Below are 1,153,433 nucleotides of genomic sequence, written 5' to 3' on the forward strand. Positions count from 1 at the left end.
TGTGGTCTCCTCATTCTTAGGCTGGTATCCTGTCCCTGTGAGGCTTTTCACTCAGGCACTTATCACCCACCTTCTCTCTTGAGATTTCACCTCTGCGAATCATCCTCTGCACTCCAACCCCATGTTGACTACATGACCAAGGAACCCCACTCCATGTCCACAATTTTGGAGTCCTACCCACCCCACTCCCCACCTACATACTTCCCCTAGGGCCACTGATATCACCCTAGAAAAGAAGGGAAATCCGGCATTTTTCACATAGACATGGACAACTGAGTCCTCCCTTTTATGCTGAGTAAATGGGTGCTTCCTAAGGAGAAAAGAAATGGAAGAAAGGAAACTAGTATTTATTGAGCACTTAATGGGCACTAGGCACTGAGTTAACTGTTTCACTTGAGTTGGCTCATTCATTTCCATCAGCCACACGAGGGGACCTGTTAAGAAATCCAAGCTCAGAGACAGTAATTTGACAGTATCACCATTAGAAATAGGCAAAACCAAGATTCAAACCTCATCCATGTAGCTTCAAAACTCACTCTTGCTCACACTGCTTTTCCTTCTTAAATCAAAATCCTTACTGGTCAAATACCAGCAGAGTGATAGTGTTTTGAGTGAAATATCGCTTTACTGATTTCTGGTCAAGACCACGAAAGGCTTTAATCTGGAAACTGATAAAAGTTTCCTACCCTCTCTGTTTAATCTCTCCCAAATCCCCACTCCCAATAACAATCTAACAACTGACATTTATACATGCTCAGTTTACATAGTTTCACACATATTGCCCCACCAAGCCTGGAAGGAAGGTAGTATTATTAATTTCAAAGATGAGGGAATTGAGGCATAGCAAGACTAACACACCTGAAGTCACCCAGCCTATGCAAAGTACATCTATGTTCCACACTGAGGTTCACTGCACCCAAACCTTGTGTTCTTTCCACTCAGCAGCTATGTCCTGCACAGGCACCCGCCCACTGTTTCTTTTGTTCTTCTGGGGACAAGATGGCAATCCAGAGCCTAGGTCTCCATTCATTCCTGTTCCAAGATCCTACACTAGCAGAACTATCACTGTTCCCAGCCCTGTCCATGGACTCCCAGTCCCTTCCATGTCTTTATCTCTTCCATTTTGCTTCCCCCACCCCAAGTCACCTCTTCTGTGATTCTTTTAACATTGTATCCTGAGGGTTAGAAAAGCCCTCCTTCTAGCAGTTTCTACTTTTGCACTAACAAGACCTGTTTGTAGACAGTCTTCATGATAAACCCGTTTCCCAAATGCCTACCCAGATCCAAGGGTTTAAAAACATTGTCACAAACCCTCAAAACAATGTTGTAAACTACATGCAACCACCTATCCCTCACCGGGGAAGAGGCTGAGACCCTGAGATGTTAATTTAACCCGAAGAGACAGAATTAGGGAGTGGCAAGTGGGGATTCAAAGCCAGGAGTCATCACCAAACTTAGTTCTTGATAGTGAATCACGAATCCTTGTAAGAACAATGGCCATGCCAACAATAAAGTGGCTGGGATTTTGCTCAAATAATATGGACAAAACTGAAAATTGAAAAATTTGAAAAGGCAACACTCCCAAGCCTCTGGTCCTCAGCTTCTAGACTAGCATGGAAACCCATGCAAACCTCATCTCCTGCATCCCACACTGCATGCTGCACACATCCCAGGTCTCCTTCCCGCCCTCTACCTGCCACTGCCAGCTCACACAAACCTTCAGTGCCTCTTTAGGTAACTATCCTCTCATACACTCTAATGTCTTTTGTTTTCATTGAGAGTGTCTCAGGTATTTTTAATGTTGTAGAAAAGGAGTTTTATGAGATAATTCCCCAGAGTTGGCAGTGGTGGCAGGGTCCTTGCAAGTCAGCAGTCAACAAGGGGTGGGGACTGGTACCATGAGCAGGTAGAAGTTGACTCTCAGGAGTTGATCAGTCTCATGGTGTGAGGAGGCAACAGCTTCTCCAGGTGGAATGGAGTCACTCAATGGCCTGCAGCCTGACACTCAGAAGAGCTCAGATCCACTGCTCCACACCCAGGGCCCAGGCTGCTGTGGACAGTGAGTCTGGTTGAGCAGGCTGAAAGGCAACTGACACTTCTTTAGGATGGTTTAGGTACAAAGACTCTAGTCTGTCTCCAACTCAATGCATGCCTCTCAAGCACATTTTCTCCTTATTCTTCATATGCTTATTTCAAGAGGGAAGGAATCACTGGAAATCTGTTTTAGACATCACCCAAACCAAGTCTCACCGTAAGTCACATAATAAATTTAACAACCACCACCACCACCACAGCTGTTTATTAAGTGCTTGCCAGGCACTGTGCTAAAGCTTTACAGACATTGTTTCGGTTAATCCAACAACCCTGAGGTAGATATTTTCAACACCCCCAGCCCCCACCCCCACATATCATTAGAGTTGAGGAAACTGAGGCTCAGAGAGGTTAAGTATGTCAACTGAGGTCAAATTCAGCTGGTAAGTAGCAAAGCTAGTAATCTGAACATATCTGACTCCAAAAACCATGCTTCTGAACACTATGCTAGATTTTTTTTTCCCCATTGAAAGGTAAAGGACACATGCTCCTTCTCAAAATATTAGAGCAGATTCTTGGTGGGGAGTTGGGAGTTTAGCTCCCCAAATCAGCTCTTGTACTCATATTCCTGGAGGAATGGAGAATAATCTGGGGATAAGCTGACCTTTCTCCTGTTCCCCACCCTCTAGGGGTATTCTCATCCAAGACCTCCGCATCTCGACACCAGACTACTCAATATGCTATTTTCCTTCTAGCAACCACTAGAATACCAAGGTCAGCCAAACTTGGTGACACTGGGCCAAAGACCTGAGAGAATTTAGGAAACATTCACAAAAATGCCCCTTATCCCTGAACTGCTGGACCCTAAGGCACACAGATGCATTTAGATGGCAACACAAATATCCTTTCTTCCACCTTCCAGTGCCATTCTTGGGAGTCTCCTGACTAATCCCCACTGATTCTCTACCACTCTTTAGGTCCATCCCCTAACCCATCTTGGAGGCCTCAATGATCATAAACCGGTAGGCTTATGGCTGCCAATTTATGAGAGAAATGTCCCCAAAGGGATCCTATGACTTAAAAGAATTAGGCAGAAGTGACCGAGGGACAAGCAGAAAAAGCTACAAGTGTGAGACAAGGTAAACAAGGATGTACAGAATCAACAAAAGGAGTAGCAAGAGGACAGAGCACAGAACAAAGGAACTAAACTGGGGTAACTCAACAGCTACCTGAGGTCAGAAACAGAAGACAGACCAGACGAATAGGGATGATCCCAGGGAGAGGGATCCTAGGGCCAATCTATCCAAGCATCCAGCTATGGAGTTTCTGAGAGGACAATTGCTTAAGAAAAAGAGCTTCGGTGAAGGGGCCACTGGAGAACCTAGGCAGGAGGAAGCTGAGTAGAAACTGAGGGAAGCTCTAGAAAAGGAAACAGGAACATTCCTTTAGAGCATACAACTTGAGAGGACACAAAACATTTAAGTGGGCAGGGACAGAGGACAAGCAGCTGGAGGTCCCAAAGGGGAGGGCATGCACTGAAAGGCAAGGACCGCTGAAACCTCCCTCAGCTACTTCCAAGCACACCCCACTATCCACCACACTTAGGTATTGGTAACTGAGGGCCATTGATGGCAGCCCTTGTTAATTTCTGCACCAGATTTTGAAAGGTGGAAGAACCACAGGCATGGAACTTATGGGGAAGATACAGCCTCATTGTTGGCAACTTCAATTTGAGACAGACCCACTGCTTTTACTTGAGGGAGCCTCTGATCTAAGGAACTTTCTGTATATTGTCACAAAACTGAGGAATATCACTTGGTGCAAATTAAGAATGTCCTTAAGTTTGAAGGTATGAGGGGTGAAGTAACAGACATGGAAAGATCTTGGTGGGATTCTCCATACCCTAAAACTTGAGCAGTTAACCTCATCACTAGGTCAGATTTGAGTCAGGGGCTTCAGTGCCTCCACATAGCCACAGCTGTGTGGCAGGGGGTTGTGGGGGTCAATGTTGAAGGGAGGCCTGGGATGAGGAGTCCCTACCTGTAGAGTCTAGCTCTAAGGAACCTAGAAAGCTGTTATCTCTACCCATCTTTCTCCTCTCTCCACATAGGGTGTACAACACATATGGATGGGGACCTCTGCTTCTCTCATGGTTTCCTCTCCAACTAAGCAGAAACTCCTGGGGTTTCACAGAGTGGGTTTCATTCACACCCTGCAGCACTGGAAGGTGAAAAATCTTATCACAGGTGGGGGATAAAGGTTGTTGACTATTACAGAAACACTTCCCACAAACAAAAAACTCTCCTATTATTCTTTGCCCGAAGGCTAGTATGTGACACTCATCTATCTCTATCTTTGTTGGCTCAAGTCCAAAGATGTCTGTTCCTGTATCCCTCTCAGGCTGAGACCTGGGCCCCTAGTCTGTTAAGAAATACAATCTCTGCCCACTTGTGGGAACACTGAAAGGACATTTGGCTCAGAAGTCTCTGGGGGACAGAGGGAGTGTCTCCCCACACTGGGCTGGCCCACTGGTAAGGATCCTTCCCCTCTCTGTCTCCTAACAGATTCAGATTAATGATCGCTCATTCCTAATTGTCAAATTTCTTTTCCTTCATCCTGTGTCTAATCACCAGTGACAGAAACCATTACGCAAATGAGAGCAGACGACTTCCCCCAACTGTTCGCGTTGGTAAAAACCTTGTAATTTAGAGCTCTGATTTGTAGGGGAAGCTGGTCTCCCCCAGGCATCCTGGGCATCTGCTCAACTGATGCCCAGAACAGCCCCTCCTCCACCCCCAAACTCCAACCCCCCAACAAATATTTGACTTCACAAAACACTAGGTTCTCTGTACCTGCTGGTATAAAAATGGGAACTTGCAACATGGCTGACCTCTTGAGAAGCCAGAGTCCCCACTTGCCTTGGTATGTTGCTTCCCTTGCTACTGGCTAGGATGGGGGCAACACTGTAGCAGTAATGTTTCATCTGCTACAACAAAACCTGAGCGTAAACAGTTGTACTCTAGGTGAATGAAGGGAAGAGTCCCCATCTTTCCTGGGGGTTAGGGCAATAGCAGAACATGAATCATGACTAATGGATCACCTAGAATTACAGCTTCAATTCTATGATACAGAAGCACACTGGGAAGAGCTATAGAATCTATTCAAGGACACATGGTAACACAATGGGATAGAGAGCTCAGTCCCCTATAGCTGCTCCAAGTACTCTTAACCTGTAATATGGTTTCCCAAGCAGTTTTCCCATGTCTTTAGCTGTAGCCTAGAGGGGTCTTTCACCCTAAGCTGGATCTTCACCCCATTGGACTGTACCTGCATGCAGCCACTATCCAGTAGGTAAGGCCTAAGGGCGGGGCGGTGGTACAAGGGAATGAGGGAAGGTGGAAGAATCAACAGTTTCGTGGAAAGGAAGGAACAGGGTTATGCAGCCAAATGGACTGTTTGAATCTTGATTGCCACTAATAACTTAATCTCTTTGAGCCCATTTCTTCATCTGTAAAGTGAGAATACCTACCTTGCAGGATAGTGAGGAACAAAGATCAAAGCACTAGGCACAAATCAGGTATCTAAAAAATCAGGGTGGCTACTCTATTTCTCAAGGATCAGGAACAATCCTACAAAGGTCCTCTCTCCCCATTAGCCACCTTTGGTCAGACCTGTGTTAGAACAGCACCCTGTGAGGACCAACCAGGTGGCACCTGATGCCCTGTTGCATATCATCCACCTCCTTAAGGGCTGAGCCAGGAATGCAGCAGACCTGCTAAGGAGAATGAAAATAACCTGCTCTTTCCAAGTGTGATTATGACCAAGTTTATCCTGTCTGCCTTGCTCTTGCTGCACTCCTCTTTCCCAAGAGAGATGGAGGCATGGAGTTCACTGCAATCATATTTCCCAGCACTGGCTGTATTTGAAAGGGCTATACTTGAGAAGGTACCATGTCTGCACAACCACACTGCATCAGAAAACCCCAGAATGGAGTACTAAAATAAACACCCTCCCCAAAATACACAGGTGCGCACACGCACACACATCTTCTCAGTCCATCAGGGCACTGTAAACTGAGCTTCTGGAGAAAGAGTCATAGCTCAGAAACTGGAAGTAAACCTTTGCCCCCGCCACTCCGCCCCAAAAAGGTGGGAGGGAATAAAATCAGACTTCCAATTTTCTCTTTTGTTTCAGAGAGAAAAGGATGACAAAGATGGAACTGGAAGTCAGTAGACACATGGCTACCACTCTGCCCAATTCCAGGGGCCTCACTTCTACTGAAGAGATGGAAATGATGGCCCTTTGAATTGTGTAATACTCTGCTGCCCTGCTGTAAATGCAGCCCTGAGAGGGATTCCCATGAGTAGCTACTAATAAAAAATGAAATTCTACTTCCATGCTCTACCGATTGCCCTACTGAGTGTGTCAAGGAACATTACAGTGGGGTCTGGCAGAGGCGCTGGCTTAAAGAGGCAAGGCTACATATTTTGCCCTTGCCCTGAGGTGAATGACAGGTAGTGAGTTAGCTGCCTAAGCTTGAACCCATTTCATCTACTCAGCCAGGAAAATCAGCAGTGGGGAATATGGCCTGGAGAGGGAGGGACACAGGACCCAGAGGCTCTAGCCAGTCAGCCTCAGGTAGGTTGTAGTGAAACTGGACTAACATATGATGGCTAAAATCCAAGTTAAAAAGCTGCAGGTTGTCAGGTAGTACTTCTGGGGCCTCACACTGGAAAAGGTAAGCTATGAAGAACCTTGGTGAACAGGGAGGCTGGCCAGTGTGGACACATGCATACCAGTGTGTAAAGAAGTATATGCATGTGCACACATGGGTGTGTATGCACACACACACACACACACACACACACACACACACACACACAGAGGATTGTACCCCTAGAGCCTAGAGAAGCCACAGCAAGAACTCCCCTGATATCTAGCAGAGGGACAAAAGCTGGTGCTGAAAGAAAAGTTGTGTGTAATTTGCAATCCTAGGTTCTTATGTTCCAAGGTTCCCTTCTATGTATGGCTTGAATTTGGAGGTCCCAAAGAACCCTACCTAATCCTCTTCTAGGCTCTGAAAGGCAAGCCTCCCTCTTAATCCCCCCATGAGAGTCCCAGTAGCCCAGTAGCCATGAGAGTCTACCTAGCCTGGAGCCTGACTGCAAAAACTGGCAGGAGGCAGACTGACCTAAGAGTTGGACTCACTTTGTTCCTGCAGCCCAAATGCAACAGAGGTCCAAGAGAATCTTCTCTCTCTCAGGCTGAGGCACTGAGGTTACAGGAGATAGGGATGAAAGCCAGACCAGAAGGAAACGAGGAACAGAAACATTGTGTGTGTGCTTGCACACACACACACACACACACACACACACACACACACCCTGAAGTTGACAGACTAACAGACACAGACGTGATGACAATCAGAAGCTGGGACTCCACACACCAAATGCAGAACTTTAGGGGGTCAGAGAGGGAGGGTGCTGGGGCACAAGAGGCAAGGGTGAGAAGTTCCTCCAAATGGGAGTGGAGTGCCAACCACCCTGCCTTGCCCCAAACACCTGCCTCCAGGGCCATGGCAAGAGTCCAGTCCATTAAGTGCAGCGTGCAATACTAGTGCTTGGAGTCTCCTGTCCTCATCAACGAAGCAGTGTGGACGGGATAGCAGTCACTGGCAGGAGGCCTGGACTCCTGGCAGGCTAATTGTATCGGCCCTTGATCATTGTGTTCAACAAAGGTCCCACCTGTAAAGAGATAGGAGGAGCCAATCAGAACTGTCTGTCCTCTGATCCTGGAATTGACCCAGGAGTATCTACAGACATTAAGTGTTTAGTCAAGGAAAGGGACAAAGTTTTCAATCAATCCTATGAATCCTTTAATCAGCCTTCCTAAAGATCAACCCAATATTGTAGACAGGGCCCACCTTGGAGATCCATCTTGTATTACCTTCCCTATCAAAACATCCCTTATCTGTAAGCAGCACTGACAGACAAGGGAAGGTCAAAAGAATTAATAACCCCCAAGAGTGATTCTGCATATTTTTCCAATGTGCCTAAAGAATGCTGAATGTAGCCAGGCCTGGTGTACATAGCTGTAATCCTAGTGACTTGGGAGGCTGAGGCAGGAGGATTACAAGTTCAAGGCAGCCTCAGCAACTTGGTGAAACCTGTCTCAAAATGAAAAATAAAAAGAACTGGGGATATAGTTCAGTAATAAAGTGACCCTGGATTCAATCCCTAATGCAAAGAAAAAAGTTAAATGCTTCTGTATCTTAAATGAAAGGCCATTCAACTGGGCCTGGTGCCATCTCCGTACTCCACAGGCATCTGTAGATGCCAGGATTACCCACAGGAAGGAGGTGAGAGCATTACAAATACAAACCTCTCCCATTTACCCAATGTGCCAGTGGTGTACCTGTGTGGGAAGCAGGTTTCAACACTACCTACAGCAGCCTTGGCCAGCTGGAAGAGCAAACGGAGATGCTTTACTGCACACTTTCCATTCCAGAAGAATCCCCTCAGGGGTCCCCAGCTGGCACACAAGCCCCATGGGGAACATTACTACTAGCATGGAACAGATTATAATTGATCCACTAGTCAAGCCCAGCCTTTACCAGAAAATAAGGATTTTCTAAACACCCCTATAACCTCTATGGAGACAGAGGACATCAGATACTGAGACAGAGGAGTTATGGAGAATGTCACATCAACTCTGACTTACCTCTTGTGGGTTCCCCAAGGCCTCTCCAAGCATCTTTTCAATATTTCTCATTATGGCCACTTTCTGATGAGCTTTGAGAGGATATTCAATTCTCTTAGGGGTAGGTGCCCCCTACAAAGGAAGCAGCAGCTCAGGAAATGCCTTTAGCAGTAGGCTTCAGTGTCACCTCACTGCTCCTAGTACGGTTCTCCCTTCCAAGAAACTAACACAATCCTTTTTCTCTTCACCTCCCCCAAAGATGTGGGGAATCACTTCCAGGAATAGTCAACAAACCCACCTCAGCCCCCAAACCATTTATTAGACCTACCTCACCCCAGCCTGTTTCATCTAGGGGCCAAAAAAAAAAAAAAAAAAAAAAGGAAGAAGCCAACCATATACCAGAATATACCTTATACCAGAAGTTCACAGTGATGGTAATCCCCCCATTTAGTAATGACTCTATGTGATGCCACCTGCAAGAAAACAAACAAGCTCCTGTTTGCTTTTTGGAGAAAGGATAGAAAATTAGGTAAGAGTCAGTTAAGGTAAACAGCAAAGATAGTATCTTTATGATCATCCTATAAAACACACATGGGCTAGAGGCAGTGGTGTTCAGACTCTAAACACCAAAGAAGCAAGAATAGTTTCTTCAGCCACAAGCCCTTGGGATCTCTTTGTATGTGAGTAATGGTCATCCTTTCCTAGAAATAGGATTGTCATTTCCCCCATGGTCAGTATGCTCACTTTGGATGTGCCAACCTTCCTCTAGACCACATAAGAGCAATCCTGCCACAACTTAATAGACATAGATAAAGCTTTCTAGGGAATGAGAAAGTTCCCAAGAGGCTCCCATCCCTAGCCACCTCCTCACCAGTACATTGGGATGTAAAGAACATCACCAGGGCCAACCACTGTTTCATAACCAACCACATTTTGGAAATTGGGGAACCTCTCGTAGTCAGGATTGTCAAAGTCCACCTAAGAGGTTCAAGAAAAAGAAAAAAGAGCAGTCAATCAACAATTTTTTACAAGTAACCACTATGTACTAGTTATTTTGGTACTTAAAAAAATAAAAGACACCTTTAAAAATGCTTTTAGAATTTGTATCTAGCAGAAGATACACAATGCACATTAAACAGTCCATCCTTGAATGTTAGATGATAAAGAATTCCAAGCTTCAGTGCTCTTGAGGTCCAAAGACCTGTACTGTAAGGAATTAGAACTCATCAATCAACAACCCTTCAGAAATTTCCCCCAAAGAACAAATTCTAATCAGCAAAGACTTCATGAAGTAGCTAGGCAACTTTCTCCTCAAAAAGGACAGGGATATCTGTGGCTGGCCACAAAGGCAAACATATGCCTCACTTAGATCCAGGAAACACAGTAAGTGACATATCTCAATTCTATTCACCTCTCTCCATATCAAAAACATATGTGACAAGAACAATGATTAAATCCAATGGAGGCATGTGCATTTTGTTCCATGAACTTGTAAGCCAGTCAGAGTAACCTGAGCCCACCAGCATCACTGATGGGGTCTGCTCTGAGATCTAGCTTCATGGGCTGTTTACACTCATAAACATCTGAGGACCAGCACAGAAGCCTGGAATATGTGAGCTGTACTATGAAATTATCCTCAGGTTTATCTGTAAAAAATGATCAGCCTGTAAACCAAACCTGGCATACTACCAGAGGGAGGGAGAAAGACATTCCAGCCTTTAATTTCAAAGGCATTCCTACAGTCTAGAGTTCTACACCCTTCTCAGACCATATGACCTCACCTGGCTTTGTCTGTCACATGGGTGATGAACAGGATATGGATAGAGGCACTCAAACTGATCCGGAGGGAATAAGATGCATCGCTTATGGCCTTTTATTTGGGCAAAGAAGTTCTGTTGCTCATCATAGTGAGCAGGTGTCACATTTCCTGTAGGAAGAAAGACATTTTCTTACCTACAGTACTGGCTCTAGTGTACAGGCTAAACAGAATGCCCAGTGCTAGACAGAAATTCAGTCTACCCTCCCAGTTAAGAGTCCCAATCAAATTTTAGGCAGAATCAAGGAAATTAGGTGTTACATTTGTATGGACAGTAAGTCTAGAAAACACCACAGGTAAGGTCCATCATCAGCTAGCAAAGTAGGTATTTCTAAATAATATTGCTGTCCTTACTGGAATCAAGGACACATCAAAATGATACGAGTCTGGCAGGGTAAGATAATATGTACACTTGTACTCTTCTTGACAATGTCAAAAATTCAAGGAAAATAAAACTGTCAGAATGACTGGTACCCACAATGCAAGCATTATCTACTCTGAGGAGTTAACCTGTCATTTTACATGAATAGGGTTTTTGCTTTGTATAGCTCTTTTGGGGCCTACAGATTCTCAACCTTTGCTCTCACTTCACCATACAGGTGGGATGCAACACTTAGTGCAACACTAGGGCTTACCAGGGCTGCTGACTCTCATTGGAAGGAAGCTTATTAAATTAGCGAAGAGAGTGCAGTATAATTTAAATAAGATATATTACTTAAAATGCCACCATAAATTAGTTCTCCCCTAGTGTTGTATGTTCCACCTACTCATGTATAACCAGGCCATTTTTGTATCCTTTGCAAAGTCCTTGAGTAGAACATACACATCTGCAGAGCACAGAGTTCAGAAAACACTTCCAGCCCAAGCCGGGGTATGCCAAAACAGCTGCTTTCTTAACTAATGAAAGTCCACATGCACCCTCAAAGGAAAGTTGTTCTCTCATCTCTATCTGAGGAATCCATTTCCCTGCACCCTACTGTAGGAAAGGAAAGCAACAGAAAAGGTCAGAGTCAAGGAAACCAGAAATGGCTTATTCCTGGCAGGCCAATCAAGAGCTGATTTCAAAGGGGCAGGTAACTGCCAATTCATAAGCTGCACTGCTGGAAACTTTTAATGCGCACGGTAGGAAAGGATTCAAATCTGAATAAATGACAATGAAAAGAGAAGAGACCTCAGAGCTTGGTAGTGAAAGATGAATAATTATTCTGCTTCCTTGTTTAACAAAATTTATTTACCACTTGTTAAGTGTGGGCATGACACCTAGCTTGTGTGGAAATAAAAATGAGACAATGATCCTGCCCTATAAATAGTGTTCCTTCTCCTGAGTGGAGTCTAAATGCTTCTCCTTTTTATTTGAAATGAAACAAAACAAACACGCTCCAGAAGAATATGCTCATGTATTTGTTTGTGTGTATTTAATTCTCTGGCAAGAAACACAAGTGACTAATAACATGCAGTGCCTCCAAGGAAGGAAACTGGGGCAGCTTAGAGACTCCTGGCTACGTACCTACTTGTACCTTCTTAAATAGATATCCATAAATATCTATTTAAAAGACTGAATTTATATTGGAAATATAACTTTTCCCAACTCTCGATGGGGGTAAAAATCTTCTGAATATAGACAGGTTCATAAGAGAACAGCAGCCTTTCAGAGAAGTCCTCAGTGTCTCAATGTATGTACTCAACAGCAGATGAGGAAGGGAAAAGGGAATTTTTTCAGAATGCATAAAACCAGCTTAAAAATTTAATCTCATTTCATTTTTGTATCTCTTTATAAGATAGTATCATGTTCCTTTTGCAGGATGAGGAATCTGAGTCTTAAAAAAGTTCAGTGATTTATTCAATGTCATGAAACTAATAAAGAGTAGAGATAGTATTAGCAAACAGATTTGTATGACTCTAAGCCACACTGCTTTCTGAAAGATTTCTTACCTTCCATGCCAATGAGCAGCAGGTTAGAGGTCAGCTGTCCCCAGCCACGTTTTCCCTGTTGCTTATTAATCCAGTTCCAATTAAAACCCAAGAAGTCCATGACAATCTTCCTGCCCACAGTGTCATTGAGTGTTTGCTGCAGATACAACCTACATTCCCCAAGAAGAAAATTACATTAGTGCATATACACACACACACACACACACCTCACATGACCTCCCCACATCTGCAAATACAAACCCAAATCCACATTACACCAGCATCTCCCACAGAAAACAGCTGTAGTCATGTAATTTTAACCATGAGTTGGGTGCAATGGTGCATGCATATAATCTCAGCTACCTGGGAGGCCAAGGCAGGAGGATCACAAGTTCAAAGTCAGTCTGGGCAATTTAGGGAGACTTTGTTTCAAAATAAAAAAATAAAAGGGTTGGGGATGTAGCTAGTGGTAGAGTACCCTTCAGTTCAATCCCCTGTACCAGAAAACAAACAAACAATTCTGAACTGAATTCTTTTTGAATGCAAGTTCTCCTACGTGGTCCAGAATAGTCTTGAACTCGCGGGCTTAAGTGATCCTCTTGCCTCAGCCTCCCAAGTATCTGGGACTAGACATATACGCTACCATACCCAACTTAGAAGTGAATTCTAATCTAACTTCTATGAGCTTTGCTTAACACTAATTTTTAAAAAAAATTCTTAATCTTCTGTGTCACAACATAAATCCTTTAAAAATCCTAGGTTCTCCATAAAGACGTACTTAACACACAGAACTTTCACACAATTTCAATTTCCTGAAAGCATTTCCACAAAGCCTAGAATGATGAATCTGTCTTGCTCTAGAGACTCACTCTCAAGGCCTGAAACATCTCCTTTGGCTCTTGATGGCTACTGTGGTAGACTATCACTGTTTATCAAAAGCTGGTCCCACCCTGTGGACCAGCTCAAAGCCAGATGAAGTTGGTTGGTGTTAAGGTCAACTGATAAGGCAAAACCTTATAGTCATTTACTATGAAGTCTCAATGACTAATTCCCCAGAGGCAACCTTACAGAATGGGGCTGAAGGTCATCTGGGACCTACAGATGCTGTCCTTTTAAGTAGGAATAAAAGTAGAAGAGAAGAATCATTCTCCTCAATGCTTCCTGTGTTTGCTATCTGTCACTGATATATTGTGGAACATCAAGTCTCCCCTCTAATCCAATTTTCTCTAAGTTACAAGTTTTGTGATACCCATTTAAACCAGAATCAAAACAAACTATACAACTTTTCAGCTTGAACTATTCTCAGTCAGTACAATACTTTAGGGCAAAGGCTGCAAACTAGCTATCTCAGAGCTAAATCCAATGACAGACATTTTTGTTTGGCCCTTACATTTTTTTTTTTTAAAGTGGAACTACTGCCCACATTTAAAAGTCAAAAGATTATAAGCAAATAAAGAAATCCTTATTTTGAGCCTCTTTGGAAAAATCAGAATATCTAGTAATCTCCAACTGCACTCCCAAATGGAAACAAATAATGACTTCTCACTTGAACAGTGTGTGTGTGTAAGAATGACTTCAACTTTATTAGTTTCCAGTCAGACAACTTCACTGATTTCATTCAGTTGCCTGACTCTTCTAGGCAATTGTGGCTCTCATTATATGAGGAAGAGGAGAAACTAGAGGATTCTCAGCTTAAATCTAAGCATTTTTTCAACCCTCAAGCTAGAAAACCATCTGGTTGAAGCCCCAAGAACGACTCAACCCCCTACAGGACAGAAGAGACAAATATTCATCTGTCAGAAATACAGATAAGGAAGATGCCAATCTCCACTCACCCATCTCTACCACATCTTCAAATAAGCACAGGAAGGAAAAACAGATGCCCCAAATCCAATGAAAAACCAAGATCCAGGAACTTACCTCTCATCCCCTCCTTGCTGCTGTATATCCTGCAGTTTCTCAACGAATTCATGAAATTTCATTTCCTCCCTGTTGGACCTCGGTTTAAAGTTCTGGAAATTAGCCATCTTCTTCTCATCATAGTACAAGAACTTGTGGGTGCTGGCACTGTACACAGAAAAGTCTCCGTTGCCAATATTCTCTTGTAGGTATTCAAGGTCCCATTTCAAAGCAGGATACACAAGATTTGTGTCGGTCAGTACTACAGGTTCCTAAGCGAAAACATCAGGTGAAAATAAGTAAATTAATCCCAAGGCGCTACAAGAGTTCTCCTCCCATGATTCCAACTACTTCTCAACTTCAGAACAATCTCTCCTGTTAAGGAGTACGAACTTCTTAAGTTCCATTTTCTTCGCCTCCCTCTCCCTTTAAATCCTAGTCCACAGACTGACCAGTCCCCCACCTCTCTCACCATTCGCCCCTGACCTCTCCTCCCCACTAGGTCTCTTCCTCCTCCCTCTTTAGACGCGCCCCGCCCCCCACCTCATTTTCGATGAGCTCCTCCGCCCGGGGGTCGCTCTGACTCAGACGCGGGATGGGCCGGGTTGGGAAGCTGTAAGTGCGCAGTTGCGATTCATCCCAGGCGGGGCCCAGGGCTTCAGCCTCTTCCCGGGGCGCTCCAGAGCCCGAAGCAGCAGCCTCAGCTGCTGTTGCCGCCATCTCTACGGCTAGGGCCTGCCCCACCGGAAGCGGAAGCTCCGCCTATTCCGGACAAAAACCACAACGGAAACCATAGAGACGAGCTGCAAGAGAGAACCGTCCAGATACATTCAGGACGCAGCGCGGAGGCCTAGAAGAACTCCTCCTAATGGTGACCTATAGCTCTACATCCTAGGCTCCACTCCTGGGAAACTGGGGGCTAGACCTCAGCCCCACCGAATAGGGGTAAATGATCCACAAAACATTGCTACCTCTGTGTGCCCAGACCTACATAAGAGACAAAGAAGGAGAAAAATTTAAGCTTTAAACTTTACGCTCATGGATGGGGAAGAAGCAAACTTGACCCACCTAAAGATGTCAGAAGGAAGAGCAATTGCCACATTGACAGATGTTGGGCAAAAGCTGCTTGAAGGTTAGGCAAAGGATATTTGGCAAGTTGAATTCCTTTAAAATCAAGGGAAGAGCTGGATGTGGTGGTGTGCTCCTGTAGTCCAGCAACTCCAAAGGTTGATACAGAATTGCAAGAGCCCAGAGCAAGCCTGGGCAACATAGTGAGATCCCATCTCTTTTTAAAAAATAAATAAAATAAAACCAAGGCATCATTCAATTTTCCTGTCTCTGCCACCATCTCTCCTGCTTGAATATATTCTTGCCATGAGACCAATGTTAATATTAGTGGCCAATCATGAGCATCCCACATTTCCAAACAATCTATATTGATTATAAAAGGTCTTATCAATTATTCTCATTTACTTAGTTCTTATGACTGATTGTGGGAGGCCAAATTCTAAGACGGATCCCAAGATCTGCACCCATGTTGCACATACCCTGTACAAGGAAAGCAGGACTTGTAAATACAATAGGGGGATACTCTAACAATTAGATAACGTTTTATAGCAAAGATGTAATTAAAATTGCTAATCAGTTAACTTCTGAGCTAATCAAATGGGAGATTTAGCCTGGGTAGGCCTGAATTTATCATTCTAGCCCTTTAAATCTGTAGCTCAGTGGTAGAGCACTTGCCTAGTATGTGGGAAGCTTTGGGTTCAATCCCCAGCAAAACACACACACACACACACACAAATCTGGGTCTAGAGGTCAGAGACAGAAGGTCAGAGAGATTTGACACCATGTATATCCTCTCCTGTTTGCTTTATAGGAGCAAACTGTTATGTGGCAGAGAATTATAGGTGGTCTCTAGGAGCCAATAAAGACTATTTCTTGGTTGACAGTCAGCAAGTAAGTGGGGGAACTTAGTCCTACAAATGCAAGTAAATAAGTTATGCCAATAAGTATTGAGCCTGAAGAAGGACACAGAGCCACAGATGACCCAGTCAATATCTTGATTTTAACCTGGTGGGACCCTGAGTTGAGGACCCAGTTAACTAGTACCTGGACTCAAAAAAAAAAAAAAAAAAAAAAAAAGAGAAAAGAAAAGAAATAATAAATTGTTTCAGCTGCTAATTTTATGGTTCCTTTTAAGCATCTTAAAATAAATTTAAATTTTTTATAAAGCAATGGAAACTAACACATTGACTAACTATGTAATCATGCTATTAACTATAATATACCCAACTGATAACAGAGTTATCTCTGCAGAAAATAAAGCTTTAGTTTTATCTGCAATGTTTGCATTTTCATAAGAATATGTTAACTTATAACCTTGGGAATTAAAAATAAGTTAAACCACTGCTATGGAAATCGGTATAGAGTCTCCTCAAAAGACAAGGCATGGACCCACCATATGACCCAGCTATACCACTTCTTGGTATTTACCCTGAAGAACTAAAGGCATCTTACTACAGTGGTACATGCAACCCATGTTTATAACAGCACAATTCACAACAGCCAAACTATGGAACCAGCCAAGATGTCCATCAACGTATGACTGGATTAAGAAAATGTGGCATATATACACAATAGAATTTTATTTGGGCATAAAGAAAAATGAAATAATGGTATTTGCAGGAAAATGGATGAAACTAGAGACCATCATGTTAAACAAAATAAGTCAAACTCAGAAGGCTATGTTTTCTCTCATCTATGGAAGCTAGAGAAGAAAACAAAGATGGGGTAGATCTTCTAAAAATGGAAGGGAGAGGGCTGGGAAGATAGCTCAGTTGGTAGAGTGCTTGCCTTGCAAGCACAAGGCCCTGGGTTCAATCCCCAGCACTGCAAAAAAAAAAAAAAAAAAAAAAAATGGAAGGGAGATCAGTAAAGGAAAGGAACCAAGAGTTGGAAGCCAGGGAGGGAGGGGGAAAATGCTGGAAGTGATATTGGCCAAATTATAATTGTTATATTGTGGATTGTGTGCATATACAAATATATAACAACAAAACCCATCAATATGTACAACTATAATGCACCAACAAAAAAATGAGGAAATAAATAAATAAATAAAACCTAAAAGATTCAAATTACTAAAATCAGGAATGAAAGAAGTGATATTATCAACTTTACATAAATAAAAAAGGCATATAGAAGGGAATACTATGAACAATTGAGTATCTAAAAAATTAAGAACCTAGATGAAATGTAAAAATTCCTAGAAAGGCACCAACTACCACAACTGATCTAGAAAAAATAAAAAAATCTGAATAGACCTAAAATGAGAATGAATTAGAAATCAAAAACATCGCACAAAGAAAAGCCCAGGATCTGAGGGATAACTGATTAATTGAATCAAATATTTTAAAAAGAATTAAGATCAATCCTTCACAAAGTATTCCAAAAAACAGAAGAGGAGGGAACATGGACCAATTCATTCTCTGAGGCCAGCATTACCTGGATATAAAAATGAGACAAAAACATTACAAGAAAACTATATATCTTATAAGTATATTCCTTATAAACAGATGCAAAAGTCTTCAACAATATACTAACAAAACAAACCCAGCACTATATAAAAAGTGCTACATACCATGACCAAGTAGGATTTATTCCAGGAACACAAGGTTGATTCAACATCTGAAAGTCAATCAATGTAATATATTAATAGGTGTAAAATACCACATGATCATCTCAATATACACAAAAGTAGCTTTTGACAAATTTTAATACCCTTTTCATGATACAAATAGGGTTCCAAAGGATACTATCAAGAGAGTAAAAAGAAGCCAGGCGTGGTGGCACATACCTGTAATCCTTGTGACTCAGGAGACTGGGGCAGGAGGATTGTACGTTCGAGGCCTACCTCAGAAACTTAGTGAGACCTAAGCAACTTAGTGAGACCCTGTCTCAAAATAAAAAATAAAAAGGGCTAGGGATGTGGATCAGTGGTAAAGTGCTCCTAGGTCCAATCCCCAGTACCAAAAAAGAAAAAGAAAGAAAAGTTTAAAAAGATAATTCATAGAATGGGAGAAAATATAAATCACATACATGATAAGGGCTGGGATGTGGCTCAGTGGTAAATCCCCTCTGGGTTCAATTCCCAGTTACCTACCCATCCCCCACCCCCCCCCCCCAAAAAAAAAAAAAAAAAAAAGAGAGCTGGGGAAACAATCAGGGAGTTTTTCAAAATAAAAAATATAGTCACCTTATGATCTAGCAATTTTTCTAGGTATATATTTAGAAATGAAAGCATATATCCACATGCACGCACTGCACAAAAAAACTGTACAAGAATGACCCTAACAGCATTATTTGTAACAGCCAAAAATTGGGAACAACCGAAATGATGTGTTAACTGATAAATGTATAAATAAAATGTTGTATCCATATAATAATATATCAGTCAGCCATAAAAAGGAGTGGAAGTACTGACATGTACTACAACATTAACAAACTTGGAAAATATTTTGTTAAGTGAAAGAAGACAGATACAAACAGCTACATATCTCATGATTACATTTATATAAAATATCCAGTTAGACAAATCCATAGAGATAGAAAGTAGATTGGTGATTGCAAGTGAGTGGAATGCGCCAATAATGGGTGGGAGGTTTCTTTTGGGGGTGATGAAAATATTTTATTTAGAATTAGTAGTGACAGTTGTAGAACTTTGTAAGTATACTAAAAATAACTATTGTACACTTAGGGAATTGTATGATATGTAAATAACATCTTAATAAAAATAAATAGATCAACTCTGTTTCTCGACCCAAATGAGATCGGAGCTTCCTATTGGTTGAAAACAGATGTTATCCAACTCTGATGTTGTCCAAATAGTGCTGCTTATTTACAGGAGGGCAAGTTGCTGTACTGTAGTCCTTCCCAATATGTACATACTGAAAAGTACATGTCTGTTATTATTGCTTTGGTATATATTTGAGAGTAAGTATAATAATGGATTCTGTTCCAAAACAGTGATCACCTTAAAAGTTGCTGGAAATAAAGGCGTATTTTTAATATGCAAATTTCCACATCCCTCGTGTGTAAATAAGATGAAAGCATTCATATGCAAACATGTCTCCCAATCTTCTATTAAGAGCCTGTAAAGGTGAAATCTATTTATCCAAGTCCTAGTAAATTGGAGGCTTTGCCCCGTCTCCAGAGAGTTGACTCTGGTGATGGGTTTAGTTTTATATTTGCTGGACTGGAAGGTGACTGGGACATTCAGGTGTAAACACGGACTGAAACTGAGGAAGCATTAAAACGCTGATTTGCTAACTGAACAAAGCATCTAAAGGAAGCCGATGGACCAATTAGGAGAAAAAAACAAGATCAAACAAAACTAAGGGCTGAATTTGAAGGATGACCACGTTTGGAAAGAAAGTACCAGTGAAGGAGAGGGAAAAGGCAAGCAGCCAGAGAAGAAAAAGCGTTCATTTTACGAAGTTACCTGCCTTTTTCTCCCTCAAGTTACCCCTTCTATCCAACCACTCACCTTCCTACTGGATCCCAGTTCCAAGCTTAAGCTCCGCCCCGTCGAGCCCAGAAGATTTGCCTTCACGCTTCGCTTCCCGAGTCGCGTGTGGCCGGCTCGCCGCCGCGACTGGCCTCTGCGCATGCGCGGGGAGCGCGAGGAAGGTGAAGATGGCGGCGGCCGGAGCAGGGGCCCTGGGAGTGCGGTGGCTGCAAAGGGCTGTCCGGAACGTGGTGCCGCTAGGGGCACGGACAGGTTCGCGAGAACTGGCTAGGCTTCAGTGTGGGAAGGGGATGCCTGAAGTTTGGTGTGAAGGAAGGGAGGTAGCGGCTATCGCGGCGTCTGTGCCCAGGCAAGGGGTGGAGGTGATAGAGGGTCGCGCTGATCCGGTGAAGTCCCAGGCTTCGGCCTCTGCAGCTTTGAGCCTTCCGGGCTGCTGGCGAATGGGGTTGGTCTGACCCGTGTTCTTCTGTGCCTCAGCCTCCCACATTACCAAGGATATGCTGCCGGGGCCCTATCCTAAGACCCCAGAAGAACGGGCAGCCGCCGCCAAGAAGTATAACATGCGTGTGGAAGACTACGAACCTTACCCGGATGATGGCATGGGGTGAGGTAGAGAGAGTCAGCCCGTACCTGGGTAGTAATGGGAGACCTGTTGGGTGGTTCTACCCTGACCCTTTCTCCCGAACCCTCCTGTGACCCCCACAGAGTCATTGGTGTGGGTGCTTTTCTTGGAGGTGGGAGTGGATGGGTGCGCAGCTGCAGCCGAGAGGACTTCAGTTTTCTCCTTTCTCCTTGGACTATTTCCTCAAATGAGATTTTAATGACTCCCTAGGGGACTCCCGAATAGCAGGAACCTTCCTTGGCTCCTTCAAGAGGGATGGGTTTCATTTAGATTGAGCATCTGCTGGGCTCAGGTGCCGTCATCCAGGCACGTGACCAGGTTGGAGCTGGACTCATGAGAACCTTATTTGTAGATGGAGTACTCTATATTTGTGTGTACATCTCTCTTTAGGGCTGTGGAAATGGCCAACCTCCTTTCTCCAGTTAATGTTACCTCTCCATACCATTTCCACATACCATCCTTGTGGTTAATTTTGTATAGTAATTACCCGCATCTTCACTTTCTTCCTAGCATCATTCTTTCATTCTTGCTTTCAGCATCTCCTATTCTTGTTTTTCAGTTATTTTCTGTGACACACGTCTAGTTTTCATCTTCTCCTATGTTTTTATTGTATTGCAGACAGGAACAGCCATGGTAGCAGTCTTTATAAGTTGAACCTGGGTTTGTTGGGGAAAACAAGTAAGCAAGAAGTCCCATGAGGTGTTTGAGGCATGGAGAGGTATACTGACTTGTGGTTGAGAAACAGGGCCTATGAAGAGAACGCTTTTCTAATCGTTTTAAATGTTTTCCAGTTTGCTGGGTGACTCCAGATTCAGACCCTAAATTTTAGTTTCATTTTTTAATCTGGTGAGGGAATCAGATAATCAATAAAATTGATAGTTCTCTTTTAGCTTTAACATTATAGAATTGTGTGACCTTTTTCTTTTTGAAAGAATGTAAGGAAATCTTATGTATTATGTTTTAGAGTTTGATGTGCTCATTTAATTACATTTTGGTCTTATTTGGTTAGTTCTGTGCTTAGTGACTAGAACTCGAAATCTTGATCTGGGAGTCAGTTCCTCTTTCCTTAGGTGAAGAAGTTATATCTGTCACTTGGTTTTTCATCTCAGAGATGGAGACTGCATTGTCTGTGACTGCTCATAGCTCCTTCCAGAACTTTCTGCTATCTCTTAGGTATGGCGACTACCCGAAGCTCCCTGATCGCTCACAGCATGAGAGAGATCCATGGTATGACTGGGACCACACAGACCTAAGGTTGAACTGGGGTGAACCGGTGAGAAAATCAGCCCATTTAACCTTTTTCTCCTCCTATGTCCTCTTAGGGAGTCTCCCTTTAGCTTAATTGGCACTTCTCTGTCCAGTTAATAATAAGCTTTTTGGCTCAAAGAAGTAAGATCCAGTGATCTGAGACCTGTGGTTCCACATATAGCAGGCACGTGGTGTAGGACTTGTGGGAACAAAACTCTACTATGAAAGTTGTGCACTTCATGATTGAGCTATCTCTGGTGAGCAGAACCTAGACTGAGGCCAACATCTAGTCCTGTGGGCCTGTGTGTCTCAGAATATTGCCCCATGACAGTAGAATGCTTCTGTCAAGCTTTGTATCAGTCTCTGTTCATTCTAGGCTGCCTGCCTTTTGCAGGAAGAGTAGTTTATGACAGTTATCTGCCTTTCTGCCTCAGATACACTGGGACCTAGACATGTACATCAGGAACCGTGTGGATACATCCCCCACACCTGTTTCTTGGAATACCATGTGTAAGCACCTTTTTGGCTTTGTGGCCTTCATGATTTTCATGTTCTGGGTCGGGGAGAAGTACCCCACCTACCAGCCTGTGGTGAGTATTTTTTATTTCCTGTGGTACTTTAGAAGTGCTTTCCTAGGCATACCTGCATAGCCCCTTGAGTGAGTGAAGTCTGGAGTAGGGAACCAGCCATTATCAAGCTTAGCTTCCTGGAGTCTTAAGAGACAGGAAGATAGGTCCTTACCTATTGGCCTGGCACCAGAGCATTGCTGTACTCAAACTTCTTAGACCAGCCCTAGATGCATGTTAGGAGTAGGGAGGAATGAAGTCAGCTAGTTTTCAGAGTTGCTGTTTGAGGAATGTACTTAAACCAATTATATTTTGGTGAGGGGTCTTTTAAAGCAGAGTCAAGGAATCTAGAACTGAAACCTTATGCTGTTAGACATGTGAAAAGCACATCCTTTAGGGTATTGGAAGCAAATAAGTGTCCACTGAAAGCATACATGGTTATATTTTCACCAGTGTAAAGGACATAGAAAACACATTTTCTAGTTTTAAGGAAGTTTAAGAAAATTTAGATAAATGACTTGAGCAACTTTGAAGAGATGTGGAAGTTTGGTATTGTATGTGTATTTATGTGTATACTGTGTGAGTGCAGAGTGGAATGAGCTGCTGTGAGAATGTATGGTTAACTTTAAATGCCAAAAAATAAAAAGCAGGGGGATTTGGGAGGTGGAAGAAGTTGGAGAAGAATTTGGGGCAAGAGAAAACAAGGAAGGAGAAAGAGAGTAAGAGAGCCAAAGCAGAATAGGTATAAGCATGTAAAATAGTTCCTAAATAATTAGCTGCATTGGTTTCCTAGAGAGCTGCTAAAAATTCAGATACCTGGGTCCCACTTTTAGAGATCCTAATTCAGTAGCTCCACCACAGGGTTCTAGAATCAGTATTTCCAACAATTTCCCAGGTAATTCTGATGTAAATCAGGCTTGGAAATCACTGTAATCATGAGGTAAGATTATTGGTTAGATTGGCAGTTTTTATTGTGTGGCTAAAGGACCTGGACTTAATGATGTAATGATGTATTAATTCAGTAAATATTTGTGCAGCTCCTACTATGTACAACCATGCTAGGGGTTGGAGTTATAGTAAAGACTTGGTCTACCTTGAATAGCAGGGAGCCATTTTTGTTTTTTGAATAGAAAAGTGTATGATGAAGGCTGAGTTCTGGAAGATTAATCTGGGAATAGTTTCTAGGATGGATTGGAAGGAGAGGAACTGAAGGCAGTGAGGCTGTTTTGTTTGCAGTTGGCTGCCCAGTGCTACCTCTGCAGAAATAATCAATGTCCTGAAGGTAGCTGGCATATCTGTGCGCACTGACACGAGCCTTTCTGCCAAGCCCCAGGGGCTCCTCGCTGGAGAGTGCACATAGGGCTGGGGTGAGCACTAACTTCACTTCAGGAGAGCAAGAAACACAATGTGGTTCTTCCATTTTTCAGTTCTGTAAGCACATCACCCTTTTCTCCTCCCCTTGAGCTGTGTTCTTTGACAGCTGTTTGTTGGTAAAGCCAGCAGCCCCTAAAGCACTTCCCAGCCGTGTCTCCTCTGTGCTTTCCCCCACTGCTGCTCTGCACGCCTCATTTGCTGGACCACTTTAGTGGTGGAACCATTAGAGGCTGAGTGACTTAAAGGAGATTGAGTCTGTCTCGACCCCGAGAGAGAGTGGGATGGATGGATGCATTGTCTCATTTAGAAAGCTTTGACTCTCTTTTTCTCTGTCCCTCCCTTCCCCCTCCTTCTCCCTCTCTTCCCCTCTCTCTAGTGTAGGCACTAGATCTCTTAAAATTTAGTAGGTTTTCTCTCTGCCTTGGGCTGAGCAGGGAAGAGGAGCACTGCTCCTACCATTCTCAGTTAAGCTGAATCTGACCAGGGGCTATTGTGTATCCATTTACTATGCCTGGTGGTTAACTCAGAGCCAGGCATTGGTATATGTATATTGTTGCTAACCTGTGTTTTTTTTTTCCTTAGGGGCCGAAGCAGTATCCTTATAATAATCTATACCTGGAACGAGGAGGTGATCCCACCAAAGAACCTGAGCCAGTGGTTCACTATGAGATCTGAACAGGCACCATGGGCTTTTGTGTCCTCTAACCAGGACTCCCTCATTTCTAGAGATTTAACCTTAATGAAATCCCTAATAAAACTCAGCACTGTGGTATCTGTGCCTCATTTCCCCTGGAATAGTCTTTGCTGTGAAGAACTTGATCCCCGTCCCGTGTAACCCCCCCGCCTTCCACACACACACACACACACACACACACTCTCTGCCTTCCTTCTCATTGTCCTGCTCTGAATTGGAAGGATAGGAGGATAGGATGGGGGTTGGCTAAGCACAAGAAGATGTTAATTTGTTAATTTCATTGGAACTGTGCAGGTGGGCAAAAATTCCAGTTGCTCCTTTTCCTATTTATAGGGTCAAAGAAGAAGGAAGATGTGTTCCTAACTTTGCAAGTTGGAACAAGATTTATCTTCCATGAAAAACCTTAATAATAGTGGTTAGTTAAAAAAAAAAGTTGTACTCTATCATGTTTCAAGTACATTATAGGCTAGATACACATTTGTGATTGTCTCTGATCTTAATTTATGTTAAAAGAATATGCATTCTTTGTTTCAAAAACTTACGAAACAGCTGCTTAATAAGTTGACCTTAATTAAGAGGAATTAAGAGGACAGTTCAGTAAATTACTATCAAAACTTTTCATAGCTTTCATAACCTTAATGATTAATCCAAATTTCTGTAATAATCTTAGAGGAGAAGTGTGTTTTTAAGATTCTTAACCCATCTGTTTTAAGTGAACTAACCCATCTTCTGTGTTTCCCTTTGGGCTCGTTTTAAAAATTTACAGTCATACTGCCTGAAACCTGATTCATAAAAAAGCATACATTCAACTGGGCGTGCTCAAGAGGCTGAAGCAGGTAAATTACAAGTTCAAAGACAGCCTCAGCAATTTAGTGAGACTCTAAATACTTGGTAAGATCCTGTTTCAAAAAATAGAAAGGACTGGGGATGTGGCTTACTGGTTAAGCACCCCTGGGTACCAACAACAACAACAAAAGTTCAATGCAACCCATAGAAGTAAACCTGTTCAAGTTAATATAGGGTTCTTTAGTGGTTGTCCAGGCAGTGAAAAAGATCTTTGTAAGATTCGAGTAGGTGCTTCTACTGAAATGCCACTCTTTGAAGGGCCACACTGCCCTTTTATGTTTTCATTCTTTGTCCTCCATACCATTTAATAATTGTTTAGCCGAAATCTGTGTGTCAAATACATCTCAGACACTGATAGGCCTTGGAGACAAAATGAAACAAGACAACTGCCTTCCAGTAGTTACCTAGATGAGGAGATGTGACAGTTATAATATAAAGTGAAAAGAATTAAGAGAGATGTGATTTGAGAAAGGTGTACATTTTTTGTTTAATCATGTCCTAACTTGAAACCGACATGTCTGGTTCAAATTTCTTTTGGAGTACTCCCATCAGTGACACACTTCCCCCTCATTCCCTAATTCTGGGTATTGCCTGAGGTTTGGTTTTAAGCCTGGTTTACTTTTTCTTTAGGTCTCATCCACGTCGTGCTAAAAATTTCAAGAAATACTTTCCAAGTGATTACATAGAAAGAATGGTCCAAGTACAGATAATGCTATAAATTGTCTTGGGTCTGACCCCCAAACGCCCAAGTCCACATGAAAAGGAATTCCAGGGTTGTGTTGCAGAGTTGGATCTTCATTGGATAACTAGTACCCTAACTTGGGAGATAATTAGGCAGGAATACAATAGGCTTCATGCATTAAATATTACTTTTGAATCAACTTAGGTCCAAGATGTTCAGCTACTTGCAGAACATCTTTTTTTTTTTTTTTTTTTTTTTTAATTTGGAAATGCCACAATTCCCTCAACAACAAAAATACAAAATAAAGACAATCTCTTCACATACCCTCCTGGAGTTCTCTGGCTGTTAATAGCACCACTATTTCTAGTCTCCCCTGCTCTAGAGCCATAATATCTTGAACTCCTTACCTTAGATGGTCACAAGAGCCTTGCAGCTCTTCACAATCACTGCTCTATTCGGGTTTTCATCATCTGGTACCTAGATTGTTCTATTAGTCTCTTAATTTGAGACCCTTCTTCAGCTCTGCTCTAAGGGATTCCACATTTCTAGATGCTGCATCCAAATCCAGAATTTTCACTAACTCCTTGTTATGGGATTAATTTATGTCACAATCTGTTTCCGAGCCTTCCTCTACCCCAGTCTCTGTTTCATTCACATTAGAAATGCCAGGGCGCCTATTAGCTGGTTTGACTTCTTGTTGAAGTATCATTTAATGTTTTTGCAGCTCCGAGAGGTAACAGCCGCGGCCCACTGTAGTCTTGCCCTCCACACACCAACAGTTTGATTCAACCAAAAGTTTGTGGGCACCAGTTATTACTAGACTGCACTGTGTCATTCACCATCATTAACTTGGAGCCTCCATAACTTAACCTTTTCAATTAAATGGATCCACTGGGAGCCCCTGGGACTAGGGCCGGATCTCCGGCTTTGATGACTAGATAATAAATTAGTATTTTCTCCTTTCGGAGACTGTCCTGGGAGCCTGCTTCTACTCGGCAGAAGTACAATGGAACTTATTGGTCTGCGATTTGACCCAATGCACCACAACTGCGATCACAGGCAGGTGAAAGGGGCCAGATTCAAGCTACAATCCTATTTGGTACGTTTTCTGGGTCTGTCGAGTTAACCTCACACACTCAGCGGAGCATCTGGGCAGCGTTTCCCTACCGGACCAGATACTTTTGACCCTCCGCAGCCGCCGTCCACAGAGCCAGCTGAGCCCAAAAGCCCTTAGCGAGCACCAGCTCGGACTGCTGCGCCTGACCCCTGACCTGGGCTCTCCGCGCAGGTGGGTTTTCCCCGCGGAAGCCCACGTAGACCTTGCCGGGAACCGGGAACGCTACTCGTCCCCTGGAGAGCGCTGCCGGGAGCTCGCTAGCTGCCGAGACCTCGGCAAGCACCAGCCCCGCCGGCGGGTCGAGTTCGCCCTCGGGACTCCGCCCAGGAGCCTCGCAGGGACCCTATTACGCAGTCCTCAGTTTGTACCTGGGTCCATTCTTCCACCTGCGCCGGGGTTCCCCGGCAGACAAGGGTCTCTGAAGCGCTTCCATGATGCCTTTCCATCCACCCTGGGCCCGGACCGGGGGTGGTCACGAACCTGCACCTGCTCGCTGTGTCCTGGCGGAAAGGCCTGTCACGACTGACCCTATTAAGCCGCGTTTGGCCCATGGCGGGAGAGTAGCTGTGCTTATTCTCCTCTATAGGGACTGGACTGCCAAGGATAGCTGGCGCTCTCCTTCGCTGCAAGTCTGTTCGTCTATAGGTTGACTGGTCATAGCTCCCCGCTACCATATCACTCCTCCGCGGCCATGCCATTCTGACCCCAGCGGAGGCCTTCTTTTGTGAACAGGTGCCTCTGAACAAAGTGGATTAAAAGCCCGTTTTCCCAATTCCTAGACTGCCAGCGATTTAAATCCTTTATGGAGTTTAAATTATTAAAGGGCTAAAAGTACGAGCTCTTGAGGCTGACGAGTTCACATCTCGGCCTAGCCACTTGCCTCTGTAAAAATGGAGATAACAGTAGTACTTATTTAATAGAACCACTGGGAGAAATAAATGAGACATGCATGTCAAATGCACAGTTGCCAATTGCAGCTCCTTTTGGTATTAGGGAATCATTTCCCCCAAACGTGAAAATGACTGTGACCAGCAGGTGGCACCGTAGTTGAATAGTATAATCAGAGGATGCCTGATAGAGCCACAAGTGTTTAGAGGTCTCTTGGAAATCTCAGCTTGATCGGCAGCCTTAAACTTTCTGCAAGCTGAAAAGTAATTAAAGATTAAGTAATAGTACCTTCTGTTTTTGTAGGTCAGACTGATCTGACTGGTTTGCTCAAGCAGGTCACAGTTCTAGGTTTCCTTCCTCAAGTTCAGTGTCTTTGTTTTTTAAAAGACTTTCTGCCCCCTTGCTATGGTGTTGGAATGGGATTTTGAACATACATTAGAATTAGATGAAAACATACAGTGAAAATGGATATCTGTACTCACTGAACAAATATTTATCAAGCATTACTATGTGCCAGTCATTAATCCGGGTACTAGTTATAACATGGTGAAACAAAGCAGAAACAGTGCTACCATTTATAAAGCTTACATATTAGTTGAAGAGAACAGTAATGTAAAAAATAATTACAAATTGCTACAAAGAAAAAAAATTGAGACTTTTTAAAAAATATTTTTTAGTTGGCAGTGGACCTTTATTTTATTTATTTATATGTGGTGCTGAGAATTGAACCCAGTGCCTCACACATGCTAGGCAAGTGCACTGCTGCTGAGCCACAGCCCAGCCTGAGGCTGTTTTTAGTTAGGTGGGTCACCTCTCTGAAGAGGTTAGACTCTGAGCCCAGAAAGATATGATAAAGAGTTAGTCATGCAGACAGTAAAGGGAAGAGTATTAGAGTATAGGGAACAGCATTTGCAAAGACTCTGGTGTAGGAAAAACTCAGGAAATGAAAAAAGGAATATAGTTGCTGGAATATAGTGCATAAGGAAAAAAGAGATGAAGTGGTAGACTAGAGCTTGAATTTTATTCTAAGTGTGATAGAGCATTGAAAGATTTTGAACATGGACCTCCAAAATTCCACTTTTTATTTTAGAAATTCACTCCTGCTGTGATGTAGAGAATGAATTAGATGATGGCATGAGTAGCAAGGAGATAACTAGTTGGAGACTATTGCAGTAATCCAGTTGAGAAATGATGGTAGAGGAAGAGGTAGAATAGAGAATTCCATTTTACACAGACTAGCTTAAGTATCTGCTATATCCAAGTAGAAATATTTGATTAATAATTGCATATAAGAACTTGGCACTAGAGGAGAGATTTGTATTGATGATATTAATGGATGCATATGCATATGCATGTTATCTGAAGCCAAGGAAATGAACAGAATCTCTGAGAAATTATCTGGTTTGATGGTTATCACCATTGGGCCTTGGGAAACCAGTGTGGTTAAATATCTGTTGGGGTTTAAAGAATTAGATTTCAGTAAATGAGTTGTCCTTCGATATGCAGATGGTCTTGTATTTGTCACCCTGTGTTGCCCTGAAACAAAATCAAATGTCTATAGGTGCTCCCTGGATCTGACCCTAAAAATTGCTGGTTTCTATTTTCAGTGGGCCAAGAGGCATGTGAGCTTTCTGACATCTACAGAACAGACAATGAAACTGAAGGAACTTGAACGGCCAGCTGTCCAAGTGTGGAGCCCAGCCAGTCAGTACCCTGTGTATCTGGCCACAGGTATGGTGATATTATGGAGCCACCAGAAGTATATAGATTAAGGAGAAATTTAGCATCTAGAATTCATTATTGAGTATCAGAGAACACTTTAGGATCATAGAAAGGTGGGGATAACTCACAGCAAGGGAATAGTGGATGTTTTGGGTACCTGGAACCAGTCTTAGACTAAGGTTCAAGGCTTGGCACCTTATGCTTCCTTTGAAAGAAAGGGTATATCCAGTCCTCTCCTGTTCTTCCTCTCCACTCCCTAACCCATTTATACTTTAAATCTATGTATGTATTGTTGCTTATATGCTGCTTCTTTTTTACTTTTCTTGTGCCTAGGAACATCTGCCCAACAGCTAGATGCCTCCTTTAGCACAAATGGCACATTGGAAATCTTTGAGGTTGATTTCAGGGATCCTTCTCTGGACTTGAAACAAAAAGGAGTCCTTTCTGTCTCGAGCAGGTACTCTGTTGGGACTGTTGATGGATATACAGGGTAAATCCTCATGAAGATACTCATGAAGAACTCCTAGTTGATGTAGTATGTACATCTCAGGGATCATGAGGAGTCAAGTGAGGGAAGAAAGAGTTTTGCCAAGTACAAGAGAAGTTAATTCTGGGCTTATTTTGCAAGAAGATTTTAAAAAAACAACCAGCCTCACCTTTCTGGTCAGCAGCAGCACGACAGCAACAATAGACAGCACTTGTGATAGAGACACCTCATACAAGTCTGGACCATGTGGACCTCATCTTTCTTTGAATCTATAGATATTGGCTCCTTCCTCCCTTAGCTGTTGTGAAGATAACAATGTTATTCAATATCACCCTTTTCTGCCAACAGGGAAGAGAATAAATGATCCTTTCCTCATTACTGTTAGGCACTGATTAGGTACTCCTGGATTTCATGGCTCTGGAAGACTGGGTACTTATGGATTTCATAGATGATATTGTGTAACAGCAGTTAGGAGAGGATCATTCATTCATTGGCAGGCCAGGCTAGAGGAGGCCTTGTAGGCCTTGATAAGTTAGGTACTATTGTTCTTTAAGCACATACCTGTATGCCAGACGGTGCTAGGGGCTTTATATTTTATTCATTCCTCAAAATAAACCTAAGTGATAATTACTAGTATTTCTATTTTACATAGGCAAGAACTGAAACTCTGAGAATCTAGGATTTAAATTTGGCATATGAGTCCAAAGCCTACATTCTTTCCATTATTCCACTACCTTTTTAAAGGTTTTATAAAGGTGGGACTTAACAGTCTGTATCAATGATCTGTAAGTTTTTATACTATCAGAAAAAATGTGAATATTCACTATACTCAGGATATATATTCAATATAAATAATGTATGTTTTACTATTCTATTAATAAAGTGTATTTTCTATCATTTTTTAGATTGAATGTATAAATCTTCTTACGACCTAGTGAGTGATTTTGCCTACCCCACTTTAGAGATTACTTGTTTAAGCAGGGTGTGGTGGCACATGCCTGTAATCTTAGAAATTTGGGAGAGAGAGGCAGGAAGATTGCAATTTACGCCCAATCTCAGCAACTTAGCAAGGCCGTAAGCAACTTAGTGAGACCCTCTCAAAATAAAAAAAAATAAAAAAGGCTGGGAATTGGCTCATGGTAAAAATGCCTTTGGGTTCAATTTCCAGTACCAAAATAAATAAAGTAAAAGGGTTGGGGATATAGCTTAGTGATTGAGTGATACTGGGTTCAATCCCCAGTACAAAAAAAAAAAAAAGTTACTTATCTACAAGGCCATCTTACCTCTGATGATTGATGAACCCCTTGTAGATTTCTTGATCTTTTTCGGAGATTAAAGATTTAGGCAGAAATACCCTCTTCTTTCTTTCCACAGTTTTACCTAAAAATGGAAGGTCTGAGAATCTGCTAAGATCTGAATTCAGGTCTCACATTCAATCTCTTTTCCCTTTCTTTTTCTATAGTAAACTCCTCTTTTTTAAAAAGCTTCTTCCTGTGTCTCTTCATTATTAACTAGACATATACTTTTCAAAATATTCCCCTTTCCTCTGCTTGCCCTTTTCATCAAACCTATGCCTCAGCCAAATTTGGGTCATGAAGATCCCCTTATTCTCAATCCACGAAGCAACTGAGAAATATTATCTATCAAAAAAAATCTAACTGAATGAAATGTTCTGAAACACTCGTGTGGCTATTGATAAGGGCCAGCCTGAAGCATGAATAGACTGAAGAGAATGAATGGATAAGTGCCTCTGGATGCAAGCAGATTAGCGTGTGCACTGAAGCAAGTGATGTTTGGCTTGTTAGATGAATTTCACTGAAGAAGAAATGTTTCTGGGCAAATCATATTTTTATGTCATTGGCTGCAGATAAAGTGGCTTTGGCTGACTGAGGACAGAGGCCAGTGTGTGTTCTTCTGCTCTACTCTATCTCCACTGAGGTTCTAGGTCTCTGAGTAGCCTTTGTAGGATCTATCCTCTAATAACCTGGAGAGAGTAGGTAATCTGTTTTCTACTGTTTTACCTTTATCTTAATTCTAGCTACTTGGGTAGCTGGAGGGCTGCAACATCTCTTTGGGTGCTTATGTAAGAGAGTACTCAGAAGAAAAATAATCATTTTGTGGACTTCTCAGTTTTTCTATTCTCAAGACTTGCAGTTTTGCTAGAGGCATCAAGTTCACAAAGTAAAGAGAACATGGGCCTTTTTTCTTGGATAGACCTAGGTTCGAATCCCAGCTCTGCCATTTACTGTCCTTTTGGACACAGTATTCAACTTTTCTGGCCCTGCGTTCTTCACCGAAAGTTCAGAATACAAAGAAGATACTTGGTAGCCTCATCATAGTAGGTATTCAGGAAAGTAGTTTGCCTCTCTAATAGCCATTGCTCCGTTCCATTGCCTTCATTCTCAGCTTGGAGCACTGCCTGTACCATTCTGATTTTTAGGGAGACTTGGATTTCCCCAACTCTTTGGCCTGGATGTGAACAAACTCTTTTTTACTTTAGTTTGATAACATGAGATTGGCATTTTTCAAAAGGAAACTTACTAAGCAAATGGAAGAAAAATCCAAACCGAAAAGGTGCATAAATCACGGAAGCAAGGATTTACACTGCAGATATTTCTTTCTTTTAAATTTTTTTTATTTGTTCTTTTTAGTTATATATGACAGTAGAATTATTTTGACATATTTTACATACATGAAGTATAATTTCTCATTCTTTCAGTTGTACATCATGTGGAGTTTCTCTGTTTGTGTATTCAGTGTATGAACATGGGAAAGTAATGATTGATTCATTCTACTTTCTATTCCCATTCCCCCTCCCTTCCCTTCATTCCCCTTTGTATAATCCAAAGTACTTATATTCTTCCCTTCCTTCCCCGCTTATTGTATGTTAGTATTCACATATCACAGAGAACATTCGGCCTTTGGTTTTTTGGGATTAGCTTATTTCACTTAATGTGATAGTCTCCAGTTCTATCCATTTACCAGCAAATGCCATAATTTCATTCTTCTTTATAATAGAAGTAATAGACCATTGTGTATATATACCACATTTTATTTATCCATTCATCTGTTAAAAGGCACCTAGATTGGTTCCATAGCTTAGCTATTGTGAATTGAGCTGCTATAAATGTTGATGTGCGCGTGTCACTATAGTTTGTTGATTTTAAGTCCTTTGGGTATATGCTGAGGAGTGGGATAACTGGGTCAAATGGTGGTTCCATTCCAGGTTTTCTGAGGAATCTCCATACTGCTTTTCAGAGTGGTTGTACCAACTTGCAGTCCACCAGCAATGTATGAGTATACCTTTTTCCCCACATCCTCACCAACATTTATTGTTACTTATATTCTTGATAATGGCCATTCTGACTGAAGTGAGATGAAATCCCAGTGTAGTTTTAATTTGCATTTCTGTAATTGCTAGAGATGTTGAACATTTTAAAAATAACTTATTTAGCAAACATCTGTGTGTCATATATATATCAGACACTACACTTAATAGGTCTTGGGGCCATAAAATGGAACATTTTTTTCATATATTTGTTGATCATTCATATTTTTTCTTCTGTGAAGTGCCTGTTCATTTCCTTCACTGCAGATATTTCTAATCATAAGGTGCTAAATTGTAGTTGAAGATGAGCTTAGTGGATATAGCACCCTGATCTCATAGGTCTCGGTTTTTTCTTTTTATCCTTGTCTCTCATCTTGCCAGAAGCATAACCTTGAGTTGGTTGTCAGGGTTGCTTCTATTTTAATGAAATTCAATGTCTTCCCCTTGTGTTCTAAGCTGGTATATACTATGTATCTATACATACATAGTGGTTCTCAGCCCTGGATGCTTGTTAGAATCACTTGTGTGTATTCTTGTTGAAAATATTGATTCTGATGGCTTGTCTCTAGATATTGTATTCATGAGGTCAAGTAGGAATCAATGCCTATATATTTTTTAGGAACCATCCATCATTCTGTGATACCATATAGTCTCCATCATTGTCATGATTTATTCTCATTTTCTTGGGAATCCCTTTTGCAGAGAATCTCCCCAGTACTTTCACGTTTAAAGATTCCCACTGTCTTGTAGAAACTCTTTTCCTGTACCTTCTTCTTAAACCTCTCAGCTGCTTTTTCAGGATAAAGGTTATCTTTTTTTTGTTTTGTTTTGTTTTTTAACTTTACTTTTAAAATATTCAAACTTATAGGAAAATTGTAGAAAAGTACAATGAACAATCATATGCCTTTCACCCAGATACACCAGTTATTAACATTTTGTCATATTTGGCCCCCTCTCTCCTTCCCTACTGCCCACTCCACTGCATGGTTATCTCTTGTTCTTGTTCATTTGCAGGACAGATTATTGACACTACTTGAGCCCACTGAGTGATCAAGTCTCCTTCCTTGCTTAACTTGTCACACCCTGTGTACTACAACTCAGTCCCTCTGAAGTAATTCCTCTGATGGCTTTCCCTTTGCTCCTGAGGAGCTCCAATCTCTGGATGACTCGGAAGCCTCTTGAACCAGTATGCACACATTCTTCTGTCACATAAAGATCAGTGCAGCCTTAGAAAACTGCCTTTGTGGTGGTAGCCTCAGAGCTACCATTGTGTTAGCTCCACTATTCTGCCTCAGATACCAGCTGGTTTGAACTGGTGCTCAGTTCTGCACTCCTGATAGGTTGGCTCTGCTTGAATGCCTAGCAAATAAGTTCCTGCACTATTGCACCACTAAGTTTCTTTGCTGACTATTCCCAGGATGTGAGAATATTTCATTGCAGCTATGGATCTCATGACATTTTGGGTGAAATCTGGTTTCTCTAAAGGGCTGTGGAAATGTTATTGGTTAGTAGCTATGAGGTGGGAAACAGACCCTCTATAAGGCTTTAGGGACTTCACATGCCTTCTCTATAGGTTTTGCATGGGACCAATTGTCTGCAGGGGATCCAGGGTCTATTTCTTTTGTGCAAGACATGGCACTGTCTTGCATCTTCAGAAGCATTCTCAGAAAGCAAGAAAAAGTGTTTCCCAACTGGGACATTTAATGTTTTATGCACCCATGTCTCTAGTGCTGGCCCATTGCAGCCATGTAGCAGCTCCAGTGGGCTAGCCCTGTGGGAAAGGCATGGTGCGAAGAGGTCCTTGTGTCTTGTTCTCACTTCCAATATGAGAGAAGAGGGAATGGCAGTTGTTGGTCTAGGAAGCCTGCTTCTAAGTAGTTATAGGAGAGTTTGGGTCTTCCTTTCAATGGGAGGCAATGCTTTGTGATGTTAAGATCTCAGACTCTGGAATATCAGGTCCAAGGTTCAAGGCTGACTTTGAACCTTGACTCTGCCACTTCCAGCTATAAAATGAGAATGAAATTACTAGTGTTATGTACAGAGGACTTATAAATTCTTTGAAATTCAGTTTCCTTAGTTGAAAATGGAGATAATAGTATAATATCTTATGGAATTGGTAAATACTAAGTCATCTAATACATGTAAAGCATTTAAAACAGTGCCTGGTATATGATAAGTATTCAGTAAATATTAGTTGTTGTTTTTATTACCTATTTGAGTTATGAGGATTAAGTAAAGTCATCTATTTGAGTTATCATAGGGTCTGTATAACTGCAATATTAACTTTAAAAAATACTCCCAGGCAACACAGAGGCAGTGACTTCCTGACTTCTAGTGTAACAGAGGTGGGATATTTTTCAGAGAAAGGGCAGGACCAATTAGAGGAGAGTTCCATTCTCTGTCTGGGAAATGAAGGAGATGGGCAGGTCTCAGCTTGGGGTGTCAATGCCTTGATAAAGGCAAAGACTGACAAAGATGCCTGTTCTCAGCTTACTGTGATGGACCTAAGTTGGTCTGATGCCAGTCTTCATTGTAGGTTTCACAAGCTGATCTGGGGAAGCTTTGACAATGGGCTTCTGGAAAGCTCCGGGGTTATTGCAGGCGGTGGAGACAATGGCATGCTTATTCTATACAATGTGACCCACATCCTGTCTTCTGGAAAGGAGCCTGTGATTGCCCAGAGACAGAAGCACACAGGAGCTGTCAGAGCCCTCGACTTTAATCCTTTCCAGGTACTATAATTCAGTGATCAAACATGGCCAAACCATGGAGCAATAGGTTCGAATGGAAACATTTACATGTAGCCTCTGGTCTAGCTCTAAACCCTTTCTGGTTGCAATGGGGAGGCTTTGGATATCCCAACTGTGGGCCTTTTCCCTCTTTCCTGCTCTCATCTATTTCTCAGATAGTTTATTTTATTTCCACATGCATTTTATTCACACAGGGCAACCTGCTGGCCTCAGGGGCCAGTAATTCTGAAATCTTCATTTGGGATTTGAATAACCTGAGCATTCCAATGACCCCAGGATCCAAGTCACAGGTGAGGGGGCTGCTCTCTTTGCCTTGGGGGTGTGCAGCTGATTTTTCCAGGTAAAGTCTGGAATTCTGGAGTCAACCAGCGCATAAGAGATTTTAGACTTTACCACTGGAGGGCAATAAACTCCACAGACTAACATGTTATTGAACCAGATAAGATTGGGATGTAAGGTGGTGCAGGGGCTGTATATGGAATGGTTCGTTTGTGGTTATTAGCTGTTTTAAAAGTTTTTTAAAATTAAGATGAGGAACAGGAGTAGCAAAGGACACTGAAAAAGGAATGGGAGTGCTACTTGTTATAGTATAGGTTGGGCAGGGTTGGGTAGGGCCCTGGGCTCAGCAGAAAGGAAGCAAAAGTGGGTCCCTTTTGCTGGAGATACCATTGTCCTTTTTTTGTGGTGAGGGTCAGCATTGTCTTTGTATGCAGCTTTTCCATGCAATCAGGATATAGTATGTCTTCTGTCTGTGCCTGTCTGTCAATCTGTAACTTTGAGCCCATCTTTTTGCTCCCTGGCTTTTTGGTCTTATGCTTACAGTATCATGAGGTAAGTTCAGTATGCATTTGATAGCACCTTGTACCCTGAAAGTAGCATTGGATTTTCTTTCTGCCTCACTGTCTTGGGGGGGGGGGTCTTTAGGTATCTATGTGTCCCACCCACTTCACCTTCCTCCTTCTCTTCCTTCCATTGTCCTAGATGAGAAGACTGTTTTTAAATCTTGCCTGTACTATCTCAGGAGAAATTTGGGATCAGAGTAAAAATCAGTGTGCCTGCCACCCCCACTTCTATACAAGTACCCCAGTGGATCTTCCTGGGAAATCCAACTCCCTGTTCTCTGAGACTATCTTAGTTTGGGGAGCCCCATGTCTATTCTTGGGCTTCTGGGTGATTGGGAGAAGTGGAATAGCAGATGACACTTGGTAACAATTCTCCCCTGACTTCCCTGCACCCTACCTCAGCAGCCCCTAGAAGACATCAAGGCACTCTCCTGGAACTGGCAAGTCCAGCACATTCTGTCTTCTGCTCACCCCAGTGGCAAGGCAGTTGTGTGGGATCTCAGGAAGAATGAACCTATCATCAAAGTCAGTGATCACAGCAGCAGGGTGAGTAGTGGAGGCCAGAACACAGGCCTGGCTCTGGCTTCTCCCTTGCACCAAGCAGTTGGAACTCTTCTGCCCTAGGTCAGGGTTTTGCTTGCAACTGTTGGACATGTGGATTCAGCCCCTTTGCCAGTTTCCTCTTAGGAGTGAACACTTGGGGAAGGTAAACAGAACTGATTTGGAAGCTTCTGCCATTCCTTACTCATTCATGATCATCAATTATCTCCTGATGACTGTGGTGTTCCCAGTCATATCAGAGACATAAGACCTACCCTGAGAATGGTCTCATCTTTCTTGGGCAGAAAAGAGTTCATAACAAGAAGAGTCAGGTTATATCACCTATTGGGATCTGCTTTGTTCACAGATGCACTGCTCGGGCCTTGCCTGGCATCCAGACATAGCCACCCAGTTAGTGCTATGCTCAGAAGATGACCGTCTCCCAGTGATTCAATTGTGGGACTTACGCTTTGCCTCCTCACCCCTGAAGGTGCTAGAGAGCCACAGCAGGTAGCATCCCAAAACCCATCCACATCTTTGTGGGATTGGAGGGGGCGTAACTGACCTGGGTAGGAAACAATGAATTGCCTCATGTTAGCTACCAAACATCCTTTCTGGCTTCAAAGCCATTGCAGTGAACACATAGCTAGTGCTGGCTCCAGCTATAACCAAGAGAAGTTCCTTTAGATCCTGATGCTATGGAGAAGAGCCTATGATTCCATCTAATTTATAGGGATGGGAGTAGGGATGACATCATGAGAAATATTTGAGTCAATGTTTAGTCCCTGTGTTTTCTATCATTATAACAAATACCTGATATTATCAACTTTCAAAGAGGAAAGTTTATTTTGACTCATAGTTTTGAGATTTCAGTTCATGATCAATTAGCCCCATTGTTTTTGGATCTATGGTGAGGCAGCAAATCAATGGCAGGAGTGCACGGTGTAATAAAACTAGTCATCTAATGGCTAGGGAACAAAAAAGAATGAGAAAGAGACCAGAGTCCCATAATCCCATTGAGGGCACACCCTCATGACCCAAAGACCTCTCAGCAGCCCCACCTCTTAAAGGTTTCACTATGTTGCAATAGCACCTCTCTGGACACTGAGACTTGAGCCCACGGACCTTTGGAGGATACTTAAAGCATACCAAATTATAGTAGCCCCCCTGGAAAAGTCCCTAGGCTCTGATCTAAAGGTGACATTCATTTTTCTACATGATGAGGTAGCCTATTCCAAGACTTCTTTTTAATAAAAACTACCTGACTCCTGTATATCTTGTGAAAGGTCTGTCCCTGAAGTTGTAGTCCTTGGGTACATAGTAGAGGAAGCAATTCCACAATCTATTCTTTCTAGCTAAAGAGTTCTATTGCCTTTATACCTCTTTGGGGACTTCTGAGGATTAGTCTTCAGTATCCTCCTTGGCTGAAAGCACCATAGGGATGAGTGTATATATGATTCATACTGATTTTTGGTCCTACTTTGGAGAAAAGTTGGCCATTCAGTAGTGATCTAGGGGAAGAAGGATGGTGTACCACCTAGGCTAGACTCTGGAGTTTGACTTGATTCTGGCTGTACATCTATCTGAAGGTTACTTTTTCAAAATCTTGTTTTCCTTATTGGTAAAATCAAATTAGACCATCCATCTTATAAGGCTGAGATTTATCTAAGATACATAAGGCACCTTGCTCATTGTAGAAATTTAACAATCATCCTTCTTTTCCTTTTTAGGGGAATTTTTTCAATGTCATGGAGCCACGCTGATGCTGAGCTGCTGCTCAGTAGTGCCAAGGACAACCAGACCTTGTGCTGGAACCTGGGGAGCAGTGAGGTAGGTTGGTCCTCCTGCGGGTATGCTGGGATGGAGACGAGATGATTAGAGGAATCCCAACTACATGCTTATGTGCTTTGGGCTTCCTGGACTACATGGTCCCTAATGGTTGTGCTCCCTCTTGTTAGGTGGTGTATAAGCTCCCCACACAGAGCAGCTGGTGCTTTGATGTTCAGTGGTGCCCTCGGAACCCTCCAGTGTTCTCTGCTGCCTCTTTTGATGGCTGGATCAGTTTGTACTCTGTCATGGGTAGGAGCTGGGAAGTTCAGCACATGGGACAGGCTGACAAGGTTTGAAGGACTTGGTGAAGAATGATGAAGGGAAGGGGCCATCTGTATATCTTTTTGGGGAGAAAGAAGGACACATAACCTGGAAAGAAGTGAAGGCTGTTGGAGATGGGGAGACCAGAGTCCTGGATTTGGGAGGGCTGCATCTTGCTTCAGTGCCCATCTTCCTGGGAGGGTGTGTTTCTGCCACAATATAAAGGAGACTTTCACCTTGACTCTTGTTATTGGATGTCCCCTTGACTATTTCAGGGATATTGAACCTCAGTGCTGGGACCGTTGTCTCAGGAGTGTGGACTGTCTTACTTTCCTCTCCTATAGATCCATTTTGTCACACTTCGTTATAGCCTTTAAATATAGTAGACTTTCTAAGAGCCTATTGTGTGGGAGTCCCACCCTCACTCCCAGTCCCATCCCCATCCTCATTCCTGGGAACATGGGAACCTGGATTTTCTAGGTCAATTTGGGGGGTCTCAAAGTTCCTCCCAAAACGGAGTTTGTAGGTGGAGTTCCTGGCTAAATCACCACTTCAAGCAGGTGATGCAGATGTCTTTCCCCCTAGATCTCCTCTTCCTTCAGCAAAGGCCAGCCTCTTCCACCATTGCAGGTACCAGAGCATGTGGCTCAAGCATCATTGATACCTCCCTTGAAAAAGCCCCCCAAATGGATTAGAAGGCCAGCAGGTGTTTCATTTGCTGTAAGTGTCATGGGTATATGGTGTGATCATACATATGGAGCCTTGCATGTGCCCATCAAGGAGCTAAGTTCAGTAGGAGGTTTATTCCCACTGCCTCTGTCTCATATCAGGTCCCATTCTACCTGTCAGTTACTCTAGTTTCTCCCTCTACTCCATTCTGTACCCTGCTTTCTGTGTCTAAAAAGAATTGACTGCTTTACACTTCTTGGTTATAGAGAACAGCCTGTGATTCCACCTGAGATTTCTCTACCCTTACATATCTGAACTGATGAAAGGAGTACAAAGAAGGAAAAAACATAGGTTCCAGTTTCATGTGACTCCTTTCTGTTCTATGAATAACTCCTCAGCTCCCTTGCCTCTGCTGGTACCTTACCCTCCTGGGCCCATTGAATCCTGCTGTGGTCTTTCCAGGTCTCCCACTTACATACCATCTCCTCCATGATGCCTGACTTGAACCCTAGTCAAACTTGACCTCTCTTCTGTATTCCCCAGACTTGTACTCTTACAATGATATGTTCTAACTGTACTAAAGTTATTCATATAATTTTCTGGAGACTCTTCTAAGTAATAGAGCCCATTAGGATAGGGACCATGTCTTGTTCATTTTTTATATCCTAAAAGCAGAGCTTCTCAAACTTTAATGTATATACAAATCCTATGAGAATCTTATTAAAATTCAAATTGTGGTCCATTTGGTCTAGGGTAGAGCCCAAGATTCTGATTTTCCAACAAATTCTCAGGTTATATCCTTGCTACTGGTCTAAGAACAAACACTTTGAGTAGCAAGGCCCTGAAGCATCCAGAACAATGTTTTAAATATTAGGTTTGAATTGAAAACATATGTATAAAAATGAGGTTCATGTTTTTGGAGCTAACAATTAGGAAGAGAAGACGAAGACACTCAAGTAGCAGTGAGGTTTAATGGAAAAAAAGGAGTTGGGTAGTGAAATGAAGAATTCTGAGGTCAGGAAGCCCAAATTTTTACCACAGCTCCATTATTTATTAGCTGGGTAACCTTGAATAAGTCACTTAACCTTTCAGGACTATAGTGTTTTGTTTTGTTTTGGTACTAGGATTGAACCTGGTGGCTCTCTAGCACTGAGCTGTATCCTCAGCCCTTTTAATTTTATTTTGAGAGAGGATCTCACTAAGTTTCCTGAACTGGTCTCAAACTTGAGATCCTCCTGCTTCAGCCTCCCACATAGCTGGGATTATTAGTGCGTACTTCTGTACCCAGCAGACTTCAGTGTTCATTATCTATAAAACAGGGATAGTAATACCTGCCAAGCTTAAGTTAGTGACTTGACATGAACCTCAGATGAGAACAGATGTAAGCATCGTATGAAATTGTCAAGTACTGTGAAAATCAAAGTGGTTTGATGAAATGATTTTGTTGAGTCCTAAGCTGTGGTGTAGACTTGTACTATAGGATTCCAGAGAGAAAATAATTCTGACTGAAAATCCACTGAGAGTATGGGTCTTTGGAAAGGAAATAGTGAATAGGGAGTAAAGCTGTAATTGTCAACCTTGGCTACACATTGAAATAACCCAAAGCTTTAAAAAATACTGATGCTCCCCTCCCTCACACACCAAGTTTCTGATATTGTCTAGGGGTACAGCCTGGTGACACTGGATAGCTCTCCAAGGTGGTTTTAATGTTCAACCAAGGTTGAAAACTCCTGGAGCAGGGAAGTTGTCTAAGCTCCTGTTTTGTGCCAGGTGTATTATGTCAAATTTGGCAAGACAGATGCTGCCATAGAGGTGGTGTGTCAAGGCACAGAAGCACCATGTGGAGTGATCACGTAAATGAGCAGAGAGAAAATGCTGGGAAAGGCAAGTTTGGTCCTGACTTTTTAAGATTTTGATCACACCAGAAAGAGCAGGGTAAGCTGGGTGCAGTGGAACATGCCTGTAATCCCAGCGGCTGGAAGGGCTGAGGCAGGAGGATCTCGAGTTCAAAGCCAGCCTCATCAAAAGGGAGACACTAAAACCCTGTCTCTAAATAAAATCCAAAATAGGGCTGGGGATATTGCTCAATGATCAAGCGCTCCTGAATTCAATCCCCAGTACCCAAAAAAGAAAAAAACAAAAGCAGAAAGAGCAGTGTAAGTGCTCTCTTGAGGCCTGTGAAACCATTACAATCTCCTAAGTAGCAACAGGTAGAACATGAAGGGAAGGGAGAGAGGATGGGATTAGTAGACTGAATTGGACAGAACTTTCCTATGTTCACATATGAATATTTGACCAGTGAAATTGCACATGATGTATAACCACAAGAATGGGGTCCTAATTAGAATACATTATACTCCATGTGTGTTTAATGTCAAAACACACGCTACTGTCATGTATATCTAAAAAGAACAAATATTAATAAAAATGAAAGAGGAATGAAGAAAAATATAAAATCAATAGTTAAAAAGCAAAAAACAAACAAAACAGGTGGCATAAGCAATAGGGCAGGATCTAAGATTTGGGTTAGAGGAGGGAAAAAACAAAACCAAAGGCTAGCAAACTTGCCCAGTAATCTAGGTGTGTTGGTACTGGGAGTAGGTGGGGGGTGGAGCTTGACTGTAGTGGATATGAAGACTGACATGCTAAGGTATTTGGGCCAGGTTCCTGGGGGAGTGGGGGTGCCAGGATCGGGGAGGATGAGTACCATATAGTGATGTTTTAAACTGGAGGTGCTAAGAATGCAGAGTGGTTTTGGTATGGTTCATATTCAGTACCAATACCTGATCCTGTTCCACCCCCAGGAGCTCTCTTTTTATTGATTTCCTGTCCTGGTGTAAATCAGTAGCCTTCCCTGTGATCCTGACGTGGTGTTAGTTTTTGGCATGAAAGTATAACCTTTGCTTTTCTTACTTTTTCTCACCAGTTTGGGGGGAAGCTGGTTACCTTTGGCCTTTCCAGTACCCCTGCCCAGCAGTTGGCACAGCCTTGCCCCCGCCTTGTCTTTATCAGTCAAGTCACCACAGAATCTGAATTCCTGAGGAGGTCACTTGAGCTGCAGGAGGCCTTAGGATCAGGAAATCTACTGAAATACTGTCAGAACAAGAGCCAGCAGGTTTTGCTGCCTTGTGAAAAGATGCTCTGGCAGTTCCTGAAGGTAGGAAACTTGAAGGCTGTCTGCTCATCAGAGCCTCCCTGAAGCCTGGAACTCTAGCCTCTATCAACTCCAGGAGAGCACAACCACCTGTGGCCCAGATTACAGAGGCCTAACTCCCATGGAGTTTTTCCTATGTCCTCTGAACACAGAATCTTCAACCTATATGAGAGACTCAGAGGCCACTTGTGAAGATGGGAAGTATAAGAGATGTCTTCCTTGATTGCTGCTATTGCTTGATACTTTATCAGAGACAAGGGAAGTTTTCACAGTGTCATGCCAAATGCAGAGGAGGTGATAGAAAGGAGAAAAAGAAGGAAGGGCAGAAATTTAGTTGGAAGTGCATCATCATAAGTAGGCTTTGAGTTTGTTTCAGGTAACCCAGGGGAAGTCCTTGTGGTGGGCCTCAAGGGTGCAGGTGCCATTGTACTCTGAAGGCATGGATTCAGCTCCAGTTCTTACTTAATGTCAAGTTGCTTATGGCACCAGGGGGCATGCTACACCTGTCAAAGGAAATGAGCAATTGAGAAGTCTGAAGGAAGAAAGGACTGACTTAGAATCTTTGGAATTCTAAGAGAATTAAAAAAAAGAAAAAAGAAAAAAGGACAGGGCTATCTAGAGGGTCTGAGAGAGAGACTCAGAGTCTATGTATCGGACACACTAGCGCTTTATGAAAGTACACATCAGGAACTGGGAGAGAGAAAAGAATTTAAGAAAGGTGTAGGAAGAAAAAGTAAGAAACTATGCAGGTTACAAACTCCAGGAATGGTAGCATGGGAAAGAGAATAGAAGTGATCCGAAAGTCAACCTTTGCACTGCTAATTAAGAAGGAGCAAAAAAGAAAGGTGGCTTTTCTGAGGGCACCTTGATAGAACTATATTTGAACTGATAGAACTGCATCAGCTGTTCAGCTTGGGGCAGGAGCAGGGTCATTCACATTCATTTGGTGGAGACTTTTCTGTTCTTCTCTGCTCCTTAGGTGACTTTAGAGCAAGACTCAAGAATGAAATTCCTAAAGCTATTAGGATACAATAAAGAAGAGCTTCTGGAGAAGGTAAGCTACTCTTCACATCTGAAACGTGGACTTATTGCAGAGAACAAGAGAATCCTGCTAGAGGAAGCCATCTCAGAATACTACTTTCTGGGCTTATATAAAGCATAAATGAGCATTTTACTTCTTGCATTTAGGCTTTTCTCAGGAAGGTAGTTGAAGGATCTTAGAAAGTTCTGTTTTAACCAGAAAGAGTGGTACTAAATTAGGTCTCTCTCTGCAGGTGACCACATGGTTAAAGAGGGACTTGGGCACAGCAGAGAGCCCTCAGCCCAAGAGAGATGACCCCAGCAGTAACAGACAAGTCTTCTGCAGCCAGGTATGATAAAATCCCAGCTAACCTTACCCAGTATAGTATAGTGAACCAGCCTTTAGGGTATCTTCCCTGGTGACCCTTTGCTTTGCTCTCCATAAGGTGTTCAACTTCTATAAAAATCTTTAGATTCCTTAGTCTCTTGGAACCAGAGTAAGACCCAGAGTCCATAAGCTTTTGGGTTGGAAATGGAGCTGTGTCTGAACCATGAACTAGGTTTCTTTCCATATCTTACCAGTTCTTTTTTTAGTTTTATCTGTTGAGAATCAAGCAGTAGCCATACATAGTGGTATACACCTGTAATCCTAGCTACTCAGGAGATTGAGGCAGGAGAATTGCAAGTTCAAAGCCAACTTGGGCAACTTAGTAAGACCCTATCTCAAAATAGAACACTAAAAGGGCTGGAGATAAAGCTCAGTGATAAAAACCTCTAGGTTCATTTTCTGCACAGTCACATCTGTCCTTCCTTATACAGGCCTCCAAATATACCACAGAGGAAGCCTCTGCATCCTCAGCCTTCTTTGATGAGCTGGTTCCTCAGAACATGACCCCATGGGAGATCCCTATCACAGAAGGTACCCTTGCCCTAAAGAGAAATTCTCTGTTTGGGAGCAGGTGGGCTCAGAGTTCTTGGACTTGAAACAGTCTTTTTTTGTCTCCTGCCTCCTTCCCCCATTTTAAATACTGGCAGGTCTCTTACCAGTTAGAGCTCTCTCTGGTTGTATTTTTATGGATGACTTCCTATGGAAAATTGTATACCAAAATATTTTTTGCTATTCATGTATCTTCTTTCAGAAAGGACTTTGAATTTGCCATGCTGAGCAAGCACACATGATAACCCATGATCCTGCCACAAGTCCCCTGCCTTGTCTTGAATCCTGTCTTTAGAGAATTACTACTAGACCTGTCACCCCTGAACACCTCACTACATTTTATTGCAAAACCTGAGGGTTTTATTGGGAGCAAGGAAAGCTGAATGATATAGCGATAAGAGAGGGTGTGATACAGGCCCTGCATCAGACAGGAAGTGAGGGCAGGCTAATGTGGAAGGGATGCCTCTATCTGCAGACACTGATGGACTCCTGGGCCAGGCCCTGCTACTCGGGGAACTGGGCTGTGCTGTGGAGCTGTGTCTGAAGGAAGAGCGCTTCGCTGATGCTATCATCTTGGCTCAGGCTGGGGGCACTGATCTTCTGAAACGGACACAGGAGCGCTATTTGGCCAAGAGGCAAACCAAAATCTCCTCGGTAATTTTCTATCATGCAGAAGAAGGGAAGAGATTACTGAACCTTGTCAGGTGGCGGCTCATACGTTGGGACTGGTGTTAAGAGTATTTGCCAGTCTCTTTACTCTAACCACTCCTACCCACTGCTAACCCTACTCAGTTATCTAACAAGAGGCCTGACATGAGTGTGTCTCTTAGTACATCCCTGTGTGTGAGTCCTGCTGCCAGTGTGGATAAATGACTGAGGGCCTCCTTCCTTCTCATCCCGTTATAGCTTCTATCCTGTGTGGTGCAGAAGAACTGGAAAGACCTGGTGTGTGCCTGTAGCCTGAAGAACTGGAGAGAGGCACTGGCCTTACTATTGACATACTCAGGGCCAGAGAAGTTCCCTGAGCTCTGTGGTAGGTGTGGTCCTAGGCTTTGGGTTGGAGTGTTGTGGCTCCAGCATGGAGTTAATGAACACAGCAAGGAGAAGGCAAAGAAACAGTCTGAACTCTGGGGGACCAAGCTGTGCTATTAGAGCCAGGTTCTGGCTCAGTGAGGAGGCCTGGACAGCAGTGCATGTCTCTATTTTCAGTCGGGATCATTTATTGTTCTGTTTTACTTTTTTGTGTCATATCATAATGCAAGGGCTTTGCCTTTCATCAGAGGGCAAGGTTAGCCTTACTGCAATCTTAAAACTGTTGTAGCTACCTGATTCCATAGCTCATGGAATCCTCCATTTATTTCCAAACAGGCAAGGGAGGAGCAGCACAGGGAAGCTGTGTCATTAATGAAATTTATCTCTCTCTGCAGACATGCTGGGAACTCGCATGGAACAGGAGGGTGGCAGGGCATTAACTGCTGAAGCTACGCTCTGTTATGTGTGCTCAGGGAGTGTGGAGCGGCTGGTAGAGTGCTGGGCAAAAGACCACCAGGCCTCATCCCCCATGGCTCTGCAGGTACCTGTTCTCTTCAGGGTTTGGGCCATTCCATATCAGGCCCTTTGGAGAGGCTGGTGGTGGGGAGTTGCAAAGGTATCAGAGGCAAGTTTTCTGGGTACAGACTAGAGCCAAGGTGTTGGGGAGGAGAAAAAGTCCCTAAGTGTCTGGGATCTTCTCCTAAGGTGAAATGTCACCTCCTTCCCTCAAAGGAGAATAAGCAACAGCTGCATGGGCATTAACCTTCATAATCTTTTCCCATAATCATTTCCCATTTCTTTTCCAATTGATCATACAAGTATTTTCAATATTTGAGTAGTTGTGAGCCTGGATTTTCTAGTAGCTTCTGTGAAAATTTCTGTGGATCTAAATTGTACCATATGATCATTGAGTGACCAGAGAAGATGGGGGTCACAGATTTATAGAGTGACAAAAGTGACACATGAAACAATTAGAATAACAGAGTCTGTGGTTGATGATGTACTAGCAGAAAGGGTACATAAAGCAAAAAGAGGAGGCAGAGATGAGTAAGAATCCAGGATTCAGATAGGTCCAGTTGAACCCAATTCCAAACAGTTTGGGAAATTAGACCAAGTGGCCCTTTCCTGTCATGTCTCTAATATATCATCAGCTGCTGCCTTTAACTGGGTATGGCCAGGTATCTACCCATAGTTAGATATTCCTGGGTGAACTGCCTGGACTTAGACAGAATGTGCTTTAAAGAGGTCTGACCACCCTCATCCTTGTCCCTGTAGGACCTGATAGAGAAGGTGATGGTCCTTAACAGGAGCTTGGAGCCTCGGCAGGCTCCTGATAGGGTGAGCCCAGGTCCTACCACAATCTACAGGATCACCCAGTATGCCAGCCTCCTGGCAGCTCAGGGCAGCCTTGCCAATGCCATGAGCTTCTTACCCAATGACTGTGCGCAGGTGAGTGGGGCCATGTGCAAACCCTTTCATTCCATCATCTAACACTAACTGAATATTTCCAATTTTCAAGCACTATGCTAATGCTGAACCTCCTAGGATAAATAAAAATCTCATCCCTCAAGCAATTCATAATTTGCTGGGGAGATTAGATGTTAGTAACTTCTAGTGCCATAACAGAGGCTTATACTAAGCACTGTGGGACTTCAGGAAAGGGGCTGATTTTGTCTGGGGAAGTCAAGGAAGCCTTCCCAGTGTTAAAACAGTTGAGTTGGACCTTCAAAGGGAAGTAGCTTATCAGCAGATATAGAGTTTTCTAGGCAGAAAGAAGAGCCAAGGGGGAGTATGCAAGTGTTTGGCAGGGATTAGGGAACTTTGAGTCATTTTGGTGTCTAGAGTATAGAGGGTCTAGAGGGTCATTGGAAGTTTGACTGATAAAAGGTCCAGGCTTCTAAGAGAGGATGTTTGCTTGTTTTCATTTTCTTAACATGGCTCTTCCTTATTACAACTCTTGTAGCCACCAGTTCAGCAGCTAAGAGATCGTCTTTTTCACGCCCAAGGTTCCACTGTCCTGGGTCAACAGTCCCCCCCTTTTCCCTTTCCCCGGGTTGTTGTGGTGGGAGCTACCACACACTCTAAAGAGAAATCATCTTACAGATTTGGATCCCAGCCTTCTCACCAGGTAAGACTTTATTTGTTAATTCATTTGTTCACTCATTCAAAAATACTTAGACCAGATGTGGTTCTAGGCACTTGGAATGTATTCATGAAAATTCCCGACTTCCTAGAATGTAGAATCAGTTGTTTTTCTAATAATTATTTATTGAACAACTACTAGCCTCTAGAACACAAAGGAGCACAAACTGTTATCCTTGTCCTCAAGTAGCTCATAGTCTAGTGAACAGATAGATATGTGAAAAATAACTATGGTAAAATTCAGAAATGCCTTGATTGAGCTATGGCAAGATGCTATGGGATCACACATAAGAAAGCAGTTTATTCTGTGTGTGTGTGTTGGGTGGGTTTTCATTTCAGGGAATGCTTCAGAATGAGTACGTTGCTTGATCTGAGTCTTGAAGGTTAAAAGTTATTTATAAGAGGAAATGAGTAGGTGAAGGCGGATTCAGGCACAGGGAATGTTAGAAGAGGCCTTTTGAGGAATGATTGATTATTTTAATGGAGCTTCAAAATATATATAAGTGGTCATGGAGTGTGAGGTTAAGAGAAAGTGGAGCAATAGGCAGGAGATCACTAAGGATCTGGCATTCTGTGCTGAAGAATTTAGACTTGTCCCTTAGGGCAGGGAGGAGATACTGAATACTTTTGTCTAGGGGAATGACATGATTAGCTATGTGTTTAGGAAAGACAAAGCTGGGAGCAGTTAGGAGACTATAGCAAGAGATGATGAGGGACTGGAGTTATAGCTCAGTGGTAGGGCCCTTGTGTAGCATGAGTGAGTACTGGCTTTGATCTCAGCACCACATAAAAATTAAAATAAATAAATAAATAAAGGTATTGTGTCCATCTACAACTAAAAATATTTTTTTAGAAAAGAGATGATGAGGATATGAGGAACTGATAGCTGGACAGGGAGGTTATATTTAAGATATTTAGTAGATAGAATTCACAGAAATTGGTGATAGTTTAGGTATGTGTGTGGTAGGAGAACTGAGAGAAAGGAAGGAGTTGGAAATCATTTCCAGGTTCTTCAAAGTGCCCAGGTAGATTGGGTACTGTTAAAATGTGAGACCAGGAGCTTACTAGAGGGATTTGGGAATAAAACCCAGAGATATTTGATAGCTCAGTTGGTAGAGTGCTTGCCTCACAAGCACAAGGCCCTGGGTTCAAGCCCTAGCACCACAAAACAAACAAACAAAAAAACCTTTAATTTCCATCTTAATTTCATTTCTTTTTCTCTCCTTTTTTCCTCCCTTCCTTTCTTTCTTCCTCTTTCTTTTCTACTAAAATTATAGATTCACAGGGGGTTAAGAGGAATATTTGGGAATATTTTCCCCACCACATTCTGTACTAACATCGCACGGAACCACAATGAAATATCAAAATGAAAAATAGACATTAATACAATCCATAGATTCAGATTTCATCAATTTTTCATATATTAATTTGTGTGCATTCGTGTGTATGTAACTATGCAGTTTTGTCACATGCGTAGCCTTATGTAACCAGTATCACAATCAAGATAACTCAGTTGTACCATTATAAGATTACAAGATTATAAAATTCTCCAATTACCTTTTCATAGCCAAACCTACTCCCATTCTTCCCTTGGCATCACTAATATGTTCTTCGGTTTTATAATTATGTTATTTCACTATTGTCACTTAAATTGAAATATGAATACATTCCCTTTTGAGATTGATTTTCTCACTTAGTATTATTTTCTTCAGGTTCATCCATGTTGTATCATTCATTTTTCTTGTTGAGTAGTATTCCATGTTATGAACATACCACAGGGTTTTTTTTTTTTTTTTTTTTTTTTTAGTCATTTTCTCTTTTAAGGGCATTTGGCTAGTTCTCAATTTTGGGTTATTACGAATAAAGCTGCTGAAGAAAAATAAGTCTTAATTTCACTGGAATAAGTGCCTCAGAATATAAGAATACAATAGCTGAGTTCTATTGTAAGTCCAATTTTGAAAGAGATAGCCAAGCTATTTACCAGAATGGTCATACCATTGTACATTCCCACCAGCAATGTAGGAATGATCCAGTTTCTCTGTATCTCCACCAGCCTTTGGTATCATCACTGTTTTTCAACATAGTCATTTTAATACATGTGTGGTGATAGTTCATTTTGGTTTTATTTGAATTTCTCTAATGGCTAATGTTGTTGATATCTTTTCAGATGTTTGCCACCTGTATATCCTCTTCAGTGAAATGTCTGTATATGTCTCTTGCCCAATTTCTATTTGGATTGTTCAGTTTTATAATGTTGTATTTTAAGAGTTCTCCATATCTTCTAGATATGAGACTTTGGCTGGATATGTGACTTACAAATATTTTATCTCAATTTATAATTTGTCTCTTCATCTTTTTAACAGAACTTTTCACAGAGCAAGTTTTTAATTTTATGAGGTCCAGCCTATAGATTTTTCTACCTATGGATCATGCTTTTGGTGTCAAGTTTAAGAATTCTTTGCCTAGTCTTAGGCCCCCCAAATTTTCTCATATTTTTTCTAGAAGTTTTGTTATTTTGCTTTCCATTTAGATTCATGTGTAATTTTTTAGTTGCTTTTTTTGTAGAATATATGAAATTTAGATCAAGGATCCTTTTTGGTTCTTTTCTGCCAATGGATATTCAGTTGCACTCGCAATATTTACTGTAAAGGCTGTCCCTTCTCCACTGAATTGATTTTGCTTTTTTATCAAAAACTAAGTAGGCATATTGGTTTTATATATAGGGGGGTGGTTCCAGGGATTGAACTCAGAAGCACTCGACCCCTGAGCCACATCTCCAGCCCTATTTTGGATTATATTTATAGACAGGGTCTCACTGAGTTGCTTAGCACCTCATTTTTGCTGAGGTTGGCTTTGAACTTGAGATCCTCCTGCCTCAGTCTCCCGAGCCACTGGGATTATAGGCATGTGCCACTGTGCCTGCTAAGTAGGCATATTTGTGTAGATTTATTAGTCAGTTATGTTCTCTTGATCTATGTATCTGTTCCTCTGCCAGTATCATTCTATCTTGATTACTACTACTATATATATAGTAAGTCTTGGTGTGGGAAAAAGTAGTTCCTCCCACTTTTTTTTTTTTTTTTCCAAATTGTTTTGGGTATTCTAGCATCTTTCCCTTTCCCCATAAATGCTGGAATATGTTTGTCTCTTATCTACAAAGAACTGTGCTAAGATTGTCATAGGAATTGCTTTAAAACTATGGATTAATTAAGGGAGAATTACTATGACTCTTCCAGTTCATGAACATGCTGTCTTCATCAGCATTTTACAACTTTCATCATACTTATTCTTTATATGATTTGTCTAATTCATGTTTAACTATTTAATATTCTTGAGCATTTTGAAATCAAATTTTCATTTTTTATTTTGATTTCCACTTTTACATAGAGGGACAAATAGGGACAGTTTTCTTTCTTTCCAATCTGATTGCCTTTATTTCTGTTACCTTATTGTAGTGACTGTGACTTCCAGTACTATGCTAAATAAGAGTGATGAGAGTGAATATCCTTGCCTTGTTTCCACTCTTAGAGGGAAAACATTCAATATTTCACCATTAAATGTGATATTAGATGTAAGGTTTTTTGTAATTTTCTTTATGAGGCCAGGGAATTTTGCCCCAATTCCTTGTGGGTTAGTTTATTTTATGCTACTGTAGCAGAATACCACAGGTTGGGTAATATATAAAGAACAGAAATTTATTTCTCACTGTTCTGGAGGCTGGGATTCAAGGCACCAGCAGGTTTGGTCTCAGGTTCCAAGATGGCAATTTGTTGCATCCTCCAGAGTGGAGGAAAGCTGTGTGACAGAAGGCGGAATAGGAATTGAGAGTGCACCTACTCCTGAAATCCATTTTTGTAGTGGCATAAACACTTCAAAAATGCCCCACTTCCCAACAATGTTGCATTACAAATGAGGTTTCCAACACATGGATTTGGGGGATACATTTAGACCATAGTACCTTATGTACTAGATCATGAATGATTGTTAAATTTTGTCAGACTTTTTTTCCTGCATCATTTTATATGACATATGATTTATCTTGTTCAGTCCGATGCTATGGTAGATTATATGAGTTGATTTTTAAATACATTCAACCAACTTTGCATGAACTGAAATAAATCTGTCTTGGTTGTGGAATATTCTTTTTATACACGTTGTTGGATTTGATTTGCTAAAATTTTGTTAAGGGTTTTTGTATCTAAGTTCAATATTGGTCTGTAGTTTTATTTTGTGCTGTCTTTGGTTTTGGTATAGAATAATACTGGTTTTATAAAATGATTAGGGACTGTTCTTTCTATTTTCTGGAAGTATTTATATAAACTGTGTTAATATGAACATTTGGTCAAATTCTTCAATGAAACCATTTGGACTTGGGATGCTTTGTGGGGAATTGAACTTTTAAATTATAAATTCGATTTCTTTAATTAATGACTATTCATTTTTATCTTTTGTTTTGACTATTTTGATTGTCTGTGGTTCTTGAGGAATTGGTACATTTCTTCTAAGTTATAGAATTTATTAAAGTTATTTGAATATTTCTTTATTATTTTTTTAAGAGCTTCAGGGTCTGTTATAATTTTCCCTATTTAATCTCTGGTTCCGATGACTCATGTCTTCTCTCTCTTTATCTTATCAGTCTTTATAGAGATGTATACATTTTTTGATATTTTTTATTTTTTTAAATTTTTTTATTAAAATTTTTTTTATTTTTACAGACTGTATTTTGATTCATTGTACACAAATGGGGTGCAACTTTTCATTTCTATGGTTGTACACAATGCAGATTCACACCATTCATGTAATCATAAATATACATAGGGTAATACTGTATGTTTTATTCTACTATCTTTCTGTCCCACACTCCCTACCATTTTCCTCTAAACCATCCAAAGTTCCTTCATTCTTCTCTTCCACCTCACCAGCCCCCCTCATTATATATTGTCATCCACTTATCAGAGAAAACATTTGGCCTTTGGTTTTTTGGGCTTGGCCTATTTCACTTAGCATGATATTTTCCAGCTTTATCCATTTACCAGCAAATGCCATACTTTTATTCTTCTTTATGACCAAGTAATATTCCATTGTGTATGTATTATGTATACCACAGTTTCTTTATCCATTCATCAGTCGAAGGACATCTTGGTTGGTTCCACAATCTAGCTATTGTGAATTGAGCAGCTATAAACACTTATGTGGCTGTATCACTGTAGCATGCTGATTTTAAGTCCTTTGGGTATAAACCGAGGAGTGGGATAGCTGGGTCAAATGGTGGGTCCATTCCAAGTTTTCTGAGGAATCTCCATACTGCTTTCCAGAGTGGCTGCACCAATTTGCAACTCCACCAGCAATGTACGATTGTGCCTCTTTTCCCCAAATCCACACCAACCCTTATTATTGCTTGCTTTCTTGATAATGGCCATTCTAATTGGAGTTAGATGAAATCTTAGGGTCGTTTTAGTTTGCATTTCTCTAATTACTAGAGATGATGAATACTTTTTCATATATTTGTTGATCATCTGTATGTCTTCTTCTGTGAAGTGTCTGCCCATTTTCTTAGCCCATTTATTGATTGGGTTCTTCGTATTTTGGGTGTAAAGTTTTTTAAGTTCTTTATAAACTTTGGAGATTAGTGCTCTGTCTGAGAGTGTATGGAAAGATTCTCTCCCACTCTATAACCTCTCTTTTCACATTATTGATGGTTTCCTTTGCTGAGAAAAAGTTTTTTAGTTTGACTCTATCCCATTTATTGATTCTTGCATTTATTTCTTGCACTATGGGGATCTTGTTAAGGAAGTCTGGTTCTAAGCCAACGTGATGGAGATTCGGGCCTACTCTTTCTTCTATTTGTTGAAAGGTCTCAGGCCTAATTCCTAGATCCTTGTTCCATTTTGAGTTGAATTTTGTGCAGGGTGAGAGATGGGTTTTAATTTCATTTTACTGCATATGGATTTCCCCTTTTGCCAGCACCATTTGTTGAAAAGGCTATCTTTTCCCCATTGTAAGTTTTGATACCTTTGTCTAGTATGAGATAACTATATTTATGTGGGTATGTCTCTGTGTCTTCTATTCTGTATCATTGGTCTACCTGTCTATTTTGGTGCCAATACCATGCCATTTTTGTTACTATTGCTCTATAGTACAGTTTAAGGTCCAATATTGTGATACCTCCTTTATCACTCTTCCTACCCAGGATTGCTTTGGCTATTCTGGATCTTTTGTTCTTCCAGATGAATTTCATGATTGCTTTTTCTATTTCTATAAGAAACGTCATTGGGATTTTAATTGGAATTGTATTAAATCTGTATAGTGCCTTTGGAAGTATGGCCGTTTTGATAATATTAATTCTGCCTATCCAAGAACATGGGAGATCTTTCCATCTTCTAAGGTCTTCTTCATGATATTTTTTAAATAATTAGTTTTCCTTTAATTAATTTTCTGATTGTTAATCTGATTTCAATTACTCATCTCTCTTTTTTTCCCAAGAGCTGACCCTTTTTTCTCTTCACAGGTGCCAACTCCATCTCTAAGGCCTATGAGCACCTCTCAGCCATCCCTAGTGATGCCTTTGACACCCTCCCATCCTAGCCCTTGTCAGAGCTCCAGGATGCAGACTATAAGTGACTACAGGGCACCCGAACCCCAGGCAGTCCAGCCTTTGTCTTTGGGCCCTGGGGTCAGGCCTGGTGAGTGAGTGGAGGTCTGTTTGGGCACAGCACAGAGGTCTCAGGAAAGACAGACATACTCCCTCCTAAATCCATGTTGGTCCTGGATTTTTGTTGTTGTTGTTGTTTGTTTGTTTGTTTTAGTTTAAAACATTTTTTTGAGAGAAGAGCTTTGAAGTTGCAGTCAAAATTTCTATCCCTTACTGAATTTTTAATAATCTCTGTTAGGTTAAAGGCTTTGTACATTTTGGTAATATACCAAAGAAGTTATATTGGTGCTTTCAATCCTATAGGATTATTTTGAGGGTCAATACAGTTAAAGTTCTTTGTAAATTTTAGATCTCTTTACACATGTATTAATCATTTATTATTGTTGTTGGTTGTGATGTTTTGGTTTTTGTTCTGTTTTGATTTGCAGGGATGGGGGCTACCAGGGATTGAATTCAGGGGCACTAGACCACTGAGCCACATCCCCAGCCCTATTTTATTTTATTTAGAGGCAGGGTCTCACTGAGTTGCTTAGTGCCTTGCTTTTGCTGAGGCTGGCTTTGAACTCGTGGTCCTCCTGCCTCAACCTCTGGAGTCACTGGGATTATAGGCATGCACCATAGTGCCTGGCCCTATTTTGATACTTTTCAGACAAGGTTTTGCTATGTTGCCTATGCTGGCCTCTAACTCCTGTGCTCAAGTGATTCTCATGCCTCAGCCTTCTGAGTAGCTGGAACCATAAACGTGTGTCACCATACCTGGCTTGTTTTGTTTTGTTGCTGACCTATTCCTCTCTTATGTGCTGAATCTCTCCCAAATTGAAGTTTGGTGACAAATGACCTATTTCTATTCTACTTCAGCTTTATCTCAGCAGCAGCTCTTAGGAGGACAAAGGGCTCCACCCTTAAACCCTGTGAGATTCCCTGGAACGTGGCCTGTTTCTGGTCTCCCTCCACCCATGGCAGCCCCAGACATCATGCAGCCTGGTTCAACTTCTCTGTCTGAGACTCCTAGACTACTCCCTCTGCCTCCTGTGAGACCACCAGGTCCCAGCCTTCTGAGCTCCCAGCTCCTAGCCCCTTCTGCCAACTTTCCTATGACTTACCCTCTTGGAGGGCCTGGTGCTCCATGCTCTAGCTCTCTCCCAAGTGCTAACATCTTGACCCCTCATCCAGGTCAGTCTTCCTTCCTTGGCTTCCCCCTTGTGGGCTATTGCCCTCCCACCACTGTCCTGGAGTCCTTTCCCTCAAGTCAATGAACTGGGGCCCTTTGGTTTGGAGTTTGTTAACTGGGAGTGTGGCTGGTCTGCAAAGGGAGGTATGGCAGATTCCAATTAAAGTAATTTTTCTAGTCTTCACACAAAAACTTTCCAATGTTCCTGACCATGCCCCTAAAAAACCCCTATCTTTTTATTCTCCAGAACCTCAAGATTCCTGGAAAAATGTTCCAGCCCCCCAGGCAAACCTCCAGAGGAAAAAGGTCAATGCATTGTTCCTCATCCACCCCCTCATACATTCAGCGGTGACCCGCTTTCTAGTTCCTTGTAGGATTCAACCCCTTTCTTCCCATTCTTGGGCTGTCTCTGCCCTTTTCCCAGTTAGTCTTCCCCCTCAGCACTGCCCCTTTCCCTCCTATGTACATTCACCAGTCTCCCATTTCCCACTTTCCCACTCACTATTCTGTTTTCTCATTCAATATAATGTCTACTATTCCCCAAAACCAGGGCCTATGGGGTCTCTCAGCTTAGAGTCATGTGCTTTTCTTTCTCTCTTTAGATGCTGGAGACATTTATGCCTCTGGCACCAATTACTGCTCCAGTTATGAGCCTTATCCCTGAGCCACAACGGGTCCTTCCACCACAGACCCCTATTTCCAGTGTGAATCATGCTCCCCCTGGAGCTCCAGGAGAACTCAGCCTGCAGGTGACAGGGACAACTGTTCCCCTGCTCTGGGAAACCTTCCAGTCCTCCTTGGTGTAAAAGTGGGGAACATGGTAGCTGGGCATCATTCTTCAAGGTAGAGGCAAACCCATTCTCTGTTTTCACTGTGGAGAATGGAGGGCTCTCTCCCCAGCTCTGCTGTGCTCTAATGGAAGCAGTGTGACTGGCCCTGGGTCACTGAGGATGAAACTTAGGGAAGCCATGAGAAGGATAATTGGCTTGTCTGTCCTTTCTCCTCATTCCTTCATTAGCAACGTCAGCAACTGCCTCCTAAGATGGTGGAAAGGAAGGAACTGCCCCCAGAGCATCAGTCCTTGAAGACCAGCTTTGAGGCACTTCTCCAGCGCTGCTCCCTGTCTGCAACTGACTTGGTAAGTTTGAACCTTCTCAGCTGGTTCCAGGATGCCTCAGGATACCAGTTCCCTCATTATTCCTGTATACACTGACTATATTTGGGACTTTTTAGATGTCCATGCAGAGTAGGGGAGGGAGTTTGAGTCTGTCCAAAGTCCAGCTCCTTGGTAGCAGGACCCGACAGCACAGAGACTTACAGGTAATAGGGTATACAGAAGAAGGGGGAAACCAGGAGGAAGAACATCTGCCATTCATTTCCTAGCTATATCAGCTTGAGCAAGTCATTACTATATTTGGGTTTCCATTTCCTCCTCTGTGAAATAAAAGAGGTAGTACTAAGCCATTCTAGCTTTTATATACTGTGATTCTTTACAGCCCTGTGTTAGACTTAAGGGTCAAAATCCATTTGCCTCCCTACAGAAGACAAAAAGAAAGCTGGATGAGGCCACCCAACGTCTAGAAGGTCTATATGAGAAACTCTGTGAGGGGACAGTGAGTACCTACCTGTGTTCCCTCTGCCTTTTGCCCTCCTACTACCACCCATGATCAAAGGAGTCTTTTCTTCCCATAGGAAAGACTGCTCCCCCACCCCAAATACCCACATCTTTCCTGGATGGGAAGGGGTGGGAATCTGGATGGTGCTCCCTGGATATGGCTCTGGAACTTGAGGCTGTCTTATCCCTGCTGGGCTGCCAGGGTAGGGGCCAGTTGAATTTACTAACCTAAGGATCAATCCCTCCACAGCTCTCACCTCATGTCCTGGCGGGGCTACACGAAGTTGCCCGATGTGTGGATGCAGGAAGCTTTGAGCAGGGCCTCGCGGTGCACGCCCAGGTGGTGGGCTGCAGCAGCTTCAGCGAGGTGTCCAGCTTCATGCCTGTCCTGAAGGCTGTCCTCACCATTGCACACAAGCTGCAGGGCTAAGCCAGGCAGCCTGTCTTGCCAAGAGGACACTTCTGTGTTACTTAACTACCCCCTGCAGAGAAGGAGAGTCGTGCAACAGATTCAGTTTGTTTTTTCTCACCTTCTTCCCTTGCTGCCAGCTTTATGAAGCTTTGGGCTTGTCTCCAAACCAGCTGAGTTCCTGCCTTTTTACCCCTTCACGCCTGACCACCTCTTGTCTATCTAAAACACTCAGCTCTGAAGGCAGGGCATAGAGCCAGGTCTTACTTTCCCTAATACAGTTTTCTGACAGGACCTGGCATGATGTCTTTTCCACCAGGGATATTCTGTTCAAGTGGCTTCTGATAGAGTGAACAGGGTCAGTACTTCCAAGTCTACCTCTACTCTGACCTATCTTGGGACTCTTTAGTTTTTCCCTTCTGCAGTTTGAGCCTGACCTCACCTTCTCCCTGCCTCTGACTTTACATTTCCAGGCTCATATTCCCCTGTAGCCCCTGGGGCTGGGGAGAAGTTGGCTGCTGTTCACCATTCAAACAAGTCGTAGACATGAGGGTTGGGAGGTGAGCGGAACCAAGAGAGGAGACTTTAGCCCTTTTGAAATGGAACCTTTCATGGGCCAGCATTTTTAAGGGTAGGCTAAGTTAAGGGGCAGGTAGGAGGGGTGAACTGCTTTTTGCTGGGAGCTGTCTTAGGCTATGAGATAGGAGCAAAGGGACAACAGCCTAGAAAGGAATGGCCTTTGACTCCATGTTTGAGCCTGGCCCAAGATTTAGGCTATTCATTCTGTGATTATAAGCCCTATTCTGGAATAGGAGCCACATCAAGGAAAGATATCTTCCAGCCCTGCTCCTCAAGGGTTGGGGGCCCTTCTCCCCCTCAGACACCATATATCTCAGGGCTGCCTTCTCTGGCTGCATTTTCATGGTTGGAATTCTGCATCTGATGCACTGATATATTTAATAATGCAATAAAGCTGCTTTGATTTGGTTTCCTCAGTGATCTCCCAGTCGTCTCCTCTAGGACCTGTTTTGCCATTACCTCTCTTTTGAGTCCTCTCTCTTCTTACTCCCTATACCCTAATAAGCAAGGGAATGTCTTGGAGAGAGACAAGAGTTGAAGAAGGAAGCTTGATTTCAAGTCTAGTCCCATGGACTTGCTGGCCAAACTGTCATGTGTGTGTGTGTCCATCCGTGCCTGACATTCAGCTCCAGGGTTTTCCCCACACCACTTGAGGGCTGAGCTCAGCTGCACAAAAGGTCTGGGTGTGAAGCCAGGGACTACTAGCTCTAATTCTGTTGTCGATCCCATCATGTCTGCAGGCTAGATGTGTATGTTTGGGAGGGAGGGATTGTTAGGCAGTATTTGTTTGTAAAGCCACTTGCTCTTCAGATAATACTTGCACTAACTTCTATTGATGAAGCAGTGTGAGCCCCAGCAAAGTCCTTTCCCAAAGTGTCTTTGAAGCCAAGAGCCCATTGAAGGGAAGAAAGGCCGGGAGAGGGGATTAGTTTGTTCAGCAGCTGTGAATTTCAGTGGGAGGTTGATGAACTCTGAAGTCTTTGTTTAAATTAAAGGGGGGGAGAAAAAAGCCGCTGTTGGAGCGAGAGCCCCACTTGGGGCCCTGAACTAACACAAGGAGAAGTCTGAGCTGCAGGGAGCTGTGTACTGACTGCGAAGACTTTTCCCAAACACTTTCGGAAAAGGTGTTGTGAGAAGAGAAGGGGGCGGAGTAGCGGATTAACATGTGAAATGAAGTTTTCATTGACTCCAGTGGGGGTAGAAGGCTATTTTAATGGCATTTTGTTCCCCTATTTTCTCTTCTTGAGCTCTTTAGAGATATTGTTTTGCTACGACAGGCTTTCTTTCCCCTTCTTTCCAGTCTGAGGATTGCCTCTATGGGAGCCAACATAAATATTTCTCCTCCAGGAATGCGGGTTAATTAAAAGGAAATGAATGAGTGGAAGCATCCAATCCAGACCCACAATAGGCAAGTGCCCCGGCCTGCCCTCCCTCCCACCACCACCAGCACCACCAGCACACCAAGTACGACCCGTCTGGCTTTGCCCTGACCTGCTGCTAAGGCCAGTTGAGGCTGGGATTCTTTTCAAGAAAAGAAAGCTCAGCCTGTATGTAGGCTCACAGGCCAGGGACAGGAAAGAGACAGTGTTTTGCCCACCCCACCCAGTGTTCTTGTCACTTCTCAGGGCCTCTCTCTGCTTCTGTCCTCAAGCTGAGACAGATGGGCTCCTAAAGAGCACACAGGAGGAAGGAAGGGGCCTGGGTTCCAGGACTGGCCCTAGAGTGACTTACAAGCCAGTCATCCTTCTCAGCATCGGTCTAACTCTGTAAAACAACAGGTTTAGCTGACTTCAAAGGTGTCTTCCTAAACAGCAGTTCTGGAATTGCCCATGTTTGTAAAGGGGAACACAGCCCTGGCAATTAGGTGTAAGACAGTAACCCATGAGTGCAGGTGACAGTGTGTTGTTCACCGTCAACACACCAGTTTCGATTGAGTGAATGAATGAATGGATGAATAATGAGAAGAAGGGAGCAAAAAAGCAATGCAGATCTAAGGTAGCTCAACAATGTTTTCTTTATAAAACTCAAATCAATCTGGTATCAATCATATCCATTTGGGGATACAAAACAATAACCTATGAAAGAACTTCCTGGCAGCATACTAGGTTTGGAGTACTGACCTGGAGTTATGAAATTTGAAGCACGATTGTTCTCTTATGTTGAGAGACCTCTGGGAGAATGCAGCTTTACTTTACAACATTGTACTTTTATATTTTCTAGTCACCTTGCCAGATTTTCTTCATATCAAGTAACTCTGCCAAGTGGGTGTCACAGCTAGGTTAGTATATGCCACTGCTTGATTAGGAAGAAGGAGTGGCTGTGAGACTCAGGAGGCCCAAGAGCTGAGGAAACAAGCAAAGGGCTTTTTGCTGAGAAAACTGGAAATTAAGAGACCCTGAAGAGAAGTGTGTCCCCTGGTAAGGAGGAAAGGGAACCTCTCTTCAAGTGTTAGTCAGACCAGAAGATGTTGCAGCGGTGAGACTAGAGCCTGGGGCCTGACATGGCCACTGTCTAAGTTTGGAATATAAGAGCCCTTCTATTTTTCCAGGTTGGCCCCCAGAGTCTTGGCTTTTGTGACCTGTGCACTTTTTCCTGCTTTGGAAGAAGAGGGATAAGGTTGTCTAGCATCTGGCCAGTTCTACTCCCGAAGAGCTTCCTGGTGTCTAGACCCAGGACTGGCCCAGGGCAAGGAAGCAGACCTGGAATATCTCGGGGCTGCAGAGGGTCTGTCAGGGATTGGCTCTTCATTCCCCAGAGCCCTGTTTCATAACCAAGTCCATGCCGAATGCTTCTCTCTGAAAATGAAACCAAAAAAATCAAGTACCACAGCAGCAAGTTTTTGGCCATGGAATAACTGCATTAGTGGAAGATTTATGTGGATGATTTACTAATCCTCAAAAGATTAACCTCAGTCAAGTCAGGCTAACTACTTAGGCTATCAGGGAGGCAAGTCTCTAGGGAGAATGGGATCCTGCCAAGGCGGGAGGGAATATAGAATCTCAAAGTAATATCTGCTACCCCACCCTACCCCAATATCCCGGAGAAGAAGCTCAGTACCTGGAAAACGAGGCACATATCACAATGATTGCAATAAATTAAAGTTCAAGGTGCTGAACTTCCTATTAGCAACAGTTTCATTGCAGGAAGTGATAGAAGGAAATTATCCAATGCCCTGAATTCTGCCAGTTGGAGAACCAGGTGAGAGAAAGGAAGGGGCTCTGCTTCTTCCTGTGGCTTGCCTTTAGAGGTGCAGACAGGGTCTGAGTGGGAAATTGCCTTTATTTACCTCACTCTTGACTCAGAGGAACAAAGCTTTGGAAAGGAGAAAAGGTGAAGTTGGTTTCTGGAAGGAAAAAGGTTAGGAGCAGGGAGAAGATAGCTTTAAAGGAAGGAAATGACTAGTAATCTGCCTTTACATAGTTTCAAAATCTCTTGGGTATGATTCTGGAGTACCTTGGATTATCTAGGAAGATCATTACCCCCACTGTAAAGTTCATTGGTGACATGGTGTCACAAGGCACCACCCTGGTGGTCAGCAGTCAAGGTTCCCTCTTACACCATATTCTACTTCTGTCTTTAGGGATCAATCCCTAAGGTGCATTTATTTCCAGGTCAGTTTTGTTTTTTTTTTTTTTTTTTTTTTTTTTTTTTTTTTCTTTTGAGAAGAATAGGAAAAGGGGAAGGAAAGAGAAAGTGTTAGAGATTCCTGGGATTATCTGGGTCAACAGCAGGAAATCACAAGATTAGGAGGGGCTCTGCAGGAAGGAGATGCCCCTGTTGTGGGGACTTGGTAGCAGACAATGAGCAATAGAAAAGGCCCTGGCTTTACCTGAGCCCTCCATGTCTGAGAAGGGTCCTAGTTCCTAGGCTTAGGCCAGCTGGGAAATGGGGTCGGGGAGAAGCACTTATCTTCACCCTAGTCCAAGGAAGATCAATAACGCAGAACAGGTCTCAGACCAAAGTGTGGGCTGAAGAGATGCAGAACCAACTCTAGGAGAGCACAGAGAAACTGAGGAAAAGTCAGAGAAGTGGCAAGCTCCAGAAAGACTGTATTCTCTCCCCCTCAAGATCTCTGGGCTTGGGAGTGCAGAGTCCCCAATTCCCAGTTTCCTTTATTACTGAGGTCTCTATAGGAAGCCAGGGACCAATGCGGAAAGGAGGCAGGAGAAGAGACCCTTAGGGGTTTCTCCCGGGTTTGTGCGCAGCGCCTCCACGCGGCCGCTCTGCACGGCTACAGAAGTACTTGGTGACCCGCCGGCGGCACTGCTCACAGCGGACAGCACAGCACCAGTGGAACTTGCAGTTACAGCTGGACACGGTCTCCGCGCGGCGCTCCTCCACCGCCAGCCCACAATCCCCGCATAGACGGCGGCAGCTGCGGCGCTCCCAGCGGCCCAGAGCGCGCCCGCGCCGCAGGCACTCTCGGCCTTCAGTGCCCAGCAGCCCTAGCGTCTTGTTCTCCAAGCAGTAGTCCGGGGAATCCTCCAGGTGCACCAGCTCCCGGGTGGAGATGGAGCGGAAGGTGTCGGCAATGGCGCCGCGGCCGGCAGCGCTGTTGCCAGCACCTTGCAGTAGGTCCACCTTGAGAGCAGCGTGATACTTCTCCTTCAGGTGTGCGCCCACCTCGCGGAACTCGGGCAGCTGCAGCCAGCAGGTCTGTGTGGTACAGCTGCCAGACACGCCGTGGCACTTACACGTGCGTTTCATTGTGCCCTTCACCGCCTAGGAGAGAGTAGGCGTAAGAGCCCTGCCCTGGAGGGGTTGCGAGGCTCCTACCTAGTCTGCTCAATCAGCCCGCTTAGTACAAACTATTCGAATGAAGAATTGTCCGTACCTAGGGCTAGTAGTGGTCGGTACTAGCTGCTTAGTCCCAGGGTCTGTGGGACTCACCTTACGGCCGGCCTCGTTGTTGTGAAGATTCATGGCTGCCCGGGCATCCTGTCCTGTTTCCAGGGCATCAACAAACTGCTTGGAGATGGCCTCTCCGAAACCCACATTGTCGCTGCAGCCTCCCCACAGCCAGCCTTGACCCCCTGGAAAAGTGCAAGGGGAGGAAAGGTCATTAAGCAGGCCCACACAGAGTTTCCAGGACTGCCGTTTCTAATTGGACTCGGGTCTGCGGGGGAGGTGATGTCTGGGATAGGAAAGGATTAAGGTTCAGTTAGTGCCCTGAGTCGGGATTAGTTTCAGTCTAGAAGGTTTGTTTTTGCCACCTTTGGGGTCCCACTTCCAGCCTCTTCCAGTGCCCTGCTCAGGTCTCCATGACGGTTGTGGCTGCCTAGTGGATTGATTCTCTGCCTGTGAGCTCCTCTGCCTCTACTCAGTAGGCAGAGCAAGCATAGTGCCTGCCAGTCATTAAGGTCCCCAAGGGGTAAAATGGTGTGAAAAGGTGAGGAAAGCTCAAGGGTTGAGGGAGGAAGAGAGGTGCAATTGAAATAATATGGAAAAACAGAAGTTGCAAATTGAGTGGGAGGATTGGAGACTGCAGTGGAGGTAGAGAGAAAGTAGAGCAGGATAGGCAAAATGGTTGTCCTGCATTCAAGAAGAGGAAAGGATCATTGAGTCTACGGGGCAAGTTGTTCCATCATCAAAATCACCACCACCACCACCACCACCACCATCATCATCATCATCATCATCATCTGTTTAAATTAAGGAAGTCAATCAGTGGGAGGAGGGCCCAAAGCAACATTTAACTGGGTTCGTCACTGTAGGGTTTGGGCTCAAACTGGTTCACCCATTGTCCTTGTATTGGAAGATGCCATTGTATTTCACCAAGCTCTTCATTCTTTAAATGAACTTCCCTGGCCTGTGCTACTTACCCCATCACTACTCACCCAGTTGCCCATTGCGGGAGTCATCACATCCACAGTTGTCAAAATCTCCAAGGCTGCAATTTCTAGTCAGAGTGTACATGACTCCAGCAGAACTAATGGCATGTACAAATGCTGTCTCCCGATTAGCTGGCAGGAGTAAAAACATCCAGAGAATTAGAGGCAGAGGTTGCAGTTCAAAGAAACACCAGTTATGCTACTTTCCTTTAATACTATCATCATACTTGCCTTTCCCAGCTTGATCCTATATTCCCTTCATGATGTACCTTACTCACTTCAGGGTCTGCTCCATCCCTAGCCTCAGCCCTACTCTTCTCCCCTTCCATCTTTTTAGGTCACATATTTTATGAGAAGTTGGCTAGAGTGTTGTAAATATACATGATTATAAAGGATTTAGCTGGGGAAGAAATGGGGAAGGAGATGGATTTGAAGCTTAGGTTGTAAAGAACACTTCCCCACCACCTCCTAGAACATTGGAGTCTAAGAGCAGAATCTCTGATTGGCAGTTCTTTCCTTGTTTAAAAAATATTTTAATATTTATTAAAATATTAGTGTTCATTAACAACTTGCTCAAAAACTTCAAAAGGAAGTGTCAATAACAATACTGAAAATGTACAGGACAATCTGCTTTAACAGGTCATGAGACCACATATTTCCTAAAAAAACTGCAAATGCCATAATTTCATTCTTCTTTAAGGCTGAGTAATATTCCATTGTGTATATATACCACATTTTCTTTATCCATTCATCTGTTGAAGGGCATCTAGGTTGGTTCCATAGTTTGGCTATTGTGAATTGAGCTGGCATCTCTTTCATTTACTGACATGACCACTATTTATCTTTTGTCTGGGAAGCTAGTCTCCAAGTTTCACTTGCTAAATCTACTGCAGGAAGGGGCTAAGGGATATGAGGAATTATGATTCTGACCTACCTTCTGATGCTGATGATACTTATATTGTGAAGAAACATTTAGCCAACAGGGCAATCAAGGATGTATAGGATTGGAGGTGAGGCAAGGTCCATTTATGTTGGGGAAGAAAGGAGAAAGCTCCATAGATAGGAAAGAGAGTAGAGAAGGAAAATAGAACATCTCACAAGGGGGAAATGTCCCAAGAGACCAGGTGAAGAATATGGTGTAGGGCTGGGGATATAGCTCAGTGAGTAGAGTGCTTGCCTTGCTAGCACGAGGCCTGGGTTTGATCCCCAGCACCGCAAAAAAAAAAAAAAAAAAAAAAAAAATGTGGTATGGAGGAGAAAGGGAGCCATCCCTGAGGCTTTAACCTAGAACCAGGGGCCGGGGAGCCATGCTCATGGCTTTCCTTACCACTTCGAAGTCCACCATGGCTGGACAGTTGCAAGGCTCTCTCAGGGCAGTTCCAGCGGTCCCAGGCAAACTGGTATTTGCATTCTTCAATACCACTCTGAGCACCTGCTGCCACACTGCTGGAGTAGATCAGATAAGCCTACAAAAACATGGGGTCGACATTCAGTCTGAATCAGGAGTCATTGGCCCCAAACTTGTCAAACGCCTCTCTTCCTGCCCACTCCCCAATCTCTCTGAAGTAATGGCAAAGTAAGTACTTTAAATATACCATCTCATTTAACATTACCAGTAGTCTTGTGAAATAGTTATCATTTTATAACTTAGACACTATGGTTCAAAGAGGGGAAGTAATTTTCCCAATCCCACAAATAGCAAATGGAAGAAACAGGAATGAAATGCAGTTTTATCAGATTCTAATTCCTTTAGTCTTTATTCATTATACTAAATTGCCTCTCTAAAATGAGTCCCAATCACATCATTCATGAAATTTCAGCTGTTCTCATCCCATTATTATCTTAGAAAATAACATTTTGGATCTGTAAATGTTCTTCCATGTGGAGATCACATAGTACAATTTCAGTTTTTTTGTTTGACTCTATGGGATGCTTTAGAAGGTTTCTTCTCTAATTTTGTGTTACTGAGGATTGAATCCAGGGCTTTGTGCTTGTTTGGCAAATACTCTACCACTGAACTACACCCTCAGCCCTTATATTTATTTATTTTTATTTTTAGACAGAATCTCACTAAGTTACCCAGGTCCATCTCAAACTTGAGATCTTCCTGCTTCAACCTCTGAGTAGCCGGGATAACAGGTGTGTATCACTACACCCAGCAGTACTCCTGTCTGGGCTTTGACATTAGTTTGCTGGGTGATTTTAGGTGTGTCCCAGCCCTCTCTGAGTCTCAAATTTTCTATCTTTACTGTATACTATTGCATAATAAAAGATGTGCTTATAATGAAAAGAAAACAACATGTATCATCTTAAGTCAACCAGTTAAGATTAGTGATATCCATATTAATCAAAGGAGTTTTTTCTTACTTTTGGACCAGTCATCAGGAAATTGTTCACAGACCTAGAAGAAAGAAAAAACAGAATATAGTGGAGAGTCACCAACTCACTTCTGCTTCCAAGAGTTATAAGGATTACTCCAGTAAGTTTAGTTGATAGGAAGAAAGAGAAACAAGTTTACCAAGGAAATATGCATAACAAAACTACTAAAGATAACTTATTTAGTAAAAAAGAATATGAATAAAAGTAGTGTGCTTTCTTTGGATTTTAAGGTCACTTATAATTACCAATACCATAAACACTGGAAGTAATGTTTGATTATTTTGCTATGAATAGGCAGAGAGCTAGCCTGCCTAGTTGTGAGTACATACTCACAACTATGTACCATCCTTCACTCTGAGAGATTTTACAGTTGATCTTGTTCAGTCCTTACTGTTGCAGAGCATTATTGTCTGTATTTTTACCCATAGGGAATCTGAGACTCAAAAAAAAAAAAAAAAAAAGTTAAATCTATGTTCAAGCTCTCACAGATAATATGTGAGTGAGGCAGGACTTGAATCTAGGTTCATTTGACTCCCAGGATACTTCTCTAATCAGGAAGAGGTAAACTGTGAAATATCTCTCTAGGGCTTGAGTCATAATTAAATTCTAAAAATAAAAAATTGACACTAGAATATGGTTTGGTCTTCCTTTTTGTTTTGCAGTACTGAGTAGAGAACCCAAGATCTCACACAGGTTAGGTGAGCACTCTACCACTGAAATTTCAGCTGTTCTCATCCCATTATTATCTTAGAAAATAACATTTTGGATGTGGAAATGTTCTTCCATGTAGAGATCATGTAGTACATGGAAGAACGTGTGCTACACCCCCAGACCTGGTCATTCCTTTTAAAACTAAAAATGGATTTTCTGTATGACTCAGCAGTTGCCCTCTTAGGTACATATCCCAGAGAAATGAAGAATTATTTTTACTCATGAATTTGTATTCTCATGTTCATAACCACTTTATTTATAATAGTCCCAAACTGGAAACTACCTCAATATCTGTCAAAGGGTGAACAATGTATAAAAAACTATGACATATCCATACCATGGAATACTATTCATCATTAAAAAGGAATGAACTGTTAATAAACACAACAACATGGATGAATCTCCAGGAAATTAGACTGAGCCATTAAAGTCAATCTCAAAAGGATACTTGCTGCATGATTTTATTTACATAACAATAGTGAAATAAGGTAATTACAGAGCTGAGGACAGATTGGTGGTTACTAGGGGTTTAGAATGAGGGAGTGGATGCTAGGGGTTTGAGATGGGGGATGGATGCGGTTATCAAGAATAACATGAGAGAATCTTGGGTTGATGGTACAGTTAAGTGTCTTGTCTGAAGTAGGGATTACTCACGACTACAAATGTGACAAAATTGCATCAAGATGCACACACCCATGCACACAAATACCGGCACCTACAAAGGAAGAAGCTCTATGGGAATTGTACAATATTTGTAAGATGCTAAAACTGGGGGAAGTTGTGGAAAGGCTGTGCAGATGGAACTTCCTTGTACATTTCTTAGCAACTTTTGTAAATCCCATAAATATATAAAAATAAAAAATATACACTTAGATATATAGAGATATACATGATCTGCAGTACTGGAGATTTGGAGAATGACTTCAGAATTGGCATTTGAAAATTAATCAAAATGTATTATCTATTATCTTTCTTTTTCCATTGTAATATAAGGAAATAACCTGAGAATCTTGTATTGTTCCATGGAAGTTGGTGTACCCTTGCAATTCTAAAGGCTGATAAGATACAGAACATTATCATAAAGGGGATGGGATATGATAGATTAAGAAAGTTCAGTCTCTTATTGGAGGCCAACAGGGTTTGGCTGACTCTCTTCATATAAAACACACACAATACCTAAAATGCAAAACAACATTAACAAATTGGGAGGTTGCCAGTTGAGAAAATAAAAAAAAGATTTTGAAAGAGAAAACACATAGAAAATCATAGAAGACTATAGAACCCCCTGAAATCAAGGCCCAGTTTTTAAAATTTTTTAATTTGTTCTTTTTAGTTATACATGATGGTAGAATGTATTTTGACATATCATACATACATGGAGCATAATTTCCCATTTTTATAGTTGGAAACGATGTGGAGTTACACTGGTCATGTATTCATATATGAACAAAGGAAAGTAATGTTCAATTCATTCTACTGTCTTTCCTATCCCATCTCCCCTCCCTTCCCCCCCATTCCTCCCATCCAATCTGGTGAACCTCCACCCTGCCAAACCTCCACCCCACCACCACCTACTGTGAGTCAGCATCTGCATATCAGAGAGAACATTTTACCTTTGTTTTTTGGGGGAGATTGGCTTATTTCATTTAATATGCTAGTCTCCAGTTTCATCCATTTACCAGCAAATGCCATAATTTCATTCTTCTTTGTGGCTGTGTATGTACCACATTTCTTTATCCATTCATCTGTTGAAGGGCATCTAGGTTGGTTCCATAGTTTAGCCATTGTGAATTGAGGTGCTATAAATGTTGATGTACCTGTGTCACTATAGTATGTTGATTTTAAGTCCTTTGGGTATATGCCAAGAAGTGGGATAACTGGGTCAAATAGTGGTTCCATTCCAAGTTTTCTGAGGAATCTCCATACTGCTTTCCAGAGTGGTTGTACCAGAGTCCCATCAGCAATGTATGAATGTACCTTTTTCCCCACATCCTCACCAACGTTTGTTGTTACTTATATTCTTGATAATTGCCATTCTGAATGGAGTGAGATGAAATCTCAGTGTAGTTTTAATTTGCATTTCTCTAATTGCTAGAAATGTTGAATATATTTTTTTCATATGTTTGTTTACCAATTATATTTCTTCTTCTGTGAAGTATCTGTTCAGTTCCCATGGCCCACGTTTTAAGGTTTGGCAGGCAGAACCAAGTAAATTTGAAAGAAACAAAGAGCAGAACAAAAAAAGCACTACTCTATTGGGGATGGTGGTACCAGTGTAGCACAAAAAGATATTTAAGTGAACTTTAAATTTTTAAAGCTGCTATGGGTTTAGAGATAAATTTCTGATCCTTTAACATTGGTGCAAGACGAATCAATTAGGCCCTTTGCCTTAGGGCAAGAAGCCTGAGCTTGCCCTGACTCAGGAGGGCAATCTTTATGCTAGGAATAACTTTCAAAGATTTTTGGATATTATCAGGCCAGACAGAACAGTTCCCATTTCACAAGACAGACATTAAGAAAGAAAATAGAACAGCAAGACAAAAATTCAGTGCTAGAGGACAGATCTTTGCCGTAAACCTGGGTAAAGATTTCTCCTGTGAAAGTATTTTAAATTGGAATGACAGGGAATGAAGGACAGAAAGTCTAGAGGATTCTTCTTTCCTAGGCAATCCTACAATGTGTAAAGATTCAGTTAATTAATGAATCAGATTGAATTGAGCACCTGTTGTAGGACAGGACTGCAGGCCCTATTTGGACAATATTCCTGTAAAATGACTTGTGTTGTTAACCCTCAAGTTGTTTCCAGACTTACTTGAATCTTATGTCTGACTTCCTCATACCCGGACGATCCAACATTAAGAAAAGACTATGTGTCCTTGTAATAAGCAACAAAGTAGGAGGATCCTGTTCTGGATTAATGAGACAGTGGTATAACATCCTTTGTGGTGGTGTAGGGCACAAATTGCAGAAAGAACAGAGAATGCATGTTGTGAGAAGTTTTGAAGAGACCCCCAAAAGAAGAATGTACGTTTTGTTTGGGTGCCACTTAGGGACAAGCATATGATTGAAGGAAAGATATTAACAAACAACAAGGAAGATATACAATCTGTGACTAGATGGTGGTTACTGTACAGACAGAAAAGGTTACATCCAAGTATACACCAAGATGGAGACCACGAGCTTCCCATTCTCTATGAGGATGTACATCATGCTACCCAGATTGGGTGCCATTCAAAAGGTTTATGCCATCCTTTATTCTTGACATCTCCCCTCATTATTTAATAAGCATTTCAAACATAACATATACAAAACTGAACTCCTGCCTTTTGCCACCATTCCCACATGCTTCTTCTGTAGTTTTCTCCATCTAAGTAAAGGACTATGTTCCTCCTAGTTACTCAGACAAAAATCTTGGAGAGTCATCTTTGACTCCTTACTTTCTCTCACATTCTGTATTCAATGTCCTCAAATATGGCCAGCTCCAACTCAAAATATATCCAGAATATAACCAGTTCTTAATATCTTCACTGTTATCATCCTAGTTCAAGTCATCATCATCTTTTGTCTGATTATTATAAAAGCTTACTAATTTCCTTCTTTCATCCTTATTCTTCCCCATTCTATTCTGAAAATGATTGCTCCCTTTAAAGATTAATGCCTTTATTTATTTTTAAGTATTTTTTAGTTGTAAATGGACACAATGCCTTTAGTTTATTTATTTATTTTTATATGGTGCTGAGGATCAAACCCAGTGCCTCACACATGCGAGGCAAGTGCTTTGCCACTGAGCTACAGCCCCAGTCCAGGATTAATGCCTTTAAAATACAAATAAAAATTTTGCAGCTTTCTGTTCCAACTCCTCTCTAATGGACTCCCATCTTGTGCAGAGTAGAAGTGAAATTGTTATCATGGTTCATAACATCCTATACCCATGCCTCTGACAAATCTCCTCCTACTTTCCCCTCCTACCCAGCTGTGGGCAACCTGGTCTCCTTGTTTCTCAGACACGCCAGGCACCTTCCAGCCTCCAGGTCACTGCACCTGCTGCTGTCTCTTTCCAGAATGCTTTTTACTCAGATATCTGTACAGCTTGTCTCTTCTCCTACTCAGTCTTTTATACGCAAATGTGTCATCCTCCTTAGGGCTTTCCTCAACCTATTGAGAATTGCAACTCCTTCCCTAGCCCTTCTCCACTTTTTTTTTTAATATGGCACTTTTTTTTTTTATCATTGGAATACATTATATTATACATGTGTATTTGTTTACTGTTTGCTTCCTCCCATTAGACCTTAAGTTTTAATAAAGCAGATTTTGGAGGAAGAGGTTCTATATTGTTCACCAAATATTACCAGTGCCTTGAACATCACCTGGGAATAATAAGCTTTTAATAAATATTTTTTGAATGAAAGAGTAAAGGAACTCACATTTAGGGGTGTCAGTAGGAATAAATATTGTTTGAGGAAACTAGGTAAAGAGTTTGTGTCTACAATTTTAACTACCATGTTTACCCAATGTCCCCAAAATTTCATCTTAAGCCCTGTCTTCTATCTTGAAATCCAGAGTTGCATTTCCAAATGAATCCTCCATTTCTCTACTAGAGATGTTTCAAATTGTAAAGACAGTATATCTAAACACTGCCCTTGACATTACTGATTTTTGGTAATGGAACCAACATTTAAAATAAAAATCTGCTCCCATCATCCAATCAGTTTCCAAGACCTGTATGTATTGTACTTCCATTTTCTTTTTTATATATCTGTTCTCTCTTTTCTACTCCTACCATCACAGCCTGAAGCCATGGTAGGAGCTCCAGTGACATCTCTACTTCTAGTCTTTAACCCATTCCCATCAAATATATAGTCTGTAGCTAGGTCAGTCCTCTGAAAACCTGATTCTGATGTTATCCTTCTTCTCAAGAATCTTCCATAGTTCCAACTTTTGCAACTCAAGATTTTTTTTAATGATCTAACCCTACATGCCTTTCCAGCTTCATTCATCATGAAATATTCCAACTTGTCCAATTCTGTAGTCAAGATGAACCAGTCACTATTACCGGAATCATGCATTTATGCCTCTGTGTCTTAGCTCTTTTGTTCTATTAAATCTTACCTATTAGTATTTTTAACCAATGATGCAGGGACAACCCTATATCCACATGCAAAGAAATGAAGTTGGATTCTTACCTCACTAATCACATAAAAGTTAACTCAAAATGAAGCACAGACCAAAGTGTAAGGGCTAAAACTATAAAACTCCTGGAATGAAGTGTAGGTGTACAGTTTTGTGACCTAGACAATGATTTTACAGATAAGATATCAAAAATACAGTAACAAAAGAAGGCATATTATATTGAGCTTCAACAAAATAAAAAATTTTTGTGTCTCAAAGGACACAAGAAAGTGAAAAGACAACATACAAAATAGGGGAAATATTTTCATATATTTGATAAGAGAATTAATATCTGGTATATAGAGAGAACTCCTTAAACCCAACAGCAATAACAAAACAAGCAACTCAATTTAAAAAAAACGGGCAAAGGACTTGAACAGACATTTCTTCACAGAGGATATACAAATGGCCAATAAACACAAGAAAAGATGTTCAGCATTATTGGTCATCAGTGAAACAAAAATAAAAACCACAACAAGAATTTATCCCTACTTATTGTGCATCTGTGAATATACAACAAAATTCCACTATTATGTATTATTATAATGCATCAATTAAACATTTCTAAAAATAATTCATATGCATTAAGATAGACAATGACAAGCATTAAAAGAATTTACAATAACTAAACTATGGAGCACACCTAGATGCCCTTCAACAGATAAATGGATAAAGAAAATGTGGTATAAATATACAATGGAATATTACTCAACTTTAAACGAAGAATGAAAATTTGGCATTTGCTGGTAACTAGATTGAGTTAGAGAATATCATGTTAAGTGAAATAAGCCAAACCCCAAAAGTCAAAGGCTGAATGTTTTCTTTGATATGCGGAAGCTAATTCACAATAAAGGGTGGGGATAAGGAAGAATAGAGTTACCCTATATTAGGTAGAGTGGAGTGAAGGGAGGGGAAGCTACATGGGGGAAGGAATGATAGAGTGAAATATTACCTCATGTACATGTATGACTGCATGACCAAAGTGATCCTGCAATATGTATAATCAGAAAAATGAGAGATTGTACTCCATTTATGTATGACCTATCAAAATGTATAAATGCATTCTACTGTCATGTACAACTAATTAGAACAAATAAAATTTTAAAAATTTAAAACAAAGAACGTGGAGAAATCAGAATCCTCATATATTGGTGAGATTACTGGTGAGGGTACGCTTTTGAAATGAGTCCACCAATTTCTCAAAAGGTTAAATATAGAGTCCCCATATGACCTGACAGTTCCACTCATAGGTATACATATACTCAAGAGAATTGAAATCATATTTCCAACAAAAACTTGTACATTCGTGTTTTCATAGAAGAATTATTTATAATAGCCCCAAAGCAAAATAACCCAAAAGTCTCAGTTGATGAAGGAGTAAATAAAATGTATATAATCATAATGGACCAATATTTGACCATGAAAATCAATGAAGTACTGATACATGCTACAACATGAATGGACCTTGAAAACGTTACTCTAACTGAAAATAGGCAGATACATAAAGCCAACCATAAATTGTATGATTCTATTTACATGAAATGTGCAGAATAGGCAATTCCATAGAAACAGAAAGTAGACTAGCAGTTGTCAGGGGCTGCAGGGAGGGGAGAGGGGGAATGACTGATCATGAATAAAGGATTTCTTTTGAGGGTGTTGAAAATGGTCCAAAATTGATTGTGGTGAGGGTTTCACAAGTCTGTGAATTTACTACAAACTATTGATTTATATGCTTTGAAGAGATAAATTTCATGGTATCAATCAAGCCACTTAAAAGATCCTACTTATTCTTGAATAAATACCTACTTCAAAAGTCACAATTGGAACTCCTTTTTCTTCCTGCTACCCTACTACCTTGAACATAGGAAATTCTCTATACAAATGGATTGAATTAAAGTGTTTTGAAAAAAGAAAGGAATGGGAAGATCATCACATGCAACAGAAAATTAGAAAAGAAAAAGAATTGCAAAAAGATTTGGGGAGATATGAGAAGGAAGTCTGGGGCAAGCAGGGCTGCTGCTAATTTGTCAGTAGAGTGAGCAGATGACTGTGCTGCATTAGCAGATGATCATACTGCAAGAGTGACAGATAATGAGCACTGAGCATATGCACACAAAATTTAGCATCATAATAGAACCTTTAGCAAAGTCAATCTGACCCACTTAATGCTATGTATAATAGTCATTGTGCTTCGTAGTAATTAGGCATGCATGGTAAGCAGTTTTGCTTTTCCATTGCCAAGTAAATATTTTATCATTGTTTCTTCTCCTTACGTTACTTTATATATATAGTATTAAATATTATATATAGTAAATATACATGCAATTATATATACGTTATATATTTACCTTTATATATATGCATATTATATATATAAAAGACTGATACCACATAAATGTAATTCATGTCACATAATAACAGACAACATTATCAAGTATATTAGGGACTCTTGTAGTGCTTTACCTGTACCATGTCTTAAAGTTTTCCTAATGACCTGATGTGGTAGGTACCATGCTTTTTACTGTTTATTCTGTGAACGCCAAATAAATTTTGTGTTTCATGTGTTTAAAGTTCAAGTGATTATCATAACAACTACATAAAGTAGAAATGATTCCATCTTCCATTTCAGGGATACAGAAACTGCAGCATGGAGAAGTTAGCCAGCAACACCCACCTAGCTAAGTGGTGAATCCAGGATTGGGACCTAGGCAGACAGATTCTGAAACGTGTGCTTCTTAACAACTCTGCTCCTTGGCAACCCATATTTCCCTTGCTCCTATTACCCCTGATGACCCAGGATTCATGATCCTTGAAAAAGTCGTGATGAGTGATGAGTACTTCTGGGAGTTTTAGTGAGGTTCTTCAATGCTCCTGAGGAAGTCCAGGTAATGATCCCATTGCTTCCATTATGTTTTAATTCATTCACTGCTCCCTTCTGCTTCCATGTCCACAGTACATGCCAGGCCTGGGCTCTGTTGTATCTGGGAACCACCACATAACCTGGAAATGTTTTCTGGGGGCTGGTGCTGCTCACCCTGTCTTCTACATATACAAAGTAGAGATGAATAATTGGGGACAGTATGTCCAGGTGTTGGGAAGGGGATATGTGGAAACTTTCTGTACTTCCTGCTTAACTTTTCTTTTTCTTGGTACCAGGGATTGAACCCAGGGGCACTTACCACTTAGCCACATTCCCAGTTCTTTTTATTTTGAGATAGGATCTCGCTAAGTTGCTTAGGGCCTTGCTAAGTTGCTGAGGCTGGCTTTGAACGTGCAATCCTCCTGTCTCAGCCTCCTGAGTCCAGAGGATTATAGGCACAAGCCATTGAGCCACCACACCCACCTCTGCTCAACCTTTTTATAAACCTAAAATTGTTCTAAAAATATATCTTTTTTTTTTTTTTAAAGAAAGAACACATAAAACCCCTAGAGTTTTATTTTTCATGTGGGTATCAAAACTCCTTTGTGCACAAAGATCTTACAGAGTTTAATTCACATAGTGAAACTTAGAGTTACAGCAACCCCTTCTAGTAACCCTCCAGTCCCTTCATTGAACAGGGCTGCTAACAACCCCTGCTTCTCACTAGAGCTTCCTAATTCTCTTTCTTTAGAGCAAATGCATTCCTGGGAAGATTTCATGGTCACTCATCTTGATGAACTTCTGATGCCTACAACACTACCAATTCTCTTGATATGCCTAGATGTGCTAAATCCAAGTGGTGGTCCAGCTTGGAGCCCTTGCAAAGAGTGACCTTTCGAAGACTGCCTTCCTTGCAGAGAAAGGGGAGATTAGAAAACAGTATTAAATAGAGTTTCTGGTGTCCTGCTGCTGCCTTTCCTGGGCTCAACCTTCAGGGACCCCATGTTAAAAGAGCCCTGATCATCCAGGGGCAGTGTGTGCATTGGCTTTGGCACACAACCATTACTGACTTGCTCACCCTGGGCCTCTTCCAGCCCTGGAATCGCTGAGATGAGTGCATTACGATAACCTCAGACTCCACTTGAGAAACAGAGCCAGGGGAGGACAGGAAGGGACCCCGCAAGCAGCTAATACATAAGGAATCATTTGAGGGCTTGGGAGACTCAAATTATTTCTTCAGTCTTCTGGAAAATGCTGCTCCAGCTGCAACAGCAGCACCATAGTGGACATTCTCTTCCTTTGTATCTGGAAGAAATGCCTGATCGGTTGCTCTCCAAGATCTCACGGGCCATTGTACTGGAGGGTCTCTGACTGCACTGAGAAGCCAAATCTGAATCTCTCTCTTTCTCTGCAATTGTCCTTAGTACAAAAGAGTGTTTTCCTAGCAATCACAGGTGACTTGTTCATGCCCTTCTTCCCCACTCAGAATAAAATATATTTTGACAGGTGGAGTATGTCTGCAAGGATTCAGAGTTTGTCCCAGGGCTATCTGACCTTTAGCCCCTCCACTCACAGAAGTCTTTAATGCAGCAGGTATTTATTTACATCCCTAGAACATCTCTGCACTCTTGCATCAATCTGAAGTGAGTCTTAAGCACACTCTTTAGGTTCCTTCCTTCCTTCCTTCCTTCCTTCCTTCCTTCCTTCCTTCCTTCCTTCCTTCCTTCCTTCCTTCCTTCCTTCCTTCCTTCCTTCTCTATAAGTTAATTTACAAATAACTTGTAAATTACATAAATTAACAAGTTAATTTACAATCAGAAAGAACTGGGGTGAGAAATCAGCTCTCCCTCTCACCATCTTGATTTGTGCTGATCTCTAACAAGAACATTCCACTGTTGCTGTGCTGTCACTTGTTCCCATTCAGGCTGCTAATTGGCTAATCTCCATCCTCTTGTCCTTGTCCTCGCCACCTTCAGGTCATAGCATCTCTACTTTGGCACTTGCAAAAAAGCTCTTTTCCTTCTTGCTAAAGTGCATCTCAATCCTTGCTATGTTTGCCATTACTAAATATCTTTCCAATTGTTAGAGGACCATCGTAGGATGCAGCTGCATTTCTAGTCTGAGGTTGTAGCTGGTTTCCACAGCAGAGTTCTGTGGACATACTTTTCAGTGCTTCTCTGCTCCAGGGAAATTTTTGCCTGACAACAGTCAAGTGGCCATAACCTACCCAGAGTCTGGCCTTGATGATTTGTGGGGCTTTTATCTGGGACACCTTAGCTCCTCAAACACCCATGTCTTCAGTGCCATGCGGCTTCTCTCCTGGGCTGTATGGCTTCCAAGATTCCCTATTCTACAGTCAGCCTGATCACAGGAAAAGGTATTCTCAAGCTCCAGCTGGGACAGGCAAGGAGAGATTTTATATCAACCCAAGTACAAATGTGACTGCTTCTCTTTCAGCTCTTGCAATGTCTCTAATTGCCTTTCGTTTGTTTGTGTGTTTTGATAGCTTTACTTTTTCCCTCATATACATCACCCAGAGACATACACTTGCTAATAATCCAGGCCCCTCTTCACTTGATATTACTGAAGAAGTTCACATTATTTTACCACATTAGTAAGTTCACAGAGAACTGCAAGTTTCCATTCTCTGTTCCATATATCTAAATGTGGACAGGGGTTTAAGTCACCATCCAATTATTTTCAATCATTTCTCCCTATTTTGGGCTGGTTCTCCAAACCAGCAGTGCCCAGGAAAAGGTTGGTACCACATTGCTTTGTGGTCAGCAGATTGACAGCTGTGCAAGAACTTGAGCCTGATTCTCCATAGCCTGTGACTCAGATGGGCACTGGACCAGGAGTAGCAAGCACCATGCTCTGTTTACACTTTTTCATTTTTATAACAAGGACATTGTTACTGAGCCACGTTTGAGTGCTGGGCTCCTCTCCCTTAGCTATGCTCACTCCTTCCCAGGAGGCTGCTTGGTCTCATGTAGTACGCTCCCTGGGGACCAGTCTCCTGTGTTGACCACGTATGACCAGATATGTTTGAATCCAGTGCTTGGGTGCAGCTTAGCTTTGACTTAGGAACCCCTTTTCCCAGTCGTACTCATGTTTTTACAAGGCGAAAGTTCTGAGTATGAATCTCCAGAATTCAATGTTTCCTTCTCAACATCCAGGACTTCGTCCTACTGTACTCTGCTCCACTTTAGTTCATCCTTTCTGCACTTTCCCCACAAGTCTTCGAGTGACATTCCTGCCTTCTCTTTAATCTTTAAACACATCTCACAACACCCACAAAACGTCTGGGGCTCCCATTGGCCTCCCTCAGGAGCCACCGTGGGAATGTTATAATTGGGAAGCAGTCCAGGGAAGAGAAAAGTGTTGAGGAGTGGTTATGGGTTACAGGTCTTACCTGGAGACCAGCATAGAGGGATGTCAGGGAAGAAAGGACAGAAAAGTGCAGGACCCGGAAGCTGCCTGGGGCTCCAGTTAGAAGGCTCCCCCAGGAATCTTTCTCAGAATGAATCTCTGGCAGCAGTTTTTCACTCCACAGAATCCACACTGTGCCAGGGGCTGCTGAGATCCCAAGTCAGCTCCTCTGAGCAAAGATCATTCTGACTCTCATTCATAACACCCATGAACACGCATGCTGAGTCACACAAATATGTGCACATGCACACAATGACACAGGCTGCAGGTCTCACTAATAACTGTGAAATTGGATTCCAAGGTCCAAACATTTCTTCACTACCCTTCTCTGTAATGCAAAAGGGTATTTAAACTAGGAACAATCCACTGTATAATGAGGGGGACTTAAGTTTAAAAGGTAAACTTTTTTTTCCAAGAGTGAGCAGGGTTCTTAGCCACTGTAAAGTATAGATTGAAATTGACCCTGTTAAAGATGTAGGCAGGGAGTAGGAAGTAGAAGGCACAGACCCCTGATGTCTTGCAGGGAAGAAAAGTACTAAGCATTTCAAAGACGGATTTCCTCCTACTTAGGAATGTGTCAGGACAGACAAAGCCAGCATCTGCAGAGACCTCATTCAGGAGGCCAGGAGGGAAGCCAGATTTCAGAGTGGAGAGTCCTGGAGTGAAAGCAGCTAGTGTGCCCTGGAGGGCTGGGTCCTTGGAAGGGAAGAGAGGAAGGAAAAAGGGTTGCAGCAGAGACTGGGGTGAGGGAAGGGTTTCCCAGATGAGCACAAAGGGAAAACTCAGGAAGGGGCAGCTGTGGGTCATGTTCCCGTATCTCTTTCACTGCTTTAAATTCTCCCTCTTTCTTTCTGTAAATAATTCTACAGATATATTTATAAAAGTGAATTTGATATGATAATGAAGCACACCAATATATGAACAAAAATGTCTTGTAAACCAGCTGACTTTAAAAAAGTTAAATATGTATTTTCATTTTACTAATAGTCCTTATATTAAATGTGTATTAAGATCCCACATTATCTCAAGTACAGCTCTTGGCAAATAATTATTGGCAAAGGCCAAGGAATAGATTCTGGGATAAATCTGCACCATGAATCTCTGCAAAGTAATCTCAGGTAGATTCCTTCCCGAGCAAATCACAAGTTTTCATGGGATAGTGTTTTCCCCTGAATAGGACTTGTCCTCTATATTCTAGGATATTTTATAGAGCCGCAGACTGTCTTTCCTTGTCCTAATTTCCTTCCTTTATGTATTGTAGCAAGCTCTGCTGAGAAAGGCTGAGCTACAGAAAAGCACTTCAGCACTTAGCATTTAAATGAGGACTCTAACAGGGAGTAGGCGGGCTCACCCCCTCTCCTTGGTCTCTAAGTGAAAGCTGCTAAGGAAATGACCCAGCCACTGTTCCCAGAAGCCTGGCATGGCAGGAGCTTCTCCCATAGGTCACTATGGAGGCAGAGAATTTTGTTTTGTTTCTTGATCTAGTTACCTTGGTCCCCATAGCCCAGACTTTTGAAAATATTTATGTTCTCCATTGCATTGATGGATGCAATACCAGTTCATTTTCATATCAAGAGAGGTGGGTATATGTGGTAACCCTAAGAATTATCCTTTAAAACATCCAGGCGAATAGTTCAAGGTAGCCAAACTAACAATTTTGGCACTTGATTATCATTTTTACTACCTAAGGGAACTAAATTCAAGAGCATAGTAAAAATCTATCTGCCCCTAATCCAACTCTTTTTCTTTTCTTTTTCTTTTTCTTTTTTTTTTTTGCTAACTAGCCACTGCTCTAACAGAAATAAACTCAAACCTATATTTGAATGACTTATCTCCTTTTTCTAATTTGCATTTTTAATTTTCCTCCAAGGATGATCATATCTGTGAAATATTTCTCAAGATTCATTCTAATTACTGACTCTAGCTCTCTCAGACATAGGACAGGGAATTTCTTTTCTTTTCCCTCTTCTTCCTATTTTGAACCATGATAGTGTCTGGAAGACTCAGACTAAGAGAAATACATGTAGTTGGAAATGCTGCATAAAGTACAGTGGAGCATGATTGATCAGGGACGATAATGGGTGAAGCTCAGTTAAAGAGGTTCATTATATATCTGTTTACTTCTGTAAAGAAATTAAAATTTTCATAATATAATATTTAAAATAAAACAGAACACCCCTGAAGCAATAACCTATGGAATCTGGGCTCCTCAGATGCAATGGATGAAAGTGAAGAAATGCCAGACAGGATCATGTGGACGATCTGTTGGTTCACTATTTATCATCTTGGAGGTTGATATGGAATAGAGCCTTCAGAGTCCGATAGGGTGAACCTGAGGAGCCTGAGTACAGGAAAAGGTGTGAGCCATGGCACCAAAAGGTCATCATGGTTCTGAATGAAGGAAAAAATTACTCTTCATGCAGCATGATTTATATTCGGCGTGGCGATGATAAAAATTTTATCTACAAGGAGTTGGATAGGAAGATTGAACTCTCAGCCCTCATATGGGTACTTATGACTGGAAAATCACCTTATAATGTGCTAGTACCAGAGGATGCTGAAGCTGGGATCACAACCTCTTAAAAAAGTGCATTTGAACTGGTCAGATAACAGGGAATTATTATTATTATTATTATTATTATGGTCATTTAAATTCACTTTAACAGATTTTCTCTTGGCCCAGAGAAAACTCTAACCTAAGAAGCATACAGAGAAATTATGTGATCAATAACAGGGACTTATAATAAAAATGAAAAAAAAAAAAAACATGGATGTTTGGTTGGTAGCAGGACTGCAGAGTCCGTTCACAGAGAATGGTCATTTCTTTCCAGAGGCCCTTGGAATCTACGCATATTTCAAATGAGAGGCAATGGGGAATATTATTGATGTGAACCAAGCTCAGAGTTTCCCTCAACTGTTAACCCTGTCTGATCTTTCCTTTAGTAAGAAAAATCTGCTTTCAGAAAAATAAAGATTTATCCTAAGAAAAATTGTCTTGACCTCACTCTCTAAGCCATATGAATTCTCCTTCTTCCTTTCTGATGGAAATAGAAGAGAGTCCTTGGAGCCCAGGAAAAAGGAATTTTATTAATAATCCCAAGAGAGAATGGCATTACCCAACATAAAGCAGTATTAAATTAATTGTCCATCTGGGGAAAGGAAAAAAGCAATCTCTTTCCATGGAAGAGAGGGGGTTTGGATTAAAACTCCTTTCCTTCCAGACGTTTAGAATGCCCTTTTTATCTCTACATAACATCCCCAAACAGAAATCTTTCTTTATGTCATATTCACACACACACACACACACACACACACACACACACACACACACACATACACACACAATGAAGATGGACCTCAGAGCATCCTCCTTATCATTATACAATCTGATTTCACATGCACTTTATTGATGGGCCAAGAATGATACTAGGTGAGTACATCTTTTACATTAGCATATTATTTTCCAGATATTCCAAAGCAGTTTCTCATACCTTTCTTTTTATTTCTTTAACATAAACATCTCTAATCTCATTTGAGGGGAATCCATTTCTAATGAGGCTCTCACTTGATTGAACTAGTTCTTTTTGTGTCTCTAAGTGGGATAATCTCAACAGACAAAACTCAATATAACAAAAAAAGCTATCATGAATTCAACAATTTTTAAATGAGTTTATATTTTAGTGTTCATTATATACATTTGAGAATTGTAGCAGATGTATATGAAGGATAATAGTTTTAGCTATATGCAATGCTTGGTGAGAATATGAATATAAAGATAACTGATTCCTGGGCTAGAGATGTAGTTCAGTGAGAGAGTGCTTGCCTAGCATGCATAGAAGGCATGATTTTTTCACTAATCAGGGCTATGGCATGTTATTATTAGATGAAATTTCAGTATCTATAGAAAGGTTACTCTAAAAACTTGAATGTTGAGAACGAAGAGATGACGTTTTTCAAAAGTAAAATAAAAAAAATTGAGATCAATTCTTACCCTATGGCAGAAGAAAAGTCTAACCTGTTTAAATCCCTCCTGTGGACCTTTGGAAAGAAGTTGAGGAATAAGAACAAAGCACAGATTACCTCTGCATCCCAGTGCATCTCTGATTTGGTGACCGTGTTGGTGGGGGCAGGGAGAGGTAGAGAGAGAAAGAAAAAATGGACAGAGCTGGGCAAGACCCAGTAGCACCATGGGACATCATTTGGAATAAAATGTGGACAACAGCTAAGGAAAAACATTTTTTAGGCTGTTCATTCCAGATGAGTAAGTGTATTGGGAGTGAAAAATCACACTGGTCCATCTCTGGCCACCATTATAACCATTGCCATTTGCTTGGCAGTTTCATGCATTCCCATTCTTTTTTTGGACCTATAAGGATTAGGAAAAAAATTTTTTGCAAGTTACTAATTGATAATTCTCCTCAGAAGTGTTCACTTCTAAGAAACTGTGGTGAAGTATTTTTAAAAAACTTCTCATATTGATTTACCCAGTTAAACTGCATGTTGTAGGTGAATGTCATCATTGTTCACTCCTTTTCAAGTCTAGGAATTTCTGTTGATGGACTCTTTTAGACAGTAATTTCAGGCTACAATTGAACAGCCAAGCAGAAATTGTGGTTTTCTGTTTGTTAAATGCTTTTGAGGTCCTTACATAAAAGGTCGATAATGAAGTATTAAGAGAAACATCTCAAAGGCTGTGGTTGGTCAAATTTCTCTGCATGGCACAAAGGGGATGATGACCTTATGCAAAACCCTGATCATTTCATTATAAGAATAATCAAGACTTAATGTTAAATTTAAAAATCACTTTTCAAATGCTACCAAACCCCAGAATTTTGACAAAGTATAAAGGTTGAATTCAAATTGAGACTTATGGGAAAAAGCAATTAAAATCTAATTGCATTACACAGGAGATTTGTACATTTTCTCCTACAAGTCAGGCAAGGCAAGAAGGGGTTCTTAAATCCTGTTTTTAAATTAGAACTTTCTTTCACATCTCTTTTTTTCTCTTTTCTTTTTGAATCCAGACACTTGAATTTGGACAGACAAGCAACCCAGCCACCTTTCAGTGTGGCTGTGTCAGTATTGGAATGAAATGAACATGACCCCCTCCAGCAGGGAAGGGAACACACAGTAAAGGTATTTTTTATAGAACAATTCTTCACACTGCCCTGGTGACTAGGGAAAGGAATCTCGTGTTTCTCTTTTGCTGATACTGAATCAGCTGAAGAATACCATGAACATCAGTAGAAAGACTCTGAAATAGTCTTCTCTCCCTTTTGTTTTGTTTTTTTTTTTTGTTGTTGTTGTTGTGATGAGGAGAAGAGAAGAGAGTTTTTTTTTTTCTCTTTTGAATGTTGGAATATGCAATTAAAATGCCAATTAAAAATTGGCCCATTCTATGGTGGTTCAGTTTATAATCAGACATGTCACAGATTATTATATTTACTGGCAAATAGTTGCACTATGTTGGCATACTTTGACATCAACACTCCAATAAAGATGGCTCAGCTTGTTTATGATAAGAATACACTCTCAATTAGCATAGGAAGCTTACTTCAGCAAAGAAATTTCTGTTCTAGCTGCCTGGATGGTTTGTGGAGCAATTGGATTTATATCTCTTGACCAAATAGAGGGTAAAAATGAAAACTGATGAAGAGAAAGAGAGAGACTGAGCTTATATCTGAATTGGGGGAAAACGCCAAACAAGCATTCCAGCAACAAGCATTTCTTAGGTTGTGCTACTGTGTGTTATTGTGTATTTGCTTATTGACAAGTGCATGTATAGGTACTTTATATGGTTTCCAAGAGCTAAATCAGAATGAGGATAATACCACACCATTTGTGTAGTGGGTTTTAATTTACAAAGCACTTTCACATATATTATCTTATTTTCTGAGAAATTTAGTTATTTTTGCAAACTGAACAAATTAGAGAAGTCTAGATTTCTGAAATATTTTATTTCAAACATGTTTGTTAACTCAATATCAACTCAGTAGTTCAAATAAATTACTAACGTATAGGAAATGACCACATGAGCAGTTACTTAGAATATTCTGAAGAAACTGAAGGTAAGCTATTAAGTGCAAATATAGATCCTGCCAAATTTTTGTCTCCAGTGTCGACCTGAAGATCAGATTGAACACACAGCAGAACCTGCTTTGAAACACTTCTTGTGCATAGTGCTGACATCAGAATTTGGTACACAGGGTTACTATCTATTTCTCCCAACATCACTTGGCATATTTGTGGCATAATAATTTATAAAATTAGGACTTCCATTTTTTAATCCATTTCTTTATTGGTAGGAGTCCAAGATTTACTGAAATCAGTCATACATATAGAAGGAGCCCTACTCCATAGAATGTTTTTTCTCAGAAGAGATCTCAAGGCCTTCTACATTTCTGGAAATGAAAATGACCTTTTCCATTATATTATATACACTGACCTAGTCCCAGTTCTAGGTAGGAGTCCAGGTTACTTACCAGGTGTGGCTGAGTTGGAAGACACAGGTGAAAAGGAAGATGCACACAGAAGGCTTCATGAGAAACATAATCCTCTGAGTAACAGAGAAATAAAATTCAGAAAAATTGGGAGACAGGGAAGTAAGTTGAGGAAGTATTCTCCTTAGTGGTAGTGGAATGGAATCCTCAAAGCCCAACTTCCTTGGTGTGTAAGCGATCCCAAACAGAGTTAAGGGGAGGTGAAATGGAGCTGCCAAAGTCCAAAGAAGAGATTATCTACTTAATTAAAGTTTTTTCCCCCTAAGTCCTTCAGCCAATCAGAACTCAAGTGCCAGAGAAAGATTGAGTCGATCAAAAGAACACTCCAGGATCCTCCCAGACAAATGCAGAAGGGGACGAGGAGAAAGAGGACAAAGAAGTGGGGGGTGGTGGGGGGGAAGAGACATAGCAAATCCCCTCCACATAATCACTACATGGAGTCTCTCTTTCCTCCCTCTTGCTTTTCTCCGCCCACCATACAACTGTCCCCCTGCCCATGCACACATACACACAGACACATCTACAAAGAGAGCCAGGTTCTCAAAAGGGAATTAGAAGGGACTGTTCTTTCCGGATTGTTTTTTGTAGCACTTCGAGACTGAATTTGCATTCAGGATTGCTTTACTCAGAAAAAAATATACCATGTCCTGGTGTACCTCAGGACCTCTGATTTGAGAATGTGGAATATGTTACCTCTGTAAGTTGGAAAGGTTAGGAGACTTTAGGAAGTCTGATGGCTTCTGCCTTTCAACTTTCCCATCCAAAAAAAAAAAAAATTTACTTATCAAGTGCCTGTTGTGTTCTCAACCCCACATTAGGCATTATGGAAATTTTTAAAGATCAGAACATGATTTCTGCCCAAAGGACATTTGCAGTTCAGCAAGGTGATTATAAAAGGATGTAATTTAATAAAGCATTATACTGCTACAAATCACTTATAAATCATACTGACTTATTCTGAAAAATGTAAAATTAGGATTTCAAAGAAGGGGCGAGATTTCAAGAAGCAGACAAAAGTGATCTCAAAATCCTTGCCCTCTTAAATGGCAGATGGAGCCAGGAGGGCACCCAAATCTCTTCTCACATTTCTCTGAGTGGCCGTCCCTCTTTCCCTAGGGATAGAGTCTTGCCTCAGTCATTGTGCAAATGCTCCTCCAAGGACACCAAACTTACCAAGGACACCAAAGATATTAACATATATCTTCTATTTTAGCATTCACAAGATAATGGTCTGTCTTTGTTTTCTTTATCCTTCCTCTTGCTTCAGGATCCTCTCTGATCAAATCTACCTTGGCAAGCTAAATGGAAAAATAAAGACTTAATAAACAAATTCATTATCTAGATAACCCAGTCCAGATGATTTAGAGGTTTTTGCCTTCAATATTTTGATTGAAAAAATTTATTGTCCACTTGGAATCTTCCAGATTATGTCTTTATTTGGTTTATTTCTAAACCTCTTTGCTAGGTGAGCTTAGTCTTGACCCCCACACTAACAATTTTGGATACTTCTCTTTCTCTTCATTCACAAAGGTAGTAGCAGATCTATTTCAGACCAAGAGTCAAGTCTTAGGAAGGTACCAAGCCACGGTTCCTGCATTTTAAGTCCTGACTTCTCCCCTGACCTCCACAGGGGGAGGTTCTTGCCATTTATTTGATCAGAGAATTCCTATGGGATGGAAAAACTTGTAGGAGGTACAGCAGAATGGGGTGTTTTTTGTGTGAAAAGAGAGCTAATTTAAAACAGGTTCCTTGGGGCTCAGTCACATCCCCTTAGAATTTCTTCCACAAAAGAAAAAATTAATACTTATTGTTTAGTACAAAATTAACCATAAATTGTCAAATGTGCAAGTAATTTTATTTTACTGAATATATGGATTGTTTTCAGTTTAATAAAGAGATTGGAAATCTTTAAATTTATTTCAATTTTTACTTAGATATTGCTATTTCAATCACTTTGATAATGGAGGATAAGAAATACAGAGTATTATGAAAATGTCTATAGCAATGGCTTAGGTACAATGGGTTATAGATGAAATCATGAGTTCCACTATACTTTGTTTTCAATTTTATAACACTTTTAATCTCTTCTCATTATTTCCAAGTGCTAGGTTTGGAATTTCTTCTTGGTGCCCTCAAATTTGTGGTCCTATGTAATAATGAACAACATTTGTATTATTCCTTTCAAACTGAGCTATATGACATTGTTCAATAACTTTAACTATTATAGATGTTTGAGAATGAGATATTCTTAGCTATCCTGGGATTTCATATCAGCAACTGATATATGGAAACATTTTGCAACCAAATTTCTTAATTTCTTCAATTCTAGTTTGTCTTCTGAAGGTGTTTGCTTGATCCTATTATTTTGGACTTAAAAGTGTGGAAATTAAGGCAGAGGAAAGAAAAGCAATATACTGAATACTTCTTGTGATAGTACTCTTTTAAATTATTATAAATACCCTGACACTGCTATATTGTTTAACCTCTATTTATAACTTTAGTAGTGGCACACATGTTTTGTTATACTTTTTCCTGAGAAAACATGCAAATGTTAATTTGTCTATATATTTAGTTGGGGAACATTTAATGGTCTGTGATGTATCAGACCCTGTAGAAGATGCTGAATTATAGTGACAGAGAAGGCTGTCAGCACATTTATAATTTATAATAATTTAACACTCAAAAGTGCCAAGGGAGAGAGATATGTGGAGGACTGTGGAAATGTCAAGGCAGCATACCAAAAGAAACAGGGCCAGAGGAAGAAAGTGCAAAGATTTGGTTGAATCTAAAAGTAAACTGAATATGAGCTCATTAATAACGACAGAGAGGAAGGGGAGGAATAGCAAAACTTATTATGAATCTGTGAAGCAAGAGTACACTTTTGGAGAACTACAATTTGTCCACCATGGCTGGAGTTTGTGTGGCATAGAGACAAAAGAAGGTCAGGGAAATTAGGCAGGATGCTGACGTGAAAGGCCTTGTGCTAAGCAGTTTGGATATTACCATCATAAAGACAACCAGAAACTGGGGTTTAAAGATGTGAAACATAAAATATGTTATTCACGGCTTATATTTTGGCAGTGACAAAATTTTCAGAGGAAATTTTTTCCAGTTGCAGATATCAGGGTGAGAAAAGACAAATGCTGAACTATGGTAGTGCTGGGTTCAATCCTCTTATTAAGATGGAATATTCAAGGTCATTTGCTGAATTATTCTAAACAATAGTTTAATAGAGCACTTTAGAGTTTCTACCCAGTTCATAAAGACCCACCCTCAGTATTGTCTTTCAGCTATTGGGGGTGGTGTTCACTCCAACAGCAATTCTGTACCATCTGACAGCCTTCCCTGACCCAGTCACAGAGGGTTATGACCAAATGGGTACTCGCTACAGTTGAGCCATTCAGGTTTCTTTCCTTCCCTGGGAATGTGGATGAGAGAATGGCAGACAGGATAATAGTAGCTCTGCCAAGGTGAGCTTTTTCAGTGTCTCCTGAATACTCCATGTATTTTTTTTTTTTTTTTTTCCAAAGGAGAAGGCAACTGAAGGTACATCTTAATAATCCCTTCTCTTATGTCTTATGTCTTAAAAACTTCTTCTAGGTCCTGTAGGACTGACAAGTGCCCTTTGCTGTGTGACCCTCTACACATACTTTAGGTGGTAGCTTTCTCTTCCTGGTTTCATTAATTACGTTTTCCTTATCCATATTCTAACTTCAAAGTCAGTTGAAATCTTCATTTGTGGATGAACCCCCTCATTATTTTCACTACTCTTAGTTTTATTTATTGGTATGTTGTTTGTCACTCTTAACAATGTTGGCTCCCTATAGCAGAAGTGGAAACTGCATGGTGTTCAGTAGGCCATCTAAAACTTGTGAACACTCACACAAACACACACACACACACACACACGCATACACACACACATACACACATTTTAGTAATGGGTGTAGAACCCAGGGTCTTGCACATGCCAGGCAAGTGCTCTACTACTGAGCTACATCCCGACCCCCTCTTTTCTTTCATTTTGAGGCAGGGTCTCACTAACTTCCTCTCTGCTTCCAAAGAGGCTGGAATTATAGGCATGCATCACTGCATCTGGCCCAAATTGTCTTTTATTTTCAATACTTATATTTCTTTATTACTTTTTCTTCTTTTGTTGCATTGTCTAAACTTGAATATAATGCTAATAATTGTGTTGTCTCCTAGTCTTATTTTATTTTAAGTGGAAATGTTTCTAGTATTTCAGCATCAACAGAGATGTTTTATGTGAACCAATATCTTTTGTAAGACATAAAGTTTTAAAATATTTATGTTGAGTTTTTAAAATTTCTATGTTTTTAATCATATTAAATATTTTGGGGTTTCTATTAAGATGATAATAGATCTTTGTCCTTTAAGAATTTAATGTAGTGAATTACATTATTATAGTTTCTAATTTAAAACCATTCATGGATTTCTAGGATGAATCTTTTGTGCTCACTATTGTTATTATTTTAATACATTTATGGATTAATTTTTTTTGGTTACTTTCTTTTTTTAATTGTAAACAAATGGGATACATGTTGTTTCTCTATTTGTACATGGAGTCAAGGCATACCATTTGTGTAATCATAAATTTACATAGGATAATGTTGTTTGATTCATTCTGTTATTTTTTCCCTTCCCCCACTCCTCCCACCCCCCTTTTCCCTCTATACAGTCCTTCCTTCCTCCATTCTTACCACCCTCCTTATCCCTAACCCTAAACGAAACCCTAACCCTAATGCTAACCCCTCCCACCCCCCATTATATGTCCTCATCTGCTCATCAGCGAGATCATTCGTCCTTTAGTTTTTTGAGATTGGCTTATCTCACTTAGCATGATATCCTCCAATTTCATCCATTTGCCTGCAAATGCCATAATTTTATCATTCTTCATGGCAGAGTAATATTCAATTGTATATATATGCCACAGTTTCTGTATCCATTCATCAACTGAAGGGCATCTAGGTTGGTTCCACAATCTGGCTATGGTGAACTGAGCAGCAATGAACATTCATGTGGCTGTATCTCTGTAGTATGCTGATTTTAAGTCCTTTGGGTATAGGCCAAGGAGTGGGATAGCTGGGTCAAATGGTGGTTCCACTCCAAGCTTTCTGAGGAATCTCCATACTGCTTTCCAGAGTGGCTGCACTAATTTGCAACCCCACCAGCAATGTATGAGTGTACCTTTTTCCCCACATCCTCGCCAACACCTATTGTTGCTTGTGTTCTTGATAATCGCCATTCTAATTGGGGGGAGGTGAAATCTTAGGGTAGTTTTGATTTGCATTTCTCTTATTACTAGAGATGTTGAACATTTTTTCATATATCTGTTGATTGCTTGTACATCTTCTTCTGTGAAGTGTCTGTTCAATTCCTTTGCCCATTGTTGATTGGATTATTTGTATTCTTGGTGTAGAGTTTTTTGAGTTCTTTATATATTCTGGAAATTAGTGCTCTATCTGAAGTATGAGTGGCAAAGATATTCTCCCACTCTGTAGGCTCTCTCTTCACATTGCTGATAGTTTCCTTTGCTGAGAGAAAGCTTTTTAGTTTGAATCTATCCCAGTTGTTGATTCTTGCTTTTATTTCTTGTGCTATGGGAATCCTGTTAAGGAAGTCTGGTCCTAAGCCGACGTGTTGAAGATCTGGACCTACTTTTTCTTCTATAGATGCAGGGTCTCTGGTCTGATTCCGAGGTCCTTGATCCATTTTGAGTTGAGTTTTGTGCAGGGTGAGAGATAGGGGTTTAGTTTCATTGTGTTGCATATGGTTTTCCAGTTTTCCCAGCACCATTTGTTGAAGAGGCTATCCTTTCTCCATTGCATATTTTTGGCCCCTTTGTCTAGTATGAGAAAATTGTATTTATTTGGGTTTGTGTCCATGTCCTCTATTCTGTACCATTGATCTACCTGTCTATTTTGGTACCAATACCATGCTGTTTTTGTTACTATTGCTTTGTAATAGAGTTGAAGATCTGGTATTGTGATGCCCCCTGATTCACTCTTTCTACTGAGGATAGCTTTAGCTATTCTGGGTTTCTTATTCTTCCAGATGAATTTCATAATTGCTTGCTCTATTTCTGTAAGGTACATCATTGGGATTTTAATTGGAATTGCATTGAATCTGCATAGCACTTTAGGTAGTATGGCCATTTTGACAATATTAATTCTGCCTATCCAAGAACATGGGAGGTCTTTCCATCTTCTAAGGTTTTGTTTAATTTCTTTCTTTAGTGTTCTGTAGTTCTCATAGTAAAGGTCTTTCACCTCCTTTGTGAGATTGATTCCCAAGTATTTTATTTTTTGATGCTATTGTGAATGGGGTAGTTTTCCCAATTTCTCTTTCTGAAGATTCATCACTTATGTATAAAAATGCATTGGATTTATGAACATTGATCTTGCAACCTGCTACTTTACTGAATTCATTTATGAGTTCTAAAAGTTTTCTGGTGGAACTTCCAGGTTCCTCTAAATATATAATCATGTCATCAGCGAACAGGGATAGTTTGAGTTCTTCTTTTCCAATTCGTATCCCTTTAATTTCTTTGGTTTGTCTAATTGCTCTGGCTAGAGTCTCAAGGACGATGTTGAATAGAAGTGGTGAAAGAGGGCATCCCTGCCTTGTTCCAGTTTTTAGGGGGAATGCTTTCAGTTTTTCACCATTTAGAATGATATTGGCCATGGGCTTAGTGTAGATGGCCTTTACAATGTTAACGAATGTTCCCACTACCCCAGTTTTTTCTAGTGTTCTGAGCATGAAGGGATACTGTATTTTATCAAATGCTTTTTCTGCATCTATTGAAATAATCATGTGATGTTTAACTTTAAGTCTGTTGATATGGTGAATGACATTTATTGATTTCCAGATGTTGAACCAACCTTGAATCCCTGGATAAAACCCACTTGATCGTGGTGCACTATCTTTTTAATATGTTTTTGTATGCGATTTGCTAAAATTTTATTGAGAATTTTGGTGTTGATGTTCATTAAGGATCTTGGTCTGAAATTTTCTTTCCTTGATGTGTCTCTGTCTGGTTTAGGTATCAGGGTGATATTGGCTTCATAGAATGAGTTTGGGAGGGTTCCCTCCTCTTCTGTTTTATGGAATACTTTGAGGAGTGTTGGAATGAGCTCTTCTTTAAAGGTTTTGTAGAACTCGGCTGAGAACTCATCTGGTCCCGGACTTTTCTTTGTTGGTAGGCTTTTGATGACCTCTTCTATTTCATTGCTTGAAATTGATTTATTTAAGTTGTGTATGTCCTCCTCGTTCAGTTTAGGTAATTCATATGTCTCTAGAAACTTGTTGATGTCTTTGAGGTTTTCTGTTTTGTTGGAGTATAGATTTTCAAAATAGCTTTTAAGTATGTTTTGCATTTCAGTCATGTCTGTTGTGATATTTCCTTGTTCATTCCAAATTTTAATAATTTGAGTTTTCTCCCTCTTTCTCTTTGTTAGTGTGGCTAAGGGTTTATCAATTTTGTTTATTTTTTCAAAGAACCAACTATTTATTTTGTTAATTTTTCCAATTGTTTCTTTTGTTTCAAGTTCATTGATTTTGGCTCTGATTTTAACTATTTCCTGTCTTCTACTACTTTTGGTGTTGGTCTGCTCTTCTTTTTCTAGGGCTTTGAGCTGTAGTGTTAAGTCGTTTATTTGTTGATTTCTACTTCTTTTGTTGAATGCGCCCCATGAAATAAATCTTCCTGTAAGTACTACTTTCAGAGTGTCCCAGAGATTTTGATATGATGTGTCTTTGTTCTTGTTTACTTCTAATAATTTTTTTATTTCCCTCCTGATATCTTCTGTTATCCATTCATCATATAATAGCGTATTATTTAATCTCCAGGTATTGGAGAAGTTTCTGTTTTTTATTCTGTCATTTATTTCTAATTTCAATCCATTATGATCTGATAGAGTACAAGGTAGTATCTCTATCTTCTTGTATTTGCTAAAAGTAGCTTTGTGCATAAAATATGGTCTATTTTAGAGAAGGATCCATGTGCTGCTGAGAAGAAAGTGTATTCATTCTTTGTTGGATGGTATATTCTATATAAGTCGGTTAAGTCTAAATTGTTGATTGTGTTATTGAGATCTATGGTTTCTTTATTCAATTTTTGTTTGGAGGATCTATCCAGCGGTGAGAGAGGTGTATTAAAATCACCTAGTATTATTGTGTGTTGTCTATTTGATTTCTGGAATTAAGAAGGATTTGTTTGACGTACATGGATGAGCCAATGTTTGGGGCATAGATATTTATGATTGTTATGTCTTGCTGATTTATGCTTCCCTTAAGCAGTATGTAATGTCCTTCTTTATCCCTTCTGACTAGTTTTGGCTTGAAGTCCACATTATCTGAAATGAGGATAGATACTCCAGCTTTTTTGCTGTGTCCATGTGCATGGTATGTTTTTTCCCATCCTTCACCTTTAGTCTATGGGTGTCTCTTTCTATGAGATGAGTCTCTTGCAGGCAGCATATTGTTGGATTTTTCTTTTTAATACAATCTGCCAGTCTATGTCTTTTGATTGATGAGTTCAGGCCATTAACATTCAGGGTTATTATTGTGATATGATTTGTATTCCCAGTCATTTGACTCATTTTTGTTTTTTGACATGATTTGGTTTCTCCTTTATTTGGCTATTGCTTTAGGCTAGTTCCTCCTGTTGCTGATTTGCATTGTTGTTTTTCATCTCTTCCTCATGGAATATTTTGCTGAGAATGTTCTGTAATTCTGGCTTTCTTTTTGTAAATTCCTTTAGCTTTTGTTTATCATGGAAGGATCTTATTTTGTCATCTAATCTGAAAGTAAGTTTTGTTGGGTATAAGATTCTTGGTTGGCATCCGTTTTCTTTCAGGGCTTGGTAAATGTTGTTCCAGGCCCTTCTAGTTTTTAGGGTCTGGATTGAAAAATCTGCTGATATTCTTATTGGTTTCCCCCTGATGTAATTTGATCCTTTTCTCTCACAGCCTTTAAAATTCTGTCTTTATTTTGTATGTTAGGTATTTTCATAATAATGTGCCTTGGTGTGGGTCTGTTGTAATTTTGTGTATTTGGAGTCCTATAAGCCTCTTGAACTTGGTTTTCCATTTTATTCTTCAGATTTGGGAAATTTTCTGATATTATTTCATTGAATAGATTGTTCATTCCTTTGGTTTGTTTCTCTAAGCCTTCCTCAATCCCAATAATTCTTAAATTTGGCCTTTTCATGATATCCCATAATTCTTGTAGATTTTGTTCATGATTTCTTACCATCTTCTCTGTTTGGTCAACTTTGTTTTCAAGATTAAATATTTTGTCTCAATGTCTGAGGTTCTGTCTTCCAGGTGTTCTATCCTATTGGTTATGCTTTCTATGGAGTTTTTAACTTGGTTTATTGTTTCCTTCATTTCAAGGATTTCTGTTTGGTTTTTTTTCAGTACCTCTAACTCTTTATTGAAATGATCTCTTGCTTCCCGTATTTGCTTTTTAACTGTTGATTGGTGCGATCATTTAATGCCTGCATTTGCTCTTTCATCTCCTCCTTCAATGCCTGTATTTGCTCTTTCATCCCCTCATTTGCTTCCCTGATTGTTTTAATTATGTACATTCTGAACTCCCTCTCTGACATTTCTTCTGCTGTGCTGTCATTGGGTTTTATTGATATAGTATCTAGGTTTGTTTGGGACATTTTCTTCCCTTGTTTTCTCATATTGGTCAGATGTCAGTGGGACTCTGAGATATTGCAGATTTCCTCTATTGGCTTATAGTGTCCCTGTAGATTTCCAGTATATCACCTCCCAGCTTTCAGTAGCCTGAAGTCTTGAAGTAACTTGATAATGCAGTGCTTCTGAAGAAAGCTGCCCCTAGGCGTTACTGGTTCCAGTAACGAGCTGGCTCTGTGCGGAAACACTCTCACTGGGCAATCTGCTCCGAGAAGCTGGCCGTGAAAGGAGCCTGCCACCGGAGGGAGCAGGGCAGCTTAGGGAAGTCCCTGGCTGCCCTGTCCTGGTCCCTGAAGCTGTCTGCAGGCCAGAGCTTGCTGCTGGCTCCGGGACTCGGAGCTGGTTCTATGCAGAAAGGCTCTCACTGGGGGGGCCTGCTCCGAGAAGCTGGCCATGTGGGGGGAGCCCACTGCCGGAGGGAGCAGGGGTACCTGGAGAAGACTCTAGCTGCCCTGTCCTGCTCTGAGAAGCTGCCCCTATCCGGGCCTGCCGCCCGGCCTAGCTTCACCTGGTGGAGGAGACTCTCCCCGTGGCTCTATTTTAGTCCGAGTCTCTCAATGCCTCCCCTTCTTGAATCCTGGGTTCTGGAGCGACAGGAGATGCAGTCACCCTCTAGTCTGCCATCTTGGATCGCACCTTGGAAAGAGCCTGCCTGGATTAATTTTTAACATGTCATCTCAGATATTTCATTGATGAGCACAAATAAAGTTGGCTTACACTTTTTTTTAAAAAAGATGTTAACCTTGTTTTGCATTGGTAGCAGTATTCTGCTAGGTTTTAAGAAGCAGGTAGAGGACCTCCATTTTTTTCTAAACCCTGAAACACATTATATAACTTGAAAATTGTCATCTCCTTCAAGACTTGTAAGTACTCACATTAAAAAATCAGATTCAGTTTTCATTGTTTTGAGGAGTAGAATTTTGACTACTTTTCCATTATTTCTATAGATATCAGTTTTTCTAGGTTTTCTACATATTCTTAAGTAATTTAAGAGCATTGTAAAATATAAAGTATTTATATCATTCAGAACTAAGACATAACAAGTAACTGTATCCATTAATAAAACATTTCAGATATACTTAAAATTCTTGACATTCTTCATTCCAATTCTATTTCTGTCCTTCTCTCCCTAGATATATCACTATTCTGAATTTGGAGTTTATAATTTCCATGCACATTTTTACACTATATATGTATTACCATTCTAGAGCATTATCTTGAATGTTTTCAAAAATTTATGCAATATGTAATCATATGGCATGTATAGTTTTGCATCTTCCTTTTTTTTTTTTACTTTTTGAATTTATTCATGCAGAGACATGAAACCCATTTTCTTTAACTACTGTTCAGCACTCCTTTTGTGAGTGAAATATATATATATTTATTTAGGTTTTCTTTAATCCAGATAGGCTTGTCTCCTGGAACTCATATATCAGTGTTTCTATAGAATACATAACTAGCAATGTAATTGTTTTTCCAAAAATATTCTTTTTCACTTTACCAGATGTAGCCAAAAATTTTCTCCCGATTATTCATACCATTATATTCCTACATGCTGTATGAAAGTTCTTACTTCTGCATATACTTATTCACACTTAATTTTTTCACCCTAATGAATGTGAAATTGCCCATATAAGTGAGAAGTAGAGGAAGGCTTGACTGCAGAATCAGAAGGGAAAAGGAGATGAGACAATGGAAGCTAAGAGAAATTTGAAGATGATATCCTGCTAGTTTTGAAGATGGAGTATAGAGCCATGAACCAGGGAATGCAGCTCCAGATGCTAGAAACAGTCTTCCCTAGAGCATCCAGAGGGAACTATCCCTGCTGAAACTTTAATTTTGGTCCTTTGAAACCAGTGTCAGACTTCTAGCCAACAGAATTGTAAGAGAATGAATATGTGTTGTTTTAGGAGATCATGTTTGTGATAATTTGTTATAGCAGCCATAGGGAACTAACATATCATCTATAGTAATTGATGGACTTTACAATCCCCATCAGTCATGTAATAAGTCATGATGTAGTTGTTATTACCTACACCTAAAGATGTTACTCCCTATTTTATTACTGAGCAACTGCAACCCCTTGACATTTCAAATGACAAACTAGTTAAAGAGTCTAAAGGACTATAAAGTCTTGGATATGTCAGAAAATATTCTGTTGACACTGTCCTCCAAGAAGAAGGAAATGTTAACACCTACTACCTTGATGAATCAATCTTTTTTTATCTCTAATAATGTTTTTTAAGTTAAAAACCCTAACTCCAATAATCTGTCTCCTAATTTTGTCGTTTTACTTTTTCAGGCACTTTTGTTCTATCTTGTTTTATTTAAACTACACAATACTATCATTATTGTTCCAGCTAGTAATTGCTTCTTTAGGTACACCTCCATATTAACTACTTTCTTTGCTAATAATTTTATCTTTTGTCTCAAAAATAGATCCCTTTCCTTCTGCCTGAAGTACATGCTTTAGAATTTGTGTAGTGAATTTCAGTTGGTGACAAACATTCTCAGTTTTTGTGTGAAATGTTTTCATTTCATTCTGGCTTTTGAAAGATAGTTTCACTGAATTTATAATTCTAGGCTTATAGTTACTTTCTTTGAGCACATTAAAAACATTCCACTATTTTCTGACTTTCATCATTCCAGTTAAAATGTCAGCTGTAAGTCTAACACTCTTTCCTTTGAAAGTCACTAATGATTTTCTCAGACTGCTTTTAAGATGTTCTGGTGTGTTCTACAGTTCCACTATGCTATTTTTAAAGATGGGTTTATTGCTGGGTGCAGTAGCACACGCCTGTAATCCCAGCAGCTCAGGAAGCTAAGGCAGGAGGAATGTGAATTCAAAGCCAGTCTCAGCAATTTAACAAGGTTTTAAAGCAACTCGGCAAGACCCTGTCTCTAAATAAAATATAAAGAATGGACTGGGGCCCATTGATTAAGCACTCATGGGTTCAATCCCTGGTACAAAAAAGAAAAAAGAATGGGTTTATTTTTACTTACATTTCTGGTGATTTGTTAGATACCCTGAATATGTGACTTGGTGTTTTTCATTAGTTTTTAGAAAACTCTCAGTCATTTTTAAAAATAAATACTGCATTTACTTTATTTTCTCTCTCCTTTTCTACTGGTATTGCAATTGAAACTATGTTAACATTTTTTCACTTTATCCTCCCTCTTTTCTTTCTCATCTTTTGTGTAACTTGTCTTTCTGTGTTGCATTTTGGGTAATTTTTTCACATTTGTCTTCCAATTTCTTCATATAGGTCTTCCACACTTGTCTTCTTCTTGGCTTCTAATGTGCTGTTAAACATATCCATCAAGTTTTAAATTTCAATTATTATATATTTTGTTTCAACATATTTTATTCTTTTATTTAAAAATCTTTGTTGTTTTTGTAGGTTTTTGAGCTTTACTTACATTTGCAATTTCTTCTTTTTTTATATTAAAATATTTATTTTCAATTCTGTGCCAGATAATTCAAGTATCTAAACTCTTTGTAAACCTATTTCTCTCTCTTTTTTTCTTTCTAACTCTCACTCATGCTGACTTCTTATGTGTTTTGTGAGTTTTTAACGTGAGTTTATATTTCTCAGAAGTCTATTTTTGGGAATTCTTTGGGTTTTAGTTAAAAGTAAGTCCTCCATAAAATGATTTATTTTGTTTTTGTTGGGTACTTGGGAGCAATTTCAATTTAGAGGCACTTTAAAATAAATAAAAAATTTGACTTCGGGTTCATTGGACTACCTGAATAGTACAAATTCAGACTATAAATTCATGGAATTCTCAGGAAAATGCTTCCATTTTTTATGACTTGGGACAGGAATTTTTCTTTAAGTGTGAAAAACATGATAAATTTTTATTTCTTGTTTGTTTTTATACTGGGGGTTTAATCCTTTGTTGGTCCCAGCTTTCTGAAGGAAGGAGAAATAGCTTAGATTTTTATATCCCAGATAGGTCCTTTCTTTTGTACCCTTTCTCACTAAATAACCTGTAGAACAGAATCCTGTAGAACAAAATTTAGCTATGTCCAAATTTTTTAGCAAATGGCTTTGGGGTGAAATTTGGCTTTACACTTAACTTATCTTTTTCAGATTACTGCCTTCATTTATTATTTGTTTGGACTCAAATTGTTCCTTATGACCTTGCTAGCTCATTGAATTCATTAAAATATGTTGGTAAATATTTTTTTCAACATTTTTGTTATTTTCAATGAGAAAGTTGTTCAGGGTATTAATCTGTCATGCTACTAGAAACAGAAGTTCTGGATTAAGCTTCTTAATTATATTATTAAATAGTATTATTAAATATTAAGTTATTCTCTGTATTTGTGTATGTTTATCAGTCTTTCATTTTTAAAAATAGATTTTATTTTTTAAAATAGTTTGAGACTTACAGAAAAAAGTAAACTAGTAGAGATTTCTCATATACCTCACATTCATTGTGCCCTATTATTAATTTTGTTTTCTAGTATGATACATTTGTTGCAATTAGTTATTCAATAATAATACATCATTATTAACTATCATCCACAGAATATTAATATTTACTTAGTTTTTAATACAATTATCCCTTTTCCATTTTAGGACCCCATCCAGGATACCATATTACATTGAGTTACAATGCCTCTTTAGCATCCTCTTGTCTCTAATAGTTTCTCAAACTTTCCTTGTTTTTAATGACCTTGACAGTTTTGAGAAGTGCTAGTCAGGTATTTTGTAAAATGACCTTCAATTGGTATTTCTTGTGATCAGACTGGTGTTACAGGTTTGGGGGAGGATGATCACAGAGGTAAAGTTCCATTCTTATCATATTATTTCAAGAGGACACACTATCAATATGGCTTATTACTATTGATGTAGACATTGATCACCTGGCTGAAGTACTGTGGTCAGCAGAATTTGTGTTCAACTGTAAGGGTACTCTCTCCCCATGCCCCTTCTGATGTCTTTTAAAAGAAATCACTAAGCATGGATCATGCTTAAGGAGAAGGTACTTATCTTCCACCTCCTTAAGGGTAGAATATTTACATAAATTATTTGAAATTCTGCTTCAAGAGTGAGATTTGTCTATTCTCCTCCATTTATTTATTTTATTTACATTAGTAAGAACCCATGGCTATTTGTTTTGTACATTAGATTATAATTCATTATTTATTTATTTATTTATTGCTTAAATTGTTCCTGATTTAACCATTAGGAAGTCTTTCCACTGACTCCTGTCTCTTTAACATATCTCCATTTTATGGGCCTTCTTTCTATCCCTCTTCTTTGCTCCTTTTTTTCCCTCCAGCACTTCCTTACTTTCTGACATTATAAGATGATCCAGGTTTATCTTATACACTTCCTATTCTGGTCCTATAATTGGCCATTTCTTTAAGTAGCCCTGGTTTCTTTCATTGGAGAATGGTATTAGAAACCAAGACCTGGGTACTATGTATGCTCACTGCTGTGGGGGTGTCATTGTTTCTAGGCTCTTTCAGCATCCAGAGTAAGGAAATCAATGGATGTATACAAACTCATGCATATCCGCATATTTATAAATATTTAGAAATGTAACCATCTGTGTCTACATTAACCTAACACAAATTCGCTCTGCTTTTTTTGTGCTTTAACATGCTAACTTTATGAACGCATCAGAGAAATATGTTAAAATCACTAATAATGATCATGTACTTTAAAGTTTATCCTTGTATTTCTAGTTTTTTTTCTCTGACAAATCCTGAAACTATGAGTCAAGTTCATATAATTTTATAATGTTCATATCTTCTTAATAATTTTAACTTTTATTAATATGAAATGGTCCTGTCTATACGATTTGAAGTTTTTAGCCTTGAAATCTGTGTTCGTACATTTGATCTTTTTCCCATAATGATCATATCCTTGTTTTTTCATATTTTGGCATAAGAAGAAACATATTCTGGTCAAGCACAGTGGCACATGCCTGTAATTCCAGTGGCTTGGGAGACTGATGTAGGAGAATCACGGGTTCAAAGCCAGCCTCAGCAAAAGTGAGGTGCTAAGCAACTCAGTGAGACCCTGTCTCTAAATAAAATCCAAAATAGGACTGGGGATGTGGCTTAGTGGTCAAGTGCCCCTGAGTTCAATCCTGGGTACCCATGCCTCTCACCCCCCTGCAAAAGAAACATCTTCTGTCTTTGACTTCTGTAATCCCAGCTACTTGGAAGGCTGATGCAGAAGGATCACAAGTACCAGGCCAGCCTCATCAGTTTAGTGAGGCCCTAAGCAACTTTGCAAGATACTGTTTCAAAATAAGAAATAAAAAGGGTTAGGGATGCAGCTCTGCGGTAAAACTCCCTGAGTTCAATCCTAGTACCAAACCAAACAAAAAGTATTGTGTAAGAATTAAAAGAAACAGAATGGAGCACAGCGCTGGGACTCAGAGCAACCACTGGGTCTCCAGAGGCTGCCCAGGGGAGGAGCGCGAGGAGAGCTGTGTGGACTCAGAACACCGGGGCCTGCCCTGAGGAGGAGGAGGAGGAGCGTGGCTGCTTGGATTCGGAGTGACTGCACCAGAGCTACAGGCGGTTGCCAGAAGAGGAGCGGCGCGGCGAGCTGTTTGGACTCAGACCACTTGTGAACACCGGGGCCTGCCCTGAGGAGTAGGAGGAGGAGGAGGAGGAGCGCGGCGGGTCGTTTGGACTCGCAGTGACTGCATTAGAGCTCCAGGCGGCTGCTCAGGAAGGAGGGGATTGGTGAGTTGTTTGGACTTAAAGCGACCGCTCCTGAACACAGGAGGGCTGCCTGAAGGAGAAGCGCGGTGGGTCGCTTGGTCTCGAGTGGCTGCACCAGAGCTCCGGGCGGTTGCCCAGAGGACATGTGCAGCGAGTCACGTGGGTTCAGAGCCACTCAGAGCGACCGCTCCTGAACACCCGGGGGGTTACCTGGAAGACGAGGAGGAACGGGGAGGGTCATTTCGACTCGGAGTGATTGATTGCCCCGGGCTACGGGTGGTTGGTGGGAGGAGGAGGCACACAGTGAGTTGCTTGGACTCCTAGTGACCGCACCAGAATACTGGGCGGCTGTCTGGAGGAAGAGGCGTGTGGCGGGTCTCTGGGACTCAGAGCGATTGTACGGGGCCCCAGGTGGCTGCTCAGAGGAGGGGCCGCATAGCCAGGTGATTAGGTGTAGAGCAGGTCCCAGGATCTAGGAGGCTTCTTGGTGGAAGAGCCGCACAGAGACATGCTTAGGGGCGGAGCAAAGGTTCCAGGACTGCGGGCAGATTCTCTGAGGAGGGGCAGCCTATGGAGATTCATCTGCAAAGGGTGAGGCTCCCAGGCCCAGGAGGTAGGGCCGGGCCCCTGGGAACTTTGCAGAGGAAGGCAGCCCAGCCCAGGCGGTAGCTGTAAATTGAGGGGAACCTCTAGGAGGGAACTGACCAGCGAGACCTCCCCACCGGGTGAGTCTTCCCTGCCGGGTGAGGTTTCCCCACAAGAACGGTAAAACCAGAGACACAGGTTCAAACAGGCCTTGCCTCAGCCTGCAGCCTAGTTCCCCTTTGGATGACCATTGGTCAACAAGTGGAGGCACCTCTGCCCACTAGCAGGGAATATACCCCACCTGAAGGCCACCACTCCTAGAGAGGCAGCTTCCTTGTGGAGCACCGCATTATCAACTTCCTCCAAGACTTCAGCCTACTGAAGGCTAAGAGGGGATATATATAGAAATCTTCAGGGACATTGTAAGTCAATAGAGGAAATCTGCTATATCTCAGCGGTCCACTGATACCGGAACAATATGAGAAAACAAGGAAAGAAAATGCTGCAAACAAATCTAGATGTTACATCAATAAAACCCAATGACAGCATGGCAGAAGAAATGACAGAAAAGGAGTTCAGAATGTACATAATTAAAATGATCAGGGAAGCAAACGATGAGATGAAAGAGCAAATGCACGCACTGAATGATGAGATGAAAGAGCAATGCAGGCATTGAATGATCGCACCAATCAACAGTTAAAAGAGCAAATACAGGAAGCAAAAGATCATTTCAATAAAGAGTTAGAGATATTGAAAAAAAAAAACAAGCAGAAATCCTTGACATGAAGGAAACAATAAACCAAATTAAAAACTCCATAGAAAGCATATCCGGTAGGATAGAACACCTGGAAGACAGAACCTCAGACATTGAAGACAAAATATTTAACCTTGAAAACAAAGTTGAACAAACAGAGAAGATGGTAAGAAATCATGAACAGAATCTACAAGAACTATGGGATATCATGAAAAGGCCAAATTTAAGAATTATTGGGATTGAGGAAGGCTTAGAGAAACAAACCAAAGGAATGAACAATCTATTCAATGAAATAATATCAGAAAATTTCCCAAATCTGAAGAATGAAATGGAAAATCAAGTTCAAGAGGCTTATAGGACTCCAAATACACAAAATTACAACAGACCCACACCAAGGCACATTATAATGAAAATGCCCAACATACAAAATAAAGACAGAATTTTAAAGGCTGTGAGAGAAAAGAACCAAATTACATTCAGGGGGAAACCAATACGCATATCAGCAGATTTTTCAATCCAGACCCTAAAAGCTAGAAGGGCCTGGAACAACATTTTTCAAGCCCTGAAAGAAAATGGATGCCAACCAAGAATCTTATACCCAGCAAAACTTACCTTCAAATTTGACAATGAAATAAAATCCTTCCATGATAAACAAAAGCTAAAAGAATTTACAAAAAGAAAGCCAGCATTACAGAACATTCTCAGCAAAATATTCCATGAGGAAGAGATGAAAAACAAAGAAGCAAATCAGCAAAGGGAGGAATTAGCCTAAAGGAATTGTCAAATAAAGGAGGAACCAAGTTGTGTCAAACAAATAAATAAATAAAATTTAAAAAATGAACCAAATGACCGGGAAACCAAATCATATCTCAATAATAACCCTGAATGTTAATGGCCTGAATTCATCAATCAAAAGACATAGACTGGCAGACTGGATTAAAAAGAAAGATCCAACAATATGTTGCCTACAAGAGACTCATCTCATAGAAAAAGATACCCATAGACTAAAGGTGAAAGGATGGAGAAAAACATACCATGCACATGGACTCAGCAAAAAAGCTGGAGTATCCATCCTCATTTCAGATAATGTGGACTTCAAGCCAAAGTTAGTCAGAAGGGATAAAGAAGGTCATTTCATACTGCTTAAGGGAAGCATAAATCAGCAAGATATAACAATCATAAACATCTATGCCCCAAACAGTGGCTCATCCATGTATGTCAAACAAATCCTTCTCAATTTCAGAAACCAAATAGACCATAACACAATAATACTAGGTGATTTTAACACGCCTCTCTCACCACTGGACAGATCTTCCAGACAAAAATTGAACAAAGAAACCATAGATCTCAATAACACAATCAATAATTTAGACTTAACGGATATTTATAGAATATACCATCCAACCAAGAGTGAATACACTTTCTTCTCAGCAGCACATGGATCTTTCTCTAAAATAGACCATATATTATGCCACAAAGCTAATGTTAGCAAATACAAGAAGATAGAGACATTAGCATGTATTCTATCAGATCATAATGGATTGAAGTTAGAAATAAATGAAAGAGTAAAACACAGAAACTATTCCAACATCTGGAGATTAAACAATATGCTATTATATGATGAATGGATAACAGAAGATATTAGGAAGGAAATTAAAAAATTCGTAGAGGTAAATGAGAACAAAGAAACATCATATCAAAATCTCTGGGACACTATGAAAGCAGTACTTAGAGGGAAATTTATTTCATGGAGCGCATTTAATAAAAGAAGTAAAACTCAACAAATAAACAACCTAACACTACAGCTCAAAGCCCTAGAAAAAGAAGAACAGAACAGCACCAAAAGTAGTAGAAGACAGGAAATAGTTAAACTCAGAGCTGAAATCAATGAAATTGAAACAAAAGAAACAATACAAAAAGTTGACAAAATAAATAGTTGGTTCTTCGAAAAAATAAACAAAATTGATAAACCTTTAGCCACACTAACAAAGAGAAGACGAGAGAAAACCCAAATCACTAAAATTCGGAATGAACAAGGAAATATCACAACAAACAGGATTGAAATACAAAACATAATTAGAAGCTATTTTGAAAATCTATACTCCAACAAAATAGAAAATTTCGAAGACATCAACAGGTTTCTAGAGACATAAGAATTGCCTAAACTGAACGAGGAGGACATAAACAATTTAAATAGACCAATTTCAAGTAGTGAAATAGAAGAAGTCATCAAAAGCCTACCAACAAAGAAAAGTCCGGGACCAGATGGGTTCTCAGCCGAGTTCTACAAAACCTTTAAAGAAGAGCTCATTCCAATACTTCTCAAAGTATTCCATAAAATAGAAGAGGAGGGAACCCTCCCAAACTCATTCTATGAAGCCAATATCACTCTGATACCTAAACCAGACAGAGACTCATCAAGGAAAGAAAATTTCAGACCAATATCCTTAATGAACATCGACGCAAAAATTCTCAACAAAATTTTAGCAGATCGCATACAAAAACATATTAAAAAGATAGTGCACCATGATCAAGTGGGTTTCATCCCAGGGATGCAAGGTTGGTTCAACATCAGGAAATCAATAAACGTAATTCACCATATTAATAGACTTAAAGTCAAGAATCACATGATTATTTTGATAGATGCAGAAAAAGCATTTGATAAAATACAGCACCCCTTCATGCTCTAAACTATGTATTTAACTTAAATTTCTTTACTGAGATCTAAGGTTAAAAAACATCTGTATCCTTTCCCTGAACAAGTTAAGAACTTTGGAGTGCTTTTATTTCCTTCCCCACCTCAACCATTTCCAGGTGTGTTTTACCACTGAGTTATATCTCCAGCCCTTTTTATTTATTTTTTTTGAGACAGGGTCTGGATAAGTTGCCTAGGGCCTCACTAAGTTACTGAGGCTGGCCTCAAACTTGCAATCCTCCTGCCTCAGCCTACTGAGTCTCTGAGATTACTGGTGTGTACTACCATGCTGGGTCTTGACTGCTTATCATCTTTGCCAACTCCCTTAACTCCTCTTGTGATCTTGTTTTCTCATACTGATATGGGCTTATTCTCCCTTCCAACCTCCCATCACTTATTTTGCAAGTATCAGCTTTAATTCTTGCAGAGTAAGTTGAGACTCAGCATACAACTTTAGGTAAGCACTGTCATCTCTCAGTAATGGAGTTGTGTCTTATCTTCTGTCTTGTTCTTACCCTCCGGGATAGGATGTCCACTTTCTGCCTTCCTCTTATTTCCGAGGACGACCGTTGTTTACCTTTAGACTCTGAGAAAATTGACCAACACGTGCCAGGAGAGGATGGATTATTTTCGCTCATCATGATTGGTGCTCACCTCAGATCATGCTGATATTTATATACACACATGTCTATTTCCACACGGGGATTTATGAGCACCTTTGTGCTGACACTTCTGGTTGCCTCTTTTGCATCCCTAAGTTTCCATAGTCCCAAGGGTCTATGTAAGCATGGTGGTTGCTGCCATTGTCTCATCTGGTGCCTCAGTGTGCTCTGAGGCCCCTAGCTATCTCCCTTCAACTATGAAAAGGTCTTTTCTTCATTTAATTCAGATAAGACAAGGTCCTTCAACAGTAAAACAAAACAAAACAAACAACTTTTACCCCCCAAAAGCTACTTTAATTTCTAACAAGTTGGAGGAGTTCAAGTATAAAACCTGGAAATGCAGAAATGAATGAATTTGAGCACATAGAATCCAAAACAGTCACTAAAATGCATTAAGCAATTCCTATAAATGGTTACATAAAGGAAATTTGAATTTTTACAAGTGTTTCAGGGATACAGTGTCATGTATGTGTGAAGCAACTGAAGTTTAGAAAGACAAGGTAAGTGGCAATATTTACACAGAGGGTAAGTGGTGGAGCCAGGATGTGAACCTAGGTGGGCCACACTCCACAGCTTGTTATTCTAAACACTGTCTGACACAACTGGCTACTGCAGTTTGTAGGATCCTCCAATCTATTTAATTTTTCCTTCTCAACTTTGAGGAGATTTATCTCCAAATCTCATGTTTATTCTGAACAATTTGTCATGAAAGTGTACTTCATTATTTGTTCAACCTTCCTGTAGGACATTGGAATTTCAGACTTTGTCCCTGTAACCTGCTTTGGGTAGAGTGGCTGAAACAGGGAGGGGAGAAGTGTCAAGAACTTTTCTAGAATCCACATCCTTTAACTATTTCAGACCTTCCTGTTTTAGTCAGCTTTCTCACTGCTGTGACTAAAAGACCCCATCACAACAATTGTAGAGGAGGAAAAATTGTTTTGAGGGCTTATGGTTTCAGAGGTCTCAGTTCATTGACAGCTCCATTCTGAACATCATGGCAGAATAGTATGGTGGAGGGAAGCAGCTCACTTGATGATCAGAAAGAAGAGAGAGACTCCACTTGCTAGATACAGAATCATATACCCCAAAGCCACACCTCCAATGCCCACCTCCTCCAGCCATGCCCCACCCCACCACACCCTTTAGTTACCACTTGGTTAATCCCTATCAGGGGATTAATTTGCTGATTGGGTTAAGACTCTCACAACCCAATCATTTCTCCTCTAAACCTTTTTGCATTGTCTAACATGTGAGTTTTGGGGGGAACACCTCACACCCAAACCAAAACACTTCCCATTTGAATCCACTGATTCTTGACAAAGTTCAAACCTTTTCACCAAAGGTAAAACATGTAGAATCCATAGAAAAAGGGATTAGGAAAGAAGTGGAGTGAGATAAAAGTTACTCCTTTTAAGGAAGACACTTCAAAGTGGATTCGTCTCACATGGCCATTATTTCAAGCGGTGCTATTTATGGGAATATTGAGCTTCACAAGTGAAACTTGATACACTTTGACAAGGAACAGAGGAGAACAACAAATATTACATTTCCTGAGAGGCAGAACTAGTGTCCAGAAGACCTAATAACAAAAAAAAAAAAAAAAAAAAAATTTATGGTATTAAGGACAGAACTCAGCAGTGCTTAACCACTTTAGCTACATCCCCAGCCCCCACCCCTTTCTTTTTATTTTGAAACAGAATCTTGCTAAGTTGGTTAGGCTCACTAAGTTACTAAGGCTGGCCTTGAACTTGTGATCTTCCTGCCTAAGCCTCCTGAATTGCTGGGATTAAAGGTGTGAGCCACTGCACCTGGCCCTAATAACAAATTTATCAACTCTTATAAAAAGGAAATTGAATGATTCCACTGAGGACCAGACCAACAAGAGGAGATAGCAATTGCTTCAGGAAGGACTGAAGTGGGATATCAGAAGGAACTTTTTGAAAAGTGAAAGTTTGGACTTAATTGTCAGAAAAATGGTGGAATCTTTCTCTGGAGATATTTCAGGAGAGAACAGGCCGCTCTCCTTCCAGATTGCTTGAACCTAGTTCACTCATTCATTCAACATATATTTCATGAATGGCTATGAAGTGCTAGCTACTATTTATTATGTATTAGGGATAGAGTTGTGGAAAGCAAACTTGTTTTCTTGGAGCTTGTGTTGGTGGGAGAGAGATAATGAACAAGTGGCAGGTAATTTCAGATAAACATGCTATGATGCAGGGACCCACTGAAGGATTACTGTGGATGTGGTCAAAGTAGTTTCAGAGGAGGTGATACATGAGGAAACCTGAAAGACAGGAAGGAGCCACCTGGTGTTGATTTAGGGAAGAGCATTCCAAGTGAGAGGGAGGGCACATGCATAGTTCCAAGGGTAGGAAGGTTCCTAGGAAGGTAGGAGGAGTTAGGCAGGTTCACAGACCTGAAGGATCTGTATGGCTGAAGCATAGTAAGCAAAGCAGACAGCAGTCAGAGAGACAAGAATAAAGTTGATCAGGAAGAGCCTTCAAGATGTTTGGGTTTTACTCTAGCAGTTTAAGAGTCATAGGAGGGCTTTAAGCAGGGGTTGTAGTGATGTGGTTATGTTTCAGAAACATGTCTTCTGGTTGCAGAGTGAAGAGGGGTTAGAAGGCGATGGAATAGAAGTAGGAGGGCCCACGCTGGAAACTCCAGATGCAGCTGTCAAGGTGAGGGATGATGGTGGTATGGCCAAGGGTGGAAGCCGTGCACATACAGAAGAGTGGACAGATGGGATTTTTTTTTTCAATGCTTTGGATCCATCATTTCCAAAAGGAATTATATTTCTATTATTTTTAAAAAGAAAAATAATGTGGCATAGGAGCGTAGACATTTCATTTTCAGTGCCATGATTTTTCAATAACATGTATACTTTTATTGATTTGTGTGGAGAAGAGGCATTCTTCGAAATGGGAGCACTAATTGAAGTAGTGTAATACTAGTGTTTGGCACAGTCTTTATGGAAATGCTAAGAAGCTTTATAAACGGCTCTTTTCTTCTGCCATGCTTATTGGATTTCAGGTGAGAAAGAGAAGTTGGGTAGATCATGGATAACCTTGTATGTTAGACTGAGTTATTGTGCTTTATTTCATATGGGGAGTCATTAAACAAAGGAATAACATGATCAAAAACATTTACTAAAAAAAGTTAATTAGGATGTGTGAGGCCCTGGAATTCATTCCCAGCACAGCCACCCCCCCAACACACACACTCAAAAGTTAATTAGGTGAAGAATAGATCAAAAGGGAGAGATTCTGAGATAGGAAAATCACTTATGAAACTCTTGCAATTGTCCAGGTAAGAAATAATGAGGATTTAAACTAGGATGGCAATAAAGGGATTAGAAAGGGACTGTTGAGATGAAAGACATTTTGGAGGCTGTGATTCAATACACAGAACTTATGGTGAAACTGATGGAAATAAGTAAATGGGATAGAAATAATCTAGGACTGATTCTGAAATTTTGAATCTGGATGACTAGGATGCTATTAAGAGAAAGTGGGATACTGAAAAACTTGATTTGGGGCTAAAATAAATAGATTTGTTTCTCACATGTGGGTACACTGAACACTATTGAACAACAGTCAAAAATGGTTAAGGCTATACATTTTCTTTATTGGTATATTGTGATTTTACATAGTAGTGGAATCCTTCATGCCATATTTGTACATGCAGAAAGCAAATTGATCAATCACATTCCCTCTCCCTTCCTTCCTCCCTCCCCCAATCTGCTTATTCTACTCCATTGATTTCTATTGCCATTATTAACATTTTAATTGGTGCATTATAATTATACATAAAGCTGGAGTTCATTGTGGCATAATCATATATGGACATGGGATAATTTGGTAGCTTTCATTCCCTAGTTCCTTATGCCCCTGCTCTCTCCCTCTCAATCCCTTCCTCTACTCTCCTAGCTTCCCCACAATTCTCATGAAAGGTTGTAAATTTTATGTGATGTGTTTTTTTTTTTACCACAATAAAAAAGAAGAAATAGGATCAATAAAAGACTAATTAAAGCAAGCTATTGTGTATCAGCAACAGCAATCTGCTAAAGGACAGGCTGGACAGAAGAATTCCTTAGTTGTAAATTGTTGGACAAGTAAAGGAGACAAATGGCCACCATCCAGCTTTGTCCTGCAAAAGTGAAACATGATTTCTGGTGACCACATGAGTCTGTCCAAAAGTTAGCTCCTGTAGAAGTCCTCTGGGGTTTTGTTTTCCTATAGACTCCCCAAAGGCATATGGAATACATAGCTAGAAGTACATGTGTATATATTTTAAATGAACACCACATGATACACAAAGTCGTCCCCACCCCTCTAATACTTGTCCCTCTGCTGCTATGCTTTAGGAGGAATTGTGACATTACACTTCATCTGCGGCCATCCGTGGCATCTTGCCTCGCCATTGTCTTTATTGTTGAGCAGCCCTGATTCTCCTGAGCACCAGCCTGGATGGCTCCCCAGGAGGGTGTTTCATTGGTGTGCTTCCCACCACTCAGTTATTCCTTCCTCATCAGTCACTCCCTGGTCTCTCATATGAGAGAAAATTGCAAACCAGGAATAGAGAGCTAGAAATTAGGAAACTTCTATTTCCATCAATTTTTTGCCATGCAAAACACCTATATATTGTGATTATATTGTGCACAAGCTACAAAGTAAATTTTCATTGTTTCATATGTAGCCGTTTTATAAAGGTTATGATGTTGATCCCTTTCTAATACATAGTAATCTAAAACTATTAGACTACATGGATGCCCATTAAGCAACGTTTGACCATATTTATGCTAAGTTTCATAGGACCTCACCACTTACTTTTTAAAAATATTTTTATTAGTTGTTGATGAATATTTATTTATTTATTTATTTATTTATTTATTGTATGCGGTGCTGAGAATTGAACTCAGTGCCTCACACATGCTTGGCAAGTGCTCTACCACTAAGCCACAATCCCAACCCCTACACTTTAATTTTAAAAAATTTAATAGCTTTATATAGGCATAGTGAATATATGGTAAACTGTAAATTTTTAAGGGGTAATGTTTAGCAAGTTTTGACATTATGTACCTGTGAATGCATCACCACAATTAAGACAATGAATATACCCTCAACTCCCAGTTTCCTCTGCCTATTTGTCTTTCTTCCTGTCCTTTCACCCATTCCCAACCTCCAATACTATCTTCCAAGAAACTATTGAACTATTTTTGTCACTATATATTAGTTTACATTTTGTATAATTTTTCATAAATGGAATCATGCACCATATAATCTTTTTGTCTAGGTGTTTTCACTCAGTATAACATTTTTAGTTTCTTCCATGTGGTTGCATTTATCAATACTTCACTTATTATTGGTGAATAATATTCCATTGTAAAAATATACTACCACTTTTTCTTTACTCATGCACTTTTTGATGGTCACTTGGAGGGTTTTTAGTTTTGTACCTATTATAAATAAAACTGTGATGAAATTTAGTACAAATGGACATTGTGTTAATCAGTATTCTGTTACTATAACAAATACCTGAGATAATCAACTTATAATGAGAAAAAGCTTATTTTGGCTCATGATTCCAGAAATTTCAGTCCATGATCAGTTGGCCCTGTTGCCTTTAAGTCTGAGGCAAGGCAGCACATTATGGCAGGAGTTGTGGATGGAGCAAAATTGCTCACCTTATGGCTAGGATGAGAGGAGAAAGTTGAGGATTCCATAATTTCCTTCAGTGGCACTCTCCTCAATCCTCCCACTAGACCCTAAAATCCTAACTAGACACCTAAAATCCTCCCACTAGGCCCTACCTCTTAAAAGTTCCGTCACCTCCCAGTGAGACCACGCTGGGGTCCAAACTTTTAACATACAGGCCTTTGGGGACATTCAAGAGCCATACCATAGCAGTAGACTTATGCTTTTATAGACATACTTTTAACCATTTTGGATAAATAGAAATATAATGGCCGAGTCATTTGGTAGACACATGCTTAACACTTTAAGAAACTGTCAAAATTTCCCAAAGTGGTTGTAACATTTTACATTTCTACATTTCCAGCAGCATATGAAAGTTGGAGGTATCAGAAGATTCCATTAGATTCTAGAAATATTTATCAATCATATAGTAATGGTAAATCAGACCAGCAAACAGGCAGTTTTGCCTTTGCCTGGGGAGCACCAAGGTAGTGAGGGTTGCAGGTAAGGGGTGAAACCGGAAATTGAGCAGTGAGGAAGATGAAGAAATCTGGAGATGAAACTGGGAAGATTGCCATGGTAGGCATTTTCATGACTGAAAACCATGATTTCCCCCTTAGTTCTCTTCCTTAATAGCTCCTGACATTATTGTGAGACAATATTTATGCCTGCCACAGTTCTTCCAGCTTTATACAGTATCCACTTTGATATAGTATCATATCCCTGAGATTTTTGACAACTGTGACCAAGACTTAAGTGCACAATTATGCATCTGTTATGGGAGGAGGGCCCACTGAAACTCTGTGAGGAATTAAAAAGCCAGAGGACAGCCCATCCTGGTGTGAGATGTAGACATGGGCAGAGGCGGATTTGCCGTAAGGTTCTTTTAAGGCCCCTTGAACTACCATTTGCTTTTGTAAAGTTTATAAGAACAAGATATTTTTGTATTCTTTTTCAAAAAAGGCTCCCAACCTTGTATAAGCTTCAGACCCATGAAATCTGGATCAACCCAAGATAGAGGGAATGCTGATTTATTACTGTTCTTTTCCTCTTCTTGTGTGATTATTTTTTTGTTATTGTTTTGGTTTTTATAACTAGTTAGGAGATGGCTTTCTAAGGAAGAAAGTTTATGTTCTAAACATTGGAACGACTGAAAGCCCACTGAATGAATTTTTAATTTTTTTGTTTTAAAGTTAAAGTAAAAAAAGTAAGATGATTAAATGCTTATTCTCATAAGTTGAGATCTCTTCCAACAAGAGCAAACATCTCACTATCCATGTGTTGCATATTTTTATTTTATCTAAATATTTGTCACTTTCTCTTTAGCCTTTTTCATTCATTTTTGGTTTTAAATTTTCTCTCTTTTTTTAAACCTGTTTCTCCTGAGGTGTTATCTGTTGTGTTGATTTACTTTGGTATTCCTGGTAGTTTAGTCTTTATTTCTGAATATCTTTATTTTCTTTCCAATTCTTTCATTAGTTCTTTAACTTGTGAGTTTTTCTGATTTGTTATTTTTTCAAGTCTTAAATAATTTAAAAATATTTTCCCATTTGGTTTGAAGAAAAGTATAACAGTTTTAAGTTTCTGATAGGCTTTCATTGTCTGTAGAAATGTTATGCTGCTTCTTAATTTCCTTTTCCTTATAATAACTTTTTGGCTGGATTTGTCCTTGATACTTTTCTGTGGCTTTTTCCTATGCGGTATCAGCTTCCCTGGAAATTTGGGGAGATATGAGTATTGTGTTTTAAAATAGGATAACTTAGGTTAGATGGTGCACACCTGCAATCTCAGCTACTTGGGAAGCTGAGACAGGAGGATGACAAATTGAGGCCACTCTTGGTAACTTAGCAAGACCCTGTCTCAATAAATAAATAGAGTTGGTAATATAACTCAACTAAGTGGTAAAGCACCCCTGGGTTGTTTGACCCTCCCCCCCCAGTACCACCCAAGGGGAAAAAAAAAGAGTGGACCTTCTCTTTCCTTGGCTCTATGATCCTAATTCTGCTTAATTTTGATTCTACTCCAAGAAGTTATTCCTCTGTGTGTGACCATGTTCTGAAATGCAGCTCAAAAGTTTTTAGGGGACAGATTGCTCTAGGCAGATTTTACAGTGGGCTGTGCACACCCCCCCCCCCCCAATAGGATTAGGCCAAAGTCCTCCAGTTTAACCACTTGTTATTGAATTAATTCACTTCATCTTCCTGATGGTAGACTGGGTTCTGCAGTTTGGAGTTCGTCAGATGTCTCGTGGTCTCCTCTGCTTTCTCCCATCTAGAGAATGGGAGAAATTGCATGACACGGGGCTGCAGTGGTGCAGAACTTGTGACTGTTGATTTGCTCTCACCTGCTGGTATACGGGGCTCACAGGGTTCTGCAAAATGTGATCCATGGATCTGGAGTTTGCTATGCAGTTGCTCTTCCAGTGTTTTGTGGGGTTCTGGGGAGATTAACTGTGACATCATCATTGCCATCTATCAAATAGCTTTATCTGACTTTTGTAAAAAAATGTGCAAAAACGATACATTCTAGTTCTTAAAAAAAAAAAAAAAAAGTCCAGAGGTCTGTATAATAAAACTGAACTCTTCTCTCCACAGTCCCATTCCTCAGAGGTATTTACTATTAGAGTCAGGTCCCTATCTTTCCAAGCATTGTCTATCCTTTTACTACATGTGCATTTTCCTATCACTTTACTATCTACATTTTTACTGCAATTTCATTCCTCCACTTAAAAACATATTGGGGATATGTCTAAGGAATAATGTAATCTGATAGCTCTTATTATTGATCACAGTTACTGATTGATATTTTTCTCAGGAAGGATACAAAGTGCTTCTAGTTGCTTTAAAATAAATATTTACCTAGTGTGCAGGTTCTTCACAAGCACTTGAAGATGTGGCTTCAGTCTGAGAGACCCTGGCCCTTAGGCCATGGTGCAAAAACCTTGGTAGGAAACTCCAGGCTGCTTTGCTTTAAGAAAATCCTGATCAGGGAATAGTCAAGGTAAAGAAACCCTCTGACCTGGGATGTTTCAATGATGCTTTTCCTTTTCCCTAGCTGGGGTTTAGTCTTGAGCCAATGAAGGAGGCTATTGGGCTGCCTCAAGAGGCTGGAACAGGGCAGGACAACCAGGGAGTCTCAGCAGGAGGCTCTGGGCTCTGCTCCAACACAGTGAATCACACTGGGCAAGACCCTTTCCCTCTCTGGTCTCAGAGACAAATTTTACTTGCCTAAAAAATCGTACCAAAATGAATTTAAATTTGATTTCAAACAGGTAAAGAAGATACACAGGGCAAGCACTTGCCAGCTTCATTTGGAAAGCCCAGCTCACTCCTGTCCCTATACCCTGTCCCTTCACATCCGTGCCTTGCCCACTTGGGCCCTGGAAGCCTTGACTTGCATACCCTGGGATGAGGCAATTTTACAGGCTGTTTCTGCTGCTATGACTTAGGGAGTTGTTAAATTAGGGATGCCTGGGCTCCACACCAGGTGAATTTAGTCAGACTCTCACAAAGTCACCCAGGAAGCAGCACTTTCATCTGTTCCCACTTTAACATGTGTTCTGTTGCCCACCAATGTGTGACAGCTCCTGCTCAGGTCAGAGTGGGAAGAAGAAGGAAGAATGGACAAAGATGTTTATGTTCTGCACCTCCCTTGATTCTGGGGAGGAAGGACCCTTTCTTTTGCTTTCCTTTCTCTACAGGTTATTGGAGGCAAGGCCAAGCAGTTGTCCAGAGAGAAGGGCATTAGGACCTGGAAAGAACATGTGCACAGAAGGTCAGATCACCAAGACCAGGACAGGAGGGAAGTTGTAGAGACCAAGGCAGCAGAGTGATAAGGCTATCCCCACTACTATTATGAACTAGCACTTGTTGACCACTATGTGCCAACCAGGGCGCTCGGGAGACCACCAGATCTCATTTGGTATTATAGCAGCCTTCAGAGGTAGGTGTGCTTGTTTGGATTAGAAAACTTTTATTGTCCCAGGTGAATGAGACGTTGAGTTAGGAATCAAACACAGGTGTGAATGATGCTTAAGACAGCCTGATCCCCTGTTCCCTCACTGGAATGCATGGCCTATGGAAGGGAGCTTGTGGGTCCTGATCTAGGGAACATTAATCTGCTGGGTCACAGTCTGCCTGAAACTGGCTGCAAAAACACTGAACAGAGTCCATTCAGCAGGCAGTTTCCTAAAGGGGATGGATCAGCTTACTAAATAAACTGTGCACCCATTTCCTAGAGAACTCACTGTCACCTAACCAATTCTCAGTAAGCTATTGTTATTTAATTGAGGAGTACAAGCTATGTTCACAGAGTCTCACAAGGACCATTACCCTTAAAATAGCTTCTTTCCTTCCATATCTTGTATAAATGATGCACCAATAGTTTTCCTGATATTTTTAAAAGAGAGATATTTGGGGCCTCCCACCAAATTTATGAATCAGAGATTCTTAAGATAAACCTGGGATATGTATTTTTTTTTTAACAAATGGGACACATGTTGTTTCTGTTTGTACATGAGGTAGAAGCATACCATTTGTGTAATCATACATTTACATAGGGTAATGGTGTTTGATTCATTCTGTTATTTTTTCCTTCCCCCCACCCCTCCCACCCCTCTTTTTCCTCTATACAGTTCCTTTTTCCTCCATTCTTGCCCCCCTCCCACCCCCCATTATGTGTCATCATCTGCTTATCAGATGGCTTATCTCACTTAGCATGATATTCTCCAATTTCATCCATTCGCCTGCAAAGGCCATAATTTTATTATTCTTTATAGCTGAGTAATATTCCATTGTATATATATATACCACAGTTTCTTTATCCATTCATCAATTGAAGGGCATCTAGTTTGGTTCCACAATCTGGCTATGGTGAATTGAGCAGCTATGAACATTGATGTGGCTGTATCTCTGTAGTATGCTGATTTTAAGTCCTTTGGGTATAGGCCGAGGAGTGGGATAGCTGGGTCAAATGGTGGGTCCATTCCAAGTGTTCTAAGGAATCTCCACACTGCTTTTCAGAGTGGTTGCACTGATTTGCAACCCTACCAGCAATGTATGAGTGTACCCTTTTCCCCACATCCTCTCCAACACCTATTGTTGCTTGTATTCTTGATAATCACTATTCTAATTGGGGTGAGATGGAATCTTAGTGTAGTTTTGATTTGCATTTCTCTTATTACTGAAGATGAACATTTTTTCATGTTTGTTGATTGCTTGTAGATCTTCTTCTGTAAAGTGTCTGTTCATATCCTTAGCCATTTGTTGATTGGATTATTTGTATTCTTGGTGTAGAGTTTTTTGAGTTCTTTATATATTCTGGAAATTAGCACTCTATCTGAAGTATGAGTGGCAAAGATTTTCTCCCACTCTGTAGGCTCTCTCTTTGCATTGCTGATAGTTTCCTTTGCTGAGAGAAAGCTTTTTAGTTTGAATCTATCCCAGTTATTGATTCTTGCTTTTATTTCTTGTGCTATGGGAGTCCTGTTAAGGAAGTCTGATCTGAAGCCAACAAGGTGAAGATTTGGACCTACTTTTTCTTCTATAAGATGCAGGGTCTCTGGTCTGATTTCAAGGTCCTTGATCCACTGTGAGTTGAGTTTTGTGCAGGGTGAGAGATAGGGGTTTAGTTTCATTGTGTTGCATATGGATTTCCAGTTTTCCCAGCACCATTTGTTGAAGAGGCTATCCTTTCTCCATTGCATATTTTTGGCCCCTTTGTCTAGTATGAGAAAATTGTATTTATTTGGGTTTGTGTCCGTGTCCTCTATTCTGTACCATTGATCTTCCTGTCTATTTTGGTGCCAATACCACGCTGTTTTTGTTACTATTGCTTTGTAGTATAGTTCTGGTGTGGCGATACCCCCTGTTTCATTCTTCCTGCTAAGGATTGCTTTAACTATTCTGGGTTTCTTATTCTTCCAGATGAATTTCATGATTGCTTGCTCTATTTCTGTAAGGTACATCATTGGGATTTGAATTGGAATCGCATTCAATCTGTATAGCATGTTTGGTAGTATGGCCATTTTGACAATATTAATTCTGCCTATCCAAGAACATGGGAGATCTTTCCACCTTCTAAGGTCTTCCTCAATTTCTTTCTTCAATGTTTTGTAGTTTTCATTGTAGAGATCTTTTACCTCTTTGGTTAGATTGATTCCCAAGAATTTACTTTTTTTGAGGCTATTGCAAATGGAGTTGTTTTCCTCACTTCCCTTTCAGCTGTTTCATCGCTTGTGTATAAAAATGCTTTAGATTTATGTGTGTTGATTTTATAGCCTGCTATTTTGCTGAATTCATTGATGAGGTCTAGAAGTTTTCTGGAGAAGTTTTTTGGATCCTCTAAATAGAGAATCATGTCATCAGCAAATAGTGACAGCTTAAGTTCCTCTTTTCCTTTTCGTATCCCTTTAATTTCTTTTAGTCTGCCTAATTGCTCTGGCTAGAGTTTCGAGGACAATGTTGAATGGAAGTGGTGAAAGAGGACATCCCTGTCTTGTTCCACTTTTTAAAGGGAATGGTTTCAGTTTTTCTCCATTAAGAATGATGTTGGCCATGGACTTAGCATAAATAGCCTTTACAATGTTCAGGTAGTTCCTACTACCCCTATTTTTTCTAGTGTTTTGAGCATGAAGGGGTGTTGTATTTTGTCGAATGCTTTTTCTGTGTCAATTGAAATAACCATATGATTCTTATCCTTAAGTCTATTGACATGATGGATTACGTTTATTGATTTACGAATGTTGAACTATCCTTGCATTCCAGGGATGATCTCCACTTGATCATGGTGCACGATTTTCTTAATATGTTTTTGGATACGGTTTGCCAATATTTTTTTAAGGATCTTTGCATCTATATTCATCAAGGATATTGGTCTAAAATTTTCTTTCCTTGATGTGTCTTTTCCTGGTTTGGGTATGAGGGTGATATTAGCTTCATAGAATGAGTTTGGTAGGGTACCCTCCTTTTCTATTTCCTGGAATACTTTGAGAAGTATTGGGATGAGTTCTTCTTTGAAGAACTTGTAGAACTCAGCTGAGAATCCATCTGGTCCTGGGCTTTTCTTGGATGGTAGGTTTTTAATGGCTTCTTCTATTTCATTGCTTGATATTGATCTGTTTAAATTGTGGATGTCCTCCTTATTTAGTTTGGGAGGAGCATATGTCTCTAGAAATTTGTCAATGTCTTCGATAGTTTCTATTTTGTTGGAATACAGATTTTCGAAGTAGCTTCTCATTTTGTTATGTATCTCAGTGGTGTCTGTAGTGATATTTCCTTTTTCATCATGAAGTTTAGTAATTTGAGTTTTCTCTCTCCTTCTCTTTGTTAGTGTGGCTAAGGGTTTGTCCTATTTTGTTTTACTTTCTCAAAGAACCAACTTTTTGTTTTGTCAATTTTTGGAATTGTTTCTTTTGTTTCAATTTCATTGATTTCAGCTCTGATTTTAATGATTTCCTGTCTTCTACTACTTTTGCTGTTATTCTGTTCTTCTTTTTCTAGGGCTTTGAGCTGTAATGTTAGGTCATTTAGTTGTTGACTTTTCATTCTTTTCTGGAATGCGCTCCATGCAATGAATTTTCCTCTTAGTACCACTTTCATAATGTCCCAGAGATTTTGATATGATGTATCATCGTTCTCATTGGTCTCTAAGAATTTTTTTTACTCCTCCCTGATGTTTTCTGTTATCCATGTTTCATTCAATAGCATATTATTTAGTCTCCAGGTGTTGGAGTAATTTCTGTTTTTTATTTTGTCATTGATTTCTACTCTCAGTTCATTATGATCTGATAGAACACAAGGCAGTATCTCTATTTTTTTGCATTTCCTAAGGGCTGCTTTGTGACATAACATATGGTCTATTTTCGAGAAGGTTCCATGTGCTGCTGAGAAGAAAGTGAATTTGCTCGTTGATGGATGGAATATTCTATATATGTCTATTAAGTCTAGGTTATTGATTGTGTTATTGAGTTCTATGGTTTTCTTTGGTTGGTTTTGTTTAGAAGATCTATCTAGTGGTGACAGCAGTGCATTAAAGTCACCCAGAATTATTGTGTTGTGGTCTATGTGATTCCTGAAATGGAGAAGGATTTGTTTGATGTACAGGGGTGCACCATTGTTTGTATTTACTATTGTTATGTCTTCCTGATTTATGGTTCCCTTAAGCAATATGGAATGTCCTTCTGACTAACTTTGGCTTGAAGTCTACTTTATCTGATATAAGGATGGAAACACCCACTTTTTTACTGAGTCCACGTGCATGGTAGGTTTTTTTCCCATCCTTTCACCTTTAGTCTGTGGATGTCTTTTTCTATGTGATGAGTCTCCTGAAGGTAGCATATTGTTGGGTCTTTCTTTTTAATCCATTCTGCCAGTCTATGTCTTTTGATTGATTAGTTTAGGCCATTAGTGTTCAGGGTTATTATTGAGATATGATTTGTATTCCCAGTCATTTGGCTTATTTTTGGTTTTTAAGTTGGCTTGGTTTCTCCTTTGAGTGGTTTTTCTCTAAGGTAGTTCCTCCCTTTGCTGACGTACATTGTTGTTTTTCATTTCCTCCTCATGGAATATTTTGTTGAGAACATTCTGTAGTGCAGGCTTTCTATTTGTAAATTCTTTTAACTGTTGTTTATCATGGAAGGATTTTATTTCATCTTCAAATCTGAAGGTTAGTTTTGCTGGGTATAGGATTCTTGGTTGGCAACCATGTTCTTTCAGAGCTTGAAATATGTTGTTCCAGGCCCTTCTAGCTTTTAGAGTCTGGGTTGAGAAGTCTGCTGCTATCTGTATTGGTCTCCCCGTATATGTAATCTGATGCTTTTCTCTCGTGGCCTTCAAAATCCTATCTTTATTTTGAATGTTAGGCATTTTCATTATAATGTGCCTTGGTGCAGACCTGTTGTGATTTTGTGCATTTGGTGTTCTGTAAGCCTCTTGTATTTGATTTTCCATTTCATTCTTCAGGTTTGGGAAATTTTCTGATATTATTTCATTGAATAGGTTGTTCATTCCTTTGGTTTGCATCTCTGTGCCTTCCTCAATCCCAATAATTCTTAAATTTGTTCTTTTCATGATTCTGTTCTTGGAGATTCTGTTCATGATTTCTTATCATCTTCTGTGGGCAACTTTATTTTCAAGATTAAATATTTTGTCTTCATCGTCTGAGGTTCTGTCTTCCAAGTGGTCTAGTCTTTTGGTGATGCTTTCCATTGAGTTTTTTATTTGGTTTATTGTTTCCTTCATTTCAAGGATTTCCGTTTGGTTTTTTTGAGAATCTCTATCTCTTTGTTGAAATGATCTTTTGCTTCCTGCAGTTGCTCTTTCAGCTTATTGATATTATCTTTCATTGCCTTTATTTGCTCTCTTATCTCATCCTTTGCTTCACAAATCATCTCAATCATGTATAATCTGAAGTCCTTTTCTGACATTTCTCCTACCATACTGTCACTGGATTCTATTACTATAGAATCTAGATTTGTTTGGAACATTTTCTTCCCTTGTTTTTTCATGTTGTTCATGTATCTTCCCCTCTAGCAGTGCAGATCTGGGGTATTGCAGATTTCCCCCTACAGGCTTATAGTGGCCCTATAGGTTTCCAAAACCCTTTCTTTAAGGGGAGATCAATATTAGTAGTGCCCAATTCAGACACTATGCAATCCTAGACCAAATAGCCCCTATGAGGACAATAACAATGTTGTCATAATAAACAGAATGAGTTCAAATATTATCTTCAGTATAACAAACAGATTTGCAATAAGGTCTGCAGTTTCTAATGGAGGACAAAGAGGATGCAGAGGGATGTAGGATGTAGCTGTCAGTGGGATAAGAAAATAATATACAGAATTTCTAGATAATAGAAAGGGTGAGAGTGTAATCAAAAGAAATTGGATGTTAGCATGCAAAAAAGGGAGAAAGACTCTGAGGGAACAGGTAAACAAAAGGAAAAGAGAGCAAGAAAAGTAAAGAAATAAAAACTAAAAATTGTTCAATAAGGAGAAAAAAGAAAATCTACAGTATAACCATCATATAGTATTCAAACCTTCTAGTCTTCAGTAGCCTGATGCATGAGAGGTACCTGACAATGAGCTTCAACCTCCAGCAGGCATCTCAGGATGGGATTTGCCCCACCTAAAGATTGGAGCTACAGCTTCCAGGATTATCCAAGATGGCTGCTCTGGCTTTGAACTGTGTTGGCAAATGGGGAGTTGCAGCTCAGGGTGTGGATGTGGTCAACTGGAGGAGCTGGAGGTCCTGGAGGCGGAGTGCGGTTGGACAGTCAGGGGTCCTGGAGGTCGGGTGTGTTTGGTGTGGTTTTGGGATCCTGGAGACTTAGTGCAATCAGTCGGTCTGGGGTCCCAGTTATAGGGCATAGGGCACAGTCAGTTGGTCTAGGGGTCTTGGTGGCAGGGAGCAGTCAGTCGATGTGATGGCCCTGGAGGCAGGGAGTGATTGGTCGGGCTGAGTGATCCTGGAGACGGGGCTCAGTCAGTCCGGCCAGGGGTCCTCTGGGGCCTGGCTATTGTCTCAAAATGGCAGCAGCCACATGTAATCAAACCTGCAGGTACTGTAACAGTGAACTTCCAGGCAAAAGCTGGCAGCTGGTGCTCCACTGGCAGTCGGCGATCAGTTTGCTGACTGTTGTCGAATGATCGGGAGGTGAACCTTGTGCGGTGGGTAATGGAGAGGTGTAAGGCAGGCGATGGACAGGCAAGAGGCAGGCAAATGGCGGATAATAGGCACCTGACAGTGAGCAATCTGCACTCAAAAAAGGCGTCGATATGCAGGCAGACTGCAGGTGATCACAGTGGACAAATAGGGTAAACATCAGGGGATCAATAAGCAGCCAAAACTGCCTTACCAAGAAACAGATATCCTCTGCTTGAAACCGGCGTTATGGAGCGACAAGGAACACAGCCTCCCTCTAGTCTGCCATCTTGGATCCCCTTTGGGATATGTATCTTTAAAAAGTTTTCCTGGTCTGTGGCTCAGGATGCTGAGGCAGGAGGATTCCAAGTTCAAAGTCAACCTCAGCAACTTAGCAAGGCCCTAAGCAACTTAGCAAAATTCTGTCTCAAAATTTAAAAATTAAAAAGGGACAGGGGAGGCTGGCAATGTAGCTCAGTGGTTAAGAGACCCTGGGTCCAATCCTTGGTACGGTGGGATGGGGGGAAGTTTTCCTGGTGATTCTGTGGTCAGCCAGGGTTAGGAACTATTGGATCAAACCACAATGAATTACTGGGAGTAGGACATAACTTTCCTAATAGAATGGATCAGATGGGGGTTACCTGGGAATCCCCAGGTGGCAGATAGACTGTTTTCTTCTTTAACCTCTCCTTATTCCTACTTTTCTGGCACCTTCCCCATCCCTTCTCATTCTTTTTGTTTCAAAATTTGTCCTACTCTGGACTGGCTAGCCAACAGCACTTGAAACAGTAGCGCCACGTGGTGGAGAGAAACTCTACAGTAGTGTGGAAAAGCACAGTCTGTAAGCCTGAGAGATGGCTGGGGCTGAAGGAACCAGCTTAAACTTTAACGGTGTAATTAATCATTTAAGGTCCTTTGTGTACACAGGTGTATTTGGATTCAGAGTCTTGATTTCAATAATAGAGGATAAGAAGATGGCATTTATTTACAAAGGATACCCATGTGTAATCACCTTAATATTCCAGAAAATGCTTCAGGTCTCCAGAATCCTTTGAATTTTTTTCTTTAGTTATCACTAACACCAGAAGTTCGTTGAAGTCAAGGATCATGCCTAATTCATATTCCCATCCAATGTACTTGATGCAATGTTACAAAAAAAGGAACATAATAAATATTTATTGAATAAATGAATAAATGAACTTCAGGATCAGACTTAAAGGGCTCTCCACTACATTGTATTGATAGATGGAAATGTTCTAGAAGGTGTTTGTGGTGTCCAGAAAAACTTTCCTGGGTAGAATACATGGGTAAAGATGAAGAGAAACGAAGAATTATCTTTTTGGAACTCCAATCTTGGGTATATTTGGCTTATCTCTAAGTCCCTTAATCCTCATCACAAATATCCACTGGGAGCAGAGCTTTGTGAGAAACACAGACACACAAAAACGTGTTTGCAGTTATGAAAGCACATGGAAAGGACAGCTTTCCTGTTGTTTCTTTTCTCCTTGATTTGGCCTAATTTCTAAACTAACATACCTATCACTAAGAGCCTACGTGCCATGGACGCACTGCTTTCTGGGTAGAGATTTGGCTCTCTGCCCTCTTGAGCTCAGATTTCCACACCAATCAGCTTTACCCTCTTCTGAGCCAGCGGTTCGATGGTAGGGGTGATTACAAGGCAGTGAAAAGGGTGGGACACAGAGCATGCAGGGACTTAGACTAGACAGATACGGCCTTCAGGAAGCACGGAGCTCAGAACTGGCTGCCAGGAGAAGCAGTGGAGCATGCAGGCTCCAGACTTCAGGGCTATCAGGATCCACTAGGAGGCCAGTTTGAGAGCTCAGAGGTCAGGCTGGTTTGAGGGTCTGGTGGTCTGTCCTAAGGAATTGGAAAGGCACTTTTTGTGACAACTTTTTCTGATCGTGTAATTCTAGAAGTTTGAGAGAAGGAAGAGAATCTGTACTTTATCATTTCATTTTCCACAGCATCTCCTCAGCAATGGGCTGAATGTATAACCCTACAGTGGTAAATGGCCCTGTGTGTTAGTGTTTAACATGTCAACCCTTAGGAAAGGAAGTGTCACCCTATATTTTTATCATTGAGGTTAAGGTTTTAAGCACCTCCACAAATGGTCTGATTAGTTCTCCCACCATCCCTATAACTAGATAAGAGTCCAGAATGAGGACACACACCAATCACATCCCTGAGCCAAAAAGAGCTGAGCTATTCATTTCTATTTCTCAACTGACAGAGCTCTTGTTGTTTTTAATATGCTTTGCTCTCCCTGCTGGATAGCTTCTTTGTAAAGGAGAGCTTGCCAAGCTTAGAGAAATGTGCTTAAATTTCTCAAGAGGGCTTTATCTTCTTGCTGTTTGCGTAAGGACCTTACCAGGATCTGTCTGTGAGAGGTGGAATTTCTTGGTTGATTAGGTCCTGAGAATAAGTCCTTTGACCTTCTTTGAAGGTGAAGATTAGGCCAACCTAAGGCAATATGAGGTAATAGACAGTTACCATCCATCCCTTCCTTGTTTGGGGCCCTTCCTGGCCCTGAGCCCTCCAGTGTTTTCTGCTCATCAAGGGCTAGACTAAGGTCAAGAGCTCAACATTATCTCTTTTCAAGAAACTCAAATTGTTCATTTTATCCTTTCTGAATAAAGCCTTTAAAGATGACATTGAGGGCTGGTGGTCAGGGTAGGAGTTGTACGTTTAGTGGTAGAGCTCTTGCATAGAATGGGTGAGACCCTGGATTCTCCAGAATTGCAGAGGAAAAACAAAAAAAGATAAATTTTGGCTAATCTTATCAAATAATGAGTGAGCTTCTCATGTTTGCTAAATCCATTTATCTCCTTCCACATTCACCTTAATTCACTCTGGCTTTTCTCCACACTGTATTGAAACTGGCTATCCATACCCTCCACTGTTTGAGGGTTTAGAAATATTGGAAACTATTGACTCCTCTTTCCTTCTCATTCATTCTTCCTTTGTCTTAGGACTGCATTTTCTCCTGATTTTGTCTCTAACCCAGAATATTCTAGCCACCCATTCTCAGTCTCCTGCGTTGGCTGCTTTTCCTCTGCACAGCCCTTAATCATTGCTTCCTAGTGACTCTCCAAGGACCTCTTCTCTTCACACTCTAGCCCACCTTCTCAATATGCTCCACTGCTTGGATTGCCTTCTCTGTGCTCAGGACTCCCACATCTGTCTGCCCATGCTGTTTCCCTGAGGTTTAAATTTGCATTTCCAGTAGTTTCCAGGACATTTCCACATTGATGTCTCACAGGTGCTGCCACTCACCAGGCAAAACTAAAATCACCCTCTAAAGTCTTCCTCCTTCATGTCCCTGACTCAAGGATAATACCACCATAATTCCAGTTGCTTATCACCAAAACTATAACTTAGCCATAAGTCGTTTTGAAACATTGTCATGTGCCACACTCTGCAAGAGCATATATGTAAGGGTAAGGTGTTTCAGATGATGTTCCCTGTCCTTGGGTTGCTTATATCTTGTGGGAGGCTGGTATTAAATAAATAATTGCTCAATTAGTAGTCAGTCATATTGTTATAATAATAATAAACACTACCAAGGAAAATACTACCATCATTCTAGACTCTTCCTCCCTCCTGCTTTAAATCATGATTGTCCTATCAATTCTCACTCCTAAATTTTTCTGCCATTTATTCTCTTCTCTGCATCCCACTGCCATCAGAATCTGTCACTTAGATCATTGAAACCACTTCTTCACTGGTTGACCCTTGACCCTGTGATCCACTGACCTTACTAAATCCACAGAGATCTTTGAAAAATGCAACTCTGCATGTCACCTCTCTTCTGAAAACACTTCATTAGTTTCTACTGTCCTTGGGATGGAGTGTTCTTACCATGACCTTGAAGACCCTCTGGGACCCAGCCCCTCCCTGCTTAATTAAGTCCTTACCCCCCTCTCTGGTCACCCTCCCTGCTTTTTCTGACTTTGAAGACCCTCTGGGACCCAGCCCCTCCCTGCTTAATTAAGTCCTTACCCCCCTCTCTGGTCACCCTCCCTGCTTTTTCTGTCAGTTCCCAGATCCTCCACTGTTAGCGCCTGAGAATATTCCTTTCCCTGCCTAGAGCACTTCCGGTCCCCTCTCCAACTAAAATTCACTTAGCTAATGCCCGTTTTTTTCAAGAGTCCAGAAGGTTACCAGGCTAGCCCCCTACATCAGGCTCTCTCCCACCCTGTGCTTTCATCATATTCATGCTAGGATGCTCCCTGAGGACAAGACTGTATCTGTCTGTTTCACTGCCATCTCCCTAGCAGAACCTGACCCAGGGGGGTTTTCAACAGGGATTTGTTCATTGAACTGGATGCATAAATCTTCAATAGGAGATGTGTAAAAGACTGCTGTCTTTCAGGCAACTGATGTGCATTATAATAAGGATTTTTCTGGGAGTTGTATTCTAGGGGTGTTTTGTCTGTTTACTTCACAGAATGGATGACAAAGCATAGGAATTTCAGAGTATGCAGAAGGGAAGAGTGTAGATGTGTCAGATCAATGAGAAATGTTTTTCCCCAGCAGGTATTTGGGACTTCGCAACAACCCTGAAATCACACTGTGTAGGCGCTGCCTCTACCTATCGTTTCTAAACCAGAGGCAGGAGCTCACCAGAAAAAGGTAGTAGAGACAAGATGACCACAGACTTGACCCTGAAAGTGTTTCATCCTAGGTCAGCAAACCCTTTACCACAGGACACAGAGAAACACCTGTCTCGGTTTTTCAATATTTAAATATCACAATGTGAACTTCTCTTACCAATGGGAAAGGGAAGAATAATTAAGTTAATGTGATTTTCAGGTAAATGGATGGAATTGGAGAATATCATGCTAAGTGAAATAAGCCAATCCCAAAAAACCAAAGGCCAAATGTTTTCCCTGATAAGTGGATGAAGATACATAATGTGAGTGGGGATGGGGTTAGAGAAGAATGGAGGAAATTTGGATTACATTGAGGGAAATGAAATGGGGGTATGAAAGATGGTGGAATAGATAGACATCATTATCCTATCACATGTATGATTACACGAATGGTGTGAATCTACATCGTGTACAACCATAGAAACAAAGTTGTACCCCATTTGTGTACAATGAATCAAAATGTAGTATGTAAAAATAAAAAATATAAAAAATAAAAAATATATACATATACCTAAAAGAAAAAAAAAACTTAAAATGAACAGCTTTTCTGACTGGAGCAATTTAGTAATACCTGCTGATTTGGAGGCCTGCTGTTCTTCCCAATGCAAATAAAAATGCTCAAAAAGATAAAAAAAAAAAAAAAAAAAAAGTTAATGTGAGCAGTTAGCCCCTATAATTTTCAGATTCAAAAAAAGTATTTTCTAATGTGGGAATCACCATGAATTCAGACTGTTCCCATATTCTCCATAATGAAAGTGAACATTTAAATATTCCTCTATTTTTTTCATTTCCCTTTGCTCCTCTCTTTCTTCCCTCCCCACTCCTCCTCTCTCCACCTTTTTCCTTCCTTTTCCTCATGAACAATTTCAATCCATATGATATTAGATAATCAGAGTAGGTGGTTTCATGGAGGTTGGGTTGTGGGGCAGAAACACCTAGAATGCGAAGCTGTAATCTAAGTGGGTGAGGAGCCTCATGCCAGGGCTACCTGGCACTGGGTGCTGGAGCCTGAGTGGAGTAAGGAGCACACCCATGTGGAGAGGCAGCTCCGTGGGTTGTGTCGGACCCCAAGCGCAATGGGGAAGGCATCCATTTGGTGAAGAATGGGATATTTCCATGGTCTCAAAGAATCCTCCTTCTAGAAAGGGCTAGAGGAAGAGGTCAGGGACCAGCTCTGCCCAGAGTTCTGCTTTGTGCTGTGTAATTCTGAGCAGTTTGAAAATTCTAAGTTCAAACCCTGCCTTCAAGGCTAGGAAGGCATATAAGGCAAAGTAAAAGGAAGGCTGTAACTTTATCTTATTGTATTTGTTTATTGCTTTCTTTATAAATCCACATCTGTGGGCTCTTTGTTTTCTTATTGGCACCCTTCAAATGATAGGGTGGCCTGCTGAGAATCCTCCTGGTAACTTTGTTTTCATTTTATTTTTCTAAAAACAGAAATTAGGAAAGTGGCATTTGAAAAGTCCTCTTGGCCTGTCTGTGCCTTTTGTCACAATATGATAAAATTACTGATAAACATTTCATAACCCAAGTTGGCACAGGAATAATTCAGTTACGGGAATAACCAGCACATGACAAGCAGTCACATTAGAGTCAAATGTCAGCAATTGGAGATAGTCTGACCTGGTTAGAGCAGCCCCAAGTCCCTTCCACATCTCAGGATGGGCATGTCACAGTCCTAGCTCTATCCAGGCTGACCCTCACTGTTTTCGATGTACCTGATCTTCCACGAGATTCACCTTGCTCTACAAAAACCAAGATTCATGCTCAGTTTACTCAAAGTTCAAATTTTCAAATTGGCCAGAGCTTGTATTTTTGTGAAAAGTGAATTTGAAAACGTTCTGAATCTCTCTCTCTCTCTCTCTCTCTCCCTTTCTTCTTCTTTCCTTTCTTCCCTCCTTTCTTTTGACAGGAACATAGTCACTTGTTCCCAGAAAAAGAAAGTTAATGGGAATGTCTGTCCTATAAATAAATAAGCTTGTTAAAGAAGGACACAGAATATTTTGTGCACCCAGAGTCTAGGACTTGTGCTCACCGTCCCATAGCTAAGAGGGTCCCATTCCACACTTCAGCAAGTTCAGGAGCTTCTTCATGGCTCTTTCTCATTATCTCTAACCATATACAGTGGACAGTTCTCTGATCACACAAAGGAAGTGATTACCAGTATAAACTGAATAAAAGAAAAGTACAAGATGTCATGTGACTATGTTTTATTCATGAGAAGCAGCATGAGAGCAGTGCAGGGTGAGGAAAGAGCTGTTGGTCACAGGGGGTAATTTTTCCAGCCACACCCATGAACTCACAACGATCTCAAGCTATTGGGTTACAAAAAGGCAAACCAAAACATTTTGGCAGGAGCTGAGACGTAGCTTCATTTAAAAGGGATAATTTTAAAGGTGGCAGGACTGAGGGATAGTTACATGGACAAAGGTCCCTTCCAGTTCAAAGATTCTAGGATTTTAATATTTTGAGACTTTGGGAAGAGGGACACTCAGTTGAACAAAGGAAGCATTTTACTGTCACCTGTCAGTGAAATCTTGACACAGCCCAGTCTGGCTGAGGTTGAATTAGATATTTTATTTGAATTTGGGCTTAAGCTAATTGTGGTCACACAGATTATAAATATAGGATCTTTAAAAATAGTATAGATGGGGTTGGGGAAATAGCTCAGTTGGTAGAGTGTTTGCCTCACAAGCACAAGGCCCTGGGTTTAATCCCCTGCATCGGGAAAAAAAAAAAATAGTATAGATGAATATAAAAGATTAGAAAGTATGACTTTCACTAATATTGGAAAAGTATCAGAGGACCAACATCTTTTTCTTTTATTGACTCATTCATTTAATTACCAGGGCAGAGGAGAGAGAAACAGCAAAGATTCTGAAGCCAAAATAAATGAATGTGAGCCGTGCAGGTTATAGCAAGCTCAGGACTGTGAGGGGTCTGGGGTCCACTTCGTCCCAGAGGGAGCATGGGGTGGGCAAGTATGCAGAGACTGACAGGGAAGCCCAAGTCTCACCAAATGGGAAGGAGGAGCTTCTGACAGCAGCAGAGGCAGCTCCCATCCATTCCTGCTCCAAGCTGTGCTTCTGTCCTCTGAGCAGCACCAGTGAACCCCACTGAGTCTCAGGGCCTGCCACTGTCTGGGACGCTCCCCATCCTCATCCCAGGAATGTCAGGAGGCCCTTCACCCTCCCTCTGAGGCCTGTGGCTCAGAAGTGTTATCCTCATGTGGAGTACAGGGCCTTGTCCTGAGAGCCAAGCAAGTCAGCTCCTGCGTGTTTCCTTCCAATCTCCTGCAACTAAACCTTTAATAGTGTTTTGTGGAATCTTGAAGAAAATATTTAAAAATTGCAGCTGTTATGCTATTGTCTCCACAAAGAGAATCTTTTCTTCTTTTTTTCACAACTTGGTCCTAAGACTACACATCCATGGTCTTACTAGGATATGCAGATCCTGGCCTCTTTTCCTTCTTAATAAAGATTGCTCTTTGAAGTGGCTCCCCAGTTGAACCGGTGAGTGAACTGTGATCCCAAACCCAGTTTCCACAATATGTCCAGGTAACTAGAGTGACAGGGGACAACAGACTCTGAGGGATATCTGCAATGTCTGTTCTACCTTTTGCCAATCTTAAACCTGGGGAGATGTAGGCTAGTTTCTAACACAGGGGATGTATAAACCAACATGGGCAGACTTTCTCCCAAGTTTCTATAATTTTCTGATTTCATCTTTGTAGATAATATCATTAAGATAAATGCAGAAGACTGAATTGATATGGGGAAGACCAAAGCACATCAAAACCAAACCCTATCTTGTAGAGGCTAGTATATTCTTCCCACAAAATTCTAGAGAAGAATCCAACTGTTTCTGTATGGGGTGGGAGCTTAGTCTGGAAAATTGTCTGACATGAGGGGGCGCCCACTAACTGTCCCCTGAACAGTCAACGAATAGCCACTGCCCTGCTCAACTCAGTGTCTGCTCTCAAGAGGATTCCCAAAGGCCAAGGATAAGCTGCAACACTTCTCCCATAAATTTGATTGTTATTTGAGTTTACTTACCAAGACCTTAACAAGCTTATTATTTATGTTAAAAGGCTGAAAGCATTTGATTACCCCCCACTATTAGAAAGAGGAAGACCCCTTCTGTAAAGAGTCCGTAAGGCACCAGCTTCCAAGGCTTGAGTTGCTTCCTACCTCCTTCCACTGCTGCAGCAGGCAGCTGTGCTGAGGGTTTTACTCTGCTGATGGGTATAGTGGTTCTGCATTCATGTTGGCTAGGACTTTGACAATGAGAATGTAGTTTTTATTAAAGAAGCAAGAAACAGCACACCAACCCCATGGATTGACTGGCATTAAAGTATTATAAAACATATTTACTGCCAACAAGGGACTAAAGGAGATGACTTTAGGAAGAGTGGTTGTTGTTTTAAAGTCTTCTATTATTTGGGCAATAGAAAATAGCAGTTTAATTTAGCAGCTACCAAAGTCTGAAGAGCCAAGCATCTGGGAGAATGGGAAACAATGATGTAGCCCCTTTTATTAGGTTTTAATCTTTCATTCAACAAGCACTGTGTGTCAGCCATGTTCTAGGCTGTGTGGGAGATACGAAAATGCATAAGAGGGCAGCACCTTCCATTAATGAGTTTAAAATCTAGTAGAGGAGGTTAATTGCACACAGGCAAATTTCTACAGTGTGACACAAGGTAACAGGAGACAGGTCATAAGAAAAGTGCAAAGTACATTCATTCTTTGAGTGACAGGGACATTATGTGGAGAGCTGGCCTTTGAACTGAGCAGGAACAGGACAAGACGAGAGGGAAGGATCTTCTGGCAGAGGAAACCGCAGGGGTGAGATCAGAGTCCAACTTCCTCCTCTGTGATGTTTTCTCTGATCCTCTTCCCTCTTGCCCTTCCTACTGTTTCCAAAAGAGGTGACTCTCCTGCTGCTTCTGCCTTCAGGCATTCTGTGATTTGAACATACCATCATTGTGACTACCCTTTGCAAATCTGTCTCTTCAGGAAACTATAAACTCCTTTAAGTAGGGGGGCGGTCCATGTGCTACCAAAGCAGAAAATATTATAAATATAATATTAAGTGCAGAGACACTCAATTGTCTTTTATATGAAGATTATTTAATATAAAACTATTATATTTTATATGAAGATTAAAATACTTTAAAATCCAATTATATATTTTGTATTAGTTAGTTTGTGAGTCTGTTGCCGTGGAAGAGCCTTGTGTTCCTCCTGTGACTCGAACATCCACCTGCTACATAAAAAACCATGTGAGCAAAGAGAGTCTGAGCCAGTCCAAAAGCTCATCTCCGGCACGATGGCAACACTTTGATTGCCTGGGCCTTACACTTCCGTATGCATCACAGATCTACACTATATATACATATATGCATATATTATTGTGCGGGAAGCCATCCGTGGCCAGTAATTAAAATCAGGCTTGGTGAGCCATCAGACACAGAAATCTGGCTTTCAGGGACTGTCAATCATTGAGAGATTGTTCCAGATCGCCTGGTGTATGTATGGTATCTGTGCAGAGTGACTCACCACATGAAATTTGCTGGTCCTCCTGGGATAACTTCTAGAGCAAATGGCTTCCTTAACTCCATCCCATCCTGTTTCTCACAGAAGAGCTCCTTCTCGTCCTCCTTTACCTGTACAACTATAAGTGAAGGGAAGGTGGGCTCCTCCATCTTTATGAGAGCCAGATCTGGCATGGCTCAATCCATCATGCCCACTCGGACTCAAAAGAGATAATTGTCTCCTGTGGTTTTTCTGTTAAATAAGTTTGCTAGCAATTAATTTACAGCCAATTCATCCCTCCGACAGAAACCCTTTCCCTCACCCACGCTGGACCACTTCTGTATGCATCCCATATCTACACTATATATACATATATGCATATATTATTGTAATTTATATATGTATAATCACATATAATATATATTTCACATCTATGATTTTGTTGATACTAAAAAACTGAGAAGGGAAGGAAAATATTGTCAACATTTTGCAGATGAAACTGAGACTCAGAGATTTCTAAGACATAAGTAGCTATATAGTGACAGTACTAAAACTCAGATGTAAATCTCCTCATTTTCCACTATTTTTTCAATGACGAGGACAAGTCCCACTTTTGACCCAAACCAGAGCAGTCTCCATAAGTGAGATACCACGAATGTAAATCCAGAAAGGATCCTTACTGCTCTTGTGGCTGTTTGACCCCAAGATTCCTTGTTCTACTCCCCAAATTTCTAACCTGGACTCCTATTTCCTCCCCATTCTGTCCTGTTCTGTCCATCTCCTTCTCTTGCTTCCCTCATCTCATCCACCCATCAGTCCCAAGGGCTGGGGTCTCCAAACATGACTTGTGTGGCAGTGTCAGCTTCACCCCTTTGTCACACCCCAAGGGACTTCTGAGCAGAGATGCTTTCCCTGTGGGGACTGCCTTCAGAGAAGGGTGATTGTGACCTATATGTGAGAAGAGGTACAGAGGCTACGACCTGTCTCCTCTATTCCTGAGTGACACACACCAAGGTCCCCGCAGAGTTGTACTTAGGACTCAGGGAGATGCCCATCAAGTCCCCTGAAATGCCCACCCCTACAGCTCTTGAGGGCTCAGCAGAAGTGGTTCCCACTCCTGGAGATGGTGTCAGGCTCAGAGGGGCAGCCCTGTGGCCTTAGTGGGGGCTTACTCACGCTGTGCCATCGAGGAGCCCAAAGGGGAGTTGCTCTTCTTTGTCTGGAGAGTAGACATCGTAGCAGCTCAAAATGTCCTCACGGAAGTCCTCGTGCACCACACAGGAATCATTGTGGACCCTCGGCTGCTGCAGCCTTGGCACCCCAGCAGCAGGTTCTCATAGTAGATGAAGGAGTGCGAGCCGTGGCCCAGGCTCTGGTTGTTGTACCACTTGGTCCAATACAGGCTGTCCAGGAGTGGGCCCTGGGCAAACTGGAATACAGGCAAACTGGAATACATTGGGATGACCCAGCCTCTTCTTGCCCACTGATCTTCATCCTCACTCCCTGGTCACCAGTTTGTCCCCAGTCTCTTTTGTTGGAGCCCTCAACTGTCCAACTGACCTAGGGACCTTGGCCAGATCCTGAATTGACTCTATATAAAATGTATTTTGAGGTTCAGCCCACCCTGTCACTCCCAATTCTGCTCTAACTTCTCTTTTGGGTCCCAGATCAGTATCTGACCTTTTGCCAACTTTTACCTGATCTGCTGCTGAACCCATGCAGTCAGTTTGACCCTTGGTCTTGGCATGATTCCAGACTGACCTTGTTTCTAGGCATTTGTCCTGATTTGTTGTCTGAAGTCCCTGTGCTCTGACCTATGGTATTAGGCCATTGAGAAGGAAAAGGGACAGGGAGGAGATCTCAGTCACATTTCAAAAGTCTGCCATGCTGCCAACGGCCTGGAGGAGACTCCAGTATCAGATGCAGTATGCGGGAAGAGCTCAGACATCACTTTGGTGTAGTAACAGCTCGTCATTCCATAGGTTACTAGCAAACAATCCCCAAAATGTGTCCTTCTCACAGTCTCGTCCCTATTTCCCAGAGGAGATAGGTGTGCCCGCTGCCCAGGGAACAGAGGTGCTTCCTAAAGAAGAGCCTATCAGACTGGCCCCAAAGTTGGATCAAGAGGTGGATGGGGGGTCTGGGAAAAATAGGAAATGCATTAGTAAGGGGGTGATTACAAGGGATCCTCCTCTCCTCTCAACTCATCTCAGAGAGGCTGCACTCTACCCAGCAACTGTCCTTGACACTGTCATACTGGAAATTCACTTTTCTCAGCTGACTCAGTATAAGTTAACTCTTTTCCTCAGAGCCAGGGTATTTCCGCTTTGAGTGGTACTTCTTTTTATTTGTCCTCTTTGCCTTTTGGAAATTACCTCCAAACTCTAGGGCACTCAAAGCTCTGGCCAAACATCTAACAGAGATGTGGCCTCCTGGCAGGTAGAGTCAGTGACTCTGCAGCCATGGGAGCAGCAGGTAGGCACAGCACCTCTGGCATCCTGATGGGCACACGTGTCTCCTGGGAGAGAGACTCAGAGCAGAAAAAAAGACCTAATCTTTTCCCTTTAGAACCGGATCTCCCTAGACAGCTTATATGTACATTCCTAGTGCTGTGTGCCTAGGAAAGCTCTAAATTTTCTGGTTTAAAGTCAGAATTTGAAATGTATATGCCATTTATTTTATTGATTGTCACTTACTTTAGTTTTTTTCTGATATTTCCTCATGATTAAATTTAGACCATGTGTTTCTGTTTGTTCGTTTCTATTTCGTTTTGTTTGTTTTAGGGATTGAACGCAGGGCTTTACGCATGCTAGGCAGGTACTCTACCACTGAGATACATCTCCGGCCCCAGGCTGTGTGTTTTGAGGAGTGCCACACAGGTGATGTGTCCTTCTCAGTGCATGATAGCAGCAGGTACATTTCACGTGTTCCTCTCATTACTGATGAGGTTAACTTTGATCCCTTGTTAAAATGGTATCTACCAGGTTTCTTCAAAGTAAAACTTTGATTTTTTTTTTTTCTTTACAATATTCCTCATTGATCCTTTACCTACTGGACAATTTGAAAACAATGCTACTGACTGTTCCCTTCTCACTTTCCCTTCTCCATTCTCAGAGGAGACAGGAAATCCCGTTGCCTGTCGCCAGAGATTCTACCTAGAAGGGAGCCCATGAGACTCCCTAGAATCCATTGATTACTTTTGTCAGATTATAACTAATATGGTAATCAAATGGTGAATTTTTTACTCTATCATTTGTATTGCATTTATTAATTGACTGTTTTTTTTTTTTTTTCAACAAGAGCTATCCCTGTCTTCCCTGTTCCCCCTCCTCCTCTGCTTCCTTTTTTGGTGGTGCCTTGTGCACTCTAGACAATCCCTCTACCACTGAGGCCTATCCCAGCCCTTCTCCCTTCATTCATTCATTGATGCACATCATCTTGAACTCATGCATTGTTGGGGCTTTTCCCCCTTATGGGTTAGAATTTGTTATTATAATTTATTTTGTTACTCAGTTTTTTTTGTTTTTTTGTTTTTCCCCACCAGGTCACAAAAGATAAAGAATGACTAAAGAATTACTTCAGATGAAAAGAGACTAAAAATAAAATATAATATGTGATCCTAGAACAAATCCTTGACAATACTTTGTCTCTTTTTCTACCATGTCAACTAATGGAATAACAGATTTCAGTGGCAATCAAGTCTACTCATTAGATGATAGTTCTGTTGAGGAAGAAATGTCTGGAAATTATCGCAAGGAATGAAAAATTAAATGTACGAAAATGCTGTGTTATTTAAAATATCAATGTAGCAAGCAACCTGAATCATCTGCAGAGGGGCAATGGTTAAATCAATTATATCACTGAGCCACTTAAAAGAGTATGATACCAACATTTGAAATGGTAACAAAAACAATGCAAAGTTAGAAGACATATACTGGCAGAATGGATTTTAAAAGAAGATCCAAATACATATTGTTTGCAAGAGACTCATTTTATAGGCAAAGACAATCCAAGGCTAAAAGTAAAAAGATGGAAAACAGTATTCTATGCAAATGGAGCCCCCAAAACAAACAAGAGTAGCTATTCATATATCTGACAAAACAGACTTCAAGACAAAATTAATCAGAAGAGACAAACAAGGTCATGTGATACTGGTAAAGGGAACAATCCAATAAGAAGATGTAAAGATAGTAAATATTTATGCCCCAAATATCAGTGCACCTAATTACATAAAACAGACACTACTGAACCTAAAGACTCGGATGGACACCAACAAAATAATACTGGGTGATTTCAACACATCTTTTGCACCAATAGGTAGGCCATCCAGACATAAACTCAAACCTAAAAAAAAAAAAAAATACTATAAGTCAAAATGGACTCAACATCATTAGATTATTTCATCCAACAATAGCACTATTTCACTTTCTTCTCAGCTGCTCATGGAATCTTCTCCAAAATAGATAATATGTTTAGGACACCAAAGCAAGTCTTAGCAATACAAAAAATCAATATAATTCCTTGTATCTTATCGTATTATAATAAATCAATTCATAATGAATGAAATTTGAAATCAAAAGCCAGAAAAAGCACAGAAACTACATGAACAAAAATACAAAATACATAAATAAAAATGCAAAATACATGAATGTTGAACAATATAATTTGAATAATGAATGGGGAAAAATTTTAAATTCTTTGAATCATTTGAGAATGTATTATGACATCAGAATCTCTAGAACACTATTGAGGCAGTACTAAGAGTAAAGTTGTCTTTTTTTTTTTTTTTTTTTTTTTTTTTTTTTTTGGTGTTTTTTTTTGTGGGGGAGTTTGCGGTGCTATGGGATTGAACCCAGGGCCTTGTGCTTGCAAGGCAAGCACTCTACCAACTAAGCTATATTCCCAGCCCAAGAGTAAAGTTTTATCTATGAGGTCCTACATAAGAAAATCAAAAGATCCCAATAAACAATCTAATGATGCATCTCAGAGACCTATAAAAAGAATAACAAACCAATTCCAAAACCAGTAGAAAGAAATGCATAATTAGCTGGAGCAGTGGCACATGCCTGTAATCCCAGCAACTCAGGAGGCTGAGATAGGAGGATCACAAGTTCAAAGACAAACCTCAACAACCTAGAGAGGCCCTAAGCAACTCAGTGAGACCTGTCTCTAAATAAAACACAAAAAGGGATAGGAAGGACTGGTGATGTTGCTTAGTGGTTAAGCATCCCTGTGTTCAATCCAACAGTACCAAAAACGATAATAAATAAATAAGATCAGTGCCAAAATCAATGAAAAAGAGAATTAAAAAAATCCAAAGGCTTACAGAAATGAAGAGTTGTTTCTTTGGAAAGATAACAAGATTGATAGATCCTTAGCTGAAACTAACCAAAAGAAAAAGAGAGAATACCCAATTTAATAAAATTGGGAAGGAAAAAATAGATATTGCCACAGATATCACTGATATCTGATAGATATTGCCAGAGGATCATTAGGGGCTTTTTTGAAAATTTATATTTCAATAAATTAAAATTTAGAAGAAATGCATACGTTTCTAAGCATGTATAACAAACCAAAATTGAACCAAAAAGATACAGAAAGCCAAAACAGATAAAAACAAAAAACAAGCAAAGAGATTGAAACAGTAATAAAAAGTCTTGCAACAAAGAAAAGCCTGGGACCAGATGAATTCTTGGTTGAATTCTATTAGACCTTTAAAGAAGAACTGATGCAAATACTACTCAAATTACTCCATGAAATAAAGGGGTAGAATGCTTCCAATGCATTCTATGAAGCCAGTATCACATTCATACCAAAACCAGATAAGGACATATCAAAGAAAGAAAACCACAGATCAATATCCCTGATGAACTTAAATGCAAAAATCCTTAATAAAATATTAGTGCATCATATTCGACAACACATTAAGAAGATTGTACACCGTGACCAAATTGATTTCATTCCAGAGTTGCAAGGATCTTTCAATATATACAAATCAATAAATGTAATTTACTACATAAATAGAATTAAAAACAAAAGTCACATAGTTATTTCAACAGATGCAGAGATGGCCTTTGACAAAATTCAGCACCCATTCATTATAAAAACACTGAAGAAAGTAGGGAGAGAAGGAATTTACCTCAACATCATAAAGACTATATATATTGAACATAAAACCAATATCATAGTAAATGTGGAAAAACGGAAAGCATTTCCTCTAAAATCAGGGAAAAGGATACCCACTTTCACCACTCTTATTAAATATAGTCCTTGAAATTTTAGCCAGAGCAATTAGGCAAGACAAGGAAATAAAAGAATATGAATAGGAAGGGAACAAGTCAAATAATCACTGCTGGCAGATGATAGGATGCTATACTGAGAAGATCACAAAAACCACCAAAGACTGCTAGCACTAATAAATAAATTCAGAAAAGTAGTAGGTTGCAAAATCAACATACAAAATTCAGTAGTTTTCCTAATACCAATAACGAATTTCCTGAAAAAAAAATCAGAAAAACAATCCCATTCATAAAAGTCTCAAAAACAAACAACACCACCACCAAACCCCTAGGAATAAATCTAACCAAGGGGGTAAAACTCTTACGTCTACAATGAAAATTATATAGCACTGATGAAAGAAAATGAAGAAGACACTAAAATGTGGAAAGAACTCACATGATCAAAAATAGGCAGATTTAATATTGTTAAAATAGCCATATCAGCAAAAGCGATCTACAGATTCAATGCAATCCCCACCAAAATACCAATGACATTCCTCACAGAACTAGGAAAAACAATCCTAAAATTTATCTGGAAGAATAGGCAAAGAAATTCTAAGGAAAACAAAAAAAGCTGGATGCATCATAATACCAAACTTCAAATTATACTACAGAGCTCTAGTAACACAGAAAAAGTTGGGATAAAAATGGACACATAAACTAATGGGACAGAATAGAAAACACAGAGCTGAACCCACAGATGCAGTCATCTGATCTTTAACAAGGGTGCCAAAAACATACATTGGAGAATAGTTTTTTTTTTTTTAAACAAGTGATAATGAGAAAACTGGTTATCTATATGTAGGAGGATGAGCGTATATCCCTCTCACCTGCACAAAAGTCAATTCAAAATATATCAAAGATCTAGGAATCATAATAGAAATTTTGTAACTGCTAAGAGAAAATGTAGGGTCAACACTGCAACATTTAGGTACAAAGACTTCCTCAATAGGATTCCTAAGGCTCAGGAAATAATATCAAGAATTAATAAATGAGATGGAATCAAATTAAAAAGCTGCACAGTAAAGGAAACAAAAGCATGATGAGAGAACCCACAAAATGGGGGAAAAAGTCTTTGCTAGCCATTCTTTTGACAGAGTTTTAATATCCAGAAGATATAAAGTACCCAAAATAAACAAATAAATAACCCAGTCAGAAAGTGGGCAAATTAACTAAACAGACATTTCCCAAAAGAAGAAATACAAATGGCCAATAAAAACATGAAAAATAATGTTCAATATCTTTAGCAACTGAGAAAACACAAATCAAAACTACACTGAAATTTGATCTCACTGCAATTGAATGGCAGCCATCACAAATACAAGCAATAATAAATTCTGGATAGGATGTGGGGAAAAAGGAACACTTTAACATTGTTTTTGGAATTGTAAATTAGTATAACCACTATGAAAATGGAGTTTCCTCAAAAGACTAGGAATGGGACTACCACATGACTCAGCTAAGTCACTTTTCAGTATTTATCCCAAAGAATTCAAGTCAGTATACTATAGTGATACAGGCATATGCATATTTATTGCATTACAACTCATAATAGTTAACTATGGAACCAATCTACGTGTCTCTCAATGAATGAATTGATAAAAGACAATGTAGTACATATTGGAGTATTATACAGCCATAAAGAAGAAAAATTATGTCATTTGCAGGAAAATGGATGGTTTAAGAGCATTATGTTAAGCAAATAAATAAAAAACAAAAAGTCAAAAGTCATATGTTTTCTCTCATATATATAAACTAGCTATAGAAAAAAAGCAGAAAAAAAGGTGAAGGGGCATCTCATGAAAATAAAATAGAGACCAGTAGAATTGAGGAAGGAGACCAGAAAAGGGAGAAGAGAAGGGAAAAGGGAGGCACTGGGGAGTGAAAATGATCACATTATATTGCTATATTGAGTTAATGTTTGAGTATGTAATATGTATAATTATAATCCACCAATACAAAATTTAAAAAGAATGGTAATGTCATCATTTCTGTCTAAATGACTTTGAAATCAATCAATACTTTAATCACTGAGATACGGATCCATTCAAGAACCTCCTGGTGTGTACTGATTGAGCAAGTCCTATAGTAGTAGAGGTGATACATTCTCTGAGGAGACTAAAGCTGTCTTTGTAGGATTTTCTTGGACTGCCTTTATTTGGCAATACTTCATGAACCTATCAATGAGGAGGCTACATGAACAAACCCAGTAACTCCAGAAAGTATCAGTTCTTGGCACTGGGTGAACATATGTGTTGGTCAGGTGTTGATTATCCTATAATGGTCACAGAACTGTATTGACCCATGCAGCTTGAACTAAAGGACATGTAAAGCCCAGAGCTTCTATATAGTAAAATCACTCATCACCAATTCTATTAACTTAGTCAATTCTCTTTTATTATTTGTTAGTACTTCCATGAAATGGGGGCACCAAGTAAATAAGTAAATAGTGGCACCCAAATAAGGTAATCCCTATAAATGTCACTAATTTTTCCTGCCTCATTACCCATCTTTTCTGGGGACCAGCCTTGTCTGCCTTTAATGTCAAGGATTCTTCTTCTAATGCTTCCTCTGTTTCTAAACATGCTTTTGGTATATGTAGCTAGAGATAGGCAGAAAAATGTCTCCAGTTCTCAGTTCCATGTGACTCTCTGTGACTTTGGTTTTTCCAAGATGGTCAGTCTCCGGGAGATCCTGTGCAAAATAATTCAAGGAACATGGTAAGAACAAGCATAACACTCCACCTGTAACCTTCCACAGGAACATGAGGACAAACACAGCTGACCAAGCGGCCAGGGGATCCCTACACTCAGGCAGGTCTCTCATGTTACACTCAGGTCAATGTCTTTGGCTCTCTAGGATCAGTACACCCTCCTTCCCAGAGACAATAGCTGCGTCCACTTTAGACATCTCTCATGACATTGACTGAACTCCTTCTATGTCTTGGGGTTTGTGGACAACACAAATTGATGCTATTTGAGGGACAGTATTGAGATAGGGGCCACCATGATGAGACAAAGTCTGGGACAATAAAATAAACCCCCTGAGTGCAATAAACAGTTAACCTTTTGTAGCATGGCATGTTGCTTCTCTACCTTGGACTCTTCAACAGAACTGCCATGCGATCCTGATAAAAATCACAGAGGCAGAATGTTCACACAAGATGAAATTATTACCAGGGAAAAACCTAAAGAAACCCTCCAGCTTCACTTTGTCTTGATCAACATAAAAATCAGTAATTTTGGAGTTACACAGGTGGGAAATGCATTATTAATTTCCCACTAGTTTTGTTGTAGTTAGTACCTCTGATGGATGGATTATGATGCTAATGGTTGCCTAGGTTACTTTTTCTAGGATTTGAAGCGGGTAGTTGCCGAAAACACTGATTCTTCACTTGGGCCTGCAGATAGCTAATGGGTTTCCAGAATGGAATCTCTGCCTTCGTATTATGTCTGTCTCCTTTTCTGCCTAAACTTCGGGGTCAGATTTTCCTTGACTCTGCCAATAGACATGTTGATTGCCTTTTGGAGTTGTTATGTGCTTTCTTCTACCCACTTTAATGCCTTTTTCAGAAGCTTTAGCGGTCACTTCAACCCTATCATAAATCTCAGATGAAACCACAACCATGGTGCCCACAAGAAGAGTCCAAGATGACCATGAAGGCCCAATGGTTTGAATCTCTTAAGAATAAGCATCTTTTGAAATTGTCCCCCTGGCCAATAGAAATTACCAGATCCTTGTGGCTTTGCATACTGCAAGCTGCCTCCAAAAGGCATGGTATTGAATAAAACACATCCATTATTGTGTTAATTATCAAGTTTGCAAAAAGAAGAACATGGAGATGGACTAAAAGGTCTTAGTATAAATGGAAAAGACTCCCATTTTTAAGACATTTTCTTGGAAGTCACAGCCAACAATATATGCTACATGTTATTGTCCAGAATCTTATCTAAAAACAACCACAAAGACTCAGAAATTGAAGAATCAAGAATTTCTAGGAGAGTCATTGCTGAAACTAAGGAAATCATGGTTCTGCTAGTAAACATCTCACAATTCTGCAAAATGTAAAGCAGTTATATTTGTATATCAAGTATATGTGCAAATTAAATTAGCTTTATTTTTGATTTGTATATTAAAAAAAAGAAAAGAAAAAGAAATGACCAGATCCTAGCTCATACAAGCAAGTCAATAAAATTTAAATATCCTTTTGTTTGAGGAGCAACCTGGTCCCCTGGATCAGTGCTGTACCCTTCAGCTGAAGCCATAATTACCCCTTTGGCTGAAATCCCAATTAAAGCCTTACCTGTATATATGTGCTCACTTGACTTGATTTTCTTTCTACTATCACTAAGTCAAAAGTTTCTATCTCTAGTATCAGTATTTTTCTATCTCTAGTATCAGCTCTAAAGAAGAGCACCTATCTTCCTCAGGACATTTTGCCTACTGATTTGACTGCTGTCTTAATAAATTCTTCAAGTTGTTCTGAAACCAAGTGAGAATTGAGCAACCTATTTGGAGGAGCTAGGGCTACAGTTTTGCTGTAGATAGTACCTCTGATGGATGGATTATGAGCTAAGGCTACTCCAAATCTTTAAGAGTCTACTGCTGTGCTCTCCCTGGGATCTGCATTCAGAATTGAACAGAATAGGAAAGTTGCTGCATCTAATCAAAAGTGTATTATTGTGCCATGTCATCTAGGGTTATTGCCAGACTTCTGGGTATCTGAAGTCAATATTCCGTTCCTTGAGCTAATCTGTTACATTGACTCGAAATGCTTAAGTATGTATAAGTACTATCCTTGCTATTCTAGGATCTCAGGGCTACTAGAAACATTAGAGAGATCGCTAACCAGTTCTTGCATTCATTTTACATCTTCCAGAATGATAAGCTTCAGCCTGACTGAATTCCCCTCAGCAGAAACTCAGAAAATTCTTTGACCCTGATTCTAGTTTCCTAAGAAGAAAACAGCCATGTGTGGTCAGAGATTCTCTTGAACTTGAACCTTCAAATCTCAGCCTTAAATTTTAGATAATTCTCATAGACTTTATTGCTAGGTTGGGTGAAAGTGACCTCACTCTCTCCACTGTAGTCTCTATGGACACACTGTTGTGAAATGCACCTGTTTCCCACAAGCCTCCAGCATATACTCTGAGAAAATGTCCCTTCCTTTATCTCCAGGTTCAACATTTCTCTGTCTACTACCCATCCAAAGCCACAGGAGGCATCGGAACCCAACTCAGAATAATGCAAATGAATGTGTAGGTGGATAGCAGCTAAGAAGAAATCAGAAGGAGGAATTACCCAGGAAGAATTAGAGGATGAACAGTAACAACAAAATATTTTTTTACTAGGGGATTTTCTACCAAGAAATGGAGCAGGATTCTGTATACCTAGTAAAAGGTTTTAACCATGAGATTCTGTGACTAGACTTGACTACTCTAAAGATAGAAATTTTATATTCTCAGTTTCTTGACTTCAGGTTCTCTCTCTCTCTCTTCCTATTTTCTTTGAAAGTCTCCTTTTGCAAAGTCCCCATCTGACATGGATATATTCATGTGAAATCTTCAGTTGGGATATTGACCTAGCTGTAATAATAACAGGATCTAAATATCAGTGACTTAAAAAAAATAAAGTTTTATTTTCCTCTTGTATGGCAGTCTGGGGCACGAGAAGCCTTGAACTAATATGGTGCTCCACACTCATGGGGGTCAGGCTCCGTCCCCATACTGCTTAGCCATCTTCAAATGCTGCTGCTATCTCATGCTCCAGCTGCGGTTCTTATGTTCATACTCTAGCTAGCAGGAAGTAGGTAAATTGAAAGGAAGACGTGTCCCTTCCTTTTAAGGACAGCAGTCAGAAGTTGTCAGTAGAAGTCTGTCATTTCATTCCCATCCGAGTGACCAGAACTTAATTAAATGGTTACCGTACCTAGCTGCAAGGGAGGCTAGGTAATGTGGTCTTTAGTTGGACAGAAATGTGTCCTCAGATAAAATTATATTATCATGACCAGGCATGGTGACACATACCTACAATTCCAAGATTGGAGGTTGAGGCAGGAGGATCACAAGTTCAGACTGTCCTTAGCAGCTTAGGGAGGCCCTGTCTCAAAATAAAAAGAGCTAACGATGTTGCTTAGTAGTACACCTATGGGTTCAATATCCAGTACCCCCAAAATTTATAGTAGTATGTGACAGATCAGGTGAGAACAAATCTTGTTCATAGTTTAGCACTGGGGACAGCAACAGTTAACAAAAGCTGGAGAAATCAAGACATTACCTCAAATAATGTTGGGATAAAATCATTGGAAGATTTATGGAAGCTTATTTTTTTCTACCAGGAAAGGACATTACAGTGTTTAGCTAAGCTTAATTAAGCTATTGTGGAACTAGGAAAGTATGTGTTTTATCCTCCTTGGAGGCCTCTGTCACTGGCTGCATGGCTGCCCTAGTCCCTCGGCCTTGATGGCAGAACTTGCTGGCATTTCATGTGGGAAGAGGAAAGAATCCAGGAGGAGGAGCTGCAGAGATTAATAAGATAAAATGGTTGGAGGAAATATCAAATATATTTCAGAACTCTGGAGCAAAGTGCCACCCTTCCCAATCAAAATCCCAAACAGAAGGAATGAAAATTAGAAGGATGGGGCTGGGGCTGTAGCTCAGTGTCTTTGTTCATTTACTGTATTCACCAAATCACTTCCTCCTTCTTAGCTGTAGCCCATTTGCCAAGAGCACTGGAGACAGCTCTTTTAGACAAGCTTCTTGTAGTGTTCTTATATCAAAACAGTAGTGTTTTGATAGGTCAGTGGAAAGGCTCAAACATCACATTTAAATTTGTTTGGTTCCCACATTATTTTCCCCAATTGAGCTTTGACTTCTCATTCTCAGAAGGCTAAATGCAGAGGAACAGGGACCCACTGCCTCGGGGTTCTCAGAAGTGCAAGCTAGCTGTGTAGACAAACAGATGTAATCTTGCCCCAAATATTGATGCAATAGGGGTATGGTGGTTTATGTGAACCTCTTATTTCTCTAAAATGTTTTTCTTCCTCTCTCCAGAGCTGAAACGAAAGCACACCACACTGTTTGGATAAGGTCATAACCAGATCAGCTTGGTCTTGCTGCTTCTGCTAATGGTCCTGTTGGAGAAGACAGATCAAATTTTAAATCCTCCCCCTCTCTTTTTACATTTATTTATTTGATTGTTTAGTTTTAGTTATACATGATAGGGAATTCCATTTTGACATAATTATACAAGCATGGCATATATTTTATTCTAATTAGGACCCCAGTCTGTGGATGTACACCATGGTGAGATTCACTGTGGTGTATATGTACATAGTAAAGTTACATCAGATTCATTCCACTGTCTTTCCTTTCCCTATTTCCCCTCCCTTTCCTTCATTCTCCTCTGTCTAATCCACTGAACTTCTATCCTTCCCATCCTCCCCCCTTATTGTGGTTTAGCTTCCATACATCAGAAAAAAATATTCAACCTTTGTTTTGGGGGGGATTGGCTTATTTTAATTAGCAAGACAGTCTCTAGATCCATCCATTTACTGGCAAATGTCATAAAGTCATGCTTCTTTATCGCTGAGTAATACTCCATTGGGTATACATACCACAATTTCTTTATCCATTCCTCCATTGAAGGGCACCTAAGCAGGCTCTATAACTTTCTAGAGTTCAAACAGATCAATTTCTTTCCTTTTTTTCCTATTTGCTGCCCTATTGTGATGTTGAGAAAGGACTTTAAACCTAAAAATGGGTAACTTAATCCCCTCCTTGAACTTCTTGTTGCCTGTTTAGTTTTGTGCCAAGGAAATAAATACCCCATTGTTCATGTCTTCTGAGTTGCTGGCAGAGCAAAGAGATGCACTGGGTAGTACCAGTCTCTTTGAATTGAGCATTTCTTCCTTCTCCCCAGAACCCTCTTATTTCTCTAAAATGTTTTTCTTCTTCTTCTCCTCTAAGAGAAGCCAGGGAAGAATCTCTCGGTTATGTCTGAACTTGGCACCTGTGAGTGTGAATGAATGTGTGTGCAGGAAAGTGTGTACGTGTGTGTGCATGCAGGTGCTAAGCAGTTATTGTTGCCCATGTTCTGACTTGTGGCAATCTGACCCTATGTTTACTTATGCCATTGTAAGGATTTCATTACTAACTATGATATTTTTATCAAATATGTGGCTAAAGATTTGGGGTGAAATTATTATCAGAGATTGTTGGGAGGCATAAGTTGGGGTAGTTTCATGACATCACATCTTATTTCACAAGAAAGTAGACCCACCCTATAGGGATAACCACAGATGTTCCCCATCCCAAATTATTTTCATAGCCAATGCCATGCTAGATCCAATGTTCCAAGAAACAGAGATGTTTCAGAGAACTTCTCAATAAGCTAAAGAGAAGAGGGGCTGAAAAAGAGGCCCTCAGAGGAGATGCAGGATCAGTTTATAGAACTGAGCAAAACCCAAGGAACAGCTAACTCTTCAACTTTTGGTGGATTATGGGCGAGTGAGGCTGTATTTGAACAACGACTGGCAGCACTAGGATTGGGGGTGAAAGAGTCCTCTGATTGTGAGGGAAGCATCTTCAATGCTTCTCTTCAGAGCTGTCTAGTTTAGGAAGGAGCAATTGGCTTTGGAGTGTCAAAAACTGAGTTCATACCATTTCCAACATAGGAGTAGCTCAGGTGCATGAAGTAACTAGACACTTTCTGGCAGAAGCACCGCAGCCCTCAGGGGTTCTTTGGTGGGTGGTTGAGAGAAAGGATCCAGTTCATGGCCTAGGAGAGGGCTGCTGGAAAAGGACAGCTGTAAATAGTAACTGGGGGCAGGGAAGGTGGGCAGGACCACATGATGGCCTCCAAGACAGTCACCTGGGAAAGGAGAAGCTCAGGGCACTGCGCTGACCGCTTCTTATTGCTCTGAGCTGGAAGTTCTGCCAGAAGTTCAAAAGAGAAGACAAGCGTATTCAACCTCTACCATAGCACAGGAATGGATAAAATCAGGTTCGTACCTAAGCTCATGATGATGGCATTTAATAATAATTATACCTGTTAGACGTTTTAAATAACAAGATATTTATGCTTCACCTGTGTTAAAAGGGATCTGAGCCAGCATGAATAAAAAGCCCAGCTATAGTACAGTGTAGCATACTATAACTAGAATAAAAAGACTTAGCAAAGAGAATAGGAAAAGACTGGGAAGGAAGATACCTTGTACCTGAAAACTTAAACAAGTACTGCAAATGAGAACAAAGCCTGAGGTCCCTGTCAGTCAAAGCAAAAATTAAAAACACAAATAGGTTGCCTGCTACTCATTGTCGATAAGAAAATCACACTAATTAAGATGACGGGAGGTTTCAAGGATGGCGGCCTAGAGGGTGGCTGCATTTCGTGTTGCTCCAGGACTCAGGATTCAAGAGAGGAGATATTGGGATGCTTGGGACCAACTCAAAGCAGCCGGGTGACTCTTACCCCCTGGGGGGGGGCATCCCGGATGGGACGGGGGTCCCGGAACACAGGAACCTTTGTGAAGTAGAACTGCCGGCGAGACGCCCCTCCCCCCGGCTGGTAGTCAGTAACTCGGAGAGCTGGGAGCGCCGTAAAGGGAGGCCCGTCGGCACAGCGCTGGGACTACGGAGCAGCCACTGGGGCTCCGGCGGCTGCCCAGGGGGAAGAGTGGGCAAGGAGAACTGTGTGGACTCAGGACACCGGGGCCTGCCCTGAGGAGGAGGAGAGGAGCGTGGCCACTTGGATTCGGAGAGACTGCACCAGAGCTGCAGGCAAGTTGCCAGAGGAGAAGCCGCGCGGCGAGCTGTTTGGAATCAGAACGACGCTTCTGAACACCGGGGCCTGCCCTGAGGACGAGGAGGAAGAGGAGCGGCTGCTTGGATTCAGGTGACTACACCGGAGCTACAGGCGGTGCCAGAGAAGGGGCTGCGTGGCGAGCTGTTTGGACTCTGACCACTTCTGACCCCGGGGCCTGCCCGGAGGAGTAGGGAGAAGGAGGAGAAGGAGCGCGGCGGGTCCTTTGGACTTGCCAGTGACTGCATTAGCGCTCCAGGCGGCTGCTCAGAGGAGAAGGCGAGTGGTGAGTTGTTTGGTCTTAAAGTGACAGCTCCTGAACACAGGGGGCTGCCTGGAGGAGAAGCGTGGTGGGACGCTTGGTCTTGAGTGGCCGCACCAAAGCTCCGGGCAGGTGCCCCAGAGGACCCGTGCAGCGGGGTCACGTGATTCAGAGCACTCAGAGGGACTGCTCCTGAACAACCCGGGGGTTATCTGGAGAAGGAGGACGAACGGGGAGGGTCACTTCGACTCGGAGTGATTGATTGCCCCGGGGCTACGGGTGGTCGGTGGGAGGAGGGAGGCACGAAGTGAGTTTCTTGGACTCCTAGTGACCGCACCGGCATACTGGGCGGCTGTCCTGGAGGAAGAGGCTGTGGCGGGTCTCTGGACTCAGAGCGATTGTTCGGGGCCACAGTGGGCTGCTCAGAGGAGGGGCCACGCAGCCAGGCGATTAGGTGCAGAACAGGGTCCCAGGATCTTAGGAGGCTTCTGGGTGGAAGAGCCGCACAGAGACAGGCTTAGGGGCGGAGCGAAGGTTCCAGGCCTATGGGCAAATTCTCTGAGGAGGGGCAGCCTAAGGAGATTCATCTGCGAAGGGTGAGGCTCCCAGGCCCAGGAGGTAGGGCCGGGCCCCTGGGAACTTTGCAGAGGAAGGCAGCCCAGCCCAGGCGGTAGCTGTAAATTGATGGGAACCTCTAGGAGTGAACTGACCAGCGAGACCTCCCCACCGGGTGAGTCTTCCCTGCCGGGTGAGGTTTCCCCCACAAAGACGGTAAAACCAGAGACACAGGTTCAAACAGGCCTTGCCTCAGCCCACAGCCTAGTTCCCCCTTTGGATGACCATTGGTCAACACAGTGGAGGCACCTCTGCCCACTAGCAGGGAATATACCCCACCTGAAGGCCACCACTCCTAGAGAGGCAGCTTCCTTGTGGAGCACCGCATTATCAACTTCCTCCAAGACTTCAGCCTACTGAAGGCTAAGAGGGGATATATAGAAATCTTCAGAGGACATTGTAAATCAACAGAGGAAATCTGCAATATCTCAGGCGGTCCACTGATATCTGAACAATATGAGAAACAAGGAAAGAAAATGCTGCAAACAAAATCTAGATGCTACATCATAAAACCCAATGACAACATGGCAGAAGAAATGACAGAAAAGGAGTTCAGAATGTACATAATTAAAATGATCAGAGAAGCAAACGATGAGATGAAAGAGCAAATGCAAGCATTGAATGATCGCACCAATCGACAGTTAAAAGAGCAAATACAGGAAGCAAAAGATCATTTCAATAAAGAGTTAGAGATATTGAAAAAAAACCAAACAGAAATCCTTGACATGAAGGAAACAATAAACCAAATTAAGAACTCCATAGAAAGCATATCCAATAGGATAGAACACCTGGAAGACAGAACCTCTGACATTGAAGACAAAATATTTAACCTTGAAAACAAAGTTGAACAAACAGAGAAGATGGTAAGAAATCATGAACAGAATCTACAAGAACTATGGGATATCATGAAAAGGCCAAATTTAAGAATTATTGGGATTGAGGAAGGTCTAGAGAAACAAGCCAAAGGAATGAACAACCTATTCAATGAAATAATATCAGAAAATTTCCCAAATCTGAAGAATGAAATGGAAAATCAAGTTCAAGAGGCATACAGGACTCCAAATACACAAAATTACAACAGACCCACACCAAGGCACATTATAATGAAAATACCTAACATACAAAATAAAGACAGAATTTTAAAGGCTGTGAGAGAAAAGAACCAAATTACATTCAGGGGGAAACCAATACGGATATCAGCAGATTTTTCAATCCAGACCCTAAAAGCTAGAAGGTCCTGGAACAACATTTTTCAAGCCCTCAAAGAAAATGGATGCCAACCAAAAATCTTATACCCAGCAAAAACTTACCTTCAAATTTGACGATGAATAAAATCCTTCCATGATAAACAAAAAGCTAAAAGAATTTACAAAAAGAAAGCCAGCATTACAGAACATTCTCAACAAAATATTCCATGAGGAAGAGATGAAAAACAAAGAAAGCAAATCAGCAAAGGGAGGAATTATCCTAAAGGGAATTGTCAAATAAAGGAGGAAACAAGTTGTGTCAAACAAATAAATAAACAAAATTTTAAAAATGAACCAAATGACCGGGAAACCAAATCATTTCTCTATAATAACCCTGAATGTTAATGGCCTGAATTCATCAATCAAAAGACATAGACTGGCAGACTGGATTAAAAAGAAAGATCCAACAATATGTTGCCTGCAAGAGACTCACCTCATAGAAAAAGATACCCATAGATTAAAGGTGAAAGGATGGGGAAAAACATACCATGCACATGGACTCAGCAAAAAAGCTGGAGTATCCATCCTCATTTCAGATAATGTGGACTTCAAGCCAAAGTTAGTCAGAAGGGATAAAGAAGGTCATTTCATACTGCTTAAGGGAAGCATAAATCAGCAAGATATAACAATCATAAACATCTATGCCCCAAACAGTGGCTCATCTATGTATGTCAAACAAATCCTTCTCAATTTCAGAAACCAAATAGACCACAACACAATAATACTAGGTGATTTTAACACGCCGCTCTCACCACTGGACAGATCTTCCAGACAAAAATTGAACAAAGAAACCATAGATCTCAACAACACAATCAATAATTTAGACTTAACGGACATTTATAGAATATACCATCCAACCAAGAGTGAATACACTTTCTTCTCAGCAGCACATGGATCCTTCTCTAAAATAGACCATATATTATGCCACAAAGCTAATGTTAGCAAATACAAGAAGATAGAGACACTAGCAAGTATTCTATCAGATCATAATGAATTGAAGTTAGAAATAAATGAAAGAGTAAAACAGAAACTATTCCAACATCTGGAGATTAAACAATATGCTATTATATGATGAATGGAGAACAGAAGATATTAGGAAGGAAATTAAAAAATTCTTAGAGGTAAATGAGAACAAAGAAACATCATATCAAATCTCTGGGACACTATGAAAGCAGTACTTAGAGGGGAAATTTATTTCATGGAGCGCATTTAATAAAAGAAGTAAAACTCAACAAATAAACAACCTAACACTACAGCTCAAAGCCTTAGAAAAAGAAGAACAGAACAGCACCAAAAGTAGTAGAAGACAGGAAATAGTTAAACTCAGAGCTGAAATCAATGAAATTGAAACAAAAGAAACAATACAAAAAATTGACAAAATAAATAGTTGGTTCTTCGAAAAAATAAACAAAATTGATAAACCTTTAGCCACACTAACAAAGAGAAGACGAGAGAAAACCCAAATCACTAAAATTCGGAATGAACAAGGAAATATCACAACAGACAGGATGGAAATACAAAACATAATTAGAAGCTATTTTGAAATCTATACTCCAACAAAATAGAAAATTTCGAAGACATCAACAGGTTTCTAGAGACATATGAATTGCCTAAACTGAATGAGGAGGACATAAACAATTTAAATAGACCAATTTCAAGTACTGAAATAGAAGAAGTCATCAAAAGCCTACCAACAAAGAAAAGTCCGGGACCAGATGGGTTCTCAGCCGAGTTCTACAAAAACCTTTAAGGAAGAGCTCATTCCAATACTTCTCAAAGTATTCCATAAAATAGAAGAGGAGGGAACCCTCCCAAACTCATTCTATGAAGCCAATATCACACTGATACCTAAACCAGACAGAGACTCATCAAGGAAAGAAAATTTCAGACCAATATCCTTAATGAACATCGACGCAAAAATTCTCAACAAAATTTTAGCAAATCGCATACAAAAACATATTAAAAAGATAGTACACCATGATCAAGTGGGTTTCATCCCAGGGATGCAAGGTTGGTTCAACATCAGGAAATCAATAAACGTAATTCACCATATTAATAGACTTAAAGTCAAGAATCACATGATTATTTTGATAGATGCAGAAAAAGCATTTGATAAAATACAGCACCCCTTCATGCTCAAAACACTAGAAAAAATAGGGATAGTGGGAACATTCCTTAACATTGTAAAGGCCATTTATGCTAAGCCCATGGCTAATATCATTCTAAATGGTGAAAAACTGAAAGCATTCCCCCTAAAAACTGGGAACAAGGCAGGGATGCCCTCTTTCACCACTTCTATTCAACATCGTTCTTGAGACTCTGGCCAGAGCAATTAGACAAACCAAAGAAATTAAAGGGATACGAATTGGAAAAGAAGAACTCAAACTATCCCTGTTCGCTGATGACATGATTATATATTTAGAGGAACCAGGAAATTCCACCAGAAAACTCTTAGAACTCATAAGTGATTTCAGTAAAGTAGCAGGTTACAAGATCAATGCCCATAAATCCAACGCATTTTTATACATAAGTGATGAATCTTCAGAAAGAGAAATTAGGAAAACTACCCCCATTCACAATAGCCTCGAAAAAAATAAATACTTGGGAATCAATCTCACAAAAGAGGTGAAAAGACCTCTACAATGAGAACTATACAACACTAAAGAAAGAAATTAAAGAACACCTTAGAAGATGGAAAGATCTACCATGTTCTTGGATAGGAAGAATTAATATTATCAAAATGGCCATACTACCTAAAGTGCTATACAAATTCAATGCAATTCCAATTAAAATCCCAATTGTGTACCTTACAGAAATAGAGCAAGCAATTATGAAATTCATCTGGAAGAATAAGAAACCCAGAATAGCTAAAGCAATCCTTAGCAGGAAGAGTGAAACAGGGGGTATTGCAATACCAGATCTTCAACTCTACTACAAAGCAATAGTAACAAAAACGGCATGGTATTGGTACCAAAATAGAAAGGTAGATCAATGGTACAGAATAGAGGACACGGACACAAACCCAAATAAATACAATTTTCTCATACTAGACAAAGGGGCCAAAAATATGCAATGGAGAAAAGATAGCCTCTTCAACAAATGGTGCTGGGAGAATTGGAAATCCATATGCAACAGAATGAAACTAAACCCATATCTCTCACCATGCACGAAACTAAACTCAAAATGGATTAAGGACCTCGGAATCAGACCAGAGACCCTGCAGATTATAGAAGAAAAAGTAGGTCCAAATCTTCACCTTGTTGGTCTAGGACCAGACTTCCTTAACAGGACTCCCATAGCACAAGAAATAAAAGCTAGAATCAACCACTGGGATAGATTCAAACTAAAAAGCTTTCTCTCAGCAAAGGAAACTATCAGCAATGCGAAGAAAGAGCCTACAGAGTGGGAGAATATCTTTGCCAATCATACTTCAGATAGAGCACTAATCTCCAGAATCTATAAAGAACTCAAAAAACTCTACTCCAAGAATTCAAACAGTCCAGTCAACAAATGGGCTAAGGAAATGAATAGACACTTCACAGAAGAAGATCTACAAGCAATCAACAAACATATGGAAAAATGTTCAACATCTCTAGTAATAAGAGAAATGCAAATCAAAACCACCCTACGATTCCATCTCACCCCAATTAGAATGGCGATTATCAAGAATACGAGCAACAACAGTTGTTGGCGAGGATGTGGGGAGAAAGGTACACTCATACACTGCTGGTGGGGCTGCAAATTAGTGCAGCCACTATGGAAAGCAGTGTGGAGATTCCTTAGAAAACTTGGAATGGAACCACCATTTGACCCAGCTATCCCACTCCTTGGCCTATACCCAAAGGACTTAAAATCGGCATACTACAGAAATACAGCCACATCAATGTTCATAGCTGCTCAATTCACAATAGCCAGACTGTGGAACCAACCTAGATGCCCTTCAATTGATGAGTGGATAAAGAAACTGTGGTATATATATACTATGGAATATTACTCAGCCATAAAGAATGATAAAATTATGACATTTGCAGGCAAATGGATGAAATTGGAGAATATCATGCTAAGTGAGATAAGCCGATCTCAAAAAGCCAAAGTACGAATGATATCGCTAATAAGTGGAGGTTGACACATAATGGGGGGGAGGGAAGGGTTAGAGTTAGGGTTAGGGAGGGGGGCAAGTATGGAGGAAGGAACTACTGTATAGAGGGTAAAGAGGGGTGGGAGTGGGTGGGGGGAAGGGAAAAATAACAGAATGAATCAAACAACACTGCTCTATGTAAATTTATGATTACACAAATGGTATGCCTTTACGCCATGTACAAACAGAGAAACAACATGTATCCCATTTGTTTACAATAAAAAAAAAAAAAAAAAAAAGAAAGATGACGATGCTAACTCTGGGAACAATTGACTTTGTTGTTTTTTGTCTAAAGGACATAAAGTATCAAGAAGGTAAAAGCAATGTAAAAAAATAAATTGGGTCTACTTCTCATTGATTTTTTTTTTTTTTTTTGCTACTAGTAGAACCCAGGACCTTGTGCATGCTAAGCATCTGCTCTACTGGTGAATTTCCTCTCTACCCAAGGCCCTCATTTGACCATTTCTTATAACTGCTTCCTTCCAAATCCATAATAAATATTCATTTTATGAAGGAAAGTTTAGGAGTGGGAAATATGTATATATGTATAAACATTCTTATATGTATGCAAATGTGCATGATATCAAGATGTAGCCCATAAATCTGGCTTCACCCAGAAATAAAGCTTGGAGGCCTTGAGGAATTAGTGGCAGGAATGTTCCTAGAACATCATCACGAGCTGACTTGGTCAGCAAGTTCTCTTTAACAGAAAGTAAGAATTTATTTTGACAAGTATAGATTCTGGCACAGATTTATGTGAAAGTTATCCACTACCTCTTTTTCTAGTTCTGTTTTCCTTAGAAATAATGCAATCTTTTTAAAAGTGTCAAGGTTTCTATATAGGTAAGGATTATGTCACAATAAGGTAAAACCTGGAGAGAACTTGCTTAAGTCATTATGGGATTTACTGTCTAGGTAACAAAACATACAAAGGAAAATATAATTTTAAATTATTTTAGCATTTTATGTTATATTATTATAGCATGAATGGAGCTCCATGGGAATGAGGAAAAATAAAATCTACCTATTATATGTTGGTTATCAAACCCATGGACTCATGTATGTTAGGCAAGCATTCTACTATTGGGCTATACCCTCAGTCCCCAGAAGTAGTATTTTTTTAAAAAAGTTTTCATTGTAATGATAGTATTGATACAATTTGGCATTAAAAATCTTACTAGTGCATTGTAATTATACATAATAGTGGGATTCCTTATTGCATATTTGTATATGCACAAAATATAACAATATAATTTGGTAAATTTCATTCCCCAGTACTTCCCCTTCCCTTCCTTCTTCCCTCTCCCTTCCCCTATTCTACCAGTGTCCTGCTTTCCCTGTTGTCTCACAAGAGTGGAGGCCTTGTCGATCAGGCAATTGTGTTGTATACAGCAGCATATATGGGGTATCTTCTGGGATTGCTCTTCTAGGCTTGGCAACTCTGTGTGTTTAAAAAGGTATGGGAATAATTGAGACTGAGACCCCCCTCATCGGTGTGGTATCCACAGTCTTTGTGTTATTTGTCTCTGTTCTTGCTGTAGGAGCAGATACCTATCATTGGGACTGGAAGGTCCCTGCTATCTATTCCTACTTGTGACCACTCATCAGTTTGGGTGTTTTCTCTCTCCTATTCTTTTTGTTAAAGTATTGTTGAAGTTCGAGCAGGGTTAAGTTGTGAGTGGGACGAGATTCTTTGTCTCTTGGCTAGGTTGTGGGTGTAGCTCAGCAGCAGAGTCTCTACTTTGTGTCCCAATAGATTCCCAACACCTCAAACGGGAAAAAAACAATAGCAACAATAGCATTGAACAATGTACAGCACTAAAATGCCTACTGTGATATCCACAACATTAATTACCACAAAATCATGAATGGCAGGGACAACAACAGCAACAACAAGGAGTAGCTGTGAACTAGAACCAGCATTAAAGTAAACAGCAGGTGTCATCTACACCATGCACAGAACTATCTACTACAACAACAGGAATGGTGTGGGCAGAAATTATATAAGCTAGATAGTTATGATAGATAGTAAAAATACAGTTCACTAAAAGAAAAGGAAATTGGGGTAAGAAGGTAAAAGAAAATTTAAAATATTCAAAATGTGAACAGAGAGAAAACACAAGAGAGGTAGCAGTGAAGGCTCTAAAGAAGGAGGAGAAAAAATAAAGAAACAAAATAAAGAGAGAACAAGAGAATTTGGCTTTTAGAAAGGGAAGAGAGAACAAGTAACAAGAGAAACAAATAAAAAAAAAAAAAAAACTAGAAAAATCCCTAACCCAAAAACAAAGTAAAATAACAAATACTAAAAAAGGAAAACATGATGAAAATGAAAAAAGAGAAATGAGTGTAGATACATATCCATATCCACAAACCAATTAGCTAATGCAGGAAGAATACCAACAACAAAAAAATTCTTAACAAAACAATTTTCTCAGCCAAGGTGGTCAAAATTGTCAACAAGGATGGATATTCACTGCCTATGCCAGACTGCCCTTCTGTCCATTTCTTCCTGAGTTGTGTACATCTTAAAGAGGGCAGGGGCTGAGGGATTTATACCTTTCCTTTTTTTGTGTCCCTCACCAAGCTGCCAGCTGAATTTGCCTGAAATGGAAACTGGCTGAAATAGTTTCCCTTCACACTATTTTAAGGTAGGATGGAATGTGTCCAGACCGACTAGACTGATGCACTTCCAAGGCAGGGCTGATGCAGAGTTCTAAGTGGGAAGTTCCAGTGGCTATGGTTTAGTTCTGATCTGAACTTTGGAACTTTGGTGCTCTAAGGGGCCAGCAGATGCCATTTCTGCTGAGTGTCTAGATCTCAGGGACCTGCCAAGAATTCCACTCATCTCACATACTCTCCTGCCCAAGAATATGGCCTTCCCAGGCTCAGTCCCTGAGGGTAACCATGCCCACCTATTGAGCTTCCTGTAGCTAGTCACATGAGCCACCAGATCAAAGGGAAATTGAGTTGCACTTACCTCAGTATCCCTGACCCAAGTCACTGGAGGTCTGAGGATTTCCCAAAGAGGGGGACCTGAACTCAGGATAAGTGGGGTCCTTGGCATATGTAACGGAAAAGAATTTTAGCATTCACCAAAGACAAAGTTTTATTTAGGAAAACATACATTCAAGGAAAAATGTGGGCTCTTTCGGGGAAGAAAAATTTTGTGGGGAAAAGAAGTACATATTCAGCAGAGGGTGCTGGCCATCTTGAGAATGAGAAGTTTGGGGGTAAAATGAGGAATACACATTCAAAGGAAAAAGTATGCCCTCTCCTGAGGGAGAAACAGCAGCCCCTTCATGTGGGGTGTTAAATATTTAGAGGGACAGTTGCTAAGTCCTGGACTAGAGGTGGCGCAGGGTAGTTACATGATTTGGCATCAGTTTTTCCAGAGGTTGTGCATTGCCTTCATGTTACTTTTTGCAGGCAAGGACAGGGGTCAAGGGTATGGGCCAGGGGCACAGGCTAAGGGCATGAGCCGGGTTGCTCAGGGATCTGTTTCATGGGTGTTTCCTGCATTCCAATGGCTCATGAGGACTTCTCTTTTGAAACTCAGTCTGTCTATCCATTTCTGTGTCCCCTAAGTCCTATCTCATTCTCTGTACCTGCTTAAATTGAATTTTGCTGGGAACACCCTAAGCTCCATGTTATGATCTTCCAAGTTCCCAGCAGGAAGATCCAGTATGAGCTTCTCAGGATGATTCCATGCCTTATCTCTTTGCTTATAAGTAAAGAAACACAAAAGACTTTTCAAACTCCAGTTTTCTGTGCAGCTTCTGATTTAGCTAAGTTCAGACTACTTCTCTTTAGGTTTTTCTGTGTCAAATTTGTTCATTGTGTTTCTGTTCCCTCTCTTCTGCAGTGAACTGGCACACTGCCGCTACCAGCTTAACTCCGTTACTTTCTTTCTTTTTTCTTTTCTTTTTTTTTTTTTTTTTTTTTGGTACCAGGGATTGACCCCGGGGTGCTTAACCACTGAGTCACATCCCCAGCTCTTTTTATTTTTAATTTCGAGAAAGGGTTTCGCTAAATTATTTAAGGCCTTGCTAAATTGCTGAGGCTGGTTTTGAGCTTGAAATCCTCCTGCATCCACCTCCCAAGTCCCTGGGATTATAGGCATGTGCTACCACACCTGGCTTCCAATGTACTTTCTTGTCCCTTTTTCAAAGTCCATGAATTTCTGGGTCATTATGGATCTCTGACCATCTAATATTGAATTTCAGTGAATTCCTTCTGTTACCCACTTTGCTAAGCAGTACTGTTACCGCTGGTTAACGGCGACCATTTATTTCCCTAGATGTGAAGATTGAACACCTGGGAAACACAGAAGCAAGTGTAGAAAACAGGTTTTATTTAAAGAATAGTAACACAGGCTTCTCTGTAGAGAAGGAGGTCCAGAGCTGGGTGTCCGTGGGAGGAGTGAATCTTGTCCTTTTTATAATTTCCAGGTTTCTTACTTCTCCTGTCCTCTCCCTTTATCCCACCCATGCAGTGAAAAGGCAGGAGAGGGGTGAGTCAGGGGGATCCACCCAGGGAATACTCACTAATAATTCCCTGCTGGGAGGGACAATCTCCCTGGAGGAGGTGACTTTTTGGTTATGGGTAAGAGGAGGGGGAAGTGTCCTGAAGGTGCTAACATTCCATTTCCCTTTGGACCAACTTCCATCCTCCCGACCCGACCTGGTTCATCTATCTATAATACCTGCCTAACCTTTGTTCTCGCTTCAGTACTCCTGCTGCTTGACTTTGGAGCCATGGAGCAACTGAGAAGTGCACCCTTCCTCGAATATCTGTCATTACCACATTTCCTAAGCACCTTATCGAACTTTGGTGTTCAAGATCCAAAAGTGGAAAATGTTCCCAGCAGGGAGATATTTGAAAAATCCCAAGAAGCCTTAGGCCCATGTCAAAAACAGAAGGACAGGGAAAAGGCCGTGAGTCAGGGCACCAGGGAGTAGAGAAGAGGACACCAAAGCTTCACGCAGAGGTGGGTCAGGAGGAAGCAAAATGGGCCAGTGCCTGGGAGAGAAAAGAGGGAAGGAAGGGGGACTGGGAGAGCCAGCCCAGGACCCAGAAGTGTCCAGCAGAAGCAGAGTCCCGATCCTGGCTTCTCTACAAGCCGGCAGTTCCCTGCGGTTATTCAAAGTGTGATTCATTTTCCACGATGTGCACCAACAGATCCTCTTTCACTGATTCTGTTGCCATCAGCCCCGGGAGCCCTAGGAGAGCCTCCACACCACCAGCAGACACTCCAGCTCACAGAGGGCGTTGCACTGACCTCACACATCCTTCTGGTGCAAGCAAGCAAAGCTTCTCGTCCAAAGTTCATGTAGACTTGGGTGTCTCTCAAAGTGGCTGAGTTGATACAGCAGACTTACCATAGTGACCTCAGGGAGGGCATTTGACACTCTGAATAATTTGACTTTTTAAAACAGGGACTATATGTTAGGTAAACATTTAATAACATTCCAGTCTTATTTTTATTATTTTGTAATAGTAAAATGATAGAGAAATATTAGACAGTTGCCTCTCACTTGCCCTTTGATACTGACTATGGCAAAGCTCTCGACTATTCATCGCCCAAGGCCTTGGTTGGCTAATGCTTCCTCCTCCAGCTCCTGGCTCTTCCAGGCTGAGTGCCAGTGCTGTAAAAACACCAAGGAAACAAGCAAGTGGCAATAACCCTGGGCCTCCCCAGCAATGACTCTGGGCCTCCTCGGACTTCATGGGCACCTGCTGGTGGCACTGTAAGAGTTCCTGGGTCTCCCTGGCCACTTTGTCCCTCCTTTCTCCCCAGGGTCCTGGAGTCCCCCTCCACTGTGGTGCACATCACTCTGTCCCTGTTGTTTAAATGTTGGCCTCCCTGGATCCATGAAGGCAGAGGTTGTGTCTCATGCATTTCAAAGCCCTTAGCACTTGACCTAGTGAAGCCAGCATTGAGGACAGGCGATTAATGTAGAATAAGAAATCAGGTCCAGTTGAGGAATGGAGGCCATTGGAGTCTGGGAAGTTGGAGACCGCTCCTGGGAGATTGGAATGTCAGTGTCTCCAGTGCCCTTTTGATCACCAAGATTACCTGCCTAACTACCCATCCCACAATGCAGCAGGAAGGGAATTACTATTTAATGTCCCCTGGGTCCCTACCTGAATTTCCATTTGGCCCTTCTCCTGCCATCTGCGTCTCACCTTTTTTGCCATGTCAATGGCAACTCCTGGGACTGGTCACATAGGCAGGAAGGAAAAAGATAAGGTGGGGGATAGAACAGAACAAAGAAGACCCTAATCTATAAAATATGCAGGGTACGCTCACTTCTTGGGATTCTAGAACATCAGTCATGGCCCCCTTCTCCCTCCCAGGAGAAGTCTGTTACTACTTTTAAATAAAACCTGCTTAATATCTGCTTGCCTTGGTCTGCTTCTCTGGTTGTTATACTTCAACACCTGAGGAAGCAGAACTTGTCACCGGTAAACGGCAGTATCACTAGGGCCTGGCACTTAGTGAGACTTCATGAATGTTTGAATGAATTTATGTGTGAATATCTGGGATTTTATCCTGGCCTCACCTCCTCTTTTCCTCAATACTATGGAATCTTCTCATTTGACCAGCTCAGACTCAGTATCTACACAATTGGTTCTCAAATGTTTTTTCAGGACTCCTTTTAGCCCTTAAAAGTTTTGAAAATTCCAAAAACATTTTGATACTTGGGTTATATCTTATCCATTATGATTTCATTAGAAATTAAAACTAGAGATATTTTAAACTTGTATTAATTTGTTCATTTAACAATGATTATTACAAACTCAGTACATGTAAACACAACATTTTTAATTAAAAAAAAAAACAACTATTCTAAAACAAAGCAAAAAAAATTTACTGAGAAATGAGGCAATGTGTCACATGTTTGCAAGTCTCCTTAATGTCTGGCTTCATAGATGAGAGTTGGATCCCCTGCCTGCTTCTGCATTCAATCTGTTGCAATAGTTGCTTTGGTTGGCATAAGTGAAGAAAATATGGCCTTGAACAGATATGTTATTGGGTGAGAGAGGACCTCACAGCTCCCTGAAAGAGTCACAGGAAACCCCAAGGCTCTTCAGAGCACACCTTTGAGAACCATTGCCCAATGCCTCATTTCTGGTTCTAGCACCTCTGCCTGTCCTGAGGATCTACCTCAACTTAAAACCCCAGGCTTCCTGCTGCTAACAACAATAAAATGAAGATTACTCGCATGTCCTTATAATTCCTTGCTTATGCACCTTCACAGCTTTCAAAGAACTTTCCATAGAATGCCTCCTAACAGCCTGTCAGACACTTCTGAAGATTCCACCTTACCCACTATAAGAAAGTTCCCTAGGAATCATGACAATTAGAGCACAGGACCACCTCTCCCAGTCAACTTTCCTAGAGACACCTCTTTGCCCCAACGCCCAGCCTTTATTCTCCCCCCCAGAATTAGGAGAAATCATATATATCATGTCATTCCTATGCTTTGAGCCTTCAGTGGCCACTTCAGAGACCCTCAGACAATGTTCGGTTCCGTGTCATGCCCAAAGAGGCCCTTGCTGACCTTCCCTGCTTACACAGCATTCTTGTCCTCCTGACCACTCTGCTCCTCTCCATCTCTGCTTCAGCCACACTGCTTCATCTTCAGTAAACGCTGCCCTGTCTCCACTGGGCCTTGGCACATGCCACCCCTCCCTTCCTAGAAGTATACCCTCTCTTCCTTTCCCTTTCAAGAGGCTAAATCCTCCTCATTTCTCAGTTCTCAACTTGGATATCACTTTTGTGCATACCCTCATGGATCCTCCAAGTCTAGATCCACCAGAAGTAACAGCACCCCAGGTCTTTGTCAGATTGCCCATGGAGTATTTTTTCCAATCATGGGCATCAAATTGATCAGGTCTGGAAACAGGCAACCAGCATGGTGAGCACTCTGAAATGGATTTTAAGATATGCCAGGCACTGAGCCAGAGTCTTCATGAATAGTAGCCCACATAATGCTCACACAGTCCTATTGGATCAAGTAGGTACAGATGAGGAAACTGACATCAAAGAAGTTGGGAAACTCGGTCCCACTATCAAGTTCCCTCAAATGGTAAATGGTAGTGTGGGGGTTGAAGCCAAATCTGTGCAAATTCAGAGCTCACATCTTCAATTTCTGCATAACATCACCTCTGAAAACCATGTTATGATGACTGCCATTGTAATAAAACAGAACGTTTTTAACCTGGAGAACAGATTATCATGGAGAAACATGGTCACTACATTCTTTCCATCTCTTGCAAGGTTGTTACTTCAGACAGTAGATGGGAAGTGAATGGATCCATAAAAGAAAGTCCTAACAAGAAGAAGGTGAGCTCCTGAGGGAAACGGCCCAAGTCATCTCTGTCTGCCAGTCCAATGTCAGGCACAGCAGATAGGGCTCCATAATTAGAAGAAAGTAGCTGCCCACAGCAGAATGTGTTCCCTCATGAGACTAAAATTCTCATTGACACTCGTCAGGGTAGAGCTGCTCGGACACCTGACAGAGCCCCACAGGAAGCAAGGGGATTCTGCCTATTCTGCACTCTTGAACTGTATGACCCCCAAAGCTCCTGGCCACCCAGGATTCTGTAATTACTGAATAGAGTCTGTGACTCAACTTTGACAGGTCACAGACCATCTGGCACTTATGAGTGCATTGAGTTTCAGGAAGTGGAGACCACAGGAAAGTGGGAATTCTGAGCCGCAGGACCAAAGCTTTCCTACTTCCAGCCACAGAGGAGTCAGAAATTGTTTGTGATAACCCTGGGGAGCTAGGAAACTCCCAAATTCCTCCAAAACTGTAGTGGAACTACAGAAGTCTCAGTCGTCTGTAGAGAGAGGCTCTGCCTGTGGGTCATGGGATGTGAAGGAGAGGAACAAATGAGTCTCTGAATCCAATGGCCCCACAATGTTAACTGTGGCCTGACCACTGTCCCCACACAGTCTCCTCCACACTGTGCTGTGTGTAGGAGGGAAGCACCCAGAGCTGCCCCCTCTGGCCAGCACAGTGAGTCCCCACAGCACACAGCCAGAAGCAAGTGCATCTGTCCAGCTCCCAGGGCCCCACACAGGGTGGATGATTCACAGAGGTGATGACATTTTCCATCAACACCTCTGTTATGAGACCTTCACATCTCACTTTGCAAGGATTCGTGCACCCTCAAATCACAGAGGCTGCTGAGGATGAGTCATCTAGTAAGGAGGCACCACAGCTGGGTTGCATCCTCAGTCACCACACACGCATGCACACGTGCATGCACACATACACACACACACACAACACAACACACAGGCAGCTCCAGTAAGTGGGGCAAACCTAATTGCCATGCAACTTTTAAAGGAAGGAGTGAACTGAATAAAACTTGTACCCTGATCTATACAGCCTAGTAGCCTCTGTGTGGTCCAACTTCATTGTCACCCACAGTCTTTGACTCTGTCTGCCATAGGCTTCCCTGCCATCTTTCCACTTGCTTCTCTGAGCTTAGAGATCAAACCTCCCCAGCTTGGGTGCACAGCTAGAGCCCTGCAGAAGCTTCCCAGGCTGCCTCTCCCCTGAAACCCCACCACACCCTTCATTCTCACCCTCTTCTCAGGGATCTGATCTTGAAGTTTCCTGCCCCTAAAGAGTCAGGGATCAGGGGTTCCTGCAGAGAGTCAGATTCCAGGTCCCTGCCAGATCACTCTCTCTAATCCCTACCCACGCTGAGGAGCTCACCCTGGTCACGCTCTATACCAATGATGACTTCTAGTGCTCCATTTGGGGTCATGCTCACACCTGTGAGGGCCACATCCTGTCATCACATCATCTTCATCTAGATGAGGAAACCCAATCCCAATGTTAAACTGCTGCTGAGGAATCTTGTGAGGTGAACTCTGCAAGTCCATATACATCTCTGCTTCTTCGTACCTGCAAGTGCCACTTTTACTGCATGACATCACCTTGTCACCAACTTTAGGTGCATATTAATTAAGCCTTGGGGAAAAAATGAAAGACACATAGTTCAGATAAAGTATGATAGTTTATTTTTTCTTTTATTTATTTATTTATTTATTTTGGTCCTGAGGACTTAACCCAGGGGCACTTTACCACTGAACCACATTCCCAGCCCTTTTTATTTTTTGAGACAGGGCCTCACTAAGTTGCTGAGGCTGGTCTTAAATTTGCAATCCTTCTATTTCAGCCTCTCAAGGTTGGGATTACAGGAGTGTGTCACCCCTGTGCTGCTTAAAGTATGATAACTAACTATGAAAAACCCAACAAATGATTTTCCCACGCAGAAAGGAATGATCTTCCACTCTTTCCAGAAGGGTAAAAACTTCCACCTTCCAGCAGAAAAACAGTGGCTGCTGAGTCAGTGTCAGGAACTTGAACTTAAAACGTGGGTTCCCCTTGTTTTCTGTGCAAAACCACTTTCATGAGCAGTCTTTCTAACAACATTTTTCCACTGAACTCAGTGACAAGTTCTTTTAAAAAAAAAATCCTTAGGCAGAAAAGGTAGAAAACTGGAGTTGAGTGTTGATATACATACAGAATTCCCAGGATGCAGTCTGCTCACACAGGTGGATGCTGCCCTGCAGCCATCGTGAAAGGAAGGCACCTATTCCAGGGTCTCATCACAGCTGTGTCCTCCTTCAACCTCACTTCATGGAACCTTCTGGGATCTCAAGGGTGACTGTGCCAGGTGCCCCCTCTGGTGGATGACTGACCTCTGTCTTAGGGCCATGTTCTAACACAGGCAAGTCACAAACGGACACTGAGATTTTTACCTGGAGAAATAGGGAAAAAAGGCACAGCCTGGCCTACGCAGAAGAGGGTTAAGAAAAGGCAGAGTTGAAGAGCAGTAGCCTCTGCTTTCTTCCTAGGTGGGGAATCTGTGGCAGCCTGGGGGAGGAACAGGGGAGGTCAGAGCATGGGGATGACCATCAGTCCTGTCTGGGAAGCTTTCTCTTTCTGCTCGTCTTGTGGGGCACGTAGAAAGGGGCCGTGAGGGAACAGGGAAACAGGTTAGAAGAGGGGCATGAGGGGAAGGGGAGGGTGATGTGCAGGTAGAGCAGAAGCAGGGCTGGGTTAAGAGGTGGATCTCAGGGAGCAGGTGGTGGCCGGGGAGGGTGTCCTGACTCTAAGTGGAAGAGAGGATGAGAGGGCAGTGGGAGGAGCTGAGGCTGCTGGAATCCATTGTGGTTTTGAGCTAATTTCCACCAAAAGCACCTCAAAGGGCCGACATGGATTAGGGTGGGAAGCAAGGTTGGTGTTATGGTTGGGATCTGAGGTGTCCCCAAAGCTCCTGTGTTGAGGTAGGAATGTTCAGAGGTGGAAAGACTGAAGTATGAGAGATGTGACCTAATCAGTCCGTCCTCCTTTGGATGGGTTGGGGGGTAACTGTAGGCAAGTGGGGCATGCCTGGAGGAGGTGGCTCACTGGGGTGTGCCCTGCCAAGGTTCACCTTCTCTGAGGCCCCTTCCATTCCCCTCCTTTCTGCTTCTTGGCTGCCAGGAACAGAGAAGACCTCCTCCCCCATACCCTTCCACCTTGACTTCCTGCCTCCCCTTGAGCCCAGGACAATGCAGTGGGTCCACCAGGGACTTAATCTCTGAAACTCTAAGCCAAAATAAACTTTTCTCCCCTGGGTCGTTCTGGTCAGGATTTTGTTGACAGTGACAAAAAGCTAACACAGCCAGGAACCGAGACTGAGAGGTGCTGCCTCCCTACCAGGCTCAGCCAGTGGGCTCCTTCAAGGTGTCCCCTTGAACTGTCTGCTCATTAGTGGAGGAGGGCACCTCCCCTCCTCACCCCGATAGCCAGGGTAAGGATAATAACAAGAGGAGCCCCTGCCTCAGATCTTAAGGGACAGGGTCTCCATCCACATCAAAGTCTCCAGTATTGAGTGTTCCTTTGTTGCTGAAAGGTCAGTCCTTGTCCCTGATGCTAATCCAATAATGAGGACATGGTTTTGAGAAAAAGGAAAAGAAGGTTTATTGCTTTGCTAGCAAAGGAGAAACATAGGGGACTCCTATCCCAAAGACTGCGATTCTGCCCATCAGTTGGAACCAGATCTTTTATAAAGGTGATTCAGAGGGAATAAGATTGGAGAGGAGAGATTGGGAATGAGAAGATCAGGGAAAAGAAGATCAGGGAAAAGGTTGGGAAAAAAAAAACCATGCAAGTTTCAAAGCAACAGGGATATAATCAAGTACTGTTATACCTATAAATGTTAAGCAAATTCAGATTCTTGGATTCAGAGTTGTAGAAACCAACACTGGACTCAGAAAGATTTAAGGGCAGGCAAAGGTTTATAAGGGACCTCTGCTCAAGCCAGAAGGGTGTCACAGCAATGACAGGGAGCTGGTGAGACTGGCTCCAAGAAAGAATAAAAGGGGAATAGCTTTCATGTCATCCCTGGGTGGGTAGAACTGGGCCTCCTGATGTCATGACATGTAGAGGTGGGACTTCCATCATGCTTGTGTGCTCTTCTCCATCATGCTTCTTCATGTGACACGTGTCTCATTCCTGTCTTACACCTGCACACAGGGGTGAGCATCTTTCTATGCTAATAAGGTAAATGTAACTGTTGTTACTGTGGTGACTATTATATGTAGGCATTTGCCCCTCACGGTCTGGAGTTGCCCCTTATCATCTGGCAAAGTCTCTGACATTATTACCTTCAGAATAATGCAGACCCTGCTTTGTGTAGCTTTAGCAGGGATTTCTGCAGACCACAGTCTCAGAAACTGAGCCGAGTTCCCAGCCTCCCATCTCCAGGCATGTTATCTCTCTCCCATAGCCTCGAAGCCTAGTTCACATTTTAACTCCTAATTTTATGGTATGGCTATAAACCTCATAAGACGAAGCGCTGACTCGGCTCTTCTATTTCCCTTGAGAGGTGGTTACGCCTTAGTCCTAAGGGGTCCTGTCTTTCATCGGACTGGGTGGGGGGCATTCCCTGAGTCTGCCATAAGGAGATCTTGATCCTAGACAAGGGATTAAGGGCTGTGCTGAGCCTCTTGAAAATTCAGTGTGCTCTTCTAGGTGTGCAACTTCTACAACAGGATTCAAAAAGTGGTTGTTGGATGCATGAAACTTCTACCTCAGTCCCAAGCACTAGAAAGGAGGTAAACTTCCAGCTTGGACTGGAGCTGGTAGTGAACCTTCCTAGATAGGTTGGTGCCCATGCTCCATTGTACCAGCCAGTAAGACGCACTCCAAAGTGCCTGTTTTTCATGGGGGAAGAGGATGAGAAACTGCACCAGTGCCAATCATTTCATGTTAGATCAGTTCTGTGGGAAGGAAAGGGGACCTGCTGCCCACCCCACAATAACACCAGGACATCTCTGATTTGCAGTACTGGACCTCGGGACGGAGGGAAGAAACAGGAAGCCAACAATGTGATTATGAGCAGCAGGGAAAGAAATAGGAGGTTCCTTTTGGGTAATTGGAAGTTCTGGAGAAGGCCTGTAATCAGCAGTGCTTTGAATGAACTCAGGGAGGTTCATCATGTGACAAATCACCCTGTTGAGAATTCAAGGCCAGGCCAGACTGCTTTATTCATGGTTATTTAGCTGGGCCACATCCTGTTGCTTTTCTCCACTCAGTGTTGCACACATCCTTAGTGTGTGGATCAGCCCACATGGCCCCAGGACACAGGTTATGCAACATGGCTTGAGAAATCTCAGCAGGTCCTCTGCATTCTGATGATGTCTAACTTACTCAAGAAGTTGTACAGTGGTAATCAAGTGGAATCTCCTGATGATTTTGTGTCCGGTACTTCTCCACATCCTCTGGACTCTGCAGGCACTTGACGTTTCCTGTTAAAATGGGCAACAGAGGGAACCAGAGGCTCAGGCAACCTCCTGACCACATTGACAGGACCTAAGAGCCTTGAATTTGAACTTGAACTGAATACCTGTCTTTGAATTAGACTGTTGGCTCAGTAACTAACCAGTGATATGGTTCTGGACAAGTTGTTTTTGAGACTAGTTGACCTATCTGCAAAGTGTCATAATGATAACTTCCCTAAAGAGCTGAAGGATTGTTAAGACTAAAATAGCAAACTGCAGAAAGCATTATAAACTACGTTCTCTAAAACACAAAATGATTTTTATTTTTCCCCGTAGGATCCATTCTTGGGCAGTCCACACAGAGCAGTTCATGGTAAGGCAGAACCTTCGCCAGGACTCTGTTGAAATTGTGTCGGGGGCACACAGGTCCAGAACTGTCCACATCTATAGTTCCTTTTCCAGAAGCTGGGACCAGCAGAACAGAATGGTGACCACAGACCTGGAGAGAGAGAGTGAAAGGAATCTTTGAATGAGAGCACCTCCTGGAGGATTTTGTAATGACCTCACAGAACTTGTGGCCCATCAGAACCAAAGGCACCCCTTCAACAGGATGCCTATTAGCCCACTTGGTGAATTGGTCCCATCCCTTTGCTGTGATAAGTTGGTGACATGCTATCCTCATGTAGACACTCGGAGGAGGACAACTATTTCTGCAGCTCGTGTGCACTTCCTTTTCATATCATGGCCATCCCAACCAGCTTCTTCGGGGTTACCCGCTGCACTAGATTCTGACAATTGCTCAGAGAGAGCAGAGTCCCAAGGAGGGAAACTTATGGTTCATCTTCCTAGAAGTTCTCTAGAACCATGTGGGATAAGTTCCCTTCCATATTCTAGGAAAAGGAAACCTGGGGAGATGCACAGTCCAATTTCTGCAGGAAATAGCAAACTTCAAACCACCTCCTGTATTCTACATATTCATTCTTAACCCTTCACCCCAATTAGCACAGACAACAGGACACACTCCAGTGTAACCATGTCTCACTATGGCAGAGTGTTAATGGAAGACATGGGAGATATATTGTCCATAAGAAAGAACCCTGGGCATAAGACTGAGTTTCATCAACATACCACTAGTCATCTCTGCAGAAAGAAGACTAAAATCAGGATACCAAAGTTCATAGCTCCAAACATAACAGACCAAGCAGACAGATCCAAGTGGTGTACATCCAAGGCCATCTTTACCACCTGTTTCTATGCAATAGACACCAGGCTGTTTATCTCTGCAATACTTCTACAAACCCCTGCTCGATACCTCAAAATGAACCAGCCATGCCCACTGGGAAGTGGTGGTTCATGAAGTCCTGTGGCAGCTCTCCCTACCCAGGAAACCAAGAAAAAAAAGAAAATAGGCTAGAAGAGCCCCACAGCCCAAAATGACATGCTTTGTCCTTCTCCTTCTCTTCTATCACCTCCCCTAATTCACAAATCCTATTGAATACATTTTGCATTTTTCATGTCCTTAAAGGGATCCTTTTTGAATGAGATCTGCAGCTTCCTTTCCAATTCTAGAGGATTCTCCCAGATATCCACACCTATCTGTCCATGTCTTCTGTGGAAGATTACACAGAGAAAGGAACCAATCAAACCAAGGTGGGAGACAGATGATGCCAGCAACAGAAATAAGGAAGTAGGTCTTCAGTTCCTTAAGTCCATGGAAACTTGTTCTGTGGCCATGATCCTGCCTCCCTGCTGAGTGTGGTGAGATACCATGTGCTCATGAACACCCAAGCAGTCCATCAGCACTATCACGTCTAAACAGAGTTCCTACCTGACACAGCTAGAATGGCCAGCTCTCCCTACAGCTTCTGCAGAGAAGCAGAATGATGATTTGATGTTAGACTGAGTGGAGTGGGGATGCAAAGAGGTCCATGTACATTTGAAATGCAGGCTAGAAAGAAAGGCAGACTCACGACATGGGGACCAGAGGTTTAAGAAAGGCTTGAGAGAGAAAGGGAATGTCCCCAGGGCCTGGGGAGAGCACCCTAGAGAAGGCGATTCTTCTTTCTTGCAGAGCCACTCACCAACACCCCCCGCCACCTCCTGGTGCAACACCCCCTGTGTGTCCAAAGCCTGTGAAGAGGACAGATTGAAGCTGCAGGACATCTTCCTGGGACGCACTCTGCCAGCACCATTTCAGGGTCTCAGGATTGTCACCCAAGACGCCTCATTGTCCCAGCCTCTGATGGCCCTGTGACTGGATGTGACATCTATCCTTCCAGGTGGTATTCTCACTACAGTCTGAATTCACAGCCCAACTATGCACTGATGCTTAGCTCCAGAGACAAAGCCACAAGCAAGACCACCTGCCCCTGCCTTACAGGTGGAACTTACATTGTGGTGGGGCAGTCAGGTAACAGACACTCACACAAGTAATTCATGGCCTGGGGTCACCCAAAGCACTGTGAAAGAGAGCCACTGGGAGCTCTGAGGATACACAACAGGAGAGCCACTTTCTGCTGCTACTGGAGTAGAATGATGATTTCTACTTCTTTTCCCACTTCTTATCCCTGCAGCAAACAAGGTTTTCTGAGAGTCAAAAATACTTTACTGCTAATAAGCACAGAGAAACAGACCAAGTCACAAGATGAAACAAAGATCAATGCCTACAACGCCGCAAGAAAGCCTGAACGCAGCACCTGGAGCCACGAGGTCACTGGAATGTGACCCCCGCCGCCCATCCATTCTTGCAAACACAGAGCCAAGCACTTTCCATTCCTGAGCTGGGTTTTCTCCTCAGAACCTGGGAAAGAGATGGACATTCGTAAACAGCTAGAGCAGCTGGTGAAACTACCTAGAAGTAACAATTTCCTGGATGTGAATTGAGAAGCAAGAGCTTTTTGATTTCATTCCCTTGAGCCCATAATACCAAATCCAAGACTCTATTCTGATAGTTCTGTGAGCATCTTTGATGACAATTTCTTTTAAAGCTGGAAAAGGGAAACCTAAATATCCAATGATAAAAAAAGATTAAATAAATTATGATACACTCATATGATGAGCAAATATGCAGAAATGGCAACGTTAATGGATGATATTTAATGTCATGAAAAAATGGTCCTCACAAATTGTGTAGAAAATACTGGAATTCACACCTACAATGTAACAAAGTAATTTTATGTGTATATTATACTTACATGAATCCAGAGAGTAAAGCTAATTAGAAATTAGGAGTGGTTGACTCTGGATGATGTAATTACAGGTGCTTTTTTGATCCCAGACTCAGTGCAATTCCCGGCTGCTGGTCTTCACTGCACCAGCTCTCCACTTCCATCCTTGACCTGGAAGCCACAGTGTGGCAGGTTTGCTTATCACCTCATTGCACCAAGACACTGTACTGATGGCCACTTCCATGGAGATCCCAGCTGGGAGGAGTATGGGTGAAATGAGTGACTAGTGTGGGAACAGCAGCTTGAGGGACAGCAGCTAACAGTGGTTCAGAGGAAGGAGAGAGATTGGGCCAGGAAGTGGGAGAGTCAGGAAGGGAATTTGGAAGGAAATGGTCATTGAGGTGGACTTTGAAGTGTGGGTAATGTTTGAAGAAACAAAAATAAAGTAATTTCCATCTATTAACTATCCAAAGGCCAGATGGTTTACAGTGCATGGGATAGGTAATTCTCACAGGATCTTCTGGGGTGGATTTTTATTATCTCTGCTATCCAGGCAAAGAAACTGAGGATCAGAGAGACAATTTCTGGTTGAATCAGTCTTCAGAATCAAGATTGTCATGGACAAGATACTGGCTTCCTCTCTGTATCCAGGAAAAGCAACACAAGCAAGGGCAGGCAGTGAGGAAGACTACAGAGCTTTCCAGAAGGTCAGTTCCACCTTGGCTGAAGAATAGGAAGTGAGTCTCCTACAAGGGTTGGGAGCAAAGACGGAAGGCCTGAAATGCCAGTCATTGGACTCATTGTGAAATAGAAGAACAAAGATAATTTCTAAACAGTAATGGAATCAAAGTTATAATTTATGAAAAATTGTCTGAAAACAGATGGGCTGTTTGGGGGTAATACATACGTAAAACTATGGTGCTGATTTTAAGGAGAAAAGTTTGAGCATCAAGTTTGGAAGTCGGGATTCCTCCAGGGAAAGGACCCCAAACATCATCAAACTCTCCACTCCTTCCCTCTCCAGCAGAACCACAGTACAGCAGAGACCATGGAAGTGCTTTATCAGTCAGGACCACCAAGTGGAAGCAGAAGAATCACCCCCTCTCCCTCGGTGCAAAGGGACTGCTCTTTTCTGAAGGAAAAACACAAAATTGTTTGAAGGGCTGTGCACTCAGAATGTCCCAATCCTGGAACCATGTTTCTCCCCAGCTCTTTCCTGCTACTTACCCTCTTCCTCTGAGCAACACTGCAGGCTCATGTCTGCTCCTGTCAACAGGTTCTAATCCATAGGAATTATCATTCCAGAGGCCTGGTAGAGTTCGGTGTGAAGCTGGGTCCTCTGAGAAGCAGACCTGAGAATGGGCAAGTGGCATGGCTTTCAGTGAGGGAAACACTGAGAGAACAGAGGGAGGGGGCTGAGTTAGACCAGGGCTCTCAGCCATGATGTGCAGCTGACCCTCAGAGAGCTAGATGGGGGAAGGGAGGGGAGATTGGGTGAATGACTGCAGTAAAGCCCAGGAAAGGGTTGGTGAGACCTTCAAGGAAACAAAATAGGCCACCAGGGGAGTCCTGTGTATCACAGGAATTGGCTTGCCAATCTCCATTATTGGCCTGGCTGATTCTGGGCTGGGAGAGGCCATGGGATGTGTGGGCCCACATGAATGCTCCTGGTCAATCATTTTCTCAATACAGAACAGTCTACGAGGCCCATCCTCAGGGCCTCTATGCCCTCCTTTGGAGAAGGGGCAGCCTCCATCCTCAAGACTCTTTACTAAGTGCCATGTCTGTTCCAACCTCTGGGGGAGACGATTCACCCCTCACATCTCCCCTACTGTGCTGATCTCACACTGTTCTCCCAATCCTTCCCAGTGACTTATTCACAGGCTCCTCCCACCCCTGAATGAGACTCTGTTCCTGCTCTTCTGAATGAATCCAGATACTCTATCTCCAAGCAAGCCCTGGTTCTTTCATTCCTTTGCCTTTGACACCTTTGTGTGTATAGTCCTAAACCATGAAGGGGTAATGGGGTTACCTGTCTGTTGGCTCAGTCCCTATCCACAGGCCTGGGTACCAGCCTGTCCTGGCAGGAAGATAATTGACTGGCATCAGCCCCATCTTTTCTCTCAGCTTCCTCTTTCTCAGGTGACCCTCCCCTGACACCAAGGCCAACTTACATCATTGGATAGTTGAAGCTTAGCCAAGTGGCCCACAGGTCCATGTAATTCTGGGGTATCAAGAAGACATTGGCACTTGACTAGAGAAAGTTGAAGTGTAGTGAAAAAAATATTAGAGGACAGGGAATGCTGGATGCCTGGCATGTCCTGGGAACTGACAGGTCCCTATTCTCCCTTGGGCCTCTGTGAGGCTCTTGAGGTGACAAGATTTTAGGTGGGACTGAGGGGCCTGCTGTGTGTGGGGTTCTGGACGTGGCTCCTCCCCATCTTGCTGGTTCTTAGCTGAAGGGAGATGAATGCTAGGTGGCTCTCTGGGTTGCTGCATGAAAGGAGTACATGAGAAAATCAAGGATTCTCCAAAAGCATGTCTGGACCAGATAACATTGCACATTCAGAGTTCCCTTGGGAAGTGAAAGGAAATAACTTTGGGTTTTGAAAGGGAATTCAGCTAAATCCTGGTGGGGAATCAGTAGAAAGAAACTTGGAAATCCACCAGGATTGCAGTCACTAATACTTTGGATGCCAAGGGCAATGCTGAAGACTTGCCTGGGATTCCCCTTTTCCCTCTGGAATGGGGGAGAGGGAGAAAGGTGCAGTGGGGCCATGGAGTAGAAGTACGATGCCTCTAGGTGGCCAGTGAGCCTTCCAAACTGTACCTGCCCAGGTTTCCAGGGAGTCTGCAGCCCGGAGTGGGGCCCTGGTGAGGGGAGGGTGGTGACAGACACAGGAGAAAGCAGGGCACAGCGAGTCTCCTTCTGACTCTGCATGGCATGTTTGTTCTGCGGTTGGAAAGAGCTACTTGCCAGACAAAATATGCAAAGTCCCGCACACACCTGGCAGATATTAGGTTTCTGGCACATTCTTGCCATAGCATTTCCTGCCCAGCAACCTTTGCTGAGCCTTGCAAAGTGGGGGTAATTCGTGGGCAGATGTTACTAGATTGTCAGAGCACCCAGCACAGTGCATGTAAAGAGAAGCTCAAAGTACTGCCGCATCGCGCGCCCTCAAGGCCATCCTCTTGCCTACCCAGTCCTCTTTGAGAAGGGCCCCTCTTTCCCTTCCCTGAACTCCCACCCATTTAATATGGTGTGTCTACACTCTGTGCCCGTTAGATACTGGCCTGTGTGGTTTGCTATTGTGCTTGTCCCATTTCTCTTAGAAATCCTGTGAGCTCCCCAGGGTGGCAGCAGAGCTTTGGCTCCATCTTCCACACAGAGCGTAGCATGGACTTCCAGCGGGCACAGGGAGGAGCAATCAACTCCAGTCCCCGGGTGGATACCTTGGCACAGAGGGGCGAGATGGGGGAGACTCGGACTCCTGGTTGGAAAGCTTGGGTTTAGGACAATGCCAGCTGTCCTCTGGCCCTTGCAGCCCTTCTGTGGCCAGCTGAGTGCTGTCAGTGGAAAGCATGGGTGGACATCAGTGCGGGTGAGGTTACTGTAGAACAAAGGCCAAGAGAGTGCATTGACCTCTTCTTGATCCAGGCTGCCCAGCTGGGGACCTGTGGCACCATCCTCACGCCTGGGGCCTGGGAGGAGCCATGTTTGAGGGTCCTGATCTGTGAAGTGTCAGGTTAGAGTCTCTTTCCCTCTTGTGGGCCCCTGCCCTGACATCTGCTCTTCACACCTAATGCCAATGGCCCCTTCCAATTTCTCACCAGCATCTCTTCCCTGCTTCTCCCAGGCTGGTCTGGCCTGTGTCTTTCCTCTGGAGTCTACAAAGCCCTGTGGTGAGGTCCCATCAGCATGTCATGCACTATGAGAACTGCCCAAGGGGAGCTCCTGGGACCTTGGTTCTTTCCCTTGTGGGTGGTTCATAAACACTCTGTGAATGAGTGAACTGTGTGCTCCTAGCAGTGGGTCCCCATCTCCAGAGCCAGTGTTGCTCAGATAGGCTGCAGAAAGGCAGGTCATCCTGGGCCCTATTTCCTGGGTAGGAGGAGAGGGAATCTACTCGTACCATCTCCTGTTTGTCTGGTGCCTGAGATTCAGCTAGGACCATTGGACAGGGAAGAGCCCACATCCCAGGAGGGCCCTGCCCCTTTCTCTGTGCCCAGAGAACAGGCTGGGGTTAACACTGGGTCAAGAGGACTGGCTTGCTATGTTCCCTCCCCACATTGTCCTTTGCCATGGGAAAGCCCAATAGGCCCAGGGTTATGAAGGCAGGTTTCTGTAGTTCTGACCTCCTGTCCCCTATTCTTCAATGCCACGTGCAATGTGGATGGACAGATAGTGGGCCCTGGTTGCATAACTACGTATCTCAGAGTGCTTGTTTACTTGAGCAAGCTGACGATCTCAGGATGACAGTGGCTGATTTGACAGTAGCTCACAAGGTATTTTGAGATAATTTCTTTAGTATACAATTTATCCATTTAAATCACACTTTTAATGACTTTTAGTGTATTTGCAAGATTGATCCACAATTTTACAACTTCTTTGTTACCCCCCAAAGAATGGTACATTCTTTACCTGTCATCTCCACCACCACCACTAATTCCATCCAGGCCCTGGACAACCACTAGTCTGCTTTATGTCCCCATAAATTTGCTTATTCCTAGACATTTCATATAAAAAGAAGCATGCACTATATGGTCCTTTGCAACTGGCTTCTGTCATTTAGCATTCTATTTTCCAGGTTCATGTATGTTGTAGCATGTGCCAGTACTTCATTCTTTTTTAGTGCTAAATAATATTCCATTGTGTGGATACACCTCTTCCAATTTACCCATTAGTGCATAGATATTTCCACTGTTCCACTTTGGGCTGTGTGAAAAAAGCTTCCTTATGTATTAATATACAAGTTGTGTGTGTTGTGTGTATATGTGTGTGTACATTTGTTTTCCCTTCTCTTGGGTATATAGTTAAGAGTGGAATTGTTGATCATTGAGTAACACTTTGATAGGAAGAAAGGAGTGGAAGAAATTTTATAATAGAAGGAAAGTTTAGAAGTATGTTTAGACAACAATTACTTCTTGAACTTGTGACTAAGATCAAGTATAGGAATCTGTGTAAGTGCAGTTTGATGAAGGTAACAAGTTATACAAAGAGGAAAGTGAGAATTAAGGCTGGAGAAGGACATTAAGAGCACAAACACAAGCCATTTGCAAACAAAATGAAATGTAGGTATAAATGAATAATATTTGCAACTTACTATGTGTCCAATACAGGACTAACAAACTTAAACCTCATTAATATTGGTAACAATTTCCGAAACAAATATTAGTGTTTTTGTTTACAGGTGACAATATTGAAACTCACCGAACAAAGAAAAATTACCTGACATCGCAGTAAATTTCAGAACCAGTACCTCAGTCTGGCATTTTATTTTCTTCTATTGTAATATCTTACATTATTGAGATCACAGCAAAAATAAATATTTTTACATAAATATATGTGAACATTTTACCATGAGCATATTCTAATGTCATTAGAAATATTTCTTAAACAACATTCTTTTTGTAGTGCTGGGCATCAAAACCAGGGCATGCTAAGCAAGAACTCTACCACTGATCTATACCCTCAGCCCATTGAACAATATTTTTATTGATGTAGTATGTTTTATATATATATATATATGATATGTAGATATACACATGTCCAATATATTATAATATAAGTATAGCTAAATCCTAATCTATCATTTTTGTTTATCATTTATAATATTGTGATTTATTACATTATTATTTAATATTATAAATAATGTTGTGGCACATATGTTTGTGAATCAATTTGTCCTGCTACCAGCATTTTAAAGAATGTTTGTCTCATCCTCCACAATATTGAACATTGTCAAGTCTTTATTTGGGATCAATCACTTATCACTGAAATTTTTAAAAAATAATTAGTCAAGTTCAACATTTGCTAAGTGGTTGTATACCACCCATATCTCTTCTCTTTACAAAGTGCCTATTCAGTTCCTTTGCCTTTTTCATCATTTTGAGCTTTAGTTATGTTTGTCAATCTATAAGAGTTCTTTATATAGAGAAGCTGTTAATCGTAATTTGGGGGACAATTTGTTCCTTTTGCTGATCTAGGACCCCTGATTAGGAAACAAATTTAGAATCCAAGTCAGAGTGCTGGTTTGATCATTGTCACTTGAGAGGTATAGCACACCCGAGCCTCAAAAGTGGAGGAGATCTCTGCTGGAAAGGGAAACAAATCCATGGTTAGAAAAATCAAATGAAAATATTCAGGGGCTGGAAATGTAGCTCAGTGGTGGAGTGCTTGCCTAGCCACAAGTGTGGCTGAGGTTACCATTAAAATCCTGTACAAAACAGCAATAAACTATTCCTCTGCGTCAGTAGTGTCACTGGATCATGTGCTATGTCGAGTAAAGGTACCTCAGTACTTCCGTGCTGAAGTGTCACAACACCAGAGATATGGTGGTGTGAGAATGTTTTCCAAGCATAGAGTTGCACTCCCAATCCTGAAATGCTTATGAACAATTCATGTCAGACTTGAGAAGGCCTGAAGGAGATTGATTTCTATTCATTCTTGCCACTGACAACTTACTTAAGATAGCTGTTTTTGTTGTTGTTCTCTTGAGTTGAAGAATCAAAATGAAAATTTATAACTGTCACAGTATCTTGTACCCTTTTCAAACAGGAATACTTATAGCACCAATCTCCATCTCCCAAGCATATTCTGTACTTTTCACTTCTACACTAAAACACTTATCAACTGAGTCATAAATTCTATTGTAAACAATTCGTGATCATAAGTTCTAATTTGACACTAACATAATATTTCCTTATGCCAAGCCTCACGCTTCCCCCATAACATTACTACTACCACGTAACCTTATTTTGTGGGCAGGGGTGAACTTCTGAGGATCCAAAGTAGTGGGTGACACAGTGACAGACACATGATACACACAGGACAAACCAGTAACCATTCTGGCTTGGTCATCAATGTCAAAATGGGCTCTGACTTCTTCCTAAAACTCACTCTCCCTAACTCAGACCTTTTCTAGATGTCCAGAGCTTTCTCCACAGGATGGCAGCCTGTCTTTGGAGAGAAATACAGGACTCCTGTTCTACATTGTCTTGGCAGGTCTCCTCTTTTTTCCTCTATCACAAAATGAATGACATAGCCGTTGGTCTAAGAAACTTCACCAATCCTAAACAGTGAAACCAGCAGTTCTGTGAACCAGAGGCTAAGTGAATCCAGGTTCCAGGGGATCCTGGTTTTTCTCATTGTTGCCTGATAAAGTTCAGTGTCTGGAGGAAATGAGGGTCAAACATATTTTGACTGTCAAATATACAGAAAATTGGTCTCAAAGGGAGAGCCATCTTCTGGTACAGCCAAGGACACCCTAAAATCTTGAATCTTCCCCTTGTAAGAGTGCCATACACTAACTGCTATTGCCCTCCACCCCCAATCCGTACACTGAAACCTAATCCCACATGTGAGAGTATTTTGAGTGGAGGCTTGGTAGGTGATTAGGTCATGAGGGTGGAGCCCCCATAAATGACATAAGTGTCGTTACAAAAAGAGACCCCAAAGACTAATCTTACACCTTCCCCATGTGAAGAAGGCTCTCTGTTACCAGGAGGCAAATCCTCATCAGACATCAATCTGCTGGGGCTTTGATCTAGACTTCCACTTTCCAGAACTGTGAGAATTACTTTTCTGTTGTCATCCAGTCTATGTTAGTTTGTTTTATCGGCCCTCATGGATTAGACAAAGTGCAAACCTGCAGCTGGCAAAGGAATTTAGCAGAGCTGACACTGCTGAGAGAACCTGAAGAGGAACAGCACAGGTGGACTTGGATTCCACACGACACTTCTGAGCCACCACCACATGAGCTCCCATCTCTGAGATCACCTGGGCTCATTCAGCACCTTCCCACTGGCCAGGGAGCCAGGAATGGAATGGAGGTGCCTGGTCACTGGTCAGAGAGTTGGCCTGCCTCTGAGACCAGAGGGCAGAGCTCTATCCTGCTCCCAGGCAATCCCAGGTGCCTCTTTTCCTGAGAATCCAGTCATTGCACAGAACTCCTTAGCTCCTCTTCTTCTCAGAAGAGGATGGGACAGCAATGGGGAGACCTAGGCTTGGAAGCAGCCTGGGTGAGTGCAGAGTCCACCTGGCTCCAAGCTCTCCTGGTAGGGCTTGACAGACCCTGAAATTATGTCCTGATGGAAGGGTCTGTGAGGTTAGAGCACTGTAAAGTCCCAGGGCAACAGAATCCTAGGACTCTAGCATCACATTTTGGTGCTCAGTATCCTAGCTCCACCACCTAGCTACACAAGGAGACTGCTGCAATGGCAGGCACATCATTTGATCTCTCCATCTCATGTTCCTCCTCTTTAAAATGAATGCAGTATCCACCTCACAGGTTCACAGTGAGGTCGTTAATCAAAATGACTCTTGTGAATTGGCTTACAGGGTTCTTTCGATACCTGCTCTCTACTTTTATTCCACATATTGAGGTAGAAGAAATAAAAAGTAGGAAGAAAGGACACATAAAAGAAGAACAAAGAAATGTACTTTAAATTTGAAGTTGCACATGCCTTTCCAGTCCTGGGAAATTTTTAAATCTTAGAATTACCATAAATTCACCCACTTATAAAAATTACCTTGTGCACTGTTAGTTAGCCCATGCAAAAGATAAAGCAAAAAGAGATTTAATCTGGGCATGGTGGCCCACACCTGGAATCCAGCAACTTGGGAGGCTGAAGCAGGAGGATCACAGGTTCAAAGCCAACCTCAGCAACTTAGTGAGTCCCTAAACAACTTAATGAGATCCTGTCTCAAAATAAAAACAGCTGGGGATACAGCTCAGTGGGAAAGCACCTCAGGTTCAACTCCCAGTACACACACAGAGAGGGAGAGGGGGCCAAAAGGAGAGAGAGAGGGAGAGAGGAAGAGAGAGAGAGAGAGAGAGAGAGAGAGAGAGAGAGAGAGAGAGAGAGAGAGAGAGAGAGAGAGAGAGAGAGAGAGAGAGACTTGATATTTTAACAAACCTAGGACTGGGGTTGTAGCTCAGTGGTAGATGACTTGTCTGGCCCATGTGAGGCACTGAGTTCAATCCTCAGCATCACATTAAAACAAATAAGTAAAATAAAGGTATCATGTCTATCTACAACTAAAAAAATTTTTTTTAAAGAAACCTGTAATATGCTTTCCAATGACTATCTACTAATAAGATAATGAAGACTACATCAGCCTAAAGACCTCAAGAAAGACCATAAACATCCTTGTGATCACCAGATTGATGTCATCTTCATGGATCTTCCCATGCCCACCCCTCACAAATATCCTTTAAAAGAAGAACCTGAGAACCCTAAAAGCATCTGTCGCTCTAAGGATGTCCCACATTCTCCCTTGAGTGTGTATTCCTTCCTTTACTTGAAAGGGCATCTCTCTCTTGAGATAGCCTACTGTCTCTCTTGAATGTGTATCTAGTTTCCTAAATAAATCTGTCTGTCTCTAACTGGAGCGGACTGGAATTCTTTCCAACAGGTAAGTCAAGGACCCCATTTGTCCTGCGTTTCCCCCTCTCCAGGAACTCCTTGAACCCTCTAGTCCATTGCCTTACTGCTGGGCGCAAACACCTGTCTGTGCTTCCTGCCTTTTTCCATGTAGAAGACTCAAAAATTCCAACCTGACAATCAGAAGAATCTCCAAACCGCACGCATTCAGGAGGCGTAGGGAGAGGGACGGGATTGTCCACTGATGTCTGGCGGTGGACGTTCCCTGCAGAATGTGCCCGCTGACTGAGCGGGGTGCGGTCATGCAGGCACACAGATCCGTGCGAGTCTGCACGTGTGACCAGAGTTCTGGGAGGTCTCGGGTTATAGTATCCTGGAGCTGGGGGACCTGGCAGAGCCATTGTTCGCCCAAGCGTCAGGCCCGACCTTCCAGGGTAGGAGGCGTACTGCACCGCGGACAGCACCGCGGACCTCTCTGGGGTACTCCCGGATGAAAGCCAAGTCTCCTCTCCCACGCGTCTGGGAGGAGAAGACAGGATGGAGTTGAGTGTTGGGGGCCACCGTGGCTTCCCACACTGTTCCCAGTGCAATTTTAGCAGTGCCAACCATTCGTTGTGAGCAGAGGACCGGTAACCCATCCCAGTGCCGAACCAAGTCCTCTCCTTCCAGAGAGAAACGTCCCGGGTGCACCCGAAGTCGCGGGTGTGGACCGAGGCCAAGGAACTTGGAGAAGTGGAGAAGGAGAAAAGGAGGGGAGGGGAGCGAGGAGTTGGCAGCAAAGGGAACAGCAGATTGCGTCCAGCCAATGGGAATGGCAGGACGAGGTGGCACCAAATTCCCTTTGGCCAATGACAGGCCAGAAGTTACGGGAGCCCTCATTAGCATTTCCCAGAGGCTGGGGCAGGGACGACGTGGTGTTGGAGTTTGCAGCATCCCTACGCTGTATCTGCTGGTGGAGCTACTCGACTTTCTGTCCCCTCCCCTCTCCCGCCCTTTTTTCCACGCGGGGCTGTGTCGGCCAGGCAGCTCTGCTCACTTTGCTCCTTGTTGGCAGCAGATTAAAGAGTTTTGAGGAAATACGGGACACGGTCGCCCTAGGCCAGCTCTACCCTTTAAATTCCGAGCCCGGGGAGCTCCGCGCACAGCGGGTCGGGTCTGCACAGCCATCCACGTGCAACAGCAGAGAGGTGTTCCAAGCGCAGCTCCACCGATCGCCCCGCACAAGCCGGCCCCCAGAGCCGAAGTTCACCCTCAGTTTTGGCGGAGCCAAATTCGCTCCGCAGCCTCAGCCCTGGGAGAGTGATCCCAGCACCCTAGAGCCAGGATGCCTGCCCACATGCTGCAGGAGGTGAGCGTCCCAGAAGTGGCCTCAGTCCCGCGCCTTGGCCAGCGCAGAATGGGACTTCTAGGCGACTAGTTAACTTCTATGAGGAAACAGCCGTCTTTCCAGAGTTCTGCTGCCCTCGGTTGAGGGCGGGGTGTGTGTTGCATTCCGGAGGATTGATTCCATAACTCTTGGTTCTTGAGCTTTAAAAACTCGGTCCTGCTGGTGCCTGTATACGTGGGATTTCCTTTGCATGTTGCTAGGGGTGTGAGTTGTTTATCCTCCTCTCTCCTTCTGCTCCTTCACCTTGAGATTTCACCTCCAATTAATCTGTAATTTCTGGAAACTTCCCCCTATTCAATCTCAGGGTACATACCACCATCACATAGCCTGGGCACTGGGGCAGGATCTGTGCCTCCACTGCACACTGCGTTAGAGAGCAAGTGCCCTCTACTGCCCCAGCCTCTGCGTTCTCCTGATTCTCCATTTCTTTTTTCAGATCTCCAGCTCCTATGTGACTACCACCACCATCACAGCACCTCCAAATGAGGGCCTAAAGGATGGGGGACAGAAGTTGGAGAAGATGGCCCTTTACTCAGCAGAAGACATCCGCCCTGAAATGAAAGATGACATATTTGACTCCAGCTATCAGGATGCAGAGGGCCCCAGGCCCAAGCTTGAATATGTCTGGAGAAACATCATCCTCATGGGTCTGCTGCACTTGGCAGCCCTTTATGGGGTCATACTGACTCCCACCAGCAAGTTCTACACTTTGCTCTGGGGTAAGCAGCTTCCCTTGTTCTGAAACGGTACTCCAGGTTTCTCACTGATATTTTAATAAGGCGGGATCTTCCACAGAGCAGAGGCCCCTCTCGGTCCAGGTTTTGCCAGTAAAGTGTCTTTGGTTGCCTGAGAGACTGACTGGATTGGGAATAGAGCCTAGTGAGATTGGGAGCTGAAATGTAATTCTAGAGTGTCCCTTAACATGGGTGCTGGGGAGCAAGCCTTGAGACCATGGGAAGGGGACTTTGAAGTATAGAGAGATGTGTGGCACAGAAGCAGCTGCCCCTGAAAGAACTTTTCTGTTTGAGTCAGCTGGCTCCCTGTCCCTGCCCTTCCTGCTTGGGTGACTGGGAACCTGGGGCTAGACCAGAGCTCCTGGACTGCATGCCAAGCACAGCCAGGATTGTAGGAAAGGAAAGCTGCTGAGGAGATATCATGAAAAAAGGAAGAGCATAAAGGGATTATCAACAAAAAGATTTTGACCTGACCCCTTGGCCAGACAAGGATGATGTGTCATAGTGGAGGAATAACAAGGCCATGACCTAAGCTGCACAGATGTGTTGCTCTGTTACTCCAGGTAGGTCTGGGTACAACTCATGCCAGTCAGCAGTATGTATTAGAATGAAATAATGTTCAGAAATGCTTTGTGTTCCATTCTCCACCCTGACAGTTCCTGCCCTTTTCACCTGAGGCCACAAAGTGTCAAGGACCCAACATCTTTTAACACCAGCTGCTATTCCTGCTCCTCCCTATTCTGTAGGCTGCTATAATGAGGGAGACGGTTGCCAATTCTTCCCTGACCTACCCTTAGCTCAGCTTTTTTGGAGATTCATGCCTGGGTTTGATAGCCCCTGGATCCATGCATGTGCTTTGCAGGTAGATTCACCTCTGCCCCTGAAGCCTGAGTTGGGAAGGAGGAGCAGGGAGCTCTAGAGACCTAGGGGCCCAATTGCTGCTCTCTGAGAAGTAGAGAAACAGGATGCCATCTCCAGAAGACAGCCAGAGGTTTTTAGAACAAAGAAGTATGGGGAACTTTCTGACAGGGTAGTGATGTAGAAGGGCTGGTTGGCCAGGTGTTAGGCTGTCCCCACCAGGCCTCTTAGAGGTGGCTAGATCTGGTCTTGGTTATTAAACTTTCTTATGCTCTAAGTGCCACATAGAAATGGAACTGAGAAGATTCCCTTTCTAGGATCACCTGCTACTAAGTGGCAACAACACTGTGTTTATAGGATTGGAAAGGTCATATTGTATTAGGTCATTGTGTGTCATTCCATCATTTCTCCTGAGTCAGCTATTTCAAGAGCCTGCTGTGTCTGTAGACTGGAAGAGCACTCAGGGCAGGATTGAGGAGATGTCCTTGGAATCACTGAGGCCAAAGGGCAAAGCTGCAAGATGTTGCTTAACCATCCATGTGGACACTAACAGTCCCCTAGGGAAGAGGGAATGAATCTAACTTACTAAGCCTTCTTGAGAGACTGACAGGTATGGATAGAACAGGCACCAGAGTGCCTGGATTCTGGTTGCAATTCTGATTATGATGGGAGGCATGTGCTTTTGGAGCCAATGAGCCAGGGTCATCTGCACCATGAAATAACCCCAGTTGCCTCTCAGTTGAGTGCTTCTGCTTTGCTAAAGCCCTTTCTTTCCTTTTGGTGATTACAGGGCCCTGACTCACTGTAGTTTTTCTAGGTATGGGTGATACATATCAGATCTCAATCACCACATGGCCAGAGGCCAAATATCAGCTGGAGCCTCCAGTCCCGCTCAGAGAGAATGTTGACAGTACTTTCCTTGAACAGTCACTATCCCTAGGACTCTTCCTGAGAACCCTGTGGGAGGAACAGGATAGGACACAGGGGAGATGGGAGGGGAGGGAAGAGAAGGGGGCTTTATAAGAAACTATCTCTGGCTATAAAAGGACACAGGATACTTTGTTACCATACGTACCATTTTCAACTCCTGCTAAGTTAGGATCCATTGTTTCCAGCTCCTAGGAATGAAACATGGTTAACAGTTTCTCCTGAGGCCTGATCCCCTGTGGCCTAGAGCTGCTAAACCTAGAAAGTGATAGGTACACCTGCCTACTTCCCCATTAGTGATCATACCTGGCTCCTGGTGAGCCTGTAGAATTAGAGGAAGTAGAGGCAATACATTGTTAGTGATGCTCAATAAACAGGCACCCTCTAAAGCATCTATTCTCTTGCCTGCAACGTGGTGTGTTACTAACACCTACCCCTCTGAAGGTGTGCTGTGAATATGAGAATATTAACACTCGTGGTAAAGTCTGAGTCACTGCATACATGACTGTGTGCAGCACTGACTTTCCCTGACAGGGCCACACTGCCTGGTACAATATTTCAAAGGTTTTTCACCAGCTGGTACACAACCACAGCTCTGCATCCCCCCAGGTGTCCACTATGACTTTAGGCTCTACCAGGTGAGCAGTGCCCAGATTGCTGTGGTTATCTTCAGAAAACCCTTGTACATGGGTTCTAAGCTCTATAGGAGTAATTGTGCATCACTGAATATCTTAGAGAAGGTGAGCTGGACATCAAACAAGATAGGACCTTGGATATTGCCCCTACATTTGATAATGACAGTGGCATAGTAGTGAGAGTTTTATTCCTCTCTTGCCATCCTGCCTCCTTAGTTCCTGGGAATCCTTGACTTGTCTCCATTCCTAGCTGGACAGGGTATGAGGTAATGGTCGCTTTTCAAGTAGTAAAAGCCATAAGACCTTGGCTGCCAAGGCAACCGTATGGTTCAGGTGAGGTGGATACTCACCCAAAGCCTAAAGAGCACATGACTGGTATAAGGAGAATTACTTTGATATGCCTTCCCAAATATGCCTGTTGGTGACTCCTCTATTACCTTGTCCTGGCAGCCTATGTGTGCTATTTAATCAGTGGCCTGGGCATCACAGCAGGAGCTCATCGCCTGTGGAGCCACCGAACTTACAAAGCGCGGCTGCCCCTGCGGCTCTTCCTGATCATCGCCAACACCATGGCGTTCCAGGTGAGAAGCTGGTGCTGCTCAGCTTTTGTATCTCCACTCTGTTGATGACCTAGGGTGAAATGGAGGATGTCAATGCCCTGAGAGAAGCCTCAGCAGGACAGTCACTGACCTTTCAAGTTTCCAGGGGTCACCTCAAGTGTAGGATAAATATGGAATACTTCAGAATATCTCACTAGGAAGGGAAGTAGGGGGTAAATAGGAAAGGCTCCCTAGGTATAGGATAGTTTTTGATACCATTGTGTTCTCACACACTGGCTGTTGTGGACATTTATTGTTTATCATATGGGGTCACATCACTTAAGCTACACACTAAGTCTGGTTTTCTGGGCAGACAGTGGACAAAAAAAAAACCCTTAGTTTAGGGAGACTAATCTTCAGACCCCAGGACAATTTCTTTGAGAACAATGTCTGAGATATTCAGAAACTCTGTTGTCTTGGGTAATAAGAACACATTTTTTATGGCATTGACTATGCTGGGCACTGTGCTGTCCACTTAACATAGATTAACTCATTAAGTCCTAATGCATCTTAGGAGATGGGTGCTATTATTTAGTTCCTTTTTACAGATGAGGAAACTGAGTCACTGAGAGGCTGGATGGACCAACCTTGTCACCCAAGGGCAGTGTGTAACTCATGACCATGACCCCATTTCTACAGTAGCTAAGTCAGCTATTGAGGTTGGTTGTGGCCCAAGTTTATAACAGAGACAGAATGAATGGAATTGGGGTAGATGACTCCTATATGGTTGCATTATAGCAATGGGCACAGGATAGCTTGTGATGTGGTCTTGAGAGGAAGAGAAAAAACAAATTAGTCCTGTTTTTCTTGGCAATATTGAAGGTATGAAACCATATTTGGAAAATCATCTCTGTCCTAGAAACTTACACCTTCAAGGTTCCCAATCTTTTTCTTTGTGGGCCAAAAGAAAGGAAGAAACACATTGGACCTTTATTTAATTAATTTATTTATTTATATGTAGTGCTGAGGATCAAACCCAATGCCTCATGCATGCTAGGCAAGTGCTCTACCACTGAGCCACAACCCCAGCCCCACACTGGAACATTTTTGAAGTAATTGGAAGAGTCCCAGATGAACCCAGAGTTCCTTTGGAAATGCAGTCATGGTCATGAGTTACATGCTGCCCTTGAAGCTGCCACTTGAAAACACATCAAGATAGAACTCCCTGCAGTTTTCCCCACAGGTCAGCACCCCGGGGTCTGAAGCCACCTGCCTCATTCTTTCTATAGAAGCCCATAGAGTAGGCAGCATGAGGACCATTTGCCTCATTCCTTGCTACAAGAATTGCACTGTTCTCTCCTAGTGAAATTATTTGAGCATGGTGGTTTACCTGAATTCTCCCCACCATATAACCTGCAGGAAGCAGCAGTTCTGTTCCTGGGTCTGTACTGTAAATTACTTTTCCACCTGACCTTCAGAGCAAATGCACAGAAGAGGGCAGGCCCTTCCATGCCTCTTGTGGAGCCAGACAGTGTGAGGTCATGGCAAAAACCACAGACTCTTTACAGACATTTAAGAATGGGACTTCTCCCAGGAGGGCATCTCTCCTTAGGCCTGTGTTCCTCTTCTGTCCCTCCAGAATGATGTTTATGAGTGGGCCCGAGATCACCGCGCCCACCACAAGTTCTCAGAAACAGATGCTGACCCTCACAATTCCCGCCGAGGCTTCTTCTTCTCTCACGTGGGTTGGCTGCTTGTGCGCAAACACCCAGCTGTCAAAGAGAAGGGAGCAACGCTGGACCTGTCTGACCTGAGAGCCGAGAAGCTGGTGATGTTCCAGAGGAGGTGAGTGAAGGGAGGATGGGGCTAGGGACGTGGCCCTGGACACCTGAAGTTAGAGACTCCACCTTTTCCCTTAGGTCTTAGAAAATAAAAGCTGAGGATTGACTGGGTTTGTAAGTTCAAACTCATTTAAAAATTCAGTATTTAACATGCCACAGGTCCTCAGTCAAAGTTTACTGCTCTGTTCCTTTTTCTTTGAGCTATCTTAATGAAACCTGTTAAATGTAGCAAATGGTAACTGACCTGGGATAGTCATGGACACAAAAAAATTAATGTGGCTAAGTCCTTTCTTTTAAGGAGTTTATATCCTCTTGGGGTTGAAAGGATAAGTCAACTACCTGGATAACCATTATACAAGGCAGAATATTGTCTATACTATGGAGAGGTGCAAAGGGAGGGAGATTGCTCAGTGGGGACAGAAGAAAGTGGTTATGAGAGATCTTCACAAGTATTAGTGAGCAGTGACAATGTAAACAGAAAGGACAGAATGAGGCAAAGAAGCCTCAAGCATATTCATGAAGGATGTCAGGCAAAAGGACTGCAGAGACTCATGTGGTTCCTTTACAGTCCTAGTTGTAGATTTAGGACTTTATTCAGTGGGCAACAGGGAACCTCTAATCATCTCCTTTGCAGTCATGTGGCACAGTCAAGTGTGTGCTTCAGAGAAACTGCTGTCAGGACAGGTGAAAGTTACCACTGACCAGAAAGACAAGAGGCAGGGACACAGGTTAGACAGTAGCAAGGACCCGTGCTAGAGAAGCAGTGGTAGCGATGGAAAGGAGTTGGAGGCAGGGAATGTCAGTGACATACAAGTCAAAAATGTGACTGCTGAAGGGAGGTAGGTAATCCACTCCCTTGAAATATTAATGGCCTGGCTTTCATAGCCGTGAAGAGTATGGGACTGGGCTTCTGAAAGGACGGAGACCTGCAGGTGATCAAGGATGCTCAGTGTGCCTTCTGAGGGATAAGTAGAGCAAAGAATTTTTGGGGGGGGGGCAGGGGGTAGCTAGAAAGCATGACACTAGCCCACTGTGGCAAAAGGAAGGATCCCAAAGGTGGATGGACAACAGCCCAAGCAGCAGAACTGGGCTGATAAGTTTGAGATTTGATGCTCACCTGTTTGACCAATGTGGCCTTATGGTCTCATGAAAATGCACAATGAATTTCAAGTCAGGAGACAGGTGTTTCCATATTTGTTCACTGGTTCCCAGCAAGGCAGTCTTAGGAAAGTCATAAACACATCACATTGCCTCATCTAAAGACTGGGATAACACTATGTGTTGAAAAGTTTTTCCACCCTATTCCCTCATGCTCTTTTCTGATACTCTGTATTCCTAGCATAGGAGGAAGGACAGCCCAGTCCAGTGAGAGTGGACAATCCAAGTAGGCATGACAGCCCTCCACTGACTCATTGTGGGATCTCTCAATGTAGGTACTACAAGCCTGCTATCCTGCTCACGTGCTTCGTCCTGCCCACACTGGTGCCCTGGTATTGTTGGGGTGAAACTTTTACACACAGCTTGTACATTGCCTCTTTTCTGCGATATGCCATAGTGCTCAATGCCACTTGGCTAGTGAACAGTGCTGCCCACCTCTATGGATACCGCCCCTATGACAAGAACATTGACTCTCGGGAGAACATCCTGGTTTCCCTGGGAGCTGTGGGTAAGTCATAAGACAGTAGTGTGACTACATCTAGTGGTTTTCTGATCAGAATATTTGGCTAGGAGCTGGAGGAACCCAAATGACCTATTTTTATGACCACTTTGTAGCTCAGTTTTTTCAGTATAGTACTAAGGGCAAGACACTGGGAAATTCCTTTCGGAGTGCAACAACAATTCTTAGGTAAAATGGAAAGGGTGAAAAATAATGCTGCTTTTGATTTTAAGTTGTAAACAATCTCTAAATCCTACCTACATTGAGCCCCATTGAATTTTTACTCTAGTCATCTTTTATAGGTCTGTAGTCTTATTTGAGGCAGAGAATGCATAAAGAGAAAATTAGAGACATCTGCATGACTTAGAAGCCCAGTGTCTTATATTTAAATGTCCATTTAAAATGTGGAATAATTATAATTTAATTCAAAAAACTCTATGCCACAGAGTATTTTTTATCTTTCCACTGTACTTGGATATGCCCTACCTTTCAAGTGTGGGCCATATCTTATTATTTGGTGATGCCAACATGGGGCGAATCAATGCATGTATTGGTGGCCTGTGTCCCTACCTGCCACCCTCTCTCCTTATGTCCTTTATTTTTCTGTCTTCTGTTCTTCTGTATGTTAGGAACTCCCTTTTCCCATATGCAGTGGGAATCCTCCAGGAAAGCAAAGTTTGATTACAATTTTTTGCTTCCTGATCTGATGTTCACTGTTCCTGAATTTTATGCTGTCTATAATTCCAGTCCCAATTAGCAGAATGAAAGGAAACAGAGTTCTACCATCTGACTCTACTTTTTCCTGTCCTTCATTCTAAGTGCATATAGACTTTGACCAAGGCCTCAAGTTAGTTTTCCCAGTGCAAACCTCATAGCCATTTTTTTTTAAATCAGTGATCAGACCTATTTTTCATCCAGTAACAGACACTTTTATAGACACCGTACTCACAGGTCTCTGTAATTTCCAGGACTATAATTATAAAAAGTATTTCTTTGGGTGTTTTTTTTTTTTTTTTGCATCTATACATCTCTGTCCTCCTTCCAGGCACCTTCTACCATTGTGCATGTTCTTACTTTGACCCACATTTGAAATAAATGACCTATGATATACAAATCATAGAAATGTAATAACCTAAACTGAGATGTGTCCCATAATTGTAAATAGAACTCTAAACCTGCTCTTTTGGCCTCCCCACTTTACCCTTTGCTCTCTTCTAACTCTCCTGCCATTCTAATCCCTTTGCTTCTGGAATTATCTCCCCACATGGTCACATGTTCATCTTTTCTCTAATGAAGGTGACTTTCCCCTAGAGCCTTCCTTGGGCTATCTCTTATTTGTCCCAGTTGTGTCCCATTGACCCTCTTCTCCCATTTCCTCTTTCTTCTCTATCTGTATGTCTGATCCCTTTTAAAATCTAACACCTTTAGGCCTATTGAGGGCTTGCTCTGAAACCACATGTGGAAGTTAGCAATCTTCTATCAGAACTCTGAGTCTTGGCATACCATGCCCCACCCCACACTCTGCTTCCCAGTTCACAGGGTGGTCAACCCTGTGTACAGAGGTAGTGCATACTTTGAGCTTTGAGATGCCCTGGATGGAGTAATTGGCCTGGCAGAATTCCTTCACTTGCTAGTTCATAACATTGCCATTCTATTTTTATACTAGCTAATAAATAAACCTCTCTTTTTAGCTTTTTTTTTTTTTTTTTTCCCCAAATCTGATAAGGGTCCGTGTCATTAGTACCAGAATTGATTTGGAAAAAAAGAGTTCTTCCAGAATTGGTTTTTTACCCAATAGAGAAATTGTCCTGAATCCAGAATTTCTTTGATTTTTTTCCTCTAGCAAAGTAAAGCATTCCCAGGATTTCTAGAATCTCAGTGGTTACAGGAAATCTCTTAAGTATTTTCAGAGTGATTCTATTTTTTCACTTCAGGGTCAAAATACAGGTAATTAGAACCCAGATCAGCCTACTGTGAACCAGCCATAGTTATGGGAGCTCTGGCCTTTGGCTGGGCCTCCTTTTCTCCTGCTTTTGGCTGTTGCCACCCATTCTACTGGAATTTCCCACCCTTACATAGACACCAGTGAGGTGAGGCAAGGTGGCTTACTCACCTTGTTAGCAGCGTAGCTACAGGTTCTTCCTCTGTACTGTCCCCTCTTCACCTCAACACATGCACATAGGCAAAGTGTCTGTGGGGTTTTAGGCCAGTACTTATGGGTACTCTGGTATTTTCCCAATGTAAAATCCTTCCTTAGCAGTACTATCTTCTTTCTTATCCTCCAATAGAAACTCCCTATCACAAAGGCTCCCGGACAGCCATGGGTGACCACAGCCTCTTGACTCACTGCTTAAGATGACCCTGAAGGCATCTATTTAAGTAGAAGTCACAGGGCTCATCCATTCAGTCAGCAACAGCAGCTTTCTCAGGGTTTTGTGGCACCCTGCTTTGTAAGAGGTTGCAAAGATGAGAACAGCAATCCACTGAGATCCTTAACTTCTCTCCTTGGTTTTGTTCCAGGCGAGGGCTTCCACAACTACCACCACACCTTCCCCTATGACTACTCTGCCAGTGAGTACCGCTGGCACATCAACTTCACCACGTTCTTCATCGACTGCATGGCTGCCCTCGGCCTGGCTTATGACCGGAAGAAAGTGTCCAAGGCCGCCATCTTGGCCAGGATTAAAAGAACTGGAGATGGAAGCCATAAGAGTGGCTGAGTTTGGGGTTATCCAGGGTCCTGTTCCAAAATCCAGTAGAGGTTTAATGTTCTGTTAGTTAACTACTGAATAAGCTACCTGGATGCTAAAGATAGATGACCTTAACCCATTCCGGTACAGTAAATGACAAGTACTGAAGGACAACAACTCCCCTCTCTGATGCTAAGACAATATTCATTTCTTCTCTGTCTTTATTCCCATTGTCCTTTTCTTTGCTTGGTTCATATCACCTTCCTTTCTCTTCTCCCTATCACCTTCCTTTCTTTTCTCCCTTACTGCCTCCCCGGCAAGTACCTGGTCAGCCGCAGGTCGGTGTCCAATGTAAAAGCCTAGCAATCTTCCAAAAGTCTAAAAGTAAAGGGTTTACTTCAGATACGCTCTATCCTTGATCTCTCCTGAACTTCAAGGCAGATGGCTCCAGTTAGATACAACAAAATCTTAAAAGTGCCCATTAACTGTCATCAGATACTTTGCTAGATGGAAGATAAAAATAACTATTTGGCACAGAACTTGCGATGTAGGTAATTCATCAGAGGAAAGGGAACATGCAGGATATGACTTGTAAGTAAGGATGTGGTTGAGGTGGGAAATCTCTTTTTGTAATTAGATCCAGCTGCCAACCTAGCACAGACCTAGAGCCTCTCTACCCAGTATACTTCCTTTCTCTCCTGACTGATTGGGGATGGCCATGAAGGTTGGTAATTAAATTACAGCAGCACATCTTAATGTCTCAATATAGTTTGAACTGAGGATAAATGGAAAAGTGGTCTCCATTAGGGAAGGAGATTTCTTATTTCATAGACAAGCAAGTTGTCGGGTTGACTGTGTCCAGAAGCGATGGATACAGCAACAGCTCATAGAGGTTGAAGATTCTGTGAGCTGCTTGTCCAACTCCTTTCATCTTTCTGCTGTGCTATCTTCAGGATTTTGTTCACTGCCCTTGTAGTGATAGGATGGCTGTGGCATTTCTAAACATCCAACAATGGAAAGATTTTAGCAGGTGAACTTGGGTCAAAGTTAAACATGTATGGACATAATCTGTATTGCAGCATGAAAATATTCACTTGGAGTATTTCCCTCTGAAAAAGAAATGCTAAAGAAGCTTGAAGGAGAAGAGGCATCCACTGGTGTACCCATTCCTCCCACTGCTGGGCAGGAGATGGACAGTTTGAGGGGCAGGGTCTGTAGGCAGCTCCTAAGATCACTTTCCAAAGGAAGGGCTCTAACAACACATTGCTGGAGGGTTCAGAAGTTGCTGAGTAATTTGTTGGGTTTCTAGTGAACCGAGTTAGATAGATAGTACAATTTCTCCTTCAATAGATTAAAACCCAGGCTTCTTCCCCCAGTATTGTAACTTTTCATGCATTCTTTGCTTTGTGACCATCCAGATTACACATAGGACTGCCTGGGGTGGGACAGGAATTTCTTAACCATCTGTTTCTTGTTTTCTGGCTCTGTCCCATCTGCCATCCTTCCTCTACTTGTTCTGTTCTTCAATGTTTTCTTCTTTGAAGAGTCAGCCTCCTGCGTCTGTTCAGGGAAGTGAGGACTTGCTGTCTAGGCAGCTCCCTGTCCTGTGGACACAGTGCTTATGGGCACTGAACTGCTCTTTCTCTTTAGGGAAGGAGAGCTGGCTGCATCTTTGTAGGCCTCCACATCCTCTCTACCTTCACCCCTTTGCGCCTCTGCCACACTGATAACTTCAGAAAAGTTTAGCAAATGCTCTAGGAATATCCCTGGCTCAAACAGTTTCACTCTCCTGTGATGCCAAATGCCCACATTGTCCCACTGAGCCAGTCACGGAGCAAAGCAGGGTTAGAAGTTAGTCTTCTCTCTCTGGGTTGGAGCAGAGAGCATGCTCAGTGCCCTCAGCAAAACTGCTTGCTCCCAGGGGACACTGCGATCCTTGCAGAAGAAGAAGGACATATAATTTTCACTGGGAAGCACAAGAAATAAGGGCAAGTCCCCAAGTGCCTCACTTTGAAAGGGGACCCCATCCTGAAGCCAGATTCTGCTGTAAACCTTTGGGTGAAAGGGATATGAGATGCCAAGAACTTTGCTGAAATTAGTGTCTGTTCAGCAAACTAATCAACATCCTCTACCAAACAACTTAGGGCATAAAATAGGATAGAAATCTAGAAAAACACAGAACACCATTGTTTGAAGACCATAGATCTATCCTGTCCTGTACCTCAGTCATCAAAGCAGAAACCTGACAGTGCTGTATGAAGATCATACAGCGTAATACCAAATGCTGTGTCCACTGTTGAGACCCAGCCATGGGAGGAATCAGGGCCTTCCAGCCTGCACTAGGGCAACTTGTCCTTGAGCTGTTCATTGTAGTAGAAAATCACCTCGTGAAGTTCAGATCTGCCAACTCTGTGCCTACCACTTGATATGTCTCTTGAATGATTTTAATTCCACAGGTCATCAAATGTCTGCTTGATAATATATAACCAATAAACTCACCTTTCTCATTTCTTCTCATTCTGTTCCATGGTCCTGATCTATGCCATGTCCCTACACACATGGGATGGAGACCTCAGGGTGAGGTGCCCAGTATCTATATAGATGTATAGGTAGGGGAATGTACTTCAGTAAGAACAGTTTTCAGGATTCTAAAGCTCAAGTGAAACATTGATGAGAAACTCTCATCAATAGTTAATTACTAACAATCTTTGCCTTGTGGATGTGCTGACAACAGATTTGGGTGCCTTACCTCTCTTCTAATCCTTGTGGTTATGTTCTTCCTGGCTCCCTCTGAGCAGTCCTTTACCCCTGAAAGCCTCCAGCAGTGCCCTATATCAATCAAAGCCTTACTGGAATGTTATCAGTGAAGAGACTTGAAGGATTTCCTTCTAGGTTTCATTTTAAAAACCTTTCTTATGAATGTTTTTATTAAGTGCCCAAATTTAAAGGGGGGTAGAAGTAATTTGAATGTATTTGATATTTTAAACATGGAATGATGGTATTAGTACTTAAAGTGGAAAGTTATCCTTGGTTTGCTAATATCATTTGGACAGTATATGCAGCTCAAAGAGGTGAGTCTGAAAGGTAAACAAAGCAAGGTGACCCTGTTATACTAATAGGCAAAGTCTGGGCCTTCCAACATGGTGCCACCAACTTGCTATGTCTACCTCACTTTTATAACAAACCTACTACCCAGATAATGTTATTAATCCATTCAGAGCCCTCTTGAGTTAAATACTTCTTTAAAGTCCCACCTCTCAATTTGTTGCTTTAGGAGTTAAAAGTCCTAACACATGAACTTTCGGGGACACATTAAAATTGTAGCACTGGACAAATCACTTAATTATAATGTGCCTCACTTTATTTTCTATTAAAATGGTATAATAATAATACTGACCTACCTCAAAGGACAGTTTTGAAGTGTGACTAAAGCTTGTTATTAAGCATTTTGGGATCTTCAGAGGAATTCTCAAGTCCCACAGATTTTTCTGGTAGTAGTATCTACCATGAACTTGACATGCTCCTATGTCTGGATGCCATCATTAACCTACATGGTTCTCAAGAGATTGAATGCATCCATTAGAGATGGATGCAATTCTTACACAGGGTACCTTTTCCTTGCCTGGGGGGTGGGGGGTTCCATTTTAATGTGGGATAGTAGTTATTGGTGACCTGAGGATAATTTTGGAATATCAAGTCCAAAGCTAGTTGTACTGATCTGAGATTATATTTGTTAATAATAAAAGTGATTCTGATTGCACTGTGTCTTGGAGTGTTTTGGCTGTGATATAATCTCCTGGGACCTGTCTCTGAGGCCCTCCATCCCATGTGTGTTCTGCTTCTTTAAGAGTAAAATAAATAAATAAAAATAAATACAGTAACAATGGTTAAGTCATACCCCAGTAACCTGCCCTATCTTCCTAAGGGTAACTGTGGGTTAAACTCTGGGCAGCAGGAAAGGAGGTGTCTGCTCCTATTAAATCAAACACATGTCAGAAGTTGGCACCTTGGCCTGGAGGCATGCCAGGACCACGTGTCACATGGTCACACGGACCCAAGACAGAGATGCTGGAAGAGGCTGAGAGCAGCAGCAGAAGCTCTGCCTGGGAAAGCAATGGGTTACATGGCAACCAGGCTGGGCAGCCCAGCTCCTGGAAAGTCCTGGCCTCCAGGCAATAAATGGCTACCTGACCACTGATGCACAACAGCAGGAAGAAGGAAACAATCCAGAGGAAGGTGTGTAAATTCCTGGAGTAGAGAGGGCTTCACGATCACAAGGTGGAAAAGGTGTTTGGGTTGGTTTAACCTCAGCTCTTACCACTTTGGTAATTCTCTTATGGAAAAGAGAGGGCAGAACTTGTACCATCTGCCCAAGCTCCATATTCCTGCAGGAACCTCTTTGACCAACAAAGCTCTGTGAGCTCTGAGAACTAGTTCTGTCAGTTACCTCACTCTGATCTAAGGTAGCCCTTGCCTTGAACAAGAAGCATGACTCTCTCAGAGTCATTAGAAGGCAGGACTCAAATTCTGAGTGTCCAAAGTCAAAGGTAATAGACATCAAGGCTTTGCCAGACCTGAATAACTTAAACTGGTGGTGACATATTCTTCATCAATGAGTATTTGGTTTTGTAGCTTGAGTTCCACTTCCTTTCTACTTTGTTTAAAATGCTGAGGCCAGAATAATTTTTCAGTCATCCTATAACTGTACCTGCCCTGCCATGTCTCTGTTGTTGCCACAGACAGGCATCCCAGGGAAATGCGTCCTCACCGTGTTCTTGCTGCTTTCTCATTTCCACACCTGGCTGTCCTCCCTCTGATTAAACACACCTCTGTGCCTCCTCCAGAAAATTCGAATTTCCTATATCCATTTCATCCTTGGACTGTGTTCTTGCTTGTCTGCAAAGTTACCAAAAGAAAAAGGAAAGCAGAGAGATTTTAGAACTGGAAAGCTGTTAAGGGAATGAGTGACGGCTTCCCTCTGAGGGTGAGATGGAGAGCAAGAGCTCCCAGGGGGCAAAGCAGTGAACTCTGCTCTCCATGTTTTATATGAGAAGGGCTAAGAGACTAAGGACCAGTCTAGGCCTCAAGATTTAATTATTGGATAAAATGATTGGAGATAATGGAGGACTCTAAAAAATAAAATTTTGTCATACACAATGACCACCATCTTTTCCCTCCTCCCCAAAATATCTTTCAGAGCAGGGGAAGAAGAAACACATATTCTGGACAGAAAGAAGTAAAACTATATTTCCTGATGATATAACTAGGATATGGAAATTTCTCCCAAAAAATGATTTCAGCAAGGTTTTAAGATACAATAGCAATATACAAAAATCAACTGTATTTCTCTAAATTAATAATGAATAGACTAAGAAGAAATTGAGGAAATTCTTCTATTTATAATAGCATTAGTTACAATAAATAAACAAAAATAAACTAAAAAAAGATACACCCAGTATGGTACACTTCAAACTATAAAATGCTGTCGAAAGATATTAAGGGAAGCCTAAACAAATTCAAAGACAGTACATGTTCATAGAATAGATGACTAAAATTGCTAGGATGGTAATATCTTGAAACTGATCTATAGTTTCAAAGCAATTTTTATCAAATCTCAACTCTTTTCTCTTTTATTTATTTATCTATTTTTTTGTACTGGGAATTGAGATGTGGTGCACTTGTTTGTTTGGTATTTGCACAACCACACAGGGCTGGGGACTCAAACCTGGGTCTCCAGCATGAGAGTCAGGCACTCTATGAGAGGAGCTATACGGCCAGCACTTGTACTGGGAATTGAAACTGGGGCACTTAACCACTGAGTCACATTCCTAGTCCTTTTTATTTTTGATCTTGAGACAGTGTCTTGCTAGGTTGTTTCAGGCCTTGCTAAATTGCTGAGGCTGACCTCCAATTTGTGATCCTACTTCCTCAGCCTCTTAAGTTGCTGGATTACAAGAACATGCCACCATGCCTAGCTCTGATTCCTTTTTGAAGAGAATTTGACAAGATGATCCTAAAGTTTATAAGGAAATTTACGAGACCCAGAGTAGCCAAAACAAACCTGCAATACAAGCTCAAAGTTGGAGGACTCATACTTCTTGATTTCAAAAAGTACTTCTGAGAACACGTAAATTAATGGAATGGAATTAAGAGTGTAGATGTATATCCCTACATCTAGGGTCAATTAAATTTTTGATAAGAGTGCCTAGACAATTCAACAAGGAAAAAATAACGTTATTCAACAAATGTTGCTGAGACAATTGGGTACCCACATGCAAAGGAATGCTAGCCCAATAACTCATTTCATCTAAAATATGAACTCCAAATGAATCACCCAATGCTATAAAAGTCTGAGGAGAAACATAAATGTAAATCTACAACACCTTGGATTAAATAGTGGTTTCTTAGATATGCCACCAAAGGAAAAGAAACAAAGAAAAAAACAGATAATTTGAATTTTATCAAAACAGAGCTGTCCTTTGTAAAGATGCTGTCAAGAAATTGAGGGCTGGGGATATAGCTTTGTTGGCAAGCACAAGGCCCTGGGTTCAGTCCCCAGAACCACGAAAAAAAAAAAAAAAAAAAAAAAAAAAAAAAAAAAAAAAAAAAGGGGGGGCTTGAGTTGTAGCCCAGTAGTAGAGCACTTGCCTAGTCCATGTGAGGCACTGGGTTCAATCCTAAGCACCACATGAAAATAAATAAATAAAACAGAGACATTGTGTCCATCTACAACTAAATAATCAAAAAAAAAAAAAAAGAAAGAAAGAAAGAAATTGAAAAGGTAACCCACAGAGTGGGAGAAAATATTTGCAAATCACATATTTGATAGAGGATTGATACTCAAAACATAAAGTGAATGCTCATAACTCAGCAACCACACTAAAAAGACAATCCAATTTGAAAATAAAATATCTTTGTTAATTTTTATAATGGTACATAATAATTGTACATAATATTGGGTTTCAAGGTATTGAAGCCAGAATTAAGAACAGGTAGTTAGTGTAGAAATAGGGAATCGGGTCAATTCAAGGAAATGAAGCCATGAAGCCATCTGCCTCTGGAAGTTGGAGACTGCTCCTGGAAGAATGGAATGTCAAGGATCTCCGGAGCCCATTGATTACCGAATTTACCTGCCTTCATCAAGGACTGCAAGCAAGGAGCTGCTAATTAATGCCCCCTGGGCCCTTACCTGCCTGAATCACCTTGGCCCTCACCCTGCCCATGGCTTCTCACTTAATGCAAAACCAGGTCTAGTCACATAAGCAGGAAGGAGAGATAATGGGGAGGGAACTGGAGAACAAAAGAGACCCTAACCTATAAGAGATGTAGGGTGCGCTCACTTCTTGGGACTTTAGAACATCAGCCATGGCCCTCTTCTTCCTGCCGAGAGAAGTCTGTATTATTACCTTTAAATAAAACCTGGTTAATATGCTTGCCTTGGCTTGCTTCTCTAGTGTTCAATCTTCAACATTAGAAGAAGCAGAACTCGTCACAGCGGTAAACAGTGGTATCAGATTTGGAGGTCCCACCGAGATTTACGCCAAGGTAAGTAAGCTTCTCTCTCCACACACCCCACATCTGTTTGAGGTGCATCTTTCTGTCTCTTTATTTTTGGAGGGCAAAATGGGCACCCGTCGGCTACTTAAATGCAGTTAGTACCGCCGCCATTCCTAAGACTCGGGTGAGAGGTTCCCCGGCCCAGGCAAGTTTCCAATCACCTGCTCTGTAGGCATGTTGGACTGTGCTGAAGCCGTTTCCTACTTTTCTGTCCAGGCCCGGAGCGCAATTGCTGCCAGTACACAGTGTCCCTAGTCCTGATCTGCCCAGGATGCGTGGAGGCGGAGGAAGGGTTAGAACAACTGCGGGGTTCTCGGCCCAGGCTACTCTCAGGTGGACTCCAAAGGTTCCTTCTCCGGACTCCCCCTCCCAACAGCCCTGCCGGGTATCCAGAGTGATCGGTAGACTAGTGGCACTGAGGGAAAGCGCCAATTACCTTTGCCTCCGTATGGGCCGCACAGTGCACAACACTCCTGCACATCCACTCCCTCCTGGATGCTCCCCTTCCCTTGCCCGTCAGACCTTAGGAATTCAAGCTGTAGGATTAAGGCCTGGGATGATTAGTTTGAAAATGCCCAGGTTCCCTTTGTTCGCATAATTAGCCTTCACTAGTCTAGACACTAGAGTCTCCCCATTACTGTTCCCGTGCTTAAATGCCCTCATAGTGTTCTCTTTAAGCTGCAAGAGGGAGGCATTTAAAAACCCCTCCTGTGAGACCCTCCAAGCAAAGGGTGTTATACACCTAACAACCAATAGATGTCCCCCCACCCTCTGGAGATTCCTTTAGTCTACAGGGCAAAAAGATAGGCAAAAGGCACATGTTTTACTTTTGTCATCATTTTCATAATTAGGAGTTTATAGTGGCAGGAGGAAAGCAGTAATGCCCTTAAGTCTGAATCCTCCCAGGGTCTCTATCACAGGGCAAACTAGGACCCTAGCACTTTGCCAAAGAAGGCCAGAAATAACTTTGGCAAAGCCAGGTAGTGAGAGACGGGTTTTTCTGGATCATAAGGAAGCTCAAAGTTAGGGAGACGTCCCTAATACTTCTAACTCAGAAGGGAGCTTCTCTCTCAACAGTATTGCCAGGTTCACCATTAGCCTGCATACTGCTAAATTACAAATGATCAAGAAAAGTGCCTTTCATATGTTACCATGCTTGACAGCAATACTCTCTAGCATGAGAGGAGAAAGCCTTAAGGAATCGCCCACTAAGGGAGGAAAATCGAGGGAACCCTCCCAACTTAAGACAGACAAAAATAAATTTAAGGAGGCTCTTGGAGGATCCTAATAAATATTGAGATGTTTCAAAACTTACGCCAGGTATTTAACTTCACCTGGAAAATTATGCTATTAACCATCTAGAGAACAGGCAGTTCAGAGAAACCATCCTAACTGGGATTCGAATAATGAGTAGGATTCCTAAAAAAGCTATTATGCAGCCTTCAGGAAAGTCTTGCTATTTTCATGGAGAGACTTAGGAAAGCAATAAGAAAACACACCACTCCGAATTCTGAATCCATAAAGGGCCACCTACTTTTAACGTATAAATTTCAGCCCCAAATATTTAGAGGAAATTACAAAAATTGGCACGTGGCCCTGATCAATCTTCAGATGATCTTCACCAGCTTGCATCTTCCATTTTTTAATAGACATCAAAAAGAAAGAAAAGGAAACATATAGGCAAGAAAAAGGACTTAAGATCATTCAAACTGATAGGAAACTCTTAATGCCTTGCAATAGTCCATGCAATTCACCCATTTTTAGGAATTAAAAAGCAAACTGCCTAGTCCAAAACCTTAGAATATGAAGCAGTAATTTCCCCCACCCTGTAGTTCTTAATCCATACACTTTTATCTTGGATTCCAACTGCTGCTTGGTTTACTAAGTTAGATTTAAAAGATGACTTTTCCTGTCTATGCTAGACTCTGAATGACACTTTCTGTTTGCCTTTGAGGAACCAGATACTGTATCTCAACTAACCTAGACAGTGTTGCCTCAGGATTTAGATGGCCCTCACCTGTTCCAGACAAACCTTAGCTAAGGACTTAACAAAATTCACAGATAAAACATCTGTGATTGTTCTCCAGTAAGTAAATGACATCCTTTATGTGCCTCCACCCAGGAGGAATATCAAAAGGCCATTGCAGGGCTGGGGAGATAGCTCAGCTGGTAGAGTGCTTGCCTTGCAAGCACAAGGCCTTGAGTTCGATCCCCAGTACCGCACAAAAAAAAAAAAAAAAAAAAAAAAAAAAAAGGCCATTGCAGAACTCCTAAACTTCTTAGCTAATAGGAATTAAAAGATCTCAAAAAATAAAGCTTAATTATGTCATCAACAGGTTCAATACTACAGAAAATAGGACAATACTCTGCACCAGGAATATCAAAAAGGGGCCTTACTTCAAGCTCCTGTCCTCAGCTTACCTATGAAGCAAGATTTAACCTGTTTGTCACAAAGGGGAAAATAAATCCTGGATAAGCAGCCATAGGCAGCTCAATAACCAGTGGCATATCTCAGTGAGGAACTTAGCAAAGTAGCTTCATTCTCAAAAGTAATGGAAAATAAGGTCTCATAATTTTCTTTAATATCCAATCTGTCCTGATGAGATGGCTAAAATGCCTTAGGCACAAAGTTTCTGTTAAAACCTGTTAGATTCTTCCAGATCTAAGTCAAGGCTTACATTGAAATGTAAATAAAAGAAGCCTAAAGGCTCAGTAGGAGACCAGTCTAAAACCCAAGGGGAAAAAAGGGAAAAAAGAGCCTTACCTAAACTCCAGCAAAAGTAAATTTTATGGTGCCTTACTAAAGTAATTAACGGCCGTATCATTTTTCCAGGACTCTTGTTTTTTTTTAATTCTATATTTTTTTGAGCTTATGATTTTTTTTGATCAGTCCTATTTTTTATTCAACTAGAGTTTTCGAACATCTGTTACATTGCAATGGAGATTCACCTATAAAGTTACAAGGCCTTTGATTTTGTGTTATTTGTATGTCATGCTGTCTGATGTCATGTTTTGTCTGTATCAAAACTGAGCGCTCCTAAAATTAAAATTTAAAAATGGATCCAGATACTCTTAATTCACATGATTTAAAGATTCAATTCAAATTGGGTAAACTAATAAAAGTAAGATGTCTTTGAAAATAACTCGCAAGTCTCTAAGTGGTCAAGCTAATAAAATATTGATGTTAATAAAATGTCTAATATCAATTGTTTCTAGGACTTTCTTCAACAGGAAAGAGACAGCAAATACTGTTCAGGACATATGTCTGATATTTTGGTTTTTACAGAATAAGTGAATTAGAGTTAACATGTATGGGATTACTCAAATGTGTTTGTAGAGACAGCTGATTAATTTACAAAGTTAAAATGCTAATTGTTAAATAACATCAAGAACTTTTAACTCCTTAAATTCCATGGGGTATCATACCTAAACATTATTGGTGTTTTCATAGGTTAGTAAATAAAAGGGTTTAAACTTGCTTTGTGTCATCACTAAACTAAAAACAAGGTTACTAAGAGTTATGTCTTAACAAGTGCAATTCTATATACAAAGGGTCCCAAAAGTTTCAACTGTGTTTCAATTAGAGTACTATAAACAACAAAATATTTAATCTTTTTAAAATAGAGCAATTTATCTAAATCCAGAAATTTCATAAGAGTTGTTTCAGAATGTGAACAAAAAGGGGTCAACAAATAGGAAAGAGAAAATAAAAGATTCTGGGTATGGAAATATATTTAGTAAAAGGGAAAAGGAAATGTTTCTGGGTAAGAAAGTGCTTGTGTGATGAAATACATGAGGGTCTAAGTAAGTGCTAAGAAAGTCTGTGTGTAAGTAAAGGACAAGTTTCAACAGGTTTGTGTGTAACTAAGTTGGTTGTATGTATGTGAGACAGCTAAAGCTATTTAAGGTTTTTCCTAAGGTGAAATACTAATGTTCTGATATAAACCAAAGTTTAATCTATATTGTAAAATGACAAGGATTTCTTAGAAACACTAATTTACTCTTAACTTTATGTCTATTAAGTTTTATTCTTTAGAACAATTAGTCTTAAAAATTAGGGGTTTATACAATTATGGTTAAACAACTCTTAGAGTATTTTACTATGTTACAGAGTCTACATTTTTCTTTAAAAACTAAATTTGGTAAGATAAAAGTGTCAAGGTAATTGTGAAATGGTCACTAGTTGTATATTAAATGTGTTCATATTTTCCAGGTACACAAGTTTTTAAAGCAGGGAATTTATCAAGCTCTGCTATTCTCCGGATTAAACTTGTCTGTAATGGTAATCTTAAACTTACAAAGAGTAAATTTTATTGGGGATTTATTTCTATCATTAAATGTTCTATTATAGGACCTGTTATCAATAGGGTATATGTAAAATTTGTTACTTTTTACACTGAGATAAAGAATTTCAAATATAAATGTATTTATAAAAGGTAGAGCCTGACTTGTTTAAAGGTTAATTTTGTGAAACATGAAAACATTTTGCCACTTTATCACACAAAAGGAAAGTTAAAAGCTCTCTCAGCCTTTCTTTGATTCATGTTTTAGATACAATGTTAAATTGTGTTAATTATAAAGTTTATATAGACTCAGGAAACTATATATAAATTACTTAATGATATTTAAGGAAGAAGCAAAGATCAACATCAGAATTAGAACACTTAAGGTCTGTAAAGAGCCATGCCTTACCTGAGATAAGGCTCTGCCTCCCACCTTACTGCATGTTAGAGTGACTCCAAAATAAGTCAGACTTCAGCTTATTTAAAGTTATATTCAAAAGATTGGTTTTTCTTGTAAAATTACTATGCTCTCAAATAGGGCATATAATGTGGTTCTCAGTCAAAATTCAAGATAGCTATTATACAAGCTGAATATATTTTTACTCTTGCTAATTTCATTTTGTAAAACTGTTACCTGTTAATGTTTTGCAGAAGTAGCTGCTTCAAGAACACACAACCTAGATAACTTGTGATAATAAGCCATCACCTATGGAACAGATAGTGGTAACTTCCAGTACTAATACAGACTCCAGTTAGATAAAAGGGTAAATAACTGTAAAGTTATAGACATTGAAGTTAAAGCCCAGTACTCTTACTTTATGACTGGTGAGACTGGCTTGCTGGATGATTAAGATCAAACTTAGAGATTGGAATTAAATACAGAGGGCAAGATAGACCAGTATTTGGATCTTTTGCCCTCAGTCAGCCTGAACCCACGAACAAGAGAACTTCTCTAAGGTCACACAACCTCCTGATCAAGGAGATTGTTGAGACTAGAGGATGAAAAATCACTCAGTGCATCTGCTGCAGAGGAGGGTCATGGAAAAAGGGAGACATCCCTTGATGCTTCCAAAGAAGCCACCTCATCAAGGAGACTGTGCCTTACCATTGGCACTGGTGGAGCTAAGAAGCTACTCTTAAGTTCTCTATGAGTGGCCCCTGTGGGAACTCAGCTGACTCTTTAACAAGACAGGAACCAAGTCAATTTGACCAGCTTGATCTTAGACACCCAGCAAAACAGTTAAAACCAAAATATAGCCATTCTTAGGCATTTAAAAGAAATAATAGTTAAATGTAACTTAAGATGTACACTTGTGTTAGTCCATTAGAATAAAGACTAGAAGCTACAAATGAAAGAGTCTTTGGCGAATGTGACTGATAACCATCAAGAGAATTTGCCAGTCAGAAGTTTTTAGTCAGTTTAAGGCCTGCAGACCTTCCTAAGCTACACAGGTAGACTTAATCTATGTTTGCTCGTATTATTATCTAACCCTAAGTAACAGAAGTATAGAGATCTCTACTAAACACAGGTTATACCAATAAAGGGATATTTTATAAAAATCAGATGACATTAAGTAGCTTAACTATATTTTCTGGGGACATCTATGACATTAAGAGTTAAATGTTGTATTTACATTCCTGATAACCTGGACAATGTTAAAGTCCCCAAATAAAGACCTTGTCCTCTCCAGACTTTGTTAGGCCGTGTTATGGGAACAATTTCTCAGTTCTTCCACCTCCTGGTGAGAGATTGACTTCTGTCATTTTCATGATACTCAGTGGCATGTTTCAGATGCTGCAACATTTACTTTGTACTAATCTCATTTCAGTACTCATGTCTTTTTGTTCTTCTCTCATAGAAGCACCCACCCCCAGATGACTTTACAACCTGCTCTTCCCCAACCAGACTTCTACTTTGGAACCCTCGATTGACCTGATTTTTAAAAAAGGAACTCCAAACTGCTTGCCCCTCGCTGCCCCCTTTCAGCTTCGAAGCAGCCAGAATGATTGGTGCCCCCTTTCTTTTCCTTACAGCAGTTAGGAGTTCCTAAAACAAAAGGGGGGGATGAAGCCAGAATTAAGAACAGGTAGTTAGTGTAGAAATAGGGGATCAGGTCAAATCGAGGAAATGGAGGCCATAAAGCCATCTGCCCCTGGAAGAATGGAATGTCAAGGATCTCCGGAGGCCATTGATTACCAAATTTACCTGCCTTTAACAAGGACTGCAAACAAGGGGCTGCTAATTGGTGCCCCCTGGGCCCTTATCTGCCTGAATCACCCTGGCCCTCCCCCTGCCCATGGCTTCTCACTTAATGAAAAAACCAGGGCAGCTGTAGGCAGGAAGGAGAGATAAGGGGGGAGAGAACTGGAGAACAAAAGAGACTTTAACCTATAAAAGATGTAGGGTGCGCTCACTTCTTGGGACTTTAGAACATCAGCCATGGCCCCCTTCTTCCTGCCGGGAGAAGTCTGTATTATTACCTTTAAATAAAACTTGCTTAATATGCTTGCCTTGGCGTGCTGCTCTAGTATTCAATCTTCAACATTAGAAGGAGCAGAACTCGTCACCGGTAAACAGTGGTATCAGTATCATAATCATTCAAACATACAACAATTGAAGCAATAAAACCCAAATATACTTAAAAAAAAATCACTGACTGAACTACTTCATTAAAGGAAGCACTCCATCTTCCTTTAATTATACAGTTGTATGGTTCTCGGCTTCAAATGTCAAGGAAGCAAATCCTAGCCACACAACAAAAGCAGATTCTATAAATTGGAATCCTAGATGATAATTTTGCTATACCAAATTCTACTAGTTGGAAGAATCCAGGTACTATGTGCTACATATTGAAAGGGGTTTAGGTTAATGCACAAAACAATTCCAACTTTCCTCAGAGGTCAAAAGCCAAGATCTTAGTCCACCAGACTAGAGGACAGCCACTACTAATAAGAGGAATATTCACATTTCTACAGATAGGCACTGCACTATAGGCCAGACAGCACATTTTCTCACTGTATCAGAAGCAGGTGCTGTTATTGCCTGAATTCAACTAAAGAGGTAGCTGAATCAGATCTGGAGAGAAACTCTGAGAGAGCGGGTAGTCTGGCTCTGATATCGCCATTTAATGGTGACGAGTTCTGCTCCTTCTAATGTTGAAGATTGAACACTAGAGAAGCACGCCAAGGCAACCATATTAAGCAGGTTTTATTTAAAGGTAATAATATAGACTTCTCCCGGCAGGAAGAAGGGGGCCATGGCTGATGTTCTAAAGTTCCAAGAAGTGAGTACACCCTACATCTTTTATAGGTTAAAGTCTCTTTTGTTCTCCAGTTCTCTCCCCCTTATCTCTCCTTCCTGCCTATGTGACTAGGCCTGGTTTTGCATTAAGTGAGAAGCCATGGGCAGGGTGAGGGCCAAGGTGATTCAGGCAGGTATGGGCCCAGGGGGCATTAATTAGCAGCTCCATGCTTGCAGTCCTTGATAAAGGCAGGTGAATTTGGTAATCAATGAGCTCTGGAGATCCTTGACATTCCATTCTTCCAGGAGCAGTCTCCAACTTCCAGAGGCAGATGGCTTCATGGCTTCATTTCCTCAAATTGACCCGATTTCCTATTTCTACACTAACTACTGAAAGAATGGACATTTTTTTAAGCTGTCTGTTTTATCTCAACTCCCAGTGACGGGAACAAAGCCCTTAAAGCTGTTCCAGGAATCAACCCCAAACAGGGAGTAAAAGGGTAAATTGAACCAGATAGCCAGATAGTGCTCAAACAGTAGGATTACCAGAAACTATTGATCAGAATCTACGCCCTGTTGTAAAACATTGTGAAACATGTTGTATGTTATCAGCAAACCCAGACCCCCTTTGAAATTTCCCGGCAGCTTTGTTCCCCTTTTCCCTTTCATGTGCGATCCCTCCCGATATGTGGTCTCTGCCTTTATAAACCTGCAAGATTTTCTGCTAGGGACTAGACTCCTGGACTCCTGAGTGAGTCCTGAGTCGGGTCCCAGCGCGCTGGAATAAACACCTCTTGCGGTTTGCATCAAGTGACGCCTCCTGCGGTTGATTGGGGTTGCCGTCGATCCATGGGACAGAGTTGGGGTTTCCTTTTTGGGGGCCTTACACTACCTATCCTTAATTCTGGCTTCAGCTCCAGAACTGAGGCCTCACCTTCTGGCTTCAGCTCCAGAACTGAGGTCTCACCTGCTGGCCACCTTGGGTGTGGAGTAGAGGACAAAGGAGACAGACCCAAATCTCTCTTATACTCAAGTACTGCCAGTGATACTCAGAGGCAAAGCCTTGTGGTAGGGCTCTTCTCCCTGACTGCTAATGGCAATGTGCTTGAACTCAAGCACAAACTGCACAAGCTTCCTGTGTTCTGCAAGAACCCAGCTCTCTCCATCTCCTGACCCACCAGAACACTGAACCACACCTGAGTTTTAAGCCCTCCTCTCTACCATAGCAACAGACCTGACATTTCCTCTCTTCCATTCATACTCCAACCCCTTGTAAAGTTCTGCACTCCTTCAAAGGCATCTTACTTTATTGGAAATGTCTCCCTTCATTTAAAACAGTCAGTACTCAATGCAATGATGGAAAGATTTCATGTCTCCTTTTAAGTTCAGTCTCTACTACATACTGGGGAAAATGTTAGAGGGAATAGAATCCTATTCTGTGATCTATAATTACAGGCAATGGGCTGATTCATAAACACTGACTTTGAGGCAAATGCCACAGACACCAAGAAACTTGAGATTTTATTCTGGGGTTGCTAGTGGCAGAACCCTCCTGAAGCCAGAATTAAGGACAGGTAGTTAGTATAGAAATAGGAAATCGGGTCAATTCGAGGAAATGAAGCCATGAAGCCATCTGCCTGTGGAAGTTAGAAACTGCCCCTGGAAGAATGGAATGTCAAGGATCTCCGGAGCCCATTGATTACCAAATTCACCTGCCTTTATCAAGGACTGCAAGCATGGAGCTGCTAATTAATGCCCCCTGGGCCCTTACCTGCCTGAATCACCTTGGCCCTCCCCCTGCCCATGGCTTCTCACTTAATGAAAAACCAGGCCTAGTCACATAGGCAGGAAGGAGAGATAAGGGGGAGAGAACTGGAGAACAAAAGAGACTTTATCTATAAAAGATGTAGGGTGCACTCACTTCTTGGGACTTTAGAACATCAGCCATGGCCCCCTTCTTCCTGCTGGGAGAAGTCTGTATTATTACCTTTAAATAAAACTTGCTTAATATGGTTGCCTTGGCGTGCTTCTCTAGTGTTCAATCTTCATCATTAGAAGGAGCAGAACTCATCACCTTAAACAGCGGTATCACTCCCAGGTTGGCAACCCAGGTCTGCTTCTCAATGACTGTTTTGCCCAGCCTGCTACATCCTGGTCAGAAAAGGCTCACAAAAGGACAGTGTGTGCTGTGCTGACTTATGGTGGTCCAGGGCCCAGGCATGGATCTTCTCAGAGAGACCAAAAGGATCCTTTAGGTATAGGCCCAGGCCCAGAGGGAACAGTGAAAAGCCAAGACCAGGCCAGGCTTTGAAAACCCTATGAACAACTAGATGAAAAAAAGAAAAAAACTGAACATGAAAGGGAGCCAAAGATTCAGAATTACTTACAGATAACTTTCACTCCTCTCTTTAGAGAATTTTGGTCAGCAGAAAGACTCCCCTTTTACTTTTTGTGTTCATTTCAGATATATATTGTATAGAGAGATATCTATAGATATACATATTATATATATGTAATTTGAAATGGTTACATAAAGTAACCATCTTAAAAAATCATGTGGTGTTTAATGATCTACAGTATTGTATAACCACCACATCTGGTCCTTAAAATATTTTTTATCACCCCAAAGAAAATCCCAAACCCTGTCAACAGTAACTTTCATCTTCCCCCCACCCCCACTCCACCCTCCATCCTTGGTAACAACCAGTGTGCTTTCTCTCTATGGATTTACTTATTCTGGATGTTTCACAGAAATGGGATATGTGAGCTTGTGTCTGGTTTCTCTGTCAGGATAATGCTTTGCATGTTCATCTGCCCTGTAGCATAAATCGGTGCTTCATTCCTTTTTATTAATATTCCAGCTGGTATCTTGCTTCATCTACTGTTTTTAGCTTTTGGGTAGCGTGACTAGTGCTGTTTATGAACACTTATGAACAAATATTTGAGAACTCCTTTGCATTCTTCTGGGTACAGACCTAGCAGTGGAGAGTCTGAGTCACATGCAGTTTTTTGTGGGGGTCACCACAGTGTTTTCCACGTAGCCGCACCATTTACTGTCCCACCACCAACGTATGATCGTCACCCTTTATCCTTCATTTGTCCCTTTCCTCCTCCCTTCTTCAGGGAAGTCAGTCCCCACAGGACCCCTTGCCCCGGAGTAGAGGGTGGGAGAAGCCGCACCCCTGATGGCAAGACCAGCGTCAGGGCAAAGCCTCCAGTTTTGCCTTTTCCACCAACAGAGCAGTGCGCGCAGGGGCGGGCGGGCAGACTGCCACCTCACTGACCCACCGCGGCCACCCGTGTGATTCCACAGAACCACCTTCCCAGACACTCCAACGCCCCGTCCTCACCCCTACCCCCTACTCAACTCCTCAACAGCCCAACCGAGGTGGGAAGGAGGCCGCCAGCCCGGCTCTGTCTGCAGCGGAGGGCACTGAGCCCTCAGTCGCAGCTCCTGCAGTCCAACCCGCTGCCTCCTGCCCTGGGCCGGGTCCTGGAGGAGCCGGGCTGCGCAGACTCCCGGGGAGCGAAGCCGCGCCCTCCGCACCTCTCGCGGGGTTACTGCGGGTCACAGACCGGCCTTCGGGGTTACTCGCGTTCACACCGCGCTCAGAGCCTGAGCCGGTGCAGCCAATCAGCGACGGTCGGGCTTGTCAGTCGGCATCGGCGCCAATCAGGATGCGCTACCGCTCCTGCCGCCGCCGCGCGCCTCCCGGCCCCCTGCAGCCTTTTTACTTTCTCAGCCCGAGGTTGGGGCTCTGCACCTGGGCTTCTCGTGTCACGCCCTGGAACCGGGAAAGTGCGGACCGCCTTGCAGGACGGGATGTTTATCTATGCGCTGGGATCTCTAGAGCTCCCGGAATGGTGGAGGCCGCATCTCCCCAGCACAGGCCCTCCTTCCCTGCCCGAAAGAAATGCAAAGAGCGTTAGCCTCCCGCTCTGCCAGCCCCTCGTCCCGGGGACTATGACCTGTGTGGGTGCACGTTCCCCCGCTGAGGTGGGGGAGACCCGGCTAAACAGGGCAGGTCAGTGGGCAAGGAGCATTTTGATCCTTGTCTGCAGTAGTGCAAAGTACTTGTCACATATGAGTCGGCAAAACAGACTATGGGGAAGAGCGTGAGGTAAAACAGAATAGAGAAGCTCGTTAGTGAACGTTCCAGGCTGATGTCACCTGGCATGAAAGGATGTGGAATGGGAGGGAAAGGTGGAGAGGAGGCCGTGGATGCCTACACAGAGGGTGCAGATTGCTTCTTATCTGATAAGGAGTCATCAGATATGTTCAAGCAGGACAGGAGAGTGTGTTTTAGAAAGTTACTCTGATGCAACAGTAGAGCAGAGGGGACCAGACTAGAACTGGTAGGTCAGATAAGACTTCGGTACAACTCAGGTGAGGAGCAGGGGACCTCGGAATCTGGGTAGTGATTGTGGAAATGGAAAGGAAGTCCACATCTGGGACATTTGGAGCTGACTCAATAATAGCACTCAATGAATCAAATCTGTGAGATTATGGAGAGGAACTGAAGATGACTGAGGTTTTCCGTCTGAGTGAAAGCAAAAGAAGTACTTTCAACAATTGAAATAGAGCCCTTGCTTAGAATGTACAAGCCCCTGAGTTGAAGGAAGAAAAGAAGAAAAAAGATTTGGAAAGGGGGCAGAAGTTCAATTTTTGATGTAGTTTGAGTTGCAAAAAGCACATGTATGTAGAAATACTACCAATAGGCTCTTGGGACTTGGGATCCGGTGTTGGGAAGAGAAGTAGAGATGAAATCTAAATGAGTGTATATGAAGTTAGGGAGAAAGTTGATAACCTAAGAAGAAATTATAGACTAGGAAGATGGAAGGGCAAGATGATGGGAAGTAGAAACAGAACAGATAGGAACAGGACACAGTGTAACAAAACCGAAGGACAGATTTTAAAAAAATTAGAATAATGTAATATAATTGAAAAATACTTTTACCAAAAGGGAGCAGGAAAAAACACATATCAAAAGTATTTGGTTAAATAGTTTTTTGTCCTTCTTGTTTCTATTATTTTCCCCTTTTGTTAAAAATGGTTTTGAAACTAGTCATTTGAAGGAATTCTATGCAGCCATTAAAATTAAGTTGTTGGACTGGGGTTTAGCTCAGTTGTGGAGAATGTGCTTAGTGTGCACAAGGCCCTGGTTTCCATTTCCAACACATACACACACACAAAAAAAAAGTTGTAAAAAAGTATTATTGATTTCCATAGAAAATGTCCAATGCCTCTTAAAACATTCAGATTAAAGAGTGGTATGTATACAATTATCCCACATTTAAAAATGTATGTGTGACAGCAAAAGGGCATGAGGGAATTTTTAGCATGAGAGATTTGTTCTGTGTCTCTGTTCAGGTGGTGGTTACACAGCTATATACAATAATCCCCAATCCTCTTAACTATAATACCTTCTTTATCCCATTATGTCCCAGTTTTCCATTTTGTGAATATGTCAATGAAATTGACAGGTACATTAAAATTAGCTGAAAATCATAGCTAGAGGTTATATATTATTGATATTAATTAATTTTTATATTATAATTATTTAATTATAGTGTATGTTACATACTATTTTAAGTTTTTATAGGTGCTCCACATCTGGGACAATGGGAAAAAATAGGTTAGAGAGGAACACATGTTGATGGTCCCTACTTCAGTGTGGTGCTGCATTTTATGTGGTAAAAGAAAGCTCAGTGCCTAGAACACAAGAACTCAGTGACTGGAGAAGGAAAATGGTGATCCAGAACAACTGCATGGAGGAGACAGAATGGGGAACATGGCCTGGAAGAATAAGTCAAGACCACATCTGGCCCACCACAATAAAACCATTGAAAAAAATGACCTAGAAGTAAGTTTAGACCAAAACCATAGTGGATGAAACTCACTTCAGACTGAATAAGGAAAGGTTCACTTATCTTTGTCCATATTTTTATTGAAGCATTGTAATTATACATAATGGTAGAATTCATTGTTACATATTTATACACTCACATGATTTAACAATATAATTTGGCCAATATTATTCAGGAAGTTTTACTTGGAAGGTGACTTAAACCATGCCACAGAAGAGGTAGGCCTTTTCCTTACTGCTTCAGGGGTTTGAATGAAGCAATTAAACTGGGTGGTAAAGAGAGTGTGGCTGTGAAGACCAAGAAGAGCCAAATTCAAGTGGAAATAATTTAAACTGTTCTAGGATGTTTGAGGAGGGGAAAATTGCTCCTCACTAGATTTATTGAACTTGTCCAAGATGCTGTGAGGAAATTTCTGCATGGGGCAAGATAAGAGATGTGATTTCCTCTTGGTTTCCACCTAGTTTGAGACTTTTATTTGAAGTACATGAAGGCCATATAACCACACAAAAAACAATAGAAGTCAAGTATGTTATTTTTGAGTCTATAGAATGAACACTTTCTCTATCCTCTAAGTACAGTTGTAATTTTGGTTGTCAGTAAACACTGTTTATACTACTACGACCACCTAACTGTCATTAACCCTGGAGACATGTGATACACCCATGATTTCTCTCTTGCACAACTTTTGTCTCTTGATGTCTAGCTATTTCCCACTTCTTCATAGATTTAAGTAAACCTGCTTAAGAGCTTAAAATGATCAGACTAGCTAATAGCCACAACAAAACCATTGGGAAAAAATGACCTAGAAGTGAGTCTAGACCCAAAACCATAATGGATGAAACTCACTGCAGACTGAATGAGGGAAGGTTCACTTATCTTTGTGTTTGTATTTATCTTTGTATAATTGTATTTATAACTAGCTATCTGGTAGAACTTTAATTATTTGGTTTTAATATGAGTTCTCATTATACTTCATACCTGTGTCACTCGTTTTTCATACTGTGGCACAATGCAGAAACCATTATACTAGAGGACAATATAACCTAGTTTCAAGTATTGGATCCAGTACTTACCAGATGCATGATTTGGGGAGAAGCATTTCACATAGATGTGTTCAATGCATAAGCCATGGACCCCTGAGGGTCCTCTAAGCAGTTCTTTTGTTTATGTCATGACCAGTCTTACAATCAGAGCCAGTAGAAGAGCTAGTGAAGATGGGGAAATATTCCAGAATTAATAAGTAAAGGGTAATATTCTATATAAAAAATACACCCACTGATAATATTATCTGTGCCTTTTATCCATAGTGAAGGCCACGCAGTAAGGTGAAAGGGTAAAGACTGTTTGTTACTCTTAAGCATTAAAGACTTGGCAAGTGTGAGTCCCACCAAAGGTGATATACCTCAGGAACACACCGATCTCTAGAGGAAAAGATATAGAGAAAGGAAGACAAGATGTTCATGTAAAATCAATGGTTTGGACCTTTCAGTGGAAACTAAGGAAGAGGAAATATGCAAGGATTGAGTCAGCCTAGTTTTGAAACTTCAATAAAAAAATTTAAAGTTGCCCAGAAGAAGTTATCTGGTGAAAAATGGACTAAAAACAGAACCAGGAATTCTCACATGATCCTTGCAAAGCAGATCCCAGTGTCACCCAGTGTCTCCTTCCCTCTCCTCAGTGCCCTTGGGGTAATATAGGTGAGTGGTTGGTGGAAGGCAGGTGAGAACTGAAACAAGACAGTGTTGTCACAAGAGATGGGGGAGAGGGGTGTCCCAATGAACTGAGTTCATTTGAAAAGTCTTCTGTGATTATCTTATATTTTTTTCATATTTTATGCCTGTTAATTTGTACATAACTTAAAGAGTGAAAATTTTTCAAAAGACTTGTTATGAGAATAGCAGGACCCCTTCCTCCTCTCCTCACCATTTTCTCCTTCTCAGAGGCAACCTTTGAACTCCTTTTAGCTCACTCTTTGGCAGTCCCCTCTGTTATCTCCAGGTGACATGTGACATATAAGCATATGACCACTTGGTGATTTAAACCCTTTTACATTACTTGTTGACTTCTTGCCAGGTCAGAAGAGCATTTCATCTTTTTCCTGTCACCACTACCACAGTCTGCACTCACTCATTCATGTGGACACCTGCATGGATTCTCAGTCCTCTAAATACAGTTGTGTTGTAATTTTGGTTATAGCTATAGTCCATGTTTATATTACTTAACTGTTGTTCACACAGGAGACTTGTGATATGCCCTCTTGCATAACTTTTTGTTTCCTCTGAATCTAATAACTAGTTTCTCTTCTTTTAGATTTCTGTGCACTTATTATTAGTTCTACCCAATCTCCCCACCAACTTCTACATCTCATCTCAATACACTAGGTCACATCAGGTATTCTCTCAATTTCAATGTCCTGAAGCAATCTGTCCTGGAGCCTGTCACCTGCTCCCCCCTAGACTGGGTTCTGTGAACCTCTTGCCTGGCTCTTCCCTTGGGACTTCTCAGAAGCATGATTCTAGTGATTCCCTTTGCTTCCCGTTAGTGTTGTCTCCTCAGTTCATGGATTCTTTGTGTTCTTGTTTCTTGGTTTACTATCTTTGGGGGAGGTGTTCATTCTCTGTTAGTCTCACGAGAAGCAAAATGTTTTCAGTTTTCTCTGTGTCTCCAGTTTTCTGAAATTTCATGTTGATGTGCCTTGGTATGGATCACTCTCCATGCATTGTCAAGGATATTGTGTGGACCCTTAAAATCTGAGAATGTGTTTTGGTGACTTATTGACAATTTTTTCTTCCTCCTTCAATTTTTTTGTTACCTAACTTGAATCTCCAGAATAGCAGAATTGATCCTTAATTTTAAAAAAATCCATCTATCTATACATATATAGGTATGTGTATATATATATATATAAGTGTGTGTGTGTGTATATATATGTGTGTGTATATATATTTTTTTATTTTCAATTTCTTTTTCTTTACTTGATTTCTAGGAAATTTTTTTACATTCATCTTTTTTTTTTAGGGCAAAATGTCTATCAAGGAAATCGATTTGTTTTTTTTTTTCTTTTTTTAATTAAATATCATAAATTTACATAGGGCAACAATGTTTGATTCATTCTGTTATTTTTTTCCCTTCCCCCCCACCCCTCCCACCCTTCTTTTCCCTCTATACAGTCCTTCCTTCCTCCATTCTTACCACCCTCCTTATCCCTAACCCTAAACCTAACCCTAACCCTAACGTTAACACTTACTACCCCCCCATTATATGTCCTCATCCGCTTATCAGCGAGATCATTCGTAGTTTAGTTTTTGGAGATTGGCGTATCTCACTTAGCATGATATTCTCCAATTTCATCCATTTGCCTGCAAATGCCATAATTTTATCATTCTTCATGGCAGAGTAATATTCAATTGTATATATATGCCACAGTTTCTTTATCCATTCATCAACTGAAGGGCATCTAGGTTGGTTCCACAATCTGGCTATGGTGAATTGAGCAGCAATGAACATTCATGTGGCTGTATCTCTGTAGTATGCTGATTTTAAGTCCTTTGGGTATAGGCCAAGGAGTGGGATAGCTGGGTCAAATGGTGGTTCCACTCCAAGCTTTCTGAGGAATCTCCATACTGCTTTCCAGAGTGGCTGCACTAATTTGCAACCCCACCAGCAATGTATGAGTGTACCTTTTTCCCCATATCCTCGCCAACACCTATTGTTGCTTGTGTTCTTGATAATCACCATTCTAATTGGGGTGAGATGAAATCTTAGGGTAGTTTTGATTTGCATTTCTCTTATTACTAGAGATGTTGAACATTTTTCATATATCTGTTGATTGCTTGTACATCTTCTCCTGTGAAGTGTCTGTTCATTTCCTTAGCCCATCTGTTCATTGGATTATTTGTATTCTTGGTGTAGAGTTTTTTGAGTTCTTTATAGATTCTGGAAATTAGCGCTCTATCTGAAGTATGAGTGGCAAAGATATTCTCCCACTCTGTAGGCTCTCTCTTCACATTATTGATAGTTTCCTTTGCTGAGAGAAAGCTTTTTAGTTTGAATCTATCCCAGTTATTGATTCTTGCTTTTATTTCTTGTGCTATGGGAGTCCTGTTAAGGAAGTCTGATCCTAAGCCAACAAGTTGAAGGTTTGGACCTACTTTTTCTTCTATAAGATGCAGGGCCTCTGGTCTGATTTCAAGGTCCTTGATCCATTGTGAGTTGAGTTTTGTGCAGGGTGAGAGATAGGGGTTTAGTTTCATTCTGTTGCATATGGATTCCCAGTTTTCCCAGTACCATTTGTTGAAGAGGCTATCTTTTCTCCATTGCATATTTTTGGCACCTTTGTGTAGTATGAGAAAATTGTGTTTATTTGGGTTTGTGTCCATGTCCTCTATTCTGTACCATTGATCTACCTGGTATTTTGGTACCAATACCATGCCATTTTAGTTACTATTGCTTTGTAATAGAGTTGAAGATCTGGTATTGCGATACCCCTTGCTTCGCTCTTTCTACTGAGGATTGCTTTAGCTATTCTGGGTGTCTTATTCTTCCAGATGAATTTCATGATTGCTTGCTCTATTTCTGTAAGGTACATCATTGGGATTTGAATTGGAATTGCATTCAATCTGTATAGCACTTTTGGTAGTATGGCCATTTTGACAATATTAATTCTGCCTGTCCAAGAACATGGAAGATCTTTCCATCTTCTAAGGTTTTCTTTAATTTCTTTCTTTAGTGTTCTGTAGTTCTCATTGTAGAGGTCTTTCACCTCTTTTGTGAGATTGATTCCCAAGTATTTTATTTTTTTCAATGCTATTGTGAATGGGGTAGTTTTCCTAATTTCTCTTTCTGAAGATTCATCACTTATGTATAAAAATGCATTGGATTTATGAGCATTGATCTTGTAACCTGCTACTTTACTGAATTCACTTATGAGTTCTAAAAGTTTTCTGGTGGAATTTCCAGGTTACTCTAAATATATAATCATGTCATCAGCAAACAGGGATAGTTTGAGTTCTTCTTTTCCAATTCGTATCCCTTTAATTTCTTTGGTTTGTCTAATTGCTCTGGCTAGAGTCTCAAGAACGATGTTGAATAGAAGTGGTGAAAGAGGGCATCCCTGCCTTGTTCCAGTTTTTAGGGCGAATGCTTTCAGTTTTTCACCATTTAGAATGATATTAGCCATGGGCTTAGGGTAGATGGCCTTTACAATGTTAAGGAATGTTCCCACTACCCCAATTTTTTCTAGTGTTTTGAGCATGAAGGGATGCTGTATTTTATCGAATGCTTTTTCTGCATCTATTGAAATAATCATGTGATTCTTAACTTTAAGTCTGTTGATATGGTGAATGACATTTATTGATTTCCAGATGTTGAACCAACCTTGCATCCCTGGGATAAAACCCACTTGATCGTGGTGCACTATCTTTTAAATATATTTTTGTATGCGATTTGCTAAAATTTTGTTGAGAATTTTTGTGTCGATGTTCATTAAGGATATTGGTCTGAAATTTTCTTTCCTCGATGTGTCTCTGTCTGGTTTAGGTATCAGTGTGATATTGGCTTCATAGAATGAGTTTGGGAGGGTTCCCTCCTCTTCTATTTTATGGAATACTTTGAGAAGTATTGGAATGAGCTCTTCTTTAAAGGTTTTGTAGAACTCGGCTGAGAACCCATCTGGTCCCGGACTTTTCTTTGTTGGTAGGCTTTTGATGACCTCTTCTATTTCATTGCTTAAAATTGATTTATTTAAGTTGTGTATGTCCTCCTCATTCAGTTTAGGTAATTCATATGTCTCTAGAAACTTGTTGATGTCTTCGAGGTTTTCTGTTTTGTTGGAGTATAGATTTTCAAAATAGCTTCTAATTATGTTTTGTATTTCACTCGTGTCTGTTGTGATATTTCCTTGTTCATTCCGAATTTTAGTAATTTGAGTTTTCTCCCTCTTTCTCTTTGTTAGTGTGGCTAAAGGTTTATCAATTTTGTTTATTTTTTCAAAGAACCAACTATTTATTTTGTTAATTTTTCCGATTGTTTCTTTTGTTTCAATTTCGTTGATTTCGGCTCTGATTTTAACTATTTCCTGTCTTCTACTACTTTTGGAGTTGGTTTGCTCTTCTTTTTCTAGGGCTTTGAGCTGTAGTGTTAAGTCGTTTATTTGTTGATTTCTACTTCTTTTGTTGAATGCGCCCCATGAAATAAATCTTCCTCTAAGTACTGCTTTCATAGTGTCCCAGAGATTTTGATATGATGTGTCTTTGTTCTCATTTACTTCTAAGAATTTTTTAATTTCCCTCCTGATGTCTTCTGTTATCCTTTCATCGTATAATAGTGTATTATTTAATCTCCAAGTATTGGAGAAGTTTCTGTTTTTTATTCTGTCATTTATTTCTAATTTCAGTCCATTATGATCTGATAGAGTACAAGGTAGTATCTCTATCTTCTTGTATTTGCTAACAGTAGCTTTGTGGCATAAAACATGGTCTATTTTAGAGAAGGATCCATGTGCTGCTGAGAAGAAAGTGTATTCGTTCTTTGTTGGATGGTATATTCTATATAAGTCGGTTAAGTCTAAATTGCTGATTGTGTTATTGAGATCTATGGTTTCTTTATTCAATTTTTGTTTGGACGATCTATCCAGCAGTGAGAGAGGTGTATTAAAATCACCTAGTATTGTTGTGTTGTGGTCTATTTGATTTCTGGAATTGAGAAGGATTTGTTTGATGTGCATGGATGAGCCAATGTTCGGGGCATAGATATTTATGATTGTTATGTCTTGCTGATTTATGCTTCCCTTAAGCAGTATGTAATATCCTTCTTTATCCCTTCTGACTAGTTTTGGCTTGAAGTCCACATTATCTGAAATGAGGATGGATACTCCAGCTTTTTTGCTGTGTCCATGTGCATGGCATGTTTTTTCCCATCCTTTCACCTTTCGTCTATGGATATCTCTTTCTATGAGATGAGTTTCTTGCAGGCAGCATATTGTTGGATTTTTCTTTTTAATACAATCTGCCAGTCTATGTCTTTTGATTGATGAGTTCAGGCCATTAACATTCAGGGTTATTATTGTGATATGATTTGTATTCCCAGTCATTTGACTCATTTTTGTTTTTTGACATGATTTGGTTTCTCCTTTATTTGGCTATTCCTTTAGGTTACTTCCTCCCGTTGCTGATTTCCATCGTTGTTTTTCATCTCTTCCTCATGGAATATTTTGCTGAGAATGTTCTGTAATTCTGGCTTTCTTTTTGTAAATTCCTTTAGCTTTTGTTTATCATGGAAGGATCTTATTTCATCGTCAAATCTGAAAGTAAGTTTTGTTGGGTATAAGATTCTTGGTTGGCATCCGTTTTCTTTCAGGGCTTGGTAAATGTTGTTCCAGGCCCTTCTAGCTTTTAGGGTCTGGATTGAAAAATCTGCTGATATTCTTATTGGTTTCCCCCTGATGTAATTTGATTATTTTCTCTCGTGGCCTTTAAAATTCTGTCTTTATTATGTGTGTTAGGTATTTTCATAATAATGTGCCTTGGTGTAGGTCTGTTGTAATTTTGTATATTTGGAGTCCTATAAGCCTCTTGTACTTGGTTTTCCATTTCATTCTTCAGATTTGGGAAATTTTGTGATATTATTTCATTGAATAGATTGTTCATTCCTTTGGTTTGTTTCCCTAAGCCTTCCTCAATCCCAATAATTCTTAAATTTGGCCTTTTCATGATATCCCATAATTCTTGTAGATTCCGTTCATGATTTCTTACCATCTTTTCTGTTTGGTCAACTTTGTTTTCAAGATTAAATATTTTGTCTTCAATATCTGAGGTTCTGTCTTCCAGGTGTTCTATCCTATTGGTTATGCTTTCTATGGAGTTTTTAATTTGGTTTATTGTTTCTTTCATTTCAAGGATTTCTGTTTGGTTTTTTTTCAGTATCTCTAACTCTTTACTGAAATGATCTCTTGCTTCCCGTATTTGCTCTTTTAACTGTTGATTGGTGCGATCATTTAATGCCTGTCTTTGCTCTTTTATCTCCTCCTTCAATGCCTGCTTTTGCTCTTTCATCTCCTCCTTTGCTTCCCTGATTGTTTTAATTATGTACATTCTGAACTCCCTTTCTGACATATCTTCTGCTGTGCTGTCATTGAATTTTATTGATATAGTATCTAGGTTTGTTTGGGACATTTTCTTCCCTTGTTTTCTCATATTGGTCAGATGTCAGTGGGACTCTGTGATATTGCAGATTTCCTCCATTATAATGTCCCTGTGCATTTCCAGTGTATCACCTCCCAGCCTTCAGTAGCCTGAAGTCTTGGAGTAAGTTGATAATGCAGTACTTCTGAAGAAAGCTGTCCCTAGCCCGCTACTGGTTCCAGGGCTTGGAGCTGGCTCTGTGTGGAAAGGCTCTCACTGGGGGGCCTGCTCCGAGAAGCTGGCCGTGTGGGAGGAGCCCACCACTGTAGTGCCCAGGGCTGCCTGGAGAATACTCTAGCTGCCCTGCCCTACTCTAATAAGCAGCTCGAATCCGGACCTGCCTCCCGGGCCGAGCTTCACCAGGTGGGGGAGACTCACCCTGTGGTTCTATTTTAGTCCGAGTCTCTCAATGCCTCCCCTTCTTGAATCTTGGTTCTGGAGCGACTGGAGATGCAGTCACCCTCTAGTCCGCCATCTTGGATCCTTTACCTTCATCTTACAAACCATATTTTTTTTGCATTTTATATGTTATCATATCTTAATTGCCAATATTTTTTTGTATATATATTCCATTTTATATTATCTTCTTTGTTCCTTGAATTCAATGTTTACTCTTAATCCTTTAAAAATTTAAATGATAGTTTAGAGAATATTTTTCCTTCTCTCTACTTAATCTCTTATCTCTTTTCCTCTTTCAAATTTCTTTTTGTTGTTGTTGTTGTTGTTTTCACTGTCTTCTGTTTTGGCAGATCTGTCTGAGATGCCTGATGATCCACACCTGTCTGTTTATGTATAACAGTAGTGTACAAAAGCCCTTGGAGGCACTGAGCGCTTGATAGCACACATTCAGTGGGAGCAGATCTCTGCCTGTGACAGAACTGTTTGAGTGACTCCAGATGTCAGTATCATAATTTTTTCCTTCCAGGCTTTTAGTGTCTGCAGAGAAGTTTCTTTCAGTTCCTGCTTGAAAAGTCAAGGCCTGGCTGCTGCATTTTAGATGCTGAAAAAGAGAAGGGCCTAAAGAGTCTGACATCCAATGTGTAAGTCCTTCTCTTTACCCTCCCCTCCTTTCCTGTCATTTTTGCAGTTTCTGTCTCCTGATTGGACCACACTGTTGCAGTCACTCTGCCTTTGGCTGAACCCCCCAACCCATTTCCTAGTCAGAGATCCTGGAGTTTACTTAGCCAGTGAATAGTCTCCAGTGTTTTGCCTGAAGTCTGGGGCATTTCATGTCAACTTCTTCAACAGAACAGTGATCCTGTCTTTAGGCATTCTGTGCCCTCTCCACTGCCCTCCAAGGCAGCTAGTGCCCCTCCACCTAGAGCCTTTGTGGGCTTCTTAGGTGGAAAGCATGTTGCTTTTGTGCTGTCTCTAGTGCCTGCTTCTGCTTCTGCTTCAGCTTCAGGTTCTAAGAGAGTTTTTAGTCATTCACCCATGTTCCAACTTCTAGAATTTTCCTGTAGTCTCTTCTCCCATTTTTTTCATCCTTGGATTATGCCTGTTAAATAATCCTTTTACTTTGGTTTTGCTAGAGTTTGGGGAGGGAGCGTGGGCATCTGTTCAATCTGTCATCCTTCCCTGGTATTCTCTTGTGTTTTCTAGAACCTACTCACCCTGCACATATTCATTGGATGCCTCCTAAATGTTGGGTACTATTTACATACTTGGGATGCATCAGTGAACAAAACAGAATATACTTTTCAATTATGGAGCTCTCATTCTAATATATGTGTGAGGTTATAAAGATAATATTAACCTATATTTAGATTACAATTAGCATTGGATAGGCAATTTTAAAAGTACTGTGAAAAAAAGTGCAGAGGAAATAGGGATTCTGGAGGAATAGGTAGAGATAGGCTACAGTATTTAATAGAATGGTCAAAGTAAACATCAATGAGTAAGTAAAATTAGAGCAAAGTCTTGAAAGGTTTGCAATTGTGTGTATTGCATGTATGTGTGTGTGTATACATATGTATATACATATGTATACACACTCATATTCCCAATAGGATGTGTTTGTATGTATTTTCTATAACTTTTTTCCTTCTCTTTCTCCTGTAGTTTGAAGTTAAGCAGTGACTTCTCTTTATTTTGAGCCCTCATTTCACCTACTATATTATTCTCCAAGGGATCTGGTAGCCCCAACTGCCTGTGCCTAAAAGGATTTTGAACTTGGATGCTGACTTTCTATATTACTTTTGGAAAGAGGCCACTCCTGAATCCCAGTTTCTCCTTTCTATGATAGGAAGAATGGTAAGCTGGTGGACCTCATTCCTTTCCTAGAAGATAGGACCCAAAGGCATCAAAGATTAAAAAATTACAATGTGTTCAAATGTATTTTTTAAGAACAACTATATTATTTTGGCAGAGATAAGATATTCAACTTATCTTAGACTTTAGTTTTCTTTGGAGTATATTGAGGTAAACTGACTTGATCTTACAATTTCCATTCACACATTCACATTCACATTCCTTCACACATTCATTCAGCCTGCTATTCTGTTCAGGGTCATAAGCAAAGGCACTAAGGTTTGAGTGTTTACATTCCCAGTCCTATGCTGGTACTTCAACTATTGATAGTCACAACATCCTGATGAGACATGAGTTACTAGCCTTATTTTAAAATAATCAAACTGAATTTCAAGAAAGCAAATTACTGACCTAAGTCACACTGCTAATAAATGACACAGGCAGAATTCAAACTACACCAGCTGGAACCCTGAGCATAAGTTCTTATTGCACACCACATCACCTTCCTAGGAGAGTTACCCAGAGTGACATTCCAGAGAGTTTTGTGATTCATCAAATGCATAGATACTTTCTTAGAAGAATTTCTGCAATATAAGCAATTTTACTTAAAGATAATAAAATGAAATCCTCTTTTATGTAATAGGTGTAGTGGTCTAGGTTGCACAGAGGAAAATTAATAAGATATATTTATATCTATATTGAGAAAGACAGAAGGAGACTGGGAGGGTTGAGTGTGGTGACACACATCTGTAATCCCAGTGACTTGGGAGGCTAAAGCAGGAGGATCATAAATTCAAAGTCAGCATAGGCAACTTAGTGAGACCCTATCTCAAAATTAAAAATAAAGCAGGACTGGGAATGTAACTCAGTGGTAAAGTGCTCAACCCCTAGCACCAAAACAAAAAATTTCACTTATATAATTATATGGAGACAAAGAAATCAAGATCTTCATTTGGCAAGCTGGAACCTAGGGGAGCCAATGATGTCAATACTGTTCCAAGTCCAAAACCTGAGGACCAGGAGGATCAATGGCATAAGTTACAATCTGAGTCTGAGTGTAAAGGCAGAAGACTGATGTTTCAGCTCAAAGGTAGGCAGAGAGAAATAATTCTTTCTTACTTATATTTCATTGTCTCCAGACTTTGAATAGATTGAATGAGGTCCACCACATTAGGGAGGATAATCTCTTTTTTTTTTTTTTTTTTCAGTCTGCTGATTTAAATGTCAATCTTATGCAGACACACCATCACAGATATACAGAAATAGATTTAACCAAATATCTGGACACTACATGCCTCAGTCTAGTTGACATAAAGTAAGATAAATCCTCTTAATTAGTTTAGGAAATTCATTTCTTTAAAATAAACAATTAGAAAAAAGCATAAGTATACACATTTTGAATGTGTGCACTTTATTGAATTTGTGTATCTGTTGGACATTGTGTTATCTTTATAAATTTTTTAAAACCAGTTGGAGACATTCATTTAACAGAATTATAAAGTAGGAGCACCTGGGATGACGCTGAAGGGTTAGAAGACAATTCTGATCCTTTCCTGTCACTTTAACAACTGCCAAAAAGAATTTTCAACTCCAAGTATTTTATTTTTACTTCCTGATATGTTAAATTACATGATTGTGGGGTTTATTCTGTTTTTTATTTTTGGAATGCTAGGGATTGAACCTGGAACTTCACACATGCTAAGCACATGTTTTCCTGTGCTACATCCCCAAAGATATTTTAAAACAAATAATATGGTAGAATTCTAACTTAAAATCTCCAAGTCCCAGTACCTTCCATTTATCTTTTATTCATAGATTTCAAATAAATTTTATTGAATTTGTTCTTCCTACTAGTCAACATGGGAGTGCTATATGAATTATTAATATACTGAATCTACTTTATACTGAATCTACCTTCTGTCAATTTGATACTTTGAGAGAGTCACACCAAAGGGGCTTTTGCCCTCTTTTTGCCTCATTGTTATCACACCAACATGAGGGCATGGGTCAGGCAAAAGTATAGCCCTGCACTTTCCATGTTAATTTTTTCTGTATATTTTATGTATAAATCAAAAAGGAGTCCTTTAAATAGAAACATTCCTGGGACATTTATGCATATGCATATATATGCACACATACATGAATGAGAGGTGGATGAGTGAACAGAAACATAAAGACAAATCTAATAAAGTTAGTAGTTCTTTCAAAAAATTTTACCTAGATTCTCAAATATCACAATGCAAGACATCAGAAAAATATGATTCAGTTGGCATATGATATTTTCCAAAATGCATCCATTGCTAAAAAAGGAAATATACTTTCTGTATTTGTAAATATTACTCAATCATGATAATGATAGAGTTCAAGTGTCTACATCTAAATAGAACTGCTGAAGAACAGAATTGCAACTATTATTTTATAGTTATTGAATTGCATTGAATTGATTTATTTAATCCACACCTATGAAATGTCTCCAGTGGGCCTGCCATTGTGCCAGACATTGGAAATATAAAGATATGTAAGACATGGGCCTTGTCCCCAAACAGAAAATCCAGTAGGCTAGTTAGAGAAATTGGCCCTTTTGAATGACCAGTCCTCTAAACCCAGATCCCATGGAAGAGCCCACATTTTGCTCTCCCATTTGGAATGTTCTTTCTGACCACAGATTGCTAGCTTAATGAGATGAATTCAGTGTATGGGTTCTGGACCCAAACTGCCTGGTTTTGACTCCAAGTTCTAGTACTTCCTTTTGTGGAGTATCCTGAGCAAATTATTTAACTTCTCTTTGCTTCAGGTCCTTATCTGTAAAATTGAGATAATAATGTCACATATATTATAGTTTTTTAATGATAATTAAATGGAATAATACATGTGTAAAGTGTTTAGAACAACACCTGGCACATAACTAAATAAGCACTCAATAAATATCACCTATTATTTAGCTATTATTGTAGAACACATACATATTCTTTGTTTTAGACTGCTTTGCAAACATACTTACTTTGGATATTTTTATATGCAGTTTTTTTTTTTATTGTAAACAAATGGGATACATGTTGTTTCTCTGTTTGTACATGGCGTAAAGGCATACCATTTGTGTAATCATAAATTTACATAGAGTAATGTTGTTTGATTCATTCTGTTATTTTTTCACTTCTCCCCACCCCTCCCACCCCTCTTTACCCTCTATACAGTAGTTCCTTCCTCCATACTTGCCACCCTCCCTAACCCTAACTCTAACCCTAACACTAACCCTTCCCTCCCCCCCATTATGTGTCATCCTCCACTTATTAGTGATATCATTCGTCCCTTGGCTTTTTGAGATTGGCTTATCTCACTTAGCATGATATTCTCCAATTTCATCCATTTGCCTGGAAATGCAATAATTTTATCATTCTTTATGGCTGAGTAATATTCCATTGTATATATATACCACAGTTTCTTTATCCACTCATCAATTGAAGGGCATCTAGGTTGGTTCCACAGTCTGGCTATTGTGAATTGAGCAGCTATGAACATTGATGTGGCTGTATCTCTGTAGTATGCAGATTTTAAGTCCTTTGGGTATAGGCCAAGGAGTGGGATAGCTGGGTCAAATGGTGGGTCCATTCCAAGTTTTCTAAGGAATCTCCATACTGCTTTCCAGAGTGGCTGCACTAATTTGCAGCCCCACCAGCAGTGTATGAGTGTACCTTTCTCCCCACATCCTCGCCAACACCTGTTGTTGCTCGTATTCTTGATAATCGCCATTCTAATTGGGGTGAGATGGAATCGTAGGGTGGTTTTGATTTGCATTTCTCTTATTACTAGAGATGTTGAACATTTTTCCATATGTTTGTTGATTGCTTGTAGATCTTCTTCTGTGAAGTGTCTATTCATTTCCTTAGCCCATTTGTTGACTGGACTGTTTGAATTCTTGGAGTAGAGTTTTTTGAGTTCTTTATAGATTCTGGAGATTAGTGCTCTATCTGAAGTATGATTGGCAAAGATATTCTCCCACTCTGTAGGCTCTTTCTTCGCATTGCTGATAGTTTCCTTTGCTGAGAGAAAGCTTTTTAGTTTGAATCTATCCCAGTGGTTGATTCTAGCTTTTATTTCTTGTGCTATGGGAGTCCTGTTAAGGAAGTCTGGTCCTAGACCAACAAGGTGAAGATTTGGACCTACTTTTTCTTCTATAATCTGCAGGGTCTCTGGTCTGATTCCGAGGTCCTTAATCCATTTTGAGTTTAGTTTCGTGCATGGTGAGAGATATGGGTTTAGTTTCATTCTGTTGCATATGGATTTCCAATTCTCCCAGCACCATTTGTTGAAGAGGCTATCTTTTCTCCATTGCATATTTTTGGCACCTTTGTCTAGTATGAGAAAATTGTATTTCTTTGGGTTTGTGTCCGTGTCCTCTATTCTGTACCATTGATCTACCTTTCTATTTTGGTACCAATACCATGCCGTTTTTGTTACTATTGCTTTGTAGTAGAGTTGAAGATCTGGTATTGCAATACCCCCTGTTTCACTCTTCCTGCTAAGGATTGCTTTAGCTATTCTGGGTTTCTTATTCTTCCAGATGAATTTCATAATTGCTTGCTCTATTTCTGTAAGGTACACAATTGGGATTTTAATTGGAATTGCATTGAATTTGTATAGCACTTTAGGTAGTATGGCCATTTTGACAATATTAATTCTTCCTATCCAAGAACATGGAAGATCTTTCCATCTTCTAAGGTGTTCTTTAATTTCTTTCTTTAGTGTTGTATAGTTCTCATTGTAGAGGTCTTTCACCTCTTTTGTGAGATTGATTCCCAAGTATTTTATTTTTTTCGAGGCTATTGTGAATGGGGTAGTTTTCCTAATTTCTCTTTCTGAAGATTCATCACTTATGTATAAAAATGCGTTGGATTTATGGGCATTGATCTTGTAACCTGCTACTTTACTGAAATCACTTATGAGTTCTAAGAGTTTTCGGGTGGAATTTCCAGGTTACTCTAAATATATAATCATGTCATCAGCAAACAGGGATAGTTTGAGTTCTTCTTTTCCAATTCGTATCCCTTTAATTTCTTTGGTTTGTCTAATTGCTCTGGCTAGAGTCTCAAGAACGATGTTGAATAGAAGTGGTGAAAGAGGGCATCCCTGCCTTGTTCCAGTTTTTAGGGGGAATGCTTTCAATTTTTCACCATTTAGAATGATATTAGCCATGGGCTTAGCATAAATGGCCTTTACAATGTTAAGGAATGTTCCCACTATCCCTATTTTTTCTAGTGTTTTGAGCATGAAGGGGTGCTGTATTTTATCAAATGCTTTTTCTGCATCTATTGAAATAATCATGTGATTCTTGACTTTAAGTCTATTAATACGGTGAATTATGTTTATTGATTTCCTGATGTTGAACCAACCTTGCATCCCTGGGATGAAACCCACTTGATCATGGTGCACTATCTTTTTAATACGTTTTTGTATGCGATTTGCTAAAATTTTGTTGAGAATTTTTGCGTCGATGTTCATTAAGGATATTGGTCTGAAATTTTCTTTCCTTGATGAGTCTCTGTCTGGTTTAGGTATCAGTGTGATATTGGCTTCATAGAATGAGTTTGGGAGGGTTCCCTCCTCTTCTATTTTATGGAATACTTTGAGAAGTATTGGAATGAGCTCTTCTTTAAAGGTTTTGTAGAACTCGGCTGAGAACCCATCTGGTCCCGGACTTTTCTTTGTTGGTAGGCTTTTGATGACTTCTTCTATTTCAGTACTTGAAATTGGTCTATTTAAATTGTTTATGTCCTCCTCGTTCAGTTTAGGCAATTCATATGTCTCTAGAAACCTGTTGATGTCTTCGAAATTTTCTATTTTGTTGGAGTATAGATTTTCAAAATAGCTTCTAATTATGTTTTGCATTTCAATCCTGTCTGTTGTGATATTTCCTTGTTCATTCCGAATTTTAGTGATTTGGGTTTTCTCTCGTCTTCTCTTTGTTAGTGTGGCTAAAGGTTTATCAATTTTGTTTATTTTTTCGAAGAACCAACTATTTATTTTGTCAATTTTTTGTATTGTTTCTTTTGTTTCAATTTCATTGATTTCATCTCTGAGTTTAACTATTTCCTGTCTTCTACTACTTTTGGTGCTGGTCTGTTCTTCTTTTTCTAGGGCTTTGAGCTGTAGTGTTAGGTCGTTTATTTGTTGAGTTTTACTTCTTTTATTAAATGCGCTCCATGAAATAAATTTCCCTCTAAGTACTGCTTTCATAGTGTCCCAGAGATTTTGATATGATGTTTCTTTGTTCTCATTTACCTCTAAGAATTTTTAAATTTCCTTCCTAATATCTTCTGTTATCCATTCATCATATAATAGCATATTGTTTAATCTCCAGATGTTGGAATAGTTTCTGTGTTTTACTCTTTCATTTATTTCTAACTTCAATCCATTATGATCTGATAGAATACATGCTAGTGTCTCTATCTTCTTGTATTTGCTAACATTAGCTTTGTGGCATAATGTATGGTCTATTTTAGAGAAGGATCCATGTGCTGCTGAGAAGAAAGTGTATTCGCTCTTGGTTGGATGGTATATTCTATAAATGTCCGTTAAGTCTAAATTATTGATTGTGTTATTGAGATCTATGGTTTCTTTGTTCAATTTTTGTTTGGAAGATCTGTCCAGTGGTGAGAGAGGCGTGTTAAAATCACCTAGTATTATTGTGTTGTGGTCTATTTGGTTTCTGAAATTGAGAAGGATTTGTTTGACATACATGGATGAGCCACTGTTTGGGGCATAGATGTTTATGATTGTTATATCTTGCTGATTTATGCTTCCCTTAAGCAGTATGAAATGACCTTCTTTATCCCTTCTGACTAACTTTGGCTTGAAGTCCACATTATCGGAAATGAGGATGGATACTCCAGCTTTTTTGCTGAGTCCATGTGCATGGTATGTTTTTCCCCATCCTTTCACCTTTAGTCTATGGGTATCTTTTTCTATGAGGTGAGTCTCTTGCAGGCAACATATTGTTGGATCTTTCTTTTTAATCCAGTCTGCCAGTCTATGTCTTTTGATTGATGAATTCAGGCCATTAACATTCAGGGTTATTATAGAGAAATGATTTGGTTTCCCAGTCATTTGGTTCATTTTTTAAATTTTGTTTATTTATTTGTTTGACACAACTTGTTTCCTCCTTTATTTGACAATTCCTTTAGGATAATTCCTCCCTTTGCTGATTTGCTTCTTTGTTTTTCATCTCTTCCTCATGGAATACTTTGTTGAGAATGTTCTGTAATGCTGGCTTTCTTTCTGTAAATTCTTTTAGCTTTTGTTTATCATGGAAGGATTTTATTTCATTGTCAAATTTGAAGGTAAGTTTTGCTGGGTATAAGATTCTTGGTTGCCATCCATTTTCTTTCAGGGCTTGAAAAATGTTCCAGGCCCTTCTAGATTTTAGGGTCTGGATTGAAAAATCTGCTGATATCCGTATTGGTTTCCCCCTGAATGTAATTTGGTTCTTTTCTCTCACACCCTTTAAAATTCTGTCTTTATTTTGTATGTTAGGTATTTTCATTATAATGTGCCTTGGTGTGGGTCTGTTGTAATTTTGTGTATTTGGAGTCCTATAAGCCTCTTGAACTTGATTTTCCATTTCATTCTTCAGATTTGGGAAATTTTCTGATATTATTTCATTGAATAGGTTGTTCATTCCTTTGACTTCTTACTCTAGGCCTTCCTCAATCACAATAATTCTTAAATTTGGCCTTTTCATGATATCCCATAGTTCTTGTAGATTCTGTTCATGATTTCTTACCATCTTCTCTGTTTGTTCAACTTTGTTTTCAAGGTTAAATATTTTGTCTTCAATGTCTGAGGTTCTGTCTTCCAGGTGTTCTATTCTATTGGATATGCTTTCTATGGAGTTCTTAATTTGGTTTATTGTTTCCTTCATGTCAAGGATTTCTGTTTGGTTTTTTTTCAATATCTCTAACTCTTTATTGAAATGATCTTTTGCTTCCTGTATTTGCTCTTTTAACTGTCGATTGGTGCGATCATTCAATGCTTGCATTTGCTCTTTCATCTCATCGTTTGCTTCTCTGATCATTTTAATTATGTACATTCTGAACTCCTTTTCTGTCATTTCTTCTGCCATGCTGTCATTGGGTTTTATTGATGTAACATCTAGATTTGTTCGCAGCATTTTCTTTCCTTGTTTTCTCATATTGTTCAGGTATCAGTGGACCGCTGAGATATTGCAGATTTCCTCTATTGACTTACAATGTCCCTGAAGATTTCTATATCTATCCCCCCTTAGCCTTCAGTAGGCTGAAGTCATGGAGGAAGTTGATAATGCGGTGCTCCACAAGGAAGCTGCCTCTCTAGGAGTGGTGGCCTTCAGGTGGGGTATAATCCCTGCTAGTGGGCAGAGATGCCTCCACTTGTTAACCAATGGTCATCCAAAGGGGACCTAGGCTGCGGGCTGAGGCAAGGCCTGTTTGGGCCTGAGTCTCTGGTTTTACCGTCCTTGTGGAGAAACCTCACCCAGCAGGGAATACTCACCCGGTGGGGAGGTCTCGCTGGTCAGTTCCCTCCTAGAGGTTCCCCTCAATTTACAGCTACCGCCTGGGCTGGGCTGCCTTCCTCTGCAAAGTTCCCAGGGGCCCGGCCCTACCTCCTGGGCCTGGGAGTCTCACCCTTCGCAGATGAATCTCCTTAGGCTGCCCCTCCTCAGAGAATTTGCCCACAGGCCTGGAACCTTCGCTCCGCCCTAAGCCTGTCTCTGTGCGGCTCTTCCACCCAGAAGCCTCCTAGATCCTGGGACCCTGCTCTGCACCTAATCACCTGGCTGTGTGGCCCCTCCTCTGAGCAGCCACCTGTGGCCCTGAACAATCGCTCTGAGTCCCAGAGACCCGCCACAGGCCTCTTCCTCCAGACAGCCGCCCAGTATTCCGGTGCGGTCACTAGGAGTCCAAGAAACTCACTTCGTGCCTCCTCCTCCCACCAACCACCCGTAGCCCGGGGCAATCAATCACTCCGAGTCGAAGTGACCCTCCCTGTTCCTCCTCCTTCTCCAGATAACCCCCCGGGTGTTCAGGAGCAGTCCCTCTGAGTGGCTCTGAATCCACGTGACCCGCTGCACGGGTCCTCTGGGCAACCGCCCGGAGCTCTGGTGCGGCCACTCAAGACCAAGCGTCCCACCACACTTCTCCTCCAGGCAGCCCCCCTGTGTTCAGGAGCTGTCACTTTAAGACCAAACAACTCACCACTCGCCTTCTCCTCTGAGCAGCCGCCTGGAGCGCTAATGCAGTCACTGCGAGTCCAAAGGACCCGCAGCGCTCCTCCTCCTCCTCCTCCTACTCCTCCGGGCAGGCCCCGGGGTTCAGAAGTGGTCTGAGTCCAAACAGCTCGCCACGCAGCCCCTCCTCTGGCAACCGCCTGTAGCTCTGGTGTAGTCACCCCGAATCCAAGCGGCCGCGCTCCTCTTCCTCCTCCTCGTCCTCAGGGCAGGCCCCCATGTTCAGAAGCGTCGTTCTGAGTCCAAACAGCTCGCTGCGCAGCTTCTCCTCTGGCAACCGCCTGTAGCTCTGGTGCAGTCACTCTGAATCCAAGTGGCCACGCTCCTCCTCCTCCTCCTCAGGGCAGGCCCCAGTGTCCTGAGTCCACACAGCTCTCCTCGCCACTCTTCCCCTGGGCAGCCGCCGGAGCCCCAGTGGTTGCTCCGAGTCCCAGCGCTGTGCCTAGCGGCCTCCTTTACGGCGCTCCCAGCTGTCCGAGTTCACTGCTCCAGAGGGGGGAGGGGCGTCTCGCCGGCAGTTCTACTTCACAAAGTTTCCTGCGTTCCGGGACCACCGTCCCTTCCGGGATGCCTCCCCAGGGGGTGAGAGACACCCGGCTGCTTTGAGTTGGTCCCAAGCGTCTCAATATCTCCTCTTTTGAATCCTGAGTCCTGGAGCAACATGAAATGCAGCCACCCTCTAGGCCGCCATCTTGAAAACCCCTATATGCAGTTTTGACTTAATCAAAGAAAGCTTTGTAGAAGATGTAAATTTAGGACCAATGTAAAGGCTCAAAACTAGATATCCCCAGATAAGGAGTAACATAATAACTGGTCAGGAGGCAAGTCTAGGAAAACCAGACAAAGTGTGATGATTTGAAGACAGATGAAATTAAAAAGAAATACTGAGATAATATAATTAAGAATTATTTCAGTTTTAGAAATGAATATTAGCTTCCTGCAAGAAAATCTAATAGGTTATAAAGAATTTAAAGGAAGAGGAGGTTTTTCAAGATGGCAGAATAGAGGAGGTTACTTCCTGGCTGCTCTGTGGAGTGAAACCAAGAGAGCAAATAGACAGCTTCTCAGCAAGGTGGGTGAGCAAAACAAAACAAAAAACAAACAAAAAAAAGGACTTCATTGGAATATAAAACTGGACATTCGAAGCATATTGGGGACTCAGGAGCTTGGATATAATAAAATAAGGAAGAAATCCCCAGCAACACAGCCACTGCCCTGTGCCCTGAGCACAGTGGAGGGACAAGGGCATGAAAGGAACCCACATTTTTGGGAGGCCTGAGGCATGTCTCGGTATGGAGCATTTAGAGATCAAGGACATTGCCCAGCAAACCTGAAAGACTTGATGGACAATAACCATGTGTGGGGAAAGAAGCCACCATCTCTCTAGGCAACATGCAGAAAACAAAGTTTGCAACTGCTGTGTGGGGGCCGGCAGCTGAGGGGGCCAGTTCCTGGCAAACCCAAGTTTGGCCTGAAATACATGCCCAGGAAACACACACTGCATGACATAGAGTGTGCTGAAGTGATCTGGTCTACCCCTTCCCTTCCAATCCAAATGCTTGCAGTACTGACTGAGAGAGATGCATGTGGCCAGAAACTCAGAACTGCAGGGGTGGGAGAGATTATTGGTAGACTGAGACCTGAGACCAGGAAACATGGGGACTTAGCATTGAGTCCCCTACCACACAAGTGGAACCCAGGGAAGATCCCTGGGGTACAGTCTTCCAGTGTGAACCAGCAAGCATTGGGTGCTGGGGATGTGCTGATTTAAAATCCCCATAGCAATTGGCATTCAGCAAAGAGCCTGGAACCCACCTAAGCCTAAATCCTGCCTCCAGAAATTCTGTTTACGGGATTACCTTTCTCACTCCAGCAATTCAGAGGGTGGACACTCCAGACAACTCCACCTAAAACTGCTGAGAAGAGAAACTGAGACTCTTTTGAACTCCAATGGAAAGAATTCTTTAACTTTTCATCAAGATTTTTAAAAAATTCTTTTTTTCTGTTTAATTGTGATGTTAATGGTACATGGACATTTATATATATTTGTATGTTTTTTCCCTCAATTCTAGTATCTTGAAGCCAGTTATTTTTCATGGATTGTTTTTTTTGCGAACTTGGATGTTTGACTAGTATAATTTGGTTTTGTTTTATATTCTTTTATTTTTATTTTTAATTGAAAAAAATTACTTTCTATATATGTTCTTTATCCTGCCTATTTCCCTTGATTCTCTCTTTTCTTCTGCTAATAGCCAATCTCTATTGTTCTCTTTTTCACTTTACTTTTAAATTTCAATTTAATTTAATTTAAAATTCCTTTAAATTTTTACTTTTTCTTCACTCCTCCTCCCTCATAATCATCACATCTTATATCACTTCTGTTCTCTCTCTGTCCATGATTTGAAATTACAAAATATTTTGCAAGCTTGCTGTTTTTATTGTAGGTAATAACTGATCATATTTCTGTTTATTGTGATAATTAATATTGTAGAACTCATAGTAGGAAATATTTGGTTTAATACTCTATATTGTTTGCATTGGTTGGTGTTATTATTTATCTCCCCCTAAACAGTGAAGTACTCAAAATCTTCAGGGACACTATAAGTCCACAGGGTAGAAACTGTACTGCCTCAGATCCATACTTAGATGGGTAGACACACAATGACATGAAAATGCAAGGGAACAAACTGACCCAAACAAACCAAGATATCATAATAACAGAGTCCATTAACACCACAGAGGAAGAAATGTCAGAGAAGGCATTTAGAATGTACATAGTTAAACTGATCTGCAAAGTAAAGGACTGTATAAGAAATGAAATCAGAGAAAATACAGGAAGTGAAAGATCACATCAATAAAGAGGCAGAGATTCTGAAAAAAAAAAAACAAGCAGAAATCCTTGAAATGAAGAAAACAATAAACTAAATTAGAAATTCAATAGAAAGCATCACCAACAGACTGGACCACTTGGAAGACAGAACCTCAGGCAATGAAGACTAAATATATAATCTTAAAAATAGAATTGACCATGGAGAGATGCTAAGAAACCATGAACAGATCATCCAAGAATTATGGAATAATATGAAAAGACCAAATTTAAGATTTATCAGGATAGATGAAGGTACAGAGATACAAACCAAAGGAATGCACAATCTTTTTCAATGAAATATCAGAAAATTTCCCATATATAAAGAATGAAATGGAAAATCATATACAAAAGGCTTACAGGACCCCAAATGTACAAATTACAACAGATCCACATCAAGGCACAATTTAATGAAAATACCTAGAATACAGAATAAGGATAGAATTTTAAAGGCTGCAAGAGAAAAATATCAGATTACATATAGGGGAAAACCAATGTAGATCTCAGTTGATTTCTCAACCCAGACCCTCACAGCTAGGAGGTCCTGAATAACATGTAACAAAGTCTGAAAGAAAATGGATGTCAACCAAGAATCCTATATCCAGTAAAATTAAGCTTCAGATTTGAAAGATGAAATAAAAACCTTCCATGATAAACAAAAGTTAAAAGAATTTACAACTAGAAAACCTGTACTACAGAACATTCTCAACAAAATATTCCATGAAGATTAAATGAAAAAAGGAAGAGTGTGTGGTCAAAGCAGAGGGAAATAAAGGAATTCACCTGACATGTAGTGATATAGAGTTTACACCTATGTGGTTTTGCCTAATATCTTACGTAGGACTATTCTAGCTAACTGAAGCACACCTATGGTCATATATCTTACCTGCTCAAGAGCCTACAAGAATTCTCTATGAACTAAATAGACAATATCTAAATTCCTTGGACTAGTATTTTGCAGCCCTACCATAATGTGAGCACAATTAACTTTCAAGAACTTTTCATGAAAAACTAATTACATATAATTATATACCTAAATAATACAAGGTACTGTTTTATAGCATTTCAAACTTTACATAAAAGAATGGGAATTCTCCTATTACTTTGGGTTTTTTACCTACTGAATATTATATTTATAAAATTCTTCCACATTGATACATTCATAATTACCCATTCCATCCTTTGGTTGATGGACATTTAGGTTATTTTAACTTTTGCTATGATTATTCTATATTCTTTATTTGTGTGCAAGAACTTCTCTAAAATTCAAATTTCTGGAGCACAGGATATGAGCATATGTGACTTTATTAGATGTTGTGTTGATATATTGTTTTCCAAAACAGTTGCACCAACATGCGGTCTCACTAGCAGTGCACAGGAGCATTCACTTCTCTACTTTCTCACCAACACCTGATACTGTCATACACACCACACCCACTCGCCAGCCTACTTTTGTAGCTTTAATTCCCTCTATTCTCCTTTTTGAATTGTTCATTCAGATAAATTGTAATACTCATGGACCTCTAAAATGTTCTGTAAATGACTTCCCCGTTCCCAGAATATTTATTGAGTAATCGCCCCTATCAGAAACCCTGCTAAATATTAGGGAAACAAAAATGAGAGGGCCTGGTCCCTGCCCTAAAGGAATTTACAGTTTCCTGGAAAGACAGATTAACAAAGATAGTCAGAAAGATAGTATGTTCAAACCACAGAATGCCTGAAGGCAGAAGCGGCAGGAGAGCCACCTCATTTGGGAATAGTAGAAAGGACAAGAGGGGAGAGTCAGAGAAGACTGAGGAAGTTGGACTCTGCTGTCACCCCTGCAGTTTTCTCTGCCTGGAAGATCCTTCCCTCTCATCTTGTCCTGTTCCTGCTCAGTTCAAAGGCCAGCTCCCCACACAATGTCCCAGTCACTCCAGGAACATACTTTGCACTTTTCTTATGGCCTGTCTCCTATTACATTGTCTCACATTGTAGATATTTGCCTGTGTGCAATTAACCTCCTCTACTAGATTTTAATCTCATCAATGGAACGTGCTGCCCTCTTACTTGTCTTCGTATCTCCCACACAGCCTTGTATATGGCTGACACACAGTGCTTGTCAAATGAAAGATTAACACAGGGCAGAGGGGACAGCGTCATTGCTTCCCATTCTCCCAGATGCTTGACTCTCCAAACACATTAAGTACTTGCTAAATTGAATTACTATTTGCTATTGTCCAAGTAACAGAAGATTTTAAAACAACAATAACAACAACACTCTTCTTAAAGTTATCTCTCCTGGTCCCTTGGTGCAATAAATATATTCTGATTTTTAAAGTCATCTACTCTAGTACAATAAACATATTATGTAACATTTTATAAAGGCCAATTTATAGGAGTGGCTCTAATTTTCTGTTTCCTGCTTCTTTAATAAATGCTACATTCTCATTTTCAGAGATCTAGACAGCGTCGATCCAGAACCACTGAACCCATCAGCAGAATGAAAAACACTACACACCTGCCTGCTGCAGCAGTGGAAGGAGACAGGAAGCAGCCAGGGCCTTGGAAGTTGGTGCCTTATATGCTCTTTATAGAAGGGGTCCTCCCTTTCTTTCTTAGTGTGGGGGGTAATCAAAGACTTTGAGTGTTTTAACAGATATAATGAGTTTGTAAAGAGTTTGTTAAGGGCCAGGCACCATGGTGGCTAACTGTAATTCCAGTGGCTCAGGACACTGAAGCAGGAGAATTTCAAATTCAAACGCCAGCCTCAGCAACTTAGCGAGAACCAGTCTCAAAATAAAAAATAAAACGGGCTGGAATGTGACTGTGTGGTAAAGCACCTCTGGGTTCAATCCCCATAAATAAATAAATAAGCTGGGCACAGTGGCGCATGGCTCCCAGCAGCTCTGGAGGCTGAGGCAGAAGGATTCCAAGTTCAAAGCCAGCCTCAGCACCTAAGCAACTTAGTGAGGCCCTGTCTCTAAATCAAAAATAGAAAGAGCTGGACTTATGGCTCAGTGGTTAAGCACCTCTGGTTTCAATCCCCTGTACCAGAAATATTAATAATAATAATAATAGTAATAAATAATAATAGAAAGGGCTGGGGATGTGGCTCACTGGATAAGCTCCTCTAAGCTTAATCCCTAGAACCAAAAAAAAAAAAAAAAAAAAAAAAAAAAAAAGTTTATTAAGGTCCTGGTAAGTAAACTCAAGTTACAAATACTCAAACTTACAGAGGTGTTATAGCTTATTCTTGGACTTAATCCTACTGAGAGCACAGCCACCAATAGAGGGACTTAGCAATTGAACAGGGCAGTAGCTATTGATTGACTACATGGGGGATAGTTACATGGCACCCACTGCATGTCAGACAATTGTCCAAAGTAAACTCCTAACCCCCTATGGAAACAGGGGGTTTGATTTTTCTCCAGAATTCTGTGAGAAGTATATACTAGCCCTCAACTCCAGGGCTAAGTGGTTGGATTATACATCCCCTGTGTTAGAAAACTAGCCTGTGTCCTTCCCAGATTTAAGGTTGGCAGAAGGTAGAGGAGACACTGAAGACATCCAAGGGCCTGAAGATGTTGTCCCCTATCACTCTAGTCACCTGGACATATCTGTGACAGCTGGTTTTGGGATCAAAGTTCACTAACAGGTCCACCTGGGGAGCCTCTTCAAAAAGTGTTCTTTATCAAGAAGGAAAAGAGGCCAGGATTTGCATATTTTAGTAAAAATGCTAAGATTTCCTTCATGAGGGAATTTCATTTAGGATCACACTAAGTTTAGTTGCAGGAGATTGGAAGGAAATACGCAGGAGCTGACTTGCTTGGCTCTCAGGACAAGGCCCTGTACTCCACATGAGGATAACACTTCTGAGCCACAGGACTGGGAGGGAGGGTGAAGGGCCTCCTGACATTTCTGGAATGAGGACGGGGAGTGTCCCAGACAGTGGCAGGCCCTGAGACTCAGTGGGGTTCACTGGTGCTGCTCAGAGGACAGAAGCACAGCTTGGAGCAGGAATGGATGGGCGCTCCCTCTGCTGCTGTCAGAAGCTCCTCCTTCCCATTTGGTGAGACTTGGGCTTCCCTGTCAGTCTCTGCATACTTGCCCACCCCATGCTCCCTCTGGGATGAAGTGGACCCCAGACCCCTCACAGTCCTGAGCTTGCTATAACCTGCACGGCTCACATTCATTTATTTTGGCTTCAGAATCTTTGCTGTTTCTCTCTCCTCTGCCCTGGTAATTAAATGAATGAGTCAATAAAAGAAAAAGATACTGGTCCTCTGATACTCTTTCAGTATCAATGAAAGTCATACTTTCTAATTTTTTATATTCATCTAGACAAAGCTAATACTAACTTTAAAAATCCTTTATTTGTAATTCATGTGACCACAATTAAGTCCAAATTGAGGTAAAGTAACCAATTCAACTTCAGTCAGACTGGGCTATATAAAGATTTCAAAACTGACAGGTGACAGTGGAATGCTTCCTTTGTTCAGCTGAATGTCCCTCTTCCCAAAGTCTCAAAATTTTAAAATCTTGGGCTCTTTGAACTGGAAGGGACCTGTGTCTGTGTGACTGTCCCTCAGTTTTGTCACCTTTAAAATTATCCCTTTTAATATGAAGTTAAGTCCTGGGTACAGCCAAAATGTTTTGGGTTACCTCTTTGTATCCCAACAACCTGAGATTGTTTGAGTTCATGGGTGTGATTGGGAAAAGTACCCGCTGTGACCAACAGCTCTTTCCTCACCCTGCACTGCTCTCATGCTGTTTCTCATGAATAAAACATAGTCACATGACATCTTGTACTTTTCCTTTATTCAGCTTCTGCTGAGAGTCCCTCCTTTGAGCAATCAAAGAAATGTCCACCATAAGTGGTTAGCAATGATGAAAGAGGGATGACAAAGCTCCTGAACTTGCTGAAGCATGGGATGGGACCCCTTTACCTTTGGGATGGCCAGCAAAACTCTTGGACTCTAGGTGTATAAAGTAGTCTGCTTCCTTCTTTAACAAGCTTGTTACTTTCCAGGACAAATTTCCATTAATTTCTTTTTCTAGGAACGAGTGACTATGTTTCCTGTCAGGATGTAAGGAGGGAAAAAAGGAAAGAAAAGAAGGATGAAAAAGAAAACGCTATTCCCAATGTTATTAAATTCACTTTTCAGAAATATACAAACTGGCCCATTTGAACATTTGATCTTTGAGTATACTGAACATGAATCTTGGTTTTTGTATGACAAGTTGTATCACTCTGAAGATTGAGAGTAATGAGGGCCAGTCTGGTCAGCTCTCTGAGATAGTGACATGCCCATCCTGAGATGTGGAGGGGACTTGGGGTTGCTCTAACCATGTCAGGCCATCTCCAGTTACAGACATTTGGCTCTAAACTGACTGCTTGGCACATGCTGGTTGTTCCCATAGCTTAATTATTCCAGTGCCAACTTGAATTATGAAATATTTACCAGAAATTTATCATATTGTGACAAAAGACCTGGAGAGGCCCAGAAGGCTTTTTAAATGCTACTTTCCTAATCCCACTTTTTAGAATAATCAGGTAGAAAACAAAGTTACTAGGGAAATTTTCAATGGATCTGCCCCAATTTGAGGACCCCAATAGGAGAATAAAAGAAAGTCCACAGACATGGGTTTATAAAGCCAGTAACAAACTGTTAAATAAAAGAAAGATAAATCCTTTTTATTTGCCTTGCCTCATATGTCTTCCTAACCTTGAAGATTAGGCTCAGAATTCTGCAGCGGAAAGTGATAGGATAAGTAGAGCTGGCCCTCATGCCTGGCCTCTATTCCCTTCATCTCCCCACCCCAGTGCTGCCCACTGGCAAGGTTCTCATGTGAATATTGTAGCTCTTATTTAAGTTCCAGTCACCCCCCTTTCAAATTATCACCTCCTCTTGTCTGGTGAGGTGTGCATTGGGGTGCATTATCCTCTTGATAGAACAGACATTGAGAAGGTCACACAGGCTCTGAGAGTTATTTGGGGGGACATTTTGGTAAGACATTCTGGAGTTCCAGACTCCTAGCCTAGAAGGGAGTGAACTCAGATTCAGAATGGACACATCTCCTGGTCCCACTGATGGTGCCACCTGTCAGAAGATAGACAAAGGGGGTCTAAAACTGGAGGTTTGAAGTCAAGGCTCCTCTGGTCTGGGCCTATATGCATACTTACATTCAATTTTTTTCATTGCTTTTATTAAAGTAATGCATATACATAGAGCAGACCTAATAGTGAAGATGAGTTTCTAATGGGAAGAAGCACTCCTTGACCTAACAACAATTTCTCAGAGGAATTTCTTTCAACTACCAGCTTCTCTGGTTTTTATCTCAAAAACCCTACAGCATGTTTTTTCCTCAGTTTATTGAGCTTGGATATTACCGTCTTTTAGATAAATAATTCCAAACTCTAGAAAGTTCCAAGCATGATAAAAATAACTTCTCTTTTTCTGAACCATTTGAAATTAAGTGGCCAACCTGGGATCCACACTCCTGCCCCCATCTGTGTTTTTTGGGTTTATTTCCAATAAGCAAGGGCACCACAGCACAGCAGCTATGTCCTCAGAACCCAGGCCATTGTCCCAGGAATGGAATCCAATTGGGAATCATGCTTTGCATATCCGTATCATGTCACTTCACGTCCCTTCAGTCTAGAACCATCTCTTCTTATCTTGATCATGGTACCTTTGGAGATGAAAGGCCACTTATTTTTCAAGTGTTTCTCAATTGGTGTTTGTCTAATATTTCCTCACAGTGAGATTTGGCTTATGTACCTTTGGCAGGAACATAGCAAAAGTGCTGATATGGTATCGCCATTGCATCCTACCAGGTGACACATAATTTTGATTTGCCTCATATCTGGGAATATTAATTTTGCTCACTTGATAAAGGTGGTGAGGGAAGGATATTTAACAGTCATTCTGTAAGAAGAAACCTTGATACTATTGAAATCTCCTGATCCATACTAAATGGACACCTTCCTCATTGCATGTGGGATATAACACCACGTACCATGCTTCACGTGGGTGCTGTCTGGGCCCACTCAGGCTCCAGTACCCCGTAACTAGCAGCCCCCTGCATGAGGACCCCTTATCTGCTTAAATAACAGCACCCCATTCTAGACATTTCTGATCCATACCCCAACTCCATGAAAACATCTACTTTGCTTACCTAATGTCATTTGGATTGAAATTGTTTGTGAGGGGAAGGGAAGAATAAGGTAGCAGGGGAGGGAATAGAGATAATAGCAAAGGGAAGTAAAGAAGATGAAGATGAAGGGAAGAGAAAGAGCAATATTTATTTGCTTTTATTAAGGGGAATATAGAAAAATATAGAAAAAGTATGAATTTATGATAATTCCACAAAAAGAAAGAAAATACTTCTCTTGAATCTGAAAATTATAGAGAATAATGATTTAAACTAACTTTTAATTATTGTTCTTTTTCCTTGTTGGTAAGATAAGCTCACACTGTGATATTCTTTAAATATGAAAAACCGAGACAGGTGTTTCTCTGTGTCCTGTGGTAAAGGGTTTGCTGACCTAGGATGAAACACTTTCAGGGTCAAGTCTGTGGTCATCTTGTCTCTACTACCTTTTTCTGGTGAGCTCCTGCCTCTGGTTTAGAAACGATAGGTAGAGGCAGCGCCTACACAGTGTGATTTCAGGGTTGTTGCGAAGTCCCAAATACCTGCTGGGGAAAAACATCTCTCATTGATCTGACACATCTATACTCTCCCCTTCTGCATACTCTGAAATTCCTATGCTTTGTCATCCATTCTGTGAAGTAAACAGACAAAACACACCCCTAGAATACAACTCCCAGAAAAATTCTTATTATAATGCACATTGGTTGCCTAAAAGACAGCAGTCCTTTACACATCTCCTATTGAAGATTTATGCATCCAATTCAATGAACAAATCCCTGTTGAAAACCCCCCTGGGTCAGGTTCTGCTAGGGAGATGGCAGTGAAACAGACAGACACAGCCTTGTCCTCAGGGAGCATCCTAGCATGAATATGATGAAAGCACAGGGTGGGAGAGAGCCTGATGTAGGGGGCTAGCCTGGTAACCTTCTGGACTCTTGTAAAAATGGGAATTAACTAAGTGAATGGTTAGTGGGAGAAGGGATGGGAAGTGCTCTAAGCAGAGAGAAAGGAATATTCTCAGGCTCTAACAGTAGAGGATGGTGGGAATAGAGAGACCAAGGAGGGGGGGATGAACAGAGAGGAGGTAAGGTTTTAAGTAGGGAGGGGCTGGGTCCCAGAGGGCCTTCAAAGTCGTGATAAGAACACTCCATCCCAAGGGCAGTAGAAATCAATGAAGTGTTTCAACAGGGAGGTGGCATGCAGGATTGCAATTTCAAAGACGAATATGGATGTATTCTGGTCAATGGACCACAGGGACAAGTGTCAACCAGCAGGGAGGTGGTTTCAGTGGACTAAGTGATAGATTTCTGATGGTAGTGGAGTGGAGTGAAGAAGACAAATGGAAGAGAAATTTAGGAGTTAGAATTGATAGGATTTGATGATTCAATACAGGAGCAAGAAAGAGTACAGGAGGGCTTTATCTTTTCTTTGGTAGTACTTACACAAATATGACTGAATATTTATTTGGGCAATTATTTGCCTAATGTCTGCCTTCCCCACAACATTATAGGACAGAAACTCATCTGAAAATCCTTACTCCTCAGGTACATGCTCTAGCAGTGTGTGGTGCATCGCAGTATTTAAAACTATTTTTTTGTTAAATTGTATTTTGGGGTATGAACAACTGTGTTTATGTCAGTATCATTCATTGATTTGGAATAGAAAGAAGTTATGGAGAGGGTGGATTTTGTGTTGACCCTGCCCAATGGTAGCACCCATTTCAATGTGGAAGTGTCCTGGAAACTACTGGAAATGCATGTCTAAACTCAGGCAGATGTGGACACCCTGAGCAGAAAGAAGGCAACCCAAGCCACAGAGCATGTTGAGAAGACAAGCTAGAGTGCCAGTAGGAAGAGACCCTTGGAGAGCACGGTAGGAAGTAACAATTAAAGGCGGTGCAGAGGAGAAGCAGCCAATCCAGGAGACTAGGAAATGGTGGCCAACATTCTGGGTTGGAGGAAAACGAGGAGAAAATCAAGTCCCAATATTTAAGGCAAGAAGGTTTAAGAAGCATCAAAGCACAAAATCATTCCAATTAATTTCCAAGATGTTAACTGACTTAAATTTTAGATTAGGGCATCATTTCATTCCATATAAGAATAAGTATTTCAATGAGCTGAACAGGAAGGATTGTTCTAATAGACAAAATCTGAAGAAAACTGAAAGAAAAGAAGAAAGATCGATCATTTCAAAGTTACTTTCCTTGTAAAGAGGGGACAAAAAATAGAAATATAATTGCTTGATCACTTCGGGTTACCTTTTTTGTGTAAGGAATAAGGCAGAAGGACCCTCATTATCATGCCAATTGGAGCTGCCTTATTTCGAAAATTTGGCTGCTGGCTCTTTAGTTCTGATAAACAGCTTAGTTTCATTTTGATGATGCAACTTTAGCATGAATGACTTCATTTGGACTTTTAGTCTGGTCTGTTTGCAGCCTAGTGCAGGAGCTTAGTCCAAAATAATGACCTCCTGTAATAGTTATTTAACAGAAAGATGAGAAGTCAACAGAGCCCAATGTTTCTGAGAACTCAAACAAGGGAAGGAATGGATAACCAGTTTCTCTATAGCAGTTGTGGAGGACTGAAAATTAAAGTGAAAGTAGAGAGGAGAGAAATGGATTTAGCAAATATGAGTTCATTCATTAATTGATCAAATTAGTAGCTGACCTCTTCAGAAATTTTATTTAGACAACATGAGATAAATAGGCTGTTAGTTAATTTAATTTATTTATTTTGGGGGTGTTGGGGGATTGAACCCAGGTACTTGTGCAAGCTGAACATGTGCTCTACCACTGAGCTACACCCACAACCCTGAAGTTGAAGAGGACAGAGTATGACCTTAGTCAAGTCCCTGATGAGCAGACTCAGGACAGGGATAGGGTTCTAAAGTAGAAGAGAAATCTGAAGGTAAAAACTGTTTACTACGTCATTTTGCCTTAACTCAGCCTAATCCTTACCTTAAAGGAGGTCAAAGGACTTACTCTCAGAACCTAAACCAAGAAATGCCACCTCTCACAGACAGATCCTGGTAAGGTCCTTATGTAAACAGCAAGAAGATAAAGCCCTCTTTAGAAATTTTAGTACATTTCTCTAACCTTGGCAATCTCTCCTTACAAAGAAACTACCCAGCAGGGAGAACAAAGCATATTAAAAACAATAGCAAAAACTCTATCAGCTGAGAAATAGAAATGAATAGTTTAGTTCATTTTTTACTCAGGGATGAGATTGGTCTTTTTTGCCGCTTATCTAGTTACAGGGAGAAACCAACAAAACCATTTGTGTGAGATGCTTAAAACCTTAAGGTCATTGATAAAAATATAGGGTGACACTTCCTTTCCTAAGGATCGACATGTTAAACAGTAACACACAGGGCCATGTACCACTGCAAGGTTACACGTTCAGCCCATTGCTGAGGAAATGCTCTAATGGAGAATGGAACGATAAAGAACAGATTCTCTTACTGCTCTCAAACTTCTAGAATTACATGATCAGAAAAAGTTGTCACAAAAAGTGCCTATCCAATCCCTTACAACAGAAAACCAGACCCTCAAACCACCCTGACCTCTGAGCTCTCAAACTGGCCTCCTAGTGGCCCTGGATCCTGACAGCCCTGAAGTCTGGAGCCTGCATGCTCCGCTGCTTCTTCTAGCAGCCAGTTCTGAGCTCCGTGCTTCCTGAAGGCCGCATCTCTCTAGTCTGAGGGGTGGGAAGAGGCCCCTCTTCCCTGCATGCTCTGTGTCCCACCCTTTTCACTGCCTTGCAATCACCCTGCCATCGGACTGCTGGCTCAGAAGAGGGTAAAGCTGATTTGAATGGAAATCTGAGCTCAAGAGGGCAGAGAGCCAAATCTCTACCCAGAAAACAGCATCTCCATGGCACTAGACACTTAGTGATAGGTGTGTTGGTTCAGAAATTAGGCAAAAATCAAGGAATTAACAAAAGATAAGAAACCTCTCTCTGCTTCCTGGCTGTCATGAACTGAGCAGCTTTCTTTCACCACACCTCTGTGCCATGCTATTCTGCCTTACCTTAGGCCCAGAGCTGTGGAGTCAGCCAACCTCAGACTGAACCTCTGAAATCAGACATTTTAATGTTCATAATATTACATGTTATATCACACTTTGCAAACTCTAATTGTTCCAAGTAATGTAGAATTCACAGGAGTTGGAAAACAGTGTAACTATAGAACTCTTAAAAAGATACTGCTGAACTTGATCTGAATTTGTATCCTTCAGAGCTTTCCCTTAGGATCTACTAATAAGTCAAGTAAAGATCTACTTTCAAAAGCATTGCAAGCATATGTAGAGATTTTAAAGAAAAAATACTCTCTGAAAGAACATTTTAACTTACTTGACTATTTATTTAACATTTTGTTTGTTTCCCATTAAATGTATGACACTAAAAACTTATTGAAGAAAAATATTTTTAGTATGTAAGTATGATAGAAATTCACATATTTTAAACTGTTTCTTGGCATCTATAGTTAACTTTTAAGCAGTTTTTGGAAATGAAATCAGTATTGAGTTTTACATACTCAAAGAGTCCCAGTGATAACTGTTTATAGACAGCATCCAAACAACCAAGTTGTCATTTATAATTTAGAGGAGTTAAATATTACTTTAGTGATGGCTTATTTGTATTTTCCAATTTTTATAACTATGTATGGATCTAAAGATTTAGGCAGACCTCATTTGGTATACTGATGCTGTAGCCCACTGTCAATGTTCTAAAGTATTGCAATAATTACAGTGTCATCAAACTTATATAATTTTATTTTTATAATTTTAATTTTAAACACTGATTTATAGTTCTTTTCTCACAGGAAAATATTTGCCTAAGGCTTTTCATCTTTTCTGATTATTTATTCATCTTAGATTAACTTTTTGGAAACAGTCTTAAAGTTAGAAATTTTCTAAGTTCTTGAACAAAGAACTTTTCTTGGAACAAACCTATACTCCCAGTGACTCAACAGGCTGAAATGAGAAGACAGCAAGGTCAAAGTCAGCCTCATCAACTTAGTAAGCCCTTAAGCAACTTAGCAAGACCCTGTCTCAAATAAAAAGGGCTAAGGATGTGGCTCAGTAGTTAAGCATCCCTGGGTTCAATCCCCAGTACCAAAACAAAAACAACAACAACAACAAAAAAAGACTTTCTCCCATTGAAACATTTGAGAGTAAATGGCTAATATATAGCATCACCCCTGATTCCTTGTAGTGTATAATTCTTACAAGTCAGAACATTCTATATATCTATAAGATAACCTTCACTATCAAAAAGTTAACATTAATATATTCTATCATTTAATCCTTTTCATTAAGCCTTAAATTCCTTTCATTTTTACTAATCTCTTCTACCCAGGTAAGTTTTTCTGGATGCCACAGACTCCTTCTATGAACATTTCCATTGGTCATTACAATCTAACAGAGGACCCCTTAAGTCTAATTCTGAAATTAATTCATTCAATAAAGGCCCTTAAGTCTGTTACTGAAATTCATTCATTCAACAAATACTTAGTAGGTCTCTTTTATTTTCTAACATTGCACCAAACACTGAAGATGTAAATGTGAATTAAACATGCTCTTGACTTCAAAGAACTCCTGGGTTAGTGATAACTAAAGAAAAATGAAATCCAAGATATTTTGGAGACCTAAAGCTTTTCTGGAATATTAAGGTGATTATACATGGGTATCCTTTGTATATAAGTTTCATCTTCTGATTCTCTATTATTGAAATCAAGATTCTCAGTCCAAATACATCTGTGCACACATAAGATCTTAGTTGCTCACACTGTTAATTTTTAAACTAGTCCTTAAGGAAAGGGCTTTTGTAACTCATTCCTTCTTGTTTGCTTCTGAGGTATTTCTTAGTAGTGAAGAATTTATACAATAAGCATATTCTCCATTTTTGAGAGTCAAAGGGCACAAAAATAAACACAGTACAGTGTCTAAGAATTTTCTGTTCTCAATTTTTGAGACAACAGCCAGGCCCCTTAGGACCCCTGGCCAGACTGACTTAGCCCCATCTCCAGGATCCCTCAACCTGACCAATCACTCCCTGCCTCTGGGGCCCTCACATTGACTGACTGCTCCCTCCTGCCAGGAGCCCCAGACCAATTGACTGCGCCCTATCACCAGAACCCCAGACTGATTGCACCCTGCCTCCAGGATCCCACAACCACGCCAAGCATACCCGATCTCCAGACCCCTGCCTGACCAACTGCATCCTGCCTCCAGGACCTCCTGCTGACCACGGCCACACCCTGAGCTGCAGCTCCCCATTTTCCACACACTTCGAACCCAGAGCAGCCAACTTGGATAATCCTGGAAGCCGTAGCTCCAATCTTTAGGTGGGGCAAATCCCATCCTGAGACACCTACTGGAGGCTTGAAGCTCATTGTCAGGTACCTCTCATGCATCAGGCTACTGAAGACTAGAAGGTTTGAATACTATATGATGGTTATACTGTAGATTTTCTTTTTTCTCCTTATTGAACAATTTTAAGTTTTTATTTCTTTACTTTTCTTGCTCTCTTTTCCTTTTGTTTACCTGTTCCCTCACAGTCTCTTTCTCCCTTTTTTGCATGCTAACATCCAATTTCTTTTGATTACACCCTCACCCTTTCTATTATCTAGAACATCTGTATATTCTTTTATTAATCCATTATAGTCACATTCTCCATCCCACTGCATCCTCTTTGTCCTCCATTAGAAACTGCAGACCTTATCGCAAATCTGTTTGTTATACTGAAGATAATATTTGAACTCATTCTGTTCATTATGACAATTTTGTTATTGTCCCCATAGGGGCTATTTGGTCTAGGATTGTATAGTGTCTCAATTGGGCACTGCTAATATTGATCTCCCCTTTAAGAAAGGGTTTTCGGATCTATAGGGCCACTATAAGACTGTAGGGGTAAATCTGCAATACCCCAGATCTGCACTGCTAGAGGGGAAGATACATGAACAACATGAAAAGACAAGGGAAGAAAATGATGCAAACACATCTAGATTCTATATTAATAGAATCCAATGACAGTATGTTAGAAGAAATGTCAGAAAAGGAATTCAGATTATACATGATTAAGATGATTTGCAAAGCAAAGGATGAGATAAGAGAGCAAATGAAGGCAATGAATGATAATACCAATAAGCTGAAAGAGCAACTGCAGGAAGCAAAAGATCATTTCAACAAAGAGATAGAGATTCTCAAAAAAACCAGACGAAATCCTTGAAATGAAGGAAATAATAAACCAAATAAAAAACTCAATGGAAAGCATCACCAAAAGACTAGACCACTTGGAAGACAGAACCTCAGACAATGAAGACAAAATATTTAATCTTGAAAATAAAACTGCCCAAACAGAGAAGATGGTAAGAAATCATGAACAGAATCTCCAAGAACAGAATCATGAAAACACCAAATTTAAGAATCATTGGAATGAGGAAGGCACAGAGATACAAACCAAAGGAATGAACAACCTATTCAATGAAATAATATCAGAAAATTTCCCAAACCTAAAGAATAAAATGAAAATCAAATACAAGAGGCTTACGAACACCAAATGCACAAAATCACAACAGGTCCGCACCAAGGCACATTATAATGAAAATGCCTAACATTCAAAATAAAGATAGGATTTTGAAGGCCGCGAGAGTAAAGCATCAGATAACATATAGGGGGAGACCGATACGGATAGCAGCAGACTTCTCAACCCAGACTCTAAAAGCTAGAAGGGCCTGGAACAACATATTTCAAGCTCTGAAAGAACATGGTTGCCAATCAAGAATCCTATACCCAGCAAAACTAACCTTCAGATTTGAAGATGAAATAAAATCCTTCCATGATAAACAAAAGTTAAAAGAATTTACAAATAGAAAGCCTGCACTACAGAATGTTCTCAACAAAATATTCCATGAGGAGGAAATGAAAAACAACAATGTACGTCAGCAAAGGGAGGAACTACCTTAGAGAAAAACCACTCAAAGGAGAAAACAAGCCAACATAAAAAACAAAAATAAGCCAAATGACTGGGAATACAAATCATATCTCAATAATAACCCTGAACATTAATGGCCTAAACTCATCAATCAAAAGACATAGTCTGGGAGAATGGATAAAAAAGAAAGACCCAACAATATGCTGCCTGCAAGAGACTCATCTCATAGAGAAAGACATCCACAGACTAAAGGTGAAAAGATGGGGAAAAACCTACCACGCACATGGACTCAGTAAAAAAGCGGGGGTTTCCATCCTTATATCAGATAAAGTGAACTTCAAGCTAAAGTTAGTCAGAAGGGATAAAGAAGGACATTTCATACTGCTTAAGGGAACCATAAATCAGGAAGACATAACGATACTAAATATTTATGTCCCAAACAATGGTGCATCCTTGTACATCAAACAAATCCTTCTCCATTTCAGGAATCACATAGACCACAACACAATAATTCTGGGTGACTTTAATGCACTGCTGTCACCACTAGATAGATCTTCCAAACAAAAACCAACCAAAGAAACCATAGAACTCAATAACACAATCAATAACCTAGACTTAATAGACATATATAGAATATTCCATCCATCAACGAGCAAATTCACTTTCTTCTCAGCAGCACATGGAACCTTCTCGAAAATAGACCATATACTCAGCCATAAAGAATGATAAAATTATGACATTTGCAGGCAAATGGATGAAATTGGAGAATATCATGCTAAGTGAGATAGGCCGATCTCAAAAAGCCAAAGGACGAATGATATCGCTGATAAGTGGAGGATGACACATAATGGGGGGGAGGGAAGGGTTAGAGTTAGGGTTAGGGAGGGGGGCAAGTATGGAGGAAGGAACTACTGTATAGAGGGTAAAGAGGGGTGGGAGGGGTGGGGGGAAGGGAAAAAATAACAGAATGAATCAAACAACATTGCTCTATGTAAATTTATGATTACACAAATGGTATACCTTTACGCCATGTACAAACAGAGAAACAACATGTATCCCATTTGTTTACAATAAAAAAAAAAAAAAAAGAAAATAGACCATATGTTATGCCACAAAGCAGCCCTTAGGAAATGCAAAAAAAATAGAGATACTGCCTTGTGTTCTATCAGATCATAATGGACTAAGAGTAGAAATCAATGACAAAATAAAAAACAGAAATTACTCCAACACCTGGAGATTAAATAATATGCTATTGAATGAAACATGGATAACAAAAAACATCAGGGAGAAGATTAAAAAATTCTTAGAGGTCAATGATAACGACGATACAACATATCAACATCTCTGGGACACTATGAAAGCAGTACTAAGAGGAAAATTCATTGCATGGAGCGCATTCCAGAAAAGAATGAAAAGTCAACAACTAAATGACCTAACATTACAGCTCAAAGCCCTAGAAAAAGAAGAACAGAATAACAGCAAAGTAGTAGAAGACAGGAAATCATTAAAATCAGAGCTGAAATCAATGAAATTGAAACAAAAGAAACAATTCAAAAAATTGACAAAACAAAAAGTTGGTTCTTTGAGAAAGTAAACAAAATAGACAAACTCTTAGCCACACTAACAAAGAGAAGGAGAGAGAAAACTCAAATTACTAAAATTCGTGATGAAAAAGGAAATATCATGACAGGCACCACTGAGATACATAACATAATGAGAAGCTACTTCGAAAATCTGTATTCCAACAAAATAGAAAGTACCGAAGACATTGACAAATTTCTAGAGACATATGCTCCTCCCAAACTGAACCAGGAGGACATACACAATTTAAACAGATCAATATCAAGCAATGAAATAGAAGAAGACATTAAAAACCTACCATCCAAGAAAAGCCCAGGACCAGACGGATTCTCAGTCAAGTTCTACAAGACCTTCAAAGCAGAACTCATTCCAATACTTCTCAAAGTATTCCAGGAAATAGAAAAGGAGGGTACCCTACCAAACTCATTCTATGAAGCTAATATCACCCTCATACCCAAACCAGGAAAAGACACATCAAGGAAAGAAAATTTTAGGCCAATATCCTTGATGAATATAGATGCAAAGATCCTTAACAAAATATTGGCAAACAGTGTCCAAAAACATATTAAGAAAATCGTGCACCACGATCAAGTGGGGTTCATCCCTGGAATGCAAGGATGGTTTAACATCCGTAAATCAATAAACGTAATCCACCATGTCAATAGACTTAACTATAAGAATCATATTGTTATTTCAATTGATGCAGAAAAAGCGTTCAACAAAATACAACACCCCTTCATGCTCGAAACACTAGAAAAAATAGGGATAGTAGGAACATACCTGAACATTGTAAAGGCTATTTATGCTAAGTCCATGGCCAACATCATTCTTAATGGAGAAAAACTGAAACCATTCCCTTCAAAAACGGGAACAAGACAGGAATGTCCTCTTTCACCACTGCTATTCAACATTGTCCTCGAAACTCTAGCCACAGCAATTAGGCAGACTAAAGAAATTAAAGGGATACGAATAGCAAAAGAGGAACTTAAGCTGTCACTATTTGCAGATGACATGATTCTCTATTTAGAGGATCCAAAAAACTCCTCCAGAGAACTTCTAGACCTCTCAATGAATTCAGCAAAATAGCAGGCTATAAAATCAACACGCACAAATCTAAAGCATTTTTATACACAAGTGACGAAACAGCTGAAAGGAAAATGAGGAAAACAACTCCATTTGCAATAGCCTCAAAATAAATAAATAAATAAATAAAATACTTGGGAATCAATCTAACCAAAGAGGTAAAAGATCTCTGCAATGAAAACTACAAAACATTGAAGAAAGAAATTGAGGAAGACCTTAGAAGATGGAAAGATCTCCCATGTTCTTGTATAGGCAGAATTAATATTTTCAAAATGGCCATACTACCAAAAGTGCTATACAGATTGAATGCAATTCCAATTCAAATCCCAATGATGTACCTTACAGAAATAGAGCAAGCAATCATGAAATTCATCTGGAAGAATAAGAAACCCAGAATAGCTAAAGCAACCCTTAGCAGGAAGAATGAAACAGGGGGTATCGCAATACCAGAACTTCAACTATACTACAAAGCAATAGTAACAAAAACAGCATGGTATTGGCACCAGAATAGACAGGAAGATCAATGGTACAGAATAGAGGACACGGACACAAACCCAAATAAATACAATTTTCTCATACTAGACAAAGGTGCCAAAAATATGCAATGGAGAAAGGATAGCCTCTTCAACAAATGGTGCTGGGAAAACTGGGAATCCATATGCAACAGAATGAAACTAAACCCCTATCTCTCACCCTGCACAAAAATCAACTCACAACGGATCAAGGACCTTGAAATCAGACCAGAGACCCTGCATCTTATAGAAGAAAAAGTAGGTCCAAACCTTCACCTTGTTGGCTTAGGATCAGACTTCCTTAACAGGACTCCCATAGCACAAGAAATAAAAGCAAGAATCAATAACTGGGATAGATTCAAACTAAAAGCTTTCTCTCAGCAAAGGAAACTATCAGTAATGTGAAGAGAGAGCCTACAGAGTGGTAGAATATCTTTGCCACTCATACTTCAGATAGAACACTAATTTCCAGAATCTATAAAGAACTCAAAAAACTCTACACCAAGAATACAAATAACCCAATCAACAAATGGGCTAAGGATATGAACAGACACTTCACAGAAGATCTACAAGCAATCAACAATATATGAAAAAATGTTCACCATCTTTAGTAATAAGAGAAATGCAAATCAAAACTACACTAAGATTCCATCTCACCCCAATTAGAATGGTGATTATCAAGAATACTAGCAACAATAGGTGTTGGAGAGGATGTGGGGAAAAGGGTACACTCATACATTGCTGGTGGGGCTGCAAATTGGTGCAGCCACTCTGGAAAGCAGTGTGGAGATTCCTTAGAAAACTTGGAATGGACCCACCATTTGACCCAGCTATCCCACTCCTCGGCCTATACCCAAAGGACTTAAAATCAGTATACTTATAGAGATACAGCCACATCAATGTTCATAGCTGCTCAATTCACAATAGCCAGATTGTGGAACCAACCTAGATGTCCTTCAATTGATGAATGGATAAAGAAACTGTGGTATATATATACAATGGAATATTCCTCAGCTATAAAGAATGATAAAAAATTATGGCATTTGCAGGCAAATGGATGAAATTGGAGAATATCATGCTAAGTGAGATAAGCCAATCTCAAAAAACCAAAGGACGAATGATCTCGCTGATAAGCAGATAATGACACATAATGGGGGGTGGGAAGGGGGCAAGAATGGAGGAAGGAGGGACAGTATAGAGGGAAAAGAGGGGTGGGAGGGTTGGGGGGGAAGGAAAAAATAACAGAATGAATCAAACATCATTACCCTATGTAAATGTATGATTATGCAAATGGTATGCTGTTACTCCATGTACAAACAGAAACAACATATATCCTATTTGTTTACAATAAAAATAAATTAAAAAAAAAGAATTTTCTGTTCTTCATTTTGATGACTTTGCAAACTTTGTTTTAACAACATGAGTTTATTTATTCTGTAGAATTCATATTGAAAAACAAGGTTATAAACTCCGCTTTGACGTTTTCTATTTCGTTGATTAATTTTGCCATCCAAAGATTGTTTTATAGTTTAACATCTGGACTTCTAACTGAAACTATTTGGTGCTTGAAACTGAGATATAGTCAAAGTGAGACACACGTGATAAAACATCTTGAACTTGTATCTAGTAAATATAATATTTATTCCATTCATTCATTTTCTAATTCTGTTCTCATAGTTTTGATTATGATTCTAACCTCTCATCTTCATATTATCAGTCTTAGTAAATGCCCAGTAGATAAAAGCAGCCCATGAGTTCAAAATCAAGTTCTCTTGGCTATAATAAATATTCGGTCATCATTTCATTCTTTCACCCAACCAACATTTATTGGGATATTCTCATTCTAAGAGGCAGGCATTCTTCTAGGTGTTGAGAATACATCAATGAAGAAAATGGACAAAGTCCCTGCTCCTGTGGAGTTGACATTTTAGTGAAGTTTACATTCATTTAATCAAAAGTCTCAAATAACCAATTTTGAAAATGAACTCCATTTTTATAGATAAGAGAGATAAATGACAAGCATCTACATTATTGTTAATTTGCAGCATGGTATGGTTAAAGAGACACTGGATTTGCAGTCCGGAGATAGATTTGTAGTCCTAATTGTCCAAATATTCCTTGCTATTATTTTTTATTCTAACTTAACTCATCTGTTATGAAGTGGCATTAAATTTCAAAATTTCAAAAGTTGCTCATGGATTGAAAGATGAGTCTATTTTTCTATTACATGGAACATTTACTTAATTAAGGTACATGTCCACTCAATGAGAGGCACAGATCACAGGGACTTTTTTTTTAAATCAAAAGATATGTAGGGGGGGTTTTAAAGATGGCGGCCTAGAGGGTGGCTGCATTTCATGTTGCTCCAGGACTCAGGATTCAAAAGAGGAGATATTGAGACGCTTGGGACCAACTCAAAGCAGTCGGGTGACTCTCACCCCCTGGGGGGGCATCCCGGATGGGACAGGGGTCCCGGAACGCAGGAAACTTTGTGAAGTAAAACTGCCGGCGAGATGCCCCTCCCCCCGCTGGAGCAGTGAACTCGGAGAGCTGGGAGCGCCGTAAAGGAGGCTGCTCGGCACAGCGCTGGGACTCGGAGCAGCCACTGGGGCTCCGGCGGCTGCCCAGGGGAAGAGTGGCGAGGAGAACTGTGTGGACTCAGGACACCGGGGCCTGCCCGGAGGAGGAGGAGAGGAGCGTGGCCACTTGGATTCAGAGAGACTGCACCAGAGCTACAGGTGGTTGCCAGAGGAGAAGCCGCGCGGCGAGCTGTTTGGAATCAGAACGACGCTTCTGAACCCCGGGGCCTGCCCTGAGGACTAGGAGGAGGAAGAGGAACGCGGCCGCTTGGATTCGGGTGACTACACCAGAGCTACAGGCGGTTGCCAGAGAAGGGGCTGCGTGGCGAGCTGTTTGGACTCTGACCACTTCTGAACCCCGAGGCCTGCCCGGAGGAGTAGGAGAAGGAGGAGGAGGAGCGCGGCGGGTCCTTTGGACTCGCAGTGACTGCATTAGCGCTCCAGGCGGCTGCTCAGAGGAGAAGGCGAGTGGTGAGTTGTTTGGTCTTAAAGTGACAGCTCCTGAACACAGGGGGGCTGCCTGGAGGAGAAGCGTGGTGGGACGCTTGGTCTTGAGTGGCCGCACCTGAGCTCCGGGCGGTGCCCAGAGGACCCGTGCAGTGGGTCACGTGGATTCAGAGCCACTCAGAGGGACTGCTCCTGAACACCCGGGGGATTATCTGGAGAAGGAGGACGAACGGGGAGGGTCACTTCGACTCGGAGTGATTGATTGCCCCGGGCTACGGGTGGTTGGTGGGAGGAGGAGGCACGAAGTGAGTTTCTTGGACTCCTAGTGACCGCACCGGCATACTGGGCGGCTGTCTGGAGGAAGAGGCCTGTGGCGGGTCTCTGGGACTCAGAGCGATTGTTCGGGGCCACAGGTGGCTGCTCAGAGGAGGGGCCACGCAGCCAGGCGATTAGGTGCAGAGCAGGGTCCCAGGATCTACGAGGCTTCTGGGTGGAAGAGCCGCACAGAGACAGGCTTAGGGTGGAGCGAAGGTTCCAGGCCTGTGGGCAAATTCTCTGAGGAGGGGCAGCCTAAGGAGATTCATCTGCGAAGGGTGAGACTCCCAGGCCCAGGAGGTAGGGCCGGGCCCCTGGAAACTTTGCAGAGGAAGGCAGCCCAGCCCAGGCAGTAGCTGTAAATTGAGGGGAACCTCTAGGAGGAAACTGACCAGCGAGACCTCCCCACTGGGTGAGTCTTCCCTGCCTGGTGAGGTTTCCCCACAAGGACGGTAAAACCAGAGACACAGGCCCAAACAGGCCTTGCCTCAGCCCACAGCCTAGATCCCCTTTGGATGACCATTGGTCAACAAGTGGAGGCACCTCTGCCCACTAGCAGGGAATATACCCCACCTGAAGGCCACCACTCCTAGAGAGGCAGCTTCCTTGTGGAGCACCGCATTATCAACTTCCTCCAAGACTTCAGCCTACTGAAGGCTAAGAGGGGATATATATAGAAATCTTCAGGGACATTGTAAATCAACAGAGGAAATCTGCAATATCTCAGCGGTCCACTGATACCTGAACAATATGAGAAAAGAAGGAAAGAAAATGATGCAAACAAATCTAGATGTTACATCAATAAAATCCAATGACAGCATGGCAGAAGAAATGACAGAAAAGGAGTTCAGAATGTACATAATTAAAATGATCAGAGAAGCAAACAATGAGATGAAAGAGCAAATGCAAGCATTGAATGCTCGCACCAATCGACAGTTAAAAGAGCAAATACAGGAAGCAAAAGATCATTTCAATAAAGAGTTAGAGATATTGAAAAAAAACCAAACAGAAATCCTTGACATGAAGGAAACAATAAACCAAATTAAGAACTCCATAGAAAGCATATCCAATAGGATAGAACACCTGGAAGACAGAACCTCAGACATTGAAGACAAAATATTTAACCTTGAAAACAAAGTTGAACAAACAGAGAAGATGGTAAGAAATCATGAACAGAATCTACAAGAACTATGGGATATCATGAAAAGGCCAAATTTAAGAATTATTGGGATTGAGGAAGGTCTAGAGAAACAAGCCAAAGGAATGAACAACCTATTCAATGAAATAATATCAGAAAATTTCCCAAGTCTGAAGAATGAAATGGAAAATCAAGTTCAAGAGGCTTATAGGACTCCAAATACACAAAATTACAACAGACCCACACCAAGGCACATTATAATGAAAATACCTAACATACAAAATAAAGACAGAATTTTAAAGGCTGTGAGAGAAAAGAACCAAATTACATTCAGGGGGAAACCAATACGCATATCAGCAGATTTTTCAATCCAGACCCTAAAAGCTAGAAGGGCCTGGAACAACATTTTTCAAGCCCTGAAAGAAAATGGATGCCAACCAAGAATCTTATACCCAGCAAAACTTACCTTCAAATTTGACGATGAAATAAAATCCTTCCATGATAAACAAAAGCTAAAAGAATTTACAAAAAGAAAGCCAGCATTACAGAACATTCTCAACAAAATATTCCATGAGGAAGAGATGAAAAACAAAGAAGCAAATCAGCAAAGGGAGGAATTATCCTAAAGGAATTGTCAAATAAAGGAGGAAACAAGTTGTGTCAAACAAATAAATAAACAAAATTTTAAAAATGAACCAAATGACCGGGAAACCAAATCATTTCTCTATAATAACCCTGAATGTTAATGGCCTGAATTCATCAATCAAAAGACATAGACTGGCAGACTGGATTAAAAAGAAAGATCCAACAATATGTTGCCTGCAAGAGACTCACCTCATAGAAAAAGATACCCATAGATTAAAGGTGAAAGGATGGGGAAAAACATACCATGCACATGGACTCAGCAAAAAAGCTGGAGTATCCATCCTCATTTCAGATAATGTGGACTTCAAGCCAAAGTTAGTCAGAAGGGATAAAGAAGGTCATTTCATACTGCTTAAGGGAAGCATAAATCAGCAAGATATAACATCATAAACATCTATGCTCCAAACAGTGGCTCATCTATGTATGTCAAACAAATCCTTCTCAATTTCAGAAACCAAATAGACCACAACACAATAATACTAGGTGATTTTAACACGCCTCTCTCACCACTGGACAGATCTTCCAGACAAAAATTGAACAAAGAAACCATAGATCTCAATAACACAATCAATAATTTAGACTTAACGGACATTTATAGAATATACCATCCAACCAAGAGTGAATACACTTTCTTCTCAGCAGCACATGGATCCTTCTCTAAAATAGACCATATATTATGCTACAAAGCTAATGTTAGCAAATACAAGAAGATAGAGACAATAGCATGTATTCTATCAGATCATAATGGATTGAAGCTAGAAATAAATGAAAGAGTAAAACACAGAAACTATTCCAACATCTGGAGATTAAACAATATGCTATTATATGATGAATGGATAACAGAAGATATTAGGAAGGAAATTAAAAAATTCTTAGAGGTAAATGAGAACAAAGAAACATCATATCAAAATCTCTGGGACACTATGAAAGCAGTACTTAGAGGGAAATTTATTTCATGGAGCGCATTTAATAAAAGAAGTAAAACTCAACAAATAAACGACCTAACACTACAGTTCAAAGCCCTAGAAAAAGAAGAACAGAACAGCACCAAAAGTAGTAGAAGACAGGAAATAGTTAAACTCAGAGCTGAAATCAATGAAATTGAAACAAAAGAAACAATACAAAAAATTGACAAAATAAATAGTTGGTTCTTCGAGAAAATAAACAAAATTGATAAACCTTTAGCCACACTAACAAAGAGAAGACGAGAGAAAACCCAAATCACTAAAATTCGGAATGAACAAGGAAATATCACAACAGACAGGATGGAAATACAAAACATAATTAGAAGCTATTTTGAAAATCTATACTCCAACAAAATAGAAAATTTCGAAGACATCAACAGGTTTCTAGAGACATATGAATTGCCTAAACTGAATGAGGAGGACATAAACAATTTAAATAGACCAATTTCAAGTACTGAAATAGAAGAAGTCATCAAAAGCCTACCAACAAAGAAAAGTCCGGGACCAGATGGGTTCTCAGCCGAGTTCTACAAAACCTTTAAGGAAGAGCTCATTCCAATACTTCTCAAAGTATTCCATAAAATAGAAGAGGAGGGAACCCTCCCAAACTCATTCTATGAAGCCAATATCACACTGATACCTAAACCAGACAGAGACTCATCAAGGAAAGAAAATTTCAGACCAATATCCTTAATGAACATCGACGCAAAAATTCTCAACAAAATTTTAGCAAATCGCATACAAAAACATATTAAAAAGATAGTACACCATGATCAAGTGGGTTTCATCCCAGGGATGCAAGGTTGGTTCAACATCAGGAAATCAATAAACGTAATTCACCATATTAATAGACTTAAAGTCAAGAATCACATGATTATTTCAATAGATGCAGAAAAAGCATTTGATAAAATACAGCACCCCTTCATGCTCAAAACACTAGAAAAAATAGGGATAGTGGGAACATTCCTTAACATTGTAAAGGCCATTTATGCTAAGCCCATGGCTAATATCATTCTAAATGGTGAAAAACTGAAAGCATTCCCCCTAAAAACTGGAACAAGGCAGGGATGCCCTCTTTCACCACTTCTATTCAACATCGTTCTTGAGACTCTGGCCAGAGCAATTAGACAAACCAAAGAAATTAAAGGGATACGAATTGGAAAAGAAGAACTCAAACTATCCCTGTTCGCTGATGACATGATTATATATTTAGAGGAACCTGGAAATTCCACCCGAAAACTCTTAGAACTCATAAGTGATTTCAGTAAAGTAGCAGGTTACAAGATCAATGCCCATAAATCCAACGCATTTTTATACATAAGTGATGAATCTTCAGAAAGAGAAATTAGGAAAACTACCCCATTCACAATAGCCTCGAAAAAAATAAAATACTTGGGAATCAATCTCACAAAAGAGGTGAAAGACCTCTACAATGAGAACTATACAACACTAAAGAAAGAAATTAAAGAACACCTTAGAAGATGGAAAGATCTTCCATGTTCTTGGATAGGAAGAATTAATATTGTCAAAATGGCCATACTACCAGAAGTGCTATACAAATTCAATGCAATTCCAATTAAAATCCCAATTGTGTACCTTACAGAAATAGAGCAAGCAATTATGAAATTCATCTGGAAGAATAAGAAACCCAGAATAGCTAAAGCAATCCTTAGCAGGAAGAGTGAAACAGGGGGTATTGCAATACCAGATCTTCAACTCTACTACAAAGCAATAGTAACAAAAACGGCATGGTATTGGTACCAAAATAGAAAGGTAGATCAATGGTACAGAATAGAGGACACAGACACAAACCCAAAGAAATACAATTTTCTCATACTAGACAAAGGGGCCAAAAATATGCAATGGAGAAAAGATAGCCTCTTCAACAAATGGTGCTGGGAGAATTGGAAATCCATATGCAACAGAATGAAACTAAACCCATATCTCTCACCATGCACAAAACTAAACTCAAAATGGATTAAGGACCTCGGAATCAGACCAGAGACCCTGCAGATTATAGAAGAAAAAGTAGGTCCAAATCTTCACCTTGTTGGTCTAGGACCAGACTTCCTTAACAGGACTCCCATAGCACAAGAAATAAAAGCTAGAATCAACCACTGGGATAGATTCAAACTAAAAAGCTTTCTCTCAGCAAAGGAAACTATCAGCAATGCGAAGAAAGAGCCTACAGAGTGGGAGAATATCTTTGCCAATCATACTTCAGATAGAGCACTAATCTCCAGAATCTATAAAGAACTCAAAAACTCTACTCCAAGAATTCAAATAATCCAGTCAACAAATGGGCTAAGGAAATGAATAGACACTTCACAGAAGAAGATCTACAAGCAATCAACAAACATATGGAAAAATGTTCAACATCTCTAGTAATAAGAGAAATGCAAATCAAAACCACCCTACGATTCCATCTCACCCCAATTAGAATGGCGATTATCAAGAATACGAGCAACAACAGGTGTTGGCGAGGATGTGGGGAGAAAGGTACACTCATACACTGCTGGTGGGGCTGCAAATTAGTGCAGCCACTCTGGAAAGCAGTGTGGAGATTCCTTAGAAAACTTGGAATGGAACCACCATTTGACCCAGCTATCCCACTCCTTGGCCTATACCCAAAGGACTTAAAATCTGCATACTACAGAGATACAGCCACATCAATGTTCATAGCTGCTCAATTCACAATAGCCAGACTGTGGAACCAACCTAGATGCCCTTCAATTGATGAGTGGATAAAGAAACTGTGGTATATATATACAATGGAATATTACTCAGCCATAAGGAATGATAAAATTATGGCATTTGCAGGCAAATGGATGAAATTGGAGAATATCATGCTAAGTGAGATAGGCCGATCTCAAAAAGCCAAAGGACGAATGATATCGCTGATAAGTGGAGGATGACACATAATGGGGGGGAGGGAAGGGTTAGAGTTAGGGTTAGGGAGGGTGGCAAGTATGGAGGAAGGAACTACTGTATAGAGGGTAAAGAGGGGTGGGAGGGGTGGGGGGAAGGGAAAAAATAACAGAATGAATCAAACAACATTGCTCTATGTAAATTTATGATTACACAAATGGTATACCTTTACGCCATGTACAAACAGAGAAACAACATGTATCCCATTTGTTTACAATAAAAAAAAAAAAAAGATATGTAGGAATCATGCTAAATTTCTATGCCCTCAGAATGGTAATATGTGAGAATGGGCTGCAGTTCTCACCTAGAGACCCCACTGTGAACTTCAGAGAAGAAAGGCAGAAAGATCCGTGAAGGGTCCAGAAATAGGAAGCTGCCCGGGACTCTAGCTAGAAGGGTGCCCCAGGGCAACTTTGTCTCAGAGTGAACCTCCAACATCAGCTTTGCAATCCAGAGAATCCATGTCATGCCTAGGGCTGGGGGCGGCCAAGTCAGTCTGTTAGCATGAGTTGCACAAATGTGTGTACATGCACACAAGGGCACAGGCTGCAGGTCTCACTAATAACTGTGAAATTGGATTCCAAGGTCCAAACATTTCTTCACTACCCTTCTCTGTAATGCAAAAGGGTATTTAAACTAGGAACAATCCATATAATGAGGGGGACTTAAGTTTAAAAGGTAAACTTTTTTTTCAAGGGTGAGCAGGGTTCTTAGCCACTGTAAAGTACAGATTGAAATTGACCCTGTTAAAGATGTAGACAGGGAGTAGGAAGTAGAAGGCACAGACTCCTGATGTCTTGCAGGAAAGAAAAGTACTAAGCATTTCAAAGACGGATTTCCTCCTACTTAGGAATGTGTCAGGACAGACAAAGCCAACATCTGTAGAGACCTCATTCAGGAGGCCAGGAGGGAAGCCAGATTTCAGAGTGGAGAGTCCTGGAGTGAAAGCAGCTAGTGTGCCCTAGAGGGCTGGGTCCTTGGAAGGGAAGAGAGGAAGGAGAAAGGGTTGCAGCAGAGACTGGGGTGAGGGAAGGGTTTCCCAGATGAGCACAAAGGGAAAACTCAGGAAGGGGCAGCTGTGGGTCATGTTCCCGTATCTGTTTCACTGATTGAAATCCCATCTCTTTCTTTGAAGGTAATTCAGTCCTATAAATAATTCTGAAGATATACTAGTAAATGTGAACTTTCTATTATAATAATGCAGACTGCTAAAATATGAAAAAAATCCTATAAACCAGTTGACTGAAGTAAAATAGTTAAATATGTACATCTATTTTACTAAAAATCCTTATATTAAATGTTTATTAAAATTCCACATTATCTCAAATCCATCTCCTGCCAAATAATTATTGACAAAGGCCAAGGAATAGCCCCCAGGACAGTTGTGTACCATGAATGCAAGGCAGTCTCAGGCAGATTCCTTCCCAAGCAAATCACAAGTTTTCACGGGATAGTGTTTTCCCCTGAATGGGACTTGTCCTCTATATTCTAGGATATTTTACAGAGTCACAGACTGTCTTCCCTTGTCCTCATTTCCTTCCTTTATGTATTGTAGCAAGCTCTGCTGAGAAAGGCTGGTCTACAGAAGCATTTCAGCACTTAGCATTGAATGAGGACTCTAACAGGGAGTAGGCGGGCTCACCCCCCTCTCCTTGGTCTCTAAGTAAAAACTGTTAAGGAAATGGTCCAAACACTGTTCCTAGGAACCTGGCATTGCAGCAGCATCTCTAGGTCATTAGAGAGGGGTAGAATTTTGTTTTGTTTCCTGATATAGTTATCCTTTTTTTTTTTTTTTTTTTTTTTGTACCAGGGACTGAGCCCACAGGTGCTTAATCACTGAGCCACATCCCCAACACTTTTTAATATTTTATTTAGAGACAGGGTCTCACTAAGTTCCTTAGGGCCTCACTAAGTTGCTGAAGTTGGCTTTGAACTCGAGATTCTCCTGCCTCAGCCTCCAGAGCAGGTGTGTGCCACCACACCCAGCTTGATCTAGTTGTCTTGGTCCCTATAATCTAGACTTTTGAAAAATATTCATGTTTTCCATTGCAATGTATGACACAATATTAGTTTATTTCCTTCTTAAGATGTGGGTGTACACAGTAACCCTAGGAATTAGCCTTTAAGACAACCAGATGAACAGTTCAAGGTAGCAAAATTGCTTGCTACACTAAAGAACCTTTTTTTTCTTACCCACAGAACTAAATCCAAGTGGATGGTAAAAATTTCTCTACTCAATTTCCTTCAATCATCAATTTTTGTTGCCTTCACCAACCAGCCAGTGCTCAAGCAGACTGTATTTTTTTCTTCTTATTGACACATTATATTTATATGTAATAATGCATTTCATTGTTAAATATTTGTAAATGCACACAATATAGTAGTATAATTTGGTCAAGTTTATTCCTTGATGCCTTCTCTTTCCCTCTCCTACTTCCTTCACCTGTTCCCCTTCCTATTATTTACTGGTTTCCCTTCTATTTTCATGAGCACCCTCCCCCATCTTTTTCCATTTTTTTCTCTGTAGCTTCCACATATGAAAGCAAATGTACGACCCTTGACTCTTTGAGTTTGGCTTATTTCACTTAGCATGCTGTTTTTCAGCTCTTCTGTTCACCAGCAAATGATGTAATTTCATTATTCTTCATGGCTGAAAACAACTTCATAGTGTATATATATACCACATTCTTTTTATCCATTCATCTGTTGATGGACACTTAAGCTGGTTTCATAAGTAGGTTATTGTGCTACTGTGAACATGAGTATGCATATATCTCTATAGTATGAAAACTTTAATTCTTTGGGACAAATACCCAGGAGTGGTACAGCTCAACTATATGGAAATTCTATTCCTAGTCTTTTGAGGAAACTCCATATCAATTTCCATAGTGCCAAATTTAAATTACTTATGTCCTTTTACTAATCTGTATTCTTGATTATTCTCCCCAAAGGAAAGGGACCAGGGGCAGGGAGGATAAAGGAAAAGGAGAAATACTGGGGAATGATATTGACCAAAATTTATCACTATATTGTGTGCATATATGATATGTAACAACAAATCCCCCCATTATGTACTATAATACAATAAAAAAGTGGGGAATTTTTCATTCTAATTACTGGCTCTAGATCTCTCAGGCATAGGATAGGAAATTCTTTTTCCTTTCCCTCTTCTTCCTATTTTGAACTGTGGTAGTGTTTGGAAGACTTAGACTAAGAGAAACACATATAGCTGGAAATGATACAGAAAGTATAGGTAGAACAGCAGTAACTAGTGAAATTGAGTTAAGGGAGCTCATTATATATCTGGTCACTTGAACTTTGAACAAATAAAATTTTCCATAATATAAAATTTAAGATCAAACAGAATGCCCCTGCAGCAGTAACCTATGGAATCTGGGCCCCACGGGCATCTTGGATGAGGTGAAAAAATGCCAGGCTGGATCATGTGGACAACTATTGGTTCACTATTTATCATCCTGGAGGATGGTATGAAATGGAAACTTCGGAGTCTCACTCTCTTACTGTTTCAAAATTTCAATGTTAAGTTTTTGTACATCTGCTCCCCTACCCCCGTTTGTAAGGAACTAAAACATTACATCTGGTGAACAGAGAAGATTTCACTACACCTCAAATGCAGAACACCTATGAAGCAGAGGAATGTTGGCTTTTTAAAGAGAAGCAGATCGAGGGGAAAAAAAAAAAAAAAGATGCAGGACTCCTTCGGGCTGCTTCACACTGTTCAGCAGCAAATACTGTACATTCTGTATCTGGTCCTGTGTTCCTGTCATGGTGATGATCTGATCTTTGAATCCTTCTAAAGGATCATCATCAATTTTGATGGAAGCTCCCAACTCATGACACATTTGCTTAATTCCCTGACCACTTTTGCCAATAATAGATCCAGCCAAGTCTTTGGGAATAGTTACTTGTGTTGTAATAATAGGTCTACCAAGGTCATCATATGAGCCATGACTCCCTACATAGGAATAATCATATCCAGAGCAAACTTGTGGTTCATAAGCCATCTGCCATTGTGATGGGCTCCATGTATCTACTGCAGAGTCACAAGTTTCATTAGCATTGAAATCAGCCACGCCACCATAGAGGTCTCCAGGTCTTCCTCTTCTGTTTTAAGTCATTAGATTGTCTCCTCTAAGGCTGGGGGTGTAGCTCAGTGGTATGGGACTCGCCTACCATGTGTGTAGGCCCTAGGTTCAATCCCCAGTACTACCAAAAAAAAATCCTTACCTTAGATCTTCTCCTCTAGGTGGTCGTGCTGGTGGTGGTGGAGAAAGAGGCAAATTTTGAGTTCCGCTAGACCCTGGAAAAGGAGAAATCCTGACTCATGAATCAACAGTTTCAACTTGCAAAAGTCACTTTCTTTATAGTGTTGGTAATTTAAGCATTCCACCACATCAGACTCGAGCAGGAGCTGGCTGGTTGCAGTGGGTGATGGCAACATTGGGCCCTCTTCCCAGGTAAAGATGATTTTCTTCAGAATTTCTCCAATTGTTTCAATATCAACACTGATACTCAATATGTGCTTGGGGCCACTGCTGTCTGGGACCAAAACACTGGCATTTTAGTCTGTCTGGAGAGCATTAATATTCTCGCCTCCTTTCCCAATTACTACCCCAGCATTCTTACTCTGAAGTAGAATTCGTAATTCAACCATCTCATCAGTATTTCTAGATCTTTTAAATGCTTGCTTCTCTTCTATATCTGCTGTGGGGCACTTACCAAATTCACCATTGTTTTTGGTGTTGGGGAAGGTTTCCTCTGGCTGTTCAGTTTCCATTTCCTTGTATCAAGTGGACACACCAATCAGTTATTATATATCCTGTGGAGCAGAACTGTAGTGTTCTGGGCAGGGCTAATAACTGACACACTACTTCAGTAGTAGCCTCATGATCCCTCAAAGTCTCTAGTAGCACAATGTGATCACAGATATACACTCCGGGGAAAAAATTGGTCCTGTAAGATTATAATTGTGAAGTTGTAAGGTTCCTATTGCCCAGTGATGTCATAACTGTTATAAAGTCCTAGACCAACACATCACTCACATATTTGTTGGGGTGCTGGTATGAACAAGACTACTGTGCTGCCAGTCAAATGAAAGTACAACACAGAATTAAATACAGCACATTACACTTGATAATGATAACACATGACTGTTACTTGTTAGGTATTTAATATTCTATACTTTTAATCTTTATTTTTATAGTGCATGTCTACTGCTAAAAAAGTTTACTGTAAAACAACCTCAGGCAGAACTTTCAGGAGCTGTTCCCAAAGAAAGTATTGTTATTAAAGGAGATGACAGCTCCATATATATTATTGCCCCCTTAAAGCCTTCCAGCAGGACAAGACATAGAAGTGAAAGACAGTAATACTGATCATTCTGTGTAGGCCTAGACTATTTTGCGTCTTTGTCTTAGTTTTTAATCAAAAAGTTTAAAAAGGAAAAACAGAAAACACTTTTGTAATCAGGTTATAAAGAAAATATTGTATATAGTTGTATCATGTGCTTGTCTTTTAATCTAAGTGATTGTAAAAGAACCGAACATTTTTTAAAAGAGTCAATAAAGTAAAAATGTTATAATAAGTTCAGGTTAATTTATTCCTGAAGAAAAATATTTTTTAAATAAATTCATTGTAGCCATAATGTACAGGGTTTATGAATTCTACAGTAGTCCTAGATCTTCGTGTTTACTTGCCACTCACTCACTGACTCACCCAGAGCAATTTCTAGTCCTGCAAGCTCCATTCATGGTCTGTGCCCTTTATAGGTATATCATTTTATCATTTTTTATCTTTTATATCATTTTTACTGTACCTTCCTTCCTTTCTTTCTTCCTTCTTTCCTTCCTTCCTTTCTTTCTTTATTTATTTTTGGTACCAGAGATTGAACCCAGGGGTTCTTAACCACTGAGCCACATCCCCAGTCCTTTTAATGTTTTATTTGAGACTGTCTCACTAAGTTGCTGAGAGCCTCCCTAAATTGCTGAGGCTGGCTTTGAACTTGCCATCCTCCTGTCTCAGCCTCCTGAAATTCTGGGATACAGGCTGAGCTACCATTCCTGGCTCCTTCTCTACATTTAGAAATACTCACCATTGTGTTACAGTTGCCCACAATATAAGTGTGCAGCTTGAGAGCAGCAAGCTATTATATATTTATTCACCATATAGTCTAGGTATGTAGTAAGCTTTCCCATCTAGGTTTGTGAAGTACACTCTATGGTGTTTGCACAGTGGAATATTACTTGGTTCAGAAGAGCCCTTTTGGATCACATGAGTCTATGCTAGAGGTGACTTAGGGTGGGCCCCTCGATAACTTCAGGATATGGCTGGTAACCAGATAGATCAAGAAGTAGAGGGTCGGAACTTTCGCCCCACTCACTGACCTCTGGGAAGGAATTGGGGGGTGTTTAGATGAAACTCTATAAAAACTTGAACGACAAGATTTGATGATGTTTTGAGTTCCTGAGCATGTGGAGGTGCTGGGAGGGTGGTGAGCCAGAGGGGTCGAGAAGCTCTGCCCCCATCTCTTCCTGGAACCTTGTCCTATGTGTCTCTTTTATCTGGTGGCTCAAAATAAATCAGTAGAAGTTTGTAAATTGTTTTTCTGAGTTATGTGACCCCTAAAGCAAATTACTGAACCCAAGAAAGGGATTGTGGAGCCTCCTGATTCATAATTGGTGAATCAGAAGCATGAGAGGCACAGATTGGTGATTGGCATCTGAAATGGGAAAAGATTTGTGGGATCTGATGCTAACTCTGGGTAGATGGTGTAAGAATTGAATTAAATTATAGGACACCCAGATGTATAGAGTTAGAAAATATTTTGGTGTGGGAAATCCCATATATTTGATGTCAGAAATGTTATGTAAGAGTGTGGAGAAACAGTGCTTTTCCCAGAATTTGTTTTACTAACTTTTTCCCCCTCCCCTTTCATTTTGCTTTAGGCATTTATCTACATGGCTATGGATTCAAGTTTCTATTTTCAATCCTGAGAATCTGTATTTAATATGGGAATTTAGTTCACTCATTTTTTGTGATTACTGATGCTTTGATGTCTCCTCCTGTCTTAGTCTATAGTATCCCTTTACCATGCATCCTTGTGATTTCTTCATCTTCAGCATCATCTCTTCTCTCAAATGTTGGCTCCATGTTTCATCTCTAGTTGTTTGGGAGTTATATATCTTAATCCTTTTCTTTAGTGGTTTATTTTAGATTCTAAACTGTATATTTAGTTTTTATTTCTTTACTGACATCTAAGGTTAATCAGCATTTGTATACTTCTCCTGAAGAAGATATGAACCTTGGAGTGCTTTTATTTCCTTCCCCACCTCAACCATCTCCAGGTGATTATTCTGACTGCTCTTTATCTTTGCCAACTCCCTTAACTTCTCTTGTGATCTTGGTTTCTCATACTGATATGGGTTTATTCTCTCTTCCAACCTCCCATCACTTATTTTGCAAGTATCAGTTTTAATTCTTGCAGAGTAAGTTGAGACTCAGCATACAGCTTTAGGTAAGCACTGTCATCTCTCAATAATGGAGTTGTGTCTTATCTTCTGTCTTGCTCTTACCCACTGGGCTCAGACGTTCATCTTCTGTCTTCCTCTTATTTCCCAGGAAGATTGTCATTTAGACTCTGAAGAAATTGACCAACACATGCCAGGAGAGGATGGCTTATTTTTGTTCATCATGACTGGTACTCACCTTAGACCATGTTCCACAGCTAATATTTACATACACACTTGTCTATTTCCACCCAGGTCTTATGAGTACCTGTTGTGTTGACACTTCTGGTTGCCTCTTTCCCATCCCTAAGTTTCCATGGTCCCAGGAGATATGTAGGCTGCTGCCATCGGCTCGGTGCCTCAAAATACTCTGAAGGCCCTGCATATCCTGATTTAAGTGTGAAAGGTCTTTTCTTCCTCTAGATCAGCCAAGACAAGGTCCTTCAAAAAAAAAAAAAAAATCTTTCTTTTTATAAAAAAGTTTAAGAGTTAAAGAATAAAACTTTAATAAACTCAGAAAATAGAGACTTCACAGTAGAAATTAAAATGTATTAAACAATTTCTATTGCCCTAAAAAGGGGTTACGTATAAATTAAATATTTTAATTATTGTAACTCTTGTGAGGGATGTAATATTACTTTTTCCCTCACTTGTGGGTGAAACAATAAACAAAGAGACAATGTAGCATGCCCAGGTCTACAAAGGGTAAGTGGCAGAACCAGGATTTTGAACCTAGGTGTGCCCAACTCCGCTTGTTATTCTAGCCACTGTCTGACACAATTAAATTCTAGTCATTGGCTAGTGCAGTTTGTAATGTTGTCAGTTTTATTATTTTTTTTCCCCTTTCATCTGTGAGATTTACCCCTATGGCTCACATTCATTCTGAACAATTTCTTAGTAAAGTGTGCTTTGTCTATTAATTGTTCAACCTTCCCCTGGGCCATTAGAATTTCAGAGCTTGTCCCTGTGACCTGATTTGAGTTGAATGACCTAAATATAGGAAGGTGAAAAGTGTCAAGGACTTTTCTAGAATCCGTACCTTTAGCTATTTCAAACCTTCCTGTTTGAACTTACAGGCTCTTGACAAAGTCCAAACCTTTTCACAAAAGGCAAGTACATGTGAAATCCGTAGAAAAGGAGATTAGGAAAGAGGTGGGGTGATGTAAAAAATTGCTCATTTTAAGGAAGATATTTATAAATGGAGTTTGTGTGGCATGGCCATTATTTCAAGTGGAGCTATTTGTGTAAATATTAAGTGAAACTTGATACTGAGAACTTTGACAAGGAAAGGAAGAGAACAACAATGTTACATATCCTGAGAGGCAGAATAGGTGTGGAGGAGGGCCTAATAGCAATTTTATCACTGCCTATTAAAAGGAAATTGAATGATTCTACTGAGGACCAGACCAACAAGAAGAGACAGCAATTACTTCAGGAAGGACTGAAGTGGGATATCAGGAGGATCTTTCTGAAAAGTCAAAGTTATTTGATGCTGGACCTCACTGTCAGAAAAATGGTGGAATCTTGCTCTGGAGATATTTCAGGAGAGAACAGGCTGTTCTCCTTCCAGACTACTTAAACCTAGTTCACTCATTCATTCAACATATATTTCATGAGTGCCTATGAAGTGCTAGCCACTATTTATGTACTAGGGATAGAGCTGTGGAGAACAAACTTGTTTTCTCGGAGCTTGTGGTGGTGGGAGAGAGATAATGAACAAGTGGCAGGTAATTTCAGATAAACATGATATGATGCAAGATGGTTAACAGGGACCCACTGAAGGATTACTGTGGGTCCCTGTGGTCAAAGTAGTTTCAGAGGAGGTGATACATGAGGAAACCTGAAAGACAGGAAGGAGCCACCTGGTGTTGATTTAGGGAAGAGCATTCCAAGTGAGAGGGACGGCACATGCATAGTTCCAAGGGTAGGAAGGTTCCTAGGAAGGTAGGAGGAGTTAGGCAGGTTCACAGACCTGAAGGATCTGTATGGCTGAAGCATAGTAAGCAAAGCAGACAGCAGTCAGAGAGACAAGAATAAAGTTGATCAGGAAGAGCCTTCAGGATGTTTGGGTTTTACTCTAGCAGTTTAAGAGTCATAGGAGGGCTTTAAGCAGGGGTTGTAGTGATGTGGTTATGTTTCAGAAACATGTCTTCTGGTTGCAGAGTGAAGAGGGGTTAGAAGGCGATGGAATAGAAGTAGGAGGGCCCACGCTGGAAACTCCAGATGCAGCTGTCAAGGTGAGGGATGATGGTGGTATGGCCAAGGGTGGAAGCAGTGGACAAATCAGAACATTTCTTCAGTACTTTGAATCCATCATTTCCAAAAAGAATTTTATATTTTATAATAATAATAATAATAATAGTAATAATAATTATTATTATTTGTACCAGGGATTGCACCCAGGGGCACTCAACCACTGAGCCACATCCCTAGCCCCTTTATATTTTTTATTTAGAAACAGGGTCTCACTAAGTTGCTAAGGCTAACTTTGAAGTTGAGATCCTCCTGCCTCAGACCCCCAGGTCACTGGGATTATAGACATGTGCCACCAAGTCTGGCTTATTTCTATTATTTTCAAAAGAAAAATAATTTAGACATATAAAAAGTATTAATATTTCATATTCAGTGTCATGATTTCACAACAGCATGAACACTTCCATTGATTTGAGTGGAGAAGAGACATTCTTGGAAATGAGAACACCAATTGAAGCAGTGTAATACTAGTGTTACAGCATACCCTTGATGGAAACACCTTTTCTGCTTTGTATATCAACAATGGCTCTTTTCTTCCTGTCAGTTTCCCAAGTCCCACCATGCTTATTGGACCTCAGGTGAGAAAGAGAAGGTGGGTCAAATCAGGCAGAATCTTTACACTAAGCTAAAATCATCATATTTTGTTTTGTAGAGAGAGTTATTGAAGGTTTTACTGAACAGAGAAATAACATGATCAGAAAATCTTACCAAGGAAATTAGTTAGTTTGGTAAAGAAAGGATCAAAGGGGAGACATCCTGGAGAGAAGAAGATTACTTGTGAAGCTCTTGCAATTATCCAGGCAGGAGGGACTAAGAATTTAGACTAGAATGGAGATAAAGGAACTGGAAGGGATAGATGAGATGTAAAGAATTTTGGAGGTTGAATCAACTCACAGAACTAACAGTGGAACTTGAAGGATTATAGAAAATAATATTCCTAAAAGACAGCTCTCCAAAGAAAAAGTGGAGAGGGGTGCAGCTCAGGAGGAGGGAGGGGAAACTAGCCAAAGAACAATGGGCCCTGGGGGAAAGGGGTAGATACTGAATGCTGGGCCCTAAACCATGACCTTCCACCATGGCTAATTAGTCCTAAACAGAAGCATAGCAAATACCAAGGGGCAAGATTTGAGCACTCATTGCTGGGATCTGGACTCTCATCTCCCCAGACAACAATGAGTTTCAACCTTTTTACAACTACCTTCCTAAATTAAAGTTTTAACCTGTTCAAGTAGCCCCTGACAGTCAAAACTGCATGTACACAGCTCCCAATGATTACATCATTGTACCGTATAAAACCAAAATCCCCTCTGTAACTGATGGCATTTTCCCCATCTGGAAAATGGAGCCCTTCGGTGCCCAAGTCCACAAAGGAATAAAGGCTTCTCTGAATCTGCCTCCCATCCTTTTGCGCTTACAGAACTAATGGGAGTTAGTGAGTTAGAAGTAGTCAAGGGCCAATGCTGAGATGTTGAATCTGGATGACTGGGGTATTGATCAGACAAACTGGGGTACCAAAAGGAGATGGTTCTGGGCAAGCGGAAATAGGATAGATCTGTTTCACAACAGTGTAGACATACTTAACCCTATTGAGCACCACTCAAAAATGACTTTGTGTTTTATGTTATGTGTTGTTTACCACAATAGAAGAAGAGGAGGAGGAGGAGGAGGAGAAAGAGATGGGATTTAAAATAAAAAAGACTAACAAAGGCAAACTATTCTTGTCAGCAACAGCAATCTGTTAAAGGTCAGGCTGGAGAGAAGAATGCCTTAGATGTGAATTATCAGACAAGCCAAGGAGACAAATGGCCTCCATTTGGCTTAGTCCTGCAAAAGTGAAACACTGGTTTCTAGTGATCACATGAGCTTGTCCAAATAAAGCTCTTACAGAAGCCCTCTGGGATTTTATGTTATTCTGGATACCTAAAGAAATATATTCCATACATATTTTTAAAAGAAACATCATGTAGTACACAAAGCTGACCCCATCCACTACTAATCACAATTCTGCTGCTGTGTTCGAGGAGTTGTGACGCTGCACCTCATCTATGGCCATCCATGGCATCTTGCTTGACCACTGTTTTTACTACAACCCAGGTTCTCCAGAGCACCAGCCTGGATGGCTCCCCGGAGGGTGTTTCATTGGTATGTCTCCCACCACTCAGTTATTCCTTCCTCATCAGTTACTCCCTGGTCTCTCAACTGAACAGAAAATTATGATCCACAGATAGAGAGCTAAGAACTGTGTGACATGTTCTATTCCCACTTAACAATCTCATGCAAAAACCTATGTTTATTGAAATTCTGCTTCACAGCAGGTAAATGATCATCATTTCATATGTATTCGTTCTTAAAAACAATTTTGTTGGTTCATTTCTAGTAGTAATAATCTAACACCATTAGATTACATGATTGGCCATTAAACAACAGATCACCCATTGTTATGCAGCTAGAATGTTTACATTTTATTTTCAAAAATGTAAAGGCTTTATGTAGGTAATATTATTATACAATAAACTATGTCATTAAGGTACGCAGTTCAGTACATTTTGACATTTGTATGCAACTGTGATGCCATCACCACAATGAAGATAACAAAGCTATCCAGAAACCCTCAAAGTTTCCTCATTCCTCCTCGCAATCCCTCCCTCATCTCTGCCCCTTCCACTACTCATTTCATCTTCAAGGCAACCACCAATCTGCTCTGTCTCTTTATATTACTTGGCAATTTTTACAATCATATATAAATAGAATGAGGCAGGATATGGTCTTTTTGTCTATTTTTTTCACTCTGAATAATGATTCATCAATGTCGTTGGATTTATCAATCATTTATTCCACTTTTTCTTTTGCTGGGTAGTATTCCATTGTATGAATGTATCACATTTTATGTCCATCCAATCTCACCTATTGGATGTTCATTGAATTATTTCCAGTGTCCTTTTAAGCTACTAAAAATAAAGCTGCTATAAACATTTGGTACAAATATTTTATGGATGTATGCTTTCATTTATTTGGGCTACATATTTAGAAATGGAATGGCTAGATCATCTGCTAGGTGTAGGCTCACATTTTAAAAACTGCCAGACTTTTCCAAAGTGCTTGTATCATATTACATTTTCACCAGCAGTGTGCAAAAGTTCTAGTTGCTCCCCGTCCTTGTCAACATTTGATGTGGTCAATCTTTTGAAATATTGCTCTTCCAGTAAGTGTACTGATATTTCACTATAGTTTTAATTTGCATTTCCTTAGTGGCTAATGATGCAGAGTGTGTCTTGTGTACTTAACTGTTATCCACATATCTTATCTGGTGAGTAGTCTGTTTGAATCTTTCCCCTGTATTTTCAATTGGGTCATTTTGTTTCTTATCACTGAATTCTGAGAGTTCTATATAGAGTTTGTATGTAAGTCCTTTATTAGATATACAAGTTGCAGATGTATTTTCTGTCTATTGCTTGCCTTTTTCCTTTCCTCAATATCTTTCAAATAGAAGAAAATTTTAATTTTGAGGAAGTTCAAGATATTATTTTTTCTTATATAAAACATGCATTGGCATTGTATCTAACAAATGTTTTGTCCAACCCAAGGTCATAAGAATATTCTATATTTTCTTCAAAAAGTTTTATAGTTTTTGATTTCATATTCAGACCGATGATATACTTTGAGTTAATTATTATATGAAATGTACATTAAAGCTCTTTTTCGCTTTTGGATATCCAATTGTTCCAAAATGATTGAAGAAACTTTCCTTTACCCATTGAATGCAATTGGGATTTTTAAAACAAAATACACGACTTTCCATTTGACTCTATGAAAGTTTAATTTCCTTCCTAGTCCACTCAATCTCCCAGCTTGTCAAGAATGAATACTAGGGCTGGGGTTGCAGCTCAGTGGTACAGTGCTTGCTTAGGCACTGGGTTAGATCCTCAGCACCACAAAATGTGTGAGGCACTGGGTTAGATCCTCAGCACCACAAAATGTGTGAGGCACTGGGTTAGATCCTCAGCACCACAAAAAAATAAATAAATAAAATAAAGGTACTGTGTCCATCTACAACTAAAAATAATTTTAAAAAAGAACGAATACTAGCCCTGCACAATGACACATGCCTGTAGCCCCAGTAACTTTGGAGGTGGAGACAGGAGGATCACAATTTTGAGGTCGGCCTCAGCAACTTAGTGAGACCCTTCTCAAAAAACAAAACAAAACAAATGGCTAGGGATAAAGCTCAATGGTAGAATACTCCTGGGTTCCATCCCCAGTATCAGGGAAAAAAGTTTAAACTCCAGTATAATTAGAATCTCTCCCAACAACAAAGATCTCTTGTGATCTAGAAGTTGGATGTTTTTATCTTCAACATTTGTCACTTTCTCTTTAATCTTTTTTATTCTTTTGTGGTTTCAACATTTCCCTCTTTTTCACCTTCTACTTCTCCTGTTGTGCTAATTCATTCTGGTGCTCCTGAAAGTTTAGTCTTTATTTCTGAAATGTTCTTTTCTTGCTAACTCTCCCATGATTTCAGTCACTTCATTTCTGACGTGTTCTGATTTCTGCTATTCTTTTTTTTGGAGGGAGTGGGGTACTGGGGAATTGAATTCAGGGACACTGAGCAACATCCTGGTCCTTTCTTCTTTTTGAAACAGAATCTCACTAAATTGCCAAGGCTGTACTTGAACTTGTGATCCTCCTACTTCAGCCTTCTGAGTTGGTTAGGGTTACAGTGTGCCACTGCACCTGGCTTCTGTTATTTTTTAATGTCTTGTATCATTTAAAAAATATTTTTCAGCTTGTTTCAAGCAAAGTGTAACAGTTTTAACATGTTTCTGGTAGACTTATCATTGTCTATAGAAATGTTATCTGCTTCTTATGCTTCTTTTCCACATAAAAACTTTTATAGAATTTGATCTTGATATTTTTCTGGTATTTAGTTCTATCTGATGTCAGCTTTCCTGGAATTTTGAGACACATGAGTATCATGTTTAAAAACAGCATGGCTTACTTTCTGCAACTTCCAAGCATGGCTTCCCTCACTTTATGTGGACCTTCTCTTTCATTGGTTCTATGATCCAATCTCACTTAATTTTCATTCTACTCCTATAATTTTCTCCTGTGAGCGTACTCATGTTCTGAAATGCAGCCCTGGTTGGTCAGTTTCATGAACTTTTAGAAGCCAGATTGCTCTCAGCAGATTTTATTGTGGGCCCTATGCACTGTGACACCCTAGAAGGAATAGGTCAAACTCCCCCAGTTTTCCTCTCCTGGATTGGCCCATCTTACATTCCTGTGGGTATATAAGGGTGTTAATTTGGGGGTCTTTCAACTATCTTGTGACCTCCTTTGTTTTTTCCCATTTACGTGCTGAAATTTTTCAGAACTTACAACTGTTAATTTGCTTTCATCTCCTGGTAAATGGAGATCCTTGGGATATATTGTAACCTGGTCTTACAAAATATGGTCCATGGATTTCGGTTTTGCTATGCAGTTGCTCCCCCAGGTTTATGGAAGATTTGGAAGGATTAACCCATTAATCCCAAGATTTCAGTTCTGCTGATATTTCAATAAAATTGACCCAGATGCATTAAAATAGGTTGGAAATGATAATTAGAGATTATGTACTATATTAGCTAACATTAATTAATACTATCAAATGTATTATATATTATATACTATAGTTAAGTTTTTATATTTGTTCCATATCTAGGACAATGGGAAAAATGGGTCAAATAACTGTGCCAATTTCATTGCCATTCATCTAACACCTGTATTTGACATTTGGGGAAAAAATGTAAAAATGATGCATTCTAGTTGTTTAACAAAATCCAGATATGTAAAATAAAAATGGTATCCTCTCCTATCCCTAGTTCCAATTACTAGAGGAATGTACTGTCAGAGTTGGGTCTATACATTTTCCTTTTCAACAACTGGCTATGATCAAAGAATGAGGCTGTTTGGCTCCATCAGGAGGCTGGAACAGGGCAGGACAACCAGGGAGGCTCAGTCGGAGGTTCGGGCTCTGGTCCACCACAACAAGTCACACTGAGCAAGCCCCTTTCCCTCTCTGAGCTCCAAGACAAATATTATTAGCCTAGAAAATCATTTCAAAATGCATTTATATTTGATTTCAAGCAGGTAAAGAAGATACACAGGGCATGCACTTGCCAGCTCTACTTGGAAAGCCCAGCTCACTTTTGTCCCTACACCCTGTCCCTTCACATCTGTGCATTATCTACTTGGGCCCTGGAAGCCTTGGGGTGCATACCCTGGGACTAGGTAATTTTACAGGCAATATTTTTCCTAGTGTGACTTAGGGAGTTGTAAAATTGGGGATGACTGGGCTCCACACCAGGTGAATTTAGTCAGACTCTCACAAGGTCACCCAGGAAGCAGCACTTTTTCATCTGCTCCCACTTTAACTTGTGTTCTGTTGCCCACCAATGTGTGATAGTTCCTGCTGAGGTCAGGTCCAGGATATCATTCTGACAGAGAGAGGGGCGGGGAGGAGAGGAAGGAAGGATAAAGATGTTTATGTTATCTACCTGCCTTGATTCTGGGGAGGAAGGACATTTTTTTTTGGCTTTGTTTTTTGTACAGGTTATTGAAGGCAAGGCCAAGCAGTCGTTATGAGAGAAGGGCATTAGGACCCAGAAAGAACATGTGCACAGAGGGTCAGATCACCAAGACCAGGAGGGAAGTTGTAGAGACCAAGGCAACAGAAAGAGTGATAAGGCTATCCCCCACAACTATTATAAACTAGCACGTATTGACCACTCTGTGCCAAGTGCTCAGGAAGTCACAGGATCTCATTTGAGTCTTATATCAGCCTCCAGGTGTGCTTCTCTCCTAGTGGATTCAGGAAGAGTAGGAAATGTTTTGTTGTCCCAGGTGAATGAGTGGTTGAATTAGGATTCAACTTAGGTGTGAGTGATGCTGAAGACAGATAGATCCCAGGTTCCTTTGCTGGGATGCTTGGCACAGAGAAGAGAGTCAGTGGGTCCTGATATAGGGAATATGGATCTGTGGGGTCACAGTCTTTGCACAAAATGGACCATAGGAAACACTGAAGAGTCCATTTAGCAGGCAGTTTCCTAAAGAAGACAAATGAGCATACTTGATAAACTGTGCACCTATTTCCTAGAGAATCACTGGTGCATAGTTGATTCTTAGAATGCTTATTGTTATTTAATTGAGAAATGGAAGCTGTATTTAGCGTTTTGCAACAACTGAGTCCCCTTTAAAGAACTCTTTTCCTTGCATTTCTTTTAAAAAAGAAATGCCAATGATCATCCTGATATTTTTAAAAAGATGACTGAGTCACTTCTTAAATTTATAAACCAGAGGTTCTTGGGATAAAATTCGAGAATCTATATCTTTGAAAAATTCCCTTTGTGATACTCTTGGTCAGCTAGATTTTGGACTGTTGGGGCAAATCATTCCACTATGAATTACTGGGAGTGGAGGAGAAATTTCCTAATTGAAACAGATCAGATGGTGGGGATAGCCCCGTATGGCAGAAAGCTTTCTTCCTTAACCTCTCCCTACTACTTTCCTGTTACCCGCCTCCCCCCCACCCCAACCCCCACCCCCACCCCCACCCCCACCCCCACCCCATCCCTACTCCATCCCTTCTAATTCTAACCAAGTTTTTTCCTACCCTAAACTAGCTGGCACTAGGAACAACAGCGCCGCCTGGTGGAGAGAAACTCTCCAACACCTCAGAAAACCTGTCTTCAGTCCTGATAGATCTCTGGGGCTGCAGGAACTAGCGCTCTGCAGGGGGCAGCACCTCCTTGGTTTTCCCTCTGGCACGGGGAAGATCTCAGTAGACAGCATCTGGAGAAGGGATGGGGTGGGGTATCAGTGTCAGATGAGAAATCAAATACCTCAATGTTGTGAAATTAGAGCAAACTGGAAGAGACCAAGTGGAGAAGCAGAGCAAGCCTTGTGCTGAAGTTAAAGCCAATGTCTACGATGGTCTTGGTCAAGATGAAACTATCAGGGAGTCCAAGGCATGGTGTGACTTTAAGAACAAGTCTTTCTGGGATGGCACCCATCGTCAGACAAGTCTTGGAAAGAGTTCTTTTTTATATGGTACACATGAGTCAGAGAGTAAATAACAGACCAGGATTCTTGTCTGGTGATATTTCTACCCTATGACACACAGGTTTGTCTTGGCATAGCAGGGATGGGTAACTCCATTGTTATTCTAATTGTGGACCTTTTCATTGATTCCCACCTGGCAAAGTCTCTCCCCCTCTGTCCCTCCCACTTCTTCGCATAATGCACATATACATGCTATTTGTACCAAGACACACCCCTTTCAGTGGCATGTTTGGCAATCCGGCTAAAAAGAAGATGTACTAAAGTGTATATAAATCCACCAATCTATCTCATTGCTTTCTTTTTTTTTTTTTTCTTTTTAATTTGTTTTTGATTGACACATAAAAATTGTATAGTTATGGGGCACAATGTGATGTTTCAATTAATATATGCATTCAATTAATATATATAGTTATGGGGCACAATGTGATGTTTCAATTAATAATTAATAATGATCACATCTGGATCATTAGCACAACCATCACATTAAATTTTTATCATTTTTTTTATGTTGAATACATTGACAATCCTCTTATCTAGCAATTTTGAGATAAACAATATGTTCTCTGGAACTATATTGACCCTACTGAGCCACAGAGCACCAGAATTCATTCCTCCTAAGTGTAACCTTATACTCCTTAACCAATCTCTCCATTATAGCAATTATATGCCCACTTATAGCAATGCCATGTGACTCCTGAGAGGCCATCAGGAGCCTCATGACTCCCAGACTTTCTGTGGATGATGAGAGATGTGATCAAAGGTTAGGGAGAAGCCAAGTATGTCACTCAAAGACTGTGGGGAAAGTGCAGAGAAGCAGAATCACAGGGGAGCAGAGGATAGGAGAAAGAAAGTCCTCGGTGTTGAGAGGCAAACATCAAATTTTGGAGATTTGTACTCAGAATTTTCACTTTGTAAAATCATGAGTGGGGGAGGGAAAAGGGTAATCCTAACTCAAAAGTCTAAGCTGCATCAACCACTGGATTCAAACACATCTGGCCACTTCTGACCAATATGGGAGACTGATCTTCAGGGAGCTTGCTGCATGATACCAAGTTGCCTCCTGGGAAGGAATGAGCATAGCAAGGGAAGAGGGAGCCCAGTACCCAAACTTGGCTCAATAACAATGTCCTTGTTGTGAAAAGGGACAAGTGTGAAAAGAGCATGGTGCTTGGCGCTCCTGGTCCAGTGCCCATCTGAGCCACAGACTATGGAGAATCAGGCACGAGTTCTCACCACAGCTGCCAACCTGCTGACCACAAAGCAATGTGGTACCAACCATCTCCTGGGATTTGCTAGTTTGGAGAACCAGCCCAAAATAAGGAGAAATGACTGAAACAAACTGAATAGCAGCTTCAATCTCCATTTATAATTAGACACAGGGAATAAAATGGGAACTTGAAAGTTTTCTGTGCACTCACCAAGGTGGTAAAATAATGTGAATTTCTTCAGTGGTATCAGTGTGGAGCCTGGACTATTAGCATGTGTGTGTGTCTTGGTAATGAATATGAGTGGGGGGACAATCCAAATACATACACAAAAAGATAACTGGAGATACTCTGCTGAAAGATACTTGTGCTTGGATTGATCCAAAGATCACATCTGCCTAAGGAACCTGAGAAAAACTAGACCACCATAAAACATCTTGTGGTCACTAGACAAATGTCATCCCTACATACCTTCCCAAGCCAATCCCTCATTAGGCTTGTTTTCTTTAAAAGATGAGCCAGGCATGGTGATGCATGCCTGTAATCTCAGTAACTTGGGAGGCTGAGGCAGGAAGATCACAAGTTCAAGATCAGCCTGGGCAACTTATTAAGATCCTGTTTCAAATAAAAAATGACTGGGGATGTAGCTCAGTGGTAGAATATCCCTGGGTTCAATCCCCAGTACCACAAAAAAAGGAAAAAAAAAAAAAAAGAGCCTGAGCTGGGCACAGTGGCACATGCCTATAATCCCAGCAACTAGGTAGGCTGAGGTAGAAGCTTTGCAAGTTCAAGGCCAGCTTCAGTAATTTAGCAACCCTGTCTCAAAATAAAAAATGAAAAGGGCTAGGGAGGTACCTCAATGATACAGCAGCCTCTGGGTTCAATCGACAGTACCATGTGGGGGTGGGGGGTGGGGGGATAAGAGCCTAAGAACCCCAAAAGCATCCTTTGCTCTAGAGATGGTACTTATTCTCCCTTGAATACGTATTCCTTACTTACCCCAAGAGCACCTTTGTTTCTTCAGACAGTCTAGGTTCTCCCCTGACTATATACCTGCTTTACTAAATAAATCCCTGTCTTTGTTGCATACTGAAATATTTTTCTGTCAAGGACATCATCTTACCTGATCGTCCTGAGTTGAGGTCCTTTAGTCCCCCAGAACTCCCTGAACCCCTTCCAGTGACAAACCTACTTTAAAAAAATTAATAGACTTACTGTAAAGAGCTGTTTTAGGTTTAAAAAACATTGAGCAGAAAGTACAAAGTCCTACATATCTCATCCCTCACCCCTGCACACAGTATTCCCTTTGTCCCTATATTTTATACATAGAACTCAGGGTGGGCAGCATCACTCTGCAAAAAATATGCCTATTCCAAACAATGTTGTGATTCCCAGATAAAGCAGAGCTTTTTTGGAGGAAGATACATTGTCCTGTGGATATGGAAACAGAATGGAAGACTCCAGCAGAAGAATAATAAAAACACAGTAGAGACCATGTGATCAGTACCTGGTCTTCCTTATGGTTATTGTGCAGAGCAGCACTAAGATCTCCCAGAAGTACTCACATCTTTTTCAGGAATTAGTCCCAGATAAGAACTGGGAATAGGAGCAAGGGAAATACAGGCTGCAGAAAAGCTTAACTATTAAGAAGCACATTTTAGAATCTGACTACCTTCGTTCCAGTTCCAACTTTACCACTTAAAAGGCTAAGTGATAATGGCTAAACTCTCAATAGTGTATTTTCTGTGTACAAGAAATGGAAGATAGAGTCATTTCCACTTCACATAATTGTTATGATAATTACATGAGCCTCAAACATGTGAAACACTTAAAATAATATTTGGTATACACAAAATAAGTACTTAGCATAAAGCATAGTACCTACCATATCAAATTGCTATGAAAACTTTTTAAACAGATATGGGTAACACACTGACATACTCAATAATGTTGGTTATTATTATACATACACACACTAGAAATACTGGAAGACTAACAAAACTATCATAAAAATTTAAAATGACTATTGCTATGGTTTGAATGTGGGTATTATCTCCTAAAGGTTCATATGTTAAAGACTTGGTCAGTTGGGTGGCATTTAGGGAGGTATGTAGACCTCTGGGAGGTGAGGGTCCAGTGAGAGGTTTAAGTCACTGGGGCCAGACTCCTATAGTGATTGTGGGATCTCACCTTCCTGTCTCTGTTTCTGGGCTCATAATGTGAATAGTTTGCTCTACCACTCACTACTAATAACATCACAACCCTCACCAGACCCAAGTGGTAGGACCCCTGAACTTCCACTGAAAACTCCAGAACCAAGTGCTAAATAAACCTTTTCTCTGTATAAGTTAGTTGCCTCAGGGATCTCATTATAGTGAAGGCAAGCTGACTAATACAGCAGTGGAAAAGCAAAAGCAACCATGGTCATTTATGTAAATTATGGACCACCTGTGTCTCAATACTATGAAGCCTAGTGACAATTACACATAGCATTAAGTGGGTCAGGTTGACTTTACTAAAGTTTTGACTATGACACTAACCTCTGTACACATGTGTTCAAGGCTCATTGTTAACTCTTATAGCTGGATCATCTGCTACTGCAGCAGTCATTTGCTCACATTGTCAAATTAGCAGCAGCCCAAACTGCCCCAGATTTCCGTCTCATGTGTTTCAAAACCATATTTTTGCAGTTCTTTGTCTTTTTAAATTTTGTTTCATCAGATGATCTTTCCATCTTTTTAAAAAATCCTTTAATTCAACCCACTTATATAATACATTTCTTACATTAATCTAGTATATTACGAATAGGAGGGTAAACAAAGGATAACTCAGTTAACCCATATAAATATTCAGAATTATGTAAGGGAGTATAGGGAAAGCTTAATATGAAGGAAGAAAAGTTGATGTGGGTCTTCATGAATTGATGGTTGTCTCTTTTGAACTAGATACTTTTAATTGAACTTTTAAACTATTACCTATTTAACATTCACATTATGTTCTAAATATGGAGGCTTAATTTGTAGTATCTTTTTCCTCTCTCACACAACATATTAGGAATATAAATTCTATATTTATTTAGAATGAGGCAGCTAGGCCTCAAACCATCAGGAAAGAACTGAAGGAACCATCTCCTCAGACTCTGAGAGCCTAGAATGAAAAAGCTATGATACTGATACTGGGAATCACAGAACCAGTTCTGTTAGGAGGTAGAGAACTCACACTAAATATGTGCTATTGGGCACTCAGAACCTCCAAAGGCTCTGTACCCAATTGTTAAACAAAAACAGACAGGCGTGGATCTGCCAAAACAGAAGACAGGGAAAAAACAACAAAAAAAAAACAAGAAAACCTGGAACACATGAGGCCAGAGATAATGTAGGGAGAAAAAAATTATTCTCCAAACTATCATTAATCCTCTTAAAGGAGTAAGAGAAAATACTACATCCATAAAACAAACAAGAAAACATAAAAAGGCTGGGGTTGTGGCTCAGTGGCAGATCGCTTGCCTAGCAATGCACTGGGTTGGATTCTCAGCACCACGTATATAAATAAAATAAAGGTCCACTGATAATTAAATAATATTTTTAAAAAGATTAAAGTCAGGCACAAAAATTTAAAATGAAAATATAAAAAGGAATATCCCCCCCAAAAAATCTTTGGAAGCCCAATGTAGTAGCACACGCTTGTAACTTCAGCAACCGAGAAATCTAAGGCAAGAGGATTGCAAGTTCAAGGCCAGCCTCAGCAACTTAGTGAGGCACTGTTTCCAAAAAAAAAAAGGCGGGGGTGGGGATGCAGCTCAGTGGTTACCACACCTCTGGATTCAATTGAGAGTACCAAAAACCCCCTAAAACAAAAAACAAAAAAACCCCTGGAAATTAAAGTGTAATATCACAAATATTATAGCATTTATAAGATGTTTATAACGTGTTATAAGAATGGTAAAAGATGTAAAAAAAAATCTCAAGAAAAAAATTGAAAATGAGAAGGTAATTTTTAAAAACTTAATCAATTCTGAGGATTTTTTTTATATTTTGGTTTCCAATTTATTTATTTTTTAATTAAATAAATTTACATAGGGCAATGTTGTTTGATTCATTGTTATTTTTTCCCTTCCCCCCACCCCAATTCTGAAGATTTAAGAGAACAAAAAAAAAATTGGAGGAGGAGGAAGTCATCAATTAAGAAATCACCAAAACACATTCTCAGACCTGAAAAACAAGCAATTCTAAATATGGAAGGTCCACAAAATATCTTGACAATGCATGGAAATAGATCTATACCAAGGCACATCATAATGAAATTTAGGAAAACTGGAAACACAGAAATTCTTGAAAACATTCTGCTTCTCATGAGACTAAGAGAATGGACATCTCCCCGCAAGACGGTAAACCAAAAAAGAACAGAAAGACACCACAAGCAAAAGAAAGAACACCAATGAGAAGTAAAGGGAATCACTAGAATCATGCTTGTGAGAAGAACCAAGTAAGAGGTTCAGAGAGTACCCAGTCCAGTGTGGAGCTGGTGACAGCATCCAGGAGAGATGGTTTCAGGACAGTGAGATTGAGAGAATATCTGATGTGACCAAATGTTTTGACATAAGATGTAGACAACTAGTGGGAGATTGGGTGGAACTAACAATAAATGCACAGAAATCTAAAAGAAAAAAAAAAGTTATTAAGTCCAGAGGAAACAAATAGTTGTTCAAGAGAAAAATCATGGGTGTACTACATAGCTCCTGTGTGAACAATATTTATACATAGTAATATAAACATGAACTACTGATATAACCAAAATTACAACACAACTGTTCTTAGAGGACAGCGAAAGTGAACCATGCAGGTGCACACGTGAATGAGTGAGCAGTGGCTGTGGTGGTGTGACGGGAAAATGACCTAGTGAGAAGTCAATAAGTAATGTATAAAGGGTTTAAATCACTAAGTGGCCACATAAGCATGTCACATAGAGATACAGAGAGGACTGCCAAAGACGGAGCTAAAAGGAGTTCAAAGGTTGCCTCTGAGAAGCAGAAAATGGCAAGGAGAGGAAGAAGGGGTCCTGCTGTTTTCATAAAGAGTCGTGAAAAATGCACACTCCTTATGCACAAATTAACTTAAGCATAAAAAAAAATACAAGGTTATTACAGGAGATTTTTCAAATGAACACAGTTCATTGGGACACCCCTCTCCCCAATCTCTTGTAACAACTGTCTTGTTTCAGATCTCACCTGCCTTCCCCCAACCACTCACCCATATTCCAACAAGGGCACTGAGAAGAGGGAAGGGAGACACTGGGTGACTTGAGGATCTGCTCTCCTAGGATCGTGATAGAATCTGGGGATCCACTTTTAGACCACTGTCACATGACTTCTTCCTGGAAAACGTTAAAGATTTCTATGGAAGTCACAAGCACCAAAACCAGGCTGATGCAATCATCATGTGTTTCCTTTTCCTTTCTTTCCACTGAATATCCTGGTTCCAAATCACTGAGTGTAAATTTACCAGGTTTCTCTGTGTTCTCCTCCTCTATGTCCCCGGGTCAATTACCTTTAGTGGGACTCGCATTCGCACACAGGGTAGGTATTTGCACTACTGCAGACAATTTTGTGCCCTGCCTGCTTAGCCAGGTCTGCCCCACCTCAAGGGCAACTGGGGACCGGCCGCCCACACAGGCCAAGTCCCCGGGGCGAGGGGCTGGCAGCATGCGAGGCTAAAGCGCTAAGCGTTTCTTCCAGGCCGGGAAGGAGGGCCTGTGCTGGGGAGGAGCGGCCTCCACCGCTCAGAGAGCTCTCGTGGTCGCAGCGCACAGGACTCGGGTTCTGCAAGGCCGTCCGCACTTCCCGGTTCCAGGGCAAGGCGGGAGAAGCCCAGGAGAACAGAGCCTGCGTCCTGGGCCTGGAAACTAAAAAGGCTGCCGGAGGCCGGGAGACGCGCGGAGACGCGCGGCGAGAGCTGGTGCGGTCGAGCCTCCTGATTGGCGCCGACGCCGTCTGACAACCTGGACGGCCGCTGATTGGCTGCACGGGCTCAGGCGCTGAGCTCGGCGTGAACGCCAGTAACCCCGAAGGCCCGGTCTGTGACCGGCAGTAACCCCGGCGGGAGGTGCGGAGGGCGCGGCTTTGCTCCCCGGGCGTCGGCTCAGCCCCGCCCCTCCAGGACCCGGTCCAGGGCAGGAGGCAGCGAGTTGGGCTGCGGGAGCTGTGGCTGAGAGCTCAGCCCGGCGCTGCAGACGGAGCTTGGCTGGTGGCCTCCACGCGGAGCGGCCTCCTTCCAACCTCGACTGGGCTATTGAGGAGTTTAGTGAGGGATGGAGGTGAAGACCGGGGCGTTGGAGTCGCTAGGGCCGTGGTTCTGTGGAATCACATTGAGGCAGGATAAGGGCCTTGGAGAAGAAAAGGAGAGGGGTATCTCATGCCAACCTGAAGGGAGACAGCAGGTCTCAAGGACAGTGGTGACTCTCTACTCCCTGCAGGCTTGACCACAATGCCGCCTTCTGAGTTGGAATACCGGTTTCTGTTCCTCACAGTTTCAACCACAGCACCCCGTCCTTAGCTATTGTTGCCCGAACCCCTAGCAACAGTCGACCACAATCAGACCCCTACTCAAAATGCTTCCTTTTTCCAATATAGAGGTGTCGGAAAAGACCAGGTGAGACCTGCCCTCTTAATGATGTAAATAAGGGAATGAAATTATGCACTTAGGTTTGGCTTATTAAGATCAGAGCTCGAAGAGCTTCATTGGTCCATGCCACCAACAACCACCTGTGCTGGGCCATCAGACATGCCTTTAAAACCCCCTAGACAACAGATCCCCGTTGGCACCCCTCTATTGGGGCCCCTCCCCTTCCAGTGTTTTTTCCATTACTCTAATAAATCCTGTTTCTCTGCTCTCACCCCTGTGTCCATGGATTTCATTCCTTGAATTCAAATTGGAGACATTAACCTGTGTTACAAGATGAATGGCCATGGTGGGTTAGCAAGGCAGCCTGGTCCTCCCTGCCCCTGTGGCACACTGCCCTGTTGGTGGAAAAGGGCAAGACTGGAAGCTTTGGCCTGATGTGCCTTCTCCCACCCTCTACTCTGGTTGGAGGGTGTCCTGTGGGGACTTACTTTCCTGAAGGAAAAGGACAAGAAGGAAAGGGACAGATGTGTACACATAAAGGATAAAGGGTAATGCTCACAAGTTGGTGGTGGGAATGTAAATGGTGCAGCTACTGTGGAAAACACTGTTGAAACCCCACAAAAAGTTACACACAGAATTGCATGTGACTCAGACACTCCACTGCTAGATATGCACCCAAATGAATACAAAGGAGTTCTCAAATATTTGTCCATAATGTTCGTGGTAGCATTATTCCCAGTAGTCAAAAGGATGAAACAAATGTTTATCATTAGATGAACCAGTAGATCAGCTTTCGTATACACATACAATGGAATTAACAATAGAAAGGAATGAAGTAGCAGTTTCTTCTATAGTGTGGATGAATGCAAAAGCATTATGCTTGGATGGAAGCCAGACACAGAACGTCACTTGTAGAATTCCATTTCTCTGAAACATCTAGAATACATAAACCCATAGAGGCAGATAAAACATGGGTTGTTGCCAAGGGTGGAAGCTGGAGTCTGGGTAAATGGACACTGTTGAATGAGTTTGGGATTTTCTTTGCAGTGACGAAGATGTTTTGGGACTAGAGGTGGTAGTTGCACAATTTTATGAATGTGCTAAATGCCACGAAATTATTTACTCGAAATGGTGACTTTACGTTGTGTGAACACCACTTCCAAAAAAATGTAAACACCTCTGAAATGAACAAACTGAAAGGGGAGTCTCACAGATCAGCATTCTCTAAGACAAGAGTAAAAATAGCTCCATGAGTAATCCTGAGTCCTATGCTTATTTTCACATTTGCTTTTTTCTTTTTCTTCATTTCTTCTAGTTGTTCACAAGATTTTTCAAAGCGTGACCTAAGCAAGGCTACTCACTGTTCCCTCTGGGAAATGGGTTAGATGGAGAGGACCCTTTTGGTGCCTCCAAGGTTTCTTGCCTGGGCCCAAGACTATCAGAAGCCAGCACAGCACACACTGCCCCTTTGTGAGGCCTCTATGGCCTGGATATAACAGGCTGGGCAAAATAATGGAGGAGGGGCGGGACTGGGTTGCCAAAAGGGGAGGGTTCTTTCCTCCAGCAACCCAGGATAGAATCCCAGCTCCTTGAAGTCTATGATTAGGGGATTAGGGTTTGTTACATTTTCCCCAAAGTCAGTGTTCAGGAACCAGCTCTTTGCCTGTGACATAGAAAGTTAACTGTAGGCCACAGAATAGGATTCCCATTCCTTGTGACTTTTCACCCTATTCGTAGCAGAGACCGAACTTTAAAAGAAGACATGAGGACCAGGTATAGTGCTGAACACCTATAATCCCAATGACTCCAAAGGCTGAGCAGGAGGATCACAAGTTCAAGGCCAGTTCAACTTAGCAAGACCCTGTCTCAAAATAAAATAAAAAGGGCTGTGGATGTAGCTCAGTGGTAGAGTGCTCATTTGGTGTGTTTGAGGCCCTGGGTTCAATTCCCAGTACTGGAGGGGAAAAAAAAAAAAAGACATAGATTTTCACATTATTTCATCAAGTTCTGCTAGTTTAACTACAGGGAGACATTTCCAATAAAGTAAGATGCCCGTGAAGGAACTCAGAACTTTATAGAAGGGTGGAGTATGAATGGAAAAGAGAAGAAATGTCAGGTCTGTTTCTTTGGTAAGGAGGAAGTTTAAATCTCAAGTGTGGCTCAGTGTTCAGGTGGCTCAGGAGGTGGAGAGAGCTGGGTTCTTGCAGAACACAGAAAGCATGCTTCAATTCAGCTCCCTGCCTTTGGCAGCCAGGGAGAAGGGCCCCACCACCAGATTTTGCCTCTGAGTATGACTGGGTATCACTGGCAGTACTTGGGTAAAAGAGGGATTTGAGTCTGTCTCCATTGTCTTCTACTCCACACCCAAGATGGCCAGCAGGTGAGGCCTCAGTTCTGGAGCCAGACTAAAGTGGCCCTTTCACTAATGTAGGGCACTACCCACTCTCTCAGAGCTCTCCAGATCTAATCCAGATACCTCTTTGGTTGAATTCAGGCAATAACAGCACCTGCTTCTGATACAGTGAGGTCATGTGCTGCTCTGTACAGTATAGTGCCTGTCTGTAGAAATGTTGTTATTTCTGTTACTGTGGAGAACCCTGTGTGCTCCATTCTGATGGACTGAGATCTTGAATTTCCCACTTTAAAGCAAGTTGCATTTGTGCTGGTACAGTGGCCCTTTCACTAATGTAGGGCATAGTGTATGGATTCTTCCAACAACTATAATTTGGTATAGCGAAACTATCATCTTAGATTCCAGTTCATACCAGCTGCCTTTTGTCAATGTGGCTAGTGTTTGTTTCCTGGAATTGTAAGACCAGGAACCATGTAACTGAATAATTAAGGAAAAATGGAGTGCTTCTTTTAATGAAGTAGTTCAGTCAGTCCTTTTTGAGTACATTTGGATTTGAATCTCAGCAAAAACTAATGGCAAAAACATTAAAATACAAGATTTTTTCTCATATAATTGTTTCATTGGTATAGAATTCATATACCACAAATTCAACCTTTATATGGTATAATTCAGTTGTTTTTAGTATACTTTAGCATCACGCAAGCAACATCACGGTCTAAGCTTTGAACATTTCATGCCACAAAACTCTTGCCCATCAGCAGTCACTTTTACAGCCTTTGTCAACTACCAGTCTACTTTTCCCTACTGTGGACACCTCATATAAATGGAGGCATACAATACATGTTCCCCTGTGTCTAATTCCCTGGCCTCAGAATAATGTTTTCAAAGGATATCGTGGGATATCCATGGTATACCATGTATCAGAACGTTATTCTTTTATGACTGAATAATACTCCACTGTATGACTACACCACATCATGTTTATCTATTCATCTGTTGATGAACACTTGGATTGTTTCTACTTTCTGGTAACATAATGCAACTATGAACATTCATATACAAGTTTTTGTGTGGTATGAGTTTTCATTTCTCTTGAGTATAGTCCTAGAAGTAGTGTTACTGGGTCACATGGCACCTCTATATTTTTAACCTTTTTAAAGAGCTTAAATTCCATTCTCATTAGCATGTATGAAAGTTCCAACATTGTCATTAACAGTTGGTAACATTTTTAAAAATTATATCTGTCCTAATGCATATGAATCAATATATCATTATGATTTTTATTGGTATTCCCATGATAATGGAAATACTGATAATGTTAAGCAACTATTATGTGCTTTCAATCATTTGTATATCTTCTTTACAGAAATGTGCATTCAAACACTTTGTCTATTTTAAAATTGGGTTATTTGTCTTTTTGTTGTAGAGTTGTGTTTCTTTTTTATTTTGAATACTAGTCCTTTATCAAATATATGATTTGTGAATATCTTCCCTCTTTCTGTGAGTTGTCTTTTCTTTTCTAGGTAGCATCTTTTGAAAGCACAGTTCTTAATTTGATGAACTTAAAATTATCTGTTTTTTCCTTGTTGCTTGTCTTTTGGTGTTATATTTAAAAACCCACTGTCTCATCCAAGGTTATGGAGATTTACACTTGTTTTCTCCTAAGAGTTTTATAGCATTCACTGATTCATTTTGGATTAATATTTGCATATGGTATGAGGAAGTAGGTCAGCATTCCTTTGCCTGTGGATATGTAGTTGTCCCAGCAACTTCTGTTGAAAACACATTTTTTTTCTTGCTGAGTGGTCTAGGTGAACTTATCAAAAATCAATTGACTTCTGGATATATGGGTTTAAATCTACATTCTATATTCCTTTCCAACAATTTTTCTGTGTTCTCATGCCAGTAGTGCACCACAGTATCTTGATGATTAAACCTCATGAGTAATTTCGAAACCAGGAACTGAGAGTTCTCCAACTTTGAGCTTGTGTAACAAGTTCATTCTGACTATTATGGGTCCCCAAAATTTTCCTGTGAATTTTAGGATCAGCTTGTCAAACTGTCTTCAGAAGGAGTCAGGATTTGATAACAATTGCCTTTAATGTGTAGATCAGTTTTAGGAATATTACTACCTTCACAATTTTAGGTCTTCCCTTTGCATTTATTTAGGCCTCATTCATTTAAGGAATTTCACTTTTTTTTTTTTTTTTTTTTTAAGCTTCTCCATTATTATATTACACCATTCTTTGTTCTTTTATTGCATGGCTAAATCTTTTTTTTTTTTTTTTTTTTTTTTGGTACCAGGGATTAAACCCAGGGGTGCTTGCCCTTTTTAATTTTCATTTTGAGACAGGGTCTCACTAAGTTGCTTAGGGTCTTGCTAAATTGCTGAAGTTGGTTTTGAACTCACAATCCTCCTGCCTCAGCCTCCTGAGCCACTGGGATTACAGGCATGCTCCACCACTCCAGCATATGGTTATATCTGGAGGCCTAGACTGGTCCTTAGTCTCTTAGCCCTTCTCATATAAAACATGGAGAGCAGAGTTCACTGCTTTGCCCCCTGGGAGCTCTTGCTCTCCATCTCACCCTCAGAGGGAAGCCGTCACTCATTCCCTTAACAGCTTTCCAGTTCTAAAATCTCTCTGCTTTCCTTTTTCTTTTGGTAACTTTGCAGACAAGCAAGAACACAGTCCAAGGATGAAATGGATATAGGAAATTCGAATTTTCTGGAGGAGGCACAGAGGTGTATTTAATCAGAGGGAGGACAGCCAGGTGTGGAAATGAGAAAGCAGCAAGAACACGGTGAGGACGCATTTCCCTGGGATGCCTGTCTGTGGCAACAACAGAGACATGGCAGGGCAGGTACAGTTATAGGATGACTGAAAAATTATTCTGGCCTCAGCATTTTAAACAAAGTAGAAAGGAAGTGGAACTCAAGCTACAAAACCAAATACTCATTGATGAAGAATATGTCACCACCAGTTTAAGTTATTCAGGTCTGGCAAAGCCTTGATGTCTATTACCTTTGACTTTGGACACTCAGAATTTGAGTCCTGCCTTCTAATGACTCTGAGAGAGTCATGCTTCTTGTTCAAGGCAAGGGCTACCTTAGATCATAGTGAGGTAACTGACAGAACTAGTTCTCAGAGCTCACAGAGCTTTGTTGGTCAAAGAGGTTCCTGCAGGAATATGGAGCTTGGGCAGATGGTACAAGTTCTGCCCTCTCTTTTCCATAAGAGAATTACCAAAGTGGTAAGAGCTGAGGTTAAACCAACCCAAACACCTTTTCCACCTTGTGATCGTGAAGCCCTCTCTACTCCAGGAATTTACACACCTTCCTCTGGATTGTTTCCTTCTTCCTGCTGTTGTGCATCAGTGGTCAGGTAGCCATTTATTGCCTGGAGGCCAGGACTTTCCAGGAGCTGGGCTGCCCAGCCTGGTTGCCATGTAACCCATTGCTTTCCCAGGCAGAGCTTCTGCTGCTGCTCTCAGCCTCTTCCAGCATCTCTGTCTTGGGTCCATGTGACCATGTGACATGTGGTCCTGGCATGCCTCCAGGCCAAGGTGCCAACTTCTGACATGTGTTTGATTTAATAGGAGCAGACACCTCCTTTCCTGCTGCCCAGAGTTTAACCTAAAGTTACCTTGGGAAGGGTAGGGCAGGTTACTGGGGTATGACTCAAACCTTGTAGCTATTTCTTTTTTTCACTCTTAAAGGAGCAGGACACATTTGGGATAGTGGGCCATCGAGAAGATCCCAGGAGACTATATCACATTCATAAAGTTCCCAGACACAGTACAATCAGATTCATTTCACTTTTATTATTTTTAACCATGATCTCAAATGAGTACAACTAGTTTCAGATTTTATGTTAATAGAAATTTTTCCAAAATTATCCTTAGGTTACACATAAGTACTATTTCACATAAAAACGAAAAGAAAAAAAAAAAAACTCACCCAGGCAAGGAAAATATACCTGTCATATGTTTTCATGGCAATGAGCATATATTCTCAAATTTTGTATATACCATTTTCCCAATGAATACTTTGAACCTCTTGAGGGGACCATGTAGACTAATGATGACATGTAGGACATTTGGGCTTCTCAAGTTCATGGTGGACATTGCTACTATAAAAGTCTGCAGGACTTGAGAATTCCTCTGCTGAGAATCTGAAAATACTTAATAAAAAAACTCTAGTTGCTACAGAGTGGGAGAAAATCTTTGCCACTCATACTTCAGATAGAGCACTAATTTCCAGAATATATAAAGAACTCAAAAAACTCTACACGCAGAATACAAATAACCCAATCAACAAATGGGTTAAGGAAATGAACAGACACTTCACAGAAGATGTACAAGCAATCAACAGATATATGAAAAAATGTTCAACATCTCTAGTAATAAGAGAAATGCAAATCAAAACTACACTAAGATTTCATCTCACCCCAATTAGAATGGCGATTATCAAGAATACAAGCAACAATAGGTGTTGGAGAGGATGTGGGGAAAAAGGTCCACTCATACATTGCTGGTGGGACTGCAAATTAGTGCAGCCACTCTGGAAAGCAGTGTGGAGATTCCTTAGAAAACTTGAAATGAACCTACCATTTGACCCAGCTATCCCACTCCTCAGCCTATACTCAAAGGACTTAAAATCAGCATACTACAGAGATACAGCCACATCAATGTTCATAGCTGCTCAATTCACAATAGCCAGACTATGGAACCAACCTAGATGCCCTTCAATTGGTGAATGGATAAAGAAACTATGGTATATATATACAATGGAATATTCCTCAGCTATAAAGAATAATAAAATTATGGCATTTGCAGGCAAATGGATGAAATTGGAGAATATCATGTTAAGTGAGATAAGCCAATCTCAAAAATCCAAAAGAGGAATGATCTCACTGATAAGCGAATGATGACACTTAATGGGGGGTGGGAGGGGGACAAGAATGGAGGAAGGAGGGACTGTATAGAGGGAAAAGAGAAGTGGGAGGGGTGGGGGGGAAGGAAAAAAATAACGGAATGAATCGAACATCATTACTCTATGTAAATATATGAATATGCAAATGGTATGCTGTTACTCCATGTAAAACTGAAACAACATGTATCCCATTTGTTTACAATAAAAATAAATTAAAAAAAAAGAAAAAAAAAAAAAAAAACTCTAGTTGAACCTCAAATTGCCCTCTGAAGTAGGTCTGTATTATTACCCCATTTAGCAGAAGATAAAGCGAGTACATTATTATTAAGTAACTTGACCAGTGCAGTAATTTCAGTGTGTCCCCCAAAGTTCATGTGTTGGGACATATGAAAGCAACCAATTGAGAGGTGAGACTTTTAAGAGCTGATTAGCTCGAGAGGGCTCTGAATGGAGTTTATCTGGGAAATGAGTTTGTTATAAAAGTTAGGGTCAGGCTGGGAAGATAGCTCAGTTGGTAGAGTGCTTGCTGTGCAAGCACAAGGCCCTGGGTTTGAACCCCAGCACCGCAAAAAAAAAAAAAAAAAAAAAAAAAGTTAGGGTCACATAGCAAGTTGGTGGTACAGTGTTAGGAGAGGCCAAGACTTTACCCACTAGTGTAACAGGATTGCCTTGCTTTGTTTACCTTTTAGATTCACCCTTTTGAGCTACATATACACAGACTACCCTTAGAATACTAGCAAACCAAGGAGAAAACTTTCCATTTTAAGTGCTACCACTATTATTTCATATTAAAATTAATAATGATAACTAAACATATTCAAATTACTTCCACCCTCCAAAAAATGTGCACTTAATAAATACAGGCCTAAGAGAAGTCTCCAAAACAAAATCCAGAAGGGAATCTTGCAAATCCCTGTGCTGATAACCCTCCAACTAGACTTCTAAGGATACAGGGCACTGCTTCAGGCTCTCAGGGATAAAAGACTGCTGAGAAGGAGCCCGGAGGATCATGTGTACAAGGATTAAAGAAAAGGTAAGGCACCCAAATCAGTTGTCAGCACATCCACAAAGCAAGAATTGTTAGCAAAAATTCAATTTTTTTAATTGTAAGTGAACACAATACCTTTATTTTACTTTATATGTGATGCTGAGAATTGAACCCAGTGCCTCACATGCGCTCTACTGCTGAGCCACAACCCCAGCCCCAGTAATTAACTCTTGATAAGATGAGAGTTTCTCATTAATGTGTCACTTGAACTGAGCTTTAGAATCTTGAAAATACTGAGCCCAAATGCCCCTACCTACCTACCCATATATGCACTGGGGACCTCACCCTGAGGTCTCTGTCCCTACTCACGTAGGGAGATGGTGTAGATCAGATCTATGGAACAATACTAGAAGAGAAAGTTGAGTTCATTGTTCATATATTATAAAGTAGGAATCTGAAGACCTATGGAATTAAAACTACCTGAGACATTTCCAGGGATAGACACACAGGTCAGTAGATTTAATTTCTCATGATATTCCATGAGTTTGTTTTCAACCATAATGAACAGTTCAAAGACAAGGCTGCCTTAGTTAAGTTTGATCACTATAGCCTCTATACAATTAACACAGGAAGACAGACCTGCTCCCTCCTACCACTGGGCCTCAATAGTGGACAGCATTTGGTATTGTACATTCCCACTCCCAATAGAGCAGAGCCAGGCTTCTGCATCAATGACTAAGGAAGAGGGACAGGAGAGTTTCTGGGTCCTGAAAACACACACAGATATTCAGTAAAGTTTATGGCATCTCAGATCCCACATCTTAGCTCAAGCTTTCCAGCAGACACTGGCTTCAGGTTGAGGCCTCCTTTCAATGTGAGGCACTTGAGAACATTCCCCTGCTTCTTGTACTTCCCAGAAGGCTGGGTTTCTTCTTCTTCCCCCTAAAGAAGAAGGGGGCAATGTCAGTTGCAAACACTGATCAGCCTAAGTTGCTTTGCTGAACCCGCAGGGGAGCACTGAGCATGCTCTCTGTTCTGACCCAGAGAGAGGAGACTGACAAGTCATGTTTTACTTCATGGTCAGTTCACTGGAACACATGGGCACCTGCCTTGGCCATGCCTCATGAGAGATCCTCTTGAGTCCAGGATGTTTTTAGAAGTGTTTGTCCACCTTGTCTGGAGCCATCAGTGTGGAAGATGCTTTCAGGGGCAGAGGTGGACAGGATTTGGAGATCACAGGAAAGTGGCAGTCAGCTCTACTTACTAAAGACACAGAGCTGGTGCCTATAAGCTCTGTGTCTGCAGGAAAGGGAGCTGTCTGGACAGTGAGTCTTTATGGCCCTGAATATACACAGGATATACACAGGAGGCTGCCTGTTCAGAGAAAAGAAAATGTCAGGGAACAAAGAACATTGGTAAAACAAAGGGGACAGTTGGAGCGGAGCCAGGAATCCAGAATAAGGATGGGTAAAAGATTCATTGCTACCAACCCCCACCAGACAGTCCTACACTGTAAATCAGTAAATCACTGTAAATCACTGTAAATCCTCACAGAAGGAATGAGGGAAGGGGAGAAAAGCCATTTTTACTCAATCCAAGGAGCGATCAGGGTTAATGAATGGAGCTGCCACTGAAGTTGTTTCATTGTTTACTTGGTTTCTCTCTCTCTCTCTCTCTCTCTCTCTCTCTCTCTCTCTCTCTCTCTCTCGGATTGAATTCAAGGATACTTTACCATTGAGCCACATCCCCACTCCTTTTTATTTTTTAAGATAGGGTCTCTCTAAGTTGCTGAGGCTGGCCTTGAACTTGCCATCCTCCTGCCTCAGGCTGCTGAGTCACTGGGATTACAGGTGTGCACCACCATGCCTGACACTTACTCAGCAGCTTTGGAACCCACTGGGTGTGTTATCAGAACCCTTCCTTTGGAAAATGATCTCTTAAGAACTGCCTACAGTGGCTGCCTCTCTACCTTTCTATCTCTGGTCAGCAGGGGGATAAGTAGGCAGCTTGTAGAATTCATCTCCTCCAAATTTTTCTTTTGTTAACTTTTAAGCAAAGCATTTTAATGACTATCCCAGTTGGGAAAAAATTAGTTGCATTTATGCTTTAAGACGTTCTTTTGTTTGGTTGTTTTTGTTTTTGTTTTTAATTGGGGATTGAACACAGAGTGCTTTATCACTTAGCTATATCCCCTGTCATTTTAATTTTTTTTTTTTTATTTCAAGACAGATTTCACAAAGTCACTGAGGCTGAGGCTAGCCTTGAACTTGTGATCCTTAGCCTTCCGAGTTGCTGGGATTACAGCTGTGCACCACTGTGTTCAGCCTTGCTCTAAGGTATTCCCTCTTCTTGCCATTGACTTCTGACCAGGAACAAACGTCTCTATAGCATTTGACATCAGCATCACCAGTCATTTTCTGCAGGGTGATGAAAAGCAGTGTCTAAGAACCAGCAGCTAGAACTTGGGACCTGACTTCATCGAAGAAACTCTCAGGTGACTACTGACGCTGAATATCTGGGTATTAACTTGTTCTTGGCAGCTTTGGGCATCTGCATTGGAAAAGTTTCTTTGAGTAATTGTTTTTACATGGTAACATCTCCAACAGCTGCAGCCTGAAAGTTAGTATAAATCCCAGAGTCCAGAATCTGAGTTACTGCTATTAAAAGAAGAAACATTAAATAGCTGATTTCCTTTGGCAATAGCCTGGCATAGAAAACTGGTAGCATTGATATGCCTCTTGATATGTGGTCCAGCATTTGCTTCAGCACTTCATATGGCAATACTTTCTGCTACAACAGCAGTAGAAACAAGACTCCATTCCATTCATGAATTTCACCTCCACAGTATTTAGACTTTACACCAGATACACTGTTACAGTTCACATGTGAGGTGTCCCTCAAAAACTCATGTGTGAGGCAATGCAAGAGGGTTTATTTATTTATTTTTGCAGTGCTGGGGATTGAACCCAGGGCTTTGTGCTTGCAAGACAAGCACTCTACCAACTGAGCTATATCCCCAGCCCTGCAAGAAAGAGGGTTTAGAGGTGAAATGATTAGTTTATGAGAGTCTTAATTAACCTGATCAGCGTATGAAGCTAATAGGGGTTAACTGGGTGGAGATGGGTCACTGGGGGCGTGACTTTAGGGTACATATTTTGTCTATGGTGAAGAGAGTCTCTCTCTGCTTCCTGGTGTCATGTTCCGAGTTCTTCTCCTCTGCCACATACTTCCGCCATGATGTTCTTCCTCATCTCAGGTCCTCAGGAATGGAATCGGCCATCTATGGACTAAGACCTCTGAATGTGAGCCCTTAAATAAACTTTTTCCCCCCTAATTGCTCATGTTAGGTCTTTTCGGTCATGGTAGCACAATAAGCTGACTAAAACATACACCAATGCCACCCTCACATTGAGAGTTCAGCAGCTTGCTTTAGGACAGGGTGACTTGCACCAAACCCAGTTAAAGTCATTCTTATCCTTACAAAATGATTCTGAACATAATACTGTACACTTCTGATGCCACTTTCCCCATCATTATTAGGACAATATTAGAAATTAACCAAGACATTCTTGTGAACAGCAGCATGCAAATTTTCAATGACATGAAGCTGTGGATTCTGAATAGTCACAGCTTTGTCAACCCTTAGCCAAGACTGAAGGGTAGCTACTGCTAAAGGAAGAAATGCTGGTGCTGTCGTGACAGTGAGCAGGAACTCCATTAGAATATGGATGTCATACATCAAGCATTCCAGTGTATGCCATATCTCCCCTGGTTATAATCCTACTTGACCACCAACTGCTTCAGTTCCATGGGTTATCTTAAACGATGAATTTCCTTTTGCAGTCAAACTGGATGCAAGATGCAGTAAATGAGAAGTCCTTAAATTGTTGACTCCTCATATCTGTTGCCTGCTTTAATGAACGAATCAGGAAGTCTGATGCAGGAGCATACTTTCAGAGATGCAATCAACCAAACCATTTGGTAACTTGGTTAACTCAAGGTCCTAACGAAAGACGTGGAGAGACCCTTGTGGGGATGGCAGTGGTTTTAACTTCAGGGGTAAATTTGAAGGAATAAAGTCTTGAGAAGGACCTGGTTCTTGGTAATAGCTTCATGGCTCAAGAATGTTCTGACCCAGTGTCACTGCCAGCATAATGGAAATCAAGATGGTGGCAAAACTCCTCCAATTTCTTAAGCATTTCTTTTTCAAAGGGAAATGCTCTAAGCTAAATGTTTTTCTGTTCCAACGATTTTATTACATATGTTTGTTTGACTCAACTCCACTTGATGAAGTCCTTCCATTTTTGGATGTTTGGAAATGCCATAGAAATCCTATCACTGAAGAGAGCAACGAACATCCTGAGGATGGCACACCAGAAAGACCAAAATAGTGGACGAGCAGCTTACAGAATCTAAAAATCTGTGAGCTGCTGCATTCACCAATTTTTGACACAGTCATACTGAAAACTTCTATGATATAAGAAATCTCTTTGCTATTGACAAAAAATAATTCTTCCCCAGGAAAGGCCACTTTAACTACTAAGTAAATGCTTCCTTACCTCAGCCATTGATTTGCTGTTTGGTTCTAACATCAACAAGCTCTGTGACTCAGAATCAGGAAGGAAAGATGGAAGAGTGCTGTGTGGAGGGGCTCAGTGTCTTTGCTAGGTAGGGTCTGATCCCTGCAAGAGCTTCCTTTTCCCTCTTTTCCCATCTCCACGCCATCCTTACTTATTAATCACGCCTTGCATGCCAACTCGTCCTCCTGATGATCTACCTGCTTTACAAGCCATATGCCAAATAAAAATAGTTTTCTACTCCATCTAGAAAAGTCAGGACTAAATTAGCAGGGGATGTCCCAGAGGTTTCTTATATCTTTTAGCTTGAGCCACCTACTCAAAGCTCAAGAGAGAACTAGGGAAGAGTTATCTGGGACAAAGATCATTACATTTAGATGCCAGAATGTCTAGACTTTGAAAGGTGGACACAGACCAATGGCTGACCAGTTGTTTGCCTGTGAGGTTATGAGGAAGATTAGAAAGGAAGATAATAGAAACAAAGCAAAGTACAACAGAAACAGAAGAGAGACGATAAGAGAAAATAAGTGTATGGCCTTAATAGTTATTTTCTCACTTTCAATACTCTTTTTTAGAATATTCAAATTTATTAATTATTTTAAAAAATTGACACATAAAATTGTATGTATTCATCATGTACAATATGTTTGGAGGCATGAATATTGTGGAATGGTTAAAACTAGCTAATTAAAATATGTATTACCTCAAACAATTATCAAAGCTTTTGCATTTTAAAAGAATACTGTACTGGAATGGGTTAAGGTCATCGTCTTTAGCATCTGGGTAGCATTACTCAGTAGTTAATTAACAGAACATTAAACCTCTGCCCAGGTGGCTTTACAAAAGGAACCTGGACAACCCGAAACTCAGGCACTCTTATGGCTTCCATCTCCAGTTCTTTTAATCCTGGCCAAGACGGCGGCCTTGGACACTTTCTTCCGGTCATAAGCCAGGCCGAGGGCAGCCATGCAGTCGATGAAGAACGTGGTGAAGTTGATGTGCCAGCGGTACTCACTGGCAGAGTAGTCATAGGGGAAGGTGTGGTGGTAGTTGTGGAAGCCCTCGCCTGGAACAAAACCAAGGAGAGAAGTTAAGGATCTCAGTGGATTGCTGTTCTCCTCATCTTTGCAACCTCTTACCCAGCAGGGTGAGGTAAGCTGCTGTTGCTGACTGAATGGATGAACCCTGTGACTTCTACTTAAATAGATGCCCTCAGAGGCATCTGAACAATGAATCAAGGAGTGCTGGTCACCCATGGCTGTCTGGGAGCCTTTGTGAGAGAAAGTTTTTCTTGGAGGTAAGAGGATGAGAGAGAAACTCATTCTGTTGAGAAAGGATTTTACATTTTAAAATGCCAGAGCTTCAGTAAATACTGGCCTGAGACCACACAGGCTCTTTGCCTTTGTGCATGTGTTGGGGAGGATCCAGAGGAAGAATTCTGGCTGTGCTTCTTAAGAAGGTGAGGATGTAGTTAGGTGCTGTGGCGTGTGCCTATAATCTCAGCAATCTGAGAGTCCGAGACAGGAGGATCATAGGTTCGAGGCTAACCTCAGTAATTTATTGAGACCCTGTCTCAAAATAAAATATTAAAAGGGGTGGTGACATAGCTCCGTAGTAGAGTACCCTTAGGTTCAATTCCCAGTAAAAAAGAAAGAAAGAAAGAAAGAAAGAAAGAAAGAAAGAAAGAAAGAGAGAGAAAGAGACAAAGAAAAAAAGAAAAGAAAATGAAAAAAAGTCAAGTAAGCAGCACACTTTTCTCCACCTTACTTGTGCTCCCCATAAAAGCGGGAGGTTGTGATAAAATGGGTGGCACCAGTCAAAAGTGAGAAGAAAGAAGGCCCAGCCAGTGACCAGAGGTCCCCCAGCAGTAGCTAGGACACAACAGGTTGCTCTGGCTTCTCTGAGTTTTGACCCTGGGAGAGAAGTATTGATGAAACAGAACCACTCTGAAAACACCTGAGAGATCCCCTCAACTTTTGAGATCCTGAGAACTCCTGGGATGAGCACTTCACTGTGCTGGAGTGAAAAATAAAGAAATTTGGGATAGAGGACAATTTCTGTAATTGGTACAATGTTTGCCAACTCTTGGCAGGATTTTTCTTTCTCAACAGCGTCCAACACTAACAATACTGGTCCTTATCAGGTCTGGGTAAAGAACAGCCATGATAAGAGAGGTTGTTGAATGCTTTGTAGGTTAAAACATTCCCAGATAGAGCAGTAATGATAAGAATAGCAAGCAAGCGAAGGAAGTTCTGCCAAGCAATTGACTCCTACCAGGGCATCTCAAGGTACCTATCCCTCTGTATACTGGGCTGTCCATGGTGTGCACTGGTCAAGGGGGTGGGCATAATGCCAGGGCTAAGGGTGACCCAGGATTGCCACTTCCACCAGTGGCTCCACAGCAAGACTCTGAGTGAGCACTCACCCACCACGCCTGTAGTTATCAGATTTAAAATGCAATCAGACACACACAGACAAGGGATGGAAAAAGGGGAGGGGTCAAGGGGAGCAACTGGGGCAAAGAGACAGCTGAAGAAAGGCTCTAGGGGAAGGTCGGCTTTGTCTGAGAGGATGACATGTGACTGTCGGGGAGGTAAGTCAAGACCAACAAGATTGGAATGGCAGGAAAGAGGTGGAGGAGAGTAAAGGATGGGATGGGACAGGGACAAAAGAGTAGGTTTGCAGAAGCAAATGACAAATGGGAGAAAGTAGGATGTTGGAAACTAGTTTGAACTGAGGGTCACAAAGAGGCTGGAGATGTGGAAGTTCACTAGAGTTCCATTTACAATGCAGGACACACCTCAGTCTAGACTATTCCATTTCTATGAAAATCTCAGATTTGTACAGTGCATTGGTGATTTATTTTAAAGATGGGTCAAAGTAAGAATATATACAATGCTAGAAGTGTTCTGGAAGAAGTGTGGAGATGTATGGAAATAAAAAAGAGATGGGGGGAACCTCTCACAATAAAGATAGTAAATATGACCTGGGTTGAGAGTATGGAGGAAGGTATTGAGAAAATACAAGTGTTACGTAGCGATGAGCTTAGACTTGTGAGCAGGATGGCTGCCAAGGTGCTACTAGATGAAGAACAGCTCTGATCCTGGAGAGCAAAAAAAAAAAAACCAACCTGAGGCCTCAGTCAAAGGCTACATTCACTTAGGACAGTAAGCAGTGAAGATAAATGGCAGAACTCTTTTTTTCCTACCTGGCAATTGGGAATGGAACTATAGAGACAAATAAATTCAAGAATATTCAATATCAGGTCATGAAGCAGGAACTTCTTATGAAACTATCTGCCTAGAAAAGGAAAACTCAGAGGGGCTCAATACAAGTGGCATTTAGAGATTATTTTTCAACTTAAAAATCAGAAGTAGTTTATTTTTCACCTTTTCCATTTATACAAGAGTTGTTGCCTGGTGCTCATAAAGGTTTCCTAAAACACTGCCCCCTTGTTTTAATAGTGTAAGAACCGAGTTATAATGATCATAAAAACAACTCCTTTGGATTCCTCCAGTCCTAGTCAAATACCCTAATCAGCAGACCACTGGATATCCTGTGACTTACCTACAGCTCCCAGGGAAACGAGGATGTTCTCCCGAGAGTCAATGTTCTTGTCATAGGGGCGGTATCCGTAGAGGTGGGCAGCACTGTTCACCAGCCAGGTGACATTGAGCACTATGGCATATCGCAGGAAAGTGGCAACACACAAACTGTGTAGAAAAGTTTCACCCCAACAAAACCAGGGCACCAGTGTGGGCAGGATGAAGCACATCAACAGGACAGCAGGCTTGTAGTACCTACATTGAGAGATCCCACATTTACTCAGTGGAGAGAGAACTCTCACACCTACCTGGACTGTCCACTCTCACGGGGCTGAGCTGCATCCTTCTTCCCACACTATGGGTATAGGGTGGCAGAAACCAGCATAAGGGAATAGGGTGGGAAAATTTTTGCCCACATATATTCTTAGTCTTTATATGAGGCAATGTGGATGTAAATTACTTGGATCACCCACTAGGGACTAGTGAAGCAGCAATTGTTTCTGACTAAATGTAATGATATTTTTCACAAGATCATAAGGCCATGTTGGTCAAACAGGTGAGGGTCAAATCTCAAACTTATCAGCTAAGTTCAGCTGCCCCGGCTATTGTTCATCTGCTTTAGGGCTCTTTTAATTTGCCCATCAGGGTTTTTAACACAGTCTATGCTAAGGTGCTTGCCTTCATTACCTGCCACCACCCCTAACTCTTTGCTCTGCATTTTGCTCAGGAACTGTACTGAGTGTCCTTGATTACTTGAAGGTCTCTGTGCCTATGGAGGCCCTGTCCCACTCTTCACTCTCATGCAGACCAGGCTACTGACATTCCAAGAAAACTCATCACCTATCTCCCTTCAGCAGTCACATCTTTGTCTTGTATGTCATTTACATCCCTGTGTCTTTTCCATGGCTACCACTGCACCCCCAGCATGTTCCTTGCTATGGTGAAACCTGTGTCCCTTCCTCTTGTCTCTCTGGATCAATGGTTACTTTCACCCACCTTGGGAGCAGCCTCTGAAGCCACATTGCTGCAGAAGAGATGATTAGAGGTTTTCTGTTGCCCACTGAATAAAATCTGCATCTTGTGTCCCTGACTATCCTTTATGAGTGAACATTTGTTGCATTTAATTGGCTTCATTAAGATAGCTCAGAGAGGGTCTGAAGGTGTAACTCAGAGGTAGAATGCTTGCCTTGTCCAAGTAACACATTAAGTCCCAAATTTTCAATTCTGTGAATATTTCAATGAAATTGACCCAGTGTATTAAAATACATTGCAAATCATCATCTATAACTTATACATATGTGTGCATATATCATTCTATTAAAAGATATTAATATAATCTTATAAAACCACATTACATATTACATGATCATATTATATAAGTTTTTATATGTGTTCCACATCTGGATGGTGGAACAAAATTGGCTATGGCCCTGAGTTCTAGTCCCAATGCTGCAGCTCCCTCCCAGCAAAAGATCAGAGAGAAAGTAACAGCAATGAACTATGGCTGTGGGCTTGTAGCATGTTAAATATGAGAGTTTAAAATGATTTTGAACTTAATTGCCCAGTAATCCTCAGCTTTTGTCTTATAAGTGAAAGCTGGGGGCCCAGGGCCACATCCCCAGCTCCATCCTCCCTTCACTCACCTCCTCTGGAACATCACCAGCTTCTCGGCTCTTAGGTCAGACAGGTCCAGCGTTCCGCCCTTCTCTTTGACAGCTGGGTGTTTGCGCACAAGCAGCCAACCCACGTGAGAGAAGAAGAAGCCTCGGCGGGAATTGTGAGGGTCAGCATCTGTTTCTGAGAACTTGTGGTGGGTGCGGTGATCTCGAGCCCACTCATAAACATCGTTCTGGAGGGACAGAGAAGAGGAACGCAGGCCTGAGGAGGGACGCCCTCCTGGGAGAAGTCCCATGCCTGGATGTCTGTAAGGGCCCATGGCTGTCAGTCCAAGCTCACAAAGTCCCCAAGAGTCTGGCTCCAATGAAGGCAGGGAGAGTATGAGGCAGCGGTCTTGGATCTAGGGTCCTGGTATGTGGATAAAGATATGGGGAACTCTGTCCTAAGGCCTTCACAAGTGAGAGCTCATGACCCTGACCACGACTACATTTCAAAGACCTCTGGAATTTTCTGGGACTCCTTCTATCCCTTCAAAAATGTGCCTACATGTCTCTTCCTCCCCGTGCCCCTCACAGACAACACCAGGAGCCTCAAACTATAGGGGACTAGGGCAGAGATGGTTAGCAATTGTGATAAGCACCTCACATATTGCCAAACAGAGGGGACTAACATGGTTTTATTTTCCTCCTGATATAAGTTAAACCCCACACAAGCTATCCTGTGCCATTGCTATAACATCACAGTGAGGAGACTCCCCCTTCCTCAATTCCCTTCCCTCTTCTATAAACATGTGGCTCAATCATTCTCAGTAGTTGATCTAGCCAGCATAGCAGCCCCAGAAAAGACTATAAGGTTGGCCAATCCAACCTCAGTGACTCAGTTTCCTCACCTGTAAAAGGGAGATAATAATAGGACCTACCTTCTAAGATATTTGTGAGGACTTAAGGAGTTAGTTTATGTCAAGTGCACATAGTACAGTGCCCAGTACAAAGCAATGCTACAGAAGTGTTTGTTTCTCCTGCCTGAAACAACAGAGTTCCTGAGTCTCTTAGACATCAATCTCAAAGACAATGTGGTAGGGTTCAAAGATAATCTCCTTAAAGTGTGAGTTTATTGTCCACTGTCTGCCCAGGGAACCAGGCTCAGTGCATGACTTATGTGACATGGCCCTTTATGATGAAGGACCACAACACCCAAAATTTATGAGAACACATGTACCTTGGTAATAATCCTATACCTTCAGAGCCTTTCCTATTTAATCCCTATTTTCCTTCCTCGTGACTCCAAAGTATTCCATGTCTGCTGCAGCCAAGCATGGAGCCTATACTTGAGATGACCACATGACAGGAAAGGGCAATGGCTATCCTGCTGGGGCTCTGCTCTGGGCACTGATCCCCTCCATGACACCCTGGGCCATTGACAAGGTGGTGACATAAGAACTGAGCAGTATCGGCTTCTCACCTGGAACGCCATCGTGTCGGCAATGATCAGGAAGAGCCGGAGGGGCAGCCGCGCTTTGTAAGTTCGGTGGCTCCACAGGCGATGAGCTCCTGCTGTGATGCCCAGGACACTGACTAAATAGCACAAATATGCTGCCAGGACAAGACAGTGGGGGAGTCACCAACAGGCAAGTTCCATAGGGAAAGCATATCAAAGTAACTCTCCTTATGCCAGAGACATGTGTTCTTTAGGCTTTGGGTTGTATTTGTCTTGCCTGAACCATAAGGCTGCCTTGTCACCATTATCTCCTGAAAAGCTACCATCACCCTCCTGTCTCTCTACTAGGAATGGAGACAAGTGAAGGACTCCTGGGAACTAAGAAGGCAGGATGGCAAGGGAGGAATAAAACTCTCACCACTGTGTCACTGTCATTGTCTGTACAAGGACCCATCTGGTTTGACCTTGAACTGACCTTCTCTAAGGTGTTCAGTGCCTCAAAATATTTCCATAGAGCTTAGGAACCATGAGCAAATGATTTTCCAAAATAGCGGTCAGGGGCTGGAGACATAGCTCAATTGGTAGAGTGCTTGCCTTGCAAGCACAAGGCCCTGGGTTCAATCCCCAGCACTGGAAAAAAAAAAAAAAAAATCAAATAGACAAAACAGCGGTCAGAGCAGATCTGGGCACTGATCAACTACAGGAGCTCTATGGTGCAGGGGACATTCAGGACATGCAGCACTATGGCTATTTAACAATTGATACAAAAACATTTCAATATTGTATCAAGCAATGTGGCCCAATAGGGAAAATCAACCCTGCACATATTTGCAGTGTGACTCAGTCTGTACCAAGGATGTTAATATTATCAATATTCTTATATTCACCTTAAAAGGGGCTAGTACTCTTAACACTGAGTGTTGTAGGTGGGGAAATAGATGCCTTAGAGATTCCTGCTTAACAAGGGTCACACAGCCAGGTAAATGGGAGCCTTGGTTTGAATTTAGGTTTTGTGCGACAAGTTCTTATTCCACCTTTACTATCCACCCTGCAAGATCTGTTCCCGTCTCTCCTTTGCCAAGCCCCTGAACCCCGTCAATACTAATTCTAGACATCACTGAGAGATAGTCAAAGCTGCCTCAGCTTCTTCTAGGCCTGCAGAATCAGGGGCACCAGATCTCTACTGGGGAAGGGGGCAATGGGTATACCTATCTCTTCTTGTGTTCAGCAGCTCTAGGAGGCAGGGCCTCAGGCCTTGGGAGAAACTGTTAACAATTTTTCATTCCTAGGAGCCAGCTGGAAACAATGGATCCTAGGGGGCCAAGAACATAGCTGTGGTTGAACACAGGACACATTGTAACGAACTGTCCTATGTTCTGGAGCTGAAGATAACAGTTTGCTTAAACAGCACCCCCCCGCCCCCCCTCCCGCCAACCTGTCCCCTTCCAGATCCCTATATAGACAGTGACTGTCCAAGAAAAGTGCTGTCCACATTCTCTCTACCCTGGACTTAAGGCCCCAGCTGATGTGTGGCTTCTGGCCATGTGGTGATTGAGATTTGATCTCTACCCATACCTGGAAAAACCACAGTGGAGCCAGAGCCCTGCATCAGCAGGAGAAAAGAAAGGGCTTCAGGCAAAGCAGAAGCACTCAGCTGAGAGGCAAGGAAATATCTGGGACGCAGATGGCCCTGGGACATTGGCATCGAAAGCGCATGTCATAACCGGGGAATGAGGACAAGACCCCCAGGTATTGTGGTGCCCATTCTATCCACACTTACCGTCTATCAAATAGAAGGCTCAATCGGTTAGATCTATTTTCTCCCAAGGACTGTCGGTGTCCTCGTTGATGGTTAGCAACATCCCACAGGTCCTGAGAAATAGCTTTGCCCTTCAACCCTCAGTGTTGTTAGAGCTATCTTTTTAGCTCTGCCCTGAGGGTTCTTTTACAGTCTACAGACAGATGTCTCTCAAAATAGCTGGTTCAGGAGAAACACCAGGGTAACACAGTGCCCTAAGGAATAGAACCTTCCCTATTCTAAAAAGTATTGTCGCCATTTGGTACCAGGAAAAACTGCAATCCCGAGAAAGGGGATGTGCTCAGTTGCATTTCCCTGTGGCACCTTGCAAATTCTCTAAGAAAAAGCTCAAGGGGCCAGATGTTACCACCTATTAGACCTAAAAGATTCAGAGGGCCAACCAGCCCTTCCACCACTACCCTGCAAGAGAGCTGCCAGACAGCTCTCCTAAGTTTATTCCAGAAAACCTCTAATTGGCTTCTGGAGAGGACATGCTGACTCTCCACCCTTGAGAGAGCAGCAGTTGGGCCCCTGGGTCTCTAGAGCTCCCTGCTCCTCCTTCCCAACTCAGGCTTCAGGGTCAGAGGTGAATCTGCCTGCAAAGCACACTTGTGGGTCCAGGGGGCAGGCCAGGTATCAGCCCCCAGTCATGGATCCCTGAAAGAGCTGAGCTAAAAGCAAGTGAGGGAGAAACTGGTGACCCTCTCCCTCATTATAGCAGCCTGGCATGAGAAGAGGCCAGGGGGGTGCTGGTATTAGAAGGTGTTGGGTCTGTGGCCCTTCAAGGCCTCAGGGGAGAAGGGCAGGATCTGGTGAGGTGAAGAATGGAACATGAAGCATTTCTTCAGTGTTCTTTCTTTCTAAGCACATAATGTTGACTGGCCTTTACAGTAGCCAGGAGAACTACCTGGAGTATCAGAGCAACAAATCTGTGCATCTTGGGTCATGTTATGTTTCCTCTATGACAAACCAGCCCAGTCTGGCCAAGGGATCAAGATGAAAATCATTTTGTGGATGAGATTTGTGTTTACCCCTTTTCCGTGATCTCTCCTCCTGAGCAGTTTGCCCATGCTTTGACACCTGACTTTGTTCAACATGTTGATCATGAAGCTTCTGGTCTAGCATCAGGTTCCCATGTTGCCCAGATAGTATCCTTGATTTTCTTGAAGCATTCATGGTGGGGACAGGCAGACAAGTAAATCAATCACTCAACTTTCTTTTAGGGACAGCCACCTCTGTGCTACAAGCCTCACTTCAAATCCTGTAGTGCCTGGTTGCAGGGTTCACTCCCAGCACCCAAGTTAAGGATGGACACTCCTGCATCCTAATCCTATGAGACTCTACTCCCAGCCCAGTTAGTCTTTCAGGCAACCAAACACACATAGCTGGCTAATCCTGGAAGGAATAGGGGCCACTGCTCTGTGTTAACACTCTACCATATTAAAGTGCAATGAAAATTTAGGTGCTCATTCTGGACAAGGGAATCTCCTTACCACAGAGCAAAGTGTAGAACTTGCAGGTGGGAACCAGTGTGACCCCATACAGGGCTCCCAAGTGCAGTAGACCCATGAGGATGATGTTTCTCCAGACATACTCAAGCTTGGGCCTGGGGCCCTCTGCATCCTGATAGCTGGGGTCATATATGTCGTCTTTTATTTCAGGGCGGATGTCTTCTGCCAAGTAGAGAGGGGTCTTCTCCAACTTCTCTCCTCCGTTCTGCAGGCTCCCATTGGGAGGCGCTGTGATGGTGGTGGTGGTAGTGGTGGTGTAGGAGCTGGAGATCTAGAAGGCCAGGAAGTGGAGAGTCAGGAGAGAGGAGGGACTGGGGCCTCGAGAGACTTTCTTTTCTAATTGAGTTGGGGTAAATGTGCAGGAACGGCACAGACACTTCCCCAGGGCCCAGGTTACAAGAACGTGGTCAGTAAGCCGAGATGCAACGGGGGAAGCTTCCGGAAAATGTGCAGATAGATTGGGAGTGAAACCTCAAGGTAAAGCGGCAGAAGGAGGGAGGGGGAAACATACCAACACACAAAGGAAGCCCGTGTACAAGGGCATCCGCAGGACCGCATTTTTCTTTAAAGCTCAAGAAGCAAAAGTTGATGAATCGACCCTCCAGATTAAAACCCACACCTCAGCTGAGAGCAGCGAAACTCGGGAAAGATGGCCCTTTCCTCACAGAAGCTCTTAACTCTCTCCCCGACTAACCAGCCGCCTACAAGCCCCATCCGCACCAACGGAGCCGCGGGGCTGGGGCCACTCTGGGACGCTCACCTCCTGCAGCATGTGGGCGGGCATCTGGTTCTCGGGTGCTGGGATCACGCTTCCAGGGCTGAGGCTGCGGAGCGAATATGGCACCGCGGAGACTGAGGGTGGACTTCGGTTCTCGGGCCGGCTTGTGCGGGGCGATCGGTGGAGCTGCGCTCGGAACACCTCTCTGCTGTTGCACGCTGGACGGCTGTGCAGGCCCGACCCGCTGTGCGCGGAGCTCCCGGGGCTCGGAATTTAAAGGGTAGAGCTGGCAGTGGGTGACCGTGCCTGGTATTTCCTCAGACACCTTTTATCCGCTGCCAACAAGGGGCAAAGTGCGCAGAGCTGCCTGACTGAGGCAGCCCCGCGTGGAGGTGAGGGCGGGAGAGGGGAGGGGACAAAGAACCGAGAGGAGCAGCCACCCCAGCCAAGGCTCTGGGATGCTGCAGACAGCAACACCACGCCGCCCCTGCCTCTGCCTCTGCTAAATGCTAATGAGGCTCTTGTAAACTCTGGCCTGTCATTGGCCAAAGGGAATTTGGTGCCACCTCGTCCTGCGGTTACCATTGGCTGGGCGCAATCTGCTGTTGCCTCTGCCGCCAGCTCCTAGTCCCCCTCCCCTCTTTTTCTCCTTCTCTGTGTCTCTTCCACCCGCTCCTGGGCCTCTGCCCCGGCACCCCGCGGCTTTGGGCGCGTCAGGGAGGTTTCTCTCTGGAAGAGGGAGGGGTTTGGTTCGGCACTGGGGGTGCATTACGAGCCCAGTATTGGTCACAGCGAATGGTTGGGCACTGCTGAAATTGCACGGGAAACAGTGGGGCCACCGTGGCGCCCAACACACAACTCCATCCTGTCTTCCCTTTTCCTCAGACGCGTGGGAGGGGAGACTTGGCTCCCACCTGGGAGACTGACGCAGAGATGTCTGGTGCAGCCCGCCTCCAATCCTAACCCGTGGTGGGCAGACAATCCCTCTGCCTGGCTCCCCCAACTCTTATATGCTAACCTGGGACAATCCAGAACTTTGGCCCTGGAGCAGACACATGTGCCTGCATACCAGAACCTGGCTCCATCACTGAGCACACCACTGGGAACCCCAACCGCCAGGAACCAATGGGTAATCTGGTTCCCATGCGCATGCCTCCAAAAGGTGTACAGAATGGTTTGGAGATCCTTCTGATTGTCAGGTTGGAATCGTGGCGTATTCTACATGGAAAAAGGAAGGAAGCACACATATGTGTTTTCACCCAGCAACAGACGTAAGGACTAGCATATGAAATAAGGGTAGGGAGCACGTATTGAATGAATCCCGCAAGCCAACTTGCAAGAGTCACTTTATTGAAACCTCACTATGAAACCTGTGAGGTGGGTACTGCATAAATAAGAGTAGTCCCATTTTTTAAAAATGGAATCATGGGGAAGAAAAGGAGATATGGAAAGATCAAATAACTTGCTAACTGTGGTAGCAGCCAGAAAGTGGTGGAGTTAAATGAGCACAGAAATATGATTCTGGAGTCCAAGTTCAGGACCCTATTTGCCTGGTACCCTGCATGCTCTGATTTCAGAGAGATGTCCCTCATGGTCCCATCTTCCCTGGGCCTGTGGGAGTTCTACCAGGAAAGCTTGGAGCCTTGTACTTGAGTCTGGAAGAACTGAGGTTCCTTACCTCATGTCAGCCACTGTAGATCCTGAGGTTGTCAGCTTGCTCAAGTAAACAAGCACACTGAGTTGCCTTGTTATGCAACTAGGCACACTATCTAATCCATCCATACTACACATGGCACTGTGGCATTGGGACAGGAGGTGAGAACTGCAGAAATAGTCTAGACCTCTCAGGCTTTCCCATGACAGAAGGCAAAGTGAGGAGGTCGGGAGAAAAGCCAGTACCTGCTCCTGTCTCAGTATTGCCCCTAACCAGTACTCTGGGCACAGAGAAAGGGGCAATACCCTTCTGGGATGTGGACTTTTCCCTGTCCAGCGATCCAAGCTGAGTCTCAGGCACCAGACAACCAGGAGATGATGCGAGTGGATTCGCTCTCTTCCCATCCAAGGACAGGGCCCAGGATGGCCTGCCCTTCTGAATGTTATTTGGACAACACTGGCTCTGGAGAAGACGAGGTAAAATGGGCAGTGGAGACCCACTGCTAGGAGCACACAGTTCACTCATTCACAGAGTGTTTATGAACCACCCACAAGGGAAAGAACCGAGGTCCCAGGAGCTCCCCTTGGGCAGTTCTCATAGTGCATGACATGCTGATGGGACCTCACCACAGGGCTTTGTAGACTCCAGAGGAAAGACACAGGCCAGACCAGCCTGGGAGAAGCAGGGAAGAGATGCTGGTGAGAAATTGGAAGGGGCCATTGGCATTAGGTGTGAAGAGCAGATGTCAGGGCAGGGGCCCACAAGAGGGAAAGAGACTCTAACCTGACACTTCACAGATCAGGACCCTCAAACATGGCTCCTCCCAGGCCCCAGGCGTGAGGATGGTGCCACAGGTCCTTAGGTGGGTGGGAGGAGAAAAGGTTAGTGCACTCATCCAGCCCAGCTTATGGGATTACCAGACATGTGTCTAGCCGCACTGTGAAAGAGTTGCCCCTGACCTCCCTCTTACTCCAGACCTGTCCCTGTGCTTCTCCCCTGTCCAACAAAGAACGTGTGTGTGTGTGTGTGTGTGTGTGTGTGTGTGTGTGTGTACGTGCACACACAGAGGCATGTTTGCAGCCACAGGTTATTGGACAAGGAGAGAGACTTCTGCCAGGATAGTACTACCTATCTCTGGGGGCCCTGCAGCTGCTCTGCAAATCAGAGCCTGAGTGTGATTGAACAGCTAATGTCTTAGGGCAGTGTGGTGATGGGGGATGATAACCAGGGCAGGTGAGACCTGGGAACAAAGGTCTTAGGACAGGGCCAGGGCTAGAGACTTCTGTGCTTTTCCTGAGTCCATCTAACCTGAGTGCAAAGAGAGCACTGGAAACCCTGTTCACTCTCCTGGCCTTCCCTTTGCTCCAGAGAAACCTCACCTGCACTGATGTCACCCATGCTTTCCACTGACAGCACTCAGCTTGCCACAGAAGGGCTGCAAGGGCCAGAGGACAGCTGGCATTGTCCTCAGCCAAGCTTCCCTAGAGCATTTCCCAACCAGGAGTCCGAGTCTCCCCCATCTCGCCCCTCTGTGCCAAGGTATCCACCCAGGGATTGGGCGTTGATTGCGCCTCCCTGTGCCTGCTGGAAAGTCCATGCTCCGCTCTGTGTGGAAGATGGAGCCAAAGCTCTGCTGCCACCCTGGGGAGCTCACAGATTTCTAAGAGAAATGGGACAAAGCACAATAGCAAACCACACAGGCCAGCATCTAACGGGCACAGAGTGTAAACACACCATATTAAATGGGTGGGAGTTCAGGGAAGGGAAAGAGGGGCCCTTCTCAAGAGAGGACTGGGTAGGCGAGAGAATGGCCTTGAGGGCGCGCGATGCGGCAGTACTTTGAGCTCCTCTTTACATGCACTGTGCTGGGTGCTCTGACAATCTAGTAACATCTGCCCACGAATTACCCCCACTTTGCAAGGCTCAGCAAAGGTTGCTGGGCAGGAAATGCTATGGCAAGAATGTGCCAGAACCTAATATCTGCCAGGTGTGTGCAGGGACTTTGCATATTTTGTCTGGCAAGTAGCTCTTTCCAACTGCAGAACAAACATGCCATGCAGAGTCAGAAGGACACTCGCTGTGCCCTGCTTCTCTTGTGTCTGTCACCACCCTCCCCTCACCAGGGCCCCACTCCAGGTTGCAGACTCTCAGGAAACTGGTCCTGAGCCCTAGGCAAGGTACAGACTGGAAGGCCCACTGGTCAACTAGAGACGTCTTCCTTCTACTCCATGGCTCCCCTGCACCTTCCTGCCTCTCCCCCATCAAGGGGAAGTTCCAGGCAAGCCCTCAGTATTGCCCTTGCATCCAAGGTATAAGTGACTGTAATCCTGGTGGATTTCCAAGTTTCTCTCTGCTGCTTCCCTATGAGGGGTTGACTGAATTTCTTTTCAAAACCCAAAGTTATTTCCTTCTACCTGCTCTGAATTTTCAATATTATCTGTTCCAGATATGCTCTCCAGGAATCCTTGATTTTCTCCTATCTTCCTTCTACGCAGCAACCCAGAGAACCCACCTGCATTCCTTTCCCTTCAGTTGAGGAGCAGCAAGACCAGGAGGAGCCAAGTCCAGAACACCACACACAGCAGGCCCCTCGGTCCAACCTAAAATCTTGCAGCCCAAAGGAGATTAGTGACTGGTCAGTCCCCAGGATATTACTGTCCTCTAATATTCTTTTCACAAAACTTCTGCTTTTCACAGACAAGTGCCAATGTCTTTTTCTTGATGCCTCAGAGGTACCTGGGCCTCTGGGCTGCTTCGTCAAATTTTGACTGACAATGACAGCTCGGCCTTTGTTGAGGCCACCTCCACACTGCGGACTCTGGTGTCAGGGGAGGACCACCTGAGAAACTGGAACCCCTGGAAAATGATGGGACCTGATTGCCAGGCTTCTTGCCAGGGCAAGCTGGTACCTGGACCTGTGAATAGGGACTGAAGCCAACAACCAGGTAATCCCATTATCCCTTTGTGGTTTAGGACTATAAGCATGAAGAAGTCAAAGGCAGAGGCAAGGCAGAGTCTGGACTTGTTTGGGGTGTATCTGAATTCATCCAAAAGAGCAGGAACAGAGTCTCATTCAGGGGTGGGAGGAGCCTGTGAATAGGTCACTGGGAAGGATTGGGAGAACAGTGTGAGATCAGCACAGGAGGTGAGAGGAGAGGGGTGAATTGTCTCCCCGAGGTTGGAGGAGACATGGCACTTAGTAGAGTCCTGAGGATAGAGGCTGCACCTTCTCCAAAGGAGGGCATAAAGGCCTTGAAGATGGGCCTCACAGACTGCCAGCTACAGAGAAAGTCATTGACCAAGACCATCCATGTGGGCCCACACTTCCCATGGCTTCTCCTCTCCCAGTTCACAATCAGCTTGAAAAATGGAGTTGGACTCCCTGGTGGCCTATTTTGCTTCCCTAAAGGTCTCACCAACCCTTTCCTGGGCTTTACTGCAGTCATTACCCCATCTCTCCTCCCTTCCCCCATCTAGCTCTCTGAGGGTCAGCTGCATATCATGTGAGAGCCCTGGTCTAACTCAGCCCCCTCCCTCTGTTCTCTCACAGTGTTTCCCTCACTGAAAGCCATGCCATTTGCCCATTCTCAGGTCTGCTTCTCAAAGGACCCAGGTTCACACCGAACTCTACCAGGCCTCTGGAATCATCAATTCCTGTGGATTAGAACCTGTTGACAGGAGCAGACATGAGCCTGCAGTGGTACTCAGAGGAAGAAGGTAAGGAGCAGGAAAGAGCTGGGGAGACAAATGGTCCCAGGATAGGGACCCTCTGTGTGCACAGCCCTCCAAATTCGTTTGTCTGCCTTTTCTTCAGAAAAGAACAGTTCCTCCATTTGGAGGGACAGGGTGTATGTGGGGGTGGGGGTCGGTAGGGGGCTGGTCGTGTGATGCTTCTGCTGCCACCTAGTGGTCAGGCAGGTAAAGCATTTTCATGGCTTCTGTTGTACTGTGGTTCAACTGGAGAGGGAAGGAGTGGAGAATTTGATGATGTTTGGGGTCCTTTCCCTGGAGGAATCCCGACTTCCAAACTTAATGCTCAAACTTTTCTCCTTAAAATCAGCACCACAGTTTCATGCATGTAAGTTCTATTACCCCCAAACCTTCCATCTGTTTTCAGACAATTTTTCACAAATTATAACTTTGATTCCATTACTGTTTAGAAATTATCGTTGTCCTTCTATTGCACAATGAGTCCAATGACTGGCATTTCAGGCCTTCCGTCTTTGCTCCCAACCCTTGTAGGAGACTCACTTCCTATTCTTCAGCCAAGGTGAAACTGACCTTCTGGAAAGCTCTGTAGTCTTCCTCACTGCCTGCCCTTGCTTGTGTTGCTTTTCCTGGATACAGAGAGGAAGCCAGTATCTTGTCCATGACAATCTTGATTCTGAAGACTGATTCAACCAGAAATTGTCTCTCTGATCCTTAGTTTCTTTGCCTGGATAGCAGAGATAATAAAAATCCACCCCAGAAGATCCTGTGAGAATTACCTATCTCATGCACTGTAAACCGTCTGGCCTTTGGATAGTTAATAGATGGAAACTATACTTTATTTTTGTTTCTTCAAACATTACCCCCACTTCAAAGTCTACCTCAATGACCATTTCCTTCCAAATTCCCTTCCTGACTCTCCCACTTCCTGGCCCAATCTCTCTCCTTCCTCTGAACCACTGTTAGCTGCTGTCCCTCAAGCTGCTGTTCCCACACTAGTCACTCATTTCACCCACACTCCTCCCAGCTGGGATCTCCATGGAAGTGGCCATCAGTACAGTGTCTTGGTGCAATGAGGTGATAAGCAAACCTGCCACACTGTGGCTTCCAGGTCAAGGATGGAAGTGGAGAGCTGGTGCAGTGAAGACCAGCAGCCAGGAATTGCTCTGAGTCTGGGATCAAAATGAGCCCCAAGTCTCAGAACTACTGAGGACTGGCTTTTCAAAATAATTGTTTTTCTGAATACAACAGTATACAGGATCATTGTAGGAAAAATGAACAAAAAGCACCTGTAATTACAACATCCAGAGATGACCACTGCTAATTTCTAATTCATTTTTTGGTGGACCCATGTAAATGAATACAATCTTGTTGAGGAGGTGGGACACCTCCAGTCTATATGGGGTCACGGATGAAATCGAACAAAGTGTTATTTTCTTGGCTTCCTGAGGTAGGTAGAGCTACCACGGGACTTTAAACACCATAACCTTCCAGTGGGTACTGCTGGTTCATTCTGATGTATTGGGCAGCAGTGGCTTGTAGAGGCTCTGGAGGAGTGAGGGCCCTGGTATCTGTTGAATGGAAACAGGTGGGAAAGTTGGTCTTGGATATAGACAACTCTCATCTTCCTCTTTGGTCTGCCATGTTTGGAACTGCAAACTTGGATATTCTGATTTAAGTCTTCTTTCTGCACAGGTAACTAGGGGTATGTTGACAAAACTCAGGTCTTATGCCCAGGGTGCTTTCTTATACACAAGAGATTTCCCATGTCTTCCATTAACCTTCTGTCATATTGAGTCATGGTAACAGTGGTGTGTCCTGTCCTCTGTGCTTATTGGGGTGAAAAGGATTAAGAAGGAATATGTAGAATACAGAAGGTGGTTTGAAGTTTTCCGTTTCCTGTAGAAGCTGGACTGTGAATCACCCCAGGGTTCCTTTTGCTGGAATATGAAAGGGAACTTGTCCCAGGGGTTCTAGAGAACTTTTAGACAGTTAGGTCATAAGTCCTCTCCTAGAGACTTCTCTCTGGGTTCTTGTTAAATTCTAGTAGAGCTGGTAGGCCTGAAGGAGCCGGTTGGGATGGCCATGGTGTGAAAAGGGTGCACAAAGGCAACAAAAATGGGGTGGTCCTCCTTCCAGGGTCTGCACTAGGATAACATATAGCTAAAATTTACCCTGGTGAAGAAATGGGGTCAATTCACCAAGTGGGTTAACGGGCATCCTGTTGAAGGGGTGCTTTTGATTTTGATGAGCCACAATGCTGTGCTTTCATTCAAAGATTCATTTCAAATTCTTTCCAGTCCCAATGGCTTCATTCAATTCTTCTGGTTCCCAATGCTGGGAATATAGTGGGGTGGATGCAGGCAGTTGTGGACATGCATCCCTCAATGAAATGTCAATATAGTCCTGGCTGAAGGTGTCTGCTTTACCATGAACTACTATGTGAGTGGACAGTACAAGAATGGATGCTCTGGGAAGACAGTTAAATTTATCTTGTGCTTTAGAGAACAGTTGATAAAGTCTTATACATTTAATTTCAACCCTTTTAGTCCTTCAGGTCATCAAGGTAGGCATTGTTATCAACACTTTGCAGATAGGAAAACTAACCTCAAAGCCACCTTATTCAGAACCACATCACTAGTAAATTGCTGAACCAACAATTAAACCCAAGAGTTCAATTCAAATTCAAGGCTCTGAGATTTTGCTGATGGGTCAAGAGGCAGCCTAAGTTTCCAGCCCCTCCTGACACCTTTTACCTTTTTAATAGGAAAAGTTAAGTGCCATAGAATCAAGAGGATGTGGGGAAGTACCAGACACAAAATCATCAGGAGATTCCACTTGATTACCACATGTGCAACTTCTTGAGTAAGTTAGACATCATTAGAATGAAGAGAGCCTACTGAGATTTCTCAAGCTTGTTGCATAACTTGTGTCCTGGGGCCATGTGGGCTGATCCACACTCTAGGGATATGTGCAACACTGAGCAGGGAAAAGCAACACAATGTGTCTAAGTTAAGTGACATGAATAAAGCAGTCCAACCCAGCTTTGAACTCTGAACACTTGACTAGGAGGACTTGTCACATGATTAACCTCTTCACATCCATTCATACTTCCTCTGGTGATAGACCTCCTCCAGAATTCATATGTACTCAAAGGGAACCAGAGATCATCTCCTGTTTCTCCTCCTCCTTCTTAGGGTCATAATGTTGGCTTCCTATTCCTCCCCTCCGTCCCGAGGTCCAGTTTGCAAGTCAGAAGTCCTGGTGCAATTGTTCCAAAGGCTGGAGGGTGAGAGGCAGCAGATCCCCTTTTCTTTTCATCAAACATATCTTTGGTGCTGGCACAGTTTCTTATCCTTTTTCCTCAAACAAAATAGGCACTTTGGAGTGTGTCTCACTAGTTCAATGGAGCATGCACTCCACGCCATCTAGGAAGGTTCACTGACAATCCCTCAACTGCAACCCAACCAGGAAATTTAGCCCCTTCCAGTGTGTGGGCCTCAGGTCGGGTGTTCATGAGTCCAGATCAAGGGCACAACAACTACCTTTCCAATCCTGTTGTAGAAGTTGCACACCTGGTAGGGACACACTGAATTTTCCAGGTGCTCAGCACAGACCTTAATCCCTTGTCTAGGATCAAGATCTCCTTATGGCAGACTCAGGGAATGCCCCCCACCTAGTCCGATGAAAGACAGGACCCCTTAGGACTAAGGCATAACCTCCTCTCAAGGGAAATAAAACAGACAAGTCAGCGCTTCATCTTATGGGGTTTATAGCCATACCAGAAAATTAGGAGTTAAAAGGTGAAAAACCAGTCTTCAAGGCTATGGGAGCGAGATAACATACCAGGAGATGGGAGGTTGAGAACTCAGCTCAGCTTCTGAGACTGTGTGGTCTGAAGAAATCCCAGCTAAAGCCACAAAAAGCAGGGTCTTCACCATTCTGAAAATAATGTCAGAGACTTTGCCATTTGATTAGGGGCAACACAAGGTGGTGAGGGGCAAATGCATGCATAGTCACCATGGTAACCACAGTTACTTTTAACTTATTAGTATAGAAAGAGTTCACCCCTCTGTGGAGACTTAAGATGATAATGAGACATGTGTCACATGAAGAAGCATAATGGAGAAGAGTGCAGGCATCACAGAAGTCCCACCTCTACATGTGGGACATGACATTAAGAGGCCCAGGTTCTATCCACCCAGAGGTGCCATAAAAGCTATTCCCCACAGGTGTGTGGCACACCCCTGTAATTCCAATGGCTTGGGAGGCTGAGGCAGGAGAATTGTGAGTTCAAATTCAGTGTCAGTAAAGAGAGGCACTAAGCAACTCAGGGAGACCCTGTCTCTAAATAAAATACAAAATAGGCCTGGGGATGTGGCTCAGTGGTCGAGTGCCCCTGAGTTCAATCCCTAGTACCCCCCTCCACACACAGAAAAAAACTATTCCCCTTATGTTCTTTCTTGGAGCCAGCCTCACCCCCTCCCTGTCATTGTGACTCCCTTCTGGCTTAAGCAGAGGTCCCTTATAAGCCTTGCCTGTGCTTAATTTAAATTCTTTCTCGGTTCAGTGTTCTTTTCTATAACTCTGAATTCAAGAATCTGAGTTTGCTTAATACTATAGGGATGCTCAATACTGGAGACTTTGATGTGGATGGAGACCCTGTCCCTTAAGATCTGAGGCAGGGGCTCCTCCTGTCATTATCCTTACCCTGGCTATCGGGGTGAGTGAGGAGGGAGGTGCCCTTTTCTACCAATTAGGGGGCAGCTCAAGGGGACACCTTGAAGGAGTCACTTGGCTGAACCTGGCAGGGAGGCAGCACCTCTCAGTCTCAGTCCCTGGCTGTGTTAGTCAGCTTTTTGTCACTGTCAACAAAATCCTGACCAGAACGACCCAGGGGAGAAAAGTTTATTTTGGCTTAGAGTTTCAGAGATTAAGTCCCTGGTGGACCCACTGCATTGTCCTGGGCTCAAGGGGAGGCAGGAAGTCAAGGTGGAAAGGTATGGGGGAGGAGGTCTTCTCTGTTCCTGGCAGCCAAGAAGCAGAAAGGAGGGGAATGGAAGGGGCCTCAGAGAAGGTGAACCTTGGCAGGGCACACCCCAGTGAGCCACCTCCTCCAGGCATGCCCCACTTGCCTACAGTTACCCCCCAACCCATCCAAAGGAGGACGGACTGATTAGGTCACATCTCTCATACTTCAGTCTTTCCACCTCTGAACATTCCTGCCTCAACACAGGAGCTTTGGGGACACCTCAGATCCCAACCATAACACCAACCTTGCTTCCCACCCTAATCCATGTCAGCCCTTTGAGGTGCTTTTGGTGGAAATTAGCTCAAAACCACAATGGATTCCAGCAGCCTCAGCTCCTCCCACTGCCCTCTCATCCTCTCTTCCACTTAGAGTCAGGACACCCTCCCCGGCCACCACCTGCTCCCTGAGATCCACCTCTTAACCCAGCCCTGCTTCTGCTCTACCTGCACATCACCCTCCCCTTCCCCTCACGCCCCTCTTCTAACCCCTGATCCCTGTTATCTCACGGTCGCTTTCTTCTTGTTCCCTAAGATTCGCAGAGAAAGAGAGAGAGACCAGATGATGGTCATACCCACGCTCTGACCACCCCTCTGTTTTCTTCCCCAAGCAGCTACAGATTCCCTACCAAGGCAGAAGTCAGAGGCTGGTAAGAGTAGCTGCTCTCAGATTCCCTTTCCTTGTCCCTCTGCTGGTTAGCCCAGGATGTGCCTTTGTGCCCTGCTTGTCCAGGTGAGGGGGGAACTAGGGGTGCTAGGACCCCATTTCTTTCCCATGAATATGTTGAAAATGCCCAGTAGATAGAGTTAAAAAAAAAATTAGGAAGCAAAGCATGGGACGACTCCACTACAGTTCCCCTTCTCTGCATGGGACAATGAGGACATGCACCATTTCCAGTGTGGCACAGCTCCAACCCAAGAACCTAAGATGGACTCCAAGAGAGGACACATAGGATCCTGGTATCTACCTGCTGCCTCCATATCTGTCACAGACATACCCTGGGGTTCTGGAATCAGAAAAGTGGCCAACACAAGCTTTAAGGGGAGAAAGGTGACCTGAAGAAGAGGTAAAAAATCTCAGCATACCTTTGTGACATGCCTGTGTTAAAGCCTGATCTCAGGACACAAAGGTCAGTTTTATGATATGCCAGGGTAGCACCTGCCACAGTCATCCTTTGAGGACCCAGTGGGGTATGTGGGAGTCAGGTTGAGGGAGGACACAGCTCTGATGAGGCCCTAGATCTCCCCACCTGGAACAGGTGCCTCCCTTTCATGACTTCACTCTCTGTGGCTCAGCGCCCTCACCCATCTGCTTCAGGGGGATTGGAATAGGGCTGACCTGGTGTGGGTAGAGCAGCCAGATTCTGTCCGGGGACAAGGGATGGGTAAGGAGTTGGGTTGAAGTCCAGGAATAGATACTTGGAGGAACAAGCTATTGGGGACCATGGCATCCCTCCAATGCCCTTAGGACTCTGAGGAATACCTATCTGAGAACACAGGTGAGAACCAGGAACTTTAGTCAGAAACACCTTATGGGAGCTTCTGGTGTACACCATGTTCCTGCTGGACATCTGTATAACATCTGGGGCCATCTGTCTGTGAGCAGCGTGTGCAACATCTGCATGCACATGTCCACGGGTGACACCTGGAGGGCAGTGTCCACCTGCATGAGCAGACTGTGCCCTGGGAACTTTGTATATCAACAAACTTTGTATTCCGTTCCTGTTTACTGTCTTTTCAGCCTAGGGTATCTCTTCGAAAAAGAACTTGTCATGAGTTCAGTGGAACAAGGCAGTTTGTTGGACAGGTTATTCATGAAAATGGTTTTGCCCAGAATAGCAAGGGGAAAGCTTGCTATTTTTTTTTATTTGATTTTATTTTTTGTTTGTTGTTTTATTTATGTATATTTAGTTGTAGATGGACAAAATGGCTTTATTTTATTAATTATTTTTTTATGTGGTGCTGAGGATGGAACTCATTACCTCACACATGCTAGGCAAGTGTTCTACCACTGAGCTACAGCCCCAGACAGGAACCCAGGTTTTAAATTCAAGTTCCTGACATTGACTCAGCAGCCACTGAATTCTGCTGGAAGGTGGAAGTTTTTAGCCTTCTGGAAAGAGTGGAAGATCACTCCTTTATGCTTGTGGTTTTCATGTGTTTAGTTACTGTGCTAAATTTGGGGCAGGAAGAAGATGATTATGGAGGTTTCAAGATCAGATCCCTGAGAAGAGGGTAAGAATGAAGGGTGTGGTGGGGTTCCAGGGGAGAGGCAGCCTGGGAAGCTTCTGCGGGGCTCTAGCTGTGCACCCAAGCTGGGGAGGTTTGATCTCTAAGCTCAGAGAAGCAAGTGGAAAGACGGCAGGGAAGCCTATGGCAGACAGAGTCAAAGACTGTGGGTGACAATGAAGTTGGACCACACAGAGGCTACTAGGCTGTATAGATCAGGGTACAAGTTTTATTCAGTTCACTCCTTCCTTTAAAAGTTGCATGGCAATTAGCTCTTACCGGAGCTGCCTGTGTGTTGTGTTGTGTGTGTGTGTGTATGTGTGCACGCACGTGTGCATGCGTGTGTGGTGACTGAGGATGCAACCCAGCTGTGGTGCCTCCTTACTAGATGACTCATCCTCAGCAGCCTCTGTGATTTGAGGGTGCACGAATCCTTGCAAAGTGAGATGTGAAGGTCTCATAACAGAGGTGTTGATGGGAAATGTCATCACCTCTGTGAATCATCCACCCTGTGTGGGGCCCTGGGAGCTGGACAGATGCACTTGCTTCTGGCTGTGTGCTGTGGGGACTCACTGTGCTGGCCAGAGGGGGCAGCTCTGGGTGCTTCCCTCCTACACACAGCACAATGTGGAGGAGACTGTGTGGGGACAGTGGTCAGGCCAGAGTTCACATTGTGGGGCCATTGGATTCCTTTCAGCACGTGACTGTCAGAGACTCATTTGTTCCTCTCCTTCACATCCCATGACCCACAGGCAGAGCCTCTCTCTACAGACGACTGAGACTTCTGTAGTTCTACATCAGCTTTGGAGGAGGTTGGGAGTTTCCTAGCTCCCCAGAGTTACTGTGAACCATTTCTGACTCCTCTGGGGATGGAAGTGGGGAAGCTGTGGTTCTGAAACCAACCTAGAAGTCCCATCTTCCTGTGGTCTCCACTTCCTGAAAGCTCAATGCACTCATGAGTACCAGATGATCTGTGACTGGACAAAGTTGAGTCACAGACTCAATTCAGTGATTACAGAATCCTGGGTGGCCAGGGGCTTTGGAGTTCATATGGTTTAAGAGTGCAGAATAGGCAGAATCCCCTTCCCTATTATCCTTCTGTCAGGTCTCCAAGTGGCCCCACCCTGGAGAGTGTCAATGGGGATTTCACAGACTCATGGGGAACCCCTTCTGTTGTGGGCAACTCTAGTTCCTTCCTTTTATGGAGTCCCCTCTGTTGCCAATACCAGACAGTGGACTGAAGGAAACAAAGATGACTGGCACTTGAGCCTTTTCTCTTTTTTCTTTTTTCAACTTTCTTTTTTTGGAGCCATACCATCTACTCTCTGAAGTGACAATCTTGCATGTGTTAGAATGCCCATAGTGACCTGATTTCCTTAGTCATCCCTTCTCCAGGTTAAAAAATTTCTGTTTTCTCACAAAAGCAGTTATCATAACATGGTATCCAGAGGTGGTATTATGCAGAAATTGAAGACATAAGCTCTGAATTTGCATAAATTTGGCTTCAAACACCATGCCCCAACACCTAACCACCTGAGGTCCCTTGAGCAAGTTTCCTAACTTCTTTGAGTCTGATTCCTCATCTGTACCTACTTGATTCAATAGCATTATGTGAGAATTATTATGACCTAGTATCCTTGATGTTAGTTATATGCTACCTGACATATCAAATTCCATTTCAGAGTGCTCACCATGCTGGTTGCCTGTCTCCAGACCTGATCAATTTGATGCCCATTACTGGAAAAAATACCCCATGGGCAATCTGACAGCAGAGACCTAGGATGACATTACTTCTGGTGGACCAAGATTTGGGGGATCCATGAGGGCACACAGAGAAAGTGATATCCAAGCTGAGAATGAGCTATGAGGGGATTTTTCTTGAAAAAGAGGTGAAGAAAGAGGAAGTTTCTAGGAAGAGGGGATGGCATGTGCCAAGGTCTCGCAGGGACAGAGGGCACAGTTTACTGAAGATGAAACAGTGTGGCTGAAGCAGAGATGGAGAGGAGCAGAGAGGTGAGGAGGACAAGGCTGCTGTGTGAGCAGGGGAGGTCAGCAAGGCCTCTTTGGGCATGACACGGAACTGGACTCTGTCTTGAGTGTGACCAAAGAGCCACTGAAGGTTCAAAGCATAGGAGTGAGGTGATACATTTGAATTCTCCAAGGAGGATAAAGGCTGGGCTTTGGGGCAGAGAGAGGTCTCGGAAAGTTGAGTGGGACAGGTATTTTACTTAACCCTCACAGCATTCTTATCAGGGCCACTAAGTCAGCTTAGCTGATTTAGTGTAGCAGGCTACTTAAGTACTAGAGTTCTGAAGTCAGACTGTCTGGGTTCAAGACCTGGCTCTTCCAACTGTCAACTGTGATCTGAGCAAGGTTAAATGAATAGTCCACCAATTTTGTGCTAAGCATTCAGCACAATGTCTAACTGGCACATGGTAAATGAGGCCTATTATACAGAGCTTAAATCTATACTGCAGCATCAGGGACCTAAGCAGTGATGGAGGATGATGGAGACACGACTAATCTGATGCTTTTAAGTCTATGAAAACTTCTAACTTCTGTGAAGTCAGCCATAGCCTGCAAACATGCAAATGTGTGTGTTCCATGTTACTTTATTTATTTTTTTATTACTATTATTATTTTTTATTTTGCAGTGCTGGGGATTGAACCCAGGGCCTCATGCTTCTGAGGCAAGCGCTCTACCAACTGAGCTATAATCCCAGCCCCTCATGTTACTTTATTAATACCCATCTACATCCTAGTATTACCAGAGATGGGATCTTCCAGCTTGAAAACAGTAGAAATGAGACTGAGAAAGTATTGTGAGCACACAGAGGCAAGATGTTAATGGGGTTGCTGCTGAAGGGAAACAGCAGTTACAGATGAACCAGGCTGCTCCCTAGACAAAGGGAGATGTTAGATTTTCTTGATTTTCTCAGGTAGACTAAAGTCTGACAATTTCCACTGGCCAGGGGCACAGTTCCAACAGATGTTTCTTCTTGCCCAGGACTCAAACTACCAGGCTATCATGGTCAACTTGTCCCTGAAAATGCTGATTATTGTTGCAGCTAGCATGATCTTCCTGAGCAAGCATCTTGACTCAATCCGTGCCTTAGGATAGGAGTGAAACACTTTAGATGTTTGGGCTGGTGTGGCTGCTGAAAAAGTACAAGTTTGGGGTAGGAGAAAATAACAGCTCCAATTAGCAATCAACATGCCTACAGGCAGAGGCAACAAAAGGGACAGACAGGATGAAAACAAAGATACTGAGACTCTTCCTCCTGTTCTAGTCACCCATCAGACATCTGCAGACCCAAGTGAAAAGTCAGTGTTTTCATCAAAATTCCCTTCAAGTTCTAGAAAAGTAACCTAGACAACCATTATCATCCATAAGTTATGTCGGAGGTGTTATCTGTAGCAAAGCTAGCAAGAAGATAATAATGTACTGCCCAACTGTGTGACCTCCAAAATTCATAATTTTTAAGTTATCTAAAAACAAGGAAAGCTGGAGGGTTTATTTAGTTTTCCCTGGTAACCATTTCATCTGCTTCTGTGGTTTTATCAGGGTCTCATGATGGTCTGTTGAAAAGAGCAACAAGGGATAGAAGCAGCACACCAGGCTACAAAGCCGACAAGCATTCCAGATCACAATGGTTTGCTTTACCCACAGGTTTATTTCATTTTCCCACCATTCTGCCCCACAGTGGTGGTCCCTGACTGTCTTGCTAGCTAGGATACTCCCTACCCAACACTAACTGAGGCAGAATCTTGAGAGAATTCTATTAGCAGACTACGTTTCTGTGTTTTATTGTGGTATTTAAAAGATGATATGAAAACACTAAAGAACATATGGATATATAATTCACTGTAACATTAACGATATGTTCACATTACCAGTCTTCACCCATATGACTATGTATTTTACATAGTTGTATTATATTGTATACTTTCATGTTTAATTATATCATAAACATTCTGTAATTTTTCTAAGTTTATATATTTTCATTTAAATGGTGGCAATCATAACACAATTAACTAAAACACTTATTTTTTCAATATGTGCCTATTATGGGGAAATATGTGTGTACCTGTTGCTATTTTTCACTTTTGCTGAATGGTTTCCTTGAGAATTTCCAAACAGAAACATTACAAGGCCAAAGATAAGGACTATTTCACTGGTACTTGCTTTGTGCTGTTATTTTGCTTCTGTAAGAGATTATACATATTTATTATGTATAGATCTGTAAGATCACACCAATTTTTTCCTAATCTCATCAAAAATTGGATTTTATCCTAATTTTTAGTATTAAATAGGTATAAAATGGTATAATTCATCTTAATTTTCTTCTCTTTGATTACTATTGAAGAAAGATAGTTTTCTTGTGTCTTACTATATAAAGCATACTTATTTTATGTAAATTCCATAAGATATGCTTGAAGAGGGACAAGGGAGAGAAGGGGGATCATAAAGAAGCTGGACCACTAGACCTTCGGTGGGCAACCAAGCACCAGAGCTCTCATTTCCAGCAGCTGGTTCCTGGGAGTGGAAAGAAAAGCAGTTGTGCATCTCCTGAGCAGCAGTCTGTCCTGGGATGGGCCCTGGTAACCTAGCTCAGCCATGCTGGCCACATTTCCTCTCACTAAGCTTTATCCCAGGAGCTTGGTGGCCTAGAAACCAGGCTATTTGGATCTGATCTTGCTGCACAGATCAGGCCAAGTGGGGGGACCATCCATCTTCTCATATCAGCTGTGCAGCCCTTGAAGCCTCACAAAGAGCTTCCACACTAGGATCTCATCCCACCGGACAGCAATCCTGTAAGGGATAGATGTTATGATTTCCATTCCGAAGATTAGGAAAATGTCCTTGTTGTCATTACAAATAGTTCTGGAAAGATCAATCATTCAGAAGAGTTCCTGATGGGTGGACTTGATCCTATCCCAGCTATTGCTCAGCAGAGAAAGTGCTGGGATGAAGGATCTTCCTGCCTCTCTCTCCTGCCTGCCCCCACACCACCACCATGATATTGACTAAAGGGCTCCTAGCTCTTTGTCTTCTAGCAGGGAGGGATGGCTGTGGTCTTTGTGAGGGAGGAAACACTGAAGGTCTTTGTGTAAAAACAATGGTGACTTGTTCTTGGAGACATATTGTTGTCTCAAAGGTGCACCTGCGACTGGCCCTGTGTGGGAGAGGCTCTGCGCCAGGTCAAGGCTGAATCTGGTCATCATGGAGTAGGGAGGAGGGCAGAAACACTCTTCCTTTGGTGACTTGTGTCTGCCCATCAATTAATGTCAACTGGACACTCTTTACCCATTGCTGGCTCTAAGAAATTTCCCCGTCCAATCTTTCAATGGGTTTCAAGATTCTGTTCAGAATTTGGTAGAATCTTGCATTATCAGAAGATGAACTGAGCTTGGAGATCAGGAAGAAATTGTCTTTCTTCCCTGAGTAAGTAAGGTGCACAAGCAAGGGGTTATAAGACTATGAGAGCAATCTGTTCATGTTATTGGTGGTGGCAACAGGAAGCCTGGGGTTTTAAGATGGTCAGGACTGGGCAGAGGTTCTAGAACCAGAAATGAGGCATTGGGCAATGGTTGTCAAAGATGTGCTCTGCAGATCCCTAGGGCTTCCTGTGCCCTTTCAGAGGGGTTATGAGGTCCTCTCTTATCCAATAAAATATCTGTTCAAGGTCATATTTACTTTATCTACACCAACTAAAGCAACTATTGCAATAGATTGAATGCAGAAGCAGACAGGAGAATCCAGCTATCATTTGTGAAGCCAGACATTGAGAAGACTAGCAAACATGTGACACATTCCCTCATTTCTCAGTAAAAAATTTTTTTGCTTTGTTTTAGAATAGTCGTTCTTTATAAAAATGTTGTGTATACATATATTGGGTTTGTTAACATCATTTTTTTTTTTTTTTTTTGGTACCAGGGATTGAACCCAGGGGTGCTTAACCACTAGCCACATCCCCAGCCCTTTTAAATATTTTATTTAGAGAAAGGGTCTTGCTGAGTTTATTAGAGCCTCACTAAGTTGCTAAGGCTGGCTTTTAACTTCTGATCTTCCTGCCTCAGCCTCTGGAGTAGCTGGGATTACAGGTGTGCACCACTGCGCCTGGCTGTAAATATCATTTTTTAATGAATTATAAATATTTTTAAAGTTCCCCTGTTTTAATTTCTAATGAAGTCATAAGGGATATATCCCAAGTATCAAAACATTTTTGGAGTTTACAAAATTTTTAAGGATTACAAAGGAGTCCTGAGAATACAACTTTTGAAAATCAATTGTGTAGAGACTGAATCTGAGTTGGTTGAATGAGAATTCATAGCATGGAAGAAAAGAACAGGTGTGACAAGGATGAGATCCTGAATATCACACACAAATTCATTCAAAAATTCATGAAGTCTCACTAAGTGCCAGGCCCTAGTCAAGTGCATGAGACACAACCTCTGCCTTCATGGATCCAGAGAGGTCAACATTTAAACAACAGGGACAGAGTGATGGGCACCACAGTGGAGGGGGGGCTCCAGGACCCTGGGGAGATAGGAGGGACAAAATGGCCAGGGAGACCCAAGAACTCTTGCAGTGCCACAGGCAGGTGCCCATGAAGTCTGAGGAGGCCCAGATATTGCTGGGGAGGCCTAGGGTTATTGCCACTTGCTTGCTTCCTTGGTGTTTTAACAGCGCTGGCGCTCAGCCTGGAAGAGCCAGGGGTTGGAGGAGGAAGCATTAGCCAACCAAGGCCTCGGGCGATGAATAGTCGAGAGCTTTGCCATAGTCAGTATCAAAGGGCAAGTGAGAGGTGACTGTCTAATGATATTTCTCTATCATCTTACTATTACAAAATAATAAAAGTAAGACTAGAATACCATTAAATTTTTACCTAACATATAGTCCCTGTTTTAAAAAGTGAAATTATTCAGGGTGTTAAATGCCCTCCCTGTGGTCACTGTGGAAAGTCTGCTGTATCATCTCAGCCACTTTCGAGACACACCCAAGTCTACATGAACTTTAGACGAGAAGTTTTGCTTGCTTGCACCAGAAGGATGTGTGAGGTCAATGCAACGCCCCCACTGTAAGCCGGAGTTTCCGCTGATGGTGTGGAGGCTCTCATAGGTCTCCCAGGGCTGATGCCAACAGAATCAGTGAAAGAGGATCTCTTGGTTCACTTTGTTGAAAGTAAATTGCACCTCTGAATAACTGCAGGGAGCTGTTGGCTTGCAGAGAAGTGTCCTGCTTCTTCTGGACACTTCTGGGTCCTGGGCTGGCTCTCCCTCTTTTCTCTCCCAGGCACTGGCCCATTTTGCTTCCTCCTGACCCACCTCTGCGTGCAGCTTTGGTGTCCTCTTCTCTACTCCCTGGTGCCCTGCCTCACAGCCTTTTCCTTGTCCTTCTGTTTTTGACATGGGCCTAGGACTTCTTGGGGTTTTTCAAATATCTTCCTGCTGGAAACATTTTCCACTTTTAATTTGATCTCCAGGGAGAGTTTGACAAGGTGTTTTAGGAAGTTCATGCCCTTCAAAACGGCAATATGGTTTCTGTTTAAATTATTTTTAAATCAACCAACACATTCATTACTGAGATTTTCTTCCCTTCATGTGGATCTATTCAAGAGCCTCCTGGTAAGCACCAAGTGAAAATTGCCTATAGAAAAGGGAGTGATACATTTCTCTGAGTGCCCAAAGCTGTCTTCACAGGAACTTCCCAGGCTATCTTTAGTTTGCATATTTCACCAACCAATCAGTTACAAACCTAGTAACTCCAGAGAGCATTATGACCCCATATGTTCCTGGCACTGGGTTTACACACAGTTTGGTCATTGTGTTGATCATCATGTAATGGTCACAAACCTTACCTATCCATATAGCTTGCACTGTACAAGTACAGTTCAAGTCCAGGGCTTCTATGTAGTGAATTCACCCATCACCAACTCTACTAAGTCAGTTCATTTGTTAAGAGACTGTATGAAATTGTGGTAACCAAATATAGTGGCCCTTATATAAGTGGTCATTAGTTTTCCTGCCTGGTTTCCCATCTCTTCAGGGGTCTGCATTTTCTAGGGCTCTGGCCTTGGCAAACTTTGACCTCAAGGACTCCTCTTCTGATGCTTCCTTCATTTCTAGTACTAAACGTGTTTTTTGGCTCAGCTAGATGCAGCAGCATAGTTAAGTGTTTGGGTCTCAGCTCAATATGACTCTCTGTTGGTTTAGATTAAAAAAGATGGTCGGGTCTCTGGGAGATTCTGGGGAAAATAGTTCAAGGAACATGGTAAGAACAAGCACAGGTCTTCCTCTGTGACCTTTTACAGTGATTCCAACTAATACCACTGACTCAGCAGCCTCAGATATTCCCATATTCAGGTCCCTCATGTTATGCTGTGGTCAATCTAGACACAGTGAGCCCTCCTTTCCAGAGACCAAGGCAAGAAACATCTCAAGTATCTCTCATGACATTGACTGAAGTCATGCCATTTTGGGGTCAAAATGATGCTATTTGGGGTATAGTATTAAAACAGTCAAGAACTACCATATCAATACCAAGGCTGGGATGACGAAATAAATTCCTAGGTGCAGTATTTTTCCATGATGTCTTGTTGATGAACATTGATCTTCCTTGGTGTGCTCTCCCTTTCCATTCTGCAGCTAATTATAATTGGATCCTTGTGTCCTGTTCTGTGGTCCTATCTCTAATCTTGTAGGTATCTGATTTCATATTCCCTCCCCTGAGCTAATCAGTTACATTGACTCCACATGCATAGGTATGTACAGATCTACTATTCCTACTATGCTAACATGGCAGGGGTAACTAGAAACTTCAGGGAGATGGTTAACCAATACTTGGATTCATATTTCATTTTTCAAAGCAATCCCCTTCAACCTGATTGAATTTCCTTCAGCAAAAACTCATAAAACTCTTTGGCCCTGATTCTGAATTCCTAAGAAGAAATTACCCATGTATGGTCATAGGTTCTTTTAAAATTGAATCTAAATCTCAGAGGCTTGAAAATGCTTATAGACTGTTGCTGAGGCAGGTGTGAGTCCCCTAGGTCTCTGATGTGAGATGTGAAATGCACTCATTTCCCACAAAACTCCAGTGGATCCTCCGAGGACATAACCCTTTCCTCATCCACAGTTTCCCACTTTCCTGTCTATTGCCCATCCAAAAATACAGGAGGCATTTGGAACCCAAAGAGCGTTAATTAGAAGATGTGGGTAGGATAGCAGCAAAGAGACTGAAAGGAGGAATTGCCCAAAAAGAATTAGAAGAACAACAATAATAACGTAAGAATTTTTTATTAGGGAATTTTCTATCAAGAAAAGGAACAGGGATCTGTGTACCCAGTAAGTGGTTTTAACCAAGAGATCTGTGATGAGACCTGACTTTTCTAAGGATACAGAGTTTATACTCACAGTTTGTTGATTTCAGCTCTACCTGTGTATTCTTATTTTCTTAGAAAGTGTCCTTTTTCAAAATACTCATGACATGAACATATTCATGTGAAATCTTCAGTTGAAATATTGATTTAGCTGTCATAACAGGCCCCAAATAACAGTGGCTTAAATAAAATAGAGGTCTATTTCCCTCTTATATGACAGTCTGGGGTATAAGAAGCCTTGAACTAATATGGTCTCCATACTAATGGGGGTCAGTCTCCTTGCCCCTACTGTTTTTCCATCTTCAAACACTGCTGCTATCTCATGCTGCAGCTGCTATTCTTATGTCCATACTCCAGCTAGCAGGAAGTAAAAAAGTAGAAAGGAAGACATGTCCCTTCCTTTTAAGAACATGAATCAGAAGCTGTCAGCAGAAAGCTGTCACTCCACTCCCATTCCAGTGGACAGAGCTTTATGAAATGATCACCATACCTAGCTGCAAGGGAGGTTGGGTAATATGGTGTTTAGTTGGACAGAGATGTGCCCCCAGATAAAATGATATTATTATGAAGAAGGGAAGAAAATGTATTAGGGAATAACTAGTAGACTGTGGCAGACAAGGTAAGAAGAGATCTTGTTCATAGTTTGGCACAGTGACTGTTAAAACAGAACCTGGAAAAATGAAGGTATTACCTCAAATAATGTTCCTGAGAAACATCATTGAAAAATTGACATAAGCTGATTCTGTTCTACTAGGAGAGGACATTATAATACTTAGCTAAGCTATTGTGAAACTATTGTCAGAGGCTGTTGGGGAGACATGAGAAGGGGTAGTTACATGACATTGCATTTTATTTTAGAAGGAATAGATTCACCTTATATGTATAACTACAGATGTCCTCTATCCCAAATTATTTATACAACCAAAGCTATGCTAGATCCAAGGTGCCAAGAAATAATGTTTCAAAGAACTTCTCAACAAGCAAAATGAGAAGAGGGGCTCAAAAAGAGGCCCTCAGAGGAGACTCAGAATCAATTTATAGAAATGGCAAAGCCCAAGGAACTTCCAACTCTTCAACATTTGGCAGATTATGGGTGAGTGAGGCTGTATTTGTACAATGACTGGCAGCACTAGGATTGGGAGTTGGAGAGACTCAGGATTGTAAGAGAAGTAGATATCTAGTTGGAAAGGGACAAATTATTTTGATTGTCAAAAACTGAAGTCATACAATTTCCAACAAAGGACTAATGCAGGTGAATAAAGGAACGAGACACTTTCTGGCAGAAGCACCCCAGCTCTCAGGGGTTCTTTGGTGGGTGGTCAACAGAAAGGATCTAGTTCATGTCCTAGGAGAGGGCTGCTGGAAAAGGACAGCTGTGCATTAAATAGTAACTGGGGGCAGGGAAGGTGGGCAGGACCACATGATGGCCTCCAAGGCAGTCACCTGGGAGAGGAGAAGCTCAGGGCACTGCGCTGACTGCTTGTTATTGCTCTGAGCTGGAAGTTCTGCCAGAAGTTCAAAAGAGAAGACAAGCATATTCAGCCTCTACCATAGCACAGGAATGGATAAAATCAGGTTAGTACCTAAGCTCATGATGATGATTAATAATAATTATACCTGTCATGCTTCTTTAATAATAATACATTTATGCCCCACCTATGTCTAAAAGGGATCTGAGACAGAATACTTTTAAAAACCCTAAAATAATAAAATATGATCCACTGGAAGTATAATAAAAATATTTCATAAAAAAGTGAGAAAAGATAAAGGAGGAAGATAATTTGCAAAAAACAAACAAACAAACAAACAACCCAAAAAACAAAAAACTTAAGATAAACAAATACTACAAACTAGGAAAAAAAAAATTGAGGTCCCTGAAGGCCAAAGCAAAGAAGAAAACATAAGTAGATTGCCTAGTTCTCATTGTTGCCTAAGAAAAATGCTTGTCATTTAATATAGGGATGATGGGAATGCTAAGCCTGGGAATAGTTGACCTTGTTGGTTTTTATATCAAGAACATGGAATTTTATAAGGATAAAAGTAATATTAAAAATTGGAGCTACTTTTCACTTGATCTTTTTTTCATGGGAAAGGGAAGGGTGCTGGCAGTAGAACCCAGGATCTTTCACCTGTTAAGCACCTACTCTGCCAACTGGCTCCTCTCTCTACCCCAAGCTCCTCCTTTGATTATTCCTTCTATCTGCCTCCTTCTAAATCCATATTAAGTACTGATTCTCTAAGGGCAATTTTAGGAGTAGGAAATACATGTGTATGTTTATAGGTATAAACATGCATATATACATTCGTGTGTGCTATCATTATATATTCCTGAAACCCAGCTTTACCCAGAAATGAAGCTTGGAAGGCAGGAATGTTCCTAGAACATTATTAATAGTTGACCGACTCATCAGGCCCTCTTAAATTGAGGGTAAGAATGGATTTTAATAAATGTAGACACTGGCACAGATTTATGTGAAAGTCATTCATTACCTTCATTTTCTAGCTCCATTTTCCTCAGAAATAATGCAACATTTCTAAAAATGTCAACGTTTCCAAATACACAAGGACTACCTTACAAAGACACAAAGTCCAATGAGAATTGGCTTAAGTCATTAGGGGATTTACTAGCTAGGTAACGAAAGTCCAGAGAAGGGCAGGGTTCAGGGCTGATGAATCTAGTAGCTTAATGGCATCACTGAAGAACTGTCTGCTTCTGCTATTCATTTCTACCAGCTGCATAGTGACTTTCATCCTAAGACTGACTCTTCTAGGGCTTTTTCATTCACATCTAGTAAGAGAAGATTCCAGAAAGTTCCAGAACTCTCTATGATTGCTGGAGCTGAAATGTTTTCCATGCTCAACCTTGAACCTATAATAGTGCCAAGGGAGGAGCCTTTGAGGATTTGCGTTGGCCTGAGCTTCCTGGCCAAGTTCGGATGTAGCTTCTGGCAACAGAGGTGAGATAATCAGGAGAGGGGTGATACTTCAAATAAGATCATGGTATTAGGGAAGCAATAACAAAGTTCGTAGTGCAATATTGAAGACCTGGATATTTAAGCCTCCGTAACTTGGAAACGTACAACTGGAAAGACTATATCAAATGTTTTTAATATTTTATACTCATTATTATTGCATTAATTAAACTCCAGGGGAATAAAAGAATAAAATGTATTATGTGTTGATTATCAAACCATGTTAGACAAGTGGCTCTACCACTGAGCAACAGCCCAACCCCAATACTTTGCATTTTCAAATAAGATTTAATTGTAATGATAGCATCTATTCATTTTGAAATGTTTTTGTTACCATTCTAATGGCTGTACCATACTCCATTAAGTGGTTTAATGAGATCATAACTGACTTAACCATGCCCCCCTGCAGGACATTTAGGTGTCTTGCAACACAGGATATTATAAATAAACCAAATACTTTTGCATTTGTGATTTTTCCTTCTTTGGGACTCATCCATATCAGAGTGTAGTTTTTGTTGCAGATTTACATACTATTATCTGTTTGACAACAGAATTAAGACATTTTAAGCTCCTTTTACCATGAGGAGTTTTGAGTTTACCAAGTGTTTTCACAGTTCACTTTCTGACTCAGACATTAAACCCTTCAAAATAGAGTTTGCCTAACAGGACTCATGTAAACTTGCATAATCCTAACTCTCTGGGTTGATTGTTGGAGGGAGAGTCACAGTTTATATTTAGAAGGATTTAGACCAGTAAAGCGATACATTAGTGTGGTGTAGAATGATGTTTAAATCCATTGTCTTTAGAGTAAGGCAAACTTGAATTAGAATCCACATTCTAGTTGATTATTGAAGAAGTTATTTGATAACATTGTGGATCTCAGTCAGCTGCTGTAGACAGAGGGGTTGTTTACCATGTCTTTTTTCTCTCCCCCCCGGAATCAGGGGAGATATTATATATAAAGCCCAGTGATGTCAATAATGATGGGTCTTATTATAATTGAGCCAAAAAGAGAAAAATCAGATATTTGGTTTTAGATGGTTGAAACCTTCTCCTGGTCTCTGAATACCCTTCAAGGCATTTTCATGTAATTATTTCCAGTCTCAGAAAATTTCCTGAAATGAGGTCCTCAGAAATGTAGTGATTTACCGACAATCTGGCATATGACACAATGAATCAAATTCTAAATCCTCATTCCCTGATGCAGTGTCACTTTTTGAGACACACAGAGCAATTCCATTCCTTCACTGAATCTTAAAGGAAAGAACCAGGAAGGCCAGCCCTAACCAGTGTAGGCACCCCATCTGTGTGACCCTCAGCTGGTCCCTGTCAACACTCCCAGCAGGACACTGGGTGTTTGTGAAGTGGTCCATTTCATGGCTGAATGCACTAGTGACTGGGAAGGGCTGAATCTTCAGGAGCCTGAGTTTTGTCCCTGTAACTTCTCTCCCTTGGCTATAGTTCTGTCCTTGGAGAAGTACAGAATCGGTGCACTGTGGGGGCGGGCAGAGTTGGAATTCAATCCTGGCTCCATTAGGTGTTTTCTTGGGCAAGTGACTTAAACTCTCTGAGACTATAAAATGGGGATAACACCAGCACTTGCCAAATTCAGTTGTTGTCAGATTAAATGAAAAGCCCCCAAACACATAGCACAGAGCACATAATAGGTGTTCAGAGGCAATATGTGCCTCCTCTGGTCATTTCTTTCCCTCACATGGAGGATGATGGTGATATGGGTATGTTGAGTCCCTATCACATTCAGAAATCTCTCAGCCGGTGTTCCAGTTAGGCAAGCTGGTTCTTCTCAGTAAAGTCAAACTAGGATCCTTATTACCTGAATAGAAACGAGTGGTGGGTGTGAAGGGAGGGAGACACCAGGGGAAGACCAACATGTTGTGTTCAACCCTCTTCTACCACAGTGTACCTGAAGGGTATGATGCCTGGGGTGACTGCCACTGGTTCAGGTGGGCAGTGGGTTCAGTGCTTTTCTTCTGGGGCAGGGGTGGCGTGTTCTAAGAGGACTGTGTAGTTCGTGAAAGCTCTCCCAATCCAGGGAGGTTCTGAGGACCCCCAGTAGAGATGTGTTTCCCTCTTTCCAACTCCCAATCTTGAGAGTCACTGAAATGGACACTGAGAAGCCCACTGCCTCTTGATGTCTCTATGCAAACAGTGGGATTGATTATCTGATTGCAACAGGTCAGGGAAGTGGTTCTCAAAGTATGGTCCTTATACACATAGCACCAGTATTCTCTGCATTAGAAAAGCAGATGTTGAACTCTACCCAAACCTACAGCAATGTGTGTTTTACAAGACTTCCAGGTGATTCTGCTGCATGCTCAAGTGCACATCAGTGGAATAAGAAAGGAGAGAAAGTCATAAGAGCTAAAGTCATCCCCCTAACTAGCAACCCTAGACTCCCTCTGTCCTGCTTTTGGGTTCAGATTGCAGCAGCCTCTGAACCTGATGCCCATCTGATTCTGTGGATGGGTGACTTATTGGGGAGACGGAGTTCTGCCAGCACCATTTCTACCTCACACTGTATAAGGGTTACTGGCCAACTGCATGCTCATTAGGTCAGCAAAAGACTGGCTCCATTTCTCTTACCCAAGACTTGTATGAATTTATTGTTCTCCCTTTTGGCCTAAGGAATGTTCCAGCCTCTTTCCAACACCCATTAAATAGAAGTTGTCTTGGACTATTTTGATGACATTGGCGTTAGGGGCAAATAAGGAATCATAACACATTACTCAATCTGTAAATGATTCACTTATTTCATTCCACCCTGTATGATAGTTATTTTTAATTTTCTAGTGTTCATTCAGCTTAATAAATACCAAGAAAAATGCAAAATGAATAAAACATAGTCCTTGTCCCTGGGAAGCTTAGAACAGGATAACTGGAACTACTTATTGAGCACCTATTATTTTCCATGCATTCTAAAGATACCCTTGAAACATTATAAAAAAGGCATTACATTTTTCCATCTTTGAAACTGAGAAAGCTGAGACTCAGAGCCCAAGTTTATATTGTAAGTCACAACACTGAGATTTTTGTAGGTCTGCCTGGCTCCAAACTTCATGCTGACTCTGCTTCACCATGTCATTCTCGGACAGACTTATTATCATTTCAGTAATGTTTCATGAGTAACCTTTAGAAGGAACAAAGAAAAACTATGGCTCAGGGTCCATTGCAGGGTCACATACTATATTTAATTTGATTTTTGTTTCTTTTCATCAGAAATAATTCCTTAATCTTTTTTTTTTTTTTTTTTTTTTTTTGTCTTTTATGACCATGACAAAAAAAACTTGAGCAGCAACTTGGGGAAAAGGTCTCCAAGAATGTATGAATTCAAACTGATGCGCATACATGATTAAAGAAAGGACAAAGGCCTAGGGATGTAGCTCAGTGGTAGGTTTCCTTAGCATGTACAAGTCACAACCACAACAAAGGAATGGGGAAGAAAGGAACAATTCCACTTGAGCAGAATGCCAGCTAATAAATGCAGTAGGACAGCTGGAATAAAAAACTTGCCAATTTACAACCACATAAGATATAATCAGACAAAAGTCATCAATGCATACGTGAGGGAGTCTCATCGGCTCCCATCTAGGTAGAATCTCTGGCCACAAGGCAGTGGGATTTCCTGTATCCTCTGGAGAAAGGGGATGAGAAGAACAACTTCTAGGGTTGTTTTCTTGTCCACTCTAGTAGGTGAAAGATCAATGAGTAATATGACATTTATTTAGTATCCAAGTGTCTCCTCACAACACACATATTCATTATAAGGAGAAAAATCAAAATTTTACTTTGAAGAAATCTGGTAAATACGGCCTTAACAAGGAATCAAAGGTAACTTCATCAGTAGTGAAACAAACACAATATATGTACCTCCTTCTAGGAGGTACCTATATGGCACTGTATGGTATTCCTCAAAACATACAACCTGAACTTCATCATGAGAAAATATCAGAAACAAACTAAGTTAAGTGACAATCTATAAAATAAGTGGCATATATACATTTCAAATCCTGCCCTTAAGCCAAAATCTTAGAACTGCCCTATTTTAGGTACATGGGACTCGGAGTGTTCATACAAGGGGTCTCCAGTTCTTCAGGGGAAAGGCCAGGTCTTTTTTATTTTAATCAGGTATGCTCTGATTCCCTCTCCCAGGGTACACCTGAGCCCATCGGGATGCACTAGCCAGGCCTACCTGCTGCTCCCATGTCTGCAGAGTCACTACCCCTTTAAGCCAGGAGGCCACATCTCTATTGTAAGGTGTTTGGCCAGAAATTTGGAGTGCTCTAGAGTTTGGAGGCACTTTTCAAAGGCTGTAGAGGATAAATAAAAAGAGGAGCCACTCAAAGCAGAAATGTCTTGGCTCTAAGAAGGTAATAGCAGGAAGTTAAGCTGAATTAGAAGAGAAAAGTGAAAATCTAGAATAGCAGTGTCAATAGAGAGTTACTGAGTGAAGTTCAGTCTCTCCGAGATGAGTTGGGAGAAAAGGAGACCTTATAGCCACACCCTTCCCTAATGCACTCCCTGGTTTCCCCAGAGCCACCATCAGTCTCCCCGCCAACTCGAGGGGTAGCACCTCTATCTCCAGGGCCTCTCTCCTCTCTCCTCTCTCCTTCTCAATGACCTGACACCATAGTCCAGTGTGTAGAGACATCAGACAATAGGTCAGGATGAATATCCAAAGATGAGATCAGTCTGGAATTATGCTGAGTCAGTGGTCAAGCTGCATTCATGGGTTACACTAGTGTTCAGGTGGAGAGGATGAGAGGTCAGGATGTTGATCTGGGAAACAAACCAGGCATTAGACTAGAATTGGGAGTGACAGGGTAGACTGAACTTCAAAATGCATTTTACACAGAATCAACTCAGTATTTTGTCACGGTTCCTGGGTCAGCTGTGAGGGGCCTTAACATAAGAGACCAGAGACAAGGAATGAGGTGACCATGAATGAGGATAAAGATCATTCTCAGAGTAGGGGTCAGGAGGAAGCTGAGTCAGCCCAATCCAGTTTGTGGTCCAGTTTGTCCAGGGCCCACTCCTGGACAGTCCGTGTTGAACCATGTGGTACAACAAACAGAGCCTGGGCCACAGCTTGCACTCCTTCATCTACTATGAGAACCTGCCGCTGGGGGTTCCAAAGATGTGGCAGCTGTGGATCTGCAACAATTCCTATGGGGTGTGTGACACCATCTTAAGGAGTCAGAACCACTTCTGCTGAGCCTATATGTGTCTTGAAGGTGGGCATTTCAGGGAACTCAGCAGGCATCGCCCCGAGTCCCAAGTGCAACGCTCCGGGGACTTTCATATGCATCACTCAAGCATAGAGGAGACAGACTATAGCCTCTGAACATCTTCCCACACAGAGGTCACAATCACTCTGATCCTTCTCTGCAGGCAATCCCCACAGGGAAAGCTTCTCTGCCCAGAAGTGCCTTGAGGGTGGAACACAGGGCTAAAGTTGACATTGCCACACAATTCATGGCTGAAGAATCTGCCCTTGGGTTTGATGCAGGAGCAGCAAAGGTTTGGATGGATATGAGGGAAGAAAGGGAAGCAGGCAGATAGGACAGGAAAGAAGAGGTAGAAATAGGGGCCCACGGTCACAATTTGGGGGTTAAAACAAAAGCATGAGATCAAATAGTCACAGCACAAAACAGATCATTTCTGGATTTATGGTCAAGGTTGGGATTTGACTGGCTGGAGCCAGAAGTGGGGCTTGACTTTGTCACCCATAGCCTTGAGACAGAGTGAAAAATGAGATTTACATCTGAATTTCAGTACTGTCACTATGTAGCTGCATCTCTTTGAAATCTCTGAGTCTATTTCCTTTTTCTGCAAAATGTGAACTATATTTTCCCTCTTATCTAAAACAGTTGTTAGTATCAACCAAAATGATAGATGTGGAATATGTATTATATGTAATTATATATATATAAAATCACAATAATATATATATGGATATACTCTTATGTACATATAGTATGTGTTTGTAGATATGTGATGTACATGGAAGTGTAAGGCCCAGGCAATCAGTGTTTCCATCAACTCGGAGATGAACTTTTGGGCTGACTCAAACTCTCTTTGCTCAGATGGCGTTTTCTGTGGCAGGTGGATGTTCTACTCACAGGAGGAGCTGGGGTGCTCCTCACTGGGGCAGACTCACAAGTTACAGGGGAGGTAGCAACTACCTGGACTTCCCAGTGTCCAGACAGGCTAGTGCACTCTGGCACCTTCAGCAGGGGCTGTGGCTGACAGGGACACTGAGGTGGTCTTCACTGACTTCTTCAATCTTTTCTGCATTCTGAGGTGGGCATCTTCCCTGATGTATCCTCCATCCCTGGTTGCTGGTCCCTGTCTGCTGTACTTGAGATCCATCCCTAAACACAGGCCTGGGGTGGGTGTGAGAATCAGGTGACATGGGAGAAACTGTCCCAGGTCATTTCCACTAACTCTCTCCCCTCCCTACAGACTGGTGGTGGAGCTCCCACATGAGGTACCATCCTGTCCTGGCAAATCCACATAATTAAGCTGATCTGCTATGTAAGGAACTGGGATTTCTTCATCGTTGTCTGTGAGATCATCTTCTGCATCTTCATCTTCTGCTGTGCAATAAGGAGTTCCCAGAACTCCACATGCACTGCTTTTACTACCTCAGAAGCGTTTGCAACACACTGGACCTGGTGGTCATTTTGGTGAGGGACAAATGTTTGGGACATGGGATATATTGGGGGAGGTGGGACCTTCACCTTGATGGGGTCTCTGAGGTCTTCCTTTTAGAGATGGAACCCTCCCACTGAGCTTGGGTCCAATCACTGGGACACAGCTCACTGAGAGAGAGGCTGATACTCCCCTATTCAGCTCTTCGGAAATCCTGTCTCCCACACACCCTCTCCTCCTCTTCTGTGAAGTGGGCCTTTCTTTTTTCTTTATGCACTTATTACCTGCTTGAGAGCCTTCAGGAGTTCTTTATAAACTACCAAACAGTACCTAAACTCCTCAATATTTCAACTCTACTAGAACGTGGGCCTAATTAACTTTTTAAATGATTTTATGCAATATTTAATATATACGATATGTTTGAAAGAACACAACAAATCAACCACCTATCCTTCATCAAGTTAAACAGAGTTGAAGCTGTTTCATCAACTTATCTGCCCACATGTGTGTGTGTGTATATGTGTGTGTCTGTGAGTGTATGATTGCAGAGAAGATTCATTTACTATTTACTAGACATATATTTGTTTTATATAAAATAAATATATATTCCTAATACATAATTCATAGTTGAATTTTAAAGTATTTAATCTTTATATAAAAGATAATAGGAAATTTACTCCCTTGAGTCTTTTCTGCACTTAATATTATAGTATTTCCTGCTTTATTGGCACATACTTGTAATTCCAGCTACTTGGGAGGCTGAGGCAGGAGGATTGCAAGTTAGAGGGCAGTCAGCAATTTAGTGAAATCCTGTCTCAAAACTAAAAATAAAATGTTCTGGAGATGTAACTCAGTGGTAGAGCATCCCAGGGTTCAATCCCAAGTGCTGCAAACAAACATGAACAAAGCACCAACACTGATACGTGTATTTATTTTTACTCATTCAGTTCTCCTGTTTATGGAGTTTATTTTTTCAATTTTTGCTACAAATTTTCCATGTTATCTTATATACACGTGCAAGAGTTTCTCTAGAATTGGAATTTCTGGAGCACAGGACACAAATATCTATGACTCAATGAGATGTTAATAAATTGTTCTCCAAAACTGCCACCAACTTGCAGTCTCACCAGCAGCATATAGGAGCATCCGCGCCTCCATTTCCTCACCTATGCTTGATACCGTCACACCTACTTCCCAACCTCCTGTAGGAGCCTCAAGTCCCACTGCTCGCTGTATGAATCTCTTATTCCTGCTAAATTGTCATTCTCACTGGTCACCAATGGGTTCAGTACTGGGTTTCCCTTCTCCCTCAGAATTTATTGAATAGTTGCCCCTGTCAGAAAACCTGCTAAATTTTAGGAAGACAAAAACAAGAGGACAAACCCCAACCCTAAAAGAGTTCATAGGTGTCTGGAGTGACAGATTTGCAGTTAAAATGTAACAGTCACAATGATAGTATGTTCAAACCAGATTGTCTGATGGAGCAGTAGGGAGGGCAAGAAGGGAGAGTCAGAGAAGACTTCACAGAGGAGGAAGTTGGACTCTGCTCTCACCCCTGCAGTGTCCTCTGCCTGAAGGTCCTTCCCTCTCGCCTTGTCCTGTTCCAGTTCAGTTCAAAGGCCAGCTTTTGTCTCAGTCACTCCAGGAACATACTTTGCACTTTTCTTATGGCCTGTCTCCTATTACGTTGTCTCACATTGTAGATGTTGCATGTGTGGAACCTCCTCTACTAAATTTTAAACTCATTAATGATTTATACATCTTGGTGTCTCGCACACAGCCTAGAATATGGCTGACACACAGTGCTTGCTGAATGAAGATTAACACAGGGCAGAGGGGGTTGCATCATTGCCACACATTCTACCAGATGCTCGACTCTTCAAACATTTAAGCAATTGCTAAATTGAACTGCTATTTACTGTTGACACAGTAACAGAAAGACCTTTAAACAACAACTCTCCTTAAAGTCATCTCTCCTGGTCTCTTGTTGCAATAAAAATGTTTTATAATGTTTTAACTCCAGTCAATCCGTGGGGCTAGTATGCTGTTTCCCACTTCTTTAATAAATACTACATTCTCGTTATCAAAGTTCTAGCCAACATGAATGCAGAACCACTGTACCCATCAGCAAAGTAAAAACCTTAGCACAGCTGCCTGCTGCAGCAGTGGCAAGAGATAGGAAGCAACTCAAGCCTTGGAAGCTGGTGCCTTATGTACTCTTTATAGAAGAGGTCTTCCTCTAATAGTGGGGGGTAATCAAATGCCATCTGCTTTGAGCCTTTTAACATATAAAGAAATAAAATGTTTGTTAAGGGCTTGGCAAGTAAACTCAAGTTTCTTAGAGTCAAACCGACAGAAGTGTTGCATCTTGTCCTTGTCCTTAAGGAGGCCTGTTGAGAGCACAGACTAAGAGGGACTTAGCAGTTGAACAGGGCAGTAGATATTCATTGACTCTTCAGTAGATATTCATTGACAGTAGTAGGCAACCACTGCATGTCAAACAGTTTTCCAAACTAAGCTACCACCCCATATAGAAAGAGGGGATTTCATTCTTCTCCAAGTTTCTGTGAGAAGTATATACTAGCCCTAACCTCAGGCCTCTATAGAATAAGAATTTGGTTTTGGTTTGATTTTCCCCATAGCTTTGTATACATATCTATTTAATGACAGTATAAAGATGAAATCAGAAAGCTGTAGAAACTTGGGGAAAAAACACTCCCTATTGGTTTATACTTTGAAACTAGTCAGCATCCTTCCCAGGTTTAAGGCTGGCAGAAGGCAGAGCAGACACTGAAGATATCCCTTGAAGTCTGGGTTGCCCTGAGTCACACTAGGCACTTGAACATTCTGTGGAAGCTGGGTTTGGGATCAAAGTCCACTAACAGGTCTACCTGGGGAAAGAATGTTCTTTCATTAAGAAGGAAAAGAGGCCATAATTTGCATATGCTAGTAAGAATGTTTTGATGTCCTTCATGAGGGAATTTCATTTGCATCTAGTCTTAGGACCAAGCTGTGGGGGGGGTGGGGGGGGGAATAGGCAGAAAAGATTCTCTTCCTGAAGACAGTAGCATAACAACTGAAATAAAATAAAATATTATTTTATTTCAAGATTGCACAGAAACATTCTTTTTGCAATTAAAGGTTTAGTTGCAGGAGATTGGAAGGAAACATGCAGGAGCTGACTTGCTTGGCTCTCAGGACAAGGCCCTGTACTCCACATGAGGATAACACTTCTGAGCCACAGTCCTCAGAGGGAGGGTGAAGGGCCTCCTGACATTTCTGGAATGAGGATGGGGAGTGTCCCAGACAGTGGCAGGCCCTGAGACTCAGTGGGGTTCACTGGTGCTGCTCAGAGGACAGAAGCACGGCTTAGAGCAGGAATGGATGGGAGCTGCCTCTGTTGCTGTCAGAAGCTCCTCCTTCCCAATTGGTGAGACTTGGGCTTCCCTGTCAGTCTCTGCATACTTGCCCACCCCATGCCCCCTCTGGGACAAAGTGGACCCCAGACCCCTCACAGTCCTGCACCTGCTATAACCCGAAGGGCTTGCATTCATTTAGCTTGGCTTCAGAATCTTTACTATTTCTCTCTCCTATGCCCTGGTAATTAAATGAATGAGTTAATTTAAAAAAAAAGCGGGGGGAAGGGGGTCGGCTTTAGCTCAAGCGGTTACTTCCTCATGCCGGACTTGCCATCTGTCTAAAAAAAAGAATATTGATCCAGCTTTATTCAGTATCAGTGAAAGTCATACTTTCTAATCTTTTATTTTCATTTAAACAAAATTAATACTACTTTTAAACATCATTTATTTGTAATCTGTGTGACCACAATTAAGCCAAAATTCAGATAAAGTATCGATTTCAACCTCAGCCAGATTGGGCTGTCAAGATTTCAACCCTGGCCATGCACGGTGGCATAAACCTATTATCCCAGCAGCTCTGGAGGCAGAGGCAGGAAGATCGTGAGTTCAAAGCCAGCCTCAGCAACTTAACGAGATCCTGTCTCGAAATAAAAGGGGCAGGGATATAACTCAGTGGTTATGTGCCCTTGGGTTCAATCTGGGTCAACTGCCCTCTCCCCACAAAAAAAAAAAAAAAAAAAAAAAGCAGATTTCAACACTGACAGGAGACAGTGGAATGCTTCCTGTGTTCAGCTGAGTCTCCCTCCTCCAAAACTCTTGAAATATTAAAATCCTAGAATCTTTGAACTGAAAGAGACCTAATGATTACCACAAGGTAATACCAGAAGGAACTCAGTCTTACTACCCACAGGTCCTGCCGCCTAAATTGCCCTTTCATATGAATTTAGTCTCCAGTGAAGCTGAATTTTTTTGTGTTACCTCTTTGTAATCACAAAGGATACAAATGGCTGAGATTGTTTGAGTTCATGGGTGTGGCTGGAAAAATTACCCCCTGTGACCAACAGCTCTTTCCTCACCCTGCACTGCTCTCATACTGTTTCTCATGAATAAAACATAGTCAGATGATATCTTGTACTTTTCCTTTATTCAGCTTCTGCTGAGAGCCACTTCCTTTGCACCATCAAAGAAGCATCCACTGTACGTAGTTAGTGATGAAGAAAGAGACAGAAAGAAGCCCTCCAACTTGCTGAAGTGCAGGATGGGAGTCCTTACTTCTGGGATGGCCAGCACAAATCCCGGACTCTGGGTGCACACAGTAGTCTGCTTCCTTCATTAACAAGTTGTTTATTTTCCAGGACAGAAGAAATTCCCATTAACTTTCTTTTTCTGTGAATTAATGGGTATGTGCCATCTGTCAAGAAGGAAAAGAGGGAAGAAAGGAGAAAAGAAATAAAGGAAGGGAAGGAGAGAGAGATTCAGAGTGTTTTCAAATTTGCTTTTGAGAACAAAAACTATGGGCAGTTTGGAAGTACAAACCTTCAGTAAACTGAACATGAATCTTGGTTTTTGCAGAGCAAGGCAAATCTCTTGGAAGATCAGGTTTATTCAGAGCAGTGAGGGTCAGTCTGAATAGAGCTGAGACAGAGACATGCCCATCCTGAGATGTGGAGGGGACTTGGGGCTGCTCTAACCAGGTCAGGCCATCTCCAGTCACTGACATTTGGCTCTGAAGTGACTGCTTGGCATGTGCTAGTTGTTCCTGTAGCTTAATTATTCCTGTGCCAACTTGGCTTGTGAAATGTTTACCAGCAATTTATGGTTCTTCGATGAAAGGCATAAACAGGCCCAGAGGGCTTTTTAAATGCCGCTTTCCTAATTTCTGTTTTTGGAAAAATAAAATGGAAAACAAAGTTACCAGGAGGATTCCCAGCAGGTCTTCCTTGGGGTTTGCAGGGCCCCAGCACGAGAACAAAGGAAGGCCCACAGACATGGGTTTATAAAGAAAGCTATAAACTGTTAAAGAATATAAAGTTATATCCTTTTATTTTTCCTTGACATACATGCTTTCTTACTCTTGAAGGCTAGTTCTGGATTTGGAAATCTCAAATTGCTCATAATGTTACAAAGCAAAAGGCAGTACTGTGGGCAGGGCTGAACCTCCACCCTGACCTCTAGCATCTTATATAGAAGGAAGATTCCTTTTTTTTTTTTTTTTTAACTTTTTATTCCTTTATATGCAGTGCTGAGAATTGAACCCAGTGCATCACATATGCTAGGCAAGGGCTCTACTCCTGAGCTATAATCCCAGCCCAGAAGGAGGATTCTTTGAGACTGCAGAAGTCTCAAAGAAGAAGAATTTCTTCATCAAATGGACACCTTCCTCATTGCATGTAGGGTTCAACACTGCACACCAGGCTGTCCCCTCCACATGGGTGTTCTCCTTACCCAACTCAGCCTCGAGAACCCAAAGCCCAGCAGCCCCCTGCATGAGGCCCCCTCACCTGCTTAGACTGCAGCAGCCTATTCGGCACCTCTGACCCCACAAACTTAACTGCCATGAAAACATCTACCCTGCTGACCAATGTCACTGGAATTGCAATTATTGGTGAGATGAAAGCAGGGAAGGAGGAGAGAGGGAAGTGGGGGAAGAAGGGAGAAAGGAGCAGAGGAAAGTGAAAAGGTAGAGAAGGGGAGGGAAAGGAGCAATATTTCTTTGCTTTCATTATGGAGAATATGGGAATAGTCTGAATTAATGATAACCCCACATTAAAAAAACAATTCTATGGTAAATAGCTCCCAGTAAGTCTCTATTAAAATGCACATTATTGCCTGAAAGACAGCAGTGTTTAAAGAGATAATCCTTTAAACATCTCCTATTGATGTAACAAGTTCAAATCCTTATTGAAAACCCCCTTGGACCTCGTACTACTAGGGAGATGGCAGTGAAGCAGACAGACACAGCCCTGTCCTCAGGGAGCATCCTAGAATATAATGAACACAGAAAGCACAGTGGGGGAGAGGGCCTGACATAGGGGCTAGCGGGTAAAACTTCTGGACACCTGAAGAAATTAAACTAAATGAAATTTAGTGGGAGAAGGGAAAGGGTGCTGTGGAACACTCTGGACAAAGGGCAAAGAATATTCTCAGGCTCTAACAGTGGAATATCATGGGAGTAGAGAGAACAAGGATTAAGGGTGGACAGGAATGAGGGAACTACATAAACAAAGGTGGGGGTGGTTGGCTCCCAGTGGGCCTACAAGGCCATGTTAAGAAATATAGACTTCACCCTGAAGGCAATAGAGATTTCCTGCTATTGACATGTCATTTACTTAAGATGGTTAAATGGTACCTGTTTTTTCTTATTCTCTTGAGTTGAAGAATTAAATGAAGTTTAAAAACTGCTGATACCTCTTGCCTCTTTTCATGAAGTAATAGTCAGAGCTCCAATTTCTGTCTTCCTAGCATAACTTATCCCTTTTCTTCTTTGAGAAAATATCTTTCAGCTACGTTGTAAATTGTATTGTAAAGAAATATTGACCCAATTCTTAAAAGTTCCAATTTGTCACTAACCTAATACTTCTTGATGCTCAAGCTTATACTTTTCTAATAATATTATTTCTACCATGCAGCCTTATTTTGTGGGTGCATGAGCTCCTGAGGTTTGAAAGAAGAGGGTGACACTGTCACAGATATTCATGGGATGAACCAATCCCCACTCTGTCTTGGTTATCAACAGCCAGATGGGCTCTGACCTTTTGCTCCTGAAACTCACTCTCCCTAACCCAGAACTTTCCTGGACCCCCGAGAGGTTTATCCACAAGACAGAAGTTTGTCTTTGGAGAGAAATACAGGACTCTTGTTCTACCTTTTCTCTTGGCAGAAAATGAATGACAAGGCACCCAGCCTAAGTAACATCGCCAGCCTTAATTTTAGTAATACTAGTAGCACTGTGTACATGAGGCTAAGTAAGTGGCAGGGCGGGTTTCAGGGGACCCTGATTTTTCAGACTGTTAGCTGCCGAAGTCCAGTGTCTGGAGGAAACAAATGTCAATATACTTAGTAGTTAAAGAGAAGGAAAGTCGGTCTCAAGGGAGAGCCATCTTCAGCTACAATTAAGGGTATACCCTGAAAGAAATCCTGAACCTTCTTCTTGAAAGAATGCAATATACTAAATGCTATATCCCCCCGACCCCAATTCATACAGTGAAACCTAATCCCTTATGTGATAGTATTTGGAGTGGGTGCTTGGTGAGTGATAGGTCCTAGTGACATTGATCTTCTTACAAAGAGACCCAAGAGCTAAACGTCACCCCTTTCTTAAATGAAGACAGAGAAAAGATGTGTGACCCAGCAAATTCCTTAGCTCCCCCTCTTCCCAGAGCAGCAATGGGGAGACCTGGGCATGGAAGCAGTCTGGGTTGAATGCATAACCTGTCTGTCTCCAAGCTCTCCTGGAAGGACACCCAGAGGCCCAGAGATTATGCCTTGATGGGTCTGTGAGGTCAAAGCACCTCAAGGTCCAAGGGCAATAGTGTCCTGAGCTGGAACTGCAGCAACATATTTCTATGTTCAACTCATGCTTCTGCCACTTACTGCTGGAATCATGGATAGGCAAGTTATTTGATCTCTCCATACCTCACTTTCCTCCTCTTTTAAATGGAATCATGCAGTACACATCTCACAGGGTTATGGTGAGACGACCTTGTGATGATTCAACAAAATGACTCTTGTGAATTGGCTTGTAGGGTTCGTTCAATACCAGTTGCCTACTCTTATTCCACATACTAGTAGTCCTTTGCCCTTCTGCTGGATGAAAACACCTCTATGCTTCCTGACTTTTTCCATATAGAAGACTCCAAACTTCCAGCCCGATGATCAGAATTTCCAAAGCATCCAGACACATTTGGAGGCATGGGAATGGCTACGGGATAGCCCACTAGTGCCTGGTGGAGGTGGTACGCAGTGGAGGTGCTCAATGACAGCAGGGTGCGTCCGAGGTCGCACAGATTTTGTGCAAGTTTCTGGTTATTCCAAATGAACTCCCTGGGGTCTCGGGTTATCATCTTGGAGCTGGTGGTTGGGGCTGAGCATTTGTTCGCCAGAGCCCTGGTGGAGGGAGGCTGGCTACTCCACTCTCGGGGATGGAAACCATGTTTCCTCTCCCACTCGCCTGGGGAGATGGGATAAAGATGGAGTCGCGAGTGGTTGGCGCTATGTTGGTTTCCCCCACTGTTCCGCGCGCAACTTGTCTGTGCGCGGGGGGCCAGTCCTGGGATTGGATCCAACCCCAACAGCGTGACAGGGGCTTCTGGCCTAGAACGCTCACCAGCGGCCCGAGGCCGCGGGGTAGTGGGCGGAGAACAGCGGCGGGTTGGGGGAGAAGCCAAAAGAAGAAAAAGAGGGGCGGGGGAGCGACGACCTGGCGGCAGTGGGAACAGCAGATTGCGTCGAGCCAATGGCGACAGCAGGACGAGGTGGCACCAAATTCTCGTTGGCCAATGACGACCAGAGTTGAGGAAGCCTAATTAGCATTTACCCCCGCGGCCGGGGGTTGTTGTCTGCAGTGTTCAGATGCCTTGACTCTCGCGGCGCTCCAGGGCTTTTGGTCTCCTCCTTTTTCCCGCCCTCACCTCCTTTCCCGGCTTCTTCGACCAGCTTTGCGCTTTTTGTCCCTCGTTGTTAAAACGGAATCAAGGAAATATGGGACACAATCACTGCCAGCTCTAGTCTGGGAGCACAGGGAGATCTGCGCACTGCAGTTTCCGGCCGGGACATCCACCGAGCGCGCGAGGCGCACAGACCGTTCTGAACGCAGCGCACTGGATCGCGGCTCCCAAGCGGTCTCTAGAGGCGAAGTCAGTCGGCCCTCGGCCTCAGCAGATCGAATTCCGCTCGACAGTCTCGGCCCTGGGAACGTGATCCCAGCATCACAGAGGCAAGATGCCGGCACATATGCTGCAGGTGAGCTTCTCAGAAGTGGCTCTGGCCACGCGTGCTCTCCGGTTTGAATTGATTTCTAGGTGACTAGTTGAAAACTCCTGGGAGGACTTGTTCATCTTTTTTCCAGCTGCTCTGCCTTCAGTCGATTGCTTTCCTCTCGGTTGGTAACTAGATTTTTAATAGGGGCACTTGATTCCCCTTGTTTCTTAGGCTTTAAAGTAAAGAAAAACCTGGTGGTGCCGGCGCTTTCATGTATACACGTAGGGTTTTCCTTTGTCCGTTACCACCGGTAGGAGTGTTTCACTCTTCTTTCCTTCTGCCGCTTCATCTTGATGTTTGTACCCCCAATCTGTCTGCATAACCTCTGGAAACTTCCCGCTTCCATCTCATTCCAGGCTCATGTAACCTGGGTACTGGGGCAGGGCCTGTGTCTTCACAGCACCCTTCCCCCAGTCCTATGAGAGAGCAAATGTGATCCCGCTGCTGCAAGTCTCTGCTCTCTCCTGACTCTCCTCTTACTCTCCTTCTAGCTCTCCAGCTCCTACACCACCACCACCACCATCACAGCGCCTCCCAAAGGGAGCTCGCAGAATGGAGGAGAAAAGTTGGAGAACCACCCTCTCTACACTGAGGAAGACATCCGCCCTGAAATGAAAGATGACATATTTGACCCCAGCTATCAGGATGCTGAGGGCCCCAGGCCCAAGCTTGAGTATGTCTGGAGAAACATCATCCTCATGGGTCTGCTGCACTTGGGAGCCCTGTATGGGGTCATACTGGTTCCCACCAGCAAGTTCTACACTATGCTCTGGGGTAAGCAGGTTCCCTTGTCCTGAACCAGTACCCCAGGTTTCTCACTGATATTTAATAAGGTGGGGTCTTCCACAGAGCAGCTGCTACTCCTTGTCCTGTTTTTGCCACCCATATGTCTTTGGTTGCTTGAGAGGCTGACTGGGATGGGAATAGAGCCTAATAGGATTGGGATGTAGGGAGTGTCTGTTCTGGGCGTCAGGGAGATCATGGGTGCAGGAAGCTTTGAGTTGTAGACAAGTGACAGAAATCCCTATACTGAAAGAGCTTTTCTGTTTGCAATATTTGCTTGGCTTCCACAAAACTATTTTGACCTGACCCCCCTGGACAGATAGGCTGATTTAATATGGAAGAAGATGGAGAAAATTTCTGTATACTGTGCTACTGTTAACCTAGGTAACAAATGCTAGTCAACAAATGTTCTTGGAATGAAATATTCCTTTCCTTGATTCAGCCTCTCTCCTGAGGCCACAAGGGCGAGCACCTTCTAACACCAGTTCTCCTGGCCCCTCCCTAACCCTCAGGCAGCTGTAATGAGGGAGATTTCTAGTTCCTCCCTGACCCGCCCTTAGCTCAGCTTTTTCAGGGATCTCTGGCTGGAGGCTGAGTAGTCCTGCCCGCTGGATCCACACATGCACTTTGCAGGCAGTTTCACCTCTGAACCTGAGTTGGAAAGGGGAAGCAGGGAGCTTTACAGACCCAGGTGTCCAGATGCTGCTCTGGGTGGGGAGCCAGGATGCCTTCAGAAGACCATCAAAAGTTTCCTGAAACAATCTAAGGTGTGGTTTTTTTCCTGGCAGCTATCTAGGAGAGCAGTGGTTTAGAAAGGCTGGCTGGCTGGCCAAGTGTTAGACTGCTCATAGTCTCTTAGGTCTAATAGGTGGTGATATCTGGTCCCTTGAGCTTTGTCATAGACGTTCTCAGGTGCCACAGGGAAATGTAATTAAGAAGAACCCCTTTCCCAGTGAAAGTTTTTCCAGATAAAAAGTGGGGACAGCACTACTTTGTTAGGATCAATGAGTGTGGATACAGCAGGCAGCAGAGTGCCTGGCTTCTTATCCCAGTTACCCTTATAAAATGCGATGGCAGGTGCTTTTGGATTCAATATTCCGGGGCCATCTGTACCATGAAACAACCCCAGATGTTCCCTTGCTTCTTGGCCAAGTGTTTCTGCTTTGTCCAAAGCCCTTTCTGTCCTGGTAATTGCAGGGCCCTGGCTCCACTGTGGTTTTTCCAGGTAAGGGTGAAGAATATCAGAAGATCTCAGTTGCCACATGGTCAGAGGCCTCATGTCACCTGGATCCTCAATTGCAGCTCAGAAGGAATGTGGACAACACTTTCCTTTGAGGGTCACTGACCCTGTTGAGGATTCTGAAGAAGGAACAGGACAGGATACAGAAGGCAGGGGAGGGAGAGGAGGAGGCTGTTTAAGAAACTGTTATTCTGGCTGTAGAAGAATTAGAACAATTTGTTACAATGTGCTGTCTTCAAACACAACTAAGTGATGTGGCCCGTGAAGATCCACTGTTGGACCTGCCTGGTCAGAGTGAAACATTGGCCTCAGCCCTGCCCCACAGAACTGCTGAACACAGGAAGAGACAAGTACACCTGCCTGTTTCCCCATTAGAGATCATATCTTATGCCTCGTGAGCCTGCAGAACTAGAGGACAGAGGACGCTAAGGCAGGATAGTGTTTGTGTTCTGCCACCAGTTTTGACTATCTCTCAGCATTGTCTCGAATTAGCATTAAATTTGAGATTCTAGACTCACACAGGGACTTGGCAAAGGAGAGACCAAGGAACTGGGCACAGATCTTGGAGAGTGGCTGGTACAACTAGAACAAGAAGGGTTTGTTGACAGAAAACCTAGCTTCAAACTCTGTCTCAAAAAATGGCTTCAGTTTACTAGCTAGGTGGTCTAGATAAACACTTAACCTTTGTGGGAATCTATTTCTTCAACTGCACTATGAAGTGTTAACAGAAGCTGCTCCATTCAAGGTATGCAGTGAATTACATAATATTAATATTTTGCTAGGACCTGAGCCACTGTGCAAATACAACTTTACAGGGCTGACTTTCTCAGAAACAGCCATGCTGCCTCCTACAAGAAATACTTTTATATCAGGTGTTAAATAGACATATCACTGCATCCTTTGATTGTTCCCTATAACATGGCTGCTACAATTGGTCAGTGTGCAGATAGTTCTGGCTGCTCTTTTCACAACTAGCTCACAGGTCCTAAGCTCTGTGGAGTACTTTGGGGCCCTGAATGTCTTACAGAAGTTCAGCTGAAGGTCAAGGGGAGATAGGTTCTGGGATAATGTCCCTGCAGACTGACAATGACAAGTGGCACAACAGTGAGAGGCCTATTCTGCTGTCCTACCTCCTTAGATGCTGGTATGTAGAGATGATGATACTTTTAAGTAGTAAAAGCTAACAGGCTACCAGATACTGTGCTACACATTAGTAATCTGGAGGCTGAAAGCCAAGAGGATTGTAAGTAAGAGGCCAGCCTCAGCAATTTAGTGAGACCCTGTCTCAAAAAATAAAAAGGGCCGGTTACTTATCTCAGTGATACAGCACCTCTGGGTTCTGTCCTCAATATGAAAAAAAAAAAAAAAAACAACAAACAAACAAAAAACTCTAAGAGGCCTTAGTTAAGGGGAGGCAGATCCTTACACAAAATCTAAAAACCACACCAACTCTGTCTTTAGGAGAGAATTTTGACATGCCTTGTAAACTTGCCTGTTGGTGACTCCTCTGTTATCTTGTTCTGGCAGCCTATGTGTACTATTTAATCAGTGGCCTGGGCATCACAGCAGGAGCTCATCGCCTGTGGAGCCACCGAACTTACAAAGCGCGGCTGCCCCTGCGGCTCTTCCTGATCATCGCCAACACCATGGCGTTCCAGGTGAGAAGCTGGTGCTGCTTAGCTCTCGTGCCTCTAGCCAGTCAATGATCCTGGGTGGAATGAAGAGGATCAGTGCCCAGAGAGAAGCCCCAGTAGAACAGCCATTGCCAGTTCCAGATACTGTGGTCACCTCAAGTGAGGCTCAATGCTTAATTACATCCAGCTTGGGAATACTTCATCACTGGAATGGGAAATAGGAGGTGAATAAGAAAGGCTATATGATAGGGAATTATTGTTCCTCCCAGTGTCCCTTCTCATATAGTATAGCTGTTGTTGTCCTTTAGCATAAAGAACTATGGTCAATCACATGCACAAGTCCTGGGGCCCGGCACCACACACAAAAAAATATGAACCACGGTCATAAACTAGGCACTGAGCCTGGTTTCCTGGGCAAACAGTGGACATTAAACTTGTGCTCTTAGGTGACTATCTTAGGACCCCGCCACAGTGGGATTGAAGAGGATGTGTCATACACTCATGAGCTCTTTCAGATAGTAACAGCAAATAGTTCTATAGCGCTGTGCTAAGTACTTGACATAGCTTACTCACTTCCTTCTAAGATGGCTAGGAAAGTAGGTCTTATTATTATCATCCCCAATTTACAGATGAGGAAACTGAGTCAGGACTAACGTGGTGTGGCAGCACCAGATAGGACCACAATTACTCTGCTCTAGTAACTTGTATTTTGAAGTTCCTGCTGTTTACCTGTGGGCCAAAGGGAAGGAAAAGTCATATTGATACATTCTTGAAGAAAGAGTCTCCAACAAGCCCAGATGTCCTTTGGAATTGTAGTCATGGTCATGAATCACTTGCTGTTCTTGTTCAGTTGGGTGAGCAGTCACATGTACAGGCATCAGCGTAGAGCCTCTGCCACTTACCCACAGACTACCACTCCGGGGCCTGAGGCCACTTGACTCATAGGTTCCCAAAAAATTGGTCTTTGAGGACCTTGTCCCTCCTTTGCTCCAGGAGTGGCAGTCTTTCCCAATGACACTGTCTGAGCTCAGTGTGATTTACTTCCATTCTCCCCATCATATAACCTGCAAGAAGCAGCATTGCTATTCCTGTGGTCTGGGATTAAGTTGCTTTTCTACCTGAGCTTCAGGGTCAATTGTGCAGAAGAGGGCAGGCTCCAACAAGTCTTCTTTGGAGCCAAACTCATAGATACTTTGTGAGGTTGGACCCTTGCAGACATCCAAGCATGGGACTTCTCCCAGGAGAATGTCCCCTCCTCAGGTTTGTGTTCCTCTTCTCTGTCCCTCCAGAATGATGTTTATGAGTGGGCCCGAGATCACCGCGCCCACCACAAGTTCTCAGAAACAGATGCCGACCCTCACAATTCCCGCCGAGGCTTCTTCTTCTCTCACGTGGGTTGGCTGCTTGTGCGCAAACACCCAGCTGTCAAAGAGAAGGGCAGAACGCTGAACTTGTCTGACCTAAGAGCTGAGAAGCTGGTGATGTTCCAGAGGAGGTGAGTGAAGGGAGGATGGGGCATGTGGCCTTGGGTATCTGGGGTTCAGGGACCCAACTTTTTCTCTCAGAACTTATAAAATAAAAACTGAGTGACTTACTGGGTTTGCATGTTCAGATCATTTAAGTTAACTTTTAATGTGGCACAGATCCACAGACAAACTAATGCTCTGTTTCTTTGTGTGTGTTATCTGAGTGAAACAAATCAAGGGCAAGAAATGATTATTGACACAGGACAATCAGGGATACAAAAATGAATATAGCTAAGTCCTTATCTTAAAGAAGTGTGAAGCCTTTCGGGGGACTGAGGATGATAAACCAAGTACCTGAATAACCATGATACAAGGCAGAATATCGGCTATACCCAGGAGGAAGAAAGAGGAGGGAAATTACTCAGTAAAGAACTCTAGGGAGAGGTTTGCAAAAAAAAAGAGTAGCATCAGAATCCATCCATGGTGTGGAGAAAATGAAAAGAATGAAATAAAGCCTCATGCGTGTTCTAGGAACGTCCTTCTGTTTAGAGTATAGGGATGGGGCTGGATAAAGGATTACAGAGACTGATAGGGTTCCTATAGAGTCCTAGGCACAGATGTAGGATTTAATTCAGCTGGCAACATGGAACTACTACTAATGGTCTCTGCGGGAGTGTGAGACAGTCAGAGGTGCGCTTCAGAGAGCCTGCTCTCAGGTTGGGTGGAAGTAACCACTGAGCCAGAGAGAGGAGAGGCAGGGACACAGGTCAGATGGTAGGAAGGACCCATGCTAGGGATGCAATGACAACAATGGAAAGGAGATGGAGACAGGGAATGTCAGTCATACAAGTCAAAGATGTGACTGCTGTAGGGAGGTAGGCAGTCAGTCCCCTTGGAATGTCAATGGCCTGGTCTGTGTGGAAGTAAAGAGTAGAACAAGGCCTCGGGAGGGACAGAGACCTGCAGGTGATTAAGGACACTCAGTGTGCCTCCTGAGGGAAAAGCAAAGAATTATGGGTGGTCACAGGAAAACTGTGCCAAAAACTGATGAACAGGTTAAAGTTAAGGGAGTCCTAACTTTAGAGCTGAAGAATCTGGGCTGATGAGCTTGAGATTTGAACCCTCACCTATTTGACCAACATCACCTTATGGTCTCATGAAAAAGAAAAATGGATTTCAAGTCAGGAGATGGGAATCATTTAACAGGTCCATATCACCTCATCTAAAACCTGACATAGGAACACTATGTGCTTTAAAGATTTCCCACCCCATTTCCTCTATCTGTTTTATGCCATACTGTACTCATAGTGTGGGAGGAAAGATACAGCCCACCCAGTGGGAATGGACAATCCAGGTAGGTGTGAGAGTTCTCTCTCCACTGAGTAAATGTGGGATCTCTCAATGTAGGTACTACAAGCCTGCTGTCCTGTTGATGTGCTTCATCCTGCCCACACTGGTGCCCTGGTTTTGTTGGGGTGAAACTTTTCTACACAGTTTGTGTGTTGCCACTTTCCTGCGGTATGCCATAGTGCTCAATGCCACCTGGCTGGTGAACAGTGCTGCCCACCTCTACGGATACCGCCCCTATGACAAGAACATTAACTCCCGGGAGAATATCCTGGTTTCCCTGGGAGCTGTGGGTAAGTCATCAGTCCCTAATATGACCACATCTGGTCTGCTGATGAGGAGCCAGAGGAATCTAAATGACTGTTTTTATGACCACTTTGTAGTTCATTTTCTACTAGGGGCAGCATATTTGGGAAACCCTTATGGGAGTGAAGCAACAACTCTATGAAAGTGGAAAGGATGAAAAATAATACTGCTTTTGATTTTAAGTTATAAAACAATCTCAAGTGCTACCCATTATTAGTCCCTTTTTAAATTTTTTTATTTTTATTTATTGTAGATGGACAGCATACCTTTATTTTATTTATTTTTATGTGGTGTTAAGGATCGAACCCCGTGCCTCACACATGCTAGGCCAGTGCTCTGCCATTGAGCTACAGCCCCAGCCCTTTCTGAGTTCCTTTGAGTTTTCCTTTTTCTAGTCATCTCATAGGTCTATAGTCTTACTTCGGGTGGGGGATGTCTAAAGACAAAAGTTGAGATAGCTGCATGGTTTATAACTCTAGTGTTTTGTATGTAAATATTCTGTATAAAATTTTAATTATGCCATACTTTTTTTTTTTTTTTTAATCTCAATACTGTATTTGGATATGCCCTACTTTTAAGAGTGTGCCAGCTGGGTATGATGGCATGTGCATGTAATATAATCTTGGTGGCTTGGGAGGTTGAGGAGGATTGCAAGTTCAAAGCCAGCCTCCACAATTTAGTGAGACCCTAAACAACTCAGTGAGACCCTATCTCTGAATAAACTATTAAAAAGAGCTGGGGATGTGAATCAGCGGTTAAGCGCCCTTAGGCTCAATCCCCAGTAACAAAAAAAAAGGTGGGCCAGGCCTTATTATTTAGTGATGCCAATATGAGGGAATCAGTGCATCTGTTGGTGACCTTTTCCCACCTCCTACCTGTCCCATTTTCTCTTTTCCTTTTTTTTCTATTTTCTGCTTTTACTATATGTTAGGCACTCCCCTTAGCCCACAAAACTGTGGGAATCTTCCAGTAAAGCAGAGAATTTAATTACAATTTTCTGTTTCCTTCTTTGATGTTCACTATTCCTAAATTGTATCTCTCTATAATCCCAGTCACAATTGTCAGAGTTGAAGGAAACAGTTCTACCATCTGTCTCCACTTTTTCCTGTCCTTTCATTCCAAGTGCATATAGACTTTGACCAAGGCCTCAAATTAATTTTCCCTGTGGAGACCTCATGGCCACTTCTCATCAGTGATGAGAGCTATTGTTTGAAAAGTATTTTCCCCCCTATATTTTTGGGGCTTCCATTTATCTTCCCCCTCCTTTCAGGTACCTTTTACAATTATGCATATTCTTACTTTGACTCATGTTTGAAATACATTATCTACACTGTGCAAACCTGAATTTTCATACAAGTGTGCATCCTATATTGTAAATGGTACTATAGTGAACTCTCCCAATTCTAGCCTCCCTAAGGACCATCATAAAAAAGTGGTTGGCAGCATCTTACTTAATTTCCATTGTCCTTCATTACTCCAAAGCTGCTCTTTTATCCTTCTCATTTCAGAGCTTCTCCTTCTCCGTTACCCCTGTTTCCTGCCTTGTGATGTTTTTCATCTTGAATTACCTCCCTCACAGTCACATGATCATCTTCTCTCTGATAAAGCTGACCTCCCCCTAGAGCCTTCCTTGGGATGTCTCTTACTGACCCAGGTGCTACCCATTAGCTATTTGCTCCCTTTTTTCTCTTGTTTATGTACATATGATTCCATTTTAAATTGGATGTTAGGCTTGGTGATTGCTCACCCAGAGCCTTGCTATTAAACCATGTGTGGAAGTAGCAATCCTCTTGTCAGCAGTACCAGTTACTCTGTATAGTCTCCTTATCCTCAAGATAGATTTCCCATCACAAAGGTTCCCAGACACATGGGTGATCAGGGTTTCTTGACTCATTTCTTAAGATGCTTCTGAGGGCATTGGGATTCAGAGTAGAAGTCACAGGGTTCATCCATTTCAGTCAGCTTTCTCAGGGTTTTGTGGCACCCTGCTGGGTAAGAGGTTGCAAAGATGAGAACAGCAATCCACTGAGATCCTTAACTTCTCTCCTTGGTTTTGTTCCAGGCGAGGGCTTCCACAACTACCACCACACCTTCCCCTATGACTACTCTGCCAGTGAGTACCGCTGGCACATCAACTTCACCACGTTCTTCATCGACTGCATGGCTGCCCTCGGCCTGGCTTATGACCGGAAGAAAGTGTCCAAGGCCGCCGTCTTGGCCAGGATTAAAAGAACTGGAGATGGAAGCCATAAGAGTGCCTGAGTTTCGGGTTGTCCAGGTTCCTTTTGTAAAGCCACCTGGGCAGAGGTTTAATGTTCTGTTAATTAACTACTGAGTAATGCTACCCAGATGCTAAAGACGATGACCTTAACCCATTCTAGTACAGTATTCTTGTAAACGCTCAAGTATTGAAAGGCAACAACTCCCCTTTTTGATGCTAGGCTGATTTTTTTCTCTTCTATTCCCATTTTCCTTTTCTTTGCTTGGTTCCTATCACCTTCCTTTCTCTCCTCCCTCATTGCCTCCCAGGCAAGCACCTGTTCAGCCATAGGTTGGTGTCCATTGTAAAAACCCAGCAGTCTTTCTAGAGTCTAAAAGTAAAGATCTTTTCCCCAGATAATTTTCTTTTCTTGATCTCTCCTGAACTTCCAGGTAGGTGACTCTAGCTAGATATGCAACAAAATCTTATCAAAAGTGCCCATTAACTGTCATCAGCCCATGCTTTACTAGATGGAAGGTGAAAATAACTATTTGTTGCAAAGCTTACAAAGCAGGTCATTCATCAGGGGAGAGTGAGCATGCAGGGTATGATTTGTAAGTAAGGAGTGGTTGAGGTGGGAAAGCTCTTTTTGTAATCAGACCCAGCTGCAGAGGCCTGTAGTCTCCCTATCGAGTATGCTTCCTTTTTCTCCTGATTAATTAGTAGAGTGGCCATGAAGGATGGCAATTAAATTACAGCAGCACATCTTAATGTCTCAATATAGTTTGAAGTGAGGATAAATGGGAAGCATTAGGAAAAGTGGTCTCCGTTAGGGAAAAATATTTCCCCCTGTATTAACAAGGAGATTTCTTATTTCATAGACAAGCAAGTTGTCGGGTTGACTGTGTCCAGAAACGATGGATACAGCAACAGCTCATAGAGTTTGAAGATTCTGTGAGCTGCTTGTCCAACTCCTTTCATCTTTCTGCTGTGCTATCTTCAGGATTTTGTTCACTACCCTTGTAGTGATAGGATGGCTGTGGCATTTCCAAACATCCAACAATGGAAAGATTTTAGCAGGTGAACTTGGGTCAAAGTTAAACATGTATGGACATAATCTGTATTGCAGCATGAAAATATTCACTTGGAGTATTTCCCTCTGAAAAAGAAATAAGAAGCTTGAAGGAGAAGAGGCATTCGCTGGTGTACCCATTCCTCCCACTGCTGGGCAGGAGATGGACAGTTTGAGGGGCAGGGTCTGTAGGCAGCTCCTAAGATCACTTTCCAAAGGAAGGGCTCTAACAACATATTGCTGGAGGGTTTAAAAGTTGTTGAGTAATTTGTTGGGTGTTCTAGTGAACCGAGTTAGATAGTAGGTCCATTCAGTCATTACAATTTCTCCTTCAATAGATTAAAACCTAGGCTTCCTCCCCAGGTATTGTGCCCTTTCATGCATTCCTTTTTCTGTGACCATCCAGACTGTACTACCCTAGGACTGCCTGGGGCAGGGTTGTGGGATAGGGATCTCTTAACCGCCTAGTTTCCTGGCTCCACTCCATCTGTCCTTTTCTCTTATTGGCTCTCTTGGTTCTCTGACATGTGTCTTCAGGGCAGTGAGGATCCTGTCTAGGCGGCACCCTGTCCTGCAGACATAATGCTTATGGGCACTAAACTAAAGTAGCCTCCAGATCCTCTTCACCTCCACCCTATGTGCCTCTGCCACACTGATAACTTCAAAAAAGTTTAGCAAATCTTCTCAAAATATCCCTGGCTCAGACAGGCTCCCTTCCCAATAAGCCAAGCCAAATACCCACATTGTGCCAGTGAGCCAGCTGTGGAGCAAAGCAGGGTTTGTTGATAATCTCCTTTCTAGGACAGAAGGGAGCATACTCAGTGTGATTCTTGCAGGAAGAGGAGGACACTTTGTCTTCGTTTTGAAAGGAGGCCCTGACCAGGAGCCAGAGTCTGCTGCAAAGCTTGGCTTAAATGTGGGATCTGAGATGCCATGAACTTTGCTGAAAAGAGTGTCTGTTCAGCAAAGAGATCCCCTACCACTCAGCCAGGCAGACAATAGGATAGAAGGTGGGGGGGGGGGGGGATCAGAATGTCAGTGGTTTAAAGACTATGGGCCTGTCCTGCCCTGTACCTCAGTCAAAGTTTAGAAGCCTGGCTTTGCTCTCAGCAGGATTGGCAGTGTACAATGCCAAATGCTCTGTCCATTGTTGAGGCCCGATGGTAGAAGGAAGCAGGACCTTTCTTCCTGCATCTGTCGAATAGAGGCTACAGGGACCAGCCTGCACTAAGGCAGCCTTGCTTTGAACTGTTCGTTAAAGCAGAAAAGAATCTTATGGAACATCACTGTAGATTATAACTGCTGACCTGTGTGCCTACCCCCAAATATGTCTCTTGGATTGTTTTAATTCTGCAGGTCATCAGATATCTGCTTTAAAATATATGAACAAAACCCTCAATTTTCTCTTATTTCTCTTCAAATCCTCTTCCATGGATTTAATTCATTCCATGTCCCTACACAGTGAGGATGGAGACCTTGGCCTGAGGGTGCAGGATACATGTGTGTGTGGGTAATGGTACATTGACTCAGTGAAGAACAGTTCTCAAGATTCTAAAGCTCAATGACACATTAAAATAAACTCTGATCAAGAGTAAATTTGTAACAGTTATGCTGACAATTTATTCAGGTGCCTTACCTCTTTTCTAATCCATGTTATACATGAGCCTCCCTTGCTTTCTCTGAGTCCCTTAACTTCTGAGAGCCTACAGCAGTGCATATTTAAAATCTGACCCACTTGGAGGATTATCAATGCATTGATTTGAAGGATTCCCTTCTGGGCTTCATTTTGGAAACTTCTTAATCACATTTGATGGAGGGTGGAAGTAATTTGAACATATTTTATTTATGCCTTTTTAATTAAAAGATGCTTACAGTATTTAAAATGGAAGTTTTCTTCTATAGTCTGCAAATATTCTAAGTGTGTTCTCTATAAATGTAGCTGAAGTGGGTCGGTGTGAAAAGTTAAGAAGGCAAGGTAGTCATGCTGCACTGGTGGTGAAGGTCAGGGCCTCCAACCAGTATGCCAAGATAAGGACATTGATCCATGAGGGTAGAACACTCTTGACCTATAATCACCTCTTAATGGTTCCACCTCAATGCTGTTGCTTTGGAGATGAAGTTTCCATAAATTCAGACCATAGCACTGGACAAGTCAATTATAATGTGCCTCAGTATTCCTTTTCTTAAAATGGGGTAATAAAACTGACCTACCTCAATGGACAGGTTTGAGGTATGAGTAATGCTTCTACTAAAGCATTTGGCATCAGCAGAGGAATTCTCAAGACCTGCATGTTTTTTATTATACCAGTGTCCACCATGAACTCGATGTGTACTGTGTCCTGAATGATGTTAGACTACGTCCACCTCTTGAGAGATTGAATGAGTGCAGTTGATAAATGTTGGATAATTAGCCAGACAAAATTTTGAGAATGTATACTCATTGCTATGAAAATAAATGCAGGATACCCTTTCCTTCCTTGGGTGAGATTTTTCCTTATGTGAAATAGTAATTATTTGTAACCTAAGAATCATTTTTGGAATAATTTTCATTAATATCAACTTTGAAGCTAGTTGTTCTGATCTGAGGTTGTGTTTGTTCCTAATAAAATTGATGTGAATCTGATTGCACTGAGTCTTGGAGCTTTTTTTGACTGATGGAGTCTCCTGGGACCTGTCACTATGGCTTATCCTCCTATATGTGTCCTATATCTTTTTAAGAGGAGGGGGAGGGGAAACATGCTGCAGAGGTTGAGTCATACCCCAGTAACCTGCACTGTCCTTCCTAAGGGTAAGTTTAGGTTAAACTGGGCAGCTGGAAAGGAGGTGTCTGTTCCTATTAAATCAATGTACCACCAGTTGGCTGGGGAAATACCAGGTCTCCTTGTGTCATGGACAAGCCTAGAGCAGCAGCAGAAGTGTTGCTGAAAAGCTCCGTCCTTGTCCCTGATGCCAATCCAATAGGTTTTGAAAAAAAGGAAAAAGGTTTATTGCTTTCGAGCAAAGGAGAAACACAGGGGACTCCTGTCCCAAAGGCTACAATTCTGCACATCAGCAGGGTAGGAACGGGAGGGGGGCAGGGAGGTTGCTTATAGAGGTGATGCCAAGGCTACATTCCATGTGTTCTGAGTTGTAATTCACTTGTTAATTTGGGAGATGGTCATTTCTGAGATCTGGCACCATCCCCAAAGTCTGAATTACTTCATTCCTGTGGTGAGTGTGTGCTCAAGGACAGAGAAATCTGCCTAAAATGGGGAAGAGAGGTAATTCTATTTCCCCTGAGATTAGGGAGGGGGAGAGATTAGGGAGGAACAGGGAGAAAGGAAGAGAAAGGAACATGTCCATTTTAAAAATAAATTGCAGCAGCAGAGTGTCAAGGGTTATATGTGAAACATAACGTGGACCACTGTTACACAAGAAACTTCACTGTTCACTGAAGTAATTCACTGAGTAATTACTGAGAGGACTGCTCTGAACTAATTCTGAATTTACAAACTCAAAAGGTTATACACACTGAGGTCTGCCTGATCTTGCTAACTTACATTGATAATGATATTTTCTTCATCAATTAATAGCCTACTTCCTACTTTGGGTCCCTTTCCCTTTTTATTTTGTTTAAAATGTTCAGGCCAGAATGTGTTTTTCAGTTGTTTCAGAATTGCTGTCATTACATTGTCTGTGCTCTGTTTCCCAGGAACTAGTGTCCAATTTTAACAATGCATTTTTACTCTGCTCTTTGCTTTCTTTCTTATTTCCTCCTCTTCCACATCTGGTTGTCTTCTCACTAATTAAACACACCTCTGTGCTGCTTCCAGGAAACATGTATTTTGTACATTTGTGACTTCATCTAGGAGGTTTCTATTCTTACCTGCAAACATTCCAAAAAGGAAGAGTATAGGAGACTGAGTGATCTTAGAAAAGAGTTGATAAACAAGTTCAATCTAATCAAGATTAGAAAAGTGATGAGCTAACCTGTACAATGTACACTGGTATGTGGAAGAAGAACTCCCCATGGGAAGTGTAATATATTCTGGTTTTAACATGCTTTATGTGAGAATGTATCAAGAGGTTAGGGTCTTATATAGGAATCAAGATTAAACTATGTCATAAAAGGGCAAAATAAAATTATGAAAAATATAGAAATAAAACACTTAATGCTGAATGGCCACCAATTTTCTACCCTTCCATAGGGATAGAGCCAGGAAGGTCCCTAAAAAATATATAGTAGGACAGCAAAAAGAAACGGAGCTTCTAGATTGGAAAGGAAAAAGTAACATTATTTGATTTGCAGATGACATGACTGTTTTCACAACGTTCTAAAGAAATCACATGTGCATAACTATTCAAGGTCGTTAATGGGTTGATCAATGCTGCCAGATACAATATCAACATATAAAAATCAATTTTATTTCCAAAAATTAGCAACATACAATCAATAAAAAAATTAAGAGAATCCCATTTATTATATGATCAAAATGAACCAAGTAGATAGGAATAAGATTAACAAAACATGCCCCAGAAAGCCACATTGGAAAATACAAAGTACTATTGAAAAAAATTAAACACCTAAATAAATGGAAATACTACTATGTTCATGGACTGACAATATTGTTAAGATGCTAATATTTCCCCAGTTGACCTAAAAACTCAAGACAATTCTCACTAAGGTCCAACTTACTGTCTTAGAGAAAACAATAAGTAAATCATAGCATTCATGTGGAAATTCAAGGAACCCTGAACAGCAAAACAAATATGCAAAGAAAAGCACAAATTTGGAGGACCCTTACTTCCTGATTTCAAACTTTCTTCAGAGTCATTAATCAAGACAGTGTGGTACAGTACCTGCATAAAGCCAAATAAATCAATGGAATAGAAGGGGAAAGGAGAAATACATCCATGCATCTAAGGTCAATTGATTCTTGACAGGAATGCCTTGATAACCCAGTAAGGATAGAATAATTTTTCAACAAAGCTGGAACAAGTGAATATCCACCCGCAAAGGAATGCTGGTTCACTACCTCATACCATATACAGATATTGACTGAAATTACAACAGCTAAAGCTACACAACTCTTAGCAGAAAATATTAGTGTAAATCTCCATCATCTGGTATGTTTGTCAGCTTTCTGTCACCATGATGAAATACCCAGGAAAAACTCAGAGGAGGATTTATTTTGGCTCACAATTTCAAAGAATCCAGCTCATGGGGGCAGAATCCATTGCTTTGGGCCTGAGCAGAAAAGTGTGATAGAGGAAAGCCTCTCACCTCACAGCAGCTGAGATGAGTTGTGTGTGGGGGACGTGTCCCTCATCAATGGACTAATCCATTATATTAATAATATGAAGTCTTTATTTGGAGATGGGGCCTAGGTGGAGGAAGTAGGTCATTGGGGGTGTGCCCTGGAAGGGTATATCTTGTCCCTAATTGATTCCTCCCTTTTGGGGTGAGGTTTGGAATATTACGGTTTGATTTTGAAATGTTCAAAGGCTCATGAGTTCAAGGCTTGTTCCTCAATGAAACAAAGTTGGAGGTAAGAATTTTGGAAAGTGATTGGGCTCTGACCTTATTAATGGGTTAATCCATTTGGAGATTCATAACTGGGGAAATGGTAGAAACTGCAGGAGGTGGAATCTAGATGGAGAGAGTAGATCCTTGGGGGCATGCCCTTGGGGACTATATCTTGTACCAGTCACTTCCTTCTCTCTCCCCCTCTCTGCTTCCTGACTGTCAAAAGGTATATAACTTTCCTCTGCCATGCCCTCCTGCCATGAAGTTTTTTTTTTTTTTTTTCAGGAATTTGCGTCACAGTGATGAAAAGCTAACACACCTGAGATTAGGCACTTTCTTGGATATGACAGTAAAAGCACAAGCAGCAAAAAAATTTAAATATTGGCTTTCATCAAAATTGAGAATTTTTGTGCTTCAAAAGATAACAGAAAATTGAAACTGCAACCCACAGAATAGGAGAACAAATTTGTAAATCATGTATTTGATTAGAGTCTAGTAATAATATAAAAGGAACTCTTAACCTTGAAGTTATGGAGATTGAACCCAAGGCCTCTGCCCGCTAGACAAGCACTCTATCACTGAGCTGTACCCCTCAGCCCTGCAGATCAAAAATAAAAAGACATACATGATTGTAAAAGAAGAGAAAGCATTTGAATATACATTTCATTTATTAAAATAATACACAAATGGCAAAAAAAAAGGCATATGAAAAGATGCTTAACATTAGTAGCCATCAAGGAAATACTACTCAGAATAACAATGAGATATCACTTCATACCTGCTAGGATGAATATAATAAAGAAAACAGTGAAAAATAATTGTTCCTGAAGAAGTGAACAAACTGGAACCTTATACATTGCTGATGGGAATCTAACATGGTACAGTTGCTTTGGGAAACATACAGGCCATTTCCTAAAGGATAGAAAACAGAAGTACCATGGGACCCAGCAATTCTGCTCCAAGGTATATCCCCAAAAGAACTGAAAACATATATGCATGAAAAACTTGCATATAAATGTTCAGAACTGGATTATGTAAGAGCCCAAAGTAGAAACAACACAAATGTCCATGAACAAAAGAATAAATGAACAACAATGCAGTATATTTGTACAACAGAATATTATTTAGCCATCAAAAGAACCAAGTATTGTTACATGATATAACATGGATGGATCTTGAAAAGTTTGTTTTGTGGTCAAGCAAAAAAAATTTACTGTATGAGTCCACTTGTATGAAATGTCCAGAACAGACTAATATATAGAGAGAAAGCAGATTAGAAGCTGCCAGAGAGCCTGTGGGAGAAGAATGAAGAGTGACTGCTAATGGGCACTGTTTTGTAAGGAGTGATGAAAATGTTCCAATATTAGGTCATGGTGGTAGTTGCGGGACTCTTCTGAAAAAATGGGCGAATTGTACTCTTTAAAAGGCTGATTCTATGACATATGAATTGAATCTCAATAACAAAGATCGTATGAGAAAAAGAAAGTGCCTTGTATTATATTACTTTTACCATTAGTGGTAGCTGAGATTCACACTGAAACAGATTAAAGAAGCGCAAAGGAAATTCAAGTATTTGATTAAAGGAAGCACTATTTTCTCTTAATTCTCCAGTGATATTATCTCCAGTCTCAAACTTCAAAGGGACAAAGATAGCCACATGACAAAAGGCTGCTGCTATAAAGTCTAAGATAACAATCCTCCTGCACCAAATTCAGTAGTTGAAAAATCCACATACCAGTGAAAAGGTTTAGGCCAAACATAAACACAAATCCAGTTTTCCTTTAAACAGAAAATCAAAAATCTCACTCTGCCAGACTGGGGGTCATGATGATAAAACAGACAGGCACTGCACTGCAGACCAGGCAGCACATCACCTCACCAGATCAGAAGCAGGTGCTGTTTTTGCCTAATCAGATCTGGAGAGAATCTGTGAGAGAGTGGAGAGCAGCACTGTGGTCTGACTCCAAAACTGAGGCCTCACCTCCTGGTTATCCAGAGTGTGGAGGAGAGGACAAAGGACACAGGCCTGAATCTCTTGTACCCAAGTGCCTGCCAGTGATACTCAGTTATACTCAGAGGCAAAGCCTGTTGGTGGGGCCCTCCTTCCTGGTTGCCAATGGCAGGGAGCTGAACTCAAGCACAAACTGCACAAGCTTCCCGTGTTCTGCAAGAACCCAGCTCTCTCCTCCTCCTGAGCCACTTTAACATTGAATCACAACTGAATTTTAAATCTCTATCATAGAAACAGATTTGACATTTCCTCTGTTTTTCCAACCACATTTCACCGTTCAGTGAAGTTCAGATATTCTCAAGAGCATTTCTCTTAGAAATGTCTTCCTGTATCTAAATAGTATTTGATGAAATGATGGAAAGATCTCAAGCCTTTGTTTAAGCTCTATCTGTGCTACATACTGAGGGAAATGTCAAAGGGAGTAGGAGTCCTGTTCTGTGACCTGTAGTTAATTTCTACAATTCAGGCAAAACAGTGAATTTTGTGCACTGAATTTAGGGCAAATGCCACAGGCCTCAATGGCAGACTCTATGGAGCTTAGATTCTATACTGGGGCTGCTGGAAGCAGGAAGAACCCTCCCCTTTTGGTGACACAGGTCAGCCCCACCTCCACCGTCCTGCCCAGCAAGCTACATCCAAGCCACAGAGGGCTCACAAAGGGGCAATGTGTGCTGTGCTGACCTGTTGTGATCTGGGCCCAAGGGAGGGCCAAATGAAAAGGAAGGGCCCAAATCATCTCAAAAAGGCCAAAGGGGCCCTCTCTACCTTGACCCTGAGTAGCCAGGGCTCGGCCAGGCTGTGAAAGACTTTTTTGAATAAGAAGAGGAAATGAGGAAAATGTGGAAAGTGAATATAAAAGGCAACACAAGGCCCAGGATTGCACATGGTTCTATTTTTATTGCTTCCTTAGAGAATTATAGATAATAGAAGACTCCATATTAAGTCTGCTTTAAATATGTATACACTTTAATTGAAGTGGTAGTCCTTGAACACTAGAATAACCACTTAAGGGCTGAGGTATAGCTCAGTAAAACTCTTGCCTGGTACGGAGATGTCCTGGATTTGATCTCTGGAATTGCAAAAAACAAAACAAAGCAAAGCAAACAAAACACAACTATCGTAAAGTGAACAATTCTATGGCATTGAGTACTTTTACAATGTTTTGTGAGCACCATCTCTAACTCAAAAGCATTTTCACCATACCAGAAAACACCATACCAGCTCAACAGGGATTCCTGAATTTCTCCCTACCCACATTCCACTCCCCACTCTGGCAACGACATGTACTTTTCGTCTGTACGAATTAAACCCTTCTGTATGTTTCATTGAGAATCCTACGACATGAGACATTCAGGGTATAGCTTATTTCTCTCAGTACGTTGTTTTGGTTGTACGTTCAAAGTAGCATAAATCAATACTGTATTCCTTTTCATTGTTAATTGGCTGACCATTGCATTAAGTACACCACACAAGTTAAATTTATCTATTGATTGAAAGTTTGGGGGTTGTTCCCATCTTTTGGTGAGTATGAATAGTGCTGTTATGAACTTTTGTGTTCGCATATTTAAGTATTGTTTTCATTTCATTTAGGTATACACCTAGGAGTGGGGTTGCTTAGTCATACGGCAACTTTATGTTTAAATTTTAGAGGAATCACAGAACAGTTTTCCACAACAGCTGCGCAACGTTTACATTCCCACCAGCAACCTAAAGGCGACAGCCGGCGGGGAGTAGCGCAGCAAGGGCTTGGAGCGGCCGCGCCTCCTGATTGGCACCGACGCCATCGGACAAGCCCGGCTGCAGCTGATTGGCTGCGCGGCCTCGGGCGCTAAGGGGCAGTGAACGCTAATAACCCTGAAGAGCGGGTCTGTGACCGGCAGTAACCCCCCCGCAGAGGGAGGTGCGGAGGGTGGAGGAAAGGGACCACCCTCTACACATCTGTCCCTTTCCTCCTCCCTTCTTCAGGGAAGTCAGTCCCCACAGGACCCCTTGACCCGGAGTAGAGGGTGGGAGAAGCCGCACCCCTGATGGCAAGACGAGCGTCAGGGCAAAGCCTCCAGTCTTGCCTTTTCCACCAACAGGGCAGAGCGCGCAGGGGCGGGCGGACAGACAGCCACCTCGCTGACCCACCGCGGCCACCCGTGTGATTCCACAGAACCACCGTCCCAGAGACTTCAACATCCCCGTCCTCATCCCTAACCCCCACTAAACTCCTCAGCAGCCCAACCGAGGTTCGAAGGAGGTGGCTGTGCGCTGAGGCCGCCAGCCACGTTCAGCTGGCTTAGCGGCTCAAAGCAGTTCCTGCAGCCCAACCAGGCCTGGCAGGGCGGGGCCGCGCCGACGCCCAGGGAGCAAAGCCGCGCCCTCCGCACATTCCGCCGGGGTTACTGCCGGTCACAGACCGGGCCTTCAGGGTTACTCGCGTTCACACCGCCCACGGCGCCTGAGCCCGCGCAGCCAATCAGCTGCCGCTCGGCTTGTCGGACGGCGTTGGCACCAATCAGGAGGCGCGGCCGCTCCAGCTCTGGCCGCGCACCGCGCGCCTCCCGGCTCCCTGTAGCCTTTCTACTTTCTAGGCTCCGCTTGCCGGCCTCTCCTCTTTCTGTCCTGACCTGCCACACCCTGGAACTGGGAAGTGCGGACCGCCTTGGCGAGCGGGAGCCCTTTGAGCTGTGGAGGCCGCTCCTCCCCAGCACGGCCCCTCTTTCCCTGCCCGAAAGAAACGCAAAGAGCTTTAGCCTCCAGGGCAGCCGGCCCCTCGCCCCTGGGACTATGGCCTGTGCAGGCGGCTCTTCCCCAGCTGCCCTGGAGGTTGGGGACACCTGGCTAAGCAGGGCGGGCTGGTGGGCAGGGAGCATTTTGATCCTTGTCTGAAGTTGTGCAAACCTATCACGTACGAGTCAGCAAAACAGATTGTTGTGTCTTGATGGGGGAGAGCTTGCGGTAAAGCAGAGAAGCCGAAAGAATTCAGGGAAGTTCAAGGCTGATGTCCCGGGCATGAAGGGGTGTGGAAAGGAGGCTGTGAATGCCTGCACGTAGGGTGCAGGTTGATTCTTACGTGACCAAGAGTCAAGCAGGATAGGACAGTCTCAGAAAGTTAGTCTGATGGCAACAGCGGAACAGAGGGGATCAGATTAGGGTCAGAAGGTCAAAAGGAGGCTGGTAGAACTCTGGTGAGGGGGCGTGGCCTCCAAATCTGGGATGGTGATGGGCTGATGGAAAGGAAGTGCACGTGTGGGAAGAGTCTTGAAGCAAAATCAGTACTACTCAGTTATTCCAAATTCTAATCCACACAAGTTATTACCTATCTTTTCCATTATATCAATCCTAATAAATGTGAAGTGGTATCTCATTAAGGTTTTGATCATCTTTTCCCTAAAGAGTAATGACATAAACGACTACTCATACGTTAATCTGCTATGTGGATATTGTTACAGAAAAACTTGGTGAACCAGGAACAGCTGGAGGACAAACCCACAACTTCTCAAAGTATACTTTATTAGGAACTTACAGAAAGAAGCATGAATTGGGTAAAACAAGATAGGAGGATCCTCATACCCTGAAGCAGGAGGAAGGGTTCATATATAATAGTAAACTAGGCAAAAGTGGACCACAATTAAGTGGAATATACCTGAACTTTCCCAGAAACCAAAAACATGTCAGTTAAAAACAGTTGGAGTTTGGCAGGAAATGTTCCACTGATAGTCTGTACAACTTTGTTTATGCTATAGGGTTTGGGATGGCTTCCAGGGTCACTCCCTACATATTAGGAGATATGTCTATTCAAATCCATTAATTTAAAATTGTGCTCTTTTTAAAATTCTTGTAAGAGTTTATTTAGTCCAGATACTAGTCACTTGTCATATATATTATTTGCAGTGTTTTCTCCTCTTTCATGGGTGTCTTTTCACTTTCTTTTGAAACCCAAAGTTTTCAATTTTGATGAATTTCAAATTGTTTCCTTTTGTTCTTTGTGCATTTGATGTCATATATAAGAAACCATTGCCTGTTTTGAGGTCAAAAATATTTACACTTGGTTTTCTTCTATAAGACTTTTATTGTTACACCGCTTACCTTTAGATCTTCCATTCATTTTGATTTAATTTGTGTGTATGGTGAGAAATATGTTGATAATTTTAAGAGTGTAAAGTTGTCCTGAGAGCAAGGTTTTTGAGAATCACTGATTTATCTTTCTCTTAGCCTCACTTCTCATCTTTAATATGGTTATTGTATTTGACTTATGACCTCATTGGGCATTTACAAAGTCAAGAGAGGCAATGTGAGTGATTGCATAGCATAAATTAAAGCACTGTTCCAACGTAGTTATCAATACTGTCATTACCTATGTATACACCTACTCACCTATTACACTATCCTTGTGTTCTTTCTCTTCTTTTCTACCTGCCGTAGCAACTTCTTCATACTAGACATGAAGATCTTCATCAAATACTGATGAAGTGACTGATAGAGCAAAACCAGACTTACCTGTATTCTGAGAGGGCGGGGGAGAGCAAGTATTTACTTTTTTTGGGAAATGCTCTCTAGCCACTACTTGCAGTGAGTTCATCAAACTTGTAGTTAGGCAAAACTCATACTCTTTTTCATATGAATGGTTAAACATACAGTCTTCCCCATTCTGTGATGGTGAAATGAATATTTTGAACAAAACATAGGAGTTTAAAAGTATCCCTAGTAAATTCCACTTATTTGTTCATCTTAACTTTGGGAATTATTGAGACATTTGAATCTCAATTCTTCATTGAAGATATTAAATGTTGCTTCTTGCTTTGTTTAACTGAAAATGAGATAACTATGCCTTCTCTATCACAGATAAGAGGGTTGCCCACATCAGAGACGAGGAAAGAATGAATGTTTATTTTGAACTAATCTAAAATGAGATTCTTGAGAGTACTGTGTAATGAGTGGGTGAGCCCACTTGGTCTACCAGTGTCATTTCAACTGTTTTGCTCCAAACAGGTCCCTTGTTTCTATTAGGAACTAACCTTACAATCAGAGCCAGTGGAACTGCTAGTAAAGAAAAAGGGAAAATATGGTAGGCAAATGGTAATATTCTGCATAAAAATACAGCCCAAATTACCTTTTATTCCCAGAGAAAGCAACACAGTGAAGTAAAAGGGTAGCAAAGGGTCTGTTACCCAAGTGTTAAAGACCTAGGGTCTGACCCACCTAGGGCAGAGGGACCTCAGGAATATCCCAGCCTCTACAGGAAGAGAATCTAGAGAAAGCAGCAGGAGAAGGTATATTTAGAATCAAGATTTTGGAATGAAAGTAAGGAAGAGGAAGCACATAAGGAATGAGTCAGCCTGGTTTTGATAGTTGTTGCTTCAGTGTAAAACTTTTAAGTTGCGCAAGAAGAAGTCATCTGGAGTCAGTGAACTAAAGCTGACCCAGGGCCTCTCACCTGATTCTGAAAGAGCAGATCCCAGGTCTTCCAGAGTCTTCCTTTCCCTTTCTCAGTTGCCTTGTTTGGGTGTTGGGTGAAAGTGAGTGGTGGTGAGCAAAAGCAGGTCACATCTGAAATAAGACAATGTCACAAGAGCTTGGGAGAGGAGTGTCCAGTGGGTTATATTCACTTTAAAATCTCCTGTAGTTTCTTGGTGTTTTGTTCTGATTTTATATCTACAGAGTACTTGTGCATAATTTAAAGAACTGAATAGGTTTTTTGTTGTTTATATATAAAAAAAGTAACTCATCCTTTCTTTACCATTTTCTGTTCCCCAGAGGTAACCTCTTAGAAGTCTTTGTAGCTGACATTTCCCTCTGAATCTCTAAGTGACGTGGTTATGTGTCAACTTACTGACTTATTATAGTGTAGAGAATATTTTTCTTCTCCCTACATAATCTCTTGTCTCTTGTGTTCCAGGGCTTGGGGGTTGGTTTGTTTGTTTTCCCCCTCTCCTCTTGTGACAGGTGTGTCTGAGGTAACTGATAGTCCTTGTCTGTTTATGTGTAACAGTGGGGAACAAAGCCCATGGAGCTCCAAGTGTCTGGGAGAACACATTCAGTGAGCAGATCTCTGCCTCTTGATGGGAATGTTTGAGTAATTCCCAATGTCAAAGATTTTTCCTTTCAGGCTCTCAGAGTCTGCAGAGATAGTTCTTCTAATTCCTGCCTGAAGGGTTTAGGCCTAGTTGCTGCATTCTAGATGCTTCTCGCCACCTGTCTCAAGTGGGTAAGGGAAGGGGTTCCTGTCAGAGGGTTTGGGCTGGCTGTGAACTAAAGGCTATGAAATTTATTTATCAGAAATAACGACATAAGACAGAATTATCTTAAGAGCAGGAGCATAACCGATGGAGCCATCCAGAAGGGTCTGGCACTAACAAAGGAAGGAGCCTGTGCTTGCTTTATTTTTAGCAGTACAGATCAAAAGGGACTGGTAGGAGCTTCTTCCACAAAAAACAGGATAGGGAGTGGAGGTAAGCAAGTCATTTGGCTCTAGCAGGTCGCTCCCACATTCAATGCTTGTATTTGAACTTAAGCAGTGAGTTAACACAGGATAACCACTTGACTCAGGCATTATTCAACAGTCATTAGGAGCTGTGAGTTCCTGAGGCCAGATCCTCCTGGTTAATGGCTCAACTATACGTGGTTCTCATACAAGCCATGAATAGCTTCCTGCAGATGCTTAAAGAGGAAAAGGGCCTGAGGAGTCTGACATCCAGTGTTTAAGTCCTCCTCTTTATCCTCCCCGCCTTTTCCTGTCATTCTGCACAGTTTCTGTCTCCTGATTGGACCACACTGATGCAGTCACTCTGCCCTCTGCGGAATCCCCTGTTCCCCAGTCAGAGAAGAGATCCTGGAGTTTACTTAGCCAGTGAATAGTCTCCAGTGTTTTGCCTGGAGTCTGTGGCATTTCCTGTCAACTTCTTCAACAGAACAGTGATCCTGTCCTTAGGCATTCCGTGCCCTCCCCACTGCCCTCCAAGGCAGCTAGTACCCCTGCATCTAGAGCCTTTGTGGGTTTCTTCGGTGGAAAGCATGTTGTTTTTTTGCTGTCCCCAGTGCCTTCTTCTGCTTCTGCTGCAGCTTTAGGTTCTAAGACAGCTCTTAGTCATCCACCCATGTTCCAGCTTCTAGAATCTTCCCTGTAGTCTCTTCTCCCATTTTTTTTTTTTTTTTTCATCCTTGGATTATGCCTGTTAAATAATTCCTTTACTATGGTTTTGCTAGAGTTTGGGGAGGGAGCCTGGGCATCTGTTCAATCTGTCTTCCTTACCTAAGATTCTCTTGTGTTTCTCAGAACCTGCTCACCTTGTACACATTTATTAGGTGCCTTATGCATGTTGGGTACTATTTACACACTTGGGATGCATCAGTGAACTAAACAGAATGTCTTTGCACTGTGAAGTTTATATTCTAGTATGGTGTATGAGAGGGGAAAAAGAAAGATGAAACCTACACATGTAGATTACATCATAAATATTAAATAGGTAATGGTTTTAAAAGATCAAAATATGTATCTACTTGAAAAGTGACAACCAGCACTTCTTGAAGTCCCACAGAAACTTTTCTTAGTTTATATTAAGTTTTCGCTATACTCCCTTATATAAATCATTTGTATGGGTGGCCTGAGTTATGCTTGTTTATCCTCCAGCTCCTAATTCAGTACCTTGAATATCGAAGTGCTCTATACACTTCTTGAATAAAATGATTCTTTTAAAAAGGGGGTAATGATTATAAGATGCAGCTGAAATTTTCAAAAGACTAAGGACTGAAAAAAGATTTTAGAACAGTTTATGAGAGAAATCTGGGGCAAGCAGGGCTTCTGCTAAGTTGATAATGTAGTGAGCAAATGACTGTGCTACAGTAGCAGATGATCCAGCTACGTGAGTAACAGTCAGGAGCACTGGGCACTTGCACCAGAGCTTAGCATCACAGGCAAATCTTAGCAAAGCAAATCCAACCCACTTGATGCTATGTGTAATTGTCCTGGGCTTCATAGTACTTGGACACAAGTGGTTCATAATTTACATCAATGACTATCATTGGTTTTGTTTTTTGCTGCTCTATCAGTCAGCTTGCCATCACTGTAACGGGATCCAGAAGGTAATTAACTTAGAAAAAGTTTATTAATAGATGGTTTTGGAGTTTCCAGTGTTAAGATCAGGGGTTCCCATCCATCGCTTGGGTCTCTGGTGAGGATTCAGATGGGATTGGCGGAAGTGCACGCAGAATAAACAACACATATCATAAGCCAGACAGCAGAGAGAGACAGGATGGCGGGATCCCACAATCACCTACAGGGTATGTTCCCAATGACTTAAACCTCTCTCCCACCTCCTAAATGTCCTCAGCACCTCCCAACAGTATCACCCTGGGAATCACATCTTTCAGTTGTACCTTTAGGGGATACTACCCATATTCAAACCATAGTTTAACAGTCAAGTTAAATTTTTATGGTAGTTTTGTTAGTCTTTCAGTACGTTGTGTGTGTGTGTGTGTGTGTGTGTGTGTGTGTTTGTAATAATACACAACATTATTGAGTTTGTCAGGAACCTTGTGTTTTCCCTGTACCATGTTTTTAAAATGCTTATAATCACTTGATGTTGTAGCACTCTGCTTGTTTTTGATTGTTGATTCTGTGCACACTAAATACTATTTTAAATATTTCACGTTTTAAAGCTTATGTAATTATCATAGCCATTGTATGCAGTAGGAATAATTCTATCTTACATTTCACAGAGTCAATGAAGCATGGAGAAGTTAGCCATCATCAAACAGCTAGTTAAGAGGTGAAGCCAGGACTGGAACCTAAGGAGTCAGATTCTAGAACCTGTACTCCTTAACAGCTATGCTTTGCTGCAGCCCATATTTCCCTTGTTCCTGTTTCTCCTGCTAATTCAGGACTCCTGAATCCTGAAAAAAGTCATGACAAGTACTTACAGGAGGTCTCAGTGATGATCTGCATGTTCTCCTAAGGAAGCCCAGGTAATGATCACATTGTGTCTGTTGTTTTTATTCTTTTGCTACAGTCCATAGGACAACAGTATCTTCTGCAAAGTGCCCTGTTTTATCTCAAAAGCACCACATTGCTTGGAATGGGTATATTGTCTGGGGACTGATGCTGTTCACACTGGATTCTGTATAAGGACAAACAAAAGGGGACATAGTGCAAGGGACAGGGAGGGAATATATGGGAACTTGGTATTTTCTGTATTCTCTCTCTCTCTGTACATGCACACATGTGTGCACACACATACACTTATCCTTTGCTCTCCATCTATAAACCTATACAACATGTTACTATATAAAACACTGTAGGAAATTATAACACAGTGATAAGCATTTGTATTTCTAAATTAGAAAAGGAACAGTTAAAAATGTGGCATAAAAGAAAAAAAATTATAAGATCATATACCTGTTTAGGGCACAGACTATGAATAGTCCAGAAGTTGTTCCTTGTGGATCAGTGAGTGAAAGGGAAGATCTAGGACACGATGGTCACTCCTGTAGACTTTATAACCACTGTATACTTAGACAACACTGAAATTTTTTTTAAAAAATATATTTTCTTCTTAATAAATTAGCTTATTGTAATTTTTTAAATTTATAGACTTTAATTTTTTTAAAATGTTTGACTCTTTTGTAATAAAATTTTAAAGAAACACATTTTACAGCTGTACAAAAATATTTTCTTTCTTTATATCTTTATTCTGCTTTTATACCTAAATTTTCTACCTAATTTTTATACCTAATTTCATTGAAAACTAAGACACAAACACACAGAATAGCCCAGTTCTATACAGAGTCAGAATCACCTGTATTACTGTCTTCTACTTCTCTCTGTCCCATGGGAAGGTCTTCAGGGATAATAACACACATGGAGCTGTCCTCTCCCTTGATAACAATGCCTTCTTCTGGAACAGTTCCTGAAGGACCTGCCAGAGGCTCGTTTACAGTTAACTTTTTAAAAAAATATAAGTAGGCATGCATTCTAGGATAGTAAATATGTAAACTATAACATAATCATTTATTATCATTATCAGGTATTATGTATTATACTTATTTCTACACCTTCATATATCTGGCTGCACAGAGATGCTTTGCATTATGATATCAGTAGGCAATAGGGTTTCTAGGGTTTCTTTTTAGCTCCATCATAATTTTATGGGACCGTTATGATATATGTAGTTAATAGACAAAGAAAACATTGTTATGTAGTATATGACTATACATTATGAATAAAAATTCATTTAAAAATGGTTGAATTCATGCTTATTTTTTTCATATTAAGTTTTTGTCAGGTTGGGAATTTTCCACTAACAGACAAAAATAATAAGTTCTATCAAGGGAAGATCTACTAAACTCCTTGAGTTAGGAAGGGATCCTCTTCCTGCAAGAGGCTGGGATCCCTAAAGTTAGAGAAATCAAAAGAAAGTTATGAGGAACTATTTTGGAATCTGGAAAATAATATGCAAATGAAAAAGATGGTCTTGCCTAATAGCCTTCCTGGCTCATTAAAAAAGCCAATTATCCACAAAGAAACCTAGTTTTGGTGGGGCAGCTCTAGATTGACCAGATGAGCAGTTGTACTCCTTAGCTCAAGGGCTTGAGAAGTGACCAGAGAGGTTCAAGTCATAGTTTATTGTTAATTTCACCAACAAGTAGGGCCCAAGTTTTTATTTCACAGTTCCTATTTCTCCTGTCATTTAAGAAAATAATAGCCATTGCTATTATTAACAACAAAATTGATGAGGGCCTGGGAAGAGACTTCATTATATCTCTTATGAAGCCAAATTGTGTAAGTGATGCTCACACGTGTAAGGAGGATGCTCTCAGGTGCATCTTCATTGCACATGTGTTTAGGATAATATGACACAAGGAAGGATCTCTGTTTGGGGATGTTACATAGAAATAAAGGGGGCAGCTGGACACAGCGGCCTGTAATCCCAGTGACTCAGGAGGCTGAGGCAGGAGGATCATGAGTTCAAGGCCAGCCTCAGCAACTTAGCAAGACCCTGTCTCAAAGTAAAATGCAAAAAGAGCTAGGGATGTGGCAAAGTGATTAAGCGTCCCTGGGTTCAATCCCTGGTACAAAAAGAAGAAAAAAAAAAAAAAAAAAAAGAAAGAAAGAAAGAAAAAGAAAAGAAAAAGAAATAGAAATAAAGAAGGCATAAAAGGGACCAGAAAGAAAAGAGTTTTAATCCCAACCCTCACTTTTCCATGGAAAAAGATTAATTTTTTCTTTTTCCCAACTGTTCAATTGGTTTAATGCTACTCAATATTGGGTAATGCTATTCTCTCTTGACACTATTGACAACATACTTTTTTCCTGGACTCCAAGGACTCTTGTGTTTCCATTAGAGAGGCAGTGTAGAATTCAACTTAAGAGTGAAGTCAAGACAATGTTTCTTTAGATAAATTCTTATTTTTATGAAAGATTTTTCTTTCTAAATAAAGGATTAGGCTGGGTTAACAGTTGGGAGAAACTGAGCTTGGTTCACATCAATAACATTCCCCATGGCCTCCCATTTGAAATATACCTAGACTCCAAGGGCCTCTTGAAAGAAATAACCATCCACTGTGGACAGATTCTAGTCTTATTACAAGCCAAACTTTTATGACTCATCTTTTCATCCTTTATTGTAAGCCCCTGTTATTGATCATATTATTTCTCAGTATGCATCTTAGGTTAGAATTTTCTCCAGGTCAAGAGAAAGTTAAACCATAAGGGGGTCATTTAAATCTACCTTTATCTGACCAGGCCAAATCATTTTTTTCAAAGAGATTGTGTTCCTAACTTCAGAATCCTCTGATACCAGCATGTGAAGAGATGATGTTCCACTGGGTGCTATGGTTCACACCTGTAATACCAGCCACTTGGGAAGCTGAAGCAGGAGGATTATAAGTTCAAAGCCAGCTTCAGCAATTTAGCAAGGCTCTAAGCAACTTAGTGAGATCCTGTCTCAAAATGAAAAATAAAGAAGGACTGGGAATGTAGCTCAGTGGTAAAGTGCACCAGGTTAAATTCCCAGTATTAGGAAAAAAAAAAAAAAAAAAAAAGAGGTGATGTTCTGATAAGACCTCCTGATAGAGGACTAATGGTTCAGTCTTTCTAGGCAACCTGACATGCACAAAATTCTTTTCTTCTCCAGCTCAAATAAAGAGGAATTACCTTCATAAAGAGGAAGTTCCCCTTCATTCAGAATTGTGATTATATTTTGCTGCCATAAAGTACTCCTTTTCCTGTATTCAGGCTCCTCAAGTTCACCCTATCAGACTCTGAAAGTTCCATTCAATATAAACCTCCAGGACAATAAATAGCAAACCAATAGATTGTCCAGATTATCTTGTCTGGTGTTTCATCCAGGGTTTCTGTGAAGCCCCAATCCCATAGATCATTTCTTCAAGAACATTCTGTTTGGGTTTAAATTTTATATTATGGAAAATTTTTTCATTTTTTAATGAAAGATAGAGTGAACATGTATATAATGAACTCCTTAACTGAGCATTGCCCATTAGCAATCCCTGACCAATCATGTTCCAGCTTTACATTCTGTAGCATTTTCAGTTTTATGTATTTCTTTTACTTTAAGTCTTCCAAACTTAACATGAACTATCATTGTTCAAAATAGGAAGAAGAGGGAAGTGTGAAGAAATTTCCTATCCTGCATCTGAGAGATACAGAGCCAGTAATTAGAAAGAGTCTTGGAGAACATTGTACGAATACACCTGGAAGAAATCAAGAATACAGATTAGTAAAAGAAGATAAGTTGTTCAAATGCAGGTTTGGGTTTATTTCTGCTGGAGCAGTGACTGGTTAGTGAAGGAAATAGAAATTAATGATTGAGAAGAGGAATTTTTTACTACCTACTTGAATTTAGGTAGTAAAAATGAAGTTCCAGTGCAAAAGTCTGTTGATTTGGCTATTTTAACTATTCACCTGATTATATGAAAGAATAATTCTTAGGGTTACCATGTCCACACACCTCTTTGATAGGGAAATTAACTGGTATTGTATCCATCAATGTAATAAAGAACATGAATATTTTCAAAAGTCTAGACTACAGAAACCAAGGTAACTAGATTGAGAATAAAGCAAAATCCACCCCCCCACCCCCACCCCACTGCCCAGTCCCTGCATGACTATGAGAGAAGTTCCTGCCCTACCAGGCTTCTGGGAACAGTGGCTGAGCCAGTTCCTTAGCAGCTTTCATTTAGAGATCAAGGAGAGGGTGTGAGCCTGCCTACTCCCTATAAGAGGCCTTATGTACTGCTAAGTGCTGACGAGTGCTTTCTGTAGTGGTTTCTCACAGAACATACTACAATATGTAATAAAGAAAGGAAATGAGAACAAGGAAAGACAGCCCATGGCTCTATAATATCCTATAATACAGCCGACAAGTCCCTTTTCAGGGTAAAAGATCATCCCTTGAAAATTTGTGATCTATTTGGGAAAGAATCTGCCTGAGATTGCTTTGTAGAGATCCATGGTACATATTTGTCATGGGGGGAGTGGGGAAGGATACTCCTTGACCTTTATCAATAATTATTCGGAAAGGGATGGATTTGAGATAATATGGAATTTTAATATATTTTTAATATAATGACTATTAATAAAATGGACACACCTATTTAACCTTTTTGTTGTTGTTGTTTTGGTACTGGGGATTGAACCCAGGGACACTGAGCTACAACCCCAATCCTTTTTTTCTTTTTTAAATTTTGAGACAGGGGCTCAGCTAAGTTTCAGAGCCTGGTCTTCAACTAGTGATCTTCCTGCCTCAGTCTCCCAAGTCACTGGGATTTCAGACATGCAATATGGCACTTGGCTTAACTTTGTTTAAAAAAATTGGTTTACAAGACTTTTTTGTTCATATATTAGTGTGCTTTGTTATTATATTGAACATTCACATTTATAAAACATATTTTTAGAATGGTTTATGGAGTTGAACCATCTTAAGAAAGAGATGGGATTTCAATCAGTGAAAGAGATACGGGAACATGACCCACAGCTGCCCCTTCCTGAGTTTTCCCTTTGTGCTCATCTGGGAAACCCTTCCCTCGCCCCAGTCTCTGCTGCAACCCTTTCTCCTTCCTCTCTTCCCTTCCAAGGACCCAGCCCTCCAGGGCCACACTAGCTGCTTTCACTCCAGGACTCTCCACTCTGAAATCTGGCTTCCCTCCTGGCCTCCTGAATGAAGTCTCTGCAGATGCTGGCTTTGCCTGTTCTGACACATTTCTAAATAGGAGGAAACTGATCTTCGAAATGCTTAACACTTCTCTTCCCTGCAAGACATCAAGGGTCTGTGCCTTCTACTTTCTAACCCCTTCCTGTATCATACTTAAAGAAAATGGGGGATAGTAAAATACCATGTACTGAATAGCCCTTTTTGTTCCCTCAAACCTAGCCAAGTTAAGGGAACAATGAGAGCAAGTCTGGGCCAGAAAGTTCAGATACATATTATCTTGAAGGACTTTGGCTTTCTCTTAAGAACACTGGGAACTAGGGCAAGTTAGTGTTATCTGTAGAAGGTTACTTTCTTGCACGTGCCCTAGGACAGTTGCTCCTTAGGTTGCTGGTCTTAAAAGCAAAACAAGCAAGCTAATGCTAATAATGTCACTGCTTCTGCAGCCTAATATGTAAAACCCCTTTCTCAGTGGTAACTGGTGCATCATTGAGGGCCCTGTGGAAAGGACATGTGACATTTAGCAGGCTGCCACTGGCAAAAACACCACGAGAGGGAGAAGGGACAGAGGTGCTATCTGTATGTCCTACCACCACTGAACTCTCCTTGGAACAGTCACTGATCCCTTGCAAACTTTCCCCAATAAATCATAGGTATTGCATATTGTCTCCAGGCACTTTCTTTGGCATTTCAGCAACCTATCCCTTGCCCTGGTACAACTGGGCCCCAGTTATGAAGCGGGCAATCTCAATCTATATGCTGCAGTGGCTAAGAATCAGTCACTACACTCACTCTTGAAAAAAATTTTCCTTTTTTAAGGTTAACTCCCCCTCATCATACAGTGAATTGTTCCTAGTTTAAATACGCTTTTGCATTACAGGGATCCAATGTCACAGTTATTAGTGAGACCTGCAATCTGTGTCACTGTGTGTGTGCACTTATCTGTATGACTCATGCATGTGTGCTTATGGGTGATGGAGGACTGAGTCAAGAATAGACTATCTCCCAAGGAGGTGAATTGGGTTCTCCCCACATAGAGTGAAAAGCTGCTGTTGTAGATTCATTCTGAGAGAGTTGTCCCAGGTGCCCTTCTAGCTAGCGTTGAAAGATGCAATGAAAGGTTAAAAATGAACTTTGGCTTAGTGGTTCACTCCTATAATCCCAGTAACATGGGAGGCTGAAGTGTGAGGGTCACAAGTTCAAGGTCAGCCTCAGCAATTTACTAAGACCCTGTCTCAAAATTTTAAAAGTGGCTGGGTAAAGTATACCTGGGTTCATTACCCAGCACCAAAACTTTAAAATAATGTCATTCAAAGATTTGTGGCAAGGTGCAGAGAGGCAGAACCAAGGTGGAGCAAAAAGTCCTGGGTGTTAAACAGCAAACATTGAATTTTATTTTATTTTTTTTTTGTGGTGCTGGGGATTGAACCCAGGGTCTTGTGCTTGCAAGGCAAGTACTCTACGAACTGAGCTATATCCCCAGCCCACAAACATTGAATTCTGGAGACTCATTCTCAGAAATCTTGCTTTGTAAAAACATGAGTGGAAAAGGGGATACTAAGTTGAGTCTAATCTGCATTAACCACTAGACTCAGACATATCTGGCCATTCCTGGTCACCACAGGAGACTGATCTCCAAGGAGTGTGCTTCATGAGCCTAGGTTACTTCCTGGGAAGGAGCGTGCATAGCCAGGGGAGAAGGAGCCCAGCATCCAAATTTGGCACAGTAACAAGATCCTGGTTGTGCAGAGGTATGAGTGTGAACAGAGCAGAGTGCTTGGCACTCCTGATCCAGTGCCTGTCTGAGCCATGGGCTATAGAGAATCAGGCTCGAGTTCTTGCCACAGCTCCCAACCTGCTGATTACAAAGTGATATGGTATTAACCTTCTCCTGGGTTTTGCTTGTTTGGAGAATCAGCCCCAGATGGGGAGAAATGATTGACTAATAGGATAGCAGCTTAAACCCCTGTGCACAATTAGATGTGGATGACAGAGAATGGGAACTTGCAGTTCTCTGTGAACTCACTAAGGTGGTAAAATAATGTAGACTTCTTCAGTGGAATCAGGTGAAGAGGAGCTTGGACTATTAGCAAGTGTATGTTTCTGGGTAATGAATATGAGAGAAAATACAAAATAATCAAAACACACAAAGAAAAGACACTTAGAGATGTTGCAAGGGCTGAAAGAGAAACAGTAGCATTTGTTCTTGGGTGGATCCAAAGTCCTTTCCCTCCTGTCCCAGTTCCCTGGGAAAACCTTTTCCTGGTGATCAGGCTAAATTGTGGAATAGGGAATCTGGGAAACAATACAGCCCAGGAGAGATGCCACATGGCACTGAAGATGGGTGTTTGAGGAGCTGGAGTGCCCCAGATAAAAGCCTCATGGCTAGATTCTGGCTAGATTATAGCCACTAGAGTGTTGCCTGGTGAGACAGTCCCTGGAGCAGAGAGTAGAACTGCATTCAGAAGTAGAGACCATTTTAGCCTGGAACTAAGAATGCAGTGGGGTCCTCTGATGGTCCTTTAACAATTGGAAAGCTATTTAGTGATGGCAAGCTTAGCAGGGACTGACAAGTACATTAAAGAGAAAGAGCTTTCTTCAGGTGCTGAAGTGGAGGTGCTGTGGCCAAAGGTGGTGAGGACAAGGACAAGAGGATGGAGATTAGTTTAGTTAATTAGCAACCTGGATGTGAACAAGTGACAGCAGAGCTGCTTACAGAGGAACATGTTTTTGAGAACTCAGCACAAACAATGGATGGGGGTGGGGGTGTCTGATTTTCTCCCAAATTTTTTTTTTTTTTTTTTGTCTTTGGAGGTGCTGGGGATTAAACCCAGGGCCCTGCTCATGCTGGACAAGTGCTCTACCCTTGAGCTACATCCCCAAAGCCCTGCTTCCCCAAGTTCTTACTGATGGTAAATTAACATGGGAGGAGGACAGAGTGGTATTAGAAGCTTATAGGGAAATAAATAGAACACACTAGAGAGCTAGTTTAAGGCTCACTCCAGGACTGGTGACAAGAGTACAGAAGTATTCTAGGACTATAAATGAACAACTGCTGCATTAAGGCCTCCTGTGAATGGAGGCTGTGAATGGAAGGGTTAGGGGACTGATGGTCCCTGGATGGACTCATATCCTTGTGGACATATTCCACCCAACCTCCCCAAATATAATTTTTTTATGGGAAAGATGGCCATAATCAAGTCAGCTGTCATTGCTAGGAAAACACTCTTTCCTACAAAGGAGGACTGCAGAAGGAGAGAGAACCAGGATTTGGATGCTCAGAGAAGTCAGAGGTCAGCTCTCCAGGGCAGTGGCCAACAAGAGCTGGGAGAGTCACCAAACCAGAAGGTGCTCCTTCCAGATGTGAAGGAAGAAAATGTCCACCAAGTTGTTGCTGTTGCAGTAGGAGCAGCATGTTCCAGAAGACTGAAGAAATAGCTTGCGTCTTCCAGGTCCTCAAATGATTCCTTCTATATTAGCTGCTTTTGGCCTCTCTCTCGTCCCATCCTTCCTGAGTGGAGTCTGCAAGGCAGTCATCTCAGGAACTTGTCCCATAGATTCCTGTTGTCCATTTTACCTCCTCTTCATCAACATTACTGAACAGGAGTCTCTGGGCTGGGGCCAGAAGCCTTCATGGTGAGTAACCTCCCCAGAGGACCCTCATGAACTCTACAGTATGCATGGCACTGCCTGACACTGAGGGACACCTGTCAGAGCATGCTAAAGCAGAAGACACTAGAATAGAGGTGCAGGGCAGGGAGAGACCAGTCCCATCTAGACCAGGCACGAGGGCCACCTGACAGCCTATGGGTTTGGTGGAGAATGGCTGTTGCTCCTGCCCTCCCCGACTGGGGTTCACAGTAAGGCCAGGGGCAGATCTAGGGGAAATGCTGTCACCAGAACATTTCTTTAGGTTCCTGAGTACAGAGAAACCTGCAGCAGAGTGAGACCTTCAGAGCCATGTTGAAGAATTACCCTGCTTATCTGGGATACTTGAATCCCTCTGGGTTGGCTTTTGAGTCAATGGAAACTGCACACTGCTGAAGTAATAAGGAGCCTTAAGAGTTTTCTCTAAAATCATCAAGTGCTCTGGTGCTTCTTCTGCAGAGTCAGTCTAGGGCTAAAAGAGACCCAGGGTGAGCAAGTCAATAACAGCCATGTGCCAAGGCCAATGCACACACAGCATGAGGTCCCTGAAGACTGAGCCCAGGAGGGGAAGCAGCAGGACGTAAGTCCGTAGAAATGTTATTCTGGTTCTTATGCTTCTTTTCCTATAATAGCTCTCATGGAATTTGACCTTAATACTTTCCTGGTGCTTATTTCTATTTGATATCAGTTTTCCTGGAATTTTGGGACATATGAGTGTCCTGTTTAAAAAATAGCATGGCTTAGCTGGAAGCACTGGTGCAGGCCTAGAATCCCAGCAACTCAGGAGGCTGAGGTAGGAGGATCTCAAGTTTGAGGTTAGTCTGATAAATTTATGTCTCAAAATAAAAAATGAAAGAGGACTGGGGATGTAGCTCAGTGATAGAACACCCTTGGGTTCCCAATACACACACACACACACACACACACACACACACACACACACACACGGGATGGTTTGTTTTCTATGACTTCCTAACATGGTTTCTTTCCTCATTTTATGTGGACCTTTCCTTTCCTTGGCTCTATGATCCCAATCGTCCTGATTTTTTTATTCTACTTCCAAAAGCTTCTCCTCTGTGTGTGGCCATGTTCTGAAGTGAGGCCCTCATTGGTAAGTTTCACTGAGCTCCATCAGGAGGCTGGAACAGGGCAGGGCAAACAGGGAGTCTCAGCAGGAGGCTCTGGGCTCTGCCAGGAATCACATTGAACAAATCCCTTTCCCTCCCTGGGCTCAGAGACAAATTTTACTTGCCTAGAAAATTGCTTCAAAATGCATTTAAATTTGATTTCAAGAAGGTAAAGAAGATACACAGGCATGTACTTGCCAGCTGTATTTGGAAAGCCCAGCTCCCTTTGTTGCTACACCCTGCCCCTTCACATCTGAGCATTGTCTGCTTGGGCTCTGGAAGCCTTGGAGTGCATACCTGGGGACGAGGCAATTTTACAGGCTGTGTTTCTGCTGCTGTGACCTAAGGAGATGTTAAATTGGGGATGCCTGGGCTCCACACCAGGTGAATTTAGTCAGACTCTCACAGGGTCACCCAGGAAGCAGCATTTTCATCTGCTCCCACTTTAACTTGTGTTCTGTTGCCCACCAAAGTGTGACAGTTCCTGCTGAGGTCAGGTTCAGGATATCATTTTGACAGTGGGAAGAAGGAAGGATAGATAAAGATGTTTATATTCTGCACCTTCTTTGATTCTGGGGAGGAAGGACACTTTCTTTGCTTTCCTTTCTCTACAGGTCATTGGAGGCAAGGCCAAGCAGTTGCCCAGAGAGCAGGGCACATGTGCACAGAGGGTCAGATCGCCAAGACCAGGAGGGAAGTTGTAGAGATCAAGGCAGCAGAGTGATAAGGTTATCCCCACTACTATTAGGAACTAACACTTGTTGACCACTATGTGCCAACCAGGGCGCTCAGGAGGCCACCAGATCTCATTTGAGTCTTATTTCAGCCTCCAGAGGCAGGTGTGCTTCTCTCCTAGTGGATTCAGGAAGATTAGGAAATGTTTTATTGTTCCAGGTGAATGAGTTAGGATTCAACCCAGGTATGAATAATTCTGAAGACAGATAGACCCCAGGTTCCCTTGCTGGGGATGCTTGGCACAGAGAAGAGAGCCAGTGGTTTCAGTTCTAGGAAACATGGATCTGTTGGGTCTCAGCCTTTGCACAAAACGGGCTGCAAGAAACATTTAACAAAGTTCGTTCAGCAGACAGTTTCCTAAAGGAGACAGAACAGCTTATTTAACAAACCGTGCACCTATTTCCTAGAGAATTACTGGCATGGTCAATTCTTGTAAGTTTGTTATGATTGAATTGAGAAATAAAGCTGCATTCAGAGTCCTGCAAACACTGATTTCCCTTAAAAGAGCTTCTCTTCCCTTCCACATTTTGTATAAATGATACATCAATGATCTAAGAGGTTTTTTTGTTTTTTTTTTTAATTAGGTAAATTTTAATTCCACAAAATCATAAGTACTTAGCTATGCATATGTAGACTTCTTGTGTCCAAGGCCTTACTCTGGGTATAAAATTACTTTTGCTTCTTTCTTTTTTTTTTTTTTTTTTTAATTTATTTTTATTGTAAACAAATGGGATACATGTTGTTTCTGTTTGTACATGGAGTAACAGCATACCATTTGCATATTCATACATTTACATAGAGTAATGATGTTTGATTCATTACATTATTTTTCCTTCCCCCCCACCCCTCCCACCTCTCTTTTCCCTTCTAAGAGGTTTTTTTTAAAAACCCATCCCCAAAATTATTTATCAGTTTCTTGGGATAGAATCTGGGATTCTGTACTTTTGAAAAATTTCTCTGGTGATTCTGTTGTCATCCAGGTTTGGAATTTTTGGATCAAAGCATCCCAGTGTGAATTACTGGGAGTAGGGGATACCTTTCCTAATTGAAATGGGTCAGGGGGGTGATGGGGAAGACCCATGTGGCAGAAAGCCTGCTAGCTGTCTTCCTTAACCTCTCCCTCCCTTGGCGTCCTCGCCCATCCTTTCTCATTCCTGCTATCAGGAAGTTTTTTCCAGGCTAAGCAGGCCGAACAAAGATAATTCGAACAGCAGCGCCACATGGTGGAGAGAAAATCTGCAGCTCTTCAAAAAAGCACAGGCTGGGATTCAGATAGCTCGCTGGGGCTGCAGGAACGAGCACGTCCTGCAGGGGGAAGCACGTCTGTGGTTCTTGGCGTGCAGACATTCCTTCCCCTGATGCAGGGATGATCCCAGGAGACATCAGCAGGAGAAGGCCTGCGTTGGAGCATCAGTGCTAGATCAGAAATCAAAAACCTCTACGTTGTTGAAACTAGGATCAATTAAAAGAGATTAAGCGCAGAAGCTTGTGCTGAGATTAAAGCTAATGTCTATGACTGTCTTCAGTCAGAGTGAAAACACGGCAGACCCCAAGGCACCAGAGGACTTTACAAGTCCATGTCTTTCTGGAATGGCACTCACTGTCACTCATGTTTTGAAGAGTTCTTTTTTATATGGTACACATGAGTCAGATATTAATGAATGGATTTGGTTTCTTGTCTGGTGATACATAGGTTTGTGTTGGTGGACCAGGATTGGGTCATTCTAGTGTTCTAATTATGCTTCTTTTCATTTTCATTGATTTCCTCTTAGTAGAGTTTCTCTTTGCCTCTAATGCTCCCTGTTGAACTTCCCTTTCACATTACATATATACAAACAAAATATTTTCTGCAATTTGTACCTAAACACCTCTTTCAGTGGCATGTTTAACAACCAACTAAATTAATACAGCTAGAAGATGTACTAAAGTGTACAGAAATTCATCCACTTACCTGGTTACTTTCTTTTTTCCCCTTAAATTTATTTATCTTTGATATCATAATTGTACATGTGTGCACAGTACAATGGGATGTTTCAATTAATGTATACATTGTATAAGGATCATATCAGGATAACGGGCATATGTTACCTTAAATGTTATAATTTCTTTGACTACATTGACAATCTTCTCTTCTACCTATTTTGAGATGCACAATGCATTATGATGTATTATATTCATCCTACTGAGCCACAGAACACCAGAACTCATTCCTTCTATTTTAGTGCAACCTTAAACTCCTTGACCAATCTCTCTCCCATCTTTCCTCCTTGCTACTCTCCTGAGCCTCTGGGACTACTATTGTACTCTCAAATTCTGTAAATTCAACATTTTTTTTTCCATAAGAGTGGGCTCACACAGTGTTTGTCTTCCTGTCCCTGCCTTACTTCACTTAACAGAAGTCATTATATTAAATGAAATTTGTTAACTTCTAGGTCCACCCATGTCATCACAATTGACAGGATTTTGCCCTTTTCATGACTGAATACTACTACTCGCTTTGTTTTTATGCCTCATTTTCTTTATCCAGTTGTCCCTTGATGTACACTTAGGTGGACTTCAGATCTCTGCTAGTGTGAAGAGTGCTGCAATACACATGGGAGTGCAGATGTCTCTTCAACATATTGATTTCATCCCTTTGGATATATACCCAGTAGTAGGATTGCTGGATCATTCAGTACTTCTATTTTTAATTTTTTGAGAAACTTCATACTGTATTCCATAATGTTGCTTGACTACTTTACATTCTCATCAGCAAAAATCTTCTTATTTCCTAATAGTTACTCTAAGGCCCCAGTGTTGGGAGGTAGCTCTGAGAAGGATATTATTTTGCAGACTTCATAGCATTTCCTGGCAGATGGTCTCTTGGCTTTATTACTGTGCTTTCACTCTTCTAGCTGCTTGGAACTCTAGAGTTTTACTGATAGCCAAGATCATGTGGTTTAGTATAATGGTTTTCTTGTTGATTTATTTCCTCTGATATGATCAATATTTTCCTGACTAGATTCTAAGCCCACAGACTGCAGGCTCCAAATCAAGATCTCATATCTCTGGAAGAGTAAGTAGTCTTGCTTGTTGGACATACACAGCTTGCTCAATACAAATGTTAAGATTGATAGGCTAATGAGGACAGGGCGAGAAGTAGAAGAGAACTAGGAGAGAAAAAAGAATTTAAAAAAATGTTTCTACAGGGCTGGCTTAACTAACCAGGGAAAGTAGTTGAGTTCAGGAAAGTAGTTGAGTTCATGGAAGAGAGGGTCTAATCTAAGGCAGCACGAAGAGAGCATATTGGGGGTCTAAGTTTTGCAAACCAGAAATACTACTGTGGACAATAATATCGTATGAGGAGACATTCATGGTCAAATAAAGGAGATTTACTCAGTGATTTAAGGACATTGAAAGGTCTGAGGGGTTTCCTGTGGAAGGCAGTTGTAATTTTGGAGCGTTCAGATTGATGAATGAGTCCACAAATTAATATGTACGCCAAACTTAAAATTCTCCCTCACTGTTACAATTAAATACTGTATCAAAGACCAAAATCACATTTAAATCTTGCTTTATTGTTCTATGGAGTTGAACCCATTCACTGTCCACTAAAATTTCAAAGAATTTGCTTTAGCTTTGGATTCTTAGATACAGTGAACAAAAGAGGCCAACATTTCTAACCCTGAGTCTCATCAGTGAGGTATGTGGTCCTGAGACCCTCTTCAGAAATTTTAATGCTTATATATTTAGAATTTAGAAAGAAAGAATTTGATTGATTGAAATAAAAAGAACACTTGGAAAATGCCTGTTTCATTTCATATTTTATTTGTTTTTCAATTCCACATATACCTGATAGAATAAATCTAGAGTGATTTGTTTGTTGGTTGGTTTTAGGGACTGAACCCAGAGGCACTTTACCACTGAGCCACATCCCCAGTCCTTTTTATTTTTTTATTTTGAGAAAGGGTCTTGCTAGGTTGTTTAGTGCCTTCGAAGTTAATGAGACTGGTCAGACCTCAGGTCCTTCTGCTTCAGCCTCCTGAGTCAGTGGATTACAGGTGTGTTCCCCCACAAATTCAGAGTATTTTAGAGCAAAACTCAGAATCTTATTTTGCTTATGTCTGTTCCTTATAGAAATGATTGTTTTTGTCTCTGAGGTAATCATTTTGTGGGAAGCATTTCATATTATTTGAGAGAGAAGGAGCCCATTGATTTTCATGTATAAATGTGAAATGGCTTAGGGCTGTGGATCAGTGATTTGGTTATGGTTGTAAAGAAGAATAAATAAGTCTATAAACAGTAAAATCTTGAAATAGAATATACTGGTTAATTGGGTTTCTGATTAACTATGGGTTAATGAGAAGACACTTTTTATTTGAAATCTCTCTAAATTGCCTCAATCCATTTTCATGCTTTAATAAGTAGTCTAATGAACGTAATTAAATCTTCTCTTATTGATTCAGCACCCTGCAATGCCTCAGGATCATTACTCTTAATATATAATTCTATACTGTACTGAAGCTACAGAAGGTATAGGAACTTAGGATGACTCCTACACATTTTCTAAGTTAAAAAAAAATCCTGTGATCTGTGTCTTTCATCCTATGTAAATTTACCTTAATTAAGTAAATGCCTCTCACAAATCACAGAATAATAGAGTACTTGATTGTTCAATTCATAAGAAATTTTTGAAATGATGAAATTTAATGCCATTTTCTAACAGATGAGAAAAGTGAGAATAAAAAAATAGCAAGGAGGATTTGGATAGCTAGGACAACAACCATGTCTCCTGATTGCAAATCCAGTGGCCCTTTAACCATACTGCGCTACGACTTTTCAATGACTTGAGATTCTTGTCATTTGTCTCCATTCCCTCGTAAAAAGAGAGTTCAGCAAAATGAATCCCACTTTTATGTATAATCATAATGCACCAATTAAAAAAAAATAAGTAGAAAGGAGACCAGTGGAGTAGAGAAGGGGGATCAAGGGTAGGGAGGAGGGTAGGGAAAGGAGGACTACTAGGGAATTAAATGGAGCAAATTGTTACAAGCATGTGTGAATGTCACAGTACATCCAACATTATGTATAATTATAATGCACTAATAAAAACATGAAAAGGGGGAACTCATTCTCAAAATTAGTTGTTTGAGATTTTTGGTTAAATAAATGTAAACTCCACTGGAATGTCAGCTCTGAGGGGGCAGGGACCTTTTGTCTGTTTTGATCACTGTTGCATTTTCAACACCCAGAATACCCTATCCTTAGAAGGCCCCAATAAATACTAGTTGGATGAAGAATGAAATGAACATTAAATATTTATTAAACCCAAGGTAACTTGATTTTGAGCTCATGGTCTACTTACAGCTCTGCATTAACATACTGGAAATTCAGAGTGATGATATATGGACATTCATTACTGGTTAAAATCACAGTCGATACTTTGGAGATAGAATTACAAAATGAAAGAAAAATAATAAATGTTAAATCATTGTTGTGGTAAAACATCTTGAACTTTTGTCTCACTTTGTGTATCTCAGTTTTGAGCACCAAGTATTTTTAGTCAGAAGCCCAGATAATAAACTATAAAACACACTTTTGATCATCTTATGAATTAATGAAATAGAAATATCAAAACTCAGCTTACAAAGCTATTTTCAGTATGAATTCCACAGAATAACTACAGCATGGCTCTTTAACTTGGATGAACAAAGCCATCAAAATGAGAAGGAACACAAAATTCTCAGACATTATATTCTGCACCTATTATCAAATGTGCCTTTGGCTTTCAAAATGGGTGAGCATGTTTAAATCATTGAATAAGTCCTGCAGTACTAAGAAATACCTCAGAAACAAACTCAACAAAAAATGAATTGCAAAAGCCCTTTCCTTAAGGACCAGCCTTAAATTTAACAGCATAATCATCTAAGGTCTTCTGTGATCACAGGTGTATTGGACTCAGACTCTTGGTTTCAATAACAGAGAATCAGAAGATAGCACTCACCTACCAAGGACACCCATGTGTAATCACCTTAAGGCTCCAGAGGGCTTTAGGTCTTCGAATCATTTGAATTTCTTTTCCTTTAATCTTCCCTAAAGCAGAAGTTCTTTGAAGTCAAGGATCTTGTCTAATTCACATCCATAGCTGCAGTGCTTGGTGTGATGTTAAAAAACAAACAAACAAACAACAACAATAAAAAAAAAAACAGTAAGTATTTGTTGAATAAATGAATTTCAGGGTCAGACTTAAGGTGCCCTCTGCTAGAGCATAATGAAAATGGAAATGTTCATAGGAGTTTATAGTGTCCAGAGAAAACTTTTCTGGGTAGAATACATGGATAAAGATGAAGAGAAATGAAGACCTATCTTTTTGGAATTCCAATCTTGGGTATATTTGAACTTATCTCTAAGTTCCTTAATCCTCATCACAAATATCCACTGGGAGCAGAGCTTTGTGAGAAACACAGACACACAAAAACGTGCTTGCAGTTATAAAAGCACGTGGAAAGGACAGCTTTCCATCATTTCTTTACTCCTGGATTTGGCCTGATTTCTGAACCAACACACCTATCACTAAGTGTCTAGTACCACGGAGACGCTGCTTTCTGGGTAGAGATTTGGCTCTGTGCCCTCTTGAGCTCAGATTTCCACTCAAATCAGCTTTACCCTCTTCTGAGCCAGCAGTCAGATGGCAGGAGTGATTACAAGGCAGTGAAAAGGGTGGGATACAGAGCATGTAGGGAAGAGGGGCCTCTTCCCACCCCTCAGACTAGACAGATGCGGCCTTCAATGAGCATGGAGCTCAGAACTGGCTGCCAGGAGAAGCAGCGGAGCATGCAGGCTCCAGACTTCAGGGCTGTCAGGATCCAGGGCCACTAGGAGGTCAGTTTGAGAGCTCAGAGGTCAGGGTGGTTTGAGGGTCTGGTTTTCTGTCCTAAGGGATTGGACAGGCACTTTTCATGCCAACTTTTCCTGATCATATAATTCTAGAAGTTTGAGAGCAGTAAGAGAATCTGTACTTTATCATTCCATTTTCCATAACATCTCCTCAGCAATGAGTTGAATGTACAACCCTGCAGTGGTAAATGGCCCTGTGCGTTAGTGTTTAACTTGTCAACCCTTAGGAAAGTGTTAAGGTTTTAAGCACATCACACAAATGGTCTTATTAGTTCTCTCACCATCCCTATAACTAGATAAGGGTCCAGAATGAGGACACACACCAATCACATCCCTGAGCCAAAAAGAGCTGAGCTATTCATTTCAATTTCTCAGTCAACAGACTTTTTGTTATTGTTTTTAATTTGCTTTGCTCTCCCCACTGGATAGCTTGTTTGCAAAGGAGAGATTTGCCAACCTTACAGAACTGTGCTAAAATTTCTCAAGAGGGCTTTATTTTCTTGCTCTTTCCACAAAGTATCTTACCAGGATCTGTTTGTGAAAGGTAGAATCCTGTTGGTCACTAAATACTGAGTCTAAATCCTTTGACCTTCTTTGAAGGTAAGGATTAGGCTGAACTGAGGCAAAACGATGCCATTAACAGTTACCTCTGGATCTCCTCCTCCTTTTTTTTTTTTCTTGAGTCTGTTCATCAAGGGCATGACTAAGGTCATGCTCTATCCTCTTCAATTCCTGGGGCTGCAGATACAGCTCCCTGGGTTTAATTCCTAGCAAATAAATAAATAAATAAATAAATAAAATATTCAGCTTCTTTACCTTATGCTCACTGAACAAAGTGTTTATAGATTGCAGGTTTATAGGTGCTCATCTGATCAATGAATGAGCACCTCATATTTACTAGAACAATTTCTCTCTTTTCAACACTCACCAAATTCATTCTGGTTTTTGCCCACTGCTATAGAGAAACTGGTTATCCATTCCCTCCATTGTTTGAGTTCTCAGAAGCATTGGGCTCTGTTGACTTCTCTTCCTTCTGTTAAATGACTATTACAGCAGGTCATTATTTTGGACTAAGTTCCTATACTAGGCTGCAACTGACCAGACTGAAAATCCAAATGGAGTCACTCATGCTAAAGTTGCATCACCCAAATGAAAATAAGCTGTTTATCAGGATCGAAGAGCCAGCAGCCAAATTTTCCAAACAGACCAGCTCCAATTGGCATGATAATGAGGGTCCTTCTGCCTTATTCCTTACACAAAAAAGGTTAACCTGAAGTCATCAAAAATATTTCTATTTTTCTGTCACCTCCATACAAGGAAAGTAACTTTGAAATCACCAATCTACTTTTGTTCTGTCCTTTCAGTTTTCTTCAGACTTTGTCTACTGAACTTTTCTGCTCAGTTCATTGAAATACTTATTTTTTATGGAATGAGTGGTATTCAATTCTAACATCGAAAATGAAGCCAATTAAAATCTTTAAATTTGTAATTTTGTCCTTTGACGTTTCTTAAACAATCTTTCCATGGACCTCATGACTTAATTTTCTCCCGGTTTTCCTCCAACCCAGAACATTGGCCACTGCTTCTCAGTCTCCTGTGTCAGCTGCTTCTCCTCTGCACGACCCTCAATTTTTACTCCTTAGAGTGCTCTCCAAGGGTCTCTTTTCACACTTGCACTCTGGTTTAATAGAGACAAGATGGTCACAGACTCGACCCTGCAAATACATTCTCCTAGCTTGGCAAATAGTCATCCAAACAGGACCTAAAGAATCCCCTTTCTCTGTTTTTCTATGTTAAATCAATATCACAGTGTAAACTTATCTTACCAAGGAAAAAGAATAATAATTAAAAGTAGTATAAGAAGTTATTCCCTATAATTTTCAGATTCAAAAGAAGTGTTTTATAATGTGAAACTGAGATTCACACTATTCTCATTATTTATAATGAAAGTGAATCAATATTGCTCTTTCTCCTCCTCCTTCTACTTTTTTCACTTCTACTTCCTCTCTCCTTTCCCTATGCTATTCTCCCCTTCCATTCCTTCCTTACCTTCATGAACAATTTTAACCAAAGACCATTAGGTAAGCAGGATAGTGATTTTCATGGTGGTTGAGCTGGGGGGCAGAGGTCTGTAGAATTACACACCAAATTCTAAGTAGGAAAGGAGACCTCACTCAGAGGGCTTCGGCACTTGTTGCTGGGGCCTGAGTTGGGTAGGGAGAGCACCCATGTGGAAGAGGCAACCTGATATGCAGTGTTGAGTCCCAACTGCAGTGAGAAAGAAGATGTCCATGTAGTCAAAGTATCTAGCAAGAACTTTTTCTGAAACATTTGAAAGTAAGTTGTCAGGGTGGGACCCACATCCCTCTGCCTGTGTTCTTTGTTAATTTCCAATAAGTAAGAGCCTTCTTCTCAGTATCATACTACAACTACTAGCCCTCAGACCCAATGCTGTTGTCCAAGGAATGTCCTTTTTAGCAAAGAAATATAATCTGAAATTGTGCATTGCATATTATTATCACGTCTCTTCGCTTTCTTTCAGTGTAGACTGATGTCTTCTTGACTTTGATGATCTTAATACCTTTGGGATTAAAAGACACTTCTTTTGCAGAATGCTTCTCAATTTTCACCTGTCTAATATTTCCTCATAGTGAGGTTCAGGTTATGCACCTGTCAGGAGCAGAATGCTGATGCTGTGTTCTCTTTGCATCCTAGCAGGTAGCACATGATTTAAATTTGTCCCATTGCTGGACATTTTCAGAGCCTATGCAGACCGATTTCCAGTACCCATCTTCCCAAGACCATACTGCACCCCATGCATACATCACCAGACACATGGAAGTGTCTGACTAGAAGGAACTTAAACATGAGGGCTATAGAATGAGAGCTACAGAGCTCCATGAATGAACATGAGAAACCTCCCTAGCAGACAGCACTGGCGTAGCAGGAGAAGGGGCTAGAAGGCAGGGCTGGGGCCAGCTCTGCTTATCCTGCCACTTTTTGGTATGGAACTCAGAGCAGTTTGAAAAAAATTAAAGCAGGATAGGAAGGCAAACTGAGTCAAGGTAAAAAGGAAAGGATTTGTCTTTCTCCTATTTAACAGTTTTTAGCCACTTTATGAACCCGTGGCTATGGGCCTTCCTTTGGGCATTGTTCCAATAAGACAGTCCTGTTGAAAATACCCCCTGGTAACTTTGTTTTCATTATTGTTCTAAAAAGAGAAATTACAAAAGTGGCATTTTAAAAGCCCTCAGGGCCTGCCTGTGCCTTTTGTCACAATATCATTAATTGTTGGTAAATATTTCATAAGCCAAGTTGGCACAGGAATAATTCAGTTACAGGAACAACAAGCACATGACAAGTAGTCATTTCAGAGCCAAATGTCAGTGACTGGAGATGGCCTGATCTGGTTAGAGCAGCCCCAAGTCCCCTCCACATCTCAGGATGGGCATGTTGCTGTCTCAGCTCTATGCAGACTGACCCTCACTGCTCTCAGTGTACTGACTTTCTGAAATGCACTTTACTCGACAAAAACCAAGATTCATGTTCAATTTACTGACAGTTCCCTTGTTCAAATTGGCCAAAGTTTGAATTTTGTTGAAAAGTGAATATGAAACCACTCTAATTCTGTTTCTCCTTTCATTCCTTCTTTTCTCCTCTCTATTCTTCTTTCCTTATTGATAGAGTACCTAGATATTTGTTCCCATAAAAAGAAAGTTAATGGGAATTTCTTCTATACTGGAAAGTAAATAAACTTGTTATAGAAAAGATGCAGACTCATTTATGCAGTTGATATTTGTGTCTTTTGCTTATCATCCCATCACTATGAGGGTCCCACCCTATAAATTCAAAGAAAAATAAATGGAATATAAGAGAGGAAAGATTTTGGTAAACAGGTTCCATTTTGGAAAGTCGAGAGAACAAATAAACTGTAAGAGGATGAGGAAATCATCAATTAATAAGTAAAATAAAATTTTCAGAGTTACAGAACAAGGATTTCTAAATATTAAGTGTGTTTGGATCTGGACTGTTCCCCAAAGTCTCAGGTATTGAAGTCTTGCTCCCCAAGACTTTGGAAAGTGATTGGATCATGAGGGCTCTGACCTCAACAATGGATTAACCCATTGACAGCTGAATAGATGAACTCCTAGGAGGTAGTGGAAGCCGCAGGCAGTGGGCAGGGTGGAGAACGTAGGTCACTGTAGGCATGCCCTGGGAAAGTATTTTTTAGTCCTAGTCTCCTACTCTCTGCCTCCCAGTTGCTATAAGATGAACAGTTTTCCTCTGCCACATTCTTCTGTCATGATGTCTCTGTCTTATAATCATCTGACCTTGAATTGAAACCTCTGAAACTAGGACCCAAAATAAATCTTTCCTCCTTTTTCTTGTCAGGTATTTTGGTCACGGCAATGGAGAAGCTGAGTAGCACAAAGGGTCTCTGATAATTTGTGGAACTGAATACATACTAATGGAAATGGAAACATATCAAGGCACATCATCAAGAAATTTTGGAAAACTGGAGACAGAGAATATCTTGGAAATATTCTGTTTCTCATGAAATTATGAGAATGTGCTTCTTCTAAATAATAGAGTAAACCAAGAAAGAGATACAAAGAATCCAGGAACAGAGGATCTAACCCAAGGGAGCAGTAAAATAAATCACTATAATAATACCACTGAGAATTCTCGGAAGAGCCATGCATCAGGTTCAGAGGGCACCTAGTCCAAGAGGAGCAGGTGACAGGCTCCAGGAGAATTTGCTTCATGACAGTGAGATGGATAGAATACCTGATGTGACCAAAAATAGTGAGAAGAGATGTAGACAATGGTGGGGGTGGGGGGGGGGTGTTGGAATAAACCCGAAAGGTCAGAAATAAGTTACTAGGCCCAGAGGAAACAAAAAGTTGTGCAAGAGAGAAACCATAGGTATATGGCACAGCTACTCCATGAACAATGTTTACAAAGTCATCATGGTCATAGCAATATAAACACTATGGTTATATTGATATAACCAAAATTACAACACAACTGTACTTAGAGGACTGAGAAAGTGAACCATGCAGGTGCACACGTGAATGAGTGAGTTGTGGCTAAGGTCATGGAGATGGGGAAAAGATGAAATGCTCTTCCAACCTGGCAAGAAGCCAGTAAGTAAGGTAATCGCTAAGTGATCATATGCTTATATGTCACATGTCACATAGAGATACAGAGGTAACTGCCAAAGAGTGAGCTAAAAGGAGTTCAAAGGTGCCTCTGAGAAGCAGAAAATGGTGAGGAGAGGTCAAAGGGGTTCTGCCATTTTCATAACAAGCCTTATGAAACATTCTCACTCATTAAGTTATGTACAAATTAATTTAGGCATAAAATAAGAAAAAAAGTTCAAGGTAACCACAGGAGACTTTTCAAATGAACTCAGTTCATTGGGAAACTCCTCTCCCAATTTCTTGTGACAACACTGTCTTGTTTCAGATCTCACCTGCCTTCCCCCAGCCACTTACCCACACCATAACAAGGGCACTGAGGAGAAGGAAGGGAGACACTGGGTGACTCTGGGATCTGCTCTGCTAGGACTATGTTAGAATCCCTCTGTTTTAGTCCATTTTTATTAGACTTCTTCCTGGGCAACTTAAAACTTCAGTTATATATTTCAAAACCAGGTTGACTGAATTCTTGTGTATTTCCTCTTCCTTACTCTCCAGTGAATTCCAAACCACTGATTCTAAATGCACCTACTTCTTTCCCACTACTTTCCCTATATCTTCTTCTCTAGAGGCTGGAGTGTCCCTGGGGTCCAGCCTCTTTGATGGGGCTCAGACTTGCCAAATCTTAAACTTATGAGTTACAGATTCTTTGTTAACCTTTCACCTCTCTGTGTGGCCTTCACCATGGATAAAAGGCACACATAATATTAACAGTGGTTATTTTAATACAGAATGTTACCCTTTACCTACCAAATTCTGGAATGTTTTCCCTTTTTCTTCATTAGCTCTTCCATTGACTCTGATGGTAATTCAATCCATGACACAAATAAGGGAACTATTTAGAGGACACAATTGGAATGACCCTGGTAGACAGATGTACTCATCATTCCTTGCACAGTTCTCAAGGAGAGGAGTTCTCATTTTAGATTAGTTTAAAACAAACACTTAACTTTGCTCTCGGTTGTGACCTGAGCAACCCTCTTATCTGTAATAGAGAGGACATGCTCATCTTATTTTCAATCACAAATCAAGAAGAGATATTTAATATCTTGGAAGAAATAACTGGGATTCAAAAAGGTCTCCAAAGATTCCAAAGTTAGAAAGAATAAATAATTGAAATTTACTAGGGATGCTTTTAAACTCCTCTGCTTATGTTCAAAGTATTCACTTCACCAACATCAAATGGAGAAGACTGCTTCATGGGAAGAAGACTATGAGTTCTGCTTAAGTAAAAATGAGTTCACAGCAGGAAGTGACCAGAGAGTAAGTTCAAAAAAGTGCATGCCTCCACAAGGGCACAGGCATGATTCGTTCTGCTCTGTGAATCTGTGCACCCGTATTTGGTAAGGATCAACTTCGTATCTAATATGAGGAAGCTTCTGTGGCAGATGGAGAACAAGAAGGACTTAAGGATGTTTCAAGAGGTAAGCATACAACACAAACATAGGAGATGAAGGCAGTAATGATAACTACATTGGAACAGTGCTTTAATTAATTATTTTTAGTTTTTGGTATGGGGGATTGAACCCAGAGGTGCTTAACCACTGAGCCACATCCCCAGCCCTTTTTATTTTTTGTTTTGAGACAAGGTTTCACTAAGTTGCTTAGGGCCTCGCTAAGTTGCTGAGTTTGGCTTTGAACTTGCAATCCTCCTGCCTCAGCCTCCCAAGCTTTTGGGATTACAGGTGTGTGCCACCACACCCAGCCAGTACTTTAATTATGTTGTGTAATCATTCATATGTCCTCTTTTGACCTGATAGCTGTCCTATGACGTGGTAAGTCAAATACTGTCACCATTTTAAAGATGAGAAACTGAGGCTCAAAGAAGTTACATTAGTGGTTCTCAAACACTTTGCTCTCAGGACTCTTTTTCACACTTAAAATTACTGACTTACCTCATAGCATGTGCCAAAATGAAATAAAAATGAATCAAAGGCTTAAATGTAAGATATAATTATAAAACTCTTAGAATTAAACAAAGTGTAAATCCTTGTCGCTTCAAATCAGGAATGCTTTCTTAGTATGACACCAAAACACCAGCAATGAAAGAAAAAAATGTGTAATTTGGGCCAAAATGACCAACTTTTGCACTTCAAAAGAGACTATCAAGAAAGTGAAAAGACAACCCACAGAATAAGAGAAAATACTGAATATTATATTTCTTATAAGGGCTTAATATCCAGAATATAAGAAGTATTACAATTTAATGATTTGAAAAATGACCCAAGTTTTAGTTATTTCAGCCTCCCAGAAATCCCAAAGGTACTTAGGTTACCCTCAGGGTCCATAGGTCAAACATCAAAACTATCTATGTGAAATGGCTCTCCCAAAGTCATGCATCTAGTAAATACTAGATCCAATACTTGAAATTAGGTCATATTGACTCTTATGTAATCATTTTCCCATTGTGTCATAGAATGCAAAGTGAAAGTGACACAGATGAATGTAATGGAACTCATATTAAAATCAAATAATTAAATTTCTAACAGATGCCTAGTTAGATGGGCAATTAGTGGCTATCAAACAGTCTGGTCATTTTAAGACCATCTAGTCTAGATCAGAAAGACAGCTTAAATAGCTTTGCTTAAAACCATGAAGAAGTGGGAAACAGCTAGACACCAAAAGAGATACTAAGATTGACATTCATTTGATAGACTGAAAATAACAAACTCAACTATCACCACATGTTTGGTTTAAGGATCTTCAAGTACTTAAAATAAGAAAGTTTCAAAATCTAAGAAGAAATCATAACTGTTATCTCACCCCATGAGAAACCTCCTCATAGCATCTTTGACAGGCTGAATCCATCTAGTGAGGAGCAGTTTGCCCTTCCCCAAACATCCTAGAACAGTTTAAGGCCACTTGAATTTGGCTCTTCTCAGTCTCCTCCACAGCCATGCTTTCATAGTTAAACTGCTTCATTCAAAACTCTGAAGTAATAAGGAAAAGGCCCACATCTGTGGTAAGTTTTAGGTCATCTGCCAAGTCCCCTCATAAATGAACCTTCCCCTTTTCAGTCTGAAATGATTTAGTATCATCCACTATCTTTTTTATCTGGACCTCCTCTAGGTCATTTGTTTGTGGTTTTGTTGTGAAGGGCCAGATGTGGTCTTTACTCATTCTTCCAGATGGTACTCCCAGTCCTCCCTCCCCCATGCAGTGGTTCTGAATCACCCCTTCTCCAATCACTGAGCCCTCCAGGTGTTCCAGGCACTGTGCTCTTTTCTGCCATTTATACTCCGGCACAAAGTAGGGCCATTTCTCTCTCTCTCTCTCTCTCTCTCTCTCTCTCTCTCTCTTACTGGGAATTGAACTCAGGTTGCTTTATCACTAAACTACATCCCCAATCCCTTTCTCTTTCTTTCTTCCCTCCCTCCCTCCCTCCCTCCCTCCCTCCCTCCTTCCTTCCTTCCTTCCTTCCTTCCTTCCTTCCTTCCTTCCTTCCTTTTCTCTTTCTACAAGGATTGCTAAGTTTCCCATGATGTCCTGGAATTTATAATCCTCCTGTTTCAGTCTCCCAAGTGACTGAAATTTCAGGTGTGCACCACCAACCCAGCAACAGCGGTCTCTTTTTAAAGAAGGCATTACAGTTTGAGGCTTTGGGATTATTCTATACAGCTATATAATCACAGCGTTAATTAAGACATAGAACAGGTCTCTCACCCTAAAAGTTCCCTGTCCCTTAGCTGTCACATATGTAATTTTAAAAATAACATAATTATATACATACTACTCTTTAATCTGAATGTTTTTCTTAAGAGACATGGAGCATTTTAGTGAAAATTAATGTAGTTTGACAAGATAAATTTTTGCATGTGTGTCCTGGGCATCAAACCCAGGGCCTTGTGCATGCTAACCATATGTTCTATGACTAAGCTACACCCCCAAAACCTACAACATAATTTTAATGGCTGTATAGTGTTCCTTCAAATGACTATTTCAAATTTTAACCAAGAGGGGGGATAGAAAAAGCAAACAAAACCCTTTGAAATTTATTTAGGCAAATTGCTTTTAGTACATGTATTTATGTTTTCCTGCTTCTTCTTGATGGAATTCTTTTTCAGTTATATTATCCTATTCTAATTGTTATTATTTTGGTCTGTCTTTTCTTTCTCTGTTACCACTGTGTCCTATTTCTACCAGTTGTTTTGCTATTTCCCAATATCATGTCCTTGAATCTTCTTAGTTTATCATTTCTTCTTAGGTTATCAACTTTCTCCATAACATCATATAAACTCATTTAATCTCATCTCTACTTTTCTTCTGAAATTAGATCCTGATGGCCAAGAGCTTAATGAGTAGTATTTCCAGGAACATGTGTTTCCAGCAACTCAGTATATCAAAATTGAACTTCAATTCCCTTTCCAAATCTGCTTTTTATTTTTTTCATGTGGTCCTGGAGACTGAATCCAACACTTGCACATCTTAGGCAAGTGCTTTTCCACCAAGCTACACCTCCAGCCCCAGGTTTCTCTCCCTCCTTTTTTCCTTTTCTTTTTAAAGTATTTTGAATCCAAGGGTGCTTAACCACTGAGCCACATCCCCAGTCCTTTTTATTTTTATTTTGAGACAGGGTCTAGCTAAATTATTTAGGACCTCGCTAAATTGCTGAGGCTGGCTTTGAACTCTCTATCCTACCGCCTCAGCACCCTGAGCCCCGTGAGATTACTGCCGTGCTCCTTTTAAAACTACCTGTCATTTGGTGCAAGTGCTTTCTTTGCGATTGCTCTGACTAAAAACCTCAGTTATCTTCAATCCCTCTTCTCCATCACCTCACAGATCGGATCAATAGAGTGCTATTGATTCTGCTCCAAAATGTTCCAGATGTGTCCTTCCTTTCTATTCCTATCATCACTATTTCAAATATGAAGGACTTACGCCACCTCATCTGAGCAGTATCAAAGCTCGAATTGACCTTCCAGCTCTAGTCTAGTACTCTCTGCTCTGCTGTTGCCGTCAGAGTGATTTTTCCTCCCTGCGGTGCTGGGGACTAAACTAAGGGCCTCATACATTCTAGGCAAGCGCTCTACTGCTGGATTACATCCCTTGCCCTAGATTTTCCGATCCTGCCTGAACATATCTGATGACGCTTCATCATGTCAAGAAAAGATTCGCTTCCTCTGTGCAGGCATTTACAGCTTCTTCTCCATCTTTCTCTTCCACTTTCCACTCCACACCCCTTATTACCCAGTGACATCTAACTGTAACGTTCCTGAACATTTTCTACTTCTCTGCTTTACCGCAAGCTCTTCCATCAAGACTCAATCTCTAGTCTGTTCTGCAGACTCGTGGCGCCCTACCTCGTGTGTGACAGGTACTTTGCACTACTGCAGGCAGGAATCAAAACGCTCCCTGCCCACCAGCCCGCCCTGCTTAGCCAGGTCTCCCCCACCTCAAGGGCAGCGGGGGAACGTGCACCCACCAGGCCATAGGCCCCGGGGCTAGGGGCTGGCAGCACGGCAGGCTAAAGCTCTTTGCGTTTCTTCCGGGCAGGGAAGGAGGGCCTGTACTGGGGAGGAGCGGCCTCCACCGCTCAGAGAGCTCTCAAGGCCGCAGCGCACGCGGCTTCGGCTCTTCAAGGCCGTCCGCACTTCCCGGTTCCCGGGCGCGGCGGATCAGGCGGGAAAGCTCAGAGCCCGGCGCGCGGAGTCCGGAAAGTAAAAAGGATACCCGGGACGGATACAAGCGCAGCGAGGGCTGGAGCGGTCGCGCCTCCTGATTGGCGCCGACGCCGTCTGACAAGCCAGGCGGTCGCTGATTGGCTGCACGGGCTCAGGCTCTGAGCGCGGTGTGAACGCGAGTAACCCCGAAGGTCGCGTCTGTGACCGACAGTAACCCCGCGGGAGGTGCGGAGGGCGCGGCTTCGCTCCCCGGGAGTCTGCGCAGCCCGGCTCCTCCAGGACCCGGCCCAGGGCAGGAGGCAGCGGTTGGGCTGCAGGAGCTGCGGCTGAGGGCTCAGTGCCCACCGCCGCAGGCCGAGCCGGGCTGGCGGCCTCCTTCCCACCTCGGTTGGGCTGTTGAGGAGTTTAGTGGGGGTAGGGGTGAGGACGGGGCGTTGGAGTGTCTGGGACGGTGGTTCTGTGGAATCACACGGGTGGCCGCGGTGGGTCAGCGAGGTGGCTGTCTGTCCGCCCGCCCCTGCGCGCTCTGCCCTGTTGGTGGAAAAGGCAAGACTGGAGGCTTTGCCCTGACGCTCATCTTGCCATCAGGGGTGCGGCTTCTCCCACCCTCTACTCCGGGGCAAGGGGTCCTGTGGGGACTGACTTCCCTGAAGAAGGGAGGAGGAAAGGGACAGATGAAGGATAAAGGGTGACGCTCATACGTTGGTAGTGGGACAGTAAATGGTGCGGCTACGTGGAAAACACTGTGGTGACCCCAACATAAAATTAAACAATTACCATATGACTCTTGTGCTCCATTCCTAGGTATATATGCAAACAAATACAAAGGAGTTGTCAAATATTTGTCCCCAAATGTTCATATGGGCACTGTTCAAACTACTCAAAAGGTGGAACTACCCAAATGTTCATCGAAAGATGAAATGATAAACCAGCTGTGGTATATACATACAATGAAATATTTACCAGCAATTAAAAGAAATGTACTGATTTCTGCTACAATGTGGATGAATGTGAAAGCATTATGCTGAGATGGAATTCAGATGCCAAAGGTCAGGGTATTGTAGGATTCCATTTCTGTGAAACATCTAGAATAAATCTATAGAGACAGCACATTGATTATTGCCAAGGGTGGAAGGTGAAGTGGGGTTGCAGAGAAGATGAGGAGTCACCTTTTAGTGAGTATGAGATTTTCCTTGGGGAGATGAAAATGCTTTGGAATTAGAGCACAATATTGTGACTGTACTCATGCCATAAAGTGTGCTTTAAAATGGTTACTTTTACATTGTGTTCATTTCACTTAAAATAAAATGTATTTATCTCTGAAATGAACACTGAATAGGGAGTCCTTCTGCCAATCAAAATTCTCTAAGGAGGAAAAATAGATCCATGAGCAAGCCTGGGTCATCTGCTGTCTTTCACATTCACTTTCCTCTTTTTCTTCATTGCCTGCAGTTGTTCACAAGGTTTTTCAAAGCCTGGCCTGACCCAGGCTACTCACTGCTTCCTGTGAGAAATGGCCCCTTTGGTCCCTCTGAGAGGTCCTCACCCAGAAAAACCGTGAGTCAGCACAGCACACACTGCCCCTTTGTGAGTCCTGGGTGGCCTGGGTTGCCTACCATCCGCAGACAATGGGGGAGGAACCAATATGTGTTGCCAAAGGGGAGGGTTCTGCCTCCAGAAATCCTACTATAGAATCTAAGCTCCTTGGAGTCTGTGATTTGGGCTTGTGACATTTCTCCCAAAGTCAGTGTTCAAGAATCAGCTCTTTGTCTGCGGCATAGGAAGTTAACAATAGGTCACATAATAGGACTCCCACTCCCTCTGACATTTCTTCTAGCTTGTAGCAAAGATAGAACTTAAATGAAGGCATGAGATATCTCCACCCTTTAATTGAATACCATCTATTTTGGTGTAGGAAGACGTTTCTGTAAGAGGAAGATGCCCTCTAGGAGCTCCACAAGGGTGGAGTATGGTTGGAAAAGTAAAGAGGGAATGTCAGGTCTGTTTCCATGGGAGAGAGAAGGGCTTAAAACTCCATTGGAGCACAATATTGTGACTGTACTCATGCCACAAAGTGTGCTTTAAAATGGTTACTTTTACATTGCGTTCATTTCACTTCAAATAAAATGTATTTATCTCTAAAATGAACAAAGAAAACCACTGAATAGGGAGCCCTTCTGCCAATCAAAATTCTCTGAGGAGGAAAAATAGATCCATGAGCAAGCCTGGGTTATCTGCTGCCTTTCACTTTCCTGTTTTTCTTCATTGTCTGTAAAAATGTTGATATTGCTATTATTATTGTGTCCACCAGTTTGGTAGACTAAGAACTTGAACTTCTTACTCAAAAGAAAGGTGGATTTGTGTTTGCGTAGTGGTCTAAACTCCTTTCACTAATGTAGCACAAGTTTCCTGATTCTTCCAACTAGTGTAATTTGGTATAGCGAAATTGCCATCTTAAAACTCCAGTTTATAACAGCTGTCTTTTGTCATATGGATAGTAACTGCTTTCTTTTAAGCTGAGCCTGGAGACCATATAATTGTATAATTAAGGGATTATAGAGTGCTTCCTTTAATCAAATACTTTAATCATATTTGGATTTGAATCTCAGCTCTAACTAATAGTAAGAACATTAAAATACAGGACATTTTCCCACTTCCTCTTTTTTTGGTGGGTAATGGGGATTGAACCCAGGGATTCCCTACCACTTACCTACATCCTGAACCTTTTTTTTTTTTTTTTTTTTTTTTTTAAGTTTGTGGTCCTCTTGACTCACCCTCCTGAGTTGCTGGAGTGACAGACAAGCACCATTGCACCCAGCTTCTCATAGAATTTTTAAAAATTGAGATACAATTTATATACCACAAAATCATTCTTTACATAGTATAATGCAGTTCTTTTTAGTATATTTTTAGCATCATGCTAGCAACATCACAATCTAATTCGAAAATTTTCATGCCACAAACAAGCTTATTAACAGTACTCCCCACTTTCCTCCCCCAGACATTAATGACTACCAGTATATTTTCTGCCTGTTTATTTACCTTTTCTGACATTTCATATAAATGAAGGTATACTACATGGAATATTTTCCTTTGCATCTGACTGCTTGGCCTCAGAATGTTTTCAACCTCTATCTATTTGATACCATGTATTAGTACTTCATTTTTTATGACTGAATAATACTCCATTGTATGAATATGCTGGATCATTACTTGGTTTTACAGTACCAGAGAATGAACCCAGGACATTGCACATGCTAGCTAGGCAAGAACGCTACCAATGAACTATATCCCATGCCTTGCCGAATTGCTTTCATCCATTAATTTGTTGTGGACACTTGGGTTGTTTATATTTTTTGACTATTATTTAATGCAACCATCAACATTCATGTACAAGTTTTTATGTGAATTAAGTTTTTATTTCTCTTGGGTATACTCATGGAGGTAGAATTGCTGGGTCACATTGCACCTGAATATTTTAAACCTTTTGCCAAACTCCTTTCTAAAAAGAATTTACATTTTAAAGTATATTTTCACCGCATCATGAAGGTTCTCGTCTCTTCATATCTTCACCAATAGCTGTTCTTAACTGTTTTTCTTTTAATTATAGTCATCCTAGTTAGTATGAAGTGGTATCTCATTATGGGTTTGATTGGTATTTCCATGATGGCTAATAATGACTAGTTATGTGCTTTTGGCCATTTGTGTATCTTCTTTGCAGAAATGTATATTCAAACACTTGATCTGATGGAGGACAGGGAGTGTAATGGGAGATACTGGAGAGTTGAATTGATTAAATTATGTTATATGCATATAGAAATATGCCACAACTCTGTGCAATTATCATGCATCATTATGAAAACTAAAAAAAAAAATACTTTGTCTATTTGAGTGCTAGTCTCTTATCAAATAAATGATTTGCAAATATTTTCTCCCATTAGGTGAGTCACATTTTCAGTGTCTGGATAGCATCTTGTGAAGGGATAGTTATTAATTTTGATGAAGCCCAAATTATCTTTTTCCTTTATTTTTTTGTCTTTTACTATCATATGTAAGAGACCATGGTCTAATCCAAGGTGATGGATATCTACACCTATATTTTCTCCTCAGAGTTTTGTAGTATAAGCTGCTTCATTTTGGTTTAATTTTTTTCATATGGTATGAGCTAGTGGGCCTGCCTTCCTTTGCATGTGGATATCTGGTTGTCCCAGCAATATTTGTTGAAAATGTTATTTTTTCCTTGTTGAATTATCCGTGCACGCTCATAAAAAATAACTGACCCTAGATGTATGGGTATACATCTACACCCTTCATTCCATTCCATTGATTTATGTGTTCTTATTGCCAGTAGTACATCATATTATCTTGATTATTGACCCTTAGGAGTAATTTTGAAGTCAGGAAGTATGAGTCCTCCAACTTTGAGCTTATATAGCAAGGATCTTTGTTTTTTCTTTTCTTTTTTTTTTTTTGGGTGGGGGTGGGGGGCTAGTCTTGATCCCATAAATTTTCCTATGATCTTTAGAATGAGTTTGTCAAATTCCCTTTTAAAAACTCAGAATTTGATAACTATTGCCTTGAATCTGTAGATCAGTTTCAGGAATATTATCATCTTAACAATACTGTCTTCCAGTCCATTATCAGAGACTTTCTTTGCATTTATTTAGGCCTCCTTTCTTTCAGTAACATTTTGTAATTTTCTTTGCACCATACTATGGACTTCTTTTGTTGATTTTACTTCTATTTATTCCTTCTGATGCTGTTATAGATGTCTTTCTTTAGTTTCATTTTTAGTTTGTTCATTGCTTGTTTAAAAAAATACAATTGATTTTTGCATATCACTAATGTATCTTGCAATGTTACTGAATTAATTATTAGCTTTGGTAGAAGTTTCATGTATTCTTTCAGATTTTCCATATAAGAGATAGTTTTGCTTCTTTCCATCCAATTTACGTGGTTCTTCTTTTTCTGTTCCAACGGACATTTTTTGCACTATCCTTGTTTTCCTTCTAGGGAAGAGGGAAAAAGTGGTGTTTAATTTAACAGAAGTAGACACCTCCTTTTCTGCTGCCCAGAATTTAACAGTTTAACATAAATTACCCATAGGAAGGGCAGGACAGATTACTGGGGTATGACCTAGTAGCTTCCACTGTATTTTGTGTGTGTGTGTTTGTTGTTAGTGTTGTTTGTTTTTCTTTCTTTCCTCTTAAAGTGCAGAACACATATAAGATGATGGGCCATGGAGACAGGTTCCGGGAGACTACATCATGGTCAAAAAGCTCCAAGACACAATGCAATCTGATTCACTTCACTTTTATTAATAACAAACACAATCTCAGGTCAGTACAACTAACTTCAGAGTTGATATTCCAAAAATTATTCTTCTGTTACAAATAACTACTCTACATTAAAAAGAAGAAAAACCCACCCAGGCAAGGAAAATGTATCCTGTGTATGTTTTCCTGGCAATGATTATGTATTCTCCAATTTTGTCTCACTAGTAATATACCATTTCTCTAATGGATGCATTCAGTCTCTTGAGAGAACTGTGTAGGCTAGTGATGGCATCCAGGACATATGTGCATGTCAACTTCATGCTTGACACTGCTACTATAAAAGTCTGCAGGGCTTGAGAATTTCTCTGCTCAGGATCCCAAAGGCTTAATAAAAAGTTTTAGTCAAATTGCCTAAGAGGTAAGTCAGTATTATTACTCCATTTGAACAACAGGAAAGGTGAGGCACATTAGAGTTAAGTGACTTGCCCAGTGCAATGATTTCAGTGTGTCCCTTAAAGTTCATGTATCAGAAACTTAATCCCTAATGTAGCAGATTCAGAGATGGGACTTCTGAATGGATTAATGACCTCATCTCATCAGTGGGTTTGTTATAAAAGCGAAACTCACATAGGAAGTCAGGAGAGCAGAGATAGGAGAGGCCCAGACCTTACCCACCAGCGTGACACCAGTTGCCTCACTTCATTTACCTTTCAAACTAGCCCATTTGAACTACATATTCAGAAACTACACTCAGGATATTAATAAACCAAGGAGAAAACTTTCTATTTTATGTGCTACCACCATTATTTCATTTAAAGAATAATAAATACATTCAAACCACTTCCGCCCTCCATCATATTTGAGCACTTAATGAAAACAGCCATAAATTTCCAAAACGAAGCCCAGAAGGGAATCTTGCAAAGCCCTGTGCTGATAACCCTCCAGGCAGGTTCCTGTTGATACTTGCCACTTCTAGTCTCTCCAGGGGTAAAGGACTGATCAGAGGGTATAAGGGCAGGTTCACCAGCAACATGTGTTAGAAAAGGGGTAAGGCACAGGAATCAGTTGTCAGCATATCCATGAGGTAAAGACCATTAGAGACTCACTCCTGCTAAGATCAGAGTTTCTCATTGTTGTGTCACTTGAATTGAGGCGTTGAAACTTAAGAAGTGTTCTTTGTACTGGCATACCTCTACATATTCACATATATGCTATAGTCCTCAGCATCCCATTTGTGTAGGCATATTGTTTGTACCAGTTCCATGGAATAGGACTAGAAGAGAAAGTTGAGTTTATTGTTCATATATCGTAAAATAGGCTTCTGATGATCTATAGAATAAAAATCATTCAATAGGCATTTCCAGGGTTAGGCACAGGTCAGCAGATCTTATTTATAGTGATCTTCCATGAAGTTCTTTTCTACTTTAATGCACAGCTCAAAGACAAGACTGCCTTAGTACACTCTGGCCCCTGTAGCTTCTATACAACTAACACAGGAAGGAAGGCCCTGTTCCCTCATACCACTAGGCCTCAACAGTTGACAGCATTTGGTATTGTACACTACCAGTCCTAAAGAGCAGAGCCAGGCTTCTGCACTGATGACTAAGGAACAGGGATAGGAGAGGTCTCAGGTTCTGAAAACATAGACAATGTTCCGCAAAATTCCTGGCATCGCAGATCCCACATCTTAGCCCAAGTTTTCCAGCACCTCCTGGCTGCACATCAGGGAATCCTTTCAATGTGAGGCACTTGGGAACTGCCCCTGCTTCTTGTGCTTCCCAGAAGACTAGGTTTCCTCCTCCTCCTTGTGAAGTATTGCACTGTTAGCCACATGCGCCAATTAGCCCAAGTTGCTTTGCTGAACACTCTCTGTTCTGACCCAGAGAAGACTGACAAGTCATCTTTTGCTGTGGCCAGCTCAGTGGAAAAATGTGAGCACTTGCCTTGGCTATGCCTCATGAAAAGAGATCCTCTCCAAGATAAGGATGTTTCTAAAGTGTCTTCCAGCCTTGCCTTGAGCAGTTAGGGCGAAGTACTCTAACAGGGGTGGAGACGAAGAAGATCTGGAGGTCACAGGAAAGTGTCAGTCAGCTCTACCTGCTGAAGAGACACAGAGCTGATGACAATGAGCATTGTGTCTGCAGGAGAGGAAGCTGCCTGGACAGCAAGTCCTCTCTGCCTTGAATACACATAGGAGGCTGACTGTCTAGAGAAAAGAAAATGCCAGGGAATAGAGAGTACTGGTAAGAGGAAGTGGACAGCTGGGGTAGAGCCAGGAATCCAGAATTAGGGTGGTTAAGAGATTCATTCCTACCTACCTCCCAGACAGTCCTGCATTTTAGACTGAATGGTCACAGAACGAGGAGTGAAGGGGCACAACACTGGGAGGAAGTCTAGTTTTCATTCAGTCCTAAGAAAAACTGGGACTAATGAATGAAGTTAATTTCAAACTTATTTCATCAGGATACCTAATAACTTACTGCATAACGCCTGACTCCCCTGGATCCTTTGGGAAGTGATCTCTTAGAGCTGCCTACAAGAGCCCCTCAACTTGTCCATCTCCTATCCAGCAGTGGAATGAATAGACAACCCGGAAAATTCTTTCTTTACTTCAAGTTTCTTTTTTAGAGGTAATACTCTAAGTGAAATATTTACATGCTTCACATAATGATTTTATGTTTACATATTGTTATGTTTGACCCAATTGTACCTTTAAAAATCCTTTCACTTTAGGGCATTGGGAAAGATATAGAATTTTTACAGCTATGAGAAGAGCAACAAATATCTGAAAGACAGTGCAGAAGAAAGATCAAAGTTGGATTAAAAAGTTCATGGAATCTGCAAAAGTATGAGCTGCTATAATTCTGTACTGAACACACCCAACCTGAAATCTAAGTGTCTAAAGTAAGACATCTTCTTGTTATTAACAAAAAATAAAGTCCTTTTCCAGGAGAGACCACTCTTACTACTACATGAATGCTTCTTTATTCTCAGTCATTGATTTGCTGTTGTTTTCTATCATCACCAAACTCCATAACTGAGTCAGGAGAAACAAGACAAATGCTGTGTGGAGGGGCTCAGTGTCTGTGCTAGGTAGGGCCTGATCCCTGCAAAAGCTTTCTCTTCCCGGTTTTCCCATCAACATCATCCCTAATGAATCAATCATACCCTGCATGCTCTCTCTGTCTCCTGAAGATCTACCTGCTTTATAGCTGTGTTCCAAGTCGAGCTCTTTTCTATTCTGTCTAGCAAAGCCTACACTGAAGCTAATTAGCAGAGGATGTCCCAGAAGGTTTTATTGTATCTCTAGCTTGAGTTACCTACCTTGAGTCTGAGGACAGATTCAGGAAAGAGTTATCTGGGGCAATGATCATTATGTTTAGACACCTGCAATTATGTCTGGACTTCGGAAAATGACACAGACCAGTGGTTGATCAGTGGTTTGTTTAGGAGGCTACGAAGAAGAGAAAGGAAGGTGCTAGAAACAAAACAAAGAACAACAGAAAGAGCAGAAATAAGCTTACCAACATAATATCATAATAGTTAAGTTGTTTGCTTTAAATACTTTTTTTTTTAGAATTTATTAATTATTTTTAAAAATGACATGTAAAAATGTATGTATTTATAGTGTACAACATGTTTGGAAGCATGTGTATTGAGGAATGTTTAAATCTAACTGATTAAAATGTGGACCACCTAAAAAAGTTATCAAAGCTTCTGCATTTTAAAAGAATACTGTACTGCAATGGGTTAAGGTCATCAGCTTTAGCATCTGGTAACATTTCTCAGTAGTTATTAACAGAACATTAAAACTCTGCCCAGGTATCTTTAGAAATGAAATCTGGACAACCCCAAACTCAGGCACTCTTGTAGCTTCCATCTCCAGTTCTTTTAACCCTGGCCAAGATGGCAGCCTTAGATACTTTCTTCCGGTCATAAGCCAGACCCAGGGCAGCCATGCAGTCGATGAAGAACGTGGTGAAGTTGATGTGCCAGCGGTACTCACTGGCCGAGTAGTCATAGGGGAAGGAGTGGTGGTAGTTGTGAAAGCCCTCGCCTGGAACAAAACCAAGGAGAGAAGTTAGGAGCTTGGCAGATGGCTGTTTGCCACATCTTTCCATATCTCTTGCATAGCAGAGAACCATAAACTTTGGAGAAACCCACTGATAATTAGACAAGTGGATGAACCCTATGTCTTCTACTCTGAAGCAAATGGGAAGCCCTCAGACTAAAACAATGAGTCAAGAGGGCCTGGTCACCCATGGTTTCCTTTGTGAGAAGAAGTTTCCTTTGAGAGATAAGAGAAGAAGTTGCTGGGAAAGGATTTTACATTGGAAAATACAGAGCTTCAGTAAATGCTGGCTTGAAACCCCTGAGCTCTTTGCTTTTGTGCATGTGTTAGGGTGGGAAGGGTTGGGTCCAGATGAAGAATCTTGGCTGTACTTCTTAAAAAGATGAGTGAAAAACAACCCCCACCCTGCACTAATGGTCCCTGTAAAGGTGGAAGGTTCTAATAGAATGATGGCAACAGAGTAAACCAGAAGAAAGGAGACCCAGCCAGGGTCAGGTATTCTCCCTGCCACTGCCCAGTCAGTGGGCTACTCTGGCTCCTAGTTCTCTGAGTCTTAGTCCTGTGTTGTGATAGGTACTGATAAAACAGAACCACTCTGAAAACACTTGAGAGATCCTCTTAACTTCTGAGATTCTGAAAACTCTTGGGATGAGCACTTCACTGTGCTGGAATGGAAAATAAAGAAATTTGGAATCCAGGGCAATTTCTGTAATTGGTACAATTTGGCAACTCTTGGCAGGATTCTTCTTTCTCAGTAGTGTCTAACACTAATAATACTAGTCCTTATCAGTTCTGGGTAAAGAACAGCCATGATAAGAGAGGTTGTTGAATGCTTTGTAGGTTAAAACCTACCGTAATGATAAGAATAGCAAGCAAGCGAAGGAAGTTCTGCCAAGCAATTGACTCCCACCAGGGCATCTCAAGGTACCTATCCCTCTGTATCCAGGCTGTCCATGGTACACTGGTACAAGGGGGTGGGCATAATGCCAAGGCTAAGGGTGACCCGGATTGCCACTTCCACCCGTGGCTCCACAGCAAGACTCTGAGTGAGCACTCACCCACCACGCCTGTAGTTATCAGATTTAAAATGGAATCAGACACACATATAGACAAGGGATGGAAAAGGGGGAGGGGTCAAGGGGACAACTGGGGCAAAAAGAAAGCTGAAGAAAGGCTCTAGGGGAAGGTCGGCTTTGTCTGAGAGGATGACATGTGACTGTCGGGGAGGTAAGTCAAGGCCAACAAGATTGGAATAGCAGGAAAGAGGTGGAGGAGAGTAAAGGGTGAGGGGACAGGGACAAAAGAACAGGTTTGCAGAAGCAAATGACAAATGGGAAAAAGTAGGATGTTGGAAACTAGTTTGAACTGAGGGTCACAAAGAAGCTGGAGATGTGGAAGTTCACTAGAGTTCCATTTACAATGCAGGACACATCTCAGTCTAGACTATTCCATTTCTATGAAAATCTCAGATTTGTAGAGTGTATAGGTGATTTATTTTAAAGATGGGTCCAAGTAAGAACAGGCTAGAAGTTTCCTGAAAGAAGCAGTAAGATGTATGGAAGTTGAAAAGAGATAGGGTGATGATTTTATAACAAAGATAGTAAATATGACCTGGGTTGAGAGTATACAGGAAGAAATTCATGAGGAAAAATGAACTTAGACATGTGAGCAGGATGGCCACCAAGGTGCTACTGGGCAAGGAACAGCTCTGATCAATGAGAAGAAAGGGGCACAGATTCTGCACAAGGAAAACCAACTTGAGGTCTTAGTCAAAGTCCATATTATACAAACAGAGAAACAAGATGTATCCCATTTGTTTACAATAAAAAATGAATTTTTAAAAAAGTCCACATTAATTTGGAAAAAAGGACAGTAAACAGTAAAGACTGATGGAAGAACTCTTTTTTCCCCCTTAATCTGGCAATTGGGAATGGAACTACAGAGACAAATAAATTCAAGAGCAGTCAACATTGGATCAAGAAGCAGGAACTTTTGATGAAGTTTATCTGCCCTATCAGAGGATTCCCTAAGCAACTTCAGGGAAATTCAATAGAAGATGAACAACAAAGGATAAGAGAAGATAGGGTGATAGGTGGGGGGTAAGGGCCACCAATAGTTGTGCTGATGCCCCTCATACTGGTATCACTAAACAATAAGGCATAGCCCACACAGTAAAGTGTGGCACATCCAAATACTGTAGGAAAATTTTAAAAACACTATAACTGTGGCATATGGGAAGTTTATTAGACCAAATTATACTTGTTCTACATTTCATATAGCATATTTAAATATAAAGCACTAGGCTTACAAGCCATGAAGGTGACTTTATTTTTCTACCAAGCATTTTCCATACCAAAGACGACAGACTTGCTCAGAAGTGCCTAGAAAAAGGAAAACTCAAACTCATTTCAGGTAGCGTTTAGGGACTGTTTTACAACTTTAAATCAAAAGTAGTATTATTTTTGTTGCCTGATTCTCATAAAAGTTTTCCAAAATACTGCCCCCACCCCAGTTTTTTAATGAAAAAAATCTGAGTTACAAAGGTGTTATAAAAGCCAGACATGGTGGTGCATACCTATAATCCCAGAGACTTGGGAGGCTGAGACATAAGGATAACAAGTTTGAGGCCAACCTCAGCAATAGAATAAAAATAAAAAGGTAGAGCACTCTTGGGTTCAATTCCCAATATGGGGGAGGGGGTGAAGTGGCTATAAAAGCAGATTATTCAGGTTTGTCTGACTCCTAGTCAAATACCCTAATCAGTAGACCATTGAATGTGGTTATGTTAGGCACTGGTGACTTACCTACAGCTCCCAGGGAAACCAGGACATTCTCCCCAGAGTTAACATTCTTGTCATAAGGGCGATTTCCATAGAGGTGGGCAGCACTGTTCACCAGCCAGGTGGCATTGACCACTATGGTGTACCGTAGGAAAGTACCAACAAACAAGCTATGTAGAAAGGTTTCACCCCAACAAACCCAGGGCACCAATGTGGGGAGGATGAAGCACATCATCAGGACAGCTGGCTTGTAGTACCTACATTGAGAGAGCACACACTGAGTTTTCAGAGAGAGAACTCTCACACCTGCCTGGACTGTCCACTCTCACTGGGCTGAGCTGTCATTCCTCCAAACCATGAGAACAGGGTGGCAAAAGCCAGCATAAGGGAATGGGGTGCAAATGCATTTGAGCATTTAATATTATCTCAGTCTTTAGATGAGATAATGTGAATACTTTAAATGACTTTTCTAGGACCACTCCACTAGCAAGTGGAGTAAGAATTGGATTACCTCTCTCCTGATATGAAGTTCCTTCATTTTTCAATGAGACCATAAAGCTATGTTGGTCAAACAGGTGAAGGTCAAATCCTGAACTCATCAGTCAAGTTCTGCTGCCTGTGCTGTTGTCCATCTGCCTTAGGGCTCTTTAGCTTGCCATCAGGACCTTTGGCACACAGTCCACATTAGGGGCTTTATCTCCGTTTGCTGCTACCACTGCCTAACTCATTGTTCTGCTTTTCCCTCAGGAGGCACACTGAGTGTCCTTGACCACCTGCAGGGTTCTGTCCCACCAGAGGCCCTGTCCCACACTCTACTCCCATGAAAACCAGGCTATTGACATTTCAAGGGGATGGATCCACTACCTCCCTTCAGCAGTCACATCTTTGACTTGTATGTCACTGACATTCCCTGCCCCCAACTCCTTCCTATTGCTGGCACTGCATCCCCAGCATGGTCCCCACCTCCTGTCTAACCTGTGTGCCCACCTCTCATCTCTCTGGGTCAGTGGTTACTTTCATCTGCCCAAGAGCATCCTCTCTGAAGCACACCTCTGACTGTGTCACATTGCTGCTGAGGAAACAATTCTGTGTTGTCTGAATAAAATCCTAAGTTGGTGTCTAGTATTCCACAGGAGCTGCACCAGTCTCTGCAGTCCTGTTTCCTGCCCTGCCCTACACCTTAGGCAGAGGAATGCCCTTCGTATGACATGCTTGAGGCTTTGGCCCATTCTGTTCTCTTTGCACTGCCCCTGCTCACACATACTTGTGAAGGTCTCTTTCCATGGGTGGATTCTGATGCTACTTCATTCATAACCCCCTTTCTCATGTCCACACTGAGCAAGCTCCCTCATGTCATACCTCTCCGAGGGCAGACCACAAGCTGCCTCGTACCATGGTGGTTTGGGTACCGGCCTGATCCCTCCACCCCCACAGACTGCAAACTCCTAGAAGAGAAGGATCTAATACCTTCACTTTTTGCACAGTGCAGCCTTGCGTTTGCAAGGTAAGCACTCTACCAGCTGAGCTACATCCCCAGCCCCAACTACCTTCATTTTTGTGTCCATGACTATTCCAGTCAGTGAAGATTTGTTGCATTTAATTGGTTTCATTAAGATAGCTTAGAGATAAAGGCTATAAGTGATTTTGAACTTACAAAACCAGTATATTCTCAGCTTTTATCTTATAAGAGAAAAGGTTGGGTCCCCAAATCCCAGGGCCACATCCCAAGCCCCATCCTCCCTTCACTCACCTCCTCTGGAACATCACCAGCTTCTCGGCTCTTAGGTCAGACAGGTCCAGCGTTCCGCCCTTCTCTTTGACAGCTGGGTGTTTGCGCACAAGCAGCCAACCCACGTGAGAGAAGAAGAAGCCTCGGCGGGAATTGTGAGGGTCGGCATCTGTTTCTGAGAACTTGTGGTGGGCGCGGTGATCTCGGGCCCACTCATAAACATCGTTCTGGAGGGACAGAGAAGAGGAACACAGGCCTGAGGAGAGATGCCCTCCTGGGAGAAGTTCAATGCCCAGATGTCTGCAAATGACCATAGTTCTCAGCCTAACCTCACACAGTCCTCAAGAGTCTGGCTCCAATGGAGGCATGGGGGGGGGGGGGGGGGCGGAGCCTGTCCTCTCCTGCATACTTACCCTGAAGCCTGTGCAGAAAAGCAACTGACAGTCCCAGACCACAGGAACAGCACTGCTGCCCGCTGAAGGTTATATGGTGGAGAGAATGCAGGTAAATCATAATGCTCATTTCCTTAGGAAAGAACATTGTAATTCTTCTTTCGTGGAATGAGGGACAAGGTCCTCAAAGGGTGCCCAAGCCAGGGGCATGGAGAGGTATGAAGCAGGTGGCCTCAGGTTCTACTCTGTGGATAAAGTTCTGGAGAGCTCTGTCCTGATGCTTGTCCGACCTAAGGGCAGCATGAAACTCATGATCATGACTGCATTCCCAGAGATCTTCTGGCTTGTCTGGGACTCTTCCCTTCTCTTCCAGAATGTACTTAATTCTCCTTCCCTTGACCCCAAAAGTGCCATCAGGTATAGGGTGCTAGGGCAAAGATGATTATGCAGATATGGCCAAGACAGAGGGGCCTAATACAGTTTTCTAGGGTCCTCTTATGACAAGCTAAGCCCCACACCACCAGCTATCCTGTGCCCTTGCTATAACTTAATAGCTTTAAGAGTCCCCTCTTCTCCATCCTGTTATAAACTTGAGCTACAAATGACCTTGAGGGTTGGCTCAGCTAGCAAGGCAGCTCCGGATGGACCAGAAGGTCAGTTCATCCAACCTCTCAATGACTCAGTTTCCTCATCTGCAAATAGGACCTACCTCCTAAGGTGTGTGAGGACTTAATGAGCTAATCTATGTCAAATGATTAGCACAGTCAGTGATATAGGGTTGCTTGCTCCTATTACCTGAAACAAATGAGTTCCTGAGTCAGTGAGACTAATTTCAATGAAATTGTAGCAGCATTTTAAGATAGTGTCCTTCAAGCATGAGTTTATTGTCCAGTGTATGCCCAGAAAACAAGGCTCAGTACCTGGCTTATGAGTTGTCTTCCTTTATTGATGGGCCACACTGTGTGAGAACACAGGGAATTCAGGGTGAACAATGACTCTATACCTTTGCAGTCTTATGTATTTACCCTCTTATTTCCCTTCTCAATGATTCTGAACTATTCCATGTTTGATAAATCTAAGCAGAGTCTCACTTGAGATGACTTCAGGAATTGGAAAGGTCAATGACTGTCCTGCTGGGGCTCCCTCTCCAGGCCCTGATCCCCTGCATTCCACCTCAGATCATGAACAGACTGAAAGCTGAGCAGCACCAGCTTCTCACCTGGAACGCCATGGTGTTGGCGATGATCAGGAAGAGCCGCAGGGGCAGCCGCGCTTTGTAAGTTCGGTGGCTCCACAGGCGATGAGCTCCTGCAGTGATGCCCAGGGCGCTGATTAAATAGTACATGTAGGCTGCCAGGACAAGATAACAGAGGAGTCACCAACAGGCAAGTCCGTAAAGGCATGTCGAAATACTCTCCTAATACCTCAGTCTGTGTGTTCTTCAGGCTTTGGGTGAAGATCTGCTTTCCCTGAACCACAGGGATGACTTGACGTCTAAGGTCTGTGACTTGACATCATAGTTGTTACTACTTGAGAAAATACCCTCATTTCCCAGCCTATCCATGTAGGAATGGAAACAAGGAATTAAGGAGGCAGGACAGCAAGAGAGGAATAGATCTTTCACCACTGTGCCACTGTCATTGTCTGGGTCCAGGGGCATAATTCAAGGTTCTATGTGTTTTGAACTGAACTGACCTTATCTAAAGTGTTCAGGGCCCCAAACTACTCCTACAAAGCTTAAAACCCATGAGCAAGAGTTTTCTAAAAATAGCAACCAAAGTAATCTTGGTGCTTATTAAACTGGAAAAGTCCAAATTTGTAGGAGATTCAGAGCTGTGGCGAACAGCTGGTGCCAAAGTTTTTTAATGTTGTACCAACAGTGCAGCACTACAAAAGTCAGCCCTGCACAGTTATATATGGTTCAAGCTTTATCATAGATGTTACCATTTTCATATTCACAGCACCTTGAGAGGGGTGTTACTGACACACGCACCTTGCCAGTGAGGAGATAGATGCTTTAGAGGATATCTGTTTATCAAGCATCACTTGGCTAGGAAAATTGAAGCCATGGTCTGAAGCTAAGCTTTGTGTCAACAAGAAGTTCTTGTTCTACCTTGACCCTCTAGATCTATGCTCAGTTCCCAGGTCTCTCCTTTGCAATGATGCTCTTTTAACCCAGACTCCCACAGTCAATGTTAATTCAAAACACAGCTGAGAAATATTCAAAGCTGGTAGAAAACACTAACATCATCCTGCCTCAGTTACCTTTAGTTGCCAGATATATTCTCTCATGGGAAAGGGGGGTGGGGAGCAAGGGGCTAGCCTTGGGAGAAACTGTTAACAATGTTTCATTCTGACCAGGCAGGTACAACAATGGATCTTCAGGGACCACAACATTTAGTTATGGTTGAAGATAGCCTATTGTAACAACTTGTTCTAGTTCTTCTACAGCCAGGGATAACAGTTTTCTAAACAGCCTCCTCCTCTCCCTCCCCTGCTTACTGTACCCTATCCTGTTCCTCCTTCAGGATTCCTGGAAGGTCCATACAGATAGTGACTGTCCGAGGAAAGTTGTGGCCACATTCCCTTTGCTCTGGGCTTGAGGACCCAGGTAACTTAGGCCCTCTGGCCATGTAGTAATTGAGATCTTCTTCCTTGATACAGTGTGTGACTCCACCTGCACTAGGACAAACCACAGTAGAGCCAGAGCCCTGCAACCACCAAAAAAAGACGTTGGCTTTGGCAAAGCAGCTGCACTCAGCCAACAGGCAAGGGAGCATGTAAGATTGGTTCATGGTGTAGATGGCTTTAAAAGCACAAGCCATCCCATCTTAACAGGGGAACTCTAACAGAAACCCAGGCATTCAGGTGCCTGGTCTCTTCATACCTGTTAGTCTGTCAAATAGAAGGCTCAGTGAGTTAGATTTGTTCTCCCTCCCAACCCCGACACCCTGGGAATGACAATGTCCACACTGATGGCTAAGTAGTATCTCATAGCTCTGCCCTGAGACATAGACTGCAGAGCCTTTGCCCCTCAGCCCTCAGTGTTGCCAGAGATGGGTCTTCAATCCTGCCTGAGGACTCTTCTACAGTCCTCAGAGAAAGAAGGCTCTTGAAATAGCTGGCTCAGGAGAAATTCTGGATGACCCACAGTGACCTAAAGAATTTTTCATTTTTAATCCTTACAAGGTAGTGTTGTCCTCACGTGGAACTCTTTCCATAAAGAGTTCTATTCTAAGAATGGAGATCAGCTCAGTTGCATTTTACTGTGGCATCTGGAGAATTTTCCAAGACAAAACTCAGGGGATCATACCTTACCACTTATAATACCTAAGAGCTCAGGTTGGGCAGTGGGGCACTGTCTAATACCTGCCAACGAACTCCCCTATACCACTACCCTCTCAAGATAACTGCCAGAAAAACAAACAAACAAACAAAAAACCCCCCAAAAACACCTGAGACTGCTCCAGAAAACCTCTGGTTGTCTTTTGGAGAGGGAGTCCTGACTCTCCCCTCTACTCCGAGAGCAGCAATTTTACCTCTAGGTCTCTAGAGCTTCCTATTCTCCCTTCCCAACTCAGCCTGAGGGGCAGAGATGAAACTGACTGCAAAGTGCATTCAAGGATCCAGTGGACAGGCCTGCTATTAGCCCTGAGGCATGGATCCCTGAAAGAACTGAGGAAAAGAACTGAGGTCAGGGATGAATTGGCAATTGGAGGCTGAGGCTGCTCAAGATTCTACCATCTGGTCTGGCTGCCCCTACCAAGGAAGAATGGGTAGGGACCAGGGAGGACTGATGTTAGAAGGTGCTGGGTTCTTGTCATTACCTGCCATCTGGAGAGAAGGGAAGGAGCTTGTGGAATGAGGAATGAAACATGAAACATTTCTGCAAACTCTGTCATTCTAAGAACATTTCTTTGACTAATGTTTGCTGTTCCCAGGAGACCTACCTGGAATAGACAGCAACACATCTATACAACTTGGGTCATACAGGGTCTTGTTATTCTACTCCTTTGACAAACAAGGTTGGTCTACCCAAAGGGTCAAGTCAAAATAGTTTTGTGGATAACCACCTTTGGTGTTCATTGTTTTTTTATGATCTCTCCTCCTAAACAGTTTCCTCTGGCTCTAGTCCCTGTCTGTATTCAACATGCAACCCATAAAACCAGGGTTCCCATGACTATCAGTTAGTGGTCTTGTGGGAGGCAGGGCAGGGAGAGGCTTTCAAATAAATGACTCAAACAGAAGCAGTGGGCTCTGAAACAGTAAACTCTCTTTCACTTATCTATAACTCGAAGCCCCCTTGCCTATGATCTCAATGCTTGCTTCCCATCAAGGGACTCAGACAACTGACTCTCCTGCGTCTTAATCCTACTAGGGTCTCTATTCCCAGCCCAGTCAGTCTCGAAGGCAATAGAAGACATATGACTGGCCAAACCTGAATAAAGAAGGGCGGCTGCTCAGAGGAGACACCACCTTATTAAAGAACAGTGAGAAACCTGAGGTATTAGTTCAGGACAAGGGACCCTGCTTACCCCAGAGCCAAGTGTAGAACTTGGAAGTGGGAACAAGTGTGACCCCATACAGGGCTCCCAAGTGCAGCAGACTCATGAGGATGATGTTTCTCCAGACATACTCAAGCTTGGGCCTGGGGCCCTCTGCATCCTGGTAGCTGGGGTCATATATGTCATCTTTTATTTCAGGGCGGATGTCTTCTTCTGAGTATGTAAGTGTCTTCTCCTCCTTGGGAGGTGCTGTGATGGTGGTGGTGGTGGTATAGGAGCTAGAGATCTGTAAGGAGACAGTGGAGACTGAGATTGCTTGTTGGCAGCAGGGGCACTTAACTCTCTAATGCACCTGGGGGGAGTGTGCAGTACAAACAGACCCTGCCCCAGTGTCCAGGATATGTGAGTGCTGTATGTACCCCAAGATGGAACAGGGGAGAAGTTTCCCCCCAAAAATGTGCAGATAGATTGAAAAGAAATCTTCAGGTGAAGGAGCAGGAGAGAAATACTCTCACCCCAGTACAAAAAAAAAAAAAAAAAGAAATTTCACAATCACGTTTTTCTTTAAAGTTTAAGAAAGGAAAAAAAAAAAAAAAGTTGGCAAATCTACCCTTCAAATTACTGTCCATACCCCCAATCAACCAATGCCTGCAGAACTCAGGAAAGGTGGCCCAGACCAGGAGCTCTTAACTGTCTTCCCACCAACCAGTAGCCTAAAGGACCATCAGTTCCGGCCAAGCCAGCCGTGGGGCGGAGGCCACTTCTGGGACGCTCACCTCCTGCAGCAAGTGGGCGGGCATCTGGATCTCGGGTGCTGGGATCACGCTCCCAGGGCTGAGGATGCGGAGCAAATTTGGCACCGCTGAGACTGAGGGTGGACTTCGGTTCAGGGACCCGCTTGTGCGGGAGGATCGGTGGAGCTGCGCTCGGAACACCTCTCTGCTGTTGCACGTGGATGGCTGTGCAGGCCCGACCCGCTGTGCGCGGAGCTCCCCGGGCTCGGAATTTAAGGGGTAGAGCTGACAGTGGGTGAGTGTGCCCGGTATTAACTCAGGCACCTTTTATTCTCTGTGAACAAGGGGCAAAGTACGCAGAGCTGCCTGGCTGAGGCAGCTCCGCGTAGAGATGAGCGCAGGAGATGAGAGGGGACAGAAAGACTAGCAGCAGGGACAAGAGCCACTGCGCAGGGATGCTGCAGACTCCTACACCGCGCCTCCCTAGTCCATGCCTCTGCGAAATGCTAATGAGGCGCCTATAAACTCTGGCCTGTCATTGGCCGAAGGGAATTTGGTGCCACCTCGTCCTGCGGTTACCATTGGCTGGGCGCAATCTGCTGTTGTCTCTGCCGACAGCTCTTAGGTCCCCTCCCCTCTTTTTCTCCTTTTTCTCCCTTGCTTCTCTTTTACCCGCTGCTGGACTTCTGCTTGGCATCCCAGATTTCTCTCTGGAAATGGGAGAGGACTTGGTCCGTAAGTGGGAATTGGTTACAAATCCAGTCATGGTCCTCCGCGCACGGAGAACGGTTGGCTATTGGGGAATTTGCACAGCGAGCACTGGGGAAATCACGGTGGCACCCACTATTCACATTTCCATCCTATCTTCCCATTCTCCCAGACGTGTGGGAGGGAAACTTGGTTTCCACCGAGCAGACCTGCAGAGAGTGCGGGTCAGCCCGCCTCCATCCTGAAGGAGCGCCTGGGCTAGGGCCACGGACTAACAATGGATCTGCCCCGCCCCCCAAGTCTAGTATGCTGACGGGAGACAGCGCAGCGCGCTCAATGCGCTTCTGCATTGGAGCTCTCTGCTCTGTCACCAGGCGTGCTCTACAGCGACTAGCCAGTGGGTAATCCCTTCCCTATGTCCTTGCCTCCAGAAGGTATGCAGGACAGTTCGGAGATACTTGTGATTGTAAAATCGTAATTTTGGAGTCTTCTGCATGGAAAAAGGCAGATGGCACACACTGGTGTTTTCACAGAGCAGGAAACCAAGGGATAAGAATAGCAATCGAATATTGAATAAACCTTGCAAATCAATTCACAAGTCTTTTTGTTTAACCCTCACTGCTACTCTGTGAGGTGTTACTGTAAGCTTCCATTTTTAAAGAAGAGAAAAGTGAGATATGAAGAGATGGATTAATTTAGCCATAGTAGTAGCAGCCCTTAAGTTGTAGAGTCAGGAGTTGAATATAGAAATGTGATACTGACTGAGTTCTGTGGCTCATGCTTGTTAGCCCAGCTACACTGGAGGCTGAGGCAGGAGAATTCCAAGTTTGAGGCCGGCCTGGGAACTCAGCAAGAACCAGTCTCAAAAAAAAAAAAAAAAAAAAAAAAAAGAAAAAAAAAAAGAAAGAAAGAATTAAATTAAAGGTGGGATGTGTAGTTCAGTAGTAGAGCACTTGCCTCCCATGTGTGAGGCCCTGAATTCAACTTCTAGTACCAGAATTATCAGTGGTAGTGGGAGGAGGAGGAGGAGGAGGAGGAGGAGAAGGAGGAGGAGAAAATGAAAATATGTTTTTGGCACACAAGCTCTTAACTTCTGCTCAGGACCCTCTTGCTCCAGAACCCTGCAGTGCTCTGACCTCACAGACCCTTCCATCAGGACACAATTTCTGGACCTGTCAAGCCCTACCAGGAGAGCTTGGAGTCATGCAGGCTCTACATTCACCCAGGTTGCTTCCATAACCAGGTCTCTCCTTTGCTATCCCATCCTCCTCTGGGAAGAAGAGGAGCTAAAGAGTTCTGTGCAATGACTGGTTTCTCAGGGGAAAAAAGGCACCTGGGATTGCCTGGGAGTAGGACAGAACTCTGCCCTCTGGTCTCAGGGGCAGGCCAACTCCCTGACCAGTGACCAGGCACCTCCATTCCATTCCTGGTTCCCTGGCCAGTGGGAAGGTGCTGAATGAGCCTAGGTGATCTCAGAAGTAGAAGCTCATGTGGTGATGGCTCAGAAGTGTCGTGTGGAATCTAAGTTCACCTGTGCTGCTCTTCTTCAGGTTCTCTCAGCAGTGTCGCCTCTGCTAAATTACTTTCCAATTGCAGGTTTACTCTGTCCTAGTCCAATGCAGACTGCTCAATGAACTACACAGACTGGGTGACTTTTTCAACAGAAATGAATTTCTCATGGTTCTGGGGACTAGAAGTCTCAATGGAAGCACCCGCAGATTTGTTCATGTTGTAGTGATGTTTACAAGGTAGACATAATCTTATATATTTATGTGAACTCAACAATGTAGAAAATATTATAGAAGGGAGAAAGAAAAAGAAGTTTTAGGCTGAGATCCTTATTCTGAAATTTACTGAGATTACCAGGTAACTTTGAACAATTTATTCTGTGTGCTTCAAATGTTCTCATCTGTAAAATGGAGATAATACTATTCATTTTGGAAGATTGCTTCAAATACATAATAATATATTAAGATAAGATTGGTGTGGTGGTATGCAGTTGATGTTGCAATTGCTACTGTTTCATTTCTGTTGACTTTTCAACAGAAATCTATTTCACTCAGTTCTGGAGGCTAGAAGTCTAGACTAAAGCCAACAGCTGCAGATTTGGTATCTGGTGAGAACCTGCCTTCTTGTTCATGTTTGGAGCTGCAAACTTGGAACTCCAATTTTAGTCTTCTTTTCACACAGAGGACTAGTGATTTGTTGATGAAACTCAGTCTTATGCCCAGAGTTCTTTCTTATGGACAAGAGATTTCCCATATCTTTCGTTAACACTCTGCAATAGGGAGGTGTGGTTACAGTGTAGTGTGTCCTGTTGTCTGTACTAGTTGGGGTGAAAAGAGTTAAGAAGGAATATGTAGAATACAGGAGGTGGGTTAAAATTTCCCCTTTCCTGGACTGTACATCTACTCAGGGTTCCTTTTGCTGGAATATGAAAGGGAACTTGTCCCAGGGGTTCTAGAGAACTTAGAGAAGGTTGGGTCATGTTTCCCTCCTCGAGACTCCTGTCTCTGGGCTGTTTGTCAGAGTTTAATAGAGCTAGTCAGCCTGAAGGAGCTGGTTGAGATGGCCATGTGTGAAAAGGGAGCACAAAGGCAGCAGAAATGGGGTCTCCTCCCAGTGTCTGCACTAGGATAACATGTGGCTAAAATTTACCTGGTGAAGAAATAGGATCAATTCACCAAGCGGGTTAACAGGCGTCCTGTTGAAGGCATGCTTTTGGTTCTGATGAGCCACAATGGTGTACTTTCATTCAAAGATTCCTTTCAAGTACTCTCCAGACTCAAAGATTTCATTCCATTCTGCTGGTTTCAGCTGCTGGGAACAGAACAGTGTGGGTGCAGGCAGCTCTGGACATGTCTCTCAGATGCAGTGTCAGCTGAGTCCTGGCTGAAGGTGACTACCTTACCATGAACTGCTATGTGAGTAGATAGCACACAAATGGATGGCATGAGAAGATAATTAAAATACCTTTATGCTTTAGAGAACAGTTTATGAAGTCCCGTACATTTTATTAATTTTATCCTAAAACAGACCTTCAGGTTCTCAGTATGTGTGTTATTATAAAAACTTTCCAGACAGGTCAACTTGTCTCAAAAGCAATCTGTCTAGAACCATTTCACTATTAAGTTGCTGAAATAGCAGTTCAACCTAAGAGTTGGATTCAAATTCAAGGCTCTGAGGTTTTACTGATGTGGTCAAGAGGCAACCTGAACCTCTGGTCTCCCCTGACACCTTTTGCCTGTTTTGACAGGAAAAGACAACTTCCTATAGATTCTAGAGGAAGTGGAGAAGTACCAGACACAAAATTATCAGGAGATTCCACTTGATTACATTTACAACTTCTTGAGTAAGGTTAGACATGTTAGACATCATCAGAATGCAGAGGACCTGCTGAGATTTCTCAAGTCACGTTGTATAACTTGTATCCTGGGGCAATGTGGGCAGATCCACACACTAGGGGAATGTTCAACTCTGAGCAAGGAAAAGCAACAGGATGTGTCCCAGCTAAGTGACCATGAATAAAGTCCAACACAGTCTTGAACTCTAAGATGGGGAGACTTGTCACATGATGAATCTCTCTGAATCCATTCAAACCTCCTCTGGTCATAGGCTTTCTTCAGAATTCAGAACTCCCCAAAGGGAAACTGAAATCATCTCCTGTTTCTTGGGACCACAATATTGACTTTCTGTTCCCAGCCCTTATTCAGAGATCCAGTTTTGCAAATCTGGGGTCCTGGTACCATTGTTCCAAAGATTATTGGGAGATAGGCATTAGGTCTCCTTTTCTTCCCACACAGCTGATCTAACAAGATGGTTGAGAATGAAGCAGTTCCTTATCCTATTTTCCCAAACAAAACCATCACTTTGAAGTACATCTGGTTGGCTGGTACATGGAGCCCGGGCACTGACCCAGCTAGGAAAGCTCACTGACTGTCCCGTAACTCAAGTCTAAGCAAGAAATTTACCTCCTGGGGTAGGAGATTCATGTGCCCAACCCAGGGATACAACAGCTGCTTTTTCAATCCTGTTTTAGAAGTTGCACACCAGCCATTATCTTTTTTATGGCTATGGAGGTGGGTAAGGGAGGGGATGTACCTGTCTCTACTCACTAGGAAACAGTTCAAGGGGAGACATCAAAAAAGCCTGAGAAACCGTTAGCTGAGCCTGGTAGGGAAGCAGCACTTCTCAATCTCCATCTCTTGTCTTGGTCTCCACCCCAATCCATGTCGGCCCTGTGAGGTGCTTTTAGTAGAAATCAGCTCAGACCCACAGTGGAGTTTGGCAGCTTCCCTCTTCCCTCAGCTCCTCTTACTACCCCTTCATCTCCTCTTCCACTGGGACTCAGGACATCCCTCCCCAGGCTCCATCTGCTCCCCCAGAATTCACCTCTTCACCATCCTTGCTTCTGCTCCTGCCTGTGCACTACCTTCCCCTTCCCCCTCTCTCCCCTCTTCAAACCCTGACTCTCAGTTCCCTCACAGCTCCTGTCTTGTCCCCTGAGACTTTCAGACAGACAGACAGACAGACAGACACACACACACACACACACACACACAGTGAGAGAGAGAGCCAATGACAGGATTGATAGTCATACTCATGTCCTGTCTTCCCTGCTTCCTCCCCCAGGTAGCCCCAGATTCCCTACCAAGGCAGGAGGCAGAACTGGGTGGGAACTGCTGCTCTTAAACTCCCTTTCCTTGGCCATCTGCTGGGTAGGACAGGCTATGCCTTGTTCCCTGCTTCTCCGAGTTACAGTGGTTACTTGGGATGTCAGGACCCTTTCTCCTTGCGCAGAAATTCTGTGGAAAGTCCAGAGAGGCACAGGAACTGAAAAAGATAGGGACAGGAGTTTGGGAAAACCTCACCCAAGGTGGCCTCCTCCCACACGGACACTGAGGATCTGCACCATCTCCAGCACGTCACCACCATAGCCTCAACACAAGAAACCAAAGACAGACCACAGAAGAAAGCTTATTTTGTGTAGACTGGATAAGATAAGCTTGAAGAGGGACAAGGGAGAGAAGGGGGATCATAGAGAAGCTGGACCACTAGACCTTTGAGGGGAAACCAAGCACCAGGACTCTCATTTCTAGCACCTGGTTCCTGGGAGCCGAAAGAAAAGCAGTTGTGCATCTCCTGGGCAGCAGTCTGTCCTGGATGGGCCCTAGTAACCTAGCTCAGACAGCCATGCTGGCCACATTCATGCTACGCTTTATCCAGGGACTTGGTGACCTAGAAACCAGGCTATTTGGAGTCTGATCTGGCTGCACAGATCAGGCCAAGTGGGGGGACCATCCATCTTCTCATATCAGCTGTGCAGCCCTTGAAGCCTCACAAAGAGCTTCCACACTAGGATCTCATCCCACCGGACAGCAATCCTGTAAGGGATAGATGTTATGATTTCCATTCCGAAGATTAGGAAAATGACCTTGTCATTACAAATAGTTTTGGAAAGATCAATCACTCAGAAGAGTTCCTGATGGGTGGACTTGATCCTATCCCAGCTATTGCTCAGCAGAGAAAGTGCTGGGATGAAGGATCTTCCTGCCTCTCTCTCTTGCTTGCCCCCACACCACCACCATGATATTGACCAAAGGGCTCCCAGCTCTTTGTCTTCTTGTATGGGGGGGATGGCTGTGGCCTTTTGTTGAGGGAGAAAACACTGAAGGTCTTTGTGTAGAAACAATGGCTGCTTGTTCTGAGAGACATATTGTTATCTCAAAGGTGCACCTCGGACTGGTCCTGTGTAGGAGAGTCTCTGAGCCAGGACAAGGTTAAATCTGATCACCATGGATGGGAGGAGGGCAGAGACCATTGACCTTTGGTGACTCCTGTCTGCCCATCAGTTAGTACCAAACAGAGGTTCTTTACTCATCGCTGGCTGTGAAGAAATGCCTGCCTCTGTTCACTATGTTTTCTTTCAATGGGTTTCAAACTGTTCACAGTTTGATAGAACCTTGCTGTAGAGAGCAGACCACTCCCTGCTCTGAGTTACTCCATGATGTATAAAACAATAGTTTTCAGGCTGTGCCTAACCCTGAGTTACTCCATTTTTATAAAGCAGTAATTTGCCATGAGTTACTCCATTTTGACTCCAAGTGCCAACTTAGACTGACTCTACACCTTGTTTGTACAAGTAAATAAATGCCTTCTGTTCAGTACACCCATAAGATGCGAATTGATAACTTATTTGCGCCAACTTATCAAACTAAATCAGTAGCTCCTTGACACATGGGAAACCCAAGTCATATTAAAAACACCACATAAAGAAGTTTATCAACCTCTCCAGACAAAACCCCCTCATCTAAGTCTCATAAAAGGAGAACCATCCTCCAAGACTGAAGATGATGATACACTGACCCTGTAACTTGGTCACTCATCTCGGGATTTTCCTTGTCCAGGAAAATCACAGAGACCAATCTCCAATTCTCTGTCCCTGGGCTTCTGCTCGGTGTGGTTTCTCCTGCCCATAAGGACTATCTATACATGGCTCACTACAAGTTGACATCTGAATTTAACACTTCAAACTGACATTGTGAAACTGCCATTCATTGCTGTTCTTTGGATCCTGGCCTTCAACTCTGCTGGACTGGTCTTTTAAAACCTCTATCTGATCACCTACAGCGACTCTGCATTCTTATCTGCTCTTTGCCTTTGCTCTTAGTGTAACAGTGGTCCACTTCACCTTTTGAATATAGCTCTGAGGCTTATATTAAAATGGGATGTGTTTTCCTTTTCCTCTTCTTCCTCCCCCCTGCCTCCCATCCCTAACCTGGGGTGATTACCTTGAGTTTTCTTCCACAGGAAGGAGATATCTGCCAGAGGATCTAGGACATCAATATTTCCCATCCTTTAAAATCTCCCTGTTCCTCCTGATGGAGAGAATCACAGCCTCTGGGACAGGAGTCCCCTGTGTTTCTCCTTCGCTAGCAAAGCAATAAAACTTCTTTTTCCTTTTTTTCAAAACCATGTCCTCATTATTGAATTGGCATCAGGGACAAGGACCAAGATTTTGGTCACAGCAGCACAGCATCCTATAACTCTGCAACCACTTTAATCCTTTCTAAGTGTTTCTTCAACATGTAGCATTGTGTGAAATATGATATATGGCTTAAGTGTCATAGATATTAGAAATAATGGAATAAAAGAACTTGTGATGGCAGAGTGAATTATAATCAATGAAAATGGTGTAACTTGTGAATTCATTGTTATTCAATAAATTCTGACATTGTGGAAACACAGAAACATGTTTGGTCTATGCTAATGGCATAGCTTGCTCATGGCAATTGCATTACCAGGAAAGGTTTAAGTGGGCTTGGAGATCAGGAAGAATTTTCTTTTATTTCTTTTATTTTTTTATTAAAATTTGTTTTCATACATGTATATAGGGTAATAATGTCTGTCTCACAATCTACCATCCTTCCCATCCCCACCACCCCACCCCATTCTCTCACTTCCCTCTGCATAATACAAAGTTCCTTCATTCTTTCCTATTCATGCCCCCTATGGATCATCATCCACTATCAGAGAAAACATTTGGCCTTTGGTTTTCTGGGGATTGACTTATTTCATCTAGCATGATAAGAATCTGACTTTCTTGACTAAGCATTTCTAGAATTTGCAAGGAAAGGAACAGAAATATATTGGAGAACTGGTATTGTCTGTGGGAGAGCCCCTATCTGCCATCTGAAATGATGGCAGAAGATAACTGGTCACAAGGAACCATGATTAATGAAGGCACAGTGGTAGACTAGAGAGAGCATGGTGCCTGGAATAAGGCCACCTGGTTCAAATGATGGTGTTACCAGTGATTAGTCAGGGGTCTTTGGCAAGATAAGTCAAGATACTTAAATCTTCCTGGGCCTGATTTCCTTCTCAAGAGAGGATGATGTCTGCTTTCCTGAGCTTGGTGGAAAACAATGAAGGTACATCACATGGTGTCCAAGGTAGGCTCTTCATAAATATCAGTGGTCACTCCACTACAAGGCAGAAATTAGGGAAGGACTGAACATCACATCAGTGCTCTGGATTGCTATAGATGAGATCAGGCTGTGGCCCTGTGGTGAAAGTTGCCAGAGAAAGGGCAGGGAGCTCACATCACACAGCATGGGTCTGAGTGCCAGTTCTGCCTCTTGCTAGATGAATGACCTGAGCAAATCTGAACATCTTGAATCCTATGGAACTTTGTTAGTGAGTAAGGATCTTCAGTGGTGTCTGACAGGCTGTTGGGGGACTTTCCATGGAAAACCCTGTGATGACCATGAAGTAAGTTGCACAGGTACGGGTTATAAGGACATGATAACAATCTGCTCATGTTATTGGAGGTGGCTGCAGGAAGCCTGCTGTTTTAAGTTGAGGCAGATCCTAAAGACTGGACAGAGGTTCTAGAATCAGAAATGAGGCATCAGGCCAGGGTTCTCAAAAGCATGTTCTGAAGAACCCTGGGCTTCCTGTGATTCAGAGGGTTGTGATGTTCTCTCATACCCAATAACATATTTGTGTAAGGCCAGATTTACTTCACCTACACCAATCAAAGCAACATATTGTAATAGATTGAATGCAGAAGCAGACAGAAGAATCCAGCGCTCATCTATGAAGCCAGACATTGAGGAGACTTGTGAAACATTGCCTCATTTCTCATTTTTGCTTTGTTTCAGAGTAGTTGCTTTTAGAAATTTTGTGTTTACATGAATTGGGTTTGTAGTCATCATTTTTGAATGAGCAAATTAATATTTTAAAATGTCCTGTTTTAATTTATTTTCTTTTTCTCTTTTGGTACCAGGGATTGAACCCAGGGCACTTAACCACTGAGCGACATAGCCAGTTGGCTTTATTTTTGAGACAGGGTTTTGCTAAATTGCTGAGGGCCTCGCTAGATTGCTGAGGCTGTCTTGGGACTTGTCCTCCTCCTGCCACAGTCTCCTGAGTTGCTGAGATTACAAGCATGTGCCACCTTGCCCTACTAGTTTTAATTTCTAATGAGATCATGATTGATTGATAGAACCCGCAAACCAAAATGTTTTTACAGTCTCAAAACTTCTAAGGGTTACAAAGGAGTCCTGAGAATAAAACTTTCGAGAACCAATTGTGTAGAGACTGAGTCTGAGCTGGTCAAATGAGATAATTTCATAGCATTGAGGAAAAGAACAGGTGAGATCAGGATGAGATCCCAGATATCACACAAAAATTCATGCAAACATTCATGAAGTCTCACTAAGTGCCAGGCCCTAGGTCAAGTGCTAAGACTTTGAAATGCATGAGACACAACCTCTGCCTTCATGGATCCAGGGAGGCCAACATTTAAACAACAGGAACAGAGTGATGGGCACCACAGTGGAGGGGGGCTCCAGGACCCTGGAAAGATAGGAGGGACAAAGTGGCCAGGGAGACCCGGAACCACTGCAGTGCACAGGCAGGTTCAGTCATTGCCAGGGAGGCCCAGGGTTATTGCCACTTGTTTGCTTCCTTGGTGTTTTAACAGTGCTGGCGCTCAGCCTGGAAGAGCCAGGGGTTGGAGGAGGAAGCATTAGCCAACCAAGGCCTCGGGCGATGAATAGTTGAGAGCTTTGCCATAGTCAGCCTCAAAGGGCAAGTGAGAGGTGATTGTCTAATGATATTTCTCTATCATCTTACTATTACATAATAATAAAAATAAAACAGGGATGTCATTACTAAATTTTTACCTAAACTTATAGTCCCTGTTTTAAAAAGTCAAATTATACAGAGTGTCAAATGCCCTCCCTGTGGTCACTGTGGAAAGTCTGCTGTATCAACTCAGCCACTTTCGAGACACGTCCAAGGTTACATGAACTTGATAAGAAGCTTTGATTGCTTGCACCAGAAGGATGTGTGAGGTCAATGCAACTCCTTCTGTGAGCCAGAGTGTCTGCTGGTGGTGAAAAAGCAGAGTGGAGATTCTCCTAGGGCTCTGCTGGCTCATGGCAGCAGAGTCAGTGACAGATGATCTCTTGTTGCACTTCGTGGAAAATAATTCACACCTCTGAATAACTGCAGGAAACTGATGGCTCCCAAGAAGCCAGGATCAGGACCCTGCTTCTGCTGGACACTTCTGGATCCTGGGCTGGCTTTCCCAGCCCCCGTTCCTTCCCTGTATCTTTCCCTAGGAACTGGCCCATTTTGCTTCCTCCTGACCCACATCTGCCTGCAGCTTTGGTGTCCTCTTCTCTACTCCCTGGTGCCCTGACTCACAGCCTTTTCCCTGTCCTTCTGTTTTTGACATGGACCTAGGACTACTTGGGACTTTTTCAAATAATCTCCCTACTGGGAACTCCAGGGAAACACATTTTCTACTTTTGGTTCTTGAACCCCAGAGAAAGTTTGACAAGGTGTTTTAGAAAATTCATGTCTTTCAAAAGGGTAATGATGTCATTTCTGCTTAAATTATTTTAAAATCAACCGATACCTTAATTACTGAGGTAGGTTTCTCTTCATGTGAATCCATTTAAGAGCCTCCTTGTGAGCATTGAGTGAGCAAGACCTATAGAAAAGAAAGCGATGTGTTTCTCTGAGGTGGCCAAGGCTATCTTCACAGGATCTTCATGCACTGACTTTATTTTGCAGTATTTTACCAAACAATCAGTGGTGAGGTCTGAACAGATCCAGTAACTCCAGAAAGAATTAGTTCATGGCATTGAGTAATGGGTTCGTTATGGTATTTGAAGTCCTGTGTTTGTCATGCAACATTATTGACCTGTGTAGCTTGAATTGCACGAGTACAGGTAAAGTACAGGGCTTCTAAATGGTGAATTCACCCATCACCCACTCTAATAACTTAGTCAATTCTCCTGTATCATTTGTTAAGATACTACGTAAAATAGTGGCACCCAAATTACATAGGTATCTCCTATGTAAGTGGTTACTAATTTTCCTGCCTATTTTCCCATTTCTTTGGAGGTCTGCACTTTCTAAGATTCTTGCCTTGGTAGCCTTTAACCTCAAGGACTCCTCTTCTGATGCTTCCTTCATTTCTAGTACTAAACGTGTTTATGGCTCAGTTAGATGTAGCAGCATAGTTAAGTGTTTGGGTCTCAGTTCAATATGACTCTCTGTTGGTTTAGGTTTTCTAAGATGGTCAGGTCTCTGGGAGATCCTGGGGAAAACAGTTCAAGGAACACAGTAAGAGCAAACACAAGTTTTCCTCTGTGACCTTCTACACTGATATGGACAAACACCACTGACTCAACAGCCAAAGATAGTCTCACATTCTCATGTTATGCTCCTGTCAGAGTCTTCAGCTCTCTAGACACTGTGAGCCCTCCTTCCTTGAGACCATAGCTAGAAACATCTCAGATATCTCTTATGACATTAACTGAAGTCGTGCTATTTGGGAAGTAGTATTCTTCCAGTGTCTATGAAGAACTTCCTTAGAATCTTTGACTCCTAGTTTGACAGGTCCTGTCTTAATAATCTCTTCAAGTAGTTCTGGAACCATATAATGGAGAAGCCACCTGCTAAGGCTACACTGCCTCTGTAAGTCAATTGCTGTGCTCTCTCTACTTTCATTTAGAATTGAATAGAACATGGATATTTTGGCAGGTAATCACAAATGTATCCTCCTGCCTTGTTTTTCGGTCCTAGCTTTAATTTTCTAGGTATCCGATTTCAGAATCCCATCCTTTGAATGATTCAGTTACATTGACTCAAAATGCATAAGTGTGTACCATTCAACTATCCATGCTATGCTAATATCTCAGGTCCACTAGAAACTTCAAGGAGATCACTAACCAATTCCTGAATTTATTTTTCACTTTCCGGAGTGATCTCCCTCAGCCTAATGGGGCTCCCCTCAGCAGAAACTCATAAAACTCTTTGGCCCTGATTCTGAATTCCTAAGAAGAAACCAGCCATGTATGGCCATAGATTCTCTTGAACTTGAATCTTCTGAATCTCAGCCCTAAAGTACTGATAATACTAATTGACTTTGTTGCTAGGGGAGGTGTGAATGACCTTGCTCTCTCAACTGCACACTGTTGTGAAATACATTGGTTTTCTACAATCCTCCCATGTGTATTGTGAGGAAGTAACCATTTCTTTATTTCTAGGTTCCAACTTTCCTCTGCCTACTGCCCATACAAAGCACAGGAGTCATTTGTAACACAATAGCATTAATCAGAAAGTATATGTGGAATAGTGGCAAAGAAGAGGTTAAAAGGAGGAATTGCCCAAGAAGAAGAATCAGAAAAAGAACAGCAACAATGGAAGTATTTTTTTAATAGGGGATTTTCTATCAAGAAAACAAATAGAGTTTTTAGTAGCCAATAAATGATTTTGACCACAACATCTGTGATGAGATTTGACTTTTCTCAAGATGGAAATTTTATGTTCTCAGGTTATTGACTTCAGCTCCACTTTTTTTCCTCTCTCTGCCTATTCCTATTTTCTTAGAAAGTTCCTTTTGCAAAGTACCTTTCTGACATGGATATATTCATGTGAAATCTTCAGTTGGAATATTGATTTAGCTGTAATAACAGGACCAAAATAACAGTGGCTTAAAAAAAATAGAAGCCTATTTTTCTTTTGCATGACAATCTGGGGCACAAGAAGCCTTGAACTAATATGGCACTCCACACTCATAGGGGTCAGGATCCTTCCCCCTACTGCTTTGCAATCCTCAAACATGGTTCTAGGTGCTGCCCTTATGTCCATACTCCAACTAGCAGGAAGTAGGAAAATAGAAAGGAAGACATGTCCCTTCCTTTTAAGGATATGAGCCAGAAATTTTCAGCAGAAAACTTGGTTTCACTCTCATCCCAGTGGCCAGAACTTTATGAAATGTTCACCACACCTAGCTGTAAGGGAGGCTGGGTGTTTAGTTGGACAGAGATGTGCCCTCAGATAAAGTGATATTATTACGAAGAAGGGAAGGAAATGTATTTGGGAATAACTAGCAGTCTGTGGCAGATAAGGTGAGCGAAATCTGGTGCACAGTTGGCATAGGGGAAGAAACAAGAGAACCTGGAGAAATCAAGGCATTACCTCAAATAACCTTCCTAAGTCAAATTATTGAAAAATTGATAAAAGCTGATTCTGATCTACCAGGAGAGGACATTATAATGTTTAGCTAAGCCATTGTGAAACTATTGTCAGAAGGCATTGGGAGGCATGATATTTCATGCATTATATTTCACAAGAAAGCATAACAAGCCTAAACAAGATGCCCAAAGCCAAGCTGGATTGAATGTATGAAGAAAAAGGTAGAGATGTTTCAGAGGACTTCAACAAGCCAAGAAAAGGTGCTCAGCTTGGTGTGGTGGCAGACAACTGTAATCCCAGGGGCTTAGGCAAGAGAACCACAAGTTCAAGGTCAGCCTCAGCAATTTAGCAAGGCTCTAGGCAACTAAATGAGACCCTGTAATCAAAGTAAAAAATAAAAAGGGTTGGGGATGTGACTCAGTGGTAGAGTGCCCCTAGATTCAATCCCCAGTACAGATGAAGAAGGAGGAGGAGGAGGAGGAAGGTGGCTCTTAGAGGAGCCACTGCAGGATCAATTTATACAATTGGTAAAAGCCAAGGAACATCCAACTCTTCAATATTTGGTGAACTGATGGATGAGTGAGACTGTATTTGTACAATGGCTGTGGATGGAAGAGATTCAGGATTGTGAAGGAAGCATCCTCAATATTTCTCTTTGGAGTCATCTAGCTTGGGATGGAGGAGTTGGTTTTTGAGTGTCAAAAACTATGGTCATACAATTATTAATGCAAGAGTGGTGCAGGTGCATTAAAGAATAAGACACTTTCTGGAAGAAGCACCCCAGCTCTCAGGGGCTTTCTGGCTGATAATAATATCACTTTATCTGAGGGCACATCTCAGATAAAGGATCCAGTTAATGGTCTAGGAGAGGACTACTGGAAAAGGAGAGCTGTACATTAAATAGTAACTGGGGGCAGGGAAGGTGGGCAGGACCACATGATGGCCTCCAAGACAGTCACCTGGGAGAGAAGAAGCTCAGGGCACTGCGCTGACTGCTTGTTATTGCTCTGAGCTGGAAGTTGTGCCAGAAGTTCAAAAGAGAAGACAAGCGTATTCAACTTCTACCATAGCACAGGAATGGATAAAATCAGGTTAGAACCTAAGCTCATGATGATGGTGTTTAATAATAATTATACCTGTCATGCTTCTTTAATAACAACATATTTTTGCCCCACCTATGTCTAAAAGGATTCTGAGCCAGCATACATTTAAAAACACAGCTCTAATAAAATGCAGCCCATTAGAAATATAATAAAATGACTAAGCAAAAGAAGCAGAAAAAAGATAGTGATAGAAGATAACTTGTACTAGAAATCTTAAGATAAAAAGGTGCTGCAAATGAAAAAAGGCCTGAGGTTCCTGGTAGCTAAAGCAAAGAAGAAAACACAAGTAGGTTGCCTAATTCTCATTGGTAAGTAAAAAGCTCACCAGTTAATATGGGGATATGGGAATGATATTGGTCTCATTGGTTTTGATATAAAGGATATAGAATATCATGAGAATAAAAGCAATGTTAAAAATTGAAGGTACTTTTAAAAAATTTTATTTTATTTTATTTCACTGGTGCTCGTAGTAGAACCTTGGACCTCCTACATGCTAAACACACACTTGGTCAATGTGCTTTGCCCCATGGTTCTCCTTGGAGTACTTCCTGTACTTGCCTCCTTTTAAATCCATATTAAGTACCAATTCTATAAGGGTGATTTTAGGAATAAAAATATATGTATATGTAGGTATCAACATACATATATGCATGTGTGTGTGTGTGTGTGTGTGTGTGTGTGTGTGTGTGTGTGTGTGTGATACCTTGATGTATTACAGAAACCCAGATTTATCCAGAAATAAAGTTTGCAGGACCTTGAGGAATCAGTGCAGGAATGTTCCCAAGATATCATCATCAGTTAACTTGGTCAGCAAGCCCTCTTTAATAGAGAGTAAGAACATATTTTAATAAATTTAGACACTGGCACAGATTTTTTGTGAAAGTTATCTGCTGCCCTTCTTTTCTAGCTCTATTTTCCTTAGAAATAATGCAATATTTTTTTTTTTAATTGTCAAAGTTTCCATATGGGCAAGATCTATGTTACGATGAAGTAAAACCCAATGAAAACTGGCTTAAGCCATTAGTGGATTTACCCGCTAGGTGACAAAAGTTCAAAGAAGAGCAGGGTTCAGAGCTGATGAATCCAGTGGCTAATGACATCACTGAAGACCTGTCTGCTTCTGCTACTAATTTCTGCCAGCTGCATAGTGAGTTTCATCCTAACTGCTTCTTTCGGGACTTTCTCATTCACATCCAGAAAGTTCCAGAACTCTCTCTTTATGATTGCTGGAGCTGAAATGGGTCTCATGCTCAACTCTGAACCTATAATGGTGCCATGGGAGGGGCATTTGAGGATTTGCTTTGTCCTGAACTTCTTGACCAAGTCCTAGAGCCAGGGTTGGATGTAGCTTCTGGCAACAGGAGTGAGATAAGGAGTGATGTGATACCCCAAATAAGATCATGGTATTAGGGAAGCAATAACAAAGTTCGGAGTGCAATATTAAAGACCCGGACATTTAAACCTCTTGTAACTTGGAAACACAAAAGTGGAAAGACTGTATTAAGTAATGTTATTATTTTATACTCTATTATTATTATAGCTCTGAACTCCATGGGAATGACAAGAAATAAAATCCACTTTTGTGGTGGGCATCAAATCCAGGGTCTTGCACAAACTAGGCAAGTGTTTTACCAGTGAACTATACCCCAGCACCCATGCTCAGCATTAAAAAAAAAAAGATTTAATTGTAATGATAGCATTGATACAATTTTGCATTGTTTTTGTTACCATCCTGATGGCTGCATCCATTAAGTGGCTCAATGAGCTCACAATTTACTTAACCATGCCCTTCTTTTTAAGATTTGTTAATGTTATACATGACTAATTAGTAGAATGCATTTTGACACATCATACATAAATGGAGTATAACTTCTCATTCTTCTGGTTGTACATGATATAGGGTTACACAGGTCATATAATCATATATGCAGATAGGATAATAATGTCCATTCATTCTACTATAATTCCTATTCCCATGCCCCTTCCCCTCCCTTCACTCCCCTCTGTTCAGTCCAAAAACCCTCTATTCTCCCTACTGCTATTGTGAATTAGCATCTGCATATCAGAAAAAAAATATTTCGCCTTTTGTTCTTTGGGACTGGCTTATTTCATTTAGCATAATATTCTCCAGTTTCATCCATTTACTGGCAAATATCATAATTTTCTTCTTTTTTAAGGCTGAGTAATATTTCATTGTGTACATATACCACAATTTCTTTATCCATTCATCTTTTGAAGGGTACCTAGGTTGGTTCCATAGTTTAGCTATTGTGAATTGAGCTGCTATACATTGATGTGACTGCATCACAGTAATATGCTGATTTTAAGTCCTTTGGGTATAGACCAAGGAGTGGGATGACTGGGTCAAATTGTGGTTCCATTCTGTTTTCTGAGGAATCTCTATACTGCTTTCCATAGTCATTGCACCTTAACCATGCCCTTCTGCAGGACATGTAGGTGGCTTGCAACTTTTGATATTATAAATAATGCAGGTAACATACTTGTGATTTTTCCTTGTTTGGTACTCATCTATGTCAGAGTGTGGTTCTTGATATAGATTTACATATTAGAATGAAGACATTTTAAGCTCCTTCTACCACAAAGAGTTTTGAGTACCAAGTGCTTTCACAATTCACTTTTCTAATCAGACTCACACATTAAACCCTTTAAATAGAGTTTGCCTAAGACCCAGGTAAACTCACACAATCCTAACTCTCTGAAACCATATATGGAGGAGGCTCAGAATCCAAAACTGGAAGGATTTAGGACAGGAAGTGATATTTTAGTTTAGTGAAGGATGGTGGATAAATCCATGGTCTTTGGAGTAAGGCAGATTTGAGTTTGAATCCATGTACTACTTGTTCTATTATCTTTAGAAAAAGTTACTTAATAATATTTGGGATCTCAGTTATCTGCATAAAAAGGAATGATTATTCCTACTTTATAGACTTTTGTTAGGATTGTGGGACAAATATATACAAAGCCTGGTGACTAATAAGTGTCATTTATGTTTGTTTTTACTATGATTGGGCAACTGTGAATTTGATCCCAGACCAAGACTGAGAGCATGTGTAGCAGAATTTTATTTCTGCCTACCCCCAAATCAGATGCTGTCTGTATTAGATGCTTTTGAAATCTTCTCCTGCTCTCTGACTCCCCTTCAAGGCATTTTCATGTAGTTATTGTCCAATCTCAGAAAATTTCCTGAAATGAGGTCCTCAGAAATGTAGTGATTTACTGACAACCTGGCATATGACACAATGAATCAAATTCTGAATCCTCATTCCCTGATGCAGTGTCACTTTTTGAGACACACAGAGCAATTCCATTCCTTCACTGAATTTTAAAGGAAAGAACCAGGAAGGCCAGCCCTAACCAGTGCAGGCACCCCATCTGTGTGACCCTCAGATGGTCCCTGTCAACACTCCCAGCAGGACACTGGGTGTTTGTGAAGTGACCCATTTCATGGCTGAACGCACTAGTGACTGGGAAGGGCTGAATCTTAAGGAGCCTGAGTTTTGTCCCTGTAACTTCTCTCCCTTGGCTATAGTTCTGTCCTTGGAGAAGTACAGAATCGGTGCACTGTGGGGGCGGGCAGAGTTGGAATTCAATCCTGGCTCCATTAGGTGTTTTCTTGGGCAAGTGACTTAAACTCTCTGAGACTATAAAATGGGGATAACATCAGCACTTGCCAAATTCAATTGTTGTCAGATTAAATGAAAAGCCCTCAGGCACACAGTACCGGACACACAGTAGGTGTTCAGAGGCAATATGTGCCTCCTCTGGTCATTTCTTTCCCTCACATGGAGGATGATGGTGATATGGGTATATTGAGTTCCTGTCACATTCAGAAATCTCTCAGCCGGTGTTCCAGTTAGGCAAGCTGGTTCTTCTCAGTAAAGTCAAACTAGGATCCTTATTACCTGAATAGAAACGAGTGGTGGGTGTAAAGGGAGGGAGACACCAGGGGAAGACCAACATGTTGTGTTCAACCCTCTTCTACCACAGTGTACCCGAAGGGTATGATGCCCGGGTGACTGCCACTGGTTCAGGTGGGCAGTGGGTTCAGTGCTTTTCTTCTGGGGCAGGGGTGGCGTGTTCTAAGAGGACTGTGTAGTTCGTGAAAGCTCTCCCAATCCAGGGAGGTTCTGAGGACCCCCAGGAGAGACGTGTTTCCCTCTTTCCCACTCCCAATCTTGAAAGTCACTGAAATGGACACTGGGAAGCCCACTGCCTCTTGATGTCCCTACACACATAGTGGGATTGACTGATTGCAAGGATTAGGGAAATGTTGTCCCTGGACATGTAATACCAATATTATCAGGGAACTTATTGGAAAGGCAGATGTGGAGCTCTACTCAAACCTACAGCAATGTGGGCTTTAACAAGCCTTCCAGGTGATTCTACCCATGCTTAAGTGCTCATTGTGGGGGTAAGGAAGGGGGGAAAAAAAACCACAGGAGCTGGAATCATCACCCCATCTAGTAAGCCTGAGCTCCCCCTGCCCTGCTTTGGGTTCAGATTGCAGCAGCTCTGAACCTGATGCCCACCTGATTCTCTGGATGGGTGACTTATTGGGGAGACCGCATTCTGCCAGCACCATTTCTACCTCACAGTGTATAAGGGTTACTGGCCAACTGCAGGCTCATTAGGTCAGCAAAAGACTGGCTCCATTTCTCTTGCCCAAGACTTGTATGAATTTATTGTTCTCCTTTTTGGCCTAAGGAATGTTCCAACCTCTTTCCAACACCCATTAAATAGAAGTTGTCCTGGACTATTTTGATGACATTGGTGTTAGGGGCAAATAGGGAATCATAACATGTTACTCAATCTGTAAGTGAGTCACTTATTTCATTCCACCCTGTATGATAGTTATTTTTATTTTTTCAGTGCTCATTCAGCACAATAAAAGGTTTCTGAGAACCAATTAAATACCAGGCAATTGCAAAATGAATAAAACATAATCCTTGTCTCTGAGGATCATACAAGATGACTGGAACTACTTATTGAGCACCTATTGTTTTCTGTGCATTCTGAAGATGTCATGTTTAATCTTTACAACATTATAAGAAAGGTATTACATTTCCCATTTTATAACTGAGAAAGTTGATATTTAGAACCCAAGTTTATACTGCAAGTGACAGAGCTGGGATTTGTCCAGGTCTGTCTTACTCCAAACCTCACACTCATTTGGCTACACAAGTTCACTCCAGGACATGTCTTTCTCAACAGAACTATCATCTAATGAACAGATCTTATTACCATTCCAACCCGTTATTACGTGAGTAGACTTTACAGGAAAAGAGAAAAACTTTGGCCTAGGATTCATTCCAGGATCACATATTAGATTTAGTTTGAATGTTTTTAAAGTCCCTTTTATATGGAAAAATTCTTTAGTCATGCTTTGTCTTTTATGACCTGGTCAAAAATTTTGAGTAACAAAATAAGTAATAATAACAAATTTTAACCCAAGGGGGGGAAAAAATCCAAGGGTGCATGAGTTCAAACTGATGTATATAAATTGATAAGGGAAGATGAAAAAAAAAAAAAAAAGAAGGAATGGGGAAGAAAGGGAATATTCTTTTTCTGGGGGGTGGGTACTGGGGACTGAACTCAGGGGCACATCCCCAGTCCTAGTTTGTATTTTATTTAGAGACAGGGTCTCACTGAGTTGCTTAGCACCTCATTTTTGCTTAGGCTGGTTTTGAACTCCTATCCTCTTGCCTCAGCCTCTCTAACTGCTGGGATTACAGGCGTGTGCCACCACAAGAGGACAAAAGGAAATGTCAACTACTAAATGCAGTAATGATAATGAAATAAAAATTCACTATTTGGTGTCCATTTTAGTTATAATCAGGCAAAAGTCATCAATGGATACTCTAGGGGATCTCATGGGCTCACTTATCTAGGTAGCATCTCTGGTCCCAGGGCAGTGGGCTTTCCTGTCACCTCTGGGGAATGGAGATGGGAACTGTGAGAAGAACAGTCTCTGGGGTTGTTTTCTAGTGACCTATGGAATGACAAGCTCCAACGCCTATTGCTACACCAAAGTGATGTCCTATGTACCCCATCGAATGCTGGAGTCTCCTTCCAGGCCATCAGTAGGATGGCAGACTTCTGGGATGTGAGTATGAAATCTTATCCCCACTCTGTCCTCTCCTATTCAATGACCCAACACCACAGGCCAGAGAGTAGGGATGTCCCACAAAGGGTCAGGAAAAATGCCCAGAGATAAGGGTGGTCTGGAATCAGGCTGAGTCAAAGGGTCCAGTTGAATTCATGGGTTAGGTTGAAGTTTAAGTGAAGGTGGGTAAGAGGTCAGGATGTTGACCTGGGAACCAAACCAGGAATTAGAATTAGGAGTGAGAGGGTAGGCTGAACCTCAAAATACATTTTACACAGTCAGCTCAGGATCTGGCCAAGGTGTGGATCAGCTGTGAGGGATCCAACAAAAAAAGACAGGTGACGAGTTAGTGGCTGACAAGTGAGGATGAAGATTGTTCTCAGGGATCAGGAGGAAGCTGGGTCAGGCCAATCTAGCTCATGGTCCAGTTTGCCCAGGGCCCACTCCTAGATGATCCATTTTGACCAAGTGGTACCAGAGCCTGGGTCACACTCCTTTATCTGTATGAGAAGCTGCTGCTGGAGTTCCAAGGATGCTGCAGCTGTGAGTCTGCAATGATTCCAGTGTGGTGCACGAGGACGTTTTGAGATGCTGTAACTTCTAAGCTCTGGACAAAAAGGGCAACTCCCCTTTGAGTTCCTTTGTAGGGGTGCCAGGCTAGCTCAGGCACAGGTAAGGGCTGCAGAGTCTCAAGACCCCCAGACTCGGGGAGTTGGGTGGAAGCAGGGTTGTGGCGAACAGCCTGCAAACTTGTTTATTGCAGGAACAGGTATACATTTTATAAGTTTCTTGCCCAATCACAATGTTTCATGGGGGATCAGACCACCAGGCACCTATACAGTTTCCCTTGGTAACACTAGGTCAATTTGGGGCAGTTGTTTACATTCCTAGGTGGTCAGAGCAGAATGCTCCTCTCTGCAAGTTTACACACTTGAGACATTAACTGCTGCGAGCCAAGAACTAGGATTTCTCCCAACATTCCTTAACAGCACAGCATGAGTGAACCCCCACCAATGCCACAGGGCTGCCCTTCTGAGCCTGACACCATCCAAAGATATGGTATCCACTTCCACTGAACCTAACAAGCCTTAGGGGTGTGTATATCAAGGGACTTGGCAGGCATTTCCTTGAATCCAACTGTGACTCTTTAGGGACTTTGGTGTTTATGTCACTCAGCAACAGAGGCAGGTTAGCAGACAGGTCATAGACCTTGACCTTATTCCCACACACAAGTCACAGTCACAAAAATCCCTCACTGCAGGCAGTCCCCATGAAGAAAGCATTTCTTCCCAGAAATCTCTTGGAAGTGTGGAGAACAGGTGAAGTTGACACTGCCACATGAGACTTTGTCCTTGGGACTGATGGGGGAGAGTAAGAGGTCAAGGATACATGAGAGAAGAGAAGAAAGGGAAAGGGGTAGACAGAAAAGGAAAGAAAGGACAGGAAATAAGGGCCAAGGTAGAAATTTTGGGGGCTATTACAGAGAATCATGGGGTCAAACAGTTGATTGTAAATCCACAAGTGCAGAAAGAATCCTTTCTGGATTTATGGGTAAGGTGCTTCTTCTGACTAGGGTCAAAAGTGGGGTTTGACTTTGTCATTCATAGCCTTGGGTGACATAAAGAAAAATGAGATTTACATTTGAGTTTCAAAACTGTCATTATACAGCATGGAAATGTGTGCATCTGTTTCCTCTGAGAAATATTTGGACAGTATTTTCCCTCCCTTCTGAAACAGCAATTAGTATCAAGAAATAATATATGACAGAGTGGGAGAAAATCTTTGCCACCCATACTTCAGATAGAGCACTAATTTCCAGAATATATAAAGAACTCAAAACACTCTACACCAAGAATACAAATAACCCAATCAACAAATGGGCTAAGGAAATCAACAGACACTTCACAGAAGAAGATGTACAAGCAATCAACAGATATATGAAAAAATGTTCAACATCTCTAGTAATAAGAGAAATGCAAATCAAAACTACACTAAGATTCCATCTCACCCCGATGAGAATGGTGATTATCAAGAATTCTAGCAACGATAGGTGTTGGCGAGGATGTGGGGAAAAAGGTATACTCATACATTGCTGGTGGGGTTGCAAATTAGTGCAGCCACTCTGGAAAGCAGTATGGAGATTCCTTAGAAAACTTGGAATGAAACCACCTTTTGACCCAGCTATCCCACTCCTTGGCCTATACCCAAAGGACTTAAAATCAGCATACTACAGAGATACAGCCACATCAATGTTCATAGCTGTTCAATTCACAATAGCCAGACTGTGGAACCAACCTAGATGCCCTTCAATTGATGAAGGGATAAAGAAACTGTGGAATGTATATACAATGGAATATTACTCCACCATAAAGAATAATAAAATTATGGCTTTTGCAGGCAAATGGATGAAATTAGAGAATATCATGCTAAGTGAGATAAGCCAATCTCAAAAAACCAAAGGACGAATGATCTTGCTGATAAGTAGATGGTGACACATAATGGGGGGTGGGAGGGGGGAAAGAATGGAGGAAGGAGGGACTGTATAGAGGGAAAAGAGGGGTGGGAGGGGTGGGGGGAAGGAAAAAAATAACAGAATGAATCAAACACCATTATCCTATGTAAGTGTATGATTACACAAATGGTATGCCTCTACTTCATGTACAGAGAAACAAGATGTATCCCATTTGTTTACAATAAAAATAAATTAAAAAATAAATAAAATAAATAAATAAAAAATAAATGATATATGTGAAATATAGTTTATATGCAATATATACATTTATAGTACCACATGTAATATATACATAGTTATACATGTACAGTGTTCATGTATAGGTATGTGATGTATGGGAACTGTAAAGTGTTGCCATCATCTCAGAGATGAACTTTTGGGCTGACTCAGACTCTCTTTGTTCAGATGACTTTTTCGTGGCAGGTGGACATTCCACTCACAGGAGAAGCTGAGGGGCTTCTCCCTGGGGCAGACTCACAAGCCACAGTGGAGGCAGCGACTACCTGGACTTTCCAGTGTCCAGATGGGCTAGTGCAGAGGCACTCTGGGACCTTCAGCAGGGGCTGTGGCTGGGCCCAGTGCTCAGGTGGTCTTCATTGGCTTCTCTGTCTACAATGCCAGCTTTAATCTTTTTTGCATTCTGATATGGGCTCTTTCCCTGTGTATCCTTCCTTCCCTGGTTGCTGGTCCCTGTCTGCTGTGCTTGAGGTCCTTCCCTAATCTTAGGTCTGGGGTGGGTGTGGGGAGCAGGTGAAGTGGGAGGAACTATCCCAGTCCCCTCCTCTACTAACCACCTCCCCTCCCCCACAGATGGGTGGTAGAGTTCCCAGACACAGGAGGTACCATTCTGTTCTGGCAAATTTGCTATGTGAGCAGCTGGAATTCCATGGTTGGCTGTAAAGTCTGTGTCTTCATTTTCTTCCATATGGTACAGGAGGTCCTATACTTGCACATGCAGCAGCTCTACATCATACTCGACCTGGTGGTCATCTTGGCAAGGGACACAAGTTTGAGTCATGGGACATACTGGGGAAGGAGGCACCGCTTCCTTGTGGAGATTGAGCCCTCCCTCCTGAGTCTGGTTGAGTCACTGCATCAAAGCTCCCAGAGAGACTGAGGCTCCCCTAGCTTAGCCCTGGGGAAACGCTGTCTTCCACATGTTCTGTCTTCCTCTCCTGTGATCCAGTATCTGCTCTTGCCTTTATGCACTTAATATTCTGTTCCTCTTCTCTATTTTGGATTTACAACTTGTCCTCTGGAAATCCCTGTCTTTTCTCTTCCCTTTTATTCAAATATTCTGCCCCATCATCTTCATCTTCTTCCTATACACAGGACATACTTGTTTTCTGACCAAGACTTGGAAGTGCTGGACTTGAGGGAGAAACCATGCTTCTTGGCGCTGGCTTCCTGTGGCCCTTTACAACTTACACGTTTTCCACTAGCCCTAAAACCTTCTCTTGGGCTTTCGGACAGTTAAGTTTCAAACCAGTCACTATCTCTGATTCCATCTGAACTTGAGCTAGTGGACATCTCAGCAGGGAGATGTGTTTCTTGCCCACCTCTAGTGATAAGCTGTCTTTTTGGTAAGTACTTTTTTTGTTGGTTGGTTGTTTTGGTTTGGGGATTGAACCCAGGGTGTTTTGCCTTGGGGCTTCATCCCCAGTCATTTTTATTTATTATTTTGAGGCAAAGTCTCCTCCTGCCTCAGCCTCCTGAGTCTCTGGGATTTGCCCAATATTTTATACGACTCTTTTCTGAGCTGACATGAAGCTTGCTTATCAGGATATTCCTTTCCTGATTGAGCGCCTGAAGAAGTTTGTTAGTTAACTACCAAATAGAGCATCACCCCTTAATATTGTATTCCAATTCTACCATATCATTGGCCTAAATAACATTTTATGTGATATTTAGGATACTTACAGTGTGTTATAAATAATACAACGGAACAGCCTAGTTTAATAAAATATAACAGATAATCTACAGCCTTTAATTTTTTTCTCCACTTAATATTATGTTTATAATATTTCCACACAATGATATATGTATCTATACCTACTCATTCAACACTCTTGTTGATGGACATTGAGTTTATTTCATATATATATATATTTTTGGGGGGGGGGTAGGGGGAAGTTACTAGGGATTGAACCCAGTGGCACTTAACCACTGAGCCACATCCCCAGCACATTTTATTTTGAGACAGGGTCTTGCTAAATTGCTTAGGGCCTCATTAAGTGGCTGAGGCTGGCTTTGAACTTGTGATCCTCCTGCCTCAGCCTCCTGAGACATTGGGATTACAGGTGTTTGCCACAGTGCCCAGCAATTTTCAACTTTTTGCCATGAATATTTTATATCTCCTTGAATATATAACCAATTCAAATTCTAATTCCAGAATTGGAATTTCTGGAGCACAGGATACAAACATCTATGACTCAATGAGATGTTGATGAATTATTCTCCAAAACGGTGCCACCCACTTGCAGTCTCACCATTCGCCTATAGGAGCATCTGTGGCTCCACTTCCTCACCTGTGCTTGATACTATCACACCCACTTGCCAACCTCCTGTAGGAGCCTCAATTCCCACTGCTCACTGTATGAATCTCTATTCCTGCTAAACTGTCATTCTAACTGGTCCCCAATGGGCTCAGTACTGGGTTTCCCTTTTCCTTCAGAATTTATTGTATAATTGCCCCTGTCAGAAAACCTGCTGAATTTTAGGAAGACAAAGATGAGAGGACATACCCCAACCCTAAAAGAGTTTGTAGATTTCTGGAGCAACAGATTTGCAAATAGCAGTTACAATGTAACAATGATAGTATGTTCAAACCACAGATTGTCTGATGGGGACAGTAGGGAGGGCAAGAGGGGAGAGTCAGAGAAGATTTCACAGAGGAGGAAGTTGGACTCTGCACTCACTCCTGCAGTGTCCTCTGCCTGAAGATTCTTCCCTGTTATGGTTTGGATGAGAGGTGTCTCCCAGAAGTTCATATGTAAGACAATGCAGGAAGGTTTCAGAGGAGAACTGATTAGGGTAGGAGTCTAAACCCAATCAGTGAATTAATTCCTGATGGGATTAATTGAACTGATGAGGTGTGGTTGGAGGAGGTGTGAATTGGTGTGTGGCTATGGGTTTATATTTTATAATATGAAGACTAGACTCTCTCTGCTTCCTGATCACCACGATGTAAGCTGCTTCCCTCCACCACACTCTTCTGCCATGATATTCAGCCTCACCTCAAATCTGGAGGAATGGAGCTGGCCTTCTATGGACTAAGACCTCTGGAACCATGATCCCTCAAATAAACTGTTCCTCCTCTACAGTTATGCTAGACAAATCATTTAGTGACAGCAGTGAATAGCTAACTAAAACATTCCCTCTCATCTTGTCCTGTTCCTGCTCAGCTCTAAGGCCAGCTCCCTACATAATGTCCCAGTCACTCCAGGAACATACCTTGCACTTTTCTCATGGCCTGTCTCCTATTGTATTATGTCACATTGTAGGTATTTGCATGTGTATAACCAACCTCTTCTACTAGATTTTAAATTTATTAATGGAAGGTGCTATCCTCTTATACATTTCATATCTCCCAGACAACCTCGATATGGCTGACATACAATACTTGTTGAATGAGAGATTAACACAAGGCAGAGGGGGCTGCATCATTGCTCCCCATTCTCCAGATGCTTGACTCTTCAAACACTTAAGCAATTATTAGATTGGACTGCTATTTACCGTTGCCACAAAAACAGAAAGACTTTTAAAAAACAACTCTCCTTAAAGTCATCTTTCCTGGTCCCTTGTTGCAATAAAAATGTTTTGTAATGCTTTAACTCCAGTAAATCCTTGGGGTTGATATGCTGTTTCCCACTTCTTTAATAAATACCACATTCTCCTTATCAAAGTCCTAGCCAACATGAATGCAGAACCACTGTACCCATCAGCAGAGTAAAACCCTCAGCACAGCTGCCTGCTGCAGCAGTGGAAGGAGGTAGGAAGCAGCTCAGTAAACTGGTGATTTACTTTCTCTATAGAATTGAGACAGTCGGGAACCACCATAGGCCAAAGGGCAAATACACTTCTGAGCCTTAACTTGTACCTTGTTAGCTACTAAAAGCATGGCATGTGCTTTTCCCTAACTTGTCAGCTATTAAGAGTATGATCTGTGCCTTTCCTGACCTTCTTGCTCACTCACTCTCCAACAGTCTTATCAGGCTCAAAAATGAGGTATGTCATCAAAGCTAGGATCCCACTGCCATGATTCTCCAAGGACAAACAACATAAAGGATCAAACTGTTGAAAAGTCACAAACACTGCAAATTCCTGGGACCCTATTTGCCATGATTCTTGTTCTCTTCCATTCCCCACCCATGTGAAACTCCTTTTCATCTCAAGGCAAAATTATGTTTATACCGAATGTGACATCAATATGAGGGACATAATATTTGGCAGGAGGATAACCAGCTAACTACCTCTCCCTCAAGGTTAAAATGCTTGCCCAGGAAAAGAAAGACACCTTCATGAAATGTCCCTAAAGCCTAAACTCACATTCCTAAACTCTAGCTGCCCTCACCCTGCACCCTTTCACATGAAAAAAATCTAACTCTTTCCTTTGTCCTGAGAGCCAAATCCACACTGTCTTAGTCATTGCAATGTCTCCCTTGTTCTCCAGGAAGAAGTCCCATTAAGAGTCTTGTCCCTGTCCTGCTTGTTACTTTATCTGATTCTTCTGATGGAGAGCACAAGAACCCACTAAGGCCGTAGCAGAATGAGTCTTCTTCTTCCTAATAGTAGAAGGTAATCAAGTGCCATCTGCTTTGAGCTTTTTAACATACACAATTTTTTTAAATTTAATAAGGTATTCACAAATAAATTCAAGTTTCTTAGAATCAAACTTGCTGGAAAAGTGTTGCAGCTTATCCTTGGCTTTTGGGAGTCTGAGGAGGGACTTAGCAGTTAACAGGGCAGTGGATATTCTATGACTATCCAGGGGACAGTTACTAGGTGCCTACTACAGTCACACAATTTTCCAAACTAAGCTCCCATCCAATATGGAAACGGGGGTTTGATTCTGTTCCAGAATTCTGTGAGAAGTATATGGTAGCTCATAACTCCAGGGCTGCATGGGGTTCTCCCCAGCCACAGCTTTCATATGACATTCTTTATAAAGGTGAAAATAGAAAGCAATAGAAGCTTGGAAGAAAGCCTCTCCACATTGGTTTATACATCTCCTGTGTTAAAAACCAGCCTTCCAGGTTTACGTTTGGCAAAAAGTGGAACAGACAACGAAAACATCCTTATAGTTTGTGTTGCCCTTTGTCATACTAGTTACCTGGACATACCTGTGGAAGTTGGGTTTGGGATCAAAGTCCACTAACAGATCCACCTAGGAAGCTCCTTCAAAGAGTGATCTTTGTTAAGAAGGAAAAGAGGCCAGGATTTGCATATCCTACTAAGACTGTGTTGATTTCCTTCATGAAGGAAATTCAATTGCGTCTAGTCTTAGGACAAAGCTGTGAGAAAAAAAAAAAAAAAAAAGGCAGAAAAGATTCTCTTCCTGAAGACAGTAGCACAGCATCTGAAATGTTTTAATAATTTCCCTAGTGCTCCCCACCCTTATTGTGAATTAGCATCCACATTCGCAAGGGACATATGTTTACTCTCATTTGTGAAAATTAGGAAAAAAGAAAAGAAAGGTGGGGGATGATTGCATGAAAAGCAAAGGAAGATCAGGGAAAGGAGCCAGGGGTGGAGGGAAGGGAAGAGCTGTGGAGTGATACTGGCCAAATTACATTGTTATATTGAGTGCATACATGAATATATAACAACAAATTTCATCATTATGTACAACTATAATGCATCAGTACAAAATGTGGAGGAAAAAAAGAGAATATATTGAAAACATCCAAACATGAAACCAGACCTTTGATTTTTTTCATTGCAAAGTACTAAATCAAAAATTTCAGTTGTGATGTATTCAATTATATTGCTATCACTAATTATATTGCTATTACTAGTAATGACATTTTTAATAATAGCAAAATTTTGTATCAATAACAACTAAAGTAAATGCTTTGCAAATTTTGTATCAATAACAACTAAAGTAAATGTTTTTTAATGTACATAATGTTTCAGCTTACTGGCACATGTGTGTAATTTAGTTAATGTGGACGCATTAGGAATATATACTCAAAACTTTCTTAAAACCAATCCAAAATGTTGTTTTTTCAACATGTAATTTATTAAAAGTTTTAAATGAGAAAAAAATTCTTTCAAAATTGCACAAAAACACTGTTCGTAATTAAGGGTTTAGTTGCAAGAGATTGGAAGGAAACACGCAGGAGCTGACTTGCTTGGTTCTCAGGACAAGGCCCTGTACTCCACATGAGGATAACACTTCTGAGCCACAGGACTGGGAGGGAGGGTGAAGGGCCTCCTGACATTCCTGGGATGAGGATGGGGAGTGTCCCCAGACAGTGGCAGGCCCTGAGACTCAGTGGGGTTGGTTGGTGCTGCTGGGGGGTGGGGGCAGAAGCACACCTTGGAGCAGGAATGGATGGGAGCTGACTCTGCTGCTGTCAGTAGCTCCTCCTTCCCATTTGGTGAAACTTGGGCTTCCCTGTCAGTCTCTGCATAATCGCCACCTCCACACCACTTCCACGCTCCCTCTGGGAGGAAGTGGACCCCAGGCCCCTCACAGTCCTGCACTTGCTATAACCTGGACGGCTTGCATTCATTTATTTTGGCTTCAGAATCTTTGCTGTTCCTCTTTAGGAAATCGCCCTGGTAATTAAATGAATGAGTCAATAATACTACTAATAAAAATATATGGTCCACTGATACTTTTTCAATATTAGTGAGAGTCACACTTTCTAATCTTTTATATTCATCTAAACAAAGCTAATTCTATTTTTAAAGATCCTATATTCATAATTTGTGTGACCACAATTAGCTTAAACCCAAATTCAGGTAAAGTATCAAATTTAATCTCAGCCAGACTGGGCTGTGTCAATATTTCAACCCTGACAGGTGACAGTGGAATGCTTCCTGTGTTCAGCTGAGCATCCCTACTCTCAAACTCTTGAAATATTAAAATCCTAGAATCTTTGAAGTGGAAGGGATCTTTGTCTGTGTGACTGTCCCCCAGTTCTGCCACCCATGAGACTGACCTTCAAAATTGTCCTTTTTATATGAAGTCAATCACACAGGCCCAGGTGAAACTAAAATGTTTGGGGTTACCTCTTTGTATCCCAACAGCTTGAGATTGTTTGAATTCATGGGTGTGGCTGGAAAAATTACCCCCTGTGACCAACAGCTCTTTCCTCACCCTGCACTGCTCTCATACTGTTTCTCATGAATAAAACATAGTCAGATGATATCTTGTACTTTTCCTTTATTCAACTTCTGCTGAGAGCCCCTCCTTTGAGCAATCAAAGAAGCATCCACTGTACGTGGTTAGCGATGATGAAAGAGACACAAAGACGCCCTCCAACTTGCCGAAGTGCAGGATGGGAGCCCTTACCTCTGGGATGACCAGCACAAGTCCTGGACTCTGGGTGCATACAGTAGTCTGCTTCCTTCATTAACAAGATGTTTACTTTCCAGGACAGAAGAAATTCCCATTAACTTTCTCTTTCTGCAAATCTGTCAAAGGAAAGAGGGAAGAAAGAAGAGAAGAAATGAAAGAAGGGAAGGAGAGAGATTCAGAGCGTTTTCAAATTTGCTTTTGAGAAAAACAAAACTGTAAGCAGTTTGGAAGTACAAACCTTCAGTAAACTGAACATGAATCTTGGTTTTTGCAGAGCAAGGCAAATCTCTTGGAAGATCAGGTTTATTCAGAGCAGTGAGGATCAGTCTGAATAGAGCTGAGACAGCAACATGCCCATCCTGAGATGTGGAGGGGACTTGGGGCTGCTCTAATCAGGTCAGGCCATCTCCAGTCACTGACATTTGGCTCTGAAGTGACTGCTTGGCATGTGCTAGTTGTTCCTGTAGCTTAATTATTCCTGTGCCAACTTGGCTTGTGAAATGTTTACCAGCAATTTATGGTTCTTCGATGAAAGGCACAAACAGGCCCAGAGGGCTTTTTAAATGTCACTTTCCTAATTTCTGTTTTTGGAAAAATAAAATGGAAAACAAAGTTACCAGGAGGATTCCCAGCAGGCCTTCCTTGGGGTTTGCAGGGCCCCAGCACGAGAACAAAGGAAGGCCCACAGACATGGGTTTATAAAGAAAGCTGCAAGCAAATAACAACGGATAAACAACAGATAAACAGATAAACAACAGATAGAGTTTCCTTTGACTTTAGTTAGCTCTTATGCCTTCCTAATCTTGAAGGCTGGATCCAGATTTAGAATTTTGAAACTGCTCAGAATTCCACATGTGGGCAAAGCTGCTCCCTGATCCCTAGTCCTTTCTAGAGGGAGGATTTTTTGAGATTATTGAAGTAACCCATTCTTCACCAAATGTATGCCTTCCTCACTACTTTTGGGGTTCAACACTGCACACCAAGCTGCCTCCTCCACATACGTGTTCTCCTTATCCTACTCAAGCTCAGCGCCAGCATGAGGCCTTCTCACCTCTTAGACTGTGGCACCCGTTCTGAGTTCCTCTGTCCCCTAACTCAGTTGACATGAAGACAAGTATTCCATTCACTTAATGTCATTTGGATTAAAATTATTCATGAAGGGAAGGTAGGGATAGAGAAGTAGATAAAGAGGAAGGAAAGAGAAAGAGCAATATTGATTTTCTTTCATTATGAAGAATGTGAGTATAGCCAGAATAAGAATAACTCCACATTAGAAAATACCTCCGTTGAATTTGAAAAGTATTAGGAAATTTGCTCACACTGACTGACTCTTTTTCTTTTTGGTACTGGAGATTGAACCCAGGGGCATTTTACCACTGAGCTACATCCCTGACCCTTTTTGTTTTTATTTTAAGACAGAGTCTCACTATGTTGCTTAGGTACTTACTAAATTGCTGAGGCTGACTTTGAACATGATATCCTCCTCAGCTTTCCGAGCTGCCAGAATTACAGGCATGTGCCACCTCACCCAGCACCTTATTCTTTTTCCTCATTGGTAAGATAAGCTCACACTGCGATATTCTTTTAACATGGAAAAACTGAAAAAGAAGTTTGTCTAGGACCTATGGACAATAAATTGCTGAGCTAGGATGAAACATTTGCAGAGTAAAATCTGTGGCCTTCTTGTTTGCCTGGTGAGCTCCTATTCCTGGTTTAGAAATGATAGGTAGAGGTTACACTCACATAGTTATTTGAGGGTTCTACATATCTGCTGAACAAAACATTCCCCATTGATTTGCCTTGCCTTCACTCTGCCATCCGCATACTCTGAAGTTCCTATGACTTGTCACCCATTTTAAGATGTAAACAAATAAAACATACCACTGGGAAACAGCTCCCAGTAAGTCTTTATTATAATGAGCATCTATTGCCTGAAAGACAACAGTCCTTAAAGAGACTGAGTCAGGTACTGCTGGTCCCCCTTGGGTCAGGTACTGCTAGTGAGATGGCAGTGAAGCAGACAGACACGGCCCTGGCTGAAAACAGAAAACACAGGGCGGGAAAGGGATGATACGGCGAGCTGACCTGGTAAACCTTCTGGACACTTGCAGAAAACAGGAAATAGCTAAGTGAAAAATTAGTGGGAGAAGGAACAGAGGGCAATGGAGTTCTCTAGGCAGAGGGAAAGGAACATTCTCAGGCTCAAACAGTGGACTATCACAGGCATAGAGAAAATAAGAGGGAGGGTGACCAGAGGTAAGAGAGACTTATGCAGGTCCTAGAGGGCGATGTAGTAAGAACAGACTTCATGCCAAGCACCACAGAAATGAACGAAGTGTTTTAATCAAGGAGGAGACATGCAGATTTGCATTTTAAAAAGATCTCTATGGATGTAGTATGGTCAATAGATCACAGGTACAAGGGTCAGCCAGTGAAGAAGTGATTTCAGTGGTCTAAGTGACAGAGTCTATTAGCAGTGGGATTCAGAGAGGAGGACAAATGGAAGAGAAACTTACAAACTTGAGTTGATAAGAGTTGGTGATTCAATATAGGAAGGAGGAAGAGTGTTGGATGGTACATTATCTTTTTGTTGGTAGTGCTTACAACTATGACGATTTATGCAATCATTTACTCAATGTCTGCCTTCCACAAGATGATAAGCAACCAAAGGGCAGGGACCTATTTGAAACTCTTTACCCCTTAAGTACATGCTACTGTGGAGTATGAAACATAGAGGTGTTTAAAAACTCCCTGCTAGCTAAATTATACTTTTGCTCATGAACAACTGAAATTATGGTGGTTTCATTCATTGAGTTGGGGACATGAAGGAGGAAGGAGAAGTTTGGATAGAGCAAATTGAGAGGCTGTCACTTGGCAGCACCTTTGAGACATCCATGTGGTAATGTTTTGGAAGCAACAGGAAATGCAAGTCTAAAACCCAGGATTGTGAGGTGGGCAAGCAGATGTGGGAGTCCTGAGCACAGAGAAGGCAATCCGAGCCATGGAGCATATTGAGAAGGTGGGCTAGATGTTAAGAGAGGAGGTCCTTGGAGAACTCACTAGGAAGCAATGTTTAAAGGGCTGTGCAGAGGAGAAGCAGCCAACACAGGAGACTGAGAATTGGTGGCTAGAATATTCTGGGTTAGAGACAAAACCAGGAGAAAATGCAGTCCTAAGACAAGGGAAGAATGAATGAGAAGGAAAGAGGAGTCAATAGTTTCCAATGCTTCTAAGACCTCAAACAATGGAGGGTATGGATAACCAGTTTCAAAACAGTATGGGCAAAAGCCAGAGTGAATTAAAGTGGAAGGAGATAAATAGATTTATCACCAACTAATTTTTTAAAATTAGGCAAACTTCACCTTTGTTCCCCCTGTGCCATGCTTGGTTGGAATTCAGGACCTCAGGCATGCTATGCAAGAGAACTACCACTGAACTACGCCCCCAGCCTTCAACATCATCTTCAAAGGTTTTATTCAGAGAGAATGAAATGAGCCTTTTGAGTTTTTTAAAAAGAGAGGTCATCAAGTCCTTGCTGAGCAGAAAACATGGAGGCTGAAGGTAAGGAGGGGACCCAAAGTGGGACAAAATTCCTAGGTAGCTCTGTTTATTGCACCATTTTGCCTCAGTTCAGCCGACTCCTCACATTCAAAGAAGACCAAAGGACCTAGTCAACCAAGAAATGCCACTTTTCATGGACAGATGTAAAACCAGACCCTCAAACCACCCTGACCTCTGAGCTCTCAAGCTGACCTCCTAGTGGCCCTGGATCCTGACAGCCCTGAAGTCTGGAGCCTGCACATCCACTACTTCTCCTGGCAGCCAGTTCTGAGCTCCATGCTCCCTGAAGGTCGCATCTGTCTAGTCTGAGGGGTGGGAAGAGGCCCCTCTTCCCTGCATGCTCTGTGTCCCACCCTTTTCACTGCCTTGCAATCACCCTGCCATCGGACTGCTGGCTCAGAAGAGGGTAAAGCTGATTTGAGTGGAAATCTGAGCTCAAGAGGGCACAGAGCCAAATCTCTACCCAGAAAACAGCATCTCCATGGTACTAGACACTTAGTGATAGGTGTGTTGGTTCAGAAATCAGGCCAAATCCAGGAGTAAAGAAATGATAGGAAAGCTGTCCCTTCCATGTGCTTTTATAACTGCAAGCACGTTTTTGTGTGTCTGTGTTTCTCACAAAGCTCTGCTCCCAGTGGATATTTGTGATGAGGATTAAGGAACTTAGAGATAAGTTCAAATATACCCAAGATTGGAATTCCAAAAAGATAGGTCTTCATTTCTCTTCATCTTTACCCATGTATTCTACCCAGGAAAGTTTTCTCTAGACACTATAAACTCCTTCTATGAACATTTCCATTTTCATTATTCTCGAGCAGAGGGCACCTTAAGTCTGACTCTGAAATTCATTTATTTAACAAATACTTACTGTTTTTTTTTTTTTTTTAAACATCACACCAAGCACCGCAGCTATGGATGTGAATTAGACAAGATCCTTGACTTCAAAGAACTTCTGCTTTAGGGAAGATTAAAGGAAAAGAAATTCAAATGATTCGAAGACCTAAAGCCCTCTGGAGCCTTAAGGTGATTACACATGGGTGTCCTTGGTAGGTGAGTGCTATCTTCTGATTCTCTGTTATTGAAACCAAGAGTCTGAGTCCAATACACCTGTGAACACAGAAGATCTTAGATGATTATGCTGTTAAATTTAAGGCTGATCCTTAAGGAAAGGGCTTCTGCAATCCATTTTTTTGTTGAGTTTGTTTCTGAGGTATTTCTTAATACTACAGGACTTATTCAATGATTTAAACATGCTCACCCACTTTGAGAGCCAAAGACACATTTGATAATAAGTACAGAATAGAATGTCTGAGAATTTTGTGTTCTCTCTCATTTTGGTGGCTTTGTTCAACCCATTTAAAGAGTCATACCCTTAATTATTCTGTAGAATTCATACTGAAAAACAGCTTTATGGGCTGGGTTTTTGACATTTTCTATTTATTGATCCATGGTACCATCAAAAATGTGCTTCACAGTTTATTATCTGGGCTCCTAACTAAAAACACTGGGTGCTTGAAACTGAGGCACACACCAGAAGTAAGACAAAAGTTCAAGATATTTTCCCACAACAATGAGTTAATATCATTTTTCTTTCATTCTAACTCTGCCCTGAAAGTTTAAACTATGATTTTAAGCAGTTATGTCTACATCATCACTCTAAGTGGATGTTCAGTAGGTCAATGCAGAGCTTTATGTAGCTCATGAGCTCAAAATTGAGTTATCTTGGGTTTAATAAATATTCAATCTTTATTTCATTCTTCTCATCTAACCAACACTTATTGGGGCCATCTGAAGAACAGAGTATTTGGGGTGTTGAGAATATATTAGCGAAGAAAACTAACAAAAGTTTCTGTCCCAATAGAGTTGACATTATAATGGAATTTACATTCATTTAACGAAAACATTTTAAGTAACCAATTTGGAGAAAGAACTCTTCAAACATAGGGCAAGAATCTACATTCTTGGAAAGTTGCAGTATGCTGTCCTTAAAGGGACACTGATTTGCAGTTCAGGAGATACGGTTATAGTCCTAGTTGTCCAAATACTCCTTGCTGTTTTTTGGTTCAAATTTTCTCCTCTGTTAAATAATGGTATTAAATTGAATAATCTCAAAAGGCCCTTACAGATTGAATGATGGAGCAGTGCATTATTATATGACATTTAACAGGCATTTACTTACTTACGATAAATTTATATGCAACAAAAGGCACAGATCCCACAGATCTATTCATTCATTCGTTCTCTCATTCATTCATTTATTTTTGTGGTTTTTGGGGATCAAAACCTGGGCCTCACACATCCAAGAAAGAACTCTACCACTGAAATGCACCACCAGCCAGGTTAGCCAGGTTTTTGTTTCTGTTCTTTTTTTTAAGAAATGTGTATGATCATGCTAACCTCTTATACCTTCTGTAACTATAGTGTAATATAGAATTACTTATTATGCTCAGAGAAATGATTCTGAGGTATAACATGGTACTGAAACAGTAAAAAAAAAGATTTAGTTAGGTACAAATATCAGAAATTGTGTGTGTGTGTGTGTGTGTGTGTGTGTGGGAGAGGGGGGGGGGGAGAGAGAGAGAGAGAGAGAGAGAGAGAGAGAGAGAGAGAGAGAGAGAGACAGAGACATAGAGAGACCTTGCCAGGTGAAAATAAATCAAAATCTACATAATTAGAAAACTCGTCAATAACCCTGTTTCACCAATACATATTTCTGATTTCTGATCTGGCTCTGTTGCTCCATCCCAGGCCTTCTTCTGCTGATGTCTACTGGATCATCCCTGCATCAGGGGAAGAAGGAATGTCTGCACGAAAGAACCACAGATGTGCTTCCTCCTGCAGGACACGCTCGTTCCTGCAGCCCCAGTGATCTATCTGGACCCCAGCCTGTGATTTTCTTTAGAACGGCAGAGTTTCCACTATGTGGCGCTGTATTCGAATGATCTCTGTTCAACCAGCTTAGCCTGGGGAAAACTTCCTGATAGCAAGAATGGAAAAGGATGGGCGAGGACGCCAGGGAGGAGAGGTTAAGGAAGACAGCTAGCAGGCTTTCTGCCACATGGGTCTTCCCCATCACCCCCCTGATCCATTTCAATTAGGAAACTTACTCCCAGTAACTCACACTCAAATGTTTTGATTCAATAGCCTGAAACCTGGCTGACCAGAATCACCAGGGAAACTTTTCAAAGATACAGAATCCCAGATTTTATCCCAAGAAACTGATAAATAAATTTGGGGATAGACCCCAAACTCTCCCTTACAAAACTTCTTAAGAAGATCATTGATGTATCATTTATGCAAAATGTGTAGGGAAAGATGTTATTTTAAGGACTCTGAATACAACTTGTATTTCTCAATTCAACAATAAAAACATACAAGGATTAACTGTGCCAGTGATTCTCTAGGAAATAGGTGCATGGTTTGTTAAGTAAACTGTTCGGTCTTCTTTAGGAAACTGTCTGCTGAATGGACTCTGTCTAGTGTTTCTTGCAGCCCAATTTGTGCAGAGACAGACCCAACAGGTCCATGTTCCCTAAAACAGAAACTGGTTCCTTTCTCTGTACCAAGCATCCCAGAAAGGAAACCTGGGATCTGTCTTCAAAATCATTCACACCTGAGTTTGAATTCTAACTCAACCACTCATTCACCTGGGACAATAAAACATTTCTTAATCTTCCTGAATCCACTAGGAGAGAAGCACACCTGCCTCTGGAGGCTGAAATAAAACTCAAATGAGATCTGGTGGCGTCCTGAGCACCCTGGTTTTCACATAGTGGTCAACAAGTGCTAGTTCATAATAGTACTGGGGATATCCTTATCACTCTGCTGCCTTGGTCTCTACAACTTCCCTCCTGGTCTTGGTGGTCTGACCCTCTGTGCACATGTTCTTTCTGGGTTCTAACACTCTGTTCTCAGAACAGCTGCTTGATCTTGTCTCCAATAACCTGTAGAGAAAGGAAAACAAAGAAAGTTTCCTCCTTCCTAGAATCAAGGTAGGTAGAGAACACAAACATCTTTATCCATCTTTCCTTCTCCTTCCCATCCTTCCCTCTGTCAGAATGATATCCTGGAACTTACCAGGAGTGCTTAAATGTTGGGTAACAGTGTTCAAGTGGAAGCAGATGAAAATGCTGCTTCCTGGGTGACCCTATGAGAGTCTGACTAAATTCACCTGGTGTGGAGCCCAGACATCCCCAATTTAACAACTCCCTAAGTCATAGCAGCAGAAACACAGCCTGTAAAATTGCCTCGTCCCCAGGTATGCACTCCAAGGCTTCCAGAGCCCAAGCAAACAATGCTCAGATGTGAAGGGGCAGGGTGTAGCAACAAAGGGAGCTGGGCTTTCCAAATACAGCTGGCAAGTACATGCCTGTGTATCTTCTTTACCTGCTTGAAATCAAATTTAATGCATTTTTTAAACAATTTTCTATGCAAATAAAATTTGTCTCTGAGTCCAGAGAAGGAAAGGGGCTTGCTTGGTGTGACTTGCTGAGGTGGAGCAGAGCCTAGAGCCTCCTTCTGAGTCTCCCTGGTTGCGCTGCCCTGTTCCAGTCTTCTGATGAAACCCAATAGGCTCCTTCATTGGCCTAAGACTAAACCCCATATCCATCTGGGGAAAAGAAAAAGCATCATGGAAACATCCCAGGCCAGAGGGCTTCTTTATCTTGACTACTCCCCAAAACAGGATTTTCTTAAAGCAATGCAGCCTGGAGTAAAGTCTTTATTCCATGTCCTGAGAGCCAAGGTGTTTCAGAATGAGGCCAACACCTTCAAGTGCTTGTGAAGAACCTGCACACCAGGTAAATGTTTATTTCAAAGCAACTAGAAGCACTTTGTATCCTTCTTGAGAGAAATATCCACTTAGTAACTATGATCAATAATAAAACTATCAGATTATATTTGTCCTTAGAGATATCCCCAATATTCCTTTTGTTATTGGTAAGTGCAAAAACGAAATTGCAATAAAAATGTACATAGTAAAGTGGTAGAAAAATGTATATGTAATAAAAGGATAGAAAAATTCTTGGAAAGATGTATACCTGACTCAAACAGTGAACACCTCTGGAGAATGGGAATGGGGAGAAGAGAGGATTCCATTTTTATCTTACAGAACTCTGGGATTTCTTTTTCTTTTTTTTTTTTTTTTCTTTTTCTGTTCATATCAGTAACATTCCCACTGACTCACATTTGAAATATACCTAGACTTTGAGGGCCTCTCAAAAAAAATTAAAAAAAAAGGACCATCCACTATGGACAGACCCTGCAGTCTTGCTGTGAAGCTATGAAGCAAACTCCTATGGTTTGTTTTATTCAGTTTTTATTGTAGGCCCTTGTTATTGATGATATCATTTTTCTGTATGCTTCCTAGGTCGAAGTGTTCTTCAGCCCAAGAAAGTCAGATCAGAAGGGGGTTGTTTAAATTCGCCATTATCTGACCCGTCCAAATACAATTTTCGAAGAGGTCGTGTTCCCAACTTTAGCATCCTCTGGTACCAGTGTATGAAGAGGTGATGTTTCCATGTTCCAATAAGACCTCCCAATCAAGCTCCACCTATACTTTCTATTCCATTTCCAACTGTATGTATTTCTTTTAGTCTGAATCTTCCAAACACTATCACAGTTCAAAATAGGAAGATGAGGAAAAGGAAAAGAAATTCCAATTCTATGTCTAAGAGATACACAGTTTGTAATTAGAATAAATCTTAGAGGACATTGTACAAATACAATTGCTCTTAGTGGGGAAAGTAAAAAATACAAATTAGTAAAAGGAGGTAAGTTCTTCAAACGCAGGTTTGAATTTATTTCTGTTTGATCTGTGGCTGGTGAGTAAAGGCAATAGAAATTGATGGTTGGAGCAGTTTGAGGAAATTTTAATATCCACTTGGATTTAGTTCCATTAGGTAGTAAAAATGGTACTTAAGTGCCAAACTCTTTTGTTTTGGCTACTTTTTAACTATTATTCAGCTAATTGTTTGGGAGGATGATTCTTAGGGTTCCCATGTTCACTGACACTGCATTCATCAATACAATGGAGAATATGAATATTTTCAAAAGTCTAGTCTACAGGGATGGAAGTAACTAGATCAGGAAATAAAATTCTATTGCTCCATAGTGACTGCAGAAAATGTTCCCGTGCTGCTAGGCTTCTGGAAACAGTGGCTGGGTCATTTCCTTAGCAGCTTTCACTTAGAGACCAAGGAGAGGGGGTGAGCCCGCCTACTCCCTGTTAGAGTCCTCATTTAAATGCTAAGTGCTGAAGTGCTTTTCTGTAGCTCAGCCTTTCTCAGCAGAGCTTGCTACAATACATAAAGGAAGGAAATAGGACAAGGAAAGACAGCCTGTGACCCTATAAAATACCTGGAATACGGATGACAAATCCCTTTTAAGGGAAAAAAACCATCATTTGAAAACCTGCGATTTACTTGGGAAAGAATCTGCCTGACAAACAAACAGAGAAACAACATGTGTCCCATTTGTTTACAATAAAAAAAAAAAAAATAGAGAAAAAAATAAAAATAAAAATAAATGTAACTGAAATACTGGGGAAAAAAAAAAAAAAAAGAATCTGCCTGAGATTGCTTTGCCTTGGAAATCCATGGTACAGATTTGTCCCGGGGTTATTCCTTGGCCTTTGTCAATTTTTTGGCAAGGGAATGGATTTGAGATAATGTGGGATTTAATGTACATTCAACATAAGGACTGACATGGACATGACTGTTAAAGTTTTTTGTTTACTTCATCCAATTGGTTTATAGGGTTTTTAAAAATTGAAGCACACTTCAATATTATATAGAAAATTCACATTTATAAATATACTCTTAGGATTATTTACAGAACTGAATTCCCTTTGAAGAAAGAGATGGGATTTCAATCAGTGAAACAGATATGGGAACATGACCCACAGCTGCCCCTTCCTGAGTTTTCCCTTTGTGCTCATCTGGGAAACCCTTCCCTCACCCCAGTCTCTGCTGCAACCCTTTCTCCTTCCTCTCTTCCCTTCCAAGGACCCAGCCCTCCAGGGCCACACTAGCTGCTTTCACTCCAGGACTCTCCACTCTGAAATCTGGCTTCCCTCCTGGCCTCCTGAATGAGGTCTCTGCAGATGCTGGCTTTGTCTGTCCTGACACATTCCTAAGTAGGAGGAAATCCGTCTTTGAAATGCTTAGTACTTTTCTTCCCTGCAAGACATCAGGGGTCTGTGCCTTCTACTTGGGTGTTAAGCAGGAAATATAAAATTCTGGAGATTCATATTCAAATCTTTTACTTTTTAAAAATGTATTTTTATTGTAAACAAATGGGATACATGTTGTTTCTGTTTGTACATGAAGTAAAGATATACCATTTGTGTAATCATACATTTACATAGGGTAATGGTGTTTGATTCATTCTATTATTTTTTTCCTTCCCCCCACCTCTCCCACCCCTCTTATCCCTCTATACAGTCCCTCCCTCCTCCATTCTTGCCCCCTCCTACCCCATTATGTGTCATCATCTGCTTATCAGTGAGATCATTTGTCCTTTGGGTTTTTGAGATTGGCTTATCTCACTTAACATGATATTCTCCAATTTCATCCATTTGCCTGCAAATGCCATAATTTTATTATTCTTCATAGCTGAGTAATATTCCATTGTGTGTGTGTGTGTGTGTGTGTGTGTGTGTGTGTGTGTATATATATATATATATATATATATATATATATATATATCACAGTTTCTTTATCCATCATCAATTGAAGGATATCTAGTTTGGTTCCACAGTCTGGCTATTGTGAATTGAGCAGCTATGAACATTGATGTGGCTGTATCTCTGATTTTAAGTCCTTTGGGTATAGGCCAAGAAAACTTTTACTTTTTAAAAATATGAGTGGGGCAGAGAGAAGGGGATCCCACCTATAGTCTAAGCTGCATTCAAACACATCTGGGCCCACATGGCCAACAGGGGAGTCTGGTCCCCAGGGATCGTACTATATGAGACTGAGTTTCCTCCTGGGAAGGAACATGCATAGCAAGGGAAGAGGGAGTCCAGTATCCAAACACAGCCAGTAACAGAGTTGTAGTTGTGTAACGGGATAAGTGTGAACAGGAGTATGGTGCTGGATGCTCCCAGTCCAATCCCATCTGTCTCATGGTGAAGTAAGTGTATGTCCTCACCATGGGTGATGTGGCACCAAACATCTCCTGGGTTTTGATAGTTCAGAGAACTAGCCTGAAATAGGGAGAAATGGTTGAGACTAGTTGGTTAGTGGCTTAAACCCCTGTCTACAATTAGATCTTTTATCAGGTGCCCCTGATAAAAGCTTTGTGGCTAGTTTGGCTAGGTTATGGCCAGTGAGGTGTTGGCACATGAAAGGGTCCCTGGAACAGAGAATTCATAGGAAGTACTTCCACATGGCTCTCCTGTGGAAACCAACCATACCCTCAGCCTATAACAGCTAGATCCTCTGATGGTCCTTTAACAATTGGAAAGTTATTTAGTGATGGTGAGCATAGCAAAGACAGATGCCCATTAGGAGGAAGGGAGTTTCCTTACAGTTTCTGAAGTGGAGGTGCTGTGGCCAAAGGTTGTAAGGACAAGGACAAGAGGATGGAGATTAGTCAATTAGCAGCCTGGATGGGAACAAGTGACAGCAGAGCTGCTTATAGTGGAACATGTTTTTGAGTATCAGCACCAACAATGGAGAGAGAGGAAGAAATCTGATTGTTCTTCCAAATTCTTACTGGTGATAAGTTAAGTTGGGAGAAGGATGAAGTGACTTTAGGAAGTTGCAGAGGAAAAAAACAACACAAAGAGTGAATTTGAGACTCATTTCAGGACTGGTGACAAGAGTACAGAGATGTTCCAGGGATGTAAATGAAAAGTTGCTGCATTAAGACCTCCTGTGAGTGGAAGCAGTGAGTGGAGGGACTAGAGGACAGATGACCCTCAGACAGACTCAAATCCTTGTGGACGTATTACAGTGCCCCCTCCCCCGCCTCAATTTTATTCTGATGTGAGGAAGATTGCCATAAGCACATCATCTGTCATTGCTAGGAAAACACTCTTTCAAACAAAGGAGGACTGCAGGAGAGAGATTCAGGATTTGGATGCTCAATGCAGTCAGAGGCCAGCTCTACAGGGCAGTGACCAACAAGAGCTGGGGAGCCACCAAACCAGAAGGTGCTTCTTCTACATATAAAGGAAGAGAATGTCCACCATGTTGCTGCTGTTGAAGTGGGAGCAGCATTTTCCAGAAGACTGAAGAAATAGCTTGAATCTCCCAGGTCCTCAAGTGATTTCTTCCATATTAGCTGCTTTTGACCTTTCTCTGGCCCCATGCTTCCTGTGTGGAGCCTGCAGAACACCTGCAAGGCAGTCATCTTAGGAACTTGTCCCATAGATTACTGTCACCCACTTTAGCTCCTCCTTATCACCATTACTGAATAGGAGTCTCTGGGACTAGGACCAGAAAACTTCATGATGAAGAACTTCCTCCTTCAGAATCTAGAAAGCAGGATCCAGTTCTCAACTCTTCAGGCAAGAACTGGAGGAAACATCTCTGCAGACTCTGAGAGCCTGAAAGGAAAAAGTTATGATATTGATATTGGGAATCACTCAGACAAACAGTCCCATCAGGAGGCAGAGATCTGCTCGCAGAGTCCTACCAAATGCTCAGAGCTTCAAGGGCTTTGTTCCCCACTTTATAGGTAAACAGACAAAGACCATAAGTTACCTCAGACAGACCAGCCAAAACAGGAGAGAGGGGAATTAAAAAAAAAAAAACAAAACCCAAAACCATGGACCAGAAGAGATAAGAGATTATGTAGAGAGAAGAAAAAATACATATATATATATATATATATATATATATATATATCACATATCACACACATAACTATGTCACTTAGAGATTCAGAGGGAAATGTCAAGACTCAGCTACAAGGACTTCTAAGAGGTTACCTTAGAATGGTGAGGAGAGGAGGATGAGGTATTCTTTTCTTTTTACAAAGACTTATTAAATTATTCAGCTCTTTAAATTATGCACAAGTATTTTGTAGGTATAAAACCAGAAGAAAATACCAAGAAACTTCAGATTTTCAAGTGAACATAGCTCTCTGGGGACCCCTCTCCTAAGCCCTTGTGACAACATTGTCTTATTTCAAATATCACCTACCTTCCTCTATCTCCACTCACTCTCACCCCAACACCCAAACAAGGCTACTAAGAAGAGGAAAGGGAGACGCTGGGAGATCTGGGATCTGCTCTGCTAGGGTGGGGTGAGTCAGCTATGGTTCACTGATACCAAACTTAAAAGTTTTACCAGGGGTTGAACCCAAGGGCACTGAGCCACATCCCAGCCCTTTTTATTTTTTATGTTGAGACAGAGTCTCACCAAGTTGTATAGGGCCTCACTAAATTGCTGAGGCTGGCTTTGAACTTGTGATCCTCCTGCCTCAGCCTCCCAAGCCACTGGGATTACAGGTGTGCACCACCGCACCTGGTTCAAAAATTTTACATAGAAGTTACGAGTATCAAAAACAGGCTGACTCAATCCTCATGTGCTTGCTCTTCTTTACTTGCCATGGAATATTCTTGTCCCCAAACCTTAATTTTAAATGTAACTTCTCTTGCTGCTTTCTCTAGGTTCTACTCCTGTAGAGGCTGAGGTCTCTGCCACAGGTAGGACTCACTTGATGAGTCTTTAACACGTGGGTAACAGACCCTTTGCTACCCTTTCACCTCACTGTGTTCCTTTCCCTGGAGACAAAAGAGAGGGGTACATTTGGCTATGGTTATTTTTGTACAGAATATTATCATTTGCCTGCCAAATTGTAGAACATTTTCCCTTTTTCTTTACTAGCAGTTCCACTGGCTCTGATTGTAAGGTTAGTCCATGATATAAACAAGGGATCTGTCTGGATGAAAAGAGTTGAAATGACACTGGTAGACCAGGTGTCCTCATCCACTCATTACACAGTACTCACGAGAGAATTCTCATTTTAGATTAGTTCCAAACAAACATTCGTTCTTTCCTTGTCTCTGATGGATGTAACCCTTTTATTCATGCATGGTTACTTCATTCTCAGTTAAACAAAGCAAAAAGGGGTATTTAATGTCCTGGAAGAAAGAATTGGGATTCAAATGTTATTTGTTCCAAAGGTTAGGATGAACTTTCAGGGGAAACTTTTAAATTCCTATGTTTATGTCTGAAATATTTATTTCACCAACATAGATTGGGGAAGACTGTTTAACCACTCATGAAAAGAAGTATGAGTTTTGGCTAACTATAAATTTGATGAATCCACAGCAGGAAGTGACAAGGGTGCCTGCCAAGTAAGTACATACTTCTCTTTCTCTCACTTCAGGAATACTGGGAAGATCAGGTTTTCCCTATCAATCAGTTTATCAGTATTTGGTGAGGATTTCTTTATATCTAGTATGAGGAAGCTGGCATACAGAACAAGAGGAAGAAGTCAAGGATGATGTAACAACAGGCAAGAATGATAACGACTTTGGACAGTACTTTCACTTACCCTGTGCATTCATATCACCTGTTTTGACCTCATAGCCGTCCTTTGAAGTGGCAAGTCAAATACAATCACCGTTTTAAAGATGAGCAAACTAAGACTCAGAGAAGAAAAATCAACAATTCTCCTTGAAACTAGTGACCTCGTACCATAACAAAAATGAAAAACATAAAAACATAAAAAAAAAGTTCTACATTTTTTTTTCAGTATTGGAGGTTGAACCCAGGAGCTTACAACTACTAGACAAGCACTCTACCACTTAGCTGTACCCCAGCCATTTTTAAATTTTATTTTGAGACAAGAGTCTCACTAAGCTGCCCATGTGAGTCATCATGCCCATCTACAAATTTAAGAGCTATAATTATTTTTAAAAAATACTTAGAAGAAAACTAAGTGTAAATATTTGTGACCTCAAACAGGTGATAGTTTTTAAAATATGACAACAAGGGCTGGGGGTGGTGGTGTACACCTGTAAGCCCAGCATCTTGGGAGAGGCAGGAGGATGGCAAGTTCAAAGTCAGCCTCAGTAACTTAGTGAGTCTGGAAGCAACCTAGTGAGACCCTGTCACAAAATAAAAAATAGGGCAGGGGATGTGGCTCAGTGGTTAAGTGCTCCTGGATTCAATCCCTGGTACCTAAACAACAATAACAACAAAAACATCAAAAGCACAAACAACAAAAATGTGGTAATTGGGAACCATCAAAATTGAAATTCTTGTGCTTCAAAAGATACTATCAAGAAAATGAAAAAATAACCCATAGAATAGGAGAAAATATTGCAAATTGTACACACACACACACACACATACACGCACCCATAAACATACACACATATTAAGGAACCTGTGTCCAGATTAAAAAGAACTCTTACAATAAATAGACACTTCTCAAAAGAAGAAATACAAATGATTGACAAATATATGAAAAAATGTTAAACATCATTAGCAATTAGGAAATGCAAATTACTGAGATTTCATCTCACTCCAGACAGAATGACTGTCTCAAGAATAACAAACAATATAATAGATGCTGGAGAGGACTTGGAGTAAAAGGAACACTTTTACATTGTTGGTGGATTGTAAATTAGTACAACCACTATAGAAATCATGATGGAATTTCCTCAAAAGACTAAGAATGGAATCACCATATGACCCAGCTATACTCACCTTCAGAATTTACCCTAAAGAATTAAAGTCATCATACCATAGTAATACATCCAACCTTCTTTGTAGCAGCACAGTTCACAATAGCAAACTAAGGAACCAGTCTAGGTGTCCATCAATGGATAAATGGATAAAGAAAATTTGGTCTATATACACAGTAGAGTTTTATTCAGCCATGAAGAAAAATAAAATATGTTATTTGAGTAAAATGGATGGAATTGAGACCGTTGTTAAGGGAACTAAGCTGAACTCAGAAGGTGTTATATTTGGATGTGAGGTGTCCCTCAAAATTTCACATGTGAGACAATGCAAGAAGGTTTGAATGAGAAATGATTGGATTATATCATTGACCTAATTAGTGGATTACTCCCTGATTGAATTCACTGAGAGGTAACTGGAGGCAAGTGGGGTGTTGTGGGAAGCCATCCTTATCTAGCAGAATCAGACGTGGTTAAGCCACAGAACACAGAGGCCTGATTCCCAGGAACTGGCAGCCATGAGGGACTATTCCAGATCTCTGGGGAGTAGGTGGCCCCTGTATGGGAGTGGTTCCCTGTCTGGTTATATGCTAGTTTTTCTGAGCAAATGGCTCCCCTAACTCCACCTCATCCTGTCCATCACAGAAGCCCCTCCTGGTCTTGGACCCTTTTACCTGTGTAACTATAAAGTAAAGGAGTGGTAGGCTATTCCATCTTGTTAGAGACCAGATCTGATATGGCCTGATCCATCATGCCCCCTCTCATTTGAAAAGAGTACTGACTCTTGTATGTTTATTGATTAGATAAGTTTATGGGTAATTGATTGAATGATAGCCAGTATGGTCCTCTGGCAGTTAACCATTTTCTCATCCACACTGGACTTGGCTGAAACCCCCACAGGGTGTGGCTGAAGGAAGTGGTTCGTTGGGGGCATGGTTATGGGGTATATATTTTGTATCTGCAGAGTGGAGTCTCTCTCTGCTTTCTGATCATCATGTGTGCTGTTTCCTTCTGCCACCCTCTCCTACCATGATGTTCAGCCTCACCTAGAGCCCAAGGAATGGAGCCAGCCTTTTATGGACTAAGACCCCTGAAACTGGAAGCCCTCAAATAAACCTTTCCTCCTCTACAATTCTTCTGATTGGGCCTTCTAGTCACAGTGACAAAAAAGCTAAAACAGACGCTCAAGTGTTGTATGGTTTCTCTCATACATGGAAGTGAGAGAGGAGAAAGAAGAAAGTGTCAGGGGGAGCTCATGAAAATTTAAGGAAGGTAGAGAAGAGGAAAGGGAATAGGGGGAGGGAAAGGGAAACACTGGGGAATGATATTGGCAAGTTATATTGTTATATTGTATGTATGTACAAATATGTAACAGCAAATCTCACCATTATGTACAACTATAATGCACCAATAAAAAATGGGGAAATGCCACAATTTTCAAACAGTTGAAGGATTTGGATAGACATATATCCTAATGAAATACATATGTCCTACATCTATCTCAGTGGCAACTGCTATTTTTCCTACCAGATGACCCTGATAGGCATTCAAAACCCCAGAAGACAAACATACTTGTAAAGTTTATCAGTGGAAGATTCTCGGAAAGTCCCAATGTTCTGTGTGGTTTTTCTTTTTCTTTTTCTTTTTTTCTGCAGTACTAGGGATTGAACCCAGGACCTTGCACATTCTAGGCAAGTACTCTACCATTGAGTTACAATCCAAGCTCCAACTGTGTTGTAACTGATATGCTAATAGTTTACCAGACAGCCTAGGGTCATTCCATATGACAGTGGCTCACCTTTACCTAGTTTATAATATAAACCCTTCCTCCTGCCTCAGGCATGGGCATCCTGAGTGGAATTTCTATAAGAGGAAGATGCCCTTGAGGAACTTGGAACTTCACAGAAGGGTGAAGTAGGGTTGGAAAAGTAGAGAGGAAATGTCAAATCTGTTTCTATGGTAGAGATTTAAAACTCAGGTGTGATTCAATATTAAGGTGGGTCAGAAGGGGGAGAGAGCTGGGTTCTTGCAGAACACAGGAAGCTTGTGCAGTTTGTGCTTGAGTTCAGCTCCCTGCCATTGGCAGCCAGGGAGGAGGGTCCTATCACCAGGTTTTGCCTCTGAGTATAACTGGTTATCACTGGCAGGCTCTTGGGTATAGGAGATTTAGGCCTGTCTCCTTTGTCCTCTACTCTGCAAGATAATATTTTCAAGGTCCATTCATGTTATATCATGTATCAGTATCAATACTTTGTCTTTTTCTTCTTTTTCTTTTTGGTACAGAGAATCGAACCCAGGGACACTTAAACACTGAGCCAAATCCCAGCCCTTTTTATGTTTTATTTTGAGACCGGTTCCTGCTAAGTTACTGAGGGCCTCACTAAGTTGCTGAGGCTGACTTTGACTTGCAATCCTCCTGCCTCAGCCTCCTGAGCTGCTAGGATTATAGGTGTATGCCACTACAACCAGCAAAAGTTCTTAATTTTGATAAATTCTAGTTTATTTTTAAATGTTCTTACCTCTACTTTTGCTGTCATTCATAAAACCATTTTCTAATCCTAGGTGGTAGAGATTCTTTCCTATAATTTCCGCTGAGGATTTATTTATATAGTTTTGTGGTACTAGAGACGGAATTCAGGTGTGTTCTACCACCAAGCTATATCCCAAGCCCATTTTATTCTTTATTTTGAGACGGGGTCTTGTTAAGTAGCTAAGTCTAGCCTCAAACTTGCAATTCCCCTGCCAGAGCCTCCCCAGCAGCTGGGATTACAGGCATGCACCACCATGTCCAGCTCTTCTAAGAATTTTATAGCTTGAGATGATTCATTTTGAGTTACTATAGGTAGATGGTGTGAGGAAGTACACCAACATTCCTTTACATGTAGATGTCCAATTGTCCCAGTAATATTTTCTGAAAAGAATATTCTTTCCTCATAGAATCGTCTTGGTGCCCTTTTATAAATCCATTGATCTGACATTCAGTGCTGTCCTGTTGAGTGCCCAAGGTCCCACACCTGCCTCTGCTCCCTGCCTCTAACCCTTCACTACTTCCTAGCAGGGTAGTGGGGTGGGGGGGGTGGAGAAAAAAAGGAAGGAAGGAAGGAAGGAAGGAAGAATAAAACACTAATTTACTTGTCACTGATTTATGTTTCTATCTTTTTGCCAATACCACTCTTACTTTATCACGGATCCTTCATAGTATTTTGAAAGCAAGATATGTGAGTCTTCCAACTCTATGCTTCTTTTGCAAAACTGTTTTGACGATTCTAGTTCTCTTAAATTTCCTGTGAACATTGGAATCAATTTCCTATATAAAAGGAAATGAAATCTAATGTGTATTGCTTTGAATCTATAAATCAATTCAGGGAGTATTACCATCTTAATACTGTGTCTTCTAATTTATGAACATGATGAACATGGGGTTTCTTTCTGTATATTTAGGTCTCCTTTAATTTCACAGTAACATTTTATAATTTTCAATTTATCTTTCTCATGAACTTTTGTTAATTTTACTTATATTTAATTAATTAACTAAATAGTTAATATATTTATGCTTTGGTGCTGGAGATTGACTCCAGGGTCTAATCTATGCTAAGCATGTACTCTACCATTGAGATATATCCCTAGCCCTATTTTATTCCTGCTGTTATAAATGGAATTTTTTTCTTTTTTTAATTTTATTTTAATTAAAAATCATAAATTTACATAGGGCAATGTTGTTTGATTCATTCTGTTATTTTTTTTCCCTTCCCCCCCCACCCCTCCCACCCCTCCCACCCCTCTTTTCCCTCTATACAGTCCTTCCTTCCTCCATTCTTACCACCCTCCTTATCCCTAACCCTAAATCTAACCCTAACCCTAACACTAACCCCTACTACCCCCCCCATATGTTCTCATCCGCTTATCAGCGAGATCATTCGTCCTTTAGTTTTTTGAGATTGGCTTATCTCACTTAGCATGATATCCTCCAATTTCATCCATTTGCCTGCAAATGCCATAATTTTATCATTCTTCATGGCAGAGTAATATTCAATTGTATATATATGCCACAGTTTCTTTATCCATTCATCAACTGAGGGGCATCTAGGTTGGTTCCACAATCTGGCTATAGTGAATTGAGCAGCTATGAACATTGATGTGGCTGTATCTCTGTAGTATGCTGATTTTAAGTCCTTTGGGTATAGGCCAAGGAGTGGGATAGCTGGGTCAAATGGTGGTTCCATTCCAAGCTTTCTGAGGAATCTCCACACTGCTTTCCAGAGTGGCTGCACTAATTTGCAACCCCACCAGCAACGTAGGAGTGTACCCTCTTCCCCACATCCTCGCCAACACCTATGGTTGCCTGTGTTCTTGATAATCGCCATTCTAATTGGGGTGAGATGAAATCTTAGGGTAGTTTTGATTTGCATTTCTCTTATTACTAGAGATATTGAACATTTTTTCATATATCTGTTGATTGCTTGTACATCTTCTTCTGTGAAGTGTCTGTTCATTTCCTTAGCCCATTTGTTGATTGGATTATTTGTATTCTTAGTGTAGAGTTTTTTGAGTTCTTTATAGATTTGGGATATTAGCGCTCTATCTGAAGTATGAGTGGCAAAGATATTCTCCCACTCTGTAGGCTCTCTCTTCACATTACTGATAGTTTCCTTTGCTGAGAGAAAGCTTTTTAGTTTGAATCTATCCCAGTTGTTGATTCTTGCTTTTATTTCTTGTGCTATGGGAGTCCTGTTAAGAAAGTCTGCTCCTAAGCAAACAAGTTGAAGGTTTGGACCTACTTTTTCTTCTATAAGATGCAGGGTCTCTGGTCTGATTCTGAGGTCCTTGATCCATTGTGAGTTGAGTTTTGTGCAGGGTGAGAGATAGGGGTTTAATTTCATTCTGTTGCATATGGTTTTCCAGTTTTCCCAGCACCATTTGTTGAAGAGGCTATCTTTTCTCCATTGCATATTTTTGGCACCTTTGTCTAGTATGAGAAAATTGTATTTATTTGGGTTTGTGTCCGTGTCCTCTATTCTGTACCATTGATCTACCTGTCTATTTTGGTACCAATACCATGCCGTTTTTGTTACTATTGCTTTGAAATAGAGTTGAAGATCTGGTATTGCGATACCCCCTGCTTTGCTCTTTCTACTGAGGATTGTTTTAGCTATTCTGGGTTTCTTATTCTTCCAGATGAATTTTCTAATTGCTTGCTCTACTTCTGTAAGGTACATCATTGGGATTTTAATTGGAATTGCATTGAATCTATATAGCACTTTTGGTAGTATGGCCATTTTGACAATATTAATTCTTCCTATCCATGAACATGGGAGATCTTTCCATCTTCTAAGGTTTTCTGTAATTTCTTTCTTTAGTGTTCTGTAGTTCTCATTGTAGAGGTCTTTCACCTCTTTTGTGAGATTGATTCCCAAGTATTTTATCTTTTTTGATGCTATTGTGAATGGCGTAGTTTTCCTAATTTCTCTTTCTGAAGATTCATCACTTATGTATAAAAATGCATTGGATTTATGAGCATTGATCTTGTAACCTGCTACTTTACTGAATTCACTTAAGAGTTCTAAGAGTTTTCTGGTGGAATTTCCAGGTTCCTCTAAATATATAATCATGTCATCAGCGAACAGGGATAGTTTGAGTTCCTCTTTTCCAATTCGTATCCCTTTAATTTCTTTGGTTTGTCTAATTGCTCTGGCTAGAGTCTCAAGAACAATGTTGAATAGAAGTGGTGAAAGAGGGCATCCCTGCCTTGTTCCAGTTTTTAGGGCGAATGCTTTCAGTTTTTCACCATTTAGAATGATATTGGCCATGGGCTTAGCATAGATGGCCTTCACAATGTTAAGGAATGATCCCACTACCCCAATTTTCTCTAGTGTTTTGAGCATGAAGGGATGCTGTATTTTATCAAATGCTTTTTCTGCATCTATTGAAATAATCATGTGATTCTTAACTTTTAGTCTGTTGATATGGTGAATGACATTTATTGATTTCCGGATGTTGAATCAACCTTGCATCCCTAGGATAAAACCCACTTGACCGTGGTGCACTATCTTTTTAATATATTTTTGTATGTGATTTGCTAAAATTTTGTTGAGAATTTTTGCATCGATGTTCATTAAGGATGTTGGTCTGAAATTTTCTTTCCTCGATGTGTTCCTGTCTGGTTTAGGTATCAGGGTGATATTGGCTTCATAGAATGAGTTTGGGAGGGTTCCCTCCTCTTCTATTTTATGGAATACTTTGAGGAGTATTGGAATGAGCTCTTCTATAAAGGTTTTGTAGAACTCGGCTGAGAACCCATCTGGTCCCGGACGTTTCTTTGTTGGTAGGCTTTTGATGACCTCTTCTATTTCATTGCTTGAAATTGATTTATTTAAGTTGTGTATGTCCTCCTCATTCAGTTTAGGTATTTCATATGTCTCTAGAAACTTGTTGATGTCTTCGAGGTTTTCTGTTTTGTTGGAGTATAGATTTTCAAAATAGCTTCTAATTATGTTTTGTATTTCACTCATGTCTGTTGTGATATTTCCTTGTTCCTTCCGAATTTTAGTAATTTGAGTTTTCTCCCTCTTTCTCTTTGTTAGTGTGGCTAAGGGTTTATCAATTTTGTTTATTTTTTCAAAGAACCAACTATTTATTTTGTTAATTTTTCTGATTGTTTCTTTTGTTTCAATTTCGTTGATTTCGGCTCTGATTTTAACTATTTCCTGTCTTCTACTACTTTTGGTGTTGGTCTGCTCTTCTTTTTCTAGGGCTTTGAGCTGAAATGTTAAGTCATTTATTTGTTGATTTCTACTTCTTTTATTGAATGCGCCCCATGAAATAAATCTTCCTCTAAGTACTGCTTTCATAGTGTCCCAGAGATTTTGATATGATGTGTCTTTGTTCTCATTTACTTCTAAGAATTTTTTAATTTCCCTCCTGATGTCTTCTGTTATCCATTCATTGTATAATAGTGTATTATTTAATCTCCAAGTGTTGGAGAAGTTTCTGTTTTTTATTCTGTCATTTATTTCTAATTTCAGTCCATTATGATCTGATAGAGTACAAGGTAGTATCTCTATCTTCTTGTGTTTGCTAACAGTAGCTTTGTGGCATAAAACATGGTCTATTTTAGAGAAGGATCCATGTGCTGCTGAGAAGAAAGTGTATTCGTTCTTTGTTGGATGGTATATGCTATGTAAGTCGGTTAAGTCTAAATTGTTGCTTGTGTTATTAAGATCTATGGTTTCTTTATTCAATTTTTGTTTGGACGATCTATCCAGCGGTGAGAGAGGTGTGTTAAAATCACCTAGTATTATTATGCTGTGGTCTATTTGATTTCTGGAATTGACAAGGATTTGTTTGACATACATGGATGAGCCAATGTTCGGGGCATAGATATTTATGATTGTTATGTCTTGCTGATTTATGCTTTCCTTAAGCAGTATATAATGTCCTTCTTTATCCCTTCTGACTAGTCTTGGCTTGAAGTCCACATTATCGGAAATGAGGATGGATACTTCAGCTTTTTGCTGTGTCCATGTGCATGGTATGTTTTTTCCCATCCTTTCACCTTTAGTCTATGGGTATCTCTTTCTCTGAGATGGGTCTCTTGCAGGCAGCATATTGTTGGATTTTTCTTTTTAATCCAAACTGCCAGTCTATGTCTTTTGGTTGATGAGTTGAGGCCATTAACATTCAGGGTTATTATTGTGATATGATTTGTATTCCTAGTCATTGGACTCATTTTTGTTTTTTGACATGATTTGGTTTCTCCTTTATTTGGCTATTCCTTTAGGCTAGTTCCTCCCGTTGCTGATTTACATCGTTGTTTTTCATCTCTTCCTCATGGAATATTTTGCTGAGAACATTCTGTAATGCTGGCTTTCTTTTTGTAGATTCCTTTAGCTTTTGTTTATCATGGAAGGATCTTATCTCATCGTCAAATCTGAAAGTAAGTTTTCCTGGGTATAAAATTCTTGGTTGGCATCCATTTTCTTTCAAGGGCTTGGTAAATGTTGTTCCAGGCCCTTCTAGCTTTTAGGGTCTGGATTGAAAAATCTGCTGATATTCTTATTGGTTTCCCCCTGAACGTAATCTGATTCTTTTCTCTCGTGGCCTTTAAAATTCTGTCTTTATTTTGTATGTTAGGTATTTTCATAATAATGTGCCTTGGTGTAGGTCTGTTGTAATTTTGTATATTTGGAGTCCTATAAGCCTCTTGTACTTGGTTTTCCATTTCATTCTTCAGATTTGGAAAATTTTCTGATATTATTTCATTGAATAGATTGTTCATTCCTTTGGTTTGTTTCCCTAAGCCTTCCTCAATCCCAATAATTCTTAAATTTGGCCTCTTCATGATATCCCATAATTCTTGTAGATTCTGTTCATGATTTCTTACCATCTTTTCTGTTTGGTCAACCTTGTTTCCAAGATTAAATATTTTGTCTTCAATATCTGAGGTTCTGTCTTCCAGGTGATCTATCCTATTGGTTATGCTTTCTATGGAGTCTTTAACTTGGTTTATTGTTTCCTTCATTTCAAGGATTTCTGTTTGGTTTTTTTTCAGTATCTCTAACTCTTTATTGAAATGGTTTTTTGCTTCCCTTATTTGCTCTTTTAACTGTTGATTGGTGCATTCATTTAATGCCTGCATTTGTTCTTTCATCTCCTCGTTTGCTTCCCTGATTGTTTTAATTATGTACATTCTGAACTCCCTTTCTGACATTTCTTCTGCTGTGCTGTCATTGGGTTTTATTGATATAGTATCTAGGTTTGTTTCGGACATTTTCTTCCCTTGTTTTCTCATATTGGTCAGATGTCAGTGGGACTCTGTGATATTGTAGATTTCCTCTCTTGGCTTATAGTGTCCCTGTAGATTTCCAGTGTATCACCTACCAGCCTTCAGTAGCCTGAAGTCTTGGATTAACTTGATAATGTAGTGCTTCTGAAGAACGCTGCCCCTAGCCCGCTACTGGTTCCAGGGAGAGAGACCTGGAGAGGTCTCTTGCTGCCCAGCCCTGGTCCCAGAGGCTGCTTGCAGGTTGGAGGTCTCCACTGGCTTGGGGACTTGTGGCTGGCTCTGTGTAGACAGGCTCTCACTGGGCGGTCTGCCCCGAGAAGCTAGCCTAGAGAGGCGCTTCCCGCCGGAGGGGGCTGGGCTGCTTGGGGAAGTTCCTGGTGCCCTGTGCTGGTCTCTGAAGCAAACTGCAGGCCTGCCGGAGCTGGCAGTGGGGCGGGCTGGAGCTGGCCGCGCTGCTTCTGTGCAGAAAGGCTCTCACTGGGGGGCCTGCTCCGCCAGGCTGGAGAATCTGTCCCTGTGGGAGGAGCTCACCGCCAGAGTGCACAGAGCTGCCTGGGGGAGACTCTATCTGCCCTGTCCTACTCTAAGAAGCCGCTTGAATCCGGGCCTGCAGCCCAGCTGAGCTTCACTGGGTGGGGGAGACTCACCCCGTGGTTCTATTTTAGTACCAGTCTCTCAATGCCTCCCCTTCTTGGATCCTGGGTTCTGGAGCGACTGGAGATGCAGTCACCCTCTAGACCACCATCTTGGATTGCTCCGTGAAAAAGCCTGCAGCTGGAGGGGGACAAGGCTGCCTGGAGAGGTCTCTGGCTGCCCAGCCCTGGTCCCAGAAGCTGCTTGCGTGTCGGAGGTCTCCGCTGGCTTGAGGACTTGTGGCTGGCTCTGCGTCAAGAGGCTCTCACTGGGCAGTCTGTCCCTAGAAGCTAGCCTAGAGAGGCGCTTCCCGCCGGAGGGGGCTCTATTTTCTTAATTTCATGTTTATATTATTCGTTGCCAGTTTATGGAAATGCAATTGATTTTTGTATGTTGATATTATATCCTGCTGTATTTATTTACTCATAATTTCTCCTGTGCACAAGAGTGCTTTAGGATTTTCTATGTATGAATTCTTGTCACATGCAAAGAAAGATAATTTTACTTCTTTTTTTTTTTTTTCTTTTCTCTCTCTTTTTTTGGTCCTTAGAGATTTAACCCAGGGGTGCTTAACCACTGATCCACATCCTCAGCCCTTTTAATTTTTTTATTTTGAAACAGGGTCTCATTAAGTTTCTCAGGGCCTCTCTAAGTTGTTGAGGCTGGTTTTGAACCTGCAATTCTCCTGCCTCAGCCTCCTGAGCTGCTGGCTATTTATTCCTTGAGAGGACATCTCACTGTTTTCCAGGCTGGTCTCAAACTCCTGGGTTCAAGTCATTCTCCTGCTATAGCCTCCTGAGTAGCTGGGACTACAGACATACATTGTCTATGCCTGGCTCTTCTTTCTTCTTCAAACATTTACAGATAGCAATAAGAAAACAGTCCCATGATGAAATAACAAATATCAAAATACAAATTTTGGGTAAGAAGAATTAAGATATGTTTAACCCAAGAGAGAATAAGCAGATGTGGAATAGAAGGGAAAAGAGAGAGAGAGAGAGAGAGAGAGAGAGAGAGAGAGAGAGAGACCAGCTCCTGCAGAAGGGAAGTAGAGAATCAGAAGAAAGAGTGCAATTGTAGAACAACTGAAAAAAACATTCTGGCCAAATCATTTGAACAAAATAAAGAAGGAAAGGGGCTCACAGTAGAAAGTCAAATATTAATTGATGACATCAATGTCACCATCAATTTATTAAGGTCTGCAAAACTTCAATGCATACAACCTTTGATTCTGAATATTCAGAATTAATGAGGAAGTTCTTTTAGAATGATTAAGAGAATTGTGCTTTCTCAAGGTGTGGGCATCTTTACACCAGGAGGTGAGGTGACCTGGCAGAGCTGCCTCTGGCCAGTTCTTAAAAGCCTAAGTGTTGCTTGAGGAGGTGCCTGCTGCAGTATAGAGCTTCTAAAAACTGTAAAGTCTGTCTTACTCTTTTCCACATGAGGATTTTCAGGCAAAGTAGACAAAGCAAAAAGTAAAAGCAAGGCAAAGCAAAACCACCCTTTCCACCTTATGATCATTAAGCCCCTCTCTACACCAGGAACTTACAAAAAACTTCCCTTGGGCTGCATTTTCTTCTTGCTGTAGTTGCATATCAACACTCTTTGTTCTCTGGAGGTGAGGACATTCTAGAGATAGGAATAAGCTGGACTTCCCACCCTGGTTGCCATGTAAAGTATTGCTTTCCCTGGCAGAGCTTCTGTTGCTACTCTAGGCCTCTCCTAGCATCTCTGTTTTGGGTCCATGTGACCATGTGACACATGAATACCTGTCATTTCCTCAGACCAAGGTGCTGATAAGGTGTAGAAGTTGATTAATGGAAGCTGACACCTCCTTCCCTGCTGCCCGGTGTTTAACTACAGTTACCCTTAGGAAAGGGAGGGAAGGTTATTGGATTATGATGCAACCCTGGTCTACTTATTTTTTATTTCAAAAGGTGATGGACATAGATAGGTTTTTGGGCCATAGATAAAGGTCTTAAGAGACAATCATAGGCAAAAAGCTCACAGACACAGTGCAATCAGATTCACTTCACTTTTAATTGTAACAAACATCATGTCAGATCACTACAACTAGCTTCAGAGTTGATATTAGCAAATATTATTCCAAAATCATTATTAGGTTACAAATGACTACGATTTCACATAAGAAAAAAAAATCCCACCAAAGGAGAAAAAAGATATCCTTTATACATGTTCATAGCAATGATTATATGTTGTCAAATTTTATCCTTCTAGTTGCCCACAAGTGATAGAATTCATTCATTTCATCTCTCAAGAGAACCATATAAACTAATGATATTATCTGGGATACAGGAACATATCATTTTCATGCAAGACAGTGTATACAAATACAGAGGCCATGACAATTTTTCTGTTGAGGATCCCAAAATGCTTTATAAAAAATATTAGTCATGCCTCAAAACTGCCCTTGACATTGGCTAGGATATTACCCCCACTTGAACCAAAGGAAAACTGAGGTACAATATACCTAAGTGACTTGCGTAGAGTCTCACCGGAAGTCGGTGGCACAGTGGTAGAAGGCCCTCATCTTCACCACTAGAAGAACATTGGTCTCCTTCCTTTCTTTACTTTTCACATTACCATTTTGAATACAATTATAATAGGGATACTAGCAATCCACGAAGAAAAAAGTTCCACTTTAAAAGATAACCATCTTCTAATATCAAAAAATAATAAATCAAAATACATTTAAATTATTTCTATCCACCATCAGATATAGGCACTTAATAAAAATAGACATAAGGCAAGTATCCGGAATGAAATGCACAGTGAAATCAATGCATTGGTAATTCTCCAACCAATCTCCTTTATTCTAGACATATCTGTAGGATCTCACTTGTAAAGGAACATCACAGAGAGAATGAGAGGAGGCTCACATGTAACACATGAGAAGAGACGTCAGGTGCCCAAAAGAGTTGTCAGTGGTACACAAGGCAAGGACTGCTAGAAATTCACTCTTGATCAGATCAGAGTTCCTCATTAATATGTCATTTGAATTGATCTTTAGAATCTTGAAAATAGAGTTCTTACTAAGCCAACAAACCCCTACCTACACACCCACATTCACACTATCCCCACTTATGTAGGGACATGGCATGGGTCACATCCATGGAACAGTACTAGAAGCAAAAGATGAGTTTATTAGTCATATATTATAAAGAAGACATCTTAAGACCTATAGAATTAAAACTACATAAAAGACATTTCCAGGGATAGATACGCAGGTCAGTAGATCCAAGTTATGGTGATCTTCCAAGAGGTTCTTTCAATTAATAGCTCACAGACAAAGCTGCCTTAGCACAGGTTGGTCCCAGTAGCCTCTATACAATTGATGCAGGAAGGAAGACCCTGCTCCCTCCCACTACTGGGCCTCAACAGCATATCCACTGAGCATTTGGTATTGCACACTCCAATCCTAAAAGAGAAGAGCCAGGCTTCTGCATTGATGACAGAAGCACAGGGCAGGTGAGGTACATGATCGACAAACACTGTTGCTCCATGTTTTTCTAGATTTCTTTTATCCAATTGTCTGCCGTACGCTATGTAGGGTTGTCAGTTTATTAACACTTTCTTTTCAGCAAAGTTCCTGGCATCTAGATCCCATGTCTAAGCCCAGGCTTTCCAGCAGACCCTGGCTCCAGATGGGGGGCCTCCTTTAAATGTGAGACACTTGGGAACTTGTCCTTACTTCTTGTTCTCCCCAGTGGACTGGGTTTCCTCCTCCTCCTCCCCAAAGCATTGCACCATTGCACTTTCATTGCCGATCAGTCCAAGCCACTTTGTTGAACACTCAGGGGCACCGTGCGTGCTCTCTGTTCTGACCCATATAGAGGGAACTAACAACAAACTTTTGCTCAGTGGCTAGCTCACTGGCAAAATGTAAGCATTGAGATAGGCCATGACTCATGAGACAGAGCCTCTCTGAGTCAGCCAGACTTCTAGAAGAGCTCTAGTCTTGTTTGGGGTTTTCTGTGTGGCAGAGGCACAGGGGGAGTTGGAGAGGATCTAGAGGTCACAAAAAAATGGCATCAGCTTTACGTTCTGAAGAGACACAGCACTACAGAGCCAAAGAGTATTGTGACTGCAGGAGAAGGAGCTTCCCGGGCAGCAATTCCTCAGTGCCCTGAATACCCACAGTAGGCTACCCATCCAGGGAAAGAAGAAAAAGTCAGGGAACACAGAGAACAAGTAAGAGAAAAGGACAGTGGGTAGAGCCAGGAATCCAGAATCTTAGCAGATAAGACATTCTGACCCTCTTCCCAGACAATCCTACTTTATAGGCTGGATGGTCACAGAACAAGGAATAACTGAAGGGTACAATACCAAGGAAAAAACAAACTCAGTTTCTACTCAATCTAAAGAGCAATCGGGACAAATAAAGGGACCTAGCTTGGAACTTGTTTCATTATGACACCTAATAACTTACTCGGCAACTTCTGAATCTCCTAACTGTGTTCTCAGAGTACTTCCTTTGGAAAGTTACCTCAGAGGAACTGTCTACAGATGCTGTCCCTCAACCTCTCCATCACCTGTCCAGCAATGGGAGGATTAGGCAAGCTATATAATTTCTCCTCTACTTCAAATTTCTTCAATATCCCTCTTTCAGAAGTAAATATTCCAAAACATTTTCAAAATCTAAGCAAAGTATCCATGCCTATGTATGTTTTGGCTGACACATCAAAAAAAAACCCTTTTGATTTGGTTGTTTGGAAATGCCACAGTCATCATTATGAGACATATGACCAATTATTATGAGAGGTGTGACCGATATCACAAATATGGCAGAAGAGAGTGATGAAAGAAGTTGGAGAAGTAGCTCATGGAATGCTCAAAAGTCTGTGGGTGATTTTATATGCCAAGTCTGGACATAGCCATCCTGAACACTTCTTGTGAAGCAAATAATCTTAAGAAAAATTAAATTGTTCGCCAGTAAAGACCATGTTTCCTACTAAGTAAGTGCTTCATCTGTATTCTCACGTTAAATTACATTGAGACACTGAGATTTGGTGTTGTGTTCTGGCGTTGCCAAGCTCCAAGACAATTCCGATTCAGTGTCAGAGAAACAGAGAGACTCCATGTCTCTGGTTGGTAAGCAACTAGGTCTGATCACAGAAAGTTTCCTTGTACCTCATTTCCAATTCATCATCATCCTTACTTGTGAATCACACCCTGCATGCTAACTTTCTCCTGATAGTTTATCTGCTTTGTACAATCTTCGTCAAATAAAGTTATTTTTTTTCTATGTAGCAAGTGGGCTGATGATACTTAACCAACAAATTCCCAGAACTTTTGTTGCATCTCTAGTTTTAGCTACCTATCTTTAAGCTCAGCACAGCTCAAGAAAAGAGAGTTTTCTGAAGTGAAGACCTTTACTTTTACACTCTAGAAAGGATGATAGGATTTGAAAGCAGGACACAGACTACAACTGAACAGCAGCTTTCCTGTGAGGCAATGAGGGAAAAAAGAGAAAGGTGATAGGACAAAGCAATGAAAAGCCAATGGGAAGAGAAGAGAGAGAAGAAAAGAATATCTGCTTAACACAGTAGAGTTGTTGCCTTTCGATAGTTGTGCATTTTATAAGAATCCTATACTGGAATGGGTTAAGGTCATCATTTAGTATCCTGGTAGCATTACTAATTAGTGAATTAACAGAACATTAAACTTCTGTCCAGCTGGCTTTTGGAACAGGGCCCCAGAAAACCCCAACTCAGTCACTCTTGTGGCTTCCATCTCCAGTTCTTTTAACCCTGGCCAAGATGGCAGCCTTAGATACTTTCTTTCGGTCATAAGCCAGACCCAGGACAGCCATGCAGTCAATGAAGAACGTGGTAAAGTTGATGTGCCAGCGGTACTCACTGGTCGAGTAGTCATAGGGAAAGGCATGGTGATAGTTGTGGAAGCCCTCGCCTGGAATAAAACCAAGGAGAGAAGTTAGGAGTTCAGTGGATTGCTTTCATCCTGATCTTTGCACACTTCCTACCTAGAGGGGTACCTTGAGCCCTGGAGAAACCCATTGTTACTGAATGAATGAATGAACATAGTGTTCAACTGTGAAGCAAATAGATACCTCCCAGAGGCATCTTAAGCAACAAATCCAGAGGCCCCTGGTCAACCATTTCTGTCTGGGATCCTTTAAAGGAGGAATGTTTCTCCCGTGGATAGGAGGATTGGAAAGAAGCTAGTTCTGTTACACAGGTGAGTTACACACCTTTCCCTACTGCACTGGTGCTTCCTGTGAGGATGGGAGCTTCCAACAGACTGGCCAGAAACACAAAAGTTAGAGGTAAGGAGGCCTCCCCATGAACTGGAGATTCCTCAGTTACTACTGGTTCACAGTGGGCTACTCTGACTTCTAATTCTCTGAACTTTGACCCTGGGGTGGGGGAGGTACTGATAAAACAGAGCCAGTCTAAAATTGCTGAGTGTTTCCCTGTAACCTCTAAGATTCTGAAAACCCTTGTGATTAACTTTTCACTTTGAGAGGAAAATAAAGTTGCTCTCAATGGAGGAGTGCTCTATGGAGGACAAATGCTTGGAAACTCCATGGATACTTTGCCAATCCTTGGCAGGACTCTTTTTTTCTGAACAGCTTCCAACATTAGCAGTACTGAGCCTTATCAGGTTGGGATAAATTAAAGCTAATAAAGGAATTTTTGGACCCTAGAGGATAAAAATATCCCTAGTTAGAGTAGTAATGATGATAAAAACAATAAGCAAGTGAAGGAAGTCCTGCAAAGGAAATGACCCTAATCAGGGCTTCTAAAAGTGCATGTCCCTATGTACACTGGTTTGTCTGGAGTGTGAACTGAGAGAGTGGTGTGTGGTAACACCAAGTCTGAAAAAGGACTGCTCACCTCCATGATGGGTTCCTCAGTAAGGCTCTGAGTAAGCACTCACTTGACCTAGAGGCACCCAATTTAAAACAGAATAAAATGCATCCATAGACATAAGAGAAAAGTGAAGAAGAGGGTCAGAGGTGGTAACTAGGGCAGTCAGAGACAGCTCCAGAAAGGCTCAAGGGGAAGGTCAGCTTTGTCAGAGAGAAGGAACACATGTGACTACAGTGAGGGGAGGTCATTCAAAAAGAAGAAGATTAGAATGGCAGGAACCTGAGCTGGAGGAGAGCAAAGGGTGGAGAGAGGGAGGAAAGGGCAGGTATGCAGAAGTGAATGACAACGGTAAGCTGACAGCCGCTTTGACTGGCAGTTATAAGGAGACTGGAGTCAGGGACATTCACTTGAGTTCTGTTTACAGTATAGGACACATTTCAGTCTGGACCATTCTGTTTCTAGGAAAATCTCAGAATTGCACAGTATAGGTCAATGTAAGAACATGCACAATGGTACTAGGTGTCTGAAAGGTGGTGGGGATTCATGAAACTATAGCAAGGACATGATAAAATGCTTTCAGAATGGTATATTCATCCTTTTTTAAACAGTCATAATTACTTCTTTCACATTTTATATAGCATGATTAAATATAAAACACATGGCTTCTTGACCTCTCCATTGACCCTGATGTTCTTTTTATGCACCTCCTGCCCCATGCATGCCTGCAGCCAAGCCAGAGGTAACAAGAGAAAGGAAAATTAGAAAATGACTCATTATATGTAGGATATGGAGATGACTTTGGGACCTGGAATGAAAGGCACTATTATTTTTCACCATCTTTTTACAAAATCCTTGTTGCCTGACTCTCATATGGGTTTCCCAAATTTTTCCGTGGAAGAACCAAGATACAAAAAAGGTCATAAATACTAGAATGTATCTGGTATTTTTGGCTCCAAACTGAAGACTGTCATCCGCTGATCACTAGATTTTACTGGTTTTACTGTGTACTCTGTCTTACCCATAGTTCCCAGGGAAACCAGGGGACTCTCACGGGGTTCGATGTTCTTGTCATAGGGACGGTATCCATAGAGGTGGGCGGCACTGTTCACCAGCCAGGTGATATTGAGCACTACAGCATATCGCAGAAATGTGGCAACGTACAAGCTGTGTAGAAAAGTTTCACCCCAACAAAAACAGGGCACCAGAGTGGGCAGGATGAAGCACATCAAGAGGACAGCGGGCTTGTAGTACCTACATGAGAGAACCCACATTTAGTTGGTTGAGTGAGGACTCATGCACTTAACCTGGATTGTCCACTCTTGCTGGACTGAGCTGTGTGCCATGCCTTTCCTCTTACACAGTGAGTACATTTGGGCAAAAAGCAGCCTTGGGGAATGGGGAAGGAAATCTTTTGAGTATAGAGTATCACTTTTTAAATGAGGCATTCAATGACTTTTCTAAGATTACACTAGGAAACAGTGCAGCAAGGATTGGAACTCTTAGCTCTTGCTCAGATTGCTTATTTGACAAGAGCATAAGGAAGAATGTGCCAAACAGGTGATGGTCAAATCACAAAGTCACCAGCCAAGTTCTGCTGCCTGGCTGTTGTCCATGTGCCTTAGGGCTCCATTCTTTGACCAGTCATGCTCTTTGGTACAGAGTGTGTTTTGTATAATGTCACCATTTCCTACTACCTCCCCCTGATCATTTACTCTGCTTTTCCCTCAGAAGGCACACTGAGTGTCCTTGATCATCTGCAAGTCACTCCCCATAGACCAGGCCATTGACACACCAGGGAGATGACTGTCTACCTCCCTTCGGCAGACACATCTTTGATTTTGTATGTCACTGGCATTCCCTGCTTCCAACTCCTTTCCATTCTTGCCACTGCTTCCTCAGCATGGTCCCCCCTGCTATCCAACCTGTGTCCCTGCCTCTCATCTCTCTGGCTCAGTGGTTACCTACCCAAGAGCAGTCACTCTGAAGCACACCTCTGTGCCACTTTGCTACAGAGGAAACCAGTAGTAGTTTTCTTCTCCAAGTGAATAAAATCTGAAGTCTTACATCTATGACTTTACAGAAATGGTCTCTGTGCTCCTTTTCCTGTCCCATTCTATTTTTCAAGCAGAAGGACATCCTTCCTGGAACTTGCCTGAATCTTTAGCTTATTATGTTTTTCTCATTCCACTGTCCTTGCTCCTCATACAAGTGAAAGTCTCTATCCACGGGTGGATTGATTCTACTCTGTTCACAATACCTCACAATACCTTGCCAGCAGTTCCCTCCTCAATAATCTCCTTCCTCTTTCTCTCAAGTACTCACAATATTCTGCCTTATATCATGGTTATCTGGATCCTTGGATTAGCCCTCTAACTCAAATAGATTAGAAAGTTCAGATGAATTTACTTTTTGTGTCCACAATTATCCCAGGTCAGTTTGCTACATTTAATGGGTTTTATAAAGATAGCTCAGAGAGAAAGGAACAGAGCTCTAAGCTATGACTGGGGGCCTGTGGGACGTTAGATATTGTGGTTTTAAATGAGTTTGAACTTACAAACAGTAAATCCTTTGCTGTTATTTTCTAAGACCTAAGAGAAAAAATGAGGTCCCCAAATCCCAGATGCCCAGGGCCACATTCCCAGGCCCATCCTCCCTTCACTCACCTCCTCTGGAACATCACCAGCTTCTCGGCTCTTAGGTCAGACAGGTCCAGCGTTCTGCCCTTCTCTTTGACAGCTGGGTGTTTGCGCACAAGCAGCCAACCCACGTGAGAGAAGAAGAAGCCTCGGCGGGAATTGTGAGGGTCGGCATCTGTTTCTGAGAACTTGTGGTGGGCACGGTGATCTCGGGCCCACTCATAAACATCGTTCTGGAGGGACAGAGAAGAGGAACGCAGGCCTGAGGAGGGATGCTCTACTAAAATTCCAATGCCCGATGTCTGCCAGAGCCCACAGGTCTCAGCCTAACCTCACACAGTCCCCAAGAGTCTGGCTCCAATGGAGGCATGGGGGTGGGGCTTGTCCTCTCCTGCACACTTGCCCTAAAGCCTGTGCAGAAAAGCAACTGACAGTCCCAGACCACAGGAACAGCACTACTGGTTCCTGAAGGTTTTATGGTGGGGAGAATGCAGGTAAATCACAATGCTCAGATAATTTCACTAAGGAAGAACATTGTAATTCTGCAAGCTAGTTATGTAGAACAAGGTTCTTTTGGGGTGCCTGATCTCACCCCAATATAAACAGTGTTGGGGGCCCAATGTGCTGGTCTGACTTGAACCAGCGTGATGTTTTATCAGTTCTCTGGATGTAGGCAGTGAGAGGATTAGAAATAAATCAAACACAAAGACAGAAAGGTGGGACTCAGTGGACCCACTGAACTCCTGGTGGGAGAAAGACTGGCCACACACAGGCTCCACATGTTTATTATATAGGTTTAAACACCAAAAGGATTTATTGTGAGAAAGCTTCTTCAAGATAAACAAAATGAGGTCATGAGCAGGAACAGCCCAATTAAAAGTGTATCAGCTTGCGCCCATATCTCTTCTATCTCCAGGCAGCTGGCATTTGAACCCATGGCTATTGAACCAATAAATTCGGTGAGGCACAGAACCCCCTTTGAACAGGGTATCACCAGCAACTAAGCAGTCTCAACCTACCAGGAGTTCTTAGAAGGGCATCACCTCTGCCTTGGGATAGTTCAAAGAAACCTGTAATTCATTCGCCTCTGCCAACACTGGTCTGTGGATAAAGCTGGGGGCAGATGGCTGCTGATGCCTTCACAAGTGACAGCTCACCAACCCAATATGAGGGTACCAGGTTTGATACCTGGTATCCCCCATCCCCCCCAGGAAAAAGAAAGAAAGAAAGAGAGAGAGAGAGAGAGAGAGAGAGAGAGAGAGGGAGAAAAAAAGAAAAAAAGAAAGAAGGAAAGAAGGAAAGAAAGAAGGAAGGAAGGAAGGAAGGAAGGAAGGAAGGAAGGAAGGAAGGAAGGAAGGAAGACCGACCAATTTCTCATTCTTGCCTTTGCTCCAGACAGATAACATCAGCAACCTCAAGGTATAAGTTCCTAGGGCCAAGATGATTACTCATATGTGGTAAACACTTCAGATATTGTCAAAACAAAGGGAACTAATTTGGTTTCTGTTTTCTCTTTGCTCTAAGTTAAGCCCACACCACAAGCATTCCTGTGCCCATTGCTATAACTTAATGAGAGTCCCCTTCCCCAATTTTCTTTTTCTGTTATGAACTTGTGCCTCAATCAACCTCATAGGTGAATTAGCCAGCATGGCAGCCCAAGATAGGACTCCAAGTTTGGTCTATCCACCCTCTTAGTTGTTCAGTTTCCTCATCCCTTAAAAGGGGTGTAATAATAGGTCCTAGGTCCTAAGATTGTATGAGGATTTAATGAGGTAATGTATGTCAAGTGCCCAGCACAGTACCTGGTACAAATTGGGTGCTCTGAAATGTTTGCTCTTATCTGAAGAAACACAGCTACGAGTCTGTGGCACATTTCCTTCTATCTCATTGTGTTGGGATCCCCAAATAGTCTCCTTAAAGAATGAGTTCATTGTCCACTAAATATGCAGCAAACCAGGGTTAGTACCTACGGGGTAGGCTACGGCCCCTTCCTGAAGGATTGCAACTGTCAACAGAGTGACTTTGGAATGAAAAATAATCCCATCCCTTGACAGTCATTCCTACTTACCTCCTATTTCTTTTTCCATTGACTCTCAAGTGTCCCAGGTTTGATGGACCTAAGCACTGAGCCTGCACTTGAGGTGGCCACGAGAGACAGGAAATGACAATGACTGTCCTGGTGGAGCTGCTCTCCAGGTTCAGATCCCCTCAATTTTTCCCTGAGTCATCCACAGGGTGAGGGCACAAAAGTTAGCACCAGCTTCTCACCTGGAACGCCATGGTGTTGGCAATGATCAGGAAGAGCCGCAGGGGCAGCCGCGCTTTGTAAGTTCGGTGGCTCCACAGGCGATGAGCTCCTGCTCCGATGCCCTCAATACTTGTCCAATAGCAGAAATACGCTGCCAGGACAAAACAATGAGTCCCAACCAGTGTGATTCCCATCAGAGGAAGCATAACAAGTACATTCTCCTGATGATACAGTTTGTGTCATCTTTAGACTTTGAGTGAGGATCTTCCACCCTGGAACCCGAGGATGCCTTGGTCTCTGAGGCCTTGTACTTTTATCACTTTAAAATATTTTACCGTCACCCCCCAGCCTCTCCACCCAGGGATAGAGATGAGTTAGGTAGCTCCAGGAAGTAAGGAGGCAGAGAGATGGGGGGGGGGTGGATAAGACTCTCACCACTGTGTCACCTTCATTGTCAACCTGCAGGGACTATATCCAAGATCTTATCTCTATGGACATTCGGTTCACCTTCTCTAACGGGTTCAGGACCATAAATTACTTCCACTGAGCTTAGGAACATAAGCAAGGGTGTTCTGAAAATAGCAGCCAGAGCAACCTGGGCACTGACCAATTGAAGAAGCCCTATGATACAGGATCCACTTAAGGGGTGCCAAGCAATGGATATTTATCAGCTGCTCTGAAAGTATTTTAGCATTGTAGCTGGTAAGTGCAGCCCTAGTCAGCTCCGCATGCAGTCTATTTGCACAGAGACTCAAGCTTTACCACGGATGCTAATATTCTTATGTTTGCCACACATCTTGAAAGAGGTAAGTGCTATTAATACCACACCTTGCAGGTGAGGAAATAGTTGCTGTAGAGGTTAAGTGTCAGAGATTAAGTATGGAGGCTCACATGGCTAGGAAAACTGGAGCCAGGGTTAGCAAAATATTCTGACAATAAGCAGTTATTGTTCCACCTCTACCATTCAGTTTCTGGCAATGGAGCACACCACTGCTGTCCTGCCTCACTGCCCTCAAGGCCTACAAGCTCAGGAGGTGTCACATATATCTCTAATTGGGCAGGACAATATATGTGGGACCTCCTGAGCCTGAGTCTTCCCTTTGTAGGCAGCACTAGGAGACACAGGTTGAGGCATTGGGAGAAACTATTAACAATATTTTATTCCTGAGGCATCTAGAAACAGTGGATGTTCAGGGGCCAATTACTTAATTGCAATTGGAGATAACCATGCACTGTAACCAATTGTCCTGTGTTCTGCAACTGGAGATAGTTTCCTAAACAGTAGGCATCCTCCTCTCCCTTCCCTTCCTCCTGCATACTATCCTGTTCCTCCTACAGGATTCCCAGAGAAGCCACAGAGTCAGTGTCTCTCTCAAGGAAAGTTCTAGCCACATTCTCTCTGAGCTGGGCTGATGTCCCAGGTGATTTGTGGCCTCTGGTTATGTAGTAATTGAGATCTTCTTCCCCAATTCAGTATCTAACTCCATCTGGACAAACCACAGTGAAACTACAGCCCTGTGACCACCAGGAGGAAAGAAAGGGCTTTGGACAGAACAGAGGTTGTTTCATGGTGCTGATGACCCTGGGACATTGAATCTCAAAGCACATGCCATTCCATCTTAACAGGGGAACTGGGACAAGAATGCAGGCACTCTGGTGCCTGTTCTATCCACACCTGTTTGTCTTTCAAGTAGAAGACTCAGTCAGTTAGATTTGTTCTGCTTCTTTTATGGAAGAACTGTTATTGTTCGCAAGATAGCTAAGAAACATCTTATAGCTTTGCCCTGAGAAGTAGACTGCAGGAGCTTTGATTTTGGCCCTCAGTGTTGCCAGAGATCTTTTCAGCCCTGACCTGAGGGCTTTTCTGAGCAGCTTCAAAATGAAAGAGAACTATCCCAAAATTGCTCTGTCATGAAAAGTGCTGGAATCACAACCAGTTGTTCATTTTATATTTTCCTTTGGGATAAAACAAGAACAGCTGCTAAACTCTAAAGGTGGCAAGAAAAGATGCCCAAGCTAAGACCTCTAGCCTTATTCCTTAAGCCAGAGGAGTTTTGAAATCTCCATTTCAAGATAGTTATTCTATCAGTTGCACCATTCACCAAAGGGCCCAGGGACAGAAGCAAAATAAGTCACCATCCATACAGTGTGCCTAGTATCTGTTCAAAGTTATAGCACACACACATGGACAGGGCACCAAAAGATAGCAGGCTCAGCCTTGGACAATTCTCTGCACCAGCAGCTGAGGGTGACCAACCACTCCCAACATGGTCATACTGTAGTCTGAATGAGGTCTTCAGGGAGTTTTTAGGCTGAAAGGGGCTTGCCGGTGACAAAACTACTCATGAAGGCTCTCCTCTTGAGGAGAAGGTGTAGAGAGGGGTGTTCACAATCTCCCTGGGGACTCCAGCCCTTGCTCTTGGTTTATCACATTGCAGCTCAAGTCTCAGAGCAGTGAGAGAACAGAAGTCACCTCCTCTCACACACATAGCAACTCTTCCTGGTGTGCAGATGGAGCGACCTCCTGCCCTGACTTACTTCCACCAAGTGCCTCTGGGGCAGGAATGATACCATCTAACCAAAGGAACACCTAAAAATGTGAACTTGTCCCCAGTTGGTCCCTGGTCCTCATCCTGAGAAAAAAAGATCTTCTCTGTTGTATTTCCCTGTGACATCTAGAAGATTTGTCAAGGTAAGGCTCAAGGGAGCATATCTCACCACCTATAAGACCTAAAGATGTGGGGGTCCAGCTGTCTCCTGACTGATCAGTCCCTTCTAAACCACTGCCCTCCAAAAGAGCTGCCAGAAAGTTCCCACACCTGAGGTTTTTCCAGGAAACCTCTAATTGTCTTCTGGAGAAGGCATACTGGCTCCCTACTCCCCAGAGAGCAATAATTGGACACCCAGGTCTCTAGTGCTCTCTGTTCTCCCTTCCAAGCTCAGCTTCAGGGGCAGAGGTGAATCTAACTGCAAAGCACAGGCATGGATCCAGGGAGCAGACCTGCCATCAGCCCCCAGCCATGGGTCTCTGAAAAAATTGAGAAAAGGGTGGGTCAGTAAGGAACTGGAAACCCTCTCTCCCTCATTACAGCAGCCCTTGGAAGATACGTAGGGGCCAGGACTGGGTCTTTGGCACTTCATGGCATCTGGAGAGAGGGAAGGAGCTGGTAGGTCAAAAACAGCATTTCTGCAACCTTATTTCATTCTAAGAATGTTTTATTGACTAGCATTTGCTGTACCCTGGAGATCTACCAGAAGTAACAGAGCAACACATCTGTGCAACTTAGGTCACACAGGAGTCTTGTTATCCTGCCTATGTGACAAAGGAATCTGGACTAGCCAAGGGGTCAGGTCAAAATATTTTTTCTGAATTACCTCCTTTTCTTTTCTTCCCTTTTCCACCATCTTTCCTCTGGGTTCTCTAGGGGCAAGTAAGACTTTGACAGGCAGTCACACAAATGACTCAAACAGAAACTCTCTTTCTGGGACATCTGCCTCTTTGCCATTTGTCTCCTCCTCCAACCCTCTGCACATTGTGGTATTCCACAATACCACGTTAAGGGCCCCCCAGAACTGACATTCCTGTCCCTCAAATTCCCTAGGCTCTTTCCCCAGCCCAGTTAGTATCTCAAGCAATCAAAGACACATGGTTGGCAAAACCTGGACAGAGAGGGGCTCGCTCTGTGGAACAACCCACGTTATCAATGAGCAATGAGAAACCTGGGAAACCTACTTACCCCAGAGCCAAGTGTAGAACTTGCAGGTGGGAACCAGTGTGAGCCCATGTAGGGCTCCCAAGTGCAACAGACCCATGAGAATGATGTTTCTCCAGACATACTCAAGCTTGGGCCTGGGGCCCTCTGCATCCTGATAGCTGGGGTCATATATGTCATCTTTCATTTCAGGGCGGATGTCTTCTGCCAAGTAGAGAGAGATCTTCTCCAACTTTTCTCCTTCATTCTGCAGGCTCCCTTTGGGAGGTACTGTGATGGGGGTGGTGGTGGTGTAGGAGCTGGAGAGCTAGAAGGAGAGGAAGAGGAGAGTCAGGAGAGAGCAGAGGCCTGTGTTGCAGCTGAGTCACTTTGCTCTCTAATAGGACTGGGGGAAGGGTGCAGTAGAGGCACATATACTGCCCTGGTGTCAAGGTTAACTAGGATTAGGTGGAAGAAGACATTTCTAGAAACTGTTCAGATAGATTGGGAGTGAAAAAAATCTCAGGGTGAAGTGGCGGGAGTGAGGGGAGGAAACACTTGCACCCCTAGTCACACACAAAGGAAAATCTGCACATATATATAAAGGGACAGGCACTACTGGATTTTTCTTTACTTTAAAGCTTAGGAAACAAAAGTTGGATACCAAGTCCCCAAACTTCCCACCAGTGAAAGTGGAAGTTCCCACCAGTGGAAAACAGTATGACTTGGGAAAGGTGGCCAAATTCTCTCTGGAGATCTCAACTTTCTCCCTTACCAACAAGACACCTAAAAGCCCAAAGGGTACCATGAAACTCAGAATTTGGGGGCCATTGTGAAAGAAAAATTATAGGAGATCATTGATTTGGCCTAAATTCCTGTACGAGGCTCTAACAGACCAGACCCACCCAAAATGGTGTCACTCATCCTAAGTGCCACATAATCAAACCAAAGCTTTAATGTAATTCCCCTAACAGGTAAGTTTTTCATGGAAATAGGAGGTTCCCATGTACCTGAGTTAGCACGATAAGAAAGTTCCCTGGATTTAACTCTCATGGAAAAGTAACCTAAAGTAATCAAGATTTTCTTATTTTTCTGTTCCCTTGTTCCTACCTTTACCTGTCCACTGTTCTGCTATTGTCCAGTGGGAGGTTTCATTGTCACTTTGTAGAATGAAGACAGCCCTGATTTCCAATTAACAACCAATTAGATCCATAAGTAAATTTGTGGCAATTTTATCCTCAACAGTTTTGACAATTTATAAAGGGACTCCAAGAACACAGCTATGGATGCAGGAGAGGTGCTGCTGATTCTCTTTAAGATCTCCTGTCTTCCTTAGGGAGCCTCAAGTGTTGTAAGTTCATCTCAGACTGAACTCTGTTCTTTTTGCATTTGCCCTATGATCTTTTGGCTTTTGAATCCAGGGTGAGTGGACTGTAAGAGGGCCTATGAACTCAGGGCTGCAGACAAAGGGTTAGTATGTGCTGTAAAAAATCACGTGATGTTGTGGGGTTTGCAGAGGCTGAGGAGTCACTAGCAAGAAAAGAAGTCATGAAAGAAGTAGGTCTGGGTCCTATAGGGGAACTGCAGGTATCTCACTATGACAGAAACTGGCATTTAATGGCAATTACAGAGGTATGTTCCAAGATTCCAACAGATGCCTGAAGGTACAGAGTAATAGATGCTATATACTAGCACTGTGCCACTGCCACGGTTGATTTGATCACCAAGATGGCTGCTAAGTGACTGTTGTATAGGTTAAGCAACATGAGTATACTGCACAAAGGAACCCATACAGGATGGATTAGAACAGCACTCTTCCATCACACTACCCAGAATGGTGTATAATATTAAACGTATCAATTGTTTATTTCTGAAATTTCCCATTTAATATTGTTGAACCATGGTTGACCAAAGGCAATTGAAACCACAGAAAGTGAAACCATGGATAAGGAGGCCCACTGTACTGCAGGTGTGTGAATTCCAATTTCTAGAAATTCATAGGGAGTTTGTTCTCTATCTTCATAGTTCCTTTTCTTTCTTTTTTTTTTTTTTTTTGGTGGTGCTGGAAATCGAACCCAGGGCCTTATGCTTGCAAGGCAAGCACTTTACCAACTGAGCTATCTCCCCAGCCCGATAGTTCCCTTTTGTTAAGCTTGGGTGGGGAAAAATCCCTAAGTTGTCAAGGGGATCTCAGAACTCAGTCACAACTTAACTAGTGGGCACGGATAGAGTACTTAAAGGAATGTCAGATCACTCATCAGCTAAAATTGAGAATTCCAGGAAAGAATAAATTGGGTACAGAACACTGCACCTGCTGGCCATGAGAAAACATTTTGCTTTGAAGAAACTCTATAAAAGATCCTGGGGCTGGGCACAGTGGCACATGCCTATAATCCCAGCAACTTGGGAGGCTGAAACAGGAGGATTGCAAACCTCAACAACTTAATAAGACTCTCAGCAATTTAGGGAGACCATGTCTCAAAACAAAATTTTTTTAAAGTGGGAGATACTAGTTGGTAATGAGCAGTGAAATGTGAACCAATAGCCAAGCAGGGTCCTCCTGGGGTTTCTTTGAATTGCCTTTAGTGAACAATCAAATAATTTGTGGAATGATAGGTGTACAAACCCTGAGGGTAAATAGGTAGAAACAAAGGGAACCAATTAAGTTCTGAGGATGAACTCTTGTTCTGTCTTCCCTCCATCTATTCTCTAAACTACCTCTTTGCCAACTTGTCTTATTTTCTAGCTACCTTGTTGTGTCCTATGTAGTTACTGTCAGCTAAGAAACATTCTCAAACCTTTGCTTTATCTAAAGTCATGCTGATTCTTGTGTTTATCTTCGTATTCTCTGTACTCAATGCATGCCCACTAGTTAAGTTGTGACTTGATAGCTGGGGAAGTAAGTTTTTCCAATCTCCATCTGTTCTTTAATAGAAATAGCTCTGAAGGTACCCTCTCTGTGTCTCCTGTTATTATTATTGGCCAACATAAATGGCCCCATACTGACACTATCTTACCGAAAGAGTGAGGACCACCTCAAATAGCTGGAACGACAATTTCTGTACTTAAGATATGTTTTATTTTAGGGGCTGGGGCTCAGTGGTGGACTGCTTGCCTAGCACACATAAAGCACTCAGCACCACATAAAAATGAATAAAGGTAAAAAAATATTTTAAAAAGATATGTTTTGTTTTAATCAAATCTGCCCCAAAGAGACATGATTGCCATGAGGTATTTGTCCTTCTTGGTCATGAGATAAAAGATTAGCTATAAACAAATCTCTTTCTATTAAAAGTTACCTGTTATTGTCCTATCCCAACATGCCTCAAAACTCTAAAGTTTTTGTGTTCTCACTTTTTAAAAACAACAACCAAAAAATTGTAAGGTCTTCAATGTACCTAGGTTAATTGAGATCTTAGGGATTTTGTTTTTAGGATTATTTTCCATAAAGGATTTCTTTTCTTGAGGTCTAGGTAGGGGCTGTCAAGTACCCTGAAGACTGCATAATGGTGACAAGGACAATTGTATTGCCAATAATTTGCAGATGATTTGGGACAGACTTAAAAGTCCTATCCTGCTGGGGATTAATAGAGTTCCCCAACATTATGGAGCAGACTAATGCCCAGGCCCAATGGAGATGCAGATTATCCTGAAGATATACTATGGGACAGATTTAAAAATCCTATCCCTGGTGGGAACTCGGAGTACCCAGAGGCCTATCTTTTTGTTCTGTTTTTCAGAGAACCATTAAAGATTATGGGTGATGCATTTTTTATTCTTGAAAACTCACCACTTGGGTACATATTAAATAATCAGAATTCTTTTAAGACAGCAAACTTTCAAAAGGAAAAAAGAAATTGATTTATTTTTCCTTGTAACATAGCTTGGTTTTAATATAGATTAGAGCTTGGAAGCTTGTTCTATAATTGGGGGGAAAATGTCAAAAATATGACTATCTGGGTCCCTCTCCTTAGTCCTCGCCATTGTCTTTTTAGGAAGGCTGATTATTCAAGTGTTGTTCTCTTAAGCAATTATTCAAGGGCTAACTCTCAAATACATTGGGAAAGGAAAGAGATCTTCCCCTTCACAAGATCCTAAAAAAGGAAAATAAACAGTGGTGATAGTTGACATGAATCTACCTCATGGATGGACAAGTGACCACCTGAGCCATTGTTTCAATGTCCAGGCATGCTTGATAGATCCTGTCCCAGCCACCTCCAACTACACAGGCCTCCCCCAAATCTGTGTCCTCTATTCCTCACTGTGTCACAGAAGACATCTGTGATGAACTGTTTTGGTTTCTGAAATTTTAAACCTGGCCTGCACTCTGTTTAATGAGCAGCTTTAACTTTCTTATCCCCTACCTATAGTTACCCAATACCTGGATTATGCAAATTCTAAAAAGAAAAGAGGCCCTTTCTTTATTTCTTTTGCTTGTCTTGAGAGACCTTTTCTTTCTGTTTTTTTTTTTTTTTTTTTTTTTTTTAAATAAAGGGGATATCTGGCCCACTGGTGATTTCCTTAACTCTTTAAAAAAGAAATTTTCATCTGTAAGGATCTCATCCTGTATTGACTAGTTCTTAAGTTAGGAAAGGATATTAACTTAAGTCTGCATAACACACCCCACCTTAAAACTTTGGTTTTCACTTGCCTAAGCCCTTCTCATTGATGTTTAAATTAAGGTTTGTGTCTTTGAGATGTAATAAGACCATGGTAATTTTTTTTTTGAGACAGTCTCACTAAGTTGCCTATGGCCTCGCTAAATTGCTCAGGTTGGCCTTGAACTTACGATCCTCTTGCCTCGGCCTCCCAGTGGCTGATGTTAAGTTGTGTGCCACCATGCCTAGATGGACCATGGTTATCATATCAATAGATTATTTAAAAAAAAAAACCTGACAAATAGTAAATCTAGATTAAAGCTATAAGATATTTGTTTTTTGTCTCTATTTTTATGTGTGTATTATATGTTGTGTCTACATGGTATCAAATTGGCTTATGGATAAATCAACACTCATAAATTTAAAAAAATAGATCCAAATGCCTTTTAGTTCATGTGACTTAAACAAACCTTTAACAACAAGGTAAATTTAAATTGGTTACAAAAATGAGAGTAAATATATTTTCCAGATGATTAGCCAATAAGGAGAGTGCTGTTTTCTCTAAAATGTTTGAAGTACAATGTCTATTGCTTTTAAGATTTTTCTTGGGGTGGGGGGGAAGGGAAAAAAATAACAGAATGAATCAAACAACATTACTCTATGTAAATTTATGATTACACAAATGGTATGCCTTTACGCCATGTACAAACAGAGAAACAACATGTATCCCATTTGTTTACAATAAAAAACAAAAAGATTTTTCTTTGGCAGAAAAAAGAAGTCTTAAAATGTTCATCTGATATCTTGGTTCATATGAGTTACCTAAAATTAACTGTTAAAAATATGTACATTAGGTTTGACATAAGTGGAATTTATGACTATATTAGAGAAGATATCTGATTAATTTGCAGGTTAAGGCACTGAAACACAACAGCTAAATAGAAATTCAAGTACTCTTGGCTTCTTAAACTTTATGACAGTATATATATTTGGGTTTGTGTGTTTTATATAAATTGTTACTAAATAATAAAACAGTGTAATGTTGTTTTGCTTCTGGGACTAAACTAAAGACAAGGTTAATGAGTTAAAATTCTAACCAGCAGCTAAGCATGGAGATACATGCCTTTAATTCCAGTGACTCTGTAGGCTGACAGGAGAATTTCAAGTCTGAGACCAACCTGAGCTATTTATCGAGACCCTAAGCAACTTAGCAAGATCCTGTCTCAAAATGAAAAATAAAAAGGACTGGGGTTGTGGCTCAGTGGTTAAGCACCTCTGGGTTCAATCCCTGGTAAACAAACAATCAAATAAAAATAAATAAAATAAAATACTTAAAGCTTTCCAGCCTTGGCCTTGGACCTGAAGCCTCTGCAATGTTGATGCCCAAGAAGAATTGAATTACCATTTATGAACTCCTTTTTAAGGAGGGAGAAATGGTAGCTAAGAAGGATGTCCACGTCCCCAAACACCCAGAGCTGGCAGATAAGAATGTGCCCAACCTTCACATCATGAAAGCCATGCACTAACTCAAGTCTCAAGGCTATGTGAAGGAACAGTTTGTCTGGAGACATTTCTACTGGCACCTTACCAAAGAGGACATCCTGTATTTCTGCGATTACCTCCACCTGCTGCCTGAGATTGTGCTTGCCACTCTATGCTGTAGCTGACCAGAAACTGGCAGGCCTCGGTCAAAAAGGTCTGGAGGGCAAGAGACCTGTAATAATCATAAGAGGGGAAGCTGACAGACACCTACAGACAGTGCCCCCTGCTGTGCCCCCTCGTGCTAACAAGAAAACTGAGGCTGGGACTGGGTCAGCAACCAAATTCCAGCTTAGAGGTAGATTTGGTCGTGGACATGGTCAGCTACCTCAGTGAAGTTGGAGAGGATTATTTTGTTTTGAATAAACTTGTAGCTAGAAAAAAGTAAATAATATAAAATACTTTAAGATATGTCAGGGCTGGGGATGTAGCTCAATTGGTAGAGTGCTTGCCTTGTAAGCATAAGGCCCTTCGTTCAATCCCCAGCACTGAAAAAAAAAAAAAAAAGATTTGTCAAAAGGCCAACCTCACCTGAGATAAGGCTCTGCTTCTCATGGCTCCAAGGCAGGCTAAAATTAAACTCATTTAAATTTATGTTTAAAAAATAGATTTTTGTTGTAAAGATTTCTGTGATCTCAAAATAAAACAATATAATACAAAACTAAATAAAGGTTTGGGTAAGTTATAAAAGGTATTTAAAGGTTGCAGAAGAGTTTTAAAAGAAAATAAAGCTTGTAAAGGATTTCATATGTGATTGAGTTGATAAATTTATGGATTTTTGTAGGAGCTAAATAGATACCAAAGATACATTAGTGTTATAAAAATTGTTTCTTGGGTTCAAAAACTCTTATACAAGATAAATATGTTTTTGCTCTTATTAATTTCATTTTGTATTTTCTTTGTGAAACCTTATAAGCATTTCATTTTAGTGTTTTGCAGAAAGCACTACAACAAACAACCTGAGTTAAAACAAAACAACCTGAATTAATTTAAATAATAAACTATCACCTACAGGATAGATAGGATATAATGCTGCCTCCCAGTACTGATAATGACCCCAATTAAATAAAAGGGATAACTGAAAAAATTATAGACATTAAAGTCAAAACCTATTACTCCCACTTCAAGACTGGTGAAACTGGCCTACTAGATGTTTAAAACCAAAGTATGGAGCCCTCTGACATGGCACATGCCTATAATCCCAGGGACCCGGGGGGCTGAGGCAGGAGGACCATAGGTTCAAGGCCAGTTTCAGCAATTTAGTGAGGGCCTAAACAATTTAGCAAGACCCTGTTTCAAAATAAAAAAATAAAAAGGGCTGGGGATGTGGCTCAGTGGTAGAACATCCCAACGTTCAGTTCCCAATACCAAAACTAGAAGATAAAATCAAGGAAGTAAAGGAGCTAATGAAGGGGCAGGGGGCAAAAACAAAATACAGCCAATATTTTGGTCCTTGCCCTCTAAAGTCAGCCAGAACTCAGGGAGTGATGGGTCCTCTCTAGGGCCCTGCAACCCTTGTTGAGTCACCTGACCTCCCAATAAGGGGAATTTTAAGGACCCTAGAGAACAGGAAGCCAAAATGTACATCCTGCAAAGAGGAAGGTCACTGGAGAAGAAAATGTCCCTGATGCTTCCAAGGGAAGTCATGTATGGTCAGCAAGACTCTGACCTATCCTGGCAGATGGAACAACTGGAATAGAAAGTTAAAGAATCCAAGAGGCTTTTCACAAGTTCCCAAGAGTAACCCTGAGGAATCTCAGCTGACCCTAACAGTAATAGAAAGAAGGTCAATTTTTGACAACTTGGTTTTAAACACCTGGCAAGAAAGTATAACCTCAACACAGCCATATATGAACATTCAAAGGTAAAACACCTGGGTGTGGTGGCACATGCCTGTAATACCAGTGACTTGGGAGGCAGAGGCAGGAGGATTCCAAGTTTAAGGCTAGCCTTGGCAACTTAGCAAGTCCCTAAGCAATTTAGGTCCTAAATTGAGGTCTTATCTCCAAATAAAAAATAAAAGGGACTAGGGGTTTAGCTCTGTGGTTAAGTGTCTCTGGGTTTAATTCCCTATACCAAAAAAAAGTAAGACAATAGTTCTTTTAGTATAACTTGAGATACACACTTGTATGAGCCCTACCAAAACCAATTAAAGTTGAGATGTTATAGAGAAAGGGGTCTTTGTATGAGTGTCTGATAATAACTATCCAGAGAGACTTTACTAAAATCATTTTTACCCTGAGTTAATTTAATTCTGATCTGTCAGACATGTTTTTGAACACAAGAATTCCAACCCATTCCCACAACTGTGTCCAGTGTCTATCTCCTTATTTAGATCAATCAAGATGAGATTTTTTTTTGTACTGGGGACTGAACCCAGGGATGCTTTACCACTGAGCTACATCCCCAAACTCTTCTATATTTTATTTTGAGACAGGGTCTTGCTGAGTTGCTGAGGCTAGTCTTGAACTTGCGATCCTCCTGTCTTAATCTCCCAAGTCATAGGATTACAGGTGTGCACCACTGTGTCCAGCTCAAAATGAGACTTTTGATCCCTGACTAGGCAGAGTCATTTTCCCTCGGCAACCTGAAGCAACAACCTAGAAGATAGGTTTTTTGTTTTTGGTACCAGGGAATAAATCCAGGTGTGCTTAACTTCTGAGCCACTCCTCTAGCCTGCCCCCCTTTTTATTTTGAGACAGAGTCTCACTAAGTTGCTGAGGCTGACTTTGAACCTGAAATCCTCCTGCCTCAGCTTCCCAAGACACTGGGATGACAGGCATGTGCCACCACTCCTGACCTGAATTGTCCCTTGAATGCAGATTCCTTGCTTTATTTACCTCAAAGGCACCTCTTTCTTGAGATTGTCCCATTCTCCCTTGAATGTGTATCAACTTTCCTAAATACACCTCTGTCTATGCTTTTGACTGGCACATATTGAAATTCTTTTCCATCACATATTTCAAAACTCCTGCTGGTTCTGAGTTCCCCCTTATCTCTGGAAACTCCCTGTACCCTTCTTTGGAGACATGTCTTCTCTGGTGACAGTTGAACAGGAAGGAGTCTGTGCAGTTGCTGACATTTCCTGTTACATATGGACAAACACATTAGGTATTACAGGGACTCACTTGTAGAAAATTTAAGAAATGCATTCCTTGATTAACACAAATAGATTCCTAGCTCATTCTTTGATCTATTTGATTTTAGCAGATTTGGTTCATGGGTACCCTAGCTAAGAAGCATCTTCTCTTTCTCTCTCTCTCTCTCTCTCTCTCTCTCTCTCTCTCTCTCTCTCTCTCTCTCTCTCTCTCTCCCTCTCTCTCTCTCTCTCTCTATATATACACACACACACACACACACATACATATATATGTATACATATGTATATATATACATACACACATACATATATGTAATACATGTAATACGTATGTATATGTATATAGAAATCAAATATATGATGTATGTCATATATATGACATATTTTATATATATAATTATATATATTTATGTATAAATTGTTCCCTTGTTCTCACCTTATAAAACCTGAGATTCTAAGGTTCTGCAATGACACCATAGAAGATTTCACTTTATTTTATAGAATAGAGGCTGCCTCATTCATAATTTTCAATTTAAAGTCAGATTCATATAACTAAATTATTGAAACTTTATCTTTTGACGAGCTTAAGAAACAAAGGTTGGAGGATCAAGTTCTCAAATTACCATCCACATTCTCATCCAATTGAAGGCAACACACTCTAAAAGATGGTCAAGGCCTCTCAGGAGCCTTCAACTCTCTTGCCTACCAATTAGTTACCTAGTGGCCCAAAGTGAGCCCACAGACACGGATGCGGAAACTGTTGTTGGAAACTCACCTTTTCTTGCAGCAAGCGCACTGGCATCTTGGCTCTCAGATGCTGGGATGACTCTACCAAGGCTGAGGTTGCCAAGTGGAGTTCTGGACTGCCAGGACAGAAGGTGGACTTCTGCTCCAGGGCTTGCCTGTAGAGCATCAATTCTGTGCAGAGCTCTGAACACTTCTTTAACCTCACAGGAGTGATGCTGTCCACGCTGGACCTTGCTGTGCGTATATCTCCCTGAGATGAGGATTTAAAGGCTACAGCTAATGATGGTTGATTGTGCCCCATATTTCCTCCACCTTTTATCTGCTGCCAATAAGGGGGAAGGGCACAGAGCTGTCTGACTTAGGTAGCCCTGAATGGAGGTGAGAGTAGGAGAGGGGAGGGGACAGAAAGCAAAGGCAGGTAGGGTCCAGCTAGGGTGACTGGAGGCTGCAAACACCAACAATCCTAATGATCCAGAAATAATGCTAATAATCCTTCTGTCAACTCTGGCTCCTCACTGGCCAAAGAGAATTTGGTGCCACCTCATTCCACCACTACCATTGGTTCAACTCAAATCTGCTGTTCCCCTGCCACCAACTCCTTGATTTCCTTTTGTCTTTTTCACCTTCTTGGCTTCTTTTCCAGCTGTTGTTGGATTTCTGCCCAGTACCCTGTGGCCCAGGAGTGTTTTGGAAGAGCTTGAGGGCCTAGTTCAACACTGAGGGTTGTGTCCAAGCCCAGACAGGCCCTGGATTCAAGGCGAATTGCTGGGCATTGGGGCAGTTGCACAAGAAAGATTGGGAAAGCCAAAATGGGGCCCACATCTCGACCCCATCCAGTCTTCTCTTTCCTCTAGGTGTGCGGAAGGGGAAACTTGGCCTCCAACCATCCTTCTCACCCCACCTGCTGCAGTCTTGAGCCAAAATCTTGGGTGAAGCCTGCTTACTTAGTTAGCTAGTGACCTAGGCTCCCATTGGGCAAACAATCTCTCTATCCCCCACCCCCCCCCAGCTATAGGATAACAGAGACTATGACAAGCTTTGGCGACATTGCAGAGGCACAAATGGATTTGTTCACCTGCAGGATCCCAACAAGCTTAGTCACTAGCATGTTCCACAGAGAAAGGGCATCGGCAGGTACCAGTTGGATTTGCTATCCCCATTTCTACTCCTCCAGAAAGCATGCAGAATGGTTTGGAGATTCTTCTGATTGTTGGGTTGGAATTTTCTAGTTTTCTTTATGGAAAAAGGCAGGAATTACACAGTGTTTTCTCCCAACAGCAGGTCAAGGACTAGCTTGTGGAATAAGAGTGGGGAGGAGGTGCTGAAGGAACCCAGCAAGCTGATTCACAAGCATCATTTCATTGAACCCTTCCTGTGAGTCTGTGAAGTGGGTACTGCATGATTCCATTTTAAAGATGCAGAACGTGAGATATAAAAAGATCAAATGACTTGTCCACCATCACAGCAACCAGCAAATTGTGTAACTGGGAGATGGTCACAGAAATGTGATGCTGGAACCCAAGCTCAGGACACTGTTGACCTGGGACCCCGCAGTGCTCTGACCTCACTGTCCTCATCAGGACATAATCTCTAGGTCTGTTTGAGTCCTACCAGGAGAGCTTGGAGTCATGCAGGCTCTACATTCACCCAGGTTGCTTCCATGACCAAGTCTCCCTATTGCTGTCTCATCCTCCTCTGGAAAGAGGGGGAGCCAAGGAGTTCTGTGCAATGACTGGTTTCTAGGAAGAGAGGCACCTGGGATTGCCTGGGAGTAGGACAGAACTCTGCCCTCTGGTCTCAGGGGCAGGCCAACTCCCTGACCAGTGACCAGGCACCTCCATTCCATTCCTGGTTCCCTGGCCAGTGGGAAGGTGCTGAATGAGCCTAGGTGATCTCAGAAGTAGAAGCTCATGTGGTGATGGCTCAGAAGTGTTGTGTGGAATCCAAATCCACCTGTGCTGCCCCTCTTCAGGTTATCTCAGCAGTGTCAGCTCTGCTAAATTACTTTCCAATTGTAGGTTTACTCTGTCCTAGTCCAATGCAGACTGCTCAATGAACTACACAGACTGGGTGACTTTTTCAACAGAAATGTATTTCTCATGGTTTTGATGGCTGGAAGTCTCAAAGGAAGCACCCACAGACTTGTTCATGTTGTAGTGATGTTTACAAGGTGGACGTGATCATATATATTTATGTTAGCCCAACAATGTAGAATATATTATAGAAGGGAGAAAGGAACAGAAGTATTAGACTGAGATCCATATTCTGAAATTTACTGAAACACCAGGTAACTTGGAATGATTTATTCTGTGTGCTTCAAATGTTCTCATCTGTAAAATGGAGATATACTATTCATTTTGGAAGATTGCTTCAAGTGTGTGATGACGTATTAAGATACCATCAGTAGAGGAGTGCACAGTGTGAGTTGCAATTGTTGATGTTTCATTTATATCTAGTCTCCTTCGTTTTGATATTCAAAGCCACCCATAATGGCACTCTGAATGTTCTCTTCCAGTCTTAATTCCCACTGCCTCCTTGGTACAACTTGCACCTTCATTAGACTGTACTCTTACCAATTTCTACACTTGATCTTAGCCACAAAGCTGTGAAGCACTAAGTCCTACTCATTTCTAAACATATTCTGCCTTCTCAACTTTTTCTTGCACTCCACTCTCCATGTCAAGATAGTGCTCATGAGCCACAAATTCCACTCCTACTTATATACCCAAGAGAATTGAAAGCAAATATATATATGGATGCACAACTTGCATAAGCATATTTGTAGTGGCATTATTCATGAGAGCCAAAAATAAAAGCAATGCAATTGTCCATTTATGCATGAATACCTAACCAAGAAGTAAATATCCACGTAATTGAAGATTATTTGGCAATAAAAAGAAATGAAGTTTTTGCTACAGCACAAATGAGTCTTGAAATAGAATGCAAAGTTGAGGGATTCAACCACAAAGGACCACATCCTCTAATTCTGTTCATCTGAAATGTATAGAATAGGCAAATTTTTAGACAGAAAGCAGATTTTTGGTTTCTCAGGAGGAGGTGTGTGGGAGGTGATGGCTAAGGAGTCTAGGTTTCATTTTGAAGTAAAACATTCTAAAATTTGGGCTGGGGTTGTGGTTCAGTTGTAGCACGCTCGCCTAGCATGCCTGAGACCCTGGGTTAGCTCAGCACTACATAAAATTAAAATTTAGTTGTGTCCACCTACAACTAAAATTCCAGACATACATATATATACATATAAAACATTCTATATATATACATATAAAAACATACATATATACACATATATATACATACATATATATACATATAAAAACATTCTAAAATTGATTGAGTTGATTAACATAAGACTACATGAAAAGACATTGCATTGTAGTATTTAAATGGAAAAGTTGCATGGTATAGAAATTATAGCTCAAAAAGCCCCCTTCTATCCACCCTCACATCCACCACTATAGATCCTGAGATTGCCAGTTTGCCCAAGGAAACAAGCCCTCTGTGACACAGAATTATGCAACCAGCTTCACTATCTGTCCATCCTCACTACACATAACTTCACAGCATTGGGACAAGAGGTTAGAACTGCAGAAATTGCCCTCACAATTTCAAAACTCTCAAGCTTTCCCATGTCAGAGGGCAATGTGGGGAGGGAAGGATAGAAGCCAGCACCTTCTCCTGTCCCAGCATCAGCACCAATCAGTTCTCTGGGCACAGCGAATTGGCAGAGCTCTCCCAGCTATTGGTTCTTTTATGTCCAGTGGTCCAAGCTGAGTCCCAGATACCAGACAGCCAGGAGACATGGTACGAGCGAACTCCTCTCCCCCCAACCTAGGGGACAGGGCCCAGGGTGGCCTGCTCTTCTGCAGCCCATCTGAGCAGCACTGTCTCTGGAGGAATTGAGGTAAAACAAGCAATGGCGGCCCCACTACCATGAGCATACTATTCACTCATTCAGAGAATGTGTATGAACCAGTCACAAGGCCCCAGGCTCAGGGAAAGAACAGGTCCCATGAGCTCCCATTGGGCAATTCTTGTGGTGGACAACATATCCATGCCTCTGGATGACGAACCTTAGCACAGGACATTTTCGACTCCAGAGGAAAGACACAAGCCAGACCAGCCTGGGAGAAGCAGGGAAGACTTCCTGGAAGAGAGCCTAATGGGAAATCCTAGCTAGGTGTGAAGAGCAGGTAACAGTTCCAAGGCCATAGGAGGGAAATGACACTTCACTGACTAGGATCCTCAAACATGGCTCCTCCCAGGCCGCAGGCTTAAGAGATGGTGCCTCAGGTCCTCAGTTGAGCACCCCTGGAGGAGAAAAGAGGCCAGTGCATTCATCCAGCCCAACTCCCTGGGTTACCAGATGTGTGTCTGTACGTGCACACAGCTGCTTCTGACTCCCTTCTCACTCTAGCCCTTCTCCCCTGCTTGTCCCCTGCCCAATACAGAACTGGAGTGTGTGCGAGGGGCATACACAGGCTTGTTTGCAGCCACAGGTTCCTGGACTAAGCGGGAGGACTCTATCAGGCTACTACTACCTATCTCTGGGAACTTGCAGCAGTTCTGCAAATCAGAGAGTGAAGGTAACTGGACAGCTAATGTCTTAGGGCAGTGTAGACATTGGGGGCTGATAACCAGGGCAGGCAGGACCTGGGAACAGAGGTCTTAGGACAGGGTCAGGGTTGGAGATTCATGCGGTGGACTGACCTAGCAAGGATGGCTCTTCCCAGAACACAGGCCACTCCCTCTCTCCTCGGGAGTTCTATGGAGGATCTTTCCAGAACTTGGAGAGCCAGGCTCACACTTAAGCATTCCACCTAGGATAGACACAGAGGACAGGCATTCCTAGGGTCTCCAGTGACTAGCTGATGGGCAGAAGGGAGTCTTTCCTGCCCTGACTCAGTTTCTGGGCCAAAGTGGAAAGAGAAGAGGAGCTTAACTGTGCCTTTGTGGTCAAAGAGATGCACCCCCATTGGGTTCCTGCAGTGGCCAAGAGGGTCCAGGATTGGGGCTGCAGTCCCAACTATCCTCCAGATTTCCTCTCTCCAATACATAAAAGAAACAGATTCCAACAATTCCTGTCCCTTCACCCCACTCTCTTCCCCTCTTTCCCTCCTGAGCTGCTGTCCCTACAAAACTCCTTTAAGAGATGGTGCCTCAGGTCCTCAGCTGGGCAGCCCTGGAGAAGAAAAGAGGCCAGTGCATTCATCCAGCCCAACTGAGTCCATCTGGTCTCAAGTGCCAAGGGAGCACTAGTAACCAGTGTGCTCTCCTGGTCTTCCCTTTGCTCTACAGTAACCTCACCCGCACATGCTTTTCACCATGCTTTCCACCGACAGCACTCAGCTGGCTACAGAAGGGCTGCGAGGGCCAGAGGACAGCTGGTGTTGTCCTAAGCCAAGCTTCCCTAGAGCATTTCCCAACCAGGAGTCCATGTCTCCCCCATCTCGCCCCTCTGTGCCAAGGTATCCACCCAGGGATTGGGCGTTGATTGCTCCTCCCTGTGCCCGCTGGAAAGTCCATGCTCAGCTCTGTGTGAAAGATGGAGCCAAAACTCTGCTGCCACCCTGGGGAGCACACAGATTTCTAAGAGAAATGGGACAAAGCACAATAGCAAACCACACAGGCCAGCATCTAACGGGCACAGAGTGTAGACACACCATATTAAATGGGTGGGAGTTCAGGGAAGGGAAAGAGGGGCCCTTCTCAAGAGAGGACTGGGTAGGCAAGAGGATGGCCTTGAGGGCACGCGATGCGGCAGTACTTTAAGCTTCTCTTTACATGCACTGTGCTGGGTGCTCTGACAATCTAGTAACATCTGCCCACGAATTACCCCCACTTTGCAAGGCTCAGCAAAGGTTGCTGGGCAGGAAATGCTATGGCAAGAATGTGCCAGAACCTAATATCTGCCAGGTGTGTGCAGGGACTTTGCATATTTTGTCTGGCAAGTAGCTCTTTCCAACTGCAGAACAAACATGCCATGCAGAGTCAGAAGGACACTCGCTGTGCCCTGCTTCTCCTGTGTTTACCACCACCCTCCCCTCACCAGGGCCCCAGTCCAGATGCCCTGGAAACTGGGCAAAGTACAGTTTGGAAGCCTCACTGGCCCATTAGAGGCGTCTTCCTTCTACCCCAAGGCCCCACTGCACCTTCTTCCCTCTCCCTCATCCTAGAGGGAAAAGGGGAAGTCCTAGGCAAGCCCTTGGCATCCAAAGTGTAAGTGACTGTAATCCTGGTGGATTTCCAAGAGTCTCTCTACAGCTCTCCCATAGGGTTTGGCTGGATTCCCTTTCAGAACAGAGTTATTTCCTTTTGCTTCCCATGGAGACTTTAAATTTGCAATTTCATCTGACTCAGATGTGCTCTTGGGGAACTCTTGATTTTCCCATGTCATCCTTTCAAGTAGCAGCCTAGAGAGTCATCCACAGCTGAGGACCAACAACAGGGGGAGGAACCAAGTCTAGAGTCCCACATGCAGCAGGCCCTGCAACCCTTCCTCAAATCTTTCAACCTCAAGAGCCTCACAGAGGTCCAAAGGAGGCTAGAGATCTATTGGTCCCCAGGACAAGGTAGGCACCCAGCATTCTTATCCTTTGCCATTTTTTTTTCACCAAACTTCTGCTTTCCACAGACAGGTGCCTGTGTCTTCTTCCTGATCCCCAACAGCTACCTGAGTCTTTGGATCACTTGGCCAAACTTCAAGTGCTCAGTGACATATCTTGGCCTTGACTGAGAACAGCTCCACACTGCTGATTCTGGTGTCACGGGAGGACACCTGAGAAACGGAAACCTCAGAAAAAAGATGGGACCTGATGCCATCAATTAGCTGAGTGGGCAGGCTGATACCCAGGCCTGTGGATAGGAACTGGAGCCAACAATCAGGTAATCCCAATACCCCTTACTGGTTTAGGACTATAAGCATGAAGAAGTCAAAGGCAGAGGCAAGGAAGAGCCTGGACTTGTTTGGGGTGTATCTGAATTCATCCAGAAGAGCAGGAACAGAGTCTCATTCAGAGGCTGGAGAAGCCTATAAATAGGTCACTGGGAAGGATTGGGAGAACAGTGTGAGATCAGCACAGGAGGTGAAAGGTGAGGGGTGAGGGGTGAATTGTGCTCACCCAGAGGTTGGAGCAGACATGGCGCTTAGTAGAGTCCTGAGGATGGAGGCTGACCCTTCTCCAAGAGAGGGCATAAAGGCCCTGAGGATGGACCTCACAGACTGCCAGTTACAGAGAAAGTCATTGACCAAGACCATTCATGTAGGCCCATACTTCCCATGGCTTCTCCTCTCCCAGTCCACAGCCAGCCAGAATAAGGCAGTTGAACAAGCCTGTCCAGACGGGACTCCCCTGGTGGCCTATTTTGTTTTCCTAAAGGTCTCACCAACCCTTTCCTGGGCTTTACTGCAGTCATTACCCCATCTCTCCTCCTTGCCCTCATCTAGCTCTCTGAATGTCAGCTGCACATCATGGCTGACAGCCCTGGTCTAACTCAGCCCCCTCCCTCTGTTCTCTCAGTGTTTCCCTCACTGAAAGCCATGCCGCTTGTCCATTCTCAGGTCTGCTTCTCAGAGGACCCAGCTTCACACAGAACTCTACCAGGCCTCTGGAATCATCAATTCCTGTGGGTTAGAACCTGTTGACAGGAACAGACATGAGCCTGCAGTGTTACTCAGAGGAAAAAGGTAAGTAACAGGAAAGAGCTGGGGAGAGAAATGGTCCCAGGATAGGGACCCTCTGAGTGCACAGCCATGCAAACTGGGTTGTCTGCTTTTCCTTCAGTCACGAGCAGTCCCTCCATAAAAGGGAGATGAAGATGAGGCCTCTTCTGCCACCTGGTGGCCATGTCAGGTAAAGCACTTTTGTGACAGCTGTGTTGCCTTTCAGCTGGAGCAGGAAGGAGTGGAGAATTTGATGGAGTGTTTGGGTCTCCTCTCTCCCCTGTTCACAGCAGACATTGAAGGAATTCTAACTTCTCAAAACAAATATTCTTCCACAAAGGACTGTAGTTTTCCTCTCCGTCTGCCCTTGCCCATGCTGCCTTCCCCAGATGCAAACAGAGAGGAAGTCAACATCTTGACCACTACAACCCTAATTCTGAAGTCAAATGTCACCAGCAGTTGTCTCTCTTGTCCTGTCTTCCTTCACCTGTAAAAAGAGATAATAAAAACCCACCCCAGAAGATTCCGTGAAAATTAATGAATCTCTAGCCCTGTAAAATGCCTGCCTTCTCCATGGTTAATAAATGGTAGTTAATTCTGTATTTCTCTTCAAACATTACCCATCCTTCAAAGTCCACCTCAATGGCCATTTCCTTCCAAATTCCCTTCCTGACCCTCCCACTTTCTGGCCCAATCATTTTCCTTCCTTTGGACTACTGCTAGCCACTGTCCCCCAAGCTGCTCTTCCCACGCTTTTCACCGGTACTCCTCCCAGCTGGGATCTCCATGGAAGTGGCCATCAGTACAGTGTCTTGGTGCAAGTAAGGTGATAAGCAAACCTGCCACAAGGGTGGCTTACAGATCAAGAATAGACTGTCAATGTGGGGTACGGTGGCATGCACCTGTAATATCTCTGATTCAGGAGACTGAGGTAGGAGGATTGAAAGTTGGAGGTCAACCTGGACACCTAAGTAAGATCTTGTCTCAGAAAATAAAAAAAGGATAGGGGTGCAGTTTTGTGGTAGAGTGCCCCTGGGTTTAATCCCCAATACCAAGAAATAAAATTTAAAAAATTTAAAACATCAACTGTCATGATTCCTGCTGAAGTGGGCTGAAAGTGCCAGGACTTTCTCTGTGTCTGGGATCAAGATGAGCAACAAGTCTCATAGTACTGGTTAGTATCTTTCCAAAAATAATTGTTTTTCTGAATATAACAGCACTCACAATCATTGCAGAAAAAAATGACAAAAATCACCTGTGATTACACCATCCACAAATGGCCCCTGCTAATTTTTAATTCATTTTACTCTCTGCATCTTTGTAAGTGTAATGTACACTTAAAATTTTCATTGTTATATTATAGGTGTGTATTCCAGATTTTTCTCACATCATGTGAAGAGGAGTTTCTCTTGACATTAAATATAGTTAAATGTGAATTTCTGCATGGTTGTTCTGGTGTGAACGAATCATAACTTATCGAACTTTTTTCTAATGTTAAAACTTTAGGCTTCCATTTCTCTGTTTAAAAAAACTGTCATCAATGATGCCAATGGGAATATCAGAATAGATTCTTAGATTTGGGATTATGGATTCAAAGGAATGAAGGAAAAGAATTCTTGCTTCTGAATTCCCATTCAGGAAACTGCTAATTGCTGGGTAGTTTCACCAACTTCCCACTCAGCTAGTCTAACATAAGAGGTTCAGCACTGGTACAGTTCCCTGTTCTTTTTTCCCTGAGAAAGCAGTCACCTCAGAGATCATGCCAATGTTTGGTATACTGGAGAGATGGGCACTGGGCATCTAGGAAGACTTGGTGACACTCGCAACTCTGTTCCAGTCTAAGCCAGAGGTTCACCTTCTTTCTAATGTCTGGGCCTGGGACAAGAGATTCATAAAGCCGACTTGGGTATAACAGTTGAGTTTCCATGCAGTTTTAGAGCTGCACATTTAGAAGGGGCACAGTGAGTTATTCAATGGCTCAGCCCAGCTCTGGGTTTTCTGGGAGCAGGATCTCCTTCTAGAAACACTCAAGACTGAAGATCATCACCAGAATGACATTTTGTTGAACTTGAAGGTGAACTTCAGGGCAGTGCAGCTACAGAGCAACCCTAAGCAGGGAGCCAGGAGTTGAGGACAGCTCCCTGCAACCATCTTGGATAAAGAACTGCAGAATGACCAGGAGTACTTGTGAGGTCCAGAACTTAACTATAGGTGAGCCAGGGCCGTGTTCCGAGGCCAGAGCCGGGCACAGACAGGGTTGTGCTTGGAGGCCCATGCCAGGTTTTAAGCAGAGACCTGAGGTATAAAGAAAGCAGACCAATCCCAGTATCTCTTGTATTGACGTTTTGTGCTCATGATTGCATTTCTAGGCTGGGTGCAGATCCCCACTCCACCCACCACCTCCATAAGGAGTCCCAGGCAGTATTGTCCTTGCCCTTAACTCTCTCATCCATTCTTTCCAGCAGGACGTAGCCTTCTCCTAAGTTGAACTCCATACTCAAGAAACACCCTTACGTGGGTATGCCTCATCCATAAACCATGGAGGGCAAACCTCAGAAAAAGAATCCAATACCTAGAACTCTTTAGTCCTTTTTCAATCCCCATCAAGCTTCAAAGAACCTGTCCCCTACGATCTGAAGCAGGGGTTCCTCCTTCCATTATCCTTTTCTGTGTCTATGGGGTTGGGTAAGGAGGGGAGGTGCCCTTCTCCACTCACTAGGGGAGGCTGGAAGGAGCCCACTGGCTGAGCCTGTTAGGGGGGGCAGTACTTCTCAGTTTCCATCTCTCACTTTGGTTCCCCACTCCAATCCATGTTGGCCCTTTGAGGTGCTTTTAGTGGAAATCAGCTCAGACCCACAGTGGAGTCTGGCAGCCTCCCTCTTCCCTTAGCTCCTCTTACTACCCCTTCATCCCCTCTTCCACTGGGACTCAGGACATCCTTCCCCAGGCTCCATCTGCTCCCCCAGAATTCACCTCTTCACCATCCTTGCTACTGCTCTTGCCTGCACACTATCCTCCCCTTCCCTTCTCTCCTCCTCAAACCCTGACTCCCATTTCCCTCAAAGCCCCTTTCTTTTGTGCCCTAAGACTTGCAGAGAAAGAGAGAGAGAGAGAATCCCTGACAGGATTGATGGTCATCCCATGCTCATTCCTTCCTTGCTCCCTCCCCCAGCCAGTCACAGACTTCCTCCCAAGGCAGGAGGCAGAGGCTGCATGAGAGCAGTTGCTCTCAGAATCCCTTTACTTGGCTCTCTGCTGGGTAGACCAGGCTGTGCCTTTGTCCCCCATTTCTCCAGGTGAGAGTGGGCACCTGAGGTGCCAGGATTCCACCTCCATCCCCATGAATGCTGTGGAAAGTCCCGAAGGGCAGGAGCTGCAGGAGCTGGGGAACAGAGCTTGGGACAACCCTGCCTACAGTGGTCCCCCTTCTCCACATGGGACACTGAGGATCTGCACCATCTCCAGTGTGGGGCTCCCACAGCCACAACCCAAGAAGCCTGAAGATGAACCCCAGGAGAAGAAACAAAAGACCCTAGTATCCAGCTGCTGCTTCCATATCTGTCACAGCATCAGAGGTATTGCGTGTGGGGAGGGCTTCCCTGGGGAACCAGGAACTTTGAGGGGAGGAAGGTGACCTGAAGAAGAGGTGAAATCTCAGTGTCTCTTTGTAACTTGCCTGGTTTAGAGCCCGGCCCCAGGAGACAGAGGCCACCCTTATGGTCTGCCAGGGGGGCGCCTGGCACAGTCATCTTTGGGGACGCAGTGGGGTATGTGGGAGTCAGGTTGAGGGAGGACACAGCTCTGATGAGGCCCTAGATCTCCCCACCTGGAACAGGTGCCTCCCTTTCATGACTTCACTCTCTGTGGCTCAGCGCCCTCACCCATCTGCTTCAGGGGGATTGGAATAGGGCTGACCTGGTGTGGGTAGAGCAGCCAGATTCTGTCCGGGGACAAAGGATGGTAAAGAGATGTGGTGAAGTGCAGGCATAGGTGGGAGGGATACTGAGGGGAACATGCTGGCATCTCTCCAATGCCCTTAGGACTCTGGGGAACAACCTTGACTGAGAACACAGCAGAGAACCGAGAACTGTATGTCAAGACCACCCTGCGGGAGCTTCTGGTGTACACTGTGTTCCTGCTGGACATCTGTCTGTGTAAGTAGCATCTGCCTCTAGGGATGTCTGTCTGTGAGCAGTGTGTGCAACATCTGCATGCACATGTGCACGAGTGACACCTGCGGGGCAGTGTCCACCTGCATGAGCAGACTGCTCCCTGGGAACTTTGTATATCAAAAAACTTTGTATACCTTTCCTATTTACTGCCTTTTCAGCCTAAGGTATTTCTTTGACAAAGAACTTGTCACTGAGTCAATAGAAGAAGGCAGATTGTTAGAAAGGCTATTCATGAGAGTGGATGCCCAGAATAGCAAGGGGAATCCAGGTTCGAAGTTCAAGTTCCTGTCACTGACTCAGCAGCCACTGTTTTCTGCTCAAAGATGGAAGTTTTTTTAACCCTTCTGGAAAGAGTGGACGATCACTCCTTTATGCTTATGGTTTTCATGTGTGTAGTTACTGTGCTACATTCAGTCCATGACTCTAGGGGCAGAAGAAAATGATTATGGAGGCTTCAAGCTCAGATCCCTGAGAAGAGGGTGAGGGTGAAGGGTGTGGTTAGGGGCCCAGGGTAGAGCCCACACACACAGGCAGCCGGGGAAGCTTCTGTGAGGCTTCTAGCTGTGCACCCAAGCTGGGGAGGTTTGATCTCTAAGCTCAGAGAAGCAAGTGGAAAGATGGCGGGGAGCTTATGGCAGACAGAGTCAAAGACTGTGGGTGACAATGAAGTTGGACCACACAGAGGCTACTAGGCTGTATAGATCAGGGTACAAGCTTTATTCCGTTCACTCCTTCCTTTAAAAGTTGCATGACAAGAGGGGTTTGCTCCACTTACTGGAGCTGCCTGTGTGTTGTGTTTTGTGTGTGTGTGTGTGTGTGTGTGTGTGTGTGTGTGTGTGTGCACACGCACGTGTGCATGCGTGTGTGGTGACTGAGGAGGCAACCCAGCTGTGGTGCCTCCTTACTAGATGACTCATCCTCAGCAGCCTCTGTGATTTGAGGGTGCACAAATCCTTGCAAAGTGAGATGTGAAGGTCTCATAACAGAGGTGTTGATGGGAAATGTCATCATCTCTGTGAATCATCCACACTGTGTGGTTCCCTGGGAGCTGGACTGTTTGCTTCTGGTTGTGTGCTGTGGGGACAGATCTGGTTGTTTCTCTCCTACACACAACACAGTGCAGAGGAGACTGTGTGGGGGCAGTGGTCAGGCCAGAGTTCACATGGTAGGACCCATTCAATTCCTTTCAGCACATGACTATCAGAGACTCATTTGTTGATTTATTGATTTTTCATTCTAACCATCTGCTAGGAATGAGGGTTCCTCATTCTTCCCATCCCATGACTGCAATTGAAATACACAGGCAGAGCTTTTCTCTGAAGATGACCAAGTCATCTCTAGTTCCACATTAGCTTTCTAGACCCGTAGAGTTACCATGAACCATTTCTGACTCCTCTGTATGGGACTGGAAGGGTGGAAGCTAGGGTCCTGGAACCCAGAAGTCCTAACAGCCTATGTTCTCTACTTCCTAAAAGCTCAATGCACTTGTGAGTGCCAATGGTCTGTGACTTGCCAAAGTCTAAGTCAAAGACTCAGTCCAATAATTATAGAACCTTGGAGTGACAAAAGACTTTGGGTTTCTTCTGGTTCAAGGGTACAGAATAAGCAGAGAACCTTTTCCCTATTAACCCTCCTACATGGCTTTGCTGGTGTCCAAGTAGCCCTTTGGGAGTGTCCATGGGGGTTTCAGAGTCTCATAGGGAACACATTTTACCATGGGCAGCTCTTTTTCTTTCCATTTATGGAGCGTCTTCTGCTGTTCCAGACACTAAACTGAGGGACAGAGATGAATGACACTTGGGCCTTTACCCAGAGGGGTTCAGATTCTGCTTTTTAGGACTTTCTTCTATCAAGACAGCTACTTTCCATTTACTTTCTGAAGTGACAGCCTTTCAACTGTTGGAATGAACATAGTGACCATGTTTCTCCTCAGTCATCTGTTCTCCAGTTTAAATAATGTCTGTTTTCTCAAGAAAGCAGTCATCATAACATGGTGTCCAGTGGTTGTATTATGCAGAGATTGAAGGTGTGAGCTCTGAATTTGCACAGATTTGGATTCAGACACTACACTCTACCATTCACCATTTGGGGACACTTGGGTCAGTTGTCTCATTTCTTTGATTGTCAGTTTCCTCATCTGTAACTACTCGATCCAGAAGGATTGTGTGAGAATTGTGTAGGTTACTAACTGTGAATGCCATGATTCAGTGCCTGGCACATCTTAAAACCCATTTCAGAATGTTCACTATGCTGGTTGCCTGATCTGACCAATTTGATGCCCATTATTGGACAAAATATTCCTTGGGCAATCTGACAGTTGAAACCTGGTATGCCATTACTTCTGGTGGATCCAGATTTGGGGGATACATGGGGGCACACATAGGAAGTGACGTCCAAGTTGAGAACTGAGAAATGAGGATTTAACCTCTTGAAAGGAAAATGAAGAGAGGGGAAGTTTCTAGGAAGAGGGGGCAGCAAGTGCCAAGGCCCAGCAGGGACAGAGGTCATGGTTTAGTGAAGATACATCAGTGTGGCTGGAGCAGAGATGGGGAGGAGCAGAGAGGTAAGAGGACAAGGTTGTTGTGTAAGCAGGGAAGGTCAGCAAGGGCATCTTTGAACAACATGGAACTGGACTTTGTCCTGAGGGTCGCTGAGTCACTGAAGGATTCAAAGCATAGAAGTGACATGATATATTTGAGTTCTCCCAAATCTGTGGGGGAGGTGTAGGGCAGAATAAAGGCCTAGGCCTTGGGGCAAAGAGGTGTCTCTGGTAAAGTTGAGGAGAAAAGGTAATTGTCCTGTGGTTAGCACATTGGTGACATATTTTCTTTAACCCTCAGGGCATCCTTATCAGGGTCACTGAATCAGCTTAGTTGATTTAGCATACTGGTTAAGCACTGGAGCTCTGAAGTCAGATTGTCTGGCTTCAAAGTCTGGCACTTCCAAGTGTGATCTTGAGCAAGTTTGCTAACTTCTCTTAGCCTTGGGTAGTGGTTATATCTACCTGATAAGATTACTTTGGTGGTTGAATGAAATAACCCACAAATATTACACTAAGAATTTAGCACAATGTCTTTTGGGACATGGTAAATGAAGCCTATTGTGCAGACTGTAAATCTGTACTGCAACATCATGAACCCAGGGAGCTATGGAGGCTAATGGAAGGAAAAATAGCCTTTAAATCTCTGAAAACCTTCAAACTTCTCTGGAGTTGGGATCTTGGTAGTTCTTGAAATCATTTCATTACACTACCTGAAGATGTGCCATTTAACTGCCTCTGACCTTGAGATTTAAAGTCTTCATCCACAAAGTGCCAGCCTCCACAAGAACTCTATGAAATAGAATTTGGAGAACTTCATATTCTGAGGCCATGCTCTCTCTAGTCCCCACAACAATTAGCAAAATAATACTCACCCTAGTTGCATCCTTTCCCTGCCTCTTCCTTCTTTCAGGCAAATTTTTTAGCAATGTGGACCTCAATTATGGTCTCAATAAGGCTACTTTGGCACTCTCCAATGTCCTGGCCTCAGCATCCTAGCATCTGATCTCCGCTCTGTTAGCCTCCTTGAAATCTGCCATCTGCAAATAGGTGATACATTCTCAATACTAGGTGATCAATACTACCTAGTTGTGTGATGTCACAAACCTTCATTTAGAAATACATCTTAAATGTCTTCATGTTTCTAAGTATTTTATATATTTTTACTTTAATGATTTCAGTTATACTGCAATTAAATAAAACATTTATGTTATTATTTCAATATTTGCCTTTTATGAGTGTAAACACACACACACACACACACATACACACACTGTTCTTTTTTCACTTTTGTTGAATTGTTTCCTTGTGAGCTTCTAAAGAGTGATAATATTAAACCAAGAAATGGAATTATTTCCTTGGTACTTGCTTTGTGCTACAATTTTGCCTCTATGCCACGAGTGGTATAAGATCACATTGATTTTGTCTTAACCTCATCAAAATTGGATTCTTTCATTTATACCTTTTAGTATTAAATAGGTGTAAAACGGTACAATTTGCCTTAATTTTCTTGTGTTTGATTACTAATGAGGTGGATAGTTTTCTCATGTTTTAATGTATAACACATACTTATTTTGTGTAAATTGCATAAGAGATTCTTTAAGAAGGAAAAGGGAGAGAAGGGGATCATAGAGAAGCTGGACCACTCGACCTTCGGTGGGCAACCAAGCACCAGGGCTCTCATTTCCAGCACCTGGTTCCTGGGAGCCGAAAGAAAAGCCAGTACAGTTTCACATCGCCTGGGCAGCAGTCCAGCCTGGGATGGGCCCTAGTAACCCAGCACACATAGCCATGCTGACCACATTTATGCTACGCTTTATCCCAGGAACTTGGTAGCCTAGAAATCAGGCTATTTGGAGTCTGATCTGGCTGCACAGATCAGGCCAAGTGGGGGGACCATCCATCTTCTCATATCAGCTGTGCAGCCCTTGAAGCCTCACAAAGAGCTTCCACACTAGGATCTCATCCCACCGGACAGCAATCCTGTAAGGGATAGATGTTATGATTTCCATTCCGAAGATTAGGAAAATGTCCTTGTTGTCATTACAAATAGTTCTGGAAAGATCAATCATTCAGAAGAGTTCCTGATGGGCGGACTTGATCCTGTCCCAGCTATTATTGCTCAGCAGAGAAAGTGCTGGGATGAAGGATCTTCCTGCCTCTCTCTCCTGCCTGCCCCCACACCACCACCATGATATTGATGAATGGGTTTCCAGTCCTTTCTTTGTCTTTTTGTAAGGAAGGATGGCTGTGACCTTTTGTTAAGGAGGAGACATTGAAGGTCTTTGTGTAAAAACAATGGTTGCTAGTTTTAGGAGACATATTGTTATCTCAAAGGTGCACCTGGGCCTGGCCCTGGGTAGAGAGGCTCTGAGCCAGGACAAAGCTGGGTCTGGTCACCATGGAGTGGGGAGGAGGGCAGAGTCCCTTGGACTTTGTGACTCATGTCTGCCCATCTACTAATGTTGACTGGATGCTTTTTACCCATTGCTGGCTGTAAAGAAATGTCTACCTTGGTTTGCTCTGCTTTCTTTCAGCAGGTTTCAAGGTTCCATCCACAGTTTGGCAGAATCTTGCATTATTGGGAGAGGACACAATGAATGTGGAGATTGGAATAAAATTCTTTCTTTTTTCCCCCCAAATACTGGGGATTGAATCCAGGGCCTTGCATATACTAGATAAGTGCTGTACCACTGAGCTACATTCCCAGCACTTTTTAAATTTTCTGTTTTTGAGACAAGATTATGCTATGATGCCTAGGCTGGCCTCAAACTTCAAACCTCCTTCCTCAGCTTCCAGAGTAGCTGGGGTTATAGGTTTATACCACCATACCCAGCAAGAAGCTGTCTTTCTTGACTAAGCATTTCTAGAATTTACAAGGAAAGGAACAGAAATATCTTGGAGGACCATGTTGTGTCTGTCGGTGAGCTCCTATGTGGCTGTAATGATAGCAGAAGATAACTAACTGGTCACAAGGAACCAAGATTAAGGAAGGCACAGAGGTAGACTAGACAGCATATTGGTGCCAGGAATAAAGTCATCTGGTTCAAATGATGGTGTTATCAGTGATTAGTCACAGGTCTTTGGCAAGATAAGTCAAGATGCTTAAATCTTCCTGGGCCTGATTTCCTTCTCAAGAGAGGATAGTGTGTGCTTTACTGAGCTTGGTGGAAACCAGAGACGGTACATCACATGGTGCCAAGGTAGGTTCTCCATAAATATCAGTGGTCACTCCACTACAAGGCATAAATTAGGGAAGGACTGAACATCATGTCAGTGCTCTGGATTGCTATAGATGAGATCAGGCTGTGGCCCTGTGGTGTAAGTGGCCAGAGAAAGGGCAGGGAGCTCACATCACACAGCATGGATCTGAGTGCCAGTTCTGCCTCTTGCTAGATGAATGACCTGAGCAAATCTGAACATCTTGAATCCTATGGAACTTTGTTAGTGAGTAAGGATCTTCAGTGGTGTCTGACAGGCTGTTGGGGGACATTCCATGAAAAACCCTGTGATGACCATGAAATAGGTTGCACAGGTATGGGTTATAAGGACATGATAATAATCTGCTCATGTTATTGGTAGTGACTGCAGGAAGCCTGGAATTTTATGTTGAGGCAGATCCTCAGGACAGGGGAGAGGTTCTAGAGCCAGAAATGAGCATAAAAGAATGGTTCTCAAAGGCATGCTCTGAGGAGCCCTGGGGCTTCCTGTGACCCTTTCAGGAGAGTTGTGATGTCCTCTCTTACCCAATAACATAATTGTGCAAGGCCATAATTTCTTCATCTACTCCAATAAAGCAACATATTGCAAAAGATTGAATGCAGAAGCAAACGTGAAAGCAGTTGTCTTTTGTTAAATCAGTTATCAAGGAGACTTAGAGATTTGCGAACGTGACACAATGCCGTTTTTACTTTTTTTTTTTTTTTAATTTTTGCAGTTGGTACAGGGGATTGAACCCAGGGCCTTGTTCTTGACAGACAAGCACTCTATGAACTGAGCTATATCCCCAGCCTCCTCCACTAAAATCTTTTTTAAAGAAAATATAATGAGTTTTTAATACAAAAATATGTTGTTTATATTTACTTATATTAGTTTCTCTCTCCTCCTCCTCCTTCTTATTATTATTCTTTTTGGAGGTACTAATTAAACACAGAGGACCTCTATTTCTGAGTCACACCCCCAGTCCTTTTCATCTTAGTTTGAGAGAGGGTCTCCACAAGTTGCTCAGATTGGCCTCAAGCTTGTGATCCTTCTGTCTCAGCCTCCCCATCACTGGGATTACAGGCCTACACCACTGCATTCAGCAATTGTATTATTTGATACTATCTTTTCTTTTTCATTTCTCATGTGCGTGTATGTATGTGTGTGTGTGTGTGTGTGTGTGTGTGTGTGTATGCTGGTAATTGAACCCAGCACCTTGTACGTACTTACCATGTACTCTACCACTGAGATACATCTTCAACCAGTTATCATCATTTTTGAACTAATAAACTTTTGTGTTTTTCTTCATTTTTTTCTCAAAAATTTTTAAGAGTTACAAAGTGACTGGGCCTGGTTGCACATGCTTGTGATCCCAGTGATTCTGGAGGTTGAGGCAAGAAGATCACATGTTTAAGGTCAGCCTCAGTAATTTAGTGGGATCCAGTCTCAAAATAACAATTAAAAAGGGATGGGGGTATACCTCAGTGTAGAGTGTTCCTGGACTCAATCCCCAGTACCACAAAAAGGAAAAAAAGTTATAAAGTAGTCCTGAGAATACAACATTTGAGAATGAATTGCATAGAACCTAAATCTGAGCTGGCCAAAGGAAAATATTTCACAGCATGAAGGAAAAAAAACAGATGAGACAAAGACGAGATCATAGATTTTCACACATCATTCACACAAGCATTTATAACGTCTTACTAAGTGCCAGACCCTAGGTCAAGTGTCAGAGCTTTGAAATACATGAGACACACCCTTTGCCTTTAAGCAGCAAGGGAAGCCAACATATAAAGAACAGTGACATACTCCAGGACTGTGGGGAAATGTGGGTGACAAAGTGGCCAGGAAGACCTGGAAACACTTGCATGTGCCAGACCAAGTGCCCACTGAAGACTGAGAAGACCCAGGGTCTTTGTAAGGGAAATTCAAGGTCATTACCATTTGCCATTTGTGCCTGTTTGTTTTAACAGCGTTGGCTTTCACCTTGGAGGAACCAGGTGTTGGAGAATGCATTAGTGAATGTGTGATCAGGACCCTGCTTCTTTCTGGACACTTCTGGGTCCTGGGCTGACTCTCCCAGCACTCCCTTTCTTCCCTCTTCTCTCTCCCCAGGCACTGGCCCATTTTGCTTCCTCCTGACCCACCTCTGCCCACAGCTTTGGTGTCCTCTTTTGTCACTATGGGTAAGGTGGATTCCCTAGTGCCCTGTCTCACAACCTTTTCCCTGTCCTCCTGTTCCTAACATAGGCCTAGGACTTTTGGGAAATACATTTTCTACTTTTGGTTCTTAAACCCCTGGGGAAAGTTTTTTTTTTTTAATTATTATTTTTAAAATTTTTATAGACTGCATTTTGATTCATTGTACACAAATGGGGTACAAATTTTCATTCCTATGGTTGTACACAATGTAGATTCACACCATTCATGTAATCATACATGTACATAGGGTAATAGTCCACTATCTTTCCTTTCCCCACTGGCTCCCGCCCCATTTCCCTCTACACAATCCAAAGTGCCTCCATTCTTCTCTTATCCTGCCTCCACTCCACCCCCAGGAAAGTTTGATAAAGTGTTTCAGAAAGTTCATACCATTCAAAGTAATAATGACATCATTTCTGTTTAAGTTATTTAAAAATAAATCAACATATTAATTACTGAGATATGCTTCCCTTCATATAGATGCATTCAAGAGCCTCTTGGAATACACTGAGTGAACAAGCCCTACAGAAAAGGAGGTGATGCATTTCTCTGTCTTCACAGAATCTTCCTAGACTCTCCTTATTTTGCAGTGTTTCATTAACAGATCAATGATGAGGCTACCATGAACCAACCCCATAATTCCAGAAAACATCAGTTTTTGATATTGGGTGAACATATGATTTGGTTATGGCATAATGGTCACATAACTTTATTGACCCATGTAGCTCAGACTGCACAAATACAGGTAAAATCCAGGACTTCTGCATATATTGGAATTACCCATACCAACTCTATTAACTTAGTCACCTCTCCCTTATTGTATATTAAGACAGTGCCTGAGATGGTGGTATAATCATCTATGCATGTGGTCACTAGTTTTTTCTTTCCTGGATTCTCATCTCTTCTGGGTCTTCATTTTCAGGAACTCTGGCCTTGGCATTCTTTAGCATGAAGAACTACTCTTCTTATGCTTCCTCCATGTCCAGTATTAAACATATTTTTTTTATTTAGCTAAATATAGGCAGCATAAAGTCTTTGGATCTCAGCTCTATTTGACTCCCTTTGTTTTTCCAAGATGGTTAGTCTCTGGGAGATCCCTGGGAAAAACAGTTCAAAGAACATGATAAGAGCAAGCAGAAGTCTTCTTTTCTTACCTTCTTCAGGAATATGTGGACAGACACTTCTGACTCATCAGTCAGATAAATCTCCCTTCTCAGGCAGGTATAATTCATGTTATACTCCAAGTGGCATCTTCAGCTCTCTAGAAACAGTACACCTTCCTTCCCAGATATCATAGCTATAAGCATCTTAAATATCCATGTCCTGAGATGTGTGGACAATACAAAATGATGCTATCTGGGTGGGGGAAGTATTCTTCCAGGATGGTTCTCAAGAAGATCATCCAGCATCCGTAGGACTTTTCACCTCCTGGTTTGACTACTGTCATAATAAACTCTTTAAGTAGGCTTAAAACCATAGAAGGATGACAAACCACCAGATAAAGCAGCACTAAGTGTATAAAAGTCAATTGTTGTACTCTCCCTTGCATCTGCATTCAGAATTGAATAGAACACGGAAGTTCCTGTGGCTAATAGTAAGTGTATCCCTGATCCCTGTTCCCTAGTCCTATATCCAGTCTTCTAGGCATCTGACTTCAGTATTCGATCCCCCAGATAATCTGTTATATTAACTTGCTTCAGTGATTATAGGCCTATTATTCCTGCTTTGCCAAGATCTCAGAGCCACTAGAATCTTTAGAGAGATGGAGATGAACAGTTCTTCAATTCATTTGTCTTTTCCAGATGGATCCCCTTTGGCCTGATTGAATTCCCTTCAGCATAAACTCATAAAAATCTTTAGCCCTGAATTTGATATCATAAAAAGAAATTTGATTTCCTAAGAAACAAGTACATCTTGTCATAGATTCTCTAGAACTTCAATCTTCTGAACTTAAGACCTAAAAGCCTTCATAATATTTGTAGACTTTATTACTGGGGCAGGTGTGAATGACCTAGTTCTCTTAACTGTAATCTTAGAACTGTGAACACATTGGTATTCTGTAAACCTCCAGTGTATACTCTGAGGATATAACTCTTTCCTCATTTCCAAGTGCCAACTTTCCTCTGTCTACTGCCCATCCAAAGTCACATGAGGCATTTGGAAACAAAATCGAAATGACCCAATAGCATGAGGCAGAATGTGTGGGTGGAATAGCAGCAAAGAAGAGATTGAAAAGATAAATTGCCCAAGAAGAAAAAAAATACAACAATAATGAAACAATATTTTAGTAGTTGACTTTCTATGAAGAAAAGTAACAGGATCTGTATACCAAGTACATGGTTTCAATTTTTAAAAATCTGTAATTATGTTTGATTTTTTCTCACAACAGTAATTTTGTCCTATTGGTTTTTTTTTACTTCAGCTGTATTTTTTATATGCCTAATATTATTTTCTTAGAAATATTTCTTTTTCAAAATGCCAATCTGACATGGATATATTCATGCAAAATCTTCAGTTGGGATATTTATGTATTTGTAATAACAGAATCAAAGTAAGAGTGACTTAAATAAGATGAAAATCTATTTCCCTGTTGCATGACAGTCCGGGGTATAAGACACTGAACTAACATGGGAATCTATACTCATGGGGACCAGGCTCCTGCTAACTTACTGCTTTGCCATTCTCAACACGAAATTTTTATCTCAGGCTCCAGTCCATACATTCTGCTGGAGCAGGAAGTAGGAAAGTAAAAAAGAAGGCACGCCATTTCCTTTTAAGGATATGAGCCAGAAGTTGTACATGGAAGGCCGTCACTCCCTTGCCTATGACCAGAATTCATTAAATAGTCACCAAACCTAACTTCAAAAAAGCTAAATAATGTGGTGTTTAGTTGGACAGAAATGTACCCTCAGATAAAACTACATTACTAAAAGAAGGGAAGGAATATTGGGGATAACTAGCAGTTTATGCCAGACAAGATGAGGAAAAAACTTGTCCATAGTTTGTACAATTTTTAGCACTATTTTTAACCATTATAATATTCCAGGTCCTTTGTATTAAAATTGACAATGTCAACTATCCCAAGGTTGCAGCTCCTTATGAACTGGATACTTTTTTCTTATTTCACATTTCCTGCAACGAGGCCCTCAAAAATGTAGTGACATACTGGCATATGAAAGACTGAATCAAATTCTGACTCCTTCATTTCCTGGCCTAATGTCACTTTTTGAAATACACAAAGCAATTCCATTCCTTCACTGAATTTTAAAGGAAAGAACCAGGAAGGCCAGCCCTAACCAGTGCAGGCACCCCATCTGTGTGACCCTCAGATGGTCCCTGTCAACACTCCCAGCAGGACACCGGGTGTTTGTGAAGTGGCCGATTTCATGGTTGAAAGCACTAGTGACTGGGAAGGGCTGAATCTTAAGGAGCCTGAGTTTTGTCCCTGTAACTTCTCTCCCTTGGCTATAGTTCTGTCCTTGGAGAAGTACAGAATCGGTGCACTGTGGGGGCGGGCAGAGTTGGAATTCAATCCTGGCTCCATTAGTTGTTTTCTTGGGCAAGTGACTTAAACTCTCTAGGATTATAAAATGGGGATAACACCAGCACTTACCAAACACGGTTATTGTCAGATTAAATGAAAAGTTCCCAGGCACCATAGCACAGGGCACGTAATAGGTGTTCAGAGGCAATATGTGCCTCCTCTGGTCATTTCTTTCCCTCATATGAAAAAGGATGATGGTGATATGGATATGTTGAGTCCCTATCACATTCAGAAATCTCTGAGCCAGGTGTTTCAGTTAGGTAAACTGGTTCTTCTCAGTAAAGTCAAACTGGGATCCTTATTACCTGAATAGAAACTAGTGGTAGGCATGGAGGGAGGGAGATACCAGGGAAGAACAGTTGTTTTCAACCCTCTTCTACCACAGTGTACCCAAAGGGTATGATGCACATGGTGACTGCCACTGGTTCAGGTGGGCAGTGGGTTCAGTGCTTTTCCTCTGGGGCAGGGATGGCGTGTTCTAAGAGGACTGTGTAGTTCGTGAAAGCTCTCCCAATCCAGGGAGGTTCTGAGGACCCCCAGGAGAGACGTGTTTCCCTCTTTCCCACTCCCAATCTTGAGAGTCACTGAAATGGACACTGGGAAGCCCACTGCCTCTTGATATCTCTATGGACACAGTGGAACTGATCATTTGATTGCAACAGGTCAGGGAAGTGGTTCTCAAAGTGGGGTCCTTGGACCCTGAGCACCAGTATGAAGGGATAACTTAGTAGAAATGCTGATGTTGAACCCCACTCAAACCTCCAACAATGTGTGCTTTAACAAGCCTTCCAGGTGATTCCACTGCATGTAATCAGTTTACTTGTCAGTGGGATAAGGAAAGGGAGCTGAAATCATCACCCCATCTAGCAAGCCTGGGCTCCCCCTGTCCTGCTTTGGGTTCATATTGCAGCAGGCTCTGAACCTGATGCCCCATCTGATGCTCTGGATGGGTGACTTATTGGGGAGATTGAGTTGTGCCAGCACCATTTCCACCTCACACTGTGTAACTGTTACTGGCCAACTGTGCATGATTCTTAGGCCAACAAAAGACAGACTCCATTTCTCTAATTCAAGACTTATATGAATATATTTTTCTCCCTTTTGGATGAAGCGATGTTTCAGCTTCTTTCTGACATCTACTAAACTGAAGTTGTTCTTGACTATTTTGATGATATTGCTACTATGGATCAAATATGGATTTATAACACTTCATTTGGCTTAAAAATGATTCATTTATTTCATTATACCCTGTATTATAGTTTTTAATTTTCTAGTGTTTGTTCAACCCAATGAAGAAAAAATTAAAACTTATGACACAGTGGCGCACAACTGTGATCCCAGCAGCTCGGGAGGCTGAGGCAGGAGTATTGCAAATTCAAAGCAAGCCTCAGCAACTTAGTAAGGTCCTAAGCAACTATGCAAGACCCTGTCTCAAAATTAAAAATTAAAAAGGGCTAGGGATTTGGCTCAGGGGTTAAGTGCCCCTGGGTTAAATCCCTAGTACCAAAATACTACTACTACTAATAATAAGAAGAAGAAGAAGAAGAAGAACCTATTAAACACCAGGCACTATGCAAAATGAACAAAGCAGAGTCCTTGTCCCTGAGGGGCACACAACAGGATGTCTAGCAGGTATTGAGCACCTGCTGTTTTCCATGCAATTTGAAGACATCATCTTTAACTTCACAACTTGTAAGAAAGGTAATATATTTCCTTTCTTATAGATGATAAAGTTGAAACTCAGAGGCTAAGTCTATATGGCAAGTGGCAGAGCTGGAATTTGAACCTAAGTCTGTCTGGCTCAAAATTCTATGTTTACTTGATGACACCAAGTTCATTTGGGGACATCTTAATAGAACTTCTTGAGGATAGAAATCATGACATATAGCAAGGTATTTTGAACAAGGATAGATTTTGAATAATGTCTGTTTAATGAATATAACAACCCTGTAATAATTCACATTCATAGACTGATAATTTTGTCTATTACATATCAAAATGTGGAATATATAAAATAGTTTGGGCTTCACAAAATAGTGATGGAAAGCACCTCTCATTTATTCTCACTCCCACCTACACACACATATACACACACACAATTATTGTTTGAGTGTAATGACTCATTCATTATTCCTTATACCTTAAGTATACCTTAAGGTATACTTTTGCACAAAGTACAAAATTTGCAGAAATAAGAATTAACAAGGAAGAGAGGGTATTTGGATGTGGAGAAGGTGTTAAATCAATACTAAACCACATTTAAACCCTAATTTAGAAGGATTTTAAGTTTCCTTCTTGGTCTTATCAGTTCAATGTATTTTAATCAGAGTTATGAAGCATGAATACTGAATTTCCATGTATCAAGAGACATTTGACCAGGTAAAGCCATTTCTCTTAGAAGCCATAATCTTTACTGTCTTGAGTAATAATCAGAGATATTATCCCTCCATAAATGATTGATAAACCCTTCAGATCAATGTTAATTCTGGACATTTAACTTGAAATCAGAGATGAGAAAAGGCTATCACAATGACTACCACCTACTAGATCATTCACAAGCTTTAATCAACTGATGTCATTAGGAAGAGTTCAGCTCACTGGTCAATATTGCTATGTGATCTCTCAGCAGACAGAAGTTCAATTTCCTGTGGGAGCCCACTTTTCAGATCCAGAAAACACCTTTCTCTAGATACTAAGGCCAGATGTGAGTTAGAGAGAAGTAAAGGTGGTGTGTCTTGAACTTTGTTAACAGAGTAGAGTGGGGAAATGTGAAGTAATGCTCTCTTCTTCGCTGATTCCCTGGATCCCCAGCCCACAAGAAGTATGATGTTAAGTACCCAATCAGGGTTCATTCATTGCCCCTCCATGTCCTCCAAGATATAGACAAGCTCTAGTTCACCCCCACTTGTTCCCTTTCCAGATGGAATGGTGATAGAAAATATGGTCCAAGATCTGATAAAGAAAATTCTTGAAGGGAATTGCTCACAAGAGGCTGATAAATCCTGCATTAAACTTTTTCATGTAATTACAGACACATAGGAAAATACAAGAATAATATAAAGAATTCCTATATATACTTTCTACATTTCACCCAGATTTCCAAAATATGAATATTCTATAATGCTTGCTTTCCCTCTTTTACACACATGTGCGTGCGCACACACACACACACACACACACACCATTACTGCTTAAGAGTAAATTGCAGCTACAATGTCCCATTATTATTTTTTAAAACTTTTTTAGATGTAGATGGACACAATATGTTTCTTTTATTTCATTTTTGCGGTGCTGAGGATCAAACCCAGTTCCTCACATGTGCTAGGCAAGTGCTCTACCACCAAACCACAACCCCAGGCCTGTCCCATTATTCTTAAATACGTAAAGTGTACTTTTAAAACTGAGCAGGGCATGGTGGCAGATGCCTATAATTCCAGCGGCTCAGGAGGCTGAGGCAGAAGGATTGCGAGTTCAAAGCCACCTTCAGCAAAAGTGAGGTACTAAGCAACTCAGTGAGAGCCTGTCTCTTAATAAAATACAAAATAGGGCTGGGGATGTGGCTCAGTGGTCGAGTGCCCCTGCGTTCAATCCCTTGTACCTCCCACCAAATCAAAAACAAAACAAACAAAAAACCCCAAGAATATTCTCTTATCAAAGTCAGGAAAGTATCATTAATCTGTCATTGTCATCCAATGAACAGAACTTATTGCAGTTTCACTAATTAATAGCTATTAAAGCAAAAGAAAAAAAATAGTCCAAGATCCATTATAGAATCTCATATTACATTTATTTTTCATTTTTGTTTAGCCCCTTTTTGAAAAATATTTTTTAGTTGTTGATGGACCTTCATTTTATTTATTTTGTTTATTTATTTATTTACTTACTTATATATGGTGCTGAGAATTGAACCCAGTGCCTCACACATGCTAGGCAAGCACTCTGCCACTGAGAAACAACCCCAACCCATGTTTGGTCCCTTTTAATGTGGAAAAAGTCCTTAGCTTTTCTATGTCTGTCATGACCTGGTCCCCAAATTTTGAGTAACAAAATAAACAATAATAACAAATTATAACCCATAGTGGGTGGAAGCCAAGAACCCATGAGTTTAAACTGATATACATAAATGAATAAGGAGCAAGGGAAAGTTTTTTCTCAAAATAATACCCAGGTAGGCTGGGGTGTAGCTCAGTGGTAGAGCGCTTGCCTAGCATGTGTGAGACACTGGGTTTGGTCCTCAGCACCACATAAAAATAAATAAATAAAATAAAAGTATTCAGTCCATCTACGACTGAGAATATTTTTTAAATAATAATACCAGGGGCTGGGGCTGTAGCTCAGTGGTAGAGCACTTACCTAGCATGCGTAAGGCACTGGGTTCAATTCTCAACACCACATATAAATAAATAAATTAAATAAAGGTCCATCAACAACTAAAAAATACTAAAATAATAAGAATAATACCAACTAATTAATTCAGAAGAAATAATGGATTGAAAAAAATCACCATTTGATAGTCATATTAGTAATAATCAAAGTTATTAATAGAAACCTTCATCTAGTAGGTAAAAGATTGGTAAGAGGATATCTACATTGTATCCCCACAAAATGCATATTAATTATAAAAAGAAAAATCTTAATTTGCCACGAGGAAACCTGGTAGACCCAATCTTAACAAGGGATCAAAATTAACTTCACCAGTAAGGAGACAAACAAATATGCTCTGAGGAGGACACAATATCAACTGTATGGCACTCCTTCTTAAAACATATAACCTAAATTTAATCATGAGGATGTATCAAACAATCCAAATTGAGGGACAATCTATGAAATAAGTGATGAGTGATGTATACTCTTCAAATCCTCTCTTTTAACCAGGAATCCTGGGGAAGGTACCTTGAGAGATCCACTTTAGGCACATGGGACTGAGTGTGTACATATGAGTGGTTGAGGGAGATCCAGTTCTTCAGGGAAAAGGTCAGGTCTTTTTGATCTGGGATGCTCTGAGTTCCTCTCTCAGGAAACAACTAAGCTCATTAGGATGCACTAACCATATCAGAGGTGCTGTGCCTACCTGCTGCTCCCATGGCTGCAGATTCACAGACTCTAGAAGCCAGGAGACCACATCTGTACTGAAAAGTGATTGGCCAGAGTCTTGGAGTGATATAGAATTTGGAGGCATTTCCAAAAGACATAAGAAGAAGAAAAATAAAAGGTAGCACCACTCAATGTAGATGACATAAATATCTTGGCTCTGAGGAATAAATAGTAGGAAGTTAAGTTGAGTCAGGAGAGAAAAGTGAAATTCTAGAATGGCAATGTCAAGAGAGAGTTACTGAGTAGAGTTCAGTCTCTCTGAGGCAAGTTGAAAGGAAAAGAGGAGCCTTATGTTCATACCCTTCCCTAATGCATTCCCTGGTTTTCCCAAGAGCCACCATCAACCTCCCCAGCCAACTCAAGGGGTAGGTAGCACCTCTGTTCCCAGGGCAGTGGGCTTTCCTGTCACCTCTGGGGAATGGATATGGGAACTGTGAGAAGAACACAGTCTCTGGGGTTGTTTTCTAGTGACCTATGGAATGACAAGCTCCAGTGCCTATTACTACACCAAAGTGATGTCTGAGCTCTTCCTACATACCCCATCAGATACTGGAGTCTCCTTCCAGGCCATCAGCAGGATGGCAGACTTCTGGGATGTGAGTATGAAATTTCCTCCCCTCTCTCCTCTTCTTTTCAATGTCCTGGGAACCCAGGCCAGAACATGGACCATATGCTCAAAGACAAGGTCAGTCTGGAATCAGACTGAGTCAAAGGGTCGAGCTGAATTCATGGGTTAGACTTGAGTTAAGGTGGAGGTAGGCAAGGGGTCGGGATGTTGATAGAGGAACCAAACCAGGGGTTAGACTAGAATTGGGAGTGAGAGGGTAGGCTGAACCTCAAAATGCATTTTATACATAGAGTCAGTTCAAGATCTGGTCAAGATCCCTGGGTCACTTGGTTAGTTGAGGGCTCAAACAAGACACTGTAGACAAACTAGTGACCAGGGAGTGAGAATGAAGATCAGTGGTCAGAAGGAGGCTGGGTCTGCCCAACTCAGCTCCTGGTCCAGTTTGCCCAGGGCCCACTCCTGGACAGCCTGTATTGGACCAAGTGGTACAACAACCAGAGCCTGGGCCAGGGCTCGCACTCCTTTATCTACTACGAGAACCTGCTGCTGGGGGTTCCAAGGCTGCGGCAGCTAAGGGTCCGCAATGATTCCTGTGTGGTGCACGAGGACTTCCGTGAGGACATTTTGAGCTGCTACGATGTCTACTCTCCAGACAAAGAAGAGCAACTCCCCTTTGGGCTCCTCGATGGCACAGCGTGAGTAAGCCCCCACTAAGGCCACAGGGCTGCCCCTCTGAGCCTGACACCATCTCCAGGAGTGGGAACCACTTCTGCTGAGCCCTCAAGAGCTGTAGAGGTGGGCATTTCAGGGGACTTGATGGGCATCTCCCTGAGTCCCAAGTGCAACCCTGAGGGGACCTTGGTGTGTGTCACTCAGAAATAGAGGAGGCAGGCTAGAGACAGGCTGTAGCCTCTGTACCTCTTCCCACATATAGGTCACAATCACCCTTCTCTGCAAGCAGTCCCCACAGGGAAAGCATCTCTGCTCAGAAGTCCCTTGGGTTTGTGACAAAGGGGTGAAGCTGACACTGCCACACAAGTCATGGCTGGAGAGCCCAGCCCTTGGGACTGATGGGGGAGCAGCAAGAGGTTTCCAATGGATGTGATGAGAGAAGAAAAAGAAGGGAATGGACAGGACAGGACAGAATGGGGAGGACACAGGGGTCCAGGTTAAAAATGTTGTGAGGTAGAACCTTGGGGTCAAACAGTCATGAGAGCAGTAAGGATCCTTTCTGGATTTACAGTCAAAGTGCTTCCCTTATGGAGACTGCTCTGGTTTGGGTCAAAAATGGGGCTTGTCTTTGCCATTGAAAAAATAGTAGAAAAATGAGGAGATTTACATCTGAGTTTCAGTACTGTCACTACACAGCTGCTTATATCTTAGGAATCTCTGAGTCCCAGTTTCCTCTTTTGTAAAATGTGGATAATATTTACCTCCCTTCTCACTTCTTTTTGGTTATTAGAATCAACCAAAATAATATGTGTGAAATACATGTTGTATGAAATATATATGTCATGTTATATATACATACATACACATATACATATGTATACATATAGTGTGTGTATATAGATATGTGATGCACATAGAAGTGTAAGACCCAGGTGGTCATAAAGTGTTGCCATCATCTTGGAGATGAGCTTTTGGACTGACTCAAACCCTCTTTATTCAGATGGCTTTTTCTATGGCAGGTGGACATACCACTCACAGGAAGAACTGGGAGGCTCTTCCCACTGGGGGAAGCTCACAAGCTACAGTGGAGGTGGTTACTACCTGGACCTTCCAGGGTCTCGACAGGCCAGTGCAGAGGCACTCCGGAACCTTCAGGAGGGGCTGTGGCTGGACAGGGGCACTAGGGTGGTCTTCATTGACTTCTCTGTCTACAATGCCAACATCAATCTTTTCTGTGTTCTGAGGTGGGCCCTTTTCCTGTTGTATCCTTCCATCCCTGGTTGCTGGTCCCCGTCTGCTATACTTGAGATCCTTCCCTAAACAAAGGCCTGGATGGGTGTAGGAAGGAGGGGATGTGGGAGGAATGTTCCCAGTCCATGCCCACTAACCATCTGCAATTTCCTATAGACTGGTGGTGGAGTTCCCAGCCACAGGAGGTGCCATTCCATCCTGGCAAATCCGCACAGTCAAGCTGATTCGCTATGTGAGCAACTGGGACTTCTTCATTGTTGGCTGTGAGATTATCTTCTGCATCTTCATCTTATACTATGTGGTGGAGGAGATCCTAGAGCTCCGCATGCACCAGCTTCATTACCTTAGAAGCATCTGGAATGTACTGGACCTGGTGGTCATTTTGGTGAGGGACAGATGTTTGGGACATGGGACATAATAGGGAAGGAGGAGCTTCCACCTTGGTGGGAGCTCCAAGTTCTTCCTTTTGAAGACTGAGCCCTCTTCCTGAGTTTGGGTTGAATCACTGTGGCACAGCTCCCTGAGTGAGAGAGTGAGGGTCCCCTGGCTCAGACCTTATCTCTTACATGTCCTCTCCTCTCCTGTGGTCTAAACCTTTTTACACATTTGATATTCCTTTCTCTCCTGTCTTTTGCCTTTATGACCTGTTCGCCTGAAAGCCCTGTCTTTTCTTTTCTGTTCAAGTATTCTGCTCCTTCATTTTCATCTACTTGGAAGTTGTGGGGGTGGGGGAAAACATTTTTCCTGATTCTGGTTCCCTATGGCCCTTTACAACCTGTACATTTGCCACTGACCCTAAAGCCTTCTCTCAGGCTTTAGAACACTCAAGTTGCTCCCAGTCACCCTCTCTGGTTCTGTCTAAACCTGAGGTATTGAACACCTCAGCAGGGAAGGGTGTTTCAAGCCCACCTGTCTACCTGCCCCACCTCTCCTGTGGGAACCTCATATTTGAAATTCTTTTGAGATCCCCTTAACCTCTTCAACAACCCCAGTATCCCTGTGTGACAGCTCTCTATTGTGGCCATGGGCTTCCACATATTCCGAACTCTAGAGGTGAATCGGCTGATGGGGAAGCTCCTGCAGCAGCCAAACACATATGCTGACTTCGAGTTCCTGGCCTTCTGGCAGACACAGTACAACAACATGAATGCTGTCAATCTTTTCTTTGCTTGGATCAAGGTACCTGGGGTTCTCCTCTCCCAGACCTACCTCAGGGCACTTACTCTCCCCTCCTTAATGCCTGTCTCATTTGTCACCTTCTGTGGCCTCCATAGGTCCCAGGATAGACTTTTTAAAAAACACTTTCCATTTTTTCTACTTCACCACTTGGTTTGTCATGGCCTTTACAGATATTCAAGTACATCAGCTTCAACAAAACCATGACCCAGCTCTCCTCCACACTAGCCCGTTGTGCCAAGGACATCCTGGGTTTTGCCGTCATGTTCTTCATTGTCTTCTTTGCTTATGCCCAGCTTGGCTACCTGCTTTTTGGGACTCAAGTGGAAAACTTTAGCACATTCATCAAGTGCATGTGTGTATCCCACTCTTTTACCCTCTACCCCTCACTCTCCAGCACCTTGGGGAAAATGCGGGGAGGCATATGGGCATGTCCGTGCTTAACATATTTGGGTTAGTCTCAGGAAGCCCAAGTGTGTGCTCAAGTAATTCATTTACCTGCTTCATCAGATTGGGTCAGAGGTACAGTGAGGGGTCTATATGAAGTTAGGAAAGTGGGGTAGTGTATGGATTAGCGCCGGGGTTTGTTTAGGCTCTGTGTGAACCCCTGACTTGATCTCTCAGTTTCACTCAGTTTCGAATAATTCTTGGAGACTTTGACTACAATGCTATCAACAATGCCAACCGCATCCTGGGCCCTGCCTACTTTGTCACCTATGTCTTCTTTGTCTTCTTTGTGCTCCTGGTGAGGATCCCTCATGAGTGGTAACATAGCCTCCAGGGTGGAGTTTTGACCCCTTCTGTCCTGCACTTAGGATTATGTTGGATTTCTTAAATCAGGGATGGAGAGTGCATGTATGCATGTGGTGGGTGGGGACCATTCCTTTGAACCTTCCCAGAGCTGGCTAATGTGGTCAGCATGTCCAACATAGTCAGGAGGTTTACTTCCCTGCAGGGAAATTAAACTCCCACCCTCCAAGGATGGAAGGGAGGGGAAAATGCCTCCTGAGAAGGAGCTGCCCTTAGAAGCTTCTATGCCTATTTTCCAACATGGTCCTTCCTTTGGAGATCTTTTATTGCTTTTACTGATTTCTACTGTCATGATTTGATGATTGTTCTCTCTCCCTGACAACTGGGAAATATCTGGGATCTGGATTTGATTTTTATTAACATGGCCAGCAAGACACACACACACACACACACACACACACACACACACACACACACACACACACACCTCTCTCTTCTCCTCCTCCTCTCCCTCCTCCTCCTCCTCTCCCTCCTCTTCCCCTTCCCCTTCTTCCTCTTCTCCTCGTGCTCCTCATTGTTGTTGTCGTGTCGTCATCGTCCTCTTCCTCCTTCTTTTTCCAGTTCTAGGGATAAAACCCAGGGCCTCAAACATGCTAGGCAAGTGATCTGCCTCTGAACTGTATCCTCAGCCCCAGAAACTCCTTTATTTGATCAGTTATTGGGGATGAAGACACCAATTGGGGATAGATGGTAAAGACAGCACAATTGTACTCTCACCTTGAGAAGTTTCTAGCTTCAAAAAGTGGCAGGCTCTTGTATGGAGGACGTCTGTGGCCTATGTTGGAGTATCTTTGTGTCAGAAAGATTATTGTTGCAACTGAGAATGAGGATGCCAGGTTGATGAAGGAGCATGATCCATCCCTAACAGAAATGTGCAGAAAGGCTGGGCTCTCTGACCCCTGAGAGGCAAGGTGGGCCACAAAGTTGAGTTTGAGAGCATTGGACCCTTTAGAACACGTGTCTGTGGCATGACTTCAATGCTTTTAATGGGTCCGAAGGTGAGGACCTATGTCCCTACATTATCCTCCAGAACATGTTCCTGGCCATCATCAATGACACATACTCAGAGGTCAAGGAGGAGTTGGCTGGACAGAAGGATGAGTTGCAACTTTCTGACCTCCTGAAACAGGTGACTACCCAGGCTCCTTGAGTTCCTATCTACATCTGGGTTTGGTTCCAAGGTTCTGTGTCATGGTCTATTTCTGACTGGTATAGGAAACTATGCCCTTATGTACCTTTGGCTTATCTCTGAAAACCTGACATCCTTTGGGTGGAGGAGAAATCCAGGAATAATGAGGAATCTGTGTGGACTCCAGCTGTTTCCTTTCTTTTCAGGAATACAACAAGACCCTACTATGGCTGCGTCTGAAGAAGGAGAGGGTTTCAGATGTGCAGAAGGTCCTAAAGGGTGGAGAGCAGGAGATCGAGTTTGAGGATTTCACTAAAACATTAAGGCAGTGAGTAAACGGAGATCCAAATTTTCTTTAAATTTGGTCAATAAATTCTGATCATCAGCTATACATCCTTTGTCTATAAGACTCTGGTCTTGGTCTGTGTTCCTCTGCTCTTTGCCCATAGGTTGTTGTTTGGTTGCTGTCATTATTATTGTTGTTTTGGTACTGGGAATTAAACCCAGGAGCGCTTAACCATTGAGTGACATCTCTAGCCCTTTTATTGTATTTTATTTGGAGACAGTGTCTCACTGAGTTGCTTAGGACCTCACTAAGTTGCTAAAGTTCTTTGAACTCATGATCCTCCTGCCTCAGCCTCTTGAACCACTGGGATTTCAAGCATGTTCCACCACACCCAGCTACCCATAGGTTTTTATCCTGACCTTCAGAACTGTGCTCCTGCAGAGACTAAGGTATCTGGCCATAGTCTATAACATTCCAAACGTTGTTAAATAACTCTTAGAACTAATGTAACAACACAATCCCTAATTATTGTATACATCCCTCATTTCCACAAAACATTGAACACATTGTAAGCACCATCTGTGACCTAGGCACTGAGTAGGGAACCACATAACTAAATGAGACAAAGTCTTTGCCCTGTAGAATTTCATAGATATGTAGGCAAATAAATCAAATCACAGAATAGGTTGAATAACAGAAGTGACTTGAGGAGAGGGGGCATGGAGAAAAGAGAGTTATCAATTCTTTTTGAGCTTAAAGGAGGGCTTCCTGGAAGAGGTTATTTCTGAATAAAGTTTTGGAGGATGAATAGTTTACAGATGGACAAGAGGAGGAAAGCCATTCTAAAACATGAAATTATATACACAGTCATAGAAGTGTGTTGTTTGGTTAAACAATATATACAAGAGAAATAAGTAGCTGAGCATTGCTAAGGTATCATATAAAAGGTGGGTCATCCTCCATTTGACCCAGCTATCCCACTCCTTGGCCTATACCCAAAGGATCTAAAATCAGCATACTACAGAGATACAGCCACATCAATGTTCATAGCTGCTCAATTCACAATAGCCAGACTATGGAACCAACCTAGATGCCCTTCAATTGACGAGTGGATAAAGAAACTGTGGTATATATACACAATGGAATATTACTCAGCCATAAAGAATGACAAAATTATGGCATTTGCAGGCAAATGGATGAAATTGGAGAATATCATGCTAAGTGAGATAAGCCAATCTCAAAAAGACAAGGGACGAATGATATCGCTAATAAGTGGAGGATGACACATAATGGGGGGGAGGGAAGGGTTAGTGTTAGAGTTAGAGTTAGGGTTAGGGAGGGGGGCAAGTATGGAGGAAGAAAGTACTGTATAGAGGGTAAAGAGGGGTGGGAGGGGTGGGGGGAAGGGGAAAAAATAACAGAATGAATCAAACAACATTACTGTATGTGGATTTATGATTACACAAATGGTATGCCTTTGCGCCATGTACAAACAGAGAGGCAACATGTATCCCATTTGTTTACAATAAAATAAAAAAAAAAAAGGGCAAAAAAAAAATTCAATAAATTATCTTTTTTGGTATATACTTCACCTGGGTGGGTCATAGCAGGAGAAGAGGACAGAGAAATGGGCAAGGGCCACTTTGGGAAAGGCCTTGAACATTGAGTCTATCCAAGGAATAGGATGCCCAGGAGGGATTTTTAAGCAGGGAAAGGGTATATTTAGACTTAAATTTTATTTACCTATTTTTTTGAGAAAGAGTCTCACCATGTTGCCTAGGCTCTTATCAAAATGGTAGACTCAAATAATCCTCCCAAGCTTCCCAAGTAGCTGGGACTATAGGCATGAGCCACCATACCTTGCTATTAGACCTGTGTTTTAAAAATGTTAGTTACTCCACTTGTATAATGAAGGATGGATTTCAGAATCAGAAAGTGAAGGGGAAGCTGGGAGTAGGGAGTGGCAGGTAATTTAGAGACAAAGAGATGTTGCAATAATCCCCAGTGGAGATATGAGGCCTTAAATCTAGCCATCAGGAGTCAGAGCAGGAAGAAGAAATAGATACCAGCAATTTCTTGGAGGTAAAATTGCTAGATTTTGGTGATTATGGCTCTCCCATGTGGTTCTCTTAATCCTCAGAAAGCAAGACTAAGGGGTCAAGACTCTTTTTTTTTTCTTTTTTTTTTTTTGGGGGGGTGCTGGAGATTGAACCCAGGGCCTCACAAATGCCAGGCAAGTGCTCTATCATTGAGCCACATCCCCAGCCTAGAGTCTTGAGGAATCTATACTTGAGTGAGCACACCCTCAACAGGACAGAAATCATTTCATCATCCTCTTCTCCTCAGACTGGGGCACACAGAGCATGAGATCACTGAGGTCACAGCTGCCTTCACCAGGTTCGACCAGGATGGAAATCACATTCTGGATGAGAAGGAGCAGGAACAAATGCGACAGGACCTGGAGGAGGAGAGTGTGAGCGGGGCTGGCTGGTGGGGAGGCAGTGTAAGGATATTGTTCCCCCTCCTCTCTTCCTAACACACCTGGTCACAAACCCAAACTGAAAATCTTCCTATACATCTATACAGGAAAGAACTGTCTAGAATAGTGATTCTCATGCTGCTGCCCGTTATATACCCTGAGAAACCTTTAAAAATTCTCATACTCAGTCCACACATTCTAGACCAATTAGATCAGAAGCTGAGTACTTTCTAAAGTTTCCTAGGTGATTCCAAAGCAAAGCCAAGGTTGAACACCATTGCTGTAAAACAAAGACCTAGAGAAAAAGGACCAGTTACCCAGGAATCCCTGACAATTCCCTCTGAAGATTTGCCTTTTCCTTGGGATTTCCAGTTCCTCAGCTGCTCCTACTCATCTGCTCCATCCCTATCCAGTGTAGACCAAAATGATCAAGGTCAGGGTGACAGCAGCCCACAGGGAAAGGATGAAAAATTCTGGTACTGTCTTTCCTCTCCCAAATGGAATTGGATTCTAGTGAACATCTCATTTAAGACTTTAAAAAGCTTTACATTTTGTTTCTTTGGGAAGTGACTCCCTTTCCAGAAATTAATCCAGCACCATTGTACTGACCCTACCATCTCCAGAGCCTGGGAAGAAAGCGGATAGAAAGAACTGAAGCCCAGACGTCATTAGAGCAAGTAATAGAACAGGAGCTGATGGCTTCCCAGAATCATCTTCTCCCCTGTAACCTCTGCCTTCCTGATCAGGTGGCCCTCAGTGCTGAGATTGAAAACCTGGGTCAGTCCATTGTGTGCAGTCCAACGAATGAGTTGGGCCCAGAGGCTGCCAGAGCAGGAGGCTGGGTTTCCAGAGAAGACTTCTACTTGTACGTGAATTCAGGAGCCCAGGGTGGCTGTGTCTGTAATATCCTATGCTGAGTTTCTGTCCACAACCTTCCAATCCCCTGTCCTAGCCCAGGGAGAATTTTGCTCCCCTTTGATTCTCAGTACAAGGTTGGGTATCACCTTCCTTATTCCTATCCAGACAAACACCATTCTGTTATCCCTGTCCCTGTAGATACCCATCCCCACAATGATCTGCTCCCTTGGTCACTCTTAAATCCTTCACAGGCTCACAAGGAGAGTTCTGCAGCTGGAGACTGTTCTGGAGGGAGTTGTGTCTCAGGTTGATGCTGTGGGCTCAAAGCTGAAGATGCTGGAGAAGAAGGGGTGGCTGACTCCCTCCCCAGTGGTGGTGAGTGAGCCTTCATCTGGGTCCTTTTAGTTCTCCAGAGATGAACTCTACTATCTTTTCCCACTCAGTAAGGGGTGGAGAGAACTTTGTGTGTGTGTGTGTGTGTGTGTGTGTGTGTGTGTGTGTATCTGTGATACTGAGGATTGAACCCAGGGGTGCTTTATTACTGAGCTAGCTATATTCCCAGACTTTTGAAATTCTATTTTGAGCCAGAGTCTTACCAAGTTGCCCAGACTGGCCTTGATTATGTGATCCTTCTGCCTCAGCTTCCCCAGACACTGGGATTACAGACATGTGCCATCATGCCCACCTCCTCAATGGTGGAGAGAGTAGAACATTTTTAAAAGACCTAAGTTTCCAGGGTCCTAGGGAAACATGTTCATAGCTGTCAGTATATCAGTGGAGGTGGTGAAGTAGGAAAGGTTTGGAAGCTGTAGCACTGGCCTAAGTCTTTCCTTGGCCTCTAAGGGAGGTCTGTGTTTAAGTCTATTTGGCTTACTATAACAATCATAGACTGGGTGGCTTGCAAACAGCAGAATTTGGGAAGCTTGGAAGTTTAAGATTAAGGTACTAGCAGATTTAGAATCTGGTGAGAGCTTGCTTCTTGATTCACAGCTTGCTGTGTCCTCACACAGAAGGAACAAGGGAACCCTCTTTATTTATTTATTTTCTTGTACCAGAGACTGAACCCAGGGTTGCTTAACCACTGAGTCACATCCCTATCCCTTATTTATTTATTTATTTTTTATTTTGAGACAGGATCTTGCTAAGTTGTTTAGGGCCTTGCCAAGTTGCTGAGGCTGGCTTCGATCTTGCAATCCTCAACCTCTCAAGTCACTGGGATTTCAGTTGTATGCCACTGCACCCAGCTGAGAACTTTATTTTATAATCCCCTTTACAAGGGTTCCACACTTATGACCTAATAATTTACCAAAGATCTCATCTCCTAATACCATCATATTAGGGGCTAGCATTTCAATATATGAATTTTGTGGGATACAAACATTCAGTCTCTAGCAGTCTGGGTTATCTGTAATCATATCTAGAATAGAAAGGTGGGACACATATGCTTCCTTAAATGACTTATTTCTTTTTATTCCAACAGGAGGAACAAGCAGTTTGGAAACACCTGCATCTAGCCCCAGCTGTGCCTCTAGCCCAGTGGGAAGTCCAGGAGAGTGGAGGAGGGGTCCTAAAGCATCAGTAGCAGGCTCCTCTTTCTCTGCCTCCCCAGAGGCTCCTTCTCCACATGCTCTTCACTTCTAGGGCAGTAGTCCCATCATGGCTTCTGCTGAGACCCATCCTGCACCTGACCTCTTTAGACAATGTTGTTGTGTGTAGCTGGGCATCATATTTAGGCTTGTGACTAAGTGTTTCTGTGTGTAGTTACATAGCTCTGTGAAATAACATTTCCAACTGGGCTTCTTACTCCATGTGTACTTAGCTCTGTAATAGTGATAAAACAATGCCAATAACAAACAGGATAAAGGAAGGGAGGGTAAGGACTCTCACTAAGAACCTACACAGACATGATTTGTGAAAAAGGTAGAAGCCAAGAGAGTAGGTAGTGTCTAGATGTCTTCCTACTTGCCAGTAAATCTTACTCTTTTTTGTGCATCTAAATTTTTGCTGTTAGCATCCATGGGTTTCTTGGATTCCCCTATACAGTTTCCATGTAAAAGAGAAGGGGAAGCCTTAGAAATGAATAGGCTCTGATGAGGTAAGATTCCAATATTGCAGAGTTGTTAGAGAGATGCTCTGCCACAACAAAGTCGACAAAGGCTTTTTCAGAGAATTCTGCCTCCTGGAGTTCTGTTGAACGTTGGGAATTGAGGGAGTTGTAGTTCAGAAGATGAAATGGAACCTGAAGGGAATTATGCAAGAAAATGACCTCAGGATTGAGACATCTTTGTAATGTGTGGTAGACACTGATTCTATTCTTCCATAGGATAATGTGGGTTTCCCAGGTGACTATCAATAAAACTCTTTCAGAAAACCAGGTTTTTGTATTTGCTTCTGGGACTATAGAGATAATAAAAGAGTTTGGAACTGCAAGCCATTCATGTACTTGGGCTGGGGTAAGTTCATACTGTCTTGGAAGTATGGAGTAGGAGCAGTGACAACATGAAGGAGATGGGCTTCCCCAGGAGTCCTGAAATAAGAACCTCTGACTTGTAGCAATGTTTTGAAATGGAGAGTATTATGATTGCTCCATACGGAAGAATTGAGACAGGTGACCTAGGGAGACACAGTCCTCAGCAGGGAAAGAGTCAGATTAAGAGGAGATGGAGGTGGGGGTAGCTAGTGTGTGTGTTTGTGCATGCAGAGGGAGAATGACCAGGATTTGGGGTGACCATAACCCTGTGTCCTGATACTTGGTATACATCTCTTCCCTCTCCTGTGACCTTTATCCTTATTCATTTTACACCTTACATGGCTTCCTAGTCACTTTTTCTCATGCAATCCCCTTCCTCATCTCTGTTCTCCCATCCCACTAAGCACTCTACACACTTATGAAATTGTGAAACTGTTAAATGCAATTAAGATAGCCAGAGTATATCCTCAGTCCTAGAAAGTTAAGTTTCAAGTTCCCTTCAAAAAAAAAAAAAAAAAAGGCTGTTATATGCCAGGTCCTGTGGTGCACACCTGTAATACCAGCAGATCAGGAGGCTGAGGCAGAAAGATCACAAATTAAAAGTCTCAGCACGTGTACAACTAGAGAAATGAAAGTTGTACTCCATTTGTGTTCAATGAATCAAAAAATAACAAAATAAAAGTCTCAATAACTCAGCAAGGCCCTAAGCAACTTGCGAGACACTGAATCAAAATAAAAAAGGGTACCTCCTCCCCCACCAAAAAAAAAAATGTGTGTATCAAAAGAGAAGCAGGTACCAGCCTGCAGTTACAAAAAACTGGGATCATTGAACTGGTGTTAATTCAGGACACCGAAAGGGTGAGTATTTAGGTTCTGGGATCAAGACGTTAAGGTTTCCCAAACCCTGAATAAGACTATTTGAACAATCATGGACTCCCCAAGCAATATTTTGATCACTAACACCTGCCAGGGGGCGGAGTGTCTGGGGAGGAAGTAACCTGTCTCCAGTGACGGGGTCAGTAAGCCACTCAGCATGGACTATCCCCAGTACAAGCCAAGTGAGCACTCCAGGGCGTGGCTTTAGGGATGAGCTCATCCTCAGTGCCAGATGTCTTGACTCTCGGCAGCAGATCGATTCATGACAGGCCATGTTAGCTTCAGTTTTGGTTTCCTGCTTATACTTTGCTAAGAGTCATCTACTCAAGGAGCGACTGGAAGGACAGGGCTGCGGAGGCGGGGCACGCCCGGCGCGCACGCGCAGACACCCAGAACCGGAAGCCGCGCAGGGCCGGCATGGCGGCGGCTGCGGAGGCTGTCCCTGCGGCTCGACGAGAGGAACCCGCTCGAGGTACCCGGTGGATAGAGATGAAATGTCCGGCGGGGGTCCTGGGGCTCCCAGCAGCGAATCGAGATGGCGGGACCGAGTGTGTAGTCGGCAGGGATGGGCAGGGCGGAGGGGTGCACCGGTCTTGTCAGAGCCACTGAGATGATTAGGTCGGAGGATCGGGTATGAGCGAGGGGCGGGTGCAAAGGAGCAGAGTGAGCCTGTCAGTTGTGCAAGGACGAAGTGAGGGGTTGGAAATTATGGCAGGTGGAGAGTGAGGCCGACTTCATTGAGTGAAGACGGGTGGGGAGGGATGTAGGAAGAGGCTGCTTTGGCTGGATTAGGACCGGGTGTAGGGCAAGACACTTAATCTTTCTCCCCTGGCCCAGACGATGCCGCCGTGGAGACAGCTGAGGAAGCAAAGGAGCCCGCCGAGGCTGACATCACTGAGCTTTGCCGGGACATGTTCTCCAAAATGGCCACTTACTTGACTGGGGAACTGACGGGTGAGGCGCTGTCTGGGTTAATTGAGGTGGTGCACCACCCACTGGGGCTGGGTTTGGCTTTGCAGAGACCTGGGAAGTGCCATAGTACTCCCAGTCGGTGGCTCCCTTCCTTACCCTACAATGCCCTAAGACCTGCCTGCTGGAAGTCTGGGGAGGTCGTGAATGGGAGGGAAACAGCCTCATTCCTTCTCATTCATACCACTTTCAAAAACACATGGAAAATACCTGTTAATATAACTCTGTAGGCCTCTGTAGTGTAACAGTGCGGGGCGGGGGTAGAATTAACATCCAGCAATATTAATCAAGAGCTGTTTCCCTGGGGGAGGTGTATTTTGAATAAGATTGTGAAGGGAATGAATGAATGGTAGAAAGGGGGAAAATGATACAATTAATATATGAGATGGAATAAGCAAGCAGTTTGATTAAAGCAGAAGATGTTTAGCAGGGTACAGAGAAATGAAATTGGGGAATGGGGAGTGACCTGCAGATTTAAGGACCTGTAGATTCGTCTGAGAATTTGGTGACCCATGCTTTGAGACATGGTTAGTTTTTGGTCCTGTGTATGTTTCCAGGAGGACACATGATCTGTGTATGGAGGAGAAAATTAAGTAATGATGGTCTGAGCAAAGTGATGGCAAAGGAATGGAAAAGAGAGTGCAGATGCAAGAATATTATAGAAGTAGACTCTATAGGACTTGTTGAAGTAGGTATTGAGCAGCCTAGGATGTTTCTGAGGTTTTTAAGCCTGGGTGATGTCATCAACCAAAATATGGGGAGCTAGAAAGAGGAAACATGTTTAGTGTGAAAACAATGTTTTCAGTTTGGGCTTCACTGCTTGTAGATATTAGTAGAGCATTCAGGTGACTTCTCTCAAGACACTCATGTGACTTGCACATAAGCCTAGAACTCAGAAACTGATCAGAGCAGGAGAAACACATTAGAGAGTTACCTGCATAGTGATGTGAATAGAGGCTGTGAGATTATCAAGAAAGAGCTTAGAGATATGCTTCTTAAGGGCTTAGACTAAAATCTCAGGGAATGTCTATATGGGGCAATTAGTTCGTTTTTAATAACAGTACTTAAAATACCAAAGTTTCCAAATTATTTAATTTTTACAAAACTAATTTTAAGGAGATTATTTCCCCATTATTGTCATTCTTGCATAAATCCTTTTGAATTTGAGAGGAAGCTAGCTGACCTTTAGGAATGTCAGTGGAAATGTGCTACCCATGTAAATATCAGTTATGTGTAATAGCTTAGAAAAAGTTGAGAACTGATACTTAAAGAGGTTGACTGAGAAAGGATTTGGCACAGAAACCCAAGAAGAGAAGTCAGAAGGAGAATACAAAACTCCAATGTAGTACAATACCAAGGCAACATTTACCTTGTTGATACTATTCCAAAGAGAGGGATAGTGTCAGATAAAATAGAAAGGTTTAGGAGTATCAGAACTAAGAAAATACCTTGAATTTGGTGGTTAGAAGGACACCAGTGACCTTAGAGCTTGAAATTTCTCTGGATGGTGGAGGCAGAGGCCAGATTATATAGGCTTACATGAGTGAATGGTGAGGAAGAAGAAGTAGTGAGTGTTGGCTACTATTTAAAAATTTTTAACAGTCCAGCTCCATTACTTTACTGAGCAAATAATGTAGATGTGAGGGGAAAGAAGGAGTGCTTTCGAATTGGAGGAAACCTGAATATATTTCTAGATACAGAGGAAGGTACCAGGATGGAGAAAGAGTTTGGAAATCAAGTTAGAGAAGATGATTGAAGAGAGGTCTGAAGAATTAAAAGGGCTTGGGGTCAAGAGCACAAGAGAAGAGGTCTTGGACAGAACAGGAACATTCTGCTTCTTGAGAAGGTACAGAGACGTTTGTGAATAAGGCAGAGAGATTGAAGCAGTTAGTGAATCTGGCTTTTGGGAAAACTAGAGCTGGGGATTTTTATTTTGGGTGGGGAAAGGGAAGAAAATTGAGGATATGGGAAATAGATAAATGATTTGTAAAAGTCACTTGTAAAATGGTTATAGAATAATACACAGTAATGAATGAGTTACTAAGAAGTACATTTTTATGCTGTAGAAGTACCAAGACTATATCACCTCCCTCTTCTTAGGACATGAATTTTTCATTTCCGGTTCAAGTGAACCAGAACTTCCTGGGTCTGTGTTTGTGTGTGTGTGTGTGTGTGTGTGTGTGTGTGTGTATGCATTCCTTGCACATGCTAGGCAAGGGCTCTACCACCAAGCTACAGCCCCAACCCTCACCTTCTAGATCTTGTTTGATTTTAAACAGTGTGCTGATTACTGCTTGAGTTTCTACTTAGACATTCAGAGTATACAGGCTGAGTATAAGTGTCTTTGCGCTATGAACCTATGTCTGTAGGTTCTACCTCAAACTACCACTTGGCCTAAAATTCCACATTTCAATGGTATAAGACAGATCTTAAAGGCATCACATTTTTCTGTTTATTTTAAAGCCACCAGTGAAGACTATAAACTCCTGGAAAATATGAATAAACTAACCAGCTTGAAGTATCTTGAAATGAAAGATATTGCTATAAACATTAGTAGAAACTTAAAGGACTTAAACCAGAAGTGTAAGTAATAATTTTTATAATTAAACATGTTTGTATTTAATGTGCTTTTATGTTTGGGACCTAGGAGGAGAGAGTGAACATGGCATCCCTATCTTCTGGGAGCTTGTTTTCTAAAAATGAATTACAAAGTCAAAGTGAATTTCTTTCATTCTGAAGATCACCATGCTTTGTGGTGTGGTTAAATGTGCTTCCAAATTTTGATTTTGTGAGTTTATTCCTGGAAGGGAAGAGGGCAACAAAGGGGTAATCAGATTCTAGTGAATTGATTGAACATTGAAATCCGTAAAGGACTGCTGCTCTATAAACAGAAAAATAGAAAAATCTATAAATGGAAAATGCTAATTTAGAGTGGTCAAATTTATTTTTTCATTGACTTATATTTGTGTTTTTTGTCAGTAGGACACCCTCAGTTAGTATGGGAGTGCCCAAGAAACTGAATCAGTAACAGAAAGATTGCTTGAGAACAATACATTAAAAAGAAAAGAAAAGAGATGAAAGAGACTTACTTTGGCTAGGTCATGATTGCATCTACCTAGCTAACCATGAGAATCATGTCACTCCCCCTAGTCTATTTGAGGCTTATTAGAAAGACACTAGCATTCTTACTTTCCCCCTCTTTTTCTAAACATCTTGTTGAAGATATATAAATGTGATTTGTTTTAAAGATGCTGGACTACAGCCTTATCTGGATCAGATCAATGTAATCGAGGAGCAGGTAGCAGCTCTTGAGCAGGCAGCCTACAAGTTGGATGCATATTCAAAAAAACTGGGTAACCAATTTTTTTCTGTTTTGCTTTAATAAGGAGTACCTCTTGCTAGTATGTCCTCAACTAATATAATATTTAACATTTATAGTGTACTTACAATGCGCTGTTAAAACCTTATCATTATTCTTAAGAACATTTCCTGTTCTTAATGATTTAATATTCTACTAGGCCCTGTTCTTCATGCTTTGCATGCATGTGTTATGATTTTTATCCTCCTGATGGTATGTGAGATAAATACATGATTTCTTTTAAAATTCCCATTCCATAGGGGAGGAAAACATGGTTTAAGAGGTTAAGTAACCTGTTTAAGGACACACAATTAGTAAAGCCTATGAATAAACCATATTCCAAATCCAGTCTGATAAATTACAATGTTCAATCTTTTAGTTGTGGGTCAGCATTTTGAATCATCTTTAATACATATGTCTATAAAAAATGGAATAGTCAACCAAATAGTCAACTGGTTTTCTTGAAAGACTAGTTCCCTTAAGGAGAAAATTAGTATTTTTAGTATTGCTCACTGGCTGTCTGTTATATCCCTGCTGAAAAATAGTGAATTTGTTTTTAGCCTAGGTTACATTTATAGATTCCTTTATTTTCATCATTGACAATTGTTGACTGCTTCAAGAGAGTGGTTTGTGCAGGCTGATATTTGACATGGATAGTGATCAACAATCAGTTTCATTGCCTACAATTACATTTGATAAATTTTCAATGTGAACCTTACCATGTAGAAGGCATATATAGCAGGTGCTTTTGAGGTTTTAAAAGAATAAGAATGTCACAGCAAGAGGCTTATTTTATGATCTTTTAAATCTCTATATCTTTCCAAATTGTTTTCCTGGAGTGAGATGTAAGAGTAAGAATATAAAAGGTGAAATATACATTTAAACTTCCTCAGGGTTGAGATAGGGTCTGGAAAGGCAGTTTCTAGCACTTAATTAAGGCTTCTGATGTGTCAAGTGTCAGTAGATCTGCTTAATTCTGATGGAGCTGTCCAAGCAGCTGCTGTTGACAGAGTTAGAACTTGGTGAACTTGTTCTGGGCTCTCAATTCTGGGTGCATATGTTTGACTCCTTGTTTCAAATTGTATAAGTTGATGATCTGTATATTTCAACAGATGATATTGAAGATAATGGATTTTTAAAAATATAATAGACACATCTGAATTTACTTGGAAATGCTAAAAAAAAAAAAAAAAAAAAAGGTGTCTTTTTGAGAGCCACTGTTAAAAGCTGTAATGCCCTTCTCTCCCTCACATAGAAGCCAAGTACAAGAAGCTGGAGAAGCGATGAAAAACGTATTCCTATGGGATAAAGCCTTTTTTTTTTTTTTTTTTTTTAATGTGGAAGACTGTTTTATAACACTCAGATCCTGAGGCTGATGAATTGTCAAAGCTCCTCAAAAGGCAACTATGCTGGTCATCCCAGGAACATCACAATGTCGGGTAAACTGGAGGACTGTGGCTGCTCCTGAACCTCCTTTGAGGCAGTGTCCCTCAGAAACACACAGCTCCTTAACTTTTACTTGAATGCTTCATTATCCATTCAGGACAGAGACTCTCAAAGTTCAGAATAAACCTGGGCTTGCCAGTGGAATCAAATGAGAGGACCTGTTTTCCATGATAGTGGTTGAGTACCACAATATTTTCTTAAATGACTGGTTTTTGAGTTACTGTGTAAATTTTTTTTTTTAATTAATGATGCTAATGTATTGTTAACAAGATCTAAATTAAAAAAAGAAAAAATGGTCTTTGCTGTTTATTACTTCCTGAATGTTAGTAACTTACTTTTCCATAACATTGGAATTTAACAAAATCTTAAAACAATTAAACCAAGTCTTAGAGACCAAACAGAACTAGTAAGAGGAGTTTCAATAGCTTGGTATATGGGATGGATCCCACTTGTCTCTTTTTCCTTTGAGTCAGGTGACATCTTTATTTTTTTTTTTTGACACAATACTTTTATTTATTTATTTTTATGTGGTGCTGAGGATCAAATCCAGTGCATTACACATGCAAGGCAAGTGCTCCACCACTGAGCTACAACCCCAGCCTGTCAGATAACATCTTAATGTGTATTCCCTTTTGGAAATGTGATAAAGACGAGATGTGTGTGTCTGTGAGTGTGTGTGTGTGTGTTGGGTGAGGTGGTGGGGGTTGATATTCATAAAAATAAAGTCTTTTATAAAATATTTCCCACTTGTGTTCGTGGGGCTAAGGGGGATTCTGGGAACCTTATTGTCGTCCTTTCCCACTGAAGGTATCAGTGGACAGGGGTTACTGAATGACCAGTTCATTTAGGAAGAAAGGAAGCCTTATCCAGAGGAGGGTATTAGCAGCTAGGGAGGTGCCTGAGAGTCCAACTTACATTTGCAAAAGTGTTTGTGTATGTCTCCCTCCCCACTTTTTGTTTGTTTCTCATCATTTATCCTCTGCTCTTCTGGACTGTTGTGATCCTTTCTTACCACTCTCTACACTGTCCTTCTAACCTACTGTCAACACTATTGCCACAGCAGTCTTTCTAAAATGTAAACTTAGCCATATTAAAGCTGGTCTTATTATGTATACAAGACCCCAATCCCAATTTTTTTAAAAAAATTGCCATTTCTATTTCCTGTTACTCCTACACTTACACCTGTGTTCAGCTATCTTCAGTTACCTTAAATTTTCATGGATGAGTTTTCATAAATTTTTAAATTGGATGTGGATCTATGAGAAAGTTGCAAAGGTAATACAGAATTCCATGGATGAATTATCTTACTGTTATTTCCTCATCTTGGAATTATTACCTATCCATGTTTGTCAAACTACCTTCTTGAAGATGTAGTTTTGACTGCCACTTTGGGCAATGCTGTTTTATTCAAAAAGTAGGGAAGCTGGGCATGGTGGCACAAACCTGTAATCCCAGCAGCTCAGGAGACTTAAGGCAAGAGGATTGGAAGTTCAAAGCTAGCCTCAGCAATTTAGCCAAACCGTGTCTCAAAGTTAAGAAAAGGACGGGATGTGACTCAGTGGTTAAGAGAGAACCCCTGGATTCTATCCTCAGTACCAAAACAAAAAGGGGGAAAACGCATATTTAGTGTGCCATTAAAGCAAGGGCATCAACTTTAATGAGGCAAGGAACTTGTTTCCCTTTGAATTACAGAAATTGTAAGAAAACCCAGAGCTTTGTATTCTTCCACTGTTTCCTAATTGGCTTCTGACTCTTTAGAAAGTTCATGTGGTAAAATAGAAAGCTAAAAAGGTAGGTAGGCATTTGTTGATTAAACGACTAAGAGAAAAAACGGAAATGTGAAACTTGATTGGTTCCTTAATGAAAATAAGCCCCCGGTATAAAATCAATTTGGGGGGAACAAATGGAAATTTTTAAAAATGTGTATTAGGTGATTTTATTGGGTTAATGTTAACTTTCTTAGGTGTGTTAACAGCATTATGATTAGGTAGGACAAAGTGAAAGTCCTTATTAAGAGATGCACGCTGAGGTGTTATTGAAGTCTGTGCTCTACTTTCAAATGATTCAATGAGAATAAAAGTGCTTGGCCGGCCACATTGACGTGAAGACAGCGCTGGCAAGCGAATTGTGGCAACATGCTGACACACCGAATCGAGGTGATGGCCATTATTCTTTCACGTTAAAACTTCAAAAAGTGTACACCTGGTGCAGTGAGTGGCACGTGCCTATAATCCCAGCGATTCACCAGATGGAGGCAGGAGGATCACAAGTTCCAAGCCAAACGGCAACATAGCAAGACTTGTTTCAAAATAAAAAGGGCTGCAGCTCAGTGGCAGAGCGCCCTTGGGTTCAATCCCCAATACTCAAAACAAAACAGAACAAACAACCCCGCCCCCACCCCTACCCCCAAATAAACTTTAAAAGGATCAGAAAAGGGTGTCTGCATTTTCCACTAAACTGATATGGCTGTTAGGTTAGGTTAGGGCCCAACATTGTGCCAGAAACCTACTAGCAGCTCACTAAATTCTATTCCTCTGGAAGCGGAGGGGAATTATAACTGGAATCTTGTTGGCTCGTTTCCACTTCCACCTCCCACCATGCTCCACCCTTCTTGAATTCTTCCTTGGGGCGGAACCACCCGAGTGGGGCTTCTGTCCCTCGGCGCTCTCCGTAGATCACTGAACTCTCATTGGCTGGGGAGCGCCGACGTCTCCGCGTGTAGTGTGCTGACATTTTCCCGTGGAGCGCGGGTTCGGATTCCAATTTTAGGTGATCGTATCAACCTGGGCTATCGGAACAGATGGCTCACAAACCTCTGCGCCTGTGAGTTACCCTGAATCAGAATTCTCTCTCTGTGTGTGTGTGTGTGTGTGTGTGTGTGTGTGTGTGTGTGTGTGTATGTGTATGTACGTGTAGAGACGGGCTGGGGCCTTTCTCATGACAGGAAGGAAGAAGGAATAGGATAGGGGTCGCAGGGCTGCTGGGAAGCACCGGTCAAGTCTTTGGCGGCTGGGGTCGGCCTCTTTCCAGGGTCTTGTTCACCTCGGAGAGGGAACTCTCTAGGCGACACTCACGGAAGCACCCGTAGTTAGATCTCCTGCATCTCAGGCTGTCCAGGCCTGTGACATACCATCCCCCCCTTCATGTCTCCCTCTCCCACCCCATTTATTTAGGCCCATTGATGGGTTCTGGGCCGTGGCAGATAGTATACACAGACAGTGTCCTGGCCCTGGCGCACTTTTTATGGGGGAGGAGGGGGCGGGCGTTGGGTTTCGAAAAGGAGTTCATTGACTCATGCAACAAGTATCTATTGAACAACTTGGTTGTGCCGGGGACAGTGCTAGGCGTTGCAAAAATGGAGTTCCTGCTTTAAAGGAGCGTATAGTCTGTAATCAAAGAATACAAATAAGTGTTTATTTACAAGTAAATAGTAAATGTCAGGAAAAAATTTCACGGAGGATGTATAATAGTGGTATTTAACTTAATGGAAGGAATCAAGGAATGCTTCCCCCAAGAAATTGAGGTTGGAGCCCTGGTGGATATTTTTGTGTTTAATCTAGAGAAGGCTTTGAAATGTTTAAGAACGCCGTGACATGATCAAGTTTTCTTTTTGGAGAGTGATTCTGACTGCAACGTAGGGATCAAATCAGAACCAAAGTAGAGGACAGGTAGGATTAGGTAGAGTTATGCTATGGTAGAGGAAAAGTTCAAGGATTGAATGTTCATTAAGGAGGTGAAATCAGTCTTGGTGATTGGTTGTGAGTTAGGAGTTGTCACTGTACGGACATTGATTTCTCTTTCTTCCCTGGGATAAGGGCCCAGATAAGGAGATAATGAATTTTGAGGTGCTTTATGATGTGCAAACTGCAGTGTGTCTCCCACAAGCAGTTATAATTCCATGTTACAGCTGCTGTGATAGAAGTACAGAATCCTGTGGGAGCATCAGGAATAGGTTACTAATAGGAACTGGAAGACTTCCTGAAGGAAATGGTGCTTGGAAGATAAATAAAAATGCTTAATAGTTTATGATGGAACTTGCTCTGAGATGCTATGTGGATTTCTGAGATTTTGAGAAGGGAATGACTTTCCAAACTATCAGGAAGCTTCAGAGATGTGCTAGGCCAAAAAGGATGGGAAAACTTAGACTCAGGATGGGTAGGGTGGGACTGTTAGTACGGGTAGCTATCTAGGGAGTGGCAGAGGCAGAGTGACCAAATTAATAGTACTGGGAGGTTTCAATTAGGAAAACTTGGAGAAAGCACAGGAGTGACAGGCCAGGGCCTGTGGAAAGCTATGTTTCTGCAGGCAGTAGGGAACCTCTTAATGTTTTTGAGGAAGAAACATAAACTGATGGCTTTATGTAAGAGAGAGAGGAAGAAGAGAAGGCATTAGAGAAATGTAAGCATATTCTCTACTTTGTATTCAATGCTAGATTGTCTCTGTCATATCACAGGACCCTATTGTTCAGTCTTGCAGTTATTCTCCATTCCTATTACGTCCTCATTTCCCATCCTACTTCCCACTTTAATTTGTGTTTAAATTCTGAATTTTTCATCTCCTTTCTTTCTTCCCCATGTCCATTAGACATTGCCCTTCTTGTTGATATATTTGCTTATAGTTACTTTTCGCTTCAGTCTTATCTTTCACTGTTATTAAAACAATCTTTATAAAGTATATAAGATCATATCACTATCCTGCTTGAAAATGTTCAGTGATAAGGGTAATAGATGGATATCAGAAAGACATACTGACAAAACTATAGGAACTATAATACTTTGAGTTAAAAGACACTAAGAAAATGATTTAAACAGTGGAAAAATTATATGTCAAAATCAGAAGAACTCAGAAATTAGATAGAACAAGTCACTTCACAACTTGAGACTAGTCCACCTAACCCCAGCCTCTGCCATTTTTCTACCTCCTGCCCTATAACATTTTACATAGATGTTTCATACCCCTTTCCATTTGTTTATGATGATTAGAATGTCTTCCTTTCCCTGATTATAAACTTTTTGAGGCTTTAGATGACTCTTCCTCCTCTTTTTACTCATAACACATTCTTAGTATAGTACTTGACATATTGCACTTAACATAGCATAGGTGTCCAATATATGTTTATTGAATGAGTGACTGAAGCCCTGTATTAAGGTGGAGGCAGCAGAAATAAAAAGTTCAAAATGTGAAAAATGTTTGGAAAAAAGGCTGGGTTACTTGATGGGGGATTTTTGATGCTTGGTCATCAAGACACATGGACAAAATTTGGGAATATGAAGAAGCTGACTCAATTATGGAGAAAAGGAAAAGCTAAATTTTAGAGTTGGAGGTGTTGGTGACATCTTCAAGTGGTGCTGCCTCATAGTAATAGTTTATATGCACTGAACCTCTCAAGGTAATTGCAGAAACTGGATCACATATCGACTTAATCTAGAAGATCAGTGTGTATATATGTATGTGTGTACATTTACATATACATACATATATAAGCCTGGTAGACCCACTTGTGTTTGATAAATTGCCATAATATTTATTTTTTGTTTGCAGCTTGGCTTGTGGAGATGTTGAAGGAAAGTTTGATGTTTTATTCAATAGAGTTCGAGCAATTCAGAAGAAAAGTGGAAACTTCGATGTAAGATATTCCTTTTTATTGAATTTAATTTTACCATTGTGGTCCAACATACTAAAATAAAGTCTGAACTCCTTTCACAATTTCTTGATTGAATGCAAACTCTCCACTTTTGTTAAATTGAATTACTTTTGTGAGCATGAGAATTCAGTAGCTGTAATGCAGTGGGGGAAGAGAGACCTACATACTGTAGACCACTTTATACTTTTTGCATTTGAATCTTGTTACTTTATTTCTGCACAAAAAAAAACTGAAAACAGGCTAGCAAAACTTACCTAGGTGATTCTGACTGCTGGGTTTGGGAGGCACAGATCTACTTCATAAGTGTGTGATATGGATTAAATCAGATAACTTATCTACAAAATGCTTCACAAACTGAAGAGCTTTAAATCAATGTTATATATGGTTGCCAACTAGACCATAAACTAAGATACAGAAGAGGATTCTAGGCATGGAGATAATTTTTTGATTAGGTTAAAGGTCAAGTAAAGATAACAGTCAGGAAATGTATTTTTTATGCCCTGTATCTCTCAAGGTATCTGATATTTTAAGTTTTGTATTTCACAGAGGATTCTTTAAAGATCTACTTCTCCATCACTAAGGAATGAAAGGGATGGTGGAATGGCAGTGTAGGACTGGGAATATTTGAGGAGCACTTGATTCTCATTTCTTTTGCAAGTTCAGTTCCCTAACTCCCTCTTCCCTTTCCCCAGCTTGAATTTGACAGTCAGTGAGCCAAAATTCAATAATTCATGGAATCAATAACTGTGACAATGACTGCTAAAGAATTGTGCATTGAAGTTCTGCAAATTGATTAGGAATAAAAACCTGGTTTGAGAGACCATTAAGTAGGACAATTAGCTAAATGTTACTATCAATAATGTTTTATTTGATATTTAAAAATCTCATATGTCTGTTTAAAAAACTCATTTTAGCTGCTGTTATGTGTAGGAAATTTCTTTGGTTCCACTCCAGATGCTGAATGGGAGGAGTACAAGACTGGCATCAAGAAAGGTATAGAAACTATTTTTATTTAACATATGATTTCTACAAAATTTGGGGGGGGGGGGCTACAGTTCTTACTGTGTTGTATTTCACATGTTAGTTATTTAAGAGTTTCCCTCTTGAGCTTTGCATTGTGCTAGAAAGAATGCACATACATAATCCACATGTTCACATTTTGAATTTGCTTCAATTTAGTTCCACAAAAATTATACTTGTCTAAGTTGACAGGGACTGAATAATTTGCAATCAAATGTGTCCTTTGCTTTTTTCTTAAGTGTTTATTAAGCTTTTTTAGGGTCTGTATTTCCTGATTATACATTAACCATCCACTTTAAATGTCACTTAATTGGCCTAGTGACATCATATAATAGTCAAACCTTGAGGTAGAGTATAGGATATCCTTAGTGGAGAGCATATTCTACATTTAGGATTGCTATGGGGGAATGCACAGACTCTATTTTTCTATGGATATTTTTCCTACAGGGAAGCCTTTCTCTAATTCCAAAGCAGATCTAGTAAACATATGGTGTCATGTCTGTTTCTCTTACCAGCTCCTATTCAGACATATGTGCTTGGTGCCAATAACCAGGAAACAATAAAATATTTCCAAGATGCTGATGGGTGTGAATTAGCTGAAAACATTACTTATCTGGGTAAGTTGATATTTTTGTGTTTGTAATGAACATAATAATGTACTTTCAAAAATTAATCTCCTAGGAAATTTTTGGCTGGTTTCTTCTGCCATTACTACCTGAGAAAATGGGGACTTGGTTATATGGAAGCAGGTTCCTAAAGTTTGTGTCTCTGCCCTTAGGACAATAGTTTTTTTTCCCTTTGTTAACTCCCCCACTTTCCCTCAGTCTCCTTGTGTTCCCATAACCCACTATAGACTTTCAGCCAACTAGTAGGATAAACTCCTTGCCTACAGGATATGGAGTACTTGAAGTATAAATTATGTTCAAATAAATGAAAATTCTACCTTGTGGTCTTACCTTAAACTTGCTGGATATATATTGCTTTCTTATTAGTTAGGCTCCTAATTAGCTCTAGGCTTCATTTTAAGGTTTTGGCAAACTTAAGTTTTTAGTGCTGATCTTTTTACTCCCTTTGTACTTTTTCTAGTTGCAGATCTACTTTTCAATTCCAGGTTGTTTTCCCCTCACAACACTCTGTATTGTTTTTAGTGATTCTTTCACTGTCTGCCCACTTTTAAAAGCACTCAAATTTTGCTTTTGTCTTCCCTGATCTGCTTTCGATTTATTGCCTCATATATCATTCAAAACTCATTTTGCCTAAAACGGTTTCTCTGTTCTTTTCATTTCCTCTTTGTTGTCTCATTTCGCTAGAAACAGATATTTCCTTTGCTATAAATGCCCTCTTTTTCCCTCTCCATCATAGTCCATCTTGGTCTTTAGTCTTTATATTTGGTTGTGGCCCTCACATAAGCAACCTTATCTTACTCCAATCATGTGGGACTCCTTTAAACAAAAAATGAAGGGAAGACTTTTTATTACTTATTTTGCTTGTTTTGTTTTGGTTTTGCTTTTTATTTATTTATTTTGTGTGTGTGTGTGTGTGTTTTGTTTTGTCTTTATGGTGCTAGGGATGGAACCCAGGGCCTCACATTTTGCCAAGCTTGTGCTTTACCACTGAGCTGTGTCCCCAGCACCTATGCTTGTTTTTAACCACAGTTATGAGACATAAATTTTGAAATTCCTTTGTTGTACATCTTAGAATAGGCCTGATTTATGACAATTATCAGTGTAGTTTTAGATTTAAGAGTAAGAAGCCTACCATAGATATTTAGCAGCCATTTTGCCAGATGAATAGTTCCAAAATATTTAGCTTATTTCTGTGGAATGTGTTTTGAGATCCAGTGAGAGGAATAAATAGTGATTGATTGATTGATTGATTGTCATGCTGATCACACACAGGGCCTTGTATATGCTAGGCAAGTGCTCATATGGAGCCACATCCCCAGCCTACAAGCAGTGGTCTTGATAGTGAACAAATGATAATGAGATTTAAGTACTGGCAGAATATCTAATATATAGTTGGAAGTGATAGCTTTTTCTACAGTATATAAACAGGGTTAGTGTTGAATAATATAGGCTTTGGGGAGGAAGATGAAAAATAAAGCTGAAAAGAGGACCAAGTTATTAAGGAAGAAATATAGTGAGAAGGGAAGTAGGTAGATGTACTTCATGGGGGGATATCTTTGGCTAGGGGGTAGGCTAAGGGAGATGTTTACAGTACTGTTTGGTGTAAGAAAGATATTGTCAAGTTCATAGAATCTATAGGGTGATTAGCAGCCTTTAAGAGTGGTAGGAGAGGGAAACTAGATTGTAGTGGGTTAAGAAACTAAGAAGTAAAGCACTTAGAGAGTAGGTGCTATTCTTCAAAAATTTGAAAATGAAGAAGAGGAAGTTCCTTAAGATGTGAGTTCATTTTGGATGGGGATGATTGAGCATATTCTGTTCTTTTTAAATAGAACCAATTGAGAAGAAACTCAGAAAAAGAAGTAAAAATTGATGGGACAAGTCTGGGATACAACAGGAAGGAATGGCATCAAGACCAGAAGCTCAGAATATAATTTTAGAAGAGAGTAAAGTCTAATTTTCCCAAACAGTTGCTTTTTCCATATATTTTCCTTTTCTTAGAAGTTGCAGCCTTTTGTAGACTATAGTTTCCTCAGTCTTTTTCCTATTGCCTTTTCCTGTTTTCAAGTCTAGGTTTCTTTTAGTCTATGTAGCATCTTCTCTAAAAGGCAGGAAGCCTTTTTCTTCTTCATCACTGCTTACCAACTTTTATCAATATTTGTATCACAGCTGGTATGAACAGACTCACCCATGCACACCAGCAGCCTCCACACAAGGACTGCTCAGACTTACTGAACTGTTGCAGTCAGACAACATTGATACCCAGCAGCCAGGGGAAGGCTACAGGAGTTTACACTCCTTCAGGCATACAGAATGGCGAGGATATAAGAGAGTTGTGGCATGAGAAGAAAGATTCATTGCCATATTGATGGTGTTTCCTTCTGCAGTTTTGATTGAAACTTGTCCATTTTTCTTTGAACTAGGTCGTAAAGGTATCTTCACTGGAAGCTCGGGCCTGCAGATTGTATACCTCAGTGGGACAGAGTCATTAACTGAACCAGTTTCAGGTTACAGTTTTAGTCCTAAGGATGTATCTTCCCTGAGAACAATGCTGTGTTCAACATCCCAGTTTAAGGGTGTTGACATCTTGCTTACATCCCCATGGCCCAAGTATGTGGGGAACTTTGGGAATTCTTCTGTGAGTAGTGCTTGTTGGAATTTCTAAAAGAAAATTGCACTGGTTTAAATTGACTCTTTGATTTTTGAAAAAATTTCTTTTTTGTATTGAATATTGTAACTCTTGATACCTTTCACTAGAAATCTTTGGTGAAATTTTTCAATATTCTCCAAGCTTTATAAACTGACCAGAACAAAAAGTTGATCTCATAAAAATATGGTTCACAAATGAGATTGCTGAAATCGTAATTATATATGAGTGGTTCTTTAAATTTTATTCTCTGCTTCAAGTTTCTCAAGACTTCTCTTAATATGTTTTGAGAGTTTACCAATTTTCAGTGAAAAGGTTTATAACCATTGGCAGCCCTGCAGTTGTATTTTCCCCTTTCCATTCTAGATTATTGCTTTTTGGCTATCAAAGCATTTCTAAAAATTGAATCATTGTGGGTTTGAGTTTAGTAATCTAAAGATGGGAAAAATATTTTGAAATTTTGTGCTTCTCTGTTAGAAATACTTCAGTATTGGAATGCACTGGAGCTCATCTATGCATTTGACTTTAATGTTTTTAAAAGTAACCTCAAGTATGTATACCAAGAGTTACAGCTGTCGTGGATAATGAAATACGATATTGGTGGAAATCAGCCCAAGAAAGATCTAGTAAATGTTGTAAGTAGGCTGGGGATATAGCTCAGTGGTAGAACACTTGCTTAGCCCTGGGTTCAATCCCAACATGAAGGAAGAAGGAGGGAAAGATTGTATGTGAGTACAAAAAGTATCAACTGAGCCTCAGTGAAGAATGCATTTGGGAACAAATTCCCATGAATGGGTTCATAATTACCAATGATGATCTAGAAGAGGGACTAGTAGACCAGGGCCAACTTTAGCATCCAAGATAGCAGACATTATCAAGGAAAATATTAATAGGAAAAGGAACAGAGCTCTCCTCTTCTACCAACCCATGGTTATTTTTCAATTGTAATACAAGAGGTAATGCTAGTTGTAGCATAATGATATAGTAGAGCTAGGGAAGATACAGAGAAGGGGTGTCAAAGTAACCATAGAAGGGAGAAAGACACATGGTGCTCTGTAAGGAAGGATGGGAAAATTAAGCCCTTTAGTTTGGTGGGGGTGGTGGGATACTAAAAAAGAACTTTGATTAAAGTTTGAAAATAACTACAGGACATTTATGGGGAAAAAAACCATAGAGTCCCCAGTCCCTAAGAAACTATGACTAACTTAAAGGCCAACTCCCTGCTCCTCAGAAGAAACCTAAAGGAGGCAAGAATAAGACAAAAGGAAGTGCCTGCCTTACTTAGTAGAAAATAAACTTTGCTAATTTATTTCTACCTAATAACTTATTTTAGAACAAATAATGTCATGGATGAGAAATCATGTAATTGGTTATTAACAGAAGCTAGGAATGTTCTGGGAACAGGCTTAACTTTTGAAAAATTTTGTTACTTATAAGCCTTTTGGCAAGGGTGTTGGTTGTGTCCTTCTGCAAACTGCTGATATATCCTTAACTGTAGCAAAGTACAGGTTTATATGCTCATGTGAGGAGATCCTTGAATATTCTGTTGGATCCTTGGAGTTTCGAAGGCTAGCTTTTAAATTTTATTTTCTGCATTGACTATGACTATCTGTGTTGTCAGATACATAGTTGCACTACAAAGCACCTTATAGAGGTACATTTTTGTGGGCTCCAGAAAAATACCTTACTTTCTAAAAAAGGTTTTAATAATCTGTTTTGGATGTTACTATGGAGCAGTTACCTTGCTTTTTAACTTCTGGTTTCTAATAATCCTATTTCTTCATCATAGTCCAGTAGCCTTGTGTTTGATTTTTCTCTGATTTCTATAATTCACTGTACAAGTCCTGCTGCCCACATTTGTATCCATATACAAATTTCAAAGATGTTTCAAAGAATCTTATTTCCTGGTAATTCCCAAGTCTGTGTGAATGACCAAGTTTCTATTTACTAGGGAGAAGTGGATACCAAAAAATGTGGCTCTGCCTTGATCTCCAGTCTTGCCACAAGCTTAAAACCAAGATATCATTTTGCTGCTTTGGAAAAGTCATATTATGAGAGGCTTCCATATAGGTGAACAACATTTTATTCTTTTTGACTTTTTGAAGAATTTGTCTTGAATCTTCTGTGTGCAGACATTGTTCATTTTTAGTTATATAATGTCGTGATTCCTTTCAGTACTGAAACAAGTGACCTTTAAGTCATTGATCTTCTGAGTTTGTTCCCTAACTTGAAATAAAATTGGGCTGTAAAGTCCCTTTAAGTTTGAGGGTCTGAGGTTATAGTACTGTATAATCATTGTAGCTTTTTGTCATACATTAGGTCCTATTATCATTAGGTCAAAGCAGTTCTATTGGTATAGTATTGAAAACTCAGTGCTCAGTATAATAACTTTGGAATTATTTCAGTTTAGGAATCACATACTTGCATCAGTTCTCTCCCCTTACTCCCTGCTTTTTGTTTGTTTGAATTTGACTTTTTCCTTTTAATTAAAACAATTGTTGCTTGGTGTAATAAACTTTTAAAACATAGAAAAGCTCACAAAGTATTTTGTTACATATATAGTTTTTTAGAGCACTTTGGTTTTTTTTTTTTTTTTTTTTTTTTAGTTTTGTTATTTTAGCTTCTTATACACAAAAGAAGAAAGAATAATAAAATGAACCATTATGTCCCCATCAGCTAACTTCAGCAATTATCAACATTTTGCCAATTTCACAACTGTTTTTTAAAACTAAACATTGGAGTTTTGGTTATTTTCAGAGACATGATCTCATTTCTTTATAACAATAATCCTGTGAGTTAAGGATTTTTAAACTACTAGATAAATAGGTAAATCCTACTAGACAGATAGGTAACTTCTCTGAGATTATATGGTTTATGGTGGCAGATTTAGGACCTCTGGTCTTTTCATGGCCCCACGTATGGAGCCTACATATTTCATAATTAAAAATCAAAAGTAAAGTGCTGGTAACCTGTTATCTCTCAAATATGTTCTAGAAACCATGTCGTTCTACAAGAAAATGCACAGCATGCCACTCGGTTCATAGCCCTGGCAAATGTTGGAAATTCAGAAAAGAAAAAGGTAAAGATTTGAGTATTTGGCAGTAGGTTAATGTTCATTGTCTGCTTGATAAATGTTTCTCTTGCCCATATAGCATTCAGATCTTCCCGTCTCCCCAATTGCAAGGTCCCAGCAGCTTCAGTGATTCTTTTGTAGAGTTAAAGTAATGAAGGATCAGGTTTCCCTGGGTGTTTTTTTAGGATATTTTACAGGTTTTTTAGAATATTTTAAAGGTTTGAAAGAATAGGTTCATTGGAATAAAAGCAAAATATCAAATGAGCAGTGTTCCTTTCCTTCCACATCCATGTGGTTGTCTCTATGGGTATTTGTGACTTTGCCCTCAGATGGTACTCTTCCTTGCTTCTCTTAACAATTTCCTTTAACTGAAATAATAAAATTCTCCTGAGGATTTACCTGAATCTTCCTTGGCTTTGGAAATTATTAGTGATATCTGAAATCCATCTTTGTATTGGAAAGTAGTTCAGATGATGAAGAAGAATATACCACAAGGGTAGGTTGTTTTTCTCACTGCCTGAGAGCATTTCTGATTTCCTAGGGACAAAAACAGCTAAAATCAGAATAATCGGTCCAGTGGGAAAATAGGCAGAATCATCTGCCTGAATAATCTATAGCTTATTCCTGTATAATATGCCACAGAAAATGTACATACAAAAGATAAACAAATACACATTTAGTTCTTTTTCATACTTTAAGCTTTTAAGCTTAATTCTTTCTTAGCAAGTTTATATATATATTTTTTAAATGTATATATATGTGTGTGTGTGTGTGTGTATTTTTTTTTTTTTCTTTCCTTTTTGGAGGTGCTGGGGTTTGAATTCAGGGCCTTGCACATACCAGGCAAGGACTCAAGCAGTCTACCACTGAGCTATATCCCTACCCTTTTTAGTTTTCATTTTGTAATAGAGTCCTGCTAAATTGCCTAGGCTGGCCTTGAACTTGCAATTCCCCTGCCTCATCTTCCCAAGTAACTGGGATTACAGGAGAGTGCCACCTCACCAAGTTGTAATTATTTTTAATTGACCTTTCAAACTGAATAGCACTCGTAGTATTTTTAATCTGTGGCTTTACCCCCAGAAACACATTAAGCAACTCATACTTCAGCTGAGGAGTGTGCACATTTTAAAGTTGGCAGGCATTCATCTTAAAACTTTGTTCCAGTCTGCACTCCTACTAGCAGTATATTTTTCTTTCTTTTTTTCTTTCCTTTCCACACTCTCACTGGGTAGTGTCAATTTTTTATTGAAGGTTTTGCCAATCTGATAGATGGTGTATCATTTTTACTTAGTTGCATTTTCCTGATTGTGGTAAGGTTAAGCATCTATTCAGATCTAAAGTTTTCAATCTCTGCTCTTAGTGAAAGATTCTAGACATTTATATGGCTATTTAATTCTTTGCTACTAGTTCCTAAGAAAATTTTATCAGCATATATAGCAGAATTTGTATAATATGGGAGGGAAACCTGAAGTTTTCCAATTGTAAGTTTCATTAGGGAAATAGAATGATAGTGCCATGATTATGTTGACAGAATCTGTTCATTAAGATGAAGGACTCAGGAGAGAAGCAGCTTATCTTCAAGGACTATGGAGCTAGTCCCTCTGGACAGTTATTTCTATTCCTTTATCTGAGTAAGGGCCCTTGATTTGTGTAAGGGTTGGACTTTGGTTTGTTGCTCATTATTTCATCAGTGCTCAGCTACCCCTACAGAGGCCACTGAATTGACTTTTGATCTACCACCATATATTCTCTGAGCCACAGGCAAACTTTTAATTTTAATCAATTTCAGACTCTTTCTGTGAAATCCTCACAGTAAAACAGGTTTACTATATTTGAATAAGCAGTATTTCCCTTAATGTTATTTTGTTTGTTTGTTTGTTTTTTCTGTAAAGTATCTTTATGCATTCAGTATTGTTCCCATGAAACTAATGGATACAGCAGAACTGGTAAAACAGCCTCCAGATGTCACTGAAAATCCTTACAGAAAATCTGGGAAGGAAACATCCATAGGAAAGCAAATTCCTATCCCTGAGGTACATTCTGATCAAGGGGTGGTATTTTCTGGGCAGGGTTGCCAGGTTTGCCAGGTGTACATTTTTTGGTAGGAACGGGAGTACTGGGAATTGAACCCAGGAATGTTTTACCACTGAGCTATATCCCTAGCCTTTTTTATTTTGAGAAAGGATCTCATTAAGTTGCTCAGTGCTTCACTAATTTGCTGGTCTTTATTGGAAGAAATCCTAGTTCTTGGCCGGCAGCAGTGAACGACCTTGAACTTGCAATCCTCCTGCCTTAGCCTCTGGAGTCACTGGGATTACAAGTATAAGCCACTGTGCTTGGTGCCAATTGTACTTTTCCTGGGTATAGTTTAGTACATAAGACAAGTTTAATCCTCAGAATAAAAATCTTGATTTTCCTTAGAAAATTATGGTAGTGTTTAGAAAGTATAAGTACATTTCAGTTAAGCTGGTATTTTTTTTAATTGTAATTTGAGGCTAACAGTCATGTTAAGTCTTTCTTTGTCTAAATTTGTTTCACATATTGGGGTTAGAATTTCATATGTTAAGTTTTTCCTTGTTTAAAAGTTGATTATCTAGTCTTAGCTCTTCAAGTAGAGATCTAGCTTGGTAGCAATATAATCTATAATTTTATTATGATTGCTAATAGGGAATAAGAGTCACTGTGAATAAATTTTCCTATTAGTAGATTTTTCTGAAATTATTTTTTTTCCCACTAAAGCAACAAATATCAAATTTCCTTATTAGGATTTATGGTCTGCTTTCTCAGACTTTTTTGTCTTCTCTTTTTACTCTTGTTCCTAATGATTGATTTCTCATATCTTTAATTAAAGTTGAATTAGACTTGTTCAACCTGTGAAATTGTGGGACTATCCCTTCTCCCTATTGAGAAAGGAAAAGGAATTTTGGGTGGGTTCATACTGTTCTGTTTTAGGCAACAGTTGCTCTATAGCCTGCATTTTAACTTGTGTTTCCAAAGAAATGAAGTTGGTAGCATGATATGAGGAGATATGTGACTGAGAATCTAGGCACCTGGGTTGGAAAAATATTTTTCTTTCCTAGAATAGGCAGGAAGGGCAATAGGAAACATACTAGACATGGTGAGAATGTTCTCTTGTATGTGAATGGTTGACTTTTTGTCCAATGGTTAGTTGAATAATATACTTTTCTCTCTTTGTTCATTCCAGGAAGAATCAGTCTGTCAATTCTTCTTTGATTTAAATGAAAAGCAGGGAAGAAAGCGTTCATCCACAGGTAGAGATAGCAAATCTCCTCACCCAAAGCAGCCGCGCAAACCTCGTAAGTACCTTGGTTTCAGAGATTTCCTATTATTTTGGATTTGTTTGGAAAGTAGCGTTATGAAGAGATCATCTTCTAGCAGAAGGAAATTGTACAGAGGCATTAGGAGGAAAAGTAAAAATAAAATATATAATGATGACCTGGCTTTAAGAAGTATATCCTTTGTGTCTATAAGACATGATGAAGTAAAGTACATACAAAACCTATAGGTTAATAAAATTATAGAATAATCAAACTGAGAGGAAGGACTTTAAGGCCAAATTTTTGGGATCCTCTCTCCACCCCTTGTTTCAAAATGAAGAAGCTGACTTTGGGAGGCTAAGATGTTACCCAGGGTCTAGAGGTTAGCCAGTGGCATAGCTGAGACTAGAACAGGATACCTAAACCCAGTCTAGAGTTCTTTCATTGTAGCTTTTTGCCAGTTACGTGCTACTTTAGTCAATGTGTGATTATCCGTTGGTGGATCACCTTCCTGTGGATGAGTTACAAATTCAGAACTTTTCCAAAAGAGGTTTAGTTTTGTTGATAATGGTGCTGCGTGGAGGAGCACATGTCCAGCCCACTGTGGCAATGCTGTATGCAGTCTCTGCTGTATATAAATATCATACGAAGCTGAATTCTGTAGGGTGATTATATATTACAGTGCTTAGATCATAATGACACTTGGCTTTCTTCCACTTAAAGCTCAGCCTCCAGGACCATGCTGGTTTTGCCTTGCCAGCCCTGAAGTGGAAAAGCATTTGGTGGTCAACATTGGTACACATGTGAGTTACTTCCATGGACCTTTGCCTTTTACAGAGAAGATTCCTGCTTATATGTTTTTTATTAACTTTATTGAGGCATGATCCACATATGAAACTTACCCATTTTAAGTATACATCTTTCTGTGGTTGAAGGGCAAATGGTGATAACTGAAAAATTTTTTTTAAGTTTGGACCCTGGGAGGGACAACCCAACTGGTTTTTGTTCCAACTCTAGTATTTGAAGGCTAAAACCTTCTTGTGCATTCCCAGTTCATTTGATTCTTACATAGAAATTTGTTACACCCAAAAGCAGATTCTTAAACAGTTCTAGAATATCTGTTAATAGTGTTTTTAAGCACTTTTTCCTATATCCTCAGTCTCACTATTTACCTACTATTTTATTGTACTGAGGATTGAACATAGGGCCTTGTTTTTAGCAAGTACTCTACCACTGAGCTACATCCTCAGCCCTTTTTATTTTATTTTGAGACAGGGTCTCACCAAATTGCCAAAACTGGCCGGTCATCCTCCTGCCTCAGCCTCCCCAGTAGCTGTGATAATAGGTGTGCACCACCATGCCTGCCACAGGCTTACTCTTTGCATAAGCTTTGCTCCCTTGAGGGTCATACATGAAGTATTGCTCTCAACTCTTTGTTCTTTAGTGCTACCTTGCTCTGGCCAAAGGAGGCTTATCTGATGACCATGTTCTCATCCTGCCCATTGGACACTACCAGTCAGTAGTGGAGCTTTCAGCAGAGGTGGTAGAAGAGGTGGAGAAGTATAAGTCTACCTTGAGATGCTTCTTTAAGAATCGAGGGAAACGGTGTGTTCTATTTGAGAGAAATTATAAAAGCCATCACCTCCAGCTACAGGTAGGTAGTAACTGTCTAGAAACTTGGAAGGACATTCTGGTAAACTTGATATTGATAAATAAGTATTTAAATGATGGCTAACTTTATTATTTAATTTTAATTTAATATTTAAAGTATTTAATATGAATTTTCATAATAATTTTTAAATAATGTTCATTTAAAAGGCTCAGAGTATCTGATGATAACCCCAGAGATTTCATAGGGAAGTAAAGGATGAGTGTAAATGAATAGCAAGAAGATGAATGTCTTGTTTAGAAAAGGTGTGGGAAGGTTCCAAGGAAGACATGGGCCTTACTAGGTAAGAATTTGGAAAGAATTGAATATTTTCTGTGGAGGACCTGCATGAGTGAAGACTTAGAGGTAGGATGTAATCTCAAAGCTGGCATGGGGCTAGCAGCTCAGAAATTTGCCCATTGTTTGTAGAAAATTCGTTTGTAATTGTGGTCATGTCTTTCTGGCTCATTTGTTAAGTTTTCAAATGGGCCTGACTCTGCCACATATATTATATAGGAGCTGATATTGACTTGAAAACAGAGAGATCTTTCTTAAGCTTTTCCTGCATCAGAGATTGGCTCCCACATGTGGCAATCTAGCTCATAAGTTTAAGTCCTACAGACAGGCTGACAAAGGCCTGTCTGGCCTGAGGAGAGTCTAGGCTGAGGGGTATTTTCTCTACCCCTGTGATGGATTTGCTATTTCTCTGAGACTGTGCAGAAACCTTTCTGGGATCTGTACCAAGAATTCCTCTTATTCCCCCACCCCTGCCCAGGTCATTCCTGTGCCACTCAGCTGCTGTGCTACTGATGACATTAAAGATGCCTTCATTACCCAGGCACAAGAGCAACAGATAGAGCTCTTGGAAATCCCAGAGCACTCTGACATCAAGCAGGTGAAACAAAAGGGGATGGGGATGGAAATAACTTTTTTAAACTGTAGTTCCACTGAGTACTTTGGGATCTGCAGCTAGTCACAGACCTGTTTTCTTTGCTTCTAGACTGAATTCTTTGCTAAATCAGAGCTTATAAAAAATTGAGCTAGGATTTTAGATTTTCAAAACACTATTGTATGCCCTCATACAACTCTGTTTACTTTAGATTGCACAACCTGGAGCAGCATATTTTTATGTTGAACTCGACACAGGAGAGAAGCTTTTCCACAGAATTAAGAAGAATTTTCCTTTGCAGTTTGGAAGGTTTGTATAAGTTTTCCTTCACTTCAATGTATTTTCACTGGATCTGCTGAAACAAAGTGGTGGCCTGCATGAATAATTGATAAAAAGTCAAAGAGGAAATAGTCCTTTACAGAAGGAACTTATAGTTTTAGGGCAAGACAGGTATTTATATATATGACAACCATGTGATGCAAAATGCAAAGAACACCATGACAGAGTTTTGGAGAGAACTGTCCTTTAGAAATTCAGAGAAGAAAAGAACTCGTTAGTATGTGGCGTAAAGCTTTATGAAAGGGTCAAAGTTGAACCTGAGAGATAGATCTAGAGGACAGAGATTGGGGTGAGGGCACTCCAGCTAGAGGTGTGACGTGCTACCATTGAGCATGTGCTCTGGGTCAGGCACTATGCCAAGAACTTTACATACATTACCTTATTTAATCTTCACAACTCCATAAAGTAGGTACTGTCATCCCAATTTTCCAAGGTAGAGAAAGAGATGCCAGAGCAGCACCAAATGAACTTTCCTCAAAGATAGATGTGTTCTATAAAGCTACACTATCCAATATAGTAATCATTAGCTACATGTGACTACTAGACACTTGAAAATGTAGCTAAATGACAAAGGGATTGAATTTTTAATCTTTTTAAATTTTAATTAGAGTTTAAATAGCTGTATCTGGCTAGTTGCAATTATATTGGATATCATGGTTTAACAGGGGTTAAGTAGCATGTCCATGGTCACACATTGATGGGTTCAAATCCAGGTCAGGTATCCCCCAAAATGTGAACTCTTGACCTCATTATTCTGTAGTTCTAGGAACCTGAATGAGACTTCATTTGTGCTTCTCATATTAGGCAGAGTACAAGATCATATAGGAAATAGAATCAGTTACACAAAGATCAAAGACAGAAATGGTTGACAAGAAAAGACAGAGTATAGAAGGGAGTAGAAAATGTACAGAATGGATTATTTGATACTGGTGTCAGTGAATTGCAGCTATATTTTAGGACTGGGCTTTGAGTGAGCCTTGCTTTCTTCCTCATACTAATTTGGAAAGCCTCCAAGAGATTGCTGCATTAGATAAATCTAATAAATGTAGTCATCTACATTTTCAAAGAGATAATTGAAAATGAAAACAAATTTGTTTTACACTCTAAACATCTGACTTGATCTTTTTGTTGTTGCCTTGACAACAGATGCAGATATGCGGTGATGTTATAGGCACATGATTATCGATACACACAGCCATGTAAAGCCCACAGGCATGTAAAGCCAACAAGAGAAGATCCTTTGAGTGGCTTGGAGCTTATGATAGTCATTGATATTTTCAACCAAGTGTTTTTCCAAATACTGATTTGTAGTTAATAGCATTTTATGTGTAACAAAATACTTTAAAAGCCATTTTTTTCCCCTCTCAGCTGTGTAAGAAAATGAAGAAGTAGGTGCAGGGAGCTAGAACTTGAGCTCAGGTCTTTTGGACTTTTAGAAGACTTGTGATTTATTTCCAACTCTTCTATTGTAGCTTCAGAGTAGAAAATGAACCAAATAGATGCATAAAATTATTTCTAATATATCAAAATAAATAAAAATATAAAGCAACAAATTAAAAGCAGCACAGGTATATATGTCTATATGTAATTATTCTTTGGTCTTCAGAGCCAAGATAAGTTGTTTTCTTCATATTGAGCTTATGTTGATGTGCCTGTGTAGGTATGAGTCCCCTAGAATAAGAGGCAGAAGCAGTTTAAGTCAGAATAGTTATGACATCTGACTGCACCTACCCTTGAAAAACTCATGTTTTAGTTGGGATGACCAAACTATAGTTTAAAGAAGAATCACAGATAATAGGGTGTTTTGATTGTTACCTCTATACATCATAAAATCTTGTTAAGTGCTCATTTTCGAATCTTATAGGTGAGGAAATCAAGACTTAGAGAGATGAAGTAATCTGTCCAAGTCATAGTGGCAGAGCTAGATATGGAATCCAGTCTCTGATCTTTCTGACTTCAGTGCCTGCCCTCTTCCCACTATTCCATGTTGCTTCTTTAAATACCAATAATATAATTCAAGTTGTTCCAGAGAAGAAGTAAATGAGATATGAGGGATTAGGAAAGAGGTAGGACCTGAGCTAGTCACTTAAAATGGGTATGATTCTGATAAACAAGATGGTAGAGATGGCACGCAGGGCAGGAGAACAGTATGAGCAGTCAGAGAAATATGTATAGTTGTCTTTGGTGATTTGGGGTATGACTGGAGAAAGACCAAGGAAGGAGAGGGCTTAAAGTATTTCTCATTTTGACACCTTTTTGCTCTTCCTGTAGGGAGGTATTGGCCAGTGAAGCTATTCTTAATATTCCTAACAAGTCTGACTGGAGGCAGTGTCAGATCAGCAAAGAAGAGGAGGAGATTCTGGCTCGTCGCTTCCGCAAAGATTTTGAGCCCTTTGACTTTACTCTGGATGACTAAGCGAAGGGAAGGGAAGGGAAGGGTGCTTTATGAACCTCATAGGAAATTGTCACAGCCTTCCACAGGGACTGTTTCCCTGCCTCTTTTTTGTGTATTCCCATGGAACCTGCCTGCAGCAAGAGGCCTAGGAATGGGTTTTTTTTTTTTTTTTTTTTTTTTTTTTTAGAAAAATCATTCTAGGATAAAAATTCTATGTTAAAAGCATATCTGTTATCCAACTCTAAAAACAGCCTGTGTTTATCTTAAAACACAGGCTTAAACTTTTCAGAAACTTAAAACTATTAAATAAAATTCAGATGCTTTTCAGAAACTTAAAACTATTAAATAAAATTCAGATGCTTTTCTATGGTTGAGAAGGGTCTTGTGTTCATGTTGCCTATGACCATTGACAGAAATGTGGTAGTATGTGTAAGAGGAAAGGCAGAGCTTTGGGCCCAACTGTTAGTCCAGAATCACACAGGGTGGTTTCTCCCTGAACAATCCAGGATGGAGAAGGGTCTCATTGGCTTTGCTATTTTTTTTCCACAGTACTAGAAATTGTACCGAGGGTCACTGTACCACCAAACTCTATCCCCCAGCCCTTTTTATTTTTAGAGAGAGGATCTCACTAAGTTGCTTGAACTTGAGATCCTCCTGCTTCAGCCTCCAGAGTTACTAGGATTAAGGCTTGCACCTCTATGCCCTGTGCTATTTTTCTTCCATAGCATATGAAACCTTCACTTCTTCAGACAATTAAATCCTATGTGCCATGCATTTTTCTAGGCTCTAAGAGTATATTCATATCTCAGTATGGTGCCTGTTATCTAGAATTTACAGTCTAACTGGGAGGAGAATGAGCAGGTTTAAGAAAAAAATGAGTTCTGCTTTGAATATGCTATTTCAGATGTTTGAGATATCTAATGAATGTGTTTGCTGTGCTGTTGTATAATTATAAATTCATAGAGATCTGGGTTGGTGATAAGGCTTTAGGGATCACCAGGATATAGGCCATACTGAAATCATGAGTATGAATGAAAATAAGATGAATACAGTCTTAGCTAAAGATGACCACTATTTAAGAAGTACTTGGATACAGTGATCCAACAGTACATGGGGGAGGAGCAGAGAGATCGAAGGATACAGCATCTTGGAAGCCAAAAGAAAAATAGTCATTCCTACATTTTGGACATTTATTACCTAGAAAGTTTTACTTAATCCTCACAAAATCTCTATGAAATATTAATTACCTGTATTTACACATGAAAAAACTTGAAGCTTGCAAATCTGAAGATCATTGAACCTAGGGGTCAATCAGCTTAAGATTTCTAAAAAAACTTGGAACTGTTACATGTTCTGAGAATGGGAATATTTTTAAAAGTGAACTATAGGAACCAATCTGATTTCTGCAAAGATGGACACTTTGGGATCAGTGATCACCATTACCTTGACTGAGTTCCCAGCAATTCTGAATAAAAATTATGAGATTCACAGCTCCACCTGTGAAGACTGGACACACTCTAGCACCAGCTAGGCTGTACACACAGCGAAAGAGAGGTCTTCATAGTGTCATGACAATCTGAGACACAATCCTCTTTGCTCTGCCCAACTTTAAGGGATGTGTTCTGAGAGATTCTATTTGTCATTTAGCTCCAAGTCTAATACTCCAGTTCCATGTAAACTCTCAGTTATGGAAACCAGCATCTCCCATACGAACTGTGATGGATGTTCCACATTAACTTGCTATGTATCGTGCGGTGCTCAACATTCTGGTTGCACTGACATTTCTTTCAGATTTGATTTCCTAATTCTTTTACGGTGAATTATCTAGATCCCTAGGTTCTCTGAAGCAGATGACTGACTCAAATGAAGAACTGAGCTGGCGCCCCTATGCAATCTGCCACTTAGCGTTAAAGCTTGCCTTTGCAGCCTTGCAGTACGCTTCAGAAACAATTCCCACAGAGAATCACTCTGGCGAACCCATAATGGGAGAACTGCTTGACAGCAAGCTCCCTGAGACATTTAAGGAAGCTCCCAAAGTCCAGAAGAACAATCTTTTCTCTGGAATAACGTCACACACTTGAGTTGTTTGGGATTGTAGGAGAGCTCCTGCAACAGGTGTATAGGAAGTCATAGTGAACTTTGAAGGCTAATGCATTAATGAACCTTTTTGCACAGTATTCTTTCAAATTCTTTGGATTCCGCACTATTCAATCATTGGTCGCTTTTGCCAGTGCCGGCTCAGCGGGTGGTGGGGTTGGAGAACAGATGGCAAGTATATAAATAAAGGAGAAATGTAGATAAGGGGTGGAGACAATGTGAAGTTTAGAAAAGAATACCTTAGGGACTGATTTGGAATGTGACTTGAAGGAAATGTAGGGTCTGGAGAGATCTTATACTTTTGAGTCTAGAAGAACACAAGTGGGTCCTCTCAACTAGGAAAAAAGCCCAGGACGCTAAAGAGAGCCCTGCCGATTTCCGATCTCCGCACACTTCAGCCAGCAGGGCTCCCTAGGAGTCGGGGGACAGCTGGGGCGGGGCTTTTTCTGCGGCAGTTACCGGAAGTGATGCTTACGTCTCGCGAGGAGAAAGACGCGCGAGCCTCGGCGGCCCGGAACCGGCCTTGGATCGGTGGCGGAGCCTGAGGCCGCTCGCCCTCCCGCCCCATGGAGCGGCCCCCGGGGCTGCGGCCGGGCGCGGGCGGGCCCTGGGAGATGCGGGAGCGGCTTGGCACCGGCGGCTTCGGAAATGTTTGTCTGTACCAGCATCGGGTGAGGCGGGGCGCGAGAGGGAGTGGCGGTGGTTTTGTCAGAGCGTCTGCGGAGCTCAGGGCTGTCAGTGTGTGAGATTGTGGGGGAGACCTTGGCCGGTGTTCGTGAGCCAGTGAGCGAGTGTGAGATACTGTGCTTTTGAGTCTGGGTAACGCGAGTCCGAGGTATCTGAGGTGCTGGGGCAGTGTGGCGAGCTCGAGCCATTAGGAAGAACTTTGGTATGAGTATCAAGATGTGACCGGCTGTTTCGTGAGTGTGACAAATGCTTATGTGTCTCTGTGTGGATGTAGAGTCTCAGGGCGTGCGAGGCAGCTGAACGTCAGAGCGTGTGTGTGTGAGCAAGTGAAAAAGTGGGACTGGAGAGGGGGGCAGCCGCGGTGTGTGCGCGCGTGTGTGCCTGTGCGCGCGAGGGCTTGAAAGCTGTGCCATCCGTGGAGATCCGAGTAGACACGCCAGGCACCCTGGTGAGCCGAGAGTTAAACTTTTGGAAGCCATTGGTAGACTTTGGAATTGGGAGTGCCTTCCAGGTAGGGAACGGTGCGAGGGTAAGGTGGGGAAAATGATAGATAGATTGAAAGTGGGGAGGAGGGGGACGCTATTCTGTGGGAGACAGCTAACATCAGACTTCGGAAATTGACTTAAATGAAAATGTTTAACCATTGTAACAGGTAATCATGTTTAAGTCATGATTGATGTACCAATCAAAGCTATGAACACGTTCCTCAGAAAACAGGCAAAGATGCACATCCTCACAATCTAATGCATGACTATTCGAGGGGTTCATGCTTTCCTGGAGGACGTTTAGGTTAATAGACCTTGAACTAACAATGCCTGCAGTATAGGCTTTGTTTTATTTGTAAAACAGGTATAATGATATCTATACATCCTAGGTCCACTTTAAAGTTAAATAAGATAGTAATATATGTAAAGCTAAGTACTCGGCCCATGAAGACACTCAACTGTTGGTTCCTGCTGCTGCTTTGTTGTCAATTTAATACTCTTCATAATCATTAATTGACTTTTAAAAGGAAATGTCAAGATAAAATTGTGTTCTAGGAAAATCACTTCGTAAAGGATACATTTGAATGGAAAAACATGGGATAAGGTTAGAAGTTAAGGTATTGCTAAAATGCTTGCATTTGGCTTACAAATAGAGAAGTGAATCCAAGAGGAGAAATCATAACTTTTTTTTTCAGGAACATGGGTATGGGTAGAGAGCCCAATTTGGGGTAGGAGGGAGAGGAGACAGAAGTCCACATTGGAAGAATAGGCATATTTCTGAGGCAATTAGAATGACAAATATCACTGAGAACTGAAGAAACTTTATGAAGCAGGTTTATAGACAGAGTATAGGAGGGAATCCTGGAGAGAGAGAGAGAGGCTGAAAGGTGAAGAACTAAGGCATTAAGTACTGTTTCAGTAAAGTAGTAAATTTAATTAGTTCTCACATCAGAAGGAATATAGTGCACTCAAAGGAAAATTAATAAAAAAGAGAGGGCCAGGTAGTTCCAGTAGAATGTTACATGTGTTTGTCTAAGTATGCTCATCAGCCTGGTCATAAAGGAAAAATGTATGCTTGTTGACATGCTTTTGTGACTGCTTTTCATCGTCCCTGGCTGAGAATGGATGGATGAATTCATCACTTTTTAAAAATTATTATGGTAAAGAGTATATAACATAAAATTTACATTTTAACCATCTTAAGCTTATAGTTCAGTAGCACATGGATGTACATCCTATCAACATCGATCTCCAGGACCTTTTTCACCTTCCCAGGGTGAAATTCCGTACCCATTAAACAGTAACTCCCCATTTTTCCCTTTCCCAGCCCCTGGCAACACCATTCTATTTTCATCTCTATGGAATTCATAACTTTTTAAATGGAAGAGATTTGGGCTCCCTAAACTCTTAGAAATCTCTGAGGGACTTTCTGGTTGATTACAGTGTGCTTCCCTCAAACGAGGTCATTTGACAACAGACCTGTAGTAAGGAGAAAAGGAGTAATCTCTAATAAGACTTGAAAACAGTATCATTCCTTTCCTAAGCTTGACTTAGGGTTTGCATTTACAACTTTCAATATGTGCATCTTTTAGTGAAAGCTATGTCCCAGATTTCATCTGTACCTCTCAAGCTCCATGAGAAATAAGAAAGGAGATGATTTATTTAGTTGATTACTGGGAACTGATAGTGCCAAGATCAACAAGTAGATTTCAAGTCTAGTGAGAGAGAGATGGACATAGAAACAAAGTACAATGTGGTACCTTATTTAATGAAAATATTTACAAATGAATATGGAAGCACGGCAGAGAAACCAAAGAACTCTTCCTAGGGAATAGGATAGCATTTCTCAAAGTGTGCTTGGAAAATCTAATACCTTGATGAAAGGATACAGAAAAAGATAAGGATACAGCGACTGGGCTACAACTCAGTGGTAGAGCACTTGTGCGGTACGTGCAAGGCCTGGGATTTGATGCCCAGGAAGACAGGGAGAAAAATGAAAGAAAGAAAAGAAAGGAACAGTTGTTGACCTTCCATGAATTCTGCATTCAACCATCCACAGATTGAAAATATTTGGGAAAAAAATGCATCCACACTGAATACATATGGACATTTTTCTTGTTACCTAAATAATACAATATAGCAGCTACATAGGATTTATATCGTGTTAGGTATTATAAGTAATCTAGAGGTGATTTAAAGTATACAGGAGGATGCACATAGGCTATATATAAATACTGTGTTATTTTATATAATACACTTGCTCAACTACAGATTTTGGTATCCTTTTGGAGTCCCTGGAACCAATCTTCCACACACCAGGGATCACTTTGTTTTGTCCAAATACATGGGGTAAATGTAATATTCCTTTGAGATTCATAATCCAAATTAGCATACTAAAAGCTCCAAATATTAAAGAAACAAATTTGGCTTAGTATTTTCTATTTTTTAATTGTAAAATGAATATGTATATAGTGCAAAATTTATCTTAGCCAATTTTAAGAATACAGTTCTATTAAATACATTTACATTTTACAACTATCACTGCTATCCTTTATTCCAACTTTTTTTTTTTCTTTTTTAAAATAAAGACAGCGTCTGTCCTGTACTACAATAACTGGTCTTAAACCCATGATCTTCTTGCCTCAGACTCCCAAGTAGCTGGGACTAGAGGTACACACCACCATGATCACTTTTTCCAGTTGTTGTTGTTGTTTTGGGTGTTTTTTGTTTGTTCATTTATTTTGGATACCAGGAATTGAACCCAGGGGCACTTAACCACTGAGACACATCCATAGTTCTTTTTATTTCTTTTAATTTTGAGACAAGGTCTCTCGCTAAGCTGCTTAAGACCTCACTGAGTTGCTGAGGCTGGCCTTGAACTTGTGATCCTCCTGCCTCAGCCCTCCAAGTCACTTAGATTACAAACGTGTGCCACCACACCCAGCTATTCCAGTTTTTTTAAACACAGAATTGTTTTTTCTTTTGGCTCAGCATCTGTAAACTTCCCAGAGAATATTCTTCGTGAAAAGGTAGAATTCCACTGAGTAGGTGAACTACAAAGGAGTTGAAGAATTCTATGTGGTGGGATCTTTTTTTTAACTTTCTGCCTTACTCATAAGACAATTCAGGGCTTAATGTTGTTCATGGCTATGCCAGATAGTCTTCATGGTGGTAAAACTTTACCACTAGGTTCTTGCTCATAATGAAAGGCTGAAGGGAATGAATATTGTGGTTAGGCTGACTTGTAACACGTCCTATTTCTTTTCTTCTTTCTCTGCACGTTATCAGCTCTCTTGTCTTTAGCCTTTTTCTCCTACCAAGCCCCCAAATCAGACTATCTATTCCAAACTATGTCTTGCTTTCCTGCCTTTAATTTTTTTCTCCCTTCCTAGTCCCTGGGACTTCTCTGTCTGTTCATGCATAGCTTATACCACAACTCTTGGTTTGTCTCAGAGATTACACATTTTGTAAGTTCTTTTGAACTCTTCTCCCAGTATCTGAAACATAGTGTGACTTGTTTGGCCTTGACTGCAGATTGTGGGGTATATCATTAGCATTATCACAGTATGATGAGGTCAGACTATTTCCTTTAATGTACAGTACAGTGGGTTTAATTTTGGTCAGAATTGGCTAAGTTGTTGTTTATAGGTGAGAGATGTTCAGTTCATTTTATCGGTATAGAAACAGAAGTTTAATCATTATTAGGATATTTTTCTGTGCTATTTGAAATGCAAAGATTAGGATCTAATTTTGAAGTTTTTGTGCTTTAGGCCTGGTCATATTAAAACTTTTTTTTTTTTTTAATTTTGAGACCAGGGAGCCCTGAATTATCCTGTTTATCCCACAGTTGTCTTGACTGAGGTCAGAAAAAGGGTTTGTTGGAGAGACAGTATCTTTGTATTTTTCTAGCAGTATATATGAGACTGTATTCTGAAAAGACCTAACATAGGATCAGTCTCAGGTTTTGCTTATGTGCTGTGATGTATTTGAGGGTCAGAAAGCAGTGATTTAGTAATTTCATGGTTTATCTAAAGTGTTGGCTCAAGAGAACTGTGAATGTAATATGTTTAATTAGTAAAGTTTTTTTAGTGTTGTTTCCCTGGGTTGACATTTTTTTGATATAAACAAATCTTCACAAAAACCTAATTTATTTTTCTGTTGATTTTCTATTTTCCAGGAACTTGATCTCAAGATAGCAATTAAATCTTGTCGCCTGGAGCTAAGTACCAAAAACAGAGAACGGTGGTGCCATGAAATCCAGATCATGAAGAAGTAAGTGTACTTAGTGACTTCTAGTTCTTCTTTTCTGCTTAGTGACTTCTAGTTTCTTCTTTTCCAGTAAGTTGTTATCATAAGGAAAAAGGCCAAGGATCCACTCTTCTTAGGATCTTTTTGGGAACACATTTTTCTTTGTGTCGGTAAATACACGTATTCTATTTCAGACAATAATATCATGTTATGATTAAGAAAGTTCAAGTTTAAAAAGTCAGGGAGGTATCAGATTTAGCCCTCTGAAGTAGAATGTTTTTCTTGTGGATCTTGGGCAATGCTCATATATTATACTTTCACTGTCCTCATTTCTTTGTACCTACTTTTGTTAAATAGTGTATGTATTGCTTTGTAAAAAAAATTACCCCCAAATGTAGTGACTTAGAACTATAAACATTTAATATCTTCAGTTTTTGTGGCTTAGCTGTGTGGTTCTAGCTCAGAGTCTGTCCTGAGATATCTTAAAGTGCTGACTGGAGCTGTAATCATCCTGGAGCCTTGACTAAGGCTGATGTAATTGCTGCCAAGCTCACTTATCTGGCTGTTGGCCAGAGGTATCAATTCCTTATCATGTAGCCCTCTTCATGGGGAAGCATTAATGTTTTCCTAACATGACAGCTAACTTCTCTGGAGCAAGTAATCTGTGTGAGAGACAAGATGAAAGTTGACATATCTTTTATGAATTCTCCTTGGAAGTCACACTTCATTCTTTCCACCACATTGTTAGAAATGAGTCACTAAGTATAGTATATACTCAAGGAGAGGAGAAGTAAGCTCTTAAAGGGAGAAGTGGACATATTTTAAACTTCCACAGGTTGTGTGCTTTAGAGCATTCCTCTAATTGTCACTATAACCCTGAATTTAGGTATTACCCATGTTTTGTAGATGAGGAAGTTGAATTCCACATAGTCACACATAGAGTCTGAATTTGAAACAAATACTTTCTGACGTTAGTGTTGTGCTTAATTCATTTTTATGGTTTTCAAACTTGGCTATGTATCAGAATCACCAGGAAAGCTTAATACTATATATTCTGAAGCCTACATATGGATATTTTGTTTCTTTAGGTCGTAGGACAGGAATCCATACCAGTTTTAGAGTCCTTTGCATGATGATGATGATGATGATGATGATGATGATGACGAAGTGTTAAAAAAGTTGATGGAAGACAAAAGTTGATGTACAGTGTGATTCTGAATTTTTTGAAAATCTGTTTGTGTATAGATTTAGAAATGTAAGGAGATATACCCAAATTTTATTAGTATTTATTTTTGGGTGACATTATAAGTGATTACTGTATGAATAGATGGTATGAAATAGGTTTTGGAGCCTGAACTGCCACATTTGAATCCTTGTTAAGGACTTGCTATGTAACCGTATGTTATTTAACCAATTTGTGGTTCAATTTTCTTCTGTATGTTAAAACTTTTAATATATCTATTTGTATTAGGATTATCATGACAAGCAAATGAGTTAATAATATGTAAGATGCTTACTGCTTGACATATATAAATCTAATAATAACACTGATAGTATCTTCATGTATATTTTCCTTCTACAGATTACTAACTTTTAATTATACAAATCATAAATTAGAATTTTATGAACAATGCCAGTCTTCCTTATTTATCTCACCCCCATCCCTAATTACCATTTCAATTATAGTCCCTTTTCATTGTTTTTCCTTTCTTTTAGGTTGAATCATGCCAATGTTGTAAAGGCCTGTGACGTTCCTGAGGAATTGAATTTTTTAATAAATGATGTGCCTCTTCTAGCAATGGAATACTGTTCTGGAGGAGATCTTCGGAAGGTAGTGTGGATGTTTTGAGATGATGAGATAGTAAACCACAAACTTGAGCATTGAATCATAACCAATATGGTAATCTAGAATAAGGATCAAAAAACTATGCCTGTTACCTATTTTGTAAGTAAAGTTTATTGGAACCATGCTCATGTCTATGGCTTCTTTCTTGCAGCTGCAGAATTAAGTAGTTGTCACAGAGATCATATGGCTTGCCAAGGCTAAAGTGTTTACTATCTGGCCCTTTAAAGAAAATATTTGCTCACGCTGGATTTAGAACATGGAATTTTTATTTGTTGTTGTTATTGTTCCTTTTAGATATATATACATGACAGTAGAATGTATTTTGACATATTTTACATAAATGGAGTATAACTTATTCTAATTAGGATCCCATTCTTATGGTTGAACATGATATGGAGTTAACTGGTTATATATTCATATATGAACTTAGGAAAGTTATGTCTGATTCATTCTCTCTTTGCTATGCTGCTCTCCTCTCCTTTCCTTTCATTCCCCTTTGTCTAGTCCAATGAACTTCTATAGAACATGGATTTTTGTTGTTGTCTGCAAAATGAGACTATGTTGATATTGTTAAAATATCATGTTTAAGGTGCTTATTAAAAAGTTGTTTTTTCTACTACAATCTTTATTTCTCATCTCATTTTAAATATGTCCTTATATATATACATATATGTATAAACACATATATACCCACATGGGTGTGGTATCTGTGACATTCATCAACCTTTTTCAATTTCATGTACTTTTGGTCCTTTATCTTTAATGAGTCTTGTCCTTTTCCTTGTTCACATAAATGAAACATAACCTTACTGTTTGATGGTTTTTTTCCCTTCTTTTACTTGCTTTATCATGTCTTATTTTCTCATTTGAATAGTCTCTTCAGAGTATGGTGATTAATATGCTGCTGTTGCTGCCCAGCAATTTGCAGTACACAAGTTGAGACGTTTTTGTTGTTGTTTTTTTTTTAAGCTGCTCAACAAACCAGAAAATTGTTGCGGACTTAAAGAAAGCCAAATACTTTCTTTACTGAGTGATATAGGTATGTAATCAATATTAAAATATCATTGTAATTTAATACCTCTGGGTCCATGAAAGATTCTGTATGCTGCTTGGGAATTAAGGAGAATTGCTGATACACTATACAAAGCATGTAGCTTTTTAACGTCTATAAGAAATTCTCAAAAAACTATTACTATTGTTACTAAATTAAAACTAGGATGTTTTACTGTTGTTTTAGATAAAAATCTTTTCTTGGTTAATAGATATTCTAATTGCTGACAAAATATTGTGTGAAATAACCTTATTCAATTTAATTGCCTTCACTCCCAATTGACATAGTAATTTTGTTCACAATGGAATTGCAACTCTTTGGGAACTATTGCCTCAAGTCAGTCAACTCTTAGGTTCAAATTCTCTGTTTAATCAGAATTACTCCTAAAAATCTCTAAATTAACAGTACCTAAGCCCTTGGAGGAAATGCAAAATCCAAGATTAATTTTTCCATATATTTTGGTTATATTTCTTTTCCTAGGCCATGGAGACCAAAGTCTAGGTGAAGACGGTGATTTAGATGGGAGGAAAGGGCCATGAAGGTTGTAGGGATTTTCTCCATTTATTATTCCATTTCTTTTAATGTTAATTCTAATAAGTTTAATGAGCATATACTCTAATTCTTTATTATTTGTTTAATGTGTCTATTTTCTGTGAAAAAAATCTGAAGTACTCTGATGTAGCTATGATGGTGCATATAAATTTGAACATCAGAGCAGAGCTGTATGAGATTTTTTTTTTAACTCGGTATTTTCTCTTACTTCAAAATACATTCTAAACTTTATTTAGGGTCTGGGATTCGATATTTGCATGAAAACAAAATTATACATCGAGATCTAAAACCTGAAAATATAGTTCTTCAGGATGTTGGTGGAAAGGTAGGTGAAACCTGAAGAAATGTTCCATGACTTGCATACAGTCTCCCTTATGTAGTCAATCTTTGAACTTTAGTGTCCTTGCTGTTTACCTATGGTACTCTATACTTTTTTTATTTAGTCCTTACCACACTAAACTGTAGTTTTGTGGTTATTTTTTTTTTAATCTTCTGTTAAACAGTGACTCCAAAGAAGGAGCTGAACCTGTTTGGTTCGTGTCTATTTCTCAGCAGAGATAGTAGGTAGAGAGTATATAATTTGTTAATCCATATTACTATTTTATTCTTAAGAAGCACATCCAAAACACATATATTCGAGACTGCTTTACTTTAAGGAAAAAATTATGCATTTTTTAAAAAACTCATCTCCCCAGATCCTAAATTCTATATTTAAAATTTAAAGCTAAAAAAAAAAAAGAAAGAAAAAAGTAAAACCTTGGTTTCTCATATTCTTAAATGAGTCATCTTGAGAAGATCCAGAAATTGTGTATTGACTCCTAATATGTTTTCTTGTTTCTAGCATCAAAATTGCATTCCAGTAAAGACTTAAAGTCATGAATCTGAACCTTGCATTGGTTATTTTGTTTGTTTTTGGTACCCAGGATTGAACTCATAGCTGCTTAATCCCTGAGCCATGTCCCCATCCCTTTTTTTTTTTTTTTTTTTTTTTTTTTTTACTTTGAGACAGGGTCTCGCTAAGTATCTTAGGGCCTTGCCAAATTGCTGAGACTGGCCTCAAACTTATAATCCTCCTGCCTCAGCCTCCCTAGTCACTGAGATTACAGGCATGTACCACCTCACCTCACCTGAACCTTGGATTGGATTATGTTAGTGAATGGCAATTGCAATTAGTCTGTTGATGGAACCTTGATTATGCCTCTTCTCATAGGACCTTTTCATGTATGCTTAATTATTTCTGTGGGGTTTTGTGTGTGTGTGTGTGTGTGTGTGTGTGTGTATTTTGTAGCTAAAGACTTGGGGACATTATTGAATTTAGGTAGGTGTTGAATTACATTTAAGGTACTCTACGATCATATGATGCTTCTTCAAGTTTGGAAATCACCCTTACTTTTTCTTAATGGACAAATCATATTCTTAACGTGCCAAAATAAAAATTATTGGCCAGTTTATGTTTAATTTTTTACTATGTATCCGGCATTGTGTTAAGTTCTTTATTATTACCATTTTATTAAGTCCTAATAAATCTGTGAAGTAGAGGCAGTTAGTAATCTAATTATATAGGAAACTGAGAAGTTAAATAACTTGATCAAGATCACATGGCTAGTTAAGCGGTGGAGCTCAGACTTAAAATATGTTTGTATTATTTCAGAGCCCAAGGTTATTACTACCACCATCCCTACAGCCTAAGGATACTGTTGCCTTTCCCTTTTAAATATTTCAACCATTTTATTTTGCAGATAATGCATAAAATAATTGATCTAGGATATGCCAAAGATGTTGATCAAGGAAGTCTCTGTACATCTTTTGTGGGAACACTGCAGTATCTGGTGAGACATGTATTATTTCTTTGAATTTAAATATATAAGATTCTCATTCTTATTTCTGAACATCATGAATGTAGTAGTTCAAAAATAGCTATCCCCTTACAGTTTTGTCATTTAAAGCATTTTCTCTTTTTAAGGCCCCAGAGCTCTTTGAAAATAAGCCTTACACAGCCACTGTTGATTATTGGAGCTTTGGGACCATGGTATTTGAATGTATTGCTGGATATAGGCCTTTTTTGCATCATCTGCAGCCATTTACCTGGTAAGACATGGATGAAAATTCTGGCATGCTTAATGGGAATGGAAACTTTTTAGTTGTTTGCTTTTGTTTTCACCTTTCTTTCTTTAGTGGTATAATTGCTTCTTAAATGCAGAATTGAATAAAATAAGTGGCAAGAAATCTTAAGAGTATGAGAATCAGATTGTCAACCGAAGTATTTTTTGTTTTTATAGGCATGAGAAGATTAAGAAGAAGGATTCAAAGTGTATATTTGCATGTGAAGAGATGACAGGAGAAGTTCGCTTTAGTAGCCATTTACCTCAACCAAATAGCCTTTGTAGGTAAGTGTATTTTAGTTGAGGATGTCTGCCTCAGTTTCTCCAGGGTTGTAAAAGAACAGTATAGTAGTTGTCTGTTTCAAGTAGTGTTATCCATTAAAACTTTCTGTGATGGTAAATATTCTATATTAGTGTTGGCCACATGCAGCTTATTGAGCTTTTGAGCACTTGGAAGATGGCTAGGGGCTGGGGATAGAGCTTAGTGTTAGAGAACTTTTCTAGCATGCATAAGGCCCTGGGTTTGATTTCTACCACTATTCCCCCCTCCGCTCCAAAAAAAAAAAAAAAGAAGAAAAAGAAAAAAGAAAGATGGCTAATGTGACTGAAGAACTGAATTTTCTAGTAAATGTAAATAGCATTGTGATTTGTGGCTATCATATTGGACTACATAGGTCTAGTGGAATTGAGAACTGTTGCCACTCAACTTGATTGGCTTAAATACTAAGAAGATTCTAGGGATTAAGAAGTAAATGGTCCCTGGAGAGTGGAATTGGACTCACTTGCTGAGGTTGCCAGTAACAAATTTACATAGTGGGTTTGGGGACTGTTATGGAAGAAAGTATATCTCCTGCCATTTCATGAGTTATTTGAAAGTAAGATATAGAATGATGTAGATAAGTGATGGGAAAGGAAATAGACAACCTACAAAATTACTTTTTTAGTAATACTAAAAGAAAAGTGGAAAATAATGATATTTATCATGTCTTGTACATTCTAGTTTAATAGTGGAGCCCATGGAAAACTGGCTACAGTTGATGTTGAATTGGGATCCACAGCAGAGAGGGGGACCTGTTGATCTTACTTTGAAGCAACCAAGATGTTTTATATTAATGGATCATATTCTGAATTTGAAGGTTAGTTTTAATGGGGTATATTTCATAAGACCAGATATTAAGTTAAAAAATTTATTTGGAAAAATGGACATAAATATATTTTAGTAATCTTTAATAAAATATTTTAGTAATCTTTTCCTGATATTTATTTGAAAAGGAAAATTATGTTCTTGAAGCTGATACTTTATTTCTTTAGCAATGCTTTTCAGTTTGCTTCTAAGTGGCCTTTGCTGATTATTCCTTGGAAATTTCTTTTGACTTTTTCCCTTCCCATATTGTTGCCATTTATGGGGAGACTGAGGCAGGAGGATTGCAAGTTCAAAGCCAGCCTCAGCAAAAGCAAGGTGCTAAGCAACTCAGTGAGACCTGTCTCTAAATAAAATATAAAACAGGGCTGGGGATGTGGCTCAGTGGTTAATTGCCCCTGAATTCAATCCCTGGTACCAAAAAAAAAAAAAGAAAAAAAAATTATATATATATATCTATGTTTTATATTCTTTTGTCCATGAATTAACACAGTTCTTTTTGCCTACTAAGTCACATCTAAACTGATCTGCCTGGCTCTTTTGGGCTTCCTAATATAGGTTCACCCCAACCAAGTATGTGTCTTGTTCCTGATTCTCTCAACCTTTACCTCACTTAGAGGTAGTCAATAGTCACTGTTCCTCATGCCATCAAACCCCTTGTGTATTTTTGCACTCTGATGAATGTTGTTCTGTATGGTATGATCTCCATCTGTACACATCTCCTTACCTATATGGGCATATCTTTAACTTGCCTTTTTTTCAATGGTCTCTGCCACACAGTTTGTCACTTAATCATATTTTATATATTCTCTCTAGTTATTTCTCAGCTTCTACTCATGCATCTCCACTTAGATTTTCTTCTTCAATGCTTGGTTGGTTTTACTATTTTCATTAACACTCACTCACCCTACCCTGACTCCATCCCTACTCTGGCATTCTGTTCAGAGCAGGGTATGTATCACGTTCTTAGTAATTATTCATTGATATGAGTGAGAGGTATAGGTTTGTTATATTGTATACCCAGAAACAACTCTCATCTGCAGTCTTTCTGTATTTATTGAGTGCCAATAGTATATGGACTTTTTAACATTAAAATGAGAATTCATACTCAAGTAAAGTTTTAATCTAATCTTGGCATACCTTATTAAATGTGTATTTGAGGGCATGTTCATGTCATTCTTGACTAACACTGAAAAAATAGCTGGCTTCTTGATTTGGTTTCATTCCTCAGTGGTTAGCAAAGCCCAGCTTGGTAGTTTTAGGTTGCCTCTGAAAAGTTTTGACTCAAATTTTTTTTTTTTTAGATTCATCATAGTAATTATGGCATCATTCCTACTAGTCTGTGAGCATGTTTGTCATAGAGCATGGAGAAAGATTCCTCATTATGGGGTTTGTGCTCCTATAGATTTTAGTTAAGTTTACAGCACTACTGTTTACCTGTCTATGAATCTGAGCAGGTATTTACTTTCTCTTTATTTGGGAACAGTAATATCCTCAAAGGATCAATATTATTATGAAGTTATGCAGTATAAGGTTAAGTATTGAGCACATTTATGATAATACAGAGGCTTTATGGATACTTCCTAAATATAATAATAGGGCTGAATTTTGATGAATAAGAAATAATTTAAACATTAAAGTTTATTATATATTAAAAGGAAAGTCTTTTAATGGTATGCTGAGAAATATTGGCAATCTTGGTATGACATTTGGAATTTACATAAAAAAGATAAGTTTTATGTTATAAAAGTAGTTTGGTATTTCTGTAGCACCACTCATTTAAAACATCAGGATTTGTAAGTAGAAATAATAGTGCCCTTCAAATTAAAAAAAAAAAAATCTGCACAACAAAGGAAATATTTAACAAAATGGAAGGGCAACTTACAGAATAAGAAAAATACTTGCAAAACTTGTCTAAAATTGATATGGGACCTATACAACTGAATATGCCAATTACAAATAACCTATTAAAAATGGGTAGATGATTGTTAGAAGAAGAAATTCCTATGGTCAACAGGCATTTAAAAAGGTGCTCAACAACTTTAATCATCAGGAAAATGCACATCAAAACCACAGATTGGCAGGGAATGTAGTTCAGTGGTAGTGTACTTGCCTACCATTTACAAAGCCCTGGGTTCAATCCCCTTCACCACAAGAAAACTAAACCCAAACAAAAAAACTATGAGATGTCACTTTACTCCTATTAGAATGGCTGTTATAGAAAAGACAAATTATAGTGCAAATTATAGTGTGTTAGCTTTCTCTTGCTGTGGCAGAATACCTGTGAAAAACAACTTAAAGGAACAAAGATTTATTTTGACTCATGGTTTCAGAGGTTTCAATTCAGCTGGCTCCATTGCTGTGGGCCTGCCTGTGGTAAGTTAGAACATCATGGTGGAGAGAGCATTGTGGAATAAATTCTCTGTCATGATAGCGAGGAAGCCAGGGGAGGGAAAGGGACAGAAACAAGACATGATCCCTAAGGGCACACCCCCAAGGACCCACTCCCTTCATCTAGTTCCCACCTCCTACATTTTACACTAACCCCCAGTAGTCCATGCAGCTAGGAATCCATTGATGGATTAATCCATTAATGAAGTTAGAGCCCCATGATCTAATCACTTCCCCAAAACCCTACCTTGAACATTGCTTTATTGGGAACCATGCCTTTAACCCATGAACCTTTGGGGGACATTCCAGGTAGCAAGTGTTGGCAAGGATGTGGTGAAAAAGAATCCTTGGATACTGTTGATGGGAATATAAATTAGTACAGCCATTATGGGAGACAGTATGAAGGCTTTCCAAAACATTAAAAATAGAACTATCATAAGATCCAGAATTCCTACTTCTGAATATCAAGGGGAAATGAAAACAGGATTATGAAGAGACCTGAACACACTGCAAACATTATTCACAATAGCCAACATATAGAAACAACCTAAATGTCCTTTCAAAGATGAGTGCATAGGGAAAATGTGGTATATATACAATAGAATATTATTCAACCTTAATAGAAAAGGAAATCCTGTCATTTAGCACAATTGATGAACCTGGAAGACATTATGTTAAGTGAAATAAGACACAAAAAGAGATAATGCATGATCTCAATTACTTTTGGAATATAAATGAGTCAAACTTTGACATATAGCTGCCTGCCAAACATCAGTACATGGTGGAGATGCTGTGTCTACCACTCCACCATCCACAGGGAGGTTTTGTGGGAAGCACGGTCCTGGTCCTGGTTGCAGTTGGATCCTCGCAGTGACCTACCTGGCCAAAATTTTAAAAATAAATAAATAAATAAATAAAAATCAGACTTAGCAACAGAGAATAGGATGGTAGTTACGAGGGGCTAGTGGCAGAAGGGAATGTGATGATGTTGGTCAAAGGGTGTAAAACTGGCAGCTATGAAGAAGGAATAAATAAGTTAATTAACTGAAATATGGTCATTTCATAATGTATATCAGAATAACACATATATAATTTTTACATATCAAAAGTTAAATTGCCACAAAATCAAGAATTTAAGACACAGAAAAATATATACTTCAGAGGAAAGGTCTATGAGGGATCATATAGATGAAATAAAATCAACTCTGTATAAATGATGGTTGAAACCAGGCAAAGCATTCGCAGGCTTTGGAGTAGGATTATGATACTGTTATCTACAATTTTGTGTGTTTGAAAAATGTCAATTACAATATATTTTTCAGTACTGGGGATCAAACCCAGGATCTTGCACGTGCTAGGCAAGTGCTCTGCCACTGATCTCTTTCCCAGCCTGTCGATTGAAATTTGTGTGTGGAATGGGCAGGATATATGCGTACTGGGGATTGATTGACTTGAAGCCTTACTCATGCTAGGCATGTGCTCTTGGCACTGAGATATACCCCTGGCTCCTTGTATCTTAAGATGAAGGAAGAAAGGAAGCCTTTTTACTACTCCCCACCCCACACTGTGCTGGGAATCAAACCCAGGACCTCTAGCATGCCAGGCAGGTACTCTAATACAACCCTAATAACTTTGCTTTTGTAGTAAGGATTTCCGGCAGAGATAATTTTAATCATTTGCACATACTAATCAATGTGAGTAATCAAAAAACAGGTATTAATTACGTGTTGCTTATCTAAGGATAGTGAAAGAAAAAGAAGTATTGTGATCAAAAGACTGATCTCCAACTCTGTGGCTGTCTTGGTTACCTAGATAGAGCCCTGTCTGACTTGCCTCACATATTTGGCCTATATGAGACTGCCATCACTGGGGCTTTATGTGGGAGTAATAAGACTGTTTTCTTATCCAGCTGTGAGCCCTTAGGTAGGTCACTGCTCAGGGATTTGCTTGTGAGGGTAACAATGCTTTTTTTTCCTGTTGAAAGAGTGACCTATCTCTTCTATCAGATGATTAGTTCTTGAGGCAACTTGAGATAATAAGATAGGAGTTCAGATCTAAACTCTATCAGTTATCAACTGTATGATCCCTAACAAACTAACTTCTTAGAGCCCTGGTTTCTCTCTCTGCTAAGATACTGATTGAGAAGATTTAATTAATTGGGAATGTTATGTGAAAGCACTTAACTCTGTGGTTGACATCAGTTAGGCACTTCATATATGAGACTGTTTCCTTCGAGGTCTGTGATAATGTTTCTCAAAATAAGTGTTGTATTATTTTTTAATTAGAATTTTTGTTTCTTGATGTACATTCTTAAAACTGAAATTTTATTTTTTTGAACTAACATCTGTTGTAGTAGAAAAGTAAATTCTGTTCTTCAGTTTTCAGAATATCATAATTACAGATGATCTTACTTTGGAGAATGAGTAAACCTCGTATAGTATAGAAATAATGCCTTTTGTTCATATTCCCTTCTTAATATCTTGCACTGAATCATTTATATAGAAAATGATCAATGGATTTATTTTTCTTATTTATATAGATAGTACACATCCTAAATATGACTTCTGCAAAGATCATTTCTTTTCTGTTACCACCTGATGAAAGTCTTCATTCACTACAGTCTCGTATTGAGCGTGAAACTGGGATAAATACTGGTTCTCAAGAACTTCTTTCAGAGACAGGAATTTCTCTGGATCCTCGGAAACCAGCCTCTCAATGTGTTCTAGATGGAGTTGTAAGAGAATTCTTTTTTGTTTTTAATTGACATAATATTTGTACTTATTTATATAGTATTAATTCAGTATATGTGTACAATGTGTAAAGATCAAATCAAAGTGATTAGCATTTCTAGCTCCTCAAATATTATCACTCATATGAATTGATACCCTTTAAACTCTTACTTTAGTTATTTTGAAATGTATAATTAGTTGTTGTAGACTACAGTTACCCTACTGAGCTACAGGAAGGATTGTAAGAGAATTCTAGAGTCTGATAAGAAATCTGCATAGAGGAATTGCATGCTTTATGACTGATTTGATACATACTTGGGATCCCTTGGGGAATGCTATACATCTTATAATAATTCTTTTAGTTTTGCCTCACTGGTGACTCTTATCATTGCTTATAAGGGGATCTGGTATAAATGATGTATTTGTTGTTTTGAACTTTTTAAGGCTTTTTCTTTGGTGCCAGTTATCTCCTGCTTTCTCTTCCTTCTTTTATTTGAAGCCTAGGACCTTGAAATTAGACTAGCAGTCTCATAGATACTGCCAGAGGATAGGTTGGTGGTAAATATGATTGTGTTATGTGTTTTCTATTTTTTTTATGGCATTTTGTAGGCATATTTTATAATATGTAGTTCACCCATTTCAAGTGTACAATTCAGTGATTTTTAAAATAAATTTAAATTAATTTAAAAACATTTCCATCTCAACAGATCCATCATGTTCATTAATTGTTAATCTCCCTTCTGCCACTGATCCACTTTATTTACCTTTTCTGAATATTACATTTAAGTAGAACCATAAAATATAGTCTCATGTCTAAATTCTTTCATTTAGAATTACATTTTTAAGGTTCATTCATGTTGTAGCATGTATTAGTACTTCATTCCTTTTGATTACTAAATAGTATTTTCATTCTATGGATATTTGCCTTTTCGTTTTATTCTTTTGGGATGGTGATTATTTTTATTTCAGCACTTTTTTCCTCCTCTAGGTTTAGACCTTAAATCTATAAAATGTAGGTTGATATACATTGACTTTGTTCATTTGCATTTCAAATTAGGAAATCTGATACTAAAATATTTAGAAAATCTAGTATTTTGAAGCACAATTTTAATTGTTTGTTTCTTTTTCAGAGAGGCTGTGATAGTTATATGGTTTATTTGTTTGATAAAAGTAAAACTGTATATGAAGGGCCATTTGCTTCCAGAAGTTTATCAGATTGTGTAAATTATATTGGTAAGTATAGTCCATTTCATGGCTGACCTTTAATCCTTGAAATAATATAGTTTTGACTCTCAACATGATTAGTAGAAATGGTCTTTTGGTGGTTTGTTTTGTGTGTATCATTCATAATTGGGGTTTCTATATATGGTAAAAAATAGATTTATGTCTTTGGAAGGCGAAAAGGTAGATTTTAAATCACTACCTGATTCTTCATTTAGGAGGATAGGGCTTTCACAGATCGGAAAATGAAACTGCACCCTTAATTAAATCTACTTTTGAACTGTTCCTTCATTATCTATGAGTATTTATTATCTATGAAATATTTATTTCTCACCTGCCTCCCCTGCCAGGGATTTGAATCCTGGACTTTATAGATGCTAGGTAATTACTTTCTACCACTGAGCTACATCTTGCCCTTAAATATTTATTCCATTTTAACTGAAGAATATTGCTTGATGCTCAAATGTTTTAATTTATCCTATGAAGATGATTCTTTTCTTTTGAACAAGTTAAATAATGAATTTATGTCTACTCAAACTAAAATTGGGCACAAAATTATAAAATCAAGAACAAACTTAGAACCAGGTCAGGCACAGTGGCACACGCCTGTAAACCCACTGGCTCAGGAGGCTGAGGCAGGAGGATCGAGAGTTCAAAGCCAGCCTCAGCAACTTAGAGAGGCCCTAAGCAACTCCCTGTGACCCTGTCTCTAAATAAAATATGAAAAAAGGGCTGGGGATGTGGCTCAGTGGTTAAATGCCCCTGATTTCAACCCCTGGTACCCCCCCTTCAAAAAAAAAAAATTGGAACCAGACATAGTGGCATATGCCTTGTAATCCAAGAACTTGGGAGAATAAGGCAGGAGGATCGAAACTTCAAAAACAACCTCTGAAACTTAATAAGACCCTTCCTCAAAACATTAAGCCAAGCATCGTGGTGCATGCCTATAATCCCAGCAACTCAGAAGTCTGAGACAAGAGGATCATAAATTCAAGGCCAGCCTCAGCAACTCAGCAAGGAACTAAGCAACTTAGACCCTGTCTCAAAGTAAAAAATAAAAAGGACTGGGGATGTGGCTCAGGGGTAAAGCACTTCAGGACTCAAACCCCAGTACCAAAAAATTAATCATTTTAAAAGGCTGAGAATGTACCTCAGTGGTAGAGCTGCTCTGGTAGGGTTCAATCCCCAGACCCAAAATCAAGAACAAAATTGGGCATGGTGCTAAAATATATATAATCTTTACAGTGCTGTGTTACCTTTTCATTAGCTTTCCTTTTAATTTTTTTTTCAAAATTGAGAAATAGTTTACATTGCTCAAATTGATGATATATTTTTGTATATATATGTAGATATGTGTATATATACATTTATATATATCTATATAATCCACACCACAATCAAGACAGGGAACATTTCTTCACCTCAGAAGTTCCCTCATTCTGTTTTCAAGTCAATCCCCTTCCCCAGATTTTAACTTTTTTGCTGCAAGACTCTTTGTAGAACCAGTTTTAGATTTATAAAAAAAACTTGAGCAGATAGTAGAGTTCTCATGTAACTGCCCTTCCTTATACATACAGTTCCCCTGTTGTTAACATCTTATATTAGTATGACACATTTGTTACAATTTTGAACCCATAGGTTATTATTATGTAATAAAGTAATATTATTTAGATTTCCTTAATTTTTATCTTATGTCCTTTTACTGTTCTAAGATCTCATGCAGGATACCACATTACATTTAGTTGTAGCTCCTGAAGCTCCTCTGGACTGTTAGTTTCTCAGAATTTTTATAATTTTGATGACCTTGACAGTTTTGAGGAGGATTGATCAAGTATTTTGTAGGATACCCCTATATTAGAATTTGTCTTCTTTTTTTTTTTGCTTATAATTTAGACTGAGAATTTGGGTCTTTTTTTTTTTTTTTTTTGCTTTTTATTTATTTATTTTTTTTTTATTGTAAACAAATGGGATACATGTTGTTTCTCTGTTTGTACATGGCGTAAAGGCATACCATTTGTGTAATCATAAATTTACATAGAGTAATGTTGTTTGATTCATTCTGTTATTTTTTTCCCTTCCCCCCACCCCTCCCACCCCTCTTTACCCTCTATACAGTAGTTCCTTCCTCCATACTTGCCCCCCTCCCTAACCCTAACTCTAACCCTTCCCTCCCCCCCATTATGTGTCAACCTCCACTTATTAGCGATATCATTCGTCCTTTGGCTTTTTGAGATTGGCTTATCTCACTTAGCATGATATTCTCCAATTTCATCCATTTGCCTGCAAATGTCATAATTTTATCATTCTTTATGGCTGAGTAATATTCCATAGTATATATATACCACAGTTTCTTTATCCACTCATCAATTGAAGGGCATCTAGGTTGGTTCCACAGTCTGGCTATTGTGAATTGAGCAGCTATGAACATTGATGTGGCTGTATTTCTGTAGTATGCAGATTTTAAGTCCTTTGGGTATAGGCCAAGGAGTGGGATAGCTGGGTCAAATGGTGGTTCCATTCCAAGTTTTCTAAGGAATCTCCACACTGCTTTCCATAGTGGCTGCACTAATTTGCAGCCCCACCAGCAGTGTATGAGTGTACCTTTCTCCCCACATCCTCGCCAACACCTGCTGTTGCTCGTATTCTTGATAATCGCCATTCTAATTGGGGTGAGATGGAACCTTAGGGTGGTTTTGATTTGCATTTCTCTTATTACTAGAGATGTTGAACATTTTTCCATATGTTTGTTGATTGCTTGTAGATCTTCTTCTGTGAAGTGTCTATTCATTTCCTTAGCCCATTTGTTGACTGGACTGTTTGAATTCTTGGAGTAGAGTTTTTTGAGTTCTTTATAGATTCTGGAGATTAGTGCTCTATCTGAAGTATGATTGGCAAAGATATTCTCCCACTCTGTAGGCTCTTTCTTCGCATTGCTGATAGTTTCCTTTGCTGAGAGAAAGCTTTTTAGTTTGAATCTATCCCAGTGGTTGATTCTAGCTTTTATTTCTTGTGCTATGGGAGTCCCGTTAAGGAAGTCTGGTCCTAGACCAACAAGGTGAAGATTTGGACCTACTTTTTCTTCTATAATCTGCAGGGTCTCTGGTCTGATTCCGAGGTCCTTAATCCATTTTGAGTTTAGTTTCGTGCATGGTGAGAGATATGGGTTTAGTTTCATTCTGTTGCATATGGATTTCCAATTCTCCCAGCACCATTTGTTGAAGAGGCTATCTTTTCTCCATTGCATATTTTTGGCCCCTTTGTCTAGTATGAGAAAATTGTATTTATTTGGGTTTGTGTCCGTGTCCTCTATTCTGTACCATTGATCTACCTTTCTATTTTGGTACCAATACCATGCCGTTTTTGTTACTATTGCTTTGTAGTAGAGTTGAAGATCTGGTATTGCAATACCCCCTGTTTCACTCTTCCTGCTAAGGATTGCTTTAGCTATTCTGGGTTTCTTATTCTTCCAGATGAATTTCATAATTGCCTGCTCTATTTCTGTAAGGTACGTCATTGGGATTTTAATTGGAATTGCATTGAATTTGTATAGCACTTTAGGTAGTATGGCCATTTTGACAATATTAATTCTTCCTATCCAAGAACATGGAAGATCTTTCCATCTTCTAAGGTGTTCTTTAATTTCTTTCTTTAGTGTTGTATAGTTCTCATTGTAGAGGTCTTTCACTTCTTTTGTGAGATTGATTCCCAAGTATTTTATTTTTTTTGATGCTATTGTGAATGGGGTAGTTTTCCTAATTTCTCTTTCTGAAGATTCATCACTTATGTATAAAAATGCGTTGGATTTATGGGCATTGATCTTGTAACCTGCTACTTTACTGAAATCACTTATGAGTTCTAAGAGTTTTCTGGTGGAATTTCCAGGTTCCTCTAAATATATAATCATGTCATCAGCGAACAGGGATAGTTTGAGTTCTTCTTTTCCAATTCGTATCCCTTTAATTTCTTTGGTTTGTCTAATTGCTCTGGCTAGAGTCTCAAGAACGATGTTGAATAGAAGTGGTGAAAGAGGGCATCCCTGCCTTGTTCCAGTTTTTAGGGGGAATGCTTTCAGTTTTACACCATTTAGAATGATATTAGCCATGGGCTTAGCACAAATGGCCTTTACAATATTAAGGAATGTTCCCACTATCCCTATTTTTTCTAGTGTTTTGAGCATGAAGGGGTGCTGTATTTTATCAAATGCTTTTTCTGCATCTATTGAAATAATCATGTGATTCTTGACTTTAAGTCTATTAATATGGTGAATTACGTTTATTGATTTCCTGATGTTGAACCAACCTTGCATCCCTGGGATGAAACCCACTTGATCATGGTGCACTATCTTTTTAATATGTTTTTGTATGCGATTTGCTAAAATTTTGTTGAGAATTTTTGCGTCGATGTTCATTAAGGATATTGGTGTGAAATTTTCTTTCCTTGATGAGTCTCTGTCTGGTTTAGGTATCAGTGTGATATTGGCTTCGTAGAATGAGTTTGGGAGGGTTCCCTCCTCTTCTATTTTATGGAATACTTTGAGAAGTATTGGAATGAGCTCTTCCTTAAAGGTTTTGTAGAACTCGGCTGAGAACCCATCTGGTCCCGGACTTTTCTTTGTTGGTAGGCTTTTGATGACTTCTTCTATTTCAGTACTTGAAATTGAATTTGGGTCTTTTTGAGAGAAAGGTCACAGAAGTAAAGTGACATTTTTATTGCATGTTAAGTACATACTATCCTAGTACACGTTTTATGACTTCTGGTATTGACCTTATTACCTGGCTGAAGTAATGTTTTTAAGTTCTCTCCACTGTAACAGTGTAACAGTTAATTGTCCCCCCCCTCCTTTACATACTCTACTCTTTAAATGAAGTCACTGTGTAAAACCACATTTAAGGAGTGGGGAGTTAAGCTCCACTTCTTCAGGGTAGGGTATCTACATAATTCACTTGAAATTCTTGTACATTCAGAGATTTATCTTTTCTCTGCCATTTATTAATTTATTCAGTGATTTTTTTCCTATTGTTTTGGGCTCATGGAATTTTTTTATACTTTGAATTATAAAATAATACTAATTTATTGCTCAAATTGTTCCATCTATGGCCATTAAGAACTTTTCTCACTGGCTTCTCTACCTGTCTTTCATGTTCCCATCAATGAATTGTTATTTTTTATTTATTTATTTATTTTTGTTTCTTTAGTACTTTCTTTCTTACATTCTGGCACTGCTTTCTAGGTTCATCTTACATGTTTACTACCCAAGTCTTAAAATTAACCATTTCTGTAAGGAACCCTGGTTCCTTTTATTAGAGAATAAAGAATGGGCAAGAGGTAATAAAAAATTAGTTAATTTTTTAAAGTCTGGCATAACTTATTAATATACCATTTACTCTGTATGCTTTCTTGAAGCTGAGTTGGTTGTCAGGAGATATTTATTATTTAGAAACAGGAAAGGCTGGATTTAGAACTTGAAAGGATTAAAGAATTTGAATTAGCAGAGATAAAAAGAGTATTCCAGATTCGGAAGAAGCAAGAAAAAAGGGCAGATATAGGAATAATCTCCAACTGTAAGGGTAGTGATTATGCCATTCACTTTTATTTCCCCTTGTATTTGGAGTTGGGTTTGTGTATTACAGGTACTCGGTATACTTATATGGAAGTGGATAAGCAGAAATACTTTCTAACATCTGTTTCTAGCATTTGTGGGAATGCCATTTGTGTAGACAGGAAATCAAAGAGTAGTAAATGAACTCTTAACTTTGTGAAAAGTAACTCATTTCCCCTTTTCCTCGTCTTTTTGCTTATAGTACAAGACAGCAAAATACAGCTTCCAATTATACAGCTACGTAAAGTATGGGCTGAAGCAGTGCACTATGTGTCTGGGCTAAAAGAAGACTATAGCAGGCTCTTTCAGGGACAAAGAGCAGCAATGTAAGTGGAGTTTATTCTTTTTTTTTTTTTCCTTTTGGTGCTGGGGATTGAACCCAGGGCCTTGTGCATTTAAGGCAGGCACTCTACCAACTGAGCTATATCCCCAGCCCCTGAGTTTATTCTTTATAAACACAATATCATGTACATAATATACTCAAGAATTAATTTTGGGCTACAAACACAATATCATGTACATAATATACTCAAGAATTAATTTTGCGCTGCAGTTATAGCTCAGTGGTAAAGTGCTTGCCTAGCATGTGTGAAACACTGGAGTTCGAGTCTCAGTACCATATAAAAATAAGCAAATAAAATAAAGATCTAAAAAATACAATAATAAAAAAAGACAATAAATTTTGCTAGTTTTCACTAATCAATGTTACATTTAATACCAAAATATTTTGAACAATTTTAAATGTAATATTCTGATCAGACTTGTAGATTTCTTACTGATGTCATCAAATTGCAATGACTTAATAGTATGTCTTGAACTGTCCTTCTATAAGAAAATTGTTCATCACAGAATATCAGAGGCAGGAAGTCTTCAAAGACAAGATGCTAAAGATGAGCTATCTTAGATTGATGACAGACATTTAGGTTTGGGCCTTCAGTAATTTATGTTATAAAATTTTTATCCAATGTTTCTGAATGCCAATAGTATTTTTTGTTTTGTTTTGTTTTGCCATGGCTTAGGTTAAGTCTTCTTAGATATAATGCTAACTTGACAAAAATGAAGAACACTTTGATCTCAGCATCACAGCAACTGAAAGCTAAATTGGAGTTTTTTCACAAAAGCATTCAGCTTGACTTGGAGAGATATAGTGAACAAATGACTTATGGGATATGTAAGTATCTGGTGTAATGTGTAAAGGAGTGTCTAGCCTTGAAGCAATCTGCTCTCTTACCTTCTTGACTCAGCCAGTTGTCACTTACTTTCACATTTAGAACAGGAGACAGAATAACTTAGGTCATCATAAACCATGTTTGTTTTAAATATTAGCTCTTTTTAAAAATTCCTTAGTTGAGCAACTTAGTTTCATAATCGAAGTAAGATTATTTAGGTCTAAAAAGGCTAAATAATATTAAAACAAACAAAGAATCTGAATTTCAAATCTCATTTTAAAAATAAATAAAAAATTTATACTGGATACAGAATCTATACTGGGGCAACTTCTTAGCCAGTGCTATGGACTTAATGTTCATGACCCCCCCCCAAATTTATATATTGAAATAACTGATTCCCAACATAATGGTATTGGGAGGTAGGACCATCCGGAGGTTTTTAGGTCATGAGCCTGGAGCCCTTGTGAATGAACTTGGTGCCCTTATAATAGAGGCCTGAGTAAGGTTTCCTTACCCTTTTTGACATGTGAGAACACAGTGAGAACACAACCATCTATGAATCAGAAAACAGGCCCTCATCAGATACCATCTTGGATTTCCTGGCCTTTGTAACCGGGAAATTTTTGTTGTTTATATGCTACCTAGTTTATGCTTTTTTCGTTTGTTTGTTTGTTTGTTTTGATTTGTTTTTAACATAGCAGTTCAAATGAATTAGCACAGTCAGGGGAGTCTTAAACAACTTATCTTACTGTCAATAATAATGATAATTCCAAGGTTGTTTCTTTCTAAACCATCTACTAAGGAATTCTTTTGTTTTTTATTGTACTCAGTCTCTAGATTTCCAGTATTTGACTTCAGACTTATGTTCCATGGAATTTACTAAGCAACTATAAAAAGCACAGTTAAAATTCAAATAAACTGAAGGGATCATCACAAGCATTTCTGTTTTGTTTCATGAAACAATTCTTTTTTAGGAAACAAATATTGTTTGTAGACTTGTCCTAAGGAAGATATGTGTACCTCAGGATAAATCACCAAAAGTGTCCTACTAAGATGAATACATTTACTCTTCAAGTTGGTTATGTAATTGATTTTTTTTTAATTTATGTATTATAGGCATTCTGGTGAATGACATTGCAGTTATTTCATTAAAATATCTTTGACTTTATATATATGAATGTACCACAATGAATTTTGCCTTTATGTATCTCTATAAAGCACTATTTTAAAAAATCTGTAATAAATAGAAGAAACACCAGTTAAGTAGAAGAAGGTGAACGGGAGTAGGGAGGAAAGGAGGGAAAGGTGTAGTACTGGGGATTGAAGTGGCACATATTATATTCCATACTTGTATGATTACGTCAAAATGAACCCCAATTTTATGTATAAATATAATGCACTAATAAAAACATTAAAAAAATCTTTGACTTCTCAAAGGCATACTGTATAACTGTTAGAAGAACAAGATAAACCAAGCATCATGGCACATGCCTGTAATCTCAATTTGGGAGGCTGAGGCAGGAGGATAGCAAGTTTAAGACCAACCTCAACAACTCAGTGAAGCCCTAAGTTAACAAGACCCTGTCTAAAAATAAAAAATGAAAAGGGCTTGGAATGTGGCTCAGTGGTAGTGTACCTCTAGGTTCATTCAATCCCCAGTACCAAAATAATAATAGTAACAATAATAATATAAATATATACTGATATTAAAAGATCACTTGGATCTTTAATTGGCCGTGCTATTTTAAGTTGTGGAAAAACTGAAGAAAAAAGTGTGTATATGATAGTGATATCCCGTGGGGTTTAGGGTAGAGGGGAGGAAGAGGGTCTTTTCTTTTTTTATACTCTTTTATACTATTTGATCTTTTAAAAACATGTTCATGAATTACTTTAAAAAATTTTTTTTGAGGAGAAAATCTGTATTACTGTATAGAACTTCTGCAAGATATCAAAAAAACAAGATACCATAGCTGGGTGACTTCAAACAATAGAAATATATTGTCTCACAATTCTGGAGGCCGAAAGTCCAAAATCAAGATGTTAGTAGAGCCATCCATCCCTTTGACACCTATAGTAAAGAATCCTTCCTTATTTTTTTTCTAGCTTCCTCTGCTTTGCCAGCAAACCTTGATGTTCCTTGGCTTGCAGCTGTATCACTTTAGTCTGTGCCTCAGTTTTCATATGTCATTGTCCCCTTTTGTGTCTGTATTCCTGTGTCTCTTTTTATAAGTACACTGGTCATATTTCATTAAGAGCCCACCCTTTTCCAGTGCATCTTCAGCTGCTTATATCTATTATGACCCTGTTGCCAATAAGGTCACATTCTGAGGTGTTAGACGTTCCAGTTGCAATATGTCTTTTTGGGGGACACAATTCAACCCATAATACATCTTTGATATTGATGCAGCAAGGAAGCAGACAAGCTAGTAATTAAAGCTGTGGCTATTTCTGAGATAACCAATTTAGAATTTTTTTTTTTAAGCTTCAGAAAAAATGCTAAAAGCATGGAAAGAAATGGAAGAAAAGGCCATTCACTATGCTGAGGTAAAAGCACTGAGCTCATTCTGTGTACTTATTAATTCTTGATGTCTCCCTTAGAAATTGTCATTGGTTTTGGTATATAAAGAATGTTTGTTATTCTTGAATTTCAGACAGATACCTAGTAGATGCTTTGTATATAGAGAAGAAGGTACTGTAGTAGATAAAAACAAGGGCTTTGGGCAAATTACTTGGTTTCATGGAGCTTCAGTTTCTATTATGTCATACATACATATTATATTTTAGTAGTTTTATGAAGATTAGGTGGGAGTTAATAATAAATAAATGGTGGGTATTACTATTATTTTTATGACTTGTTTGGAAAAGACAGCTGCACATCCTAGTTTATACTGGGACAGTACCAGTTTATACCTGATGTCTTCCCATAATTATCAAGAGTACTGTCTTTCACTCTCAAAATTATACTGGTTTAGACAATAAATTTATATAGTCTGCCTAGGTATAGATCATTCTCTAGTAGTAGATTCCTTCCTAATCTTGTAAGTTTGTCCATGGTCTTAACTTGTTGCTTTCCTTGGTATCAGTATATAACTTCCCTGAGGATATGGGTGGGGTGTCAGATGCAAGCAATACTAGTCATTTTGGTGGCTACTTTTTTTGCCTTGTTAGTGATGCATCTATCTTTTTGCTTCTCTAGAGGAATAAGAAAATGCTAGTAGTTTACTGTTGTTAGGAGAGAAAAAAGAGAAGTATAGGAATAAGTATGTTCGTAGTGAAAGATTGTCAGAATCTGAAGGATAAAAAGCTTTTAAAAGAATTAGTGTTTTTTATTATTTGGTTCTACTACCACAGCAGACCCATTCTCTATCCTTAAGATCTGAGTTTTGTTTTGTTTTAGGTTGGTGTCATTGGATACCTTGAGGATCAGATTATGTCTTTGCACACTGAAATCATGGAGCTACAGAAAAGTCCATATGGAAGACGTCAGGGAGACTTGATGGAATCTCTGTAAGGATGTATTTGTGTTTTTGGACTTGATTTCTGTAACTTTTTGTAGCATTGTTCTTTCTTTTATCTGGAAGGTTTAGCCTCTGTATGGCTCTTTGCTATAGTTTTCCTTTCTCTAAATAGGCATCATATTTAAAAAGAAAGGTCACAGAAAATTTTGGAAATAATTGTCTTTTTTAATCAAAGCATCTGTTTCTTGTGAGTGTTAAAATTTTCCAAGTATATCTAAATTACAAACTATTTCCCTACTTATACTTCTGGCCCAAGGTATTGCTTATCTACTTTAGTGAGGTTAACTTCTGAAGTGTCTGGATTAGAAACCAGATTTTCTCTTAAATCACAAGCCATAAGTTCTGCAAATTTAAATGTTTCTGGTAAAAGGATATTCTATTTGTGGTGAAAGATCAGAGCAGATGTGAAGTATGTTAAGCTTCACATATTAGTAATTTGTATTGTTCTTGCTTATTACTCAGTGAAATGCTCTGTAAAATATTCATTGGCAATTTGAATTTGCTTTAAAATGGAATCATTCAACTCACCAGTAGTATTCATTTCAAATTGTGGATTAGTGAAGTCATTAAACTACCTTCACAGAGAAGCATTTCTTTTTTGTAGGGAACAACGTGCAATTGATCTATATAAGCAGTTAAAGCACAGGCCGGCAGGTAAGACACCTCTATCACAGTACTTGATGGCATTTTAGGAAATTGTCACTAGCTTAACAAATTTGGAGGGTTTAAAAATTTAAACCGTGAGGGGGCAGGGAATCCTGGTGATCCCAGGGGGCCTATACATACTAGACAAGTGCTCCACTGGTGAGCTCCATTCCCCAACTCCTAAATTTAAAAATTTTAAAAATCTCCAAAAATACTGTTGAGTATTACCATTGAGACATTGATGGTATAATAGCTTTAAATTTGTGATGATGTAAGGAGTTAGAAAGGGAAAGTAATAAGGAAATTGAGGTAGAAAAGTGTTCTAAAAGGAAGTGAAAAGAAGGAATGGAAGAGAGAAAGGAACTGGAAGAGAAAGAGGAAACAGAAAAATCTGTGGAAAGATGCAGGCATGGGGAGTGCTGCTTAAGATTAGAGAAGTTGGAAAGAATTTGATGCAGTGTGCTCAGGTGTGGAATAGTGAGAGAAAGCCCATAGGCTAGGCAAAAACAGTTTACCTTGAAAATGCTGCCTTCATCTGCATTGGTTATTGATTGCTTGTATAATTGGCAAAAACAATTCCTGTTGAACATCTGCTAAATACAGAACATAGTCTGCTGGAAAGAGTGATGATTGGGAATCTGAAGGCTTGAATTCAAGATTGGGTACTTTTTGATCAAATGATCTCGGGCAAATCTCCCCATATCTCATTTTTGTTTTCTATAAAATAGAGTTAAAACCAGGCTTTCCTCAGTTGACTATGTTCTAGTAATGTATTTAAGAGGATGTTTGTGAAAATGCTTTGAAAGCTATAAGGTATTATGCACCTGCAAGATATTAAAAATTTGTTATGAAAACTTACAGAAGAAATAAAAAGTGAGATCTGTGCAGTATAATGAAATATTCTTAAATTCTAAAAGATTATATAGGTTTCATACCTTAAAATTTTGAACACATAAACAACACATGCAGATTAATATGCATGTGAAATTGTGTTTGTTTATTCATTCTTTTTTTTAAGCATGGGGGATTGAACCCAGGCATATTAAGACATATGCATGTAGCACTTAACGTGGTTGAGAAAATACAGTATGACTGGAGTGTAGAGGTTCAGAAGGAGAGAGAAAAGATGGCTGGATCATAAAGGATCTGGTATGTCATGGTAAAGAGTTTGGATTTCACCATGCTAAAAAAATTTATTACAGAATGCCATGTTCAAATTAGCATTTTAGAAATGCTACTCCAGTGGTATTGTCAATAATGGATTAAAGTGTGGCTAGGCTAGTGACAGGGGCATCACTTATGAATTTATTAGAACAATCATAGCTCAGTACAGGATGTGTTATGAACTAAGGCAGAGACCCTGAATTTTGACAGTGAGGTAAAGTGGAGGGGGGAAAAGCAAGAAAGAGATTTAGGAGGTATAACTCATAGTGTTGGGTGACAGTTTGAATACTAATGGCTGGGGGTTGGGTTGGGAGTCATGAATGCCTCCCAAGTTTGTGGTGAGGGCAGCTGGTTACTTGATGGGACCAGGGAAATATAGGAAGGATAACAGATTAGATGGGAAAAGAATATGAGTTCTTTTTTTTTTAACATATTGATATTAATGTGTCAGTGGAACATTCAAATAGACATGTCTAATGTTTTATGTATATATGTGTTTATATACAAGTATATGTGCCTATATATGTGACACATATATATACACATATGTACATATGTATACACAGTTAGTGGAGATGTCTGGCTTACCTGTTTAGCTCTTTGGGGAATATTCATCCATAAAACTGAAGAGATGACCTTGAAAAAGCAGGATAAGTAGGAAAGCCAAGGTTGGAAACTTAGGGAATACCAGCATTTACAAAGTGAATTGAAGCAGAGGAACCTGCAAAGAAGATTGAGAAATGGTCAGGGTACATAAAGGAGATTTTAAGAAAGAAATGGAAAAGTTTCAAGGAAAAGGGAGGCAACAGAGTCAAATGCTACAGAGGTATGGATAATGATGAAAATGTGAATGAAAATATTCAATGAACTTTAGCAGTTTGTACATTATTGGTGACCTTGCAAAGTATAATGGCCTTTAGGTAACAGAAGAAACCAGATTATAGTAGGTTGAGGAGGGACTGAGACAAGAAGAAATGGAGAAATTAAATCTAGGCCAGCAGTTATCAAAGTGTGACTCATGGACCCCTGAGGATCTTTGAATTTTTTTGGTCGGTGAGGTCAAAACCATTTTCATAATATTAGGACATTATTTTCTTTCTTTTTTTTTTTTTTTAATTTTAACACATTGACATTTCCCACTAATGGTCCAAAAGCATCATTGGGTAAGATGGCTTGCATTATAGTGTGAATCAAGACTATAGGACCAGACTATGCTAATAGCCACATTTTTTACCATCATACATTCAGTTTTTTAAAAAAGCCAATTTCATTTCAAAATGTCCTTGATACAGCAGTAAAAATATAATTTTAGTTGTTTCCCTTGAGTACATATCTTTTTTTTTTTTTTTTCTTAAACCAAGGACTAATTTTATTTTGTTTGTTTGTTTATTTATTTATTTATTTATTTAGTGGTGCTGGGGATTGAACCCAGGGCCTTGTGCATAAGCGACAAGCACTCAACCAACATATCTTTTTAATATACTGTGTGATGGTCAGGCGCAGTGGCACACGCCCGTAATCCCAGCAGCTTGGGAGGCTGAGGCAGGAGGATCAGAAGTTTAAAGCCAGCTTCAGCAAAAGCAAGGCACTAAGCAACTTTGTGAGACCCTGTCTCTAAATAAAATACAAAGTAGCGCTGGGGATGTGGCTCAGTGATCAAGTACCCCTAAGTTTGATCCCCGGTACCCCCCCCAATATATATATATATATATATATATGCTGTGTGATGGAAAGGGAAGTACTTATAAAGTGTTTCTGCTGTACAGTGAAGTATGATGTTTGTCTTACAACCATTTCACTAATTGTTTACATCAGATGTCTTGCCTCTTCTTTCATGGAATGCCATTTTTACTGGAAAGAGTGACTGTTAGCCAAACTATGATTATTCAGATTTGGGTATGTAGCAGGTATTTCCATGGAAATTAAGTGGAAATAAAAAGTTAAGGGAAATAACATTGTCATCAATGATAGAATTTCATGATTCAAGCAAAAAATTAGAATTTTAGACACCTTTATCTAACAAATGTAATTTGTTAATTTCTCAATAAAGACTTGTAAGATTGATGAAATCAAAAAAGATTTGCAAACTATGTAAAACCATGCCAGTTTACTCACTAAAATTTTGTTTTAGATTAGTTATTTTTAATAAATATGTTAATAGACAATGCATTTGTTTTTATTTTTTGTTTTTGCAGTAGTGGGGATTGAACCCAGGGACACTATACCACTGAGGTACATCCCTAGTCCTGTGATTTTTATAATTTTGAAATAGGGTCTTGCTAAGTTATCAGGCTAGATTCAAAATCACAATCCTCCTTCCTCAGCGTCCTGAGTCATTGAGATTACAGTCATGTGCCACCACGCCTAGAAGATTTGTTTTAAGTAAATTAATACGTAAATACTTTAAATTTTATTTTAATATCTGAAAAACACTTTGGGATACTCAAGAAGTGTTGAGTTTATAAAATGGTCCTGAGACCAAAGAGAATGAAAATTGCTTATCTAGACTATTCTTTTCAGATTTTTGTCTGTTTAAGGAAAGAAGAGAGGTGAGGAACTAAAAGGAGTGGACTCAAGGGAGTTTATATTCAGTAGGAAGACTTAGTGTATTTATGTGCTTGGGAGTCCAAAAGCCAGTGGAAAGGAAGTCCCTGAACAGATTTGGCTTGGGAAAACAGTTTGGGTTGGGAGAATAGTGGGAGGGGCTAGCCCGATGCTACTGATACTAAGAGGAGGAATGGGTGCAGATACAGATGCTTTTGTGGGAGTAGGTGTTGGAAGGTCGAGGTCTTACTGTCTTATAGCCTTCCATACTGAAGTGAGAAATGAGGTTAATTTTAATGCAAGAAGTGATAACCTCATAGATTTGAGGACCGTGCTAAAGATTTTTAAAACTTGGTGTATACAATGGAAGATCTTGCTGATCCAGAATATATTAAGAATTCAGAGCAGAAGTAAAAATATGTGAATTAGTAGTATTGGCAACAGAGTGTACAATAATAGAAGTTTTTTGTGGATAGTTTATTAGCTTGGATATAATTATAGTAACTGATAGAGCAGATAATTGGATTGATCTAGGGTTAGGATTTTACTGATAAAATACGAAAAGATAAAAATGTTGGAGGTAGTAACAAATTAGTGACTCAAGTGACAAGTTATGATTAAAGCTTTCAAATAAAACAAGTCTTAATTCTTTTTTCTTTAATCAGCATTATTTGACTCCTAGTCTTCTGACCAATGAATCACACACGCACTATACACAAACACATTTAACTATTTTTCCACATATAATTACCACTTAGCTATATCCCTAACCCTTGAATTTATTTGTAAATAATCTTAAAGTCTTTATCTAATTTTTAATTTAAATGGAGGCATTTATTCGATTAGTTTCAGATTTTTAGATGTTTTCAAGGAATTTTATGTTTGGAGGCTGATATGGTCTGCAAAAGAGAGGTTATGTCCACTGACCAAAGTCTTTTATAGATCACTCCTACAGCGATAGCACAGAGATGGTGAAGATCATTGTGCATACCGTGCAGAGTCAAGACCGTGTTCTCAAGGAGCTGTTTGGTCATCTGAGGTAGAAAAATTGCTTTATTCCTTTTCTAAGGAGTCAGTATACGTTTTTTTTTGTTTGTTTGTTTGTTTGGTTTGATTTGGTTTTTTGGTGGTGCTGGGGATTGAACCCAGGGCCTTGTGTTTTGCTAGGCAAGCACTCTACCAACTGAGCTATATCCCCAGCCTTAAAAAGCCAGTATATTGTAACATATATACTGTTATTTTCAAGTAACATGTCCTTTTGAAGCACGATACCCTTCTTTGGCAAATATACCAGGCCAAAGAAAAGTTCTGGCAATATATTGGATAGCTTCACCACAGTTGTATAACACTTATAAATCCTATTTCTGTCTCTTTGGAGAGCAGTCATTAAATGTGATGCTAATTATGGTTCATTTCTCCTACTGGGTTTGGAGTATGGTGTACATTCTTGAGGGATGTGGAAAGTATCTGACGCTGATTTAATTTCTCCAGCAAGTTGTTGGGCTGTAAGCAGAAGATTATTGATATACTCCCCAAAGTGGAAGTGGCCCTCAGTAACATCAAAGAAGCTGACAATACTGTCATGTTTATGCAGGGAAAAAGGCAGAAAGAAATATGGCATCTCCTTAAAATTGCCTGTGTAAGTACTTATTAATGAATTAATGTTACATTAAATTACTGTTATTCTCTACAAAAGAGATTTTTATCAGCATGAGCTGTGTCCTCTTGATGATGTGTACTTTGTATTGGATTGATGTTCATGCTCCTTGCTTAGTGTCTGACTAGCAACGAAGGTGCAGGGCTTCTGTACTGTCACTCTCCTTTGCAGTCCCTCTGTTTTTATAGTCCTTCTGGGCACTGGACCACTATGGTGTCCCAAACCAACTTGAGGAGAGACATGATGCACAAATTAATGAAACCAACCCTTTGTTCAACTGGGCTTTTTTCCCTCCAATTAAAGTGGTTTTAGAAGAGTAGACATTTGGTTTTAGTCAGTGAAGAAAAGGGCCAAGAACAGGATAGTTAGTAGTGGTGTATAAATGTAGGAATAGTTTTATTAAGAAATACTCTGGTTGTACATATAAGTAGTGATGGACATGTTAAGTCTTATGTTGTATGATAAAAAAAACTGTGTGAATCAACAGAGGTTCTTGCCTGTAATCTTTTATTGATTTTAATCCCCTTTCAGACACAGAGTTCTGCCCGGTCCCTGGTTGGATCCAGTCTAGAAGGTGCAGTAAACCCTCAGGCATCAGCATGGCTGCCAACTTTAGCAGAACTTGAACAACCTCTGTCTTGCGTGGTAACTCCTCAAGATGGGTGGGTTCACTTTGTAACAATAGATAGTTGTTTTTTTAGAGCAGTGGTTGGAATGAGGCAGTAAGAGTATAGTGGTTAAGGCAGTCTTCAGTGCCTTCAGACCAGGTTTGAGTCTTGACTGTCCCTCTCTAATCATCTTGGACAATTTACTTGAGTATTTTAGTGTTCTTTTTAAAAAAAAAAAAAACCTATAAAATGAGAATGTCTTAGAACTGCTGTGAAAATTTGATTAGACAAAATATATAAAATTTTAGGAAATAATCATTTAGCAATTATTACTTATAATTATTAGCTCAATACATTCTCTAAGACCTTTATGTTATTGGCTTATCGATTTCTTTTACCCAAACCTTATTCCTTCCTTAACCATTTATCTCTGTAAGGAATTTTGCATTTATCATTTTGGGATTCTTGATTATCCTTTTAATAAATTGTTGAGATCTACTTTACTTTATAACTTAGTATTTCTAAATCCAGACTTTTTTCAGTGTCTTAAATCAATTTTGCAAATAGGATCTCAAGTTTGAAGCACTGTATTTTCTTTAGCTCTTCTGCTAAAAGCTGAATAACTATCCGTTTCTATTATTTTCTCAGTATAAGATGTGCAGTAACCAGTCATTGGCCCTTTGCTAGCTTGTGTATTGTCGCTTTTCTCACAACTCATGAAGATCTCTACAGCACCAACATTTCCTGGAAACTCCTCCCATAATTAGTTTTGCAGAAATGCAGCCATGTTACATCACTACTTAGGAGATCATGCAGTTGCACATTCTGTACTCTACTTACATGAGAAAAAGCACATGGCAGGAAGGCAAGCTGATATCAGGTATTTTATTTTTTTAAGGAAAGCAAGTTCCAGAATATATCTTGGGATCATTATAGATTTGGCCCAAAGTATGTATAATACATCTACAAATATAGCATAGGTTATAATTAATTATATAGACATTAGGAAACATTCTATTAGACTTTAAGGAAGTAAATTTTAATACATTTTTAACCTTTTGCTTTCATTAAATACATTTAGGTTTGTTAGGGGTTGCTAATGGTTACAAATGTTACCTCTACAGGTAATTTCCAACTGGAGGTTATGGTTGTTTGCAAAAGTATATCTGATGGGCATTTACTTTTTTTAAATATGTTTTTAGTTGTAGATGGACATAATACCTTTATTTTATTTATTTTTTTTTTATGTGGTGCTGACGATCGAACCTAGTGCCTTACTTGTGCTAGGCAAGCGCTCTACCACTGAGCTACAACTCCAGCCCCTGATGAGCATTTAAAATATATTTTCTGTAGGAAAATATTATTAAAGGAAAACTGATTTCAGTTATAATATACCTGTGGTACCTAACTACCAAGGATTAGGAACTGTTAGGCTGTTTTTTCATCTGTTGAATAAGAGCTGAATCAGCATTTAATTCTAAGCTGATAGTGGTTATAATCCATGGCCTAGAACTGATTAAGGTAGAGGAGGGACTGAGGGTTGGTAAGAGGAAAGTATGAAGTGGAAAACTTAAACCAGGATCTCCATCAAATTGAAACTTCCAGGATACATCGAGATTCTAGGTAGCAATGCTATCACACTGTTTTCTTCTGTGATTCTCAGGAATCAGCTTGCTTGTTTTCCTTTTCATTGCTATCTGTAGTTTCCAACCAGAGTTTTTCACCTTCCCTGATCTCTGCAGAATAGATTGTACTTTTGAATCTTCTCTCCTACATTTGTGTTTATGAAGTAAGCATGCTAGTGGTTTTGCTACATGTAAGGAAAGGAAACATTCCAGAAATACATTTTGTCTGTGCCACAAGGATCTTTGTCCCCCACACCCAGTTAGCATTTTCAGGGGGAGAAAAGTTGTATACAAGTGCCACTTATGTTTCAGAGGAAAATATAATTGAAGTTATAGTGGACTTATTATTAAAATGAGGCACAGGACTCTGGCCCTGGATGAGAAGGAAAAAGAAACTAAAGACTAGAGGAGTCAGCTGCATTGGGTGCTAGGTTATAGGAAGGGCAGTGATCTTCCTGACCTAGGAGAACAGAAAGTAGAATTCATTTGCCCCTTTGCTGAATTTGAAAAGATTTATTCTTTTATACCACAGGGAGACTTTGGCACAAATGATAGAAGAAAATCAGAACTGTCTTGGCCATTTAAGCACTATTATTCGTGAAGCAAATGAGGAACAGGGCAGTAGTATGATGGTAAGTTTTGTATGCATATGGGTGTGTATTTTAAGTATGCTGGATGCAAGGGGTTTAACTTTCCATGCTAGCCTTATGTGGCATTCTATTCCATATATGTCATATATATAGGGAATAGAAGAACTCAGAGGAAAAAGTATATGAGGAATATCTTCAAACTCAAATCCCCATCTTTTGTTACTCAGAGGTATACTAGGATTATGTCATCAGTAAATATCAATAACAATTTTGGTCAAATTAAGCTTTCTCTGCAGTGTGACCACTGAAATAGAATGGCTGTACATTTTTTGGTTCAGCAATCAATTTTCTCCAGTAAGATGGGACTTGTACTATAATTCTAATATAGTTACTTTCTGCATATAAAATGAATTATGTTAATATAGTTTGATTAATAAAAGTAATTATATTAAGATTTAGTTACTATATTGATTTGTTAAAACTTGGATAAACCACAATAAAATGTTTACTGAATTAACTTTTATTGCATTTAGTCTCAATATCAACTTTTTGCACTTTTTCATTAGTATAATTATTTGCTTCAAATTAAAAGTCTTTGAAATATTCTTTAAGTTAACCAGAAAATAAGGTGAACTAAACTCTCCAATTGTAACTTCTGTATTTTTGCTTTTTCATCCTTTGATTATAAAATGTCCAGACATATAAAAAGCTTCTTGAACATCCATGTACTTACCACTTATAGTCAACTTCTGATTTTAACTTTTTCATGCCTCATTTTAGAATCTTGATTGGAGTTGGCTAACAGAATGACTTGCCACTTGTTCACTGTCCTCAAAGCTATGGAAGTTGTTGCTGTACATGTCGGAAATTGGTTTTTCCTCCATGAAACCATTCTTCACACACCAATCAGTGGAAGCAATGACTGTGATAGGAAACTACCAAGATTTTACAAGCACACTATACTGATTTTTGAATAAAGTTAACTTCCAAACAGGATTTTATTTTTAAAAAAGTCACTGGACATATTTAATATGTTTTAATACGACAGTAACTTTGGAGCATCATTGGGGCTTCTTCAAACCTGGTAAAACATTACTTATTTAACTGACAATACCTTCTAAAGTTTTAATTTTTAGGTATAAGACCATAGAAAAGAAAACCTCACCTAACATGCATTTTAAGTAAAAGTGTCTACCTATGTTTCTGTGAAAGAAACTGCTCACAAGTAAAATTGTACTTCTTGAAGAATAAGCCCTACCTCCTTGTGTTGCTCTCATTAAGTGCTCTTCTGGGCATAAGGAGTTGGCTCAGTCCCATCTTTAATTTTACTACACATTTGTGTCCCCTTTTTACAGAAGGGATTGTGCATCTGTGCCTTTCATACCAGTTGAATCATAGAACATGTTGTGTGCTATGTGTATATGTATTTAAGATGTACATTTAATAATATCAAAGAGATACCTGTTAATTTATAATGTATTTGAAAACTTATGTTTTTTCATTTGTAAAAATGGGTTGTTTAAACAATCAAGTCTTGTCATACAAGTTTATAAAGGTCTACATTCCCCTATCTGTAATTGTAATTTCAAAATCCAAAAAGCTCTGAAAATGAGGTTTTTGTAAATCTGGTGGCAAAATTTGCTTACAAATGTAATCTGAACTGATATTGAATCTATTTATCCCATTAAGTGTGAATATTCATGTATTTTGCTGCAGAAATATTAACGTTTGATTATGGGGTGGGGGCAATTGTGCCACAGACTCTGAGGGTTCATGTAGTATGTTCTATGCACTGAATTCCTTTCGAAAATCTGATAATTTCATAATTCTGAAACATCTGGCCCCAAGGGTTTCAGATAAAGGATTGTGAATCTCTGTCTTCTGTTAAATAATTTAGAAGGTGTTATTTGTTTAAAAAAAAATGTGAAATGCTTTTGTATTCTAGTTTTTCACTTTGTGTATTAAATGATTTTTAAATCCCTTTTCGAATTTCTACTTATTACAAGAACCAGGTTATAACAGTTGAATTTGGCATTTGGGAAAATATGTTCATGAAGTAAAATTGGAGCACAGAATTATATGATAGGCTATCCCTATACTTTCTTTAGGAATTTAATATTAGTATGATAAAGTATTGGGCAACTTCTTTAATATAGTGTTTTCCCCTTGAGATATCCTGTCACCACCATTTGTGGCTAAAAATCATTCAGATCTTGCCTTATAAACTGATACCATAGTTCCACTGTCCCATTTTTGTTAGTGGTATCATTTTTCCAGTCACTCCATGTTGGAGTTGTCTTCTTTTTTAATCATCAGGTATCAGTGTTTCTCTAAAGATGGTAATTCCATCCCTATCAGCTATTATAACAGGCAGTCTCTATTGTTTCCCTAGTTCTAGAAGGTTTTAATAATAAACATTATTGGGCACCTGTTGCTCAGAAGATATTAAGCTAGATGTTAAAATCAGAAACAACACAGGCAGTTCAACAAAAATGCTTACGTGGGAGTCTGAACATTGATGGCTGTTATTCAAGGATTTTTTCCAGCATTCATTTTCTAACTATCATTGTAATAATTGAGTAAAGACTTGCTAATGGTGGGGTCCATTTTGCTGGTGTATGGCTAGGATCTTATCTGGACAGCTTATTCTACCTGGTTTGGACAGGTGCTATTGGAACAGACTAGTAAAGTGAATCACTTCTAATATATGTGTGGACTACTCTTTTTTGCTGGGTAACAACCTTTCAAAGTTGAATGAAAGTTGTGAACTCCAATCTAAGCAATATTATGACAAGAGAAATGTACACAGAAAACACTGGGGCCGGAGCAAATTGTTTTTCATTCATTTAGCTTTTTTGCAAGTTAAGGTAGCTAAGCTCTGCAAATATTATTTATCTAGAAGCAGATGAGATCCCAGACATTTCTAAGTAATAAAATCAAATGAATGGCACAGGTAAGTGCATTTATTGAAGGGAGTAGCTACAGTGATCTGATTCTATTTACCTTTTCTCATTTCCACTGCTACTACTATTATAACCTTGGACCTGTAGTTTCCCAATCTCATAGGGTCCCAGCCTCCAGGCTGTTTCCACTTTCAGCCATTTTGCAGATTCTTTGACCCTAGAATACTGCTTCCCTCTATTTTCCTGCTCAAGAGATGAGATGAGTTTCCAAATCTAGTCCATCTTGTGCAGATGTGGCTGCACTGGCTACTGTCTTCTCAGGGCTTACACAAACTTATTCAAAGATGATGTCCTTATTTCCCTAGTGTTTATCGATCTCACTAAAACTCTTACCCTTTCCTTTCCCCCTTTTATTTTTGGTAATGTATGCACATAGTGCAGAACTTTTTTGAACAGAAGAATATGCAGGCAGAAAAGTGTTTCTGTTAGTTAGCCAGCCAGTTTCCCTATCAGCAGGACAATGCGTCCCAGACTTTTTAAATCTGGTCCTCCACTAGACTACCAAATCACTCCTTCGTATCATACAAGACGTTAAAGAAACTCAGTTGCTTTCTATTCTTTTGGTCTCCCTGAAGGACAGGTTCCTAAGCACCCTGAATGCTTATTAGCCCAGTCCATTCCTGTTTTCTGAATGGCCTTCATAAAGCCTTCCAGAATCAGCATTCTGGCACAAAAGGTACTCAAAAAAACTTGGCGAGTGAATGATACAGTTAGATCGAATAGCTTCCTCTTCTGAACTTCCACAGCACTTCCCTTGCAACAAGCAGGTTATTCCTGAAATGCAGGTCCTGAGCCAGAAACACGTGCTTGCACACAGTAGGAGTCGGTATAAACCACAAAAAGACATGAAAAAGAACAGCTCCCGCACTCAAAGTGAGGGAGTGGGTTCTCTGCAAAAGAACAAACGAACCGACAAGTCCCTTATTTGGGTGGCCCTTTCCTTTCCTCTGCCTCCCTGTTACTCCAGACTACCAATTTATCTTCTCTTCTGGAGCAGCTGGTAAGTAGAACACACAAAGTACCCAACAGGCATTCACAGAAGTTGCGCAGCCGAGCGGTTGGAATAATTTTGTCCCGCCTGCTCCCCGTCTAGCTAGTCAAGGAGGGGCGCTGCGTCTGTGCGTCCCTGCGCAGCCGCAGTGCCCGGCGAGTGGGCGGGGCCGGCTGTTGGCGGCGGTTGGCGCGGCCCGGGAGGCGGCTGCACGTGCGGGCGGGGGCGATGCGTCACTGATCGGTGAGGAGCGGTGGAGGGGTCGGCCTACTTCCGAAGGCTGCGGCTGGGACCCTCCGCATTTAGTGCTTTCCTCCGGGGGAGTGGTCGTCGAGAGAAGGGGTGTCACGCTCACCGCGCAGGGGCGGGCCGCGGGCCTCCTAGGCGGAGAGGTTGACCAGCGGAACGCCGGCTCAGCGTGGAGAGAAGAATGAGGGGAACGGGGTCCGGGACTCCCCATCTTAGTCTGAGAGAGGTCGCCAGGTCTTCTGGAGGGAGAGAGTGGGAATTAGAGGGGGCGAGCCCGTCACTCCCAGACTGAGGGTCCTTTCCTTCCTCACACAGGAGGAACAAGGATGAATATGACTCAAGCCCGGGTTCTGGTGGCTGCAGTGGTGGGGCTGGTAGTTGTTCTCCTCTACGCCTCCATCCACAAGATCGAGGAAGGACATCTGGCCGTCTACTACAGGTGAGCAGCATGTGCGGTCCCCCAGGTTCTAGAGCAGACCGGGTACTTACGTCAGAGTGGAATGTGGGAAGTTGTTGCCACGCAGCATCCCGGCAGTACTCCCCAGTCCGGGGAAGTGATTTTTGTATCAACCCTTGGGAAAGCTTGGGGGTGAAGCAGGCTTTTGCGGAGCACCTTCCAGTCGTTGAGCAGTTTAGTGTTGTGTTCGTTTTGTGCAAAGGTTAAGACTCAGGAAAGGAAGCAGCTACTCTAACTGAAGAGATGTATAAATCATTTGTAGTCGGTGCAACTGTACAGGCTTTTAGTTTGCCACTTCGGATGCTCTTTAGGAGATCTGGTCCTATTTATGTTTTTTTTTTTTTTTTTTCTTTAGATTTTTTTCATTAAAAACCTCCCAGTGACTGGTTATGTCTTATAAGATATTCATGACTCTGACAGTTGTTTTATCCCTGGACCTCAAGGAACATAAACACAACATTGATGGACCACTCCTTACCCATTCACATAAAGGAGAGAAATGTATGAATTGAATTACCGTCTGGTTAGGCTGGTTAGTTTTACCTTTAGCATAATAACCACCAGTTCCTTTTGATATAGACTAGTAAGAGAAACCAATTCGTGTAGAAATTGGGACGGTTCAACTTTTTGCTTTTTTCCATCATCCACCCAAAACTCATATTTCTACTTTATATTCATCCTGAATAGTTATTTTTTTTTAAAGTACAATTTTAGTGTTTTAGTGGTGTATCTTAGCAGATGGAATTCTAGTGTAAGAAATGACAGCTTTGTCCAGATTTCCATCCAGTTTGGCATTGTCTTAACAGTAAAGGAGAGAACATTTCAAGGGACAGCTTTCAAAGTATTATTGATGAACCTAAACCATTTACTCTTTTCTTAGTTATTGTGACTTCTTTGCAACCCTAGAACTTTTTTCCTTCCCAAATACCTCTTTTTTTATAATTTCTAGTATGTGCTTTTATAGTTCTCACATTCCAGAATTTCATGAACAAGGCCATGTGTTACCTGTTTATAGTTTGAACCTTCTCTCCCTTTATCTTTCCATGCTAAGATTTTGTTGTTTTTATACAGAAACTTTATGTTCCCAGTATTTTGTCTTGCAGATCGGTAAAAGAATCATATGCCTCAGAAATTTCCTCCTTCCTTGAAAGTTTGTGTTGTCGTCTTCTTTTTTTTTTTAACCTAGTGATCAAATGTTCTAAGTTCTGATTTGCCTCTTGTTATGTACAATTAAAGTACCTCATCTGAGAGCCATTACTTTTTTCACGAATATTTCTCAGAAGATTACAGATCAAAGGGAAATCCTTTGAACCTGAGAGGTGCTGGAAACCCAGAGGTACGGCTGGTGAAGCTTATGAAACAAGTTGTAACGTTGCAATTTTAATTTTCTTTTTCTTTTTTTTTTGGTTAGGTATGGCAGGTATTTTAAACTGGGTTTATTGTCATGAGTAACTCCTATTAGTGAGGCTTTAATAACTTAGCATAAGTAAGAGAGTATTTATTGAAGCATTTTAAGTTTGAAAAGAGAATTTCTCTTTGTAATTTTGTCAAATTGAAATATCTCTTTGCAGGGGAGGAGCCTTACTAACTAGCCCCAGTGGACCAGGCTATCATATCATGTTGCCTTTCATTACTACATTCAGATCTGTACAGGTGAGTGATTCCAAGGGATTCCAGATAGACAAGTGTGACAAGTTACCACATTCGTGGGTGGAGATAGATTTCCTTATTGTTTAAGCAGATGTTGATATTTACTTAAATGCAGGAGTTCAGAGTACAGTTTTCACAGAGCAAGTTATGATTTTGAACTACCTCACTGTTGAAGTGAATTAGAAATACGAGCTAGGCACTTAGAAGGATTGACTTCTACCATCTGTATAATGGTATGTAACAGGTTTTCTGTTGCTGCTCTCAAAATAAAAGCAAGAATTGGGAACACAACTGGAAATACAAACCAGTGATTACTTTTAGAACAGTGTTTGGTTTCCATAGAGGCAGGCTCCTGGGCTACTAGTAACATGGAGAATCTGAATTTTTGTGCATATTTTTTCTCTTAATAGTTTTTGCCTAATATATTAAGAACAATTTTATGTGACAGGATCCCAGAATATTTGAAGTAAGTGTCTGGTTATTGAAAAGAGTATCTTGCCCATGGGAGACCTTTAATAGATATCTTTAGACATAAGATGACAGAACAGGATTAGACTGTGACTACTTTTGCATACTCAATGTGATCATACATTTTTGAATTCAGAAGTTTGTCTACCATCTGCTGCTAATTTATCAGAAAAATTCAGTGTTATTTAATCTTATAATTTTAATTCTAGGCTTCATGCTGAGTGAGAGCTTAATTATGAATAACTAAATCCCCCAGATTTTTTCCAGATCCCTTGGCTTAGGGAAAGAATTGTATTTATTGAAGTGAAATGTGGTGTTCTTTCCCTAGTCACACTTGATGTTCATAATATTTTCCCATATTTGTTCATTTTTGCCTTGGTTAATGCGATCATCGCTCTTTTTTTTTTTTTTTTTGGTATCAGGGATTGAACTCAGGGACCCTCAACCCCTGAGCCACATCCCTGGCCCTATTTTGTATTTTATTTGGAGACATGGTCTCACTGAGTTGCCTAGCACCTCATTTTTGCTGAGCCTGGCTTTGAGCTCGTGATCCTCCTGCCTTAGCCTCTTGAGCCACTGGGATTACAGGTGTGCACCACCATGCCCACCATCTTTCCCTCCATTCCTTTTCTCCTGCCTAAATCTTGCCAGGCATTTTTAGGTTCATCCCAGATTCCTCCTCTTATAATATATAGTTCTTTAAGTCTGTGTTATAAAGTTGAACCTTGGTCTTATGTCTTTTAATAATATTGTCTTGTATAGTTTTCTAAGTTTCCGTGTGTGCTTTCTTTCCAGATAATCACTTAAGTTTCTCGAAGTCAGGAGCTGTAACACATTTATATTTCTGACCTTTCTGTTTGTGGTAGAAGTTGTTAAATTTGAGAACAATTTCTCAGGAATGCAGTATAGTGAAGATGGGGACTTAGCTCTGCTACCAGTTGATTCCATGATTTTGATAAAATCACTTCATTATTATAGACTTCAGTTATTCCTCTGTGAAAGAAAGAATTATAATAACATGACCTCACCAACAGCTTCAACAGTCTATAATGTTATTATACTGGCACTATTAAACAGATAATTAAAGTTCGATTATACATATAAGAAATATACTGTGTGCAGTATTTATATATAAAGAGAGATAAGCCACCTCTCTCATACTTTTAAGAGATTCATATGAAATTAGTAGAAGATTTCAGCTTAAACTATTATACTTTGCATCTACAAAAAAATTAAATGCTGGGCCAGAATGACTAAATAGGAGCATTTGTTATCTGTGAGACAGTAATAGTCCAGGAAAGAATTACACTGATAAAATCCTTTTAAGAAAGTGTTCTTATGAGTATAAGACGTAAAGAAAGTTATTTTTAGGAATTTTTGGAACATATTCAAAGACATAGCCCACTGTCAACAAATGATTTAACAAACTTGACAATTGAAAGAAATACATAATGTGAAATCCTATATATGATACATGAAGAGAAAACAGTGCTTAGAGAAATTATCTGAAAACCTTCAACTTAAAGTACACATAACATAGAGTCACTTTTAAAATAAATATTCTGTCATATTTGAAAATAATTTTTAAAGAATATAAAAGAAGTATAAAAGTACATAAAGATAGGATATTAAATTGAAGATTTAACATTGAACTACTAGTTCTTAGTTTGAAAGTTGGCTAGGGAATATCCTGTAGGTTTAAGTAGGAATGCATATTTTACTTTTTGGGGAACATGGAAATTGAATTAGTATGGTGTTTTGAAAGAAAGAAAATAAATTGAACTCATTTCTTCATAGCTCCCGTCACTTTACCTAGAACTGTCAGAAATGCTTACCATCATCTCACTCTTTCAACCTAAGAGTTATATTTTGTTGTTTTCTCTCCTGGAATTTTATATTCAAGCAAGTATCACATCCTTTCTGCATTATGTCTACTAGATTGACAGCATTCAGTTTTCATGATCTTCACTAAATTAACCTAAATAAATTAATTCTTTAGCTTCCCTGCTGATTTTCTTGCCTCCAGATAAGATGAATAATGAGAAACTGCATCACATATGAGCAAAGGAATTAAATAAAAGACATTTTCCCCCAGAGCTGGTGATTGAATTCAGGACCTAGTGCATGCTAGGCAAGTACTCTTAGCTCTGAGCTATGTCCCCAGTCTTAAAATTTTTTTGAAAGTTTATTTTATGACTGTATATACAGTGGACTAGAAAGAAGGTCCCAGCTAAAATTCAGGGCTCTCTACCTAATATCACCATATTCTTTTCTCAGAAATCACCTCTTATCTAAATTGTGCTTTCTGCTTCAGACCAACCAGTCTGCTTCCTGTCACATGTGTGCACAAGTTTATCTTCAGCATTTTGTATTTATTGAAATTAAGATGTTCCTGTGTTTCATTTGTGCTTATTTCTCCCCCTCTAGATCTGGCCTATAAACATTTCACCTGAGAGAGCTCTTCAAGCTATTATTTTATTCCCTATAACTTAACTCCCAAAAGTTAACTTTATCCTGTTATTTTGTACCTCTTGATGGATTGTTTTGTAATGATTTTGTATCCTATGGAGGATTAGGATATCTTTGGAAATAGGAACTATGCTATGTTGCTGTCACTTGGTAAGGTGCATTATGTTTAGAATATAGTCATTAGGAGCTGACCTGTTTAAGGATTTAAGAGTACAGTTAGGAAGTATTCTGGATTCAAACAAAGGTGTGACGTGGCACAGTAATTAAGTACCAGATTGTTGGTCCCCTAGGAGAAAACACTACTGGTTTGGCACTTATATTAAAAAGGAAACTTAACATGTGAGAGATCACTAGGTCCTAAACTAAAAAGATTGACTATGGCGTTAGAGAACAAAGGTTGCTCTTAAGTTCAAGGGTAGCTTTGAGTCAATAGGGTAGTTGTACACATAAAGTAGTTATCTTTTATCTTGAATGTAAATAATAATATTAGCAGTGGAATCAGAGTTCAGAGCACAGATCCTAACCATAGTTCCTTGTGGGTGAGTCTTTGTAGTTTGCAGTCCCAGGGTAACTTCAGGCAAATAAGGAACTCCAGAGTTTTTTACTTACTAGCAGATTGAACATTGAATCTTTCCTAGTGCATTTTGATTCAAACCTTAGTTTTAAAATGGTGTCTATGTCACGTTGCATTTCTACTAGGATAAAAAAAGAAATGATGGGCTGGAGTTGTAACTCAGTGATAGAGCACTTGCCTAGCATGTGTGAGGCACTGGGTTCGATTCTCAGCACCATGTAAAGGTCCATCAACAACTAAAAAAAATTTTTTTAAGAAAGAAAAAAGAAGTCTAACATGACTCCAAGATGCAAAATTTAAAAAGAAAAGAAAGAAAAATGACTACCCTGATACTTAAATTTTGGGGAACTGAAATTTTGGTAGAGCTCTCCTGTGCTTTCTCTCAGAGCTCTCCAGAGATATGCCTCTGGGACTAGCAGCTCTTTGACAACATATGTTCTAAGTTTTTAAAATTTTTTCTCCCCAGACAACACTACAAACTGACGAAGTTAAAAATGTGCCTTGTGGAACAAGGTAAGCTTTTTCCTTGTTGACCAACCTTCCTTTAAGTTCAGATGGTTTCTGTTCTTAAAACTGTGATTACTTAGGCACTTTTCAATTAGGCATGACAGTAACCCAGAGGGATTTCTGATATGAGCATTATTTGAGAAAAGTCTTATCTCCAAATAGGAACTTTCCATTTAGGAACCAATAGGGTGTTATTTAAAAAAATGGATTTTAAGAGCCATCAAAACTATGTATCAGTGTTACTACATCTGCTTTAGTGATTTTTTTTTTTAAAAGATAGACTTTATTTTTTTAGAAGTTTTAGATTCACAGTAAAATTGAGCAAAATGTACAGTGAGTTTCTTCCTCTTGCCCTGCCCCGTATGTCTCTATTGACTTCTAAACTTAGTTCCCTCATTTGTAAAAATCAGGTAAAAGTTATTATAAGGATTAGAATTAGTATAAACAAAGTACTTATCTCATGAGGCTCTTGACCCAGAGTAGATGCTCAATGAAAAGATAGTTTTAAATTAAATCATCTCACCTTCTTATCTGTAGTATTAAATGCCATCTAATTTAGAGTTTCTGATTCAGTAGGTCTGGAGAGGCCTGAGAATTTGCATGTCTAACAAAAGTCCCTGGGTAGTGCTGATGCTTCTGGTCTGAAGACTTCAATTTGAGAATTGCTGCCCTAAAGATATTTAGGGAAAGAAAGGCAAGCAAGGCCAAAGTTATTTTTAGATATACTCACTACATTGAATTATATTGAAAGAAGAATGTCAAGTTCAAGATATTTTTTAAATTACCTATTTAAATGGTCTACAATAATATTATTACAAGCCTGCAAAGAAGCTTTGACATCTGTAGAGGGACAGAGATACTTTTAAATAGGGACCATACTTTCCATATTTTAAGTTAATGTAGTTGATTATCAAGTTCTGCCTAGGTCTGTCTGTAACTCTTATTTATGGATTCTGTTTACTGGCTCACATTTTTCCCATTTTTTTGGTTTTAGTGGTGGGGTCATGATCTATATTGACCGAATAGAAGTGGTTAATATGTTGGCTCCTTATGCAGGTATGTTAATCATCTATTCTCTGGTTTTTATAGTTGTGACCAGAGTATTTATAACTGAGAGATTTCCTGAGGAATAGGAAGGCACTTTTAAAATTTTACAACCTCATTGATTACTAATGAATATAAAGGATTAATTATTTGAATATTTTCTATTATTTTAAAACGGAGGTAGAAACAGGTCACAGACTGGGTATGGTGACACATACCATCTATAATCCCAGTGGCTCCAAAGGCTGAGGCAGGAGGATCATAAGTACAAGAGCAGCCTCAGCAATTTAGTGAGACTCTGTGAAAATTAGAGATAAAAATAAAAAGGGCTTGGAATGTGGCTTAGTAGTACAGCACCCCTGGATTTCAATCCCCAGTGGGCACCCCCCCCCCCAAAAAAAAAATAAGGTCACAAGTTCTGGACAGAATTGATTTTCTGCAACTATATGATTTACTCTTCTCTGAGCTTAGTGTTTCTAATTGTAAGGTGATCATTGATTATTTCTAGAACAGGGAAGTAGCATTTTATCCAGTGAGTGAGGATAAGAGATAATTTCCTTTTATGATAAAAATCTATAACTGATCATTTCCTGAGTCACACTGATTTGTCATCTTAGAGAAATCTTTTCTAGTTGAGATTTGCTGTAATTTGGAAAGCAACCAGAAAGTTCTTGATGTGGGGAAGGCATTTTCCTGGTAAAGATGAAAACCTAGAGATAGAGTTGGTAATGTTTAATTCAGAAACTTAATTGCAAGTCCTAAAAAGAAAAGATAGAACATTTTGTCTTTAACCTTGATAATAAAATTTGCATGCCTAGTGTAGAAGGTACTTTGTTTGGCAAGAACAGTTTAAAAAGGTGATGTTATGGTCTTTGCCACCAAGGAGTTTTTGTTTTACTTGAGAAGACAATACAGACCAAAAAGAGAGAAATTAGAATGTAAGATTATGACAAATTTCACATCACTGATACAGGCACAAATAGTAAAAAGGTTTCAGAGAGCAAAAAATGTATCATGTCAAATAGATTTGAGTCATTTTTAAAAGATTAAGTATTTTCCTAGTTTTTTTACATCCAGTTGGCACTCTGCATCTGTGGGTCCTACATCCACAGATTAAAAATATTTGGGAAAAAATAATGTGTACACTAAATGTGTACAACCTTTTTCCTCTTAACAATGTAGTATGACAACTATTTATAAAGCATTTATATTGTATTTGGTATTGCAAGTCATCTAGACCTGATTTAAAATATATAGAAAGATATGCATAATTTATATGCCAGTAGTATGCCTTTTTATATAAGATTCTCAAGCATGTATGAATTTTGATATCACCTTGAGGTCCTGAAACTATGCCCCATGGATATAAAGGGATGACTATTCTTCACCTGGTCACAAATCATTAGAATGGATTATGATTGAAAAAAAAAAAAAAAAAGCTCAGTATCTATAATCCTAGCTACTCAGGAGGCTGAGTCACAAGGATCACAAGTTCAAAGCCAATCTAGGCAACTTAGTGAAACCTTGTCTCAAAAAGTAAAAAGGCCTGGGTGTGTAGCTCAGTGCTTGCTGAACATGGATGAGGCCCTGGTACTCCAGTACCACAAAAATAAATAAATAAATAAATAAAAATCCCTAGTGTACACACAAAAAAAAGAAAAAGGGAAGAAATAATGGTTCTCTAGTCACAGATAAATAGGAAACTATTAGATCACCAGTTCATTTGGAAAATGAACAAAACCACATGATTTAGTCAGCAATTATTTATTGATGGCCTGTCAATTGTAGAATCCAGTTGTATCTGGTATCTGATAACTGTCTTATACTTTTCCTGCCTCCAATCTCTGTGCTTCTCAGTTCATCTCACACTGCTGTCAAAGTACAAATCTGTGTCATGCCTTTACTTGAAAACTTTGACACCTCCAAAATAATGTATACTTTCCTTCGTATGGAATTTGGGGTTAGCTTATTTGTGTTATGAATGGAAGAATATCCAGAATATTGAGCCCAGCAAACATCAAGGTGTGTGAGTTGTGTTTTGTTTTCACTATTTTATTGGCACTTTTCCTCATGTATTATATATCCCTCTAACTTTTACCCTGGCTGATTTGAAGATACCTGGGTTATTGTTGGTAGAAACAAACATGGTTGTATCTTTCCCTCAGTGTTTGATATCGTGAGGAACTACACTGCAGATTATGACAAGACCTTAATCTTCAATAAAATCCACCATGAGCTGAACCAGTTTTGCAGTGCCCATACACTTCAAGAAGTTTACATTGAATTGTTTGGTAAGTGATTTTGTTTTAAATATGTAAATAGTCAATTAAAAATCTTGTTTAATTTATTTATTGATCCTGTAATATTAGTAAACCTTATGCTATTTGAGCATTTCTTCTGAATTTATAACAGAGCAATTGTCTTTAAAAACTTTTTTTATCTTAAGTTAAAATTTCATATATAACTTGGTAGAGATTAGTAAAACGTAACTCACATAACTGTGTATTCTGGGTTTGTTTGTTTATGGTACTGGATATTGAACCCAGGGTCACTTAGCCTCTGAGCCACATCTCAACCCTTTTTTTTATTTTGAGACAGAGTCTGACTCAGTTGCTTAGGGCCTCACTAATTTGCTGAGGCTGTCTTTGGGGTGGGAGGGGGTGGGGGACGGTAAGATAGTAGAATGAAACAGACAGTATTACCCTATGTATAAGTATGATTACATGAATGGTGTGAATCTACATTGTGTACAACCATAGAAATGAAAAGTTGTACCCCATTTGTGTATAATGAATCAAAATGCAGCTTGTAAAAATAAAAAAGATTTTAATAAAAAAAAAAATCCTTCTTACTCAGCCTCCTGAGTTGCTGGGATTACAGGCATGTGCCATCATACCCAGATGTATATTCTGTTTTTAGTGTGATAACTTATTAGAAATTTGCTTTGATGCTATTTTAACAAATAATTTGAGGAAATTTAGAAGTGTGTTTGTGGGCTCCGTAAGGCAAAACCCCATGTTTGATATTTGGTACAAGGACAGGACTTAACATATAGTTGTTTATTATCCAACATTAATATAAATGATTTTATTGGATAAATTTAATTTGGGGGTAAACTTAAGATTATTTGCTTGTATCTTTCTTCCTTAATTTACTAACTTTTTTATACTTTTATGCAAAAGGAAAAGTATTTTCTATGAAGAATAATACTGTGGAAAATTTCGGTCTCATACTCTGGTTTTGTTTTCATATGAATACTATGCAAAAAAAATGAGCATCATGAGAATCTTTTGTTCTTGGCCTTAAAAACAGATCAAATAGATGAAAATCTGAAGCAAGCACTACAAAAAGATTTAAATGTCATGGCCCCAGGTCTCACTATACAGGTAAGCCTTTTTTCTAGGGAAATTCTCTGGGAGTTTTGAGAACTTTGAATTGAATCCCTCTTTCAACTGATTATTTATAAAGTAGTTATTTAAGTGAAGTGCTGGGGTAATTTATAGAATACCTTTCATTCTCTTGTAGCTTAACCACGGGTGGCATTCTTTTATGAATTCTTAAATGGAACTAGTAAGCTCTTAGAAGGAAACAAAATTCATATTTCTGCCATGTGTGAGGCATTATTAAATACAGTAATAGTTATTATCACTGTAAGAGTAAACCTTGCCCTCAGTAAGATTATGTGTAAAAGGAGTTCAAGTCTAAAATTTGAACAGTAATTGTAGACAAAGATGTCACAAAGTTTAATAGAGGAATTCATTGGATAATTATTGCTATAAGAGTTAAGAGAACATTCAATAAAGTATGCCTAAGAGGACAATGAGTAAGTTTTTAGGTAGGTTGGGAAATTTTAATTTGATTTATATGGAGAAAAAGAGTGGAAAGGTATTTCAAGTGGGTGGGATAACCTGAAGTAAAGCAAGGTAGCCAGTGAGTTTATTGGTGGTATTAGTGGCAGCACTGGGAGGAAGAGTGGTGAGAACTTATACCCCTGCTTTTCTGGGTCACTGTTTTTAGCTGGTGGATTTAAATCCATTAGTGGGTTGTAATAAAAATCAATTTTATTGGATCATTTTAAATAAAATGGAATAGGATAGGAAAAGAAAATAGAAGATAAGTAAATAGAGATAAATAAAAATAAAGAAGATAATAAAGAAAAAGAAGAAAATAAATGAAGGAAAATAAATGTCACATAGCAAGTTAAATATTCTGTGAAACTTTGGTTTTATGTGCTTAGGAGTGGGTGATTATATTGGGTGTCAGTGCAAAACATGTTTCTCTCTCTGTCTTTGGTCAAAAACATTGAAAGTCACTGCTCTGGATCTGGATTATCTGAGAAGTGGTAATGTGGCTTCTCCATTTTCCTTTCTTAGAGACGCTAGGAAAGTGGTTGATTGTTGTGATGACCATTGCTGCAGTTAAAGATAGTTTTCTTATGCGGGGTGTGGTGGCACACTCCTGTAATTCAAGTGGCTCTGGAGGCTAAGGCAGGAGGATCTCAAGTTCAAAGTCAGCCTCAGCAACTTAGCGAGGCCCTGTCTCTAATAAAATGTTTTTTAAAAGGGCTGGGGATGTGGCTCAATTGTTAAGCACACCTGTGTTCAATCCCTAGTGCCAAAAAACAAAGTTTTGGCAGGGTTTCTCTTGTGGCCTCATTCCACAAATAGCAGATGAATTACCTGCTTTGGCCTGAGGGTGAACCTCCAAAGTTAAGAGGTCATTTGAAATGTCCAAAGGTAACTTTGTGCAATTCTCTTGGTTTCTAGTCAATTGTGACTGGAATACCTTTTTGATTTTAAAAGATAGCTTAAATATGAATGTCAGATATACTTAGGTTTTGACCATATTGTTACTCAGAGATCTATCATTTCTTTCATAGCTGCCTAGAATTTCCTGCTGTATTACTTAGATTTCTCTGTTCCTTTTTTTTGGTATTGAGAATTGAACCCAGGAGTGCTTAACCACTGAGCCTATCCCCAGCCCTTTTTTATGTTTTTTTATATTTTTAGAGACAGGGTCTTGCTGAGTTGCTGGGGCTAACTTTGAACTCATGATCCTTCCGCCTCAGCCTCCTGAGCCACTGGGATTATAGGTGTGCATTACTTTGCCCAACTTGTTCCTTTTTTTTTTTTGGTATTAACAAATAGTAATGAATAATCATGACATATGTTCTTGTATCCTTGTATATACAGATTGTCTTACAAAGTGTACAAATCCATGTTCCTGTCAGCAATAAATGCAAACAAATATTTGTTTTCCTATGACCTCACCAGCATTGGAAGCAATCAAGCATGCTGGTTTTGTCATATGGATAGGTCTGAGGTTACCTCTCGCTGTCTTTAGTTTGCATTTCCTTGGTTATTAATGAGATTGAGCATCTTTTGATATTTTTATACTCTCTTGTCAATGCCCACTTTTCTGTTATATTTATCTTTTTCTTACTGTTTGTAGTAGTTCTGTATATACTGAATATTTTTATGCACACATATTTTTATATATACATGTTGTAGATAAAAGGTATTAGGAAAAAGATGAACAGTAAAATGAAACTTACCAATAATCTTAACTATGCAGAGATGAGTTCTTGCAGATGCTTCTTAATATGATAGATTTACTGTAGTGAATGTTTAATGCAAATTTTAATGTATATTTTAATGTTTATATAGTGAATTTCTATAGTTTCAATTCTTTTACTATTATATCCATGTTGCGATGACTATTCTTGTATGTGTATCTGTTAAAGTACTCCCCTTTTGATAACTTTTTAAAAGTGGAATTGATGAGCAAAAGTGTATGTCTTTTGGGAACTTTTTTGATACATATCGCCAAATTGTTTTTCAGATGTTTTAGCAGTTCCCACTCTCTCATCATCAGTATTGATGGACTATAGTTTCTATTTACTTGTTCTTATGATTAGATCCAAATGATTAGCAGACGGAGGCTCTTTCTCTCTTAATCCTTTTGGGGAAGATTTACATAGTATTTTATATTAATTATAGATTGAATGCCCTAGGATATGTATTGTCCTTTCATTCATGCATTATTTTTGTTTCTGTTCATTTAGCTACATTTTCTAATTGATTCTAATAAGCTATTTTTATGGGTTTTGTTTGTTTGTTTTTCTTTTTTGGGGTAATTGGAATTGAACCCGGGGCCTCATACATGATGGGCAAACACTATACCACTAAGCTACATACATCCTCAACCCTTTTTATTTTTTTATTTTAATACAAGGTCTTGCTAAGCTGCCCCAGCTGACCTCAAACTTGTACCACTGCTGCTTCAGGCGCTTGAGAACTGAATTAATTACAGGCATGTGCTACCATGCCTGCTATAGCTTTTTTAGTGTTTGGTTTTTGGGTTTTGGTGCTGGGGTTTGAACCAAGGGCCACACACATGCTAGGAAAGTGCTCTACCACTAAGCTGCATCCACAGCCCTGAATCTGTATTTTAAATGTACTTTTTCCCAGGTTTGGGATAGGTTTGTTTTTCTTTTTTCTCTCTCTCTTGCTCTGTTTTTCTTTTTCTTTTCTTGTTTTGTTTTTGCCATTCAACTTTATTTTTTTCTTCTGAAATTTTGAAGTTTTAGACTTACATAGTGGGCTAGTGGTTTTCTTTATGGAGTCTTGCTGAACTGGCATGCTTTGTTTGATATCTTTCACCACTTTAAAGGTATCAACATTTAAATAGTATCAGAAAGTACAAAATTTTTCTCTACTTTTACAGGTATATCCTTAGATTTAAATCTTTAATTTGTGTGGAATTCATTTTGGTGTCAATTATGAGGTAGGGGGTCCAGTTCCTCTTCTGACTAGTGGGGTGGCAGTAGTAATTACTAATTTATCCTTCCATATTCTCCCTTCTTTGAATGATATTTGCATTGTATGCTAATTCCATTATATACCTGTATCTTTTCCTGAACTTCGTTCTGTTTACAGATCTATTCCTATTCTTTTATTAGTTATTAAGCCCTTGGTCTTTTTTTCATCGAATCTACATCTCTCCTGTTTTTTCCTTCTTATTAGTTAATGTAGCTCCTTCCCCCATGACCGCTCTAGAAGTGTGGGAGGCATCTTTGACAATCCATTACCCTTAACATCTAATGAGTCCCCATGTTCTGTTGATTCTATCATCAAAATCCCTGTAAGACTGCCCACTCTTACATCTTTTCTGCCCCTCCTTAAACCAAGCCATCATTGCTTGCCTAGACCAGTAGCCTCCTTTCTTCTTTTGCCTAATTTCACACTTTTCCTTGTCTACTTTATTTTCTGCGTACAACAAGAAGGATCTTTCAAATATTTATATTTATTTTTGTTTTTATAAAGTTATTGAATGAAAGACATTAGCTTTGTAATGCATTCTTAATGTGGAAGACAAGGTCTCCATTGTTTTGGTTGCTTTTGTCTTTTTAAAAATAATTTCTTACGATAGTTGGAATGCGTTTTTAGAATTTCAGGTCTATTTTTCAACCTTCCTGGTTTTTGTTTATTTGTTTGTTTGGTTTTTTTTAATTGTCATTCTGTTTATTTCTGTAAATCAGGCCAAAAGTGATACCAATTCATTGTAATGGGTTTCTTTCTTTGTTTTCTTTTTCCTTATCTTCCTTTCTTCCTTCCTTCCACAAGATTGAGTGCCTTTGATAATTTTCACTTCTTGTGAATTGCTTTTTTCACATACTCTATGCTTTATCTATTTTTCAATGGTGTTGCTTTATTCCTCACTGACTTGTATAAGTTCTTTATGTAGTATGTATACTAATTCTTTGACTTTATATATGTTTTAGATGTTTTCACCCAGGTTGTCATTTACCATTTGCATTTTTTTTTCTTTTTCTTTTTCTTTCTTTCTTCCTTTTTTTTTTTTTTTAACAGTGTTCTTTGCTGAAGAGGAAGTTGGTGTGTGACACTTTTCATCCAGGGTTTCTAGAATTCCCAACGTGCTAAAAAGGGCTACCATTTGCCACCAATCTTTGTTGGTTTTGGTTTTGGTTTTGGTTTTATTTTGTTTGTGTTTTTTTTTGGTTTTTGTTTTTGTTTTTTTTTTTTTTAGACAAATTTAATGAGTTGAACAGTTGAACATTATGTTTTCCATAATCATGAAAAACTAAACATCTTTAGAAATCAGGTAATGCAAAATAAAACCACATTATACACAAAATTAAGTAATATTGATAATCATGTGCAATAAAGGCATTCTCATAAAAAGAAAATATAGTTTAAGCTGTTATTCTCCATGTTCAGAAACTGTACTTTTTAAAACAAACATGTGCATACCCCACCACCAATCACAGAGAGTGAAAATGCACTCTTAGATATATGAGAACATAATAATCTTCCTCCAGAGTTAAATTCCAGGGTCATTATTAAAGGGGATGTACATTTAGAAAGAGAATTACTAAACTGTGGAAAATAATGGTTCCAGGAAACAGAAACAGTTTCTGTTATATCCAGTTTTACAAATACTAAAAAACACCAAGAATAATTTATAAACATGTCACATGAATGTTGTGTTTCATATGAAAGCATATTTGAAAACATGCAGATTTGAGAAAATGCAAATACACATAAGTACATCAAAGATCCAATTGCACATTTTATGTATAGATGGTAAAACTATCATTAAAAAGTTGACTATTTTCCCCAAGCCAATCTATAATAATATCCCAGCAAAAAAATATTTTTAATTTTTAAAGTTTTTTTTATTCATTGTTATTTTTTCCCTTCCCCCCACCCCTCCCACCCCTCTTTTCCCTCTATACAGTCCTTCCTTCCTCCATTCTTACCACCTTCCTTATCCCTAACCCTAAACCTAACCCTAACCCTAACGCTAACCCCTCCTACCCCCCATTATATGTCCTCATCCACTTATCAGCGAGATCATTCGTCCTTCAGTTTTTTGTTTTTTGTTTTTTTTTATTACATTAGCTAGGTTTTATGAGAGACTACATATCATATATTAATGATCTCACCAATAACGATTGCCATCTACAATCAACATTTCAAAAAATGAAAGTTTTATGCAAATAATTTTTTAAATGTTGCTTGTTCTTTACTTTCTAAATCATACTCATTTACACATTGACTCCTGAAATATACATAAACATTATTTTATGACAAGATAGAATATCTACATTATCTCATCTACACAAAAAGAAAACAAGTCCAAAATAATATTAAGGGACTTCCTTAGTTAAAACTACAAAACTAAGGATATATATGTAAATATATATTTAAATCACTGCATTCCCATTCATTTTATTTTTTTCAGCTAAATTTTATACAAATAATATCTGCTCTTCTAATTTCCACTCAGATTAAAGGCATCATACCCTGTCACTCAAGCCAAACCTCCTTCTCCTTTACCAGCCCCCCACCTCTAATAATCAAGTGTTAACAAGACATTGTCCTAAATTTCTCTGGAACAGATCTCTTCATTAGTTTCCTTTTGCAAGTCCATTTCTTCATAAGTCTGTTATATGAGATTTTAATTGCTCTATCACAGTTTTCTCCTCTTCGGTCAGTGGTGACAGCTCCAGGTCTGTTTGCTTTTGTAGTTCTTGCATCATGGTCATAGTCTAATTCAAAGTAGCATAAATGTGGCTCTTAGTCTCTTTCTGCTCAACAGCAACTGGTTTAAAACGTGTATATAAAGTTTGATAGCGAGATTTTATCGCAGACAAATCCTTTAAGACTGTAACTGGATTTTTCTGGCCTGCTGAATCGGAATGATTTGTCTTGAATTTGTATTCCAGTCTATACTGAATGTAATCCAGATCAGAGTCAGCTTTCTGGAACCCAAAACTTGTATACTTCAATGCTCACAGCCATTTCATTCATAACAGGCAAAACATGGAGACACAAAGTCCATAATCATCAGTTCGAGCTTATCGACCTCCGCCTCCATGTTGAATAGTTCCGTCCTTCAGTTTTTTGAGATTGCCTTATCTCACTTAGCATGATAATCTCCAATTTCATCCATTTGCCTGCAAATGCCATAATTTTATCATTCTTCACGACACAGTAATATTCCATTGTATATATATGCCACAATTTCTGTATCCATTCATCAACTGAAGGGCATCTAGGTTGGTTCCACAATCTGGCTATGGTGAATTGAGGCTATGAACATTGATGTGGTTGTATCTCTGTAGTATGCTGATTTTAAGTCCTTTGGGTATAGGCCAAGGAATGGGATAGCTGGGTCAAATAGTGGTTCCATTCCAAGCTTTCTGAGGAATCTCCATACTGCTTTCCAGAGTGGCTGCACTAATTTGTAACCCCACCAGCAATGTATGAGTGTACCTTTTTCCCCACATCCTCGCCAACACCTATTGTTGCTTGTGTTCTTGATAATCGCCATTCTATTTGGGGTGAGATGGAATCTTAGGGTAGTTTTGATTTGCATTTCTTTATTACTAGAGATGTTGAACATTTTTTCATATATCTGTTGATTGCTTGTAGATCTTCTTCTGTGAAGTGTCTGTTCATTTCCTTAGTCCATTTGTCAATTGGATTATTTGTATTCTTGGTGTAGAGTTTTTTGAGTTCTTTATATATTCTGGAAATTAGCACTCTATCTGAAGTATGAGTGGCAAAGATATTCTCCCACTCTGTAGGCTCTCTCTTCACATTACTGATAGTTTCCTTTGCTGAGAGAAAGCTTTTTAGTTTGAATCTATCCCAGTTGTTGATTCTTGCTTTTATTTCTTGTGCTATGGGAGTCCTGTTTAGGAAGTCTGATCCTAAGCCAACAAGGTGAAGATTTGGACCTACTTTTTCTTCTATAAGATGCAGGGTCTCTGGTCTGATTCCAAGGTCCTTGATCCATTTTGAATTGAATTTTGTTCAGGGTGAGAGATAGGGGTTTAGTTTCATTCTGTTGCATATGGTTTTCCAGTTTTCCCAGCACCATTTGTTGAAGAGGCTATCTTTAACTTTCCTGTTTTAACACAGTACCATGTGGTTGTGGTAATTTGACTTTTTATTCAATTTTTTTAAATCTGGTAAGATATATCATCTTTTTAGAAACAAATGCCTTTGATATTTCTGCCAGGTGAGTTTTCATTTTTGATAATTAAGATCAGGTATCTTAATTAGCATTTAAGTTATAAAATAGGATTATAGTTTGTGCCTTTACTTGATTGTATCAAAGCAAGGATAAGTATTCTTTTTGTTTCTTTAAGAATTTCTGACTTGGAAATGTAGTACATATACACAATGGAATGTTACTCAGCCTTAAAGAAGAATGAAATTATGATATTTGCCAGTAAATGGATGGAGAATATCATGCTAAGCGAAATAAGCCAATCCCAAATGTTTTCTCTGATATGCGGATGCTAATTCACAATGGGGTAGGGGTGCGCTAGGCCAGAATGGAGTTACTTTAGACTATGTAGAAGGGAATGATGGGAGGGGAGGGGATATGAGGACAGGAAGTATAGAATAAAACAGACATTGCCTTATGTACATATTTGACTACATGTGATTCTACAATATGTACAATCAGAAAAAGGAGAAATTGTACCCCACTTATGTATGATATATCAAAGTGCATAAATGCATTCTAGTGTCATGTATAACTAATTAGAACAAATTTTAAAATTTTTAAAAAGAAATAATTTCTGACTTGGGGAAAAACTTTTTTTTTTTTTTTTTGGTACTAGGAATTGAACCCAGGGGCACTTAACCACTGAGTAACATCCCCAGTCCTTTGTATTATAATTCTTTTTTTTTTTTTTTAGATATACATGACAGTAGAATGTATTTTGACATGTTATACATACATGTAGTATAACTTCCCACTCTTGTGGTTGGTTGTAACATGATGTGGAGTTAGACTGGTTGTGTATTCATATATGAACATAGGAAAGTTATGTCCAGTTCATTCAATTGTCTTTCCTATTCCCATCTTCCCTCCCTTCCCTTCATTCCCCTTTGTCTAATCTAATGAACTTCTGTGTGTGTCCCCCCCCACTTCCCAGCCACACTTACTGTGTGTTAGCTTCAGCATATCAGAGAGAACATTCAGCCTTTGGTTTTTTTGGCATAATCTCTAGTTCCATCCATTTACAGGCAAATTCTGTAATTTCATTCATTGTGGCTAAGTAATGTTCCATTGTGTATATATACCATTTTCTTTATCCATTCATCTGTTGAAGGGCACCCTGATTGATTCCATAGCTTAACTATTGTGAATTGAGCTGCTGTAGTATTTTTTTTATTTTGACATATAGTTTTACTAAGTCACTTAGGGCCTCAATAAGTTGTTGAGGCTGGCCTTGATCTTGCAATCCTCCTGCTTCAGCCTTCTGAGTCATTCAGATTACAGACATTATGCCACCCTCCTGGCCGAGAAACTCATATCTTAAATTGATAGATGTAATGAATTTTCATACCAGTCAATATGTAATCTTGCTTTAAAAAAAAACACTAAGGAACACAGTGAATTTTTGGTAAATTCATCCTATATCTATAATTTTGTTGAATTTCCTGTCTCTAATAATTTGGGGGGTTAGTTTTCTTAGATTTTTTAGTAAAATATTTATGCCAGGATAAAAATCTTGATTTCTTCTTCTGCATCCTAGTAAAGTCCCAAAGTTATCCTATTTTAATTCTTCATATAGCACTCATAATTATGTGAAATTATCTTATTTATTTTCTTTTTATTATTCTCTTTAAAATTTTAAATTCCATGACAGCAGTCTTGCTTTGTTAGTCACTACTATCTTTCAGTACCAGTCACTATTTTAATTTTTCTTTTCCCTATGTTTATATCCCCATTTTCTTCTTGAGAAGAAAAAAAATTTTCTTCTCTGGAGAATTAATAATGGTGAAAATGATCATCCTTGGCATTTCTTTTCCTCTTATTTAATGGAGTGACTATTATATTCCAACTTTTTTGGCTTAATATATATAACCCTGGGATTAGTTTCAATGTGTACATTTCATTGCATCAGCTTTTTGCCTCCACTCATTATGTTTGTGTGCACATAAGGGAGCGGGGTGGTGTTTGGTCATTGTTCTTGATTTTCTTAAATTTCTTGTGATACAACTTACTCATAGTATCTGCTATAGCAAGTGTTTATATTTTCACATATTCGAAAATGTGATTGGCAAGCATGTGGTATGTTGTTCTGCCTCATATAGCAAAAAAAGTCTACAAGACAGTTCTATTTTATGCTTCTTTTTATATGGCTAAAAAGATATGTGACCAAACAGTCTCTGAACTAAAAGCAGTGTGGCAGTGCCTCCCTCATCTGTATTAGAAGTCATCTATATGCCTAGTAGTCACATAATGAAATCTGGCATCTCACAAATTCCAGTTCTGAATTTTTGTCTTCCAGACATCTCCACTGAATGTCCTTATGAACCCACATGTCTCACCTTCAGTGTGTGATGAGGATTTTTCCTGACAGCACTTGCTTATAGTGTTCCACCATAATCCTTATCATTAGTTATGAGAGTCAAAATTACCTGCAGATTAGCCTGTGCTTTATAAGGGAAATGCTGGGTTGCTTAAAAGGTTTTGAAGCCTTTTTTAAAAAAATACTTGTGTAGAAAAGTCAACCTTCCAAAAAAAAAAAAAAAAAGCAACTCTTTTAAGTAGATAATCTTAATTAGGCCAGAGCATACTATGATTAGGGAATGTCTAGTAAAGAAGGTCCACAAAGACTGGTTGACTTTGTTCTGAAGTTCCAAAAAGAAAGAATATAAGCTGTGAATTGCTGTTATCCTTCAGCCATTGGGCTGTATATTTATAGCTAGTACTGAGTGATTGCAGTTTTAGGAAGTGATAAGTAATTGCTTATTTAGACACTGTATTAAATTGTATAGACTGACCTCAGTTTTCAGTTTGTTTTTGACTGTTTCTGATTTGTATAATTTCAACTTTGTAACTTTGCCTTCCTTCTGCTTCTTTGGTTTGAAAAGGAAAGCAAAACTAGCCCACTAAACAGCTTTGTGAAATATCTCTCTGTTAAGGGGAACCTTTTCCCTGAAGGAGTTTATTCCCTAGTGGGTACAGTGGTTTTTCTCCTGTAGTTAGTAATTTTTTAAGGAAACTAGAAATAACTGATCTTTGATTCTTGGTGTGATTGGTATGAGAAATAGATTTTCTTGGTGGGAATCTCTGCACATGTTAGTAGGCAGCTGTGTTTTAGTTATTTTATTATATCATTTGGGGAGCTCTTCTATAGAAGATTCAATTTGAACATGTATTTTTCAAATATACCTTTTTATTTTTTTTCACTTTTATTTTTTAGGCTGTGCGTGTTACAAAACCTAAAATACCAGAAGCCATAAGAAGAAATTTTGAGTTAATGTGAGTAGCATGCATGGGATCCTAGTATTTCTATTTAGAGCTGTCTACTTATTGATATAACAGTCCAGATGAAACACATGAGATAATGCACTTGGGTTGGGTAAATATCTATTATCTGTACATTTATTTTTAGTAATATTGACAATTCTCATGTCTTAATTCCCACTAGACTCTTCCTAGTTTTCTCTTTATGTGTGGACATTTCAGAAGTAGTCTTAGTGACTAAAGATGCGTTTTGCTGTGGAACTCTTGGTGAAAGCCTAAGGAGCTATAATCTGCATATGAATAATATTTTTAATTGAATGTTACTATAGGAGGGAAAGAGTCCTAGCTGTCTTAAAGAGAATGTCCATATTTTGTTATCTTATTGTAATAATAATAATAGACACATAGTTGATATGAAGGTTGGTTTTTCCATTGTATGTGATTGTGTATCTGAATCTTTTTTAATTTACCTCTAGGGAAGCCTTGCTTGAATTGGCAAGGTTTCCCTCGTCTTTTATGTGCCCAGGATTGTCTGGAAATGAGAAGTCACTCACTTGACATGAAATTAGTTTCTAAGGATTTTAGAGTGTTCCTTTTAAGGGAACACTTACTGCATTTGGAATGACAATATTCTCATACGACAGATACTGTAAAGAAGAAACCATAGTCTTTAGAGAATTTGTTAGGAAAAATATGAGATGCTGGGGAAAAAAATAACTATAAAAGTTAAGAATGCAACATATATAAATGCAGGTGATCAAAGGAGTAATAATACTGCTTTATGGGGTTGATACTATTTTTGTTCTCAGTTCTGTATCCTCCATCATAGAATTTTATTTTCCCTCTTTTTCTTTGTAGGAAAGGAACTCTTCTTTTAAGGTTACCAGGCTGGATAGATCATGGGTTTGAGCCACATGTAGGGAAAAAAAAAAAAAAAAAAAATGCTTATTGAAGGCTCAGAATGTCTTAGGCTTTAAATATGTTCATTTCTGGTGATTGAAAGATAAATGTGTCTATTTATTTATGTATTTACTTAGTGTGTGCTGGAAAAGAAACCCAGGGCCTCTTTTATGCTAAACCACAGTCTACACCTTAGCTCCATCCTGAGATCCAAGAACTGCATATAACTCAATGTTCAGAATGTCATTTCATGTGTTTTTATCAGTGGTGGCATGTGAAAAGGGGGAACCTTGGGGGAACATGTCTTAGGGAAACTGGTGTAATTGCTTTGCAGATAATTTTGAATCTTTCTTAATTTTTTAAACTATGGGAATTCCAGAATTAAAAGCCATCTTGGGATTATGTAGTCTAACATCTTAACCTAATAGAAATCTTCCTGTAATACTATTTCATGTGGTTCCTCAGAGGCCACTTGTCATGCTTAGTGATAGGCTAGCATTTCTATTATTTGGTACTCAAAATCTTAGAAAAGTTTCCTTACCTTGAGCTACAGTTTACTGCCTGATAACTGCCACCTGGTTATACCTTTCATATATCAGATAGCACCACTGTACCTGGGTGCCCACATAAGGAGGGCAGAGGCTCAAATCCAGCACCATTCTGCTTGCTAGACCATGTATGTATCTGAGGAACTACATCTGCCCAGACTGGTGCCTTTTTCTGATTGACTGTGGTGCTGTGTGAGCTAGCAGAAGGCCTAACAACCTGGAAAGCTTTTATATACTTCCTTCCAGATCATAGCCCTGTATATGGTAGTTAGAAGGAAAAATATCAGACTGAAGTTCTAATATTCTAATTTTTTTTTCCTTATCTCTGGGTGATGTTGGACAAATCATTCCACCTTTCATCCTCATATTCATTTTAAGTAAATTAAGGAAACACCTCCTGTATCTACCCTAATGGATCCAAATATCCTTATTGAAAAATGCTTCTCTGACCCACTCTAAGGTTAGAATTACTATGAGCTCATCATAAGGTATCATTTCTGGAACTGGGGATAAAGGTGAGTGTGAGAGTGCTATTCTAGCATGCACAAGTCCCTGGTTTTAATCCCCAGCACTGCAAAATAAAAAATTTTATAATTTTTATAATGTTTTGCTTTGCAGGGAGGCTGAGAAGACAAAACTTCTTATAGCTGCACAGAAACAAAAGGTTGTGGAGAAAGAAGCTGAGACGGAGAGGAAAAAGGCTGTTATAGGTACTTTGACTTATTTCTGAAATGAATGTATCTAAGAATCTGTGCTGAGTTTGTCCTGTTCTTTGTTGGTCTCAAGTTGAATATCGAGGGGTCCCAAATAAGACTGCATCATCTGTAGTGGAGAATTCTGGAAACTTCATTATACATTCAGATGTCCTGAAGCCTTTACAAGAAGGTGAAGTCAGTACTTACTGAAGTGTCTTGGTTTTCCATCATGTTGTCAACTACTGCTGTTGTCTTTTTCAAGGGCAGTGAGAAGGGCAGCTTTAGTCTTTGTGGAGTAGAATTTTTATTGAATAAATTGAATAACTTAAGAATAGGGTAGTTTTTTGGCCAAAGCTCAAATGAGAGTATGTGTCCTTGCTTGTTGGCGTGCACCAACATTTGTATAGATAACTGTCATCTATGAAAGTACAGCAGGATTACAGCTCATTTTGAATTATACTGTAGGATACTATTAGACTGCCATCTTTTGCCCACAGTTGATGTTGAGTATAAGGACTTTTTTTTTTTTTTTTTTTTTTTTTAGTAAATATGTCACATATACAGGAATATACAAAGAACAACATAATGAAGTCTTAAAATGTTGCCATATTTTAACTAGGTGCGGTGATGCATGCCTGTAATCCCAGTGACTTGGGAGGCTGAGACAGGAAGATTGCAAGTTGGAGGTCAGCCTGGGCAACTTAGTGAGACCCTGTCTCAAAAAATAAAAAGGGCGGTGGGTATAACTCAAGTGGTAGAGTACCCCTGAGTTTAATATCCAATACCACCTTTAAAAAAAAGAAAGGAAAAAGAATTTTGCCACATTCTCTTGAGATATTTTCTTTAAAGGAAAAAGATTGTGTATTTCTTTGAAGCTACTTTGTACCCTTCCCTGGTCTTATTTCTTGACCTTCCTTCTTAGAGTAGCTTCTGTTCTGAAGTAAGTAGATAGTTTCTTTTTGTCCATATTTTTAAACTTCTCTTGTAAGTTTGTAACAATAACAGTTTATAGTATTATTTTACAAAACTCTTTGAAACTACAAAAAATGGTATACTCCCTTTTATTTTACACTGACCTTTTTCTGACCATTGAAATTCATTCATATTGATACATGTTCATTTGGTTCATTTTTAACTGCTGGGTGATTTCATTCTGAGTGAACCTCAGTTTTTTTCTGATGAATTACTGATAAAGAATTTGCACAGCTTCTGGTTTATCCTTATTACAGACACTGCTGCAGTAATGTCCTTTTTATGTCTCCTTGTACTCATGCAAGAATTTTCCTAGGGCAGCATTATTCAGCATGCGGGGTGGGGGCAGAGCCCTGTCACCAGCTGTTTTTTTTCTGAGCCACAGTGATATAAGTCTAAATATTCAGGGTGAGTTTAGAAGTTCTTATAGCATTTTAACATAATAATTTTTTTTTTCCTTTGGTACTAGGGATTGAACCAGAGGTGCTTAACCACTGAGCCACATCCCCAGCCCATTTTTTGTTTTCTGAGACAGGACCTCGCTAAGTTGCTGAGGTTGGCTTTGAACTTGTGATCCTCCAGACTCAGCTTTCTGAGCTGCTAGTATTACAGATGTGTGCTACTCTGCCTAGTGTAATTTTTTGTTTATTGAACCTGAGAGTAAAAGATCGAGTCTGTGTCTTTGTTTTGTTTTTAGATTTTTTTTTTTTAGTAATTCATTTTTATTATAGTTTATAATGTATTGGTTCTTCACGTACACCCACAAAAAGGCATTTTCCCATAGATAGTCTGAGAGCACTGGTCTAGAAAACAAAACTTGGGTAGAATTATCTGGACATAAGGTTGTACATATTTTCAAATTTTACACATTGCCAAATTGCTCTCTAAAGTGATTCTTTTACTGTATCCTCTCTTCAACAATGCTTAAATTCCAATTTCTATGCTGCCATACCTGTATTCCCCATTCTGCAAATCCACTTTAACCCTTGGAGCTATCAGACTTTTATTAAACATTTATGTCAATTTGATGGTAGTCTTGGTACCACATAATTTCAATTTTAATCTCCCTGATTATTAGTAAAGTTGAATATTATTTATTGGTCATTCAGGTTTCCTCTTATTTTCCTATGTGAATTGCCTTTTAATGTCCTTACCCCATTATTTGGTTGCTTTTTTGAACTGGTTTATAAGGGTTTATATCTCTTGAGTACTAATTCTTTTCCAAATTCACGCATCAAAATATCTTCTCAATTTTTCTTGTCCTTCAACTCTGAAATCTTTGACGTACATATTTATTTTAGCTTTCATGTAGTCAAATTAATCACTCTTTTCCTTTATGGTTTATGTCTTTCCCTACCCCAAAGTAATTTTTATTCTAAAAGTTTTAAAGTTCCACTTTTTTAATTTAGCCGTGGAATTTATTTTAGTGTTTAATGTGACATAGAGATTCAGTTTTCTTTTTCAAGTGACAAGCCAATTGTTTATTATATATTCTACTTATTTATGCATATATATCATATAACAAGTTACTATGTGTAATTTTGTTTGTTGCTAGGATCTCTGTTTTGTTCGTTTTTTTTGTTTGTTTGTTTGTTTTTTGTTTAATCTATCTGTTCCCAGTATTACCTTGTTTTAATTACTGTAACTTTTATGTTAAGTCTTACTATCTGGGAGAGTGAGTCAGTCTCTCTTTAGCTATTCCTCTGAACTGTTAACTATTCCTTAAATTGTTCTGGACTATTCTGGGCCCTTTATTTGTCCATATAAATTTAAGAGTCTATAAAATACTGTGTTGGCATTTTTTATTGGCATTGCATCGAATGTGTTCATCAATTTGGAGAGAATTATAGTACTTATGATATTGTGTGTTATAAATTTACCGAATTTCTCCACTTAATGATGTGTTTCAAAAATTATCACAGTTTTCTTAAAGTTCTTACACACTTGTTAGATTTATTCCTATATGTCCTTTAGGGTTTTTTGCTGTCATAAATATGCTCTTTTTTAAAGACAGATTTTCTGATTGCTTATTGCTTTTGTATAGATATGCTGTTTATTTATTATTTATTCATGCTGAAAATGCTCTTACTCCTCATAGTCTCTTGGATTTCCCATGTGCACAATCATATTATCTTTGAATAAGGACAGTCCTAGGTTTTTTGTTTGTTTATTATCTGCACACCTTTCATTTCTTCTTACCATTTTAGGCTGTGACTTCCTACACAAGCTAGAAAAAAAAGACAGCAACAGGCACTCTTGTCCCTAATTTTAAATAATCCCAGTGACATCTGTTTTAGTTCACATTTGTCTGTTAATGAAATTTCCTTCTGTTCTTTGCTTGCCAAGAGCTTTTATTGTGAATGACTGTTAAAACAAAAAAACTTCTTTTTACTTAGGTTGAGATATATGTATGATTGTTCATTTTAAAGTGACTAATGTGGTGAATCATATTCAGAGATTTTCTACTACTGAATTTTCTTTGTGTTCCTGGGTTAAACCCACTTGGTCATGATGTAGGAGTTTCACTATAATAGATCTCTGTATGGTTTGCTGATAAATTCCTTTAGAATATTTACTTTTTTTTTTTTTTTTTTTTTTTTTAATAAATGAGATCCATTTATAATTTTCCTTTTTTCCATCAGGTTTTGTGTGTTTTTTTATTAGGGAGTTTTGGTTTGTTTTTGCATAATGATTCTCCTAGCCTTAAAATGAATTGAACACATCTTCATTCTGTGTTTTGTAGCATTTTGTGTCTGATATGTATTATCTCCTCTTTGTAGGTCTGGTGGATCTCACTTGTAAAGACCATTTTGGTCTAGTGGGGTTTGTTGTGATTTGGGATTTGCTTGTTTGTTTTTGTGGTAACACTTAACCTGCTGATTTAATTTCTATATTGAGTATAGGTCTGTTCAGTTATTTGTTTCTTTTTAAGTCAATTTCAGCAATTTTTTTTTAAATTGTCCATTTGTCAAATATTTCAAATTTGAAGGCATAATCTGTTTATAGAATTCTTTTGTGACTTTCACAGCATCTACCAAATCTGTATGGCCCCTTTTCATTCCTAATAGTGTTTATTTGTGCCTTCTCTTTTGCTGAATCAATTCTGACAGAGATCTATCTTATTTTATTCATTTTTTTCAGAGAATTGGCTTTAGGTTTTGATTTTGTTGATTCTTGCTTGCTTGCTTTCCAGTGTTACTTACATTTGCTTTTATTAGTTTCATCTTTCTACTTTCTTTGAATTTACTCATTGATTTCTTTTCTAACTACTGGAAGAGTTAAATACTTAATTCATTAACTTTCAGTCTTTTTAAATGGAAACATAAGATTCTCAGTTTTATTCTAAGTTCTGCTTTCATTATTTCTCACAAGTTTTGAAATGAATTTTGTTTATTGGTGTTCAGTTTTAATTCTTTAAAAATATTCCCATAATAATGCCTTTGACTTATGAATTATTAAAAGTTTTAATTTCTGGTTCAGTAGGTTTTAAGGGTCTATCTATTTATTGTGAATTTCCAATGTGAATGTATTATAGTCAGAAAATTAGTGTTAAATGGATTCTTAAGTGTTTGTTGAAATTGTTTTGTGGCCTATCTATACATTGTTCTTTTCTATAAATGTTGTGTGTGCTTTAAAAGATTGAATATATATTCTGTTTTTGTTGGATGCAGACTTCTCTATATATCCATTAGTTCAGGCTTATGAATTGTATTATTCTCTGTATTATTCTAATTTTTGTCTTCTTGAGTTATCAGTTACTAAGACAGATGTGTTAGAATTTACCCCATGACCATGTATTTGTTAACGTGTTTTGTTTTTTGTTTTTTGCTTTTTGTTTGGGTTTGGTTTTGGTTTTGGTTTTTGGTTTTGGTTTTATATTTTGGGCCTGTATCACTAAGAGCTCTCAGGCTCAGAATTGTTACATCTCCCTGGAGAATTCCTCCTGTTTTATGATAACATTCTTTATCCCTAAACATGTTTTTTTACTTAAGATCTGTTTTGCCCAATGATAATATAGCTATGACAGATTTCTCTTGCTTTTTTTCTTGGTGTATCTTCCCATCCTTTTACTTTCAACTTTTCTGTGTCGTTATGTTTTAGGTGTGTCTCTTGTAAACAGCATATAGCTGGATTTTGTTATCTTATCCAATGTGAGAATCTATCTTTTAACTGGTGAGTTTTAGTATTTTTATATTTATTGTGGTTACTGCTATATTTGGATTTGTTTGTATCATTCAATTATGTGCTACTTACCATACATTTATTTTCCTCTGCTGCTTTTTTCCTTCATTTCTGATTGATATTAAATTGACTGAGTTGTCTTTATTCTTTTCTTCCTTTTACTTGACTGGAAGTTTTACATTCTATTTCTGGAATGTATAAACTAGACATCACTGGTGAAATGTTAACGAGTATACTTGACAAAGTCTAAAGTTAATCATTCCCTGCATTCTGTTCTTGAACAGTTCTTTGGAATACTTTAACTCTTGTCACTATTCTCTAACATACATATTGTTGTCTTGTATTTTAGTTGCATGTTGTTTTTATTCTCCCATTGATTACTGTCATCATTATCATTGATTCTTATAGTAAACAGTTACCTTGTTTACAAGTATTGAATAACTTTGTTCTGTACTGCTTCTGGCAGTTTGTTCTTTTTTTCTGCTAGGTTGTTTTTTGTTTTGTTTTGTTTTACTTTTTCCTTTCATGAAGGCTAAGGAGTAGAAAACTTCTTCAGTCTTCCTTTGTCTAACAATGCTTTTATTTCATTCTTGAATGGTAGTTTAGCCTACATTTCTGCACCAAACTGAATTCATTTTTTCTTTATCACTTTGGCAATATTATTTTTGTTTGGCCTCTAGTGTACTTTACAAGTTCACTATCAGTCTGATTGTTGGTTTTGCATACTTAGTCTTTCATTTTGCTTTTAAGACCTCTCTGTATTTGGGTATTCTCCAGTTTCACTGTAATATGTCTATGGAAAAGAAAGCTTTCACTAGTGAGCTGGTGGGTGGGGTTCTTTAGTCTCCCTTTCACTAGAGTCATAGTCTCCAGAGATCTTGGTTTTATTCAAGAGTCAGTTCTAACAGTGCATGGAATGTTATAACCCAAGTTGCTCTCCCTTTCTTGCATAATAACCACCCCCAGTGCTGCCACTGTACAGGGTCTCAGCTCTGCCCTTGTTTATGTAACTTGGAGATCATTTATTATTTATTATGAACTCAGCCATGCATTAAAAAACACATATGTTAAATTTTATCTAGCACTTTAAGTTGTTGTTGAAAGGTTTTCTTATTAGCCTACACCACTATTCTAGAACTAGAAGTCTGGCCATTCTCTTCATTGGTTTATTCCCACATGACACTATTGAGGGATTACCTCAGTGGTTTCCCTGTGGTGAGGCAACATTCTCTGGGTTCTGGCTTCAGCTTCCATATTCCTCACCTTTTACTCAAATTTTATTTTGCGGTTCTGCTTACAATTAAATTTCTAGCCCAGTAGTTTGTTTTAAGGGTAGTATAATATAGATTGAATTTAATCTGATGAGGAAATTGGGAATTAAGCCTTGGAGTTGATAAAGGATACTGTCCTCTGGAAATAAGTACTTGGAAATTTTCCCTCCATTATGTGCTTCCCCCAAGGGCAGAGTAAAAATGTGTTAAAATACAGTCATATCTTGGTATCTGGTTCCAGGACACCTACCCATACTTCATACCAGTATCTGCAGTTGCTTAAGTCCCTTATATAAAATCTTTTTGATATAACTTAGGCATATTTTCCCATATAATTTAAATCATCAATAGATAACATATAAGAACTATTACAATACAAAGGCACTATAGACAATTGTATCATATGTGGAATAATGACCAGAAAAATTGTACAAGTCCATTACAGACACAGTTGTTTTATTTCCAAGTATTTTCGGTCTACAGTTGATTTCATCTGCACATAAAAAAAAAAAAAACCTGCCAATATAGTATTTGTCACTTAAGCTGAATAGAATTGAGAATGTTCTTTAAGAATTGCACTGATTGAATTTAAAGTGTAATTAGAGTCTCTTTTCCCTGGTCCTGGGTCTATACTTTGAGCAGAGATATGCTGAGGTGTTTAGTTTCTCCCATATGTACTTGCATGTTACAGCTAATGTGTTCGTGCCTAATGCTCATTTTCACCATCTTAGATAAATTATCCAGCTCTTTGTTTTATCTTCTATAGCAGTCAGCATATTCCTCCTCTGATATTTTTTCCTCATGTCATTTCCCTGATAACAACTTAGCAGTAGATCCTGAGATATTAAAACTAAACTTCTTAGCCTGTCATTCAAGACAGAGGTCTTCTAGCCCTCTTTCTAGTCTTAATTTTTGTTGTTTTCTCTTGTCAGCTCGTTCTGTATCACCTCTCCATTGTGACTTATTCATCTATACCTTTTTGCTTCCTTGATGCTTCTTGTCTTATCTTCTAGGTCATGTTCATTGTTCCCTAGAAGATTTCTTCCAGAGGCTTTCCTTGGTTTAACTTGTCTCTTTATTCTTTCTTTCTCCTGCCACATTCATCATGTATTTATGTTGCTGTTTTTGTTCTATAGTACTTTTATTAAGTGTCCTTTTTTTCCCATTAACTTGTGAACCATTCCTATAGAGTCTAATGAACAACCGAAACTGTTAACCTTTTGTACTCCCTCTTCCCACAAAACTTGCACTGTCAAAGTAGGACAGTGAAGTAGGAAATAAATTCCCTTTTTCCCTTTGAATTCCTTTTTAAGTTGTTCACAGTTTGGAGCTATAAAATTTGAGGAAACAATTAGCTATAAAGCCGTATATAATTAAATGTTGGACTGTGTGCTGCTGATTCTCAGTGCCACGTTTCTAAGAGAAACATTTTTGAGTATGTCTTCTGTTGTATAATTACAGAAGCAGAGAAGATTGCACAAGTGGCAAAAATTCGGTTTCAGCAGAAGGTGATGGAAAAAGAAACTGAAAAGCGCATTTCTGAAATTGAAGGTACATTGGGGAGAGTGTGAGGATCACACTATCCTGAACAGTCTTGCCTCAGGGATCAGCTCTTGATTGTCTTGGGTGGGAAAACCATAGAATATTATGGCCTAGAGGGAATAGCTGGCCTGATATTCTATATACAAGAGATTTTTAAGTGTTGTTACATATCTAGCTGTTGCCTTGGCTTGTGACTCTGGTAATTCTACTTTTAATTTCCTTCCTTAAATTGGGGCCTGTTGTCTTATTCTCAAAGTATGATACTTAATCAATTGTAAAGAGTATACAAAATAATAAACCCTGTTACCACCAGTTTCTTTTTCACCTGTTAGCAACAACAAATTAGCCGAACAACAAATTAGCCAGGGGATAGAGAAGCTGTAGTTTTCATGAAGAATCTCAAATTCGTTGATACCACATAGTGACATGTTGATGTTGTTAGCTTATAGTCTTAAGAACCCTTTTGGTTATGTACAGCTGCTTCCTATCTTTCTGTGTAAACTGACTCTGGATCAGAATTGGAAGGAATGGGAACAATGCAGTAAATAGAATAGAGCTACTTTTATGTCTATAACTAGTTATTTTATTTGAAGCCAATGGTGTATGAGGTTTTGGGTGCTGGGAGGTAAAAGAAAGGACCCCCTTCAGGTTAAAAACAAAAAAAGAATGAGCTCATATTTTTATTCAGCTTCCTTGACAAGGAGCTGTCTGTTTAGGGCTAGGATTTGAAAACTGCTATGTTAAAAACTTTTAAAGTGAGGTAAGCAATTGAAATATTAAGCAATGGAAAAGAGACTCTTACCCAGCTGAGGGAGCAGTTTGGCAGCATTCCTTTGTTTTAAACACCTCAACTATGTTTTACTTGATAGATGCTGCATTCCTGGCCCGAGAGAAGGCGAAAGCAGATGCTGAGTATTATGCTGCACACAAATATGCCACCTCAAACAAGGTGACTGGCTTTCTGTACCATTTTCCTAATGATAATTTGGGCTTTGCTTTCCTTTTCAAGGTATCTAATATGATAGAGCTGAATTTATTCACCATCAAGGAAGGACAGTGGCCAATCAGTCCTTCAGAATTAGCCAATCACTTAGCAAGATATACTGCATACCACACTCATTGGGTAGGAAATTTTGAATGGGTCCTTATAAAGTGAGGAGTAGAGCAGAGGCAGACGGATATATAAATATATGTCAGATGCCATAAATCAGTTCATTTGTGTTGAAACATAGGGGCTCAATAATCAGTAAAGTTGAAGAACTCCTGAAATAGTGACAGGAAAGGACTGAAGTTCATGTAGAATTGCTTTCCACATAAGGTAGATCTTATCTGCAGGATAGAAGCTAAGGTTTTTTAGAACTTTCTTGCCATATCAGAGATATTCTTGGCATTTAGGGTGAGATACTTTATTAATCATTGAAGACTGTTATGCATTATGTGGGATATTTTGCATCCCTGGCCCATGCCTACTAAATGTCTTTAGTGCTCAGCAATTATTTTAACAACCATACATGCGCACACACACATTTTGAAATGCCCCAATTGAGTACTTCTTGCATTTTGAATTTTAAAAACTTTCAGGTGTAAGGAATTTCATGTGTGATAACACTGATGAAGAAAAGAGATTGAGTGATATGTGGGTGAACAATTTCTGGAGAAGGTTTGGGTTAAGTTAACTAGAGTACAAGCTAAAGGAGCAGAAATTATTTTATTAGGAGGCAGCTGTCATCCCTATAGGATTCTGAGAAGGGAATGATATGTCCAAGGTTTATAAGGTGATTAACTGTAGAGTACTTGGAACAGGTAAAAGGTTGAAATAGATTCCTAAGGTGTATGATGCAGTTTAAAGGATTAGAATTGAGATTTAAGGTATAGCTAGAGCTTAAACTTTCAATTTAGAGAAAGTGATGTATGATAGGTCATCAGAATGTGAATTGTCATTACTTGGGAAACCAGTATAAATTTAGAAATAAACTTAGCATTGAGGACGCAGCTCTATAGAAACAGAATGTAATTTGTTCCAGATGAAGGCAAGAAGGGAAACTTTAGTTTATAAAACTAGTAAGCCACATCTGTAGTGGGAGAAACTGGACAGGCATAAGTATTAGGACCTTGCTGCTAAAAACAGCTTTATTCTAAAAGGGACAGTAGATTTATGTCATTTTGAAAAATGTTACTACTCAGATACCAACCTGTATTATAAAGAAGTAATTTTGAAATGTTCCAGTTGATTGTAGTGTTTTGACAGAGGATGTGAATCAACTAGAGAGTATAGAGATCCACAAAGTGAAAGATGTCAGAATGCAGAGAATAGATGTTATGGAACTGTGAAGGACAAGAAGAACTTTTGCCTAAAAGACAGATTGGGACCCAAAACAAGGAGAAGATTGCTAGGAAGGGTCCTAAAGGGCTTTGGGAGCATATTTTCTGGAGAATGGTGGAAATGAGTTTTAATCAAACCCAGAATGGGTTGGGTGTAGATATATCCTTGGCACTGTGACGTAAACAAAACATTGAGAGGGAAGATCTGATGGTCAGTAAACATCTATCATAAGCTGCTTCTGGGTAAAGACAAAATGCTAGATAGGTGACTTGAGATTTTCCATTTCTAGAATTTGGTCAAGAAAAACAGAATCACAGACAGCTGTTTATAAGTTGATGAGCCCAGGCCCTTCATTGGAAGCTCCAGCACCCTCATCCATTGACCTATGTGCCTCTCTCAAGAGAATCAGTAGAAATTTAAGGTCAATTCCAATATGAATTCAGCAAGATGGGACAGTGTACATGAAAGTACTTAACAGGCTATATTATCACTAATTATCATTATTTGTTCCCCAGTACCCTCTTCTATTAAAAAGTAAACAGTTTCTACTGCATTGAGATAGCTCTTTGAAGGAATTTTAAGTCAAGAGTTTTAACTGCTAATGTGATAGCACACTCCAAAGTGTCATTGGCAACCATTCTGAATTGAGTCATGATATTCAGGAAAACAACAAGAAAAATGGATATAGAAAAAAGAGATAACTATTACACCAAAATATCCTGATTCCTTTGCTCTTGTTTGTTCCACACAGCACAAGTTGACCCCGGAATATTTGGAGCTGAAAAAGTACCAGGCCATTGCATCTAACAGTAAGATCTACTTTGGCAGCAACATCCCTAGCATGTTTGTGGACTCCTCCTGTGCTTTGAAATATTCAGATGTTAGGACTGGAAGTGAAAGCTCCCTCCCCCGTGAGGAGGCTCTTGAACCCTCTGGAGAGAGTCCCATCCAAAACAAGGAGAGCACAGGTTGATGCAAGAAGTGGAAATGTTCTCCCATATCAAGATGTGGCCCAAGGGGCTAAGTGGGAACAGTGGTTATATGGACTCTTCGGATTTACAGAGAACTTGTGCTCTGTCTGTTCTGGCTCTCTTGTGAGTTATCCTGGTTTGTCAGCTAATTACAGGATAGAGCCAGCTGTCTGGCACTCAAATGGTCTTCTCAGCCACAGTTTAAAGTCTCCTGTATGTACTCCTTTCTAAACTGGTACTCATGAATGAGGAAAAGTCTAATGCTAAGATACTGCCTTCACTGGAATGTTAAACACTAAATATATAACAAGCTGTGTTTTTTTAAGCTGAGATCTATTGAATAATGTTTACATTGGTCCCTGGGACCATGTGTGCTCAGCCATTCAAGACATAGGAGGCCAGAGAGACCTTTAGGACATGGTAAGTTAAAGAAGACTGACTGTGCCTGGGACCCAGACTCTCTTTGGAGTCCAGTCCCAGCATTCATCCTTGTGATTAATGTTCAGGCCACTGAGGTCCCCAGGAAATGATCTTCCACTTGAGCAACCATTTACTTGATATGATTTGCACCTTTGTTTTCATATAGTCAGGTTGGTGGCTTCCAGGGACATGCACTTTGCCACCCAACCAGAGATTCCTCTTAGAGATTCCTAATCACTAGTTTATTGCATTAGTAGGCTCAGAGATAAGGAGAGCTTGGTTTAAAGTTTTGAGGAAGATTAAAACTTTGCTCTGAACCAAAGCTCTGGGGCCCGGCTTTCCTAGCTCCATTGGCTGATGACTGTGAGCATCACTGCCCCCAGGCTATGATGACTAAGGTGCCTGGTTTTTAACCACAGACAATTCCTTATATGTCACCTCTCAGCTCTGGCTGGCCAAGAGTGAGACAGGGCTTTAACTGCACATAGGAGCAGTGTGCAGTTTCTAGCCGTTCATTGCACAGTATTGTATCATAATTGCAGGAAGTTTTTATTTTTAAAACTGGATTTGGGGTACATTCATTTTGCCCCAGCAGTTCTGTCTAAAGGCCAGCTCATAGGGCTGCAGTGGTTACTAGCACATTGATTCTCTTTAGTATTATTCACAGAGTATGGAACAGAGGAACCTAGAAAGCATCTTTGGTCATCTTTGTCTCCTTCCTTCCTGACCCTGGAATGCTGAAATCAAAGTTGTTTATCCAACTTTCACCTTTCCTAGGAGATCAGGAGTCCACTGACTTCTTGGGCAGCCAGTGAATTTAATTTTCCATGAGAAGATGACAGAGTTAACCTGTGGCTATAGGAGATCTACTTCATCTGGACCTTTTTTCTTTTTTTTTTTAACTTCAGATTAACTTTTTTGGAACAGTGTGCTGCATAGTTAGACCTAAGTTTGTGCAGCTTGTTGACACTTTTTATGTACACTATGTTGAAGCCAGACAGAAAAATGGGACCACTTCCAGAAACCTCTCAGCTGTCAGTCTCACAACAGCTGATGGGTTGTGCCAAATGCTTTATTTGGGAAAGTAAAGCCCAAATTTGGATGGGTCTTTTCCCTGGGCCTTATACTATAGAGGCATTTGAAATATGGAGAAATCATTCTTTCATTTTTGCTCATTTAATTCTATAAATTGTCTTTATGAGTGAATTTTGTGTTCTTTATCCCTACTTAAAAGAACTTTTGAATTATAAAAATAAATTCTTGTCATGTTGTTGCTGCAGATAAATAATGATTGTTGTGGGAATTCTGGATCCTTTACTTTTGTGCTTTCTTTCCTAGAGATGTTTCCTATTCCCATAAGTGAAAAGCTATTGCCCCAAAGTGATGGCTGTGGGTTTTCTTACCAGCCAAAAACCCTGGTGTCAGGGTTGAGGAAAGAGGAAGTGCCATTGTAAAGTTTTAAAGAAAGCACTTCTACTTAAATTCTTCATGGAATGAGCTTTCCTGTGCCCACTCAATGAGCTCTACGTCTAGCCATCCTTCAGGGAAGTTTCTTTTGGCAAATACGCACTGTAATCTTGAAGTCTAAATTTATATGTGAAATGCTACCTTTTTTAAAATAAGAAACTAAATAAAATTATTTTAGTATCAGTGATGGTGTGTGTGTGTTTTATTACCCATCTATCTTCATGCTTTTCTGTCATCTTAACATGTTCCTAAGACTGCCTTACCCATTTGAACTAACTAGCCACTTTATTTGTTGGACTGAACTGTAGAGGCTTATGCTTTTTTCAGAATACTGCCTAGTTTTAGGCATACAAATTTTAGCAACAAGATTTCCACTATTTCCTGACTCCTGGAATTTAACAAGGTTGTGAGACAGGGCCAGCAGCAGAGTAAAGAGAGAGGATGGAGTATCATGCCCCTTGGAGCCTTTCTTGAGAAACAAAGGCTTTTATACCAATGAGGAGAGGAGGAAGTTGTTCTGAGGTGGAGGAAGAACAATTCGTATAAATTATAACTGGCAATTATGACAGACTTAATCTCACTTATTCACATGTTATTGGTTTAAGAGCTAGAATTGGACCTGGATTCTCTCCTGGGAACATTCCCTCCTAGAAACAGTTTCAACAGTGCTGCTGGACCAACAGGAAGTAGTAATTGGGACTTTGGGGGAAAGTAGCCCTTTATGAAGATATCTCTGCGATCCACCCCTATAGTACCCCCATGTTAGCTCCTCTATACCAGGGAGCTTAAACTGACTCAAAACTCATTGTCTTATAGGCTTTTGCGAGGAATTAAAGTAATTTCTGCCCCCTTGATATGGGGAAGGAATTTTGTGAATTAGAAGTTGTGGCTTCTAGTTGCTTTAGGATTAAGTCCCAAATGTGTACATGCAAGGATCTCTGTATCTGGCCCCAGCTAACCTCAGCAGTCACTCTTCCCTAAGGGCTGTGAGTATACCTCCTCCTCAACTGTCTGCATATAATGTCCCATCCACCTTCCCTTTGCTCACTCCTGATAAGCCTTCATCAATTCTTCAGGAGTTTGCCCTGAACATTGTGATCAAGTCAGAACTTTGTGATCAAGTCAGAACTTTGTGATCAAGCTAGCATCCTCTACTTATTCTCCCTCTGTAAACACTCTTGGACCCTCATTACCTGCCTAATGTCTGTAACCACAAACCTAATCTCCATTGAGGGCAGGGACTGTGACTGCTATTCCCTGGAAGTTTTACCTATTGCTAAAGCTTGAAGTGATGCTTGGCCCATAAGACTTTGTCAGTTTAGTTGCATGAAAGAACCAAAGGATTAATGTGAAGTGCAGGTAAAAGGCAAATGGAAGTAGAAAAAAGGACTTAGAAATTAGGTAAGTTTATGGCAGGACTTCTGTACCTTTATTCATCTTTGCAGGACAGCTCTTCATTGGGTTCAAGGTATCTTGAACAGCATAGCAATTCGTGCATGGTAATTGCAGGAATATGTTAGTTAACCTAGCCTATAGGTATCAATATGTTTCTGTCTTGAGTAGACTAGAAGTTCCCATCGTGGAGAGTAAATATGCCTGATAAAAACATCAAAGTACACAACAAAATATTTTGATTTGTGCCTTCAGTAGCTATGAAGTAAACTAGCTGGCTCACAAGCCTCAACCATAACCTTCCAGCAATATTCCAACAACCTGGGCCAGCTTCTCAGGTTTCTTCTGACCTCATGTCTTTGTATAAGCACTTAGAACTAATTTACTGTTAATTTGTTGCTCACTCCTAGTGTACACTGTTATGCAGACTATAATTCATAATGATGTTTCATTTCCTTTACTATGTACTATGTATTGAATTTGTCCCACAAAAAGCATGTGTTGGAAGCTTAATCCCCAGTGTAACAGTGTTGGGAGCTGGGGCCTAATGAGGTGGTTAGCCCATGAGGGCCAAGTGAGTGGATTAACACTATTATCAAGGGGGAGTTCATTATAAAAGGGGGAGTTTGGCTCCTTCGTGCATGTGTGTGTCCCTTCCTCTCCTGCATGCCCTCTTTCCTTACTGAAACCTTCTGCCATGGGATGACATAGCAAGAAGTCCTTTACCAGTTATCAGCTCCTCAATCTTGTACTTCCCAGCTTACAGAATTGTGAGAAATTACTGTTCATTATAAATTACCCTGTCCACGGTGTACTATTGTAGCAATCAAAAATGGACTAAGATGGGAATATGGTACCAGGTAAATGGAATATTGCTATAACACATATCTGAAAATGTGGAAGTGACTTTGGAATTGGATAATGAGAGTGAAAGAATTTGGAGAAGCAGGCTAGATTGCCATGAACAGAATGTTAAGAGCAATTCTGGTGAGGGATTAGAAGAATAGGGGAGCTATAGGGAGTCTGAAACTTCATAGGGGTTACCTAAGTGGTCAGAATGTGGAAATATAAACAGTAAAGGCAATTCTGAGGTTTCAGAAATGAAGAATCAAGGTATTAAAAAGTGAAGTAAAGGTCTTCCTTGGTACAAAGTGGCAAAAAAAAAAAAAGTGGCTAAAATGTGCCTATACCAAGTCTTTATGGATGGAAGGCAGACTAGAATATCTGGTGAAAGAAATGTTTTGGTGCTGTGATAAAACCCAAGGCCTAACACTTACCATGGAGCTATACCCCCAACAGTCCTAGTGGAAGAAAATTCAAAGTAAAATATCGAAGTAGATGCATGGCTTCTGTTATATATATATATATATATATATATATATATATTAAAAAGGAAGAGGAAAAAAGATGATTTAAAGATGGTGTTTAAAAAGGAAACAAAACTTAGGGATTTGAAGAATCCTCAGCATGGCCCTGTAGCAAATGAGAAAGGAAAAAGAACTAAGGGTGTAGGGAAGCCATTTGCTGAAAATCTTTGTACGAATAGATGGAAGCCAGATGTTGACCCCTAGATCTTGGATTTCCAGCCTCAAGAACTATGAGCTAATATTTTCTGTTCATTAAGATTACCCAATCTCAGATATTCTATTGTTACAGAACAAAGAGACTAAGAGATCATATTTCTTTGGGATTAGTACCAATCTTTCCATTGCTATCTTGTATGCAATTCCTTTTAAACCCAGCTTGGTTTGTCTCCACTGTTTCCTCTTGGAGTTGTACCTGATTTTATTTCCAATTTTTATCTGAACCCTTTGGGAAACAGGACAATTTGGCGGTTGTTTCTTGGCTAGGAATCACCTGATCCTGAAAGTCTCGTGAGAAGACATGTCAAGGAATGGAGTTAAGCACACAAACACAATGTTGGACAGAAGAAGAAAATTTCTCATCAAAGTTTTCTCACCAGGCACAGTGGAGCACGCCTGTAATCCCAGCAACTTGGGAGCCTGAGGCAGGAAGATCACAAGTTCAAAGCCAGCCTCAGCAAAAGTGAGGCACTAAGCAACTCAGTGAGACGCCATCTCTAAATAAAATACAAAATAGGGCTGGGGATGTGGCTCAGTGGTTGAGTGCCCCTGAGTTCAATCCCTGGTACCCAAAAAAAAAAAAAAAACAAAAAAAATTCTCATCATGTGTAAGGAATACTCCAAAAGATTAGCAGCCAGATTCTCAGCAGAAACCATGAAGGTCAGAAAGCAATGGATGATGTTTATATTTAAAGTGACCCTCAGGGTAGTAACTAAGATCTCATGGATTCAGAGTAATTTGGAATGTAGGGTAGAAATGCAATGTTAAGCAAGTCTGACTCTTAATTTGCTGTCCGGCTCAGACAGTGGTGAACCAATGAGGATGAGACTGAAATCCTTGGGCTGCAGTCACAGCAGGCAAGAACAATGATGGCCATCAGATGGCCTTGTTGGCATTTTCTTTTTGAATTCTCACAACTTTATGGGGCTGTACTCTTAACCTCTTAACCTTCATTTTATAGCTGGGATTTAGAGAGGTTACTTAACCCAAGAGCACATGAATGAGTAGCAAAGTGAGGGCTTGAACTAAATATATTCCAGGTCCAGCCTCTTTTCTATGGCCCTTTACATTGTCCATTGAAGCAATTACGTTTAGAGTATAGAAGCTATAACTGAGGGGAGGTTTCGAAGTATAAATGGTGAAAATAGAGGTCAGGAAAAGGGATAAATGGATGGCTATTGTGTGATATGAAGGGGTGACCCATGAGTTGCCTTTCTCTGCCCCCACAGGGCTTGGAAGAAATGCTGTAGAAGAATTGGGCAGTATCACACTTATAGAAAGATCAGCTCTTTGGAGCCTGAAGGAGCAGCTCCCCTTAACTATTGTATGAAGCAGATGGAGCTGAACATCTAAAGGATAGACTATTATGAATGCTATGGTGTACCACCCAGATCCCATTTTCAGGTAGGAAGTACTCATTTTCCCAGTTGCTGAGAGTGTTTGTGCTAATACCTGAGTCACTCTGCAAAGATTTCCCTTAACTGAAGAAAGTTCCTTTGCCCAAGTTCACACCCCCTCCCTGGATATAACCCACTTTCAACAAGTGATAGAGAGACCACAAAAGTTACTTGAACCACACACTTTGTCCCAAAAAAGTTTGCATTGATTTGCTCCAATGCAAGAATACCAGAATTTCCATCTGATTAATAGATATAATAACCATAATTGGAATTCAGACATAGACGGAAAGTTCTGAAACTGGTATATTTGATTCTTCTGGCACCCTGTCATTTCTGCTAAGCCTCGCCCTCTCACCTCAAATTCCAGCTGCAACTGGAGTGAACAGTTCCTCATAGACATAAACTCACTTTCCCCTGACGTGTCACACCTCATGCATGTACTTCACATGTCTTTCACCCCAAGTATCCTCCAATATTGTGGTAGTTTCAGTCAGTTCACACTTATACTCAACCCAGATGGGCACAAGAATTAACAACTCCAGGATCAACTCAACCAGTGGGAGACAGAATCACAAATGGTTACGAAGCTAATTCCAAAAACTTTTCAATAGAGACAGAAACCCTCCTGACACAACAGGAGAAACAATGTGAACATCAAAGTAAATTTCAACAAATGTTTGTTGATTATCTGGTATGTGCCAGGAAACCTAAAACGTGTTAAGTAATGGGTTAACAGTGAATAGCACAACAGTAAGACAGACATGGTCTGTGTTCTCTTAGAATCATGGAAAGGTAGACTTTAATCAAAGAATCCCAAGTATGATAAGACATCTAGATGGAAAGAATGTAGTGCTAGAAAGAGAGTGTTTCAAAAAAGAGAAGAAAGGTAAAGAATGAGAGAGAGTACAGACCAGTTAAAGATCAGGGAATGGCAACCATAAAAAGGCAACCCAATATTAAAATGCGCAAGTGATCTCAACAGGTGTTTCTCCAGGAACATATACAAAAGGCCAATAAGGACATGAAAGATGTTCAACATAATTGGTCATTAGGGAAATGCAATGAGATGCTACTTCACGCCTCTTAGGATGGCTGCAATAAAACAGACAATAAGAAATGTTAGCAAGGATGTGAAGAAATTGGAAACTTCATGTATTGCTAGTAGGAATGCAAAATGATGCAGTGACTTTGAAATCCATTTTGACAATTCCTCAGCATGTTAAACAGATTTACCATATAACCTAACAATTCTATTTCTGGGTGTCTACCAAAAGAATTGAAACATATCCCTGCAAAGACTTATATATGAAGTTCTACAGTAGCATAATATATAGTAGCCCAAAATTAGGAAACCCACATGTCCATAAACCAATGAATGAATAAATAAAATTTACTTACCCGTATAATGAAATATTATTCTATAAAAAAGGAATGACTCAGGAGGATTACAAGTTCAAGCCCAGCCTCAGCAATTTAGCAAGGCCCTAAGCAATTTAGTGAGACCCTGTCTCAAAATAAAAATTTTTAATCCAGGCATGATGGTGCAGACCTGTAATCCCAGCAGCTTGGGAGGCTGAGATAGGAGGATCATGAGTTCCAACCTCAGCAACAGTGAGGCACTAAGCAACTCAGTGAGACCCTGTCTCTAAATAATATACAAAATAGGGCTAGGGATGTGGCTCAGTGGTTGAGTGCCCCTGAGTTCAATCCCCAATACCCCCCCCCCAAAATAAAATAATTTTTAAAAAAAGACTGGGAGGAAAAAAACAGAATGAATCAAAAACTATTACCCTATGTAAATGTATGATTACACAAATGGTATGCTGTTACTCCATGTATAGAGAAACAAGATGTATCCCATTTGTTTACAATAAAAATAAATTAAAAAAAAAAAAGACTGGGAATGTGGCTCAGTAGTTAAGCCCCGCTCCTCCTCCAGGTTCAATTTTAGTACCAAGATGGAAAAAAAAGGAATGAAGTACTGCATGGATGAACCTTGAAAATATGTTAAGAGAAGTCAGACACAAAAGGCTACATATTATAAGACTCTATTTATATGAAACATTCAGAATAGGCAAATCTATACAGATAAAAATACATTGGTGGTTTCCAGAGGCAGGAAGGAGGGAAAAATAAGTGGCTGCAAATGAGTTTGGGGTTTCTTTTGGAGTAATGTAAAGATTCTAAACTTTAATTTTGGTGGTACTCAACTCTGAATATACTAAAAACTACCAGACTATATAAAAGGATGAATTGTATGTGAATTATATCTCAAACTGTTATTTTAAAAAAAGAATAAGGAAATAGCATGAAAATCTCAGTTCAAGGGGCTGGGATTGTGTCTCAGTGGTAGAGTGTTTGCCTGGCATGTGTGAGTCCCTGAGTTCAACCCTCAGCTCCACATATAAATAAATAAATAAAATCATGGTCCATTAACAACTAAAACATTTTTTTAAAAAAAGAAACTTTCAGTAACAAGAAACAATTCAACATAGGCACAATAGTATTAGTGGAAATGGAAGTGCCAAAAGAAGAGACTAAGGAACAGGTATTAAGAGAGAGAAAAAGTAAGGTTGGTCATATTGGGCTTCCTAAATTTTGTCACTCATCACTGATTTTCCAAAGATTGGAAAGAAACCTTTCAAGCAAAACCTTCCCAGATTTTAAACAGCCCACTGATTTAGTTAAGTAGTTTTAAAATTCCCCTTTCCCAACATGTTTACCAGTCTACTGTATTTATCCACCTACCCTCAACATCCAAATCAACATTAAAGCTCTAACTTTTCACAGTATTTCAAAATCAATAATTTAGTAAACCTCAATGAAATGCCTGCAAATATATACTTGCAGAAACTCAGCAAAAACCAATGGTTGCTGGTTCTGTATGAAGTACCGGAAGATATACAAGAATATATAAGGCTTGGTTTCAAGATGGCAGACTAGAGGGTGGCTGCATTTCATGTTGCTCCAGGACTCAGGATTCAAAAGAGGAGATATTGAGAGACTTGGGACCAACTCAAAGCAGCCGGGTGAGTCTCTCCCATTGGGGAGGCATCCCGGATGGGGCGGTAGTTCTGGAACGCAGGAAACTTTGTGAAGTAGAGTTGCCCAACAAGACACCCCTCCCCCCGCTGGAGCAGTGAACTTGGACAACTGTGAGCATCATAGAGGAGGCTGCTCAGCACAACGCTTGGACTCGGAGCAACCACTGGGGCTCTGGGCAACTGCCCAGAGGAGGAGCTGCGCAGACAGCTGTTTGGACTCAGAGCGACCGCTCTTGAACACTGGGGTCTGCCCGAAGGAGGAGGAGGAGGAGCATGGCGGATCGCTTGGACTCGGAGTGACTGTACCAGAGCTACAGGTGGTTGCCAGAGGAGGAGCTGCGCAGCGAGCTGTTTGGACTCAGAGAGACCGCTTCTGAACACTGGGGGACTGCCCGGAGGAGGAGGTGGAACGCGGTGGATCGCTTGGACTCGGAGTGACTGCATCAGAGCTCCGGGTGGCTGCTCAGAGGACAAGGCGAGTGGTGAGTTGTTTGGACACAAAGCGACTGCTCCTGAACACCGGGAGGCTGCCCGGAGGAGGAGCATGGTGGGTCGCTCGGTCTCGGAGTGACTGCACCAGAGCTCCGGGCGGCTGCCGGGAGGAGGTGTGCAGCCGGTCGCTTGGACCCAGAGCGACCGCTCCTGAACACCCGGGGGGCTACCCGGAGGAGGAGGAGGAACAGGGTGGGTCACTTGGACTCCGAGTGACTGCCCAGGGCTACGGGCGGTTGGCAGGAGGAGGAGGCATGCAGTGAGTTGATCGGACTCCTAGTGACCGCACTGGAACACCAGGTGGCTGTCCAGAGGAAGAGGCGTGTGGCGGGTCGCTGAGACTCAGAGCGACTGTATGGGGCTCTAGGTGGCTGCTCAGAGGAGGGGCCACAGAGCCAGGCAATTAGGTGCAGAGCAGGGTCCCAGGACCTAGGAGGCTTCTTGGTGGAGGAGCTGCAGAGACAAGGTGAGGGGCAGAGCGAAGTTTCCAGGACTGCGGGCAGATTCTCTGAGGAGAGGCAGCCTAAGGAGTCTCGTCTGCGAAGGGTGAGGCTCCCAGGCCCAGGAGGTAGGGCTAGGCCCCTGGGAACGTTGCAGAGGAAGGCAGCCCAGCCCAGGTGGTAGTTGTAGATTGAGGGGAACCTCTAGGAGGGGAACTGACCAGCGAGTCCTCCCCACCGGGTGAGTCTTCCCTGCTGGGTAAGGTTTTCCCACAAGGACGGTAAAACCAGAGACACAGGCCCAAACAGGCCTTGCCTCAGCCCACAGCCTAGGTCCCCTTTGGATGACCATTGGTCAACAAGTGGAGGCACCTCTGCCCACTAGCAGGGATTATACCCCACCTGAAGGCCACCACTCCTAGAGAGGCAGCTTCCTTGTGGAGCACCGCATTATCAACTTCCTCCAAGACTTCAGCCTACTGAAGGCTAAGGGGGGATAGATATAGAAATCTTCAGGGACATTGTAAGTCAATAGAGGAAATCTGCAATATCTCAGCGGTCCACTGATACCTGAACAATATGAGAAAAGGGAAGAAAATGCCCCAAACAAATCTAGATGTTACATCAATAAAACCCAATGACAGCATGGCAGAAGAAATGACAGAAAGGGAGTTCAGAATGTACATAATTAAAATGTTCAGGGAAGCAAACGATGAGATGAAAGAGCAAACACAGGCATTGAATGATGAGATGAAAGGCAAATGCAGGCATTGAATGATCACACCAATCGACAGTTAAAAGAGCAATACAGGAAGCAAAAGATCATTTCAATAAAGAGTTAGAGATATTGAAAAAAACCAAACAGAAATCCTTGAAATGAAGGAAACAATAAACCAAATAAAGAACTCCATAGAAAGCATAACCAATAGGATAGAACACCTGGAAGACAGAACCTCAGATATTGAAGACAAAATATTTAACCTTGAAAACAAAGTTGACCAAACAGAGAAGATGGTAAGAAATCATGAACAGAATCTCCAAGAACTATGGGATATCATAAAAAGGCCAAATTTAAGAATTATTGGGATTGAGGAAGGCTTAGAGAAACAAACCAAAGGAATGAACAATCTATTCAATGAAATAATATCAGAAAATTTCCCAAATCTGAGAAATGAAATGTAAAATCAAGTTCAAGAGGCTTATAGGACTCCAAATACACAAAATTACAACAGACCCACACCAAGGCACATTATAATGAAAATACCTAACATACAAAATAAAGGCAGAATTTTAAAGGCTGTGAGAGAAAAGAACCAAATTACATTCAGGGGGAAACCAATACAGATATCAGCAGATTTTTCAATCCAGACCCTAAAAGCTAGAAGGGCCTGGAACATTTTTCAAGCCCTGAAAGAAAATGGATGCCAACCAAGAATCTTATACCCAGCAAAACTTACCTTCAAATTTGACGATGAAATAAAATCCTTCCATGATAAACAAAAGCTAAAAGAATTTACAAAAAGAAAGCCGGCATTACAGAACATTCTTAGCAAAATATTCCATGATGAAGAGATGAAAAACAAAGAAGCAAATCAGCAAAGGGAGGAATTATCCTAAAAGAATTGTCAAATAAAGGAGGAACCAAGTCATGTCAAATAAATAAATAAATAAATAAATAAATAAATAAATAATTTTTTAAAAATGAACCAAATGACCAGGAATACAAATCATATCTCAATAATAACCCTGAATGTTAATGGCCTGAATTCATCAATCAAAAGACATAGACTTGCAGATTGGATTAAAAAGAAAGATCCAACAATATGTTGCCTGCAAGAGACTCACCTCATAGAAAAAGATACCCATAGACTAAAGGTGAAAGGATGGGGAAAAACATACCATGCACATGGACTCAGCAAAAAAGCTGGAGTATCCATCCTCATTTCAGATAATGTGGACTTCAAGCCAAAGTTAGTCAGAAGGGATAAAGAAGGACATTTCATTCTGCTTCAGGGAAGCATAAATCAGCAAGATATAACAATCATAAACATCTATGCCCCGAACATTGGCTCATCCATGTAAATCAAAGAAATCCTTCTCAATTTCAGAAACCATATAGACCATAACACAATAATACAGTGATTTTAACACGCCTCTCTCACCACTGGACAGATCTTCCAAACAAAAATTGAACAAAGAAACCACAGATCCCAATAACACAATCAATAATTTAGACTTAACAGATATTTATAGAATATACCATCCAACCAAGAGCGAATACACTTTCTTCTCAGCAGCACATGGATCCATCTCTAAAATAGACCATATATTATGCCACAAAGCTAATGTTAGCAAATACAAGAAGATAGAGACACTATCTTGTATTCTATCAGATCATAATGGATTGAAGTTAGAAATAAATGAAAGAGTAAAAAACAGAAACTACTCCAACACCTGGAGATTAAACAATATGCTATTATATGATGAATGGATAACAGAAGATATTAGGAAGGAAATTAAAAAATTCTTAGAGGTAAATGAGAACAAAGAAACATCATATCAATATCTCTGGGACACTATGAAAGCAGTACTTAGAGGAAGATTTATTTCATGGAACACATTTAATAAAAGAAGTAAAACTCAACAAATAAACAACCTAACACTACAGCTCAAAGCCCTAGAAAAAGAAGAACAGACCAGCATCAATAGTAGTAGAAGACAGGAAATAGTTAAACTCAGAGCTGAAATCAATGATATTGAAACAAAAGAAACAATACAAAAAATTGACAAAATAAATAGTTGGTTCTTCGAAAAAATAAACAGAATTGATAAACCTTTAGCCACACTAACAAAGAGAAGACAAGAGAAAACCCAAATCACTAAAATTCGGAATGAAAAAGGAAATATGACAACAGACAGGATTGAAATACAAAACATAATTAGAAGCTATTTTGAAAATCTATACTCCAACAAAATAGAAAATTTCGAAGACATCAACAGGTTTCTAGAGACATATGAATTGCCTAAACTGAACGAGGAGGACATTCACAATTTAAATAGACCAATTTCAAGTAATGAAATAGAAGAAGTCATCAAAAGCCTACCAACAAAGAAAAGTCCGGGACCAGATGGGTTCTCAGCTGAGTTCTACAAAACCTTTAAAGAGAGCTCATTCCAATACTTCTCAAAGTATTCCATAAAATAGAAGAGGAGGGAACCCTCCCAAACTCTTTCTATGAATCCAATATTCCCTGATACCTAAACCAGACAGAGACACATCAAGGAAAGAAAATTTCAGACCAATATCCTTAATGAACATTGACGCAAAAATTCTCAACAGAATTTTAGCAAATCGTATACAAAAACGTATTAAAAAGATAGTGCACCATGAGTCAAGTGGGTTTCATCCCAGGGAGGCAAGATTGGTTCAACATCAGGAAATCAATAAATGTAATTCACCATATCAATAGACTTAAAGTCAAGAATCACATGATTATTTCAATAGATGCAGAAAAAGCATTTGATAAAATACAGCACCCCTTCATGCTCAAAACACTAGAAAAAATAGGGATAGTGGGAACATTCCTTAACATTGTAAAGGACATCTATGCTAAGCCCATGGCTAATATCATTCTAAATGGTGAAAAACTGAAAGCATTCCCCCTAAAAACTGGAACAAGGCAGGGATGCCCTCTTTCACCACTTCTATTCAATATAGTCCTTGAAACTCTAGCCAGAGGAATTAGGCAGACCAAAGAAATTAAAGGGATACGAATTGGAAAAGAAGAACTCAAACTATCCCTATTTGCTGATGATATGATTATATACTTAGAGGAACCAGGAAATTCCACCAGAAAACTTTTAGAACTCATAAGTGAATTCAGTAAAGTAGCGGATTATAAGATCAATGCACATAAATCTAATGCATTTTTATACATAAGTGATGAATCTTCAGAAAGAGAAATTAGGAAAACTACCCCATTCACAATAGCCTCGAAAAAAATAAAATACTTGGGAATCAATCTCACAAAAGAGGTGAAAGACCTCTACAATGAGAACTACAGAACACTAAAGAAAGAAATTAAAGAAAACCTTAGAAGATGGAAAGATCTCCCATGTACTTGGATAGGAAGAATTAATATTGTCAAAATGGCCATACTACCTAAAGTGCTATACAGATTCAATGCAATTCCAATTAAAATCCCAATGATGTACCTTACAGAAATAGAGCAAGCAATTAGGAAATTCATGTGGAAGAATAAGAAACCCAGAATAGCTAAAGCAATCCTTAGCAGAAAGAGTGAAGCAGGGGGTATCGAAATACCAGATCTTCAACTCTACTACAAAGCAATAGTAACAAAAACGGCATGGTATTGGTACCAAAATAGAAAGGTAGATCAATGGTACAGAATAGAGGACACGGACACAAACCCAAATAAATACAATTTTCTCATACTAGACAAAGGGGCCAAAAATATGCAATGGAGAAAAGATAGCCTCTTCAACAAATGGTGCTGGGAGAATTGGAAATCCATATGCAACAGAATGAAACTAAACCCATATCTCTCACCATGCAGAAAACTAAACTCAAAATGGATTAAGGACCTCGGAATCAGACCAGAGACCCTGCAGATTATAGAAGAAAAAGTAGGTCCAAATCTTCAACATGTCGGCTTAGGACCAGACTTCCTCAACAGGACTCCCATAGCACAAGAAATAAAAGCAAGAATCAATAACTGGGATAGATTAAAACTAAAAAGCTTTCTCTCAGCAAAGGAAACTATCAGCAATGTGAAGAAAGAGCCTACAGAGTGGGAGAAAATCTTTGCCAGTCATACTTCAGATAGAGCACTAATCTCCAGAATCTATAAAGAACTCAAAAAACTCTACACCAAGAATGCAAATAATCCAATCGACAAATGGACTAAGGAAATGAATAGACACTTCACAGAAGATCTACAAGCAATCAACAGACATATGGAAAAATGTTCAACATCTCTAGTACTAAATGCAAAACAAAACCACCCTAAGATTCCATCTCACCCCAATTAGAATGGCGATTATCAAGAACACAAGGAACAACAGGTGTTGGTGAGAAAGGTACACTCATACATTGCTGGTGGGGTTGCAAATTAGTGCAGTCACTCTGGAAAGCAGTGTGGAGATTCCTTAGAAAACTTGGAATGGACCTACCATTTGACCCAGCTATCCCACTCCTTGGCCTATACCCAAAGGACTTAAAATCAGCATACTACAGAGATACAGCCACATCAATGTTCATAGCTGCTCAATTCACAATAGCTAGATTGTGGAACCAACCTAGATGTCCTTCAATTGATGAATGGATAAAGAAACTGTGGTATATATATATACAATGGAATATTACTCAGCCATAAAGAATGATAAAATTATGGCATTTGCAGGCAAATGGATGAAATTGGAGAATATCATGCTAAGTGAGATAAGCCAATCTCAAAAAACCGAAGGATGAATGATATCACTAATAAGTGGATGATGACACATAATGGGGGGTGGGAGGGGTTAGTGTTAGGGTTAGAGTTAGGGTTAGGGAGGGGGGCAAGAATGAAGGAAGGAAGGACTGTATAGAGGGAAAAGAGGGGTGGGAGGGGTGGGGGGAAGGGAAAAAATAACAATGAATCAAACAACATTACCCTATGTAAATTTATGATTACACAAATGGTATGCCTTTACTCCATGTACAAACAGAGAAACAACATGTATCCCAGTTGTTTACAATTTAAAAAAAAAGAATATATGAGATCCCTAAAGTACTTTGGTTCTTCTCCATGCACATCATTAGCTGTGTCCCCATCCCAGCTTACTGGTCCTATAGCCCTAAAACTCATCAGAACTGAGAAGAAAATGTACATGCAGTGGAGATGTTTAGAAAATCAAAGGGATAAAGGGGGAAATAGGAACTTTTTGATCTCAAGCTTCAGCAAAGTAAACAAAACTCAAACCTATTCCAACTTTTATCTCCAAGTCCAAAACTCTCAGCAGCCTTTGCTCAGCATAGCACACCCGCTTTACAAGCTTTGGTTTTAAAAAATAACCCGAGGGGCCTGGTTGTGGCTCCATGGTAGAGCACGTGCCTAGCACATGTGAGGCACTGGGTTTTGATCCTCACATAAGAATAAATTGTGTGTCCATCTACAACTAAAAAAAATTTTTTTTAAACCCACAGGTAGACCAGTTTTTTGTTTTGTTTTGTTTTTTGTTTTTTAAAGTAACCTCAGTGGTTGCTAACATCCAGGAATTGAAATGGAGCTGCTGGGAATCATTCCTCTTGTTCTTGTGATTTCGGTCACTTGTCTGATTTTCCTTTTTCTGTGGATGAAAAGTTCCACAGGGAAGTCTCTCCCCACCCTGTCCAACTCCACTTCCCTGCATCTCTCTCCAAGGTGAGACGCTTTGACTTTGAATCTGGTAAGGGGATCATTTCTAGACTCCACATCTCAGATCACTGGGGAGTTGGCTGTCTTACTGCAATCTTTCTTAGTTCTGTCACCACATAGGCACTTTGTGGTGTTTATTTCTGTATTATGAAGGTACAGATAATCCTCTCCCTTTCAGGACTGACTCACTTTAGAGCAGGTAGTGAGAGGTGTTGGCTTGACTTGAGATATTAATTAAATATGAAAATTCTGAGATCAGAACATGTTTTAATTTAAGGCTTTCAATCCCCTAAGCATATAACATCAAAAGTCAAGTGCATCAAATGTAAAAATGTAATAAATGTACTCTTATATTATTTTACACTAATTATCTATGAGAGGCTTCATGATCCTCCTTTCAAATAATGACATACCCCACTCTGCCCTCCCCAATACCCTGTTCTAATGTGGCCCAGCTCTGCTACCTTGGCTACAGTTACACCTTTGGAAATAATTCTTTGGGGAGAAGACTACCTCTATGAGTTCATTGTGTAAAAACACATTCTTCAGGATAAAGAAACACTACAGTAGAGTTCTCTGTCTTAGCAATAAATAATTTATTAGATTAACATTTAATGAGTCCATGCTTTATGACAAGATGTATTTTAGACTCTAGTTTGTTCCTTTTGCCTATTTGTCTATTATTTTGCTAATACCACATTCTTTTCTTTCATGTTATTGTTATTTTCTTTTTACCACAAATATCTGAGGTAGGAAAATAAGGCTGACAATCTTATGGCAGTCCCAACAATGATCCATCCTCAAGAGCTGATCTTAGCCCTGGCTAAGGAGGAAAGGATGTCTCTTCCATAGCCCCATAGTAAAGAGAGCTCATACTCTCTTGTACCTTCATAGTAATTGAAGTTGGATAGTATCAGTCCTCCAACTTTTTTTCTTTTTTTATGTTTTTTATTGGTGTATTATAAGTTATACATAATGATGGGATTTGTTGTTACATGTTCACACATGCACACAATATATAATTTGGCCAATATCACTCCCCAGCACTTCCCTAACCCCCAACTTTTTTTTTTTTTTTTGCCTTCAACATTGTATTGACTATTCTGTATTTTTTACCTGTTCATATAAACTTTAAGATTGGTTTGCCAATATTTACAAAATAACTTGCCAGCATCTTTATTAGGATTACATTGAATCTATAGATAAATTGAGAAGAACTGACATCTTGACAATATTGAGTCTTCCTTCCTCATGAACATGGAGTATCTTTCAATTCATTTAATTTTCTTTTATTTCTTTCATCAGAATTTTGTAGTTTTATTCAATATGAACCTTGTGCATATTTTGTTATATATACATAAGTACAACATTTTGGGTGGTGCTAATATAAATGGCATTCCTTTCAATTTCAAGTCTGCTTGTTCATTTTTGGTATATAGGAAAGTGTTTGACTTTTATGTATTAACCTTTAAATGCTCTATAATCACTTATTTCTAGAAGTATTTTTGTTGATTTTTTTCAAATTTTCTATATATACAAGAATATCTACAAGTAAAATGGTTTTATTTCTTCCTACCCAGTACATGCATTTTTTCCCTTTTCTTGTCTTATTACATTGACTAGGAATGCCAATATGACATTGAAAATGAGTAGTGAAAGGGCACATCCTTGTCTTTTTCCTGATCTTAGTGGGAAGACGTCTAGTTTCTCAACATTGAGTAATGTTTAACTGGGGTATGATGGTACGTGCCTATAATTCCAGTGACTCAGGAATCTGAAGCAGGAGGATCACAAGTTTGAGGTGAGCCTCAGCAATTTAGTGAGAACTTGTCTCAAAATAAAATAAAAAGGGCTGTAGATGTAGCTCAGTGGTGAAGTGCCCCTAGATCAGTCCCCAGAGTGGGGAAAAAAGTGATGTTAGTTCTAGGATTTTTTTGTAGATGATGTTGAAGAAGTTCTCTATTTCTATTTTGCTTGTTATTATGAATGGATGTTGTTTTTTCTCTGCATCTATTGTTATAATATTGTGATTTTTCTTTTTTAGCTTGTTGATGTTTCTTTTATTCAGTGTTTTATTTTTATCTTTGCTTTTCAGTTTTAGAGGTCTCCATTGATATCCCCTAACTCAGAGATTCTTTCCTTAACCATGTCTAGTAAACTAATGAGCCTATCAAAAGCATTCTTTATTTCTGTGACAGTGTTTTTTGATCCCTAGGATTTTTTTTCACTCTTTCTTATAATTTCTCTCTACTTTCATTACTTGTATGTTCTTCCATGTTGTCTACTTTTTTCCATTAGAGCCTTTAGAATAGTAATCACAGTTGTTTTAAATTCATGGTTTGATAATTTCATCATTCTTGCTATATCTGAATGTGGTTGTGGTGCTTCCTCTGTATCTTCAAAATATGTTTTTTATCCATTAGTATGCCTTGTAAATTTTTGTTAGAACCCACATATACTGGGTTAAAAGAACTCTGGTAAATAGGTATTAGTGGTATTGTAACAGGGTTCTACTTCATGCTTTGAATATAACCCTTGCTGCTCTGCTATGAGGCTTATTTTGGTTTTTATTTTTGCGGTGCTAGGATTCAACCCAGGGTCATTTAATCACTGAGCAATATCCCCAGCCCTTTTGTTTTTTTTCTATTTAGAGACAGGGTCTCACTGAATTTCTTAAGGTGTTGCTAAATTGCTGCGGCTGGCTTTGAACTTTGATCATTCTGTCAGCCTCCCAAACTGCTGGGATTACAGGCATGCACCACTGTGCCGGGCTGTCTGAGCCTTATTTTTAAACTGCTGTCTTTCTTTCTCTTCTCCCTTTCCTTGTCCTTAACCACAGGGGAAGCAAGGTTAACCTTCCTCCAGGTTAACTTTCCTTCAGGTTATCTGTCCTTTGACCACGGCAGTAAAGGAATCCAGACTTCCAGGCTGGCACTAGCAGGTCAGAGAAATGGCTCTTTCTCTCAAGGCCACAAATTAATTATGACCCCTGACAGGGCACAACTGGAAAGTAGCCTTTGTAGCCCCTCTTTAAAAGCCCACTGTTGCCCCTGACAGAATCATAACCTCTGAGACAGGAGTCCCTGTGTTTTCCTTTGCTAGCAAAACAATAAAACTTCATTTTCCTTTTTCTCAAAATTAGGTGTGAGGGTGGAGGAGACAGGGGTTTTTCCGCAGTTCTGTGATTATACTTGTCTTTTAATGGTCTGTGCCCCTGGACTGTGAATTTCACAAGTGTTTCTCATTCAACCCCTTCCTCCTCAGATAGGACAGGAAGACTGGATGGGGTGGAATTGGTTATTTCCCCTCCCCCATGTGGAAGGCTAAAGCCAGCTGAAGTTGAGTATTTCCTTCCCCTGGTTGGTTAGGCTCTAATAAACCCAGTAGATTAGGCTCTGCTCTTGAGGGCAGACCTTCTTAAGAAAAACAGAACGCTTTGGCGAATGCATCCAAAAATACAAGTCCTCCCCCTACCGGAAACCCAAAGGGATTTTTCTTCAGTATTCACTGTGAGAAACCAGTAGAGCTCCTGGTGGTAAAACTCACCAAATTATGCGCCCCCAAGACCAGGCCCTTCCTGGAGTTTTTCACTTTGGGACTTATCCACACTGAGCCTCCAGCAATTTGGTAATTAGAATTTTAGGTTTTCCTAGCCTGCTGCTGGTTCCCCATAGAAGGCTTCTACATTAGTTAGTTTTGTTGTTTGCAGCACCAGGAAGCAAGTCCAGAGTCTTGCACATGTTAGGTAAGTGCTTTACCACTGAACCACACCCCAAGCCCTTTATGTTTTTCGAGACAGGATCTCCCTAAATTGCTCAGGCTGGTCTCAGAATTGAGATCCTTCTGCCTCCTGAGTTGCTGGAATTACAAGCATGAGTCCTCATGCATGGCTCCTCTACTCCAGTTGGTTGTGATTTTCTGTATTTGCCTGTCTGTATCTCTGTTTTTCTTGGGAAGCAGCACTTTGCCTTGGGGCCTCACTTCTCTGACAGATTTAAGAAAGTTGTTGCTTTTTCAGTTTTTTCAGTGTTTTGGTTTTTTTTCTTTTTAAAGCATGCTAGTAGGACAGAGAGACAACTTAAAAGTTCCTCACATGACAGACCAAAAATTAGAAGTTTTAAATAGGATATCCAGGAAAAAACTTCACCATAATGGCAATATTTGAGTAAAGACTTCAAGAAGATGACAGAGAAAGCCATAAAGTTAACCTGAGAGAAATGCATTCTATTCAGAGAGAGCAAGGTCCAAAACTGTGACAGAAGATGCCTGGTATACACAAAGAATAGCAAGGAGGTCAATGCAGATAAACTAAAGGGGAGAAAAGGGGCAGAAATAAGGCATAATATTAAGTACAGAGAAAGGATCTGATGTCAGTACTTTCTGGGATGTTGTAAGATCTCAGTTTCTTCTCTGCGATAGGAAATCAATGGAGAGTTGTTTTTTTGTTTTTTTAATTTTTTTAAATTTATTTTTATTGTAAACAAATGGGATACATGTTGTTTCAGTTTGTACATGGAGTAACAGCATACCATTTGCATATTCATATATTTACATAGAGTAATGATGTTTGATTCATTCCATTATTTTTTCCTTCCCCCCCACCCCTCCCACCCCTCTTTTCCCTCTATACAGTCCCTCCTTCCTCCATTCTTGTCCCCCTCCCACCCCCCATTAAGTGTCATCATCCGCTTATCAGTGAGATCATTCCTCTTTTGGATTTTTGAGATTGGCTTATCTCATTTAACATGATATTCTCCAATTTCATCCATTTGCCTGCAAATGCCATAATTTTATCATTCTTTATAGCTGAGTAATATTCCATTGTATATATATACCACAGTTTCTTTATCCATTCATCAACTGAAGGGCATCTAGGTTGGTTCCATAGTCTGGCTATTGTGAATTGAGCAGCTATGAACATTGATGTGGCTGTATCTCTGTAGTATGCTGATTTTAAGTCCTTTGGGTATAGGCCAAGCAGTGGGATAGCTGGGTCAAATGGTGGGTCCATTCCAAGTTTTCTAAGGAATCTCCACACTGCTTTCCAGAGTGGCTGCACTAATTTGCAGTCCCACCAGCAATGTATGAGTGTACCTTTTTCCCCACATCCTCTCCACCACCTATTGTTGCTTGTATTCTTGATAATTGCCATTCTAATTGGGGTGAGATGGAATCTTAGTGTAGTTTTGATTTGCATTTCTCTTATTACTAAAGATGTTGAACAATTTTTCATATATCTGTTGATTGCTTGTAGATCTTCTTCTGTGAAGTGTCTATTCATTTCCTTAGCCCATTTGTTGATTGGGTTATTTGTATTCTTGGTGTAGAGTTTTTTGAGTTCTTTATAGATTCTGGAAATTAGTGCTCTGTCTGCAGTATGAGTGGCAAAGATATTCTCCCACTCTGTAGGCTCTTTCTTCGCATTGCTGATAGTTTCCTTTGCTGAGAGAAAGCTATTTAGTTTGAATCTATCCCAGTTATTGATTCTTGCTTTTATTTCTTGTGCTATGGGAGTCCTGTTAAGGAATTCTGATCCTAAGCCAACAAGGTGAAGATTTGGACCTACTTTTTCCTTCTATAAGATGCAGGGGGCTGTCTCCAGCAGTACGGGTGAAGCTCACGTCTGCAGATTTCCAGAACGCTGAGGAACTCCTGGAGGTGAAACCCTCCGAACTCAGCAAAGAAGTTGGAATATCTAAAGAGGAAGCCTTAGAAACTCTGCAAATTATAAGAAGAGAATGTCTCACAAATAAACCATGATATGCTGGTGCACCAGAGTCAGGCAAGAAGTGTACAGCACTGGAACTTCTTGAGCAGGAGCACAGCCAGGGCTTCATTATTACCTTCTGTTCCGCACTGGATAATATTCTTGGGGGTGGAGTACCCTTAATGAAAACAACAGAAATTTGTGGTGCACCAGGTGTTGGAAAAACACAATTATGTATGCAGTTGGCAGTAGATGTGCAGATACCAGAATATTTTGGAGGAGTGGCAGGTGAAGTAGTTTTTATTGATACGGAGGGAAGCTTTATGGTTGACAGAGTGGTAGACCTTGTTACTGCCTGCATTCAGCATCTTCATCTTGTAGCAGGAACACAAAATGGAGAGGAACACCAAAGAACTTTGAAGGACTTCACTCTTGAAAATATTCTTTCCCGTATTTACTATTTTCGTTGTCATGATTATACAGAGCTACTGGCTCAAGTTTATCTTCTTCCAGATTTCCTTTCAGATCACTCAAAGGTTCGATTAGTGATAGTAGATGGCATTGCTTTTCCTTTTTGTCATGACCTTGATGACCTCTCCCTTCGAACTCGATTACTAAATGGCCTAGCCCAGCAAATGATCAGCCTTGCGAATAATCACAGACTAGCTGTAATTTTAACGAATCAAATGACAACAAAGATTGATAAAAATCAGGCCTTACTGGTTCCTGCATTAGGGGAAAGTTGGGGACATGCCGCTACAATACGGCTAATTTTTCATTGGGAAAGAAAACAAAGGTTGGCAACATTGTACAAATCACCAAGCCAAAAGGAATCTACAGAACTGTTTCAGATCACACCTCAGGGATTTAGAGATGCTGTTGCCACAGAAGGTTCATTGAGTACCCGGAAAAGGTCACGAGAACCAGAGGAAGAACAGTAACCCCAAAACAAATCTAAAGTATACAGATATATTGATGTGAAATTCATTGTTTATGAGTAGTAGACTCATTACTTTAAAATATAAACACATACAGTAATATGAATGAATCAGGATTATATGAAGTAAACAGGAAAAGTACTTAAGGAATGTGATTTTCTGAAAGAGGTTTTCTAAAGCAATCTTCTACAATTACATTTTACTTCAATTATTTAAACAGAAAAAAAAAAAAAGATGCAGGGTCTCTGGTCTGATTTCAAGGTCCTTGATCCACTGTGAGTTGAGTTTTGTGCAGGGTGAGAGATATGGGTTTAGTTTCATTCTGTTGCATATGGTTTTCCAGTTTTCCCAGCACCATTTGTTGAAGAGGCTATCTTTTCTCCATTGCATATTTTTGGCACCTTTGTCTAGTGTTAGAAAATTGTATTTATTTGGGTTTGTGTCCGTGTCCTCTATTCTGTACCATTGATCTACCTGTCTATTTTGGTGCCAATACCATGCTGTTTTTGTTACTATTGCTTTGTAGTATAGTTGAAGTTCTGGTATTGCGATACCCCCTGTTTCATTCTTCCTGCTAAGGACTGCTTTAGCTATTCTGGGTTTCTTATTCTTCCAGATGAATTTCCTAATTGCTTGCTCTATTTCTGTGAGGTACGTCATTGGGATTTTAATTGGAATTGCATTGAATCTGTATAGCACTTTTGGTAGAATGGCCATTTTGACAATATTAATTCTGCCTATCCAAGAACATGGGAGATCTTTCCATCTTCTAAGGTCTTCCTTAATTTCTTTCTTCAGTGTTTTGTAGTTTTCATTGTAGAGATCTTTTACCTCTTTGGTTAGATTGATACCCAAGTTTTTTTTTTTTTTTTTTTTTTTTTTGAGGCTATTGCAAATGGAGTTGTTTTCCTCATTTCCCTTTCAGCTGTTTCATCGCTTGCGTATAAAAATGCTGTAGATTTATGCGTGTAGATTTTATAGCCTGCTATTTTGCTGAATTCATTGATGGCATCTAGAAGTTTTCTGGAGGAGGTTTTTGGATCCTCTAAATATAGAATCATGTCATCCGCAAATAGTGACAGCTTTAGTTCCTCTTTTCCTATTCGTATCCCTTCAATTTCTTTAGTCTGCCTAATTGCTGTGGCTAGAGTTTTGAGGACAATGTTGAATAGAAGTGGTGAAAGAGGACATCCCTGTCTTGTTACCGTTTTTAAAGGGAATGGTTTCAGTTTTTCTCCATTAAGAATGATGTTGGCCATGGGCTTAGCTAAATAGCCTTTACGATGTTCAGGTATGTTCCTACTATCCCTATTTTTTCTAGTGTTTTGAGCATGAAGGGGTGTTGTATTTTGTCAAATGCTTTTTCTGCATCAATTGAAATAACCATATGATTCTTATCCTTAAGTCTATTGATATGATGGATTATGTTTATTGATTTACGAATGTTGAACCATCCTTGCATTCCAGGAATGAACCCCACTTGATCGTGGTGCACAATTTTCTTAATATGTTTTTGGATACGGTTTGCCAATATTTTTTTAAGGATCTTTGCATCTATATTCATCAAGGATATTGGTCTAAAATTTTCTTTCCTTGATGTGTCTTTGCCTGGTTTGGGTATGAGGGTGATATTAGCTTCATAGAATGAGTTTGGTAGGGTACCCTCCTTTTCTATTTCCTGGAATACTTTGAGAAGTATTGGAATGAGTTCTTCTTTGAAGGTCTTGTAGAACTTGGCTGAGAATCCGTCTGGTCCTGGGCTTGTGATATTTCCTTTTGCATCATGTATTTTAGTAACTTGAGTCTTCTCTTTCCTTCTCTTTGTTAGTGTGGCTAAGGGTTTATCTATTTTGTTTACTTTCTCAAAGAACCAACTTTTTGTTATGTCAATTTTTTGAATAGTTTCTTTTGTTTCAATTTCATTGATTTCAGCTCTGATTTTAATTATTTCCTGTCTTCTACTACTTTTGCTGTTATTCTGTTCTTTTTCTAGGGCTTTGAGCTGTAATGTTAGGTCATTTAATTGTTGACTTTTCATTCTTTTCTGGAACGCGCTCCATGCAATGAATTTTCCTCTTAGTATCGCTTTCATAGTGTCCCAGAGATTTTGATATGTTGTATCATCATTCTCATTGACCTCTAAGAATTTTTTAATCTCCTCCCTGATGTTTTTTGTTATCCATGTTTCGTTCAATAGCATATTATTTAGTATCCAAGTGTTGGAGTAATTTCCTTTTTTTACTTTGTCATTGATTTCTACTCTCAGTCCATTATGATCTGCTAGAACACAAGGCAGTATCTCTATTTTTTTGCATTTCCTAAGGGCTGCTTTGTGGCATAACATATGGTCTATTTTCGAGAAGGTTCCATGTGCTACTAAGAAGAAAGTGTATCCGCTTGTTGATGGATGGAATATTCTATATATGTCTATTAAGTCTGGGTTATTGATTGTGTTATTGAGTTCTATGGTTTCTTTGGTTGGATTTTGTTTGGAAGATCTATCTAGTGGTGACAGTGGTGCGTTAAAGTTGCCCATAATTATTGTGTTGTGGTCTATGTGATTCTTGAAATTGAGAAGGATTTGTTTGATGTACAGGGATGCACCATTGTTTGGGGCATAAATATTTACTATCGTTATGTCTTTCTGATTTATGTTTCCCTTAAGCAGTATGAAATGTCCTTCTTTACCCCTTCTGACTAACTTTGGCTTGAAGTCCACTTTATCTGATATAAGGATGGCAATCCCTGCTTTTTTACTGAGTCCATGTGAGTGGTATGTTTTTTCCCATCCTTTTACCTTTAGTCTGTGGATGTCTTTTTCTATGAGATGAGTCTCTTGCAGGCAGCATATTGTTGGGTCTTTCTTTTTAATCCATTCTGCCAGTCTGTGTCTTTTGATTGATGAGTTTAGGCTATTTACGTTCAGGGTTATTATTGAGAAATGATTTGTATTCCCAGTCATTTGGCTTATTTTTGGTTTTTAAGTTGGCTTGGTTTCTCCTTTGAGTGGGTTTTCTCTAAGGTAGTTCCTCCCTTTGCTGACCTCCATTGTTGTTTTTCATTTCCTCCTCATGGAATATTTTGTTGAGAACATTCTGCAGTGCAGGCTTTCTATTTGTAAATTCTTTTAACTTTTGTTTATCATGGAAGGATTTTATTTCATCTTCAAATCTGAAGGTTAGTTTTGCTGGGTATAGGATTCTTGGTTGGCAACCATGTTTTTTCAGAGCTTGAAATATGTTGTTCCAGGCCCTTCTAGCTTTTAGAGTCTGGGTTGAGAAGTTGGCTGCTATCCGTATTGGTCTCCCCTTATAAGTAATCTGATGCTTTTCTCTCGCGGCCTTCAAAATCCTAGCTTTATTTTGAATGTTAGGCATTTTCATTATTATGTGCCTTGGTGTGGATCTGTTGTGATTCTGTGCATTTGGTGTTCTGTAAGCCTCTTGTATTTGATTTTCCATTTCATTCTTCAGATTTGGGAAATTTTCTGATATTATTTCATTGAATAGGTTGTTCATTCCTTTGGTTTGTATCTCTGTGCCTTCCTCAATCCCAATAATTCTTAAATTTGGTCTTTTCATGATGTCCCATAGTTCTTGGAGATTCTGTTCATGATTTCTTACCATCTTCTCTGTTTGGGTGACTTTATTTTCAAGATTAAATATTATGTCTTCATTGTCTGAGGTTCTGTCTTCCAAGTGGTCTAGTCTTTTGGTGATGCTTTCCATTGAGTTTTTTATTTAGTTCATTGTCTCCTTCATTTCAAGGATTTCCGTTTGTTTTTTTTTTTTTGTTTGTTTGTTTTTTTTTTTTTTTTTTTTTTTTTGAGAATCTCTCTCTCTTTGTTGAAATAATCTTTTGCTTCCTGCAGGTGCTCTTTCAGCTTATTGGTATTATCATTCATTGCCTGCATTTGCTCTCTTAACTCATCCTTTGCTTCGTGAATCATCTTAATCATGTATAATCTGAAGTCCTTTTCTGACATTTCTTCTAACATACTGTCATTGGATTCTATTACTATAGAATCTAGATTTGTTTGGATCATTTTCTTCCCTTGTTTTTTCATGTTGTTCATGTATCTTCCCCTCTAGCGCTGCAGATCTGGGGTATTGCAGATTTCCCCCTATAGGCTTATAGTGGCCCTATAGGTTTCCAAAACCCTTTCTTTAAGGGGAGATCAATATTAGCAGTGCCCAAATCAGACACTATGCAATCCTAGACCAAATAGCCCCTATGGGGACAATAACAAAATTGTCATAATAAACAAAATGAGTTCAAATGTTATCTTTGGTAAAACAAACAGGTTTACAATAATGTCTGCAGTTTCTAATGGAGGACAAAGAGAATGCAGAGGGATGAAGAATATGGCTGTTAGTGGGATAATAAAAGAATATACAGAAGTTCTAGAAAATAGAAAGGGTGAGAGTGTAATCAAAAGAAATTGGATGTTAGCATGTAAATGAGGGAGAAAGCGACTCTGAGGGAACAGGTAAACAAAAGGAAAAGAAAGCAAGAAATGTAAAGAAATAAAAACTTAAATATTTTTTTAAAAAGGAGAAAAAAGAAAATCTACTGTATAACAGTCATATACTAATGAAACCTCCCCGTGTTCAGTAGCCTGATGTATGAGAGGTACCTGACAATGAGCTTCAAGCCTCCAGCAGGCATCTCAGGATGGGATTTGCCCCACCTGAAGATCGGAGCTACGGCTTCCAGGATTATCCACGATGGCTGCTCTGGCTTCCAAATGTGTTGGCAAATGGGGAGCTGCAGCTCAGGGGTGGACGTGGTCAGCTGGAGGTCCTGGAGACAGGATGCAGTTGGTCCGGCAGTGGTGCTGGAGGTCAGGTGTGTTTGGTGTGGTTGTGGGATCCAGGAGGCCGGGTGCAATCAGTCGGTCTGGGTTCCTGGTGATAGGGCACAGTCAGTTGATCTGGGGGTCCTGGTGGCAGGGAGCAGTCAGTTGATGTGAGGGCCCCAGAGGCAGGGAGTGATCGGTTGGGCTGAGGGATCCTGGAGACGGGACTCAGTCAGTCCGGCCAGGGGTCCTACAGGGCCTGGCTGTTGTCTCAAAATGGTGGCAGCCACGTGTAATCAAACCTGCAGGTACTGTGACAGTGAACTTCCAGGCAGCAGCTGGTCTGCAGTCAGTCTGCTGGCAGCTGTCGGACGATCGGGAGGTGAACCTTGAGTGTTGGGTGATGGTAGGGGTAAGGCAGTCGATGGACAGGCGAGAGGCAGGCAAATGGCGGATGATAGACGCCTGACAGTGAGCAATCTGCTCTCAAAGAAGGCGTCGATATACTGGCAGATTGCAGGTGATCACAGCAGACAAATGGGGTAAAGAGCAGGGGATCCATAAGCAGTGAAAACTGCCTCACCCAGAAACAGATATCCTCTGCTTGAATCTGGCATTGCGAGCGACAAGGAATGCAGCCTCCCTCTAGTCCGTCATCTTGGATCTCTGAGAGTTTTTAATTGGAGTGACATGATAATGATTTATTTATGTTTTAGCAACATGGCTCTGGAGAATTTGTTAAAGGTAGCTTATATAGGTGCTCAGGATTATGGTTAGGGTTAGGGCACCAAGCAAATGGCATTTCTCTGACTTAAAAGGTCTGGGGCCTTGGTAGACATTCAGTTTTTGTTTTTGTTTTTGTTTTTGTTTTTCCTAATTGAACAGTTGCTGGTGATTCAAATGGCTGAAGTTAGACCCCTGTGTCATCTTTTTTCACTTAAAAGTCTGGTTCCTGGGACTGGGATTGTGACTCAGTGGTACAGCACTTGCCTAGGAAGTGTGAGGCACTGGGCTGGATTCTCAGCACCATATATAAATAAGTGAATAAAAATAAAGATCTATCAACATCTAAGAAATATTTTTTAAAGAAGTCTGGTTCCAGGTGGAGATGACCCAAAAGCAGAGCATGGACTAGAACCATTTCCCTCTTCAGGGCTACTCTGCCTGGCTCCCTCCAGAGTTATAGGACTGGAACCACAAGAAGCCTGTATCACATGAACAGACTTGGAATACAGAAGGGAGCCATCAGGGAAACATTGAGAATGAGGCGGAAGCTGCAAAGCATTTTTAGACCAAACCTAAGAATGTGTAGCCAATATTCCACTTATTATTTGTCAGCAATTCTCAATAGCTAAAATAAATTAGAAGGGAGGTCTTCCCCGCTTGGTGGCACATCCCCCCTTGATGGGGAAATGGTGATCACACTGCATAAGAGCAAGAGGATGGAACATATTATTGTCAGGTGGGAATGGAGCCATCTGAGCTGTCTGGGAAAGACCAGCCAGCTCATTAGAAGGTGAGTCTCAGAAGCCAAGGAGCAAAAGTGTTATAAAGAGAGGTTCCAGCTGGATCATGGACCATATCAAAGGTTGTGGATTGAGAGACAAGCAGGTGATGTTGGGATCCTCAGCAAGAGCAGTTCCATGGAGAAAGAAGGTGGAAGCTAGACTTAAGAGGGACAAAGAAAAAATGGGGATGGGGAGACATAGCTTAGTGGTAGAGTGCTTGTCTAGCATGCACAAGGTCCTGGGTTCAGTCCCCAGAATCACAAAAGAGGTGGGGGGGGTGGTCCTGGGGTCATGTCTCAGTGGTAGAATGCTTGCCTAGCGTGTGTGAGGCACTGGGTTTGATTTTCAGCACCGCATATAAGTTAATAAAAATAAAGTCTATTGACAACTAAAAATATATTTTTATAAAAAGATCCTTAGGCTTTAAAAGAGAGGGGATGGGACAGAGAATAAATGGGATGACTTAATGTTCCTACACAAAATGAAGGGCCAAATGAACTTTTCATGGAAACTGCTATTGTTTACATAAGATATTCTTGCCATTGTCAGAAAACACTGAATATTTGTGAAAAGTTTAGTATATACAATTTGAGGACTTCCAGTTTTAGTTTGAAGAAGTAAAACACTGGAAGAATAATGCTTTACTGGGCTAGGAATATAGCTCAATTGGTAGAATGCTTGCCTTGCAAGCACAAGGCCCTCGGTTCAATCCCCAGCACTGCAAAAAAAGAATAATGCTTTACCACCCATTCAAGAAAGGGAAAAAAAAAAAAACCTAAAACCATCCAATGATAAATTACCCCATAAGATAACTGGGGTTTCATGGAAAGCATGTAACTTCGAATCTAGAGAAAAAGACAACAGCCTACAGGGCAATAAAGTTTGGAACCTTTGCTCTCTTAGGTCAAATATCACTCCAGCACCTTTAAAGGGTTAAACTTTAAATATAGACTTTAGATATGTAAAGATAAACTTTAGATATACCACAGTAAATGCCACCTTTATGTATATCTAAAAAGAACCAATTAAAAATAAATAAATGAGTGGAAGGAAGACCAGTGAAGGAGGGAAGAGGGAAGAGAAGGAGAAAGGGATCCGGGAAATGTTGTAAATTAGACTCTATGCATGGGTGGTTATGTAAAAATGAACCCAACTGTTATGCATAATTATGATGCACCAATAAAAGCAGAGGTGGTGGGGAGGATGAGGGATGGAGTGCAGGGAGATTAGGACATTACCCCAACTCACAAATAGAAGTACAAGGAGGTGGAGATAGCATTCGGAACAGGTTTCTTGCAAAGAGAAAATGAAGCTATGCCTCTGGAGAACAGAGCAGGCAGCAGTAGCTAGGGATCTACTGACCCAAAACAGGTGGGCTTCAGGGCTTTTGTTAGAACAACTAGTGGAAACTTGGACTGGCAGGAATTGGTGCATCAGGTAGACACTACTTTTCAGGTGGGTGCATGGGCAACTGCTGCCCTCCTGTGGGAACACACCTGCCTGCATCGTGAGATCTTAGGGCATGTGCCTGCATAATGGATCATTTTGCTTTTTCCAGTCTATAGCCTACAGCAGAAGGTTATTGTATGGTGATCAACTGACCTTTGGAGTGGACCGTGGACAAATGTGCACCTGGAGAACATGTGTTCCTGTAACTATACAGGAGGGTGATGGACCCTTTTGTGGAATGTGGAGGAGGCAGGTCAGTTGCCCATTCAGAATCATTTGATAGCTCCCCCCCTGCCCCTGTTCTCCTTTCTCCAATCCCTCCTAGCTGACCACGTACACTATCAGTGGGGTTTAGGGGAAGCAATCAGATCATGGGGGCTCTTGACCTCATCAGTGGGTTAATCCACTGATGGGTTCATAGATGATAGCATTGTTTGGGAAGTGGGTGGTGGAAACTTTAGCAAGTGGGGCCCAGTTGGAGGAAGTAGAGGGGTGTGCTGGAAGGGTCATCTACAGGATTTGGTGTTGGAATCACATTCGGGTCTGCCAATACTTGGCTGTGTGACTTCAAACAAGTTTATTATTATTATTATTATTATTATTGGTATCCATTTATTGGCATTTACTAAACTTATAAATGAAAACTTATTAAATATGAGCTAGAATTGGTTTTCTATACCTTTTATAAAGGATGTTAGTTAACTTGAAGATCAGTTGAGCATACCTTACATTTTGATTTTGATCTTTCAAGATATTCATTCAGATATTCATTAAGTACTTACTGTATGCCAAGAATTAATCTAGATGATCAAACAAGTTATTTTATCTTGCAGACTTCATTCAATTTTCCCACCTTGAAAATTGACCAAACTCCCCAAGGGATGGAAATTTTTAGCACTGATATTATTTTGAAGTGAAATTCAGAAATGAATGTGTAGTAGCCAGGTAATCTCAAGCCTATTCTCAGAGCACAGACTTAAGAAGTCACTGCATTGCTTTTTAAAAAATGCTGTTTGTCATTCCTGCAAAACACAAGAAAGTGAATGAATCTGACAAAGAAGAAACTCCCACCAGAGTGAGAATTAAATATTTTCCCTCTATAGCTGCTTTGCTAGAAATCATGAGATAAGCCATTATCCTTGCCATGTAGTTCCTTTCTTCACCTATTAAGTTAGGAGGCTGAGGACATACCTGTTGCATCCTTTGTTTCCTTTAACAAAACCTTTGTTATTTGCTGCAAAATAGTGAGTAGAAATTCAAGCAGGATCAGAGCAATGGGTTGCCCAGAATTACATCTTTGACCCTGAGAGCCTTTTCTGGGCAACTTTTGGTCACCCTTGCAAACATTTCCAGGGCATTTCCAGGTCTTCGAGAAATGTAACCCACTCATGATTTGTATCTCTGCAACCAAAGTTTATGAAGAGATTGGTCACATGATTGAATGCAAAGCCCCATATGAAGAACAAGATAAAGCTGCTTATACAGAAACTGTGTTGCATGAGATACAAAGATCATAATCCTCCTTCCTTCTGATTTGCCCCATGCTATGATCTGGGACATGAAATTCAGACCCTGGATCACCCCCAAGGTGAGCTGTATTTGAGAAGGCTGACAGGGATAGAAGGCTTGGTTGGTCCTGGGAGAGGCTTCTCAATTCTGTTGCTGGAAGCAAGGCAGGCTGGAGTCAGAGGAAAAAACAAGTTCAGAGTCATAAAAGTCTGAGTTTGAAATCTATCATTGGCATGCCATGCATCCTTAGGCTATTCTTTCACTTCTGTTGCCTTCCTAAAATGGGGGAGGCTGACATAGAGCTTCCAAGACCCCTTCCTACTCTCCTAGCAAAGGTATTAAATGAATAGTGATTTCCATTAATAAGAAACTCATAGGAACAGATAATCTGATTTTTTATGATGAATTAATAAAAGAATGGAGGAACTGGAAAAGTGATTGCAGTTCTAGGGTCATCATGCCGCATCTCATTGCCTTTAGTTCTAATTCTCTCCTCCTAGGATCCCACTGCTTAGCTTTGATCAAAGGGTTTACATGCACCTTAGGGATGTAGTCAGTCTTCTGTGGTGACTAAGGGTGTGGGCTTGACATTTAAATAGTTCCACAGCACAGAAGAGAAAGAAGAGGTGCCAAACCTGACCAGAACACTGCAAAAACAGTTACCAATCTTAATTACAAATATCAATGCAAAAATCTATTAACATATAAGTGTAGCATGATATTAAAAAATGCTATACCACTAATATGAGTATATAATCAGGAACATGGCACTAGTCAACAACAAAAAATATACCTTGAGAAAATTCACCATTTAGGTAGAATGGGGAGAGGGAACATTATAATCTCATTTCTACAGAAAATGCTTTCAATAACATTCGTCTTGATTTTTTTTAACCCTAGCAAAATAGAAATAGATGAATACCTACCTCCTTAGCCAGAGAAAAGGTATTTCCCAAATCATGCTTATTGATGGAATAAATCATGCAACAATTTCCATTAATATTAGGAATAAGATGAGCCTATCTTCTATTACCAGTGTTATTCAACTAGAATTAGAAAAAAGTAGCAAGGGATAGAAAACTTAAAAGATGAAGGTGAAATATGTATTCTGATACATGGAAAACACAAAAATTAACTGTAGTACCATTGCAAAGTAGAAGAAATATACACTAATTGGATATAACTTATTATTCTTTAAAAAGCAATAACTATCCTATACGAAATGAAAACTAACTGTATGTAGTGGTGCATGCTTGCAATCCCAGCTACTTGGAAGATGAAGCAGGAAGATCACAAGTTTGAAGCCAGTCTCAACTACTTAATAAGACCCTGTCTCAAAATAAAAAATAAAAAGGACTGGAGATGTAGCTCAGTGTAGTGTGCCCCTGGTTTTAATTCCTAATACCCCCTTTAAAAGATTTCTGCAATAAATATTCTTATTTTAGGAAAAATATGCATAAAGGATAAATTTCTAGTTGTGAAATGCTCTTTAAGTTGTGTGTTTTGAATTTTAATAGATACTGCCATATTGCTATCTCTTTAGGTTATAGCAATTGATACTACTAGTAAGAATATATATATTATATATGTATTAATAATATATATTTTTTTGTTATATATATATATAATATATATATAGGCTAAGTTGATGAGGCTAGCCTCAAACTTTTGATCCTTTTGTCTCAGTCTTCTCAGTCACTGGGGTTATAGGTGTGTGTCACCATACATGGCAATATTTTTATATTTGAATACTAGAAAAATCTCCATTTAAAGAGATGTTCATTGAAAAAGAACTAATAAAAATTCTGATATTTCTGTAAAATGGAATATTAAGCAAGCTATGGAACACTGTAGAGTGCTCCCATTTGTGTGAAAACAATGGAGATTGTGTGTGACTTTTTTTTTTAATCCAGAAGATATCTTCCAGAAGATACGTCATAGTTGGTAATAGTGATTATATCAAAAAGGAGACCAGGCAAGTCAGTATAGGAAAAGAAGGGAAACTTATTTTCACTTTATACACTTTTGTTCATTTTTTATATTGTATATCATGTGCATGTATTACCAATTCCAGTAATACAAATAATGTTTAAGGAAACTTTTTCTAAATAAAGTAAAAGTGGAGAAAGCAAGCTTTTATGATCAGATAGAATTTGATTCAAGTTTTAACTATGCTACTTGTCAAGAGTATAACTTCAAGTTATTTCTCTTTTCTAAACTTCAATTTCCTTGTTTATACAATGAGCACAGAAAAATCATCTAATGCATATAGCTGATATAAGAATAAATGAGATTTATAAATGAGCACAGTGTTAGGCAAATGTTAAACATTCAACATAAATAGTAGCACCATTATTATTTTGTCATTTAAGCCTCATAAAAATTTTACATGTCAAGGAGGAAAGTCTGTTATTGTTGTTACCCATTTTTACAAGTAAGGGAAGTGGGTTTTGATTTCATAGATCCAAGGCTCAAGATCTCATTTTCTTCTTTACACATCTGAATCAAGAAAGAAAAAAAAAAAAAAAAGCTCTTCTAGTTTGAGGCAGTAACTCCAGTAAAGCCTATGTCTAGACAATGTGGATTACAAACCTCAGATTTTCAACAATTGATTATTGCACAATGAGCATAATATCACTCTTCCCACAAAGAACCATCTCATTACCAGATGAAAGCTTTGTATGGCAGTGTATGTAAAACAGTCATAATTTGAAACAACCCCCAACTGGGCAAGCTTAAGAGTGCTTAGTCCTGCTAAACCCACTATAATTGAGTGTTTAACTTGTTTATGAACTAAAGATAAGCACAAAAAGTGCCACCACACTCTCCATTTCTTGGTTCCAGGGCACTGCTGTATTCCCATTACTGTCTTTGGTTTTGTTCAATAGTAAGGAATTTCCCAACCCAGAGAAGTTTGATCCAGGACACTTTCTGGATTAAAATGGCTGCTTCAAGAAAATAGAGTACTTTATGGATTTTTCTTTTGGTAAATACAAAGCATTCCATCCAGACAATACACATGCACATTTGGGGTATTTTTTAACTTCACTGAATTTATGGCATAAGTAAATAATCCAGTGATGATAGCAAAGTCAGTAAATCAAACTGTTCTGACCTCCCAAATCTGGATTCACCCATTTAAATCTGTATGCCAATAGAACTGGGTAGCCAGGGACCATTTTGTTATTTGGTATTACCAATTTTTAAAGAAACAAAAAGCATAGATCAAATTCAGATGTCATACATTATCAGATGACAAAGGTACCTGCTTTTGAAAACTTTTTGTCTATTGATTTCCCCTTTGTTATACTGACTTTCCAGAACAAAAGATATGGGGCTCTTTGTTTTTAACTGTTAACTATTCTTAATTTTCCAATTCTTAGAATGAGAATCCATCAAAGAACCTTGATTACCTACATTTTCTTACTTCTTCTCCAACATTTGGAGCCCTACATATTCTTGCCTCTGTACAAGAGATGATTGGTTCCCATTTACTATTTCCCAGAAGGCCATAAGGACAATTTAGGATTACTAAGCATGAGTACTTTCCCCTTGTTATCCTATGTATTCATTTAACTAGTATTTTCAAAAATAACATTGATGTTTTATTTTTCATTACAATAATACTAAATGTTCAAGCTAAAAATGGAAAATGCAGAAAAGCAAGAAGAGAAATAAAAATTATCTGTAATTTTTCATTACAGAGCTAATCATAATATTTTAGTATATGTATTTCAAACAAACATCTAACCACATATGATGTATATTTTTAAGATAAAATTTGGTTTATTCTGTATAGTCTATTTGATAACCTGCTTTCATTTAGTAAATTGTGATAAAATATGTCCATTGTATTAAATAATCTTCCACATGAACACCTTTAGTTTGCATTGCATGAGAGATGCACAGCGATTTATTTAACCAATCTATTACAGATACGTATCTAGGTATCATCCAATTCACCAGTATCATAAATAATGATACAAAGTGGTTGCAGTAGCTCACACCTGTAATTCCAGTGGCTCAGGAGGCTGGTTCATGAGTTCAAAGCAACCTTAGCAGCTTAGCAAGGCCCTAAACAATTTAGTGAGACCTATCTCAAACTAAAAAATAAAAAGGGCTAGGAATTTGGCTAAGTGGTTAAGTACCTCTGGGCTCAATCCCCAGACAAAAAAAAAAAAAAAAAAAAAAAACCAAAAAACAAAACAAAAAAAAAAAACAACAAACCAGCAACAACAACAACAAAAAAAAACATGAATTAAAGAGTGAAAATTTCTTTATAGCATTTTGATATATATTGATTATTCCTCTAGAAATACTGCACTGATTTATTGTCCTTCAGAGGTTTTTGAGAGTTCCCTTTCTGATCAGTGTTTTCAAGTTTTAGGGTCTTATTATGTTTGTACATGAAGAAAGTTAGTGACTGTGTTTCCTCCTTCCAGAAAAATGGGCCTGTGTTGGAAAGGATTAGGCTCATCCATAGTTGTTCCTGTTCCTCATCAATATTCCACACAACTTTTCTCTGAAATTCCTGGTGGAGCCAAAAGAAATAAATACCAAACCCATTCCACTGGATTTATCAATATCCTACCAGATTGTGGGTCTGATTGGTTTTGCTGGAGCATGATTTCTGGAGCATGATTTATAAAGTATATAAAAGGTAAAGCTGTGTCTCATTCCTAGATAATAAGAAGAACTTGCTGGCATGCACCACTGCCTAAAAGTAGTTGCTTTCCCTTCCCCTCTAGAAATAGTCTAACTCTTCATTTTAAATTCCGTGTAGGACAGAAACACTACTCATTAAAACTAAGTGGACATTTGCATCCATCTAATTCTCTGATATAAAGGGGCTGGGTCCTAAAAACTCAAAGGATACAACTGATATTTTTATAGCCTTATGTACTTTATAAACCATGGTTCAGCAGGACCAAGTCCAGGCCCACAGAGTCTTTATCAACTCTTTACCATCAGCAAAGAGCAGACACATTACTCTTTCTGTGGCTTTGGAAATCAGCTAAGGTTCCTATCCTTTTTAAAAATAGAGTGTTATGGTTTGGTTGTGAGGTGTCCCCCCAAAACTCACATATGAGACAATGCAGGAAGGTTCAGAGGAGAAATGATTGTGTTGTAAGAGTCTTAACCCAATCAGTGAATTAATCCCTAATGGGATTAATTGAAGTGGTAGGGTGTGGCTTTGTGGTATATATTTTGTGTCTGAAGAGTAGAGTCTCCCTCTCCCCCTCCCCTCCCCCTCCCCCTCTCCCTCTCCCTCCCCTTCCTAATGATGTGAGCTGCTTCCCTCTGCCATGCTCTTCCACCATGATGTTCTGCCTCACCTCTATCCCTGAGGAATGGAGTCGGCCCTCTATGGAATAAACCTTTCCTCCTCTACAGTTGTGCTGGTTGGGTCACTTAGTCACAGCAGCAAAATAACTGACTAATACATAAAGAAAGTAATATAATGGCCTATGTGTGTTTTTCTATTTTGTATGTTTGACTTTATTTCAAGTCTCAAAACTCTCTCTCCTTGAACTATCAGCAATCTACTAGTGGTGCTATTTACAGGGGCAGGACCCTAGGTGGTAGAATGCCCCTGGGATCTATTCCCTGTACTGCGAAAAAAGAAAAATTTTCCTTTGAACATTCCTCTTGATCCAAAACTCCTTCCTCCAGCATCAGTCTGGATCTCCCTCTTTTCTTTCTCTGATTCAAAATCCTTCTCCACCCAGTTTCCTATTGCCAAGTTGACTTCCCTCTCCTCCTTCCTTTCCCTTCCCTTTCCCCATCACCTTTTTTCAGCCAGGGTCATTTCCTGCATTGGTATCTATCCCAGTTACCCATGAATAACATCACAACACAATAAAAGCCTAATGACGATGAAGTGCAAACAATAATCATCCAAATATGAGATGGGCAATGATTATAAAGTTATATTTATTTGTTTTGTATTACATATGATGTCAATAGTCCTTGGTTCCAAGGAATATCCCATGAGAAACTATATGAAATGCTCAAAAGTTTCTGAAGGCATTCTACCTCAAAGAAGCTCAGGGGTCTACAAAAATAGTATCTTCCACTCATTAAGCCAGGCACTGTGCATTATCCTATTTGTATCTCCCCAACAGTGCTGTGAAATATGCAGAGGTGACAGAGGGAAGAGATTTGACCAAGTGTACCTAAACAGAAATAGCAAAACTCAGATTTAAATCCTAGTCTCTGACAGCAAAACCCAAGTTTTTAACCACTCTGTTCTCTAGCCCCTTGAGAACATACTAGTACTTCTATATATGATCAAGAGTAATTTGGTTCTAAGTCACTGAATTATCTTCCCTATGCCAGTTCTAAGAATGTTCTCATTTAAAGGAGGGGACACTGGTCCTTTAAGTCTTGAAGAGTTGAATGGCATTAAGAGACCTAAGTCAATCTTCATTGTGTTAGGTCTTTGTGGAAGCAATATATAACCTCCAACTCTTGCTTGGGTCCTGGTCTCCACTTGCTGTCAGACACTGTCCCTGCTGGCCCTGCTCCTGAACCCTTGGTTTTCTTGGAAGTTCAATCAAGTCTGTCTTACTTGGAAACTCAGGCCTGTGTGCCAACAGGGAGTGCCCCTGCCGCAACGGGTAACAACTCTTTAGGAAATTTCCAAAATGCACCTAGTACCTAACCTATAAACGACCTACATCACACCCTAACCTGTCCCTCAACCACATATAGGCTTCTCAATAATTTTGGACCTCAGTCTTATACATTCTTATTATACTATATTTCTCTGAATTTAAGATGCAAACTGTTTTAAGACATTCTAGTTTCAGAGACATTAAGATATGAAATGGAGAGTACCTTACAATCAATGAAATATAGTTGCCCCCCTGTGTTTTGACCTATTTTGACCAGTTCAGTTAATAGGGCTAATCAAAGTCTGATGGGTGGTAGCCCCTTCATCCTAAATGACCAGACCATTTAGGGTCTTGCTCCTCTTTTCCAGTTAACCTTCTGCCTGATACCCTCATATCCTCATTGAAGTCATATCAGTAAACACATATCACATTCGTTTTTTAAACTCCAATTTCCTCCTGACAAGGAACACTATTTACAAATTAGGCAACACTGGTACACAGAATGGATTCAGAGTCCATGCCATGCATGCTTCCCATTGGCTAGAGGGCAATCTGAGTCAACATGTCACTGAACCAATGATTGCCCTGTTGGAAGGAGGGTTAGTAGGGGCATATGGAAGAGTCTAAGTTTCTGGAATTCCTCGTAGTCATTTCCTGCCCTGTTCTAAAATCAACGAAATGTAAATGCAAGGATAGTTTATTGTTTGTTATTGCTTTTCAACATGAATATCTGTTATATGCCAGGTATGAGTATCAGGTATATACCAGGGTAGGAACTGGGAATCCAGAAACAAAGAAAATATCACCCCTGTCTTTAAGGACTGACAAGGTATCAGGGGTGACTAAAGATGGGGTGGAGATGGTCAATGTTCTACAACATCTGTCTTCTCTGTCATAATAGAACCTGATTTTTAGCTGGACATATGGTTGTCTGGGACAAAGACTATATTGATCTGCTTTCCTTGACTGTAGTCATGGCCCTATAAGTTCTAGCCTATTGCATGTAAGTGCAAGTGGTAAGTTAAACTATGGGAAGTTTGCTCTTTTTTTAACAGTTTTGTTGAGATATAATTCACATATCACAGAATTCACCCATTGAAAGTATGCAGCTCAATGGCTTTTAGTACATTCATGGAGTCATGCAACTATCACCACTATAGATTTTAGATAAATTTTATCATCCCCAAAAGAAACTCTTTTCCCTTATCCATGACCTCCCCGCAATACTCCAGCCCGAGAGCCTTTACAGATTTGCTTGTGCTGAACATTTTATGCAAATAGAATTATAACTTAAGTGGTCTTCTGTGTCTGGCTTCCTTCACTTAGCATGTTTTCAAGAGTCATGTATCAATAGTTCATTTCTTTTCATTGTGGAATTATATTCCATTATATGGATATATCACATTGTATTTATTCATTCTTTGGTTGATGGATATTTGGCTTCTTTTCCCTTTGTGGCTATTGTGAATAATGCTCCAAAAGAACACTAGTGTACAAGTTTTTGTGTGGACATGTTTCTATTTCTCTTGGGTATATAACTAGGGGTAAAATTGCTGGGTGGCATGATTATGATATGATTCTGCATTTAACAGTCTGTGAAATTTCCAGAAATGTTTTCCAAAGCAGACATACCATTTCATATTCCTACCAAAGGTGTGTGAGAGTAGGAATTTGCTTTTTAACGGTGTGCTTCTTCCTACTGGTAGAACATGAGCATGTGACAAGTCTGGAACTAGCTTGGATAGTAAGGTTAAATATGTTGGTATTAGCAAAGCAACAAGCTAGAATGAGCCAGGACACAGTAGACTGGATCTGCTTGCTTCCAAGCTTCACTTATGTGAAAAGGAAATAAAACTACAATTATTTGGAATTTTCACTTGCAGCTAAATATAATCTCAATGGATATTGGTTATTGGGGGCTATGTATCACCCCTGAAGAATCAGAGAACATAGAGAAAGCCATTTGGGAAGTAATAGGACAAGGAAAGATGACTAAAGGAAAAACCAGACTGAAACCCCATTTTATATATTTCCAAAATGTCTTTGTGATGTGGGATTAAGGAGGAGGGCTGTAGCATCACCAGATTACAACCCAAAACACCTGAGTGAAGTGAATCATTTTGAGACACACTGTTGTCCTGAACTCTAATCTCTGGGGAAAGATGTAACAGCAGAGAGTCGAAGACATTTGATGGCTGGTGTTTGAGCTAATGATCCTGACCTCTTCTTGGGGATAACCCTTTCTCATGTTCCCTATCTCTCTTTAACATCATTATCTGGATAGAAATTTCCTATTGAAAAATGAGTAATAACTTAAAAGAGATGTATGTGGAGATTATTGACGGGGGGGGTTATGTCAGAAGAGAAATTATTGCAGACAACAGAAGGATTCAGACAAATAATCCTCCTAAGTCTTGTCACAGACATGATTAACTTGGGGAAATATTATAAAGAAGAGATTAAGCAATTAGAGAGGAGATGGCAAGGCATCGAAGAGAAATGAGGTTGAGTTGGAAGAGCTCAGGAAGAAAAGAAAAATAGAAAAACGAAACTATTGCAGAGAGCTTAGTCCAGCCTTAAAGCATTAGTGGGACATGGGTTTTATGCATACATACACATATATATATGTTTGTGACCAAAATACTTGACAAGAACAACTTAGAAGAAAGTTTATTTTGGATCACTTTAACAGAGGTTCAGTCCATGGTGGTCTGATTTCATTGCTCTGGGCCCAAGGTGAGGCAGAACATCATGGCCCTAGTGGAGGAATACTGCTCCCTTCATGGCAGCCAGGATACAAAAAGAGGGAAAAGGGATCTTAAGACAGATGCACCTTTCCAGGGCATGCCTCCAGTGACCCACCTCCTTCAGCCACACCCTACCTGCCTACACTTACCACCCAGTCCATTCAGACTACAATGGACTGATGAGGTTACAGCTCTCACAATCCAATCAATTCACCTCTGAACATCGGTGCATTAACATAGGAGCTTTTGGGGGATACTTCATATCCACGCCATAATGAGATATAAAATCTTTGATAATAATTGTAAATATTTATGGGTACATTGTAACATTTTGAAATATATACACATTAAGTCAAGATAATATTCATCACCTCACCAACTCTCATTTTTTGTGATAAGAACATTTAACATATAGTGTTAGAAATTTTGAAGCATACAATATGTTATTATTAACTACAGGCACCATGCTGTGCAACAGATCATTACTATTCCTTTGGTCCAACTGAAACTTTGTGTCCTTTGATGTCACTTCTTTGTCCATTTGTCTACTTCAGCCCCCAATAACCACTATTCTACACAACTCTTCTATGAGTTGGACTTAATTTTTAGGTTCCACATGTGAGTGAGATCATATGCTAATTGTCTATTCCTGGCTTAGCATAATGCTTTCCAGATTCATTCATGTTGTCACAAACGTCAGGATTTCCTTCTTTTTAAAGGATGTATAGTATTCCATCATGTATACATACCACATTTTCTTTATCTGTTTGTCCACTGACAGACATTTAGGTTGTTTCCATATCTTCACTTTTGTAAATAATGCTGCAATGAACATGGATGTTCTTAGGCATACTGATTCCAATGACTTTTCTTAAGGGGCTCCAAAGTTCTCTGAAAACCAGTAGAACAGAGAGAGATCCTGATAGACTTGATTTTTATGACAGACTTGGCCAATGGACATATTTGACTTACATTCTGTGAGGCTCTGTTCCTTCTCTACAAATTTTCTGTTTAGCATGTGATGGGAAATATGTGATGATGGGAATAACATGTGATGATGAGAAACAAATTAGTTTCTCTTCTGAAAGAACACAGAGAGAAGGAAAGGAAGGAAAGAAGGAAAGTCAGTTTCTAAAAAATTATTATAAACCTTATATTATTTTAAAAGTAAAAGCTAAATAACTCTGAGAATAATGGAGAGAACTGAATGTAAATATTACAATACTGAAAATGTAAACATAATGTGAACTGGACATGGTGGCACACACCTGTAATCACAGCAACTCAGGAGGCTGAAGCAAGAGGATTGCAATATTGAGGCCAGCCTCAGCAATTTAGCAAGACCCTGTCTGAAAATAAAATAATAAAAAGGGCTGGAAATGTAGCTCAGTGATAGAGTGACCCTGGGTTCAATCCTTAGAACTACAAAATAACAATGATAATGATGATAATAGTAACTAAAGACTAACCAGTCCAGAGTCATTAGTTTGCAAATGTTTTAATTTCACTCCATTCCCAAGTGACCTCCTGTGACTCTTGGAATTAAATCTGAATTCCTTGCCAAGTGCACCTCTTTACTCTCTTCTCACATGGCTTTCTTCACCTCCAAACTCATGCACTCGCCAGACTTCTAATCCCAAGGCAAATAAATCTTTCATTCATCAAACATTTACTGAGCACCTACGCACTCAAGGCAAAGCAATGGGAAACACAGTCAGTAATCCTGGTTTTCATGCAATTGACCTTTTAGTAGGGGATGTAGGCACAAAATTAAAAATAAATACATAGTACGATTTCAGATAGTAAGTATGATAAAGAAGAATCAAGTCAAAGGGTAGAGAATGATAAGGAGTAGCAACTGGGGTCAAGTTTTGATAAAGAGATCAAGACTAGCCTTTCTAAGTGGTGACATTTTAACAGTGGGAAGGGAAAAGCTACAAAAAAAATTTAGAAGAGCATTACTAGCTAGCAAAGTAGCAAATGTAAATGCCCTGTGGTGGAAATAAGCTTGATACATTCAAGCAATAAAAAGTCAATTGTGATTGTTTACTGGATCTTTATAGAGTCACTATGGGAATTTTTTATTTATGTTTTTAAAAACACTCTGGCTAGTGTCCAGAGAATAAATCAAAACAGAAGCAGGGAGGCTATGGTCATTATCTAAGCAAGAAATATATGGTGACCTGGCCTATGATGTCAGTGGTTGACCACCTTAAGATGAGAGAAGTAGTCAGGTATGAATATTTTTTTCTTCTTCTTCTTCTTTTTTTTTTTTTTTTTTTTTTGTGGTACTGGAAATTTGACACAGAGGTACTCTACCATCGAACTATATTCCCAGTCCTTTTTTATTTTTATTTTAAGACAGGCTCTCTCTAAGTTGCCAAGGCTGGCCTCAAATATGCCATCCTCCTACCTCAGTCTTCCAAGTCACTGGGATTACAGGTGAGCACACTGAGCCTCACAGATTCCGCGTTTTGTTTTGTTTTTAAATATTTTTAGTTGTAGATGGACACAATATCTTTATTTTATTTATTTGTATGTGGTGCTGAGGATCAAACCCAGTGCCTCCCGTGTGCTAGGCAAGTATTCTACCACTGAGCCCAACCACAGCCCATGTGATGTATTTTTAAGCACAGTTGGTATAACTTGCTGATGTAGGGAGTGAGATAGCAGGATTATGGTAGAGTCCTAAATTTTGGCCTAAGCAAGTTAACCCATTGTGGTATATTTACCAATTTTGGAAAGTAGAGGAAATGAAAATTTTCAGAGTAATCCCTATATGATTAACAATCATTGATTATCCCTGATGACAGTGTGAAGGTAATATTTTAATTTCTCTTTATACTTTTGTCTTAATTTTTACAACAAAGATATTTTATTTTTACGTAAGCAGGTAAAGTCATTTTTAAAATTAATTATTTTTCAGATAGTTTGAAAAATAGTAGCCAGATGGGAGATAGTTTGCACAAGGTATTTCCGCTATAGAAAGCGCTTGGACTGGGGAGTCAGGAAGCCAATTTAATCTCCAGATTTGCCAAATAAAAATTATATGATCTGAGCAAATCGTTTGAATTTTAGAGTTCTTGCATATATAAATAGGATAAAATCTCTCAAGAAAGATTGGCATGCCCTGGCGTCGGGGCGTGGGTGAGGCAGCTAGCGCAACTGCCGGGGACATGGCAGGGATGTCACTCAAGAGGCTGATGACCGAGTACAAGCAACTAACCCAGAATCCTCCAGAAGGAATTATGGCAGGCCCATGAATGAAGAGAATTTTTTTCTAATGGGAGGCGTTGATCATGAGCCCGGAAGACACCGGTTTTGCGTTTAGTGGTTTTCCTGCCAACCTGAGTTTCCCACTTGACTACCCACTGAGTCCTCCCAAGATGAGGTTCACTTTTTTGTTCCATCCAACATCGACCGGACGGCAGAGTCTGCAGTTCCATCCTCCACGCGCCGGGTGAGGACCGATGGGCTGCGCGAGCAGGCAGCGCGGAGGGTGGAGCCCGGTGCAGAGGGTGGCGAAGATCCTGCTCCAGTGTGGTGAGCTTGCTGCAGAGCCCAGCGATGAAAGCGGAGCTAACGTGGATGCTTCCAGATGTGGCGGGACGAGTGGGAGCAGTTTTACAAGACTGCCAGGCAGATCGTGCAGAAGTCTCTGAGGCTCTGAGGCTGTGCACTCGCGGGCCGCAGACAGCACGGCGCAGGTCCAGTGCTGCCCTCGGGACACTCAGTTACAGTGCTGACACCAAAACAGGCAAGCTTGCAGAACCACGGCACTTCTTGTTTCTTTACCTTTTCACCCCAAACAGGCTTCTCTTCTGGAGTTATGACCAGCGTGCATAAGGACAGCTTTGCAGTTTCCCAGTGTGCCTCTTCATGGGGTGTTCAGGAAGGGCGCCAGGTTGTCCCTACCTCCCAGCCACTGCGCAGTCCACGCTCCCTCCCGCAGCTGCCCGGCACTGAGCCTGTGCGGACCCGCTGCCTCGCACAAAGGCATGGGACACACTTTGTACCCCGCCTCAGGTTCCATGTGCCTTGTGAGGCGTTCATGACGTCTCATCTTGTGTTTTACAAGCAGAGGTTGTTCGTAAAGCCTCTTCATTTGTTGTGCATTACAATCACACAAGTACTTTGTAAACAGCCAGTGAGAAATGGGGACACAGAGCAGAAGATTAACGCTGGCTGTGGAGACCAGTGGCTTCCCGGTTGCATTTTTAAGGGATTAGCGTTCTGTGGCCATTGCTTGTGCACTGCTAGAACAGACACAGGAAGGTCTTTGAAGTTTTAGTGACGTTTTCTCCTGAGTCCTGCAGTTTTTCTTTTCCAGGCTAAAAGCTGGGTTGCTCCAGGGCTTTGCATTTTACACTGTGGTTGTGCCAGAACCATTCTTTGCCCTTGAGGTCAGAAGGGACTCTACCATTAGCTGGCCCAGAGTGCAGAGGTGTGCCTTTCCCCAGGTGGAGGGAGCACTTTTTTGCAGATTGTGACTTTGATGCCGCCTCCATGTCTCTGACAGCAGACAGAACTGAGCAGCACAGTATCAGGAGAAGACGCCACAAGCAATAACACATCTGTTGCATGGGGAAGTAGATGCCCAGCCTGTTACAACAGGTTGCATTTCAACAGGAGTTTGTTTTTAAATGTAAGAGATGGCCTGTGTGACATGCAATAGGTTTCACTTCGCATTAGTCTCTTTCCTTTCCTTTGCAAATGTGTCCAGCGCACATTTGTCTCTTACCAAAACCTCACATATCATGGTGTTTACGATTTCAGGTTCAGGGCTCCATGTTAGGCTTCTGTGGAGGCCAGGTTTGTTCCTTCTCAGAAATGTTTAATTGAATGATTAATTAATGATTAATCATTCCATGTTTGAAATTCTCTAGGAAAACTTGTGTTTGGAAGGGTGGGGAGGTGTCGTACTACATAGTGTTTGCAGGCATGAGGGAGACACAGCCTCAGAGTGGGAGGCGGTGGCCTGTGTGGAAACTGCTGGCCTGCTTCAAGACCACAGGGACACAGTCACCTGTGGGCATCCATGGGAGGTGGGGAAGGAGCAGCAGTCTCCTTACAAAACATAGTATTTTTTTATTAATTTGTATTTCTTGATTGAAAAACAATCCCATGGTGTCCCTCTTCTGTGGTGCAATTTGAATATCCTGTTAAAAAATAAAGTTCTATATTTCCTCCTCTTAAAAAAAAAAAGATTAGCACACTTTGTATCTGCAAACTGCACTGACTCAAGGGACAGGAGCAGGGTAGGTGGCATTAGGCATGGGTGCAGTGGAAATGCAATTCTGGAGTTCAGAGAAATGAAAATAAACCAATTGGGAAGTGCCCAAGTTAATGGGATTTGTAGATGAGACCATCTAGTAGATAAAGGAAAAGAGAAAAATGTTAGGACAGATCCCTGGCTGACTCTAAACAGGGCAGGGTGATAAAGAGGAACCAACAAGCTCTTCCCTCTAAATATGCACTTCCTTCTACCCAAACTTCTCCACCTCTTTTATCCAATTACCATTCAGATGTCAGATCTCAGTACAAACATAACTTCATTTGTTTTTAAATTTATTGTTCATTGTTTTAGGATGAAGTGGTGAACAGTGGGATAAATTAATCCTGGCTTCATTAAGCTTATCTTCTACTGGAGAAGATAGTCAACCAACAAGTAAATAGGCAAACAAAAAAGGTAATTACAGACCAAGAAGTCAAACACTGATTAAAATAACCAGGATGATAAGACAGTAACCAGGGGAGGCCCTTATAGATGACTATGGAAGTTCTTCCTATGTAGTTGACCATTATGCTAAGATCAGAAGTATGAGATGGGGTGGGAGAAGAAACTTCCAGGCAAGGAGAACTGGAAAGGACTTGAACTGCCTTAAGGACAGACTTTCCTTATTCTCCAGGCTCAGTCAGGTTCTCTTTGCTCTGCTCTCTCATAACACTTGACACCCAGAAACCCCTCAAAGAGTGATTGTTGATTTAAATAACCCCAGACTCTTGCTTCATTTACAGGTCCAGTCCACTAACACTTTTAAGCAGGGTTAAATCATATTGAGACTGTTCTGTACATAACTGCTGGATGATACAAAGAAATGTTAAAACTAAGCTACCTGGATCTGGGGTTGGAGAGGTTGGCTGTCACTCTCTCCCTCCACCTCCCTACCTGAGGACAAATATTCTTCTACCTTCTCCCATCTCTTTCCACTTTCTGATGTGTTCCTACCCTCAGTCCTTACCTGTATCAATAAGATATTGGGCTAACTGTGCCAGCCTGGAATCCAGGCCTTCCTCTATTACTAACTAGTCACATGATTGAAAAATTCCTCCTCTAAATTGGTAATTACAGGACTCTTCCTCCTCAGGCTGTTTGAAGAATACATAAGGAAGTAGTTGGTAGAGGATCCAAGATGGTGGATTAGAGGGAGGCTGCGTTCCTTGTCTCTCTGTAACTCGGGTTTCAAGCAGAGGGTATCTGTTTCTTGGTGAGGCAGTTTTTGCTGCTTATTGATCCCCTGCTGTTTACCCCATTTGTCTACTGCGATCACCTGCAGTCAGCCAGCATATCAACACTTTTTTGAGTGCATATTGCTCACTGTCAGGCACCTACCATCTGCCATTTGCCTGCCTTTTGCCTGTCCATTGCCTGCCTTTCACTATCCATCACCCACCGCCCAAGGTTCACCTCCGGATCATCCAACAGCAGTCAGCAAACTGACTGCAGACAGCCAGTGGAGTGCCAGCTACCTGCTGTTGCCTGGAAGTTCACTGTGACAGTACCTGCAGGTTTGATTACACGTGGCTGCCGCCATTTTGAGACAACAGCCAGGCCCCCATAGGACCCCTGGCCGGACTGACTGAGCCCTGTCTCCAGGATCCCTCAGTCCGACCGATTACTCCCTGCCTCTGGGGCCCTCACATCAACTGACTGCACCCTAACACCAGGACCCCCAGACTGAGTGATAGCATCCCACCTCCAAGATCCTGCAACCAGACTGACCACACCCCACCTCCAGGACCCCTGCCCGGCCAACTGCACCCCACCTCCAGGACCTCCAGTTGATCACGCCCACACCCCGAGCTGCAGCTTCCCATTTGCCAACACATTTGGAAGCCAGAGCGGCCATCTTGAATAATCCTGGAAGCTGTATCTTCCATCTTTAGGTGGAGCAAATCCCATCCTGAGATGCCTGCTGGAGACTGGAAGCTCATTATCAGGTACTTCTCATGCATCAGGCTACTGAAGACTGGGAGGTTTCATTACTATATGACTGTTATACTGTAGATTTTCTTTTTTTTCTCCTTATTGAAAAATTTTAAGCTTTTATTTCTTTACCTTTCTTGCTCTCTTTTCCTTTTGTTTACCTGTTCCCTCAGAGTCTCATTCTCCCTTTTTGCATGCTAACGACCAACTTCTTTTGATTACACTCTCACTCTTTCTATTATCTAGAACTTTTATATATTATTTTCTTATCCCATTAACAGCTACATCCTACACCCCTCCACATCCTCTTTGTCCTCCATTAGAAACTGCAGATCTTATTGCAAATATGTTTGTTATACTGAAGACAATAATTGAACTCATTCTGTTTATTATGACAATATTGTTAATGTCCTCATAAGGGCTATTTGTCCTAGGGTTGCATACTGTCTGAACTGGGCACTGCTAATATTGATCTCCCCCTTAAAGAAAAGGTTTTGGAAACCTACAGGGTCACTATAAACCTATAGGGGGGAAACTGCAATACCCCAGATCTGCAGCGCTAGAGGGGAGGATACATGGACAACATGAAAAAACAAGGGAAGAAAATGATCCAAACAAATCTAGATTCTATATTAATAGAATCCAGTAACAGTATGGAAGAAGAAATGTCAGAAAAGGACTTCAGATTATACATGATTAAGATGATTCATGAAGCAAAGGATGAGTTAAGAGAGCACATGCAGGCAATGAATGATCATACCAATAAGCAGTTGAAAGAGCAACTGCAGGAAGCAAAAGATCATTTCAACAAAGAGATAGAGATTCTCAAAAAACAAAAACAAAAACAAAAAAAAAACAAATGGAAATCCTTGAAATGAAGGAAACAATAAACAAAATTAAAAAACTCAATGGAAAGCATCACCAACAGATTGGACCACTTGGAAGACAGAACCTCAGACAATGAAGACAAAATATTTAATCTTGAAAATAAAGCTGCCCAAACAGAGAAGATGGTAAGAAATCATGATCAGAATCTCCAAGAATTATGGAACATCATGAAAAAACCAAATTTAAGAATTATCAAGATTGAGGAAGGCACAGAGATACAAACCAAAGGAATGAACAACCTATTCAATGAAATAATATCAGAAAATTCCCCACGCTTGAAGAATGAAATGGAAAATCAAATACAAGAGGCTTACAGAACACCAAATGCACAAAATCACAACAGATCCACACAAAGGCACATTATAATGAAAATGCCTAACATTCAAAATAAAGATAGGAAGTAGTTGGTGCCCTATAAGGCAGTATAGAATTGTGAAGCATTATTAATATTTGCCTAAGGCAGACTGGAGGCTTTATGGTCCAAACACAGACAGCTTTGAGGACACTGTGAACCCAGAAAGAAGGAAATGCCTAAAATTTGAGTGAGGAGAAGAAACGGAGAACCCTGAAGATGCCATTTGTTCTAGGCCCACACAACCATCTGCAGGACTGGCTTCCCAAGATTCGAGTCAAAATTTTGTGAAGATGTTAATTAAACTTTCTGTTCAGCCTCCCCGCAGGTACCCAAGTTCTGTTCTAGGCTTAAGATATTTGAGAACATATTAATTTCCTATTGCTATGGTAAAAAAAAATGACAATAAATGTAGTGACTTAAAGCAACACCGATTTATTATCTTAGAGTTCTAGACATCAGAAACCTGAAATATGTCTCACTGAGTTAAAATCAAGGCATGGGCCTTTCTGGAAGCCCTAGGGAAGCCTTGCCTTTCATAGTTTTTAGATGTTATTCACATTCCCTGGCCCCCTTCCTCCATCTTCAAAACCACCAAATGGCTGGTTGCATTTTTCTCACATCTGATCACTCTGACACTGACTCTCCTGCTTCCTTCTTCCATTTGCAGAGAAAATCCAGGATAATCTCCTCATCTCGAAATCATATTCCTTTGACACTCAAGCCCATGTTCCTTTTACTTCTAGTTGCTTTGAGAGGCTTCAGGGCACTCACTCTGGAACTCTCTGTAGAATCCAGGGAAGCCATCCCATCCTTGGCTTGATCTTCCCTGTTTACAACTGGCAGCACAAACAGGCAGGGAGGGTACCTCCTCCTCTTTGGAAATGGGACTCATTGACTTAGCATGGGCAAGGTCTCTGTAAAGATCTGTAGGCACATGTGCCAGAGAAGGGGGAGTTTTGCTTTCAGAGGAACAATTTGGGGTTATCTGGGGGCTACCAAGCCAAGCCCTCAGTTGTGACAATAGATGTTGTCCTAGATCAAGGACTTAAGTGAGAGACAGCATTAGTGATGCTCTTTCAACCTTCTGTCTTGATCCCTGCCTTTACCACATGGGGTGACAAGATCTTATCAGAAAATTATGGGATTTGTGGTATTGTCAATTTCATACTTATCTTGGACCAACCCTCGTGGACTATCTGTGGCCACACTGGCCAGGTGATACAGTGTTCACCCAAAACACCGAGAGGGAATAGCTTCCTTTACTGACAGGTTATAAATGCATAGGATTTCCTTGGAAAAGTGGGATAGAGGCAGTCGCAAGACACAAGGGGAAAAGTCAATAATGGGTTCAGTCATCCATTCATTCATTCATTTGTTCAACAAAGGTTGAGACCTGTCCCAGGCTCCTACCTAGAAGTCAAGATCAGTCTGCAGGGAAGGTACAGTGCCTCAGTGCGGCTGTATTCTGTTCCAATACCCAACAATAAGCACAGTGACTACACAACAGGCAAAGCCAAAGGCTTTTTGACTGCTTGTAGAAGTAACTGCAGTGGGAGGAGAGGGAGACTCAGGAATTGGAGATGAGTTAAGATCCCGAGGGAATTTGCATGAAAGCAGGAGAGCAGGCAATGAGGGCATGGTCAGAAGACAGCAGGTAGAGCAACAGGTCTGTACAGATGACAAGGCACAATTGGACCTAGTGTGAAGGCCAGGCTGATGCATTTAGATTTTGTACTACAGTGCATGAAGATCGATGGAAACTGAGGTGTAATTTACATACCACAAAATTCGCCTTTTTATATTGTACGATTAAATGATTTTTAGTAACTTTACTAAGTTATGCAACCATCACCGTAACTCCAGTAAGACCCTTCCTGCTCATTTCCAGTTAATCCTCATTCCCATCCCCTACCTCAGGCAAACGTTATTTTACTTTCACTTCCATAGGTTTACCTTTGCAGGATATTTAGACAGAATCATATGACAAGTGGCTTTTTGTGTTTTCTTTCACTTAGCATAGTGTTTTTGGAGACCCTTCACATTGTAGAATGTTAGTATTGTATTCCTTTTTATTGATGAATAGTGTTCATGTGTACAATATAACAAATTTTCTTTTCTATTCACTAGTTTGTAGAGATGTGGGTAATTCCCACTTTGGGGCTATTGTGAAGAATGCCTCAACGAATGCTATTTGGAAGTCCTTACTCTCTTGAGCAGGCACCCAGGTATTGTTGGGCTGTATGGTAAATTTATATTTAATTCTTTAGGGGATATACTTAATTATTTTATTTCCTTTTTAAAAATGGTTTTATTGAGACATGATTTGCATGCCATAAGTTCACTCATTGTAAGTGTAAAATTCATTGAATTTGAGTGTATTTTTAGAGTTGTACGGCCATCACCAACAATATAATCTGATTGCTCGAAAAAGAAATCTTGTGTCCACTTATAGTTTCTCCATATTCCCACTCCTGACCCTGGGCAACTTCTTATCTATGTTTATATATTTGCTTTACTCTCTGTGTTGACCTTTTGTAAACATTTCATATGAATTGGATCACACAAAATGTGGTCATTTGTATATGGCTTTTTTCACTGGGCATATGTTTGGGACTAATCCATTCTCCACTTCTTTATATATGTATATGTGTGTGTGTGTGTGTGTGTGTGTGTGCACGTGCACGTGTGTGTGTATTAGTTGCAGATAGACACAATACCTTTATTTTATTTATTTATTTTTATGCAGTGCTGAGTATCGAACCTTGTGCCTCACCCATGCTAGACAAGTACTCTACCACTGAGCTACAACCCCAACCCCTTCTCTTTTTTTATTGCTAAATAATATTTCTTTGTATGAATACATTGTATTTTGTTTCTCCATTCAGCAATAAATTGATATTTGGGTTGTTTCCACTTTTAGTCTATTATAATAATAGGAATATTTGTGTACAAATCTTCTGTTGATATATGTTGGCATTTTTCTTGGGTAGATAACTAAGTGTAAAATTGCTGGGCTATACAGTGACGTACATATTAAATCTTTTAAGAAACTCCCAAACTTTTCCCAAAATGCCTGCACTATTTTACATTCCCAATAGCAATCCTTGAGGGTTCTACTATCTCTCTGTTCTCACCAACTGCTATTATTGCTGTCATTTTGATTACAGCCATTCTAATAAAGGTGACTAGATATCTCAAATGGTTTTAATTTGATTTGACTTGAATCAACCTTAATTAAAGTTGATTCAATAAATATGTTGAACATATTTAAATATGCTTACTAGACATCTGTATATCTACTTTGGTTAAATATCTATTCAAATCTTTTGCCCAGTTTTTAATTGAGTTGTTTATAGTCCTTTCTTTGTGTTTTAAGTATTCTTTATGTATTATGGATATATTATCAGACATGTGATTGTTTGCTCCCACCTTGTGGCTTATATTTTCATCTTCTTAATAGTATCTGTTGTAAGACTTTTAAGAGAAAAAGGGACAAGAAAACTAATGAGAACACATATTAAAAATAAAAAAAGGACAAGACAACTAATGAGAACAAAATTAAAAAATCAAAAAAAGATAAAGGACAAGATAGAACTGTGTTTCAGAAAGATAGTCTGGCAACTGTACGTGGGATGGAACAAAGAGGACAGAGAGCTCTTTTTATAAGTTATAACAAAGGGAACAGACCCAAGTCAAGTTTTTAAAATCCTCTGGGAGTCAAAGGGTTATAAGCAGATATTTATCAAAGCATGTTTACAGTCCAGTTAATCAGTAAACCAAAATCCGTGAGACTACCAATCTAGGGATGTGCAAAAACCTTTCAAGAGGTTTTCCAGGATTGAGAAAGGAAGAGAAATGAGCATGGAGAGCTGAGGGGCTATTCCAGAGCTACATAAATAATTTCCAGCACCGAATGGGACAATCCTGAACCTCCTTTCAAGTGCTGTCACACTGGTGTTTTGTGGTGGGAAGCCAGGTGGAGCTGGTTCTTTCTCCTTGGATTTTGACTGTTGAGGAGGCTGTTTGGAGAGGTGGGGGCACATTTCAGTGTCTCTCTTTGAAGAAACCCAGCAAGATGTCAGACCTGCTTTCAGCCTTCCTGCACCTCCTCCTTCTCTTCAAGTTGGTTGCCCCAGTGACTTTTCGTCACCACCGTTACGATGACCTTGTACGGACACTGTACAAGGTTCATAACCAGTGCCCCTACGTCACACGGATCTACAGCATCGGGCGCAGTGTGAAAGGGAGACACCTCTATGTGCTGGAATTCAGTGACTACCCTGGAATCCATGAGGCCTGTAAGTCTTGAGCAGTTCTGGGAGCGTGTGTGATGCGACTCTTCCCTTACAAATGCAGTCATTGGTATTGTTTCTAGGGTGGTCCGTGGAACCTCCACCTATGGAGTAACCTCTTTCTCAACCTGTGACAAGTCTGACTACTTGACTCTTAAACTTCCCCTGCCTCTGGGAGTTGCAACCCCAATTCAGGCTCCAGCTTCTCTCTCCTTCTTATGTTCTGTTTGCCAAAGACCTTAGTGGTAGAAGGTGAATCTTCTTCCCTGCTCCCTTCCCATCCCCCTACCTTCCTCCCGTTCCCCCTCTTTTTCTCTTGCTATTATAGAATAATCTTTCATGATCCAGTGACTCAGGAGCACAGCAGAAATAATTAGCTCTTCTAGTCCTATCAGAGAATTTAGAAGGATTTAGGAGTCTCTTCCTGGAGTGGAAGTAGGATAGAATATGGTATCCTAGAGATTAAGGGCTGGGGTATTAGATTTATTTATTTGATTCTTTTTTGCTAATCTGCTTCTATTGTCAAAGTAATCCACGTTTAGATTATAAATTAGAAATTATAAGTAATAATAATAAAGCTCATCCACAATCTCAACATACGCAGAAAACCACTGTTAACAAATTGATGCATATCCTTCCGGACTTTTTTCCATGAGTATTTAAATATATTTTTCATACACAAATAGTTTTTCATAAAAATGGAATCAGAATATAGCTGCTTTCCTCATGTTACCATCTGTTATAAATAGCACTTGTGCCTGTAAATATAGATGTTTGTCACCATTTTTGGCTGTGTAATATTCCTATTGCATGGTTGTCTTTAGCTGCTCAAGTGTTGATGGACATTTAAGTTATTCCTAATTTCTCACTGTTTTACTTCACTTTTCCTCTCCACTTCCACATCCTCAGCCAGTCTCCACCACAGCTTGCCTAAATTATTGCATAAACTCCTCGTGGGTCTCCAAACTCCTAACTGCTGCCACTCTCTGAACCTTCCTGAACCTTCTCTGAACCTTGTGTCATTCAGTACACAAATGAAAGAATAGTTTTCCTAGAAACTGATATAATTTTACTATTCTCCTGCAAAAACTCCATGGATTCTGACCATGAGAACATCAGAATATTACATAGGAGAGGCTCAGGGACCATCACATATGTGAGCTCAAGGGCCTTGCTTTGAAGTTGCATTTGTGTAGAGAGGACGTGCTTTTACTCAGATCCCATGTTCACTGTGGAAGCTTCAGACTCTTAGTGGATGTGATGGGGTTAGCTCCCCAATACATGTCTCCTTCTTGGTGCCTCTGTACTTCCTAGCATTCAAGGCCTTCCTTGGAACTTGCTTATACAACCCTGCTCCTCACTGATCCTTCTTTTCTCTGAAGCCCTGTAACTTTAGTTATTGGTCCATTTGTTCCTTTTACTCACTTATTTTACAAATATTTACCAATTACCTTCTATATGTAAGAACTTTTATGGGTTCTAGAAGTACAGCACAGAATAATACAAAGACCTTTCCCTCACAGGCCTGAAGTCTAGTGGAGTATACTTTTATCAATGGGTAATACATATTATATCAGAAGGAAACTAATGCTATAGCAAAAAAGCAAATCAAGAAGGAGAGATAGAGTTGCATGAGGTAATATTGGGAGGAGCAGAGGAGGTTGTTGGTGATCAGGAAAGGCTTCTCCACCGAGATAGTGTTGAACAGAGACCCAAAGGATATGAGGGAACATGTCACGTTGATATTGGGTGAGGGTTGGGGAGGTGGAAAGATAACAGGCAGAGGGAAGAGCAGATGCAATGTCTCAGGAGCTAGGGCATGCTTGGCATGTGTGAGAGACAGTGAGGGGGCCTCCAATGGCTCCAGCAGGGTGAACAATGATAGAACAAGAGGTGAAGTCAGAGACAGACAGTGGGGAGACCTCAGCAACAGAGGATCACATAGGGCTCTAGAGACCTTTGTAAATATTTTGCCTTTTACTTGGAGTAAAATGAGAAGACACTGGAGAGTTTTAAGCAGAAGAGTTGCAAGATCTAACTTAGATTGTTAAAAGCTCACTCAGAAGAGAAGTCAGCAAGTTGCAGTTCAAGAGCCAGCACCAGTTTTGGTGAATGAAGTTTTATTGGAATGGCCACGCCCATTTGTTTTTGTATTGTCTGTGGTTTACTTCTGCTGGAAGAATTGAATAGCTGTGACAGAGACAATATTGCCCACAAAGCCTAAAGGATTATATTATATTCTGTCCTTTACAGATTTTTTTTTCAAATCCCTGATTCAGGAGAAGAGACTTAAATAGGGTTGGGCAGATATAAGGAAACCGGATGGGAAACTCATAACAGTAATCGAGGCATGAGGGGGTGGGTGCTTGAACCAAAATGGTGTCAGTGGTTGTTATGAGAAGTGGTTGTGTTTTGGTTATATTGAGGGCTGGGGTATGGCTCAGTGGTGAAGTGCTTGCCTGGCACGAATGAGACCTTGGGTTTGATTCCCAGCACCACATAGGGGAAAAAAGAAGAAAAGAAAAAAATGATCATGTTCTCAGCCCTAGTCCAGTATGGAAGTGCATCCCTGTAGACTCAAGAGTCTAAACAGGAAGATCACAAATTCAAGGCCAGCCTGGGCTATCTAGTGAGACCCTGTCTCAAAATGAAAAATAAAAAGGACTAGGTTTGTAGCTCTGTGATAGGAAGTACTTGGTACCCTAGTACCAGGAAGAAAAGAAATATGGACATAAAAAGAAAAAGAAAGAGAAAATAGAGAAAAAAGAATCTAATCTCAAACACCTTCTAAGTGCATGCCACTGTACTGAGTTCCACAGGAAAGTGGTTCCCTGACTTTTGGATTTCATAGAAAAGTTAAAACATATTTTTCATGACTAAGAGAGATTAGAGGAGACTGAAATAGATTTTTCCGAGTTTCATTTTATTGAACAAGATATGAAGAAAACTGTCCTCTACTATCACCAACCTTTCCTATAAGAACACCAAAAAAGGTAAGAAAGACATAATCTAAGATTTAAAAAATACCCTAAGATTAAAGAATACTCATTATAGAAAATTCACTACATGATCCTATAGGTTACAAATGTCCCTTTGGAAAAGACTGCTCTAGGAATACTTAAACAACTAATAATGGATTGTGTTCTAAATAAAATTAAAAATTATATACATTACTAAGGCCAGGTCCAGTAAATGAATTAGAACATGTGCAAAAATAAGAAGTATGGCAAAAGGGAAGTCTGCTGACAGCTCACTGCCAGCAAGGAGAACCCAAGACGGCCTCGTAGAGTAAGAAATAGTTGAACTCAGCCTGCAAAGATGATAAGGAGAATTTGGAGACAAGGAGATGAAGAGGTGCAGAATCAAAAAAGAAACAGAGGCAGAAAAGTGTTGGGTGGAAAAGAAGACACTTGACTAGGAACTTTTCTCCTTCCTTTTAAAAAGGCACAAGAGCAGTGCAATGGCACAGGCTTGTAATCTTACAGATTCAGGAGGCTGAGGCAGGAGTATTGCAAATTCAAGGCCAGCCTCAGCAATTTAACCAGACCCTATCTCAGAGGAAGGAGGAGGAGGAGGAGAAAAGAAAGAAAGAATGATCTTAAAAACATTTTTAGGTTGGGGTTGTAACTCAGTGGCAGAGTGCTTGTCTAGCATGCACAAGACTTCCTCCTCCTCCTCCTCCTCCTCCTCCTCCTCCTCCTCCCCCCCTTCCTCCTGTTCCTCCTGCCCTTCCTCCTGTTCCTTCTCCTCCTCTTTTGGTACCAGGATTGAACCCGTGGGCCCTTAACCACTGAACCACTTTCCCAGGCCTGTTTATTGAGACAGGGTCTCACTGAATTGCTTAGGGCCTTGCTAAGATGCTGAAGCTGGCTTTGAACTTGTCATCTTCCAGTCTCAGACTTCTGAGTTGCTGGGATTATAGGCCTGCACCATCACACCTAGCAAGACTATTTTAAAAATGTTTTTATTAGTGCATTATAGTTTTATATAATTTGGGGGTTCATTTTGACATATTCATAAATGCATATAACATAACTTGCTTCATTTCACTTCTCAGTATTATCTCCTCCCTCCCTCGATCCCTTAACTCTACTCTATTGGTCTTCTTTCTGTTAATTCTTTCTGTTAATTTATTTTTCTAAATTTGTGTTTGCTTTTTTATGTATAACTACAATGCTCTAATTGGTGCATTTTAGTTATACATGAAAGTGGAATTCATTGTCACATATTCATTTGTGCACATGGCATGATTTTGTTAATTTCATTCCACAAAATGATCTTCTTTAAGTGATTCTAGAGGTTCTCTCCAGAATCTCAATTCTTAGCCAAGCTGAATAATTAGTTTGGCCAAACACTAAGGTCTGAAATATAAACAGACTCCTTCCTACTCTATGTCTCAAGACATGCCTTCTCAGATATGAAGGAGAGATTTTAGTTTTCCCTAAGTGCAGGAAAAATCAAGTTTGGGGATGACTGGCAAATGTTATACCATAACCTGGAGTACTTTATGAGGCATATTTTGGGAAAACACCAACCTCAGCCTGAAAGATTAGTCTCTGCTTGAGAAGCAGCTTGCTACTACGAATGGTACTGCAAATGCTTGCTGGGCTTTGACCTCTATTATCTCCATTAGTTGAGTGGCCTCAGACAAGTTCCTCCACTTTGAGGCTAATCATGCCTACTTCACGGATTTTCTGTGGAGATGAGCTACAACAAACATAACTGCATAGTGCACCATGGGAATTCAAAAAACAGTAAGCATCATTATCCCAGCGTGAAGTTTTGGACCTTTTGCTATTACATTGGTTAGGAAGGGTCTCGGGGATTATTGGCAAAGACCCAATGAAAGCTTAAGGTTGCCTTTTAAGTATTAATGAAAAGGAAGCACTTCTAAACTTCCCCATCTCTTGTCCTCCTGCATGTGCATTTTCCGCTTGTAGTGGAACCGGAAGTCAAGTATGTGGGGAACATGCACGGTGACGAGGTGCTCGGCCGGGAGCTGCTACTCCAGCTGTCTGAGTTCTTGTGCGAGGAATTCCGGAACCAGAACCAGCGCATCACGCGGCTCATCCAGGAAACGCGCATTCACATCCTGCCCTCTATGAACCCCGATGGCTACGAGGCGGCAGCCAACCAGGTAGGAAGCCCCAAGGAAATGCAGGGAGAGACTAAGGCCATTTTAGGAGAGAAAGTGTAACCCCGAGCGTGGATGAGTGGGTTCTTTGTCTCCAAATTCAAAGATTGAAATCCATGGACACAAGGATGAGAGCAAAGTAGCAGGATTTATTAGAGTAATGGAAATAGAAAGAAAGCGGAGCTCCCAAACAGGGAAGGGGCCCAGGAGAGGGATGCCAAGGGGCTGTCTGCTGTCTAAGGGCTTTTTTTTTTTTTTAATTTAAATTTTTATTTTTACAGACTGCATTTTGATTCATTGTATACAAATGGGGTGCAACTTTTCATTTCTATGGTTGTACACAATGTAGATTCACACCATTCATGTAATCATACATATACATACGATAATACTGTCTGTCTCATTCTACTATCTTTCCTTCCCCCACACTCCCCCCCCCCATTTTCCTCTACATTATCCAAAGTGCCCCCATTCTTCTCTTGCCCCCACCACCATGCCATCCACTTATCAGAGAAAATGCTTGGCGTTTGGTTTTTTGGGCTTGACCTATTTCACTTAGCATGATATTCTCCACCCCCATTCATTTACCAGCAAATGCCATAATTTTATTCTTCTTTATAGCTGAGTAATATTCCATTGTTGTCTAAGGGTTTTTAAAGGTATATCTGATGACCCAGGTGATTGTTGGGGTGAGGGATGGACCAGTCAAGCTCTTCAAGCTCTCAGCTTAATAAGCCAATTATAAGTATGTAAATTTAATTCCTTATTTACAAAATTAAGAGGTCAGGTCCAGCCTTGTGGTTTGACATGTCTATTGGGGAGGGGAAGTTCTTCAAGCAAGGGTAGATCTGGTAGTGGGCAGTGGCTAAGGGTAGGGGTAGCCAAGGAGGAGCCATTACAGTCAAAGCTGTCAGCAGCAGGGACAGGATGTGCTAGCTAAGGGGGAGGTGTTGTGGTTGAAGCTGTCAGGGACAATGATGGGATGTTCTCCAGGCCCCATGTCTCCTTCTAGGATGGCTGGTCTCATTTCCTCTTTTCCCTTCTCTGAGGCCCTTCTCCTGTCTGCCTGTGGGAGGTCTACCTTCCTGCCTCATTCCCTCAAAAGGAAATGCCAACAGACAATTTGTCCCACTATAAATGCCATTCAAAAATAAAGGGTAACTGTCAGTGCTAGGGTGCTCACCTGAAATCCCAGCTTCTTGGGAGGCTGAGGCTGGAGGATCACAAATTCAAGGTTCGCCCCAACAACTTAGTGAAACCCTATTTCAAAATTTTAAAAAATTAAAAGGCTGGAGATGTAGCTCAGTTGTAAAGCACTCCTGAGTTCAATCCCCAGAACCAAAATAAATGACTGAGGGGAAAAAAAATCAACAGAAAAATAAACAGAAATATAATTAAGACTTTGGTCCTGTCCAAATATAGCACATTAGGCAATAACGGTGGGCTCTCTGAGCTTCAGTTCCTTCTACACCTGTCCAGCTGACCTCAAGGTTTATTGTGAGGATCAATGAGGCAATGTCCATGACAACACTTTGTAAACTGGAAAATACTATACAGAAGTGAAGGGATATTGCAAAATACACCCCTTTCCCTGAACTTTTGGCTTCTATCTGTAAAAACCATTCACCCTCCCACCCCTCATGTCTATTTGAGGGGTTTTGTGGAACTGGGGATTGAACCCAGGGGTGCCCTCCACTGGGCCATACCCCCAGCCCTTTTTAAAAATTTGACACAGGGTCTGCTAAGTTTCTGGGTCTAACCTTGAACTTTCAATCCTCCTGCCTCAGCCTCCTGAGTCACTGGAATTACAGGCTTGTGTCCCTGTGCTCTGCACATTTGTTTTGTGTGGAAAATCAAGGGAAACAAGCTTTCCCCTAAGTTGGGAGGTTGAGTAGTTACTTGTAGATTCTTCTTTTTTTATATTTCTATGGGTTTTGTTCCTTTACTAGTATAGTACTCAGCCTTTCCATTCTTTATTTTGTAGTTATAGTTTCACTGAGAAGATTTTTTAAAAATGTCTATAGGCTTTTTATATATATTTTTTTCCTGACATAAAGTCAAAATGTCAGTGTGTCTTAATTTAAATCAATGGTTCTCCTTTGTGGCTGTGTATCAGACTCACAATGAAGATTTGGAGGGAATGAGATTCCCAGGTCCCAACCCAGACCCACTGAATTAGAGTTTTCAAGGGTGATACCAGGCATCTATCTGCCTTGCACAATGAATGTGTTTCTTTAAGAGCTGTGTTTAGACATGATTTTCTTCTGGGGGTTGAAGAGCTTTAAATTAGCATATTTTAATTCTGCCTGGGAATATGGTTAGGGATTGAGTGGAGGCAAACAGGGGAATGGAACCAAGCACAAAGTTGACTCTTGCAATCTCACAACTTCCTGTGAAATGAAAATGAAAAAATATAAAAATAAAAAACTTTATCCTACCTCTGGAAATCATAGAGGTGCCCACCAACATGCCTCAAGACTTAAGTTTTCAAAGAGCAGGAAAATTGGAAAGGGATGTGGAGGAGAACCCCAGTTTGGACACTTTTGATCATTAGCTTTCCTTGTATTGCCGTGGGGAAACTGGAGAACCAAATTGGTCTTTTGCAGCAGACAGGGTAGAAGGAAGTGGGAAAAACTCCAACCCCACCAAGTCCCAGAGCCCTCAGACCTGGGAAGCGAGATAGCTCTCTCTGGTCACCTCATGTGTTCTTGTTCAGGGTGAGCAGATCTTAAACCTGAGCCCAAGAGAGGACCTAGTGGGTTCTCACACTCTATTGCTACTTTCCATACCCAAAGGAAATCTGTTCTCATTGCTGTGCAGGGGAAACTTACCTGCACTAGACTACCAGACTGCACAGTCACCTGTAGGAAGGCAAAGTGATGGCCCCCAAAGGTATCCACCTGATCTAATCCCCAGACCTTATGAATATGTTATGCTGCTTGGCAAGGGGGAATTAAAGTTGCAGATGAAACTAAAGTTGTCAAATCATTTGGCCTAAAATAGCCTGGATTTCTTGAGTGAGTCCTGTATAATCAATCACAAAGATTAAATGTGGAAGAGGTAGGCCAAAGGCCAGAATCCGAGATTTCAAGAAGTTATGCTGCTGGCTTTGAATATGGAAGAAGGAACCATAAACCCAAGAATGTGGATGGAAAATTCAGGAAACAGATTCCCCTAGAGCCCTCTGAAGGAACTCAACCCTGCTGACACCTTGCTTTTATTTCAGTTTTCTGACTTTCAAAACTGTTAGGGGAAGTCCTCCACCATGCCTGCCTGCTTGCTTGCTTGATTGCTTGCTTTTTTTTTCTTTCTTTTTCTTTTTCTTGTGCTGGGGATGGAACCCATGTCCTCATGTATACTAGGTAAGCGTTGTACCACCAAGGTCTCTTCTTGTCATCCTAACTAACGACCAGTCTGGGTGGCAAATCAACTGATAAAGGCTTAATACTGACAATGAAGAACTACATTGATAAGAATGAGAAAGCAGTGAAAAAACCCTGTAGGCAAAAGTAAAATCATCATATCATAGAAGTGTGTAAAAAGCTGAAAAATCAGACAGATGTTTCCATTGCAACAGAATTGATACAGGAAACTTAAAAAATTTCCAAAATAAAGTTATGTGTTGAGTGGAGATCTAAGAATAAAATATAAACAGGATGTCATGCAAATATAAAAATAAAGATTTTTAGAGAAAATTCAAGAGGTAGTGCATCTGTGACTTACTTTTCAGCTGTTCATCATCTCTTCACCCCACTTCAGGAAAGAACCAATGGTATGGGCTCTATCCTTTCAGTCCACAGGGCTGCCATAGTACCTATCTCCAGTGCCACATAAACACTGGATGGAATTTCAGTTGCAACAGGCATCTTAGCATATCTCTGTATTACCACTTTTATATTTAATTATTTGTATATATATCTACTTCATGAATACTATGAATTCCTACAAGATTAGTAGAATAATATCTCATTTACTTCTATCCCCAAGGTCTGTCAGATCTTTGAATAAAGACTTAAGTAAATTTGGGTTGACTAAAGGGGTGACTGAATAAGTGAATGAATATAAGAGCATATAAAGATAAAATTGGAAGTATGAGCATGGAAAGAAAGTTGATAATGCTCAAAAGGAAAATAAGTTAGGATCCTACATTTTTTAAAAAGCAAGAGAGTGGATTTCCATGGTAAAACCACTTTGATAGACAGCTCATCAGTTTCTCAAAAAGTTAAATATCAACTGATCTTAGGTCAGCAGATACCAGCAGGTCTACTCATAGGGACTCCTGCTCCGACCTAAGGGACAGAAAATACACATCCATACATAGACTTGCACATGAATATTCATAGCAGCATTATTCATGCCACCCAGAAAGTGGAAACAACCCAAATGTCTGTGTACTGTATTGAATAGCATCACTGTTCTTAACTTTTCATTCACCTAATACCTGTAAAAGTGATCTTATTTGGAAATAGTCTTTGAAGATATAATCAAGTTCAGATGAGATCATATTGGATTAGGGTGAATTCTAAATCCAAAATGATTAATGTCCTTATAAGAAGGAATAAATATCTAAATAGAGACACAGACACACTGGGGAGAAGGCCAGGTAAAGATAGAAGCAAAAATTAGAGCAGGCTGTGGTGGTGCATGCCTGTAATCCCAGTGGCTGGGAGGCTGAAGCAGGAGGATCAGAAGTTCAAGGCCAACTTTAGCAACTTTTTGAAGCCCAAAGCAACTTAGTGAGACCCTGTCTCTAAACAAAATATGAAAAGGGCTGAGGATGTGGCTTAGTGGTTAAGCACCCCTGGGTTCAGTCCCTGGTACCAAAAAAAAAAAAAAAAAAAAAAAAAAAGAAAGAAAGAAAGAAAAGAAATTAGAGGGATGCATTCGCAAACCAAGGATTATCTCCAACCTCAGGAAGCTACAAGAGACAAAGAAAATTCAGAAAGCTTAGCCTGCTGGCAGCTGGATTTCAAACTTTGAGTCTCCAAAGGTGTGAGACAACAAATTTCTGTTATTATTATTATTATTTTCTGTTTTGTGGTAATTTGTTACAGAAGCCCTAGGAAACTAATACAGTCCCTCAGCTGGTGAATGGGTGAACAAAATGTGATAAAGCCATGTAACAGAGTTATTCAGCAGCAGCAACAACAAAAAGATGAATGTGTGCTGCAATATGAATGAGCCTCTAAAAATATTATGTGGAGTTGGGGAAAAAAATCACAGAACACACAATATATGATCCCATTTTTGTGACATGTCCAGAGAATGTGAATCTGTGGAGATAGAAAGTGATGACCTTGGGTTCGTGAAAAAGTGAGGATTGACCATAATAAATAGGAGTGATCAAAACTTTCTATGGCAGATTAAATTTTTAAAAGGAGATGAAACTGTTTAATAGCTGTGTCCAATTTGCTGTTTAATATACAAGAAATAAAGTAGCTGCATTTAATGAAAATAAATAAATAAATAGGAATGATAGAAATGTTCTGAAATTAGTTTATGGTGATGGTTGTACAACTCTGTAAGCATATCAAATTTATTGACTTGTACACTAAAAACAAGTGAATTTTACGGTATGTAAATTATATCTCAATACAGTTATTTTTGAATAAACTAAAGCTCCCATGATTCTGAAACGCTTTCCTCTCGTTAAAGCATCTCCTGGGACCTCTACCTCTAGCACATGTTCTACAGGGAAACTTGAACCACACCATTGGGACTTGGGGAGATTAAAGAAGAAAATGTTACATTATTTGATAGGTGAAGCTAATATCATAAAAGAGCTATACGGTGTTCTCAGAATATAGGATTCAGTCTGAAACCTTCATTTTTCATCTCTTCATTTTCTGTCTAGGGCCCAAAGGTGCCTGGGCATCTGGTTGGCAGGAATAATGCCAATGAAGTGGACCTGAACCGCAACTTCCCTGATCTCAATACCTATTTCTATTACAATGAGAAGCATGGAGGCCCTAACCATCACTTGCCCCTTCCAGATAACTGGGAAAGTCAGGTAAGAGATAAAATTTGCAGACAGAAGCAAGTAAGTCAGCATCTGGAGTTTCTTACAGAAGGATTGTTAAGCAATCTTTATACTAACGAGCAAGAATTAAGCATCGCTTCAATGCCTTGTAAATTTGTCTAGAGGAATAATAACTGTATCTAGTGCTTCTTTGTATTTGTTCTCTCCCCCAGTAGAGCCCTCCAGGGAGCATGAATGTTTGATGTTAGTCGTGATCGGGGTGGAGGAGGGGAAAACAGTATCCAGTAGTTTCAAGGTACTAACCATTTCACAAAGTCCTTTCATAGCCAGTGTTTCAGTTGTTCATCAGTGTGGTGAATTCATCAAGCAGCGTCATCCATCTCTGTTTTACAGATATTATACTTACAGATAAAATAATTCAGCTGGGCATGGTGGCAACTTGGCAGCCTGAGACAGGAGGATCACAAGTTTGAAGCCAGCCTTGCCAACTTAGTGAGACCTTGGCTCAAAATAAAATTAGAAAGAGCTGAGGATGTAGCTCAGTGATAGAGTGCTGCCGGGTTCAATCCTTGATACTGCTAATACTAAGAATAATGATTTAAATCCACACAGCTAGTAAATGATGGAATCAGGATGAAAACCCAGTCCTTCTGACTCTTAGCCCAACACTCTTTCTACTGCACTAAACTGTTGACAGAGAACTCTAGTATTCTTTTGAGAAGCTTCTCCTACCTATTTGTCAGCAATTAGTTCTAGAAAGAGATCCAGGAAGTGGATTTTCCTCTTCCCTTGCTGTGTGACCTTAACACTTTACCTTACTCTCCCTCATTTCCCTTCTCTCTCAATGGGAAATCCCAGTCCACACTCCCAGGCCTCACCCTCCAGGAGGCCTGTAATATGACCTCCTGGTGATGTGAAGTTTCATCCTGCTAGTGGGCATGCTCCTACAAACAGTACTGTCATTTTGGGAACATCATTGTCATCCCTGGTTTGTACATTGTAGGGAATAGCTCTAAATGTTTTATTGGTGAATATCTAAACTTAGAAACTGGGCAGAGAAAAATAAAGCAGACACAGGCCTTTATTCTGGGAATTTCCTGGATGGAATATTCCTAGATATATTTTTCCCCTTGAATAGGGAGTAAAAGTCATGGTTGTTAGGTGTCTGATAGCAACTATCCATTTGGCACAAGTAAAAAGTCAAAGATAACTTTGTACTAGTCACAATATCTAGCCAAAAGAATATTTTTATTTGTTAAACTTGTTTCTCTTAGTAGATAAAGATGATTGAGTCAGTAATAATTAGGGTTCCACTCAGTCCTCTCCCTAAATCTTAGAAGAAAAAAAGACAATGAGAAGTCTCTCTTGCTTCTGATGGCATAGCCTTGAGGAAGAGGGGCAGCGAGGAGCTGGCCTTGTTCTGATAGAGGCTTTGGACATGAAGAAAGGACTGCTTCAAAGGGTCTGAGCCTGGTCACAGACCAGAACCCAAACCCCTGGTACTATAGGCATGCTTCCCTTAATGACATTTTGGTAAATGATGGGTGGCATGTACAGCAGCATCCCATAAGATTATACCCTCTGTGATGTTGTAGCCACTGTAGTTTGTGTAAGTACACTCCAGATGTTTGTACAATGACAAAGATATCCAACAACACATTTCTCAGAATGCAGCCCTGTCGTTCAGCCTCATGCATTCTGATTGTGTGAACTCAATACTATTCATTCAGTCCCCCTTGGGATGGAAAAAATGGGTCCTTCAGAGCCGACCCCTGGTCCAGGAGGAGTAATTAACACATTAGCATCACATAATCTCTAAGCACCTCTATCCGAGAGGAGGAAAATCATTGAGGACTATAAGTCATTTACTTATACCACAAGTCCAAGTGGACTCAAGACTTTTCTTAGAATACTGTCACTCACTAGCAATATAACACACCATGTAAAGGATGCAGTTACGCTACTTAGCCAAGACTTGTCCATAGGATAGTGTGTTTCATCCATGACATTTGGATACAACTATAGGAGAGTCTTCCATATGTCAACATTAAGCACATGTGTTGGGAGAAAGAGGAGCTTGAAAACCTATTACCAGTGTTTTACAGATTTATTTTCTAGAACCCAAAATTCCTGTCTTGGAAGCCACAGGACAATAAATAAATGGGAAACCCTTTTCTAGGGGTCAGACAGAGGCTGAGCCGGAGCTCTGAACTCTCCGACTATGCCATCCCTCTTCAAACAGACCTCTCTCTCTCTTTCTCTCTTTCTCCTTTCCTCCCTCCCTCCTTCTCTTTCTAGTTTATTTTCTCAGAGTAGTTTTAGGTTCATAGCAAATAGTAGAGAGTCCCCACATACATCCTGTCCCCCTTTCGCTACCCCACCATCTTCACCCGAGTTCACATTGGTTAGTCACTGAACCTGCATGGACTCATCCACACTCAGAGTCCATAGTGTACATTAGTGCTTACTCTGGGTGTTATCAATTCTGTGGTTTGGCTAACGTATGATGTTATGAATCCACCATTATAGCATCATGCAGCATTGTTCCACTGCCCCAAATGCTTTCTTTTTATCTGTTTAGTGTATTACAATTCCACATGAAATTTTATCTGTTTAGTGTATTACAATTCCACATGAAATTTTATTATGAAAAAGCCTTGCATACACTTAACTTTGAGAACTATCATTCCAGAGGTCAAAATTTCCCCAGCTACCTTCTCATATCAGGTGGGAATCACTTCTTTGTGTTATTCAGGCACACTCTCTCCCCAGGCCACTTCCTCACAACTACTTGCCTGGCCATATGGCACCTCCAGCGGCACCTTCACTTAGCCTCTCATCTGCTTACAGGTGGAGCCCGAGACGGAGGCTGTGATCCGCTGGATGCGCTCCTTCAACTTTGTTCTTTCAGCCAATCTCCATGGAGGGGCAGTGGTGGCCAATTACCCATATGATAAGTCCCCTGGGCATCGGTTCCGAAATGCCCACAGCACTACCAATTCCCCTACGCCTGATGACAAACTGTTCCAGAAGGTATGCAGAAGGGCATTGACCTACCAGGGGAATCTGGGGCTCAGTAGACCAGTGTCAAGTCAGGAACCAGTCCATAAAAAATAACAGAAAACGCTGCCTGCTTGTGAGCCACTTACAGTCTGGCAAATTACATTTAGGTTTGAGTGATGAGCCATAAATTCATGAAAAAGTAATTTAAAAGAAGAGCTTTATAATATAATCACCAGATTAAAAAATGCAGGTATAATGACAAACAAGCAATACGGCAAAAGATTGGTGGTAAGTTAGTGACATTAAACATGAATTTTAGGGGTTCTAATTCATAATTTTATGATAATATATCTATGTTAATGAAGACTGCACATGAAACAGGCTTAAGTAACAATTCAAGCATTAATATTTACTAATTTACACATTAAAATTTATAAATATGTATCTTGATATTTTATAATCAAATGTATTGACTAAACGATAATATATTAACACATAACTATATATTGATATATAATATAAATTATAATCAATAACAGTATACTCCCTCAATTAGTGAATTATAATAGCAAAAACACCAATTATTACTTTTCTTCAATAATATTTTTGTCCACTGTTATAATAAAAAAGATTATAAAGTCTGAATATATTTCTTTCCTTTCAAAATGTATCTCTCATCTGCCAATACACAGTACTTTTCCTGCTTTATTTGCTCCTTGATTTTGGCTAGAGAATGGGGTATAATTTGAAGGGACCTGCACCATCTAGTGCTACTCCTCCTTTTGCACATGAAGAAACTTGACCCCCAGATAGTGGAAAATCAGAATACAGATACCCCCTAGTCTGCTTCACACTCACACACACATACACACACACTCACTCACATACCCACCCTTATACACACTTGCATATACACCATCTTTCTATTCCTGATCATGTTTCCTTTCACTCAAGCATATAATCAGTTGTCCATACCTAATGGGACTTCATGACATCACTGTAATTCTGAGTGTGAACATTGCCATATGAGGTCACTTCCTGCCTGCTTTTCCTCTAGCTGGCCAAGGTCTACTCCTACGCACACGGGTGGATGCACCAAGGTTGGAACTGTGGGGACTACTTCCCAGATGGCATCACCAATGGGGCTTCCTGGTATTCTCTCAGCAAAGGTAAGGAGAGTCCTGGACACTGCTTAAGCTAAAGTAGACTATAGCCGACTTCTGAAGGACTAGTTTTTTTAAGTAAACAATGGAGACACTGTGGATTTTTGCACTCCAGTAAACATCTGAAAAACGGAGAAATCTAAGGTTGGCATTTAGAGTCATCTTGTGAATCTTTAAAACTAAGGTAGGAACACCTGTGATCCTGTAAAACTGGTGCTTTACACAATAGACTAGAGCATAGAAGGAAAATAATGGGGCCAAGTGATGAAGTGTGGCTCTGAGAGTAAACTGGGCTGAAACCCAACTTGCCCGCTTACCAGTCATGTTGCTTCAGACTAAGTGCTTAACCTCTCTGTGCTTTGGTTTACTGATCTGTAATTAAGAATAATAGGGTTGGGTATGTAGCTTAGTGGTAGAGTGCTTGTCTAGCACTGTGATGTCCTCGGTTCAATCCTCAGCACCACCTCCCCCCAAAAGAAGAATAATTGCCTCATAATTTTGATGCTTTAAATAAAATAACAGACATGAAATATTTGGAACTACCTGGCTTATGAATGTTGCGTTTTTAAAAGTAGTACAGAGGAATACCTCACATGGCAACAGGTGAGCAGAGAAGCTGATCTGGGAAGCACCAGTGGCCCTGGTCTCTGCTCTCCACCCTGAATGCCTGCTTCCGAAGAGCAGGAATTTGTCATAGGCATTGACCATTGATTATGTAGCCTCAAAGAGAAGAAAGCTCTAGAGGCTTCTGTATTCTCTATTCCCTGGACCTTGCCCATGATTGAGGGTCAACATGAACCTCTGCTTATGAATCTTCTGCAGATAGGCAGCCTATGGATAGGGAGCAGGCCAAAAGAGAAAGCTGGGTTCTTTCAGGAATCATCTTTTAGCATTTGTTTTTCCCCATCCTCTCAAGACCAAGCTGGCCGCAGCATTGGTGAGGGCTGAGTTGATGGTTGGGCCTGTGGGGATGGGGCAGAGAGAGGTTAAGGAGTGGGCATGTCCTGAGAAGTAGACTTGTGGTCACAAACTCACCTGAACACGAGGCAAGTAGATTGTGTTGTATTAGAGAAGCAATAGATGTCACCCCCACAATTAAAAATATCAAAAAGTATACTTGTTCTTTGTTTTCTCTCTCCTGCTCTCCCTCCTCATCCTTTTAAGAAAGCATGGCCCATGTCTCCTCTGAGAATCTTTGTCCTAAATTAAGCTGGTACATTACAAGATGACTAAACTAATCAAAATGGCTGTTTCAACAATGTGGTCTCTGGCCCTGCATCACTGGCATCGCTGGGGACTTGTGAGAAATATAAATTTTGGGGCCCCAACCCAGACCCACTGAATCAGAAACCCTGGATGGAAGGCCTGGTAACCGGTATTTAGCTGGAAGGCCCAGCCTGCCAGGGGTTCTAATGCACAGAGCAAACCACAGGTTATAGTTACTGTTCTGCAATTTCCCCCATTCTTTCTGTAATGACTGTTGCATTCATTAGCTTAAAGAGCGTGTGAAAGTTGATTAAATGGATAATTATTTTTCAATTTCTATTGTGATAAAATACACAGTGTATGAAATCTACTATCTTTTCTGTTTTTAAGTGTACAGTCATGTTATTAAATACATTCATAAAGTTGTGCAACCAACAACATCACTCACCTCCCGAATTCTTTATACGTGTCCTCCAGCCCCTGGCAGCTACCATTTACTTTTTGTCTCTATGATTTTGACTACTCTAAACACTTGATGTAAGTGGAATCATACAGTATTTGTCTTTTTGCAGCTGGCTTATTTCATTTAGCATAATGAGCCTAAGGTTTATCTGTGTAGCAACATGTGTCAGAATGTCCTTCCTCTATAAGGTTGAATAATATCCCACTATATGTATACACCACATTTTGTTTGTACATTCATCCATCAGTGGACACTTGGGTTGCTTCTACTTTCTGGCTATTGTAATTAATGTTGCTATGAACATGAGTGTACAAATATCTCTTTGAGACCCTGCTTTCTTTGCTCTGGGGTATGTATCCAGAAGTGGAATTGCTGAGTCCTATAGAAATTCTGTTTTGTACTTTTTGAGGAACTACCATACTGTTTTCCATAGTAGTTCTACTATTTTAGGTTTTTATCAACAGTGCACACAAGTTCTAATTTCCTCACATCCTTGCCAACACTTGTTATTTTCTGTTTTTCTCTTTTTACAGTAGCCATCCTAAGGTACATGGTGGGATCTCATGGTAGTTTGAGTTGCATTTTCCTGCTGATTAGTGATAGTGATATTAAGCACCTTTTCATGTGCTTATTGGTCATTTGTTTATCTTTGAAGAAATGTCTATTCAAGACTTTGCCCACTGTTTAATCATATTGCTTGTTTTTTTTGTTGTTGAGTTTTAGGAATTCTGTATACTTTCTGGACATTGAGTTCTTATCAGATATATGACTTAGAAATATTTTCATCTGTCCCACAGGTTGCCATTTACTCTGTTGACATTATCTTTTGATGCACAAGTCTTCAATTTCCATGAATTCAAATTTGCTTATTGTTTCTTTTGTTACCTGTGCCTTCAGTGTCAGATCCTACAAGTCATCACCAATCCAGTGTCAAGAAGCTCTTGAACTATGTTTTCTACTAAGAGTTTTGTAGTTTGAGATCATACATTTACATTTCGGATCCATTTCAAATTAATTTTTAGATGGTATTAGATAAGGATCCAACTGCATGTATTTCCATGTGGATATACAGTTCTCTCACACTTCCTAAAAACTGTCCTTTCCTCTGGAATGGTCTGGGCACCCTTAACAAAAATCATCTGACCAGCCTGGCACAGTGGTGCATGCCTATAATCCCAGCAGCTCAGGAGGCTGAGGCAGGAGGATTGAGAGTTCAAAACCTGCCTCAGCAAAAGTGAGGCACTAAGCATCTCAGTGAGACCCTAACTCTATGTAAAATACAAAGTAGGACTGGGGATGTGGCTCAGGGGTGGAGTGTCCCTGAGTTCAATCCCACTACCACCCCACAAGATCATTTGATCAATAAATAAACACAAAAAATAATTTGACCATATGCAAAAGAATTTCTCTCTTTTATTCCGTTGGTCTTTTTGTCTGTCTTTATGTGAGTACCACATTGTAGTGCTATAGATATGTACTAAGTTTAAAATCAGGCAATGAGTCCTCTAGCTTTGTTCTTTTTCAAGGTGGTTTTAGTTGTTTGGGATCCTTTGAGATTTCATATGAATTTTAGGATAGGCTTTTCTATTTCTGAAAAAAAAAAAAGGAATTGTATTGAATTTGTAGATCACTTTTTAGAGTATATAGACATCTTTAGATGCATAATTTTTAACCCAAGTGAATTTGCTATAAGTGCCATCCTAATAATCAGAAACATATTAAAAATAATTTATTCCATTGAATAATTGAATGATATAGACCAGAGCAGGCATTTGGTGAAGGAAAAAAACAACAGCTACCTTCTGCTTTTTCATGAGTCAGTTTGTCTGGGAGAACTATTTTCAGATCAGCATGTTCTCAGGGTGAGGGATGTGAAAACAAAATATTCGTCTCATTTTTAACCTCCCAGATCTGAAAAACATTGTAATTTAAAAATAAAAATCTTCTCCCCAAAGCAGTACATGCACATGTTCTAATAATAAGGCACAGCTAATCATCAGGCTTTGGAAATGATAAGATAGACAAGAGAAGTGAAATTTAATCATAAAATGGAAAAAGTGAAGAGGAAGCAAATGACAAAATGAGCATTAATGAAGAAAGGAAATGGAAAAGAGAGAAAGGCATGTAACTGGAAACTTGGAGAAAGCTTTTTTTTTTTTTTTTTTTAATTGTAGCAGGGATTGAACCTAAGGGACCTAAACCACTGAGCCATATCCCCAGTCTTTTTTATTTTTCATTTTTATAGACAGGGTCTCGCTAAATTGTTGAGGCTGACCTTAAACTTCAGTCCTCCTGCCTCAGCCTCCTGCAATGCTGGGATTACAGTCGTGTACCACTGTGCCACCCAGGGGAAAGGTTTTATGGAGGAGAAAAATAAACAGAGATCAAGAGGTAGAATAGAAGGTGGTAAGGATGGTGGTGGAGAAATTGTGATTAAAAAGAGATGAGGCGGGGCCTTGGGTGGGAAACTAGTTGTACAAATGTGCCGCTGCCCTCTTTCCCCTAGGAATGCAAGACTTTAATTATCTCCATACCAACTGTTTTGAGATCACGCTGGAACTCAGTTGCAACAAGTTCCCTCGCCAAGAGGAATTACAGCGGGAGTGGCTGGGCAATCGGGAAGCCCTAATCCAGTTCTTGGAACAGGTGAGATCTCATTGTTCACCTTTCATGGTTACCAAAAAAGAGAGAAAAGTGTTCCTCAGTTACAGGCTCCATTTTTTGTGTCAGACCAAGTCTGACTTTCGCTCTCACTCGGTGCAGATTTTGGTTGCTCCTCCCAGTGAGATTCATTCATTGAACATGGCAGAGCATGATGATCTGCCAGTCACTTAACTATGAGCTTGGAATTACGAATAAACAAATACACAAACAAATATCCCTGCCAATATAGAACTTCATTCTAATGACGACAGACAGTAAGCAAGATAAGAAAGTAAATTTAGAACATGTTAAAGGAGAGATGCTATAAAGAGAGCCTTACAGGGAAGGTGACTTTTAAACAAAGATTTCAAGGAGTTGAGGGAGAGAATCATGCAGATATTCAGGGCAAAAAAAAAGAAAAGAAAGAAAAGAAAAAGAAAAAAAAAAAGAAAGAAAATTCGCTAAAATGGACACAAAAACAATCATAAAACCAAAAACAAGCATTTCAAAAAATGTTCAATGTCACTTATCATCGGGGAAATGCAGATCAATTACAAATGAGGTACCACCTCGCACCCATAAGAAATTTATTTTTCTTTTGCAATACTAGGGATTGAACCAGGTGCACTCTACCACAGGGCTACATCCCCAGTCCTTTTTATTTTTTATTTTGAGAAAGGGTCTTGCAAAATTGGCCAGGCTGGCCTCAAACTTGGGATCCTCCTGCTTCAGCCTCTTAGTCACTGGGATTATAGGTCTGCACCACTGCACCTGGCTCTGCACACCAATTGGGATAGCACCTATCAGAAAAGAAAAGAAAAAAAAATGGCATATCTCTAATCCCAATGATGCTGGAGGCTGGGGTAAAAGGATTGCAAATTCAAGGACAGTTTTGGCAACTTAGAACTGTCTTTTTTTTTCTTTTTAGATATACATGATAATTAAATGTATTTCAATATATTATACATAGATGGAGAGAGACCCTGTTTTGATAAAAAATAAAAAGGGCTCAAGGTATAGTTCAGTGGTAGAGTTCTCCTGGGTTCAATCCCTAGTACCAGATATACACTTACAAAGTGTTAGAGGGGATGTGAAGAAAATGGAATCCCTGCACACCGTTGGTGGGAATGTAAAATGGTTACAGCTACTATGAAAGTTCATCACAAAATTATATATAGAATTACCATAGGAGCCAGCAATACTGCTTTTGGGTGTATACACCAAAGCATGGAAAGCAGGGTCTCAAAGAGGAATTTGCATGCTGTTGATCATAGTAGCATTTTTCATAATAGCCAAAAAGTGGAAGCAATCCAAGTGTCCCTTGATGGATAAATGTACAAAGTGTGGTATATACATATAATGGAAGATTATTCAGCCTTCAAAAGGAAGGAAGTTCTGATACATGCCTCATTGTGGATGAACCTTGAGGACATTATGCTAAGTGAAATAAGCTGTCACAAAAAGGCAAATATGCCAGGTGTGGTAGTGCACACCTGTAATCCCAGCAGCTCTGGAGGCTGAGGAAGGATCACAAATTCTTAGTAAGGCTCTGAGCAACTCAGCAAGACCCTGCGTCAAAAATTAAAAAGAACTGGGGATATAGCTCACTGGTACAGCACTGCTGGGTTCAGTCCCCAGTACTGTACCACCCACCTTCCAAAAAAGGGCAAATACTGTACGATTCCACTTACATCAGATATTTAGAGTAGTCAAAATCTGGAGATGGAAAATAGAATGGGGGTTGCCAGGCTGGAGAAAGAGGAGAGAATGGCGAGTTCTTATTTAACGAGGACAGAGTTTCAGTTTTACAAGATGAAAAGAGTTCTAAGGATGAGTGCTGGTTCTAACTGTGTTTATTAACACTGAAATGCACACTTAAAATGGTTAAGTGGTACATTTTATGTTATGTATGTTTTATCACAATTTTTAAAAATTTTAGTTAAAAAAAAAAAAAAAATGCAAGTTCTGGCCAGGTGCAATGGTGCACACCTATAATCCCAGCTGCTTGGGAGGCCGACACAGGAGTATCGTAAGTTCAAAGCCAGCTTCAGCAACTCATCGGGGCCCTAAGCAGTTCAGTGAGACCCTTGTCTCTAAATAAAAATATTAAAAAGGGCTGGGGATGTGGCTCAATGGTTACGTGCCCCTGAGTTCAATCCCTGGTACAAAAAAAAGAAAATGCAAGTTGAGGACAGCAGTGTGACTGGACTCTCAGTGGGTTTCAGGTATAAAGCGAGGGTGATCAGCGAGGAAAGCAGTTTGCCAACAGGGTCTGCAGCTTTTCAGACCCTCCTAAACCATAACCTCTGCTCTGAGCGAGTTGGGTTTTGAGTAGAGCGTGACATGATTTGACTTAGGTTTTAACAGGATTGCTGTGTTCTGTTGAGATTATTGGGGCGGAGGAGCAGCAAAGAGACCAACTAAGCGGCTGTTACCCCCTTGGGCAGATGGAGTGTGAAGCAAACGAGAAAGGGCTTCCATGCTCTAAAAACCCTACCAGGGCTCCATGAACTTAACTCTGTGCTCTCAACGTCTTCCTGCAGGTTCACCACGGCATCAAGGGCATGGTGCTTGATGAGAATCATCATAATCTCACAGGGGCTGTCATTTCTGTCAGTGGGATTAATCATGATGTCACTGCAGGTAGGCGGCCCCTACTTGGGGGGGTGGGAGGAGCTTCCACACATCTTCAGGAGAACTGGGGTCCAATAATAAGCCAGGAACACTGGAGGTGGGGGGCCAAGAAGAAAGGGTATTGGAAATTGGGAAAGTAAATTAAGAGGCCGAACCAAGCAACCAAGACATTTAAATGGATTGTTTTGTTGTTTTTTTGCTTGTGAAACAAGTGATCCCTGAGAGGCAAGGACCAGGGAGAAAAAATGAAAAGTAACTTATGTCAGAGTTCAGGAGTCACTGCCACATACAACTTGGTTAGGATATTTCTGGCCTGGAGGCTAGAATAGCTCACAAACTGGCGTGAAAATGGGATAGAAAAGAAAAGGACTGTAAGTCTGTTTAGCTTTGTCCCTGACTCAGGCATTTCCATACATGTCCACTCAGACAAAAATTAGCAAGATTGGTTCTATGGGCTTGCTGCAGAGCAAGATTGGTGGTAGAGAGAGATCTTGGAGCCTCCTGAGACCTCCTGAAAGGGTATAGAACGATCTCATGGAAGAACGGTATTGCAAACAGACCTAGCTCAGATTGGTTATGCACAATGGTAGGGTTTTCTTGTTTGTTTTTAATGGATAGCAGTAGTTACCAATGGTTAAGGGTAGGTAAGATTTGCCTACCTCCCCACAACCTCAATACAGCAAGGCTTAGCCACATTTTACCACACAAACATTTATTACCACACAGGCATTTTTACAGTTCAAGCAATCTGTTTAAGCTGGATGAAATCTCAATATTCTTTAAGGTGATCCCAACACAGCTTCAATCAAAGGTCCATTCAAGACAAAGGCAGTATTCTAAAAGCAGAATTCTATAGCCTCATGATCAGGCTTCAGACAACTGGAATCCTTCAGCTCAGTGTCCAGGCCCAGGACCATTTATGGATCCAACTTCAGGCATCCGGGAGCTTGAGATTGCTCCCAAGAGCACAGGCTTCAGGACTTTTTAGATTTTTATCCCATAATAATAAGCAAGGGAGAGGAATGACCCTGAAACATTCTAGCCACTAATAGTGAACATCACTCATTTCACCAATAAGTGCTCACTTCCCAACACTCACTGTGCTAATAAATAACATTTCACTAGTGAAAGAGATCTGTTGATAAAATTCATTATGCTACTTAGCAAAGCATGTAGAGTCAATTACAGAAAAAAAGATAGTTGAATCCTGCTTCCTACCTGCTTCTGGAATGAGGCCTTTCTGGTAAAACATTTGCTCTCCACTTCTGAGTGTAAGCCCCCAATTAAGAAAATGGCAGCCCCTGGGGTATAACTTAAACTATCCAACATATGCATCAAAACACTCTGCCTTTGCTAAAGTATTTTAAAGTAAATTACAGACATTTAATAGGCAATAGAAAAAAGTCTTCTTCTTTATTGCCTGTACCATTCTTTTATATATATTTTTTTTTTTCATTTTCAATGGATCTTTCTTTCTTTCTTTATTTATATGTGGTTCTGAGAATCAAACCCAGTGCCTCACACACGCTAGGCAAGCAATCTACCACTGAGCTACAACCCCAGCCTGCCTGTACCATTCTTTATCGCATTTATTATTTCAGTTAATCATTGCAGCACACTAAAATTTTTGCAAGCACCATCACAGTTGGCTATAATGCTGCATTCCTGCCACAGAGAAGCAGACTTATTTTGAAGGTGATGGAAGAAATATGATTCTCAAAATCAGAGCATTAGCAATCATTTATTAAGCCTTCCTACTTACATAAAATTACATGCTCACAGCATCTCTTACTACTGATTGTCCAAGCCAGTGCTGCAGTGGCTATTAAGGCAGGTTTTACACAGCTCAACCATGTAGCTTTTCCAGGGCCTCTGATTCAGCATCTGCCTGAGTGTTCCCAATTTCACAAATCAGACATTTTTTTGAATAGCTCTGTTTATTACAATAGTTTCTGCTTTTATCTAGCAACTTAACTCTATGGTTCTCATTCCTATTTCTTTAGGTAGAGATCATTTCTTCACAGTGACTTTATAAGTTTTCAAATATTAAAACAGGTCTCAGTTTAATCAGGCAAAATATTAAACATTTTAACCTATACTTTCTTCTAGTGACCCTATACTAGGCATGAATTTGTATTAAAGCACAGGGTCTAGAATGGAACACAATACTTTCAGTGTGAAGCACAATGGACTGAAGCACAATTTTCCTAGGGGCTCCGTCTATTGAGGAGTATCTTTACAGTCAATTTAGTGCTTCATCAATTTCATCTTGCTGTTAAGAAAAACCAAGCTGTCTGTAGTCATCTAAAACCTCCAGATCACTCTTCATAACAAGGTTCCATTTGGGGCATGTTTTTAATCAGCAGACTGAGTCACATCCTTGTCACTGTTAGGTGAACAAGGTGATTACTTCCGACTGCTGCTCCCAGGTACCTATACTGTCACTGCCACAGCACCTGGATTTGACCCACTGACAGAAAACGTGATTGTGCATCCTGGGAAACCAACACTGGTGAGTTCTGCTGAGCTTTACAGAACACTGTAAATATCATTTATTCCATGTTTTAAACAACTGATTGCTTAGTTCTAATCTTGTCTGAGCATCCCTCTTTCACCATTAAAAAAGAAATTCACTGCTTTTGTATCCTAATTTTTCTTGTTCTCCTTTTGTTTCCTTCCCCACTTCCTTTTGGCTTTTTCTCACTCTTCTGTTGAACCCAGCATCATCATGAGAAGGACTGTATGATTTTAAATCCAGCGTATTTGCCCACCGATCTTGAATAAATTGCCTGATCTCTCTCATCCTCGGTTTCTTCCTAAGGCTAATGGTGCCACCTTCACAAGAGGTTCAAAAGAGAAAGCGCACAACCAGTGTTTAGTACAATGGCTGACACATAAGAAGTGCTCAACATGTCAATCCTGGAGCTCTTGCACAGATTCCCTGGGCTTCCCAGTTGCATTCCTTGATCCTTAAGCAAGGAATACCACCGGGTGGTGCTCTGCCAGGCCTTGGGTGCCCGGTCAGCTCACACAGTCTTGGTTTCTGCTTGCCTCTACCCAAAGCCTGCTGCTCTCTAAGTAGTCGACTCTAATATTCATCTCTCCACTGCTTTCCTTTATGGATAGGATGAGAGGCAAAGAAAATTTTTGATTTACAGTCCAGAAATTTTCACTTTAGGTCATATTAGATAAGGTTCTAGAGCTTAAAGGGAAGCAGAGGACATGGACATTAATCCTCAGATTTTTTCAAATGAGGAAAAAAGAGTCAGTTCTATTTAATGAGCATCTACAACCCTGTTTCCTACAGTTGGCATATCCCAGGGCCTCCTCACTCTGTCCATTTCCTTCTCTACACAACTCTAGAGCTTAGTAGTCCCTCCCTCTTCCTTTCCTTAACACATTGCAGTCAAGCAGCTCAGCATTTTAAATGTAGTAATGTCCCCAAAGTCTCAGGTGTTGAAGGCTTGGTCCCCAGTGCAACAATGTTCAGTGTTGGGTCTCTTGAGAATCTCTTGAGATTGGATAATGAAGGCTCTGACCTCATCAATGGATTGATCCATAGATGGATTCATAGCTGATGGCATTGTTGGGAGGTGGCAGAAGCTTCAGGAAGTGGGGAACCTGGTTGGAGGAAGTAGGTCATTGGGGACATGGCCTGGAAGGGTATACCTTGTCCCCAACCTTCCTTCCCCCTCCTTCCCTGCTTATGAGTGGTGAGTAGCTTTCTCTGCCACATTCTTCCACCATGATCTTCGACCTCACTACAGGCCTAAAAGTAACATAGCCAGCCCACCACTGACTGAAATCTGAAACTGTGAGCCAAAATAAATCTTCCCTCCTTTAAGAAAAGTAGCACCAAGAGTTTTCTAGAATTATCTCACTGAACCTTCTCAATAACTCTATGAGGTAGACATAAGTGTCCCCATTTGTGGCTGAGGACATTGAAACTTAGACAAGAAACTTGTATAACATCACGCAGTGAGGAAGTGATGGGAGCCAGGACTGGAACCTATGCAGGCTCTCCAGGCTGCCTCCTCTTCCATTGTGTCAGAGCCTTACAATCTGTGTTCATAACCTCTTGTTTTGACACATGGATTTTTACCAGCAGCCAAGATAGTAAGCCTGCCTAGATCCCGGTTGGTCAGATTTGGCTGCCTGCATGCATAAGAAATAAGCAAATGACATAAAAAAGGAAAAATGAATTTTATGCAGTTTAATCAAACTGGAGACAGACAGCTAGATTGTTCTCTGCTGGTCCTACAGAAACAGTTACATCTTATACCAACAAAAGCCAGGTGATAGACATATGCAGGTTTAGCTAGACTGTGCTAGTCACGGAAGATGTCGGCTTCAACTTCCTTGGTGCCTGGCCCAGTCAAGGGGTAGTTTTTATTCTCAGCATGAAGAAGCTATTTCAGAATAACAATAAGGAATTACTCTTTAAGTCCTTTGAGAATTACTCTGAAATTTCTAGATAATCCTCCCTCTAGTCCCTCTACTCGCATCTCCTGCATGGTATTCATTACTTCTACTCACAGATGCAGGAAGAACAGAGCAACTCTTACATTTCAACCTGTCAGCTGATCCCAATTTCCCAGCCAATGAATCCTCTTTCCCTGTATCCTTGTTACACACTAAAACCAAATGACCAGCAGGCAGATGTATACATAGGTCTTGTGCTACAAGCAAGTTTATTCAATGCCGAATGCAAACAATCAAAAGACCTCTCAAGTAACATACTCTGTTTCAAAGTATTTCACCTCTTTTTTCACATATTATTTAAGTAAATTAGCATTACTGGTTCTTCATTATGTCAAATATCAGAGGGGGAAAGAATCTGTCTTTTAGGTACGATTTTCAGATGCAGTAACAACTAAGAATCAGACCTATTGATCACAGAAGAATCCATTTCCCTTTCCATCCTAAAGCAGACAGCCATCTGGCTGAAGAAAGAAAAAAAGAAAAAAGATTGTTTACAGAAGGGTTTCCATGTTACAATCAAGAAGCTTTAAAGTACTTTCCAGGCTCCAGTACCCTCTTACTTTCCCCCACAACCTTCCAGATGTGGCTCCTTTCGTTTTCCTCTGTCCTTTCCTCCTTTTGTTGTCTCTGTCCTCTTTCCCCTCTCCCAGATTTCTGTATTACTAAAGAGGAAATAGTAAATGACACATTGCAGTTGGCTCTGCCTTCCCTGCCCCCACCTCTTTGGAGAACTAGTAAAGAACTGGCTGTGGATTTCTGTGCACAGGGCAGGAAATAACCCCATGGAAAGGCCTCTTCATCAGTGGCCTGTTTTCCACTCCCAGCTGGCTCCAGCGGCTCAGACTGTTCCAAGGGTGGGGCAGCCAGGATCGCCCCGGGGAGCTGTCAAGACACTGTGCTGCTCCCTCTTCTTTCCCTGCCTGCAAGGGCTGTACAGCTCCTCCACACCCAGAGTATCCCACACTCCAAGGCATCTTTCCATCTGCATGCTGTGGCCAGAAGGGAAGTGTCACATAGCCCTCAAAAGGATGCATTCATGCCCATGGAAGTTTAGGGTCCAAAAACCCATAGGCAGTCTCCGTCACCTCTGCTGTCTCTGTTGCCAAACAGCAGGGCAGGGAATTTAGTTCCGAAGGTCTGAAACACACACTGGCATGCCTGAGCAGGGCACCTGTGACTCATACAGTCAGCGTGAAGGAAACAGATATCAGGGACCAACAACTCTAGCTCTTGTCCTAAGCAACAATATTGGTGAAATGATGGTTTGGGGTGTAGATAAAATTTTTCTAATTCATGTAAAATAGAAGTATGTTTAGTTCATCTAGACACACCTATGTGTCACCAGTGATTGGACACCAATTTGGGGGGACTATTAGCCAAGTCTGTAGGACACCACTGGTGCTGCCCTTGGTTGTCACTGTAGTAATTCTCCCGACTGTCCTTGGAACCTGGAACTGTGGTAAAGAAGAATCCAAACTGGCCTCCTAAGTTCTGCTTTTCCCCTTCCAGGTTAACTTCTACCTCAAGAGAAGCATCACTCAAGTAAACCCTGCAAAGAAGGCTCCGGGTGGAGGGCAAGGAAGCAGAGTGAAGGCCCAGCCTCGGATAACCAAAAAGAAAGATGGGGCCAGGAAGCAGCCGCACAGGGGCCCTGCCTGAAGTCCCCTGAGCCCTGGGCACCTTCAGAAAGCTTCCTTCCTGCTCTCAAATCCCATGAGGCATGCTTTCTATTTTTTTTTTTTATCGGAGACATATTTAAATATAAAGCGTATTAGGAACAGTCCCGATGGTTTTCATGTGTTCTGGGAGAAAGCCTTCTCTAGGTCAATGTCAAAGGAATCGACACACAGTTGCAGTCGTACACATGCAGCCTCCGGGTTCAGGTTTCCGGTTCTGGGATTTGGCTTAGTCCCTGTCCCCCTGCATCCAAGGCTTCTGCCTGGTTGGCCCCTCAAGAGGGGGTTGTGATAAAGTGGGGCCTCCCCACATGCCTAGCCCTTTCTGCACGAGGCCAATTCCTTCTCCATTTCTCCACACGTTGTGACTCAGCCAGGGGGCCCTGGCCAGGACACCACTGCCATGCTGTTTGGACCCTTCGACCATCAGAATCATGAGCCAAATAAACCTCTTTACTTTATGAGTTATCCAGCCTCACTGTTTTGTTCTAGCAACACAAAAATGGATAAGGTATAAAATCAGAATTAGTGGGGCCAAGAGAGGGCAGAGTTAAGGACATGAAAGAAGATCCTCCAACTTTGAGTCTAGCATTTTCCTGACTTACACCCTTTTTATTTAATACCTAGAGTTTATTTTATTTTATATTTATTTATTTTGGGTACTATGTATTAGACCCAGGGGCACTTTACCACTGAGCTACATCCCCAGTCCTTTGTATTTTTTATTTTGAGATAGGATTACACTAAGTAGCTGAGGGTCTCACTAAGATCCTAAGGCTGGCCTTGAACTTACAACCCTCCTGCTTCAGCCTTCCAAGTCTCTGGATTACAAGTATGTGTCATCATGCCTAGCTACAGCTTTATTATTATTATTATTATGATGATGATGATGATTGAACCCAGGGGTGCTTAACCATTGAGTTGCATCCCCAGCTCCTTTTTATTTTTTATTTTGAGAGAGGGTCTCAGTGAGTTACTTAGGGGTTTGCTAAGTTGCTGAGGCTGGTTTTTGAACTTGAAATCCTCCTGCCTCAGTCTCCTGAGCTACAGCTTTATTTTAAAGAGGAAATCTTCCACACAGTACACCAGCCTGGATAGGCAGTATGTACTATAGGGGTAGTTAAGGCCTTGGGTTTTGAGCTCTGACAGACTTGGGTTTTAATCCTTACTCTGCTCCTTATTTGCTGTGTGACCTTGAGCAAATTAAATCTTCTCTGAGTCATAGTTATTTATCTGAGGGGGAAAAAAAGAAATAATATCTACCTCACTTGGGGTTTGTGGGGATTAAAATTGATGATCTCATAAATCAGGAGGGAGAGGCAGGTCCTGCCCCACACCATCCTCAGAGGCTTGTCACGCGTCAGGCTGGACAACTGTAAGATGAATCCAATGACATCAAGGATCTAGGGGTACAAAGATGCATTTGGAAGTGGAACAGTTTCCTGAGAGATTGAATGAAGCCCACTTATCTTTTTAAAATTTCATTAACCTCAAGTACTAGAAGACCTTTATTTGTTCCTTACTCTTCTTGGCACTTTTCCTTCCAAATTAAAGATTTTATGATACAGTGATTCCCATCCCTCTTGAGAAGACAAAGGAACTCCCAGTTTTTAGACTGAATGACACTTCGTGCCATTTGGACCTGCTGCTGGACTCCATGGAGGTTTCTGGTAGTAGGCCTCTGCTGGCATAAGCTGTGGCCAACCTGTCTGTATCTCCATTTGGCCAGCACTGGGAATAATGCCTGGCATAAATAAACACATCAGACACGTGCTGAATGGATGATCTTCAAGATTACTTTTGCATTTTTCTCCTTCTCTTTTATTATTTTTCATCTTTTATCTAGTATAAATAGGTTCATTCTCATCGTTTTAAACTAGAAACCATGGTAGACATAATTCTCACATGGCTCCTGAGGACCCTTGTCCTTGTATGATCCCTTTTCTTTGCATGTGGGTGAAATCCATAAATATGACAATACTCTCACAAATATTATACATTATATGACAAAAGAACATTGCAGATGTAATCAAGGTTCCAAGTCAGTCAATTTTGAGTTAATCAAAAAGGGAGATCATCTTGGGTGGGTCTAATCTGATCAGATGAACCCTTTAAAAGCAGAACATTTTCTCTGGCTTTGGAAGGAGAAGGCAGACAGCTGGGCTGTGAACTGTCTGTCATTGAAGAGGAGCAGCCTAGGAGGAAGTCCTAGGAGAACTAGGAGTTGAGTGAGGTCCCAACCAACAGCTAGCAAGAAAACTGGGACAAGGTCATACCGCCAAAGGAAGTGAATTCCACCAACAATCTGAATAGACTTTAGCCAACTCCTTAACGGCAGCCTTGTGAGACCTGAGCAGAGGATCTAATGAACTGCCCTGATTCCAGACCAATAGCAATGGTGAGAGATAATAATACCCTGGTGTGGTTCTGAACCTCTAAACAGGCTAATTTATTATGCTGTCATTGAAAACTATAAGCCCTCCCTGTTTCCTATTTTTTCACAAATAAGGTGGAATATAAATGAATAAGACAAAAATGAGGAACCATTATCACACTGAGTGTATAGTGGCCAGACTCCTATCTTTGGTGAATATATGTAAAACAGGAATAAACAAAACATACCCCATTTTAAAAATAAGAAGACAGGTGTGGTCAACTTAACCCAGTAGGCAACTTGGACGTTTTCTGTCCCTGAAAAGCACAGATGTCTGTCAGTCTTGGCATAACAGCTGTATTTGCTGGTTCCCATTATTTGCACCAATTGCTTGTTAATGGATGATAGAAATGCACCATTGGCACCAACACAGATGCTAAAGTAGGAGAAAGTTATCAGTGTCCAGAGACTCTCCAGACAGGATCACAGACCTTCCAAAGCTCTCCTCCCTTCTCCAAAGGATCAAACTCAGGGAACAGTGTGCAATACCCCGGCCTCTTCTCTTCACTTCCAGGACACATGGAAAAGCAAGTGGAGAGGGAGCCCTCTTGAAGAACCACACAGTTTCACAATTTGAAACAGTTCTCTAAAACAGTAAGATCCCAATACTGTGGCATCACGTTTATTTCTGTTAAATATACCCTGGTATGGATTCAGAGCATGATCTTATGTGACCCAATAAGTACATACTTGGATTTTGTCCCCCAGCATAGAGCTTCTAAAACCCTTGTAACTTCTTAAGTGACAGGGGTGCTAGGTGATCTAGGGGTGCTATACATTCATAACAAGTCCAGAGTTTCATCCACACCTGAGTTTGTATTCACAAATTGGTGGCTGGATCACCAAATATCCTCCCTATGGGGCTGGCTACCAAAGGAACCAATTGTGTGATCAGAGGGGTAGAGATTACATACAGCCCTCCAGGAGGAAAGCGGTGCTGGGGCTTGAGTTCATCACCAATGACCAGTGATTTAATCAGTCCTATGTGAAGGGACATCCACAAACCCCAAAATTAAGGGTTGAAAGAGTTTCTGGGCTGATGAGCAAGCCACCTGCTCTGGGAACCTGTGCTGGGGACCCTAAGTACTTCCTCAACTGGCTGTTCCTTTGTATCCTTTATAACAAACTGATAATAGTAAGTAAAGCGCTTTCCTGAGTTCTGTGAGCTGTTCTAGCACATGATCAAACCAAGGAGGCAGATGAACCCTACCTGAGAGTTACTCTGAAGTGTGGAGGCCTGGACCTTTGACTGTCATCTAAGGCGAGGGCAATTTGTGGGACAGAGCCTTTTAACCTGTGGGGTTGACAATAACTCTGGGTAGTTAATGTCAGAATGAAATTGAATTATTGAATACCCATTTAGTCCAGAGGTTTGGAAAATTAATGGTGGGTGTGGGAAAATGCCACACATTTGGTATCAGAAGTGTTCCTTGGGTAGAAAAGGATCAAGGTATAATACAGAGCAAGTTATTTATTCTTCCAATAAAAAGTTGAGTCCCACTTATGGATCTGACCCTGTGTTAAGAGTGGGGAGAGAGTGGGCCAGCCAGGGAGACATGATTTCTACTTTCTTGGAGTTGGAGAGATTCGGAGGGAGAGACCAAGAATTAGACAAGCTAATACACAAATTAGTATCTGAGAAGAGAAAGTGAGAAAGGAAACAAGAGGATGATTTTTTTTTTTTTTTTTTTTTTTTTTTTTTTTTTTGGTACCAGGGATTGAATTCAGGGTATTTAACCACTGAGCCACATCCCAGCCCATTTTATATTTTATTTTGAAACAGAGTCTTGCTAAGTTGCTTAGGGCCTCCCTAAATTGCTGAGGCTGGCTTTGAACTCATGATCCTCCTGTCTCAGCCTCCGAATCACTGGGATTACAGGCCTGCACCATGGTGGAGGATTTTGATGTAGGATATTCAGGGAAGTCCTATCTGGAGAGGTGATACTGGGCTGATATGAAAAGGACAAGAAGGAAGACTCATAAAGGACAGGATGAAAGCTCTAGGCAGAAGTAGCAAGCCCAAGAACCCCGAGGCAGGAAAGAGTCTGGCTGGTTCCAATAGCTACATCTCTTGGCTCTAATTGTGCCTGTGTGCATGTGGGTGTGTGTGTGTGTGTGTGTGTGTGTGTGTGTGTGTGTGTGTGCGCACGCATACACACACTTCGTTTCCTGACTTACCATCTCAACATGCTAAAAGCCTCACTCAGCATAGGTCCAACGGTGTAGCATCCAAACCACACTAAGTCTAGTCTTAAGTGAACCAGTAAGACTCACTTTTTCCATGGCAACAGAATACACCCCTAACCTGGACCAGCCATCTCAAAAACAAGAATCTAGAAAGTGGGCCTGCAAATCTGCCATCAGAACCGGGGAAGTCAAAGTTTTTGTGTCCAGAGAGACATGTTCTCCATGATTTGTCTAGTGCACACATTCCTGTCACCCACCCTGCTCCCGCCCCTTCATGCCCACCTCCTGCTTGGGCCATGGCTTCATTTCTACTTCAACACTAGCTTCATTCTGGCTATTAAACCATGAGTAAATGTTCCCCCTGGGCAGATGCCTAAGTAAACATCAGTTCCCTCCCTTCTCCTAAAACTAAAATTTCACCATTTAGAAAGGCTCCCCCATCAGCTCTCCTTCTCATTACTCCCCAGGGGCCCTCCACTCAGGGGTCTTCCATTCTCCTATCTACATTCTCTTCATGTCGTGACTCCCTGCACCCTTTCACCCTTGCCCCTGATTGGGCCTCAGGTGGGGTCACCTGAGGGGGCCTGCAGTCCTCAGGTAAAGTCTGCAGGAGTGTTGCTTGTCTCTGCTGCCTCCTATTGCACAGTCCTGGGGGAGGTGACAAATAAAATCATTCCTTGGATCAAAATTCACCCCACAGGCAGAGGGACAAAAGGCCTCTTTGACTTACTTTTAGGTTGTGCCCAGCAAGGTCTTTGGAATGAAGCCTTCATGCCGACCATCAGATCAAAGGAGTTAATTAGTTTCCATAAATCCTTTCTGGAATGAGATGAAGTATGAATAAGCCAAAGAAATGACTTACAATTTTATTCTTTTTAAAAATACCCAAATGTTTACACACGTTATAGAAGACTTTTATTTCACAAACCAATACACTTCATTTTTTTTTTTTAATGGAGGGATAAAGGATCTACTAACTGTGTATTTTGGGCCAGCTTTCAAATTTTCTGTTAAGGACAATTAGAAAAAATTCAGTTGCTATCTACTATCACCATTGATTCATAAACAACTTGAACGCCAAAACTTAGGAAAGTTGCATTTAACATTAAAAATAAAATCTCATAAATCAAAAATGTTTCTCATTTTTGCTAGGAACAGTAAATGTTTCATTTTAGATTAACATTGTGAGCCAGTAATTGTAAAATGAAACTTTTAGCGTCTTACATAACTAAAAATTTGTAAGTAGGGACTTCAGACACAGCTTCCTTTATGTGGTCTAGCATATGTGTTCATTTCTGGATTTCATTATTTTTGACAGTAACTTCTTTCTCACACAATCTCTGCTCACGAAGGGACAAGATGACCAACAGCATCTTCAAGTTTATATTCTACCAACCTAGCAACAAGCTATTGATCCTTGGGCTTGACTCTCAATGACATGAACTGGATTACGTGCCTGTCCCTAAAACTATCATAATGACTCTGACTGGTCAGCCTTGAGCCATATGCCTACTCCTGGAAGATGTAGAGGGATAGGGAAGAAAGTCAAAACACTGTTACCAAATAAAGAGGAATGGAAGGTAGGAGGGGGGAAATGACTATTTTGTTGAATTTAAGCACCATTTACATTTTATTGTGATTTGCCAGGTGTGGTGGCACACACCTGTAATCCCAGTGACTTGAGAGGTTCTGGCAGAATTGCAAGTTTGAGACCAGCCTCAGCAACTTACTGAGACCCTGTCTCAAAATAAAAAATAAAAAGAGGTTAGGGATACCTCTCAGTGATTACGTGCCCCTGGGTTCAATTCCCAGGACCAAAAAAAAAAAAAAAAAAAATTACTGTGATTTTTAATTCAAGCAAATTCCATCATTCAACTGATAATGTAGTAGGGACACCTATGTGCCAGGCACTTGCTAGACAATAAAGATAATTCAGTAGTCTTGCCTTCAACGAACTCATCATCCACGAGGAGAGTAAGAAGCCAACCACTCTACCACGGAGATCAGCCCTGTCAGAGGCCAAAGAATCATAATCCACTTCATCACTCAGTTCCCTCCTTTGTTTGGTTTAGAACACAGTCTGAAGTCAGATGACTCATTTCTGTGAAATGTTGCACACTAATCTCAAACAGATTATTATCATATTGGGGTGGAGGACATGAAATAGGCCATAAGTTCACAAGAGTCAGCAAGAGGGCCAGCTGCTTAAATAGGTAATGATTTCTGAGACTGTGCCTGAGAACAGAGTCATATCACCAGAAACGCAGTCCCTCATGCCCTCCCAAGAGTCTGCTTCCTCTCAAGTGTAAGATACAATTGGTGGCACACTTTCAGGAAGGACAGTGATAGTCATAACATCATTAAGCCCCATGGATGCGCCAGAATTAAACATTGCTGAGGGAAGGCAATCACCGCCAATCCAGAATAAAGTTCCCAAACTAGCCGAGTGGAAGCCCACATTGCACAATGGAGACTTCAAGACTTGGCAGACGATGGTTTGAACCCTGGCTTTGCCTTTTACACATTCTGATATCTTGGGCAAACCAAGTACAGTGGTATAGTACTGTATTCCCAGCTACTCCAGAGGCTGGTGCAGGAGGATCACAAGTTTAAGGCCAGCCTGGGCAACTTAGCAAGACCATTTCAAAATAAAATAAAATATAATAAAAGACTGGAAATATAGCTCAGTGTTAGAGCACTTTCCTCACATGCATGAGGCCCTGAGTTCAATTCCTAGTACTGGAAAATGTAATAATAATCTGATATCTTGGACAAATCAGGTAGTTTTCCAAATATGGGTACAGAATTGCAAGCAGTGTTCAAGAGACCCATCAGGACAAATCTGTGTGATGCAGGGGATAATTTTAGGCGATGTACTATCCAAGCAATAACTCACTTAGTGCAAAAGTTATTCTCTTACTCATTTCTTTAGAATCTTCAGAATACATCGAGAACGACGTTCTTATTTGGTCCTAATGTTCTAACATTGGCTAGTTTCATTTTTTTAACAATGGAAGCCTGGGTTTCAGACTCAGAACTAGAGTCTAAAAACAACCTTGCTTCCATTGTATTTATTTTGATGTTTACCTACTATGAACTGTAACCTCTACTGGTTTTTTACTTGTGGGCGTGGTATGAAACTTTTCTTTTAAAACTAAAATAAAGTGACCAAATTTAAATAAACCTGTTAAACAAAACAATAGAAAGTACACAACATAGTCAAGAATCATTATGATGATTTTTTGAGAGTAAAAGATTGTAGAGAAAATAGAGAATTGATGAGTGTGTGAGAATAGGAAGGACTAGGTAAGCTATTTAACCTCATGGAGACTCAGATTTCTCATAAGCTAAGGATCAAAGTGACTACCTTGTTAGGTTGTTGTCATGATATATGCTAAGAAAAAACAACCAATGTTATTTGGAGAAGAAAAAGACAATTTTATTACTTTGTTTCATTAATGTGGACAACCAGGAAAAGAAACTCGATGGCTTATAAAAATGTTTCTTTTTAAAGAATTGATTCTAACTGGGCAAGGAGGTGCATGCCTATAATCCCAGTGACTGAGAGGCAGGAGGATTGAAAAATTCCAGGCCAACCTGGCTAGGCAATTGAGCCAGACCCGGTCCAAAAATATAAGAATTTGTTATTGGTGAAAAGTATTTCAGCTTTCTTTATTCCTTCCATCCTTTCAGATCCTTAAATACCTTTACGTATCTTGACAGATACATAAAATGCATTAGTTTTTTTTCCAAAATATTACTCCAACCAGGAAATGTTTTTTGAACACAATACTCTTATTTACACATGGTGCTGAGGATTGAACCTCCTACGTGTTAAGCAGGATATCCTGACAGATTGGATTTCGGTTCAGATCTAAGGATGGCACACTCAAGTAGCTTTAATCAATGAGATTAATCAAAATGCATAGGAATTGAGCCATTCTGTGATTTGGATTATTAAGTCTTATGGGGGTGGGAGGATAAGTATATACATTTCAGTTTTAATATTATATATGCAGATATTGTCCTTCTTGATAACAAAGCAGGTCCACACACATTCATCTCTCTTGATCCTTTTCATTTCTGGTCCCTTCAATTGGAGCTATTTATCAAGCATCAATATGTTGACCTATAACATTCACTCTCCTTACCATGGCCTGGAATCACCACCAGGCCTGGAATGGTCCTCACTCATTTGCTTTCTAATCTCATGTAATACCTGTTCACTTGCCACACTGACTTCTTTTCTGTTTCTGAAACTTATCAAGTTGCTTTCCATTTCAAGGTTTTGCGCCTGCGGTTCCTCCTACCTATAAAGAGCCTCCTCAGCTTTTTACATGGCTGATTCCTTGACATCATTTATATCTCAAGAAAATGTTACATCCCCAGGAGGGACTTTCCTACCTGCTTTATAGTCAAAGAAGCTTCCCACATATTCTTTGCCCTGTATCAGCCTAGACTCTCCCTGATCCACAGAACACAGTGTATCCAGTGACTCTTTTCTCAGTCCTCTCAAGGACAGTTTATAATTTGTACCATGCCTGTTGCAAAGGAGAGAAGTTAGTTCCTTACATGCAGTGGATGCCTAGGGCATTAGGGTTTAATTCTCTGCAATCTAATCTATCATATCATCTGATTTATTTCCTTCACAACACTCCCCACACCCATGATTATCTGTCGATTATTTGTTTATTTATCATCTGTCACATCTCTCTAGTATGTTCTCCATGAGAACAGGGAGCTTGTTGTGTGTGTAGGTGTTCAACCTCAGGGCTGCAAAAACCCCAGTGTATTGTTTACCATTCCCAAAGAAAAAACTTGGAAGATTCCATTGAGAGGGTTTGGACATTTTATTACTCACTCGTTCCTCCATGGTGACAGGCCGGGACAACTGGGAGGGCTACATCGCACCTACAAGCAAGAGAAATATATGGGATAGGTTGTATGCCCACTACAGAGGTGGATTTCTTCAGATGTTTTATAAGTATGTTATTTTGTTTTACATCCAAGGTTGCTCTCCTTTGATCTTCACCTAAATTGGAGGCAGGTCAGGCATGGTGGTGCATGCCTGTAATCCCAGCAACTCAGTAGGCTGAGGCAGGAGGATAGCAAGTTTGAGACCAGTCTCAGTAATTTAGTCCTGCCTCAAAAAAATTAGAAAAGGGTTGGGGATGGCTCAGTGGTTAAGTGCCGCTCCAGGGTTCAATCCCTGGTACTAAAAAAAAAAAAAAAAAAAAAAAAAAAAAAAAAAAAAAAAAAAATTGGAGACAAGGGAAATGGCCCAGTTTCCTTTCTCTGTTTCCTTTGTTATCACATTCTTGAGAGTCCTTCTTATCTCACCACCAGGCACAAGACTTCCGAGGCACTGATTTGTGTTTAACCCAACTGTTGATGATCAGGCTGAATCCCAAACACATAGAACAACTCCTCTTACATCATTAAAATATAGTAAATCTTTGTTGATAAGTGGGAGAATATTATTTTACCTTTGATGTTTTAGAATCTTTGCAATGTCTAAAGTCAGCCATTCTTTTCTTTCTTTCTTTCTTTCTTTCTTTCTTCCTTCCTTTCTTTCTTCTTTCTTTCTTTCTTTTTTTTTCTTCTTTCTTCTTTTGGACTGAGAATTTAACCCAGGAGTGCTTTACCACTGTTACTACTGAGCCACATCCCCAGCCCTTTTATTTTGAGACAATCTCTCACTAAGTTGCTTAAGGCCTTGATAAATTGCTGAGGCTGGCTTCCAACTTGTGATCCCCCTGTCTCAGCTTCCTGAGCTGCTGGGACTAGGTCAGTCATTCTTAAACTTCAATGGACACACTATAGAACCCATTTTTGAGATTCAGTAACCAAATTATTTTGAAATTGACTCTTGTAGGTGAAAGAAAAAGTTTAGATTGTGTTAAGGACACGCGAAGACGTTCTAATGTTTTATTTTCAAAATGAAATGCTTGATTTTTACTTCATCTTGATTTCATATGGCATATTTGGCTCAAAAAAATCACTAGAAAGTACATCTTCAGAAAACAAAACCATAGTTAACTGAATGTTTTTATTTTGGATAATGATATTTTAATAATGTTATTTTTAAAATAAAGGCAATAGATTTGCAGTTTTCTATTTTCTTTCTTTCTTTCAGTAGTGGGGATTGGATGAAGGGGCACTGTATCACCAAGTTACATCCCCAATCCTTTTTATTTTTTATTTTGAGTTGTTCAGTATGGCCTGGAACTTGTGATCCTCCTGACTTAGCTTCCTGAGTAGCTAGGATTACAGGCATGTATAACCCTGCCTGGTATTAATTACTTTCATGAAGAAGGGAAAGTCACAGTTTTACAGACAAATAAAGTATTTGCTAAAAAATTTAACAAAAATCACATTTTTTACTACAAAATTTTCTCCCCACAGTACTCAAAAGGCAAAAGAGAAAAACACCATAGCAATTTCATGAAAAATTAAACATAGAATTACCGCATGAAACAGCAATTCCACGTCTGGATGTATATACCCAAAAGCATTCAAAGTAGGGACTTCAATAGATAATGTACACCAGTTTTCATGATAGCATTATTCACAATAATCGAAAGGTAAAAACAACCGAAATGTCCATCAAAGGATGAATGTGTAAGTAAAATGTGGTATGTAGAACAATGGATATCATTCAGCCTTAAAAAGGAAGGAGATTCTGACACATGTCACAACATGGATGAACCTTGAGGACATTAAGCTAGGTGAAATAAGTCCGACAGGAAAGAACAAGTATTGTGTGATTCCACTTATATGAGGTACCCAGAATAGTGAAATTCATAGAGACAGAAAGTAGTAGCAGGGTGATTGTCAGGAGCTAGAGGATGAGGATATTTTCCTTTTGGGAAAAATGGAAACTCTCCTCTTGGGAGAGGGATGGTGGTGATGGTTGCTAAGGGTGTGAATGCATTGAACGCCACTGAACTACAACTTAAAAATGATTAAGATGATAAATTTTATCATGCATATTTCATCTTGATTTTTTTAAAAAGCAGAGGAAAGGGAAATAACGTATCCAATGAAAAATTTGAAATAAAGGCTTATCTCTGCTCTGTGTGCATGGTGATACACCCACTACATTCTTTAGAATCTCTTAGATCCCAGAAACTTACAACACATCAATCCAAACAATATGACCAAGCAAAGTGACTTTGTGATCTTTTATGCACAAAGAAGGAATCTTTTAGGGGATTCCAGAGATATTTGGGGGGTGGGGATTCTCTCATCCCTGCATAGTTCTTGTATGTGGTTGATCCTTCCTCTTAAATTCTTAAAGCTGTGCTGAGAGACTTTCCTTGGTGGTGGTGGTGGGGGGGGGGGGGGCGACGGGGAGGGAATGGAATGGACAGAAGTGAACACCAGCTAGTACTGTGTGACAAGGTAAAGAAAACTGCCTGAGGAGAGCAGAGGACAGCAAACAAACAGGAATGGAATTGGGCTTCTCTGAAGGGACTCTGTCTTTTCTCTAGTTGACTGGTGGGGTGAGGGGCGAGGGAACACCGAGGACTGAATGCCCAGCATGTAGCGGAGGACCAGCGTCCCTGTGCCTCAGTTTCTCAGGTAGAGGCGCTCGGAGCACCGCCTCTCTGATGTCCCGGGGCAGCTGGGTCGGGCCGGCCGCCAGGGGGCGCGAGCGCGGGGTGGGTGCCTGGGAGGTGGGCGCGCGGGGAGCGGAGCGTGGCGACCCCGGGCCGAGCGGGCGCCGGCCGAGGCGGAAGCTCGGGCAGGAGGCGGGAGGCGGGAGGCGGGAGGCGGGGCGGCGCGCTGAGTCACACGGGATCGGTCCGCCCACCGCTGCCAGGGCCGGAGGTGACAGCGGGCCCGGGACGGGCGGCCGCAACTGCCACCGCGCCGAGGGACCTCCGGGCGGCGGACAGCAGGTCAGGGCCGGGCCGGGCCGGGGTCTGGCAGGGTCGGGCGAGGGGCCGGGGCCGCTGTCCGGGGCCGCGGGCAGAGGGGGCCCCAGCTCCGCGGGACGCGCTGCGCGGCCGGGCCTGCGCCGCCCCTTCCCCGGGAGACGCTGCGCTCGGCGTTCGGAGCCCGCCAGGGCGGTGGGCGCAACGGGCCAGCTCGCGCTCCTGTAGCGCACCGCCAGGCCGCCGCGAGTCCCCGGGGCTGGAGAGACAGTCAGAGGGCGCGGACGTGGACTTTTCAAGTGTTGTCAAGCCCGGGGCTCTTTGCATTGCACCGCCCTGCCACTCGGCACTGGGGCGGAATCGGAGAGCTGGAAAAAGAGTTCAGCGTTAGCCCAGCCCCTTGCTTTTACAAATGCGCAAAGCCACACTGCCAGTGGGTATAGGAGTCCGTGATTCTGTGTCAGGGAGAAAGGATGGATGGTTTCCCAAGCAAGATTAAGGCCTGTTTAGCTGGAGATGCAGCTTTGGTTACATGGTGGAGTTTTGCAAGTACCCATGGACACTTGTAGGTACTGATGTCCGCCAAGCATCCATGTGTCGGAGGTGCTGTCACTTGAATAAAGGAAAATTGGAGTTACCAAACAGCCAGAGTCTGGTGCAAATTAGGAACTGTGAAGAATGCTTGATGTACACAGTTAAATTTTAAATACAAAACCATAGCCAAAACCAACTTTAACTACAATCTCATTATCCTTTACTGTCTCAATTATACTGTAATGAAAGGCAAATATTTTTGGCACTCATGTTATTCTGAAATATTTCTAATTTGCCTTTCGTTCTGTTTTATAGTAGTTCTTTTACAGTAATCTGAACATGTGTTGAAAACACTTTCTTTTCATAATTAGCGATTCTGTGATGATGTGTGGCATGTTAATGGGGACTCTTAATATTTAGGGTTTGAGCATAGTTCAGTTCCATCATTGACATAACTAAGTTACAGTGGGTGAGTAGAACTGATTAATCTGTAGTATATTTTGCAAGCCTGCAGTACTGACAGCATACAGGTGTGATTTCTCAAAGTCAGTGCTGTATTGCTTTACTCTTACAGTCTGAGTAGATTCAATGTAATGAGCAACTTAGTTTATACATCAGCACCCATTGTTTCTCTAAAATGTTGAATTAAGGCATCTCTAAGCCTCCTCTCTGTCTTTAAGGTTCTCTGATTTTACATGCTAATTTGTAACACATGTCACTCATTGCAACAAAAAATAAAGTTTTAAGAAAAAGTTTAAAAACTCTGCATGGTGCATAGTAGATCTTCAAATTCATTATTATTCTATCAGTGTTGGGCTAAAGTAAGTGAAAAGTGATTTTCAGATTACCAATACTTCAGTGTGAAATTCACTTAATTTGGAGACTGATGGAATGCTTGGCATATTGTTCAGAAGTGCTAAATCAGGCCTGAGAATGGGTCCTATGCAGTGTAACAGATAACTTTTGCAATAAACTGAGAACATTCTGACTCAGAAAATGTGATAAGATGGCTCTTCTACAACATTCATATTGTGTTTTTTGACTGAGATGTAATAATCTCTGTAGACTCTGTTCAAATATGTGTGAGTTATTTGTCTTGCAGCCACAAAGCAGGGCCCATCTCCATCTTTTTTCTGTCTCCATTGTTCTCCAAGTGCCCCTCTTACCTGGAGAGACCCTCTTCACATTCCTAGTCCATCCACATGGCAATGCAGAGCCTCCTTAAAAAGCTCTAATTGAACTTACATTATTTTTCTAAGAGAGCAAGATGAAACGTGGTTCTGGAATCACCATTTAAGACCTAAGGGTACGTGTTCATTCTTACAACATAGTGACATTCCATGAGGCTCTGCTTCTGAGAAAGGGTTAAGTGGACCAGGTTGATTTTTTTTTTTAATCTACTCTATGCTTGAAGACTATCTTATAGGAAGCTTCCAGAGTCAGGCAACTTGTTGCTTCTGTCTCAGAAGGAAACACCTCCTGCACCATACATAGTGAAGCTTCAGGTTCTTTTTTTTTTTTTTTTTTTTTTTTGATACTGAAGATTTAACTCAGGGGCACTTTACCACTGAGCTACATCCTCAGCCTTCTTATTTTTTATTTTGAGACAGAGCCTTATTAAGGTACTTCGGGCCTCTCACTAAATTGCTGAGGCTTGCCTTGAACTTGTGATCTTCCTGCCTCAGCCTCTGAAATCACTGACACTATGGGCGTGCTCCACTGTACCCAGCCTCAAGTTCATCATTATTCTCAACCTTCCAAGTCAGTTTTATCTGTGTTGGGCTAAAATAAATGAAAAGCAGTACTTCAAACTACAGATACTTTAGTGTAAATTTGGGGGATTTTTTTCAATGATAAAAACTAGAATGCAAATAGAGGTTTGTGTACACATTACTAGGTATAAGACTTGACTTCTTTTCTTTTTGTTGTGGGGGGCGGTTCTGGGGGTTGAACTCAGGGGCACTCCACCACTGAGCCACACCCCCAGCCCTATTTTGTATTTTATTCAGAGTCAGGGTCTAGCAACTTGCTTTTTGCTGAGGCTGACTTTGAACTCAAAATCCTCCTGCCTCAGCCTCCCAATCCACTGGGATTACAGGTGTGTGCCACTGCACCTGGCTAGACTTGACTTATTTTCTAGATGTATTATTCTACCATTTTTGAAGTCAGTTAATGTACTACCTATAACATACATTATAACAAGATATTGCCAATGAAATTCTCATGCGTGCTAGGTTTTCTGCTAAAACATCTTTAAAATTCATTCAGAATACTGAAAAATTTCACAACGTTAATTCAGTTAATATGAGATAGTTTATTACATTCTGCCTGGCAAAATGTCCGAATAAACTAATTTTCAAGGTTGGATAAAATAGTCTTGTTGGTCAGGAGTTAATTATGAGATAGTCTCTTGCCTGGAAAGGCAGAGAGGTCTGAAGCAGCAGCCCTAAATCCAGATCACAGAGCAGCTCTATAATGAAAGAGCTGCTAAACACACCAAGGCATTAACTTTTGGCTAGGTACTTTATCCTTGATGCTAAAAAGAGTAGCAGTGGGAGGTAAAATAGACATAAAGTGTGTTGCTTCGCTTTCGGATTTGTTGGTTTTCTGACTGAAAGATGTGATAGCACAGTAAGGCAAATGGGGCGTGCAGGACTCTGAAGTCTGAGGGGTACATGGGTTCTGACTCATTCGTTTATTCAACAACTATTCTTTGAGTACCTGTATGACCTGGGCACTGTCAAAAGTGCTGGGGATGCAACTGTGAGCAAAACAGACACACCTCTGGTGGAATAGACATTTTAGTATGATGGAGACCAACAGTAAATAAATATGTGAATGGATAGGTCATTTGATCAGAGTGCTATGGAAAATTTCAAAGCATAAGTAAGGAAAGGGTGTGGGGGGGTTATTTTATATAGAGTGGTCAGAGAAGCCCTATACTGAGATGACTTTTCCTTTATTTTTTTTAAATTTAATTTTTAAAAAAATTTTGGGGTACTGGGGATTGAAAGGAAGGGTGGAGGGTAAGGGGGGGTGGGTGGAGCTCTACCTCTAGCTACATCCCCAGCCCTTTTTATTTTTATTTTGAGGTGATGACTCTCTAAGCTGCTGAAGCTGGCCTCAAACTTGCCATCCTTCTGCCTGTGCCTGCTGAGTAGCCGGCATTATAGGCCTGCACAACTGTGTCCTCCTCTGAGATGACTTTTGATCTGAGACCTAAAGGAACTGAGAATGTGAGCAGGAGGCAGAGGACAAGCAAGTTCCCGGGTCTGATGCAGTAGCATGTTTGGCACACTTGAGGGACAGCAAGTCAAGATCATTCATGGTGGCCAGGCAGGGTGAATGTGGATGAGGAGAGAGTGACATCAGATGAGAGAGTGTGAGAGTGGGGAGGGGCATCGGTGTAGGCCATTTACAGGTTTTGACCTTGGGTCTGAGTGAAGGAGAAGCCTTTACAGGTGTTTGAACAGAGAATCTGATGGTGAAGTATGTTCGAAAGGGTTGAGGGCTGGAGGTGTAGCTCAGTGATGGGAGCTATGTGATCATAAACCAGAATTATTCTCTAGGCCTTTGTTTCCTCATCTGTAGCATAATTGGGTCCCTGTAGCTAAAGATTTTTTTGTTTTGTTTTGTTTTGTTTTGTTTATAGTGTTGGGTTGAACCCAGGGCCTCCTGCGTGTCAGGAAAGTGCTCTACCACTGAGCCATGTCCCCAGCCCTCCTAGTTCAAGATTTTGAGATTCCAGCTTCTGTGGAATATTTCTACAGGGAGGCAAGAGGATTGTGTAGGGAGAGGTTCTAAAAGCAGATAGCTTCAAATGACCCCAAAACTTGACACCAGCCCATCTTGAACTGAATCACCACAAATCAAGTGGTATCAGATCCTTTTCAGTCCAGTTGTCAGGGCGTGAGACAAAAACACTGGTCTGTCAATATTCTCTGCTCATCCCTTTCATACTCTGCTGATCCCTGAATTTCCCTTCCTGCCTGAAAAAGGATGAAAAGCTGTTACTCATCAACAGAGTTGGCAACCAGAGTAGCTTTTGTTATTAGAAAAATTGGGAACTTTTGGGAAGGAAACAATTCTAATTTTGTGTTTATCATAGGTCATTTGAAGTCTTCTTTTATAACACACAAAGTCTAAAAGATTTCTTGTTTTTAAATTCCTCTGCCCCATTTCCACTCACCTCAGGCCTCCTAGGTGCTCATCCTAATGCATTTCATAGGTATCTTTTTGTCTATAGGATCTTGCAAAGTGGAAGTGTTTGCTTTATATGTGTGTATTTTAATTTATAATGCTTTAGTGCATTTTGTTTCTTTTTCCCTAAGTACTATATTTAGGATTCATGCCCATTGCTATGTGTGCATCTGAGTCTTTGCCTCTGAATGCTGCATCACACTCCCTGCTGTTGTGTACCTACCACAGTTGTTCTTACCTGTCCTCGGAGCAGTGGGTGGATACTTGGGTTGACCCTGCTCCCTAGCACCATGTATATTGCTGCAAAGAACATCTTCACACATGTCCTCTTATACAGCTGCATAATATTTCTGTGGGGCATATGTTCAGAAGATTACTGCTGAATTTTAGGTTTGCATAGACTGAATTTGACTAAATGGTGCCAGATTCTTCTCTAAAATGGCTGCACCAGTCTTGGTCCCTTCCTCTAGAAGCATGCGAGGTTCTTATGTCCTCATGTCCCACCAACACTTGACTTTGTCTGACTCTCCATTTTTTCTAATCTCATAAGTACAAAGTGATATCTTGTCATTTTAGTTTTTCTTTGATTACTGACAATTTTGAACATCTCTTAACATCACAGCTGCTTCTGCATATTTCTTGTTCATACCTTTGCCATTTTGTATCCAAGCTGATATCCGTTTTGTTGTTGCCATTTATTTGCAAAAGTGATTTTATAATGTAGATGTTTACTCCTTGGCATGTTTAGACTTGTAGATATCTTCTCATTTGGGTGTTTGCCATCCCTTAATCAAGAAAATGTCCTTTTTTCTTTTTCTTTTGTGGGGAGCTGGCAGTTGAACCCAGGGACTCACACATGCTAGACAAGTGCTCTGCCACTGAGCTATTTCTTTCCTCCCTCCTTCCCTCCCTCTCTCCCTCCCTCTCTCCCTCCCTCTCTTTCTTTTCCTTCTTTTTTAAAAACAGGGTCTGCTAATCTGTCCAGGCTGGTCTTGAATTTTCAATCCTTCCTGCCTCAGCCTCTAGAGTGGCTGGGATTACAGGCATATGCCACCACACCCAGTTTAAGGGAAAAAAATGTTAATTTTGGTGTAATCAACTGAATTCTTTGACTTATGATTTATGCTTTTGAAGTTTTAAGAAACCCTTCTCGATCTTATGCCTATGATTTTATTGTGTCTAAAGCCCACATTGGCATAAAGTGTTAGATACTGATCCAGTTTTTCCCCCTCCCATTAATTGAGCCAGTTGTTCCAACAGAATCTCAAAAAAAAAAAAAAAAAAAAAAAAAAAAAAATCCATGCTTTCATTCACTGAATGTGGTACCCCTTTTCTCTCAAGTGATTTTCATGGATCCACTGCTCTGTTTTAGCCTCTGTTTGGTTCCATTAGTCTGTAGCTCTTGCTCCATTTTTTACTGCTCTAATTTTATTACAGTGACTTCATGGTTATGTTGTAATAACTGGCACTACAAGTCATTCATTTTAAAGTTTACTTAGCTCTTCCTGGACCAAATTTTATTTTTTCATATAAATTTATAGTGAGTTTATCAAGTTATTCAAAATTTATATTTTTAGGTAATTTTATTGGGATTCTGTTAAATTTGTAAATTATTTGGGGGAAGCTTGACATTGTTTTTATGGTAACATATTCCATCCAAGAGCATGTAACATGCCTTTCCATTTATTTTGGCTTTTTTTTTTTTTTTTTTAAGCATTTCTTAAAACTTGGAAATAATTTAAAACTAACAGAGAAGTTCTAAGAGTAGTACAAAGAAGTCCTGTGTATTCCTTACCCAGAATCACCAAATGTTAGGCTTTTGCCATATTTGCTTCATTACTTCCTCTCTATATTTCTATGCACATTTTTCCCATTGACCCCTTTGAGTTAGTTGTAGACATCACCAAATTTTATCTCTTAATACTTCATCAGCTCATTTTAAAACCTGTTACTAACTTTAAAGTTTTCCCCCAGGAAAGTCTAACAGGGCATTCTTGGTTAAATTAATCTGAATACCTCATAGTTTTGCTACTGTTGTGAATTATGTTTCTTTTAAATTTTATTTTCAAGATGGTTATTAGTAGTTTAAGAGATACAGTATTGATTCTTCTCAGCTGATCTTGTATCCTGCAGCTTGGCTTCACTGTCTTATTCAAATTGTCTGTTGATTGTTTCCCCCCTCCACCCCCAGGTGGTTAATTATAGCCTTTGGAAACTGGTAGTTTATTGCTTCTTCCCCATGCTTAAGCCTCTTAATTCTTTTTCTTTCCTTATAGCATTAACCAGGACTTGTAGGACAAAACAATTGCTAGGGGGCATCTTTATCATACTCTCAAATTTAAGAGAAGTCTAAACATCTTTGTTTGTTTGTTAGGGTTTTGTGTGTAACCTTTTTACCAAGTTAAGGTATTCCCCTCTATTCCTAGCTTACTTAGAGCTTACATCATAAATGATTATTAAGCCTTATTGAAAACTTTTTTGGAATTTGCCCTCCAGGAAACAAGATGGTACTAGTCAGGTTCTAAGCCAAAGTCCTAAGCCTACACTGAGGTGGTTTCAAACAGAAGATAAATAAGAGTCCTCAATATTTCTGCACCCTACATATATCAATTTATGATAAACATTCCAAGATTTCTAATATAAGCTTATTTCACGATCAGGTCAGCTTTTCCTCCTGCTGCGAAGAGTCAGAATTTAAATAGCTGGTGTGAAGAGCAGGGGGGTGATCCATGTGCAGCAGCTTAACTGTAGTTGTCAGCACGAATATAAATATAAGATATGTGAAATTACAGTTTTGTTACTCTGGATCAGTCTCTGTCCAGGTGTAAATCTTACCTAAATATATCTCAAGAAATAGTGAGGTAGTTCAGCAGCAAGAGCCATAGGAAGGTCTTCAACGACAGTCACTGTGAGGGTGTTGGGCAACTGACTCCCATGGCGCATGCGTGCTCCCCCACCCTCTTTTTACCATTGTTTTTTCCTAATTATAAAAATTCTACATCTTCATTGTAGAAAGTTCACAAAACATAGAAAACAATTCTGTAATCCTTCCTTTGGGACCAAACCCTGTAACAATCTTATTTCTCTCTGGTCTTTTTTGGGATGTGGGGGGAAGGGTACGTTCATGGAGAAGGGGAGTGCATTTAAAATCGCACTCTGCAATTTTGTATCACCTTTTTTTGGGAGTTAGGCTGTCAACTTTTGTTCATCTTGCTTTGATTGGTCATTGGGGTGGGGGATGGTTAGAAAGATACGATTAGCTTATAACTAATCAGCTAGCTTGCAGATAACTTGCAACAGGCCTCGCCTGAGGAAGCGACTGTGCACACAGCCCAGCACCATTATCACAATATGGAGCAGGATAGTCCGAGTCCCTGCAAACCAAAGGCCAGCCTGGTGGGGCAGGCAGAGCGGGAGAGATTTGTTTGATGTCCCTTTGCTTCCGCTCAGTCTGGTTTCACCTTCTCTCTTTAGATCACACTTACTTCCATCTTTTGGAAAATAGTAATTGATCTTTCTTTTAAATATGAAATAAACCCCAACACAATCATCTTGTTTCCCTAATCATCTTTGCTGCTGTGGTGTGTGGTGAGGACAAGTGGCCATAAGTTGACATTCCTGTCAGCAGGCAGGTTCAACCTCCATCCAGCTGCCCTCCCTCCTCCCCCGACCCTTTACCCTGCACTGTTTTATTTGGGTTTGTTTTGCCCTAACGCTTGCCACTCTCTAAAAAGCCTTCCCTGTTCCTCGAGGAGAAAGTTCCTCAAGGGCAAGAATCTGTTGTATTTGTGTTCATATCCCAGGCACCTCCAACAGTGGCTGGCTTGTAGCCCTCATCCATGAATCCATAAAATGCATTAGTCAGTCAAAAGGCAGCTTGGGATCCAGAACCCAGAAACTCAAGAGAGGCGAGGAAAGAAAGTTCTCTTGGCCTCCCTTCCATGGAGTCCCCATTTCCTCCTTGACCTCTTAAGCACACCAAGCACAGACTCGGCTACATGGGCAGCAGCCCTTGCTTGGGAGCCTGCACTTTCCGGAAAGCAGAGAGTGAGGGTCTGTGTTGCTGAGTTGTGGAGTAGGGCCCTCCAGAGAATAGTCAATGCTGACTGCTGACCTCCAGCCACGGGTTCTGGACCCAGCACACACTCGGCATTGTTTCCACATGGTGATTCTCTTAGGATAAATGAGCCTGCCCCATCAGCAGAAAAAGTTGCAATGGATTTGCCGAGTTGTGCTTCACTCCCCAACCTCACAGCCCACATCCTCCCCTTTCTAGCATATTCTTTCCTCTCATTCCCAGCAATGTGGACACTTTTTTGCCTTTTCTCTCATTTCTGAACAATAAGTATTCTGGATCTGGTTTGGAGTTGTCGGGATGAATGGTATGGTTTGTATACCTAGTCACTTGATCCTGAAGCAAGATCTCAAATTGTATTTTACACATGGGGACGCTCAGGTACAGTTCAGTAAGAACCATACCCTGAAGTTATACTGCTGTTCAGTGATAAGACTGCTGTTCAGACTCATGTCTGTTTACCTCCAGGGTCCCTGCTTTTACCTATGGTGGGCCCAGTGTGGACCAGTGCCTGAGGACTGTGAGTGACAGATGTGTGCAGCCTGGCAGTTACTGAGATTAGTCCTTTCTCACATGTGCTAGATTGGCTCATCAGCATATCAATTGTGAATGGATGGGAGGATTTCATAATGAAGTATTTCAGATTCACAAAACTGAACGTAGAATAATCCAACCAACATTCACACATCTACCACTCAAGATCTATAAAGCATGTGGCCCATACTTGTAATCCCAGCAACTTGGGAAGCCAAGACAGGAGGATTGAAAGTTCAAGGTCAGCCTCAGCAACTTAGTGAGACTGTCTCAAAATAAAAAGTAAAAAGGGCTGGGTATGTAATTCAGAGGTAGAGCACCCCTGGGTTCAATCCCCAGTATTAGAAAAAAAAAAAAAAAATACTGTATAGTGAGTTGGTTTTCCTATTCCATCTCCTTTTGCCATTTTATAGAGCTGTTGTTGGTTTTGACATTAAAAAAAAAAAAAAAAAATGGGCTGGACATGGTGGCACTCAACTGTAATCCCAACGACTCTGGAGACTAAGGCAGGAGGATCACAAGTTCAGAGCTAGCCTCAGCAACTTAGCGAGGTACTGAGCAACTCAGCAAGACCCTTTCTCTAAATGAAATATGATAAAGGGCTGGGATGTGGCTCAGTGGTTAAGTACTCCTGGGTTCAATTACTGGTACCAAAAAAAAAAATAAAAATAAAAAAAGGGGATTTTTTTTTATTTATATAGGACAACACCATAATTGTTACCTAAAAATAGTAGTAGTTCTTTAATATAATCAATATTCTAATTAATGTTCAAAGTTTCCTATTTGTCTCATTTTTTGAACAACTCATTTTTTAAAAATAAGATTCCAAGAAAGGTACATGTGTTGCATTTAGTTAATGTGTTTCTTTTTTTTTTTTTTTAATTTACATAGAGTAATGTTGTTTGATTCATTGTTATTTTTTCCCTTCCCCCCACCCCTCCCACCCCTCTTTACCCTCTATACAGTACTTCCTTCCTCCATACTTGCCCCCCTCCCTAACCCTAACTCTAACCCTAACACTAACCCTTCCCTCCCCCCCATTATGTGTCATTCTCCACTTATTAACGATATCATTTGTCCTTTGGCTTTTTGAGATTGGCTTATCTCACTTAGCATGATATTCTCCAATTTCATCCATTTGCCTGCAAATGCCATAATTTTATCATTCTTTATGGCTGAGTAATATTCCATTGTATATATACCACAGTTTCTTTATCCACTCATCAATTGAAGGGCATCTAGGTTGGTTCCACAGTCTAGCTATTGTGAATTGAGCAGCTATGAACATTGATGTGGCTGTATCTCTGTAGTATGCTGATTTTAAGTCCTTTGGGTATAGGCCAAGGAGTGGGATAGCTGGGTCAAATGGAGGGTCTATTCCAAGTTTTCTAAGGAATCTCCACACTGCTTTCCAGAGTGGCTGCACTAGTTTGCAGCCCCACCAGCAATGTATGAGTGTACCTTTCTCCCCACATCCTCGCCAACACCTGTTGTTGCTCGTATTCTTGATAATCGCCATTCTAATTGGGGTGAGATGGAATTTTAGGGTGGTTTTGATTTGCATTTCTCTTAAGTTTAAAGGTTTCTTAAGTAACCTTTAATTTATAAGTTCCCCTTCCTAAATTTAAATTTTTTGTGTACAATTTATTTATTGAATGAACTGGTCATTTGTTCTACAGTTCTCCACGTTCTGGATTTTTTTAAAGGGATTTTGTCATATCTTCAAGTTATCTCTATAGTGAGTTAACTTTGTTCTTTACTTGATGGTCTCTACAGGAGGTTCCTAGTTATTGAGGCTTCCATAAATAGAAAGAACTCACTGGCCCATGTAGTTTGATCTGGCCCCAAGGTCATTTCTGAGGAATCTTCCAAAACGTCCCAGGTGTCAGGGAATGACATTATCCACAGCAGACCTTCTCTATCTAAACATACTGTACCTTGGAAGGAATTTTATAACTCCCTCCTGGCTAGCCGTTTTGAGAGTTAGGGGAGAGAATTGCAGACAAGTGCTCTGGTTTTCTTCTTTTTAGACGTTGCTTGTTTGCTTTAAGGATTTCTGGGGCTCAGTGCCAGAACCTCCCTGGGATATTATTGTCTTACATTTAGATCTGCTTATCAGGAGCCTCTGAGAATCCCCAGAGGGTCAGGTAAGAGGAGAGGGAGTTTACACTGGAGCCAGACTCTGAGTGCCTGTTGTAGTCCTGGATTCCTGAGCAGCTGGTAGGACTGTGGATCATGACATTTCTACATGTATTTAAAAAAAAAAAAAGTCCTTTTCAGCATCTGTTGTTTTTACTGTAGTATCTAGAAATTCAGTAATCACAATAACAAGGCCATTGTAGAGGTGAAGAAACCCAATTTTGTTTTTATTTATTTATTTATTTTGCGAATTTTAACCCTTGCCTACTGATCAATTGTGGTTTTACAGGGGCAATGAATCAGTATTAAAGTAACAAGAAGGAAAATTGTTGAAGTTTGAAGCTGTTTTTGAATGTAGTTAGTAATTAAAAATTGTATACTCTATTGTTTTTTTAATGTCAGAATTTTCATCTAGTTTTAAAGCCAAATAGTTAATAAAACAAGGCTAAAAATTTGATAGAAAGGAAAGACATTCAATGGATTTAGTATAACATTACTTTTACTTTTATTTTAAAGGCCAGTCTTTTAACTAAGAGGTTTGCTTTGATTAAAAATATTGATTAGCAGTAAATCAACTAAAATATTCAAGTTGGGGACTGGGGTTGTAACTCAGTGGCAGAGCGCTTGCCTAGCATGTGTGAGGCACTAGGTTTGATTCTCAGCCCCACATATAAATAAATGAATACAATAAAGGCCAATCAACATCTAAACATATTTTAAAAATTCTGGAAGAGAAAAAACAAAAAATAAAGCAAAATAAAATATATTTAATGTTTTACTAGTTGATATTTAATATTTTACTAGTTTGTTCATACTTTGTTCTTTTATTCCAGAGGTAAGATTCCAGCTTGGTCAATATTTTCTTCTAATGTGACTCAAAATGCATAAAAATTAAAATACAACTATTATTTTTAAAAAATTGTTAATCAGAGGCAATTTGCTGGTTTACTGATAGTTCTTCCTTGCAATGACCAGTGAACGATAAAAATGAGCGCTTTATATTCACACCTGATCATAGGTAGCAACGATATATCCAAGAAATAATGTATTAAAAAGCAGTCTGTGGTCATAACTATTGTAATAATGTTTATTATAATGTTGTATTATGCTTTGTGTTTAATGAGAATAGTTACTCTGCTGTGTTTCAGTTCTCTTTTTGAATGTGGTGTTTTTCCCACAGGCAAAGGAACAAGCAGGTGCAAAGGTATATACCGCCTTGAAGAGAACTTCAAGGTTTGGGGTGAGGCTAGAGTCTAGGGGGTATGCTAGGAGAAAGGTACAGGAAATGAGGCCAAATCTGGGGCTCAGGACCCAGATCATGATGAGTTTTGATCTGTAGAGGAGTTTTAGAACTTCCTGAAGGTGATGGGAGAGGAGCCCTTGAAGAACTTAAGGTGATAGAGAAATATGAGGTTTTGTTTTTTCAAAGATAATCCTTGTTGCAGTGTGGAAGATAGGACTGAGGAAGGTAAGACGGGTAGGTAGCAAGTAGGAAGCTATTGCAGTCCCCCGCTAAGAAGAGATGGTGGGAGTCCCAGGTTGATGTGTTTAAAGGATTTAACAATAGTGCCAATGCTTTTCCTAGAAGCAGAGGATATGTTTTGGAAGAGTAAATGAATTAATTTCATATCCCTTCTCTATCCCTGGAAGGCATTTGGCAAAGGTTTTCTTGGACCCATATCCAGGGATCTTGCTTGTAAATTGCTGCCAAATCCTTGTGGGTCTGTTGTGAATACACAGCTCCTATTTAGAGCTTAGGGTAGAGGGGAATGTCAATTGCTTGTCCTGGTGTCTAGTAACCACAAGGAGTCACATTACACCCCCTTCCTCTCAAGGAGACAGTAAAACTTTTGAGAAGTTAGCTCCACCCAGAACTTTCTGCCTCATCTGTATTATTTATGTTGCAGTCAGTCCGGATGATGATAACAGCCCTCCTCCTCCTCCTCCTCTTCCTCCTCTTCCTCTTTTTCTTCCTCCTCTTCTTCCTCCTCCTCCTTCCCTCCTCCTCCTCCTCCCCTCCTCCTCTTCTCTTTCTCTTCCTCCTCCTCTTCCTCTTCTTCCATTATCACTACTGTTCTCACAGTATTTACTATTTGTCAGGAATTGTATGAAATGTTTTACCAACATTATCAAACTTAATCCTCATCACACCCTATAATGTATGTTACTATTATTATCTTCAGTTTACAGAGGAGAAGACCAAGCTTTATAGAGGTTTCCAAGTAATTTGCCTAAGGTCACAGCCTGACAAATTGCAGAACTTGAAATTGAAACGCATTCTGACCTTAGAGTTTAAGCTCTTAACTGTTATGTATATAGTTATTACTTAATACAATTTGGTGGTGAATATGATTTGTTTTTAAATTTGCTCTTTTATGTAACCCCATTCAGTGAAAGTTCACTTGCTCAAACACTGTATTACCTATCTTCCATTTCCATTTAACAGGTGAAAAGTACAAGTATAGAATATTTACTAAAACATGAAGTACAGGAAAAACTTCAGGGGGTGGGGGGAAGATTAGGGAATCTATTCACATTTCTATTATAAAATATATAAATTTCTAATAATAATGTTCTATTATTAAACCCATTTTATAGATGAGGAAATTAAGACAGAGGGAAGTTAAATAACTCGCTCCAAATTTTGTAGCCCTAATAAGGGATGGAGCTAGGGTAAATCCAGGCAGTCTGGCTCTGAACTATTACATATGTCTTGAGCTGATCATATTTCTGCTTGAAAATGATCTGAAGACCTGAAAACCTTGTGCTAAGAGAACAAAGCCAGTTCTACCATTATACTTGCCTAATCAGAAATCTTTAGGTGCTTCCAATTGCCTTTTAAAAAAAAAAACAGCCTTCCCAACCTGGAAGTGAGGCTTGTGAGGCCCCATATGACACTGTGGGAAAGACTGTGGGGAAGACACTCATGGGGAATGTGAATATATTTAATGTGTGAGTAGAAGTAGTTCAGTGTGTTCAGTGATGCATCCTTCAAGTATCCTGGAAGACTTGCTGTGTATCAGGCAGTGCTCGTGTACTTGATGGACGCCAGTGAATTCAGCAGACAAGAAGAACCCCACCCTGTAGAGTACACAGGAGATGGGACTCGTTCTAGAGGCTACATAGAGGAGGTCGCATTTGAGTTGAATCTAAAAGATAATAGTTCACCCCCATGATGCGAGTAATATGTGTGTGTCCAACAAAATAGACAAGGAAGTGTGCTCTGCTCCTCGTCAGAGGCATTGCACAATCACACAGTGAAAGGTATGGATGTATACTTCTGTTAAGACAGAGTGTAGATTTTGAAATAGCAATTCAGTCTGCCAGAGTATATATTATAAACACAAATAGCTGAGCAGGGTGTGAATGCAGAAGTGACTGGACATGGGCACAGGAATGGCTAAAATTTGTCAGGGCATGTCAGGGTACTGTTAGAAGAGTGGGGATAAATTGTGAATTCCAGCACTGCAGTTATTCCTTGATCTTTATGTTTTAGCTTTGTGTTGCTAGTATAAATTTTACTTCCCAACACTATCAAGTAAAGACATTTAAAAAATCTATTTAAATCATATTTTACCTATTCTATATTCCCCTTCACCTGACTATTGGGAAAATTAGTTTAGGCATCTTTAGAGCCCTCTTCCTTCTCTGGACCCAGTGGTATCATAGATTCTCTTGATTCTATAGGGTGCTGGAAAGCTGGAGAAGGAACTCTGTCTTTATGCTGCCTCTAATCTTAGGGGAAAGCCTACCATTCAACATTTACAAACTTAAATTGCATAGTTAAAAAACAAAAGGATGTTCCAATCTCTGAACCAGAAAAATTTAATATGAAACATTTGCAAATCAAAAACGCTATTGCATGCTGTGTTTAGAACAGAGTAACTGGTCTGAGACCTAAACTCTCACTGTGTTTAGGTGTGTTTAGGCTATAGCCTGGGGGGAAAAATGAGGTGACTGTATTCAGGTATTGAACCCTGCAGCACAGGTCTGTGATCCTAGAGAGAAAGGAAACACCAGGTGAGCCCCAATTGCACCTTGGCTCTCTGCCTGAAGGCATTTTCTCATCTACAGCACTAGAAGGTGAAGCTCAAATGAGAACAATGGTCTCTTAGAGCCAAGGAGACAAGAGATCAGAGTTTGGGGCTGCAGATGTCTGGGATTTGTAGAACAGGGAATTGGTGATCAGGGAACAGCAAATGGGTCTAGGGGCAGAGACTTACACCAGATTTTTCTTTCCTCGGGGACTGGACCAGGCATGCACAGGGCAGGACTCTGGAGCCCAACAGAGAGTGACTGTGGGGTGGTACAAGTTGAACAGGGTATCTGAGGGTGCTCAAAAATGTTGGAATTCTAGGCTAGCCAGAGTAGAGAGACCTTGAGGAACTCTTTAGATACTCATTTGAGACCTCGGAAAGGGCAACTTCAGCAGTTAGAACAATACCCTCAAAGGCCATTCCATTGAGACTAAGGACAAAATCAAAATAGACCAACCATTCATGACATAAAACCCAGCTTAAGAGGATCAAGGGGATCTCCCAGTAATTTAACTGCCTGTCAAACCAAAGTTCAACACTCATTAAAGGAAGACAAAATAATCCAGAATGCCTATAACATATTATCCACAATATTTAGCACACAATAAATATTACCAGAATACCAGGAAGTAAAAATATGGCAAATAAGCAAAAATGTGATCTATCTGGGTGCAGGGGTGCATGACTATAATCCCAGTGACTAAGGAGTTTGAGGCAGGAGGATCACAGATCTGGGGCCAGCATGGGCAATTTAGCAAGATCCCATCTCCAAATAAAAAGAAAAAAGGGCTAGGAATATAGCTCAGTGGTAGAGCACTTGCCTGGCATGATGGGACCATGGGTTTGATTCCTAGTACCAGAAGAAGAAAAAGTAAATGTGATCCAGACTGTAGAGAAAAAGATACAGTGGACCATGTTATGAATCATGGTTTTAGCACACAAAGAATTTAAAGCAATTGTACATCTATCCTAGGTAACAAATGACTCCTAAACTCCTTAAACATTTATTTAAAATAAATGTCTGTTATCTCATCAAAGTTTCTGTGGATTGGAAATTCAGGAGTAGCTCAGCTGGGTGATTCTGGCCCAGAGTGTCAGGGTTGCCTTCACCTGAGGACTTGAATGGCACTGTTGCATATCCTTGATGTGGCTGTTGCCGGGAGGCCTTAGTTCCTTGCCACATGAGCCTCTCCTGAGGCTGAGCGCCCTTACAATCTAGTCCTGGAAATCACACACTGTCCTTACCACCACATTCCTAAAGATAGCTCACGCTCAAGAGGAGGGGAATTAGACTCCTCCCTTTGATGGGAGGAGTTTTGAAAAATTATGGAGATAGTTTAAAACCTCTGCAAGATATTTAAAAGCAACTTAGGACAATAGCAGAATGGGATGGGTATAGATGGAATTGTATGGCTGTGTGGTTCATATATTGTATTTGTTTGCTGTACTGGGGATTGAACCTGAAGGCTTCTACTGCTCAGCTGCATCTTCAGCCCTCCCCCCATGTTACTGCTCATAAGGTTACCCCCAGATTCACCGATTTCCGTGTGGATATACTATTTTCTTTGGATCACATATTATCGCCTTCCTCTCCTGTCAGAGATTTCATTTATATGTTGACTTCTAGGCCTGAGTTCCCACATACCACAGAAGTGATAGACTGTTTTCTTTCTTGTATTGCAGTTGCAGGTTCACTCTGTTGCTTGTACTCTGGGATTTCATACAGCTAGCCTAACCTCTGAGTGTTGTTCCAAACCCACACACAGTTTGTTTTTCTTCTTCTCCATCAAATGTTACCTCATACTACCAAACTTGTAGTTTTCTTATTGGGACTTTCTATTTTTCTTTTTCTCCTTCCCTAAATTTGGTTTGAAGCCTTTGTTCCTTGTTTTGTGGAGAATGGTTCTTATACTGTATCATCATGATATTGTTCGTCCCCCATGTGTTGTGTTCAGTTATTACTAATAACAGCTAAAGAACCAAAATTTTTAAAATCATAATTTTAATAAATTAAGGTGGGTCAAGATTTTTTTCTAGAATAGTATTAACTTTATTCACTGTTGTTCCTGTGTGCCTTCTTGAATGGATTAGAAAGTGTGCATCCTTTATGTCTGAGATGGCGGAGAAGGACTGAGTGTCCTGTTGGGACATTACATCTTCCACGTTGTCAACATCTGAGGAATCTGCTGTTCACTGGGTGTGTTGTGTCTTGGCATATTCTCTGGTTCACCTTGAATAGGAGCTACCAGAGATTCCATATACTTAAATCCCTTTCTAGTAGTGACTCTGGTTTTGGTAAAAGGCAAGTGATAGTTTTGTTGTTTGTAGAAAGCTGCAAGTCCCCATTTACCATGGTGCTTAGATGTTGGGACTTCTTAAAATGACCCAGAATCTTCTCCCCTGAGAGTGGTCTTTGATATTTTTAACTCCAAGTGGATGGTTAGTTTTCTGTTTTGGGTTTTTTTTTTTTTTTTCTCTCCCTTAGAATCTTAAGTGTTCTTAATTCTTTTCTTAACTCCTGATTCTTTTTTTCAAAATATCAAGAATATTTTATACTTTGAAATAGACTGAAGGGTAGAGAAATTCCTTGTGTCTTTTTAAATCTTCTGTAGCAGAAAAGCTAGCTTGTACTTGAACAGATAAGGAAAAGAAGCACCATGGGACTGGCACGTCTCTGTAACATTTGTCCCCTTGACTTGGAATGCTGGGTTAATACATTTTCATAGCATCTCCTGCAAACTGTCTCAAAAACTGCCTGTTTTTACACGTTCCTGGTGCTCCTTGTTATCTGTAGTCACACCCTGAAGTTTCACTTTATAGTTTCGCCTTAATCTGCACTTATGCAGCTGCTATCGTATGGATTATCTGCACAATTGTTACATATGCAATATAGTGGAGCAGTTAATTTTAATGTGTCGCTAAGGTATTTAGCTCAGACGTGTCCAACTTATTTAGTTATGAGTCAGTAGTTTTTAAATTTCCACCCATAGAGATACACGTATGATTTAAGAAATGTCAGTCTGAGAGAATACATAAGGAACTCCCAGGTTAACCCATTTGAAAATGTTTTTAAAGATGAATTTCCACCAGTGTTATAGGTCCTGGAATATTAATCATGAGACCTCCCTCCACCAGCACAATTTTGTCAAAAAGACAAAATTGATATAGGTATATGTAAGCAGTTTCTTTAAAAAAAGAAATGTAGGAAAATATACATCAGCTTCTAGGGTGGGGTGGAGGCCTTAAATTAGTTAAAACTACTGGGTTGGGGGTCAGTCTTGAAGCTTCATAATTTAGATTCTGTCTTTGTCAAAACAAGCTTTATGCAAGTACTTGGGTGTTTTTAAATGAGGGCTGTTCTGTTCAAACCCTGAAAAGGACTAAAGGGTCTTTTGATGATTGGCAGAAGCTCTAACTTTTCCCCCGTCAGTCTGTTGTGGTCATCGCCTTTCGAGGTAGGACAATTTTAAGAGAAGCCCAGTGCTGGAATAGAAATTCTAAGTTGGTGTGTGATAGCAAATTCCTTTACTTTTCTACCTTATTTTCTCTTAATTATCCCATCTGAGTCAGAGCAGAGTTCTCTCTTCTCCAACATTCCACAGTTAGTTGAACCAGAGCACTCTGGGGAGGGCGGGCGGACATGCTATTGAGGGACCCCACAGATGGCCCTGGCTGTCCAGCTCAACCCCAGAGGCCGCCATGGTCAGGATGGCTGTACTCCTCCTGCTCATGTGTTGCTAGTTCTCTGAGGAATCACCTGGTAGTGACTGCTGACCTTCTGTCCGAAGTGAACTCCGGTGACATAAACCAGCAGAGGAAGTGCTGTTTTCCTCGCTTCTTTCATTTCCTTCCTTCCTGAAGCAGTTTTAGACTTCATTTTCTAACACCTCTTATCTTTTCCAACAAAGGAAAGAAACTGTACTTTTAGCCCTGTGTTGTTAAATATAAGAGAAACACGCAATTGCTTTTGAGATTCAATATTCCTTCTCACTGCTGAGACTTGAAATCTTTAAAATGGATTCTCAATTCCCCAAAGTTCATGTTTTCTAGAAAGTTCTGTTCCAAGAAAATTTTGAGATGCTTATGAAAGCATATTCTTTTGAAGGAACCTATCTTGCAGAGACCCTGCAAAGAGGAGCCTCCTTCCCAGCTCCTCCCAGGGAGTAGAGTCCAGCTGTACTGTGCTAGCACCATCCCAGGGCAGGAGCAGACAAGGAGGAGATTCATCAGTCTGCCTTTCAGTTAAGGAGACCCCTGCAGAAACTTTGTTCTGGAAGAATTTAAAAGGTGTTACTTTTTGAAAGAATATATACACTGGCTAAATATACTGCTAAATTTGTTTTTTTTTTTTTGTTTTGTTTTGTTTTCATTGGTTGATTGGTTGGTGATGGTGGGACCCAGGCATTAATATTCTAAATATTTTCAAAGCCTTCAAAATGTGTATATCTGGCACCTCATTCTCTCTCTTTCCTGGATTTATAATGGTAGTTTTAGGAAACTTATAGTTTTCTATACTCTCTCTCCATTCTTTTCATGCATGGTGCTCATAAAACCTAAGAATCCTTTTTGGTGTGTATTTCTCCAGGGTCCCACAAAAAACAGAAGCATATTCCAATTGGGTAATTTGAGGAGGTCCATCTTAAAACAGAATGGACAGGCTTAGGGAAAATACTAAAGGATTGTACTATATACCAAGGTTAGCAGGAGAGTCACCCTACTTCTGCAGGGCCAGGGGACAGGATAGGTACGTGTCTGGAGAGAGTTGTTTTAGATGGGACTTTCTGATGGTAGCCCAGGCCCTTGAAAGGGGACACAGCCAGTTCACAGGACAACAGGGAGGAAGCCAGGGAAACAAAATGCCCCAACCTCAGGGTGCCTCTGTCTTCAGTCCCTGGTGCCACACATGGACCAAACCCAGCTGGAAGCCAGAGGCCGAGGAGGACTGAACACAGTGCTTGTGATCAGCCTCTCATACACAGAGCAGGGTAGAGGACGGAACTAGAAGTGCAAATTTCAGTACCCACAGCCTGTTCCAAGTTCAGACCTTTAGCCCAAAGTCCCCATAAGAAATTACTTATTAAGCCAATGGATATCAGTATCTATCAGGGTAAAAGTTAATAGTTCATGATCTCAGGTGATTCTTAACAAACTGTCCAGACTTGTCGATAGATTGCTTATTTGAAATTGCTGAAGTCTCCCAGGCCTTCTTTCACTTTCTGTCATATTTTATGACCTACATTTAAAAATATTTTATTGTGGTAAATGTATAAAACATAAAATTTACCATTGTAAGTGTACAATTCTGTACTATTAAGTGCATTTACATTGATGTGTGACCATTATCACCATCCAACTCCAAAATATTTTCTTTTTCTTAATTGGAAAGTTATACCCAATTAACACCGATTCCCCCCTCCCCCATCCCTCCTCCATTCCTCCCCCTCCCAAGTCCCTGACAACTGTCCTTGTACTTTCTTTCCCTCTGTCACTTCCTTCCTGTACAAGGGATTGAACCCAGGACCTTGCACATGCTAGGCAAATGCCCTACCACTGAGCTACATCCCCAGATCTTTTTATTTTTTATTTTGAGACAGGGTTGCCCAGGTTGGCCTTGAACTTGTGATCCTCCTGCCTCAGCCTTCTGAGTAACTGGGCTTACAGATGTGAACCATCCTACTTTCCATCTCTGAATTTGACAATTCAGGATACTTCATAGAAGTAGAATTATATACTATTCGTCCTTTCGTGTCTGCTTTATTTCACTTAGCATAACATCTTCAAGTTTTATCCATGTTGTAGCATGTGTCTACACAAGCACTTTTCTCCTTTTTAAGGCAGAATAGTATTCCATTGTGTGTGTATATACAATGTTTTGTTTATTCAATCATCTGCTGATGGACGATTGGGTTATGTGATGTATGTTGTAAAACTTTATTTTATTTCTTGCCATGTCTTCATTAATGCATTTATTCTCATGGGTTTACTTTTACAAGTCCAATGATGTCTCATAAATCTACAAGATGATATATGAGCAAGGGCTATAGGAGTTAAAATGTGAAAGATGGAGGGGGACATGAGCAGGAGAGGTGGCATCACACTGAGGAATGAGGGTGTGGGAAGTATTTAAGTATGTGCAAAGAGAGGGACCTACCTACCATGGATAAAAGAAATAGTGTGTAAGCAAAAATGGAGTTCTGGGTATTGAATGGGAGCAGAGACCATTTAAATTAGATAGGATTGTACTGAGCATGGTGAATGGATGGAATGAGGTTGAAAAAAATTTAAAGCATGCGTGACCTGAAAAAAGTGTGGTATGTCCAGATAAATCTAGAGAATGGGATTAAAAAAGATTCTTAGCTAGATTGTCTCTGTTTTTAATATACTAGTATTTTTAATGCCCCTCCAAGAAGGAAATATGGTCCATAGCTTTCTCTTCAGCTTATAATGACCACAGTGCTCTTGTATTTTGGAGTACAGAGGTTAGGATCCTCAGAACACATTTTGGGAAATGGTAGGGACTATGCTAATCTTCTTTGGGGCAGGGGCTACACCATGTCACACATAACATCTTGAATGTTCCTAGACACATCATGGGAGCAAAGCTGGAGTAAGAGGTAATGGGCAAAGGCATTACCTTTAGTCCATAGAAAATGTTAAAACCTCCTTAGGGCACTAAAAAAAATCACAGCAGATCCAAGAGTCCTCTGACCCTACCCCCTTGGATGAGTAGGACTGTCCTAAGCACAGTAGAGGAGAGTTAAATGCTATTGTCAGCCACCAAGATCAGAGAATATACATCTAAAGAATGTTGAGTTAAAGGCCCATCAAATGATTAGCCTGCCAAGTAGTGCCAAAGTAATATCCTTTGTGGGGATTTGATGGATTCCATTCGGCTTGACAAATATTTGTTGAATATGTTAATTATAAAAAAAAAGGAAGACCTTGTAAACTTGTAAGCAACTGAGCAATATGTAAAAATCAACAATATAGGAGAGATAAATCAGGTTCATTGACATCCTAGTAGGGAGAAAAGAATTGTAACTTTGAGGAAAGAGGTATTTAATAATTTTTTAAAAAACTAAACAATTATTGTGCTCTTAAGTAACACATGCCAGCTGGAGCTGTGGCTCAGTGGTAGAGCACTTGCCAAGCAGGTGTGAAGCTCTGGGTTCAATTCCCAGGATCACATAAATAAATGAATAAAATAAAGGTCTATCAACACCTAAAAAATTATTTTTAAAAAAGATATGTATGCCAACGTTTAGTGGGACATGCCTATGGTTGATTTGGAAATTCATCAAAAATTGAATACTTCAAAAACATCAAAAAATAATGAGTCAATAAATGGATAAAGGGGTGGATGATATACGATAAGAATATGGCCATCAGATGTTACTGGTAGAATCTAGGTGGTGGGTATAAAGTTCTTTCAGCCTTGCTGATTGAAAATTTTCATGATAAAATATTGGGGAAACAGAGGAAAATGGAGGAAAGACCAATGGCATTTAAGAGAAGCAATCTTTGTAGTAGAAAGACCATGGGCCGAGGATTCAACAGACCTGAATTCTGTGATCTAAAGAGGTTGTGAGTAAATTGCTCAATGGTGGTGGTGGAATCTGAGCCCAGGCACCCTGGCCCTGGAGCCTAGTTCTCTGTGTGGCTGTGTCTCCTGGCTTAGCGTCGGTGCATGGGAAATGCTCAAGTGGTAGCTGTCATTAGTGTACTGTCAGCTACTGAGACTGAAGGACAAGTTCAAGATCTTAATGGTTTAGCTGGCAGATTTAGATGACACCTCTGCCAGGGTCATACATAGGCAAGCTGGAAAGTGAAACTACTTGTGAGAAAGAAATGGTTTGTTTAATTTTAGATAAGTGGAACTGGAGAGTTTGATATGAATTCATATAGTTCATGTATTTTCCTAAGTTTCAGTGAAGCATTTGAGAATATTTTGTTTTTCTTCCCTCACAGAGTTTACATTCTAGAAAGGCTTGGAGAATTATCTTTCCAAGAATATTCATATTTCAAACAAAGCATCTCTCCAAAGGTAGAAATATAGGCATTCATCAGCCAGGGAAGAAGAAGGGGTTGTTTCCACAGCAGAATTTTCTGATGTCCCTGAAATCGTGCCATTTGGGCAGTAATTTCCTGTTTTCTCTTGAGTCCATCTATGTACTGTCTTCCTCTGCAGTTCTTTTTACTTCCATCTGGAGTTGGTGAAATAGCTTATAGAAGCCATTAATGACTGAGCTTTGAAATAGATGATCCGGCTTCTCAAATGGCCCTGCATGAATAATAATGGTGTGTGCAGGACGGGGGAGAGCGAAATGAAATCCACCAAATCATACATAAAATAGGGGATGTCAAGCCCTGCATTTTTGGCATCACACGTGACTCACGTAGCTCAGCAGGGCTGTGACTTCAGTGCCTTCTAGGGTGTGTATTTCTCAGTGATTATGCACTCATTCCAACAGAGTAGGAGGTCAGTCAATAAAAGTATTTGTGAACCAGATTCTTCTCTGCTTCTGAGTCATTTTCTGGTAGAGTGAAAGGTTCTGTGGAGAGGCATTAACTCTTTCAGATCATAAGGACAAAAGTGTAAGAGGGTAGCTCTCTAATCTCTGGAATTTGTGCTAATTCTTTACTTGATGTTTTAGATAATAAGGTACATATTTGGTTAGACAGTAAGATGGAATTTGAGAAGAATGTACTATAAGAAGGAAAATAATATCCATTTGGTTCAACACTGAGGAGTTATTTTAATAACATATAGATGGCTAAGAGATTTGCAAATATTATGATTGATTTTCTTAAAAAAATTTTTTTAGACACCACCCTTCTGCAGAAATCTGACATCTGGCCACTTTAGTCCTCTGAAATATGGCCAGAAAATAAGAAAGGGCCTCATATCACATAAAAAAATAACTATTGAAAATCTCTAGTACCAACTTTTACCATCACAGAAGAATGTCAGCTTGTCATTTAGACATGATGTGTGTGGGAACCTTGAGTAATTTTGATAGTATATGTGTGGTCCTCCCTTCCCAGCAGATAGTAAGCAGCAGTCTAGAAAGTGGGTGGAAAGGTTGATGGAGGTGTAAGCTGAGCGCAGGGCTTACGTTGAGGTGGAGAGAGGAAGTCATGCTGTACTGGGATTATTATCATGATACAATACAGTAATGTATGGCCTTAAAATGAACTTGCATCCATCATCAAAGAGTAAGTCATGTTCAGTTTCTTCCATGGAAAAGATCAGAGGGTGTATAATATTTCTATTTCTATTTTATTTATTTATTTGTTTGTTTATTTATTTATTTATTTTTGGTACCAGGGATTGAACTCAGGGGCACTCGACCACTGAGCCACATCGCCAGCCCTATTTTCTATTTTATTTAGAGATAAGGTCTTGTTGATTTGCTTAGGGCTTTACGGGTGCCAAGCCTGGCTTTGAACTCATGATCCTTATGCCTCAGTCCCCAAGCCCAGCTATATTCATTCTTGATGATTATTATGAAAGTGTTATTATCTCCATTTCTCAGGACAAGAAAATTGAAGCCCAGAGAGTTTTAGTGACATGTCCAGGGTGAAATGGCTAACAAATAATGGAACCGGAATTGGAATCTTGGTCTCTTTGACAGTAGAAGCCTATGCTTTGTACTCACATTGTGCTGTCTTCTCAGCATGTAATTATAATTTGATTTTTTTAACACTTAAAGTAAATCTGAGGATTGGGAGCATAGTTCAGTGGTAGAGAACTTGCCTAGATGTACAAGACCCTGGGTTCTATTCCCAGCACCACGCGCGCGCACGCACACACACACAAAATGGAAAGAAAATCTGTGGTAACAATGGAATATTACTCAGCCATAAAGAGAAATGAAATTATAACATTTGCCAGTAAATGGATGGAACTGGGAGACTATCATGCTAAGTGAAATAAGCTAATCCCCAAAACCAAAGACCAAATGTTCTCTCTGATATGCAGATGATAACTCATAACAGGAAGAGGGATGGGGGGAAGAACAGAAGTATTTTGGATTAGACAAAGAGGAATGAAGGGAAGGGAGAGGGAATGGGAACAGGAAAGACAGTAGAATCAATCAGACATTACTTTTTTACATTCATATATGCATATATGACCAATGTAATTCCATATCATGTACAACCAGAAGAATGGAAGATGTACTCCATTTATGTATAATATGTCAAAATACATTCTACTGTCATGTATAACTAAAAAGAACAAATAAAAAGAAAAAAATCTGTGGTAGGAAAGGACAGAGGATGTGGGAAATGTTACTAGCCACTTCTCCTTTTCACTTTGAACCCAAATCATCTCATAGAAAAGAATAATCCCAGTAACACAAAAATAAACTACTTTTACTCAACAGTGCAAATTAAATATGTGATATTTTATCGTGTTGCTTAGCTCATTAAAATCTTATCGACATCTCTGCATTTGGTATACTCAACTCTTTATTAAATGCCTATTACATTTTTCCATGTGAATGTTATATTATACACTTAACAGGACTACAACCATCTTTCTTTTTTTTCTTTTGTCTCTAGGTACTTAGTGTTTTCTGATGTGATTGTAGTCGTATACGAGATGAAAGTCAGAATCCTTGTCTCCACCAACACCAGATGAGTACTTGAGGTAAATAAAGAGAAAGAGGCCTGGGAACTGGGCGACGGATAGAGCTGCTCCTGTAGAAGACCTGGGGAGGATGTGGCTCTAGTCACAGCTGGTCATTCACAGGTGGACACAGTACGCTGGTTGTGTCCTGTCTTCCCAGTGCTTAGGCACACCCTGGACATCCCCAGCCACATGCATCTTGGGAACAGACTCGTCATCTGCTCTTGGCAAGAAAGCAGTGCAAGGACTGTTCCCTGTTGGCCCATAGGCTCCTCTGAACCTGAAACACATGTACGATCTGGTATAGTGTACTTGATGATGTCTGGAGGCCCCATCCACACAGCCCTTTCTCTTTCTTTTCGTGGATTTTTTTGCTTTTCAGTGTCTCTTAGATCTCAGCCTATGGAGGCGTGGCCCTGCTGCTCTCGGTCGGGTCGCACTGTGTATTTTTGCGGATGCAGTCTCAGTCGGTAGGAGCAGATGCCCTCAGTGTGAGCTCTGGCCCTGCTGCAGTGAGCTCTGTGATCTTGGACAAATTAGGCTTTCTAACCTTGATGACCTCAGAATCCTGACTTTAAGAATGATTATGGGGAATAAATGAAATGCCCTATCTAAAATTCCTAATTTTAAAATATTATTTTAAAAGCACCGCACTGTGTTAATTTCCTTGCTGACTTCTTCAGGCACTCTGAAAAGCCCACATTTGCCAACTTGAATCTTTTCTGTCACTCAGACGTATAGGTTGCCCTTTTTAAATGTTTTCCAATTCCAGATTTACTTTGAGAATCAAGTGAAAATATGTGAGGAAATTATTATTTTCAAAGAATTGAATGAAGCCAGCCACAGTGGCACACACCTATAATCCCAGCTGCTTGGGAGGCTGAGGGGAGAGGGTCAAAAATTCATGGCCAGCCTGGGCAACTTAGACCCTGTCTCAAAATAAAAATTAAAAAACAAAAAACAAAAGGAAAGAATAAAAAAGTACTTTTGACTTTTTAAAAATATAAACTACAAACTTGTTTGTATAACTTTGACTTCATTTTAAGTATGTTTATATTTTAAGCTTTATCATTCTAAAGAAATACATTTATATCATGTCTTAAATATTGATGCCCTGTTTGTTTTGACTTTCCAGTTGTGAGCCATGGAGACAGGCTCAGTGGTCCGAGCCATCTTTGACTTCTGCCCCAGCGTATCAGAGGAACTGCCGCTCTTTGTGGGAGATGTCATTGAGGTGCTGGCAGTGGTGGATGAATTTTGGCTTCTAGGAAAGAAGGAGGATGTTACAGGTAAGAGGCTCATAATTCCTCCTGGGCACAGTGGACCATAGCCGCTTCCTTCTTTCCACATTAAAGATAGAGGTTAAATGGGAAGCCCAAGCCACTAACTTCAGGATCCTGTCTCTTTTCCTCTTTACTCCTAACCAGGTCTTACCTGTGAGAAGTGAGCTTACGATCTTTCCATCTCTTCTTATCGATTCCTTCAGGAGTTGAAAGCTTAGATGCCAGCAGCCCCAGCCTGGTTTTTCACCCCTGTTTTTACCCTTCCTACCCAGCTCTTTATCCTTTTATTCAGCACTATTATTTGTCTCCTCAAAATACCCATTATTGCTTTCTTTAGAACCTTTACTATTTTTCATTGCTCTTCACAACCAGATTGCCTCTGATCAGTGGAACATAAGGTGCTCTCTGCCTTGTTTTTTCTGACTGTCTTCTCTTAACAATTCTTATTCTATTTTTCATTCTTTTCTAGGGAACCTGATTCATCCTGTTTACTCCTTCCTAGATTTGTAGTTGGACTCAATTTTAAAGCCCCCATCTGCCCTGGCTTTTACCTGCCTTCCACATTCCATGCATCTGGTTACCTTTTGTGATATAAAAAACAACCTCAACATGGATTTCTTTTATTAACTATCTTAGGAAAAGGTGGATATTTTCCCCACACAACATGCACCTGTATTAATCCAATCCTTGATTTGCATGTATTTATGTTAGGTTGAAGTATGTAATGCAGTCCTGAAAGCAGATGCTGTGGACTGTAACCCACATTTGGGAGATAAATAGATTAGCTCCTAGTAAAAGTTGACATCTCTTCAGAGACAAAACTGCTGGTTTGGAGTTAGCAAGGCAAAGAAAATTGCTTTTTCAGAGGACTTGGGGTGAGAGTGAACATGAAGGTACCAAGGGAAATTCAGCAAGGCATGAAGCATGAGTGGTCAAGGGGATTGGGAGACTGGAGAGAGGAGCAGGAGCTGATCATGAGACCAGAATATGCCAGGTAAGGAGTTAAGTGGGAAACTGGGAAAGCGCTTTAAGCGTGGTCAGATTTGTCTCTTCGGAAGCTCCCTACTGCAGTTTGGAGAATAATAAGAAGGGGCAAAACTAAAGTCTGGGAGGGAAGTTGAGGTTATTGCAGTCACCGGAGTAGGAGGCAGTGATGACTTGGGCTAAGGTAGTGGGTCTGAAGATAAGTGAACAGATTCCACAGACTTTAGAAAGTAAAACCAATCAGATTTTGTTTTCTTTCCCAACTAGCAGGCCCTGTCCTTCTACAACCACCTATTAAAACCCTACCCATCTTCTGACCAATGTTATCTTTTTCCTTAGAATTTTCATGTTCTTCCTGACCCATTGTCTGCCTTCTCAAGCTTCCTTAGCAATTTGCATACCTAGATTGTGACATGGGATTTTAGGATTGAGTTACTATTTGTGTCTAAACCAGATTTTTTTAGATCTTTGAAGACCAAGACTGCCTGGCTCACGTTTTCTTCTGCAATGTGCTTTGCTGGAATGGCACCAGTAAATGCTTACTGAATTGTATTCTCTGTCTTCTGCACGCTTCAGATTTTGTGTACTGTATTTTTCTACAAAAGATTCTCCAATTATTAGTACTCTGAGCTTTCAGTTAAGGGTCTGTTAAGGGACTCAGAAAAAAAGGTTTTTGTCCTTGTACACAAATAGAAAAAGAAATTCCAATATTAAAAGAAAAAACAATATTTAATATTGAGTTTCACTAGTCAGTATGTTTGCTTTTATTTTCAGGACAATTCCCCAGCAGTTTTGTGGAAATTGTGACCATCCCCAGTCTGAAAGAGGGAGAGAGGCTGTTTGTCTGCATCTGTGAATTTACATCCCAAGAATACAACAGCCTTCCCCTCCATCGAGGTAAGCTGGTCATCAGAGGGTAGACTATCTGAACATGAAGGTGGTGGAGTCTGCCCATTCTGATAGCTGGGTCTTTGGATTTTTATAAGTGGCCAACATCTGGGGAGTCCTCAGAAACACCAAGGTAGCATGGGCAATAATAATAATATGTAATATCTTTGTAGCATTTTATAATTTCTGCACAAATGCACTCTCATCCAATCCTCAGCACAGACTGTCAAGGTAAGTGAAGTGGATATTATTTTAACTGTACTTTATAAAGTGAAGTTCAAAGGCTTTAACTTCAGGTGAAAAGTTTGGCCTCAAGATGTAGACTCATATCACCTTATTCTCTGTATTATCTTTTCACCACCACCCCCCCCATGCTGTAACCACACTTTATCTTTTTTCTGTAAAAACTGATTTGGCTTTGCTAACAACATCACTATCTGTTAATGCATAATAGTAATACAGTAGTTTTGATATGGTAACTTAAGAGACAAATGCAAACAGCCCCATTTTACTACTCTACCAGTAGATAATGTTACAAAAATTCTCACCAGAACCAGTTTACAGGGAAACAATTAAAAATGGATAGTCTTAGCCACATCTCAAAGATATTGCACGCATTTTTTACTTCTTGTGCTCTGATAGACATATGAACTTTAAAGGTTGACTGTAAACCATTTCAACAGGGATACTTAGTCAGATCTGCACATATCTGCAGAAACACAGAAACTAGAATGTCCCACAGATTGAGATTTATGATCCGTCTGATTTTGTGATGACTCAGTCATCAAAATGGCAGAACTTCACCAGGCACAGTGGAGCACACCTGCAATTCCAGCCACTTGGGAGGTTGAGGTAGAAGGATTATCAGTTCAAGGACAGCCTCAGCAATTTAGCAAGGCCCTGTATTAAGATAAAAATGAAAAAGGGATGGGGACCTAACTCAGTGGTAGAGTGCTCTTGAGTTCAATCTCCAGTACTGAAAAAACAAACAAAAAAACGAGATAGAACTTCATAGGTATATTACTAATACTGTTACTTGTTCTTTTGAGTATGGCTCTAAAGGGACAAGCTTAATTTCTTAAACTGCATGCCCCCCATACCTCCCATCCACACCCTACAGTGGAAAACCTAACAAACTTCTGTAAACCCCAGTGAGTGAGAAGGAAGGAAACTTGGAATTTTGATACTCAGGATTGGTTGAACCAAGGACCTTGAATAAGCTAGACAAGTGTTCTACCATGTTCCTAATCTTTTTTAATTGAGTTTTGGTTTTATTTTGAGACAGGGTCTTGCTAAATTGCTCAGTCTGGCCTAGAACTTGTGATCCTTCTGCCTCAGCATCCTGAGTATCTGGGATTAGAGGCACGTTTCACCAAGGAGTTTCTTGCACTTCACTCTGCTTCTGTTCTGTATACTTCCTTACTAAACAATGTTGGGAATGTAGGCAGAAATGATCCAGAGATTATAGCAGGGACTTTGTCCTTACTGACAGCTCTCCCAGTGACAGTCTGGAGTCCACATCTGTCCAGCCATAGGTCTAGAGAGGAGAAAGGGGGAGAGCGCCCTGGCTTCTATCACAGCTGCACCCAGGATGTAGATAGCAGGAATATTTCCTTTCTTACCCTGGTTCCTGGTGTACACAGGGGGTGGAAGAATGTTGGGTGGGAGAATGTACTGGGTGAAAATATGAAGTATGTCTACAACATTATGAGGAATTTGAGGGATATCATTTCTGGAATTAGCTTATTTGCTTTATAATAACATTTTATTAGGTCAAGTCTTAGGTACTAAAACAAGAGAGGGATTTTCTGCTGAAACTATTATGGAAAGATGAGCTGGCTTTGAAGTTAAAGTCCACCTCAGGAAGGCTGGGGTTGTAGCTCAGTGGTAGAGTGCTTACTTAGCATGTGTGAGGCATTGGGTTTGATTCTCAGCACCACATATAAATAAATGAATAAAATAAAGGTCTACCGACATCTAAAAAAATATTTTTAAAAAAATCTGCCTCGGGAATCCTAGGGCTATCTGAGAGGTTCTTAGAAGACCTTTGCGCTGACTTTCAACCTGAGTCACCTGTACCAAGACTGACTCAAGGTCAGGCAGGGTTCTAGAATTTACAGATCTTATTTTAACTACCTGTTGACTAGTTAAGCCTAATAAGCTTAAAGATGTAAAGGGAGTCCAAAGGAAGGGGATCAGGGCAGGGAACAGAGAGAGAGGAATATGAATGAACTAATCATCAGTGGTTTTATCTCCTTTTTTCTGTGATACCTGCTGCCACAGCTCTTCCCTCCACGCCCTTCACCTCTCTTTTAGCTTCATGTGTTCTCCAGCCTGAAAATACATATGTTCATGGGTAGGGAAGTTAGGTATACCTACTTCATTTTTTTTTTTCTTCTGGGACATTTAACTTGAAACACTGAAATAATTTTAGTTCTTCTCGTTTTCTAATATATGACAGGTCACATCAACAGCTGTTAATTTTGCTATTTGGATGTAAAATCATTACAAAATGAAAGCATTGTTTTTTAACCACAAATAGTTTATCAGATTCAGGTCTAGGTCTCCTGATTTTGAAATCTAGTGTTTAGAATGGCTGTACTATTCTGTAGACTGGATTTTTCCCCCATTAGATCAGTGTTTCAGCTTATGAGTAGTAGACACTGCCTTATCCCTACCCTCTGGTATCGTTAACGCACACTCCTCTGGTTCTGTCTCTGTCCTCGTTCACAAAGCTTTGGTGATAAATATATCAGAAGGAGACTGGAAACCTTAAGAGTATGTGGAATAATATTTGAGATCTGTTGTGTTTCATGGAATCTGTAGATCTTACTTTAACTTCCTGTTCACCATGCTGCCTTTTTAGTTAATTGTTATTTACCTTTAAGGAGTGTATCACCAGTAGTGCTGGGGATGTAGCCCAGTTGGTAGAATGCTTGCCTCACATGCTCAAAACCCTGGGTTCAATCCCCAGCACCACAAGAAGAAGAAGAAGGGGGAGGGGGAGGAGAAGAAGGATTAATAAGAAAAAAATTATACACACATATGTAATTTATATATGTATGTGTATATTAGTATATCAGTAGCAGATAATATAGCTTAGGGAATAAGAATTCTGACTGCCTTACTTTGAATCCAAGTCTTCCACTTAATAGCTATAACTTTGGGCTAGTTACTTAAGTCTCTGAGCCTCAGTTTCCTTTTCTAAAAGATGGGGATAATAATATCCACCCAGGAATAATCGTGAGCATTAAATGAGGTTATGCATGTGAAGCTTGTGGCAAAACGTAATCACTCAATAAATGTTGGCTATTTTTATGAGTCTTAACCTGTTTTTCTGAGGTTACCTGATATGCTCTGGGGCCGAGTTTCCTTGATCATTCTGTGAAGTTTTGTGAGCACGTAGGTTTTCCCGGGGAGAGTCTACCTGGAATTGGACTCGCCAGTGGTTCTTCCAGCAGGTGTCGCTCTTCCTTCTTTTCCTGAAGCTACCTAATTGTTTGCACTGTTCTTGGATTTTGAGTTATATTTAAACTCAGGGACAAGACTATCTTTTAGAAGAAGGGTCAATACAGAAGGCCAGGGTCACTGACTGTGCTAAAAAATAAATAGAGGGGGAAACAAAAAACCAACAAGGAAGTGGACAAGGAAAAGACAGAGACCAAGGAGAGAAAAAAAGTTAATGTGTGTCATGGGGAGTGACAGATATAACTAACGCTTGCCTCACATGACAGAATACTTATGCATCACCTATAGTCTCATGTTTCTAGACCCCCTCTCCACCACACAAAAAAGCCCATAAAAAAAATTGACCAGGAGGTCAATCCTCAAGTTCAAGGTCAGCCTGGACAGCTTAGTGAGACCTATCTCAAAATAAGAAATAAAAAGGGCTGGGGGTCAAGCACTTACCTAGCATGCCTGAGACCTGGGGGTTCAATCCCTAATACTGCAAAATGAAGAGTATTTATATGTCAAAACACATGTGTCATAAATTGTTATTATTATAGTTCTGATATGACTCACATGGAAACCAAATAAAATATGTGGTCCGTCTACATGAAGCACACAGTTCTCTGGGCATCTACAGTCACAGAGTCAGTGAGTCACCTGGTTCTTCACAGCATGACTGCTTATATCAGATTCTGAGACTTGCACTTGTTCTGTCATTTTACTCCTTATTCATTTCCTGTTTAAAAAAATAAAAATAAAACAGAAAATAACCAATTTTCCTGGGTTTGGTTGTGCTCGTACAAAGACTCAGGCTGACCCCAAGGATCTGCACATTTCCTATTTTTCTCTTCTCATATCTATCACACCATTCCAGGAGTTTCTCATTTTGGTGTTTTCAGAAATCTTGAAATGACCACTAGGAAGCCTTCATTTCTAAGAAATCACCTCGGGTCTCAGGGGAATTGCTTGCATGACTCATGAAAATGAGACTCATGCAGAACACTTAGGGAAAGGCAGGACTGGAAAGAAGGGCATTAAACTAAATGAAAGTGTCTTTCAGGGTCTTAATTATAATTTTTTTTTTTGAAAATTCACCTTTATTAAGTAGAAATAACCAATAGAATAATAGTCTGCCAGGTGATAAAGCCTACCAAACCAATCATTCCACTGAAAATAGGAAAATCAACTCTCTCATACAAGTTCATAGAGATTTGGCCTAACAAAGAAAATACTGTAATTCTACAGCTTTAAGAAAATCAGTTCAGTTCAAAGCCAGCAGAATGGGACTTAGGGCAGCTTTTATTTTCCTATTCACCAAGAGGCCCATTGTGTCTGAGAGGTACATCACCAGTGAGTTCCCTTTGTGACCCTGATGGCAGGCCTTAGGGCCAGTAGGGGGAAAAAAAAACATTGTTAATTCTCAGGCTCCAAAGCTCTGACCATGGATGCAGAATCATAAATGTAAGAAGTATAGAAATACAGGACCAAGATGTTCCTATTTTTCAGGAACACCTAGTCAAAATAGTATAATATCAGGAAAATATATTGGGTACCTTGCACTAAGTCTAAAACTTACTTTAGGTGCTGTATAGTATGTGAAAGTACAAGTGCCAGAATTAGTGATAAGAGCAGTAATTTCTTTCGTAGGCCACAGGTGGCCAAAATGAATACAAGCTTCTAAGGTTTTTTTAGAGAAACACGTTAGGGTTTGAGATGGAGAGAATATAGTATGCATAAAAGTTTGGAGTTCATAATGGCATGGTTTTATATAGGGAGCAGTGAATGTCCACTTGTGGAATAGGGTTTCATCTCATAGGTGATATCCCAGAGGATAGTTGGGCAAGGGGAGAGGTCAGGACTGGATAATCATGAACACAAGATTGCTTTGGAGTGAAAAGAGAATAGATTTTTGGTTGCTTAGCAGGTAAACCTCTTCAGAGTATATCCAGAGAAAACTTATTTTTTTATTTATTTGGGGTATAAGAATAGGATTTTTGCTAGGTACTATAGTGCACACCTAGAATCCTGGCCACTCAGGGGGCTGAGGCAAGAGGATCAAAAGTTCAAGGCCAATCTCAGCAACTTAGAGAGAGCCAGTCTCAAAATAAAATAAAAAAGGTTGGGGATGTAATTCCAGAGGTAGATGGGTGAGACCCTAGATTTATTTCCCAGTACTGGGGGAAAAATAAAGTTTATTAGAGAGGAAGTTGTTGGGCAGTATGTTCTTCATGTCGTATAGTAAAAGTTTGGGTAAAAGAGGGATATGATACCCTGGACCTCCAATGAAGGACTCATTCCTGAAGACATCTTTCTTAACCGTTTCATTTATGATAATGAATAACTCTTAGTATGAGAAGTTAGATCCATGGTGAACCCTATCCAAAAAGCTATATTGGACCCAGAGACTTAGACTATAATATTATTTATAGCAGCATTTATCACGCTTTTCGGTTATACAATTTCAACACACTCATAAAAGATTTTGAGCTGGGCACAGTGGAGCATGCTTGTAATCCCAGTGGCTCAGAAGGCTGAGGCAGGAGGATCAAGAGTTCAAAGACAACCTCAGCAACTTAGTGAGACCCTAAGCAACTGGGCAAGACCCTGTCTCTAAATACAATATAAAAAAGGACTGGGAATGAGGCTCAGTGGTTAAGTGCCCCTGGGTTCAATCCCTGGTACCAAAAAAAAAAAAAAAAAAAAGATACTGAGACCTCAAAGAACTCTTACTAATGAAGGTTATATGTATTGAAATTTATATTAGATATTAAAACTGGGAATTCAAGTATTTATCAATTCACTAAAAACCCATTATATATTAGCATAAATAGCATTTTTGAAAAAATAACTAACTTTCCAATCAAATTTAGTGAGGAATGACATTGGTTTACATTTTTGTAAATCTTTTTAATGTTTGACTTAATAGAATAAAGCTGGATTTTCATACTTGCATCTGTATTCAAACTATTGCAATATGTTGTTTAATAGTGTACCAAAATGCAACAAATGGTAGTTTTTAAGAGTTAATTGCAGTGTGGAATCTGAAATATTATCTGTGATAATATTTTCATACAACAACACTAAGATCCATTAGTCTGTCTTGGTTTTAATGAATCTTTTAGACATGAATGATTTTATAATATCATGCATTGGTCATGTGGAAAATATTGATTCAATGAGTTATTCAGTTTTTCCAAATGTGGACCATTTTATTATATAATATCAACAATTACATGTGTTAATATTTCTAGTGATCTCATCAGAAAAACCTTTAACTATGGGAGAGCTGTCAAGTTCATGGTCGTAGATACAAGTTTTCCAAAATTCTTATTTTAGCTTGGAAGTTGGAATTCTACCATGGGCAACAAATATTGTTGCTTATTTTCCTTGAGGTTACAGACTTATTTCTTTCCTTTTAGAGAAAATGTCTGCCAGCTATCCAGGCCTGAGTAAACTGTCTGCTAGTCATTCTTTCACGTAAAACATTGGGTGAAAAACAGCAGTTGGTTCGAGCGTGTAACTCGGCCACTTGACTGCTTTTCCTCAAGAGAGACAGCAAGAGCACTGTGTGTGTAATTCCCATGTTGTCACATAGAATGTCACAAAGAAAGTGTTCTCAAGGGTCGAAATTTAATGCAACACATATTTGTATTACATCATCAAGGATATTCTAGCTTGCAACTGGATTTGTTTTTAGTGCCATTGAGCACTTGGTGGTGAAGAATACAGTGAGTCCACAGTGACCCTTCTGTGTGCTTTTTTGCCACTGCATTTGTTTGTACGTTGCCAGCAGTTTTACCCCCAGTCATTGCAAATGTCACCGCAGTAGAAAATATGGATAAAATGTTATGAAATAATATGTATGATTACATGAAAGGTGGGAATCTACATTGTGCACAACCATAGAAATGAAAAGTTGTACCCCATTTGTGTGCAATGAATCAAAATGCAGTCTGTAAAAATAAAACTTTTTAAAAAATGTTATGAAATAGTTTTGACCTCACAGATCCTCTGGAAGGATCTTAGGGACCCACCCCTAAGGTTCCATGGATCACACTGAAAACCCTAAGTTTATAAGAATGTTTCAGTTCATTAAATCATCACAAGTGTTCATGTTCTTAAAACTCTAGGTATGTATTTCCTTGATTCGGTCGGTGTTTAAAGTGATGCCCTGTATATTAGTTACAGTAATGTTGGGCTGGGATGCTGTCTGAGGTCATTCTTTCTCTCTTCAGGTGACCTGGTAATTCTCGATGGCACTCCCATTGGAGGCTGGTTGCAGGGCCGAAGCTGCTGGGGTGCCCGGGGCTTCTTCCCATCTTCATGTGTCCGTGAGCTCTGCCTCTCCTCTCAAAGCCGGCAGTGGCACTCACAGAGTGCACAGCTTCAGATTCCCGAATATTCCATGGGACAAGCACGTGCCCTGATGGGGCTTTCTGCCCAGCTGGATGAGGAGCTGGACTTCAGGGAAGGAGATGTGATTACCATTATTGGAGTTCCTGAGCCAGGCTGGTTTGAAGGGGAGTTAGAGGGTCGAAGAGGCATTTTTCCAGAAGGTTTTGTAGAGCTTTTGGGACCCCTGAGGACTGTGGATGAGTTGGTAAGTTCTGGAAATGGAGAAGACTGCATTGCTAATGGTGAAGTAGATATCCCTCTTGGAGAAGAAGAAAGAGAACCAGATGAGGAGGACGAACCATCAGGGACCTATGGAATTGCCCTTTACAGATTCCAAGCCCTGGAGCCGAATGAGTTGGATTTTGAGGTAGGGGATAAAATTCGAATCCTGGCAACCTTGGAAGATGGCTGGCTAGAAGGTTGGCTGAAGGGCAGGACAGGCATCTTTCCTCACAGATTTGTTAAGTTATGTCCTAACATGAGGGTGGAAGAAACCATGGCCCCACCCCAGGAAGACAGTCTCACCAAGACCCCAGAAATCTCTTTGGATGGTTTGGAGAACTCCTTAGTAATGGAGGAACCAAGACATGAATCTCATGAGTATGAAGCAGAGAAGCCCAACTATGTGCTTTCTGAACCCTCCTCTTCTCCCCTAGATCATCTGACTCCTGAGTATGATGTAAATAAGAACTCTGATCCAGGTGAAGCCTTCTCAGGAGGGCCCCCCAGAAGCCCAGGTGCAGAGCCTGTAGAGCCTGTTGCAAAAGACTCGTCTGTGACTGACTCTTTAGAAGTGGCCAACGGCATTTCCTCCCAGCCTCAGGTACCTTTTCATCCCCAATTGCAGAAAAACCAGCATTATTCTATAGCAGGAGAGAGCCACCAAAGTGCAGAACAGTTCGCTGGCCACTTTCCTCTTGAAGCCAGGACTAGAGACTACTCCAGCCTACCTCCCAAAGGAACGTATGCCCAGCGGAGGTTCCTTCAGAAGCCAGAGCCCCCGCTTCACAGGGGCTCTTCCCTTGCAGCCACAAGGGTAGCCAAACCCAGCCAATTGAGCCTTCAGCTCCAGGGTATGGCACGGTGTGCTAAAAAGCACCTCACCTCCAAAGAAAGCTCTTCCAGCTTCTGCTCTTCATCAGAGAGATCACAGAGGAAGCCTGGTCCAAAAGGCCAGGGACCTGCTGTGGAAGTAACAGAACTTCCACAGGGAGATGGCAGCATTGACCTGGATTCTAAGTTGACACAACAGCTGATAGAGTTTGAGAGGAGCCTGTCAGGGCCTGGCACAGAGCCGGACAAAATTTCACGCCATTTTTCAATCATGGACTTTAATTCCGAAAAGGATATTGTCCGAGGTTCCTCAAAGTTAATTCCCCCGCAGATGCTACCTGAGAGAAGAAAAGCTCTAAGGCCACCGCCACCCCGACCCTGCACTCCAGCATCCACTTCTCCCCACTTGCTGGTTGACCATAGCCCAAAATCTGCACCGCCCTTGGCCGTGCGGCCCTCTCGCCCAGCTCCCTTGCCTCCCTATGCACAGCACAGGATGAATGCAGCCTCGCCCAAGCCCCTCTCCTGTCACCATCCTAGCTGGGAGACTCCAGAGAAGGAGGACCCTGAGCATATGGAAAAGAGTCTGGACCAGACATCCCTGTGCCCCTTAGTACTAGTGAGGATTCAGGAAATGGAACAGGACTTGGACATGTACACCAGGGCTCAGGAAGAGCTAAACTTGATGCTGGATGAGAAGCAGGATGACTCCCTAAGAGCGGAGACCCTTGAGAATCTTGAGTTCTACGAGAATAACATTGAAAGTTTGAATCTGGAACTCCAGCAACTGAAAGGTGAGTGATGAGGAAAATAATGTGTACTTGTTTTTTGGCACCTGCCAGTCCCAGTAACAGCCTGCCTGCATGTTTTAGGGGTTGTTGCCATCTTTGATGGCAGGATGATTTGCATTTTCATTACCCAGTTTCTTATTCCATCACTACAGTTAGATTACTCTCTCTTGCTATATTCTATGAACAGTGTCCTCTGACTTCATTTGTTACTTAAGGAAGTGCAAGACTTAGAGACATTTGTGTACCCCATTGACATGTGTACCTCCTCTGCTGCTATGATGTCCCTGGGGTAGTGCAGATGAGAAGTCCCTAAATAAAACATTCTTGATCAGGCTCTCCAAGGACTCAAGGCTTCCAGGCTAAGACTCTTGAGAAAATTGCAATTTGTATCTCTGTGGTCCAAGGACTTGTTTTCAGTAATAATAATTGCTAACATTCCTTAACTTACTAGTAAGGATTCAGTACAATTTGCTTATATAAAGAGACTTCATGGATTCTTTAGAGGTGTGAGGATAATTCATAAGGCTATTTTATAGAGGAAGAAACTAGGACTTACAGAGATTAATTTGGCTAGGGAGCTGGGATGTAAGGTCATACTTTTTACTACCACAGTTTACTGTTTCCACCTTGCATATTCAAAAATTCATATTCTGAAACCTCCAGTCTCTGGAGACTTCACATTCACTGGATTCATAGAAAAAATAATTTATGGAATTGGAAGAGTAAGAGAGGGAGCCACCAGCAATTGGCCTCTGTCCCTAGGAGATCGTGACTGTCAGTCACTCTTAACCTGTGTACAAGACCTCTGAAACCTACATGTCATCAGGAAAAAAATGATAAAAAGTAATCTGGGGATCTAGGAATTGCGGGATATTAATAAGAAGTAAAAACAGAAGAATGGAGGTACAGCAAGCCCACTTTAAATTGGCAGATTAAGGTCACAGACCTATCTCTTCTTCTACCTTAGATCTCTAAAAAAGAATGAGAAATGTATAACTAAAAATTTTCAACAATAAAGAGTATTATTGGAACCAGGCCTGGTGCTTCATGCCTGTAATCCCAGCTATAAATAGGAAGCTGAGGCAGGAGGATCTAAACTTAAGGCCATCCTGGGCAACTTAGTGAGACCCTGTCTCCAAAAAAGATTGAAAGGTTTGGGAAAGCAGCTCCATGGTAGAGGGCCCCTGGTTCAATCCCCAGCACTGGAGAAAAGGGATTGGGGGAGGTATTATTGGAAGGCCAGAAATCAAGTCGTTTTCTAAAAGATGGAAAGCAGATAGTATTGACGAAAGGAAGAAAACCTCTATCCAATATGCTCAGGAGAGAGCACAGTTCTAAGGCAACCCCACGCTCAGAGATGTGGCAGTAGGAGTCTTGGGATAATAAGGGAACAGCTGAGCCTCAGCATCACCTGTGGCAACATTTGTCCTTGAGCAGTAGGTAGGTGTGCAGACATGTCCTCAAGGTGCTCATAGGGCTGGGACTGTAGCTCAGTGGTAGAGGGCTTGCCTAGCATGCGTGAGGCACTGGGTTTGATCCTCAGCACCACATAAAAATAAATGAATAAAGGTATCGTGTCCATTTACAACTGAAAAATATTTTTTTTAAAAAGAAGGTGTTCATGTAACATGCATACCTGAGCAGGAGGAATGCCAGGTACCTTGATGACTTCAGATTACCCAAAAAGTGGTTCTAAGGGAATCCGGGTCAGGGATTGCATCCCCAAAGTCATAGCAAGTTCTAGGGTCTTCTCTTGTTGACCATACTTACAAGAGTCAAGATACATTTGTAAACTATTATGTTGCATATGCAGGTGAGAGAACAAAAGGCCCTCAAATTCCAGGTAGCAGGGACTTCCCACAAACCACGCTCTTTAGAATAAATAACGTTCCACTGAACTATTTTGTCTCCTGTGCTTAAGAACACGGTGCCATGTGTTTAAAGGGATTCGTGGATTAAGGGACTGTTGGACTAAGTGATGACATTGCCGTTCTTGCTTATTCACCTGACCTTATTTTTCAGGACTAGTTTAGTAATGCAACCAGTATTGTGACTATGTATTTTTTAAATTACTGAAAGCTTAACACTGGGAAAGTCAGTAGGTAGTTGGAGTCTCAGCCATGAAGAATTTTAAAAATTCAGATCCACCAAATATTGCACTGGGGATGTTAACATACTGAAATTACTTATTCCTTGCAATCACAGACAATGCCTCTTAAGGTCCCCTTTTTTCATGTGTTCATAAATGTTTTATCCAACAAGATAAATAGTCCCGCAAAAGGAGGAAATTCATCAGTTGGAGTACCAGGCCTTACTTCTGTAATCCAGTCCTGCCTAACCTCTGACCTTGAAATTTAAATAATTTTCAATATTCTGATTCTGGTCAATATTATATTTAGTTGTTGGATGCCTACTGAGAAAACAGGTAAAACCTATCGGTGTATCACTTCTCACACACCTGGTATATCACTTCTCACACACTTCTCACACATAGTAGGGGCTCACTAAATGCTTGATGTTATGGTTTGGATTTGAAATGTTCCCCAGAAGCTCATATATCACAGACATGGTACCTGATGCAGCAAAGTCTGGAGGTGGGGCTTTTGGAAAGTGATTGGCTCCCTAGAGCTCTGACCTCATCAGTGGATTAAACCATTGATGCCTGAATGGACTGACTACTGGGAGGTGGTGGAAACTGTAGACAGGCTGGTCATGGTTGGAGGAAGTAGGTCCCTGAGGGTAAACAATTGGGGACTGTATCTTATCCATGGCCCCTTCCCAACCTCCCCTGCTTCCTGGCTGCCATGAGCTGAACAGTTTTCCTCCATCACACACTTCACCATGATGTTCTGCCTCACTCAGGTCCAAAGCGGCAATGGAGCTGGCTAACTCTGGCCCCAAACCTCTGAAACCATGAGTCAAAATAAACCTTTTATCCTCCAGGTTATTTTGCGTCAGGTGTTTTGGTCATAGAGATGAAAAGCTGACGAACACACTTGATGAACTAAATGAGATTGAACTGGGATGGCCTTTTCTACTTCCACTTCTTTCAGAGATCTCCTGCCTCTGTTGTTGTTTTGACTCCTGAGGAGCTGAGGAGGGTCAGTGCAGAGATGCCAGTTCCCTGACCAGACACAGTTAATGTAGCAAAATAGTCCTGGGCTGTACAGACCCACAGTGAGGCTCTCTATTGTGACCAGTTGTTCCTTCTTGAGGCCCAGGAATTATGAAGCCAGAAAGGTTCATTTTCTAGAAGCTCTATTTGTTTTTCATATCTGATATGTTACAGGTCATAGTCTCCTATTTCTTTTTTCTTTTTTTTTCTTTTTTTTGCGGTGCTGGGGATTGAACCCAGGGCCTTGTACTTGGGAGGCAAGCACTCTACCAATTGAGCTATCTCCTATTTCTATAAGTATCCTATTTCTATAAGTATTTCTATAAGTATCTTTCAACTCTTTTTTTTTTTTCTTTCCATAGTTGTTTGGTAGTTGGTGTATGATCCCAAAATACTGTATCTTAGTGGACTCTTTTGGGTGGCACATAGTTCTCATTCATGTGGTCTTGTCTATCTGGCTATCTTTCATTGTGTGTTGGACAGAACTTGGGAAATTTTAAGACCTGAGATAAAGGCACTTGATTTCAGAGATGATTTTCACTTGCTTCTGTCAGTTGTTTTTGGTTAACTACTGTTTTCAAATTCCTTAAAGTAGTAATCTTTGGGATTCAGGAACAAGAAATTAAAATTCTTGGTAATTCCTAAATTACAACTTATTTTGTATTTTAAAAAAATCTGCATTTATATTTTCTTAAATAAGAATGGTAGTGACCATAACAATCAACAGTGAATAATTTTACTGTGCTAGGATTACACTAAAATTTTTAGAGGTTTTTATACATACATGAAATAAATGCATGACTTATTGTTATTGTGAACCAAACTATTGTGACAGGATTATGTTATATCGGCATGTTAAAATACTCCACACCTGATAATAGGCTTTTTAAAAAGACTCGATATTTTAATAGCAGTTTTAGGTTCATAGCAAATTTGAGAGGAAGTTATTATAGATGTACTTCGTATTTCATTTCCCCCATACACATGTATAACTTCCCCCATTATCAACATTTCTGAAACTGTTACTTTTTATCTTAAAATAATTTTAGACTTACAGGAAAGTTTCAAAAATAATAGAGTTTCTATGTACCTTTCACTAACTTCCCCTAACTTTACCATCTTACTATAGATGACTATAGAATATTTACCCAGATCAGAAAATTAATATGATAGTAGACATTTGATAATATAAAATGTTAAAGGAACATTAATACAAAATGTCCAAAGTCATTTAAAAGATTACACAGTATATACATGTATTGAACCACCACATCATACCCTTTTTTAAATTTTGAGACAGGATCTTGTTAGGTTGCTGAGACTGACCTTGAACTTGTGATCCTCCTGCCTCAGCCTCCCAAATTCTTGGGATTACAGGTGTGCACTACTGAACCTGGCTAATACCTCATTAATGTGTATAATTCTTATGTTTTTATGTGTCAGTTAAAAATCAAATTTTAAGTCAAAGAATTTAAGTTCAACATTTAAATAACTTCCTGATTTAGAAATTCAGCAAAGAACCATGCATTATAAACATGAGATTATAGGACAAGGGTAATTTTCTATCATTTTAAAATTAAAATCTCCTTTTTCACACTTTATTTTAGGAGAATTAATTATTATTATACATCCTACTACTCAAGCTATTACAACCTATAACCAAAAACAATGAATGGTGAATTTTAAAAAATGGCATATACTTGGAAGATTTTTTCCATAAAACATTCTATCGTGATTATCAAACAAATATGCAAACAGTTATGGAGCAAGTGTGACGTTCAGGACTGCAGCCCAGTGCATGGGATTGCAAGCTACCTATTGTGAAAATGGGACAGGTTTTAATAATGTGTAGTACATTTTATCATGAAATTTTTCAACCTGTTAGGTCATTTATTTATTTTAATAATAGCTTAAATTTACTCATTTGCAAGTGTGGACAATAGTCCCCCCTTTCTCATAGTCATTTTGTAATCTTCCTTAGCATGTGTGACCAATACTGGGTGAATGATTTTCAAGGATGGATCAGGAGTTGAGTGTGGTCTTGTACACCTATAAACCCAGTGACTCAGGAGGCTGAAGCAAGAGGATCCCAAGTTCAAGGTCAGCCTCAGCAACTTAGTGAGACCCTGTTGCAAAATTTTTAAGAATTTTAAAAAGGACTGCGATGTAGCTCAGTGGTAAAGCATGCTTGGTTTAATTCCCAGCACCATTTAAAAAGGAAAAAAAATTTCAAGAAATGATAGAATTATTTTTTGAAAACACATTTCCCAGGTTCGCAATAATACCTATTATTTTGTACTAAAGGATTCTCTAACTGCCTACTGATTAAAAAGCTTGCTTTTTGTTCAAAGTGGCTATAAATTCTATGTTGAAAATTATAAGAATAAAAGTGACTGAACTCAGAAAATATTTAAAATTTAAAAATATTATCACAAATATTTAGTATTTTTAAATGACTGTTAAAATAGAATTTTAAATACACAAAATATTAGTTTCCCTGTCTGATAGTATTGATCTTTGTTTTGTGACTTATTTCAGACAGAAAAAGGTTTTCATTTTACACTGATGTTCCTTGGGTTGCTGAGTGGTAGGAAGGCTTCTCCAGGTAGGGCCATTATGGTACATTTTGCTTCATTTAAGATTACTTTCTGTTTGAGCAATGAAAATATTTTGTCTGCCTGTTCTGCCTTTTCCTTTGTCCTTGAAATGTATTACTTTTCCTAATTCACATTTAGTTTCTGTTTTTGTATAGGACTATTTCACAATATTCAGATCTTTGCTTCTTCTGTGAAAACATTTACGGAGCACACTGAGGGATGTAGCTCAGTGGTAAGCACTTGCTTCGTCTGTCCACTGCTTGAGTTCCATTCCCAACATCACAAAAAAACCCAAAAATTTACAGAGAAGATTGGGAGTATATCTCAGTGGTAGAATGTGTGCTTAACATGTGCAAGTACCCATAGTCAGTCTCCAGCACCCCCAAAGAAATTTGCAGAGAGATAACCCATAACAATTATTAAACACTAGAAAACACTGGGCAAGCATTTTTGGGTAGTATTCTGGTGATAGAACATTCATCTAGAACTGCCAGTTTAAGGACTTTGTTTCCAAAACTTGATTTCTTGTACCATCACTTAAAAGATTTTTAAAGGTCATACTATGCAAATAAGCTTCTTGACACTTTATTTGCAGGAATGACTCACTGTGAGCAGCACACAGGGCCATGAGTACACATGCTCATAAATACACATGTAACATGGCAACAGTTGCAAGCAAAACTAACCTCTCACCATCCTACACACTTTCGCCCTGGTGCAGGAAGTGTCAACAGCAATCCTTTATTCTCTGTGTTAGTATTTTCTGCTCTTGCCTTCAGCTTGACATTGATGCATTCCTTCAAACCCACAGTGTCTCTGCATTTATTCTTAGACTTTATTCTCACAGAAAATTTTTAGGACTTAGAAAAGACAGAACTTGCCTGAGAAATGCAGAGAAAGAATTTCCACATGGAACTATTAATTATTCTCAGCCCAGATCCAACTTAAACCAATTCCAAGACTCAACGTGTCTTGTACCCTTGGATGACTAAGGGATCGGGACCTCAGCTGTACTAACCCTCACAAAAGGGTTAGTGCAATTTCAGTTCATCCTCCGGAGTCCTCTAGAATCCAGGCTTATTGTGGAGAAGGTCTCCCTTTGAACTCCTCACTTTGCAAAGGCTCTGGGCTTTGAGTTCGGACTCCTTTCCCTCAAAGGGCCATTGACACGAAAGTTCAGGTTTTCAGGTACTGGCACATGCCCTTGTATGACAGTTTTTGTGGTCATTTACCGCTCTGCATTCTAGTCTTCCCTTTAGTTTTAGCCTGCACTTCTTTACTTTCTTGTCAGCATGATAGTTTTAAGGGTTTTTAAAAATATTTCCTCTCATTTTTTTAGCTTTTTTCTATGAGAGGGTTGGTCCAAATAATTAGACTTCAGTTATTGAAAATTAAAAAGCCAGCATTTGAATCTGATTGAGAATTAGGAGTTTTACATTTGGAATTATAATGCAGAGTAGGGGTCGAATATGAGATGGTATTTCTAGCTGTCATGTGTTGGGGAATGAAAATGCCATTCAGTGTGGGCTGCAGTGTGGGTTCCAGCTCAATAGTTCGTCCATCCAAGAAATACTCATTTGGTTTTACAGTCCTGCTGAGGGCAGGGTACATAGTGATGAGCATGATGGATATACACTCTGCCCTGAGGGAGCTTCCAGTCAAGTGAGCTGCTAATCAACAAGTCCATTGACTTTCCTGGCAGTTCCAACATTACAGGTTAGTCCCTCAGACATTTAGGTTTCTCATGGGTTGGGGATATGGCTCAGTTGGTAGAGTGCCTGCCTTGCAAGCATAAGGCCCTGGGTTCAATCCCTAGCACTGCAAAAAAAAAAAAAAAAAAAAAATTTAACATTTAGGTTTTCCAGCACATGTTACTTTTAGAAGCAGTGATCAGAACCACCTAGTGTCTCTCTGAGGAAATCTCATTTAACATACCATAGTCCTTTTCTATGTCTGGGTGAGGTTCACATAATTAAATTTGACAAACCATCATGACGTGCATTCACTTCTTTATTTAGCAAACATTTCTTGAGCACATACTATGAGCCAAATGCTGGCTACACATTGATTAGTAAAAACAACATAGTCATAGTATCATTCATGTTTGTGTCTTTGAAACTCTAGTAATCATATTGATGTGAACCTCTGTAGTTAATTGTGCCGTCCGTCTTACTACTTTTGAATCATGGCTATAGAGTTACTTTCAGTGTGGCTCAGTGCCAGGACCCTATTGTTTCTCAATCAGTACAGTGTTTAGTAAACTGTAGAGTGAATCACTCTCTTCCACACTGGGAACCTGGCTCCTGAACTTCTCTCTTCCAAGCCTTTAAGGTAATGCCAAGAGGTAGGTTGAACAGAGATTCCCAGTTATTTTTAATGACATCCTGCAAATCAAATCAGAATATGTTTTTAAGGAAGAATGTTTTCAGCAAGATATTGGATGGGGTCGATGGCTCACTAAAAAGAGTCAATAGATTGCCAGGTTGGAGAATTATTGATAGGGAATAACAACATCTTTACAGAAACCTGATATATAACATTCTAGGCAGATTTTTAAAAAATTGAAATTGTAATTTTTTAATATACAGAAGCAATTTGTCATTTTGAAGACTCCTTGGAATGCCTCAGAATTCTTTCCCAAACTAGTAAAAGATAATAGAATTAAGTAGCCAAATCAATTTGGGGTCTTTCAAGATGATAACAATTTACATAAAGGAAGCAATAATATTTTTTCTAGTTTGTCATTACATACGGAAAATGCAAGTACCCTTGACTTGTGCATCTGGTTCAGGGCGTTGGCTTAGTGCAAATGAGCTCAGTTACTTCTAATGGATTTTATTCCTCATATAAAACAACCACAATTGTCAAAATCCATTAATAGTCCTTGTTAATTCAGGACAATAGCCCGTTTTTCCTTTTAGATTTAATGTATGTCAAGAAATGTAGCTTAGAATGGTTAACCGACTTGTAATTGACCCTCGAGTCACTATTTTTAGCAGTTCATAATATGGCTTTGTGAGTTTCAGGCACGGGGCAGAGAGCTGGAATCATCCAGGTACTCTACGTGTCAGCTCAGATTTCACTGAGGCTTTGAAGTACACAGTAAAAGAACTTCAGCAAACTTGAGACCATCAGTTACAAACATTTATTATTATGAAGAAAACAAATCTATTATGGAGAAAAGAAATCGGAGAAGACCTCCTGAAAAGTGACATTGAAATGAGAAGGCAGGTGAGAGGGTCAGGAGCCAGCCAAGCTGTTTTGGGCGATGAAGGAGAATTGTTCCAGGAAGATAGAACAGTGAGTATGAGAGTGTGCTTAGTGTTTGAGGAATAGCACAGAGGCCATTTTGGCTAGAACAGCAGCACAGGCATAGTTATTCACCACTCATGGTAAAAGAGGCCATCAGAATGTTTTGAGCAGCAGTAGTATGATTTCACAACTGAACAGAGGCATACTGGCTGCAGTATTGAGAGAAGACACCCAGGGCAGAGGCAGAGAGACCAATCAGGAGGCCAGTGCAGGAGCTTGGACTAGGATGGTAGCAACAGGGATGGGAGATGCCCAGCGTGAGGTGCACTTTGAACTAGAGCTCATGGAACTTTCTAGTGGATTAGACATGAGGTATAAAAGAAAGAGAAAAGCCAAGGATGACCCTGAGGTTGAGCACCTGGAGGGATAGTCGTTGCCATCAGTCAACATGATGAAGGCTGCAGAGGAGCTGGTTGATGGGGAGGGTCCTAGGAAAGAGTGAGGAGCTCAGTTTTGGTTGAGTTGAGTCGCCCATAAGACATCCAGGTTGAAGTATTATCAGGCAGTGTGATATAGCAACCAGAGTTCAGGTGACAGGTTAGGAATGGAGATAGGACTTTGGTAATTGAGAGCATGGAGACATTATTTAAAGTGATGTCACTGAATGAGATTACTACAAAAAGAGTATAGATGGATACAAAGAGACGAAGTCTAGGAAATGAGCCTAGGAACTAAAAGAGGGAGTGGTAACAGTGATTATGATTATCTGAGCTCTTAATACTTATAAAGCAGTGTGCAGGAGTGCTTTTATACACTTTAGTCCCAAACTATCCACATTTGACAGAGGAGAAAACTGAGGTTTGCCTGTAGTCTCTGTGATAAGTGGTAGAACTCAGATTCCAATCTGGGTCTGTTTCTGTGTAAGTACAGTTTTTACTATATCACACTGCAGGTGCTCAAGGGATCCCAACAAACTCTTGCCAACTTTCAAAATAACTTATGCTATCTTAACATATTTTCATACTCCCTTCTGTTGAAAGCTGCTTGCTGGATTCAATATACCCATGGATATTTTTGTGTTGATTTTCATTTATAGTATTTAACCCCACCTTGCAGATATACTCCTTTTTTGGCACTTAACCACTGGGCCACCCACAGCCCTTTTTCATATTTCATTTAGAGACAGGGTCTTGCTGAATTGCTTAGGGCCTCGCTAAGTGGCTAAGGCTGGCTTTGAACTCATGACCCTCCTGCCTCAGCCTCCAAAGCCACTGGGGCTGTAGAGATGCTCATCCTGCTAGCTTATCCTGAAGTTACTCAGTTTTTCCAAAATGTCCCCCCATTCAGGCCAGTGATACCCACGAGCTGCTCCGGTTCTGTAGTTGAACCTTCCCTTCACTTGTAGCCCCTAAGTTCATCTTAAGCTTAATACTTCCTAAGCTCTTCTTAAGTCCTGTTCCATGTAGAGCATTCACCCTTCAGAGTATATCAGATTTCCCCCAAACACCTCCTGTTTTTCTATATTTCAGCCCTTTTTTGTCCTAGTGCAGTGCTCCCAGACTCTTTTTCTCTGTTTCCCATCCTCTGTTCTTCAGGCCATTGTCCCTTTTCACTATCACTTAGACTGAAACCTCCTCTGTTGGGGCACTTGCCTTTTGATGTCAGGTACCTTTCTTTCTCCTCCCTCATTTCCACATCCTGTCTCCAGCAGCCAGGGGCTGTGGTAATGTTGTCATTCTAGGAGCAACATTAGCCATGAGGTAGGATCAACCCCCCGCGACTGCCCCCATTACCCCAAAAGGCTGAGCAGCTGCTACCCTGAACATGAGTAGAAGCCGCATTCCTAGCCACGTCCACATATCCATATTTCTTGAATTTCTATTGTGTGCTAGGTAATTTGGGCTATAGGAGAATGTGATCCAGAACTCAGCCCTGGAGCATTCCAATGTTTAGGAGTGTGGAAGATCAGGGAGATGAGCCAGCAAGGAGAAGGAGCAGCCAGTCAAGTAGAAGGAAAGCAAGTGAAGAGAGCAAGTGACCCCATCACAGCTACTGAGAGGCCAAGTAAGACATAGCCTAGGAATGATCATTGAGTTTGGAGACCTTGTCAGTTTCACTAAATGGGACAAGAGCCCTATTGGAATGGATCCAAAAGAGAATGAGTGGTAAGGAAGTAGAGGCATTGAGTATTATACTTGCTCAAAATTCTTTCACAGAGTTTTGCTAAAAAAGAAAGCAAAGAAATGGGGTGGCAAGCAGAGGGGACATTAGATTAAGGGACTAGTGGAAGTTGCTTATAAGATGGAAACCATTGCCCTGTGCTCCTAGGTTCTAGGGACTGACCCACTAGAGTGGGCATGTTCAAGAGGCATGAGAGAGGGGCCTACCTCTTAGAGCAGGATGTGTGAGCACCAGCAGGGGTGGGGTACAGAGAGATGGCCTGGGAGCAGAACAGAGCCAGTTCCTCCAGATCAGATGGAAGGAAGGAGGCAGCACCTGTGGGGATAGATGGGGGTAGCATGGCAGATTTGATGGTGAAACGATGAAGAGATTAAGTACTCCCTCTCAGAGTGAGTGACCAAGTTGGGGTGCAAGCCCAGGGCTATCAGAATCTGTGCTCTTATCCTGTGTCCAGGGACACTGCCTTCTACCTAACATCTGGCATGTACAAAATAAATGCTCCAAGCATCGATTCATTAAACATTAAGTACCTACTGTGTACCCCAGCTTCAGAGCTGTGCCGGAAGATAAATTAGACATAGTCCTTGCCCTCCAGGACTCTTCCGTCCACCAAAAGGAGATGAGCAAGTACAATGAAATAAACAGCATCGGTAAAATGAGAAGTATCTGCAGATGCCCTGGAGAACAGCAGGAAATACAGGACTGAGAGCATCACTGGGCAGTCTTGGGGAGTGAGGAGCCTGGATGGACAGCATTGGCTATTACAGAGCCTTTACAAAGTTCAGGAATTACCTGTCCTCAGTAGTTCTTTGATGTTATTTTCAATCTCCTCCGTTTCTTTCCTTACTCTTTCTCTGCCTCTCCATCTCATCTCTCTCTCTTTTCAAATCCTGCTACCCATCTTCACTTCTAGACCATGTGGCAGGACCTCCCCACTCTGGGAGTCACCGCACAGTCATTGGCTGATAACCTGCCCTCTAGCAGCAAATAGCAGACACCCTGGGCAGGATGCTGCTGTGGGACTGTTGAAAAGAGCCTTCCCCTTTGTGTAAAGGGAATGGGAAAGCAGGGAGAGGTCGCTGTCTCCAGGGTTGCATTTCACCAGCAGTCCTGGACCAGGAAAGGAAAAATTCATTCTCCCCTTCCCCCAGCCACATTTCTTTGTATACAGATTTATTACTCAAAAATAGCGACCCATTCATAGGGTTGTTTGGGTTTTCTGTTTGTTGTCGTTTTTTTGGTACTAGAAGTTGAACCCAGGTGTGCTTTACCGCTGAACTATATCCCCAGGCCTTTTTTTTTTTTTTATTTTTTTATTTTTTTTATTTTGAGACAGGATTTCACTCAGTTACTGAGGCTGGCTTTGAACTCCTTCTGCCTTAGCCTCCGGAGTCTCTGAGATTGCAGGTGTGTGCTACTGTACCCAGCTCACTCACAGGTTTTTATTAGTCCTAGGTTATAGTAATGTGAAGGTAAAGCTGAGGTGGTCTATATCTTTCTAAAAACTCTAAGGCCCTAAAGGTAATAGGACTTAGAAAAGAAGCAGTAGAGGGAGCCCCATATATAGCCAGCTATTCACTCTGCTTACCCAACAACAATTTCTTTTAGCTTCACACCACCTTTTCTGGATCATTTGTCAGTAGTGTTCTTTTTGTGTATAATTTAGTTCTCTCTTTTAAACTCTTTTCTTGACCAATTTATTTAGTGTATTTTTCTATCATGTTAGTTTTATCAAAGATACTAAGTTGTTAAAGAGAACTTTATTGTCCATAACAGTTAAGGAAAGACTAGCCTTTATTTTTAATTGGACTGGAAATAGAAATGTCATGGAATTGTATCTTTAAGGTAGCAGAGATACCATTATCTTCCTCATTTCACACATAAGAAAATGGAAAACCAGAAAAAATAAGCCTAGTTCAAACTGATAATTAGCAGAAATTGAATGTCTAGAAGCTGGGTGACCTCTTTCCTCATCTCATAGGGTTGTTGTGGGTTATTCTGTTGCTGTGTTATAACTCAAGGGTAAAGGTGTCTTTCCAAATAATGTTGCCCTCCCGTTGGTTCAGTAAACTAGAACACAGTCTTTATTGGGTTCAGGTGATAAGTTGTAGATTACTGAGCCAGTCAGTACTGGACAGGGTTCCTGTGTAGGTCTGTGTGCTCGTGTGTTGGGTGGTGAGGACTCCCCCTGGGTGAGGGTGGTCAGAGCAGGGCAAGACAAGAGAGAAAGGTAGTGTGGGTGGGGAAGTATCCTTGCTCCATAATGATCCTCTGCTGCATTAGACCAGGGAGGGTTTGCTTGTGGGTTCACTTGGTTTGAGGGAGAGTAAGAGGTTCCTACATCTCAAGGTGGTCCTCTTTGTCAAGTGTCATGAAGTCAAACAGATCTAGGTTCAAATCATGGCCACACCGTGTACCTGTTAATGTGGTCTTGAACAGGTTATTCAAACTCCCAGATTATCTTTTTGCCTGTGGTAAAATAAGGGTAATTACATGCCCACCTTGCAGAGTAGTGAAGGTCAAAAAGAAAATGTACATCCACTTCCTAGCACCAGCCATAGCGCGTTGTGCATGCTGGAACCTCAGGAGCTGCAGTACTATAGCTGCTGCTGCCACTGCTGGTTTGGGGGGCACAAGGGAACAGACAGGTGGATGAAAGACTCGGGAGCACTTTGGAAGTTCTGACATTCTAGAGGTTATCACTGTCAGTAGGGAACAGAAGGTGCACATGAGCACATCAGGTATTGAAAAAAAGAAGTTGCAAGGAATAAAGATCCATGGATTATTAAAGCTAGAGGCATCAGAGAAGTCATTGTGGCCACTGCCTCATCTTAGGGGTGGGTCAGTTGAGACCCAGAGAGACTTCAAAGTTTGAAAGTAGAAGAGCAGACATCTAGTTATGGATAAATAGGGATTAGATGAAGGTTCACGGAATCATTCCTGGACATTCAGTGAACAACCACACAGCTAAAAAAGCAATCTAATTCAGCCTGTCTCTTGGGGGGCTAGTCCCCTATAAAAAAACTTCAAAGATCCTTCATTATCCCTTAAATAAAACAAATGGCATTCAGGTCCCTTTGGATCTGGCCCTTCAGCTTATTTCTGTATTTTTTCCACATGTTCTATTCTTTAAACCTTATTCCCCATTTCTTCTTCTTGCGTAGAAAGTCGATGGGAATCCTGCTTATCCCTGAGGGAACTGTTCAGATGCCACCACCTCCAGGAGAGTTCCCCTTTGTTGCAATGGCTTTGTTACCATTGTAGCTTGTGCTTGTCACATACCACATACCCCCATGTGATCTCACTGAACAGTGTGTGGCTTCTGCTGTCCTATGGGGCAGGAGCTAACTTCATCTTTTTCTCTTCCACAACGCCTCATGTATAATAGGTATCTGTTTAATGTTTGTTGAACTTAAACAGGCATTTTTAATACCAGCATTTGCAATTTCTAGCCTTGCTCTCCAGTTCCTAAATGTTCAGTATAAATTGGATAGGAATGAGAATTAGGAAATCAAGTTTTGATGCTTTTCTGATGTGACAAGTATCTAGAAAAAGGTGAAAGCATATACATCTCTCTTCTGGACAAGGATATTTTATAACAGAATTACCCACACACCAGAGAAGAGTGGGAAAAAAAAAAGAAGTAACTTTTCCTCCTTCAGTGGAATGGCTCAGGCAGTAGGAGCCTGAAAAGGCTTGTGATTTGAGTGATGGTATCTCATAATTGGAATCCTATTGATACAGAACTCTCAAAGAAGGGAGTGTTCTTCCTCTAAGTAAAGGGAAGAGAAAGGAAGGGAGTCCCCAAAAGATTCAGAGGTCACAGACTGGAAAGCTGGACTCAGAGGGCAGAGAAGAGGGGTGCAGTTTGGGCTGTACACGCAAGCATTTGTTTGTACCCCTGGTGGCTTACTAAAGGGTTAAAGAGGCAGAGAGACTGATAAATGACCCAAGCTGGGGCTTTCAAAAAGGGCTCTTTCTCTTTCACGCTGCTTTTTCTGCAAAACCTTTAGGGCAGCAGAATGCTCCTACCTTCAGCACCCGAAGCAGCCGAGCCAGTCTGACCGGCTTGAGGGAAACACCAACAGATCTGCCAACTCCAATCACACGAACTCTAGTTACTAATTATCTCCTGGCCTCTAAGGGGAAAAATATAGTAGCTCACTGATTGGATCCTGAAGTTGAAATGACTCCACATCTCTCTGAGCTCCAACCAGAGCAACAGGAAGAGTGTCTCAGGTGCTTTGGGAGACATTTTAAGCAGGACAGATCCAGCCTGAGGCTAGGCTGCACCTGTCGGTGTTTCAGCCCAGCCAGGGCCCATGGCAAAGAGAAGTAAAACCCATGCTTGTGTTGAACATGAGTGAGACTCATGCGATTAAAAAAGAAAGAGAAGTGGAGAAGAAAGGGCCCCGGGGCTCCAGCTGGGAGTATGAAGACTGCAGGAGTCTCCGGAAGAGGAACCTGGCCGTGCTGGATGAACTCTACGCAGAAAATGGCTTGGACTCCACATACCTGTCCAAGAGGAGGAATCGGCCCTACAGAAAAAGGGATTGTGGATACTGGGATTTTGAGCAGAGTGAACCAAACTATACGGATTATGGGGAAGCAAGTGAAATTGCAGAGGACTGTGTGCTCCGAGGAGGCTGTGATGATGGTTATAGGAATCCAGAAAATGTGAATTATGAGAATGGAAGGTCTGGGATGAAGGATAATTGGCTTTCAGGAAGCCCACATGTGACCCGGAAAGCTGGAGGATATGAGAAGACAAATGGCTACATTAATTGTAAGGATCTGAATTATAATCCTGAGAACTTGAAAAGAACTGAACAGTGGACCAATTACAGGAATTTGGATGATTCTTTGGGGAATTTATATCAACCTCAAAACTGGTATATGGGCCTCAGAAATTTTAACTATAGTCTTGAGAATTGTAAAGATACTAACTTGTACCATGGAAATTTCAACAATTTGTATCATGTTCCTAGGTGTCCTATTAATGGTCAATTTATGAATTTACCAGATTCAAATGGTATCAGTGGAGATAAAAAATTTGTTAAATACCATGAAGAAGACAGGAATGTTTATCAAAATGATAAAACCTATCCCAACACAAAGGCTCATACCATGGATCAGGGTAATTCTGATACAGAAAATAAAGGCTATGGTACTGTTTTTGCAAACTGTGAGCCTAAATCTTTTAATTACAGAGGAACAGATTCTCTCCATCAAGTAGAAAATTTTAAGTGCGATGGCATCGACAGACCAGGAAACATGGTACTTAGGGACAGAGGGATCATTCCAGATGGTCTGCAGAATCAGTATCTTAGGGGAGAACAAGGAGAAAATCATTTGGGGAGTCCTCAGAGCCCTTCATTAGAGAAGGACACCTGGTACTCAGAGGAAGAGAGAACATTAACTGGCCCAGAGACTTGGAGAAGGAATAGTTGCTTCCGCCGTACTGCACCCAGCACCCTGAGGCACTCGGAGTTTGTGCAGAACAGGAAGAAATCCCAAGGTAGGAACCCAGCTGTCCTTCTGATAGGATAAAGGATAAGGCATGAAAATAGATGAAAAGGATTCTGGTATCAGGTTCAAGGAGCTCTGGTGCACTTAAGAAACCTGCCCCCAAAGTTCTTAGCTAGTGTATCTTGCATAAAACAACCTTTGAGATGTGATTCCTTTGGAAGGCATTTTATAGAGTGAGGGTATGGGTAGTGCCATAAACATGCGACATGGCTTTGAAAACCAGACACCCATCTCATGGGAACTTTCTTGTACCCTTATTGGTTTTGTCAGCTGTCTCTAACCTCCAACCTCTTTCCATTCATACCCTAATATTTTTGTTTGTCTTGTGGCGAGAGGGGACAGCAAGTTCATTGACAGGGCACCAAGCTGAAATTTATTGTCCTTTCACGCTGCTTTCTCTCAATCCCTACACTTCTTTAGACATTAGTGGGAAAATAAAGACTTGAATTCTGTATAGATTGCTCATTCCTTAGCAGTCTAAAATGATGATGAACACTAAAACTCTGGTGGAATTCAGATCATTTCCATTTTTCATGGTGCTTTGTACCTATTAGGTATTCAAATAATTTCATCTCTCTGAGCCTTTGCTAAGTTATGTGTAAAATGGGAATATTAGGAGTCTTTGATCATGTACAGATTTCTTTCTTGTCATTGTGTTTTCTCCAGTTTTTGAAAAGAACTTCTATTTTTACTCTGCTGTTTTGTAACTTTTGGACTCCCTCCTGAACTTTTTTTTTCATATTGTATATTCTGCTCATGCCAAGCAGCCTATCTAGCTCTGACCAGTTTAGGAGAATCCCAGTCATGACTAGAGGATAGGGGTTAGTTAGAGCAGGAGAAGGTGAATGATCTGGAAGGTCCATCTCACACCCTCCTCCCAAGTGGAAACTTTCTCATCTAAGTCTCCTTCAGAAGAGGTTGACTGGTTAGATTTATACAGGGGGCTATCAAAGACCAAAAAGATAAGCCTCAGTATGATCCTGTAACTGCCAGTGTTTTATCTGGTAATCCTCCAACATGGACTTAATTTAACTCCAGTTTCCACAGCACCATTCTGGACAAAACAGGCCATCTACTTGCACTTTCAAAGATAAAAATGAAACCAAACCGACTTTGAGAGGTTGAGGTATTTAGCAGACTTTTTTTTTTTTTTTCCCCTAAGTACATTTTCTCCCTGAAATGATAGGGATTGGGTGACATCTAAATTCCTTCCAACTTAAAAAAAAAAAAAAAAAAAAAAAAGTCTGATTCTGTGATTTCCTGTGTTGGTATTTGCAGGGTTCCCCTCCCCTCCCCCCACATCTGTTCCTGCAGTGGACTTTGCTTCCTCTCTTCAGTTCCTTATTGTATTTAGCTTGTAACTGTAATCAAGTGTTTCTATTCTGTTTGGCTTAACAGAGTCAAGCCCTTCTCCCTGGAGTGTTGCAATGTGCCCTCTGATCTCTGAAACCAACTCAGTTCCACCTTTCATCATTTATATTTTTATAACTTTCTTTGTATTTGAGAACTTAACTTTTGAAAGTATTGTTCATATTTAGCTCAGTTGACATCCCTTTTATGCCCCCTGATATCCTCTCTGACCAGTAAAATAAAATCTCATATTTACTAGAAATGTTTCTGCTTTCTAGGGTTCTGCTATGGCGGGCCATGGTCCTTACTAAGTGTTACAGAAAGGAAACAAGCATTGGAGTGTTCTGCCTTGAGTTCACATGTGTCCCTATTTACCAACAGTGTAACTTTGAGCAAATCACTTAACCTCTCTGAACTGCAAATTCCTGCTGATAAAATGAAGATAATACCTGTCTCACAGTAAGAGAAGAGAAATGTAGCACTTCCATGTCTGGAAAACAGGAGGTACTCAAAACTACCATTTCTTTGTGTTTCATCCACCTTCCTGCCTTCCCCTTTACAAGTGGCCCCACCTGACTGTCCCCTGTTCCCTGAGATTCAGATAGCTACTGCTCCCCATTGGACATCTGCTCTTGAACCTGTAAATACCTCAACCTTAAGATTCAAATGGAACATTCCATCTCTTCCTTCCTTTTTTCTCTCCCATTTTTCCCTACTATACCCCAAATCCATTGGAGAAACAAACTGCTTAGTGACTTCTCTCCAGCCTGTCTCCCAGGCCAGAAACCAAGTCTTTCCATTGGATTTTCCCTTGCCTGCCTTTTCAGTTCATTCTCCAGAGGCCTCTCATTTGTTAGGGCAGGCCTGTTATGGTTCTGCCTTTAGGCCTAGGTTGTGGACCCTAGTCCTAGGAGGTGGTCCAAAGTCCTAAGGTGGGTTTTTCTAAGATGTTAGTGGAAAACTGGAAATGTTGATCAAACCTCTGAACTTGGGGGGTCTTAAATATGAGATCTGTCTTCCCAGCAGCCGTTGGTTGCTGAGTATCTGCAGGACTCCTCAGCGGGTTCCTTGGAGTAGTTCAATTCAAGGATTCATGGGGAATTTGTACATAGATTTTGGAGTTCTCCTCTGTGGCTTCTTCTTTTCCAGGATTCCCCCTTAATATCTCACCCCTTCAGAGCCCCAGACTTGAATCTCTGGTTCCTCGACCCAGTAAGATTGATGCTTTTGGCTCTCTTCTTTATTTTTGCTTTATTTCCCCCCATGCTAAAAGACTAGGGATTATCCTAGGGACAAAATTGAATAAATATAGATCTCGCCTAGTTTGCTCTTCTTCTGTTTGGTCACGTCCTCTCCAGTTTCTGTCTGCTTTTGGTTACTTTCTAATGTCTGCATACAGTTATTATTATTTTGCTATCTTGCCCAGAGTTGTGAATAGTCATCAGTAGGAAGATTAGTACAGTGTAAGCTGCTCTTGTTATCAACAGACCAAGAGTTGTCTGTCTTTAAGGTTTTACACTTGCTACTAACGTAAATAGTTATCATGGGAGGGGGATCTAGTGTTTCAAATTCCATGTTCTCTGTGTTGAATTTAAGTGATATTAAGATATCTGAATGAAAAATAACTCTTAGAGAAAATATGAAACTACAGTCCAGGTGAGGGTTGAGACTAAAGGTTCAACCTTTAGCATCAGAAAGGTCAGAAGTTTGCACCATAGAATCCTGTCATATTATTACTAGAAGGAATCTTATATATTGACAAGTTAAGTGTTTTGTTTTTGTTTTGTTACCAGGGATTGAACGTAACCACTGAGCTATATCCCTATCCCTTCTTATGTTTTATTTTGAGACAGGGCCTCACTAAGTTGCTGAGAATGGCTTTGAACTTGTGATCCTTTTACCTCAGCCTCCTGAGCCACTGGGATTATAGGCATGTGCTACCACACTCAGCCAAGCTCAGTGTTTTTATAAATAATGGATAACCACCCATGTTTGGATGTTGAAGTGTTTTTAGTGGATTGCAACTATCATTTCTAAAATATAAAATATAAGTGAATATAAGAATATTTTACGATATATCTCATGTAGTAAAAGTAAGCAGCAAATAGTTTTGTGTATATTAATGTGTATGTATACATGTACATAGCATCTTGTAAATGTATACACACATATACTATACTAGGTCACAAAGTGAAGTGTGGATCACAGTAAAAAGTGTTTGAGAAACATTTAAATGCAACCTCCTTGCTTTATAAATGACGAGAGATCTCAAGAGAAACAGAAATGTATATCCAAGGAAACTTAGCCAAGTGTTGGATTAGGAAGAAATCTGAATCCTTCAATGCCCAGACCAGTGCTTTTGCTGTGTCACCACAGTCAAAGCCAGAAGCATAGCAATAGATTCCTTCTGCATAAATGAACTTAGAAGAGCAGAAAGCACTGCAGAGGGTTACAAGCACGTGTCACACAGCAGAGAGGCAAGACAGGATGTGGCCTGAGGATAGACCTGCCTTTGGTAGTTGGAGCACAAAAGCATGTCACAGGGAATTTGCAGGGGAGGGAGTGGTGATAAGGAAATTACAGAAATTCCTTAAAAGTTTGGACAGTAATTACAATTGGAGTGACAGATTCCAAGAAAATCTGTTTTGTTTTTCTCCCAAGATAAGAAAAACCTGCATAGATTGGAAGGTACTTTGATAACTCAGAGTTTTTAGGACTCTGATATTCAAGATATTTTTTTCATTGTAAATATGTGAGCATGATATCTCTGTAGCAAGAGTTGGTATTCAAGTTTATTATACCAACATATAGATCCCACATCTCCTTTGAATGAGTTGAACTGGAGTTTATTAGCTGGCATCTGTACTTGGCACTGTACCAAGCATTGGGGGTATGGTATCCAGAGAAGGCTACCTGCACCCCCCCGCAAGAGGAGTTTGCAGATCAATTGAAGAGACAAAATATAAAACTGTGAACAATTAAATAAAGTACAGAAGTACAGACAGTAAATACGTGAACCATCAGACAGGAGAAAGATCAGCTTTTACTTCAGCTATTGGAAAAGACTTCAGATGTTCGAACTTGGCTAAAACTTGAAGGAAAAATTGGGTTGAGATAGAAGCAAGGAGGACATTCCTAGTTGAAGAAACTTTATGGGCAAAGATACAGAGAGTTGTGGTGACAAAGCTGTGTTTGGAAGGTGGTGAGAAACACCCTGGGGAGAACGAGACTCCTGACATCTTAGAAGCCAAGTGGCAGTGTGGACCAGGGCCCTAGGAGGAAGTCAGAGCTGACCTGTGTGAGCCAGGTCATTCTCAATGACGTCCCCCCTGAGACTGTGAGCAGATGACTTTCTGAGTAGAGGCATGCCGGGGAAGGAGCAGTGCCTAGGAACTGAGCCCTGAGGTGCCCACAGTCATGGGTCAGGAGGAGGAGGGAGGCCACCTGGGGAAAAAGCATTTGAGAGGTCGGGAGAAAATCAGAATTAAAGAGAAAATGGCCAACATTTTCAAATGCCATGGGGACTCAAGGATAATGCCATGGGATTTGTTGAGGAGGTTTCTGGTTGACTGAGAAGATAATTTAACTAGAGGAATAAGAATGCAGAGTTAACTGCCAAAAATTTAGAAGGGAATCTGGGAAGTGAAGTCATCCAGGGAGGGCACATAAAGCACTTTTACAAGACTTTTTGCAAAAGTATGAAAGATGTGATTACAGCTGAAGGGGGCAGAGCTGAAGAGTCCCCATGTGCTTACCTTCTAAAATCAGGATGCCAATATTTGAAGATGGATGGGTGGATAGGAGTCAAAGGGGCGAGGAGTAAATGTGTGGAGGCAAGAAGAAATAAATGTAGAGCGATTTTTCTTCAAGAGATGGGAGGTAATTGACACTATAGAGACAATGATGTACTCTGGAGACAAGAACACTCCAGTCTGGCTGTCTCCCATCCAATGCAAAGGCCTTACTTCCTGGAATCATGAGTTACATTCTGAAGAAATTGGACTGTTTTCTTCCCAAGCTGTTGCCTAAATTATTTGTGCATCATGTTCCATCAAGGGGGAATATTGGTGTACAGAGCTCCCAGGTCTCTGAAAAGGAAGAGGCATCAAGGGAAGGCAAGGAATCGGAGATAAGGAGGTGCAGTTCTAGGTGTGGTCTCTCATCTACACCAAGGTGTTTCGGGAGCAGGAGGAAGAGGAGGAGGGTGAATCAAGGCATGTCCCTGATGCCAGAGTGTCCAATTTGATATTTCCTCTGAAACCAGAAAGTACCCAAGGCCATGTGTAAACATCAGGCTGTCAGACCTCTTGGGTGTGGCAGTGATGGTAGTCATGTCTGGTAGAATGAAAATGTGTTTGTATGCCTGGTCCTACAGCAGAGGTGGTTCCACCAAATCGAGAAACTCCTTTCCTCTGTTTGTAAACTGAGAGGAGGCAAGTTGGTAAAATATATTGCATTTCACTGAATCTATAACATCATCAATTGAAAGACTGCATAATTTTAATTCATTCTTTTACCATTAAAAAGAAGATGGATAATTAAACTATGACATGCTGTGAATTTCAGAGGTGTTAAAATGTGAGGGGAAATGTCCTTTTAGCATCTCCTGAAGTACAAAAATGCCACTGATTACTGCCAACCTATACCAATACTTGGTCCCGCAAAAATGTGGAATTCCTCTGGTTCTTTACTGAGTGCTTTACGGATAGGGATTCATCCAGGCCCACCTTAGACAAAGGCTGAAATCTGAGTTAGACCAGTACAGTCCTAAATCCTAACAAGGTGTGGCAGCATAGTAGTTAAGGCAGACAAAAGGTAAGGTATTTAATGATTTTAAAAAGTCTTTGTGTAGTATTTTCCATCACAATCATAGCAGAGCAACACGCTTGGAACACCATGATTGCTGCCATTTATTCAATGCAATTCCTGTGGTAAGTACTATAACTATTAGGCACACATTAGGTATGCTGGATGGTCCTGTGGGGTCTAAACTCCATGAAGGCAGGAAGTGAAGGTGGTGTTTCCAGAATCCAATAGAGTATGTAGCATATAATAGGTGCCCAATAAATGTGTGTTATCAATTGAAATTTTTAATTTTAGGGCCCAAAACATGCATATCAGAAGACAACTAGCAGGGATTATTTTGTTTTTAACTTGAGAAGTGAAGTTTAGAGTACTCCAAGGGTGAGAGAAGCCTTCATGGAGAAGCTGGAACTTGAGTCTTAAAGAGGTGAGCAGAAAGGATGGAAAAGACAGAGGCAAGCTGGGCTTTCAGGGTCAAGAGGTCATGAGGAAACACATGAAACCATGTTGCTATAGGTTTCATAATAGCAGCAGTGCCAGCTCTCTTGGCTCACTGACAGGAAGTGACTAACTGTCTGGATGAGTCCTCAGAGGCCCCACAAGTGATGCTCCTGTGGAACTAATTAGAGGCCAGTGTGCTTGTACCAGATCGAGGGGCATAAGTGAAGTGAAAGAGTTGGAAATCATGTAAATTCCAGAGCCGGAAGGGACCAAGGAGGTCCAACCCCTTTGTCACACATGTGTGGAAACAGCCCAGAGAGGTGAACAGGGCTTGTCCAAGTCACACAGGTAGGAGGGGAGGCAGGGTGTGGCTTGTCCACACTCCAGTGCTGTATTCATTACACCTTCTCATGCCCCACAAGCAGCTCCACATCCCTCCCCAGAAACCCAAGATAAGGGAAACAGGGACCTTTCCCCACAACCCACGGTTTATCAGATTTACCATCAAAGTATAGATCTCCCTAGGAAATATCCTTATTTTGAGAGACTATCTAGTTTAACCCCAGGAATTGCTGCTCCTGAAGTCCAGACAGATGAAATGACTTGTCCAGGACTCAAAGAAGCTTTGAAAGGCTTTCTGCTTTCTCTCCCCTTGCCCCATCTGCCAGCATTTTGCTGGGTAGCTCTCTAGTAAATAAGTATACACTTGTATAGTTAAAGCTTTAAGCAGGATTGTTATTCAACTCATTGCTGGAAGGTGGGCAAGTTATAAAAGATAGTTAAACTGTTAGGAAAGCAAGAGGAAGGAATGAAAGTAAACCACCTAACATAAATTGGAGAAAGTCTGATTTTACAGAGGACAGAAAAATGGCTAGAGGGTCATGTAGATGAGCACATTTGGAAACCTCACTGTAGTGTTATTGTTACGAAAGGAAATATGCAGGAAATGGCTCTGCTCCTCTGCAGAGGAGGTATCACCCAGAATAGGTGTTGACATTTAATGGAAAGCATGGGCTTGGGGTGCTGGTTTTGAATGGGTTGTCTTATATATCTCTGCAGTTCTGTGCAAGTCATTTCTTTCTTCTGTGCCCAATTTCCCCATCCGTTTATGAGTACAATAAAACTTTCCCTGGAGTGACTTGGTAAATAGAACATCAGGTTGTGAGCGTGTGCAGGTGTGTGTGTAGGTTGAGGGTCGCTTTATGGAAAATTTTGTTGGCTGACATATACTCAGAATTTGCTTATTGAACAGTGATAACTTCTTTATATAATCAATTGCTTTACAGAAACAACCTTTGCCCTGTTGACAATTTTACATATGCTGCCTAAAGATGAAAAACAGTAATCTCAGTTTTAAGCCTACCAATAGCATACCTCCTGAGGATTTATGTGTATTTAGCAAATGCTCAAAAATGGTGTGTCAGTTGCTCCTAGTATCATAAAGCTCACTGCCATGGCAGCCTACAAAGTTGTTGATTAAACAGCAGATCTGGTTAGTTCATTGGCTTAGATAAGGGACCTGGAGAAGAAAAGGGGGAGGGGAAGCTTTAAGCTAGGTCTAGAGGAATCCCTCCTAGCAGGGATTTTCGTGGCGGCTGCTTGCCAGAATGGGCAAGAGTTACTGCAGAAATGCTGCCCGCCAGGAAGGCTTTCAGTTGCTGCTGAGGTCTGGGACTGGTGTTCTAAAAGATCCACTGAGAATGCTCTAGAAGTCAGTGACCAGTGACCACAGCACTCAGTTTTACATAGAGCAGGACAAACTGCTTCCAAATGGAAGTGGAGTAAGTGCTAACGGAAAGGAATGGGAATGGGGGTGGGGGCTGGCCTCAGTGGTGTGGGGATGTGGAAAACCAGGATTTGTGATCCCTCAAGGGTCTGGGAGAAGATGAGCAGATTTACAGACTGCTGCCTCTAAGGGTTTGCTACAAAGATTGCCTCTAGATCGATTGCTAAACAGACAATTGTATTGCTGTGGCTTTGTTTTTGCAAGTTATTTCACCAGTGTTTTATTACCAATTTTCTTTGTCAGTTTAAAGGGATTAGGTCAGGAGAAAAAACTCAGATTATTTAAAAGAGTTTGAAATGGATGAACAGGGAAATTGAAAACTGACTGTTAATAACAAGAATATTCTCATATACAATGGAATATTACTCCACCATGAAGAATGATAAAATTATGGCATTTGCAGGCAAATGGATGAAATTGGAGAATATCATGCTAAGTGAGATAAGCCAATCTCAAAAAACTAAAGGACGAATGATCTCGCTGATAAGCAGATGAGGACATATAATGTGGGGTAGGAGGGGTTAGCGTTAGGGTTAGGGTTAGGTTTAGGGATAGGGATAAGGAGGGTGGTAAGAATGGAGGAAGGAAGGACTGTATAGAGGGAAAAGAGGGGTGGGGGGAAGGGAAAAAATAACAGAATGAATCAAACATTACCCTATGTAAATTTATGATTACACAAATGGTATGCCTTGACTCCATGTACAAATAGAAAAACAACATGTATCCCACTTGTTTAAATAATAAAAAAAAGAATAAAAAAATATTCTCATAGCAAGTATTCTTTTTCCTACTTATTCTTTGTCATATTACATGTTATCCATAGAAACACTAGAAAAGAGAATAAGTGAAAAGGGAAAAATCAGAATTTCCATACTTGCAACACTTTTCCTTTTCAAATATGTGCATTTAGAATGTTTCCCTTTTAAAGCTGGATGCAGTGGCGCACATCTGTAATCCCAGTGGCTCAGGAGGCAGGATGGAAAGCAACTTAGTGAGAACTTGTCTCAAATAAGGAGGACTAGGGACGTAGCTCAGTAGTAAAATGCCTCTTGGTTCGATTTGCAGGACTACACACACACACACACACACACACACACACACACACACACACACACAAACACAATCCCCTTTTTAGCAAAACCGATTTTTCATAAATTGTTTTATATCCTGATTTTTAATATTTATTAGATATTCCATATTAATAAATATAACTCTATAACTTAATGGGTATAATTGTTTTCTACTATATGAATATGCCATTACTTATTTTACCCAGGGTCCTTTTGAGGAAATTTTGTTTTTTCCTGTTCAGGTGATTTTTAAATTTTTTAAAACATTGGTGAATATCCCTGTAGGTACATATTTTGGGCACTCATTTAATTATTTACATAGAATAAATTCCTAAAAGTAAAGCCTTGGGTTAAAAGATTTTGGGGGCTGGAAGTCATATCAGTGGTAGAGTGCTGGTCTAGTGTATGTGAGGCCCTGGGTTCATCTCAGTACTGGTGCAGGGTGGGAGTGTGTGGCTTGTTAAGTAGAGAAAGTATTAGTTTTTAAGCTGCTGACTCATTCCTCCTTATTCTTCTTTTCATTTTGAAATTAAAGGACATGATAAAATAGGCTTTTTACTTGCTTCATTTCACATCATTTATCTGGAACTCTATTGGATATTTACTGTGTAAATATCTACTACTACATTTGACTATCTGAAGGATTTATAATTTACATTTTACTCAATAGGTTTAATAGATACAGATATATGAATATGCTCAAATGCACCACTGTGCACAGTTTCATGGACTGTGGCTCTACAGATTAGGTTGAGTTGTGTTTTAGAATCCACCCCTACTCCAATCACTAACTACCAGATGGCTACCAAAACCCAGAAGTGGGATTCCCAGTCACAGACACCACTCACAGGACTTGGGTGCCTGGGAAAAGCACTGGAGATAAGAAAGCTACTGACCAAGAGCAGAGACTGGGCTGGGTGGCTCACAGCACAACTCTTCCACTTACTGGGGCAGCTTTTCGATTACTCTTCCTATCTCATGGGCAAAATGGGGACAATGGTAGGATCATTATGAAGGGTAAAAACACCTAATATTTGTAAAGTGCCTAGAATAGTTCTTGTGACACACAGTCCTATAAATATTTATTTAAATACATTTTAAAACTAAAATGTATTAGTGGTGCAGGGAAGCAGCCTCTGGTAGCCCACCATCCGAGAGCCAACATTACACGGTGGTGGTGTGATTTTAGCAGTAGTGAGAAGGGCTCTTTACCAAAATTGTCTTCTCTCAGGTTGCTTAAATGTTCACCAGTAGTGATTTATTTTAGCAGAATGGGTTTAAAAAACTATCTTGTTCTATTGTTATATTAAAAGTACTGATTGGGGGCTGCGATGTAGCTCAGTGTGGAGTACATGACTGGCATGCATGAAGCCCTGAGGTCTATCCGCAGCACTGAAAACACAAACAAAATACCGACTGAGCTCAAGTCCCCACTGAACTCAGCTTCTACCCCAAATCCCAGAGCCTTCCCTCAGGCAAACTCTGATGAAATTGGCGGGCTCTTCTTCCTGACCTTTCTCTATGCACTTACATATTTTACCTATATATAGAAATGTGTATGGAAGCTTGCAAATTTTCTTCTTTTCCCCTCTTTTTCCTTTCCTTTCTTTCTTTCTCTTCATTTTCTTACAAAAATGGCAAGCTGTGCAGCTCTTCTGCCCCTGTTCCTTTAAAGCGTCAACGTTCACTAGGTGTGAGGGGGCGCCCAGTTCCCATGAATTACTCCTGGGTTCTGGCTGCCCGGGGAGGGACCGCCTGACTGAGATCCGCTCATTCCTAGGCTTGAGGGTTAGGGACCTACTGTAGAAGGTCTGGGGTCTGGCAAAACCCCGGCAAAGTGAGGGCGCCGCCTGGCCAGGGAAAGGGACTGCAGAGAGGCCTGAGCAGGCCAGTGCGCCGCTTCTCGGAGTTCTTTCCCGAAGGCGTGGAGTGGCCTTGTCATTCTTCCCTGAAAAGGGCATCATCTCCAGAACGAGTCTTAGCAAGGAGTAGGAAAATTAAGAGATAATAATCTTGGCTTAAAACTCGGAAGGTGAAATTATGAGGGTTTTAGGACTGGGAAAGGAAAACCACCAGAAAGGAGGGCCTTGCGCGCGCAGGGTGAGGCCGGCTCTGCGACAGCTCAGTCCGGTAGCGCAGAGTCCAGCTCCATCCTTTAGTGCTGGCCCCGCCGAGATAGCCCGGGTGCCTCCGGCGATTCACATGGAAATGAGGGAAGCCCGGGGGACGTGCCCACCCTATTCAAATGGCCCTCGGGGCTTGAGGAGCATTCCTGAGCCCAGGGAAGGTTCTGCTCGGCCTGCAGACGCCAGGACCCAACGTTGGCGCGCAGCGGGCTCTGGGCGCCGCAGGTACCTGCAGGGGCTGTGGGAGCCGGTGCTAAGGGAGGGGGACCCAAGCCCCCTCCAGGCGGTCTGGGGCCTCTTCCCTCGCCCCACGAAGACAACCAAAGTCCCCGGGCGAGGGAAGAGCTTTGCAGGGCTTTGCTCTTTAACTACTTTGAAGTGTGTGTTAGAGTCGCGGGAAGCTGCGGGTTAGCGCACTCCCTTCCTGAGACCTGTGGGAATTGAACCTGGGGATGGTGTACTAACCTGAGAAGGAATGGCCCTGGGGCGGGAGCAACCACCGCCAAGGAGTTGGGCCCCCCCCCCCCCCCCCCCAGCGAAAGTAAATCAGTGCAACATCTAGGGCCATCCCAGCAAGAAAGTGAGAGCTGGTCCGCGCATTTTATTCAAGGGCTGATACCAAGTCTCTTTGCTCCATGTGCTTGCAAATCCCCAGATATTAGTCTCAGAGGAAAAAATTTTCGAGTCTATGCACGTGGCATTTTTCTACTCCGGATTTTATCTTAATATGGCGCACACAGCAAATTCTGGCCCATCTTGAGGAAAGGACTACCTTTTGTTGAGTTACTACCTTTTTTAATTCCCTCAGTGACTCTGCAAAGCCGGTATTCTCCTCATTTTACAGATGAGGAAATTGAGACCCAGAGGTGAACATTTCCAGGGGTCCCCAGCTAAGAAGTGGAAAGTCCAAGATTCAGAGCCTGTTCCCACTGCAGCAGACTGAGGGCAAAGGCCATTTCCCCCTCATTGGTTGTCCCAGAAACTAAATATCTATTTGATTTATTAATTCACGTATGCATGCATGTGTGCTGGGGATGGAACCCAGGGCCTCACATATGCTAGGCAAGTGCCCAACTACTGAGCTACATCCTCAGCTCGCTGTAATCTTAGGTCAAACTTTTTCATTAGCGTATTATGTGGACTAAAGGGAAAACAGCTTACATGTGGAGTCATTTCAAGCCAGATAACTTTATTTGACTTCATGTTTGAAAATTTTCTGAGTGTTAATAGGTTTATGGAGCCTGAAGATCACTGGTCTCTTTGGAAACACCTGGGGTTTTGTTAAAGATTGCAAATTTGTGTTGGTTCCCACCCAGATTTGCTGAATGAGATTCTTAGGGGTGATACCTAGGAAACTGCAATTTAGCAAAAACATCTCAGAGGGATTTTTAATCTCACTGAAGTGTTTTGGGTTTTGTTTTTTAAAGGTTGTTTTCAAAGGTTATAAATCCTATCTGGAAAAAAATTTGCTGAGAGTTTAAAAGATTTGTTATTTATTTTTCTCACTTTTAGTGTAAAAAAAATATTGAACCCCCTGGATACTCTGCCTACTCCTGACCGATGATTAAGTACTCGCTGGTACTTTGTGCTTTCAACTATAATTAATAGAACTTTGAATCCTGGGAGAGAATATTGTCCCAGGAATTACTAAAATTTGAAGTAAATAGGCCCCTGACCTTTTCTAGTGGGGATCCCAGCCTAGGGATGCAAAATGGCATGTGATTAAGTACATAGGATTTGGATTTAAATATATTTCGGTCAGAATTCCAGAACTGCCATTTACTGACTGCATAACCTCAGTTGGGTTGGTCAGCTTCTCAAAGCCTAGGGTTTTAAATCTATTAAGTAGGAATAATAATACCTGCTTTAAAGTTTTGGTGTGCACATGAAATGAATTCAGGAGTATAGTCTATAATTACTTTACATATGGTAGGAGTTCAGTAAACGTTCTCCCTTTCCAAAGCCTTCTAGTCTTGTATTAAAAATGAATTGCTTTTCTAAACTTGTCATATTTGAAACCAAGAACCTATTTCTTTGAAGTAGCAAAGAAACTGTAAAACAAGTCCACTAAGAACTAATTTTATGGAGTTGGGGTTGTAATTCACGGAAAACAGCACTTGCCTCATAAATGCAACATGAGAAAAAATATATTATATCTATATCACAAGTAATTTAGAAGCATAATTTAGCATTGTGATGAAATGAGTTATACTTGAAATTTTGCCATTCATTCTACCAAAAACCAAAAGAAAGAGATTTCTTCAAGAAAGGTATTTTCCCAGCATGTCTGTTTAAACTTTGCTTTGAATACCAACTTTACAGAAAATGGCAATAATACAAAGAATCTCCTTTATATCTTTTACTTAAAGTCACCGGTATTTGCCATGGTTTTGTTTTAATTCTTTGTCTCTCCCTATCTTTTTTCCTTCCCAGTTACTCGAGAATACATTGCATGTGGTATGCTTTTAGTATGAGGCTTCCGTGCACATTTTATTCCTGTGTCCATTTGGTGTGTATTTTGTATGAACATGGATACTCTCTTGTATGACCACAATAGATTTGCCACTTCAGAAAATTTTCAGCAGATGTAGTCATAATTATTAGCATATGATTCATTTTTTTGTTTCTTTGCTTTGTTCTACTGGGGATTGAATCCAGAGATGCTGTACCACTGAGCGTCATCCCCAGCCTTTTTAATTTCATTTTGATACAGGGTCTTGCTTAGTTGCCAGGCTGCCCTCCCACTTTGCAATCCCCCCGTCTCAGCCTCCCATCTCACTGGGATTATAGGCGTGCAACATCATTGTTCTAGTAGTGTCCTTTGTAGCAACTTTTTTCTTCAAATTAGGATACAAGATAGAATCAGGATGAATTTAACTGTCATTTCCTTAGTCTTGTTTTGTGGGAACTGTTCCTCAGGGGTATTTTCTTGTATTTGTCTTTGATGACTTTGCATTTTTAAGAACACAGATCTTCAATTTAAGTTTGATGTTTCCTCAAGATTTGTGTCAACTCATGCATTTGTGACTGGTATACTGCACAAGGAATATTGCATTGTTCCCAGACATGACATGGAAGCACATGTGTGTTTTTCCCTTGTTGGTTTGGTAACTAGTTCATAGTGTTTTCCATTTCTCTATTTTTCCCCATTTTTAGAATTAATATGTAATTTGTAATAATTCAAAACTATGCACATATTCTGATCATCATTCAACATTACCAGTAGCACCAGAATCATCTATTAGTAATTTTTGTACCTGAACCAAATTTTATTCTGATGGTTGCAAAATGGTGATTTCTACCTCCATCCTTTCTTTTACTATTTGTGAATTGATATTCTACCATAAGTAGGGGAAAAGTTTCTCCCCTATTTATTTATGTACTTAACAGTGTGAAATTATGGATTTTTATCATTATTTATTTATTTATTTTATTTTTTGGTACCAGGGGAACTTGAACACTGAGCCACATCCCCAGCCCTTTTTCATATTTTATCTAGTGACAGCGTCTTACTGAGTTGCTGAGGCTGGCTTTGAACTTGTGATCCTCCTGCCTCAGCCTCCCATGCTGCTGTAATTACAGGCGTGTGCCACCACACCCTGCTGTGGATTTTTATTTTAGTCAGTGGATTATAATCTGTTGCTGTACTTACTTAGGTTCATATTCAGATTGTGCCAGGTGGGTCAGTGGGAGCCCCTTCCATCTCGTCTTCCTTGCTTTCTGCCACAGGATGTTTCAGGCTCCTGTAGCATTACCTGCCCCATTTCTGAAATTAGCCATTTCTCCAAAGAACCCTACTTCCTTTTAGTGGAGAAGGGATTTTAGAAACCAGAATCTGGCTGCATTCTTTTTTAAACATTGGAATTCCTAAATCCTTAGAGAAGGGGCAGTAGGAAAGATTTCTCGAGAATAAAAATCTGTGAAAGACACTATAGCTTCCCACAGTGGTTAGACTTGTGTTTTTGCATCTCACAATCATACTCAGACTTCATACTCTGTTTACTTGTCAAATTTGCAATTGTTTAAGTGGGTCTTAAGGAATTTGAAGGAAACTAAGTGGAAATTGTTTCCCTGTTGAATTTTTTTCTCAGTTGCTTATTTTATTATTTGTTGTGCATTTTAAATGAACAAATGTTTGTTCCATCTTCATAAATAACTCTCATCCTGTACATCTAAGGAACAGGTAGTTGTAAGAGCTAATAACGAGGTACATTTTGTTTGCATTTTTAGAATCATGCAGTCTAGTTCTGCAAAAGTTCTTATAATTGAAAATACCATTAAAGAACTTCATGTTTATAGCATTTTGTTTCTGTCTTCCAGGACATATGAAGAAACCAAACCTGCTGTGAGTCTTGATTAATCTTTGGACCAGGAGACTCTAAGCTGGTTTTTTTTTTTTCCCCCCCAACTTTTTGCTAATGTTGATTCACCATCACAGTAACTGAAAAATGACAGACTCAGCAATCACCCAGATCTCAGATGGAGGAGTCCTAATTCTTATCTTCCCATTGACAAGTTGCCATTATATGTTCCCTATAATATTCTTTTTAATGTGCAGTATGGATGTTTTTATTTTCCAGCTTGGTATTTATGCTGCTGAGGTCAGGGAACAGGTCTTATAGCTGATTAAGTGAAAAATAGTTTTCTTTCTTTCTTCCTTTTTTTTTTTTTTTTTGTACTAGGGATTAAATCCAGGGATGCTTAACCACTAAGCCACATCCCCAGCCCTGTTTCATATTGAGACAGGTTCTCACTAAGTTGCTTAATGCCTGTCTAAAGTTGCTGAGGCTGACCTCAAACTTGCAAATCTCCTGTCTCAGCCTCCTGAACTGCTGGAATTACAGGTGTGCTCCATTGTGCCTGACTGAAAAGGTCTACACCCCTTTCCAGTCTCTTTCACAAAGAACTTGTAAATACTGATTTGTTCTCCTGAGTTAGCTGGCTCCTTTTTAGGGCAGTCTTGAAACAGTATTGCACAGACAGAATTCTCTACAGGCGTGGCTTGTAAGCTCTCCATCCATTCGTATTTAGAACTGACACATTCAATCAGATTTCCTGATGACTGGCTAACAACAGAGACCCTTAGCTCTCAAGGAATGCTGCTTCTCAGCTCAAGCTGTTGAAGAAGAGTCTGGCTCTCACACCCAGAGTTTCTAACCAGTTCTTTTTTCCTTCTAGAAATGACGCTCCTCTCCTCTCAGTCTTCTTCCCTGGTGGCTCCTTCTGGATCTGTGTCCACTGAAAACCCAGAGCAGAGGATGATGGAGAAGAGAGCCAAGGTGGTGGAAGAACTTCTTCAGACAGAAAGAGACTATATTCGGGACCTGGAAATGTGCATTGAGCGGATTATGATTCCCCTGCAGCAGGCACAGGTGGGAACTAAGGGAGATAGCTAACCTGGCTTTGAATGTGGTCCTCCATACCTGAAGCATTAGGATGTGGGAGTTCTCACCACAGATTTATTGGGTTTGAAATAAAGTCTGTGATGGCTGTTGCACTATAATTATAGACTAAGTTGGTTTCCATAGACATTTTACTAAGGTGATGGTAGGGTAGAAACAAAGAGTAGTTTGTATTAGTGAGCTTTCCATTGCTATGACACAATACCTGAGATAATCAACTTATAAGGAGAAAGGACTTATTCTGGGTCAATTTTAGAGGTTTTAGTCCACAATTGACTGGCTCCATTACTTTGGGGCTTGTGGTGAGGCAGAACATCATGGTGGGGAGAGCATGGTAGAACAGAGCTTCTCACCTCAGGGCAGCCAGGAAGGGCGTGTCCCCAGTGACCTGCCTTCCTCCCTCTTAAAAGATCCCACCACATCCCGATAGTGCCTCAGGCTGGCAATCAGTCCTTTTAGCACAGGTGCCTCTGGGGGACACTCCAGAGCCAAACTGTAGTATGGTGGATCAGGGATAAAGGTCAGATGTATCTATTCTAGGAACATTTTGGTAAAAGCAAATAAAGAAAATGACCTAGGGTATTTTCTGTGTAATCCTTGAAGAGACATTCCTGATATTAGTGATGTGCCATTAATTTCATTCTCATGCATCTTTATACTTTGTTTCCCTTTCTCAGGTACCAAACATCGATTTTGAGGGGCTTTTTGGAAATATGCCAATGGTGATTAAGGTCTCAAAGCAATTATTAGCTGCCCTGGAAATCAGCGATGCTGTAGGTATGAGCTCCTGCCATTGTTTCAGTGGTGGGTAGGGTGGGAAGGGGCCCTCCTGGTGCTGAGCCTTATGTTAGGAATATGACATGTTAATTACTTGGTTCAGAGGTTACTTGAGCCCCACCTCTCCTTTTATCTCAGCTTGCTTTGAGGTAGTGAAGTTTGTCAGTGATAGAAGTTTTAGATGTCTAAGAGTGCAATGTCGTTCAAACTGATGGTTGTGACCCAGCCATTGTCCCAAACTGAGTCCCAGTCATGTGCCTGAACTGATCACTGGAACGGGGGATGGGGTCATGGTGTTGGCTTAAACCAGGCAGCATTCCCCTGACTTACTTGGGAGAAAAGTGGATATGGAACAAAATGAGGGCTCTGTCCTCCCCAGGGAAGGGGAAAGGGAGCGAGGGAGGTGAAGGATACTGCAACCTTGCTGATGTTTCTTGAGTGTTGATCACACCCCCCATCTGGAGGTTTATCAAGCTGGATCTCAGTTCTCTACAACTGAGGTTGAGGTACTCTTAAATCTTATTTTACAGGTGAGGAAACTGAAGGAAATTTGCCTGTGTACACATGGCTCGTAGCTGATGGGCTGGCATTCAGCTCAGGTCTTTGTCATCCAAGCTCACACCACTAACCTCTGTATCAGTCATAGAATAAACTGTATGTCTGTCATTTTAGAGAAGAGAAACTGCAGCCTGGGCCCTTGAGGAAGGAGAAACCGACATTGAGTTGACTAGAAAGAAGCCCTGGTGACCCAACTTTGATACAATAACAAAGCATAAGGACCAATTTATAAGATTTTATAAGTCTCTATAATTCATTTATTTGAATTATAAAAGTGATGAGAGGGATTAATGGTTAATCAAGTAATTACTCATTTTTCTTCCAGTTTGTTCCGTTACCTGTTGTCATGTTCAACTTTCTCTAGTGGTCCCAGTTAACCAGATTCCCCAGCGACTTTTCCCCTCTAGTCGCCTTCACATCAAAGATGACTCATGGGACTTTACAGTTCATAGCAAACTGTTTGTTCTTGTATGAAATGGACAAGGGGGAGGCTGAGGGCCTGGGCCAGACAGTCAGGGTCAGGGAACCGCTTGACCAAGAGGCTTTCCATCCAGACCTGAGCGTGGCATGCTTCCTGCTTCTTCTACCTGTATGCAGGCCAGGTCAGTTAGCAGGTGTTTCTTTCACAAACGGAGGTTGAGCTGTTCTTGTCAGGGTGAGCTGGAGTGTAGGTTTGTGAGTTGCAGTGAGTTTCCAGGTCTTGCCTCCTGGAAATCCCCAGGTCTGGCTGCATCACACTGGTGGGTGACACTTAGTATTTTTCCTTCTTCCCTTCATTTCTTGTCCTAAGTCAAACAAGGCTCTGGTGGCAGGCTTAGATGTGTTGAGGCACAGAGGTAAAAGTGGTGGAGAGTCGTAGAAACTGAATGACTCAGAAGCCAGGTCAGGCCGTGCTGCCTTACAGAGGGGCTGCCGGCAGGTCACATGCCGGGGGAAGCGCTTTCGGTACAGGTGAACACTGCAGTGTGGCTTCAGACTGCTACCCCAAAGACCAGCCAGTTCCTTCAGTGGATAATGGTAAAGGAGAGAATTTGAGCATCTGATAAGTGCAGGGTCTGAGAAGGACAAGAAAAGCAAATTAAAGCTTTGTGAAACCATTAGCAGAGGGCGGATTGACATGAATTATATAAGCAATTAAAAAAATTTTGTAGTTGTAGATGAACACAATACCTTTATTTTATGTATTTATTTTTATGTGGTGCTGGGGATCAAACCAAGTGCCTCACACATGCTAAACAAGCACTCTGCCACTGAGCTACAACCCCAGCCCCTATATAAGCAATTTTTTAAAAACTTAAGTATATTTTATTTTATTTCTAAGTGTCATTTATGTTAACATGTATGAAACATTCCTTTTTTTATTTAGGATTTTGTTTTTGTTTGTTTAAATTAAACATTCTTAATGGCCTGAACAAATGTATTTCATATAAATAGGATAAAAATAGAAAACCATAGTTAATTATCTGCAGTATTTTAAAATATATAGAGAAAACATTAGAAGTAACTTGTAAAATAACAAAAGGTGGGAGGACCCATAGAGGGGAGGGAACACTGAGCTGTAAGGAGACCTGAGTGGCAGAGCCTGAGTGGGTGAGGTGTCCGGGCAGGAGTGGGGCTCACGCAGGCTGAGGAGGATGTCTCTGCATTAAAGATGGCTCAGCACAAGGTGTCGCAGGTTAAGCAACGTAAGGAGGGCATCCATCCAACTGTGACCCAACTCAGGATGTCAGAGCCTAAGCAGGACGAGGAGAGCACTGCAGAAGGCCCCCTGTGGCTGGGTTGCATCCCAAAGGAAATGAGGAGGGCATCCACTCAGAAGGCAGCCCGTGAGCAGAAGTGGAAGCCCTATATTCCCAGTACCTAGCACGTAGCAGGCACTAAGGTATGGACGTGGCTTGTCCCCCAAGGTTCATATGTTGTGAGTTTGGTCCTCAGGGTGGTGATGTTGGGAGGTGAGATCTTGAAGAAGTGAGGCCTGAAGCTAATCTGAAAGGTTTAAAAGGTTCAGTACACAGTCAGCCAACTCCATTGTGCTGGGCCCAGGTTGAGGCAGAACATCATGGCAAAAGGACCTGACAGAAGAAAGCTGTCACTTTATAGCAGCTAGGAAGCAGAGAGAGAGAGAGTAATATATTCTTAGTTTAATTTTATTTTAATACATTTACACAGCACAAAATTAGAAAGGTGCAAAACCCATTTAATGAAAAGCCTCCTCTCTGTTCCCAGCCATTCTGCTCTTCTCAACCAGAAGCCACCAGTGGCTACTGTCCTTCAGTCTCTTCCCAGAGACAGTTTATCGGATACCAGCAATTACACATCTTCTCTACCCTGGTTCCTCAGTGCCATTTTTTCAGCTTCATGAATGGCTGCACACAATTCAAACTGTTCTCTCCACAGTGTATTTCCCAGGGGTTTATGTGACCCAGGCTGGGATTTTAAGTTATTTTAAACATGTTCCACAGGAGAAAAAAAATGAAGATATGTTTTACATAATGGCACAGGATACATGTTGTTTTACTGTATCTGATGTTTTCTGATGTGTTCTTTTTTACATTTTTAAATTTTTAGTTGTAGATGGACACAATACCTTTATTTTATTTATTTTTGTGGGGCTGAGGATCAAACCCAGTGCCCTTGCATGCAAGGCAAGTGCCCTACCATTGAGCCACAGCCCCAGCCCTGCTGATGTGTTCTTTTCCATTTTATTTCATCAAAAAAAAAAAAAAAATGCTGATATTGACCCATTAAGTAGATTTCATGACTCATTTTTTGATTATGCCCCACAGTTTGAATAACACTAGAGATAGTTTCAGTGATGTAGAGTGAACTGAGGCTGTGAATCATGATCAGTCACCACATAGTGAAAGTTCTCAGAAAGGTAGTTGGAAATGGGATAGAAAGGCGGAACAAAGAGGAAAAGGCAGGGAAATACGGGATGGTAGAATGAGGACATTGGGGGCTTAGGAATTCCAGAGTAGCCCTGAAGATCAAAAAGGAGGCAGCCTCACTCCTGCGGCTGGGTCTGTTGAGTGCAGGAGATGGAAGTGAGGTGGCAGGTGGTGAGGTTTGCGGGAAGCAGAATCAGACTAGGTTGAGCCATGTAATGCAGAGGCCTGGCTTCTAGAAACTGCCAGGAACTGTGGTGCTACTGGGAGTGGTTCCCTGTCTCCTTCTGGAATTTTCCCCCTAAGAGGATGACTCCCCTAACTCCACCCTATTCTGTCCATCACAGAAGCAGCTCCTCCCAGTCCTTGCCCCCTTTACCTGTCTGTCTATAAATAAAAGAGAGTTGGGCGACTGGTGGCTGTAAAGAGGCCAGAGTTGGTATGTGGCCCGGACCCGTCACGCCCCCTCTCATAAAAAGAGTATTGGCTCTTGTGTGTTTATTGAGTAGATAAGTTTTTTGAGTAACAGATAGAAAAACAGCCAACATCCTCCTCCAGCAGTCAACCCTTTCCTCCTCCATGAAGGATGGGGCAGAGAGGACCCCCACAGAAGTTAGTGGATAACAGTCAAATTTCTCTTATAAAAAGGAACTATAAATAAGGGAATGAATTTAACTTGAGCTGATCTCCAGAAAAGGGAGTTCTGTGGGACACAACATGAGAACAGAGGTGACATTATAGAGAATGGGTTGGGGTCCCCTGAGGGACAGTTATGCCCAGAGCCGCAGAGTCAGTCATGGGAGAAGCGGGAAGTGGATCCTATTTGAAGGAGAACAAGGATGAGGTGTTTTCTTGTGGAACACTTCAAGCTGAAGATAGAAGGGCCAAGTATATTGACTGAAGGAACAAAAGGCAAGAGGAAGAATAATTTTAACAAGGCAGGGAAACAGCACACTCAGGAAACAGCTATAAAAGAAACTGTTCTGTAGAACTTTGCTTAGGAACCAGCACTATGTGCCTAACTGGCTGTGGACCAGGGGCCTGTGAGTAGGTTTCACAGACTATATAAATTTTGTTAGAAAAAATGATTACATCTTTATCTTTACAAATTTTAAGCTGAAATTTAACATTTTTAAAGTGTGAATGTAGGAACAACCATAAAGTATTAGTAGTACTGTGACTTTGTTACCAAATGAGGTCACTTGTCCATATCACATTAGATTGTTGCAGTTATCTTGAAATTTCAGTCACACTTAACCAGAAGCAATGTTTCCTGGTTTCTTATGTCACTGAAAGTATGGTGATTATCATGCTCATTGCTGTATTTTGTTGATTAATGCTGTGTAAAGAAGTACATGTGTTGTATATCATAGATTAGTGCTTTTTAACATTACAATATAATAAATCACATTTATCCTCCTATGTTTTTAATTTATGCACAACTAAAAAGTTAGAAACCACGGCTGTAGAAGGATTTTGTTGTCCTTTGCAGATTTTCCTGGAGATTAGAGAGGGAGGGGGTTTTTATGGGGTTCTGATCACATGCCCACATGTAGGATGCTTGTAAATGCCTTACTGTGCTTAAACGGAAAGGGCTGGAGGCTCTGTTTCAGGGAACAACTGTGTGTGTGTTCTAAAAAATAAATACCTAGATGATGTGGTTCTCTAAATTTTGCTTGGATTGAGTGCAGTAGTGCACGTCTGTGCTCCTAGCTACATGGGAGGCTGAGGCAGGAGGATCATAAGTACAAGGCCAGGCAGGGCAACTTAGTGAGACCCTGTCTCAAAATGAAATAGAAAGGACTGAGGATATAGCTCAGTGGTAAAGAACCTCTGGGCTTAATCTCTAATTCTGTAAAATATTAATTAACTCTGCTTTAAATGATTCCAACTTTAAGCTATTACATGGAAATTTATAAATTTGGTGGTTAGCCTCATCATGTCTTATAACAGGATTTAGCTGATGTTAAAGTTTGGTGATACACTTTATGATACTGAGAAGAAAGTTACTGACATTGTTGTATGCTTGTGTGCTCTCCCAAGGACCTGTGTTTCTCGATCACCGTGATGAACTTGAGGGAACATACAGGGTCTACTGCCAGAATCATGATGAGGCCATTTCACTGCTGGAAATCTATGAGAAGGATGAGAAGATCCAGAAGCATCTTCAGAGCTCCTTGGCAGATCTCAAGTAGGATTTGACCACTTTGCTTCTATCATTGTTCTTTAGTTTTGCCTTGTAGCAATCAGCTTGTATTTGCTGGGACTTCTCATGACACCTGTCTGTCTTATTTAAACATGATTTATTAAATGACCTGCTTGTCCTTTTCCTATTATATTCATGGAAATCTTAAGGGGTTTCCTGCTTGTATTTTTGTCCATTTAAATCACTTGTATCTGTACCAAGTATTAAGTCAACATTTTTGCATAAGCAGCAGCCAAGAATTAGAGCACTTACCTAGCATACATAAGGCCCAGGGTTCAACCCCCAGTATTGAACAAAGAAGAAGAAGAAGGAACAGCAGCACTCAAGAAGATAGTTTGGTCTAAATAAACAAGAACATATATGAACCAGGCATGGTGGCATAACCCTGTCATCCCAGCAACAAGGAGGCTAAGGCAGGAGGATTGCAAATTCAAGGCCAGCCTCAGCAACTTAGTGGTTTAGTGCACCTGGGTTCATGCCTAGTACCAAAAAAAAAAAAAAAACATATATGAGAAGACCAAGTGTACATTCTTAGGTAAGAGTCTCCTGGTCTTAGGCAAGTTATGAAGATCTAATATACATATAAGTAGATCAAAGTGAAGTTAGGGGCTTACTAACTTTAGAAGACTAGATATGCCTCCATAGTCATTCCTCATTTTCTTTATCCAGTGATTTTTGCCCAGTTAGTAGGTACATTCTGAGAAGAATGAAAAAAATCAGTGTCATCTCTCTAATATGCTCTCTCTCTCTTTCCTCATGCCCGCTGCCCTGTAGGAGCCTGTACAGTGAATGGTAAGTGCCTTACTACTTGATATATGAGCTTATTCTGTCTTTTCTTAATTAAAAAAATTTTGTTTTATTCTTACATATACATGACAGTAGAGTGTATTTTGACATATATTCATACCTCCCATTTTTGTGGTTGTACATGATGTGGAGTTACGCTGGTCCTGTATTCATATGTGAACATAGGAAAGTTCTGTCCAATTCATTCTATTGTCTTTCCTATTCTCATCCTTCTCCCTTTCCTTCATTCCCCTTTGTCTAATCCGATGAACTTCTACTTTTCCCTCCTCCCCTTGTTGTGTGTTAGCATCTGCATGTCAGAGAGAACATTTGGCCTTTGTTTTTTTGGGATTGATTTATTTCACTTAACATGATAGTCTCTGGTTCTACCCATTTACTGCCAAATGCCATAATTTCATTCTTTATGGCTGAGTAATATTCCATTGTATATGTATACAGTATTTTCTTTATTCATTCATTGGATGAAGAGTCACCAGGGTTGGTTCCCATAGTGTAGCTGTTGTGAATTGAGCTGCTATAAACACTGATGTGGCTATGCTGATTTTATGACTTTATTTTCTTTATAGACAGAAACCTAGACGTAGACTTACCTGGCCATATTTTTTCCATAGCACTTTATGTATTTATTTGTTTATTGCCTGTCTAATCCCAACATAGCAGGGACTTTTTAGGTCTCTGTTGAATTCCCAGTACTTGGTATTTATGCCCAGTATTTAATCATAACGACCTTTTAGTTCACAATAGACCACCACATGTACAGCAGTGGACCCATAGGATCATATTGCCTGGGCCACAGTCTGAGTCTGTGTAAGTGCTCTCTGTGATGTCTGCACAACGAAATCCCTGCCAGCACATTTCTCAGGTCCTGGGCCAGTCATTGAGCAATGCATAACTATATTTGTTGAATGAAGGAAACTGGAAAGTGGAGTAAAGGAACAGAACCGTATTTAGGAATAACAGAATCCTGAGACAGTATACTATGGACAACTGACTGGCGTTCTTTTTGCCTTCTCTTACAGGGGCTGCACCAATTATATTAACCTGGGCTCCTTCCTCATCAAACCAGTACAGAGAGTGATGCGCTACCCACTGCTGCTAATGGAGCTGCTGAATTCCACCCCAGAATCCCACCCAGATAAAGTGCCTTTAACCAACGCGGTCCTTGCTGTCAAAGAAATCAACATGAACATTAATGAATATAAACGTAGAAAGGATCTGGGTAAGCACAGCTTTAGTGCTGAAACGGAGGTGTGCCCCATGAAAATGCCTTCCTTCTTGAAAGAATTACTTCAGGGTCGGACAAGACAGGTGACAGGTGTAATAGGGTTGTGGTAAAGAAATGGTAGTAGAATTTGGGACAAATGTGATATTGGGGGGGGGGGGAAGGAGTAGTAGTAAATAATAAAAGCCCCACAGTGGGCCATTGGAAATAAGGCACCAGTGACAAAGCAGTAGGCAGAGTCTTAACCCCAGATGAGGCAGACTGGAGCAGGCCTGCCCAGGAGGCCTCTGCACACACACGCCTTCCCTCTCTTCTCGTTTGGGGCAGTTTTTTTCCATCCCTGCTCAGGTGCACACCTAATCGGAGGTCTTACTGCCTCCTGTACACTTGGGACTTTTTATCTTCTTTTAGAAAACCCCAGTCTGCCTACCTCCCTGGGTCCCCTCATTCCAGCCCCTCCTTGCCCCTCCCAGTATTGTACTGTCAGTTGACCAGACACCCCTCCTCCTAGATAGCATGGAGTGAACTGGATCTTCTACTTCTCTTCTGTCGACTGAGGCCCTAATGTGAACACTCATGCAGCGAAGCATGGTGACTGGGGGATTGACTTGCTTTCATAACTTTGGACAATCCATAACGTAGTGTTACACCTTTGCTTGTCTGTCTACTGTTCTCCACACTTTATCTAAAGTTATCTAAAACCATTCTGTCTTCTACCTCAGTCACTCACCCACACTTGTATATGATGCTGACTGGCTTTGAGAGCTCCCTGCCATGGAGCCCTTTCCCTTGGTTCTGTCGCCTGATGTGACATAGTCTTCATTTTCTACAACAACGTGTCCTTTCTGCTCCCATTCAGTCTTCCCCCTGAAATCCTTCTATTGCTATCTCCGGGCATTTCTGCAGATTGTGCCTGATGTATGACAATGTTAATCAAACAACTAATGTACAGCACTTAACCCTGTGAGAGCAGTGGATATAAAGATCTCATTTGTATATGAGGCTTGTTTTAGGAGTCTTAAAGGGCTCAAAATCACTATTACTTTCTGCATTTTATTGAAGAGGAAAATGAGGCTTAAAAAGGTAAAACAGCCTACTTAAGGCCATCCTCGACTAAGTGGCAGAGCCAGGCATCAGACTCAGGCCTTTTCTGACTCCAGCCTTTGGTTCTTCCCCTCACACCTTGGCCCCTTTCCTCGTTTCCAGCTCTTCTCCCAGCTGCCTACAGCCTCTCTCTGCTGTTCTTCAGGTATTGAATCTGTTCACAAATGATTATTTGGATTAATATTTTGTCTACTCAGTTATAAGCTCATTGATGACAAACACTAGCGCCAGTTTGAGTTGTTGTTTTCATTTTTTATCAGGAAAAGGTACATATGTTCAGTTTGTTAGGCTCATTTAATTCAGGCTCAGTAAAGTGCTTTTTTGACTGACCATCTTGACTTGTCCCTTAGTGCTCAAGTACCGGAAGGGTGATGAAGATAGCCTCATGGAGAAAATTTCCAAGCTGAACATCCACTCCATTATCAAGAAATCCAACCGAGTCAGCAGTCACCTGAAGCACCTCACCGGCTTTGCTCCCCAGGTGAGATCCCTGCCCCCGAAGGCACGGTGCATCTGACAACTTTTCAGGGCTCCAGGGAACAGTCGATGGGCACACTTCCCTCCTTGGTGCCTCCTCTGGTTTTGCTAGAGGAAATAGCTGCTGATAAAGTGAATCCAAGCCCTCAACCCTCCATTTGTTCCTTGGTGAGCTGCTTACAGTATATACAAAGGCAAATCAGGAGGCCAGATCAGCTAGCATATGATAATTATTGTGATTTCAATGCCTCTAGGGAGCCTGTAATCTATTTGGGGAGACAAAACTAAAATCGTAGACATATTAAAGCTACAAAGGATTTAAGAGATCACTAGTTGAGTACCTTATGTTACAAATAAGGATACAAAAGTTAGGAGATTGAGTGACTTGAACAGCAGTTCAGCAACAGTGCAGAGAGCAGATCTGACGTCTCCAGGCTGCAGTCTGCTGTATCATGTATTCACGATGACAGTTAGTGGAAAATACAGGCCAGAAAACATTCAGTCACTAAGTTTTACACTTTGTTCCCCAATTGCTATGATACTTAGAAAAACATTTCAACAAGAGTTGGCCCAAAAGTTCATCTGAGCTTTAGTGGAAGTGGAGCAGGTTTGACCTAGGGAGAGGACAGGGTCTACCAGGGAGGGAGACCCCTTAGGGAAAGGCCCTGGGTCAGCAGGTGTAGCAGGGCCGGGGGATGGGGGAGAGGGCAGCCTAACCAGAGCAGAGGGAAGGCAGGCTGGAGGGAAGAGGCCCAAGTGCATTTTGGAGGTCTTTCAAGCCACACAGAGGTGTCTAAATTCAATCCAGTATGTGATTCAGGAGAACATTAAAGGCTTAAAATTTAAACGAAAGATGTTCTTAAGAAAGATAATTTTGCCAGTAAGATAGATTGAGAGAGGGTCCAATTTGCTAACAGCACTTGTTTATTTTGAACAGATAAAGGATGAAGTATTTGAAGAAACAGAAAAGAATTTCCGAATGCAAGAAAGATTGATTAAATCTTTTATCCGAGACCTCTCCCTCTACCTCCAACATATCCGGGTAACGTCAGCATTGCTCTCGTTAGAAAATTCTGTCCACTTTCCTGTTCATCTAGCATATGGGTCAATGACAGTTAAGTAATATGGACTCAACCATTTTGACATGAAGTGCTTTTTATTGGAATGCCTGTAAGTTATTTAAAAGTTATCCAGTGTTTAGAAGATTAGCACTATTAAATTAATTTTATTAACTTCCATTGGTGCATTGTAATTATAAAATAGTAGGATTTATTTTGATATACTCATATATGCACGTAACATATTTAGCCAGTTTTATTGCCTGATACCTCCGCTTCCTTCTTCTCCCTCCTCACTGGTCCCTGTCCTCCTTTTTTCATGAAATTTCCCTCTTTAGCCCATTTTCCTCTCTAGCTTCCGCTTATGAGAGAAAACCTACGGTTCCTAGACTTCCTGAGTGTGGCTTGTTTCACTTCATGTGGTATTCCCCAGTTCTATCCATCTTCCTGTAGATGATGTGATTTCTCCTTTACGGCTGTATAAAAAGGTGTTGTGTATATGTACCACATTTTCTGTTCATCTGTTGATGGGCACCTAGACCAGACCCATAACTTGGCTATTGTGGATCGTGCTGCTGGAAACATGTCTTCTTAGATTGGTGCCACGTAGAAAGGCCTTTCCTATCCCAAGATCAAAAAACATCTCCCATGCTTCAGTGCTTCATTGTGCCATTATTTTAAGTTTAAGTCATTGCTGTAGCTGGAATTTATTTTAGTTACAAAGTCTGAGGTGGGCATCCAGCTTTGTCTTCAAGATATCTTTCATCTTTTATTGAGTGTGCCCACTGATTTGAAATGCCCTCTACATTCCTTTTACATAACTCCCTTCAGGTTGTTAAAAAATGTAATTTGGTCTAAACTAAGGCTTATAAAACTTTCCAGGAACACATTAACTTAAAGTGAGATTTTACAAGAACAGTATTAGGGCAGCTAATACTACCAAGTATGTTCCCTTGTCTTGCAGCTTCTTGGAACTGTTCCCTGATTTTGATGAGTCCGTAGTGGTTGTTTTTTTCCCAGGTTTTCTGAATGTGTAGCAAATGCAAGCCTGAGCCCCCGATGTGGATGGCTCTTTCCATAGCAGTGGCAATAGTGTTTTGAGGTGGGACATATGGAACATTCAGTGGATGGCTCATTTTGGTTTTGACCCCTAGGGTAGAAATTGAGAGAGAACACGTGGAACAATTTTGTCACTGACGTAAAATTAAAAAGCCCTGCCAAATAATAAAATTTGGTAGATTGGCTGATAGGGAGTCAGGAAGAAAATGAACTAAGATTCGTTGACCATATAATTTAGTGTCTATATTGGCATATGGACTGATACTTGGGGACTCTATAATACTTCTCTAAAATAAAATAAAAGGACATCATGTTTCACATTAGTTCTGTATTGGAAAGGAATTAGGAAGATCCCCCTGCTCATCCTTTAGACAAAGCACTGGTTTTATTTATAAATGTAATAAAGAAGGCAAAGCTGGGCACGGTGGCACATACTTGTAATCTTAGCAGCTTAGGAGGCTGAGGCAGGAGGATTTGAGGTTCAAAGCTAGCCTCAGCAACTTAGTGAGGCCCTGTCTCAAAATAAGAGAGGCCTGGGGAGGTGGCTTAGTGGTTAAGTATCCCTATGTTCAGTCCCCAGTACAAAAAAAAAAAAAAAATCAGAAGGGAAAACCCAACATGATGCCAGGCAGTCAAAGAAATTCAGCCCTGGACTCAAACTATCATGACCAACCAGAAGGTGGAGGGAGATAGAGACAATTAGCAAGCATTAATATTTTTTGCAGAGACAGGAAGAAGCAGAGCAGGGTGAAAGTCATCAGGGGAGCAAAATCAGAGTGGGGGAAGCAGGACAGAGATTGTCAAGAGGAGAGGTCACGTCAGTCATCCCTGAGAAGGTGACAGCATGAGCCAAGACTCAGGAGGGGAGGTGATTGATCGTCATCAATTCCGTAGGAATCATCTTGGTTCTAATTTTGATTTACTTTTTGGTGAATTAATAAACCCTCTCACCTCGGGGGCATAGAAAAATGCTAAAGAGAGGATTAAAAACCTTAGTCTTGGCTTCTCTCTGTGACCCATAAATCACAGTTTATAAAAGTTTGCTTGTTTTAAAGTTGAAATTTTTTACTAGAGAAGAGAGTTTGCACGATGGAACCCTTTGTTTCAGACTACTATATGGGATGAGTGCTGAAGGCTAGAAAGTTTTGTGTGTTCTTACTTGTGTCTCCAACTGGCTCCAGGAATCAGCCTGTGTGAAGGTGGTGGCTGCTGTGAGCATGTGGGATCTGTGCATGGAGAGGGGACACCGCGACCTGGAGCAGTTTGAGAAGGTGCATCGCTACATCAGTGACCAGCTCTTTACAAATTTTGTAAGTGACTCCATTCAGTCCATTTCTCATAGCTGGGTCATCTCAGATGGCAGTTAATTCTGCCCTTTAGTTAAGTTCATGTCAAGGTTTATATTCAGAATAGGACTGAGTGTGAGGGACAGGTAGGGCCTTATGTATTCAATGGATTTTTTTTGTGTGTGTGTGATGGAATTAGTTAGTCTCAGAGGGCAAACTAGGAAAGGAAAATTAGGAAATTTAATCTGGCATCACTATTGATAATTCTGATAGATAATTATTTCTGAATATTCCTTTTCAAGTTGAGATATTACCAAATAGATCTTCATAAAGTATAAGCTACTTTCTTAAAAAAGAGCCAAATTGCTTGGGAATTTCTGAACAGATGTATTTAGGCTTAATTGCAAATAGAATTGGGTGGGGTGTGAGTTTCTTGGAGTTCTCTGTATGACTGAAGGAAAACAGGGGACACACTTAGGAATTTGCAGGTGTTCTAACAGAAAATTACTTCAATGAAATGCTACTAAGTACCTTGTTATGTTCTATCATCTGTTCAATACCCTATCCTCAATGTCTGTCCTTTTAGAAAGAAAAAATATTTTGAAAAGTAAAAACAGGTATTTCCAAGTAGTGTCATGACTAGAAACAGTATTATAGATATGTGAAAGTTACCCTGCCCCTTAAAAAATAAAAAATCAAGCTATATCAACAGGCTATATGGATAACACATAATAAGTGTTACCTTGTAGACTATCAGGTCTCCTTTCTTTTTAAAAATATTTTTTAGTTATAGATGGACACAATACCTTTTAAAAATTTTTTTTAGTTGTTAAGCCTTTATTTTATTGATATGTGGTGCTGAGAATCGAACCCAATGCCTCACATATGCTAGGCAAGCGCATTACCACTGAGCCACCTCCCCAGCCTATCACATCTCATTTCTAAGGCTAACGTATCCACGTGTACTTCAGCATGCATCAACTGAGTAGCTAAAGTGGGATCAGCATCCTTTGCAAATGCCTTGATGTTTGAGAATTGTTGGAGACATGTATGCTGAGATTTTGTAGAATTTGTTAGTGGGGCCCAGCTGTGGGTCTGCGTGGGGTCAGCTGTGTGCACTATGGTCAAAGCAGTAGTACAGACTCGACAAAATCAGCCTCATGAGTGTTTTGGAGACTTGTAAAGACAGGATTCTGACCAACTGAGCACGGTGCCTTTCTCGTCCCTACAGAAGGAGAGGACCGAGCGGCTTGTCATCTCTCCCTTGAATCAGCTACTGAGCATGTTCACAGGGCCCCACAAGTTGGTACAGAAGCGCTTTGACAAGCTTCTGGACTTCTACAACTGCACAGAACGGGCAGAGAAGTTAAAGGACAAGAAAACTCTGGAGGAGCTCCAGTCTGCCCGGAACAACTATGAGGCCCTGAACGCACAGTTGCTGGACGAGCTGCCCAAGTTCCAGCAGTACGCGCAGGGCCTCTTCACCAACTGCATCCACGGCTACGCGGAAGCCCACTGCGACTTTGTGCAGCAGGCGCTGCAACAGTTGCAGCCGCTTCTTTCTGTGAGTCCCTTACCCTCCGTGGAAAAGTCATCTCTGAAGTTCTGGGGCTTTTCTGAGAGTGCACAGTGGGGGTTTTTCAAAAGGTTATCCGAACAAGAAAGATTAAGTGTGTCGTTCAGTCGAGCCCTTCAGAAATTCTTGATCTCTTGATGGTGCCGTGAAACCTGGGGCTTTTTAAACTTTCTCCATCTTGAGCAATCCCCAGAAGTGCTGCCACCCTGGCCCCTAGGCGGCGCTGCAGAGCACCTCGTCTCCCGCATTGGCTGCCGGTGGTAGCTCACACCTGGCAAACTGCAGCTGAACTCTAGCTTCCAGGTGGTTCTAGAGACTGTCGGTCCCAGGGTATTTTCACCCACATTCTCTTGTTTCCTGTCTCATCTCTTTCCATTGACTGCAGTTACTCAAAGTTGCCGGCAGAGAGGGAAACCTGATTGCCATCTTCCATGAGGAGCACAGCAGGGTTCTGCAGCAACTCCAGGTCTTCACCTTCTTCCCCGAGTCTCTCCCGGCTACCAAGAAGCCGTTTGAGAGGAAAACGACAGACCGCCAGTCTGCTCGGAAGCCCCTACTGGGCATGGTAAGTGTGAACTGAGAGGTAGCACACCCTCGGGGTTAAGAGTGTGAACTCCAGATGGGCAGGGTGGCATGCGCCTGTGATCCTAGCTACTCAGGAGACTGAGGCAGGAGGATCAAAAGTTCAAGGCCAGTCTGGGGGAACTTAGTGAGACCTTGTCTCAAAATAAAATTTTAAAAAGACTGGGGTAGCTAAGTGGTAGAGACTTGTCTAGCACATGTGAGGCCCTATATTCAATCCCTGGTGTGGGGAGTGGGAAGGAATGAGTGTCAACTCCAGAGCTGGACCACCTGGGTTCACATCCCAGCATGGATGCTTGCCCACTGTCTTTGAGCATGTGGCTTCCCTTCTGGGCCTTAATCCCTCATCTCTAGACATAGATGATAACTAATACCTACATCATAGGGTTCTCACAAAGCTAAAATGAGTTAATATATGGAAAGCACTTAAGAAAATGCCTGGCATGCCAGGCCAGGGGTGCACGCCTGTAATCCCAGCAACTCGGAAGACTGAGCAGGAGGATTGCAAGTTCAAAGCCAGCCTCAGCAATTTAGCAAGGCTAAGCAACTCTGTGAGACCCTGTCTCTAAATATAATATAAAAAAGTGCTGGGGATGTGGCTTAATGGTTAATCACCCCTGGGTTCAATCCCCAGTACCAAAAAAGAAAGAAAAGAAAAGAAAAGTTTACATAGTAAGCATTATACAAGTATCATATCATTCTCATCCTCATCATTGTTGATGGACCTGGCTCTTGTCTCTGTAGATGATCAGTTTAAATGTTATTGGGTGTCATCTGTCACAGCCTCATGCATTCATTTACTATTTCCTGAGTATCAGCACTATGCCTCCTAGTACCTTATAGCAGCCACCTGTAGTTTTCTCATACTTGATATGAAGGTCAGGCTTGGATCTTACTGAAGTATTAATATTACTACTTTGATTTAAGGGTATATTCTGCCAGGCCTGCCAATTTTTGATCATGTGTTAGAAAAGGCATTATAGTCAATCACCAACTGCTTTTTTAACTCGGTTCTTTTGTATTTTAAAACATTAGGGTAAGGTGCACCAGGTTATATGGGCTCATAATCTAAAAATATGCTGCCATGCCTTTGCTAATGATATTTTTGCTCATTATAATTCCATAGATGTTTACATTACCTTAAAAGGTAAAACCAAATTTATTATTACCCTTAGTTTTTCTTTTTATGACTGTTAACTTGTTTTTATATATGGTGAAGTCAAGTTAGGGAAATTATCAATTATTTATGTGCACCTAGCAAATTATGAGAAGACCTAGTGATGTTACTTAGGTATTTTGATATTTTCATAGCTACAAAGGTACCAAAACATTGCTAAGAGGCTGTGAGTTTTGCCTAACCACACCGGCTCGCTCAGTTATGGAAACATCCGATGGGGTGGTGAGTGGCTGATGGTCATTGCCTCCCTTCTGGGACTCTACAAGATGAGATTAAATATGGCTGCTAGGGTAATGGCCAGGCAGGGCTTCTTGTTATGGTGTCTCGTGTGTTGCCTTTCAGCCAAGTTACATGCTACAGTCAGAAGAACTCCGAGCCTCCCTGCTGGCAAGGTATCCCCCCGAGAAACTCTTCCAGGCAGAACGGAACTTCAATGCTGCTCAGGACTTGGATGTCTCACTTTTGGAAGGTGACCTGGTGGGTGTGATCAAAAAGAAAGACCCCATGGGCAGTCAGAACCGCTGGCTGATTGACAATGGAGGTAAGAATTTTAGGTACCAGATGAAAGTAACTAAAGTAGGAAAACAACCCTGAAAGCCCTCTTCATCTCTGGAGAATGTTAATGCCCAGATCATTGCCAAAACAAAACCTGTTTTGACAAATTCCAGAAGAGATTCCCTAACTTATCTTGCAAGATCTTGCCATGCTTTATGTTGGCCAGACAGTGGAAACTGCCTGACGGAGCCCTGTTCCAAGCCACACGAGAAGCTGCCTTCACTTGCTGTGGATTTGCCTTGTGCGTGAATTGAAAACCTGGGACTTTTGTTTACTTTTTGAATTTTCTCCCTATGAACAGTTGTACTTCATAACTAGGGAATGACTTTAAAAGCAACTCAGTTTTTGGAAGGGGGGAACTTTCAGAATTCAAAGAAAATTTCAAAGAATAAGACTAATCTATAATCCTTTTTCCTTGATTCCAAAATCCAAAAAGCTTTGAAAAACAAAGGTATTTTTAGTGCCTTTTTGCCAAATCCTGAACAAAGCGATGTGAGACTAATTTTAATCCTAACTTAACATTTTTGCTGTCAAGGGTTTGATCATGGTGTGCCCTCTCAGTCACCATCTCAGGCAGTTGTTAAAGTAAGCTTATGTGATACCTGTGCTGTGTGTACTTGAACATGCATGAACACCTTCCTACTGAACAATGCTCACAGTATTCCACAACATTTGGTTTTTTTTTTTTTTTTTTGGGTTTTTTTTGGTGGTATTGGGGATTGAGCTCTACTATTGAGCTATATCCCCAACTTTTTTTAGTTCTTTTTATTTTGAGGCAATATTTTGTTAAGTTGCTGAGGCTGGCCTCAAACTTGCAATGAGGTCTTGTATGAGGGGCTCCTCAACACATGGATGACTTCAGATCCCTCTTTGCCACACGTGCTGTAGTTGAACATATACTTTGCTGAGTCTTCTCCTTAGCCATGGTCTGGATGTTCTACTAAATTTTCTTCATATGCCTATTCTCAAACATGTGGTAGTTTTTTTTGTTTTTGTATTTTGGTATCAGGGATTGAACCCAGGGGTGCTTAACCACTGAGCCACATCTCCAGCCTTTTTTTATTTTATTTTATTTTTTATTTAGATACAGGGTCTCACTGAGTTGCTTAGGCCTCACTAAGTTGCTGAGGCAGGCTTTGAACTCACAGTCCTCCTGCCTCAGCCTCCTAAGCCACTGGGATTACAGGCATGCACCACTGCTCCTGGCAGTTTTTAATTACTATCCTCTCAGTTGTCCACAGGCCTGCTATTACTCATCTGTTATGAGGTTGTAACAAGAGTGAATTGACAGGTAGCCATAACTTTTCATTCTATTCATGCCCATTGAATCCTGGGATTGAATATTCTGGTCTGTTTTGTCAGTAGGCATCTTATTTTTGTTGCTCACCATTGACCTAGCCCTTTTTTAATTTTGTAAAAAAATTTTTAGTCATCAATGGGCCTTTATTTAATTTATTTATTTACATGTGGTGCTGAGAACTGAACCCAGTGCCTCACACATGCTAGGCAAGCACTCTGCCACTGATTCACAACCCCAGCCAACCTAGCTTTTAAGCCATAGTTTCTTACTATTGATTCCCTGCTTCCTGCCTCCCTCTGCCTTCTGCTACAAGCTCTTGACATTGGTGTTTCCTTCTGCAGTCACCAAAGGCTTTGTGTACAGCTCCTTCTTGAGACCATACAATGCGCGACGCTCAGATGCCTCTGTGGGCAGCCACTCCTCCACTGAGTCAGAGCACAGTGGCTCCTCCCCCAGATTCCCACGACAGAACAGCAACAGCACCTTAACCTTCAACCCCAGCAGCATGGCTGTGTCCTTTACATCCGGGCCTTGCCTGAAGCAGCCTCAAGATGCATCTTTGTTGAAGGATTGTGACCAAGGAATTCTCAGTGCATCCTTGAACCTGAACAGTCCAGAGAGTGATCTTTCCAGGTGCCCTTCAGACCCAGACCCCACCTGCCAGCCTGGGTCAGGGGACTCTGCTGACGTGGCCAGAGATATAAGCCAACCCATTGCCACCATGAGGAGCTGCTACCGAAGCTCCAGGCATCCAGAAGTGGTTGGTTACTCTGTACCAGGGCGCAATGGGCAAGGTAAAGACCTTGTAAAAGGATGTATGCGGGCAGCCCAGGCTCTGGAAGATAGAAACGAAGAGCCAGAGAGCAGTGAGGCAGAAGGCAACCAGGTGAGTGCCCCCTGGCCTGCCACAGTGGGAGTGGGTGCAGGAGAGGAAGAGGCAGAAGTTTGCCTGGACTTGGGGGTGATCTGATGAGCCCACAGATAAATCCTACCCAGCACGCAGGAGCCTCCCTGCCTTGCCAGTGAGCACCTTCTGTTACTCAGGCTCTCCCTGGACCCCTTTTGCTATCACTGGGCAGCTAAAAAATATTCTGTTGAAACCTTTTTTCACTCTTCCAGTTCTTCTAGTTCTTCCAGCTCACTAGTTGTTCTTAGGTTGTATAAAGTCTGCTATTTAACACATTTTAAAAAAAATTTTTTTTTCAAATAAGTATTTTATTTCTAGAATTTAGAAATGAAATTCTGGCAGTACTTGAGTTTTTTCCTACTTTTGTTATGGCCTGCCCTGCCCCTGTGAATTTGAGTATAGCCTTTATATTTTGCACCTTTTAAACCTGCCTGGTGTGAAGCCCTTTACAGATTCACAACTGGGAAATCTTCTGGTTAACCTCTGTGATTTTATTTCAATCTGCCCTGTTCACTATAGGATCCTCCAGCCATGTATAACTATCTAAACTTAAATTAATTAAAATGAAGATTAAAAATTCAGTTCTGTCTCACTGGTCACATTTCAAGTGCTCAGTAACCAGGTGCCATTACAGACCCCCCCATCCCCCACGTTCTGTGGACAGCATTGTTCCAGTTTCCTAACTCACTCTTTCTCCCTCACACAGGTCTATTTTGCTGTTTATACCTTCAAGGCTCGAAACCCAAATGAGTTGAGTGTCTCAGCCAATCAGAGACTCAAGATCCTCGAGTTTAAAGATGTTACAGGCAATACAGAGTGGTGGTTAGCTGAAGTCAATGGAAAGAAAGGCTACGTCCCATCCAACTATATCCGCAAAGCCGAGTACACCTGAGCCAGGTGTGCCTTCCACTCAACCCTGCTGCCTTCGCTTTCAGTCTGCTGAAAGGTTCTGGTGGGCCGCCGAGAGGAACCTGTTCCCGAGACCCAGGCCCTGCCACGTTGCTTAACCATGACAAGTCTTGGGGCGCAAGACAAGTCTTGTTCTCCTGGATTGGGTTGTAAACCTTGATGCTCGCTAGAATTTCTAGAATTTGAAATGGCCCCTGGGGCTTGCCAGTGATTCAGTGACCACAAGAAGAGAGGCAAGTGCTGGGGTCGGCCTTTGGAAATGAGAAATTTCCAATCAGAAGACCAGTGTTCTCTGTCTGCAGGAAGCTGTGCTGGCATTGGTTGTACCCTACTGAGTCTGGGGTGGCCCCATGCTCCACGATCAACTGACCAGAAACTGACTTGGATGAAGTAGAGAGAGCCAGGCTGGGGGAGCCCTTTCAGGTTGTGCTGCTGCTTGTGGCGAGGAGTTTGTCAGGATTGCACAGAGACTAGTGTTTCAAAGCTTCTGAGACACCTCCAGTATCTAGCACATTTTCTTTGTCTCTCATCACACACAAACACCCCTAATTTCCAAAGCTCCTGAAATACTCAATCTTTTTTATTCTACTGTGTTCCCAGATTGGCTATACAAAGTTCAACTGCTCTCTTCTACCAGGAAGTGTTTAGGGTCTTTATTTTCCTCCAACCCTTCATCTGAAAGGTCCTCCCATGCTAGATGCATCTGTGTGTGAAGTCTCATGGCCACTGCTCCCTGTGCTGAGTAACTGATAGAATTTCCTAGAATAACAGGATCAGAGCTCCAGGCATCATTGAAAGTATTGGTTCTATATTAATCTCAAACCAGTCAAGCCTGGTGGAAGACTAGGTGCCTTTCTCCTTCAAAGCACACCATTTGGTTACAGCTGCAGAAGCAGAAGACAACCCTTGGGACTTATTTGTTAGGATACACAGTCCCAGAAGTAGCTTATCCTCGACTTTCTGTTTCACCACTAACCTCCATGCTTCAGAGACAATATTCAAAGCCAAACAGATTCCAAAGTGCCTGTCAAGACCTCCCACCAGTCACAGGAAGACTCTTGCTAATCCCTTACCCTAAGAATCTGTCCCTAAAAATCTTGTTTTAGCAGGGCTTCTGTACTTGAGCTCTCCCCTAGATATGAAGCCTCGCTTGGAATGGGAAACTGAATTTTGTCTTTTAAGAAAATGAATTAAAAACAGCCTCTCAGCCCTGCTCCCCCAGCCACACATTGGCCTTAAAATCCCAGTGAATCAGGAGACCCCTTGGGCCACAGCATCTGCTGGTGTCAGGCAGTAATGCAAGGTCTCCTGTGAAAAGTGTTTATATTTGGAGATGTTTATATTTAAGTAGTTATTTTCTAAATAAAAGCATTTCTAATGGCCATGAGTATGTTTTCTGGATGTCTCTCTGAATAAGCTGCACATTTTTCTCAAGTTTATCAGATCAAATATTCCAACAATTTCTGTTGCTGCAGGTAATTCCCTTTAGCCATCCTGTACTGTCAGCTCCTAGCAGGTCAGGAGAGCTGAAATCTCCAGCTGAAATCCTAATGGATAAAATGTTCCTAATATTTCAGGGGTGGGTGCATTAGATACACTAAAGACAAGTTAACAAGGTCACACAGTAACAGTTCTGACAATGTTAGGGACAAGAAGGGTAGCAGGAATAGTGGTAGCTGAGGGATCAAGGACAGGATGAGTGACCAAGCAATTGCCTCACTTTTCTTCCCTCAACTGGGAATTGAACCCAAGACCTCTTGTGTGCTAGGCAAGCACTCCACTACTAAGCTACATCCCCAGCCCCCTTTTTTTTTTGAGACACTAAGTTGCCCAGGCTGAACTTGAACTTGTGATCTTTCTGCTTCAGCCTCCTGACTAACTGGGATTTCAGGGGTGTGCCACTGTGCCTGGCAGTGACGTTAAGCAATAGAAAATGTGGTTGCATAGGCAGACAAGGAAAGAAATTTATAGGTCATCTAGACCATTCCTTCATTTTACAATCTAGGGAAAGTGGCTGAGGTCATTCTGAATTGCCCAAGTCACACATCAAGATTTTGACAGGTTATGAGTTTAAATGTGGGTCACAGGCTCTCTGAGTCTTGCCACTTAATAGCTGCATGACTTTCGCAATTGGCCTAACCCATGATTCAGTTACCTCATCTAGGGTAGAGGTAGTAATACTGTCCACCTCAAAGGACTGTGGTAAAGAATGAATGAGTCAATGCATGCAGAATGCTAGGACAGGACATCAGCAAGATGATGGATAGGATTTTCCAGCACTCATCCCCCAGGGAAATGTCGGTTTCAACAATTCTCCATCCACGAGATGATATTTTAAGAGCTAAGGAAACCAGATTAGATGTCACAGCATCTGGGTTGAAGAGAGTAGGAAGGGCATTTGTGTGTTACCTACACCACCCCTCAGCTCCAGGCAGCAAGGCATGAGGAGAGACGCCCTCTGGTGGAGGAAAGAAGGAAGTTAGCACCAGGCATTGCCTCAGACTCCAACCCAGTAAAGCCCAGCTTCAGGCAGACCTAGCCACCCCAAACTGCAGGCTGATATCTGCAGGTTGATCCTCCAGGTCTATTTGAAGTGTACATGATTGATAGAAAAACATCCGGAAGACACCAAACACTCTAGTTTGCTCAAGACCTCGTGCCTGACCATCTTTGTTAGAGGAATAGTAATGGCTTCCATAGCTATTCTGATCCTATTGGCCAGAAGCTCTGAGATATGCAGTTCCCAGCTTGGGGACAGTGTAGAAGAGAGCAGGAAGGTAACAAGTACCCACACACGATCCAGCCAGAAAATGGAAAGAAGTTATGTGTGCAGAGGGCTTAAACATGGCCACATGCTTAGGATGAAGCATTCAGTTGAGTCAGTCCCTCTACCTATGTTCTATACTCAAAGCTATGAGGAAGAGAAATCCAGAAATACAGTCCTGCATGAAGAATGCTTCACCTAAGAGCTGGTTATTACTAGCTGGTTGTCACTCCCACGACATCCTTCCCACCCAAAGTATCCACCCTCACACCCTTCAGCTCTACTGATCTGGCAGAAGACCAGTAATGCAAAAGGATCATATTAGATGTAGGAAAGCAAGAGATCAAGGTCTTCAGGAGCAACTCTGTTCTTGAATTTTGTCTAATCACAACCTCTCTGGGCATCAAAACAAAACAAACAAACAAAACCCTTTTTGCTTAAAGCACAAAACTTCCTTCAAGGCAGTGAAGAGTTGTAGAGACCATTACTACAGATTTCTTGGGTCTGTGGAAGGAGAGGGTAACCCTACCTACATGTCTCAAAGCAAAACTTCCTATAAAAATTATTTTCCTGGGCATGGTGGTGCACACCTGTAATCTCAGCTACTTGGGAGTCTGGGACAGGAGGATGGCAAGTTTGAGGCCAACCTAGGCAACTTAGACCCTGTCTCAAAATACAAAAGTTTAAAAGGGGCTGGGGATGCAGCTCAGTGCTACAGCACTTGCCAAGCATGTGCGAGGAGGCCCTGGCTTCAACCCCCAGTACTACCGCAACAACGACGAAAATCCTTCAAACATCTCTTGACCCAAAACTTCACCTTCTCCAGCATCAGTCTGAATCATCCTCTTCTATTCTCCAGTTCAAAATCCCTCTCCATCCAGTTCTCTATTGCCATGCCGATTCTTTCCAGTTCCTCCCCAGCTCCCCGCTCCATCTTTTCTCCCACACACTTTTTAGGTCAGTTCAGTTTCTTGTGTTGCCATCTGCCCCAGTTATCCCACTAATACCATCACAACAAAGCAAAGGCCTAATGCTCAAGCTGCGCAACGAAGACCCTCCAGGACTGGGATTGTGGCTCAGTGGTGGAGCGCTTGCCTCACATGTGTTCAATCCTCAGTACCATATAAAAACAAATAAATAAAAGGTATTGTGTCCATCTGCAACTAAAAGAAGACCCTCCAAATATGAGATGGAAGTGATTACGAAGTTATTTTTATTTATTTTTTATTCTATATGATGCCAGTATTTCTTGATCCCAGGTAATATCCCATGGCACACAATATCACAACCTGGAGGGATTCTGAAAACCTTCTACATCAGGAGCTCAGAGGTCAAAACATCTTCCACTCATTAAACCAGGCACTATGAATTATTATTGTATTTCACTCCTCCCAACAATGCTATAAGATAGGTAGAAATGACAAAATTGATGTTCAGAGGATAAGAAATGTGAACATATTTACCCAGATAGAAATCACAAAACCCAACTTTAAACCCCCTACAAAAACAGTTTGAACAACTCTCCACACATAAAAATATCTTCATAAGAACTGAGGAAACCAAGTGAGAGTTTACAGCATCTGCATATAACTCAGAAATAAGAAAAAGACAATGAAGAAGATAGAAAGGTCAGTTTACATTGCCCATATCACCCCTTCCCCCAACCCCCAGCACACAGCATGGAAAGAGATACCCTCATCTTGGGGAAAAGAATGGGAAGTGAGAACCAGACTTTGCCTCCAATCCTAGCATTAGCATCGCTAGACCCAGTGGAGCTCAGGTCTGCACCTGTGGATTCAGGATAGCTCCACAGACCCAGGCTCCAGACATGCCCTAGCACCAACCCCTTGGATTCAGGCACAAGACCTGCCTTAGCACTTGGCCAGCCCCCATAGACTCAAGACTGACCTTAGCACCAGGTCATTTCCTATGGATTCAAGCTTCAGGCCAGCCCCATGAATACAAGTTCCAGCCTTCTCTTGGAGACCCATGCTCCAAGCCTACTGTCAGGAATACACCCAACAAATCCACCCAGTGGATCCTGGCTCCAGGCCCCAACCCTCAGATCCAGGTTTCAGGACTGGCTGACTGTTGACACAGAGATCAAGCTAGACTGTGTGAGGATTCCAAGCAGCAAGCCTGCCCATATGCAATACCAGACAGCCTGCCCAGAAGCTCTGGATGGGCTGACTAGTGAAGGGCTTTCCCAGATAAAGCCAGTCTGCAAAGACTGGGATACATTTCTACTTCTTCAAATGTGCAGACACCAACACATGGCCACAAAGATCAAAAACAATCAGGGAAGCATGTCCTCAAAGGAAAAAAAGCACCAGTAAAGAAATGGGGATGTATGAACAGCCTGACATAATACAAAATAATTGTCTTAAATTACAAATTAATTGTCTTAACGAAGCTCAGTGAACTTCAGAAAAATTATAAATTTTTTTCAGGAAAAAAATAAATGACTAAAGATTAATTTAACAGATTGAAAATTTATACACATACATAAATATTTAAAAAAACAAATGAAAGAGGGGATTCATGATGGCCAAATCGAGACTCTCAACACTCCCTTTCCAACACCCACGTCCTCCTGCACAAAGGAGAGCCAAAAAATAGGTATAGAGCTGCATTTTAAGGCAAGTAACCATGGGAGAACACCAAAAGTCAGGAAGAAAGATATCAGAACCTTGTAAGATTCAGAGACCTGGGAAACAGCATACTAAGAAAAACAAAATACCTTGGTATTTGCCATCCTGGTTTCACAACCGGGAGAGGAGAGTCTCCCTTCGCAGGGTAAGTGTGAAAGAGAATCTGGCAAACTCTTATCAGTGTGAATTCTGGCAACCTTAGCTACTGGAGATTCTCAAAATCCTCACAGTCCTGCAGCCCACTTAGATAAATCACCTGAAATCTGTACAGTAACTCTGCTTTGAAAAAGAATCTCATCTCCCAGCAAGTGAGCTACCAGGGTGTTTGTACCCAGGAGATATCTTAAACAAGGGAACTATTGGGCCATTCCACTGCACTGGCTTTGGGGTAGCTGCCTCATTAGCCCAATTTAGTCCAGCAGAGTATGATCTAAGTCCAGTGGGTGGCCTCCATCGTAGGGAACACGTGTCACAGCACAGAGTAATAGAGAGGGTGTCCTCCTTGAGCACCAGAAGATCAGAGAGCTTGCCCTCTGAGACCTAGGGTGTGGCCAGCAGCATGTGGACTCATACTAGTGCCAAGACTCAAGGCAGACACTCATGGTTCCCTCCACTTCTTCCCCCTGCACTAGTGCTCAAGGACCTATTTCTGACAGGGCGAGGAGGGAATGCCATAATCACTGCTGGTTTGCCTGCCCACGGGGTTGTGCTGGAGGGGGCCTTAAGCGACCCCATAGTTCTAGCTGTTGCCCAACCCCCAGGCACACAGAGCCAAAGGGGATCCAGAGAAGAACTTTGCCTGGCCCTGGCCAAGGTCCTGCTCCCAGGCAATCACTCATTGATATGGCAGAGAGGAACATGACACTTCCTACTGCCACCCCACTTACAGGGTTCCCACTAACAGTCACCCCAAACCTTGTCTGACCATGTACTGCTTTCAGAACTGGGTGTCAAGACCACAGAACAGGCACTGTGATTCCTACCACCACTTCCCTCTGTGCAAAGTCTGAGCCCACACCACTGACTGGTCAAAGAACAAGTGCTTCTGACCCCTTATGACTGTTGGGGCCATCAGTGCCAGAGGACCTTGCTAGTGGCACAGCTAGTATCAAAAGTACCTACAGAAACCACCTTGCCTCACAGGGACCACCACTCCCATTGGAGAAGTAGCCCACAGAACCCCACACCCACCTGAACTGTTAGATTGTCCCAACTTTTCAAAGCCTACAGAGGCAGTGGGTCTCTCCAAATCTGCCAAAAGTCAGAAAAACTTCAAAAGTCAATGATCACAGCCAAAGAAGCTACAAGGAGACTCCACTAAGAAGCCCAGTTGAAATGGAAATCAACATTGCATAAGAAATCAACACCCCATGATACATCTTCAAGAGAAAGTCACTTACTAAGAAGACCTCCCATAAAAATGGCAGAGATATCTGATCCACCAGATGTATAAATCTCAATAGAAGCACAAGAAATATGAAAAAAATGAGATAGTGTGAACTTCCAAAACATAATAACCAAAGAAATCGAAATGGATGAGAATTTAAAAGAATGATTATAAACAAACTTAATGACATCCACAAGAATATAGATAAACAGTTAAATGAAATTATGAGGACAATGCAGGAAGCAAATGATAAATTCAGCAAAAAGAGATTTTTGAAAGAGTCCAAACAGAAATCTTAGAAGTGGAAGGCCTCAATAAGTTAAATAAAAATATTGAAAGCCTCAACAACAGACTACAACAGACTATATCAAGCAGAAGTAAAAACATCTGAACTTGAAGATAGATCTTTTGAAATATCCCAGACCAAAAAAAATAAAAATAAAAAATTTAAAAAAGAAAGAAGAATGAAGAGAGCATTCAAGATCTTTGACACCATTTTAAAAAAATGTTCATATTCCTGTAATATCTTAAGGAGAGGAGAAAAAAAGTTAAGGGCATAGAAAACCAATTTAATGAAATAATAGCAGAAAAGTTTCCTGATCTTGGGGAAAAAATGAACAACTGTGTGCAAGAAGCTTATAGGATCCAAAATAGATGTTCAGAAAAGATCTTCACCACAGCATATTATAGTTAAACTGTCAAAAGTAAAAGACAAAGAAAGAATTCTAAAATCCACAAGTGAAAAGCAGCAAGTCACATTTAAAAGTATTGCCTATAAACAAAGAGCAGATTTTTCAGCAGAAACCCTACAGGCCAGGAGGGAATAGAATGACGTATTCAAAGTTCTGAAAAGAAATAACTGCCAACCAAGATTACTATGCCCAGCAAGGTTATTATTCAGAAATGAAGAAGAAATAAAAACCCTCCAAGAAGAGCAAAAGCAGAGAATTAATTGCTACCAGACCAGCCTTACAAAGGATGCTTAAGGGAATCCTACATCCAGAAGAGAAAGATAACTACCACCATGAAAGCATGTGAAAAGATATGTTCCACTAAAAGAGTAGATAAACAAAAGAGAAAGAGAAAAGAATCAAACATTATCTATACAATAAACCATCAAAGTCACAAAGATGAACAACAGTAGAACAAAGTATTCAAAACAACTAGAAGAAAAATCAATGAACCTTGAATGTAAATAGGCAAATTCTCCAATTAAAAGATATATGCCACCTAAATGAATTTAAAAAAAAGAACCAACAACACATTACCTACAAGTCACTCGCCTCAAAAGTAAAAATGCACAAGCTGAAAGTGAAACAATAGAAATTATATTCCAAGTAAATGGAGCCTAAAGCAAGTAGGAGTGGCTATTCTTATATCTAACAGAAATGGATTTCAAGACAAAAACTGTAAGAAGAAACAAAGATAATCACTATAAAATGGTCTAGGAATTGATTCAGCAAGAAATATAATGCCTGTAAATCTTTTTGACCCTACTACTGGAGCACCCGATTTTATAAAACCAAACACTATTAGACCTAAAGGGAAAGAAAGGCTTCAGTACAATAATAGAGGGGGATTTGAACACTCCACTTTCTTCAATGGACAGATCATTTAGACAAAAAAAAAATCAAGAAGCAGAACCAAATTATTATAAAGATCAAATGGATTTAACTGACATGTACAGAATATTCCATCCAACAGCTACAGAATACACATTCTTTTCATCAGCATGTAAAACTTTCTCTAGAATAGATTACAAATTAGGTCACAGTTTAAAAAACTGAAATCATATCCTATATCTTTCCCAATCACATTGGAATAAAACCAGAAGTCAACAATAAAAGAAATATTTAAATTATCCAAGTGTTGGGAATTATTCAAATTAACCAAACAACACACTTTTGAATAAACACTGACTCAAAGAAGTCAGAGGGGAATTTAAAAATTTCTTGAAACAAATGATAATGGAAGTACATTCCAAAACTTGTGGAATGCAGCAAAATCAGAACTAAGAGGGAAGTTTGCCACAATGATTGCTTACATAAAAAATAGAAAGTTTAGAAAGTTTAGAAAGTTCTTTACACTGATGAAAATGATGCAGATTAGGAATATGAAAACATGCTAAATATAAAACTTACTGGTAAAAGTACCCTGTCAAGTTCAAGGTGCAGATCCTTTGGTACAATCATGATCTATATACACTTTTATTTAGTAAGAAGATGAAAGGATAAAGCCACTATAAAGAATGATAGCTACAACAATTTGTTCAGGGATATAAAATATTAAAAGACATAGATTGTGACATCAAAAACAAAATGGGGGTGCAGAGTAAAAATATCAAGGTATTTAACATGTGATCAATGTCATTATTTTTAATTTGTTCTTTTTAGATATACATAACAATAGAGTGCATTTCAACATATTATACATACATGGAGAATAATTTATTCTAATTAGGATCCCATTTTTTTTGTTTGTTTTGTTTTTAAAATAGCATTTATTTTTTAAATGTTAATGTGTGCATTACAGGAAAAACAAAAACACAAGCAAAGAACAAAGTCATCCAGTCACAAGCAGCTTAGTTGGACATGTCCCTCCAGATCATGCACATACATACACAATATAGGATCCCATTTTTGTGATTGTACATAATGTAGAGTTTCACTGGTGATATATTGATATATTCATATTTGAACATAGGAAAGTTGTCTTTGGAGTCACTATCATCTTAAAACAGTCTGTTATATTTTACATAAGCCTCATGGTGACCACACAGCAAAAACTTATAGTAGATATACAAAGATCAAAGTAAAGAATCAAACTACACCATTAGAAAAAAATCACAAGGATGACAGAGATAAAAACAAAGGATCCACAAAAGAACCAGAAAATAATCAACAAAATGGAAGTAGCAAGTCCTTCCCTAGCAATTATTAATTTCAATAGATTAAATTCTCTTATCAAAGGAGTGGGAGTGAAGATCCTGCCCGACCACCATACTGAGGTTGGTCGCTATCACAGAGTGGGCTGGTGAGTCAGCCCGCCTGCATCACGGAGCAAGCCAGCAGATGAGCCCCAGTCTATAGTCTAGTACCCCTTTGACTGACCATCAGTCAACAAGTGGAGGCACCTCTGCCCACTGACAGGGAAGATACCCCACCTGAAGGCCACCACCCCTAGAGGGGCAGCTTCCTTGTGGAGCACCGCATTATCAACTTCCTTCAAGACTTCAGGCTACTGAAGGCTAGGAGGTGAGTTATTGGAAATCTACAGGGACAATAGTAGTCAATAGAGGATATGTGCAATATCTCAGAGTTTCACTACTAGAAGGATATATACCTGAGCAATATGAGAAAACAAGGGAAGAAAATGTTCCAAACAAACTTAGATGCTACAGCAATAAAATCCAATGACAGCATGCCAGAAGAAATGTCAGAAAGGGAGTTCAGAATGTGCATAATTAAAATGATCAGAGAAGCAAACAATGAGATGAAAGAGCAAATGCAGGCTTTGAATGATCGCACCACTCAACAGTTAAAAGAGCAAATGCAGGAAGCAAAAGATCATTTCAATAACGAGAGATACTGGAAAAAAAAACAACCAGAAATCCTTGAAATAAATGAAACAATAAACCAAATTAAAAACTTCATAGAAAGCATAACCAATAGGACAGAACACCTGGAAGACAGAACCTCAGACATTGAAGACAAAATATTTAACCATGAAAACAAAGTTGACCAAACAGAGAAGATGGTAAGAAATCATGAACAGAATCTACAAGAATTATGGGATATCATGAAAAGGCCAAATTTAAGAATTATTGGGATTGAGAAAGGCACAGAGAAACAAACCAAAGGAATGAACAATCTATTCAATGAAATAATATCAGAAAATTTCCAACATCTGAAGAATGAAATGGAAAATCAAATACAAGAGGCTTATAGGACTCCATATATACAAAATTACAATAGACCCACACCAAGGCATATTATAATGAAAATATCTAACATACAAAATAAAGACAGAATTTTAAAGGCTGCGAGAGAAAAGAATCAAATTACATTCAGGGGGAAACCAATATGGATATCAGAGATTTTTCAATCCAGACCCTAAAAGCTAGAAGGGCCTGGAACAACATTTTTCAAGCTCTGAAAGAAAACATGCCAACCAAGAATCTTATACCCAGCAAAACTTACCTTCAGATTTGATGATGAAATAAAATCCTTCCATGATAAACAAAAGCTAAAAGAATTTACAAAAAAAAGCCAGCACTACAGAACATTCTCAGCAAAATATTCCATGAGGAAGAGATGAAAAACAACGATGTAAATCAGCAAAGGGAGGAACTACCCTAAAGGAACAACCAAAAAAAGGAGAAACCAAGTCGGGTCAAAAAACAAAAATGAGCCAAATGATCGGGAATATAAATAATATCTCAATAATAACCCTGTTGGTAGAATGTCTGCCTTGCATGTACAAGGCCCTGGGTTCAATCCCCAGTACCACAAAAAATAATAATAATAACCCTGAATGTTAGTGGCCTGAACTCATCAATCAAAAGACATAGACTGGCAGATTGGATTAAAAAAAAATCCAACAATATGCTGCCTGCAAGAGACTCACCTCATAGAAAGAGATACCCACAGACTAAAGGTGAAAGGATGGGAAAAAACATACCATGCATATGGACACAGCAAAAAAGCCAGAGCATCCATCCTCATATCAGATAATGTAGACTTCAAGTCAAAGGTAGTCAGAAGGGATAAAGGACATTTCATACTGCTTAAGGGAAGCATAAATCAGCAAGACATAAATATCTATGCCGCAAACAGTGGCTCATCCATGTATGTCCAACAAATCCTTCTCAGTTCCAGAAATCAAATAGATGACAACACAATAATACTAGGTGATTTTAACACACCTCTGTCACCACTGGACAGATTCTCCAAACAAAAATTAAACAAAGAAACCATAGATCTCAATAACACAATCAATAATTTAGACTTAATGGATGTATATAGAATATACCATCTAACAAAGAGTGAATACACTTTCTTCTCAGCAGCATGTGGATCCTTCTCTAAAATAGACCATATTTTATGCCACAAAGCTACTGTTAGCAAATACAAGAAGATAGAGATACTACCTTCTATTCTATCAGATCAAAATGGATTGAAATTGAAATAAATGACAGAGTAAAAAACAGAAACTACTCCAACACCTGGAGATTAAATAATATACTATTATATGATGAATGGATAACAGAAGACATCAGGAGGGAAACTAAAAAATTCTTAGAGGTAAACTAGAACAAAGATACATCATATCAAAATCTCTGGGACACTATGAAAGCAGTTCTTAGAGGAAAATTTATTTCATGGAGCACATTCAATAAAAGAAGAAAAAAATCAACAAATAAATGACCTAACACTACAGCTCAAAGCCCTAGAAAAAGAACAGAACAACACCAAAAGTAGTAGAAGACAGGAAATAGTTAAAATCAGAGCTGAAATCAATGAAATTGAAACAAAAGAAACAATTGAAAAAATTGACAAAATAAATAGTTGGGTCTTTGAAAAAATAAACAAAATTGATAAACCCTTACCCACACTAACAAAGAGAAGGAGAGAGAAAACTCAAATTACTAAAATTCAGAATGAACAAGGAAATACCACGACAGACATGAGTAAAATACAAAACATAATTAGAAGCTATTTTAAAAATCTCTACTCCAACAAAATAGAAAATCTCAAAGACATCAACAGGTTTCTAGAGACATATGAATTACCTAAACTGAACCAGGAGGACACACACAATTTAAATAGATCAATTTCAAGTAATGAAATAGAAGAAGTCATCAAAAGTCTACCAACAAAGAAAAGTCCAGGACCAGATGGGTTCTCAGCTGAGTTCTACAAAACCTTTAAAGAAGAGCTCATTCTAATACTTCTCAAAGTATTCCATGAAATAGAAGAGGAGGGAACTCTCCCAAACTCATTCTATGAAACAAATATCACCCTGATACCTAAACCAGACAGAGACACATTGAGGAAAGAAAATTTCAGATCAATATCTTTAATAAATATTGATGCAAAAATTCTCAACAAATTTTTAGCAAATCATATACAAAAATATATTAAAAAGATAGTGCACCACAATCAAGTGGGTTTCATCCCAGGGAGGCAAGGTTGGTTCAACATCTGGAAATCAATAAATGTAATTCACCATATCAACAGACTGAAGTCAAGAATCACATGATTATTTCGATAGATGCAGAAAAAGCATTTAATAAAATACAGCATCCCTTCATGCTCAAAACACTAGAAAAAATAGGGATAGTGGGAACATTCCTTAACATTGTAAAGGCCATCTATGCTAAGCCCATGGCTAATATCATTCTAAATGGTGAAAAACTGAAAGCATTCCCCCTAAAAACTGGAACAAGGCAGGGATGCCCTCTTTCACCACTTCTATTCAACATCGTTCTTGAGACTCTAGCCAGAGCAATTAGACAAACCAAAGAAATTAAAGGGATACGAATTGGAAAAGAAGAACTCAAACTATCCCTATTTGCTGATGATATGATTATATATTTAGAGGAACTGGGAAATTCCACCAGAAAACTTTTAGAACTCAAGAGAATTCAGTAAAGTAGAAGGATATAAGATTAATGCTAAATCTATTGCATTCTTATACATAAGTGATGAATCCTCAGAAAGAGAAGTTAGGAAAACTACCCTATTCACAATAGCCTCAAAAAAAAAAATACTTGGGAATCAATCTCATAAAAGAGGTGAAAGACCTCTACAATGAGAACTACAGAATACAAAAGAAAGAAATTAAAGAAAACCTTAGAAGATGGAAAGATCTCCAATGTTCTTGAATAGGCAGAATTAATATTGTCAAAATGGCCATACTACCAAAAGTGCTATACAGATTCAATGCAATTCCAATTAAAATCCCAATGATGTACCTCACAGAAATAGAGCAAGCAATCATGAAACTCATCTGGAAGAATAAGAAACCCAGAATAGCTAAAGCAATCCTTAGCAAGAAGAGTGAAGCAGCGGGTATTGCAATACCAGAACTTCTACTATACTACAAAGCAATAGTAACTAAAAAAGCATGGTATTGGCACCAAAATAGACAGGTAGATCAACAGTACAGAATAGAGGACGTGGACACAAACCCAAATAAATACAATTTTCTCATACTAGACAAAGGTGCCAAAAATATGCAATGGAGAAAGGATAGCCTCTTCAACAAATGGTGCTGGGAAAACTGGAAATCCAAATGCAGCAGAATGAAACTAAACCCCTATCTCTCAGCCTGCACAAAACTCAACTCAAAATGGATCAAGGACCTTGGAATCTGACCAGAGACCCTGCATCTTTTTTTTTTTTTTTTTTTTTGGGTACAGTGAACTTTATTGATGGTATGTGACAGTAGAGCTCCCTAAGCCCCTCCCCTTCTTCAGGGGGTCTGGGATGGAAATTGGGAGGAGAGGAGATTCTCAGTGTGTTGAGGGACCAAGTTAGGGGCAGGGACTCCCCGGTTGAGGGCCTCTCTCTTCCTCTGTGTTCCTGCTGGGGCAGATGGTCCAGGGGCTCTTACTCCTTAGAGGCCATGTGGACCATAAGGCCCACCACCCTGTTGCTGTAGCCAAATTCATTGTTATACCAAGAAATGAGCTTGACAAAGTGGTCATTGAGGACAATGCCATCCCCTGCATCAAAGGTGGAAGAGTGGGTATCACTGTTGAAGTCGCAGGAGACGACCTGGTCCTCTGTGTAGCCCAGGATGCCCTTGAGGGGGCCCTCTGATGCCTGCTTCACCACCTTCTTGATATGATCATATTTGGCAGCTTTCTCCAGGCGACAGGTCAGATCCACAGCCGACATGTTGTGGGTGGGCACACAGAAAGCCATGCCAGTGAGCTTCCCATGCAGTTCAGGGATGACCTTGCCCACAGGCTTGGCAGCTCCAGTGGATGCAGGGATGATATCCTGGGCAGTCCCGTGGCCATCACGCCACAGTTTCCCAGAGGGGCCATCCACAGCCTTCTGAGGAGCAGTGGTGGCATGGACTGTGGCCATGAGTCCTTCCACAATGCCAGAGTTGTCATGGGTGACCTTGGCAGGGGAGCTAAGCAGTTGGTGGTACAGGAGGCATTGCTGACAATCTTGAGAGAACTGTCATACTTCTCATGGTTCACGCCCATCACAAACATGGGGGCATCAGCAGAAGGGGCAGAGATGATGACCCTTTTGGCACCACCCTTCAAATGAGCCCCGGCTTTCTCCATAGTAGTGAAGACACCAGGGGACCCCACAACATACTCAGCACCAGCATCACCCCATTTGATGTTGGCAGGATCTCGCTCCTGGAAGATGGAGATGGACTTTCCATTGATGACAAGCTTCCCATTCTCAGCCTTGAGTGTGCCATGGAATTTACCATGGATAGAATCACCTGGAACATGTAGACCACGGAGTTGAGGTCAAGGAAGGGTCACCAATGGCAACAACATCCACTTTGCCAGGGTTGAAAGCAACCCTGGTGACCAGGCGCCCAATACGGCCAAATCCGCCCACTCCGACCTTCACCATCGTGTCTCAGGGATGCGGCTGGCACTGCATGAGTTGAGAAGAAGCGACTGTCTGTCAAACAGGGAGGAGCAGAGAGCCAAGACCCTCCATCTTATAGAAGAAAAACTAGGTCCAAATCTTCAACATGTTGGCCTAGGATCAGACTTCCTTAACAGGACTCCCATAGCACAAGAAATAAAAGCAAGAATCAACAACTGGGATAGATTCAGACTAAAAAGCTTTCTCTCAGCAAAGGAAACAATCAGCAATGCGAAGAGAGAGCCTACAGAATGGGAGAAAATCTTTGCCACTCATACTTCAGATACAGCACTAATTTCCAGAATATATAAAGAACTCAAAAAACCTCTACACCAAGAATACAAATAACCCAATCAACAAATGGGCTAAGGGAATGAACAGACTTCACAGAAGAAGATCTACAAGTAATCCACAGATATATGAAAAAATGTTCAACATCTCTAGTAATAAGAGAAATGCAAATCAAAACTACTCTAAGATTCCATCTCACCCCAATTAGAATGGCGATTATCAAGAATACAAGCAACAATAGGTGTTGGAGAGGATGTGGGAGAAAAGGTCCACTCATACATTGCTGGTGGGGCTGCAAATTAGTGCAGCCACTCTGGAAAGCAGTGTGGAGATTCCTTAGAAAACTTGGAATGGAACCACCATTTGACGCAGCTATCCCACTCCTTGGCCTATACCCAAAGGACTTAAAGTCAGCATACTACAAAGATGCAGCCACATCAATGTTCATAGCTGCTCAATTCACAATAGCCAGATTGTGGAACCAACCTAGATGCCCTTCAGTTGATGAATGGATAAAGAAACTGTGGTATATATATACAATGGAATATTATTCCACCATGAAGAATGATAAAATTATGGCATTTGCAGGCAAACGGAGAAATTGGAGTGTTAAGTGAGATAAGCCAATCTCAAAAAACCAAAGGACGAATGATCTCGCTGATAAGCAGATGATGACACATAATGGGGGAGTGAAGTGGGGGCAAGAATGGAGGAAGGAGGGACTGTATAGAGGGAAAAGAGGGATGGGAGGGGTGGGGGGAAGGAAAAAATAACAATGAGTCAAAACTTTTTCCCTAGGTAAGTGTATGATTACACAAACGGTCTGCCTCTACTTCATGTACAAACAGAGAAACAAGATGTATCCTATTTGTTTATAATAAAAATAAAAAAATTAAAAAAATAAAGAGCGGGAGCAAGCATCTCCACCAAAGGAAAAGAAGAAGGAATGGCAATGAAGAAGATAACCGCCTTCCCCCGCAGACCAAAAGGAGTAGTAGAACCCTGTCTTTCAGGATTCCTGGGACACAGTCTTCCAGCAGTGACAGCAGTGGCAACAGTAGCAGCAGCATCAACAGTCCAGATCGGCTGGTGAGCCAGAGCGCAGGTCGCGCCCGCATCCGGCCCCAACGCCTCTCAGCCCGGGCGGAGCAGTCTGCGCCGGGCCAAGGCCCCACCTCCACATCAACCAGACCCTGAAGGTGGCCCACTTTCACAGCCTGCAGCGCCGAGGACGGCCTCCGACATGACGCGTGGGCAGTTCCTTGCCTTCTGTGAAGAGACAGGGTTGTGCAGATTTGATATTTCAACTTACAATTTGTTTTAAAAAATTGAACACAAAAAAATGCCTGTAGGCTTTTCAGTCTATATTTGAAATAGCAGGTTAACGGGCAATTGTTCACTTGTGGGTTTGATGCACTATTGCAATTTCAAAGGGACTTTGAAGCCATTTTTTTATAGGATTCTTTTAAGGGAGGGTCTCAAATCCATGTCAAGGCAGTGGTGTGGGGAAATCTCATCTGTGTGTGTTGCATCCAGTGTGTCCAACTCAGACTGATTTCCAAATCTCTCAATTATAAGTTCTACTTTATGTAAAGGGCCTTTTAAAAATGCGGGATCTTCAATTTTTTAATTCAATAAACTAGCAAAAAGTTAAAAAAAAAAAAGAGTGACCGAATGTATTTTTTAAAAAGAGAAAAAAAACAAGACCCAACTCTATGTCACCTGTAAAAGATTGACTTCACCTTTAAGGACAAAGATGGGCTGAAAACAAAGGGATACAAAAAGACATTCTATACAAATGGAAAGCAAAGAGGAAGGGCAGTTGTACTTATACCAGATCTAGTGTTTAAAAAGAGACAAAGACTGTAAAGAGAGACAAAAAGTTCATTGTAGTGGTTTATTTGAATTGCCGACTTGATTGGATTAAGAGATGCCGATGATTAAGAGGCTTCTGGGTGTGACCATGAGGGCCTGTCTAGGAATGACTGGAATGTGGAATAGTGAACTGAAGTGGAGCCCCTCCCGAAGCGTGGACAGCACTGTCTAATAGGATGGAATAAAAGTTGGAAGAACAAGGAAGCAGATTCAGATGCAGATGCAAGCTCAGCTCTTCCTGAAGGGGTTCTTGATCAATACTTCAATTTTCTGAGGATATTGGACTCTTGCTTCTTCACTCTTCCAAAGTGGACTCTGTCAATGATTCTCCAGGTAGTTTCCAGAAGCCTTGGTCTCATACTAGAGTAGCACTGTTGATCTTTCTAGTTCTGGGGCTTCTGTGTCTTGGACTGTGCAGCTGTTGGTTCTTCCAGCTTTCCAGCTGCAGACGGCCATTGTGGACTATCCAGCTTTTGGTCATGTAAGCCAATCTAATAAACCCCATTTTTATAATCATACTTCCTGTTGATTCTGGTCCTCTAGAGAACACTGACAAATACAGTCATTATATAATGAAAGGGGTCAACTATCAAGAGGACATAACAATTGTTAATGTATATATATAACCCACTTCAGAGGACCTAAATACATAACTATTCATAGATATGAAAGGAGATACAGACTGTAATGTGATACCAATAGTGAACTTCAACAACCCATTTTCAACCAAGGACAGATTAGAAAAAAATTTAAAAAAAAGAAGCATCGTACTTAAACTGTGCTTTAGACCAATGGACATATTCAATAGCAGCAGAATACACAGTTTTCTCCCTTCCTTTCAAAAATTTTATTCACTTGATGGTGCAAGAACCCAGGGTCTTGACCATTCTAGGTAAGTGCTCTACCACTAAGCTACGCGCCTAGCCAAAGAAGAACCCTCCAAAGACTTTTTAAATTTTGATGTGCAGATTTATTGATTTTTATGTGCTTTACCACTCAGTTATATCCCCAGCCCTGTTCAAGTGTACATGGAACTATCTCCAGAATTGATCATATGTAAGTCCACTAAGCAAGTTTTAAGAAATTTAAGGAAACTAGGATCATATTCCTGCTATCTTTCCTGACTATCATGGTATGAAACTAGAAATGTAGATGAATTTTAGAGAATTAATAAATGCTGGAAATTAAATAGCATACTCCTAAACAACCAATGGATCAAAGGAGAGATCAAAAGGGAAATTTAAACATACTTTGAGATATGAAAATGGGCACACAATATCCCCAAAGCTAACAGGGTGCAGCAAGAGCAATTCTAAATGGAAATCTTATCATAACAAATGCCTACATCAAAAAAGAAAGGTCTCAAAATGAACAATTTAACATTAGCTCTAACTCCACGATCAGGAACAAAGGAAGGATGCCTACCTATTCTTAGCTCTTCTACCAACACAGTACTGGAAAATCCTAGCCAGAGCAAGTAGTCAAGAGAAAATAATAAAGGGCATCCAAATTGGAAAGAAAGAAGTTAAACTGTCCTTGTTTTCAAACACCATCTTGTATATAGAAAACCCGCACAGAATGAATCAAACAATATTGCCCTAGTAAATTTATGATTTTTAATTAAAATAAATAAATAATAAAAAAGAAAACCCGCAATGATACACTAATCAAAACAACACAGCACCAGCATTAAAAAAAAAAAAACACTTAGATTAATAGAACAAAATAACTCAAAATAAATGAACACACTTATAGTCAGTTGATTTTTCCACAAAGTGTGCCAAGACAAAAGGTAAGTGTTGGTGAGGATGTGGAGAAAAGGGAACTCTTCCTGCCATGCAATCCAGTAATCCCACTACAGGGTGTATAGCCAAAGGAAAGGACATCAGTGTGGCAAAGAGACATTTGCACCCCCATGTTCACTGCAGCACTATTAACCATAGTCAAGATATGGAGTCAACTTAAGTGTCAATCAACAGATAAATGGATGTAGAAAGTGTGGTGTATGTACAAAATAGAATACTATTCAGCCTTAAAAAGGAAATCCATTTTGACAACATGGATGAACTTGGAGGTCATTATGCTATGTGAAATAAGCCAGGCACAGAAAGACAAATACCATCTGATCTTTCGTATATGTGAGATCTAAAAAAAAAGTTGAACTCACAGAAAAAGAATAGTGGTTACCAGGGGCTAGGAGTGTGGTATGGAAAGGGGATCTTACAAGGAGAATTTGGGAAGGAGGTTAGGGAGGTGTTAGTCAAAGGATTCAAAATTAGGAGGCATAAGCTCAAAGCATTTATTGTACAGCATGGTGACTATAGTTCATAACAGTGTTTTTATTGTATTGAAAGATTTTCCCCCCAGTACTAGGGATTGAATGAGGTTGGGGGGTTGCCCCTGAGCTATGTCCCCAACCATTTTAAGACAAGGTCTTGCTAAATTGTTGAAACTGACCTTGAACTCTGAGATTATAGGCGTGCATCACCATACCTGGTTTATTGCAAGTTCTCACCACAAAAAAATAAGTATGTGAGGGAATGATGTTAATTGGTTCAGTTTAGTTGTTCCATAATATATGTGTATTTTAAAATGTATTGTTCATGATAAATTTTTCCTTTTTTTTTTTTTTTGGTACTGGAAATTGAACCCAGAGGCACTTTACCTCTAAGCCACTTCCCCATCCCTTTTTATTTTTCATTTTGAGACATAGTCTTGCTAAATTGTTGAGGATGGCCTTGAACTTGCAATCCGCCTGCCTCAGTCTCCTGCATTACTGGTATACAGGCATGTGCCATTGCATCCAGCTACACATTTTTTTTTTTTTTTTGTCCATTAAAAAAAAGTGCTAGAACATTGCCTGACACCTGGTAAACAGTAAACAGGAGAGACTTAAGTTTTGAATCAAAGAATATAGACTTGATGAATCTGGTAATAAATTCTTGGGAGTTCTTTTAAAGAAATTACCTGCATTAGGAAAGCTAAATGGCAATAATATGATTCCAAGGGAGACTAGAACAAAGGCAGGAAAAGTAATCATTGGGGGGAAAAATCTTCCTTAACTGATTGAGAATGGAAAATCCTATAAAGAATATGAAATTTAAAAAGTAATGGAATCATCAGCAAAAAGGTGACAATTAGGATGGGAGCAAGATAAGTTTTGTTTTAAGTTAGAGGTCTTCTAGGCTCTTGTTCCTCAAAATGTAGTCTCCAGATTGGCATTACAATCACTATCACCTGGGACAGGTGTTTTTCCTTGTAGGAAAAGCAGGCCCCAGCCCAGCCTGCTAAATCAAAATCTAGTTTAACAAGATCCCCCAAATGACCAAGCAGCATCAACTTGACCTGCACACAACCCGAGAACTGGGGGCACATCCCCAGTTGCACCACTTTCTTGGATTTCTCAGATAAACTACTTTGCCTTCTAAGTTAACTTCTTGCCTTAAGATGAAGATAGCAGTCCTAACCTTGTAGATGTTCAGATGGGATATAGTGAGGCCAGGCCCTGGTGCCATACCTGGAGTATAGATGGGACTACACAATGTCAATCCTTCCTCTTCCCACTCTTCTCTCAAACGAGACTCTTCACGTGTTTCATAAGACTGTTGTGAGCATGGAATGACATAATCCAGCCTGGCAAACTTTAGGCACTCAGCAAATGCTGATTAAAATTTGAATATCCTACAATGTCTGTTATCACCATGTAGCCTATGCACCATGATCTGGGGTGACCAAAAGGAGAGTCCAGCCTCGGTGTGGCTGCCTGGCCCAGGCCTGTGATCTTGGCTGGCTCTGCTGTCATTTATCAAAGGGGCTCCTCAAGGGCCCCAGTTCTCAGGGAGGGCTCAATATGCAATGAAGCCCAAGTGATCCTTCTAGAAAGTAAAACTAATAATAACTCCCCCTGGCCAAAAACTGTTCAGTGGCTCCCTGTGGTCCAGTTCAAATCCCTCAATGTATTTTACAAGCCCCGTTGTGATCTGAACTGGGTTTCTTTCCAGCCTCATTTGTCACTCCCCCTGTTAGGACTTAGATGTGAGGTATTCCCCCAAAACTCACATGTATGTGAGACAATGCAAGAAAGTTTAGAGGTGAAGCAATTGGGTTACGAGTGCCTAAACCTAATCAGTGCATTAATCCAATGATAGAGATTAACTGGGTGGTATCTGTAGGCAGGAGGAACTTACAGGAGGAAAAGTTTATTTTGAACTCGGAGTTTCAGAGGTTCAGTCCTTGGCCAGCTGAGTCTATTGCGCTGGGTCCACAGTAGGCAGGTAGGATGTGGCTGGAGGAGATGGGTCCCTGGAGGCGTGCCTTTGGGTTTAATATTTGCTGGGATGAGTTAATCTCTCTCTGCTTTCTGGTGCCATGTTCTCAGCTGCTTTCCTCTCCACATACCTCTGCCTTGATGTTCCTCCGCTTATGGCCTGAGATTTCTGAAACTGTGAACCCCAAATATTTCCTCCTTAAAAACAAAAACAAAGACAGAAAACTGAGATCTCCAAGTGACTTATGTGTGCAAGCAAGTTTGAGAAGCAACTGTCTAGGCAGTTTTTAAAATGGAACTTTAGTGTCAGAGAAGTGGGAGTTACAAAAACTGAAGGAGGACAGGGTATCACATGTTTCAGACATAGAAGGAAATGTCATTGAAGGACACCTCTGCTGTTAGTCAGCTTTTCCTCACTGTTACCAAAGCACCTGGCCAGAACAACTTACAGGAGGAAAAGTTTATTTTGAACTTGGAGTTTCAGAGGTTCAGTCCTTGGCCAACTGAGTCTATGGCGCTGGGTCCACAGTGAGGCAGAACATCATGGTGGAAGGGCATGGCAGAGGGGTGCTGCTCACCTCATGGTGGCCAGAAAGCAGGGAGTGGAGAGAAAGGGGCTGCAGGGAAGGGGACCCTTCCAGGGTACACCACAATGACTCACCTGCCCCAGCCACACCCCACCTGCCTACAGTCTACTCAAACTAGGATGGACCAATTAGGTTACAACTCTCATGATCTAATCATTTCACCTCTCAATATTCCTGCACTAACACAGGAGCTTTGGGGGGACACCTCATATCCAGACCATAATAGCCTCCACATCCAGTTTGCTAGCTTACTTCCTCCCAGGAGAGTTTTTCCTTTCTGTCTGGAAGCAGCTCTTCAGTTAAACTCCCATCCATGAGTTCTAGAACAGGAATTGGTGGTGGGACTCTATCCATCTATAAAATGTAGATTTCTGGCTTTCCTTCTTCTCAAGATTACTGTGAGAATCAAATGAGATGATGTTTGCAAATTTGTGGGCAACGTGAACTCTAGAGATACCTGGTTTCCATAAGGGTTGAATACTGTGTCGCTCTGTTTTAATTGATTTTGAAGCTTGGATTCTGTTTACGTGGGTTTTACTTCAGGGCCAGGAACTCAAACAGGCCCTGGAAGAACACAGTTGTGCTCTGAATTGTTTTGCAGAACCTTATGCCTGAGGAACCAAGAAACCTCAAGATTTAAAAAAACTTATTCAAAATCCTCCTTCCAGTCACCACACAACTCTCCCACATATTAACCCAACATGTTGAAGTTTTTACTGTTTTTCATTTGCAGGGTATGGCTGAACACTCAGTGCCAGAGAGTAGGGATCTGCAATCTGTATTTCACTCTGCCCACTGGAAGATTTCTGCAATTGTTAGTAAAGACCACTATTAGTGTTTTGCATATATCAGCTTTTACAAACTATGTAGGGTATCCATGCATTCACCCCATCTAAGAGACGGTTCTCAAGGAAAGATGATGTAGTGCTTTCCCAGAGATGAATTTTGGCATGGTGGTGGGAGGGTGGGAGCATTCTGGTTAGAGAAGCAGCAATGTGTTCATTCAAGAAATGAGAACAGGCAGACTTGGGGGACTCTGCAGCACAACCAGTGGGGGCGAGTCCTGCTGAGTCTGCGAGACCATGTCACAAAGCAACGGTTGTGCACTGTCATGCCTAAGTCACTCTAGGACACCCACAAGGAGTCAGACTCCAAGCATTTCCTTCAGCAGTCACCCCTCAGGACCAGGAAGGCTGTGAGTGCCTCTTAATCGGCCATTGTTAAAATTAATACCACTTGCTTTGAGAAAAGCCTTCACTACAGTCTTTCGGTTAAGAACAAGAAAAGGCTACCTCCAAATATGATCAAACTGAATAAGAGCTTTACAACTTGACAGAAGTGTGTGTGTTGGGAGGTGATTTAGCTTGACATGACTGCTGTCATCTTGAGACATCACCATGGCTGCCCAGGAGTAACCTTGGTCAACGTTCTCTGCATAGGTTCTCAGCATGCTATACATAAACAAAACCATTACTGGAGCTTTCAGACTGAACCCTGGCACCAGGAACGTACCGAACTCTTTCATACTTGCTTGAGATAAAACAGGTGTAATCCACTTTGGATGATGTCAATTTTTTTTTTTTTTAATGCAGCGCTGAGAATTAAACCCAAGGCCCCATGTGTCCTAGGCAGGCTCTCTACCACTGAGCTACACCAGGCCCTTGAAGTCACTTTTGTCCTGAGACATAGGTATATATGTCTTATAGATATATAGATATGTATATCCCCCTACTTTTGACTCAAATTTTGGGAATCCACTCTTGCTGCCACCCAGGATGATGTCATTAAGTCCCCTAGTAGACTGCAACCCCAAGTCTGTCTGCCTCTTTTCTTCAGTCTCACAGCTCCTAGGGTGGTTCTGATATGCTGGGACCAGTTGTTCTGCAACAGGGTGTCAGGCATGAGCACTGAACCAAATTATATTTTATTTTTATTTTTGGCAGTACTAGGGATTGAACCCAGAGCCTGTGCTAGGCCAGCACTCTATCACTGAACTGCATTCCCAGCTCCTTTTGAATTTTGAAACAGGGTCTTGCTAATTTGCCCAGGCTGACCTGGAACTTGCAATTTTTCTACCTCAACTTCCTGAGTAACTACAGTTATAGGCATGCACCCCCACACCCAGCAAAACCAAATTTTAGCTGGGATTAAGAGGCAGAATGACCTTCTACAAAGTCAACTACAGTAGAATTCAATGAAGATCAACGAATTGTCATTAAACTCACTTCAGTTGAAGAACATTGGCAATTCTGTCAGCGCTACTTGGGTTTACCATTATTAGTTTTCTCTTGCCACTATTATCAATTGCCACAAGTTTAGTGGCTTAAAACACAAATGTATTATCTTATACTTCTGGAGATCAGAAGTTAAAGATCAATCTCAATGGGCTAATGCCAAAGTGTCGTCAGGGCTGATTCCGTGTAGACCTGCCTGAATAACCCAGGATACTCACACACCTCCAGATTTTTAACCTAATCACATCAGCAAAATCCTTTTTGTAATGGGAGGTAACATATCTGCAGGTTCTGAGGATTAGAACATGGACATCTTTGAAGATCATTATTCCATTATAGGTATGGAGCCACATAATTTTTTGAGGCAATTAATCTGTTTGAAAATGGAAATGCATCCCATTCCAGACTGCACTGGTGATTCCAGAGAAGGGTCAGCAAACCTTTCCCATAAAGGCCAGATAGTACACATCTGTTGTGACTCAACTCTGCATCATAACATAAAAGAGGGCATAAGTAATAGAGACACAAAGAAACATGGCTGTTTCCAATAAAAATTTATTCACAAAAAGAGGTGGCAGGCTGAATTTGACTCCTATCTAGGCCCAGCTGAAACAAAAGAATTCTGTTTAATCATTAACATTGGAGTCAAGTATGCAGGGAATTTAGATAATTTGATGAAGGAAAAAGAAAATTAGCCAACATGAAAATTGTTTACAGATTGCAATTAATAAATATGCCAACTCGGCAGGTATTTGGGGGACCAGGCCCTAACAAACTGGACCACAATTTCCTTGTGTAAGAGCACTAAAAAAGGAGCCAGACAGGCAAGAATGTTAGTACCAGGAACCAGGAGAGACATGCATGCTAATAGTACACCTAGTGGACAACTCAGCAATCTCTTAATGGATACTTGTCAACCAAGTTGTTTCCTAGAGAAGAATGAGGGACTACAGGCTTGAGCAGCAAGTAAACGTCCCAAAGATGGCTACTCCAACAGAGCCTGTCAATCACAATGGAAGCCAAGGAATGGAACAGATGACTCTGAGGTCAATGACAGTATTTATCAGGCATAAAACCCAGATAGATATCATGGTGAGGACAAAGAGAACTGATTGAGTTTCCTCAAATTTGTGATACTCCTGCTTCAACCTCCTGAGTAGCAGGGATTACAGGTGTGCACCACCATGCCTGGCTTAACTACTTTTTTACTGTAAGAATTAATTTCTATGGCCTAACCAATTCTTTAAGTATGAAGTAAAAAGGAAGGCTGTGAAAATGGGGTGCTTTTATAGTGATTTTTTTTGGGGGGTGGGGTACCAGGGATTGAACTCAGGGGCACTTGACCACTAAACCACAACCCCAGCCATGTTTTGTATTTTATTTAGAGACAGGCTCTTACTGAGTTGCTTAGCCCTTGCTTTTGCTGAGACTGGCTTTGAACTCGTGATCCTCTTGCCTCAGTCTTCTAAGCCGCTGGGATTACAGGTGTGCATCATCATGTCCAGCTTTTACAGTGAGTTTTTGATGCATTTTAATAATCTTTTCCTTATGGTATTTTCCAACAACGTGAAACCTTAAAAAAACCAGTTTAGTATCTCATCTATATAGAAGACTAAGCCCATGCTTATAGAATATAGTTTTGCTAACTAAATCCAAACTGCAGCAGCTTAGAGATTTAATTATCAATGTTTATAGAATATTGTTTGCTAATTTCAAAATAAATTTCGTTTTTAAATTTTTTTTTTTTTTTTTTTTTTTTTTTTTAAGTTGTAGACGGACACAACACCTTTATTTGTTTTTATGTGGTGCTGAGGAGTGAACCCAGGGCCTCACACATGCTATGCAAGTGCTCTACCACTGAGCCACAACCCCAGCCCTCAAACAAATTTCTGATCAGGACATATGTGTGATTAAATGTATTCTCGTTCTATTGCCTAAATGGAATAAATTTCTTCAAATGATGTTTCAAAATTAGCCACAAAAAACTTAGGTCTGATTGGAACATTCTTCCTGTTTGTGTCAGTTTCTCAATGTAGAATTATTTTTCTTTGACTTTGTGGCCTCTGAGGGGGGCTGCTCAGCTGGTGTGGGTGTCTCTGAGGGATACAATGATGTGGGTTCTTCTGTGAATGTTGGAAAAACTGAAAACCAAGCCCGGCACGGTGGCACACACCTGTAATCCCAGCGGCTCTGGAGGCTGAGGCAGGAGGATCATGAGTTCAAAGTCAGCCCCAGCAAACATGAGGTGCTAAGCAACTCAGTGAAACCCTGTCTCTAAATAAAACATAAACTAGGGCTGAGGATGTGGCTCAGTGGTTGAGAGCCCCTGAGTTCAATCCCCAATAACCCCCCAGAACCAAAAAAAAAAAAAAAAAAAAAAAAGCCAACCTCAGCAACTCAGCAAGGGCCTAAGTAACTCAGCGAGACCCAGTCTCAAAATATTAAAAAGGGCTGGGAATGAGGCTCAGTGGTTAAGTGCCCTTGGGTTTGGTCCCATGTTGTGGCTTGTATGAACGGCTGTGACAGAAACATAGCTGGAAGGATGCTGATGAAAACAGAGCAGGCAAGGAAGAAACAAGCCCCTGCCTCAAGCAACCTTGCATCCAGTCTCTCTCCAGCACCTCCTGTCTTTGGAACCTAATAGGAATAGGTGACAAAGCAGAAATGGGATTTGCAAGTGTTAGTCCCAGCATCATAAAGCAGATACTGGAAGGCTAGGTTTGAAGGTGAGAGGCAACAACTTAATAAGAAACACAGGCCTAAAAACACCACCATTCCAGGTATCCAGAAGAATCTGGAAGGATGTGGAAAGAGGTCAAAAGATCAGTGAAGATATGGCAGCATGTTGGAGGGATGTGTGGTTCTAGGTAGTTATCTAAAATTGTGCCTGAAATTGATTAAGTGAAATAAAACTTGTAAGAGGAATATTAACTTAAGGCCACAATGGAATGGGATGTTTATTTAAATAAAAATGTATTTTATTTATATTAAATGGCTCTTTAAAAAGTTTTGAACAGTGCCAGAAATCTAGTAAGTGCTGAATAGTGATGTTGTTCATCTTTGAAGTTCTCTGGTGATAAAGATACAAAGATCAGCCTGGGCCATTTTGTTTGGGCCCACACTACGAAGGTCTCGGGCTGTCCTCTTCGAGGTCCTCTTCGAGGTCCTCTTTCATTCTCGGTACTTCATCACTGGTGCCTTCTGTTTCTTTTGTGGTTAGCTCTCAGCTCTCAGCTCTCAGCTCTGCCCTGTTTTTCAACAGTCCTGTTGTTTCTCTCCAGTTGTTCTGTATCTAGAAACATCTTTGAAGAAGCAAATTGGAAAGTCTATGTGTGTAGAAGAAGAAAGCCCTGGAGGAAATCAAAGAAACACTATTTTTTGAAATTCTAATGAGCAGAGAGAATAGATGGTGAAAACAATCTATTAGTTACCTGATAGTGAAAAAGAAATAAGAGAAAGAAAGACAAGGGAGATGATGATGATGATGATAATGATATTGTTGGATTAAAGGAGCAACAGACTGGAAAAAAAAAAACAGGAAAAGAGGAACCAAGCTCTCTAGCTGAGATAAAGGACACATCCCAGCTCTGACAGTTATAGAGGTACAATACTGTATTGTATTAATGCTAAAATGCCCACAAATAGGATGCATCTTATAAACAAGGAATACCTGTGTTTAACTGGCAGTATTCTTTCTTAGTGGTACATAAAATAATGGGTAGTTTACAATTGATGGACTCTTAGATTAATATATACTAATCTGAAGAGCTACCTTTCATGCAGGTAAGCAGGTATTTAAAAAACTGCCTTTGAAAAATAGTTAACAACTGTGGAATATTTTTAATATACTAGATCTTCTTTGCAGAATCAGGGAGGGGATTCTCCTTGAATAATCTCCTCAGTGAAGATTTTGATGTTTTTACATTGATCACTATCCATACGGATTCAAAATCTAATTTACAGGGCTATGTGTATGAGGATAAATTTATCATCCCTTTAGAGGGGAAAAGGAGAGTTATTACTTTACATATATATAAAATATATAAATATATTTATATATATAACAACAGATGCAGTCTTTAACCATCTGGGTAAAGCAGATATGTGGTTACTCTAGCTATATATCCTTTTTTAGGAAGTTTAATACTCTGAGCACCTCACCAAGGAACAGTGAAATGCTGGATAAATCAAAATCTTTGTAATTACATCACTAAAATGGAAGCAAGGAATACAACAAATCTCAAAAAAAAAAAAAAAAAAAAAAAAAAAAGAAAGAAAAGAAAAAAAGACACAAAACGCCCTGGAAGGAAAGGGTGGGCAAAGCCTAGCTGTCTTCCCAAACCCTCATTTTGCTGGTAATACAGAATGCCAAAGTAAGGGAGAAAACCAGTGCCAAGAAGGAGACCAGAACAGGCCCCCTCTGATAAACCTGAGTCTTGAAAGGGCTACACCTGCAACCTACAGGTAAATAAGGAGCAATTCCCACCACGCAGAATGCAGAGGAGTCCACAACCACCTGCACCTATCTCCAAAGTGTCACTGTGTCCCTGGAGGACTCTTGCTTGAGATTTGCAAATCACAAGCTGGCTTTTGTACAGGGTTGTGGTTGAAGTTACACTAACTGCAGTTTCAAACCTATTAATTGGAAAATTTAGTCCAAAGAGGTTCTGGGTGATGCTCCAGATGGTTGACAGAAGATTTTACAATTCCTCTTAGGAAGAACTCAGGTTCAACTCGGGCCTCAGAGAATGTCCCCAGATCAAGTTCTAAGTGGAGTGAGAAGCTTATAGTAAAAAATCAAAAGACATACAAGGGAATAAAATACCATGGTTAAAAACTAACAGTAAAAGCCAGGCACAGTGGTGCATGCCTGTAATCCCAGCAGCTTGGGAGGCTGCGGGAGGAAGATTGCAAATTCAAAGCCAGTTTCAGCAACTTAGTGACATCCTCTCAAAATAAAAAATAAAAAGGGCTGGAGATGTGGCTCAGTGATTAAGCACCCCTTGGTTCAACAAAACAAAACAAAACAAAACCCTAATAGAAACACTAGATGACAAATAATACAGATATTGGAATTATTAGGCACAGCATTTAAAAAAAACTATATAGGAAGAAATTCAATGTCCCAGAAACATGTGAAAAGATCTCCAACCTCAAGAGTAACAAGGAAAATGCAAATTAAATCCTCAATGAAATATTAATTCATGCTTGTCAGATTGACAAAAAAGTTTTAAATTGACACTCCCAGCTTGGCAATACCTAGTATGTGCATGAAAACGTGTGCACAGCTTCCATTTCTGGAGTTTACCCTAGAGAAACTCTGATGCATGTGTCCCAGATGTGGACCAGAATGTTCAGAGCAGTATTATTCATAAGAGAAAGGAAATAAATGGGAAATAACTCCAAAGCTCCCTAATATTAAAATGATAAATTAATATTAAAATGAATAAATGCTGTGCTACAAAAGAACAGTGTAAATAAATGAACCTATTTGCATTGACATGAATGAATTTCAAATATAGTATTGAAAAAAGAAGTCATATGAGAATACATGAAATACAAGTCCATTTATGTAAGATAAAAATGGTAAACATTGTTTAAAGATATATGCAAAGTTGATAAAATGAAAGGTAAGGAAATAATTATCATGAAGTTCAGGCCAGTGATTGTGTCTGGGAGGGATGGGAGCAAGGAGTTATGATGGAAGCGGGGCAATGGAGGGGTCTCAGTTACCTGGTAATTCGTTTTCTTAACCAGGGTAGCGGTTACATGGGTGTTCACTTATCATTCTTTAGTATGTACTTTTTTGCTTGGGATTCTGAGACAGGAGGATCACTTGAGCCTGAGAGTTCAGGCCAGTCTGGGCAGAATAATGAGACCCATTTAACAATAACAAAAAAGTATATTTTATACACAGTTTGCATATGACATATTTCACACACACACACACACACAAAAAGTAAATAAGGAATTCTCCTTACAGTCCTTCTCTAACCCTGGAACCCACTGCTAGAATGCTGTGCTATTCACATTCTCAATACCAGCTTCCTTAGCCATGGAATAAAAGGGGCCGTGGTTTTCCAGCAGTTCTTCGGGGCTGCCGTACTCTACAATCCTCCCATCGTCTAGGACCATTATTCTGAAACAAAGAGGGAAGAAATAAAAGCCTTAGAAAGTAGCATCTCAGAATAACCAGGACTGAGTATAGCTAGGCAAGGCTCCAAAGCAGTGGAAATGAATGAACCACAGCTATGAGCATCAACATGCATGAAGTCCACATGTGATACTGAGTCACAGAGGCATATGTGCAATGAATCCCTTTATAGCAGGTCTTTTTTTTTTTTCCCCCCCAAAGTACATGTTGTTTAAGGATGATTGATTTTAAAAAGGGAGTCTTCCCCTGGGTCAAAAAAGGAAGCCTTTCCTCCCCAGCTTCTAAGACTACTGACCATCGAAGGTAAGATGCCAGAGGAAGAAGAAGCAGGCACTTGCAGTCGTTTTACAGAGCAGCATCTGAGGCCCGGGAGAGTTGGGAAGGTCTATGGTCAACATGTGCCATTCATAGGTTGGGCCTCCCCATACTCAGTCAATAATTATAATTTCCTATTTTACTTTCAAGATGGCTCCCTTGACCCAGTGAGCTTTCAGAACTTAATGTGTAATTTTGGCCAAAATTTCTTGAAATCTCTAGGCCTCAGTTTCATCAGTAAAATGATGGTGGTCAACCCTTCTGCTGTAAGGTTTTCATGGCTGACACGGTCCCCCTGACCAAGGGTTAACCCCTCACTCACTTGTTGCTGTCTATGATGGTGTGTAGCCGGTGGGCAATTGTGATGACCGTGCACTGGAAGAACTCATTCCGGATGGTCGTCTGAATGAGCTGATCTGTCTCTAGATCCACTGCAGCTGTAGCTTCATCTAGGATCAGAATCTTGGATTTCTGAAGAAGGGCCCTGCCCAGGCACACTAGCTGCCTCTGCCCCACGCTGCAGCCAATAGAAGAAACCATGAATCAGCCCCTGAGCACCAAGGAAAAACCTGAGAGGTTTTTCAGGTTTATATTCCAGATTAGACTTTTCAACACTCCCACCCCCAATTTCCTGATCCATCATGGTTGTCAGCAACAGTTTTCAAATTTTCCCAATTAGAAGTACCACAGGAACTTAATTAAAAAAAAAAAAAAAATTCATGCTTCTGGGCATCTCGCCACCCAGTCAGAATGGGGAGGGGCCTAGGTACACGTGAGTTTAATAAGCACCCCAGGCAATTTTCATGTTATACAAGTTTGGAAAACACTGGCCCCAAACAGTGCCTTGCATTTGACTACAGTGATGGCAATGACATTCCGAAACAACGGGAATGCTACCAAGTTTATTTCAGCAGTGTTTGATCTGACACCATTAATATAGGATGGTCCTGCACTGGAATGCCCCAGTGGCATTTCTTTGTGGCCTTAGCAAATCCATTCATTATTTTAATGTGTAATTCTAGTCTCAAGGCTAATTATTTGTTCAAGGCCTTCTGCCTTGATTAGAAACAAAGCAATCTAATGAACACGCTGTCTTGGTGTGAAGTGCAATGTATGTGGAATTCGAATATGCTTGTAAAATGCAAATAACTGTAATTTGCTAAAAGCCTGTAATGAAGGCTGGACCTCTTACTTACATAAAGAAGCTTTGGGAAATGATGTGAAGGAAATATTCAGGAATTTGCTAATTGTTCTTTCCTGCTGTGGCCATTAGGGAACATATTAAACAGGGGGTGGCTAGACTAAAGTTCTGTAATTTTCTGTTAGAAAATTTCTGCAGGAGATGAGAAGTCGCTCAAGATGAACTTCCAGTATTTGTCTGTAATGGAAGATCAGAGACACTACAAAACTATTTACTGAGCTTGTACCAAACTCCTGCCCAATTCAATTGGACTTTATAGTAACTGGGTTGAGGTACCACTTGGCTTTCAGCTGCTCTCTCTACACCGATATATCCAGGATTCATCAGAAATATTTGTTTTAATCCCCCAAACAGGACCGAAATCAAGACACTGGTAATACCACTTGAATGTCTCCTAGCATGAACAAGAAAAGAGTGGTGTGATTTTTATTTTTATAAGCCAGAAGTGTTGCTATCACATCCTGCCTTAGTGTCCTGCGTGTCCCTTCTGCAATGCTGATAGCAGTGGCATTTATTCTATAGGTATGTCTCCTCCATCATGTTGTACATGCTAGGAAGTCAGGGGTTGTGTGTGTGTCATTTGCCTCTGTATCTCCAGTGCCTTGCACATAGTAGGTGCTTATAACATATATGCAGACTGAATGTCTGAAGCGTCTTACATCAACCTAAAGATCTACTTGAAGTCCTGCTAGTCCTGAAGGAAAATAAAATTGATGAATTGAGGGTGCTTACTACCAAGTCTTACAAGTGTCCTCTGTATAAAAGCACCCGGGTCCCAGGTTGCACTGATCTGGGGTTCAGCCCAAGCCCAAGGAATTGGATTTGTTAAACTTCCTGGGTGATTCTCAAAGCCCAGTTGAGAGCCAATGTTCTAGGCAGGGCTTTACAAGTCGCAACATGCACACAAAATACCTGGGAATCTTGTTAATGTGCAGATTTGGATTAGTAGGTCCAGTAGGTCTACAATTGTAACAAGCTCCCAATGAATCCAGAGTGGCCAGCCCATTACTTGTGCTATTGAGCCCTCCCTTCCTTCCTGAGCTTCAACTACTAATGGCCTATTCCCTGCCTTCCACTACCAAGGCACCTGGGGCAAGAACTGTCCCAGAAGCATCAGGCTAGACTTCTGTGTGTGAAGGGGAAAACCAGATTATTACAGAGAAAATGCCAGGTTCACTTATGAATGGACAGGTAAGCATATAGTGCTTGCCAGAAGTAAAGTGGCAACATGTATAAAAATACTCAGAAATGATAAAAAGAACTGGGAAGCACAGAGTCTTTGTGTTGACTGAAAGCATTTCAATAGTGCATAAAGACTTCACAGACACTACACCCCCATCATCCCTCTAGAACATGCCCTTTACAGCAGTTCTCGACCTGGGATGCCCTTAGCAGCCTGTGAGGATACTTTAATTCTCCCCATGTCCAATCTATACTTCACACTAATTAAACCAGACTCTAGGGTGGGATCAGGTATCAGGACCATTTTAATTCTGCTTGCTGTGCACAGCTAAGTTTAAAAATCTCTGCTTTCTGTGCTTCTCCACAATAGTGGCCTCTGTACAATGTCACATGAGGGGACTTTTTGTTTTGTTTTGTTTTACGGGGCTAGGGATTGAACCCAGGGCCTTGTGCTTGGGAGGCAAGCACTCTGCCAACTAAGCTATATCCCCAGTCTGAGGGGACATTTTAAAACCCAGGTTTTCACAGGTTTTGAAGTGCTTTCACATCTACTTTATGTGATCTTCAGAACAGGTTCATCTTATGTGTCAGAAATGAGACCTGTACAGTGAAATCTCTACAATGTCAGACATCACCTAACACAGGGAACAAGAGGAGGGTCCCCTCCCATCTCACTGCCTGTGTGGGAGGTAGGTTATGAGATATTACCTCAGGTTGTCACCACCTTCTGTCACTTCATGAGACAACCCAAGTGGCAGGCCAGCCACAAAGGATTTGAGGTGAGCCAACTCCAGGGCCTTCCAAATCTCCTCATCTGAGTATTTGTTAAAAGGGTCCAGATTCATCCTCAGGCTTCCAGAGAACAGGACAGGGTCCTGCAAGTCAAGGGGTGAAAGAACAGTTAAGGTTAATATCAGAAAAGGACCCAGGTGTTCTTTGTGACTGGGAGAAAGCACATCCACCTGACCTGAAAAGGGCTCCTTAGGCAGAAAGCTGGCTCATGGTTCAATTTGTTTGTTTGTTTGTTTTTGGTACCAGGATTAAATCAGGGGCACTTAACCACTGAGCCACATCCCCAGTCCCTCCTCCCGCTTTTTTGGTATTTTATTTAGACACAGGGTCCCCCTGAGTTGCTTGCTAAATTGCCGAGGCTGGCCTTGAACTCACAATCCTCCTGCTTGGCCTCTGGAGCTGCAGGGATTATAGGTGTGCACCACTGTGCTCAGGCATCTGAATAGCTCAGGTTACAAGAATATGCCACCACGCCTAGAATGTTCAAGCTTCTACAAGTTCTCCGAAGGCCTGGAACAGGTTGCCAACCAGGCAGCTAAGCACAGTATGAAGAAAGATCCCTGGTGTCTTGCTATTTGTTTCTTTCTGAGATACAATGATGGATTTCCAAACTTGTTATAGCACCTCTTAAGACGAGAGAAATAACCCTCTCCCAAATGAAAACTTGTGATTTAGAGGTAGAGGGATTAGGAGAGGGTACAGGAATGGATAGTTAAAACCTCTGAGAATTTATTATGGGGCCAGGTACAGTGGCCAGACATCACCTAACACAGGGAACAAGAGGAGGGTCCCCTCCCCTCTCCTGTAGTCCTAACAACTCAAGAGGCCAGGGCAGGAGGATCGTGAGTTCAAAGCCAGCCTCAGCAAAAGTAAGGTGCTTAGCAACTTAGTGAGACCCTGTCTCTAAATAAAATAAAAACTAGGGCTGGAGATGTGGCTCAGTGGTCAAGTGCCCCTGAGTTCAATCCCTGATACGGGGGGGTGGGGGTGGAGGGGTTTATTATGCTTTGAGAGTGCCAGAGAATAGACTGTATCAAACTAAGCAAACCCCAGACAAATCAAATTTGCCCCCTGAGAAATGTGGCTAGAGTGAGCAGAGGAGGAAGGTTCTCAGGAGGAACCACATACCACCCCAGAGAGGAGAGGCCTCCATGGAGATCCTTATTTGGTAGGTTCATAGAACAAGCCAATGGGAATCTTTCTTGCTGACACACTAAGTGTTTTGCTTCTTGTTGGCAAAAACTGCAGCAAATTCCCTCCTCTGTTCTTTAACCATATCAAATGAGGAGTATAAAACTTAATAGCTTCAAGCTTCAGTGGCAAAACTGCTAATGCTGATTGCCAAGGTCTTGCAAACCTTGATGGGCTATAGAAATGCTAAATAATCATCTGTTCTCTTTTGACTTCTGTTGTGTTGCTGCCACCTACTGGTCAGATACTAGCAGTTACAAATGCATATTACACAAAAATAGAAGATTTTAAGTTCTGGAAACTAGCTTGGGTATTCTGAGTAGAGTGTAGGAATGATACTGCTAACTGAACAGATATCAACATGCTTCCTGAGAACAAGATGCCCCACTGTGTGTGCCAAAGTAAGTTCTAGAGCTCACCTGGGGAATGATGGTCAGTTTTCCTCTAAGGTCGTGGAGCCCAATGGAAGCGATATCTATTCCATCAATGGTTATCTGGCCACCTGCAGACTCTAGGATTCTAAAGAGGCAGTTTGTGAGGGATGACTTCCCAGCTCCTGTCCTGCCCACTACACCAACCTGTGAAAATAGTTCCTTTGCATGTTAGTTCAACATATAATTCATAGAGAAAAAATTAGTTAGCTTGAACTAAAAAATTATTTAGCTTCAATCACAGGTGATAAGAAGCAGTGGTTGGCTACTTTATCTCTTGATATATTAAATTATTATTTTTTTGTTTTGCTGGGAGAAAATGTGCCCAGATGTCAGAAAAAGACAGCCTTCCCATCCTACCTCATAAATCACTGCTTGCTGAGAACTACAGTGACAATTGGAAATGGACACACCTTTCAGCAGCTGTTGTTGTTATAATTATTATTGGAAATTAGAGCTTCTTTATTTAAAAAAAAAAAAAAAAAAAAAAAGCTTTGCTTAGAAGCGGGGAGAAGGTAAGGATGGTCCTGCCAATCAGCTGAGAACCAGACTCTGATTTGGAACTCAGCATTCTTAATCAGATTTTTTTGCTCCTACATTAGACCCAAGTCCTTGGAGAACAAGAGCACCAAAGGAGGATGTCCAACTTTGCAGACCAGGAGGAGAAGTAGGCCATTCTCTAGAGACAGCCCTCCACACTAATGTTCCCCAAAATTCCTTCCTCAAACCTGATGCTCCCTTGTGTCCTTCCTGATGTTCTTGCTACCAGCTGTGACTTTACAGGAAGTGAGTCCTGGTCAGCCGGAGGGATGAGGAGGTCTCTTGCTGATAGAGATCATGCTCTCTGATGGTGGTGCCATATCCAAATGTGTCTCCAGGACCGGGAACCTCTCCCTCCAACCAAATGAGGAAGGGCTGGATTCCAGCTGTTCGCCATTCTGCGTCCCACTGTCCTCTGATCACAAGGCCTCACATCCAGCCTTCCTCACTCCACTTACCTTCTCGGTGCTCTTGATGTCACAAGTGATCCCTTTCAGTACCAGATCCAGCTCCGGTCGGTATCGTACTTGGTAGTTGCTAAACTGGATCTCACCTCTGCTGGGCCAATCTGCTGGAGGCCTCTTATCAGTCACCCAGGGTGCCTGGCAAGGGGACAGGATGAGAAGTGTTTTATACAGAGGCAGCTCAGCTGAACAGTCCTCGTGGTACTCAAGTCACAAAACAGGAGACGGGTAGCAGTGTCCCAGCTACCTGGCTGAATGTGTTCTCCCAGAAGGTTTCTACCATATTTAATGAAAGAAACCCTATCACAGAGGGTTGATCTCTGGATCTCCAGAAAGCAGCCACCATTTAACTTGGTGCCTTACAAGACCCGACTTCCCCCAAACCACTTCCTATTCTAAGTTTGAAGTAATTAGGTCAAGTTGAGCCAAGGAAACTTTTTAAAAAACATTATGAACCCATGTGAGACATGGAGAAATATGGAGATGCACTCTCAAAGGAGTTGCGTGGGCCTGGTCTCCAGGTTCCTCTAATTCCACCTTACCTCACTTTCCACATTGATGTACTCATTTATTCGCTCTACAGCCACAATGTTGGTCTCTATTTCCGATGTCATCCTCACTAGCCAGTTCAGGGTTTGTGTGATCTACAGAAAAACCAAAAGACTAAAAATCATCCTGATTCAGAAGCCAACTCCATCAGTCAACCCAGGGCTTACTTTGTGCTCAGCACTGGGGTGGGCTCTACGAGGGAGTGAGGAAAAGTCAGTCCTGGTGTCCTGGAGAGCGGGGGTAAAATCAGCGGGTCGAATGGCTGGAGAACAACTAAGCTTTCCACTGTGGGGCTCCCATGAAGGGCAGTGTGAGCTCTGAATGGTTGGGGGCTAATGCTGGGATCGAAGTGGGATCAGAGCTCAGGTCTTCTGCCTGTCGGCCTCCTGCTCTTTACGGAAGGAAGGGGTTGCAGGTGGAGTTCTACAAATGGAGAAGAGCATGAGAAAAACTGCCTGCTCCCTCTGTTCTTCTTCACCCTTGACCAGAAGGTGGGACATCCACATGGATTCTCTAGAGGCCAGGGGTTACTCAGATGTGAGCTTCTTTCAGAGAAAAAATTGGGAGTTTGCACATATGCACAGGGAGTTTTTGTGAAGCGAATGATGATTTGAGAAAGGGAACCACAGAGGATAGGATCATGAGGACAAGGCGTGACAATTTCATATAGGTTGAACTACTATTGCTGCTCTTTTTTTTTTCCCAGCTCGGTTCAATCTAATAGTTTCCTGACTCTTTGCCTTGTTTGTCTTGGGGAACAAAGGGGTAAAGTCACAAGCAACCATCTCAGGTGGATAACAGAGTCTCTTTGGATGCCCTGGCAAGATCACTGTGGGCCTTATTAACTTCTAACAAAGATAGCACTATATAAAACACACTTACTGCTATGCCAGCCTCTAAATGTTAATTCAAAGGGATACCATGAAAGATGATCAAATGATTCATTTATTGAACAGTTACTGTGGGGCCAGCTACTGTTTTAGATGCTAGGAAACAATGTCTGATATTTACCCCCAGTCATGTGGGATACATATTTGGTTTATTAGACCCTCTTTATTGCTATTAGAAGAATATAATAGAATATGTAAGTATATTAAATTTATAGAATATGCAAGTTTATTTTTATATCACAGAATTATTTGTCCAAAGGACTTTCTGATTATTGCTATATTTGAGAGAAGAAATTTAATTATCTGTTTTGAACTGAATCAACTAAAGAGGCAAAAAGACAGGAGAATATTAAATGAAACATACGAATTTGACTTCTTAAGCCCTAAGGGCAACAACATTTATGTCCTTTTTTTTTTTTCTTGTGATGCTGGGGTTTGAAACAAGGAATGCTCTACCACTAAGCTACAGTCCCATATTTTGAGATATGGTCTCACTAAGTTGCTGAGGATGGCCTTAACCTTGTGATACTCCTTCCTCAGCCTCCCAAGTAACTGAGGTTACAGGTGTGTGCCACCACAACCAGCTTAATTTTTTCCTTTTCTCTAGATGACACAGTGTCTTCTTGGATAGGGTAGGGAGCATATCAATGGGTAAGAAAGAGATGGAGCCAGGTCTTGAGCCTCAGTTTCTCCTAGTTTCAACTGTACAATATGCTCCAGATTTAGTTTAGGAATAAGTGCATGAATACAGCCAAATACCCAGCCTTCAAACTCACATTGAGGGCATTGGACAGAACAAAGCCCACAGTGTCCCCGCTCAGGGTGTCTTTATAAATAACCAGCAGCAAGGCTGAAGAGAAGATAATCAGGTTCCCAGTCAGCTCCAGGCGAATTGCAAGCCACCTGCAGGGCAACAGAACCATAGAGTCGTCACTGATCTCTACTTCCTTATCTGAACCAGGAACCCTGGGATTCACAGAACATTCTCAGAGGAATTTGATAGGGCTGTGCTCTGAGAAAGTGCCACAATTTGATCTAGGAATATTTGAATATATTCCTGAAAGTCCCTTAAATCATTTTTTAAAAGATAATAAATGGCATTTTAAAGGTCTGAGAAGAGTTTACCATGGGATCCTATAGTACAATGTCTCCCAATGTTGCCAAATAATAAGAAAGGCAATTGTTAAAAATATAACATTGTAGATTCATGTGAAAAATTCCTGGGCCCTTTCCTAGGAGATTTTGATTTGGGAGCCTATGATGTGGTTTAAGAATCTGCATTTTAAGTGAATGCTATAAATGATTTCTTTTGATCAGGCCAAGGAAGCAATGCCATAGTGAATCCAGATGGATGGTTTAAAAGCAAGCACCACAGGAAGGTCAATGTACCCTGTCTGACTTCAGTATTTTAAAAAGACTGAGAAGCTGGGTGTGGAGGGAAGTTAAGAGTGAGTTGACAATAGGGAGATATAGGGGGACTTGTAGAGAACTATAGATACACATATATAGGCATGATTTATAAAACTTGACTTCTTCAAACAAAATGCAAGTTTGCACTAATAATTCTAGCATGTATACAAATAAATATGGTACATCTTTCACAATGGGGGTCCAATAAGATTTACTTATATTCCTTTTCCTTTTTGGAAAGCCTGTAAGAAATCAAATATCTTTATGATCAAATTCCTGACCTCCCAATGTTCCAAATATACTGACCATCATTTACCTGCCTTTAACACCTCAAGGCACTTTGGAATCTACTCAAGAATTGTTCCTTCCTGACAAGACTGTTCTCCTTCAAGGACATATCCTTGCTTACCAGGGTCTGATGATGCTCACCACACTCAGGGATTTGCCTGACAGGATGTGTTTTCCATTTCTGTTGTCAATAGATTTACCTAAAAATTCTCGACTCTCTTCTCTCCAAACCCAATTCTTTCACCACTGTAAAAAGAATATCATGCCTATGGAGAATATCTACTCTCAAGGAAGCAAATAGAGAATGTTCAGTTTATCCAGCTCTTGTATGTGGGCTACCAAAGGCTCACAAACATCATTTGACTTCTATCACAACTCTGTAAGACAAGTTGTGTCCTAGCCATTGTGAAAGTAAAGGGACTTAGATTTTCCTTAGCAAGGTCAAGCAATTTACTTAGCATGGTAAATGGCAGAGCTGGCCTAGGGACCCAGTCTCTGGTTCCGAAGCTCTTTTTTTTTTTTTTTTAACGTAGCATGACAGGTGTGTGTGACCGAAATGAGTTTTACACACGGGTCATGCCTGTCTATCCTTGCATGGCTAATGACTAACATGCAGGGCTCCGAAGCACACATTTGGATAAATAACCCAAGGAAGACTCACCTGTTGGATACAATCCAGGAAAAGACACATTTTTGGTTGATGTCGATCCCCACCTCATTTTGTTTTTTAAATCGCTTCTGGTGCTCAAATGCACGGATAACAGGCAAACCTAAGACGGTTTCACTGAAATGAGAATAGATGGGGGACCTGGTGACAGAGTCCAGACGTCTCAGTTGGCGGGAAGTAGCCACATAAAATACCTGAACACAAAAAGTGAAGAGTCAACCACATGATCCTGTCACATATCCCCTACATCTTCCCTTCTGGACAAGACCCAACATTCTTCCCTGGGGAGACCAGTTCCCATCTGAACAGGATGGAAACCTGCATCTCTGGCTAGAAGAATAAGGAAAGAGGCCCAAGGAAGACAGTAGTAGAAAGACTGCAGTTGGTGGGAAACAGAGGAAGATAAAAGTGAGGAGACTACACCTTAGCCTAAGGGGATTGACTTTCAAAACAACATGAGAAGCGATGAGCACCTTGTCCATATTCTCCCCTGACATCTGCATATGTTATCCAAATGAAAGTTTCTATACTGGTTACAGAAATGGTCTTCAAAAGGATTTTGTAAAGGAGGTTTGGACCCAAGGTGTTTAAAGTGGGGATGGACAGGAAATAACCAGAGAAAGGAATACTAAGGTTTGGGCAAAATTGAAGAGCAGAGTCAGTTGAGTAACCAAAATCATGCCTCAATGGTGTGTGAAGGTAAAATAGTTTTGGAAATGTGCAGAATGTTGAGGATGTAAGAATGAACTGGTTATAATAGGATGCAGAAAGAATCTCCATGGCTTGAAGGGCAAGGAATGATGGAATGGATTAGTAGTGCTACTGGATTCTGTGAGGATTTGTTGAAACCGAGGAAGAACTGGGCATTTGATAGTTAGAAGTCAAAATGTTTTATCTGGAAGTTTCCTCAAATAATCCTGCCTTTTATTTGTTGATTTGCTATGGGCAGTCAGGAGACTGTTATGGAGATGCTGGTGCACCTGTGGAACTCAGACACAAAGGGGTGCCATCTTACTATAGAACACAAGGTCATATACCTCCAGACTGCAGGGTCTTCAGAATGGTTTGCCCTAGGTTAAGAATCCATTACAAAGGCAGCTGGTGGGACAAAAGTTCTCCTCACAGCTTCCCTCTCCTCATTAGTTTCTATTATGGGCATAAAGTCCCTTCCAGTTTTTCTGTGAAGCTTGACTCCCAAGTTATCTGTTCCCTCAAAAAATATGTTGAAATTGAGTCTAAACCATCTAGAGATACCCCAGTGAAACTAGAAGTGTCCTGAAATGAAGAGATCTAGCTCTTACTGACAGACATCTCCAAGTAAAGATGCCTACCCAAAATCAAAAGAGGAAGCAGCCATGGCACAGTTCTTCTAGAAATTCCTAACCATCATGGAGTTCTTATGGAGCTGCAAGAATTTGTCCAGAGCTAATCTCAAAGTGGTCTTGAATCTAAACATAAATTCATTCCACTTAAGATGCTAGGGGTGAGTAGTTAGGTTGTGGAGTGCTATGAATCATAATGTATCAGTTGATGCTGACAACTGAGCTTCAGACAGCAGCCAGTGGGATCCTGAGTAGAGAGATACATGACTAAATGGCAAAGATGCTGGAGAGAAGTGACTAGCCACAAACAAAACAGGATTCTCAGAAAAGATTCTGGGCTCTCATGAGCAGAGAGAAAGGCAGACCTACCCATTTCCAAATGTACCTGAATAGACACATAAATAATGCCAAGAGGAATGACGATGATGGTGAAGACAGGGGTAGCCATGCAGATCATGATGATGGTGCTGAGTATCGACAGGAAGCACAAAATCCAGCTGCGAAAGGTCTGAGGGAGAGTGTCATCCATGGTGGAAATATCCTAAGAATACATTTAGGACAGTTGGTGAACCAATGAATTTCTTGGACACTTTATATGTTCCTTGTTCCAGAGAGGAATCTGTTCATTTCTGGGTTTCCAGAGACTCCTTCATTTAATCTTTATAAGATATTCATTTGCAATAGATTATACTGCCCATCTTAATAAGAAATCTTATTTCTGTAATTTCCTCAGTTTTTAAAATACCTCCAGACAGACACAGCAGTCATCCTTCACCTTTTCCAGTAGAGTTGGTAAAGGCTTTCACTCATCATTCATCAAATTTATTAAGCCATTCATGATTATTATAAACTAATACAGCCTTATAATCCTTCTCTAATAACCAAACCAATTCAGCTGTTCTAACCTTATACAGGTCATAATTCTATTGAGTACCTAGAACAGAGCTGGCATTCAGTAAACATCTGTTGAGAAACTCCAGTTAACAAACCCTGCCACCCACCCTTGACTGAAGTACCATCCTGCACTGGAAAGGCGTTTCCTCTGCCAAGCATAGAGCCTCAAGGGGAAAGGGATTGACTGTGATCCCTGACTGGCCAGTGGTTTCAGCTAAGGAACCTAGAGGGGCCTTATGCCATACTGCTTTCAAACCTTGCAAAATAAATTTTAAAATGATAAATTAGTGGATGGATGGATGATTTGGAACATACCTAGGAAGCCTGACTTATATCTTAGGTTGCCCTTGCCCACCTTCCTTAGAGGATTATATTGATTCTGTGAGTACTAAGGTAAGTCTAAATTATCTCTGGCGTTTCCCAAATTGGGTCAGGATAATAAGTCTTCCAGGAGAGCTTTGAATTGGGAATAACTCCTGAGTCTAATCTACCGTGCCCAAAGTCATATCAGAATGCAAATGTGTAACTATGTCTAGAGTTGGCAAAAAATAAGAAATCTTCACCAGCTCTTAGTTCTATGCAGATCACTTTTTTTTTTTTTTCAGTGCTGGGGATTGAACCCAGGGCCTTGTGCTTGCAAGGCAAGCACTCTACCAATTGAGCTATATCCCCAGCCCATGCAGATCACTTTTGATCCTTATGTAGCCCAGATTCCCCATCTTTCTTTTCTCCACTCTTTCTCCTCTTAAGTATTCAACCACTGATCCTAGAAAACCCTAGCTAAAAATACCCCTTTATAGGCTTGAGTTACCTCCCCTACAAAACTTACTATATGGTTAAGATGGTTTCCTTTTTCATGCAAAAGCAATCTGCAAAGGATAACCTAACTAACTCACACATTCTCTTTTCCAGAGGATAAATCAGATACCTTGATATGGGGAAGACTATGCAATCTGTGCAAAATCCTATGAGAAATGTTCCCATCCAAAAGTGTTTGCTTGCTTAGGTTCTATTTAGAGAAGAGAGCCCATGTAAGTGGTCTCCAATGACATTTCTACCCCAGAGGAAGGTGACAAATGGGGACCAATTACCTGCCCACTTCTGAAGGGGTTGCTGTGTCTCCAGAACCTGATTGTGAGGTGTGGTCTACCCTTCCTGTGTCTGCTCAATGCCCAACAAAAAAAGGGGTTCATAGCTTCTCAGATATTTTATAAAATAAACTCTCAAGTAGAGAAATAAAAAATTGTGCTGATGATACTTGAATGTCATTCAGAATTGCCTAGTTTCTGCCTCTATTCCTGAAACTTTCACTCAGATGCATTTTAAAAGTCAGTGAATTAGGTCTGGTTCATGGTTCATAGTCATCTATGATCTTAACATTTATTGAGTGCCTAGTGCAGCACTTGACTCCATAAAAGACATTCAGTAAATATTGTTGGATAAATGAATGAATGCCAATGGTTCCAGAATCTGCAATAGATGGAAACAAAAGTTTGAGAGCCTCCTTAAGACATAGATAGCTCTAGTCCAACATTCAGACCTCACTCCCTGGTTCTTAAATCATCAAAGATAAAAGTTTCAGGAATGGAAGCAGATATGAAGCAAAGGATGATCCTCCTGTCACTTTTATTCACTGTCATAGGCAATGACAGTGCTGTTACTTATGCTTTTCACTCTGCAGAATAATTCATCTTACTGTGCTTCTACTCCCCTCAACAACCTTTGCCAGCTCCCTGGTTCACTTCTATGATTGAACTCAAGTCTCACCTTTTCTGACATTTCCCACTAAGTCATCCAGGTTGAGCTACTACCTCATTTCTCCGTCATTCCTTTGTACTCCCAGAACACCTGTACACACGGTTGTTACTGGTTTCACCGTATTCGATCACAATCCTTCATGTTTTTGACTATCTCCCTCATTAGATGTGAGTTATGGAAGGGCCAGAGCTGTATCCCTGTATCCCTAGGTCTTTGGGACCTCAGGGATGTGCTCAAGAAATATTTGCATGCTGAGAGGACAAAATAACTGTCTAGGGGCATACAAGAATTCCTTCTTATTAGAAATAGAAAGATCCTCAGTATATAAACACATCACTGTATAGCCCTTGAGATACTTACACCAGCAAACCTGTTCACAATCCGGCCTATGGGTGTTGTGTCAAAAAAACTCATGGGTGCTCGAAGGATATTGTTCAACAATTGCTCGTGCAAGATTTTTGATGCATGTATGCAACCATACACACTCAAGAAAGCTCCTACAAATATACATATACCTAGGAATGGAACCAAATTTTGTTAGCACCATACGTGGGAATCCCTAAAGATTTATTCCCAGGATATAATGGAAAATGTTTTCCTGAATACAAGTAAAGTACAGGGCTGTGGTACCTCTCGGACATACCTTGTGCAAGTCCCAGAGCTGCATAGATCCCAATTCTCATGTCCCTCTGAGAGGTTGGATAGTTAGTGCCATTGAGGGTTTGAGAGTCACTAGTCCAAGCACTGAGCCAGAGGTTGGATCCAATAGCAGCTACAGAATTCAGTACGTAGCTAAAGATGATGCAGAATATTGAACACCATCCTATTGCTTGTAAGTACTTCAAGTAGTTGGAGAACTTCACCTGCAAAGCCCCCACCAATATTAGTAGATGCCCTAGTGGTTTTTGGTTTGTTTATTTGTTTGTTTGCTTTTCATGAGGAATTATCTAGAACAACAGTCACAAGGAGGAGTGGATTCTCTTGGGGAAATTTGGTAGTCTGCAGTCATCGTCTCTGTACTGGGCCAGGATAATAGACCAATGTTGAACTACAATGCAGGACAAATAGCCATCTCATTATTAATGAACACCTAGAGGCAATTAAGAGGAGCAGGTATAATTTGGAATTTGTTTTAAGTCTCATTAATTTGAATTGTGTGCTCTGGGTCTGATATGTTAGTTTCCTGGCTTCTAGAACTGCATCTGAAAGCAGTTTTGTTGTTCTCTACATATCAGAATGGGAATCAAACATCATGAAGGATCAGGTGAGGATATTTACAAGGAATATGTTATCTTCATAGAAAGTCTACAGCCTATGTTGTTCTAACAATGCATCTGAAGAATTACAAAAGAATAGAATATATTTTCCTGTAGATAAGCAATTGAGTTTAAACTGATATTTAAAATTTTCAGATTCCAAGCTCTATGTCATCTCCCATGTTACTTTTTTGGTGTGGTGTTCACCTTTCCAGTTTCCATGAATTCCTTCTTAATTAGCTTTTGCCCTTGTACTACTTCTTCCTTCCCCTTCAGGGCATTCACATTCCGAGTTTTCAAGGAGTTTTTCAGAGATTTTAGGTGCCGGCCACTGGACCTAGAGCTGAGAGACAGAGTGGGAGAGAGTCCCCTGAGCATGTAGATACTTCCTCAGGGTCTTCATGCAAACTGATGTCACAGTCACTCTGCTGGCATGGAAGCAGATGGCTGTGGGAAATGAACACAAGTCTACCTCTTTATACAAGGAAACGGAAGGAGTGCCCATGGCATCCCTCTTCTCAGGAAAAGCCCACAGAGAAAAAGAGATCAAGTGGAAGCATGAAGTGATGAAGGCTACCGGCTGAATAAATGGTGTACCTGCGGCTCAGTGTTCGACGAAGGCTGTTCTCTCTCTTCATGGTCAAGGAGGCTGCTTCCTCAGGGAGTTCCTCCAGACCAGTCATCAGCCCAATGTCATCATCTTCTTCTTCACTACCATCATTGACTAGAGAGACACATTAGAGGTTAGGGAAATGGCACAGTGTTCACAGTCCTATGAATAAGGAGAGAGAAGCCTTCTCTGATCTTGGAATCAACACAGGATCCCAGATGTACAAACAGGCTACAATAGGAGAAGAAAACCCCCAGAGACAAAAATTCCTTTGGATCAGGAAAGAATTTTTAAGAATTGTCGTAGAGAGACAGAAAAGTCGCCATTCCCAGAATTGCCTAAAGAGATGATTATAAATTGGAAATGCTAATATTGAAGGTCAAAGAATTTTAAAAACTTTTATTAATTGAAAAGATTTTTAAAAGCATACCCTGAAAAAATAAAATGAAATGTAAAATACAACATGGAAATCAGTGGAAATAGTAGAATAAGGATATCTGGAAATCTGTTTCTCCATAAAAGCAATGAAAATACTATTTAAAAATTGTCAAAATCAACTTTTTCAGAACTCTGAAATTAACAAAAGAGTTGTAACAATAAAGGATCACTTATTGGATCCAAGATGGCAGACTAGAGGGTGACTGCATCTCCAGTCACTCCAGAACCCAGGATTCAAGAAGGGGAGGCATTGAGAGACTCAGACTAAAATAGAGCCACGGGGTGAGTCTCCCCCACCTGGTGAAGCTCGACCCAGGCGGCAGGCCCGGATTCGGGCGGCTTATTAGAGTAGGGCAGGGCAGCTAGAGTCTTCCCCAGGCAGCCCTGCGCACTCAGGTGGTGGGCTCCTCCCACACAGCCAGCTTCTCAGAGCAGGCCCCCCACTGAGAACCTTTCCACACAGAGCCAGCTCCAAGCCCTGGAACCAGTAGCAGGCTGGGGGCAGCTTTCTTTGGAAGCACTGCATTATCAAGTTACTTCAAGACTTCAGGCTACTGAAGGCTGGGAGGTGATACACTGGAAATCTACAGGGACACTATAAGCCAATAGAGGAAATCTGCAATATCACAGAGTCCCACTGACATCTGACCAATATGAGAAAACAAGGGAAGAAAATGTCCCAAACAAACCTAGATACTATATCAATAAAACCCAATGACAGCACAGCAGAAGAAATGTCAGAAAGGGAGTTCAGAATGTACATAATTAAAACAATCAGGGAAGCAAACGAGGAGATGAAAGAGCAAATGCAGGCATTGAAGGAGGAGATGAAAGAGCAAATGCAGGCATTAAATGATCGCACCAACCAACAGTTAAAAGAGCAAATACGGGAAGCAAGAGATCATTTCAATAAAGAGTTAGAGATACTGAAAAAAAAAAACAAAACAAAAAAAAACAACAGAAATCCTTGAAATGAAGGAAACAATAAACCAAGTTAAAAACTCCATAGAAAGCATAACCAATAGGATAGAACACCTGGAAGACAGAACCTCAGACATTGAAGACAAAATATTTTATCTTGAAAACAAAGTTGACCAAACAGAAAAGATGGTAAGAAATCATGAATAGAATCTACAAGAATTATGGGATATCATGAAAAGGCCAAATTTAAGAATTATTGGGATTGAGGAAGGCTTAGAGGAACAAACCAAAGGAATGAACAATCTATTCAATGAAATAATATCAGAAAATTTCCCAAATCTGAAGAATGAAATGGAAAACCAAGTACAAGAGGCTTATAGGACTCCAGATATACAAAATTACAACAGACCCACACCAAGGCATATTATAATGAAAATACCTAACATACAAAATAAAGACAGAATTTTAAAGGCCGTGAGAGAAAAGAACCAAATTACATTCAGGGGGAAACCAATAAGAATATCAGCAGATTTTTCAATCCAGACCCTAAAAGCTAGAAGGGCCTGGAACAACATTTACCAAGCCCTGAAAGAAAACGGATGCCAACCAAGAATCTTATACCCAGCAAAACTTACTTTCAGATTTGACGATGAAATAAGATCCTTCCATGATAAACAAAGCTAAAGGAATTTACAAAAAGAAAGCCAGCATTACAGAATATTCTCAGCAAAATATTCCATGAGGAAGACATGAAAAACAACAATGCAAATCAGCAATGGGAGGAACTAGCCTAAAGGAATAGCCAAATAAAGAAGAAACCAAATCATGTCAAAAAACAAAAATGAGTCAAATGACTGGGAATACAAATCATATCACAATAATAACCCTGAATGTTAATGGCCTGAACTCATCAATCAAAAGACATAGACTGGCAGATTGGATTAAAAAGAAAAATCCAACAATATGCTGCCTCATAGAAAGAGATACCCATAGACTAAAGGTGAAAGGATGGGAAAAAACATACCACGCACACAGACACAGTGAAAAAGCTGGAGTATCCATCCTTATTTCAGATAATGTGGACTTCAAGCCAAAACTAGTCAGAAGGAATAAAGAAGGACATTACATACTGCTTAAGGGAAGCATAAATCAGCAAGACATAACAATCATAAATATCTATGCCCCAAACATTGGCTCATCCTTGTACGTCAAACAAATCCTTCTCAATTCCAGAAATCAAATAGACCACAACACAATAATACTAGGCGATTTTAACACACCTCTCTCACTGCTGGATAGATCGTCAAAACAAAAATTGAATAAAGAAACCACAGATCTCAATAACACAATCAATAATTTAGACTTAACCGACTTATATAGAATATACCATCCAACAAAGAATGAATACACTTTCTTCTCAGCAGCACATGGATCCTTCTCTAAAACAGACCATGTCTTATGCCACAAAGCTACTGTTAGCAAATACAAGAAGATAGAGATACTACCTTGTACTCTATCAGATCATAATGGATTGAAATTAGAAATAAATCACAGAATAAAAAACAGAAACTTCTCCAATACCTGGAGATTAAATAATACACTATTATACGATGAATGGATAACAGAAGACGTCAGGAGGGAAATTAAAAAATTCTTAGAAGTAAACAAGAACAAAGACACATCATATCAAAATCTCTGGGACACTATGAAAGCAGTACATAGAGGAAGATTTATTTCATGGGGTGCATTCAACAAAAGAAGTAGAAATCAACACATAAACGACTTAACACTTACAGCTCAAAGCCCTAGAAAAAGAAGAGCAGACCAACACCAAAAGTAGTAGAAGACAGGAAATAGTTAAAATCAGAGCCGAAATCAACGAAATCAAAACAAAAGAAACAATCAGAAAAATTAACAAAATAAATAGTTGGTTCTTTGAAAAAATAAACAAAATTGATAAACCCTTAGCCACACTAACAAAGGGAAAGAGGGAGAAAACTCAAATTATTAAAATTCGGAATGAACAAGGAAATATGACAACAGACACGAGTGAAATACAAAACATAATTAGAAGCTATTTTGAAAATCTATACTCCAACAAAACAGAAAACCTCGAAGACATCGACAAGTTTCTAGAGACATATGAATTACCTAAACTGAACGAGGAGGACATACACAACTTAAATAAATCAATTTCAAGCAATGAAATAGAAGAGATCATCAAAAGCCTACCAACAAAGAAAAGTCCAGGACCAGATGGGTTCTCAGCTGAGTTCTACAAAACCTTTAAAGAAGAGCTCATTCCAATACTCCTCAAAGTATTCCATGAAATAGAAGAGGAGGGAACCCTCCCAAACTCATTCTATGAAGCCAATATCACCCTGATACCTAAACCAGACAGAGACACATTGAGGAAAGAAAATTTCAGACCAACATCCTTAATGAACATCGACACAAAAATTCTCAACAAAATTTTAGCAAATCACATACAAAATTATATTAAAAAGATAGTGCATCACCATCAAGTGGGTTTTATCCCAGGGATGCAAGTTTGGTTCAACATCCGGAAATCAATAAATGTCATTCACCATATCAACAGACTAAAAGTTAAGAATCACATGATTATTTCAATAGATGCAGAAAAAGCATTTGATAAAATACAGCACCCCTTCATGCTCAAAACACTAGAAAAAATTGGGGTAATGGGAACATTCCTTAACATTGTAAAGGCCATCTATGCTAAGCCCATGGCCAATATCATTCTAAATGGTGAAAAACAGAAAGCATTCCACCTAAAAACTGGAACAAGGCAGGGATGCCCTCTTTCACCACTTCTATTCAACATCATTCTTGAGACTCTAGCCAGAGCAATTAGACAAACCAAAGAAGTTAAAGGGATACGAATTGGAAAAGAAGAACTCAAACTATCCCTGTTCGCTGATGACATGATTATATATTTAGAGGAACTGGGAAATTCCACCAGAAAACTCTTAGAACTCATAAGAGAATTCAGTAAAGTAGCAGGTTACAAGATCAATGCTCATAAATCCAATGCATTTTATACATAAGTGATGAATCTTCAGAAAGAGAAATTAGGAAAACTACCCCATTCACAGTAGCATAAAAAAAATAAAATACTTGGGAATCAATCTCACAAAAGAGGTGAAAGACCTCTACAATGAGAACTAAAGAAAGAAATTAAAGAAAACCTTAGAAGATAGAAAGATCTCCCATCTTGGATAGGCAGAATTAATATTGTCAAAATGGCCATACTACCAAAAGTGCTATACAGATTCAATGCAATTCCAATTAAAATCCCAATGATGCACCTTACAGAAATAGAGCAAGCAATTATGAAATTCATCTGGAAGAGTAAGAAACCCAGAATAGCTAAAGCAATCCTCAGTAGAAAGAGCGAAGCAGGGGGTATCGCAATACCAGATCTTCAACTCTATTACAAAGCAATAGTAACAAAAACGGCATGGTATTGGTACCAAAATAGACAGGTAGATCAATGGTACAGAATAGAGGACATGGGACACAAACCCAAGTAAATACAATTTTCTCATACTAGACAAAGGGGCCAAAAATATGCAATGGAGAAAAGATAGCCTCTTCAACAAATGGTGCTGGGAAAAACTGGAAAACCATATGCAACAGAATGAAATTAAATCCCTATCTCTCACTCTGCACAAAACTCAACTCAAAATGGATCAAGGACCTCGGAATCAGACCAGAGACCCTGCATCTGATAGAAGAAAAAGTAGGTCCAAACCTTCAACTTGTTGGCTTAGGATCAGACTTCCTTAACAGGACTCCCATAGCACAAGAAATAAAAGCAAGAATCAACAACTGGGATAGATTCAAACTAAAAGCTTTCTCTCAGCAAAGGAAACTATCAGTAATGTGAAGAGGGAGCCTATAGAGTGGGAGAATATCTTTGCCATTCATACTTCTGACAAAGCACTAATTTCCAAAATATATAAAGAACTCAAAAAACTCTACACCATAATACAATAATCCAATCAACAAATGGGCTAAGGAAATGAACAGACACTTCACAGATGTACAAGCAATCAACAGATATATGAAAAAATGTTCAACATCTCTAGTAATAAGAGAAATGCAAATCAAAACTACCCTAAGATTCCATCTCATCCCAATTAGAATGGCGATTATCAAGAACACAAGCAACAATAGGTGTTGGCAAGGATGTGGGGAAAAAGGTACACTCATACATTGCTGGTGGGGTTGCAAATTAGTGCAGCCACTCTGGAAAGCAGTATGGAGATTTCCTCAGAAAGCTTGGGAATGGAACCACCATTGACCCAGCTGTCCCACTCCTTGGCCTATACCCAAAGGACTTAAAATCAGCATACTACAGAGATACAGCCACATCAATGTTCATAGCTGCTCAATTCACCAATAGCCAGCTTGTGGAACCAACCTAGATGCCCTTCAGTTGATGAATGGATAAAGAAACTGTGGCTATTATATGGCATATATATATATATATATATATATATACACACACACACACACACAATGGAATATTACTCCACCATGAAGAATGATAAAATTATGGCATTTGCAGGCAAATGGATGAAATTGGAGAATATCATGCTAAGTGAGATAAGCCGATCTCAAAAAACTAAAGGACGAATGATCTCGCTGATAAGTGGATGAGGACATATAATGGGGAGTAGGAGAGGTTAGTGTTAGGGTTAGGGTTAGGTTTAGGGTTAGGGATAAGGAGGGTGGTAAGAATGGAGGAAGGAAGGACTGTATAGGGGGAAAAGATGGGTGGGAGGGGTGGGGGGAAGGAAAAAATAACAGAATGAATCAAACAACATTGCCCTATGTAAATTTATGATTTTTAATTTTAAAAAAAAAGAAAAAAAAAAACAAGAATCATTTATTTTTTTAAATGACTGGGTCTTGGTGAGAACTGTCCACCTTACAGTGGTTTAACTTGTCCTATATCCATTCTTCTCTCCTTAATGCTTTATCCTAGAAAGCCAACAGCCATAATATTATGGTAGCTGCAAAATCTAGCAGTCCAGCAAGCCACTCAGAAAATAGGGTAGGTTCAGAACTCTCGCTCCCCTCAACCAAATTCAGAGGTGAATTACCATTATCTCACCTGTCTAGAATTCCCCCGAAAACCTCCATTCACAAGACTTGTCTTTATTTGACCTTAGAGCTAATTCAAACAATCAACAGCAACTGTTTAACATCACAGCTGCCTGAGGTGATGGGAACAGTTGAGGCAAATAAGAAGCTGATCAAAACTTAAATGGAAATTTGGGGAATGAGATGTCCACAGAGGACTTTGATATCTCTGCTATATTCCTGGCAATCTAGATGCCACACACCTGTAGAGCTAGGCGTATGCTCAGGAAAGACTCAGAGGCCCCTAGCCTCTCACTTCAGACTTGATCTCGTTGCTCTGAACAAGCAGGAAGCAAAGATTAACAAGGCATGCAGCACATGCCTGTAATCCCAGTAACTCAGGAGGCAGAGGCAGGAGGATTCCAAGTTTTGAGGCCAGCCTCAGCAACTTAGCAAGCCCCCTACCTTAGTGGTAGAGACCCTCTGGGTTTCAATTCCTAGTACCACAAAAAATAATAATGAAATTATCAGTCCCATTAGCTGTTAGATGTCCCTCACTTCACTGCGGAAGCAAAGGCTAAGGCAGAGATGTAACGTTGCATTGCTTGAAGCCATGCCCCAACATACACAGCCTCTCAGCAAAGGCAATGAGACTTACTGGTGCCAGGCATTTAAGGAATCTTTGTCTAACCACTAGATGATCACTATGCCAAGTAGAGATTCAGTGGCCACATATGACAAAGAACACAGATTTAACAAAATTAGTTCAGAAAACTAACAAATAAATCAGAGAAACAACAAACAAACACCAACTACAATGAAGATGCCAGTCCAACTACTAGAAACTAGGGGAGAGGCCTCAAATGGGTCCTCCCCTAGCACATGAAGAAGAAACAAATTGGGACTGGTCTGTGGGCTCAGTGTAGAGCACTTGCCTAGCATGGGTGATGCACTGGGTTTGATTCTCAGCACCACATATAAATAAATGAATAAAATAAAGGTCTGTCAACATCTAAAATATTTTTAAAAAAAGAAGATGAAATAAATTCTGCCAACCTTGATCATGCCCTTCTGCCTCTAGGAATGTGAACATAATTTCTCTCTCTCTCTCTCTCTCTCTGTACTGGGGATTGAATCCAGGGCACTTAACCACTGAATACATCCCCAGAGCAGTCATCCATTTTGTTTAAGTCATCCAGTCTGTCATACTTTTGTTACAGTGGCTAATTAGGTAGCTAAACACAGAACCAATATTAATTACTTAACTGGCCACCAAGTCCCAAGTCTCAGAACCAAACAATAACATGTAGGCTTGGAGCTTATATCACTGCTCAGAAACAGTCTCACAGGGTTTACTGGAATGAGGTCTTAATGGGTGTCTTGTAAATTGGTACTTTGGATATAAAAGAGGGTATTCTTCTAGAGGGGGGCATCTACCCATGGGGGTTTATAAAAGAATCCCGGAACTCAGATCCAGGCAATCAGAAAAAATATTTAGAATTACCATCAGAAAATGCCCGGGTTATGTTGATGTGGTTGCCTAAGCATGATTCAGAGATTCCTGGCTTAGGACCCTGCTCTTGGCTTGGGAGCTTCACTCTCCACTCCAGGCAGGATCTCGTGGTTTTCTCCAAGCCAGTTCCTGGAGTGTGGAGAGACTGATTGAAGTTCTGACTCCTTCCTGATAATTCTGCCCCCCACTCTCCTGGTCTGGCTCACTGAAACCCTGTCACCCACACCATCTTGTTGTTTGTTCCCGTCTTGTCCCACCAAGTTTACAAGATTTGTGATTATGATTTTTTTTTAGACTTTTTGTGCTCCCCAGGGTGATTAAATAAGCGCCACACATTGGGCTGGGTTGTGGCTCAATGATAGAGCACTCACCTAGCGCGGGCGAGGCACTGGGTTCACTCCCCAGCACCGCATAAAAATAAATAAATAAAATAAAGGTATTATGTCCATCTACAACTAAAAAAATTTTTTTAAATAAATAAATAAAATCACTATATATTGATCAGATCTCACAGTCAAATACGCTCATATTTGTAGGCTATGTAGCTATTTCCTCATTCAAGTGATTTCTGGAACGCCACTCCAGATCTTGCTTTCTCAACCCTGACCTGCTGGTACCACTACCTGAATCTGTAACTAGCACTATGCACAATACTACTGCTGGCAGGTCTTCAGGAAGCATCCCAGTAAACAGGGCTCCATGACTGACGGGAGCTAATCAGTGAACCCAATGGCAGTGATATTAGGGTCTGTTCCTATGGTACGCTATGATTCTAGATTACTGACAGTATTTTTTATGGTCCATACACCCAGTGTTCTTTAGTATATTAATCAAGGTCCCTTTGTTAAAGCTTACCAAGAGTTAACAGCAGACTATTTACCACCAAGTTATGAAGTTGTCCAGGAACCGATTTTAAAGAATTTGAGGTAGTTGGAGTGGTGTTTGTCACTTGAATCAAGAGAAGCATGGCATCCCTAAAAGAGAGACCCTTGTGCCATGGGTGTTCTTTTCACAAGGGTTACTCACCCAAAACTTCAGTTGTAGCTTTTAAAGAGTGTTCTTTGATTGCATGTCAGAGATAGATTAACAGGATGAGCCACCCATTTGACTCAGGCACAGAATTTCAATGTCTGTTTCTTTACCCAAAACATCTCTGAGTAATTCACTTCCAAATGCAGTCCATTGTATACTAAACAATTTGGGAAGTAGATATTGGTTTACCATTCCCACCCGGGGCCCCAATTCCATCTTGTTCCAATCCTCCTTACGTACCTGTGACCTCCCCTTCAGGACCTGGACGTTTTACAAAAGTCTTCAGATTCTTAGCAAACACTCCTTTCTTGGCCAGCAAGTCACTATAGGATCCTTTCTCCAAGATGGTGCCATTTCCCACAACCACAATCTGATCCACTTGGGGAAGAAAGTGAATGCTATGTGTAACCAAGAGTCGAGTCTGTAAAAATAACATTAAGTTGTACTGACTACCCTACGTCTATCATCTTCCTGGATTACTCTTAAAAGGAAAAACAGACATGTCAATTCACACTGGGGCTTTGCGTCAAACTGTGGTCCTGCCTTCTTGGCTTATTTTGCTTCTTTCCTTCCCAGCATCCCATCTTTTTTTTTTTGCAGGGGTTAATGGGGTACCAGAGATTGAACTCAGGAGTGCTCGACCACTGAGCCACAACCCCAGTCCTATTTTGTACTTTATTGAGAGACAGGGTCTTACTGATTACTTAGTGCCTCGCCGTTGCTGAGGCTGGCTTTGAACTCCAGATCCTCCTGCCTCAGACTCCCAAGTCACAGTGATTACAGGCATGTGCCATTGTGCCCAGCCAGCATTTCATCTTAAAACCTGAACCTATATGTGAAATGAGACTCCCATCATTGTGGATGTACTCACACACATTTTCCTATAGTGACAATGAGGTTTTCCCTACACGCATTTTCCTCCACATCCCTAGATAGCAAAAGGTTAAGCTTAGGGAAGTCACTTAAGATCAATGACGATCATAACTGATGTATATGACTAATTAACCGGCTAACTAATTACCCCTTTTCACCTATTATCCTTTCACTTACCAACTAACCAGCTGTACTAAAAGAACTGTCCAGATTCTTTCAGAATGTTAGAGACATTGTGGGATAAGAAATTTTTTGATCCAGACCTTCCCTGGTGTTAGAAACTCAGCATCCTGTGTATTCCTGTCTATTGACTACTGAGACAGGAACTTCACTCAGAGAAAGAAAGACACGAAGAGTATCAAGGCTGAATTAATGACTCTGGAGATGCCCTGGGTTTCTGGAGAGATAACCTAACCCCACCACCTTTGTTCTCTACTTTGCAGCCCAATCAAGACTAGATTCTTCTTATCTGCAATATCCAGGAGATGCTTATCCCTTAAGTCTAAGCTCAAAGACAATGCTTGGGTGCTTTTCTGATTCCTCTGACAAGATTTGGGTATTTCTCCAATGTTCCCACTGTAGTCAGTATAGACCACCATTAAAACAACTCTTGTTTTGTAACATTAATGTTTGTTTTTCTTCATGTCTCCCCATTGGATTGTAAGTTACATGAGAGCAATGACCAGATCTTTCCATCTATACATGCAAACAAATCTGGCATGAGGTGGGCATTCAGTTCATGAATGAATGAAATCGAGAAATCTTTAAGGACAAAATCCAGGATGGAGAAAAGGAGAGACAGTGAGTTCCTGCTGACCCACACATCCTACAGAGAGGCAAAGGGCCTCAGGGGAACAGCCCAGGTTCATCAACTCTGCCATCCTGTGTCGAGTAGCATTCAAGAAATTGTGAAGGGAATAGGCCAAACATAGTGATACTCTCCTTGCTCAGCAACAATGGAAAAGCTCTCAACAGCAGAGGGGCTGTGTCAGCTCTCCTCCAACTCAGTTCACAGCATCAGGATATACACGCCAATTTTCCCATAGTAAGGAATGCTTGGTCTCCACCCACAACCAGTTCTAGTGACCTTCACCAGTCACTGCAGAACATTGTGAAACTCAAATGAGACCACGCAGTTAAAATGCTCAGCACAGGCCAGGGATGTAGGGAATACTCAAATAAGCATTAGGACTTGTTTCTACATTCAGGTTTAGTCATCCTTTCCAGAAACAGTCTTCTCACATCCTGCAAAAGTTCCAGGGAAAATGCCTTTTTAGAGCATAGCTCTAAAACCTGCAGGATGACCTGTGCCCCACTGCTGGCAAGTAAATTGTTGAGTCATATGGGTTTTTTCCTGTCACTGACCGGTTCTCTGACACCAGTTGGGTGTCCAACAATTCAATTAAATTTTGACACTAACTATCTGGAGTTAGCACAGAATCCCAGTTTAAAGGTTCAGTTCCACAAAATTGCCCCCCCCCACTTCAGATGTTGATACCAAGTCTCATAATTCTGACCAAATGGCTATGAATTGGAGGTTCTCATAACCCCCTCTATAATTTTCTAGAAAGGTTCACAGATCTCAGGAACACACTACTTAAACATTTGTCAGCATGTAAAGGATACACCTCAGGAACAATCAATGGAAAAGATATACATGGAAAGCTATGGAGGAGGGATGTGGAGCTTTCCGTGATCTCTCTATCCATCCCACCCTCCAAAACCTTGATATGTTCACCAATTTGGAAGTTCTCCCAATCTCATTGTTCATAGATTTTTATTACCCAATCTCCATGCCCCACCCCACCTGGAGGTCAGTGGGTAAGGCTGAAAGTTCCAATCAAATCACTTGTTCATGTAGGTAACCATACTTGAGGATATGGAGGGGCTCTACCGTAAGTCATCTCATGAGTATAACCTCAGGTGTGATCAAAAGGGGCTCATTATGGATAACAAAAGACACTCCTAGCACTCTTAAAATTCCAAGGGTTTTAGGAGCTCTGTGAGGAACTAGGAACAAAGACCAATATATGTCTTATCATGACCACACGTCCATAGTACTTATAGCCAATCATCCTAAGAGGCTCAGGGCCAGAGCCAGTTCCAGCATAAGCCATGATCTCACCATGGAAGCCTTCTTGAGGTAGTCTATAGGAGACTAGTCTTACACTCTTTCCTCAGGAGCCCAGGGAGCATGTAAATAAGAAAATCTGCTTCAGGACAGTAACTGTCCTGGGAGATGCGTGTGATTCCCATTCCTTGTCCTTATATCTTCATCTTGAATAATTTCTCACCTTGCCATTCAACAGGCCATTGGGGCCCAAGACCTTGTTGAAAATGTGTTTTCCTACATGCGCATCCACAGCTGACAGGGGGTCATCTAGAATATAGATGTCTGCATTTTGATAGGTAGCTCTGGCCAGGCTGACTCTCTGCTTCTGACCACCACTGAGATTTATACCCTGAAGAAAACAAAAAAGAATAAAATAATTTCTGAAGGAGAACATAATTAATTAAGTATTATTCCCTAGTCCCAACTTTACAGAGTTTAATAAGGAGGGGCAAAAGTAAGAAATTTGCCTCAAGAAAGTATTAAGAGCATAAAATTCTTACATTTCTTTATACAAATAAATAACTTTGATTCAAATAACTTTCAGTCCAATAGTTAAAGGCATGCACAATTTACATTTTCTATCAGATAATTAACTTATTTAACATTTTGTTGCTTTCCTACTCCATGAGAATCTAGAGGTATACCAGAGTAGAGGTTTTCTCTATTTTGTTCCTGGATGTAATCCCAGCACTTAAAATAATGCCTTTCACATAATTGCTTAGTAAATGTATGCTGAATTAATAAGCAGAATCACTCGAGAGTTGTTACTAATCTTCTAGCATTTCCAGATCCTTGCATCCCCAAAGGTTCATTTTTAGTAATGGAAGAATGAATGAAAACATTCTAAATAAGAAGAACCAGAAATTTTTAAATAAATTAATGCTATGTCTATATAGTTATTTAAAACTATAACTTCATCATTTAAAATCAATTTTTATAAAAAGTCATCTAATAACACGAGGTATTTTAATATAGGTAGACCTTGGGTCAGTCTCTCAATCCTTTGCTTCATCAACTTTTATTTAGGTTGTGGAATTCCAACATTTGCTTCTAGGTATAAAGTTTAAAAATTCTGAGTTAATACACAAAACTCTGTGGCCAGGCAATACAAACACTTTTCTGATGTTTGTTCCAAACATGACTACCAATACTAATCAGCTATGTTACTCATGTACTTTGCCATTGCCCTTATTTTTTTTTTTCTTGAATATTTCTTCACCCTTCAAGGTCCCTTGTTGTCCAAGTACCTTCTCTCCAATCTCAGCCATGTCTCCTCCAGGCAATATTTCCAAGTCTGGGAGGAGAGCACAGGCCTCCAGAACTTGCTGGTACTTCTTTTCATTGAACTCTGACCCAAAAAGGATGTTGTCCTTTATGGTGCCATTCTGAATCCAGGACTGCTGAGGGACATAGGCTATGGTACCCTAGATAGGAAAGGATCAGACCATGTGATAGTTGTACCTCCAGAAATGCAAGGTTGAAGGATGAGATGGGCAGAAGTGGGAGAGCAAATAGAACTTAGACTTCAAGAACTATGTGTCAGACTGCGTGAGCATCTGATGTTTATGAATGTGCTTGTATTTATTACACTGACCAGGGAGAAAGACTCAATTCATCATTAAGCCTCTTTTTTCTAGACTATCATTTTCTTGTCACAATCCTGAAAATCAGAAGATGAATGCACATGCTGCTTCTAGAACAGTGTTTTAGTTCAACTCAATGAGTATACTGGACCTACTTTCAGGGAGTGCCATAGATGACATTTTAGGAAGCAAAAACTGAAAGGTTAGAATTAAGACACCAGGTGGTGTACAAAGCAGGTAATATCCAAAGAGAGATAAAGACCAACAGAAGCCTATGTTTAAAAAAACAACAAACAAACAAACAAACTTAGTACCCCCAAACCAAAGGCCAAATGTTCTCTCTGTTATGGATGCTAACCCACAACAAGGGAGGGTTAGGAGGGAAAGAATAGAAGTTCATTGGATTAGACAAAGGGGAATGAAGGGAAGGGAGGGGTGATAGGAAAGACAGTAGAATGAATCAGACATAACTTTCCTATCCTTGTATATGAATACACGACCAGAGTAATTCCACATCATGTACAATCATAAGAATAGGATCCTAATTAGAATAAGTATATACTTCATGGATGTACCATATGCCAAAATACACTCTATTGTCATGCATATTTAAAAAGATCAAATAGATTTTTAAAATACTGTTATGAGTTAGCAGTAAAAAGCTTTCCATAGGAATTGGGGGATAAAGTTAAATCTGTACAGTCATCTCTAGTATAGTGCATTTTTAAAACTGCAACTTAGCTCACGAGAGATTGGTAAATCAGGAAACCATGTCAGCATATCGTGGAAGAAGAGATATTTCTTAAAATTTTCCAAGTGGGTCGATATAAAGCAACCAAGGGCAAGTTTTCTCATAATTGAAAAGAAAGCTTTAGGTCTGGGAATGTAGCTCAGTGGTTGAGTATTGCCCCACACATGAGGCCCTGAGTTCCATCCCTGGCATCACACAAAAATTAATTAATCAAAAAAGAAAGATTTAGCAATATACAAAGATCTTAAGGGGAAAAACCCCTGAAGTTCTATAGACCTGACTCTGGTGCAAGTATTGACTGGCTTAATAATTCAGAAACACCTCTAATTTCCTCTAAATTTAGCTCCCTGAGGAAGTTGAGAGTACCAATGAAAATGCCATGAAAACATTTTCCTGTGTTAAAAAAAGTCATGACAAGAAGGAGTCAACACCCTATGACAGGTTTGAATTAGGAACAAGTGTACTCAAAGATCTAGTTCTCAAAGGAAGAGGTGAGACACCCAAGGTGAATTGTGATGTTGGGTTGATGTTGAGGACAGATGCCAGTGCTGATTTTACAGACCCCTGCTCTTTTGCTCTTGCTCTTGCTTCTGTTGATACTGTAGCAGACATGCTGACACTCTAAAGAAAGACATCTCTAATGAATAGTGTACACTCTTCCTATGCATATGAGAATCACCTGGGGAGCTCATTAAAAATGCAAACTCTGAGAACCAGAGTCTGATTATATAAGCTTGGAATGGGGAAGAGAGTCTGTGTTCACAAATCTACCAGATGGGTCCAAGGCCTCACCTACTAGTGTCTTCTCCCCAGTGAGGAAACTGAATGGCCCATATTTGAAAGTCAGAAGTCTTCTCCATTGGCATTCCTCTCACCTTGATGGTGATGTGCCCATGGACATTCTCCATTTCTCCCAGCATGGCTGACATCAAGGAAGATTTCCCAGAGCCCACAGTGCCCACACAGCTACCAACTGGCCTTCCATAATGTCCAGGTTCACACTGAAAGAAGCAAAATGATTTTGAAGGAGATGAGGGCTTGGTAGCCAAGAGTAGTTCAAACTCTGACTCTCCATCAAGTCTGGTATTACTGTGGGAATCACGTTTGAAGTGGTAAACAGCACCCAAAGAGGGAGAAACCAAACTTATGTTATGCTGGTGGGCCCAGAGGAGTAAAAAGGAAGGCTGTGAAAATGGGGTGCTTTTATAGTGATTTTTTTGGGGGGTGGGGTACCAGGGATGAACTCAGGGCACTTGACCACTAAACCACAACCCCAGCCATGTTTTGTATTTTATTAGAGACAGGCTCTTACTGAGTTGCTTAGCCCTTGCTTTTGCTGAGGACTGGCTTTGAACTCGTGATCCTCTTGCTCAGCTTCTAAGCCGCTGGGATTACAGGTGTGCATCATCAGTCCAGCTTTTACAGTGAGTTTTTGATGCATTTTAATAATCTTTTCCTTATGGTATTTTCCAACAACGTGAAACCTTAAAAAAACCAGTTTAGTATCTCATCTATATAGAAGACTAAGCCCATGCTTATAGAATATAGTTTGCTAACTAAATCCAAACTGCAGCAGCTTAGAGATTAATTATCAATGTTATAGAATATGTTTGTAATTTCAAAATAAATTTCGTTTTTAAATTTTTTTTTTTTTTTTTTTTTTTTAAGTTGTAGACGGACAAAACATTTATTTGTTTTTATGTGGTGCTGAGGAGTGAACCCAGGGCCTCACACATGCTATGCAAGGCTCTACCACTGAGCCACAACCAGCCTCAAACAAATTTCTGATCAGGATATGGTGAAATGTATTCTGTTCATTGCCTAAATGGAATAAATTTCTTCAAATGATGTTTCAAAATTAGCCACAAAAACTTAGGTCTGATTGGAACATTCTTCCTGTTTGTGTCAGTTTCTCAATGTAGAATTATTTTTCTTTGACTTTGTGGCCTCTGAGGGGGGCTGCTCAGCTGGTGTGGGTGTCTTGAGGGATACAATGATGTGGGTTCTTCTGTGAATGTTGGAAAAACTGAAAACCAAGCCCGGCACGGTGGCACACACCTGTAATCCCAGCGGTCTGGAGGCTGAGGCAGGAGGATCACGAGTTCAAAGTCAGCCCAGCAAACATGAGGTGCTAAGCAACTCAGTGAAACCCTGTCTCTAAATAAAACATAAACTAGGGCTGAGGATGTGGCTCAGTGGTTGAGAGCCCCTGAGTTCAATCCCCAATAACCCCCCAGAACCAAAAAAAAAAAAAAAAAAAAAAAAGCCAACCTCAGCAACTCAGCAAGGGCCTAAGTAACTCAGCGAGACCCAGTCTCAAAAATATTAAAAAGGGCTGGGAATGAGGCTCAGTGGTTAAGTGCCCTTGGGTTTGGTCCCATGTTGTGGCTTGTATGAACGGCTGTGACAGAAACATAGCTGGAAGGATGCTGATGAAAACAGAGCAGGCAAGGAAGAACAAGCCCCTGCCTCAAGCAACCTTGCATCCAGTCTCTCTCCAGCACCTCCTGTCTTTGGAACCTAATAGGAATAGGTGACAAAGCAGAAATGGGATTTGCAAGTGTTAGTCCCAGCATCATAAAGCAGATACTGGAAGGCTAGGTTTGAAGGTGAGAGGCAACAACTTAATAAGAAACACAGGCCTAAAAACACCACCATTCCAGGTATCCAGAAGAATCTGGAAGGATGTGGAAAGAGGTCAAAAGATCAGTGAAGATATGGCAGCATGTTGGAGGGATGTGTGGTTCTAGGTAGTTATCTAAAATTGTGCCTGAAATTGATTAAGTGAAATAAAACTGTAAGAGGAATATTAACTTAAGGCCACAATGGAATGGGATGTTTATTTAAATAAAAATGTATTTTATTTATATTAAATGGCTCTTTAAAAAGTTTGAACAGTGCCAGAAATCTAGTAAGTGCTGAATAGTGATGTTGTTCATCTTTGAAGTTCTCTGGTGATAAAGATACAAAGATCAGCCTGGGCCATTTGTTTGGGCCCACACTACGAAGGTCTCGGGCTGTCCTCTTCGAGGTCCTCTTCGAGGTCCCTTTCATTCTCGGTACTTCATCACTGGTGCCTTCTGTTTCTTTTGTGGTTAGCTCTCAGCTCTCAGCTCTCAGCTCTGCCCTGTTTTCAACAGTCCTGTTGTTTCTCTCAGTTGTTCTGTATCTAGAAACATCTTTGAAGAAGCAAATTGGAAAGTCTATGTGTGAAGAAGAAAAAGCCCTGGAGGAAATCAAAGAAACACTATTTTTTGAAATTCTAATGAGCAGAGAGAATAGATGGTGAAAACAATCTATTAGTTACCTGATAGTGAAAAAGAAATAAGAGAAAGAAAGACAAGGGAGATGATGATGATGATGATAATGATATTGTTGGATTAAAGGAGCAACAGACTGGAAAAAAAAAAAACAGGAAAAGAGGAACCAAGCTCTCTAGCTGAGATAAAGGACACATCCCAGCTCTGACAGTTATAGAGGTACAATACTGTATTGTATTAATGCTAAAATGCCCACAAATAGGATGCATCTTATAAACAAGGAATACCTGTGTTTAACTGGCAGTATTCTTTCTTAGTGGTACATAAAATAATGGGTAGTTTACAATTGATGGACTCTTAGATTAATATATATAATCTGAAGAGCTACCTTTCATGCAGGTAAGCAGGTATTTAAAAAACTGCCTTTGAAAAATAGTTAACAACTGTGGAATATTTTTAATATACTAGATTCTTTGCAGAATCAGGGAGGGGATTCTCCTTGAATAATCTCCTCAGTGAAGATTTTGATGTTTTACATTGATCACTATCCATACGGATTCAAAATCTAATTTACAGGGCTATGTGTATGAGGATAAATTTATCATCCCTTTAGAGGGGAAAAGGAGAGTTATTACTTTACATATATATAAAATATATAATATATTATATATAACAACAGATGCAGTCTTTAACCATCTGGGGTAAAGCAGATATGTGGTACTCTAGCTATATATCCTTTTTTAGGAAGTTTAATACTCTGAGCACCTCACCAAGGAACAGTGAAATGCTGGATAAATCAAAATCTTTGTAATTACATCACTAAAATGGAAGCAAGGAATACAACAAATCTCAAAAAAAAAAAAAAAAAAAAAAAAAAAGAAAGAAAAGAAAAAAAGACACAAAACGCCCTGGAAGGAAAGGGTGGGCAAAGCCTAGCTGTCTTCCCAAACCCTCATTTTGCTGGTAATACAGAATGCCAAAGTAAGGGAGAAAACCAGTGCCAAGAAGGAGACCAGAACAGGCCCCCTCTGATAAACCTGAGTCTTGAAAGGGCTACACCTGCAACCTACAGGTAAATAAGGAGCAATTCCCACCACGCAGAATGCAGAGGAGTCCACAACCACCTGCACCTATCTCCAAAGTGTCACTGTGTCCCTGGAGGACTCTTGCTTGAGATTTGCAAATCACAAGCTGGCTTTTGTACAGGGTTGTGGGTTGAAGTTACACTAACTGCAGTTTCAAACCTATTAATTGGAAAATTTAGTCCAAAGAGGTTCTGGGTGATGCTCCAGATGGTTGACAGAAGATTTTACAATTCTCTTAGGAAGAACTCAGGTTCAACTCGGGCCTCAGAGAATGTCCCCAGATCAAGTTCTAAGTGGAGTGGAGTGAGAAGCTTATAGTAAAAAATCAAAAGACATACAAGGGAATAAAATACCATGGTTAAAAACTAACAGTAAAAGCCAGGCACAGTGGTGCATGCCTGTAATCCCAGCAGCTTGGGAGGCTGCGGGAGGAAGATTGCAAATTCAAAGCCAGTTTCAGCAACTTAGTGACATCCTCTCAAAATAAAAAATAAAAAGGGCTGGAGATGTGGCTCAGTGATTAAGCACCCCTTGGTTCAACAAAACAAAACAAAACAAAACCCTAATAGAAACACTAGATGACAAATAATACAGATATTGGAATTATTAGGCACAGCATTTAAAAAAAAACTATAGGAAGAAATTCAATGTCCCAGAAACATGTGAAAAGATCTCCAACCTCAAGAGTAACAAGGAAAATGCAAATTAAATCCTCAATGAAATATTAATTCATGCTTGTCAGATTGACAAAAAAGTTTTAAATTGACACTCCCAGCTTGGCAATACCTAGTATGTGCATGAAAACGTGTGCACAGCTTCCATTTCTGGAGTTTACCCTAGAGAAACTCTGATGCATGTGTCCCAGATGTGGACCAGAATGTTCAGAGCAGTATTATTCATAAGAGAAAGGAAATAAATGGGAAATAACTCCAAAGCTCCCTAATATTAAAATGATAAATTAATATTAAAATGAATAAATGCTGTGCTACAAAAGAACAGTGTAAATAAATGAACCTATTTGCATTGACATGAATGAATTTCAAATATAGTATTGAAAAAAGAAGTCATATGAGAATACATGAAATACAAGTCCATTTATGTAAGATAAAAATGGTAAACATTGTTTAAAGATATATGCAAAGTTGATAAAATGAAAGGTAAGGAAAATTATCATGAAGTTCAGGCCAGTGATTGTGTCTGGGAGGGATGGGAGCAAGGAGTTATGATGGAAGCGGGCAATGGAGGGGTCTCAGTTACCTGGTAATTCGTTTTCTTAACCAGGGTAGCGGTTACATGGGTGTTCACTTATCATTCTTTAGTATGTACTTTTTTGCTTGGGATTCTGAGACAGGAGGATCACTTGAGCCTGAGAGTTCAGGCCAGTCTGGGCAGAATAATGAGACCCATTTAACAATAACAAAAAGTATATTTTATACACAGTTTGCATATGACATATTTCACACACACACACACACACAAAAGTAAATAAGGAATTCTCCTTACAGTCCTTCTCTAACCCTGGAACCCACTGCTAGAATGCTGTGCTATTCACATTCTCAATACCAGCTTCCTTAGCCATGGAATAAAAGGGGCCGTGGTTTTCCAGCAGTTCTTCGGGGCTGCCCGTACTCTACAATCCTCCCATCGTCTAGGACCATTATTCTGAAACAAAGAGGGGAAGAAATAAAAGCCTTAGAAAGTAGCATCTCAGAATAACCAGGACTGAGTATAGCTAGGCAAGGCTCCAAAGCAGTGGAAATGAATGAACCACAGCTATGAGCATCAACATGCATGAAGTCCACATGTGATACTGAGTCACAGAGGCATATGTGCAATGAATCCCTTTATAGCAGGTTTTTTTTTTTTCCCCCCCAAAGTACATGTTGTTTAAGGATGATTGATTTTAAAAAGGGGTCTTCCCCTGGGTCAAAAAAGGAAGCCTTTCCTCCCCAGCTTCTAAGACTACTGACCATCGAAGGTAAGATGCCAGAGGAAGAAGAAGCAGGCACTTGCAGTCGTTTTACAGAGCAGCATCTGAGGCCCGGGAGAGTTGGGAAGGTCTATGGTCAACATGTGCCATTCATAGGTTGGGCCTCCCCATACTCAGTCAATAATTATAATTTCCTATTTTACTTTCAAGATGGCTCCCTTGACCCAGTGAGCTTTCAGAACTTAATGTGTAATTTTGGCCAAAATTTCTTGAAATCTCTAGGCCTCAGTTTCATCAGTAAAATGATGGTGGTCAACCCTTCTGCTGTAAGGTTTTCATGGCTGACACGGTCCCCTGACCAAGGGTTAACCCCTCACTCACTTGTTGCTGTCTATGATGGTGTGTAGCCGGTGGGCAATTGTGATGACCGTGCACTGGAAGAACTCATTCCGGATGGTCGTCTGAATGAGCTGATCTGTCTCTAGATCCACTGCAGCTGTAGCTTCATCTAGGATCAGAATCTTGGATTTCTGAAGAAGGGCCCTGCCCAGGCACACTAGCTGCCTCTGCCCCACGCTGCAGCCAATAGAAGAAACCATGAATCAGCCCCTGAGCACCAAGGAAAAACCTGAGAGGTTTTTCAGGTTTATATTCCAGATTAGACTTTTCAACACTCCCACCCCCAATTTCCTGATCCATCATGGTTGTCAGCAACAGTTTTCAAATTTTCCCAATTAGAAGTACCACAGGAACTTAATTAAAAAAAAAAAAAAATTCATGCTTCTGGGCATCTCGCCACCCAGTCAGAATGGGAGGGGCCTAGGTACACGTGAGTTTAATAAGCACCCAGGCAATTTTCATGTTATACAAGTTTGGAAAACACTGGCCCCAAACAGTGCCTTGCATTTGACTACAGTGATGGCAATGACATTCCAAAACAACGGGAATGCTACCAAGTTTATTTCAGCAGTGTTTGATCTGACACCATTAATATAGGATGGTCCTGCACTGGAATGCCCCAGTGGCATTTCTTTGTGGCCTTAGCAAATCCATTCATTATTTTAATGTGTAATTCTAGTCTCAAGGCTAATATTTGTTCAAGGCCTTCTGCCTTGATTAGAAACAAAGCAATCTAATGAACACGCTGTCTTGGTGTGAAGTGCAATGTATGTGGAATTCGAATATGCTTGTAAAATGCAAATAACTGTAATTTGCTAAAAGCCTGTAATGAAGGCTGGACCTCTTACTTACATAAAGAAGCTTTGGGAAATGATGTGAAGGAATATTCAGGAATTTGCTAATGTTCTTTCCTGCTGTGGCCATTAGGGAAACATATTAAACAGGGGGTGGCTAGACTAAAGTTCTGTAATTTTCTGTTAGAAAATTTCTGCAGGAGATGAGAAGTCGCTCAAGATGAACTTCCAGTATTTGTCTGTAATGGAAGATCAGAGACACTACAAACTATTTACTGAGCTTGTACCAAACTCCTGCCCAATTCAATTGGACTTTATAGTAACTGGGTTGAGGTACCACTTGGCTTTCAGCTGCTCTCTCTACACCGATATATCCAGGATTCATCAGAAAATTTGTTTTAATCCCCCAAACAGGACCGAAATCAAGACACTGGTAATACCACTTGAATGTCTCCTAGCATGAACAAGAAAAGAGTGGTGTGATTTTTATTTTTATAAGCCAGAAGTGTTGCTATCACATCCTGCCTTAGTGTCCTGCGTGTCCCTTCTGCAATGCTGATAGCAGTGGCATTTATTCTATAGGTATGTCTCCTCCATCATGTTGTACATGCTAGGAAGTCAGGGGTTGTGTGTGTGTCATTTGCCTCTGTATCTCCAGTGCCTTGCACATAGTAGGTGCTTATAACATATATGCAGACTGAATGTCTGAAGCGTCTTACATCAACCTAAAGATCTACTTGAAGTCCTGCTAGTCCTGAAGGAAAATAAAATTGATGAATTGAGGGTGCTTACTACCAAGTCTTACAAGTGTCCTCTGTATAAAAGCACCCGGGTCCCAGGTTGCACTGATCTGGGGTTCAGCCCAAGCCCAAGGAATTGGATTTGTTAAACTTCCTGGGTGATTCTCAAAGCCCAGTTGAGAGCCAATGTTCTAGGCAGGGCTTTACAAGTCGCAACATGCACACAAAATACCTGGGAATCTTGTTAATGTGCAGATTTGGATTAGTAGGTCCAGTAGGTCTACAATTGTAACAAGCTCCCAATGAATCCAGAGTGGCCAGCCCATTACTTGTGCTATTGAGCCCTCCCTTCCTTCCTGAGCTTCAACTACTAATGGCCTATTCCCTGCCTTCCACTACCAAGGCACCTGGGGCAAGAACTGTCCCAGAAGCATCAGGCTAGACTTCTGTGTGTGAAGGGGAAAACCAGATTATTACAGAGAAAATGCCAGGTTCACTTATGAATGGACAGGTAAGCATATAGTGCTTGCCAGAAGTAAAGTGGCAACATGTATAAAATACTCAGAAATGATAAAAAGAACTGGGAAGCACAGAGTCTTTGTGTTGACTGAAAGCATTTCAATAGTGCATAAAGACTTCACAGACACTACACCCCCATCATCCCTCTAGAACATGCCCTTTACAGCAGTTCTCGACCTGGGATGCCCTTAGCAGCCTGTGAGGATACTTTAATTCTCCCCATGTCCAATCTATACTTCACACTAATTAAACCAGACTCTAGGGTGGGATCAGGTATCAGGACCATTTTAATTCTGCTTGCTGTGCACAGCTAAGTTTAAAAATCTCTGCTTTCTGTGCTTCTCCACAATAGTGGCCTCTGTACAATGTCACATGAGGGGACTTTTTGTTTTGTTTTGTTTTACGGGGCTAGGGATTGAACCCAGGGCCTTGTGCTTGGGAGGCAAGCACTCTGCCAACTAAGCTATATCCCCAGTCTGAGGGGACATTTTAAAACCCAGGTTTTCACAGGTTTTGAAGTGCTTTCACATCTACTTTATGTGATCTTCAGAACAGGTTCATTATGTGTCAGAAATGAGACCTGTACAGTGAAATCTCTACAATGTCAGACATCACCTAACACAGGGAACAAGAGGAGGGTCCCCTCCCATCTCATGCCTGTGTGGGAGGTAGGTTATGAGATATTACCTCAGGTTGTCACCACCTTCTGTCACTTCATGAGACAACCCAAGTGGCAGGCCAGCCACAAAGGATTTGAGGTGAGCCAACTCCAGGGCCTTCCAAATATCCTCATCTGAGTATTTGTTAAAAGGGTCCAGATTCATCCTCAGGCTTCCAGAGAACAGGACAGGGTCCTGCAAGTCAAGGGGTGAAAGAACAGTTAAGGTTAATATCAGAAAAGGACCCAGGTGTTCTTTGTGACTGGGAGAAAGCACATCCACCTGACCTGAAAAGGGCTCCTTAGGCAGAAAGCTGGCTCATGGTTCAATTTGTTTGTTTGTTTGTTTTGGTACCAGGATTAAATCAGGGGCACTTAACCACTGAGCCACATCCCCAGTCCCTCCTCCCGCTTTTTTGGTATTTTATTTAGACACAGGGTCCCCCTGAGTTGCTTGCTAAATTGCCGAGGCTGGCCTTGAACTCACAATCCTCCTGCTTGGCCTCTGGAGCTGCAGGGATTATAGGTGTGCACCACTGTGCTCAGGCATCTGAATAGCTCAGGTTACAAGAATATGCCACCACGCCTAGAATGTTCAAGCTTCTACAAGTTCTCCGAAGGCCTGGAACAGGTTGCCAACCAGGCAGCTAAGCACAGTATGAAGAAAGATCCCTGGTGTCTTGCTATTTGTTTCTTTCTGAGATACAATGATGGATTTCCAAACTTGTTATAGCACCTCTTAAGACGAGAGAAATAACCCTCTCCCAAATGAAAACTTGTGATTTAGAGGTAGAGGGATTAGGAGAGGGTACAGGAATGGATAGTTAAAACTCTGAGAATTTATTATGGGGCCAGGTACAGTGGCCAGACATCACCTAACACAGGGAACAAGAGGAGGGTCCCCTCCCTCTCCTGTAGTCCTAACAACTCAAGAGGCCAGGGCAGGAGGATCGTGAGTTCAAAGCCAGCCTCAGCAAAAGTAAGGTGCTTAGCAACTTAGTGAGACCCTGTCTCTAAATAAAATAAAAAACTAGGGCTGGAGATGTGGCTCAGTGGTCAAGTGCCCCTGAGTTCAATCCCTGATACGGGGGGGTGGGGGTGGAGGGGTTTATTATGCTTTGAGAGTGCCAGAGAATAGACTGTATCAAACTAAGCAAACCCCAGACAAATCAAATTTGCCCCCTGAGAAATGTGGCTAGAGTGAGCAGAGGAGGAAGGTTCTCAGGAGGAACCACATACCACCCCAGAGAGGAGAGGCCTCCATGGAGATCCTTATTTGGTAGGTTCATAGAACAAGCCAATGGGAATCTTTCTTGCTGACACACTAAGTGTTTTGCTTCTTGTTGGCAAAAAACTGCAGCAAATTCCCTCCTCTGTTCTTTAACCATATCAAATGAGGAGTATAAAACTTAATAGCTTCAAGCTTCAGTGGCAAAACTGCTAATGCTGATTGCCAAGGTCTTGCAAACCTTGATGGGCTATAGAAATGCTAAATAATCATCTGTTCTTTTGACTCTGTTGTGTTGCTGCCACCTACTGGTCAGATACTAGCAGTTACAAATGCATATTACACAAAAATAGAAGATTTTAAGTTCTGGAAACTAGCTTGGGTATTCTGAGTAGAGTGTAGGAATGATACTGCTAACTGAACAGATATCAACATGCTTCCTGAGAACAAGATGCCCCACGTGTGTGCCAAAGTAAGTTCTAGAGCTCACCTGGGGAATGATGGTCAGTTTTCCTCTAAGGTCGTGGAGCCCAATGGAAGCGATATCTATTCCATCAATGGTTATCTGGCCACCTGCAGACTCTAGGATTCTAAAGAGGCAGTTTGTGAGGGATGACTTCCCAGCTCCTGTCCTGCCCACTACACCAACCTGTGAAAATAGTTCCTTTGCATGTTAGTTCAACATATAATTCATAGAGAAAAAATTAGTTAGCTTGAACTAAAAAATTATTTAGCTTCAATCACAGGTGATAAGAAGCAGTGGTTGGCTACTTATCTCTTGATATATTAAATTATTATTTTTTTGTTTTGCTGGGAGAAAATGTGCCCAGATGTCAGAAAAAGACAGCCTTCCCATCCACTCATAAATCACTGCTTGCTGAGAACTACAGTGACAATTGGAAATGGACACACCTTTCAGCAGCTGTTGTTGTTATAATATTATTGGAAATTAGAGCTTCTTTATTTAAAAAAAAAAAAAAAAAAAAAGCTTTGCTTAGAAGCGGGGAGAAGGTAAGGATGGTCCTGCCAATCAGCTGAGAACCAGACTCTGATTTGGAACTCAGCATTCTTAATCAGATTTTTTTGCTCCTACATTAGACCCAAGTCCTTGGAGAACAAGAGCACCAAAGGAGGATGTCCAACTTTGCAGACCAGGAGGAGAAGTAGGCCATTCTCTAGAGACAGCCCTCCACACTAATGTTCCCCAAAATTCCTTCCTCAAACCTGATGCTCCCTTGTGTCTTCCTGATGTTCTTGCTACCAGCTGTGACTTTACAGGAAGTGAGTCCTGGTCAGCCGGAGGGATGAGGAGGTCTCTTGCTGATAGAGATCATGCTCTCTGATGGTGGTGCCATATCCAAATGTGTCTCCAGGACCGGGAACCTCTCCCTCCAACCAAATGAGGAAGGGCTGGATTCCAGCTGTTCGCCATTCTGCGTCCCACTGTCCTCTGATCACAAGGCCTCACATCCAGCCTTCCTCACTCCACTTACCTTCTCGGTGCTCTTGATGTCACAAGTGATCCCTTCAGTACCAGATCCAGCTCCGGTCGGTATCGTACTTGGTAGTTGCTAAACTGGATCTCACCTCTGCTGGGCCAATCTGCTGGAGGCCTTATCAGTCACCCAGGGTGCCTGGCAAGGGGACAGGATGAGAAGTGTTTTATACAGAGGCAGCTCAGCTGAACAGTCCTCGTGGTACTCAAGTCACAAAACAGGAGACGGGTAGCAGTGTCCCAGCTACCTGGCTGAATGTGTTCTCCAGAAGGTTTCTACCATATTTAATGAAAGAAACCCTATCACAGAGGGTTGATCTCTGGATCTCCAGAAAGCAGCCACCATTTAACTTGGTGCCTTACAAGACCCGACTTCCCCCAAACCACTTCCTATTCTAAGTTTGAAGTAATTAGGTCAAGTTGAGCCAAGGAAACTTTTAAAAAACATTATGAACCCATGTGAGACATGGAGAAATATGGAGATGCACTCTCAAAGGAGTTGCGTGGGCCTGGTCTCCAGGTTCCTCTAATTCCACCTTACCTCACTTTCCACATTGATGTACTCATTTATTCGCTCTACAGCCACAATGTTGGTCTCTATTTCCGATGTCATCCTCACTAGCCAGGGTTTGTGTGATCTACAGAAAAACCAAAAGACTAAAAATCATCCTGATTCAGAAGCCAACTCCATCAGTCAACCCAGGGCTTACTTTGTGCTCAGCACTGGGGTGGGCTCTACGAGGGAGTGAGGAAAAGTCAGTCTGGTGTCCTGGAGAGCGGGGGTAAAATCAGGGTCGAATGGCTGGAGAACAACTAAGCTTTCCACTGTGGGGCTCCCATGAAGGGCAGTGTGAGCTCTGAATGGTTGGGGGCTAATGCTGGGATCGAAGTGGGATCAGAGCTCAGGTCTTCTGCCTGTCGGCCTCCTGCTCTTTACGGAAGGAAGGGGTTGCAGGTGGAGTTCTACAAATGGAGAAGAGCATGAGAAAAAACTGCCTGCTCCCTCTGTTCTTCTTCACCCTTGACCAGAAGGTGGGACATCCACATGGATTCTCTAGAGGCCAGGGGTTACTCAGATGTGAGCTTCTTTCAGAGAAAAAATTGGGAGTTTGCACATATGCACAGGGAGTTTTTGTGAAGCGAATGATGATTTGAGAAAGGGAACCACAGAGGATAGGATCATGAGGACAAGGCGTGACAATTTCATATAGGTTGAACTACTATTGCTGCTCTTTTTTTTTCCAGCTCGGTTCAATCTAATAGTTCCTGACTCTTTGCCTTGTTTGTCTTGGGGAACAAAGGGGTAAAGTCACAAGCAACCATCTCAGGTGGATAACAGAGTCTCTTTGGATGCCCTGGCAAGATCACTGTGGGCCTTATTAACTTCTAACAAAGATAGCACTATATAAAACACACTTACTGCTATGCCAGCCTCTAAATGTTAATTCAAAGGGATACCATGAAAGATGATCAAATGATTCATTTATTGAACAGTTACTGTGGGGCCAGCTACTGTTTAGATGCTAGGAAACAATGTCTGATATTTACCCCCAGTCATGTGGGATACATATTTGGTTTATTAGACCCTCTTTATTGCTATTAGAAGAATATAATAGAATATGTAAGTATATTAAATTTATAGAATATGCAAGTTTATTTTTATATCACAGAATTATTTGTCCAAAGGACTTTCTGATTATTGCTATATTTGAGAGAAGAAATTTAATTATCTGTTTTGAACTGAATCAACTAAAGAGGCAAAAAGACAGGAGAATATTAAATGAAACATACGAATTTGACTTCTTAAGCCCTAAGGGCAACAACATTTATGTCCTTTTTTTTTTTCTTGTGATACTGGGGTTTGAAACAAGGAATGCTCTACCACTAAGCTACAGTCCCATATTTTGAGATATGGTCTCACTAAGTTGCTGAGGATGGCCTTAACCTTGTGATACTCCTTCCTCAGCCTCCCAAGTAACTGAGGTTACAGGTGTGTGCCACCACAACCAGCTTAATTTTTTCCTTTTCTCTAGATGACACAGTGTCTTCTTGGATAGGGTAGGGAGCATATCAATGGGTAAGAAAGAGATGGAGCCAGGTCTTGAGCCTCAGTTTCTCCTAGTTTCAACTGTACAATATGCTCCAGATTTAGTTTAGGAATAAGTGCATGAATACAGCCAAATACCAGCCTTCAAACTCACATTGAGGCATTGGACAACAAAGCCCACAGTGTCCCCGCTCAGGGTGTCTTTATAAATAACCAGCAGCAAGGCTGAAGAGAAGATAATCAGGTTCCCAGTCAGCTCCAGGCGAATTGCAAGCCACCTGCAGGGCAACAGAACCATAGAGTCGTCACTGATCTCTACTTCCTTATCTGAACCAGGAACCCTGGGATTCACAGAACATTCTCAGAGGAATTTGATAGGGCTGTGCTCTGAGAAAGTGCCACAATTGATCTAGGAATATTTGAATATATCCTGAAAGTCCCTTAAATCATTTTTTAAAAGATAATAAATGGCATTTTAAAGGTCTGAGAAGAGTTTACCATGGGATCCTATAGTACAATGTCTCCCAATGTTGCCAAATAATAAGAAAGGCAATTGTTAAAAATATAACATTGTAGATTCATGTGAAAAATTCCTGGGCCCTTTCCTAGGAGTTTTGATTTGGGAGCCTATGATGTGGTTTAAGAATCTGCATTTTAAGTGAATGCTATAAATGATTTCTTTTGATCAGGCCAAGGAAGCAATGCCATAGTGAATCCAGATGGATGGTTTAAAAGCAAGCACCACAGGAAGGTCAATGTACCCTGTCTGACTTCAGTATTTTAAAAAGACTGAGAAGCTGGGTGTGGAGGGAAGTTAAGAGTGAGTTGACAATAGGGAGATATAGGGGGACTTGTAGAGAACTATAGATACACATATATAGGCATGATTATAAAACTTGACTTCTTCAAACAAAATGCAAGTTTGCACTAATAATTCTAGCATGTATACAAATAAATATGGTACATCTTTCACAATGGGGGTCCAATAAGATTTACTTATATTCCTTTTCCTTTTTGGAAAGCCTGTAAGAAATCAAATATCTTTATGATCAAATTCCTGACCTCCCAATGTTCCAAATATACTGACCATCATTTACCTGCCTTTAACACCTCAAGGCACTTTGGAATCTACTCAAGAATTGTTCCTTCCTGACAAGACTGTTCTCCTTCAAGGACATATCCTTGCTTACCAGGGTCTGATGATGCTCACCACACTCAGGGATTTGCCTGACAGGATGTGTTTTCCATTTCTGTTGTCAATAGATTTACCTAAAAATTCTCGACTCTCTTCTCTCCAAACCCAATTCTTTCACCACTGTAAAAAGAATATCATGCCTATGGAGAATATCTACTCTCAAGGAAGCAAATAGAGAATGTTCAGTTTATCCAGCTCTTGTATGTGGGCTACCAAAGGCTCACAAACATCATTTGACTTCTATCACAACTCTGTAAGACAAGTTGTGTCCTAGCCATTGTGAAAGTAAAGGGACTTAGATTTTCCTTAGCAAGGTCAAGCAATTTACTTAGCATGGTAAATGGCAGAGCTGGCCTAGGGACCCAGTCTCTGGTTCCGAAGCTCTTTTTTTTTTTTTTTAACGTAGCATGACAGGTGTGTGTGACCAAAATGAGTTTTACACACGGGTCATGCCTGTCTATCCTTGCATGGCTAATGACTAACATGCAGGCTCCGAAGCACACATTTGGATAAATAACCCAAGGAAGCCTCACCTGTTGGATACAATCCAGGAAAAGACACATTTTGGTTGATGTCGATCCCCACCTCATTTTGTTTTTTAAATCGCTTCTGGTGCTCAAATGCACGGATAACAGGCAAACCTAAGACGGTTTCACTGAAATGAGAATAGATGGGGGACCTGGTGACAGAGTCCAGACGTCTCAGTTGGCGGGAAGTAGCCACATAAAATACCTGAACACAAAAAGTGAAGAGTTAACCACATGATCCTGTCACATATCCCCTACATCTTCCTTTCTGGACAAGACCCAACATTCTTCCCTGGGGAGACCAGTTCCCATCTGAACAGGATGGGAACCTGCATCTCTGGCTAGAAGAATAAGGAAAGAGGCCCAAGGAAGACAGTAGTAGAAAGACTGCAGTTGGTGGGAAACAGAGGAAGATAAAAGTGAGGAGACTACACCTTAGCCTAAGGGGTTGACTTTCAAAACAACATGAGAAGCGATGAGCACCTTGTCCATATTCTCCCCTGACATCTGCATATGTTATCCAAATGAAAGTTTCTATACTGGTTACAGAAATGGTCTTCAAAAGGATTTTGTAAAGGAGGTTTGGACCCAAGGTGTTTAAAGTGGGGATGGACAGGAAATAACCAGAGAAAGGAATACTAAGGTTTGGGCAAAATTGAAGAGCAGAGTCAGTTGAGTAACCAAAATCATGCCTCAATGGTGTGTGAAGGTAAAATAGTTTTGGAAATGTGCAGAATGTTGAGGATGTAAGAATGAACTGGTATAATAGGATGCAGAAAGAATCTCCATGGCTTGAAGGGCAAGGAATGATGGAATGGATTAGTAGTGCTACTGGATTCTGTGAGGATTTGTTGAAACCGAGGAAGAACTGGGCATTTGATAGTTAGAAGTCAAAATGTTTTATCTGGAAGTTTCCTCAAATAATCCTGCCTTTTATTTGTTGATTTGCTATGGGCAGTCAGGAGACTGTTATGGAGATGCTGGTGCACCTGTGGAACTCAGACACAAAGGGGTGCCATCTTACTATAGAACACAAGGTCATATACCTCCAGACTGCAGGATCTTCAGAATGGTTTGCCCTAGGTTAAGAATCCATTACAAAGGCAGCTGGGGACAAAAGTTCTCCTCACAGCTTCCCTCTCCTCATTAGTTTCTATTATGGGCATAAAGTCCCTTCCAGTTTTTCTGTTGAAGCTTGACTCCCAAGTTATCTGTTCCCTCAAAAAATATGTTGAAATTGAGTCTAAACCATCTAGAGATACCCCAGTGAAACTAGAAGTGTCCTGAAATGAAGAGATCTAGCTCTTACTGACAGAAATCTCAAGTAAAGATGCCTACCAAAATCAAAAGAGGAAGCAGCCATGGCACAGTTCTTATAGAACTATTCCTAACCATCATGGAGTTCTTATGGAGCTGCAAGACTTTGTCCAGAGCTAATCTCAAAGTGGTCTTGAATCTAAAACATAAATTCATTCCACTTAAGATGCTAGGGGTGAGTAGTTAGGTTGTGGAGTGCTATGAATCATAATGTATCAGTTGATGCTGACACCTGAGCTTCAGACAGCAGCCAGTGGGATCCTGAGTAGAGAGATACATGACTAAAATGGCAAAGATGCTGGAGAGAAGTGGACTAGCCACAACAAAAACAGGATTCTCAGAAAAGATTCTGGGCTCTCATGAGCAGAGAGAAAGGCAGACCTACCCATTTCCAAATGTACCTGAATAGACACATAAATAATGCCAAGAGGAATGACGATGATGGTGAAGACAGGGGTAGCCATGCAGATCATGATGATGGTGCTGAGTATCGACAGGAAGCACAAAATCCAGGCTGCGAAAGGTCTGAGGGAGAGTGTCATCCATGGTGGAAATATCCTAAGAATACATTTAGGACAGTTGGTGAACCAATGAATTTCTTGGACACTTTATATGTTCCTTGTTCCAGAGAGGAATCTGTTCATTTCTGGGTTTCCAGAGACTCCTTCATTTAATCTTTATAAGATATTCATTTGCAATAGATTATACTGCCCATCTTAATAAGAAATCTTATTTCTGTAATTTCCTCAGTTTTTAAAATACCTCCAGACAGACACAGCAGTCATCCTTCACCTTTTCCAGTAGAGTTGGTAAAGGCTTTCACTCATCATTCATCAAATTTATTAAGCCATTCATGATTATTATAAACTAATACAGCCTTATAATCCTTCTCTAATAACCAAACCAATTCAGCTGTTCTAACCTTATACAGGTCATAATTCTATTGAGTACCTAGAACAGAGCTGGCATTCAGTAAACATCTGTTGAGAAACTCCAGTTAACAAACCCTGCCACCCACCCTTGACTGAAGTACCATCCTGCACTGGAAAGGCGTTTCCTCTGCCAAGCATAGAGCCTCAAGGGGAAAGGGATTGACTGTGATCCCTGACTGGCCAGTGTGGTTTCAGCTAAGGAACCTAGAGGGGCCTTATGCCATACTGCTTTCAAACCTTGCAAAATAAATTTTAAAATGATAAATTAGTGGATGGATGGATGATTTGGAACATACTAGGAAGCCTGACTTATATCTTAGGTTGCCCTTGCCCCACCTTCCTTAGAGGATTATATTGATTCTGTGAGTACTAAGGTAAGTCTAAATTATCTCTGGCGTTTCCCAAATTGGGTCAGGATAATAAGTCTTCCAGGAGAGCTTTGAATTGGGAATAACTCCTGAGTCTAATCTACCGTGCCCAAAGTCATATCAGAATGCAAATGTGTAAACTATGTCTAGAGTTGGCAAAAAATAAGAAATCTTCACCAGCTCTTAGTTCTATGCAGATCACTTTTTTTTTTTTTTTCAGTGCTGGGGATTGAACCCAGGGCCTTGTGCTTGCAAGGCAAGCACTCTACCAATTGAGCTATATCCCCAGCCCATGCAGATCACTTTTGATCCTTATGTAGCCCAGATTCCCCATCTTTCTTTTCTCACTCTTTCTCCTCTTAAGTATTCAACCACTGATCCTAGAAAACCCTAGCTAAAAATACCCCTTTATAGGCTTGAGTTACCTCCCCTACAAAAACTTACTATATGGTTAAGATGGTTTCCTTTTTCATGCAAAAGCAATCTGCAAAGGATAACCTAACTAACTCACACATTCTCCTTTTCCAGAGGATAAATCAGATACCTTGATATGGGGAAGACTATGCAATCTGTGCAAAATCCTATGAGAAATGTTCCCATCCAAAATTGTTTGCTTGCTTAGGTTCTATTTAGAGAAGAGAGCCCATGTAAGTGGTCTCCAATGACATTCTACCCCAGAGGAAGGTGACCAAATGGGGACCATTACCTGCCCACTTCTGAAGGGGTTGCTGTGTCTCCAGAACCTGATTGTGAGGTGTGGTCTACCCTTCCTGTGTCTGCTCAATGCCCAACAAAAAAAGGGGTTCATAGCTTCTCAGATATTTTATAAAATAAACTCTCAAGTAGAGAAATAAAAAATTGTGCTGATGATACTTGAATGTCATTCAGAATTGCCTAGTTTCTGCCTCTATTCCTGAAACTTTCACTCAGATGCATTTTAAAAGTCAGTGAATTAGGTCTGGTTCATGGTTCATAGTCATCTATGATCTTAACATTTATTGAGTGCCTAGTGCAGCACTTGACTCCATAAAAGACATTCAGTAAATATTGTTGGATAAATGAATGAATGCCCACTGGTTCCAGAATCTGCAATAGATGGAAACAAAGTTTGAGAGCCTCCTTAAGACATAGATAGCTCTAGTCCAACAATTCAGACCTCACTCCCTGGTTCTTAATCATCAAAGATAAAGTTTCAGGAATGGAAGCAGATATGAAGCAAAGGATGATCCTCCTGTCACTTTTATTCACTGTCATAGGCAATGACAGTGCTGTTACTTATGCTTTTCACTCTGGCAGAATAATTCATCTACTGTGCTTTCTACTCCCCTCAACAACCTTTGCCCAGCTCCCTGGTTCACTTCTATGATTGAACTCAAGTCTCACCTTTTCTGACATTTCCACTAAGTCATTCCAGGTTGAGCTACTACCTATTTCTCCGTCATTCCTTTGTACTCCCAGAACACCTGTACACACGGTTGTTACTGGTTTCACCGTATTCGATCACAATCCTTCATGTTTTTGACTATCTCCCTCATTAGATGTGAGTTATGGAAGGGCCAGAGCTGTATTCCCTGTATCCCTAGGTCTTTGGGACCTCAGGGATGTGCTCAAGAAATATTTGCATGCTGAGAGGACAAAATAACTGTCTAGGGGCATACAAGAATTCCCTTCTTATTAGAAATAGAAAGATCCTCAGTATATAAACACATCACTGTATAGCCCTTGAGATACTTACACCAGCAAACCTGTTCACAATCCGGCCTATGGGTGTTGTGTCAAAAAAACTCATGGGTGCTCGAAGGATATTGTTCAACAATTGCTCGTGCAAGATTTTTGATGCATGTATGCAACCATACACACTCAAGAAAGCTCCTACAAATATACATATACCTAGGAATGGAACCAAATTTTGTTAGCACCATACGTGGGAATCCCTAAAGATTTCTTCCCAGGATATAATGGAAAATGTTTTCCTGAATACAAGTAAAGTACAGGGCTGTGGTACCTCTCGGACATACCTTGTGCAAGTCCCAGAGCTGCATAGATCCCAATTCTCATGTCCCTCTGAGAGGTTGGATAGTTAGTGCCATTGAGGGTTTGAGAGTCACTAGTCCAAGCACTGAGCCAGAGGTTGGATCCAATAGCAGCTACAGAATTCAGGTACGTAGCTAAAGATGATGCAGAATATTGAACACCCATCCTATTGCTTGTAAGTACTTCAAGTAGTTGGAGAACTTCACCTGCAAAGCCCCCACCAATATTAGTAGATGCCCTAGTGGTTTTGGTTTGTTTATTTGTTTGTTTGCTTTTCATGAGGAATTATCTAGAACAACAGTCACAAGGAGGAGTGGATTCTCTTGGGGAAATTTGGTAGTCTGCAGTCATCGTCTCTGTACTGGGCCAGGATAATAGACCAATGTTGAACTACAATGCAGGACAAATAGCCATCTCATTATTAATGAACACCTAGAGGCAATTAAGAGGAGCAGGTATAATTTGGAATTTGTTTTTAAGTCTCATTAATTTGAATTGTGTGCTCTGGGTCTGATATGTTAGTTCCTGGCTTCTAGAACTGCATCTGAAAGCAGTTTTGTTGTTCTCTACATATCAGAATGGGAATCAAACATCATGAAGGATCAGGTGAGGATATTTACAAGGAATATGTTATCTTCATAGAAAGTCTACAGCCTATGTGTTCTAACAATGCATCTGAAGAATTACAAAAGAATAGAATATATTTTCCTGTAGATAAGCAATTGAGTTTAACTGATATTTAAAATTTTCAGATTCCAAGTCTCTATGTCATCTCCCATGTTACTTTTTTGGTGTGGTGTTCACCTTTCCAGTTTCCATGAATTCCTTCTTAATTAGCTTTTGCCCTTGTACTACTTCTTCCTTCCCCTTCAGGGATTCACATTCCGAGTTTTCAAGGAGTTTTTCAGAGATTTTAGGTGCCGGCCACTGGACCTAGAGCTGAGAGACAGAGTGGGAGAGAGTCCCCTGAGCATGTAGATACTTCCTCAGGGTCTTCATGCAAACTGATGTCACAGTCACTCTGCTGGCATGGAAGCAGATGGCTGTGGGAAATGAACACAAGTCTACCTCTTTATACAAGGAAACGGAAGGAGTGCCCATGGCATCCCTCTTCTCAGGAAAAAGCCCACAGAGAAAAGAGATCAAGTGGAAGCATGAAGTGATGAAGGCTACCGGCTGAATAAATGGTGTACCTGCGGCTCAGTGTTCGACGAAGGCTGTTCTCTCTCTTCATGGTCAAGGAGGCTGCTTCCTCAGGGAGTTCCTCCCAGACCCAGTCATCAGCCCAATGTCATCATCTTCTTCTTCACTACCATCATTGACTAGAGAGACACATAGAGGTTAGGGAAATGGCACAGTGTTCACAGTCCTATGAATAAGGAGGAGAGAAGCCTTCTCTGATCTTGGAATCAACACAGGGATCCCAGAGTGTACAAACAGGCTACAATAGGAGAAGAAAACCCCCAGAGACAAAAATTCCTTTGGATCAGGAAAGAATTTTTTAAGAATTGTGCGTAGAGAGACAGAAAAGTCGCCATTCCCAGAATTGCCTAAAGAGATGATTATAAATTGGAAATGCTAATATTGAAGGTCAAAGAATTTTAAAAACTTTTATTAATTGAAAAGATTTTTAAAAGCATACCCTGAAAAAATAAAATGAAATGTAAAATACAACATGGAAATCAGTGGAAATAGTAGAATAAGGATATCTGGAAATCTGTTTCTCCATAAAAGCAATGAAAATACTATTTAAAAATTGTCAAAATCAACTTTTTCAGAACTCTGAAATTAACAAAAGAGTTGTAACAATAAAGGATCACTATTGGATCCAAGATGGCAGACTAGAGGGTGACTGCATCTCCAGTCACTCCAGAACCCAGGATTCAAGAAGGGAGGCATTGAGAGACTCAGACTAAAATAGAGCCACGGGGTGAGTCTCCCCCACCTGGTGAAGCTCGACCCAGGCGGCAGGCCCGGATTCGGGCGGCTTATTAGAGTAGGGCAGGGCAGCTAGAGTCTTCCCAGGCAGCCCTGCGCCACTCAGGTGGTGGGCTCCTCCCACACAGCCAGCTTCTCAGAGCAGGCCCCCCACTGAGAAACCTTTCCACACAGAGCCAGCTCCAAGCCCTGGAACCGTAGCAGGCTGGGGGCAGCTTTCTTTGGAAGCACTGCATTATCAAGTTACTTCAAGACTTCAGGCTACTGAAGGCTGGGAGGTGATACACTGGAAATCTACAGGGACACTATAAGCAATAGAGGAAATCTGCAATATCACAGAGTCCCACTGACATCTGACCAATATGAGAAAACAAGGGAAGAAAATGTCCCAAACAAACCTAGATACTATATCAATAAAACCCAATGACAGCACAGCAGAAGAAATGTCAGAAAGGGAGTTCAGAATGTACATAATTAAAACAATCAGGGAAGCAAACGAGGGAGATGAAAGAGCAAATGCAGGCATTGAAGGAGGAGATGAAAGAGCAAATGCAGGCATTAAATGATCGCACCAACCAACAGTTAAAAGAGCAAATACGGGAAGCAAGAGATCATTTAAATAAAGAGTTAGAGATACTGAAAAAAAAAAACAAAACAAAAAAAAACAACAGAAATCCTTGAAATGAAGGAAACAATAAACCAAGTTAAAAACTCCATAGAAAGCATAACCAATAGGATAGAACACCTGGAGACAGAACCTCAGACATGAAGACAAAATATTTTATCTTGAAAACAAAGTTGACCAAACAGAAAAGATGGTAAGAAATCATGAATAGAATCTACAAGAATTATGGGATATCATGAAAAGGCCAAATTTAAGAATTATTGGGATTGAGGAAGCTTAGAGGAACAAACCAAGGAATGAACAATCTATTCAATGAAATAATATCAGAAAATTCCCAAATCTGAAGAATGAAATGGAAAACCAAGTACAAGAGGCTTATAGGACTCCCGATATACAAAATTACAACAGGACCCACACCAAGGCATATTATAATGAAAATACCTAACATACAAAATAAAGACAGAATTTTAAAGGCCGTGAGAGAAAAGAACCAAATTACATTCAGGGGGAAACCAATAAGAATATCAGCAGATTTTTCAATCCAGACCCTAAAAGCTAGAAGGGCCTGGAACAACATTTACCAAGCCCTGAAAGAAAACGGATGCCAACCAAGAATCTTATACCCAGCAAAACTTACTTTCAGATTTGACGATGAAATAAGATCCTTCCATGATAAACAAAGCTAAAGGAATTTACAAAAGAAAGCCAGCATTACAGAATATTCTCAGCCAAAATATTCATGAGGAAGACATGAAAACAACAATGCAAATCAGCAATGGGAGGAACTAGCCTAAAGGAATAGCCAAATAAAGAAGGAAACCAATCATGTCAAAAAACAAAAATGAGTCAAATGACTGGGAATACAAATCATATCACAATAATAACCCTGAATGTTAATGGGCCTGAACTCATCAATCAAAAGACATAGACTGGCAGATTGGATTAAAAAGAAAAATCCAACAATATGCTGCCTCATAGAAAGAGATACCCATAGACTAAAGGTGAAAGGATGGGAAAAAACATACCAGCACACAGACACAGTGAAAAAGCTGGAGTATCCATCCTTATTTCAGATAATGTGGACTTCAAGCCAAAACTAGTCAGAAGGAATAAAGAAGGACATTACATACTGCTTAAGGGAAGCATAAATCAGCAAGACATAACAATCATAAATATCTATGCCCCAAACATTGGCTCATCCTTGTACGTCAAACAAATCCTTCTCAATTCCAGAAATCAAATAGACCACAACACAATAATACTAGGCGATTTAACACACCTCTCTCACTGCTGGATAGATCGTCAAAACAAAAATTGAATAAAGAAACCACAGATCTCAATAACACAATCAATAATTTAGACTAACCGACTTATATAGAATATACCATCCAACAAAGAATGAATACACTTTCTTCTCAGCAGCACATGGATCCTTCTCTAAAACAGGACCATGTCTTATGCCACAAAGCTACTGTTAGCAAATACAAGAAGATAGAGATACTACCTGTACTCTATCAGATCATAATGGATTGAAATTAGAAATAAATCACAGAATAAAAAACAGAAACTTCTCCAATACCTGGAGATTAAATAATACACTATTATACGATGAATGGATAACAGAAGACGTCAGGAGGGAAATTAAAAAATTCTTAGAAGTAAACAAGAACAAAGACACATCATATCAAAATCTCTGGGACACTATGAAAGCAGTACATAGAGGAAGATTTATTTCATGGGGTGCATTCAACAAAAGAAGTAGAAATCAACACTAAACGACTTAACACTTACAGCTCAAAGCCCTAGAAAAAGAAGAGCAGACCAACACCAAAGTAGTAGAAGACAGGAAATAGTTAAATCAGAGCCGAAATCAACGAAATCAAAACAAAAGAAACAATCAGAAAAATTAACAAATAAATAGTTGGTTCTTGAAAAAATAAACAAAATTGATAAACCCTTAGCCACACTAACAAGGGAAAGAGGGAGAAAAACTCAAATTATTAAAATTCGGAATGAACAAGGAAATATGACAACAGACACGAGTGAAATACAAAACATAATTAGAAGCTATTTTGAAAATCTATACTCCAACAAAACAGAAAACCTCGAAGACATCGACAAGTTTCTAGAGACATATGAATTACTAAACTGAACGAGGAGGACATACACAACTTAAATAATCAATTTCAAGCAATGAAATAGAAGAGATCATCAAAAGCCTACCAACAAAGAAAAGTCCAGGACCAGATGGGTTCTCAGCTGAGTTCTACAAAACCTTTAAAGAAGAGCTCATTCCAATACTCCTCAAAGTATTCCATGAAATAGAAGAGGAGGGAACCCTCCCAAACTCATTCTATGAAGCCAATATCACCCTGATACCTAAACCAGACAGAGACACATTGAGGAAAGAAAATTTCAGACCAACATCCTTAATGAACATCGACACAAAAATTCTCAACAAAATTTTAGCAAATCACATACAAAATTATATTAAAAAGATAGTGCATCACGATCAAGTGGGTTTTATCCCAGGGATGGAAGTTTGGTTCAACATCCATAAAACAATAAGTCTCATTCACCATATCAACAGACTAAAAGTTAAGAATCACATTATTATTTCAATAGATGCAGAAAAAGCATTTCATAAAATACAGCATCCCTTCATGCTCAAAACACTAGAAAAAATTGGGGTAATGGGAACATTCCTTAACATTAAAAGGCCATCTATGCTAAGCCCATGGCCAATATCATTTTAAATGGTGAAAAATTGAAAGCATTCCCCCTAAAAACTGGAACAAGGCAGCGATGCGCTCTTTCACCACTTCTATTCAACATCATTCTTGAGACTCTAGCCAGAGCAATTAGACAAACCAAAGAAGTTAAAGGGATACGAATTAGAAAAGAAGAACTCAAACTATCCCTGTTCGCTGATGACATGATTATATATTTAGAGGAACTGGGAAATTCCACCAGAAAACTCTTAGAACTCATAAGAGAATTCAGTAAAGTAGCAGGTTACAAGATCAATGCTCATAAATCCAATGCATTTTTATACATAAGTGATGAATCTTCAGAAAGAGAAATTAGGAAAACTACCCCATTCACAGTAGCATAAAAAAATAAAATACTTGGGAATCAATCTCACAAAGAGGTGAAAGACCTCTACAATGAGAACTAAAGAAAGAAATTAAAGAAAACCTTAGAAGATAGAAAGATCTCCCATCTTGGATAGGCAGAATTAATATTGTCAAAATGGCCATACTACCAAAAGTGCTATACAGATTCAATGCAATTCCAATTAAAATCCCAATGATGCACCTTACAGAAATAGAGCAAGCAATTATGAAATTCATCTGGAAGAGTAAGAAACCCAGAATAGCTAAAGCAATCCTCAGTAGAAAGAGCGAAGCAGGGGGTATCGCAATACCAGATCTTCAACTCTATTACAAAGCAATAGTAACAAAAACGGCATGGTATTGGTACCAAAATAGACAGGTAGATCAATGGTACAGAATAGAGGACATGGACACAAACCCAAGTAAATACAATTTTCTCATACTAGACAAAGGGGCCAAAAATATGCAATGGAGAAAAGATAGCCTCTTCAACAAATGGTGCTGGGAAAACTGGAAAACCATATGCAACAGAATGAAATTAAATCCCTATCTCTCACTCTGCACAAAACTCAACTCAAAATGGATCAAGGACCTCGGAATCAGACCAGAGACCCTGCATCTGATAGAAGAAAAGTAGGTCCAAACCTTCAACTTGTTGGCTTAGGATCAGACTTCCTTAACAGGACTCCCATAGCACAAGAAATAAAAGCAAGAATCAACAACTGGGATAGATTCAAACTAAAAAGCTTTCTCTCAGCAAAGGAAACTATCAGTAATGTGAAGAGGGAGCCTATAGAGTGGGAGAATATCTTTGCCATTCATACTTCTGACAAAGCACTAATTTCCAAAATATATAAAGAACTCAAAAAACTCTACACCAATAATACAAATAATCCAATCAACAAATGGGCTAAGGAAATGAACAGACACTTCACAGATGTACAAGCAATCAACAGATATATGAAAAAATGTTCAACATCTCTAGTAATAAGAGAAATGCAAATCAAAACTACCCTAAGATTCCATCTCATCCCAATTAGAATGGCGATTATCAAGAACACAAGCAACAATAGGTGTTGGCAAGGATGTGGGGAAAAAGGTACACTCATACATTGCTGGTGGGGTTGCAAATTAGTGCAGCCACTCTGGAAAGCAGTATGGAGATTCCTCAGAAAGCTTGGAATGGAACCACCATTTGACCCAGCTGTCCCACTCCTTGGCCTATACCCAAAGGACTTAAAATCAGCATACTACAGAGATACAGCCACATCAATGTTCATAGCTGCTCAATTCACAATAGCCAGATTGTGGAACCAACCTAGATGCCCTTCAGTTGATGAATGGATAAAGAAACTGTGGCATATATATGGCATATATATATATATATATATATATACACACACACACACACACAATGGAATATTACTCCACCATGAAGAATGATAAAATTATGGCATTTGCAGGCAAATGGATGAAATTGGAGAATATCATGCTAAGTGAGATAAGCCGATCTCAAAAAACTAAAGGACGAATGATCTCGCTGATAAGTGGATGAGGACATATAATGGGGAGTAGGAGAGGTTAGTGTTAGGGTTAGGGTTAGGTTTAGGGTTAGGGATAAGGAGGGTGGTAAGAATGGAGGAAGGAAGGACTGTATAGGGGGAAAAGATGGGTGGGAGGGGTGGGGGGAAGGAAAAAAATAACAGAATGAATCAAACAACATTGCCCTATGTAAATTTATGATTTTTAATTTTAAAAAAAAAGAAAAAAAAAAAACAAGAATCATTTATTTTTTTAAATGACTGGGTCTTGGTGAGAACTGTCCACCTTACAGTGGTTTAACTTGTCCTATATCCATTCTTCTCTCCTTAACTGCTTTATCCTAGAAAGCCAACAGCCATAATATTATGGTAGCTGCAAAATCTAGCAGTCCAGCAAGCCACTCAAGAAAATAGGGTAGGTTCAGAACTCTCGCTCCCCTCAACCAAATTCAGAGGTGAATTACCATTATCTCACCTGTCTAGAATTCCCCGAAAACCTCCATTCACAAGACTTGTCTTTATTTGACCTTAGAGCTAATTCAAACAATCAACAGCAACTGTTTAACATCACAGCTGCCTGAGGTGATGGGAACAGTTGAGGCAAATAAGAAGCTGATCAAAAACTTAAATGGAAAATTTGGGGAATGAGATGTCCACAGAGGACTTTGATATCTCTGCTATATTCCTGGCAATCTAGGATGCCACACACCTGTAGAGCTAGGCGTATGCTCAGGAAAGACTACAGAGGACCCTAGCCTCTCACTTCAGACTGATCTCGTTGCTCTGAACAAGCAGGAAGCAAAGATTAACAGGGCATGGCAGCACATGCCTGTAATCCCAGTAACTCAGGAGGCAGAGGCAGGAGGATTCCAAGTTTGAGGCCAGCCTCAGCAACTTAGCAAGCCCCTACCTTAGTGGTAGAGACCCTCTGGGTTCAATTCCTAGTACCACAAAAAATAATAATGAAATTATCAGTCCCATTAGCTGTTAGATGTCCCTCACTTCACTGAGGAAGCAAAGGCTAAGGCAGAGATGTAAATGTTGCATTGCTGAAGCCATGCCCCAACATACACAGCCTCTCAGCAAAGGCCATGAGACTTACTGGTGCCAGGCATTTAAGGAAATCTTTGTCTAACCACTAGATGATCACTATGCCAAGTAGAGATTTCAGTGGCCACATATGACAAAGAACACAGATTTAACAAAATTAGTTCAGAAAACTAAACAAATAAATCAGAGAAACAACAACAAACACCACTACAATGAAGATTGCCAGTCAACTACTAGAAACTAGGGGAGAGGCCTCAAATGGGTCCTCCCCTAGCACATGAAGAAGAAACAAATTGGGACTGGTCTGTGGCTCAGTGGTAGAGCACTTGCCTAGCATGGGTGATGCACTGGGTTTGATTCTCAGCACCACATATAAATAAATGAATAAAATAAAGGTCTGTCAACATCTAAAATATTTTTAAAAAAAGAAGATGAAATAAATTCTGCCAACACCTTGATCATGCCCTTCTGCCTCTAGAAATGTGAACATAATTTCTCTCTCTCTCTCTCTCTCTCTGTACTGGGGATTGAATCCAGGGGCACTTAACCACTGAATACATCCCCAGAGCAGTCATCCATTTTGTTTAAGTCATCCAGTCTGTCATACTTTGTTACAGTGGCTAATTAGGTAGCTAAAACACAGAACCAATATTAATATAACTTAACTGGCCACCAAGTCCCAAGTCTCAGAACCAAAACAATAACATGTTAGGCTTGGAGCTTATATCACTGCTCAGAAACAGTCTCACAGGGTTTACTGGAATGAGGTCTTAATGGGTTGTCTTGTAAATTGTACTTTGTATATAAAAGAGGGTATTCTTCTAGAGGGGGGGCATCTACCCATGGGGGTTTATAAAAGAATCCAGGAACTCAGATCCAGGCAAATCAGAAAAAATATTTAGAATTACCATCAGAAAAATGCCCGGGTTATGTTGATGTGGTTGACTAAGCAATGATTCAGAGATTCCTGGCTTAGACCCTGCTCTTGGCTTGGGAGCTTCACTCTCCACTCCAGGCAGGATCTCGTGGTTTTCTCCAAGCCAGTTCCTGGAGTGTGGAGAGACTGATGTGAAGTTCTGACTCCTTCCTGATAATTCTGCCCCCACTCTCCTGGTCTGGCTCCTGAACCCTGTCACCCACACCATCTTGTTGTTTGTTCCCGTCTTGTCCCACCAAGTTTACAAGATTTGTGATTATGACTTTTTTTTTAGACTTTTGTGCTCCCCAGGGTGATTTAAAAGCGCCACACATTGGGCTGGGGTTGTGGCTCAATGATAGAGCACTCACCTAGCGCGGGCGAGGCACTGGGTTCACTCCCCAGCACCGCATAAAAATAAATAAATAAAATAAAGGTATTATGTCCATCTACAACTAAAAAAATTTTTTTAAATAAATAAATAAAATCACTATATATTGATCAGATCTCACAGTCAAAATACGCTCATATTTGTAGGCTATGTAGCTATTTCCTCATTCAAGTGATTTCTGGAACGCCACTCCAGATCTTGCTTTCTCAACCCTGACCTGCTGGTAACCACTACCTGAATCTGTAACTAGCACTATGCACAATACTACTGCTGGCAGGTCTTCAGGAAGCATCCCAGTAAACAGGGCTCCATGACTGACGGGAGCTAATCAGTGAACCCAATGGCAGTGATATTAGGGTCTGTTCCTATGGTACGCTATGATTCTAGATTACTGACAGTATTTTTTATGGTCCATACACCCAGTGTTCTTTAGTATATTAATCAAGGTCCCTTTGTTAAAGCTTACCAAGAGTTTAACAGCAGACTATTTACCACCAAGTTATGAAGTTGTCCAGGAACCGATTTTAAAGAATTTGAGGTAGTTGGAGTGGTGTTTGTCACTTGAATCAAGAGAAGCATGGCATCCCTAAAAGAGAGACCCTTGTGCCATGGGTGTTCTTTTCACAAGGGTTACTCACCCAAAACTTCAGTTGTAGCTTTTAAAGAGTGTTCTTTGATTGCATGTCAGAGATAGATTAACAGGATGAGCCACCCATTTGACTCAGGCACAGAATTTCAATGTCTGTTTCTTTACCCAAAACATCTCTGAGTAATTCACTTCCAAATGCAGTCCATTGTATACTAAACAATTTGGGAAGTAGATATTGGTTTACCATTCCCACCCGGGGCCCCAAATTCCATCTTGTTCCAATCCTCCTTACGTACCTGTGACCTCCCCTTCAGGACCTGGACGTTTTACAAAAGTCTTCAGATTCTTAGCAAACACTCCTTTCTTGGCCAGCAAGTCACTATAGGATCCTTTCTCCAAGATGGTGCCATTTCCCACAACCACAATCTGATCCACTTGGGGAAGAAAGTGAATGCTATGTGTAACCAAGAGTCGAGTCTGTAAAAATAACATTAAGTTGTACTGACTACCCTACGTCTATCATCTTCCTGGATTACTCTTAAAAGGAAAAACAGACATGTCAATTCACACTGGGGCTTTGCGTCAAACTGTGGTCCTGCCTTCTTGGCTTATTTTGCTTCTTTCCTTCCCAGCATCCCATCTTTTTTTTTTTGCAGGGGTTAATGGGGTACCAGAGATTGAACTCAGGAGTGCTCGACCACTGAGCCACAACCCCAGTCCTATTTTGTACTTTATTGAGAGACAGGGTCTTACTGAGTTACTTAGTGCCTCGCCGTTGCTGAGGCTGGCTTTGAACTCCAGATCCTCCTGCCTCAGACTCCCAAGTCACAGTGATTACAGGCATGTGCCATTGTGCCCAGCCAGCATTTCATCTTAAAACCTGAACCTATATGTGAAATGAGACTCCCATCATTGTGGATGTACTCACACACATTTTCCTATAGTGACAATGAGGTTTTCCCTACACGCATTTTCCTCCACATCCCTAGATAGCAAAAGGTTAAGCTTAGGGAAGTCACTTAAGATCAATGACGATCATAACTGATGTATATAAGACTAATTAACCGGCTAACTAATTACCCCTTTTCACCTATTATCCTTTCACTTACCAACTAACCAGCTGTACTAAAAAGAACTGTCCAGATTCTTTCAGAATGTTAGAGACATTGTGGGATAAGAAACTATTTTTGATCCAGACCTTCCCTGGTGTTAGAAACTCAGCATCCTGTGTATTCCTGTCTATTGACTACTGAGACAGGAACTTCACTCAGAGAAAGAAAGACACGAAGAGTATCAAGGCTGAATTAATGACTCTGGAGATGCCCTGGGTTTCTGGAGAGATAACCTAACCCCACCACCTTTGTTCTCTACTTTGCAGCCCAATCAAGACTAGATTCTTCTTATCTGCAATATCCAGGAGATGCTTATCCCTTAAGTCTAAGCTCAAAGACAATGCTTGGGTGCTTTTCTGATTCCTCTGACAAGATTTGGGTATTTCTCCAATGTTCCCACTGTAGTCAGTATAGACCACCATTAAAACAACTCTTGTTTTGTAACATTAATGTTTGTTTTTCTTCATGTCTCCCCATTGGATTGTAAGTTACATGAGAGCAATGACCAGATCTTTCCATCTATACATGCAAACAAATCTGGCATGAGGTGGGCATTCAGTTCATGAATGAATGAAATCGAGAAATCTTTAAGGACAAAATCCAGGATGGAGAAAAGGAGAGACAGTGAGTTCCTGCTGACCCACACATCCTACAGAGAGGCAAAGGGCCTCAGGGGAACAGCAGCCCAGGTTCATCAACTCTGCCATCCTGTGTCGAGTAGCATTCAAGAAATTGTGAAGGGAATAGGCCAAACATAGTGATACTCTCCTTGCTCAGCAACAATGGAAAAGCTCTCAACAGCAGAGGGGCTGTGTCAGCTCTCCTCCAACTCAGTTCACAGCATCAGGATATACACGCCAATTTTCCCATAGTAAGGAATGCTTGGTCTCCACCCACAACCAGTTCTAGTGACCTTCACCAGTCACTGCAGAACATTGTGAAACTCAAATGAGACCACGCAGTTAAAATGCTCAGCACAGGCCAGGGATGTAGGGAATACTCAAATAAGCATTAGGACTTGTTTCTACATTCAGGTTTAGTCATCCTTTCCAGAAACAGTCTTCTCACATCCTGCAAAAGTTCCAGGGAAAATGCCTTTTTAGAGCATAGCTCTAAAACCTGCAGGATGACCTGTGCCCCACTGCTGGCAAGTAAATTGTTGAGTCATATGGGTTTTTTCCTGTCACTGACCGGTTCTCTGACACCAGTTGGGTGTCCAACAATTCAATTAAATTTTGACACTAACTATCTGGAGTTAGCACAGAATCCCAGTTTAAAGGTTCAGTTCCACAAAATTGCCCCCCCCCACTTCAGATGTTGATACCAAGTCTCATAATTCTGACCAAATGGCTATGAATTGGAGGTTCTCATAACCCCCTCTATAATTTTCTAGAAAGGTTCACAGATCTCAGGAACACACTACTTAAACATTTGTCAGCATGTAAAGGATACACCTCAGGAACAATCAATGGAAAAGATATACATGGAAAGCTATGGAGGAGGGATGTGGAGCTTTCCGTGATCTCTCTATCCATCCCACCCTCCAAAACCTTGATATGTTCACCAATTTGGAAGTTCTCCCAATCTCATTGTTCATAGATTTTTATTACCCAATCTCCATGCCCCACCCCACCTGGAGGTCAGTGGGTAAGGCTGAAAGTTCCAATCAAATCACTTGTTCATGTAGGTAACCATACTTGAGGATATGGAGGGGCTCTACCGTAAGTCATCTCATGAGTATAACCTCAGGTGTGATCAAAAGGGGCTCATTATGGATAACAAAAGACACTCCTAGCACTCTTAAAATTCCAAGGGTTTTAGGAGCTCTGTGCTAGGAACTAGGAACAAAGACCAAATATATGTCTTATCATGACCACACGTCCATAGTACTTATAGCCAATCATCCTAAGAGGCTCAGGGCCAGAGCCAGTTCCAGCATAAGCCATGATCTCACCATGGAAGCCTTCTTGAGGTAGTCTATAGGAGACTAGTCTTACACTCTTTCCTCAGGAGCCCAGGGAGCATGTAAATAAGAAAATCTGCTTCAGGACAGTAACTGTCCTGGGAGATGCGTGTGATTCCCATTCCTTGTCCTTATATCTTCATCATCTTGAATAATTTCTCACCTTGCCATTCAACAGGCCATTGGGGCCCAAGACCTTGTTGAAAATGTGTTTTCCTACATGCGCATCCACAGCTGACAGGGGGTCATCTAGAATATAGATGTCTGCATTTTGATAGGTAGCTCTGGCCAGGCTGACTCTCTGCTTCTGACCACCACTGAGATTTATACCCTGAAGAAAACAAAAAAGAATAAAATAATTTCTGAAGGAGAACATAATTACTATTAAGTATTATTCCCTAGTCCCAACTTTACAGAGTTTAATAAGGAGGGGCAAAAGTAAGAAATTTGCCTCAAGAAAGTATTAAGAGCATAAAATTCTTACATTTCTTTATACAAATAAATAACTTTGATTCAAATAACTTTCAGTCCAATAGTTAAAGGCATGCACAATTTACATTTTCTATCAGATAATTAACTTATTTAACATTTTGTTGCTTTCCTACTCCATGAGAATCTAGAGGTATACCAGAGTAGAGGTTTTCTCTATTTTGTTCCTGGATGTAATCCCAGCACTTAAAATAATGCCTTTCACATAATTGCTTAGTAAATGTATGCTGAATTAATAAGCAGAATCACTCGAGAGTTGTTACTAATCTTCTAGCATTTCCAGATCCTTGCATCCCCAAAGGTTCATTTTTAGTAATGGAAGAATGAATGAAAACATTCTAAATAAGAAGAACCAGAAATTTTTAAATAAATTAATGCTATGTCTATATAGTTATTTAAAACTATAACTTCATCATTTAAAATCAATTTTTATAAAAAGTCATCTAATAACACGAGGTATTTAATAATATAGGTAGACCTTGGGTCAGTCTCTCAATCCTTTGCTTCATCAACTTTTATTTAGGTTGTGGAATTCCAACATTTGCTTCTAGGTATAAAGTTTAAAAATTCTGAGTTAATACACAAAACTCTGTGGCCAGGCAATACAAACACATTTTCTGATGTTTGTTCCAAACATGACTACCAATACTAATCAGCTATGTTACTCATGTACTTTGCCATTGCCCTTATTTTTTTTTTTCTTGAATATTTCTTCACCCTTCAAGGTCCCTTGTTGTCCAAGTACCTTCTCTCCAATCTCAGCCATGTCTCCTCCAGGCAATATTTCCAAGTCTGGGAGGAGAGCACAGGCCTCCAGAACTTGCTGGTACTTCTTTTCATTGAACTCTGACCCAAAAAGGATGTTGTCCTTTATGGTGCCATTCTGAATCCAGGACTGCTGAGGGACATAGGCTATGGTACCCTAGATAGGAAAGGATCAGACCATGTGATAGTTGTACCTCCAGAAATGCAAGGTTGAAGGATGAGATGGGCAGAAGTGGGAGAGCAAATAGAACTTAGACTTCAAGAACTATGTGTCAGACTGCGTGAGCATCTGATGTTTATGAATGTGCTTGTATTTATTACACTGACCAGGGAGAAAGACTCAATTCATCATTAAGCCTCTTTTTTCTAGACTATCATTTTCTTGTCACAATCCTGAAAATCAGAAGATGAATGCACATGCTGCTTCTAGAACAGTGTTTTAGTTCAACTCAATGAGTATACTGGACCTACTTTCAGGGAGTGCCATAGATGACATTTTAGGAAGCAAAAACTGAAAGGTTAGAATTAAGACACCAGGTGGTGTACAAAGCAGGTAATATCCAAAGAGAGATAAAGACCAACAGAAGCCTATGTTTAAAAAAAACAAACAAACAAACAAACAAACTTAGTACCCCCAAACCAAAGGCCAAATGTTCTCTCTGTTATGTGGATGCTAACCCACAACAAGGGAGGGTTAGGAGGGAAAGAATAGAAGTTCATTGGATTAGACAAAGGGGAATGAAGGGAAGGGAGGGGTGATAGGAAAGACAGTAGAATGAATCAGACATAACTTTCCTATCCTTGTATATGAATACACGACCAGAGTAATTCCACATCATGTACAATCATAAGAATAGGATCCTAATTAGAATAAGTTATATACTTCATGGATGTACCATATGCCAAAATACACTCTATTGTCATGCATATTTAAAAAGATCAAATAGATTTTTAAAATACTGTTATGAGTTAGCAGTAAAAAGCTTTCCATAGGAATTGGGGGATAAAGTTAAATCTGTACAGTCATCTCTAGTATAGTGCATTTTTAAAACTGCAACTTAGCTCACGAGAGATTGGTAAATCAGGAAACCATGTCAGCATATCGTGGAAGAAGAGATATTTCTTAAAATTTTCCAAGTGGGTCGATATAAAGCAACCAAGGGCAAGTTTTCTCATAATTGAAAAGAAAGCTTTAGGTCTGGGAATGTAGCTCAGTGGTTGAGTATTGCCCAGCACACATGAGGCCCTGAGTTCCATCCCTGGCATCACACAAAAATTAATTAATCAAAAAAGAAAGATTTAGCAATATACAAAGATCTTAAGGGGAAAAACCCCTGAAGTTCTATAGACCTGACTCTGGTGCAAGTATTGACTGGCTTAATAATTCAGAAACACCTCTAATTTCCTCTAAATTTAGCTCCCTGAGGAAGTTGAGAGTACCAATGAAAATGCCATGAAAACATTTTCCTGTGTTAAAAAAAGTCATGACAAGAAGGAGTCAACACCCTATGACAGGTTTGAATTAGGAACAAGTGTACTCAAAGATCTAGTTCTCAAAGGAAGAGGTGAGACACCCAAGGTGAATTGTGATGTTGGGTTGATGTTGAGGACAGATGCCAGTGCTGATTTTACAGACCCCTGCTCTTTTGCTCTTGCTCTTGCTTCTGTTGATACTGTAGCAGACATGCTGACACTCTAAAGAAAGACATCTCTAATGAATAGTGTACACTCTTCCTATGCATATGAGAATCACCTGGGGAGCTCATTAAAAATGCAAACTCTGAGAACCAGAGTCTGATTATATAAGCTTGGAATGGGGAAGAGAGTCTGTTGTTCACAAATCTACCAGATGGGTCCAAGGCCTCACCTACTAGTGTCTTCTCCCCAGTGAGGAAACTGAATGGCCCATATTTGAAAGTCAGAAGTCTTCTCCATTGGCATTCCCTCTCACCTTGATGGTGATGTGCCCATGGACATTCTCCATTTCTCCCAGCATGGCTGACATCAAGGAAGATTTCCCAGAGCCCACAGTGCCCACCACAGCTACCAACTGGCCTTCCATAATGTCCAGGTTCACACTGAAAGAAGCAAAATGATTTTGAAGGAGATGAGGGCTTGGTAGCCAAGAGTAGTTCAAACTCTGACTCTCCATCAAGTCTGGTATTACTGTGGGAATCACGTTTGAAGTGGTAAACAGCACCCAAAGAGTGGGAGAAACCAAACTTTATGTTATGCTGGTGGGCCCAGAGGAGATTAGCACTCCAAATTCTGAGTGCCTCTTACCAGTTTTTCACAACATTTATAGGCTATCTAGTGTGATAAATTTTCTAGTCTAAAACGATACATAGTTGTGCATGTGGGAAGTATGTTCATAAAAGCAGAGCTCCTTAAGGGAGACTGGCTCCTCTTACAAGATCTTTGGTAAATCTCTAGCCTTGGGCCTTCACAGGGGCGTTTACACTTCAAAGGAAAGTAGTTAGATCCTAGGGCCTTTACAATCCAAAAGGAAGAAGTGAATGGTGCTAATTAGGTTCCCTGAAAACCAGTAGGCAGAACGGGTAGGGGAACTCTCTCCCTTTCCCAGGCACTAATTTTTACAGACAGCATCCTTAGTTTACTTTATATCCAGGCCTGGGTCAGTTACCCACTACAGTATTAGATTTCCCCCCTGAAGATTAGAAAATTAAGCTTGGACATACAAGACCTCACAGTGCTTCTTTAATGAGTTTTTTTTTTTTTTTTTTTTTTTTTTTTAAGCTCTAAAAGGCTAAAGAATGAGCCCTGATTTATCCAATTCATCTATAAGCTATGCTAAATGTGCATTTCCAATGGAAAAATTCTCCTAGGACCAACACAGTACCACAGAATAAGTTCCAGATGTGAGTCTAGAGACCTGGCTTGGTTCAGGTCCTAATTCTACCACTGTGGGGTTAAATGATTTTAGAAGGTCACTTGTTCTAGACTAATGACTTCTGTTTCTAAACTAACAGGGTTAAACTAAATCAATGTTTTTCAAATTAGGTTATCAATAACAAACTAAATGTTACTTATTTTTACTCCAATCTTGTTCAAATTTGTGTATTCAATGAATAGCACTAGCTGAAAGCAGATTCCTTGATCCTTCTGGGGAAGATCTGACTTCTCTGGCTGGGATGGAGCCTTCATTGGGCTATAATCCTGTAACCTGGTTTGCCAGCCTTATTAGTTGAGTTCCTAGAACATTTGGAACATTAGAATCTTGCTTGCAGTCTTTCTTTGAACCTGATCACTGAGTTGAACTTCTTCCAGACTTACAGCAGTAAAATGGGAACTACGTCTACTTTCCCCTCTGCAAAGGGAAGCTTTTGGATTGGGAGGGTTCAGAGCAGGGGCTCCTGCCCTGACTCATCCTGTGGCTAGCTCCAGAGTCCATGTTCAGACTACAGGAATAGGAGAGAAGGGCGGGAGGTCATGAGAAGAGAGATGATGAAGCATGCTTAGTTGTGAAGAAAGACATGGCCAGCTCTGTTTTCAATGTGCTCATTGGATTAGTTGGTGTGCCAAAGAGATGCTCTTTGTGTAGCAGTATGGCAAGAGGCTTAGGGTAAGCACACCTACATGACAGAAGAGGTGGCCTACAGGGTAGAATGTAGGAATGGGTTATTTTGATGTGAAACTCTAGACAAGGAATTGAATTTTATAGAGGTAGCTCCCATTGTGTGGTCTATGGGGAAAAGTCAGATTCTAATGTTCCTTTTTTTTTTTAATTTAAAATAATGTTATTGTATTTTTAGACCTTTATTTTTATGTGGTACTGTGGATCAAACCCAGTGCCTCATACATGTGAGGCAAGCACTCTACCACTGAGCTACAACCACTTCAAGCCCCCTGATTATTATTCTTAAATGAATGAATGATCTTAAAGTTCAGGTTCTTGTGTCTACCATTCCCAGAGACCAGGGTTACTTGCCAACCCGGCACTATCTCCATCTGTTGTCTGGGAAACAAACATTGTCATGGGTTTTAAGCTGGAGAGTCAGACCATTATACAATAGGAAAACTGGATGGCAAATAAAATCACAGGATAAAGGTTCAGGATCTTTGCTGTCAGCTTATCTCTCAGAGGCTTAGCCTACACTAGTATTTAACTGAACACATACACATGGTTTGCTTCCCCATGTATTCTATTACAGGGAATTTTCTGAAACAGGACAGTCAAGAAGAATTCTAAGGAATTCTAAGGAACAGCATAGTAAGAGGGCAACTCACTCTTGGATTGTGGTTTCTGCATCCGGGTCCCATGTAAAGGAGGCCTCCGAAAACTGCACAGCTTTGTCTATTGAAGAAAAGGCCCCCTCTTTTAGTTACATGTAAGTCCCCATATATCTACCTTCCCTTACCTAGCCCTCACGTGACTCTGCTTCCTTTATCAACTCCTAAGGTCACCTCTGTTACATGCTGCTAGCAGGAGGCAAATGAAAGCTTCCAGGATGAGACTAGAAGTGGCCTGCATATTTGAAGTCCTTTTTTATTCAGAAGTCCTAAACTTGGTGGTCCAGATTCCTGAGTACATCCCCAGGCCCTCGGTTGCTTAGTCCCCTTGTATGAGTTCCACCTCCTTATACAAACCCTCCCCACCCTGGATTCCAGACCCACTGCTCACCCTGGCCACGGATGCCCTCCAGTTCAGAACCTGTGTGTTCCTTGACTCCAGGCTACTTTCCCAGTTCCACACATTTGGCTCCACTCTGACCTCTGCTTCCTGGATCCTTTTCAGGATTCCTTGATTGTTTTGTTTTCATAACAGCTGGCCTAGTTTTGCTTAGCAATATAGCTAAACAATCCACTCTGGGTGAAAACATAATTTAAGCTAACATAGTATGCTTATTATACAAGCATACGATCAGGACTAAACTCCCTTTAATTAGTTTGCTGCTAATAAGCCTTATGCATATCAAAATTCTGGCATCAGCACTATGAATAATTTGGGGGAAACAACTTCCAAATTGTTTACCAAGATTGTGGTCATGTCGAATGGCAGATGTGTCCAAGTCATCCCCTCCCAAGTACTTCTCTAACCGTTCTATAGAAACGCTGGCCTGGAAAGGACACAAAGGGTCTCAAGAATAAAAAATTTCAATAACTAACAAATAGGGAAAGGAACTTTGTCAACAGCCCGTGATTTGCCATGTGCCACATCTAGAACCTCTAACCCTCATCACAGATCCAGTCACACTTCAGCCCTGGAAGCCATCCCACCCTGGACAGAATTAAATTCAGCCCTTCAGGAAACTCAAGGGGTTCAACTCTACTGCTATCTCTGCCCAATCTTTGGCCCTGTTTCCAGAAACTGTCTCATGCCTTCTTCTAAGATGAAGGCCTAATTTTCTACCTACATCTGGTAACAGGGTCCCTGTCTTGCTCTTATTTAATCGAGTCTATTCTTTGATGATAGCTCCAGTATCCTAACTGGGTTACCACTGGGACCCTTTATAAAGCAATTAATCAAAGCTTAAATTGAAGTTGGTAGAACACTCAGTGGTCCCTGGAACATGAAAACTGGGGAGGTTTTCAAGGAGTTTCTACAAGGATGTTTTTCATCATCCTTCCTATCTTCCAACGAGGTTGTCATGAAATGGTTTCTTACGGCCACCTGACCTGATGAAGTATTAGGCTTTTTGCCTATACCTTCCTTAGGGACAAACTGCAGGCTATAAAAAGTGCTTAGCTATTGCATGGATCACCTCCTCAGAAACAAGAGTGCCCCACTATCTATGCTGTGTTATCATCCAAACCCTTTTTCTTCAGCGTTACACTGTGGGACAAGGAATGCAGGGAGCTGACACCTTTGCTGATCTTGCTTTTGCTATCTATGTAATAAACTATATCTGAGCATATTATTTCTTTACTGGCCAGATGGGTCAGCCTTTCTTCATTCCCTCCAGGACAAGGAGGCTTTCTCCTAAACCCCGTCCTTCCTATAGCCAGAGCTGCCTGAAGCAGGTCACCACAATTCTCCTACTTCCCATCATTCTGGCCCATTACCTGCCCCGTCCACTGACTCTTCTGTTACTCACCAGGACTGGAGCTAATTGTAAGATGAGTATCATCAGTCTGCCACCTGCCTTGTGAACCAACACTGAGGTCTGATCCTTGGCTCATCTCAGAGCTCAGTTTTCGAATCCAGACACTCTGGCCCATTCAAGGCCTCCTAAACTCCAAACTCATTTTCTGACAAGACTCCACTATGTGGGTTCATGCAAAAGAGAGTTCCCTTTGCACTATTTGTGTAATGTATCAACACCTCAAAAACCTTAGAAAAATATGTAGAAAATGGGTTGGGGAAAGGGCTTAGAAATATTCCCAACAACAAGGCTAATCATAATAGTCTTCACAAGGTTCCCTGTGAGTTAAAAAAGGTTAGCTTGGTAATCCTAATTTTAGAGTTACATATATTGAGGCTCAGAGAGTTTGCAATTTAAGATCAAACCATTTGCCTCCAGAGATCAAACAGATCAAATGGAAAGTTCACCAGCAGAAGCTGGACATAGGAAATAATAGGTCAGTTATTCTGGACTCTAGGGCTTTTACCCAGAGATAAGCAGTTAGCAGTGAAGTTCCTAAGTACCTGGAGCACAGAGGAGATCATCATGGGAAGCATGCTCAGGGGAAAGCGCAGGATGTTGAAGAGAGTGATGGAGGTGAAGGCCTTTTCTGCATCCAAAATATTGTTGCTATCCACCAGAACATAAACAGCAAATGTGATCACAGACACCTGGGAAGAGTAAGGTCATAAGCAATCTATTCCTAAAAGGATCCAAGCAGCCTTGTGCTGTTTCAGGAACATAGTATGTAAACAGTGGAGGAACCTGAAGGTTATCTCAGCTTGCTGTTACTGATGAGAAAACAGCCAAAGAGAGAAAGAAATATCTTGCCCAAGGTTACAAAGTCAATTAACGAATTGCTAGGACCAGAGTGAGGATCTTTTTCATATCGATATTCCTCTTACCATAAACTCATATTACCTCTCCCAAGAAGACAAGGAACTGTTCTATACACATGTATTCATGCTAAACATCCTGAAAGCTTGTTCTTGGTTACCAGAACAGCAAACAGTACACAAGGGTGGAACTAGAATTGGGGCCTAATGTAGGGATGATGACATGGGGGTTTGATGAGCAGTGATAAATTCCCTGAGTTTCTGGATCGGGCCTACAGACACTGGGTATCTATCAAGAATAGATGTTCCTCTTCAGGAAGCTGACCCAAATCCAAAACCTACCCAGTCCACTGACTCCTCTGCTACTCACCAGGACTGGAGCTAATTGTAAGATGAGTATCATCAGAGACTGCAGCTGACCAAAGAGCCTCAGGTTCTTGAGCTCTTTCTTCCGGATGTTGTGGACTTGGTCTTTGAATGAAGGTTCCCAGGCAAAATATTTCAGGATCTAATAGGTTAGAAAAGAGCACAACCCACACTGTTGTCCTGAAAGGGCACCAGGTGTGTCTGATCCACCTACATTTAAGGATATGCTCCCTTGTTTCCAACTCCCTTATTTGGGAGTTGGATATCCAGATTATAAAGAATGATTACAGAGAGATAGTTTGCATTTGTTGACAACCTGCTACATACAAAAAATTTTACATATATTATCTCATTGAATCTTTATAACAACCTGTCTCAGTTTGCCTGGGACAAAGGAGTGGCCAAGACAGGGTCTATTTGTGCTAGAACCTAGAAAGTTCTGGGAAAACCATGGTGAGTCACTCAGCCCACCTTTGTAGAATCATTGTTTCCATTTAAATCATAAGGAAACAGGCTGAGAGAAGTGAAGTGACTTCCCTGAGGCCACCAAGCTAGCAATAGTCAAGATTCCAAAACCAAGTCTTAATTTTGCCCCATTAGTAGAAAGACATATCAGAGCTCTGAGTAGAGAAATATCAGGGAGTTAAAAGAAGCCTCTGTTTCATTTTTAAAAATTTAGGGTAATACTAAGATCCATGAATCCAAACAATTTTCTAAAAACTTACAATCACCTTTAAAGAACAAAATGTATTATTTTGAAAGCTGAGAAACAAGCATTTATCTTGCCTATCCTGTATAAACTTTATTTTAGGGAACCAGGTAGTCAATAAAAGACAATTCTTTATAGGAGTTCAGGTAATCTATTTCAAAGGAGTAACAGAATTAAAATATCACTGTCTCACAAAAAATTTCACCATTTTGCAATTCTTAATGAAAAAATAGGTCTAAGCAACCATGATAAAATTTGTACATCCACATTTTTGTTAACCTTGATTGCATATTAGAATTCCTTAGGAAGCTTTTCAAAAATATAGATACTTAGTTCTCAATCCCCCAGAGAGTTCGATTTAAATGATCTGAAGTGAGTCTCAAATTTCACAGGTGATATTAATGTGCTGCCAGGGTCACAAAGCACAGTTCCCAGGGAAAGAAGAAACCACTCGGATAACATCGGAGCTCACTGAGTGGCCCTCACTCTTGCTATTTTGAAGCACACAGAACCACTTGAAAGTAATACCCCACCCCAAAAAAATCTAATTAAATCTGACTACCAATTTATAAGGAATACAGGAAACAAGGCAACCTGTTTCCTTCAATATGATAGAGGGCTGTTACAAATTAAGGTCACTATCAACAAAATGCCATATGTGGATATTTCTTTAACAAACAGCTAAAGAAGAGGAGTATGAGGCAATGGGGAAATTGGCATTGAAGGATGATCTTTTTTTTTTTTTTTTTTAGGTGCAATATGATATATTATGGTTATGTTAAAAAAAGGAAATTCTTTTGGAGACACATAAAATGTACTTAAGAATGAAATGACAAGACATCTGAGATTTGCTTTAAAATAATCTCTCAGGTGTGACATGGAGATGGGCATCCAGATGAAACTAGTCAGATCAGGCTGACAATTACTGGGGCTGGGTCCACGTAGCTTCATTATATCATTCTGTATGTTTAAAATTTTTTGCAATAAAATGTAAAAACAAATCAAAATAAATGTAAATAAAAAGGTAAATAAAAAGATATCAAGGTTTAAAAGAGGAACTGGGAGGGATTATAGGAGATGAAACGGAACACTCAGGGATAGACAAATCAGGAATCATGAGACATACAGTAAAGGCCAAGGAGCAGGACCCTACAATCTCTACTGGAATTTATTAGGGCAAAGAAATTCAGTCTCCCTCATTGCAACCAGAGGTCTACCAACATCTGGCTTCTTACCTTGATTCCACTGAGAATCTCATTCATGGTTTTCAAACGTTTGTCTTTATGTTTCATGTTATTGAACTGCCAGGAAAAGGCAAAATAAACAAAACATGCTTCCATGAGAAAGGTTTGCAGCAGGTACTAATCCTCAGTGATAGTGGTGACTGTCACTTAGAGTTTGAGGTGCTCAGTGATGGCATTCATCTCTCTCCAACTCTCCCGGCTGCCCACTCTGGTTCATCTGTCCCTGTCTTCCTTCTAATCCTGAAACGTGTGCATCTTGTTTCTGCCCCACGGCCTTCACCTGACTAGTGACATCTTAGATCATTCTTCCCTTCCCCTTCCCAAGGATTGCCCCTCATGGTCAGACTTGTGTTATTCAAGCATGGTTTAAATGTCTTCTCCTCACAGAGGACTGACTCTCTTGACCTCCAAATTGAAAACAACTACCCACTCACTATATTTCACCCTTAGTTCTCTGTATACTACTTATCAAGATCTGGCATTTTTCTTCTTTGTGTAGTTCCTGTGTCCCCACCTGCAAGCAGAATATAAGATCCAAAAGAGCAAGAACCTTGTCTAATTTGCTGCTGTTTCAGAAAAGTAAGATGTGCTACAAATATTTTTAGAACAATTATTTGTAATGGAATAAATGAAAAACATGTGAAGGAATAAGTTGTGAACACCATCAAGTCAACCCACCCAACCTGTGATTTCTGGCAGAACTAAGAGACTGTCTGCATGAAGCCCTTCCACTTGGTTGTAGCAGGGTCATTACCAGGACTTAAGAGTTGAGATGGCTCACATGACTACTCTGAGTGGTTGTTTTGTATCACTATAATAGAGAAACAGCATCAAAAATCACAGTTCTGAGGGCAGCCCAGCAGAGCAGGGTAGAAGAGTTATGTGCCAGGTCTCCTGGGAAGCCTTTCCCTCTTCAGTCAGGCTCTTCCCTCTAACGTGAATGAAGACCACATAAGCCCTGAGTGATCAGAAGATGAAAAAGGAAAACAAAGAAACTCAGGTATATTTGGGATGATGGAAAGTTTTGAACCAGTTTTGCTTTGTCCTAACTCCTTAAAGAATGAGAGCAACTAAAAATGTTTAGACTTTAAAGAAAGCATGTATCCCCAGGATGACTGTTTCTTCACCTGAATACTCCTATTCTTGGTGGCCAATATTCCATTAACTGGGATGAGGAGAACCATCACCCCAACACCTGCTAAAACTGAGGGTCCCAACTCCCTCCATAGGAAGTAGATGGATAAGACAATCTGTAGAACAGTTGACCACAGCAAGTGCAGGAAGTTGGTCACATCCATGAGCTTCTGAGCATCCACAGACATCAGGTTCACTGTTTCTCCAATGGGGTACTGCTTTCTGGCCAAGTTGGATAGGGTCAGTGCCTAAAGATAAATTTAAATCAGGATTGAGATTCATGAGCAAGGCCCAGAAAACTGAGGAGGAGAAGTGGAAACACAGGAAGTGAGAACACAATGGAAGGATGAGGATGCAACTTCAAGGGACTGTGACTTCTTGCCTCCAAATCTTCCTCACATTATTCTCTCATTCTTGACTACTCTTTCCTCTTTTTTCCACCTTTCTCCAACCCCACTTACCCACACACTTCTTTGCCCTGAAAACTCCCATTAATCCTTTGGTGTCAGTTTAGATGCAACTTCTGAGAAGGCTGCCCTGACTCCAAAGTTTAGGATAGATACCTCTTCTGGATACTCCTAAAACATTCTGTGTTTATCTTTTTCATTACCTTCATTACAAGGAACTGTAATCATTTTGGTTTTCTATTTCTGTACCAGAGGTAAATTCTGTGAGGACAAGGGCTACATCTATCCATTTCACTGCTATATTATGTGACAGACGGTAGGGAATCAAATACTAAAGAATGGGAGGAAAGAAGGGATAGGGGGATGAAGGGAAGAAATTAGCATGTATTGATTCTGGACGGAGACTTTTGAAGTGGCAAAGTTAATTGCAACCATACTCTTATACTGGGATTTGCAAGCATTCCCAAGAAGGACAGATATTTTAGAATGGAGAGGAAAAATGCAGAGTTCACATTTCTGAAGCAAAATGTCTTGACAATTGTTAGGAATTTGTAGGTAATATCTAGATGCCTGAGTCTTATATGTGGGCTTCTTGCTCTCATGTTAGATCAGAATGCTAATTCCCACAGGTCTGTCACAACAATGCCTTATACAAATGCACCAGAGCACTGAAACTAGCTTATATTATGCTCACAAAGGCACAATCTGGTGTGGGCTGCATCTTCCCATTAGAATGAACTGCCTTCTAATTCCCACAAAAACAGTGTATGGACTATGACTGACCCTAGATGCCCACCTTTGTCCTACTCCTAGAAGCTCTACTGCCATCTAATCCAACAACACATTCTTTAAAACATGCTGGGATTCTTGATCATATAGTAGAAAGAGAGAGATTTCCTAAAATTTTAGGCTACCAAGGTTCTAGAGGAATCATGACTAGCTTCTTTTCTGACTTTACATTTTCTATTAAGGCAGTTTAACCTTCTCAAAGAGGCAGGAAGAGAGAACAAGTATCTAAGCCCTGCAGGCTGAAAGGCAGATCCTGGGAAGCTTGTCAGCTCCCTACGATGACCATGTCCATGTCTAGAAACACACTTTTCATGTTTAATTTCCAAAGAAACATTTAAAGAAGTCTATATGGCTGATCAAAACCAAGTACTGAGATCAGTTATCATTTCCATCAAGTTTCCTTAATCTTGGAATAAATGCTTATGCTTGTTAAGGGAATTGTCTTTCGTGATATCTGACATAGTCTTCTTACCTTCTTATACACAGAAGCCATGATGGTTGTCCGTACACTCATTCCCATTACGAAGCACAGTTGAAAATAAGACTGAAGGCAGAGAGATTGGACTAGAGACACAACAAATAAGAGGATCGCATAGAGATATCCAGTCCACGCATACACGTTAGGGTCACTTACAAAGGAAATCAGCAATCTGCCAGAGCAAAACCAAGTAAATGATGCCCATTAGGTCTCCAAGGCTTCTCTCTCTCTAAATAACAAAAATGACCCAAATTGCCCAATGCCTTTGGAAGACTTAAGTTCCACAGTCTTGTCAATGATCTTGCTTTTATTTGGAGATGGCTAGTAAGAGCTTACAATTGATAACCCATAGCTGTGATAATAGATAATTACTGAAATGATCCATGCAGCTGCCCCTGCAGTGCTTTGGTCCCACTCCTGGGTGAAAGTTAGTTGTCGGACAAGTTGATTCATTTCTAGACAATGCAACCCTAAAAATTAGGACAAGTATCCAGAATGAGTTAAGGGTTTCCCTTATTGTGGTTCATTCAAGATCATGGCAGATAGCAAAGTTCATATTATTCTGAACCTCTTACGAAAGACTCTGGCTATAGGGAGAGAGAAGTTAGTTGCTCCCCTGGGTATGCTGTCCACCTTTGGGTGTGGCTCAGATCATAGCAGTTCTGTTGAACAAAAAAGAGGACTAAACTGTATCTGGCCTCCTATGAGGTAGTCAGGAATGTAAAAAAGAGACACCAAGTATATATCATCTTAAATCTTGAAAAATTCTTTGTGCTCTACAAGAACACAAAGCTGTGAGGAAAAATAAAAACTATGAGCATTTTTGAAAACGGGAATTTAGCCAGGCATAGTGGTGCAGGCCTGTTATCCTAGCAACTCAGGAAGCTGAGGCAGGAAGATTGCAAGTTCCAGGTGACCTTAGGCAATTAGTAAGATCCTGCCTCAAAATAAAAGATAAAAAGGGCTGGGGATGTCACTCAGGAGTAAAGTGCCCCTGAGTTCACTCCTAATTCTGACAAAAAAATAAATGAATGAATGAATGAATGAATGAATGAAATGGGAGTACTATAATAGCTCTTGCCTGCCTACCCAAGAGGCAAAAAGGAGGGTGGCAGAGGTGGCCCTGAAAGGACAATACAAGACCTGGGGACTCACTTCAGCAGCTGAGGATTCAGAAACGTCAAGATATCATACACTATCTTCAGAATGAATGATTTCAGGAGAATGACCCAGAAAGTCTTGAAGAGGGCTTTAATCAGCCATGACTTGGGAAAGTCTTCTGTGGACCCAGACTTCTTCTTTTTTTTCTTTTTGGCTTCTTCCTGGGTACAAAACCAAACAACAGAGTCCACAGAGTTGCACAATACAAGATTTTGGCCCTGCCCTGAACAACTCCAGAGTTCTAGCGGAGCCTTCATGTTGTCTTCTTTGTATAGATCTTAATCTACTCTTCATCGCCTGGCTGGCCACCCTCCTGTTCCTCTCTCCCACTGCTAACTAATATTGTCATCTATTTTGGATTAGAAAAGCAAGCAACTGTAAAACAAAGAACAGAGGGCCTGAGGAGCAATCTGAGAGGGAAGGACAGGGACCCAATAGTACAGTTTTTAAATTCTTAGATGTCTTTGTTTTTCTTGCTTATGGTTGTTTGGAGACATTATGGATAGAACTGTATGCTCCCCACCCCCAACAAAAGATATGTTGAAATCCTAAACTTTAGCACCTGAGAATGTGCTCTTATTTGGAAATGGAATCTTTGCAGGTGTAATCAAGTTAAGATGAGGTCATTAGGGTAAGCTGCAATCCAATATGACTGATGTCCTCATAAAAAGAGACAGACACAGGGAGAATGTGACCATGTGATACCAAAGGTGGAAAATAGGATGGTGCATCTATAAGCCAAGGAATGACCAGGATTTCTGGCAAAAACCAGAAGGTGGGAGAGGCAAGGAAGGCTCTCTACTACAAGTCTCAGAGAGAGAATGATTCTGCTGATATCCTGATTTCAGACTTCTGGCCTCCTCACCTGTGAGAGAAAAAAAAAAAAAAAAACCTCTGTGTGTGTGTGTGTGTGTGTGTGTGTGTGTGTGTGTGTGTGTAGGGCATCCAGCATGCTGAGCAGGTGCTCTGCCACTGAGCTACACCCTCAGCCTATGCTGTTTTAATGCCTCCAGTTTGTGGTACTTTGTTATGGCAGCCCTAGGAAACTAACACCTGGGGCATAAATAACTCATTTACCAGCCTCTTTTTCCAATGTTCTGACCCCATGTCCCAAATTCCAGCTTCTCAGCCTCTTTCCAGGGTTTCTACCAGAAACACACACACGCACACACACACACAAATTTTAATTTCTGAGGTCCCATCTGATTAGTGTCTCTTGCCCAGTCATCTGCCAGGCTCCTTTCAGTTTCCATTTCTACCCCACAAAAGTCCGTACTCCAGGCAGCAACTCAAGGAAGCTTTTAAAAATGTAAGTTTCATCACATTATTCCTCTGCTCAAAACCTTCCTCTGGCTTCTATTAGACCTCAAATAAAATCTAGACCCTTTATTCTGGCCTCAAAGATCTATGCAGCTTAGTCCAGCATTTCCTTGAGCTCATCTCAACATGCTCAATCTCTCAAAGCTCCAGGGATTTCCTTTCAGTTCTCTGAACAAGACGGACATGTTCTCCTCTTGGTCTTACCCTCCTGCTCCCTCTGGCTAGACTACAATGTCCTCTGATTGTCCCTCATCATTTGGGTCTATATTCAAATGTCACCTCTCCTTGGAAGTCTTTCCTATTACCCTATCTAACATCTCTTCTTTTCTTTTTTTTCTCCTTCCTTCCTTCCTTCCTTCCTTCCTTCCTTCCTTCCTTCCTTCCTTCCTTCCTTCCTTCCTTCCTTCCTTCCTCCCTTCCTCCCTTCCTCTCTTCCTTTCTTTAAGTCTCCCAAGTAGCTGGGACTACAGGCATAAGTCACCATGCCCAGTTCATTTATTTTCTTAATAGCATTTATGACTTTCAACATAGGTTATTGTTTATTTTCCAGCTCTCTAAAGATAGGTACTCTGTCAGGCTTGTTCCTTGTACCCAGTGTCCAGACAAGCAGCTGTGCTCTGTAAGTATTTTTGAGTGAATGAATTGATAACTTTGTTATGACAGCCCTAGGAAACTAATACCTGGGGCAAGAATGACCCATTCACCAACCTCTTTTTCCAATGTTTTGGCCTTATGCCCACAATTCCATCTTCTTATTAGCTTCTAATGCTTAATCTCATCAAGATACAAATTCTAGTAAGGCTAAGATATTATTTAGGGAAAAAAATAAGTGGACATTTTCACACATACTCAAAAAGAGAGAGAATAGTACATCGCACCTCCATGTATCCGTCACTAAGATATTACTTGTATTGTGAATACTACCAATAATATAAAATACACTTTAAAGTACAAAGTACTATAAAAACATAAGAACATAACCACCATGACACTGTTTCTTGCCTGAGACATAAAGTACACTCACACAGACACTTATGGGAAAATTACCAGGACAAGAACATCTTGGCTTTGACTCTGGTTCTTGTTCAAGCCATGCAGTGTAGCTCCAGAGTTCTGCTGGGATTTCTTCTGCCGCCGTTTCTGGAATGCCCGCCTGGCTTTCTGCAGCCCTTTTGCCATGAATATTTCAAACCTGTTCTCCATTGTCTTGGTTTTAAATCCTTCATCAATATCCCAGACATCTTCAATTGTCAAAGGTTGTTTGTAACCTTTTAGAACCATGCTGGAACAAGAGAGACCCACAGGCTGAGACCCCACAGACTACGTCACAGGTTGTCTCGTTACTGCTCCTATTGAAGCCCGCCTCCCAGATCTGGGATATAGGGGTAGAAGGATGGGACTTCTCTACTGCTCCACTCTCCCCATCTCTTGGCCCTCTAAAGTTGACACAGGAGTAGGGAGAACAGAAAAGGGAGTGTATAGGGCCAACAGAATGTGTTCAAAGACAGCAAGAAGAGGGGAAGAGGATTGGCCCTACTTTGTTAAGAGCCAAAACCCATCACCTTCCGCTGCTCCTGGCTCCTTCCTCCTTTAATACTGGCTACCTCTCTACACTCAGTCATCTTTAGGAGCCTCCGTAATGCACTTATGAAGTAGACCTGGCCTCATGGCTGCCTCCACACTATCTCTCTAGCTCTCAGCTTCCCAAACTGGGGTTTGAGAACATGGTAGAAAATAAATTACAACTTCATTGGTAATAGCTTCTAACTGAAATCCAGCTTTTCCTCCTAATACAAGTATAATATGGGTGCTTTGTCACCAGGAGACATTGAAAATATTTTCATGATTAATTTATATTCATCACTACTTTAACATTAAGGTCAATATTAGACCCACCACTAGATCTTGTTATTTAATGTGTTGATTTAAAAGTACATGTATTCCTATATCACAAATTTGCTTTCAAAATATTTTGATAACTATACTTTGATATAGTTTATTTCTTCTGGATTCATGGGTTTCACCAGTCTGCCAAAGGGGTCCATGGAACCACAAAGGCCAGGGGTACTTGTTCCAGATTCTCTGAGAGTCAAGCCAGCTATTTCATCCCTTATCCTTCAAACCTGTGCCATGCCACCTGCTCCAAATTGCCCCTTTCCTGTCCTGCTGCTTTTTCCTTTGTTTCCTGTGGAACTTCCAGGCTACCAAGAGCAGTTCCCTCCCATCCTCTCTTCAGCAATGTAATCTGCCTAATGAAAGGGCTGAACCAAACTGACCTATAAATCTTACTTTTTTAAAAAATTTTTTTGGTTTGGTGCTGAGGGTGGGACCTAGGACCTCATGCATGCTAGGCAAGTGTTCTATTACTGAGCTATATCCCCAGCCCATATGACTTATAAATTTTAACACTCTCTGACTCTTAGTAGAAAAGAAATGGAGGCCACAGGAGGCTTTTTTTTTTTTTTTTTTAATTAAGCTTTCCTTCACTTTCAGAGAAGTGAGGGGGTAGGAATACAGAAAACCCATTCTCCGGGCATTTCCTACCTGTCATACCAACTAAAGGTAATGTTACTCAGAAATGAAGCCGTGGATGATGGATTCTGAAAGATACAAAAATATTTAAAAGTAAATCAATTGGAAAAAGGAACTTATGGGACTCCAAAATTAGAACCTGATTTTTCTAGATATGGTGTTCTAGAAGCTAGATATGATGCTGAAGTCAGTTGGTCAACATGTTACTTAGAAACCCTAAGATAACTACTAATGGAATGGTAATCAGATTTTCTGTCATACATGTATGAATTAATAGCCTATGCTGAAGTTTGATGGGTGAATATAAAAGTCAGTATTTTAATATGTTTCTTATGTATGAAATATTCTGTCCTACAAGTTGAGCATCCCTTATCCAAAATGCTTAGGATCAGAAGTATTTCAGATTTTGAAGATTTTCAGGTTGTGTGATATGGCATAGACTTTCTGAATTTTTCAGCTTGGGAACATTTCTGATTTCAGATTTTCAGACTAGGGATACTCAACTGGTATCTTATTCTGGGCTCATGGGACCTCCATGACACCTAGGTATCTTAAAGTCATATTTCTTAAGATATCATCCAATTAAGTAATATATAAATGGGAATATTTGGAGTCTCACATTTGATGAGTCACTTTTTTCTGAAAATGCTGAAAGGATGAGGATCATGATCTGGAATCCATATGAGATGAAGAACAGGCAGGAATAGGCCAGATTGGAATTTTTGTCCTGTGGGCATTAAAGAAAGAAGAAGAAGAAAAAAAAAGAAATAAAGAAAATGAGTCTTTTCTCTGCATTAAGACTAATTAACCCATAAATATCAAAACTATGGTTAAAGCCTATTATCAGATCCCAGAATACAATTCTGTCTTGGAGTCAAACTTTCTTGATGTTCTTACCTGTAGGAGTGCCCGAATCAGAGTCTGAAATTGGAAAGTGCCACAGAGTATTGAGAGAATCCAGAATAGGGACAGGAACCAAGAGTTCTTCTGTATACACCATTGCCTGCTGTCTTGGATCAGCAAAACCAGGAGCTAGAGAGATTCACATGAAGTTCTGAAGAACAGTGTCATTAACCAAGGGCAGGAGGGGAGAAGGATGTCAGAAAACATGGGAAGAAAGGGGATTGATGAAACTAGTCTGGCCAGGCAGACTGCACACAAATGCCAAATTGTTTCCTCACTGATTCACCACACTTGGGTGAGAAGTTAGCTGGGAAAACAGAAGGTCATTATCTGCATTTTAGTGGAGTAATTTTGGGAGGTATGGTAACCTTTTTAAGAGCAAAAGAAATTAATATCAAGAGCAGTAAAGTCAAGGAGGCAGATTCTGATAAATAGGTACAAGTTGTCTGTATCTTGGTTTTCAAATATTGAATTAAACAATTAATTTTTAAAATCTCAAATCTTTGCCTTGTATTATCATTTCACTTAGATATATTGGTTCCATAGACCTGGTGATATGCTAGTAAATTGGTATTTTGAGGAAAAAAGCACCAAGATTTGTAGCATTTGCTGATTTTTATGTGTAAATATTCTCACTATGGTAGATTCCAAACTCCAACATGATTTCACTAAAAGCAGGTTTGAGAAGAGATACACATAACCAGCTCAGTACACATGAGTTTCAGTACACCACTGTCTGGACCCTTCTTTGCTTGTTCTGTAACAGTGATAGTCAACAAAAATGCCTGGAGAGTCCTGCCAGACCATATTACTGAGTGAAAGCCAGGCAAGAGAAGCAGGAGGCTGTGCTGAGCACACCGACTAAAGGAGGCAACTGCTTCTCAGACTCAGCTGATCACTGCCCTGTGGGAATGTAGGTCCATGGTTGTCAGATATTTTGATTTTTCAAGAAGGTTTGCAAATACAAATAATGATGTGTCATCATCCTCTTTTTAAAAGGAAAGCAACTAATCCAATTGTTTTTAAACACTGTACAAGTTCCCTAAAGATATACCTGCAGGAGAGATCAGTTTCTAATATCAAATTTATACAAAAGCTCTAGACTCAGTGATTAGTCACCAATCAATTTAAAATAATATTTACAACATTTAAAAGTTCTTTTACATCAAGAAACTTAGACATCATCTGTGATACTTAGATGGCAAGATATGAAGTCATAAGGTTGTATTCAAAAGAAGAGGAAGAGTTAAAGTTTGCTTCACCCTACTACGACCAATCTGTGCTTCACTGTGAGTCCTTGAAAAAGATAAATAAAATTGGACTTAATTTCATCCCCAAAGAGTACACTTCAGCTAGATGTCTATGGGTAGAGAGAAGATTACACAGGTGGAAGTGGCAATGGGCCTTACCCATGTGCACAGGTAGAGGATTGGATTGGTGTATTTAACAGGAGGGATTGTGGCTTCTCCAGAGTCTTCTGTGAGCACAAGGGCCAACTCTATGGCTGCTAAGATAAGAAGAAACACAACAAGCACCTGAGAAGGGAAAAAGATCACTGTTAGGAGCATGTCATTCTTCTTCTTTTAATATTTTTTCTTTTTTGTTGGTGCATTATAATTATACCTAATAACAGGATTCACTGTTACATATTCATACATGTATATCACATAATTCTGCAAACTTAGTTCCCCAGTACCTGTCCTTTCACTCCCCTCCTCCCTTCCCCAGCCCCCTTCCTCTATTCGCCTGGTCTCCCTTCTATTTTCATGAGACACCTCCACCCGGCCCATTCCCCCTTTTTTCTAACTTCTACATATGAGAGAAAACATAAGACCCTTGATTTTTCCGAGTCTGAATTATTTTGTTCAACATAAGAGCATGAAATTCTTCATGAGACTCAGTACTGAATGATCTCCAGTAATGGATGGAGAAAAAATGGTGGTACAGATAACATAATGAATATTTCTGAGGTGAATGAATTCATATCGTTTAAGTAATGAAATAGAGTTTAAAGCCATAAAAATGTTTTTGAGGAAAGCTGAGGGTGATGGCTTTAAAATATGTCCACAAAACTTTTAATACTCCTCTCTTCACAACATAGAGCTCAGTTCTCCTTCCCTTTTGTGTGGGCTGGACTCAGCAACTATTTCTAATGAACAGAAAATGGTGGAAGTGACAATGTATGGATTTCAAGACTCAGTCATAAAAAGCAACTGGCTTCTTTCTCCTTGTTCTCTCTCAGATCCCCGGCTCTGGGGAAAGCTATCAGCCCCATCACGAGGACATTCAAATTGCTCTAGGGAGAGGTCTGCATGATAAGGAAGTGAGACCTCCTGCCAGCAGCCACGTGAGCAAGTCCTCTTAGAACCTGTCCTCCAGTGCCAGTCGAGCCTTTAGATAACTGTGGTCCTAGCCAGAACCCATGAGAGACCCTGAAGTAGAACCCAGGCAAGCAGCTCCCAAATTCTTAATCAACAGAAACTGTGAGAAAATGTTTAGTTTTTCAATCTGCTAAATTTTGAGTAATTTGTTACACAGTAATAAAAAGCTAATGTACATGGTTTAAAAGAGGAATCTCCTATCCCAACTGAGGTGATACTCTTCCCTTTCCTTGGTCATTGGTCCCACATAATCTTTGAATCTTTATGATTATTAATAAGCTATTCAATTAGTTATTTATTATTTATTAGTTATTAATAAGGTATTTATTATTGTTAATGTTATTGCAAACAATTGTGACGATTTAACCCCAGGATGAAATCAAGTTAAAAAAATAATTTGTCCTCAGAGGTCATAAGACATGAAGCACATTGTACTGTGCTAGGGATCTATCCCCCACCCCCACCCCCACACTGGCCAACCCCACCAGAAGGGAAAATTACTGCCTCTACTTAGGAAGTCTTAGTCCCCAGACGAGGATTATCCACTATCATCTCCCCTTCTCTCAGCCTTTCTACTCCTACCCATCTATCCCTGCTTATTCTTATAAGTCTCAATCATCCAGAATGACTCAGGCAGAGATATTAGGCCCTTTCTAATATAAAACAGTCAAGAAAGGAGAATTTTTTTTAAGGGGTTCTGGTACTGGGGATTGAACTCAGGGACACTCAAACACTGAGCCACATCCCCAGTGCTATTTTGGATTTTATTTAGAGACAGGGTCTTTCGGGGTTGCTTAGCACCTTGCTTTTGCTGAGGCTGGCTTTGAACCTGTGATACTCCTGTCTCAGCCCCGAGCCACTGGGATTACAGGCATGCACCACTACACCCAGCAAGGAAGGAGATTAATATACCCTTAACTGAAAGGACCAGCCTTTTTATTTACCAAGTAGGGTCAAAGACATGTTAATAACTGGAATGTCTCTTACTCAAGTATAATATACTGCATTACACTTTCTTCATATGAAACTATGAGATTGGTGGGGAGGACCACAACTATTTAGAGGTGGAAATTATGTGTAGCTTTAGGTAAATTAGGAGGTAAAATAGAACAAGCTAGGATAAAAGCACCCACCCTTAAGGACAACGAGGTAGAGAGAAGACAACCAGCAGATCCTACCCAGCCTGGCAAAGAAGGCAGCCTTGCCACAAGTCTACATATGTTCAACTTGAAAGAATTGCTTAGAAACACACTAAGTAATTCATATCAAAAAGGATCTATTTATTTTATAGAAGAACTTCTACAAAGCAACAACAACAACAAAATCCCAACAACTCATTTCAAAAGTGGCATGGAATATAAAAGGATTAAAAAACACAAATAACTTTTAAACATATGAAAATATGCCTCACCTCACTAAGAGTACAGTTTGAAATTATAAGGACATACCATTTTTATCTAACCAATTAACTAACATAAAAAATGCTGGGGGTTTAGCTAAGTGATAGAGCATGTGTGTGTTTGGCATGCCTGGGTTCCATTTCTGGTAATACATACACACACACACACACACACACACACACACACACACACACTAAATTTGTAAATAAAAAATTGATAAGATTGAAGAAAAACCTTCATGAAGGACAACTTTTACTATTTATAAAAATTTCAAGTTCTTATATCCTTAATTCACTAATTTCAATTCTAGAAATTTGTCCTATGAACAAACATGTATAAGGTACTGCTTATGATGGCACTTGACTAGCATGTGTGAGGTCCATCAACAACTTATAAAAAATATTTTTAAAAAGATAGTAATTCTACTTTTAAGAATCTATTCTGAGAAGATAATCTGAATTGCAGGCAAATGTTTATGCGTAAGAATGTTAATTGGAGCATACTCTTAGTAGTAAAGAATTTTTAAAATCTGAAATAACCCAAGCTGTGAGGGGTTTGTTGGGAGGAGTTAATGTTGCGAGAGTTGTTAAAATAATCTGAGTGAGGTAGCACACTCCTGTAAACCCAGCAACTTCAGAGGCTGAGGCAGAAGGATCATAAGTTTGAGGCCAACCTGGGCGATGTAGTGAGACCCTGTTAAAAATAAAATAAAAAGGACTGGAGATGTGGCTCAGTGATAAAGCATCCCTGGATTCAATCCCCAATACCACAAAATAAATAAATAAATACATAAAAGAGAGTTATTAAAATAAAATGTGATATACTACCTTCATGTGATGAACTATTATGTAGTTATCAAATTATGTTTTGGAAAAACATTAATATTACAGAGAAATGCTTTTTATATCATCTTAAATTTAAAAGTAGACTGCACAGTTGTGTAGACAATGAGTTCAACTGTATTTTTTTACATATGCATAGGAAAAAATGAGAATTTCCAGTTCAAAATGCCATATTTAGTACATTTATTTATCTCCCACCCCTCCTCTTCTACTAGCAAAGACAGCCAAGATGATTAAAGAATAATCAATTCTGGGATAAAACAAACAGAAGTTATTATGTGAATAGAAAAGAATTTAATATTATTTTTAAATTAATGTTCTGAGATTTAATTTTTCCCCCTAATATTTGAGAAGACACTGCATCCAGAAAGAAGTGTCTTTAAAAAAAAAAAAGTGTATTCAGAAGTTAATAATTCTGTTTTTTTCCTTTGGTATTGGGAATTGAACCCAGGGATGCTTTACCATTGAGCTACATCCCCCGCCCTTTTTATTTTCAATTTTGTGACAGGGTCTCAGTAAATTACTTAGGGTCTCCCTAAATTGCTGAGGCTGACCTTGAACTTGTGATCCTCCTGTCAGCTTCCTGAGTCGCTAGGATTACAGGTGTGCACACTGCACCAGTATAGTTAACAATTCTTGTTTATTCATAATTGCTAAAATAAAGGTTCTTTAGGATAACTGGAAGAAAACATTGGGGAAATCTCCCAGAACATAGGGGAAAAGAGAAAAAGTTGGTGGGGAGATACAATTCAGAGAATTCAACAGCTAGTTTTAGAGAGACAGGATTTCAAAAGGAGAGAAAATGAAAGGAGTAATATATGAATATTTCTCAGAGATAAGACATGACAGGCAAGGGGGCTCTCCCCTAGGGCTCCCCTATAATTCAAGAGGCTATGAGAGGAGCATTATGAGTTCAAGACCAGACTGGGCAACATCCCTCCAGAAAAAAAGGAAGGAAGGAAGGAGAAAAGAAAAGAAAAAAGAAGAGAAGAAAAAAGAAAAGAAAAAAGACATGTCGTCAGGTTTCATTTTTAATGACTCACTGAATGGGAAAAAAACCCATCAAGATAAGACTCATAAAGACATAAAGACTAAAGTTCATAAAAGCTTCTAGCAAGGATAACAGGAATGAGAATTCCAACGTAGTAGCACAGGATGCTGGGGAACAATGTAGTAATATGCTCCTAGTGAAAAAAAAAAATTTAACTGGCATCTAGAAAGTAAGGATTCAGGTACTTAATTTACTGTCACTCTTTCTGAAAATCAATATTGTCCTATAAAATGGAACCAAGAAATTTGAGGACACTAATTCTCTCATGTTACACAAAAGAGGCATTGAGAGGTAGAATTTAAAACTGATGAGAGTATTTTTAAGTATAAAAGTAACAAAGAGAAGAACTGAATAAAATTCAAAATAAAAAGACTGAAAGGGAAAAAAAATAAAAAGAGGAAGATAGGAAAAGGAAGCCAAATTTCTTGTCTTTATCTTTTGGAGAGGGCAGAAATAAATCTTTTTTATCTTGAGAGATCAAATAAACACACAAGTTGCAGATATGGAGGTAATCATTAAAAATAACTAAAATGGCCTCTAGAGAATGAGACTGGGAAGTCAGGGGTGAGGGTGAGGAAGAGACTTTTGCTAGTGTTTGTTTGTTAAGAGAATGAAAGGAAACACACCTTCACATCTTATTAGGAGTTTATCAGAGTGATACAATTACCAATGGATTTAATTTTCTTCCTATTTCTAAACTTTCTATAACAACCACCCATTATTTTTGTCATCAGAAACCTATGCACAATTTTATTGATTAGGAGCAAGGAAGTATTATGGTTGTTTAATGATTTACCAAGTTCTTAATACTCTTTGTCTTTGATCTCTGATTTATTAGAGGAGCTTCAAAAAAAGATTACTAAACTCAACTTTTCATGTTTTTCCTTTCAGCACTGGTGATTGAATCCAAGGCCTCACCCATGCTAGACAAGTGCTCTACCACTGAGCTACATGCCCAGCCCTTTTTATTTTTGAGACAGGGACAAACTAAGTTGCCCAGGCTGGCATCAAACTTGTGATCCTCCTGCCTTAGACTCCCATGTAGATGGCATTATCAGGTGCGTACCTGGCTTCTAAACTCATTTTTCTAAGGGGATAGATTCTATTGGTATTTAGAAAAAAGGAGTATTTTTTGCCATATTTGATCTCTTTCCATCTCTGTAAGGTCTTCCTTTTCCTAGTGTTTTATGAATGACAAATCACTCTGATTGAATCTTCTACTCATTTCAGAGGGTGTCTACCTTCACCACTTCCTTAACAGACAAATGTGTAACTTCAGTTTCAATATTTTCAGGGACTATATCCCCAGCTGTCCATTCTATTATCAATTATTTTTATTGGAAAAGGTTTGGACTATTTAGTCAAAATCTACTTCCCTGAAACAACTTCCTCTCACTTATCTTGGTCCTGCTTTCTGAAACTTTTCAGAACAAGTTAGACAATCTTCTTTGTAATATTTCTGCAAATACATGAAGATGAGTCTCAGGTCTCACTGGCTCAACACCAAGTCCATTTTGCTGCACATCTCACTCTTGACCTCGCCACCTCCACAGAAGCCATCATTCATTTTTACATTCAATTACCTTTTGTGTTCTGGGTCCTTCACAAAGGATGTACCTTTAAGCAAACCAACTGGGAGAATCACTTACAGGTTGGTCAAGCAAGATGACTAAGCCTAGTTGAGATAAATACCACATTAATGATCAAACAATTACAATACCAATTCAGGAGAGTCAGAGAGGAAAAAACAGCCCAAAGGCAAGTGGGAGAAGAAACTGTGAAGAACAAAAAAAAAAAAAAAAAAAGAAGAACAACAACAACAACAACAAAACAAGTTGAGGACTGAGTCTCTAGGAAGGTTCTCATAGAAGACTTTACTTTATGAAGAACTATACTTCAAATTATTTCAGAGGCAAAACCAATCATTTTGAAATTTTAAGAATAAACTAGTCTATGCTTGTCACCCTCACAGTAGAGGATAAAAGTTCAAATATTAATTATATATGGATCTCCTGAGACTGTGAGTTAAGGTGGGTGATTATTAACTACAAAGAAAAAAAGGTTAAAACATTGCCTTTTATTTTATTTGTAGAGATCTGTGCTTATAAGTGAAACTATGTAGTATATAAAATGGAATAATATTCAGCCATAAAAGGAAATAAATTATTGACACATGCTACAGTAAAAAGGGTGAACTTTGATGACATTGTGCTGAGTGAATGAACAAAGCCAATCATAAGAGATCATTCATATGAAATGTTTAGAACAGGAAATCTCTAGAGATACAAAGTAGATTAGCAGTTGCTTAAGGCTAAGTGGGAGGAGGAGATAAGGGCTAATGGATTTCTTTTTGAAGGACTGAAAATGTTCTAAAATTGACTGTGGTGATACTTGTGTATATCTGGGATCATACTAAAAAAATAGAATTATATTTAAATTTGACAATTGTATGGTATGTGAATTACATCTCAATAAGGTGTTCTTTAAAAATCAACTGATACATTTTATTAGGGTGAGATACTGGTTTACTCATTACCCAGCCTCTTCGTGAAAGCTCCAGAAAAACCATAGAAAACCCCTAACTTGACTGACTGTAATGATAAGCTCTGACTCATTTCCAAGGGTGCCGAGGCATGTTTTTCAATGTTCAGAATGTTTAGAGTTTAACACAATCCTAACTCAGTTCCTGCTCCCAGGGTGCGTTTAATATCAACATTCAATAAATATTGAATTCAACCTGAATGTTCAATATATTCTAGGTCCTGTGCTGGGCACTTTGGCCAACAAGGGAGACAGTGACCCCACACCAAGCTCTCATAGACAGTTCTTTCCCTATCCAGAGTCTGACAAAACCCAGTACCAGCCCTACCCCAGGTTTAATATGAATCCCACCTTCTTTAGTCAAGCCCTTTTCTCCCTTTTAGGTTCTGGGTTACTGGAGGTGATAGTAAGTATGCTCATAGAACAACAGAATCTAATTTGCCCTTCTAAAAGACTGTTTAAAGATTAAGACAGGTAGAAAGAAAAAAACTAATGAAAGAAAGCAGATGGTAGATTTTATGAAGTAACCACAATTTTGATTGAAGACCTTAGGTTTGCAAAATCCCTTCCTGACTTAGTCCAGTGCTGCTGGCTGAGAGCTCCTTTCCTTGTTCCTACTGGTCTCTCTTGCATAGCTCCTGTCCTTTTCATTATTCCCCTACTCAGACTTGTTACCAGGCACACTAACCCTTCCTCTCTCCACTGTGAATGATCATCCTGCCTCATGGAATACTCTGGGAAAATGGAAAACCTATTTCAAATACAAGTTTTGGAAATGAGTGATGGTTGGATTGCTGCATGGTACAGAAGACATATCCTATAGCTCATTCTCACCTCATGGTAGGTGAAACTGAATTACAGTCTCCCGATTTCTTAGACTAGCTTAAGGATAGATGATCTAAGGGCTGGGGAGATAGCTCAGTTGCTAGGGTGCTTGCCTCACAAGCACAAGGCCCTGGGTTCAATCCCCAGCACGGGAAAAAAAAAAAAAAGATAGATGATCTAGTGTTCACTTCTCAAAGAACAAAAGGATAACAACAATTTGACTGTTAGTTGTTGTTTGTTTTTAGGGAGTCTACACCCATAAGAATTGAGTCACTAATTTTATGCAAAAATCAAAACTACTTTGACTAAGAAATATGACAAGGGGCCAGTGAGACATAGGTTACCCCCAGAGGATGGCTTGACCTGAGAGCAGCACCTGGGAGATCTGATTGAAGACAGGGAAGACAATAAGAAAATGTCTCTATTCTGTACCAAGGAATTAGAGTAACAAATAGTGGGTTACTGTACCTGCTTGGCGAGGTAGAATTTGGTTATAGGAGATCTCTTGTTCCTAGATTTATATACGTGGAGAAGTTGCCAAGGGGCCAGGAGCCAAAGGAAGCCCAAGGGAATCCACACCAGAACAGTTTGCTCAAAACATAGTGGCAGGTCTGCCTCTGGTGTTTTCAGGAAGGAGGAATTCTGGGAAATCAAATGGGAAGATTATTGGATACATGCACTTTTGAAGACAAGCCCATCCCCCAAAATACCTGCTTCCAAACAATCTTAATTCAACCCCGTATTCATATCCAGTCTTACCCTTTAACTATCTTGTATTTCCCTATTTATCCCCATTGATACAAATTCACCATTTTATGACATTGAGTGAGTTTTCTGGTCAACCCAAACTCTAAAAACCTATCTTCTCATGAATTTCTATATTAGTTATTTTAAGTAAAACTCAACATGACATTTGCCAAATTGTAGGAAAAAGGACTGTTCCTCAATCCAAAGGGGAGAATAGTTCCCTGGGTATAAAAACGTGTCCTTATTTAGTTTCTAGCCCTGGTTGAACTCACTGACAAATAAATGGTTAAACATGCAGGCATCAGACAGGCAGAATGCTTAGTCATACTGACATTTGACCTACCACAACCCAGAAGGCTAACATCAAAACCAAGCATTCCTGGCCAATTTCAGCATAGGAAGGACAATGGCACTATTGGATAGAAACCCGCTTTCCCAGCAAGTTTTGCACCACTCTCTGCATTCTGTGATAAAGTATCTTGCGGGGCAGTGGACTGAAACAGACCTTATTACCCTATGTACATGTATGATTACACAAATGGTTTGAATCTACATCATGCACAACCATAGAAATGAAAAGATGTACCACATTTGTGTACAATGAAGCAAAATGCAGTCTGTAAAAATAAACAAATAATTTTTTTAAAAAAGTATCTTGTGGGATGGGGGCGTAGAACACCAGGTCTTATATCCAAGTCTCTTCCTCTAAATACTTTTTACCTTTTTTTCATACAACTATTGGTAGACTCTTCAAAGAAAAGATTGACGCGCCTTGATAAGATCATTTGTCAGGTAATTCTTAGAATTCTTAAGAGATGGCCTGTCAAGGTAGTAGGACCTTCCAGTGGTATCCATGTCCTGGCCTTGAAGGCCTTGGGCCCCAGGTTATTCCTACCATACGAAGAACTGCTGCCGTGCTTTGCTATCTCATTTCTGTTCCTCTGATATCTATGTAAAGTTATCAATTTTAAAATTCAGAAGACTCGCTTAAGATATTTGAACCATATCATTCACCCCAGTTGATTCTGACTACGGGTGTTTGCAGACGACACTTCAAAGATAAAAATCACTAAGTCCAAGGTCCTTTCTCATTTTCTCTTACACTAAGCCATTTGGTACTGCTGATTATTCTGTTTGGAAACTCTGCTGTCTGTGGCTCCGTGATGTAACTATTCTTGTTCATTCTCTAAATACCTGACCTCTCCTTGAGTGGTATTTCTTTCTTCCCATCTCTAAAAACAAGATAGTCCAATTCTAATGGTTCATACATTATCTCAGTTCTTATAATGCCCAAATTGGCATCCCTGGTCTCAGCTTCTAGTCCATACTCTTAGTTGCTATTCCTCTAGAACATATGTTTTTAATACATATATATTTTTTAATTGACAAAATACCTTTATTTTATTATTATGTGGTGCTGAGGATTGAATCCAGGGCCTCATGTGTGCTAGGCAGGCACTCTACCACTGAGCCACAATCCCAACCCCTAAAACATATTATTATCATTTCAACATTAACATATCTTAGCCAGACGCGACTGTGGACCTTCCCATACTCTTTCTACCCCACAAAGTATACAACAATTCCCATTCCTGATGCTGAGGAAATTGGAAGTTGTTTCTCTATTTCTCTGTAGAAAAATTAATTTTGCCGTTAGCTTTTCCAAGAAAAGAGTCTGGGATATAATAAGCATATGTTAAAGAATAAATTATATTACCTTTCCTAAATGGTATATCCTCTGGAGATATACCAGATCTAACTTCTAATTTTCCTGGGGTTTTTTTGGTAGCCACTCTCACATAATGTATCGCTTGTTTTGAGTTTGAGAAGGTAAACAGGATAAATGTAATTTCTTACCCAAAATGTAGAGTTGCAGAAATTTTCCAACATGATCCCTGGAGTACTTCTGGAGTGAAAACTTCTCCCTCACCTTGTTTCTTCTTTGTTCTTTCCTCAGAGAGGGTGGATGAGAAGTGGCAATGTGTTATTTTCCATTCTGATGTCCCAATCTTCGAATTAAAGGCAGGTTTTCTGACCTTTCATCCCAACAATTTAATAGTTAACCCTGCCTGGATGCATGCTTACCTCATCCTACTTAGACAGACATGTGACTGAAGATTTTCAGGGACAGATAGACTCACCAGTTCTCAAAGTTCCCAGAGCCTCTGTATCCTGGCCATATACAAAAGGAACCACTGAAAGATTCCAGCAGAGCTAGCCAGCAAATCAGGAGCAAATCATTCTCCTGAGGACACGTGTCCTACAAGGGGTAGCATTGGTTAGAGGGACATACCTCCCTAAAAGTGTAGCTTTATTTGTTTGAAGGTCTTAGAGTTTATAGACATGTAAAATGTGCACACCTTTGTATTTTTTATGAAGAACATAGAACCTAAAACATGGTTAAAAATAGTTTAAACTTTTAAAAATCAGATTACAAAATAGCATGCCCCGTATGAAAAAATAGGTAGGTAATTTATGTGTTTATCAAAAAAAAATTTCACCTTAACTGGTTGGATTGTAGGTAATTTTTTATTTTCTTTTTTGCTTGCTTGTATTTTCTGGGATTTGTTTTTCAAAATTTTCAGATATCATTTGTGTGACAATATTTTAGGCAATTTTGTGGTAAAAATATATAACATAAAATGTTAACCATTTATAGGTATGTAGTTCATCAGTGTTAAATGTATTCATATTGTAATTCAGCCAATCCCCAAAAGTTTTCACCTTGCAAAACTGACTCTCTACCCATTAAATAACTCCCTGTTCTTCCTTCCTCCAGTAAAACACATGTTATTCTAATATAAGTTATCCTAAATTAATAGCAGCCATACATGCCTACCAACATATTAATGTATCAGTACCATAATTTGGAGGATCATGTGAAACCATTTTGGTTATCAACACAAATGCAAATATAGTCCTGAATTTGTGTAGTGGAACTCATTTACAAGGTCTTATTTATTCATTTATTTATTTATTTTACAACCAAATTAACTTCTAACTGTAGATTCAAGGTATACAGCTGAGCATTGCTATATTTCTTGAGACATAAATAAAAATACAAAAAAAATCTGTTAGGATGTAAAAAAAATATTCTCTTTGCTATAGAAGGCACAAGGCACTTAGTGACACAAGGAGAGAAAAAATCTGGAGCAGTAAATTCATTTTTTTCTTTTTCTAGAACACTGATGAATTAGAAACACTATTCTGTAACACACAGCTATTGGTGCTGTCATGACGTAAGACACTATCAGGTCTTATTTAATTGATCAAGAATATACTAGTTTTGAAACAGTAATCCCAGCTCTGGGAAGATGGCAGGGAAGAGCAAAGAAAAAAGATCCCTCTGGGTTCCAAAAAATCTCCTGAAAAAGAGGAAGGTTTTTCAGGCCCGCAAAGCTACCCAGGCAAAGCAAGCACTTTTGGTAAAGAAGGACAGAAAAGGAAAAGAGTTCGGATTTAAACGACTACAATCATTCTTACATGATTCCTGGCGGAAGAAATGTGACCAAGCGCGCATCAGATGATTAGAAGTAAATCCTCATGCTTTGGAGATGCCTGATAAACAGATCCTTGACCTTTGTTGCATGCACGTAAGGGATTAGTGGGGTGAGTTTACTGGTGCAGAGGACCATTGCAAGACTTCGTCTGAAGAAAGTATTTAGTGGTGTCTTTGTTAAAGTCACCAGCAAAGCCTAAAAATGCTACAGACAGTAGATCTGTATGTGACTTGGGGATTTCCAAATCTGAAGTCTGTCTGGGAACTTATCTTGAAATGTGGACAAGCAAAGGTCAAGAATAAGACCATCCACCAGAGAGACAACACAGTGATTTAGGAGTACCTGGGGAGTTTTGATGTAATTTGTCTGGAAGATCTCATTCATGAAATTGCCTTCCCCAGCAAGTATTTCTGGGAGATCGCTAGGTTCTTGTGCCCTTTCCACTTCTCTGTGGACCATCATGCTACCAAAAATAGAGTGGTCTTCCTGGAGGAGATGGGCCTACCTGGCCTATGGGGTGAATGCATCAATCGGCTCATCCACCAACTGAACTAAACCCAGACTATCTGAAAGCAGTGTGTTGGAAGCACGTGTTTTTGTTTGATGGAATTGTTATCAAGTATCTTTAGAGAAGATTATTTTCTGCCTTAAGAAACTGGAAGGAAAGGATTGGGGAAGAGACCACAGTTATGATCATAGCAGGCACCTATTGTCACAGCCCAGTTCCAAGGAAAATTCCATTGTTTTCTATCTCGACCACCTCTGCCTCTGAAACCAACACATGCCATGGAGAAAGGAGTCCTGCTTTGTCAGGGGTTTAATGTTGGTGAATGAATAACCCAAGCATGTATATAAGGCTCCCTAAGACTTGTAGCAGTTGACCAAGTCCAGGAGCATACTTGAATCTAGAGGTCCGAGAGCCTTGTTTTGAAAAGACTTGAAATACTTAGGAAGAAAAGCACAAAAACAAAGTGCTCTTTTGTCTCTGTTGTGAGTTCATGTTCCACCTTTTGAACAACAGCTTTATGAACTCTCAAATTTAAAAAAAAAGAATATACTAGTTTTGGTAATATTATCATTCAAATGACCCTCTTCCCCAACCCCTGAAATCCTATAAGGAACTCAAGGGTACTAGAGAACAGGAAGAAACCTTTCACTCAAGAACTTATTCAAGCACAATGCTTTTTTTGATGGCTTTTCTATATTAAAGACTGGGAGTATGGCTCAGTGGTAGAATACTTGCTTGGCACAGGTGAAGCCCTGGGTTCAATCCCCAGCATGGGGAAAAAAAAAAAAAAAGCATTAAATACAATAACTTCTGTTTGGAAAACACTAGAGTCTAGATAGACAAAATGTGACTAATTATTAAAAAGTTGTCTAGATGGTCTGGGGTTGTGGCTCAGTGGAAGAGCGCTTGCCTAGCACTTGTGAGGCACTGGGTTCAATCCTCAGCCCCCCACAAAAATTAAAAAATAGAAAAAAAGGTTTTGTGTTCATCTACAACTAAAAAAAATGTTTTTTTTGAAAAAAGAAGTGGTGTAGAAGGACAGACCTTGAATAATTTTCAAAAATACTAGGAAATAGAAGAATAACTATCTGCCAACCCCAACAAATCACAATTTGAAAAAAGATTACCCTAATCATGGTGATCATATTCAAAACCATATGAGAAGATTAGAATGGGAACATTGATAGAAGCAAGACCTGTTAATTCTCAGGTTTTTTTTTTTTTTTTTAATCTCATGTTGAGATAAGAATAATACCAAAATCAATAAGGGAAATCCAACTTTGGGGTCCCGTAGAGTGAATATGTTGGTAAGTTCATTACTTTGTTCTGTGGCAGATACAGACTGCATCCACACAAATTAACAAAGGAGTAAGGTATACTTTAATGTAGACATACATGTTTTAATGTATGCTTTCATGTCGGATCTAAGGGTAACCAGCACATGTTTTGGTCACCTTAAATTCATAAATGATAAAAAATTTTGCTACTAGTACCAGTGCATATTCTCAATTATTAACATCTGAATGATGACATTTGGGGATTTTGCAGGGAGGAGTACCAGGGATTAAACCCAGAGGTATTTAACTGCTGAGCCACATCCCCAGTCCTTTTAATTTTATTTATTTATTTTTTTTTTCTTTTTTTGAGATGGGTTTTGCTAAGTTGCTTTGGGCCTGGATAAATTGCTGAGGCTGGTCTTGAGCTTACGATCCTCCTGCCTCACCCTCCCAAGTTGCTGGAATTACAGGTATGCACCACCATAGTCTGTTAAGTGGTAACATTTTATTGGAACTTTCATTGCTATTTTCATATGAGATAATATTCTCGTGAGATATCTTATGATATATCCCATAAGATCATTTTCAATTTTAAACTTTCTTCAATGAGCATATGTCATCATATTGCATAGTTCTTATAAGGAGATAATCATAAGATAGACCTTCACATTTTTCTATGCCTATAACAGTGTGTAAGTGAATTAGGCCTTGGGTTGAGATAGTGGTCAAATATAGTCATATGTCTGACTATATATGGGGTCAGATATAGTCATAATGTCTGTATAGTGCCAAATGGAAGGGAAGTCATTACCAGGCATTGTAAATATGATATGATAACAAAACATCAGGGATCAAGGAGAGGGATGACTCAAGTATACAGGGGTGTCATGAGTCACTGCAAACTGTCTTTGGCCTAATATTCTGTACTATCATTTATACTGCTGTAAGAACCAAACATTATGAGCTAAGTGATATAATGAAAAAGTTGTACACATTATCACTAATGAAATATCCTAGTTAAAAAATAGAAACTAAAAGTGGTCAAACTCTAGATCTAACTCCCAGTTTATAAGAAATACAGGAATGTACTAAATGACCCAATGGAAATGTATTCAGCAAAATCCACATGGGATCCTGTGATATAAATGATTCCACTTTTTTTCCCCCTCTTGTTCTTTTCTGTGGCACTAGGGATTAAACCCAGGGCCTGTGTGTACACTAGGCAAACACTCTATCACTGAGCTACATCCCCAGTCTTCCATTTCTTAACAAAAAAACTTAAAGAAGAAAATGAATGAAACAGATAGATTAAAAGAGAATCAAGAGACATATAAGCCATATGTGGACTATATGGACCTTGGAACTGATTTTAAAACCAACTATATACAGCAAAGGAAATGAATAAAATCAAAGACAACCTACAAAATGGGATAAAATATTTGTAAACTCTATAAGGTCTAAAATATACAAGGAGTTTATACAGCTAAACAGCAAAAAAAAAAAAAAAAAAAAAAAAAAAAGCCAATTAAAAATGTACAAAGGACTTGAAAAATGCTTCTCTGAAAAAGACATAAAAATGGCCAATAGGCATACAAAAGAATGCTTAGTCACAAGTCATTAAGAAAATGTAAATCAAAACCACAATGAAATATCACCTATTAGGATTGTTATTATTAAAAATGCAAAAGAGGGCTGGGGTTGGGGCTCAGTGGTAGAGTGCTTGCCTAGCATGTGTGAAGCACTGGGTTCAATTCTCAGCACCCCATATAAATAAATGAATAAAATAAAGCTCTATCAACATCTAAAACTATATACATATATATATACATTTTTAAAAAAATGCAAAAGATAGGATTGAAGATGTAGTTCAGTGGTAGAACTTGTGGTAGCATGCATGAGGCCCTAGGTTTAATCCTTAGCACTAAAGCAAGCAAACAAATAAATACAAAAACATAACAAGCGTTAGCAAGAGAAAAGGAAACTCTGGTATGCTGCTGATAGAAATGTCAATTGGTGCAGCCATTATGGAAAACTATAGAATTTCCTTTAAAAATTAAAAATAGAACTACCATATGACCCAATAACCTCACTGGAGGTGGTAGCTGTGGTGAAATAAGATTGGCCATATGTTGATACTTGTTGAATCTGAGTGACACATAGGAGCTCATTAAATTCTTCTCATAATTTTTTAATGTACTAAGTATTTCCAGAGTATAAATTTTTAAGCTTTGTAAAATATTAGATATAAGTCACAACATTTGGTTTTCCTCTAACAAAATATAACACAGAAATGAGCTATCCTACTAGTGAGGACCCAAATGGGAGTCAGGAAGATGGTTTTGTTGAGGACTGAACAATGGTTATGATACCTTAAAACAGCACCAATGCTTTGCTGCAAGGGTGGTATTTTAACTGAGCTTTCCAAGAAATACCTAAGATAGGGATATAGTATGGTCATGAAACTTTTGCACTTCTTTACAGTAAGAGGATGAGTCTACTTCCATACATTTGAATATGAAATTTTCTTTGATCAGTAAGATATGGGGTAAGTTATGAAGCCCCAAACTGCAGAATTCTTGCAGAGTTTACTTCAGTCTCTTGGAATGCTTCCTCTATGATGACTTAACTATAAAAAGATGAGACATTACAGATTTATCTGTCCTTGAGTACACACCCACCATTGGAATGAAGTAATCCGGGCTTTGGGGATGGCACCAGTCAGAAAAGAATATCTCCCAAATTAACAAGTGAGTTATAACTCCGACAGAGAACACATGGAATGTAGCCTTTGAATCACCTCTTTAAAAGCCCCCTATTATTGCTAATGGACAGAATTACAGCCTCTGGGACAAGAGTCCCCTGTGTTTCTCCTTTGCTAGCAAAGCAATAAACTTTACTTTCTCTCAAAAAAAAAAAAGGCCAAGACATCATGTGGAAGATAGGTCACATGGAGAAAGATTGGGTAAGACATCCCAACTCTTCCAGCTGAGGCCCTAGATTGTGAGTAAAGCCATCTAGGATCATTTACTCCTCAGCTGACTCCCAGCTGAATGCAGATACATTGGTAAGCCCAGGCAAAAGCAGCAGAAAAAACACACAATCAACACACAGAATTATGAAAAATAGTAAATTGTTGTTAAGACATGAACTGTTAGGCTCCTTTTTAATGCAGCAATAGGTAACTGAAACAGAGGAGGAGGGGTACTTTTATGCTGGGTTGAAATTCTGCATGAATGAATGAAAGCAAAAAACAGTGGAAATCAGATTATTACTGTTAATGGAGACCCCTATGTGTCCACAGACCAATGAACTTAAAAAACTAAAGTTTTACTGGGTAGGAGGAACCAGAAGTTTAGTATTTTGTTCACTCTACTTCAATCAAGTTGAGGACTAATTTTATAAAATATAGCAGTTTTAAAGGCACACTAAGGGAGTCCTCCATTTGGGATCTGGAAAGTTAAAGCACAGACTACAGAAGTTCCTTGGTATCCCTTTAAAATAATCTTTCTTAGGAAAAGACAGGATATAATGATAAAGTGTTAATAAAATCCCACTGGAGTAGTTTTAAGTTTAATACAAGAAGAAAGGATGAATGAAGTTGGCTTATTCAAACTCCAAACTCTGGCTTGAATATAAAAGAATCACAAGATCCTGCTGCTCTCCTCATACCAGAAGGAAAATGCTGGAAAGATGACCTAATTGCAGATTCTTAAAAATCTATCAGTGAAGACAGAAAGAAACCTAAATGAACCAAAGTGGAGGTTGTCAAAAGATGGCCAGTGGACTAAATCCACCTGATCCATTTTTGTTTGACCCTGAAGCTAAGAATGGTTTACAAAATGTAAGAAATATAAAATGAAATTTTAAAAATTCAGTGAGAACAGATGCTCAATTTTACCTCTTAGCCTGAAAAACCCCAAATCCTCCCTATGTGATCCTTTATAAGAAGAGTGTGCCAACCCCTGAACTAAACTAAAATGGCAGGACAGAAGAGAGCCACAACCTTTCATCTCTGAAACAGGTAGGAGAAGGGGAAATCCACCATTTTTGAGAAAAATGGTTTTGAGAAACCAGGCTTACTTCTGACAAATTTCAAGGCCATGTGTGAGATAACAGATTAGAATCTAGGGGAACTCCAGAAACAACCTGACTGCACTACCCTGAACTCTTTTTCCACTGGCATTTGCCAAGTGCTAAGAATAGTATCACCAAAAGGGAATGAAGGAGTCAGGAAAGCTGAGAGAACCCGCGGGAAATGTATGCTTTTGCCTACAGAAGACTAAGCAGGTCAAAAGAACTGAGAGAAACTTCATTATTAGTCCACCTTTGCAGAGAGAGTAAGGCAGACCCAACTATTCTTGAAAAGGCCAAGGGAGGCAGCAGGGCTGAGTATTTCTCAGAACACAGAATGGGAAGGGCTGACAGTGGGGCTTTAAATAGGGAGAGATCTCCCACAGTTTGGAAAGCAGCTCATTTGACTGTGAAACAAAGGCAGATCTCTGCAATCTCCTCAGTGCTCTAATTTTAGACTTGAGGAATAAGAAAGATTTTCTGAGCAGCTATGTTAGGAGGAAATTAATACAATGGACTATTATCTTGATTGGAAGTTATAATTATCTACCTTTCTATCATCTATCTAGCTCTTTGAGATGGTATTTTGCTATGTTACCTATGCCTGCCTGGAACTCCTAGGCTCAAGAAATTCTCCTCCTAAGCTGGGATTACAGGTGTTATTAGTATGCTGGGTTTATAATCTTGTTTTTTGTTTAATTTTCCCCCCAGTGCTAGGAATTGCAATCAGGGCCTTGTGCGTGCTAGGCAAGCACTCTACCATTGAACCACATCCCCAGGCCTCATGTTTTTTTTAAAGCAGTAAAAATACATATACATTCATATGTAGTACTATATATATAGTACTTAAAATATTCTAAGTAATAAAAAGAAGAAAGGGTAGAAGATATAAACATTCATCAAGACAAACTGCTTAAGTATAAAATTTGTACTGACATGGTTTATATAGATAAATACATACATGCACATACATACATACATATATGTTTAGAATTAAATGAAAAAATTAAGTGAACTAATCCACATGTAAGGAGTTTGGAAATCACTACTCTGTCCCAACAATAAAAATATGAAGAAAAAAAAAACTAGAAAAAAATCAACCACTCTCTTTAGAGCTGTAGAGATGTGAGGACATGGGGAAAACCACTTTCTTCGAATTAGAGAGACAAAGAGAAATACCAAGAATCACAAATTATCTGAGCAAAAAGAGAAACCAGTGCTGAGGCAGAAAAACCTGAACTATAATTGATCAATTACTGAAGAAGGCTCAGTGTAGAAGAATTTGGGAGAAATCTCCAGAGTGATCCAGAAACTCAGATCTACATAAACAAAGGAAGAACATTGGAGAAGAAACATAATGATAAAATTTTTTAAATATTTTCTTTCTTCTTAATGTAAAAAATGGCAGTTTGTTCAAAATAATAATAGTAACATCTATTTGCATATACTACAATATATGTAAATATACCACAGTATTCCAAAACTGAGGCAAGAGGGTCACAAGATCAAGGCCAGCCTCCGCAAATTAAGGATACTGTCTCAAAATGAAAAATGAGAAGGACTGGAATGTAGTTCTGTGATAGAGCATACCTGGGCCCAACCCCCAATACTGTAAAAAAATATATAAGTAAATAAATAAAACCACAAAGGAAGATAAAGAATGGAAAAAGAAAATAGGAACAAAGAATGAAGGCAACAAATAGGAAACAGTAGCAAACATGGTATTAACCCAACTATATTAATAATCACATTAAACATCAATAGTCTAAACAGCTGACAAAGGAATATTATTCAAAGAAATGAGTTATCAAATCATGAAAAAATATGTAGGAAACTTAAATGTATATTGCTAAATTAAACAAATCAATTTGAAAAAACCACATACTATAGAATTTTTACGGAGTAAAACTATGCTTTCTGATACTATTATGGTGGATACACCTCATAATAAATTTGTCCAAACCCCAGATTATAACAAACCAAGAATGAACTGAAAGGTAAACTATGGGCTTTAGGTGACAATATTATGTCAACGTCAATTGAAACAAGTGGAACATCTCAGTGAGGGATATTGAAACTGATGAAGGGCAGGCTATGCATGTGTTGGGCAGGGGGGGGTTTATGGGAAATTCTTGTGCCTTCAGCTCAATTATGCCGTGAACTCAAGTTGCTCTAAGAGTTAAAATCTGTTTTTAACAAGTCAATGGCAGAATAGTATGGGTAGCTTCTTGATTAAAAAAAAACATTTATTTACATTTATAGAATCAAACACTATAAATGTTCATACAAGTGAACTCTTAATAGTGGTTATCTTTGGGGTGTGAGAGAGCAGGAACTTCTGAGACTTCTACTTTTTATATTACATATTGGAAAGCTGGGAATAAACATCCAACTCCTGTGGCCAAAAATAGGTTCTAAAAGAATTTAACAAAAGTTGCTGCAACACCATTATCTGCAGTCCTTTTGAATCATGGAGAACAATAAAAGTATCAAAAGATTTAACTGAGCAAATGCCTTAATATTTTAATCAAAATATTTTAAAATGTTTAATATTTGTAATAGGAAGATGCTGAAAAATCACAGAAAAGTTTGACATTACCTACTAGAAAGATCAGGAAAGATTGATTAGATACAGAATGGTTTTTGATTTTTAAAAGATGATCACTAAGAATCAGAATGAATACCTTTAGAACAAAGCATAGAATCAAATTTAAATTTTTTTTATTATGTGATCATCAAATTGGCAGTAGGCTTCATGTATCTTGAGCTTAACAAGGCATCTGACAAGATATATCATGATTCCTACATACTTCAAGAAATTAAAAAGTCAAAATTTTGTGATACATAGCTAAAGCTATACTTGAGGAAAATTTATAGCTTTAAATTATTTACCAGAAATTTCCATAACATCTATCACAGTTGTACCAAAATTTTTAGGTTATAGGTCATTTTATTTTAAAAAGTGTAATCAGTTTTTAACAATAAAATATATTGAAAAAAAAAAAAGAAAGAAACTTGAACTGGATGAGAGCATATTTACAAAGATCTTTAGCTGGTTTAACAATTACATATTCATAGAAACTAACAGGATGACATAACCTGAGGGAGGTCTACTGGCATTCTTAGAGGGTCTGAAGTAGCTCCATTACCTGCAACATTCTGATCAATGACTAGAGGCATTAAGAGAATTTATATTTAATGGATAGCTATTATATGTGAACATCTTTATAGGTTTCTTAAGTAACAAATACATTTTTACATTAGGCACTCTAAAGATTTTTATCTCATTTAATTCTTCCAACAATTTTATGTGATAGGCATTTTTATTTTGGCTTACCAGTGAGGCAACTGAGGTTCAGAAAAGTTAAGAAAATGATCCTACAACTCATAATTTGCAAAGAATAATACTCGACATATGTCAGAAACACCAACAGATATCCTCCTGCTCCCTAGCGAGGTAGAAGGTACAGGAGAAAAGCTATCTACTCTGGGGAGAAGGTTCAATCAGAAGATCTGTAAGATTTTATGATTTAATGAAAACAAAATTTATGAAAAAGACAAAAATAGTAAAATAGTGTGACAATTCCTTTTACCTAAGGACACACCATAGGATTTCTTCAAATCACAAGCTCTTCTAGTGCCATGAAGATCTGATCTTAATACAACATAAAACACACAAATTTTTAGGAATACTCCTATTAGATAAGGCTTTATATATACTGGCGATTGAACTCATGGGTGCTTTAGCACTGACCTATATCCCCAACGCTTTTTATTTATTTATTTATTTTTAAATTTTAAGACAGGGTATCACTAAGTTGTTCAGGGCCTCATTAAGTTGCGGAGGCCTCGAACTTGCAATCTTCCTTCCTCAGCCTCCTGAGACACTGGGATTATAGACGTGTGCCTCTACACCCAGCTACCATTCATATTTAAAGGTTGTACTAACAAAGACTGCAAGACATACATAAAAGAGTCAGAAAACTGGTCTTATGTAAAATACTTTGTCTCAAATCTCCTAGTCTCAAAAAAATCTCTTCCTAATGGGTCAGTGTGTGTATACTCTAAATACAGTCATGCACCACATGAGGATGCTTCAGTCAAGGATGGTGTATACCATGATGGTGGTCCCCCACGATTCTGCTGTCTACTGATATAGCTGTCTTGCTTTGTGTAAGTGTACTCTGTGATGTTTGCACAACATTTCCTAGGGACTCATTTCTCAGACACATCCTTGTTTGTTAATAGTGCATGACTGTAATTGATTACAGAGAGAATTAAGTAGAAGAAAATGTATAATCAGAATGACTCCCAGAAAAATATGCTGCATCATCTCTACTTAGCAAGCAAATTTTGATTAGTAACTTATTAATTAAAACACTTTTTAAAAGCTATAGAAATTTGCTTAACATTTAAGATAGATAACCAAAGGGTTATACACTTCTGGTTAATGATTAGATGGAGATTTAAGGAAGGTTTTCTTTCTTGTGCAATATCTTAAGATACCCAGATTTATGTGACAACAATAAAAAGATTGTTTATTTCTTCCTTCACATTTTTAAGTTGGGCCTGAAAGTTTATGTTGTTTATTAAAAAGAACACGTACTTTAAAAAAATAACATAGGTTATTTGAGGATGTAGTTCAGTGGTAGAGCACTTGGGAGGCCCTGGGTTCAATCCCCAGTACTGCAAAAATAAATAATGAAAATTATTAATGGTACAGAATCATATTCCTAATAGATTCAAAGCCTTTAACTTTCAACTAACTAGTGAGAATGAGATATACTTTTTTTTTTTGGACAGCAGAATATCAACATAGAAAATAATAATTTAGTTCTTTATTTTGCATCATCCCATAAAATATATTCTTTATAGTCCAAAAAACAACAGAAGAAAACACACTAGCTTAAAGGAATATGCACTGAAGGGAGAAACACTGAATTCCAGAAAAAAAAAAAAAACAAAAGAAGAAAGGAGGGTGATCTCAGAACACAGAGAAATATATTTATATAATTTTTCTTAATTTTCAAAAGGGAATTTTATAAATACAACAAAAATTAACATGATGCAGCCAAATAGAAAACATATCTGACATAAATATTATGGGGCAATATATAAGTAGCAAATTATCACATGGAAAAACATGTACCTTTAGTAGCAATTAAGTACAAGTAAATTATTTAAAAGTTATACAAGAAAAAAATTTTTTTTTGAGATATGATCTGGCCCAGTAGCCCTGGAACTCCAGGACTCAAGAAATCTCCTGCCTTGTGAGTTGCTGGGAATATAGGCATGTGTCATGCCCAGAAAGAGATTATTAATAGTGATTGCTTTCAGGAGAACTAGAGAACTGAAGAAAGTAAGCTTTCATCACAAAAATAGCATCACAAAAATAACCTTGTCAAAACAGTTTGTTGCTAATCAAGAGTTGTCTATTTACCTTGTGGTAAAAAAAGCAAGGCTAGGGTAGGAAGATCAAAAGTTCAAAGCCAGCCTCAGTAATTTAGCGAGGCCTTAAGTAACTTAGTGAGACCCTGTCTCAAAATAAAAAATAAAAAGGGCTGGGGATGTGGCTCAGTGGTTAAGTGCCTCTGGGTTCAATCCATGATAACAAAAACAGAAATCTTTAATTTCAATCTTAAATTTTTTTACTATGGGTGTTGCTTCCAAAGAGTAGCATATGATTCTGGGCTAAATAAGTAAAATGTACTATTTTCATAATCATGATTTTTTTTACTTCAGAGATAATTGTATCATTTATTTAAGAGTCCACTCTGTTCCCCTTTGGTCTACAAAAGAAGGGAAGGGTCATTACTTCAGTATCTTGTGAGTGGACCCAAGAGAATGACTTGAAAGATAGTCAATAGGATGACTTATTTATACGTGCCCTATCTTCACAGAAATAATAATTTACTTCTAAATAATTTCAAGGTATAAAGTACACTCTCTAGAAAACTGACTGCACTCAGTGACTTCAGTGAGCAATCAGGAGATTTAGAGGCCTTTGAACTCAGTTGAACCAAGAGACTTACTAGTTAAGATTGTTTTCCTAAAGATAAGATATCTATGAAATCAGTGGACTGTCATACTGTACAGAGCTTTGGAATTCCTTAACACTAATAAGGTAGGTTGTCAAAGAAACTGCTAGAACAGAAACAAACTCATCCTGTAACTATATTAAGATTCCAAGAGAGGGTATACCCAAATCAAAGTGGCTTGAATGAAAATATTTGTTGATTTAAATCACCAAAACTCAGAGATGGAAGAGTTCTCAGAACTAACTTATTCCAGTGACTCTACTCCATCTTCCTCTCTCATTCTTTTGAATGTGTTCTCTTTGGGTAAGATGGCTAAAGTAGTTTCAGAACCTTCTCTATACACCATAACACACAGTAAAAGAGGGGAAGGGTCATTTTCAGAAGGTGTTCCAGTATTAGAAGCCATCAGCAACCCTCTTCTGATATCTCAATGGCACAAGTTCCTGACTCAATTCCTTATCAGGAGGATGAAGTTGCCCTTAATTAGGTCCATCTCTGAAGCTGTGGCTGAGGACAATGTAAAGCACATAGGCTTTATGGAAGAATGATTTCGACAACAAAATCAGAATTGGGAAAAGAAGGAGGGAGAGATGAAGATGAATAAGAAATCCGCTATGTGTCCTTTAGGAATAAACCCTTAATTCTCTTCTAGTCCAGTCTCAGGGTAATATAGGTAACAGTCTCAACTATTTACTGTCATGTTATAAAGGAATTTAAAGAGACTTACACAAACTATAAGAGGATAAAACATGAGCGATGCAAAAAAGGACAGAGAAAAAGATGAAGCAAGTGACAATGTAATATACAAAATTCATTCAACATGATCCTGTCCAATGTGGATTGCAAATTTGATTCTAACTTTCTGTCCATGAAAAGGGGAAAACTTAATGAGTAACTATATCATTCAGGCCTCTTTTTGTTGCAAACTGGCATAAATTTACAAAAATCAAGAAAAGGAAATATATTGGCTTATTTAATAGAAAAGTATATGAATAGTCCTAGTTCGAGGAACAGATGGGTCCAGAGACTTGAACCAAGTCCTCAGGACATTTGCCTCTGTTGATTTCATTCTCAAATAGGCTCTTCCCACTTGAAGGTAAAGATATACACAAAAGCTCTAATCTTACATAGTCCTATGGCCAGTAATTCTATGGACAGTGGGGGTTTGGGGGTAGCTGACAGCTCCAGAAAAAATCTTTGGTAGGATTCCGAATGACCTTGTTTGTGTTGAGTTTCCTTCTCCAGCCTAACGGGTATGAACAAAGAAATGAGGCATCCTGTCTGGATAGCTTAGTCATGTGCCCTCTCTGTGGGCAAGGGAAGTAAATATACATTATTGACAATACCTCCAGGAAAGCACCATTATTCAGGAACAGCTTCAGAAAGAATTAGGAAGACAAAAGAGAAAAAAATCTTTATAATGACACAATTCCATATATATAAAATTACACCAATTGTTTAGAAGTCCAGTTACTCCTCAGGCTAATACTCAAGGAAAAGCAAATGTCTCCTCGGGAATTCAATAACACATATAGACAGCTGTTTTCTAATACATTTCCAATATATAGTAGTAGCATAATGCCAATGTGGCTTTAAAAAAAAAAAAAAAAAGTCCGTGAGGGACCAGAGCAATGGTATAAATATACAAAGCAAATATACAACTGTTCTTGATTTTATCCAACTTTAAGATTTGACATCTGCATGAGAATGGGTGGAATGGATATTCTTTGGATGTTTTAGTCAAAACTCTCAGCCAAGCATGGTTGTTACACACCTCTAATCCAAGCAATTTGGGAGGCTGAGGCAGGAGGATCATAAATTCAAGGCTGGCCTCAGTAATTTAGCAAGACTCTATCTCAAAAAATAAAAAGGATTGGGGATATGGTTCAGTGGCAAAGTGCCCCGGGCTTAATCCTCAGTACCCCTCCAACAAACAAACAAAAACCCCAAAACTTCTTGGTTGCAGGGAAGAAAAATCTATTCAAATGAGTATAGCCATGAATGAGAGAATAATTTTAAAAATTATTATGCTTCCACTCGTGTCAGACCTTTTCCTTTTGTTGTCTTGTCACATCTCAGGGAAATGATATAGTTTTTGGTCTCTTTCAGGGATAAAAAGTTCCAGACCAATCTAATAAAAGCTTCTTTCTCACATGTTTTAAACAGCTTAAGATACAAATTATATGCAATACAATCACTTATAGTATACAAGTCAATGGTTTTTAGCATAGTCACAGAATTGCACAAACATCACCACCATCAATTTGGGAAATATTTTTATTACCTATCAAAAAATCTCATACCCAATTTACAGCTCCCCTTTCTTGGTTCAGAAACCAGCTATTACTGGGGAACAAAGTGCCATTCCTTTTATCATTTTTCATTATCATTCAATTCCTCCTCCCCTAACTCTAGGATTGGGGAAGGGAGGTGAGGACCAGGGAAAAGAATATAAAGTAGTTTTACTGAGCTGACAGGGTGACCAGTCTTCCAGTTTGTTAGGATGTAGGAATTTCTTTTTTTCCTCCTCCTCTTCCTCCTCCTCCTCCTCCTTTTCCTCCTCCTCCTTCTTCTTCATTTAAACCAGGGATTGAACCCAGAGCACTTAATCACTGAGCCACATCCCCCCCCCACTTTCTTTTTTTTTTTTTAAGAATTTTCTATTTTGAGACAGGACCTCACTATGTTGCAGAGACTGGCTTTGAAATTGTGATCTTTCTGCCTCAACCTCCCAAGCTTCTGGGGATGTAGGAATTTCAATGCTAAACTTGGAAAAGATCTAGGCAAACTGGGCGCACGTCGCCATTCTATGGGCTGGTGTATAATTTACTCCTTCCTGCTTGATCAAGGGCTAACCATCGAATGCTTTGTTTAGCTGCTTTTCATGTGTCCAGCTGCTTTCCAGATGTCAATCCTGAAGGACAACATTGGAGGAGAGGATTGGAGGATATGCTCTTCCACTAGTAGTAATGTTAAGTTTGATTACTGGGTTAAGGTGACAACAAGCACATATTCAAATATAATGCCACCGTTTCTACTTTTTTTATTAATGAATAATTTATAAGGTGATATTTTTGTGCCATGTGGCTGTTTAACTCCCAATCAACATTTTACCTAAGAATTTTAGCATCGATAATCTTTAACTGATTTATTTATTTCATTAGGTGTTGCAAAATGATTATTCTCTAAAAGAATGCTGTGGACATTTAGGTACCAAGTTTTTGTGTGGACATACAGTTACAGCTCTCTGGGGTATATACTTAAAGAGTGGAATTGCCAAGTGATAGAACAACTCTGTTTAACATTTTGAGGAATTCTCAGGTTGCACCATTTTACATTCCTAGTATATGAAGGTTTTAGTTGCTCCGTATCTTTTCCAACAGTCTTTTGGATTATAGTCATTCTAATGGGTATAAAGTGGTATCGCATTGTGGTTTTGTTTTGTATGTCTATTCTCCTTGCCCATATTTAGTCTCTTAAAATGACAGGTAAACATCACCAATCACAGTTTTAATAAGTTACCCCTTTAGTTCCTATTTGCAGCACCCAATATTCCTTTGAAATACCAGCCAAGCCTCTCTTGTCAGTGACCAACAGTAAATTTCCACCCTCTAGAGTTGAAAAGTGCAGGTTCTCTGAGCATTCTGTGTTATAGTGGCACTTGTCCAGAACTGGTACCTCTTTATAGCTGGGGAGTTTTAAATGAACCAATGAAAAGGCTTTTTCCCCTTCAAGGGGAAGACAGAAAATTACTCCTCAAAGCCCAGCCAATCTGACTGTGATGTCTTTCATTCTGTCCCATCTCTTCAGGTTCTTTTTTTTTTTTTTTCTCCTTTCTTTTTCATTTACTTTTTTGCAGCAGAATAAGAGAGACCAAAACCTAACCTGAGTTACACGAAACGAGACAGAGATGGCTATAAAGGGAGTAAAAAAGGAGCAACAGAGATACTCCTTCACCTCCCACATCCAATGTATGTGCTTGACAGAAAAACAACAAAAATAAATCCACAAAATACAAGGCTAGAATTACAAAATCCCTTCATCCAAGAGTGCTGGAAGGCAGGAAGGAGAGGTGGGAAGGTAGATGGCACAGGGAGAAAAAGTATTCGAATCAGTCCAGGCACAGGCCTGGCAAATGCTAGAAAACAGCTGCAGAAAAAAACTGAGGTTCTTTAAAGACACAGGGTGGTATTAAACCACATACTGGGGGGTCAGGAAGATTCTGCCTTATGAGCACCAGAGACAAAAATTCTAATTCCTCAAAGAGAAGAGAATACACAGAGCACCCTTGGCAGAGGAGGACAGAGAAAAAGAGCTGCCACAGCCTCCTTCCAATCCGCCCATCCTCTGGATGGCAGACAACCCGGTGGCCTGCCACAGCCTCCGGTTTGGCAGGAGATGGATGTGGTAAAGGGAACTTTGCAGAGGTTGAGCTGCTTAGGGTGGACTTCAGGTAGACTGTCTTGTGGATGAGTCTGGTGCTTAAGAAGACCACCAAGGCAAACATGTGCAACTGGAAAAGGTATGCTTTCCCAGGGGTCTTTCCTTCATTAGCACTGATAAAAATAAAGGAAAGAGGATAGAGAAGAGGCAGCTGCTGATAATATATGAAGATTGCATTGCTGTGAGGAAAGCAAGGGGAAACCAAATTTAAAGTAGTAAGTTCAATTCCTTTCTATGTTTGACAACAGCTGGTGCATTTCAATTCCTTTATTGAACAAACAATATTCAAAACAGTACAGTGAGTAGAGAAGGGACATATAAAACAATCTGACCAGCTGACCAACAAGATGGGTGGGAAAGAGACTCACAAACATAAGGAAAAGAGCCTACAGCAAAAGGTTGAAGGGCATGTCAGCAATTATCTTGTTGACACTAGGGAATGGATGAGGTTTCCTCCCTGATACCTCATATGCTAGGCCAGCAATATCTTGAAACCAAATGGCATTCACAACTTTGCTAAGCACAGACAGGGCAAGCACCCAGAGAGCACTGAAAATTGATGTGAGGAAGAAGTCCAGCTACAACCAAACACCTCCATGTAATGAAGGATCATCAATAATTCAGGCTGTTAGTGACTGAAGCACAGGAATAAACACATGATACAACAAGAGGAGACTGAACCACAATACTCCAGCACAGTACTGGAAAATTCTACTAACAATAGGTGGCTCACTCGCTTGCTTCTTCTCTGTACTCTGGGCTCTCCTCTTCACCAAGACACTACTTGCCTTTCTTCAATGTTGCTCCTTTCTCTTCTGCTGGATTCAAGCATCTAACTTTGAGATGGCATAAATACCCACCATGGAGTCTTTGATTTCCCCCGCCAAGGTCCTGGAGAAAGATTTTGACACTGTCAGCCATCTCCATCCATACTGTCAGCTACACAGAAGAGCAAGAAGCATCCCCAAATCTCTCATCCTGAAGGACCCTTCCAACAATCCCCAAATGGTCACCAAGATGAAACTGGAGTTTTGAGATGAGACTAGATTCCATGTTTTGCAATTTACTTTTTGGTTCTTGTCTTGCAAATTTGAAGAATAAAATCCATGGATGATCATGGAAGGGAAGAGCAAATGGAGTAGTATTTATTTGAGAAGAGGCAGAACTCCTTCCATGCGGAGGGGTCCAGATAGCAGATAAACCCCTAATTCTTTTAGATTACTATTACAAATTGAATTCTCTTATTGCATTTTATGCTTGCTCATTGCTAGTGTACAGCAAAAACTGTTTTGTATATTGATCTTATATCCTGCAAACTTGCTGAATTGTATATTAGTTTTAGTGTGTACGATGTGTGTATTCCTTAGAATTTTATGTCATTTGCAAAAAAATCATGTTATTTGCAAATAGCATTTACTTTTTCCTTTCCAATCTGGATAATTTTTCTTTTCCTTGCCTAACTGCCCTGCGTGGACAATGTCAACTGGAAGTGATGAGAATAGACATTTTGTTTTGTTCCTGAAGGAGAATTTAGAGAGAGAATACTAAGTACAGTATTAGGTATAGAGTTTGTTGTTTTTTTGTAGATGCTCTTTATCAGGTTGAAGAAGTTTCCTTTTATTCCAAATTTTTTGAGTATTTTTACCATGAAAAGGTGTTGAATTTGGTCAAATGCTTTTTCTGCAATTAAGGTAGTCATGAAATTTTTGTCCTTCAGTTTGTTAGTACACTTATTACATTGCTTGATTTGGGGATGTTAAACCAGCCTTGTATTACAAACAGGCAATTACAACATCTGCTACTTAATTCCTAAAGAAAGCACAAATCTTCCTTAAAACATCTTTACTATTCTGAGTTATCATGTCACCTAATCTCTTTCCCAAAAGACCCAAAGAAATTTTAATTTTTTAAAATAATAACTGACCCCCAGTAAATCTAATGTCTCACCAAAACTGGAGTTCAGCAAGGTCTCATTCTAATAAATTTCCCTATGGTAGAGAAAAATGATTTGCAGCATACTTAATCAGCATTCAATGAATTGAATGGGGGATTATTGGATTGGGGAATCTCAGATGCCAAGAGAGTCAAATCAGAAATTGTTTTGTTATCAAATAAACCATTAACAGATATTTTTTACATACAAAGTTTTTATTCCTTATTTCTTTTTTTAAATTTTAATTTATTTTTATTGTAAACAAATGGGATACATGTTGTTTCTGTTTGTACATGGAGTAACAGCATACCATTTGCATAATCACACATTTACATAGGGTAATGATGTTTGATTCATTCTGTTATTTTTTCCTTCCCCCCCACCCCTCCCACCCCTCTTTTCCCTCTATACTGTCCCTCCTTCCTCCATTCTTTCCCACCTCCCACCCCCCATTATGTGTCATCATCCATTTATCAGTGAGATCATTTATCCTTTGGTTTTTTGAGATTGGCTTATCTCACTTAGCATGATATTCTCCAATTTCATCCATTTGCCTGCAAATGCCATAATTTTATTATTCTTCATGGCACAGTAATATTCCATTGTGTATATATATATATATATATATATACACCACAGTTTCTTTATCCATTCATCAATTGAAGGACATCTAGGTTGGTTCCACAATCTGGCTATTGTGAATTGAGCAGCTATGAACATTGATGTGGCTGTATCTCTGTAGTATGCTGATTTTAATTCCTTAGGGTATAGGCCAAGGAGTGGGACAGCTGGGTCAAATGGTGGGTCCATTCCAAGTTTTCTAAGGAATCTGCATACTGCTTTCCAGAGTGGCTGCACTAATTTGCAGCCCCACCAGGAATGTATGAGTGTACCCTTTTCCCCACATCCTCTCTAACACCTATTGTTGCTTGTGTTCTTGATAATCGCCATTCTAATTGGGGTGAGATGGAATCTTAGTGTAGTTTTGATTTGCATTTCTCTTATTACTAAAGATGGTGAGCATTGTTTCATATGTTTGTTGATTGCTTGTAGATCTTTTTCTGTTAAGCGTCTGTTCATATCCTTAGCCCATTTGTTGATTGGGTTATTTGTATTCTTGGTGTAGAGTTTTTTGAGTTCTTTATATATTCTGGAAATTAGTGCTCTATCTGAAGTATGAGTGGCAAAGATTTTCTCCCACTCTGTAGGCTCTCTCTTCACATTGCTGATTGTTTCCTTTGCTGAGAGAAAGCTATTTAGTTTGAATCTATCCCAGTTATTGATTCTTGCTTTTATTTCTTGTGCCATGGGAGCTCTGGTAAGGAAGTCTGATCCTAAGCCAACAAGTTGAAGATTTGGACCTACTTTTTCTTCTATCAGATGCAGGGTCTCTGGTCTGATTTCAAGGTCCTTGATCCATTGTGAGTTGATTTTTGTGCAGGGCGAGAGATAGGGGTTTAGTTTCATTCTGTTGCATATGGATTTCCAGTTTTCCCAGCACCATTTGTTGAAGAGCCTATCTTTTCTCCATTGCATATTTTTGGACCCTTTGTCTAGTATGAGAAAATTGTATTTATTTGGGTTTATGTTCATGTCCTCTATTCTGTACCATTGATCTACCTGTCTATTTTGGTACCAATACCATGCCGTTTTTGTTACTATTGCTTTGTAGTATAGTTGAAGTTCTGGTATTGCAATACCCCCTGTTTCACTCTTCCTGCTAAGGACTGCTTTAGCTATTCTGGGTTTCTTATTCTTCCAGATGAATTTCATGATTGCTTCCTCTATTTCTGTAAGGTACATCATTGGGATTTTAATTGGAATTGCATTGAATCTGTATAGCACTTTTGGTAGTATGGCCATTTTGACAATATTAATTCTGCCTATTCAAGAATATGGGAGATCTTTCCATCTTCTAAGGTCTTCCTCAATTTCTTTCTTCAATGTTTTGTAGTTTTCATTGTAGAGATCTTTTACCTCTTTGGTTAGATCGATTCCCAAGTATTTTTTTTTTTTTTGAGGCTATTGCAAATGGAGTTGTTTTCCTTATTTCCCTTTCAGATGTTTCATCACTTGCGTATAAAAATGCTTTAGATTTATGCGTGTTGATTTTATAGCCTGCTATTTTGCTGAATTCATTGATGAGATCTAGAAGTTTTCTGGAGGAGATTTTTGGATCCTCTAAATATAGAATCATGTCATCAGCAAATAGTGACAACTTAAGTTCCTCTTTTCCTATTCATATCCCTTTAATTTCTTTAGTCTGTGTAATTGCTCTGGCTAGAGTTTCGAGGACAATGTTGAATAGAAGTGGTGCAAAAGGACATCCCTGTCTTGTTCCCATTTTTAAAAGGAATGGTTTCAGTTTTTCTCCATTAAGAATGATGTTGGCCATGGGCTTAGCATAAATAGCCTTTACAATATTCAGGTATGTTCCTACTATCCCTATTTTTTCTAGTGTTTTGAGCATGAAGGGGTGTTGTATTTTGTCGAATGCTTTTTCTGCATCAATAGAAATAACCATATGGTTCTTATCCTTAAGTCTATTGACACGATGGATTACGTTTATTGATTTATGGATGTTAAACCATCCTTGCATTCCTGGGATGAATCCCACTTGATCATGATGCACAATTCTCTTAATATGTTTTTGGATACGGTTTGCCAATATTTTGTTAAGGATCTTTGCATCTATATTCATCAAGGATATTGGCCTAAAATTTTCTTTCCTTGATGTGTCTTTTCCTGGTTTGGGTATGAGGGTGATATTAGCTTCATAGAATGAGTTTGGTAGGGTATCCTCCTTTTCTATTTCCTGGAATACTTTGAGAAGTATTGGAATGAGTTCTTCTTTGAAGGTGTTGCAGAACTAGGCTGAGAATCCGTCTGGTCCTGGGCTTTTCTTGGATGGTAGGTTTTTAATGTCTTCTTCTATTTCATTGCTTGATATTGATCTGTTTAAATTGTGTATGTCCTCCTGGTTCAGTTTGGGCGGAGCATATGTCTCTAGAAATTTGTCAATGTCTTCGGTAGTTTCTATTTTGTTGGAATACAGATTTTTGAAGTAACTTCTCATTATGTTATGTGTTTCAGTGGTGTCTGTCATAATATTTCCTTTTTCATCACAAATTTTAGTAATTTGAGTTTTCTCTCTCCTTTTTGTTAGTGTGGCTAAGGGTTTGTCTATTTTGTTTACTTTCTCAAAGAACCAACTTTTGTCAATTTTTTGAATTGTTTCTTTTGTTTCAATTTCATTGATTTCAGCTCTGATTTTAATTATTAAAAGTAGTCTTCTACTACTTTAGCTGTTATTCTGTTCTTCTTTTCCTAGGGCTTTGAGCTGTAATGTTAGGTCATTTAGTTGTTGACTTTTCATTCTTTTCTGGAATGTATTCCATGCAATGAATTTTCCTCTTAGTACCGCTTTCATAGTGTCTCAGAGATTTTGATATGGTGTATCGTCATTCTCTAAGAATTTTTTTAAAACCTCCCTGATGTTCTCTGTTATCCATGTTTCATTCAATAGCATATTATTTAGTCTCCAGGTGTTGGAGTAATTTCTGTTTTTTATTTTGTCATTATGATCTGATAGAACACAAGGCAGTATCTCTATTTTTTGCATTTCCTAAGGGCTGCTTTGTGGCATAACATATGGTGTATTTTCAAGAAGGTTCCATGTACTGCTGACAAGAAAGTGAATCTGCTCATTGATGGATGGAATATTCTATATATGTCTATTAAGTCTAGGTTATTGATTGTGTTATTGAGTTCTATGGTTTCTTTGGTTGGTTTTTGTTTGGAAGATCTATCTAGTGGTGACAGTGGTGCGTCAAAGTCACCCAGAATTATTGTGTTGTGGTCTATTTGATTTCTGAAATTGAGAAGGATTTGTTTGATGTACAGGGATGCACCATTGTTTGGGGCATAAATATTTATTATCATTATGTCTTCCTGATTTGTGGTTCCCTTAAGCAGTATGAAATGTCCTTCTTTATCCCTTCTGACTAACTTTGGCTTGAAGTCCACTTTATCTGATATAAGGATGGAAACCCCTGCTTTTTTACTGAGTCCATGTGTGTGGTAGGTTTTTTCCCATCCTTTCACCTTTAGTCTGTGGATGTCTTTTTCTATGAGATGAGTCTCTTGCAGGCAGCATATTGTTGGATCTTTCTTTTTAATCCATTCTGCCAGTCTAGGTCTTTTGATTGATGAGTTTAGGCCATTAATGTTCAGGGTTATTATTGAGAAATGATTTATATTCCCAGTCATTTGGGCTTATTTTGGTTTTTTTTTTTTATTATTTAAACAAATGGGATACATGTTGTTTCTCTATTTGTACATGGAGTCAAGGCATACCATTTGTGTAATCATAAATTTACATAGGGCAATGTTGTTTGATTCATTGTTATTTTTTTCCCTTCCCCCCACCCCTCCCACCCCTCTTTTCCCTCTATACAGTCCTTCCTTCCTCCATTTTTACCACCCTCCTTATCCCTAACCCTAAACCTAACCCTAACCCTAAAGCTAACCCCTCCTACCCCCCATTATATGTCCTCATCCGCTTATCAGCGAGATCATTCGTCCTTTGGTTTTTTGAGATTGGCTTATCTCACTTAGCATGATATCCTCCAATTTCATCCATTTGCCTGCAAATGCCATGATTTTATCATTCTTCATGGCGGAGTAATATTCCATTGTATATATATGCCACAGTTTCTTTATCCATTCATCAACTGAAGGGCATCTAGGTTGGTTCCACAATCTGGCTATGGTGAATTGAGCAGCTATGAACATTGATGTGGCTGTATCTCTGTAGTATGCTGATTTTAAGTCCTTTGGGTATAGGCCAAGGAGTGGGATAGCTGGGTCAAATGGTGGTTCCATTCCAAGCTTTCTGAGGAATCTCCACACTGCTTTCCAGAGTGGCTGCACTAATTTGCAACCCCACCAGCAATGTATGAGTGTACCTTTTTCCCCACATCCTTGCCAATACCTATTGTTGCTTGTGTTCTTGATAATCGCCATTCTAATTGGGGTGAGATGGAATCTTAGTGTAGTTTTGATTTGCATTTCTCTTATTACTAGAGATGTTGAACATTTTTTCATATTTCTGTTGATTGCTTGTAGATCTTCTTCTGTGAAGTGTCTGTTCATTTTTAGCTCATTTGTTAATTGGATTATTTGTATTCTTGGTGTAGAGTTTTTTGAGTTCTTTATAATTCTGGAAATTAGCGCTCTATCTGAAGTAATACGGCTTGGTTTCTCCTTTGAGTGGTTTTTCTCTAAGGTAGTTCCTCCCTTTGCTGACCTCCATTGTTGTTTTTCATTTCCTCCTCATGGAATATTTTGTTGAGAACATTCTGTAGCACAGGCTTTCTATTTGTAAATTCTTTTAACTTTTGTTTATCATGGAAGGATTTTATTTCATCTTCAAATCTGAAGGTTAGTTTTGCTGGGTATAGGATTCTTGGTTGGCAACCATGTTCTTTCAGAGCTTGAAATATGTTGGTTCAGGCTCTTCTAGCTTTTAGAGTCTGGATTGAGAAGTTGGCTGCTATCTATATTGGTTTCCCCTACATGTAATCTGATGCTTTTCTCTTGCGGCCTTCAAAATCCTAGCTTTATTTTGAATGTTAGGCATTTTCATTATAATGTGCTTTGGTGTGGATCTGTTGTGATTTTTGTGCATTTGGTGTTCTGTAAGCTTCTTGTATTTGATTTTCCATTTCATTCTTCAGGTTTGGGAAATTTTCTGATATTATTTTGTTGAATAGGTTGTTCATTCCTTTGTATCTCTGTGCCGTCCTCAATCCCAATAATTCTTAAATTTGGTCTTTTCATGATGTCCCATAGTTCTTGGAGATTCTGTTCATGATTTCTTACCATCTTCTCTGTTTGGGCGACTTTATATTCAAGATTAAATATTTTGTCTTCATTGTCTAAGGTTCTGTCTTCCAAGTGGTCTAGTCTTTTGGTGATGCTTTCCATTGAGTTTTTTATTTGGTTTATTGTTTCCTTCATTTCAAGGATTTCCATTTTTTTTTTTTTTTGAGAATCTCTATCTCTTTTTTGAAATGATCTTTTGCTTCCTGCTGTTGCTCTTTCAGCTTATTGGTATTATCATTCATTGCCTGCATTTGCTCTCTTATCTCATCCTTTGCTTTGCGAATCATCTTAATCATGTATAATCTGAAGTCCTTTTCTGACATTTCTTCTAACATACTGTCATTGGATTCTGTTAATATAGAATCTAGATTTGTTTGGATTATTTTCTTCCCTTGTTTTTTCATGTTGCTCATGTATCTTCCCCTCTAGCACTGCAGATCTGGGGTATTGCAGATTTCCCCCATAGGCTTATAGTGGCTCTATAGGTTTCCAAAACCTTTTTTTAAGGGGAGATCAATATTAGCAGTGCCCAATTCAGACACTATGCAGTACTAGATCAAATAGCCCCTGTGAGGACAATAACAAAATTGTCATAATAAACAGAATGAGTTCAAATATTATCTTCAGTTAAACAAACAGATTTTCAGTAAGGTTTGCAGTTTCTAATGGAGGACAAAGAGGGTGCAGAGGGATGGAGAATGTAGCTGTTAATGGGATAAGAAAAGAATATACAGAAGTTCTAGATAATAGAAAGGGTGAGAGTGTAACCAAAAGAAATTGGATGTTAGCATGCAAAAAGGGAGAAAGTGACTCTGAGGGAACAGGTAAACAAAAGGAAAAGAGAGCAAGAAAAGTAAAGAAATAAAAACTTAAAATTTTTCAATAAGGAGAAAAAAGAAAATCTACAGTGTAACAGTCATATACTAATGAAACCTCCCAGTGTTCAGTAGCCTGATGCATAAGAGGTACCTGACAATGAGCTTCAAATCTCCAGCAGGTGTCTCAGGATGGGATTTGCCCCACCTAAAGATCGGAGCTACGGCTTCCAGGATTATCCAAGATGGCCGCTCTGGCTTCCAAATGTGTTGGCAAATGGGGAGCTGCAGCTCAGGTGTGGACTTGGTCAGCTGGAGGACCTGGAGGTGGGCTTAGTTGGTCAGGCAGGGGTCCTGGAGGTCGGGTGTGTTTGGTGTGGTTGTGGGATCCTGGAGGCCGGGTGCAATCAGTCAGTCTGGGGTCCTAGTGATAGGGTGCAGTCAGTTGGTCTGGGGGTCCTGGCAGCAGGGAGCAGTCATTCGATGTGAGGGCCCCAGAGGCAAGGAGTGATCCTTTGGGCTGAGGGATCCTGGAGACAGGGCTCAGTCAGTCTGGCCAGGGGTCCTATTGGGCCTGACTGTTGTCTCAAAATGGCCCATTAACAGATTTTAAAAGCACTTACTATGTATGAAATACTGTCAGAAATACAAATATGAGCTCCCTGCTCTCATGGAAACATATCACCCCAGGTTAAATATAATATAGTGAATGAAATGTAACTCAGGATTGTTCCATGGAATTCTGGTTTACCTATTCTGAAATGCTAATGCTGGTAAATGTACTGTGTTCTGCAGAAGCTGAGTTAATTATGCAAGGGCAGGGGAGGTGGAGAGAGAAAACAAATCTGGCAAATTAACAACTGTGGGATCCAGGTATGTATTAAAATCTTCCTAACAAAAAGTGAAAAGAAACTTAAAATTTTTAAAGAATTTTTCTTTACACTTTATTCCTAGGCATCTGGGAGAACAATGATGCTAATATACATGGTTATATATGGTATGCTTTTTTTAAAAAAAGCTTTATTATCATTCATATACAATAAACTGAATATTTAAAATGTACAATTTGTTTTTACATTTGTACACATTTTAAAATTTTCATTTTCTGACTTTTTGCTGGATATTGGAATCTGATTTTTGTACAATGACTCTGTATCTAGCAACCTTGTTGGTCACTTATTAATTCCAAAAGATTTTTTAGATTTTTCTTCATATAATCATATCTATCTTCCTTTTTCAATCCTTAAATTTTTCATTCTGTCTTATTGCACTTGCTAAGACTAACAGCAAAATGAACAGAATAGCAATACTGGGCATCCTTGTCTCATTTTCAGTCTCTGGAGAAAAATGATTACTATTACATCATTAAATATGATATTTGCTTCAACCAGGCAATATAGCCCTGGATGAAAATTTCTTTAAAGTCATAAAAAACTTCTTAGTCTAAACTTGTCAAAAAATCTGGATCAGCTGGGTACAATGGCACATACCTCTAATCCCAGTGACTTGGGAGGCTAAGGCAGGAGAATTGCAAGTTTGAGGCCAGCCTTAACAACTCAGTGACACCCTGTCTCAAAATAAAACACAAAAAGGGCTAGGGATGTGGCTCAGTGGTAAAGTGCCCCTGGGTTTAATCCCTAGTACCCTCCCCACAACAAAAAAATGCTGGACTGACTCAATATTAGATAGAAGTAACTGCTGGGGTAGGTTGAAAGATGAGTCTGAGATGTCTTAAGTTGTAGGAACTGGCATAGTGACAAAAAAAAGTACTTGATATACTAGTGTGTAAGGGATGGGAAATCACCAAAGTCCAAAAGTGAATTCATACCAGAAAGTGACATCACGTTGTTACTTTGGGGATAGAATTTAAGATAACACACAGATACAGCTATTTTGCTATTTTAAGCTATTTCTTTTTTTTTGGGGGGGGGGGGTACTGGGGATTGAACTCAGGGGCACTGAGCTACACCGCCAGTCCTTTTTGTATTTTATTTAGAGACAGATTCTTGCTGAGTTACTTAGTCCCTCACTAAATTGCTGAGGCTGAGTTTGAATTTGTGATCCTCCTGCCTCAGCCTCCAGAGCTGCTGGGATTACAGGCACACACCATTGTGCCCACCTTAAGCTATTACTTAATAGAATTTTTTGTTTGTTACAAAGTATAGCCTTGTGTTGCATTCATGGAGAAGATAAAACAAAATGAAAAGCAACTGAGGACTATCTGCCTTTTCTTGAGGAATTGCATAATGGATACAGAAAAGTTAAAAATGAAACAGGACTGTTATTAGTAATTTGTCTCTATTTTAAAAAATGTATAATGGTTAAAACACATGGTGTTAAAGCCCAAAGGAATTTACAAATGCAGAAACTGAATTCTATAAAAGTTGTCACTTGCTTATCAGTCAGGATCCTGACAGGAGATAGTTTACTTTAAAGGGGAAATTTCAAAGGAGTTTAATAAAAGAATTATACACAAAGGAATGGGCATAGTTTAAGAAAATCAACAAGGAATAAATAGTGTAGTATGCCAGTTAGTCTGGAGCTATTCCTACCCATAAACCTGAAGAAGCAAGGGGGAAGGTCTCGTTACCAGAACCCAGAAAGGGTATAAAAGGAATACCTGACAGGATCTATGACCCTTAAAGGGATGTAGTCAATTCGCAACAACATGGTAGAGAGGGAACCACCTTCCCAGCTCCCGATACTTTCTATTGACCAAATCCAACAAGAATATGAAGGTCAAAGGAGTCATAAATGCAGATCATATGGTTATGCCTTCCAAGACACAGAACAAAGGCGGAAAATGGATCTAGAAGGAAAAAGAAAAGAAATCTAACAGTTACTAAAGTCAATGATTAAGTCAGGTTTAAAACCTAGGTCTTAAGTTCTAATTCAGTACTTTTCCACTAGGCAAAGTAAATGTTACTATGAGTACACAATGTGGTAGGTGTGATGGGAGATACAAAAAGTAAGAAGACTTTTGGCATTTTGGTCTCCTATCTTCAAAATAGTAGTGATATTGTTGAGAAGAAACTTACACAAATGAAATCACCAGTAAATATTTTAAAACAGAAATAAGGTATAGAAAAATCATGGTAGGACAGGGCATGATAGCACACACCAGTAATTCCAGCAACTTGGGGAGGCTGAAGTAGGAGGATCTCAAGTTTAAGGCCAACCTCAGCAACTTAGTGAGACCCTAAATAAAAATGATGAAGGTGGTAAAGCATCCCTTGGTTTAATCCCCAGTATTTAAAAAAAAAAAAAAAAGAAAGAAAAAGAAAACTCAAGGTAGGGATTACCTTATGCTGCTTCTCATGCTTCTTTTATATTCATATAGTCAAGGGCACAACGTTAGTTCTTCTTTCAATACTCAGTTACTGGCTTTTAAACTATCAGTCTATTCCTAGAAAGCTACTTTAGAAGAAAAACAGTATTTAACAAGTACTATCTATGTACCTCAAGCTTTAATATGTCATTTAATCATAAACTTTTAATTATTAATCCTAAATGATAAGTGAGGTATAAAGTACAAGAAATTAAGCTAACTTTCTCATGGTTAAACTAGGAGCTAGGATAGGATCCCAGGTATGTCTAGTTTGCCCATAAGTACTACTCTTTGTACCACATTCACATACCAGAAGCAGCTTAAAGCAGAAATTTTGGAAAGTTAGGAATCTAATGTTCATGCTTCACAAGGAACATTAACTTGTTAAACTTGAGCAACTCACCCTCACCTCTCAGATCCCTCACTAATCTATATAAATAAAATAAAGATAACAAGGCCTGCTCTTGTCTCTGGAGGATCATACAATGAAGTCCAACTATATATTTGTATGTATACGTAATCGTGACCCTGGGAACTTTTATATCCTGTTTCCCAAGTCTTGGAATTTTTATACTATACCATTTCACTTTGTATCCTTAGCTTCTTGTCCTAAGGCAACATATCCAGTGAGCACATAACAAAAAGAGCAAATGAAGGGAAAAAAAAAATGAACCACAATCTTCCCTTTCACATTTGGTTACAGGTTGTATTCAGTTTAAGAATAAGAGACTGATATCATAATAGAATGAAAATTTTTATTTTACAAATGAAAAGGCAAAATACTACAACTATTGAATTGACCCTGAAGCCACGCTTAATTCATACCTTGCAGCTGAATTTTCTCAGTTCATCCACTAGTTCTACTGAAAATAGACTAAGCCTCTCTGTGGAAGTAGCACAAACAGATTTAATAACAATGATGGCAAAGGCTGGCAAGAGTAAGCAAAGGAAATGAGTGTATCTGTTTCAATTTCTTTTCCTTCTTGGAAACATACTTCATGGCCATGTGAAACTTAAAGACGGACTGTCCTAGCTGGAGAAGGTTAAAACTTTGTCACAGAGAATCGTAGATTATACTTCTTTCTTCACACGGCGATATCCATGTCTCTTTGAGAGGTCTGGCTAAACCAGGATATTCTTTGCAATAGCATTCAAAGTCCTGACTTTGGTCACATCTGTTACCTTTAGAGAATACTCTGAATTAGAAAGTGAGGCTCCCATGGCAACAGAGGAATTTCTGCAACAGAAATAATAATGGAATAGATAATTATATAAGTTGGTAATTTAGTACTCCAATTGGCACTTCACTTTATTGGTTATTTCATGATTCAAAAACAGGGGAAGATAAGGACTCTGGACTACCATATTCCATAATTTTCATTAATTAATTACTTAAACATCTAGTAGCTGAATCAAACAGTATACTTGATTTTACATCTGGAAATATAAGTTTAAGCCTCGTTCTTTTTTTACAAGAATTTTTTCCCAAATTATAAAGAGAAAGATTCACCTACTAAGTTATAGGAATCCTCTCATGTATAAAAAAAAATCACATAATAGCTTCAATTTCTTAATGGTGATATAATTTCATAACTGAAAATAGCAAAGGTGAGGGAAGAATGACTAAATGGCAATGGCTGGCAAGGCTACACAAAGGCTATATAAAGGTTTGCTATGTTGAAAAGATCCTGCTCATTTAAGACAGAACAAGAATCATTTTAGAAATGTTTTTAAACTGCAAAAATGGTGACAATACTTATGTACTAATCACAACATGCCATTGACTGATCATGGTATCAATAAACGTTTTCCTATTTGGAAAGCTAAGATTAATTCCATCCCTTCTTGTATGAGTCCAGGAACATTTTTACCGAAACCTCATTCCCGAGTCTCTAGAAGTCCGAGCAGAACAGTGGAATTCCGTAGCACCTGAACCCTCAAGGATCCTTTGTAGATTTCTGTCAGTTATACCACCTCCTGTTGTAAAGAACAAGTAATAAATTAAGAGAACAGAATCTTGCATACAAATTAAATAACAATGACTGTTTACTCTTTGAAATCTCCATTCTGAAATTTCTCATTGATTCAAGAATTACTCTCTCCTTAAGCTAGAATGAAATTAAAAAGTAATGAAAGATATATACTCTGGAGAACTGTTAAGATCAGAGCCTATGTGATGAAATTACATATATCAGTTGGTTTATATGACAAAGCTAGACATTATTGATGTTAAATTTAAAAAGACTACTCTGGGTCAAGGAAAAATCATTCAAATCAGCCCTGCTCTCCCCTCAGTTTAAGCAAAAAACAAATTAAAATGAAAGGTAAGAATAGGTTTGAGAAGAAAAGACACAAAAACACAACCTGAGAGAACCTGTAAGATTTTCTCTGTGGCCAAAATTGAAAGAGTGTACCAACTTCATGGGAAATGTCAATGAGGGAAAGTTTTACACAGTTTACTCATCATAATACCAACTTTCTGTTTCATTTTACAGAAGAATCTGACTCTACTTTTTTATGATTACATGTTTTGATAAACAATCTTTAAAATATTTATACATAAAAATCATATTCTGAATTGGTACTAATAATTACAGATATGAAGTTATTGATCTTTATACTTGTGTCTTCTGAGAAAGAGAATATATTTAATAATATAATTAATAAACATTTTAAAATGACATTAAAGTTTGTACTTTGTACCTCAAGCTATTCAAGTTGCTGAAATAACCTGTTTTTATATATTCTTTCAGATTTTGTTTTTTGTTTGTTTTTGGTTAGTGATACATTCATATTGCTGAAAGAAGCAAGAACACAGACTGAGAAGTTAGATTTAAAGGGATACTGGTGTCACCCCTGTAGCTCTTCAGAGTTGGGTGATCTCAGATAAATGATTTAAATCCACTGAGCCTCAATTTTTTTCACCAATAAAAGAGGATAATACTGCCTACCTCATGAGCTTGTAAGGATTAAAAAACAAATTATTTCCCACTAACCAATAAAACTGAAACACATTGCTCAATACATTTTCCAACACATAGGCTAATAGAGCTTTACAGTTAAAAGAGACCTCAAAGAACAATTAGTTCAATATTCCCTTCCTTATAGATGAGAAACCAGAACCTAAATATGTTGTAAGTTTCATTATATATGTCCTATTTATCTTTATATTTCCCAATGATGAAAACTCATTAGGCATTCAGATTGACTTATCAAAGAATGTTTACTGGCTGGTACTTATTTACACGAAATTCTGTGAGCTCCTCAAATAGAAGGATTATTTCATATTCATTCTATTTCACATCTACCAATATATGTATAATTAAAATTGACATAATATTTCTCCAGTAAGGTTTGTTAAATTAACCACAAATATTTCTGAATATAACATCTTCTGACCTAAGACTATCAACTTCTAGAGGAAATAATTGCTTATTTAACTCTGTATCCCACATAATGCCTTGCACAAAGCAGATAACTTAATAATTACATATTCAGCAAGGACACTCTTAAAGTGAACAATTGTCTAAGTCTGGTTATTAGTTTCAAGGCTAAATACATTTAGTCTTTGTGTTTTGCTGTTGTTGCTTTTTTGGTGGTGCTGGAGATTGAACCCAGGGCCTTGTGCAAGCACACTACCAACTGAGCTATGTCCCCAGACCACATTTATTTAGTCTTAAACAGAAAAGCATTAGACTCAGTAGGTTCCTTTAACATTTCCCTGATTAGTCTATAAAGGATCTCAATTTGACAGAACATATATACTTTCTAACTGCTTGTTTCAGGGACTTACTGCAAGTGAAAACCTTCCTAATGTCTGATGATATCCTTTACCTGGCCTCTTTTAAAGCTTGTCCTTATCTGGTTGTCACCATTTTGAACCCTGGTCAGTCTTGGTATTACTGCTAGTGAGATGTCTAGAGACTGAATGCTTTCTGATGTGATCTACTTTGTAGTACACAGAATCACAGATTATTCATATCCAAATATTTAACGAGAATTTAATCAAGTCTTACAGTTTAACTACCAGTTTATAGAAAATACAGAAGCTAGAGGAGCAAGTTTTAGCTTTGATACTATTTACAGTATCAAAAAGAAATAATCCCATAAATACAGTAACATTTACAGGGTAAGTGTCCACTTTTTAAAATTCATTTTTTTAAGCCAGGTGCAATAGCACATGCCTATAATCCCAGCAGCTCAGGAGGCTGAGGTAGGAGGATCACGAGTTCAAAGTCAGTCTCAGCAATGCAGAGAGAGGCACTAAACAACTCAGTGAGACCCTGTTTCTCAGTAAAATACAAAATAGGGCTAAGGATGTGGCTTTGTGGTTGAATGCCCCTGAGTTCAATCCCTAGCATTGAAAAAAAAAAAAAAAAAAGATATTAAAGAGAACAACCAAATGTAATGCTTGTTCCTTGAATAAGAAAGTCCTGCATTTGAGCTCTAGCACTAAGGGGGGGGGGGGGGGAATAAAGAAAAAAAGGAAAATAGTTCAGGACTAAAAAAAAGATGAGACAAATGTAGAAGAATGTTAAATCTAAGGAATGAATGTGATTGTTATGCTATTTTCTATTGTTTTTATTTTGAGAAAATAATAAAAAGAAAAAATTTCATGCTGATTTCAGGTTGCTTCTTCTCATTTAAAAACTGTCTCATCTGTTCATTTCTAATGAGTTATTATGCACTTAATTGATTTTACGGTTATCATCAGGAATAGATGCTCCAATTATTTTGTTTTCAACAAAGAATTTGATGATCAGAGATTTTCAGGAATTGAGAGAGTAGTGTTATTCATCCAGGGATGTCATCTAAATGTTTGGTCTTAACATACTATCAAACTTGGTGTACCTCTCCAGAGATAAACATACAAATTCATACCATTCTATACTGTAGGAAAGCAAACATGGAAAAATTGCAGTCCTAATCTACTTCCTCATTTGCTCCTCAATGAGGTCATCACTATTAGAATGTTCTCCTCTTACTAAAGTTTAATTCCAGCACAAATCTCCTAATCTTGAACATTTTAATCAAACTATTTTCTCTAAACATCATGTACTAATACTTTCTCTCACATTTTCCTGCTTTTTTAGTTCTTCTTCCACTACATATTAGTGTTAGGTTAGTAGACAAACAGAAAAATAAATACCTGGCATTACCACAATCCTGCCTTTTGCCTGAAAAAAGAACAAAAAAAAGGTAAATAAATTGTAATATCTTTTTGGGTTATTTCAGGGGGGGTACCGGGGATTGAACTTGGGGGCACTCAATCACTGAGCCACATCCCCAGCCCTATTTTGTATTTTATTTAGAGACAGGGTCTCACTGAGTTGCTTAGGGCCTCACTAAGTTGCTGAGGCTGGCTTTGAACTTGTGATCCTCCTGCCTCAGCCTCCAGAGCTGCTGGGTTACAGGCATGCGCTACTGTGCCCAGCTATATCTTTCTCTGAACTGGGATAATAAGGCAGCGAGAAGAGAAAGATGAATCAAGTATATTATTTTAAAAAATTACTACTAATTTCTAATTTTCAGTAGATCTTTTCTCGGGGTAAGAATCTTGAACAAGTAAGATGACCAGCATAATCATTTCTATCCAGGATTATTTTATCATATTGCTTTATAAACTAATACTGTTATGAATGCAAAGAATAGGAGGTTACAATACAAATACTGAATAATCACACCACCTGAAGAAAAGCCTTACTGAAAAAAATACCACTAATTCTGCATTCTTGGTATGCAATAGGATGAAAATAGTTGAATTTTAAAAAGATTTTATTAGAAAAGAAAGAATATCATAATTTTAAGTTACTAGAGAAAAAAATTCACTTAAATCCTGCATCCTCAACTAAATTCTCTAGGTCTACTAAGACTACAGAAATTAATTTAATTGCTGATAATTCTGGAAAGTAGGGATTAAAATTATTATCAAACAATCTTATCTCCCATCTATTCTCCTAAGGACCCATTTATCCTTCCATATAAGCTACTTTTTCCTCCATAAGTCCTTTCTCTTCCTCCTTTTCACCTATTAAGATGGTTTATAATATAACCTCAAAATTCTTTTTTTTTAAACAATTTCAGCTTTTTTTTAAACTTTATTTTATTTAGTTTTGTATGTGGTGCTGAGGATTGAACCCAGTGCCTCATGCATGCTAGGCAAGCACTTCACACTGAGCCACAATCCCAGCCCATAATCTCTATAATCACTTTCAGTCATACTTCTTTGTGAACTTCCACATGTACATAGGTACTTAGGTATGCAATCCAGATCCATTATTTCTCCTCTTTAACCAGTTTAATTTGCAAGCCCCTGGGAACTAAACACAAAAGAGTACTAGAATTTTTGCCTTCCTGACATGGTGTAGTTTCTACTTTCATGGAGCTTACACATTTAAGGAAGATAGAAAATAGGTACATTTATGTACTAAAGTTTCAGGTAGCAATAAGTACAATGAGGAACAATAATGCAAACTAATAAAATAGAGAATAAACAGAAAGGGCTATTGTACAGAATTTAATAACTTAGAAAAATCAAGCAGAAAAAAGATGTGTCATACTCTCAAATGTGCTAAAAGCAAAATCATTCATAAAACATTTACTATTTAGAAAGCAAAAATGATTTCAAGGTGGAAAAAGCCATATTTACCTGTTTCTTCCAATGAAGACTTTCCAAAATAAGGACAAATGATATTTTAAAGGTACAGATTCTTTTACTTTTTTTTTTTTTTTGCCTTCTATAAAGGATTATATGGAATTATATGCCTAAGGCTATCACTGTGATTTAACAATATAACACACTAAGGGTCAGACATTATGCTATATTATCTGAAGTAATCTCTCCTAACTATTCTGGGAAGTAGGTGCTATTATTATCCTAACTTTGCAGATGAGGAAACTAAGGTTTAGGAAGGTTAGGTAATTTGATTCAGGTCATTGTTAATAAGTGACAAAATCAGCATGTAAACCAGGATTCTAATCCTAAAGCCTATGGTTTAACCAGTATATTATGCTGTTAGGTAGTAACTTCAACAAGGAAAGATAGTAATGTGAATTATCTAAACCAGCTCCCTACCAACCAATGATTAAAAATAAAAACATAAAACACACACACACACTTTGAAATGCAACACAGGACTATCACAATTATATCTTACAATTATCTTATTTTCTACTCCTTAGTGAGTAACCTTTTTAAACTGGAAACTTGATTCATCAACTCTTCTATTTTAAAATGCTTCACCATTCCCCAATGCATGAAGGATTAAATATAAACACAATTTAATAAGGTTTTCAAAACTCTGGATATCATTCTTCTCTTCATCTTCAACAGTTTGATCATTCTTCAGTATCTTGAGTTATACTTGCTGTTGATTCCAGGTCTTTGCATATACAATTTTTCCTGCATGAAGCAATTCCTCCACACCCCCTACTCTCAAATGTCCTTCAAATGAGTAAGACATTGCAGTTTGGATATCTTTTCTTTAGGGAAGTTTCCCCTAACCAGTGCCAACCTTCCTGCTGCAAAAAATCTGGAGTTAATTTTTCTCCAATGTGCTCACATAACACCTTCTGTTCTCTATTTAAAAGTATCGAGTTTTATCAATGTGCTCATCCACCCAGACCCTCAGAGGCTGCTGCAGCAAGGGTTCCTGGAGGCTTGGCTATTGTTCGAGATGGCGGCAGACTTTGGTGTCAACCACATGGTGCTGGTTCTGCAGGAATGCAGGATGCTGGAGTTAGGGGATCGAGGAGGCTTCCACCTAGATTTCAAAGGAAAGTCTGGGAGGCCAGGCAAAGTGCAGCAGGGCTGAAGTCCCTGCAGGCACCCCCTGAGAAATCAAAGTGTGGAGATGTGAGAAGGAAGTCAAAGCTGCGGTGGAAACCTCCGAGATTAAGAAATGCCAGTAACATGGGACATCATCCTAAGAAAACTGCAGGAAAACAAGCAGAGACAAACCAACAGGAAGGCCGTTTAGGCTGCAACAAACAAGGCCACATGGATGGAGCTACACAAGCCATTTGTAGAGAACATCAAGATGCCACGTGCCCCAGGTGCCCCAGGTGCCCCAGGTGCCGGACATGGAGCTACAGGACCTGTTGGTCCAGCTGGATTTTGGTCTTGCTTTGGTCCTATCCCTTCTTTCAATGCCTCTATTTTTGTAAATGGAAATGTTTACTCAGTTCCTTTATAGGTTGGATATTTGTAAGTTACTTTTAATTTTATAGGAGCTCACAATTCGAGAGTGCCTGAGCCTGAGGGAAGACTGTGGCTTGAACTTTGAGCAATCTTGGAACTATAGGGACTCTTGAAAATGGACTAAATGTATTTTGAATTGTCAGATGAATGTGAGCTTTTGGGGGCCAGGGGTGAAATGTTATGGTTTGGATGTGAGGTTTCCCCCAAAGCTCACGTGTGAGACAATGCAGGAAGATTCAGAGGAGAAATGATTGGGTCTTAAGAGTCCTAACCCAATCAGTGAATTAATCCCAGATGGGATTCATTGAAATGGTAGGGTGTGGCAGGAGCAGATTGGAATTTGGGTGTGACTCTTAGGCATACATTTTGTATCTGGAGAGTGGAAACTCTCTGTCCCTCTGCTTCCTGATGATGCAAGCTGCTTCCCTCTGCCACACTCTTCTGCCATGATGTTCTGCCTCTGGCCTTCTGTGGACTAAGACCTCTGAAACCACGAGCCCGCAAATGAACCTATTCTGTTCTACTATTGTGCTGGTCAGATCCTTTTAGTCAATGAAATAGCTGAGTAAAACAGTAGCTTTACAATAGGGCTCAATATTGAATCGTAGGATTCCTTAAACATTACTTGGTATCTCAGGTTAGGTGGTTACAATTCTTTTTTCTTTACATGTATCTAGCGGAATTAGCTTGTCTATGTCTACAAAGTCTTTAGATTTTAATAGAAATTGTAATAAATCTATAACATTTAAAGGACTGATATAATTGCTATGTTGAATCCTTAAGCCTTGAAAATAGTGCCTTTCTTATTTACTGTAGTCTTTTATAATTAATTTCATTGGTGTTTTGTGGTTTTGAGGGTAAGGATGTTGTTACATACACAAACTAAGCATTTCATATTTAAAGTGTATTATAAATAATGTTGGGTTTTACTTTCCAATTTTATATTCCAAGTTTTCACAAATACGATTGATTGTTGAGATATTAAATTAATACTCTGCAACCTTGCCTTAAATAAATAAATAATTGCTTTGAAAAATTTAAAAAAATAAAAAAATAAAAATAAAAGTATCTGTGGTCATCAGACTGTGAAGAGTGGTGACTGTTACAGGTGTGCATGCGCGCGCGCCCACACACACACACAGACACCCTTATCTCTTGGTCACCACCACAGTACAAATATCCTGCATCTAATATATACTTAATAAATATCTGTAAAATCAGTAAGTTTCAGAGTAGCAAAATCACACCAAATCCATAGAGGAAATTTCTTATTTTTATAGCTGTAGATAAGTAAAAATAATCAGATGACTATACAGGAATGATAAATAATATTAATAACACTAGTAATAATAATGGAAACTAACATGTTCTAAGATCTACTTACTATATGCCAAGCACTGTGCTATGGCTATTACATATCTCTTTCAATCCTAACAGAAACCCTATAAAGGAAGAATTAACCATGTGTGATGGTGCATGCCTGTAATCCCAGTGGTGTGGGAAGCTGAGGCAGAAGGATCAAGAGCTCAAAGTCAGGGCTGGGGATACAGCTCAGTTGGTAGAGTGCCTGCTTCACAAGCACAAGGCCCTGGGTTCAATCCCCAGCACCGCAAAAAAAAAAAAAAAAAAGAGTTCAAAGTCAGCCTCAGGAACTTAGTGAGGCCCTAAGCAACTCAGGAAGACCCTATCTCAAAATAAAAAATAAAAAGGGCTGGGAATGTTGCTCAGTGGTTAAGCACCCCTGGGTTCAATCCCTGATACAAAAAAAAAAAAAAAAAAATTTTAAATTTATTTCAATTTCACACATAAGGAAATGAGGATTTTAAGTTAGTAATATATTCAACATCATGCAGCAAACAAGTGTCGAATCTGAGTCTCAGATACAGAACTCTCTCATCTCAGAGTCTATACTCATTGACTTGGAATGCCTCTGGACTGGTGTCAGAAAACAGACATACTTCAATTAAAAAGGCATACCTGACTACTCTAAAAATGATGATAGCTCATCAGGAAAGCTTGGACTACAGAAAAATATATTTCTTTCTATATTGACAGATGGAGAAAAATAAAAGAACATAATTTTACATTTAGAAAGTAAAGATGATAATTATTTCATAAATTCATGGGATCCCTTGAGTATACATGGGCTGGCAATGAAAAGATGTGGCTTAAAACTAGGCAATGTTGATAGCACAGAAAAGGTAGAATTTGCTATGGTTATCCAAGTTAAATCAGATCTATAGGCACTGTCTACCATTAGAACTGAAGAGCCTTGGTTATTAAGAGCACTCATGTGAGAGAAACAGGAATTTGTTTGCTTTTTCCTATAGAGTAATCATAAAGTCAGTAATATTTAATTTTATATCCTAGCAGAACAACAGAATGTCAGGAGTAACCACAATGGTCTTAGGAAGAAAGAAAAGAAATTGTTTGTACCTGATCTATGAGTCGCTTTATTAGAGGTAGCCCTTCTAATGCTGAACTGTCACATCCACTGGTCAACACTCGTTCAAATCCCAAGGATAAGAGGGTCTCCAGAGCTGCCATTGGATCATGAACCATGTCAAAGGCTGAAATAAATAAAATTGATTTGAATTTAAACAGATATTCTCTAATGCAGTATTATTCAAAGCACAGTACACATATGGTGGTATGCTCAATCTACTTATACAGGCTTTCAAGAGCCAATTATTAAATATTCAGGAATTCTGCAAATCAGATTGTTAGTCCACTGGTATCTTGAAGTTATTCAAGATAGAGTACTTAACCTCAGAAATCAGAAAATACTACAAATTGGAGCTCTTTTTTTCCCAAGAGTCAATTTACCAGCACACCACAGTCTGCACTCCACTGGTAATATGCATGATCATTTTACTAGAATACATTTTAATAGGTATATTTACATAAATGCAGAAAAGAAGTGAAAATTTTCCAATTTTCAATAATGTAAATGTTTTTCTTTAATTAATTTACTTAAGATTTTATTTAAGAAAATTATTAAATTAATTTGCACAGGTAAGCATTGAGATATGGTAAAATTATTAAGTGCAATAGATAAGTAACCAAATTTAGGAAACTGCTCTCAGGCTTTAGACAAACTGGACTAAATAAAGTAACTCACCAGTTCTAGGAAAAGCTTGGCTCACATTCTTATTACTGACTACTATTCTGTATCAATCCTTTTGCCTGACATATAGAAGGCTCATAAGGACAACTGTTTTCAACAGATATATAAAGTTTCAATTCCATCTTTTTTTTTGGTACTGGAGATTGAATCTAGAGGCATTTCCACCGAGCTACAAGTCCAGCCATTTTCATGTTTTATGTTTGTAACAGGGTCTAGCTAAGATGCTTAGGGCTTCACTAAGTCGCTAAGGCTGGCCTCGAACTTGTGATCCTTCTTCCTCAGCCTCCCCAGTTGCTGGAATTACAGGTATGTTACCTTGCCTGCCCAATTCCATTCTATTTTCTAAGAAACCTCTTTCCTCAGAACCCTCTGAGAGGAAAATGGCCTAGGAACCTCAAAACAGAAAAGCTACTTCAGCTAAATCAGCTAAATGGAAGACTTTCCTCTTTTGGTGGTAGCACTTTCTCACCTGTGATGACACTCTCATAGTCTCATTAAATAATGAGTGAAAATGCAGGAAAATATAAAATTTCCACAAATTTTGAAAATATGACAATATTTGTGTTAAACTTACTGGATAAAAAGAAAAAAGTCATTGTCTTAATTTAAGAGCAGAAAAAATACGGCTAGTTTACTTTCTAAATTATTTGCAATGTCAAAAATTTAAAATATATATTTTTCAGATAAATGTCCACTAATTTAAAATGCTTTTCATGTATTAATATTTTCTTAAGTGAGAGAATAGTTCATCTTGTAGAGTGCACACGTCCCGTGCACACCAACCCGGGTTCAAATCCCCAGCACCTCGGAAAAAAAGCAACAAAAAAAAAAAACAAAAAAAACCTTTTTCTTATGTGTGTTAGCCTCAAGGTGCAGATTTTTAGGCACCCTAACATCTTTTAATTATTGCTAGTTTATAAGAATTGCTAACGTCAAGTCAAAGAAAAGAGTTTTCTCATAGTGTTATACATTTCAAAGAGAAAGAAGAATAACAAATACACTTTATCCTTAATTTCTATATTCAGATCCTGGTATTCACTCTTAGCCTAATCTCTGAATGCTTACTTAAAAGGAAGAAAAGTGCTGACAAACTCTCCAACATGTCAGGTAAAAATATAAAAATACATTATGGTTCTTTTTTCTTTTTTTCATGTGCAATGGCAGTGTCCTCTAAGGCAAAAGTATATCTTCATCCATTTCACCAACATTTAGCCAAACTACACTGAAATTATAATCAACTGATATGTAAATAGAAAGCACTTTTAAAAATGATGCAGACAAGATATCAATTGTGAAAAGTAATTTCACATACTTTAGTGGACATCTGTTCATTTACCATTTAGCACCTATTTCTTCTTTTCTCTTTCCAAAAAATATCCAATCCTTCATATATTCACCCTCTCTCCCCATATGAATCTTCTAGAAAGGTGAACTCACCCCTAGCTCTAGGAGGGTTTTGTCTGGTTTAAGCCAGGCAGTACATTTTATTTCACTAGCCAACAGTGATTTGTTCTTTTTAGGGCTGCACATAACCTAAGATAATCTAATTAAAATGAATCTCAGAATTGTTGCCCAGATAGATACATGCACTTGCAGGTAATACTGTTTCCACAACACCACAGTGCTGGGGACTTGAACCTGGGCCTCGAGCATGCGAGGCAGGCCCTCTACATGATAGGATATATTGCCAGCACGGTAATACTTACTATCTCCTACTTCTCTATTATATTCTACAACCACCTACTTTTAACAACTTTTATAATTGAGCCTTCAAATTTTCTAGATATTGTTCATCTTTAAATTTACAACTTTTCATTCCAAGATTTGAATAACACTATAGAACTGTGCTCCATAGAAAGGTTGTAATTTCTGGGGAAGTTAGAGAACTGACACTGTTCAACAGAGTTTATAAAATGGAAACTACTCACCTCGATGGAAAGTAACTGGCAGAGGACGGCAAATAGCTATAAAAAGAAAGTCACATAACAAGATGAATAGAAAAGGTCATCATTGATTACTATATATAGAATGCTCTATGTAAGGTTGGAAGGTGAAAATTTTTTATACTTTCTTCTAAGAAGTAAGACAGTGAACTAAATGATAATAAGATGGTGGCCTTCAAATTTAAATCCTATCTTTCTAATAAATTCTTATTTTTATATAAAATATGGCTAACCACACCTTAGAGGCACCAAAGAAAAATTGCACAATTTGGCAACTATAAGAACATCATTACATCTATTATTTGCCCCTCTAGAGGTTCTTCAAGAAACAATGTTGATCAAGTAACAGGTAGTTTGCTTCTATTCTCTCCAACTCTGCATTCTCACTGAATGCAATGACTTTAAAGGTTTTGGTGCAGTGGTTAAGAAACTAACAGTAAATGATCCTTAAACCTTGTAAGAATGAGATCATAACCAGATCTACAGCAACTGAGGAGAGTTAGCAGGGCTCTGTCATGCATATTCTCCACTATCTCTACCATAAACATCTAAATAATTACTGTTAAATTAGGTATATTTACCTAAATTAGGTGGGTTAGTATAACTGCCTGCAGGTATGACTGAAAAGTCCATTTTGTGATGATATTTTTCTGCATCAGGAACATAAATACAACCATCAGTAGAGGTTTATACATCTCATATACAAATTCTTACCCACAAGGGACATGCACAACTCTTTGTCAATGTGTCCGTCTTCAGTCAAAGCCCCAAATACCAAACCATCAGCACCATAAAGCTTGGCAAGTCGAATGTCAGCCTTCATCACCTCAATCTCACGATCTGAATATAAAAAATCACCTCCACGTGGCCGAATCATCACAAAAACTGGAATCTGGACACTCTGTTTCACTACTTGAAGGACACCTATAAAAAAAGAAAGCAGACTAAAATTCAAACATGAGTTTAAAAGCTCTAAGTAGATACAGGCACTGGTGCATGTCTGTTAATCCCACCAACTCAGGAGGCTGAGGCAGAAGGATTCCAAGTCTGAGGTCAGCCTCATCAATTTAGTGAGGTCCCAAGTCACTGAGAGAGATTCTGTCTTAAAATTAAAAGTTAAAAGGCCTGGGAATAGAGCTCAGTGGTAAAGAACCTATGGGTTCAATGCCCCCATACAGAGAGAGAAAAGAAAAATTAAAAAATTTAAAAAGCTCTAGGTATTCATGTACATCTGTTCTTTTGAAAGGAAAGAGTCGGCAGAGTACTTAGAAAGGTATTGCCTCAGTAGTAGAGCATAATAAGCTCTAGAGTAATCACTGCTCCAGAATTGCCTAATAGACCTTAAAAAGACCTGAAGTTCCAAACCGTTTCCAAATAATCTATCTGTTCAAAAATATTTATAGGAACATAAAAATATCCAGTAATCAACAAAGTAAAATTCATAATGTGTTTCATGCAATAAAAAATGACCAGGCAGGAAAATAAGACAGATCGCAAGGTGATAAATTAATCAAATGAAACAAATCTAATGTAGATGTTAGAATTCGCAAAGTCATTACTACAGGTCTTATAACTTTATTCCATGTGTTCGAAAAAGTTAAGAAGAGACATGGGAGATATAAAAACAGTAGGTTCATCCTCCTTCCTTTAATAATAAAAAATGAACAAAATATTTAAAACAACAGTTTGTTAAGACACTAGACATCAAACAACAAAAGACAATGATCCCTGAAAGACAGAAAACGAGTGAGGTGAACTCTATGACTGACCCAGTTTACTGCCTCAGTTTCAAGGCCACAGCTCAGGGAGGGAAAGCCTAGGTAGGGTCTAGAATATTAAATTTCTACAGAGGAAAAAACAAGTGTATGAAATGAAAAATATTCCAGGCAAGATTAAAAGCATACTAAATATTGCAAAAGATGAGTAACCTCAAAGACAAAACTATAGGAACTGTGCAAGATGAAATATCCATATGTATATACAGGTAGCTCATTAGTGAGTTTTGGGACAATTTCAAAGCAATCTAGTATAACTCAAGTCTCTGAAGGAGGGAGTGGAGGACATTGAATACTAACAGTTTTCCAAATGTGATTAAAAGTACAAATGTACAGGTCAAAGAAACATGAAAAAATACAACCTAGTACATCATAAACAAACTGTTCAAAACAAAGAATAAAGAAAACATCTTAAAAGCAATTTAACAGGGGCATTACACAGAGAAAAAAATGAAGTTATGGATATGGATTTCTTACAAGAAACAACACAAGCAAGAAGATGAAGAAAAAACATCTTCAAAGAACTGAAAGAAAGGAAAAAACACCCTGTTATCCTAGAATTCTACACCCAGCAAAAATATCTTTCAAAAATAAAGTTAAGGGTTGGGGATATAGCTCACCTGGCAGAGTGCTTGCCTCGTAAGCACAAGGCCCTGGGTTCAAATGCCCAGCACCACAAAAAAATAAATTAAAAAAAAAAACAATAAAGTTAAGCTGGGTGCAGTGACAGTTGCCTATAATCTCAGTGACCTGGGAGTCTTAGGCAGGAGGATCTTCAGTTCAAGGCAGCCTCTACATTCAGTGAAACCCTGTCTCTAAATAAAAAATAAAAAGGGCTGGGGATGTAGATCATTGGTAAAGTGCTCCTGGATTCAATCACTAGTACAAAGAATAAATAAACAAAGGAGAAAGAACTCTATAATCCCAACAACTCAGGAGACAGAAGCAGGATGATTGCTTTATTACTTATATATATTTAAAAGATAATTGACTTTTAAAACAAAAATAACAATATAGCATGGGGTTTTTAATAAAATGAAAGTAAAATGTGTGACAACAATAACACAAAAGACAGGAGGGAAGAAATGAAGATAAAAATATATTGAGGATGCCAATATAGAAAGATTTTTTAAAAGTCTAATCTTTGATGCTACTGCAGAATAACTGAATCAGTATTAACAGCAAGTACTACCTTCCAACTTTTTGATCTTTGGGAAAAAAAAGTTTGACCAAATCTTTTTTTGTTTTGCTTTGTTTTTTAAAATTTTTAATTGTAGATGAATACAATATCTTTATTTTATTTATTTATTTTCATGCCTCACACAAGCTAGGCTACCACTGAGCTACAATCCCAGCCCCTGATCAAATTTTTAATTGTGTTATTTACAACCATAAGCATTTCCAAATGATACAATATTCACAACATAGTTAATGTGACATTAGTAAAGGACACCAATGAAACTGATATATAGTTGCCTTTAGGCCTTATAAACTCCTATGAGAAAGAACTGGGTTATGAAGTTGACCAAATTATTCTATATGCATATATGAATGTATCACAATTTCCAATTTTATATATAACAATAATGTACCAATTAAAAATAAATAAATAGAAGGAAGACCAACAGCTGGGTATAGTGGTGCACACCTGTAATCCCAGTGATTTTGGAGGCTGAGGCAGGAGTATTCCAAGTCTGAGGCCAGCCCCTACAACTTAGTAAGACCCTAGGCAACTTAGCAAGACTCTGTCTCAAAATAAAAAAATAAAAAGGGCTCATGATGTGGCAGTTGTTAAATGACCCTGAGTTCAATCCCCAGTATCAGAAAAAAGGAAGGACAACAGAGTAGAGGAAGGGAATCAGGAGGAGGGAGGAGGGGAGGGAAAATGGAAGTACTGGGCATCGAAACGGAGCAAACTATGCTATATGCATTTATGAATGTTAAAATGAACTCCACTATTATGTGCAACTATAATGCACTAATAAAAACATTTTTTAAAAAAAGCCTCCTACAAGAAGTTTGTGAAAAACAAGACACTTACCCATGCTGGGTGTGGTTCCTCCCTCCAATAAACCAGAACATAATTCAATTCGACCAGCACCTGTGATAAAAAAGCATTGCTTTAAACAATTTCTTTAAAGCTCTTATTAAATAGAAAATTGTTTACATTTTCCCCAAATATAGAAGAGTCTTAGAAATTACCTATTAGGAATCAAATTATAGACTAAAACTCGATTTTTAATCTCAACTGTTTTCTGCAATGCAGTTGTGTTACTGATGATAAAATGTGAGAGTTAGTTCAAGGTAGTTTTCTTAAAATTTTAAATTATAGGGTTGACATGCACAGGGAAATGATTTAGAATAAAGATGTTACTAGATCATAGTAAAATGTTGGCTCTTTGCTGATAATACCATAATCTTTTCCAAAAGAATCTATTATTCCAAGCTTTAAAAAACAATTATGCTGGGTATAATGAAAACTATAATAAAGAACCAAAATAACAAGAGTCCTTCTCAGGAGGCTAAGACAGGAGGATAGCAAGTTTGAGGTCAGCCTCAGCAATTTTGTAAGACCCTCAGCAACTTAGTAAGAGCATGTCTCAAAATAAAAAATAGTTAGGAGAACTGGGGAATGTAGCTCAGTAGCAGAGTGCTTTTGGGTCACCAGTCCCAAAAAAGAAAAGTCCTTATCCTCTACAGATATATTCTTAAATATTTAAGGATGAAATTACATGATGTATAGGATTTGCTTCAAAATAATCTGGGGTTGAGAGTACAGCAGGTATATAGATCAAGGGTTAACAAACTATGACTTACAGGCCAAAGACTGAAAGCTTATTTTTGTTATGCTTAGCTTGAAAGCTAAGAATATTTTTATGGGTTTTTAAAAATAATAGCATTATTAACAGTGATTCACATGCCATATAATCAACCCACCTGAAGTGTACAATACTGTGCTCTTTAGTATATTCCAAGGTTTGCAACCATCACAATTAAGACACTTTCAACATCCTCCCAAATAACTCCACCCTTTAACAGTCACCTCCCCTTCTCCCCATGCCTCTCAGCACTAGGCAATCACTAATCTATTATCTGTCTCCATAAATTGCCTATTCTGGACATGTCATACAATTGGAAATTGTTCAATATGGTATTTTGTGATTGGTTTCTTTCAGAATGATGTCTCAAGATTCATCTGTTATAGCATATATCAGCACTCTATACCTTTTTATTGCCAAACCAAGAAGGGTTTTTGCATTTTCAAAGGATATTATTTTTAGGATTTAACTGTTATTTGTTTTTATGTGGTGCTGAGGATCGAACCCATGGTATCACCTGTGCTAGGCAAACACTCTACCACTGAGCCACAACTCAGGCCCCCAAAAGATTATTTTTTTTTTAATTTTTTTTTTTTTTTTTTTTTTTTGGATGCTGGGGATCAAACTCAGGGCCTTGTGCTTGCAAGGCAAGGACTCTACCAACTGAGCTATCTCCCCAGTCCCGATTATTTTTTAAAAACAAAGAGCAAGTGATAAAGACCAAATATGTCCAACAAAGCTAAAAATATGGACTATGCAGCTCTTTACCAAAAAAGTTTGCTGATCCCTGACATATCTGAAAGAAGAGTGATCATGTGTTAAAAATAATTGAAGTTGAGTAATGGATACATTGGGATTCATTATTCTACTCTACTTTTGCAATATGTGTTTAAAAATTTTTCCATAATAAAAAATTTAGGGCTTGGGCTGTTGCTCAGTGGCAAGGCACTTGCCTAGCATGTGTGGGGCACTGGGTTGATCTCAGCACCACATAAAAATAAATAAATAAATATATGAAATTTAAATAAATTTTTTAAAACTTAGAATTTTTTTCTGATTCTGAGATGATGGAACTGTCTAGGATTCCTATTCAAACAAGTTCAGAGCACAAAAGAAATCTTGGGCAAAAATAAATAATGTCTCTCAAACATCTTTAATCCCCCCCCCCCCAGTGTTAGGTTTGAACCCAGGGCCTTATACATGCTAAGCAAGTGTTCTACCACTGAGCTACCCTCTCAAACCCCTTTGAAACCATCATTAAACCAAAAGTTTGAAGTTTTTGCTAAGTTCAAAAGAAATGTTAATAAATAAGCATTATTGTGGACATCTGCTTGAAAAGAGAGAAACTAAATTATAATTTTCCAGTAGTTTTTTAGTTTGTTGTTTTCAAGAGGATTATCAGGATCCTTGGAAATCACAAGGGCTTCTGAGGTCAGTTTATAGAATTCATTTTCAGACTCTTGAATGGGTTGCTAACTGTCACTCATTCTCTAATTTCTCTTACCTCCTCTTTCTGCATTCACAGCTGACTCTACTGAATCAACACACACTTCCATGAGAAATGCATTTGTTGCTCCTAAAATCCATGGAGAACAGAAATTTATGAGGATACTGTCCATGTGGACCAATGTCCCACAAATATTTTAATATTTAAGAAATTTTATTTCTCTACCAATGGTAGGGAAATACATAAGTACTCTAGGAATTTTGAATACAGTAAAATTCCATGTTTTCTATTAAATTGATATCTCTGGACTGTGAAATACATACACAGTCACATACATAAGAAAGCATACTAAGGAAAATATATGCTGAATGCTAAATTAATCTTCCCAAAACAGATATCATCATTACACCCCAGCTCAGATTATTACAATGCTTCTCAATGCCTATAAAATGTTCAAACATCTTTATAAGGAAAATATATTTAAAAGCAGGAATGGACTTCAAATTCTGATCCCACCATTTATTTATTGTGTGATCCCTGACATGTTAACCAAGTTTCCCATAAAACAGGGTAGGCTTTCGTACCTACCTCAGAGTAGTGAACATCAAGAAACAATTCACGTAAATGGGCATTCAAAAAAAATTCACTACCACAATGAACTACACATTATTTCCTCTTTAGGCCTGCAGTTCTCTCCAATCTTCACCCTTGGTATTGCTGATGAAATTTGCTTAACCCACAAAATTCTTCTAGCTTAATCTTTAAATGCCACAATTTTCCAAGGCTCACATTGTCACATTTCCATGATTTTTTTTCTCTCTCTCCCAAAGTAGGAATTATCACTTTTATTTTTCTTTTGAACTCACATAACTCTTAGGTTATACATTCCTCTTATTTGTTTATTTTTGGTATTAGGGTTTGAACCTAGAGGTGCTTTACCACTGCGTTCTTCTTTACCCCTAGTTCTTCTTTTTTTTTTTTTTTTTTGAGACAGTCTTGCCAAAGTGCTGAGGCCAGCCTTGAACTTGGGATCCTCCTGCCTCAACCTCTAGAGTTGCTAGGATTACAGACATGCTAAGCAAGTGTTCTACCACTGAGCTACCCCCTCAAACCTCTATGAAACCATCATTAAACCAAAAGTTTGAAGTTTTTGCTAAGTTCAAAAGAAATGTTAATAAATAAGCATTACTGTGGACATCTGCTTGAAAAGAGAGAAACTAAATTCCTACATTCCTCTTTAAATGACTAATTACAATTATATTCTACCTCTTATTTATGCAGACAAGTGTCTGATCACTCTGTTGACCTAAAGTTCCTAAGGTCTTTATGTAAGAAATCTTTACCATCACTGACAGCAAACATGCTATACATCAATCCCTCAAATATTTATAAAAATAACTAACACATTCATAAAAAGTCATATTGATACTAAAAATATGTTGTAAACACAGTTGAGTTTTACCTGTAGGTTAAGCATATACATCTTTTAAATTAAAAATATTGAATGCATACTTCATGCAAAGATGTCTGAAAGAATGTTCATTTCATACTGGTAATGGTTACCAATGGGTGGTGAGGTTTGGAATTCTTTTTACTTTTTTATGATGATAAATTTTTCTATCAATATTGTTTTTATAATTTAAAAAGCCATTTTACTTTGAACAGCAAATAAAACAAAAATTCATCCTAAGTTAATATCACATTTCAAGGATATCATTTATTTAAAAGACAATCATCTCTAACTGTGAAAGAGTTAAGTGTTGATCTATGCTCTTATTCAACATTGCATTAACTCCCTAAGTCTCCTGATGGATACCACACCACTGTCCCACAGATGGAACTGGACAATGCTGCTGTGTTACCATTAGCTTCACACCAGAAATGACCCTGCCAGGTGAAGGTGGAGATGCACACAGCAGGCAGTAAGGGAGAAGTCCTAAGCAACAGTTATTCGTACAGATCAAAGGAAAAGACCGTTTGTTTGAAGCAGTACTGCTTATAATGAGGTAGTTCAGGACCTCTGAAACCCTTTTAATCTGTGGAGTGAAAAATCATTTTTATAATACTAAGAATTGATTTGCCTTTTTCACTCTCTTACAAGTATAGTGAAGTTTTCAGGAGGCTACTTGACATATCAGATTGAATGCAGAAATAGGTATGAAAATCCAACTGTCTTTCATCAAGTCAGTATTTTTAAGAGATTTAAAAAATCTGTAAGTCACTTTCTCTATTTTAAGAATATTTATTTTTCATAAAAGTTATTTACATGTAATGGGTTTATCTTATTTCCTAATTAGTCTATCATTTTGAAAATGTTTTAATTTCTAGTATGATCGAAATCGACAGATATAACTCATACAGAGAATCTTTGAGGTTTTCAATAATTTTAGGATGATAAAGGAATCCTGAGACCAAAAAAAAAAAAAAAAAAGGAGAACCCAGAATTCACGGATTAGGAGGAGAAAGCACCTGCCAAATTCTGCAGAGCCTGCTCCGCGAGCTCGCCCTGGCGCTGAGTAAGAACTAGGGACTTGGGGCCACTGCCACCTGGCAGCTGTGACTCCGGGAACAAAAACCACGGCCGCTGTGGCAGCTACAGGTTGCTGTGAGGCCTGGGTCCGCGTTCCAAGGGCTCTCACCGCGACAGTGAGGGGGAACTGACTGACATGCGGCTGGGATGACCTAACCAACTTGCACTAGGTCGCACGACGGAGCGTGGTGGCGCCGGGATTCGAACCCACACGGGCTTAAGGCCAGGACGTGCCGCGCCAGGGACTGAGGAAAAGACTCCGGGAGAAATGGTGACAGGCCGGGCCCCAGAACCGGTCGACCGCCCCCGGCCCCGCCACCTTCCGCACCCGCCTTCCCCGACGCTATCCACGCCGGTTTCCGCTCGGAGGACGCCCCCTGCCTCTTCATGTTCTACGTTTCTCCCCTGTGTGCCTTCGGTTTCCGCTCAGAGCCGGGGTTGCCGCGCGCGCGACCGGAGAAGCGCGTCCTCTACGGCGGCGCGCGCCGTGCGCGTCCCCGAGGCCCGTGCCCCAGCAGGCACCGCGGAAGCAGAATCGCCCCACAAGCGCATTCGCCAGTCTCGCGCGAAGGAGGATGTCACGTTGCCTGACCCGGAAGTGCTTCTCCTTTCTGTAGCGGAGAAAGGAGGCTGCGGAGCGCCGGCCAGTGCTGGTGTCTGTTTTGTGCTGCTGTCACTATGCAGCGGTTGCTCCTTCCGCCCTTGAAAACCTTGATGGGGAGCCGGAGTGTCCGGCTTCTGGTTCCTAGGGCGGCGCCTAGAACGCAGGTACCGCACCGCAAGGACTCGGATCGCGGAAGCGGGGAGGGGTGAAAAGGCCAGAGTAAAGATAATGGAGAGCCCCACGTCACGTTACTTTAGCTCCTTCCGTTTCACTGTGGCATTTTATGTATCCAGAGCACCCGAGTTCGGAACATACCGCTTGCTGCTGTGTGTTATCGGCCAAGTTACTTAACTTTTATGTACCACGATTTCCTTATCTGTAAACAATACCTACTTTATCATAAACTACTTTTTGTGAGGAGTAAATGGTTTAGTTGCACATCAGACATTTAGCACACGATAACAACGCACAACGCAGTAATTTTTACGTGCATACTTAATTTTTGCCCCCCCCCAAAAAAAAAAAATGCCCACCAAGTAATCAGGAACTACTGTATAACTCCCATCTGCAGAGAAGGAATTTGGGGCTTATTTCAAATTACTCGTCTAACGTTGTTTAATTAGAAGTAGGAAACTGAACAGGCATCTTTTTACTCTTAGGGATAGAGCCAGAAGAGGGCATGAATTTTCTTAATTGATTATCGTAGGGTAATTATTATGTGTTAGGAACAGGGTAGAGAAAGATAAAAGACTCCTGCCCTGGAGGAAGTCAGCAGTTCATTGTTAATTGGTTTGTTACATCTTTAGTAAGATCTTGTTATGTAAGGAAACAGTGTTAGAAATAAAAGCAGCAGGAGGGAATGAGCAAGACTGACCAGATTCTGCCTTTCAGAGCTCATTGTAATGAAGATATATATTAAGATGTTTGAAGGGCTGTGATAGGGGAGATACAGTGTGCTGTGGGAGTGACCCATTGCAGAAAGTCTGGAAACACTTCCCAGAGATGACATATAAGCTGAGATCTGCAGTAGTTATTACTAGTCCAAGGACAGGGTGTGTTCCAGAGGAGAAAGAAAATAATCCTTATCTAGGTGTAGAGTGAAGTCTGGTTGGGGGGATATGCAGAGAACAGAAAATTTTGGGGGTTGAATGTAGGTAGCAGCTGTTTCTCCTTTCTTTGGTTATAATTTATCTATCTTGATCCTAAGTGTGGTTGCAGCTGTGTCATCCGGTGCCCTCTGAGGCCAGGGCAGTACAGCACCATCTCTGAAGTGGCTTTGCAATCTGGAAGGGAAACAGTGTCCCTTCCCTCAAAGGCTGCTGAGCGGGTGGTGGGCCGATGGCTCCTGGTCTGCAGTGGAACGGTGGCTGGAGCAGTTATTCTTGGTGGAGTAACTAGGTGAGTAGTTTGCTCGTAGTGAGTCAGGTATTTGGGTTCTCAGTTGAAGCACAGGATGACTGAGGGGGAAGGGACCTTAGGGATCATATAGTCCAGCTCTCTAATTTTACAGAAATTGAGGCCTTAAAGAAGGAACATGTCTGATGGCTTGCCCTGCCATAGAACAGGTCAGTGTTTTATTTGCAGAAGCCTATCAGCAAGACTGGTTTAGGTCTTAACTGGTAGCTGTGCATTGTTTGTATTTTCTGTCTCCAGTCCACATTCAAATTTATGTCAACACTTTTTACCATTTGCTTGTGTGAATTAAAACCTTAGGAGTTCCATACATCACAGTGTTCATATGCTTTGTAGGTTCTCTTTAAATCTATGAACAAACATTGTAAATTTAGACTTTCTCTCTGTCCTTCATTTGCAGTTTTTTTGTTGTTGAAGAAGCCCACATCATTTGTCCTATGGTTAGCTACAGTCTGAATTTTGCTGACTTATATCTGTGGTGATGTTTAACATGTCCCATTGTCCCCTGTGTGTCCTTGACTGACTAGTTGCTTGATCAGATTCAGATTGAGGATGAATGGGCAAAATACTTCATAGGTGATTAGAACACTCACAAATAATAAAGTGTTTGTATAAGTATAATTATTTGCTCACAGATTTAAACACATTTGATATGTTTTAGTCCCCTGTGATGATGGCATTGATTTGCCTAAACTGTCCCATCATTAGCTATTGGGACTCTCTTCAAAGTGTCTTTTTGACAGGGCCTTAGTTACCTTAGAGGCCTCCTTGCTTTCTAGTATGAGAAAATATTCCAGGCCCATTTATACATTTCTTGCTTCTGGTCTAAAATCAGACTTTAGTTTAAGAACCCTGACTCCTTTTGGTAAAAATATTTTCTGATTTAAAGAAAGTGTGTATTCCTCAAATTCTCTCCATATTCCCAGTGCCCTTATATCACAATGCCTTATATGTTAATAAGTTATTATGGGAAACTACAACAGATTCAAATATTGTAAATTCACAGAAGAACCTAGACTTGTATGCCTATAACAAATCTCCTTTCCCATGTGTAAAGAATGTTGGTTATGGCTGAGGATATAGCTCAGTAGTAGAGTGTGTAATTAGCATGCATGAGACTCTGGGTTCAATCCCAGCACCAAAAGAAAAAGGGGAAAAAAAAAAAAAGTATGTTGATTTTGCATTTAGGACACATTTCTTTGGTCCAAAGGTTGATTTGGGCCATTAAGGAATGCTAATGAAAGAATTAACAAGAGAGTTGAATGAAAAGATTGAGAGAAGAGGGTAAAGAAATGGGTACCTGATGGGAGCTGTTTGTTACAAAATTCTAAGCAGTAAAAGAGAAAGGTGTCAAAAGAGGAAACAGTGAAACCATGGGTTTACTTTTAGTGGGGCTAATGTTAGATCTGCTTGTAAACTGTTTATGAATAATCTGTCATCATACTCAATACTCAAAAGTTTATTTCCTATCCTTAGGCTGACAGAGTCTGGCCTCTCAATGGTAGACTGGCATTTAATAAAGGAGATGAAGCCACCTACAAGCCAAGAGGAATGGGAAACTGAATTCCAAAAATACCAGCAATTTCCAGAATTTAAAATGTAAGTATTAGAATCAGATAAACATCCCACTAACCCCACTCTTTTTTGGTACTAAGGATTGAACCCAGGGTCACTTAACCACTGAGCCACATCCCCCGTCCTTTTTACATTTTATTTAGAGACAGGTCTCGCTAAGTTTATTTGAGCCTTGCTAAGTTGCTGAGTCTAGCTTTGAACTTGGGATCCTCCTACCTCAGCCTCCCAAGTTGCTGGAATTATAGGCATGTGCCACCATGCCTGGAAACCATTCATTTTTTTGCTTACTTTAACCCAGGAGATCCCTTTATTTCTTGATCTTTGGTTCAGTTACATTTAGTGAGTTACCTAATCTAAGCTTTTATATCTAAAGTTATCCTGAGGTTGCTAATGAGGAAGTGGGCAGATCTACCAAGCTTCAAGTCTGAGAATCTTTCTGCTTTTCATAGGGAAATAAAAATTGGATGGATGTTTCCTCTTTCTTCATTTTTGACTTCCCATTTCGCTCAGCTTGAATCACAACATGACGCTGGCAGAATTCAAGTTCATCTGGTACATGGAATACTCACACCGGATGTGGGGTCGAGTTGTAGGCCTGGCATACATCCTACCTGCTGCTTACTTTTGGAGAAAGGGCTGGCTTAACCGTGGTATGAAAGGACGTGTTCTTGCCCTCTGTACCTTAGTCTGCTTTCAGGTAAGATGTATTTAAGGTTGGGAAATCAGAGAGGCTCCAAGAAGCTTCCTAGTTGGTATTATTTTTAAAGAAGTAATCTTTGAAACACCATAGCAGTATGTTAAGAGTATGCATTTTGTATCATAGGCATTAAGCCCTGGCCCTGCACATTATCTGACCTTTGTAAGCTATGATTTCCTTGCATGTAAATGGGAATAATAAAAAGGCCTATCATTTAGGTTTGTGTGGATGGATGTTAAATGAGATAGTGTTCATAAAGCACCTAGTTGAGTGTCTAGAATTGGCTCAGTAAATACATTTTCATGTGCCACAAAAAGGAGAGTTTATTTCCCATTGTGGTTCCCCTACTGGGTTCTCTTCTCTTACCTTGCTCTTATTTGCCTGCTGTATTGGAAAGTGGGATCCCCATGTTAGAATGACTATAGAAGTAAATAGAAAAACATTTTTATGGGATGAAGGATCTTAGAATATAGATGTAGCTGAGAGATATTCAAGTATAAATGGTGTTTATAATCATGGAAGTGGAACCCCTCCTAAGGAAGAGAGTGTTGAAAGACCCCCCACAGTTAAGAAGTTGGGTAAAGCTGAAAATGAATTATGAGAGAAAACACTTATAAGTATTTGGGTAGAAGTATAGAGGTCCTAAGGGATGGCGTCAGAGCATCAAAGAAACATCAAAATTTGTTGAGGAATAATCTTGGTTAATTTAACTCAAGTGGTAAAAAGATGAGCCAATTATAAAGGATTAAGGAGGTAATAGAAACAGTAAGAGGCAGACACTAATAAAAGTCTAGTAGTTAACTCTGAAAATCAGGTGGAACAAAATGAAGTAAATACGTAGAATTAAACACTAAAAAAGATTCCCAGGGAGGAAGAAATTTAACATGTTAGGTAGGGTTATGGGAAGAAGAAAGTGAGAACTGGTGAATCAAGCGTGTACACTTTCATCTTCCAGTTGTCACAGAGATGAAATCAAGGTAATTAGAATAGCCAGGGTAGTCTTGAAAGGGGAAAGAAATGCCCAGAACATTTCCTGAAGAGTGTATATTTAGAAGGAGTAGGAGAATCCCCCTTTGGCCTGGATTCTGCTGGTTTGAGTGTGGGGCTGAAAGGACTGTCTTACCAGATATGATTGAAACTGACAGTTGTTTGGTTAATTGAAAAAGCCAGTTAAATTAGAAAATCATAGGATACGATGCATACTGTAAATATAAACATATACTTTCATCACCAACTTTTTTTTTAAATCAAGAGCCAAAGCCTTTTCTTTGACTATGAATACCCAGATTGGAGTTCAACTTCAGATCTCTTATACTCCCATAAAACGATGATCTTCCATTTTATTTTACTTAGAGTGGGAACTTAGAAATTTACAAAGTAGTTAGATTTGTATGACTTCCCCCAAACTTTTATAATTGTACTATTCCCACCTAACTTGACAGTAACCATTTTTAAGCTGTTGCCTTTATTTAGCTCTTCCAAAGCATGGTTTTCGTAGAATCAACTCTTTTTGTTCTGTTTCACTGCCTTATATAATATTAAACTCTATCAAGTATTTGTTAAGTTTTTCATATAGGTAAACTTTTGTGTACTTTTCTTTATTTGGACTATACTTCATTAAAACATTAAACAATGGTTAAGTACTAATGGTGGTATTTGTGGAACTGTGGATTTTGATGATTCTTGGGACGCTGGATCTGTGACAGGGTATGGAAAGGAGGGGTCAGGTAGGGAGTACTCCTGATACTGCACTTCCTCAGTAAAACTGCACAGTTTCAACCTTGTTAGATTTGCTTCTTCTCTTTGGGTTCTAGGGTCTGTTGGGATGGTACATGGTGAAAAGTGGATTAGAAGAGAAACCGAACTCTCATGATATCCCTCGGGTCAGTCAGTACCGCCTTGCTGCCCACCTGGGATCAGCCCTTGTTCTTTATTGTGCCAGTCTGTGGACCTCGCTGTCATTGCTGCTCCCTCAGCACAAGGTAAAAATCAGTGTATGGATTATTACCACATCTGCATGGATGCTGATAGAGTCAGGAAATGGAAATTTTGGTTCTAATAGGAAGTTTTAAATCAAAATTCAGATTCCCTTAAAATGACATCCATCAGTTTACTGAAAACTAGGTTTTTTTTGTTTTGTTTTTGTGACACTGAGTTTCAGACACCACTGAGCCATATCTCCAGCCCCATTTAACCATTTTTAAATGTGTAATTAGGAAATATTAAATATATTCATAGTATTATGCAGCCAGTTTCCAAAACTTTTTCATACTCCTTAAATAACAACTTCCTTTTTCCCCTCCTACCCCCAACAACCACTAGTCTGTGTTCTGTCTCTATTAATTTGACTGCTCTGTATACCTCATATAAGTGGAATAATACAATGTATGTCTTTTGGGGAATGGCTTCTTTCACATATGAATGTCCTCCATGTTGTAGCATGTGTAAGAATTTCCTTCCTTTTTAAGGCCAAATCATTCCATTTACATATACACACTACATTTTGTTTATCTGTCCATCAGTAGACACTTGAGTTGATTACACTTTTTGGCTATTGTATATAATACCACTTTGAACATGGGTGTGCAAATATCTCTTTGAGATCCTGGTTTCAGTTTGTTAGGATGTATATCCAGAAATGCAATTGTTAGATCACATAGGAGCTGAGTAATTTGTCAACATTGTCTGTTGGAAAGATGAAAAAATGAATTGGGGGGGGGGGAATGAGTACCAACAATAAGAGATAGCCCAACCACCCTAACTCTACTTCAGAAGGGATAGAGCATGGAAGAGCAAGGGAGACCAGAGCAAGAACTACATCTAAACTTTTGGTGGTATACAGGAGCCATGTTTTGCGTGTTAAACGGAGACCTACTGTTCAACACTAACACTATATTAAACCTTAGTGATTTTTATCTCAAAAGGGTTTTTCTTTTTACTGATTTTCCTTTAGGGAAGTAGAAGTTTTTACATTTTATGCTTTGATTTAAAAACAAAGTAGGACTCTTGGAAGCCCTTATTTATAATAGAGGTCTCCAGATAGCACATCCCTATAGGACATTTATTTTCTGGTATTTAAAAACTGATTATTATATTAGGCTTTGAAATCTTGGGTTGACCTGGATAAACTGTTCATGGAGAGAAGTTTGAGGTGATATAGGATTCTTAAGTAGAATCATCCAGTAGATATTTAAAGCTAGTGACCTGGATCCCAGTTAAGAACTGGAGATGTTAACTTGGCAGTTATCCCCACAGGGGAGCCAGATGGTTGAAACACTGTCATAGTAGATATTCCACACCTGAATAATTCCTGACTTGGAAAAATCAGACTTCTAAAATAAATTACCTACATCTATACCTCTTACTTTCTGATAACCCCTTTTTTCTTTGCAGTCCCTGTAATCTGGCTTCCATGCTAACTATTACCTGTACACACACTTAGACATATACCCACACCATCTACTGAAATTGAACTCTTATAGGTTACTGAGGACTTCATAACTATCAGTTATTTTCCCTTTTTATTTCTTTATATTCCCCTAATTATAGAAAGGATTTGAGATTAACTTTATAGTTCTATGCTCTCTAGCTCTACTAGCTTTAGGTGGCTATTTAAATTTTTAATTAATTTAATTAAAATTAAATTATTTAAATAAACTTTTAACTTAAACTTCATAGTTAATTTAACTATTTAATACTAGTCATGTTTCAAGTCTTCATTAGTCACAGTAATGGGACATATCATCACCACACAAAGTTCTACTGGATAGTATTGACATACTGTCCTACTATATCTTACTACTGATATATAACTTTTTATATTCTACATTGTTAGTCATTTGAGGGCAGCACTCTGACTTAACTCCTTTGTATCTTTATAATTACCTATTGATAATTTTTTTTTTTTTTTTTTTTTTTTTTTTTTGGTACTGAGGTTTGAACCTACAGATATTTTACTACTGAGTTACAGCCCCCAGCCCTTTTTATTTTTAATTTTAAGGCAGGGTCTCACAAAGTTGTTGAGGCTGGTCCCAAATTTGTGATGCTCCTTGCTTAGCCTCCTGAGTGACTGGGATTTCAGGCATGTACCACTGTGCCTGGCTCATAAAGTTCTTAATAAATATTTGTTGATTCACTGATTATTATCAGGATTTGGCTGTAGTAAAACTAAAAAAGAAATTTTGGCTTTACCACAAACACTGAATGTGAGAACCTCCACACTAGGCATTTTATACAATTTTGATTCTGACCTTATTTGCGAAGTATTAAGTATCACATATGACATGAAAAGCCATGTTGTTTCAACCATGGTAAAACATTTTCCCCTGATGAATTTAAGTCATTCAGTTCTTAATAGATATGTATTTGAGTATCTTCATGCCAAGCTCTAGGCTAGGGTTACTCTACTCAGCTAGACAGACAGCAATTCCTGTCTTCACAAAACTTGCAGGATAGCAGGGAAGACACATGGCAAATACATAATTAAAATTAAACATGATCATGTCAGAACAGAATATCTGCTTAGAGTATTTATCCTAGTAGAGATTCAGAAAAGACCTGACCTTAAATTGTCACTTGGGTTTGACCTTGGAAATCTTTGCTGTCTTTCATAGTTCCTGCAGTACAGTTTATCTGAATGATTTTCTTACTTAGTTGCCTGAAACCCGCCAGCTCCTGTGGTTGAGACGTTTTGCTCATGGAACAGCAGGTCTCGTGTTCCTTACAGCTCTCTCAGGTAGGATTCTTCTCATCAGAGATGGCCTGTTTTCATTACGCTCTCAAGTAGAATCTCTTGCCTGATACTTTGCCCCTTCTTCCTACATCTTCTAATTTCCTTTTCACACCTATCTCTCATACCCACCATCTTTATCCACTATTTTCTGTTCTTTCTCCCTTCCAAAAATCCTACTTTCCAGTCAGTTAAATAAAAATATTGTTTATCTGCCTACATCCAGACTTCCCAGGTTCAAATCCTGGCTTTACCACCTATGACTTGCCTAAACTTTATAAGCTGTGAAACCTCTCGGGTCTTCAATGACCTCATCTGTAAAATGAAGATGATGGCTTTAATATGAACAACATATAGCAAAGGCTACAGAAGTGTTATCCACTATTATTATGGAAACATCATTGTTGTTATTGTTACAGTACACCAAGATGGGTCAGACAAAAGGTGCCCTCCAAGACAGTCAAAGATGGAGAGTGCACTGGGGCGAGAGACCAGTATAGGTTTTAATTCTGTAAATCATACCTCCACCTTTACCTCTCTCTCTAGAACTGTACTATTTAATAGAGGAATCAGTAGTCACATATTATGAAAACATAAACTAATGAAGATTAGATAAATTTTAGAATTTCATTCTTTAGTCACACTAGTTAAATTTTATTGTTTTAGAGATGGGGTCTTGGTATGTTGCCACACTGGCCTTGAAGTTAAGTTCCTCCTTCTTCAGCTTCCCAGTAGCTGAAAGTATAGTCACATGCTACCATACCCAGCCATTCACTGTCCACACTTTGAGTGCTCCGTAGACATGTGGCTCACGACTATTGCATTGGATATTGCAAATATAGAATACTTTCCAATAGCACAGAAAGTTCTATTGGAAAACCCTGCTCTAAAATGAAAATACTGATTAAAAATAATATTGATTGGATATTTTTTCCAATATGAGAGTATAAATTTTAACTTAATGAATGGTACAAAATTGAGAACTGTGATCCATATTTCTCTGAATCTTCTTTTATCAAGAATAAAAGACCAGTCATCCATTAATTAATTCTTATGCCCTCTTGATGTTTTTATCCAAGATTTAGTTTATAAGTTTTGGGGTTTTTCTAATTTCTGTTTTCATCCAACAAACATTTATTGAGCACTTAGGAAGTCAGATAAAGCAGAATAAATGTGTCAGATAGTATTCAGTGCTGTGAAGGGGAAAAAAAGCAGAATAAGGAGATGGGTGAGGTAGAAAAGCACCATTTTGTATCATCATCAGGGGAGATCTCTTTGGTAAGGTGACATTTGATCAGAGACCTGAGGAAGTTAGGGAGATTCTTGGGAAGAGCATTTCCAAAATAGATCAGCATACTCAACTGGGGACAGGGAAGGCATCAAAATCACTAAGGGAAGTCTTCCAAATTAATATGTCTCTCTTACCAGAACTTATAGTCCACGTGTGATATGCAAGAATCTTGGGGCAGAAGTGGGCAAAAGGTGCAGAGTTGTTGTTTTTGTTAATTTCCTGTGGTGATTGTGATAATATGTTCCCTGTTTGAAACCCTATTATAGGTCTTTCTGTTGTTCTCTGACTAGACCCTTTACCTGACTGGGTTAATAGGCTTTTTTCTGTATCAGAACTAATGTTTGGTTTCTTCTTCCTCTCATTTTAATTATTCCCATTTACCTTGGAACACAGGAGCTTTCGTGGCAGGGCTAGATGCTGGACTTGTTTATAACTCCTTCCCCAAAATGGGAGAGTCCTGGATCCCGGAGGACCTCTTTACCTTCTCCCCCATGCTGAGGAATGTTTTTGAGAATCCCACTATGGTACAATTTGATCACCGGGTTCTGGTAAGTGTAGAGATGGTCTGCTGAGCACAGGGAGCCTTGGGCGGGCTTTGGAATGTCCATGAAGTAGTGATGGCAATAGTCAGAGGGCAGGACAGAAACTGAATTTCCTATTCTTTTTGGAAGAAATTCTGGAACCAGTTCTCTGATGTTTTTGTCCTCATTACTCACAAGCCTTCCAGGTAAATTCTAGCTTTCAGGATAGTAAGCTGCTTAAACATGCCTTTCACCACATGGAAAATTATAACCTCCCTCAACCCTGAATACATCTACAGTCATTTCAGCAGACATGAGGTTCAGCAGAGTGCAGAGACTGTTGTTGCTGAGTGCATAGCTCTCAGAGAGCCCCAACAAGCAGGAGTTTCATCAGCACCTTTCAGTTTGAGTTATGATAGGTATTGAAGGCCTGCCATGGATCATGTTAAGATTGGCTTGGCAGCCTAAGCATGATGACTCTATGTGCTAAGGAGACCTTGAGAAGCAGGTACTGTGGCATTGATGCAGGGCTGAGTGTCAGGGAGCAAAGCTGTGTGGTGGAAGGTAGACTTGGAATAGTGAATCTGAGGGCAGTTTTAAAGGAACAGAGTTAAGCTTGGCTGTTAGAGATAAAGGTGAAGAAAGATCAGAGGAGATTTCAAAGTTTCTCCTGCAGCATGCTTAACAGGATCCACAGAATGGGACCATTGGAGTGAGCACTGAGAGACAGGAGATGTCATTAGATAGAGCCATGTTGAGTGTGAGCTGATGGTAGTACATCCAGAGAGATGTCTAGAGGACTCAGATATCCAAGGGGCTGGAGCATGGTACCTTGTGTGGGTTCAGTCCCCACCTCCACACAATATTTTGGCATAAGTAAAATCTGGTTGTAATTATAATTGTGGACAGTTCTGAAAAGGAAAAGGAATGAAATAGAGAAATAGAAACATCATGGATATGCAGGAGGACCTTATTCAGTCCTGGACCTTTCTTCTGAAGGGGTGGGAATGAAAATGAGACTTTAGGTCTTTTTTAGTGCCAGCTGGCCATAATACCACCTCCTCTTCTCACAGCCCTGGAAAAAAGTAGCCCTCCTGTGCTGGGGTCAGCCTACTTTAAGCATATAGGATTAGTGATAAAATTAGGAATAAGGTTGCAAAGAATGATTTTAAAAGTGAGGGCCACACTAGGGGCATAGCCACATGGGAAGGTGCATTAGATCACTGAGAGGTGTGTGTGTGTGTATATGATACACCAAGAAACTTAGGTGAAGCCCTAGGTAACACTGCCATCTAAGTTGTAAGCAGAAAGAGGACCACGGGAGAGACCCGGAGAGGAATGATTGGGGTGGAACTGCAGTGTGCTTCTCTGCAACTTACACAGCAAGTATTTGATGGCTGCTCAGTGGTCCAGGAGAAGGCACATCATGTGAGTGGAACCCTAGCACTTGTGATAAAGAGTCTTTCATCCCCACAGGGAATCACTTCAGTCACTGCCATTACAGCACTCTACTTCCTCTCCCGAAGGATCCCCCTTCCTCGAAGGACCAAGATGGCAGCAGTGACTCTGCTGGCTTTGGCATATATACAGGTATAAACCACTTTTTGGTCTGATGGTATCCCCAAAACACAGTTATAAAGGAAAACTGATAGACTGGAAGAAAATATTTTTAATATTTCTAATAGATTTAAAAAGATTAATGACAAGAAAATAAGTAAAGGATATCTATACCTATTCTCACAAGAGGAATAACAAATGGCTTATAAACATGAAAAGCTTTTTAGCCTAACTCATGATTGGAGAGGAGCAAATTAAAACAATGAATATCATTTTGTGCCTGTCAATTTAGGAAGAAATGAAGTTTTTTTTTTTTTTTTTTTTTTTTTTTTTTTTTTTTTTAAAGTGGAAGATTATCAGTTCATTGGCATGGGTATAGGAAAATGGATACCTTCAAATATTCTTGGTGAAAGCACGAATTTGTACAGGTTTTTTTTTTTTTTTTTTTTTTTTTTTTTTTTTTTTTTTTTGGTACTGGGGAATGAACCTAGGATCAGTTAACTACTGAGCCACATCCTCATCCTTTTTTCGTGTTTTTATTAAGAGACAGGGCCTCACTGAGTTGTTTAGGGCTTCACTAAGTTGCTGAGGCTGGCTTTGAACTTGAGATCTTCCTGCCTCAGCCTCTGAAGCTGCTGGGGATTACAGGCATGCACCACTGTGCCCAGCTTGTACAGTTTTTCCAGAGGGCAACCTTGCAATGTTAAGTATAATATTAGACCAGAAAATTGACCTCTTAGTTTCTGCCCTAGAAATACCCCACTGCACAGAGGACTCTAAGGATATTCATTACAGAATTGTGATGATGAAAAACTGGAAACAACCTAAACAACCACGATACCTCTGTACTGTGGAATACTGTACAGCAATTTAAAATATCTTGAGACAGATTGTTAAGTGGGAAAAAAAGTGAGAGAACAACATATGTTTTAGTAGCACAAAACTATCTCTATAAAGATATATAAGAGAGTACAACTGTAGAAATTGGTAATTACCTTTCAGGAACTAGGATGGAGTAGAGAAATAACTAAGGGGAATTTTAGGTTTATTCTGTTTGAATTTCTTTCATTGTTAAGTATGCTTCCTTGTGAAATTTTAAAATATGTATATTTTTTAATGTTGTGATGGGAGAGTGTGGAGGTTTATGTTTCTGGTTATCCAAGCCCAAGTCATTTTCAGTCTGAATTTGTAGTTACTACTTTTCCTGTATTTTTATAACAGGCAGGCTTGGGCATCAGCACTCTGCTCATGTATGTTCCAACTCCTTTGGCTGCCACTCACCAGTCGGGCTCCTTGGCTCTGCTTAGTGGTGCCCTTTGGCTCATGAATGAACTCCGAAGAGTCCCAAAATAATTCTCAGAAGATCAGCTTCCTAGGACTAAAACTACTTGTGAGAGTTCATCAGAGAGCACAGAACTTGGCTTTTCTACAAGGATGACTTTGGATGCCAAATGGTTTCCAAATTGGTCATCGAAAACTGCCTGTTTTGAGAGAGTCACTGGATCAAGAATGTCATTAAGTATGATTGCACCAAAGGTTCCTTTTTAAACCTTCCTTTCATGTTGAAAAGCAGATTAATCATATGGAGAGAAATGTCTGCCACTGTGGCTTCTTAACAGGCTACGTCTGTTTTCTCAGTTTTGGTGCACTTTTGGTTATACGTGCTTGATTTCTGTATCCTTGTGCTCCTGTGTCCTACCCTCTGAGGTCAGGCTGGTGGAGACAGTCATAGACTCTGAAGTAGGTATCCCAGTGGTTAAACCACTACTGAGTGCTGCCCAATTGCTAAGGACCTACAGTGTCAAATGTGTTTTTACAAGAAGCCACATATCTAAATTTTTATGTGAAAGTTTTTAGGTAAGTGTTGAAATGTCATTTTAAGTTTTTTAAAAAGTTATGCAGGCTTAACAAGTTCGGGAGCCATCCATGACTTGAGGTTGGCATTTGCAGTTTCTGAAGTAGATGATCTGTTACCTTTCAACTCTAATGTTCTGAGTTTCAATGTGACCTCTGTTGTACCATTTTCAGGTGTTCTTAGCAGAACAAAGGTAGGCAGTTGTCTGACTTTGAAACTCCTGTACCTTCATGAGCTTAAGCTATTGCCTAGACTTGGTCCCCAACTTCTCTCCTATTAGGATCTTTTAAAAATCTCAAAGCCCAAGCCTAATCTAAGACCAATTAAATCACATCTTCTGGGAGTTTTTAACTTCCCTTGTGATTCCAATGTGCATACAAACTTGGGGATCACTGGCTTAGGTCCTCATAGCCTAGTTACCTTGGGAAGTTCTTACTAGCTTATTCCCATTCCTTCTGAATTTCCACCCTGCCCCCATCTGATTTAATCTGCTGTGTTGATCCTACTACTATATATATATTTTTTTTTTTGTGGGGGGGGCAGTGTACCAGGGATTGAACTCGGGGGCACACAGCCACTGAGCCATATCCCCAGCCCTATTTTTTGTATTTTTTATTTAGAGACAGGGTCTCACTGAGTTGCATACTGCCTCGCCGTTGCTGAGGCTAGCTTTGAAGTCACAAACCACCTGCCTCAGCCTCCTCCGCTGGGATTACAGGTGTGCACCATTCACTGCACCTGGCTCCTATTAGTATATTAACAGGGTATTATCTCTTCTAGATAGAATTCTTTAAAGGGAACTGCAGTGACTGGCCTAGATTCCCATACAATGATTGGCAAACCCAGGCTTGTCCTTAATATTTGAGACAGCAGAAGACAGTATGATCCAACTCAAAGAACCATATACTAACGCTTTTACAGTTCACTCCAAGAAAGTGACAACTCAGAAGTAGTTCAAATCTCAGACATTTTACTTCATTTTTCTATTATTACAGATGATAATTTGGAAAAACATATGTGGTATCTAGCTGTATAATTGCATTGTGCTATTTATAAACAGAGATTATCTTGTTTTTTGTATTTGTGTGATTCTCAGCGCCACCAGACAATGTACCAAATATTGAATGAATGAATGAATGCATGAATTAATGGAAAACAGATGATTACAGATTGATGTCCTAAATGCCTCTTTCAAAATAAGCCACCACATATGTATAGGATTAAATGAATTTCCTTAAATATTTTAAAGGTCTCAATAATTCTGTCAGTTGTTTTTAAACATGAAGGAAATTAAAGGACATATGTTAATCAGTCAACAGTGTGCGTATTTAACCCACATTGACATATGCTGTCCACTGTGGCAGGGATAATGATTAGCAGCTGCCTAAAGTGATGTTTGCAAAGACCAATGCTGATGATCATGGTTTTAGGATAACCAGTTTGCCTGCTGCTGTCCTTGTGGTCCTGGGACAAATGGTGAATCACATAGGACACACATACCCATGTCCCTGCAGAGGGTGACTGCGTCACCTCTCTAACACACATTGTACGTTTTCCTCAAAACTGACTTAATGAGAAATTTAAGAATTATTTAACAAAATTTTCTTAATGTGAAGCATTAGAAAAACTTGGTTTTCACAGCCCCCCCAAATCAATGCAATATAGGCAGCCTTTGGTTTTTTTAGTGTGGAGTGTCTAATTGTGGATCATAATAAAAAGATGCTTTTTGGCACACTCTACAGAAGCCATTCCTCAAGGTAATTAATGGAGGTAATATAGCATTTACCTCAAGAGCTTCAACTAAATGGAAATTGTGCTATGAGAATTTTAAATATAACAAAATAACAGAAGTACTAGAAATCAAAGTATTTGGGATCCCTGCTGGCAGAGAAAGACTTACGAAACTAATAAGGGGCAGAGTTCATTAGCAGCAGAGCCGTCTGGTAAGTGCTTCACAGGCAGGGCTGCTTAGGAAAGTACCATGACTACCTGAGAGTGTTATTCGATTTGAATCTGGAATGTCCCTCACAGGCCCATGATTAATTAAAGGTGTGGTCCCTAGGGTGCCACTATTGGGAAGTGGTAGGTTCTTGGAGAGCCTCATACAAGGTCCTTATGTCTTTGTGGGTGTGTCACTGAAGGGAACTGTGGAACTTGAGCTTCTTTCTCTTTTCAGCTTGCTGGCAGTAAGGTGAGCAGTTCTGCTCTGCCACATACTTTTGCCATGATGCACTCAAAGCAAAAGGGATCACTCCGACATGGACTGGAACATCTGAAAATGTGATCCAAAACAACCCTTTTCTCTTCATAAGCTAATATATACCTCAGGTATTTAATTATAGTAACAGAAAGCTGATTAACACAAGTGGAAGAGAAGGAATGGTGAGCCACTGAAGGGTCTATTAGTGGCTGCCTTACTTAGAAAGAAAGACTCAGAAGCAGACATGTCTTCAGGTTGCCTAAGACATCAAGCATAGCTATAAACATCCTGTGATTCTGGACATTTTTTAGCTTTGGTATTTATGAAAATGGCAGGCAATGACTGATACATTTTAAAAGTGAAAGCCCTTATAGTATGAGCAATAATTCAGTTTTACAGATAAAAAGACCTCCTTATTGCTCAGATTTCTAAGAAACAAAATGGTCAGCTGGTATATTATGCTTTCTTTGTCCCTTTAATAACAACAGTATTGACAAACTGAGAAATAAATATTAGGACAAAAGGGAAATGTGTAATAATACAAGGATAGTCTATTACGATATCAGAAAAAGAGAAAGTAAACAAAGCAGGCTTAAGATGAAACTTTAACAAGACAACTGCAAAAAAGGAACCAGAAGGTTGATGGGATACAAGGTACTACAACTTTTGAACTTAGATCAGATCCAAGTTAGGAGAGACAGCCAAGGAGTACAGAACATCACTTAAAAAGTATGATTTCAGCAAAAATGTTGCTATTTTATGTTGTTAACCAGAAGTGCCAAAACTTGGTCTTGAATCTTCATTTTTTTTTAACAGTGGCATTTTTTATAACACCAACAAAATCCTCACAAGTTTGAAAGAAGCAAATTACCCCTATGGCAAGACTCTGAAGCTAGCATTTCATGTAAAAGCCTAACTTTGGAGAATTTGAAATATCCATTACTACTTCTACCTTAATTCTTAATTCCAATTGAAATGAAGTTATATCACATACCACAGCAAAACGGAAAATCAGATACTAGTTCTGAACTAGTTTGAAAAGTTTTACCAAAGAAAAACCAAAAACCACTTATCACTGTGTTCTCTGTTCCATAAAGAAGTCTGGAAACTGCCCAAGAATTACAACCAAGTTCTTTAATGAGGTAGATCTAATAAGCTTTTTAACCTTCATTTGGACTGTAACCATCATTTTAATCATTTGGATGCTGTGGTTGAAAAAAATTGTGCAAAGTAATCAAACTGCTTAAAAGAAACATCTAAATTTAAAAATATTTAAATAATAAAACTAAACTCTATGCAGTGGAAATTTGGCACATTTCTTTGAAAGTATGTTTCTAAGTGTGAGCAAAGAAGTAAAACAATGAATTTCAGAAGCTGTTAATAAAGATCTGGCACAGTTAGTTGCACCAGCTGTACTAGAATAGGTTCTGTTGAAATACATTTGCAGAGGGCTGGGGATGCAGCTCAGTGGTACAGCATTTGCCTAGTGCATGCAAGGCAGAACCAGCGGCAGCAGGGAGGCAACTGCAGAAAGACTCTGCCAATGAGTACCTTTCAAACTGGCTACAGGCAGGGGAGGATCTAAGAGGCTATGCACTGTGACTTTACACATAACTGTTCTGGGCCTCAATCATTCAAAATCAAGCGGGGTTGATCTCTGAAATCCCAGCTTTAAAACTGTCATCCTGTCTCATCATTTGATGCCTCTGCCATGTTCTGATGCAGCAAGGAAACAGCAAATGCCAAGCAGATGTTGGTACCATGCTCCTGTACATCCCAGCTTCTAGAACTATGAGCTAAATAAATCTCTATTCTTTGTAAATTAAAAGCAAAAAATCTTTCATCTGTAATTTATTTATAATGATTGCTACTGGAAGCCTCATTCCCATCAACCTTAATTTTAGGGGATATGGGTCAAGTGGGATGCTCTTTTGGACAGCCTGGTCCTCTAAACCAAAGTCTAAAATCCTCTTCCTGAAATCATGTGACTTTTTTTTTAACCTTGTCTCCTGACTAGTTCCTTATCTTGTCTAGTCACCTTGTTTTATGGATGAAAACTGAACCAGAGAAGGCAAATGAAATTGGAATATCTGAGCAAGTAAAGTAAAGAGCCAGGACTAGTCTAGTATTCAAACTGGCTATTCATTAAATACAGTGTTCCTTCCCTTAAATTGTGCTGTCCATTTGTCTCTCAGCTGACAAAAAACACAAAACTAGGAGAACTATGATTTAGGGGGAGGCATCTGTTTACATAATGCCAGCAAGAAGCACAAGTCATTTCAAAAATGCAAATATGGATGTGACAGCAAATGTTAATACTAAAAATCCTAGTTTAGGGAGTTCATGGCAGGTCTTCAGTCAACATTTCAGTAATCACTGCCTAAGACCTAGAGGTTAAAGGAAGCAGAGGACATGGAGGGACAGAACACTTCAGATGACGTTTGGAGAATAAATATGATGTTAGGAGAAAGTGATTAAGATTTTCCAGACCAAGGAAATGCAATTTGAGGATATAAAGTACAGAGAGATGGTATAATTTGGCTTAGAGTTAACTGCAACTTAATGTAATGCCACAGGAGTGGATATTAAACGCATTTTCATTATGTTCTGACAATTCGGGGCAAAGTGATGAGTTATTCCATTATAAGACTAATAAAATGTTCACTACGATAAGCCACTGACTCCAATGTTGACATCTGTGACCTGTCTCAGTAATGACAAAAGTATTAAAACAGCTCAGGTTCATTGTTGATATTACCAAGAGCAACTGTAAGATTCAAAGGAACCATTGGAATATGCATTTTATGACACCATAATTATCTTCACAAGGAAACCACTCAACATGCAGAAGTACAAATAAGAATCCTGAAACACTGAAGTTTAAAAGAAGATAAAGGATATGGCAAGATCCATTTCTGCTCCTATAAGCAAAACTATTTCACTGTGAGGAAGTAATGTATAAGGTAATTGGCCTTCAGCAAAGAATAAATGGCTTCTGTTTCAAGCTAATGGATTAAATTTAAAATCTACTAATTGGGAGCAATGGAAGCAGCACAGGAACCATACCAAGAGCAAATACTCAGTTCTTCTGAAGTACAGTATAATAATTTTTCCTTCCTATTTTAATACTATGGAACTATGAAGTCTTACTCATGGTAATAAAGATAAGCCTAGATCCCATATTAAAATAATAAGCTATAATAATAAAAATAAATTAAGAATAAGAAATATATTTATGTTCAAAAATGATAAATGTAGGTATCCTGAGATTCTCAACTATAAAAAGAACATAGTAATAGCAATCTGCAAGGTTATGGTAATGATTAAATAACACATAAAATTTATAAGTGTCTGGTTATATTAAGTGCTTAATAAATGACAGCTGTTTATTTTTACAACCAAGATAAAGAATAATCTTACTATTGAGAGCTTTAAAATTGGACTAGTCACTACCTCCCTGCTTCAGTTGAGCACACAAGTATGGTTGCTGTTAAGTCCAATCGCATAGATTTTGACTAAATCACTGATGGATCTCCCAAGAAAACCAAAAGTAGTATTTGGAAACCAAGGTGAAGTTAAAAGAAAAAGTTAACCTGAGTAGGCATTGGCTAGCAAAAACATTTTGACATGATTTTTAAGCAACATTCATAAGGCAAGGGCTCACTCACAGGGCATAAAAATAAGAAGTAAAGAAAATCAAGGCAATTAAGAAGTCTTAAAAATTAAAGAAAATTGCTGTGATGTAAGCCCAAGTGAAAGGAAAAAGATATTTTTGAAGGAACTGGTCTTTGCTGGATTCAAGTTTCTCGAATTAGAAAACAATTCAAGACTCACCATCCTTTCACCTACCAACCAATAATAGTCAGTATACTTATTTGTAAGAGGATCTTAATTTCATTTTCTCTTTTCTATAAAGCACCCAATTCCTTACTACCTTATTTTTGAAGATATCCACTTTCATTCTTTAAAGTCAGAGATTTTTTTTCCTTTTCATTTAATTCTAGAAATCAAAGGTGATGAAAAGAAAGCTACTTCAACCCCAGGAACATATTTGTGGACCAGACACTTAACAACTAAATATAAGAGAAGGTAAAGAATAAAGAAGACTCAGTGGGGAAAAGCAGGAGGTGATGAAAAAGAAATCTTCCTGCAACTGAAAGGCTAAACGTGAAGCAGAAGTGAAACTCCTGAAGTGTAGTAGATGAAAATGTAATTTTATGGCTTTTCCTCTCACTAATGGAAATTCTATTTGTGACTGAGCCATCTCTTAACAGAGGTTCTGCAAGCTGCTAGGTGGCTTCTAAGCAGATTAATCTATTTTTCCCAAAGTTTAAAATTTACTTTCAGATATTCTGAGTCAGAAATTGGAAAATTTCTGTTTCTCAAAAAGAGTAGGAGCTTTGAATTTATTGCCTTTGCCCACTCACATGATGACGATGCAAATATATTCATTCCCAAACTAGATACTGATCTGAGCAGTGAAATGAAGGAACTCTTAAATCCTCCCTATACATAGAAATATGCCTAGGGGACAGTGACTCTTGAAACCAAATTCAGGTCCTCAATCCCCACTAGTTTCTCCATCTTAGAAACACACTTAAGACTCAAAAAACAAAATTAATGCCCAAACAGCCTGTGAGGCATGTAGACATAGAAAAAAATTTCTATCCTGGTCAGACCAGACATCAGATAAAATATTATAAAATCTTCAATGGGCCATCCATTTAGAAGGGATTCCAACCATTTAAAGTCATATTCTAACATCAGCAACATTGTCAGGAATCTTGGATCACATCCACAATGGTTTCTTTGTCAAGTAAGCAAGGAGGCTGTGTCATTTTGGTTGCCTGGAAATTCTTATCTGGCCCATTAAATTGCAAAGATCTTGGATCCCTATTAAAGGCTGTGGATCTCCACATAAATGATATCTCTGTTACAGAGAAAGAAAGGGCTGTTGCAGTTGCCAGAATGTCCCCAGCTTTGTATCAGATGCTCCAAGTTTGGTTTCAACCAGGCTTCCGGTGTGCCCAATGCCAAACTTCACACTTTACCAAGGGAAAAAATGGCTAGGTCCCAGGAACACACCAGACCACTGAGAGCATGCTTCAACTGGACTAAGCTTGGTCCCCTTAGTTAGCACCAATCTCTTGTCACTTAGTTCCTCACAGACTAAATAACAACTTCTCTGAGAAGAGGACCTGGGTACTAAGAAGGAATTAAAAGTAGAAATTAAAGTAGAAATTCCAAGGTCAAAGCAGCATCTGAGACCAGTACAAAAAAGTGAAGAAATTCAATGAGCAGCAACTCTGGGGTACTCAAGTTTCTCCAGTCCTGGTCCATCCTCATGGCCCCACCTGTACCCCAATCATTGGCACCACCTCTTCAATCCACAGCAAGTCCAGTGGAGCTGAGGCTCTAGTTTGTCGGTGGTGAATTCGGCGGAGTCGTAGAAGATACAGAATGATGGCCAGTAGCACCACCAAGATACAGGCAAAGAAGAGATAGTGGTTGTAGACAAAGGAGAGACGGAACCAGCTACCATGGGTTTGTCGGACACTTTCCTGCCGCAGATCCCTAAGAGAAGGTGGAAAAAACTGTTAGTTTCAGAGAAAAATGTTTATTCTGATCTGAAGGTATTCCATCCACAGAAATATTCTAAGGCTGAGTCCAACCAAGAAACCAGTGTCTAGATCTTTTAAAAATTTTTGCTACATTTTCTTAGGAACTAGCATACCTAAAGAAAGCTCTTTCCTGATCAATTGTATTATATATAACTTGGGGAAAAAAGAGATATGTAAACCAAAGACCAGTATTTTTGTGGTCTCACCAGAATAGAAGCCACTCTGGTCATTCAGATACTAGATCCACTTTTTGTTTTGTTTTACCCTGCAGTGGTTTTTTGTTGTTGATGTTGTTGTTGTTAATGTGAATCTTCGAACTGATAGATTTCATATACAATATGGATATCTGGCTTCTCTGGACAAATGAGACCTGACAAATGTTCCGGTAGCAATTCTGCATGACAGTCACCAGCCCTTTAGTTGAGGCATACCATCTGGTTCCCACAACACCCATGCAACCCACTCCCCTCACTTCTATTAACTGTCTGGCTCCTGATGGCATTGAGTTTAGAGAAATAGGCACCAAAGATTAAGAATTTATCTGAAGTAGTCCAGGGGAAAGAGTACCCAAAAATTGTCCCAAATATTTTACAGGACATAAAGGCAAGGCATTGAGGCTGCCACAGCTTGATGAAAATATCCCCCCTAAAGACATCCCATGTCCTCTGTTCTAATTCTGACACCAAAAACCCAAGTACAACTCCTGGAGTGACTCTGCCCGCTCTGGAAGCTTGCTGTGGCCAGACAGCCTCTCCACTTTCTCTAGTCACATGTTTTTCAAAGTAACAGGAAAAACATTTTAGTTCATCAGTCAGCATCTTAGAAGTGGTTAGTAAGAGCTCAGTCCTAAAGACTACTTGTTGGTGAACTAATAAAGATGACTTTCTGAAATGGCAAAGTTAGGAACAGACTGCAGACAATCATTTCCAATCTTCTTTCTGTTTCAACATGCCTGATTAGAATAAGGAAGAAGGGGAGTAGTTGCAGGGGGATCACTTAAGAAATTTTTCCTGAGCCAACAACTAACATTCTCTGAACTCTAGGTACCAGCTTGGTCGGTCTTTTTTTTTACCTGAGTGGTAAGAATCGAGTTTTGTATAGAATGGCTCCCAGCGTCCACTGAACCTCTCGGTCATACACCAATTGGGCTGTCCGCAGATTTGGGTAGTCGTAGGGAAAGTGGAATCCTTCATGTAGGACTTGGTACATCCAAGCTGACTTAAAACACTGATATCTGAGTTGTGACCAAAAAAAATTAAAAAAAAGAAAAAGAATTCTAATGCTTTTCTTTACAATAAGCCATGTATGGCCACTGGATGTCAAAAGATCTGCCTGTCTCAGATTCGCCTTCCTCACCTCTACATGGATCTAAATTTGAATTGACTTCATCTTACCACAAATGATATTGTGGCTGAGTTTCTCTTTATCTTCCTTCCTTCCTGCCTGCCTTCTTCCCTTCTTCCCTTCCACCCTTCCTCCCCTCCTTCCTTCCCCACCTTCAGAGAAGATGTTGAAATATGTACAAATGTAACTATATGCTCTCTGGGATTTGCTTCAAAATAACTCAGTTGTTAAGAGGCAGGTAATGGGTAGGAAGACAACATTGGCCAGGAGTTAATAACTCTTGTAGAGAAGCTGGGTGATAGAGCATGGGAATTCATTTTTCTATTTTTGTTTACATTTTTAGAAATTTTTTGAACATTTATAAAATGTGAAGACCAATAAGTCAAATTAGCAAAATGTTGAGAGTTGTTGAAGCTAGGTGACAATTACATGTTACTATTCTAATTTTCTTCATGTTTGATATTTTCTAGAAAATGTTTAAAAATAAAAAGAACCAACCTTTTGATATCAAATCACTTCGAGAGAATTCTCTTTATTTTTTTATTTTTACTTACTTAGCTATCAATTAATTTATTTAGCAGTACTGTGGATTAAATTGGGGGGGGCTCTCCACCCCTTTTTCGTTTTTCTTTTGAGATAGGGGCTTACCAATTTGCTGAGGCTTGCCTTGAACTTGCAATCCTGCATTCGGCCTCTCAAGTTACTGGGATTATAGGCATGCACCATATACCCTGAGAGAACTCTTTTTAGTAACCACTGGTTGCCCTTGGCTTTGCTAAAATTGGTAACTTTGGCCTTAATCTCTCAGAAAATCAAAATATGAAATAATCAAATTCTCTTTCAACCTAAAATCCAATCTATACTATTGCTTGCCAGTTTCCCATTATAATCTGCCATTCATATTTTAAGGTCATATCTAAGGTGAAATAAGAAGTTACTTACTTGAGTCGATGCTCATCTGCATGTGAAGAAAAGAGGCCATTCTTGAATCTCTGTGTTAGTACAGACCAAGCCATGCCACAGTAATCCTGGAACACCACGAGAAACAGTGCAGCATGACATGGGAGGCAAACTCCCCAACTTCCCCACATCACAGCTGCTGCGCTGCTGGAGTTACCTGTGAGCTACTAGCTGACCAAGGAAAATGGCATATTCATTCACTGAACACTGTGCCCTACCCCTCTTTATTCCCATTGCATCTAAGTCTAGTACAAAGGCAGTCTGAGCTGGATCCTGAGCCTCTTAGGCTTTATAGAGGGTTAAGGTTAGGAGTAGGAATAGCAAAATCAAAGGTAAAAGGGAGCTTCATTCTACTCTATGCAGAGCTGACATGAGGAAGGAGGACAGCTGGAATAGAATGGTTAGAAACCTATCATGCCTGCCTCCATGTTGTAATTCTCACCAAAAGAGTCATTTCTTTTGGTTTGTTAGGGAACAAACATCTACTGAATGTCTACTATGTGCCACATACTATCCCAGGTGCCAAGGGATTGAGCAGTGAAAAAAAGAATTCCTGTCCTCATGAAGCTTACCTTCTTCTGGTAGGAGACAAAAAACAAATATAAATATATACATGCATGCATGCATACACATAGTAATAAGATGACATCAATGCTCAGGGGAAAAACAAAGCAGGAAACCGCGATAAGTCATATGGGAAGAGTTGTAATTTTGGATAGGGTGGCAGGGAAGGTGGCACAATAACATCTAGGTCAGAGTTAAAAAAAAAAGTCAAGGAAGCAAAATCTTCCCTTTTACCTTGGGAAGGTAACTTATTGACATTAGCAACTTGGGTAAGCAATGACTTGAGCCCTTTAGTGTTCAAGGGAACAGAATTTGAAGAAGTTTTGAGATAAGAGAAAGACTCAGGTCATGGACAGTCAGGGACTCCTCGGCTCTGGAAAGGAAAGGGAAAAGAATGTATTCCCAGAGTCTGAAGAGGAAAGAGCAATACAAACCAAGTATTCCACAATCTTCCCTGGGGATTAAGTTTTGGGGATATAATAGCACAGATACTGCAGATACTATTATTTTGGAAGTCTTTTACCAAGAGAATCCTAGAGACTTTTTAAAAACCAGACAGGAAAGAATAAAATATACAAGAGGATAGATTCTTCCCATATATTTCTCTGACAACAGAATTATACAAAAATCGAAGATATGATTCTACAGTTTGGATGTAGAATGTCTCTCAAAGATCTGTGTGTTAAAGGCTTGGTCCTCCCTCTTGGGAGGGGGTGGAGACTTTAAGAGGTATGGCCTAGTGGGAGGTCTTTAGATCATTGGGGGCATGTCTTTAAAGGAGACTGTGGGACCCTGACTCCCTCCTCACTCTCTCTGCTCCCTGACTCATGATGCAAACAGTTCTGCTCCCCACATGTTCATGATCTGCTACCTTACCCCAGGCCCAAAGCAAAGAGGCCAGTTGATCATGGACTGAAACTTAGAACACTGTGAGCCAAAATAAACCTGTTCTCTTTATAAATTGATTATCTCAGGTAGTTAGTTATAGTGAAATGCACTAACAAAAACTCTAAACTAAGGCAGGGATCTACAGAAAGCTGGCTAAGCTTTTACCTATCCAGGTAACTAATGATTTAAGCCTAAAAGATGCTTAAATCCTATATATGTGCATTTTAAATTTGAATAATACTTCTACCATCATTGCTTTTCACATCTTTCTAATATTCTCTAAGTGAGAATATTAGAACATCCCAATCTGTCCTCTTAATAATTCCAAACAAGAGAAAGAAAATAGACCTGCCCACCCATATGACATCATCTCTGAAAGCACATTACAACTGAGACACTGAGCAAAGGGAAAAATAAGTACAATGACACTTTTTGGTCACACACATTAACAAGACTATTAGAAAGTTGGAAGAAAAATCATTAGCAACCACACAATTTTACATCTGGCTGATAAAATGCCCATGGAAACTTAAACTTAATTAATTAATTAATTTTGCAGTGTTGGAGACTGAACACGAGGCCTTATATAAGCTAGGCAAGTGTTAGAAGGCTATTTAGCACAGCAGGTCCTTAACTTCTCTGAGTTCATCTTTTTCTCTAAAACCAGGGCTCATGGTGCCCCACCTGAAAATCAAATAAGCTTACGCATACAAAGCCCTTTTCACAGTGCCCGGCACAAAGGTATGGCTGCTGCCAACATGAGTCATTTTATTATTAATGATTTACCTGAGCAGCCTTGGCAAATGTTGGCCCATGGTAGCGGCCACCGATGCGCAACACATCCTCTGTACAGTAAAAAAACTCAGAGAAGCCGTAGAACTCGCTGTTGTTGAAGTCAATTGGTGACTGGTAAATGCCATTTAGGGAGGCTTTGCTGGTGTTGGAGCGAGCCAGCAGGGGGCTCAGCATGGCCCCACAAGTTGCCCAGTCCCCTTTTCCTCGGATGTGTAGGACCTGGCTATTCCTCTCCACCACATCAGTGAGTCCCACGGGCAGGCAGGGATCCAGAAATGGATTGTCAGGACTCAGGCCTGTCTTCTGGCCCAGCAATCTGTCACAATGACAAAAACACAGCATGAGATTACTGAGCTCAAACATGTATAAGAAACAACAAGCATCACATATATCTCAAGACTGTCTTTCATGCCATCTCTAGAAACAAGGATGTAGTGGAGTATTACCCATGTAGGAGCATCATATGCACATTTAATGTAAGCAAATTAAAATCATAAAAAAAAGAAGAAAAAAATGTGCCAGTGATTAATTTTAGTCAAGCCTATCATCAGCACGTCTCATTCCCAGTGTACAGAAAAATTGGTGATAGAAATCTGCTGTCCTTGATTTGGACTTCATTGCCACATGCCTCCCCAAAGTACAATGTGGTTCTTAATGTTTAAAAACACAACTTTGAGGGGCTGAGGTTGTGACTCAGTGGTAAAGCACATGCCTAGTATGCGTGAGGCACTGGGTTTGATTTTCAGCACCACATATAAATAAATAAAATATAAAAGTCCATCAACAACTACAAAAAAAAAAAAAAAAAACTTCGAGGGGGGACAGTGGGAGGGTTTCCTGAAGATAGGACCACAGCACTGGGATCATGGCAATGCCTGGCTTTGAAAGAGCAGTGCGGGAACAGAACAGACAGAACACCAGTGCCAGGGAGCAACCTGCAGGTCTGGGAGCCTCTGCGTGAAAAGTGGAGGGACAGGATTTGATTCCCTCCATAACCATCACATAATTCTGGTTCTTTAGTCTATGCTTAGCTAGCAATTGTATTCTCAATTGCTATATAGATTAACAGGCAGAGATGACCAAGGATGGAAATTTTGTGGAGACCAAATAAATTTGCCCACTGCAGTTAATTAGTTCCTAAACAGGAAGGTTCAGAAGAATGGACTTCCTGGGATGAAGATGCACCCACAAGTATTAAGGCTGATGGAAGGACTGGGAAGGCGGCAACATAACAGAATACTTAGGAATATCTGGAATCCATTTTAAGACACGTCACCAACTAAAGTAAAACTCAGAAAATTCTTATTAAGAAAAGAGAAGCATGAAGTTTCACATTCCAGGAGGCACAGGTTTCTCTAGTGGATTGGCAGCCACAATAATACATATCTTATACGCCTCAGTCTCACATGACCTAGACACTTGACCAGAAAATAGCAAAGCATGGGAAGGAGATGCAGCCTGGCAAGAAGTTCTGAGGCAGTAGAGAACAGCAAACAGAAAAAAAGAGCAGCAGAACAATAAAGGTGGGACAGGAAGGGGAGGAAAAGTAAGCAACGGTTGTTGAAAAAGAAATGAATCAAAATGGGTATAAAACCTTCATAACAAATATTCTTAAAAGGTGATAGTGCCTTAGGAGTAATCTGAGTACCATGACCTAAATAACACTTGTGTGGACCTAACAGCACTTTCAGAATAAAACACACTGCTTGATGTGAGCATAATCATCAATAATCCTGGACACCAGAATTCTCCCAAAGCACCCTGAACTCTTGGTGATTGAAATTTGCAAAATTCAGAAAGACTTACAAGAGAATATTTCTTCAACATGCTCTAAATATAGGATAATTGCGTGTTATAGAGAAATTATTACAGTACTTTTTCTAGCTAAATAAAGTAAATTATAATAATAATAGTAATAATAATTTTATGATGGAAAAGAACTGTTTTCTTATATGCTTTCCTTCAATATGCATAATAATAAATAATTTTAAATACTCCAAACAACCACTTCACAATTGTTTATTATCGTCTAACTGGTTCATCTGGAACTCAAAAGAAGAACTGGTGATCTGTCCAAAAAAAACTGGCTATTTTAGAACTTAACAAGAAATCATTTTAAGTTAATTGTAATTACACATTTTAAGTTAACTGTAATTGCTTTTTACAATTTGTGCACACTACAAACCTGACTCTCATATGAGATGACTCTCTCCACTATAAGTCAACAATCATGTTTTGAGCACCACCATGTAGAAGGAACTGCGGGGGGTACATCATACTACATATTTTAAATTAGACGTTTATTAGCCTCACTTATCCCATGATACCGTATCTGGATGTGGAACACAGTGAGAAACCACAATAAGCTACTGTACCTTTTTATAAGTTCTAATAACAAAGAACACAGTACACCCCAGTCCAGGCCAGATGGGGCTGCTGATAAAGGGTGTCTAAGTGAGAAATCTAGCCTACTGGCAGGGATGGTTGGAAAGAAGAAGGAAGCAGGATGTGAGAATATTTCTTCCTGATATTTGTGGCCTAATGACACTGTTTTAGAAACTTGGATCTCATGTCCAGTATACCTGTTTTTATTAAGAGTTTCATTCAGCACAAGGTCTTCATAGCGCTGCCGGGCAAAGTTGCCTCCAAAACCCAGAAAAGTTGTGACATAAACCCTATACACATGTTCGGTGTGTTGCACATCACAGCCCAGGTTGAACTCAGCCAGCAGAATCTTGGCAGCTTCTTCCTACAATACAATGTTCAAAAAAGGAGAGAAATTTTAGTTTTCATTGCTTTCTAGAAAGCTATTAAACACTTGCAATATACTTGCATAGAATATTCATTTTCTATGAAGACTACTCTTTAAAATGTCTTATACCATCCTTTCACCCTCATAGCATTAATTTAGATAAAAAACATAAAATGACAAGACTGCACCAAAAAGTACAAATTAGAGGCCAAGCTGGAGACTAAAACCAAATTAGAGACTCAAACACTATTTGCAGTATAGGAGGTAGAATTATTACAATGGATGTCATTTTCTGACAGGCACTTTGTATTTTCCAATTCTCAACAATGGTAATGGGCTATTTTCATAATCAGGAAAAAATCCTTTAATAAAAAAGGAATTTGGGGGATCATCATGAGTTCTATTCTAGGGTCTTTTCTAAACTAGTCAAGAAGATTTAATATTCTCTGTGACAAGTTTGGGCACTGGAAAATTTCAATCTTATTTTACCTCCAAAGAAAAAAATATTCTTTCTCTTCTCTCTCTCTATCAATCTCAAGTGCAGAGGTCAAATTAATTATATACCTCAGCAGATGGCTCATTGTCATGACAAAGCCCCTTTTGTGTTTTATTTGTTCCTGCTTATGCTCATACCCACTCCCATTCCTACTCCCTGTAACAAGCAACCATTCTAATATGCTTAAGATGTAATTTTTTATGTGTATTATTAAAAAACAGAGATTACTGATTTTGATTGTATTTGATTGTGAAAATGCTACTACACCCAGCAATTCTGTTCCTAAGTATATACTGAAGAGATCTGAAATGTATGTCTACATAAAAATGTGTCCATGAATGTTCACAGAAGTATTATTAATAGCCAAAAAATGGAAGCAACTCAATGTCCATCAACTGATGAATGGATAGACAAAACACAGCATGACTGTACAAGAGAATGTTATTTAGCCATATAAAGCAAAATGGAGCACTGACACATGCTACAACATAGTTGAACCTTGGAAGCATTCTGTTGAATAAGAGGCAGACAGAAATGGCCATACTGTGTGATATTATTTATATGAAAGACTCAGAATAGGCAGTCCATATGAGACAGGAAGTAGACTAGTGGCTGCCAGGGATAGGGAGAGGGGAGAAGGGAAAGTAAGTGCCAAGGAATATGGGGTTTCTTTGTGAAGTAATGAAAATGTTCTGAAATTCAAAAATGATGGTTGAACAATTTTGTGAATATGAATACCTCTGTGAATTGTACTGCTATGGTTTGAATCTGAAATGTCCCCCAAAAGCTCATCCACTTTTTCCTTCCTTTTTAACTAAGCACTAAGATCCATCTTTAAGAGCCATTATAACTAAGCACTAAGATCCATCTTTAAGAGCCATTATATTTCTATACATACATCTAATTCATTGCTTGCTATCCTTTATGTACTAGTATTACTTTCTAAATCTGCACAAGAAGACTTTATGTCTCAGTGCCACTTGTTACCTATTCCTTAGAATCAGAATCATGCATTCATTTTATCTATGGCATACATACTATCAAATACAGACTAAACAGTCTCTTAACCAAGTTAGTCCCCCAAATCTCCAACCCTAGCAAAAACATCTCTGCTGACTCACATTTCCAATAGTCCTATGGAAATTCTAACACATATGTTCTTTGCAAATCTCACACTCAACACACCCAGAAATGAACTCATTGGTCTTAGTACAAAGAGCTAGATGACCAGACAGATGCTCTCATCCAGACCTCTCCTGACTTTACTGTTTGTTCAGCATCAGCCCTGCCCTCTCCCCGTGTGCCTTTACTCAGCCTTGGGTTCCTTGGCCTTAGAGTTTCTATCCAGGACTCTCAGCACCACTGGCCATCCTTCCCTCCCTTAGGCACACCACCACAACCAGTCACTCAATGACACTGGTTTTTCACTCCTAGAAATCTGTCTCTCCCTTCCATTTCCACTTACATTGCTTAGTTCAACCACTTACCACTTCACACTTCAGGCTCTCTGACCTACATTTCTTTCTCCCACTCACATCAAAATTATTTTCCTAAAAATCAGATCAGATCAATCAACATGGTTGCAAAACTCAGAGCTCAGATGAAGCTCCAGAGCTTGTTTCATGATGAAACAGGCCTATGTGACTGCCCTACTCAAAACCTTTGCTGGTTCCCCACTATCTACAGAAACGAAAACCAAGTCCCTAGGATGACACCCAAGACTCCTGATGGTAGAATTCCATCTTATCATTCCATTGCCACACCTGAAAATCCCATGCTGCTAGTCACCATTCCCTGGACATTCTGGCTTTTTGCTGCCTTCTGTGCCTCCATACATACTGTTCCATCCATGCAGATGGCCTTCCTTCAAAAGGCCTACTATCATGCAAAAGCCTACTATCATGCTAGGCCCGTCCCTCAACTGTCATGTGGCCAGCATGGCTCCCATTTAAGCCTTGAAAATGGGGCTGACCCTGCCAGTCCCCATATTGCCACAGCTCTCTGTTTAAACCAGCGAATCTCAACCAGGGGTGATTTCCACTTCACCCTCTCAAGTAGACATGTGGCAATGTCTGGAGACACCTGTGACTGTCGCAACTGAAGGGGCAAGGATTGTTAACAGCATTTGGTAGAGGCCACAAATGCTGCTAAACATCATAAGATACATAGCCACTCACAACAAAGAATTGTCAACCCAAAATGTCAATAGCATCAGGATGAGAAACCCTGATTTGACTCAAATTACAGCACAGTATGGTCTACCTAGAATCATTGGCTGTCTCCAATGACAAATTAAAAGTTTTGGGAGGCAGTATAACAAAGATATTCTATTTCTTGCACATAATAGATGAAATATTCTCTATGATGAAACATTCTTTACATTCTAGTTGGGTAAGGAACATAAAAGGACAGAATAGAATCATTAGTAAGGGGGAAGGGAATAGCATTTCTTGGAGACGGGGCATGTATCAAATACTGTCTCTAGGATTTACATGCATTGTATTTACTCCTCAGGCAGCCCTGGGAAATAGATGCTTAATGGTAACTGCTAAAATGTATCAAACACTTATCATAAGCTGGGCAGTTTGCTAAGTGGTTCACACATTCTTACAATTTTATGAGGTAGATGCTATTTTCATGCCTTTTTACACATGAGGATACTGAGGCTCAGGGAGGTAACTTACTCAAGATAAGAATTTGGACCCAGGCAGGGTGGCCTAAGTCCAAAGACAGTGTTTTTCCTTCTCAAATATTTGCATTTCTAACTGACTTTCCATAAAATGCAAAATACCTGTTTTGGAGGAAGGACAGAGGTTGAGGTAGGAACTTCATAAGCAATTTGGAGAGAGGCTCCTCCCATATCCAGTATCCCTACAGTCCTTCTGCGTCCTGTTGCCGATTCCTGAGAAGCCTCGGCATCTGACTCTGAAATGAAAGAGAACAGAGGGGCTCCAGTAATAAAAAACTAAAGTCAAAACTGAAGAGACCCCTCAGCCCAGCAGTCACTTAAAAATTTGAAAGCAAAATAAATTAATCTATCAACTATATATTACAGAGAAGAGTTATTTCAAGTGACTTAAACATATTTGGACAATTTTTACAGAGTGGATTATAAAAAACAAATGAGATAAACATTAAACTGTATTCTAGTAGTCTTAGTACTAATAATATTATTGGTATTATTATTTGAAAACTATTAAACACATATTGCAGGAAAAAACAATATGTTACTATTTTCAGGGACAAAGATTTAGCATAAAAGAAAAAAGCATACAAAGAAATTAAATACATTAAATATTTATTTTAAGTATAAAATCAAAGAAATGAAATAATCTTATAATCTTAAATATGAGTTGGAAAAATCACTATGAACTCGTGATTTATTTTTCTCTTTCTTAAAAAGGTATTTCCTACCTCTGTTCACTGAAAAGTTTTAGAAGTAATGATTACCCAGGAGCAATAAGCACTTCTGGTATCTAAGCCAAAATCTTCAAATATTATTTTCCACTAACATTTTCCACTAAAAGAAAACAGATTTCCTCAAAAAAAATTGCCAATGCCAGGTCTAGGGTAGAAAGTATACAAAGCAAGCATGGGACACTTTGGTATACCAGATAGCAAGGGAAACACAAGAGCACTGGGATCATGTAAAAAGGATACAGGAGACTAGGGATCTAGTTTAGTGGTAGAGTGCTTGCCTAGCATATGTGGGGCCCTAGGTTTAATCCCTGACACAAGAAGAAAAGGGAGGTACAATAACCTAGGTGCAGCAGCACACACCTATAATCTCAGTGACAAAGGAGATTGGGACAGGAGGATCACAAATTCAAGGTCAGCACTGGCACTGAGACTCTCTCTCAAATTAAAAAAAAAATTTATAAAGGGCTGGGGATTCAGCTCCGTGGTAGTGACCCTGGGTTCAATCCCCAGTAACACACAGGCACAGACACACACACACACAGTGCAGAAGCCAACCTAAAGATGTTTTAAAGAGAATAATATCATGAGCTTTCTTCATTCGTGTATTTATTTTGGTGGTGCTGGGGATTGAGCCCAGGGCCTTACACACGCTTCCATCACTGACCCACCACACCTTCAGACCTGATATGATGGGCCCTAATGCATCAAATACATTGAAGTCCGGTTCAATCCCTAGCACCAAGAAAAAATTATGACAGTTAAAAAAAATTCATTGATTACCTTTGGAAGTTGCTAGAACACCAATTTATTATTCAAAAACTTCATAAATAAAGGAAAGGAATCAAAGATTTTCCCAATTAACTGTATTTCAAGATAATCAAAAGAACTGATGAAGAAAAAGTTCATTATGTAAAATCCCAGCTGTTAAGTGCAAATAAAACAACAGAAAACCACTATTTTGAAACCTCTAATGAAAACACTTATCTAAGCAATGGATGCAATTGGTTACAACAACCATTAGGTGAAAGGTGGATGAGGAATTTCTGTAAGAGATCAGGCTGACAATATCTCATCAGTCTGAACATGACTAACAGGGGAAGAACCAGACATGATGAAATTCCTGATGCAATGTAGTAGGAAGCACAGCACCATCTGTGATTTTTTTCTCTGATTTATTCTTATAGATGAATCAAATCTCAGTCTAATCAAGCTTCTGTATCTAACCACCAGTAGACAGGACATATAAAGGAGGGGTGAGAAACATTTCACAAACATTAACCAAATCTGGATGCAGCAATTCATTCTATCAAATGACCCGATTTGGTCTTTCTTTTTTAATGAATGGTTTGCAAAAAAGATGGAGGAATGGGATGGTCAAATTAACTGTTACAGATTAAAAGAGATTACAGAAGTATATCAATCAAATGCAATATGTGACCCCTGATCAGATTCTAATTTGAACAGGTCGACTACAAATAAACATTCTTGAGAAAATCATTTAAAACCTACCCAGATATTAGATAAGTACTGGGCACTATCAGAAATTGTTAATTCTGTTATGTTTTAAAATGGCATTGTGGATATGTGTTTTTGTTTTGTTTTGAAATTTTTTATCTGTTAGAGATACTGAAATATGTGAAGACAAAATGATATAGGTAGGGTTTGCTTTAAAGAACCCAGTGAGAGGGGCTGGGGTTGTTGGCTCAGTGGTAGAGCCTTGCCTAGCATGTGTGAGGCCCTGACTTCAATACTCAGCACTGCATATAAATAAATAAAATTTAAAAATCCATTGAAACTAAAAAAAAAAAATGAGGGAAAGAACTTCAAAAAAAAAAAAAAAAAAACCAACAAGGGAGAAAACATGTTATGTGGAGAAAGTATGGAAACAACAAAAGACACAATGTTAGTAACTATTGTCTGGGTAATGGATCTATGGAAGTTCATTTTATCATTCACTCTCCTTTTATGAATGTTTGAAACTTTTATATTAAAAACATTTCACATTAAAAAGAAATAAAAGAAAAAAATTAGGACTAGAAAATGAAGCAGCTTAAGTTTTAAAAAAGAAACACAACTGAAAATTAGAACTTATAAATTACTGACAGATTATGACTTAAAACCTTCAGCCCTTAAAGAATTAAGCTAAGAAGAGAATTTTACTCACCATCCTCATGGTCAAATCTTCCCAAAACAAAGTTGATTCCAATCCACGCATAAACCCCTAAGTGAAAAATACAAAAGCCCTGGCTTAATTCTCTACTGCTATACTAAGTATACACCTCTCCCTCGGGCAACTCTTTCCCTCATTTTCTTAGGAAAAAAGTAATCGCAGTATTTTATTCTACACTCTCAGTGCATGAATCTTAAACCTTTTGCTTCATGATTTCCCCTTTTTAAAATTTGTATCTTCTAAATTCCTATAATGAATAAGAATTAATTATAAAAATAAGTGTTGAAAAATGTAAATCCTGGAGTTCTGTTTCTGGGCAAGATGGAGTAAGCACACTTCACCCTATCTCCCTATGGATGCAAATATACACTAGATGGAGTATACGGAGCAGCTCTGTGAGAACTCTGAAGGTAAAAGACAGTGGGTACATTGAGAAAGAGACCAGAATTTAAAGTGCCCCAAACCAGTAGTGAGTCTCCCATTTCTTTCTCCTTAGATGTTACTTGACCCGGACTCAAAAGCAGCTTGAAACAAGGAAGTATGTACCGGTGGACAGAAAGAATAAGATTCCTGGTCCAAGAAGCAAAAAGAGGAACTTCAAAGGTTCAAAGAGTAAGGAAAATTCTCTCTCTCTCTTTTTTTTTTCCTTTGCTGTGTTTCCTCCTAACTCAGGCAATCCTTCGACAATAGAGGTGCAGTTGGGGTAGGTACCTAAATGGATGTGCATTCTCCTCTCTGGTCAGAGGAGCTATGGCTTCAAGCATGTGGGACAAATTCATATTGCTTATTTTTCTCCCTGTGTCCTACCATCACTTGGCCCTGGAAGCAGATGCAATCATGGAAAGTGCTTCACCGTGAACAAATTAGAAGCCTGGTTTTCTGACCAGAGAACCATGAAAGTGATCTCCAAGGAAGCAGAAAGTGTCAGGAACATTGCAAGAGTAGTGTGTAAAGTTGTTTATGGAATCCTTGGCTCACCTCCAAGGTACACGTGCATGAATCTGACACTAAACAATACACCAAAGGCTTTCAGAACTGAACCACAGGATAGGCCACTGTTCCAGACTGCTGCTGGCTGACACACACAGGACAAATCCAAATAGCAGTGCCAAGTCTTTGAATAATGAACTAATTGGGTCACAGCCCACAGAAGGTAAGGAAGAACTTGAGCTTGAACTTACCAAGTTGACTGCCCATTAAAATTTTTTTAAAAAAAAATCAATGTTTTCTTTAAGATTTAAACAGGACTCAGAGTCTCATAATATTCAAAATGTCCAAGATACAATACAAAATTACTTGGCATAAAAAGACCCAGGAAAATCTCAACTGATAAGGGAAAGGAAAGTTCAAAAATGCCAACCCTGAGAAGACATGTGCATGGGAATTATCAGACAAAAATATTAAGGCAGCTATATAACCAAGAAATATGAGTAGTCTTACAATAAAGAGAAAGCACGTCTCAGAAAATAATAGAATATTAAGAAGAAAATTCAAATTTTAGGATTGTAAAATGCCAACATTGAAATTTAAAAAGGAAAATCTTTTCCCTCCTCCTTGATAAGAAATGAAGACAATTCATCACACTGCTCACATTTGGACAACTCTGCCCCAAAGTACAAACCAAATAGCATAAGCATATAGGGTAGTATCAAAATTGCACAGTAACTTCAATAAAGGAAAAGTCTATAACAAAACAGAAGTAATTCATCTGATTTTCCTCTGAAATTGAAGTCCCCCCTTACTTTTGTCTAATAATTTGCTTTCCATCTGAATTTGGCAAACTCAATACAACTCCCAGAACTGTTTTCACAAGTACAGTTAGCTAACCAAAGATTCATTTGGAATCATCATTAAATACTAATAAAGTCCAAGCGCAATGCTTAAAACCAGATATAAATCTATGATTTTTTGAGAAACAGCAGCCTCAAAGTTACAAATGCAAAATATAAAAATAAACCATACAACACAATCAAGAAAATTCTTGACAGGAAAATAAAAATCAGATGTATAAAGTAGTCCTAAACACCATCTAGAGAGTTGAGGCCATGGGAGGCTGAGAAGTGATGCAGCTGTACCCCTCCAGGCCCGTACCTTCCTGTTTCCCAGAGATCACTTCTGCCTGAGACTGCGAAAAGAGGAAGTCAAACTCCAGTGGTAAATCTTTCACTAGGTCAGCCAAGATAGCCAACTGCTTCCTGCAAAAAAGAACAAAAATCCAAAAGTTAATCGTTAACTCTCTTCTCAAGAGGCTGAGATGGGAAGATCACTTGAGCCCAGGAGTTTGGGGCTGACCCTGGGCAACAGAAGATTCCAACTCTTAGAGAAAAAACAAAACAATGAAACCTCTCTTCTCACACATTGCCTCAATTCGTCCTTCTCCTGTATGATGTCACTGTTCACTCATCTCATCCACAGCCCTGCTTCTATTTGGTACCTCCTTCGATTTCAAAAGTTTAAACTGCCTCCAAAGTTAGACCCTACATTAAAGGCAATATAGTAATAGTAATACTTTCCCCTTATGTAATGTTATAACTCAAATGGTGCTAAAAGATAAGACAATGGATCTCTGCCATGCAGAGGGTGAGTATAAATAAACTATAGGAAACTGTGGCAGCTTTGTAATCCATAATATAAATGTAATTACATTATTCCTAACCACTATGAAAGATATAAATTAAGGACCAGCCTCAAATCTGACACAATACAGAAATAATGCCAGCTCTACCAACCAAGAAATACTATTAGTTCCACTGGTTTTTATATAATCCTTAACATATTAACTTTTTACTTTCCTTTTCCATATTTCAAGGGTTGACTTTTTTTTCTTTATAAAAACCTTATCACTGAAAAACGGAGATAAGGTTCAAAATACAAAGGTCATAAACATTTCCAATTTGAGGATGACATTTGAAATAGTTATCTATAAAGTTGTTTTTCCTCTCTTAAGTATGTTATAATTATTATAAGACAAAGGAAAGCAAAGAAACAAAGCAGAAAATAATAATATGAACATAGGGAAACTGTTAGTGAAAAAATGAGACCAATATCTTGGATTCTTAAAATTATTCATTACAAAAATATTCCAGGCTCAGATAGTTGTCAGAATGACTTAATGAACAATGCTTTTATAGCACTGAAGTGTGCAGAATTATACTTGGGTTAATAATCTTCTCATATAATTTATGTACAATTTCTAAAAAAGGTCACTGTTACATATGTTAAATTCTTACAAGAAATTCACATGGGAAACAAGAGGGACTATTTGTCCCTCCCAATTGAATATGCTTCTAAACTGCCCAGAAGAGAGAGCTTGCTGGGTTTGGTATTGATATGGAAGAATGGGCACCAACTCACACTGCTGTTTAGAATGTAAATAACCAACACCACCTTTCTAAAGAGCAATCCATGACTGTTCTAAAATTTTATATGTGCTTAACCTTTGATTCAGCTGTTATGCTTTTAGAAACTCATCCCAAGGAATAAAGAGAGGGATATTGCAGCATTATTTGTTTATAACAATGACAAATTAGAAATAACATAATAAAATAGATGTTGGTTAAATAACTCATGGTACATCCTTACAAGGTTATACTATACAAATGTTAGAAGAAATGAGGTCAATTTATATCTGTATGTATTCGCATGAAAAGATTCAATATATTTTGTTGAATTCTAATAGGTTACAAAAAATATATATTATATGATCCCATTTATGCTAAAAACAAAAGCTCTTCCTATATTGTACAGGAATAGAACTTTCGTTTTCTAAAATTCAATATTATTTTTTGTTTTTTTAAAAAGCTTAATAGCAAAACGTTGTTAACTGTTGAAGTTGGGTGGTAGGTAAAATGGACTTACTGTACTGTTCTCTCTACTTTTATATACATTGGAAATTTCCTATAATTTTTTTATTAAACCCTGTATTACCTTTGTAATTTTATTATGGGTATTTCTTCTAGAAAATAAAAGGGAAGTAGAAAAAATTTTGTTAGGTCCCTGGCAAAGAAATAAAACCAAGTACTAACAAATTTAAAACAGTCTATATGATTCAACTCCACATTGAATACTCTTCACAAATGCTAATAAAATAGCAAAACATTAATCATACAAAACAGATTCTTGCAGTGATATCTGCACTTGTGTCAACAACTAGCTTGGCCTTAGAGGCAGCAATGATTTCATGAAGCCCAGAACAGATGTATGCATTATTGAAAGAAGTGATCAGAAAACAAGAAGGCAATTTTTTTAAAAAAAGTTCTTAAGATAAAATAAATATTAAAATTCAGAGCATCCACACTGATAGCTAGCATCACAAATGGAGTGAAGTTAAGCTACACAGTCGCTTTTGTTTCAATGGAAACTTCTTTGACCACGGCAATGCTGGGCAGTGCCAGAAGAGGTAATTGTCTCCTTGGCTCCAGACACAAAAAAGGTGGCCAAACCACCAACCAGGTTCCACTACCTCACCCTGCTGACTCTGCCTTTTTGACCTCTAAGTCAGGTTTTTCTCTAGCCTTCCTTCCAATTCTTTGGTTATGAGACCTCTGGCCATTCTCTGACTCTGATATGGCATTCCCATCTTGTGTCATTCATACACTTCCCACAGTTTCTAAAATTTTTAAACAATGTGAATATTACCTGTGTCAAAAACAAACATTCTGAATTGCATACACAGTATGATTACAACTTCATAGGAATTATATATACATATACAGAAAGAAGAAATTGGGACAAAATGAAACAGTTTTGACAGTAGGATTGTAAAGTTTTTGTTTGGTTTGGTTTACTTTTAATATTTCCTTTAGTGACATAAGGTTGTAGCTATAATATTTAAAGTTTGGTTTTAAAATTAAATAAAAATAAGATGCATCTTTTAAAGGAACAAGATACATGGTGAAATCAACAAGGAATCAGAAGACCACTCATGTTGACAGTTATATAAATAATCTGCTTCTCAACAATAAATCAGACAGCAAACCTCTAATTATGAGTCTAAACAAAAGGAAAGACGTCCACCCAAATGAGTGTTGGCATGTGTTATGTAATCTGGCAGGTCCAGCATAAGCAGTGTGAGCCTAATACGTATGGTTGAGGTTTTTCTTGTTGTTTTTAGAAAAGAAAGGCCAAGGATAAAATTGAAATTTGTGGAAAAGGGAACTGCTATTTACCAACAGAAAATATTTAAGCTAATAAATGCCTGCTGTATATAAGACTACAAATATTCCTGGAGCCTGGGTTCTAAAGTTAAGGTTGGCAATGATCTTCTTAATATGCCACCAAAAGCACAGGCAACAAGGCAAAAATAAATAAATGAGACTATATTGAATTAAAAAGGTTTTCACAGCAAAGTAAACAACAGAGTGAAAAATTCTTGCAAAACTATATATTTGATAAGGGGTTAATCTTTAAAACATAAAAGTGCTCTTAAAACTCAATAGCAAACCAAACAAAACCAACTAAATAACCTGATTTTAAAATGAGCTAAGGACCTGATTAGACATTTCCACAAAGACAAATGAACGAATAAATGGTATAACAAAAAATGCTCGGTCACTACTCAGCAGGGAAACACAAATTGATACCACAATACAATAATCACCTCACACCTGTCAGAATGGCTATTATCAAAGAACAAGACAAGTCATGGCGAGGACATGGAGAAACTGGAGCCCTCACATAGCGTTAGTGGGAATGCAGAGTGGTGCAACAGTCACGGGAAACATGAGGCTCTCCCAAGATGGAAGTGGGGGACTTCATGGTTCAAATTCATCACCATCACCACCATGCCCAACCATCAATCCAAATTAAGAATCCCTAGGGTCACCCCAGATGGATACTGATCCTAAAAAAGCAAATGACATGACGATCATTGGTGAACCACCAATCATTAACAACCAGGCTTTCATCAAAACTGGGTACAGGGCTGGCTCTGCTCTATTTCTGAGCAATGAATCTCTCATGCCACCTGTCAACTCTGCGTGATGTACCCACACCCATCTCCAGACCAGGAACCGGAGGGCGAGGAGTGGAATTGACCTTTCATCCCTCGTGCCACCCGTCTTTCTGTGTCTTCCCAAACCCTGCATCGCACCTCTCAGGGAGAAGCCTCATGCCTGCTGTGCAGAGGATGTAAAGGGGGGTCTCCTTGTGCTTCTTCACAGGCACGTGAGCAGCAGCAAAGCTCAACAGAGGACGAAGGTAATCGCTGGCGTGTTCTGGAGTGTCTGCCATTGCAGAGATTCCTTAAGTAAAATAAAATACTTTCTTTAAAAAACAGATCACATTGGATTCAGAAAGCCTTATCCCATAAGGTTCTGCCTAAGACCCTATGTATTTATTTATTAGAAAGGAAAGCAACAATGAATGCAATACCTCTCCCACTACCCAGACGCCCACAAAAAGGGGGGGGGTTTCTTCTGCCCACTTCTCTTCTATCCTCTTTCATGCCTACAACAGATAAAAGAGATCAACAACAAAAGATAATCTGATTAGTACCTGGCTTGATTTTTTTAACCACAGGTTGGCTATTGCGGTCTCTCATCTGTTTGATATCCAGCAAGTCATGGGGGTTCCCATTATGTCTTGGCCAGAAATACACAAAAATCCGGGAACCACTGCTACCACAGTCCACCACAAGTCCATAATTCAGATTTGGGTCTTCAGTATCTGTAGCTTCAAGCTCCCCTACCCGAGCCAAATACCTAAACGAGGCAAAAAGAGAGATCAACCACGTCCATGAGAAGCATCACCATCTGTTCAAAAATCTTCATTAATTGCCTAACTGTGTTAAGCACACAGTACTATAAGTCCTAATGAAGCAATGAAACAATACTGGCCATATTTACTGCTGCATATGAAGCGACAGCTGGTTGACTTGCCTAGAGGCCAATGAAATTAGATAACTAGTGCTCCCCCCACCCCACATGTTTAGGGCAGTTCTGTAATTGGCTGTACTAACAAATCTTGTACCAAGCACTAAAGAATCTGTAGCCCAGAATAAACTATTGAGTTTTGTTGTTATAAGCCACTAAATTTGGAGGTGGTTTGTTGTGCACATTAGATAACTATGATAATTTTTTCTATTTATCTTTTTGATATGTAAGCACAAAGAATACTGTGGGATGATTATCACTTAATGTATGTGCCTGGTGGACATATTTTTACTGTTTTTTCGGGAGTACTGTTCTTTGTACTTATATTGCTAGAACTACATTAATAAAAAACATTCCATAAAAACAATATTCTTTTTTAAAATCTTTTAAATTATTTTGTGGGTATAAAAATAACGCTAATGTAGGGTATAAAGAATAGAATAAAACAAATGCCTTGTACCCACCAAATCGTTTAAAAAATGAATCAATGCATATTAAAGAAGAGAAAACAGAGTTTCTAGGCCCAAGCACAGGAGTACTTTAGGTTGTTGGTGTTTTTTCAGATTCTCACTTCATGACACCTGGCTGATAGTGGGAAGGTGAAACAAGTGAAGGTGTTACCACCAAACACCAAGTCTGAGCTTCCACCCCATCACTTCTCATGCTGTGTGACCTGTAGCAAGTTTCCTAACTTGTCTCAGACAGTTTCTTCATCTGTAAAACAAGATGAACTAAGAGGAGCTACCAGGGGCTGGGAGTGTAGCTCAACGGTACAGTGTGTGCTTAGGATGTGAGGCCCAGTTTGATCCCCAGCACTGCAAAAAAAAAAAAAAAAAAAGTGTGTGTGTGTGGGAGGCTCTCTATCCTCAGAACACATACCAAGCAGCTAGGCAGTGGTTTGCTGCACAGCTGCTGCTATTGTGATTGACTGGATAAATATTGGGAGAGCAAACAGCAGAAGACTCCTCACAGAAAAGGGCTGAAAAATCCAGAAAGAAAAGAAGAGTTGATAAAATGCTTCTGAGCACTGAAGCTATGATTAATACCAAAATTCCCTCAGAATCTGAAGGCCTGAAAAGTGTAGGTATCACTGACTCTCACTCAAAGGCTTCCAATGACAACGAGGACATAACTGTGCAGTACACAGATTATAATTTTGTCTTCTAAATTCCTTGGGATTTTCATGAGTATTACTATGGATTGAACTAATAATTGTCTGGATACATCTCCTGAGAGTTAGGCTGAATATTTTTCTAAGTACTACACCTAAACTCCCTTCCTTAACTGTGCCCTGCTCATCTAACACTGTCTTTGGAGTTAACTCCTAAAGCCCCAAGGGCCTTATACAGAGGGCCTAACAAATATATTCTGCAAAGCTTTAAGGGGGAAAGAAAAGATTCAAAGTAACAAACACAAAAGGGGCCCATGCAAGTGATTGGCTTGAAGTGTAGGTATCATCAGCTTCACTATAAATCCACTTCCAATCGGAACATTAAGTAACATGTCACATCCCTCAGACCAATCTAGCCTGTTTATTGGTGAGTTCACATTGATATAGACCACAGATTCCTTGTTTTGGAGTAAAACAAACTTAAGGAGAAAAAAAGAGCATTCAGAAATAGTTCTGTAATCAAAAAGAGAAACTGAGCACCTATTCTACTCTACAATGCAAAATACAATTTTTTAAAAATGAGAACACACATATGTGCTTAATATAATGCCATAAATTACTGCATAAGGCAACGTAAGGTATAAGTTTCACCTGGATCTAAAATAGGAGTCTCTGGAAATAAAGCAGGTGGTACAAATCTGTTTCACACTAGAAAGTTTACAATATTCAAGTTCCTATTTCATGCACCTACCCAAACTAATCAAATTACTGGGCTTGTCCTGGGTTCAGAATCCAACAATCAATTCACAACTCACTCCTATCACGTGAAAGCTGGTCGAAGTCTAGGTTCAAGCTACAGAACTCTTGCCAATGCTGACCACATTAGGAGCCACAGATTGAAACAAAAACAGGCAAGATAATACACCTCCAGCCCAAAGTGGCTTCTCACTTCCCATCACAGCGGTCTTTTCACTTCACATGTTTCACAGGTCTTTGCTTTCCTTCTCTGAAAACCACCCACTCTGCTTCGCTTTGCAAGATTCTAGATCCCACCCCTTCCTGCTTTTCTGTAGAACACTGGTTCTCAAACTTTGGGATATCACAACTCCTTTATATTCTTAAAAATCATTGGACACCCAAGAGCTGGTTGTGTACCTCTATCTACATTTAGTATATTACAAAATTAAACACATTTTTTTAAACATTTGTTCCTTCATTTAGATAAAACAATAAATTCATTACATATTAACACTTTATATGTAAATAGGCTACATTTTCTAAAACAAAAAGCAGTTGCAAGATTTGAAGTGGTATTTCATAGTTTTACAAATGTATTTAGTGTCTAGATTAACAGGAAACAGCTAGATTCTTGTATCTGCTTCTGTATTCAATCTGCTATAATATGTTGTTTTGTTTGAAGTATTTCTGTGAAAATCCAGCCTCACATGCGTTGGTGGAAAAGGGAGGAGTATTTTAAATTAAAAAAAAAAAAAAAGTTTAATTCCTGGGATTGAACCTAGGCCTTTAGACAAGTGCTCTACCATTAAATACATCCCAGATCAAGGAGGAATATTTTTAAATATTTTTTTAAGTTGTAGATGGACACATGTCTTTATTTTATTTATTGTCTTTATGTGGGGCTAAGGCTTGAACCCAGGGCCTTATGCATGCTAGGCATGTACTTTACCACTGACCCCAAGGAGAAGTATTTTAATAATACTTTTAGAGATTACTGTGGATATTCTTTGGACACTACCCTATAACTAAAACAAGTAGCATTTCTTAAATTATTTGCAATGGAAATCTAAAACCCTATTCAAGAACTTTTCATTTGGTTTTCAATCTACTGGTTTATCAGGGTGAAGTGTCTCAAGATTGTTAAGTTTGAGGTCAGCACAGGTACTCGAAATAAAAAAAAAAAAAAAAGAAAGAAAGAAAAAGAACTGGGGATGTAGCCCAGAGGTAAAGCGTCTCTGGGTTCAATCCTCAGTACCAGAAAAAAAAAAAAAAATCTACTGTTTTATCTCACACTTTGAGTGGCTATTCCCCAAGCAATAATTTGATAACATCATATACTGGAAAATATTAGTTCACCAAATTATGCAAATCTTCCTAATGTTGACACATATCATTTTACAGTATCATAAACTATGTTCATTAATATCACCACATATCTTAGTCAAAAAAATTTTGTTTTAACTCTTGGAAAATTACCAAATTCAAAACTGCAGTGATAAGTTTTCCAAAATTCTAATTTTTTTTTTTTTTTTTTGAAATTCAACTTTAATCATTGGCAATAAATACTGACAGTTATGATTTGGTGCCTCTATCTTGATTGGTGCTAAGGTACCTCCAATTTTACTCAACATTGCTTTTATACCATCAGAACAAATGTCAGTTGAAAAAGGCAAATACAATGGTCAAGAGGTAGAAGCAACCCAAGTGTCCACCAATGAATAAACAAATGTGGTATGGACATACAATGCAATGTTATTCATCTTTAAAAAGGAAGGAAATCCTTTTCACATGCTACATGAATGAAACTTCAGGACATAATGCCAAGGGAAATACACCAGACATGAAAAGATAAATATTGCATGATTCCACTTATATGAGGTATCTAAAGTAGATCAATTAATAGAAAAAGAAAGTAAAATGGTGGGGACCAGTGGTTGGCAGGAAGGAGAAAAGGGAAGTTGTTTAATGGGTATAAAGTTTCAGATTTGCAAGTTGAAAAACTTCTGGGACCTGTTTCACCACAATGTAAATATACGTAATACAGCTGAATTGTACACTTAAAAATGGTTAAGATAGGGGCTGGGGATACGGCTCAGCTAGTGGAGTGCTTGCCTTGCAAGCGCAAGGCCCTGGGTTCAATCCCACCAAAAAAAAAAAAAGGTTAAGATGAGCAGCACATGGTGGTGACTCAAGAGGCTGAGGATATAGTATAGTGGTAAAGTGCCCTGGGTTCAATCCTCAGTACAAAAAAAAAAAAAAAAGATAAAGATGATAAATTTTATGTTTTTTACCATAATAAAAAATTAAATAATACCTTATATTATTCTGGAAATAGTTTTGGCCTCACAAACTCCTGGAAAGGGTCTCAAGGACTACCAAGGGGGGTTACTTGGCAACTTTATTTACTTTTCTCTCTTAACATCCATCAACTTTTCTACCTATTCCTTCCCTTTTTCCCAGTCCTAAGAAGCTTCTATTCAACAATGCTGACTCTTGTAATATCCGCAATGATCTGATAAGGCCTCTTCCTTCTATTCTAAATGGTAGCATGTCATTATTCCCTTTCAGTAGTCTGTTTATGTTTCAGTATGAGCCCCAAAGATTTCTTTCACATTTGCTGGTACCTTATCTGCAGTATCTTGATATTGCACAGTGTTCCTCACATTTGTCTGCCTAAGACATATCTATCAGTACTCACTGGTTTGGTCCTAGAGTTCACAATGTAATGCTATTGGTTTGTTGATAACTCCTCCATATCTCTGTACAGCTGGTATATTCAAAATCGATTGGTCTTTTAGAACATTTCAATAGCGTTCCAAAGTATCCTGTTATGCTTTCTGATTTCTGCCAAAATAAGCAACTTTATATTTCTAATTTTGGTGCAACTTAACTTTGCTTTCTCTTCCCTTCAATGTCTTCATATATGATAGCAAAAAAAAAAAAAAAAAAAAAAAAAATTCAGCTGACATTAGATCACAAGGCAGAAAGAAAGGACCAGATGGCATTTCTGCTGTGTCCCAGATGATTCTTTTGATAAGTCACTGCAGGAAGCAGAAAGTCTCCATTTTTCTTGTTTTGCATACAAATGAGTAACTGAAGAACAATTTTCCCTTCTGGGAGTTAAGAGAATTACCTCTTGCTGGAACTCTGCCCTCTTTGGACCTCATCAGTCTTCTTATACTTTTCAACTACCCAACAATCTTCATCTCTCTAGGCTCCTAGCTGAACAAATCACTTGTCCTTTGTTGAATTTTTTCATTTATGATTTGTAGCCCACACCTTGGCCATCATAGTTAATTACCTGCACTGCTGGACCCTTTTGCTTTGCTAATGCTGACCTAAACAAATCTACAGCCCAAGAGAAAAGTTCCAAAAGCTTTTGGAATCCCTCACATCTACCTTCCCAAGAAAAGTCTGATTCTCCATCACACAGTCACCCTCCCCCATATCATATACATATACACACACACTCTTTCTCTTTAAGAAACATGATTTCCCGTTAGTCACTGTTGAGTAAATGAAAAGGAAGTTACCCACAAATATATCACCCCAAGCAGAACTGGAAAACAAAAGCTTTTCACTGCCATTATCTTAAAAACATTAACAGCATTAGCGTTGTAACTGACCAAACCATTACCTGGCTTACAAAATCAACACTAATTATACCACTTTCAGAGTTCCAAGAGAACTTAGTGATGTGCCAAAAGTCAATAAATGGGCCCATCAGAATGGGTCTACTAGCTCTTTGTTAAATGTTATACTTTTCAACCACTGTTCATGACTTAGAACCAAATATAATGACATTATTGCTAAATTTACTGCACATGAATGATGATAGTAATACATATCCAGAAAAACATTTTGTAAGGTTACTCCCTACCTCCTAACAAGACTAATCAGAGCAGGCAGGAACATTTATAATTTAAAGCTCTGTTTGGAAACTCTAGAAATACCATTAAGATCAAGTAAATGAATGAATGCAAACAGATGCCTTCAGTTACACCAGTAAAAATCTCTAAATTGCTTTATATAAGAACATTGCCAGATGCAGTGATGCATGCCTGGAATCCCAGCAACTTAGGAGACTGAGGCAGGATTATCCAACCGTAAAGCCAATCTCAGAAACTTAGCAAGACCCTGTCTCAAAATAGGAAAATAAAAAGGTCTGGGGATGGGGAGGGTAGTTTGGTAACAGAGAACCCCTGGGTTCAATCTTCAGTACCATTTAAAAAAAAAAAAAAATCTTAATTTTATCTGCTTATCCTAAAGCTTACCATTTTTATCCTAACCAAAAGTAATATCCCTTTCTGACTTTCTTTAAACTAAATTAAAACCCCTAAGGAAGGCCAGTACTGATCCAATCACTGACACAGAACTTCTTCAGTTATTCCCAGATGGCAAAGAAAGATGACAATACCGCTTTTCCACAGCTACAAAAGAAAGTCTTCAGAACAATAGTTCAACCAGACAAAATGAAGACAGTAGTAAGGCTACTGAAAAGTGAACAAAAATAAACATTAAGGTTAAAAAAATGTGCTAAATATACAGAAAATTTGGTAAGAATAGCTTACCATTTGTCTAATACAATATACATGATATTACATATATTATATATAATATTATAATACATATGTATATGTTTTATATATACATACACACACACACACACACACACACACACACACAAAAGTGCCCCTTATACTAAAAATAAATTCTAACAATTTACCCTGCACCCAGGGCAGTGCCTCACACATGGCAGAACCTCCTGATGTGGTGGGCATATCCTCTATCTACACTGTCCAATAGGTTAGCCACTCGCTACATGTGGTCACTGAGCACTTGAAATGTATTCAATGCAAGTAAACTGAATTTTTTTGTTTTGTTTCAATTTAAATAATCACTTGTAGGTAATGGCTACTTATTAGATAACCTCAATATAGCTTATTCAATAATATCTGTTGATTGAGTGAACAGATGAATGAATAAACAAATGTAAAATATGTATTAAGTCTGAATAAATCATTGGATCATGTCTGATAATTTATGACAAATGCCAAATAAATAATTGATTTAAACATACATACCTTAACACAAATAAATCTTAAAAACATAACATTTCTACATATATGGGGATGGGCAAAGGCATGTATGAGAAAATGGATAAAGAAACTGTGGTATATATACACAATAGAATATTACTCAGCCATAAAGAAGAATAAAATTATGGCATTTGCTGGTAAATGGATGAAGTAGGAAAATATCATGCTAAGTGAAATAGGCCAAGCCCAAAAAACCAAGTCAACTGTTTTCTCTGATAAGTGCATGACAATATATAACAATGGGGGGTGCTGGGGTTAGAGAAGAATGGAGGAACTTTGGATGGTGTAGAGGAAAAAGGGAAAAACAGTAGAATGAAACAGACAGTATTACCCTGTATATATGTATGATTATATGAATGGTGTGAATATACATTGTGTACAACCACAGAAATGAAAAGTTGTACTCCATTTGTGTACAATGAATCAAAATATGTCTGTAAAAATAAAAAATATTTTAATAAAAAAATTACAAAACAAAAAAACAGCTTTAGATTTCTATGTTTACTGATTCCCCAACACTCTCTAAGTTTACCTTTTCCTTAATTGTAGTTCTGATACAAATCTCTTACATTCTCCTTCCAAAAGCAATATGGCTTGCATTCACAATTTTAAAAATTTAAATTTAAATTTAAAAAAGAAATTCGGATTTTGAAACCACTAAGGGATAAAACACACAGGCTTCTTAAGTCCTGAGTCATATCACCTGAGAAAAGATTTGCTAAATTCCACCAGTAGCTGAAAAGAATTCAAATAAAAATGTTTTCAGTACAAAAATAATTAAGTTAAAATATTTTTAAAACATTAACTTCTTTCTTACATATTAAAACACAAAAATGCAATGTGCAAGAGAAACTATAATGTCTAACTAAAGAAATGCCTTTTTTATCCAGACCACAGAAGAATGAATGCAAAGTTCAGATCAGATCTGGGCATATTCTCCTGATCTGATGTAGGATTTGTAAACTTGTGCCCCTGATGACACCTGTGTGTTCCAGAAAGCGCAGCACATTCCAGGCAGCACCATGAAATACTGATAAAAATTTCATTGGGTGAATCAGGAACAGTTTAAGTAGGAAAAAAATATGGTTATGTTATATTTGTTTGTAACATAAAAATCACAACTACAAGCACCCGCCTAAAAAATATTTTAAGTGTTGAACTAAGGTGATAGGTAATTTCATTAATTCCTTTTTATTTGCTTGATCATTTTATCATAAGCTAGTGCTCACCAGTGCTTAAGCAGTAGCAGCTGCCACACAAAAAAAAATAAGCTATGGAAGCAAATTTTAAATGAAGAAAATGCTGCCCATTATCTTCAATGTATATTTACAGTACTAGAAAGGGAATCCGAGAATAAAACATTATTTCAAATAATATACTAGGGCTAACAACTGATTAGTCAGTCAATGCACTAGACAGTCCTAGATGTTTTACTCTTTTAATAAATTCAAATGACAGGAGAACAAAGTAGCCATTTTTACTCCTACTTTATATATAAAGAAAATGAGATTCCAGAACTTGTAAGGAGCCTGCCCATGTCGCCAGACTAGCAAATGGTTAGAAATGATTAGCTCTGCCTCAATCCTGTTTTTCCCACATCACAATACCTTCACTAGTAAATGTAACCGAACTTTACAGTAAACGGTTCTCAACCTAGGCTACATGCTAGAATTCCCTCAACAAAATGCCCTACTATTTTCATTTGGTAATGGTCCTAAAGCAATTTTGATATGCAAAGATTAAAAATCGATTATTTAATGTCAATATTAACAAATTATTAGACTATGTTTAACTGAATACATAGAACTATTTACCACTAAAGAAACTGTAGAAATTTTGAATTGAGTCCATTTTTAATAAATTTCCTCACTCTCAAAATATCAGATATTACTCATTATTACCATCAGTGTGCCTGCATCTATTGACACACCCCACCCCACCTGCACCATTCTAATGCGATGTTATCTGCTACATTAAGAGAGAACCATACAAATAAAACTGTGTGTGCAAGAAAAGCAAGCAGGTTTTATGTAATACAGCCTATCTTATCAGTAAAGTACATGTACTTTCAGGACATGAGCTTAGTGATATCAAGTTTAGTTACTCATGGGCCTCTTCTGATAAATTTCTAGTTCTTAACTTTGTTCTTGATTCTTACCTGTGTACAGTTGCCAAGTCTTTGCTCCTGATTCTATTATCTGACTGAGAAATAATTATTCCTTTAAGTCTATCTTTGTAATTAGATAATGAACTCTGAGTTCAGGAGCCACGTTTTATTCATCTTTGTACCCCAGTGCCTAACAGTTTCATGCACAGCAAGCACTCAGCAAATGTTTACCTCCTACATGATTCATGGAGGCTGCTGTGAGTTTAATGAGATAGTAACTTGTGACAATATGTACATAACCTTTCATTAATAACAATGAGTTCTAGGCTACATGGCTGCTGCCTGCTGTGCGAGAGCTTTACAGGGTATTAATGCTTGGGTGATGTCATCACAATGGATAGTCTGTGTGTTCCTCAGCTCTGCAGCTGTTTCAGTTAATTCAACCTAACAAATACTTATTGAATCTGGTCACTTGGCATACAGTGGAAAATAAGAACTATTGAATCAGGGTCTGGTGGCATAGCTTAGCAGTGTAGTGTTAGCCTAGTATGCACAAGGCCCTGGGTTTGATCCCCAGTACCACAAAAAATAAAATAAAATAAAAATAAAACAAAACAAACAAAAAACTACTGAATCACTCTGCCTCCCACTTGTGGTTCAAATGTTTCTACTTCTCTCAATCCATGTTGCTGCCACCCAAGTTCAGGCCACTGAAGTATTCCAATTAGTCTCTGCTTTCTCTTTTATTCCCCTCTAATTCATTCTTCACAACGCCACCAAAGTGAGCTTTTTTCAAAAAGTAAGTCAGATCACATTATTCTCAAAAATATTTTAAAGCCTCCCCTCTGCCCTGAGGATGCTAGCTAACCCCCTAAAATGGCTTAAGAAGCTCAGCCTGATCTACCTCTTCAGTTATATAGCTCACTACTCACTCCCTAATTATCTACTCTGGCCATATTAACTAATCTATATGGAATTCCATAATTAGACCATACTGTTTTCCTGTGGGAAAATGTACTTAGGTTTGTCAAGAAAATCCCAATAAACATTAAAGAAACTAAACTTATGAATTTAGGGCTCCAAAGTTAACAGGTTTCTTAAAGCAACTGTTGACCACTGTAGTTACTCAAATAGTGTTCCCTCTTCTGGAAAGGAAGATTCCGACAATAACAAATGAGCAGAGCTGCTACTGAAGGAGGAAAACATGAGCTTCTTGAGGAAAGGTACCAAAGTCTCCCTGTCCTCATGACTAATATCACCTCCGTACAGTGGCTGCTCAATAAAGTTTTATTTAATGAATTAATAAGAATGAATAGAAAACAAGAAATTCTGGGGACAGAATCACCCAGAAATAAAAAGAAGAGTAGGCATGTGTCTCAATTCCAACCACAAGCAATTCAAGGAAAGGGTTGCTAGAGGTTTATGGAAAGGTAATTCATTCTTAGAAAAGGGCCACAGAGCACCGGTTTCTCTCACAGGACATGAATGAGGATGCACATTGCTCTGCTTGCTAACGGCTGCTATTTTGCAACCATTAAGCTAGCTGACATTGTGGAAAATGAAGAGAAGACACAGATTCCCATCCTGCCGGCCAATGTTGAACCTGTGGTCCCTCTATCCCTGGACTTCTGGTTTTGTGAGTGAAGAAATTTTTTAATTATTTAAGTCAGTTTTGGCTGTTACTTGCAGCCTGAAGTCTCCTGATACGTATCTGAGGAGCAATAACGAGAAGAAAATTCTTAAAAAAAATTAGAAAATCATTCTGAAGATGATGAACACAATATGCCACCATTTAATTTTGTAGCTTCTACAGAAACTAATCGCAAAAAAGAAAAATAGCAAAATGAAGGCAGATCTCTGTACAAATGGTATGGCATTAAAAGACTGTCAAGTAATTCAGATGAGTTCTCTATGAAAAAAGCTATTCAGTTTTCACCAGGTGGAATTAACAGTAGATTAGAAACTACAGAAGAAATTGCTAATGAACTTGAAAACACAGCAATAAAATATCCAATATCAAACACAGAAGGAAAAAAAAAAAAAAAAAAACACTGGGGGGAAGAAAAGATGATCAGTGAGCTGTGGAAAATGTCTCCCATGGCTCCATATACATGCAACTGGAGTCCCCAAAGGAGAAATGGGGAGGACAGAAAAATATGTTTAGAAATAATGAGCAAAACTTTCAAATTTGATTAAAAACTACAAATCCATAGATCCAAAAATCCAAGGACCACACTTCATATTTGTATCCCAGTGCCCATCACAATGTCATGCACACTGTGAGTTCTCAGAAAATGATTCTGAAAAACAAGAATCACAAATTATGTAGGAAACTACAACAAAGCATATCATAATCAAATTGATTAAAACCAGTGATAAAAAAAAAATCTTAGCCGGCCACAGTAGCACACACCTGTAATTCCAATAGCTCAGGAGGCTGAGGTAGGAGGATCACAAGTTCCAGGACAGCCTCAGCAACTTAGTGAGGCCCTAAGCAATGTATCAAGACCCTGTCTCAAAATAAAAAATAAAAAAGGGCTGTGGACATGGCTCAGTGGTTAAGTGCCTCTAGGTTTAATATCTGGTACCTACAGGGAAAAAAAGAAAGAAAAAAAAGAAAATCTTAAAAGGCTGAGCACAGTGGTGTACACCTGTAATCCCAGCAACTCAGTAGGCTAGAGCAGGAAGATAGCAACCTCAAGGTCAGTCTCAGCAACTTAGTGTGTCAATATAAAAAATAAAAAGGGCTGGGGATGTAGCTCTGTGGTAAAGCACCCCTGTGTTCAATCCCCAGTCAAAAGCAAGATAGAAAAGAAGTAAGGAATAAAAGGAGAGGAAAGAAAAAATCTTACAAGCCATCAGAGGGGGAAAAAAACACATTATATACAGAAAGAACAAAGATAAAAATGATAGCCGACTTCTCCACAAGAAGAATGCAGTCAAAAGACAGTAGAGCACCATCTTTAAAATAATGAAGGAAGAAAACAATTGATCTAGGGTTCTATAACCAATGAGCATTCCTTTCAAAAGGAAAGCAAAATAAGGACTTCTTCATACAAAAGTTGAAAGAATTCATCACCTGCAGACTTGCTCTGCTAGAAATTTAAAGAAAATTCTTTAGGCGAAAGGAAAATGGTACCAGATGGAAATACAAATCTGTAAAAAAGAACGAAGAACCCAGAAATGGTAAATACATGGGTAAATATACAAGTCTTTTTTCTAATTTTTAAAATCTCTTTAAAAGTTAATTGACTGTTTAAAGCAAAGATAATAACAACATATTGTGAAAGTTATAAGTAAGAATAAAATGTACGACAATAGCAGAGACCAAGGGGAATGGAGGAATGAAAGTATACTGTTGTGGGTTGTTATAATATTTGCAAAGCGGTGTGATATTACTTGAGTAGACTGTGGTAAATTCAAGATGTATACTATAAACCCTAAAGCAATCACTTTAAAAAAAAGTTAGGGCTTATAAGTCAGCAAGAGATACAATGGAATCAGAAAAAAACACACTCAATTTAAAAGAAAGAAAAGAGGAACATGAACAGGATCAAATGTGACAAACAGAAAACAAACAGCAATATAGATTAAATTCAATTGATAATTAAGTGCAAATTGCCTAAACACCCCAATTAAAAGGCAGAAATTGTCAGATTGGATAAAAAGTAAGGCTGAACTAAACAGTGACTATGAGAAGCCCACTTTAAATACTAAGACAAAAATAGGCTAAAACTGAAAGCACAGACTAAAGATCTATCATACTAATATTAATCAAAAGAAAGCTGAAGCAGCTGTAATATCAGACTAGTAGAATTCAGAACAAATAATATAATCAAGGACAAAGAGAATCATTTAATAATGATAAATGGATCAATTCATCAAGGATGTACAATAATCCTGAACATTTATGCACCCAGTAAGTCAGCCCACTAAAACAAGAAAATAGAAAGATGCCTTTCATGGTAAAAGACAGTATCAGCATTCCTGAATCAAAACTAAACACTGCCAAAATGGAGTTTAAAATTTTTCTTACTTAATAAATAATAAGCAATCTTTACTAATAAAAGTACAATATTACCCCCACAAAGGGTCAAAGGTAGTAGCATGTTAAACGGTGTCAAAGCTGATCAGTGATCTAAAGCTGACTCACCTTTCATATTGCCTATCTCTTGGTAATGATGCACCCCAATGTCGAAAGTCCATGATTAACATAAGTAAAAGGAGACAGGATATGAAGAAGAGCCCGAGGAATGCCACCCGCTGACGGAGAAATGGGCTCACTGTGGGCACAGTGAAGTACCAGGAAGCTGGGCAGAGGTAGGAAAAACTGATCCTGAAAAGAGACAAGCATGAATTAAGTCTTAAAAGTCTCCAAAATTGAGTGCTTAAAATGGGTTTTAAATTGGATAAAAGCTCTCCTAAAATAGGCAAAAAAATTCGCCAACAAAAAGTCTATTCTTTAAGTCTCAAAATTTAAAAAAGCACCTATATGGTTCATGGTGCTTCTATGCAAATCAGAAAAGTCATATCTGCTCTTTCCAAACTCTGTACTTTTGAATGCAATTTAAAGAATTAATCTCATATTAATGAAAAGATCACCAAGCTCTCGTGGGAACTTCATAACACTAGAGAATCAGACCAACATTTCCCACCAGGAACACCGACAAGAAACTGGATAATCTGAAAATTATTCAACTGTCTTTTTAAATGTTTTAATAAGCTATATATGCACATGGTGAAAAATAAAAATTTTAAAAAATAAAAGTTCAAAAGGATATTTAGTGAAAAGTGAATCTTTTGACCTGACCCTACTACCTGCCTCTCTCAGAGGTAACCACTGCTACCAAGTTTCTATGTATCTTTCCAGGAATATTCAATGACTATGCAGGCATAAATACATAGTAATACATATGGTAATATCTCTGTGAGTGTGTCCATTCCCTTGGTTTTACAAAAATGGTAGCACAAAAAAAAAAAAAAAAAAAAATGGTTCTGCTCATTCCTTCACTTTCTTTTGCAACTGTCCCGTATTGGGATATGTAGATCCACATTAATCCTTTTTTAAAACGTTTCAGAGAATTATAATATATGGATAAGTGTATTCAGTTGTGAAGTTCACACACACACACACAAAAATAATGCCCGTTTAACTTTCTCAAGGACATCTAGCTTCACTCAGATGGAAGCTGGAGAGAATATTACAATCTAACACTTTTCAGAACTGAGTGAACAGTCTCCCTCCATAACCCCGGGGTTACTGGATGAAAATTCTTATTGCACCTGCCTTTAAAAGAATACAGCTTTGACCACCTTTGCATACTCCTGAATAGGATGCAAAGTCCAGAGCAGCCTCAGGGCAGATCTCATAGATATTAGCCTCTCAGGACCCCCTTCCCCTCGATCCTGCTGCCATCCTCCACTGAGTCCCCAGTCATTGAGAAAGTGTGCAGCCTTACCTAGCCATGGGTTCCCTTCAGTGGTCTGTCACCTCCTTTTTCTTTTGACCTGAGAAGGTGGCCTCCTTGTCCCAGGCATCTCCTAAGTCTGCAGCCTGGAAAGAGTTTGCTGGGTTTCAGGCTTACCTCCAAGCAGTGCCCACGAGACTAGACCTTCAAGAGAATTCCATATCTCCCACCCATTTCCCGATTCCCACTCCGTGTCTGTCCCCTCTCGTTCCTCAGGCCCAGCGGACCCTGTCCGGGTGCCCTGGAAGCGGAGCGTTCTCGTGGAATCTGCAATTCCCAGGTAGAGAGGGTCCCCGTGTTCTCTCCCCGTCTCCCCCGGTCCCGCAGCTCTCCTGCATTCTCACTCACGGGATCGAGCGGCCCGCCGGTCCCTCTGCACCGCTCCGCTCGGTCCACAGCTGCTCCTCCAGCCTCCAGCCCAGCCGGAAGGAGGGCCCGTGCCGGCGGCGCCACGTCCCCAAGGAAACCGCACGGAGCCAATGAGTGACAGGGTTCCCGCGAGACGGTCCCGCCCACTACGCAGCCAGAGTCAAGCGCGAACCCGCTGCGCCGACAGCACTTCCATCCGCCAGGGTGGCCAATCCTCAAGAGCGCCGGGCATCTAATGCCCGCCCCAGGATTTACAGCTCTGTCCAATCGGAAAGGCGTTGTGTGGAGGCTCCGCCTGGAAGGGCGGGCGATGTGCGCACAGGTGAGTGGTGCCGGGAGGCGCCGTGTAGACTGCCCTCGGGGTGGCGCGAGTTCTCTACTGGTCATTCTCCGCAGCGGTTCCTAGGACCGAGTGGCTCCGGTCGGTGGGTCTCGGTGTTCGCGACAGAAGTGCATCCCTTGCCCACAACCCGTTGGAGGTTTCGTGCCCAGCATCCTCCCCGAACAGAATGGCAGTTCTCCCAAACCTTTCGTATCGCCTACCGAAAGTGATGTCCCACCTCTATTGTCTTGTCCCGTGAGAAAAACATAAATCCGAGACGATATCTTCATTAAAGTACTTATGTCCATCCATTCAACATTCATTGAACATGTGTGCCAAACATTATGAGCTTCTGTATCTCTGCCCTCCTGGACCTTACAGTAATTCCGTCTCTAAATATTTTTAGTCGTCTTTGCTTTCCGCAGTCCTCTCCCTTACTTCCAGGAAGGAGTCGCTTGGACTGCATAAAGGCTGATTTTCGCAACGTGTCCGGTTTATCATCGTCCACGACCCGTCCTACCGCATCTTCTGCAACTCGTCACCTACCTTCAATAACCTCTCTCCACGCACCCCTTCCCTGCCTGTTAGCCAGACCAACTCTGCTTATCCCTTGCCATTTGGCTTAAGGATCATCTTTAAAAAGCCTTTTTGTACATGACTACGGTTCCTCTTACCACTTTGAATTACAACTCTATGTGTCTGTCCTACTAGTCAGAATATCCTTAGGGGCAGGACTATCTGCTTTCACATAGTCCAAAAACTAGCCACTGTCTGGCATATGCAACATGATTAATGTATGATAAATGAATGAATGAATGAATGTGGGGGGGGGGATGAAGACCACTCAAATGAGAATTTTGTTCTCAAAATCAGGAGTCCTTCACTTTTACTTGCATTTAGCATACTCACAGGCTGTCAGGGAATTAGGGAAGCTTAACAGTGAAGGACAGGTGGAGGGAGTTGTTCATGTATAACTTGGAAGCACTAGCATGGGGAAGGCGGAAGCTAACTAGGAGCAGGCATTTTTGTGATTGGTGTGGGGGAGCATATTTGGCTGTCTCTAGTTGGTCCCAAGTTGGAGGTGGGAGGAGCAAAAAATAGAGAAGCTGACAGTTATTGATCAGATCTTGCTGCCAAGGTTGTGGGGCAGGTTCTAGTTGCCATTTATAATCTGCCCATTGTTTAGTTTTAGATTTAGTCTCTCATGACTACTGTTTTTCCTCTCCACTACTCTGTCAATATAATTGGTTTGCTAACTTGTCCCTTCTTCTATTCTCATTTCTGTTTTTTTCTCTGTCTCTAAATCCTCACACTGCTTCAAGTGTTATATTTTATCTGAACCCCAGAAACCACATTGAGTAAAATAGTTACATAAAACTGGGATTAACCACAAAATTATCAACTTTTAGATATTTTTTATTATTTGAGAGCAATGTTCAGTGCTTAAAACATGTAGAAATGGAAAGAACTCAACAGATATTTTGGAATTTTTTTTAAACTTCTTGAAGTTGTCTTCTGAGAGTTCTAAATCTAGATATATTTCAAACTGCAGTGTTCCACAAAAAATGACTGTTTTTGAGCAGAATAGAATTACTATTACTATTTTAACTCATGGGTTTATGAACTATATTACAACTTAATTATTAGTTATTGTTATAAATTTATTGTAATTATAACTTACAACTCAAAGGTGCATTGAAACAATGTCTAAAATTAGAGAATGTAAATAACTACTGTCATAAAACAGAAAAGAAATCTACATTTTAATCCCCAAACTTTCTCATTACTCTTTCCTTGCAAAACTTTCTTTGACAGTTTGATTTGGACAATGCTTCCTTTAATAAACTCATATGCCCTCAGGCATTTGTTAAGCAGGATTCTTTACAAAAACTTGCAATGCTTATCTGATTAATAACTCTAAGGGCTAAGTTCTGAGGTTTCCAGTCCACTGGTCAAATAAAAAAGGATTGAGACCATTTTCTATTTATTTGCTAATCTCAATTTCATGTTGAGGCAAATATAGAAGCCCATATTCCAAAACATGTTTTTTAACTACTCTTTAAAGACTTGTCTACAATTACATGCAAATTTTTCTCCAGATACACTTGATGCACAACCCTGAGCAAAATCAGCAAACCTGTTCATATTAGCTGTCAGTAGCATGCATTATTGTGTTTCCCCTTATCGATTCTCCTTTCTTCCACACTTCAAGTAACACGGTCTTCACTCTTTCACACTTACTCATCTCTCTTCAAGTGTCTTTAAGGGACCTCATTGTTCAAAACCAAACTTATTCTGTCTCCATTCTCACCATATCCACCCAAGCCCCCTCCATTCATATTCCCACCTTTAACAAAATACCTTGTGATCCAACCAAGCAGAAACCTGTGTGAGAGCCATTCTGGAATCTCCTCCTTCTACTTTCTTTCCTCATTTCCATCCAGCAGGTCACTAAGTGTTCTTAATCAAGTGTTCTTAATCAAATCTTTTTCAATATCTTCTGGCAAAGCCTTCCAACCTGCGCCCCTCTGAGAGGCCCTCCATTCATGGAAATCCAATCATGCTATTTCCTCACTTAAAATCCTTCAGTGGTTCCTTATCCCTACAGGATATAGTCCAAATTCCTTAGAATGGTGTGATGGATTTGCTGACTGCCTGCCCCAAAAGCCAAGACTCTTCTGCCCTGTTAACTTATCAAGTAACCACTCTCTCATGCTTGGCTGTGTGTTTGAAAAGTGCTGAGGTCCAACCCCAGCCCCAGGGAGTAAACTATTATTGATCTAACTCAATCGTGGTGGGCCCATACCCTAACCAAATATTAGTTTAAACATGGGCATATGATGGAATTTTAGCTATTGATACTGAAAGGAAGTCACCTTTTGTGGGGAATGGTGGAGAGGAGGGAAACTTTCTAGGAAAGTTTTTCTCTATCTTAAAAGAGATACATACAAGTTTTTTAAAAAAAATTACAAAATGAGAGAGAAAGAAGAGAAGGTCTCTTTTCTTCTTTCCTGGTGTAATCTTAAGGATGTGATGCTTAATGCTTACGGTCCTGAGAAGACAAGCCTGGGAATAACAGAATAGAAATACTGCATAGACTGAAAACTCAGGTCCTTGATAACATCATGGACTAAAGTCAGTGAAAGCTAAAGTGTTCAACAGTACAGAACACACTGATGAAGGGTAAAAAGCACTTCATTCTTCCAGATGCTGAGGCCCAGAATCTTGGATTCATCCTCTCTTCCTCTCACACCCTCCTCACTTCCTCTCACACACACATTCAGTCCATCAACAAAGCCTGTTGGCACTACCTTAAAATGTATCCGGAATCCAGCCATTTCTCACTAACCTGGCCCAAACTGCTACCATTTCTTCCTAGATTATTGCAGTAACCTCTGAACTGGTCTTGCCCCTCTGCAGTCTGTTCTGAATTCTGTGATCAATATGTATCTTTCAAGTCCAAGCCAGATCATGTTGCTCTTCCAAACCCTCCAGTAGTTTCTCATCTCACTCAAAGGAAAAGCCCTGGCCCTCATAATCTACAACCAGCTAGGCCCTATGCCATCTGCTGAACACACGCAACTCTTACCTCTCTGACTTTATTTCCCACTGTTATTTCCTCCCCTCAGTTTACTCCAGCTACACAGGCTACCTTCCTTCCTTTCTTCCAGGACATGGCAGACCCTCTCTTGCCTTAAGTCTTTTGTGTTTTCCTTTCCTTCCCCAGAGATTGTGTGTCTGTTCTCCCTACCTGGTTCCTGGTTCCTTGCTTCCTGATCTCCTTCAGCCTTTATTAAAATATCTGCTTCCCTGTAAGACCCTCCCTAACCATCCTATTTAAAACTCTAGCTGTCTGTGACACCCACACTTCCTTACTGTATCATCATTTTACCACAAGGTGTTTTACCCATTGGTTTATTGTCTCCCTACAGCCAGAATGACATCTCCACCAGAGCAATATGGCTCTAAAAGTGAATAAGAAAGCTCATTATGTAAACGTAGGAGAAGATATCAAAGACATGCCATTAAATAAAAAACTGACAGTTAACAAAAAACCTAAGATCTCATATAAAACCTAATTCGAAATAGATCATAGTGGTAGAAGCAAGGACTAAAGCTATAAAACTTGTAAAAGAAAAAGATATGAGAAAATCTTAGTGGTCTTAGGTTTAGATAAGATTTCTTAGATTCAACGGCAAAAGCGAGATCCACAAAGAAAACTTCAGAAACTGGTTTTCATTAAAACTAACATCTACTCTTCAAAGCACATTACTAGGAGAATGAAAAGATAAGCCGCATGCAGGAGTGGGAGGGATTTGAAAATCATATATCTGATAAAGGACTTATATCCAGAATACAAAAAAAATCTCAAAACTAAAGAAGAAAATAAACAACCCAATATAAATGAACAAAACTTTGGATACGTCACCAAAAATGATCTAATAAATGGCAAATAAGCACATGAAATGTTCAACATTACTAGTCATTACAGAAATGCAAATTAAAACTATAATGAGATACTATTACATATCCTCTAGAACCACTATAGTTAAAAAGACATACAATAATTTGCCAACAATGTGGTTCCATGTACTACCATGTCGAGAGGATACTTAGGCAGCTCCCTGGACAGATCAACAAGGAAAGGAACAGAGACCTCCTGCCAATAATCAGTATCAACTGCCAGCAATGGGAGTCAGCCCACGTCAAGCCTTCAGGTATCTGTAGCCCCAATCAACTGTATCAAATTTTTCACCCACAGAAAGGATAATAAATGTTTATTGGTGGGGTGGTATTAATGATAATAAATACAAATATCTATTTTTAAGTTATTATGTTTTGTGATAATTTGTTATGGAACAATAGGTAACTAATGTGCAACCATGTAGGGTTAAACTAAATAATGTATAAATTTGGCTGGCAATAGTAAGCCCTTCAAAATAATTCGCAGTTAGTTACCGGTGTTGCATAATGCATGCAATGTCTTTTTTCACCAAAGATTGCAAGTTTCTTGAAAAAGAGGACTGCAACTCATTCCTTCCTTTTGTTGTATACTCTGCCTCTACTCATCCCTCTCCATTCCTTGGCACAGTGCCGGACACACATAAAACTGAAGCCCAATAGATAATTCTTGAGTTGGCTGAATTAAATCTAAAGGTGATTTTTCTTTCTTTTTTTTTTTTTTTTTTTTTTTTTTTTTTTTTGTCATTTTGTCACTGTGAGGATAACTTCCCATTTCCTAAAATATTTGATTATCTCTTTTGGTGCAGTTGATGTGTTTCTGGGCTGTTATGTGCTAGTTTGTGTCTGTAACAAAAATGTGGTAAAAAAAAAAAAAATAGGGATGGGGGTTGGGAGTGTAGCTCATTCCTAGAACTCCTGCATAACATGCATGTGGCCCTGAGCATTACAGAGGCACTAGTGGGTGGGGAAGGACTGGGACCTGGCGAACAGCCAGAAAAATCACACAGGTAACACAGGGATTCAAGACTCATGGGTCTGAGACCCACAGGTGCTGCTGTAACTAGTTTTTTGTTCAGAAGACATTGTTGTAATTGTTGATGTCCATGACCCTGGCTAGTTGCTTTGATTATAAGCATGTCTCATGTTTATAAAGGATTTAATACCACAAAGTATTAAAAACATAACCAAATCAAACCTCATCCCCTACTGATAACTTATCTTCTTTGTATGTCAAGGACAACAGACCATTACATTCTTTGATAACACTCAAGGAAAGATTTGTAATTCTAGTCTTTTCCCTTAAGCATTTAGTCTGCTCTTTATGATACGAATTTCACAGAATCATTAAGGTCCCACATGATGTGGGCCTGGAGTTCAAGTATGATATTGGTAGGAGAAAAGTCCATTTATTTGTGAGATATTGTAAATTTGGTGTTGGTGTCTAGCAACAAGATAATTGTGTAAACAAGCAGAGGACAGTGGCCAGTCATGGCCATTTTGGTTTCTTGCTTGGGAGTAAAGTAACCTGACACCATCGATTTCTGTGATAGCAGATGGGCATTCATAAAGGAACATAACTACAAATAATAATCAACATTTGTTGAGTTCTAACTATATGCCAGATGACATACTGAGCACTTAACACTCTTTTCCTAATTAATCTTCAAACAATTCAGTGAGGAACCTGCTATTATCATAAATGCAATTTTACAGGCAAGGAAGCTGAAGCTTAGGTCAAGCTAGGGAAACTCAGCTGTGCTGTGCTATCCTCTTCATCCTCATTTTCGGATGGAGAATCGTGAACTCAAGCTAGAATGGGATGAGTTAGATAAGGCTTTCTCCTTCTTTCTTAGTTTACTTTTTAAAAAAATAACTTTGACCAACTATTTTGGCAGTTCACTACAAACTTGATCCAGAGAGATAATAGACTGTGTATTGAAAAGTTCATCTGCTGGAGTCAGACAGACCAATGACAGAAACCCAGCTCCATCACTTACTGGCTATTATGACCTTAAGGAAGTTTCTTACAGTTCATTTTCTTATCTGTAAAAGACGAATGATGACCCAACTTGTAGGGTTGCTTCCCCCAGTCTTTTTCCACAGGAACCAAAGTGATCTTTTCAAAATGCAAAACTGACCAAGTAACCCAACTCCAACTTAAAATTCTACCACAGGATTTCATTGTTCTTAAGATATAAACCGATCCCCTTCACATGACTTTCAAAGTTTTTCCTGGAATGACCCCTACTCACCTCCCAGAACTCATCTTCAGCGATGCTTCCCCTGGGCCCTAAACACCCACCTATCCTGTCATTACAGGACTTTTGCCACATGGTGTTCTTCATGTGCAAAAAGTTCTGCCTCCCTTCCTGGTCCACTGCCCCTCCATCCCACATAGCCTAACTACACCCTCCCTTCATTGCACACATCCCAGCTATAATTTTACACATGAAAGAGACTCTCTTCTTCTTAATGCCTTTCTTCCCCAGCAGAACCTAAGCCCCATGGGGAGAGACTAGGGCTCTGATGGCTCATCTTTGTATCCTAGCTCCTAGATTAGGAATTGGCACATGCCATTCAGAACAATTAATGGATTGGTTAGCACTGCTAAAACTTTGCCACCCCTACTAAGTCATACTTTTTAACCTATGAAACAAGCCAGTGTTTGGACCATATGGGAATAAAGTAACAATTTCTCAAAGTATGGTCCAATGACCACCGGTATCAGAATAACCTACTGCTTAAATGTAGGTTCCCATGCCGCACTCCCAGAGATATGATTTGTTAGGTCTAGGATAGTTTCCAAAGTTTACGTGACTAATAAGCTCACCTGGGTGATTTGAGAATCACTGGTAAGGAAAGAAGAGGAAGAAACCCATTTACAGACTCACTACCTTTTAATAAACCTTTTAATAAACTCTCACAGGTAGTGGCAAGAGACTACCTGTCAGATTTCCAGTCCTGGCTCCTGAACTCACTGTAGGGCCTGCTGCTTCCAAGAGAATTTCTTAGAACTAAGGCCAAGATTAGAAAAGAAACAAGTCTTGATCCCAGCTCTCTGCTGGGTGATATTCCTGGCTCCTACTATAATATACCTAGGACATTAGGCCTAGGGTTGAGGGGAGAGGGTAAAGAAACTGGAATTCAATAGACAAGGTATTGAGCCACATGATGTTCTCTTTGTCCAGAAAGTTGTGCCCCCTTTACCCCTTCTACCACCCATCCAACTGAAATAGCTTAATTATGCCTGATTATGGAGGACCCAGGATCCAGGGGTGTCTCATTCATTATTTATCAAATCAAGTAAATTCTACTTCAAATGTTTCAGGTACCATGCTCTTCTAAAGATACAATGGTGCAGGGGGGCAAAAACAAAATAAAAAAGATGCTCCCAGCCATTTGCCTGCCTCTCGCCTGTCCATCGCCTACCTTACCCCTATCCATCACCCACCTTACCCCTATCCATCACCCAACGCTCAAGGTTCACCTCCCATTTGTGCGACAGCTGCCAGCAGACTGACTGCAGACCTCCAGTGGAGCACCAGCTGCCTGCTGTCGCCTGGAAGTTCACTCTCACAGTACCTGCAGGTTCGATTACACGTGGCTGCCGCCATTTTGAGACAACAGCCAGGCCCCATAGGACCACTTGCCGGACTGACTGAGCCCCATCTCCAGGATCCCTCAGTCTGACCGATCACTCCCTGCCTCTGGGGCCCTCACATCGGCTGACTGCTCCCTGCTGCCAGGATCCCCAGACCAACTGACTGAACCCTATCACCGGGAACCCAGACCGACTGATTGCACCCAACCTCCAGGATCCCGCAACTACAAAACACACTGGACCCCCAGGACTCCTGCATCCCGTCTCCAGGACCTCCAGCTGACCACGTCCACCCCTGAGCTGCAACTCCCCATTTGCCAACACATTTCGAAGCCAGAGCGGCCCTCTTGGATAATCCTGGAAGCCGTAGCTCCGATCTTCGGGTGGGGCAAATCCCATCCTGAGACGCCTGCTGGAGGCTTGAAGCTCATTGTCAGGTACCTCTCATACATCAGGCTACTGAACACTGGGAGGTTTCATTAGTATATGACTGTTATACAGTAGATTTTCTTTTTTCTCCTTTTTAAAAAAAAATTAAGTTTTTATTTCTTTACTTTCTTGCTTTCTTTTCCTTTTGTCTACCTGTTCCCTCAGAGTCTCTTTCTCCCTTTTTGCATGCTAACATCCGGTTTCTTTTGATTACACTCTCACCCTTTCTATTTTCTAGAACTTCTGTATAGTCTTTTCTTATCCCATTAACAGCCATATTCTACATTCCTCTGCATCCTCTTTGTCCTCCATTAGAAACTGCAGACCTTACTGCAAACCTGTTTGTTTTACCGAAGATAACATTTGAACTCATTTTGTTTATTATGACAATTTTGTTCTTGTCCCCATAGGGGCTATTTGGTCTAGGATTGCATAGTGTCTGATTTGGGCACTGCTAATATTGATCTCCCCTTAAAGAAAGGGTTTTGGAAACCTATAGGGCCACTATAAGCCTATAGGGGGAAATCTGCAATATCCCTGATCTGCACTGCTAGAGGGGAAGATACATGAACAACATGAAAAAACAAGGGAAGAAAATGATCCAAACAAATCTAGATTCTATAGTAATAGAATCCAATGACAGTATGTTAGAAGAAATGTCAGAAAAGGACTTCAGTTTATACCTGATTAAGATGATTCACGAAGCAAAGGATGAGATAAGAGAGCAAATGCAGGCAATGAATGATAATACCAATAAGCTGAAAGAGCACCTGCAGGAAGCAAAAGCGCATTTCAAAAAAGAGATAGAGATTCTCAAAAAAAAAACCAAACGGAAATCCTTGAAATGAAGGAGACAATAAACCAAATAAAAAACTCAATGGAAAGCATCACCAACAGACTAGACCACTTGGAAGACAGAACCTCAGACAATGAAGACAAAATATTTAATCTTGAATATAAAGTCACCCAAACAGAGAAGATGAAAGAAATCATGAACAGAATCTCCAAGAACTATGGGACATCATGAAAAGACCAAATTTAAGAATTATTGGGATTGGGGAAGGCACAGAGATACAAACCAAAGGAATGAACAACCTATTCAATGAAATAATATCAGAAAATTTCCCAAACCTGAAGAATGAAATGGAAAATCAAATACAAGAGGCTTACAGAACACCAAATGCACAGAATCGCAACAGATCCACACCAAGGCACATTATAATGAAAATGCCTAACATTCAAAATAAAGCTAGGATTTTGAAGGCCACAAGAGAAAAGCATCAGATTACATATGGGGGAGACCAATACGGATAGCAGCCGACTTCTCAACCCAGACTCTAAAAGCTAGAAGGGACTGGACCAACATATTTCAAGCTCTGAAAGAACATGGTTGCCAACCAAGAATCCTATACCCAGCAAAATTAACCTTCAGATTTGAAGATGAAATAAAATCCTTCCATGACAAACAAAAGTTAAAAGAATTTACAAATAGAAAGCCTGCACTACAGAATGTTCTCAACAAAATATTCCATGAGGAGGAAATGAAAAACAACAATGGAGGTCAGCAAAGGGAGGAACTACCTTAGAGAAAAACCACTCAAAGGAGAAACCAAGCCAACTTAAAAACCAAAAATAAGCCAAATGACTGGGAATACAAATCATTTCTCAATAATAACCCTGAACGTTAATGGCCTAAACTCCTCAATCAAAAGACACAGACTGGCAGAATGGACTAAAAAGAAAGATCCAACAACATGATGCCTGCAAGAGACTCATCTCATAGAAAAAGACATCCACAGACTAAAGGTGAAAGGATGGGAAAAAATCTACCACGCACATGGACTCAGTAAAAAAGCAGGGGTTTCCATCCTTATATCAGATAAAGTGGACTTCAAGCCAAAGTTAGTCAGAAGGGATAAAGAAGGACATTTCATACTGCTTAAGGGAACCATAAATCAGGAAGACATAACGATAGTAAATATTTATGCCCCAAACAATGGTGCATCCCCATGCATCAAAGAAATCCTTCTCAATTTCAAGAATCACATAGACCACAACACAATAATTCTGGACAACTTTAACACACCGCTGTCACCACCAGATAGATCTTCCAAACAAAATCCAACCAAAGAAACCATAGAACTCAATAACACAATCAATAACCTAGACTTAATAGACATATATAGAACATTCCATCCATCAACGAGCAGATACACTTTCTTCTCAGCAGCACATGGAACCCTCTCGAAAATAGACCATGTGTTATGCCACAAAGCAGCCCTTAGGAAATGCAAAAAAATAGAGATACTGCCTTGTGTTCTATTAGATCATAATGAACTGAGAGTAGAAATCAATGACAAAATAAAAAAACGAAATTATTCCAAGACTTGGAGACTAAATAATATGCTATTGAAGGAAACATGGATAACAAAAAAAACATCAGGGAGGAGATTAAAAAATTCTTAGAGGTCAATGAGAATGATGATACAACATATCTAAATCTCTGGGACACTATGAAAGCGGTACTAAGAGGAAAATTCATTGCATGGAGCGCATTCCAGAAAAGAATGAAAAGTCAACAATTAAATGACCTAACATTACAGCTCAAAGCCCTAGAAAAAGAAGAACAGAATAACAGCAAAAGTAGTAGAAGACAGGAAATAATTAAAATCAGAGCTGAAATTAATGAAATTGAAACAAAAGAAACTATTCAAAAAATTGACATAACAAAAAGTTGGTTCTTTGAGAAAGTAAACAAAATAGACAAACCCTTAGCCACACTAACAAAGAGAAGGAGAGAGAAGACTCAAATTACTAAAATACATGATGCAAAAGGAAATATCACGACAGACACCACTGAGATACAGAACATAATGAGAAGCTACTTTGAAAATCTGTATTCCAACAAAATAGAAAGTACAGAAGACATTGACAAATTTCTAGAGACATATGCTCCGCCCAAACTGAACCAGGAGGACATACACGATTTAAACAGATCAATATCAAGCAATGAAATAGAAGAAGCCATTAAAAATCTACCATGCAAGAAAAGCCCAGGACCAGACGGATTCTCAGCCGAGTTCTACAACACCTTCAAAGAAGAACTCATTCCAATACTTCTCAAAGTATTCCAGGAAATAGAAAAGGAGGGTACCCTACCAAACTCATTTTATGAAGCTAATATCACCCTCATACCCAAACCAGGAAAAGATACATCAAGGAAAGAAAATTTTAGACCAATATCCTTGATGAATATAGATGCAAAGATCTTTAACAAAATATTGGCAAACCGTATCCAAAAACATATTAAGAAAATTGTGCACCACGATCAAGTGGGGTTCATTCCTGGAATGCAAGAATGGTTCAACATTCGTAAATCAATAAACGTAATAAATCATGTCAATAGACTTAAGGATAAGAATCATATGGTTATTTCAATTGACGCAGAAAAAGCATTCGACAAAATACAACACCCCTTCATGCTCGAAACACTAGAAAAAATAGGGATAATAGGAACATACCTGAACATTGTAAAGGCTATTTATGCTAAGCCCATGGCCAACATCATTCTTAATGAAGAAAAACTGAAACCATTCCCTTTAAAAATGGGAACAAGACAGGGATGTCCTCTTTCACCACTTCTATTCAACATTGTCCTCGAAACTCTAGCCAGAGCAATTAGGCAGACTAAAGAAATTAAAGGGATACGAATAGGAAAAGAGGAACTTAAGCTGTCACTATTTGCGGATGACATGATTCTATATTTAGAGGATCCAAAAACCTCCTCCAGAAAACTTCTAGACCTCATCAATGAATTCAGCAAAATAGCAGGCTATAAAATCAACACACATAAATCTAAAGCATTTTTATATGCAAGCGACGAAACAGCTGAAAGGGAAAGGAGGAAAACAACTCCATTTGCAATAGCCTCAAAAAAAATAAAATACTTGGGCATCAATCTAACCAAAGAGGTAAAAGATCTCTACAATGAAACTACAAAACACTGAAGAAAGAAATTAAGGAAGACCTTAGAAGATGGAAAGATCTCCCATGTTCTTGGATAGGCAGAATTAATATTGTCAAAATGGCCATACTACCAAAAGTGCTATACAGATTCAATGCAATTCCAATTAAAATCCCAATGATATACCTCACAGAAATAGAGCAAGCAATCATGAAATTCATCTGGAAGAATAAGAAACCCAGAATAGCTAAAGCAATCCTTAGCAGGAAGAATGAAACAGGAGGTATCGCGATACCAGAACTTCAACTATACTACAAAGCAATAGTAACAAAAACAGCATGGTATTGGCACCAAAATAGACAGGTAGATCAATGGTACAGAATAGAGGACACGGACACAAACCCAAATAAATACAATTTTCTCATACTAGACAAAGGGGCCAAAAATATGCAATGGAGAAAAGATAGCCTCTTCAACAAATGGTGCTGGGAAAACTGGAAATCCATATGCAACAGAATGAAACTAAACCCCTATCTCTCACCCTGCATAAAACTCAACTCAGACCAGAGACCCTGCATTTTATAGAAGAAAAAGTAGGTCCACATCTTCACCTTGTTGACTTAGGATCAGACTTCCTTAACAGGACTCCCATAGCACAAGAAATAAAAGCAAGAATCAATAACTAGGATAGACTCAAACTAAATAGCTTTCTCTCAGCAAAGGAAACTATCAGCAATGCGAAGAGAGAGCCTACAGAGTGGGAGAATATCTTTGCCACTCATACTTCAGATAGAACACTAATTTCCAGAATATATAAAGAACTCAAAAAACTCTACACAAAGAATACAAATAATCCAATCAACAAACGGGCTAAGGAAATGAACAGACACTTCACAGAAGAAGATATACAAGCAATCAACAGACATATGAAAAAATGTTCAACATCTTTAGTAATAAGAGAAATGCAAATCAAAACTACACTAAGATTCCATCTCACCCCAATTAGAATGGTGATTATCAAGAATACAAGCAACAATAGGTGTTGGAGAGGATGTGGGGGAAAAGGTACACGCATACATTGCTGGTGGGACTGCAAATTAGTGCAGCCACTCTGAAAAGCAGTGTGGAGATTCCTTAGAAAACTTGGAATGGACCTACCATTTGACCCAGCTATCCCACTCCTCGGCCTATACCCAAAGGACTTAAAATCAGCATACTACAGAGATACAGCCACATCAATGTTCATAGCAGCTCAATTCACAATAGCAGACTGTGGAACCAACCAAGATGCCCTTCAATTGATGAATGGATAAAGAAACTGTGGTATATATATACAATGGAATATTACTCAGCTATAAAGAATAATAAAATTATGGAATTTGCAGGCAAATGGATGAAATTGGAGAATATCATGTTAAGTGAGATAAACCAATCTCAAAATTCCAAAGAGGAATTATCTCACTGATAAGCGGATGATGACATTTAATGGGGGGGTGGGAGGGGGACAAGAATGGAGGAAGGAGGGACTGTATAGAGGGAAAAGAGAGGTGGGAAGGGTGGGGGGAAGGAAAAAAATAACGGAATGAATCAAACATCATTACTCTATGTAAATATATGAATATGCAAATGGTATGCTGTTACTCCATGTACAAACTGAAACAACATGTATCCCATTTGTTTACAATAAAAATAAATCAAAAAAAAAAAAAAAAGATGCTCCCAGCCTACTAGTGGGGCAGCTACCATCTATTGGTTATATATATATATATATATATATATATATATATATATATATGTGAAATAATTTTATAAACATATGCAAAACCATAACTATCTAAGCTCTACAAAAGACCTGAGCATCAGTTGGAATATGAAGACAATGTAACTATAAATAAGATTTTGATAAAGAATTACATAAAAAGTAAAATTGTGATACACTATACTCCTAATAGATGGGTGGGGCTTTTAAAAACATTTTAAATTACATCGAGAATTATTAGATGATTATGATATTTTGCTAAAGTGAGATAGAATTCACCACCAGTTCTATTTCTATTATTTTGTTACAGATGTGCCAGGGGGCTTTTACACAACTAAATGAATAAATGAGATTTTTGTTAAATCCTCATCACTCAATTTTTTCATCTCCTTACACTTTCTTAGAAGGTCAAAAACGATCTCATTTGCAAAAAGATGTGCTACTCAAAGTAATCACTATCTGTCTCTGAAAATATCACAAAGATTTTACCAAAACTTATCAAGTTACAATTAATTGTTCTTTTTACTCTTTCATTTAGACCCATCTTTATTATGGAGCTAAAATTAGACGAAATTGAAATTTTTTAATTCCACAAAATTGGAATTTATGCACGTCACAATTTTTCTTTTTCCTTTTCTGTGTGTGTGTGTGTGTGTGTGTGTGTGTGTGTGTGTGTGTGCGCTGCGCGCGTGCGCACATGTAGTGCTGGGGTTTGAACCCAGGGGTGCTCTATCACTGAGTTATATCTCCAGCACCCTTTATTTTTTATTTCGAGACAGGGTGTTGCTAAGTTGCCCAGGCGGCCTCAATCTTGCAACCCTTCTGCCTCAGCCTCCTAATTCGCTGGGATTACAGGTCACCAGGTCTGGCTACAATTTTTCTTCTTGATTGAGATCAAAGTCCTATTTTCAATTATTTAGACCATTTTAAAGTGCCTTAAGATATTACAGATAAGCAGAAATTGATATTATAAAATATGCAGGTTTGTAATTCAAGATTAAGCAGTAAGTTGACAATTATATATTTGATAGAGTTAATGGAAACTGTCAATGTCTGAGAAGGAAAAATTAATTCTAATGAAAAGAAATGATTTCCTAAAGTCCAGAAAATTATAAATTCAGATTACATTTTGGTAACACTTCATTTTGCCAGGTGCAAAAGGAGATGCTTTTAAGACAGCAAATTTATCCTCTTTGTAAAATAAACAAAAAGAAGATAAAGTATTATATGACTAATAGATATAGGACTTACAAAAGTACAAAAATAATTAGAGGCATTATTTATAAAATTTATGATATAGTTTTATCAAGGCAACAAGGATATAATAGAAATGAATAAATGAACAAAATGAGTGGCAGTGAGATTCATGCCTAAACAAGAATGAAACATGGATTTACTATAGCATTATTACCTCTAACTATATCTGTTTCAACTTAACTTGAGTATGGTTATGAAATGAACTGAAACTTCCTACTGAACAACAACCAGTGAAACTAATTTCCTTGGATTTTTTATGAGCCAAGATAACATCAGGTTTGTTTCTTAGACCAAAACTGCTAATTTTTCTTGTGACTTTTTTCTTTTTGAATTAAGATGGTCTAGGAGAAACTTTTTAAAAAGAAGGTAGTGGTGGTATGATTGCAGTAACCCCCCCAAAAAAAATGTGCAAAAGGAAACAGTTTGTTGCTTAAAAGATAATGAAACTATTGTTTCAAGAGATACTTTCAACATACCCCAAATAGACCTTTGCTTTTTAAAACTGTTTTGTTCAGCTCTAATTCACATAATATAAAATTCATCCAATTCAGTAGTTTTTGTTTTAGTATGTTCACAGGGTTGTACAGTAAAATGTAATTTTAAAACATTTTCACTCACACACACACTCAAATTGGCAATTTCTTCCCAATCTTTCACTTTTTTTCCAGGGTAGATTTCCTTCAAGTCAGTGTGAAGCCACGCAAAGTTGTATAAAGACTGGTTTAGAGGTGTTCTTTGGAGTTACAGAGCCATCAGCACCTGAGAGGATAATGAGATACTAGCCTATTCCGCTCATCCGTTGAGTGCTAGCCAATCTTTTCTAAATTGAAGTAAAATTCACAAGGCATAATTAGCATCTTAAGGTAGATAATTGAGTGGCATTTTGTACATCCACAATGTGCAACTACTATTGCTACCTAGTTCCAACATATTTTATTGCCCCCGAAGGAAACCTTATACCCATTAAACAGTTATTCCCATTCTCTCCTAGCTGCCCCTGGACCACCAATCTGAAATCTTACAGGGCTACCTATTCTGGATATTTCATATAAGTGGGATTATATGTGACCTTTTGCATCTGGCTTGCTTCACTTAACATAAGATTTTTCCAGGTTTATTCACATTGTAGTATGTATCAGTATCTACTTTGTTCTTTTTTATGACTAAATTATTGCATGTATATATTCAATTTGTTTATCTGTTTTTGGACTGTTTCCATTCCTTCCCTCCTTTTCCTCACACATCACACTCGGTACTAAGGGCCTAGCACAGTTTCATGATATATATGAGCTTCAAGATAGAGTGAAGGACAAAAACACTGAGAAGGCAGTCAGGAAACTTTTTTTTTCTCTCTCTCTCTTTCTTTCTTTCTTTCTTTCTTTTTTTTTCAGTACTGGTGATTGAATCCACGGGTTGCTGGATTACAGGTCTGTGCCATAGCACCTGGCCTATGTTTAACTTTTTCATGATTTGCCAAACTGTTTTCTATAGTGGCTGAACAATTTTATATTACCATCAGCAATGTATGAGGGTTCCAATTTCTCTACATCCTCACCTCACCAATGGTTGTTATTTTCAGCCATGGTTGTGTTTTTTATTATAGTCATTCAAGTAGGTATGAAATGGTATCGCCAATAATCTTTTGACAAAGGAAAATGATTTTTTTTTAACTATAAGCCTAAATAAACATTCCAAAAAGTTAGGCACAGCTGTGTGTACCTGTAATCCCAGCAACTCAGGAGGCTGAGGGAAGAAGATCTCAAGTTTGAGGTCAGCTCAGCAACTTAGTGAGACCCTATCTCAAAATAAAAAATAAAAAGGGTCAGGGATATGGCTTAGTTGGTAGAGTGCCCCTGGGTCAAATCCACAGTACACAAATACAAAATAAATATTCAAGAAAATGTAAAATGCAAATTTTCTTTGAACATATTTTCTTGAAGGCATGTTAATCTCTGAAAATATATAAACATGTGCTTTCCCTATGCTTCTCCTAGAAATAATGCAAAGTATAAAATTGAGACCTAAGGTAAAGTTTGAGTAAATGAAAAGCGCTACTAAACTCTTTCTGACCAAAGAAGGAGCACTGCCTTTGTTGCACATTATTCCTTCCTAATTCAAAAATAAAAATGATAAATATTTAATATCTTAGTCCCAAAATAAAGTAAGACACAGACCTAATAAAATAAGGCATTACCACCTTTAATATTCCATATTGCACTCTTTGATTTCAGGGAATACAGCAATGTATTCTTTGACAGTAGTCAGAGGTTGGAATAGGTGACATAGTTAAATTAAAAACTCATGGCTCCACTGTACAATATATAGGTATACAGAATATCCCACAAGGGCCAAAATAGCTGTACTTAAAGCCATGGGTTGGGCTGGGGATATAGCGCAGTTGGTAGAGTGCTTGCCTCACATGCACAAGGCCCTGGGTTCAATTCCCAGCACTGCAAAGAAAAAAAAGAAAGAAAAAGAAAGCCATGGCTTGCCCTTAACAGAAATATACCTAAGGTAGGAAAGACAGTCTACAATTGTACCTTGATTAAAGGAGGCCTTGCCAATACCAAGGTTGTCTGACAACCTGGTTTTTACATACCTGGGGAATGAATCATAGCAAGATGAAGGATGGGTGAGGCCACCCCTTTCTTTTGTAAGGTGGGAGCACAGACTGAGAAAGGAGGGGAAAAAACTAACTCATCTGCTTTTTTAGGAAGGTGAGTTTTATGAAAAAATACATGCAGATGAGAAATAGTAATTGATTCCTTTGAAACTTCATTTTCCACATATTCCCTGTAAAATCTTCCTGCGCACTTTCCAGTTTGAAAACTGCTGAAATATGTAATGCTAACTCCTCATCCCTTCGGTCCTCAGTGATGGCCCTATGATCACTGATCTCCTATGAGACCCTCCAGCTCTCATGGCCTATTCTTCATCATTTGGGAATGAATTTCTCCCTAAGTGACTAGAAAGCAGTCAGCTTTATTTTCACATGTGGCTGCTGGAATTCATCTCATTTTATATACTACTACACTCATACATTATGCCAGGTACAATGGCATTTCAGGAAAAGAGGGTAATGTAAGTTTCAAACCATTAAGAATAAGAATTTTGATTTAAAAAAATACAAAGTGAGAAATGCATTTTAGGGAAGAGCATATGTTTGTTAGGCTAAAAATTCAGCTGTTGTAATAAAGATTGTTTAAACAAAAGCTCCTTTGGCCTTATTTCCCTTCCTTAACATGCTAATCTTGTTCTTACCTGAGGGCTGTTGTACCTGTTTCTTCTGCTGGAATGCTTTTCACCAGGTCTGTCCTGACTGGTTCCTAATTGTCATTCAGAACTCACCAGGTCTTCTCCTCAGGAAGGCCTTCCTTGATCATACAAAAGGAACCACCCAGACATATTTTATCACACCATAGGGTAGGGGATATGCAGTGCTTGCCTTAGCATGCATGTAGCCCCAAGTCCCACTCTCAGCACAGCCAACAAAACAAGTATGCAGAAAGGAATAGGGCTTCAATGAGGAAACCAGGTTTTACATGGCGAAGTTCCCCAAAGTGGGGCTTAGAGACAGATAAGAAGCATCAGATCTTCAGGAATGTCCCACTTTAGTGACTAGAGTAGTGTAAGAGACCTTATAAGAAATCTAAAAGGTTGACTAGAATGGTTCCTGAAGATAGGAAAAAGTTCAGGGAAGGATAAGTCAATGGGGAGCAAGTGTTCTCTCAGAGTGGAAAAATGGAAATAGGAAAAAGGCGACTGAATCTAGAAAGATGGTTTCTGACCACTGAATAAAGGAGTAATTTGTCAGTAAAGGGAATTCGTTTTTAAGTACTCTAGTGGGATTGAAATAAGCTACAAAACAGAGAAGACTGAACATACTGTAACCTGAAATTAATGGACCTCTAGGGAGTCCAAGAGCCACCTTCAGGGACTTTGAAACTCAGAAGTCATGCAAAATTTTGTGTATGCATCAAGGGTTAGAGAAACGGATTTTTAGCGTTATTATTTTCCAAAAGGTCGCGATGGAAAGGTTACTAACCACTGCTGAAGAGAAAGAGAACAGACAAGTTGGGGGGAGTGGAATCTGAGGTCCAGAGAAGCCTAAGCTTTAAGAGAGAAAATGAAAAACCTCTTTCCTGATCTAAGGAAACGCTATAAACAGATGGAAGAGATAGTTCACAATTACTTCATCATCTCATTAAAATAGGTATTAAAGACTGAGCTGGAAACTTGGGAAGCTTGTGCAAACACGCTCCAACAAAGGGAGCCTGAGGAAGCCAGGAGACGGAGTGAAATGGTGCGTGGATTCCTTGGCAAAGGCTGCAGCTCTAGAGTTGTTTCCTTGTTCCTAAGTGAAGCACATGCTCCATGCGCAACGTCTCGGTGCTGGAGTGGTCCTGAAGGCTGGGCATCACTGACTTTGTTCTACAACCAGTACGAGCCCCTCACTAGACTAGCCGACCCGACTGGGAGCAAGAGCGGTCTTATCACAAAAGGCAATTAACACGATCCATAAAGTTTGTCAGTGAGTCAGCTCAAGGGGAAGATGTGGATGGTTCAGACTCGGTACAAGCTGTACGTCCGAACTTCCCCATAGTTGCCATACTTTCTCTGCAGGGCTTGAAACGCTGCCTCCAGTTGACCTCTCCACCTGTCATCATCTCTGAATCATCCCGCCCTATTTCGACATCTCCTTTCCCAGCCTTCAGCTCTCAGCCTGGCGCAGAGCCCAGTCACCGCCGGGGCCCTGGAGAATTCATTCATTCAACCACTGTGGGGTTTACTGAGACTCCGTGTGTACGGCTCAGTGCCAGAGATTGGGGTCTTGGACCCAGTGGGTCCTGCAGAGGTCCCCGCGGTCGGACACTCCAGAATCGACCTGGGCCTAACGGGCCGCCGCGGTCTCGCCTGGCAGTGGGGAGGGCCCCAACCCATGTGTCGCAACAACTTCCCAGACTGGCACCGGGGCAGTGCCAGGGTGAAACCGGGTCCAGGCTGGCTCCGCCTCTCACCCTCCACGAGATCCCGCGGGAACAGAGCTCTCGTGCCCGGGAACGCACTTCTAGAAGCTGCGCGTCCGGGCACTTTGGATCGCGCGCTCAAGCGCTGATCGTAACGGTACTGTCAGTGGTTTGACCTTGAAGGCCTGGCACCGCACCCATCCCGCGATCCCGCCCGCAGCGCCTGCAGGTGCCAGCCTGGGGCCCAAAGTCGGTCCCTAACTCCCACCAGCGCTTCGCTCTCTTTCTTCAGCCAATCGGAGATAGAAGTGGTGCGAGCCAATGGCCGCAGCCAAAGTATCGAGAGTGGTGGAGCCTATCAAAGTTCTGCCTTAAGTTTCTCCCGCCCCTGAAAAGTCAGAGGCGGGCTGATCTTACATGTCCGCCAATCAGTGACCAATAAACAAGAAGCTTCCAAGATCAAAGGGGAAGGGGTGGGATCTCAGCGGCAGCAACGCCTCGGGGAAGAGGAATGACAGGCAACTTCGCGAATACCGCAGACATATTTTCCCTACGCGAGGAGAGGGGTGGGGCTAAGTTGGCGCCTTCACCAATGGTTGGTTGGGGGGCGTATCCGCGGGCCAAGCGGGAGCCGGAGGCCCGGGGCTCTCTGGGCCGCGCCTGAGGCGGAGGCAACGGGGCCGGGGGGCGGCGGCAGTAGTGGCGGTAGCGGCGCGGGTGTGCGCCGCGGCTGGCCCGGGTGGATGGAGTTGGAGGGGCGGAGTGCAGGCGGTGTGGCGGGGGGGGCCAGCGGCTGGGCCCGGGCGGAGCCCCGGGGAGTCTGCGCTGCTGGACGGGTGGCTGCAGCGGGGCGTGGGCCGGGGGGCCGGCGGTGGGGAGGCCGGGGCCTGCAGGCCCCCGGTACGGCAGGATCCGGACTCCGGCCCGGACTACGAGGCGCTGCCGGCTGGAGCCACTGTCACCACGCACATGGTGGCGGGCGCCGTGGCAGGGATCCTGGAGCATTGCGTGATGTACCCCATCGACTGCGTCAAGGTGAGACCTGGACCGGGCTCCGAACCCGACCTGGGGCTGACCGAACCCGAGTCCCGTCTAGTGCCAGGATCCTAACTGAGAGCTGGAGTCGACGGGGTTCCTTGGCTCCGGCCGCTTCACACGATTCGAACTGATACTCCATGCAAGCAAGGTCCGGGCTGGGAGTTGAGCCCAGTCAGGAGCCAGGACTTATTTCTAACCGTCAGTGAGATCTGAATCGGGACTTACGATAAAAAAATCTGTCTGCCAAAGTCCTGGATCCCACCTGGGACTAAACAGGTATAGGGTGGGATGGGGGGTCCTGAAGCACAGGTAAGTGCTACTAATTCGATTAAGGTGAAGCCGACTGGCGTGAATCAAGACAGTGAACTGGATCGGATGGCTTGCAATCTTCTTTGGGTAGGTGCTTTTACCAGCTTCGTGCCGACTCTTCCCTTAGAAGTGACGAGGCAGGAACCGCAATCTGGGATCTCTCAGCTAGATAAAAGACGTATTAAATCTTATCCCGTGAGTGATTGGAAGTCGTTTTGCAGTCAGAAGTCAGAGTTCCAGACTGGAAGTAGTATGGGAAAGATCGTGTTCGGGAAAAGGTTTCGATTTCTCTATGAAACAAGCATGATATCCCACCTATTTCCTGAACATAAAAATTGAACCGTGATTAAGAGTGTGTGTGTGCATCAGCCCCCACACAAGAGAGGAAACTTTAATGTATTTCTTTGGGCGCCTAAAGTTGACAGAAAGGGGAAAGTTGCCTAGAAGGGAAGTGTGATGGTATTAGAAAGTAGATGTAAGTGTGAAGAAAATAGAACGAGATCAACACAACGCTACAATTAGTGTGAAAGTAAAACTAATTTCATCCACAACCAAGCAGGATGATTAATGGATCCAGAAGCGAGGTCCTTCTGAAGAAAGCTGAGTGAAGATGGGAAAGATTATTGTCTTTGCAGTTTTTATTCCCGAAGTTAGTAAAGGTGCCAACCACCAAACCTGAGGTCTAAATTGAAGGGGAAGTAAACTCCAGGAGTCTGTTGAAATAAACATGATCGAGCCTGGTGCTTCCTTTACGTGTTAAGGGAAATGGTCAAACAATATCCTGGCAGATTTTGAATATTTTCTCCTCAAATTAGGAAAATGTCATGTATTCAGAAGAAAAGAGTGTCAATTTGGGCAATGCAAAACAACCCTCTTCTGCTTGCCACAGCTTCCAGTTACCATTTCATGTTTTCATAGTAATATGGATGAAGAAATGGGGAAAGGCCTCATGAAGCTTTGTGAATGACACTGAGTTTGTTCTAGTGCATTACAAGGTTAACTCCTAACAAGGACCATAGCCACTGAAAATGTGGTTAAATGCACTTAACTAACATGATTAGAATTTTAAATGCCCTTGTTGATTGATTGAGAGAAATAAACCAGTAAATTCCATGAGAAAGAAATAGAACCTTTGAAATGTAAAATGAATAAATACTAATAAAAAAGATTCAGACTTTTATGTAGTGGACTCTAGGCTGAATGACTGGGAGTTAATAATGCTACATATCCAAAAGTTAATATGATCTAGCTGCAGAGTAACCTCACTCTACTTCAATTCTGAGTAGAATGCAGGATTTATGGTGCTGTTTCAGGATAAGTATCAAATGAAAAACAGATAAAGGAAAGCAATTTAATGACTTGAAAAATACAATGTAATAAATAATGTGACAAAGATATTACTACAACTTTAACTGTTGTGCCATTACAACATAATGGGAGACTCTCCTTACACTGTATATTTTCATAATGCTATCGATGCTATTGTTGCCATGAACATTTTGTAAATTCCTCTGTTAGAAATGCCTCCAGAATATTTGTGTGCATATCCTTAATGTGGGCAAATCTTTGTCCTGTGCAAAAAAAAAAAAATATATATATATATAATATATATATTATATATATATATATATAATATATATATATATATATATAAACCAGAAGATTGATTTAGGGCTATAGGTCAGTGGCAGAGTGCTTGCCTAGCATGCGTGAGGCACTGGGTTCGATCCTAAGCACCGGGTAAAAATAAAGGCATTCTGTCCATATACAACTACAAAAAAATATTTAAAAACAAAAAAAGATTGATTTAGTAGGAACAGAGATCACTCAGAATCATATACTATGAATGTGTCAGAGCTCACAATGGGAACTATTTCTTGGGGTCAAAGATTAGGTAGGACTGGATCGCAAGGAGATTGATTTACTTCTTGAGGCCTATGTGCCCACTGAGGAACACTTGTGAAAGAGGAGTTCCAGAAATGCTTTGCATAACCACAGCAATACTGGAATAAGTCTCTTGTACAAACTATTTAGAAAAAGTTATTATTCATTTACATGAACTTTGGAAGTTTTGTTTTTGAAAAAATAGTCATGCAGGGATGGGGAAGTAGCTCAGTGGTAGAGCACTTGCCTAATATGCACAAGGCCCAGGGTTCAATCCCCAGAAATACAAAAAAGAAAAAATAAAATTAGTCATGCAACATTACAGTCATGCCTCAAAGCCATACATCAAGGAAGTAATAATTTGATCTGAATGAAAATGTTCAGGAGTCTTCAAAAATCCAAAGGCTTATCTTAGAAGAATCATTTTCATTTGCCATTAATGCTGGAATTTAAATGATTAGAGGAGAGACCAGTATGAGTTAGTGTCCATTGTCAAATGCTGTTGTGCGTGCATGAAAGTAAAATTCAAATCCTGACCTTTCCAGTTCACTTGTGCCCTGGCAGCTGTTCTTTTTTACCATAAATCCATGGTGGAGAGGAAAAGCAGCTCAGTTTTACCCAAAGACACGTATCCATGTTGCAGTCAAAAGGGTAACCACAGTGTTTGCAAATGAAAGCTGGTGTTGCTTCTTGGCATGCAAACCTGTGTATCCCCACTCACTTAATCAGGGTCAAGTTGACTTAAAATATCCTTGGGAGGGAGCATGGGAAGTCAACAGCCTTGGTAAGCCATGGCTATCCACTCATCTATTTTTGTGGTCATAACAGGGAGGTTTGGGAACCCAGATAAATCCCAGTTTCCTTTTCTAGGCCTCAGAAGCAAGCATCAGACTTTATCTATAGGGATAGGCTCTGCAACCCAAAGCAGTGACAACCCTTCTCAAAACCATCTGACTAAAGTCCCCACCTGCTTCCAAGGTACTGTTTTTGGTTCTGCAGCAGTGAAACAAGTTATCAACTTACATAACAAGTTAAAGAGGGAAAGAGCAGAGGGAGAGAAATCTTTTCCATTCTGGATATAAATTGTTATCTATACACCAGTGCAAGGTTAGGAAATGGAAACACTGACATTCGATTTTCTTGCATCTAATAATGATAGCTAAACAGTCAATAAATGCCAGCTGTTCATGTGCTAAGAACTATCCCACATACATTTAATCTTTGAAACAACTCATTTAATCTTTGAAACACCTTCAAAAAGTAGACACCATTTCCATTATTTTATAGATGAAGAAAGGAGGCGTAGAGAGCAGTTAAGTGACTTGTTCAACATTGCAGAGTGTAAGAGGCAGGGACATGATTTGAACCCAGTCTGTGTGACTCACAAGCCTCCCTTACAGCCTCTCAGAAGTAGATTTCAAGACCCAAGCAAAGCAAACAGTTTCACAACAGGCTTGTCTCGAATATGTGACCTTCAGATTAGCAGGTGAACACATAAGTCATTATAGCCACAAAGAAACTTTAAAATAAACTTTTAAAAATGCAGAATTAAACCTGACTTTTTAGGTTTAGAACCAGTTGCCAATGCCTGTTTCTGAAAGGTTTATAGAAGAGACAATGCTGCCATGATCTGTAAATTCTTGGATATAAGTAAATATTCCTTAGAGTATTACTTTAATGCAATAAAAAGTCTTTACAGCACATTGTGAAAATAACCAATGGTTATACGTCTTATTTTTTAAATTCCTCTAGCAGTCCCAGGAGCCAGCCATTCTTGGCCTACTGTTACAGATGACAATTTTGAAGCTCTGAAAGGTTAAGTAACATACTTGGGACAATACATCTAGCAAAACTGGGACTCAAACTCAGGCTCGCTTGCTTGCTTTTTTTTTTTTTTCTTTGTACTAGGAATTGAACACAAGAGTGCTTAACCATTGAGCCAAATCCCCAACCCTTTTTTTGTTTTATTTTGAGACAGGGTCGCACTAAGTTGCTGAGGCTGGCTTTGAACTTGTGATCCTCCTCCCTCAGCTTCTCAAGTGGCTGGGATTATGGGCATGCACCACCACACCCAGCCAAACTCAGGTTTTTGAACTCAAATTTTATCTTGTCTTTTACCAAACCACTTATCTCCCTACTAGTTTGGCTCTTCTTCAAAGCACAGCATTGGTATTTCATACTGAAGGCTCTTCAAAATTCTTAGAAATTTCATCTTTCTTTGCAAAGTAGATTTATTGGCCCACAAATTTGGGCATCCTTATTCATTTTTATATTTGGCATAGTTTATACCCAGGTCCTCTCCTTAAGGGAGAAGCTTTAAATAGAACCATTGTTAGATTTAGATGCAATTGTAAAATATTTCGTGAAACTTACCATAATCTACTTTTCTCTGTCTCTTACTAGGGGTTGAACCCAGGGCCTAGCACATGCAAGGCAAGCACTCTACTACTGAGCTACACTCACAGTCTTTTTATTTTGGCCTTAGTTTTTGGCATGCACTACCTCACCTGGCCCAGTTTTTGGGTAAAGAGTTCCAGGTTTCTGAGATCAGAACTTTCAGGATGGGATGCCAAATAGGCCATTGACTAAAGCAGAGCAATGTGATTTCTAAATGTTCCTCCTGTACAAAATCAGTTGTACACAAATTTTTGGAAACACAAAATTGTTAAGCTACCAGACCAGTTTTAAAACACACCCTTTGAATAAAGCACACTCTTTATTGGAGATTCATGGGGTCTTTTTGGGAAGTGGGAAAGATTGTGTCCTTTGTGATACTGTATTTCTGATTGAACACCCAGTAATTAACCTTTTAAATGTGAAGGGTTTTTTGTTGTTGTTTTTTTGTTTTGTTGTTGTTGTTGGTGGTGGTGGTAGCAGGCAGAAGAAATAACTCCAGGAATGTGGATTACTTGTGGCTAACCAGGACCTGTTAATCTGGTTAGTTTCTTTTCCCCATGCTTTTGAGAAAAAGCATTACTCTTGGATTCCAGTTGGCCAACAGGAAATTTCAAGCTTTTAAATCCAGACTGAATCTAGTGATTGGAAGGAAGATTTTAAACTGTTCTTGGGCATCAGTTACCCCTTGTTTGTTCACCAGTGGCTGTACTCATTACTTTCTGACCTGGTGCAGACATGACTATGTAACAAAAGATTCATTCATTAACAAACATGTTAAGTGCTTTCTGTATGCTAGGCAATAGACATTGATTTAATTTACTTATTTTGAGGTACTGGGGATTGAATCCAGAGGTATGCTACCACTGAGCTATATTCCCAACCCTTTTTATTTTTTATTTTGAGACAGGGTCTCACTAAGTTGCCCAAGCTGGCATTGAACTTGGATCCTCCTGCCTCAGTCTCCTGAGTCACTGGGATCAGACATGTGCCACCACACCCAGCTAGACATTGATTTTAAACTGTTAGTCTCCACACTACTTTAACTTTGAAATGGTTCACAAGAGATTTTTGTGAGGAGGCATATACTTCAGAGAAGGTCTGATTTGGGGAAGTGTTTCAGATGAGATTTAATTTCCCAAATTTCAATAAAATTACCCAAGAACATTATGCAAGTGTTTACACTTTTCATTCCAATCGTTGAATCTTTTAGGGATTCCAAGGATGTGTCACAGAAACATTTGTATTTGCTGATGCCAATTTTGGGATTCAATCAATTTTGATCAGAAATCCGAAAGACCCTTGAGTTTTAGAGACAAGGTTGGTTTCCAGCTAGACACTCCCCACTTTCACAGTTTCAAGGAAAACTTTTCTTTCCCAGGGAACTGTAGCAGCCTCTGTTAGGAATACTCCTTCTGCCAAGACTAACTTGTAGACCCAGCTGCCCATGCCAAATAGTCTGTAAAGGTATCAAAAGATGAGTCCCCATCTCATTAGTTCACGTATTATGGTCAGTAAGCAGTGCCAGGATTGGTCTTTAGAAATAAATGCAGTAAATATTTGAATTTAGAATCCATTTGTAAAACTCTTAGCTTGAATTTATTAAGGCACAAAAACAACCTCTGAATCACAGGCTTGATATTTATTGCTGGGGCAGTGAATCACCTTGGAGTTCTGAGAAATTACCAAGTGGCCATGTACTTGGGGAAAGCCATGATGTTCCACTCTTGGGGTCATCAATGACTAGAAAAGGAAAAGTCCAAGATTTGGAAAGATGGGACACAGATTTGGGAATGAAGTAAAGCAGGGTGCTAGATATTGCCCCCACAGATTGGCACAGTTGCTTGTAGGAGGCCTATTCAGTGCCCAAAGCCTGGGTGTTGAGGTGGGGCAAGATGTTGACCTCGCTGACATTGCTCTCCTTGCTGTAATTTCAGACCCGGATGCAGAGTCTACAGCCTGACCCAGCTGCTCGATATCGCAATGTGTTGGAGGCCCTCAGAAGGATTATAAGAACAGAGGGCCTATGGAGGCCCATGCGGGGGCTGAACGTCACAGCGACAGGCGCAGGGCCTGCACACGCCCTCTATTTTGCCTGCTACGAAAAGTTGAAAAAGACATTGAGTGATGTAATCCACCCAGGGGGCAATAGCCATATTGCCAATGGTATTGAGCCTTCATGTGCTGGTTCCCCCATTTTCCCAACTCTTTGGGCTTTGCCGCTTCAGTGCTTTCCAGAATCAGCATGGTTTGGAGCTGCAGCTTTGGGCTGGGGTAGGCCAGATTATAGGGGAGGGACTTCCAAACCTGATGTTTTCAGACAACGGGCTGCTGCAACCCCACCCCTCCTCTGGGGCACCTCAGCAAAGGGTTACAGTATCCTCCCTTTCCTACCAGCTTGACTTTTTCCTCTCATCTCCCTGGCATCAACTGCTAATGCCTGGTATGGAGACACACACTGAACTACCCCCACTGTTTACTTCTTGATAGTTGGATGGTGTCTTGCTCCTCAGGATGGGATTGGAGGTAGCGGTGACCCAGCTACCCACGGAAGACACTAATGGAGCCCCAGCTCTTCACCTCACCTTTTCAGGATCCCTTTGACCATAGGCAGTTTGTCATTAAGGACATGACAAAGCCTTGACAAGTGAAGGGGGGCAGGGCCAAGGGTCTGTGGAGAATCCAGAGGTTGAAGGTTGGGTGGAATTGAAGGAAGAGATAATAGCCCAGGGTTTTGATTGTCTGAAAACCAAGTTGAGTGTGGAGAGAGTGGGGGATATAGTAGTTCAGGACAAAGGGAAAGGTCTGGATGGACAATGTTAGTTGGAGATGGGCGAGCAACACAGCGTAGGATGGAAGACAGGATTGTGTGGTGAAGATCTGACCACCTGGCTCCCATGTTCTCCCTGCAGTGGTGGCAGTCAATATGCTGGCATCCCTTGGCAGATCTGCTTCCTAGCTGGGGCATAAACTGCAGTTATTCTTAGGACCATCTGTATTGATAAAAACTGGGCTGTTTTGCCTCTTCTGAGATAGGTGTGGAATGTACATTGATGACATTTACTAAGTTCGTGGGAACAAATATTTCTTTGTTGAAGCGGAAGTTTAGGAACAGTGGGTGCCCTTCTTTGGGACTGGCTCTTAACATTCCCTTTCCTCACTGCTTTACACAGCTACTCGCCTTCATTCGGGCCTCAGTGAATTGGTCAGCCTCTCCTGGCCTTAAATGTGGCAGTTGTTCTCTAATTTGCAGGTGCAGCCGGGTGTGTGGCAACATTACTTCACGATGCAGCCATGAATCCGGCGGAAGGTAATGATTCCTCAGCCTATCTCTCTGGGTAGAGGCAGCTGCGTGTCTGAGCTTTTCCTCTCTTTCTGGTTTGCAGAAAAAAGCCAGAGAGCATTTCAGTTTTGGTGGGAAATCCTCCTGTGTTACTTTGTTTTACCACCAGAGGGCGCTTGCTCCATATTTTTAATCCTCCAGAGGAACCCCTTGACAGGAAACATTCACTGGGATTTAATCCATCTTTGGGGCTTCCCTAGAAAAAGAGGTGGCTCTCTATCAGCTTATTCCTGGGCTTTTGTGGAAGTCCCTTTTGTAGTAAATTTGATCTCTCCTGAAAGTTTAGCAGATTATTTAATTTTTCTTCAAAGAAGTGAAGATGGATTTTGACATTTAAAAGTATTACTTTTCTTCTTGGAACGAAGAACAGTTGAGATAGGAATGAAAGATTAAATTGTAGAGGTTGGTCCCTGCATTTCTACCTGACTCTTGGCTTCTCATTTGGAGGGAAGTTCTTCAAAAACATTCTCACTGTGAGCATGAGGTAGTCGGACAAATAAGAAGGGATAGCATAGTTCCAGTTCTGTGTCAGGGCAAGGTCATGGGATGGTAAGGACCACACCTAAGCTGGAGACTTACAGAAGTCGCACCATGTTGTCCACTTGAGGGAGTGGAAGATGTTTAGAAACTAAAGCCCCACTCTTTTTGGCTAAGAATCTTGTTTTCTTTTTGGTAGTAACTTTCCCCTCCTTCCCTCTGGGAGAATAACCATCTTCATGTTTTAAGAGTTAGGTGCTCCTCACACCTGAGGATTGGGATTGTTAGTGCTCTGTGTTCATTACATCACTGCCATTGAGTCGCTCCTTGCTGGAATTGTGAAAGGGCAAGATAGATAGGTACCCATTTCAAGGAGACCCTCTGGAGGTATTAAGCCACAGATATACCCTGTGTTCTAACTGGCTGGTTTTAAAGAAATCCTACTGGGAGTGGGCCCATTACTTTTTGACCCTTTACCAGACCTCTGCCTACTTCCTCCCCTCAAGAGGGAAACATGAGCTTATCACGTTAACTGGTAGTTAGTTCACTTATACTTTCTTCTCTCTCCATTCCATTGGCTGATCTGCTGATTCGGGACTGTGCATCTGGATATTCTCGGTCACCGGCTGGTTGCTGTCACCATTTTCCTCCTTGTTGATGGCACTCCCAGTGGTCAAGCAGAGGATGCAGATGTACAACTCACCATACCACCGGGTGACAGACTGTGTACGGGCAGTGTGGCAAAATGAAGGGGCTGGAGCCTTTTACCGCAGCTACACCACCCAGCTAACCATGAACGTTCCCTTCCAAGCCATTCACTTCATGACCTATGAATTCCTGCAGGAGCACTTTAACCCCCAGAGACGGTACAATCCCAGCTCCCATGTCCTTTCTGGAGCCTGTGCAGGAGCTGTAGCTGCCGCTGCCACAACCCCACTGGACGTTTGCAAAACACTGCTCAACACCCAGGAATCCCTGGCTTTGAACTCAAACATTACAGGACACATCACAGGCATGGCTAGTGCCTTCAGGACGGTATACCAAGTAGGCGGGGTGACCGCCTACTTCCGAGGGGTGCAGGCTAGAGTAATTTACCAGATCCCCTCCACAGCCATCGCATGGTCTGTGTATGAGTTCTTCAAATACCTGATCACTAAACGGCAAGAAGAGTGGAGAGCCGGCAAATGAAGGAGCACTGTGCAGCCAGGGGTAGACAGTACGCTGCGTCCTGCCCCCTTCAGCCATGTTCTGTCTCCTGGCGCTCCAGCCTTGAGTGGAGTTGGAAGGAAGGAGAGGGCCTCCCGGGCTCTCAGTGTCTTGGCTAACACCAGTTCCTGCCAGCCTCGTTGCCTCCACCACCTTTCCTTCAGGCCTTGGGCGAGTGCCGCACAGCACCCCTCAGCACTTCTGCCGACCTCCGTCCTGGCCTGGTGACCTGCTCTAGACTGTTATAGAGGGCTAAGCAGCACATTCCCCTGGTTCCTAATAAAACCTTTAAATCAAATGGTTTTGCTGCGTTTGTCTTGCCAAAGGGGAAGTGAAATGCTGTCAGCTGTTGTTTACTTGTCTTGAAGCATAAATCAGAGGACCCAGAGGAAGGTTTATTAAGGATGGCTGTAAGTTTTTGTTTCTGCTGGTGTTCCTGATTTAAGATGGTCCCATTTCCCTTGTTTCAGTCTCCCTATCACCTGGAACACTGGGCATTTGACAACCTAACTCAGCAGGTGCTCTCGTTCCCACGAGTGCCTCTTCCCTGGGGCAGCGGCAGGCCACAGCAGAGTAGATCTCTCTGCTCCAGTTCTGGGCTCTGATCGAGCAGTGGAACTTCCCACTCGGCACTGTGTTTTTCGATGTAGTTGTGAAATTAAAATTATTCAGTGAAGCTGCAAGTCCTGAAGTTTGTGTGAGCGATCACACATTTTGTTTGACTTTAAGGCTTTTACCAAGTACTTGAGCACATGTGATCTCATCTAGTTCTCATGAACTCAGGTGTCATCTCTACTTCATGAGGTGGAAGCTCAGAAAGGCTGAGACTTCCATGAGACCTCACAGTAAGTGCAGAACAGAGACCCCAGCCCAGATTTTTTAACCCCAGGAGTGAACCTGACTGTGGCTGCCTGAAGACAGGAAGTGAGCTGAGGCGTGTTCCCCTGCATGCAGGTCACTGAAGAAGCTCCCTGTTGATGTCCACCAGAGCTCCGCCTGGAGGCCTTCAGAGATGGGGTTTGTGCTGTGCTAGGTGGGTCAGGCTGTCCCTTTTCTGGCTATCGACAGTTACTAGCAAGTTCTGCAGGACACAGAACAGACATCTGGCCCCTAAAACACCCACCTATCCTCTCTGTTATGTCATCTGTCATTTGTTCACTCATTCAATAACTATTGAGGATTTCTGGGTCAGGTATTAGAGCTGGGGATACAATGATAAATAAAGCAGTCCTGGCCCTCAGGAAGTGTATTGTCTGGGAGGAAGATGTGTGTAAATAGGCAATTACAAGATAAAATGATGGGACAAATGATGGGATAAACCTAGAATACACATGGAGGATATGAGGATACCAATCCAGCCTTAGGTGATGGGTAGCTTTTGGAAGAAGTGACATCTCTGGTGACACCTGGAAGTCAAATGAGATAAAGAGGGGAGGAGAGATGTTCTAGTACAAGACTTGGAAGTGGGACAATAAGTGTTTTGGGGTCCAGTGGGCCAGTGGTTCAGCAGGACTCTTAACAATGTGGGCAAGGCATGCAGCTAGAGAGCTGAGCAGGTGCTGGGTCTTAAAGCAATGCTCGGGACTTTATCCTGAAGGCAATGCAGAAGCATTACAGGGGTTTAAGCTGAGGCGGGTGTGATCAGATTTGCCATTTAAACAGATCACTTAGGCTCTCTGGAGAAAGGATTAGAGGAGCAAGACTGGGCAGGCAAGTTAAGTGGCTGCTGCAATAAAATCCAGGCAACTGCATGGTGGTCTGGGCCAGGAATGGCAAGGAGACCGGAGCCATGTTAGGGTTGTAGGAGCAATAGGATTTGGTTACAGAATAAATCTTGTCCTCCTTCCACCTGACAGCCCTTCAAATATCAATGGAGAATCTTGTCCGAAAGCACGTGAAAAAAACTGCCAAGGAAACAGCAGGGGCTCCTGTTCTCAACCTTATTTCAGTAAGTTATGCTGCCCATCTGATTTAGTGATGGAAAGGAAAGATGTTAACAGTGTTGAACGGTGGTACTGGAGTTTGGAAGCCTTTGGAGAGAAAAAAAAAGTGTAATATCAGTGCAGAGGGAATTCCAGAGGGTCTGCAAGTAAGAAATGTGAGAGGCTGCCTCTGGGTGTGAACTAGGCAGGAGAACAAAGGGATGGCTCTCCAGACCTTGCTCTTGCAGTCAGCTTCACAGAACTACTATTTGGCATACTATCCAGCACAAAGTAAGCACCATGGCAGTAAAGCTCATTTTTCAAGAGGATGTGGGTAATTTCTTTCTTTTCCTTTTTTTTTTTTCTTTTGGTACAAGGGATTGAACACAGGGGTACCTAACCACTGAACCACATCCCCAGCCCTTTTTGTATTTTATTTAGAGACAGGGTCTCACTGAGTTGATTAGAGCCTCGCTAAGTTGCTGAGGCTGATTTTGAATTGTGATCCTCCTGCCTCAGCCTCCAGAGCTTCTGGGATTACAGGCATGCAACACCATGCCTAACATTCTGAAAGAATGGTGGCTGCTGAAGACCCCCTCAGACTGGGGAACAGTGGTTCACACCCGGGTAATCCCAGCAACTCAGGAGGCTGAGGCAGGAGGATCACAAATTCAAGGCCCAGCCCCACAATTTAGCAAGGCTCTAAGCAACTGAGTGAGGCCCTGTCTAAAAATAAAAAAATAAAAAAATAAATTAAAAAGGACTGGGAATGGAGCTCAGTAGTAAAGCACCCCAAAATTAAATCTCTAGTACTAAAATAAATAAATACCTACTCATCCCTACAGCTGCTCACAAATGAGAAAAGAATCCAAAGTGACCTTCCAACCTCCAACTGGCTCTAACGACCAGAGGACATCTAGTTTGAAAGAGGCTTGGGTTCTGTAGTTCTCTTGGCTCAGTCACTCAAGGAGATAGATGCAGAATAACGGATAGGGCTGAGCAGTCTAGAATGGCAGTGACTGGATACCTGGGTCTCGTTGTGGGGCTCACGACATCCAGGAGAGCTGTGCGTGTTTGGTGGCTTCCTCAGGGCCAGAGCCTTTCCAGAAAGTCAGGTAGGTTGTTGATGCCTTGAGTTCCAAGCCACCATCATAGTTCCAATTTAAGGAAAATGAGAAAATAACACACAATTTCCCTAGAGAAAACTCTTTTTAGTGAGATAGACCAATGTGAATGCAACAGTCTTGTAATAACACACACAGTATCTGGTCATATAATGGATTATACAGAAGCAACAGTGCATTTTAGAGACAGAAAAGATGAGTGTGAATCAGGTGAATGGAGAAGAGGGTTTTTATTGGGGGAGTGTACCTGGGATTGAACTTAGGGGCACTTCCAGCCCTATCTTATATTTTAAGATATCTCTATATTTTATTTAGAGACAGCGTTGCTTAGTGCCTCACTTTTGCTAAGGATGGCTTTTGAACTTGTGATTCTCCTGCCTCAGCCTCCCAAACTGCTGGGATTACAGGTGTGCACCACCATGCCCAGCCGAGAAGCAGGTTATTTTGATAAATAGAAGGATAAAAAGTACTTTTGTAAAAGTAAATAAAAGTTGAATCATGCTAATTTTATAAAATAAAATTTCAGAAAATATAGATGAAAAGAAAACACCTCCAATTCCATCACCCAGAGAATGATTTTTTTTTTTTTTTTTTTTTTGCAGTGCTGGAGATTGAACCCACTTGCATTAGGCAAGTGCTCTGCCACTGAGCCACATCCTCAGCCTAGATAGGACATTTTTGATGTACATATCATCTAGGGTTCTTATGCATAAATACTTTTTGTTAATTTTCAAAACAAGATTTCACTGTAACCAACTTCCTTCACATAATCGACTATGGTGTTCATCTTTCCATATTGTTAAATTTCCTCCCACCACTTTATTTGTAAATGGCCATACCACATCCCATTATGTGGATGTACAATGCCACTTTATTCCATCAAGTCCCCTGGTGCACCTTTATAATAATTTATTATCAGAAACATTGCTGTGGTAGATAGGATCTGAATAATCCAAAAAAGAGTATTCAATGTAGAGAGAAGGTTCAGAGTGGGGAGATGACTTGGCTGAAGAGATGCTACCTAGAGACCAGGGTACAGGTTACAGGATGGTGGGGCTGAGCCTGGCCAATGAGAATGTCAGGCTGGGAGACGCCTTAGAAGTCATCTGACTTCCCACGCTTCCTGGAGCCCTGCACTCTTCTACAGCCCCCAGTGTTTGGGAGCCTGCTGTTGTGTAAGGCCATCCATGTCATTGCTACAAAGCTCCAAATATTAGAAAGTCCCTGATGTCCTGCTTCCACTCTGGGATCATGCTACTCCCCGCTTCTGTTGCCTTGGGAAAAAGCCAAATTCTCCATCATGGTCAAAAGGGTTTTACATAATTAGCCTGCAGTCTCTCTCTCCAACCCCAACCTGCCACCCAAAGATGAGGTCTTAAACACAAAACCCATTTTCTCCAAAATGCAAAGCATTCCTTCTGTTGTCTTCATTCATTAATTTAGGAGACTTGATAGGCCTGCCTAAGCTGTCAGAAACTTCATGCAGCAGATGTTTAGCTGGTTGTGCAGTATCGTGCGATTTCCTGCTACCTTAAACTGTTCGTGGAGAACAAGTTCCACTGGAGCTGCTCGGTATTTCAAGCATTGTCAGAGTCCCCTAACCCTAACCTGACACCCCCACCACCATCACCGTCCCTGCCACCCACGGGCACTTCCCACAGTCAAAAGAAAGGAGAACATTTCTTTATAAATCGAGGCACTTAAGGGTCTCTTTAATTTCCATCTCTGAAGGCACCTTCTGCCTGCCGGGGCAGCGCAGAATCAGACTAATCCTTCTTCTCTCTGACAGATTGTCAAAAATATTAAGATGGCTGTCATGTCCCCAGGGAGGGGTCAGAGCGCAGAGCACAGACAGAGGAGTTTAGACTTGACTTGGCAACTAGTGAGAGCTCTCGTGGTTCTTGAGCAGGGAGAGACTTAACCAAAGTAATATCTGAGAACAATTCAACCTGTAGCCCAGATACAGGACAACTGGAGACAGGGACTCCGGCTGAGGGGCTGTTGTCAACATCTACACAAAGAAGAACCTGCGAAGAAATGTTACAAGATAAAGTTTGCTGATTTAGACACTCATGTGGGAAGCCACCAGTTGGTTGTCTTGCACTCATCTGACAGCATTTTTGCCTCCTTGATTTCTGGGGCCCAGAATACTGCCTTTCTGGTATGACCTTCTATACCACAGTCCTCATCACAGGTGTTTGATTGATAACTACTTGCTGACCATGGACTGATTGTGGCCAGACACCAAGATCTGTGTGGGAAAATGACAGTGCTGAGCTAGGCATAAGCCATGTCGTTTCACAACCATGTACTGAGCAGAGGCAGCACTTGGGGTAGATGCTGGGCCTATGTGATGGTCAATTTTATATGTTTACATGGAGAGGCTATTATCCCCAGTTATTCAAACACAACCTAAGTGTTGTTGTCACTTAGATGATGATAAAAGCAAAGCAGAAATGATAGGTATACCTAAACAAGGACAGTGAGGATAAGAGGAGGAAGAGACAGAGCGGAGGGATATTTAGGAGGCAGAATCAACCAAACTTGCAAATCAGATGTGTTCAGGGTTAAAGAAGTAGCATTGTTGAATAGCTTGTGAATTTCTGGGACAGAAAGCAGGTTTTCCAGGGGGAGACTAATAAATATAGTTATGAACAGGTTTTTGAAGCTGGGACAGATTTTCAGGATCTGCAATATTGAAGTAGGAGTCAACTATGCAGAGGTTAAACCTAAGCTATACAGTGGATGGAGAAGGTAAGCTTTTAGAACAAGTGTTCTTTCTTTTTTTTTAACCCCTTTAAAAAGTAACATACATAACTCTACACCTGGGTGAAATTTTTCATATATTTGCACCTGCAGAACTGCTATACAGATACAGGATGCTTTCAAAACTCCAGAAGGCTCTTTTACGTCCTCTCATAGTTAATACCACCCCTGCAAAGGTAACCACTATTATGACTCTTGCAATTATAGATTAGTCTTGCCTGATTCTGAACTTCATAAAAATGTACTCATACAGTACATACTCTTTTGGGTCTGACTTCTTTGCCTCGGCATGACATCTGTAAGATTCATTGATGTTGGAGTATACAGCAGTTGGTTGTTGGGGTTGTGTATCAGTCATGCTTCTCTGGAGAAACAGAACCACTACCAATAAGATATACAGATAGGTGAGTGAGAGGGAAGTGGAGAGAAAGCCATCCTTCTAAAAAGAGGAATTGGCTCATGTGATTGGGGGATGCTGGCAAGTTCAAAACCTGTAGGGTAGGCCAGCAGCCTGGAAACTCAGGCAGGGTTGCTATGTTAGTCTTAAGGCAGGTTCCTACTCTGGTGAACCTCAGTGTTTTTGCTATTATGCCTTCAGCTGATTGGATGAGACCCACCTTCATTATGGATAACCCTCTTATTTGAAGTAAACTGATTGTAAATGTTAATCACTTCTACAAAATGCCTTCAGAGCAACCTCTAGACTAGAGTTTGACCATACAGCCAAGTTGACATAAAATTAACCACCACAGGTTGCTTCCAGTTTTATATTATTGCAAGTTTTTAACAGAAGCACTCTTCTGTTGGGCAAATATAAAAGCAGAATTGCTAGGTCATAGGGATGTATGTGTTCAGCCTTAGTAGACATTACCAAAGCTCTAATATGGTTATATCAATTTATACTCCTTCCAGAAATGTATAAGAGTTCCAGTTTAAAGTGAACATCCTTTGTGCCACTCTTTAAATTTTAATTTTTATAAAATTTCAAACTTACAGAAAAGTTGCAAAAACAGTATAAAGAATTCCCATACATTATTTACTCAAATTCATTAATTGTTGATATTTTGCCCCATCTGGTCTATCATTTTATCTATCTATCTATCTATCTATCCATCCATCTAATGCACACATGTGTGCAGTGCATGCACATACATGTACATATGCACACATTTTTTCTAAATTCTGCCCCTTTATCCTAAATAGCCTAATGAATAGTTCAGTGCAAATTTCCTAAGGATAAGAACTTTCTCTTACATAATCACAACACTTTCATCAAAACCAGGAGATCTAACATTGATACAAGATCCTTATCTGATCTATAGTTCCTATTTGAATCTCACCAATTGCTCCAAGAATGCCCTTGATAGCTTTTTTTTTTTTTTTTTTTTTCCTTTTCTGGCCCAGCATCTACTCCAGTATCATACATTGCATTTGCTGTTTATTTTTCTTTATTCTTGATCAGGTTCCAGCCTTCCCTTATCTTTTTTTCCTTTTATTTACTTATTTATTTTTTAGATAACAGGTCAATTATTACATCAAGTGCCCTTCAGTTTGGTTTGTTATGCAGTCAAGTGGGGAGGTGTGCATGAGAATGACATTGATTCCTTTACAGAGTCCTTCTGCCAGAACAGAAGGCAAAGGGGTGAGCACATCTTTCTCTTTTTCTCCCCCCAATCCTAGGGATCAAACCCAGGCCTTGCACATGCAAGCAAGGCTCTACTGCTGAGCTAGCCCTTTAAAAAAAAATGTATTTTGAGACAGGGTCTCAATACATTGCAGTGGCACATGCCTGCAATCCCAGCCACACAGGAGGCTGAAGTGGGGGTGATGGCAGGTTCAAGGCCAGTCTGGGCAATTTAGTGAGACTCTTCTTGAAATTAAAAACATAACTGGGGATCTAACTCAGTGGTAGAGCACTTGCCTGGCATGCATGAGGCCTTGGGTGCCATTCCTAACAGAAAGAATGAAAGAACAAGATCTGGATGCCAGGTGTGTTCAATGCTCCTGCAGAGCCTACCTCTAAGTCCTTTAGCAAGCAAAACTAAGGAATATAGATATTTATATTTAATTTATTTCTGTGTCTATAAGCACACATGTATACACACAAAGTCATACAGATACCTCCAATTCCAATCCAGCACCACAAAATTCATTTTAGTCTTCCCTGTCTCCGTATTTGTAAACCTGTTCTCCAACAGCAAGAACTGGCTCCCGTTATTCCCTGTATATTTACTTTTTTGTTCGGTTTACAGCACACAAAAAGTATTTCAGACTGCTAACCCATTATTATCACTAGAGGGAAAACTCCTAACCAGAATTCGGTGTTAGTTAGTTTCACTTGTTTGCTTTAATGTGTTTGTTTGTTTGTTTATGGGTGATAAACATAAGTAAAATATTAATATTAATATTAATTTGAAATAGGTTAAGTTCATTAGTTTCTATTTAAGTACCCACCCCAATCCTTGTTGACCCAAAAAAAAAAAAGGAACTATTTCTCCACTGGGGTCTGTGGGTTTGGAGTATTCCTTGGAGTGTGCCTTGGTATTCATAATCCTCTGGAGTATATGCCAAATATTAGATATGACTGCATGGGAATGGTTATAGAAAATTCATAACTCTAATAAGATTCTCAGTGGTCTTTAACCTAAAAAGTTTAGGAGATCTAGAGAAAAGAGCTGGATCCAGAGACCTAGTGGGTAGGAAGTTCTGCAGACCGGAAGACTCTCAGAGCTGGCAGGATCTTATATATCTTGTATTTTCAGTGCTGGGCACAGTATTAATATGAAGGGAAAAGAAAACAAAAAAGGGAAGAGAAACTTGGGAGCAAATCTGTACCCCGAAGCAAATGCAAGTTGGCTTTTTCTCTTTAAGCATCTCTCCACCAGTGACAATGTGACATCTTAGATTCTGGCCTCCCAGGTCAGGCCTAGATCTAAACTGGGCATGTGGTGGGGGAGGGAGCAGAGCACAGCCTAGACAGCTGTCTGCAGGTACACACAGAAAAACTAGAAGAAAAATTCCAGTTTGCACAGGAGACACTGACCTGAGAACCTGACTTACCCTTCCATAGGTTTTTTGAGGCTGCAACACCCCTGCCAGCCAAATCGGAGAATATGCCTGAATAAGAAAGCTGAGATGGATGGGGAAGCTTCCCTGAGGCATGTGGGACCCAAGAGGCATCTGAAACAAACTGTTTCATTAAAGGGCAGCACTGCTCTCCAGGACCTCCTTGCTGAAGAGGGACCTGGGAAGGGAGACGATGAGGTGAGGAGCTCAAGGTCAAGGGACAGTCTCTCCTGAGGGCCTGCTCTGTATGATGCATTCTGCTAAGTGCAGATAAGTAATTAGAAAGAAGTAGAGGACTGGATGGCTGCCACAGGGATCAAAGGATGTTCAGCAGATCAGGTGTGTGCCAAAGCGAAACTATACAAACAATCCATCCCGGCCCAGTCATCAATGGAGTATGGGAAATCAAGAAACTCCTTAAAGGAAAAGGTGATGTGAATTTTGAAGAAAGGTTGGGACTGAAGAAAGAAGAAGAGACAAGGGGGTTCCATCTGATGGCTTGGAAATAAGCAGAGGTGTGGAGAAGAAACGGCTTAACCCCGAAAGCAGAGCAGGAAGGGTGTTTCAAAGACCCAACAGGTGGGTGCTGAGGTTGCAGGCCCATAAGAAGCACTGCTCTGCTGGAAGATCATAATGAAATGGTATCTGGGGAGGAGATTGTGTGCAGGGCTGAGCTGGGGAATTAGTGAAAGCAAGGAGGATGGCAGGGGAGTACTGAGGTCCCCTGGATGAAAGAAATTTGCCAGGCCAGGACAGGTGACATTGGGATCATGTGATAACCTTATGCACTAGCAGACAAAAGACAAAAATAAGATTTGCATGTTATATTACTCTGCAATTTAAAATCATATTTGTACATGGAGAGTTTATAAGCAACAATAATTATTTATGATTACTGTACTAACTAAGCATCTATTGTGTGCCAATCCAGCTCAGAGAGCCTCACAACCATCAGGGAAACACACAGAAAGACATGTACTATCAGTTAATATCATATATTATAAATTTGCTCAAGTAAATGGGGGTCTCATGAGAACCCTGAGTTAGATGTGGCAGGAATTATTATCCCCATTTTATAGATGAAAAAGTGGATGGTAAGAAAGGTAAGACCCTTGCCCACTGTCACACAGCCACAGACCATCAGGCAGCAGTCTGAACCTTTAGCCTGGGGTCCTTACACCTAACTTTCTGATTTCATGTGCACAGTGTTAATAGAAACCTCCTGGTTTTGGTACAGCACCACTTTGGCCTAGATCTGCTGCCCCTTTCGGCTACACACTCTGAATTCCTGGCAATGACATACCAAGAGTCTGTTACTCAGCTCATTCGCGGTCACTGAGCTGAGTCTGGTCTGTCTAGACAAAGTGCCCAAAGAAAGAAAGTAGAGGTAAGGACAAGAGGATTAGCCCTGCCTGTCACCTCTCTATCTTTCAGAAGTGAATATTTCCTTTTTCCTCAACTGCCAACTTAGGGACTTGATTGCCAGAAGGCAGAAGATGCACTGGATCCATGTGGATCGGATTGTGCAATGAGATAAAGGCAGACAGTGAGGACAAGTTCTCAAGGTCACATTATTGCTGCATGCCAAGGCTGGGTTTCAGGAAAGCAAACAAAATACTGACAGTTGGTTGCTTAGAATCAGAGCAAGCAAGGAGACTCCCTGCCCCAAATCTTGCCCACCACTTACTCCTTCCAGCCACCTGGAATCCACTCCCGTCCCCAGCAGCTCTGTCACTGAGCCTATCGTCTGAATCCTTGTGTGACCAGGCAAGCACCTGGAAGTGTTCTCCCCTTCTCCTTAAAACCTCCCTTTGCCGGGACTCTGAGCTGCTTGTTTCTACTTTTCTAACCCTCACAATTAAATGGCCAAGAAGGTTCTCACTGGTCTCACCTTCAGAGCACATGAACTTCAGGTATGTTTTGCATCTGGCTACATCCTGAGATCCCCGCTTTGTCTGCTACTCAGCTCACCTTGTTCTTTACACAACAATGTGCAGAGGTAGGGGCGAGGGAGTCCAAGGCCCACACACAGCTGGACAGAGGGCTGGTGGGAGATCCTGTTCTCAGGAGCTGGAAGACAGCCAAGCCTGGGCGGTGGGCGAATGCCCTGCTTCTTAGCTTCAGGCAAAGCTCAGGCACTGTATCTGTGCATATCAAGCTAATGCCTTGACACGGCTTCCATCTGAGAACAAGACATTAAAACAGCTTGGGAGCAAGGAGTTAGATTAGGGATTTAGCTTGTCTCACAGGTGTTCCAAGACAGATGGCTCTATCCCTCCCAAGGGCATTCTCCAGGTAAGCACATCCCTTGCCTTAGTAGCAGCTTAGGTAGGAAACACTTCAGGGAGCATTTCTTACACTATGTCACAAACTTGTTGAGCACTTACTATCCACCAGGCATCTGGAACATGGCTAGTGCTCCTATTAAGTGCTGGGCCCTGTTCTTTCTCACAGCAGACCCAGGAGTTAGCACTGAAAATGCTCCCACTTTACAGATGAAATAACTGAAGCTCTGAGAGGTAAGAAATGTACCTGTACTCACACGGCAAGAACATGCAGCAGAACCCGGAGCCCAATCCAGGATTCCAGAGGCTGTATGGCTCACAGCTGCCCCACAGGGCCCCTGGGGAGTGAGAGACAGTTCTGCCTTCGGAAGTCCATGACCCAGCAGAGAGACTGTTCAAACAGGCCACAAATTGTAGGTGCTCCTGGCTCTAAGAGAGGCATGAAGAAAGTGTCACTTTCTTTCACTTTCTGCCTGCTCCAAGCTAGTGCTCATGGGTGAGATCTGGGAAACTTTGGATATACCAAGTAGCACACTTTTTAAAATTTTTTAAATTAATTATTTATTTATATTTGGTACTGGAGATTGAATCCAGGGGCACTTAACCACTGAGCTGTATTTCCAGTCCTTTTTACTTTTATTTTGAAACAGGGTCCGGCTCAGTAGCTGAGGCTGGTCTGGAACTTGTAATTCTCCTGTCTCAGCCTCCCACGTTTCTGGGATTCCAGGCTTGTACCACCACACCCAGCTTCATACTCATCTTTCTATAGCTGGTCACCTTGCTGTCTGCCAGAAGATCAAGAAGCGAGTGAAGGGTAGCTATTTGGGAGGGTCTTTCGGTTCATGTATGATGTCCAGACAGGACTGGTCTGGGCTGTCATATCAGCTGTCTCACTTAAACTTCTCTTACTGCCCTTGCTACCCCCTAGAGGCCGCCTGGCTGACTCTCTCAATTCTTCCTGGTCTCATCTCCCCAGAGAGGTCTTCCACAAATTCCTTATCTCATATAGCCTACCCATCCCTCCATCCCTTTCACTTGGCTTTATTTCTCCTATTGTATCCATGTCCAAAGTTTTATCATACACTTATTATCAGCGGTCTTCCCTACATGAAGCCCGGGACTTTTTCCATCTTGGTCACAGTCCAATCCCAAGCACATAGAATAGGACTTGGAAGACAACAGATGCTCAGTAGGCAACTTGTTGGGTAAATAAATCAATTTGAACTTTACAGCAATCCTTCAAGTTAGGTATCATTAAAACCATTGGCCTCATCTCCATTATAGAGAAGGAAACAGGTTTGGAGGAGTCAGCTGGCAAGTCCAGGTCATACAATGTGTGCACATCAGTCTGCATGCATGCCTGGGCCCCTCTCTTTCCCACAGCCAGCATAGCATCCCTCTCCTCCCCTGACTCAAACGTTCAATGGTCCTGTGGCCCAGACACTGTTAGTTCATTGTAGAAAGGAAAGAAACCCAACAATACCCGGGAGAGCCATTTATAATCCCTGGGCAGGGCAGGGTCGTGTCCTCTGAAAAAACAAAACATAGCCCTGGTGTCACCAGCTCTTAAAGGACTGCCCTTCCAGTTTTGGCCCAGTGATCAGCAATGGGTCATGCCTCAATAGTCCTCCAGATTGCATGAGCAGCTCAACTTCTCCCCTTTTGTAATGGATACTTGCCTTCTCTCTCCTGGCCTTTCCCTAGGAGCCCTAGAACAGCACCCCAGTACTCTGTCTCAGCAGGTTCAGTAGAGTGCAAAGCTCATCCGGCCCACATGCACAAGCGCAGCCCATGTGGGCAGCAGGGACTAGCCCAGCACAGGGCAGTTTTAGACCCCAGGGAAGACCTGATCCTGGATTCCTTCACGTGTGGGTGTCTAGGACTGTGCCAGTCAGAGGCCATACAGAGGGAATGGCAAGGGAGAGTGAGGTGAGACTGCAGGTGTGTAGGTGAGGGGTTGGTAAATGCTACCCAGCACCCATGTGTGTGAGCACGTGCGCGCGCGCGCACACACACACACACACACACACACACACACACAGTCTTGGAATGGGACAAAACAGAAGATCTGGGTTTGTGTCAAAGCCCACTCATAAACTGCATTAGGGAAGTAATTTCCTTTGTTAAATGGGGATAATAAAATAAGACCTGCTTAATTTCTATGGTTTAAGAATAAAATCCAATAACGAATATGTGAAAGCACTTAGAAATTCTAAAGTATCTACAAACACAGAGAAGTGGCACCTGCATATCTTTTCTGATTAAGAAAAGATACATTATAGGAAATATAACCAATATATAAAAGAAATAAAGAAAATAAATATCTAATTCTACTGCTCATAATCACTGTTACCATTTTGTAAATCTTCTCCCATCTTGTATCCACAGCACGCCTGTGCAAACACATATTACATACGCTCAGCTCACTCGCCACAAGACTGGATTATACAGACTGACCCCGGGAATTCTCAGAATTTTTTTTTTCTTTTTGCAGTGCTGGGGATGTAATCCAGAGCATTGCACATGTTAGGCAAGAATTCTACCACTGAGCCATATCCCCAGTGAAGAATTTTGTCATTAATTTCATTAGAGTAGTAACCTCAGTCTACACTGGAACTTTTTCATTGCTCTGGATAATTCCTCAGTCCTTGAATTTAATAAATACATGGTTAATTGCAACATGGCACAATGGGGCATCAGCCAATAAAGAGCAGCAGGTACACCGAAGAGAGGCTTCTGTGGCTCAGTTTCCTCATCTGCAAATGAGGGTGATAGTCTGTGCCCTGAGGGTCAGAAGAGATCATGCATGGGAAAGTGCTTAGAAACAGCAATGAAACACCCACATATGGGTACTATTTGTACCCATCTGCACACAAATACACCCAGAGAGACATACCAGCAGCATTAATCCCAATTCCATTCAACAAGTCCCAACAACCTAAGGCAAAGGCTACCTGGAGAGACTGCTGGTTCCTTAAAATGCTAATATGCCATTCCCTTCGCCTCCAGCACTTAATGAGTCATTCCACCTAAATGGAGCTAAAGTGGCTCCCAAAGTGGTGTACTGTTAACTCAGCAACAGTAAATCTGACTTGGGTAGGATCTGACGGCCAAGTGTCACATAGAGTGTTTCTATTTGCAGACTGGTCACATCCTTGGTTCAAGATCAGAATCCATGCTGGGGAAGGAAAGGAGACTCATCTTCCCTCTCAGCACCATTCATTCAGAATGCTGGGAACACCAGAGAGTTAACACCTGGTATCCTTTGACAGCCTGGCAGCCTTAGTAGAACATGCAGAGCCATTAAACGTCATCTCCCTGGATTTTATTGAGGTTTTGAATGAGTTCCCACTTAAGTAGTCCTTGAGAAACTTGAAGAATCTGGCTGAGTGTGAAAGTTTTATTAAGCTGAACATTGGGGAAATTGGTGGGGCCATTTAGCACCCCCCAAAATCATTGTTGGCATTAACTGGCTTTGCCCTAGGTGGTCTACAAACTTCCCTTATCTTATTTCCCTTCTGCCCTTTTCCTAATCTCAATGGCCCTTTAAAATCATATACCATCCTTCAAAGGCACTTGTGCAACTTTGAGCAGAGTTGTAAACCAGGGTTTGCATAAAAACTGGGGTCAAGGGACACGTACCAGAATGATTTAAGCAAACAAAGGCCACTTTATGTTCCAACTGAAATGTCTAAAACATAAAACAATTCTTCAATAAATGCCAACTGAGTATGGAGAGAATAAAACTTCCCTTTGAAAATAAACTTTGTCTTCTACGTCCATTCATTTGGACATCACAGCAAAAGTATGGTTTGGGCAGAGGGAAAAGCATCACAAAGGCAAATTTTCAAAAGCAGAAATTGTCCAGTGGGTTTGAAGTCTGGGAAAGCCATGGTGGCTGCAGCATAAGGACATGGGGTGGCCAGGGTGAGAAATTGCTCAGGGGTTCTGTCCTCCTTCCTGGATGGTCGACCCTGTAAATTCATAGCTACCCACCTATAAGCCCACAGTACCAAATGGAGAAGATAACAGCTGCAGGTATTTACAACCACAGTTCACTGGGTGTCTCTGACAGGCAGAGTGCTGTGCTAAGAGATTCTGTATATACTCTCACTTGATTTCTCCAAAAATTAAGCTAGGAAGGTGTTTTTCCCTACTTTATATGATCATCCAGCTAAGGTGGGATTAAACACAACCTCCATACACCATTCCAAAGGTTATGCCTTTTTTTTTTTTTTTTTTGTAAACCCCATGATAGAGAAGATGCATATAAGTGCTGTGCTGGTGTTGACCTGGGCATTTCTCATGGTTTCCTACATTTATTGGTATATTTTGTCTTTGGAAAACTGTTTTTAAGAAAATATATAAGTAATACATGTTAAGTGTATTCTTAAAAAGCCAAATAATTCAGAGTGAACAGAATGTAAAGCAAAAATTCTCCTTGGGATTCCCTATAATTACAAGTTTACTCATAGGGCCTGGGATTGTGGCTCAGTGTTAGAGCATGTGCCTAGCATGTATGAGGTTCTGGGTTCAATTCCCAACACCAGCATTAAAGGGGGAGAAAAATGTAATAAGAGCATATTGAAGACTTTTTTTTAATGGTGAAAGAAGCAAAATCTATAGTCCCTCCAAGTATTACTCAAAATAACAGAGTAATTTAAAATGTCACTTTTCAGTCTTGGGTTTTCTACACTGGGGGTGTTTGTTATGCAATAATCCACCAAATGTATTTTGCATTCTACTTTCCTTTGATTATGTTGTGAGCTTTCCTATGTCATCTGTCTGGTCTTCTCAGTCTTGCAGAGTTAATGGCTGGGTAACAGTTAATTGATAACCATAGTGTGCTTAGCTATCCCCGCTACTGCTGGCCACTTAAATTGTTTCTAATATTTGCTGTTATAAAGTGAGTTGTGATTAAGATCTCCATGCATCTTTTTTTTCTCTTTCTGTAGTTTGGATGATTTCCCTAGCATTCCCAGAAGTGAAATTACTGGGTCAAAGGGTGTGACCATTCTTACGGATCTCAATCCATAGTGCCAAATTGTTTTTCAAAATGATTGAAGCAATTCTCACTTTTTGGAAGCTTGCAGCTTACTCTGTGTGAGATGTTCTGGGGAAAGGCTTTGTTTAGGGCTTATTGTTTTGCTGCTTAGCTGGAATCCCTACACTTTAATTTTGCCGTTTCGTTGGGCCTCTTTCAAAGTCTGTTGATGATGTTTGGCCATTTGATTACTGGGTGGAAGATTTATATTGGTCTCCCTGTCTCCAGGCTCTTCCTGCCTTCAATCTGTTTTGCACGTTTTGGCCACATTAGCTTTTTTGGAAACATCGCTTGCCTCTTCTCACTGCCCCACTCAAAAACTCGTACTGACTCTTCCCTCCAGGATCAAGTCCTGCTCCTCTCCTAGGCCTTGAAGACCCTCTGTAACAAGGTCCTGCTTTCTTCCCCATTCAATCTGATCTCCTACCACAGCCTTCAGCCACTTCCCCTCTAGTCCCCAAATTATGTTCCATCTGCTTCCCCTATGACTTATGTTTTTACCCACCTGGAATGCGTCCCCTTCCTTTCTACCTAATCCAAGTTCTCTGCTTTCAGGGTGGTTCAGTCCCACCCAGACAGTGTCAGAACTCTGCAAATGGAGCTGTGAAAGTGTGAGATCAGGAATACAGAGAAAGGTGAAATGAGCCATGGAAAGCAGAGTGGATGCCGTGCGTGTCATCAGGGCTGGAGGACAGAGATGACCCCTACCATGCACACATGAAAGGCATGAATGGATCTGCAACAGAGATCAGAACCAGGCAAGGCTCTTTGCACTACTGATGATATTCAGGTCGTTTCTAATGGCCGAAAGACAGGATCTATGAGAAAAAAGAATTGTGGGCTAATAATATAATGACAATAATAATTATAGTATGTTAATTAGGATTAGCTTCAATTTGAGCAATTAAGATCTAAAAAATAATGGTTTAAATAAAATAAAAATTCATTTACATTTTATGAAAAGAAATCTTCAGGAAGTCCAGAGCTGGAATAGTAGCTTCTTGCTTATCAAGAATCTGAGTTCTTCAGTTTTTTGCAATGCCATCCCTAAGGTGTGGCCCTCTTCCTCATGTTCAGAAATAGCAGCTGGGGCACAAGCCATCATATCTGGAGTCCAAACCAATAACAGGCAGAAGGATGATGAAGAGTATGTCCTCAATTTAGGGAGACTTCTTGGAAATCCTATTCAATGACATGTTCAAAACTCACTAGCATTATACAAGGCTGCACCTGGATCCAAGGAAGTGCCTATGTCCAGATAAAAATCAGAATTCTGTTACTAAAAGAAAGAAGGGAATAGATGTTAGGGTATACATCTCTACTTTCATTTATTAAGGTTCTCTGGTAATTGATTTATTATCTATCATTTCTTTTCATTTTTATGCCAATTCTATAACCAAGTACTTAGTGGAAAGCAGTGTAAGACATGGAACCTGGGCTTTTTTGTTTCTTTTTCTTTTTAGGTTTCATGGAAAATTACTTTTCAGAATACAGAAACACAGAATAATTGATAAACATCTTTTTTTTTTTTTCCCCTTGACCAAACACACATAAATCCACCCTTCATAAATTAAGTCTTATGCTTGGATATCTTACTATGCAGACTTCACTTAGAGCACTTAATATGTGCTTAATTATATTTTTGGTAGAGGGTAGATCTTATCTGTGAGAAATACATAAGACTCTCTTGAGTTGGGGGTGTAGCTCAGTGGTAGAATACTTGCCCAGCATGCATAAGGCCTGAGTTGAATCCCTAGCACTACGAAAAAACAAAATCTTTCTTTTTAAGTTGTAAGATATAAGCAGTTCTCAATAATTAATATTAAAATAATACCCTAAAGGGAAAATCACTTATTTTCATTGAGAATATGCAAGTTAAAACAGTTTTCATGTGTGGGAGGTTTACTAAAATAGTTGTGAATGTGAACGAGGATAAGAAAGATGAGGTTCTAGCTGGGCTTTGTAGTGCATGCCTGTAATTGTGGTGACCCAGGAAGCTGAGGCAGAAGGGCTGCAAGTTGGAGACTCACTTGGGCAACTCAGCAAGAGTCTGCCTCAAAATAAAAAAATAAAAAGGTTTGGGGATGTAGCTCAGTGGCAGAGCACCCCTGAGTTTGATCCCAAGTACTGTGGGGTTGGGGAGGGAGAGGAAGTACTTCACCCCTTGGCATGTGTTTTAGATTGTTTCCCCAGTTTTCCTAGAAAACAAATGACCAGGGAAATTGCCACATAGAGATTGGGTGGGTGTGATGATGCTAATTTTGTGATTGCCTGGACGTATGGATTCTAGGAGGGTTGGACAAGTATCCCTGACCCTGTTGCAGAGGCATGGGAGGGAGGGGCAGCCTGGGAGTGAGGGAACAAGGGGCATATTTGAGTAAAAAAGGAAAACTGTTTAGAAAAGACAGTGCAGGGGCTGGGGTTGTGGCTCGGTGGTCGAGTGCTTGCCTTGCACATGTGAGGCGCTGGGTTCCATCCTCAACACATAAAAATAGCTAAATAAAATAAAGGTGCTGTGTCCCCCCACAACTAAAAAAAGAAAAAGAAGGAAAAAAAGAAAATACATTTAAGGTTGATAAGGATTAAAACAGTGAAGTGAAGCAAAATGGTCTTGGGCAGAGAATAGTTATAAAAGTCCAGTGGGCATGAAATGGGGAGGTGGGTGGCTTACTGGAATGGAAGTGTTTGCAGATAAGGCATCTACAGCTTGGTACCACGGGTACCCTTAGAACCTCCCAAGGCCAGATTTTACCCAAAGACTGCAGCAGAAGAATGATCAGGCCACCATAACTGCCAACCTCTTGTCATTGTGTCCTGGCCTCTGTGACTGTGTGACCCTGAGTTGTCTGCATACTACAGGAAAAGGGTTTTTATATCTGGAGGAATGAGTGAGCCCCCGTGGTACAGAGAAGGAAGGAAGGTGGAGAGAACCACCAGGAAAGGCTAGTTCCCAGGATGTAAGCACCTGGAGGACCAGGATAGTCACAGTTCCATGATGTTCCAAATGCTAAGGGCGGTGCCTGGTCCACGGTTCCTTTTCTCCTCACCCAGTGAAGATCTGTTGAATGTATGAACAAAAGAAGGCCTGTGACCCCAAGGTTACAAACTAAGTCGTGTCCATAAGCACCTCCCTGCAGTCCCTTAAGATAACCAGTTGGGAACGTCAGAAAGCAATCTAAGAGCGGCAGCCCTGGCCTATTTCATCACAAGGACTACTAAAGGTCAAAGCCAGGGACTGGCTATATCAGCGTGGCGAGTTTCTGATGCAGGATTCAGGACCTTCAATGGCAGAGACTGATGAGTCACAGGGATTGGACAAAAGAGGATTTTGTCCTTTCTGTGTCTCTCTTTGTCTTCTTTCTACCATTTACGGAGACTTTGCTACGGCCCAGGCATTATCCCAAGTGCCATACATGCATTACCTCATCTAATTTGATATCCCATCTGTCATCCCCATTTTTCAGATGAAGATACTGGAAAGAAGCTAAATAACCTGTCCCTCTCTCCCTGAGGTTCTGCTCTCCCTGACCCTGCAGCCCTCCTCTTAACTCTTGCACCACTCCCCACCTCTCTCTGCTCTACACTGTCCTTCAGGTTCTTACTCACCAGGTTGTAAAACATAGTTTATATATCTCTGTAAATTTTTATTTTGAGATATTTTCAGATGAACCTAAATTTTTCAGAGTAGAACAAATCCCCATATGTCCTGCATCTACATTTATCGAATGTTGGCATTTTTCTGCTGGGATAACTATTGATTCCATTTTCTGACTATGTTTTTATATTCTCTGGGATTTAAATTTTCATTTTTTTTTCAGCGATCACAGACCTTGCCAAGGGCAAGGAAAAAAAGCCACGTGGCAGCTGGCTGGTGGGCAGAAGCTTCCACTCACCACATGGGAACTCTGAGCTACCAGAACAGATGGACTGACTCCCAGCATTCCCCCAAAGGACAGGAGGGTCATCCAGTGACTCGCCTAATGGGAAGGCTTCTAAGGAATGTCCCAAACGCCAAGCCTTGAGAGATTCATTAGCTTCATAAGATGTTGAAACAAGAGAAACATTAGCAATGACGGTCCCTTAGAATAATTCTTTCTCCTCCTGCCTTGGGCTGTCAATTCAGGGCAGAAAGTTTTACTTTGAACCTATTATGTGCTGGGCACTGAATTAAGTATTGAGGCGAATAATAATAATTTCTGGGTTACAGTAGGAAGCAACACAAGACCAAGGAGGCTGAAGATCTCGATTTGACCCGCATCCTCCAATGAACAATGGGGTGACCACCGTGGACAGGTCAGTGCATTTCAGGTTCCCCCCTTGCAAAATGGAAATAACATCTATCTTGAATGAGATCAATGGTGCTGCCAACATCAGCAGAAAAATAAGGTGACTGACTAGAAGAGATAAGAGAGCATCGGTAGGAATTTCCCCCACTAGTCCTTCAGGGACCCTGGGCTGGGAAAATACCTCACAAGTATTTTGGAAACAAAAATTAGGAGAGAGAGAGAAAGGGAGAGGGAGGAAGGCAGGAGAAGATGCAACAAGTTCTTGCATGAAAACAAGACCATCCAGATCTGCTTCCTGCCTAATGCTGGTGGTCTTCGGAAGAGGTAGGGAGGGCTCCTGGGGAAGGAGGCCCTGAAGTGTGACCAGAGAAGCAAGGGACCAAAGACTGCAGTTCTAAGTGTGGAACCCATTTGGGACACAGGAAGAGCCCCAGTTTGGCCCCCAAGCAAATCTATGAACCCTGCAGAGAGCGGGGGATGTGGTTCAAGCTTCTGGGATGATGTCTGCATATGCAGCAGAGGACAGAGTCAATGGAAGTCAGGAAGAAGCTCCCTCCCCTGGATTCACTGTGCACATGAGCCTTCCTGGTCCTTTTTCCTTGCGATGTCCTCTGTGCTTCCCTCACACCCAGTCACATTCCAACTTTCATCAATCTGAAAAAGTCCAGTGGAGACTACTGAGGCACTCAAATCAGACAGCTCTGGATTCAGTTCCAGCTGTGTGGGAGTGTGGGGGGGTCACTTAACCTCTTTGACCCTCAGTCTATCATCTGTTAAAGTAGAGGTGCTGATACTCTGATCGTGAGCTTGATGTAGAGACAGGAGGAGACGAAGTGCCCAACATGGCTCCAGGCTGGTCCTCTCTGGGACGTCACAGGCCACTCTACTCAACTTCCAGACTTCTCTTGATTTCTGCTACGCTGGTGCCAGCTTGCGGCTCTCTCCTGTTCCATCTTTTCCAGGTTTTGGTAGGAAGCAGCACTAGACCGAGGAACCTGAGGATGTTCATCCTCCAATGAACAATGGTGTGACCTTGGACGGGTCAGTTTACCTTTCCATTTCAGGTTCCCCACTTGCAAAATGGAAATAGCACCTACCTTGAATGAGGTCACGTAGGGAAGTGCTTTGACGCTTTATGAGCGTTGGCTGATGTTCTGATACACTCCCCACCTCCTCTCCCCAGTGGTCCCCTCCATCCCCACCCCCCTCCCTACCAAGCCCAACCATGGTTGGAAGAAGCACTGGATAGGGAGTTAAGAGTTCCAAGCTGAGGTCCCAGCATCATCAATTTGGGGTCATTAGGCAAATTACAATCCTCTCAGGGCCTCCACTTCCTCATGTGTAAATTAAAAGTTTTTGCTCAGAATGTCCTTCGTGGACTCTTCTACTGTGAGGTTTCACACAGTCATTGTTGAAGGGGTCAGGAGTTCATTCTCCAGCAGGAATTCAGTTAGGCTGTGAGGACGTCATTGCGTCTGTGTCAGATATGCTCCTGTTGGATTCTTCTATTAATAAGGCCATCATGCTCTTCTTGGTCGTGTGTGAGCCTGAGGGTGTCTCCAACACTCAGTTTAGGAAAATTAGTCTTTCTGACTCTTAGCAGGGGAAATGTTTCCAGTTGGGGGGGAAATGGAGTTGTCAAACATAGTCCTTAAGAAAAGGGAGATTTATAGGGGATCACATACAAAAGCACAGGAATTAAACAAACAAACAGGGAAAGAGCACTTAAGAGCTCAGACCAAACAATATATACGGCACGCTATGTTCAGGCAGGTCAACCAGTGGTCTGAGGTCTCCCCAAGCACCACCCAAGCATAACAGCCCAGACAATTGTTCATCTTCCAAGAAGCCCTTCCCAGAAGCCATAGGGTTGCAGGAAGGTAAAGCCAATGACTTCACCGAGGGGAAGAAACAGAGGCACTCAGTACAATCTGTTGCTGACCATTTTGTTTCTTAAAACTTACTTTTGCGTGGCTCACGCTTTGGGCCCTGCCATCTCTCCTAGCCCTCCTCATGGCGCCTCTGCTCCCTGGTACCCCAGTCACGTTACCCCTTCTTGTGTCCTTTCAGCTCTGCTCCCCTACTTGCTCCTCTTTCAGGCAGGATCCCAATATAGAACAAGACATCTAGTTAAATTCAAATATCAGCTGATCCACAAAATTATGCCATACTTATGGATTTATTTACATTTTAAAATGTCCCTGGTTTCAGTGGAATTTAAATATAACTGGGCATTTCGTATCTGTATTTACTACTAAACTCTTCCTTGCTGTGAACCTCTGTGCACAACACACTCACATCTCTTGATGAGTCCCTGTCATTCAGGCTCCACTCAGGCTTCCTCTCCATAAGAGTCACTCTGACCCATCCCTCCCTTCCCCATGTATTGTAGCCGTCCTGGCCCACGGTGCCTCTCGAGTACAATTCCCTGTATTACTGTCACTCTAAGATGAGTTTGTTTCTTGGTTACCATCTGTTCCCCTAGCTAGAATGACAGACCTTGCCATGTCTCTCTCTGACCCCTCTCCATCACCTGTGTATACCTGGCATATACCAGACATTGGATAAATAATAGCTGAATGCATCAATTAATGGGTTTCCTACTCCAAATTTTATTTAAATTTTATTTAAATCTGGTTTTGACCCCCAGCCCTGCAAAAAATAAAAGCACTTAATCCTTACAACAACCCCAACAGGTAGGCACAAATATTATCCTTATGCTACAGATAAGGAAACTGAGGCACACAGAGGTTGAGTCACCTACCCAAAGCCACACCTGGACAGTGGACATGGAGATACCTGGTGTTCACTTATGCAGTATACTGCCATTAAGGGGAATAGGGGTGTGGCTCAGTGGTAGAGCCCTTGCCTAGCACATGTGAGGCCCTGGATTCCATTCCCAGTACCAGAAAAAAAAAAAAAAGATACTGCCATTAAGACCATCCAGATAACACCCATTCTTCAAGTTCATGCTCACCAAGCTTTCCTCAAAGGCCATACCAGTTAAGAATCAGCCAAGTGGAGTCCAAATCTTGGTTCTGTCCCAGTTAAGTTTCTTAACCTCTTCCTGCCCCACTCTCTGAAATGGAGATAACAACACCTGCCTTGCAGGGTGGGGAGGATGAAATGACAATATACTCGAAGCACAAGGCAGAGCGCAGCATTCGAGAAGCCCTCCTGGATACTCATGGTTACTGACCAGCTTAGTCTCCCCCCAGGTAAATCTTGGGAAGCCTCATAGTAGCAATGGCTCCCATTCCCTGAGGGCTTCCAGGAGCCACTCGCTTCGCTAAGAATACATCCTCTCATTTGCAAGGCAGGTAAGTGTTAACATCCCAATTCAAAGCATCTGAATTATGGTTTATACATTTGCTCTTTGTGAGTGTAACCATTTCAGACAAATCTCTTCTGGGTAGAGAAACCAAAGAGCCCTACTAAGCCTGCAAAGAGAAGGCCCAGATAACAGAGGGCTCTGTGGGGGTGCCCACCTGGCCCCTCTAGGCACCAGTCATGGATTTAGGGAGCTACCTTATACACTGTCACAGGATCTACCTTGGACACCTGAAGTTACTAATGCTAATGTCATTACTGCACTTTTCTTTGACAGATTTCCTTTCCTTTAACAAAACTGGTACTGAATAATAGTTATGCATAATCACGAACTATTAACACCAGTTCCTGTTTGCTGTGTGGCCTTCTATATCTTTTCATATGTATATGTACATATCTTTTTAAAACAAAAAATGGGGTCCTAGCTGGGTGTGGTGGTGCGGGCCTGCAATCCCAGTGACTCCAGAGGCGCAGGCAAGTGGATCACAAGTTCCAGGTAAGCTTCAGCGATTTGGTAGACCCTATGCAACTTAGTGAGACTCTGTCTCAAAATAAAAAATAAAAAGGACTAGGGGTGGAGTTCAGTGGTAAAGCATCACTGGGTTTAATTCCCAGTACCAAAAAAAAAAAAATCTATTTTAAGTATTGTTCTTGCTTTCTCACTTAACAAATGATATAAAACTTTCAATGTCACAATAGATAGCTCTGTATCATTTTGCCAATAATCTGTGATGCTTCAATCCTGAAAATACATTACCCAAGTTAAAAGACAGATCATAAATGCTTTTTGAAAATCAAACCAGGGCTGGGGCTGTAGCTCAGAGGCAGAGTGCTTGCCTAGCATGTGTGAGGCACTGGGTTTGATCCTTAGCACCATATAAAAATAAACAAATAATATAAAGGCATACTGTTCGTCAACAACTACAATTTTTAAAGGAAAATGAAACTAATATTGCAAAGGTAATATAACACTATAAAAGTCAATAGTTTTACTTTTTTATTTTCTTACTTTTTTAGTTTTAGATGGACACAATACCTTTATTTTTTTTTTGTTTTTTTTTTGAGATATTACAATGCTATAATTTTTTAATTTTTATTTTTTAAATTTTTTTATTTTAATTTATTTTTATTGTAAACAAATGGGATGCATGTTGTTTCTGTTTGTACATGGAGTAACAGCATACCATTTGTGTAATCATACATTTACATAGGGTAATGATGTTTGATTCATTCTGTTATTTTTTCCTTCCCCCCACCCCTCCCACCCCTCTTTTCCCTCTATACAGTCCCTCCTTCCTCCATTCTTGCCCCCCTCCCACCCCCCATTATGTGTCATCATCTGCTTATCAGATGGCTTATCTCACTTAGCATGATATTCTCCAGTTTCATCCATTCGCCTGCAAATGCCATAATTTTATTATTCTTTATAGCTGAGTAATATTCCATTGTATATATATACCACAGTTTCTTTATCCATTCATTAATTGAAGGACATCTAGGTTGGTTCCATAGTCTGGCTATTGTGAATTGAGCAGCTATGAACATTGATGTGGCTGCATCTCTGTAGTATGCTGATTTTAAGTCCTTTGGGTATAGGCCGAGGAGTGGGATAGCTGGGTCAAATGGTGGTTCCATTCCAAGTTTTCTAAGGAATCTCCACACTGCTTTCCAGAGTGGCTGCACTAATTTGCAGCCCCACCAGCAATGTATGAGTGTGCCTTTTTCCCCACATCCTCTCCAATACCTATTGTTGCTTGCAATACCTTTATTTTTACATGGTGCTGAGGACTGAACCCAGTACTTCACATGTGTGAGGCAAGTGCTCTACCACTGAGCCGCAATCCCAGCCCTAATAATTTTATTTTTGTTAATATTTTTTCCAGTTCTTGTCCATATATAAAAACTAGAACAGATTTTTAAAATTATTTTTACCTAGCTATAACTCTGCTGAAAGATTCCCTTGTCACACTTCATTTGAAACATTTGTCCATGTTTCCAAAGAATTTCCTCAATGACTTGTACAGGGTAGTGGAGAGCATGAGGGTGGGGAAGGTGCTGGACTCTCCAGGTATGGTCCCCTCAGCAATATAGTGGGCCCCTGGGCCTTTGTCAACATGTAAAATAAAATATGTAGGGTTTCCTATATATTTTATATATACCTTCTTGCTATTTTAATTGCATAAAATAGAACATGAAGGATTAGAGAAGAAACCAATTCCACTGAATGAAAATATTCAACCAGGTCTGATGGTGTATAGCTGTAATCCAAGCCAGTCAGGAGGCTGAAACAGGAGGATTGCAAGCTCAAGGGCAGCCTGGGCAATTTAGCAAGATCCTGACTCAAAAAATAAGGGCTGGGATGCAGCTTGGTGGCAGAATGCTTGCTCAGCATGTGTGAGGCCCTGGGTTCAATCCCCAGTGCCACACACACAAAAATTTTTAATAAAAAAGTAAAAGAGCTGGCATGTAGTTCAGTGGTAGAGTGCTCCTTGGTTCAATCCCAGTGTGGCAAAAATTTAACCAATAAAATTTAACCAATAAAATGTGTGATATGGTAATAATATATGTTGCTTCTTTATGCATTAAGTAACAAGGTCTTGTAGTAGGTCTAATATCTATCATAATTTCAAAGTAGTCACAAATATTTGATGATAGCTACAACACAACAATATGATTTGAAAACAAGTGTGATTTCTACTGGTGACAAGTCCCAGGTTCACTGATACAACTGTGGACCATGGCGTTCACTGGTAATTAAAGGAAATGCTACATTTCATCTGAAGTTAGCCGCAATGTCATTGATCCAGGCATTCCAACTCCAGTGCATAGATCTGAATTCTAGCCTCACAGAGCAACAGTCAGGGTGTTCTAGGTCAACAGAGCCCTGCTCTGGAGAATTCCTACACAAATTAAGGTGAGGGAGAGAATTATTTCCCAGCTTTCTTTTCCCCTTCATTATTTCCCCATCCTTTCCACCCAAACCACCAGCCTCTCCCTCGGCTCCCGCAACCATGGAATCAGAGTTAATTCTGGGCTTTCTCCCGGCTCTCTCCACTGGCCTCCCCTGACCCCCCAGGCACTCCCTGGTCATTCTCTGAACATACATAGGAAGAAACCTGGCGTGCCATCTTCCAACGTGGCAGTTTCACATTTGCACTAGATCTAACATGCACTCACCACCTCCTTCCTTCCTGATAGTTACAAAGTTGTCCAACAAGTCCAGTCAGTTATGAACGAAGGAAGCTGGGTAATCCGCCTACTTATTGGAGGCTGCCTAATCCAAATAGATGTTTTTCATCACCAAAGGTATTTTCCAGGACTCTGCAAATCCAGAGGATCAGTCTCCTTCCTTCACACAAGCATCGGCCCAGGATTCATTTCTAAAATCACTGGCACCAACCAGGCTCTGGTTCTTGGCCAGTGTTTCAGAAATGATCTAAAATGACATTGTGCTCTATTTTCCTTTTGCAAATAATTATATTGATTGTGCTGTCTTTTCCTTTTACAAATAATTATAAGTGTATTGCACTTGTATGGCACCTTAGGTTTCTCAGAAATAACAAAATACTGATATCCCAGAGCCAGGATGTAAACCCAGAGCTCAGGATTCCTAACCCAGTGTGTATCCCATGGTACCATGATAGAATCTTTCCATTAACACAGGATTCCCTACATGTAGGATATAAGTGTTCCCTTTAGATAAACATGAAAACCTCATGTTCTCAATTTAAAATTGGCTGGGGGTGTAGCTTGGTGGTAGAATCTGTGCTCAGCATGCCCAAGGCCCTGGGTTTGACTCCCCATACCCTCTAATAATAATAATAATGATGATGATGATAATAATAATAATAAAATACTTAAAATATTGTGGCTAAAACCATATCAAATCAATGGGAACTGAGAGAAAAACTCTTTGGCTAATTTTTCATGCTGATATATATTTAATTTCCAATCACATAAAATCCTAGAGTAATAAATTTGTCTCAATTTGCCAAACTGTTTCAGTTTTAAAACTGAAAATCCTACATTTCTAAAACTTCATAGTCCCAGGAAATCCTAAGTCCTGGACAAAAGGTCAGTCCCAGAGAAATGTGAGTTTTGAATTTGATATACTGACACAATTTTTTAGATTTTTTTTTAGTTGTAGATGGACACAACACTCTTATTTTACTTATTTATTTTTTTTAATGTGGTGCTGAGGATCAAACCCAGTGCCTCACACATGCTAGGCAAGCGCTCTACCACTGAGTCACAACCCCAGCCCTGAAACAATTTTTTTAAAAAATTCTGTATTGAGTCAAAGGTAAAGCACAACATGGATTGATTTTTTTCCCATAGCTATGTTGCCCCACAAAAATAAAAATAAAAATATTTCTTTTTAACTGATTTTAAAAATATGAATTGAATGAATCTTTCTTTTTGAGATAGCCTGAGGACCTAACCATTATTTACAATGTAATTTCTTAATTTCTTTTCTTTTCTTCCTCTTTTCCTTTTCCTTTTTCTCTCTCCCTTCCTTTCTTCCTTCCTTCCTTTTTTTCTTAAGGGGGGGTCTCACTGTGTGGTCCAGGCTGGCCTTGAACTGCAATTCCTCCTACCTCAGCTTCCTGAGTAGCTGAGATTATAGGTGTATGCCACCATGCCTGGATACAATGAAATTTCTATGGAAAAAAATATATTTAAAGGCTAAAACGTTAGGCTCCTTTAGTTGTAAGTAATAGAAACCAACTCATGCTAACTTGAGCAAAAAGGGAATTTCTTAGAAAAAAAAAATTTCTTTTTTTTTTTTAAAAAAGTCTTTCAGAGCATTCAAGGAAACCTTGAAAAAATGACTTCTAAATAGGAACAGGATGGCTTCTGGGATCAAAGCAGCAGAATTAATGGGTGATCCCTTTAGGGCAAACACAAGCAAACTGTCTCTGTAAGGCCAAGATAGTAAATGTTTTAGGCTTGGTTGGGCAGATAGACTTCTTATAACTACTAATTTTATCATTGTAGCATGAAAGCAGTTATAGATAATACATAAACAAAAGATTGTGGCTATGTTCCTATAAAACTTTATTTATAAAAATAGCTGGAGGGCCAGATTAGATTTGGGCCACAGTTTGCAGCACCTGTTTTAGGGTATTTCCTTGGGCTGGGTCTGCTCTATTTTCAATCTTCGCATCACTTGGCTCAAAATTCAAATTCAAGGCAGAGAGCATGCAATAGAAGGAAAGAACCTGGGTTGCTCACATGCTCTTTGGCCAGTGAGGGTGATTGCCGTGCCTGGCCAGACTGTAACCAATCCAGAATTTACTTTCCCAAATCCTGAAGAAGGGGGAATGGGTACAGGCCCAGGTGAAATCATGGGTGCTCCTCACATCATCTGACTTCCTTCTACATCTTGCTAATTTCTCTACCACTCTACTCTCTAGGTAAGGAGCTGAAGAAACCCCAGGGGCACAAGCAACAGAATGCAGTTTTTCGAGCTACTTATTACGTGTGCCATTTCTCCCAGTTCAGTGACTAGGATTGCACCATAAAAATGTCAAGAATGATAAAAGATCTCATTACATTTAGTCCCTCATTTTACAGAGGAAGAAGTGGAGTGCCTGAGGGGATATGCCAATACTGCCAGCTGCAAGGGGAAGCACTTGCTTCACTGAATGACAGCTCTTGGAGTCACTCTGGGAGGTTCTGGGAGAGGTGTCTGGTTTGGCATTACAGAGTTAATCCACAAAAGGGACGGGATGAGAGTTTTGTTTGCTGACTTAATTCGGGCCTCCTTCCGTGGCACGGTTACATCAAGTCTGAGTAAGCCCAAGACTTGATTTCCCCGACCCACACAATTCTCTCCCTCCCCTCTACTAGCGAAGACCTGGCATGTTTGTCCTTGTGGATTTGGAACGTGCTCCACACCTCAGCAGAGGAGCACAGTTTCGGTGGCAGGATTTGAGCACTACCTCCCAACCCGAGCCATAGATCGTCTACTAGTCCATGGTGTGGGGGGCGGGGCAGGGCTCTTTTACATTCTAGCCAGTAAGTTCTGGGGAGATTGCTTTGTGGGTTTTCATTTTATGCTTTATTTTAGTTCTAGAAGCAACTAATCCCAGACTCCAATGTCCTGGAGTCACTCTGCCTTCTGTTTTGTGGGGCCCTATTCTGACCCCCACCCCCATACGTCGTGCCTCGTCCCCCAACCCCTCCCCTGCTTGGGGATGGGGCTCTTTGATCTTGGCTCAGGTAGAAGCCACAGGAAATCCTAGATTAGGCTCTGATGGCCAAAGAATGTCTCCCAGCCCTGGGGAAGGGCACTCTATTAGAATGAGATAAGAGCATGGATTTTATGTTTATGAAAAAAAACATGTATTTTGTGATATTTCTGTAAAAGTTGAGTTAAATAATGTAGGAATTGAGTAGTACGGTTTGTTGGTTTGTTGGTTTGGGGTACTGGAGCTTGAACCCAGGGACACTGTATCACTGAGCCACAACTCCAGTTCTTTTTATTTTTTATTTTGAGACAGGGTCTCACTAAGTTGTGTAGGCTGGCCTGGAACTTGCAATCCTCTGTCTCAGCCTCTGGAGTCACTGGCATAACAGGTGTGTGAGTGGTAAGTTTTCAACAGAGGAAAAAGAAACACAGATTCTTTATCACTTCACAGGGTTTAGGGTGACCAGATGCCCTGGTTTGCGCCCTGGTTTGCTGAGAACTGAGGCATTTCCTAGAACTCAGGGCTTTCAGTGATAAAATGGGGAAAGTCCAGGCAACAGGAATGAGTTGGTCACCCTGGGATCAAATCATAACAGCAATGAAACAACAGCAATCATTTATCATATATCAGGCACATCATAAGCACTTTGCATTCATTTACTTCTCAATCCACTCAATGAGAGAGAATGTAAGTTTATTTCTGTTTTATGAAGAAACTGAGGATCAAATAACAAGGCAACTCACCCAAGGTCCCAAAGCTAAGTGAGTGTGGATTCAAGACTAATACTCAGGTGTGTCTGATGTCCAGATCCATGTTCTTAACTATCATGATAATTATTCCCTCAAAATATATGTGAAAGTAATTATATATCAGGATTTCAGGGATTATTATGTTGAGTTGGTAGCTCTATACAAGTCATATCTATGACCCTTTCCAAGTTGGAAAGAGGTTTAGAAAATTTCTTTCTTTTTACCTTTCTTTCATTCTAATAAATGAAATACAATGTTTAGAAACACAAATACACACATGAAATAGAATGTTCACAAAAAAAATAGAATTTACTATCTGATAAAAATGGAACTTCTAATCCATGGAGGAAGAGTGAATTATTTAATAAATATTAATGGGACAATTAGGTAGCCACTTTGGGGAAAAAAAATAAAGATTGATCCCTATTTCATGCATTATGCTAAAATAAATTCCAAATGGAGTAAAGGTTTATGTGTGAGAATGAAACAAAAAAATACTGAAAGGAAACATGGGAATGAAGATCTTTCTGAGTATGATTTCAAATTCATTTCTATAAGAGAAAAATTGATAAATTCAACTATATTAAAATATTCTATATGTCAAAATTAAGTTAAAAAGAGGAAACATCCTGGGGGAATTGCAAAGATTAAAAAAGTGTGATAATTTTGTATTGCTAGAGATGTAAATTAAGGTAATTTCCTTAGAGGGCAATTGGCAATGTCCATCACAATTTACAACAAATTGTAACCTTTGACTTGACAGTTTCACAGAAACACTCACACATATAGTAAAATGACCTGCAAGAATTTTCATTGCAGCATTTTGGTAACTGGAAGAAAGATCTACATCCAACAAAGGGAATTGGAAACTAAACCATGTCATGTCTGTACAATGGCATACTATGCAGCCATGGAAAAGAAAGAACAGACACCTTCTATTGGGATAAAGAATGATCTCTAAGACATATTGTTAAGAAAAAAATGCAGAATAATTTGCAAAGTATGTTACTGTTATGTGTGTGTCCTGAAGGAAGGCAGGTGTGTGTGTATATATCTGTATCTATCTATCTATCTATCTATCTATCTATATATATATATATATATATATATTTGTCATTGAATGAAAATCTCTGGAAAGATATACAAGAAACTGGGAACTGGGGTTCTATAGAAAAGGATGCTAGAGATTTATTTTTCTACCTTTTAAATTTTCACCAGATGTGATGGCACATGCCTATAATCCCAAGGGCTCAGGAGGCTGAGGCAGGAGGATCACAAATTCAGCAACCTAGCAAGGCCCTAGGCAACTTAGTGAGATTCTGTCTCAAAATAAAACATAAAAAGGGCTAAGAATGTGACTCAGTGGTTATGTGCCCCTGGGCTCAAACCCTGGTTGAAATCAATCAATTAATCAACCAATTAATTTTGTAAGAGGTAAATATCTTGATTCAATCAACCAATTGATAGGCCAATAAATAGAAAATTTAAAAGTAAAACAGACCAGGGCTGGCATCATGGGCATGAAACCTATGCACTTGCAAAGGGCCCTGCCTCTACTTTAAATACTCTGGTGCTGTCATATTGAAATTTCTTTTCAATGCTAGGGCTGGAACCCAGGGTCTCTGCATGCTAGGCAAGCACTCAACCACTGAGCCACATCCCCAGCCCTTTGGAAGTCTTAATTTTATAATAAGGGTCCCTTCACTTTCATCTTGTACTGGATCCTATTAATTACTCAGCCAGTCCAAGAGAGACCCCTGCTTTACAAGTGCTGTCTGAGACTGAGTACTTATTCAAAGGAGATACTTGTAAAATTCAAACACATTTTCGTTTTCTTGTGGCCACTGATGACCATAATTGGAAAATAAGTATCTAAATAAATATTTGCAATTACAGTGCAAACAAGGAAAGTCATCAGTATTTACCTGATCAATGAGAGACACATTTGCTGGCAGGAACGTCTACTAGCAAATGATGGAGTACCCTTGTCCCAACTAGAACAGCTAGTCACAGCTCTTCAAAAACCACCTGACATTTTAGTTTTCTGTCAAAGGAAGCTCTGCCTGATAGCAATCATGCACTGTTTCTGCCTGTCAATCTGACTAAAGAAAAGCATGGTTCTGTTATAACATACATGCGTGAGTTATTTTGCTTTACGGAATTTTGTTATGATAATCTTGGGAGGCAAACAAACAGAGCAGCACTAGCTCCTAGCTGGCCAGGACTGCATTGCTCTCAAATCTAAACCATCCTTCTAATTTGGGCAGTTTCAGCTAAGGATACTTATCTATGAATGAATGGATTATACATCCATTTTATTCCAGGAGTAGAACAACTCTCAAAGCATAAGGTGATGAAGAAGATGCAGCATAGCCAACATGAACATGTGTTTCTCGTGCATTAGTCTCTGGGCTATGACACTACGTGCTTCACAAAAGCACGCCATGGATTAAATGAGATAATGCATGTAAGCATGCTATGCAAATTACTAGTTACTAAGTTACCATTATCCATATTATTCCATGAGGACATTATTTGAGGTGGGTATTTGCTTTTTTATTGCTGGTGTTGTCTTGAATGGGAAGGGACGGCCACATATAATACTTGCGACATTAACTTAAAAAAAAACTTTCCTAAGTTACAAAAGTAGCATAGGAACTCACAGTATGAAACAAACAGCCCAGAAGTAAATAGGGTGGAAAATGAAAGTCCCCTTTTACCTTCTGACATAAACCCTACTCCTCTGTTACATAGGGTGAATTCTCCCAGGAGGTTTGTTTTAAAACACACATCTGAATAATTTAAAATAAGACCATTAGAAATATTATGAGACATATGACAGTCGCCTTCTCAACTTTAGGGCTCCATCATGGGATAAGATTCTCACTGCTAAACTCTCTGCAGAAGCAGAAATGCCTGGGGAACTCCCAATCCTGCTTCACTAAACTAGTTGCCACTGAAAATATTCAGAAGCAATTATTTTAAAAAGTAGACTCTTGCATTAGAATAATCACTGGACTGATTACTGGAAATATCCTTAGGGCATAAAGTCTGAGCGAAGCAGACCAGTAGGAAACACTAACCATCAAGGGAAGTAATAACCTAGAATCGGCTGTTGGTATAAGAATAACAATTATACAAAGCACTTTATATGTATCACCTTTTCGGTTTTCATGAAGACCCTATCAGGTGGAAAACACTATTGATCCCACTGCAGAGATGAAGAATCTGAGGCACAGGTAGGTCCTGGGGCTTGTCACACCCTGAAACTGGCAGTCTATACTTTAAAGCCTCTAGCAGTGGAGGAGCCTCCTGCAGGGCTTTTGGAGAGCATGAACAGCCACCATCACAGAAGTCAATGTTTTTCTAAGACAACCTGCCCTCAAACCCCAGGGGCTTAAAAATCTCAAATCTCCGTCCCATATCCCAAACCTACGGAATTTGTAGTATGAACCCAGGAATCCACACTTAAGACTTTTCAAAAAATTCTATTATGAAAACTTACCATTTAAATTCTACAAGTGTTCAATTCAGTGGTGGTAAGTACATCCACTTTGCCATCAACCATCGTCACCATCTGACTCCAGAAAATTTTCATCTTTCCAAACTGAAATGCTACTCAGTAACAACTCCTTTCCATTGCCCTCTCCCTCAGTAATCACTGTTCTACGTTCTCTCTCCATGTTGTTTATTCAGGTGCCTCCAAAAAGAAGGAAGATATATTCTCCTTTTGGTCTGGTTTTATTTTTATTTCACTTAGCATGCCTTCAAGGTTCATCCGTGCCTGCCTTTTGAAGGTTGAATAATATTCCACTGTCTGCACATACTTTTTGTTAATTCACATATTTGTTAACGAACATTGGCTTGCTTTCCACCTTCTGGCTATTGTGCGGAATGCTGCTATGAGCACAGAAGTACAAATATTTGCTCAAGTCCCTGCTTTCAATTCTTTTGGTCACACGGTGTACCTAGAAGTAGAATTCCTGGATCATATAGTATTTCCATGTTCCATTTTTTTGAGGAAACTCCATTGTTTTCCTCAGTGGCTGTACCATTTTACGTCCCTACCAGCAATACACAGGAGTTGCCATTTTTCCATATCCTCCCTCTTTCTCTTTTTATAGTGGCCATCCAGGTAGGTGTAAATTGGTGGAATCTGCCCTTTTAACATGATCAACCATGTGATTCTTAAGAATCCCAAAACTTTAGAGATCTTAGCAGCAGGAAGAAGAGGGATGGTGGACCTTTTAAATCTGAAAGGCAAAGCAAGTATTTGGCTCCAAGAGTCTTATCAATAGTAAATTGAGGGCTGGGGTTGTGGCTCAGTGGCAGAGCACTTGCCTCGCACATGTGAGGAGCTGGTTCAATTCTTAGCACCGCATGTAAATAAGTAAATAAAATTTAAATCCATTGACAACTAAAAAATTTTTAAAAAGTAAATTGAGAACATTTGACCTGCACTCCAATCCCCTCAATGAAAAGCTTTTTTTTTTTTTTTTTTTTAATGATCTTATTACCACCATCTTAAATAGTCTTAAGTTTGAGTCAAGGGTCTTAAATCTACCAACTAAGAAGTTGGTAGCTTGAGAAAGGGAAACAGGGAACATCGTCTCTGATCTTGGTAGCCACTCAGAGTTGAGAGAAGGTGAGGAAAAGGGTCCTACACACCATAGTTTCCCACTGTGGTCTTGGCCAGTACTTTGAAATAACAAACAATATTTGGGTGCCTGGTCTCCAAAGGAACTAAAAAGAATTCCTTTCTGGAACTGTTTGTCTAAGTATAGTGAGGCCCTGCTGGAGCAGAACAGGTGAGCCATGCCAGTTAAGACAGAGAGGAGGCAAGGAGGTGAGAGGAAATCCCATAAATGGGGAACCCAGAGCTGTGACTTTGGGATTCCTCTGACTGAGGCTTCCCTAATGCTGAGGTTGGCATTCACATGGCTTTCAAGCGATGATAGTGTGCCCCCTAGTGGTTGCTCTCTGCAACGTTCAAGACATCCAAGATCCCAGGCCCCTACCAAGAGTGACTGTGAAGACCGTCCCAGGCTCAGCCGCAATTCATCTCATTTGGTGGAATGAGGAGAATTTAGAAAACACTCCACTCAGCCATGTTTCCTGTGGTAACTTGGATGCTGGCAGTACTGCCAGGCAGTGTGATATCAGCACCATTTCTTTTGGTACCAGGGATTGAACCCAGGAATACGTAACCACTGAGCAACATCCCCCGCCCTTTTTTAAATTTTATTTTGAGACAGGGTCTTGCTGAGTTGCTTAGGGCCTCACTAAGTTGCTGAGGCTGACTTTGAACTTGTGATCCTCCTGCCTTAGCCTCCCAAGTCACTGCAATTACAGAAGTGCTCCAGCGTACACTGAACTGAGCTCTTCCGCACCACATGGAGGGATGGGCTTTATTACTGTTGTTTTCATTCCTATTTCTCTTAACAGGTGAAGGAATGGAGGCTGAGAGAGATTAGTGGACTTCCCTAAGGCCCTGGGCCCTGCCCTGAAACCACTCAGCCCCTGTCAAATGGAAGTACATAGTAACGCATTGGAGAGGAAACAGTGAGACTATGGAAGGAAGATCACACCTCCTTACGTGAGTTCTCTGATTAACAAGAGGAAAGCAGAGATATGTATGCACTAGAAAATAACTTTGTGCATTTTGTCCTGTACAGAAGTATACAAGCCTTGTGAAGAATTAAGCAGCAGATGCCTAATTTTTGGAATCTGATGTAGCTCAATAACTTCTCTCTCCATTGGGTGTCCGTGGAGGACACATCAGAGATGCTCAAAAGATGGACCACAGCCCAGCCCTGTCTGCCACTTCTGTGTCTACAACACTTCCCTCGGGGGTCTTAATCCTGCAGGGCCCAGCAGTGAGGGTTTATTTGGGGGTTGCCTGAGTTCTGAAGTCATTCCTCCTTCTCCTTGATAAAACGCTGCATTGGACTGTGAGTACAACTTTTAAATCTAAGGCCGTGTGTGATCTCTCCACATCTAAAGTGCAGGACTCTCCCTCCTGCAAAATAAAAACAATTTGATATTTCTCAACCAGGGGGTATCTTACAATCATCAACAGAAATCTGCCTGCCACCACTTCCCATTGCCTGGCTCTTTGAATTGCTATTACACTGGTGGCATCTTTGATTTGAAGAAATCACTGAGCACATCAAGGCAGGGATGAGAGGAAAAAATAATTGCTGGGGGGAAGCAGGAGGGGTTTTTGGACTGATTTGGATCCTAGGACCCTGTGACTGGTGAAGTAATTAATCCTCCATTAAGGCACTGACCTTGCCTAGTGCACAGTTTAAGTGAACAGACTCACTGTCACACCATAATCTACAGATATTCAGGAGCAGACTGCACTTCTCCATGCCCTGGTACCTCAAAAAGAGAAACTTTTTTTTTAAAGTAGGAGCCAAACATCTAAATTCAGAGCACACTATCATTACAGAAAGCCTCCTATGAACCAGTCGTTCCTTAAACCACTCAGAGCCACGGAGTTGTAGGACACTTGGCAATAAGAAAGTGAAGAGAAAAAGAAATGCAAGTGTCCCTGTCATGTACGACCTCGCTTTAGGTGAGGAGCAGAAAGAGACCAAGTGTGGCCACCAGGCTGGCCTCCCGTCCCCAAGGAGATCCTTCTCTTAGCCAGAATCACTTATCCTCTCACGTCATGCCAGCACATCTAATTTATCTCCACTTGAGCATTCATTTCATACTTTCAAATGACCACAGAGATGCACTCTTTTCCCGTGGTGAGGCTGAGGACCTCTTGGCCTGTCCACGCCCAGCCCCAGACCACCTCTGTCTAGTGTTACGGCGAGCCCAGGGCTAGAGTTACGGCACTTAGCACTGAAAGGCCCCCCTCACTCTGGCTTTTACAGTCAGGAGGGTAATCACTCATCACTTGCCAGTTGCCCGGTGTATTTTGGGCTTGTTAGTTTCTGCCAGGGCTGAAAGCAAGCAAAGGGTGAGGGGCCGGGGGTACAGAACAGGCCTAGCAGGCTGGAGGATGCAAGTGACCGGGGAATGTGGAGAACCAGCATTCCCGGGTGCCAGGGCTGGGGACAGGTGTGGGGTCTCCACAACTGAACTGTGCCATGATTACTGAATGGCTCTTGTGCACTTCCCCCAACTGGGACTACAGGAGGCCTACTAGGGCTAGGCAGTGTAAATGGGAACTTCAACACAGTCCCGCCTTTGAAGGGAGCCTTGTAGTAGGTGGATGAGAGGTGTCCCCCTAGTTTACTTCCAACACACATGATCAACCTGTTCCCCCTTATCCCCTCTTCTGCCTGGCTTCATGTTGTGTTTCTAATCCCCATGAAAGATATACTTGTTCTCGTTCTCACCTAGTCCAAGAACCTGGGGATCACCCCAGTGTCTCCCCTCCTCCCCTCTTCTGATCAACCACCACATCCTACAAATGTCACCTCTTTTCCTTTCCCATTTCTATGACAGTGGCTCAACAATCATCTCTCACCTGGACTCTCCCAGTAGCCTGCTCACCAACACCCCTGATCTAGGATCAGCCCCTTCAGCCACCCCTCTGCACCGCAGCCAATGTGAACTCTCTAACCTGCACACGTGACCATGCTAGAAATCCTCCTGCCCATTCCCATCACCCACAGAATAAAGCCCAACCTCCCTGGTTAGTCTGTCTCTCCAGTAAGTATCTGATGAGCACTTTTCTCTTTATTCTCAGACCAAGTATACAGAAGTGAACAAAAGAGACATGATCTTTGCCCTTGAGAAGTTTATAGTGGGGGAGACAAACAGAACTGATCTAGAAAATGTAATATACTATCAAATTATGGTAAAAGCTGCCAAGTAAAGGAACTGGGGACTAGGATGGAGAAAAATGGGGTACCTATTTAGGACCAGATATTCAGAGAAGAAATCTCTGAGAACTTAAAAATGAGTAGGAGGTAGTCAGGAGAGGATGGGCAGAGCATAACTGCTTCATGTAGTTTGGAAACAGAAAGCAGTGGTGGTGCAGGGGAGGCATGGAGGGTTTGGGGAGGGAGACAGGGTCAGACTGTGCCTTGTAGGCCATGGGAAAGAGTTTAGATTTCTAATCGCCCATGGAAGTCACTGAGGCTTCTAAGCAGGTAACATAGTCTTGACTTGTTAGAAGATCACTGGCTGCATGAACAATGGCTCAGAGGGACGTGAGAGTAGAAATCATGTTATATCCTGAATCATGTCCCTGAAAAATTCATATGTTGAAGCCCACATGCTCAGGACCTCAGAATGGGACTGTATTTGGAGCATGTTTTTAAAAAGCCAGCACACCTGCAATCTCAGTGACTCGGGAAGCTGAGGAAGGAGGATTCCAAGTTCAAGGCCAGCCTCAGCAGCTTAGGGAGACCTGGCTTAAAATTTGTAAAAATTTTGTTTAAAGGTGTAAGTGGGGCCAGGGATGTAGCTCAGTGGTAGAGTGCCCCTGGGTTCAAGATGCAGTGAGAAGATGGCCACCTACAAACCAAGCAAGAGGCCTCAGGAGAGGCCAACATGGTGTAGACACCTTGATCTCAGACTTTCAGACTCCAGATTTGTGAGAAAATACATTTCTACTGCTCAAGCCACCCAGTCGGTGGCCCTTCATTGTGATAGCTCTAGCTCATCCCACTCTTATAAGTGGGATGTCCAGCTTAGAGGCCACTAAGAAGCTCAGCTGAGAGAAAACCATCATTCTGGAAGGAGGCAAGGAGGTGGACTCCAGGGGTACAGAAAGCCCAAGCTGCAGGACAGGGTGAAGGAGACAGAGGGACCCAGGATGACCCAGGCATCTGGCCTCTGCAACCAGGGGATGGTGGTGCCCTTTATGGACATGGGAAGAATAAGGGGGATGCGGGGTGGGAGTGAGAGTGGCCCCGCAGCCTGACCTCCCCGGAGGTCCATGTTCTCAGTGACAGCTGAGATAACTTTGGCTGTTCTCCCAAAATAAATAAAAACTTAACACCCCAACATTGGTTTCCTTAAAAATCAATGCACTTTATTTTTTAGAATTTTTAGAGATAGAGAAAAACAGAGCCAAAGACACAGGGAGGTCCCCTGTGCCACTTTCCTCTGCAGCCCCCTTATTATTCCAACAAAAGGATCTTTTTAAGTTACTGTTTTAATTGGCAAATAAAACTGCATATATTTATGGTATACATGATGTCTTCATGCGTGTGTAAACTGTGGAATAGCTAACTCCAGCCACTTAACAAATTCACTTCCTCACATATCTCTTTGTGGTGAGAAGATTTAAAAATCTAAGAGAGAATAGCATATTATTTGCTATAGTGTTGTACAATAGAATCTCCAGAACTTACCCTCTTGTCTGGCTGTTTTATGTCCTTTGCCCAATGTCTCCCCAACATCCCTCACCCGTCTCCAGCAACCACCATCCCCCTCTCCACTTCTACAAGCCGGACTTTGTTTCAGAGTCCACATGAGTGAAATCATATATAGTTGTCTCTTTAACATGTGTTAAAGTCCGAGGAAACTTCCTAGCGTCGGAAGGAAACCTGTGCATCTCCACCTGCTTCTCCTCAACACAGAGATGGTGTCCACATGGGAAAACCCAGCACCGACCCAGCAAGTGAGCACAACTTGCCTGCACTCCCTCCTCTGGCCTCTCTCCTGCCGGCTCCCCACCCTTCCTTTCACAGAACTAGTTGTACTTTCTTCACTAGTGTGTGCACACTCCTTCCTATTCCTGTCTCAAGACCTGGCCCAAATGTCACCTCCTCCCAGACGTCTGTCCTGACCCCTCCTATTAGGCCAATAGCTCCCTGTACAAACCACAGGTCATCACTTCCCATCGCACAGTG

The 1,153,433-nt window shown here is 40.5% G+C and overlaps 25 protein-coding genes, 3 long non-coding RNA genes and 7 pseudogenes across 75 annotated transcripts; 18 read left to right on the forward strand and 17 right to left on the reverse strand.

Annotated features, from left to right (window-relative positions):
• Positions 1-2,281: 2,281 nt before the first annotated feature.
• Positions 2,282-15,120, reverse strand: HIF1AN (hypoxia inducible factor 1 subunit alpha inhibitor). The gene is made up of 8 exons (XM_079137319.1): positions 14,900-15,120; positions 14,378-14,628; positions 12,479-12,627; positions 10,512-10,657; positions 9,602-9,708; positions 9,140-9,203; positions 8,752-8,862; positions 2,282-7,775 (listed from the first exon to the last, which is right to left on the reverse strand). The coding sequence occupies exons 1-8, from the start codon at positions 15,074-15,076 to the stop codon at positions 7,731-7,733; spliced, it is 1,050 nt and encodes a 349-aa protein (XP_078993445.1). The 5' UTR covers positions 15,077-15,120; the 3' UTR covers positions 2,282-7,730.
• A 4,860-nt stretch (positions 15,121-19,980) lies between these two features.
• NDUFB8 (NADH:ubiquinone oxidoreductase subunit B8) lies at positions 19,981-24,465 on the forward strand. The gene is made up of 5 exons (XM_079137545.1): positions 19,981-20,135; positions 20,361-20,487; positions 21,679-21,778; positions 22,188-22,343; positions 24,276-24,465. Exons 1-5 carry the CDS (start codon positions 20,051-20,053, stop codon positions 24,366-24,368), a joined length of 561 nt encoding a protein of 186 aa, XP_078993671.1. The 5' UTR covers positions 19,981-20,050; the 3' UTR covers positions 24,369-24,465.
• A 2,575-nt stretch (positions 24,466-27,040) lies between these two features.
• SEC31B (SEC31 homolog B, COPII coat complex component) lies at positions 27,041-59,476 on the forward strand. 7 transcript variants are annotated; one of them, XM_079138516.1, is made up of 27 exons: positions 27,042-27,203; positions 29,011-29,098; positions 29,525-29,651; positions 29,976-30,099; positions 35,994-36,189; positions 36,402-36,497; positions 37,452-37,595; positions 37,957-38,099; positions 39,320-39,419; positions 39,548-39,709; positions 40,266-40,400; positions 43,276-43,506; positions 44,483-44,557; positions 44,778-44,873; positions 45,343-45,442; positions 45,936-46,114; positions 46,367-46,493; positions 46,888-47,033; positions 47,768-47,941; positions 48,456-48,620; positions 55,143-55,317; positions 56,145-56,459; positions 56,705-56,763; positions 57,060-57,206; positions 57,476-57,595; positions 57,999-58,070; positions 58,323-59,476. In XM_079138516.1, the coding sequence occupies exons 3-27, from the start codon at positions 29,573-29,575 to the stop codon at positions 58,500-58,502; spliced, it is 3,540 nt and encodes a 1,179-aa protein (XP_078994642.1). In that variant the 5' UTR covers positions 27,042-27,203; positions 29,011-29,098; positions 29,525-29,572; the 3' UTR covers positions 58,503-59,476. The 7 variants fall into 7 exon arrangements, with proteins under 7 accessions (XP_078994645.1, XP_078994644.1, XP_078994642.1 ...); XM_079138517.1 differs by lacking the exon at positions 27,042-27,203 and adding an exon at positions 27,239-27,764; XM_079138519.1 differs by lacking the exon at positions 29,011-29,098 and having other exon boundaries at positions 27,041-27,203; positions 29,528-29,651; positions 40,311-40,400.
• Positions 59,477-62,710: 3,234 nt separating this feature from the next.
• WNT8B (Wnt family member 8B) lies at positions 62,711-135,056 on the reverse strand (the record flags this gene model as incomplete). The annotated part of the gene is made up of 5 exons (XM_079136194.1): positions 62,711-63,782; positions 63,951-64,093; positions 64,898-65,023; positions 66,219-66,357; positions 134,859-135,056. The coding sequence occupies 5 exons, from the start codon at positions 135,054-135,056 to the stop codon at positions 63,237-63,239; spliced, it is 1,152 nt and encodes a 383-aa protein (XP_078992320.1). The 3' UTR covers positions 62,711-63,236.
• An 11,170-nt stretch (positions 135,057-146,226) lies between these two features.
• Positions 146,227-289,248, reverse strand: LOC306659736 (uncharacterized protein). Of its 18 annotated transcripts, none has more exons than XR_013763404.1 (5): positions 289,179-289,248; positions 284,756-284,820; positions 198,608-198,676; positions 174,134-174,258; positions 146,227-146,395 (listed from the first exon to the last, which is right to left on the reverse strand). XR_013763404.1 is itself a non-coding variant. In XM_079137460.1 (3 exons), exons 1-3 carry the CDS (start codon positions 183,148-183,150, stop codon positions 146,323-146,325), a joined length of 663 nt encoding a protein of 220 aa, XP_078993586.1. In that variant the 5' UTR covers positions 183,151-183,411; the 3' UTR covers positions 146,227-146,322. The 18 variants fall into 18 exon arrangements, 3 of the variants coding, with proteins under 3 accessions (XP_078993586.1, XP_078993588.1, XP_078993587.1); XR_013763405.1 differs by lacking the exon at positions 146,227-146,395 and adding an exon at positions 168,758-170,238; XR_013763407.1 differs by lacking the exon at positions 146,227-146,395 and adding an exon at positions 168,758-170,238 and having other exon boundaries at positions 198,549-198,676; positions 284,756-284,823; positions 288,882-289,242.
• Positions 183,648-365,779, forward strand: LOC306659734 (acyl-CoA desaturase 1-like). 2 transcript variants are annotated; one of them, XR_013763403.1, is made up of 7 exons: positions 183,648-183,860; positions 184,336-184,618; positions 187,504-187,634; positions 189,232-189,437; positions 190,867-191,099; positions 193,611-194,392; positions 364,324-365,779. XR_013763403.1 is itself a non-coding variant. In XM_079137458.1 (6 exons), the coding sequence occupies exons 1-6, from the start codon at positions 183,837-183,839 to the stop codon at positions 193,808-193,810; spliced, it is 1,077 nt and encodes a 358-aa protein (XP_078993584.1). In that variant the 5' UTR covers positions 183,648-183,836; the 3' UTR covers positions 193,811-196,297. The 2 variants fall into 2 exon arrangements, 1 of the variants encoding a protein (XP_078993584.1); XM_079137458.1 differs by lacking the exon at positions 364,324-365,779 and having other exon boundaries at positions 193,611-196,297.
• Positions 289,739-551,128, forward strand: PKD2L1 (polycystin 2 like 1, transient receptor potential cation channel). The gene is made up of 18 exons (XM_079137455.1): positions 289,739-290,279; positions 295,280-295,467; positions 518,711-518,836; positions 522,109-522,387; positions 522,853-522,966; positions 540,033-540,160; positions 540,574-540,827; positions 541,824-542,048; positions 542,212-542,440; positions 543,064-543,234; positions 543,405-543,586; positions 543,856-543,976; positions 545,072-545,170; positions 545,377-545,498; positions 547,803-547,929; positions 548,682-548,800; positions 549,045-549,168; positions 550,274-551,128. Exons 3-18 carry the CDS (start codon positions 518,806-518,808, stop codon positions 550,373-550,375), a joined length of 2,427 nt encoding a protein of 808 aa, XP_078993581.1. The 5' UTR covers positions 289,739-290,279; positions 295,280-295,467; positions 518,711-518,805; the 3' UTR covers positions 550,376-551,128.
• On the reverse strand, positions 303,648-314,310 carry LOC306659657 (acyl-CoA desaturase 1-like). Its single transcript, XM_079137320.1, has 6 exons — positions 313,772-314,310; positions 312,994-313,282; positions 309,727-309,857; positions 308,292-308,497; positions 306,671-306,903; positions 303,648-304,169 (listed from the first exon to the last, which is right to left on the reverse strand). Exons 1-6 carry the CDS (start codon positions 313,793-313,795, stop codon positions 303,970-303,972), a joined length of 1,083 nt encoding a protein of 360 aa, XP_078993446.1. The 5' UTR covers positions 313,796-314,310; the 3' UTR covers positions 303,648-303,969.
• LOC306659735 (acyl-CoA desaturase 1) lies at positions 354,280-365,779 on the forward strand. The gene is made up of 6 exons (XM_079137459.1): positions 354,280-354,695; positions 355,205-355,487; positions 358,264-358,394; positions 359,660-359,865; positions 361,244-361,476; positions 363,552-365,779. Exons 1-6 carry the CDS (start codon positions 354,675-354,677, stop codon positions 363,749-363,751), a joined length of 1,074 nt encoding a protein of 357 aa, XP_078993585.1. The 5' UTR covers positions 354,280-354,674; the 3' UTR covers positions 363,752-365,779.
• Positions 414,934-429,602, reverse strand: LOC306659413 (acyl-CoA desaturase 1-like). Its single transcript, XM_079136916.1, has 6 exons — positions 429,167-429,602; positions 428,421-428,676; positions 425,105-425,235; positions 423,515-423,720; positions 421,789-422,021; positions 414,934-418,969 (listed from the first exon to the last, which is right to left on the reverse strand). The coding sequence occupies exons 1-6, from the start codon at positions 429,188-429,190 to the stop codon at positions 418,770-418,772; spliced, it is 1,050 nt and encodes a 349-aa protein (XP_078993042.1). The 5' UTR covers positions 429,191-429,602; the 3' UTR covers positions 414,934-418,769.
• LOC306659738 lies at positions 457,919-460,732 on the reverse strand. The gene is made up of 3 exons (XR_013763420.1): positions 460,337-460,732; positions 460,093-460,214; positions 457,919-458,083 (listed from the first exon to the last, which is right to left on the reverse strand). It is a non-coding gene; the product is annotated as an uncharacterized lncRNA (long non-coding RNA).
• Positions 487,752-519,384, reverse strand: LOC306659733 (acyl-CoA desaturase 3-like). 2 transcript variants are annotated; one of them, XM_079137457.1, is made up of 7 exons: positions 518,899-519,384; positions 511,163-511,380; positions 501,196-501,478; positions 497,479-497,609; positions 495,238-495,443; positions 493,593-493,825; positions 487,752-491,651 (listed from the first exon to the last, which is right to left on the reverse strand). In XM_079137457.1, exons 2-7 carry the CDS (start codon positions 511,298-511,300, stop codon positions 491,452-491,454), a joined length of 1,191 nt encoding a protein of 396 aa, XP_078993583.1. In that variant the 5' UTR covers positions 511,301-511,380; positions 518,899-519,384; the 3' UTR covers positions 487,752-491,451. The 2 variants fall into 2 exon arrangements, with proteins under 2 accessions (XP_078993583.1, XP_078993582.1); XM_079137456.1 differs by lacking the exon at positions 518,899-519,384 and having other exon boundaries at positions 511,163-512,101.
• LOC306660002 (small ribosomal subunit protein eS10-like) lies at positions 506,886-507,668 on the forward strand (annotated as a pseudogene). The gene has a single exon. The product of its transcript is annotated as a small ribosomal subunit protein eS10-like (transcript).
• A 1,413-nt stretch (positions 551,129-552,541) lies between the features above and the next one.
• BLOC1S2 (biogenesis of lysosomal organelles complex 1 subunit 2) lies at positions 552,542-558,223 on the forward strand. The gene is made up of 5 exons (XM_079137546.1): positions 552,542-552,611; positions 552,977-553,093; positions 555,572-555,691; positions 556,357-556,461; positions 557,722-558,223. Exons 1-5 carry the CDS (start codon positions 552,557-552,559, stop codon positions 557,751-557,753), a joined length of 429 nt encoding a protein of 142 aa, XP_078993672.1. The 5' UTR covers positions 552,542-552,556; the 3' UTR covers positions 557,754-558,223.
• Positions 558,224-560,587: 2,364 nt separating this feature from the next.
• On the forward strand, positions 560,588-579,702 carry CWF19L1 (CWF19 like cell cycle control factor 1). 2 transcript variants are annotated; one of them, XM_079138522.1, is made up of 14 exons: positions 560,588-560,735; positions 563,454-563,538; positions 564,471-564,549; positions 565,092-565,193; positions 567,623-567,837; positions 569,798-569,916; positions 570,841-570,925; positions 572,812-572,952; positions 574,125-574,236; positions 574,921-575,000; positions 575,642-575,851; positions 576,621-576,740; positions 576,946-577,043; positions 579,345-579,702. In XM_079138522.1, the coding sequence occupies exons 1-14, from the start codon at positions 560,713-560,715 to the stop codon at positions 579,487-579,489; spliced, it is 1,614 nt and encodes a 537-aa protein (XP_078994648.1). In that variant the 5' UTR covers positions 560,588-560,712; the 3' UTR covers positions 579,490-579,702. The 2 variants fall into 2 exon arrangements, with proteins under 2 accessions (XP_078994648.1, XP_078994649.1); XM_079138523.1 differs by having other exon boundaries at positions 560,712-560,735; positions 564,487-564,549.
• Positions 579,703-582,046: 2,344 nt separating this feature from the next.
• Positions 582,047-621,118, forward strand: CHUK (component of inhibitor of nuclear factor kappa B kinase complex). 2 transcript variants are annotated; one of them, XM_079137322.1, is made up of 21 exons: positions 582,047-582,236; positions 586,915-587,009; positions 588,702-588,816; positions 589,801-589,870; positions 590,671-590,759; positions 592,174-592,263; positions 592,398-592,522; positions 592,714-592,821; positions 593,537-593,672; positions 598,608-598,802; positions 599,928-600,030; positions 605,820-605,943; positions 606,637-606,788; positions 609,269-609,330; positions 610,184-610,293; positions 610,909-610,958; positions 615,600-615,696; positions 616,149-616,296; positions 616,846-616,959; positions 619,080-619,179; positions 619,918-621,118. In XM_079137322.1, exons 1-20 carry the CDS (start codon positions 582,132-582,134, stop codon positions 619,146-619,148), a joined length of 2,157 nt encoding a protein of 718 aa, XP_078993448.1. In that variant the 5' UTR covers positions 582,047-582,131; the 3' UTR covers positions 619,149-619,179; positions 619,918-621,118. The 2 variants fall into 2 exon arrangements, with proteins under 2 accessions (XP_078993448.1, XP_078993447.1); XM_079137321.1 differs by having other exon boundaries at positions 582,048-582,236; positions 616,846-616,976.
• A 2,100-nt stretch (positions 621,119-623,218) lies between these two features.
• Positions 623,219-660,287, forward strand: ERLIN1 (ER lipid raft associated 1). 4 transcript variants are annotated; one of them, XM_079137323.1, is made up of 12 exons: positions 623,219-623,334; positions 623,656-623,779; positions 625,369-625,450; positions 629,425-629,471; positions 630,460-630,521; positions 632,675-632,800; positions 633,822-633,895; positions 644,770-644,828; positions 646,880-646,971; positions 654,843-654,932; positions 655,793-655,872; positions 657,998-660,287. In XM_079137323.1, exons 2-12 carry the CDS (start codon positions 623,667-623,669, stop codon positions 658,217-658,219), a joined length of 1,047 nt encoding a protein of 348 aa, XP_078993449.1. In that variant the 5' UTR covers positions 623,219-623,334; positions 623,656-623,666; the 3' UTR covers positions 658,220-660,287. The 4 variants fall into 4 exon arrangements, with proteins under 4 accessions (XP_078993449.1, XP_078993451.1, XP_078993450.1 ...); XM_079137325.1 differs by lacking the exon at positions 623,219-623,334 and adding an exon at positions 623,343-623,574; XM_079137324.1 differs by lacking the exon at positions 623,219-623,334 and adding an exon at positions 623,343-623,566.
• On the reverse strand, positions 639,500-640,412 carry LOC306658703 (SKA complex subunit 2-like; annotated as a pseudogene). The gene is made up of 2 exons: positions 640,374-640,412; positions 639,500-640,296 (listed from the first exon to the last, which is right to left on the reverse strand). The product of its transcript is annotated as an SKA complex subunit 2-like (transcript).
• Positions 660,288-662,585: 2,298 nt separating the features above from the next.
• On the reverse strand, positions 662,586-663,654 carry LOC306659153 (annotated as a pseudogene). Its single transcript has one exon. The product of its transcript is annotated as an uncharacterized misc_RNA (transcript).
• A 15,369-nt stretch (positions 663,655-679,023) lies between these two features.
• LOC306658885 (DNA repair protein RAD51 homolog 3-like) lies at positions 679,024-681,567 on the forward strand (the record flags this gene model as incomplete). Its single annotated transcript, XM_079136195.1, is given in 3 exon segments — positions 679,024-679,037; positions 680,461-680,629; positions 680,633-681,567. Coding segments are annotated over 3 exon segments (1,071 nt in total). The 3' UTR covers positions 681,521-681,567.
• Positions 681,568-703,321: 21,754 nt separating this feature from the next.
• LOC306659295 (ubiquitin-conjugating enzyme E2 G2-like) lies at positions 703,322-704,058 on the forward strand (annotated as a pseudogene). The gene has a single exon. The product of its transcript is annotated as a ubiquitin-conjugating enzyme E2 G2-like (transcript).
• An 8,334-nt stretch (positions 704,059-712,392) lies between these two features.
• On the forward strand, positions 712,393-741,739 carry CPN1 (carboxypeptidase N subunit 1). The gene is made up of 9 exons (XM_079138692.1): positions 712,393-712,893; positions 717,828-718,024; positions 723,876-724,031; positions 726,852-727,034; positions 728,062-728,173; positions 732,343-732,482; positions 735,023-735,122; positions 737,507-737,625; positions 741,105-741,739. Exons 1-9 carry the CDS (start codon positions 712,671-712,673, stop codon positions 741,252-741,254), a joined length of 1,380 nt encoding a protein of 459 aa, XP_078994818.1. The 5' UTR covers positions 712,393-712,670; the 3' UTR covers positions 741,255-741,739.
• Positions 731,277-740,425, reverse strand: LOC306660448. The gene is made up of 3 exons (XR_013763630.1): positions 740,131-740,425; positions 734,977-735,204; positions 731,277-731,426 (listed from the first exon to the last, which is right to left on the reverse strand). It is a non-coding gene; the product is annotated as an uncharacterized lncRNA (long non-coding RNA).
• Positions 741,740-753,662: 11,923 nt separating the features above from the next.
• DNMBP (dynamin binding protein) lies at positions 753,663-848,247 on the forward strand. 4 transcript variants are annotated; one of them, XM_079138092.1, is made up of 17 exons: positions 753,663-753,796; positions 781,060-781,213; positions 782,966-783,088; positions 790,765-792,771; positions 826,197-826,390; positions 827,098-827,197; positions 832,684-832,831; positions 833,621-833,638; positions 834,673-834,872; positions 836,330-836,460; positions 837,394-837,498; positions 839,755-839,883; positions 841,091-841,423; positions 841,821-842,000; positions 843,537-843,735; positions 845,391-845,935; positions 846,663-848,247. In XM_079138092.1, the coding sequence occupies exons 2-17, from the start codon at positions 781,069-781,071 to the stop codon at positions 846,846-846,848; spliced, it is 4,743 nt and encodes a 1,580-aa protein (XP_078994218.1). In that variant the 5' UTR covers positions 753,663-753,796; positions 781,060-781,068; the 3' UTR covers positions 846,849-848,247. The 4 variants fall into 4 exon arrangements, with proteins under 4 accessions (XP_078994218.1, XP_078994221.1, XP_078994219.1 ...); XM_079138093.1 differs by lacking the exon at positions 753,663-753,796 and adding an exon at positions 779,564-779,945; XM_079138095.1 differs by lacking the exon at positions 790,765-792,771.
• A 12,844-nt stretch (positions 848,248-861,091) lies between these two features.
• LOC306659196 (glyceraldehyde-3-phosphate dehydrogenase-like) lies at positions 861,092-862,294 on the reverse strand (annotated as a pseudogene). Its single transcript has one exon. The product of its transcript is annotated as a glyceraldehyde-3-phosphate dehydrogenase-like (transcript).
• A 14,784-nt stretch (positions 862,295-877,078) lies between these two features.
• LOC306658672 lies at positions 877,079-913,610 on the forward strand. The gene is made up of 2 exons (XR_013763123.1): positions 877,079-877,213; positions 913,351-913,610. It is a non-coding gene; the product is annotated as an uncharacterized lncRNA (long non-coding RNA).
• On the reverse strand, positions 877,434-972,593 carry LOC306658671 (ATP-binding cassette sub-family C member 2-like). The gene is given in 33 exon segments (XM_079135845.1): positions 877,434-877,690; positions 878,343-878,537; positions 881,112-881,278; positions 882,806-882,964; positions 883,816-883,959; positions 884,364-884,465; positions 886,037-886,163; positions 887,620-887,819; positions 889,333-889,488; positions 891,960-892,114; positions 892,243-892,462; positions 893,063-893,198; positions 893,453-893,579; positions 902,722-902,902; positions 905,649-905,816; positions 906,715-906,891; positions 908,677-908,765; positions 908,768-908,802; positions 947,073-947,139; positions 947,818-947,902; positions 949,432-949,578; positions 950,114-950,251; positions 952,054-952,119; positions 953,190-953,444; positions 954,865-955,042; positions 956,026-956,192; positions 958,399-958,633; positions 959,896-959,951; positions 960,503-960,610; positions 960,781-960,915; positions 962,196-962,321; positions 970,295-970,468; positions 972,431-972,593. Coding segments are annotated over 33 exon segments (4,638 nt in total). The 5' UTR covers positions 972,464-972,593; the 3' UTR covers positions 877,434-877,560.
• On the reverse strand, positions 913,613-920,041 carry LOC306658670 (ATP-binding cassette sub-family C member 2-like). Its single transcript, XM_079135844.1, has 5 exons — positions 919,908-920,041; positions 918,905-919,063; positions 917,216-917,382; positions 914,458-914,652; positions 913,613-913,808 (listed from the first exon to the last, which is right to left on the reverse strand). The coding sequence occupies exons 3-5, from the start codon at positions 917,350-917,352 to the stop codon at positions 913,718-913,720; spliced, it is 423 nt and encodes a 140-aa protein (XP_078991970.1). The 5' UTR covers positions 917,353-917,382; positions 918,905-919,063; positions 919,908-920,041; the 3' UTR covers positions 913,613-913,717.
• On the reverse strand, positions 922,126-929,432 carry LOC306658669 (ATP-binding cassette sub-family C member 2-like). 2 transcript variants are annotated; one of them, XR_013763122.1, is made up of 6 exons: positions 929,134-929,432; positions 928,314-928,535; positions 928,031-928,185; positions 925,397-925,553; positions 923,685-923,883; positions 922,126-922,234 (listed from the first exon to the last, which is right to left on the reverse strand). XR_013763122.1 is itself a non-coding variant. In XM_079135843.1 (5 exons), exons 3-5 carry the CDS (start codon positions 925,535-925,537, stop codon positions 922,209-922,211), a joined length of 366 nt encoding a protein of 121 aa, XP_078991969.1. In that variant the 5' UTR covers positions 925,538-925,553; positions 928,031-928,185; positions 928,314-928,485; the 3' UTR covers positions 922,126-922,208. The 2 variants fall into 2 exon arrangements, 1 of the variants encoding a protein (XP_078991969.1); XM_079135843.1 differs by lacking the exon at positions 929,134-929,432 and having other exon boundaries at positions 928,314-928,485.
• A 1,214-nt stretch (positions 972,594-973,807) lies between the features above and the next one.
• LOC306658886 (ribosomal protein uL30-like) lies at positions 973,808-974,628 on the forward strand (annotated as a pseudogene). The gene is made up of 2 exons: positions 973,808-973,812; positions 973,895-974,628. The product of its transcript is annotated as a ribosomal protein uL30-like (transcript).
• Positions 974,629-990,449: 15,821 nt separating this feature from the next.
• Positions 990,450-991,331, reverse strand: LOC306660590 (etoposide-induced protein 2.4 homolog; annotated as a pseudogene). Its single transcript has 2 exons — positions 990,676-991,331; positions 990,450-990,564 (listed from the first exon to the last, which is right to left on the reverse strand). The product of its transcript is annotated as an etoposide-induced protein 2.4 homolog (transcript).
• Positions 991,332-1,003,113: 11,782 nt separating this feature from the next.
• CUTC (cutC copper transporter) lies at positions 1,003,114-1,024,744 on the reverse strand. 5 transcript variants are annotated; one of them, XM_079138103.1, is made up of 10 exons: positions 1,024,542-1,024,744; positions 1,021,741-1,021,812; positions 1,019,459-1,019,518; positions 1,016,501-1,016,566; positions 1,016,224-1,016,292; positions 1,015,628-1,015,663; positions 1,013,009-1,013,142; positions 1,007,522-1,007,549; positions 1,004,244-1,004,349; positions 1,003,114-1,003,609 (listed from the first exon to the last, which is right to left on the reverse strand). In XM_079138103.1, exons 1-10 carry the CDS (start codon positions 1,024,600-1,024,602, stop codon positions 1,003,495-1,003,497), a joined length of 747 nt encoding a protein of 248 aa, XP_078994229.1. In that variant the 5' UTR covers positions 1,024,603-1,024,744; the 3' UTR covers positions 1,003,114-1,003,494. The 5 variants fall into 5 exon arrangements, with proteins under 5 accessions (XP_078994229.1, XP_078994230.1, XP_078994227.1 ...); XM_079138104.1 differs by lacking the exon at positions 1,016,224-1,016,292 and having other exon boundaries at positions 1,004,302-1,004,349; positions 1,016,357-1,016,566; positions 1,024,542-1,024,741; XM_079138101.1 differs by lacking the exon at positions 1,016,224-1,016,292 and having other exon boundaries at positions 1,004,250-1,004,349; positions 1,016,357-1,016,566; positions 1,024,542-1,024,740.
• Positions 1,024,745-1,024,801: 57 nt separating this feature from the next.
• COX15 (cytochrome c oxidase assembly homolog COX15) lies at positions 1,024,802-1,039,276 on the forward strand. Of its 2 annotated transcripts, XM_079138098.1 has the most exons (9): positions 1,024,802-1,024,981; positions 1,026,025-1,026,215; positions 1,027,707-1,027,829; positions 1,028,316-1,028,502; positions 1,030,317-1,030,484; positions 1,033,156-1,033,237; positions 1,034,916-1,035,070; positions 1,036,520-1,036,633; positions 1,037,822-1,039,276. In XM_079138098.1, the coding sequence occupies exons 1-9, from the start codon at positions 1,024,892-1,024,894 to the stop codon at positions 1,037,951-1,037,953; spliced, it is 1,242 nt and encodes a 413-aa protein (XP_078994224.1). In that variant the 5' UTR covers positions 1,024,802-1,024,891; the 3' UTR covers positions 1,037,954-1,039,276. The 2 variants fall into 2 exon arrangements, with proteins under 2 accessions (XP_078994224.1, XP_078994225.1); XM_079138099.1 differs by lacking the exons at positions 1,024,802-1,024,981; positions 1,026,025-1,026,215 and having other exon boundaries at positions 1,028,255-1,028,502.
• ENTPD7 (ectonucleoside triphosphate diphosphohydrolase 7) lies at positions 1,038,819-1,081,555 on the reverse strand. Of its 2 annotated transcripts, XM_079138096.1 has the most exons (13): positions 1,081,409-1,081,555; positions 1,081,052-1,081,146; positions 1,079,746-1,079,928; positions 1,066,161-1,066,366; positions 1,065,757-1,065,907; positions 1,061,757-1,061,860; positions 1,059,660-1,059,716; positions 1,056,867-1,057,000; positions 1,053,410-1,053,576; positions 1,050,819-1,051,143; positions 1,048,563-1,048,648; positions 1,047,349-1,047,510; positions 1,038,819-1,046,229 (listed from the first exon to the last, which is right to left on the reverse strand). In XM_079138096.1, exons 2-13 carry the CDS (start codon positions 1,081,057-1,081,059, stop codon positions 1,045,998-1,046,000), a joined length of 1,815 nt encoding a protein of 604 aa, XP_078994222.1. In that variant the 5' UTR covers positions 1,081,060-1,081,146; positions 1,081,409-1,081,555; the 3' UTR covers positions 1,038,819-1,045,997. The 2 variants fall into 2 exon arrangements, with proteins under 2 accessions (XP_078994222.1, XP_078994223.1); XM_079138097.1 differs by lacking the exons at positions 1,079,746-1,079,928; positions 1,081,052-1,081,146; positions 1,081,409-1,081,555 and adding an exon at positions 1,071,085-1,072,946.
• A 21,269-nt stretch (positions 1,081,556-1,102,824) lies between these two features.
• On the forward strand, positions 1,102,825-1,113,141 carry SLC25A28 (solute carrier family 25 member 28). The gene is given in 5 exon segments (XM_079138693.1): positions 1,102,825-1,102,971; positions 1,102,973-1,103,227; positions 1,109,755-1,109,983; positions 1,111,071-1,111,127; positions 1,112,308-1,113,141. Coding segments are annotated over 5 exon segments (1,095 nt in total). The 5' UTR covers positions 1,102,825-1,102,935; the 3' UTR covers positions 1,112,826-1,113,141.
• Positions 1,113,142-1,153,433: the final 40,292 nt, after the last annotated feature.

This window comes from Sciurus vulgaris (assembly GCF_902686455.1).
Source record: "Sciurus vulgaris genome assembly, chromosome: 4".
Lineage (NCBI taxonomy): Eukaryota > Metazoa > Chordata > Mammalia > Rodentia > Sciuridae > Sciurus > Sciurus vulgaris.

What these genes read in the sequence shown, in the direction of transcription:
- HIF1AN (XM_079137319.1), bottom strand. Translation starts at nt 15,076, where the DNA reads ATGGCGGCAACAGCAGCTGAGGCTGCTGCTTCGGGCTCTGGAGCGCCC. An exon ending in AGGAGCTCATCGAAAATGAG is followed by an intron (nt 14,629 to 14,899) that starts GTGGGGGGCGGG and finishes GTTTTCGCTTAG; the next exon opens with GAACCTGTAGTACTGACCGA. An exon ending in CTGTGAACTTCTGGTATAAG is followed by an intron (nt 8,863 to 9,139) that starts GTATATTCTGGT and finishes CTTCCTTTGTAG; the next exon opens with GGGGCACCTACCCCTAAGAG.
- NDUFB8 (XM_079137545.1), top strand. Translation starts at nt 20,051, where the DNA reads ATGGCGGCGGCCGGAGCAGGGGCCCTGGGAGTGCGGTGGCTGCAAAGG. An exon ending in TACCCGGATGATGGCATGGG is followed by an intron (nt 20,488 to 21,678) that starts GTGAGGTAGAGA and finishes GCTATCTCTTAG; the next exon opens with GTATGGCGACTACCCGAAGC. An exon ending in ACCCCACCTACCAGCCTGTG is followed by an intron (nt 22,344 to 24,275) that starts GTGAGTATTTTT and finishes TTTTTTCCTTAG; the next exon opens with GGGCCGAAGCAGTATCCTTA.
- SEC31B (XM_079138516.1), top strand. Translation starts at nt 29,573, where the DNA reads ATGAAACTGAAGGAACTTGAACGGCCAGCTGTCCAAGTGTGGAGCCCA. An exon ending in CCCCAGGATCCAAGTCACAG is followed by an intron (nt 36,498 to 37,451) that starts GTGAGGGGGCTG and finishes ACCCTACCTCAG; the next exon opens with CAGCCCCTAGAAGACATCAA. An exon ending in AAGAAGAGCTTCTGGAGAAG is followed by an intron (nt 44,558 to 44,777) that starts GTAAGCTACTCT and finishes CTCTCTCTGCAG; the next exon opens with GTGACCACATGGTTAAAGAG.
- LOC306659736 (XM_079137460.1), bottom strand. Translation starts at nt 183,150, where the DNA reads ATGGGTTACCGGTCCTCTGCTCACAACGAATGGTTGGCACTGCTAAAA. An exon ending in GAGATTCTTCTGATTGTCAG is followed by an intron (nt 174,259 to 182,685) that starts GTTGGAATTTTT and finishes GCCCATTCTCAG; the next exon opens with GTCTGCTTCTCAGAGGACCC. An exon ending in GTGTTGCTCAGAGGAAGAGG is followed by an intron (nt 146,396 to 174,133) that starts GTAAGTAGCAGG and finishes TAATCTCTGCAG; the next exon opens with CTCCTCCTCCTGGATTCTTT.
- LOC306659734 (XM_079137458.1), top strand. Translation starts at nt 183,837, where the DNA reads ATGCCTGCCCACATGCTGCAGGAG. An exon ending in CCAACACCATGGCGTTCCAG is followed by an intron (nt 187,635 to 189,231) that starts GTGAGAAGCTGG and finishes CTGTCCCTCCAG; the next exon opens with AATGATGTTTATGAGTGGGC. An exon ending in CTGGTGATGTTCCAGAGGAG is followed by an intron (nt 189,438 to 190,866) that starts GTGAGTGAAGGG and finishes CTCTCAATGTAG; the next exon opens with GTACTACAAGCCTGCTATCC.
- LOC306659657 (XM_079137320.1), bottom strand. Translation starts at nt 313,795, where the DNA reads ATGCCCGCCCACATGCTGCAGGAG. An exon ending in GTTCTACACTTTGCTCTGTG is followed by an intron (nt 309,858 to 312,993) that starts GTAAGGAGATTC and finishes TTGTCCTGGCAG; the next exon opens with CATATTTGTGCTATTTAGTC. An exon ending in CCGACACGATGGCGTTCCAG is followed by an intron (nt 308,498 to 309,726) that starts GTGAGAAGCCGA and finishes CTGTCCCTCCAG; the next exon opens with AACGATGTTTATGAGTGGGC.
- LOC306659735 (XM_079137459.1), top strand. Translation starts at nt 354,675, where the DNA reads ATGCCGGCACATATGCTGCAG. An exon ending in CTGGTGATGTTCCAGAGGAG is followed by an intron (nt 359,866 to 361,243) that starts GTGAGTGAAGGG and finishes CTCTCAATGTAG; the next exon opens with GTACTACAAGCCTGCTGTCC. An exon ending in GGTTTCCCTGGGAGCTGTGG is followed by an intron (nt 361,477 to 363,551) that starts GTAAGTCATCAG and finishes GTTTTGTTCCAG; the next exon opens with GCGAGGGCTTCCACAACTAC.
- LOC306659413 (XM_079136916.1), bottom strand. Translation starts at nt 429,190, where the DNA reads ATGCCCGCCCACTTGCTGCAGGAG. An exon ending in CCAACACCATGGCGTTCCAG is followed by an intron (nt 423,721 to 425,104) that starts GTGAGAAGCTGG and finishes CTGTCCCTCCAG; the next exon opens with AACGATGTTTATGAGTGGGC. An exon ending in CTGGTGATGTTCCAGAGGAG is followed by an intron (nt 422,022 to 423,514) that starts GTGAGTGAAGGG and finishes CTCTCAATGTAG; the next exon opens with GTACTACAAGCCAGCTGTCC.
- LOC306659733 (XM_079137456.1), bottom strand. Translation starts at nt 511,435, where the DNA reads ATGGGGCACAATCAACCATCATTAGCTGTAGCCTTTAAATCCTCATCT. An exon ending in TGCGCTTGCTGCAAGAAAAG is followed by an intron (nt 501,479 to 511,162) that starts GTGAGTTTCCAA and finishes CTCTCCTTCTAG; the next exon opens with CTCTCCAGCTCCTACACCAC. An exon ending in GTTCTACACTTGGCTCTGGG is followed by an intron (nt 497,610 to 501,195) that starts GTAAGTAGGTTT and finishes TTGTCCTGGCAG; the next exon opens with CGTATTTCTGCTATTGGACA.
- PKD2L1 (XM_079137455.1), top strand. Translation starts at nt 518,806, where the DNA reads ATGAGCCTGCAGTGTTACTCAGAGGAAAAAG. An exon ending in TATCTGTCACAGCATCAGAG is followed by an intron (nt 522,388 to 522,852) that starts GTATTGCGTGTG and finishes CAATGCCCTTAG; the next exon opens with GACTCTGGGGAACAACCTTG. An exon ending in TTGTCTTCTTTGTGCTCCTG is followed by an intron (nt 543,977 to 545,071) that starts GTGAGGATCCCT and finishes ATTATCCTCCAG; the next exon opens with AACATGTTCCTGGCCATCAT.
- BLOC1S2 (XM_079137546.1), top strand. Translation starts at nt 552,557, where the DNA reads ATGGCGGCGGCTGCGGAGGCTGTCCCTGCGGCTCGACGAGAGGAACCC. An exon ending in ACGAGAGGAACCCGCTCGAG is followed by an intron (nt 552,612 to 552,976) that starts GTACCCGGTGGA and finishes CCCCTGGCCCAG; the next exon opens with ACGATGCCGCCGTGGAGACA. An exon ending in AAAGGACTTAAACCAGAAGT is followed by an intron (nt 555,692 to 556,356) that starts GTAAGTAATAAT and finishes TTTGTTTTAAAG; the next exon opens with ATGCTGGACTACAGCCTTAT.
- CWF19L1 (XM_079138522.1), top strand. Translation starts at nt 560,713, where the DNA reads ATGGCTCACAAACCTCTGCGCCT. An exon ending in AGAAAAGTGGAAACTTCGAT is followed by an intron (nt 563,539 to 564,470) that starts GTAAGATATTCC and finishes AACTCATTTTAG; the next exon opens with CTGCTGTTATGTGTAGGAAA. An exon ending in CAAGACTGGCATCAAGAAAG is followed by an intron (nt 564,550 to 565,091) that starts GTATAGAAACTA and finishes TTCTCTTACCAG; the next exon opens with CTCCTATTCAGACATATGTG.
- CHUK (XM_079137321.1), top strand. Translation starts at nt 582,132, where the DNA reads ATGGAGCGGCCCCCGGGGCTGCGGCCGGGCGCGGGCGGGCCCTGGGAG. An exon ending in TTTGTCTGTACCAGCATCGG is followed by an intron (nt 582,237 to 586,914) that starts GTGAGGCGGGGC and finishes TCTATTTTCCAG; the next exon opens with GAACTTGATCTCAAGATAGC. An exon ending in TTCTTTACTGAGTGATATAG is followed by an intron (nt 589,871 to 590,670) that starts GTATGTAATCAA and finishes AACTTTATTTAG; the next exon opens with GGTCTGGGATTCGATATTTG.
- ERLIN1 (XM_079137323.1), top strand. Translation starts at nt 623,667, where the DNA reads ATGAATATGACTCAAGCCCGGGTTCTGGTGGCTGCAGTGGTGGGGCTG. An exon ending in CATCTGGCCGTCTACTACAG is followed by an intron (nt 623,780 to 625,368) that starts GTGAGCAGCATG and finishes ATCTCTTTGCAG; the next exon opens with GGGAGGAGCCTTACTAACTA. An exon ending in CCCCAGGTCTCACTATACAG is followed by an intron (nt 633,896 to 644,769) that starts GTAAGCCTTTTT and finishes TTTATTTTTTAG; the next exon opens with GCTGTGCGTGTTACAAAACC.
- CPN1 (XM_079138692.1), top strand. Translation starts at nt 712,671, where the DNA reads ATGTCAGACCTGCTTTCAGCCTTCCTGCACCTCCTCCTTCTCTTCAAG. An exon ending in ACGAGGCGGCAGCCAACCAG is followed by an intron (nt 718,025 to 723,875) that starts GTAGGAAGCCCC and finishes TTTTCTGTCTAG; the next exon opens with GGCCCAAAGGTGCCTGGGCA. An exon ending in TAATCCAGTTCTTGGAACAG is followed by an intron (nt 732,483 to 735,022) that starts GTGAGATCTCAT and finishes GTCTTCCTGCAG; the next exon opens with GTTCACCACGGCATCAAGGG.
- DNMBP (XM_079138092.1), top strand. Translation starts at nt 781,069, where the DNA reads ATGGAGACAGGCTCAGTGGTCCGAGCCATCTTTGACTTCTGCCCCAGC. An exon ending in AAAGAAGGAGGATGTTACAG is followed by an intron (nt 781,214 to 782,965) that starts GTAAGAGGCTCA and finishes TTTTATTTTCAG; the next exon opens with GACAATTCCCCAGCAGTTTT. An exon ending in CAGCCTTCCCCTCCATCGAG is followed by an intron (nt 783,089 to 790,764) that starts GTAAGCTGGTCA and finishes TTCTCTCTTCAG; the next exon opens with GTGACCTGGTAATTCTCGAT.
- LOC306658670 (XM_079135844.1), bottom strand. Translation starts at nt 917,352, where the DNA reads ATGAATCTGGACCCTTTTAACAAATACTCAGATGAGGATATTTGGAAG. An exon ending in GAAGGTGGTGACAACCTGAG is followed by an intron (nt 914,653 to 917,215) that starts GTAATATCTCAT and finishes TATTGGCTGCAG; the next exon opens with CGTGGGGCAGAGGCAGCTAG. An exon ending in ACCATCATAGACAGCAACAA is followed by an intron (nt 913,809 to 914,457) that starts GTGAGTGAGGGG and finishes TCTTTGTTTCAG; the next exon opens with AATAATGGTCCTAGACGATG.
- LOC306658669 (XM_079135843.1), bottom strand. Translation starts at nt 925,537, where the DNA reads ATGACACTCTCCCTCAGACCTTTCGCAGCCTGGATTTTGTGCTTCCTG. An exon ending in TTATTTATGTGTCTATTCAG is followed by an intron (nt 923,884 to 925,396) that starts GTACATTTGGAA and finishes TTTTGTGTTCAG; the next exon opens with GTATTTTATGTGGCTACTTC. An exon ending in TCCTGGATTGTATCCAACAG is followed by an intron (nt 922,235 to 923,684) that starts GTGAGGCTTCCT and finishes GTTGCCCTGCAG; the next exon opens with GTGGCTTGCAATTCGCCTGG.
- CUTC (XM_079138100.1), bottom strand. Translation starts at nt 1,024,602, where the DNA reads ATGAAGAGGCAGGGGGCGTCCTCCGAGCGGAAACCGGCGTGGATAGCG. An exon ending in TAAAGCGACTCATAGATCAG is followed by an intron (nt 1,007,550 to 1,013,008) that starts GTACAAACAATT and finishes TTCTTTTTTCAG; the next exon opens with GCAAAAGGCAGGATTGTGGT. An exon ending in GACTCGGGAATGAGGTTTCG is followed by an intron (nt 1,003,610 to 1,004,243) that starts GTAAAAATGTTC and finishes TTTCTGTTGCAG; the next exon opens with AAATTCCTCTGTTGCCATGG.
- COX15 (XM_079138098.1), top strand. Translation starts at nt 1,024,892, where the DNA reads ATGCAGCGGTTGCTCCTTCCGCCCTTGAAAACCTTGATGGGGAGCCGG. An exon ending in GGGCGGCGCCTAGAACGCAG is followed by an intron (nt 1,024,982 to 1,026,024) that starts GTACCGCACCGC and finishes CTTGATCCTAAG; the next exon opens with TGTGGTTGCAGCTGTGTCAT. An exon ending in CAATTTCCAGAATTTAAAAT is followed by an intron (nt 1,027,830 to 1,028,315) that starts GTAAGTATTAGA and finishes CATTTCGCTCAG; the next exon opens with CTTGAATCACAACATGACGC.
- ENTPD7 (XM_079138096.1), bottom strand. An exon ending in AAGATTTGACCATGAGGATG is followed by an intron (nt 1,057,001 to 1,059,659) that starts GTGAGTAAAATT and finishes CTTTCATTTCAG; the next exon opens with AGTCAGATGCCGAGGCTTCT. An exon ending in GAAACTCTTAATAAAAACAG is followed by an intron (nt 1,051,144 to 1,053,409) that starts GTATACTGGACA and finishes TCATTGTGACAG; the next exon opens with ATTGCTGGGCCAGAAGACAG.